At 41.2% G+C, this 1,153,433-nt stretch overlaps 17 protein-coding genes, 332 non-coding genes and 3 pseudogenes across 364 annotated transcripts in view; 340 read left to right on the top strand and 12 right to left on the bottom strand.

Annotated features, from left to right (window-relative positions):
* atxn7l2a (ataxin 7 like 2a) overlaps positions 1-16,340 on the top strand; it is a 17,051-nt gene extending 711 nt beyond the window's left edge. Inside the window, exons 2-10 of one of the 2 annotated variants that reach the window (XM_088309880.1) lie at positions 493-561; positions 3,824-4,157; positions 4,354-4,604; positions 4,779-4,861; positions 5,591-5,802; positions 6,346-6,526; positions 6,871-6,992; positions 13,047-14,016; positions 16,015-16,340. In XM_088309880.1, the coding sequence (XP_088166006.1) occupies positions 493-561; positions 3,824-4,157; positions 4,354-4,604; positions 4,779-4,861; positions 5,591-5,802; positions 6,346-6,526; positions 6,871-6,992; positions 13,047-14,016; positions 16,015-16,032 (2,240 nt within the window). In that variant the 3' untranslated portion in view covers positions 16,033-16,340. Of the gene's footprint in view, positions 1-492; positions 562-3,823; positions 4,158-4,350; positions 4,605-4,778; positions 4,862-5,590; positions 5,803-6,345; positions 6,527-6,870; positions 6,993-13,046; positions 14,017-16,014 lie in introns of both variants that reach the window. The other variant, XM_088309879.1, reaches the window with a different exon arrangement.
* Positions 16,341-17,965: 1,625 nt separating this feature from the next.
* Positions 17,966-22,603, top strand: cyb561d1 (cytochrome b561 family, member D1). Its single transcript, XM_088307934.1, has 3 exons — positions 17,966-18,601; positions 20,484-20,521; positions 21,902-22,603. Exons 1-3 carry the CDS (start codon positions 18,445-18,447, stop codon positions 22,400-22,402), a joined length of 696 nt encoding a protein of 231 aa, XP_088164060.1. The 5' UTR covers positions 17,966-18,444; the 3' UTR covers positions 22,403-22,603.
* A 3,453-nt stretch (positions 22,604-26,056) lies between these two features.
* zbtb40 (zinc finger and BTB domain containing 40) lies at positions 26,057-35,086 on the bottom strand. Of its 2 annotated transcripts, XM_088310079.1 has the most exons (12): positions 34,967-35,086; positions 34,367-34,555; positions 33,718-34,145; positions 33,357-33,535; positions 32,801-33,032; positions 32,362-32,712; positions 30,756-30,962; positions 30,422-30,586; positions 29,343-29,557; positions 29,057-29,213; positions 28,628-28,863; positions 26,057-27,101 (listed from the first exon to the last, which is right to left on the bottom strand). In XM_088310079.1, the coding sequence occupies exons 1-12, from the start codon at positions 34,987-34,989 to the stop codon at positions 26,892-26,894; spliced, it is 2,592 nt and encodes an 863-aa protein (XP_088166205.1). In that variant the 5' UTR covers positions 34,990-35,086; the 3' UTR covers positions 26,057-26,891. The 2 variants fall into 2 exon arrangements, with proteins under 2 accessions (XP_088166205.1, XP_088166206.1); XM_088310080.1 differs by lacking the exon at positions 34,967-35,086 and having other exon boundaries at positions 33,718-34,087; positions 34,367-34,516.
* A 416-nt stretch (positions 35,087-35,502) lies between these two features.
* usp48 (ubiquitin specific peptidase 48) lies at positions 35,503-78,089 on the bottom strand. 4 transcript variants are annotated; one of them, XR_015845752.1, is made up of 28 exons: positions 78,008-78,089; positions 73,759-73,936; positions 73,303-73,423; positions 73,044-73,185; positions 68,716-68,843; positions 68,484-68,608; positions 68,229-68,337; positions 66,985-67,118; positions 66,743-66,828; positions 65,160-65,339; positions 64,901-65,038; positions 63,419-63,568; positions 62,818-63,018; positions 62,605-62,716; positions 59,901-60,043; positions 54,216-54,290; positions 53,989-54,113; positions 51,012-51,134; positions 50,881-50,942; positions 48,376-48,486; positions 47,760-47,890; positions 41,700-41,806; positions 41,486-41,593; positions 40,294-40,476; positions 39,949-40,074; positions 39,777-39,825; positions 36,197-37,037; positions 35,503-36,069 (listed from the first exon to the last, which is right to left on the bottom strand). XR_015845752.1 is itself a non-coding variant. In XM_088308199.1 (27 exons), the coding sequence occupies exons 1-27, from the start codon at positions 73,995-73,997 to the stop codon at positions 36,047-36,049; spliced, it is 3,258 nt and encodes a 1,085-aa protein (XP_088164325.1). In that variant the 5' UTR covers positions 73,998-74,454; the 3' UTR covers positions 35,503-36,046. The 4 variants fall into 4 exon arrangements, 1 of the variants encoding a protein (XP_088164325.1); XR_015845751.1 differs by lacking the exon at positions 78,008-78,089 and adding an exon at positions 74,298-74,454; XR_015845750.1 differs by lacking the exon at positions 78,008-78,089 and having other exon boundaries at positions 73,759-74,454.
* On the bottom strand, positions 54,787-56,523 carry LOC148328142 (uncharacterized; annotated as a pseudogene).
* Positions 78,090-79,820: 1,731 nt separating the features above from the next.
* Positions 79,821-88,812, top strand: LOC148328140 (calcium/calmodulin-dependent protein kinase type 1D-like). Its single transcript, XM_088308200.1, has 13 exons — positions 79,821-79,940; positions 81,184-81,295; positions 82,655-82,780; positions 83,326-83,400; positions 83,484-83,622; positions 83,729-83,852; positions 84,062-84,137; positions 84,490-84,602; positions 84,917-84,995; positions 85,141-85,228; positions 87,536-87,882; positions 87,959-88,051; positions 88,152-88,812. The coding sequence occupies exons 2-12, from the start codon at positions 81,210-81,212 to the stop codon at positions 88,020-88,022; spliced, it is 1,317 nt and encodes a 438-aa protein (XP_088164326.1). The 5' UTR covers positions 79,821-79,940; positions 81,184-81,209; the 3' UTR covers positions 88,023-88,051; positions 88,152-88,812.
* A 58-nt stretch (positions 88,813-88,870) lies between these two features.
* On the bottom strand, positions 88,871-118,623 carry lamb3 (laminin subunit beta 3). Its single transcript, XM_088308197.1, has 23 exons — positions 118,440-118,623; positions 118,300-118,348; positions 117,654-117,808; positions 109,949-110,063; positions 107,321-107,394; positions 107,014-107,205; positions 106,465-106,528; positions 105,310-105,479; positions 105,033-105,153; positions 104,574-104,762; positions 104,221-104,376; positions 101,245-101,438; positions 100,751-100,847; positions 100,023-100,392; positions 99,570-99,730; positions 97,128-97,339; positions 96,812-97,018; positions 95,167-95,311; positions 93,224-93,431; positions 92,133-92,274; positions 91,821-91,997; positions 91,447-91,609; positions 88,871-89,689 (listed from the first exon to the last, which is right to left on the bottom strand). The coding sequence occupies exons 2-23, from the start codon at positions 118,322-118,324 to the stop codon at positions 89,550-89,552; spliced, it is 3,477 nt and encodes a 1,158-aa protein (XP_088164323.1). The 5' UTR covers positions 118,325-118,348; positions 118,440-118,623; the 3' UTR covers positions 88,871-89,549.
* Positions 118,624-121,948: 3,325 nt separating this feature from the next.
* On the top strand, positions 121,949-123,833 carry g0s2 (G0/G1 switch 2). The gene is made up of 2 exons (XM_088309541.1): positions 121,949-121,995; positions 123,006-123,833. The coding sequence occupies exons 1-2, from the start codon at positions 121,957-121,959 to the stop codon at positions 123,408-123,410; spliced, it is 444 nt and encodes a 147-aa protein (XP_088165667.1). The 5' UTR covers positions 121,949-121,956; the 3' UTR covers positions 123,411-123,833.
* Positions 123,834-129,878: 6,045 nt separating this feature from the next.
* Positions 129,879-144,402, bottom strand: ldlrad2 (low density lipoprotein receptor class A domain containing 2). 2 transcript variants are annotated; one of them, XM_088309446.1, is made up of 5 exons: positions 144,183-144,402; positions 139,429-139,914; positions 137,246-137,395; positions 133,065-133,205; positions 129,879-131,550 (listed from the first exon to the last, which is right to left on the bottom strand). In XM_088309446.1, the coding sequence occupies exons 1-5, from the start codon at positions 144,277-144,279 to the stop codon at positions 131,252-131,254; spliced, it is 1,173 nt and encodes a 390-aa protein (XP_088165572.1). In that variant the 5' UTR covers positions 144,280-144,402; the 3' UTR covers positions 129,879-131,251. The 2 variants fall into 2 exon arrangements, with proteins under 2 accessions (XP_088165572.1, XP_088165573.1); XM_088309447.1 differs by having other exon boundaries at positions 133,065-133,202.
* An 11,032-nt stretch (positions 144,403-155,434) lies between these two features.
* On the bottom strand, positions 155,435-181,466 carry nampt2 (nicotinamide phosphoribosyltransferase 2). Its single transcript, XM_088309608.1, has 11 exons — positions 181,162-181,466; positions 178,513-178,648; positions 178,263-178,366; positions 176,006-176,134; positions 172,943-173,101; positions 171,453-171,583; positions 169,492-169,717; positions 168,265-168,384; positions 167,550-167,690; positions 162,548-162,673; positions 155,435-159,868 (listed from the first exon to the last, which is right to left on the bottom strand). Exons 1-11 carry the CDS (start codon positions 181,207-181,209, stop codon positions 159,707-159,709), a joined length of 1,482 nt encoding a protein of 493 aa, XP_088165734.1. The 5' UTR covers positions 181,210-181,466; the 3' UTR covers positions 155,435-159,706.
* An 18,040-nt stretch (positions 181,467-199,506) lies between these two features.
* On the bottom strand, positions 199,507-204,365 carry fezf2 (FEZ family zinc finger 2). The gene is made up of 4 exons (XM_088310102.1): positions 203,036-204,365; positions 202,697-202,831; positions 202,481-202,613; positions 199,507-201,011 (listed from the first exon to the last, which is right to left on the bottom strand). The coding sequence occupies exons 1-4, from the start codon at positions 203,795-203,797 to the stop codon at positions 200,761-200,763; spliced, it is 1,281 nt and encodes a 426-aa protein (XP_088166228.1). The 5' UTR covers positions 203,798-204,365; the 3' UTR covers positions 199,507-200,760.
* Positions 204,366-216,720: 12,355 nt separating this feature from the next.
* Positions 216,721-417,075, bottom strand: cadpsa (Ca2+-dependent activator protein for secretion a). 6 transcript variants are annotated; one of them, XM_088308092.1, is made up of 31 exons: positions 416,288-417,075; positions 401,720-401,833; positions 400,400-400,732; positions 395,017-395,097; positions 392,998-393,234; positions 391,425-391,546; positions 389,016-389,127; positions 387,380-387,519; positions 383,345-383,411; positions 376,946-377,054; positions 376,035-376,247; positions 366,849-366,985; positions 366,580-366,767; positions 361,586-361,756; positions 358,095-358,196; positions 357,957-358,020; positions 356,277-356,400; positions 352,494-352,562; positions 347,593-347,699; positions 344,641-344,797; positions 341,695-341,836; positions 253,061-253,195; positions 250,923-251,078; positions 250,383-250,530; positions 250,019-250,033; positions 249,121-249,195; positions 248,246-248,329; positions 247,380-247,412; positions 243,274-243,381; positions 219,585-219,689; positions 216,721-218,402 (listed from the first exon to the last, which is right to left on the bottom strand). In XM_088308092.1, the coding sequence occupies exons 1-31, from the start codon at positions 416,639-416,641 to the stop codon at positions 218,229-218,231; spliced, it is 4,176 nt and encodes a 1,391-aa protein (XP_088164218.1). In that variant the 5' UTR covers positions 416,642-417,075; the 3' UTR covers positions 216,721-218,228. The 6 variants fall into 6 exon arrangements, with proteins under 6 accessions (XP_088164218.1, XP_088164221.1, XP_088164219.1 ...); XM_088308095.1 differs by lacking the exon at positions 361,586-361,756; XM_088308093.1 differs by lacking the exons at positions 250,019-250,033; positions 253,061-253,195.
* Positions 260,777-260,848, top strand: trnad-auc (transfer RNA aspartic acid (anticodon AUC)). The gene has a single exon. It is a non-coding gene; the product is annotated as a tRNA-Asp (tRNA).
* On the top strand, positions 262,409-262,480 carry trnad-guc (transfer RNA aspartic acid (anticodon GUC)). Its single transcript has one exon. It is a non-coding gene; the product is annotated as a tRNA-Asp (tRNA).
* trnad-guc (transfer RNA aspartic acid (anticodon GUC)) lies at positions 264,077-264,148 on the top strand. The gene has a single exon. It is a non-coding gene; the product is annotated as a tRNA-Asp (tRNA).
* Positions 265,390-265,461, top strand: trnad-guc (transfer RNA aspartic acid (anticodon GUC)). The gene has a single exon. It is a non-coding gene; the product is annotated as a tRNA-Asp (tRNA).
* Positions 266,378-266,449, top strand: trnad-guc (transfer RNA aspartic acid (anticodon GUC)). Its single transcript has one exon. It is a non-coding gene; the product is annotated as a tRNA-Asp (tRNA).
* On the top strand, positions 267,036-267,107 carry trnad-guc (transfer RNA aspartic acid (anticodon GUC)). The gene has a single exon. It is a non-coding gene; the product is annotated as a tRNA-Asp (tRNA).
* trnad-guc (transfer RNA aspartic acid (anticodon GUC)) lies at positions 267,365-267,436 on the top strand. The gene has a single exon. It is a non-coding gene; the product is annotated as a tRNA-Asp (tRNA).
* trnad-auc (transfer RNA aspartic acid (anticodon AUC)) lies at positions 268,352-268,423 on the top strand. Its single transcript has one exon. It is a non-coding gene; the product is annotated as a tRNA-Asp (tRNA).
* trnad-guc (transfer RNA aspartic acid (anticodon GUC)) lies at positions 269,011-269,082 on the top strand. Its single transcript has one exon. It is a non-coding gene; the product is annotated as a tRNA-Asp (tRNA).
* trnad-guc (transfer RNA aspartic acid (anticodon GUC)) lies at positions 270,656-270,727 on the top strand. Its single transcript has one exon. It is a non-coding gene; the product is annotated as a tRNA-Asp (tRNA).
* On the top strand, positions 271,311-271,382 carry trnad-guc (transfer RNA aspartic acid (anticodon GUC)). The gene has a single exon. It is a non-coding gene; the product is annotated as a tRNA-Asp (tRNA).
* On the top strand, positions 271,639-271,710 carry trnad-guc (transfer RNA aspartic acid (anticodon GUC)). The gene has a single exon. It is a non-coding gene; the product is annotated as a tRNA-Asp (tRNA).
* On the top strand, positions 271,968-272,039 carry trnad-guc (transfer RNA aspartic acid (anticodon GUC)). The gene has a single exon. It is a non-coding gene; the product is annotated as a tRNA-Asp (tRNA).
* Positions 272,295-272,366, top strand: trnad-guc (transfer RNA aspartic acid (anticodon GUC)). The gene has a single exon. It is a non-coding gene; the product is annotated as a tRNA-Asp (tRNA).
* Positions 272,953-273,024, top strand: trnad-guc (transfer RNA aspartic acid (anticodon GUC)). Its single transcript has one exon. It is a non-coding gene; the product is annotated as a tRNA-Asp (tRNA).
* On the top strand, positions 273,281-273,352 carry trnad-guc (transfer RNA aspartic acid (anticodon GUC)). The gene has a single exon. It is a non-coding gene; the product is annotated as a tRNA-Asp (tRNA).
* trnad-guc (transfer RNA aspartic acid (anticodon GUC)) lies at positions 274,597-274,668 on the top strand. The gene has a single exon. It is a non-coding gene; the product is annotated as a tRNA-Asp (tRNA).
* trnad-guc (transfer RNA aspartic acid (anticodon GUC)) lies at positions 274,924-274,995 on the top strand. Its single transcript has one exon. It is a non-coding gene; the product is annotated as a tRNA-Asp (tRNA).
* On the top strand, positions 276,892-276,963 carry trnad-guc (transfer RNA aspartic acid (anticodon GUC)). The gene has a single exon. It is a non-coding gene; the product is annotated as a tRNA-Asp (tRNA).
* On the top strand, positions 277,220-277,291 carry trnad-guc (transfer RNA aspartic acid (anticodon GUC)). The gene has a single exon. It is a non-coding gene; the product is annotated as a tRNA-Asp (tRNA).
* On the top strand, positions 277,876-277,947 carry trnad-guc (transfer RNA aspartic acid (anticodon GUC)). Its single transcript has one exon. It is a non-coding gene; the product is annotated as a tRNA-Asp (tRNA).
* Positions 281,156-281,227, top strand: trnad-guc (transfer RNA aspartic acid (anticodon GUC)). Its single transcript has one exon. It is a non-coding gene; the product is annotated as a tRNA-Asp (tRNA).
* Positions 281,812-281,883, top strand: trnad-guc (transfer RNA aspartic acid (anticodon GUC)). Its single transcript has one exon. It is a non-coding gene; the product is annotated as a tRNA-Asp (tRNA).
* On the top strand, positions 282,140-282,211 carry trnad-guc (transfer RNA aspartic acid (anticodon GUC)). The gene has a single exon. It is a non-coding gene; the product is annotated as a tRNA-Asp (tRNA).
* Positions 282,468-282,539, top strand: trnad-guc (transfer RNA aspartic acid (anticodon GUC)). The gene has a single exon. It is a non-coding gene; the product is annotated as a tRNA-Asp (tRNA).
* Positions 283,125-283,196, top strand: trnad-guc (transfer RNA aspartic acid (anticodon GUC)). The gene has a single exon. It is a non-coding gene; the product is annotated as a tRNA-Asp (tRNA).
* On the top strand, positions 283,452-283,523 carry trnad-guc (transfer RNA aspartic acid (anticodon GUC)). The gene has a single exon. It is a non-coding gene; the product is annotated as a tRNA-Asp (tRNA).
* Positions 283,781-283,852, top strand: trnad-guc (transfer RNA aspartic acid (anticodon GUC)). The gene has a single exon. It is a non-coding gene; the product is annotated as a tRNA-Asp (tRNA).
* On the top strand, positions 284,438-284,509 carry trnad-guc (transfer RNA aspartic acid (anticodon GUC)). Its single transcript has one exon. It is a non-coding gene; the product is annotated as a tRNA-Asp (tRNA).
* Positions 284,766-284,837, top strand: trnad-guc (transfer RNA aspartic acid (anticodon GUC)). The gene has a single exon. It is a non-coding gene; the product is annotated as a tRNA-Asp (tRNA).
* Positions 285,424-285,495, top strand: trnad-guc (transfer RNA aspartic acid (anticodon GUC)). The gene has a single exon. It is a non-coding gene; the product is annotated as a tRNA-Asp (tRNA).
* trnad-guc (transfer RNA aspartic acid (anticodon GUC)) lies at positions 285,750-285,821 on the top strand. The gene has a single exon. It is a non-coding gene; the product is annotated as a tRNA-Asp (tRNA).
* Positions 286,079-286,150, top strand: trnad-guc (transfer RNA aspartic acid (anticodon GUC)). The gene has a single exon. It is a non-coding gene; the product is annotated as a tRNA-Asp (tRNA).
* Positions 287,392-287,463, top strand: trnad-guc (transfer RNA aspartic acid (anticodon GUC)). Its single transcript has one exon. It is a non-coding gene; the product is annotated as a tRNA-Asp (tRNA).
* On the top strand, positions 288,048-288,119 carry trnad-guc (transfer RNA aspartic acid (anticodon GUC)). The gene has a single exon. It is a non-coding gene; the product is annotated as a tRNA-Asp (tRNA).
* Positions 289,690-289,761, top strand: trnad-guc (transfer RNA aspartic acid (anticodon GUC)). Its single transcript has one exon. It is a non-coding gene; the product is annotated as a tRNA-Asp (tRNA).
* On the top strand, positions 297,248-297,319 carry trnad-guc (transfer RNA aspartic acid (anticodon GUC)). Its single transcript has one exon. It is a non-coding gene; the product is annotated as a tRNA-Asp (tRNA).
* Positions 297,902-297,973, top strand: trnad-guc (transfer RNA aspartic acid (anticodon GUC)). The gene has a single exon. It is a non-coding gene; the product is annotated as a tRNA-Asp (tRNA).
* Positions 298,558-298,629, top strand: trnad-guc (transfer RNA aspartic acid (anticodon GUC)). Its single transcript has one exon. It is a non-coding gene; the product is annotated as a tRNA-Asp (tRNA).
* Positions 298,887-298,958, top strand: trnad-guc (transfer RNA aspartic acid (anticodon GUC)). Its single transcript has one exon. It is a non-coding gene; the product is annotated as a tRNA-Asp (tRNA).
* Positions 299,213-299,284, top strand: trnad-guc (transfer RNA aspartic acid (anticodon GUC)). The gene has a single exon. It is a non-coding gene; the product is annotated as a tRNA-Asp (tRNA).
* Positions 299,541-299,612, top strand: trnad-guc (transfer RNA aspartic acid (anticodon GUC)). The gene has a single exon. It is a non-coding gene; the product is annotated as a tRNA-Asp (tRNA).
* Positions 301,181-301,252, top strand: trnad-guc (transfer RNA aspartic acid (anticodon GUC)). Its single transcript has one exon. It is a non-coding gene; the product is annotated as a tRNA-Asp (tRNA).
* trnad-guc (transfer RNA aspartic acid (anticodon GUC)) lies at positions 301,837-301,908 on the top strand. The gene has a single exon. It is a non-coding gene; the product is annotated as a tRNA-Asp (tRNA).
* Positions 303,806-303,877, top strand: trnad-guc (transfer RNA aspartic acid (anticodon GUC)). The gene has a single exon. It is a non-coding gene; the product is annotated as a tRNA-Asp (tRNA).
* trnad-guc (transfer RNA aspartic acid (anticodon GUC)) lies at positions 304,132-304,203 on the top strand. Its single transcript has one exon. It is a non-coding gene; the product is annotated as a tRNA-Asp (tRNA).
* Positions 304,460-304,531, top strand: trnad-guc (transfer RNA aspartic acid (anticodon GUC)). The gene has a single exon. It is a non-coding gene; the product is annotated as a tRNA-Asp (tRNA).
* Positions 304,789-304,860, top strand: trnad-guc (transfer RNA aspartic acid (anticodon GUC)). Its single transcript has one exon. It is a non-coding gene; the product is annotated as a tRNA-Asp (tRNA).
* Positions 306,429-306,500, top strand: trnad-guc (transfer RNA aspartic acid (anticodon GUC)). Its single transcript has one exon. It is a non-coding gene; the product is annotated as a tRNA-Asp (tRNA).
* trnad-guc (transfer RNA aspartic acid (anticodon GUC)) lies at positions 307,085-307,156 on the top strand. Its single transcript has one exon. It is a non-coding gene; the product is annotated as a tRNA-Asp (tRNA).
* Positions 310,040-310,111, top strand: trnad-guc (transfer RNA aspartic acid (anticodon GUC)). Its single transcript has one exon. It is a non-coding gene; the product is annotated as a tRNA-Asp (tRNA).
* trnad-guc (transfer RNA aspartic acid (anticodon GUC)) lies at positions 310,368-310,439 on the top strand. The gene has a single exon. It is a non-coding gene; the product is annotated as a tRNA-Asp (tRNA).
* trnad-guc (transfer RNA aspartic acid (anticodon GUC)) lies at positions 311,353-311,424 on the top strand. The gene has a single exon. It is a non-coding gene; the product is annotated as a tRNA-Asp (tRNA).
* trnad-guc (transfer RNA aspartic acid (anticodon GUC)) lies at positions 311,679-311,750 on the top strand. Its single transcript has one exon. It is a non-coding gene; the product is annotated as a tRNA-Asp (tRNA).
* trnad-guc (transfer RNA aspartic acid (anticodon GUC)) lies at positions 312,336-312,407 on the top strand. Its single transcript has one exon. It is a non-coding gene; the product is annotated as a tRNA-Asp (tRNA).
* On the top strand, positions 312,665-312,736 carry trnad-guc (transfer RNA aspartic acid (anticodon GUC)). The gene has a single exon. It is a non-coding gene; the product is annotated as a tRNA-Asp (tRNA).
* trnad-guc (transfer RNA aspartic acid (anticodon GUC)) lies at positions 313,651-313,722 on the top strand. The gene has a single exon. It is a non-coding gene; the product is annotated as a tRNA-Asp (tRNA).
* trnad-guc (transfer RNA aspartic acid (anticodon GUC)) lies at positions 314,309-314,380 on the top strand. The gene has a single exon. It is a non-coding gene; the product is annotated as a tRNA-Asp (tRNA).
* trnad-guc (transfer RNA aspartic acid (anticodon GUC)) lies at positions 314,967-315,038 on the top strand. Its single transcript has one exon. It is a non-coding gene; the product is annotated as a tRNA-Asp (tRNA).
* trnad-guc (transfer RNA aspartic acid (anticodon GUC)) lies at positions 315,623-315,694 on the top strand. The gene has a single exon. It is a non-coding gene; the product is annotated as a tRNA-Asp (tRNA).
* Positions 316,278-316,349, top strand: trnad-guc (transfer RNA aspartic acid (anticodon GUC)). Its single transcript has one exon. It is a non-coding gene; the product is annotated as a tRNA-Asp (tRNA).
* trnad-guc (transfer RNA aspartic acid (anticodon GUC)) lies at positions 316,606-316,677 on the top strand. The gene has a single exon. It is a non-coding gene; the product is annotated as a tRNA-Asp (tRNA).
* Positions 318,247-318,318, top strand: trnad-guc (transfer RNA aspartic acid (anticodon GUC)). The gene has a single exon. It is a non-coding gene; the product is annotated as a tRNA-Asp (tRNA).
* trnad-guc (transfer RNA aspartic acid (anticodon GUC)) lies at positions 318,575-318,646 on the top strand. The gene has a single exon. It is a non-coding gene; the product is annotated as a tRNA-Asp (tRNA).
* Positions 319,231-319,302, top strand: trnad-guc (transfer RNA aspartic acid (anticodon GUC)). The gene has a single exon. It is a non-coding gene; the product is annotated as a tRNA-Asp (tRNA).
* trnad-guc (transfer RNA aspartic acid (anticodon GUC)) lies at positions 319,560-319,631 on the top strand. The gene has a single exon. It is a non-coding gene; the product is annotated as a tRNA-Asp (tRNA).
* trnad-guc (transfer RNA aspartic acid (anticodon GUC)) lies at positions 319,886-319,957 on the top strand. Its single transcript has one exon. It is a non-coding gene; the product is annotated as a tRNA-Asp (tRNA).
* On the top strand, positions 320,543-320,614 carry trnad-guc (transfer RNA aspartic acid (anticodon GUC)). Its single transcript has one exon. It is a non-coding gene; the product is annotated as a tRNA-Asp (tRNA).
* On the top strand, positions 320,872-320,943 carry trnad-guc (transfer RNA aspartic acid (anticodon GUC)). Its single transcript has one exon. It is a non-coding gene; the product is annotated as a tRNA-Asp (tRNA).
* Positions 321,858-321,929, top strand: trnad-guc (transfer RNA aspartic acid (anticodon GUC)). Its single transcript has one exon. It is a non-coding gene; the product is annotated as a tRNA-Asp (tRNA).
* trnad-guc (transfer RNA aspartic acid (anticodon GUC)) lies at positions 322,516-322,587 on the top strand. Its single transcript has one exon. It is a non-coding gene; the product is annotated as a tRNA-Asp (tRNA).
* On the top strand, positions 323,174-323,245 carry trnad-guc (transfer RNA aspartic acid (anticodon GUC)). Its single transcript has one exon. It is a non-coding gene; the product is annotated as a tRNA-Asp (tRNA).
* trnad-guc (transfer RNA aspartic acid (anticodon GUC)) lies at positions 323,830-323,901 on the top strand. The gene has a single exon. It is a non-coding gene; the product is annotated as a tRNA-Asp (tRNA).
* On the top strand, positions 324,485-324,556 carry trnad-guc (transfer RNA aspartic acid (anticodon GUC)). Its single transcript has one exon. It is a non-coding gene; the product is annotated as a tRNA-Asp (tRNA).
* Positions 324,813-324,884, top strand: trnad-guc (transfer RNA aspartic acid (anticodon GUC)). Its single transcript has one exon. It is a non-coding gene; the product is annotated as a tRNA-Asp (tRNA).
* Positions 325,469-325,540, top strand: trnad-guc (transfer RNA aspartic acid (anticodon GUC)). Its single transcript has one exon. It is a non-coding gene; the product is annotated as a tRNA-Asp (tRNA).
* trnad-guc (transfer RNA aspartic acid (anticodon GUC)) lies at positions 325,798-325,869 on the top strand. Its single transcript has one exon. It is a non-coding gene; the product is annotated as a tRNA-Asp (tRNA).
* On the top strand, positions 326,124-326,195 carry trnad-guc (transfer RNA aspartic acid (anticodon GUC)). Its single transcript has one exon. It is a non-coding gene; the product is annotated as a tRNA-Asp (tRNA).
* Positions 326,452-326,523, top strand: trnad-guc (transfer RNA aspartic acid (anticodon GUC)). The gene has a single exon. It is a non-coding gene; the product is annotated as a tRNA-Asp (tRNA).
* Positions 327,110-327,181, top strand: trnad-guc (transfer RNA aspartic acid (anticodon GUC)). Its single transcript has one exon. It is a non-coding gene; the product is annotated as a tRNA-Asp (tRNA).
* Positions 327,767-327,838, top strand: trnad-guc (transfer RNA aspartic acid (anticodon GUC)). The gene has a single exon. It is a non-coding gene; the product is annotated as a tRNA-Asp (tRNA).
* On the top strand, positions 328,096-328,167 carry trnad-guc (transfer RNA aspartic acid (anticodon GUC)). Its single transcript has one exon. It is a non-coding gene; the product is annotated as a tRNA-Asp (tRNA).
* trnad-guc (transfer RNA aspartic acid (anticodon GUC)) lies at positions 328,422-328,493 on the top strand. Its single transcript has one exon. It is a non-coding gene; the product is annotated as a tRNA-Asp (tRNA).
* On the top strand, positions 328,750-328,821 carry trnad-guc (transfer RNA aspartic acid (anticodon GUC)). The gene has a single exon. It is a non-coding gene; the product is annotated as a tRNA-Asp (tRNA).
* Positions 330,062-330,133, top strand: trnad-guc (transfer RNA aspartic acid (anticodon GUC)). The gene has a single exon. It is a non-coding gene; the product is annotated as a tRNA-Asp (tRNA).
* Positions 331,044-331,115, top strand: trnad-guc (transfer RNA aspartic acid (anticodon GUC)). Its single transcript has one exon. It is a non-coding gene; the product is annotated as a tRNA-Asp (tRNA).
* On the top strand, positions 332,028-332,099 carry trnad-guc (transfer RNA aspartic acid (anticodon GUC)). The gene has a single exon. It is a non-coding gene; the product is annotated as a tRNA-Asp (tRNA).
* On the top strand, positions 332,356-332,427 carry trnad-guc (transfer RNA aspartic acid (anticodon GUC)). The gene has a single exon. It is a non-coding gene; the product is annotated as a tRNA-Asp (tRNA).
* On the top strand, positions 333,011-333,082 carry trnad-guc (transfer RNA aspartic acid (anticodon GUC)). The gene has a single exon. It is a non-coding gene; the product is annotated as a tRNA-Asp (tRNA).
* Positions 333,340-333,411, top strand: trnad-guc (transfer RNA aspartic acid (anticodon GUC)). The gene has a single exon. It is a non-coding gene; the product is annotated as a tRNA-Asp (tRNA).
* On the top strand, positions 333,668-333,739 carry trnad-guc (transfer RNA aspartic acid (anticodon GUC)). Its single transcript has one exon. It is a non-coding gene; the product is annotated as a tRNA-Asp (tRNA).
* Positions 334,654-334,725, top strand: trnad-guc (transfer RNA aspartic acid (anticodon GUC)). The gene has a single exon. It is a non-coding gene; the product is annotated as a tRNA-Asp (tRNA).
* trnad-guc (transfer RNA aspartic acid (anticodon GUC)) lies at positions 335,312-335,383 on the top strand. The gene has a single exon. It is a non-coding gene; the product is annotated as a tRNA-Asp (tRNA).
* On the top strand, positions 335,641-335,712 carry trnad-guc (transfer RNA aspartic acid (anticodon GUC)). Its single transcript has one exon. It is a non-coding gene; the product is annotated as a tRNA-Asp (tRNA).
* trnad-guc (transfer RNA aspartic acid (anticodon GUC)) lies at positions 336,952-337,023 on the top strand. The gene has a single exon. It is a non-coding gene; the product is annotated as a tRNA-Asp (tRNA).
* Positions 337,281-337,352, top strand: trnad-guc (transfer RNA aspartic acid (anticodon GUC)). Its single transcript has one exon. It is a non-coding gene; the product is annotated as a tRNA-Asp (tRNA).
* trnad-guc (transfer RNA aspartic acid (anticodon GUC)) lies at positions 338,535-338,606 on the top strand. Its single transcript has one exon. It is a non-coding gene; the product is annotated as a tRNA-Asp (tRNA).
* A 1,490-nt stretch (positions 417,076-418,565) lies between the features above and the next one.
* Positions 418,566-428,861, bottom strand: cep15 (centrosomal protein 15). The gene is made up of 4 exons (XM_088310077.1): positions 428,710-428,861; positions 427,259-427,382; positions 423,674-423,742; positions 418,566-421,910 (listed from the first exon to the last, which is right to left on the bottom strand). The coding sequence occupies exons 1-4, from the start codon at positions 428,736-428,738 to the stop codon at positions 421,737-421,739; spliced, it is 396 nt and encodes a 131-aa protein (XP_088166203.1). The 5' UTR covers positions 428,739-428,861; the 3' UTR covers positions 418,566-421,736.
* A 10,176-nt stretch (positions 428,862-439,037) lies between these two features.
* Positions 439,038-895,861, bottom strand: LOC148327800 (receptor-type tyrosine-protein phosphatase gamma-like). Of its 3 annotated transcripts, XM_088308318.1 has the most exons (29): positions 895,276-895,861; positions 838,740-838,856; positions 583,644-583,826; positions 580,295-580,443; positions 547,065-547,160; positions 522,564-522,630; positions 513,976-514,133; positions 511,616-511,808; positions 494,859-495,043; positions 481,973-482,081; positions 481,566-481,615; positions 480,623-481,361; positions 476,656-476,788; positions 465,568-465,659; positions 461,481-461,572; positions 460,141-460,237; positions 459,520-459,602; positions 457,395-457,529; positions 455,286-455,420; positions 454,065-454,240; positions 452,659-452,794; positions 451,712-451,858; positions 450,921-451,014; positions 449,515-449,591; positions 449,070-449,198; positions 447,080-447,226; positions 446,140-446,282; positions 442,580-442,715; positions 439,038-440,849 (listed from the first exon to the last, which is right to left on the bottom strand). In XM_088308318.1, exons 1-29 carry the CDS (start codon positions 895,367-895,369, stop codon positions 440,706-440,708), a joined length of 4,236 nt encoding a protein of 1,411 aa, XP_088164444.1. In that variant the 5' UTR covers positions 895,370-895,861; the 3' UTR covers positions 439,038-440,705. The 3 variants fall into 3 exon arrangements, with proteins under 3 accessions (XP_088164444.1, XP_088164445.1, XP_088164446.1); XM_088308319.1 differs by lacking the exon at positions 447,080-447,226; XM_088308320.1 differs by lacking the exons at positions 838,740-838,856; positions 895,276-895,861 and adding an exon at positions 823,675-823,749.
* Positions 600,205-600,277, top strand: trnat-cgu (transfer RNA threonine (anticodon CGU)). The gene has a single exon. It is a non-coding gene; the product is annotated as a tRNA-Thr (tRNA).
* trnat-cgu (transfer RNA threonine (anticodon CGU)) lies at positions 601,101-601,173 on the top strand. Its single transcript has one exon. It is a non-coding gene; the product is annotated as a tRNA-Thr (tRNA).
* On the top strand, positions 601,379-601,451 carry trnat-agu (transfer RNA threonine (anticodon AGU)). Its single transcript has one exon. It is a non-coding gene; the product is annotated as a tRNA-Thr (tRNA).
* Positions 602,309-602,381, top strand: trnat-ugu (transfer RNA threonine (anticodon UGU)). The gene has a single exon. It is a non-coding gene; the product is annotated as a tRNA-Thr (tRNA).
* Positions 602,918-602,990, top strand: trnat-cgu (transfer RNA threonine (anticodon CGU)). The gene has a single exon. It is a non-coding gene; the product is annotated as a tRNA-Thr (tRNA).
* Positions 603,196-603,268, top strand: trnat-agu (transfer RNA threonine (anticodon AGU)). The gene has a single exon. It is a non-coding gene; the product is annotated as a tRNA-Thr (tRNA).
* Positions 603,813-603,885, top strand: trnat-ugu (transfer RNA threonine (anticodon UGU)). Its single transcript has one exon. It is a non-coding gene; the product is annotated as a tRNA-Thr (tRNA).
* Positions 604,091-604,163, top strand: trnat-agu (transfer RNA threonine (anticodon AGU)). Its single transcript has one exon. It is a non-coding gene; the product is annotated as a tRNA-Thr (tRNA).
* Positions 604,708-604,780, top strand: trnat-ugu (transfer RNA threonine (anticodon UGU)). Its single transcript has one exon. It is a non-coding gene; the product is annotated as a tRNA-Thr (tRNA).
* trnat-agu (transfer RNA threonine (anticodon AGU)) lies at positions 604,986-605,058 on the top strand. Its single transcript has one exon. It is a non-coding gene; the product is annotated as a tRNA-Thr (tRNA).
* trnat-ugu (transfer RNA threonine (anticodon UGU)) lies at positions 605,603-605,675 on the top strand. Its single transcript has one exon. It is a non-coding gene; the product is annotated as a tRNA-Thr (tRNA).
* On the top strand, positions 606,211-606,283 carry trnat-cgu (transfer RNA threonine (anticodon CGU)). The gene has a single exon. It is a non-coding gene; the product is annotated as a tRNA-Thr (tRNA).
* trnat-agu (transfer RNA threonine (anticodon AGU)) lies at positions 606,489-606,561 on the top strand. Its single transcript has one exon. It is a non-coding gene; the product is annotated as a tRNA-Thr (tRNA).
* On the top strand, positions 607,107-607,179 carry trnat-ugu (transfer RNA threonine (anticodon UGU)). The gene has a single exon. It is a non-coding gene; the product is annotated as a tRNA-Thr (tRNA).
* trnat-agu (transfer RNA threonine (anticodon AGU)) lies at positions 607,385-607,457 on the top strand. The gene has a single exon. It is a non-coding gene; the product is annotated as a tRNA-Thr (tRNA).
* trnat-ugu (transfer RNA threonine (anticodon UGU)) lies at positions 608,184-608,256 on the top strand. Its single transcript has one exon. It is a non-coding gene; the product is annotated as a tRNA-Thr (tRNA).
* Positions 608,792-608,864, top strand: trnat-cgu (transfer RNA threonine (anticodon CGU)). Its single transcript has one exon. It is a non-coding gene; the product is annotated as a tRNA-Thr (tRNA).
* trnat-agu (transfer RNA threonine (anticodon AGU)) lies at positions 609,070-609,142 on the top strand. The gene has a single exon. It is a non-coding gene; the product is annotated as a tRNA-Thr (tRNA).
* On the top strand, positions 609,662-609,734 carry trnat-ugu (transfer RNA threonine (anticodon UGU)). The gene has a single exon. It is a non-coding gene; the product is annotated as a tRNA-Thr (tRNA).
* On the top strand, positions 609,940-610,012 carry trnat-agu (transfer RNA threonine (anticodon AGU)). Its single transcript has one exon. It is a non-coding gene; the product is annotated as a tRNA-Thr (tRNA).
* On the top strand, positions 610,739-610,811 carry trnat-ugu (transfer RNA threonine (anticodon UGU)). Its single transcript has one exon. It is a non-coding gene; the product is annotated as a tRNA-Thr (tRNA).
* trnat-agu (transfer RNA threonine (anticodon AGU)) lies at positions 611,347-611,419 on the top strand. The gene has a single exon. It is a non-coding gene; the product is annotated as a tRNA-Thr (tRNA).
* On the top strand, positions 612,233-612,305 carry trnat-agu (transfer RNA threonine (anticodon AGU)). Its single transcript has one exon. It is a non-coding gene; the product is annotated as a tRNA-Thr (tRNA).
* On the top strand, positions 612,852-612,924 carry trnat-ugu (transfer RNA threonine (anticodon UGU)). The gene has a single exon. It is a non-coding gene; the product is annotated as a tRNA-Thr (tRNA).
* On the top strand, positions 613,129-613,201 carry trnat-agu (transfer RNA threonine (anticodon AGU)). Its single transcript has one exon. It is a non-coding gene; the product is annotated as a tRNA-Thr (tRNA).
* trnat-ugu (transfer RNA threonine (anticodon UGU)) lies at positions 613,746-613,818 on the top strand. Its single transcript has one exon. It is a non-coding gene; the product is annotated as a tRNA-Thr (tRNA).
* Positions 614,733-614,805, top strand: trnat-cgu (transfer RNA threonine (anticodon CGU)). The gene has a single exon. It is a non-coding gene; the product is annotated as a tRNA-Thr (tRNA).
* trnat-agu (transfer RNA threonine (anticodon AGU)) lies at positions 615,010-615,082 on the top strand. Its single transcript has one exon. It is a non-coding gene; the product is annotated as a tRNA-Thr (tRNA).
* Positions 615,628-615,700, top strand: trnat-cgu (transfer RNA threonine (anticodon CGU)). The gene has a single exon. It is a non-coding gene; the product is annotated as a tRNA-Thr (tRNA).
* On the top strand, positions 616,237-616,309 carry trnat-ugu (transfer RNA threonine (anticodon UGU)). Its single transcript has one exon. It is a non-coding gene; the product is annotated as a tRNA-Thr (tRNA).
* On the top strand, positions 617,131-617,203 carry trnat-ugu (transfer RNA threonine (anticodon UGU)). Its single transcript has one exon. It is a non-coding gene; the product is annotated as a tRNA-Thr (tRNA).
* trnat-cgu (transfer RNA threonine (anticodon CGU)) lies at positions 617,739-617,811 on the top strand. Its single transcript has one exon. It is a non-coding gene; the product is annotated as a tRNA-Thr (tRNA).
* Positions 618,017-618,089, top strand: trnat-agu (transfer RNA threonine (anticodon AGU)). Its single transcript has one exon. It is a non-coding gene; the product is annotated as a tRNA-Thr (tRNA).
* Positions 618,634-618,706, top strand: trnat-ugu (transfer RNA threonine (anticodon UGU)). Its single transcript has one exon. It is a non-coding gene; the product is annotated as a tRNA-Thr (tRNA).
* On the top strand, positions 619,242-619,314 carry trnat-cgu (transfer RNA threonine (anticodon CGU)). Its single transcript has one exon. It is a non-coding gene; the product is annotated as a tRNA-Thr (tRNA).
* trnat-agu (transfer RNA threonine (anticodon AGU)) lies at positions 619,520-619,592 on the top strand. Its single transcript has one exon. It is a non-coding gene; the product is annotated as a tRNA-Thr (tRNA).
* Positions 620,139-620,211, top strand: trnap-ugg (transfer RNA proline (anticodon UGG)). The gene has a single exon. It is a non-coding gene; the product is annotated as a tRNA-Pro (tRNA).
* On the top strand, positions 621,089-621,161 carry trnat-cgu (transfer RNA threonine (anticodon CGU)). The gene has a single exon. It is a non-coding gene; the product is annotated as a tRNA-Thr (tRNA).
* Positions 621,367-621,439, top strand: trnat-agu (transfer RNA threonine (anticodon AGU)). Its single transcript has one exon. It is a non-coding gene; the product is annotated as a tRNA-Thr (tRNA).
* trnat-ugu (transfer RNA threonine (anticodon UGU)) lies at positions 621,986-622,058 on the top strand. Its single transcript has one exon. It is a non-coding gene; the product is annotated as a tRNA-Thr (tRNA).
* Positions 622,264-622,336, top strand: trnat-agu (transfer RNA threonine (anticodon AGU)). The gene has a single exon. It is a non-coding gene; the product is annotated as a tRNA-Thr (tRNA).
* On the top strand, positions 622,881-622,953 carry trnat-ugu (transfer RNA threonine (anticodon UGU)). The gene has a single exon. It is a non-coding gene; the product is annotated as a tRNA-Thr (tRNA).
* On the top strand, positions 623,489-623,561 carry trnat-cgu (transfer RNA threonine (anticodon CGU)). The gene has a single exon. It is a non-coding gene; the product is annotated as a tRNA-Thr (tRNA).
* trnat-agu (transfer RNA threonine (anticodon AGU)) lies at positions 623,767-623,839 on the top strand. The gene has a single exon. It is a non-coding gene; the product is annotated as a tRNA-Thr (tRNA).
* On the top strand, positions 624,386-624,458 carry trnat-ugu (transfer RNA threonine (anticodon UGU)). Its single transcript has one exon. It is a non-coding gene; the product is annotated as a tRNA-Thr (tRNA).
* Positions 624,719-624,791, top strand: trnat-cgu (transfer RNA threonine (anticodon CGU)). Its single transcript has one exon. It is a non-coding gene; the product is annotated as a tRNA-Thr (tRNA).
* Positions 624,997-625,069, top strand: trnat-agu (transfer RNA threonine (anticodon AGU)). The gene has a single exon. It is a non-coding gene; the product is annotated as a tRNA-Thr (tRNA).
* trnat-ugu (transfer RNA threonine (anticodon UGU)) lies at positions 625,590-625,662 on the top strand. Its single transcript has one exon. It is a non-coding gene; the product is annotated as a tRNA-Thr (tRNA).
* Positions 626,201-626,273, top strand: trnat-cgu (transfer RNA threonine (anticodon CGU)). Its single transcript has one exon. It is a non-coding gene; the product is annotated as a tRNA-Thr (tRNA).
* trnat-agu (transfer RNA threonine (anticodon AGU)) lies at positions 626,479-626,551 on the top strand. Its single transcript has one exon. It is a non-coding gene; the product is annotated as a tRNA-Thr (tRNA).
* trnat-ugu (transfer RNA threonine (anticodon UGU)) lies at positions 627,098-627,170 on the top strand. The gene has a single exon. It is a non-coding gene; the product is annotated as a tRNA-Thr (tRNA).
* trnat-ugu (transfer RNA threonine (anticodon UGU)) lies at positions 627,709-627,781 on the top strand. The gene has a single exon. It is a non-coding gene; the product is annotated as a tRNA-Thr (tRNA).
* Positions 628,317-628,389, top strand: trnat-cgu (transfer RNA threonine (anticodon CGU)). The gene has a single exon. It is a non-coding gene; the product is annotated as a tRNA-Thr (tRNA).
* On the top strand, positions 628,595-628,667 carry trnat-agu (transfer RNA threonine (anticodon AGU)). The gene has a single exon. It is a non-coding gene; the product is annotated as a tRNA-Thr (tRNA).
* Positions 629,212-629,284, top strand: trnat-ugu (transfer RNA threonine (anticodon UGU)). Its single transcript has one exon. It is a non-coding gene; the product is annotated as a tRNA-Thr (tRNA).
* Positions 630,199-630,271, top strand: trnat-cgu (transfer RNA threonine (anticodon CGU)). The gene has a single exon. It is a non-coding gene; the product is annotated as a tRNA-Thr (tRNA).
* trnat-agu (transfer RNA threonine (anticodon AGU)) lies at positions 630,477-630,549 on the top strand. The gene has a single exon. It is a non-coding gene; the product is annotated as a tRNA-Thr (tRNA).
* trnat-ugu (transfer RNA threonine (anticodon UGU)) lies at positions 630,886-630,958 on the top strand. Its single transcript has one exon. It is a non-coding gene; the product is annotated as a tRNA-Thr (tRNA).
* Positions 631,219-631,291, top strand: trnat-ugu (transfer RNA threonine (anticodon UGU)). Its single transcript has one exon. It is a non-coding gene; the product is annotated as a tRNA-Thr (tRNA).
* On the top strand, positions 631,497-631,569 carry trnat-agu (transfer RNA threonine (anticodon AGU)). The gene has a single exon. It is a non-coding gene; the product is annotated as a tRNA-Thr (tRNA).
* trnat-ugu (transfer RNA threonine (anticodon UGU)) lies at positions 632,090-632,162 on the top strand. Its single transcript has one exon. It is a non-coding gene; the product is annotated as a tRNA-Thr (tRNA).
* On the top strand, positions 632,368-632,440 carry trnat-agu (transfer RNA threonine (anticodon AGU)). Its single transcript has one exon. It is a non-coding gene; the product is annotated as a tRNA-Thr (tRNA).
* Positions 632,985-633,057, top strand: trnat-ugu (transfer RNA threonine (anticodon UGU)). Its single transcript has one exon. It is a non-coding gene; the product is annotated as a tRNA-Thr (tRNA).
* On the top strand, positions 633,261-633,333 carry trnat-agu (transfer RNA threonine (anticodon AGU)). The gene has a single exon. It is a non-coding gene; the product is annotated as a tRNA-Thr (tRNA).
* trnat-ugu (transfer RNA threonine (anticodon UGU)) lies at positions 633,880-633,952 on the top strand. Its single transcript has one exon. It is a non-coding gene; the product is annotated as a tRNA-Thr (tRNA).
* trnat-agu (transfer RNA threonine (anticodon AGU)) lies at positions 634,158-634,230 on the top strand. The gene has a single exon. It is a non-coding gene; the product is annotated as a tRNA-Thr (tRNA).
* On the top strand, positions 634,777-634,849 carry trnat-agu (transfer RNA threonine (anticodon AGU)). Its single transcript has one exon. It is a non-coding gene; the product is annotated as a tRNA-Thr (tRNA).
* On the top strand, positions 635,394-635,466 carry trnat-ugu (transfer RNA threonine (anticodon UGU)). Its single transcript has one exon. It is a non-coding gene; the product is annotated as a tRNA-Thr (tRNA).
* On the top strand, positions 636,002-636,074 carry trnat-cgu (transfer RNA threonine (anticodon CGU)). Its single transcript has one exon. It is a non-coding gene; the product is annotated as a tRNA-Thr (tRNA).
* Positions 636,280-636,352, top strand: trnat-agu (transfer RNA threonine (anticodon AGU)). Its single transcript has one exon. It is a non-coding gene; the product is annotated as a tRNA-Thr (tRNA).
* Positions 636,899-636,971, top strand: trnat-ugu (transfer RNA threonine (anticodon UGU)). Its single transcript has one exon. It is a non-coding gene; the product is annotated as a tRNA-Thr (tRNA).
* On the top strand, positions 637,177-637,249 carry trnat-agu (transfer RNA threonine (anticodon AGU)). Its single transcript has one exon. It is a non-coding gene; the product is annotated as a tRNA-Thr (tRNA).
* On the top strand, positions 637,794-637,866 carry trnat-ugu (transfer RNA threonine (anticodon UGU)). Its single transcript has one exon. It is a non-coding gene; the product is annotated as a tRNA-Thr (tRNA).
* trnat-cgu (transfer RNA threonine (anticodon CGU)) lies at positions 638,402-638,474 on the top strand. The gene has a single exon. It is a non-coding gene; the product is annotated as a tRNA-Thr (tRNA).
* On the top strand, positions 638,680-638,752 carry trnat-agu (transfer RNA threonine (anticodon AGU)). Its single transcript has one exon. It is a non-coding gene; the product is annotated as a tRNA-Thr (tRNA).
* trnat-ugu (transfer RNA threonine (anticodon UGU)) lies at positions 639,299-639,371 on the top strand. The gene has a single exon. It is a non-coding gene; the product is annotated as a tRNA-Thr (tRNA).
* Positions 639,909-639,981, top strand: trnat-cgu (transfer RNA threonine (anticodon CGU)). The gene has a single exon. It is a non-coding gene; the product is annotated as a tRNA-Thr (tRNA).
* On the top strand, positions 640,187-640,259 carry trnat-agu (transfer RNA threonine (anticodon AGU)). Its single transcript has one exon. It is a non-coding gene; the product is annotated as a tRNA-Thr (tRNA).
* On the top strand, positions 640,806-640,878 carry trnat-ugu (transfer RNA threonine (anticodon UGU)). The gene has a single exon. It is a non-coding gene; the product is annotated as a tRNA-Thr (tRNA).
* On the top strand, positions 641,084-641,156 carry trnat-agu (transfer RNA threonine (anticodon AGU)). The gene has a single exon. It is a non-coding gene; the product is annotated as a tRNA-Thr (tRNA).
* On the top strand, positions 641,703-641,775 carry trnat-ugu (transfer RNA threonine (anticodon UGU)). Its single transcript has one exon. It is a non-coding gene; the product is annotated as a tRNA-Thr (tRNA).
* trnat-cgu (transfer RNA threonine (anticodon CGU)) lies at positions 642,314-642,386 on the top strand. The gene has a single exon. It is a non-coding gene; the product is annotated as a tRNA-Thr (tRNA).
* trnat-agu (transfer RNA threonine (anticodon AGU)) lies at positions 642,592-642,664 on the top strand. The gene has a single exon. It is a non-coding gene; the product is annotated as a tRNA-Thr (tRNA).
* Positions 643,211-643,283, top strand: trnat-ugu (transfer RNA threonine (anticodon UGU)). Its single transcript has one exon. It is a non-coding gene; the product is annotated as a tRNA-Thr (tRNA).
* On the top strand, positions 643,819-643,891 carry trnat-cgu (transfer RNA threonine (anticodon CGU)). The gene has a single exon. It is a non-coding gene; the product is annotated as a tRNA-Thr (tRNA).
* On the top strand, positions 644,097-644,169 carry trnat-agu (transfer RNA threonine (anticodon AGU)). Its single transcript has one exon. It is a non-coding gene; the product is annotated as a tRNA-Thr (tRNA).
* trnat-ugu (transfer RNA threonine (anticodon UGU)) lies at positions 644,716-644,788 on the top strand. The gene has a single exon. It is a non-coding gene; the product is annotated as a tRNA-Thr (tRNA).
* On the top strand, positions 645,049-645,121 carry trnat-cgu (transfer RNA threonine (anticodon CGU)). The gene has a single exon. It is a non-coding gene; the product is annotated as a tRNA-Thr (tRNA).
* Positions 645,327-645,399, top strand: trnat-agu (transfer RNA threonine (anticodon AGU)). The gene has a single exon. It is a non-coding gene; the product is annotated as a tRNA-Thr (tRNA).
* trnat-ugu (transfer RNA threonine (anticodon UGU)) lies at positions 645,946-646,018 on the top strand. The gene has a single exon. It is a non-coding gene; the product is annotated as a tRNA-Thr (tRNA).
* On the top strand, positions 646,556-646,628 carry trnat-cgu (transfer RNA threonine (anticodon CGU)). The gene has a single exon. It is a non-coding gene; the product is annotated as a tRNA-Thr (tRNA).
* On the top strand, positions 646,834-646,906 carry trnat-agu (transfer RNA threonine (anticodon AGU)). The gene has a single exon. It is a non-coding gene; the product is annotated as a tRNA-Thr (tRNA).
* trnat-ugu (transfer RNA threonine (anticodon UGU)) lies at positions 655,141-655,213 on the top strand. The gene has a single exon. It is a non-coding gene; the product is annotated as a tRNA-Thr (tRNA).
* trnat-ugu (transfer RNA threonine (anticodon UGU)) lies at positions 655,752-655,824 on the top strand. The gene has a single exon. It is a non-coding gene; the product is annotated as a tRNA-Thr (tRNA).
* Positions 656,360-656,432, top strand: trnat-cgu (transfer RNA threonine (anticodon CGU)). Its single transcript has one exon. It is a non-coding gene; the product is annotated as a tRNA-Thr (tRNA).
* trnat-agu (transfer RNA threonine (anticodon AGU)) lies at positions 656,638-656,710 on the top strand. The gene has a single exon. It is a non-coding gene; the product is annotated as a tRNA-Thr (tRNA).
* Positions 657,257-657,329, top strand: trnat-ugu (transfer RNA threonine (anticodon UGU)). Its single transcript has one exon. It is a non-coding gene; the product is annotated as a tRNA-Thr (tRNA).
* trnat-agu (transfer RNA threonine (anticodon AGU)) lies at positions 657,535-657,607 on the top strand. Its single transcript has one exon. It is a non-coding gene; the product is annotated as a tRNA-Thr (tRNA).
* trnat-ugu (transfer RNA threonine (anticodon UGU)) lies at positions 658,152-658,224 on the top strand. The gene has a single exon. It is a non-coding gene; the product is annotated as a tRNA-Thr (tRNA).
* Positions 658,760-658,832, top strand: trnat-cgu (transfer RNA threonine (anticodon CGU)). The gene has a single exon. It is a non-coding gene; the product is annotated as a tRNA-Thr (tRNA).
* trnat-agu (transfer RNA threonine (anticodon AGU)) lies at positions 659,038-659,110 on the top strand. Its single transcript has one exon. It is a non-coding gene; the product is annotated as a tRNA-Thr (tRNA).
* Positions 659,657-659,729, top strand: trnat-ugu (transfer RNA threonine (anticodon UGU)). The gene has a single exon. It is a non-coding gene; the product is annotated as a tRNA-Thr (tRNA).
* Positions 660,267-660,339, top strand: trnat-cgu (transfer RNA threonine (anticodon CGU)). The gene has a single exon. It is a non-coding gene; the product is annotated as a tRNA-Thr (tRNA).
* Positions 660,545-660,617, top strand: trnat-agu (transfer RNA threonine (anticodon AGU)). The gene has a single exon. It is a non-coding gene; the product is annotated as a tRNA-Thr (tRNA).
* On the top strand, positions 661,164-661,236 carry trnat-ugu (transfer RNA threonine (anticodon UGU)). Its single transcript has one exon. It is a non-coding gene; the product is annotated as a tRNA-Thr (tRNA).
* trnat-ugu (transfer RNA threonine (anticodon UGU)) lies at positions 661,775-661,847 on the top strand. The gene has a single exon. It is a non-coding gene; the product is annotated as a tRNA-Thr (tRNA).
* Positions 662,383-662,455, top strand: trnat-cgu (transfer RNA threonine (anticodon CGU)). Its single transcript has one exon. It is a non-coding gene; the product is annotated as a tRNA-Thr (tRNA).
* Positions 662,661-662,733, top strand: trnat-agu (transfer RNA threonine (anticodon AGU)). Its single transcript has one exon. It is a non-coding gene; the product is annotated as a tRNA-Thr (tRNA).
* Positions 663,280-663,352, top strand: trnat-ugu (transfer RNA threonine (anticodon UGU)). The gene has a single exon. It is a non-coding gene; the product is annotated as a tRNA-Thr (tRNA).
* trnat-cgu (transfer RNA threonine (anticodon CGU)) lies at positions 663,888-663,960 on the top strand. Its single transcript has one exon. It is a non-coding gene; the product is annotated as a tRNA-Thr (tRNA).
* On the top strand, positions 664,498-664,570 carry trnat-cgu (transfer RNA threonine (anticodon CGU)). The gene has a single exon. It is a non-coding gene; the product is annotated as a tRNA-Thr (tRNA).
* On the top strand, positions 664,776-664,848 carry trnat-agu (transfer RNA threonine (anticodon AGU)). The gene has a single exon. It is a non-coding gene; the product is annotated as a tRNA-Thr (tRNA).
* Positions 665,395-665,467, top strand: trnat-ugu (transfer RNA threonine (anticodon UGU)). Its single transcript has one exon. It is a non-coding gene; the product is annotated as a tRNA-Thr (tRNA).
* Positions 665,673-665,745, top strand: trnat-agu (transfer RNA threonine (anticodon AGU)). Its single transcript has one exon. It is a non-coding gene; the product is annotated as a tRNA-Thr (tRNA).
* On the top strand, positions 666,290-666,362 carry trnat-ugu (transfer RNA threonine (anticodon UGU)). The gene has a single exon. It is a non-coding gene; the product is annotated as a tRNA-Thr (tRNA).
* trnat-cgu (transfer RNA threonine (anticodon CGU)) lies at positions 666,899-666,971 on the top strand. Its single transcript has one exon. It is a non-coding gene; the product is annotated as a tRNA-Thr (tRNA).
* On the top strand, positions 667,177-667,249 carry trnat-agu (transfer RNA threonine (anticodon AGU)). The gene has a single exon. It is a non-coding gene; the product is annotated as a tRNA-Thr (tRNA).
* On the top strand, positions 667,455-667,527 carry trnat-agu (transfer RNA threonine (anticodon AGU)). The gene has a single exon. It is a non-coding gene; the product is annotated as a tRNA-Thr (tRNA).
* Positions 668,072-668,144, top strand: trnat-ugu (transfer RNA threonine (anticodon UGU)). Its single transcript has one exon. It is a non-coding gene; the product is annotated as a tRNA-Thr (tRNA).
* Positions 668,682-668,754, top strand: trnat-ugu (transfer RNA threonine (anticodon UGU)). The gene has a single exon. It is a non-coding gene; the product is annotated as a tRNA-Thr (tRNA).
* trnat-cgu (transfer RNA threonine (anticodon CGU)) lies at positions 669,292-669,364 on the top strand. Its single transcript has one exon. It is a non-coding gene; the product is annotated as a tRNA-Thr (tRNA).
* On the top strand, positions 669,570-669,642 carry trnat-agu (transfer RNA threonine (anticodon AGU)). Its single transcript has one exon. It is a non-coding gene; the product is annotated as a tRNA-Thr (tRNA).
* On the top strand, positions 670,189-670,261 carry trnat-ugu (transfer RNA threonine (anticodon UGU)). The gene has a single exon. It is a non-coding gene; the product is annotated as a tRNA-Thr (tRNA).
* trnat-ugu (transfer RNA threonine (anticodon UGU)) lies at positions 670,800-670,872 on the top strand. The gene has a single exon. It is a non-coding gene; the product is annotated as a tRNA-Thr (tRNA).
* On the top strand, positions 671,408-671,480 carry trnat-cgu (transfer RNA threonine (anticodon CGU)). The gene has a single exon. It is a non-coding gene; the product is annotated as a tRNA-Thr (tRNA).
* On the top strand, positions 671,686-671,758 carry trnat-agu (transfer RNA threonine (anticodon AGU)). Its single transcript has one exon. It is a non-coding gene; the product is annotated as a tRNA-Thr (tRNA).
* Positions 672,305-672,377, top strand: trnat-ugu (transfer RNA threonine (anticodon UGU)). Its single transcript has one exon. It is a non-coding gene; the product is annotated as a tRNA-Thr (tRNA).
* Positions 672,913-672,985, top strand: trnat-cgu (transfer RNA threonine (anticodon CGU)). The gene has a single exon. It is a non-coding gene; the product is annotated as a tRNA-Thr (tRNA).
* On the top strand, positions 673,523-673,595 carry trnat-cgu (transfer RNA threonine (anticodon CGU)). The gene has a single exon. It is a non-coding gene; the product is annotated as a tRNA-Thr (tRNA).
* Positions 673,801-673,873, top strand: trnat-agu (transfer RNA threonine (anticodon AGU)). Its single transcript has one exon. It is a non-coding gene; the product is annotated as a tRNA-Thr (tRNA).
* Positions 674,420-674,492, top strand: trnat-ugu (transfer RNA threonine (anticodon UGU)). Its single transcript has one exon. It is a non-coding gene; the product is annotated as a tRNA-Thr (tRNA).
* On the top strand, positions 674,698-674,770 carry trnat-agu (transfer RNA threonine (anticodon AGU)). The gene has a single exon. It is a non-coding gene; the product is annotated as a tRNA-Thr (tRNA).
* Positions 675,315-675,387, top strand: trnat-ugu (transfer RNA threonine (anticodon UGU)). Its single transcript has one exon. It is a non-coding gene; the product is annotated as a tRNA-Thr (tRNA).
* trnat-cgu (transfer RNA threonine (anticodon CGU)) lies at positions 675,924-675,996 on the top strand. The gene has a single exon. It is a non-coding gene; the product is annotated as a tRNA-Thr (tRNA).
* trnat-agu (transfer RNA threonine (anticodon AGU)) lies at positions 676,202-676,274 on the top strand. Its single transcript has one exon. It is a non-coding gene; the product is annotated as a tRNA-Thr (tRNA).
* trnat-agu (transfer RNA threonine (anticodon AGU)) lies at positions 676,480-676,552 on the top strand. The gene has a single exon. It is a non-coding gene; the product is annotated as a tRNA-Thr (tRNA).
* trnat-ugu (transfer RNA threonine (anticodon UGU)) lies at positions 677,097-677,169 on the top strand. Its single transcript has one exon. It is a non-coding gene; the product is annotated as a tRNA-Thr (tRNA).
* trnat-cgu (transfer RNA threonine (anticodon CGU)) lies at positions 677,706-677,778 on the top strand. Its single transcript has one exon. It is a non-coding gene; the product is annotated as a tRNA-Thr (tRNA).
* On the top strand, positions 677,984-678,056 carry trnat-agu (transfer RNA threonine (anticodon AGU)). The gene has a single exon. It is a non-coding gene; the product is annotated as a tRNA-Thr (tRNA).
* On the top strand, positions 678,263-678,335 carry trnat-agu (transfer RNA threonine (anticodon AGU)). The gene has a single exon. It is a non-coding gene; the product is annotated as a tRNA-Thr (tRNA).
* Positions 678,882-678,954, top strand: trnat-ugu (transfer RNA threonine (anticodon UGU)). The gene has a single exon. It is a non-coding gene; the product is annotated as a tRNA-Thr (tRNA).
* Positions 679,215-679,287, top strand: trnat-cgu (transfer RNA threonine (anticodon CGU)). The gene has a single exon. It is a non-coding gene; the product is annotated as a tRNA-Thr (tRNA).
* Positions 679,493-679,565, top strand: trnat-agu (transfer RNA threonine (anticodon AGU)). Its single transcript has one exon. It is a non-coding gene; the product is annotated as a tRNA-Thr (tRNA).
* On the top strand, positions 680,112-680,184 carry trnat-ugu (transfer RNA threonine (anticodon UGU)). Its single transcript has one exon. It is a non-coding gene; the product is annotated as a tRNA-Thr (tRNA).
* Positions 680,390-680,462, top strand: trnat-agu (transfer RNA threonine (anticodon AGU)). The gene has a single exon. It is a non-coding gene; the product is annotated as a tRNA-Thr (tRNA).
* On the top strand, positions 681,007-681,079 carry trnat-ugu (transfer RNA threonine (anticodon UGU)). Its single transcript has one exon. It is a non-coding gene; the product is annotated as a tRNA-Thr (tRNA).
* trnat-cgu (transfer RNA threonine (anticodon CGU)) lies at positions 681,615-681,687 on the top strand. The gene has a single exon. It is a non-coding gene; the product is annotated as a tRNA-Thr (tRNA).
* Positions 681,893-681,965, top strand: trnat-agu (transfer RNA threonine (anticodon AGU)). Its single transcript has one exon. It is a non-coding gene; the product is annotated as a tRNA-Thr (tRNA).
* On the top strand, positions 682,512-682,584 carry trnat-ugu (transfer RNA threonine (anticodon UGU)). Its single transcript has one exon. It is a non-coding gene; the product is annotated as a tRNA-Thr (tRNA).
* Positions 682,845-682,917, top strand: trnat-cgu (transfer RNA threonine (anticodon CGU)). The gene has a single exon. It is a non-coding gene; the product is annotated as a tRNA-Thr (tRNA).
* Positions 683,123-683,195, top strand: trnat-agu (transfer RNA threonine (anticodon AGU)). Its single transcript has one exon. It is a non-coding gene; the product is annotated as a tRNA-Thr (tRNA).
* trnat-ugu (transfer RNA threonine (anticodon UGU)) lies at positions 683,742-683,814 on the top strand. The gene has a single exon. It is a non-coding gene; the product is annotated as a tRNA-Thr (tRNA).
* On the top strand, positions 684,352-684,424 carry trnat-cgu (transfer RNA threonine (anticodon CGU)). The gene has a single exon. It is a non-coding gene; the product is annotated as a tRNA-Thr (tRNA).
* On the top strand, positions 684,630-684,702 carry trnat-agu (transfer RNA threonine (anticodon AGU)). The gene has a single exon. It is a non-coding gene; the product is annotated as a tRNA-Thr (tRNA).
* On the top strand, positions 685,249-685,321 carry trnat-ugu (transfer RNA threonine (anticodon UGU)). The gene has a single exon. It is a non-coding gene; the product is annotated as a tRNA-Thr (tRNA).
* On the top strand, positions 686,144-686,216 carry trnat-ugu (transfer RNA threonine (anticodon UGU)). The gene has a single exon. It is a non-coding gene; the product is annotated as a tRNA-Thr (tRNA).
* On the top strand, positions 686,752-686,824 carry trnat-cgu (transfer RNA threonine (anticodon CGU)). Its single transcript has one exon. It is a non-coding gene; the product is annotated as a tRNA-Thr (tRNA).
* On the top strand, positions 687,362-687,434 carry trnat-cgu (transfer RNA threonine (anticodon CGU)). Its single transcript has one exon. It is a non-coding gene; the product is annotated as a tRNA-Thr (tRNA).
* On the top strand, positions 687,640-687,712 carry trnat-agu (transfer RNA threonine (anticodon AGU)). Its single transcript has one exon. It is a non-coding gene; the product is annotated as a tRNA-Thr (tRNA).
* Positions 688,259-688,331, top strand: trnat-ugu (transfer RNA threonine (anticodon UGU)). Its single transcript has one exon. It is a non-coding gene; the product is annotated as a tRNA-Thr (tRNA).
* trnat-agu (transfer RNA threonine (anticodon AGU)) lies at positions 688,537-688,609 on the top strand. The gene has a single exon. It is a non-coding gene; the product is annotated as a tRNA-Thr (tRNA).
* Positions 689,154-689,226, top strand: trnat-ugu (transfer RNA threonine (anticodon UGU)). Its single transcript has one exon. It is a non-coding gene; the product is annotated as a tRNA-Thr (tRNA).
* Positions 689,762-689,834, top strand: trnat-cgu (transfer RNA threonine (anticodon CGU)). The gene has a single exon. It is a non-coding gene; the product is annotated as a tRNA-Thr (tRNA).
* On the top strand, positions 690,040-690,112 carry trnat-agu (transfer RNA threonine (anticodon AGU)). Its single transcript has one exon. It is a non-coding gene; the product is annotated as a tRNA-Thr (tRNA).
* On the top strand, positions 690,659-690,731 carry trnat-ugu (transfer RNA threonine (anticodon UGU)). Its single transcript has one exon. It is a non-coding gene; the product is annotated as a tRNA-Thr (tRNA).
* Positions 690,937-691,009, top strand: trnat-agu (transfer RNA threonine (anticodon AGU)). Its single transcript has one exon. It is a non-coding gene; the product is annotated as a tRNA-Thr (tRNA).
* On the top strand, positions 691,556-691,628 carry trnat-ugu (transfer RNA threonine (anticodon UGU)). The gene has a single exon. It is a non-coding gene; the product is annotated as a tRNA-Thr (tRNA).
* Positions 692,166-692,238, top strand: trnat-cgu (transfer RNA threonine (anticodon CGU)). Its single transcript has one exon. It is a non-coding gene; the product is annotated as a tRNA-Thr (tRNA).
* Positions 692,777-692,849, top strand: trnat-ugu (transfer RNA threonine (anticodon UGU)). Its single transcript has one exon. It is a non-coding gene; the product is annotated as a tRNA-Thr (tRNA).
* On the top strand, positions 693,385-693,457 carry trnat-cgu (transfer RNA threonine (anticodon CGU)). The gene has a single exon. It is a non-coding gene; the product is annotated as a tRNA-Thr (tRNA).
* Positions 693,663-693,735, top strand: trnat-agu (transfer RNA threonine (anticodon AGU)). Its single transcript has one exon. It is a non-coding gene; the product is annotated as a tRNA-Thr (tRNA).
* On the top strand, positions 694,282-694,354 carry trnat-ugu (transfer RNA threonine (anticodon UGU)). Its single transcript has one exon. It is a non-coding gene; the product is annotated as a tRNA-Thr (tRNA).
* Positions 694,886-694,962, top strand: trnat-cgu (transfer RNA threonine (anticodon CGU)). The gene has a single exon. It is a non-coding gene; the product is annotated as a tRNA-Thr (tRNA).
* Positions 695,168-695,240, top strand: trnat-agu (transfer RNA threonine (anticodon AGU)). Its single transcript has one exon. It is a non-coding gene; the product is annotated as a tRNA-Thr (tRNA).
* Positions 695,787-695,859, top strand: trnat-ugu (transfer RNA threonine (anticodon UGU)). Its single transcript has one exon. It is a non-coding gene; the product is annotated as a tRNA-Thr (tRNA).
* On the top strand, positions 696,397-696,469 carry trnat-cgu (transfer RNA threonine (anticodon CGU)). Its single transcript has one exon. It is a non-coding gene; the product is annotated as a tRNA-Thr (tRNA).
* trnat-agu (transfer RNA threonine (anticodon AGU)) lies at positions 696,675-696,747 on the top strand. Its single transcript has one exon. It is a non-coding gene; the product is annotated as a tRNA-Thr (tRNA).
* Positions 697,294-697,366, top strand: trnat-ugu (transfer RNA threonine (anticodon UGU)). The gene has a single exon. It is a non-coding gene; the product is annotated as a tRNA-Thr (tRNA).
* On the top strand, positions 697,572-697,644 carry trnat-agu (transfer RNA threonine (anticodon AGU)). The gene has a single exon. It is a non-coding gene; the product is annotated as a tRNA-Thr (tRNA).
* Positions 698,189-698,261, top strand: trnat-ugu (transfer RNA threonine (anticodon UGU)). The gene has a single exon. It is a non-coding gene; the product is annotated as a tRNA-Thr (tRNA).
* Positions 698,797-698,869, top strand: trnat-cgu (transfer RNA threonine (anticodon CGU)). The gene has a single exon. It is a non-coding gene; the product is annotated as a tRNA-Thr (tRNA).
* On the top strand, positions 699,075-699,147 carry trnat-agu (transfer RNA threonine (anticodon AGU)). The gene has a single exon. It is a non-coding gene; the product is annotated as a tRNA-Thr (tRNA).
* On the top strand, positions 699,691-699,763 carry trnap-ugg (transfer RNA proline (anticodon UGG)). Its single transcript has one exon. It is a non-coding gene; the product is annotated as a tRNA-Pro (tRNA).
* trnat-ugu (transfer RNA threonine (anticodon UGU)) lies at positions 700,308-700,380 on the top strand. Its single transcript has one exon. It is a non-coding gene; the product is annotated as a tRNA-Thr (tRNA).
* Positions 700,916-700,988, top strand: trnat-cgu (transfer RNA threonine (anticodon CGU)). The gene has a single exon. It is a non-coding gene; the product is annotated as a tRNA-Thr (tRNA).
* On the top strand, positions 701,194-701,266 carry trnat-agu (transfer RNA threonine (anticodon AGU)). Its single transcript has one exon. It is a non-coding gene; the product is annotated as a tRNA-Thr (tRNA).
* On the top strand, positions 701,813-701,885 carry trnat-ugu (transfer RNA threonine (anticodon UGU)). The gene has a single exon. It is a non-coding gene; the product is annotated as a tRNA-Thr (tRNA).
* On the top strand, positions 702,091-702,163 carry trnat-agu (transfer RNA threonine (anticodon AGU)). Its single transcript has one exon. It is a non-coding gene; the product is annotated as a tRNA-Thr (tRNA).
* On the top strand, positions 702,708-702,780 carry trnat-ugu (transfer RNA threonine (anticodon UGU)). The gene has a single exon. It is a non-coding gene; the product is annotated as a tRNA-Thr (tRNA).
* trnat-cgu (transfer RNA threonine (anticodon CGU)) lies at positions 703,316-703,388 on the top strand. The gene has a single exon. It is a non-coding gene; the product is annotated as a tRNA-Thr (tRNA).
* trnat-agu (transfer RNA threonine (anticodon AGU)) lies at positions 703,594-703,666 on the top strand. Its single transcript has one exon. It is a non-coding gene; the product is annotated as a tRNA-Thr (tRNA).
* On the top strand, positions 704,210-704,282 carry trnap-ugg (transfer RNA proline (anticodon UGG)). Its single transcript has one exon. It is a non-coding gene; the product is annotated as a tRNA-Pro (tRNA).
* On the top strand, positions 704,827-704,899 carry trnat-ugu (transfer RNA threonine (anticodon UGU)). Its single transcript has one exon. It is a non-coding gene; the product is annotated as a tRNA-Thr (tRNA).
* trnat-cgu (transfer RNA threonine (anticodon CGU)) lies at positions 705,435-705,507 on the top strand. Its single transcript has one exon. It is a non-coding gene; the product is annotated as a tRNA-Thr (tRNA).
* On the top strand, positions 705,713-705,785 carry trnat-agu (transfer RNA threonine (anticodon AGU)). Its single transcript has one exon. It is a non-coding gene; the product is annotated as a tRNA-Thr (tRNA).
* Positions 706,330-706,402, top strand: trnat-ugu (transfer RNA threonine (anticodon UGU)). The gene has a single exon. It is a non-coding gene; the product is annotated as a tRNA-Thr (tRNA).
* On the top strand, positions 706,608-706,680 carry trnat-agu (transfer RNA threonine (anticodon AGU)). The gene has a single exon. It is a non-coding gene; the product is annotated as a tRNA-Thr (tRNA).
* trnat-cgu (transfer RNA threonine (anticodon CGU)) lies at positions 707,225-707,297 on the top strand. Its single transcript has one exon. It is a non-coding gene; the product is annotated as a tRNA-Thr (tRNA).
* On the top strand, positions 707,503-707,575 carry trnat-agu (transfer RNA threonine (anticodon AGU)). Its single transcript has one exon. It is a non-coding gene; the product is annotated as a tRNA-Thr (tRNA).
* On the top strand, positions 708,120-708,192 carry trnat-ugu (transfer RNA threonine (anticodon UGU)). The gene has a single exon. It is a non-coding gene; the product is annotated as a tRNA-Thr (tRNA).
* Positions 789,082-789,154, top strand: trnat-cgu (transfer RNA threonine (anticodon CGU)). Its single transcript has one exon. It is a non-coding gene; the product is annotated as a tRNA-Thr (tRNA).
* trnat-ugu (transfer RNA threonine (anticodon UGU)) lies at positions 789,252-789,324 on the top strand. The gene has a single exon. It is a non-coding gene; the product is annotated as a tRNA-Thr (tRNA).
* On the top strand, positions 789,584-789,656 carry trnat-agu (transfer RNA threonine (anticodon AGU)). The gene has a single exon. It is a non-coding gene; the product is annotated as a tRNA-Thr (tRNA).
* Positions 790,160-790,232, top strand: trnat-agu (transfer RNA threonine (anticodon AGU)). Its single transcript has one exon. It is a non-coding gene; the product is annotated as a tRNA-Thr (tRNA).
* On the top strand, positions 790,515-790,587 carry trnat-ugu (transfer RNA threonine (anticodon UGU)). Its single transcript has one exon. It is a non-coding gene; the product is annotated as a tRNA-Thr (tRNA).
* Positions 790,645-790,717, top strand: trnat-agu (transfer RNA threonine (anticodon AGU)). The gene has a single exon. It is a non-coding gene; the product is annotated as a tRNA-Thr (tRNA).
* Positions 791,003-791,075, top strand: trnat-ugu (transfer RNA threonine (anticodon UGU)). Its single transcript has one exon. It is a non-coding gene; the product is annotated as a tRNA-Thr (tRNA).
* On the top strand, positions 791,728-791,800 carry trnat-ggu (transfer RNA threonine (anticodon GGU)). Its single transcript has one exon. It is a non-coding gene; the product is annotated as a tRNA-Thr (tRNA).
* trnat-agu (transfer RNA threonine (anticodon AGU)) lies at positions 792,074-792,146 on the top strand. The gene has a single exon. It is a non-coding gene; the product is annotated as a tRNA-Thr (tRNA).
* Positions 793,158-793,230, top strand: trnat-ugu (transfer RNA threonine (anticodon UGU)). The gene has a single exon. It is a non-coding gene; the product is annotated as a tRNA-Thr (tRNA).
* Positions 793,504-793,576, top strand: trnat-agu (transfer RNA threonine (anticodon AGU)). The gene has a single exon. It is a non-coding gene; the product is annotated as a tRNA-Thr (tRNA).
* trnat-ugu (transfer RNA threonine (anticodon UGU)) lies at positions 793,859-793,931 on the top strand. Its single transcript has one exon. It is a non-coding gene; the product is annotated as a tRNA-Thr (tRNA).
* Positions 793,989-794,061, top strand: trnat-agu (transfer RNA threonine (anticodon AGU)). Its single transcript has one exon. It is a non-coding gene; the product is annotated as a tRNA-Thr (tRNA).
* On the top strand, positions 794,347-794,419 carry trnat-ugu (transfer RNA threonine (anticodon UGU)). The gene has a single exon. It is a non-coding gene; the product is annotated as a tRNA-Thr (tRNA).
* Positions 795,072-795,144, top strand: trnat-ggu (transfer RNA threonine (anticodon GGU)). Its single transcript has one exon. It is a non-coding gene; the product is annotated as a tRNA-Thr (tRNA).
* trnat-agu (transfer RNA threonine (anticodon AGU)) lies at positions 795,418-795,490 on the top strand. Its single transcript has one exon. It is a non-coding gene; the product is annotated as a tRNA-Thr (tRNA).
* On the top strand, positions 795,784-795,856 carry trnat-ugu (transfer RNA threonine (anticodon UGU)). Its single transcript has one exon. It is a non-coding gene; the product is annotated as a tRNA-Thr (tRNA).
* On the top strand, positions 796,502-796,574 carry trnat-ugu (transfer RNA threonine (anticodon UGU)). Its single transcript has one exon. It is a non-coding gene; the product is annotated as a tRNA-Thr (tRNA).
* Positions 796,848-796,920, top strand: trnat-agu (transfer RNA threonine (anticodon AGU)). The gene has a single exon. It is a non-coding gene; the product is annotated as a tRNA-Thr (tRNA).
* On the top strand, positions 797,203-797,275 carry trnat-ugu (transfer RNA threonine (anticodon UGU)). Its single transcript has one exon. It is a non-coding gene; the product is annotated as a tRNA-Thr (tRNA).
* Positions 797,333-797,405, top strand: trnat-agu (transfer RNA threonine (anticodon AGU)). The gene has a single exon. It is a non-coding gene; the product is annotated as a tRNA-Thr (tRNA).
* Positions 797,691-797,763, top strand: trnat-ugu (transfer RNA threonine (anticodon UGU)). Its single transcript has one exon. It is a non-coding gene; the product is annotated as a tRNA-Thr (tRNA).
* Positions 798,416-798,488, top strand: trnat-ggu (transfer RNA threonine (anticodon GGU)). The gene has a single exon. It is a non-coding gene; the product is annotated as a tRNA-Thr (tRNA).
* On the top strand, positions 798,762-798,834 carry trnat-agu (transfer RNA threonine (anticodon AGU)). Its single transcript has one exon. It is a non-coding gene; the product is annotated as a tRNA-Thr (tRNA).
* On the top strand, positions 799,120-799,192 carry trnat-ugu (transfer RNA threonine (anticodon UGU)). The gene has a single exon. It is a non-coding gene; the product is annotated as a tRNA-Thr (tRNA).
* On the top strand, positions 799,838-799,910 carry trnat-ugu (transfer RNA threonine (anticodon UGU)). Its single transcript has one exon. It is a non-coding gene; the product is annotated as a tRNA-Thr (tRNA).
* trnat-agu (transfer RNA threonine (anticodon AGU)) lies at positions 800,184-800,256 on the top strand. The gene has a single exon. It is a non-coding gene; the product is annotated as a tRNA-Thr (tRNA).
* On the top strand, positions 800,551-800,623 carry trnat-ugu (transfer RNA threonine (anticodon UGU)). The gene has a single exon. It is a non-coding gene; the product is annotated as a tRNA-Thr (tRNA).
* trnat-ggu (transfer RNA threonine (anticodon GGU)) lies at positions 801,268-801,340 on the top strand. The gene has a single exon. It is a non-coding gene; the product is annotated as a tRNA-Thr (tRNA).
* trnat-agu (transfer RNA threonine (anticodon AGU)) lies at positions 801,614-801,686 on the top strand. The gene has a single exon. It is a non-coding gene; the product is annotated as a tRNA-Thr (tRNA).
* Positions 801,968-802,040, top strand: trnat-ugu (transfer RNA threonine (anticodon UGU)). Its single transcript has one exon. It is a non-coding gene; the product is annotated as a tRNA-Thr (tRNA).
* trnat-ugu (transfer RNA threonine (anticodon UGU)) lies at positions 802,693-802,765 on the top strand. Its single transcript has one exon. It is a non-coding gene; the product is annotated as a tRNA-Thr (tRNA).
* trnat-agu (transfer RNA threonine (anticodon AGU)) lies at positions 803,039-803,111 on the top strand. Its single transcript has one exon. It is a non-coding gene; the product is annotated as a tRNA-Thr (tRNA).
* trnat-ugu (transfer RNA threonine (anticodon UGU)) lies at positions 803,772-803,844 on the top strand. Its single transcript has one exon. It is a non-coding gene; the product is annotated as a tRNA-Thr (tRNA).
* On the top strand, positions 806,744-806,816 carry trnas-uga (transfer RNA serine (anticodon UGA)). The gene has a single exon. It is a non-coding gene; the product is annotated as a tRNA-Ser (tRNA).
* Positions 895,862-901,829: 5,968 nt separating the features above from the next.
* On the top strand, positions 901,830-1,102,487 carry fhit (fragile histidine triad diadenosine triphosphatase). 3 transcript variants are annotated; one of them, XM_088309242.1, is made up of 9 exons: positions 901,833-901,863; positions 906,195-906,236; positions 906,352-906,409; positions 916,545-916,613; positions 937,073-937,197; positions 1,013,417-1,013,562; positions 1,017,742-1,017,771; positions 1,022,790-1,022,858; positions 1,042,614-1,043,437. In XM_088309242.1, exons 5-9 carry the CDS (start codon positions 937,092-937,094, stop codon positions 1,042,719-1,042,721), a joined length of 459 nt encoding a protein of 152 aa, XP_088165368.1. In that variant the 5' UTR covers positions 901,833-901,863; positions 906,195-906,236; positions 906,352-906,409; positions 916,545-916,613; positions 937,073-937,091; the 3' UTR covers positions 1,042,722-1,043,437. The 3 variants fall into 3 exon arrangements, with proteins under 3 accessions (XP_088165369.1, XP_088165368.1, XP_088165367.1); XM_088309243.1 differs by lacking the exon at positions 1,022,790-1,022,858 and having other exon boundaries at positions 901,830-901,863; XM_088309241.1 differs by lacking the exons at positions 901,833-901,863; positions 906,352-906,409; positions 1,042,614-1,043,437 and adding exons at positions 1,101,794-1,101,900; positions 1,102,041-1,102,487 and having other exon boundaries at positions 906,200-906,236.
* Positions 1,059,034-1,060,098, top strand: LOC148327799 (uncharacterized; annotated as a pseudogene).
* Positions 1,061,351-1,062,581, bottom strand: LOC148327798 (uncharacterized; annotated as a pseudogene).
* apobec2a (apolipoprotein B mRNA editing enzyme catalytic subunit 2a) lies at positions 1,066,219-1,075,519 on the top strand. Its single transcript, XM_088309490.1, has 3 exons — positions 1,066,219-1,066,534; positions 1,072,938-1,073,162; positions 1,074,371-1,075,519. The coding sequence occupies exons 1-3, from the start codon at positions 1,066,308-1,066,310 to the stop codon at positions 1,074,672-1,074,674; spliced, it is 756 nt and encodes a 251-aa protein (XP_088165616.1). The 5' UTR covers positions 1,066,219-1,066,307; the 3' UTR covers positions 1,074,675-1,075,519.
* On the top strand, positions 1,097,197-1,099,335 carry LOC148327796 (uncharacterized). Its single transcript, XM_088308806.1, has 8 exons — positions 1,097,197-1,097,281; positions 1,097,378-1,097,440; positions 1,097,570-1,097,641; positions 1,097,912-1,097,968; positions 1,098,047-1,098,102; positions 1,098,478-1,098,549; positions 1,098,944-1,099,084; positions 1,099,324-1,099,335. Exons 1-8 carry the CDS (start codon positions 1,097,209-1,097,211, stop codon positions 1,099,333-1,099,335), a joined length of 546 nt encoding a protein of 181 aa, XP_088164932.1. The 5' UTR covers positions 1,097,197-1,097,208.
* Positions 1,102,488-1,153,295: 50,808 nt separating the features above from the next.
* Positions 1,153,296-1,153,433, bottom strand: part of elf3 (E74-like factor 3 (ets domain transcription factor, epithelial-specific)) — a 3,765-nt gene continuing 3,627 nt past the window's right edge. The window contains exon 9 of the mRNA XM_088310094.1: positions 1,153,296-1,153,433. This exon is cut by the window's right edge and continues 1,104 nt beyond it. The gene's annotated coding sequence lies outside the window, so the exon portion shown is untranslated.

Below are 1,153,433 nucleotides of genomic sequence, written 5' to 3'. Positions count from 1 at the left end.
ATATCTAAACGCCACTCGTGTTCTATTCGCCCTATTCTAGTACAATATTTGACCCCCATCTCGTTAGCGAGTCGCGTCCACCTTAGATGTAGTGACGTTGACCATGTTTGTGCGCCCGAGGGAATCATATGTGACAGTTCCTATCCAAAACAGTTGGCCCTTCCCAGCTTTCAGTATTTTGCGCTCACCCATTGTTTGACATCCATCCATCCAGTTGCAACTCTGCTCACAACTCACCAATAAAGTCTGCCTACATAGCATCACGCCATTAATAAATACCCTTTCAAACCCCTTCTAAGTAATCTTGAAGAATCACCTAGGACCTAGGTTATATGATCATCACGTTAAATGGTCAAACAGTAGACCTGTGCTGCCGTTTGTTCAACTTAGTTATGCGTTTGTGTGGAAATATTTAACATTTTAAGTAGAACTAGTTTTCCAGTAGTCTACTGTACAAATGGAAGAGCATAATGAAAATGTGTGTTGTTTTAGGAGCTGATGTGGATGATTGCAATAAAAATGGCAAAAAGGCTGCAGAGGCAATGTCACTCAGCAAGGAGGGTAAGTCTGACAGCAGTTATCATGAACTTGAAAACAAAGTATTGCTGGGTTTTTTTTTCTGTCATGTTTTTATAGCAGCACCTTTTGAACTAGATACATATTTTTTATAATGTTGACAATACAATTATTCTGCAGTACAGGTATTTGTGCTGGGGTGTGTGCGTGTGTGTGTGTGGGGGTGTGTTTGTGTGTGTGATTACACACGTTTTGATTTTTAATTCTATCATTAATACACGTTCTTAACAAAATCTTGCTGTTCTGACCATATACAGTGTTGTGAAAAAGTTAAAGATAAAGATGTCCTTTAATAGTCCCACAATGGGGAAATTTGAGGTGTTACAGCAGCACAGATATAGATCACACAGAGTCGGCGGCGTAATGTAGCCGTTAATGTATAACATTAGCAGCAGACATTCATAAAAAGCATGCAAATATACACAGTATAAACGTGTATATACAAGTGTAAGGAAACACTCCTTATGCCTGTCCATGATACAGAGCGGAAATGAATAAAAACGCTGCAATGATAAAAAATACTGAATGATTGAAAATACTGCAATGATAAAAGTACTGTAATGGTAAATGTACTGCAATGATGGACAATACTGCAATGATGAAAGTACTGTAATAGTAAAAGTACTGCAATGATAGAAAATACTGCAATAATAAAAGTACTGTAATAGTAAAAGTAGTGCAATGATATAAAATACTGCAATGATAAAAGTACTTTAATAGTAAAAGTACTGCAATGATAAAATATACTGCAATGATAAAAGTACTGTGGTGGTAAAAGTCCTGCAATAGTGAAAGTACTGCAATGGTAGAAATACTGCAGTGATGAAAGTACTGTAATAAGAATACTGTAATGGTAAACAAAATACACCATTGGTCAATATTTAAGCACACCATTGGCTGAAAGTACAGTAGTAGTGTATATTGCATCCTAGGACTGCACAATTGCACTAATGCCCGCCCGTCTGTAGGCCTGACCCAATGTTCTTGTTAAAAAGTCTGACAGCAGTCGGCAGGAAGGAGCGGCGAAATCTCTCTTTGGTACAGCGAGGGTGTAACAGTCTATCACTGAAGGAGCTGTGGAGTGTTCTAAGAGTGTCATTGAGTGGGTGGGCTGGGTTGTCCAGCATTGATGACAGTTTTGCCGTCATCCTCCTGCCCCCCACTGAGTCCACAGAGTCCAGGGAGCAGCCCAGGACAGAGCTGGCCCTCCTCACTAGTTTGTCCAGTCTCTTTTTGTCCCGGCCCGATATGCCTCCTGCCCAGGAGACCACTCCATAGAAGATGACTGATGAAACCACCGAGTCATAGAAGTTCCTGAGGAGTGTTCCCCGAACTCCAAAGGACCTCAGCCGCCTGAGTAGGAAGAGTCTGCTCTGACCCTTCCTATAGAGAGCGTCTGTGTTGTCACTCCAGTCCAGTTTATTGTTCAGATGAACACCCAGGTACTTGTAAGTTGAGACCCTCTCAACGTCTGTTCCCTGGATATTCACCGGTGCAGGTGAAGAGTGCCGACGCTTGCAGAAATCCACCACCAGCTCTTTGGATTTCCCAGCGTTGATTTGGAGGCGGTTCTGCTGACACCAGTCCACAAAACCCTGCGTAACCCCTCTGTACTCCCGATCGTCTCCGTCAATGATGAGGCCGACAATCGCAGAGTCATCAGAGGACTTCTGCAGGTGACAGGTAGAGGAATTGTATTTGTAGTCTGAGGTGTAGAGGGTGAACAAGAAGAGAGCCAGAACAGTTCCCTGCGGCGCTCCCGTGCTGCAGAGGAGCACGTCAGACACACAGTCCTGTGTTCTCACGTACTGTGGCCGGTTTGTGAGGTAGTCGTGGATCCATGTGACGAGGTGGTGGGCGACTCCCGCCTGCTCCAGCTTGTCTCCCAATAGGGTGGGCTGGATGGTGTTGAAAGCACTTGAGAAATCAAAGAACATGATCCTCACCGTGCCCCCGCCTTCTCTAGGTGGGAGAGTGAAGTGTGGAGCAAGTAGATGATGGCATCATCCACACTGATGCCAGGCTGGTATGCGAACTAGAGTGGGTCCATTGAGGAGCTGACCAGGGGGCGCAGATGGACGAGGACCAGTCTCTCCAGGGTCTTCATCAGATGAGACGTCAGCGCCACTGGTCTGAAGTTGTTGAGCTCCTTTGGATGGGTTGTCTTTGAAACCGGAACCAGGCAGGATGTTTTCCACAGCTGGGGGACTCTGCCCAGCTTCAGGCTCAGGTTGAACATGTGCTGGATGATTCCACACAGCTGGTCTGCGCAGGATTTGAGGAGCTGGGAGCTAATCCCATCTGGACCTGTTGCCTTCCTCGCCTTCATCTTCCTCAGCTGGTTCTTCACCTGAGATGTTGTGAGGAACAAGGCTGAGCAGGAGGAAGTGGTGGTTGTCTGATGTGGCTGGGGGGGGTTGTCTGATGTGGCTGGGTAATAATATTCGGCACAGCATAAATCCAACTTCATGTTAGATTCTAATCTAATGCAATTTTTATTTGTGCACACACTCATACAAAATTAAGAGTATGATTCTTTAACATCGGTCAAACGGTCTGTTCCACGACAGTGGCGAAGCTTCAATTTTTTCTGATTTCCCATAATTTTTAACATAAAATATTTTGCACTTGTCTGCCTAATTGTACTGTTCAAGTGTAAAAATAATTAACTACTGTTAATATTTAAAAACTCTGTCTAAACCTAATTGAAATTGATCCTGCATGCTTTTTTAAATAAACAAATAAGGCTTTGTAGTTAGTACTGACCACAGTGAGGTCGTCTCTAGGTACACTGACGTCTCCCAACATGCTGATGTTTCTTGTGATATCACACATTAGATGCATTGCAAAAATTCTCGTGCCAAGCTCAGTCAGTCCTTTCTCTGCTTTGAGATCTCACAAGCTTTGCAGAGCTCTTGCTTTCTGTTCTGACTTATGTAAAGCTTTTTCAGATCAAGAGCCTCATCACAAATTTGCTTCGATGGCGGAACTCAAACTTGTTAAAATATATTGTCTATCAACATATTTCACGTAAAGGAATAAAGACATGAATTTATTCAATTTATTGGAGATGAAAAGCAATTAATATTTTATAAAACAGTATAAATCTACAGTTATACCAACTTTAAGGTCAGTTTACAGTATATTTGTAGTCAATGTTTTAAGCCACCATGGTAATCATCTTTGATGAAATAGAAGCACATTTGCCATGTTTGTCTCTTAACAGTCCTCTCGGTTTTTCTTACAGACATGTCAATCTTTGGCCTGTACCCTGGCTATGACGACTTCTACCTTGTGGTGTGTAGCCACTGTGGTCAAGTAGTGAAACCACAGGCGTTCGAGAAGCACTGCGAGAGGAGACACGGTCCTCTGGCCAAACTTTATGCTCGAATACGTTCTCCGGCTCCTCAACCGCAGCAGACGACCCATCACAGCCACTCTCCTTCTCAGGGGACCAATTCCATTCCCGCTTTAGCGTGGGATGGTCGGGGCCAAGGCGGTGGGTCAGTAAAACTGCCCCCACAAGCTCCTACTACACCACCCCAGCACAGACCCACCAAAAACACAAAGGAAGGAGCAAGGTGAGAATGGGGGTGTTAGGGGTCATCGATGATTTGATGGCTTTATATTACTGAAGATGCAGATGCACGTTTAGGGTCATTTTCATGTTTTAAATTCTGATTCTCTGATTCAGTTCCACATTCACCTTATGGGCTTGATTGAGTGCAGCAATATTTTGGAGAATATTGTTAATGGCCAGTTATCTCTCATTAGCAGACATTCCCCACTGGAAAAATCATCCCACAGCAGCCACACAGATTCATCAGTTTTCAAGCAGCCGCCACCTGTGGAGCCTCCGATTAGCTCGCCACCTTCATCAATCAGAGACCCCCCTTGGCCACATGGAAGCACCCCACCTGGTAGGCCTTTACCCATTGAAAGGCCTCCGACCCAAAGGAAGGATTCTTCTCCGTCCTCAGTGGCCCAAATCCACCGCGTTCCTAGGCCATACAACAAAGTGGCCTCCAGTAAGTGCTGGCCATCTTAGGGTCATGTAAAAAAATAGATTTTGAAAGATACGCGACTCTTCAGCAGTTTGTTCGTCTCAATATAAAAAAAAATATTGTTACTTTGTGAGGAAATATGTTCATTTTTCCTTTTAATGTGTGACGTTAAACATGAATGTTTCTCTGTGTTCCCAGAGAGAGAGTGTGACTTGGACAAACACTGTGGGGTCCTTGATCCTGACAGGAAGAAAGTTTGCACTCGCCTCCTGACATGCAATGTAAGATCCAAACCTACAGGCAGTCTCCCTTTTTTTCTTGGAGGTTTTAGTTCTTCCCTTCTGATTATGACCTAATGTCTGCCCCACAGAAGGAAATTTGTCCTGTCTTAGACAACTCTAAAATCTATTGTTTATAAAATTACGGTGCTCAATTAATAGTTTTTTTTTTCTACATTTATCACCGTCAAATGTATAGATGTGTCAACACAAAAACCTACTGCTCTACTGAATGGTAAGGTTGGATTCTAGCACAGCAAGGTTATTTAACGTGGCGATTGATATGCGTGAAGCAGGAAGTGGATGTGAGGCCGCATCTGTCTAGTTGAGATAGGATGACCTGATTAACAGGAAATGGAAGGGGTTATTGGAGAGAGACACAGGAAATCAATTCTAATCTTAAACCTGTTCTGAATGCATAAGATCTTTTTCCTGTGGTTTTTACTTCCACCTCGAAGGGAAATATATGAACCTGCAGTATAAGTGAATTATGCTCCTTGAGTTTGATGATGTAGCTGCTCAAATCACGATAAAAAACATGAGTTGTATTGAAATTTGTTTCTCAATACTGTTGTTTCATTATATTTTTTTCTAATCTTTGTAAAAAATCAATTCTTACCCCTTTTTATGGTCGTCATTTATTTACGTTGAATGCTTCAATGCTGTTTCTCTATTTTAAATTGTAATGTCAAAAATGTTAACGAATGACTCGGTATGTGTCGTCTTCTTCAGATCCATTCCATCCACCAGCGTAGGAAGGTGCTGGGTCGCAGTAAGAACTTTGACCAGTTAGTGGCTGAACTGAAGACCAAGGTTCGTGAGAAGGGGGCACAATCACTGGAGTGTGGTTCCTCCTCTGGACGGTCCCCCAGCCCAGAGGCACCCAGAGAACAAGACGTGGCTCCACACTGCCGGAGACTTTTGGCCAGCCTACCTGCTTTCTGGTTAGCGTCGTTAAAGCTAGCAAATGATCCATTGTACCTTCGGGCCGTCGCACACTCCACGATGCTTTCGTTTATGTCCGGCCCGTCAATAAAAATAACAGTTGGCCGCTCACCGCACATTGGGCGGTTTAACATGAGGACGGACGTCTTGTGATGAGAACTTTGTGAGCCTGTATCGCATTACTCGCTCATGGCAAAATTATTATTTTTTGCCTGTTTGAAGGCTTCGGCAAATTTTGCCTATAAATTTGTGACATGTCCACATCATACAACTTTGATTCAAATTATGAATCACTGCAAAACCGGTGGCCGTTGGCCACTTGTGAAATCTTGTGCGTGAGTTTGCAATGGAGTTGTGGTATCCCTTAGGCGTTGCTACATATCAAAGACCAGAATCAGAGAAATTGTCCTTTTAAAAATGTCATGTTTACGTAAGTCTCATTTGCACAGAGGGGGCAAATGTTATGATTTTGTTGTTATTTTTTAAATGAACACTGTTACTTTACTACCCATTTAAGTAACAGTTTCACTTTGTCTTCACAGTCGCACCACAGCTGTTTCAGAGTGCTCCCCAGCGGATGATGGGCAGTTGCAGGATGAAGGAAGCCTCCGAGCCCCCTCCCCTCTTGTCCATGGAACAATTTCCAGTGATGAAAGTGAGGCAGAAGGAGCAGAGGACCCTGTTGAGTTCTCATCTTCTGCTCTGCACCCAAGACCAATAGCAGTGAGCATTTATTTCTTTAGATTATTGACCATGAGAAAAGAAACAAAGGACTTCACATCAACATTTATTCTTGTTTTAACTCATACAACATTTTCATTTGAGTTCAGCCAATGCATTTCATTTCTCATACACTGTTGCCAAAAGTATTTGCTCTTGTGTCTTTGCTTTTTTTCTAATAAATTTAAACAACACCCCGTTCTTAATCCAAATGGTTTAATCTTACATTTTAGAATTAGAGGTCAAAAATTGAAGTTATGGCTTTCAAAAGGGATGACCGTAGATGTTTCTATTAAACGATGCCAATGTTCCATAAATATGGAATATAATTTATTTGCTCTCCCCAGATGTGTTCATTTGGTGGCATTGTGTTGGGCCATGGCATCTACACTTTTGACAGAAGGCTTCACCACCTGAGGTCAGCTTTTAGCAGCATGCTAGAGCAGCACATCAGCGCCCATCTTTGGAAGTAAGTTGGATCATTGTTAACTATTTTATATATTTCATATTTTCAGGGCAGTTCATGTCAACATCTGTATGGATTTATTTTATTGGATGCTTTGCTAAATGATGCCTTGTGATTGCTGGCGACACGTGCTATACAAAATGGATGGATTTGGCTAATTGAGCAGCTAAAGAGGAACTCCTTGTTGATTTTAATGTAGAATTTCTGGGTTTTCTTACTGCCCTCCATATCAGTTTTCCTTAAATATAAGCTAATATAAATAGTTGTAAAGCAATTTCCGAACGATAAGACACTTTTTTTTTTCACCTGCGTTGAACTAGGGGTGGGACGATACGGGTAACTCACAATTCGATACTGTGACGTAGGGCTGGGCGATATGACCTCAAATCAATATCGCGAGAAATTGAGCAATTTTACCTCGATAACGATAAATGCACGATAAATTCCCCCGTGGACTAAAATCAAAATAAATGCAGATTGACTGTTTTTATTATTGACCAACTGGTAAACATTACTTTCAATGAAAAATAAAAGTAGAAAAATCATTTGTATAAACATTCCAAATAGTTTGCTTTGAATGACTTGAACAATGTCACAAAGAAAAAGGGTACCACTTGCAAAATCTTTTTCTAGATTGCGCCAAGATGCTCTCATGATGTAAATAATGGCAAATAAAAAAATGCTAAATAAAATCAAAGAAAATGTCAATGCAAGCCAAATAAACAAGTGTGCATCATCGGGGAAAATGTGCCGTCTTGAGTACTCTGGTACGCAGTCGCCACTTGTCGTCTATGTAATGCACAGTCAGGCTCAATCAGGGATCCATGTTGCGACCCGACCACAAGTCGGATGTAGATGCAAAATGCTTGACATGTCTAAGCTCCCGGCCCGATGTAGTCCATATCGGGAAATACAGCTTTCATGAAGCGTTTAAATCCTGTGCGCTCCACTGTAACTAGAGGAGCTTTATCTTTAGCTATGTGCTAGGCTATCGCGTCCACCTCTCAGACGTTCTCTCGTATGGTGTTGCCTCCGTTAATGGGCTGTTGTCACACTTGTCGAACCTTGCTTCTCACTTTGTACTTTCAGCACAGCATGGTTGTCTTGTGGGTGGTGAAAAAGCTTCTGGATTTGAATCGCCAGCTACGACAGCGACGTCTGTTTTCTTTCTCGATCAGACGGGTGGAGTCACGTGACTAGAGGCGCTGTAGCGGTCTTAAAGGGGCATGAACATTACCGCACACAGAAAAGGCTTTTCTTTTTTTTTTTTAAACACAGAATTTACCGACATGGGCAAAATAATTTCGGTCATTGTAATAAATTTCGGTAACGGTAAATTTTTGGTTTATCGCCCAGCCCTACTGTGACGATATGTGGCCCACAATAATGGTAATATCACAATACACAATGTCTACGATATTCAATATATCATTAGAAATCTCTTCAACAATATATCACGAGATATGTGACTAAAAAAGACAAAAATGGCCATAAAAATGAAAACATCAAAAAAAAAATTTCAATGCCTATTCGTGTACAAAGGTGCATTTGCATAGTACCTCACTGCCGCTGAGTCTTAACACTGTAGCTACGGCTGGACGAATTAAAGTGCACAAACATTATGTTTTATGTAAACCAAGTCACTGCACTGCTTTCTGAACCTGAAATGTCAGTATCAACTGTCATTAAAGTGCTTTACGTTAACCCGCCCAGTGGAAACATCAAGGCATATTCTTCTTGAGGAACACTAACTACAACATGCTCCGATGTAAGAGCACACCAAAGGGAAACTTTGCTTTAAAGCAGTAGTGATTGTCGGCTGTCTTGATTCGCCTTTTTTTATCACCTGCCAGTAGTAACCGTGATAGCGAACAAGGTGGCTTTGCAGATTCGTAGTGTTGATGTTATATTTTACCTTTGCAAAGCAGTTCTTGCAGATTGCATTCTCTTTATCCAGTGTTCTCCCGTCACCGGTCTCGTAAAAAGCGAAGTGTCTCCACACTTTCGAGTGGAAACTCTTGAAACTTGATTTGTTTTTCTGGGTTTTCCGCCATTCTTGCATTAGTTCTTTTTCAATTGTAAATTCTTCACACTCTTCACCGGCCGCTGATCCCGGCAATTTTAGAACCGTTTGCGGCATTAGCGCCCCCACAGACAGGACAGGAGAGATTAAATACGGACGGGGATGACGAGGTAAATCCATTATGTGCGTTGTTTTGAAATATCGATATTGCCGCCAGGCTATCGATTATTTATTGCAACAGAGTTAGCAACAATTTATTGCAATATCGATTTTTTTTTCCCACCCCTGCTTTGAACACTGCGCCTTAAACAATGATGTGGCTAATTTCAGGATTTATACTAGCCAATGAGCTTCATGCCGCCAATACAGTAGTTTCACCACTTAGTCCTCAGTTCTGCGCGTTCAAGCAACCAATCGAGCGAGACGCAGCCTGACGTGAAACAAAATCCCTCTCGTGTGATGTCACAATCAAAAAGGGGAAAAAAAGTCCCCGATATCGCTAACCATCTCCTATGTTTCCCAAGTTGTCAGGGATGTTTCTATCAAAACAATTTGACACAAGTGTCTAACAGGTGAGAGCGATGTGAAATGGCATTTTGACAAAAAGACATCGGAGGAACCAACTTTTATACAAAATACACTAGATGGTATGACGGGTTTGTTTTCATTAACGGTTGTTTCCTTGTTCTTTGCACCGACCCGTTAAAGGACAAATTCTTGATTTTTAGTGAGCAGCGAAAATTCTGACTTAATATAATGACTTCTAGCAAGGTAAGAGAACTTCTCTTTTCACAACAACTTACAGCTGAGAACACAAGATTTCTCAATAAATAAAATTATTCTTGGAAAATAGCTGATTTACATCCATGTACAAAAGAGGCTTCAGAGAATAGGTATTACGTAACTCAGTGGTCCCCAATCACTACATCCGCGGGCCACTTGGTACCGCGCCAGACTGTGAGACAGACACAAAATATGTATTTTTTTTTTCTTTCTATTGTGAGTATCATTGACTGGCGGCACGGTGGCCGACTGGTTAGCTCAATGGCCTCACAGTGAGAGACAGCATCGGGCGTGGGTTCGATCCCGGCTCCGGCCATCCTGTGTGCGATTTGCATGTTCTCCTTGCGTGGTTTTCCTCCGGGTACTCCGGTTTCCTCCCACATTCCAAAAACATGCATGGCAGGCCGATTGAACACTCTAAATTGCCCCTAGGTATGAGTGTGAGCGCGGATGGTTGTTCGTCTATGTGTGCCCTGCAATTGGCTGGCAACCAGTTCAGGGTGTCCCCCGCCTACTGCCCGAAGATAGCTGGGATAGGCTCCAGCACCCCCCGCGACCCTAGTGAGGAGAAGCGGTACAGAAGATGGATGGATGGATGAGTATCATTGACTGAACATGGCAGATGCGGCGGAAATGTGTGTGAAAGCAGCCAAAGCTTTGCCTTCTCTACTTTGGTTTGCAAGTTCAAGACATAAACACGAAGTAAACATTGACCGAATGTGCAGCTGATGGCTTGGAATTATCTTCCAAAGACAAAACTACAGTATTTTGACAAGAGCAACATGCAGCTGTTGTGGAAGGTATGACCCCAAAACAGGCTACACAACCATCCTGTTGAATTTCTTGAACAAGTTGCACCCAAGTGATGTGGAAAACATGATTATGCCAAATGAAAATTGGAGGCGCGTAAAACGCTTCAAGGAAGGGGTTGTTCAGCCTAGGGCTGGGCGATATGACCTAAAATCAATATTGCGATAAATTGGGCAATTTTACCTCTAACGATAAATGCGCGATAAATTCCCCCTGGGGATCAAAATAACTGCAGGAAATGCATATTAACTGCTTTTTTTTATTGACCAACTGGCACACATTACTTTTAATGAAAAATAAAAGTAAAAAAATCGTTTGAATAAACATTCAAAAATAGTTTGCTTTGCATGATTTGAAAAATGTCACAAAGAACAGGAGAAAAAGGGTACCTCTCCCAAAATCTTTTTCTGCAAATATATTGTGCTGAGATGCCGTAATGCCATTTGCAAAGGCCTAGATTTGTGTGAAGGTATCTTGTAAACAATATAAATAATGCCATGTGCCAAGGAGCTTGTCGCCTGTAAACAAAATGCTAAATAGAATGGAAAAAATGTCAATGGAATGCCAATGCCAAATAAACAAGTGTGCTTCATCAGGAAAATGTACATTCAGGCTCAAACAGGGATCCATGTTGCGACTCGACCACAAGTCGGATGTGGATGCAAAATGCTCGACGTCTCCACTCCCGTCCCGATGTTGTCCATATCGGGAAGTGTTTGCGAAAAATATTTTCGTACCTCTTGTCGGCTAGGTTCATGAGGCGTTTAAATCCTGTGCGCTCCACTGTAACTAGAGGAGCTCTATCTTTAGCTATGTGCTCGGCTATCGCGTCCACCTCTGAGACGTTCTCTCGTATGATGTCGCCTCCGTTATGGGCTGTTGTCACTTGTCGAACCCTGTTTCTCACTTTGAACTTTTAGAACAAGCTCCAAGTCAACAGCATGGTTGTGTTGTGGGTGGTGAAAAAGAAAATGTTGGACGCGCTGTTTCAGGTGCTTACGACGCACTTTGTAGTTCATGTTCTTTTGCTCAGACATCGTCTTTATGGAACCCAAAACATTTCCAAACGACAGATGTCGAATTTCTTTTCGGGACAAGCGCGACAATTTCAACTAACGTTACTTCGTCTGCAGCAGTGTCAGCCGCTTCAGGATTTGAATCGCCAGCTACGAACGCGTCTTCTGTTTACATTCTTCTACAGCGCATGAGTCATGTGACGACACGCGCTGTAGCCGTCTTAAAGAGGCATGAACATCGCCGCAGACAGAAAAGACTTCTTTTTTTTTTTTTAGACACCGAATTTACCATGGGCAAAATTATGTCGGTCATTGTAATACATTTCGGTAACGGTAAATTTTCGGTTTATCGCCCAGCCCTAGTTCAGCCACATTTTACAGATGAACTCTATTATTATTTCCAGAAATATTTTAATTTGTTCACCCCCCCACCCACCCATAAACATCTTACTTTATCGTCTGCAGTGATTTTTTTTTTTTGTGACGACAATATTTACGTGTGAGATAATATCGGATTAAAACGTGTCCACTCCTGTCAGTTTCCTCGCAAAAAATCCACAATATTCAACCGTTTTTTTTTGTGAATTTTAGATCTTTTTTTTATGTATTTAATTTATTATTTTTTTTGCATTTTCTTGTGTTGCATTAAGGATGATTTTTTTTTTTTTTTGAGGTGGGGGAGGGGCGAGATTGGGATGGAAACCCACCAAGTGTTATCGTAGGCTAAGTGTGAACTCCCTGCTTCCTTTCAAGTGACGTTGCGCGCTTTGACGGCTGCCAGAGAAGTCGACCTCGGCAACCACACAGCCATCTTTCTACTCCTCTGTTGCCGTGGCCAGTTAATTTTAGCTCTGGGCTTATTTCCCATGAAAGGCACCAAGGACTGAACAATTTTATTATTTTAATTTTATTTTAAAATTTTAACCTCTATTGTGATTTAAAATAATATTTTTTCAAGGTCATCCTGTATATTGAAAGGAAAAACACAAGCAATAAATTAACCTGTACCACTATAAACGACATCAGATTTGCTGTATATGAATAATTGTGGTTTAGTCTATATATATATATATATATATACACGCATGCATGCATGCATGCATACACTCACTCACTATATAATACTTTTTTTACGATTATGCCAACTTTGTAATCGTTGAGTGGAGTAGTCATAATTGAATTTCAATTAATTGCACAGCCCTAAGGTATGGTAGAATCTGTATTGCGCAAGCTTTTTATTGGTCAAACTTAAATGCGGAAAGGAATGTATCTTGAAAACTAGATGTGCAAGAAAAAAAAAAAGCCTTTTTTTTAAATCGGTGTGAGAAATGCATTTAGGGATACAAGTTTACACCAGTTTAATTATCCAAATTGTTCTAATGTTCACTGAGAAATGGATTAAAAGCTTATATTCTTTTATTTCAGGAAAATACCTCAAGCCACCAACCACCAGTGTCCAACTCCCTCAGCCAAGAGTGTCCCCTCGTCGTCTCCCACCTCAATAACCAGCGCATCATCCACTTGCTCGCCGTTACATTCGAAAGTCCGCTCAGCTGGTCATATGAAGTCCTCCCTCAAAAATGTGTCGGCATCCTCTTCTTCCAGTCGTGTTTCAGGGAGACACTCAACCACTGTACCATCAGAGAACTCCGCAAGCAGTGGTGGTGACTTGGGAGACAGTCACCTACTGTCTCCAGGTAAACCTGTGGGTGCGCATCACGCAGGTCCAGCACGGCCCAAGAACCCAGTCGGGCGTCCCAGCAAGCAGATGCTGAAATTGCGAGAGGACGCGGCGACTGCCGCCGCTGTCCGCAAAAGAAAAGCCCCGGCGCAGGAAGGGGAGCATTCGGGCCCCAACAGGAACTGCATTACCTTACACGACCGGGGCCGCCCACCCTCCATCGCTTCTTCCCTCTTTCCCACCGCGCCCTCCTTAAAGGCCCCCATTCTCTCACCTCTTTCCCACGGACAGACCAATGGTACGCTCTCGCCCGGGAGTAAACCCCGTCCCCAGCCCTCTCCTGCAGAGTCACACTCGCCGGCTGCAAAGACAGTCTGGACCTACAGACGGACTCATCCAACATTGACTCATTCATCACCTACAGAGACGTCCTCCATGAACAATTCCTACTGTCGGAATACTGTTGGGGACTCAGGACTGCTCGGTCAGGGCAGTGGGCGGACATTTGAGCACCAGGGTTTGATAAAAAAACGTAAAGGGGGTGGTATTGAGGAACACTCCCCCTCAGCACACCGCCTGCCCTCCTCCTCCTCTTCTTCCTCCTCCTCATGCACGCCTGCCTCCTCTTCTCCTCGCTCTAACTTTTACCCATGGAAGGACAGTAAGAGTGGAGGCCTGGCCGGAGGCATGGAGAAGAAACTGGCCACACAGAAGGTGAGTTTTGACTCGCAGGCCGTAGTCACTCAAATAACATCTTGAATGTGCGTGACCTTTTTGAACAGGGGATTGAAAAGACTAATTAAAAACTACACAGAATTACTTGAGTGTGTGTGTGTGTGTGGGGGGCCTTATTGCGTTGTTGTTATTGTGCGTGTCATCACGGTCGCAATCCTCGCCATCTCCAAAAGCTCTCATTTTTAGGAAATCATAAAAACAGTCTTACTTGAGTTATTGAACATGGCATCATTTAAATTCACATAACTTATCATGTTCAATCGCTAATTTAATATGCTTATTTATTACATTGTAGTTAATTAGAATGGTATGGACACGACGTGACCACCGGCCGTGCCCATTAAAGTCTGCACTCACGCCGTTTAAATTAATTGACACTTTAATTACCTTTGTGTTTGTTTGTTTTTTTTTTACCAGCAGTAAACATGACAGTATTTGTTAATGTGGGAAGAAAAAAAACGTTTAATGTTCACCACACCCCTCGACACAGGCAAGTCAAAGGGAATGAATGGCCCCATTCCCCTCCCACTTGAAGCACCGATCTCCAAAAACGAACCTTTTTTTTTTATTGTTTGATTTTTTTTTTTTAATTCCATCACAGTAGTGATTTTCTGTTCAGAAATGCTACTGATGAGTTGTCACTCAGACACTAAAAATATGAAGAAATTTAATTTAAAATTTAATACATTTTTGTTGGGCCCCCAACGGACCCGAGAATAATCTCTGGACAACAGAAGTCTTGTAAAAAATTCTAATGACCATCATCATCCCAAACTGCGTTTCAAAGGTAGATCCTAGAGTTATGCAATTAATAAATAAATAACGATGAGCTAACTAAATTCTGTAATAGGTGAATTGACTATACCTTTGGGGCTGACAGGCTTTCTTCTGCAACCAAAAATTACACACTTGTATGTTATGTTTTCTTTTGTTTACTCTAACATCAACCTGCCACAGGGACAACAGATGCAAATTAGCCATAGGCTATGATGTGGCAAATTTACGGGAAACTGTTTAATCAATATGCACTGTCCCTGTATACATTTAAAAATAAATAAATACAAATACAACAATGGATTTCTAACGTAACTGACCTACTTACGTGCATCTATTCTGTTTTCACTTGTTTTTATCAAAGAAACGTTAATTTTTAATGTTTTGTCAACATAATGCCACAAGGCTGACACGGTGTGCACAAGAGGGTTTTTTTTGGGTTTTGTTTGTTTACAGCAATTGTCAGTAGCTTGACATATCCAAGAGATTTAATGGTTTTGCTCTCAATTAGAGATGCAAAATTTAATTGATTGATCAACACCTAATTGATTTAGCAAATTCATTCAGTATCAGAGGTGACCCCTCCTCTATTGTGTACATTTACAGTACACCTTTGTACTAATGCTGAACGATTTAGACCCTTCAATATTGCGATTGCAATTTATTATGCGATTATTTTGCCAGGGTCATCTTTCCTTCTATTATTTTTTTGGGAGGACAACTATATGCAATAAATTAATCTGTATTACAAAAACCAATTTCTATCTACAAATACTGTTTCTGTCTTAGGTTGGGTTTACACTTAAATCAAGGCAAATGAGCCATGGATTAATATGAAAGACTCTACTTCACTAATCAGAGCTGTTACCCTAATTAACACTTTGAACTCGCCGTCTTAAGTGTTCACTACGACGACTTCTCAGTGTGGTGTAAACATAAGTTCTGAATCCGATTAAAACAATATCACAAATCCAATTCCATTGAAGTTGGGACATTGTGTAAAATGTCAATAAAAACAGAATAGTAATAATTCAATTCACTACAAAGAAAAGATATTTCATGTTCGAACTGATAAATTTAATATAATCGTGGAAGTTTTACTATCACCATTATCGTTCCATCCTAACTGATTATATGAAACGCTACTATAGCTATCAAAGCGAATGTACAATAATTTTTTTTTTTTTTTTTTTTGCTTCACAGCCAAAACTGCACCATTAATTGTGCCTGCCTTTACAAGCCACAAGAAGGAGCCAGATCAACTTGATCCAAGACTTGGGCAACAGGATTGTGCATGTGCACGTGCGCACTTTGTCCACATGAGCTGGTGCTGTACGGAACCTTTGACGGCAATAGACTGAGTCTCAGAGTGTCTGTGCTATCATCTGAGTGAACGCCTAAGGGTGAAGGGTCAAAGATTTTGAATGGATGGCGATGGACTTCAAATACCTCAAGATCATCTAGTTATGCTGCTAAATTAAATATGTTGGTTTATTAAAGAAAAAAAATAAACATCTCTTTTACACATGTTCTGGCTTTTTGATGTCCGTTGCCCCCAACATAAGAAACTGCCTATTCAAAGGCAGCAGTTGCAACCTATAATATTTGAACATGTACAAGAACCGTTACGCTACTGTTCAAACGATCGTTTATTTCTCATTCTTCATTTGAAGTCAGCTCACATTTTCAAAATGTCTGATTGAGGAATTTGAAAAGATTTCTGTGCTTGGATGTTCTGCCTTGTAAGAGAGCACTTGTAAAGACCTTGCGTGAAGTAAGTTCAGAAAATGCCAAATTTAATCTTTTTGTGTCACAAGTAAAGTAATTACACAAAAGAATAATAAAGCAAAAAAAAATATTTTTAATTTGATATATTTGACATGATCGTTTTCCCAGAGTGAGATTCTGCCTAGTGACTCATTGCGACGTCATAGCAAGGGATTGATGGCAGAACTCGCATTGAGTGTATTAGAGAAGAACTGGGACAAAAATTCATCCCAAGAATGTTCATTGACGGCAGCCATCTCGCGCTGAAACCTGGTCGGCGACTGGATGCGGCCGTAATGCACTAAAACGTAATTGTTGATGTACGGTTGCTGGTGACTGTGAAGGACAGGACAGGCCTGGAAATACACCGGCCGTTTGGGAAAATTCTTCACATATTTCCCCAAATTTCTTATGGCCACCATGCCCCTGCTGGGGAAAATAACACAATGCTAAGTAGTATACATGTTTGTATCATATAAATTCTTGTGCTTCAGCGATCGCATTAGCTGTCTTGACATTATATAATACAGCAATCACATATAGATTCGGAATAGGAAGCTGCCTGACTTCCTGATCCCACGGGAGATGACCCAGTCCTGCTGTTTATACGAGGCCATAGTTTTTGTACTTCCTATTTGAAATACTCAAAAGACAAGTTTAGTGTATAGGAATGTCATTTAGATGCAACAACACTGCAAACATTACAAGAATCAAGGTGAAGGAATTCCAATGGATACTTTGGCTACATTGTAGGCCAGATTCATCTTTTGTATTTAATGACAATTATGCCCATCGCATTGCTTTTATACTTAAAGTAATTTTGGAACTATTACTTTTGCATTTTTAACTTGAGAAAAAAACATCTTTAGATGATACTTCAACACCTACAAAAGTTTTGACACCTCACGCCCAAATCATCTGGAATCGCCGCCAGTTCACTCAAGACCCGAGTGCTCGCTGCAGAACGCATTTCAGGCGCGGCTCCGTAAATGAGCGTCGATGTTAATTAAGGCCGTTAGGTTCAAAAGTTGTGGTCAAAAGACGTCACGTGCTTCGAAATCAGTGGGATTTGTTGTACCACATGACCCCAGCAGAGGGGGCACTCCCTGTATGGTTGAGGTTAGCGTTTGGGTTTCAGTCAATTCACAGCTTGTGGCTTTATAAGACGTCGCATCAATTGTCATCAACCGCTAATGAAATAGTTTAGCATAAACAAAAAAAATGGTAGAATAAAGAAAAAAAGAATAAAGAAGGCACCGAGTTGTCAAGAATTCAAGTGGGCGGAGTCAAACGTTTTGGTTGACCCACGCCTCGAACTCAGTGAGCGAAAGCAGCAACCATTTCAGATCAATAGATGGCGGTAATGAAAACTATTTGCAAAAAGCCGCTCAACACAAAGAAGAACCCTCGTCGAGTCAAAAACAGGAAGTGAATTATTCTCTGCTGTCATGAGCCAAACGGACGTGTACTTCTTATTGATACTTGGGCACCCACCCAGAAAGACGAAGTTTGGGTACATCTAAGCCTCAGATATTGTGTTCGATAGAATTGTGACATATTTAGAAACGCACAAGAAGAGGTTTGGCTTGCTACGAATTTGACTGGAGGCTTGCACTCCCAGGTCTTCGAACACATTTTAACGCAACTAATGTAATGCGACTGTTAGCGTGCGTTGCAATACGGTAACCGGAATGCGTTTCAGTCCGACACTTTAAATAAAAACTGTGACCTTGTGTTGTGCTCGGGGCCGCCCCTAGCGATTACAATCTACATGGAGCTATTGCGGCGTTCAAAGCGTTTTCATTCAGTTGCAACCTTCGGGTGGGAGCGGGTGACGGCTGTGGTGGTGGCGGCGGCGGCGGCGGCATGCGGTCCGACGTTGAGTACAGCCCGGTGGGAGAAGGGCTGGGGATGCGCGACTTCTGGCTTTACGCTTGGATGCGGAAGGCGGCGGTGATAGCGGCTCATATCACTGGCGTGAGCCTGAGCCTCATCATCTCGGTGCTGTCAAGACCCGGAACCAGTGAGTGGACGTCACATATGTGTGTGTGTGGGGGTGCGTTTGCGTATGTGCGTGTGTGTGTAGGGGTGTGCGTGCGTGCGTGTGTATGTGTGTGTATATATATATATATATATATTTACTTCAGAAAATAATCAGCATATTTTGCAAAGCCAAATTCAAACTTTCAATCACTGTACCACATTAGCTGTACATCTTTTTCACATCATCTCAGAATAAAACACCCTGCTTAAGTCACCATAGGGCCTTGCAAACCAACACTGCTGGAGAGTGTGGCGCTTGTAACTTAATGTACTGTATCAATTTTGAGAATTGTTTCTAAGAATAAATTCCTGTAAAGCTGACTCAATTTAGATTGTACTCAAATATCTGTTAAAAGCTTCACAAAAAATGGTAGAAAAATGTGATTAATAGCTAATAATTAATAGCTTTCTTTGATCCTTGAATACAATCTAAATGGAGTCATTTTTCTTAGGAACAATTCTCAAAACGTATACAGTACATTTAGTTGTAAGCACACTCCACCAGTGTTGGTTTGCAAGGCCCATCTATTTATCTATATCACATCCTAAAAATTAATTAATCATAGTTAATTGCAATTCGAACTCTCTCCAAAATATACCATATTTTATACATGCATGCAGAAGAAACGATGCTTTGCGTTGAGATCTCAATTTAAACTTGAACAGCTGCGGTGCCACACGTGCAAATCACTACCTGCCAATTTATTGTTTCACCTGTATTCTTTTTTTAATTTGAATTCCCCACCCAGTGGACCAACCCGTTTTACTTTCATGTTTACATTTATACATGCATGCGCGAGGGCTGAATGATTTTAGGAGAAAATTATATTGCTATTTTTCTGACAGATATTGCGATTTTGATTTAATTCACAATTTTCTTCCCAATGTCCAGTGACATTTAGAAACATGAGAGAAAATGCCATAATACCATTTAAAAACTATAAAAGCTATTTTTGTAAAAATGCAAGCAAGCAGTTTTGTGTGCGAGGCAGTCCTTTTTCAAGTTCTTAAAAATGGTTCAAGTAAGGCCCGAATTACTGTACTACTTCCCGTCAAGTATAATTTTGGATTTGTGTAATTCTGTATATGAAAATGCATTTTTTTAAACCCAATGTTGTTTTGCGTTTATGTACTAATGTAATTTTTCTTTGTACATAAATGTAAAACTTAGGTCTCAAAATTCTGTTTTTAATCAATTTAGCTTTGCTAAAGGACTTGCTTTTTATTGACATATTATTGTTTGGATTCATAACTTAGTACTCAGTGATTAAAAATAGTGCAAATAGCATTGAGATTATAAATATTTAATACACGTTTGACATTGCGCCTCTTTGTCATGATGACATCAGCCGTTTCCATGTTCTGGTCTGAGAGCGACTGCTAAATTGCTGATCTATCCGTCATCTTATTTGTTTTGACTGTATTGATTATAATACATTATTTCTGTTCATAGCTGCTGGCTCTTCACCTAGTAAAACTTCTGTTAAAAGCCGACTATACACCAAAGCCCTTATTTTGGGTCTTTCCTGATTCTGCATTTTGCTTTTTGTTAGCGGGGTCCTTTATTTTTTTACCATGGAGGAGAGGATCTGCATCACATATTCATTCATTCATTCATTATTAGTCATGAATTAAAGCTGTATATAACGTTTCATTCAACAGACCATTTGAAAAGTTAGTAAGGTAGAAATACAGGAGATGATTATTGTGAATGGCAAAAATGTTCTTTTTCCTGTCTGACCATGGCAATAACAGAAATGACCATGTAATTAATGAAACACTAATATTATTGATTGCAATAGAAACAAGCACAAGGTCACCACCATTTGTTATGTAAATAAACCATACTCTCTGTCTTTCAGGTCTTATGTCTTGGCATCCCTTATGCATGACACTTGCAGTAAGTTTGTGGTATACTGTCTTAAAAATTAATACCTACACACGCACGCACACACACACACACACATCATTCTTCTCATCTCAACGGTGTGCTCTGATCACACCAACAGCATAGTACAGTTAAAATACAGAAAACTTGTCCCGGGCGAGCATACATTTCCTGTCAGTGTTCGGCTTAAAATTTTATGCCCTCCAGTCTTTGTTCCATCTTGCTCTCCATGGTGAATAATACATCAGGTTATCACCTGATGACTTTGTTGGATAGAGACGAGTCAGCTATGCAGTATTTTGTTACAAACTGACCTAGAATAATACATTGAGCGTAGTATATCATATTGTGATGAATTCATGTCCTGTTTTGCTTTTGAGTTGAAACTTTCCACTAACTTATTAACTTATTTAGTTTCATTTTTATTAGTCATCAAAACGATGAAAGTTTTTGTTTTTGCTTGCAAATATTGTCTCATTTTAGGAATCGCTTGATTAACCTGACAAGCCAAACCCACTCTTTCTTTATGCACTAAAGTAAAAAAAAGTGGTTCCAGACAGAGTGCCCTTGTTGACCCCAAATCATCCGAACCGCGCAATCAAATTGGCTCATTTTCTGTGATGTATTATTTGTGAACGTCATTTTTCGGCAGCAAAAGTCCATTCAAAATGACACACGGGAGACAGTAGTTTGTTTCATTCAACATAAAACGTCTTTTTAAATGAGCAAAAACACAAAAAAGTCGCTCAAACCCCAGCAGCTGACAGCAGTGGAAGCTTTTATTGCAAAAGATGTTTGCTTTGATTTCCCACAACTTCCAACATAAGTCTCTTTTCTGATGTCAAATACGCTCTCTGCTGATTGGTTCATTTTGCTGTCTGTTTGCTCAGGTTTGCCCCACCTCACAAATGCACTTCATGCAACTGTGTTATGAAGACTTAAGGCAGTCTGAAGTCTCAATGAATGTTACACATTTGACATCCCAACCACTTTTACTGAGACAACTTTCAGAATAGAGGACCAGAGCCCAGTCATTTGATTATGAATTGGAACGCAAGTGACGAGATCGAGCGGCTTATCCTCATGAGGGTTGCTCAGCTCAATCAGGCATGTCCAGCTCCGGTCCTTGAGGTCTAGCTTGTTTTAGATGTGTCCCATCTTGCACCACACCTGATTCAAGGTATCTGGATCGTTTTCAAGCTCCTTCACGGCCCGCTGATGAGCTGATCATTTGAATCAAAATGGGACACGGCTAAAACCAGCAGGACAGCGGCCCTCAGGAATCGGATCTGGACATACTTGCACAAGGGGATGGCTTTTAAAAATATGTTTTTGTCAAGTGTACTAAGCTTACATTTGGCTAATTCCTTCTTTTCCTCCTTATTCTCTTAGTATTTCCTGTGTATGACAGAAGGCATCCTCATCTTCTCAACTGAATTATCCATCTTGAAGTCTCGGAAGAGTAAAGTGCGCCTGCACTGGTTTTGTCAAATTCTGGTCCTGATCATTGCAGCGACGGGCATCAGCTTCATTGTGGCCAGCAAGAATCTGTCAGAGAGTCGCCACCTGGCCACCTGGCACAGCTGGCTAGGCATCTGCACCTTAGCCGCCTCGGCGTTTCAAGCGGCATGCGGGGTCTGCATCCTCTTCTCCAAGCTGCTGCGTCTCTCCACACCCCCGCCCAGGTTGAAGTTATACCACGGCACGTGGGGCCTGGTTGTCTACCTACTGGCCACGTTCACAGTCATTGCGGCTATGTTCTCTGACTGGTACCAGGACTTGGTCAAAGGTTCCGCATGGTGGGCCACCCTCTTGCTGCCAGTCTTTCCTGCTCTGGTGGTGATGAACCAGATAACTAATAGTTACTTGCCACGTAAGAAGATCAGCAGCTAATGGCGAAAAGCTCGAGTGATTTGTAATCAGAAGAGCCCGATGGATGTTATGGGTCACCAAAACAGCTACAGTTGTTATCATCTCTGTCATTGGTCTGCGTTGTCTTTATCACTTGCGAGGAGCAGTCCTCCAAAGCCCTCAGTGTGAGGAGGCCCAGGAGGAAAAGCTGAAGCTTCCTGCTCCCGGGTGGTTTTTATTTGCATCACAGCATAAGCAATTTGAATATGCAACTCATACAGAATGGAAAACTTGAACATTGACTTTATCACACTCGCCCTCGCTCTTCCTGCTTATTCTAACAGTTTCAGTTTACAAGACATCTTTTGGTTCACACTTCTAAGTTTGAGCTGACCGGTTTCCTGTTCTGCTGCCAGCGCAGACACTTCTGCTAATTCTAAACAGCAAAGAGGAACATGTTCACTTGTGACCTTCTGACCTGGAAGCATAGGTTTGAAACTTGATAACATGACAAACTTAAATTTCTTTAACAGTTGTGGATTGCCACACACGCTATTTTAGCAGGGATAGCCTGGTCATGAACAGGAGTTATTTCAAAAATGGGTGGACGACACTGTTAAGATTTAATCAACAATGAATTACAATTTTACTTCCAGAATAACTACTGCCATTTGTATTGGCGTTTTTGCCGAAATCATTGTATATTGATGTCAACAAAGGGCTTTAATCACAGACTTGTCATATTTCCTTTATTTAAATTGTGCTAGAATTATCAGTTAGGTCTAACAAATGCCATTCTATATTTTAGTCACGTTTAAAGTTCATTTCAAATGCATTGTATAAAAACACAATCCTCATAACATGGAATGTTGTGGTTTTTTAGCTTTGCAGCAATGAAAACATTGTTCATCCCTCAAGTCAAGTCAAGTCAATTTTATTTGTATAGCCCTTAATCACAGACAGTCTCAAAGGGCTTTACATAGCCACAATCGACATCCCCGATCTTAACCCCCAGGAGGGCAAGGAAAAACTCACAAAACCTCATTAGGGGAAAAGTGAGAAACCTTAAGAAGGGACCACAGATGGGGGAATCCCCCTTCCAGGATGACCTCAGCGCAAGCCAAAGGTCACTTGGAAACCATTTCATGATTTATTACTGCTGGATTCAAATGCTTGAACCCTGAACTGACAATTATGGAAATGCACTATCATAAATTTTGTAGCAGAAGTCTTGATAAAAATACCTTAAAATCAAAGAAAACTTGGATACATTTTACAAAAGTTAATAAAGAGGGGAGGCTTGTTGTATACTGTGTGTGGATAAAGCTTTGAAATGCAACAAAATTGAATACTGCAGGTATGACGGAGAATGTAATTAAAATCTTATGAACTCAAATGAAAAAATCAGACGCATTTAAAGAACTCCACGATAATGTCTCTTTTTTTCACTTTTTTTTTAAATACCACAATGACTACATTTACATGTAGTCAATATTCGGGTAACGGTCAAAATTCCGGTTTATGAAACATTTGAGATCAAACGTTTAGATTCGTCAGCGGACAGTTTTTTTTTTTTAATTAAATTTAGAATGTACAAAATATATTGGCATAGTACAGTTAACATAAGACCCAATAAATACATTTTTACCAAACGATGTATTTTTCTTCACCATACATTTCAAGGATGAAAAGTAATGAAATAAGTGATGAAAAACAAACAGAAATTAGGTTTGGATTTGATGTATCTATGTTTATGTATAAAAAATAGAACGATAAGCGTGTTAATGAGGTTATTGGATAACACCTTTTACTGAAACACCAAACAAAACATTGTTTTGACAGAATAGTAACATTTGGCAATTTAGGGAACAACCAGTCGAACACATCTCCCCAAAAGATTTAGGGACAATGGGAAAGTCAAAGAATTAAATCGCAAACTTCTGATTTATTGAGAGAAAAATTGCAGGAATTAAATTTCTGATTGAGGAGATTGGATACCGTACTTTGACAAAGGTTTGTCGGATTGTGACATTGAGTTTAGGATTTGTGATATTGTGACCATTCACCCAAAACGAAGAAAGTGATGGGTTCACATTACTTTGAAACAAATAAGACATCACAGCAACTGATTGCGGGATTGCTTCGATAAGATTATTGTATTACCTTTTCGAATTTCGGTTATATTTAGAACGGAAAATCTCAAAGGGTAGAGTTATCAAAGAGATGCAACACTGACCAAATTCCTCTCTCTACCCAATTTCGATAAAACGACCAATGATTTATTTCTCAACAAAATGCGTCTACGATTCTGTGATGGGGTGTGAAATTATGATTCTCCAGTAGCGTTAAACATGATGATGGATGGCGGACAATTTGATAGGGAGTAGGTCGAAGTCACATCTCAGAAGGAAATTAATACTTTACCTCTCACAACTGATCTGATCATAATTTGTCACTCACCATAGGCATCCATCCCGCCCCAATACCTTGCTCCTTACGAGGGTGATGATGGAAAAAGAAGCTCCAAATTTGCTTCGACTCCTCTAGATGGCACTGTTGTCTTAAATACAGAGGTTAAAGAAATGGCAAGTGAGTGTACTTTCAACCCAATAGAGAACAAAGAGTGCCATCTAGAGGAGTTAAAAAAGTGATTCATGAAGCAAATCTGAAGCTTCATTTTCCCATCACTAGTCGGGGGCTCTCTCTTTGAGATGAGGTGAGAGGCTCGGTCATCCGGGGAGGGGCTCAGAGTCGGGCCGCTGTTCCTCCACATTGAGAGGAGCCAGATGAGGTGGCTCGGGCATCTTGTCAGGATGCCACCTAGACGTCTCCCTGCTGAGGTGTTCCGGGCGTGTCCCACTGGGAGGAGACCCTGAGGACAACCCAGGACTTGCTGGAGAAACTGTCTCCCTGCTGGCTTGGGAACCCCTCGGGATGCCCCAGGAGGAACTCGATGACGAGGCTAGGGAGAGAGAATTCTGGGCTTCCCTGCTTAAGATGCTGCCCCTGCAACCCAACCTTGGATAAGCGGAAGAGAATGGATGGATGCTTTCCTTATTGTGGTTGAAAGCTAAAACCAGTTAAGGCTAATTAATCCATGAGTACAATAATTTGAATCAATTTTAGAAAACTAAACTGAAAGCCAGTTTTAATTCGAAATATCTGCAGTATTTTGTTGTGTGCACTATGTTGCAATACATCAAATTCTAACTTGAGATTTAAGCAAACGTTATCCTAATATTTCTTTTTTACGTGAGTTTACCTTCTCTAGTATACGTAATCAACCTATTTATAGACTTGATTCATCTACTAAATCATGACGGATAAAAACTATTTCTACTTTTCATGTTTTACCATGTTAGATACCATTACAGAGAGAAGAGACGCAATTGATATGAATTAGGGCCATATCGCAACTCCATTTCTTGTCCAGCGCTGTACTCAACTTATAATAAGAAGCTGACTAAGACTTCTTTGCCAAATATCCTACATACAGTTTGATTTGGAGGTAAGGCAGGAATGTTCCCAATCCATATATAACGTATTTAAAACAGTGACTTATTTCTATTCAAAACAATTAGATTTTTTTTCAAAGTTTTAAACCGATTGTGTACGTGCAACTTTTTTTTAATCCTGAAGAACCTTCTGATTTTAAGCCATCATCAGCAATAATTCTTACTCCACAAGGCTAAAAAGCATGTTTGAAACCACTTTACACCTCAAGTGTGGTACATCCGATACGCGTGCATGTGCTGATACACAAACTCAAAAACAGTGGCCTGCTGAGAAGAGGCGGGCCACTGTCCAAAATAAATACACAAGCACCAACAAGAATGTGTCAACCAAATAAAGCTAACATTGAGTTCCCTTATCGACATTTATTCATGACATCTGGCACTTTGTCATGTGGTAATAAAACAGAAAATTCTAAGTAGCACAAAGCACACTCAGTATTAATGGTGACAGGGCCACGTATCCAGTTGACATTTGGCAGCTGCCGACCTCAGCTTCTGCTATGAATCGCAACACAAGCTGAGGCAAGGGTGGACCTGGAGCTTGATTAACAGTTTAGGGATCCCAACAATATCAACAATTGTATCCTAAGATAAAATGATCCTCATATTTATAATATCGCTTTGTCCAAATACTTATGAGCCACTAAAAAGGGTAGCATGCAAAACATGACTAATGGAAATGCAACCAAAGTTAAAGTTCTGCAATTCAAACAGGTGTTGATTGCTTTATTTAAAATCTGTATTGGTCAAAGTAAAAGAATAAAACCACTGTCATAATCTAAAGACTTTTGTATCTGTTTTTAAATTTGACAAGATGAGGCCGTAGTGCTATTAATTAGCGGGGCCATTTAATTGTCATGAGGTAGACTAAATGGGTCGCCGCAAAAGATGGTACAAATTTAAGCTATTACATTTAGTTGGCTTTGTTGACAGTTTTTTTTCAGAAAAACACTGAGCTGAGACAAAACGGGCAACCTATACTGCTCAAAGCGTGGTGAGTTTTGTTGTGGAAGCAGCTAAAATTCAGATGGTTTGGTTTCACAGATAAATGTCACGGAATTGTTTAGCAGATCATACATGTTGACCTCCACCACCTCAGCAGGGGGCTCGCCTTCCCCTTCTCCTGCCAGAGCCACAAACACTTGCTGGCTACCAGACGGCTGCGACTGCTCCTCAGAGTCGGCCGCCTGCACTGCCTCACCCTCAGCTTGATGCACGGTGATCACCTGATTGGGGAACAAAAGGACAGGCTTGAGGCTTTTTTTTTTTACCACCCCACACCCTTTTTTTGCATGTTCCCCAAACAGCTCATGTAGGATTCATTCTGTGGTGACGTGAACACCATGAACATTTCTGGATATTTAAAAAGTAGTTTGTATTCAACAAACGCATACAAATGCTACATGTGTGAGACAATGGTGATATTGGATGCAGTGATTTCCTGAAGTGCTGTGAGATGTGTAAATAAATGGTAAAAACATCAATTGAAGCCACCATTGTATTGGTTGAATAGAATTTATTAGATTTGATTTTTTTGCCTCAGATTTATTTAACAGCTCTGCTGTCAACGGGGAGAACATTTAACTGATTCCAAGCATCCATTGAAATCGTTCAGCCAAATATTTATACGTTGGGCAAATTTTCTACTTACTTTCTACTTTTCTATCCAAGAAGGGCGCAAAGGACTTTATAGTCTATGTTTTGTGATATTCTTTTGCAATTTTCACGTTTCATGTCCAAAAGTATAAATACTCATATGAACTGTACATGTTCATTGTTCAAAATTGTAATACACTAATATATTGGTTAATAAATATGAATGAAGGCATTTGATAAGGAACAGGTGTTTTTTTTCTAGCTCTGTTCTTTTTCTTTCTTTCTTTCTATTAATGCATGGTAGACTCTCGTGCATGATGCAAACCATACAACTCGGAAATAACATTGGTCAGCAAACCACAACTGTTACCACATCAACACGCATCAGCCATTTTTCCCAAATTTTTTTAGCACACATAAATCAGTACATTCTAACGTCCTCAGTAGTTCAGATTTTATTGTGGGGGTTGCCGTTGTTGGCTTGTGGCAAATGCGTGATGTTGTACTTGGGTGGTGAGATTTCCGAGTTCATAAACATAACTTAGCATATGTGCTCTTGCTGTTTCAATTCATCCAGCCATAATCAATGACGGGTATATAGAAACTGTGTTTTGGTTTTTAATACACGCGAGTTTGCTGACTAACAATCCACAGTTGACGCTACAATATGTTAGCGTACCACAACGAGACATCACGTGCGGTGTTCCACATGGTTGCCTGGGCGTGCTAACTCCAGCTAGCTTTCAGACACGACAGTCCCTGTCATAAATTCAATCGCGCATCAGCCGCTACGCGTTTCCTTTTTAAGGTGCTCGTTTATCACCGCTGTGCTGCTATGATAGGGGGGTTTATGCATTTCATATTAAGAAAATATGCGTATGCCGTATGTTTCCAACATAGACATGAGAGAGCGGCTCCGATTAACATGGCATTGCAAATTCCATTTTATTTTTTATATCGATGCATACTTTGCACAGTTTATATTGATATTAAATTGATTTTCGTTCAATCTTTACAGCCCCATATGACACACTTATTGTAATTACTTGAATGTTTTCCACGAGCATGTAGACTACTATTTGTCACGAATGTTTCAGTTAATGGCTGAGTTTTCAAAACTAAAACATAATTGCGTGCTATCCGAGTGAGCTCTTACAGTGTGTGTGCCGGAGGCCTCCGCACCATCCTCCTTCTGTGCCGGCTGGGCTTCCATGTGGCAGGAGAGGAGGTGCTCCTGTAGTTCTGTCTGGGAGGTGCTGACCAAGGAGCAGATGGGGCAGGTGAAATGGTTGCTGCTCGTTGCGACCTGGCTGCAGATGTGCTCCTGCAACTCCGCCGAGCTACCGAACACGACTTGACAGTGCGCGCAATGCATGGTGGTTGGTGTAGAATCTGACAAGAAGGGAGGCAGGGAACAAAGAAAAAAAGAAAGACACAGCCAAAAGTAAACAAACCGGTGAATAAATACAAAATATATGAGCTGTTTTTCAAGGAAACAAAGAAAGCAACTGTCTCCAAGGAATAGATTAAGGATTAATTAACACAATGGAAGTTGACAAGTTTTCTTGATGATTATATTTGTCACCTTCATGTTCATCTTCTTTGTGTTTGGCCAGGCTGGAGGCACAGGGGAAGAATCTGAAGCAGATGTCACACTGAACCAGGGTCTTCAGTTGCTGCGTTTGGTTAGCAAATACTTCCGGGTGGTTGGTCCTGTTATGGTACCACAGGCCCGACAATTGCTGTGGCCACACAGAAGGAGCAGTTACCATACGTCATCACCAAGTCCCACAGGTCATGAAACAATTGGACCACCCACACATGCAGCCTCCTTGACTGTGTGAGGTTCAACAACAAGAAGCGCACCCTACCTGGTAAGATTTATTGCACAGGTTGCAGACATACGGCTTGACTCCAGTGTGGATGGACTTGTGTTTCTCCAGCAATGCAGCGCTGGTGAAAACTTTGCGGCACGTGTGACACTTGTGCAACAGCTTTACGTGGAGTTCCTCTATGTGCTTCTGATGCTCCTCTAAGGTCTGGAAGCTCAGGCAACACTTCTGACAGTTGAGGGGCTGCGACATGTCTGACAGGAGGCACGAGAAAGAAAACACTCTTTGTGCACCCTGGAAAGTTCATAATATCAGGACTTGGTTCAGGACAAGGGCAGCGGCGTGGCTCAGTGGTAGAGTGGTCGCTTCCCAAACAAGAGGTTCGTATTTTTTAAATTAAGGCTATCACAAACAAATCCTTTGGGAATTGATGATACTATCAATTATTCCATCGATAACTCTGGAAATGAAAACTACCTCTAAAGCACAGGTGGCCCGCAACCTCATTTTATGTGGCCCGCAAAGGGCAAATCATCTGCATCAACTTCCCGTTTCTAGCATATTTTCTTCACTTTTAACAACATTGAGATATGAGATATTGCCATTTATTTGTTACCAATCCTCCCCTTTTAAAATAAATTGAAAATTTGTTGAACATTTACTTACTAGCTTCTGATTTTAAAACTGGCTTTCCAATCAATTTGTTGAGTGCAAGTGATAACATAAAGTGACCATACATTTATATGGGTTTACAGTCATAACGGCCCTCTGAGGGAAACCACAACTACAATGTGGCCCGTCCACAAAAATGAGTTTGACACCCTTGCTCTAAAGCATGTGTGACAACAACTCATAAACTGTGAACACCGCAAACTACAACCGCAATAAAAGGTTTTCTTCAATAAATAGCTTCTTGACAGTTTCAATCAACAAAGAACAACAATCCTGTGTGATTGCATCACATTAGCTTCATAATGTTGCCCCGACCCAACCGAATTGCAGGAAAGTCTCACATCATACCCAAACACATAAGCTTGTTGTGCACATTTTCAGTTGAAGAGCAGAACGCCATGACAAAATAGACAGCCACATTTCATGCCTGTTTTATGTGTTCTTACTGTGGAAGGTTTGCAGGTGGACAGTCAGCCCACTGGCCTGGCTGTGACCTTTTCCACATTCCCGACATACGTAGGGCTTGTCTCCCGTGTGCGTCCGCACGTGCCGCGTCAGCTCAATCGACTGGGCGAAGACAGCCTTGCAATACTGACATTCGTACATTTTGCCTAAAACAACACACCAATGACAGCTGAAGTCACTCAAATAGTAATGAATTTACTGTACATCCCAAAATTTGACTTCTGCAATGAACCCATCACTGCGCTGAATGCAACCAGCAGTCATGATGTGAACATGCCATGATGAATAGTGCCACGGCACGTGTTCTGGCCTCACCCTCAGCATGTTTCTTCTTGGTGTGGTAGGCCAGTGCGGCAGCCACTCGAAAACTCATGTCGCAGTGTTTGCATGGGTAGGGTTTCTCTCCCGTGTGTAGCCGCATATGATTCTTCAAAGAAGAGGTGGCAGCAAACTTGGCGCCACATGTCTCACAGGCATACGGCTTCTCCTCAAAATGCTCCGTCCGCTTGTGGTAAATCATACCTGAACAGTATTTATATCCAAGGAGCAGAGAGAGACCAGCATGATATTAAAAAATAAATAAATGTTTTCTTCCTAACCAATTGCCTTGCATTGACTACAACTCCTGCCTTGTTATAAACCACAAGCAAAAAAAAAATAAAAATACATGACACTAAAACAGGGTGGCACGGCGGGCGACTGGTTAGCACAATGGCGTCACAGAACTGAGGTGCAGGGTTCGATTCTGGTTCTGGCCTATCCATGTGGAGTTTGCATGTTCTCCCAGTATTTGCATGGGTTTTCTCCGGTTTCTCCGGTTTCCTCCCACGTTCCACAGACATGCATGGTACATTAATGGGACACTCTAAATTGACCTTAGGTTTGAGGGTGGGTGCGAGTGGTTGTCTGTCTGAGTGCCCTGCGAATGGCTGGCAACCAGTCCAGGTTGTCCCCCGCTTACTACCCGAAGACAGCTGGGAAATGTTGCAGCATGCTCGTGACCCTCATGAGGAGAAGCGGTTCAGTTAATAGATGGATGATACTAAAACAGAGAAACCCTAACAAGATGGGACCAAAGCCCTAACTAAATGCAAAGTAGGAATTGGTGTCAAGGATGTATGTTGAAGTGAGGGAAAGTCAAATCTAACCGTGAAACCACCTTTCCATAACCTTTTCTTGAAAAAGATTATCAATAAGTGCCAACAAGAAGTGAAAAAGTGCTTCCTTTAAATCATAGGAAAGGACAGCACTATGTCAAATGAATTTGATTCAACTTCTCTTAACTGACATCACGCGGCAGCCAAGTAAGGCTGACATATGTCTCTGGCTTATAGACCTTGCCGGAGAAATACAAAAGATGAAAGTAGAAAAGTTCCAAAGCAAAAATGAGAATCTGAAGTGTGTGAGAAAAGAAAATTTTTCTATCTAAGGGAGGAGTAAAGTTTAGCCTGGGTTGCGAGTGGAATTTAAGGAGAGTCTTTTCCACCTGTGTATGTACAGTTGCACAATCAAATCTTTTTTTAAGGGTAATGTAAGATGAGTTTGAAATGAAGTGCTTTGGGATCAATTTTTGTGGAATGTTTAGGGTTTCAACAAGGAAATTGAAAACATTTTGGGAGGCACCAATTATTGGTCATTTTTCAGTATTCGTGACGAGGCTCAGTCACTGTCCTGAGTGAATAGCAGAAGTTTACTCCATTGACAGTGTTGCAAACTCACTTGGGCGTTAACCTGACATTCTGTTTTCTCTCTCTCAGATTTAAGATGTGTAACATCATTCTGATGCTGCCAGTTGTTCTATTGTTTCTTTTGTTTACGTCTCGAATGCAATTAACTGTAATGGAGATGTGCATAGTGCAGTGCAAAAAAAAACAACTGTTTTCTTACATGCTAATATCTTGGTGGATTAGCAGACACAAACCTGATGGATGTGCAAAGGTCCGCCCACAGAGGTCACAGGCTACCTTCTTCTTGAGGTTTCCTGCTTTACCTGGGTGAGCCTCAGTCAAATGACGTTGTAAAGCCCGCTTGTTGGCCAGCTTCACGGGGCATTTGGGACACTGCAGCTGACAATCCTTGGACATGGAGCAGCGCTTCATATGGGCCACAACTCGGCACTTGTAGGCAAAACTCTTCTTACACCAGCGACAGCAGTAAGACTTTGACGATGAAGAGTATTCATCTTTCTCTTGCACCTCAGGCTCTTCTATGTTGCCTTGCTCCATCGTTATTCCACTTTTGCTGCTGCTGCTGTTCTCTACTTCTGAGTCGGCTGTGAAGTTAAGACAACTAATCAGCAACATCGCCAATGCGGCATCTTTTTTTTTTTTTCATTTTGCTTCACTGGTGTGTCTGCTCACACAATATTTCTGCTGCTTTACTTCCAGTCTGTTGTCCATCGGGCTCCTGCATATTCTCCAACTTCTCCAGCTGCGAAAGCAACGACGCAGGGAAAATGGAGGGAGATCCCTGTTGGACAGTGCGGAGCAGCTTCAGGACAGCTTGCTCACTAACAAGTCCCTTCTCCACTTCGCCCGACAGTTTAGTCATTACTGAGTGTGGGTCAGCCTCTTGACAGCACTTGCTCACTAACTGACAGAAAAAAAAATCTCATTAAAAAAAATTGTCTGTTTTCACTGTTTTGTGTGAGGCGTCAATTTTTGTAGCAATTTCTATCACTTTGTTATACAGTATGGATCAGATCATGTAAGACCTACCCACCATGGCCAAAATTTCACAATAGAGACACTTAAACATTAATAGCCATAAAGCCTCCCACTCATTAAACACATAATCAGCCCTTATTTGGTTCACACTGGAGCTCATGAATACAGAGGTGGTACTAACAAGTTTGACTCCATAATGTACCCCTTTGCGTAAGGAGTGCTCCTGTGTGATCTAACTGAGGATGTATACCTGTTTGTCCTGTTCGTCCAGACAGCTATGAGCGGATTGGCTCAAGAGCTGAACAACATCTGGCACACTGGCAAGTTGCTCTGTCATCTGAGAAGAGAGCTCCGACCACCGAGGTGTAGTTTTGGTGGCTGTTGTATCTTCTTCTACTACATTTTCTGTGGCTTCACTTTCTTTGGTCCCTAAGCACAGACATAAAAACATGGAATGTTAAACATAAACAATATTTACAATAATTTCCTTTTTGTTTTGACCGTTGTGCATAATTTAGGCATGTCCTTCAACACTGCGTATTTATTATATCTTGAATACAATAGGTTAAAAAAACAACACAAAAACATTATTCTACATATATTAAACTGACCTAAAGACTCTGGACAGACTCTTTTACATAAAGGCTCCGTTGTAGTATCACTTGCATCTTCACATCTATTTGCCTCTGACTTTTCCTTCACCTGGATCCCAGCTTCAGCTGATTCGTCCTTCCTTGGTGAAGCAACTGAAACTTCAGGGTTTGGGCTCGAGAGTTTGTTGACGGGGCTGTGGGTTGGGCTCTGTGTAGAAGGGGGGGAGCCTAGGGGCTGCTGCTTGATAATGTTGGTGAGGACATTTTTAAAGCTCACGGCTACATCAAACATCTGCAGGTTGTCTGCAGCAGCGATGATTCGGCTGACGTTATGTTTTCCCAAAGGTAGCTTGCCTGTATAGACCATGTCCAGTAAACAGCCGAACTCCTGCGAGGAAACCAAAGTGGTGTCGATGGAGACAGTATCAGAAAAATTCAGCAGCGACCTAAAGGGATACGGACAGTTTCTTTTCAGTCAGAACCACTTTTTTTTGTTCTAATTCTGGCTACCTTAGGTGAAAAAACAAACAAAATAAAACAAAAACAAAGCTGTAACTTTAAATGCACTGCATAAGAGCTTCAGATATGAATGGAAATGCATCCTATTTGTCAATGGGTTATTTTAATAGGAGCTAATAATTGCTTCTGGGTAAAACAAATAGAGTACCTGAAAAGCATGCTGGAAGCTGCCAGCACCAGTTTATGTGCACGGTGAGGGTTGTCTCCCACCAGCACAGTGCAGTCACAAAACTGGCCCTCCTTTCTTAGGGCCCACAGTTGCTGCATCAACTGGCTGCTGTAGTTTGGGAGCTCAATCATTTTGTTTATCTGCTCCACAGAGGAAGTTTCCTCTACCCTTGATATAGAGAACATTCTATTAACTGGTTAAAAGGTTGAAGTTTCATTTTAATTCCACAATATGAATACAAAGCAGGGCATGTGTGTTATTTACGCATCAGAGCAGTAGCTATCTAAATCTAGAATTAGTGGTCCCTGTAATGAAGTGAAAAACTGTTGCAAAACCCCAAATCTTATACATGTGAAAAGAACTTAAATGTATAAATATAACCACGCCTTGATATTAGTACACTGGGCCAAATCTACCAGAGAACGTTTTCCAGTTTACCCAGATTAAGCGCAAACTAGCTATAGCTAAGGAAGCTAAAAAGGCCAACAAAGTAGGCCGTGGGTGAGACGACCGATTAAACGGTGGCAGAAATGATCACAGGCACCACAAAAGATGCTCTCATTCAATGGTTGTCTTTACCTTGCCTTATTCAAACGATCCATTTCTTTATTTAAACATCGATGCTTGACATATCCAGACAGCGCAATAAAGCTTCGCTGTTTTTGAACATGGCGTCAACCGGAGTAACCTAAATGACGACATTTCCGGTATGGGAAAAACACCCCGCATACGAATGGCTCTATATGGACACGCCTCTTTTGAACAGTGTGCCGACAGCGATGCAAAAATGCAAGGGGCAAAATTGTCAATGTATCCATGTGGGGACAGCAAGAAAACCCGAAAAGTGAGGATGCCAGCACATTGGGTAGTACTATACGCTTTACGACAGGGCTTCATTTTATGGGAAAGAAAATTTTAGAACTTATTTCCTCAATGATTTGTAATGATAGCACACATTTTGCAATTTTGCAGTCGTAAACTTATATGAACATCAACTGAGAAAAGATAAAGTGTAAATATATATATACACACACACACCCACGCACACACGCTCTTGTCCCACTGGTAAAATATTTATACTTTGAAAAAAACTGAATAAACTTGAGTCAGACCTGTATGAGTAGAACGATTTGAAAAATAACTTTATTGTCAATAAGAAATAACAGTGAAAATAACAGTACACATCACTGCTTGCATTCGGATCCAATGATCAACCAATAATGTTTGCGTTGCTAACATTTCTGGAGGAAATAACTTCTTTACATATGGTGAGGTAACAAGAATTTTTACATGTGCATTCACATAACACACCTGGATAAGCTCAAGTGAGAATACAAGTTAAACAAGTTTTGACATTAACAGAACACTGTACTTTCTTCCATAATTTAAAATGCCAAAAGACAAAAACTGCAGAACTAAACGGAAGGAACATATCAACTAAATTGTATTAATCTGCATTGAAGCAGAAGTGCAACAAAGGTCCAGAGACAATGGTTGAGAACTTGCCTTAAACAGGAAAAAAATGGCAGGCTTTCAACATAAGTCATTGCCACCATTCAATAACGGCTAATGAAAAAATAAAGCACTTATTTATACACACACTCGATAAGGTCAAGCATTGCTTGTCCAAGTCAAACATGGCTACCCCATAGATTGTCTTCAATGTCCAAGAAGCCCAGTGCCTAAAAAGCAAAACATAAAACAACAACAACAATGTATTAATTCATGTTTTGAAACATTTAAATTGTCAGTGCAGATGCATTGACATTAAATAAGGTAATATTCAGAGATGGTGTAAAAAATGCTTACCTTTAAACCCCTCTTCTGGCATTCCCACTATAAATGAAGTGGTGGTAAGCAAGTGTTAGATAAACTTACATTACCGCTGTAATTCACGAATAGACTTAACTTTACTAGAGCAGGTATGTCAGAAGGTTTCCAGGATTGGCATACATTTTTTTTCATTTTTCTGTTTTCAATGCAATTATAAGGGGGGGCAATTTTATGCAGATTTTCGCTGCTCATGGAAAGGCCTCGTCCCTGTCAACCTCCACTGTATTTGTATTGTAGTTTCCCCATCAATGTGGACAATCAAGCACCCGAAACCACTCTTCCACAGCCACAGCACTCCTCAATGTTCTACAGCTCTCTTACAAGTCCTGTACTATTCTAACATGGTGTACGTACCTGCCACTCCATACTTCCTCATGCAGTAACACAGTTCCTCTCTGGGTCATTATCATAGGTTTTCTCTTGATCCATAAAGACAAGGCAGCTCCTCCTGATCTTCTCTATACGTCTCCATCAACACCCAAAAGGCAAACAATGAATCTGCAGTATACGTTGTTTAGGCCGTATCTCCCTGAGCAGCGAAGGTTTGCAAGGGTAGCGAATTTTGAGTTTAGCCAGGCCTCGTAAAACATCACATGTTCGCAGATAGTTTTCCTGATCGCAAACCAATTTTCTTGATGCTATGCAATTTTTAACATGTACAAAATCTTGTGAATCCATTGTTGAGCGACCAGTGTTAACACACACATTAGCCTTTGTAAACTGTCAAAAGGCGCGTCGTCGACGTTCTTTTTGATTTGACAAAAAGAAAGACTGCTCAGGCTTTTGATGGTGCTGTAGACGAATCTTGAGCCTTTTGCTAGGGATTTTAAGATTCATCAAAAATCAATATATATTGATTTAAATTGAAAAACATAAAAATAACAACTAGGAATTGATTTAAAAGAAGAATAAATTTGCTAGATATATATATACATATATGTGTACACATATATATATGTATATATACATATGCATATATATTTATTTATATATATACATATATATATATGTATATATATATACACATGTATATATATATGTATATATATATATATATACATGTATATATATATATATATATACTGTAATACCCCGGTTATCGCGGTTAATGGGGACCGAGACCACCCGCGAAAACTGAAACTCCGCGAAGTAGCGGCGCACCTTCAAAAATGCTTAAAAAAATAATAAAATAAATAAATAATATATATATACATATACATATATATATACGGGTAGAGAGAGAGAAAGTGACATTCATGTTATAACAAAAAAACCCTGTAAAATATGTTGTCCGTTTACAATAACAATTGAGGGTCTACAACACTGTTCTACTGAACAATTTACTTTCGAACAACCAATTATCGTTATCCATCCATCCATCATCTGTACCACTTCTCCTCACTAGGGTCGCGGGGGGTGCTGGAGCCTATCCCAGCTATCTTCGGGCAGTAGGCGGGGGACACCCTGAACTGGTTGCCAGCCAATTGCAGGGCACACAGAGACGAACAACCATCCGCACTCACACTCATACCTAGGGGCAATTTAGAGTGTTCTATCGGCCTGCCATGCATTTTTTTTTGGAATGTGGGAGGAAACCGGAGTACCCGGAGGAAACCCACGCAAGCACGGGGAGAACATGCAAAGTCCACACAGGATGGCCGGAGCCGGGATCGAACCCACGCCCAATGCTGTCTCTCACTGTGAGGCCATCGTGCTAACCAGTCGGCCACCGTGCCGCCGCAATTATCGTTATCAGCTTTCAAAAACAAGCAAACACTACAATTAGCTAACACAATTAGTCCGTTTTTTTGCGCAACAAATTAACATTTATAATTTCTATTTCTGGGGGTTTAAGATTACAGTAATACCTATACATGAATAAAATTGTACCATACCATATAGAAAATGGGTGTAGAGAGAGAGATTCGTGTTAAACAAACAATAAAACTGTCATGACCCGTGTCGGTCATGTCAGGGTTGTTGATTAGTATTATTGTCACGTCCCATGCCATGCTTTCGTGTTGTTGTTTTCTCAACTGAGTGGGGGTGTTTTCCGCCAGCGCTCGTTCCCGCCCTGTCTCGCCCGGCTGATGAGACGCACACACCAGTTCCCCGTTAGCCTCCCAGCTGACTCTCATTTGTACTGTTAATTACCGGACTATTTAAACACCCCGTGCCTACTGCTTGGTGTCGGTGCATTGCTCCCGCTACACCCTCTATACGCGTTTGCCCCGATTGCTCGTTCATCCCGTTCTCGTTCACGTTCATGTTCATTTGTAACTTGTCACTGTCCTTGCTCCCCGTCACTTTTCGGTCTAGTCACGTTCTGTTCACCTTCTGTTATTTTCGCACCCCGCCACGTTTGTGTTTGTCCAGTTCCCTCGTTTGCCTTCCTGTTTTGTCGTTAATTAAACTCCCTTCAAGTTACCCGTGCCTTGGCTTCCCCGCATCTTTGGGTCCTCCCCGCTACCTCGCCTACCCGCGAGCTTAACAAAAGCATGTATTTAACTGACCTCTTACAATAAGTTCTTCTAAGCGTAGTTGATGAAAAGACCTGTGCAGTACGATGATAATAACGATAAATGACTGCACAGGGGCATGAAGAGCTTTACTGCTCCTCGGATGACGCCGCAGACTGTCATGACCCGTGTCATGCCATGTCTTTGTTTTGTTGTCCCAGCCGAGTGGGGGCGTTTCCTCCAGCGCTCGTTCCCGTCCCGTGTCATCATGGCTGGAGAGACGCGCCCACCAGCCACACACCGGTTCCTCGTCAGTCACGCAGCTGTTTCACATTGACTTCATAATTACCAGGACTACTTAAGCGCTCAGGACCGACTGCTTGGCGTTGGAACATTGCTCCCTCTGCTTCCTTTCCCTGACTGTCATTGCAGAGTCCTGATATCGTTCTCGTTCACGCGCATAAGTTATTTGTCACTGTCCGGTTTTCCTCGTCATTTTGTTCTGTTTAGTCACGTTTAGTTCCTCTTCGTTATTTTGCACTTTGTCACGTCAGTTTGTTTTCTCCCAGCACCTGGTTTGCCCTCTTAAGTTCCCTCATTAAATTCCTTTTAAGTTACCCTTGCCTGGCTTCCGTGCATTTTGGGTCCTCCTCTTTCACCTCGCTACAAGCGAGCTTGACACAGATGATGCAGGAGAAGCTGCAGGAGGCGGCGTAGTGGCTATAGATAATATATTTAATATTTTTTGATATTATTAATTTTTGAATATTTTTTTTAGACCCGCGAAGCACTGAACCCGCGAAAGGTGAACCGCGAAGTAGCGAGGTATTACAGTATATATAATATATATGTATATATACGTATATATATATATATATATATATGTGTGTATATATATATATATATAGATACACATTTATATATATATATATGTACATATACATACATACATACATACACATACACAACTGTCTTTCTTGCTCGTTCCAGATTGCCTCATTCTATTTGCTCTACCAGTGTTGTGTAATTACAGCTAACAGGAAACACTCGATTTCAAGCTTTAGTCCCAACGAATCTCTATTAATAATTTTACTCACCTTGATAGACGTCATCCATGGCTGCAAAATCAGCAATTGGCTCATCAGCCTGAGATAACACAGGAGCATGAAATGCTTTTAATGTGATTTCCTGACAAATGCACATTGAACACAAACCAAAGAGCAATTGAATAACATAAAAGGGTGACCTAGTGACTTGTGTGCTGCTTACCTTTAGAGAGATGATACTCTCTGGGATGACACCCAAACTTCCCAATGTGGCCGAGTCGTCGGTCAAACCTTTCCCATCAATGGAAAGGTTTTGGTCAAACGGCGCCACAGAGAAGGCATGCATAATCTAAAAAGTTGCAAGAACAGCAAATTACATACAGATGGCTTGCTACCTAGCAGTTAAGAAATTATCAAGCACAAAGTGTATAAGTCTCTAAAATAGTTATCCCAAAATAACAGCCCTCAATCCACAAGATTCAAGAAAGCCAGATGAATTATTTTTGTTCAAATGCTTTTACATTTTTTTTATTAAAAAAAATAAAGGAACTATTTTGGGTGACCTTACCTGAATTTTCAGCTCTTTGAGGGTTTGATTTGCTGACACAATGAGGGCTTTTTCACCTCTGAGTTTCCGGTGCCGAGTGCTTCTCCTGATTCCACTGAGTTTAGTGGTGTTGGTTGGTAGAGAAGCCACTCCTTCTGGGGTGCTGTCGTCACTTAGTTTAAGCCGCTTTGCACCATCTTCTGACTGGTAAAATAACAATAGGAAGACGGAATACTATAAATTCAAATCATACAACCATAGCGGACCCGTGCATACTTGTGGTTCGGCATCTGTTGATTACACAGCCAGTGAAATATTTTTGCAAATTGAAGCACCTATAGATTCCCCATATATACATATATATGTATATATACATATATATATATATATATATATATATATATATATATACATATATATGTATATATACATATATATATATATATATATATAAGCATTAACTCAGGTGAATAATCCAACATTTTTTAACTCAGTTAAAAATTTTAACTCAATTAACTCAGTTTGATTTACTTAAAAAATAATTAGCATACTTTGCAAATATTGTGCCATATTAGCTGTCTTTAGCACGCCTCAGAACAAAACATGTTCAAGTTACCACTGGGCCTTGCATACCAACAACTGCTGGAGTGTGGCGCTTGTGAGAAATGTTTCGAAGAAAAATGGCTGTAATATTTCGATTGTATTTTGATCGTATTCAAGAAACAAAGAAAGCTATTAGAACAGTCATTGAATTAAATATACTTCATATTGGGTGATTTTGGATCAATTCCAAGATATTATTCAAATAAATATAATACAAGCTTCGCAAAAGATTGTAGTTGAAAAATGTGATTAATCATGGAATTTTTTGTGATTAATTAGTTAAAGAAAATTAATCACTTGACAGCACTAATATTTATATATATATATATTTATATATATATATATATATATATATATATATATATATATATATACATGCACTAATATATATATATATATATATATATATATATATATATATATATATATATGCACTTGTAGACTAATTTTTAGCTTTAGGCTAAAAACATACATGCTAAATTCTACTTTTGAGATGACATATGAGATTAATTTTGATCTCATCAGTACAGACATGCGCACTGAATTTATATTGTGACAGTTGAGTATAGCTAAGCTACATCTAAATTCTTTTTATTTTTATTTTTTTTACCTGGCTGAAGTCTGGATCGCTTTCTCCAACTACCTTTGGTTGCTCTTCCTTCTCCTCCTCTGCCTCGGAGCTGCTGGCATTCAACTCTGGAACTGCTTCTTTAATCATCTATTCAAAATGCAACATCAAAAGTAATAAAATAATGAGTTGAATGCACATCAATTGCAATAGTCTTTGACTCATCATTTAATTAAAATGTATGGATTTGTCATACCCTTTTGTCTTCAATGATTTTGCGGATATAAATTGTGGCTTGGGTGTACTCTCTGAGGTCTTTCTGTTGCTGGTAAAGGAACCCTTCTCTGCACTCCCAGCAGAGATCTGAATACATTACCACAAATAGACAAGAAAAACATGAAGATGATCATGATGGGAAAACAAAAGCAATAAATTGCACAGATGTTTACAAGGTTTTCTTTGTGATCAATTAAATGAGCCTAGGACTCATACTGAATTAGTACACTTTGTGGATGAACTGAAATCAGATAATTATTACTTCAGTATTCATTTTGTGATTTTTGTTTGGTGGTCTGCCATGAGATTTTTTGTGAATCTCTCTCCATTAAAGGGGACATCAAGTAAACGTTTTTCTACACAATAATATGAATATGAATTACGTGGCAAAATCCAAACCATTTTTTTTATTCATCTCAGAGTGTGGCCATTTTGCTAGTTGCTGTCGACTGAAAATGACAAAATCAGGTAATTCCCAATCACTATTCAACTTGCGAGACCGTCACATGACCAATCTCAGAAAAGTGAGCCGTGATTAGTTGTTACCTGAGCAACTGTGATGTCATTTTCAGTCGACAGCAAGTGCCAAAATGGCCGTCACATGAAATGGCTAAAAACGGGTGGCTTTTGCTGCTTAAGTCATATTCCACAAACACAGTATTAATCAGTTCCCGTGTTTATACTAGTCGGGACGCATAGAACATGCTCTTCTAAAAGAAATGTTGACTTCCCCTTTGAAGTCATTCACTGCCAACTCAGGTAAAATGAATGTAGTTTTTGGCTTCCATATCTGTCAATGGCAGTGAATGAGTTAATTTTAATCTTTCCCTCAGCCATAAAAGCATCTATTATCCATTTTCTGAACGGTTTGTCCTCATAAGGATTTCAGGTAACTCGAGCCAATTCCCGCTGACTTTGTTGTGCCGTGGATTGCACAACAGTTAACTGCTGGGAACAGATAAACCTGTAGCATGCTGTCAGGAGCTTCAAAGCCTTCACTGCAGGCCCAAACCTTACAGACCTACATTTAAAATTTAAACAAAGTGGAAATAATTTATTTCCAAAAGTCTTTTGTCTTCATTTCATAGAGTGTGTATTTGCCTTTTGGTTTCTAGTCATTTGTGGGTTTATTTATTTTTTGTCCAATGAGATATAGGCTTCGATGTGTTGTTGTGTACGTATTTCGTCACATGCCTTCAGAACCTTGATTCCAGGTGTTGTCGAGAGTCACGGCATTGAAATCGCTGGTTCTTCTTTCAGCCAATCAGATTGTAGATTCACATTAATATGCTTTTTCTGCTGCCGGTGATGAGTGAGTTTCTCCCTCTTCTCATTGGTTCAGCTACTAACGCTTCAGATTGGTTTAGCTCTATGTGCACCGAAGCTTCTTTCACGTTGGAGGATGTTATCGGACAATGGTTAAAAATTCAATTACAAGCGCGCTTGTCAAGAAAAACGGGACTTTATGAGGTTAGTTCAACCAACACTGCTTTGACTGGCTTGTATCAATCTAGAATTTTTTTGGCAGGCTTTTTCAGAGTAGTGATGAGTGGAACAGTTAGGGGGGTGTCGCGAAATACATGTATCGATATTATCCATTCAGGATACAAAATACTGTAACTAAATTCCATTACCGTTGCAGAAAAAAAACTGATTCAAGGTAAATTAAATAAATGTAGATTATTTTTGCAGAATTAAGCAAAGTTAACAAATTGGTCATGTGGAAAGTTTTGAAGAATATTATGAATCTTCCAAATCTATTTTCTCTCACCAGATTACCATTTTTTCCAGGCTATAAGACGCACTTGTGTATAAACCACAGAAACGCTTTTTTTGAAAAAAAAAAAACAAAAAAAACAAAAACAAAACAAAAAACAAACAAACATGCAAGCCGCATCAGACTAAAAGCCGCAGTTTTCTATGTTGAAAAAAAAACAGTTTTTTGTGTGTACAGAACGATTTTTGTACTGTGAATCCACATAAAGGACATAAAGAGATTGTTAAAACTGTCTTTTGTCACAGCAACAACTTTGCTAATTAAAACAGAACAAACCCAAGAGAAAAAAATTTTTTAAAAATCAAGATTCATTTAGTGTATCTTCTGAGGTATAAAGCGCCCCGACCGGCGAAAGAAAAATCCACAGAAAAGATGCACCGTTGTATTAACCACATGGTTCAAAATCTAGGATAAAAAGTAGTGGCTTATAGTCCGGAAAATGCGGTATGTTATCCATTTACTGGGGTGTCCCAATCCGATATTTATATTGGAATTGCGGTCTGATATCAGCCCTCCAAAAAAACAGTATCTGATTTTATCGGACTACATCCAAAATCTCAGATATTAGCACTCAAACACAAGCAGTCCCATTCGAGAATCCACTCCTGGCCTTGGATCCAGCAGCGTCGAGAGCGAGTGTGCATAGACCACGTGATGAAAACAACTACTCCTGTAAAGGAGCTAGAGAAGTTTACGATGTACAACAAAACTTGTTGCACGCTTATGGCCCTGGACAGGTTAAGTACTTCAGAATTTACAGTAAAACACTCCCCTGCACATTCCTACTCTAATGTTCCTCACAGAATTTTGAAAATAGTAAAATTAACAAACTTAATGAGGTAAATTTCTGCAAATTGGCACATTTAGCAACTTTAGAGCTGGTACAACAAAGTAAAAAATTAGGGGCTGCCCGTTTACAACCAGTACAAAAATAGTCTTGAGCCCTGATTTGATTTATTTTATTCAAGTGCAGAACATTCTCATGTTTGAGGTCGAATTTATGTAACCCAAATGTTTGAAATAGATAGGTCATACATTCTCATACCATTACTGACTATTTTTATTCAGTTTTAATAGTATATCTTGAAGTTTCTTTTAACAATGCAACTAAAAAAATAAATTACAGCATGTATGATTCCTGCTGATGTCGTATTAGATGCTATCAATATGGGACATTACTCTAGGTCGCAATATCGGTATTGGATTAGAAATCAAAACGACTACCCCACTATCTGCCTATCCATATGTCTGTCTGTCTGTTCGCCTCTGCAGCATTGTGCAAAAGTGGTTAGTATATCTGTCTCACATTTATTGTGTTTGGGATTTGAATTGTGGATGCTTAAGCTTCCTCCAGCATTCGAAAACTGCATATTAAACATCCATAAGACAGAAAAAAACTGAATCCCTAAAAATATCTAGAATATATATATATATATATATTAATATATATATATTAGCGCTGTCAAGTGATAAATTTCTTTAACTAATTAATCACAAAAAATTCCATGATTAATCACATTTTTTCACTACTATTTTTTGCGAAGCTTATAACAGATTTTACTTGAATAATATCTTTGATGCAAAATCACCAAATATGAAGTATATTTAATTCAAAGACTGTTCTAATAGCTTTCTTGGATTCTTGAACACGATTTAAACGGAGACATCTTTGCAGACATTTATTTTCGAAACATTTCTCAAAACTGCCCACAAGCGCCACACTCCAGCAGTGTTGGTTTGCAAGGCCCAGTGGTAACTTGAACACATTCTGAGACGTGTTAAAGGCAGCTAATATGGCACAATATTTGTAAAGTATGCAAATTATTTTTTCAGTAAATCAAACCATTTTGACAGCCCTAAATATATATATATATATATATATATATATATATATATATATATATATATATCTATCGTTCGATACAGTGGTCACGGTTCGGTGCGCACTGGATCAAACAATACGCAAAATGTTATGATGATGAGCAGCAGCGCAGTCTTACTCCGCCTTTTAATATGCTACATTGGCTAGTGCAGACCCATTCACTTTACGTTACTGCCCCTCCCACATTCATATTTTGGCCCAAGCTGCATGAGAAGCTCGCTAGCGGTTGCGACATGGTTACAAGTAGGGCTGGACGATATGACCACAAATTAATATTGCGATAAATTGAGCAATTTTACCTCGGTAACGATAAATGCACAATAAATTCCTCCCGTGGACCAAAATCAAAATAAATGCAGGAAATGCATATTAACTGTTTTTTTTATTGACCAACTGGTACACATTACTTTCAATAAAAAATAAAAGTACAAAAATCATTTGTATAAATATTCCAAATAGCTTGCTTTGCATGACTTCAACAATGTCACAAAGAAAAGGAGGAAAAGGTTACAGCTCTTTTTCTGCAAATAGATTGCGCCAAGATGCTGTAATATGTGCAAAGCCCTAGATTTGTGTGATCTCTTGTAAACAATATAAATAATACCAAATAAAAAAAATGCTAAATAAAATGAAAAAAAATGTCAATGCAAGCCAAATAAACAAGTGTGCATCATCTGGAAAATCTGCCGTCTCGAGTACTCTGATGCGCAGTCGCCACTTGTCATCTATGTAATGCACAGTCAGGCTCAATCAGGGATCCATGTTGTGACTCGACCACAAGTCGGATGGGGACGCAAAATGCGTGACATGTCTAAGCTCCCGTCCCGATGTTGTCCATATCGGGAAGTGCTGTTTGCGACAAATATTTTCGTACCTCTTGTCGGCTACTTTCATGAAGCGTTTAAATCCTGTGCGCTCCACTGTAACTAGAGGAGCTAACACTTTACCTATGTGCTTGGCTATCGCGTCCACCTCTGAGACGTTCTCTCGTATGGTGCTGCCTCCGTTAATGGGCTACGGTCACTTGTCGAACCTTGCTTCTTACTTTGAACTTTTAGCACAAGCTCCAAGTCAACAGCATGGTTGTGTTGTGGGTGGTGAAAAAGAAAAGGTTGGACGCGCTTGTTTCAGGTGCTTACAACGCACTTTGCAGTTCGTGTTCTTTTGCTCAAACATCGTCTTTATGGAACCCAAAACATTTCCAAATGACATATGTCGAATTTCTTTTCGGGATAAGCGCGACAGAAACAACTTCAACTAACGTTACTTCGTCTTTAGCCGTGACAGCCGCTTCTGGATTTGAATCGCCAGCTACGACCGTGTCGTCTGTTTTCATTCTTGTTCACATGGGTGGAGTCACGTGACTAGACGCGCTGTCCGTCTTAAAGGGGCATGAACATTGCCGCAGACAGAAAATACTTTTCTTTTTTTTTTTTAAACACCGAATTTACGGACATGGGCAAAATGATGTCGGTCATTGTAATAAATTTCTTTAATGGTAAATTTTCAGTTTATCGCCCAGCCCTAGTTACAAGCATATATCTGAAGTGGAAGAAGCTCCACCAAACTTCACGTGTGGCGTTTGGAAGTCATTTAGTTTTCAAGTATGCACCAGACGGAAAGCATGTCGGGGACTACAACTTCAACAGCAGGTCGCAAGTGTCACACAAGGCTTAAAGTACGTTGGTGGAAGTACAACAAACATGGTAACATTTTTACACCCACATCACTTCGATGTGAAAATGAGTGGAAAGTTAAAAGGTTCCTGTGCGGACCAATTTCACGAATAGTGCAATTCTTTATTCGTACAACAAGACAAGAGTCAAATTAGCACCGGCTTTGTCAGCAGCCCCCGCTGCGCTAGCTGACTGTTATGTCACTTGTCACTGCCGAGTGGGACATCAAATGCAAACGTTATTCGACACGGCTGCTCGAAAGTCACACGACTGATGATTTAAGCAGAAGTCTGAAAGAAGTGGCGGAGGATGAAAATTAGTGCACCCAAACCCGCAACTACACTTGTTTTAGTTTATTGATTTAATTTAAAATATTTTGGAGTTGTACAATGGGATAAAGTGTTTATTTTCTGCCTATCCTGAAAGTACAGTCAAGCACCCTCGATGATACACTTGATACAAAATGATCATAAATTAATTTTCCAGACTGTTTCCATACTAATGGAAGAGGATGTACATTCCCAATAGATTATAGAAAACTACAAATATACAAATATGTGTTGCCTTTATATATATAATATGATTTGAAGACACAGAGCTTGTTCCTACATTATGATGCAGTAGGTGCATGACATGTTGCTCTCTGAAACGTAATCACAACAAAAATTGTTTCTTTGAAACACTTTCCAAATTTTGTACACTTACCTGGCTGAGTGGTGTATTGAGTGGTGGGACCCGTGGCTGTGGTCTGTTTGCAGCAGTGGATGGAGATGGGATGGTCCACAATGAAGAGTTTGCTGATTACCTCCCATTCACTGGGCCAGAGCAGAGCAACGCTGTGCAGGACAAACCAAACAGCATGTAAAGATAAAAGTAAAGATTGCGTCACGTCATTGCCGTCTGCATGGTGAAAAAAATGTCACCTTCATGGTTTGAAGTGGGATTAAATTAAAGTTGACTATAAAGCTAGTATCTTTATTCAAAACAACTTTGCCAATTCAGGGACAATCAAACAATCTATATGCCGCCCAAGCAGTCTGTGTCCCGCCTGCGCAGACTGCATGATGACCCAACCTAACCATTCAGACTGCGGTAGTTGCATTGATAAAAAAATTAAATAAATCTATACATAGGTGAAAAGCTATACATAGCAGATCAAGGACCACATATGAAGGCAACCTAGGTAGTATTTAAAAAAAAAATCTAAATTGAGATAATTCAGATTGTGATTATTTTTAAATCTGTCAATGCACCAGTTTTTGTCTACAGATTTGCTCAAAATATTTGTTTCATATAAGTCAATTGTGTTATTTAAACTCACTGTTGTGCATCTCCGTTTATCAGGGAGTCGTAGGTGAACATGAAGCCTCCATGTGGACAGATTAGGAGGCTGTTGCCCACACTGGACACTGGGGAGGATTTAGTGGGTCTTCTGTCAGAGAGAAGGAAGGAAGAAAGGATTTAACCTGACAGGCGTTCCACCTTCTGTGTGCAGAGTTGGAGCGTAGTTACTCTAAGGCAGGCATGGGCAAACTACGGCCCGGGGGCTACATGCGGCCTGATAAACGTTTTATTCCGGCCCGCCCCAAAACAATTAAATGAATAAACCTTGTTAATGTTTCATTTTCTAAATACTGTGGTGTGTCAAAGACATATTTTGTTGTAATGCTTTTGTTCACTTTCATTTTTTTCCCGATGAGGTGAAGTTACCAAAACACTCCATCCATCTGATGCTGGTCTGGCCCCTCTGTCAAATTTTAGAACCCATTGTGGACCGCCAATCAAAAAGTTTGCCCACTCCTGCTCAAAGGCCGACCATGGCAACAGATTGGTTTCTTTATTGTTCGAATTGGAGGACAATGGCAAATAATTTGAGTTAATCACGCGAGTTTTTTTTTTTGTTTACATTAACGTGGCGGGTCTCCATTTGACTTTGCAAATTCAAATGACTTCATCTAGTTCCACCTCCTTAGCCATTCATGGCGGGCCATCACAGTACCCGCAGAGATGCTGTTGAATACACGAGCACTGACTCTCATATATAACACAGTCCAATGAAGAAAGTCCCACGAACAAACACATGAGACAGGCGGGCTCGTTTCTGTCAGTCGTCAGCAAAACGAGCAATCTTCAGTGACAGACTGAGAGATCTGCCAGTACAAGACCCGGTTACCGATGATTATACTGACGGATGAAAACCAACTTCAGTCAGTGCTTAGTCCATCTATTTTTTTTCGTTTCTTGTCAATCGTCTGCAAAACAGACTGCTGGACCTCACGTCAGTACTGATGGAATGTCCACCTCTGCAAAGTAAGCTACATATTTTTGCACACGTAGATCTAAATAAGAGGCATAAAAAATAAATCACAGGCTCGATCTCCGTGTGTCAAAAGCTGTAACACGACTGATCTGATAAATGCAGTGTGGCATGTAAACGGCAATAAATCACAACACGAAAAAAGGTGACCAGAAACCTTCATTTGGAATGATTTCAATTAGAATGACAGAAAAAACGTCTTCATGTACACCAGACTCCAGACATTTCCAGGCCATACGAGTCTATCATACTCGATATAAACTACTCAAGAATTTTTTAGTACCCTCTATAGGTGGAAAGTTGACACTGCAGTCAAATTAGTAACATTTAAAGGTTATAAAAAAAAAGGTCGACGGAAACACACACAAAAAAAATCTATTTTTTGTAAATTTATTCAACCAAAACTAAAAACGTTTTTAGTCTGTTTGAGTTAAAAAATAGGCATACAAGATTTCTGATGGACTACAAAGGATTGTGCATTACAAACAGATAAAAGTGGTAACAGTGGAATCAATGCTCATTGCTCCAAAATAATCCGGGAACCAATTTTTATTTGGCAACTGTTGTGGCTTTATTTCGCTTAAAGCAACATAAAATCAAAACATATTAACAACAATGACTTCTAGTAGACTTGTTCTATAATACAGTAGCACAAGTACTAACTCTATCAACTTGTTTACTTGTACCAGCCTGCAGTTATCAGAGCGAAGTAGCCTCGCGAGTATCATTGTCGCCATGGTCAGTCAAACGAAAGTGTGTCAGTGGGTGTGAGCAGAGACGAATAACCCCAGATATGTTTGTCTTGTGCTAGTGTGTTCTACGATGTGTGCAGAGCGCATGCGCCCTGCGTGTTGTCCCGGTGGTGGGCGTGCCCAAACGAGGATAGGTTGCACCAGCATTGCACTTTTTTGAAAGACAGATTACGCGTACATTCAGAAGGGATGTCATAAATTTTGAGCGTCTGACAGACCACACGCTAACAATTTCGTCACGTCTCGTCTACCAAAATTCATGTTAGCTCGTCACCGTCTCGCTATCGTCATGAAAAAAAAGGGGCGTTATATTTTTGTCATCGTTGACGAAAGCAACACTTTTGTTGCTTAACTCAGAATCCACAAACACAATATTAATCAAAATGCCATGTTTTGACTAGTGAAGGCGTTTTTTGGGGGTGGGTTGACAACCCCTCAAAAAGAATTTTCCTCAATTGTTCTCAAGTGTTCAAAACTGTTCAAAATGCGCTTTTTATAATATCAAAGGTATTCCATTCCTTGTCCTTATAGTCCTCGTTTGAATTAATACAAATATTTTTTTTAAATCGAGCGATGAGCCGTGATTCCACTGCTTTTTATTGCTGATTTAATTTTATTGCGTGGTTTTGTTTCAGTACCGGTATTGAGATATTTTATGCAAGTATCATATCGAAGTGAACATTTTGGAATTGTAACAACATTGAAGATAGACACAAAAATACAAATGTGTTTGTTTTGTTGTTAGAAAAAAAAATACCTGATAAATTTTCTCCACTCATCCACAAAAAACAGAGGGACAACATAGAGCACGTCTGTGTCCTGGAATAATAAAGCACAAAGGGTTTATTAATCAAAGTCCAGCACACTGAAAGTGTTTGATGTTGTTACCTGGGGCCACTTGGTCAGGGTTGGCCGGTTCTTCTCATGGAAGAGGTTGAGTAGTTGGTTCTTCTGGTCCAGAGCCATCATTTTACTCACAGCTTCATTGTCTTTTTCTTCCTGTTCCAGTGTCTGGACACACAAGGACGAAATGTTTGGATTCTGCTTCACTTCACGTATACACGGGCAGTCCCGATCACATTTTCTTTGGCACCTGAGTCTGAGTCTTTGGTTTAAACAGACACACATTCCTGTCATCATATGTATTTGCATTTATATTATAAGACCCAATACACCAAATCAGTGCCAATTGCTTTTTATCACACACTCAAATCTTAGGTTCTATTGTTTTCCTTTTACTTCTAAATTTGATGATACACATTAGGGCTGCACAATATAGCGAAATAATATCGTCGATAATGGCCCATGCAATATGCATATCGTGAAGACGTGCAGTAAATTTCTTCGGGAACAGTGCGCTTTTTACCTGAATCGCCATCTAACAGGTGAACAGTTTCCAGAGGCATTGTGATTGATGAGCTCAAAATACAATGAGATTGCTTATTTTTCCAAATGAAAAAAAAAAGCCCTTCTTTCATGAGACAATAAAAATGTAATTTCTTTAGCTACATATTAAATATTGCTATATAAATATCACTATATTGAATAGGGGTGTCCCAATACCAAATTGTTTATGGGATCGAGTTCGCATATCAGCCCAAAAACCTGTAATATCTGTATTATTCCCTGGATTTTATCGGACTAGATCCAAAATGTCCGATACTAGCACTCATAGACAAGCAGTCCATTCAAGAATACATTTTGGCAGAACACCAGACATGGAGTGGAGACTAGACTTTTAGAGACTGGAAGAATGGTAAGATATATTGGCTGGGGTGATTAGTTTTGCGTTATTGTTTTAAATTTGATGCTCTGCAGTGCTTTAAATGATGGTGAGATTATTCTACTAACACCACACATTATAGTGGGTTGGTTTCCCATGTAATCGTTGGTAAGTTTACAGCTCTAGCTCTCTCGACTCCATATCATTACACCTCCGCCTGAACTGAACCCGCGCTCAAGTCAGAAGGCAACTGCGAGCCGAGCCTCGACGCCGACGCGACTGCTAAGAAAGTCGTCGAGGCTCCGCCACCCAAAGTCAACGCGTGGAGCCGCCGGACGACGGGCAGGGTGCCACTCCACAGCGTCGACTCGTCGGCCTCGCAAGACAGAGATCAGCAAAACGTTCCGAAGGTCGTCCGTGCCAGCAAACCCCGAACCAGAAAATCCAGCAAGAAAACGCGGCTAGCTTACCTGCTACCGGTTGCTGCTTCCCGGCTTCACTAGCCAGCCCAGCTATGTCGATCAGCTGTGACTGGCTTGCTTTCTGCCGTCCACACGGCTCACCACCGCCTGCTCTGCTTCAACACCCGGACATCCTCTACGTGCCCCGGCGAAGATGCACTCACCGGGGCTCACGCCGAAACTACCAATACGACAACTCCAGCTCCATCAGGTCGTTCTGGTCCAACGCTCGCCGCCCACGGAAGAACACCGGACGCAGTGCGGATCCCTCTGTGCTGACCCGCGTCTTGAGATCGGATAGCATCGCGGCCGCGAGCAGCTGCACTGCTGTCAACATCGGCCTGCTGAACATCCGCTCCCTTACGAGTAAGGGCCATTTCGTTCACGACCTCCTGACAGACCGTGAGTTTGACATTTTATGTCTAACTGAGACATGGCAGCAACCAAATGATTATGGTACTCTCAACGAAGCTACCCCACCGGGCTTTGTTTATCATGCTGTACCTCGCATTACCGGGAGTGGAGGTGGCCTCGCGATGATTCTGCGCCCGTAAATGTGCCAACTTTTTTATCGTTTGAAGCTACAGTTATACAGCTATCTGGATCAACTCCCACACTGATTGCCACTCATTACCGACCACCAAAACCAAACAAGGAGTTTATCACTGACATCACTGCATGCCTCACTCATCTGTATACACTATCCCCTAATGTGATTCTCTTAGGAGATTTTAATATCCACATGGACAATATCAATAACTCACTCACCAAAGACTTTACCTCCTGTCTGGACAGTTTTGGTTTTCAACAGTTTGTCAACTTTCCCACACACAGTAAAGGACACATTCTGGATTTAATTTGCTGTTTAGGATTGTCACCAACAAACTGTAAAACCGATCTTCTGCCATACACAGATCATCTATTGCTTTCATTCAGTGTTAATCTGTTCTTTTTCAAATTCAACCCACAACGCATTATACATTTCCATAAAATCAAGGACATTAACCCGGACAATTTAGTATCACTTATCAACAACATGCCGAGCACTGATTGTCTTTCTACAACAGATGAGTTTTTGACACACTACAACTCAAACCTCCATAACATTCTCAATACCCTGGCCCCACTCAAAACCCGAACTGTCTCATTCAACCAAAATTCACCCTGGTTTACCCCCACCCTCAGACAACTTAAATCAAAAGGCCGTCAACTCGAAAGACTATACAGAAAAACTGGACTCACTATTCATAAAGAAATGTACACTACCGACTTCCTCCATTACAAGGACTCAATTTCCAAAGCCAAATCTATCTATTACTCCAGTCTAATCAGTTCCAATGAAGGTAACCCAAAAACACTATTTTCTCTCATTTCTAAATTCACTAAACCTGCTGACACTCTTCCATCACATCTCTATTCCACAGATTTCTGTAACACTCTGGCCTCATTTTTTACATCCAAAATCCAACTTATCCACCAGATTGCCGAACAAAAGCATTTTCGTGTTTAGGGTGTTGTTACGAGTGTAACTATAAATCTAGGATGTTTGCATTAAAAAAAACTAACGTGAGTATTCTTAAAATTGATTTATTTCTCAAAATACGGTTGGTCAAGTTTACTTCACACTTGGTGTTTGAATAAAAAAGAAAGGTATTAGAAAATATCTCCAATGTCCACTTACCAGACACTGTGGACAGGGACTTTGGTCTTGGGTAAATTCAAGGGCTTTTGGGAAGTATGCTCTAAGCTTGGTCCAAACTTCAGGAGAAACCAGCTTACGTTCTGTGTCCAGGATACTCAGTCTTCCTGATGAAGCAACAAAACCATTGCCAATCATTAACCCCACATCACAAAAACAGAAGCTGGGAATTTGTGCATGAGTCATTTTTACATGCTATATGAACATACCATGACTGCAGACAATGTCCTCATTGAACGTCTTCATCTCCTCTTTATTAGCCTCTGAACCCTCAGCGCTGCAATCTATAAGCAAACAATTACTCAATTCAGTTTGGCAATCAGGCTGAATTCAATACTGTCACACTGCGGACAGATTTCTTAATGTCACTATCTGTGATTCAAGTTTTGTAGTTTCTTACCTCGCTAAAATGCAGTTCACTTTTTGCGGTCCCATAATACATACATATATACACCATACTTAGTGTAATTGCATCTCAATATTTGAGGGGTTTGAAATGGATGCAGTTCACTGCAGTTCACAAAACATTCTGTCAGCCATGCATGCTAATTATAATCAAATCCCATTTCAAATCCCTCCATGAGCTGTCACCTTATCGTGGTGGAGGGGTTTGCGTGTCCCAATGATCCTAGGAGCTAAGTTGTCGGGGGCTTTTTTGCCCCTGGTAGGGTCACCCATGGCAAACAGGTCCTAGGTGAGGGTCCAGACAAAGCATGGCTCACAAGAACCCCAATGATGACCACAATATATGGACCACGATTTCCCTTGCCCGGACGCGAGTCACCGGGGCCCCCCTCTGGAGCCAGGCCTGGAGGTGGGGCTCGTTGGCGTGAGCCTGGTGGCCGGGCCTGCACCCATGGGGCTCGGCCGGGCTCAGCCCGAAGAGGCACATGGGCTCACCACCTGTGGGAGGGGCCAAAGGGGTTCGGTGCAATGCAAGTCGGGCAGCGGCAAGAGGCAGGGACCTTGGCGCTCTGATCCCCGGCTACAGAAACTAGCTCTTGGGACATGGAATGTCACCTCTCTGGCTGGGAAGGAGTCTGAGCTGGTGTGCGAGGCAGGGAAACTCCGACTAGATAGTAGTCGGGCTCACCTCCACACACAGCTTAGGCTCTGGTTCCAGTCCTCTTGAGAGGGGTTGGACACTCTTCCACTCTGGAGTTGCCCAAGGTGAGAGACGCCGAGCAGGTGTGGGCATACTTATTACCCCCCGGCTTGGCGCCTGTACACTGGGGTTCACCCCGGTAGACGAGAGGGTAGCCTCCCTCCGCCTCAAGGTGGGGGGACGGGTGCTGACTGTTGTTTGTGCTTATACACCAAACAGCAGTTCAGAGTACCCACCCTTTTTGGAGTCTTTGGAGGGTGTGCTGGAGAGCGTTCCCCCTGGAGACTTCCTCGTCCTGCTGGGGGACTTCAATGCTCACGTGGGTAACGACAGTGAGACCTGGAAGGGCGTGATTGGGAGGAATGGCCCCCTAATCTGAACCCGAGCGGTGTTCTGTTACTAGACTTCTGTGCTCGTCATGGATTGTCGATAACGAACACCATGTTCAAGCATAAGGGTGTCCATATGTGCACTTGGCACCAGGACACCCAAGGCCGCAGTTTGATGATCGACTTTGTAGTCGTGTCATCGGATTTGCGGCCGCATGTTTTGGACACTCGGGTGAAGACAGGGGCGGAGCTGACAACTGATCACCACCTGGTGGTGAGTTGGCTCCGATGGTGGGGGAAGATGCCGGTCCGACCCGGCAGACCCAAGCGTATTGTGAGGGTCTGCTGGGAACGCTTGGCAGAATCCCCTGTCAGAAAGAGTTTCAACTCCCACCTCCGGCAGAACTTCGCCCACGTACCGGGGGAGGCGGGGGACATTGAGTCTGAGTGGACCATGTTTCGTGCCTCCATTGTTGAGGCAGCCGATCGAAGCTGTGGACGCAAGGTTGTCGGTGCCTGTCGTGGCGGCAACCCCCGAACCCGCTGGTGGACACCGGCGGTAAGGGACGCTGTCAGGCTGAAGAAAGAGTCCTATCGGGCCTTTCTGGCCTGTGGGACTCCGGAGGCAGCTGACAGGTACCGACTGGCCAAGCGGAATACGGCTTCGGTGGTTGCCGAAGCAAAAACTCGGGCGTAGGAGGAGTTTGGTGAGGCCATGGAAAACGACTTCCAGACGGCATCGAAGAAATTCTGGTCCACCATCCGTCGTCTCAGGAGAGGGAAGCAGTGCACCATCAACACTATTTATAGTGGAGATGGGGTGCTGCTGACCTTGACTCGGGACGTTGTGAGTCGGTGGGGAGAATACTTCGAAGACCTCCTCAATTCTACCGACACGCCTTCCATTGAGGAAGCAGAGCCTGAGGACTCCGTGGTGGACTCATCTATCTCAGGGGCTGAAGTAACCGAGGTGGTTAACAAGCTCCTCGGTGGCCAGGCCACGGGGGTGGATGAGATCCGCCCGGAGTTCCTTAGGGCTCTGGATGTTGTGGGGCTGTCATGGTTGACACGCCTCTACAGCATTGCGTGGACATCGGGGACAGTGCCTCTGGATTGGCAGACCGGGGTGGTGGTCCCCCTTTTTAAGAAGGGGGACCGGAGGGTGTGTTCCAATTATAGAGGGATCACACTCCTCATCCTCCCTGGTAAGGTCTACTCAGGGGTACTGGAGAGGAGGGTCCGTCGGGAGGTTGAATCTCAGCTCCAAGAGGCGCAGTGTGGTTTTCGTCCTGGCCGTGGAACGGTGGACCAGCTCTACACTCTCTACAGGGTCCTTGAGGGTGCATGGGAGTTCGCCCAACCAGTCTACATGTGTTTTGTGGACTTGGAGAAGGCGTTCGACCGTGTCCCACGGGGAGTTCTGTGGAGCGTGCTCCGGGAGTACAGGGTACAGAGCCCCTTGATACGGGCAGTTGGGTCCCTGTACCACCGATGTCAGAGTTTGGTCTGCATTGCTGGCAATAAGTCGGATTCGTTTCCAGTGAGGGTTGGACTCCGCCAAGGCTGCCCTTTGTCGCCGATTCTGTTCATAACTTTTATGGACAGAATTTCTAGGCGCAGTCGGGGCGATGAGGGGATCCGGTTTGGTGACCTCAGTATTTCATCTCTGCTTTTCGCAGATGATGTGGTACTGTTGGCTTCCTCAGGCCGTGATCTCCAACTCTCACTGGAGCGGTTTGCAGCCGAGTGTGAAGCGGTTGGGATGAAGATCAGCACCTCTAAATCTGAGACCATGGTTCTCAGTCGGAAAAGGGTGGAGTGCCCTCTCCAGGTCGGGGAGGAGATCCTGCCACCAAGTGGAGGAGTTTAAGTATCTTGGGGTCTTGTTTACGAGTGAGGGGAGGACGGAGCGAGAGATCGACAGGCGGATCGGTGCAGCCTCCGCTGTGATGCGGTCGCTGTATCGGTCTGTCGTGGTGAAGAGGGAGCTGAGCCAAAAGGCGAAGCTCTCGATTTACCGGTCGATCTACGTTCCTACCCTCACCTATGGTCACGAGCTGTGGGTCGCGACCGAAAGAACAAGATCTCGGATACAAGCGGCCGAAATGAGTTTCCTCCGCAGGGTGTCTGGGCTCTCCCTTAGAGATAGGGTGAGAAGCTCGGCCATCCGGGAGGGACTCAGTGTCGAGCCGCTGTTCCTCCACGTAGAGAGGAGCCAGATGAGGAGTAAAGGATTTTATACATTTGACTATAAAGGATTTAATACGATTGACTACAAGTTACATGTATTCCGTTTAATGCAATAAAGATATTTGCTGATTGTGCTTTGATTCGATGTGCAGTGGAAGGTCAGGGCAGGCTGTGTGTAATGCGTAGGTGGCAGATATTTTTTGTACAGGACGAGCCGCACTTCTGATAACGGGGGTACTGACGCAGGCCTCCCGCCATCAAGGCGCTGCTGTGTGAGATTGGACGAGCCGACACGTCATCCTGCGGGCAGAAGACGTCCACTAAGAGAAAGCTAAAGTTAACTGCAGATGACACATAGCCAATAGTAGAATAGTAGGTTATCTTTGTTTTGTTTGCTGAAATGTATAATTGATCCTGGGCAACTCGGGGGGGCGTCGTCTTTTGTTGGGTACAGGGACGCGCAGAGCTGTAATGTTAGGGACCCGAGCCCCAGATTTGTATTAGATCTCCTCTTAGGAATAAATCCGCTCCCGTGTGAAGTTGCCGGCTTCCTGGTCATCTTTCTCTCAAAAACGAGCGCGCATAATTGTTGGATGAATGAAGGTCGTGTTTGGTTAACCATTAATGGAGTCAGATAATATATTCGAACTATTTGGTAAACTTTTGGTGCATTTAAAGTGTAAAACCCAACAGGAGGCTCGGGCATCTGTTTAGGATGCCTCCTGGACGCCTCCCTGGGGAGGTGTTCCGGGCATGTCCCACCGGCAGGAGGCCCAGAGGACCACCCAGGACACGCTGGAGAGACTACGTCTCCCAGCTGGCCTGGGAACGCCTTGGCATCCCTCCGGCAGAGCTGGAAGATGTGGCTGGGGAGCGGGAAGTCTGGGCTTCCCTGCTGAAGCTGCTGCCTCCGCGACCCGACCCCGGATAAGCGGCGGATAATGGATGGTTGGATGGATGGATATACACCATACTTAGTGTAATTGCATCTCAATATTTGAGGGGTTTGAAATGGATGCAGTTCACTGCAGTTCACAAAACATTCTGTCAGCCATGCATGCTAATTATAATCAAATCCCAATGAAGTTGGGATGTTGTGTTAATCATGAATAAAGAGTGCAATTTCATGTTGTTAAGTCAATGTAGTCATCAGCAGAGGTGGGCATTTTGTCAGTAGTGATGGATACCCATTTTGCTGACGTTAGAAGACTGACGATGATAAAAATATTTCGTGAACGCCCTTTTTTTTCATGACGATAACGAGACGATGACAAGGTAAACGTGGTTCTTTGATGACAAAAAAATGACGCGACGTAAAGAAATTTTGTTGACGAAACGAGACTGGACAAAATTGTCAGCCTGTGGTCCGTCGGACGTTAAAATTTGATGGCATCCCTTCCCATTGTACATGTAATCTGTCGTTCAAAAATCGCGATGCTAGTGCAACAAGCGGCGGGGCGCATGCGCCGCACACGCACCGTCAGTCGCACTTGTACAACAAAACACGAACACATCTGCGGCCATTTGTCTCTGCTCGCGCACACTGACACTCTTTCGTTTGACGGACCATGGCGACAGTGACACTCGGTAGGCTACTTGGTTCTGATAGCAATGCATTGATTAGACTAAAAATTAACATCATAACATCATGAAGCAGTGAATTGATAAATTTGATTTCTAAATTCACAACGTTGTTTTTTTTAGTGAGCGCTATAGTTTTCAGTAAGCCCCTCTGTCATTGCATATGGCGACACTTTTATCCAGAACTCCATTCGTTTTATGAAATCCTAATTCTTCCATACTTCGGATTTTAAATTGACTGGAGCGTTGTAAATCTCGTCCGAATCTGCTATTACCCCACTCATTCCATCGCAAACTTGAAGCGCTATCTGACACAACATTGACAAGTCTCGCGTGACTTTTAAAGAGGGATATGCAGTCGTCACAAGCTAGTTTATGAATATTTTCATTCATTCAAGTAATTTTTTATTTGTCATGGCATTTAATCGATCGCGACTGGAACGTTTCTTCTGCAGTTGTATCAGCAACATTAAACCGATTTAACACAGTTTAACCAGTCCATCGGCCGGCTCAAGCTATTTTTATACAGGTTTGTTTGTTCGTGCACCAATGCACACGCATTGTTTAAATCAAAACCAAATTTCCGTTCAAAATCGGGTTTTCTTTACACTCGTAATACATACACACATACATACATACATACATACACACACGCACACACATTTGTTAAGAAAAATAAACGTTCCTACCTTGGCTGTTGGTAGAATGTGATCCATTCCCGTTGCTCTGACCATTGCTTGGTTCGCTTTCATGTTCATCCTTCTCCAGTTGCTCCAAAGCCAACTGCCTCCAACTGCGTAAGGAGGCTTTGCCCACCCAGTAACCTTCTCCACTGACAGACATAGACAAACACGTAGGATAAATTAAAAAAAAGGTAATCCCAAAAATGTATAACAATAAATGATTTAGTCAACATATGATCTCCAAGATTATATGTATTCTTAGTTACATATTCATGCATATACACACACACATATATACATGTGTATATATACATATATATATATATATATACATATATATAAATATATACATACATATATATATGTATACATATATATATATATATATATATACATACATACATACATATATATATATGTATACATATATATATATATATATATACATACATATATATATATACATATACATCATACATACATATATATATACATACATATCCATCCATCATCTATACCGCTTCTCCTCACTAGGGTCGCGGGGGGTGCTGGAGCCTATCCCAGCTATCTTCGGGCAGTAGGCGGGGGACACCCTGAACTGGTTGCCAGCCAATTGCAGGGCACACAGAGACGAACAACCATCCGCTCACACTCATACCTAGGGGCAATTTAGAGTGTTCAATCGGCCTACAATGCATGTTTTTGGAATGTGGGAGGAAACCGGAGTACCCGGAGGAAACCCACACAAGCACGGGGAGAACATGCAAACTCCACACAGGATGGCCGGAGCCGGGATCGAATATATATACACATACATATCCATATATATATACATATATATATATATACATATATATATACATATACATATATATATACATATACATATATATATACATATACAGTGAAACCCCGCTACTTCGTGGTTCGCCTTTCGCGGCTTCAGTGCTTCGCGGGTCTAAAAAATATTCGGGGGCATTGTAGTTACGCCGAGCGGCACAAGGGGGCGCTGAAGCGGTTAGACGGCCGGCGTGCGCCGAAGAGGAGAGTGGACGAAGAAGAGAGTGACGAAGAAGAGCAGGTTCCCCCGGACACGATTGGTGGCGACGTTTCGCGCGGTTCGGACCGTATCAGAGCTCCGGCCGGCGTGCGTGGCAGTTAAACCGTAGATGAGCACCTTCCCCGGGCACGGGCGGTGCCAAACGGCCCCTAAGTTTAACCGAATGGGAGCTGCCGAGGAGGAGGGCATGCTCGCGTCACAGTAAGCCGAAGAGGAGCACCTTCCCCGGGCACGGGCGGAGCGCGAGGCTGTCAGTTATGAATGAATAAACAAATAAATGAAGAATGCCACCTTTCATTTCACTGTCATGATCCGTGCCTGTCATGCCGCGTGTGTTTTTGTTTTTTCAGCTGTGTGGGCGTTCCTCCAGCGATAGTCTCGCGCCATGCCGTCAGCTGCTGCGAGACGCGTTGATTACACTGACTATATTGTGATTATAATAAATATTGTAACGTTGTATAATAAATCAGGCCAATTTGTCCATCAGCGAACGCTTTTATTATTAAGCCAAAAACGGCTGCTGTTGGCCGCAACCACGCCGATCAGAGAGAGAGAGCAACACAACGACAACAACATAACGTTCACTCCCCTGCTGCCTTCACAGCCTCCACAGAAAAGAAGAAAACACAGAACCCTTGAACCATTTACAAAGTCGCTACACTATCTTTGTATCACCACCTTTTTTCCCGTGTCTGCGTTTGGAGAGTCCTGTTCAATCCTCCAGCTCTGCTGGAGGATCATAACATTCACAGGGCACACCGGACGGCGTACCAGCAGGTAAAAGTCGAAGTAATTAAATGAATACAAAAAGAAGTAATTGAATAAATACAAAAATAATGGCTGGGGAATAAAAACACAAGTTTTAATAATAATTTGGTTTTTTTTTGTTATAACATGAATTTCACTCTCTCTCTCTCTACCCATATATATATATATATATATATATATATTTTTTTTTTTAAGCATTTTTGAAGGTGTGCCGCTACTTCGCACCTATATATATTTATATATATATATATATATAAATATATAGGTGCGAAGTATATATATACGGTGTTTTTTTTTTTTTTTTTTTTTAAGGTGCGACGCTACTTCGCGGATTTTCAGTTTTCGCGGGTGGTCTCGGTCCCCATTAACCGCGATAACCGGGGTTCACTGTATATACATATATATATACATATATATATATATACACATGTATATATGTATATATATATACATATTTATATATACATATATATATATATATGTACTTTTATTTTTCATTGAAAGTAATGTGTACCAGTTGGTCAATAAAAAAAACAGTTAATATGCATTTCCTGCATTTATTTTGAATTTGGTCCACGGGCGGAAATTTATCGTGCATTTATTGCTATCGAGGTAAAATTGCTCAATTTATCACGATAATGATTTTAGCTCATATTGCCCAGCCCTAATATATAATTACAGGTGAGCTGACATTACAATGAGGCATATTTAAAAAACTGATTTTTTTTTACAACACCGTGGCAAACGCCGGCCTCCTTAGAGAGTTAGCATGTTTTGAAGGGTTAATTCCGATTTACAAGGAAATTCAGGTTCCATCGCCACTGTAGGAACGTAACTCATTCATAAAATGAGCACTTAAATAATAATTCCTTATATGATTACCTGATAGTACGTTTGACCAGATTGGAGACCTCCTTATAGTCTTCATGAAGTTGATTCTTCAGACGTAGTACCCTGCATCGCTGTCTCACACACTCTCGGCATAAAGTGGACTCTGCAGTTTAGGAGAGGTTCTGAGTTATGCATACACATTTCTCACGTGAATACATAATTTGTTGATGTTCCCAACATGAATCCAGTTTGTCTTTTTCTTACCATCCAGCCTTGGCCCTCCACCATAGCGCTCATACAGGACTTGCCCAGCTGCCTGAGAAACCCTCTTTACATCTCCTACTTTGTCTGGATGTAGTTTCCCGTGAGAACATAAAAAAAGAGAGTTGTTGATTTTCTTTGTGGCAGTAGAGTCATCCAACCACTTCTTCAACCAATCCAGAGGTATAAATTCGTAAGGCTCCCCTATGAGCAAGACACAAGAAAACATCAGACAAACAATTGTAAACATGCCATCTTAATTTTGGCAGTTGAAATCGCATTATTTTCTCAAATTGGTCACCACTTAGTAGATGTTATACCTAAAGGGCTCCCTTCCCCCAAATTTTAAATGGCTTATGAAACCTTTACTTTTAGGAAATCTCACATCCAATGACATCTTATATGTGGTGGATGTCTTTACCTAATCATACCCACTTGCACAACAGATATGTTAGATTACAACATGCAAATGTGTGCAGTGCAGAGAAAATAAAATTAGGGGTAAATTCTCCTGCACAAAATCCAAATATTGCACCTTTACACAGTATAGACCTAACAATTGCCTTACATGTAGCCAAGGAGGTCAGGAAATGTGGTTACTGACCGTCTCTTGCAGGTAACAGCTCATACAGCTCCTTTACTTCTTCATGCTTCGCTTTGCCCTTATCCACACTCTGCTTCCTCATGTCTGACATTTCATTGCACCACTCCTCAAATTTATGGTTGTCTTGGTCCACCAACCTCTGAAGGAACTCTTGGGAGTTGGGAAAAGGGTGAAACAAACCTCAGACGGGACAGCAGACTGATGTTGACAGCAAGTTGCATGTTTCTAACTAATGCCACCACGAATGTAACCCGAGTTTGACACAACAGACGTGACGCAGTTAGCCTTGTGTGCCGTGGCTGATTTTGAGTTGCACTGACGCGTTTTACCCCGCGTGGTGTGACATTTTATCGGACTTTCTCGGATTGTATCGGACTATATCCAAAATGTCCCACATTAGCACTCATAGACAAGCAGTCCATTCGAGAATCTGCTCCTGTTTTTGTATCCAAAAGCATCGAGACCGAATGTGCAAAGCCCGCGTGACCAAAACAACTACTGAAAAGGAACTTGTGAAGACGGTCCGGCAGACGCATACTTATTAAAACAGTATTGAAGTATTGAAAAAAGAACAAAATCACGCTCACACCTGGCTGTCATTGAATTAAATGAGATTCGTAGTGCAGGGTTGACTCGGTAGTCAGCCAGCACGGCGGTCGTGGGCCTGCCTGCGGGGTGAAGGCTTCAAGTGGCTGCCCGAGGGGTCGGAAGGAGTAGCATTAGTACCAACAGCCGTGCCTTTCCCTTTTTAACAGTATTTACACCTTTGCTTTTGAATATTAAAATAGTGTGGACTTAATCGACAGCTGACAATATCTGAATTGAAGGAAACCTCTGAATCTCCCCATATTTGTTTTTTTTCCATTTCCATTTGTACACAAAATCAGAACTCAAAAAATGACTTTCAATTTTGTTTTGGGAAGTGTGATTGAGAAAACAAGTGATATTTTCATATTTTAGTTTTGTTTAAAAAAAAAAAAAAAAACGAACGAATGAAAGATATTAAAGCGATACTTAAACCCGTGACGCAAAGTACAGTACAGCAACTGCTTTGGTGCAGCCGCTTCAACCACTCGATTTTGAGCCAGTGAAAGCGTGCCAACTGGTATTCAAGTAGTTAAATCGTCTGCACCTGAGTCATCACTGTGCTCCTTTGCATCTAAAAGGTAAAATCGGAAGTTGCATTTTTTTCTGCATTTGTATCACGTATTCCTGCCGTTGCAAACTATCGACAACCTGTGCCGACAGACCGTGCCCTTGGCGGCAGCACAAGATAATCGGATGGTGTTTGGTCGGCGTTACGACTTGTGTGGCCACTCGCTCAGAGACACAGAAGGGATCTGACAGAGTGGCCGTAGCAAATGACAAAAAGGTTGTGTAGTTTGAGCTGCACATTAAGCAGGATTCTCAAACTCATGGTTTCTCATTCAATGATGCAAAAAAACAAAAATCATTTAAAAAAATAAAATAAAATCAACCCACCAGGCACTTGAACAATGGTTGTAGAAGGATCTATGGTCTCCTCGCCCTGGATCTTATACACCAACATGTAGGCATTTCTGGAGCAGTGGTAGCCTTTACTGCACTTGGGTTTTCGCGTCTGAGACTTCACTGTTTCAGCTGAAATTGGACCACGGAGGTAGCAAATACAGTACAATACAATTTCTTCCAGAGATATTAAACAAAAAAGGCTACTGTTTGGGAACTACTATGATGTATGTATCCTTGTAGTGCCGCTTACCAATATCTTCTTCCGTACCCAACTGCAGCTTCTTGCCTTCCATCCGTTCAATTTCTTCATCATTGAATTTGTACCAGTCGCTGGTATGAGCATCTTTCACATGGGCAATATAATGTCCTGAGTAGGCACTAATTCCACGATGGATCAGCACTGCACTCAGTTCATACAAACACTTCTGATCTAGAAATGCAACCACAAAGCATACAGTCTGGTTTAGATATATTTGGACAATACAAACACAAAATCTACTTGAAATAAATCCATATTTGACACGTAGTCCACAATTTAAGTGTATTCACAAAATATAGAAATATACAGTCCCACCCAAAATAATTAGAATGGCAAGATCAAGTCCTTGGTTTTTATTGTGCTGAAGGCATTTCGGGTTCAGCTCAAAAGATGAATGAGACAAAAGCTCACAAGTCCAGCTTTGATTTCATGGGTATTTACATGTACATGTGTTAAACAATGGAGGACAAAGCACCTTTAGTTTGAATCCACCCAGTTTTATAGTGAGCAAAAATGTTGAACATTAATGAAGAGGACAACTTTTAATATTTGGTGGCATAAGCCAAACTTGCAACAACTAAATCAAGCTTGCAACCCATTGACTTCATCAGACTTCATTTTAAATGGTTATCCAGGCATTTATTGCAGCCGCTTTCAATTTCTGTTTGTTTCAGGGGGTTTCCACCTTCAGTCTCATATTCAGTAGACCTCGGTTTAAAAACCGATTAATCTTTTATTAATAGCTTAATCGTGATAATAGTGATTCATTAAACCGTAAATCCATGCGTAACCCACACAAAGGTATAGTTGGGAGAACTGTGTATGATATATAGAGGTAATACCTCATCCTGCCACAAGGTAGCGCATGCCACTAATACATGGTCAAGAAGACATGTCATCATCGTTCAGCAAGTTCCCATGAAAATCATATATAACAATGATGAAGACTCTCAGACAACCAAGGCAGAACGATACATACATACATATATATATAACTATATATATATATATATATAACAATATATATATATAGATATATATATAACAATATATATATATATATATATAGATATATATATCACAATATATATATATATATATATATATATATATATATATATATAACAATATATATATATAACAATATATATATATAGATATATATATAACAATATATATATATATATATATATACATATATATATAAAAAAATCACAGGTCGTCCATGCTTGGAAATCCTCCTGTGTTGTTGAATTAAAGCAATTCTGGGAAAGTGGGCCAAAAAATATCTCCACAGAGATGTAAAAGACTCTTTGAAAATAATATAAAAAGCTTGATTTTTCACTGGTTGCTGCCAAACCATCTACTAGGTTTAGGGGGAAAGTACATTTTCACACAGGTACAGACAGCTCGTGAACATTGGCATTTTGCAGTTCATGTCAGCAAAATCCAACTTCATCCATTTCACAAGTATGTGAATACGATTTTGTAACCACTTTTATCTGACAAAGGCACATGAATATCCCGAGCAGTGGAGCATAAGTGTTAGTCAGAGAAATGAAAACTGGACATACCTTTTGTAACTTCAAAAAAAGGCGCCATGTCCAGTTGCTCAGGGAAACTGATGTAGGTGTTGAGTTTTTTCTTGTGGCCTGTTTGTCTAGAGATTGCATCACAGAAGCTGTCACTAATCTGGTAACCAAGGCTTAATGATGCATCATATTTGTTACCATATTTCATGTTGACATTGTTTTATGCTTACTAACATATAATAATAGTATATGGATGTTGTATTAATTTGAGAACTGGGACAAACCTGTCAAAGACAAAGCGCATTAGTTGCAGGTTTAGGGTAGGCGGGAGACTGTGCAACCTGATCCTCCGGGTAGCGTTCTGTTTACTTTGGCAGCTTTCACAGAAGTAGCGGTTGTCTCCATCTAGTTTCTCATCCTGAAAAGTGAAGGCAAGCATCGTTAGTTCACGCTGGATCAAGTGGTGGACAGTATAAACGGTAAAAGCGGGATGCGGTAGAAATTTGGCCAATGGAGAGAATTTAATTATAGCGGATAATCACAATAATTTATGTAATCGAGATGCGTATTTGTCTGAAAAAATGGCTGAGAGCAGTGAGCGCAATTAGTATTTGTGAGAGTTACAGTTATTCCAGACAGAGGTGACATCTTCATGAGACTGTCACTGTTCTGCTGTTCTTCTGGTATCTATTGTAAATGTGTTTGTTTTAATTTGTGTTCTACTTACCTGCTAATTTACATGACGACTTATGGGAGGTGCTTTGTTATAGCTCCAGCTGTTGTGAAATGCGCTGTATAAATAAAATTGTATTGTCTTATATTGTATTCAAGTTGAACCTGTAGGGCTGGGCGATATGGCTGAAAACTATATCGGTAGGCATGTATGTCATACCGGTCGATATATATCGAATTATTCACACACACACATATATACATATACATATATATATATATACATATATATATATATATATATATATATATATATATATATATATATATATATATATATAGCACACATTTCTCTCTGCAAGTACAAGCTTTGGTGATAATGCGCTGCTGTGTTGTGTCTTTGGATTTAGGCAGTGTTCTTCTCACTTGTGTGCGTTGACAATCGGATAGGAAATGTAATTCTTTTATTTGCGTACAAGTGAATGACAGCAGTGCGGGCGCACGTGAATTATATTTTACTTTTTTTTTTAACCATAAACTTCACCGACATCTCTAGCTTCTTTACACGTAGGCTATGCACGCTAGCTCTTGACGCTGCTGCAGAAAGGACCGGGAGCAGATTCTCGGATGGACTGCTTACCGTGAGTGCTAATATCAAAGATTTTGGACGTAGTCTGATAAAATCCGATACAGTTTTTTTGGGGGGCTTATATTGAATCGGGATACCACTAATTGTAATGTCTTTTTCGAAGCTTTACAGGTGTCACAGCAAAGACTGATTATCATGTAATACATTAAGCACTTGTATTTACAGGAACCATTCGATTGCGGGAATTTTACTCTGACCTTTACCTACCTTCAGAAACTCTGTAACACACTCTGCAAGGTTCTTATGGCCCTGAATGTTCAATTCCAGCTCGTAGAATCTGGAGGGGCGTGCAGATGATCGTCCACATTGGTTACATCTGGAAAACAACAGTGATTGCAAGATTATAAGATCGTTTTTTGTTAATGTGAATAAATGCGTCTTTGCAGTTCGACAGTGGGAGCAGTACACTAACGTGATGCTTCTTCAAGAATACAGTGACATTTGGGCTCATGGTTTTCTTACACAGTGACATAGGAGAACTGTCCACAGAATTGTTGCTGTATGACATTTTGCAGGATTGGGTCCTTTTGCTTGGACAATGTGTCCTCCAACAAGGACAAGAAGAGCTTAGAGAACTCCTGGGCATCCTGAGAGAGAAAAGAATGACTAGTGCTTTGCGGAGTCTCCATTGGGCACACATCACATTGTTGAAGTGATAGTAAAGGAAATTGGCTGGCAGTTCAAGTTCTCTTACTTGCTGCTGCCCAGTGTCTAGGCCAAGAGCTTTAACCAGCCCTGAAGGATCGATGTATTTTCTGTTGCTGTTCTGTAGTAGTGCAAACAAATATTGTAGATGTTCACAAATGGACTGAGGTTCATAATCTGAAACACACCAAGTATTTGTCAGAGTAGTTTGTGCATATTTCATATCAAAGACAAATAAGAAAATACAGCTTTTAGTAGTTGACAAAATACGTCTGAGTATGCCACAATACACGAGTGATGATAATAAATAATAATGTAATAGTTAATATAATAATTCCTGTGAGGATTTTTTTTGTCAAAATGAGGTTACACTGTACAAATCCAAACATTCACAACGAATCCACTTGAAATAGTTGCAAAACATCAAACTGAAAGGTCAACAAACAAAAGTGGTAATTCCATTGATTGAGAATAAATACAGAGCAAAAGTCACTCGATGTTCACATGCATAAAAATAATCTGGAATCAGACAGTTTATTTTATGCGTAATCAATATAATTTCATACATGCAGACCGCTGGGCCTGTCATGACCTTTTTTAGGATATTATGTTTTACCAGCAACTATTGTGATTGTATGATATTTTATGAAACTGATGAAATTAGAACAGTATTAAAGATAAGGTAGGGCTGGGCGATCTGGCTGATAAGTATATTACGATATAGGTTTATATTCAATTCATAATATATAGAATTTTATATATTGAATTATTTTTCTCTCTTTTTTTTTTACTGTTGAACCCAAGGAAAAAAAGGTTGAATTTATGTAATTTTATTTTATAATATTTTCACTGTCCTGTGAAAAATATGTATTGTTTTTTCAGTTATTTTTATATTAATGGTGGTTCTGGGTTACAGACATCTCATTCACATGAAAATTAAAAACAAATATGGCAAAATTGGACATGCATGCTTTTCACAGGACATCAACGAGATAAAACTTAAGACTAAAAGAGGTCAACGCAACGATGTAAAAGTCAAATAAACTGTTCAATATAAATAGTGAATAAACCCATTTAATATTAGTCAATGCTGATAATTATTTATTATTTTACCTTTAACAGTTTTGTGTACATTGTAATGCAATGTAATGCAGTTTCACCTCCACCGGTGATGCCATTTATGCTTAATTGCATTAGATGCTATACCAAAACTAAATTGTTAATACATTAGCCTTCATTTAATGTTCATAGTGTGTAGTGAACTAATACTCTCTTGCGGTGCATGCATTAGCGTTGAACAACCACCTTAGGACTACTTTATCTTTTTAGCTGACTCACCAATTCATATTTTCCAGCCTTATTTTGACTTGAGTTGGATGCCAAGCGTCGGACATGACGCACACTGATGTTAGCACCTCGCCATAGGGAACTTCTTTACTTGTACACCACGTCTCCATCCAGGTGTTTAATCGATCGGGTTAATGATCATAATATCATCTAGGGCTGCACGATATTGGAAAATACTGGCATTGCGATTTTTGGGGAGGTTGCGATGATTGCGATATTGAAACTAGAAAATTTTTCGCAGCGACTTGAGTTCAAACTTCTTATTAATTAAGTGAACAGTCAGACGGATGTATGGCGGCAAGTGTCCGGCGTTGTAAGCCACGCCAGGAGTTGGCTGCCATTTGGCCATATTTATAAAAGTTGGAGATGGTGTCATATAGATTAATATATTTGTGCACCTCCTACAATTTAAACGTTCAATCTGCCTTGGCTCTTGTGGTAATATTGGCACTCCCAAAGGTGGTTCACGGTTTCTCCACTGCATGGCCGTAGATTGCTTTGGACTTGAATGCAAAACGCATATGCGCATGCCTTTCCATTCATACAAGATTTAATCAGGCTTCACGTCAGTACCTGTTCTACACATTAAGAGAGAAGATATAATGCACAAGCAGCGAGTACTGAATGAGAATAGGCCCAGAAGAGAACGGGGCTTTTTTCAAGGTGGAGAGAATTATGAACAGCTCCAAATTAGTGATGCCACAATTAGTCGAGTAGTCACAATGATCGCGACAATCAAAAACAATGAGTTGTTTATGTATTTACTTATTTTTTGCATTGTTTTTCTATCAAATGTTCCTGGATTCACCCTCAGGCTGTATGTCAAGTCTGCGACGCACATGCGCAGTAATTGTAATTTAGGTCATCCATGATAAATAAAGAAGCAATGTGGGAAATGCAGTTTCATGGCTCGGCCCGGGTCAGCAAAAGAGCCCGTAAGTTTGGGAGCATTTCACCAAAAATACGTAATATGATGCAAACCTTCCTTTCATGGTAGCGCGGGAGTGTGAGGAAAAGGAAGCACAACGTGGCTGATGCATGATTTCATTTCTGACAGAGGGACAGGAAGCGTCCCAGGAAGGTATCACCCACAGGTTACAGTACGTGTTTGATGTAACATTGTAACATGATGTCCTATTTGGTACACCAACATACATTGCACTTACGATGGATTAACTAGGCTCGAGTCAGTGGAGTGATGCGTACATGAACTGGGAATACCAGCACTCAAAGTAACAGAACATGAAATATTTACCATAAGCCCTCATCTTCATTACATAACAATAAAACCAATAATTTAGTTTGTTACAATATACTATGTTATTGTGCCAAAAAAAGTGCCTCCTAATATTTAAGATGTTTTTTTTCCAGGGCCATAACACATTTTGATTGCACAGATCAATTGTCTATTTTTAAATTGTGCATACTAGTGAAGACAATTATTGGATGAAGGTTAAATAAAAACAAAATTAAAGAAACAAGTGTTCATTTACAAAATAAAAAAAAGCTTGGTGGCCAAGAAGAGTGAAATCTGTTTACATTTTTTTTAATAGTTTAATTATATTGGGACAACTCTGCATATTGTATAGTTTTGGTTCCATTTTAAAATGCACTAAACAATTACAGCCACAATATCACCTTCAATTTAGGGTGCATCAACAGTCGTAAACAAAAATGTTGGTACAAGATGCAAATTATAATCGATAAACTATCATCTTAACTGTCTTCATTATTCATTTGTACATATCGTAAAGAATTTAAGCTGTAAGCTAATGATGGTTATCCTCAAAGCAGCGGCTTAGTGTTGCGATATATCACGATTTACATAATGATCTGCTGAGTCCACTAATCACGACTGCAGTTGGTGATTAGTCGACTAGCAAAATAATTGTTTGTGGTAGTCATACTCCAAATATGACTCTGCTGTCTAGCAGAGTGAGTCTAACAAGTGAGTCATATTTGGAGTATGACTACTATATAACTACTATATATATATATATATATATATATATATATTTAGCGAGAAACATTTCCTGCCTTGCTGTTGATAACATTTTATACTTCCCAAAGTGACATTTGTATCCTCGGAAAAATAAGATGGATTAAAAACCGTGATTGTATCTTAATATAACACGTCTATTTATATCCTGTCATCCAGTGAATTTTTGAATCCTGTTGTATTTTTTCATGCTAATTATTAAGATTTTTGTTTTTCCTCAATAGAGTTGCACAGGTTTCAGGTCAAAATGTTGGGAAAATTTAGAAAAGATTTATCTAGGTGTCATTTATTTAAGGCAAAGACACTGACTGACTTTTTATGACAGCCCCAGATGTACCGCACCACTGTTTAAACACGTTTCCCTTCTTTTGACTTGATTTTAAACACATTTTCCTTCTTTTAACTTGACTTCTCTAAGCATTAATTTATGTTTTCTTTTTACAGTCTGAAATGGAGACAGGAGCATGGGGAGGAAGATGCTGCCGACGTCAAGTCAATGCAAGTGTATACATGTGGGCAATAAGAATTTGGTTACCCCTCTAGTGTGGTTGAGTGGACAACTATGAACATTGAAGTCAAAAGTGGTCAAATTAAGATGTTAATGTTGATTTTATCCATCCATCCATCTTCTGTACCGCTTCTCCCCACTAGGGTTGCGGGGGGTGCTGGAGCCTATCCCAGCTATCTTCGGGCAGTAGGCGGGGGACACCCTGAACTGGTTGCCAGCCAATCGCAGAGCACACAGAGACAAACAATCATCCACACTCACACTCATTCCTAGCGGCAATTTAGAGTGTTTTAAAGCTTTCAATTTAACATTTCAGTTTTATGGGAAGAAAACACACTGATAGTCAAATAGAACTATGTTGTTGTAGATGTACACAAACAATTAAAACTCATTCACTCCCAGCCGAGTAAATAAAATGGATCTTTGACGACAATGGCAGTAAATAAGTTAAAAAAAAAAACAAAACAAAAAAAACTGCTCAATTGCCAAACGCAAATAAAATAAATAAAAAAAGAACCTGTACCTGACTCTGTGTTGTGATCCTGAGCACGGGAATTGTAGTACTGATAGAGGCTTCTTCGCAACTGAAGGTTGTGGAACCACACTTGCAGGAAGGTGTTGACATAACATGTAGCTCCCAGATTGGTCAAACCAACGAACGTGTTCTGTAAGAGATAGTAAAACACACAGACTAAAGTACTATATATGAAAAAAAGATGTATTGTATTTGATTTTATTGTACAGTATTGTATTATGCACAGTGAACTAATCAAACATAGTACCTTATCTCTACGCTCTGAGTTTGGGTCATCAATATTGTGGAAAGCATTTTCATCAATCTCCCCAAGCCATGTCTGTTCACCAATGCCAAGAAGACAGTTGGGGTTGCCTTTACAGTTCCTCCTGAAAAGTCATTGCATGAACATAAATCTAAACCGTTATTCAAAGAACAATTTCATATGCACACACTGAATGGCAGTTTAACAGTTTGTATACAATTTACAAAGCAGCTTCAAAACACAGCACAACTGATGGTTGACTATTCCTATGGGTTAACGTGACGTTAATTGATGTCATTTGACGTTGTGTCGCAATACAGATGGCCCAATACGACGAATAAAGAGTTGCTACGCAGCATTTAGGTAATAACAATATAACAAAGAAAAGAAACTAGCGGGTGTTTAACTCGCTATTCAATGTTATCACAAATGAAAACGAAGCGAGATTTCTCAAAGTACCTGCAGGTTCCTCTTTTGCAGGCCGGAAGACTGATGCGGTACGCTAGCTCGATATGCTCCAGTTTGATATCTTCAGGTTTTACAGATTCCACCCAACGCCACGCCGCTTTCTCCAACTGTAAGCGTGGCGCCATAGTCCTGGGCTTTACCGTTAACCAAAGGGATCCACACGAACAAACTGCAATGTTAATGCGAATAGTCACACTACTTACAGGAACGCTAACACCAATTGCTAACATACACTAAATGCGTAATCACTTCGGAAGCATCCGACCAGCTATCTCGGTGACGCTACCTAATTTAGCCAGCTAAAGGAAGTCATATTTTAATAAGCAACATTTTGCCACGTCGCATAGAAAGAAATGCAACAGACGCAGTAAATGCCAAATTTGCTGGATTGCAACAGAACTCCCGTGTTTATAACTGGTGGCTCGTTATCTTGCTAAAAACGTAGCATTGCTCAACCCGACCTTGTCCGTATTCTATTTACGTCTACTAAACGCTAACATCTTTTGAGATAATGGCAAGTAATGTCGAACCTTGCTTTACCAACTGGTTCGTGTCACTTCACATTTTATTGAATTTTATTTCAGATTTATCGCTCTTGTGTTCTTAAAGATGATCACTTAGCTAAAATGTTCACGTCGTCAATAAATGACGTAGAAGGCAGGCCTGGAAGAGGAAGCTGGCGCTCTTCTTCTTCTTCGTCTTTGCCGTCAATGGCGCTTTGCACACTCTTATAATACATTACCGCCACCCAATGTTTTGCGATGATTTGCATTTTGTTATTTTTTTTTTTTAATATCGGGTATTATGACTACATGAGAGCTATTGGACTATCAATTGTATTTCAAATTAATTCTAAGGTAATTGTTAAATGTTGGTTTCAGCATGTATTTGGATGGAATTATTGTAAATACTTTGATAACAATTATATAGAGACTAGTTCAGGTATGGGCAAATTATGGCCCGCGGGCCACATGCGGCCCATTAAACTTTTTAATCCGGCCTGCCGAACATGAATAAACATGAATAAACCTTGTTAATGTTTTATTTTAAATAGTTCAATCAGCCTTATATGTGTCATGTGTCATTATCCGGGAGGGTGCTGGAGCCTATCCCAGCTGACTACGGGCAAAAGGCACTCTACACCCTGAACTGGTCGCCAGCCAGCACAGGGCAGACATAGACACCGTCACTGAGTGGGAACTGAACCCACGCTGCCTGCACACAACTCAGGCGAGTGTACCACTACACTATCAGTGACTCAGCCATATATGTTGCATGTTAATTCTGTTAAGGAGCACACACGAGTGATGTGTGGGGGCACGTTCACAAAATAATAAATCCACGCAGATCAAATATAACGTGCTTCGCTACCGGCTTGCTGCCACTGTGTACTGGTCGTTGTCGACTTTGGGCACTGGAAAAACAAACTGAATTGAAGGAGCTGTGCAAGTACATCTGCAACTCCAATTGTTTTTTGAAATAAAGACAGGAGAGTGATGCTGATATCCTGAAGGATAACAGAACTTTTAGTGCTTAAATGAAGAAATTGTTAGTAACAATATAGTTGTATTTTATTCGTTTAATTTCCAGTGTTTTATGACTCATTTCAATAGCTAAATACTGTGGTGTGTCAAATACAGATATTTTGTTGTAATGTGTTTGTTCATTTTCATTTAAAATTAAAGCACGTTTTGTCTATATACTATATGCATTTTATTTATTAAGGTTAGGGCAGCAGGATGGCCTCACAATACGGAGGTCGTGGGTTCGATTCCGGCTCCAGTTCCCCATTTTGATTAGATAACATTTTCTTTGTTAATTTTTTTCAAAATGAAACATTTTATAACCGCAATGTTTTTATTTTAACATCTGCATGTTGTCCTTGTTAAAAAGAGTGAGTTTTTGCAACGTTACCGAAAAAAAAAAAACAACTTGAAAATTAACAAATAATTTGGGCATCCATCTGTGCTTAATTACAGGGATGGACGAAAACCCACTTCCATCCTTGCTTAGTAGTCTTTTTAAAGAAAAATTCTCATCCGTCAACCTCAATTTCAATAAAGTTGGGATGTCGTGTAAAATGTAAATAAATACAATACAATGAATTGCACATCCTTTTCAATGGATCTTCAATTGAATACACTACAAAGACAAGATATTAAGTGGTCAAATTGAAACCTTTTTTTTTTCAGAGCACAGTGGCTCTTAGCCTGAAATTTTAGGGGCTCAAGTATAAAATAAAGGGGCGCTCACTGTAATTTGACTTGTTAATTAAATATTTACAATAGGACTGTTTTTACTGTCACTGTTTTATTAATAATTGGGGTCAAGTGTGGAGAAGTTCAAACGCAACAAAAAAAATTCTCTATTTTTTTAAATTTACTGGTCACACGTGTGCAAGAAGATGAAAAATTGACTTGCACGGTCTCAAATTGTATATGCCGAATGCCACCATTTTGGGGAATTCTGGAAGCCTGAATACATCATCACCACCCACAAACCCGATTTATCTGGGTTGGATCTCATCCGTGATGGATTGACGAGAAGTTGAACAAGGAGCTGTGGTCTGATAAATCAGCAGTTTATATTTTGGGTAGAAATCATGGGCGCCGTGAGAAAAAGGACCATCTGGACTGTTAACAGAACAAAGATCAAAATCTAGCATATGTGGTTGTGTTGTGAGTAACTTGCACATTTATGACGGCACCATTAATGGTGAAAGGCACAGTCCATACAGGTTTTGGAGCAACATCTGCTGGCATTGAAGGAAGATTTGTTTGTTTTTTAAGTGACATCCCTGCTCATTTCAGAAACACAAGGGCAAGTCACGTTATGCATGTGTTACAACGTAACAGCGTAGCTTCAATTAAAATACTTAACTAGTACTATACTACACTGCCAGCAGTCAAGACTTGTCTCTTCCAAAAAATGTATGGCGAACCCGGAGTGTTCAGCAACAGAAGTTTGTACGTCAAGCAGGAAATAACAGCATCGTCAGTTCTCAAACGCTAATGCTACGTTCACACCAAATACGTTTGAGCTTTTCGCTTCGCTTAATTTGCTGCCGTTGGACAGAGCCGCTTCATTTGTGCATACCAGTGTAGAATGTTTTTTGTTGGTTGACAGTTTTGAACCTCAGCGGGTCGAAAAAAGAAAGCACCGGCGAAGACTTCTACTATATTTTATTATTTTACTGAGACTGCTTCCCAGACCCTCTCTTTCCCCTGCAGATCCTTTATTTTTTTTCTTTGAAGAACATGTCCCCCCAAGTCCTCCCAAATTTGGCGGAACATGGAAATCTGGTGGTTGCGCTTTATGCTAAATAATGTATTTAATACTAAAACATTGTAGCTACCTTGGTACAGTTTGACAACTGTAAACAAGTAGTAAATACTCATTGGGAGCTAAATGCCGACTTCCTTAGTCGCCGTTTGGTCCCACTATTGACAGCTGGGCGTGTTGTAAAAGTAAGGATCTCCACAGAAGGCAATCATAATTTTCTCCTCAATTTTTCCCTCTTCTCTTTCACACAACCTGTCTAGTGGACATGACGGCGTGTGTGACGTAGTACGTCACTGAGCAGATATGCTGCCAACGCGGTGTGCGAAGAAAGTTGAATTCTTTTCACCGCGCCAAAAGGTCAAATGGATATATTTTTCATGATTGGCATTGCGTCCCACCGCTCCAAACGCATCTTCCGTGCCAAGGACAAACCGCAGCCGCCCGCGCAGTCCTCTGACTTCAATTCAATCACACCGTAAGAAACGCTCACAATGGATTTGGTGTGAACCTAGCATAACTGGGGGTAAACATGCCAATGTGCCAGTTTTTTTGGGAACGTGTAGCAGTCATCAAATTCAAAATCAGTGAATATTTGCAAAAATTAAAGTTTATTCGTTTGAATAGAAAATAGCCTGTCTTTGTAGTGCATTCAATGGAATATAGTTTGAAAAGCAACACATTCAGTTTTTAATTTCTTTTTCACAATATCCCAACCTCATTAAAATTCGGGTCCTTGTTTTTTATTGATTATACAATCCCAAAAACAAAACTCCAAACTGTGAAGGTTTAGGGCACTATTTTGGTGGGCAGCCAAGCTGTCACACACGGATACCAAATGTGAGTATTAATTTATGCTGAACACTGTAAAGCACAAGATAATAAGATATCACTCATCCTCAATAATGGTGAGCAGACATTTTTTTAATATGTAGGGGGTGATGAATGCTCAATTATTTACCTCAGTAATTGGGAGCAGTTGACAGCTGTTGTGGAAGCAGACACAATGATCGCGATCTCTGTCACAATAGCCTCAGCTTGCCCTGTATAACAGACACATTCTGTAAGTTACAATTACAAGCGAACTTTTTCTTTTGATTAAGTGGCCATGTTCATTTTTGTTTGTCAGCTAACAGAATTAATAAATTGCATACTTTAGATAGCCGCTAGGTGTTTTGGTGGGCTTTCATTTTTTTAAGTTTCCTGTTTAACTTCTTTAATTGATTAAATGGGAGCATATGGTAAGTGCGTACTAAACTTTGTAAGTGCATTAGCATTAACAGTTTCTTCTGCACATCTGGGAGCAAAAAGAAAAATTGTCCCTGCACCTTGCTGTCCGTACATATCTGTGGTCGGATTTTTTTTAAAACTGTAGTGAATGCATGAAATTCAGTTGACTTTTAAAACGCGGTTGGCTGATGCAATGCGGCAAGTAGTCATCTCATTAGAACTTGTGTTCATAGCTACAGACCCAGCCTCAGAGAAAAAAAAAAGTTTCTGCGCCTAACATCCAAAAGTTCGTCTGACAGCAACTGGTCATGCGGATGCATCTTGATTAAATATTTATTCAGTTGCAAAATAAACAAATCAAGTTTTGCACCATATTATGCTATTTGGTTATTCGCAATAAATTACAATATAGTAGAAAAGTTTATTTTAGCTGTTCAATTCACAAAGTAGATCTCATATTACTGCGTAAAGATGCATTCAACAAATCATTTCATCTTTGATCAACTGCGCTGACTCAAATGGTAGCCTATCCAATTGGATCTCTGTTTGTTTATTTATTGAGTGTAGTTTAAGATATCCAACCTGAAGCAGTGTGCATGAATGACAATTTATCTATAGTTTTCAAAATCGCATTTAAAGATGTTTCACCAAATGCTCTACAATTTAACAGAAAAAAACTTATTCCAGTCCATAGATCCAAATTGGAAGTTCATAAAATCTCCCCCTTTTTAATGCATTTATCCTGGTCAAACGGATAATCTTGTGTCTATTCACGCCGATGTAGACATCGAGTGCCAGTACAATCTCTGACCTCACATACATCTGCTACCGGAGAAAACAATTATGTCCAAGTCCCTACGTTTTGTTAGGTTAGTAGGTTGATTTTCCCGACGATTCCTTGATATGACCTCACTGAATGATCAATGCATGTCCGTCGATATTTAGAAGACCATTTGAGAGAATCATCAATCTGCCGTTATAAGGTACATTTTCTTTTAATTTTCTGTTAAATTGTGCCACATTTGATAAAACAATTGAAATTTTTCTTAACGTCTTGCCCCTTTTTTTTTCGGTGCCGACAAAACGGCGATGTTTACCGCGAGAGCAACTTCAATCTCCCACGTCGCGCGTAAACCAGCTACCGGAAAAACAATTAGCGCTGAATGTCCTCATAGACCCAGCCAACTCGCTAGCTGTATAACTATAGAGCTATCACGTAGAAAAACACTTCAGAATCAAAGTTAGAGTTTTCGTTAGCTGTAATCTTGAATTAAAAAAACATTTTCCTTCGGTACATAATGAAGCTGTATAATGGCCCCCGTGAATTTAACTTTTCGATTTTTTTATCTGGGCTATTCTAATCAGATAAGATGCACCTGTATGTTTTATTTAATTGTTCTTCCAGTGTTCAAACTCATAGCCTATTAAAATAATGTCTAAAAGTACATGCTCAACAAAAACATAAATTCAGAGTAGGCCTACCGCTTGCATGCGCTTATTGAGTCGTTCGGCTGTGGGAGTTTTGAACATAATCTCGCGACCTCTGCGCGTGTTGGCAAATAGAAGAAGCTCCGCCCCTGGCTGGTAAAAGGCTGCACACTACTTGGAAAGTCAGGTTCCGTCCAGGGATACCTCAGAACTCCTGTCTCTCACCGTTCCACAAGGTAAAACGTGTTTTTATTATTACCGCTTGCCGAGTTTGTTTCAGTCGTAGATGGCACATTGGGGAAGATGTTTTAAAACCTTTAGATTCCGTTTAAAACGCTTGCTTTTAATGCTGTCTACAAATGAAATATTCACACCTATCTTTCAAAAGATACAGAAAATTATTTTTTGCAGTCCATTTTAGTCACGTTCGCATTGAAATGTGATGGTTCAGTGTTTGGTTGGACTTTACGCAATGGCTTTTTGGAAGTTTAAGTTTTTAGTTTAGCTTAGTTGAATGCCATTGAATATGAGTATTACATAGTTCCTATAATGTGTTGCTGTTTGTTCAGAAATACACTAATTATAATGTAAAAAATAATTGGTATAGCTGGGAAGATGGATGAAAAAAAAGATATTATTCCTGCGTATGTTTTTTTAATTAGTCCTATAATTTCTAAATGTGGTCTTAAAAAATGCGCAAAATGAGAAATTTTGCATGTCCAAATTTAAGTGATCTTTCAAGGCTAGGATTATAAACCGACCCAGTTCCGTTATGGAATCAGGTGTTAATCCATTCCCTCTGCAGACACATAGAGGAGCAGTTTAGGAGCTGAGAGAGAGAAAGAGAGAGAGCGCGAGTGAGAGAGACAGAGAGAAGGAGAGAGAGAGAGAGAGAGAGAGGGCAGATAGAGTACAGTATATGTTAGCATCTTAACCAATCACTGCTATCTACCTCTAATCCCCTACGTTTTTGAATGTTGTGCAACTGATAGGTACAAAAAGGCTTTACTTAGCTTGAACTGACCTCAACTGTGGACATGCAACATTTATATAACCAGACTGAATAGGGAACATTACTCATTGTTTCTCCATTTTCCAAATTTTACCACTGTAGATGCATTGAAGATAAGTGTGTTAAGTACAGACAATTTGATTTGATATATACATATCAGTATTTGTGATTTTGATGTTTTTCTATATAATATTACAAGGAAAAGAAACAATGAGTTTTGGAGATTCACAATTTTCACTTTTCACAGATTCTACTCAATATAATGTATAATTACACTGTTTCAAACCAATAAAATACATACCAATACTCATACACTTTATTTCCAAAAGCATTCGCAGAATTTATATCTGACATGCACTTATGATATCAATGACCACCAGTCAATATTTCACACAGTTTTCTGTACTGTCAGCCATCATTAGTGTTACAGGTGTGCTGAATTAGTATGAGTATGTTATATGTTTCAGGAGTCTACGGCAACGTCAGAGCCAAGATGGGGCGGAAGGAGATTGTCTGCAGTTGGAAGAAACCCATTAATAACATCAAGGATGTGTTTGACTTCAAGGGGAAGATGGGATCGTAAGTCTGCATACTCAGATGAGAAAGTTTTGTCAGACTGGAGACAGGCAGCCTCCCACTTAACTTCATCTTTTGCATTGTAATGCTGCTATTGACAGTGAACCTTACTAGCAAGTCCAAATATCAAAAGGAGGACACTTAAGGCTCAGATTGGCACAGGTTTAAGGATAATCCCTTCACCGCCTTCCGCACAGCTGTGTTTATCAATGGAAACTTTAATACAGTGTGTAAACCACTCACAGCTCCACCTTCTAGCAGTGGCTGTCCCATTTTGATATGATGGTAGACATTTATTTCCAATAACATTCATATTCTACAGCCATACACTGTAGACTTAATGAAATGCAACTATGTCGTGATTTTGATACCCTAAATACATATATGTAAAGAAAGTATAAGATTTCTAAGTAAAATGTTTTATATTGTAGTAATAGTCTTTTGCATTTAAAGTGTGCCTCACACTTACTATTTCCATTATGAATGTGTCATTCAGATTTTGATGAATGAGTGAATGAATGTGTAAAATTAATGGACAGAGCAAGCTGTCAAGATAGACGCTGTACTGTTTATAACCTTCTAACTTAACGATACCCATATTCGCATTGTGAGACAAAGTTGGCCTCACAAAAACAAAATGCAACAGAAGAACTGCATCAAATGCTTGTTAACTTAATTCTAAGCCTGTTACCTCATCACTGTCTTGTGGACTGAAAGCTGCTTAAAGTACTCTTATCATGGACTGGCTGTGAATAAGTGTGGGCTGTTGTTCTGTCCCTGATCACTGACGTCAGACTACACCACCGTGGGAACATCCTAGCCCAACTTCATTATAGGATTAGGAATCTGACTGAATATACAGTACATGTGTTGAATTTGCACTCTATTTTCTTGATATGATGCACATCAGAGTTAAAGCAGAGCAATAAAACAGCACTTAGGTCATATTTTTGACCCGTCCCTGAATTTACCCTCTTTTAAATAATTTCTGGTTCAAAGGTAAAACTAATAATTCTCATTTAGTTCAAGTTAATCGAAATATTATAATTGGTGAATTTTGAAAAAAAAAAAAAGGTTATTAAGGCCTTAGTCACGGGCGGCATATAAATATGACACTAAAGGAGCAAAAATGGTACAGTATTTTGTTTTGCCGCTATGCTTTCTCCCAATAATTAATTCACTGTGTCAATCAAAAGTGGTCATTATTATCTATGTAAAGGCAGATTTGTTGATGCAGATTTCCTATCGGCTCTCGTTAGACTGTACGCTAATGAAAGAAGTGGTTACAATGTTGCGATTTGTTGGTGTGTGTACACTTTCGGACTGAACTTTCCTTCATTTCTTTGCCATTGTTTTGTGTAGGGGGTCCTTTTCTGAAGTTTTCATGGTGAGAGAAAAGAAAACAGGGAAATTGTTCGCGCTGAAATGTCTGAAAAAAAAGCACCTCACCCACAGCAACCTGGAAAATGAAATCACTGTTTTAAAGAGGTAAAAACAGCTACACGCACACACACACGCACACACACATTCTGAATGAAAGAGATATCTATTTCTGCCTAAACCTTAAATATTAAATATGTTTCAACTGGGATATACAAGAAGCTGTTTCTTCTGTGCACACACAGAAAGAAACAACTTTTGCCACTGAAAATATATTCCTGAAAACCAGACTTATTTGTAGTCCACTATGCCATCAGGTGAGGGCACCCTTGAAACCTGAGACTTCGAGAGCAGTTTGTGATTTGTTGCCCAAAATAGCTGTGGGCAGGTGCTGAAGTCTCATTAGTAACTATGTGTTCAATTGCCGTGCCTCAAAATAAGTATTTGTGTTCTGGGCTTTTTTCATTAGTTTATAACTTTATTTGACCACAAAAATAAAGCAATGTTGGATTTTCCCAAAGTATTTTGAAGTATTATTGCTTTAGGCAGCTCTAAGCTATTTCTGTGGGGAGGGTCGCAACATTTTTCTCTATGTGTGTACTTGTGTCACTGAGCTCTGCATTGATTTCTTAATGTCTTTTGTATGATTTCAGGATAAAGCATGACAATGTGGTAGGGCTGGAGGATTTTTACGAGAGTCGAACTCACTTTTACCTGGTCATGCAACTGTAAGTGTACATTAACGTTATACCCTTTGTTACATATGGTGAGCAAAAGAAAAATTCTCATGATACTCTTGAATTGTGTGTAGTGTGTCAGGTGGGGAGCTATTTGATCGGATTTTAGATAAAGGTGTTTTTACGGAGAAGGATGCGAGTCTGGTGATCAAACAGGTCCTGGAGGCTGTTGGCTACCTGCATGAAAACAGTATTGTGCACAGGGACCTTAAGGTAACATACATACACTCGCAAATTTTAATCTGCAACCACTATAAATGTTTTTATACCATAATTCCTTCCAATATTTCTGTTCTTCTCATACTCTTTGGCTGAGTAGCCTGAAAACTTGCTGTACTATAGTGCCGATGAAAATGCCAAGATCATGGTTAGCGATTTTGGCCTTTCAAAGACGTTGGAGCAAGGGGTGATGTCCACAGCTTGTGGTACACCAGGATATGTTGGTAAGTAACTTAGTGAGGCACAAACACAATAGGCTCTAATGGAAATCCTGATGTCTCCTTTTAACAAAAATCCAAATAATGTATTGATATCATGCAATAGAAGAAAAAAAAAGATTGGGAATTAGATACTATTGCCCAGCTGTTAAAATTATAAGGACATTGATCTATATTGATGTACCTGCCTGATTAGCCATTACTTTCTTCTATAGCTCCAGAGGTTTTGGCCCAAAAACCCTACAGCAAAGCTGTTGACTGTTGGTCCATTGGAGTTATTACTTACATCTTGTAAGTTACATTTTTACCTTATATTGTACTGTTTTTCATACAAAAGTTGAGATATTTGTGACCACTGTACACGAAATTTTGTGCTAAAGTACACTGTCCATGAACAAGAGTAATGGGAATCCTTCCAGAACCTGGGAGAGTTAGTTGACCTGCTCATTGCTTCCGCTTCTGTGAGGTTCCAGGCTAGCTGATAGAATCAAACATGGGACCCTTTTGTAGTTTCTTAGTTACTTAACCACTACTTTGAGTAAGTAAATTGTTTCTTTAGCCAGGATAAAAACACTACTCAGTGCCTGAATTTTCCACGTTAAATTTTCTTCCATATTTTAAGCTAATTGTCTCTGTGTTTCAGGCTGTGTGGATACCCTCCGTTCTTTGAGGAGAACGAGACACGTCTGTTTTCAAAGATCATGAGAGCTGAGTATGCCTTTCACTCTCCCTTTTGGGATGAGATCTCTGAGTCAGGTACGAAACTGGGTCCTGGAATTTATTTATTATAAAGTAGCATACCTTAACCAGTATTATAGCCTTTAGATGAAAACTGGTGTTGGATCTATAGCAGATAGAGAATTCTGGGCCAGAAATTCTTACATGACAGCCCTGATCATTTCAAAGACTTTGCTTGACAACATGCTAAATGCATTTGTCTCATAAGTTTCCACACATTCCATTGAAATTGTATGTATTTTAGGAGCGGGCTTTTTATCCCGTGACTATTAACATGTTTTTTGTTAAATTTGTAACAATGTAATGACTGTATCTCTTCTATGTTTTCACAGCAATAGACTTTATCAGAAATATGATGGAGAAAAATCCCATGAAACGATTCACCACTGAGCAGGCCCTGCAACACCCATGGTGAGTTGTGTTTTTGTCTTTAATGTGACACACATACTGTAGACTAAAACTAAACCTATGCTTACATTCGTTGTTTGATTTTTTTCCCCTAGGAAGACTCAATGTATTTTAATGTAGTTAAAAACTATTACTGACTCTATTACAGGATTGCTGGAAACACAGCTAAGGACTTGGATATTTACCATTCTGTTTGTGAGCAGATTGAAAGGAACTTTGCCAAATCTAAATGGAAGGTTAGTGCAATGTAACAGTGTCTATAGTTGAAATGTTGCATAGGAATTGTCAGGAAGATCATCCTCATCACAGGGTTCGAAATTAACCGTTTTGATACTCCAGCCAAACAGAATTTCCACCAACCAATTTTTTTTTTTTACTTTAGCCCCGTTGTTTTTATCTACCACCCTCACACTGTTTGTTTCTCGCACTGGGTGCACTCTACAGTAAATTTCTTCGAGTACGTTTGACTCTAAAAAGACTATATTTGGTCCCAGTCTAAAGAGTAACATTTTCATTAGAAGACAACAAAGTATGAAGAGTAAATGTGCTTATATGAATATAAGTATTTTCACTATGTGGGTGGTGGATCAAAGTTTAATGATTATTTTGAGGACTCTATGAAAGTTGAAGTCCATGAAAAGTGAAGATAAATGTCTTGTCAATTTGACACACCACAGAAAGGAATGTTGTGAACACCCCTGCCAAATTTAAATTATTAAAAATCAAGTACTACACTATAACGTGAAATACCAACATTTGTGCAGCTAGTATTGGAGAAAGTCCATTTTCTTTGTGAACTAGTTCACATTTTACAAATTCTATTATGAACTTGTTCAGTTGATAGTTCATAATTCAAACTTTTGAACTAAGTTCACCATTCCAAACATGAACTAGCTCATAGTTATGGTTTTTTTTTAAACAATATGTTTATGCGAGCCATTACTCTCATAATACTGGCTTTTGCCCATTGTTGCTACCGATTCACTCCGCAATAGTAGACAGTTCTAAGTGTCACCTATACAATCTCACGAGGAAATAACCTGTTGCTGCATGCTCAGTTTTTTTAATGTGGAATTCAAACAAAAACAAGACTGCAGTCTTTATTGTGCAAGCACAAATGCAAAGTAAGGTACGAACCAAGCTGCGGCAGGGTATTAGCTGTTGCATCAACCCCCATTTCGTCTTAAGGCGACCGTAAAATGGAGACCCACCTGCAACGTTCTGCGCCCCCCCCCCAAAACCCCCGTGGAATATTAAGCCTACAAAAACACCCCACCCGCAGAAATATGCAGTAAAAGTGCTGCTGCGTCTGCTATTTTGAACTCTAAAAAATATGATGAATAAGTAAGGCAAAACTGAAACGTCCCTGTCAAAACATGAAGCATTGTCACATGTTGCTGCCACTGTCCAATAAAAGCACATTTCAGACTTGTTCTAGTGGTCACAGTTTGTTTTTGCAACAGTAGAACTCTCACGTGAAACTCCTAGAAAACTATTTGATCAAATATTACATCTTCCTCTTACATTCCAAAAGCATATGTGTTAAGTACAGAAACTAAATTATGTAGGTTGGAATGTATGGAGTGTGACCTCCAATAAGATAAATAAATGAATGAATCTATTATATTTAAAAACTGGGCAATATGATGAAACCGTGGGTAGCACTTCTGCCTCACAGTGAGGAGATCTGGCATCAAAACTCAATTGGAACGTCTGTGTATGGCAGTGCTTCTCAAATAGTGGGGCGGGCAACGAAATGCTATTATTTTTAGTTGCGGCGGAGATTAGGTGGTGGTGGTGGGCGCAGATTATTTTCTCCTTGGTAGGGGGGGCATACGAGAAAATATTTGAGAAGCACTGGTGTCTGGAGTTTGCCTTGTCTTCCCGAGCTTCAGTGGGTTCTCTCGGGATCTACCACATCACCAAAACATGCTTCTTAGCTTCATTAACTTAACTTGATTGGCCCTGCATGAGTGGTTGTTTCAGCAGGGATAGGGTCCACTCAGCTGCCACAGAGGACAGGTGGTATTTAAAATGAGCATCGCTTGCACGCTGAATTCTCAAAGTATTTGTGAGATCACAAACCCACTGAATCCATCTTGTCCTGAGCCCGCTGATTTCCTCCTCGATAAGACCCAATCACAAAGTAATAGTGTGTTTAGGGCCGGGACATGCAGCTGTGACAAAATTTTTTCTCAGTTGTCAGGCTTCATCAAAAAGTCTTGGGCCGACAATTTTTATGAAAAAGACCGGAGGGTCGAGGCTGGATGGGTGCCGAAGGCGGGGGACTGACTTGCAAAAAGAGTCAAGTGCCCAGCTCTGAAAATGGGTCAATGGATGCATTTCAAAACTGGTTTAATTTAGAACTATTTCACATCTTATCAAACCAGATGTTACACATTTGGGAGAATTCTTTATTTTCATCCTTTGGGGCTATAGTTTCAGAAAGCTCAGACAAACATCAAATACTTTGCAACACTTAAGTGTTGTGTTTGTGTCATGCGAGAGTAAGAACCCTTTTCAGCTCATTTCTTTGTCAACAGCAAGCCTTCCATGCAAGTGCCGCCATCTACCACATGAAAAAACTGCAGGTGTCCCAGAGGGAGCACTGCTCCGCTCCTCTCTCTCTGCCCCACATCATTGTCCAGACCTCTTCTCAGACTGACCTAGAATCTCTACGATCCTGCAATAATGAAGTTCTCAGCATGGACCCAAATGGAAATCCTCTCCACGCCTCTAGTCACCTCGCTTGCATTGGTTCTGAGCCCAGCAGGAGTCTCTGCCCTCCATTAAGAAGTCATCCTATTGAACCCAACTACTTGCTTGCACAACCAAGAGAGGTCCACTCATTGGACCCCGAGAAGGACACTTCTTTCACGTCAACCAAAAGGTCATAAATGCTCCCACACTGGTAAATGTAACAACAGTACAAACTTCCCAAGATGAACCATGTATGTGCTTTGTAGCGTGGGGGCTGTGGCTGAGGTGAAGGACCTTCCACTTCAGTCGGGTGTTTGTTCTGTCATGTGATTGGCTGGCAAACCTGAGACGATTCTCACGTAAGTAAATCATTCCCCCCCCCCTTTAATTATTTTCAAAAATTAAAACTTTGCTGCCTGCTTCTGAAATTCTTTAACTCCAAATTATCTCCAATTTCAGGTGACAACCTAAAGTGGCATTCTTATTGACTGAAAGATGTCAACACGTCTCCTGCTCAACACTTCTGCCCACTGAGCTGAGGAAAATGTTTTCTAATCACTGAAACAATCGGGTTAACTGAAATCCGTCTTGCACTTTTCTCTCTTCTTTCTCTCCTTTTAACTTAGATGACATTTATTGAAATGTTAGTTTGAAGCTGGTGAGTTTTATCTTTTGGAATTGATTGCTTTCTCTAAATTTTAAATCAGTTGAAGAAAAAAAACTACAAGTTGAACCTAGAAGAACCCAATTTTGAGTCAGTAGTGTATAGTCACATGTTATAAACCACTAGTGCGGTTTGGAATATGTATACTGTGGACCCCTGCAGATTTGCATTATTGCAAATATATTTTCTAAAATATTTATTATTTTTGTCCTCTGATTCCACATTTGCCTCCCACTATTTGTCGAAAATGCGTGTTTAAAGTTTATCTGTTTTTTTTTCCCCCCTGTCAGTTATATACGGCTTTCGCTATTCATGTGTTGATTCCCTGCGAATAATGGGGGTCCTAAATGAATTTATCAAGTGCCACAAATCCGTGTTAAAAACTCTAAAGAATTACAAATGTAGTGAAATGCATTTTTTAAAATGTTTTTTTTTCTCAATAAATGTAGACTAGTCTTTCTGTTTCTTCTTGTGATGATACTATGCGGTACCATATTAATCTTTATACACACAATGAAGAAGCATTAGTTTTTATTAAATATGATGGGTTCTGCACAAATAATGAAACATACAATAAATAATAGTACAGGGTGTCCAAAATAATTTGACATCATTTGCAATATGTATATAGTGTTCTAGGTTAACAAAATTAAATGATTTTGTAAATCAAAAAAATATGTGCAATGCGCACCAAACATGTGACATGACACACGTTAACACAAAAAATTGCATTGCATTGCTCATGAATGTCATTCTTGTACCTGCACAAAGTACATTAAATGTAGTGTTCCACGTTGCATCATAGAATTTTTTTTTATCAAGAATTGTTTTTTCAATTAGATGGCAAAATGGCAACAAATCTTTGTGACACCCTGTAGGTTATGCAAAGGCAAATGTGATACTGATACGTTTTGTGTTGACCTTTCTTATGTCATTTTTCCTGAAAAAAAATACATCTGCTGATTACTGCAATGGAACCATTGACGTTCTCGCTAAGTGTTCAACATAGAATAAGCAAAGGTGGTTCTTTACATTAAGAATCATAATATCGTTCCAAACCCTGCACGATGCATCCATCATAGAAGATGTGCAATGTTATGGAAACAAGTAACAGCAGTATTTGAGAGTTAAGAAGGACTTCTGCTTTAATGAAGACGTATTCTGTTCAGGTTTCCTGTGGCATAGTTGTCTTCTCAGCCCTGGCAGACACTCAAATCATGAGATTTCTTTTGAAGTTGCGCCACAAGGTCTTTAAGCTTGGCATCAAGTCCTTCAAGCTTTGAGGACTTTTGAAGAATCTCATCCTGCAATTGCTTCAGTGAATCGGCTTTTCCTGTGGAGACGCAATGAACAAGTTTAAAGATGTCTTTGAAGTTGAAAAACATTGTAAAGTAATGATTTTACTTGGATTTATTTTTGGTAGTTATTTATAGTATCCCAGTAACACAACAAAAGCACTCCAATTTGGGTACGTCTGTCAATATCCACTTGTGGGTGTGTACTTAGATAGCAGCGGTTGCTGGTTCAAACGGATAGGATCATAACGAAAACATTACATTAAACAACACTGACATCTTTTGCTGTCGTTGAGAGACGAAGTACTTTCACATACAGTCAGACATTCCATACTCAAACAGAAAAAACTGTTTTATTATTGCATTAGAAATGTTACTAACTCCAATTATCGAAACAATGTGGGCTTACTATCAGTCTATAAAAGTTGTGATAGGCCTGTTTCAAGAAGATTGATGGGATGGGGAAATTACTTCGCTATTTCACTTTATGATTCCATCCTTCATTCGAGTTCCTGGGATGTCAATGTTAAATATTCAATATTTTATATTCCGGCAGAGGCTTGAATAATAAACAAATCTTTTGGTGCCCTCATACCTTTGTAAACTCCTGAATATAAATAATAATAATAGTAGTGCGCAAAAAATAGGTGTTCATGTTTAATTGTTCTAAAGTGTTAAAAACATTTCATATATTTTTTATGCTATCAAAAGCATTGTAATTAGTATTATTATACTAATGCTAATACATATAAAACAAATTTGAAGTAGTTTAGTTGCCAGCAGTTTCCAATTTGGAACGTAACAGCTGAAATGATACGTTCCAATGCGGCCACACTCGGCTATGGAGTCGGCCTCCGCGCTGAAACTTTTTGTTCGCTGAACATTGACGCTCCCGAAGCGGCCCCAACTAAAAGCCCCGTTCAAGCCAGCCCTGGTGTTGGATGAGGTCTTTATCTGAAATCGACACGCACTTACTCTCACGCCAAAGCTGGCGACTGCAAGCGGTGTCAGACAATGCATACGATTGCTTGGGAGGCGACCCCACGACATGAAGACGCAAGCTGAACAGTAAGGCGCTAATTTTGTTGTGCTAACACCTTTTGTTTTAACAACCTGAAGCTAATTGTTGCTAACACGGTTATCCTACTGTTAGCCGGTAGGGAAGTAGTGGGGGGTAAAGTTCCATGCCTGCCTGCAGGCTGTCTGTTACCCGCTGTCAGACGTTATCTTGACATGACTTTAGTGTGGCTAAATGTATGAAATTTAACCTGTCGGGGTTCATGTGCGCATTTATGCTCTTGTCCGCTTCAGCCTGTGTAAGTACAGAAGAGATTGGCACAGTATTTAAATTTTGTGGAGGTGATCACATGAGCTTACGTTTAATGTCACTAAATTCAAACTACTGTGCAGTACGCTTTTCTAATTTCACAGGTTGAAGTGGACAAGCATTGTTATGTGCATTTGCATTTTGGTGGCGATCGGTCGCCGTTTTAGACAACAGAAGCGACAAAACAAGCAACATTAAAACCGTGATGTAGACCGTTGACAAATGATAAGCTGAGCCCCAAAAGGGGGCGTGCCAATTTGTCGTAAATCTAATCACATATAAAGCCCTTAAATCTCGACAGATTCTTCTGGGGGGAGGCATTTTAGTACTGATGTCATTTTTACATGCCAACCTATTATATAAGTGTCAATGTTAAGCTCATCCAAGTGTCCCTTTAATCACTTTGAAAGAAAACACAAAACATGCAGCAAATACCAGTCTGGCCTGACTATATAGGGGATCTGTTACCTTCCAGAGCATCCAACATGCTGTCAGTGGTATTGGCCAGATTACCAACATCGTTCTTTAGCTTTGAAAGCCGTTCGGACCCTGGCCCAGCTTCTCCAGGAGGCCCTCCTGCAGCAACCTTATCTTTAAGACGATCAAATTGCTCCTGCACCGACAACAGCTCCTAAAAAGGTTATGTTCATGGCACATATGTATTAGATGTCTTATTCTAAATGTGTACATTTAGTCGAATATTCCAATAAAAAAACATACATTGAAACAGCATTGTATTCACAGTTTACCATTACAAAAGCTCAGAGCAAGTTTGTGTATAAGCAAGTACATCATATAATCCCTGCAAAGTGAATGTTTAGTACCATCCCCTGATTTCTGACCTTATCAGCATTAGCTGCCTCATCCTCAGCTTGGCCTGCGATTTCTTGTGCGTCCTCAGCTTGTTCGGCTGCATTCTGCAGGCGGTCTTCCAGCTCTTCCAGTTGAGGTTTAATTGGATCAGTCATTGATGACACATCATCCAGAGTCTTCTCCACTGGTTTCAGTTGATTTTTGGCCTGGATGAAATCAACCATTGTAAAAACTTTAGCAAATATTTTCTTTGATTTTCTCTGCGGCTAGAATAGTCTCCCCATCACCCTGGACAGGATAATGGTTTGGCATTGTGTAGATATTTTTTTCCTGGGTCCCACCTTAGTAAGAGTTCTAGTCAGGTTGTCTATGGAATCCATCTGGTTCTGCAGTCTGTCTTCCATGTCAGTGAGGGAGTCCTCCACAGTGTCAAATCCTGCCAGCAGTTCGTCCACATCGTCCTTCACCCCTTGTGCTGTGTCCCTGTCAACATGCCATTAATTGTCACTCCAAGGACTCAACAGAAACCTTTGTATAATTTCATCCCCTCTCAGAAAACTCAGACTTATATTTCCGAATTTGAGGGGGGGGGGACACATGTAATAGTGTCATTATCATCCGATTAAGTCCAAAGTTTAAAGTTCAAACGAATAGTGGAATAGGTTAAAATCAGAGCTGGGCAGTCCGTCCCGGAAGCGGAACGATCCAGCCCAGCCAAACATCCATTTTGGGGGCAGGGGTGCGGGGTGTGACAAATTTAAAAAAATGATTCAATTAATCTCAGCTGGAGGGGGATTTTAGTCCAGCCCACGAATCGGCCCTCGGGCGTGTGAAGTGGTCGCGGATAAATGGGGAAACGCCTCAGAACGCGTCAAACGCGCCACTACCAACTGTACGTACTTTCGTGCATTGGGTAATATTCTTTGAGTTTATGTTTTCCGTGTGGTCCCTGAAGTGCACATCAAGGTGAATGGCTCATGTTATGCGGTGAATGAAATGTGAGATGCGGAGGAGTTGCGACAGAGAAATTGATTAAAGCAGTACAGTTAGCAGCAAGACGTGTGTGTTATTGGCTGACTTTATCAACATAAAACAAGAGACATTGGGCACGTTCATGGAGAAGAAGAAAGAAGAAGTCCAAGACAAAGAAGAAGGAAATGAATTAGACCATAATAAGCCCAAAATAAAGTAAGCGCATTTGAAAAGTAAATTAGCTATCTGACTATCCTTAAATAAACCTCTGCCGTAAGCATCTGGCGTCATGGACGGATGTTTTTTGTTTTTTCGGGGGCCGACAATTTTTATGAATAAGGCTGGTGGGTAGAGGCCGGAAGGCTAGCCAGATCGCAGCCGGAGGGCGGGGGACTCAGCATCAAAAAGGGTCAAGTGCCCAGCTCTGGTTGAAAGCAAGCTTTTAAGGTGGGACATTCACCTGGTATCTTGTGCCTCCTCCAGCAGTTTTCTGGCTGCATCCAACTGTGGGCCTGACTTGTTTAATATGGACGTACTGTCTGGTAGGTTTGCGGCAAGATTTTTCAGTTCATCGAGCTTCTTCTTTAGAGACGCCAGGCTCAAAGGCAGCTTGGTTTTGAGGATCCGGTCACTCACATCCTGGATGTGTGTCAGGTTGGATGATGGATCTGGACCCAAAAATGAGACAAGTTGGAGGCACATTGAATTCAATATAATGAAATCCAATACAAAAACTGTTTAAAAAAAAGAAAAGTCAAATAGTAGACAATAATGATCAGTTCTGATTGACACTTGAGGGATTCTTTAACAATAATCTTCACAGTTTGACTGCGCAGTAGTGTAGTTCTGTACATATAGTATATTATAACAACTAAGCTCCGGTGAAAGTAAATATTTAATATTATATCAAAACAATTTGTAGTATGATGACCCAGTGCGGGCAACCTCACTTTTTGCCTTTTCACTTTTCACATATAATCATGTGTAAGTTAAACATTGCTGGGAAATCTGTGATTTTTAAAACACCGTTAAATACACATGACAATATGCATATTGGAAAAAACAATGTTAATAGCAGTGGCGGCTGCTGGTCATTAAAGAAGGGGAAGCAAACTTTTTTTCGGGGCTACATTATAAATGCGTTTTTTATTTACGTTGTATTTTTACAATCCAATCCAATACAATACATTTTAAATTATATAGCGCATTTCACGACAGCTGGAGCTGGAACAAAGCGTGTCCCATATGCCGTAATATAAATTATCAGGTAATTAGAACACAAATTAAAACACAGTCTCATGTTGAGTCAAATGCTAAAAAATAGAAATGTGTCTTCAAACGGGTTTTAAAAATGGATAGAGAGGGGGCTTGCCTAACATTTAATGGGAGCTCATTCCATAGGGAAGGACCGGCAACAGAAAAGGCACGATCCCCCCTGAAACTGTGCTTCGTCCTCGGCAATTCCAGCAGCATTTGGTCCACAGACCTGAGGCAGTAAGCAGGTGCGTAGGGGTCGAGGAGCTCAGTGAGGTATGCTGGGGCGAGGCCATTTAAAACTTTGAAGACAAACAGAAGTATCTTAAAGCGAACTCTAAAGTGTACTGGGAGCCAGTGAAGAGAGGCAAAGATTGGGGTTATGAGATCCATCTTCCGAGTGCCATTTAAAAGGCGAGTGGCAGCATTTTGGGCCAGTTGGAGGCGCTTGAGCGAGTTTGGCTGACTCCAAAGTAAAGTGCATTACATTAATCTAGCCTAGATGTTAGGAAGGCATGGATGACAGTTTCTAAGTCCTGTTGGGAACAAAAGGGCTTCACTTTAGCCAGCTGTCTAAGATGAAAGAAGATGTATTGTAGACGCCATTCCTTTTCAGGATAATGAGAGTCACCAAACAAAGACAAAGTCACTGGGGATCAGTAAAGTAATGTACACACAGCAATATGTACTTCATTGCTATTTTTTCTCGGTGACGGGTCAGAATTTATGTCGCTTCTGGAAAAAGATCTTTTGGAAGGCTGGCGCTCTGCTTGAGATGTTGAAGAAGGAGAATTACATCATCTCTGGTGGACATCAATGCATTTTGTGCAGAGAGTTTTTGTGCACTTGGGAAAAAAAAGGCCGCCGGTTTGAGTCTTGTCCAGTACAATGTAGCATTAATTTGTCTTTATATAATGTAATGTCTTCAGATGAGAATGGGCGCTCAGCTGCTATTGAAAATAAGGAATTTTAATGAAATGTTTTTGTTGTTATTTCACTTTGTGGCCTGTGAGAACGCAGCCCTGGGTGGCTGCTCATATCACCCGTATCAAAAACCACCACTTTGTTCAGAATAGCCAAGCAAACATGACTAATATTTTTATACAATATTGGATTGATATCATCCCTTTCCACTCCAAATAAATGTACCTGACAGGAAATCTTTGAGCTCTTTCACAATATCCTTTGCCTCTTTTAAGTCATCTTCCAGGTCATTTCTGGCCTGCTTTATCTTGTTGGACAGATCATCCATTGACTGCCTTATGCCATTGGTGTCATCTTGGGTGTCTAGGAGCTGTGAAAAAAAATGAAAGTACATTTACTTATGACTGTTTAATAGGGCTTCACAGTGCAAAGGTCATTGGTTTGATTCCGGCTCTGGCCTTCCTGTTTGGAGTTTGCATGTTTTCCCCATGCCCTTGTGGGTTTTCTTCGGGTACTCCGGTCTCCTCCCACATTGCAAAAACATGCATGGCAGGTTGCTTGGACACTCTATATTGAGTGTGAGGGCGGATGGTTGTTCATCTATGTGTGCCCTGCGATTGGCTGGCAACCAGTTCAGGGTGTACCCCACCTACTGCCCAAAGACAGTGGGGCTTCAGCTCCCCCGTGACCCTCATGAGAAGAAGCAGTTCAGATAATGGATAGATGTATATATACTTAAATGAACACTATTTGGAGAAAATTATCCAGACAACCTTCTTAACTAATTAATCAGTAAATCAGGAGATGGACTAGACGTCGCTGATTGTTATTTCGCGACCATAAGGCGCACTTTAAAGTCACAAATTTCCCCCAAAACAAACCAGGTGCCTTGTCATGTGCCGAGCTATCCTCTCTCCACCGTTAAGATTGTCCATTTGGGGCATTGCAGAGTGCATGTTAGCACACCCTTCTGGCCAAAGTCTGGGACATCTAAGCCACAAATTGAGTGTGACAAATACATTATGTGAGTATGTTTTTTCTGTGATGGTGCAAGAGAAAGCTGGACAAAAGGGCAGCTGTCCACAATGTCGTAGTCTGTCTTATCATTCATGATATTGCAAGCAAGAAACATTACAGGTTTAGATAACAGACTGCAAAAAAAACACACCACTCACATCTCTCTAGCTTGATAAGATCCCAGAATGCCTCAGTCTGATCATCTCCCAGAATGCCTCAGTGTGATAATCTCCCAGAATGCTTCAGTACTGTTTTTGTGTTTTGTTTTTGTTTTGTATTTTTATTTATTTTGGTGATAGGAATGGCATGAGGGATGCATGATTTGTGTTAATTTTATTTCTTTGTTTCATTATTTGCTTTTATGCTGTTCAGATATATTTATGGTTTTGATTTGAAACCATGACTGTAAGGTGTGTGGTGACCAGTGGCATCCCTCCCCTCACTTAGTTAATTAAATGTGTTGCCATGACATCTCTGATCAGTCTGAGCTATAGTGCTGTTACTAACAGCCATCAGCCTGTGCAAGCTACCATGCTAACATGCGCCTAATAGTGCGGTGTGCCCTCAACTGGAGCTGCTCCCTTTGCTCCCTCAGCGCGTCTTTTGGCACGGTACTAAGTTCTGTTGGATAAATGTTTGCTTCCATTTTAAACAGATCTGGGTTTGATCTGCATACCTCACACATGAAAGGAAACCAACTGATGCATTGATGTGTTTATGCTATTTCCTTTCATGCAAACAGGTAAAACACACTTTTCCTTTGTTCCGTGCCAGGAAATTGAGTATTGCTCTTGGGTATGAATACTTTTTCAACCCACCATATGTATGTGTATGTATGTGTGTGCAGTTGTACCTTCTCTGCAGCCTCTGTGATATTGTTGCTGAGAGTTTCTAGACGATCTTTTACATCCTTCACATCAGCATCTGCCCTCTTGCCCAGAGGCAGGGCACCGACACATGTTGAGCCCTTCTCACAGGGCAAAGATCCTTCCGGTGGACACAGGTCCCCACCCTCACACATGAGTGGAGTACAGGTCTCGGACCGATCACTGCCACATACCTGGAGGAAATATCCATCCGTCATTTAGACACAATTCTTATATATCGATCAATGACTTCAAACCACCTTCAAGCTTCAGTCATTAAATTGTTGGTGGCATAGCCGGTACCTTTTTAGCAACAGGAGTGAGATCTGGTCGGGATGCCATGCTCTGGTTTAGTTTGTTGATATCTCTAGTATTGTCTGGAGATTCTTTTTCCTGAAGATCTAAAGTATCTTCTCTGACGTCAGCTGATTCCTTCACAGTTTTTTTGCTGGTATCTACTTTCTTTGCAGCATCTGTAGACTCGTCATAGGCGTTTTTGATGGTAGAGAAAGCTCCTGAATGATAGAAAAACGCAATATGAGCTGACTTTAGCAGTTCACCTTGTCAGAATTGGATTCCAAAGTCTATGTATAAAATGTTGAAGGCAAGTAGTCTAAAAAAGGAGTAAAAAAAAGAAGTGAAAACAGTTGGAACACATGATGCAAAAAGGATAGCATTAAGACTATAATGATGGGAGCAGTGAGGACCTAACAAGATGGAACAAAAACACAATCTTCAGCAAAGCACTTTCGCTCAAGTATTACGGATGCATGTTTCACTTATTTATTTTAATTTGATAAAGCCCACCCAGCAAGGGATGGTCTCTTAGTTGTGTGACAATAAAGAATGTTAAAACGTTACGGCACGGTGCCCGACTGGTTAGCACGATGGCCTCACAGTGAGAGACATCATCGGCCGTGGGTTCGATCCCGGCTCCGGCCATCCTGTGTGGAATTTGCATGTTCTCCCCGTGCTTGCGTGGGTGTACTCAGGGTACTCCGGTTTCCTCCCACATTCCAAAAACATGCATGGCAGGCCGATTGAACACTCTAAATTACCCCTAGGTATGAGTGTGAGTGTGGATGGTTGTTCGTCTTTGTGTGCCCTGCAATTGGCTAGCAACCAGTTCAGGGTGTCCCCCGCCTACTGCCCGAAGATAGCTGGGATAGGCTCCAGCACCCCTGTGACCGTCGTGAGGAGAAGTGGTACAGATGATGGATGGATGGATGGAAAACGTTACGCACCTCTGAGATGCGCATCAGCAACCACTTACAGCATTATAACTGATGAATGATTTGCCTTCAAAGTTAAAATGTAATATTTTATTTTTACATTTTCTCATGTAAACTATTCACTAATGAACTATTTTAATGCATGTCTGTTACGAATATTAAAATGTTTTTAATTTCTATGCTGCACAATTACATTATCTTGTCTGTTAGTGCGATGTTGGATATAAAGCCAAGCGAAAAAATATTGAAGTTTTGACATTAGAAAGCATACATTGAAGAAACGGAGGCTCCTAATTGTGTAAAAGAAAAATCTAATATCAACTCGGTTATAATTTATACATTAGAGGTATGGTATCACATCATCACATCAACAGTTGAAAGTAGGAAAGGAAATTGGACTGTTGAAGTGGACTCCATTTGATTCTAAATTTAAATCCGGTAAACTAAATGATGTGTTTAAAATATGGACAGAAAAGGATATTAGGGCAACATGTACTATTATTAAAAGGGGTGAAATGGTATGTTTCCAGGAATTACAAGATACTCACACTTTGAATTATAGGGACTTTTTTAGGTACTACGTAAAGGAAATCAAAAGGGATGAAAAGGAAATACACCCTATTATAAAATTACTTGACACTATCCCAAAAATCGCCTCAATTTCATACAGGTGTTTGATGGGGGTGGAGTCAACAATATATGCACAAACTAAATGGGAAAGACAGCTGGGTGAAGTGATCGCTGGGGAGACATGGCGTCAAATGTGGCGGACTCATAACTCAACATAATCATCGCCAAAATGGAAAGAGTTCAATTGGAAAAATCGAATCTGGATGGATGGATCTTTTGGGCAGCACTCAAGTGGTTGAAACAGTCAACAAACTCCACTGACTATGATCAGGGATCAAGGGAGCAACTACCTACTTTCTGGGGTGTATGCAGACACATAACAGGCGCCAACCCCCCCCCCCCCAAACAAAAAAAAAATAATAATAATAATTTTATATGTAGCCTTTAAACTCAAACTTTTATTGAACGTTTCATTTTACAGCAGGTGATTGGCTTGATGAAAAACCCAAGAATATGAACAATAACTAATAATGTCCAATAACGAATTTGGCTAACTTAATTATTTGCAAGCCCATGTGGCGGACGTATAACTCAACATTATCATCGCCAAAATGAAAAGAGTTCAATTGGAAAAATCTAATCTGGATGGATGGATGTTTTGGGCAGCACTCAACTGGTTGAAACAGTCAACACACTCTGTCACGGAGCGGAGGGGCGCCTATCAGTGACGTGCCTCAATTAGTATTAGTGATTAGATCAAACCATTACCACACCCGTGAAGAAACAGCTGTTTAATACATAAAATGGCCCCTCTAAAATTATTTTCCTCCCATTGCCCCCTATAGTGCGGCGCCCCATGCGCCGCATACATACTTTTTGCGTCACTGTCAGGAATCATTATAAAGCATACTGAATGAAAGTAAAAGTGCTTTTTAGCATTGACCTGCATTGTCGGGACTGATTGTGTTCTTCATAGCTTCTTTCTTGATGTTGTAGTCCCCATTTAGATTGTCCAGCAGGTCCTGAAGCTTGTCAAGCTCTTTGCTCAGATCAGGTTTTTGTGCCAGAGGAGAGAGGTCATTATTTACCTTGTCCACTTGGTCCCTGGGAGACAAATAGAACTGAGTGAGTGAACAGAAGCATTCATATTCAATCATCCATCCCCTTTGTTGGAGCCTTAACCAGCTAACTTTGGGCAAGAGGTGGCCCCTGGGCAGACTGCCAGTCAATCACATGGCACATCGAGACAGATAACCATTCTCACTCGCATTCACACTGTCACACAGAAATTCTCTCTGTGTTGCGTGCACGGAAGTCAGGTGAGTTAACAACTACACTCTCAGTGACATGCATTAGTATGAGGAAACACATTGAAGTAATATCAATATTTACTCACCTTAATTTGTCCAATTGGGACAGAGCATCATCAATCTGCTTTGCAGAACTTGGAGGAAGGGAGACAGTGTTCCGAATCAAATTCAGACGAGCTTCCAGGGCTCGAATACGGGGCTCCAAATTCCCAAGGTCACCAGAACCTCCCGGACGAGGCGGGACTTTCAAGATGAAGCTCTTCAGGGCTAAACTGAGGCTTTGTTGCTGTGTATCCAAGGAGAAGAAGCAAGAAGGACACACCTTGCAGTTCGGGAAAGTATCACAGTGTCCCCTTGTGCACGAGTCACATCGAGCCCCTGTAATGCCTGGACGACACAAACAGCTTCCTGTCTGCTTGTTACAAACTTGGGTGCCATCAGCATCACACAGACAAGCTGGGAAGATCAAAGGAAAAGTTTAAATATATAGGATACACGCAAAATGATGGATTATTTGTTTTACAAAATACGAATGCCAACAATTCTTCACATTTGTCATAAATCTAAAAAGATATGAAAAATACAATACAATATAACTTTATCTATATAGCGCATTTCAGACAAATAACAGTCAGCGTAATCATTTGTCACACGATTTACTTTGTGTACATTCTTGCAAGATTGTGATTGAGATTGAGAGATGTCATAGCGCATTAATTCCTGATAGTAGGACTGTGTAACATATTTTTTATTGTAATTACTGGAATGAGAGAAAAAGAGAGCACAGCAACAATACAGAGATAAGTTGACTTACGCTTGCAGCCAATGAGAGGATCCCCATATGTGTTGTCTGGGCAACCAGAACATGTTCGGCCTCCGAAACCTGGCCTACATTGGCACTGACCTGACAACTGCAAAAAGAAACACACAAAAAAAAATTATTTCACCCACTGGAGTAACAAAAAAACTGCATATTAATAGAGTAAGTCAAACATTCTAAAAGAGTGGTATTATTTCCACTTGTACCACTTGGGCCCAAGCACTGTTCAGTTGTACTTAACTTTTTAGTAAAATTTTTCTATATCTAGGCACAGTGTTGAAATTCTAACTGTGCAGAAAATTCTAATGACTTGCAATATTATTTTTTATGAACACTTAGATCTACTACTCTACTGTATTTTAATGTTGGTCATCATGGTGGTACTTGGAGAACTCAGTATTTTTTTAGGTAGGACTTGTTGTAAGATGTTTGAGAATGACTATCAGAAGTGATATGTAATACAGTCCATAACATTTTGTAGGTCACACCTGGTCACAAGTATCACTGAAGGACTTGGTGGGGTCACAGCTGCAAAGTTGACAGCGCTGGGACTGCGGAGGTTTCCAGTAGCCTCTTGCACACGCTTCACAAGTAAGGCCATGAAAGTGTGGCCGGCAAGGACACTGGCCAGTCACTGAATCACAAATATCTGACAGTGATCCCTCTGGGAAACACGAACACTCTGGAGAGCAGAAAGAGGGTGGTGTGTTGTGTGAAAAATTATACATTACTTTCTCGATGTAAAAAAGTTCCCAGGTCTTAGTAGTAAGCCAAAATATGAAATAATAGGATATTCTATTACAGTTCATTTTTCATCCCACAATTTTTAGCTTTGCTGAAATCAACATGTTTGGAGGGGGTGGTTCTGTTTCATGCAAATAAGCCATTGTTCACTGCACCACTCTAACTGCGCCGTTTACAGCTTTTGTTACCAACACGACTTGGAGTGGAGCTGATGGCGAGTGGCTACGGCTTGCAGCTTCTAGCGTGGGAAGAAAAATGTGAGAGCATTTGGCAAATATATTTATTGGTTTAGCTTCTTTAACGTCTGATGATTTCTTTGGAGATACCTACATTTTGTGAAATTTTGAATTTACCCTAGTCCTATTATAAATCTGCGGGGGGAAAAAAAATCCCTTTCTTTAAAATGATGTTTATTAATTAACAGAATTTAATTTATACTTTATGGAAATAGAAATAGCTAAATGTTGCCCATTGCTGTTTAGTTTGTTAATATAAATCACTAAATATTTCTGCAGTGTCTTAAACATGATAATAATAATAATAATAATAATAATAATACATTTTATTTGTATAGCGCAAAAAAAGGCACTTTACATGGAGCAATAAAACAATAAAAAATAAAAAACAGAGCAACAAATAGGGCATATAGCGAAATCAGATAAAGGCACAAATTCTAAGATTAAATACTATATTAGTGTAACCGTGTGTAAATGATTTTGATAAAGAATGATTCTGTGTTACAGGTGGAAATCCTATCTGAACAGGTGGGTTTTTACTGCCTTTTTAAAAGAGGGGAGCGTGTGAATGTGTCTGAGGTGATGAGGGAGATAACGCCAGAGGGAGCGGGCAGCGAGAGAGAATGCTCTATCCCCACAGCTCCGGTGCTTGGTTCTGATGGGAGGGGTGGGGAGGATAGCATGGGCTGATCTAAGATTGTTGGTGTGGGTGTGGTGGTGAAGGAGGTCAGTGAGGTAGGAGGGAGCAAGGTTGTCAAGGGTCTTGAATGTGATGAGAAGAATTTTTAAATGGATTTGCTGTTGGAAGGGGAGCCAGTGTAGGTGTTGGAAGACTGATGTGGTCTCCACTGAGGGAGTGGATAAGGAGATGGACAGCAGAATTTTGAATGTATTGAAGTTTGTTGACGGTTTTGGTGGGTATTAAAGGATGCTGTTGTCCAGTCATGAGGGGATAAAGGATTCGGTGTCTCAGCAGCTGAGGGGAAGCGAGACGGGCAAATACAGGCGATATATTTAAGGTGAGATAAAGCAGTTTTGGTGATGCGGTTGATGTGGGTTTCTAATACGAGAGTGACTGATCAAAGATGTTCCAAATATGGGTAGAAGCAGGAAAGGTGGCGCTCTCAATAGAAAGCGAGAAGTCAGGACAGGAGACGCAAAATGCTTTTGGTCCAATGATGAAGAGTTCTGACTCGTTACTATTGAGTTTGAGGAAGTTGGTCTGCATCCAGTTTTTTTATGTCTAGCAGGAAATTGGTGATGGTGGAGTGAGTGGCAGCAGTGATGGATTTGGTGGAGACGTAGAGCTGGGTGTCATCAGCATAGCAGCGGTAATTGAGACCATGGTGGCATATTATGTGACCAAGGGGAACTATGTAGAGCAGGGGTGGGCCCACTTTTTGATTGGCGGGCCATAATAGGTTCTAAAATTTGGCAGAGGGACCGGACCAGAAACAGATGGATGGAATGTTTTGGTAACCTCACCTCATTGGAGAAAAAAATACATTTAATTATAAATGACAGTGAACAAAAGCAATACAACAATATATATTTCTGAAAAAACACAGTATTTGGAAAATAAAACATTAACAAGGTTCATTCATTTAATTTTTTTTCAAGTTCGGCGGGCCGGATTAAAACATTTAACGGGCCGCATGTGGCCCCCGGTCCACGCCTGATGTAGAGGATAAAAAGGAGGGGGCCGGGCAAGGAGCCTTGGGGGACAGGGCAGTGTTGGACTGAGATGAATTGATGCAAATGAAGACTGGTGTTCAAAAGAAGAACGGGCTTGGAAAAGGGTGTTTTTTAGGGATTTTCTGTGAATGGCAGCAATCCCTCCACCACGGCAGTCAGCGTGTGATTTATGCATGTATGAGTATCCAACAAGGGTGGATTGATTGAGATTGAAGTATTCCTGAGGTTTATGCAAGGTTTTGATGAGACAGAGAAAATCCAGGTTATTGTCCGTGATGAATTTGTGGATGATGAGACTTTTGAACATGGCGACTTTCATGCTGGGAATTCTGGTGGGTTGGGAAGATTTGGGAAGTATTCGGAGGTAGCCTGGGTTTATATTCTGTTTATTGAGGTGAGAAAGCGAGCGGTACTAATATCAAAATGATGGGATGGAGTTGACTGAGTGATAGTGGTAAATGCTGGAAGCCTTTGTGAGGATAACTGGGTGGTATGTAGAGGTGATTGTCTTTGTTTGCAGGTTTAAAACTGTGTCTGGAGCTGTCTGACGTCGTGTGAGTAGGGAAACTGGTAGCTGAGGGTTGTAGTGACGTGGGGGGCCAGTAGGGTGTGTTTTCACAGGAAATGGGGCCAAGAGGTGGCAGAGTGTGTGTGCATGTGAAGTAAGTAGTCAGTCACGTGGATATGAGTAAACATGTATCAATTTTCCCCAAGGTACTTTAACATGAATCACATGCCATGCATACAGTATGCGTTGTCGGAAAAAAGTGAAGAAACCAGCTGACTCACTCGAACAACCCAGGGGATTGGACGCCGAAAGGCCATAATAGCCTCTTTTGCACTGCTCGCAGCGTGGGCCTTCCACATTCATTTTACACTGACATAGACCTGTATTGTCATCACATCGGCCCCCATTCACTGTCCCTTCAGCATTGCAGACGCAACCTAGCAGAGAATAGCTCAAATAAGGACAAAAGGTACAAATGCCATGCAAGGAGACAACGTTAAAACATTGATTTTGGACTAACACTTTCAAAACAATATGGTTTAAAAGAAACGTCCTACAAACACAATTCCAAATGAAATACACCAAACATATTTTGCATTTTCCTCATGCAAATGGCCTTCTCCTGGTGACTTACGTATGCAAGCGTCAGGACGGTCCATCAAGCTGTTGGGATTCGGCTGGTAGCCGGGGACACACTGGTCACACTTTGGTCCTGTGGTGTGGTGCAAACATCCTTCACACACACCTCCACTCCTCCGGCCACTCGCTTCATACAAAGCTTGGTCAAAACGACAGCGCTGGGCGTGGTTGCTACACTCACAGCCTGGGGTGTAGAGAAAGATTTTTCAACAAATGCTCAACAAACACAATCAACACTGTAGCTTCCTTCCGATTTGGCTTGATTACCCCATATAATGATTACACAGTTTGTGTTGTCGTCCAAACTCATGAATCCAAACAAGCGGTTGAGCCAATCACCCACTCATTTATATACATGTAGTATGAAGTGTTATAGCTTGAACTCTTGAGTTCCGTTCATTTAACTTCTCAACTCAGTGATTCCTGAACTTTGGCATGAAGTAGTGCGTCTTACGTCTGCAGGTGTGAGTGTTGCTCCCCTCCGCAGGTCTCCAGGGTAGATCATTGTAGAGATCATCACAGCGCTCACAGTTCACACCGGCAGTGTTATGCTGGCAGTCACACTGCGGGCTCACCTGCACTTATTCACAACATATGACCTGCTTCAACTTATTAAGAGTGGTTGAAACACAAGTATGGCTCTAACTGCACGAGTCAATCCAACGAGCAATAATGTTTATAGTAAGATCAAAATGAATGTTAAATGCGGTCGTAAGAAACAGTTATCAAACCTTATTGACGGCCTCCAACAAACAGTGACTGGCATGTCCATGACACATGCAGCTGCCCATCACTTTCATCTCCTTCAAGGCGAAAAACCGACTTAGCTCTCTGTCTGGTTGACGTGGCACATCGCCCAACTCTGCCAGGCTTACTCTCAGACCCGTTAAACCTGTCACGTCTGAGGATCACAGAAAAGTCCAGCTTTGATTTTTGTCAACATCCAAGGAGTAATCAGAGACACAACAACAAGGCAAGCAAACAAGGCAATTGCTTCGCGGGCCGAGCGAAAGGAGCCCTTGTGAAACAGATGGCGTAGGGTCATTAACCAACGACAACGGGTCAACAAGTAGGGGCACCATTTATTAGTCCTCATCGTTGAATCAACTGGGACCAGGCATTGCAGTGACACGAAGGGATTCTGAAATATCCTTACGAGGCCCCTGCCAGCAGACATGTTTTGCAAGAGTTTAAAAAAAGAAAAAAAAAACCAACTCAAACAAAATAAACTAAAAATAAAATAAAATGAAAAACAAGAGGTCGACAAGAAGAAAATCTTGATTGTGGTTACCATTAAGCGGGAATGTGTATCAATTACATGAGAAAAGTAGCAATGCCAGTTTGTCCCATTCTGCACATTATCAACTAACTTTAGTTACCTAGCAGACAAGCTAACAAAATACTTGACACAACGATGTATTTCTTCGAATACGTTTACACACAACGGCTATGTCATAATTTCTCTTATTAGCTGAATAATGCATTTGTCGTCAAATGATGCCATCCTCAATTTTTCTGTCCCCTTTGTGTTTGGAATAGAAGGAAATACTTTAAACAAACGATTAACAAGAAGCATCAATGTTTTTACTCCAAATAGTTTTTCATCAATTATTCAATATAGATCTCAAAGGTTAAGCGTCTGTGGCTCAAATATATCTACATTTTTACTTGTGTGAACATAATATGAGCTGGCCAAGTTGGATTTCATTAGGTTGTTTTCAGTGTAGGCAGTTAAATAATTATTTTTAATCATATATTTCATTTTTTTTAATAACAAATATCTTTGCTTTGGCATTATCCACTTTTGTGTTTTGGGGGGGGGGCATGGTTGTTGGTTTTAGAAACATATTCCATGTCAAACATCACAGAGAAATATAAAAACTGACCTTTAATCTTTGGGCTGCTGGGATCTGGGACATAAGGATAGTGATGCAATGGATTGAACTCAATCTGGAAGAAAGAATACTTCGTATATGTACTCTGCAGTCATAATGCTGCATTCCATTTTTCTTCAGGTTTAATCGTCACTATCATGAAATTACTTTGTTGTAACAGCAACAGAGTATGGCACTTTAATTACATACTAGGGGAAACACTGGTAAATAAATCGATAATATTTCTACAGTATATCTAACAATTCATTGAAAAGACAATTGCATGAAATATGCATATGCTGTGCAGAAAATAAATACAATTTGTCCAAATATGCATACAGCGTCAACAGTCTACAACTATGTATGACATTTATTTAAGAAGAGCAAATGATCATCATAAATATAATGGCGACTTTATTTCAAATTCAAATACTATTCAGAAGACCAGAGCTGTGTGTGATCAATAAAAAGTACATCAGCAACTCATTCCAGTGCTTGTAGAATCTCCACAAGGAAAAAGAAAAACGGGGACAGTTTAAGAGAAATTGGAGTTGTCCTTACTGTATGATCTTGGTATGGGTTTGCTCCAGTAGGGGGTAGAGTATAACAATATGTCCGGTCCTCAGTAACAGGTGATGCTGTGGAGATCCCTGGAAATGATTTCTGGCAGTCTGTAGCAAAGTAGAAGACAGGCTGCCATGTTCTGCCATCATCCATAGACTTCTCTATAACCAGGGCACTCGGACGAGGCCCCTGCACAGAAAATCAGATTCAGAAATTTTAGTCAAATAAAAGGAATGTTTTGAAAACACAGATGTGGGAAAGCGTACTAATGTGCATATGAGAAAAGGTGCTTGTTTTCACACACCTTAAAATGAAGGATCAGGTTGTCGAGCTTGAAAAGATTATTGAGGTCCAATTGAAATCTTACTGGAGCCACCTCTGCAGGAAAAACAATAGAACAAAAGCTCATGAGGAGAGTGTATACACTTCTAGAATATGTACCAGATACCATATACCATACACCTATGTATACAGTGGATCCCTGTATATTTACAGATTTTTTTTATCTAATGTTTTAAAAAACGTTTTTTAAATATTTTTGTTTGAGGTGGGGTTGTGGTGGGAAGTGGACCCAACACCAGTTTTTCAGGGAAAACACTTATTGGATGTATATCATCGCTTATGCAAGAATTTTTGGGGTTAAAAAAAGCCTTTACAATTTACTACAACAATACACGGATTTTTGTTATTTGTGGGATGGCCCAGTGAACGTACGAATGGTGCATGTTTACTGAATACCAAAAAGACCACGAGTAAATCTTATGCTATAAGCTTCCCATATAAGATAAACTTGACCATTTTCCACATCTACTACACCGAGAGAATTTGTATAACAGGGCTTTGGCCTTTCATATATGTGACAGTCGAACCCACAGGCGTCAAACACAAGGCCCGGCGGTCAGATCTGGCCCATGACCTCACTTTATATGACCTGCTAAGGCCAAATCATGTGTATTAACTTCCTGTTTCTAGAACATCTTTTTTTCATTCAACAACATTGAGATTTGTGAAATTGTAATTTATTTGGGACCAATCCTTCCCTTTCAAAATAAATTGAGGAATTGTTGAATAACCAATTACTGGCTTTTGATTTCAAAACTTTTTTTCCATCAATTTGTTGTGTGTATGTCAGAATCAGAATCAGAATCACAATGCCCTTTATTGTCATTGTACTTAATGCACAACAAGATTGGAGAGCTCCCCTCTCCGGTGCAAATATGACAAATAATTGAATTAAATATATCAATTTGATTAATTGAAGATTAAATAATTAAATAATAAATAAATATAAAATAAATAAAAATACAAAAAACATAATGTTGCTATTCTAGAAGGCAAGGCTAGTTGTGTTGAGATCACATAAGGCGATCATGCATTTATTTGGGTTCACATTCATAATGGTCCTCTAAGCAAAACCATAAATACGATGTGGCCAGTTCACAAAAATGAGTTTGACACCCCTGGTCTAATCCTTAGTCAAAATCTTCTTCTTTTCCTTTTTTGATATTCTCTTCAGGGGTCGCCACAGCGAATCAGTTGTCATTAGTCAAAATCCATGGTAAAAATAAAGCAGACATAATTATGGAGTTAAATAAATCCAGAGCCGGACACTTTACCCCGTTTAGCCGGTCAGTCCGCAATCTCTGTACCGTTCAGGCCTCGACTTTCCACCTTATTCATAAAAACACAACCACTCGCGCTCACAGTCACACCTAGGACCATTTCGGAGTGTTCAATTACCATACCATGCATGGCCTTGGAATGTGGGAGGAAACCGGAGTACCCGGAGAAAACCCAGCCAGGCACGGGGAGAACATGCAAACTCCCCATAGAAAGGCCTGAGCCTCCCTACACCTCTGTACTGTGAGGCAGATGTGCTAACCAGTCATCTATCGTGCCGCCTGACCTGATCAAATTCCCCAAAATTGCATTACACAGCTTGCTTCATTAGATATAATTCCAGCAGGGTTAAAGCTTAGTCACCTTTCAGCCACTAAATTGTCAGCTGTGCCAAGTGCATGTCAAAGCAAACACCCTCAATACAACAGAATACCCACCTTGGCGCAGAGCAGTTTGCTAAATTCCAAAACAGGAACAAAAATCAAGATGTGTGCAGTTTTTACACTGAAACGCAGATTTTCAGATTACGAATATACGGTAGAGCAGTGCAGAACAGTGGACCCAAACTTCTTTTTGTGCCACAGCCCAGTTCAAAAGATGCTTTTCACGGACCATCAATCATTTGAGGGGTGGGGTTGGGGGGTGCGCAATCAAAAGATGACAATGATTGCTGCTTTGGTCCGTATATTGTATGCTACATGAAATTATTTTTTTTCATCTGTCACGATGGGGACCGGTACGGGGGCCGCAGACTGATACGTGGGGACCACTGCCCCTGAGTACTGTACTGTATTTTCTGAAGCCTTGATTTGTCATACCTATTGATGACTTCCAAGCATTCCACTTCAATGTCAGCTTTAAATGGTTTCTTTATACTAAATCATGGACGTTGTCTTGTCATTATCCACACCGCTTGTCGCGGGAGGGTGCTGGAGCCTATCCCAGCTGACTACGGGCGAAAGGCGCACTACACCCTGAACTGGTCACCAGACAGTCACAGGGGAGACAGACACCGTCAGCAAGTGGGAACCAAACCCACGCTGCCCGCTCACAAGTCAGGTGGTTGTATCATGACACCATCAGTGACGCTAGATCCTGGATGTTGAGTTGTGACAACTCTGACAGAGTGCAACAACTCCCTCACGTGAACTGTGCCTGAGACTTATCAAATATGTCTAATCATTCATCGCGGAAAAAAACACCCTCCATCCATCCATTATCTGTACCGCTTCTCCTCACAAGGGTCGCGGGGTAAAAACACACCTTGTGCTGTTTTTTTTATTTTTTATTTTTTTTTAATGTCTTTGCCAACCTTTCTTGGACTGCCACCATCTCTCTGGTCCAGCAGTGGAGAGCACTTCCTTGACAGTGTGGGCCAGTGGTCCGTTTGGGTTACTGGAGTCACATATGCAGCACTTCATCTTCCTCTGAGAAGTAAAAAACAAGGACAGCTGATTCACACTTCATGCTGATGAACCTTCCTTCCTTACAGGTGCGTACACAGAACGTTGTCAGTGGGGTGGCCAACGGTGACCAAACACCTTAGTGCAAGGTGGCCACACGTGAGCTCAAATTAAATTTGTAAAACCTTCTCTGTAACCAAGTAGTCATTGTTTATCATAAGATCAACAGTCACGGTTTCATGAAATAAAATGCACACCTTTCCCAATCCCAAAACATTCATAAAACAAGCTGGAACACGTCTTAGGAAAAAGCAATGTTTTATTGAACTTAATTTATAATGATGCCAATTTCTTTGAAATTGCTCTCATAGTCTACATCTATCTCGTGCATTTATGTATTTACAACAAATATTTGTGCTTGCAAATTTATTTTGTACAGCATACATGTTTACATCCACTAATGAAGTTTATACTGTGATGCACTAATTTGCATTGTCGCTATCAAATGAATAAATAAGTAAACGTGGTGACATCGTTTTGCTGCTGTTGCCAGGAAAGTCAATATTTAGTAAAGCCCCTCTGTGCTGGACGTGATTGCCACTCTAGCACAGAGTGAGACACAGGCCGCCTACCCGCTGGGGAAAAGTTCCCAACCAGTTGTTCATAGTTGCAAAATTAATGCTTCACTCAAGTCCATCACAATTATGTGCCTCAGGTCACACACCAATATAAATGTTTTTTTTTGTCTGGTAAAATCCAATACAGCAGAAGCTGCATAGTTAGCTAGAATCTGTGTTTTACTTTACTTTTTTCGGGGCATGTTGACATTTACCATTTAAATGGTTTAAACATTTCAATGGACTTGATGTCAGCCACACATTCACATATGTAGAAAAAAATACTAATCCAACTCTGACAAATGAACGTGATCTATCAACATCTGCACGGTGTCCTGAATATATAATGGGAAAAACACTTGCATTTATTTGTTCATTTATTTATTATAGATTGGATTTTTTCTTTTACAAAAAAGCATATATATATAAATATATATGTGAATTGATCAGGGAATCAGCTGTTTGGTGTATTAATCTCAAATGACCACAATTCCAGTAGAGTGCAACACATCAATCTGAGCAGATTTAACTCTGATTAAAGTCCTGTCATTATTTGAACTCTTATTTTTAACCGTTGTTGCTTTTGGCACAATTCTTTATCACCTTAAACAAACACGCCCTATTTGCATTCATTTCTTGCCAGTAGTCTGATGCATGAACTAATGAAAAAAAATTGAACTGAAATAAAGATAGTGTACAAAGTTCACAATAAAAAGTATTCAATAATAATAAAAAAAACATGTAATCATTTTAATTGCAAATAGCAGCAGTGTGGCCGACTCGTTAGCACGATGGCCTCACAGTGGGGAGGTCATGGGGTCAATGACTCTGGCCTTCCTGTGTGGAGTTTGTGTGTTATCCCCTTGCCGAAGTGAGTTTTCTCCGGGTACTCCTGCTTCCTCCCACATTCCAAAGAAATGCATGGTAGGTTGATTGAACACTCTAAATTGTCCCTAGGTGTGTTTGTGAGCGCACATGGTTGTTTTGTCTTTGCGTGCCCTGCAATTGGATGGCAACCAGTACAGAGTGTACCTTGCCTACTGCCTGAAGACAGCTGGGATAGGCCACAGCACGCCCGCGACCCTTGTGAGGAGAAGCGGAACAGATAATGGGTGGATGGATGATGGATGGATGGATGAATTGCAAATATATGCCTGTATGTTCCAAGGAGGCACTGGTTCCATGTCTAATGGTGACAAAGGTACTCAACCTTGTGTTTAAAATCACTATTTAACACCCAAAACTAATAGCAGCTCAGCCTTCATTTAATAAATCTTTTTAATCAGTGCTTCTCGTCTAATGTGCTGCTCTATAATAATTAGTTTGAGGGTTATACAGTCGGCTTTGTTTGTATAACAAACCAATGAATATAAATATAAGAATCAAATGTGTTTTTTCTATCACTGTACATTTTAAGATAAATCATTCATTTAGGATTTTGATTCTATGTTGGCACCAAATATATTGTCAATGCTACTAGTAAGGCCTAAAAATGCAGCAGCACCAAGTAATAGTGATCATCCAGTCAGGATGGTTAGTTTTTCGATAACAAGCTCAATTTGTGTTCTTTTATCAGGAAAATTATATTAGCTTTTATTTTCTATTTTATCTATTTGTTTTGGAGAAATCACAGAATAAATAATGTTTTTAAAACCGCCTTAAAAAAAAATCAACGGATATGGCCTCACCCCCTCTTCGCCCTCGATGTCTTAGTGGGAATTATGGTATCTGAATCGCTTCTCCTCACGAGGGTTGCGGGCATACTGGAGCCTATCCCAGCTATCTTTCAGGCAGTAGGCGTGGTATACCCTAAACTCGCTGCCAGCCAATTGCAGGGCACATGTAGACAAACAACCATGTGCGCTCACAAACACACCTAGGGAAAATTCAGGGTGTCCAATCAACCTATGATGCATGTTTTTGGAATGTGGGAGGAAACCGGAGTACCCGGAGAAAACCCACACAGGCATGGGGAGAACATGCAAACAGGAGTGCTGGAGCTGGAATCAAAACCTGCAACTCTGAAGTGTGAGGCCATTGTGTTAACCAGTCGCCCACCATGATGCACAATTATTCCATTCAAAGTCATAGCAAATACGTGGCTAAAAATGAAATGAATTGGCCCCAAAATTTATGTGGACATCTCTACTTTGGCACACTTCAACGTCTGAAAACATCACAAAACAATTTGCCTTTCCATGGCTGACTTAAAAGAGAATGAGGAAATGAGCAACTGATTTGCAGTTTCTGTCATACCTTGTCTGTTTTCTTTCATAAGACACCAGGATACGCAAACCCAAAGTGTTCTAAGAGGCTTTTTGTCAGATTATTTCATTCATTCATACTTTTTTTCACCAGGGCCAATCATGGCTACGCTGACATCGCTCATCCGTCCAGTGTGGCAGCACTCAGCTATGGAGTCGGCCTCCTTGCTAGAACTTTGGTGCGCTGAATTTTTCAAAGTCCGTCCATCAATCCATTCATCCATTTTCTGCACTGCATATCCTCAATAGGGTTGTGCGTAGGCAGGTCGGATGTTTTGAAAGATCAACTTTTCACCAAAGCACGACAAGTGGGGTTGTCATGAAGCTCACTATCCGAAGCGGCACGGGCTAAAATGACATGACGCTGCGTAATGCGGAATGTTAAAAAAGACCACCTCCAAGGTACGTCGATGTGGTGTCTGAAATTGATGACCACTTGCACCGCGATGCGGATGGCTGCAAGCGGTGGCGGACGCTAACGTTCTCAATGGTAAGAAGCTGTCTGTTAAGAAACTGAAAGCTAATTGCCTTTAGCAGTGCTGCTACGTTTAACACCACTGCAGCTGCAGGCAGGCGGTCACATCCATGCCTGGCTGCCGGCAGATGCTGGCCGCCGACTGCCTCCAGAGACATAACAAAATTTTAGTGTAGCTAAATGTCCGAAATATAAATATTTGGGGTTCGTGTGCGCATTCTTGCTCTGGTTCACTTCAGTCAGTGTAAGTGAAGAAGTGATTGGCACGGTATTTTTGACTTTGTGGAGGTGATCATATGAACTCACGTTTGATGTCAATACATCCAAAAATTTGCCCCAAACACTTTTATACTTTCACAGGTGGAGGTGGACAAGAGTAGCAACTTGAATTGGTCACAATTGGTCGCCATTTTAGACAGAACTAACAAACCAAGCAACGCTTGCCTCCCTGCCAATATGTAGACACCTGAGATGGAAAAAATAACAAGCCAAGCTCCAAAAGCGGGCGCGCCAATTTCTCACAAATGTCATCACAAAAAAGACCTTAAGTCACTACGGAGGTTTTTAGGCAGGAGCATTTTAGTATTGATGTAATTTTTACATACAAACCTATTAAATAAGCTCCAATGTTGATCCCAGTCAATCGTCCCTTCAAAGAAAGCATTGTCCAAAAGATGTTATTTGCAAGCTAAGATGATTTTGTGGCCTAATCATTATTGATCTTTATTGTTTGCCATAGGTGAGTGTGTTAACTCTGACATAAACATGGGTGTTTGTTCCTCTCGCTGTCTGGTCAAAGTCACGCATGTAAAAAAATGAAATATGGACAATACTGTTCACCTTGTGAGAGGGGGAGAGTAACACGCCTAACACAATTATCATTCCCTCCGGCAGATTCCCAACAGAGTGTGCAGAATGTAAGGAATGACGATGAAACATTATCCCAAACGGAAGCCTAATGCTCATGGGAGTGAATGCTTACGGTTTACTGCATTAGATGTTTAATGCTGATTAGAGTGCATGATTAAAGTAAACTAAGTATAATTAAAATAAATTACTTACGGGCTCTACTAGTAACTACTGTCGTGGAATATGTTCAATGTTTCCCAACAAATGAGGTATGAGAAGATGCAACTTAGCCACCTTATTACGAGTAAACTGCCATTGAAATCGAATGGGGCAATGACAAGATTGATCACTTTTTGTAAGGCAGGCTGCTCTGCCATACAGTAACCAACAGACACGTCGCGTAAAGCATTTTGTTAGAAAGGTGGATTGTCCGTTTGTGCATTGCTTATGCACTAAGTTGAATGTGAAAATAAGTAAAGAACCATCAAAATGGTTTTAATTTTCATTATGTGGACAAATGCATTTGATAAATAGCGGCCTACTGCATTGAAAACCTAAGAAACAGGTTTGGCTCCCTGTACTAGCCTCGAGTAATCAAGTCTTTTTGGTATCAAGTACAAAACAAAATAGAACAGAAACTCAGCAAAATATGTATATTCAAAGTAAAATGACACAAACATGGCTTATCACTATTTAATGGGAAGTCCTGCATCGTAACAGTCCTACTGGTACACGGCCGTGTCAACATAGAGGAGCTACAGGACTTCCGCAGAAGATACATCGGACGTCCCTCAATTTAAGCTAGCCCGTGGAAGCCCCTCGATGCTTGGTCCTCGCACCCATATGTGCGTTTTAGACAATTGAGATTCTCCTTAGTATGGCGGCTTGAGAACAACGTCCGGATGGTGTTCAATGTTTTGAGGAGCTACGAATATTGCAATTAAGAGACATGAGATGAGCCCTGAGAGTACTGCACGGATGTCAGAGTGAATTTACTAACGTGCCCACTGTCAGCAGGTGTCACACATGATAAAGATTGCCAAGGCCCAAACAGTCAAATTGGATGTTCTTCAGCTTTAAACTGCCTCCATAGACTTTTCAGTCAAGTAGCATACGATTAAATATAAATATACATATGTGGCTTTGTCCTAGCGTAACAGAGTGACTCTGAACTTTTTTATATAAATCAACATACCATCTGTTAACATTTGAGCTATAATCTCTCAAATTATAACCCATTTCGGTTCAGCGTTTGCTCTTCTTAACTTGTATTATAGCTACAAGTTGGCAGATAGCATGTTCAGACTTGCGCTAACCTCTTTGTATCACTTTAATTTTTACGGAGGCCAAAGTTTAAAATACTCCATAAAGGTAATAAATCCTTCAGAAACTTGGGTTTTGAACTTGTAACAGTTAGTATGCCCATTCAAAATTTATGAAGAAACTATAAGACCACCCCTGTTTCTTCAGTTTCTTGTTCATTTTAAATGCCAGGTACAATTGCTCAGGCAAGTATATAGATGACAAGAAACAACTATTTTCCATAGTTTTCTTGATAGTAAGCATGTTCTTATATTAATGTCTATGGCATTGTATTGCCAAAAACAGTGCTTTTAGGCATTCCATATTTTCTTTCCAGTCTGTTTGTCATGTTGCGCGTTCCGTGGCAATAAGCATAATCAGGAAGTAGAAACTGCGGGAAAGATTTTTTTTTAGCAGAAAAAATGCATATCACACTGTCAAGTTAAATTTTTAAATTTCTTTTTTTTTTACCATGGCATAAGCGAAGCTCTTAAAAAAAATGAAACAAAATATGTGTAAACGCATATTGAAAATTTAATGCATGCACAGAGGAAATGAGTCAATTTTTCCAAAGCATGCTTCTCTGGCAAACAGTAATGTTATTCATTTTATTTTGTTGAGACACTTCCGAGCTTTATCTTAGTGTTGTTTTTTTCTGAAAATGCATATTTGCCTTTTGTGTCAACCGAAAAGAAGTGGAGCAAATTCTAAGAAAAATCTGATTTCAATGAGTGTGTATTGTGTTTCGTTCGTGAGTATTATTTGCCAGAAAAAAAAAATTGCAGATTAAATTATGACCTTGACAATACTATTTTTATACTGTGATTGATTTTATACCCACTTTTGTGTCACGTCTAATTCATTTTGTGCTATTTATTTCATGTGAAGTGAGGGAATTGATTAACTTCTCCTTTGATATAATTTTCAGAATCAATGTTTTTGTTTTACCAGCGATAAAACCTATCTAGTTTCAAATGATATAAATAAAAATGAACATATCCGTGCATTTGGCAAAGCCTTTGCATGCTCATAAGTTTTACATGGAATTAATATCACTCACATTGTCAGTGAGGGATTTTTTTTCCTATTCTATATGGACATTATTACAGTACATTAGTACAGTAGAATCCAAATAAACTAAACTTTACTGTATATGGATGAACATTATTTGATTAATTCTGTCATTATTTCTGGTTTGAGCTCCCAAGAGAAGGAGAGTGCACAGAAAAAACTTTTTGTTGAATTAACTGAATTTTATTTAGTCAAGTGGTTGCACAAAATATAATCGTCTGGTTCCTGGCTATATTTCTGGTCTGCTTACAACTACATTTATCTCGATACGGATGATTTTATTTCCTGCAATAATGTAAGCAATATAATTGTAAATGAAAAAAAATAAGTCAATGATTAACTTTCCAAATGATGTAGTAGACCTTTATTTCAAAATGGCATGCATGTAGATTTGTGCTGAGTCTGCAAATGGCCTGGTGGGTGGTGTTGTAGACTGTTCCCGAGATAAAAATGTTGGTTAAAGGGTGCAGTTGCAACATGATGGTGGTCTGGCACTGAAACGAGACTGACTAAAGGGGCATTGGGCAGTCCAGCCAAAACTATCAAGGACCTTTGCTGCATGTGCATGTCAGTGTGTTCACCATGACCTCTGCCTCATTTGTCTCTTTGCGTTGTAATCGCCTCGCACAAACCCATATGATAAGATGATTTTTCTTTTCAATGTGATTAAGTACTCAAAAAAAACAAAAAAAAAAACTTTGATATTATCGAAGACGCACTGGCTGGACTACATTAACTTCTTTGAGCGGACAGATTTGGTGTGGTTATTACAGATCCACAGACTAAAACAGTTTTTATCGCGATTTACAGATTTCTTTTTTTTTTTAGCCTTTATTGATGTGGACTATGAGCATCTGTATACTGCTGTTACAAACAGCAATTCAGCCAATTTAATGTGTTTTCGCTTTCACTTAAGATAAGATGATTACTTTAGATCGAGATTGAGCTTGTCAAGAAGTGTCAACATAAAAGCTTCACAGAAAAATACACCAAACTGTGCATAGGAAGCGTTCATTCGAATTTTGCCAGCTCGTACCTGTTGGTATGGTGTGCAGAAGACTTCGGAGGCAGTCAACCCGCATGTTGATGAGGCATGGAGCTGATCAGCCCGACCCACAAGTAGGTCGCTGCTGCGTGGGTAACAAGCTCCTTGAGAGCAGTCAGTCTGGGCATGAGATACCGCAGCCAGGGCTGGGGGAGGAAATAGTTCATTAGTTCTAGATTCTACCTTTCTCAGGCATAACCCATTGGAGTTCATCCTATTTAGATTTTTAAGGTTCTTTCAATTTATTGTATTTTCTTGAGTCTTGTGTGCTTTCACACCAATTCAAAATTTTGTTAATGGTCAAATAGTAGATTTTAATCAAGTGATTATTTGACAACATTGGTTATTTAACTCTAGTGTGCTGTTGTTTGGAAAAAGGCCCACACAATCAGCCTTGTAAGGAGGGAAAAGCAGGCCCAAACTAAGTCCTATGTGCGATAATAACTCTTTAAACATGTGCCATCATGACAGAAAGCATGCAGGTTCATTCTTTGTACGCGGAATGTGTGGTATATTAGCTACCACCTGGTCCCATTCCAAGATTCCATTCATTTAAGGACAGAAACGTCAGATTTAGATCTGAAAGAAGGCACCAAAGAAGTGTGAAGGAGAAAAATTGAAGAAAAAAAATTCTTACCAGTTAGAAGTAAAAGTAGGATCATTTTACTGTCTATTCATGTGCAGGTCTGGAAGAGATGAATAAGCAACATATTAGCTTTCATCAGTAAAGAGAAGATTCAAAAGGAGCAAAACGTAGATTTTAGAGTCTAGAGTCACCTTGTAGTCGATGCCCACACCCGGTTACTTGTGTTGCTGCCTTGCTGCACTGATATACAACTGTAGACTCACCTGGACGATATGATTGTGAGTGTGTCAGAGTCACACCCTTCATCACCGCTCCCTTCTCTCCATGAATCAACACACACTCACAAGCATGCGCACACGCATGTCACAAGAATTGAGCATATTGTACACAACCTTAAAGTACCACACGAGAACTCAATGAAGACCACCAAAGGACTTATTCTGTACGTCATTTGCTTTTTCTCATCTGTTCTTGCAACTGCTCATAGAAGAAGAAAATGACAAAAGAAGATGAACGACAATAACACAACTCAACTCAATTATATTTATCATGTTGTCCGTATTACACATTATTATTATTATTATTATTATTATTATCATTAGTAGTATTATTATCATTAGCAGTAGTAGTAGTAGTAGTAGTATTAATTAATTAATTAATTGATTGATTAATTAATTAATTAATTTATTTATTTATTTTACAAAAGTTAGATATCTTTAGTCTCATTTCAACAAATACAGACAGGAAGTCTAAATTGATTTTTGTTCATAAACGTTCATATATGTCAACACACACTGATGTGTTGTGCTGTAAAACAATAATAACAAATATGAACCGCAGACACTACAGTTGCCCTCAGGGGTTTAGGTTTACTCATTTGTGAGAATAGGTAGCTTCAGGGCCAGCTGAAAACCGGCGCCGAATTTTCCAGTATTCTCCACAGACATGCTTACTAATACCAAGCACAGGGTGTGTCTTGTGATTCAACGCGTGCGCACAGAGACGACACATCTCAGACAAGTACCGTCATGCCTTCTGCCATTCTGTCAAGGTGTTCTTCATTTCGAAAGTAGCAACTTTGTGTTTTCTCTCTTTCAACACCAGCACGAGTTTATGGAATAATACATGAGGATTTTTTCATTTATGGTCATTGGTAATTTCAACAAATGTGTAAAACTCTGAAAACAGGCTCTTTACATATAAACCATTTAACTGTGCATTAAATGCCCCCGAGGTTGTACAATTCACAATATCAACAAAACTTGTCATTTGGTCAACCGGTCTTATTTCTACGCTTCGATTCGTGGCACTAGGAAAATGTTTCTCTCCATCATTCAAAAATACAATTGTCCTGGAACTCACCACCTCTCGGTCCCAAGAAAAGTCTTTAGAGGCAGCTGTCATTATCTTCACAACAGTCACAAATAAAACACAGCCATCATTCAAATAAACTTTAAATATGTGGGATTACATTTTTTTAAATTTTTGTTTGACATCCTGCTGGATTATTGTCAAGATAATCTCTGAAATGATGTGGATTCAGAAACTGTATCTCCGCATTTCCTGTCTAACCTATTCTTAGTCATTTTCTGACACACACATTTATGTGTCTGGTCTGCTTGTGTGAGCGTTGTACAATTCCACTCTGACCTCAGGTGACAGCAGCAGTCACTGGGTTGGATTAGATGCCATACAAAGTCGTTTACTCAACCTTTCCCCTAATTTGGAATCTGTTGATGTGGATTTTATATATATCAAGTCTGCCATTGAGAATGGGTGAATGAATCTTTGAAACATGTATAGAGTGAATGATGTGAAAAATGTGAAAGGAGATACAGGAGCGTGAAATGAATGACCTCAATATAATTAATTTCTAACTGAAACCATGCAAATGTGAACTGGAAATGTGCCACTCGTAATAAAAGAAGGAATTAATCCTTGAAACATGAATAGAGTGAATGAGGTGAAAAATATGAAAGGAGATACTGGAAAGTGAAATGAATGACTTGAATGTTTTGAATTTCGAACTCAGCCTTCACACAATAATAAAGTATATGAATAAGATATGTGTTACAAATGTGGCCTTCACGCACTAAAACTGAATGATGTATAATAACAGCCTTCACACAATAAAGCATTTATGGAGAGAAAGACTCTGGTGATAGATTAAAGATGAAGCCCAAGAAATATGTTTATGGAAGTTGGTTAATCATAAGGGTTTTTTTAAGTCACATAAAAGTACAAAATTCATCCAACCATTCATTATCAGCTCTATTTTTCCTCACAAAGGTTGTGGGGGTGCTGGAGCCTATCCCAGCTGTCTTCAGGCAGTAAGCGGGGTACACCCTGTACTGGTTGCCAGCCAATCGCAGGGCACACAAAAACGAACAACCAGTCGGGCTCACATTCACACCTAAGGCCAATTTAGAGTGTCCAATCAACCTGCTATGCATGTTTTTGGAATGTGGTAGGACACCAGAGTACCCAGAGAAAACCCACGCAGGCATGGGGAGAAAACAAACTCCACACACGCCGGAGCCTGTACCGTATCCTGCACCTCTGCTCTGTGAGGCCATCGTGTTGACCAGCCCAGCCCACCATGCTGCTGTCTTATTTCTCCATTAAGACTGAACACCCAGTTTCCCCTGATGCTGCGTCATAGGGAACCTATTTTTTCCCCTTTTTAGTAGAGACCAGATGCTGCATTTGTATTGTTTTATAGCAACAGAAACTTGACTAGAAAATAATAGAATTCTTCAGAAATAACTTGGGTAGCATCAGCAGCAAGCTGACTAATTAAAATGTGTTGGACGGCGATAGATAGTATTTAAATACCACTTTTTGTTTTACAATGACAGGTGAGCCTCCTGAGGTGACACAATAAACATATATGGCGATTTTAGGTTCGAGGAGGTTCCATGTTTTAATTTGATGCAACTATTACCACTGGTGAAAATTGTTTTTAACAATTTAACAGAAAACAAAATCTATGTATACAGTATTTATCTTGCGTCTAAGCCTATGTGAGTGGTTGATATCATTAAGATGACGTGCATGCGCTGTTGCATTCAAGTACACCACGGTAAATTGACAACTCTTCCACAAACTCGTACTGTCACAATTTAGAAGTTGTTTTTGTTGTTGTTTTTTTGTGTTGTTCTCTGTTATTTTCTGTACATACCCAGTCCAGTCAGTGATGGTAATTACTCAGGATAATATCATCCAACAATTGGATGAGGTCAAACATCTCAAATTCGGCCTGATTGTCAGTATGTTTGCACCCTGCCAAATGTACTTAATAAGATCAATATAAATGAGCTGAACAAATGGGCAGCATTTTTCTTAATTCCTATCACTCCCGATTACGATAATATATTACACAGGTACACAGTTATTTGGATCCATGTTAACATAAAGAGTGGATAGGATCACATAATTGCTGACAACCTGTAGGGAATTCCAGAAAGTACCAACTGCCCTTGAGCAATATACTCATCTTGTGCTTAGTCAACAGTAGACGTGACATTTCATGGGGTAAGCACATTTTGTCACAGGAGCAATGGGCATCAGCCCAGGAGCTGCACAACTGCACGCTGCACTGGCTTCCTCATGAATATTGAGCAAGCAGCACATTATGGGTGGGGACAGTTTGGATATAAATGATCACAGTATCGAGTCAAATTAAGTTGCTTAAATTGACTAGAAGTCATGATTAAGACGAGCCTCTCAACAACAACAACAACAACAGTAAGTTTTCTTTATTTTAGTATGTGTGGGGAAAACCTATGCTTGATGTTAATATTGACTTGAGGGGAGGTGAATTGCACAATTCTTAAAATGTAGACTCATCAGGATTAAAGTTTTTTTCCCTCACAATGTTTACTAATTCTTATCAAGTTACAGCATTAACTCTAAGATTAATCTAAAATAATAAAATAATGCAGTTAAATATTTTAACTCTGTTAACTCAGTTTTATTTACTTCAAAAAATGATTTGCTTAATTTCCAAAGCCAAATTCAAATACTATAACATATTAGCTGTGCATCCTTTGCACATCATCTCAGAACAAAACACCCTGCTTATGTAAAATGCCTGTAAAGATGACACCGTTTGGATAGTTTTCAAGGATCAAAGAACGCTATGAGAACAGTATTTGAATTAAAATGCAGTTCATATTTGGTTATTCTGCATTGATTCTAAGATATTATTCAAATAAATATATGTTACATGCGTCACAAAAAATAGTATCTGAAAATTTTACTTTATCATTATTAATTACAGAATTCTTTTGTAATTTATTAGTTAAGATTTTCTAGCGCTTGACAGCACTAATAAATACATAATTTGAACTTTACATACATTTCAACTGTAAAATCCAAGATCATCTTTTGTAAATGTTGGGATATAATGTCATCCGAGCAAAGGGCCACTGCAGGTACTTTTACAATGGAGTAGGTTTCTAACTGCCATGTAAGACAATCAAACTTATCGCAGCGGACAATCCGAATCACTCTCAACAGTAAACGTGCATATGAAATTAACCATTAATAACTATGAGTTATGGATGGATGGGCCCTGCAGCTGCTTTGTTTGATCAGTTTTTTTTTTTTTTTATTAAAATCAACGATAGATAATCTTTCCAAAAGCAGGCTAATATGCTTATCAACGCACGTCCTTTGTATCAAATATTACCCACATTGATTGTCAGTGAAATGATGAATTCAACTCTGATCTTTTTGTTTCAATTATTTTATAGATCCAAAAGCAGCCTCCAGCTAACATTTGTTTAACAGCTGAAGAGCCACTGGAAATGGAAAGCATGCAAGAGTTCATACTCTTCGCCAAGGAGATGCTCAGTCAGAAATCTAGTCGACGTCTGCTCAAGGTCTACTTGATGGGCTCTGTGTTTGCAATCCTGGGGACTGTCGTCGGACTGGTTGAGATGGTGTCACATCCTTTCTCTTCGGGAGAGCCAATGGACGCAGACATGATCCTCATGATGGCTAAGGAGCAGAGGACTGTGACCTCCAAGACACAGAGCGATGACCAGGTGCACGGCAAAAGTGGAGAGCCAGAGCAGGACACGCTCCAGAGCATGACCTTCACCAAGGTGCAGAGTCAAAGAAATATGTCCAATCGGTTACATGCTTCAAGAAGCTAACTTCTCCATCTAAGACTGCTCTAGAAACAACACTCTTATGAAACATACAATGTCTGCTTGAACACATGAATGAAAAGACTAAATGAGCTTCAAGTGCTCTTTTATTGTTTTGTTTTTTTACACTTGAATCAAAGCTCATTGAAATGTAGACATTTGTCCTTTCTAAATAACATTTTGTTTAAGCCTTGCACACAAGCACTTTTCATGTTTAGTAAATACCGTGTTGGATATTATGAACGCAGTGAGAATGGATTATTATTTATATTTCTAAAAGGTAAAGTGACATTTTCAGCGCTGAGCAGCCATACAGCGCCCCCGCGTGGCTGAATCAGAACAGCTGCTTGACCTACGTCCCACTTTACAAATCTTGAACTACATGCAATGTTTTTGTTCACATCAATAAATAATGTTTTATATATTAAAGTGTAATAGAGTCCATCCATCAATTATAGAGCCACGGATAAGCTAGATGTCACACTAAACTGGCCACCAGCCAATGGCAGGGCACACAATATTAACCATTCACACGCACTTTCATATGTATGGGCTATTTAGAGTGCTCACTTAGCCTTGGGGAGAACATGCAAAGTCCCGACATGAGATTTGGGCACTACTACAGTCTTGCCCTGGAGAATTTACAAGTATACTGCATTCGTATTGTCACTACAGTGAACTGACTATTTGTTCAAGCCCCCTAGTGTTTTAATGGCTGACCTCATGATTTAGAGAGTCAAGGGTAGTGGGTGACCCACGTGGATCTCAGCGCATGGTTAGTTGGAGATAGTATGTAGACAAAAGGATGAGCCTGCACATGAACATACATAAGTGCAAGGTCAAAACAACTGCGTCAACATGATAAACATTTTGCCCCAAGGATAGTTTCGGTAACGGTCTGTGTGAAGTGTGAACTTGATAAGACTTCTGAGAAATCTCATCTGTGCTACCCGTTGACCTTAAGTGACCGCGGCCGTAATGTGTGCATGTGTTTAAAAATAGGTTGTTATACAAGCCATTCATTCAGCCGTCTTTAGAGCAGCGCCTTTTAAGCTGGACTTCCCACTTACTAGATGATTTACGACATTTGAGAGACGCTGTTATCACTCTTTCACCATGAAATTTACAATGGGCTCCAAATGCTAAGGCCAAAAAAACCTCAAGTTGATCATTTATCTGGCACACACACGCATATGCACGCACACACACACTCCCACTGAAGAAGGCATTTTTATTTATTTCCTCTAGCTGGGTTACAGTGCTTTTACTGTCTCGCAAAAGATCAGAAAAGTCATTAATGCTCCTGCAGTCAGCCTCTCTTGCACCGCCATGAACCCTCAAGCTGTACACAACACCAGTTTAACAGGCAAAAAGAGTCAGCTATAGAAAGCCCAATCAAAGTGACAATGGGGTTGGGGGGAAATGGTTCTTCTTTGTTGTTCTTTTTCACCACCCAAAGATTTATTTTGGAAGTTTGTGGGTGGATACCATAGTCAACATACACAGTGTGGAGATGTGGACTCCTTGCCAGGCCCTGAGTCAAACAAGCACTGTGTGATATTTAGTCTGACACCCTGAGAACAACAGAGACTACACACTGCTGTATACGGCGAGATAAGTTCCTGGTTTTAGGCCAGTAAGAATATCTCTCCTTACCAGCTGAACTGTGTCATGAAATGACCTAATGTTGGGACAAACATTTGCATCACAACAGGAAACAGGGGCAAACAATCAAATAGATATGGAGAACAATATTTAAAAGTGTGAAACTCAAATGTAAAAAACTGACACTACCTGAACTATGCGTTATTATTGTTTTCTGGTAAATACCAATTCTTTGTGGCACACATATGGTACGCTGAAGAAGCCAAATCAGCCTGCCCCATCAAGGGTGATAAAAGCAAGCCACTCGCATGATTTGTTTGGTACTGACACACCCGACCCATTTGTTATCCGGGCTTGGGAGCATTAGTCGGTAGTGGTGCACTAGCTGGGAATCAAACTCTTGCCACTAGCACCAAAGGATGCAGTGTGTACAATAACACTATCACAGCAAGTTGTTGATAAAATTAAAAGGATACTATTTTTTACGCAACAGAGATTTATTTAGCGCATTTTATACACAAGGTAACTCAATGTATGTCACATAGTTACCAAACGACATTTAAATGCAAACTGCAGCGTTTAAGGCAAAAGAATATCAAACATAAAAAAAAACAAAAAAACTAAAGAATGTTAGACATTTAAAGGCAAAGTAGAAAGTAGTCGATTAAAATTACTGAACAAATGTACAGGTCAAGAATAAGAGTAAAAAAAAAAATTATTGAAATGCTCTAAAAGACCTTAATCATGACGGCAGGGCGGTGGGCTAGAAGCCTGGATAAATCTGAATTTAAATGCATTTACACTTGAGGCTAACTTCAGTTCTGGTGACATCTTATTCCTTTCATGTGCAGCATAACAGCTAAATGCTGCTTCACCATATTTTCTATGAACTCTGGATTGCACTAATTGAGCAGTCTGCTGACCTCAGAACCCCCTTGAAAGCATTCAGGACCCAAAACATTCAATGATTTAAAGACCGGTTGCATTATTTTAAAATTGTATCTACAAGTAACTGTCAGTGTAAAGTCCATAGGACTAGAATAATATTTTCTGATTTCTTTTTTGGGTGAGAACTCAAGCTGCAGCGTTCTGAATGAGCTGCAGCTGTTTTGTGCTCTTCTGAGGGAGTCCAGTCAGAAGGCCATTGCAAATTGCAATTATCAAGTCTACTGGAGATAAAAGCATAGAGACATTTCTCCTGGTCTGCTTAGAGCATGCAACCCTTTGTGATTGGTTTGATGTGACTGCTGAAAGTCCGATCCAAATCAATCAGCACTCCAAGGTTTCAGAAAAGTCTTTGAAGACAGTGGGCCCTATTTTCATGTCGAGCACAGGTCTAGCGCAACGCGAATTCGAATGGTGGAGTTTTTTGTTGTTGTTTTGGTATTTTCTGAGGGTTTACACAGGCATTAAGGGGACCTTTGTGCCACAGTGGTATGGAACATAGCTGACTGCCGGCCGATCCAAAAGTCAGGATGGTCGAAGCGCACTCATGCTTGAGATTGTAGAAGACGAAAAAGACTCGCTAGTATCCGTGCACGACATTGGCACACAGCGCAAAGTGTGCTTATACACATGAACTGCAAGATCTCCTCTTGCGGATTATGCAGTCCACATGTGGCCTTGGTAATTGCAATTGTACCCATGATCTTGCATCTGTTGGTGACCTCTTTGCCTCTGCCCCCATTAGTTGTGCCGTGCGGTCAGGGAGGGGCAATTAAAATATTTTAAAAATGAAAATGATTGTAATTCGTTCAATGAATTGATTTCTACAATGATTCAGAGGAATTGTCTCATGCTGGTGTAATATTTCTGAATGAAATACGATGACATCCACCCCACATGCCAAAGGAAACAAATCAGTTTGCCCTCAAATACACCAAAATTGCATAAAAGTTTGTCTACTTTTTTTCACTAATTTGTGACATGTTAGCTGTCAGCCAGAACGCCCAAGGAGGCATAGTGCATTCAGCAAATTTACAACTAAACTAGACTAACCCCGGGAAAAAAATGAGAATGCGCCTGTTTTTACACTGGGCACAGTCTACTTCTTGGGACCAAATTGACAGACGTGTTAGGGCTGTGGTAGCTTCATGTGCCGGAACGCCCAGGGAGGTGCAGCAAGGTAGTAAAAAACAATTGATGTATTTCAATTGCGTCAAGATTGCATTGATGGAGTGTCATTGTATTCATATAGAACGTGAGTTCCTGTTAGCATTGCTGTTACCAAGACGATATGATATGATTAATACATTCTAGGAGCATTCATTATTACGACTCATAGAGCAATATGTGGTGTTCTGGATTTGGGGCGAAGAAATGTCAATTTTAAGACACCACTTCAACAACAACAATTGTCAAATGTTTTCTCGGGCCCCCTGTCAGTCTTGGGCCCTTAAAATTTCTCTTTAGTGGGTCCCTGCATATGACACAGTAACATGCTTGTTCTTGCGATTTCCAATTTTATATAATGTCCACAAGGATGCGAATGATGAACAAAATCTGAAATATCTGCGAAAGAACCATGCGGTCACATCACAATTAAGAAATCTGATCATATGACAAAAGGAATAATGGAAGCCATAATGAAAAACATGTCGCAAATGCTTACGAGAAGTTCTTCTCACTACCTGTACTTTATCATTTAAAATTTCAATAACTTCTTTTAAGTAAAGAATGTTTACCTTGCATATCAACTTAAGATTCCAGCAAACTTTTAAACAAAAACTCCTGACAAAAACTTTCAGCTGGAGTGTTGACCTTATCTTGAGTGACGCCCAGGTACAAGTTTATGTGTGTGAGTTGTGTGGATGTATATAATGCATAGTATGGGTGCATTGCCTCATTGGTCTACAGATTCACTTTTTTTTCTGTACACTTGGGTAGATTAAAAAAAAAAAAAAAGTACATTTGTGTGGACCTGCGTGGCAACGCGGTGGTTAGAAACACTATATTTCTGCCTTGTGTCTTAGCCGAAGCACAACTCAAAATCATTAAAAGACTGCTGTGGGTTCTGTGTAATGAAGTCACACAACACACAGAGTGGCTGCTGGAGCAAATGTTATAGAGCTACTCCATCTGGAGTTCATGACAAAGACAGTTTGCATGGTGGACACATGAATCCTGGCTGTCCCTCACACTATCTGTACGATACACAGGGAGTTACACAACTCTTTTATTTAAAGAAGACATTGTGTGCATTTTTCTATAGTTTAAGCCAGTTGCCAGGTGTCTTAATAACATGTCTATAACATGCTTTCGTCAAAATACCTCAATGATAAAGAATGACATCACAGTTTATACACCATATATCTCGTTTTCCTCCAATTGGCTTGTTTAAGGGGGTCCATCCAGTGTTATGCAGTGGGTCAGCCCTTATCTCACCTCACACACTGCTTGGATAGCAGTGAGTCAGGACACAAATACCTCCCACTTCGCACTGCATCAACGTCACAGAGCCCATTTTTCACTAACAAGCTAATTTTGTAAATTTTTGAATCAGGAAACAGAAATTAGTTATAATTTTGTTTTTTTATCATTCAGGAAATAAAATTGGGAAATAAGTGACGACTTGAAAAACGCCTGCTTTTATTGCACTTTCCATGTTATTGCGAGAGTCACTTTGGGGATCAATTACAAACTCTCCATCTGAAATCATTGCTGTCAACATCCAAAACCTGCGCTCAATTGGCACCAAAATCATTGTGGGCATCCCTACCTTTGACCACTTCAACATATCAAAAGGATTAACCTTTACGTGGCTGATTTATATGAGAATGGGGACGTGTGGAAGTGAGCAGAGGTACATTGATTATGCTGTGTTAGGACGCGGCATACTGTTTCTTTGTTGATCATGGTGAGGATGCACGGCAAAAAAGCACCAGTCGAGATATTTATAGAGACTGAAGTGGCAATGAAGAGGCATGCACACTTAGTTGGATGAGGATTTTTTTCAACTGTAGGCGACGTACCTACAACGCGCGTTTTATTCTTTGGAATGTAACAGCTCCGGGCTACGCGTACACCACTCAATTGAGCATTCCAATGCAGCCACACTCGACAATGGAGTCAACCTCTTCCCCAGAACTTTTTGTTTGCTGAACATCGTCGCTCCGGAAGCGGCCCTGCGATGCGCACCGTTCAAGAAGAACATCTCCAAGGTTAATCAATGAGGAGTTCATCCAAAATCGACATGGACAAGCACCCTGACACTGACAGCTTCATGAATTGGCTGCAAGCGGTGGTGGATGTGAACGTGCATGAGCGGCAACAGCCAGGCATCGCAGCACCAAAAAAGAAGCATATTTTCCGCTGTCAAATTCTTAGTTGCTGCTCTGAGCAGTGCTGTTAATTTTAGGACTGTTGTTACCCGTGGGGGGGTGTAAACATTAAACATTATATATATATATATATATATATATTCTTTTTGTAAAAATAAATACTTTGCTAAAATCATCTGTGTCTACGCTTAAAGAGTCCTGACCCTTTTTTCCAGCAGTTCTGGAAAATACTTAACACAAACTAATTATTATAGAGCAACACATTATACCAGAAGCACTGATTAAAAAGATTTATTGAATGAAGGCTGTTCTGCTATTGGATTTAGCTGTTAAATAGTGATTTAAACTCACAGTTGATCAAAGTGGATCATGCTGAATTAGCTAGACTAAATATCATCCAGCATCTTTTACACAAGACCACATTAGACGTGGAACCAGTACCTCCTCTGTGAATTCAGATTCAAATTTGCAATTAAAATTAGAGCTTGTTTATTTATTGAATACTTCTCATTTGAGACTCATTTACACTACTTTAACTCGTGTTCAAATGTATTTAATTGGTTCATGCATCTGACCAAGCCATCAGCAATTGAGCTTATTATTGATAAATGGACCACCTTTATTTAACGTGCATTCAAAAAACCTCAATGAATCTCTTTTCTCATCATTTTGGGCAATCGACCGAAATAACACATTCACAATATTGCAGGTTCCTCCCAAACAGAACGTCACAAGACCAAACTCAGAAAATAGGTTTTAGGACTCGCTGTATGCTGCGATTCTAGAAATGTATTCAAAACATGGTTTGCTGATTTGGCCCTCAGCACTTGTGACCATGACAAAGTCCCCTTAAGCATGACACTGAACCTCCATTTGCGCCTGATGCAAACAGCATGCAATGATTTGCCATGCTTGTCATAATTGGCTTAGTCACACAAGGATTTACTTGGTGTTTAATTTCACACTTGGGAGGATAGACAGACACTCCAGAGACCCAAATAAGTGAATGCAAATCATTAAAAGCTCATTATATGTCCCCTTTAATATTTCCCTGGAGAATACAGTCATACCTCAAACACATGATATTTTGATAAATAGGATTTAATTAAAACGTACATAAAGCAAATCCACCAACACAACTAAAACTAGATGATGATATAAAATAGTAATTGGAGTGAGCGTTACAAAATGTACAATGTACCCCTGTGTGTGGAGTTAGTGTGATGTCTGTGCACTTCGGTATCCATCCACTTTCCATCCTCTAAAGCTGGCAATAGGGTGAATGTGCAACTGGTCTAGATATGTTCTTTGTTTGACTGGCGATTGATCAAGATTGTCTGCACAAAGTCAACTTGAATAGACAAGCACATCCGTGACCTTGTTCAAGATGCTTAGTGCAAAATAGCTGGATGGATCATGGTATGAAGTACATTATATAAACATAAAGGGTCAGCCAGTTCATGACACGTGTCGTGGTCCAAACTTCCCACTGTGGAAAAACAGTGCACTTCTGCGATTGGAGGTTTAGGAGAACAGCTGTGCTGAGCAGGAGGGTGTCTTTTATTTTCATATGTGTCCGTGTCAGACATTGGGTCAAAGCTGGAAAAGTTGTTGACTCACATGAAAACTGAAGAAAACAGCTACAACAAAACTACATCATAAACTAGATAAAAGCTGTTTCTAAAACTAAGTTGCGCTGTAAGTGTTTAAAGAGCAAGCTGTAATGATATGACTCGAGAAACCCGATGAGAAGTGAAACATGCTGTGATGATTCAGAGTTTTGATACAATCCAATACTACACCCTGCTTCTCATAAAAACAAATCAATGACAAGCACAAAAAAAACTGTTTTTCATGTAGTCAAATGCTTTCAGCTGTTTTATGACTCACCCCCCCCCAAGAAGTTGATGTGTGTCCGTGTTCAATAATCACTGCTCATTGCTCATTAAGTCTTTTGGCCATCTAAAGTGCACCAACGGAAAGAGTTTCATCAGCGTTAGTGACGACCATTCCTGCTGGTGTCCCATTCAGCGGTGGCTGTGGGGTGACTTTTGCCAGTCGGTGCTCCTTGCTGTGAGCGCAGCTGTTGGTGCAGAGTTGGCAGGAGGAGCAGGCCGAGTTGCAGCATGGCAAAAAGCGGAAAATACTTATACGCCACAGAAACCAGCCGGGGGACCAACAGCACCAGCAGAGCACTGCGCATCCCAGCACCAAACCCAGGATGATGTAGAGAACCAACAAGGACACGGAGGCTGGAGAGTCTGGAAAAAATGTTTTTAAAGAATTTTCATTGAGAATATTTTTGCATTTGGATGTGTGGATTGTTTGACTAGCATCAAGATTTGATGAAATATAATCAACATTTAAGGAGTACGAGTAAAATAGTTCCCAGAAAGGATTTTCAGTTATTTAGTATCAAATATCTTCAGTCTGACTCATTACAGATAGTGCAGGTAGATCTGGAAATAAGACTTTGTTCTTACCCAGTTCAAAGTAGAAATTATTTATTTAGATGCCACCACTGACAGAAGCTCAATGTTCATAATTGTATTTACAGATTACATTACATGTGCTACAAGACTATGCTATCTGACTTTGGGTGATGGCAACACTGGACTGGTGTTTGTAAAATTAGAGACCAAGCCTGAGTACACGGAGAAAACAACACGAGCATAAGGGAAAACAAACAAACCTGGCCTGAGCCAAGAATCAAACTCAGAATGTGTCAACTGTGAGTCAGCCGTGGTAACCAGTACAAAGCATGCTCTCAAGAGCCTTTTTAAATGTATTTAAAAGAAGCATTGTTACAACAACTTATCAAGCAAAGATTTCTGAACAATTTTTTCTTTTAATCCAAAGGTTTATTTAGATACATTCTCCTTTTACTGTGGCTACAAGAAACAAGAAAGGGCACTTAGTACCTAAATGTCCTACAGACATGTTGTGTAACTGTTTGTTAAAGAAATATTTAAGAGTAAAATATTAAATCTCTGCATGCACTGGTCATTTTCAAAGGCTTCAGCCAAAAGTTTGGCATCATTTAGTGTGTACATGGACGTGCTCTATGTATTATCAGAGCTGGGCACTTGCCCCTTTTTTTCCGGTCAGTCCCCCACCCTCCGACCGCTATCTCTTATCAGGCCTTGACCCTCGGGCCTTAGTCCTAAATAATTGTCAGCCCCCGACCCTGTTCTGGCCACTTAAGCCCCCCCTTACAAAAAAAAAAAGAAAGCGTCAGTGCATAATGCCCACACAGGAGGGATGCTAACGGCAGAGGTTCATTTAAAGATAGTTGTTTGTGTAAGAAGAGTCGTAATGACTGGCTATTTCATTAGGTACATCTTCACACTCAAATGACAGTGGATTTAAGAGCTACACTGCAAAAAATAATCAAACTGGACAAAATCTGGATTAATCATTCTGGTTGTTGTTTGCTGGGGTGTCATGTATGGTTTGTTGCATTCTTTTTCACTCTAATCCTAACCTCTAAATGAGCACAACTGTCACTTGTTGCCCAAATAAATGTGACTCTATGAAACAAAAAGACATAACTTAATTAAAAAATAAATAAAGACAGAAAGGCCATTTTGAGATGTTAACTACAGTAGAGTTATTACCTGCAAAATTTTCATGATCCACATTAAACTATTGCCTATATTCTGCACACAAAAACTGCTGGGTGAAGGTTGCTGAAGCAGATGGGAGACTATTTATCGAGTTTACCCTAACTGACAGAAACAAAAATTAAAAAAAAATGAAGTTAAATTCCACTTACCTGACACCGACTCATAACTAGGAGTGCTGTCTGCAATGCCACAGTTGAAGTGTGTGGGAATTGGCACTGTGGGGTGATTTACAAAAGATGGAGGTGGGGTTGCTATTGGTGTTGGTGGCTCTGGAGGGAGAAGCTGACCTGCTGATGAAGGACAGACTTTGGTCAACCAACTTAATCAGAAAGGTAATATTTCGAAGGTAAGAGGCAGACAGTGAACCTCGTCAGTTGCAGCGGAAACATTGCAGACCCACCCGCAATTCCTGAACATTTACATATGGAGAGACAATAAAACATTTTTGTTTCACAGTTTTACCCTTTTCACAACGCTTGAAACACATTTAAACATTAAAAGTTACATTCAATTATAAAAACACTCTCTTATAAAAATGCGATTTTCAAACACATTGTAAACATATTTTATACACAAGAAAAGACGAAATGTAAGAAAAGCGCACTCCTGCAATTATTTGATGTTCTCCAAAATGCGTGTGTCAAAAAGGTTCCAGGACTGGCGTCACAACATATATTTCAGAGCTGAGTTTTCCCCATCAAAGTGATTGCTAGTGATGGGAAAATGAAGCTTCAGATTTGCTTCATGAATCAGTTGTTATTTTTTTTTACTCCTCTAGATGGCACTCAATGTTCACCATTGGCTTGAAAGTACACTCACTTGTCATTTCTTAAACCCCTTTATTTAAGACAACAGTGCTATCCAGAGAAGTAAAAATTACAACAACTGGTTCATGAAGCAAATTTGAAACTTCATTTTCCATCACTAGTAATTGCCCTCCTTGAGTGTTTAACGGTCATCTCAGATCTCAGCAGCAATTGATCTTTATTCCACATTAATATGCAGTACATATCCTCTGTGTCAGGTCTTCAAACAATGACCAGAGTGTCATGTCATGTCATGTCATCGTCCACACCGCTTATCCTGTTCCGGGGGGGGTGCTGGTGCCTATCCCAGCTAACCAAGGGCGAAAGGCATACTACACCTGAAATGGTCGCCAGCCAGTTGCAGGGCACACACAGGCACCATCATGAGTGGGAACCGATCCCACGCTGCCAGCACACAAGTCAGACGAGTGTACCGCTACACCATCAGTGACTACATGAGTCATCACCACGGATGAGTCATTCATCTTCACGGAAGACCCGGGGATCAAATGCCAGAGCTTTCAGTGTTAGAGTCTGACAAAGCAAAGTGGGGGGGGGAGCAAGTCAAAGTCACGTTGAAAGAATTCTTCAATGTGAGGAGCATAGTTTACAGAGAGTTCTTACTACAGAGCTGGATGATCAACCAGCACGAGTACAAAGAGATCCTGAATTTGTTTTGTTCTTGAGCAAAGGCGAGCGTTGTGGCAGTACAACTTGTGGCTGCTTTACCATGGCAACGTAATTACTCACAGTACCTAGTTTGTGGCTAAGAAAAGCCTCCTTTCTTTGACCTTGCTCCATTGGATTTCTTTCCTTTTCCCAAGCTTCAAGAAGGTCACCAAGGGGACAGATGTGGAGGATGTCAAGAATCAGAATAAGAATGCCCTTTAACGTCATTGTACTCAGTGTACAACGAGATTGGAGGGAAGGGAGAGCCGTGAGACGCTGCGTCCATTCGCGCCGCCATCTTGGCAAAAAAAAAAAAAAAAAAGAAAAAGAAAAAGAAAAAGAAAAGATATTGTGACGAACTGCAGGGGAAACCAGAATAATTCTTCCAGGAGTGCATTAAGGTATGGCAGAGAAGGCTGGAAAAGTCTGTTAAGATTGTAGGGCAAGGCAAAAACTTGAAGCTGGCAGAAGAGAACATAGTAGAATTGAAGACCTTTATTGTTGAATGTGCAAAGTAAACAAAACTAAAAGATGCAATGCAAATGGGATTGCAATAGGGCACTAATTGTCATATGTACTGTATTGTAGCGGTGGGGTCAGTGATGCTTGAATGTTGCAAAGCAATACGCAGAGCTGGCCAGTCGGTTCTTGGGGCGGAACGGTCTGGCCCAGTGTGACGCCCTTTTTTGGGGCGGGGGACAGGGGGTGACAAATTTTAAAAAAGAGTTTGGAAAAAAAAAGGCCGGAGGTTGATTTTAGTCCGGCCCACGAATCGGCCCTCGTGCATTAGATGAACCTACTCGCGAAATGGGCAAACGACAAAATATTGCTGCAAAATGCGTCAAAAGCGCCACTACCTTGTGTATGAAGAGATGAGAGACAGCAGTGTGCATTCAATAGTGCCTGTATTTCCTGCCTCCCGCTTGCTACTGGGGCATACCATTACAAACAAGTTTCATGAATAAGGCCGGAAGGTCGAGGCCAGATGGGTACCAAGATAGCGGCCGGAGGGTGGAGGACTGACCGGCAAAAAAAGTGTCAAGAGTACAGCTCTGGCAATATGGAATACGTGTCCATATTATTGTGAGTTTAGTGCAGTGATGACTTGAGAAAGAGAGTTTGTTATGTTCCTGAAGGACGGGTAGCATCTGCTAGAGGACAACAGGTCAAAAGGGGGTGGGCGTGGTGTTACACCCAACACATTTGTTGACAGTTACAATCAAGGTGCAGAACTCTCTATACATGGGCTATGACAGCCTCTGTGTCTTTTGCAAGGTCCTGGTGTTCCAAAACAACCCACTCAGACAGTGACAAAGAGTTTTTGAATTGAGGAAGAGTATCTTCTGGCCATGGTCAGTGGCTTTTTCTCCATTTTATGGGGTGTATGCAGTAGAGATTAGTGAACACGATGGTATGGTAAATGGTCTTTCACTTGTATATCGCTGTCAGGGAGGTTTCTATTAAAACAAGCCTGAACAAAATGAATCAACCAGCCAAGATCGTCTTTGTCACTCGCGAGGAGCAGCCCCCTGAGCAGTCAGGGGCGAAGCTACTGCTTCCTGCTTGTGCGTGGTTTTTATTGTATCACAGCAAAGCAATTTGAATATGCAACTCATGCAGAATGGAAACACCCCTCGCATAAAGGTCAGTGTGACTTCAGTTTGTGTCCTTGGATCTCAGACACTTTTACTTCGTATCAGTCTGGAATGTGCGCCTGGCTTGTCTCTTCCTATCCGTGCAGGCACTTCTGTTAACACTGGATAACACGGGTACAATGTTCACTTGAATTTCAAACGACCTGTAAGCATAGTTCGAAACTTGATAATATGACAAACTAATTTCTTTGACAAGCGCCTTTCCACCAATTAAGGCCCTCTAAGCGCTGCGCACTGCTGTCACGTCTACCTACTGAAGACATACCATCAGGAGCAACTCTGCGTTCAATATCTTGCTCAAAGATACTTCAACATGGTCACAATGGCCTGGAATCCAATCCACTTTACATGCAGAAAAAATCTAGACAGGACAGACTTTAAGTTTGCCTGATTAAAATCATTGTTCATAATGTGTACACCATTGGGGTGAGACCACGGTCATTTACGTAATTATAGTATCGTGTATAGCTGTCAGCTCTCCGGACACGTAGGAGGACTGCGATTTATCGAAGATGAACTCTATGTCTGATGAGCAATGTGTCTGCGTAATTTCCTTACGTTCACATATATAAAATGTGCCGTTCGATTATTCAGAGTTTCCAAAAAGGTGGAGTACAAGGAAACATGTGAAGCACAAGCTGCTAATCAGCAACTACGTTCAGAAATTAATGTGAGCAGTCTGCCTCCTGCAGCACACGAGAACAATAAAGCATCCGCTAAATAATTACGTCAGAGTTTTTCTTTTTAGTTTATAATGGATTACCTTAACCAGAATCCTGTGTTGCACTGCAGCCAGCAGTACAATCCTGGTGGGTGCTGTTTTGGCGCATGGTAGGAGTCGGAAACTAGTTCCCATGACCACCGTTCTTCAAAGATAACATCCGAAAGTAGAATTTACACTGCTATTCATTATTATTCATTCATTATTATCACGTGGCATCATAGAACATATCACCCACAGAAAGTTAGGGAACACCGTAGGTTGAACATTGAGGCATTTGGAGATAGGGGTTCCATTGTATAAATTTTATGACACTGGTCTCAGAAGTTTTGTGACACACCTTGTTGACAAAAAAACCCCCAAAAAACAAAAAAAACAGACAAAAAAAAAAAAACGTTGCTATAGACAAAAAAAATATTGTGGCTTAGAAAGAGCTGCCCGGACCAAATGGTCTCGAGCCAACACATTACCTCACTGACCTTTGCACCCTGTTGTTAGATTTTCTTCCAAGTCACTTCCATCGCCGCAGTTGTCAATGCCTTTATCATCGCATACCAGACTGAGTGGGATACACTTTCCATTCCGGCAAGTGAAGTAAGGCTCACTGCTGCACAATGATTGGTTGAATCCTGAAGAGAAAGGGCGTGATGTCTGTATCAAAGACAATGGGCCTAGATCACTAATACATGCATAAAAATCTTCTTACTCTGTGCACAATTTGAGCGTATAGTTTGGAAAATCAGTCACACCATCGTGATATGTTAATGAATCAGAATTCACTCAAAATGACAGCTACAATTTGCTTAAACATAAATTTCCGTATAAAAGGGCATGAGTTTCACGCATCTTGGCAAATACGTGGGTTGAAATTGCAAGCGATGGTTCCAAAAAAGTTCAGAACTTTCTTAATCTTGAATCTATTTCCAAAAGGGTAATATAATCGGAACGCTTGCTCAATGTAGAAACTGACAAAATATGGTGTAATTATGTTATCAATATTTTTTCATTACTTAAGATAAATTAGAGAATGCTGCACACAAAACATCCATAAAAATGAATTGAAAGAATAAAGAAACACTGTAGACGTTGGTTAAATAGATACAGCTCAGCAAAGAGACATTTGATGTTGATAAAATTCATGAAATTACAGCTGGAAACGCCAGAAAAAAAGATAAGGAACGGCTGAGTACTGATACCACGTATCGCTATATTGGGTAGTTGCGACGGCGATACTAGTCACCAATGCCAAGGTGCCGACCTGCAGCCGTTTTACGGTAAGGGTAGTAAATGGCATGCATAGCTGACTGAACATTTTTCAAAGTGAACTGCATCCATGTCAATCCTTTTATGTCCATTAAGTTGCAATTTATGTAAGTATATGTCTAGTATGTTTATTGGGTTTATATTGAAACGCTTAGAGTGCATTATTGGTGTGTTACACCCCAAAATTATGTTTACGTTCAGTCTCAATTTCTGCTTGGTTGACAGAGCGTTTTTCTACTTATGAGTTCCATCCATGTCCATCCTCTCACATTTACATTTAGATGCAATTTCTATAAGTATATGTAAGTTTATAAGATGTATATTAATGCTTATTGTACATCACTAGTGATCTGCTTCCAGCATTTAACATTGTACAATGATTTTTATTTTTTTGTGTTGTGTGTTTTTCTTTGTGCTTCTAAATATTACCTGGAAAAAAATAGTGCTCACTTTGTGCACTTGGTTTATTTAAGAAAAAAATCATGATGTGACAATATATTTGGGAAGACAAATGTTGTTTTCTATTTAATAATAAAAAAGAAAACTAAAATATAATGAAAATAATTGTTTGAATTCAATTAATGCAATTGACGCGTCTATCGTAATTTTTCAAAAGAACCAGAATTATACATTACAGTTCAGAGAGGGTCTTTCCAGTTTGACAAAGTAGTATTAGTTGCTAAGTCTTCTCTGTCCAACATTTTTTCATTGTTGTCCTCAGCGGAATGTCGCTTCCCTTTGAGATGCAAATTAACTACAGACTACATCCTCCTAAATGGTGCCATGTATTTCTGTAGCGGTTGCTTAGTGTGACCATCTGAAATTTAGACCTGAAGAAGCCTTGAGGATTAAAGTTAAAATGACTTCAATGACCAAGAAACTCAGCCGCCATGATACATCTTTTGCAGATTAATGATCGCTAAAGTCTTCAAATTCTTGTCAAGTCAGCAAATTTAAAAAACTTGCTCAGTAGCATTTGTGTAAATAATGCGATGGCCCCTCAGTAAAGCCATAGAGAAAGAGACCATCCTTTAGTTTTGGAAATATGCTGAGGTTTTTCAGTTTTGTTTACCAGACTTAAGCACATTTAATAAACATGTTGAGGAATAGTGTTTGTGATATTTTATGAGCTGAAATAAATCTCCCATTATTATAGGATCTGTGCTTTCATATGCATTCAAATTGGTAGATGACAATCAGTAGCATGTCTAAACTGTTGCTTCACAGCTAGAAGATCACAGATTTGTCCAAACAAATACATTTGAGGTTAACTTCCAGTGGGGTGACCAAGGAAGTACATCTGGATTCTGAGCCCAGATGACATTAATAACCACTGTTGCTCAGGGATGGGTTAAATGCAAAAGGCAAGCGATGTGTGTGTAAGTGTGAGTGTGTTTACCAAGTCTGAATGATGTGAAGTCCCCCACAAAGTCTACTCTAGGCTGAGTCCCTCGGGTGACAAGTCGCAGGGTCAGGTAGTTTCCTGTCGAAAGCACTGGCCGTGGCGGACTCTTCCCACAAAGAGGAGGCCCGAGGGGAGGAGAGTTCCTGTCCCATCCATCATAAAACTGAACAAAAGAGCCTGCATGACAGGGATCCCCGGAACTTTCCCCAGAGGTGGGCTCCAGTTTGGGGTTGAGGGGAGCAGAGCCACGTGGGGACTCAGGTAACAAAGGGGCCGGGCTCAGAGGGGCAACACGCAACAAACTGTACACAAGGAAGAAGCGGAAGTGGAATTGGACCTTGTCCTTTGGAGAGCTGGCCTGCATGGTGAGATGGCAGTCGGTCCCCATTGTTACAAAGTAGTACTTTTTCGATTCTTGGTGGGAGTTGATGATCATGCCATCACCCCGGATGGTCTGACCGCAGAAATCCACCACATTCACTGAAAAGACAAGCACACCATAAACAAAGTGAATTCATTTTTATTAGGATGAGAGCCACAAGCAGCGTTGAATGGGCCCTCAAGGTCTGCTTGACTAATGAGGGCAAAGTTTTATTATGGCAAATGATCAAAGGCTTTCCAATGTCCTCAGGTGTGACCTAAACAGAGACAGCCTTCAGGCTTGGATTCGTTTGATGGTCAATGGCAAAACTCAACCTTTGCCATCATTCCACATTCACCAATAAGATCCAATAATTCCACGTACACGACAACATTTCCAGTTGCCGATGGTGCAAGTGGCAAAATAATGAATACGATATATGAACCACAAAATGCCGGCACCACATTATTTAAATTTTGCTGTGTACTATAAACGACTACTATACAGGACTGGATTGAAATTTAGTGCCAATTGGTTGATTTCCCAAGGAGGTTGTTTAGGTACTTTGGGTTATTTTTAGTGATTTGAAAAATATGTAGTCACTCATCACAAAAATATTAGATTTTGTTTATATTCTTTAATTAATGAACTTGAATTGATTGGTAGAAAATTTGGCAAAATAGCAGCAGAGAAACCTGCCTAAACAATCAAACAACCATTTAAATCAGAAGTGCTGTTATTCCATGTGCCTGACCAGGATAGATGCGTGGGCAGATCCGGCTTTGCAAGCCCCATCTCAGCTGCCCATCACCCTCAGCATCTGGGCCTTGAGCCAAATAAACCAGGGAATTTACAATCACCCATGGAGTTTATTAGCTCTGTTTCCATGGGAGACCGTTAGCTCCTCCTACAATGACCTCCAGGAATGTCCCAAAGCCCATGAGGCCCTGTTGATGGGAAATGCTCATTCCCGCGACTCAGCAGATGTTTGAGAAAAATCCCAAGTTGAGATCTTTTTAAACAATAACGTCATAAATGCAAGCCAGTTTAAAATGTGGGGGTAAGGTCAGGGCATGACATTGAGACAGCATTGCGTCAGTTGGACAATAATATAGGCATGCTGTGCAGCTTTGGTTTATAGCGGCGCATGGCAGATTCAAGAGGAATTCAATTCATGCTCACACACAATGATTCAGGCTGGTAGTTTGCCAATTACCAAAATGTGTATTTGGGGCCTTTAAGAACACAATAAATGATTTACCCTCAAATTGACTATTGAAACATTGTCATAAACACCACTGAATTTGCAGGTGGGTCTCAAACATTAGTTTAATGCTTTCATACACACACGGCTGAATTTCTCTGCTAAATGCAAGTAAGGTTAGCTCATTCAACTACCAAAAAAACAAGCTTGTATACACATTTGTTAGCGTGTTTGAAAGTGTTTCTGAGTTGTGCAGTGAAGTGTGTTCAGTGTTTCTGGGCAAAAAACGTTGATTAATGCCTATGACAGCATTTTAGATCGTTGTGAGAAAGGATCTCAGTATAGTTTAGTGCATTTCAGTGTGCTGTATGACCGCACTTCAGTTAGTCTGTGAAGGCAATTTACCTGTCTCTATGCAAGCCAATCTCAATTGCGTGTATGAGAGGTTTATTGTAAAGGAACTCCTTTCGTTGGTATTTCAAAATGAAGCTAACAAAATAAATGATCGCTGCCCAAAAGCCATGAAGTAGGCTAACTCAAGTAATAGCATTACTTGCTACTGTATAGTTTAAACAAGATGACATGAAATGATAATGCTGTATATTTGATATACTAGTTGATTAATGTTTTATAATCAGGATATTCTTCATTCAGTTAATCTGTATGGAGGACTGAAAGTGCCAAAATTAAATAAATGAATACACCATGAAATGTTTAATAATAATAATAATAATAATTAATTGAATACAGTAATAACTAATGAAATACAAAAATAATTACATTGATTTTTTTTACATATAATCATTGGTAATTTAATTAATTAATTACACATGTCTGCATTTAATTCCATATTTAATTAATAAATGAAACATTTAATTAATTAACGACAATTTTAATTTAACATTTCTGTAGGAGTATTTATTTATTTAATTTTTGCACTTTAGGTCCTCCATAAATATGTAAGTATACTTTTAATTTGTAAAATACTGCAGTGTCTGACTCTTTGGTCAGCCTTCCAGTGTTTTCACACATCTACACAATTACTAAGCGTTTTAAATTTGGCGCAGGTGGTCTCATGACAAGAGGCAGATTACCATTTGCTCCGTGACTGTCCGGATGGAAATTGCAGCGTGACATCAATATTGTAAGCAGCTTGGCCTCATGAGCGTCCGTAAAATTTATATACCAGCTTGTTTTGTTGGTGTGTTTTACTAGAGTGCATGACAATGACTTACTAGTAAGTATAGAGTATTTCACTGGTGAGTGACAGCATTTCAGTAGTGCATATGAGAGTGTTTCACAAATGAGTATGAGGGTTTCAATAGTTTCCATGAGAGAATTACAGTCGTGTGTACTATAGGAATGTTTCAGTAGTGCATATCAGTGTTTCAGAAATGCATATGAGAGCATTTCAGCAATGTGAGATGCGAGAGTGTTTCAGTTTTGTATATGAGAGCATGTCCTAGACCGGGCATCACCAAATGGCGGACCGCGGTCCGGATCCGGACCGACAGATGGTTCGGACCGGACCCATGACCAATCTATGATGAATTTTTTTCAGGGCACATTCGCAAATGTTGACGCTGCAATTCTAGTTAATACGGAAATGGCGTCACTGATTTGAGCCAATCAAATCTTTTGTTTACGATCCACTGCCAATTGCGTAGGAGACCGGAAGAGAGTGCTGCTGACAGTATGCCTTGCTAAAAAGTTAGCATGCGTGTCTTTTTAAATGGATGGACGGAGAAATTTAGTTTCGTTCTGGCTGCAGCCGATTCAAAACCAGTATGCATCATATGCTCCGAAACCGTCGCAACATTGCGAAGCGCCACTACAAAACAAAGCACCGCCCTTTTGTGCAAAGTTATCCGCTGAAGTTTGAGGTGAGCGCACGCAAAAACATCGAACTTCGAGTGCAGTATAACAGATTTTTACATTTTCGTTTACAGCCCAGCGGCATGCAAACAAATGTTCACTAAAAGTATCATGGCGTTTGGGGAAACATAAACAAAGGACGTTGTGAAGGAGTGCTTAAATGCGGTTGCACAAACATTATTTATAAAGGAAAACACAAAGCCCAGATGTGTGAAATAATCTACCAAATCCCAATGGCCCTGACTCCGTTCCAACCCAGATTTAAGTCACTGGCAGGGCAGTCACGAACTCATTATTCTCATTAAGAGTAGTTAAAAAAATATTCAAAAGAAAAGGTGGTGTCAAGGCTCATTTTTAATTAGTTTTTCATGAGGACAGCCATTTTTATTGATTGTGTACTGAACATGTTGACCTGTTTTCCTTGGATAATTAGGCTTTCCGTTTTTTTTTAGGCTGATAACTCTTTGATTTAAGAAAAAAAGGTAAAAGGTGTTAACTCAATGCTTAGCACTTGATATATTTCTGCAGGAGATATTTTACTGTTTTTATTGGGAACATTGCTAAATATTTAGTATATAAGTGCGCTCTGTTGTAAATGACTAAATATTGAAACTATATAAAAATGTGAACATAGGCTAGACATTAAGGGAAGTTGGACTTTGGTTCGGACCTTTTAAGTAGAAAACATTTTAGTCGTGGACCTCTGTGACTTTTAATTGAAGACCTCTGTCCTAGACTAATGTTTATAATCAAACTGTAGTGTTCATGAGAGCATTTCGGTCACGTGATTGAGGGTAATTCAATAGTAAGTGTGAGAGCTAATCCTGAATTGTATTTCTAACGGCTCCTCACAAATGTGACATGACCTGAATCTATTACATTGTAGTAATAAAACATTAATTACACAGCTTACACACATAATAATAGATCTTGAATAAACGAGTTTGTTCATGCCGTTTTTGTATAAAGGTTAAGAAAAGTGTTTGAGTGGATGACTTCACAACTGTTTAACAACAAAAATGCTTTTTTACACTTCAGTCTTTATATTAAGTTAAGGGAACCAAAATAATACATTTTCGAAAAGGTACTTGATTTATAAGAAAGAGGAACTTTTAGTTTGCTACATTATTTAAATATATTCAAACTAAGCATATCAATTTTAATCACTCAAATGTTATTTATCGTCAAGTTAGAGGTATATAACAAAAAAACCCAAAAGTTACAATTGTTAGTTCAGCAATAAACTGCAATCAGCCTGTTACACGCACTAAGATTGCACACGTGTTCCTCGTACCGTGAATGTCTAACCTGTGTCGATGGCTGACCCGTGTAGACTCAAAAAGCAGAGTGGGAGTAACAGTGCGACCAGGCGCCCATGGGGCACATCTGAACGAATCTCCATCATCCAGGCTCAGGCTGGCCAAGTCAATCAGGACACACTCACACAGGAGAGATCAGCGCCATTCTCGCTCCAACATGAAATGATCCCAGCTTGGACTTTCGTTGGCCGAGGATTTGATCTACCACAATAGAGAGGCCATTATGCACACATTGAGTTTTTTTTTTTTTCGCCCCCACCTACAGTCTCTGACATCTCCATGACAACAGACAACCAATCAGATGTCAAAGGAGCAGAGTGGGGGGGGGGCACACAAACTAAAAACAAACAACAAAGCTCCTTGGGATAAGTTTCAAAGCAAGGCAGCGAGCTTCCCAGAACTAATGTCCTTTTGGGATTTAATGTAAGGTATAAATATGTCATGCATGTACGCAAATGCAACCACCAACTATGTAATTTTAGAAGTGCAAAATTGCAAACCTTAATGAACGTGCCTATTTGTGTGCTAATTTCCCGCTAATTTATATTACACCATATGGAAAGAGCTTTGTTACAACTCCAGCTGTGTTGTGAAATGCGCTATATAAATAAAGTTGTATTGTATTGTATTGTATGTGTCATATAGAGTTTAAGTGATTTACTATTGGCTGCTCAGCTGTTCCATGGCCAGGAGAAGGCTCCAGGATTCCTTCGCTCTTCCGGGGCTGAAGGGCGAGAAAACCTAGACATAGAGAGGCTTGGAAAATAATTTCTGAATGTATTTTAGAATATCAACACACACAAACAACAACAAAAACAGATTTCTGACGAGATGGTGACTGTGTCCAATTTGCGTCCTCCGAAGACAGCATTTTCGGCCACTCGACCACACCAGGTGTCCAAATTCACATTAAACCTGTACAAATTCGCCATGGTTTATGCGATCCATGGAGATTACAAGAGGAGGAGCCTTTGAAGGCGTCAAAATACACGGTCTGAGAATTATCTTTCTAGAATTGGAAACAATGTGAGGTTGTGTCAAACCGGATGAGACGTCATGCAGATTGATGTCATATTAATGATGATTGATGATTTGCCCTTTATTAGTCCCACAATGGGGAAATTCGAGATTCGAACCCAGGCCTCCTGGGGAGACTGGGTCCTGAACGCGGCGCCTTAGACCACTCGGCCATCCTGGCAGCCTATTTATATCCAAGTGCTGTATTTTTAGGTGAGAGTTTTTATCCAATCAGAATTCCGCCAGCTCGTGTTGCCAGCCAGATTTCATAATACCAGTGGCACACACTATTCGTGCGAGGCCTTCAGATACAATCGTGTGGGCGTCTCGTGTCATCAATGATGGTAATATTAGGGGGATTTATTCAAGTCGGACTAAGTGTTACGATCCGTCTCTGTTTACCTTTCAGCGAGTGGGCGTTTCCCCCCGGTGTTCGCCGCACCGGCTGGGAGAGGCGCGCCTACAAGCCTCGCACCTGATCTCGATCATGCTTTAATGAGGGACTACTTAAGCCGCTGCCGGAGATCAGTTGGCGTCGGATTATTATCCAGCGAGACTCACGTTCATGGTTCACGTTCTGGTTCTGCCCTTCTTGTTCCGAGTATTGATCTTTTCGTTTGTTTGCTTCTTCAGCCTCAGCTATCTGCCGGCTCGCTTTATGTTCACGCGTTTGCTCATTGGATTTTGCTCTCCCTTTTGTGGTAAGCCATTCTCGTTTTTGTGTACTCCTTGCGTTGCAAGCACTTTAAGTTTAATTCTCGTTTTCTTTTCCTGGTGCGGTTGTGCCCACCAGCGCTTTCCGTTATCGTTCCCCGCTTCGGTTGTAAGCTATGAGATTTGCCTCTATTTAGAATCCCCCCTGATTCATACCGTAGCTACTGTATGGATTGATTGCTCATTGTTGGACACAATAAACACCTTGTCGAAAACTCCTATCGTTGTCAGCGTTTTAAGAGTCCACCCTCCGCTGACGGCTTCGGCCGTACAGCATCCTTGTCAGAATAATCCGACCATGGACTCTGCTGACCGCGATAGGATTGTTACGGCTGTGGCCAATCAAGGACGCTTAGTCGGTCAACAGGGAAACGAGCTCGCCTCCCTGCGCGAAGCAGTCGGGCAACTAGTGCAACGCCTAGAAACCTACGACGCTCGCTTAAGCCCCCTATTCGCCCCCGGCGCGGACCGTGGTTCCCAGTTAGAGAGCTCAGCCTGCCCCACCCCAGCCGTTATGGCGGGGAGCCCGGACTTTGCGGTACCTTCGTTCACCACTGCCGGTTGATATTCGACCAGCAGCCCCTCACGTACGCCCACGATAGCTCTAAGATTGCGTTCATGATGAGCCTCCTGACTGGCCAAGCCAGCGCGTGGGCCATGGCAGTGAGTACCGCTCGACCGGAGATTCGGTCGTCGCTCCCCGCGTTCTTCGAGGAGTTCCAGCGGGTCTTCCACCACCCGATCAGGGGAAAAGAGGCGGGCGCCGAGCGCCTGGACTCGCTCGAACGGGAGCGGCGACGCAGGTCGGGGGCTTGCTTCTATTGCGGTCTCCTGGGCTATCGAGTGGCCTCGTGCCCCAGAAGATCGACTCGTCGCGACCCCCCGCCTGGCCGCGCCGACCACTGTGAGTCCGAGGCCGACCTCCCCGTGCTAACCCGTTCCGGTCAGGAGTCGCCCGGCGACGGGCCTCCAGGACAGGGGGACGGGCATCCCCGGGGCGCGGTGAGAATGGAGTTCGAGGGGGAGATCTCAGGCGCGACCACTACCATCCGCGTGCGCGTGCTGATTGACTCAGGAGCGGATGACTGTTTCATCGACGCCGGCCTAGTGGCCGAACTTGGGTGCGCGGTAACTGAACTGGACAAGGCCGAACCGTTGTACGACCTCGATGGTCGCGTCCTGGCGGCCATCCGCCGATTGACTGAACCCTTGTCCCTCAAGATCTCGGGGAACCACATCGAGCGGCGTTCCTTTTTTGTCATGCCTTCTAGATCGGCTCCGATCGTTCTCGGGATTCCCTGGTTAAGGGCGCACAATCCGGTCATAGACTGGGAACGCTTCTCGATCCGGAACTGGGGAACCTTTTGCTATGCCCACTGCTTGCGGTCCGCCGAGGAGGGGTTAAAGGTTAGGGCCAACCCCGTGAAAGAAGCGAACCTCGAAAACGTTCCGCAAATCTACCACGACCTTAGCGCAGTTTTTTGTAAGGAGCGCGCCAAGTCGCTGCCTCCTCACCGCCCCTACGATTGCGCGATTGACTTGGTCCCGAACGCAGTCCTCCCGTTGGTCCGCCTATACAAGGTCTCCCAGCCCGAGCAGGCGGCTATGAAGGAGTACATCACAGAGTGCTTGGCCGCGGGGTTAATTAGACCTTCCAAGTCTCCGGTGGGCGCGGGCTTGTTTTTTGTGGAAAAGAAGGACAAGACGCTCCGTCCTTGCGTAGATTACAAGGCCCTGAATGAGATTACGGTAAAGAACCGCTAACCGCTACCCCTGTTAGACTCCGCTTTCGCTCCCCTGCAATCTTCCACCATCTTCACTAAGCTAGACCTCCGTAGTGCCTATCACCTGGTTCGCATTAGGGAGGGCGATGAGTGGACAACCGCGTTCAAGACCCCGTTAGGCCACTTCGAGTACCTGGTCATGCCCTTTGGCCTGTCTAATGCACCCGCGGTTTTTCAGGCGCTGATCAACGACGTGCTGAGGGACTTGCTCAATGTTTGTTGCTTCGTCTACCTTGACGACATTCTTATTTTCTCCCGCTCCGCTCATGAACATCAGCAGCACGTTAGGACCGTATTACAGCGCCTGCTCGAGAACAGGCTCTACGTGAAGGCCGAGAAGTGTGACTTTCACCAGACCTCAGTTCAGTTCCTCGGGTTCGTAGTAGAGGACGGGCAGCTCAGAGCCGACCCGGCCAAAACGCGCGCTGTAATAGAATGGCCGACGCTGACAACGCGCAAACAGCTTCAGCGTTTTCTCGGGTTCGCGAATTTCTACCGGCGCTTTATCAAGGATTATAGCCGTCGGGCCCTGCCGCTAACTCGCCTTACGTCCACCAAGACCCGCTTCGTGTGGGATAGTCTAGCGGAAGCCGCGTTCAAAAACCTCAAAAGGGCCTTCACCAACCCGCCGGTTCTGCACCACCCTAACCCAGATTTGTCTTTCGTTGTAGAGGTGGACGCATCCGACTCAGGAGTGGGGGCCGTCTTATCCCAGCATTCCCCGGTCGACCAGAAGCTCCACCCCTACGCCTTCTTCTCCCGCCGGCTTTCCCCGGCGGAAACGAACTATGACGTGGGAAATCGGGAGCTGTTGGCCGTGGTCTTGGCCCTCCAGGAATGGCGCCACTGGCTGGAGGGTACCCCGGAGCCCTTCACGGTCTACACCGACCACAAAAACCTCTCCTTCATCCGGTCCATGAAGCGGCTCAACCCTCGGCAAGCGCGTTGGGCGCTCCTCCTAAGCCGATTCAATTACTCCCTGACATACCGCCCCGGCTCCCGGAACACCAAGCCCGACGCCCTGTCCCGCATCCACGACTCCTGGGAGGAGGAGGAAGGGGGCCCGGCCAGCGTGGTCCCGAGCCATCGCCTGGTGGGGGATCTACAATGGAGGTTCGAGCAGCAGATCCGGGAGGCGCAGGAAGAGACCGGCGCCCCGGCCGGGTGCCCCGCGGGCCGCCTCTACGTACCAGCACAATACCGCGGGGAGGTAATCACATGGGGCCACGCGTCTAAACTGGCCTGCCACCCGGGCATTCGCCGCACCCTGGGGCTGATCGGGCAACGCTTCTGGTGGCCATCCCTAAAGACTGATGTAACAGACTATATTCGGGCATGCCCCGCCTGCGCCACCAACAAGTCCTCCCACCAACCGCCGGCGGGACTACTGCACCCCCTGCCCATTCCGGCTCGCCCATGGTCCAATCTTGCCTTAGATTTCGTCACCGGCCTTCCCGCCTCCAGAGGGAAGACAGTCATCCTTACCGTGGTGGACCGTTTCTCCAAATCGGCCCACTTCATCGCCTTGCCCAAGCTTCCCTCCGCCCTGGAGACGGCCAACCTCCTAGTCCAGCATGTGGTGAGACTGCACGGGGTCCCAGACGACCTGGTGTCCGACCGCGGGCCGCAATTTGCCTCCAGGGTCTGGAAACTGTTTTGCCGGTCGCTGGGGGCCACGCCGAGCCTGTCTTCCGGGTACCATCCACAGTCCAACGGTCAATCAGAGAGGGCCAACCAGGACCTCGAGGCGGCCCTCCGATGCGTTTGCCACAGCCAGCCCTCGTCCTGGGTCGACCACCTACCCTGGGTAGAGTACGCCCATAACACCCTGGTCTCGTCTGCCACCGGGCGGTCCCCCTTCATGACCGCCTACGGCTATCAGCCACCGCTGTTCCCTACCCAGGCAGGCAAGGAGGAGATTCCCTCAGTCCAGCGCCACCTCAAGCGGGCCCACCAGATATGGAAAGAGACCGGGGCGGCCCTCTCCCGAACAGCCGAGCGCAACCGGCGCATAGCGGACCGCCGTCGGCGACCGGTCCCCGCTTACCAACCCGGGGACCAAGTGTGGCTGTCCACCCGGGACCTCAACTTGGCAGCATCTTCCCGGAAGCTGGGCCCGAGATTCGTGGGGCCCTTCGAAATGGAGGCCATCGTCAACCCCGTCTCCGTCCGACTGAGATTGCCCCCCACCATGAGGATACACCCGGTCTTCCACGTCTCACTGATAAAGCCGGCTCCCACCTGTCACATGCTTCCTCCTTCCACCCCACCACCGCCTCCTGAGATCATCGACGGGGCCCCGGCATACAAGGTCCGGGAGATCCTGGACTCCAGGCGCAGGGGGAGGGGTTTCCAATACCTGGTCGACTGGGAAGGCTATGGCCCGGAGGATCGTCAGTGGGTCCCCCGCTCCTGGGTCCTGTGTCCTGACCTCATCCGCGACTATCACCGCGCTCATCCCTCCAAACCAGGTGGTCCGCCAAGGGGCGTCCGTTAAGGGGGGGGTACTGTTACGATCCGTCTCTGTTTACCTTTCAGCGAGTGGGCGTTTCCCCCCGGCGTTCGCCGCACCGGCTGGGAGAGGCGCGCCTACAAGCCTCGCACCTGATCTCGATCATGCCTTAATGAGGGACTACTTAAGCCGCCGCCGAAGATCAGTCGGCGTCGGATTATTATCCAGCGAGACTCACGTTCATGGTTCACGTTCTGATTCTGCCCTTCTTGTTCCGAGTATTGATCTTTTAGTTTGTTTGCTTCTTCAGCCTCAGCTATCTGCCGGCTCGCTTTATGTTCACGCGTTTGCTCATTGGATTTTGCTCTCCCTTTTGTGGTAAGCCATTCTCGTTTTTGTGTACTCCTTGCGTTGCAAGCACTTTAAGTTTAATTCTCGTTTTCTTTTCCTGGTGCGGTTGTGCCCACCAGCGCTTTCCGTTATCGTTCCCCGCTTCGGTTGTAAGCTATGAGATTTGCCTCTATTTAGAATCCCTCCCGATTCATACCGTAGCTACTGTATGGATTGATTGCTCATTGTCGGACACAATAAACACCTTGTCGAAAACTCCTATCGTTGTCAGCGTTTTAAGAGTCCACCCTCCGCTGACGGCTTCGGCCGTACAGCATCCTTGTCACTAAGTACGACTTCACTGAAGGCCTACGTGTGAAATGCACAGCCCGCCACTGGAATATGGCCACTTCCACCGCCGCTCTCTCCATGTTTCACTCAGTCATTGAAGGGACCGATTAAAAACTCTCCATTGGAAATTGTACTTTCATTGCTGACAACATCCAAAAACGATGATCAATTGGCACATGGACATCCCAACCTATAAACACTTCAAAATATCGAAAGGATATCCCTCTCGGTGGCTGATTTATATGAGAATGAGGAAATGTGGAAGTGAGCAGAGGTACAGAGACAATGCTGAAAGGATGTGGCCCTCTGCTTCTTTAAACTTTGATCGAAGCGACCCCGACTAAGAGCACTTATCGCTCCGAGAACCTGCGGACCATTCAAAAAGGGGTCTGTTTCTGGAATCGACGCCTACACACTCTCACGCCGAAGCCGAATGTCATTAAATGAATGTGCAAGGTTTGTTACTCACCACTGGAACAAATGTGGTTCCAGCAAGACTTGTGTGAAAATTTTATTGTAGCATCAAGCATTTATCCAGGGATTTTTCGACAACAGGTAAAATAGCTTAGCGTAATTTTAGCATGGCTAAGCCTTAACATGTCTTTTCTTGTGAAATCCTACTCATGTTCCTTACACATTAACAATACTTCACACAGGATTCGCAGCTTCGCCGCTAATGGAGGTAATTATTAGTCACTTTTAGAGGAGCAGTTGCTGTTTAGCTGCCACAATAGCCAATCAGCTGTGGAGCTGCAAAGCTACATTAGTACACTGAGGACGATGTGATGACTCAACAGACGTCATCATGACCGGTAAAGTCCAAATGTCGTCAGTCAATCTCAAAGAGCAGTAATTACAGACTCACTTGCAAACGCCAAGTTAATCAATGCGCTGCTTAGTTGTTCTGTTTGGTGAGGAAGTGCGCCATTGTGGCAGCTGCATGCGCCGCACACTAAATGACAAGTTTAATTCTGCAAATAGATGATGAAAATACAGTTGCAAGTAAACAGTATGTGAACTCAGAACGTGGATATCAGTAAAATGTAATATCCCCTCATCTAAGTCTCAAAAACAGATAAACATTCAGCTTTAACTAATACAAAAACAATTACATTTTTGCATGATTTTATTGGACACGTAAACATCACAGCGCGGCTACAGAAAGTCAGGATTGAGGGAAAGATGAATGCCACTTTGGAGGGAGATCCTGGATGCAAACCTGCACTGGTGCATACTTGACTCCAAACTGGAGTCACGGTTCATCTTTCTGCAGGATGACTCGAAGCTGACAGCAAAGATATCAAAGGAGGCTTTGGGACCACCTTGAATGAGCATGAAAGTGGCCTGGCTCAAGCCCAGTCTTGAATCTGAGTGAACAGCTCCGGAGTAATGACACTCCTCATTGACCCAGGCCTGACTTCTCGAGTTAAACTGCCCAAAGATTAGTGTGCCAACCTTGAGATATCACATACAAAAAAACTTGAGGCTGTAAGCCATTTTGGATTACAACTGTAACATAAATTGTGGAAAAAGTGAAGCGCAGTGAACACTTTCCACTGCACATCATGTGATAACCTCAGGTGTGTTTCTCTTTAATGAATAATTTTTGTTTTTTAATTGTTTTTGCTACAAAAAAAGGAATCAAAAGGTGTAAGATCCTCATTTGAAAGCACACATTTTCTGAATAAAACTGTCAAATCATAGTAGATCTAACACAGCCGTGGTCACTATAGACATTGACTGAGCATACCACCCATTGCTGCGGAATATGTTGTCGACTAAATAAAAACAGAGTGAAAATAGAACATGAAAAGGAAAATCACATTTAAAATGGACAACAAAAATCTCATATCGAAAGATCAAATTATTGATGAAAGCACGCTTTTTCGGACCCCCAACTCTTAAGATCAACTGCTGAAGCCAATTGCAGTTATTGCACTACCTATTGAAATCATTTTCCAAGCTACTTTTGGACTGGCAAGTCAAAGAAATCAAGTTGTTCCAGTTTATAGCCTATTATTTTTCTCAATGGGCTACTGTTAAGACAGGGGAGAAGCCAGTATCCATTATTTATGTTTTAGCTGCCTTCACTTTTGCACATACAAATAAATAAAAATATACATTTGACTGAGCAATCAAATGAAAACAATTTGTCAAATACAATATTATGACCTCAAATTTAATGTAACAAGACAGACATCTTAAATACAGTTACGAGAGCTGGACACTCCGTCCTGGGGGCGGAACGGTCCGGCCCTCCGGACGCCCATTTTTGGGGGGAGACAAATTTTAAAAATGGGCTCGCCAAACCAAGGCCACAAGTGGATTTTAGTCCGGCCCACTAATCAGTCCTTGTGCGTGTGATGTCGTGAGGCAACAAAAAGTTCATCTCAACCTACTCGGTGAATTGGGCAAACGACAAAAATTGCCTCAGAACGAGTCAAAAGTAAAAAAGTGAGTACTTACTTGCATTGAGCACGTTCGTGAAGAAGAAGAAGAATGAGACAAAGAAGGAGACGTTAACCCACTTCAGTTTGATGAAACACTAACCACCATAATAAGCCCATAGTAAGCGGATTTGAATCGTAAAATAGACTGCTAATGATCTTTAAGTTAACCTCTGCCATTAGTAGTGATGGGAAAATGAAGCTTCAGATTTGCTTCATCAGTCAATTGTTATTTTATTTATTTTTTTTACTCCTTCAGTTGGCGCTCTCTGTTCACCATTGGTTTGAAAGTACACTCACTTGCCATTTCTTAAACCCCTTTAAGACGACAGTGCCATCTAGAGGAGACAAAAAAATACAACAACTGGTTCATGAAGCAAATTTGAAGCTTCATTTTCCATCACTAGCCATTAGCATCTCTCCCGCGGCGGCATCATGCATGGACACTTTTTTTTTTTTTGAGGGGGGCAGGGGGAGTGGGTAGAACGAGGTAGGGGGCCGGCAATTTTTACGAATAAAGCCGGAGGGTTGAGGCCGGAAGGGTACCTAGCTTGCAGCCGTAGGGTGGGGGACTGACCGGCAAAAGAGGGTCAAGTGCCCAGCTCTGACAGTTACTATAGTGACTCAAAATCAGTACCAAGAGATTATAAAAATCAAATAATTGATTTGAACATCATCTTAAAGGGGAAAGTCAATCCCATTCTGATTTAATATTGTGTTCACGGATTACGATTGAACCAGTAATATTCAGCCGTTTTTCTCCATTTAAGAGGCTAGCCATTTTTGACAAAAAAAAAAATTATCAAGATCAAAACATTGTGTCCATGTGACACTTTGTGTTCACTTCTGCCAATCAGGAAAGCCAGTCATTTAATTCACCCATAGCAACAATGTTAGAACCATGCATTTAAAGGGTAACAGCGCATCTAAGAATGAAGCAAATAGTACTGCAAAGTCACAATTCTCATGCATTTCTGGAAATTAATCTATAATGCATACATCTAGAAGGCATAAATTCCAAATCCCAAAACAAAAAACCAAAACAAAACAACAACAAAAAAAAAATTCATAGAGGTTAAAAATGATTTTGGTATCATTTTTGGAGTGACATGCTGCAAAACAAATAAGACAACTACATGTGAACATGGGTGCATGTGCATGGGTTTGTTGAACTTGTTTCCACAAAGGAATGTTTCATTTTTGCATATGTTTTCATAAGTGGCTCAAAAGGTACCAATATAACTGATCTGTACCGCAGTGTAAAATTCTCAAGTTTGGCAGGAAACATGCTATTGACAAATAGGATGTACCATAGCCTACATTGCGGAGGGTAATGTTTCGAACTTTAGATAATGGCGGGGTAACTTGCACCCCGCCTCAACACTTTGAGCGACCCCGCGATTCATTTTTGAGCATTATCAAAATGCTTACCCTACCACACCTGATCAATTCAAAGTTGTAAGAACACTGTTCACCACTAGATGGCACTTTGAATCAAACACTTCGACTAAGAACGGCAAAAGAATGCCGGCCATGATGTACTTTATGGCATTTTAGAGCCACCTAAATTAACTACCACTATGACGTAATTACCAGGAAGGGCACACTCAGATGTACTGCTGACACACCAGATAATGAACACCTTAGACCTTAGATTAGTATTCAATAGAACTACCCGGGATGTTACTGTTTTGCCCACAAATCACAGTCAAGGTTTGTTATGTTAAGAATGTGCAACTTAAAATTAACGTGAGACTAATTTAAATCATTCACTGAACTACGGGTAACATAAAAACACTTAAACGATAATGATTAATCATCTTATGACGGAAAAAGTTCAGCATTGCATAATGCAATATGTCGCGAAAAAAATAAAGTACAAAAAACTGTGTTTTTTTTCCTTCACAAGAATGGTTGACAGTTCGTTGAAAGTGCATGAAGAGTGGTGTACTTTGTGACCACCGCCAAAACATTGACATATGTACATATAATACCGTTAACAGTGTTGCAAATGTGTGTGGTGACTTGGACAAGCGGCTGACTTGCTATGCAGGGGAGACACCCCAGTTTTGTTTGTCCCCTTCAACAGAGGAGAGTGAACAGCCCTGGTCACATTACAAAAAAAAACATAACAAAAGAAAAATACTCATATTTTGTATATTTATTTAAAATGGCATTTTTGTCATATATTTGGGTAGGAATGCGTGTACCATCTTTTAAGTATGCTCATTCCTGGTCTAGATGACCTCCAAAAAGCATTCACATTGGCTTCGCATTTGTTTGTACCTTTACATCCAAACAAAAAGGTACAAACATGGTCTCTTTGTCGGTTTAGATTATTTCTGTACCCTTTCTAAGAATAAACAGCACATATTTATACCTTGGGGTTCAATTGTAAATCTTATAGGGTAATTTGAAAAAGTTCTTTGGAGAATAAAAACGGATGCCCACAGTACAATTTTTTCTGACAGTGAAACCAGCGATGATGGAAAGACAAGCAAGTCACTATAAGCAAGCCTCTTCCATGGCACGCTAAACACCTGGAGAAAACACGGACGACTTAAAAGAAACAGCTGATGTATTTCCAGTGATGACCAAACTTTTTTGGGAAATAAATTACCAACTTCAATCGACATGACACTGTCCGGCCTCATATGAGATAAGAAAATTTTCACAGAACAAATGAAAATTTAGGCTGTGGACAACAACAACCCAAAATTGTAATCAAGCAAACGTTTGGCAAGAAAACAAATACTTCATATGTATAGCTTGAAATAAAATAACACCAAACAAGATTATTTTCATTTCTGCTCAGTAAATGTTGTATCTGAAATGATGAGGTAAATGCGACAGGATAAAAAGGCTGCATTAGTAGTGCATATTTTTCTTAACATAGAAGAGAAATTCTCCATGTCCAGTTTTAAAGTGGGATAAAGTTTGTTTGATTTATCATCATAGTGAAAATTAGGATTTTTAGAAACTCCAAAGAATATGGATTTGTGGATTTAGGAAATTACTGTGCAGTATATTTGTTGCATTTCTATACAATGGATACTTGGATGCTCTTCAAATAAAGGGTGTAGGAACTAACTTGCATATAAAAAAAAAAGTATTTTTCGGACTAAAAGACGTTCTGGAGTATAAGTCGCGCCAGTCAAAAAATGCATCAAGAAGAACAAACGCATATGTCGCTCCAGAATATAAAACACATTTTTTGGGGGGGAATTTATATTTAAAAAACATAAGAACAGTAGCGCTCGGACTCACCCCCAAAGTACCCGATCCCTAATTGTGGGTGCATTCAGAAATATGCTCCATGTGCGCATTGCTTCACTACAACCGGTCGGAAACTTGCGTAGTTCAAATGAGCCATTTGGTTATTCAGAGTGCCCCAAAAAAGATTTGTCAGGCAGTACATTACGACGAAAAAGACTTTCTTTCTTTAAAATGATTTAACTAGAATCTTTTATTTAGCCTTCATGTTAATGATTTGTTCTGATGTTGGTTGCTGAATGGAAGCCGATGACGCAGTTTTATTCATTGGTTGCTATTCCAATGCATTGATGCAGCCAGACTAACTAAAGTAGTGACTCATGTCACAACATGGTAGAAAGAGTGTACCTGCTACTACAAGCGTCAAAAATTGGTGGGATGCACTTTAATAAAACCAGTAGAGCATGTCATAATTCCGAAATACATGTAGCAACTCAACACAAATATCTTGAGCTAAAGTTAGATTCAAAGCTTTCCTTTAAATCTCATATTGATAAAGTATGTTTAAAGAAAATAATGAATCTTGCAATTTTTTGGGATGATTATGAATGAAAAAGATGCCATGCATTTGATGATTTTCAGCCAAAACCAGTTTGTCTCAGGCTAGTCAGAGAATGAAAAAAAATGGATAAGTTCTGTACTAACAAGTCATTAAACTTATGGACAAAAAAAAGAAAACAGCATTTTCGTCATTGTGTAATACCAATAAAAGTACAATCATTTGAACTGGGCCAGTTTTCATAACGTTACGGATCTGAGGTTCATATATAAAGACAGCGAATGGTGTAGCTTCAGTTTCTGTGGCCAAATTCATCCACCCATCCTTTATCTGTACCGCTTCGCCTCACAAGTGTCGTGGGGCGAGCTGGAGCCTATCCCAGCTGACTTCGGGCAGTAGGCGGGGTACACCCTGAACTGGTTGCCAGCCAATCGCAGGGCACACATAGACGTACAACCATCCGTGCTCATCTCAACTCAAATATATATACACATGTATCTTTTGCGAAATGCCCTGTATAAATAAAGTTGTATTGTATTGTATCACTTTAAAGCAGTGGCGGGCTTTGCATTTATGACTTCCGCATAAACACCTCTCAAAACACCGTCACTTATGACACAACGGCTGGAGAAATAATATACTGACAGACACTTACGCAGTACTGACTGAGTGTTGGACGACCTCTTGAAAGGTCCATCTTGAAAATGGCCTCGCAAGTGTACCTGCAATTAAATTCCTCCTTCGGCCATTGTGATTTAAAAAAAGCAAGACTATATTTTAGATTTTCAAATGGTCGCCAGTTACGACTTTCTGGTGTTTTGATTCCGCATAGCGCTGCCCCCTCACGAGTGAGTATCCAATCACAAGAAGCATTCATCACCTTCGTGAAACCAGCGAGAAGGCCTTACTGTAATCAACTCGTGCTCTGATTGGCTATCGTAACTGTCTATCAACTGTAAAAGTCGCCTTGAGACACAGAACAGATGCCCGCACGATTGTATCGGGTGGCCTCAGACGAATAGTGTGTGGTAATGGTATTATGAAATCTGCCTGGCAACACGAGCTAGCTGAATTCTGATTGGATAAAAACTCTAACCTACAAATTCCACACCAGCATATAATATGATATCAATGTGAAGAATATGATCATGATTTCTTGATTATGTTAGGCCACCAGAGAAGGCCTTGACCGCCCATCACTGCTTTAAAGCAACTATCATCAGCCAACATCAGTCAGAGTCAGTAATGAGCGCCGGACTTCTGAATCTTCTCAGAGGTGACTGTGGAATCCCTCAGTGCAAGATTGCTTTTAGTTTGTTGACGTGGTCAGTAAGTAACAAAATACAAGAAGGAGATTAAAAGGAAAGCCACCCACAAGGCCTTCGCAAAAGACTTCTACATATGGTACATAAGTAACTACACATGCCAACACTAAAAAATCAGTTATGTTTATTGTAAAATGTGGGAAGGACTTTTGTCTAGTGTCTTTCTATTCATATGCATTCCATTTAATTGTATATTAATGACTCTTTTATCATGACCAGAGAACTACAGATGAAAAATAGCCTTTTGGCTAATTCTGGATTTTTTTTGTTTTTGTTTTGTGAAATTGCACTGTCCCCCTTCAAATAAAATAATCCAACCTAATCCTGCATCACATTGTGGCCAAAGGTTGAATCCTGCTTGGTTATAGTGCCTTTTGGTGTTGTAAATGTTGATGGCGCAAGTTAGCAGCATGCCAAACTAGCTAAACGCCCCATATTTGTTGCCTTGACAACTCTTCTCCTGGTTCCATTTCCTGTTCGACTTTCTTTTGACGGTGGGCAAACACTTTTGATGCATTAGCGCCACCGTCTGTAGCATGCTATACAGAAGGCAAGGTACGACTACTACTCCTACTGTCTTTTGGCAGTTGGCAAATACATTTGGTGCATTATCGCCAGTGGAAAGAAGGACGTGGTAACGTGCAATTAATGAATGGGGATTTTGGTTGCCAGTCCGTGCTACAAGTCACACTTGAGTAAAAGTCGCAGGACCAAACTGTGGAAAAAAAGGGTGACTAATAGTCCGAAAAATACAGTAATACACAATGCCACTCACTCGAAGGAGCATTACTATTGTAGTCAATCAGACCAACAGTTTTCAGTTTGACATAATTTGTTCACCTTTAGTGTGATTTTGGTCTCAAGCACTGCTTCAAACTCGACTATACAATAGCAAGAGAAATAATAAACTCAAAAACCATTGATAGATGGAGAGCGACTGCATGCACTATAAAAATCAATTGCATCCCCCAAAACAGGGGACAAATCTTAAAATGTATACTTCAAGGGAGGGGGGAGTCCAACAACCTCAGAAACATTGCTGACCCTGAGTTTCAGTTGTCGTCATCACGCTCATGATGGTGCAGGCCCAGAATGAACATAAATCTTCTCAAAGCAAAAATGTCCTAAGTGAAATGCTTGAGATGATACTCTGTGTTGTCATTTGTCATATTCAGCACTTGGTGTGTTGGTAGTGCATTAAAAAAAAATTAAAAAAAAGGAAACTAATTAAAACCCTGCATACTCCTCCCTTTGGAAGATTTAGAAATACAAGGCACCACAATCGACATACCTGCACACATCAGCAGGTTTAGAATCTGATCTAATGAGTCCCATTCATGATGTGTTTGTGCAGCAGCTCCTCTTTGTGGTTGTGTATGGTAGGTGGCATTTCTTCATCCCGCAGTCTGGCGTTCTTACGGATTTCTTCCAGGGAGTAATTCTGTAGAAGGCATCCATTCTCAAACACAGTCACCAGCAGATCCTTAAGAGCACGGAAAAAATGGAAACGCAGGGAGATCATTAGCACTCAAAAGCCTACAACAATGAAAGTATTTAAGTGGGTTGCAAGGACACTATGTGTTTGGTTTAGTTTTGTTTATGTTCACGTTCAAATGTAATAATATTATATGTAAAATGTGCAAATGAGTTTTTAGGTACGTTATTTAGCTCCATGAGACAAACAATTCCTGCCTGGCAATGCAAACTCAAACCGAGCAGTACGGTAAACCAACGTATTCTGCAGGGACCACGGACAAATAGCAAAACCTGGGAGTAATTGATGCCTCACTAGAAAATCTTTGTAATTGCCTAACGATGCCAAAAGGTGGTGACAAAGTACTACTCATGTCTAAATTTAACACCTCAAAGCAATTCTATGTACAATACTTCCCTACTACTAGACAGAGTGCAGTGAAAAAGTATTTGCCTCCTTGTTGATTGCTGTGCTTTTTGCACATTTATCACTCACAATGGTTTTATTTCAAACTAATTTTAACATCACACTGAGACAATCCAAAGGAGTAGTTGATCCTTTTATTTTCCAATGGGGTAAAAAAAAAAAACAATACAATACAACAATATAAGTCAGCATAATAGCATGATTCTGCCGCTTTTGGCAGCAATAACTGAAATAAAATGTTTGCAAAAATTGGTGATGAGTCATTCACACCGCTGTGGAGGGATTTTGGACCACTGTTCTTTACAAAATAGTTTAAACACTGTTATACTGGAGGGTTTTCTAGCATGAACTGCCTGTTGACTATCACACCAGTGCATTTGAATCGGATTTAAATGCGACTTTTAATTTGGTTCTTTTTCAGCCCTTCTCGGGGTGGTCTCGTTGGCTGTTTAAGATTGTTTTCCTGCTGCATGATCCAAGATCCAAGAGTGCTTAAGTTTGAGGGCACAAACTGATGGCCGGACGTTCTCCTTCAGGATCTTGTGGTAAATAGTGGAATTAATTTTTCCGACAATCACAGCAAGTTGTCCTGGTCCTGAGGAAGGAAAGCAGTCCCAGACCATTACACTGCCACCACCATGCTTGACTGTTGGCATCATGTGCTTTTTATCAGGTGCTGAGCCATTTTTACGCTAGACGTAACGGCCTGCACACCCTCCAAAAAGTTTAGTTTTCGACTCAACAGCCCACAAAATATTTCTCCAAAAGTCTTGAGGATCATCAGGATGCTTTTTTGTAAATGTGAGATGAAGCTTTGTGTCCCTTTGTGACAGCCATGTTTTTTTTGCCAGGGAACCTGGGAATCCTCCCATGGAGGCCATTATTTCACCAGTTTCTTTTTCGTAGTGGAGTCGTGAACACTGACCTTAACTGAGGCCAGCAAGGCTTACAGTTCTTTGCATGGTTTTCTAGGTAGTATTGTCACCACCAGGGTTAGGCGTCATCCGACTCTAAGTAATCTCCGTTGGTTGACGACTCAATTGAAGGTTTGCCACTGGTCCCAGTTTTCTCCATTTGTGAATAATGTCACGGACAGTGGGTCGCTGGAGCCCCACAGCCTTGGAAATGGCTTTGTAACCTATTCCAGACTGATTGATTTCAATCACTTTTTTCCTGGTATTTCTTTGGATTGTGGTCATGATGCTTTTGTTGTTGAGATTTTGTTGCCTACTTCACTTTGTCTAACAGATTCTATTTGAGTGATTTATTGAGTCAGAAAATGTGGTGGATGGGTGTTGCCTGTGAAATTGTGCTTAGCTTTCCCAAAACTGTGGTGAGTCACAGTTGCTTGGTAATTAAACAAAGGGTGGTGGGGGGTTGAATGACTTTTTCACATGGGGCCAGATAGGTTTGTACTGTTTTCTCCCCTTGGTAAATAAAATCATCATCTAGATCACAGGTGTCAAACTCAAGGCCCGGGGGCCAGATCTGGCCCGCAACCTCATTTTATGTGGCCCGCTAAGGGCAAATCATCTGCATCAACTTCCTGTTTCTAGCATATTTTCTTCACTTTTAACAACACTGAGATATGAGATATTGCCATTTATTTGTTACCAATCCTCCCCTTTTAAAATAAATTGAAAAATTGTTGAACACTTACTAGCTTCTGATTTCAAAACTGGCTTTCCAATCAATTTATATGGGTTCACAGTCATACCGGCCCTCTGAGGGAAACCACAACTACGATGTGGCCCGTCCACAAAAATGAGTTTGACACCCCTGATCTAGATACTGCATTTCCGATATCCACGGGTTGTTTCAGTGTGGTATTAAAATTGGTTTGATGAAATGAAACCTTTGTGAGTGATAAATGTGCAAAAAAAGGGGGCAAATATTTTTTAACAGCATTGTAGCTCAAAGACATATTGCTAAAACTGTGAGTTTTTCAGAGGATAGGTTCCCCAAAAAAATAATACAATTCAGACAATAAGCGAATTAGTGAAGGCTAAATTGCAAATATATGGGGATCACTGTAACTGTCTTTATTAAAGGCAGAGTTGATTTAGAGCAGAAGTGCCCAACCAGTTGATCGCAGTGGATAGCGAGGAGGGTACAGGGAAAAGAAAAACAAATATGTGTGCATGAGTTATTATTATTCAGTTTTGTTAGTGTAGTGTATACTATAACCGACCCAACTATCAGTCTCACATCCACAATTCTTTCCAGTGTAATGATATCCAAGAATTAAAAGATCAGTCTCACCTCCTCAGGTTTGCCGGCTCCCCTTTCTACAGTCTCCAAGAGCCCATCAGAGTTCCTTCTCAGTGATAGGCGACCCCTCTTTGAAACCTTGGATGGATCCGTCACTGGCTGTTTATACACGTCCATCTGGAAGAGATACACAATGGTATGGAATATATATATTTTTGAGAGAAAACAGATGTCAGCACAGCAAACAAATAACACTAAAAAGCGCGACAATTAAAAAAAAGAAATGATCGATGCCATTGTTTTGTAATGTATTTTAATGTGTACAAATTGTTTTGTAATGTATTCAATGTATTTGTTTGATTTTGGTTTATTTTTGGCTTTTTCTCTAGAACTTTGGGTTGCATCTCTGAATGAAAAGTACTAGATAAATAAAATATAAAATGAAATATAATATAATCTATTACTTTAATATGTTTTCCTGTGAAAAGACTCAAGAACTGACAATCCCTTTTATACAAACCTGCAAAAAAAAATAAATCTATAATACACATCAAGTTTGTGAACATTTTCCCTGGTCTTATCCCAAACAGTTTTTCATGAAAAAAAGTTGGATTCAAAATATGACGCAAGGAAGTGCCTCAGAGGGCACATTTGCAGTGTGATAAATGTACACTTGGCTAGAGAAGCGTTACTCTGGGGAACAATTTGAAAACAAAACTCTGTTGAATTTGATATTTATGCGTGATGAAATCTAGGGATGGTCCGGTCTGATCTGTTGGATTGGGGTTGAGTCGGATCCAAATGACTGATCCTATCGGATGTTTTTTATTCAAACCTGTCCGATCTATTTGAAAAACCCAAACTACTTCAACTCCTCTACTTCACTTTGCACGACATGCTAGTGGCACGGGCAAGCAAGCGACTATGTTTTCCGGAATACCACAACTATGTGACATGAGATGGAAGAACCAGTACCTCACCTCATTAAGTACAGCCACACAAACGTTTACCTCGGCGAACACAAACAAAGCCATCTCAGCTGTAGGAGGGTGGAAAAGAAAACCGCAGCTCCGACTACACTGATCATATGGCACTCAGTGACAGAAAAACAAATCACTTTGATGCGCAGGGAAAAGTGAAACCCAGTGTCACGCTAGCAAATGTGGGAGAAGGTTAATGAGAGACAGGTGCCATGGGCTTTCATCCACTCTGAAGCACCTGTGGTCAGGAATGACGTTTGTTGATATTCATTCTCGTCCAGTGCTTGTGCAAAGGTGTATTCTGTGCCTTCAACCCTGCACCCACGTGGGAAGGCGAAACATCATGGAACTATAACTACTTTCGGCCTCCGCAGAAAAAATAAATCTGATTGGTATAGGATCGTCTCGGCCGATTCTATAATTAAAACCAAAAATTAAAATAACCTGCCAGGTTATCCAACCTCACTGGAGTGAGAGCCACACACACCTCGAGAATGTACTTGAACTGAAAATCCCTTTCAAACGTGATTGCTTGTTGTTGCGGGATTTGCAACTGGAAAGTTGGACTGACAAAAAACTGTTTAATATACTTTCAATGGATAGTAAAAAAATCCATCACGAGAAAATGGTTAAAGACAGAATCACCGACTGCAGAAGATGTATTGTGCATGACATTTCTGTTACGGAAAAGCTAACATACTCCTTCAGGGTCGAACTGGATAAATTCCATTGGGTATGGCGGAAGTGGATAGAATATGTGAAACTGATTAGGTCTGACTTCAGCTGATGCAACAAAGGTTGGTAGTGCTCCTTACTTTGTTTTACGTCTTATGTCAATAAGCAGTCCGATATGCTGCCAATCATTTTGATTTTATTTCACTATTACTAGTTAATCTTTTTTTTTTTTCTTTGACAACACTTTAGTTTTTTCTCACTTAGTCTGATTGTTTGTGGAATGGAAATGTTGCTCTTCAATAAAAAGAAAATTGTAAAAAAATAAAAAATACTGAAATTGGGTTGCAGATTCCAAAATTGCAGCTTTTTTTCCCCAAGCACTGCAGGTTTTTTTCTACACAGATAACCCTCCAGCAATATCTTACTGAATAACCGTGATACATTTTTTATTACGACTAGACTCATCTGCAGTTTAATGTGCAGTCACAATAGGTCTACTGTTCGTTTGCGCCAATTATGCATGCGCAGCTTTTGATGACGTAGAATGGAAAGGGGTGTGTGCACGCTTGAGCAACACCTCATCTGTTTGTTTTAAATTTATCTCTCAAAATGATTTGATTTATGCTGTGCTGTTTTAAGTCACGTCAATGGTAGGACATGTTTTATAATCTTGGTCTCAGTTGTATCACATAACTTCTCATCCAACACATGAAAGTTGGCAAACATTTTTGTTAAATTTGGGACAGATCACATCATCTTATGGGGACGCTTCATTGACATTAACATTGGCACTTATATAATAGGTTTGCATGTTAAAAATCAAAAATTCCTAATTTCTCCAAAATAAATGGATAAGAAAGAAAATGAAAACTAATTTAATTTTCCTGATCAAAAAACATAACTGAACTTGTTAGTCAAAAATGGGCCATCTTGAATCTTGTCCTCCTTTAAAAATAGTGATTAAATAGTCTACGAAGGACATTTTCATGATAGACGGTATAAAGACTTCTTGATCATATCTGAATCTGAAGGTTGCAAATTAAATAAATCATTGTCAGCGAATCATTGAATAAGATCCTGAACCACAGTTATCCTGTATTAATCTTTCAAAAGCAATAAGCAGGAGAAGCCAATTTAAGCTTCAGTATGCAGTACTGTATAGCTCCTCATTTGCTAAAAGCGCGTTTGTTGAGCCTGTATCAAACAGAACACTTGCTCTTGGAATACAACCTATTGCTGCCAAAACGATACAGCCAGCAGGCAAGACGTGACAATGGGGTAAAGAATGTGCAACAGAGTTCCAGAAAGTGTTATGCATTGGAATGTGATGCAACTCTGGGCTAATGCAATATGATCGCACTGACTTGATACTCCCTTCCCGACTTCAGCCAAGCAAAGAGGACTTGTTTTTCTTTCATCGTTATGTCATACATTTTTGACGACGACATGACACTGTTGCACGTAAAGGTGTGTCGAGTCTCGTTTGATCATTTACCGTTGTGAAATGTTTTGTCTTCAATGTCTTCAAATACATTTTATAGTGCAGCACATGAAATACATTTCAATTAATCGAATGTCATCATGTAATAATAGATAAGTTTAATTATATGCAGGTCATTGTATTATTATATACAAGTAATGGCTTTCACCAAAGCTATACTTTTTAAAAATCCAATTTAAACTTTTATCTATACTTTAATTAGTTTATTTATTTTACAATTTTAACCTGTATAATGTTTGATGTAAGAACTTGTCTAGAGATGTTTTACCACAGTTACTTTTTTATATAATAAGTATACTTAACCCTCGCTTACATTTACTTGTTAACTTTATTGCTGTCTTATACATTTGCTGACTTTAGTCAAACTTTCAGGTAAAATAAATAAAGAAAATAGGGAAAAAAGTGAGTGAGAGAGAGAGAGAGAAAGAAAGAAAGAGAGGACTTATTTTAGAATTAGTATATTCTGACGACCTATGTTGGTTATGTTTATTGTTGGTTGTTGCCGTTCATTCATTGCTTGTGGCGAATGCGTAATGTTGTACTTAGGGTGGTCAGCGGCTATGGTTGACATGGGGGTGCGAATTGATTCTTGAAATTTTTTTTATTGATGCATATGTTGAGCAGTTTATATTGATATTAAATTGATTTTTGATTAATCTTTACAGCCCTAATATATATATATATATATATATATATATATATATATATATATATATATATATATATATATATATATATATATATAATTAGCGGGTAATTAGAACACATATTTAAACACACAAACACATAAACATGTATACAATAGATACCAGAAAAACAGCAGCATCAGTAACTTGGTGATGTACACAACCAGATTTGAATATTTATTTAATTTATACAGAAATGATATAACACCACGTGCGTCACATACACAGCCTTCCGCCTTGTGTGTGCAGTTTGACAGACGTGCCTTTGCTGTATTGTTTTCACCCGTGGTATTGGTTGGAGTATTAAAACATGCACTCACGCTTGTGCAACCAGAATAAATGTTTCCTATCACAAACTGAAATGTTTGCCGCATTTGCAAGCATATTGGGCACACTGTAGAGCCCTGGCTCAGTTATCATCTAGCTCTGATGAAATGTGTGTGTGTGTGTGTGTGTGTATATATATATATATATATATATATATATATATATACACACATTTCATATATATAAAAATGCGGAAATGCAGCATATAAATAAAGTTATATTGTATTGTGTTTTGTCATGGTATAGTTTCCTTTTTTTCTCTTCTTTTGAAGTCATATAAAATAACTTGTCAACTGCTGCTTGTTGCAAACAACGTTGTTTCCGCAAAATATTTGGAAATATATCTTGAGTCACTGTCAATCTTGCAAAACTACCGTATGACAATTGAGCGTCAGCAAATATGGTTATGCTGTACCTTCCCAAAAAAGGGTGTGACCAAATCCTGTGTGGTGCGACCAACTGAAAAACTTAGTAGCACCAGTGATACCACTGCAAAAACTTGTGTAGTTTTTATAACCATTGAGGTATTTTGACCAAAACATGTCACAGACAAGTATTAAAACACCGGGAACTGTTTAATTAAGAAAAAAAAAAAGCATAATGCTGCCTTTAACAGGGAAATGTGATTTTGATTTGATTCTATTTGACAAATGTTTAAGACAGAAGTCTTCAAAATAAGCACCTCATTCCCCATATATGTACAAAAGGTGCTAAACAAATTAAGTTTGATTTAATTCATGTGATACTTTAAAAGCTCACTGTTATTCTCTCTACTTTTAAACAGATACAGAAAATGACAATGTGTTTTCACGCCCAGGGTGAGGAATGAAAGAAATTGATGCGCTAAGGAGTAAAAAAAATCCCTTCTCTACAATTCTACTCACCCCTTTGCCATTGCTCTCCACATAGCTGCACTTGAAGGCACAACTGAGTGTGTCTCGATTGAGCTTCTGAAGCAAAGAACTACCGCAACCAAAGAAAACGTTCTCTGCACTCCAGCCTTCATCACTCAGCTTGTTAAGAATCTATAGAAAAGGCAGATATTAATTTGACATACATTGCTTTGTGCACATTAATGCACTTGAAGCAACTCTAAACATCACTAGAATACAAACATTTCTGAAAAAGATCACACTCGAAAATGGAAACCGGTATTTTGTTGTTTTCACGAATTAGAATTTTCTGAATATGCCTTTATAGGACCAAACCTTCTGAATAAATGAGTCCATCCGCCTCACAATTCAGAGGTTGTGGGTTCAAAATTGGGCTCCCACCTTCTTTAGCATGTTCTCCCAGAGTTCTCACCACATTTCCCAAAAATATGCAAGATAGGTTATTAAAGACTCGTCTTAAGGTGTGACCGTGAATGCTTGTTTGTCTATGTGTCTGTGAAACTCAACAGAATTGTCCCAACTTTATATTGGTTTTAATAATTTGAAAACAAACAATGTAGCCACAAAGGGAGTGACCAGTAGTATCAAATTGACTGAACAAAAAGAAACTGACCAAATTTGGACATAGAAGGTTTCGGCCCAATGTTAGTGATCAACGTACAGTTTCCAACACAATGTAATACAGTACTAATGCAGGAATCACTACCTCATCCACTGAATTGAGGTCAATGCCATCCCCTTGAATTATTCTCAGGTATGAAGGCAACACCTTGTAACCTGTAGAGTTCAGCAAACATCCAAAACACTCCTCCAAAATCTTGATGACCTAGAAGACACACATTTTATGATTAAATATCATTCATATGCTATCCATAATGTGAGCTGCTATAGGCCGAATAATCGTTTCTACAATAGAAAAAAAAGAAAAAACAACTACCATAATCATTCAATGACCCAAAAGATCTGCTATGACTCTGACTATTAACATGACAGGAAGTCCCAAAAATGACTATGTGAAAATGAATGTGGTTGGAAAAGCCAAAATTGTCTGCTATAAATGAATCAGTCAAAATATAAATAATAGGAAGAAGACAAAATTAACTTAAAACAAATACTATTTTGGAAATGTAGGAGATTCCCAGTATGTGCAATGAGGCCATTATCAAATGCCTCTGAAAGCTGCTCTGAACAATTTTGTAGTGGTGGGATAAGATTTTCATCACCGATCTGGTCAGACTACATACTGGGCCCACAACCATAACGGTTAAACCTGTTGAAACACACTTTTCAACTTTTACCTCATCATGTGCTGGGTCGCTCACATTTTCAAAGTTGGTCAAGATTTAGAATAAATAAATAAATAAATAAATAAATACATAAAATCCTGCTTAACTCAAGCTCCCATTAAGTCTGCACATTCAATGATTTACTGATGATGGAGTTAAGAATCCTGTCAGCTTCTTTTCATTTGTTCTGCATTCTAAAATGACCTCCTACGTGACCCCAAATTCTTGTTCTGGCCTGCTGACACCTTTTCCTCCACTGTTCTGCACTTCTTTTACTCATCCTAATCTTGACTTCTCATTATTTAGACAGTTAGATGTGAGAAGGTCAGTTACCAAACTCCACATACAAATGCTTAAGCAGTTGAATAAATTTGTAGGTTTCAGAAAAAACAAAACAAAACAAAACATCCCAAAACAGTTTGTGTGGTTAGAGTAACTCGGTGCAATTGTTTGAAACGTTACAAAAATTCTGTGGCAATTACGGCCTAACCTGATAGTACTTTAATATTAAAAAAAATAAAAATAACTACTTCTTTGACAATACACATCTGAATCAGGAAATTCCATTACATTAAAACTAGTAACAAAATCCAAAGGACTTGCTAGTGAAATTTTTATGACGGCGTCAAACCAGCTGTCTTATTTACCTCAATAAGAGTTTCTGCGGGGTCTCCAGAGTCGGGCCGGATAACGAGGCACGAGTCCTGGCCACGTTCCATGACTCGCTCCTTCAGCTTGTCTCCCCAGATATGTTTGCACGCATTGAAAATGTCATAGCTGTCACTGACCACAGAGACTGGCCCAGAAGAGAACTCATCCAACACTCGCTCAAATGCATCCTTCTCTCTACTTTTCCCCCAGGAGATGATCGTGCTGGAAGAAAGGGAAGAGCATTTTCCGCATGTTAGACAGCCTCACATTTGGTTAGTTAAAGTTAAAAAGAAAGCATGCAAAATGGTAGAAAGAATGATTAAATTATGTAGAGGAATGCCAAAAATACACCTTATTCAGTACAGTACAGGAATAATGATGGTCTAATCACACACATTTCTTTGTAAAAAATGTTTTAGCCATCATTTTGCATTCATTTTATTTGGAGTCTCGTTGATTAAACTGTCTTGCGCATTAATTATGAATAAGAGGAATGATTGTTTTAATTTCATGATAGATGTCCCCGCTGTATACATTCTCATGCCCTAATTCGTAAGTGAGTGTACATTGTCCAAAACTCAACTTTATTTAGTATAGCTTTTCAAAATAACCATTGCTGCATACCAAGTGTTGTTCATGTAGTAAAAGTCAATTAATCAGTGACAGACAATGAAAACAGGAAATTAAAAACGCAAATCAACCTAAATAATTCTTATATATTAATAATTATTAACCAATTTATTAATGAATCAATTATTCATTAATCAATCAATAGCAGCAAAATACAGCAGACACCATGTTGGATTTGTGACTGGCAGCAGGAGCGGATAAGATGGTGGCGCCCATGTGGATGTTGGCTCATGAGAGATTCGCTAAAAGAGCATCAAAACCGGCGGAGTCCGTAACAACAGCTCAGCGGAACAATGCAACCGATCTACCACAGCGACTTCATGCTGTCGCTGCTTTTGCATCTGTGAACCCCTAGGTGCTATCTTAGCGACATCCTAGGCCTGCAAGGGAGAGACATTTACTATTGCCGTGAGCCACCCTGAGAGCGTCATCAACGTGGTTCCTTTGATCAGCTGTGCAGTCAAGTGTTCATTGTTCCATAGAGCGCTGATTGGTAAAGTGCGGCTGAGATGGTTGTTTTTCTGGAAGGTTCTCCTCTCCCCACAGAGGATTGCAAGAGCACCCCTGTTAGCTAAGTCTAGACAGCCGGCCAGATCTAGGAAAAGTCCTGGTGGTTGGAGCTCCTATTTACAGATCATGGAGGCCACTGTGCTCATTGAAACTTTCAACGTAGCAAAATTTTCCTCCGTACCCTTTTGCAGATTTGTGTCACGACTCACGCACCGTCATCTGTGGAACCGCGTATAGAGAAGTGTGTACCATTCCAAATCATATCCAATAAACTGAATTTACCACAGGTGGACTCAGTTAATGCTGCAGGAACCTCTCAAGGATGCTCAGTGGAATCATGATGCGCCTGATGCATGTTGCGTGAGGAATTATACTGTGCCCATATCCACCTCTACCACAGTGCTAGCGCCAGAGAAGAGTACCATGTTCATGCACTATGCTCGTGCTCACACTCATCAAACGTCCATGCCCAAGTCTGGTGCAGACTGCTTAGGTTGAGTCGCTCCTAAATGACTAATATAAGAAATAATATATATCAAATGAGCGGGAGAGATTTTAGGGATCTGAACATTGTCTTGATGCACTGTACATACCGTAGTACAGTGAATTCCTTACAATAATTTTCACACTCCAATGAGGGCTAAAAACTGGATCAAAATTGTAACCTTGGCCAGCAGTGTGTGGTACATAAAAAGAACCAAGCCGTTACATTGCCATGAAGCGCTGCAAAATAAAAATCAGCCGTATGGGTGTCCATGTTATCTTGAAATACAAAGGTGACACAGAGCAGTTATTAAGCTACTGATGTGTTTTGTACCTATGCTCAGCAGCCGGAATGGAGAAGCCAGCCATTGGACAGCCGTAGTATCGCTGAGCCATAAGTAGTCCTGCTACTGTGTCAGTACTGCAGAAATTCACCAGATGAGCAGCTCCACCTAAAGCTGCAGACTGGATTGATGAAAAAGAAATTACTTACTTGGCTCTTTAAAATATGCACAAATAGCTTTTTTTTTTTAAATGAGTCCTGTTCGTCAAGTTAGTCGTGCAATACTTTGGGTCAAAAGCTTATTTTAGGTCAATGAAAAGCCCAACATTTAATTATTTTTTATCAATACTGTTTGTAATCTCTTCCACCAGTTACACTACTGCCAAAGATGCGGGCCTCTTTTCTCTGAAACTGTACTGATTTTTGCGTAAAAGATTATGTTTTGCAATAAAATCATCAAGTCTATGCGCAAATGGATTTTATCAGGTTTTTGAGAACTGTGGCAGTAACGATATAGGTCTGTAATTTGTAAACAAGTGTTTGTCACCACTCTCATAAATCTGAATAACTTTTGCCATTTTCATTTCTGATGGGAAAACACCAGTTTTGAAAGACAGGTTACAAATATATGTGAGAGGTTGCACAATATGTTTTATATTACTTTTTATTTATGCCATATAAATATTAAAACAGTCAGTTTTAATTAACTGTTATTTTTCTATATTATTTACAGCACTAGTGAACATAGTGGAGGAATTCTTAATACATTTATCCATTTCATATTTACTTCTTGACACTTAGATAAAATAATCATTAAATTGAGTAATTTTATCAGTTATTTTATCAATAACAATACTTCTATTCATAAGAAAATATAACGGTTAATTATTTTATGCAAATCCATTATTTAGTATATCATTCTCCATGATTCTTGTGTGTTACGCCTTTTCTGTTTCAACAGAACAAGATAATGTAGTCTCTTGCTTGCGCTTATAAGATGCACTCATTTTATATTTTTATATTTCTTGTAATTAAGTTCAGCATGTTTTGTTCTTAAAATTAAAAAGTGTTTATGTAGCATTTATCTTATTTTCACATGACTTCTCTATACTCTGAGTCATCCATGGCTTATTCAAGCCTTGATACTTCCTGGTCACTATTCTTGCAGGGCAATGTTTATCGAATAGTGAACTAAAAATAGACAAAGAAAAACCTCAGAGTAAATTTCAGACAAATTTTGATTGTCTATATCTATCTTAAAGGCAGTAATGGTTCTGTTCTGGGTCTTATTTCAGATGTACAAGTTATTTTTTTACATGGCAATGCAACATCCTGTTGTTCTATGGACACAATTTATGATTATAATAGATTACGTATCTCAAACATGTATGTTAAACATCGTCCATGGTGTATGTCAAAAATGTGCCCAAACCACAGAGAAAAACCTAGCATAAAAAAAGATGGACGGAAGTGTTCAAGTCTTTATCATACAAAGCAATAAGCATGAACATATTTTTCCAAACAACCAATGACAACCAGACCTCCTGTGAAGAGACTCCTCTGTAGCCGAAGTCATGCAATTTCAGCTCAAGACCCTCAAGGCTTCCTGAAGTGGCCTTCAGGTGTTTGGCTAGGATCTTCTTAAACTCTCTGGATATGGTAGCCACAGTGATGGGATACCACATCTGGACCAACATGGTCTAAAGCCAACAATGAGAGGGTGTCATCAAACAGGATAGTTATGGGACAAATTCAAGCAGACAGCGTAGACGTATCCCAATGGTAAGTATGTAAGATTTCAATTATGCTCCAAGGCAGGGGTCACCAACCTTGTTGAAATGGAGAGACAGTTTGTTTATATTAACTTTAATTGTATGGTATTATTGTCCTACCTGAGCCGTGAACCTTATCGTGGTTGAGGGACTTATGTGTCCCAATGATCCTAGAAGCTAAAGCCCGGCATGCACAAAGCGCTATAGGCGTTGCGCCATCGACTTTGGCATATCAGATAGCGCTGCTCTCCACACACTCGTCATTGGTATTGCGACTTAAAGTTGCATTGATCACGTTTGAGATCATGTGACCATTGAAGTGTGCAACCTAGAGTCAGATTCAAGTGATCTCAAAGACAAAGAGATATTCCATCGCTTTGTACCATTTGTGCTTGTCCTTATATTGTAGGAGTTTAACATTGCAGAGGGAGGCGTAATCTTGCCAAAAATCAACTAATTTATTCTCCAGGAGAGCTTCTGAAATGCTCTCACAGGGTCCTGTCATGTTTGGTGTATGAAGAGTGATGATAGCTGTGTGTGGTTGACTCCTGGTTCCTACACACTTAGTGCCGATGGCACCGAAATGCTGAAATGATCCAACGTGTTTGAGCGCCACCTGCGCTCAAAAAAATGCCCTCGCACACGAGACACGGATGGTGAAATACCAACTGTACGCTTAAGTTGTCTGGGGATTTATGATCTGACAGGGTCACCCATGGCAAAAAGATCCTAGGTGAGAGACCAGAATAAGTATGGCTCATAAATCTCCTATTATGAAGGAAATGTTCGGACCACAATTTTCCTTGCCCAACCACGGGCAACTGGGGCTCCCCTCTGGAGCCAGTTCAGGAGGCAAAGCTCTTTGGCAAGCGCCTTGTGGTTGGGTCTGACCCTATGGTGCACAGTCCGAAGAGGCAACGTGGAGCGGATTTACTTATTGCCATCTGGCTCGATCCCCTTATGTTGGTGTTCATCCCAATGGACGAGAGGGTAGCGTCCCTCCGTCTTTGGGTCGATGGACGGGTCCTGACTGCTGTTTGTGATTATGCACCAAACAGCATTTTCAGAGTGCATACCTTCTTGAGTCCTCAGAGGGGCTGCTAGAGAGCACTCTGACAGACAACTCCCTCATTTTGCTGGGGGACTTCAATGCTCGCGTGGGCAATGACAGTGAGACTTGGAAGGGCATGGTTGGGAAGAACCACCCCCCTGGCCCAATCAGTTCTGTTATTAGTCTGCTGTGCGCCTCATGGATTGTCCATAATGAACACCATGTTCAGACATATGGCTCTCCACAAGTGTACTAGGCACCAGGAAACACTTGGCCGCAGTCGGATGATAGAATTTGTGGTCGCGTCATCGGACTTCCGTCCACGTCTTGGCCACTTGGGTTCAGAGAGGTAGAGCTGTCAACCGACCACCCCTTGGTGGTGTGTTGGCTCCGATGGTGGGGGAAGATGCCAGTCCTACTCACAACTCAGAATTTCGTCCACGGGTCAGGGCAGGCGCGGATATTGAGTCCGAGTGGACCATATTTGTACCTCCATTGCTGAGGTGACCGACCACAGCTGTGGCTTGCGGCCAACTTTGCGAAATGCTGCTCCACTATCCGGCGTCTCAGGTGGGGGAAGCAGTGCACCATCAATAGGGCTGCACAATATATAAAAAAATATCATCATTGTGATATTGGCCTGTCCAAAATGCGTTTTACAAATATGTGCAATAAGTTTAATATGGAATTGCATGCTTTTATCTGACTTTGACCAATCTGATGCACCCTAATATGCACATCACCATCAAATATTACGACTTAGACTAAATAACATACATATATTGATATATGATTAGCTTAGAACACATTGAACGCGCTTTTTTTTTTTTTTCAAAAAAAAAATTCATGAGATAATAAAAATATATTTTCTTACATATAAAATACATTTTCGCGCAATCATAGAGGAGATGGGGTGCTGCTGACCTCAATGAGCCAGATTGTGAATCAGTGGGGAGAATACATGGAAGACACTTTTCAATGACATGCCTTCCCATGAGGAAGCAGACTATGGGGTTTCTGAGAAAGGCTTTCCTATCTCGAGTTTATCAAGGTGGTTAAAAAGCCCCAAGGTGGCAAGGCCTCGGGGGTGGATGAGATCCGCCCAGAGCTCCGAAAGGCTCTGGATATTGTGGGGATGTCCTGGTTGACACGACTCTGCAACATCACACGGGCTTGAGGGACAGGGCCAATGGCTTGGCAGGCCGGTGTGGTGGTTACCTTTATTGAGAAGGGGGACAGTTCTACATGTGCTTTGTGGAGAGCGTTCAACCATGTACCCCGGGGCATCTTGTGCGGGGGTAGTCTGGGCTGTTTGATCTCTGTACGACTGGTGTCAGAGTTGGGTCCTACCGGGAGAAGGCCCTAAGGACAACCCAGGACACGCTGAGGAGACTATGTCTCGGGATTTCCCGGAAAGTGCTGGATGAAGAGGCGAGGGAAAGGCAAGTCTGTCAAAGTGCTGAACCTGATACCCGACCTCAGATGAACAGAAGAGAATGAATGAATGAATATATTTTAACATCAATTAATGCTATTCATCAATGTGAAGACACTGACCATGTTAATGATTTCTTACAACACCATCAGGAGGGAAACCAAAATATGATATGCAACATTTTATTTCTAAAAATTTTTGCAAGTCAGAACATTTTAAAATGATCAATTCTTCAAAAGTCCTAGGTAATCACCATGTCCCGTCATTGGTTAACAGGCCCGGCAACTACTCATCTAGCTTCCTGTTGGTGACCCCTGACAAACGGGCACATGTAAACATCATTTACCTCAACATAGTTAGTGAGCCAGTAGAAGCTTGCGTCTGTATTTTCCACAGTGAAGAGCACATTGCCTCGAGGTATGATCTTGCCCTCAGGCACAGCTTTTATCCGGATAGGAAGACGGCCATCATGTTTCTGACATAAAAGGTAACACATTTAACAGGATGTGAGTCCAAATCAAAAAATACAAGACCCAACCACAACATTACGACCACTTGCACAATATAACACATTTTGAAATGCTGAATATTTTATACAGTTCTTGCATTTGGAAAAAAAAATTAGGCTCAAATATTTGGATTTGATTTTATGAGACTAGGCCAGAATGTTAGACGAGTGGTTGGCACGTTTGTCTCACATTTGTTAATTTTAAAAGGCATTTCAATGTTTTTAAACAGCCAATAGCGAACAAAATTTTTCTCTGGTGGCACACCAGGGGTCAAACTCACGGTCGCCAATAACCGATACTGAATTTGTGGATCGATTATTAATTCTTTTTTTTTTTTTCAAAAGAAAACAAAGTAATAAAATAATCAATATTGATGAAACAAGTCTTTTTATTTCATTTTTTTCTCTCGACATTTTTGTTTGAAAAACAAATGAGCGAATGACATAACTGGATTCTACCATTTTGGCATATAATCACAACAGTTCCCAGTGACAATATTCTTAACGTTAAACTTTTAACACTGTTAGCTAGTGGCCGCGATAATTTACTCCTAGTTCAGCAATATATTTTGTATTGTACAAGTGTTGACTGCGGATGTAAAACTTTTTAGAAGAGTCTATCAGTATTGCTATCTGTGCCCTACGCTAGAAGTTACATCATCCTATGAGATGCTAGAGATAAATCAATTTTTACGAGGGATGCACGATAACTATCACACCAATAATTGTCGAATCGTTATTTAGGAAAAAACAACACATTCATCTGGACCAATAAAAAGAGCCGCATGAAATACACTAACGTTGGTCTTGATTACTGGCACTTTAAGCACCAAGTCTCTGCTGGTAGTGTGGCGCCACTGCACGCAATTTCAGAAGAAACAATGAGACATTTGTTACACAGCTTTAGTTTTCCCAGTGCTGTTTATTTCAACAGTTTTTTTTCTCCCCTTAAACATCACAAGCCCCCATAGCAATTAAAATTGTCTTGCACTGCTTGAGAAGTTGTTGCACTATTGACAGAAACAAGACTACGACGAACCTCTTACAAAACACGACCAACTCCATTAATAAGTATTGATACGCAACAGAGCTTTTGCTCATCGCCTCACTGCCTGAAATGACAAGAGTTTGGAAAGTAGCAAAACATATGACTGTATGTTGTCGGTGGTAGGAAGTGGAAATAATTTTTTTTCTTCTAAGATGCAACAACAAATATATTTGTTGTAAGAGTATACAAAGTAAAAAGTGATCAAATACCGGTATCGGCTTGGAGAAGAAAGTTATTGTTTTTTAGTATTGGGGAGGGGGCAGTTAACGTGCATCCATAAATTTCACTCATTAACTCTATACTATTCATCATACTCATCACAAAACAGATGTAGCGGTAGATATCAAGTGTAATATTTTCTTTCTTTTTACTTTTTTCACTTTTGTTCTTTTCAAGTTGACTAAGCAGAGGTAGAGCGGCACCCTTGCACCATCTTTTGACCAGCCACAACTGTCTGCGACCTTGACGAGGATATGCAGCTCACAATATTGCTGGATATATGAGATTAAGCACTGACAAAGCCCCTAATTCTTTTGATTAAACTTATCAAGCAAATCCTGTGGGCTCACACGTGAATGAAAACACACTTTGGCGGTTGCCGTATACAATTTGTGGTTTCAAAAAGTATTATTGTTGCTTATTTTTTTTTGTCTTGTTTTGAAAATGAAACATGTTGGAATACATTTGGTATCTTTTGCGTATCTTTACATTTCTTATAATAAAAAGAGTTGGCACCAAATGTTGGATGAAATAATTGTTATATAAAATGTTCTCTTCCATCTCTTAAACACGGGCAGGACAGACACTAAATGTAACCATAAATATTGTGTCATGTGGCTTAAAAATAGGACTCTAAAAAACAATTTCAATTAAACTATTTTCTGATTTTCAGACCCATTTGAAAGTATTTTTTACTGTATTAGCGCCATTAATATCACACATCTTTTAAAACAAATTAATATGCATCACTGGGTCAAGGAACATCGTCTTTTTTTTTACCTTCCGTTTGTATTGAAATGGCAAAGAACATTATAAATCTTCAAATACCTCAAGAACTTTTCTCCAGCCTTCTTCATCAAATACAGCCTGTTTGAAGTGCAACTGGTAAAAGAGCTTTGCTTCTTGAATCTTCTCTTCTGTAATCACTCGTCCTGTAGATGAACAATCGATTACGATAGCGTCAATCACGTGAGGACGTGCCATCTATAGAATTGGCCAGCCATACACTAAATAGACAACAAACATGAATTATACAATATGTTTGTATGATATCAAGTGTTTCTGGAAGTAATTGTACCTGTGAGATATTTCTTCAACAAATACTGGAGACCAAAAAACACCACTTCACTGAACTGGGAGCCTTTCTTGCGACGACATTCAAAGTAGGAGTAGATTTTGCTGACATTAGGAGGATACTGTTTGTAGTGTGTGATCTGAGTAAAAAACAAACGCAGCACTGTGAACAGTCGTAACCACAGTCTTAATAAGCCTATTTAGATTTCTAATCATCTAACTGCATAGGGTGCTCATTCATCACTTGGGAATAATGCCACGTGCATTTCAGAACAGCAAAGTCATAAGTTTAGAAACAAAAGGATTTTCTACTTAGTGAAGAATGCATGTACAGTTAATAAACCGGTGATTCCGTAAAATATTGGGTCTCTTTTTTGTGTCCCAGCAGCACTAATTGAATAATCAGCAGCAACAACCACTTGATCAACCACTGAAGGACACATTCCACATATCATACTGCTTTAGTTTCACTCCCTTCCTCAAGATTGCATTGGCACAATGTTACATTTTGACCAAGCAGTAGGAGGAAAACATCAGGACCAAGGATAGACCAATTATCAGCCAGGCATATTATCGATCATTATTCACCTTTTTGACAACTGAAAGCATCTGACATTTTTTTTTCTAAATCTGACATCTTATAAGCGACCAATTATCAATTTAAAACTGTGTTAACTTCGGGGAAGTATTTATTTAAATTTTCAGATAACTTTATAAGAGATGCAGCTGACCCTGGGAATTCTCTACACATTTTGTATTTGTTTGAAATTAAAACAAAGCCAAGTGAGAGTTTAACATTTCTATAATTGTCAAATGATAGAAAACTATTAACTCTAGAAAACTATAGGGAGCTATTTACTTTTCATTGAATTTTTTAAGACATGTTGATAACCTTGTGAGCTTCCAGAGCTTTTTGTTAGAATTCCAAAACCTTTCAAATATATTTGGCCTAAGATTAAAACAAACAACCCCCCCCAAAAAACTTAAATATTTTACAAATCTGAAAAGTTGTTAAATAAACATTTATTTAAAAAAATTACAACAAAGATAAGCATTGGAGTTCGTATTTTCTTGTACCAATATTTTTCCTTTTTCTGACAATGATTATTGGCTGAAAATATGATATTTATATTACTGGCCTTCTTAACTAATAATAATCTGTATTGGTATCGGCCGTGAAAAAAAAGGCATTGGTTCATCACTAATCAGCCCTAAATCATAAAGTGGGAAGACTAATATACAGCTGTCCCATACTGAATTTCAGAGAGAAAGAAAAACAGACCTCTTAGAGAGAAGACAAATCAAGATTTTAAATGCATCTATTTGCCCTCTTGGACATCCAATTGTTTTACAAAGGTTAAAACACTTCAATGTTGAATAAAACTAATGCATAAAGACAGTTGATTATTGAAATCAAGAAGGGCTGGACTTTAGATATCCTTGGAACCTTTGAGCAGCATTACCACAAGCGTTGCCAAATCAGATTATGTGTTGTTAAATATTCAAAAAATCTAAATCCAGGGGGTGGTTGAAGTTTAAAAAAGCCAGCTATTAATCATTCAGACCTTTGCCATTTAGGAACACCACAATGTAGAATGACTGTGACATCTGACATTTACCTTGACTGAATGTAAAAATATAATAGAGGACACATGCTATACAATTTAGGATTACCAAAATGTCATTAATTTAGAAGACACCTTTGGAAACCTTTGTTTTCTTTTTCAATCAATTGCAACAGTAATCTTGAGAACAACGATGTAAAACTTTGTTTTGAAATTAGACGCAATTACTGCAAAAGCGACTTAAATGGTCTTAGAAGGTGCCACATAACAGCTTTATCAGCTGTTTTAGTAAAGTCCCTGCAATGAGTTAGTATGTAACATCAATAAATAAAGTATGTGCCCAAACTACACCATCTCTGGAAAAGCTAAAATATAGCAATGCCTTCCTCACACAATGCTGCCATGTCCATGATTAGTTATTTTTAAACAGAGGAAGGACCTCAAGTAATTTTATTCGTCTAATAATGTTGGTGTGATTTCAAGCTTGAGCCATTCCATCGTACACAAGCACTACAGATAAAATATTGTAAACCCAGAATGCTTGAGGTAGGGGTCAAAGGTCACAATAGCTTTTAGTAAGAGATACACAAGCATATGATTTACTGTTAACCTGTATTGTATATTTCCTTCAAATTCAAGACAACATTGCAGACCTATGATACTGCTGAATACTGGAGGTACACACATTATGTTGAAGATGAAAATACAAGCGTGTTTACAGTTTGTACGTAAATCACAATGGCTTTCATCTGTCTTTTAAAGCACTCGTGAAAGAGCATCAACCGCTATACTTATCAAATATTGTTGATAAATTCAACTAATCATTCCGATTCTATTAACTCAACAACACAGTTGTTGACGGACGCTAAAGTAAATGCAGTGGCCTTAACCTGTCGTAGAAATACCTTTCCACCATTTCGACTCACACAGCGATATTCACGATGTGTAGCCTAGTGCCTAAAATCCATTTTGTTAAATCAACATTTCACTTGAGTCAACTAGAAGAAGCGTTACAACAGTACAACGCCATTGTTAAGCGCCAAGAACATACTACACAGGAATGCAAAGTAAACTACTGATTCACTGACCTTATACGAATCCGTCGCAAGCAAGAAATTAAAGTCGTGAGATGCCATTGTTGTGATGAATGAATGAATAAACGTAAATGTCACTTCCGAATCAGTGACCTCAACACCGAACGGTGATCTGATCTTATAAATCCCCAAGGAGAACAACTGCAATGAAAATTAGCCTTAGGAGACAAATAGCAGCAATTTTAAATAGAGAATTTCCCCAAACATAACCGATTTTGTCGTCAACCCGCGCGTGAATTAGTCCAAGTAGAAGTCATTTTGTGTGTAAAGGGGCGGTATTTTGCTCGCAACTGGCACCGCCACGCTCACGTCTCTTCTCCGCCCCCTAACCTGTTACGTCATGGAGCATTCAGGGACCCCTGGGTTTTAGTCCACTACATGCGCTGAAAACGGGTTCAACACCAACAAAAAACGATCGCACAAAATGTAAGGGATTATCGAAGCGCTTCGTTGTTATGTGTATTAGTTTGCACGATTTAGCTATTATATTGTTAAGTTAAATTTGTTGTGAATAAAGTATTTAAAAGATTGGAAACTATGTCTGTTGGTTTGCAATGGCGTACAAAAAAAAAACAAGTTAACCTCTCCTACGTCCTCGGTTTTTCAGTTTTCGCGGGGGGTTCCGGTCCCAATTAACCGTGGAATACGAGGGATTACTGTACATTTAGTTCAGAACCACAGGGCGCAGCTAAATGGTGACCAGGGGTGGCCATGGCCCACAGTTGGGTAAAAATGTTGATGTCTGTGATGTTTGTGCCATTTTCATTGGGGTGCAGTCTTCTTAGTCCACTTGATACTCTGCTACAATTATTTTATTAATTACATATTTACAATAAAGATAAAGATAAAGATGTCCTTTAATAGTCCCACGATGGGGAAATTTGCAGTGTTACAGCAGCAAAGATATAAATCACACAGAAGCGGCGGCGTTAATGTATAACCTTAGCAGCAGACATTCATAAAAAGCATGCAAATATACACAGTATATACGTATATACTCAGATCCCCATGTATATACACACTTACATCCCACAACATATACAAGTGTAAGGAAACACTCCTGTCTGTCCATGGTACAGAGGGGAAATAAATAAAAACGCTGCAATAATAAAGAAATACTGAATGATAGAAAATACTGCAATGATAGAAGTACTGTAATGTTAAAAGTACTGCAATGATAGAAAAAATACTGCAATGGTAATACAATACAGTAAAGTACAACTTTATTTATATAGCACATTTCACAATAGCTGCTGGTGTAACAAAACACTTTGCATATCACAAAATGATAATACAACAACAAAGACACTGAATGCAGTAAATGAAAATACAAATTACTGATACTGACACATATATATAGTAGACACCAGCAAACAGCAGAACAATGTCAGTCACATGTCGGATCAAAAGCCAATGAATAAAAATGTGCCTTCAAACAAATTTTAAAAGTAGACAGAGAGGCGCTTGCCTTACATTCAATTTCAGGTAATTGCAGTGGAAAGGACCGGCAACAGAAAAGGCTTGATCCCCTCTAAGGCACTGCTTAGTCCTTGGCACCTCCAGTCATATCTGGTCCGCAGACCCGAGACACCGGGCAGGTCGTAGAGGTGTAGGAGGCCTCTGCAATGTAAAACCAAGTCCTAATTCCAATAAAGTTGTCATGTCATGTGAAGCATAAATGGAAGCAGAATACAATGATTTGAAAACACTTGGTGAGGCATGTTGTCTACATGGCACAATCATAACAGAGTCGCTGGAGTCCGTGGAGAAGATCGGCGTGCACAAAATACGTTTTTAAGGAAGTGCAAGTAGAGCTCCACTTACGGATGATGTAAACTGGCGTAGTATCATGAACGTTCATTTTCTACAGGAACAATCTCAAGGATCAGCTCAAAAGTGTTAAAATGAACAGGTTGTTTTGCTCTCAGATGTTGTCTGTTCATACACAAGTTGTTTGTGTTATTTTGACAAGCTGCTTAGCATACTGGTGGTGGCAGCGTGTTCTAAACAAAATCCAATGAGAGGAGGAGGAGAGCTGAACGGGTAAATAATTCTGGACAAACAAAAAAAAATAATAAAAAAATTAACAAACCTTTGTTCTAAATGCCAGAATTGGTCTAAATATAGTATTCGGGTAGATACTGGGTTTGTGGATTCTAATTTAAGCAGCAAAATTCACTTGTTTCTACTCATTTCAGGGTGCAGCCATTTTGCCACTTGCGGTTGACTGAAAATGACAGCCAGTGCCTAGGGGCACTCTTTAAAAAATGCTGTCCTGTCTCTGATGTTGGCTCCCACATGTCTTCTTTTAAAAAGAAAGATATTTATAATTTTATTTTTGCAATTTTAGAGTCATGTCTTTCCCTTTGTTTTGAAAATATAATGTTTGGCTTTAATGAACACCAATTGTGAATAAAAACAACATAAAAAAACAAAATGTTTTTCAAAATCAATCTTATTGTAATGATGGGTAAATGACATGTAAATAAATGTAAATGTAATCAGAGACCTAATTTTGTTTGTAATTGAAGTCAAACAATATATTAAAACTATTGAACAATCCACAAATGTGAAAGGACACAAGACTGAATTTATGTACTCTTTATAATATTTTCATAGTGTCGTTTTCTTGGTTTCTTAACTATGTGTCCCCTCTGTTGTTCCTGTATAATAACTGTCTCTAAAAAAAGACATGTTTATTTATTTTTTTAATGCTTGCAACTTACCCGAGTGTTGCGTGTAATTTCAAGATTGTCCCTCTAGATGGCGACGATACACCGTCGATATCCCAAAAAACTAACTGTACTTTTGAATTTAGCTGATTGACATAAAAGCACACAGTCATGTTGAGCATAAGTGCTCACTGTTCGCTGGTACTTTAATATGATCATTTGCCTTTACAAGTATCGTGTCCAACTGAGATGTCATCTGGGCAACTCTCAAGCTCTGGCACAAGAGTGATCCAGAAGTGGTTGGACTGCCTAGTTTTTTGGCTGTCAAAAAGAATTTTTGTATTCTTTTCATTTCAGTATATACTATTTTTCTTTACTTTGGTAGATAGTGGGTTTTAATCAGTACTTCTACTTTTACCTTTTTTTTTTTTTTTTAATACCAGTACTTATATCACTTCTGGGGTTTTCATGTAACATGGATCATTACACAAGTAACTAAGGAGTCTCCAATAACAATATAACTAATAAAATATTTAAAAATATATATTTTTTCTTTTTACAAGGTGACAGCCCCAACCCAGCTCGCATTTTAGCGAACAAGGCGCTACTTGAGAGCCCTTTGTCTCAATTTCCCCCCCAAAAGTCAGGATTTATTTATTTATTTTAAAAGATCACATAAACATAATGGGTGAGATTCAGCCAATCACATTCTGCTTCGGGCCCTATACAGGCCTGAGCTGGCACTAGTTGTGGGCCTTGATGCCCAATTTCTCTGCCAGGTTTCAACACAGTTGAACCATTCTGCACTTGTATTATTGTTGACCGCGGCTGATATAAGACACAAATCCCGCGTCCTATTGAAGCAGTCACTTCAAGAATGAACAAGAAAAAATATCTTTAGGACATACTGTTCGCAAAATGGGAACAAAAAAATATTTAGCTTACAAACTGCATAGGACTATTTGATCAGATCACTGTTGCACAAACACCTCAGGCCTGTGTTTAATGTATTTACTAATTACCTACGAACAACACAAACTCCCGGAGCTGATAATTGTTACGGTAATACTCCATTTAGCCCAGCAGAGGGGGAAAGTGTAAAAAAAGATATAAATGTAAATAAACAAATAAATAGCCATCTTCAAGTCTAAAAATTGAGCTTGAGCCACTGTTAGAGATATATATATATATATATATATATATATATATATATTTTTTTTTTTTTTTTTACTTTTCTTAGTTCCGTTAAGCGGTGTGCTACATAGTGAGGAATTGTCAATAAATTGCTTTTGCCAGCCTAAACAAATAATTCATTCATCATTCATTATCCGAACCACTTATTCTCATAAGTTTCAGGTGTGCTGGAGCCTATCGCAGTTGACTTCTGCTGAGAGGCGTGGGGTACACCCTCAACTGGTCATCAGCCAATCAGAGGACATGGAGCAAATCAAGTCAATTATACAAAAAAAACAAAAAAAAACATGCTATTTTGTCCATGGCACAGTTTAAAGTGTAAGGAGGAGTGTCCACATGGGACAGGTAATTACGCTAAACTTTTATAAATAATTAATTATTGTTATAAAAATAGATAACATTGTCATTGCGTCTTTACTGCTAGACAAGATTAATAAGCACTCTACTCTCATCATGTTTTTGTTACTCTCTGTGCATAAGCAGATTGCCCCCCTTCTCTTCTTTTAGCCACTAATTGACGGTGATCAGGCCTGTGACGGGCTGACACGGAGTGGCGGCTTGACAAATGCAATCATCCGGACAGCCAGGGTTGAAGTAGCTGGTGGTTGGCAGCTGCCCTAGCTCCTCAGCTGTGGCCCCAATGCTGCAGGCGTCTTCAGGGGTCATCTCGCCTCTGGCCACGACTGACTGGACCAGTCTGGACTGATAGGAGCTGGGTGGTGATGAGGGGCAAGTGCTGTGAGGTCAAGGGCAGGATTTAAGCAGGCAAATGGTGGGGTGGTATTACTCTTGTGCATCCAATCATGGGTGACAGGATTAGATAGTGGGTGGGGAGAAGACAGAGAAGCAATGTAGCAAATTATCTAAAACGTTTTGAAGAGCACGATCTGGAGCCTTTCCAAATGACTAGCTCATCGCTTGGGCCTTGGGGTGCTAGAGGCATAGTCTCTGCTCTTGTCACGGACCAGACCTCCCCACATCCCTCAGAGAGCTCACACAGTTGCCCAACTGTCCTCCAGCTCTCCTCTTTCTCAGGCGACGGCATGATTTTGGAGCCACAAGATAATGCAAGGCACTTTGTCAAGTGTGAGTCTACAGAGAACACGGGCATATAATTGGCTGGGCCCAGAGCCGTGTAAATGCTTAAGTGTCGATTCAAGTTGATTGGATAATGGGTAATTGCACCATGCGTATATTCAGTGATATGCTGCGGGTGTAAACAGGGCCAAGTGAAGGGGAGAGGAAGAATACAAGTGGGAAAATATTTTGGGTGGATTATTTCACACACCAAATCTGTCCGTTTGTATCTCAGGTTTGGAGTGATCGCAGAGTGCTTTGATTGCAAACGACATCATCACATTGTTGAGAAGTCCTTTGGATTTTTCCAATGTCATTTTCATTTTCTTCCTCGTTTAAAACATTAAAAAATTCACAGATCAGCACGCCAGCTGAGCCTCATGCCTGTTAGTAGCTTCTTTGTGACCCTGAGTGAGTTTGTAAATCCATAGTCTCTCTTTTGATCATGACATGTCAACTCCACTTAAGACTTTCAGGTCTTTTTCTTTTCCACTCGAATGGCCTTGTCTGTTCTCATGCTGTTTCATATGAAATGCAAGGCTTCATGTCATACACTAAAAAGAAGCAACACTGGCCTTAAGGTAGCTTGGCGCAGCTCCTTGCCCTCTGCACTCACTCAAGTGTTTCACTTCCTTTAAAGAGCCGGCCCACTTCACTTGTGTCGCTGTAATCACATACCTCTTTGCTCTCGTCTCATGTACTGTAGCTCTGCCAAATAATAACCTGCTGCTTGTGAGTGATGTGAAAATTCTTCCCTGGCTGGGTAGGAAGACACTTTAGCCACTTTACCGCCTTTAGAGAAGGCCCATGAGGGAGAATGGGACAGCGGAATTTGACTTTATTCACTATATATTGATTGCTCCACCATGGATGTCTTTCTGCTGTTGCCTTGTTAATTCAAAATGTGCAGTGCAATTGACATCGACTGAGGGATTAAGTGAGTATGTGCTTGTATACTTTTGCCTTTTGTTAATATTGATTCTCTCTTGACACATATCCATGTAAGGCACCAGGGAGCTGTATTTGATTTTAGGTCCATCACACTATGATCATTTTAATATTATACACAGTCCATATTTGCGCTCCTAATTTTATAATCTAAGACTTTCTTGATTCCTGTGAGAAAGTGTTTCATATTGAATTTGTGGCGTGAGCTGTTCTTTATTGAAGTGCGCAACAATCAGCAACATACAGCAGCGCAAAAAAACTGAAGTAAACAAAAAGTCTTCTTCGCGTGACACAAAGTCACAGCATTAAGCAACAGCACCACCAATTGACAAATTATCGTACTACAACACTCCCACTTAATTTTACAATGGTATCTCGAAGTTTTAAACAATTTTACAGAGCTGTGCTCCCTTTTTCAAAAAAATGTCAAGAAAGGCAAATCAAAAGCACATTTCTCTTTTACAGTGAACTTCAGGAACTCTTTTTTCACATTTCTTCAGGAACTCTTTTTACATGTTTCACACATTTTAACCAATTCAACTGTCAGACACCAACATATATTTAAACTGGAAATAGTCCAATTTCTCTCCTAAGATTTTCAAATCTTTGTTTCGTAAGTGGCTTGGTCAATATATCCGCTTTCATGTCATTTGTTGGGTAATATATTATCTCAATTTGTCCATTCTGTACACATTCCCGGATGTAGTGGTATCGAATGTCAATGTGTTTAGTTCTGGAGTGGTCCACAGGATTCTTTGCAATTGCGATTGCTCCTTGGTTGTCTTCCAAAATTCTTATGGACATATCCTTCATCCCAAGACCACTCAGTAATCGTCTCAACCAAACACCTTCTTGTGCATCTTGACTCAGTACGACATATTCAGCTTCAGCTATTGAAATTGCAACTGTCGCCTGTTTCTTGCTAAGCCAGCTCACGGCTCCTCCACTTACTAGGAATATGTTGCCTGTTGTTGAGCGGCGGTCATCTTGATCACCAGCCCAATCAGCATCAGAGAATCCGATCATAGCATCTGTGTTTGACTGCTCATACTTGAGAGAAAGGTTTGCTGTCCCGTTCAAGTATCGGAATATCCTCTTCACAGCAGTCAGATGTGCAGCGTCTGGATTGGCGTTGAACTTAGACACAGTACTCACTGCATGAGCTATGTCTGGTCGTGTGGCCATTGCAGCATACAGTTAACTTCCTACCATTGACCGATAGATTTGTTGATTTACTGGCTTACTGACACCATCGCTTTTCCTTAATTTGACATTGGCATCAGCAGGAGTTGCCACAAGGTTTGCATTGTCCATTCCATATCTCTTGAGTATAGCCTCGATATAATGCTTCTGACTAAGAAAGACACAGTTCTTATCTTTGTCTTGGACCACGGATATTCCCAGTATGAAATACAACTCACCCATGTCTTTCATCTTGTAGCGCTCACCAAGGGTCGTTTTCAGCAGGTTCATGTTCTCCTTTGACTGTGTTATCAGAATGAGATAATCCACGTACACAGAAAGTATCTCAAGCTCTTCTCTTGATCTAACAAACACGCATGAATCAGCTGTACTCTGTTTAAATCCTATTTCCGTCATGAACTCGGTGAAGGCTTTGCTCCAGCAGCGAGGTGACTGCTTCAGTCCATAAATTCATTTTTTCAACTTACATACCAAGTGTTCTTGCCCAGGTTTGCTTGCTCCATGTAGATTTCTTCTTCTAGGTGTCCATTGAGGAATGCAGTTACAACGTCCAATTGGTGTACATGTAAATTGTTTTGGATAGCAAAGGACAGTAATGTACGAATTGAGTTGAATCGTACCACTGGTGAAAAGGTTTCATAATAGTCAGTACCAAAAAACTGTGAGTCACCTTTGGCGACAAGTCGACACTTGTATTGCTCTAGTTGTCCATCACTACGATACTTGACTTTGAAAACCCATCTTGATCCGACTGCCTTTCTTTCCTTTGGTAAATCCACCAGGTCCCACGTTTCATTTTCCAACAGCGACTCATATTCCAAATCAGCTGCCTCCTGCCATTCCTTTGCATTAGGACTCATCATTGCTTCTTTCATCGTGACTGGTTCCGTCACACAGCAGATTTTGGCATGATGATTAACAATAACTGTATCAGCAAACTCATCATATCCATATCTCTTTGGAGCTTTTTTCAGTCAGTCACTTGTTCTAACAGGTTTATCAACAATGACCTCTTGTGTTTCACTCTCATCTCCTTCCATGCTGATTTCAGTCTCTGAGCAGGTTACTTCCACTTGTTTCCAATCAAAGTTGGATGTGTTGAAGATGACATCGCGACGAATTAGAATCCTTTTTCGTTCTTCATCATACATACGGTAGCCCTTTGCATTGTTTGCATATCCCACGAAACGAAGTTTTACAGCCTTTTGGTCCAGTTTGCGTCCATCTTCGTCAGGAATATGTGCATAAGCAATACAGCCAAAAACCCTTATGTGTCTCATGTCAGTTTTTTTCCCATACCATCTCTTGTAGGGTGTTTCTTGCTTCAAGACAGATGTGGGCAGCCTGTTCTGAATGTAAGCTGCCGTGGCTACAGCCTCTGCCCAGTACATCTTTGGTAACTTTGCATAAGATAGCATGCTTCTAGCAGCTTCAACTAGTGTCCTATTTTCTCTTTCTGCAACACCGTTTTGCTGCGGTGAGTGAGGAACAGTCATTTCATGATGGAGGCCTTGATCCTTCAAATATTCTTGAAACTCCCTTGATGTGTACTCACCACCATTGTCAGTTCTCAGTTGTGTGATATTTTGCCCACATTCATTCGAGAATGTTTTCTCAAATTCCTTAAATTTGTAAAGAACTTCATTCTTCTGTTTCATGAAGTATACCTTGCAGCATCTTGAGTAGTCGTCTATGAATGTCACAAAATATTTTGCTCCACCAATAGATTCAGTCTGCATGGGACCACAGGCATCACTATGAATGAGCTGCATTCTGCGTTTGGACCGTATTCCTCCAATCGACTTGTATGGCCGTTTGGACAGTTTGCCTTCCACACATCCTTCACAGAATGGAATCTCTGTTTCTGCAGAAAAGTCCACCCCTTTTACTAGATCCTTCAGTTCCTTCAGCTTGGTGGTGTGTCCCAGGCGCTGGTGCCACAGACTACCTGCGAGTGATGCACCATGACAGGCGGGTGAATATCCTTCTGTTAGGCTCGCAGGTAGGTGAGGTAGCGGGGAGGACTCAAAGAGGCGAGGTCAAGGCAAGGGTGACTTGAAGGGAGTTTAATTAACAAAACCAAAACCGAAAGACAAACAAGGGACTCGGAGTAAATAAACAAGAACAAGTGCAACCAAGGAAGACGGATGAAACGCGGCTGGGGGAGACTAAACTTGACTAAGGAACGGGGACAGAAACAGATACTATGAGCTATGAGCATGGACGGTGGGCAACGAGCAACAATGACATTAGGACAAGGTAACGCAAGGGCACAGTGAAGTCCGCAAAATGGGGCAATGCAACGACACCAAGCAGTCGGCACGGGGTGTTTAAATAGTCCGGTAATTAGCAGTACAAATGAGAGCCAGGTGGGAGGCTAACGGGGAACCGGTGTGTGCGTCTCATCAGCCGGGCGAGACAGGGCGGGAACGAGCGCTGGCGGAAAACGCCCCACTCAGCTGAGAAAACAACAACACAAAAGCATGGCATGGGACGTGACAATAATAATAACCCAACAACCCTGACATGACCGACACGGGTCATGACACCTTCAACATCCAGCTGATAAAGTCCATCAGCTCTTTGAGTTCCTATTCCAAGGAGGATTCCATTTTTTTCCACGAATGTAGCAGTAAAATTTCCTGAACTGTACTGTATTTCCCTTTTTGGTAGCAGCTCCCACTGAGAAAAGATTTCCAGATAGCTTAGGAACATACAGAACATCATACATTGTAATCCGTTTTGAATCCCTTTGTTTGAAAGTCATTTCCAAACTGACATTTCCTATTCCAAGGGCATCAACCACCCTGCCGTCAACTAGTTTTACAGTCTGTGCCTTTAAGAACTGGTGGTATTCTTGAAGTATATCTTTATGACATGTCATGTGCTTTGATGCTCCTGAATCAATCAACCATTCACCTTGTTGCGATTTGTCAGTTGAATGGACTTCTTTCGTGACAAAAGCACCTTCTGTCGCATCTTCTTCATCTTCACACATCATGCTTTTAGCCTTGTGGGTTTTCTGCTTAGCTTTGCGTTTCCAGCTTGGACAATCACGCTTGATATGGCCTTCTTTCCCACATTTGTAACACCTCCACTTGCTCCGTCCTTCTGCTCCCACTGCATTGGAGCTATCCTGCACAGTTGCCTGAAATTGTGTGGACATGGCTGATGCACCACCTGTTACAGCACTAGCATTAACTCGTTTTTGCTCCTCATTTATCAATGCTTACTGAACAAACTGCAGTGTCAGATTGTCAATCTTTGTTTCTAGTGCAGTGATAATTGTGGCATAACTTGGTGGCGAGCTTCCCAAAAGTGTTACAATTTGGTCTTCCTCTTCAATTACAGCTCCTATTGCTGATAGCTGATCAGTAATAATAATAATAATAATAATATTCCCTTTATTAGTCCCACAATGGGGAAATTCGAGATTCGAACCCAGGCCTCCTGGAGAGACTGGGTCCTGAACGCGGCGCCTTAGACCACTCAGCCATCCTGGCAGCTCCTTCATTTGTTTTAAATGCTGAGTCAAACGTTCTCCTTCCTTCATTTCACATCGGAAATATGTTTTCTTCAAAAACAGTTTATTTGCCAAGGTATCTCTCTCAAAATGGCCTTTCAGCGTAGTCCACGCCTCTTTGGGAGTCTGACAACTTGTTATCAAATACAACTGTGTTGTACTCACATTCAGTACTATCATGGAGAACGCCTTCTCACTCCATTTAGTGAATTCAGCCTGTTAGTGGGCATTAGCATCAGCGGCTAGCGTGTCTGTCTCTGTTAGCATGCCCCACAGTCCTTTAGCCTTTAGCAAGTGCTCCATCTGAAACTTCCACGTTGCCCAATTCTCCGGTCCGCTCAGCTTGTCAATAAACAGCTTCTCATCCATCGTGAAATCCCACGGTACTGTTTATCTCTTACAAAAAACTCGCGTAAGCAGCATTTTTAGCGCCGTTCTGGGCCCATAACCTATTGAATTTGTGGCGTGAGCCGTTCTTTATTGAAGTGCGCAACAATCAGCAACATACAGCAGCGCAAAAAAACGGAAGTAAACAAAAAGTCTTCTTCACGATACACAAAGTCACAGCATTAAGCAACAGCACCACCCATTGACAAATTACCGTACTACAACATTTCTTGCTTGAAACAAATTGGATGGGTTACATTTGTAAACAAGCATTTGTGACAAACGGACACAAGTAAAATTCTCACTGTGGCAATGGTAGGGCTACAAGCACACGATACATAGGTTAGTTGTTCAAAGTTGATTCAGTATTTTCAAGCCTAAAGAGGCGCCCAGTTAAGGGTGCTATTTCTCTATGTGATACTTGCACTGGGGGCGACGCTTTGTGTGGCGCATGCTAGCTCTCATGCGCTGCACAGCAAATTTGCCAATTGCAACACCTCAGATGCATGATAGTTTTAATAACAACTTAGTTGTTTGACAACGTCAGGGGAGGGAATTCACTGGTCACCTCACGCCTTAGAGTCACGGTTTCAAATCAAAACCAAAAATATCTCAGAGCAGCATACAAGCAAACAATGTGACAAAGAAATACAATTAACAAAAAACATGCATCTCTCATTCCATTCATATCCCTAAAAGAAATGAAAATAACACAAAAAGATTACAGCAATGTATTCTAGGAGCCGATTATTCTCAGCCAATCACATGGCTGTTTAGAGAGATGTGAGTGGTGTGCTTTGGGCAGTGTGTTTAGTAATTTTATTTAATTTTATTTTTTGCAGTCTGTTGTCTAAACCTGTGATGTTTCTTGCTTGCAATAACATGAATGATAAGACAGACTACGGCATCATGGACAGCTGCCCTTTTGTCCAGCTTTCTTCTGCACCATCACGTATACATATAAAAACGTATAAATATAATGTATTCGTCACAGTCAATTTGATGTCTGGTCGTCTTTGGGCTTTGCCCAGCGGGGTTTGCTAACATGTACTCTGAAATGACTTGTGAGGATCAGGCCCGTCGTTTAAGAGAAGTGCTCGTGTTAGGGTCGTTGGGTCTCTGTTAGTACACAGGGCCTGTCGCATTCAAGGCACCTCGTTAGATTAAGGGAAAAGATGAGACTTAAAGGTGCATCTTATGGTCTTGAAAATACGATTCATATAAATGGGAACCACAAATTACTCATCCACAAAGAGGATAAATATGCATGTACAAATGAATGAATATATATATATATATATATATATATACATATATATATAAATGTATTTTATTCTTTTTAAGTAGTGTTGGTAGTAGTAGTAGTAAAATGGTCTAATGTTGTGGTACAACTGTGTCATTTTAATGTTAGTTAATGCCTAAGGTTAAAAAAACAATTGTCAGAGTTTTTTATGGTTAAAAAATTAAACATTTTTATGGATGTTTCTAATTCATAAAAAATCTGTCCAGCCAAGATGGCCCATTTTCACTAACAAGCTCAGTGTATGTATTTATTGGTCATGAAATAGAAATTAGTTATCATTTTCATTTTTATCTATTGATTTTGGAAATATTAGTCAATAAGTGACGACTCGGAAAACGCCTACTTTTAAGGAGGAATATGGCGGTGACCCCCCTCCGCACTCTCCACGTTTCGCTCAGAATCATGGAAGGGACAGATTACAAACTCTCCATTGGAAATGATTTTTGACTTTCATTGCTTATTATGTCTAAAAACGGTGATCAATTGGCACCAAAATTCATGTGGACATCCCTACCTTTGCCCTCTTTAACATTAACCTCTCTATGGCTGATATATATGAGGGTGAAGAAATGTGGAAGTGACCAGGTGCACCAATAGAGCGACATACATGAGCATGGCTGCTTCACTTAACAAAAGATTAGGGTAAGTAAATGTCTGAAATATTACGGGGTTCGTGTGCGCATTCATGCTTTTGTCCGCTTCAGCCGGTATAAGTGAAGAGATTGTCAAGGTGTTTTGTGGAGGTGATCACATGATTTCATGTTTGATGTCAATATAACCAAACTATTGCGCGGAACGCTTTCATACTTTCACAGGTTGAAGTGGACAATAGTAGTAATGTGCATTTGCATTTTGGTGGTGATCGGTTGCCGTTTTAGTCAGCAGAACTGACAAAGCGAGCAATATTACCTCACTTACCTCCCTGCTGTGACAGACACTGAAACGGAAAACATGACAAGCCGAGCACATAAAAAGCTCTTAATTCACTACAGAGTCTTTTGGGGTGTGGCATTTTAGTATCATTTTTACATGCAAATCTATTATATAAGTCCCATTGTTAAGCTCATTAAAGTGTCCCTTCAAGGCTTGTTGGAGAGAAGAAAGTTAAAATGCATTTAGAACAGATGATGTTTTAAATGAATGAACAAGAAGAAAAATCCACCATTAACGAGTAAAGAGAACAAGAACATTTCCAAGCAGTGTCAGGTCTGGTCAAAAGGATTAGCAGTGGCACTGGAAATCCCCAGGTCAACTGATCCTACCCAAGAATGGCACATTGCTTATTGTCACAAGCATAGAGTGGAAAGATGCAGAGTTGAGGGTAGAATGGAGACTACAGCAACTACATTTGTTTGCAGAAGCAGATCATTTGAATTGAATGCAGTGTAGTTAGTTTGTCAAAGATCTACATTTTTGAATAAACGTTCGGAATGCTTGGAGCTAATCAAAGCATTATTTGCACAAACAGTGTCACGGTTTTCTTGAATGTATTGTGGCCAATTCCACTGCATCCACCCTTTGAATGATTAATACCATTAAAATTGAGAGATGTAAAATAAAAAATTAAATAAATGAGGGAATAATGGATTTGGTCATGAACAGATGTTTTCCAGTAATGTTTGACAGGTGCCAAAAACATCTCAAACTCCATATTACGGTCATCAAAATCTGTGCAGCCTTTTTTCCTTTGAAAGTCCCCTGAAAGATCAAGACTTCCAAAATAACCACAACACAATTAACTTCAATTGTTCAGTCATCGTGCATGTAGTATAACGTATTGCCTTAGCATGACTCCAGGCATTTTTTTTTATCTGGTGCACAGCGGTGCAAGTTGAAAATTTAGGGGTGTACAACGTGGACAAGCTCTTGTGTGCTCGGCATAAAAACTAGTGAAACTAGTGAAATTAAAACTGGTGAAAGTCTAGTTTAGCGAGTTTACGAATTCAATAGACTGCACTTTGCCTCGCTGGGCATTCTGACGGACATTTCTGTCTCATGCTGCCTCGGCACCTGGCACTACGGTGACAGAAAGTAGACTTAACTTTAGATTACAAAAAAAAAAAGAAAAACAGTTCTAAGTTGTGGCGGAGGTGGTATAACTCGAGTTTTGTGGATTTGATCCAGGCACAGCCAGACATATGTCCTCCGCTGATGTGTGTGGTGGATGACATTGTGTTTCAATCATAAATATGACATTAATATTATTATTAATATATTTTTCAAAGAATACTGTACCCTGGCACAGCTGATCGGTGATCAACGGTCTCCAAGTGCTCCCTTTACAGCCACCAACTTTGCCTCATCCTCAAGCGGAGATCTACATGCAGTTACTCATAAACATCTTTTACGCATGTCAAGCTCCTCCATGGACTCCAGCTAGCGACTTCGTTATGCTTCAGCATTAAGAGGCATTCTGGAGCTCTGGATATTATATCAAAATGTTAAATTTTGTCTGGAGTTAGCGTCCATTCATATATGCATACACTATGTTCTTATTTATTTTATGTTCTTTTTTTAACAAAAATAGCTTGGGCTGTTGCGATGTTTTGTTGATGATGAGTATTCATTGTACGCTGTTCTGCAAGGTTGAACAGTCCATATGATGCTGTAAATTTAGTACTTGAAATTCCATCATTATTTTCAGAGAAATTAAGGACAATGTCACATTTTTAGGACAGTCTGCATAATCTTAAAAAAAGAAATAAATAAAGCTGCAAGCAGCTATACATTGGGGTACTAGAATGTTGGGATACTGGCACATTGGAATTGCAATTTTTGGAAAATTAAGTAAATATGATTAAAATCTATTTTGATCAAATATAACCTCTCTAAAACATCTGGACAATTATCAAAGGTGATAAATCTTAAGAAATAATTATCAATTGGGTCATATTACAACAGCTTTTGCAATCAAGGTAACACCAATCTTTAAAGTAAATTCAAAATGGCGGACTTCCTGCTAGGTTTAGTAATGGCTCTAAGAGACTTTTTGGTAGTTCTTAGCCTGTTACATATACTACCAAATTTTCGTAGTTCTAGGTGAAACGTACAACTGGGGCTGCTTTTTTTTTTATTTCTAGAGTCCGCCAGTGAGCCATCTTTTCTTTCATATTTTGATGTCATGAATGCCTAAACACTCTTCTGGCAAATATGTTGTTAACTTGCTAGGAGAAAAAAAAATCAACAAATGTTTTTACTTCCTTTAGCCAGTAGGTCGCGCTACCATTATGATGAAAAATATGTTCGTAGATTTCTTCAGGCCTGTACTGTATCATGTCTGATAAATCTTAAGAAAAAAATATTATGTGCTTCAAGTTACAGCACCTTTCGCTGTCAACGCAATGTCAAACCTTAAAGTAAATTTAATACGACCAACTTCCCGTTTGTTTTAGCACATGGCTCCAAGAGACTTTTTTGTAGGCCTGGGACTGTTACATATCCCACCAAATATTCATAGGGATAAGTGAAATGTACATCTGGGGCTGCTTTTTCTTTTTTAAATTGCACAATAAACGAATCTTTTTGGCGGAGGGTTGGTCAGACAGTTTGCAAACCAGCATTAATCAACCGTGCCTCATTCTCTGTTTCCAGCATGTAGCAGGCCACCCTCAAGCTTCATCCATGTTATGTTGCGGACAATTGGTGAGGGAAGACAAGGAAACTGATGAAGGTCAAAAAGTGAAGTCTGACATCAGATGAACGATGGGATCTCTCTTGTAACACAGTTCCCAGCAACCTTTCGCTTATAGCAACAACCTTCTTCGGACATGCCCAGGGAGACACACTGGCACAATTGGCACATCGCACTAACAAACTGTTCTGCACAGTCTTCAAGACATTCTGATGAGGTTTGGTTTGAGAAAGCTTTAGAGTTGACTTTGTAAAAGAATCTAAATGAGGTGGTGGTGAATGACGCATCTGTCTGTGTCATGTCGCTTCTTGAGTGGCTCATTTCCATGCATCACATTCTGCATTCTTCAATGCTGTAAGCCTTGAGATGTTGCTGTTTTTCAATGTTTAGCAACCTTATTTTCTTTATCAGGCACGCATCAGGCAAGTAGCAATGTATCTAGCTTTCATGCATTTAAATGTATTCTATCGTCATTTTAAAATCCAATGTGGTCTGTTCATCACTGCTCTGTTCAACTCGTTTAAAACGGGAATAGAGCCGAGGAGTTTAGTGAAGCCACTGCTCATTAACCCCTCAGCACTTACAATAAATCTTGAAGGCTCATTGTGATAAAGGGCCAGTGCCTAATGAGGGGATGCATGGGAGAGGGGAGTTTTAGGCACATCCAAGACATAGTAAAAAGATTTTGTTCTTAACATTGCATTTATACATACAGTATATGATCAGTATTTGCCACCAGAAGAACAGTTTAATTCAATACTACCTTGAAATTTAAATATTCGAAAGAATGATTTTATGACCATGCACTCACAAAACACTCCTGCTGAGTTCTAAATAAAAACATGTTTCAAAGAGCATGCGCTCATGATGATGACACAAAAACAGCATCAAATTCTACAAGATAAGCTACACAAAATGAGTTTTACGTCACTTCTCGTAGAAACCATCTATTCAAAATGGACACATGAAGAATTTATTATATTTCAAATGACTGACCATTTAAATGAAATGATTACCATGTTGATTTGCGAACAAAAACTTTTACATGCAAGTCAGCTGCATTAAAGCCGAATCAAAATGAAATAAATAAATAAATCTTATCTTGCAATCCAAATGGCCCATCGCAGATGTGGTGGGAACTTTATGTTTTGTCTTATGTGTGGATAGCAGCACAAATCAGTGTCACCGCCTCCACCCGTTCCAAAAGAATTAAGCCTTTAGAGCAAGGAACGCTTTAATTGGAATTTCATGTGGGCTAAACTGAGGGGAAACTGATGTAAGTTAACATTTGGTAGACTTAATTGGTCTCTTTCTCGCACCCCCCTCCTCGAATCGGGCACTTACAGGCCGCTGCTGAAGCTTCCCGCTAATCTCCCATTTACAATCAATTCAATCGGCCAAACAAAAAGTCCGCCTCTCTCTTTTTTTCTCTTCCTGTCTCAAACGAGTTCCATTGTGGCCCGTAAATTGCCTCAATCCCCGGTGATCCCGCGGTGGCACAGGGAGCCAAAGAAAGATGTCCTCATGTTGTTGACAGCTGATTAACGCGCGGTGCCTCGCCATCCAGCGCTCTTAATCTCCCCCGCTTGGGCTCGCAGTAATTAAAGGCCCGGTTCGTCAATTAACGTGTTTGTGGATGCTGATGTAGTTGCTCAGATGTTGAAGAGGTGCGGGAGGAGGGAAAAAAAGGCCAACCTGCTTGCCTCCAGGTTGTTTACTGCTCCCATGTTGTCCGTCTCCCGCAGCCAGAAATGCGTTTGCCTTGTACGCACGCGAAGTGCACCCACTGCTCATGTGTGAGAGCTTGTGAACAAAAGAGTGTCCTGCTTTGAATCAAATTAAAGAAAAAAAAAAACATTGATGTGGATCGCAGCGCACAATTGAAAGTCTCGGAGACCCCACAGAAAAAAATATCGCAATAAAAGCTGCGTGTTATAATTCTCAATAATGTGACATTAATTTAATTTTCCGAATATCTGTGTATGGGGAATTTCATTTCCAGACATGTATTCGATGTTGCTTAATTGAAATACACCCCAAGCTATTCCCACAAATGCAGGCAAGAGTCAGAGTGTTAGAGCAGCATGTGTCGCGCCTCTCATTTGCCCCGCAGGGGGTTTGTCCCTTGCCCATCAGCACCCACAAAGCAGGCTAGCATCTCTCCAACAACCAGTCTACCGCAATGAGATATATATACACTCCCAAAGCCAAGTCATTGGACATTTTAAACTAATTAATAACAGGGTTTTTAATATACCTACAATAGACAAAACAAACCACAACAACAAAAAAATGCATTTCAAGCCATGTTGTCGTGTCGGTGCGCTTAGACAGAGCATCAATTTAATTACATAAAATAATAATAATAATAATAATAATAATAATAAATGCTGTTGCTTTTCATTTCAAATGGGTTTGACAGACAGGTACAGACAGGTGGTGAGCAGTGTATATGTTATAGTCACATAATAGCCAAGTGAGTGTTCAGCCAGTACAATACAGGCCATGATCGGGCCGCCTGAGCACTAATTGGCTGTTAATAGAAAGATCTCCATTTGGGAGCACGGATCTGCCTCTCAACAGAATGTGGGCAGGGATAATATTGTTCTTGGAGCCGTGCGGAGAATAACTTGTGGTCTATTAACGCCGAGGTCCAGATGAAGAGCTGCGCCTGAGTGCTCCATTATCTTCGGTTCTGATGATGTGCTGAACCCGAGCCCGCTACATGCATTCACTCTCCGCCATCAAGCCCCAGAGGCCGTTTAGCTGCTTAATGTAATTCCTTTTCAAGGGTCCATGTTATTTTGGATCATTTGCGACATTACGCCCGAGTCAAGTGTAAATGTGGTATTAGTGAGATCGTGTCTGTCAATAAATGTTGAGGCAAAGTGGCCACGGTGGAACAGCCTGCATGCGTCGATGTGATCTGAAAGAGCACTTCACTATGCACCTCTTAGTTTATCTCGACAATCACGAGTTTGTTTTATTTTTCAAGTATCTTAACAAAATTGTAATTGGTGCTGCTATAAAAAGATAAAATAATAAATACATTAGTTTTTTAATTACATGCATGCCATTCATTTTTTATCAAAATTTTTACAAGTATTTTTTAAATCCAATAAACGTATCAACATTGATTTAAATGATCATTTTCTTCCCTCCGTTATTTGTATTGCACATTCAAACACTGAACGCAACATCTTGAAAGACTTTGAAACTTTCTGCATCTTTTTAAGTTTTATTTTCAAACATTACAATGGTGGAAACAATGTGGCTCAAACATTCATTATTATAAGTTATAACTTATGTATTAACATGAACAAACTCAGTGAAATGTACAACATAATGAGGTGCACCTCAAATTATTCGTATCTTAAATAATATTTCCCTGTATGTACAATTTAATCATTGCTCTTACTGAATGATGCTTATAACAGGCATCACACAATGGGTTTCTTGACAGAAAAAAAATGTTGAAATTTTTTTCTTGCGTGTATGTTGTCTGAACAGGATTTATTATAACTCTGGACTGTCTCCACCTTCTTTCTGGACCCTTCGTAGTTGTAATGTTGGTGACAAATGGAGAGCATAAGGCAGTCTGTTTCAGGCCTCTCATAGTCTGGATGGATCGCATATGGAGATTTCGGGGACTGATTCAGCTCTGGAGCTCTCGGGGTTCTCTATCTGGGGCGGACGAGAAGCTGTCATGGAGTTTCCTGATATGTTTCTTCAGGTCAAAGTTGCGGCAGAAGCCCTTGCCACAGGTGGCACATGTGAACGGCTTCTTGTCATTGTGCGTGTGCATGTGGAAGGTCAAGTTGTAGATCTGATGGAAGGCCTTGTTGCAGATGGAGCACTTGTACTGCTTCTCCCCACTGTGAGTCAGTTTGTGGTTCTTGTAGTTACCTACACAAAGAGCAAACAATAAAACGTTTTCTGAAAATACTCGTCGAAAGTGAATAGGTAGAATGGTGATCACAATGTCAGATACAACCAAAGGGCCATGCATTCCAAAACAATCTCGACAACAAAAAAATGGCCATCTTGATATGTTTTTTTTTCAAGTTTTATAATTCGGAAAAAAGAAAGCATGCAAGCGGAAAAGGTGTTCTGAAAATCACGTTATTCATAATAAATTCACAACAGCACACGTGGCTTGTCAAAACATTAAACAGAATTTTTGCAAATATAATTATTGCAGACCCCGGATAAATAAATAATTACACGCACACATTCACACCCCACGCACGCGCACGCGCACGCGCACACGAACACGCAAAACCACACGCGAGTGTGCGGCAGTGCATGTCAAGACACGATCTAACATTCAGTCAAGAACATTTTCTGCAACACTGAGCAAATATTGATTTGAGCAGTGAATATTGTTAAGTAAATAATTTCTTTGATATATTTTCAAAATTAAATTACAATTGTTATATTTAATTCAACAAATCGTCAAACGACTGTAAAAAACGTTCGCTTTAGAGGATTATGGCAACGTCGGAGGGAGAGTGAGAGGCTATTGCTTACAGAGCTGACACAAAGTGAGCATAAAGATTTCTGTTTCGCCCACCAAGGTCAGCAGTTCATTGTGAAGTTATGGAGCCGCTCCGGTTCACCTGCACTGACCAGACTTCATTAATCTGGGATTTGTGTGTTGAAGTCAAGAAGTTGTCAAACTTTGTCAAAATCAGTGGGGAAAAAAAGCGTAGATTGCCAACTTTGCTGGGGTCTAGCAGTTGACCCAGAGCAAATGCTGCCATCTTGAAGGGGGAATTAGTCCGTGTAAAGTGACATGTCCTATTTTCACTGATGGTTTCCTGCTCGTCTGTGGGCCTATATGATTATTCTTCTTTTCGTTACATTCACCGAAAATAATAATAATAATAATAATAATAATAATGATAATAATAAGTATTATTATTTTACAATAACAGTTATGATAGATACATAGATAGATAGATACTACTAACAACAATAATAATAAATTTATTCAAATAATTAATTTACATATGTGTTCACATGTTTATATACAAAAGGAGGATGATGAGTGTGTTATAATGAATAATAATGTTCACACCTCTAACGGACTATCGTGGATTTAAACCATGAGATGATTCAAAAAGTCAAACAAAAATAGTTAATATTTCGATTTATTAAAATCTACAATTAATTGTTATTGCGTTTATAAAACCATGTTGTGAGGGCCATAAGTGAATTTTCTCCCTTTTTGATTCAACTTACAAGCGACGAAAATATTATGAAAACCACGCGTGAAAACAAACACACTGACGTGGACGACAAAAACGGTAAAATTCTCTATTAGGTTCGGTGAAATTGACTATTTATGGAATCCGTTAATAACGACGACTTACCTTTTTGGTGAAATCCTTTTCCGCAGAACTCGCACACGAAAGGTTTGTACCCCGCGTGGATCCGAACGTGTGTGTTCAGCGTGGAGCTCCTGTTGAACGCTTTTCCGCACTGGTTGCATTTATGTGGTTTTTCCTTTCAAGGGAATTATTATAGTGAAGATTAACATCTTAAAATGTTATCGACACGTGTACGTGTGTGATCGCGACTCTTCTCACCTGTGTGTGGATGATCTTGTGTCTGCACAAGGTGCTGGCCTGTCGGAAGCCTTTTCCGCACACTTTACACACGAAGGGACGGGCCCCGGTGTGCACCGGCATGTGTCTGGTCAGATTGTAGTGAGCATTAAAAACCTGCGGAATTGAGCAAATGTGGATTTTAACCAATACTACATTTTTTTTGTGACTGGCGGTGCTTAATAATTCTTCATACAATGTAAGTGAAGCATATCAAATAGATTTTTTTGATGGGGGGAGTGTTGGTTCCAACTAAATTTCGCTACTTCCTAAATTTCGTTGTATCATTTTATTTCCTTTTTAAAACATATTTTCCATTACCTTTCCACACACTTCACACGTGAAATTTTTGGGTTTTCCGTCTCCATGAGTGCTGCTGCTGCTGAGTTTGTGAGTCTTGAAGCCGTTCCTTTCGCCGCTCACATTGTGATTCTCCTTCACTATCTGGTCCAGCTGCCCCGGAAGGTGCTCCTTGTGGGGATACTGATGTGTGGGAATCTTGTCAGTCCCCGCACAAGCAGCCAGTTTGGCATTTTCCAGAAGCAAAAGTCTGTGTTGAGCCGAGAGGGAGGCCTGAGCCTGGGGGCTGCTGAGCCAGTGTCCCGCCAGAAAGTCCGACTGGTGATAGGCAGAGTCCAGGTAGTTGAGGTAATAGAGGGAGCCCCCACTTGGCATGGCGACAGCCTGGTGGATCACCTGCGGTTTAACCACCCTGCTTCCCGCAGTCAACACAGGTTGCTTGAGCCCGGAGTCCATCTTGGCGCACATGCCGCAGTTTGCCTTGCACGGCGCGCTGGCGGAGCCGCAAAAACCTCCTCTGAGACTCGCTCTCCAAAGCTCCGAGTAGTTCATCAGGGCCTTGGCCTGGAGGTCGTATCCGAACGGCTGCAGCGGAATCATGCAGGGGATCGGAGAGCAGAGACCGAGCAGCTTCTTACTCTCCGATCGCTCGTCCGCGCTCCCTTTCGGCTCCGAGTTCTTTGACATGATTCGATCTATAGAGAAAGCGAGCGTCTTGGGAGCCGCAGAAGGTCCGGTCCTACCGCAGGACATCACCGTTTCCAGGGATCCGGCGCTTGACATTTGCTGGGAAGTCTTCGTCCTCTTTCAAGCACAACACAACTTTTTTTGCCAGCAATTCCGACGTGCTCCTTTCAGTAGTCTTTTCACTCGCTTGAGTTTCCAGCAGAAAAGACAGGAGGAGACATCAGTTTAATAAGCACCTTGCTGCCTCCCTCTTATACATTTGCATTCAAATGGCATCCCCGCTGCAACAATGGCATCCAGGGGTGGTGGATTAATGCTCATTAACTAGTGCACACAAATTACCCGGACACTTGTTCGGGCGACGAGGAAGACGAGTTGAGAAGAGGACTAAAAAAAAAGTTGCAATCGGGGCTCCTGGAGACTGGATAAAGTACGATCAGTTAGCCTCTTTAATGGTCAGATGGGTGTGAAAAAAAAGAGGCGAGTGCTCTCCGTGTCATGTTGGCATGAGCGCCGCCCCAGTGGATTACCGTCTCCGTGTCTCGTGACATCAGCGGGCACCCCAACTCTTAAATGTGTCATAGTGAGACGCCCACTTCTATCGTCCCGCCCTAACATCTTATCTACAGTATTATGCTTTGGATAAACACATGTCCTTTACAACATAAATATGAGCTCATTTAAATGTTATTCAATTGTCTCAATATGCAAGCAAACGTGCACTCACCTGCTCCAATTTGTTTAACGCATCCTGGGTTCAAGGATCCAAACGTGCTCTTTCAATATTTCCACCTGTTCAAGGGCACGAACTCCTTTTGGATCCTATTAAACCTAGTTCCTCCTTCTCCCTATTCAAAGGAGGCGATTTCCAGAGAGGGAGGGAAAGGGTTAGAAGAAAAAGCCCACAAAGTTCTTTCACTTTTTGCTACCAAAGCACTGCGTGAACCTCATTTTGTGTTCTCTTCTTCCAGAAATGGAGGGAGGGATTAAAGAGCGGCAGGCAGAAAAGAAAAGACGTTGCTTGTCCAGAAGTATACAAGGGATATCAAAAGGGATGTCTTTATTCCTTAAAGAGGCATACAAGACGTTTGCTGGAATCCACAGTGTTGTGTTGTGCTAACAAAGAGCGACAAGGACTGACCGAATACAATTCATGTGTTCACATGCAGGCCATTTTAGCACTGGCACTCTCACAAACCTGAAATGAGTAAGGATGACTACAGTGGAAAAGAAATAAGTCATTGTGATGATGCATGTGCGCAAAAAACACTTTCAAGTTATTTGCTGTACTTACATTTCTGATTATAGGTTCAATGTCAAACATAATATTGCAGCAAGGGATACCACCACACTACCAAATAATATGGACGTTTGGGCTGTAAGTTTAAGTTTGCCTCGTTCTTGTGTATAAGTGGGTGTGTGTGTGTGTGTGGGGGGGGGGGGTGTTTGCGTGTTTATAACAGCAATTTATGAACTCAGATGAGCCATGATAATTAAAACCTATGGAGCAAAATATTCAGAAAATGTGGAAGCACTGAACTGGCAATAGATTTGAATTATTTTACTTTGCCATCACAACTAATAATTTTGTGTGAATTTTAAGTCAGACATTTTTGTTCGTTTGATAAGGTATCAAGTGAAACCATTTAGAACCCCTGACTGGCATTGCATCCATTACAGTATTTTATATTCTATCTGAGGTAGGAAAAGAGAGTGTATAAAGCGCATTGTTAAAAATAAGTATATTATTAAGTTGGAAAAACAAATGGCAACACCGTCAGTTAGTACAGCAAAGCAAGTGAGTTGTTTGCGGCAAAAGAATTTGCTGAGTTTTGACTTGATTTTAAGTTGTGGTTTGTATAAGGTTCGGTAAATTCATACCGCAATGTGTGCAGGAAAGCAAAAATGTAAGAAATGAAATTTTTTTTCCCTTTATTTCTTTTTTACATTGCACTAAAACTACCACGGAAGTCTCAATCAATCATGATCACATTAGGACATTGCCTAAGAAATAACTGTGCCTGAGGTTTTGTGGTGCATGTAAAAATTCATCCCCTTTTGGGATGTCAAAATTCCCCTCTGATACATTGAGTTCTTTAGCTTCATGCATTTCCATGCTCCTGAAAAAGTTTGATCGGCAGTCAAAAAAGCCTACAAAATCGCTCCTCTTCCATTTTCAAACATGGGAGAAGGTGAAGGTTCACCTCAGTTCTGTAGACTTAGTGGCGTACTTAACCCAGCATGTTTCCATCCTCCAACACAGTTTTTTCCCTGTTAATAATCTTTAAATACGTCCTGACTCTGTTTTGTCTTACACCTGCATGTCAGCATGGAAGAATTAGTGGCTGTTGTCTGTGCTTCTCATATGTAAATGAGGCAAAAATACTCTAATTTAAGTTTATTCAGGCACAACTGGCAGTTCATCCACACAATAAACATTGATCCTATTGCTTTAACTCTGGCCCCCTCTATTCAACTTTCTCAGCAATTAGCTCGAGCATTGATTTAAGGCGACCCTTGCAAATTGCCTGCAGGCATGCAAAGACCATGCGTGCATTTCGGCTGGCTTAATATCACAATTTATCACGTGTTATTCAGCGCACACATCTTGCATAGACGAACTGAAAACCTATCATGTATTATTCTAAGCTCTTGATTTCATTAATCTATTTTTTTTCTGAATGAATCAGATGAAATCCAAATGAGCATTTTTTTAAATGTGCGACCTGAATTGATAGTAATAATGTTTGGAAAAAGTAATGGTTTTAACTTGCGCGGTTTACATACTGCGTGCTCATCTTATTCTTTCAGCTTGCTCCTTTAGGGCTTGCCACTGTGTGTCATCCTTTCCTATCTTCTGCATCCTTCTCTCTAACAAACTGGCCTTCTGTTTGCTCTTCCTCTGGCCCGCTTGCCTGGGAGCTCACACTGAAAAGAATAGTGTGTTGAATTTACCGTTTTTTTGGTCAAGTGGATTACAAAAAAATGGATCTAAATCCTGATGGTTCTATTGTGTGCAACCACTTGACAAAGTAAATTCAACACAGCATATTTTTCATACACACTATCTCTCCTTTGAACTTGACCACCCATCAACACCAAACCGAGTCTGGACTCTCTATCATTATCTTTCAAAAGGTTAATTATTCAATATTTTAATCCTGTCCAAACTGGTTCCCCTAACGAGAACGTCAACATCTTAATTTCAACCAGCTCCTGCTTTGCCTCCTGTCGTCTCTCCGCTGCCACTTTCTCTGAGCTGTACACACACAGGCACAAGATCAGGGCTGGAAGGCGGTCTCTAAGTGCTCATCCACAGTGGCCAACTTTCCATCAACCGCAAGTGGGGATGGCTACCTTTGACAGTTGAACCGGTTAAATTTGATTCTCTGCACCTGGGAATCGATACCGGTACCAATTTGTGGTACTTTTGTTTTCTTGTTTATGGACATAATTGTTCATTTATTTAACAATACAACCAAAAAGTTGTCTTCAACTTAGCAGATATTTTTCCAGTTATAAAATTTGAGTAATAACAAAATATCATGAATTTTATGCAAATGTGCCGGATAATGGAGTAAAAATAAAGGAATAACACTAATAAGTATGAATAATAGAAACAAAATTAATATCACAAAATACAAAGTGACCAATTAGTTCTTTGCAGTAAACAATGCAAGGAACAAAGATAAATAATTTTATTAAGTTTCATGTGATGAACGCAGCTTGGGGAGACGGACATCTCGGTGTCGGGCAAAGGTTCCCCACACCGACACATCGCCAGGCCCTTCATGGATCAGCACTGAGAAGTGCACCCATCACGCCCGACCAAATCATGCTTGAAAGTGGGAGGCTTCACATTGCTACAATCTACTTCACAGACTGTATTTGTTTGGCTGAGCAGCCGACAAATTTCACTCGCTTCAAAACCCAAAAAAGTATTTTTAACGTGTGTGAAATCTTGCATGAGTGGGTGATGTCACTATGCTGGTGTGGATACGCGGCTGCATTCAGATGCATCACGATAATTGTCAACTCTTCTACTTCCGCACAAGTCACAACTTAGAAAGAACCAAAAACAAAACACAGCACTTTTGATTTCTCAAGAACTGCAGCCCCAACTTGGTCCATACCTAAAGTATTGTCTTCAATTGGCAAGAGTAGCTCTTCATGTAGTTGATTTTAGTGTAAATGTACTTCGCGCAAGAACCTCTCCTGCATGAACTCCAGCGAGTCATTCCGCCTTGTAGACTGCAGGGATCTCTACGCACTGAATTTAAACCAAATTCGCTGGGAGCTCCTTCGATTGGCTGGTATCCCTTCCAAAATGACGCACAATGATGCAATTGCCCACTTCTATCTGGGCTAGTCGAACAAAATACCAAACGAGAAAAAACTCCACCCATGCGCACAGTTAGACCGCAATTTGCTCTAGACTGTCGCTCATCTCAAAACTAGGGCTCGAAGTATTTGAAGTCCACAACTTTCAAGCTCACCCTAGCTCTTCTCCTTGTAGCCTAACTTTACCTTCTCAAGTCCTCTCTTTCATTCCTGGACTGCTGTCACCAAAGATGCATTTCAAACTCCCTCTGCAATTTATGAGTTTTCCACTTCATTGTGGGCCAGATGATCAGTCACAGCATGTCTTCAGATCCTGTGGCTTCGTTTCACTCAACTCAACTTTATTCAAATATTGCTTTCACGATAGTTGCAGCTGTACCAAAATACTGTTCAGAAAACACACACACAGAAATTCACAAATAAATAATAATAATTGAAGAAAACAACATTTTCCCAATGCAATACACCATAGCTTCTTTCACATTGACATACAGGAAGTGCAGAACACCATCATCCATTTTGTTATCTGTTTAATGAGTGAGTTGAGTCTTCCTTGCAACTTGCTCTACAAAGTGGACACAATTGATAGGGAAGGGATGTTGGGGGGCAGTTTATGCACAGTCATTCTGAAAGATATCTGATGTCAAAATCTGTGGATCACCAGCTGTCTCACTGATCGTCAGGGATGTGGACCAAGCTACGACATGGTTAGGGGGAAAGAAATTGAGTAATTGACACCTCCACCAAATGTTTACAATTAATAGTGTAAACCATGAATATACCACAAATTATGATTCCAAAGCAATTAGCCTGTTCAAAGTCATCTTACAAAATCCAGGAATTTATTGTACTGCTTCTGGTCTCAAGGGTGAGATGCAGCTCATCCCATCAGACGTGGGCCAGAGGAAAATTTAGTAACTGGCAGTTTATCACATTTTATTCATGTACAACGACGTGTCCAATTAATTAAATTCAAATGGCTGTGTCTTTTCTTTAGTAACTGCTGTTGAATTCTGATGATTAAATCGTAAGCTGATAATGCACCGAACTGTGGCCCACACATCTCATCACAGGAAATTACAAACAGTTGCCCTCACACGTTGCATCAATGGTGACAACTTTCACTGACGTTAAACCTGAGGAAATGAGACCAGAATGTGTGAGTGGCAAGACATTTTAGTCTCCTCTTTCAACATATTAACTCCTTCATTTGATGAAGAGAGATATTAGCACATCGCAAAGCAATAGCGATTGTTTCCTGGGCATCAGGGGCAGTGCCCCACAAATTACTTTACAGTGTGTTGCTTTTCATATAATATATTCGTTGTTTCTTAATTGATGCAAAATGTTTTGATTGTAAAATTAATATGTATAGCTAAAGTTGTCATATAATTAATATATTAGTACCCCACGACCCCACCAATATTTCTTTTATGTTGTTTCTTAGGATGGGGTTACAATGCTGATTCTACTGGTTCAAATCCGAGCTCAGACTTCCTGTGTGTAGTTTACAACATGTTAACTTCAACTTTGTCTCCATTATTTTCAAATGAATTTAGAAAATACATACAATATTGTTTTGATTAAAAAAGGCTACGTGTGTTGATATGGTATGTATTGTTATAGGTAGAAAATAAAATCTTTCAGCAAAATTATGAGCGGTCATTCAAATGACCTATTTAAAAAAAACATTGCATTAATTTTTTGCACTTTATACCATTACTTGTCAGTATAATATTATGGACAATGATGTATACATACAATGAGGTATTAATATACACCAAATGCATCCAGTATATGAAACTGTAGATTTGTGTGCAGTCTTACAGGCCAAAATCTTTCTTCCACAGGAAATATGCATGTTGGTAACCACTTTTCAAATTTTTGCTAGTCTCTTTTTTGGAAAACAAAACAGTCACTAGAGGGGTTGCAAAAGTTGCCAAATCGAGTGAAAACCTCGCTAAGTTGACAACACTTCAGACGCAAATTGTAGTCTTGCTCACCTACCTCGCTTGTTTTTGCATCCACACATGTGCAAATACAATAAAAGCACAACTTTCAAAATAAATGCACCTCAAATTTGACGCCTCACTTTGGGCACTGATGGTGTAGAGGTACACTCGCCTGACTTGTGTGCGGGCAGCGTGGCATCAGTTCCCACTCAGTGATGGTGTCTCTGTGTGCCCTGAGATTGGCTGGTGACCAGTTCAGGTGTAGTGCGCCGTTCGCCCATAGTCAGCTGGGATAGGCTCCAGCACCCGCGCGTCCCTGTACACAATAAGGGGTGTGGATGAGGTCTGCTCTAAAGCATGCACCACTAATGGCTTCCTGATGGCAATTCAGACAGCTAATGTGGAACGTATATGCACAAATTCTGCCTTGCAACAAGTGGCCCTGAAAAATGTGCTTTATATTAGCTTTGGCCATTGAGAATAGAGAAGCAGGTGACAGGGAAAAAAAAATCACTTGATTAGACAATGACGGTTGTTTTCCTGTTTTCAGTGGTCATTTGCCCTAACATTTATTATGTATAATTCTTCTTTGGAACTACTGCTGCTGTGAGAGAGAAGACCTTTGCAAGGACTGCAGGCAAAAAAAGTAAAATTTGCTATGTCAGGAGGACGTGATATTTTTGGGTGGGGAACAGCAAAAGTGACTGCTTGACTACATTTCTGAGTCCTTTCATCAGTCTGAGTTTACGTTCTCCAGCAGAACTTTTTTTTCTCTTTGTGTCAAGTTTTGGATACATCCAACTCAAACTTCCCCTCACACTGCTCAATGACAGTGCCACAAAATTACACTCACAAGTATCTGTCATCCTTTCATCCTTAGAAACCTTCAAACACTGTCAAAAAAGAAAGGACAAAAAGGGGAAAAATGAAAAGGTTGCTCCTGCACTCTGATGTTATTTGTAAAATACAATACAGCATGTCACATCACGCTTCATCATCAGTGTAAAGCGTAAATACTTTTTACCAGCCATTAGAATAAAGATCTTCCTCAATAAGTTGAGTTGTATCACATTAGTTTATGGCACAATTTGGAATAAAAAGGAAAATTAAAAAAATGAAATAATGTGGGTTACAAGACTACAAGTTATTTTCACTGCATTAAAAATATCTCATGGTACACAGTGATGACAAGTCATCATCAAGTGGAGAAGATACAGCACAACAGCAATGATACCCCAAAATGGATGACCTTCCAAATTTGAAAAGACAAGAAGAAAACTGGCGAGTCGTGGATGTTCGTGGCAAAATGGAAGCCTAATCTTACAAAGAAAAGCAACACACTTGATCATACCCACAGTGTAGTGAAGCATGCCTCGGCAGCGGCGTGCTTTGGGGCAGTTTTTCTTCAGCAGGAACTGATGGAGGTAATTTTGAACAGGTTGAAATAATAGTCACTGTTAGCACAAAAACGTCAAACCACTGGTAATACTTTATTTAGTCATTAATCAGAAGCCATTTGAATGATTTTAGTTGACATGAGTTTCAAATTGATTGGTTAATTCTGAACATGGCCGCAATACCAGTGGAAAGATTGACTGCGGTTATCCCAGTTTTAATTCCTGCCGCTAAGATATTTCATCGTGTAAACGTCGTTCTTCTTTCAGGTCAAAATGAATGAATGAAAAACCTTTTTTGTATGATTTCGCTTGGTTTATTTTTTTTGTATCTGAAAACCTGGGATTTGGCCAGGGCTATATGTTAAGCTTTATTGTATATCCATTTTAGTTCCATTTTTGGAAGAATTGACCATATGACAAAGATCAGCAAAATTTTCACGCTAATTTTATCCCCAGTAATAGCAGAGTTACAGTGCATTTATTATTTGTGATCCACTGTAGTTGTACATCCTGTTTGGATGTATGGAAATATACTCAAAGTCTTTGTCTCAATGGTAGCTTTATCCGGGGTTTACCATTTATTTTAGTTACTGATGACTAGTACATTTTCTTTTTAAAATATGCGTGCCAAGGGCCAATTTGTTGAATGTTCACGACCATGACATACTTGGTTTGATTTCTGCATAAGTCAAGGAATGAATGAAGCAACTCACTTGCAGTTCTAATCAATCCTAAAAGGTTGGTGTGTGTGCGCGTGTGTGTTTATGTCCAAAAGCCTCTGGCCTGTGAGTCATGTGAAGACAAAAGGCTTTGGGCAGTTGTTGGGTACAGAGGAAACCTTAAATAAATTCAGATGATTTTTTTTTGTTCAGTGAAAAAATAAATAAATGAATAAATAAATAACTGTTAGATGCATTGCAGCGCAATGCATTAGGCTATCTATCCAAATAGCTAATTAGTTATTTTAAACAACCTGACTAGTAAAATAGATGTGGAAGAAGAGGTGTGCACAATCAAATGTGCCAGTAGCAGTGGAGGATTAACCTTTGACATCCATCTAATAATAATAGCGGCCTCAGTAAAACGCTGATAATGTTGATCCCCATATGGGATTTTACTGTAACGGTCCATGAAAAGCGACAAACAGTCCGATGCTATTCATCCCTTGACGTATGACCCAATCTGCTCTTCTGTCTTGTCTGAATATTGAGTGAGATTGCTTTGAACTGTAAGCTACTCTTTTCATGGAAAAGATCTAAAATTAATCAGTGGACTTGTTGTCCGCTCTTAAGGCCATTATAAAAGGTTTTGGTGCATTGAAACATAAGAGGCTTTGCGCACTGCTTTTATTAAAAGGATCTGACATCTACCTGCCCTCTCAAATGGTTGTCAATTTTGACACTTCTGGCACGCAAAACAAAAATAGCTTTAACTCCTGGGCTGAGAGGCGTTGCTGTTTACCTTAAAGGACACCGCAAAAAGCTTTAGTAATGAAAAACAACTCAAAGAACAAATCACAAACCTGTTTATTTAGCCGTTGGATATCCTGCACATGAACTCTTTTCATTTCTGTTGTCATCAGTTTCTCTGTCTGGCACATCGCTTGAAGATGTCAATTTGTCACGAAGCCCTATTTGCACATCATATTACAGCAGGACTCCGGAGTACAGCAGCAGCATGTCTGACTCGCGACTGCACTGGTCAGTTGGAGATCCTTTTATTTTGATAAAGTTACCATTTTCTATTTCTCCACATGATTGGAATTTAAACGGGAAAGCAGCTCAGCTTGTGCTGTCATAAATCTCTGGACCCATTAATCCACCCTCGTGTCGTCTTCTCGCTCACAATTGCCCAATCATGTCCGGATATTCATGGGATATTAAATGAATAGTATTCTCCAGCAACTCGAGCTCGCTGATGATTAGATCGGAACGTGGGATGCTCGCTGTTCATTATCCTCGTTGTGTCAAAAGCAAGTGACACTACATTAGTTGAAAGGACCCCTTCCTGGCTTTGTTTTATTTTTCATCATGCACGAATGTCAGTACAGTTCTTTCCTGGGAAAAAAATCAATAGTTTTGTCAGGAACACAACATATGTTGCTTGGTTTCAATTGACACCTCTGGAGAGTCAGATTAATAAATAACAGTAGTTTGGAGTAAACACACAGACGCACACACACGCACGCATACAACTACAACACAGAGTGTCAGTGAAATGTTTTTTTTGTAAACCATGTAAATGGGTCAGTGATCTTCTGCATGTTGAAAACAATTAGGAAAAGGCTCAATTAAAAAAAACAACAATTTTAAGCTACTTCATAAAAATATACAATTATAGCTTCATCATTATCATGACGATAATCAACAGCATTTTGCCAGTCCCGTATCATTCATTTTCTTAAGAACAATGTTGAACAACGTCCAATTCTTATCATATATTAGCAAACATTAGAGTTTGAATTATTGCTTAGAAGTGACTGTTGAGGACATAAATTACCCTTTTTGCTGTGAGAATTTATTGGTGCAATCAATGAAGTCATTTCACATTTTAATGTATTGCAAGACTCAAAATCTTGTTTTTCTCTGTTCTAGATGTAGGAAGATTAATGTCCCGTGACCCCCACAAGAAAAATCATTTACAGCATCCTTTCTTCTTTTAATTTGAGACAATATTATAACTAATCCCCTTGACTTTGGTTTTAGCTTCCATCTTGGGCCCTTGATTTGATTTTGGTCATTTGAGCTCTGGCAATTCTTTCAATCTCCTTCTGGATGGTAATATCAACTCTCAAGATGATGCTTTAATCCCCATTAATCTCAGATTTTTTCTTAAGAAAATGATGCTCTAGGGTGGGGCAGAGGCCAGTGAGGCGTATTAACATATGTATTTTTTTGCAGGCAACTGTCACAGCATGCAAAATACTCCAAATACAACCGGAACCAAACAAATGTTACACAATATTTTGCTTGTGGTTTTAAATCCAGTTTGTGCACTCACTTAAAACAAACAGCAACCAAGGCACGGAATTCTGTTGGCAATTCACCTTTATTCAAATGCTCTTGATAGTGATGCTTTCTGCCTGGAGGCAGAAGCGGGACAATAATCCAAATCCGTAACTTCACATAATGGCGCAAGAACATTTGGAAAAGTGAATATCAATTACATGCAGCACTTTTACAGGAAATAACGCTCACAGAAGTAAAATACAGAATCACACGACTTCCCATTTTTCATTTTAAAATCTTCCCATCTACTCCTCGCATCCATTTGGGAAAGAAGAGGTGCATATAAAAAGGTGGTGGAGGACATAAAATAACTCAACGACCAAAATCACACCAAAAAATGGTTTGAAATTATACAGAAAGAAAATATAAAAGGTCAATATCATAAAAGCAAATTTAACTTATATTATTCCAATTTATTCAACAAATGACACAGACATGACAGTGGTTTTAGCGAGGTCCAAAAGTAGATGGTTGGTGTTGATTTCAACACTAAGAAGAATATGACATTTCACTTTTTGCTGCTCGGTACTTTCTGGATGTGTAATAATGACAATAAAAGCAATTTCAATAATTTGGCAATTATGAAAACCGATGAACGTTTGGATTAAAATGCCATAATTAATATGTATATATATATATATATATATATATATATATATATATATATATATATATATATATATATATATATATATATATATATATATATATATATATATATATATATACATAGTCAAAATATTTGACGGATTTCAAAATCACAATATAATTTTCTCGTAAAATCATTTAGCCCTAGCGGACACATGCATGTGTAAATGTAAACATCTAAGTAAAGCAGGTTGGGCCTCTGGGTGGGGGATTCAAATAGAAAAATAATAAAGATGGAACAATGACTGCGCAGGTAGTGATTTGCACTCTGCGATTGGCTGTCAACCAGTTCAGGGTGGACCCCGCCTACTGCCCAAGACAGCAGGGATAGGTTCCAGCGCCCTCACGACCCGAGGAAAAGCGGTTCAGATAATAAATGGATGATTTACACTCATGGCAAGAAGGAATTACAGTTCCACTGCAGCTATTCAAGTTTAAATTACCATCTCAACGCAAAGCATGTGTTTGTTGTATATATGTATGTATAAAATATGGCATATTTTGGAGAGAATTTGAGTTGCAATTAGTTAAAATTAATTTTATAGCTGTGATTAACTCACTTAAATCATTTGCAGCCCTAATCTACACACCCACACACTCACACGCACACAGCGACTATATATTCCATTTTCTTATTACAAATAATCGAAGAATGTCCTAGGAGTTTTTCTGAGATAGTTGGTCAGAAAAAATACATTGTCCGATAATATCACTGAATAATCAGTATGTGATAATAAATGACAATTTATCAAGATATCAGCTGCTTTTGTGATCCTGATATATTGTGTCATCAAGTAATTAAGGGATAGTGTAGAGATCCACTTGGCTGCAATTCGCAGAGGTGCTGTTCAGTGAGTCTCCACTACAAGCCCCATTTTCAATGAAGTTGGGACGTTTTGTAAAAAGATATTTGATTTTCAAACCTATGAACGCTGTTTTGTAAATATTCTCTCATTTTGAATTTGACATCCCTAAAAATCTGGGAAGGGGCAACAAAAGACTACGAAGGTGCTGAAAAAAAAATACATGTTTGCAATATTCCACACGTGAGCAGGTTGAATGGAAATATGTGACTGTCATGAGTGAGTATAAGAGGAACATCCCCGAAAGGTGTCACAAGGGCTCAGGAACACCACCGTCAGTTAACACAATTCATTGCTACATTTAGTAATGCAAGTTAAACCTCTACCATGCAAAGCGAACGCAATAGATCAATAACATCTTCAAACTCCACCAACTTCTCTGGCCCTGAGCTTATCTGAGAAGGACTGATGCAAAGCGGAAAAGTGCGCTGTGGTCTGACGAGTCCCCACTTCCAATTGATTTTGGAAATCATGGATATCGTGTTATCCAGCCCAAAGAGTAAAAGGATCATCCTGATTGTTATCAGTGCAATGATCAAAAGCCAGCATCTATGACTGTATGTGGTAATGCCCATGGCATGGGTAACTTGTACATCTGGGAAGGCACCATTAAGGCTGAAAGAGCAACGTATTTTTCAGGGATGTCCCTCCTAATTTCAGCAAGACAATGCCATGCCATATTCTGCAGGTGTTACGACAACATGTCTACAAAGAAAAAGATTCTGAATACGAGACCGGCCTGCCAGCAGTCCACACCCTTCTCTAAAAAATGAAGCACAAAATATGACAACGTTGACCCCAAGCTGCACCAACAAATTGCAATAATTAATGTTGTCAGTTCCCAAATGCTTATGTAGTGTTAATGAAAAGAAAGGTTGTGTAACACAGTGGTAAACATGCCCCTATCCTAGCTTTTTATATTTTGGGAACAGTCTGCTGGCGTGAAATTAAAAATAAGTGAATACCTGCTTAAAAAGGAACAATCAGTTTTAACATTAAATATATTATCTTTGTAGAGAATATAGTTGAAAAATAATTGCAAATTATTATATTCTCATTTTATGATATATTTATGTCCCAATTTCATTGGAATTCTTTTTGTGATCTAAACAAAACTAAATTAAATTAAACTAAGCTAAGATAAACTAAGTTGAGATAAACAAAACTAAAATAAATAAAAAAGTTAAGTCAACTTGAGCTACTGCAGACTTCCGCAATGGCAATACTATGCACTGAAACATTAAGTGGTTGAATAATCCATTGTTTTTTTCCCTACAATCTATTAAGGAAAAGTCAATTGCCTTTCCCCAACCGAGGTATTACTAACTACCACACTAGAATTAGAATTAGAATTAAATACACATTTTCTTTGAACAGAACAGTCTAATGTCCAGTACCGTACATTTGTTGCAGCCTGTGTGGTGCAGTCTGGTTGCTTGCAAGGCTGATCGAAGAGGAAGCTTAAGAGAATACATACAGTAAGTGAATGAAGCTTGTGTCTGAATTGAAGACATTTTGCATGTTTTGATAAATGGCCAACAGCAATAAATAAAGCATACAATACATTGTTCGTTTGGGTTGACAAGCTATGTGAATTTGTGAAACCAAAATGACAAATGACATAATTCTCACCCCACTAAAAGAATATCACATGCGGTAGCTGCCTTCACTGCTTAGTCAGAATAGCCAGTCTCCAGCATTGGGAGAAAAGAAAATGTCATAACATATTGCATGAGAACATTTGGAAGTTTAAGTACACAGAACAAGAATTAATGGCAAGTTTCAAATAATATGTTCTGCAGATTTGATGTTAAATTATTACCACCAGCCATTTTTACCAGTGCCATTTTCAGCAAAGCGACAACAATATTAATCAGTGACGATTTAATAACAGTTTTGATTTTTGACACTAACACAATACTTCAATGCACCTGAACATAACATAGGCTTCGCCAGTCGGCTTGTATAGAATTACCTTGTGTTGTTTAAAGTGTCCGTGTACATTTTAAAAACATTTTTTTTCACGACTGTATTTTTATGACTGTATTGATATTGTGTTGTTGTGGTGAAGTCAATCTTAAGCCTACACATGACTTGAATTTGTAGCCGACATCTTGCAAGTGTTTCAGACACAAGATGCAGTCCCTTTGTATTAATTCTGACTTAAACAATAAACTCTTACATGAACAAAGAACCAAAACTTCTAAAAGCAAGTGATGTCAATCATTGGGCCAGTGTGTTTTGACCTCAGGAAGGCTGTGTGTGTTCTTAGGCAGCATATTGCTGAACCACTTTGACATTCTTGTTGTCATCTTGACTTAGTTATCGCTGCTCTCTTCGTCACTGTCTTTCATGGAAATGCCTTGCATCCCGCCTTCCCTCACTGAGGCAGTGGCTTCTTCTAAGGTCAGACGATTTCTAACAGTCTCATACATTTTACTGTTCAATGTGGTGTCCAACACCCCTTGAAGGCGGAAGTCACGGTATTTTTTCTAAAGATCATAAAAGAAATCAGAAACAGTGTTAAACACATTCAAAAGTACATACGGAAAAGCACATGTTTGGAATGGCGTCTTCTTAGGTTGATGCATTGATTTAAAGACACATCCCAAAGTCCACTTTTTCTCATGAACAGTGGGTTGAAAATCCCGCAAAAAGTAAAATATTACATGAACTCATTGATCGCATGGTTGCTATATTAAGAAAGCAGTCTTGGAAATGCCCTGTCAATATAGTTTGGTCATGAAATGGTACACAGTTAGCAGCTGGCTTCATGGAAGTAACACTATTTATCGACAAAGACTCTCAATGCAGACAATCCCACTAATTTTACACATAGGCAAAGCTGGGCAGTCCGTCCCGGGGGCGGAATGGTCTGGGCCTCTGGACACCCATTTTTGGGGCGGGTGGTTACAAACTAAAAAAAGGGGCTTGATTCAGCAAGGCCACAGGTGGATTTTAGTCCGGCCCATGAATCGGCCCTGGTGCGTGTGATGTGGTCGCGAGACTTGATTACTTCGTCTCTTTACAGGCAAATAACAAAAATTGCCTCCAAATCCGTCTAAAGCGCCACGACCAACTGTGCGTTCTTATTTGCATTGGGCACGTGTGTGGAGAACAAGAAAGACGAAGAATGAGACAAAGAAGAAGGAGATGAAGAAGAATAAGGAAACGAAGAAGAAGAAGTAGTAGATGAAAAAAAGGAGACAAAGAAGAAGAAGAGCATGAAGAAGATGAAAGAGATGAAGAATCAGGAGACATTAACCCACTTCGGTTTGACGAAACACTTACCAGTTACCACCATAATAAGCCCATAATTAGGTAAGTGGATTTTAATAGTAAATTAGTCAACTACATTTTTTTAAATTAGACCTCTCCTGTTCACATCTCTATTGCGGTGGACGCTTTTTTTCTTTTTTTGGGTTGCGCAGGGGAGGGACGTGTTTCGGTGGCCGTCACTTTTTATGAATAAGGCCGGAGTGTCGGTACCTAGGTCGCGGTCGGAAGGCGTGGGACTGACTGTCAAAAAAGGGTCAAGTGCCCAGCTCTGCACATAGGTATTTAAAAGTTGCCGTGAATCAAATGAAAAAAGCCTGGCACATTCAACGGACTTTGACATTCATTTGTTGGAAACTTCCTTTATTGACTTTGGAGAAAATGTAAAATGGAGTCACCTTAACCATTCTGATGAGAATCTTCAACTGATAAACATGCAGTTGGAGGTCCATGCGGTCAGTAAGCCACGTTCCGATGAGGTTCATTGTGCTGGTGTACCATTGCTGAAAGAGAAGAGTACAAGTGGAGGAGTGAAGCAGAAGCAGAAAGGAGCTGACAAACAAATCTTTATTTGCACAGATGATGTTCTGGTCCAGTGCAACAACACCCACACAATTTTGCATCGGATCCTTATGAAGAAACCGCTCCCATAGGCACATAGTGCTATTTAAGTGTTGACTGCAGGAAGCAGAAGCAGCTGGCAATGAGGCATCCCTTAATAAAGAGGAATGACTATGATGCTCTTGGCACAGATCAGAAAGTTCTGAGAATGTGTTGTGGTGACAGAAGACCTATAGGCACTTGTTGAAGAAAACATCACGATGTAGTTTCCCTTCAGCATGTTGCAAATTCTGTTGACTTTTTAGTTTCTTCTCAATAGCAAACAAGTGCCAAGATATGCTCATCGAGGCAAGGACTGAAGAAGGAAATTGTGGCAGTGATCTTTAAAAAAATGGTTTTGTCAGACAAAGCACATAAAAATTGAGATTGAAATCTTTTTGTAGGAAATGCACATGGTGGTTTGGTATGTGACATAGATACAATTTGACACTAAAGATCAGTTCCTAACTACAACTATATTATTGACATGGCTTGCATCCTTCATGCAGGTGCTCATTTCAACCTTGAGATGCTGTCATTGCTCAATTTAGAGCAGTTTCCCCTCCATCAATATCTACGAGGCACACTGTGCACGGGAGCCGAAAGCTTTCAGATGTTCCTCTCTGAGGCCCGCCCGGCTGTTGTCAAGTGTAATTGATGGATAATAATGAGCACAGGCTGATACTAATAGAAGGCGACTGACTTCAACTGTCAGGGTCACAGAAGAATGGATGCACGTCGTCTCTCGAGACGACTTGGAAGAATATTGGTTGGATAAAGGAGCGGCACATGCTTAGTGCTATTTTTAGGAATTTGAAAAAGCAACATTATTATTATTTGACCGTTTCATCAATTCTAACATTGTGGTTGATTTTTTTTTTTGGCCACTGATGTACATTTTTAAGAGCAGATTAATCAACATCAAGGAACACTTAAGAAAGGCCTGGATTCCGTAAATAAATTGGGTAGGTAAGTAAGTTTTGTAGGTGAACCACTCGGTTGCCAACAGTGAAGTGCAAGTTCAAGTTTTTCGAAATTTGAAGTGGCTAAACAACTGTCAAAAAATATCAAAGGGGAAAAGATATTCTTTGAAATATTGCAATATTATATTGGTAATACGTTAATATTTGAGTGCCACAATTACTGAGTCTGGCTCGCTCCACTGCTGGGCGTCAAAGGAGGTGATAGCTGGCTTAAAAGATGGATTTATTTAGGTGAGTTTTGATAAGTTCAATTCGAAAACTACTGTGTTTAGCCAAGGTACCGGTACCTTTTTTTCATTACAACAATCTCACAGGTAACTAATAAACCAAAATGTAAAAAAGTATGAATAATGCACATAAATCAATTAAGTCGCAAAAGTACTTAAATGTACCTGAAAAAAAAGTGCTTCAATAATTTTTGCTTCAACATCATCATTAAACCAAAGTGGCATTAATAAAAAGCAAATACAATTGTGCATTTATCGCTTTATTTTCTGGGAAAATATATTGGAAAAAAATTGTTATTGTGGTAGGCTTACCAGTAGAGGGGGAAAAAACTTGGAGAGTCCACAAAGAAGAGGGGGTAACAAACTGTTCAATAAATTAGCAAAACAATTTTTTTTTAATGCCACTGACCCTCGAAAATGTAATGGGAGTGGTACGGGAGTGAGAGTTAGGACAGGATGGGAGTCGTTTTCACCGGACCATTCACACTCACAATTACACCGAACAATGCATGTTTTTTGGATGTGGGAGGAAACCAGAGTACCCTGAGAAGAGCCACACAGACACGGGGAAACCATGCAAACGCCACACAGGAAGCCCAGACCCTGGATTTGAACCCTCTCTCTTGTAGTTTCGTAGCCGATTCGGCCTTAGAATCCATGAGGTTTCGAATAGAGGAAATCAAAATACGCGTTGACGGGCTGCGTCCCAGGTTTCACGAGCACTGTTGTGGGGTGGCTTAAAGATGATCCGCTGACCCCCTGGTGCTTTTTTCCCTTGAATCCGTCCGCTCAGACTTAGGTTCTCGACTTCACCTTTCCTAATTGAATGGCCAAGGAACTTTGTCTGTCTGTTTTGGATTACCCGGATGAGCTCACGATTTCGTCCGACCCGTTGTAAGACTGAGTGTGTCATACACCACTCATGAAACCAACGAGTCAGTCTTACAACGGGATTTGAACCCAGAACCAGTGCACTGTGAGGAGGACATCCTAAATAGATAGCAACTGTGCTGCCTGTCTGGTACGATCCAACCAACCATTATCGAAGCCGTTTCTCCTCAAAAGGGTTGCAGGCGTGCTGGAGCTTATCCCAGCTGTCTTTGGGCAGTAGGCGGGCTACACCCTGAACAGGTTGCCAGCCAATCGCAGGGCACACCAAGACAAACACTCGCGCTCACAATCACTCCTGGGGACAATTTAGACTTTTAGAGCGTCCAATCAAACTCCTACGCATGTCTTTGGATTGTGGGAGAAAACTGGAGTACCCGGAGAAAACCCACTCAGGTACGGGGAGAACATGCAATCTTCACATAAGATGGTCAGAGTGGGAATCGAACCCTGCACCTCTGTACTGTGTGCTTTCCAGTCGGTCACCATCCGGCCTCGTTTGATACGAGTGACAGTTAATCATAATGAGGTGTGAGGTGCGCTACTCATTTGTCATTTTTCTCTTCATAACGTGTTAACATGAGACTGATGATCTTTTGCATATACTCGTATAAAATAATGTTTAACTGTTACATAAGATTTGACCGACATGCACAATTGTTCAGTTATTAAAGGTTCTCTGATAGCGACAGTTGGACATGGAGGTATCATTGTACTGGAATTCAGAATCATTTTTGCTCTTCTTCTATTAATCTTATCTGAGCATCCACATAGATCTGTTTTGGGTTTGCCATTGTACCCGCATGGTTATTTTTTATTTTTTTGGGTGCAAAATAGTGTTGTCTCAAAACAAGGGGAAAGTTCTCTGACATAAATTATATTTTAACTGCAGAAACCTGCACCAGTAAATGATGAGTGTGACTAGAGGATGAGCAACACTTAGAGATGCGTCTCACTAAATAAGAGTATCATAGAAAGGTTCATACATTATGTAGCATCATTAGACTAATTTCTGTCCAAAGATTACTAATTAATTTCTAAATTAAATTTCATTTTGATCAATTCATATGTAATATTCAAACTTGTTTGATAACGATGGTGAATTTGGGCTTTTCAAAAGCTGCAAGCATCACCATTATAAAAAACATATATAGTTCACTCTTTTTTTTAATTGAACTGCAAGAATAAATGAAGTTGCATGCCACTCTATTCTAATTTATTGCAATGCAATTTCAAAAGGATCACGTTTTAAAAGAGCGCTGCGACTTAGTTTGAAAAACAGCACCAACCATTGTCAGAATGCAAGCAAATTCTTGAACACTTTTGCTTGACCAACAACAAAACAATCTCAAAAGCACACCACAATCACAGCCATGACAGCTGAAGATGAAGGGATCAGGTCAGCGAGTGGGACATGGGTGAGGAGAAGATGGCTGCAGCCATGCAGCCCTGGGGTGAATCAGAGCGGCGACCTGGTGCCAGCAGCATCCTATCTGTCGCTGTGTGCCTGTGAAGGCTTCAGCGTGGCAGCAGGCCTGTGATCTCGCCCCAAGCATAACCCCCCACTGAGAGGCCAGGCTTGGAGTGACTGGCTGCTCTCCCTCTTTGCATCATCCACTCCTTCACTTCTTGTCGTTCTTCAGACTTTTTAGACATGGTGCCACGCAGATCTCATCTACAGCCATTTTTCACAGCAGCCATTTTGTGTCCTCTTTTGCGTTGCTCCTCCTCATTTATGTCAAAAGAGACTTGACAGTTATGTCACAAGTTTTCTTGCTGCCATGGCATTTGGGAGGTCTGTCAAGGACATCTTGTCTACACATAATGCCTGTGATTTTTATCAACTTTTAGATCTTTTTAGGGCCAATGAGAGTGTTCTACCCATTTGAAGAAAATTAAAACATTCAATGGTCATCCAGGAAATGTCATCAATGTCCAGATATAGATTCATTTTAATTGAGTTGTGCAAGTAGTGTAACATGTAGTATAACATGATAAAATGTTCAGATTTTTTAATCAGTGAAATGTAATTCAGATTACAGAAAAAAAGGGGTTAGCCCAGGACCGTGCAGCTGACTGGTATCGGTCCATCTTACATTTGATACTAGGACACACAGGGAGACGATCAATTTTATTCATCATGAGAGTTTGGAATACGTCTTGAAAATCAGGTGGATCCACTCTGGCCTCTCTGAATACATGTGAACTGACTTGATTCTGTTACGTGACATGGCAGTAAAAAAGTAAGCCCACAAGCTTGCGAAAATGATTATATAGAACATATTCAGAAAGGGGGACAAAAACAAATGATGAGACCGACGAACTTCAGCCAGCAATTTCCAAGAAAAAGACAGCTACATTTAAGAGAATGTAACAGAAGTCCAATTTAAAACAGAGGTTTATCACTTCCAGGTGATTCCCCTGTCCCAAACCCGCTTTGCGTAATTTGTGGTGACAGGCTTTAAAAAGACGCAATGAAGCCAACAATGAATACCTTGCTTCCATTTCCCTCATCATGAAGTCTTTCTGGTCAGGGTAGGCGGGGTACACCCTGAAGTGGCTGCCTGCCATTCGCAGGGCCACACATAGACAAACAACCATCTGCGCTCACACTCATACCTAGGGGCAATTTGGAGTGTACAATCAACCTGTCACGCATGTTTTTGGAATGTGGGAGGAAAACCCACGCCGACACGGGGAGAAAATCCAAACTCCACAAAGGACGGCCGGAGCCGGAATCAAACCCACCACCTCAGCACTGTGAGGCTGTGCTAACCAGTTGACCACCGTGCCACTGCTCAAGAACATAATGTAAATAATGCAAATGTACTTTTTCAATTGATAAGCCCTTCAGAAACCACAATTTCCCCCCTTTTTTTCCAATCCAACCTTACACCAATCGGTTCTCCAAAAAACCCTGACAAGTAGCAATGTGAGCTCCTTAAACATAGCTAAACACATCCTCCAACAAAACAGCTTTCACTTCACGGACAACGTGATATTCCTTTAGGGCATGATTAAGATCTTTTAGTTTCCACATGTTCAAGAAGACGAAAGCCAATTGACACTTGCAGAGCTTGTAAAATGAACAGTGATTGCCCCTCTTGTTGAACTTGTTTTGGCAAGAATTAAAAGAAAAGAAAATCACCAGAACAGATTAATTCACCCAGTCTCTTTTTTTAAACATTTTTTTAGGGTGCATGGCAGCAGGGGGCTAGCGCTTGATAACAGCCAAAACCCGCGTAATATGACTCTGCATAATAATGCCATAACCCGATAGGGCCTAAATCTGTGATCCTACTGCTTCCATTTCTTCAACCAGGATATCGATGTGTGTTTGTGTGTGTGTGCGTGTGTGCATACATTAATGGGTTTTGTCACCTTGTGACATGCTGATGAACCCCTACCTATACACAGACGACAAGCACGCTACACACAACACACAAGATTGCATACACATTCTCACATGTACACGTATACATCTGCTCCTCGATCACCGCTTCAAGCGAGAGCTGGGAGATAGAGCGACCTCCTGCCCCCATCTGACACCAACCCACCCTTGCTCCGAAAACTTCCACCCACTGCCACACACACAAACCTCGCCTTGAAGCCAGTGTTCACACCCGAGTCTTAACATGCCACTTGGTGGGAGGGAAGGGGAAAGGGGGGTGTCAACAGCAGGATATGATTCAAAAAATGACACACATTTTCTTCCCCTATTTATCTTTTTCATTTGCATACATTTGCCATGTGGTGTGATGAAAGGGCAACAGCCTTTTTAGATTGTAGGTCAAACGATGAGCATGCAGACATTTTTTAAACAAGTTTTAAAGCTGTCAACAGACAAGATGATTTTTCAAATAATTTAATCTTATTTCTAATACACCACTCAGCTGCAATGTATAATCAACTGTAGACAAATCCCTTAATTTTCCTCGAGGGCAAATTCAAATGACACTCCGGGGAAGGATGTCAGAGGAAGGTTTTTGTCAGCAGCAATTGATTGAGCCCACAACCCTCTCTTGTCCAAAGCCCAAGTGCTTACAGACAGGCTACTGCTGCCCGTCAAGCTACTAATATGCTCCAGTGGTTATTATGAGTTTTGACATACCGTGTTTCCTCATTTAAGACCCGGGGCACTAATTTATTCAACTGCTGAATGGCAGAGGCGGGGGAAAGCCTTTATTTGCAAAAAGGCATTTTAACAATAATAGTTGAAAATAGTACATACAGATTTGTAGATATTTTTTTAAGTATATAATATAAATTAAAATTGTACTGTATTTCCATACAGAATCATAAAGTATGTCAAGTGAAACTGAAACTGCAACTGAAACTAAGAATGAATGCCAAGGAATCACAAGAAACAAGAGAGACTGCAAATTGCATAGCTCCCCGTAACATTCAGTGCATGTCAGCGATAAAAAATTATGTTAAGCTCCTGTAAATGGACAACATAGGCGTACAATGACGGTTTCTAAATGGAAGATTACATGAAAAGTTCAAATGCAAATGGCGACCTCTCTAATTTTTTTTAATTGAATAAAAAAAATATATATATATACACACGCACACACACACACACATTTAGACCTCGTTATTGTTTATTAATGGAGGTCTAGTCCGGTGATAAATATTTTTGGTGAGTTTTTGTTAACAAAATTAACACTAGTCACAATCAAAATCCAGTAGTTCTGGACTTACTTGTATTAATGTCTAATAGGGTTACCACAGCGATTTACTCGGATGATATGTTTGGCACAGTTTTCACGCTGGATGCCCTTCCTGACACAATGAATGTTGGAAAATTAAGTGTCAATTCTTTAATTTTTTGTTATTGTATCTATATTTGTCTTGAATGTTTGTGAAAACAAAACAAACTTAATGCCAGAGGTTGGCGCGTCGATCAATATTGCTAGTCATTCGCCAGCGTCGTGTGTGTGACAGCCTATGGACGTTGAAAACGTACTTACAACGTCAGATGCATGCACAGCACAAATACCCCCCACCCCAAACAAAACAAAAACAAAAAACAACACACACACATACACACACACCCCCAGCATGGTGAAAAAAATATGTTGGACAATAACTTTATGGTGATGGGACTGAGACGTATACAACACAGCAGTATCCTGCATTTAACAGCCAACACAGGTACCCACAATGTCAAGTCATCATTTCAAAGCCACTTATTTTCCTTTAATCGTATCTAACTATATAGTGAAGACAAGTGGCAATGAGTAACAAGACATACAAATGTGTACACATTATTTACAGACACAAAACCTATAAAAAGTCAAACCATTTGTAAGGTCAGTGATCCCTCTTTGAGGGGCCGCTCAGGAGCTTTTGTGCTGCTGAGAGCCAGGAATGTTGGAGCTGATGAGGGGCCTCACCACAGGGGGTACATGGGGATTACAAGCTACCGGGCCTCTGCCTCTTTCTGCCTCTGTAGCTCCTCCTGTAGGTATCTATTCATGTCGAAGGCCATGGAAGACCACCAACTTCAATGTGGAATTTCTTTAAAAATCATTCAAATGTTTGAAGTAATAGCTCAGGATGTTCGAGAACCCTTTTAACAGCACAAATTTCTAAGTTTTTACCTGGAGGTGGTTTGCCAGGCCGTCTGTTTTAATTCATGGAACATACTCTGAGTTAGTTTCTATTTGAAAACTCCTATATAAATAAAATTTCATTCATTAATTGATTGATTGGAATTTATTGGGGTGGTCTTAAGAGACTAATATCATTAAAACCCTGTCACTGTGCAAGTATTTTGGATTTAACTGTAATAAATCCAACGATATCAATATAGCCATAGTTTTTTATATTGTTATCTGGTTTTAGGGTCATAGGAGGAAGCCTAATTAGGAAGATAATGATAAATCACAAATCCATAATTTAGATAATGTTATTATTAGCAGTACTATTACTAGCAGTCATCTTTGGAATAATACCAACCAATTTTGTATAGACATTAAAGGAAGCATTTCATAAATATTAAGTGTCTTCTTTCAATAGTTTTTTTTCATTGCATTATTATAACCAAAAGTCCTTGGTCAAGCGAACATTTGAGAAAAGGAGACAACCGAGAGCGAAGAAGGGAGATGGAGATACAGTAGAAAGAGAGCAAGAAAAAGACAGACAGAAAAAGAGGCAGAGAGAAGGAGATAGAGAGAAAGAAAGTGAGAGAGAGAGAGAGAGAGAGAAAGAGAGAGAGAGAGAGATATGTCTCCCGCTGAGACCCAGCTGTGCCTGCAATTAGCAGGAGGCATGGAATGATGATTGTGGATGCGCCAACACTAATGTCAAGTGACATGTTTCCTTGTGAGGGAGAAGGAAGCTGAACACCAAAAGCAACACTAGTTTTTCTCACAAATACACATTCCGACACTGAAAAACACACAAAACCCAAATCTGCACACAAACACGCACAATTGTACGGCTCAGCTTGAGAGAGCAGAAACTAAATCTGACTACAAGACATTATGCACTTTGCACAATGGGTTTGTCTAATCCTACCTGGTCAGCTTTTCAGAGCCTACTGCTGGCCTATTCTAGTCCGACTCACAAGCTCAGCAGAGAGTCCCCATTGATGAAGACACTCAATTACCATAGTAACTCACACAGTAGGTAGGAACACTCCCCTACACACAACTCCCTCCAGCCCCACTCCCAGAATCCTCCTTTCCATCCAGCTGCATGCTCAACTTGTCACCCAACAGCAGGTCTAAGCCTGACCCCCAGAGAGCACATGGAGCTTTTCACACAAGGCTAATGGGGCTCAGGCTCTTGCACTCAATGATGTCATTCCCCATTCCTCACAAATGTTGATACATCCGAAAAAGTAACTTCACGTGAAAGCTCAACTATACGCAATATGAATTTCTTCTGAAGTTGGTTAATTTACAAAAAAAACAAAAGAGAAACATGGTTACACATGCATGCAAGTGCTGGTCAGACATACCGTATTTTTACGGCCATACGACGCGCTGCCTCAAAGGGCGCAACACCAGTTGAGGGTGCTATTTCCGTCTTTAATGCATATACAAGGCGCTAGCTCGGCTGCTCACGCTAGCTCGATCGCGCTAGCTCGTTCGCGCGAGCACAGCTGATCCCGTAAGGAATTGCTGCCAGATGTATCACCCCATTTCAATGGCAGATGTCAAGAAACTATTAGGAATCACTGTCAATAACAATGACTCTAACCAATAAAAGGTGTCTTGGCAATAGTCTACTAGACAACGTCAGGGGTGGGACTTCACTGGTCACCACACTCCTTAGAGTCACGGTTTCAAATCAAAACCAAAAAAAAACTCAGCATACAAGCAAACAATGAAACAAAGAAATAAGATTAACACAAAACATGTATCTCTCATGCCATCTACATACCCAAAAGAAATAAAAATAACACAAAAGGATTATAGCAATGGATTCTTGGGAGCCACTCAGCCTTAGCCAATTACAGCAATGGCTTCTTGGAGCCACTCAGACTCAGCCAATCACATGGCTGTTTAGAGAGATGTGCATGGCTGTTTAGAGAGATGTGCTGTTGTGCTTTGGGCTTTTTGCAGTCTGTTGTCTAAACCTGGGACGTTTCTTGCTTGCAATAACATAAATGATAAGACAGACTACAATATTGTGGACAGCTGCCCTTTTGTCCAGCTTTCACATAATGTATTAGTCACAGTCAATTAGAAGCATAGATGACTCAGACTTTGTCCAGCAGGGTGTGCTAACATGCACTCCGAACAGCCCAATGAGTAAAAGGGTTGATGGTCGAGAGTGATGCTCAGTCCATATAATGGGCGCGATGCTCAGTCCATATAATGCGCGCGATGCTCAGTCCATATAATGGGCGCGTCGCTTTACAAGGCGCCTCATTTGTTTTGGGGAAGATTCGGGACTTTAAAGAGCGCCCTATGGCCCGGAAAATACGGTATTTAGGGTTGCCCGTTACAGTGCCTCATCCGACAACTTGCAGAAACTACCTAAGAATTGTGAGCAAGCATGACACCGGTGCAGCCGGCGCAGATTAGTGTGACTTAACTTTCCTAAACTAAATGGAGAATCGCCTCCATGCAAGACTTACAATAAGATGATATTGTGCAAAGGAGGTCGAGTGTAAGTCAACGGAGTGCCGTGTGTCAGAAGCTTGGTGCTTCCTCCTACTTCAAGTGTCAGCTTGCAATGCTTTAAACTTCAGTGTCATAATTGGGTGACTTAAAAATAAAACTAACAACTAAAACCAACAAGTTAACATGAGCATATGTGAAGTATTTTCTATATCAATAAGCATGTGTCCTCAACAGACACATTGGAAACACACACTGTACTTGCTGCTAATCTGAACTGCGTTGCCAAATTGCTCCGCTTTTATGTCGATCTACACAGCAGGTTAGTCCATCAGTGGAAGCTCGGTGTATACACATTTACACTCATATATGGAATTATTTTCACAAGGTTTTAAAAAATAAAACTTGAGCAATATTAATATTGGTTAAAAACAAACAACATAAAAAACAAGAACAAAAAAACAGAGGCCCTATCTAATGACTGATTCACACACGAACGCATACTATCGGGTGGAAGATAAGTTCCCACTTCACAGTGATGATCACCCGCCCGTGGAGGTCTGCTTACAGTTCTTCATAATTATACTTTGTGCTTTTCGAACCCCTGCATAGACTCCAGAAAATCAATTTCTGCAGAGTTGATGCAGAGTTGGTCTTAAGTGAAATGGCATGAGTCATTGTACTGACTCTAAGGCATCTCTTATGTCATAAAGAAGCCTCAAAAGTTGTATTGCTGAATTGCCGTCATATTTGTCGCAGTTTTTATTTGTGGTATTTTAACAAATGATTCCACGACTAGGAAGGATTCATTCTCCCGCGTGATTCTAATTTTCCCTGCCTTTTAGATGTGCAATTTAAAGATGCAACACCAGCAATAGCAATTGGACTCAGGTTTGATGAATTATCAGATACTCCTCATGGCAAAGGCTAAAATTTAGTTACTGGCGCTGGATGGCAGCAACGAACTCCACTTCAGTGTTCCAAGGAAGCAAGACAATGGCAACATTTACATGCAGTCAATAATCGGTTAAGGTCAAAATGAAAATTTTTGAAAGATTCTGAATTAACCCTATTATATCAAAGTTGCTCCCACATTATAATAACGCCATTTAAAGGACAACACACGGACATCATGAGGCAAACAGACATAATTTCTGCTTGTTACGTTCTACCATCAATACAACACATTATATTCACGTCACTCACCACAGGAATAAAGCTCCTCGCTCCAATAGTGAGCGGCATCTGAGTTTCGCAATGAATGTTTACTGCTTGTATATTTCCGGCGACTAGTGTGCCAGATGTACGCACTTATACAAACGTATGCGCAGTGTTGGACAAGTTACTTCCAAAATGTAATATATTACATTATACATTATTTACATGTGAAAGTGATACGTTCCTTTACAATATTACTGTCTTCGTAGTGTAATGAGTTACTCAAGTTTAAGTTACTTTTAAGTTACTTATTTTTTAAATTGGGGATGAATTTATTTTATGATGATTTTGACACTTCACACTGCAGCTTTTAAAGTTAACTTGTAATGAAGACATTTAACGATATACTGTGGGCTATAATATTAAATGTATAATTGAACCTTTGATCAATATTTGTATCAATAAGATTTATTTTTTTAATATAACAATTGAAACTGATATTTTATCCAGTAAATAAATAATCCCAGATTGTAAAACATAAATGAAATCATCAATATACTCAAATTAATTCACACAAAAAACAGCGACCAGCATTTGTTTTACATAATGGAATTGATGGCATAAAATTAATTAAAAATCACATTTGAAAAGAATAATGACTGATTCTTTGCAATTTATTTACTGTTTTTACTTAGGTTTATTCCTGCTTGTATTTTGAGTAAATGTTTTGCATTTTATTTTTCCGAAACCATGATAAGTGGCTTTGATAACGGGTGGATGGATGGACTGTAATTGGTGTCCCAAACAATAACTTCTCAGCCTTTTAAGGAGGCTGAACATCGTGTGAATACAAACGAAACGCTTCAAAGAAAGTTCAAACGGACAACTCGCTCAACTTTTCTGAGGTTGCAGTGAGTCAAGGTACTCTGTTTGTGACGATTGCTTCACTTCTTAGCATACCCAGCAAGTGAGGAGGTAAGATGCACTTCCTTTCATGATTTTGGTTTAAATTCTGAATTTTGTAACATTTTTTAAGCCCAGTAACTTTAGTAATACTACAAAATATTGAGAGTAACTCGTGATATTACTTGGTTACTGCCAAAATGTAATTTATTACTGTACCGCGTTACTTTTGTGACACGTTACCCCCAACACTGCGTACGTGTGCCTGTATGTATGTACTCAGTGAAATTTTGGCGGCAGAGACAGAAAATAATGTGAAAACGCCGCGGAGGTATCAATGTATTCAAGTTAGGCTCTCTATGGCAATGATGACCGCATACAAGCTTTTACTGTACTACAAATATGAAGATTCCTTGCAGAGAGAGCAAGACCATGCACTAATCAATGGAGGTTTCCCAACACATTTATATGACCAAATATTGTGGTTAGAAAAGGGGTATCCCAGGCGTCATATTCGGGTTTTAAAAAAACTGAATAAGACCATATTCTGGGTCACTTACATAGCCTTTAAAAAGCCAAATACTGCCAATATTTGGGATTTAAAATGGTTAGTGACTGCATGTAAACAGAGACAATGAGTTTGATAACATTCCCCCATTAAAGTGACTCTTTATTGCAACACTACTCCAACACGCAGCAAAGGCACATTTTTCAAGGGTGTGGTCAAGTAAACCAATTCATTTGATCCGTCAATAGCATGTGCTTTGGGACTTAAAATTAGATGAAGGTGTACAGAAAGTGTGGAAAGTTGTGCATATGTATGTGCCTCCATGAGAAAAGACAAGAAAGGTGTTGTTCATGTCAAATGAATGGAGCTCAGCATCTTGTACTGGATGTTGTCATCTTCTGACTCACTGTTTCTGGCCATTCAAGCAAGGGGATTGCTTGAGGAGGGGGAAGGAGCTGCGAGACTAAAGCAGTAGGACTAAGTTTTCCCTCAACAAGCCAACAGGTCTCAAACTGTTTTGATTGTGTTGCACACACAAAAGGCGAGCTGCTGCTGACCATTGACCACAGTGTGAACGTTGCTGGCATGGCAACATAATGGGCTCAATTGACATTTCAGCCATCAAGTGAGTTAAGGAAGGGCTCCCGGAGAACAGGACTCTAATAACAAACAAGGAAAGGAAATACCTACCAAAAATCTCAACAGTATTTGTATCTATTTGTGTTTCGAGTGTGGCGGGAGCTTGGCGAAAGGAAAAAAATAACAAACAAAAACAACATGGCCATTTGTTTAGATCACATGGACACACGCATGATTGCGGGCTATGTTGTGAGAAACTAAACAGTTGGAATTATGGTCAGCAACCAGTCATTGAGTAAACACACAATGAGCAACAGAAAAGCTCTGTGGTCAACAATAAAAAAGAAAAAAAAAAGCCGCCAGCTCCAGGCCCTGAGAAAAGTAAGCCATTCTCCTCACAAAGAGACGCTTAGGGGTGGATTGAGGGAAGGGAAAAGAGGGCTAAAACACTTGTGGGCTCAGGGAACTCTATAGAGGGAGCGAAAATGGAATAAGCCAGCAAGCACTTGAGGGTCCCGCCGAGCACCTGAATGGGATGGAGGGGTGGAGTGCCAGAGGGGGTCTGGTGAAGGTGAATGGCCTTCTTTTTGGGTCCAATTTGTCTCTTTTCACCCCGCTCGCCCCGCTCCGACTCTGACAGATGTACAAAGAGGGAGCGGCGCTGGGCCACTCATCCACATACGCCCGTGAGCAGCTGTCACTTTTGTCAGGCAAGTTAATCAAACAAATGCCACCGTACCACCCTTTTTAACAAGGCAAAAGGGAAGAGGGGTGAAAGGAGGGATGTAAAAAGGGTGATAGAGACCCCAGAGATAACATGTGGGTCCTTGATCAATTCGCCCCGCCAGACCTCATCAATAAACCAGCAGGACCTGATAAAGGAGAAGTCGCCATTAAACTTGTATTTTCTGCTTCTGATGAACATGGCTTTAGTGATCTGTGTTGTTTCCTCTCAGCAACACAGAGATGGGAATCTTCATCCAGGATTTGGCGCCCCAAAGACACGATAAAGGGAAACAAAATGCTCCCTGATTGTAATTATTAAGACACTAAGCTGCTTACAAACTTCATGAAACAGAAGCGAAACCTTTTTTGTTCAAGCAGTCACACACTCAATCCATCTTATCGCACTTCTAGACATTTAGTTTGAAGGACATCACAGAATTTGAATGTAATAAAAAGCGTTTTTGTTCAATTATCACAGTATTTATTTTTGTAATAGCGGTAACTGTTTTACAACATTGTTAACTACAGCTTATCCCACGCCAGCCACGTTTATTATCTATCATTCCATCTGTCACATTATTGTCCACGTCGGCTACGAGCGTGAGTCCCGTTGACAACCGGGAATCACTAAAAGTGAGTTTATCACAACAATTAATTTTTTTTCTCAAATTGCGGGCCAAGCTGTATTCTATCGGCCTGTAGGACACAGCGAGGGCTTCATCGATAACATCAACCTGTCCTGAGCTCATTTACGGCACACTTTTCATACACCCCCCCAACCACGAGAATGATTCTTTGCATTCGGCACTCAGCTCCATTCTCACCGCTGTAGCGTCTCATCTCAGTGTGCAACTTCTCACAACAGCTCCGCTACTCCTCCTACCAACTCCAGCCATCACTGCCCCTTCCTGCCAATGCTCTCTCCACACGGCCTTCTGTCACTGTTCAATCCTCTTCATGTCATCGCAATAAGCCACGCAAAAAACCTGTTTAACCTCCGAACCATTCTTTGGTCCTCTCAACTTGTCCCTGGGCAGTCGCATCTGAAAGTGAAACTGATGTTGCTGTCCGTAGCACCTGAACATTATCAACATCCCCGTTGCTCGTGTTTGATTAATTGAACACCTTGTTCAGACTAGAGCATGGGCGTCAGAGTACATTTTTGATTGTGTCGTATATAAAAAAAAATCTACTCATATTCCTGTCCAATTACTACTCATAACTGACACTTGCCCACTGCAACATCACTAAAACTCTCTTCTCCATTATAAACACATTTTTCAGTTCATTAGTGTCACGATCCGTCTGTCGTGGTTGCAGCTAAGTGGGCGTGGTCCGACGACGCTCGTTCCTGGAACCGGCCACGAGCGAGACGTGCTCACGAGCCACGCAGCTGCAACTGATCAAGACTCTGATTATTGACTATTTAAGCCACCGACGCGGGTATTATTATCCTGCCTTGCTCATGCTTCTGCTTATGCTCATGGTTCTTGTTCTTGTCGTGATTGGTTCCGTGTTTTGCTCTTGCGTGTTTTTTTGGTTTATTGTTTGATACTACCAGCTACTTCTCGGCTCGCCTTTTGTTATCGTTCGCATTTGGATTTGTCTTAACCCTTTCGTGGTAAGCAATTATTCGTTTTTCGGTTTCCTTGCCTTGCAAGCGCTTTTCGTTATCTCGTGATTTATTTCCTGGTGTGACTGCGTCCACCAGCGTTTTTCGTTCCGTCTATCCCGGCGGTTGTAATTATAGAATCCTAATAGTATACGAAATTGATAAGAGAATACTCCCTATAGTGATTTTGTAATTTTGCTTGACGGTCATAATAAATACCTTGTTAACATCTCTTCCTGTGTCAGCGCTTAAGAATCCACCTTCACCGCTTTCCAGCCCAGGCTCTGCAAAGCGGTCCTGACAATTAGACAATACATCTCTCCACAAATCCGCCCCCCCCGTTAACCTCCCTGAAACTCTTTAAAATCACATTGGCATAAGAAGTCCTACATCAGCTCTCAACCCCATCCCCTCGTCACATGTCAAGTCTTCCATCGCTCTCCCCTGCTCATCTCCTATATTAACAACTACTCCGTCTAATCCAGGTCAGTCCTGCACCACAGGAATTTGCCGCAGACCCCCGACTTTTACAAAAAAAAAAAAAAATTCAAACAAACGAACCCGAACTCAACTTTAACCTCCTCAACAGTTTTCTCTGATTTCCAATCTCCACTTTCCGCCAACAATTCAGGCTTGACGTCAGAGCTGCCTTCTACACAATCACATTCCATTGTGTTGCGTCCACATCTCTGGCACAACTCACCCACTTAACTAACAAACATATTTATCAGCATCAATCGTACCTCCTCCACCACTTCTCTTTCCCAAGGTGTCCTCCAGGGTTGGGTGCACAGTCCTCTCCTTTTCACGCTTTCTCTGGTAACATCATTCGCCAACTTCCATTGTTAAGATGACATCACGCAACATTGCCACCAAAACAACCTGCTCCACTCTGACAAATTGCCCCGCTGAAATGAGTGAAATTCAATCCTGGATTGCAAAGAAAAAACATGCAAGTCAAATAAGACAAGACTGACATAATTATCACCCAGCCACCCATAACTTCAACATTTTCTATCTTTAATGTCACACTATCTCCATGCCCATACATTTCTCTACTTTGGTGTCATTTTCAACTGAAGTCTGTCATTTGAACCAAACTTTAACCAAGTGACCAAAACTGCCTTCAACAAACACTGCGAGCCTCTGCCGCTGCCTTACTTCCTCCACTCTAGATTCTCTCATTCGCTTAAATTTAATTATTTTTCCATTGCATCATGACTTTTGGTTTTCAAAAAATAATCTGCACTAAAAAATCATAATTAAATCATTATAGTCATTCTATTCTGAGAGTGTAACATAAAGGTTTTAAATGATTAGTCTTCACACTTAAAACCCAAGAGTGACAGCAGCAATGCATATTTCTAAAAGATACATGAATAAGTGTATAAAAATGTACATTTTAAAATATAAGGTTTTTAGAGCACTTGACTGTCTGCGGGTTTAAGTTTGCGTCTTTCTTGAGCTCAGCATTGATTAAATTGTTCACTTGGCACGGCTGTGGGCCTGGCCGCTCGTGAGCGGATCTGGGAGGGGAAACATCCCGGACCGTCAAGTGGTATGACGGCAGCTTCATCGCCCACTTGTTTGTTGGAATTCCTTTCCCCCACGACAATTTAACCACTCCCCCTCTCACTCTTGCCACACACAAACATCAGCCACCCATCACCCGCTGTGAGCAAAGTACAGTGGTGGCGACGACAACAATCTCAAATCCTTCAATCTGTAGTTCAATCTGACCCCTGCCCTCACCCCACTCCGCCACAGCCATTCGGCAGTTGGTGAGCCGAGCGAGACGGGAGGAGCAGCTGCGATTAAAAAGCGGTTTAAAGTTCGTCACACAGAAGTGCAATTTCGCCACGCTTGTGAAGCTGATAACCATCCAAGGTCAACGGAAATACTTCAAATCAATCAATGAGCCGTTCTCCTAATCCCCTCCGGGCAAAGGCAGATTAAGTATATAATTGACCTGTGTAATCCCTGTATCTGCAACTCAAACCATGGGGGAGGCTTGGAGAAAGGGGGGTCGGCTTTAAGACGCTCAAGTTGTACCGCGCCAGCTCAGCCCTCCTCTTCCTTAACCCCATTTCCCCTCTTCCTCCAAACCTGGCTGCCATGTTTCTTGGCTCCGCTGGGTGCAAATGGCATGTGGCAGGAAAATGTGGTGTATCAGTGCCGGTCTGGATTTGTCTCCAGCTAAAGACATGGCTTTTTTTAATCAATGATCTCTGGCTGCCTTGTGTTAAGACCCCTCTCCAGTATCATTTAAGCACATCTGTTTTAATCTGGGCCCCTTCAGCCACTCTTTCAAGAACTAAACCAAGGAGGGGAGGGGGTAAAAGGACCAAATTAATTTTTCTCTATTATTTGAAGACATAAACACAACAGGGCACATTCACAGCACACTTTTGTAAGTAGGCCAAGTTAGAATAAAGATGACAAAGATGTTAAACATTTGGTGGTTCATTTTGAGAAACTTCAGATCAGGAAGTATATGTTTGGATTTATTTTCAGCTTTATTATATTTTAATAAATGACCTCAATAACTGGGTATATGACAATTATAGTATATTTCACAAACTCATAATACTACCCTTCTTTCTTTTGTGCCTGTGCTTCCAGAGGTCCGGCCAACAACAGTATTCCATCATGCGTCTGCTAAAATTATTTTAGTAGTTGTAATTCTATTAATAGTTGGAATAAACCTTCATCCTTACTGCTGATCTCTATGTCATCATTGATGTTAATATAATTGCTTGTTCTTGGTTTTCTTGCTTGAAGGGTGTGCTTCTAGGTCTGTTCCATAATGTAAGCGCTTTGAGAATATGTGTGTTGTAAAATTGGCACTTTATGACAAAACTTTACCAATAACTAGAATCGACTTGACAGAGTAAATATATACACCCCAGTAATGAAAGTTGTCTTTCATGTGTTTTATTTAGCAATTTAAACCTCCTTTTATCAACAATCCCTGTAATGTGCAAATAGCCTATTAATTCCTGTCAAATACAATACATTCAAAAATGTTTTCGATTGATTCCTATAAATTCTTGACGACCAAATTTGAAAGTTTCAAGAATTTAAATGGGTCTTGAAATTGGATTACGATTGCTGCTTTAAACATAAAAAATACGATACTAATACATCTGTGGACTAATAAATCTGTGGTATAGCAACCTCCTCAATATGGCATGAAATGACTGAGCAAAGCTGCAGTTCGATGAAGGGAACACCTTCAAACAGACTCAATATTGTGTATTAAATATTTGTTTATTTTCAGGCTTCAATTACTGCCAGAAACAATCCTAACTCAACGTAGTCAGACGGTGAAAAGTAAAATCCCGAAAGATGTATTCCTGCAAAGGATTAACCATTCACGTGTAATCATTATGGCACACCTGCCTTCAGTGGATTTTCATCAGAGCAATGTGATGATAAAACTCTCATGATTGGATTGCTTTTGCCACGCGTAAAAAAGAAAACAGAAAAAAGCAAATCTTTTTTTTTAACACAGTAGTAGATTATTTATGTAGAGAAGTATCAGTTACACATATATTGCTCCAATAAAACATAACCTCCAGTCAATGACAGATTATGTGTGTTAGCACTTGTTAACATAGTTAATCTCAGATTATGTTTAATTTCTTAAAACATCTTTGGTTATTTAACCTGACCGGTTTTAGGCCACATATGGGCCTGTCTACTGTCACAGTATGCATGAAATTGTGAGTGCTGACATATATTCTGAAATTAAGAGGCCATAGTTAAATAATCTTCTTACTGGTATTACAAGGTCAAACGTTTGGCGTAATCTCAATTAAAATGAAATACAATCTTATTTTTTCTGGAGGAAAACTTCAAAGTTAAGTGAACCCATAGTTATTCCCAGGCAAACGGTATTGCATTCTTTTCAACAAGCGATAGTTGGAGCAAAAAAAGCAAAAAAGCCTATGATGTTCATCTGCAGATTTAAGATGGTGCCACCTGTAGGTATTACACATTTGGTTGAGTCTGGCATGATGTGTTGATGTGATTTGAAATGGGATCTCGTTACAATTAATCAGAGGGACAAGCGTTCAAGTCTAGTTCTAGTCTAAACTAAGGCCTTTTGAAAAGATTGTAAAGCTATAATCTTGTCAGACAACAGTAAAAAACATGCCAGATCAGAAAAACATGATAACCTGTATTTTTTTGGGGGTGTATTTATTGAGAAAAAGTAAATAAAGTTCAACTAAAAATCTCTCAGTAGTAAATAAAACTGATAATACATGTGTATTTTGTGCATGTTAACAATAGGTAATAATCTGCCGACAGATATTTTCTTTCTTTCTTGGTCCATTCCACTCCACTCGCTCATCATTATGATGATGACACAAACACATATCATGTGTAATAGTGTGATTGTTGTTATCAAAATGAATTTTACAGCTATTACAGCTTTTGCAGCTATTTTTGAAAACATCACTTTTGGGTCACTAAAACAAAACTTTTCATTCATTCATGTCATGTCATTTATAGTGGTGTCATAGTGATAATAACATGGCACAGTGAGCTTGATTAGTTCCCCTGATTGAAAAACAACAACTGCGACATTTAAAGACTCAGGAAGCTTTGTTTTAGTTTGAGGGTTTAAGCGCCTCTAATAAAACAAGAATGGAGTGACAAGAAAAGCACAACAGAGCAGCCAGAGACACCTTCATCGGCCTTTGTGATGCCGCGGGCAGAACTAATACAGCATGACAACAAAGAGAGGTCGCACTGAGACTAATTCTGACAGAAAACCTCTCGTGAAGGAAAAACAGATACTGGGCAAAGCAAAGGGTCAAGAATCAGCAACAAGCAGCACTGGACACCTCTGTCACATCCCACAGTGAGGAAGAGGATCGGAGACGGATTGCACCTGAAGGCTTCCCTTCAACGAAATGGCACAGACAGATACAGCACATGCAAACATATATATCCTAAGAGGCTTAACCAAAAAAATACACATTAAAATCTGGAGATCAGATGCTTTATCAATGTGAACTACATAAATGCATAATTTTATAATATTGTGTTTCAAAGTAAGTCCAAGAATTTTGTTAGCTGCCGTTTTCCACATGCATATGAACAAAATAGCTGTATGAATGAGCAAAAAAGTTTATATACACACATCTAGTGGATAGAAATAAGTCTTCAACAATTCTGTTCAAATGCAACCTTTTTTGCGATATTAAAAAAAAATAAATAAATAAAAAATACCAAGATAAAAAACTCTTTCATCATTAGTGACCTACAACCTGAGCTACTTGATTTGGGAAAAAAAACATTACATTTTGATTTTGTTGAGAAACATCTGCGTCTCAGCCAAAACAGCAAATGTGCCACGAGAAATACTCTCAACAACATTATTATTTTCATTATTGATCATTATTATTAGATTTTCTTTCTTTGAATAGTTTCAACTGATAAAATGTTTACAGTTTATATGTTGTTTTGTTTCAGTTTTGGTTTATTCTACAGAATGTATTGAACTGAATTAACTGCTACATATGCAGGTCTCAAAGTCCAAATCAAAATGCAGCACAAAGTGCAAACAAACAAATAATATTGCTGATACTCTAAATATGTAATATTGTATACTAAATATGACTATAATTTCAGTTTTTGAGGCCCTTCCTCTCCGCTGACGCATGCACTGCCGTATAATTTTCTAGTTTTCGGATGGTTTGACTTGAGATTACTGTAAATGGTCTCTCTGGACTGTTCATAATTCGTTAAGTAAGGCGATCCCAGCGAGACTTGAGTGAAAATTGTCATTTATTCAGTCAGTTATTAGTCCCAGTGTTTTGTGACTACATTTAACAATAGTTTAGACATAGTTTAACCTGTTACTACTGATCCTCCGTCCGTGTTAACGGTACAGTACTTGTCAGAAGTGTCACTTATTCGCCGCCAAGGAGACGATCGTTAATGATTTTTAGAGATGCGTCTGGTGTTTAGCCACCATGCTCGGCAGCCAGCCTGCCAGTCGTGGAGTCATTGTTAGGGTATGATGTGGCGTGCGTGCTGTGACTGGCTATAATTATATATATATATATATATATATATATATATATATATATATATATATATATATATATATATATATATATATATATAATATATTTATAATATTTATAATATTTATATTACATGAGTTACACTGGTCCATGAGGACACACAAGTACAGTCATTAGTATACATCAGAGTTGGGCAAACTTTTTGAATGGGTTCTAAAATTCGACAGAGGGGCCGGACCAGGATCAGATGGATGGAGTGTTTTGTTAACCTCACCTCATCTGAGAAAAAAATATATTTAATTTTAAATGAAAGTGAACCAAAAGTATTACAACAAGATATATGTCTTTGAAAAACCACAGTATTTAGAAAATAAAACATAAACAAGGTTTTTTCATTTAATTTTTTACAAGTTTGGCGGGCCGGATTAATAAATTTAATGGGCCGCATGTGGCCCCCGGCCATAGTTTGCCTACGCCTGGTATAGAGTATGCAGAATAGCTAGAGAATGTCAACATGACCCTGAGGTTAAAGGTCCATATTCTGTTATTTTTGGCAAGTTTAATATTCAATTTCAAAGGATTGTAAAAAAATAAAAATAAAAATGCTGCTAATCAGAGGGCAACGCTGCAGTTTTGAGTTGTCAGATGTGATTTTATTTATTGACGCTTTGCTTATATAAAGAGCATTTGGGCAAATATCACAAGAAGAACAAACGGTTAAATCAACAGAAACACTGAAGATTTGTTTTTTTGCTGATTTGGATAAGCCAAATACAGCTCTGTCTAAGCTCTGGATAACGCAAGACACAAACATACTGTCGACTTATTTAAAAACAGTTAAGTTTAGCGACGACTCAATTGTGACTTCGAATCTTTGCTGAAGTAAACATGTTTGTGTGATCCCGGTTAATAGGATGTCAAAGAATGGTTTGACTCAGAGATTAACCAATGCCCCTCAAACACCACCCACACACACACATATACGCAAGCATGAAATAGCATTGGGGTTTCTGCTTTCCATAGTCTAATTCATTTCCCTGTGTACTCAATTGTGGTGGGCAGTGAAAAAAGGGCCACAAATGCAGTGAGCTCAAGTCCTTACAGTTTACGTCAAAAATAACTCAGAGATACAACACGTTATAATGCAAAACACAGTTGCTGTAGAGTTTGTACAGATGCAAAGGCACTGTACAGCAATCTTTTAAAGAGATACAATAGCATCAGTTTGTCATACATATTGTTGTTTTGCTCCCTTTCATGTCATTTGAAACGAATCTTTTTCAACTTCTGAGACATTTTGTGCTACTTTTTTCAATTTGTTTGTCTAATGGGCGCTTTCTGAAAAACAAGATGTTGTATGTATGCTTGATTTAGTCCTGCCCCTATAACCAACAAGCACTCCACGCAAACAAAATGACAAAGTGAGAAATAATTGGGACGTAGCTCAGTGAAAAGGCCCTCAGATTAGGCACAGAGCGCAACAACTCATCCAGATGCAGGGATTATTTAAATACATTTAGGGGGGGAGCATTCCTCCATTTGGACACACTGTATGCTGTTTTGGTGTTACTTGAAACCAGCTTATGTGTTTAAAGCAAACAGTGTCATGCGGCTGAGTTGCAAGTTGATTAAAGCATGAGTGGTTTCCTTTTTTTTTTCTCCAACAGGACGAAAGACGATCAAGCGTGCAGTCAGAGTCACAAAATAAAGGGATGATTGGATGCAATTTGGGCAGATGATCGAGACAGAGGAGTTAAGGAGTGAATTGAGACTTGTTTACTTACATCAAACAATCTTTCGATGTACACTTCTTCATTAACTTTCTCCCGTAACATATCCTGGGAGTGTCGAACAAAAGTCACATAACCATCAGCCACGTCCATTCCTGGCTTCTGAAATAAGAGGTAAGAACAGGTAAGGCTAACAACAAAAAAACAAGCAAAAACAGAAACAACTATTAGGCTGTAAATTGGTATATCATAATTCATTGAAGTATTGCGGTTTTATTTAGAAAGAATAGCCAATAAATAGTCCACAATGCCCAAAAAGTCTTACGAGAAGAATGGAAGCTGTGTTTACTGCACTTCCAATGGGGTTAATACCCGCATGGCCAAGCACAGGAATGCCTTGGTGGGTGGGCAAAATAGTAAATCATACAAGCTTCAAAACTAATTTTCCACAATGCTTCTGTACTTATAAGCATGATCTGCTTGGAAACACACAATGTGATGTGTTTTTTTAATTTTTTTTATCACAATGCATCATGTTAAACATTAACGATTGTTGGGTTTATTTCCATATGGGTTGGCGCACTGATTCCCAATCCGGGTGTGGTGAGAGATCATCGGGGTACCGCGGGAAATTATAATAATAAGCAATTACTCATATGTGCTTTGAATGATTGCTTTGAAAGTCTCTTAAAAACCTAGTGTGAAGTAAGAACATGCCAAATGTAATCTTTTTGTGTCACAAGTAAAGTAATTACACATAATACAACTAATTGCATGCAAAAGCATGCAAACTATTTTAATTTGTTATAACTGACAAAATAATAGTTTTCCCTAAGTTAGATTCTGCCGGGCGACAAACCCGGAAGGGTGACGTCATTCCAAGACAACTATGGCAGAACTCAACATAGAAAGTGATTTAAGCCAGTCAGAAATTGACTCAGAAAGCGAAACCTCAAACGTATCTCAGGAGATCTAGGTATTTGAGAGTTGGAGGAAGAGGAGTTTGATGGAATTATGCTCGTTGGCCCATACATGTACGAGCCAGATGCTCAGGATACAGAAAATATTGTGCGTCTGTCAACTCAGCCTCCGGTAGGACGATATGCACGGGCAGGACATTTTGGCAAAACACCGGATATGGAGTGGAGACTAGACTCATAGAGACTGGAAGAATGGTAAAAAAAAAATATAGGCTGGGTTACTAGCTTTGTGTTATTGTTTTAAATTCTATGCTTTACTTGTCACAATACACCCAAAACAGCACATGTTTTTCAAAATGGATTGTAATCACGCCTACCTTTTTGCATAACAACAAACAACACGGTTGATCAAACAGAGATCGTCGAAGTGCTTGCGGCAAAGAACACTTGTCGACACTGGCTTGAAATTCTCTCTCTTTGCCAGTACGAAATTGGTCCACTTACGGGACTCACTTTTTTGTTTTGGCCACTCAAACAGATGCTTCACAGAATGCTAACAATGCATTTCCACACAGCACCGAGGCATTTTGCCGAATAACGCAAATACAATGGAAGTAGAGCAGCTCCACGGAAAAATAACAATGCAGTACAATGGCGACTGGGGACTCATCATTCTGTAAATGACATCATTCCCGAAGAATGCCAGAGATTGCCAAACAAAAGCTTTTTCGTTGTTCAGGCGTTATGGGTCTAATTATGAATACATATATGATGTTTGCCTTAAAAAAATAATAAATAAATAAAAATGAACATACTATTCTTACGTAGTATTGTACATATTATTCGAACTGACTATTCAAAATAGATTTATTACTCAAAATACGGTTGGTCAAGTTTACTTAACACTTGGTCTTTAACAAAAAAAAAACAATATAATTCTAAGATTATTGTTGAACATTGATTTTTAATGCAGAAAAAAATAACCTGGAGTCTCAATGCTATGGGAACACTCAGCGTTTTTTTTTTACTGTTGTCAGTTCTTGTCAGAGATTAGCAGCCAAACAACTCTTACAGTCTGGCCATGTGCAAAAAGCGAAATGGGCCACGTCACAACTCGATTTTCTTTTACAGGGAGAGCAGATTGTGAGGGGACCCGCCGTTCTGATAGCTAAAATATTCACTGCAGACAATTCAGGAGTGCAAATCTCAACTTAACAGGCTTTCAAAAACATATTTTTCCTTTCAAATGTTTTTGGTGTAAATTTGATTGTATTCATTCCTTTTTTTTTTATAAACTAGCAATCATGCATGAGAACAAAAAAAAAAACAATCCAAATGACATTTTCGGAACTCCATTATCACATTTGCAATGATGTGTTGTGATGTTGCATGAGCAAATGATGTCCTTTTTTTAAAAAGTGAAATTCTGGACTTGTATATTAAGAACACAATTAGCATGCTGGATTGGGAATTGCGACCCCTGCCAGCATAAGCGCTGCCTCTTCACATTTACTGACAAGGCATTAATTTGTAATTTGTCATGTTGCAACGGCCGAAGTGTTGGCAGCTCATACAGCTCAAACACACACCACCAAATGTGCACCACCGTCACTGCCACTCACAGCAGAAAGGCCGTGTGTTGTACAACATGAGCCCACAATGTCTAGTACGCACGGCTGTTAGTGTCATGCCACATGCATTTGAAACAGGAAACACAAATACAGTACATATCAACAACATCCACAATCATTTTACAAACAAACGTATTGTCTAACATTTGCACACGGACAAGAAACATACACAACAAACACATACTCGATGTACCACAATGGAACAAACTTACAAACTTTGCCTTTAGTAGCACCTTTCTCCATAATTTAAAATACCAGTGGTTAACAACCATACTTTCTGATTCGAAGCCTTTACCCCCCCCCCCACGCTTAGAACCCTGGATCCTTTAATGTGGCACATTTCGTCAATTATGAATTTTTACTGACGAACGTCAAGCTGTCAATAGTTTTACCCAGAGCTGGGCAGTCCATCCCGGGGGCGGAACGGTCCGGCCCTCCGGCCTGGCCGGACAGCCATATTTGGGGAGGGGGCGGGGGTGACAAATTTTAAAAAAGGTTTCAACTAGCAAAGTCCGGAAGTTGATTTCAGTCCGGCGCACAAATCGTCCTTCGTGCGTGTGATAAACCTACTCGCGTAATGGGCAAATGACAAAAATTGCCTTTGAACGCGTCAAAGCACCACAACCAACAGTTTGTGTATGAGGAGACGTGAGACAGCAGTGTGCGTTCAAGCGTGCTCGTATTTCCTTATTCTGACATCACATAACTCGCGCCTCCCACCTGCTGCTGGGGCATACCATTGAAAGAGGGGGGCGGGCCATACCACAATCCCTATAACACCAACAGCACATACTTACTTGCATTGGGCACTTTCATGGAGAAGAAGAAAGAAGAAAACTGAGACGAAGGAGACAAATAAGTCCATAATAAACCCATAATAAATAAAGTAAGCGGATTTGAATAGTAAATTAGCCAGCTAATGATGTTTAAATAAACCTCTGTTGTCAGCATCTCCCCCGCGGCAGCATCATGCATGGACACTTTTTTAATTTTATTGGGGGGGCGGAATTGGGTCGGAAGAGTTTTTTATAAATAACCCTGTAGGGTCGAGGCCGGAAGCGCACCGAGATGGCGGCTGGAGGGCGGGGGCCTGACCGGCAAAAAAGGGTCACATGCCCAGCTCTGGTTTTACCTATAATCTCGTCACAGTCGACCAGTGAAATTAAAGACGTAAATAGGGCTGCATAAGGAGCAATTGAGAGCAAAAAGCAGCATCTTGAAATGAGTTTAATGAGCATCGGAAATGAGTTCCTTTAATACAGCCAATGCAACCCAGTCGAAACTCGCTGGGGAATTTGCCTCGTGTTACACCAAGAGAATCTGAGAAAGGTTCTGGGATGCTATTGCACAACTAGCTGGGTTCAGAATTTTTTGGGCAAAAAGTGTCTACCAGTGAATAAATAAACATTGTGAAAAATCCATCAGTGTGACCTCTTTCTTTGCAAATATCCCATGTTATAATTTCTAGACCCTCAGCTATCAATAATGTATTTTGCTCAGGGTAGAGCAGTACAAAAAAGGACAATTAATGTTTATCTTGGTTTCAATGTTTGTTCCACCGTGTAAATCAAGACAAAGAGATGGACACAGAACTGTGGCTTTCACTTACCGGTACATCCACATATTTTGAGGCAGCTTTCACCTTGACATAAAGGAGAGACAAATATGGATGACAACCAGTCAGATTTCTAGCTATATCACTTTTCACGTAAAAATATTTCATGAACTATTTATCTTACAGTTGAAGGCCCATTGTTGATCTGTTTACAAAATTTAAGTGTGGTTTGCTTTAGTCACAATGTTTGTTTTTATATTTTTTACAACTGTTACTGAAAGAAAAAATTGCTTTCTGTTCAGACAAAATGCTCTCTTCTGTACATTACAATCAATGAGGAAAATAAATTATCAATATATGTTGTCTTATGTGATATCAGCTGAAGTAAACAAAATAAAATGTTGAAATAGTTCATTCATAAAATCACTATATATGCGTGACCATGCAAGAAATTACAGTATCATCTTTAGCTTGAGGATAACAAATAATATTAAAAGCAGTCTGGGGCCGGATAATAATTCAATGAAAGTGAAACATTCCAACATATTTATCGCTGAAATTTCCACTGATTGAAGCCATGGCACATTTGAAAAGATTCGTCTACCAAACCACTGCCTTTCTAGACTTGATCCTTGTTTTTCAGTGAGCCACTTTGTAGACTAATTTGAGAGTGTGAGGTGTCATGCCTCTATGGGATTGTTACAATCACAGTTTCTTGAGGATCTGTCATACTAATAATCACGTTACAATCACAACATTTGCAAAAGAGGAACCTGTGGATCAGCACTGAACAGCAACCTTTTTATTTTGACATTTTAATGTGACAGATGCAGATTATATCAATACATCATGTTTGACAATTACTTTAGAATAATGTAGAATGTTCTTTCCCCCTATTCTTTCCATTAAAACCAACTTACTGTGAAAGAAAGGAAAGAAGAAAAGAGCGTTCCTTCATCATATCTAGAGAGTTTTGCTAAGACACTCTCCAGGATGACCACAAACTGAAACAGAGAAGTATAAAACATGATATAATCAGTAACACTCAATAACTCGTGTTATCAATCTTGGCATAATAATTGATCATGTTACTTGTTAGATTTAAATAGGAAACCAGCATTGGTGATGTTACATAAAATATTTAAACAAATAAAAAATCCCCTTTGTTTGACTGGCAGTCAGTCCAGTTGCTCCAATGTTAGTTAGCTCCAGTTTCCCGTGACCCTTATGAATTAATTTGGGTTCAGAAGAAATTCCAATACTGGTATAAACTTTACTTCCTTTTATTCCTAAACACCACAACTCACTAAATTGATTTCTAGGCATCCGTTCACCATTCGCCATTCCCTATTGAGGGTCACTGTTGACCCTGACTTTAGGCGTAATTGGCATGGTACAGAGGAACTGTGCTGCATGCAACTCTTGGGTGCAAGTGTCTAATGGCAGCCTGGTACATTTAAACAAAATAAAGTAGAGTACAACATTTCCACATTGCTATTTTTTTTAGTTGAAAACTCCCCAAATAATTTTAGTAAAGAATATCAGTATCCAAAATGTGGCCTTTTGTGACATGAAAGCAGCATGGCAGCTATTTGTGCTGTTGTTATTGGATTACATTGTGCGAGTTAATTTATTAATTATTTTGGCAATGAAAGTATCAATCTTTGACTTTTTTTAATGAAATCCCATAAAAGCGTGTATTGCAGCATTTCTTTTTTTTTTAGCTTTGTCATGAGTTGACAATTTGATTAAATTATTCGTAATTTAATACAGATAAAGCAATTGGGCACTTTACCTTTGCTACCAGCAGGGTTATCATCTCCTTCACTGTTTCCTCAATGAGATTGTCAATTTGGGAATGGTATTGTCGCTACACACAAAAAAGGACAGCAAGAGAGAGAGTGTGAGGAAAGAGAGAGAGCGAGAGAGAGAGCGAGAGAGTGAAAGAAGGAGAGAGACACAGAAAACAGGTTAATAAGTCCCACTTTTACTGTTCTTTGACTATGATGAAACCGATTCATACATTTTCAAAACACAATGGAAATGTAGATCTCAACCATCAATTTCTTAGCCATAAAGTAGGATAAAAAAACTGTATTCATCCTTTATATACATCACCTTTAGTTACCCAGTTATATTTCAATGAATCTCATCATTATTAGTTCACCTAAAATCATTCAAGAGACAAATCGTTCATTTCTGTTTTGTCCTTCAAGTCTGGTGTTTGCGAAACATTTCCACTCTTGTCAGACAGTTGACACGATATTATTGTCATTTTGAAAGGGTTGTTGATTCTACTTATTGTTCATAAATGACATGACATTTGTACGATATTTCCGTCACTTTCAGTTTGGCTGGCAAAGGAGCTTTTTATTCAGCCAAAGAACGACTGTCATGGGAACTCAAAGGCAGTGTTACCATGATGAATCCTTTTGTTTGCGCTTGTGGCACCAACAGAAAAGCTAAGGACTGAGAAATAATGAATTCATTGTCAGTAGTGGGAATCAGTCTCAGGATTCTGCGAAATATGAGATGTCTCACTTCTACCCCATGTATATTCAATAATATCTACACATATGCTAATGAAATCCAAACAATTAAAGTGTAGGAAGACAGACAGGGAAAACTGACGACTAATTATACAATTGGGAAAAGGAGGGTGTGATTACAATTTAATTTGTGGCCACACTTACCCAGTCTCTAACAAACTTTCACGAGACAAAGAGGAGAAAAAAAGCAGCTGAGAAGCAGAGAGCTGGAGGTGACATTGCACATGTAAAATTATGTTAATAATGTCAAAGAAATTAGGAAATAAGCAAAAAAGATAAATAAATAACCCGGCGAATATGACAGAAAAAATGAATAAAAGAGTGACAATATTAAGACACAAATTTCAGAATATGAAAATATATATGTTTTTTTTTTTTTTACCTGACTGACGTTTAGTAAAGAGTACTGTAATCTCATCTAAATAGATATTGTTCCATTTTTCTTCTACACTTGCAGAATTACAGTTCAAAGCATGTGTCTTGCCATGTTATTTTGTCTCCCACCTACCTCTTGATCCAGGTCCATGGCACACAGCTTGGCGGACTGGGCCTTGGCGTCCACCATGACATTAAACATGGTACAGATTGACTGCGGAACTCGGAAGTCTGTTGCCCGGCTGCTCCTCTGAAGCTTGGCCTCAAACGCTGTGCGCGTTCTTAGGAAAAGACAAAACACATTCAGGGCTTCAAATAATATAAACCCATATCCACAATTTATTTTCATGTAATACTATTATTTTACATTCACAAACAACACTTTATTGCAACTTATTTAATACAGAGAAAACTGTTTCATAAAGGTGAGAGAATTATTTCCCTGTTTAGTTGAGTCATTTATGTTTAAGGGTAAAGCAATGTTGTAAGATCAAATGGAAAGTGTTTTACTTACAATAGTTTATAGTATATTCGGAGGTCATACTATTAATGTAGGGAAATGCTCGTGGTTCGTCACTATTTGCCGTAGGGCTTGATTCCAACTGTACACTTCAGTTTCAGTCACTTTTTTCCAACTTTATCTGATTGCATTCTAGTCATATTTCCTTTGTACCTTTTTATACAGGATTCAATCATATCACTGGACATGAGTTTCAGTCTTGTTTCCAGGTGTTTGCCAAACTCTTCCTCTGGCCAGTGGAGATCTCGGATGAAGGTCTGCAGCGCATCCAACTTCCAAAAAAGATCCTCCGATGTCCCTGAGCCGTTGCTGTAAAAGTGAGAAGACTTTAGGTTGCACTCATATACCAGACATCTATTTACAATGCAAATTCAGAGCATCCACACATTCGCCAATATCAATTTCTAAACACCAATCAATGAAGGAACACATTGAAACAAATCATATGAGAGTTTACTATTTCTCCCTGATAGAGTAAAATAAAGGATTCAAATATTTATTTAGCGTGTATGGGAGCACTGAATTTGCAATGGGAAACAGGAACAACACTTTGGGAAAAATGTAATCCAGTTGCAGGGAAGGAATAAACTGCAGTACTTACCAGGGTGCAACTCACACATCGCGATTTTTACTTGGGACAACAAAAACTTGTTCTCACTTTGACTACCCCAAACACAACGGCACACAACAATTGAGGGTGAAAGGTCGTGGAAGGTCGAGGAAATATTCAACTTCTTTACAACATACGGGTCAGATCAGTCAGCCACATGCTCCAACGCCATCACAAGGCATAAATGTGGCCTCAAGGAATTTATAAACCTCTCCGTTTGCAACAAATGTTTGCACCAGTGCAGCACATTGTTGATTATTACAATAGAAATCCTCTATTGGCAATATACTGGATACTTTTATTTTTTTTTAATTATTCCAATTTCCCCCCATCTAAATGTCGATTTGTGACTCATTCTTTTTTTTTTAAACACACCAACATGAACTTTAGAATGATTTACCAATTTATTGTGCGGTACAAACTAATCAACCAAAGTTACAGTGTTGAGACCAAGAAGAATAAATTCAGACCTTTTTCTACTAGATTACAGCATTCAGTGCTTTTTGGTGTAAGGTTCTAGGCATGTTTGGTGTGTGTGGCTCTCTAAATCATGTCCAATTTACCACAGGTGGTCTCCATTTTAACGGTAGGAACATCTCAAAGATGATAAGTGAAAACAGAACGCCCCTTGGCTCAAATTTGCGCTTCAGGGCAATGAATGTGAAGATAACCAACATGTGATGATTATTTATTTATTTATTTATTATAAATGTGATCAAATATTTTCACATTATGGGGGATGGTGTGTGGAATTTTTAGGGAAATAAGAGAATCGAATCTCAATCGAATTCAATGTAAAAACATTTGGCCTTCCATGTATTTGTCGCCCTTTAAGGGACCCAAAGATTCTTAGGCTAGCTTATAAAAGGTAATTCCATTTCAGGTATACGGCAAAGCCCATAATTTTGGCAGCGCCTTTAATTCGTCTTTAGGGCTCTTTGTTGGCCTCGTTACAACCTTCTTGAGCAGTTTTCTACTTGTCTTTTCATCAAATTTGGGTGCAGGCCCAGTTCTCTGTAATGTTGTCACTGTTGTGCCATATTTTTGCTGTTTTTATTGGTTGCTGAAAAAAAAATAAAACTTTTGTATATTTCTTCTGACTCACAAATTTTAACAATGAGATCCCTTCGACTGGAATTCAAAGCCCTTTGTGGATTAGAATGTTTGCAATAAAATGGCACCAAAAAAACTACCTCAGTTGATCTTTATTTTCTGTAACGACAACTTTTTAACATGCGCTTGAATGTGATTGGCCAATGCTGGACAAAGCCACATCCTTGGTTAAAAGAAAGTGTTTTAATTTTTCAGGTTTACGTTCATATAAAATGTGGGAAAATTTTTAATCTTGGCTAAGTTTCATACATTGTATTTTAGCTGGGTATGTATACTTTTTATATCCACTTTACACCATTTGTGTGGATGTAACATTTATCATAAGAAAAATAAATGAATATAAAACACTCCTTTTTAATTCCTTTGAAAAATTACATTTTGAAATTTCCTCATCTACTTGAACACAGTGGTCATGTTATAGTTTAACACTCATTCTGCATCTCATATCGAAATAAAGTGAATGCTGTGAGACATGCTGGACCAGTCTGTTGCTTTGTGTCATTTGGATGCCACATTTATGCCAAAGATGCGTGCATGTTTCTGCCTACAAGAGGCAAGTAGTACACACTCTGAGTCATCATTTGAAGTCATCCAGTTGGGTGGAGAAAAGCTGGGCATTTGTGCAAGGTTAACGCTTGGCACTGTTATATTTGCTACTTTGGCCATTTGAAGATTGACATTTGGCAGAGTGTTTGCTATACTCCTGCAGAGAGAAAAAAGAAGACAAATACGCACATGTACTTCAAATATTGCACACTCACGGAAGTGGAGTGGCATTTACACAGTCAAAGTTACATATCACCCAATTCCGTTGCTACTACTCCTGCAAATGACGTTACAATGGTAGAACTGCATGCGTATGAAGTTACCGGACGTGTCCCAAGAATTGGGCAAATATATACCATTGTGGCAAAACCTTAGAAACTGGCCCACTTTGCAGCTTCAATAGCTTCCACACTTCTGGGTATGTCTGAGGGAATTTATTTTAATTAAGAAGTACATTAAAGAGGTGATGTCATGATCCGTCTGTTTGTTGTTACAGCTGAGTGGGGCTTTCCCTCCTGCGCTCGTTCCCGTCGCATGTCACCTGGCCGGGAGAGACGCGCCCACGAGCCACACAGCTGAATCGCATTTCGTCCTTGATTACGGGCTACTTAAGCCACCGTCTCCGGCCAGTCCGCGTCGGATTATTATCCAGCGTTGCTCACGCTCATGTTCTGTGTACTAGTTCTCTGCCCTGTTTACTCCGTGTGTAGTCTATTGCGTTTTTGTTTTTATTTAGTCCAGCTACTCCTCGGCTCGCTTTTCGTTCTCGTTTCGTTGTTTGGCTTCTTCCTTATCCTTTTGTGGTAAGCCATTCTCCGTTATTCGTGTTCCTTGCATTTGCAAGCGCTTTCTGTTTATTCGTTATTCCTTTCCTGGTGTGAGTGTCTCCGCCAGCGTTTTTCGTTCTCGTCACCTGCGACGAATGTAATTATAGATAACCTATTGCCATTTATACTCCCTAATTATACATATCAATATATTCTTGTTGATTGATTCATAACATGACGGTCATAATAAATATCTTTGAAAACCTCGTTTTTTCGTGTCAGCGTTTGAAGAGTCCACCCTCCGTTTTCCAGCCGAACTTTGTGAATCGAGTTTGAGTGGGACGTGTAACCAGCATGATAATTCCTCAAAATACACGCTGTCACTGCTAAATTGAGGATATGTGATGACGAATTTAAAGACTAAAATCTTGCAACCTTAATAAAAAAAGAATAATTAAAAAAATCGGTCGTGACAGGTGAAAGGTTAAACAGCCGAGTCCGGAGCGAGTTCATTCTTCAACACCAAACTCATTTATGCTGTGACAAAAACGATTTTTGCTCAGTTTTCACAAAGCTGGAAGCATCACAATATGTTCCAAATCATTATGCATCTCGGATTTAAGTTCAAGATATATTTCGACAGCACTCGACAAATGAAATATAGGTTAAAACTTTCCACAGACTCATCATTTCAATGTAGGTGAGAGTTGTTTAAGTGACACTCTAGAAGGGCTAATCGATGAGTAAAATTTAATCTGCAAATTTATTGTAGGCTCAGAATTACGTCCCAAAAAGATCTCTATGTAATGACAGAACGACTGATTTGTTTTTTTTGTTTTGCTGTTCTTTGTACTAATTTAAAACATATCTGTTTTTATTGTGCACAATAATTTGTAACTCTGTAATCATAGTATTTTTTTTTCAAGAAAAACAAAGTTGTCACTGCTGTGGTTTTGTTCAATATGGTTCAAAATATTATGGAAGCAAACATAATGGTTGATAACCTCTTTAAATCAATTGCAAATATAAATTATTTCCATGGCATGACAGCAATACACAACATATGAATAATTATCTTTTTTTATAAAAGCAGAAGGAAGGTCGCGGAGCCTGTGCCACCGGAGGAAGGTCGGAGGGCAGCCACGAAGCTTGCCAGCAGTCCTCATCCGCCTGTCATGCAGAACATCTGGGTTTGATTCCCCAACGGGGGATTGTTCTCTTGAAATTAAACGTTATGGTGTTGCACCTATAGCAAAATAGCAAAACAAAATGCAATTGCCACCCCTAAGTCTCGAAAAAGAAAACTTTTGCGTGTTCAGCGAACATGATAAAACCTACACTACGGAAAAAGTCTCCCTTGTGGTTTCTGTTTGCAGGGTCGTCAAACCACCTAAATGACAGCATTGCCAGTGATTAAGTGGGCAGTGATCTGACGACGGGTAGATCTGAGTACCAGCTGTCCTTGTTAGTCTAGTAGACAGTATCTCCACCTGTTACGCGGAAGACTGGAGTTCCATTCCCGGAAGGGGAGTTGTGTTCTTGAAGTTAAAACATATGGTCCTACAACTTTGAGAGCAAAATAAAAAACCAACAGGGCTTTATCTCCACCCTGTGTCAAAACGGACACCTTTCACTTGTTAGGCGTCCATGATAACCACGACGAAAAAAGCCTCACTTGCGTTCTGTTTGCATGGTTATCAAATTGCCTAAATGACACCTTTGGAAGTGATTAAGTGGGTGGTGATGCCGACCACCGGTAGAAATTCATAATTGCCAGCGGTGCTCGTTAGGATAGTGGACCTTATCCCCACCTGTCACGCTAAGACCGGGGTTCGATTCCCTGACGTGGAGTAGCTTTGTTGAAGTTAAACCAACTTTGATAGCAAAATAAAATGCTAACAGGGCTTTACTTCTATTGTGCGTCAAAACGGAGACCTTTCATATGTTAGGTGACCATGATAACCACTCTGAAAAAAGCCTCACTTGCGTTCTCTGTTTGCATGGTTGTAAAACGATTCCTCTTCCGATTCCTGGGCTGCGCGAATGGCAGCCTGTTTCAGCAGCTTTTTTCGTTTTCACCTTGTTTTAACTTATTTATTTTACATTATCGCTGTCAGTTGTTATTTTTTTACTCCTCTAGATGACACTCTCTGTTCACCATTGGTTTGAAAGTACACTCACTTGCCATTTTTTAATCCAATGTCTCTCAAATAGTGTGGCGCGCCCCTCAAATGGGGCGCGCTGTGATCCTGCGGGGGGCGTGAGTGAACCTGGGCAACATGCCTTTTTTCCGCCGCAGTATGGCTGAACGATGTATGGTTTTGGGACAGTAATTGCAATCTCAGACAACGCGATTCTGAGATGCGGTTTGTGCCCCTAGTTCACGCAGTCGGTCACGCAGTACTGATTAAAAAAAAAGCGTCGCCCTGTCGCTCGTTGTCCCGGAAGGAATTTCTTTCGCCGCCGCTACTTGAATGCTCGGCGCCAAGCTATCTTGCGCCGCAGCAGTATGAGTTATTTGTACTATATCTAAGTCCGTGCACAGCAGCAGCAACGAGCTGCGTGATGACAAATAAACGACCCAACTATCAAGTAGCGTTCTAAATGAGGAGGCCCTAAGTGTGCTAATCGCTAAAATTAATTACAGAGTAACAAGTGCTTCAATGTACGCTCGGCTTTTAACAGAAGTCTGACTCAAGACGTGTTTGAGCGGAGAGCCAGCTATGAACAGAAATGTTGTTTTGCAACCATTACGTATCAAAACATAAAATACGACGACGGCTATGTTATCAATTTAGCAGACGCTCTCAGACGGGAACATGGAAACTGTTGTCATCACAACGAAGAGGTTTGATGTCAAACGTATCGTAAATATTTATCATCTCATCAATATTTTCACCACAAAGTACTGAGTTTCGAGATCTACACAATAATGTCATGTCATGTCATTATCCACACCACTTATCCTGAACAGCAGACATGTCCAAAGTCCGGCCCAGGGGCCAAATGCGGCCCGTGGTCAAATTTCATTCGGCCTGCAGCCTCTGTCATAAAATCAATAACGTCTGGCCCACACGTAGACTTATTACATTAGGCAGCAGTACTGTTACCTGCATATGGCAGAGCTTTCACACGAAATGTTGTTCCTCATTTACCCACTAAAGCGCAGCAGTACTGTTACCTGCATATGACGTTGCTTACACTAAATGCTGTTCCTCATTTACCCACTAGAGGACAGAAGCCCGTGTGAATCTTTGCCCCCGATTTTCTAAAATGGCGACAATCAACAAAAAAAGGAAAGTTGACTTTGAGGGCCCGCGCTTCAAGGATGGGTGGAAATTGGACTATTTCTTTACTGAAATACGCAACAACTGTGTCTGCCTCATTTGCAAAGAGACAGTGGCTGTTTTTAAAGAGTTCAATGTCAAGCGACATTACCAAACGATACATGCTGACATATATTACAAGATCACAAGGAAGGAACGCAGCGAGAAACTGAAGCAAGTTGAAGCTAGTTTGATCTCACAGCAGCAATATTTTGCAAGAGCCCGAGATTCTCGACAAAGGCTCGTTATGAGGTAGCCACGCTGATCGCAAAGCATTGCAAACCTTTCACTGAGGATGAATTTATCAAAGACTGCGAGATGACTATGGTGAAGAAAATCTGACCTGAGAGGGAGCAAGAGTTTGCCAAAGTCGGCCTGGTACGTAACACTGTGGCACGCAGGATTGAAGAAGTGTCATTGGACATCAGAAGACAATTGGAAGCCAGAGGAAAGGAGTTTGACTTTTTTTCGCTAGCTTGCGACGAAAGCACAGACGCCTCTGACACTGCTCAGTTACCTGTTTTTTTTAGATGAGTGGACAACAAAGACACTGAAGAAGTACTTGACCTTAAGAGCCTGAAAAACCAAACGAGGGGGAACAGACTTATTCTCCTCTGTTTGCGCTGCCGTTTATGACATGAAACTCCCGTGGAATAAAATATCTGGGATTATTACAGACGGCGCACCATCCATGACTGGCAAACAAAGTGGATTAGCAACACTAATAAGTAACAAAGTAAGTGAAGAAGGGAGTAAAGCTGTAAAACTCCATTGCATCATTCATCAGCAAGTTGTGTGTGCTAAATATCTCCAATACGACCATGCTATGAAATCGGTGATGAAGGCAATAAACTATATCCGCTCCAGAGCGCAATGCCACCGTCAGTTTCTAAGCAAGATTCACGTGGAATATGGAGATGTTGTTTATCCCACTGACCTGAAATGGGTCAGTCGCGGTTCTGCGCTTTCACACATCTACTCTCTTATGCAAGAAATCTGTGAGTTTTTGGCTGACAAATAACAACCTATGCAAGAAATAAGTGACCCTGTGTGGCTGGCTGACTTGGGGTTTTTAGTTGATATTACAAAGCACCTTAATGTCCTCAACATCAGTCTCCAGGGACCAGATGTAGTCATTAGCCATTTATATTCACACAACAAACCCTTTGGAACCAAACTGCAACTGTTTGAAAGACACCTGTAATTGACCCAACCCAAAACTGCACACTTTTCAGCGCTGCAAGAAATCATGACCAGATTCCCACAGAGCAATGTCAGTGCGGAAACGAAGCAGTACACGTCAAATATTTCATCTCTGGTTGAAGAGTTTTAACGACGTTTTCAGGATTTTGCAGTTATCGAGAAGAAGATCGCTCTTTTTTTCCTCACTTTTCTCTGTGGATACAGATTCTGTTCCAGACCATTTGAAGCTGGAGCTCATTGAGCTGCAGTGTAACGCTGAGAGCCGCGGTTGGCATCAGCAGGCTTCTCTCGCCAACTTTTACCGACTGCTGGATAAGGACAGGTTTTCCAAAGATTGGAGCACTTGGTAAGAAAATGCAAAGCTTGTTTGGGTCGACGTATTTGTGTGAGAAGACATTCTCGGTTATGAACTTAAATAAGAGCCGTGTGAGGACACGGCTAACAGACTCTCACTTGCGAGACAACTTGCTCATCCATTCCACTGCCTTTGAGCCAGACCTGGCCTGTGTGCTGCAGTCCAGATCTCAGTATCACCCATCACATTAATGCAGACACGTTAGTTGTCATTTACAATAAGTCTGTGATTAAATTTTGTGTTTCTAAGATCAAAATCAGTCACGAATTCAGAAAAGAGTTTTCATGTCATTTATAGTTACTAATGTCATATTTCAAATGAGCCATGCACTTGTTGACGATTACTTGCTCATCATTTCTCTTATTTTATTAAAAATGTCTGTGAATAATGAATTGCTATGGTGAGATTTCAAATGCAATTTGCACTCAAGAGTAAAATTACTTCTGTTTAACCGTTATTTAAAAAAGTGTTGAAAAAGTGAAGTTAAGTGAATATTCAATTGCATATGATATGCATGATTCAAATGAACCAAAATGCATGCTTAAGACCGCTGAAATTAAAATAAAAAAGCACACATAAAACTTAGAATGGCTTGCAGGAATTTGTTTAAATATATTGTTGATCTATGTAAAGAACGTCAGCCAAGGTCGGCCGCCCTACATTTAACACACTAAATCTGGCCTCCTTTGAAAAAAGTTTGGACACCCCAAGCCTAAATGACTTTGCCAGATTGAGATGCCAGTGATGCCGACCAAAGTTCGAACTTCGCGGTCGCCAGCAGTCCTTGTTAGTATAGTGACAGTATCTCCGCCTGTCATGCGGAAGACCGGGGTTCGATTCCCCGGCGGGGAGGTGGTTTCGTTAATCTGATTGGTCCTGCAACTTTGATAGCAGAATTAAAAGCCAACTACGCTTTGCTTCAACCATGCCTCGAAAAAAGACCTTTCACGTGTTAGCCAATCATGATAACCATTACACAACGGAATAAGGCACACTAACCTCTTCTGTTTGCAGGGCCGTTAAACCACCGAAATGACACCTTTGCCAGTGTTTAAGTGGAAAATGACGCTGACCACGGCTAGAACTTCATGAATACCCGCAGTCCTCGTTAGTATAGCGTACAGTATCTCCGCCTGTCACGCGGAAGACCGGGGTTCGATTCCCAGACGTGGAGGTAGTTTTGTCAAGTTAAGCTTTATGTTCCTGCAACTATGAGAGCAAAACCGGTCAGCCAACATGGCTGAACTTCCACCCTGTCTTGAAAGTGAGGCTGTTCACGTGTTAGGCCACAATGATAACCATGGTATTACGAAAAAAGGCACACTCACCTTTTCTGTTGCCAGGGCCACCAAACCACTGAAATGACACCAATGCAAGTTTACGTGGGCAATGACGCTGACCACGTGTAGAACTTCACTAACCACCGCAGTCCTCGTTAGTATAATGGACAGTATCTCCGCCTGTCACGCGGAAGTCGGGGGTTCGATTCCCCGACGGGGAGGTAGTTTTGTGAAGTTAAGCTTTATGTTCCTGCAACTATGAGAGCAGAACCGATAAGCCAACATGGCTTAACTTCAAGCCTCTCTTGAAAGTGAGGCTATTCACGTGTTTGGCCACAATGATAACCATGGCATTTCGAAAAATAGGCACACTAACCTTTCCTGTATCCAGGGCCACCAAACCACTTAAAAGACACCAATGCCAGTGTTTACGTGGGCAATGAAGCTGACCACGGGTAGAATTTCATGAAGTTACCCAGTCCTCGTTAGTATAGTGGACAGTATCTCGGACTGTCACGCGGAAGACCGGTGTTCGATTCCCCGACGGGGAGGTAGTTTTGTCAAGTTAAGCTTTATGTTCCTGCAACTATGATAGCAAAACCGCTCAGCCAACATGGCTTAACTTCCACCCTGTCTTGAAAGTGAGGCTGTTCACGTGTTAGGCCACTATGATAACCATGGTATTACAAAAAAGGCACACTGACCTTTTCTGTTTCCAGGGCCGCCAAACCACTTAAATGACACCTTAGCCAGTGTTTACGTGGGCAATGACGCTGACCACGGGTAGAACTTCATAAAGTTACGCAGTCCTCGTTAATATAGTGGACAGTATCTCCGCCTATCACGCGGAAGACCGGGGTTCGATTCCCCGACGGGGAGGTAGTTTTGTGAAGTTAAGCTTTATGTTCCTGCAACTATGAGAGCAAAACCGAAAAGCCAACATGGCTTAACTTCCAGCCTCTCTTGAAAGTGAGGTGATTCACGTCTCAGGCCACAATGAGAACGATGGCATTACGAAAAAAGGCACACTAACCTTTTCTGATTCCAGGGCCGCCAAACCACTTAAATGACACCTTAGCCAGTGTTTACGTGGGCAATAACGCTGACCACGGGTAGAACTTCATTAACTTCCGCAGTCCTTGTTAGTATAGTGGACAGTGTCTCCGCCAGTCACGCGGACGACCGGAGTTCGATTCCCCGACGGGCAGGTAGTTTCGTAAAGTTAACCGTTATGTTCCTGCAACTCTGATAGCAAAACCGCTCAGCCAACATGGCTGAACTTCCACCCTGTCTTGAAAGTGAGGCTATTCACGTGTTAGGCCACAATGATAACCATGGCATTACGAAAAAAGGCACACGAACCTATTCTGTTGCCAGGGCCACCAAACCACTGAAATAACACCAATGCCAGTTTACATGGGCAATGACGCTGACCACGGGTAGAACTTCATTAACCACCGCAGTCCTCGTTAGTATAGTGGACAGTATCTCCACCTGTCACGCAGAAGACCGGGCTTCGATTCCCCGACGGGGAGGTAGTTTTGTGAAGTTAAGCTTTATGTTCCTGCAACTATGATAGCAAAACCGAAAAGCCAACATGGCTTAACTTCCACCCTGTCTTGAAAGTGAGGCTATTCACGTGTTTGGCCACAATGATAACCATGGCATTACGAAAAAAGGCACACTAACCTTTTTTGTTTCTGTCACTGAAATGACACCAATGCCAGTGTTTACGTGGGCAATGATGCTGACCACGGGTAGAACTTCATTAACCACCGCAGTCCTCGTTAGTATAGTGGACAGTATCTCCGCCTGTCACGCGGCAGACCGGGGTTCGATTCCCCGATGAGGAGGTAGTATCGTAAAGTTAACCTTTATGTTCCTGCAACTATTATAGCAAAACCGGTCAGCCAACATGGCTGAACTTCCACCCTGTCTTGAAAGTGAGGCTGTTCACGTGTTAGGCCACAATGATAACCATGGCATTATGAAAAAAGGCATACTAACCTATTCTGTTGCCAGGGTGGCCAAACCACTGAAATGACACCTTAGCAAGTGTTTACGTGGGCAATGACGCTGACCACGGGTAGAACTTCATTAACCACCGCAGTCCTCGTTAGTATAGTGGAAAGTATCTCCGCCTGTCACGCGGAAGACGGGGGTTCGATTTCCCGACGGGGAGGTAGTTTCGTAAAGTTAACCTTTATGTTCCTGCAACTATGATAGCAAAACCGGTCAGCCAACATGGCAGAACTTCCACCCTGTCTTGAAAGTGAGGCTGTTCACGTGTTAGGCCACTATGATAACCATGGTATTACAAAAAAAGGCGCACTGACCTTTTCTGTTTCCAGGGCCGCCAAACCACTTAAATGACACCTTAGCCAGTGTTTACGTGGGCAATGACGCTGACCACGGGTAGAACTTCATGAACCACCACAGTCCTCGTTAGTATAGTGGATAGTATCTCCGCCTGTCACGCGGAAGACCGGGGTTCGATTCCCCGACGGGGAGGTAGTTTCGTGAAGTTAAGCTTTATGTTCCTGCAACTATTATAGCAAAACCGCTCAGCCAACATGGCTGAACTTCCACCCTGTCTTTAAAGTGAGGTTCTTCACGTGTTAGGCCACTATGATAACCATGGTATTACAAATAAAGGCACACTGACCTTTTCTGTTTCCAGGGCCGCCAAACCACTTAAATGACACCTTAGCCAGTGTTTACGTGGGCAATGACGCTGACCACGGGTAGAACTTCACTAACTTCTACAGTCCTCGTTAGTATAGTGGACAGTATCTCCGCCTGTCACGCGGAAGACCGGGGTTCGATTCCCTGACGGGGAGGTAGTTTTGTGATGTTAAGCTTTATGTTCCTGCAACTATGAGAGCAAACCGAAAAGCCAACATGGCTTAACTTCCACCCTGTCTTGAAAGTGAGGCTATACACGTGTTTGGCCACAATGATAACCATGGCATTACGAAAAAAGGCACACTAACCTTTTCTGTTTCCAGGGCCACCAAACCACTGAAATGACACCAATGCCAGTGTTTACGTGGGCAATGACGCTGACCACGGGTAGAACTTCATTATCCACCGCAGTCCTCGTTAGTATAGTGGACAGTATCTCCGCCTGTCACGGCATAGACCGGGGTTCGATTCCCCGACGGGGAGGTAGTTTTGTGAAGTTAAGCTTTATGTTCCTGCAACTATGAGAGCAAACCGAAAAGCCAACATGGCTTAACTTCCACCCTGTCTTCAAAGTGAGGCTAATCACGTGTTTGAATAGAATAGAATAGAAATCCCTTTATTGGCCACAATGATAACCATGGCATTACGAAAAAAGGCACACTAACCTATTCTGTTGCCAGGGCCACCAAACCACTGAAATGACACCAATGCCAGTGTTTACGTGGGCAATGACGCTGACCACGGGTAGAACTTCATTATCCACCGCAGTCCTCGTTAGTATATTTGACAGTATTTCCGCCTGTCACGCGGAAGACCGGGGTTTGATTCCCCGACGGGTAGGTAGTTTTGTGAAGTTAAGCTTTATGTTCCTGCAACTATGAGAGCAAACCGAAAAGCCAACATGGCTTAACTTCCACCCTGTCTTCAAAGTGAGGCTATTCACGTGTTTGGCCACAATGATAACCATGGCATTACGAAAAAAGGCACACTAACTTATTCTGTTGCCAGGGCCACCAAACCACTGAAATGACACCTTTACCAGTTTACGTGGACAATGACGCTGACCACGGGTAGAATTTCTTTGACTTACGCAGTCCTCGTTAGTATACTGGACAGTATCTCCGCCTGTCACGCGGAAGACCGGGGTTCGATTCCCCGACGGGGAGGTAGTTTTGTGAAGTTAAGCTTTATGTTCCTGCAACTATGAGAGCAAACCGAAAAGCCAACATGGCTGAACTTCCACCCTGTCTTTAAAGTGAGGCTCTTCACGTGTTAGGCCACTATGATAACCATGGTATTACAAAAAAAGGCACACTGACCTTTTCTGTTTGCAGGGCCGCCAAACCACTTAAATGACACCTTAGCCAGTGTTTACGTGGGCAATGACGCTGACCACAGGTAGAATTTCATTGTCTCACGCAGTCCTCGTTAGTATAGTGGACAGTATCTCCGCCTGTCATGCGGAAGACCGGGGTTCGATTCCCCGACGGGGAGGTAGTTCCGTGAAGGTAAGCTTTATGTTCCTGCAACTATGATAGCAAAACCGAAAAGCCAACATGGCTGAACTTCCACCCTCTCTTGAAAGTGAGGCAATACACGTATTTGGCCACAATGATAACCATGGTATTACAAAAAAAGGCACACTAACCTATTCTGTTGCCAGGGTCACCAAACCACTGAAATGACACCAATGCCAGTGTTTACGTGGGCAATGACGCTGACCACGGGTAGAATTTCGTTAACGGACGCAGTCCTCGTTAGTATAGTGGACAGTATCTACGCCTGTCACGCGCAAGACCGGGGTTCGATTCCCCGTCGGGGAGGTAGTTTCGTCAAGTTTAGCTTTATGTTCCTGCAACTATGACAGCAAAACCGGTCAGCCAACATGGCTGAACTTCCACCCTGTCTTGAAAGTGAGGCTGTTCACGTGTTTGGCCACAATGATAACCATGGCATTACAAAAAAAGGCGCACTGACCTTTTCTGTTTCCAGGGCCGCCAAACCACTTAAATGACACCTTAGCCAGTTTTACGTGGGCAATTACGCTGACCACGGGTAGAACTTCATGAACCACCGCAGTCCTCGTTAGTATAGTGGACAGTATCTCCGCCTGTCACGCGGAAGACCGAGGTTCGATTCCCCGACGGGGAGTTAGTTATTTGAAGTTAAGCTTTATGTTCCTGCAACTATGATAGCAAAACCGAAAAGCCAACATGGCTGAACTTCCACCCTCTCTTGAAAGTGAGGCTGTTCACGTGTTAGGCCACAATGATAATCATGGCATTACGAAAAAAGGCACACTAACCTTTTCAGTTGCCAGGGCCACCAAACCACTGAAATGACACCTTAGCCAGTGTTTACGTGGGCTATGACGCTGACCACGGGTAGAACTTCACTAACCACCGCAGTCCTCGTTAGTATAGTGGACAGTATCTACGCCTGTCACGCGCAAGACCGGGGTTCGATTCCCCGTCGGGGAGGTATTTTCGTCAAGTTTAGCTTTATGTTCCTGCAACTATGACAGCAAAACCGGTCAGCCAACATGGCTGAACTTCCTCCCTGTCTTGAAAGTGAGGCTGTTCACGTGTTAGGCCACAATGATAACCATGGCATTACGAAAAAAGGCACACTAACCAATTCAGTTGCCAGGGCCACCAAACCACTGAAATTACACCCATGCCAGTTTACGTGGGCAATGACGCTGACCACGGGTAGAACTTCATTATCCACCGCAGTCCTCGTTAGTATAGTGGACAGTATCTCCGCCTGTCACGCGGAAGACCGGGGTTCGATTCCCCGACGGGGAGGTCGTTTCGTGAAGTTAAGCTTTATGTTCCTGCAACTATGATAGCAAAACCGCTCAGCCAACATGGCTGAACTTCCACCCTGTCTTTAAAGTGAGGCTCTTTACGTGTTAGGCCACTATGATAACCATGGTATTACAAAAAAAGGCACACTGACCTTTTCTGTTTCCAGGGCCGCCAAACCACTTAAATGACACCTTATCCAGTGTTTACGTGGGCAATGACGCTGACCACGGGAAGAATTTCGTTAACTGCCGCAGTCCTCGTTAGTATAGTGGACAGTATCTCTGCCTATCACGCGGAAGACCGGGGTTCGATTCCCCGACGGCGAGGTCGTTTCGTGAAGTTAAGCTTTATGTTCCTGCAACTATGATAGCAAAACCGAAAAGCCAACATGGCTGAACTTCCACCCTGTCTTTAAAGTGAGGCTCTTTACGTGTTAGGCCACTATGATAACCATGGTATTACAAAAAAAGGCACACTGACCTATTCTGTTTCCAGGGCCGCCAAACCACTTAAATGACACCTTAGCCAGTGTTTACGTGGGCAATGACGCTGACCACGGGTAGAATTTCATTAACTGACGCAGTCCTCGTTAGTATAGTGGACAGTATCTACGCCTGTCACACGCAAGACCGGGGTTCGATTCCCCATCGGGGGAGGTAGTTTCGTCAAGTTTAGCTTTATGTTCCTGCAACTATGACAGCAAAACCGGTCAGCCAACATGGCTGAACCTCCACCCTGTCTTGAAAGTGAGGCTGTTCACGTGTTTGGCCACAATGATAACCATGGCATTACGAAAAAAGGCACACTAACCTATTCTGTTGCCAGGGCCACCAAACCACTCAAATGACACCAATGCCAGTGTTTACGTGGGCAATGACGCTGACCACGGGTAGAACTTCACTAACCACTGCACTCCTCGTTAGTATAGTGGACAGTATCTCCGCCTGTCACGCGGAAGACCGGGGTTCGATTCCCCGATGGGGAGTTAGTTATTTGAAGTTAAGCTTTATGTTCCTGCAACTATGATAGCAAAACCGAAAAGCCAACATGGCTTAACTTCCACCCTGTCTTCAAAGTGAGGCTATTCACGTGTTTGGCCACAATGATAACCATGGCCTTACGAAAAAAGGCACACTCACCTTTTCTGTTGCCAGGGCCACCAAACCACTTAAATGACACCTTAGCCAGTGTTTACGTGGGCAATGACGCTGACCACGGGTAGAACTTCACTAACTTCTGCAGTCCTCGTTAGTATAGTGGACAGTATCTCCGCCAGTCACGCGGGCGACCGGAGTTCGATTCCCCGACGGGCAGGTAGTTTCGTAAAGTTAACCGTTATGTTCCTGCAACTATTATAGCAAAACCGGTCAGCCAACATGGCTGAACTTCCTCCCTGTCTTTAAAGTGAGGCTCTTTACGTGTTAGGCCACTATGATAACCATGGTATTACAAATAAAGGCACACTGACCTTTTCTGTTTCCAGGGCCGCCAAACCACTTAAATGACACCTTTGCCGGTGTTTACGTGGGTAATGACGCTGACCACGGGTAGAATTTCATTGTCTTACGCAGTCCTCGTTAGTATAGTGGACAGTATCTCCGCCTGTCACGCGGAAGACCGGGGTTCGATTCCCCGATGGGGAGTTAGTTATTTGAAGTTAAGCTTTATGTTCCTGCAACAATGATAGCAAAACTGAAAAGCCAACATGGCTGAACTTCCACCCTCTCTTGAAAGTGAGGCTATACTCGTGTTTGGCCACAATGATAACCATGGTATTACGAAAAAAGGCACACTCACCTTTTCTGTTGCCAGGGCCACCAAACAACTGAAATGACACCTTTGCCAGTGTTTACGTGGGTAATGACGCTGACCACGGGTAGAATTTCGTTAACTGACGCAGTCCTCGTTAGTATAGTGGACAGTATCTCCGCCTGTCACGCGGAAGACCGGGGTTCAATTCCCCGACGGGGAGGTAGTTTCGTGAAGTTAAGCTTTATGTTCCTGCAACTATTATAGCAAAACCGCTCAGCCAACATGGCTGAACTTCCACCCTGTCTTTAAAGTGAGGTTCTTCACATGTTAGGCCACTATGATAACCATGGTATTACAAATAAAGGCACACTGACCTTTTCTGTTTCCAGGGCCGCCAAACCACTTAAATGACACCTTAGCCAGTGTTTACGTGGGCAATGACGCTGACCACGGGTAGAACTTCACTAACTTCTGCAGTCCTCGTTAGTATAGTGGACAGTATCTCCACCTGTCACGCGGAAGACCGGGGTTCGATTCCCCGACGGGGAGTTTGTTTTTTTAAGTTAAGCTTTATGTTCCTGCAACTATGAGAGCAAAACCCAAAAGCCAACATGGCTGAACTTCCACCCTCTCTTGAAAGTGAGGCTATACTCGTGTTTGGCCACAATGATAATCATGGCATTACAAAAAAAGGCACACTAACCTTTTCTGTTGCCAGGGCCACCAAACCACTGAAATGACACCTTAGCCAGTGTTTACGTGGGCAATGACGCTGACCACGGGTAGAACTTCACTAACCACCGCAGTCTTCGTTAGTATAGTGGACAGTATCTACGCCTGTCACGCGCAAGACCGGGGTTCGATTCCCCGTCGGGGAGGTAGTTTCGTCAAGTTTAGCTTTATGTTCCTGCAACTATGACAGCAAAACCGCTCAGCCAACATGGCTGAACTTCCACCCTGTCTTGAAAGTGAGGCTCTTTACGTGTTAGGCCACTATGATAACCATGGTATTACAAAAAAAGGCACACTGACCTTTTCTGTTTCCAGGGCCGCCAAACCACTTAAATGACACCTTATCCAGTGTTTACGTGGGCAATGACGCTGACCACGGGAAGAATTTCGTTAACTGACGCAGTCCTCGTTAGTATAGTGGACAGTATCTCTGCCTATCACGCGGAAGACCGGGGTTCGATTCCCCGACGGGGAGGTCGTTTCGTGAAGTTAAGCTTTATGTTCCTGCAACTATGATAGCAAAACCGAAAAGCCAACATGGCTGAACTTCCACCCTGTCTTTAAAGTGAGGCTCTTTACGTGTTAGGCCACTATGATAACCATGGTATTACAAAAAAAGGCACACTGACCTATTCTGTTTCCAGGGCCGCCAAACCACTTAAATGACACCTTAGCCAGTGTTTACGTGGGCAATGACGCTGACCACGGGTAGAATTTCATTAACTGACGCAGTCCTCGTTAGTATAGTGGACAGTATCTACGCCTGTCACAAGCAAGACCGGGGTTCGATTCCCCATCGGGGGAGGTAGTTTCGTCAAGTTTAGCTTTATGTTCCTGCAACTATGACAGCAAAACCGGTCAGCCAACATGGCTGAACCTCCACCCTGTCTTGAAAGTGAGGCTGTTCACGTGTTTGGCCACAATGATAACCATGGCATTACGAAAAAAGGCACACTAACCTATTCTGTTGCCAGGGCCACCAAACCACTGAAATGACACCAATGCCAGTGTTTACGTGGGCAATGACGCTGACCACGGGTAGAACTTCACTAACCACTGCACTCCTCGTTAGTATAGTGGACAGTATCTCCGCCTGTCACGCGGAAGACCGGGGTTCGATTCCCCGATGGGGAGTTAGTTATTTGAAGTTAAGCTTTATGTTCCTGCAACTATGATAGCAAAACCGAAAAGCCAACATGGCTTAACTTCCACCCTGTCTTCAAAGTGAGGCTATTCACGTGTTTGGCCACAATGATAACCATGGCCTTACGAAAAAAGGCACACTCACCTTTTCTGTTGCCAGGGCCACCAAACCACTTAAATGACACCTTAGCCAGTGTTTACGTGGGCAATGACGCTGACCACGGGTAGAACTTCACTAACTTCTGCAGTCCTCGTTAGTATAGTGGACAGTATCTCCGCCAGTCACGCGGACGACCGGAGTTCGATTCCCCGACGGGCAGGTAGTTTCGTAAAGTTAACCGTTATGTTCCTGCAACTATTATAGCAAAACCGGTCAGCCAACATGGCTGAACTTCCTCCCTGTCTTTAAAGTGAGGCTCTTTACGTGTTAGGCCACTATGATAACCATGGTATTACAAATAAAGGCACACTCACCTTTTCTGTTTCCAGGGCCGCCAAACCACTTAAATGACACCTTAGCCAGTTTTTACGTGGGCAATGACGCTGACCACGGGTAGAACTTCACTAACTTCTGCAGTCCTCGTTAGTATAGTGGACAGTATCTCCACCTGTCACGCGGAAGACCGGGGTTCGATTCCCCGACGGGGAGGTAGTTTCGTGAAGTTAAGCTTTATGTTCCTGCAACTATTATAGCAAAACCGCTCAGCCAACATGGCTGAACTTCCACCCTGTCTTTAAAGTGAGGTTCTTCACATGTTAGGCCACTATGATAACCATGGTATTACAAATAAAGGCACACTGACCTTTTCTGTTTCCAGGGCCGCCAAACCACTTAAATGACACCTTAGCCAGTGTTTACGTGGGCAATGACGCTGACCACGGGTAGAACTTCACTAACTTCTGCAGTCCTCGTTAGTATAGTGGACAGTATCTCCACCTGTCACGCGGAAGACCGGGGTTCGATTCCCCGACGGGGAGTTTGTTTTTTTAAGTTAAGCTTTATGTTCCTGCAACTATGAGAGCAAAACCCAAAAGCCAACATGGCTGAACTTCCACCCTCTCTTGAAAGTGAGGCTATACTCGTGTTTGGCCACAATGATAATCATGGCATTACAAAAAAAGGCACACTAACCTTTTCTGTTGCCAGGGCCACCAAACCACTGAAATGACACCTTAGCCAGTGTTTACGTGGGCAATGACGCTGACCACGGGTAGAACTTCACTAACCACCGCAGTCTTCGTTAGTATAGTGGACAGTATCTACGCCTGTCACGCGCAAGACCGGGGTTCGATTCCCCGTCGGGGAGGTAGTTTCGTCAAGTTTAGCTTTATGTTCCTGCAACTATGACAGCAAAACCGCTCAGCCAACATGGCTGAACTTCCACCCTGTCTTGAAAGTGAGGCTGTTCACGTGTTAGGCCACAATGATAACCGTGGTATTACAAAAAAAGGCACACTAACCTATTCAGTTGCCAGGGCCACCAAACCACTGAAATGACACCTTTGCCAGTGTTTACGTGGGCAATGACGCTGACCACGGGTAGAATTTCTATGTCTTACGCAGTCCTCGTTAGTATAGTGGACAGTATCTCCGCCTGTCACGCGGAAGACCGGGGTTCGATTCCCCGACGGGGAGGTCGTTTCGTGAAGTTAAGCTTTATGTTCCTGCAACTATGATAGCAAAACCGCTCAGCCAACATGGCTGAACTTCCACCCTGTCTTTAAAGTGAGGCTCTTTACGTGTTAGGCCACTATGATAACCATGGCATTACGAAAAAAGGCACACTCACCTTTTCTGTTGCCAGGGCCACCAAACCACTGAAATGACACCTTTGCCAGTGTTTACGTGGGCAATGACGCTGACCACGGGTAGAACTTCACTAACTTCCGCAGTCCTCGTTAGTATAGTGGACAGTATCTCCGCCTGTCAGGCGGAAGACAGGGGTTCGATTCCCCGACGGGGAGGTAGTTTTGTGAAGTTAAGCTTTATGTTCCTGCAACTATGAGAGCAAACCGAGAAGCCAACATGGCTTAACTTCCACCCTGTCTTCAAAGTGAGGCTATTCACGTGTTTGGCCACTATGATAACCATGGTATTACAAAAAAAGGCACACTGACCCTTTCTGTTGCCAGGGCCACCAAACCACTGAAATGACACCTTTTCCAGTTTACGTGGACAATGACGCTGACCACGGGTATAATTTCTTTGACTTACGCAGTCCTCGTTAGTATAGTGGATAGTATCTCCGCCTGTCACGCGGAAGACCGGGGTTCGATTCCCCGACGGGGAGGTAGTTTTGTGAAGTTAAGCTTTATGTTCCTGCAACTATGAGAGCAAACCGAAAAGCCAACATGGCTTAACTTCCACCCTGTCTTCAAAGTGAGGCTATTCACGTGTTTGGCCACTATGATAACCATGGTATTACAAAAAAAGGCACACTGACCCTTTCTGTTTCCAGGGCCGCCAAACCACTTAAATGACACCTTAGCCAGTGTTTACGTGGGCAATGACGCTGACCACGGGTAGAACTTCACTAACCACCGCAGTCCTCGTTAGTATAGTGGACAGTATCTCCGCCTGTCACGCGGAAGACCGGGGTTCGATTCCCCGATGGGGAGTTAGTTATTTGAAGTTAAGCTTTATGTTCCTGCAACTATGACAGCAAAACCGGTCAGCCAACATGGCTGAACCTCCACCCTGTCTTGAAAGTGAGGCTGTTCACGTGTTTGGCCACAATGATAACCATGGCATTACGAAAAAAGGCACACTAACCTATTCTGTTGCCAGGGCCACCAAACCACTGAAATGACACCAATGCCAGTGTTTACGTGGGCAATGACGCTGACCACGGGTAGAACTTCACTAACCACCGCACTCCTCGTTAGTATAGTGGACAGTATCTCCGCCTGTCACGCGGAAGACCGGGGTTCGATTCCCCGATGGGGAGTTAGTTATTTGAAGTTAAGCTTTATGTTCCTGCAACTATGATAGCAAAACCGAAAAGCCAACATGGCTTAACTTCCACCCTGTCTTCAAAGTGAGGCTATTCACGTGTTTGGCCACAATGATAACCATGGCCTTACGAAAAAAGGCACACTAACCTTTTCTGTTGCCAGGGCCACCAAACCACTGAAATGACACCTTTGCCAGTTTACGTGGACAATGACGCTGACCACGGGTAGAATTTCTTTGACTTACGCAGTCCTCGTTAGTATAGTGGACAGTATCTCCGCCTGTCACGCGGAAGACCGGGGTTCAATTCCCCGACGGGGAGGTAGTTTCGTGAAGTTAAGCTTTATGTTCCTGCAACTATGATAGCAAAACCGCTCAGCCAACATGGCTGAACTTCCACCCTGTCTTTAAAGTGAGGCTCTTCACGTGTTAGGCCACTATGATAACCATGGTATCACAAAAAAAGGCACACTAACCTATTCTGTTGCCAGGGCCACCAAACCACTGAAATGACACCAATGCCAGTGTTTACGTGGGCAATGACGCTGACCACGTGTAGAACTTCACTAACATCCACAGTCCTCGTTAGTCTAGTGGATAGTATCTCCGCCTGTCACGCGGAAGACCGGGGTTCGATTCCCCGACTGGGAGGTAGTTTCGTGAAGTTAAGCTTTATGTTCCTGCAACTATTATAGCAAAACCGCTCAGCCAACATGGCTGAACTTCCACCCTGTCTTTAAAGTGAGGCTCTTTACGTGTTAGGCCACTATGATAACCATGGCATTACGAAAAAAGGCACACTCACCTTTTCTGTTGCCAGGGCCACCAAACCACTGAAATGACACCTTTGCCAGTGTTTACGTGGGCAATGACGCTGACCACGGGTAGAACTTCACTAACTTCCGCAGTCCTCGTTAGTATAGTGGACAGTATCTCCGCCTGTCACGCGGAAGATCGGGGTTCGATTCCCCGACGGGGAGGGGTAGTTTTGTGAAGTTAAGCTTTATGTTCCTGCAACTATGAGAGCAAACCGAGAAGCCAACATGGCTTAACTTCTACCCTGTCTTCAAAGTGAGGCTATTCACGTGTTTGGCCACAATGATAACCATGGCCTTACGAAAAAAGGCACACTCACCTTTTCTGTTGCCAGGGCCACCAAACCACTGAAATGACACCTTTACCAGTTTACGTGGACAATGACGCTGACCACGGGTAGAATTTCTTTGACTTACGCAGTCCTCGTTAGTATAGTGGACAGTATCTCCGCCTGTCACGCGGAAGACCGGGGTTCGATTCCCCGACGGGGAGGTAGTTTTGTGAAGTTAAGCTTTATGTTCCTGCAACTATGAGAGCAAACCGAGAAGCCAACATGGCTTAACTTCCACCCTGTCTTCAAAGTGAGGCTATTCACGTGTTTGGCCACTATGATAACCATGGTATTACAAAAAAAGGCACACTGACCTTTTCTGTTTCCAGGGCCGCCAAACCACTTAAATGACACCTTAGCCAGTGTTTACGTGGGCAATGACGCTGACCACGGGTAGAACTTCACTAACCACCGCAGTCCTCGTTAGTATAGTGGACAGTATCTCCGCCTGTCACGCGGAAGACCGGGGTTCGATTCCCTGATGGGGAGTTAGTTATTTGAAGTTAAGCTTTATGTTCCTGCAACGATGACAGCAAAACCGAAAAGCCAACATGGCTGAACTTCCACCCTCTCTTGAAAGTGAGGCTATACTCGTGTTTGGCCACAATGATAATCATGGCATTACGAAAAAAGGCACACTAATCTTTTCTGTTGCCAGGGCCACCAAACCACTGAAATGACACCTTAGCCAGTGTTTACGTGGGCAATGACGCTGACCACGGGTAGAATTTCGTTAACTGACGCAGTCCTCGTTAGTATAGTGGACAGTATCTCCGCCTGTCACGCGGAAGACCGGGGTTTGATTCCCCGACGGGGAGGTCGTTTCGTGAAGTTAAGCTTTATGTTCCTGCAACTATGATAGCAAAACCGCTCAGCCAACATGGCTGAACTTCCACCCTGTCTTTAAAGTGAGGCTCTTTACGTGTTAGGCCACTATGATAACCATGGTATTACAAAAAAAGGCACACTGACCTTTTCTGTTTCCAGGGCCGCCAAACCACTTAAATGACACCTTAGCCAGTGTTTACGTGGGCAATGACGCTGACCACGGGTAGAATTTCGTTAACTGACGCAGTCCTCGTTAGTATAGTGGACAGTATCTACGCCTGTCACACGCAAGACCGGGGTTCGATTCCCCGTCGGGGGAGGTAGTTTCGTCAAGTTTAGCTTTATGTTCCTGCAACTATGACAGCAAAACCGGTCAGCCAACATGGCTGAACCTCCACCCTGTCTTGAAAGTGAGGCTGTTCACGTGTTTGGCCACAATGATAACCATGGCATTACGAAAAAAGGCACACTAACCTATTCTGTTGCCAGGGCCACCAAACCACTGAAATGACACCAATGCCGGTGTTTACGTGGGCAATGACGCTGACCACGGGTAGAACTTCACTAAACACCGCACTCCTCGTTAGTATAGTGGACAGTATCTCCGCCTGTCACGCGGAAGACCGGGGTTCGATTCCCCGATGGGGAGTTAGTTATTTGAAGTTAAGCTTTATGTTCCTGCAACTATGATAGCAAAACCGAAAAGCCAACATGGCTTAACTTCCACCCTGTCTTCAAAGTGAGGCTATTCACGTGTTTGGCCACAATGATAACCATGGCCTTACGAAAAAAGGCACACTAACCTTTTCTGTTGCCAGGGCCACCAAACCACTGAAATGACACCTTTGCCAGTTTACGTGGACAATGACGCTGACCACGGGTAGAATTTCTTTGACTTACGCAGTCCTCGTTAGTATAGTGGACAGTATCTCCGCCTGTCACGCGGAAGACCGGGGTTCAATTCCCCGACGGGGAGGTACTTTCGTGAAGTTAAGCTTTATGTTCCTGCAACTATGATAGCAAAACCGCTCAGCCAACATGGCTGAACTTCCACCCTGTCTTTAAAGTGAGGCTCTTCACGTGTTAGGCCACTATGATAACCATGGTATTACAAAAAAAGGCACACTAACCTATTCTGTTGCCAGGGCCACCAAACCACTGAAATGACACCAATGCCAGTGTTTACGTGGGCAATGACGCTGACCACGTGTAGAACTTCACTAACTTCCACAGTCCTCGTTAGTATAGAGGATAGTATCTCCGCCTGTCACGCGGAAGACCGGGGTTCGATTCCCCGACGGGGAGGTAGTTTCGTGAAGTTAAGCTTTATGTTCCTGCAACTATTATAGCAAAACCGCTCAGCCAACATGGCTGAACTTCCACCCTGTCTTTAAAGTGAGGTTCTTCACGTGTTAGGCCACTATGATAACCATGGTATTACAAATAAAGGCACACTGACCTTTTCTGTTTCCAGGGCCGCCAAACCACTTAAATGACACCTTAGCCAGTGTTTACGTGGGCAATGACGCTGACCACGGGTAGAACTTCACTGACTTCTGCAGTCCTCGTTAGTATAGTGGACAGTATCTCCGCCTGTCCCGCGGAAGACCGGGGTTCGATTCCCCGATGGGGAGTTTGTTTTTTTAAGTTAAGCTTTATGTTCCTGCAACTATGAGAGCAAAACCCAAAAGCCAACATGGCTGAACTTCCACCCTCTCTAGAAAGTGAGGCTATACTCGTGTTTGGCCACAATGATAATCATGGCATTACAAAAAAAGGCACACTAACCTTTTCTGTTGCCAGGGCCACCAAACCACTGAAATGACACCTTAGCCAGTGTTTACGTGGGCAATGACGCTGACCAGGGGTAGAACTTCACTAACCACCGCAGTCTTCGTTAGTATAGTGGACAGTATCTACGCCTGTCACGCGCAAGACCGGGGTTCGATTCCCCGTCGGGGAGGTAGTTTCGTCAAGTTTAGCTTTATGTTCCTGCAACTATGACAGCAAAACCGCTCAGCCAACATGGCTGAACTTCCACCCTGTCTTGAAAGTGAGGCTGTTCACGTGTTAGGCCACAATGATAACCATGGTATTACAAAAAAGGCACACTAACCTATTCAGTTGCCAGGGCCACCAAACCACTGAAATTACACCCATGCCAGTTTACGTGGGCAATGACGCTGACCACGGGTAGAATTTCTATGTCTTACGCAGTCCTCGTTAGTATAGTGGACAGTATCTCCGCCTGTCACGCAGAAGACCGGGGTTCGATTCCCCGACGGGGAGGAATTTTTGTGAAGTTAAGCTTTATGTTCCTGCAACTATGACAGCAAAACCGCTCAGCCAACATGGCTGAACTTCCACCCTGTCTTGAAAGTGAGGCTCTTTACGTGTTAGGCCACTATGATAACCATGGCATTACGAAAAAAGGCACACTCACCTTTTCTGTTGCCAGGGCCACCAAACCACTGAAATGACACCTTTGCCAGTGTTTACGTGGGTAATGACGCTGACCACGGGTAGAACTTCACTAACTTCCGCAGTCCTCGTTAGTATACTGGACAGTATCTCCGCCTGTCAGGCGGAAGACAGGGGTTCGATTCCCCGACGGGGAGGTAGTTTTGTGAAGTTAAGCTTTATGTTCCTGCAACTATGAGAGCAAACCGAGAAGCCAACATGGCTTAACTTCCACCCTGTCTTCAAAGTGAGGCTATTCACGTGTTTGGCCACAATGATAACCATGGCCTTACGAAAAAAGGCACACTCACCTTTTCTATTGCCAGGGCCACCAAACCACTGAAATGACACCTTTACCAGTTTACGTGGACAATGACGCTGACCACGGGTAGAATTTCTTTGACTTACGCAGTCCTCGTTAGTATAGTGGACAGTATCTCCGCCTGTCACGCGGAAGACCGGGGTTCGATTCCCCGACGGGGAGGTAGTTTTGTGAAGTTAAGCTTTATGTTCCTGCAACTATGAGAGCAAACCGAAAAGCCAACATGGCTTAACTTCCACCCTGTCTTCAAAGTGAGGCTATTCACGTGTTTGGCCACTATGATAACCATGGTATTACAAAAAAAGGCACACTGACCCTTTCTGTTTCCAGGGCCGCCAAACCACTTAAATGACACCTTAGCCAGTGTTTACGTGGGCAATGACGCTGACCACGGGTAGAACTTCACTAACCACCGCAGTCCTCGTTAGTATAGTGGACAGTATCTCCGCCTGTCACGCGGAAGACCGGGGTTCGATTCCCCGATGGGGAGTTAGTTATTTGAAGTTAAGCTTTATGTTCCTGCAACAATGATAGCAAAACTGAAAAGCCAACATGGCTGAACTTCCACCCTCTCTTGAAAGTGAGGCTATACTCGTGTTTGGCCACAATGATAATCATGGCATTACGAAAAAAGGCACACTAACCTTTTCTGTTGCCAGGGCCACCAAACCACTGAAATGACACCTTAGCCAGTGTTTACGTGGGCAATGACGCTGACCACGGGTAGAACTTCTCTAACCACCGCAGTCTTCGTTAGTATAGTGGACAGTATCTACGCCTGTCACGCGCAAGACCGGGGTTCGATTCCCCGATGGGGAGTTAGTTATTTGAAGTTAAGCTTTATGTTCCTGCAACTATGATAGCAAAACCGAAAAGCCAACATGGCTTAACTTCCACCCTCTCTTCAAAGTGAGGCTATTCACGTGTTTGGCCACAATGATAACCATGGCCTTACGAAAAAAGGCACACTAACCTTTTCTGTTGCCAGGGCCACCAAACCACTGAAATGACACCTTTGCCAGTTTACGTCAACAATGACGCTGACCACGGGTAGAATTTCTTTGACTTACGCAGTCCTCGTTAGTATAATGGACAGTATCTCCGCCTGTCACGCGGAAGACCGGGGTTCAATTCCCCGACGGGGAGGTAGTTTCGTGAAGTTAAGCTTTATGTTCCTGCAACTATGATAGCAAAACCGCTCAGCCAACATGGCTGAACTTCCACCCTGTCTTTAAAGTGAGGCTCTTCACGTGTTAGGCCACTATGATAACCATGTTATTACAAAAAAAGGCACACTAACCTATTCTGTTGCCAGGGCCACCAAACCACTGAAATGACACCAATGCCAGTGTTTACGTGGGCAATGACGCTGACCACGTGTAGAACTTCACTAACTTCCACAGTCCTCGTTAGTATAGAGGATAGTATCTCCGCCTGTCACGCGGAAGACCGGGGTTCGATTCCCCGACGGGGAGGTAGTTTCGTGAAGTTAAGCTTTATGTTCCTGCAACTATTATAGCAAAACCGCTCAGCCAACATGGCTGAACTTCCACCCTGTCTTTAAAGTGAGGTTCTTCACGTGTTAGGCCACTATGATAACCATGGTATTACAAATAAAGGCACACTGACCTTTTCTGTTTCCAGGGCCGCCAAACCACTTAAATAACACCTTAGCCAGTGTTTACGTGGGCAATGACGCTGACCACGGGTAGAACTTCACTAACTTCTGAAGTCCTCGTTAGTATAGTGGACAGTATCTCCGCCTGTCCTGCGGAAGACCGGGGTTCGATTCCCCGACGGGGAGTTTGTTTTTTTAAGTTAAGCTTTATGTTCCTGCAACTATGAGAGCAAAACCCAAAAGCCAACATGGCTGAACTTCCACCCTCTCTAGAAAGTGAGGCTATACTCGTGTTTGGCCACAATGATAATCATGGCATTACAAAAAAAGGCACACTAACCTTTTCTGTTGCCAGGGCCACCAAACCACTGAAATGACACCTTAGCCAGTGTTTACGTGGGCAATGACGCTGACCACGGGTAGAACTTCACTAACCACCGCAGTCTTCGTTAGTATAGTGGACAGTATCTACGCCTGTCACGCGCAAGACCGGGGTTCGATTCCCCGTCGGGGAGGTAGTTTCGTCAAGTTTAGCTTTATGTTCCTGCAACTATGACAGCAAAACCGCTCAGCCAACATGGCTGAACTTCCACCCTGTCTTGAAAGTGAGGCTGTTCACGTGTTAGGCCACAATGATAACCATGGTATTACAAAAAAGGCACACTAACCTATTCAGTTGCCAGGGCCACCAAACCACTGAAATTACACCCATGCCAGTTTACGTGGGCAATGACGCTGACCACGGGTAGAATTTCTATGTCTTACGCCGTCCTCGTTAGTATAGTGGACAGTATCTCCGCCTGTCACGCAGAAGACCGGGGTTCGATTCCCCGACGGGGAGGTCGTTTCGTGAAGTTAAGCTTTATGTTCCTGCAACTATGATAGCAAAACCGCTCAGCCAACATGGCTGACCTTCCACCCTGTCTTTAAAGTGAGGTTCTTTACGTGTTAGGCCACTATGATAACCATGGCATTACGAAAAAAGGCACACTCACCTTTTCTGTTGCCAGGGCCACCAAACCACTGAAATGACACCTTTGCCAGTGTTTACGTGGGTAATGACGCTGACCACGGGTAGAACTTCACTAACTTCCGCAGTCCTCGTTAGTATACTGGACAGTATCTCCGCCTGTCAGGCGGAAGACAGGGGTTCGATTCCCCGACGGGGAGGTAGTTTTGTGAAGTTAAGCTTTATGTTCCTGCAACTATGAGAGCAAACCGAGAAGCCAACATGGCTTAACTTCCACCCTGTCTTCAAAGTGAGGCTATTCACGTGTTTGGCCACAATGATAACCATGGCCTTACGAAAAAAGGCACACTCACCTTTTCTGTTGCCAGGGCCACCAAACCACTGAAATGACACCTTTACCAGTTTACGTGGACAATGACGCTGACCACGTGTAGAACTTCTCCAACTTCCACAGTCCTCGTTAGTATAGTGGATAGTATCTCCGCCTGTCACGCGGAAGACCGGGCTTCGATTCCCCGACGGGGAGGTAGTTTCGTGAAGTTAAGCTTTATGTTGCTGCAACTATGAGAGCAAACCGAAAAGCCAACATGGCTTAACTTCCACCCTGTCTTCAAAGTGAGGCTATTCACCTGTTTGGCCACAATGATAACCATGGCATTACGAAAAAAGGCACACTCACCTTTTCTGTTGCCAGGGCCACCAAACAACTGAAATGACACATTTGCCAGTGTTTACGTGGGTAATGACGCTGACCACGGGTAGAATTTCTATGTCTTACGCAGTCCTCGTTAGTATAGTGGACAGTATCTCCGCCTGTCAAGCGGAAGACCGGGGTTCGATTCCCCGTCGGGGAGGTAGTTTCGTCAAGTTTAGCTTTATGTTCCTGCAACTATGACAGCAAAACCGGTCAGCCAACATGGCTGAACTTCCTCCCTGTCTTGAAAGTGAGGCTGTTCACGTGTTAGGCCACAATGATAACCATGGCATTACGAAAAAAGGCACACTAACCAATTCAGTTGCCAGGGCCACCAAACCACTGAAATTACACCCATGCCAGTTTACGTGGGCAATGACGCTGACCACGGGTAGAACTTCATTATCCACTGCAGTCCTCGTTAGTATAGTGGACAGTATCTCCGCCTGTCACGCGGAAGACCGGGGTTCGATTGCCCGACGGGGAGGAAGTTATGTGAAGTTAAGCTTTATGTTCCTGCAACTATGAGAGCAAACCGAAAAGCCAACATGGCTTAACTTCCACCCTGTCTTCAAAGTGAGGCTATTCACGTGTTTGGCCACAATGATAACCATGGCATTACGAAAAAAGGCACACTCACCTTTTCTGTTGCCAGGGCCACCAAACAACTGAAATGACACCTTTGCCAGTGTTTACGTGGGTAATGACGCTGACCACGGGTAGAATTTCTATGTCTTACGCAGTCCTCGTTAGTATAGTGGACAGTATCTGCGCCTGTCACGCGGTAGACCGGGGTTCGATTCCCCGACGGGGAGGTCGTTTCGGGAAGTTAAGCTTTATGTTCCTGCAACTATGATAGCAAAACCGCTCAGCCAACATGGCTGAACTTCCACCCTGTCTTTAAAGTGAGGCTCTTTACGTGTTAGGCCACTATGATAACCATGGTATTACAAAAAAAGGCACACTGACCTTTTCTGTTTCCAGGGCCGCCAAACCTATTAAATGACACCTTAGCCAGTGTTTACGTGGGCAATGACGCTGACCACGGGTAGAATTTCGTTAACTGACGCAGTCCTCGTTAGTATAGTGGACAGTATCTCCGCCTGTCACGCGGAAGACCGGGGTTCGATTCCCCGACGGGGAGGTCGTTTCGTGAAGTTAAGCTTTATGTTCCTGCAACTATGACAGCAAAACCGCTCAGCCAACATGGCTGAACTTACACCCTGTCTTGAAAGTGAGGCTGTTCACGTGTTAGGCCACAATGATAACCATGGTATTACAAAAAAAGGCACACTAACCTATTCAGTTGCCAGGGCCACCAAACCACTGAAATTACACCCATGCCAGTTTACGTGGGCAATGACGCTGACCACGGGTAGAATTTCTATGTCTTACGCAGTCCTCGTTAGTATAGTGGACAGTATCTCCGCCTGTCACGCGGAAGACCGGTGTTCGATTCCCCGACGGGGAGGTCGTTTCGTGAAGTTAAGCTTTATGTTCCTGCAACTATGATAGCAAAACCGCTCAGCCAACATGGCTGAACTTCCACCCTGTCTTTAAAGTGAGGCTCTTAACGTGTTAGGCCACTATGATAACCATGGCATTACGAAAAAAGGCACACTCACCTTTTCTGTTGCCAGGGCCACCAAACCACTGAAATGACACCTTTGCCAGTGTTTACGTGGGCAATGACGCTGACCACGGGTAGAACTTCACTAACTTCCGCAGTCCTCGTTAGTATAGTGGACAGTATCTCCGCCTGTCACGCGGAAGACCGGGGTTCGATTCCCCGACGGGGAGGGGTAGTTTTGTGAAGTTAAGCTTTATGTTCCTGCAACTATGAGAGCAAACCGAGAAGCCAACATGGCTTAACTTCCACCCTGTCTTCAAAGTGAGGCTATTCACGTGTTTGGCCACAATGATAACCATGGCCTTACGAAAAAAGGCACACTCACCTTTTCTGTTGCCAGGGCCACCAAACCACTGAAATGACACCTTTACCAGTTTACGTGGACAATGACGCTGACCACGGGTAGAATTTCTTTGACTTACGCAGTCCTCGTTAGTATAGTGGACAGTATCTCCGCCTGTCACGCGGAAGACCGGGGTTCGATTCCCCGACGGGGAGCTAGTTTTGTGAAGTTAAGCTTTATGTTCCTGCAACTATGAGAGCAAACCGAAAAGCCAACATGGCTTAACTTCCACCCTGTCTTCAAAGTGAGGCTATTCACGTGTTTGGCCACTATGATAACCATGGTATTACAAAAAAAGGCACACTGACCCTTTCTGTTTCCAGGGCCGCCAAACCACTTAAATGACACCTTAGCCAGTGTTTACGTGGGCAATGACGCTGACCACGGGTAGAACTTCACTAACCACCGCAGTCCTCGTTAGTATAGTGGACAGTATCTCCGCCTGTCACGCGGAAGACCGGGGTTCGATTCCCCGACGGGGAGTTAGTTATTTGAAGTTAAGCTTTATGTTCCTGCAACGATGATAGCAAAACCGAAAAGCCAACATGGCTGAACTTCCACCCTCTCTTGAAAGTGAGGCTATACTCGTGTTTGGCCACAATGATAATCATGGCATTACGAAAAAAGGCACACTAACCTTTTCTGTTGCCAGGGCCACCAAACCACTGAAATGACACCTTAGCCAGTGTTTACGTGGGCAATGACGCTGACCACGGGTAGAACTTCACTAACCACCGCAGTCTTCGTTAGTATAGTGGACAGTATCTACGCCTGTCACGCGCAAGACCGGGGTTAGATTCCCCGTCGGGGGAGGTAGTTTTGTCAAGTTTAGCTTTATGTTCCTGCAACGATGACAGCAAAACCGGTCAGCCAACATGGCTGAACCTCCACCCTGTCTTGAAAGTGAGGCTGTTCACGTGTTTGGCCACAATGATAACCATGGCATTACGAAAAAAGGCACACTAACCTATTCTGTTGCCAGGGCCACCAAACCACTGAAATTACACCCATGCCAGTTTACGTGGGCAATGACGCTGACCACGGGTAGAACTTCACTAGCCACCGCACTCCTCGTTAGTATAGTGGACAGTATCTCCGCCTGTCACGCGGAAGACCGGGGTTCGATTCCCCGATGGGGAGTTAGTTATTTGAAGATAAGCTTTATGTTCCTGCAACTATGATAGCAAAACCGAAAAGCCAACATGGCTTAACTTCCACCCTGTCTTCAAAGTGAGGCTATTCACGTGTTTGGCCACAATGATAACCATGGCCTTACGAAAAAAGGCACACTAACCTTTTCTGTTGCCAGGGCCACCAAACCACTGAAATGACACCTTTGCCAGTTTACGTGGACAATGACGCTGACCACGGGTAGAATTTCTTTTACTTACGCAGTCCTCGTTAGTATAGTGGACAGTATCTCCGCCTGTCACGCGGAAGACCGGGGTTCAATTCCCCGACGGGGAGGTAGTTTCGTGAAGTTAAGCTTTATGTTCCTGCAACTATGATAGCAAAACCGCTCAGCCAACATGGCTGAACTTCCACCCTGTCTTTAAAGTGAGGCTCTTCACGTGTTAGGCCACTATGATAACCATGGTATCACAAAAAAAGGCACACTACCCTATTCTGTTGCCAGGGCCACCAAACCACTGAAATGACACCAATGCCAGTGTTTACGTGGGCAATGACGCTGACCACGTGTAGAACTTGATTAACTTCCACAGTCCTCGTTAGTATAGTGGATAGTATCTCCGCCTGTCACGCGGGAGACCGGGGTTCGATTCCCCGACGGGGAGGTAGTTTCGTGAAGTTAAGCTTTATGTTCCTGCAACTATTATAGCAAAACCGCTCAGCCAACATGGCTGAACTTCCACCCTGTCTTTAAAGTGAGGCTCTTTACGTGTTAGGCCACTATGATAACCAAGGCATTACGAAAAAAGGCACACTCACCTTTTCTGTTGCCAGGGCCACCAAACCACTGAAATGACACCTTTGCCAGTGTTTACGTGGGCAATGACGCTGACCACGGGTAGAACTTCACTAACTTCCGCAGTCCTCATTAGTATAGTGGACAGTATCTCCGCCTGTCACGCGGAAGACCGGGGTTCGATTCCCCGACGGGGAGGGGTAGTTTTGTGAAGTTAAGCTTTATGTTCCTGCAACTATGAGTGCAAACCGAGAAGCCAACATGGCTTAACTTCCACCCTGTCTTCAAAGTGAGGCTATTCACGTGTTTGGCCACAATGATAACCATGGCCTTACGAAAAAAGGCACACTCACCTTTTCTGTTGCCAGGGCCACCAAACCACTGAAATGACACCTTTACCAGTTTACGTGGACAATGACGCTGACCACGGGTAGAATTTCTTTGACTTACGCAGTCCTCGTTAGTATAGTGGACAGTATCTCCGCCTGTCACGCGGAAGACCGGGGTTCGATTCCCCGACGGGGAGGTAGTTTTGTGAAGTTAAGCTTTATGTTCCTGCAACTATGAGAGCAAACCGAAAAGCCAACATGGCTTAACTTCCACCCTGTCTTCAAAGTGAGGCTATTCACGTGTTTGGCCACTATGATAACCATGGTATTACAAAAAAAGGCACACTGACCCTTTCTGTTTCCAGGGCCGCCAAACCACTTAAATGACACCTTAGCCAGTGTTTACGTGGGCAATGACGCTGACCACGGGTAGAACTTCACTAACCACCGCAGTCCTCGTTAGTATAGTGGACAGTATCTCCGCCTGTCACGCGGAAGACCGGGGTTCGATTCCCCGATGGGGAGTTAGTTATTTGAAGTTAAGCTTTATGTTCCTGCAACGATGATAGCAAAACCGAAAAGCCAACATGGCTGAACTTCCACCCTCTCTTGAAAGTGAGGCTATACTCGTGTTTGGCCACAATGATAATCATGGCATTACGAAAAAAGGCACACTAACCTTTTCTGTTGCCAGGGCCACCAAACCACTGAAATGACACCTTAGCCAGTGTTTACGTGGGCAATGACGCTGACCACGGGTAGAACTTCACTAACCACCGCAGTCTTCGTTAGTATAGTGGACAGTATCTACGCCTGTCACGCGCAAGACCGGGGTTTGATTCCCCGTCGGGGAGGTAGTTTCGTCAAGTTTAGCTTTATGTTCCTGCAACTATGACAGCAAAACCGGTCAGCCAACATGGCTGAACTTCCACCCTCTCTTGAAAGTTAGGCTATTCACGTGTTTGGCCACAATGATAACCATGGCATTACGAAAAAAGGCACACTCACCTTTTCTGTTGCCAGGGCCACCAAACCAATGAAATGACACCTTTGCCAGTGTTTACGTGGGCAATGACGCTGACCACGGGTAGAACTTCACTAACTTCCGCAGTCCTCGTTAGTATAGTGGACAGTATCTCCGCCTGTCACGCGGAAGACCGGGGTTCGATTCCCCGACGGGGAGGTAGTTTTGTGAAGTTAAGCTTTATGTTCCTGCAACTATGAGAGCAAACCGAGAAGCCAACATGGCTTAACTTCCACCCTGTCTTCAAAGTGAGGCTATTCACGTGTTTGGCCACAATGATAACCATGGCCTTACGAAAAAAGGCACACTAACCTTTTCTGTTGCCAGGGCCACCAAACCACTGAAATGACACCTTTGCCAGTTTACGTGGACAATGACGCTGACCACGGGTAGAATTTCTTTCACTTACGCAGTCCTCGTTAGTATAGTGGACAGTATCTCCGCCTGTCACGCGGGAGACCGGGGTTCGATTCCCCGACGGGGAGGTAGTTTCGTGAAGTTAAGCTTTATGTTCCTGCAACTATGATAGCAAAACCGCTCAGCCAACATGGCTGAACTTCCACCCTGTCTTTAAAGTGAGGCTCTTCACGTGTTAGGCCACTATGATAACCATGGTATTACAAAAAAAGGCACACTGACCTTTTCTGTTTCCAGGGCCGCCAAACCACTTAAATGACACCTTAGCCAGTGTTTACGTGGGCAATGACGCTGACCACGGGTAGAACTTCACTAACCACCGAAGTCCTCGTTAGTATAGTGGACAGTATCTCCGCCTGTCACGCGGAAGACCGGGGTTCGATTCCCCGATGGGGAGTTAGGTATTTGAAATTAAGCTTTATATTCCTGCAACGATGATAGCAAAACCGAAAAGCCAACATGGCTGAACTTCCACCCTCTCTTGAAAGTGAGGCTATACTCGTGTTTGGCCACAATGATAATCATGGCATTACGAAAAAAGGCACACTAACCTTTTCTGTTGCCAGGGCCACCAAACCACTGAAATGACACCTTAGCCAGTGTTTACGTGGGCAATGACGCTGACCACGGGTAGAACTTCACTAACCACCGCAGTCCTCGTTAGTATAGTGGACAGTATCTACGCCTGTCACGCGCAAGACCGGTGTTCGATTCCCCGTCGGGGAGGTAGTTTCGTCAAGTTTAGCTTTATGTTCCTGCAACTATGACAGCAAAACCGGTCAGCCAACATGGCTGAACTTCCTCCCTGTCTTGAAAGTGAGGCTGTTCACGTGTTAGGCCACAATGATAACCATGGCATTACGAAAAAAGGCACACTAACCAATTCAGTTGCCAGGGCCCCCAAACCACTGAAATTACACCCATGCCAGTTTACGTGGGCAATGACGCTGACCACGGGTAGAACTTCATTATCCACTGCAGTCCTCGTTAGTATAGTGGACAGTATCTCCGCCTGTCACGCGGAAGACCGGGGTTCGATTGCCCGACGGGGAGGAAGTTATGTGAAGTTAAGCTTTATGTTACTGCAACTATGAGAGCAAACCGAAAAGCCAACATGGCTTAACTTCCACCCTGTCTTCAAAGTGAGGCTATTCACGTGTTTGGCCACAATGATAACCATGGCATTACGAAAAAAGGCACACTCACCTTTTCTGTTGCCAGGGCCACCAAACAACTGAAATGACACCTTTGCCAGTGTTTACGTGGGTAATGACGCTGACCACGGGTAGAATTTCGTTAACTGACGCAGTCCTCGTTAGTATAGTGGACAGTATCTGCGCCTGTCACGCGGTAGACCGGGGTTCGATTCCCCGACGGGGAGGTCGTTTCGGGAAGTTAAGCTTTATGTTCCTGCAACTATGATAGCAAAACCGCTCAGCCAACATGGCTGAACTTCCACCCTGTCTTTAAAGTGAGGCTCTTTACGTGTTAGGCCACTATGATAACCATGGTATTACAAAAAAAGGCACACTGACCTTTTCTGTTTCCAGGGCCGCCAAACCTATTAAATGACACCTTAGCCAGTGTTTACGTGGGCAATGACGCTGACCACGGGTAGAATTTCGTTAACTGACGCAGTCCTCGTTAGTATAGTGGACAGTATCTCCGCCTGTCACGCGGAAGACCGGGGTTCGATTCCCCGACGGGGAGGTCGTTTCGTGAAGTTAAGCTTTATGTTCCTGCAACTATGATAGCAAAACCGCTCAGCCAACATGGCTGAACTTCCACCCTGTCTTTAAAGTGAGGCTCTTTACGTGTTAGGCCACTATGATAACCATGGTATTACAAAAAAAGGCACACTGACCTTTTCTGTATCCAGGGCCGCCAAACCACTTAAATGACACCTTAGCCAGTGTTTACGTGGGCAATGACGCTGACCACGGGTAGAATTTCATGAACTGACGCAGTCCTCGTTAGTATAGTGGACAGTATCTACGCCTGTCACACGCAAGACCGGGGTTCGATTCCCCGATGGGGAGTTAGTTATTTGAAGTTAAGCTTTATGTTCCTGCAACTATGATAGCAAAACCGAAAAGCCAACATGGCTTAACTTCCACCCTGTCTTCAAAGTGAGGCTATTCACGTGTTTGGCCACAATGATAACCATGGCCTTACGAAAAAAGGCACACTAACCTTTTCTGTTGCCAGGGCCACCAAACCACTGAAATGACACCTTTGCCAGTTTACGTGGACAATGACGCTGACCACGGGTAGAATTTCTTTGACTTACGCAGTCCTCGTTAGTATAGTGGACAGTATCTCCGCCTGTCACGCGGAAGACCGGGGTTCAATTCCCCGACGGGGAGGTAGTTTCGTGAAGTTAAGCTTTATGTTCCTGCAACTATTATAGCAAAACCGCTCAGCCAACATGGCTGAACTTCCACCCTGTCTTTAAAGTGAGGTTCTTCACGTGTTAGGCCACTATGATAACCATGGTATTACAAATAAAGGCACACTGACCTTTTCTGTTTCCAGGGCCGCCAAACCACTTAAATGACACCTTAGCCAGTGTTTACGTGGGCAATGACGCTGACCACGGGTAGAACTTCACTAACCACCGCAGTCTTCGTTAGTATAGTGGACAGTATCTCCGCCTGTCCCGCGGAAGACCGGGGTTCGATTCCCCGACGGGGAGTTTGTTTTTTTAAGTTAAGCTTTATGTTCCTGCAACAATGATAGCAAAACCGAAAAGCCAACATGGCTGAACTTCCACCCTCTCTTGAAAGTGAGGCTATACTCGTGTTTGGCCACAATGATAATCATGGCATTACGAAAAAAGGCACACTAACCTTTTCTGTTGCCAGGGCCACCAAACCACTGAAATGACACCTTAGCCAGTGTTTACGTGGGCAATGACGCTGACCACGGGTAGAACTTCACTAACCACCGCAGTCTTCGTTAGTATAGTGGACAGTATCTACGCCTGTCACGCGCAAGACCGGGGTTCGATTCCCCGTCGGGGAGGTAGTTTCGTCAAGTTTAGCTTTATGTTCCTGCAACTATGACAGCAAAACCGGTCAGCCAACATGGCTGAACTTCCACCCTGTCTTGAAAGTGAGGCTGTTCACGTGTTAGGCCACAATGATAACCATGGCATTACGAAAAAAGGCACACTAACCTATTCAGTTGCCAGGGCCACCAAACCACTGAAATTACACCCATGCCAGTTTACGTGGGCAATGACGCTGACCACGGGTAGAACTTCATTATCCACCGCAGTCCTCGTTAGTATAGTGGACAGTATCTCCGCCTGTCACGCGGAAGAACGGGGTTCGATTCCCCGACGGGGAGGTAGTTTTGTGAAGTTAAGCTTTATGTTGCTGCAACTATGAGAGCAAACCGAAAAGCCAACATGGCTTAACTTCCACCCTGTCTTCAAAGTGAGGCTATTCACCTGTTTGGCCACAATGATAACCATGGCATTACGAAAAAAGGCACACTCACCTTTTCTGTTGCCAGGGCCACCAAACAACTGAAATGACACCTTTGCCAGTGTTTACGTGGGTAATGACGCTGACCACGGGTAGAATTTCTATGTCTTACGCAGTCCTCGTTAGTATAGTGGACAGTATCTCCACCTGTCACGCAGAAGACCGGGGTTCGATTCCCCGACGGGAAGGTCGTTTCGTGAAGTTAAGCTTTATGTTCCTGCAACTATGATAGCAAAACCACTCAGCCAACATGGCTGAACTTCCACCCTGTCTTTAAAGTGAGGCGATACACGTGTTTGGCCACAATGATAACCATGGCATTACGAAAAAAGGCACACTAACCTATTCTGTTGCCAGGGCCACCAAACCACTGAAATGACACCAATGCCAGTGTTTACGTGGGCAATGACGCTGACCACGGGTAGAACTTCACTAACTACCGCAGTCCTCGTTAGTATAGTGGACAGTATCTCCGCCTGTCACGCGGAAGACCGGGGTTCGATTCCCCGATGGGGAGTTAGTTATTTGAAGTTAAGCTTTATGTTCCTGCAACTATGATAGCAAAACCGGTCAGCCAACATGGCTGAACTTCCACCCTGTCTTGAAAATGAGGCTGTTCACGTGTTAGGCCACAATGATAACCATGGCATTACGAAAAAAGGCACACTAACCTATTCTGTTGCCAGGGCCACCAAACCACTGAAATGACACCAATGCCAGTGTTTACGTGGGCAATGACGCTGACCACGGGTAGAACTTCACTAACCACCGCACTCCTCGTTAGTATAGTGGACAGTATCTCCGCCTGTCACGCGGAAGACCGGAGTTCGATTCCCAGATGGGGAGTTAGTTATTTGAAGTTAAGCTTTATGTTCCTGCAACTATGATAGCAAAACCGAAAAGCCAACATGGCTTAACTTCCACCCTGTCTTCAAAGTGAGGCTATTCACGTGTTTGGCCACAATGATAACCATGGCCTTACGAAAAAAGGCACACTAACTTTTTCTGTTGCCAGGGCCACCAAACCACTGAAATTACACCTTTGCCAGTTTACGTGGACAATGACGCTGACCACGGGTAGAATTTCTATGTCTTACGCAGTCCTCGTTAGTATAGTGGACAGTATCTCCGCCTGTCACGCGGAAGACCGGGGTTCGATTCCCCGACGTGGAGGTAGTTTTGTGAAGTTAAGCTTTATGTTCCTGCAACTATGAGAGCAAACCAAAAAGCCAACATGGCTTAACTTCCACCCTGTCTTCAAAGTGAGGCTATTCACGTGTTTGGCCACAATGATAACCATGGCCTAACGAAAAAAGGCACACTAACCTTTTCTGTTGCCAGGGCCACCAAACCACTGAAATGACACCTTTGCCAGTGTTTACGTGGACAATGACGCTGACCACGGGTAGAATTTCTTAGACTTACGCAGTCCTCGTTAGTATAGTGGACAGTATCTCCGCCTGTCACGCGGAAGACCGCGTTTCGATTCCCCGACGGGGAGGTAGTTTCGTGAAGTTAAGCTTTATGTTGCTGCAACTATGAGAGCAAACCAAAAAGCCAACATGGCTTAACTTCCACCCTGTCTTTAAAGTGAGGCTCTTCACGTGTTAGGCCACTATGATAACCATGGTATTACAAAAAAAAGGCACACTGACCTTTTCTGTTTCCAGGGCCGCCAAACCACTTAAATGACACCTTAGCCAGTGTTTACGTGGGCAATGACGCTGACCACGGGTAGAACTTCACTAACCGCCGCAGTCCTCGTTAGTATAGTGGACAGTATCTCCGTCTGTCACGCGGAAGACTGGGGTTCGATTCCCCGATGGGGAGTTAGTTATTTGAAGTTAAGCTTTATGTTCCTGCAACTATGATAGCAAAACCGAAAAGCCAACATGGCGGAACTTCCACCCTCTCTTGAAAGTGAGGCAATACACGTGTTTGGCCACAATGATAACCATGGCATTACGAAAAAAGGCACACTAACCGATTCTGTTGCCAGGGCCACCAAACCACTGAAATGACACCAATGCCAGTGTTTACGTGGGCAATGACGCTGACCACGGGGAGAATTTCGTTCACTTACGCAGTCCTCGTTACTATAGTGGACAGTATCTCCGCCTGTCACGCGCAAGACCGGGGTTCGATTCCCCGCCGGGGAGGTAGTTTCGTCAAGTTTAGCTTTATGTTCCTGCAACTATGACAGCAAAACCGGTCAGCCAACATGGCTGAACTTCCACCCTGTCTTGAAAGTAAGGCTGTTCACGTGTTAGGCCACAATGATAACCATGGCATTACGAAAAAAGGCACACTAACCTATTCAGTTGCGAGGGCCACCAAACCACTGAAATTACACCAATGCCAGTTTACGTGGGCAATGACGCTGACCACGGGTAGAACTTCATTATCCACCGCAGTCCTCGTTAGTATAGTGGACAGTACTTCCGCCTGTCACGCGGAAGACCGGGGTTTGATTGCCCGACGGGTAGGTAGTTTTGTGAAGTTAAGCTTTATGTTCCTGCAACTATGAGAGCAAACCGAAAAGCCAACATGGCTTAACTTCCACCCTGTCTTCAAAGTGAGGCTATTCACGTGTTTGGCCACAATGATAACCATGGCATTACGAAAAAAGGCACACTAACCTTTTCTGTTGCCAGGGCCACCAAACCACTGAAATCACACCTTTGCCGGTGTTTACGTGGGTAATGACGCTGACCACGGGTAGAATTTCATTGTCTTACGCAGTCCTCGTTAGTATAGTGGACAGTATCTGCGCCTGTCATGCGGAAGACCGGGGTTCGATTCCCCGACGGTGAGGTAGTTCCGTGAAGGTAAGCTTTATGTTCCTGCAACTATGATAGCAAAACCGCTCAGCCAACATGGCTGAACTTCCACCCTGTCTTGAAAGTGAGGCTCTTCACGTGTTTGGCCACTCTGATAACCATGGTATTACAAAAAAAGGCACACTGACCTTTTCTGTTTCCAGGGCCGCCAAACCACTTAAATGACACCTTTGCCGGTGTTTACGTGGGTAATGACGCTGACCACGGGTAGAATTTCATTGTCTCACGCAGTCCTCGTTAGTATAGTGGACAGTATCTCCGCCTGTCACGCGGAAGAACGGGGTTCGATTCCCCGACGGGAAGTTAGTTATTTGAAGTTAAGCTTTATGTTCCTGCAACTATGATAGCAAAACCGAAAAGTCAACATGGCTGAACTTCCACCCTCTCTTGAAAGTGAGGCTATACACGTGTTTGGCCACAATGATAACCATGGCATTACGAAAAAAGGCACACTAACCTATTCTGTTGCCAGGGCCACCAAACCACTGAAATGACACCTATGCCAGTGTTTACGTGGGCAATGACGCTGACCACGGGTAGAATTTCGTTAACGGACGCAGTCCTCGTTAGTATAGTGGACAGTATCTACGCCTGTCACGCGCAAGACCGGGGTTCGATTCCCCGTCGGGGAGGTAGTTTCGTCAAGTTTAGCTTTATGTTCCTGCAACTATGACAGCAAAACCGGTCAGCCAACATGGCTGAACTTCCACCCTGTCTTGAAAGTGAGGCTGTTCACGTGTTTGGCCACAATGATAACCATGGTATTACAAAAAAAGGCGCACTGACCTTTTCTGTTTCCAGGGCCGCCAAACCACTTAAATGACACCTTAGCCAGTTTTACGTGGGCAATTACGCTGACCATGGGTAGAACTTCATGAACCACCGCAGTCCTCGTCAGTATAGTGGACAGTATCTCCGCCTGTCACACGGAAGACCGGGCTTCGATTCCCCGACGGGGAGTTAGTTATTTGAAGTTAAGCTTTATGTTCCTGCAACTATGATAGCAAAACCGAAAAGCCAACATGGCTGAACTTCCACCCTCTCTTGAAAGTGAGGCTATACACGTGTTTGGCCACAATGATAACCATGGCATTCCGAAAAAAGTCACACTAACCTATTCTGTTGCCAGGGTGGCCAAACCACTGAAATGACACCAATGCCAGTGTTTACGTGGGCAATGACGCTGACAACGGGTAGAATTTCGTTGACTTACGCAGTCCTCGTTAGTATAGTGGACAGTATCTCCGCCTGTCACGCGGAAGACCGGGGTTCGATTCCCTGTCGGGGGAGGTAGTTTCGTCAAGTTTAGCTTTATGTTCCTGCAACTATGACAGCAAAACCGGTCAGCCAACATGGCTGAACTTCCTCCCTGTCTTGAAAGTGAGGCTGTTCACGTGTTAGGCCACAATGATAACCATGGCATTACGAAAAAAGGCACACTAACCAATTCAGTTGCCAGGGCCACCAAACCACTGAAATTACACCCATGCCAGTTTACGTGGGCAATGACGCTGACCACGGGTAGAACTTCATTATCCACCGCAGTCCTCGTTAGTATAGTGGACAGTATCTCCGCCTGTCACGCGGAAGACCGGGGTTCGATTGCCCGACGGGGAGGTAGTTTTGTGAAGTAAAGCTTTATGTTCCTGCAACTATGAGAGCAAACCGAAAAGCCAACATGGCTTAACTTCCACCCTGTCTTCAAAGTGAGGCTATTCACGTGTTTGGCCACAATGATAACCATGGCATTACGAAAAAAGGCACACTCACCTTTTCTGTTGCCAGGGCCACCAAACAACTGAAATGACACCTTTGCCAGTGTTTACGTGGGTAATGACGCTGACCACGGGTAGAATTTCGTTAACTGACGCAGTCCTCGTTAGTATAGTGGACAGTATCTGCGCCTGTCACGCGGAAGGCCGGGGTTCGATTCCCCGACGGGGAGGTCGTTTCGTGAAGTTAAGCTTTATGTTCCTGCAACTATGATAGCAAAACCGCTCAGCCAACATGGCTGAACTTCCACCCTGTCTTTAAAGTGAGGCTCTTTACGTGTTAGGCCACTATGATAACCATGGTATTACAAAAAAAGGCACACTGACCATTTCTGTTTCCAGGGCCGCCAAACCTATGAAATGACACCTTAGCCAGTGTTTACGTGGGCAATGACGCTGACCACGGGTAGAATTTCGTTAACTGACGCAGTCCTCGTTAGTATAGTGGACAGTATCTCCGCCTGTCACGCGGAAGACCGGGGTTCGTTTCCCCGACGCGGAGGTCGTTTCGTGAAGTTAAGCTTTATGTTCCTGCAACTATGATAGCAAAACCGCTCAGCCAACATGGCTGAACTTCCACCCTGTCTTTAAAGTGAGGCTCTTTACGTGTTAGGCCACTATGATAACCATTGGTATTACAAAAAAAGGCACACTGACCTTTTCTGTTTCCAGGGCCGCCAAACCACTTAAATGACACCTTAGCCAGTGTTTACGTGGGCAATGACGCTGACCACGGGTAGAATTTCGTTAACTGACGCAGTCCTCGTTAGTATAGTGGACAGTATCTACGCCTGTCACACGCAAGACCGGGGTTCGATTCCCCGTCGGGGGAGGTAGTTTCGTCAAGTTTAGCTTTATGTTCCGGCAACTATGACAGCAAAACCGGTCAGCCAACATGGCTGAACCTCCACCCTGTCTTGAAAGTGAGGCTGTTCACGTGTTTGGCCACAATGATAACCATGGCATTACGAAAAAAGGCACACTAACCTATTCTGTTGCCAGGGCCACCAAACCACTGAAATGACACCAATGCCAGTGTTTACGTGGGCAATGACGCTGACCACGGGTAGAACTTCACTAACCACCGCACTCCTCGTTAGTATAGTGGACAGTATCTCCGCCTGTCACGCGGAAGACCGGGGTTCGATTCCCAGATGGGGAGTTAGTTATTTGAAGTTAAGCTTTATGTTCCTGCAACTATGATAGCAAAACCGAAAAGCCAACATGGCTTAACTTCCACCCTGTCTTCAAAGTGAGGCTATTCACGTGTTTGGCCACAATGATAACCATGGCCTTACGAAAAAAGGCACACTAACCTTTTCTGTTGCCAGGGCCACCAAACCACTGAAATGACACCTTTGCCAGTTTACGTGGACAATGACGCTGACCACGGGTAGAATTTCTTTGACTTACGCAGTCCTCGTTAGTATAGTGGACAGTATCTCCCCCTGTCACGCGGAAGACCGGGGTTCAATTCCCCGACGGGCAGGTAGTTTCGTGAAGTTAAGCTTTATGTTCCTGCAACTATTATAGCAAAACCGCTCAGCCAACATGGCTGAACTTCCACCCTGTCTTTAAAGTGAGGCTCTTTACGTGTTAGGCCACTATGATAACCATGGTATTACAAAAAAAGGCACACTGACCTTTTCTGTTTCCAGGGCCGCCAAACCTATTAAATGACACCTTTGCCAGTGTTTACGTGGGTAATGACGCTGACCACGGGTAGAATTTCGTTAACTGACGCAGTCCTCGTTAGTATAGTGGACAGTATCTGCGCCTGTCACGCGGAAGGCCGGGGTTCGATTCCCCGACGGGGAGGTCGTTTCGTGAAGTTAAGCTTTATGTTCCTGCAACTATGATAGCAAAACCGCTCAGCCAACATGGCTGAACTTCCACCCTGTCTTTAAAGTGAGGCTCTTTACGTGTTAGGCCACTATGATAACCATGGTATTACAAAAAAAGGCACACTGACCATTTCTGTTTCCAGGGCCGCCAAACCTATGAAATGACACCTTAGCCAGTGTTTACGTGGGCAATGACGCTGACCACGGGTAGAATTTCGTTAACTGACGCAGTCCTCGTTAGTATAGTGGACAGTATCTCCGCCTGTCACGCGGAAGACCGGGGTTCGTTTCCCCGACGCGGAGGTCGTTTCGTGAAGTTAAGCTTTATGTTCCTGCAACTATGATAGCAAAACCGCTCAGCCAACATGGCTGAACTTCCACCCTGTCTTTAAAGTGAGGCTCTTTACGTGTTAGGCCACTATGATAACAATTGGTATTACAAAAAAAGGCACACTGACCTTTTCTGTTTCCAGGGCCGCCAAACCACTTAAATGACACCTTAGCCAGTGTTTACGTGGGCAATGACGCTGACCACGGGTAGAATTTCGTTAACTGACGCAGTCCTCGTTAGTATAGTGGACAGTATCTACGCCTGTCACACGCAAGACCGGGGTTCGATTCCCCGTCGGGGGAGGTAGTTTCGTCAAGTTTAGCTTTATGTTCCGGCAACTATGACAGCAAAACCGGTCAGCCAACATGGCTGAACCTCCACCCTGTCTTGAAAGTGAGGCTGTTCACGTGTTTGGCCACAATGATAACCATGGCATTACGAAAAAAGGCACACTAACCTATTCTGTTGCCAGGGCCACCAAACCACTGAAATGACACCAATGCCAGTGTTTACGTGGGCAATGACGCTGACCACGGGTAGAACTTCACTAACCACCGCACTCCTCGTTAGTATAGTGGACAGTATCTCCGCCTGTCACGCGGAAGACCGGGGTTCGATTCCCAGATGGGGAGTTAGTTATTTGAAGTTAAGCTTTATGTTCCTGCAACTATGATAGCAAAACCGAAAAGCCAACATGGCTTAACTTCCACCCTGTCTTCAAAGTGAGGCTATTCACGTGTTTGGCCACAATGATAACCATGGCCTTACGAAAAAAGGCACACTAACCTTTTCTGTTGCCAGGGCCACCAAACCACTGAAATGACACCTTTGCCAGTTTACGTGGACAATGACGCTGACCACGGGTAGAATTTCTTTGACTTACGCAGTCCTCGTTAGTATAGTGGACAGTATCTCCCCCTGTCACGCGGAAGACCGGGGTTCAATTCCCCGACGGGCAGGTAGTTTCGTGAAGTTAAGCTTTATGTTCCTGCAACTATTATAGCAAAACCGCTCAGCCAACATGGCTGAACTTCCACCCTGTCTTTAAAGTGAGGCTCTTTACGTGTTAGGCCACTATGATAACCATGGCATTACGAAAAAAGGCACACTCACCTTTTCTGTTGCCAGGGCCACCAAACCACTGAAATGACACCTTTGCCAGTGTTTACGTGGGCAATGACGCTGACCACGGGTAGAACTTCACTAACTTCCGCAGTCCTCGTTAGTATAGTGGACAGTATCTCCGCCTGTCACGCGGAAGACCGGGGTTCGATTCCCCGACGGGGAGGTAGTTTTGTGAAGTTAAGCTTTATGTTCCTGCAACTATGAGAGCAAACCGAGAAGCCAACATGGCTTAACTTCCACCCTGTCTTCAAAGTGAGGCTATTCACGTGTTTGGCCACAATGATAACCATGGCCTTACGAAAAAAGGCACACTCACCTTTTCTGTTGCCAGGGCCACCAAACCACTGAAATGACACCTTTACCAGTTTACGTGGACAATGACGCTGACCACGGGTAGAATTTCTTTGACTTACGCAGTCCTCGTTAGTATAGTGGACAGTATCTCCGCCTGTCACGCGGAAGACCGGGGTTCGATTCCCTGACGGGGAGGTAGTTTTGTGAAGTTAAGCTTTATGTTCCTGCAACTATGAGAGCAAACCGAAAAGCCAACATGGCTTAACTTCCACCCTGTCTTCAAAGTGAGGCTATTCACGTGTTTGGCCACTATGATAACCATGGTATTACAAAAAAAGGCACACTGACCTTTTCTGTGTCCAGGGCCGCCAAACCACTTAAATGACACCTTAGCCAGTGTTTACGTGGGCAATGACGCTGACCACGGGTAGAACTTCACTAACCACCGCAGTCCTCGTTAGTATAGTGGACAGTATCTCCGCCTGTCACGCGGATGACCGGGGTTCGATTCCCCGACGGGGAGTTTGTTTTTTTAAGTTAAGCTTTATGTTCCTGCAACTATGAGAGCAAAACCCAAAAGCCAACATGGCTGAACTTCCACCCTCTCTTGAAAGTGAGGCTATACTTGTGTTTGGCCACAATGATAATCATGGCATTACAAAAAAAGGCACACTAACCTTTTCTGTTGCCAGGGCCACCAAACCACTGAAATGACACCTTAGCCAGTGTTTACGTGGGCAATGACGCTGACCACGGGTAGAACTTCACTAACCACCGCAGTCTTCGTTAGTATAGTGGACAGTATCTACGCCTGTCACGCGCAAGACCGGGGTTCGATTCCCCGTCGGGGAGGTAGTTTCGTCAAGTTTAGCTTTATGTTCCTGCAACTATGACAGCAAAACCGCTCAGCCAACATGGCTGAACTTCCACCCTGTCTTGAAAGTGAGGCTGTTCACGTGTTAGGCCACAATGATAACCATGGTATTACAAAAAAAGGCACACTAACCTATTCAGTTGCCAGGGCCACCAAACCACTGAAATTACACCCATGCCAGTTTACGTGGGCAATGACGCTGACCACGGGTAGAATTTCTATGTCTTACGCAGTCCTCGTTAGTATAGTGGACAGTATCTCCGCCTGTCACGCGGAAGACCGGGGTTCGATTCCCCGACGGGGAGGTCGTTTCGTGAAGTTAAGCTTTATGTTCCTGCAACTATGATAGCAAAACCGCTCAGCCAACATGGCTGAACTTCCACCCTGTCTTTAAAGTGAGGCTCTTTACGTGTTAGGCCACTATGATAACCATGGCATTACGAAAAAAGGCACACTCACCTTTTCTGTTGCCAGGGCCACCAAACCACTGAAATGACACCTTAGCCAGTGTTTACGTGGGCAATGACGCTGACCACGGGTAGAACTTCACTAACTTCCGCAGTCCTCGTTAGTATAGTGGACAGTATCTCCGCCTGTCACGCGGAAGACCGGGGTTCGATTCCCCGACGGGGAGGTAGTTTTGTGAAGTTAAGCTTTATGTTCCTGCAACTATGAGAGCAAACCGAGAAGCCAACATGGCTTAACTTCCACCCTGTCTTCAAAGTGAGGCTATTCACGTGTTTGGCCACAATGATAACCATGGCCTTACGAAAAAAGGCACACTCACCTTTTCTGTTGCCAGGGCCACCAAACCACTGAAATGACACCTTTACCAGTTTACGTGGACAATGACGCTGACCACGGGTAGAATTTCTTTGACTTACGCAGTCCTCGTTAGTATAGTGGACAGTATCTCCGCCTGTCACGCGGAAGACCGGGGTTCGATTCCCCGACGGGGAGGTAGTTTTGTGAAGTTAAGCTTTATGTTCCTGCAACTATGAGAGCAAACCGAAAAGCCAACATGGCTTAACTTCCACCCTGTCTTCAAAGTGAGGCTATTCACGTGTTTGGCCACTATGATAACCATGGTATTACAAAAAAAGGCACACTGACCTTTTCTGTTTCCAGGGCCGCCAAACCACTTAAATGACACCTTAGCCAGTGTTTACGTGGGCAATGACGCTGACCACGGGTAGAATTTCGTTAACTGACGCAGTCCTCGTTAGTATAGTGGACAGTATCTCCGCCTGTCACGCGGAAGACCGGGGTTCGATTCCCCGACGGGGAGTTTGTTTTTTTAAGTTAAGCTTTATGTTCCTGCAACTATGAGAGCAAAACCGAAAAGCCAACATGGATGAACTTCCACCCTCTCTTGAAAGTGAGGCTATACTCGTGTTTGGCCACAATGATAATCATGGCATTACGAAAAAAGGCACACGAACCTTTTCTGTTGCCAGGGCCACCAAACCACTGAAATGACACCTTAGCCAGTGTTTACGTGGGCAATGACGCTGACCACGGGTAGAACTTCACTAACCACCGCAGTCTTCGTTAGTATAGTGGACAGTATCTACGCCTGTCACGCGCAAGACCCGGGTTCGATTCCCCGTCGGGGAGGTAGTTTCGTCAAGTTTAGCTTTATGTTCCTGCAACTATGACAGCAAAACCGGTCAGCCAACATGGCTGAACTTCCACCCTGTCTTGAAAGTGAGGCTGTTCACGTGTTAGGCCACAATGATAACCATGGCATTACGAAAAAAGGCACACTAACCTATTCAGTTGCCAGGTCCACCAAACCACTGAAATTACACCCATGCCAGTTTACGTGGGCAATGACGCTGACCACGGGTAGAACTTCATTATCCACCGCAGTCCTCGTTAGTATAGTGGACAGTATCTACGCCTGTCACGCGGAAGACCGGGGTTCGATTCCCCGACGGGGAGGTAGTTTTGTGAAGTTAAGCTTTATGTTCCTGCAACTATGAGAGCAAACCGAAAAGCCAACATGGCTTAACTTCCACCCTGTCTTCAAAGTGAGGCTATTCACCTGTTTGGCCTAAATGATAACCATGGCATTACGAAAAAAGGCACACTCACCTTTTCTGTTGCCAGGGCCACCAAACAACTGAAATGACACCTTTGCCAGTGTTTACGTGGGTAATGATGCTGACCACGGGTAGAATTTCTATGTCTTACGCAGTCCTCGTTAGTATAGTGGACAGTATCTCCGCCTGTCACGCGGAAGACTGGGGTTCGATTCCCCGACGGGAAGGTCGTTTCGTGAAGTTAAGCTTTATGTTCCTGCAACTATGATAGCAAAACCACTCAGCCAACATGGCTGAACTTCCACCCTGTCTTTAAAGTGAGGCTATACACGTGTTTGGCCACAATGATAACCATGGCATTACGAAAAAAGGCACACTAACCTATTCTGTTGCCAGGGCCACCAAACCACTGAAATGACACCAATGCCAGTGTTTACGTGGGCAATGACGCTGACCACGGGGAGAATTTCGTTAACTTACGCAGTCCTCGTTAGTATAGTGGACAGTATCTCCGCCTGTCACGCGGCAGACCGGGCTTTGATTCCCCAATGAGGAGGTAGTTTTGTAAAGTTAACCTGAATGTTCCTGCAACTATGATAGCAAAACCGGTCAGCCAACATGGCTGAACTTCCACCCTGTCTTGAAAATGAGGCTGTTCACGTGTTAGGCCACAATGATAACCATGGTATTACAAAAAAAGGCACACTAACCTATTCAGTTGCCAGGGCCACCAAACCACTGAAATGACACCCATGCCAGTTTACGTGGGCAATGACGCTGACCACGGGTAGAACTTCATTATTCACCGCAGTCCTCGTTAGTATAGTGGACAGTATCTCCGCCTGTCATGCGGAAGACCGGGGTTCGATTCCCCGATGGGGAGGTGGTTTTGTGAAGTTAAGCTTTATGTTCCTGCAACTATGAGAGCAAACCGAAAAGCCAACATGGCTGAACTTCCACCCTGTCTTCAAAGTGAGGCTATTCACGTGTTTGGCCACAATGATAACCATGGCATTACGAAAAAAGGCACACTCACCTTTTCTGTTGCCAGGGCCACCAAACCACTGAAATGACACCTTTGCCAGTGTTTACGTGGGCAATGACGCTGACCACGGGTAGAACTTCACTAACTTCCGCAGTCCTCGTTAGTATAGTGGACAGTATCTCCGCCTGTCACGCGGAAGACCGGCGTTCGATTCCCCGACGGGGAGGTAGTTTTGTGAAGTTAAGCTTTATGTTCCTGCAACTATGAGAGCAAACCGAAAAGCCAACATGGCTTAACTTCCACCCTGTCTTCAAAGTGAGGCTATTCACGTGTTTGGCCACTATGATAACCATGGTATTACAAAAAAAGGCACACTGACCTTTTCTGTTTCCAGGGCCGCCAAACCACTTAAATGACACCTTAGCCAGTGTTTACGTGGGCAATGACGCTGACCACGGGTAGAACTTCACTAACCACCGCAGTCCTCGTTAGTATAGTGGACAGTATCTCCGCCTGTCACGCGGAAGACCGGGGTTCGATTCCCCGATGGGGAGTTAGTTATTTGAAGTTAAGCTTTATGTTCCTGCAACGATGATAGCAAAACCGAAAAGCCAACATGGCTGAACTTCCACCCTCTCTTGAAAGTGAGGCTATACTCGTGTTTGGCCACAATGATAATCATGGCATTACGAAAAAAGGCACACTAACCTTTTCTGTTGCCAGGGCCACCAAACCACTGAAATGACACCTTAGCCAGTGTTTACGTGGGCAATGACGCTGACCACGGGTAGAACTTCACTAACCACCGCAGTCCTCGTTAGTATAGTGGACAGTATCTTCGCCTGTCACGCGGAAGACCGGGGTTTGATTCCCCGACGGGGAGTTAGTTATTTGAAGTTAAGCTTTATGTTCCTGCAGCTATGACAGCAAAACCGAAAAGTCAACATGGCTGAACTTCCACCCTCTCTTGAAAGTGAGGCTATACACGTGTTTGGCCACAATGATAACCATGGCATTACGAAAAAAGGCACACTAACCTATTCTGTTGCCAGGGCCACCAAACCACTGAAATGACACCTTAGCCAGTGTTTACGTGGGCAATGACGCTGACCACGGGTAGAACTTCACTAACCACCGCAGTCCTCGTTAGTATAGTGGACAGTATCTCCGCCTGTCACGCGGCAGACCGGGGTTCGATTCCCCGATGAGGAGGTAGTTTTGTAAAGTTAACCTTAATGTTCCTGCAACTATGATAGCAAAACCGGTCAGCTAACATGGCTGAACTTCCACCCTGTCTTGAAAATGAGGCTGTTCACGTGTTTGGCCACAATGATAACCATGGTATTACAAAAAAAGTCACACTAAACTATTCTGTTGCCAGGGCCGCCAAACTACTGAAATGACACCTTTGCCAGTGTTTACGTGGGCAATGACGCTGACCACGGGTAGAACTTCACTAACTTCCGCAGTCCTCGTTAGTATAGTGGACAGTGTCTCCGCCTGTCACGCGCAAGACCGGGGTTCGTTTACCCGTCGGGGAGGTAGTTTCGTCAAGTTTAGCTTTATGTTCCTGCAACTATGACAGCAAAACCGGTCAGCCAACATGGCTGAACTTCCACCCTGTCTTGAAAGTGAGGCTGTTCACGTGTTAGGCCACAATGATAACCATGGCATTACGAAAAAAGGCACACTAACCTATACAGTTGCCAGGGCCACCAAACCACTGAAATGACACCCATGCCAGTTTACGTGGGCAATGACGCTGACCACGGGTAGAACTTCATTATCCACCGCAGTCCTCGTTAGTATAGTGGACAGTATCTCCGCCTGTCACGCGGAAGACCGGGGTTCGATTGCCCGACGGGGAGGTAGTTTTGTGAAGTTAAGCTTTATGTTCCTGCAACTATGACAGCAAAACCGGTCAGCCAACATGGCTGAACTTCCACCCTGTCTTGAAAGTGAGGCTGTTCACGTGTTAGGCCACAATGATAACCATGGCATTACGAAAAAAGGCACACTAACCTTTCCAGTTGCCAGGGCCACCAAACCACTGAAATGACACCCATGCCAGTTTACGTGGGCAATGACGCTGACCACGGGTAGAACTTCATTATCCACCGCAGTCCTCGTTAGTATAGTGGACAGTATCTCCGCCTGTCACGCGGAAGACCGTGGTTCGATTCCCCGACGGGGAGGTAGTTTCGTGAAGTTAAGCTTTATGTTCCTGCAACTATGAGAGCAAACCGAAAAGCCAACATGGCTTAACTTCCACCCTGTCTTCAAAGTGAGGCTATTCACGTGTTTGGCCACAATGATAACCATGGCATTACGAAAAAAGGCACATTCACCTTTTCTGTTGCCAGGGCCACCAAACCACTGAAATGACACCTTAGCCAGTGTTTACGTGGGCAATGACGCTGACCACGGGTAGAACTTCACTAACTTCCGCAGTCCTCGTTAGTATAGTGGACAGTATCTCCGCCTGTCACGCGGAAGACCGGGGTTCGATTCCCCGACGGGGAGGTAGTTTTGTGAAGTTAAGCTTTATGTTCCTGCAACTATGAGAGCAAACCGAGAAGCCAACATGGCTTAACTTCCACCCTGTCTTCAAAGTGAGGCTATTCACGTGTTTGGCCACAATGATAACCATGGCCTTACGAAAAAAGGCACACTCACCTTTTCTGTTGCCAGGGCCACCAAACCACTGAAATGACACCTTTACCAGTTTACGTGGACAATGACGCTGACCACGGGTAGAATTTCTTTGACTTACGCAGTCCTCGTTAGTATAGTGGACAGTATCTCCGCCTGTCACGCGGAAGACCGGGGTTCGATTCCCCGACGGGGAGGTAGTTTTGTGAAGTTAAGCTTTATGTTCCTGCAACTATGAGAGCAAACCGAAAAGCCAACATGGCTTAACTTCCACCCTGTCTTCAAAGTGAGGCTATTCACGTGTTTGGCCACTATGATAACCATGGTATTACAAAAAAAGGCACACTGACCTTTTCTGTTTCCAGGGCCGCCAAACCACTTAAATGACACCTTAGCCAGTGTTTACGTGGGCAATGACGCTGACCACGGGTAGAATTTCGTTAACTGACGCAGTCCTCGTTAGTATAGTGGACAGTATCTCCGCCTGTCACGCGGAAGACCGGGGTTCGATTCCCCGACGGGGAGGTAGTTTCGTGAAGTTAAGCTTTATGTTCCTGCAACTATGATAGCAAAACCGCTCAGCCAACATGGCTGAACTTCCACCCTGTCTTTAAAGTGAGGTTCTTCACGTGTTAGGCCACTATGATAACCATGGTATTACAAATAAAGGCACACTGACCTTCTCTGTTTCCAGGGCCGCCAAACCACTTAAATGACACCTTAGCCAGTGTTTACGTGGGCAATGACGCTGACCACGGGTAGAACTTCACTAACTTCTGCAGTCCTCGTTAGTATAGTGGACAGTATCTCCGCCTGTCACGCGGAAGACCGGGGTTCGATTCCCCGACGGGGAGTTTGTTTTTTTAAGTTAAGCTTTATGTTCCTGCAACTATGAGAGCAAAACCGAAAAGCCAACATGGATGAACTTCCACCCTCTCTTGAAAGTGAGGCTATACTCGTGTTTGGCCACAATGATAATCATGGCATTACGAAAAAAGGCACACGAACCTTTTCTGTTGCCAGGGCCACCAAACCACTGAAATGACACCTTAGCCAGTGTTTACGTGGGCAATGACGCTGACCACGGGTAGAACTTCACTAACCACCGCAGTCTTCGTTAGTATAGTGGACAGTATCTACGCCTGTCACGCGCAAGACCCGGGTTCGATTCCCCGTCGGGGAGGTAGTTTCGTCAAGTTTAGCTTTATGTTCCTGCAACTATGACAGCAAAACCGGTCAGCCAACATGGCTGAACTTCCACCCTGTCTTGAAAGTGAGGCTGTTCACGTGTTAGGCCACAATGATAACCATGGCATTACGAAAAAAGGCACACTAACCTATTCAGTTGCCAGGTCCACCAAACCACTGAAATTACACCCATGCCAGTTTACGTGGGCAATGACGCTGACCACGGGTAGAACTTCATTATCCACCGCAGTCCTCGTTAGTATAGTGGACAGTATCTACGCCTGTCACGCGGAAGACCGGGGTTCGATTCCCCGACGGGGAGGTAGTTTTGTGAAGTTAAGCTTTATGTTCCTGCAACTATGAGAGCAAACCGAAAAGCCAACATGGCTTAACTTCCACCCTGTCTTCAAAGTGAGGCTATTCACCTGTTTGGCCTAAATGATAACCATGGCATTACGAAAAAAGGCACACTCACCTTTTCTGTTGCCAGGGCCACCAAACAACTGAAATGACACCTTTGCCAGTGTTTACGTGGGTAATGATGCTGACCACGGGTAGAATTTCTATGTCTTACGCAGTCCTCGTTAGTATAGTGGACAGTATCTCCGCCTGTCACGCGGAAGACTGGGGTTCGATTCCCCGACGGGAAGGTCGTTTCGTGAAGTTAAGCTTTATGTTCCTGCAACTATGATAGCAAAACCACTCAGCCAACATGGCTGAACTTCCACCCTGTCTTTAAAGTGAGGCTATACACGTGTTTGGCCACAATGATAACCATGGCATTACGAAAAAAGGCACACTAACCTATTCTGTTGCCAGGGCCACCAAACCACTGAAATGACACCAATGCCAGTGTTTACGTGGGCAATGACGCTGACCACGGGGAGAATTTCGTTAACTTACGCAGTCCTCGTTAGTATAGTGGACAGTATCTCCGCCTGTCACGCGGCAGACCGGGCTTTGATTCCCCAATGAGGAGGTAGTTTTGTAAAGTTAACCTGAATGTTCCTGCAACTATGATAGCAAAACCGGTCAGCCAACATGGCTGAACTTCCACCCTGTCTTGAAAATGAGGCTGTTCACGTGTTAGGCCACAATGATAACCATGGTATTACAAAAAAAGGCACACTAACCTATTCAGTTGCCAGGGCCACCAAACCACTGAAATGACACCCATGCCAGTTTACGTGGGCAATGACGCTGACCACGGGTAGAACTTCATTATTCACCGCAGTCCTCGTTAGTATAGTGGACAGTATCTCCGCCTGTCATGCGGAAGACCGGGGTTCGATTCCCCGATGGGGAGGTGGTTTTGTGAAGTTAAGCTTTATGTTCCTGCAACTATGAGAGCAAACCGAAAAGCCAACATGGCTGAACTTCCACCCTGTCTTCAAAGTGAGGCTATTCACGTGTTTGGCCACAATGATAACCATGGCATTACGAAAAAAGGCACACTCACCTTTTCTGTTGCCAGGGCCACCAAACCACTGAAATGACACCTTTGCCAGTGTTTACGTGGGCAATGACGCTGACCACGGGTAGAACTTCACTAACTTCCGCAGTCCTCGTTAGTATAGTGGACAGTATCTCCGCCTGTCACGCGGAAGACCGGCGTTCGATTCCCCGACGGGGAGGTAGTTTTGTGAAGTTAAGCTTTATGTTCCTGCAACTATGAGAGCAAACCGAAAAGCCAACATGGCTTAACTTCCACCCTGTCTTCAAAGTGAGGCTATTCACGTGTTTGGCCACTATGATAACCATGGTATTACAAAAAAAGGCACACTGACCTTTTCTGTTTCCAGGGCCGCCAAACCACTTAAATGACACCTTAGCCAGTGTTTACGTGGGCAATGACGCTGACCACGGGTAGAACTTCACTAACCACCGCAGTCCTCGTTAGTATAGTGGACAGTATCTCCGCCTGTCACGCGGAAGACCGGGGTTCGATTCCCCGATGGGGAGTTAGTTATTTGAAGTTAAGCTTTATGTTCCTGCAACGATGATAGCAAAACCGAAAAGCCAACATGGCTGAACTTCCACCCTCTCTTGAAAGTGAGGCTATACTCGTGTTTGGCCACAATGATAATCATGGCATTACGAAAAAAGGCACACTAACCTTTTCTGTTGCCAGGGCCACCAAACCACTGAAATGACACCTTAGCCAGTGTTTACGTGGGCAATGACGCTGACCACGGGTAGAACTTCACTAACCACCGCAGTCCTCGTTAGTATAGTGGACAGTATCTTCGCCTGTCACGCGGAAGACCGGGGTTTGATTCCCCGACGGGGAGTTAGTTATTTGAAGTTAAGCTTTATGTTCCTGCAGCTATGACAGCAAAACCGAAAAGTCAACATGGCTGAACTTCCACCCTCTCTTGAAAGTGAGGCTATACACGTGTTTGGCCACAATGATAACCATGGCATTACGAAAAAAGGCACACTAACCTATTCTGTTGCCAGGGCCACCAAACCACTGAAATGACACCTTAGCCAGTGTTTACGTGGGCAATGACGCTGACCACGGGTAGAACTTCACTAACCACCGCAGTCCTCGTTAGTATAGTGGACAGTATCTCCGCCTGTCACGCGGCAGACCGGGGTTCGATTCCCCGATGAGGAGGTAGTTTTGTAAAGTTAACCTTAATGTTCCTGCAACTATGATAGCAAAACCGGTCAGCTAACATGGCTGAACTTCCACCCTGTCTTGAAAATGAGGCTGTTCACGTGTTTGGCCACAATGATAACCATGGTATTACAAAAAAAGTCACACTAAACTATTCTGTTGCCAGGGCCGCCAAACTACTGAAATGACACCTTTGCCAGTGTTTACGTGGGCAATGACGCTGACCACGGGTAGAACTTCACTAACTTCCGCAGTCCTCGTTAGTATAGTGGACAGTGTCTCCGCCTGTCACGCGCAAGACCGGGGTTCGTTTACCCGTCGGGGAGGTAGTTTCGTCAAGTTTAGCTTTATGTTCCTGCAACTATGACAGCAAAACCGGTCAGCCAACATGGCTGAACTTCCACCCTGTCTTGAAAGTGAGGCTGTTCACGTGTTAGGCCACAATGATAACCATGGCATTACGAAAAAAGGCACACTAACCTATACAGTTGCCAGGGCCACCAAACCACTGAAATGACACCCATGCCAGTTTACGTGGGCAATGACGCTGACCACGGGTAGAACTTCATTATCCACCGCAGTCCTCGTTAGTATAGTGGACAGTATCTCCGCCTGTCACGCGGAAGACCGGGGTTCGATTGCCCGACGGGGAGGTAGTTTTGTGAAGTTAAGCTTTATGTTCCTGCAACTATGACAGCAAAACCGGTCAGCCAACATGGCTGAACTTCCACCCTGTCTTGAAAGTGAGGCTGTTCACGTGTTAGGCCACAATGATAACCATGGCATTACGAAAAAAGGCACACTAACCTTTCCAGTTGCCAGGGCCACCAAACCACTGAAATGACACCCATGCCAGTTTACGTGGGCAATGACGCTGACCACGGGTAGAACTTCATTATCCACCGCAGTCCTCGTTAGTATAGTGGACAGTATCTCCGCCTGTCACGCGGAAGACCGTGGTTCGATTCCCCGACGGGGAGGTAGTTTCGTGAAGTTAAGCTTTATGTTCCTGCAACTATGAGAGCAAACCGAAAAGCCAACATGGCTTAACTTCCACCCTGTCTTCAAAGTGAGGCTATTCACGTGTTTGGCCACAATGATAACCATGGCATTACGAAAAAAGGCACATTCACCTTTTCTGTTGCCAGGGCCACCAAACCACTGAAATGACACCTTTGCCAGTGTTTACGTGGGCAATGACGCTGACCACGGGTAGAACTTCACTAACTTCCGCAGTCCTCGTTAGTATAGTGGACAGTATCTCCGCCTGTCACGCGGAAGACCGGGGTTCGATTCCCCGACGGGAGGTAGTTTTGTGAAGTTAAGCTTTATGTTCCTGCAACTATTATAGCAAAACCGCTCAGCCAACATGGCTGAACTTCCACCCTGTCTTTAAAGTGAGGTTCTTCACGTGTTAGGCCACTATGATAACCATGGTATTACAAATAAAGGCACACTAACCTATTCTGTTGCCAGGGCCACCAAACCACTGAAATGACACCAATGCCAGTGTTTACGTGGGCAATGACGCTGACCACGGGTACAATTTCGTTAACTGACGCAGTCCTCGTTAGTATAGTGGACAGTATCTCCGCCTGTCACGCGGAAGACCGGGGTTCGATTCCCCCATGGGGAGTTAGTTATTTGAAGTTAAGCTTTATGTTCCTGCAACTATGATAGCAAAACCGAAAAGCCAACATGGCTGAACTTCCACCCTCTCTTGAAAGTGAGGCAATACACGTGTTTGGCCACAATGATAGCCATGGCATTACGAAAAAAGGCACACTAACCTATTCTGTTGCCAGGGCCACCAAACCACTGAAATGACACCAATGCCAGTGTTTACGTGGGCAATGACGCTGACCACGGGTACAATTTCGTTAACTGACGCAGTCCTCGTTAGTATAGTGGACAGTATCTACGCCTGTCACGCGCAAGACCGGGGTTCGATTCCCTGTCGGGGAGGTAGTTTCGTCAAGTTTAGCTTTATGTTCCTGCAACTATGACAGCAAAACCGGTCAGCCAACATGGCTGAACCTCCACCCTGTCTTGAAAGTGAGGCTGTTCACGTGTTTGGCCACAATGATAACCATGGCATTACGAAAAAAGGCACACTAACCTATTCTGTTGCCAGGGCCACCAAACCACTGAAATGACACCTTTGCCAGTGTTTACGTGGGTAATGACGCTGACCACGGGTAGAATTTCATTGACTTACGCAGTCCTCGTTAGTATAGTGGACAGTATCTCCGCCTGTCACGCGGAAGACCGGGGTTCGATTCCCCGACGGGGAGGTAGTTTTGTGAAGTTAAGCTTTATGTTCCTGCAACTATGAGAGCAAACCGAAAAGCCAACATGGCTTAACTTCCACCCTGTCTTCAAAGTGAGGCTATTCACGTGTTTGGCCACTATGACAACCATGGTATTACAAAAAAAGGCACACTGACCTTTTCTGTTTCCAGGGCCGCCAAACCACTTAAATGACACCTTAGCCAGTGTTTACGTGGGCAATGACGCTGACCACGGGTAGAACTTCACTAACCACCGCAGTCCTCGTTAGTATAGTGGACAGTATCTCCGCCTGTCACGCGGAAGACCGGGGTTCGATTCCCCGACGGGGAGTTTGTTTTTTTAAGTTAAGCTTTATGTTCCTGCAACTATGAGAGCAAAACCCAAAAGCCAACATGGCTGAACTTCCACCCTCTCTTGAAAGTGAGGCTATACTTGTGTTTGGCCACAATGATAATCATGGCATTACAAAAAAAGGCACACTAACCTTTTCTGTTGCCAGGGCCACCAAACCACTGAAATGACACCTTAGCCAGTGTTTACGTGGGCAATGACGCTGACCACGGGTAGAACTTCACTAACCACCGCAGTCTTCGTTAGTATAGTGGACAGTATCTACGCCTGTCACGCGCAAGACCGGGGTTCGATTCCCCGTCGGGGAGGTAGTTTCGTCAAGTTTAGCTTTATGTTCCTGCAACTATGACAGCAAAACCGCTCAGCCAACATGGCTGAACTTCCACCCTGTCTTGAAAGTGAGGCTGTTCACGTGTTAGGCCACAATGATAACCATGGTATTACAAAAAAAGGCACACTAACCTATTCAGTTGCCAGGGCCACCAAACCACTGAAATTACACCCATGCCAGTTTACGTGGGCAATGACGCTGACCACGGGTAGAATTTCTATGTCTTACGCAGTCCTCGTTAGTATAGTGGACAGTATCTCCGCCTGTCACGCGGAAGACCGGGGTTCGATTCCCTGACGGGGAGGTCGTTTCGTGAAGTTAAGCTTTATGTTCCTGCAACTATGATAGCAAAACCGCTCAGCCAACATGGCTGAACTTCCACCCTGTCTTTAAAGTGAGGCTCTTTACGTGTTAGGCCACTATGATAACCATGGCATTACGAAAAAAGGCACACTCACCTTTTCTGTTGCCAGGGCCACCAAACCACTGAAATGACACCTTTGCCAGTGTTTACGTGGGCAATGACGCTGACCACGGGTAGAACTTTACTAACTTCCGCAGTCCTCGTTAGTATAGTGGACAGTATCTCCGCCTGTCACGCGGAAGACCGGGGTTCGATTCCCCGACGGGGAGGTAGTTTTGTGAAGTTAAGCTTTATGTTCCTGCAACTATGAGAGCAAACCGAGAAGCCAACATGGCTTAACTTCCACCCTGTCTTCAAAGTGAGGCTATTCACGTGTTTGGCCACAATGATAACCATGGCCTTACGAAAAAAGGCACACTCACCTTTTCTGTTGCCAGGGCCACCAAACCACTGAAATGACACCTTTACCAGTTTACGTGGACAATGACGCTGACCACGGGTAGAATTTCTTTGACTTACGCAGTCCTCGTTAGTATAGTGGACAGTATCTCCGCCTGTCACGCGGAAGACCGGGGTTCGATTCCCCGACGGGGAGGTAGTTTTGTGAAGTTAAGCTTTATGTTCCTGCAACTATGAGAGCAAACCGAAAAGCCAACATGGCTGAACTTCCACCCTGTCTTCAAAGTGAGGCTATTCACGTGTTTGGCCACTATGATAACCATGGTATTACAAAAAAAGTCACACTGACCTTTTCTGTTTCCAGGGCCGCCAAACCACTTAAATGACACCTTAGCCAGTGTTTACGTGGGCAATGACGCTGACCACGGGTAGAATTTCGTTAGCTGACGCAGTCCTCGTTAGTATAGTGGACAGTATCTCCGCCTGTCACGCGGAAGACCGGGGTTCGATTCCCCGACGGGTAGGTAGTTTCGTGAAGTTAAGCTTTATGTTCCTGCAACTATGATAGCAAAACCGCTCAGCCAACATGGCTGAACTTCCACCCTGTCTTTAAAGTGAGGCTCTTCACGTGTTAGGCCACTATGATAACCATGGTATTACAAAAAAAGGCACACTAACCTATTCTGTTGCCAGGGCCACCAAACCACTGAAATGACACCAATGCCAGTGTTTACGTGGGCAATGACGCTGACCACGTGTAGAACTTCACTAACTTCTACAGTCCTCGTTAGTATAGTGGATAGTATCTCCGCCTGTCACGCGGAAGACCGGGGTTCGATTCCCCGACGGGGAGGTAGTTTCGTGAAGTCAAGCTTTATGTTCCTGCAACTATTATAGCAAAACCGCTCAGCCAACATGGCTGAACTTCCACCCTGTCTTTAAAGTGAGGTTCTTCACGTGTTAGGCCACTATGATAACCATGGTATTACAAATAAAGGCACACTGACCTTTTCTGTTTCCAGGGCCGCCAAACCACTTAAATGACACCTTAGCCAGTGTTTACGTGGGCAATGACGCTGACCACGGGTAGAACTTCACTAACTTCTGCAGTCCTCGTTAGTATAGTGGACAGTATCTCCGCCTGTCACGCGGAAGACCGGGGTTCGATTCCCCGACGGGGAGGTAGTTTTGTGAAGTTAAGCTTTATGTTCCTGCAACTATGAGAGCAAACCGAAAAGCCAACATGGCTTAACTTCCACCCTGTCTTCAAAGTGAGGCTATTCACCTGTTTGGCCTAAATGATAACCATGGCATTACGAAAAAAGGCACACTCACCTTTTCTGTTGCCAGGGCCACCAAACAACTGAAATGACACCTTTGCCAGTGTTTACGTGGGTAATGATGCTGACCACGGGTAGAATTTCTATGTCTTACGCAGTCCTCGTTAGTATAGTGGACAGTATCTCCGCCTGTCACGCGGAAGTCCGGGGTTCGATTCCCCGACGGGAAGGTCGTTTCGTGAAGTTAAGCTTTATGTTCCTGCAACTATGATAGCAAAACCGGTCAGCCAACATGGCTGAACCTCCACCCTGTCTTGAAAGTGAGGCTATACACGTGTTAGGCCACTATGATAACCATGGCATTACGAAAAAAGGCACACTAACCTATTCTGTTGCCAGGGCCACCAAACCACTGAAATGACACCAATGCCAGTGTTTACGTGGGCAATGACGCTGACCACGGGGAGAATTTCGTTAACTTACGCAGTCCTCGTTAGTATAGTGGACAGTATCTCCGCCTGTCACGCGGCAGACCGGGCTTTGATTCCCCAATGAGGAGGTAGTTTTGTAAAGTTAACCTGAATGTTCCTGCAACTATGATAGCAAAACCGGTCAGCCAACATGGCTGAACTTCCACCCTGTCTTGAAAATGAGGCTGTTCACGTGTTAGGCCACAATGATAACCATGGCATTACGAAAAAAGGCACACTAACCTATTCTGTTGCCAGGGCCACCAAACCACTGAAATGACACCTTTGCCAGTGTTTACGTGGGTAATGACGCTGACCACGGGTAGAATTTCATTGTCTTACGCAGTCCTCGTTAGTATAGTGGACAGTATCTCCGCCTGTCACGCGGAAGACCGGGGTTCGATTCCCCGACGGGGAGGTAGTTCCGTGAAGGTAAGCTTTATGTTCCTGCAACTATGATAGCAAAACCGCTCAGCCAACATGGCTGAACTTCCACCCTGTCTTGAAAGTGAGGCTCTTCACGTGTTTGGCCACTCTGATAACCATGGTATTACAAAAAAAGGCACACTGACCTTTTCTGTTTCCAGGGCCGCCAAACCACTTAAATGACACCTTAGCCAGTGTTTACGTGGGCAATGACGCTGACCACGGGTAGAACTTCACGAACCACCGCAGTCCTCGTTAGTATAGTGGACAGTATCTCCGCCTGTCACGCGGAAGACCGGTGTTCGATTCCCCGACGGGGAGTTAGTTATTTGAAGTTAAGCTTTATGTTCCTGCAACGATGATAGCAAAACCGAAAAGCCAACATGGCTGAACTTCCACCCTCTCTTGAAAGTGAGGCAATACACGTGTTTGGCCACAATGATAACCATGGCATTACGAAAAAAGGCACACTAACCTTTTCTGTTGCCAGGGCCACCAAACCACTGAAATGACACCTTTGCCAGTGTTTACGTGGACAATGACGCTGACCACGGGTAGATTTTCTTTGACTTAGGCAGTCCTCGTTAGTATAGTGGACAGTATCTCCGCCTGTCACGCGGAAGACCGGGGTTCAATTCCCCGACGGGGAGGTAGTTTCGTGAAGTTAAGCTTTATGTTCCTGCAACTATGATAGCAAAACCGCTCAGCCAACATGGCTGAACTTCCACCCTGTCTTTAAAGTGAGGCTCTTCACGTGTTAGGCCACTATGATAACCATGGTATTACAAAAAAAGGCACACTAACCTATTCTGTTGCCAGGGCCACCAAACCACTGAAATGACACCAATGCCAGTGTTTACGTGGGCAATGACGCTGACCACGTGTAGAACTTCTCCAACTTCCACAGTCCTCGTTAGTATAGTGGATAGTATCTCCGCCTGTCACGCGGAAGACCGGGCTTCGATTCCCCGACGGGCAGGTAGTTTCGTGAAGTTAAGCTTTATGTTCCTGCAACTATTATAGCAAAACCGCTCAGCCAACATGGCTGAACTTCCACCCTGTCTTTAAAGTGAGGTTCTTCACGTGTTAGGCCACTATGATAACCATGGTATTACAAATAAAGGCACACTGACCTTTTCTGTTTCCAGGGCCGCCAAACCACTTAAATGACACCTTAGCCAGTGTTTACGTGGGCAATGACGCTGACCACGGGTAGAACTTCACTAACTTCTGCAGTCCTCGTTAGTATAGTGGACAGTATCTCCGCCTGTCACGCGGAAGACCGGGGTTCGATTCCCCGACGGGGAGTTTGTTTTTTTAAGTTAAGCTTTATGTTCCTGCAACTATGAGAGCAAAACCCAAAAGCCAACATGGCTGAACTTCCACCCTCTCTTGAAAGTGAGGCTATACTTGTGTTTGGCCACAATGATAATCATGGCATTACAAAAAAAGGCACACTAACCTTTTCTGTTGCCAGGGCCACCAAACCACTGAAATGACACCTTAGCCAGTGTTTACGTGGGCAATGACGCTGACCACGTGTAGAACTTCACTAACCACCGCAGTCTTCGTTAGTATAGTGGACAGTATCTACGCCTGTCACGCGCAAGACCGGGGTTCGATTCCCCGTCGGGGAGGTAGTTTCGTCAAGTTTTGCTTTATGTTCCTGCAACTATGACAGCAAAACCGCTCAGCCAACATGGCTGAACTTCCACCCTGTCTTGAAAGTGAGGCTGTTCACGTGTTAGGCCACAATGATAACCATGGTATTACAAAAAAAGGCACACTAACCTATTCAGTTGCCAGGGCCACCAAACCACTGAAATTACACCCATGCCAGTTTACGTGGGCAATGACGCTGACCACGGGTAGAATTTCTATGTCTTACGCAGTCCTCGTTAGTATAGTGGACAGTATCTCCGCCTGTCACGCGGAAGACCGGGGTTCGATTCCCCGACGGGGAGGTCGTTTCGTGAAGTTAAGCTTTATGTTCCTGCAACTATGATAGCAAAACCGCTCAGCCAACATGGCTGAACTTCCACCCTGTCTTTAAAGTGAGGCTCTTTACGTGTTAGGCCACTATGATAACCATGGCATTACGAAAAAAGGCACACTCACCTTTTCTGTTGCCAGGGCCACCAAACCACTGAAATGACACATTTGCCAGTGTTTACGTGGGCAATGACGCTGACCACGGGTAGAACTTCACTAACTTCCGCAGTCCTCGTTAGTATAGTGGACAGTATCTCCGCCTGTCACGCGGAAGACCGGGATTCGATTCCCCGACGGGGAGGTAGTTTTGTGAAGTTAAGCTTTATGTTCCTGCAACTATGAGAGCAAACCGAGAAGCCAACATGGCTTAACTTCCACCCTGTCTTCAAAGTGAGGCTATTCACGTGTTTGGCCACAATGATAACCATGGCCTTACGAAAAAAGGCACACTCACCTTTTCTGTTGCCAGGGCCACCAAACCACTGAAATGACACCTTTACCAGTTTACGTGGACAATGACGCTGACCACGGGTAGAATTTCTTTGACTTACGCAGTCCTCGTTAGTATAGTGGACAGTATCTCCGCCTGTCACGCGGAAGACCGGGGTTCGATTCCCCGACGGGGAGGTAGTTTTGTGAAGTTAAGCTTTATGTTCCTGCAACTATGAGAGCAAACCGAAAAGCCAACATGGCTTAACTTCCACCCTGTCTTCAAAGTGAGGCTATTCACGTGTTTGGCCACTATGACAACCATGGTATTACAAAAAAAGGCACACTGACCTTTTCTGTTTCCAGGGCCGCCAAACCACTTAAATGACACCTTAGCCAGTGTTTACGTGGGCAATGACGCTGACCACGGGTAGAACTTCACTAACCACCGCAGTCCTCGTTAGTATAGTGGACAGTATCTCCGCCTGTCACGCGGAAGACCGGGGTTCGATTCCCCGACGGGGAGTTTGTTTTTTTAAGTTAAGCTTTATGTTCCTGCAACTATGAGAGCAAAACCCAAAAGCCAACATGGCTGAACTTCCACCCTGTCTTGAAAGTGAGGCTGTTCACGTGTTAGGCCACAATGATAACCATGGCATTACGAAAAAAGGCACACTAACCTTTCCAGTTGCCAGGGCCACCAAACCACTGAAATGACACCCATGCCAGTTTACGTGGGCAATGACGCTGACCACGGGTAGAACTTCATTATCCACCGCAGTCCTCGTTAGTATAGTGGACAGTATCTCCGCCTGTCACGCGGAAGACCGTGGTTCGATTCCCCGACGGGGAGGTAGTTTCGTGAAGTTAAGCTTTATGTTCCTGCAACTATGAGAGCAAACCGAAAAGCCAACATGGCTTAACTTCCACCCTGTCTTCAAAGTGAGGCTATTCACGTGTTTGGCCACAATGATAACCATGGCATTACGAAAAAAGGCACATTCACCTTTTCTGTTGCCAGGGCCACCAAACCACTGAAATGACACCTTTGCCAGTGTTTACGTGGGCAATGACGCTGACCACGGGTAGAACTTCACTAACTTCCGCAGTCCTCGTTAGTATAGTGGACAGTATCTCCGCCTGTCACGCGGAAGACCGGGGTTCGATTCCCCGACGGGAGGTAGTTTTGTGAAGTTAAGCTTTATGTTCCTGCAACTATTATAGCAAAACCGCTCAGCCAACATGGCTGAACTTCCACCCTGTCTTTAAAGTGAGGTTCTTCACGTGTTAGGCCACTATGATAACCATGGTATTACAAATAAAGGCACACTAACCTATTCTGTTGCCAGGGCCACCAAACCACTGAAATGACACCAATGCCAGTGTTTACGTGGGCAATGACGCTGACCACGGGTACAATTTCGTTAACTGACGCAGTCCTCGTTAGTATAGTGGACAGTATCTCCGCCTGTCACGCGGAAGACCGGGGTTCGATTCCCCCATGGGGAGTTAGTTATTTGAAGTTAAGCTTTATGTTCCTGCAACTATGATAGCAAAACCGAAAAGCCAACATGGCTGAACTTCCACCCTCTCTTGAAAGTGAGGCAATACACGTGTTTGGCCACAATGATAGCCATGGCATTACGAAAAAAGGCACACTAACCTATTCTGTTGCCAGGGCCACCAAACCACTGAAATGACACCAATGCCAGTGTTTACGTGGGCAATGACGCTGACCACGGGTACAATTTCGTTAACTGACGCAGTCCTCGTTAGTATAGTGGACAGTATCTACGCCTGTCACGCGCAAGACCGGGGTTCGATTCCCTGTCGGGGAGGTAGTTTCGTCAAGTTTAGCTTTATGTTCCTGCAACTATGACAGCAAAACCGGTCAGCCAACATGGCTGAACCTCCACCCTGTCTTGAAAGTGAGGCTGTTCACGTGTTTGGCCACAATGATAACCATGGCATTACGAAAAAAGGCACACTAACCTATTCTGTTGCCAGGGCCACCAAACCACTGAAATGACACCTTTGCCAGTGTTTACGTGGGTAATGACGCTGACCACGGGTAGAATTTCATTGACTTACGCAGTCCTCGTTAGTATAGTGGACAGTATCTCCGCCTGTCACGCGGAAGACCGGGGTTCGATTCCCCGACGGGGAGGTAGTTTTGTGAAGTTAAGCTTTATGTTCCTGCAACTATGAGAGCAAACCGAAAAGCCAACATGGCTTAACTTCCACCCTGTCTTCAAAGTGAGGCTATTCACGTGTTTGGCCACTATGACAACCATGGTATTACAAAAAAAGGCACACTGACCTTTTCTGTTTCCAGGGCCGCCAAACCACTTAAATGACACCTTAGCCAGTGTTTACGTGGGCAATGACGCTGACCACGGGTAGAACTTCACTAACCACCGCAGTCCTCGTTAGTATAGTGGACAGTATCTCCGCCTGTCACGCGGAAGACCGGGGTTCGATTCCCCGACGGGGAGTTTGTTTTTTTAAGTTAAGCTTTATGTTCCTGCAACTATGAGAGCAAAACCCAAAAGCCAACATGGCTGAACTTCCACCCTCTCTTGAAAGTGAGGCTATACTTGTGTTTGGCCACAATGATAATCATGGCATTACAAAAAAAGGCACACTAACCTTTTCTGTTGCCAGGGCCACCAAACCACTGAAATGACACCTTAGCCAGTGTTTACGTGGGCAATGACGCTGACCACGGGTAGAACTTCACTAACCACCGCAGTCTTCGTTAGTATAGTGGACAGTATCTACGCCTGTCACGCGCAAGACCGGGGTTCGATTCCCCGTCGGGGAGGTAGTTTCGTCAAGTTTAGCTTTATGTTCCTGCAACTATGACAGCAAAACCGCTCAGCCAACATGGCTGAACTTCCACCCTGTCTTGAAAGTGAGGCTGTTCACGTGTTAGGCCACAATGATAACCATGGTATTACAAAAAAAGGCACACTAACCTATTCAGTTGCCAGGGCCACCAAACCACTGAAATTACACCCATGCCAGTTTACGTGGGCAATGACGCTGACCACGGGTAGAATTTCTATGTCTTACGCAGTCCTCGTTAGTATAGTGGACAGTATCTCCGCCTGTCACGCGGAAGACCGGGGTTCGATTCCCTGACGGGGAGGTCGTTTCGTGAAGTTAAGCTTTATGTTCCTGCAACTATGATAGCAAAACCGCTCAGCCAACATGGCTGAACTTCCACCCTGTCTTTAAAGTGAGGCTCTTTACGTGTTAGGCCACTATGATAACCATGGCATTACGAAAAAAGGCACACTCACCTTTTCTGTTGCCAGGGCCACCAAACCACTGAAATGACACCTTTGCCAGTGTTTACGTGGGCAATGACGCTGACCACGGGTAGAACTTTACTAACTTCCGCAGTCCTCGTTAGTATAGTGGACAGTATCTCCGCCTGTCACGCGGAAGACCGGGGTTCGATTCCCCGACGGGGAGGTAGTTTTGTGAAGTTAAGCTTTATGTTCCTGCAACTATGAGAGCAAACCGAGAAGCCAACATGGCTTAACTTCCACCCTGTCTTCAAAGTGAGGCTATTCACGTGTTTGGCCACAATGATAACCATGGCCTTACGAAAAAAGGCACACTCACCTTTTCTGTTGCCAGGGCCACCAAACCACTGAAATGACACCTTTACCAGTTTACGTGGACAATGACGCTGACCACGGGTAGAATTTCTTTGACTTACGCAGTCCTCGTTAGTATAGTGGACAGTATCTCCGCCTGTCACGCGGAAGACCGGGGTTCGATTCCCCGACGGGGAGGTAGTTTTGTGAAGTTAAGCTTTATGTTCCTGCAACTATGAGAGCAAACCGAAAAGCCAACATGGCTGAACTTCCACCCTGTCTTCAAAGTGAGGCTATTCACGTGTTTGGCCACTATGATAACCATGGTATTACAAAAAAAGTCACACTGACCTTTTCTGTTTCCAGGGCCGCCAAACCACTTAAATGACACCTTAGCCAGTGTTTACGTGGGCAATGACGCTGACCACGGGTAGAATTTCGTTAGCTGACGCAGTCCTCGTTAGTATAGTGGACAGTATCTCCGCCTGTCACGCGGAAGACCGGGGTTCGATTCCCCGACGGGTAGGTAGTTTCGTGAAGTTAAGCTTTATGTTCCTGCAACTATGATAGCAAAACCGCTCAGCCAACATGGCTGAACTTCCACCCTGTCTTTAAAGTGAGGCTCTTCACGTGTTAGGCCACTATGATAACCATGGTATTACAAAAAAAGGCACACTAACCTATTCTGTTGCCAGGGCCACCAAACCACTGAAATGACACCAATGCCAGTGTTTACGTGGGCAATGACGCTGACCACGTGTAGAACTTCACTAACTTCTACAGTCCTCGTTAGTATAGTGGATAGTATCTCCGCCTGTCACGCGGAAGACCGGGGTTCGATTCCCCGACGGGGAGGTAGTTTCGTGAAGTCAAGCTTTATGTTCCTGCAACTATTATAGCAAAACCGCTCAGCCAACATGGCTGAACTTCCACCCTGTCTTTAAAGTGAGGTTCTTCACGTGTTAGGCCACTATGATAACCATGGTATTACAAATAAAGGCACACTGACCTTTTCTGTTTCCAGGGCCGCCAAACCACTTAAATGACACCTTAGCCAGTGTTTACGTGGGCAATGACGCTGACCACGGGTAGAACTTCACTAACTTCTGCAGTCCTCGTTAGTATAGTGGACAGTATCTCCGCCTGTCACGCGGAAGACCGGGGTTCGATTCCCCGACGGGGAGGTAGTTTTGTGAAGTTAAGCTTTATGTTCCTGCAACTATGAGAGCAAACCGAAAAGCCAACATGGCTTAACTTCCACCCTGTCTTCAAAGTGAGGCTATTCACCTGTTTGGCCTAAATGATAACCATGGCATTACGAAAAAAGGCACACTCACCTTTTCTGTTGCCAGGGCCACCAAACAACTGAAATGACACCTTTGCCAGTGTTTACGTGGGTAATGATGCTGACCACGGGTAGAATTTCTATGTCTTACGCAGTCCTCGTTAGTATAGTGGACAGTATCTCCGCCTGTCACGCGGAAGTCCGGGGTTCGATTCCCCGACGGGAAGGTCGTTTCGTGAAGTTAAGCTTTATGTTCCTGCAACTATGATAGCAAAACCGGTCAGCCAACATGGCTGAACCTCCACCCTGTCTTGAAAGTGAGGCTATACACGTGTTAGGCCACAATGATAACCATGGCATTACGAAAAAAGGCACACTAACCTATTCTGTTGCCAGGGCCACCAAACCACTGAAATGACACCAATGCCAGTGTTTACGTGGGCAATGACGCTGACCACGGGGAGAATTTCGTTAACTTACGCAGTCCTCGTTAGTATAGTGGACAGTATCTCCGCCTGTCACGCGGCAGACCGGGCTTTGATTCCCCAATGAGGAGGTAGTTTTGTAAAGTTAACCTGAATGTTCCTGCAACTATGATAGCAAAACCGGTCAGCCAACATGGCTGAACTTCCACCCTGTCTTGAAAATGAGGCTGTTCACGTGTTAGGCCACAATGATAACCATGGCATTACGAAAAAAGGCACACTAACCTATTCTGTTGCCAGGGCCACCAAACCACTGAAATGACACCTTTGCCAGTGTTTACGTGGGTAATGACGCTGACCACGGGTAGAATTTCATTGTCTTACGCAGTCCTCGTTAGTATAGTGGACAGTATCTCCGCCTGTCACGCGGAAGACCGGGGTTCGATTCCCCGACGGGGAGGTAGTTCCGTGAAGGTAAGCTTTATGTTCCTGCAACTATGATAGCAAAACCGCTCAGCCAACATGGCTGAACTTCCACCCTGTCTTGAAAGTGAGGCTCTTCACGTGTTTGGCCACTCTGATAACCATGGTATTACAAAAAAAGGCACACTGACCTTTTCTGTTTCCAGGGCCGCCAAACCACTTAAATGACACCTTAGCCAGTGTTTACGTGGGCAATGACGCTGACCACGGGTAGAACTTCACGAACCACCGCAGTCCTCGTTAGTATAGTGGACAGTATCTCCGCCTGTCACGCGGAAGACCGGTGTTCGATTCCCCGACGGGGAGTTAGTTATTTGAAGTTAAGCTTTATGTTCCTGCAACGATGATAGCAAAACCGAAAAGCCAACATGGCTGAACTTCCACCCTCTCTTGAAAGTGAGGCAATACACGTGTTTGGCCACAATGATAACCATGGCATTACGAAAAAAGGCACACTAACCTTTTCTGTTGCCAGGGCCACCAAACCACTGAAATGACACCTTTGCCAGTGTTTACGTGGACAATGACGCTGACCACGGGTAGATTTTCTTTGACTTAGGCAGTCCTCGTTAGTATAGTGGACAGTATCTCCGCCTGTCACGCGGAAGACCGGGGTTCAATTCCCCGACGGGGAGGTAGTTTCGTGAAGTTAAGCTTTATGTTCCTGCAACTATGATAGCAAAACCGCTCAGCCAACATGGCTGAACTTCCACCCTGTCTTTAAAGTGAGGCTCTTCACGTGTTAGGCCACTATGATAACCATGGTATTACAAAAAAAGGCACACTAACCTATTCTGTTGCCAGGGCCACCAAACCACTGAAATGACACCAATGCCAGTGTTTACGTGGGCAATGACGCTGACCACGTGTAGAACTTCTCCAACTTCCACAGTCCTCGTTAGTATAGTGGATAGTATCTCCGCCTGTCACGCGGAAGACCGGGCTTCGATTCCCCGACGGGCAGGTAGTTTCGTGAAGTTAAGCTTTATGTTCCTGCAACTATTATAGCAAAACCGCTCAGCCAACATGGCTGAACTTCCACCCTGTCTTTAAAGTGAGGTTCTTCACGTGTTAGGCCACTATGATAACCATGGTATTACAAATAAAGGCACACTGACCTTTTCTGTTTCCAGGGCCGCCAAACCACTTAAATGACACCTTAGCCAGTGTTTACGTGGGCAATGACGCTGACCACGGGTAGAACTTCACTAACTTCTGCAGTCCTCGTTAGTATAGTGGACAGTATCTCCGCCTGTCACGCGGAAGACCGGGGTTCGATTCCCCGACGGGGAGTTTGTTTTTTTAAGTTAAGCTTTATGTTCCTGCAACTATGAGAGCAAAACCCAAAAGCCAACATGGCTGAACTTCCACCCTCTCTTGAAAGTGAGGCTATACTTGTGTTTGGCCACAATGATAATCATGGCATTACAAAAAAAGGCACACTAACCTTTTCTGTTGCCAGGGCCACCAAACCACTGAAATGACACCTTAGCCAGTGTTTACGTGGGCAATGACGCTGACCACGTGTAGAACTTCACTAACCACCGCAGTCTTCGTTAGTATAGTGGACAGTATCTACGCCTGTCACGCGCAAGACCGGGGTTCGATTCCCCGTCGGGGAGGTAGTTTCGTCAAGTTTTGCTTTATGTTCCTGCAACTATGACAGCAAAACCGCTCAGCCAACATGGCTGAACTTCCACCCTGTCTTGAAAGTGAGGCTGTTCACGTGTTAGGCCACAATGATAACCATGGTATTACAAAAAAAGGCACACTAACCTATTCAGTTGCCAGGGCCACCAAACCACTGAAATTACACCCATGCCAGTTTACGTGGGCAATGACGCTGACCACGGGTAGAATTTCTATGTCTTACGCAGTCCTCGTTAGTATAGTGGACAGTATCTCCGCCTGTCACGCGGAAGACCGGGGTTCGATTCCCCGACGGGGAGGTCGTTTCGTGAAGTTAAGCTTTATGTTCCTGCAACTATGATAGCAAAACCGCTCAGCCAACATGGCTGAACTTCCACCCTGTCTTTAAAGTGAGGCTCTTTACGTGTTAGGCCACTATGATAACCATGGCATTACGAAAAAAGGCACACTCACCTTTTCTGTTGCCAGGGCCACCAAACCACTGAAATGACACATTTGCCAGTGTTTACGTGGGCAATGACGCTGACCACGGGTAGAACTTCACTAACTTCCGCAGTCCTCGTTAGTATAGTGGACAGTATCTCCGCCTGTCACGCGGAAGACCGGGATTCGATTCCCCGACGGGGAGGTAGTTTTGTGAAGTTAAGCTTTATGTTCCTGCAACTATGAGAGCAAACCGAGAAGCCAACATGGCTTAACTTCCACCCTGTCTTCAAAGTGAGGCTATTCACGTGTTTGGCCACAATGATAACCATGGCCTTACGAAAAAAGGCACACTCACCTTTTCTGTTGCCAGGGCCACCAAACCACTGAAATGACACCTTTACCAGTTTACGTGGACAATGACGCTGACCACGGGTAGAATTTCTTTGACTTACGCAGTCCTCGTTAGTATAGTGGACAGTATCTCCGCCTGTCACGCGGAAGACCGGGGTTCGATTCCCCGACGGGGAGGTAGTTTTGTGAAGTTAAGCTTTATGTTCCTGCAACTATGAGAGCAAACCGAAAAGCCAACATGGCTTAACTTCCACCCTGTCTTCAAAGTGAGGCTATTCACGTGTTTGGCCACTATGACAACCATGGTATTACAAAAAAAGGCACACTGACCTTTTCTGTTTCCAGGGCCGCCAAACCACTTAAATGACACCTTAGCCAGTGTTTACGTGGGCAATGACGCTGACCACGGGTAGAACTTCACTAACCACCGCAGTCCTCGTTAGTATAGTGGACAGTATCTCCGCCTGTCACGCGGAAGACCGGGGTTCGATTCCCCGACGGGGAGTTTGTTTTTTTAAGTTAAGCTTTATGTTCCTGCAACTATGAGAGCAAAACCCAAAAGCCAACATGGCTGAACTTCCACCCTCTCTTGAAAGTGAGGCTATACTTGTGTTTGGCCACAATGATAATCATGGCATTACAAAAAAAGGCACACTAACCTTTTCTGTTGCCAGGGCCACCAAACCACTGAAATGACACCTTAGCCAGTGTTTACGTGGGCAATGACGCTGACCACGGGTAGAACTTCACTAACCACCGCAGTCTTCGTTAGTATAGTGGACAGTATCTACGCCTGTCACGCGCAAGACCGGGGTTCGATTCCCCGTCGGGGAGGTAGTTTCGTCAAGTTTAGCTTTATGTTCCTGCAACTATGACAGCAAAACCGCTCAGCCAACATGGCTGAACTTCCACCCTGTCTTGAAAGTGAGGCTGTTCACGTGTTAGGCCACAATGATAACCATGGTATTACAAAAAAAGGCACACTAACCTATTCAGTTGCCAGGGCCACCAAACCACTGAAATTACACCCATGCCAGTTTACGTGGGCAATGACGCTGACCACGGGTAGAATTTCTATGTCTTACGCAGTCCTCGTTAGTATAGTGGACAGTATCTCCGCCTGTCACGCGGAAGACCGGGGTTCGATTCCCTGACGGGGAGGTCGTTTCGTGAAGTTAAGCTTTATGTTCCTGCAACTATGATAGCAAAACCGCTCAGCCAACATGGCTGAACTTCCACCCTGTCTTTAAAGTGAGGCTCTTTACGTGTTAGGCCACTATGATAACCATGGCATTACGAAAAAAGGCACACTCACCTTTTCTGTTGCCAGGGCCACCAAACCACTGAAATGACACCTTTGCCAGTGTTTACGTGGGCAATGACGCTGACCACGGGTAGAACTTCACTAACTTCCGCAGTCCTCGTTAGTATAGTGGACAGTATCTCCGCCTGTCACGCGGAAGACCGGGGTTCGATTCCCCGACGGGGAGGTAGTTTTGTGAAGTTAAGCTTTATGTTCCTGCAACTATGAGAGCAAACCGAGAAGCCAACATGGCTTAACTTCCACCCTGTCTTCAAAGTGAGGCTATTCACGTGTTTGGCCACAATGATAACCATGGCCTTACGAAAAAAGGCACACTCACCTTTTCTGTTGCCAGGGCCACCAAACCACTGAAATGACACCTTTACCAGTTTACGTGGACAATGACGCTGACCACGGGTAGAATTTCTTTGACTTACGCAGTCCTCGTTAGTATAGTGGACAGTATCTCCGCCTGTCACGCGGAAGACCGGGGTTCGATTCCCCGACGGGGAGGTAGTTTTGTGAAGTTAAGCTTTATGTTCCTGCAACTATGAGAGCAAACCGAAAAGCCAACATGGCTGAACTTCCACCCTGTCTTCAAAGTGAGGCTATTCACGTGTTTGGCCACTATGATAACCATGGTATTACAAAAAAAGTCACACTGACCTTTTCTGTTTCCAGGGCCGCCAAACCACTTAAATGACACCTTAGCCAGTGTTTACGTGGGCAATGACGCTGACCACGGGTAGAATTTCGTTAACTGACGCAGTCCTCGTTAGTATAGTGGACAGTATCTCCGCCTGTCACGCGGAAGACCGGGGTTCGATTCCCCGACGGGGAGGTAGTTTCGTGAAGTTAAGCTTTATGTTCCTGCAACTATGATAGCAAAACCGCTCAGCCAACATGGCTGAACTTCCACCCTGTCTTTAAAGTGAGGCTCTTCACGTGTTAGGCCACTATGATAACCATGGTATTACAAAAAAAGGCACACTAACCTATTCTGTTGCCAGGGCCACCAAACCACTGAAATGACACCAATGCCAGTGTTTACGTGGGCAATGACGCTGACCACGTGTAGAACTTCTCCAACTTCCACAGTCCTCGTTAGTATAGTGGATAGTATCTCCGCCTGTCACGCGGAAGACCGGGCTTCGATTCCCCGACGGGGAGGTAGTTTCGTGAAGTTAAGCTTTATGTTCCTGCAACTATTATAGCAAAACCGCTCAGCCAACATGGCTCAACTTCCACCCTGTCTTTAAAGTGAGGTTCTTCACGTGTTAGGCCACTATGATAACCATGGTATTACAAATAAAGGCACACTGACCTTTTCTGTTTCCAGGGCCGCCAAACCACTTAAATGACACCTTAGCCAGTGTTTACGTGGGCAATGACGCTGACCACGGGTAGAACTTCACTAACTTCTGCAGTCCTCGTTAGTATAGTGGACAGTATCTCCGCCTGTCACGCGGAAGACCGGGGTTCGATTCCCCGACGGGGAGGTAGTTTTGTGAAGTTAAGCTTTATGTTCCTGCAACTATGAGAGCAAACCGAAAAGCCAACATGGCTTAACTTCCACCCTGTCTTCAAAGTGAGGCTATTCACCTGTTTGGCCTAAATGATAACCATGGCATTACGAAAAAAGGCACACTCACCTTTTCTGTTGCCAGGGCCACCAAACAACTGAAATGACACCTTTGCCAGTGTTTACGTGGGTAATGATGCTGACCACGGGTAGAATTTCTATGTCTTACGCAGTCCTCGTTAGTATAGTGGACAGTATCTCCGCCTGTCACGCGGAAGACCGGGGTTCGATTCCCCGACGGGAAGGTCGTTTCGTGAAGTTAAGCTTTATGTTCCTGCAACTATGATAGCAAAACCGGTCAGCCAACATGGCTGAACCTCCACCCTGTCTTGAAAGTGAGGCTATACACGTGTTAGGCCACTATGATAACCATGGCATTACGAAAAAAGGCACACTAACCTATTCTGTTGCCAGGGCCACCAAACCACTGAAATGACACCAATGCCAGTGTTTACGTGGGCAATGACGCTGACCACGGGGAGAATTTCTATGTCTTACGCAGTCCTCGTTAGTATAGTGGACAGTATCTCCGCCTGTCACGCGGAAGACCGGGGTTCGATTCCCTGACGGGGAGGTCGTTTCGTGAAGTTAAGCTTTATGTTCCTGCAACTATGATAGCAAAACCGCTCAGCCAACATGGCTGAACTTCCACCCTGTCTTTAAAGTGAGGCTCTTTACGTGTTAGGCCACTATGATAACCATGGCATTACGAAAAAAGGCACACTCACCTTTTCTGTTGCCAGGGCCACCAAACCACTGAAATGACACCTTTGCCAGTGTTTACGTGGGCAATGACGCTGACCACGGGTAGAACTTCACTAACTTCCGCAGTCCTCGTTAGTATAGTGGACAGTATCTCCGCCTGTCACGCGGAAGACCGGGGTTCGATTCCCCGACGGGGAGGTAGTTTTGTGAAGTTAAGCTTTATGTTCCTGCAACTATGAGAGCAAACCGAGAAGCCAACATGGCTTAACTTCCACCCTGTCTTCAAAGTGAGGCTATTCACGTGTTTGGCCACAATGATAACCATGGCCTTACGAAAAAAGGCACACTCACCTTTTCTGTTGCCAGGGCCACCAAACCACTGAAATGACACCTTTACCAGTTTACGTGGACAATGACGCTGACCACGGGTAGAATTTCTTTGACTTACGCAGTCCTCGTTAGTATAGTGGACAGTATCTCCGCCTGTCACGCGGAAGACCGGGGTTCGATTCCCCGACGGGGAGGTAGTTTTGTGAAGTTAAGCTTTATGTTCCTGCAACTATGAGAGCAAACCGAAAAGCCAACATGGCTTAACTTCCACCCTGTCTTCAAAGTGAGGCTATTCACGTGTTTGGCCACTATGATAACCATGGTATTACAAAAAAAGGCACACTGACCTTTTCTGTTGCCAGGGCCACCAAACCACTGAAATGACACCTTAGCTAGTGTTTACGTGGGCAATGACGCTGACCACGGGTAGAACTTCACTAACCACCGCAGTCCTCGTTAGTATAGTGGACAGTATCTTCGCCTGTCACGCGGAAGACCGGGGTTCGATTCCCCGACGGGGAGTTAGTTATTTGAAGTTAAGCTTTATGTTCCTGCAGCTATGACAGCAAAACCGAAAAGTCAACATGGCTGAACTTCCACCCTCTCTTGAAAGTGAGGCTATACACGTGTTTGGCCACAATGATAACCATGGCATTACGAAAAAAGGCACACTAACCGATTCTGTTGCCAGGGCCACCAAACCACTGAAATGACACCAATGCCAGTGTTTACGTGGGCAATGACGCTGACCACGGGTAGAATTTCGATAACTTACTCAGTCCTCGTTAGTATAGTGGACAGTATCTCCGCCTGTCACGCGGCAGACCGGGGTTCGATTCCCCGATGAGGAGGTAGTTTTGTAAAGTTAACCTTAATGTTCCTGCAACTATGATAGCAAAACCGGTCAGCCAACATGGCTGAACTTCCACCCTGTCTTGAAAATGAGGCTGTTCACGTGTTAGGCCACAATGATAACCATGGTATTACAAAAAAAGTCACACTAAACTATTCTGTTGCCAGGGCCGCCAAACTACTGAAATGACACCTTTGCCAGTGTTTACGTGGGCAATGACGCTGACCACGGGTAGAACTTCACTAACTTCCGCAGTCCTCGTTAGTATAGTGGACAGTGTCTCCGCCTGTCACGCGCAAGACCGGGGTTCGATTACCCGTCGGGGAGGTAGTTTCGTCAAGTTTAGCTTTATGTTCCTGCAACTATGACAGCAAAACCGGTCAGCCAACATGGCTGAACTTCCACCCTGTCTTGAAAGTGAGGCTGTTCACGTGTTAGGCCACAATGATAACCATGGCATTACGAAAAAAGGCACACTAACCTATACAGTTGCCAGGGCCACCAAACCACTGAAATGACACCCATGCCAGTTTACGTGGGCAATGACGCTGACCACGGGTAGAACTTCATTATCCACCGCAGTCCTCGTTAGTATAGTGGACAGTATCTCCGCCTGTCACGCGGAAGACCGGGGTTCGATTGCCCGACGGGGAGGTAGTTTTGTGAAGTTAAGCTTTATGTTCCTGCAACTATGACAGCAAAACCGGTCAGCCAACATGGCTGAACTTCCACCCTGTCTTGAAAGTGAGGCTGTTCACGTGTTAGGCCACAATGATAACCATGGCATTACGAAAAAAGGCACACTAACCTATACAGTTGCCAGGGCCACCAAACCACTGAAATGACACCCATGCCAGTTTACGTGGGCAATGACGCTGACCACGGGTAGAACTTCATTATCCACCGCAGTCCTCGTTAGTATAGTGGACAGTATCTCCGCCTGTCACGCGGAAGACCGGGGTTCGATTCCCCGACGGGGAGGTAGTTTCGTGAAGTTAAGCTTTATGTTCCTGCAACTATGAGAGCAAACCGAAAAGCCAACATGGCTTAACTTCCACCCTGTCTTCAAAGTGAGGCTATTCACGTGTTTGGCCACAATGATAACCATGGCATTACGAAAAAAGGCACATTCACCTTTTCTGTTGCCAGGGCCACCAAACCACTGAAATGACACCTTTGCCAGTGTTTACGTGGGCAATGACGCTGACCACGGGTAGAACTTCACTAACTTCCGCAGTCCTCGTTAGTATAGTGGACAGTATCTCCGCCTGTCACGCGGAAGACCGGGGTTCGATTCCCCGACGGGAGGTAGTTTTGTGAAGTTAAGCTTTATGTTCCTGCAACTATGAGAGCAAACCGAGAAGCCAACATGGCTTAACTTCCAGCCTGTCTTCAAAGTGAGGCTATACACGTGTTTGGCCACAATGATAACCATGGCCTTACGAAAAAAGGCACACTAACCTTTTCTGTTGCCAGGGCCACCAAACCACTGAAATGATACCTTTGCCAGTTTACGTGGACAATGACGCTGACCACGGGTAGAATTTCTTTGACTTACGCAGTCCTCGTTAGTATAGTGGACAGTATCTCCGCCTGTCACGCGGAAGACCGGGGTTCGATTCCCCCATGGGGAGTTAGTTATTTGAAGTTAAGCTTTATGTTCCTGCAACTATGATAGCAAAACCGAAAAGCCAACATGGCTGAACTTCCACCCTCTCTTGAAAGTGAGGCAATACACGTGTTTGGCCACAATGATAACCATGGCATTACGAAAAAAGGCACACAAACCTTTTCTGTTGCCAGGGCCACCAAACCACTGAAATGACACCTTTGCCAGTGTTTACGTGGACAATGACGCTGACCACGGGTAGATTTTCTTTGACTTAGGCAGTCCTCGTTAGTATAGTGGACAGTATCTCCGCCTGTCACGCGGAAGACCGGGGTTCAATTCCCCGACGGGGAGGTAGTTTCGTGAAGTTAAGCTTTATGTTCCTGCAACTATGATAGCAAAACCGCTCAGCCAACATGGCTGAACTTCCACCCTGTCTTTAAAGTGAGGCTCTTCACGTGTTAGGCCACTATGATAACCATGGTATTACAAAAAAAGGCACACTAACCTATTCTGTTGCCAGGGCCACCAAACCACTGAAATGACACCAATGCCAGTGTTTACGTGGGCAATGACGCTGACCACGTGTAGAACTTCTCCAACTTCCACAGTCCTCGTTAGTATAGTGGATAGTATCTCCGCCTGTCACGCGGAAGACCGGGCTTCGATTCCCCGACGGGGAGGTAGTTTCGTGAAGTTAAGCTTTATGTTCCTGCAACTATTATAGCAAAACCGCTCAGCCAACATGGCTGAACTTCCACCCTGTCTTTAAAGTGAGGTTCTTCACGTGTTAGGCCACTATGATAACCATGGTATTACAAATAAAGGCACACTCACCTTTTCTGTTGCCAGGGCCACCAAACCACTGAAATGACACATTTGCCAGTGTTTACGTGGGCAATGACGCTGACCACGGGTAGAACTTCACTAACTTCCGCAGTCCTCGTTAGTATAGTGGACAGTATCTCCGCCTGTCACGCGGAAGACCGGGATTCGATTCCCCGACGGGGAGGTAGTTTTGTGAAGTTAAGCTTTATGTTCCTGCAACTATGAGAGCAAACCGAGAAGCCAACATGGCTTAACTTCCACCCTGTCTTCAAAGTGAGGCTATTCACGTGTTTGGCCACAATGATAACCATGGCCTTACGAAAAAAGGCACACTCACCTTTTCTGTTGCCAGGGCCACCAAACCACTGAAATGACACCTTTACCAGTTTACGTGGACAATGACGCTGACCACGGGTAGAATTTCTTTGACTTACGCAGTCCTCGTTAGTATAGTGGACAGTATCTCCGCCTGTCACGCGGAAGACCGGGGTTCGATTCCCCGACGGGGAGGTAGTTTTGTGAAATTAAGCTTTATGTTCCTGCAACTATGAGAGCAAACCGAAAAGCCAACATGGCTTAACTTCCACCCTGTCTTCAAAGTGAGGCTATTCACGTGTTTGGCCACTATGATAACCATGGTATTACAAAAAAAGGCACACTGACCTTTTCTGTTTCCAGGGCCGCCAAACCACTTAAATGACACCTTAGCCAGTGTTTACGTGGGCAATGACGCTGACCACGGGTAGAACTTCACTAACCACCGCAGTCCTCGTTAGTATAGTGGACAGTATCTCCGCCTGTCACGCGGAAGACCGGGGTTCGATTCCCCGACGGGGAGTTTGTTTTTTTAAGTTAAGCTTTATGTTCCTGCAACTATGAGAGCAAAACCCAAAAGCCAACATGGCTGAACTTCCACCCTCTCTTGAAAGTGAGGCTATACTTGTGTTTGGCCACAATGATAATCATGGCATTACAAAAAAAGGCACACTAACCTTTTCTGTTGCCAGGGCCACCAAACCACTGAAATGACACCTTAGCCAGTGTTTACGTGGGCAATGACGCTGACCACGGGTAGAACTTCACTAACCACCGCAGTCTTCGTTAGTATAGTGGACAGTATCTACTCCTGTCACGCGCAAGACCGGGGTTCGATTCCCCGTCGGGAGGTAGTTTCGTCAAGTTTAGCTTTATGTTCCTGCAACTATGACAGCAAAACCGCTCAGCCAACATGGCTGAACTTCCACCCTGTCTTGAAAGTGAGGCTGTTCACGTGTTAGGCCACAATGATAACCATGGTATTACAAAAAAAGGCACACTAACCTATTCAGTTGCCAGGGCCACCAAACCACTGAAATTACACCCATGCCAGTTTACGTGGGCAATGACGCTGACCACGGGTAGAATTTCTATGTCTTACGCAGTCCTCGTTAGTATAGTGGACAGTATCTCCGCCTGTCACGCGGAAGACCGGGGTTCGATTCCCCGACGGGGAGGTCGTTTCGTGAAGTTAAGCTTTATGTTCCTGCAACTATGATAGCAAAACCGCTCAGCCAACATGGCTGAACTTCCACCCTGTCTTTAAAGTGAGGCTCTTTACGTGTTAGGCCACTATGATAACCATGGCATTACGAAAAAAGGCACACTCACCTTTTCTGTTGCCAGGGCCACCAAACCACTGAAATGACACCTTTGCCAGTGTTTACGTGGGCAATGACGCTGACCACGGGTAGAACTTCACTAACTTCCGCAGTCCTCGTTAGTATAGTGGACAGTATCTCCGCCTGTCACGCGGAAGACCGGGGTTCGATTCCCCGACGGGGAGGTAGTTTTGTGAAGTTAAGCTTTATGTTCCTGCAACTATGAGAGCAAACCGAAAAGCCAACATGGCTTAACTTCCACCCTGTCTTCAAAGTGAGGCTATTCACGTGTTTGGCCACTATGATAACCATGGTATTACAAAAAAAGGCACACTGACCTTTTCTGTTTCCAGGGCCGCCAAACCACTTAAATGACACCTTAGCCAGTGTTTACGTGGGCAATGACGCTGACCACGGGTAGAACTTCACTAACCACCGCAGTCCTCGTTAGTATAGTGGACAGTATCTCCGCCTGTCACGCGGAAGACCGGGGTTCGATTCCCCGATGGGGAGTTAGTTATTTGAAGTTAAGCTTTATGTTCCTGCAACGATGATAGCAAAACCGAAAAGCCAACATGGCTGAACTTCCACCCTCTCTTGAAAGTGAGGCTATACTCGTGTTTGGCCACAATGATAATCATGGCATTACGAAAAAAGGCACACTAACCTTTTCTGTTGCCAGGGCCACCGAACCACTGAAATGACACTTTAGCCAGTGTTTACGTGGGCAATGACGCTGACCACGGGTAGAACTTCACTAACCACCGCAGTCCTCGTTAGTATAGTGGACAGTATCTGCGCCTGTCACGCGCAAGACCGGCGTTCGATTCCCCGTTGGGGAGGTAGTTTCGTCAAGTTTAGCTTTATGTTCCTGCAACTATGAGAGCAAACCGAAAAGCCAACATGGCTTAACTTCCACCCTGTCTTGAAAGTTAGGCTATTCACGTGTTTGGCCACAATGATAACCATGGCATTACGAAAAAAGGCACACTCACCTTTTCTGTTGCCAGGGCCACCAAACAACTGAAATGACACCTTTGCTAGTGTTTACGTGGGTAATGACGCTGACCACGGGTAGAATTTCTATGTCTTACGCAGTCCTCGTTAGAATAGTGGACAGTATCTCCGCCTGTCACGCGGAAGACCGGGGTTCGATTCCCCGACTGGGTGGTCGTTTCGTGAAGTTAAGCTTTATGTTCCTGCAACTATGATAGCAAAACCGCTCAGCCAACATGGCTGAACTTCCACACTGTCTTTAAAGTGAGGCTCTTTACGTGTTAGGCCACTATGATAACCATGGTATTACAAAAAAAGGCACACTGACCTTTTCTGTTTCCCGGGCCGCCAAACCACTTAAATGACACCTTAGCCAGTGTTTACGTGGGCAATGACGCTGACCACGGGTAGAATTTCGTTAACTGACGCAGTCCTCGTTAGTATAGTGGACAGTATCTCCGCCTGTCACGCGGAAGACCGGGGTTCGATTCCCCGACGGGGAGGTAGTTTCGTGAAGTTAAGCTTTATGTTCCTGCAACTATGATAGCAAAACCGCTCAGCCAACATGGCTGAACTTCCACCCTGTCTTTAAAGTGAGGCTCTTCACGTGTTAGGCCACTATGATAACCATGGTATTACAAAAAAAGGCACACTAACCTATTCTGTTGCCAGGGCCACCAAACCACTGAAATGACACCAATGCCAGTGTTTACGTGGGCAATGACGCTGACCACGGGTAGAACTTCATTATCCACCGCAGTCCTCGTTAGTATAGTGGACAGTATCTCCGCCTGTCACGCGCAAGACCGGGGTTCGATTGCCCGACGGGGAGGTAGTTTTGTGAAGTTAAGCTTTATGTTCCTGCAACGATGATAGCAAAACCGAAAAGCCAACATGGCTGAACTTCCACCCTCTCTTGAAAGTGAGGCTATACTCGTGTTTGGCCACAATGATAATCATGGCATTACGAAAAAAGGCACACTAACCTTTTCTGTTGCCAGGGCCACCAAACAACTGAAATGACACCTTTGCCAGTGTTTACGTGGGTAATGACGCTGAACACGGGTAGAATTTCTATGTCTTACGCAGTCCTCGTTAGTATAGTGGACAGTATCTCCGCCTGTCACGCGGAAGACCGGGGTTCGATTCCCCGACGGGGAGGTCGTTTCGTGAAGTTAAGCTTTATGTTCCTGCAACTATGATAGCAAAACCGCTCAGCCAACATGGCTGAACTTCCTCCCTGTCTTTAAAGTGAGGCTCTTTACGTGTTAGGCCACTATGATAACCATGGTATTACAAAAAAAGGCACACTGACCTTTTCTGTTTCCAGGGCCGCCAAACCACTTAAATGACACCTTAGCCAGTGTTTACGTGGGCAATGACGCTGACCACGGGTAGAACTTCACTAACCACCGCAGTCCTCGTTAGTATAGTGGACAGTATCTCCGCCTGTCACGCGGAAGACCGGGGTTCGATTCCCCGACGGGGAGTTAGTTATTTGAAGTTAAGCTTTATGTTCCTGCAACTATGACAGCAAAACCGAAAAGTCAACATGGCTGAACTTCCACCCTCTCTTGAAAGTGAGGCTATACACGTGTTTGGCCACAATGATAACCATGGCATTACGAAAAAAGGCACACTAACCTATTCTGTTGCCAGGGCCACCAAACCACTGAAATGACACCAATGCCAGTGTTTACGTGGGCAATGACGCTGACCACGGGTAGAACTTCACTAACTTCCGCAGTCCTCGTTAGTATAGTGGACAGTGTCTCCGCCTGTCACGCGCAAGACCGGGGTTCGATTCCCCGTCGGGGAGGTAGTTTCGTCAAGTTTAGCTTTATGTTCCTGCAACTATGACAGCAAAACCGGTCAGCCAACATGGCTGAACTTCCACCCTATCTTGAAAGTGAGGCTGTTCACGTGTTAGGCCACAATGATAACCATGGCATTACGAAAAAAGGCACACTAACCTATACAGTTGCCAGGGCCACCAAACCACTGAAATGACACCCATGCCAGTTTACGTGGGCAATGACGCTGACCACGGGTAGAACTTCATTATCCACCGCAGTCCTCGTTAGTATAGTGGACAGTATCTCCGCCTGTCACGCGGAAAACCGGGGTTCGATTGCCCGACGGGGAGGTAGTTTTGTGAAGTTAAGCTTTATGTTCCTGCAACTATGACAGCAAAACCGGTCAGCCAACATGGCTGAACTTCCACCCTGTCTTAAAAGTGAGGCTGTTCACGTGTTAGGCCACAATGATAACCATGGCATTACGAAAAAAGGCACACTAACCTTTTCTGTTGCCAGGGCCACCAAACCACTGAAATGACACCAATGCCAGTTTATGTGGGCAATGACGCTGACCACGGGTAGAACTTCGTTAACTACCGCATTCCTTGTTAGTATAATGGACAGTATCTCCGCCTGTCACGCGGAAGACCGGGGTTCGATTCCCCGACGGGTAGGTAGTTTTCTCAAGTTAAGCTTTATGTTCCTGCAACTATGAGAGCAAACCGAAAAGCCAACATGGCTTAACTTCCACCCTGTCTTCAAAGTGAGGCTATTCACGTGTTTGGCCACTATGATAACCATGGTATTACAAAAAAAGGCACACTGACCCTTTCTGTTTCCAGGGCCGCCAAACCACTTAAATGACACCTTAGCCAGTGTTTACGTGGGCAATGACGCTGACCACGGGTAGAACTTCACTAACCACCGCAGTCCTCGTTAGTATAGTGGACAGTATCTCCGCCTGTCACGCGGAAGACCGGGGTTCGATTCCCCGATGGGGAGTTAGTTATTTGAAGTTAAGCTTTATGTTCCTGCAACAATGATAGCAAAACTGAAAAGCCAACATGGCTGAACTTCCACCCTCTCTTGAAAGTGAGGCTATACTCGTGTTTGGCCACAATGATAATCATGGCATTACGAAAAAAGGCACACTAACCTTTTCTTTTTCCAGGGCCGCCAAACCACTGAAATGACACCTTAGCCAGTGTTAACGTGGGCAATGACGCTGACCACGGGTAGAACTTCATTGTCTTACGCAGTCCTCGTTAGTATAGTGGACAGTATCTCCGCCTGTCACGCGGAAGACCGGGGTTCGATTCCCCGACGGGGAGGTAGTTTTGTGAAGTTAAGCTTTATGTTCCTGCAACTATGAGAGCAAACCGAAAAGCCAACATGGCTTAACTTCCACCCTGTCTTGAAAGTGAGGCTATTCACGTGTTTGGCCACAATGATAACCATGGCATTACGAAAAAAGGCACACTGACCTTTTCTTTTTCCAGGGCCGCCAAACCACTGAAATGACACCTTAGCCAGTGTTAACGTGGGCAATGACGCTGACCACGGGTAGAACTTCATTAACTTCCGCAGTCCCCGTTAGTATAGTGGACATTATCCCTGCCTGTCACGCGGAAGACCAGGGTTCGATTACCCGATGGGGAGGTGGTTTCGTGAAGTAAAGCTCTCTGTTCCTGCAACTATGATAGCAAAACCGATAAGCCAACATGGCTTAACGTCCACCCTGTCTTGAAAGTGAGGCTATTCACATGTTAGGCCACATTGATAACCATGACATTACGAAAAAAGGCGCACAAAGCTTTTCTGATTCCAGGGCTGCCAAACCACTGAAATGACACCTTTGCCAGTGTTTACATGGGCAATGACGCTGACCACGGGTAGAACTTCAGTAAAACCTGCAGTCCTTGTTAGTATAGTGGACACTGTCTCCGCCTATCACGCGGAAGACCGGGTATCGTTTCCCCGACGGGGTGGTAGTTTTGTGAAGTTAAGCTTTATGTTCCTGCAACTATGATAGCAAAACCGGTCAGCCAACATGGCTGAACTTCCACCCTGTCTTGAAAGTGAGGCTATTCACGTGTTAGGCTGCAATGATAACCATGGCATTACGAAAAAAGGCACACCAACCTTTTCTGTTTCCAGGGCCGCTAAACTACTGAAATGACACCTTTGCCAGTGTTTTTATGGGCAATAACGCTGACCACGGTTAGAACTTCAATAATGCCCCCATTCCTCGTTAGTATAGTGGACAATATCTCCGCCTGTCGCGCGCAAGGCCGGGGTTCGATTCTCTGACGGGGGGGTAGTTTCGGGAACATAAGACCTATGGTCCAGCAACTTTGATAGCGGAATTCAAAGTCAACTGGGCTTTGTTTCGATCATCCCTCGAAAACGACCCCTTTCAGGTGTGAGGCGACCATGATAACCACTACACTATGGAAAAATGTACACATGGGCAATGATGCTGACCAAGAGTAGACCCTCGTTGACACCCGCAGTCCTCGTTAGTATAGTGGACAGTATCTCCGCCTGTCACGCGGAAGACCGGGGTTCGATTCCCCGACGGGGAGGAAGTTTCGTGAAGTTAAGCACTATGTTTCTGCAACTATGATAGCAAAACCGACAAGCCAACATGGCTTAACTTCCACACTGTCTTGAAAGTGAGGCTGTTCACGTGTTAGGCCACAATGATAACCATGGTATTACAAAAAAAGGCACACTAACCTATTCTGTTGCCAGGGCCACCAAACCACTGAAATAACACCTTTGCCAGGGTTTATGTGGGCAATGACGCTGACCACGGGTTGAACTTCATTAACCACCGCAGTCCTCGTTAGTATAGTGGACAGTATCTCCGCCTGTCACGTGGAAGACCGGGGTTTGATTCCCCGACGGGGAGGTAGTTTTGTGAAGTTAAGCTTTATGTTCCTGCAACTATGAGAGCAAAACCGGTCAGCCAACATGGCTGAACTTCCACCCTGTCTTGAAAGTGAGGCTGTTCACGTGTTAGGCCACAATGATAACCATGGTATTACAAAAAAAGGCACACTAACCTATTCTGTTGCCAGGGCCACCAAACCACTGAAATGACACCAATGCCAGTGTTTACGTGGGCAATGACGCTGACCACGCGTAGAACTTTAGTAATACTCGCAGTCCTTGTTAGTATAATGGACGGTATCTCCGCCTGTCACGCAGAAGACTGGGGTTTATTTCCCCGATGGGGATGTAGTTTCGTGGAGTTAAACTTTATGTTGCTGCAACTATGAGAGCAAAACCGATAAGCCAACATGGCTTAACTTCCATCCTCTCTTGAAAGTGAGGCTATTCACGTGTTTGGCCACAATGATAACCATGGCATTACAAAAAAAGGCACACTAACCTTTTCTGTTTCCAGGGCCGCCAAACTACTGAAATGACACCTTTGCCAGCGTTTACGTGGGCAATGACGCTGACCAAGGGTAGAACTTCGTTATAACCCGCAGTCTTCGTTAGTATAGTGGACAGTATCTCCGCCTGTTTTGTGGAAGACTCGGGTTCAATTGCCTGACGGGAAGTTGTGTTCTCTATATTCAACAATGCAGTGCCTACCATAGCTAAACACAAAGACACCAGGGCTGGCATTTACCCACTCTTGATACTGTGACTCTTAGCGTGTTAAGTGAATATGATAACCACTACATAAAAAGCCTCACTTGCATTTTCTCTGTGCGTTTTTGTCAAACCGCCTAAATGACATTGCCAGTTATTGAGAGGCCAGTTATGCCGACCACAGGTAGAACTTCGTGGTCTCTAGCAGTCCTCGTTAATAAAGTGGACAGTATCTCCGCCTGACACGCCCAAGACCGGATTTCGATTTCCCAACAGGGAGGTGGTTTCGTAAAGTTAAGTTGTAAGGTCCTGCAACTTTGATAGCAAAATTAAAAGCCAATTGGGCTTTACTTCCACAATGTCTCGAAAAGGAGACCTTTCAAGTGTTAGGCAACCATGATAACCTCTATTGTACGGAAAAAGGAACACCAACATTTTCTGTATGCATTGCCGTCAAATCACCGAAAAGACACCTTTGCTAGTGCTTAGATGGGCAATGACGCCGACCATGGGTAGAACTTCGTGCATACCCGCAGTCCTCGTTAGTACACAGTAGTCCTTCGTTTATCGCTGGGGATAGGTGAAATCCGCAAAATAGCCAGCTTTATTTATTTATTTTTGTTTATTATTTTGCAATGCATTTGAAATGATGCATTGTTGTGGTTTGTTTGTACGTGTAGATGGGAAGTTGTGGTCCTGCAGTGCCACCTTTTGGCATCGATGCGTTCATTTTAAGCGTGATGTTTCTTCTTCTATCTTTTTTTTTTTTTATTCAATTTCCGGGTTGCTTCACTTTGGCGTGTGCTCATATGTTGACAGAAGAGCGGTAAAAAAGCCATCTATATTAACAATATAGCGAGGGATTACTGTAGTGGACGGTATCTCCGCCTGTCACGCGAAAGACCGGGGTTCGATTTCCCCTGACGGAGAGGTGCTTTCTTGAATATAACCTGAATGGTCTTGCAACTTTAATAGAAAAATTAAAAGCCACCCAGTGTTGTTTTCAATGAAGAAAATATTTTGTTAATGCACTTTTTATTCACGACGATAACGAGACATGACGACCTAAACAAGGTTCTTTGATGATGAAAACATGACGTGACGTACATGAATTTTTTGTTAACGAGATGAGACTTGACGAAATTTTAGCGTGTGGTTCGTCAGACGTTCCAAATTTACGACATCCCTTCCTATTGAACATGTCATCTGTCTTTCAAAATATGCAATTCTAGTGCAACCTATCCTTTGTGTGGGCACGCCCACCACCGGGACAACAAACAGGGCGCATGCGCCACACACAGCATTTCACACACTAACACAACAAGACACAAACACGTCTGCGGTTGTTCATCTGCTCACACACACTGACACGCATTTCTTTGACGGACCATGGCGACTGTGACACTCGGTAGGCTACTAAAAAAACTTAAAACCTCGGTAGGCTACTTGGTTCTGATAAAAACAAGCTGTTACAAGTAAAGAAGAAATGTTTGATAGTTTGTACTTCTGGTACTGTATGATAGAACGAGTCTATTATAAGTCCTTATGTTGTTAAAACGTTTTATTTTATTTTTGCTTGAAGTGAAATAAAGCCACAACAGTTGCTGAATAAAATGTTTTGGTTCTTGGCTTATTTTGGAGCAATGAGCATTGACTCCACTGTTCCCACTTAAATATGTTTGTGATGCATAATCCTTAGTAGTCAATCAGAAAGTCTTTTCTATTGGGTGGAAAACTTGTATGCCTATTTTTCACTAAAACCTTTTTTGAATTTTTGAATTACAAATTCACAAAAACTAGTACGATGTTCTCCCTGTGCTCACTTGGGTTCCCTCTGGTTTTCAAAAACTTGCCTGTTAAATAACTCCGAACTGTCCATCAGTACTATTGACTTGGACTGTACCTTATAAATTATTTTAACTCAAATTATTTAAGGAAACAGATGGAAATGATGCATAAAGGTTTAATTTAATTAATCTAATTTTTACAGTGTAATATGATCATTGTTGTGTAAATAATTGCTTACCCGATTAGAGGATATAGCAAAGCTCAATAAGTTTTCCTTACTTGACAGGCTCCCAAGATTCCCTTTCAAAGCCTCTGTGAATGGATTGAGCAATGGAGGACTCCATCAGGTCGACGTAACGCACCACCAGTGGGGCATACAGGTCTTGCAGGTGTTTGTGGAACTTCCCATTGCAAAGATTGTCTGTTAACAGAAAAATAACAACTGTGAATGTTAATGCATATTTAATCAGCTGAGCAAGGATAACTGACAATTTGTGAAATTTTGAGTTTATATTAAAAACAGCTTTGAACATTACTGAGTGAAATGAACAATTTGGGAATATATTATAAAACTTGTCAAATTTGGTTCAGAAACTAATACTAAAACATGTCAGCAGTGGTTGATGATTTGACACAGTAGAAGCAGTATGCGTCCAATCCAGGCTTGGCTTAAATTGTTAGGATATTTCTTCATCAGAACCAATCACACACACTTCCCCCTGTCTCAGCCAGCTTCCAACTGGTAAAAAGGCAACACTGACAAAGACCCCAGGAGATAAAATGGAGGCCAGTGTGTGCTAAAGTGATGGCTCACGGCTCCATGCAGCGTGCTTGCTTTTCCTCTCCCTCTCTCTCTTTGTTTTTCTCTCCCCCTCTGAGCATGTATGTGTTTGTGTGTATTGGCATTGGAGTCAAGGTCAGTGATACACAGTAGGTGCAATGTTTGTTGTGTTCCGTGAGTGCCACTTTCCCAATTAGCCACTTCAGCGGCTGTTGTCCACTTGGATGTGTTGTGTCCAGGAGTGTGTTTGCAGGGCTTGCCGCGACCCAAGCACGACTGCTTTGGTCCTCATTAACTCCTCGAATGGCAACCTGATTTTGGCGCCTGTCTGGTACTAAGGCTATTTACTGCTACATAAGTGCATTGCTGAGGGGCACCGGATCAGATGACCTTCTGTGGAAAAGATATTTCCATCAAGACACAGTTTGTATGTGCTTGGGTAACAGATGATGTTGTGTCTTTGATTGTATCGTAGAGATTGTTTTCTGCCTGTGATGTCTTTGTGAACACATATTTTGGGCTATTTACACATCAGAAAAGTAATTGGTGATCCGTCATGATGTCAGTGAAACTGAAGTGCTTGTCTATACTTTGATACTGTCGCATCACATTGACTGTTAAAAAATGCAACGTGTACTCAATTTTAAACTGAGAATTTTTAACTATTTGTAATTGCTCATAGAAGAATTGTTCACTCTGTCCATTTGTATATTACTGTTTATTTCAATTGACATTTTCAGTATTACGAAGTGGGGCCCATTTGAGGCACTACCAAATAAGCAGACTTGTAATTGTCTTCGTTACAACAAATGAGTGGATTACAATCTGACTTCTCCTTGACTCCCAGTCGATTAAAGAAAAGGGGGCACAATCCCCAGGGACAATTAGCGCCCAACTGACTGAGTTGGAATTGTGAAGAGTGAAGCGTATCCTTTACCACAGACAGGGCCATGGTGCTCCCTCAGGCAAGAATGCAGTTCATTATAGAGATTGCAGGCCTGCAGCAACCAAAGTCAAGATGTGACCATTATCTTCAGTCAAACACCTACACACACAAACACACACGCCCGCACACGCACCCCCACACACGCACGCGCATACTCGTTTGGATGAATACACTAATTATAATACATTTACAGTTTACATTTTGCTCACCCACAGAAGAATTGACAATTCTAGATCACATCTAGACACAAACCAGTGCCAGAATCAAACACATCAAACTACAACAAAAATGGCATCTGAAACCCCTTTCACGTTTGCATATTCTGCAAACATGTATTCTTCAAGAAAAGAAGAACCAAATAACCATTGTTTTGATGAATTTGTTAAATCATTCAGTGTTAAACCTGTGAGCAGTGAAATGCTCTTTAGTTACATGCAAATGAATTAATTGTGAATTGCACAGTGTGAAAATGCCAGAGCCCTCTTGTGTGATTGAGATCAGCTAACTATTTGTTGGCAACATAATGAATGAAAATAACCTATTCATACATAATATATTAATTTACTTGCCACCATTACCCATAAAGGGAAATTCTAAGAACATGCAAAGCACCTTTATTAACCTCATTTGGGTTTAAAATGATATATAATGATATATAATGAATATGATACTGTATTTCCTTTGGACACAACCTATTAACTACCTACTCTTATTTAGATCAAACACTCGTGTCTTAAATACTTAATCATGGGGCATCATTTAGAAAAAAAAATCATAGCAATGCTGAATTATTAGAAAACCTATCGCTCTCTCTCTCTCTTTCTTTCTCGCTCTCATTTTCATATATATATATATATATATATATATATATATATATATATATATTAGGGCTGTCAAAATTAAAGCATTAACTCAGGTGATTAATCCCAAAAATTTTAACTCAATTTGATTTACTTAAAAAATAATTTTCATATTTTGCAAATATTGTGCCATATTAGCTTTCTTTAGCACGTCTCAGAACAAAACACTGTGTTTAAGTTACCACTGGGTCTTGCAAACCAACACTGCTGGAGTGTGGCACTTCTGGACAGTTTTGAGAAATGTTTCGAAAATAAATGTCTGTAAAGATGTCTCCATTTAGATCGTATTCAAGAATCCAAGAAAGCTATTAGAAGAGTCTTTGAATTAAATATACTTCATATTTGGTGATTTTGCATCAATTCCAATATATTATTCAAGTAAATACCTGTTATAAGCCTGTTTTATATATATATATATATATATATATATATATACATATATATATATATATATATATATATATACATATATATATATATATACACACATATATATATATATATATATATATATATATACACAACACCTTAATGTGTATAAATTCTTTTGTGACAATCCATATTTTATTCATATGAGTACTGAATCGAGTCCTATATTCTGCAGAACTAGGTAAGCCATTCCCCCTCCCCTTACTCACAGTCAACCCTCAGGAAGTCGTTGAGTAGTTGAAAGAGGGGGAAACTGTCCCAGCTGTCAGGCGGCTGCACCTCAAGAGCTGCATCCATGTCAGCCGAGTAGAGACACAGGAAGGTCTCGGCGTGCTCCACCATCAGGTCTGACCACCATGCGAAGGCCTTCAGATAGAGTAGAGGAGACGAGCGAGACTTAAACTTAACTCAACTCAGCTTTATTTATATAACACTAATATATATATATATATATATATATATATATATATATATATATATATATATATATATATATATATATATATATATATCCCCTCCCCGGCCACTACCTCAAGATTGACGTATGACAGTGAGGTGTTCAAAGGTAACGACGATGCAGCACATTGTAGCCTGTGTGACACCAATAGTTTGCTGACGCAGGGATCCATCGTGCGCCTAATTTGAGAAGTGCCCAAAGAATATATAACTTGAACACATACAACCTGCAGAAGAGTCCTCGACACTAAAAAACATCCATCTATCCCTTTTCCAAGTTGCTTCTCCTCAGGACGGCCGTGTGCCTGCTGTAGCTAAGCTCAACTGTCATCAGACAGTAGCCAATCGCACACTCACAATCACACCTAGGGACAATTTTGAGTGTTTGATCAACTTACCATGCATGTTTTTGTAATGTGGGAGGAAACCGGAGTACCCGGAGAAAACCCACGCAGGCACGGGGAGAACATGCATACAGGAAGGCTGGAGCCGGGGATCGAGGTTCAAATTTTCTTCATGAACCAGTTGTTGTATTTTTGACTCCTCTAGATTGCACTGTCGTCTTAAATAAAGGGGTTTAAGAAATGGCAAGTAGTGTACTTTCAACCCAATGGTGAACAGAGACTGCCATCCAGAGGAGTAAAAAAATTAACAACTGATTCATGGAACAAATTTGGAGCTTCATTTTCCCATCACTAGTTATGGCCCCCATGTTCTCCCCGTGCCTGCGTGGGTTTCCTCCGGGTACTCCGGTTTCCTCCCACATTCCAAAAACATGCATGGCAGGCCGATTGAACACTGTAAATTGCCCCTAGGTATGAGTGTGAGTGCGGATGGTTGTTCGTCTCTGTGTGCCCTGCAATTGGCTGGCAACCAGGGTGTCCCCCGCCTACTGCCCAAAGATAGCTGGGATAGGCTCCAGCCCCCCCCCCGCGACCCTAGTGAGGAGAAGCGGTACAGATGATGGATGGATGGATAGTTATGGCCCCACCTCGTCAATGGCAGCTGCAGTCCTTGTACCTTTGCTGCTGTGTAATATAATGTGTGGCCTTATTGACATTGCATTACAGTACCAATTAACTATTGTTTGTAGGTCTTTACTGCATTTGCAACATTGAGGAAAAGAGCCGGATCGAGATCAATAGGTTTCAGGAAATATAAGTTGTTTTTTCATACAGTATGTTCAACAGTCGTCGAGAAAGATAACAAAATGAAAGTAGTACAGACTTATGAAACACCCACCCAAAATATATATGTACACAAACTGACACACATAGATACACTTCATCGTCTGACCTGCTGTATATAAACTGAAGCAGAAAAAGATGTGCTTAGGCACGTACAATCACAGGCTTCCTTGTTGGCCCACAGAGAAAACAGCAGCTCCTTGACAGTCGCAGTATGGAGCTACAGTACTTAAACACTTACTCACAGCTCCTTCGTCAAATTACCCACAAAAAAAGAACCCATTAAGCAGTGCCACACTCATACATCCCCATGGAATGGTCTCAGTGGAGCTGCAACCAAGGGTCTTATTACTGTCAAGCACATCAGAAGCATTTTTCTTTAATGCACACCCACTTTACAGTCCTTTCTTTAACACTCACAAGGAGCTGAACTGTACACGGTGATGAATTTACCCAAATGCTTAGAAGATGGTTGTATGCACTACCTATGGGAGGATTTAGCCCTGAACATATGAATATTGGATACTTTATCAAGAAGTCGCGTATATTTATTTATTTTTTAACACCGAGTGCCCACAAGGATGGTAATCTGATCAAGTGGGTGTTGTTAGTTGGCTATTGTAGCAATTTAGTCAGTGCAGTTTCATTCTAAAGTTCAGTGCTTCCACCATCACAACAGCTACAGTAATTATATTTTCACATTTGTTTTTTTTTTTTTTTTTTTTTTGCTTCTTTGTTGGTCATCAAACTATGTCATTGGGATTGGTAGTGTGTTTTTCCCAGAATGCTTTGCTGTCGTTACAATTCTGACTTTTAAATGTGTTTTCATGCCACTAATAACGTGTTACTTTGTACAAACAGTTTAATAGTTAAAGTGGTGACATTTCTAGTTGTGTATGGTTACATTGTTGCTTCTTTTGGTGGGGATGAATCGTGCGCTCTTGAGTTGTAAAGTTGGTGCTTTTAATGACGCTAGTGTCTTGCAGCGTCACAGTATCATGTAAAAGCATGTCAGATGTAAGTTGGGCTTGCCTAGAACCAGTTGACAGAATGATTATACCACATATACATCATTTGCATATACATACACATACCTCACACCGTTTATTATTTGTTTTTACATTAACCAAATGGGACAATTTGTTTTAGGACCCATTTTTCAACATTGATCAATATTTTATATATTTTTGGGAGGTGGGAGCCAACTACCATTGTTCGTGGAAAACGTATATTCGCAATAATTTTTGGGGTTAAAATTTTCCTCAATCCAAGTATGATGGTTGTGAATTATTTGCAGATTTCCATTATTCGGGATGGTAGTCACATCACTGATCTGCAAAACAGAAGTATCCTGCACTGACTGTTGACAAACATTTTGTACAACTACAATTCTGTAGCAACCCAAATTGAGAATTGTGCTTAAACTACTTTAGAAGACATTACTATTAACAAAATGATATGGCAGTGTTTTCATATAGTGTGTGTGTGTGTGTAGAGTGTGTGTGCATTCACACAGACCTCAGCATGGTGCTCCTCATTCTGCTGTAGCACCTCAATTACAAGCTCAGCCAAGCGAATGGTGTCTTCCAGTTTTTTTGCGGGTGTGACTAATCGACCAACATTCTCTGTCACACAAAGGTCAAATTTTAGAATCTCATTTTAAATACAATCTTAAGCTTCTTTATGAAAGGGCTATACATAAGTATAATGCATGCAACCGATGCACAGGTGGCAAACATCCTTGAGGTAAATAAATACGATTCTTTGAAATTTAGATTTTACATAAGGAACATGCAAGTTACTTTGCCTAATGCCAATAACTGCAGCTAAAAGATGAAGTTCTTCACATATTTTTAATTTTGAACAAGTTGGCCTTCAAAGCGATCCTTCGTTCAGACTCTATTACACTGATCATCTCATGCACACATTTCCAAAAATTAGAGCATGCTTTAAGTACTGCTGGCTGGTGTTTGAGAATGTGTTTTCACAGTCAAAACAGTAAAAGACAGTTACAATTTTAAAATGAAAACTTACAAAGCCAGTATACCATTATCTGGAGGTGTCAATTAGAGGTAAAAGTAGTTTGAAGTCAGCAAGTAGTAATGTCCTATTACTAAACTAATGTGTCACATTTCTGTGAGTGTGGCAGCAGTTTGATGGCAACATCAAGAGAAAATATAGTCGACATGAGGGATGCAAACAACATTCAACACTCACCATGCAGTAATGTAGTGATATTGTGTTCTAAGAAAATTGTGGATTTTGATTTGCTCCATATTCAAAACCAGGCTTTTTGTATTCAGCACTCACAGTAAATTCATATTGATACGATCAAGCAAAATTGCCCAACTGTGCAAATGATGTTAAAAATCATATTCTTATGAATAGTTTGAGACGGCCCTTATGGGATGCATCGCTATCATGTACAGTGAGTGGAATGGAATTATACCATGGCGAATATCGACTAATTTACTCACTTTTAATTGTTTGATGCCTAATAGGAATAATACATACTATATATATGTATATATATATATATATTTATATATATATATATATATATTTATACATATATATATATATATATTTATTTATTTTTTTTAAAGCTGCCAATCATACCTTGGTTTCTAATTTCATGGCCATGGTATAAGCATGATAATGCACTCCAACGTAATTTGGACTGTGATGCTGTAGCATCATTGATTGCATTAAAAAACATTATCCATTTGATTTATTGGCCATTGGCTTGTGCATTATCATTTACAATAGAGTTGTGAAGTGGGTAGGTGAAGTTGTACTGTATGGCCTGGATTCTGAGCTGTAAATATCAGATTCAGTACTTGCCTTTGGGCCATTTCCTATTTTTGAATGAGCACAAAAAAAATCTTGTAGTGAAAGTGTAAACATTACCACATTACAACGTTCAGGAAACAAATGGGTAGCATCCTGTCGGAATAAAATCTCAAGAAAGAAGATCTCAAAATTATATGGAAAATAGTATGACAGGATTTTACACATTCAGATAAAATGAACTTTTCTTCTAGATTCAAAACATTTATGCACAACCACATCTTAAGCTAAACACTATTTTCTATGTGCTTACATAGAGTACATACTGTAAACCACATATATGTTGTCTACCTTATTAAACTTGATGCAATGTAGCTCTTCACCAAGATTTTCCCCCCAAAACATACTTTTTGTTGGCGTTAAACTGGTCACGTCAGGGTCATGCCCATCCAGTCCACCCACTGGCATACTCAAGTGGTTCAGTGATGTTGTGGACAAGACAATTGCATGGCTGATGGTTATTTGCCTGCAGGAGCTCAAGCCGTGTTAACATGGCTGACAGCTCCCACAGAATGGGACTTCTGTACTCTTATAATGAGGAGTTGCTAGGACATCCCACATTGATGTGTCTTATGCCACAAGGTCAGAATTTGATGGAATACAACTTATTTCATCTTTCCTGTAATGTTTTAGTGTTGCATCACCAAATGGGAAAAAACAACTCTGATGCATGTAGGGATAAGTCCTAGAAGTCTTGTAAAAGTACTAATGAGGGAGAAAATTTTTCAACACTGTTTCTTGTGATTCTGGTTTAATAGCCAGGATTAGGACATAAATCAGTACATACTTTGGATAAAAAGATCAGCCAGCAACAATGGTCCATTTTTCATGTCAAGCTCATTTTGTGCATTCTTTTATCAGGAAAAGTTATATTAGCTTGCATTTTCTATTGTATTTGTTTTGGAGAAATCACAGAATTAATAGCAATTTGAAAACCGCCCCCTAAAATTAAGGGATATGGCCATGCTCTCTCTCTTCCTTCCAAGTCTTGGTGGGAGTCACGCCAGCAACTGATCACAATTTTTTTCATTTAAAGTAATCGTAAATACATCGCTAATAAAGTCAAAATAACGGTACTAACTGGCTCCAAAATACTCTCTCTTCTCAAGGACATCTCTAATTCGGCCCACCTCTTCTTTACTGAAAACATCACAAAACAATTTGCGTTTCCATGGCTGACTTAAAGAGAATGAGGAAATGAGCCGCTTATGTGCACTTTCTCACATGACTTGTCTGTTTTCTTTAATAAAACGCAGACACCATTCATCCGTCCAGTGTGACCACACTCAGCTGTGGAGTAGGCCTCACTAGGGTCGTGCGCAGGCATGCTTGGATGTTTTAAACTCGACAACCGATGTTGTCATGAAGCTCGCTATCTGTCATTGACGCTCCCAAAGCAGTACCGGCTTAAAGCGGTACCTGTGATGAGGCTCTGTGATGGAGTGTGGAATATTAAAAAAGGCCACCTCCACGGTTTGTTGATGACGTGTTTATCTGAAATCGACGCAGACTTACAATGTGACGCCAACGTACTCGATGCCACAGAGCCGCATGTCTAGACAGTAAGAAGCTGTTCTGGTAACGGGACACAGAGTTAATTAATGCCTTTATCAGTGCTGTTACTTCTAACACCACTGCAGCAGCAGGCAGGCAGTTACATCCATGCCTGGCTGCCGGCAGCTGCCCGCCGTCGGCTGCCTCCAGAGACTCAACAAAACTTTAGCATAGCTAAATGTCCGAAATATACCAATCAGGGTTCATGTGCGCATTCTTGCTGTTGTCCGCTTCAGCCTGCATAAGTGGCAAAGAGATAGGAACGGTATTGGTAAGCAATATTAAGACGCTTGCCTCCCTGCTGTGACGTAGACAGCTGAGACCGGAAACAATAACAAAAGGGGGCGTGCCAATTTGTAGTAAATCTCATGACACAAAAGCCCTTAAATCACTACAGAGTCTTTTAAGGGGGTGAAATTTTAGTCAACATGCATACCTATTATATAATATTCACCTGAATCAAGTGTCCCAATACGTTAGACTGAGATTGCACAATTTTTAATTCAAAAGAATTTTTGGGGAACAAGACTCATTTATAGCTGCACAAAGTCTTTTGTATGTGCTAAAAATCACATGAAAGACAGCGCATTTTACTTTTTCTTTGGCTTTTGTCCAACACTCCCTCCAAAGGAGGACCAACTTCAACAAGGGGTGTTTAAAGAAAAGATGCATGAGTTGAGAGGAAGTATAAATACTGGAAGTTTAGTGAAGTCTGGTGAGTCACATTCAAGCAGTAAATACTTCCGCTTAACCATGTCCCTTCTTAGAAGTTATTCATGTTTTACAAAAGTTAGCCTCTATTTACACCTGAAAAAATGGGAAAGTTGCAATGCTGCCTTAAATACTCTATATTACAGTATACACGGACTTCATAGAATTATTGGCCATATGTCATCAGATCAGTAATGTTCATAAAGCATCTACTCAGAGAGTATTGAGCTTTTTTCCTCAGAGTGTCACAAAAGATATAAAGATGATCAACGAGGTCAAATAATTGACATCATAATGAACACTGTATGTTTTTGTTCTGCTATAAATTAGATGCATGCAACAGCCCGATGCTACATTTTCAATGCTTTTCCAAGTCTTTCATTTTTGTGCATTCTACCTCCAAAAAAAGGAGCTGTTGCACAGGAACACTTTGTCCCAGTACAGACCAATTTACTGTTTACATGCAGCAAATTTGTTCACTCCACTTCATGACATTAGACTTCGTACATTTACACCTCTCACATTTCAGTCAGATTAAGGCATCTCCATCTTCTAAACAGTCGGGTTGCTGTATGCAAATATTTAGAGTGCAACAAAATAAGGCATCCTAATTTCTAGCCAGGGTAAAACTAACAGTAAAGGTAGAATGGACGTATCACCTGAATCCTCCATTTTTTCATGACATTTGTCCACTTTCGAGACAGGTTACAAAGAAGGAAAGGAGGTATATAAAACAAGGAACAATTCGGGGAGGAAGAGAGAAATGTAATGTTCATTTTGTAGAATAGTAAGTCCCAATAAATGAAAAAAAAATAGAAGAACAGAAAACATTAAAAAAAACTACATTTTGAGCAATTCTAGTATTGAAGTCAGTTATAACTTACAGAATCAACGCCATGATCATCTGGTGATGTGATTAGAAACCAGCATATACATACCAGCTACAACATTGTTCAATTTGAAGTTTGTTGACTAGCCAAGTTATTGTGTGAAAGAGTCACTTGGAGACCTAAAAATGATTTTTGTCCTCTCGTGTGTATCATGATCTTAAACACGGAAGCGGATACAACATAAGCAAAGTAAAAATGCATTCAAGTTGCAGACAGACAATGCGCTTTAGGGCAGTACAGGAAAAATACGATCAAAGATCTGTCAAGAAATTGACAAGTAGACATTTCAGACAAACAAAAGATTTGAACAAGTTAAAAACAAAACTGTAAGGTTACTGGTGGTGGCTGCGCATGCTGGATGCAAGAGCAACATGAAGGTAGAGGATGAGGCTGGGAAATGAGGGAAGTACTCACGAATGGTTAAATCCATCACTTGAGACGCCAAGCAGAAGACAGGATGCTCATACATCTCTCTCTTTTTCCCTACAGAGAAAGAGGGAGGATACCGAGGCATGCGACAAGCCCGGGTCAGAGAGGATGACCATTAAGGTCAGTGGGGTTCGACCAAGGTTTTCAGAGCCAATTCTAAACTATTTATTTGGTATTTGTTTTGTTGAAATGGGCATTTTCAATTTCAGTCAAATGTGCCTTCTTGGGTCAAATGTTGTATCAGTTTGTGCTTTATGTATAATTATCCAATGGATCCTTTGTACACACAAGCGAGTATATCATCACGGTCTAACTGTGGTTTGGATTGTTTATGACTGAATGATTATTTTCTTTTCTAAATGAATAATTCACAGCATCATTTCCAGATTAGAAATAATTGGGTGGAGGTTTTTTTTTTTGGTATAAGCCTAGAATGGCAGAGGTATATGGGGACATTTCCGCTGCTGTGGGAGGGAATGCAGCCAACTTGTTTGCCTGTCTATGTGAGATAGATGCAGGAAATCGGTACGTACAAAGTACATTTCAAAAGAAACTCTAAGATGTCCACTTGCGGACGATGTGAAGTTGGCCGTGGAGTGTGGAGTGGGCATGGCAAATGCCTTTAAACCTAATCGTGCGTCCTTGTACAACAGAAAATGTGTATCTGACCTCACAGAAGTACTTTTTTGTATTTTGACAGTTAAGAATACGAGTGAAATGTGTTTTATCACTTTTCATTCATCATTAAAGTGAGTTAAAGTATTTACTGGTTTTTAAACATATCAATATCAAGCTGGTGTGACGTTGCTTGCACAGTTCATAGAGGTCTTATGATGGCATCAATTTGAACACTGGGGATAAGTAGTGCAAATATACATGTGAAATGTAATTTACTAATGTCACACAACAGCTTGCAGTCACAGTTTGAGGTACCACTTTATTCTCTGGTGTGTCAACACAAAGCTAGGAAAAAACAAACAAAAGTTTTATTGCAACACAGTGTAATTTGTAGATCAATAAAATAATATATAATGTATTTAAACATTTGTTATCTAAATGGGAACTGTGTTGTTTCTTGTTAACTGGAGGTTGCTAAGTTTGTTGGGCAGTCTACCTTGGATTAACCATTCGTTCCACAGAGCAGAAGCCGTTCGAAAAGACTGCATGTTTTTTCCTCAGATGTCAAGAAGCAAGTTATGTGAGAGGAGAGGTTTTGGGGGAGGTAATCGGAAGAGAGATGCTAAAGTTTGACTTCCTAAGTTTGGTGTAAGGCAGGTGAAGTTTCTTTATAGACATCATCTTAAATGGCCACATTTAAGTGAGTGTTTTGATATTTGTTCATTTTGGATATTTTTGGCATGTTTGCTATATATTTGTTGATTAAAAAAATCAGAACATACTAATCACTCAATTTTTAATCATATCAAGTTAAATTTTTCATCATATTAAGTTAAATTAACATTTTGTCAGTTGACTGGTGTTCTGCCCACTTACAATATTTGGTCCTGACAGGTGTGTAGGTTGACGTAACTGTCAGTGTGTATTCTGGTGACATCTATCAATTATCTGTTCCGCTTCTCCTCACTAGGGTCGTGGGGAGCGCTGGAGCCAATCCCAGCTATGTTCGGGCAGTAGGCGGGGTACACCCTGAACTGGTTGCCAGCCAATTGCAAGGCACACAGAGACGAACAACCATCCACGCTCACACTCATACCTAGGGGCAATTTAGAGTGCTCTATCGGGCTGCTATGCATGTTTTTGGAATGTGGGAGGAAACCGGAGTACCCGCAGGAAACCCACGTAGGCACGGGGAGAACATGCAAACTCCACACAGGAAGGCCGGAGCCAGAATCGAACCCATGACCGCTGCTGTCTCTCACTGTGAGGCCATCGTGCTAACCAGTCGGGCCACCGTGCCCGAGATTACAACAGTCATTCAATTAAACAATCACCAGTTTTTGGAAAAACAGCTCTGAATATCATGTTCAATTAATGAGGGAAGAACTGTAAAAACATTTACATGTGCATTGAAAGAAAAGATTTGGTGGCATTGACAAATTTGGCCCTGATTTCTTAAAAAGCAATCTCACAAGGTGCATGAGTGGAGATTTCTTTGATAAAGATAAAGATGTCCTTTATTAGTCCCACAATGGGAAAATTTGAGGTCTTTGGTGTTTTTGTAGACTCGTGGAAGTAGAAACTGGCATTTGTGCCGTTTGAACAAAGTCAACCTGCTTCCCGGCCAGTGAAAGCGGCTCATCTCATTCCTGTAAAATTCAGTGCCGGAGAGGCGCGCGGAAAACATGGTGGGAACGTCAAAGACCCTTTTAGCTCAGATAGGGTGTTTTTTTTTAGGTTGTTATTTATTTACTTGACATATTTCGGCAGAAGTCTTTCGACTTCTTCTGAGTTTCACCTTATGGTGTGTGACTTGTCTTTATGAACTGATGTTCACCTTCCACCATGTGACACTATGAAGAAGGTGAGACGGCCGCTTAAACAAGTCAGGTAGATAAATAACATCCGAAAGAAAAACATTTCAAGATATAAGACCCAATGAGTTTCATTATTTATTTTTGTGCCGGGGCATGTCTAATTAAGCGAGCTTGTAAATTTGGTTGACTACGCTGTGCGTCGCTATGAGTTCCGGCAGAGAGTGTTTTTTTTTTTATTTCCGCACAGTGCTCCGGTACACATGCCAAATTGGTGAGAAAAAAGAGACTAAATCAAAACACGCGGCCGCACAGTGGTGGGGGCAAGGTGGTCTCTAATTGCCCAAATCAGATCGGCGGCCGACTGTATCATCCGCAAGGGGAGATCTTTCAGTCTACTTGTATAACTACACTTATCATGTGCCAATGAGATGCATGGACTCCTGTGAATCTATTTCTGCTTCAGCAACATCAAGCGCTGCATGCATCAGATTGCACTGATTTTTAATGCAAATGAGGTGAGGGATCTGCTACGACTGGCCGGGAGTCGGCTACGTCCCGTTCCACAACGAAAATTTTACCCATACAGTTAGACAGTACTTTGCACTAGACTTGCACGAAAATAGGGCCCATACTTTTTATTTATTTAGTTATTTATTTTCAAATGATGTCTACTAAAGAAAACCTGCTCCAACACAAATATGAGCTGCCCTCGCAGTCTTATTATGATTTGTTTATTGGACTTCCTGTTGTTAAACACCAGGGAGTAAGCAGCAAGTACCAATAGACAAGGAGAAGGGAGAGGTGAGTATGGTCATCAGAGAGCAAGGCAAAGGGAGGGGAGCATCTATTCAGCTGTAAGAATGACCAGCTACAGATTGAGCCAATATAGGACTCAGCTGAAAGAGAAGCCGAGGTATGGTGGAAGCCAGCAAAGAGAATAGTGGAAAATTGAATGCATTTTTACTTACTGTTCATTTGCAACTATTGAACGGTACAGGCAGAGGGAGCATACATATAAGGCACTTTTCACTTAAAAGAACAATGTAAAAAATAGTATATAATTGGGGAGGCTGTGAAGAAAAAAAATATAAGAATATTTAATATAGAATAATATGGGTGAAATCAAATTAAACCTGAAAAAAAGAAAAATAAATCCAGGAACAGATTCAGGCAGGAATTATAAACCTCTATTTATGATATTAGACTACTCATAACGTTTGAGTCAAAATACATTATACTGAGTAAAGAAAGTGTTTCCATTAGTAAAGGGAGGTTTCATATTGCAACAGTACCAACATACCACATTGGTAGCAATGATGTATGAGCAGCTTACCTTCCAGTTTAGCGTATTCTGACAGGCGCTGGTAATTCACCAGAGCTGCTTGCTCCAGACACTTACGGATCACAGCTTTGACTTCTTCTTGTGGAACCGGGGTGACAACATCTTTCATCAATACCTTGCAGAAAGAAATTGTCTTTCATTTTCTGTATACCAATAAACATTATCAAGTACCGAGGCACTCTACTCTCAATTTTTGTGTCCGGTGCAAGTCCAGCATGGCGCATGTTCTAAATCTGCATCGACCCAGGTTAGACTGGGTGTTGGTGATATCCCAGATGCATGCATTAAAAAAAAAGGGTGGTTTTCGCCATTATGGGTGTGAACTTAGATGACTCCATTCACCACCAGTCTAAGTGTCTCCTCTCATTTCAATGTGGCACACTCATGAGACATAGCTGTGTGGAAAATGACGCAGCAATCCGTGCATGACCAGAGCATTGTCATTTTGCTTGGCCGGTGTGGCATCCATAGTCATCAATGGTAGTAATTGCAGAATAAACTGATGATTACCACTGCCGACTTAATTATGTTTGCCTATCCACACCACTGATAATTTATGTGCCAGTTCCAGCAGCGGCTTTTCGTCCTGCTGAACATTTTGGCGTACCAAGGATGTTACCTTTGACACGATTATTTGACTAGTCGACTAATCACCAACAGTACTCATGATTAGTCGACTAATCGGATCATATGAAAATCGCGGCATAATTGTATTATTTTTTTTTTCTCTTGGATCTGTTCTGTTTCAATTAGCAAAGTAGTTGCCGTGTTAAAAGGCACTGTTTTAACAATCTGTTTATGTCCTGTATGTGCATTCACAGTACAACACATTTTTTTCAACATAGAAAACTGCGGCTTATATCCTTTCTTTGTTTCTTGAATACGATCTGAATGGAGTATTTCTTTACATGAATTTTTCTTTGAAACATTTCTCAAAACTTATACAGTACATATAGTTGTAATCACCACACTCCAGCAGTGTTGGTTTGCAAGAGGCCCAGTGGTAACTTAAGCAGAGTGTTTTGTTTTTATATCATGTGCTAAAGATGTCCAGCTAATATGGTACAGTGTTTAAATTTGGCTTTGCAAGATATGCAAATTATTTTTGAAGTAATTATTTTTTAAGTTAACGCTTTAATTTTGACAGCCCTAGTATAATCTAATATAACAATTTTCTATTTAATTTAAGATTTAATCAGTTACTTTCAGCCATTCCCAAAGCATGGAAAACAATATTGTTTAAGTGAACATAAGAGATTAACCTCTGAATGAGATGTTTCTTTTACTTTAAAAAAAAGTGATTAGAATGGCATTTTATATTATTTCTAGTGAACACTGCCACTTTCCAGCCAGAATTCATACGCTCTCATCACATTCAAATCCAAACTTGTTTTGTCACCTTAACTTCATTGCTCCATATTTTATCTTTCTCTTTTTTATCTGTTTGATTGACATACAGTGACCTTGAGGGTCTTGAAAGGCGCTTACAAAATAAATGGATTATTATTATCATTATTATTCATAAAATATTTGGATGAAAGTCTGATCCACCTTAAAACATTTTTATGATCACAGCATGAACATAGAATATGGGCACAATAAAATTAGCATTCGAACGAACTATGTGACTAGAAAATTAAAACAAAATATTATAATCTACCAAAGACTCACCCTTTCAAGCAAAGATAGAGTTGCTTTCAATGCACCCTCTGGTCGCCCAAATGGAAAGCAATACCTTCGGAGATAGTGTAACATTTGGTCAATCATGCCGCTCTTCGGTTTGTCATGAGCACCGGATATATTTCTTACCTGAAATGCGTAATCTGGTTTTCCAATAACACTCGAAGCCTTTCTTTGATCTCCTCAAAACGTTCCTTTTCCTCCACAGTTACAGTACCAATTCCATCCGGTCTGAAACATGACAAAATAAGATTATGAGCAAACGTTCATTAACATGGGCAAGGTCATGACAATGTAACTCTCAATTTATAACTATGGGCGGGATGCTTAAACTTTATTGCATACATTCAGCTTCATACAAGAAGCCCTACCTTCTCTGTCATTTACTATCTGAAATATGACATTTTTTAACGTGAAGTTCTATTTGGATATTAATAAATAGGGCTTGTCAAGCAGGTGTGCATCTGTGAGTATGTGCATCTCGACTGCGTTTATCCTATGTGACATGGTTGGGCTTGGGTGGAGTGTGAGCAGAGTGCATGTGACAGGAGAGGCGCTGGACTGGTGGCCGTGACAGTATGATGAGAAGCAGGAGACATGACACACCCTCTATCCATCACCCCATGCCGACCCCCCCTCCTCTTTTTGACATGTCCTTTGAGTGGGCAACGGGAAACTGAGCGCGTGTTTAGGAGAGGGTGTTGCTAAAACACACTGGAGTGTTTCATTAGTGTGGTGTTTGATATGATAGTATTATAGCTTCAACTATCTAATACGGTCACTCCCTTCAACTTGCATGAACAATTCAAGACACTTTCATTGCTACCTGTATGCCTTTGCTGCTTAAATTTGAGAAGGTGGCTCAAAGTGAAAGGCTTTGAATTTGTCAACGGGTTGATTTGCTGGCACTGAAAAGAAAATGTCAGTGTTGATTAATTTCCATGTGTTTATTGTAGGAGTGGTTTGATTATAACCAACATGGTTTAGTAAATGAATATTCAAACTAAATTTACTAAATCAATACACTGTCATTTCTGAGTCACCTTTGTTTTTTGGCAAGACTTGCCAAGGTGATGGTGTGTCATCAAGTAAATACACAATATTAAACTGCCTCACCTTTCAAGCAGGGACAAATATTAGAAGAGGTACATTTCACACTAATTAGGACTCTGGGCTTTTTTTTCTTTCAGCAACAGATTGTACTCCGTCATGTTGGTATAAACTGATGACCTCACAGCTTAAGTGAAGACAAGTAAATGAGACATAATTGATAGACAGACATCTGGCAAATAATTATCCTCTGTAATAAATTATATAAAAAACACATTTAATGATGCGTAACAATTAACATCCATTAATCCCATGTACAATATGCATTTGTTACCAGCTTTTCTGCAGCAAAACCTTAAAGGGAAAGTCTACCCCCAAATTTTCTCAACAAGAATATGTTCTATGCAGGACCAATAATCGAAACATGGCATTCTGATTAATATTGGGTTGGCGGAATGAGTTAAGTAGTAGAATCCACATGTTTTTAGCCATATCAGGGGGCAGCCATTTTCTCACTCCTGTCAACTAAAAATTACATCACAGTTGCTGAGGGCTCAGATAACGGCCAGTCAAGGCTCACTTGTTTTCTGAAGCTGAGCCATGATTGGTCATTACCTGAGCCCTGAATAACTGTGATGACATTTTCAGTCTACAGCAAACGGCAAAATGGCCGCCCCCCATGATGAACAAAAACAGGTGGATTATACTGCTTAAATCATATTCCACAAACGCAATGATAATCAGAATGCCATGTTTAGACTAGTGAAGGTTAATAGAACATTTTATTACATAGAATTTTGGGTGGTTGACTTCCCCTTTAACACACTAATTATGGCAAACACAAAGAGCACAAATTAATTAAAAATAACAACCATGCATTTTGTATTGTATTAGCAACAGAAATGCTATTTAACAACTTTTAATGGACTATTAAAACAAAATGACAGGAATTTGGACGCAAGTCAAGTGACACTGTCGCAGGCTGCTGAGAAAGTGAGCACAACTTACTTGGCAAGGAAGGGATGCATTTTAGGAGTTTGTGTTTTGGTGGGGGTTGGTTCTGTTTGAGGTGTGTGACTTTTTCATTTTGTGTGGGGATGCACAGCAATGTCGGCAGCAGAGATGTTCAGCCATCATAAGTGACAACTTGTCAACCTGTCATGCCTGCGCCTCCAGGCAATATGGAGGACCTGGCTAGGCCACTCTTGACACACTTGATGTGTGTGGATGTCACTGTTTTGGACAATTTATTCGATACACATGTAGGCATATCATGACTGATGACACTACCACTATGACATTTTTTTTTGAAAATCAATGCGCAGTGAGAGGTTCGTGCTTTTAGAGCAAAAGATTTCAGATTCAGGTCTAAATCAAATAAACCCAAATCACTTTTTAGAAAAAAATACTGGCTTTTGTCAGTATAAAGTTAATTTCCTAATATTTGATACTACAACTTAGATCAATTTTATATCCATATTATCTTGCCATGTTTTGCCCTGTTTCTTGAAGAAAATAATCTTGGTTTGTATCATACGCGTTCTAGAGTTCCATGTCGTTTTCTGACAAGCGATTTTTGTTCCTTTTTTTCCCTTGCCTTTTGCAGGTGATTTTGGTTGTCTCATTATCCTAGTTCTTTGTAACCAGCGTCAGTTGTACTTTGTCAGTCTCGCGTTTTTTTTGTTGTTTTTTTTTAAATAAAAACGCTGTCTGTTCCTAACACTTAGGAGGTTGTAGAAGTGACCATTTTAAAATAAACACTTGCAGAGACTTGAAGAAATAAATAGTTGCATTTTGGCATTTATTTGTTTCCAACCTACCAACCACAATCTTTCTTGATAATTAGTGTGAGACATAATTCACACAATCAATGTCTTCATATATATGCATATTATGAATTGCTAATAACAGCATATGTTTCAAGCTAATTTGAGCAAATCCGTTATTTCGGGAGTCCGTGTCAAACTGGTGCTCTGCATTAATCAATATCTAAGAATTAGCTCACATTTTCAATAAAGTGGACCTCTGATTTTGAGACTTGAATTAACCTAACATGTATGTTTTTGAAATGTAGAAGGAAGCTGAAGTAGTTGGAGAAAACTCATGAAAAATGTGAGTATTTGAAACAGCAACTCTTGTATAGTGCTAACTTCTCCGGCATAAAGCAATATTATGGGAATATTTCTATCAAATGTATGGACATGGAATAGCGTGATTTAGCGTGCATAACAAGAGAATCCATTTTAGTACATATTGTTCATATCTTTAGTGCTGTATAAGATCTGCCTTTGCCCCTTTAAAGCTCAACAAACATCATGGTGAAAAATGATAGGACTAGATTGTTCATTTCTAACATCAAGCCCATTCCACAATTGGTCATTCTTAAACACCGTCTGGTCAAGACAAATGCCCACTGCACCCTAATTCTGGTTCTGCTCATGGTTTCTTCCTACAAAAAGGGAGCTAATCCCTCGCCACCAGTAAGTGCTCCTCAGAAGAAGAGTAAGAATTCTACTTTTTTTTAAACTAAAATGAGATGTTTCGTAAAATCACAGGATGCATTAACTCACCGTTTTGGTCCTGAGAAAAGTGGGGACCTGAGATCTCTTTTCTTCATGAACTCAATGATTTTGAGTTCTTTCCTAATGCTTTGGGGAGAGGGCTCAGGAGAAGAGGGGAAAAGCGCTTGCTGTAGTTCGGCCTCTGATACTGGCCAGTTTAACAGCTCTGACACACGCTGACTGACAGGGGTTGTGTGAAATTTTTGAAATTCGTGGACAATGAAGTTTGTTTTATAAAGTGGACATGGTTAAGAGGTTAGGCAAGAAATAGGAAAAAGACATGGAAAAATGAAAAGTTAACATGCAGATATGCAAGATGAGGAATAATACAAAAATATAATACTTCACAAGGGTGAACACATGAAGCACATGACTTTCTATAACCTTTCTATGTTTTTTTTTCCATTTCATTTATCACAGTCAACTTTTATTAGCTTAACTCAAGTATTGATGTGAGGAATGCTAGGGCTGCCATGATTAGTCGAATAGGTATCGATCAAAATCGGCGACAAGAAATTTAAGTTGATGAGTTGTTAATTATGTATTTATCTGGCGCTTTGTTTTTCTCGCAAAATTGCCTCGTCTGCTACTCCTCCCGCTGGCTGATGTAAATAGAAGCATTTTGGGTAAAGCGGTGTCATAGCTTGGCCCGTGTTGGCAAAAGAGCTGAAAGTTTGGGCGCATTTCGCCAAACTTACTTACATACATACATACTTAATATGATGCAAAACTCACTTTCATGAGCATCTATAAAGCAAGCATGTTGTGGCTGCCGATTCCTATTTGGATTCTGACATGGGACAGTCGTGTTCGGAAGCTAACATTAGCACAGACAGTCTATCGTGTGTGTTAAATGTAAAAGGTTTTATATAACATTGGTATGCCAACATAATGTTACAACTACCCTCGATTTTGGAGGCATCAGTCAGTGAACTCACATTTATTAACCAGCAAAAAACATTTTTTCAATGTAGTTGACATCGAAGCACATGCAGTCGCCAGTGTAACGGTCACGTGCTGGGAAATTTGACCACTCAGAACATAACATGCATAACAAAAATATCTTTAGTTGTATTCTAGGCATTTAAAATTAACATTAAACTGAAGAAACAAGGGCAGTCTTTTAATTTTTTTCCCACGACTGTATTTGCCACAAGCACTCAATGGCAACATGCAACAATAAAATACAAAACATTGTTCACTACAGGATACTGATTGATAAATCCTCTTAATGTTGAATTTGTTTTTTTCTGTTTCAAGTATATACCACCATTTCGTTTGTGATGCTCCATTTACTACTTTGAAACCAGTTAAGGGAAATCAAACATTTTAAATTAAAACAATTAAGATAGTTTCATAGTGCAACTCTTTATAGTGTATAGTTTTTGGTTCCATTTTAAAATGCATTGAACAATTACAGACAAAAAGATTAAAGCCGCAGTATCAATTCAGTTCAATTTGAATTCAATTTAATTTGCACCATCATATATACACTGTGTTCCAATTTATTATACAAAGTGGATTTAAGAGTCAAAACCCTTTTTGTTTTTGTTTTCCATTAAACACATGGGTGGTATTGTGTCTCAAGGCTCTATGGATAATTGGCATAAATCACAAACATTTATGATCAATAGTCTCTCAGATGAGCCCAATTATAGGAAATCTGCTTAAAAGTGATGTTCCACATTATAAAGCAGGCCACAAGTTTCAAGCGATATTGGGAAGAAAAACGAGGTCTCTGCTGCTGAATGTGTTAGTACACGACCTTGCTCAGGGTATGAAAACATAGGCTATTTCGCCCAAAAAATGTATGCGTGATCATCAAACGTTAAAGAAATCTGTTACTAATTCAGAGTACAGGCGAGTTTATGCAGATAAAGGCAAAATAAGAAAAGTTTCTGCCAGACAACTTCATCAGATCAAGAGACAATAAAAGGCCATTTGCAAAGCAGCAAAGAGGTATTTGAAGCCGCTGCTGCCTCTGGAGTCCCACAAACCTCAAGGTGTAGGATCTTCAAGAAGTTTGTAAGTGTGCTTAAAGCTAATATTCAGCCACCCCGAAAGCAGAAACAATTGCAGTGGGCTCAGGAATTCATCCATCCATTATCTTTTACCGCTTCTCCTCACTAGGGTCGCGGGGAGTGCTGGAGCCCATCCCAGCTATCTTCCGGCAGTAGGCGTGGGACACCCTGAACTGGTTTCCAGCCAATTGCAGTGCACACAGAGAGGAACAACCATTCACGCTCACACCTAGGGGCAATTTAGAGTGTTCAATCAACCTGCCATGCATGTTTTTGAAATGTGGGAGGAAACCGGAGTACACGGAGAAAACCCAAGCAGGCACGGGGAGAACATGCAAATTCCACACAGGAAGGCCGGAGCCGGGATCAAACCCACGACCACTGCTGTCTCTCACTGTGAGGCCATCATGCTAACCAGTCGGGCCACCGTGCCGCCCGGCTCAGGAATTCATGAAGACTCATTTTCAAACTGCTTTGTTTATCGATGATTGCCGTGCAACCCTTGATGGCCCAGATGGCTGGAGCGGCGGATGGTTGGTGAATGGCGGCAATGTCCAAACAAGGCTGAGACTGTAGCAAAAGGGTCAAGGTGTCAAGTTTTGGGCTAGAATGATGCGGGGAGATAGCTGGGAGGTCCCTTCCTGACTGACGAGTTTCTTCCAAGGTACAAAAAGAACAACCGTACTGTCCGACAAACAAATTTTCATGTTTGATAATGCCCTATCTCATGCTGCAAAGAACATCACCGAGTCACTGGCTGCATTGGCAAGAGAAAATCTTCTCCTGTCCTCAAACCTATTGAGAACCTCCAGAGCATTATCAAGCAAATGATCTATTAGGCTAGGAGACAGTTCAGATCTAAGCAGCAGCTCTGGGACGCTATTCTAACATCCTGCAAAGCAATTAAACCTGAAACTGTCCAAGAGCTCAAAACGTTCAATGGATGCAAGGCTTATTAAAGTGTTATCAAGAAAGGGGTCCTATACAAACTTGTAACTCGGCCTGTTTATTCCAAGGTTCCATCCATCCATCCATTATCCGCCGCTTATCCGGGGTTGGGTTGCGGGGGCAGCAGCTTCAGCAGGGTAGCCCAGACTTCCCGCTCCCCAGCCACTTCTTCCAGCTCTGCCGGAGGGATGTCCAGGCGTTCCCAGGCCAGCCGGGAGACATAGTCTCTCCAGCGTGTCCTGGGTCGTTCTCTGGGCCTCCTGCCGGTGGGACATGCCCGGAACACCTCACCAGCAAGGCTTCCAGGAGCCATCCTAATCAGATGCCCGAGCCACCTCATCTGGCTCCTCTCTACGTGGAGGAGCAGCGGCTCGACACTGAGTGCCTCCCGGATGGCCGGGCTTCTCACCCTATCTCTATGGGAGAGCCCAGACACCCTGCGGGGGAAACTCATTTCGGCCGCTTGTATCCGAGATCTTCAGCTCGTGACCATAGGTGAGGGTAGGAACGTAGATCGACCGGTAAATCCAGAGCTTCGCCTTTTGGCTCAGCTCCCTCTTCACCACGACAGACCGATACAGCGTCCGCATCACAGCGGAGGCTGCACCGATACGCCTGTCGATATCTCGCTGCATCCTCCCCTCACTCGTAAACAAGACCCCAAGATACTTAAACTCCTCCACTTGGGGCAGGATCTCCTCCCCGACCTGGAGAGGGCACTCCACCCTTTTCCGACTGTGGTGACAAAGGGCAGCCTTGGCGGAGTCCAACCCTCACTGGAAATGAATCCAACTTAATGCCGGCAATGCGGACCAAACACTGTCATCGGTGGTACAGGGACCAAACTGCCCGTATCAGGGGGCTCGGTACCCCGTACTCCCGAAGCAGGCTCCACAGAATTCCCCGAGGGACACGGTCGAACGCCTTCTCCAAGTCCACAAAACACATGTAGATTGGTTGGGCGAACTCCCATGCAACCTCAAGGACCCTGTAGAGCACATGTGTCAAACTCAAGGCCCGGGGGCCAGATGTGGCCCGCGACCTCATATTATGTGGCCCGCGAAGGGAAAATCATGTGCTTCAACTTGCTGCTTCTAGCACATTTTCTTCACTTTTAACAAAATTGAAATATGAGATAATGTCATTTATTACTGGCTTCTGATTTCAAAACTAGCTTTGTATCATTGTGTTGTGTCTAAGTGATAATGTAAGGTGATTTATATGAGTTCGCAGTCATAACAGCCCTCTGAGGGAAACCAGAATCACGATGTGGCCCGTTCACAAAAATGACTTTGACACCTCTGCTGTAGAGAGTGTAGAGCTGGTCCACTGTATTTCAGATGGCTCACCAATTGTGGGAGGGGCCAAAGGGGTTGGGTCCCATGTGAGTCGGGCTGCGGCAAGAGGCAGGGACCTTGGCGCTCTGTTCCCCGGCTACAGAAACTATTCCAGTTATTTCGATCCAAAATATTTTAGCTTATAAGGCCTCATAATGCTCCAAATTGAACATTTGACAACCTATAAAATATCTTGAACTATTGTTGTTCTTAATAATTTGTAAAAGTGGACTTTGAGTTATTTATTGTATTTATTCATTGTAAAAAAAAAAAAAAAAAAATACTGATTTCATTTCGAGATTTGTCAATGAAATTTGAAATAAATTAACGGCTGATGACTTGAAAATTATAAGGACTGACATCAGCATCAATTATTCATGAAATTTAGAGTAATTTAAATAAAAGTTTCATAGTAATTTGGAACACAGTGTAAATATGTCAGGAATTCGGATACAAGTTTAAACAAATGTGAATGTACTATCATAATTGTATTTTTTATGCATTTGTACCTTAAAGAATTCAAACAATAAGCTCATGCTATTATGAGGACAGCTGCTTGCTGGTGTTATCTGCCGGGATTTATTCATTTACAGAGCCGATCGGTTGATTAAGCGCGGGTTCTTTTGGTGATTAGTTGACTAGCAAAATAATCATTTGTGGCAACCCAAGAAACTATCATGTGCAATTGTATTTCTACCTATTTCCATGGACGTGGGAAGCACAGAAGGCATAGCTGTAGTGTAGAAGGGTCGGGTCAATCATGGCTCCATTCTCCGCCCTCTCCAGTAGGTCACCCAGATAACACAAGTGGCGATGACAACCTCGAACTCCGTAGCGAGCGCAGTATTCATCCAACACAAATACCTGACCGGGACTAAACCAGCCCTGAATGTAAGAGACACAAGATACGCCACTATGAGACACTTGATTGATCGAGGAACACGTTGCATTTTACAATTTGCTTACCAGACAGGAGTAAGAGTCATTGAGTCTGTGATCCAATGTGAGGCGTTGGACCAGTTCAAAGAGTGAGGCATGGTCAAAGTTACAGGGATTGGCGGAAATGAACTCATCCATGCCGTGCTTCTGGGCTCGATCCGCATCTGCGCACAGAACCCATCCAAAAGGCGGGCAGGAGGCCGAGAGAGAGAGAGAGTGAGATGTAGAGCGAAAGAAAGAAAGAAAGAAACAGAGAAAGAAAGAAAGAATTATTGTAAGGTAGGGCTCAGATTAGCAATACCATTTTACAAGGTTTACTTTACTGCTATATAATAGGCAGGGTAAAATAAATCAATAAAATAAGATGTAAAGGGATTTATTGATTATTTATTTTCGATAGATTTTATGACAGCAACGCAGCAGGTGCTACAGTGTGCTTGCTGAATGAATACACACAATTCTCCGGTTTGCATCCAAGTCCATTTGGAAGCGCCTTTTCGGTCATGGATTTTCCTCCTGTCCAGATTTCAGACACACTCAGGAGATGTAAGTTGTGAATGAAGGCAGCCTTACCCAAGAGGCGGGGTTTATTGTCAATGGTGGGAATGTGGGAATCGTGGAACAGGGAGTTTTCTTGAAACTTGTGAATGTCATGGAAAACCATGAAAAAGACATAGCACACTTTTAAATTTGAAACGGCCTTACACTTTGAAGGAGAGCAAGTTTGAATTTTACTTCTGCATGGAATAAATCCCTCCACTAATAACAGCGCCACTTCTCCTCAAACTTATACCTAGGGCCAGTTTAGAGTGTCCACTCAACCTGCCATGCATGTTTTTGAAATGTGGGAGGAAACCCACACAGGCACGGAGAGAACATGTGAATTTCACACAGGAAGGCTGGAAATGGAAACCAACACTGCACCTCTGCACTATGAGGCCATCGTGCTAAATACTCAAAATTTAATCAAAGTAACTATCAAACTGTTTATTTCTTTAGGTCCATAAATTGAAAAGAGGTGTGCCTACAGCGCTTTATATTAGTGAACTGAATTAGCTTAACTGGTCCCAAATAAATATGCATCTGCACACGTTAGACTTATTTAAACTGATTAGGAACTTGTTGCTCATGCTTTGCTCGTAACTATACAATAGCCCGATTCAAATATGAAATCCCTCAAATTTGTCAAAGGAATATGAACATGAAAAGGATGACAAGGTGGAACGAGACCACCCGTACCTTGCAGAACAGCATCATGATGTGTTTTTATATACCCTATTCAGTATTATTTTCCATTGCACTCTCTTATTTATCTAATTTATATATTTGTCTGTATTATTGTTGTATTGCACTGGAGAGGGGAGCTCTCTAATCTCGTTGCACTCTTGAGTACAATGACAATAAAGGGATTTCTAATTCTAATTCTAATTCTAATTTACCTTCCCGGGGCGCTTGAATTAATACTCTCAGATGGTGGGATGGGTACAGAGCCCCAGTAAACAAACTGACACGAGAATGAATTATTAAAAACTATTAAATTACTATAGTATCAGTAACACTGCCACGCAGAACAGTTCTGTTTAGCGTCTTGGAGAAATGACTCCAATTTATTTTCAAGTTATTTAGGTTATACAAATGAATGCACCTTTTACCTCATTAATCTTCTTTCTAACTTGCTAAGAAGCATTTTCACAATCAAAGGCAGGTCATCAACGTCATCATCATCATCATCAACATTGGCGTGACTGCCTCTTTCTTGTGCTTTTGTAGTGCTTGCAATCAGATAACAATATGATTCCTATGATTTTGAAGAGTGGTTAGGGTATAGTTATAACGGTGGCGACTCCTGCACCATTCTGTGTATGAATTATCTGTAAGTCGATTGGGAGAATGTGCACAGCCAGAAAAAAGCGTGCAACTTTTTGGCTGTTGTTAAATGTTTTGTTGACCTACTGAGTCACTAAATGGAAAATAGAATTTGTAATATAAAATTATGTCAACTACAAATAGATCTGGAACTCTGGACTGGCCGTCAAACTGCCCGCTGCACAGTGATCAGAAAAATTGTCAGCTATCGTCCTCTTAGCTGCCGAATGACAGCACACCGGCTGGCAGTCAACAAACACAACAAAAGATGCTCGAAGCTACATAATAGTATCCCCTCAAAAATTCTGCCCCCCACACCCCCTCCAAAAAAATAACAACAAAAAAAAAATAATAAAAACATCTAAAAAAAAAAAATGACATTGTGCCCCTTTGGACTGTAGCTGGTGGCCTGTCAGGTCTGTTTGATTTGAGTGAGAGGGAGTGGAGGCATGCAGGAGGGATGGACAGTAACTTGCAGTGACACCCCCACCCGTCACCCCCGCCCATCTGGACTGGGGAAGGACGGCCCTGACAATGATTGATGGCTACTATTTGTTTATAGATCCAAAGGAGAGGATCCTGGACGTGCCTGCTGTACTACTGGTGTTCAAAAGATTTTGTGAATTCAAATATAGCTGTTAAAAAAAACAAACAAACAAAAAAAAACACTAAGACCAAAATTTCCATATGCCTTTCTGTAAACTCACTCAGTGTTGCCAACCATTGTCATAACGTGTCAGGAACATTCGGCATATTTTGTCAGGAACATTTGTATCTCAGCCAAAACAAACATAAGCCACTAGAAAGCCTCCAAACAAGATTAACACATTTTGTTATTATTAATTTTCTACTTTTGAATCGTTTGAAGTGACAAAATATTGCATCATTTAATTATAGAGCTGTTTTTATCCAATATGATGTCTTGGCACTTAGACGTTGTGATAGTACACAATGACATATTACAAGACGTATCAGGTTGTCTATGGTCATTTAGCAAAGCAGAATGGATTAAAAAATAGTCAAGTCAGATATTATGTAATTATGAAAACATGTATTGTGCAGATCACCCCTCTACTGTGCAAAGAAACAAATAATTGCAAATATTATAAATGTTTACTGTCTATTAATGTAATTATTTATCACTCAATTAATTGTTTTAGCTTTCAGGTAAAGAATAGAATAGTTTCACAATTATTATTTCCAATTTTAACCTCGGCACACATAGTGCAACAAAAAAACCTCAGACTCAGATCTTTATCCTCATAATAATTTTATTTTTAATTTCAAATTTTATAAAAGTCTTGTTACATTTGTCTTGATATGACACATCATTGTTTTCTGAATGAATCGCTTGATTAGTTCATGCTCAAATATCGAAAATACTCACTCTCCTCTTTTGCCTGGATATGTCCACCCAACAGCGAGAGTTTTAGAAATTCATGAAAATGTTGGTTTCACGGGACCATGTGTTTTATTTGACTGACGTTGTTATGGAGTGCTATGGGCTCTTTGCAAATAGTGACATGATGCATATTTTACATGTTTTAAGTTGTGTCTTTCTACACACAAGGTTCTATATTAGTGTCCAGCACAAGTCTGGCACGCAGCATTATGAATATGTCTGCACGTTGGTGGGCTAGACTAGTTTTGGTATTTGCGCAGATGCAACAGGCTTTTTGTGCCAATGTGTACCAACTTGATTCGCAGCCAATGGAAGCAGCTACTGTCATTCTCGTAAAATAGGTGAGTAAGAGGCGCAGTCCTTGACATGGCAGAATTACAATCTGCTTTGTCGGAGTCCATGCCTGAGGTTGAAGCACAGAAAGTAGGATTATAAGGAACTGCTAGTAGACTATGGGTTGATGATGTAAAGTTGGCTTAGGTGATCACAGTCACATCCGTTTAAGTGGGCACTTGGAGACATCCTTCCTCCCTGGTTGGTTGTATCATGTGTTAGTCATTGCACCGATACGTCTGAACATGCAAGCATTTAATTGGTAACAAGTAATTGATTACTGCCTGGTTTAATTGTGCACTAGACACATGTATAATTTTTAACCTGGCACTTTTGATAATAACTTGCTGATGAAGCTGTCAATGCTACCACGAAACCAAAGAACTGCAGAAGAATGTCCCTAATATGTGCCAGTCTTTACCAAGTGGCAAGAGCATTGTGAAATGTCAATGTGGCAAAAAAAGACTGGCTTTGGAAAATACTTCTTGAGTCATTTTTGCACAACATCGGGGAAGACGTGTTTGCTTTTATTTAAGTTTGTTCCGTTGTGTCTGTTAAATCCACTCGAGGCTATCGATTCTTGATAAGAAATGAAAATCATTTTATTGTATATAAACGTGTAATGAGCAGCACGGTGGACGACTGGTTAGCACGATGGCCTCACAACACAGAGGTGCTGGGTGCGATTCCATCTCCAGCTTTCCAGTGTGGAGTTTGCATGTTCTCCCTGTGCCTGCGTGGGTTTCCCGCTGGTACTCCAATTTCCTCCCACGTTCCAAAAACATGTATGGCAGATTGATTGGACACTCTAAATTGCCCCTAGGTATGAGTGTGAGCGCAGATGGTTGTTTGTCTCTGTGTGCCCTGCGATTGGCTGGCAAACAGTTCAAGGTGTACCCCGCCTACTGCCCAAAGATACTTAGGATAGGCTCCAGCGCTGAATTCCTGTTGGGTGGGCGTCTGTGGCCACCATGTCTCTTCATTGATTAGACCGCTGAATTGTGGCTGGTGCACTCAGCACAATGGCTCTGGGTCACTTTAGAGGAAATTTTCTTCACCTTTTTTTATTTTTCTCTACGTCTAACTCCATGGTAACGCTGTGTAACCTCGCAGGCGCCCGCAGTGAAGTGGCCCGATCAGCTCGAAGCCACAGCCGTGGCTTGTTTTTAGGTGTACTTTACACAACACAGGGCATTATTGCGGTCAGCCATTTTTTCTTAATTGAGTAGATGTGTAGCAACCACAAAGTGGTCAGGTGCTTGAATAACTGGTGACAAATCCACATCCAACTGACGCTCGTTGTGCGGACCATTGCCTTTGAAAGTCTTTTGCATGCAAATGACAAACCACATAGATGTCACACTTAACCAAGTCACAGACCTATTTTGACTTTGTATTTTACGCATAAAACGTCCCCAAAAAAGCCACCTGTATTACAGACTACACACTGCCACTTGCTGTTAAAATGAAGATCAAATAAAACTGCTTGAATGTCACAGAATCTTTGAGGAAAAATGTCAATATTTAAACAGGAGCCGATATTATCAGAATCAATCACATTAATAAATCAACAGGTATGATGATACTGGACTCATCACTTGTGACACTTTAATCACAAAAGCATTATGACCCCATTGATGTTTTACTGCTTTGAATTCAAGCCCACTTCAAGTCTCACCTGTTTTCTCTTCTCATGTACTTTTCTAATCACTCTTTGTTGAGTTGGGAATGCAGTAAATGCCCCAAAAGCCACAAACCAACAAAGAAAATACAAAGCACATAACCTTTGAAGATTGTTCATTTGAGGTGTGCACAATGCTACTTCATGCACAGCAGACTCAATCATTGAGTCTCATGCAGTACGCCATGTCGTGCACAAAGGCTTTCATAAAAAGTTACGATTAAAAAGCAAAACTTGTCCTTTGTAAATCATTTGAGGCTTACTGAAGTGAGGTCTGGTGAGATAAGTGCACAATGTATACTGTACAGTGAATCCCATATAGCGGCCGAGCCTTGAAGACCCCCTTTCCCCATTAAGGATTTGTTATTGCCTATAGATACCACACAAAGGCGACAAAGCACATCAAATGGAGTGGATCATAAAAGAACACAGTATTACGTCTGCACCGATTTATTTGACTGTGTTCTATATAAAGCAAAGCATCAACACCATTCCTCTGGTATGTACATAAGCATGAACCCATGTTACATATACAGTGAACCCTCGCTCATCGCGGTTAATGGGGACCGAGACCACCCGCGAAAACTGAAAATCCGCGAAGTAGCGGCGCACCTTCAAAAATGCTTAAAAAAAATAAATATATATATATATATATTTATGGGTAGAGAGAGAGAGAGTGAAATTCATGTTATAACAAAAAAAACAAAACAAATTATTATTAAAACTTATTTTTTTTATTCCCCAGCCATTATTTTTATATTTATTCAATTACTTCTTTTTGTATTTATTAATTACTTCGACTTTTACCTGCTGGTACGCCGTCCGGTGTGCCCTGTGAAATGAAAGGTGGCATTCTTCATTTATTTATTTATTCATTTATTCATTCATAACTGACAGCCTCGCGCTCCGCTCATGCCCGGGCGGAAGTTGTTCCTCTTCGGCTTAACTGCCACGCACGCCGGCCGGTCTCCTCCGGAGCTCTCGCACAGTCCCGAGCGAAGCGAAATGTCGCCGCGCTCGTGCCCGGGCGGAAGGTGCTCCTATTCGGCTTAACTGTGACACACGCCCGCCCTCCTCCCCCGGAGCTTCCATTCGGTTAAACTTAGGGGCCGCTTGGAACCGCCCGTGCCCGGGGAAGGTGCTCCTCTTCGGCTAACTGTGACGCGAGCATGCCCTCCTCCTCCGGAGCTTCCATTCGGTTAAACTTAGGGGCCACTTGGCACCGCCCGTGCCCGGGGAAGGTGCTACTCTAAGGCTTAACTGCCACGCACGCTGGCCGGAGCTCTGGTACGGTCCGAACCACGCGAAACGTCGCCCCAAATCGTGCCCGGGGGAACGTGCTCTTCTTCGTCCACCCTCTTCTTCGTCCACTCTCCTCTTCGGCGCACGCCGGCCGTCTAACCGCTCCAGCGCCCCCTCGTGCCGCTCGGCGAAACTACAATGCCCCCGAATATTTTTTAGACCCGCGAAGCACTGAAGCCGCGAAAGGTGAAGCGCAAAGTAGCGAGGGTTCACTGTATTCATATATGGGGTACATAATTATGGAGGGCTAAAAGTGCCAAAATTAAATAAATAAATACAACATGAAATGTTGAATTAAAATGGTCATTAATTAATTAAATGTTAAATTTATTAATTAAATATGGAATTAAGTAAATTTATGTGCAATTAAATAATTGATTAATTAATTAAATTCCCAATGAAATGTAAAAAACATGTGTATAATTCTTTTTGTATGTAATTAATTATCTGTCAAACTCACCCAGAGAACTCAAATCTTGTCTAAGCCATTACTTTGGCCTGAAGTGGTTGCAAACATGGCGGCTAACATGATGGAGGACTTTGATGAGCTACCTTGACTTCGCGGTCGAGGCTTCTATTTCGTTGTTTTGCTTGAGTATTCCAACCAATGTAGAGGTGAATAGCGGCACTCGGTGTATCAGAGTATTTTCAAAAGATACTTGGCTGGCATCAATTGTTATTCTGGAATTGATTTGCCTTGGCTTGATGAGCAGCGCATCAGGGGTTAGGACCAGCCCACCAAACTGTGATGAGCGAGTTTGACAGATAAAATTAATTAATTGAACATTGCAACGCGGGACCTTGAAATAACTATTTAAATACAGACATAATTAATTAAATACAGAAATAATGATAAAGATTTTTTTGACATATCATTGGTAATTACATTAATAAATTAAAACATTTAATTAATGACACTTTATTTAGTTATTTAATGGTGCATTTATTTATGTATCTTTTTATCTGATTTATTTAATTCCATATGTAATGAATGAATGAAACAATTAATTAATTAATGCCAATTTTAATTAAACATTTCATGGTGTATTTATTTATTTAAATTTGGCACTTTCAGTCCCTCATACATAATAACTGTATTCAGTAATTAAATCATTTGACAAAAACAGCTTCACTTGAGGTGTACTAGCACTTTACACAAATGTAATATCTCATCAAATGCACCCTTTGGCATTTACACACATCAATACAACCTCTGCCAAAAATTACGGAACAGCCAGTCTCGGAAGATGTTCATTTGTTTGTTTAATTTTGTCAAAAAAAAAATATCACGGACATGTCACAAAACTTTAGTCATCAGTATCGATTAAAAAAAATACAAATAAATCTTTGAATAGGAAAAGTTGCAAATGCCAAAAAGTTGCAATATGCAATGATGTCTGTACATTTTGTGATGTGAGTAATGCTTGATGGCGAGCTCAAATCCAAAGTTTTGTGACTTTCGAGGCAATTCTTTACGATACTTTAGGTATTCTGTATTGTATGACCTCATTTATTCACTGCAATATTAAAATATTGTTGAACTAATAATTCATAAATATGAGTGTATTACATATTATATTATTATTACTACATTACTATTGGTAGGAGTACTACTGTGAAAACTTGAGGTGCTAGAGGAAAAAAACAAGGGCCGATTTGGATTTTGCAATTAACATTCCATAACATTAATATAATAATAATAATAATAATATTCCCTTTATTAGTCCCACAATGGGGAAATTCGAGATTCGAACCCAGGCCTCCTGGGGAGACTGGGTCCTGAACGCGGCGCCTTAGACCACTCGGCCATCCTGGCAGCCAAATGCTAGGCGCGCCGCACTACAAGGCGCGAGCTCGCGCTAGCTCAGCTCGCGCTAGCTCAGCTCGCGCTAGCTGTAGCCAGCTCTCCAGGACTCAATCCCTTATAAGGGATCGCTGCCAGAGGTATCACCCCAAGTCAATGGCAGATGTCCTGAAACTATAAGGAATCACTGCCAGTAACACTGACTCTAACCAATAAAAGGTGTCATGGCAATACGTATGAAAAAGTTTACCTGCATCTCAGATGAATTAGTTTAGTAGAAAAAAAATGACCGGGGTTATTGATTTTAAAAATAAACAATGTACTGATTCCTGAAAAAAATAAAGCAATCTGTAACCTCTGTAAGTGTTCTTTAAAACACAAAGTTTGTACAAGGGGAGAAGATTTTGGCAACAACAAAAGGTAGGAGAAAAGAGGCAGGAAAGCACTTACCGTTCAATCCAGCTACAAGATAGCCGGGTCAAGGTTAAAAAGATGGAAAAAGGAAGAGGGAACAAACAGAGAAACATAAAGACACATAGCAAAGCCACGAAACACTTAAATGTACAGCAAATTTACAAGAGAGAGCAAAGCAGAGAGGAAACAGCCGAAAGCATTTTCAGATAAGCGTAATTGACAAAGTGAGGAAAGAAAAGATCAAGATACGGGATACTGGTTTTGATGTAATTTTCCTAAATTACTGGTAAGGTTTGATCATCATAATGGAATCGTTTTCAATCCGCTTCAGGATGGGTGGGTGTTTTGTTTGTTTGTGTTTTTGCAATAATAATCATTTGAAAAGTGAGAATTTGAGAGTGAAGCACTTACAGAACTGAGATATTGGTGCATCAAGCTGTGGCGCTGTCCCGCCTCGAGAGTTTAGTTTCTGGACTTGGGTTGGAGGAACTGGCTTATGGGACTGGCCGGTAGCCCGGTACATGGCCTGCACCCATAGAATTCTGTCTTGCTCATCATCACTGGCAAATATTACGGTGTCACCCTCTTTCACAGCGTTAAAGAACGTCCGACCACCATCCAGGCCTGGAGGATGGAAGTATTTCTGATTAAGTGTGTTAACGTAACAAAGTATGAAGTAAACGCTCACAGAAATATCAGAAACATGCTTCACACAAAACATTACTATATATACATATCATTCAAGACTTTGTGTGTAGTTTTTGGAGCCCCTGGGGAGTGAGCTCATGCAGGTTTAACTTAAAATAACAACTTCAAAATCTTTTTTCTTCGACTGTAGATTGTTAGAAGGAGTTGAGTCTCATTGCCCTAACAATCCTGGATCACCAGTCTTAGTGGACGATATAATAGTGGATGACCCATTTTCTATCACTTGCCATTCATGCCTGTGGTAACATATTTAAGTGTCGGAAATATATTATACGTTTGGTAACGGTGTGGACATCAACCGACTTGTCTCCTGGTTGTGGTCTACACCAGTGGTCCCATTTTGGTACTAAGCCGCACAGAGGGAATAGATCGGGGGGGATCAGCCTAACTAGCCGTGCAGCTAGCAGACCAAATCAGTGATCCGTTGATTAAACTTTTGATCAGGGGATCAAGGTCTGCAGAAGCTAGATAACGATTGCTCAGGTGTGTTGCACCAGGGAGAGGTGGAACAGGATTGAAGACCCCTGCTTTTGATCATGCACACTTCCAAGTAACATTGATGTTAACGATGTATTCATAGTCATAGATTTAATCATTGTTTAACTGTGTGTCACCTGGCTGGGGGTCAGTGTAGTCCACAGTGTAGCCATCCAGTTGGAGCAGCTCCACCGGCTCTGCCTTTTTTTCTCGGTAGCTGCACATTGCAAATGTGTACTGACTCACCTGTAGTAAGCCAAAAAAAGTTTTTGAACGAGCCCTGATGATACGATCGTGTGACAAAGACAATGAATAATTTATTGAATGAAAATAGGGATTTTCTAATATCCTCAATATTCCAGCACTGCACTTTCAACAATATACTTTTGATCAAATTGAAAGCGATGTGCTTCATTTTTACACAGTTATAAGGGCAAACGTCACATTAATTCATAATGCAGTTCTGTAATGACATAAAAAACAAGGGCCAAAATCATACAGTGCCCTAAAATATTTCCCATTTTCCCACTGAGTCTCAATTATACGTAACATCAGATCCCATTTTATATTCATTTAGTTTCCCTTTTTTTTTTATCCCGATTGAAGTTAGTACATTTGAAACAATCTTCCATATCTGACATTTGCTCGATCATTTCAGTTAGACTTTTGTTCATTTACATGAATTTGGCTTTTTATAATATCATGATTTAGAAAATGACGAATGATTTCAATAAACAAACAATTAACAATTCAAATACTATTTAATGTAATTTCAAATTTTATCGTGGCACATAACATTGTATGGATGGAATCGAAAGAAAACAATCATACAAAAATGAATATTTAGAAAAAATAAGTTTCTTTTGTGGATTTGTTAGTGAGGCTTATTTCCCTTCCATGTTTCAAGAGGGATGTTTTGTTTTCAATGATTTCAATGATTGAATTTAATGTCAGTAAAGCACAAACATATTTTAAAACACATATGGGTCCTTTCACACAACATGATCAATAATAGTAGACTTGTAAAAAAATATAATTTTTTTATGCCACCTTGTTTTTATATTGGCTTATGTCTCCCATACTGAAACAGACATGCTTAGCGTCATATTTTCAAAACCTATTGATGATTTTACATTTTTAGCAGCCATATTAAAGGCAATCCTTCTTAGACAGCAACTTTTGGTGGCCCACTGAAATACACTTCTAGCATAACTGCAAAGACAAGAGTCCATTACGGTAAAGACAAATTCAACTTTATAAAAATGTGTCAGTTGCAAGATTTTCCCTCTGATGCCCTTCAAACACTGCGTCGACAAGTGCATAAATGCTCTTAACTCTTTATTAAACCCATTTCATTGTTGTCTCCATACAACCATAATAATGGTAAAGATGTGAGATAATTCTGACACATTCACAAATTCACACAATCTCAGAAAAAACACCATTTACACTCTGTTGCTGTCTGCCATCGTATGAATTCAAAATGGCTGCCTTATCCAGGCACTGCATCTGGCATCTAAATCCCTCTGGTGAAGTGCAACAACTTCAAAAAAGGATCTTTGAACACCCCTTTTGAGACTACTTTTTTGTTATGCAGGCATACATGCTCTCAGCGTAAAAATGACTGCATCTTCATTTTAGTCTAGTTTTAGTCAGCGATGCAGCTCACTAGGCGCTGTGCCGCACCGAGCTGATGAACCAGAACGCATTTGATAATTTTCTCACAGATAGTAGAATATGCTCTGCGTAAACAGACCTCACAGGGCTAGTTTTAGCGAGTTTATGAATTTGGTAAACAATTTGGTGTCAATAACTAGACTAAATTTTAGCAGCAGTAGCACAGGTGGTGTAATGCAGTTTTGGGGTATTTGATCGAGGAGCAGGGGGTCAGATTCGGCGCGCCACAGACATGCGTGATGGATGTAATCTATTTCATTAATAAATATAACATGGGACAATCCCTCAGAATCATTGCAGAAATACACTAAATGAAGAAATGATACTCAAGGCGACACAGTGGCTGACTGGTTAGCACATCCGTTTCACAATTTTGAGGTGCGATGTTCAGGCCTCCCTGTGTGGAGTTTGCATGTTCTCCCCGTGCCTGCGTGGCTTTCCTCCAGGTACTCCGGTTACCTCCTACATTCCAAAAACATGCATGGTTGGTTGATTGAACACCCTAAATTGTCCTTAGGTGTGAATGCGAGTCTGGCTGTTTGTTGGTCTTTGTGTGCCCTGCGATTGGCTGGCAACCAATCCATGGTGTACCCCGCCGACTGCCCGAAGTTAGCTGGGATAGGCTCCGGTATGCGCGTGACCCTCGTGAGGATAAGTGCTTCAAAAGATGGATGGATGGATGGATGAAATTGTACTACTTGTCATCTTGATAGCACCCCGCAACAGAGCTATTGGTTGGCCACACGAGTTATGGGTGCAATGTCCTCTCCTAGGTCACACAACTACATCATCTGTAAGGGGAAATCTTGCCGTTTACCTGTTTAAATGGGGGGTGCCAATGTCAAGCATGGACCTCAGCGAGTCAATTTCTGTTTCAGCAATGTCAAGCATGGAATGCACACCAACGCTATGATTGACTGGGACTCAGCTGCGTTCCATTACACAACGGTGCAAACAACCTGTTATGCCCAATTCAACCTGTGCATTGACGAGCAAAACACCAAAAGAAAAAAAACTCCACTGACGTGCACAGCTAGACTGCACTTGGCACCAGACTTGCGCTTGAAATGTAAGTATTGGACTCTTCGTTTCCTTTTCCGGGTATAGTAAAGTACATTAAAGAACAGGTGAAAATTCCTGCGTATCCTAAAATGGAATTTGCATCTTCAGAAAACAAGTTGAAAATCAAGAAACTTAATTTTGATAACGGTAAAGCTATTTTGTCAATAAAGTTCGAAAAATATTTTCCAAAACAATTAATTGGATAGAATAACAACTGCCTATAATTCAAATAGTCATATCAGTAAAATGTATTGATTTTCAGAAGTAAACTCAGTGGGTTGTCTTTATCAACATTGATCAGATTATATGAAAATGAGCGATATGCTCGAAAATTATTTTCGTAAAAGGCCACTCCCGACTGATATATTGGCTTTACTTTGAAATGTAATGTGACAGCCAGAGTCTATGCCAGTAACAGGAAGTGTAGTGACACTCTGCTGCTACAGTTGCTGCCAGTCATACCAGCCTGTCGTCACAAATCAACAGGCCTGGCCAATCAGCCACTGTCGCCACCTCTGTTGCTGCAAGTGGCAGCTCTCACTCTAACCGCAGCTGCATTCTGGGTGTGTGTGTGTTTATGTGTGCCAAATGAGATTCCAAACGACAACACTGATGAGACCCCGGGCAAAGTAAAGGATGGAGGGACTCTACAGCAGTTCCCTGGCCTTTAGGAAACCACAGAGGCAAATGTGAGACTAAATGACAGCCCCCACCCGCCACCGCCAAAACACCATTTCTTTCTCCCACTGCCTTTCTCTGCATGCTCCTGCCTCCACTGAACTCTCATTTGTTACTCAGCACAGGCAAAACGCAGACATGATGATCAAATGCATGCAGTCTATGTACACTGTCCGATGTTTGAAGTGGAACGAGAGAAACAAACATTTGTGTCGCGTGCATGTGTTAATATTAAAGCTAAGGTGCTATGGAGTGGCATAAAATTTGAGCCCCCATATGTAATCCTCTTGAAATAGTTGCGGGGTGCGGCTGACAGAATTCATAGTCGATAATTTTTTTCGAGGGTATGGTAATCATCTGAAACTACATGGATGGCCCTTTGCAGAAGCCTCCGACAAGCTTTGAGCCCTTGGAAAGTCTTTTTCCATTCCCCCAACCTAGTCCTACATCCCTACTGGCAAGCCCACTGACTGGATGCCAATTAACATTATACTGTAACTCCGAAGAGGACACAGAGAGATCAATTATAGGTATTTTTTTAGTGTCATTATTGAAAATTGCACATGAGGGACTTTCCGAACCAATTCTTTGATGGTTGAATGAATAAAGATCAATGCACTGTATTTTTAAGCATTCTTAAGCATGTTGACATGCGTGCCAGTACATTCAGACCAGTCTCACGCAAAGCTTTATCTGTAATCTGTCTGAATGCTCCGAGGAGGGACACTCAGCCCCGTGCTGATTAAGAATGCTGTTGAAACAAGGAGGAACAGGAGGTGATGTGAGGACAGCAATAAAACACAAATAATGAGGATGGAACACATAAATCCAGGTGATGTATGTCTGAAACACAAAGTTCAGGTCACTGTTGTTTTTATGTGTTGCTCTTATTTATTTATTTTACTTAAGGAATGGAAATATTTTTTTGTTACAGCATGCGCAGCAGTTGCAGTTGGTCAATAGAGGGCGCTGATTCACATTGAAAGGGAGAAAAATTTAAATGGGGTAAAAAATGACAAATTGAGAAAATTAAATATAATATACATACTTAAAATTATGCATAGAATGTTTTTAGATGATCAGAATAAATACTACACAGTTATTGATGAGTAATATTGAGCAGCGCATGGCGTTGGATTTCCACCGCCATCAGTCAATAACGTTTAAACTGAGTTACCATTAAAGCCGATGTTGATGTCTGTTCGACCCCGACTGGCTTTTGACCGGAACGTGCCATCCTGCATATCTAATATTGGATGTGGCTCGGACAGTCTCTTCTAAGACTCTAGTTTTGTCTTCATATTCAACTCAGTGAGGCCGCTTCAAAATATTTCATGGAGACCGGGGAGCTTGTGCCGCATGGATAAGAACAGGCAAGGTGGATTTACGTATACACTTAATGATAGTTTTCCCAACTAAAATTACAGACACACAGCGTTGTGCAACTCTACACCTTCATATTAGATCTGCTTTGACTCGCCGTTGCAATTTCTTTAGATTTTTTTTGTCACCTGAAGATACCTCAAATGGCGAGCAGGGTGCTTTAAATTAGAATTAGAATTAGAAATCCCTTTATTGTCATTGTACTCAAGTGTGCAACGAGATTAGAGGGCTCCCCTCTCCAGTGCAATACAACAATAATACAATCAATGTGCCATTAAATGTTAGATTTCATCTAATTGAAGTCCGGTTTTGCTTTTTCAAACTGGGCAGGCAAAGCTTACAAATAAATGTAAATAAATAAATAGAAATCTCCATCTGCACTGATTTTCTCATAAAATTATTGAATAATATTGATAAGGGGAGTGGAACTCTTCATTGCGCTGCTGTGAGTTACATCTGAGGGCCCCTAATGAGAAGAAGCAATGGGTGTCATTTTGATGTCAAGGATGGGTTTTTTTTGGTTTGGGTTTTTTTGGGCAAGTTTGAAAAATTTGCATGCCATTTTTCTCAGAATGATTACAATGTTTTTACAGCATTTTGGGGAAGAGGTCCTCACTAGTATTATATATACTTTTATTTAATCCTCTATTGCAGAAGGTCCAATTTTGGGAGCACATCTTAAACATCTGTTGCAAGCCAGCACTATTTGGGATAAAAAGGACCAGGTCAACTGCATACATACGGTAATAATATCACAATGATGATTATATAATATATTATAATATATAATAAAATATGTTATAATGGAAATATATAATAATAATAAGAATGATGATTTTGATCTTATAAGACGTTTGAATAAAGCTGTACAGTAAAAACACAGTCATGCACATTTTGCAATGCGAGCTATATCAGAAAGCAGTGAAAAGCACATACGCAATGTGGTATTTTCTGTTGCTGCATGCGCACACGGTCATACTTAAACACACTTGAGTGCGTCGTCGATTGACCAGTATTTGTCAGTTGCAATATATTTAGCTTGAAGCAACAAAGAGGCTTCAAGTTGGCAGTGCTCAGGCTTTTCTAGCTCCAAGTGTTAGGCCAGCTAGTGTTCATTCGACTTTGTCAATCCCCTGTCAACGTGTAGCTCTGAGACATATTCTCTCCAATGCACAAGAGACAGGCAACCCCCCCCCCCCACCACCACCACCTCACCCCGCTCCCCTACATGCTGCCCATGTCCTGATGCAGTCACCAGGAAATGGCTGCTACCAGCCTGTTCAGCCCCCAAACTCCTGACAAAAGCCTGCTTGGCGTCTCCATCATTCCTTTGACAGCCGAGGGTGGACAGCTTGGCTGCATCTCCTCCTTATCAACAACAACTGAAAGTGTAATGCTCAACGCAGAGCTGATTTTAACAGTTAATCAACCTTCTTCACTGCTTAATAGCAGGCACCAAAGCTCAATTTATTAACCTCAGACATTATTTATCAAAGCGTAAAAAATAGAGGTTTCATCATAAAATGTAATTTTATAAAATGATGACTTATTAAATTTTATTATTGTGAATTAATCACTTAAGCTTACAGTATTTTGAAATGCAACACAGGAATGTAATAATAATGCAAAAGTGTTAATTATTTCATGGGACACAAGCCCAATAAATATTTTAAATGTTGATATGAGCGCCTGTACTTTATCAGAACCAGGGCTTTGAGGGAAAAAAATGCTCTTACCTGAACTAGAACAAAGAATCGTTTCTTCCATCTTTTCCATACATTTTTGCCAATGGCCCATAAGTACCTGTGTGGTTAAAAACAATAACATATGAACATGAAATTATACAAAAAAAATGATAGTTAATAACATTTCGAAATGTGATTTTGTTGGGGGGGTGTAACTGTTAAGACAAAACTTTGTAAAACAAGATTTGGTTCCTGCAAAGGTAAAAGTATTATATTGATGTTTTGTGACAGTCGCAGAAGGACTCACACGTAGCTTGGAGAACAAATAGACTGACGTCTATTCTACTAGGACATCACCTGGTTGAAGTGGGTCATTACAACTAGAAAATACACAATTAGGCTTTCTCGGCGACACAAGTTTGTTTTCTGAGCTGACACGGAGTGGTGCTACTAGTTGTATGACAAATGTGATAAAAAAATGTCCAGTAAATCATAATGGAATTGATTTAAGTGTAAATCGCAACTTTCTAACTTATGTTAATTAATAAAATACAATACACAGATACAAATCTAAATTATAACGGGTTGAATTTTTTAAAATCATTTTTGCATTTACTTTACAAATATTTAGTTTAAATTAGCATTGTGTACAGATTGGGCTAATTACATGTATTCGAAAATATGTTTGCGCTGTGAAAAGCACTAATAGCACTAAAGCCAACTACAAAGGATCTAATTGGTTTTAGTACAATTATCTTACCATAATCTCCAAATATTTACAATTGAATATGAATAGCACATGCCACAGAGAAAAAAAAATAAAGGCTATGATTTCTTTATTGTAATTTTAAATATTTTTCAGAAGATTGCTATAATAATAATAATAATAATAATAATAATATACAAATTAATAATAATAGAAATAAGACCGATTAACTGAGAGAGTAACGGAGAAGGGAGCGGGAGGGATTTTATTTTAAAAGAACATCCGAGGGTGAGGACCCCAGTTCATTGGCGCTCACAGGCTGTCTGTGAGAAGCTCCGATGAGCTTGCTTAAGTCTGCCTTTCCCCCTGGTCCTTCCCGAAGCTGTTTTTGCTTGTCGGTCTAAATAAAAACAGCATCTGCGAGGTGACTCAAAAGAGGCTTTCTTGTTTGGTGCAGTAAGTGCCTCATTGGCAGGAGGGGCATCTTGCAGTCTGGCGGCCTCCTCTCAAAGATAACATTGTAATGAAGAGCGGGAGAAGGGCAAACATAAAGGCTAACGATACTACAGTACATAAATCAATAGTGTAGAAATTAGGAAAAAGAAAGATGCAGCTTGCTGATTTTGAATTCTTTAGAATGAAGTTTCTTTCATGTTTACTCGTTTAATTATATCTTATCTTGCTCGTTACCTTTTTGTTTCCGCGTGGTCTCGTCAACCTGGTCCCTACGGCTCCCTACAACCACTTCTGTTCATGTCTTATTGCCTATTATGTTGAGTTTATTCCCATTTTTGGTTTGTTACTTGTTCCTGTCGTGTTTTGGGGATTTCTTTTTTATAACAAACTCCAAAGTGCCTTGTTTACTTTTTTTGAGGAGTGGGGGAATAAAAAGATTTGGGAGATTCGTTCACCCCTTGCCTCCCTGCACTCAGGTCCTATTTGTGACAAAAGAACTAAGAAACTAGTGGACTTATTGTTGTGACTTAATATGTTATATATATTTGCATTTTATGCACTTGTGATTAAAAGCATTTGGAATAAGCCAAAACTAAGTAAAATAAACGTCTCAGTCAGCTTAGTTATCAATTATTTATTTACTTTTCAGCTCTAGCAGTGGGTTATTGGATTTCAAGAAAAACTAAAATTCTATAGGTAAGAATGTTTAAAATGCATACATTTAATTTTCATTATTGTGCATTATTAAAGGGGACGTCAACTCCAACTTTTTCTATACTACAAGTCTAAACACAGAATTGTGATTAATATTGTGTTTGTGGAATATGAATTAAGCAGCAAAATCCAACTGTTTTTAGCCATCTCAGGGGTGACCATTTTGCTACTATCACAGTTGTTCACGGCTCAGATAACGGCCAAACAGCTTGCAAACATTACATGACCAAACAGAGATACTAGGTAAGCTGTGATTAGTCGTTACCTGAGCTAGGACAAATCGACAGCAAGCGTATAAATTGCCGCCTCCGGCTCTCAATAAAAACATGGATTTTGGTGCTTAATGCCTGTTTCAGACTAGTAGAGGAGTGAAGGACATAGTACTAGAAAGAGCATTTTTGACAACACTTCCACTTTATATATTTGCGTCAAAATCTATTTCAGCAGGTCTGAAAGCATACAGAGAAACCTTGAGCTACTCATCCATGTTTTACGACCATAATAACAACAGTCATGTAAAATAAAGATCTAACTTAATCAACTATATTATGTTGTACAATATATATTATATGAAACCTCTTTATTTTTTTTTTTACAATGCCTCTGGCTTTTTAGTATTCTGTCTGACTTCTGTACCCTTGATTTATTTGATTGTGGTGTAGTAACACCATAGAAACTACAAAAGAAAAGAAAACCATCTGAAGCTAATACTGCCACTTCATATTACGACATGCCGGTTAGTAAACGATCGATTCCTAATTAACTAAAAAGTATCTCACACAGCTCCATAAAATCAAATCAGACGTCTGTCGAAAAGAAAGTAATTAAAACACTTTGATGCCTCAAACCTTAGCAAATGTTTACTTCACTGTTAATGTAATGCTCATACGGAGCACTTAAAGTGACATATGGAAGAAAGAAAATGTGTGTTTCCTTTCTAAATACTCATAAAACGTTTTTCAAGGGTTTTTATGCGTGTTAATGTCCTTCCAACAACAGTGGAGCACATTCCCTCGTGGGAAAGGGTTGATGAGTCTAAAAAGGACAAGGAAGCCCTATCGGAAAAACGTTCTGTGACTTGGCAGTCCCGGTTGAATTCATTCACAAGGACAGTTATTATAAATGGAAATCAGTGTTATGGATGCCTTCCAAATAATGTGTCCGTTTTTCAAATAGTATATAGAAATTGTTGAGTGACAAGATTTCAATAAACATGTGAAACACAACGCCTGATGTTTATGCTGTTGTTTGTATGGATCAGGGAATAAACATGGTTTCAGCATGTACTATAGAAAAAAAAATAGTCACCATTTAGCAAGGTTACCGCAACATAGTTGTTAAACAAGATAAGAGTATTCTCAAATACTGTAGTTTATACAGTTGCCATGGTGTAAATAACATTGTTGTCCACATGGGGTCGCCATTCTCGCATGAATGACTATTGTCACTTTGTTCTTGCAATGTACCCATCTTGTCTCTATCATCCTCACCAGTGTCGTGAGCTGACTTTGGATGAGAGGCTGGGTACACGCTAAGTTGGTTGTCAAGTAATTGCCGGGCACATAGCAGCAAACAACTGTTCACACTCACACCTACAAACAATGTTCAATTAACCTACATCGCATGTTTTGGAATATGGGAGGGAGCCAAAGTACCCAGAGAAAATCCATTCAAGCACCGGCAGAAAATGCAAATACCACTTGTGAAGGCCATACCCCAGATTTCAACCCACGACCTCTGAAATGTTAGGATGATATGCTAAGCAGTTAGTCACTGTGCTACCCTCCAACAATGCCGATAAATGCCTACAGTGGATTTATACTGAACTCATTTTGCTGTTCGTAGTGCATCTTAGTACTGCATGAATGAATTAGTTCCTCCCTATCTGTGGTATAATTGAAGGCAATGACACGAATGCTTCAAACATCCAGTATCGGTCTTTGTTGTACATCAAGTCTCATCTTCATCGCTATGAACTTTAATGTACCATTACTATTGCAAATGCTGGTACATTAATGCGCAAAAAAATGTGACGTTCAATCACACTAAACGGTGCAAAGTATTTTACCAGGGAAAGATTTTTTTTTCTAGGGGGTTCCTTGTGTTCATATTTATAATGACACAACAACAGTATTGTGGATAAATAATCAAAGACAGGAGTATGCTTGACAATAGGACAATACAACACTGAGGTCTACAGAGATTCTTACCCACAATGCTTCATGTTCTGGGGTTTATCCATGCGAATGGCCAATCTGATCTTCAGGTCGCTGTCTGAGCAGGCTTTGGAAACGGACATTTTGTGCATTTCAGACTGCTTGGGACTGTTAGGAGTAGGATGGAGCACAACCTACAAATATTACATAACATGACATTAATGGACCAGTTGGAGATTTTGTAGGGACTTGTGAGGAAGGCCAAAGAAGAGAGAGTTACAAGAATCAATATGGGCAGTAACAAGACTGTGGACCAGGATTGTGGTAGAATGTGGGGTGGGCAGGGGCAGAGTCTATTAATTTTGCACAGGTGGAAGTAATCAGAGCGGGATATGCTTTTGATATGTGAGTGGAATGATAGTGTGCTGTCGAAGATGACACCCAAACACTCCGAACCTGAAGTTCAGGTGAGACTAAGGAGTGACCTAGTGAGATGGTCCTCCACGACCGAGATTCCCACGTTGCCGTCATGTGGAGGCTTGAGCGGCTCCCTGGAGTGCAGCTAGCACTCTGGGGGCCTGACTAAGAGGAATCTCACCCTGGTGGTCGAACCAAGCGTTCAAACTTGCTCTCGACTACAAACCTCAAAAATGGAATTGGCTTTCAGGGATGAGACAGGAGGTGTGAAAACCACACGAAACTACTACTACTACTAGTGAGATGGTATAGTTCTTAATTATGGACACTGTAGATTTTGTGCCAATTATGTTTACTTTGATGAAATAAGACAGGAACCCGTTCATTAATGTCTGATAAGTGTTAAGGGAAGAGGTGGACTGTGGATGTGAGACATTGGGTTCACAGGAGAGGTAGAGCTTGGCGTCAACCTCAAAGCAAGAGAAGAGAATAATTATGAAACTACGGAAAATAGCGCCAGGGTGTAGGAGGTAGATAATGTAAACAGGAGGCCCCAAGTCAGAGCCCTGGGGCACACCGGAAGTAAATTCGGAGGGGCTGGATAAAAAGGACTTTAGCGAGATGAAGTGAGGGTGGTCTTTGAGGTAGAAATGGAACCAGTCATTCAAGGGCGGAGTGAGTGATACCAATGGAGGAGTGTTTATTGAGGAGGAGGGTGTGTCAAATGGTGTCAAAGGATGCACTTTGGTCAAGGAGGACTGTATACTCTAGAAGGGGTGCAAATTGGGCAGCAAAGGATGTGATGTGTGTACATGACGTGATGAGTAGGAGTGGATCTGAGGGGCAACGATTCTTTCAATAATTTTGAAGTTGAATGGATGTTCTGGTAACTGTTGGAGTCTGAGCCTGGAATCTTTTTCAGGATAGAGGTGACAGCTGCACTTTTAAAGCATGGAGAAACAAGAATGTAAATTGGCTGAAATGTGGGGACACAGTGAGGAGAGAATGGATTTAACCAAGTCTTTGGGGAGGGGATCAAGATGACAAGTGGAGGACTTTGATTTATAAATAAAATATGAGATTGAGGAGTAAACAGGGAGGACAAAAGTGGAGAAAAAATGACAGAGGCTAAGGGATCCAGGTTTGGTGAGACGCAATGCATTGGAAGGTGTTGTTGGATATTTGGTATTTTCTAATTAAAAACAGCATTAATGAGTCACAAGTGTATACATGCGTAGAGGTAGAGAGTTAGTTCAGTGGCTGGAGAATTTACCCTTCCAAGCTCCTTATCCTCCAGGGCCAACACGCCGGTGCTTTCGGTGAAGAGCTTTACTTTGACAGCAGGTAAGGGCTGCGTCGTCGTGAAATCTCCCTGGGTTCCCCAACTAGACACAAATGAATTAACATGTAACCACAGCAGTGAGGAATTGAGGGTAATATTTTCTCCCTCTTATTTAAATTCATTGTCCAAAACAAGGGTTCCCACTTTACTTTGGGTGAAGGGAAGACTCCACTCTGGACTGATTGCTAGTCGGTCACAGAGGCATTTCGGAGAAGCGAGCCTGAACCAGCTACATGAAAATCACACATTTGATGCAGGATACTACCAATAGCATTTAGAAACTCACTTAACATTATTTAAGTACAGAAGCTAACAGTTAAATATTACATTTTCATAATTTTGCTAAATGTTTTTGTTTCCCAAACAAGCTGTTTACACTCAATTTTACGACCAACAGACTTACCCAGTGCTTGAAAGTATTTTGTGTGCTTTACTAAAAAGGATGGTTTCTTCAAAACTCAAATCCACTATAACTGCCTAGTTATGCTAAAGACAATTGGATGGGTGAGTGGATCAGTTACTAAAATCTGATATATTCAGTACATGTTCCTGGAATGCTTTTACTGGTTTTGTAAGTGTCCAAATAAGATTAGAGCTTTAAAGTGCGGTTAGAAAAACACACACAAAAAAAAATCTCATCTGTGTAACTATTCACCACAAGGTGGCAGTACTTCACCAACGTTTCTATCCATTTAATTTCTAAAGCGTTGAGTGGGACTGAAGACCCTCAACTTCTGAATGTCTAGCTGTAGTGTTTATAGCCCAAAGTACTATGCTTTCACTCAGAAAAAACTAAATGCTAATCATAAGAAAGACTTGATGAGTTGTAATCAAGTCTACATGCACTTGCAAAGAACATAATGTCATTTGTGAGTTTTCAGTTATTTTTACAAGTCAGATTTTTCTCTGATCGAGTGAATGGAACATATACTTCTTTGTCACACAAATAAAAAAAAATATTTTGGTTCTTTTATGACTTTATTATGGGTTAGCAGAAAAAGTGACCAAATCTGCTTGGTCATAAATACACATACAGCAATGCTAGTATTTTTTGCCATTTTCACTACAATTCGCCGCATTGACAAGCTTCTGGCAAGCCTTTGGTTGAATCTTTGGCCACTCCAGTTGACAAAATTGCTGATGTTCAGTTACATTTGTTGGTTTTCTGACATGGTAATATTTCTCCAGCATTTTACGCATCCTCCATGGGGTTTAAGTCAGGACTTTGGAATTAGCCCTTACATTACAATCTTGATGTGTGTTTGGGGGCAGAACCTTTTGGAACACCCAACTCAACCATCAGGCTGATGATTTTAAGTTATCGTGAAGAATCTGAAGGTAATCCTCCTTCTTTATCATCCCATTTACTCCGTGTAAAGTACCAGTTCTAGTGCCAGCAAAGCATCCGCACAACAAAATACTACCGCCACTATGTTTGACAGTTGACATAGTGTTCTTTGGGTTAAAAGCTCCACCTTTTCTCCACCAAACATATTGCTGTGCATTGAGGCTAATCAGCTTAATTTTTGTTTCGTTTGCACACTGTCCTCCGGAAGGTCTTATCTTTGTCCATGTGATCAGTAGCAAACTTAAGTCAAGCCGTCACAAGGGCATCCTACTTACATGGCAGCTTGACCAATTTTGACCAATAGCTCGCATTTTCTACCTGATCTTGGCAGTGACACAACAGTGCCATGCACGTCATACTTCTGAACGATTATATGCACTGTTGTTCTTGAACCTTTTGCTGCTTTGCGATGATTTTAAGTGCCTTCATGACTTGGTCAATGCACATTTTAAGATCTAGAGATCTATGAATATAGAGATAGATGTTGAGCTCCTTAGACTTTCTTTTGTCGCATTATGGGTGTTTGTATTACTTAAATAGACTGAAAGAATAACAAGAAGTTAATTGCCATGCTATGAAAGCAATTGAATTGACGCAACTTTCTAAGTGGTCAAAATGGCTGATTCATGTTGTATGTAGATTTATGACCCAGCAGATATGGTCACCCTTTCTGTTAACCCATTATAAAGTCATGAAATGTGTCAAAGAACTATGCGATATGTTCTAGTCACTCAAACAGAGATAAATCAGTTGTGGAAAAAAAAAATCATAATTCCTTCACACACAGACCCGCACACCCCCCCACACACACACACACACGCACGCACACCCGCTCACACAAAAAACCTTAGTAGATAAAGCTCAAGTAAAATACAAATTAAAAGCAAGTACACACTTGATAATGACAAATTTACGTTGTAATGGATGACTCGAGCTACACTTTAGTGTGGAATAAATATATGTGAGGTAGGTTGTGTATAGAGGAGACTTGCGTGGGTTTGGATGCCTCAGCCTGGTCTGTCTGCAGCTTGTGACCACCCTCAACCTCCATGGTGCAGTACACGATTCGGTTTGGAGCCAAAGACTTAAGACCCTGCACCTCCATGATAACCACCTGCAACACATAATCACAATCACAGGTTAACTTTATGCAAGTGGACGTGAGGACCAAATGAAATGGTTCAACATACCTTGAAGTTAAAATATGTGACAACAATTCTTACATTTTATCTTCCCCAAAGCATGGCATTTTTTACTATCCTGCATGTTTTATAGGTTTCCTTCAAGATCGTTATCAGGCTCGTACAACGCTTGCTGATGAGCTGATCATTTGAATCAGGTGTATTGAAGGTGGGAAACACGTAAAACATGCAGGACAGTGGCCCTTGAGGACTGCAGTTTGACACCTGTGAATTAAATGGTATGGAAATTTAATAAACTTTTGGGCGAAAACCTATCACAATTATCGTCATCACAATAAAAAGCTGTAAGTCAAGTCAAATTTATTTGCATCACCATAATAAGAAAATGGTCTCAACGGGCTTCATAAGGCCACAGTTAACAAACATTTGTGAAATCCCCTGTTCAATTTCGTGAATGTTGCAGACTGACAAGTATTATAAGTTAGAATTGGCAACTACTTCATGCAAGCAAACGTGACATTTCTATCTAACATCGTTTAAGAAAATATATACAAGGGTTTTTAAAAAAAATGGTACACAAATGTTGATTTTAATTGTTACATATTCAGATTGGCTGGCAACCAGTTCAGGGTGTACCCCGCCTACTTCCTGAAGACAGCTGGGGTAGGCTCCAGCACGGCGTCGTGAGGATTAAGCATCTTGGATAATAGATGGATGGATGGATTGTTACATAAGATACACAAACCTAAAGAGCGCAAAGGATTTCAATTAAAACCAACAAAAACAGCTGGAAAACACCAGACAACTGCAGTATGCAATTATCCCTGGGTTATGGCCTCGTAATTACCTCCAGGGAACAAATTCAAATTACAGGGAATGTTTAGTTAGTGTCAGCCCATCTCTTCAGGAAAATACAACACAAATGAAATACGATTCTGTTCCTTCGAAATCCAGAGGGCAGACGTTGTACAATGTAAACAACAGTAAAATAACCTAACCCGACCTCTACTGCTACTCCCCCCAGATTCCAAAAATCATTAAATCTTGTTTTTCTAAATTGTCCACAGGTGTGATCAGTCCAGTTCTGTCTGTGCCTAATGTCATTTGGGATTAGTTCTAGCTATTCTCAACCCAGATGAAGACAAGCAGTATAGAAAATAGATGGATGGATCATATATGTATATCATGTTTTGTATACCTGTTATAATAATTTTGTATTCATTGATTAAAGGTGAATGCCGTTATTTTTGTGGCCAGTGTAAATCCTGCACGGTGTATGGCGTATATCTGTGCAGAGCCAGGTTTGATAGGATGTTGATAATTTTGCTGATTAGCACAGGCTGGCGGATCTGAAGGAGGGCTTATCTTTGACTTTTATTAAAAAAAAAGAAAAAATCTCATTCATCCATCACTGTTCACCAACCTCCAAGGAAAACGATAGCACCACATCTGATTTGGAAAGGGTGTTCTCATCCTCCTGTCCCATGTCCATGATTGATGTGTTGTGACCTCGTTTCAGTTTCTGAAGTTTAAATTCTCCACCTTTAGACACCGGCATACTCTCCAGATTAGCCATCAGCAGGTTGACAGATGACCGCAACTCTTCGATGAACATGGCCTCCATCTCCCTTGAGGCAAACCGAGGAAATCTTCCCCCGTGCTAATGAAACCAGGAAGATAACATGTTAATTAGATGTTCACAATAACCTAATTAGAATCCATTTAAGTTTATACAATCAGCCAGCCCACCAAGACAAACATTTATATTTATTTTTATCGCTATACACAGAGATTCCACTAGATGTCAGACTCCATAGTCAATTAACATTTGCTGTTGTCTGTTCCATTCACCCTTCTTCTACTTTTGATCCCCCATGCATAGTTGTGGCAACAGGTGCATTGTGTCCACACAGCAAAAAGACATTTGGAAAAACCTTGTCCATTATGACATCAATAGATGACAATTCCGAGGTAATGGATGCATTTTTCACAACGGGATCCCTATAGGAGAAAATACCAAATTATTTTTTAATTGGTAATACTCTCAAATTGAAGACATGGTTCAAACTCCTCCCATGGCCATCTAAGTCCTCAGACCTTAACCTAATTGAAAACCTGTGGAGTGCACTACAGAGGAAAGTGCATAGGAGAGGACCCAGGTCGCTGGACGACTGAGAGAAATTGTGCAAAGAGGAATGGTCAAAAATCCCTCTTTCTGTCCTCTCCCCCTTTATAAAACATTATAAGAGAAGATTATGTGCTCTTATGTTGTCAAAAGATGCCATTGATATTTACGCTATTAAAGTTTATACACATTGCCTAGTTAAAGGAAGGAAACTGAATTTTCGTTGCTTTAACATTCGGTGTGCTAGTAATAATTATGGCACACAATTTGATGTAAAACAATTATTTCTTAAAGTGGGATTTTTTCCCCCACTGAATAAACGCAGGGCGACACGGTGGTTAGCATGATCGCCTCACAGTGCAGAGATCGTGGATTCGATTGAGGCTTCGGCCTTCCTGTGCAGTCTGCATGTTCTCCCCATGCCGCGTGGGTTTCCTCCGGGTACTCCGGTTTCCGCCCACACCAAAAACAAGCATGGCAGGTTCATTGGACACTCTGAATTTCCATTAGGTGTGAGTGTAAGCGCGGATTGTTGTTTGTCTATGTGTGCCCTGCGAATGGCTGCCAACCAGTTCAAGGTGTACCCCACCAACTGCCGGAAGATAGCTGGGATAGGCTGCAGTACCCCCTGCGACCCTTGTGAGGTCGCAGATAATAGATGGATGGATGAATAAATGCACTTGAATTAAACGGGAGAGTATACTCTTTTTTTTTTTGGGGGGGTCCAGTATTACTTCGAAAGAAACTGAATTCATTAGAAGCTAAAGAACACATCTTAACTAGGGGTTTTGTGATAATACCTTGAATGCACCATGTTTCTTGGTCAGAAAGTGTTTGACATTATGTGATTCCGGCCTCCCAGAGTGTGCTTTAAACTGGTTAATAACACCCAATTGGACTACTCTAAAGAACACACACACACTTTATATATTTAAATCTAAGACGGGATTTGTTTTAAAAATATCACTAGTACTCACTGTAAAACCCCAGGTAATGTAAATATACTCATAGGTACATATCCTTCCCAATCTGTGAAAAACAAGTTATACAAAGAAAGCTCAAACTTTCTTCTTCTACTCTTCTGATATACTCCATGCATGCATGGCAACACACGTCCCATAAGAGGCTAATACGTGTCTAGCAGTTACAGACAGAATTTATTTATTTTATTTATTTCTAATGCTATTATTTTTGCATATTCTGAATTTTACTTCACTTTACAATTCATTATCTGGTTGTCTTTTCAAATCAAATTTAAAATTCTGAAGGTAGTGATGGTCAAACAAAATTCCTTGAATCCTTCAAAACTTTGCTTACACGGGTAATCTGATCTGCCATTTGTAATCGTCCATCCAGCTCTCTTCTGATCTGTGCTGCCTGTTCGTCTGGGTTGTCCAGCTAGGAAAAAAAACAAACAACGTTGCAATGGAATTTTAGGACAAAAACAGTTACTTCACATATTAGTTACAACAAGTCTGTGGGTATCATAATAATGGTGAACTTGCTTTAAAAGCCTTTCAGGAAAAAAATACTAACATACTACTGTCACGACATTCAATCTCATGCTTATCCCAGTTATCTTCGGGCAGTAGGCGGGGTACACCCTGAACTGGTTGCCAGCCAATCGCAGGGCACACAGAGACAAACAACCATCCGCGCTCACACTCATACCTACGGACAATTTAGAGTGTCCAATCAACCTGCCACGCATGTTTATGGACTGTGGGAGGAAACCGGCATACCCAAAGGAAACCCATGCAGGCACGAGGAGAACATGCAGACTCCACACAGGAAGGTCAGGAACCCACGTCCTCCGCACTGTGATGCCATCGTGCTAACCAGGCGTCCACCGTGCCACCCACTTATTTAATTGTAAAATGTAATAGAACATTTTTAGGCACTTAATGAAATATTTTTGATATGCAGATATAAATCCGTGCATTAAATTTTTTGCCTAGATCACTACCGTGTATTTCAAAGATAGGCCGCAGAACTTAATCTGTGTTTGTGTGACTCAAACGTTAGATTACATAAAGATTATGTATTGTACATTAGCTTTTTAGCCGCCACAAACAATCAGGAGGATCTTTGGTACACTGATGGATGATATAATGGACTGTGGAAGTTGTCTAGACTGATTGTGGCAAACAAACTAACGTCGCTGAATGTCTGAGTCACATAAACAAGTCCAATTAAATATTAAAATCAATCTCAGTCCTGTAAACGATTTTTCAATTTTGAAGCCGAATCAAAAATTTTCATCAGACAACTCGGACAATTTGCATTTTTTCAGTCACATTACAAAAAATAACTCAATAATTGTTAGAAATCATCACGTTTTAGCGGTTTCAATTCTTAATAATCACTAATGGCCTACCGTCTTGTATTTTGCAGTGCAGGGCAAGAGAAAGAAGTGCGTGAGAAAGAAAGGGAGCCAGCGCCCGCAAGGCTAACAAAGTGAGTGCTGTCCACTCATTCCTGTCCTGGAGGGAAAACAGGGAACAATCCCTAATGTGCAGCTATCCCTGTTTTTAGCTTTCCAGTAGCAAATAAAGCTCAGTCTTGTAGCTTGAAGAACACATTAATGTCGCAGAAGTGAAGTGCTTGAGTTTACGGGAAATTGTGAAGCCTGAATACACCCTTCTTTAACTCACAGTTAAAAACTTGTGAATATCGTATGCTCAAATTTTATCTTTAAATCTTATCCCCATAATTGTACTTGCCAGAAGGCAAATAAACGTTATGGATTCGATCATGGGCGGCACGGTGGGCCGACTGGTTAGCACGACGGCCTCATAGTGCAGAGGCTCCAGGCTTCCTGTGTGGAGTTTGCCTGTTCTCCCGGTGCCTGTGTGGGTTTCCTCCGAGTACTCCAGTTTCCTCCCACATTCCAAAAACATGCATGGCAGGTTGATTGGACACTCTAAATTTCCCCTGGGTATGAGTGTGAGAGCGGATGGTTGTTCATCTATGAGTGCCCTGTAATTGGCTGGCAACAAGTTCAGGGTGTACCCCACCTACTGCCCAAGGATAGCCGGGATAAACTCCAGCACAGCCACAACCCTAGTGACGAGAAGCTAAACAGATAATGGATGGATGAGTCAATTATGTTGTTGATGTTCACGTATGACTATTCATGCACCAAAATCTAACTAAATTATGAAACATTTATTCTGTCAAATATTTGTACTGTATTTGTAAAAATGATAATGATGAATAGGCATTTTTGCGATGAGATTTACAACAAATTGTCATGCCGCCTTTTGGAGCTCGGCTTTTTATTTTTTCCTTCTCAGCTGCCTACGTTACAGCAGGGAGGCAATCCATCAAAAATTCCTACTCTTGTCCACTTCAATTCCTTACTTCAATACCGGCTGGCCAAGCGGAATGCAGCTTTGGTGGTTGCTAAAGCACAAACTTGGGTGTGGGAATTGTGCGGTGAAGCCATGGAAAATGACCACCTAACAGTTTTGAGCACATTTTGGTCCACCATTTGGTGTCTCAGCAGAGGGAAGCCGTACTGTTTAGAGTGGAGATGGGGTGTTGCTGACCTCGACTCTGGAGATTGTGAGTCGGTGGGAGAATACTTCGAAGACCTCCTAAATTCAACCGACACGTCTTCTATTGAGAAAGCAGACCCTGAAGACTCCGAGGTGGACTTGCGTATATCTGGCGTTGAAGTAACCAAGGTGGTAAGCAAGCTCCTCGGTGGAAAAGCTCAGTGGATGGATGAGGTCCACCGAGAGTTTCTAAAGGCTATAGATGTTGTGGGATTGTCATGTGATTAATATGCGTCTACCACAATGGGTGGGGACAGTGCCTCAGGATAGGCAGACCGGGTGGTGGTTCCTCCTCTTTAAGGGGAACCAGACGGAAGCTGCTTTTTAAAAGTTTTATATAATATATATAATATATAAATATATATAGTTTTCATGTTGAAAAAAAAATAGCTGTTTACTGCATGTACAGAACGATTTTGTATTGTCAATGCACATAAATGTACATAAACAGATTCTTAAAACAGTATCTTTTAACATGGCAACAACTTTGCTAATTAAAACAGAACAGACCCAAGAGAAAAAAAATTTGATTTATTTAGCGTATTTTCAGAACTATAGAGCGCCCCTACTGGTCAAAGAAAAATCAGCAGAAAAGCTGCACCGCTGTATTAGTCGCATGGTTCAAAATCTAGGAAAAAAGTAGTGGCTTATAGTCCGGTAAATACGGTAATCACACTATTTTTTTATTAAATTAAAACTCTCGCAAGGATGGTAGTTTGTCTATGTGTGCCCTGCAATTGGATGGCAACCAGTTCAGTGTGTACCCTGCCTGCTGCTCGAAGACAGCTGAGATAGGCTCCAGCACCCACGCGACCCTTGCGAGGAGAAGCGGGAAGCGGTACAGAAAATGGACGGATGGGTATTTGTTACCCATAATCCTTGACAGTAGCAATATAAAACAACAAGCCGCCAACAAAGTTTACCACAATTTCAGAAATTGAAATCAGTGATATTAACTTTCGCGTGATGGCGTCAGTTGGGATAAGTGGAGTTCAATTCATTTCAAACAGCCATATCCTTTGTTCGAAAGGAATTACCTTTTCATCTTGCCCTGACCTTTTTCACAAAGGTTAAGGAAAGGTTTTAAAGACTTTAGGAGATTTGGCTGTCTTCTTCGGAAAGTCAAATCTAACCTTTAAACCACCAGTCCTTCAGCTTTGTTGGATGACAGCATAAGGTCAAGGACAGATGAAACGATGCTTCCATTTGAACCCAGAAAAGGACAGTACTGAAACTAAATAAATAAATGTAACTCCTATCCATTAGAATAATGAGTTAAGACCAGTGGAGGCACTTAGAAAAGTATTTTTTTTCTTTTACTTGACTTCCCCTTTCAATGTTACAACAGTAATTAATTAATTTGGTTATTATTATCATTATGTCATGTCATGTCATTATCCACACCGCTTATCCTGTACACAGTCGCGGGAGGGTGCTGGAGCCTATCCCAGCTGACTACGGGCGAAAGGCGCACTACACCCTGAACTGGTCACCAGCCAGTCACAGGGCAGATATTACCATTATTATTATTGTTATTATTATCACAATTATGTTAAATGTACAGCACCCTGTTGCAGCTCTGATTCACCTTTTTTTTTTTTTTGCTCTATAAAGCTTAGCTGAGTAATGGGGAGTGTAACTGAGTGACAAACAGTGGCATTCCAGACAAGTTCTTTGAACATGGCAGTGCCATTTCCCGGCATGCCCATTTTTACCGTAACTAAATAAGTTGTTTGATTTTAAACCAAACAAATGCAATAAACAACACGTCTACATGTCTCAAATCAATTCAAGTCCTGAGTCTTTTACTCTCAAATCTTGGTCAAGTCTGAATTTTTTTAAGGCCTCAACAGACCAATCCGCCATCGGCCGTCGTCAGAAAGTCCGTTTGGTGTAGCGCGCCACGGTGTGAAGTTGTAGCCTTTGTTGGGGCTTCTGGGTATGGTGTTAGATTTATGCCACAATTACGAAAGAGTAATGGGAAATACTACGTACAATAAATGAGTTTCGCATGTACAATACCATCTAGGCCTACACATAAAAATGGGTTTTACACTTACGACTTCTTACCTCTACGCTTACAAAACGCTGATTCACGCTTGCGATGCAGGCGGGATAACTGAGCCACAATTCTGAACCAATCAGGAGTCAGACACTAGGGCTATTTACTGTCCAATCGTAATTCAGAGGTGGGGTGAAAGGGCAGAATGGAATGGTGATGTTTGATTATAAAAAAAAAATAAAATAAATAAATCAAACAAAAACGTTTATAGCATAGTTTAAAGCTTATATATATATATATATAAATATATATATTAAAGCATATCGAACTAAAGGGACAATAACGATATAACCAAACAAAGATATTTGTAAAGGAATTATTACTAAAACAATAAGAGCAGTGTGTGCTGCTGTAAAATGCGATTGGACAGTAAACAAACAATCAGAATTAGCCCTAGTGTCCGACTCATGATTGGTTAAGAATGGCACAAACCATTTTTTGCCGTGCATGTCTGTGACGTCAGTATACACGTTTCTGTTATTCCGGAGGGGTGTGAGCAAAAAACATGGTGGCCACAAGACTGAAATAAAAAGTGTGCTCTGTAGGATTTGCAGCTCCATCATGAAGTCTTAACTCATCGTACCAGCACAAATGGGGAAAGTATGCCAAATAATGCTAACGGTTAAAGTACAAATGAACATACCGATGTTTTATTGACACGGAAGTTGCTCGGACTTCTTCTTCTTCTTTAACTGATATTTCCAGTATATTTGGTCAATCTGCGCATGTCAAAATAATTTGTTCCGCTTGGAAGTGTGATGCATAAACACGCAAGTCCTAATCAGATCAATATTTCTGTCTACATGAAAACAGTGCATCCGATCGTAATTGTAATCAATCAATAAGTTTTTTCCCTTTAAACGGCCACAATGACTTGAGTCCCAATCTCTGAAGGAAGGAGACTGCGTCCAAGTACTTTTTTCATTGTTCCAGACTGTTTCAATGCACAGTGTCCTGTGATCAGCTTGTAAACAGTCGAGGTAGAAACCGGATATAAATTTGTGAAATCAATGAATAACATTTGAAAATTGATTTCCATGCCAGTTTAGTATGTGCTGAACTGCGAATGGAGACTTACCTGGCAGGCGTTATATAGAAGTTGGTGCTCAAACTTCTTGATACCTAAAATCTGCTGAAACATCTCATATAGTTGGTCTTTGCTGAGAATCAGTTCAGAGGCAGCACTGGCAGTCATTCTCTGTTGGTGTTTCCTTGGGTCCTCCTCCCCACGGTAAATGGTATCAAACTTAGCTATCCATGAGCTGAGAACAGTCTCTTTACTCAAGCCATCGATTTCTGGCAAGCTGCGTACACGCTTCTCGATGTGCTTTTTGAAAACTTCGCGCGAGTCACTGGCTGAGCAGCCGCCACTCTGTACCATTCGAGACACCCGGTCACTTTTCAGGAACACCTGGAGTTGCAAAAAGACGGAAGAGGAGTGTTGGTTTTAAATTCAACATATGTTTACATATAGGTAGCGCAAAAGACAGCTGAACTTTCCATTGTAATTCTCATTATTCTATCTACTATAATTTTGATCAATAATTGTAAAGCCATTGAACACTGAATTCCACTTTAAAAACAATACATTTAACTGATATGAGTAATTGAATTATTGGCAGTTGTTATCAGTCAACAATAATTCCAGAAAGTGAGCGTTTGTGAGCGTTGATGGTTGTTTGTCTTTGTTGTCTTCGTATGCCCTGTGATTGGCTGGCAACATTCCAGGGTGTACCCCATCTACTGGGATAGGCTCCAGCATGCCTGCGACTGTGGCTCAGATAATGGATGCACATGGATACACACTGAACCGCTTCTCCTCACAAGGGTCGCGATTGTGCTGCACCCTATCCCAGCTATCCTTGGGCAGTAGGTGGGGTACACCCAGAACTGGTTGCCAACCAATTTCAGGGCACAAAAAAACAAACAACCATCCGCGCTCACAAACGCTCACTTTACCCAGAAAAATCCCAGGCATGGGTGGAACATTTGACTCCACCTACTACCTCAGATCTGAGGCCTTTGTGCCTAGCCCACTGTGCGCTATATTAAGATGGAAGATTCAAGATGTTTATTTGTCATATCCGCAGTAAAAAACGGTAGCACTGCGCAATGGTTTTGTTACTTTGCGTATCTCCCTCTGCCTATACAAAGAATATAAAAGATAAAAAGCGCAAGTTCACATGATAAAAGATAGAAGTAACATTTCATTTCTATTCTTTTTTTCCTTTTTTTTATTCAGTTGTAGCCTCATGGTCACACAACAATATTAGATAATTATAGTAAGTAATGACGTAAAGACATTAAATATTAAAATAAGACAGATTACGACCACAACAGCCTAAGAACAAAGCGAAAATGATCCACATTGATGTTGGCATCAGCTTTTTCTACTCACCTCATAGTAGCTCTGGACAGCATTTATGAAGGCCTCATCAGCTACAATCTGCGTTTCTCCATTGAGGAATGCCTGAAAACGCTCTTTGACCGTCTGCAGCTGCTGCTTACTGATCTAATACAAACATAAAAATAAAAATGAGAACACTATTACCGTTTATCAGAATCTACATTTAAACATCACAATTTATAAGTTGGGTCTATTTTTATTCAATCAGTGCGTAAGTAGGATTTGATTAAATCTTAATGCATGCCTTCGGATCCTAAACTGAAGCAATATTGTTCTTCTGAAAAATGACCGATAACACGCCCTGCTCAGAGACTCAACGCACTGGCCAGTTGCCATCCAGAACCCTGGTAACTGTTGCCATGGCCACCTCTACAGAAGAAGTAGTATGTGATTACAGCTTCCTTAATGGGGTCAAAGGTCACAGCTACAGAGGAACCATCTGTCTTCTACAATTAATCCATATAAATATTGTCACAAAGTGACATTGAGATGAAAATCACTACAGTGGTGACAATTCACTGATATATTTTATTTGTACTTGTCTTGACTACTGCTCATAGTGGAATGAATGCATGCTTGTATTTAAAATGTTATGTTATTTGTGTAAGCTTCAAGACACTAGTTAGCATAAACACATACACTTCTCAGTTGCACACAATTGCTTATAGAGGTTACCGTGGGTGATCGTGATGAGTCCCAAAAGAAGGCATTCTCCACTTTCACCATCTATAAAAACAATAGCCCCGTTTACGCCGTACAAGCCCTTCCCCCGAAAACGCTTGGTTCCGCCCTGTGATGGGGCTTTTCCATTACATTTTTTCAGAGTTCCTCAGAACCTCTTATCCTCATCTGTTTGGCTTATGTCGGTCGGCCAATCAGAGAATCAGATGTACAACTATAAAACTGGTTTGGGAAAAAAAAAAAGGAGCCTATCCTAACCTAACCCTGAACTGGTTGCCTTTTGCCCGTATTAAGCTCGGATAGGCTCCACCACCCTCTGTATAGAATATAAGTGGTGTGGATAATGACATGACATACTGGCAGTAATCTGAGTTAATATAACCCGGATATGTCCTCATTCGGTTGTTAAAATTCTGAATATCATGCATTCTTTTCTAGCAAAAATATGTGTGCATGTGTACGGCGATTGGAATACCCCGATCACACGGGACACTGTGCACATGCTCAACTGCAAGGTACGGTCTTTGTAGTACTTGTGAAAAACTCCTATGCACCGTGTTTGGCATGTAGTGATAAACAAAACATGGCGAACACTACAGTAAGTACGACACTACACTTTTGGTGCCCTCCAAAAGTTTTTAAGATTCTGAATATCATGCTTGGGTAAGTACAACACCACACCTTTTGGAACGAGGTGGAAGTAAGGATGGACAAGGAAGAATAAGCGAAGATAAAATATAATTGCATTAGGACGTCCGTGCGTCATTCACGTTATTTAAATGTGGGAGGTAACGCTGTCCGCTCAAGATGGATTATTTCGATTGCCTCAGAATATCGTAATTTTCACCTTAATTCGAATATCGACAGCATGTAAACGTAGTCAGTGGCAGCCATTCACTCTTTAAGAATAAATACGATTATGATCATTCCAATATAAAATGGTAATATTAACTGTCGTAAATGCTATCCCACCATATTTCATGTCAGTCAGCCATAAATGGTATCATGAGTCATCCCAACTGTCTGCATTAATGTCTTGTTGCACACCACTCCAGACAACACGCGTGCAGCCATTGCAAAGAAGACAAGAAGAGAGACAGACAGATAGATGGATCTTATTCTGGCGTTTTTTTCCTTGTGTTTTGTTTTGTTCTTTGTGTCAGATGTTTCCTAAAGTCATTATTTTAACACTTGGGTGCTTGTAGTCGTTTTGTTGCATCAGGAAACATCCCATGGGCCACTCAGCAGCCATGAAGTATTTTCTGAAGATCATGATCCACTCTAGTAGTGCATGTTAAGAGCCATCTGCTGTAACATGTCAAAACTGTCAAAACTGCCACTCCAGAGAGAAGAGACATCTCTACGAATGAAAGGTGGGAATATGCATCAAAGCAGAGGTGTCAAGCTCACTTTCACTGAGGACCGTATCGTCATATTGGTTATCCTCAACGGGCCACAAGCAACTACAAGATACTAAATGTAACCAAATATAATGTCAAATAAATGTAACTAATTCTAACACTGAGTGTACTTCATTCACACTATTTCACATATTACATATGCATTTTTTACAATAAATGTTTGCTTTTTGTTCTGACACTACAAAATATCTTTTCAATTTGTCTGGTTTACTCCATCGATGAACAAACAAACCATCCAAATGAATGTAGAAACTATCATAAACAATTGTTCCAACTTTTAAATTTGTTGAAAAAAAAGTTAAGCGAGCCAGAAAAGTGCATGCAACAATTGTTCACTGCGTAGAACATATTTGCGGCATCAGGCAAAATGCTCCTACCTCCAGAATGATCACTTCAGGAGACCCAAAAAATGGCACGTGTTTCACTATTTACAATGCATCATCCATCAAAGAGACCAAGCCATTTTCAACACTTTAGATTGGTCACTAATTTTTAAAAATAACACCAACACGTCCTGGCAGTAGGGGGTTCAGCTACTAATTCAAATAAAAATGCTAATAGTTAGGGGTGGACAATTAATCAAAGACTTTAATTTTGATCATTGATTTGATTTTGATTGATCTTTAAAATATTATAATTGTTGAAGAATTCAAGCGCAGAACGGTTGGGGTTTAACTCCGTAACAAGCATGTAGTACAGGGGTGACCAAGAGCCTAGTACTCAAGAGCCACTATCCAGCCTGTTTTAGATGCCCCCCCCCCTCCTCAACACACCTGATTCACTTAATCAGCTCATCAGAAAGGTTTTCAGAAGCTTGATAACAATCCTTATCATTTGAATCAGGCGTGTTGGACAAGGGAGACATCTAAAACAGGATTGATAGGTCCTTGTGAGGAGAAGCGATATATATATATATATATATATATATATATATATATATATATATATATATATATATATATATATATATATATATATATATATATATATATATACACTTGGGGAACCCCGTGAGTTATTTTCAATTGGTTCGAGTTTACATAGTTGAACATTTCTATCATCTCTGTTTCATTTTAAGCATTTGTATTATGTTACTAAGCGCCTCCCCTCCTTTATCTTCCCTGCTGTCTTTGTCTTGTGTAGTCATGTGTCCTAACTATTACCACAGCCTTCTGTTGCATTTCATCCTAAAATCTAACTATGGATTTGGTCAGCTGGTCTCTTCAATTGACAAGATTTTTTTCGATGAGAAGAATTGGTAGAGGGGATCAGCCTTGCCACAAGTGGACAGCCGGATAAACTGTTCCTGTTTTATCCTAAAAAAACAGCCGGCGGGAGCAGCTCAATTGGAAGTGAACAAGCTGCCAGTTTTTCTGGATGGGGTGGGACGAACGGTGAACACTCTGACTCAGGCGACGAGTAGACTTAATTCTGAAACACTGCGCAAAATGGTAAACAACGTGGAAGATGTTGCCGGCGTCTTGGAAATTTGATAGCCAATTTGGCTAATTAATGCCTCCTGCGAGGCACAAGCAAGACACAAGGTCAACTGATATAATTGTCAGCCTGGTCACAAAACAAACATTATCTGGACATTATTTATATAGACAAGGACGTCTTCAGCAACAAGAACATCTGTTTTAGTGCGTTGGCAGGTATAAATCGACACAGACTTTACAATAACACAACTCACAACTGTACGCAATACATACACATTCCTGACACTTCACTAACAGACTGACAATTTTCTGACGGACTTAACTGAGGAACTGACTGATGGGCTGGCTAAGTGACAATTAAAATTCGGCTCGTCACGAAAACTGACGGATTGAAGAAATGACGGACGGTTAACCTCGTTTTAGAAGTTGAGTAAATACAAAGTTTTCATATCAATGAATAATAATTTAAATAATCAGGATTTAAATTTCAATGAAAACAATTGTGATTTTTATTTTTTCCACAACCTCCCAGTCCTACTATGGAATAATGTTAATCATATGGTATTCTCATTTTATGTGTTTAAGATTTGCCTCAGAAATTTCCATCTCTGCCTAAAGGCACAAGTAATTTAGAATATTTTGTTTGATCGAAATGAGTGACTGTAAGATAAGCTGAAGACCTCAAGTAACTTTATGTAATCAGTTTGTGTATTTCTAATCATGTTTTTTTACACTACTTGTATTAATAATTGCACACGCACACACACCTACATTTTTTCTCTCGAGTTAAGTTTCTGTTTCCTTAAGTTTCGTTATGAGTCTGCTTCAAGCTCTAATAAAAGCGGAGGCGGCAGGGCGGGAAGATAGGGAGTCCTACGGAGCTGCTAGCAGATCAACTGCTCGCTCTCTGTCCCTCCCTCCCTGCCGGCCGGTAAAAATGAACAATCTTGCCTGGTTTCTTCTGGCCTTGGTCATTTCAGTAAGCTTAGTAACCGCTCTCCCAAAAGCGTCAGGGCATTTTAACCTGACAGTGACTGATATACCAGATGGATCACATCTATCGCGTTACCCTTGTGTCATCTTAAGTGCATTAAAGGGTTGATATTATGGAGCTCATCAGCGAATCACCCCTTTCATGTGTAAGAATATAAATTCACACATTATTTGAAACGTTGCACAAACGCCAATGTTTTTTTTCGTCATTTACTTTTTAATGTGTCACATTTATTTTTAGTTCAAGACTTGGACAGGTTTGTGGTGCAATTGAGTGCTATGCACATCTGAAAAAAACTTTAAATCAAGGTTTTCTACCCAAAACAAAATGCTCCAGCGTGCGGAACTGAACTGTGGTGAGTAGGTGGTTAAACATCTGTACAAGAAAGGAACAGCTTCCCACTGGTTGGTTCAAAGAAAAACAAGATAACATGGCTACATGGCTGCTATCTTTCTTCCAATAATTGCTCCAATCAGCATGGAAGCTGGAACAGAGGTGGATTGGGTGCATATCACAGTGTGAAACCATTTCCAGATAACTTGCCCTCTGTATCCTCAGGCTTTACTATCACACAAATACAAATTTTCAGATGGCGTTCTAAACTTTAGGAAAGTGAGAAAGTTTTATTTATTTATTTATTCATCCATCCATTATCTATATTGCTTCTCCTCACTAGGGTTGCGGTGGTTACTGGAGCCTATCCCAGCTATCTTCAAGCAGTAGGCGGGGGACACCCTGAACTGGTTGCCAGCCAATTGCAGGGCACACAGAGACGAACAACCATCCGCACTCACACTCATACCTTGGGGCAATTTAGAGTGTTCAATCGGCCTACAATGCATGTTTTTGGAATGTGGGAGGAAACCGGAGTACCCGGAGGAAACCCACGCAGGCACAGGGAGAACATGCAAACTCCACACAGGATGGCCGGAGCCGGGATTGAACCTACGACCGATGCCGTCTCTCTCTGTGAGGCCATCGTGCCAACCAATCGGCCACCATGCCGCCTTATTTATGTATTTGTTTGTTTATTCATTTATTCCGTTTTGAAAGCAGGTCAAATAGGTAAATGTGGGGATTTTTTTCCACTGACACGTTAACTAAATAAATAATTAATATATGTATAAATTAATTAAAAATTACAAATTCATGGGATTTCAAAACACATACGAAATTTCTTTCTTAAATATGTGGACAACTCCACTCACTTCAATGTCCTGACCAGAGGTAGGTAGAGTAGCCAAAAATTGTACTCAAGTAAGAGTACTCATCATTTACAATAATGGCCTAAAAGTAATAGTTGGAGTAAAAGTAAAAAGTAGTCCCCAAATTAATTACATGAGTAACAGAAAATAAGTATTCAATATAAATTAAAGTGGGGAAAGGAATGTATTCAATCTAATGGTGTAAAGTACCATCTCTTCTTGACATACATACTCAAGTAAAAGAAAAATGTAGGTTCCAACCAAACTACTAAAGTAAGTAAAATGTATCCCAAAAGTTGATCGAGGAAATCTAACAGCGTAAATATAGTGCGTTACTATCCACCTCTGGTCAACAAAATTATATCTAACAATTCCAGCCCCATTTTTCAATAAATGACAAAGTAAAATAAATACATTTCATTATTAATATCAATAATTAATTAAACAGTTAAAGCATTTTTCATTTTGACAAGGAAAAAACAAACAACACTCCACACATTATCCATTTCAATCACACCAAAAAACTTAACTTGTACCCCCAATTTGTATTGTGCATTGATAAAGACTGAAGACTGCAAAACTATCCAGTAAAACGTGACTGCTATGATGTGCTTTCATCCCCCTCTTGATGTTGGTGACATAACAACAAATAGTTGGGTAATCCAGATTACACATCGCCAGACCAAGAACGGATTGAGAGAGTGCTCATCAGGGAAAGAGCTGCTATCTGTAAACAAGTTTTACACATGCGGGCAAGGCAGTGGCAAGAACTCAAATCTTTCATCCTGAATGGTCTGCAAACCAAAATATTTAAGAATTCCTCCACACAATAAAAAATGTCTTCATGAAAACCACACATATTCTAAAATTACAAATTAGAATAATAATATAATAATACATTTGACCGAAGGACGGCAACAAATTATATCTTTCAGAAGCCATTCCCATCTAGTTTATTTGGGGAAGTAACTTTTACAAGTGCCACAACCTCCGAATGAGGCCTCTCTAGTACTTTAGGTGGAAAAAAAATAATTGCTGACACTCCCCTTATTCCACTGTTGCCAGGTAAATTAGGCGGTGGGTAACAGATCATAAAGATAATTAATTAGTACAGTGAAGAAATATATAATAGATAATAAATACTTTGCGCATGATAAATAAATAAATATTTTTTGTTCTGTGCAATTATTGTTGATATTGCTTCAAGTGAATCAGAAGCACTAATTTAAGTGCTAGCTGACTGCTCTTTACTTCCAAGATTCACGTGAAAGGCTGCGCCATCATCTCCCGCTTCATCGCCAGTCCGGGATCTCTTTTGGAGCGATACCAACATCCTAGGTTCAGTTGTTTTGTTGTTCAGTTCTGTTTTGAACTTTTCGGTCACACGCCCTTCTCGTGAGACCACCTTACGAGGGACAGGTGTATGCTTCATACCGGTTAATGGTGCAAAGGATAAAAAAAAAACACACAGTTCGGATCAGATCACGGATTTGATTTAGTGGTGTGCTTTGGGCAGGTTTTTTTTTTTTTTTTTTGCAGAGTCTGTTGTCTAAACCTGTGATGTTTCCTGCTTGCAATAACATGAATAATAAGAGACTACGACATCGTGGAGAGCTGCCCTGATGTCCAGCTTTCTCCCGCACGTACATACTGGTCTGTTCTAACTGTTTTAAACCATCACCAAAAGTAAAATTGTATTTCAGTCTTAAAATTGCATTTTGATTAAAGAACCTGTGCATGTTTTTAATTTAGGGCAGCTATAGCATAAACAGTTATCAAATATACTGTATAATGTTTGTATAGTTATTTACATGTACATGTGGGGCTGCACTAAATTCATCCATCCATTTATTCATACATCCATTTATTTTCCAAACCGCTTATCCTCACTAAGCGTCGTGGGTCTGCTGGAGCCCACACAATTCTCACAACCGCAACTGGTCACCAGCTATAACTGCAATGCATCAAATTTACATTACAGTAATATCTGTTTCAGGGCGGCACAGTGGATGACTGGTTAGCACATCAGTCTCATCGTTCAGATGTCCCGGGTTTCAATCCCCGGCTGTGGCCTTCCTGTGAGGAGTTGACATTTTTTCCAGGAAATGTATTTGCAGAATTTGTGAAATTCACTGACAAAGCCACCCTCCATGAAATGTGCCCAAACAAAACACAATTCTGGTTCTGAAATGCTTGGAGTAGCTCCAAGAATGGATTGAAGAAGTTTACTCCGCAACTCCTCTGAGATGGGCATCTCATGCAAAGTTCAAGTCAATTTTCCTGAGTTGAGTATGCATTAGTTGGAATGAATAATATGGGAAATAATCGGCTTGTGATTGTATTCACCTCCCGTCCGTATTTCAGGTTAATATGCAATTCCTTTGTTTAAGTATTTTTCAACTAACATAAGCAATTCAATAATCTTAAATTCAATAAACAACAGCAGATCTATTGATAATACAAAGATAAAGGAAAGTAATTGATATGAAAGACATTATCTATTACAATTGCAGGAGTAAAATATTTTGACATACATTCTTGTCAACATTCACCACAACAAAATTCTGCCACACAAGGGTGGCTTTAACATTTAAATATATACTGTAATATAAATGAGTAAGAAATCACACAAACTAAAATGTAAATTACAGTAATAATGCAAACAAAACTGTAGCTTTAACACTTCAAAATATACAACTTTCATGGTTAGTGAAACATATTTTTCTGGGTCTCTGTGCGGCCGGGCACCAAATATGGTCCATAGATCGGTATTTGGGAGCCACAAACACACATACATAGTGTACAAGCTAACTTAATTAAACTAATTTACAAGAAACAGCCCTTATTTTTATTTCTTTGGCAAACAGGATCTCAAGCAATACCACCCACTTCCCAGCTGACTGGTTTATGTGTTTTATAAGGTGTCTGTTTGAGTGTGATCTTAAAAGAAAATGTCAACTGACTCTTTCATTCTTTGTCTGCTGTACTTAACAAAAGTAGAACTACTGTACCTCTTGAACTCGTCCACATGTTGTCACATTAATTGATTGGGATTTCACGTGATGGGTCAACACAAAAGGGCATATACTATGTAGAAATGTTGTGAAAATAAAACAAAATTTATATTGTTTTCAAATATTTTTTTTACAAATAAAATCTGAAAAGTTTGTCATGTAAAAGTAATAAGCATCCATAAGGCAATACTTTATAGAAACCCCTTTTTCTGCAAATCTTTTGGAGCTTGCAGCTTCACAGACCATGGGGCATTTTTGCCCATTCTACGTTGCAAAGTAGCTAAAACTCAGTCAGAATGGATGGAGAATGCTGACGGATAGACATTTTCAAGTGTTGTCGCTGATTCTTAATTGAATTTAAGTCTGGACTTGAACTGGACAATTCTAATACATGAATGCAGTATGCATTCCTCTAAAAGCTATCTGTTTAAGGTTGTTGAAGGTGCACCACCAAGCGCGTCTTTTGCTGATTTTCGCGAGAACATATTGCATTTGGTTCCATCCTGCTGACCACAAACTCGGATGAGCTTTCCTGTCCATGCTGAGAGAAATGTTGCTTTCTTTTTTGTTTCACATTGGGGATGGTGTGTTTAAAGCAAGGGTTTACCAACGTGGTGTCTGTGGGGACTCGGTGGCCCCCAAGGACCACATCATCAGCCAGTGGACCTGTTCGGAAACAGCCTACCAATAATGTGAAATTGTGTTTTCCTAGGAATGTTCTAGAAGGTAATTTGAGCAAATTTGTTGTTTCACAAGTGTGAATCATACTGATAGACCTTTGCATTAATTGGAACTCAAGAGCTGCTTCAAAAAGGTTGATGATCAATATTTAAGGCAAAAACATTTTGTTGTCACTTGAGTCAAACATGTTAGTCTATGTTTTCCATAAATGCAAATGGCCCCTACCCTCACAATGCCTTTCTTCTTGCACTCTTCCTTAACTCATTCACTGCCATTGACGGATATAGAAGCCAAAAAGTACATTCATTTTACCTAGGCTGGCAGTTAAGGATGATTGGTAGAATGCCAAATGCATCGAATCTCCCACCTGAGCTGTGGCACTCTGCAGTTTCTTCAGTTACCTTTGACTTCCTTGATGTTTCCCTGACCAATTATCCTTGCCCAGCCAGTCGGTTTAAATGAACAACCATTTTAGTAGAATTGTAGTCGTGCCATGCACTTTCCATTTTCAGATTATGTTCAAATCTTGGTGTATTTTTTTTTATTACCTTTAAACTGTCTTTTTGATCAAAGCCGTTGTGAGAGCAACAGTCTCTTTCAGTAGCTCCGTATCACAGTTGAGCTGTATTCATCTTTTTTTTTTAACTTGTTTAGTTTTATTTTTAAATCTCAGTGTAGTTTTTGAACTGCCTCAGACATGGGTCTTGTTTACAGTTGGGATCAGCTGTTAGAACTCCATCCTAACACCACTGCTCTGAGAGCATGACCTGGCATTTACCGTGAGCAGAGAAGGAAGACATGGGGATGTGCCAGAACAAAGCATTGAAAAATGAAACTGACGCTATAGTGCCCTCAGGCTCGCATTGCACGTCGCAGCCACTTGTTTTCCAGGTTTGATCATGTGACGTTAAAAATACAATTGTATTGTAACTACTGTTGCAATCAAATCAAATAGCTCACTGTGCAATTAAATGCTCATTCTCTTCCTTTAAACAAAGAGAGTGAATTAAAAACCAGCCTAAGGCCACATTATCAAAAGAAGAAAAGAAAGAAAAAGCAAAGCAACAGCCGTCGGACTACTTGCTGTTAGCAGCAGGGCACTTGTGGCTAGCAACTAGCGGCTAGCATTACCCGCAAATGACTGCGTAATTCTAGTAGTTTCTTGGCATCCTGAATTCGCGAATGAATGTGATTTTGGGATGGTGTCGTGTATTGTATCTGATGGCAATAAAAACTGATAAGGCAAGCAGAAAGACAAGTCAACTTTACCGCCATGCCACCACACAGGCTGTCTTCAACATAAAAGTCTCCAAAGGCTATTGCATTTGAGAGCATTATTTAACTTTTAATTTGAAGTTAGCCTTTGCCTTGGAACAAAGGTAATATGTTTGAGTATGTTTGCAGTTTCCATGACGTGTGAATTTAAATGATGGCGCAAACATCAAATAAACTGTTACCCAAGACAAAAAAAAAATCCTCTGTCATTTTTTTATTTGAGATGCCCAAAATACTCAAGTACTCAGTTCACCCCTAACTGCCAAAATGCTCCCATACATTCCACTGACCTAACCTCAAGGGTTTGAAGTTACTCTGCCCATTATAGCGAATGTGGGCTGATCATGTTGCATTCTCGCAATTTTTTGCTTTATCACCAACCGATCCACGGACCATGTGCTGCCCAAACATGCGTGATCCATACGGATAACACATGAAAGATGATCCGTTTGACTAGAGGTGGTACATACAACATATTGATGCAAAGAAAAAGGTTATGCCTTTAAGAAACATTGTCTGTGCCCTATGTCCTTGTTTGTGTACTGTATATCATGTTATTGTACTTGCGCACATACAAATGGGTACATTTTCTGTGTCCTCCTTGCATGCTATTTTGTTTTATTTTTTATTTAATGTATCCCCTATTGCTGCTGAAACCAGGCAAATTACCCCAATGTGGGAGCGATAAAGATTGTGTTACTTTGGCTACATTGATGCTGGTTTCCTAAATTGGGCTACATACACCAATTTTTATAATCTTAATCGATTTACACAAACACGTCACAATGTCTGTTATAGCACAAAGACGGATTTATGAGAGGTAGGATGATGCTGTAATGGATCCAAACTTTGATTCACCATCCTTCAATGCAGTGCTTCTCAAATAGAGGGGCAGGCCACACTGGGGTGCGCGGTGCGATGCTGAGGGGGGCGTGTGTGACCCTGGAGAAAATGCTTTTTTCCCGCTGTATAACAATAAAGTGTAATTGCACATCCACTCCAGTAGTTGGCAGTGGCGCTCTCCTTGCCAATTCTGCGTAGTGAGTATTAACTCTATGGTGTAGGTTTGTTTTGCAACGAAATTGCTATTATTTATTGTTGCGGCGGAGTGGGTGGTGGTGGGGAGCGCTAATTGTTTTCTTCTTGCAAGCGGGGGCGTAATAGAAAATAATTGAGAAGCACTGCTTTAATGACAGAGAAAATTATTTCATGGTACCTTTCAAGGCGCAACAGCAATACTGTAAGTAGTTATAGTAGAGTCACTTCCAGGCGCTGAGAGTCAGCACTCTCGTTCAGCATTTCCAACGCATTTCTCATTTATTATTTCCCCTCCAATAATTGTTCAAATAATCAGGATTGTTATTAGGCTTTGACAGAGGTTGCTGACGACCTGGTCATTTGTGTTGGAGGAGGGAAACTTTTAAAACAGGCAGGACAGCGACTCTCGTTTGTTTTGCAATAATTTTAAGAGTTTGTTCTGAAGTCAATGTTGTTGATGTTGTTTTTTTTAATTTTAGAATCCGTAAAAGATGAGTTAGTTTTAAAATGAAATTCAATGAAACTTCATTCCATCATGTTCATTTGGCCTTACCTTTAATAAGTATGCGTTAATGTTTCGTTTTTAGCCTTATATCTATACGTATAATATTGGTCGTGTAATTGTAGTTGTGTGTTATACCTAATAAAAGTGCAGAATTTCGTGGCACTGTAAGTTAAGGTGGTGTTCGGACTCCCCTAATCATTATATATCGTCATATGACTGTTTTGGTGACTCTATTTACTGTTGGTGGATCAATCCATGAGCACTATCATTAATTTATCCCAAAGTGCCTCTGGCAACTTTCTACTAACTTATCTGTGGTATAATTTGATTCATATGTGCAACACCAAATATATATGCTTAGAAATATTGAATGAATGAATCATTGAATGAGTTAATTAATAGTGTATTAATCTATACCTAACCATTCCCCCTGACATCAATAATCATGTGGTATTTGATCAAAAATCTCAATTACAATTGAATGTGCTTACAAGATCATGATTAATGTTTGTTTGAACTAGTGAGGTTAAGCCATTCGGAAAATGGATGGATGAACAGGTGTGAGAACAATATCAATAGTTGAAATGGACAAAAGCTAAATAAGGATCAAAAGGCATCATCGGAAAAGAGACTTTACAAGGCAGATTTATCAAGCACCGTTAAGATAGCAACATTTGGGAGGCCAACATGCCACTTCCTGTTAGCACTTTTTTTTTAAAAAACAAACTATTCACATCACTTCCGTCACACTATATAGCAGACGAACGCTAACCTGACGACTGCCACATAGGATCGGGAGACTTTCCCAGCATGCTTTCTTGCAGATACTGTACAAGTAACACTCATGACTGTTATCACACCTCTATAAGGGTGTTATTTTGTAAAGACAGAGTGTAATATAGTTTCAAAAGAGTTTTGTTGCTCCTAGTCATTTATCAAACTACTTCTACTTTCGGTGTTGAATTATTGTTACTTGATGACACCTAAAGTAACAAAGGTAGTTCAGTCAGTGCTATGTACATATTTAATTGTCGCATTGCAACTACCAAAATGAAACCGTTTTAACAGAACTAAATGATGCTTTTGCATTAAACAAGTTTACAAGAAAATTCCGGATTTATTTTATTTGCTGCTCCGCTGGCGGAAATAGTTTCTGCCAGCAGCCTATATAGCAGCACGGACCACCACGTATTTCACCCAGTTGTCCAGTCAACCTAAAAAAAATAATAATAATAATCTATCAATAACAAAAAAACAAAACAAATCTAAGCATATTAACTGTATTTAGATTGCTGCAAAACAGAATGGTACTCAGAACATCTGAGTTGGTACTTCTTGAGTTCAGGCATATTAATTGTAATGAGTGATTCTCAAAATTTTACAATTTCAAGTTATGTTAACTTACTTCTTTTTATTAAAATGTACTATTTGGGTTTACAGTGTAACACTAACAAGTGTGTCTTTCAGTGTGAAGATATCGCTCAGAAATGAGTCAAGATTTTAAAACGAAATAGAAAGAATTTTCTCAATGCCTTCTGGATTTGGTAGGTCATGCAAAGGAGCCGTTTCTCGGGTAGATTGGATGATTAACAAGCTAGCAGGAAGAAACCATGCACTGACGCTTCATTCATCTGCAGTGATGCAAGAGCTTTTACAATGGATGGGGAGAACATGAATATACATGTTCTCTCTCATCTCACCATTAGCTATAGCTTCCAGTTTGGAAAGAGTATGTCTCTGTTCCCTTGACAACAAGTTTAACCCTTTATTGGCACATGATGTGTGAAAAAAAGATAATAACTTAATGTAATCAAAAAATGCTAATTAGTGGCTACAAATTGGTTTTAGGCATGTTATTAAACCCACAAATTACTGTTTTGCGAACATATTTCACCTACTTGTGGCCATCAATTTGTATTTCTTAACCATAAATTTGCATTTTGTCTGCACATCTAGATTTTGGCTTCCATTCACTTTTTTCCGCGTCATCATGATGGCTGCGAGAATAAATTGATACTTTGCTAATGGAGAGTGACAACCACGCCTCTGCCCTTCCTCAATTGCAGTCAAACAACGACCTCTCCAGATTTAAGTATGATTTATTCAATCAATATGCAGCAATTATGCCATTTTACAATCTAAAATGTTCCAATTTCACATCTCGAATGCTCAAACAAAGGGTAGCTCTGCTTGTGCACATGTGGAAGCAACAGTTGTGTGTGTAGACTTGCCCGCGGACAAGATGTGAGCGATGCACAATCACAGGGCGTGTGATCATTTGGGCTTTTTTTCCCACTTGATCTTACCTTTTGTTGCCTTCTGGCCATGTCAGTGGGTTGTTTTGCGTTAAACGGATATGCAATGCAGCGCATGACAAACACATAGAGCTGGAGTCTCTTTTTTCTCTCCTCTTCCTCCCTCTGCATCTTCTCAATATCCTCCTTCTCCTTGTCGCTTCCCACCGACGGGCTGGGGCTTGAGGCTCGGACGCAACTGCTCGCCCGGCCCCGTGGCTGGAGCCCCCCCGAGCCACCGTGACCGTCGGTGTCTCGGCTCGGTGACGGCCGCGCTCCTTTGAGGCTTTTCGGGGCCGCCACTTCTTTGCGCTCCACCTCCAGGATCTCATCCCCTTCCTCCTCGCTGGAAGACGGATCTAACATGTTGCTGAGTCTTGGACGGAAGCGACACCTGCTCCGACGCGAGGCTACAAGTCCACCACCTCAACAGGAGGACGCGTCACAGCTTCAAAGAGGGAATAAGGGAGGTGGGGGCGAATCCCCCTCGCAGACGAAAATTGTTGCTTCTTCTGGAGAGGAAAAAAAAACTGTCGGGAAACGACTCGGCGGAAAAAGAAGAAGACCACATAGAAACTACAGGATGCTGTTAGCGTCACGTTGAAAAACCTGTTTCCGATCTTTTAACTGTCAATCAAACGCACACGGGAGGGATTCATGAGGAGATTTGATATTTGGGGGAGGGGTCGCGCGAAGCGAAAGCAGGATGCGAAGAGCTGGAAGAGGATGAGGAGGAAAAGGCAGGGCTTGGGATTTGCTGCTCTGGGGTCAGTTTGAGCAGGCTTTGAGCAGCACAATGGCCACCTGATGATATGCGCGCGAGTGCAGGAAGTCAGCTTCAGAAGGCACTGAGCGCACGAGTACGTGCGTGTGGTCGAGAACGCGCACAGCTTAATGGACAGTTTACGAGACTGTGCAGTATGTTGTCAATGTCGAGGTTTTCAAATATGACACATGGTCTTATTTCATTTAGATCCTTTGTACAATGACATGTGCTTTGTATATTAATGGATAAAGGATGGAGTTGGATTTGAATAGACAATTTCATAATGTTAATGTTTCATAATGTAGGCATCTCCAAGGCACAGGAAAAAGTGTGTACACTGATACGAACTGAAATTATGTCAAAACCTATATATCAGGGGGGCATTGCTATAGGCATAAAGCTCTACTGGGGCACATACCATGTCCTCACTACACTTTTTCTAAAATAAATACTTGAGATGTTTATAAGTTTGGTGGGCGGGGAACATCTTCAACTGGTTGCCAGCCAATCACAGGACACACAAAGACCAACAACCATCCGCACTCACATTCACACCTCTGGCCAATTTAGAGTGTTCAATCAACCTACAATGCATGTTTTTGGAATGCGGAAGAAAACAGGAGTACCCGGAGGAAACCCACGCAGGTGCGGGGAGAATATGCAAACTCCACACAGGAAGGCCGGAGCGGAATAGATCCCACAAACTGCACTGGGAGGCCATTGTGCCAACCAGTCGCACACCGTGCAACCCTTAATAGGTTTCTAAATATATTTATTTTAACAATTATGAACACAGTGGATGACGGGTTAGCATGTCTGCCTCACAGTGTAGAGGTTGTGGGTTTGAGTCTGGGTTCTGGCCTTCCTGTGTAGAGTTTGCGTGTTCTTGCCATGCTTGAGTGTGTTTTCTTCCAGTACTAGGGATGTCCTCCCTCATTCCAAAAACATGCAAGGTGGCTTAAGTTATTAAATTGTTCCTCGGCGTGCAGCACTTGGCTGGCGACCAGTTCAGGGTGTACCCTGTCTCTCGCCCAAAAACAGCTGGGATAGGCTGCAGGACACCCGTGAAGCGACTGAGGATAAGAAATTTGGAGAAGAAATTAATCCATTATGAAAACTTGCAAAAGCATCGCTAAAGCTGTTTTTGTGTCACATTGCCCCGAGAGGATAAGCGGGTCAGAAAATTGATGGATGTATGAATGGATTACTATACCTCAAACTACACCTCAGTGTTCCGAACCCAAGGGAAACTGACTGTGTATTTGTATGTGTTCATGTGCGCACGCATACATGTGGTTTTGTGTGCGTGAGGCCATGTGTGTGTACAAACTCAATACAATCAATCCTACTTTGATTTGGAGAGGGTTGTTTTGTTGTCCAAAAAACTTTATCACATTGAGGAAGAAAAGTGCATACTTTATTTGGTTAGTTTGTTTTAACATGTTTATGCAAGTGTACAACTCTTTGCAAATTAAAGCAATGAGATCAGTATGAAATAATGAACAGCAGTAATAAGTCCAATGCTTCATGTTAACATTTAGTTTATTGTAGCATTAAACCTCAATATTCAAGGAGATACAGTACAGTTTAGGAGTAGGTGTACTGGAGCCAGGAAACATCTCAAACATGCAGAATACCGTCCTTCGAGGACCAGCGTTTGAGACTTATGATGATGGTTCTGTATGTCTGTGGACTACTTCTACGTGTTGTGCCAATGGAGCGCAGCTCTGCCACACGCTAGCAGCAGCACGGCTCTTTCTCGGCTCCAGCATGCTCTTTGAGTCGCTTTTCTGGTTACAAAAGTGACAAAATATGTTACTCACATTCACACACAAATATATTAGATTGTTGAATGCCAGCATGTGCAGTACAAATGTGATAAAACATGTTTTTTGGCAATAGAAAGACGCACAGCAATGTCTCTTGGGTGAGTGCATGCGCCAACTGCGTGAGTCAGAAATGAAAGTGTGCGTGCTGAGTGAAGGCACAGATTGCTTCAATTCCCGTCCATGTATTTGAACAGAAAATGTGCACATTCCGCTATTAATTAATGATAAATTCATTGATAATTCTTGGATTGAATAAGAAAATCTATGGAGAGCACAGACCATAGAACTAAAATGGAACATAAATGAATATATATTAAAGGATAATGTAAATGGCAGTCAATTTAAAACTGAACAAAGGTAAGACTGCTCGGAGCCACTTTTGTGATCCTGGCATGGAAGTCCATTGTTTCAGAGGGGTCTCGTTCACACCTCCTGTGGTGCAGCTGTGATCTAATCTTCCTGCATTCCTCTCCTGAGTGTCAGGTCATTAGCATGGTCTAAACTTCAGTTACACTTAAAGGATTTCATACTTTTGACTATTAAAGGAATATAAGAGTTTGAGCTTAACATAGTTCATTAGATGTTGGTGCATCCAATGTATGAAAATGTGATATTGTAAAATGCTGAGAGTGTGACTGGTGGCGCGAAACTGGTTGTGGGGGTTGTGCAAGAATGGAATGTTTTAGAAACAGAAGGTGCTGAGCGAGACGAGATGACTCCGGGAAGGAGCGGCCATCGGGGGATAGCACAAGCAGGAGGAGTCGCCACGGGATTCGGCGGGAGGAGAAAGACCAATGAGAGCGAGCTAAAGTTAACTGCAATACACATAGCCAATAGAATCATGCCAGGATGCCTTTGTCTGTGCCATTTGCATGTTGTATAGTATGAATCAGTACTGGGCAACTCGGAGGTAGAACACATTCGCTGGTGGCAAGAGAGGTGTAGACTTGTATTGAGAGGGATTCGAGATCCAGGTGCCATGTAGAAATCTGTGTATTGGGAATAAATCCATTCGTGCGTGAAAATGCCGGCTTCCTGATACCTTTCTATTGCAGAACGAGCGCGCATATTGTTGGATGTGTGAGAGTTGGGTAAGGTCGCAAATTGGAGTCAGATTACTTATTTGAGTTTACATTGGGTTAAAGTTAAATTCTAACATTGATATAAAGATAAATTCCAACAATATATATATATATATAATTTTTTTTTCTCTTAACATGCAGAAAATGGCGAGCTGTTGTCAGCCAGCAGTGCCTCACTTGCCTACGGTGACCCCACGTCCCTGCTGAGCAGCAAATATTCGCAAAATAGCAAATTTGGCATTTTTGTTTGTGTTCGTAAAAGTTTGTAAAACGTTCACAGACAGTTTTTATCTGTCCCAAAAATTTTGAACAAAATCCGTGAATTTTTGTCTTGATGACGTAAACCTGTTTGAGACAAGTAAAAACCGTCTGCGAACATTTTTGCTCAGATCATCGACAGCCAGTCCACAACACCGGGTCATGTATCACATGCATTTACAGGCTTCCATAGTGAAGACGTGAAATAAGGGAGGAAGTGATTAAAGGATGTAACACTTTCCTCTTTGAAAAGGATGAGGATGACCAAATAAACGTGCACAGAGACGTTTCAAGACTATTGTGAGCCCAGAAAATAACTACCATACATGCAGCATATGTTCCTCACGCGATCCCAAAAGCCGTCAGAGTCAACTGATTCGTATGTAAAGAAAAGCAAGCCCAAGGATGGTGAACGTGGACAGTTGCACAACTCTTTAGTACGTGACAGAATAGTGTGTAGAATTATAAACGACCAAGAGAGAAGCAGACTATTAATAGATTCAGATCTAACTCTCGATAAAGCCATCGATATCTGCCATGCAAGCGAGACAACGTCCAGCTGAGAAAAAGCACAGACAGATGAAGTTGAAATAAACAAAATACGTGTAGTCCGCATATAACTGACTTTGAAATCACCCAGCAAGATGTTCCCGCTCTACTTGGAGGTGACACGTGTCAAAGTAGACTCGCTGAAAAGAATGCATCAAGTGCAAAAAGAGAATGACATCTTGGATGAATATGCAAATGTTTTCAACGGATGAGGTTGCTTATCTGGAAAGCAGCACATACAGCTAGATCACAATGTTAAATCAGTTGTGCATGCTCCCATGAGGATCCCTGTGGCACTCAGGGACCGAGTCATGAAGAAACTACAATGCATGGAGAAAATGGGAGGGACAGAGAGCTAACAGAGTACCATTGAGTAACAGAATGGTAACGGTGGGCACTCTATGTAAAAGTTCTTTTCTTGATATATTTTACTCTCCAGAACACCTGAAAGTAAATATTTGCTGCCGACTATAACAGCACCACTGCCACCTACTGTAGTGGATGTGCAGTTACACTTAGGGGTGTCTATGGCTCAGAGGTAGAGCGGGTCTTCCAGTAACCAGAGGGCTGGCTCACTGTTCAAATTCCTCTTCGTCCGAGTCATGAGTCGCTGTGTCCTTGGGCAAGACAATTCTTCACCCACCTTGCCTCAGGTGTCACTCACACTGGTGTACGGCTGGATGTAAATGTTTGGTGTTGGTTGGCGAGACCGTTGGCGCACACTATTAGCCTTGCCCAGGGCAGCCATGGCTACACAAGACCTCCACCAGTATGTGAATGTGGGAATGCATGAATAATGTATGCATTGTGAGCGCTTTCAATGTCCGGTTGTCCAGAAAAGCGCTGTATAGCAAAAAAAAAACAAATGTTCCCTGGGTTCACACAGCAATGGTGCCCGTCTCTTTATTTGAGAGAACAACAACTGACTTTGAGTTATCTCTCAGTCTCTTGAAAGCAGTAGAACCAACGTTGAACTATTAGGCAGGTCTGGATTTTGGACGAGGAGGCAGTCCATGGTCCTTTGCTCTTAGATTTTCCTGATGAGCTCTCCCTAACAATGGTCCACGGCAATCAGTAGGATGTGGTTCTTTGCCCAGGAGGAAGGACTCCCAGATCGGAATGGCTTTTTCCACAGATGCCCAATAGCGCGCCTGAAGGACAGAAACAACGCAACTTAAAGATGCAGCCTATTATTATCGCTAATGGTTCGGTATCAAAAATTGTGACTGCTCTACGTATAAGCATGTGAAGTTGCTCATTTGTCGGTGAATTGCATCTTTTAATGTGATGTTCATCTCATTATCTTCCTCATTAAGAGTTTGGACTTGCAGCCTATATTGGCATTCACGAATTGTCGTTGCTATTGAGGGCATTGAATGACTCCCAATTGAGTTAAAATCATACTCAATGCACTTTTCTGAAAAAACAAAACAAAAACACATAGTCCAACAAATGAAAAATAAAATGTGATAAAAATGGTAAATGCAGGCATTTGCTTAGTGCTTTATCTACATCATAACATGCCCAAAGCGTTATACAAAGCTTGACATTCGCTTATTTGAAAACTACAAAATATGTATTGAACAAGAGAGAACACTGGCGCATATTAGCTTTCAACTGCAGAAAAATTTTTATTTTTCAGTTAAAATGACGTACTGTTGCCAGGATTCGATGGCCAAAAGTGCAACTTGGGTCATTTTTTTGTGCTTCTTGGCACTGTGGTTGGATCCTCATTTTGCGGACCGTTTTCTTGGTGACCACGAGCTAGGGTGACGTCACTCCGGGGCTAACTCCCTTTAATTGTTGCCATATGGACTAGTGGCCGAGGGCTCGATGCACTGCCAGGATGAGGTTTGTCGGCTGTGCTGCTTGACATTTTATTTAGCGATCATTAACCAGGTAACTACTGCCAGGTACAGCTTGAAGGTACAGCAGTACATATCGATAAAGGGATACATAATCTATTATTAATCAAAATTAAAAGCCCTAAACTAATAGAACATTCATTCAAGCGATGAGTTCATGCAAACATCTCAATGCAACTTGATTTAAAACGTTGAAGAAAAAAAAAAAGACAAGTTGACATTTAGGAGTTCATTATGTCAAATAAAATTAAAATATCATCATCATCAATTACAGAACCTAATTAATTAGATTTGTTTTACTCTGGGACCCATCATCAGTTCGTTTTTAGGATGCAAGGAGGTAGTTACTAATAACTGAAGGAAGAAACCATGCATGCGTGAGCAAATGTACTTTGGGCTTTGACTCTGTGTATTATTGGAAGAGTTTTTGGTCATTCCTATTATACGGTGCACCGAATGTAATTAATAACGCTGGCCAACAAATATTTACTATTTGATTTAAATCAGAGACGCAAGTAAACTTTTCTTTATTATTTTTTGCGCCGATTCTGAATCTGTCCTTGATATTTCTATAGCACATCAGGTTTTCATAACAGTAATAATAGTACATGCAATGTATTTTGTAATATTCCTGAATTAAGGATTAGGTTCAGCAACAGGTGGATTTTTTTTCCCCTGAAATGCCATAGCTATAAATTAGGACACATGATGAAATCTGTTTTGCGCACACGCTTTCATAGGTAAAAAAACAACAACAACAACAAAAAAACGTAAAAATCTCTCAAAAAAAACAAAACAAAAGTGCTCGTTAAAAAATAAAAACATATATTTTTAAATCAGGGTCAAAATATGTTTAGCTTTCATTCGCTTTCACTGATAAAAATTCGCTGTTGAGAAGTGTAATTATACAATAGAATAGAACAGAATAATTGGTGGGAGCAATGAGCACAATAATGAACTGATTAATCTGCACATCCATGTCGGAAGTGTGTCAGTGTGCAAATTGAAATTGAAATTTGTATTAGTCATTCAGAAAAAACATTTGTTACCTCAAGGGCAAGTACATTCGGGTGGTGTAGCGGTCTTCCACAGAGGTGATTCTCGAACTTCTGTACATTCTATAGTAAAAAAAAAAGTCAGCACAATTAATTAAACGGCACTAAAACTATTTACTAAGACATAATAATCAAATATTGAGTGTACTGCCATTCAATCAGATAGGTGTTGTGAAAAAAAAAACAACTAATAAACAACAACTAATCTACATTCACAATTGAGGGAACTCACTATAACCTGCAATAAACACTGTGCATAATGTTGGCATTCTCATGTGTAAATTACCTGATTAAACAGTTGAAGAGGAAAAACATTTAGATTCTGTCAAAGCAGGCTATTTGATACTAGCAGCCTGTGTTCACCTTCAGTGCCTTAACAAGACATGGCAGCAGTTAGAGGCTGTTGCAGACAGAACCTACTGAAATTGCTTAAGGCACAGGTCTAGATGTCAGCCAACACTTTCCAATCTTCTCGCAAGTGTCCTCCAGCCACTTCATCTTCTGTCTTGCTGATTCCATGCTGTCATTTAACCGCTAAATGCTTTTCACGTTTGCCTCAAATCAATGGTTAAGAAGCATAAATAATATGTTCACAATACAACAGATAGCAAGTAGATGTCAGTGATGCCTGCTTTTATTCTGCCGTTTGTGATATTGTGATATAATTCATTGAGGATAGTCATCCATTATCTGTACCGCTTCTCCTCACTAGGGTCGCAAGGGTGTGGAGCCTATCCCAGCTGTCTTCGGGGTTCACCATGAATTAGTTGTATTACTTTTTATCCAATTAGAATTTAACTAGCTTGTGTTTCCTCACAGATTTTGTAGTACGCCTTCAGAATAGGGCTGGGCGATAAACCGAAAATGTACCGTTACCGAAATGTATTACAGTGACCGACATAATTTTGCCCTTGTTGGTAAATTCGGTGTCTAAAAAAGAAAAGTCTTTTCTGTCTGCGGCGATGTTCATGTCTCTTTAAGACGGCTACAGCGCATCTAGTCACGTGGCTCATGCACTGTAGAAGAATGTAAACAGAAGACGCGTTCGTAGCTGGCGATTCAAATCCTGAAGCGGCTGACAAGGCTGCAGACGAAGTAACGTTAGTTGAAATTGTTCCTGTCGCGCTTGCCCCGAAAAGAAATTCGACATCTGTCGTTTGGAAATGTTTTGGGTTCCATAAAGACGATGTTTGAGCAAAAGAACATGAACTACAAAGTGCATCGTAAGCACCTGAAACAGCGCGTCCAACCTTTTCTTTTTCACCACCCACAACACAACCATGCTGTTGACTTGGAGCTTGTGCTAAAAGTTCAAAGTTCAAGGTTCGACAAGTGACAACAGCCCATAACGGAGGCGACACCATACGAGAGAACGTCTCAGAGGTGGACGCGATAGCCTAGCACATAGCTAAAGATAGAGCTCCTCTAGTTACAGTGGAGCGCACAGGATTTAAACGCCTCATGAACGTAGCCGACAAGAGGTACGAAAATATTTGCCGCAAACAGCACTTCCCGATATGGACAACATCGGGACGGGAGCGGAGACATGTCGAGCATTTTGCATCCACATCCGACTTGTGGTCGAGTCGCAACATGGATCCATGTTTGAGCCTGAATGTGCAGTAGATAGACGACAAGTGGCGACCGCGCACCAGAGTACTCGAGACGGCACATTTTCCTGATGAAGCACACGCGTTTATTTGGCATTGGCATTCCATTGACATTTTTTTCATTTTATTTAGCATTTTGTTTACAGGCGACTAGCTCCTTTGCACATGGCATTATTTATATTGTTTACAAGATACCTTTACACAAATCTAGGCCTTTGCAAATGGCATTATGGCATCTCAGCACAATATATTTGCAGAAAAAGATTTTGTGAGAGGTACCCTTTTTCTCCTGTTCTTTGTGACATTGTTCAAGTCATGCAAAGCAAGCTATTTTGAATGTTTATTCAAATTATTTTTGTACTTTTATTTTTCATTGAAAGTAATGTGTACCAGTTGGTCAATAAAAAAAGCAGCTAATATGCATTTCCTGCATTTATTTTGATTTTGGTCCTCAGGGGGAATTTATCGCGCATTTATTGTTATTGAGGTAAAATTGCCCAATTTATCGCAATATTGATTTTAGGTCATATCGCCCAGCCCTACTTCAGAATCAACAAAACGACCGTGATTTCAAATTAAAGCTTGAAATGTGGACTCATTATGGAAGGCAGAATTTCTTGCAGTAGTAGGTTGGGAAACGTAAACGGGCTTCCAATTAAATTGTTTACTGGCGGTTAGGGCTGCGGTTTTTTTTTTGTTTTAAATCGATATCAATTTTCCTTTTCATAGCCCAATATTGATTCCTAAAACAATATATGAATACTCTTATTAATGTCTTTTTCCCATACATTTACATGACTTCACACGAAGGGAGTGTATCAAAACAAAATGATGGAAGCAGTGAAGTCAGCGCCAACAAGCATGAAGGCAGATGTATTTGTTGTTTTGATTAGGTCATGTTAAATAAAACGCACGAATAGTCACTGCATTGGCTTAATTTCTTAATTTAAATATTAATATTTTTACTAAGGCACCAAGTTACAGCAAGTAGTTTGTACTATTGTAGCACTGGTTATTCTGAGAATGCCTTCCATAGGAAAGTGAAATTGGTACTGCATGAAATCGTTGATTGAATTGAAAATCAATCAAAATTATTTGTGAATCAAAAATCAAATCGGGCCTTTTGTGTGTCGAATTGATTTTGAAAATCGCTACCCAGCCTGAACGGAGGTGTTTTTTTAAATGTTTTTTTTTTTTTGGTGTGTGTGGGCATAGCATTCCTTAAATTTTCAAGGCTTTTGTTACCAGCGTACCAGTGTTTCGAGAATGTGTTGCAGCCATCAATACTCAAAATTGGAGAATCTTTGCAAAAACAAACAAAACACAAAAAGTTTCATCAGTTTGAACATTAGAGGTCCTTGTAGTGTATTCAATTGAATACATATCAAAAAAAAGATTTGCAAACCATGGTCTTGCATTTTTTTATGTGTAACACACCCGCCGAGTTTCAGAGTGACCAAACGGAATGAAAATGTGCCACATAAACACCCCAATCGGAATAAAAAGGCCACCTCAGCCACAAAAATGGACGTCCGGCCCAGCTCAGGTAGTTACTTTTGCTTCATCAGCATATTTAAGTGTTCCAGGGACATCAGCTGTGTATGTAAACGCAAAACAACTATGGGCTCGGTCACAATTTGTACCTGGAATAAGTGTAGAGTGGCAGTTCTGGTGTGCGAATGAAACTACAAAACTTCCTTTTCTGCAAACAGTTCGCGTATATATGTAGCAGACAAGTCTGCTTCGTGTCTGTTTGAGTTTTCTCCTGTTTATAGTGAAGTAAAATGTAGTAGTTTATTATTTTGAGTCCTGACAAAACAAAATTGGAATTCATGTTAAAAATACGAGAAAACAATACCGTCGTGCATCATACGAAAGCAGATTTTGTATTATAATAATAATAATGATACTTTATGTACACCACAAAGTATGGTGGCCATAAAACATTTGAGGTCTTGATGTGTTGTACCTGGAGCAGGCTGCTGTTCCTTTGACGAGCAACTTGTGACTTGTTGAACTGCAGCTTACTTTGGATCTTCAACGTTTCTCTGCTGCTCTCCATCTGCTCGAGCAGTTGTACCCTATTTGCTAAACTAGTGGGGCAAAAAAAGTACACTCCATATTACTTTACTCACAATAGTAATTTAAAAATCTTATAGTACCATCTTCGGCCTTTTATTTTGAAATGCCACATCAGATTTTCATGAAAGCGCTTTGGATACCTGCGGTGGCCTAGTGTGCCCTAGCACCTGCGGGATAACGGAAACTTAATTTTTAATGACTTTTCAAAATCGGGTGCAAAGGTGAATTTTTTTGTTTTCTTTGGCCTTATAATTTGAAATCCCACATCAGAGACATCCAAAGTACTTTGGTTGGATACCTGAGTTTGCCAAGTGAGCCTCAGGAGTAGTCTGGTTGCGGTATAACAAAAACTGAATTTGTAATGATTTTCCGAAATCAGGGCTAAGAGTCAAAAGTCGAGATTTCTTCTGCCTTTTATTTTGAAATGCCACATCAGATTTTAATGAAAGCATGTTGTTTGGATACCTGGGGTGGTTGGTCTGGTTGCGGGATAATGAAAACGTAATGTTTTAATGATTTTTCCAAAAATCAGGTGTAAAGGTAAAACGTTCAGATTTGTTTGGCCTTTTATTTTGAAATGCCACTTCAAATTTTAATGAACGTACTTTGGTTGGATACCTGGGGTGGCGTAGTGTGCCCCAGACCTGATCTGGTTGCAGGATAACAAAAACTGATTTTTTTTTATGATATATGAAAAGATTTTATGATTTTTTTTTCCATTTAAATCAGCTGCAAAGGTGGAAAATTGACATTTTTTTATTGGATTTTTATTTTGACATGCCAAATCAGATTTTAATGAAAGTACTTTGGTGGGATACGTGTTTTAGTCGACCCCAGCACTAATCTGGGGGCGGGATTACGAAAAACAAATTGAATCAGATCAATTGTAACGTCAGTCATTAATGACGCACAGTTAACATTAATTTCTCTTTCTATTTCAATTCAGAACGTTTCTTACTCCAATTCCGAGACAGTTTGCATCACCCTGGATTAACTCACGATTCCCTGTGCGCAGAGATGTTTAATAACGTTTTTTTAAAATCCAACCCATTGACGTGCATGCATGAGTTTGTGATATTTTATTTTGAAGGTGGCACAAACAGTACGCGCTTTCGGCGCATTACCGCAAAGCAACGTGATGCACAGTAATCAGAATAACAGTGGCGGCTGTCTTGACTTCGTATTTTCGAGTGGAGGTTGCCTTTACCGCAGTGCCAAACTGCGTTAGTCCTTTAAAGATGGATCCATTGGTTGCGGCGAGACTCTCTGCGCAATCACGGATGAAAACGAAACCACAAACCGATCAGAATTGATCACTGCTCAAGTCTACTAACTTACATTTGTTCGTGTCTCTCGGATACCTCCATCGATTTATTTTCCGTGAAATTGCTAATAAACTGGCCACCTATGACTTTGTTGTAAAAAGAAACTAAAGTGGCCACCTAAACATACACTTCTTCTCTTGCATTAAACTTGCTCAGAATGGCGATACTGCCACTAGTGACAAAATAAGGCACTGCAACGTTATTTTTACTTCTGCTTCTTAGATTACGTGAGCCTCGTATGAAGGACTAAATCAATTGCAATCGGAGTGAACTGGTTGTCTCAGAAGACATTCACCCTCTCTTCCGAGCAAGTTCATGCGGCAGTTTAGTTAAAAGTAATAACTAAACTGAATTGCACTGCTAATCGCAAGACACAAATAGATAAACTACCATTCAAACCTATGAACAATTTTGAGTCTTCAATTAACCTACCATGTATGTTTTTGGAATGTGGGCAAAAACCGCAGTACCCAGAAAAACATGAAGGCACAGGGAGAACATGCAAACTCCTCAAGGATTCCAGATTTGAACCCATCACCTCTGCACTGTGTGACAGCTGTGCTAATCAGTCATCTGTGGTGCCTCACTATACCGAAAAAAAAAAGTTTCAGTTTACTTAATGTTGAAACATTTGAATGATGTGAAATAACTCAAATGCGGTTATCCATGCATTTCCGATGCCATTATCCAGCTTAGGCTGTAGTGAATTTACAGAATTTAGATAAAACTTTCACATTTTATCTCTTGACTGAAAACGATTATCGTGAATGTTTCTGAGAATCGAGCAAAGGGGGTAAACAAATAAACAGAAATATATATATATATATATATATATACATATATATATATATATATATATATATATATATATATATATATATATATATATATATACACACACATATATATATATATATATATGTATATATATAAAAAGTCCAGAACATTTTTATTGTATGTATAGCAATACAATTTACATAGTAAATAACACTATAGTAGAATAGTTTCATATGGCTATGAACAAAAAGAACAAGAAAGAAAGAAATCCATCTCAATCTTAATATCACAATTACTGCCTGATTTTACATGACCAGTGCAAAGCAGGAAAGTTGGAGCGCAAGTTTTATAGTGCTTTATCTTGTGGAATGTAATAACGATAACTGAAAGCTGGAAAACCTGACAACATGTACTCAGAATTGATTCATGCTGCACAAAAAAGGTTGTTCGAAAGCCGCAAGCTTTTTATACACATTATTCAGGAAATGGGAAATTATGTTGACAAGAGAAAGGAACTATAACATACAGCTAAAATATACGACAATGCGTTTCCTCTATCCCACTTAATGGTTCTAAGGGTAGGGTTCGAGGCACCAAAATATATACATTGCTTATTCACAGTAATGCCGTGCATGACAGCTGTATGACATTTTTTGAATCAGGAATTTGCATGCAATAGAAATAATAGATTAACCATTTAGCTTGCAGAACCCCTTCATGTGCAAGGATCATGTCTCAATTTAGAATGTGAAATTTCATATGCAGCAATGCACACTTAATTAAGAACCCAGATAGTTAAATCCAAATCTAGTGTTACACAGCTTGAAATGATGGGCCAACTCATCTGCCGTGCAACGTATTTATTTTTCTCCAATCAGCAGCACTTCTCCCTGTCAGGGCACAATAGTAACATTCAGAAATGTTCTTGAAGCGCAGCTTCTCTTGCGTCATCACAAATTGACTGTTCTTCTGCTACGGTAGTCAGCGTCGGCTCTGATGAGCAAGGTCCTAGGCACCCTCTGCTGGCGAAGCTAATATTGCACCCTGATAAACATACAGACACCCTCATGTTCTCATTGGAAAATGACATTCAGCCCAACGACAATAAAATTTCGGGGGGGGCAACCATTTCTATGTATCCATTTATCGCATAGCGCCACACTCGCCCCCACAAAATTAAATGTCTCCAGACATTTCCGCTAACTTAACATGTTCACAAAGAGGTACATTAATCCACTAACACAACCCACGGTCTCCAAAAGTTATGGCATTGAATACTCTGAGTCTTTGTAACTGTGAAGTCTCTTTTAACCAAAGTTGGCTGGCCTAATGTGTCATAACTCAGTACAATTGGTCTCTGTCTCTGCCTTTGAGGACGCTGTCTCACTGTGTGACTCATACCTTCATTTCCAGCGAACAGTTCAGTTTCAGGCTCACCACCTCCAAGGCTGTCCATGTCAGGTGCACTGCCACGGATCCGCAAAGGCAAGCCCTCTTCGCTCTGTAGTGGCAAATCCTCTTCGCTCTGTAGTGGCAAATCCTCTTCGCTCTGTAGTGGCAAATCCTCTTCACTCTGTGGTGGCAAATCCTCTTCATGGCGCGGTAGACTTCTTTGGGGCTGGAAGGGCTCTGCCAGGTGGTTGAGTGGGGTCTGCCGCTGTCGTCTTTCCAGAACTGCTGGCCTAAGATACCATCGGCGGGTTTCGCTGAAGTTGTCATCCGAACTGTCGCTGTTCTCTGCCTGTTGTTGCTGCTTAGCTGGTGGTCTCGACTTTTTCCTTGAGACAGTTGGGGGATTCTTTTGGAGGTCGACAGTCTGCGTCGGTGGAATTTCGAGGGGTAAGAAGTCACAAGGCAGTAGGAGATTTCTGTGCAGCACCTTATCTCTTCCTTTGCCATTTTCCGGACTGATCCAATACACCGGACTGTCAACTGCTTTTCTTTCCTTTACTTTATAGACTTGGTCCTCCCAGTAGGACTGAATCTTTGCAGGACCACCCCTAGGCGTGAGATTTCTAAGGAGTACTCTATCTCCAGGTTGTAGTTCTCTCCCTTTGACTCTCTTGTCATAATAAGCTTTTCCCCGAGCAGCTTCCTTGGTAGCTGTGGTCGAAGCTACTGCATAGGCCTCCTGCATTCTTTCTTTCCAACATCGAACATAGTCATCATAGTCCATATAATCTTCATCTTTCCTTAAATCCAAGACTAGGTCAATGGGCAGGCGTGGAGAACGTCCAAAGATGAGGTAATAAGGGGCGTAGCCGGTTGCCTCACTCTTTGTACAGTTGTATGCATGAACAACTTTTGCCAGTGACTCTTTCCAATCATCTTTCTCTTTGTCCTCCAAGGTCCGTAACATGGACAATAGGGTACGGTTAAATCTCTCCACCTGTCCATTGCCTTGTGGGTGGTAGGGCGTCGTGTGCGAGCCTTGGATACCTGAGAGCTCCTTCAATCTATTCATGAGCTTGTTGTCAAATTCCTTGCCCAGGTCATGATGTAGTCTTGTCGGGAAGCCAAATTTTAGTGCGAAGTCATTGAAGATCTTGTCAGCGACTGTCTTAGCTGTTTTGTTCTTGGTCGCATACGCTTGGGCAAATCTCGTGAAGTGATCCATAACGACTAGTATGTACTCATAGCCATGCTTGCACTTTTCGAGGTGGAGAAAATCTATGGACACAAGCTGAAATGGATAAGTGGACTGGATTGAGACCAGAGGGGCACAAGTCTGCTTGCTTGGCTTCTTCTTCTTGATACACTCACATTGTTCAGTGACAAAGTGTTCAACCTCTTTTGCCATCTGCGGCCAGTAGAACCTGTCTCTAATCAGATCGAGTGTTCGTTCCACACCTAGGTGGCCCATGTCCTGATGGAGCTCTTTGAAGATCATGGGACGATAGACTTTTGGAACCAATAGCTGCTTTCGACGGTTTGTTTGGCGACGCAGGATACCATCTTTGTCAACATGTAACTTCAACCATTGTTTAAGGAGTGCGGATACCGTAGGATTCTCTGCCTTCACCTCTGTTCTACTTGGTCTTCTACCCTGGGTCTTGTACCAGAGAACTCTTGACAGAACTTCATCTGATTCCTGTGCCCTGCGAATCTGGTCTGGTGTGAAAGGTCGGTTGGTGCAAGCATCTTTGATCAACTGTAGGGCACGAACCTGGATAACTCCAACGCCTTGACACGGATGTCTCTGCTGTACTGTAATAGACTCCATCGATGCACTTATTGCTTCCTGTCCAATTTCCACTGTACAACTTTTCATGTAACTGTCAATGTCCAGAGGCATCCGCGACAGCCCATCAGCGTCTGCATTGTTCTGGCCTGGACGATAGCGTATCGTGAAGTTGTAGTTGGCTAGCTCCGCAACCCATCGGTGACCGGTGGCATTTAGTTTTGCGGTAGTGAGCACATATGTCAGCGGGTTGTTATCAGTGTAGACCACAAACGATGGGGCATGGTACAGATAATCCCGGAAACGTTCACAAATGGCCCACTTCATTGCCAAAAACTCGAGTTTGCCAGAGTGCAAGTGGTATTTCTTCTCTGCTGGACTCAGGGTGCGGGAACCATAGGCCACAACTCGCATCTTGCCTTGTTGTCGCTGGTACAAGACAGCGCCCAACCCAACCTGGGATGCATCACAATGTAAGACAAAGGGCTCGGTGAAGTCGGGGTACCCGAGGACTGGCGGTTTGGTAAGTGCATCCACAAGTTGATTCAACACCTCTTGGTGGGAACTGTTCCATTGAATAGGTGTGCGTGATGGTAAGTGGCCTTTAGCTTTCTTCACTCCCTTTTTGGACTTGTTGACTGGATCTGGGGCAGCGTTCTCACTAGTTGGAGGACTAAGCAGGCTATAAAGTGGGTGAGCTACACGGGAGAAGTTGGGGATGAACGGCCTATAATACGAGAGGAAGCCTAGCATTTGACGTACCTCTCCAACGGTTACCGGTGTCTTCTCTTTTAAAGCAGTCACCGGAGCCAACTCCGCTGGATCCATTGTGTAGCCTTCGCCTGTTACCAACTTGCCCAGGAACTTGACTTTGCGCTTGAACAGATCACATTTCTTTGGGGTCAGCTTAACACCATGTTGTTTGTAACGCTGGAGGACAAGGCGGATGTGTTCTACATGCTCCTCAAAGTTGTTGCTGTGCACCAGATTGTCATCCAGGTACGGGAGGCAAACAGTGTCTCTTAGGCCTTCCAAACAGTGTTCCATACTCCTTTGAAATTCAGCGGGTGCAGAGCTCAGGCCAAAGGGAATGCGCACCCATTCATAGAGCCCCCAGGGTGTGATGAAGGCAGTCAAAGGACGGCTTGCTTCGTCCACGAAGCCCTGGTGGTATGCCTTACCCTGGTCTAACACTGTAAACCAAGAGCTCCCACCCAATGCATCCAACATGTCTTGAATTCTTGGTATCGGGTGGCGGTCTGGGACTGACTTGCGATTGAGCTCTCGATAATCACAGCAAAGACGAAGAGTTCCGTCTTTCTTACGGACACACACTACAGGTGATGAGTAGGGAGACCGGGAAGGCGTAATCCAACCTCTGTTAAGAAGATCTTGCAAATACTCCTTCACTTCTTTGTGAAGAGGCTTTGGAACAGACATGTAGGTTTTCTGCACTGGCCTTGTGTCGTGGAGAGTTATGCGCATGTTCAAAGATGGTATACAACCAACGTCATCATCATCCATTGAAAATGCCTCACATTCTTCCCGCAACATCTGCCTTACAACTGTTTGTTCGCCATCTGTTAGGTGTTGTAGGTCCACTGGTGGATCCCAACATCTCGGCTTCTGCTCATTCTCAGGTGTATTCCTGGGATTGTGTGACTTTGGCTCTGTTCCCTCCTTGTATCCTTGTGTCAGCTCGTTTATTTTTGTCTGAATGTTTGCTGCATATACAGTTTTTATCGGCTCCAGGTGTCCAATTACTCTATGACTTTCCAAATAAATGGTGTGGTCTGTGGTGTTCGTCACGGGGATGGGCACATATGGTACTTTTCTGTTTGGAATTTGCACCAGTACGTCCTGGAAGATCACGCCCTCTGATGGTGGGTCAGCCTCATGAGGTGAAAAATACATGTCCTGCCCACTTGCGTGCGGACTAACATGAGCTCGTGCATAAACTGTGGTGACTTGCTTAGCTGGTAACGGCACTCTTTTTACTCCAACTCGTACCACAGCTGTCCCTGAATCTTCACAGTTTTTCTGCACTAGCTTCACAACGTTTTGAGCAGTTCTCACGGTGATTTCAAGGGCTTTACTCACGTGGTACATTAGCTGCCGTATTCCACATTTTTCCTTTACGTCTTCCTGCTTGACCACGGCTTCGATAACATTGTACCCAATAATCGGGTCGTCAGCCACGGCGGGATGACTGGAAACCAATATTGGCACTTGCATCTCACTGTTTGGGGACGAGTCACTGTTAATTCTAAAGCTGACTTCGATCCAGCCAATATATGGGATGGGAGTGTGATTAGCAGCAAAGACTGTAAGTGTCTCATCATCCAACAGTTCCGAGACTGGTCTGATAACTGTGTGGGGCAGGTGCTTTTGTCGCCAATTCTCATTGACAATGCTGGACTGGGCCCCTGAATCCCACAACACTGTCACTGGCTGATTGTCCATGAAGCATTTCACAGTGCATCGGTTTCCCACCAGGCTTACTAACCGTGATTTACGTTGAGGAGTTAAATAGCGGACTTCCGTTATAGTTGACAGGGCATTGGATGCACTTTCGCTGGGGGTTGGTGCTGGGTCCTGCTGTTTCTGTTGGGACACTCGGCTTCGGACTACTGGTGGTCCCGTCTCAGAAGTCCTTCCTCGTTTCCCGTCGATGGTCTCTGGGCCCGGCATCCACGAGAGCAGTGGCCCTCTCGTCCACACCTGAAACAGTGCATGCAGCTTTCTCCTTTCCCGTCTTCTCTGCATTTCTTACACCTTTCGCTATCTGTTTTGTTACCATCGCGTTGGGATTAGTTTCCATAGCAGCCACAAACATTTGTTTCATTTCTTGACGTAGTTCTTCAATCATCTGCTGCATTTCTGACTTTGTCTCCTTCCCTTTAACTGTTTTCACAGCCGCTGAAGTGGAGGGTTCACTGGGCTTGGAGTGGCTTGAAGCCGGTGCCGGGACTGGCTGGCATTCCGTGTGAAGCTCTTGGACTTTGGGGACCCTAGCAGCAGTGGATCTCTTGCGTTTCTCTAGTCGTTCACTTTCTAGCTTGGAGGCTTCGTTAACTGCCCCGATCAATTCTTCATCTGTTGTGGTCATCTCACTCAAGAGGGGAAGTAACTGGTATTTAATGGAGTCGCTGAGCAGTCCAGTTTCCAGTGAGCGGAGAAATTTACGCTGGACTGTGGCTCTACTGTATAGTTCATCAGTCTCCTCATTTGCTATTTTCCACAGCAGTTTCTCTTTCAGTTCGATGGCGTGGAAAACAAAATTGAGGGGAGTTTCTTTCGGTTCCTGAGAGACGTTGAGGAGCTGATGATAGAGCTCTGTGGCACTATCCACTTTGTAGTGTCCCTTTAATATGGTGAGCAGTTTACCAAGTGTCAGTCCATGTTTTATCTCCAGCATGTCTCTTAGGGGCAATCCTGGGGTAATGGCTCTGATTACGGCTTCAACTATTTCCGCCTCTGAGTGCCCCTTTTCACTCCCACTTTCGATTTGACGTAACAGGCTGAGGTAGGACAACTTCTCCTTTTGCCCATGCTCCCCAATTTGTCCACAAATCCTAAACTCCCTCCTTAATGTTACCTCTTGCAGGGTTCGGGTTGCCTCTGGTCGGGCTTTCGGTGAAAAATCAATCATTTTGACAGGAGTGGCTCGTGGAGGGGTGTCTCCAGACTCTTTCCTCGGCACAGGTCCAATGGATGGGAGTCCCTTTTCCGATGGGCACTCTCTTTCACTTAGGCTCTGGGTGTACGTGACCAAATCTCGATAGAACTGTTGCGCTGAATCCTCTTCCTCACATTTCTCAATCTCATCGAACACGCCCTCTGCCAGCTTGATGAGTGCCCTTTTGGTTTGGCTTTGAGACTCTCCACTGTCCAGGCCGGGACATTTCAACCGCCTGCAGACGTCCACAAGAGGCTCTCTCTCCAACTGCCACAAGATTGCACTCACTTTATCGCGCAGATGCTGTGTTGCGTCCATTTTTATTGTTTGTCTTGAAGGTTCGTCTCACGGGTAGGATGGTGGTTGGTGATGGTGTTGACGACTCACTAGCGCCACCTCCTGGCTGGCTCGCCAAAATATGTTACACAGCTTGAAATGATGGGCCAACTCATCTGCCGTGCAACGTATTTATTTTTCTCCAATCAGCAGCACTTCTCCCTGTCAGGGCACAATAGTAACATTCAGAAATGTTCTTGAAGCGCAGCTTCTCTTGCGTCATCACAAATTGACTGTTCTTCTGCTACGGTAGTCAGCGTCGGCTCTGATGAGCAAGGTCCTAGGCACCCTCTGCTGGCGAAGCTAATATTGCACCCTGATAAACATACAGACACCCTCATGTTCTCATTGGAAAATGACATTCAGCCCAACGACAATAAAATTTCGGGGGGGGCAACCATTTCTATGTATCCATTTATCGCATAGCGCCACACTAGCAGAATCATCACACAAACATAATAATTTGAAGGTGATTCAGTAAAGATATTTGCCATTCAAAGTTAATCTTACAACAGTGTATCTTTCAATACAATGAGAATTTAAGATCTCATTATCAACCGATAGGTATACTTGAACTTCCTATGAGTTGCTAGCCTGGCTAGCCAGTGTGACTCAAGTGTTATGTAATGTAATGCATGCTAATTAGTGATGGGAAAATGAAGCTTCAGATTTGCTTCAAGATTCAGTTGTTAATTTCTTTTTACTCCTCTAAATGACACTCTGGTTCGCCATTGGGATGGAAGTACATTCACTTGACATTTCTTAAACCCCTTTATTTAAGATGACAGTGCCATCTAGAGGAGTCAAAAAATACAACAACTGGTTCATGAAGCTTCATTTAGCATTGCTAATCGCTTTTAACATCTCACTCCCAGTTTGAATTTTTTCTAAATTTAGTTTTGAACCTTTGTTGATGCAGGTAAGGCAATTGAGAGGAATTTCTCATTTGCAATGCTTACCAGGCTGCAGCGAGCAGAGTAAAACTTCCATCCATCCATTATCTTTGCTGCTTCTCCTCTCAAGGGTTGCTGGTGGTGCTGGAGCCTATGCCAGCTATCTTCTGCAGTCGGCGGGGTACACCCTTAACTGGTTGCCAGCCAATAGCAGGGCACACATGGACGGACAACCATCCGCGCTCACACTCATACTAAAGTGCAATTTAGACTGTCCAATCTACCTGCCTTGCATGTTTTTGGAACGTGGGAGGAAACCCACATCGACAAGGGGACAACCTGCAAACTCACAGGAAGGCTAGAACCGGAATTGACCCCATGACCTCTGCACTGTGAGGCCATCGTGCTAATCAGTTGTCCAACGTGATGTCCAGTGTAAAACAAAGCAATAATATTCTGTGTGTCTCAAAGCACACGTGAGAGAAAATTTGCAAGACATGTACAGACATGTTGCAGCTGTATTTTCAAAACTAAATTTTTGTGTGACGAAACATTTGTCAGGGGGTACAGATGGGAACACAGGTGCGGTGCGAGAGGTTTAGTAAAGGCCCAATCAGGAAAAATAACTTGGTTAAGTCATTTTACATTTAAGATATAGTTACTGCTTCACTGTTTTTCATTTTGTCTGCATTGTACTTTGTCAAGGATTCATTTGGAATGTAGAAACGCAAGCTTAATTGAACTTCTCAATCATTCTTTCCAAATCAGCATTGAAAGTTAAAGTGTCCTCAGGTCATGCACACATGTACATGCTGAAAATGTGCAACCAGAAATGAATAATTGCATTGAAGAACTGTGTCTGAATTGTAAATTTGAATTTAATAGTTTAAAACTGATGTACGAAAAAACTTGAGAATTAATTTAAAATGACATGTATTTCAGTTTTTCTGAAACTGTATTTGATCCTCACTGGAAATGCAACTATATATAATTTCACTTGTTGTTTAGGTGTAATAAACATTCAAACTGGTCAAAAACTTCTGACACATGAAACTGAGTGTTATTTAAGCCTTTAAGGATATTAATTGAAAGATTAGGTAAAATAAAATCCTTTTTTGAACTTCATATTTAATCGAATAGCCGTTAGGTAGATCATCTAGGTAACGATGGGTACGATTGATGTTTTGCTCTCAGAAATAAAATCATGGCATAAGAGATTGGGAGGATCATATAAAAAATGTATCTATATATAATGAAAAGAAAAATCCTGATTCCCAAGAGTAAATAATCTGCATTTCATGGAATGTGTGTAGGTCTTAAAAACAAGAAGTGACAAGTGTTTTTGGTAGACTATTGTAACCATTTAACTGTGTGATGTTGGTGATGATTAATCAAATATTTACTATTTTTAAAGAACCTCTAAATCTTGAACTTTTAAATTTGTACTACATACATGGCAAAAACAGGAAACCATATACATTCAAAAACCAAATTTAATCCCAGTACTGTATTTCCAAGTGACCATAAAATAATAAAATGACCAAGAAGTTCTTTGACTTTGTTCATTGACAACAAAAATGCAAACATGTAGTAAATTTTGTACAAATTACTTACTTCCGCTACTCATTTTTGAAATACTATACTGGTAGGGCGTCCTGGTTTATGATTACTGTAGGTACGTAAGTCAGAACGCCATGGTCTGCCACTCACCTATGCTAATACGGTAAAGTCATAATTACAATAAACATTTGTATGAAAAACACAGCCTTAATTATAAAACCATAACATGGGAAAATCAGAAAGGATGTTTGCAACTGAGTGTGTCTTTTACTTTTACGGCACTGCAGAAATAGGTCATTGCGCCGTCTGTAACTTCAAAACGTTGCGTTTGTAAACTGAGGGCAGCAGATCAATCACACAAAAAAATTAAGATTGAGAAATCTTTCAAAATAATGCAAAAAAAAAAGGAATATCTTGTCTCTTTCTCCATTCATAGATTATGCACTAATGAAATGGGACAGACATCAATTCGTTAAAAGAAGTTACGTGATTAAACAATCTCGTCTCTATCTGAACAGCACAAAAAGAAGACAGATGAACGATAATAGATGACACTGAGAATAACACCCTGTTTTGGTTTTCTTGAACCTGTTGCATAGACCTTGCTGAGTATATGTTCCCTTGCATATCATCTAGTGTCCATCCAATAGCAAGCTTTCGCACATGACCAATGAGAGTTTCGGATACAGTGTCTTTAATCCGTACTTGCCTAGCAGAGTGATTTGAACGAGTGTTAAGAGTATGTGAACTGTGACACCATAGCAGCATACACATAAAAAGAGAAAAGGGCAAAGTAGTGGCTGAGAATATATGCTTAAGTGCATACATAGTAGTGTGTTCATATATACAAAATCGGACGATGACCCATAAAAAGATGTCAAAGTTCACAGTTGTAACACCACCTTATTTCCACTATTTTGTTACATATTCAAACCAGAATGTGATTAAAAAAAGGAACAAGACAAAGCAAAAACAACAGCAAAAAAGAGAAATGCATTTTTAAAACAAGAGCTCAGTGATAATAGGTATAGTTTCTGATGCGTATGTGCGGTAATGCAGTTGACCAGAAGGGCGGGGGCGAGGAGGTTATTGCAGTCGAACAGCATTTAGCCTCAGAGGTGAGTCGGACCTCCTCCTTCAGCTCATTTAAATCCACTGGAAAGCGTCAAACAGAGCAATTTCCTTCGCAGAAGCAGAACAAGGTAGTGGAATGTCAAAACAATCAGCTTGAGCGAGCCACATTAGTCGGCTTCAGCATAGGCAGTAACATTGACATTACATAGTGCAAACAAGAAATTACAGAATTGTGGATCTCATTGCCTGCTGATGCAATGTCAAACTTAAAAAGCAGGTGCAAACCCTTCAAGTGGAGGACATTAAGACGAAAAAATAAATATCAAATTTTTTTTAGATCAGTGTAAAAAAGTAATCACGTGTTTTATATTAACCAAGAGTCTGGCAAAAAAGGCCTCAAAAAGTCTAATAATAGTTCTTTGACGGCTTACAAAGTTCTATGCCTCCTTGCAGTCGAGGTGGGGCAGGATGTTTGGAGACACGCAACATCCTCAGTTCAGTTCTGGCCCTCACACTAGCGATTCTTGACTTTCTGCCTGGTCGGATTGATCAGACAAGGATAACAAGGTCCGGTTAATGTCCAGAGGCCCGGAGCTGATCTCCTTGGTGTGGACAAGGCTGAGGAGGGCTTCATACAGGAACTGGTACTGATCCTGGCAGGCAGTTCACAAACAGGTATGGGCATTACCGTGACAATAAAGGAAAGGAAACACAGAGAAAAAACATATTGGAACAAAATACTCGTGATGGGTAAATGAAGCTTCAAATCAGCTTCATGAATTAGTTGTAGTTGTTTTGGACTCCAGTAGATGGCACTCTCTGTTCAATATTGGGCTGAAAGTATAATGAACTGCCATTTTTCAAACCCTTTATTTAAACCAACAGGGCCATCTACAGGACTCAAAAACACAAGGAATGGTTCATGAAGGAAATTTGAAGTTTCAATTTCCCATCACTACAAAATACTACATGGACACGTTAAGTAACTTCCTGTCACACTGAATACTTCAATCTCCCAATCAACTAAATAAAAATAAAAGGTAAATCACGCATAAACATCACATATGCAACTAACTGAGCAATGAGGAAACTTTTTTTTTTGCCGCATCATCATCCAAGCAAAGCTCTTACTTGTGTGTAAAATTGAAAACGAGGCATATAGTTCTATTTAATTTCTCCCCATTAGTATTTAGTTCACCTCACATTACATCTTAGAACAATAGTAAACCCTGATCTCATGACTTCAGAACATGTGGGCAAAATGGCAATAACATTGTTAGCATTTCAATCAGTGAGCCATCAAACCGTTGGCTTTTATTTTGTGGAACTGTCGCACCATTCGTTGTCTTTTTGTCTACTTGCATCGAGACACAATCAAGTGTCAAAAAATTGCGTCATGGTCCCATCCATATGGAAGTATCCTTTGTAGGTTGACTAACGCAGTGTGTCTGGAGCCATCCTATCACAACCATGGACTGTGGGTGGGGGTGCTGTCCAAAAAATATCTGATCCTATATTGGTTAGTTTGGTATCTAGTAGGCTATGACTTCTGCCAGGGTGAAATTAACTCTCTAGTACGCAATAATTAAAATATTCTTTTATTCTTGGGGTGAGTAGTCAAGGCCTACAATGCCTTCTCTTCTGACCTAACATAATCAAGAAATCATTACTATATTTGTCACATTGATGTCATATTATATCTTAGCGTTGATTATTATTAGTTTAGAGTTTTTATCCAATCAGAACGCCAGGCAGATTTCATCATACCAGTAACAGCACTACTCATCTGAGGCCTTCAGATACAATCGTGCAGGCGTCTGTTCTGTGTCTCAAGGGGACTTTTACAGTTGATAGACAGTTGCAATAGCCATTCAGATCACGATTTGATGACAGTTAGGCCTTCTCGCTGGCCATACGTTGAAGGTGATGAACACATCTTGTGATTGGATACTCACTTGTGTGGGGGCAGCGCTATGCGGAATCAACTCATCCTAACAAAGTCGTAACTGGCGACCATTTGGAAATCTAAAACATATTCTTGCTTTTATTTAACCCACAATGGCCAAAGGAGGGAAAAGTTTGGATGTAATTGCAGATACACTTGCAAGGCTATTTTCAAGACGCATCTTTCAAGAGAAGCTAGGTCGTCCAACACTCACTCAGTAGTAAATGTCTTTCTGTATATTATTTCTCCAGCCATGGCGTCATAAATGATGGTGATATGAGGGGGATTTATTCAAGTCATGCTAAGTGGGACTTCACTGAAGGCCTACGTGCGAAATGCACGGCCCACGATTGATTTGAAACTTTGCCACCATGTGGTGCTGGCAGTAGCTCGTTTAGTTCACTGGCGATTTCACCTAAACTGTCGGGCCAGACTCACCTTGTCTGTGAAGACTCCTGGCCTCATGAGGTTGATCATTTTGGCCACTTGATAGACATCAACAACCCCCTCACTTTCCAGTTGTTGAGACAGCGTAGTGAGGGCACACAGCAAACCTGCCGATACAGCTCCAAACCTGACAATCCCATACACAATTTTCGAGGTAAGCATTTATCTCCACAGTATTTCCATATGCCTTCAAATCTTAATCGAGCGAACATAAAGGGCAAGACGCTTTACAGGGATATTGAATATTCTGCAGAGGAAACAGTATGACGACATATTTCACTTTGAAAAGAAAATGTAACATACTTTTAAATGTAAATCTGTGATTCTCCCATCAAAATCAGTGGGCGTGAACTGGGTGCGACCAGTATGATAGCCGAGTGAGGTCTCAACAAAGGCAAATGGCAGCCGATGTGTCATGGTCTGTGTTTGTTGTTTTTGGTTTAGTATTTAGTTTCATGTTTTTTCCTTGTTTGGTGTCAGTCGCATGTTAAACCTGATCGTGTTCAACTGTGCTTGTCTTCCCACTCCTTGAGTGAACACGTCAGCTCCCTCCAACTCTTTGTGTCTTGTCCAGGTGTTCCTCGTTGTCTCGTTAATTTGGTTGTGTTTCGTTCCATGTTTGCTTTTAATTCTTGTTAGTTCTTTGTCCTTGTCCATGTAAGTTGTCCTCCTGCCCGTCTCACTACATCAAGTTAACTCACAGCCTTCTGTCTTAGTGTTTGTTTAGTGTCTTATGTTATGTTAGGCGACATCTGTTCCTCCGCTTTCATCCACCGGGCGAGTAAACGCAACTATGGTTTCGTGCACCACCACATGCAACACTTGCACCATTCTCATGGGAAGACTCTCCCTGCTAGAGGGACGTGTCCGCCAGCTAGAGCAGAGTAATGTGGTAAGCGTAAACGTGGCGGACACGACTGTTAGCACGGGTTGTAGCCAACCTGCTAGTCCGGTTAGCATTGGCCGTAAACGGCTTGCTAATCGCGGTGAGCCTGTTAAGACACATAGCAGTTCCATTCCACCTCGGTCTCATGGCTCCCGCACTTTAGTGATAGGTGACTCCATTACCCGCAACATTAAGTTTGAAAATCCAGCCACAGTAATGTGTATTCCTGGGGCCAGAGCACCCGACATAGAAGCTAATCTTATGGAGCTAGCGCGCAAGACACCTAGACACCAGCGCAGTGCAAACAACGCTAGCTATTCAGATATAGTGATACACGTTGGCTCCAATGACACTAGGATGAAGCAATCAGAGATCACAAAGAAAAACATAGCAAGGACTTGTGATCTCGCCAGAAAGATGAGTCGGCATCGAGTAATTGTCTCTGGCCCCTTGCCTGCTAGAGGCAATGATGAGAGGTTTAGTAGATTATTCTCGCTAAATCGGTGGCTGGCTAGTTTTTGTAGTGAGCAGGGACTATAGATAACTGGCCTTCTTTCTGGGGCCAATCCGACCTGCTGAGGATGGACGACCTTCACCCTAACTGGGAAGGTGCCATCACTCTTTCTAGAAACATAGATTATTGTTTGAGCCTTCCATGACTATTCATATTAGAGCAGGTCGGGTTGCAGGCGAATAGTGAGCCTGTAAGGAAGGGTATGGAGTCTGTAAGGCTAGAGCTAACTAGCGCTATGCTAGACTTAGACAACACAAGGTTTTCTCCTAGATTTGAGCGCTACACACCATATGCTGTTACATCTCATACTGATATAATCTCTACTGAGGTGGCAATACATGATGGGTTTAAGCATTCCTCCTCGGTCGGTTTTATCGACGACGAGCCGTTCTCTCAAAATAATAGCACTCGAAAGCTGGTAAATAACAATCGGATTCCGACCGTCGGAAATTTTCGCCGCGTTTATAGTTGCTCGAGGTACAATCCAGGACCTAGGCAAGGCAATCACTTTAATATTATTACCAGGAGTCCTGTTGCGCGGAATAATTTAGATAGCCCTATTTTACTGAAACTCGTTTTTTTAAATATTAGATCGCTTTCATCGAAAGCCTTGTTAGTTAATGACCTTATTAGAGACCATAATCTTAACATGATTGATCTTTGCGAGACCTGGTTAAAACCGAATCAGTTTTTACCGCTAAATGAGGCTTTGCCTCCAAACTTTGTGAGCTTGCATGTTGCGCGCCCTCAAAAGAAAGGCAGGGGTGTAGCCATCATTTCCGAATCTAATCTAAAACTCAGTCCTCGTCCTAGCAATTCCTTTAAAACATTTGAAGTTCTCATTATGCGATCCACAGCCGCGCTGCCGTTTTATCTTGCCGTTCTTTATCGTCCGCCTGGCTCTTACTCAGGCTTTTTAGATGAATTTTCTGAATTCGTAGCTGATTTAGTAACTCATGCGGATAATATACTTATCATGGGCGACTTCAACATTCATATGAATCTCCCGTCGGAACCACTTACCGTGGCGTTTCGGAGAATAATTGATATGTTTGGTTTCACGCAAATAATAAATGAAGCAACGCATATAAATGGTAACACGTTAGATTTGGTATTAACCCGAGGCTTAGCATCCTCAAAAATAATTGTATTACCATATACTAGTGCAATATCTGACCATTACTTTATCAAATTTGAAGTCTTGGCTCATTGTCATCGTTCTGACCATAATCAAAGCTATAGCAGCCGCAACAATAGCTCCTCAACCACCGCTGCGCTCTCTGAGCTACTCCCTTTAGCAACTGCTTCGTTTCCTAATTATATTGGTACGATTGATGATCTCACAAACAACTTTAATGTCGCTTTGTTAAATGCGCTTGACTCCGTCGCAGCTTTAGAAACTAAAACTCGTCCAAAGAGGCTTACTCCGTGGTTTACAGAGGAAACGCGCATACTGAAACGGTCTTGTAGGAAGCTTGAGCGCAAATGGCGTGCGACCAAACTTGAGGTCTTCCGTCAGGCATGGTGCGATAGTTTACTAATATACAAAGAAGCGCTTGATCTAGCCAAAACTAATTATTATTCTAGATTAATTGTCTTACATAAAAACAACCCTAAATATTTATTTGATACCGTAACAATGCTAACGCAACAGCAACCAACCTCGGATAGCTCTTCCTATTCAGCTCACGATTTTATGCAGTTCTTTACTCAGAAGATTGAGTGTATTCGTGATGAGATTAAAGACACTGTTCTTAAAATTCCGTCGAATTCCGCGATAAATGGTGTTAATAGGGACATTAGGGCTGATAACTGTCCGATAACCTTATGTCAATTTAAAAAAATATCTCTTGAATGCCGAACAAAATTGGTTAGTGCGGCAAAACCGACAACTTGTGTGCTCGATCCGCTTCCTGGCAAACTAATTAAAGACCTGTTTACGACCCTAGGACTGTCTGTTTTAAATATAATTAATCTATCGCTTACCCAGTTTAAAGCAAATCGTAAACAGCAAAAATATAAAACTTCTGAATTCTGAAAATGTATTCAGCAAACTTCTACGAGTTTGGCAAATGTTTTCTTTTTAAACATCTTTATAACATTTGACTGTTGATGTGATGACAAAATGAAGAGTAGAAATATCAGACTGACTCATCATGGATGATAGTTGGTCCGTCACGGACGGCGGCCTCTTCCTTGATGAAGTCGATAAGCTCAAAGGCGCTGCTGGTGGGCATGTCAGGATTTGGCCACCGGGGGCACTGAAAGTGTCGCACTTCTAATACGTAATCATCCTAGTAGTCAGCCAGAGAGCGAAATGGAAAGAGAGAAAGAAGTATGTTAATAGACTGATACCATACTGTCTAGTGCGCATGACAACCAAACTCCTGAAGGCACTTTTCAATATAGTGTACATGTAAGTGTGCGCGTGTGCGTGCGTGCGTGCATGCGAGAATCACACATAGTTCATTCATCATCGGAATCTTCAATATTGCTCCTCATGCTCAACTCATGGCAAACAGCTTCACATATCTTTCAACAAGATTAAATAAACCCACATCTCCTGTATACTAAATTAAAAAGTAAAGGGAGCTCTTGTGTATTCTAATTAGAAAAGAATATTGTAAGAATTTATTCAATATTGTATTATTTTGATTATAGTCTTTTATGTGCAGCACTTTGTTACAGCTGCGGTTGTGTAAAAGTGTGCTGGAAATGGAGTCGATAATGAAGCTCCCCCTTGTGCAAGTTTGGCATCTTTTGGGTCCTCTGTCAGTTTTAAGTTCTCTTAGGTCATTAGTCCTCATTCACAAAGAAATATAGAGAGCTGCTATTACTCTGATCACGCAAGCTTAGAATATATGCATATATGCACAATTACCATCAGATTTATGACACATGTGCACGCTAATTTTCTTCTCATGACTGTGCACATGATAGTAAATCCCAATTCAGGCACATGCCTGCGACCCATAGTTGGCATACACCACACCCCTATTTTGACTGCTTCTGTATATATAAATATCGTTGAGTATATCTAGTAATATCTTATTACCCCACACACACACACACACACCCACACCGAAGCAACCTGTGTAGCTTCCAGGATGAAGTCATGGATGCTGATTTGTTCCTCATTGGACAAGCACAGTGTGTCTTGGCTGATGAGAGTGACAGTGAAGGCTTCACAGTTCATGGCCTCCTCCCGACTGGGCCAATACACAAACTCATCCTCCGCCTGAAGGAGAAAATCACAATCTTTTTTTTTTCTAGTCCGTATTAATTTACTTACTTTAATAATGTATGCAAAGTTGCCTCATGACTGCATAAACAATTTTTAAAATTAATTTCACTGAAAACTATTGTATATCATGTCCACTTTTAGGATTCAAGCATTAATCAGTTTTCTTCCTTAAAAAGGACAATGAGAGAGAGAGAGAGAGAGAGAGAGAGAGAAAGAGAGAGAACAGAAAATGCAAACTCATAAGTGTTTGTCTGTGTGTAAAGGCCTCTAAAAAACAGTACCTATTAATTTTTTGGACTCCCAGAGTTAATAAATTACCTAAAAGATACAATTACAAAATGGACATGTAATCAAGTTGTTTTGCTTTCATCCAATCCCATTATGGAATGATGTTATTATGTAAATACCTTTATGAATCTTTGTATTTTCCAAACACAATTATCTTATTCCTATAATTATTATTTTTTTTTTGCCATTATGTAAATTAATGATTATTGCTTGATAAGAAATGACCGCGTTTTATTCAAATATCATTCATATAATTTTTAGTTTGGCTACAGATACGCTTAACAGGAGCTACCATGCCTGCAAAGTCTGGCGACAAGACCAGGAGGGTTTTCCTGACCTCTCCTCAGTCAACAGGGATATTTGACTGAAAATCCGCCACCATGATGAGGGCAATCAGTAAAGAAAATGGACGGATGGAGGGGCGAATGCAGAATGCATTGGTGGAGCTGCACTGCCATCTATTGGTGGTGCGTCCACAGCCCATGTCATGCAGACGTCTGGATGTGGTAGTCCTTCATGCACTGACACAAGCCTCAGTGCAGTCCTTGTGAAGCTTCCCCAGTTTCTGAATTATTGTGGCTTGTAAATCTCGTCAAGGCTGTGGTCTACCCTTTCACTTGTGCACCTTTTCAGGCCACATTTTCCCCTTTCTTATAACTACTTTAATAAAGCACTCTGAGCATCCAGCTTCTGCAATTTGTTTTCTCCTTCTGGAGGATATCAAAGGATGGTTTTGTGCACAAGCAGTATTCCTCGTGATTCTGAAGCCTCTTCAGCCAAACTAATATCACTTAAAGGCTGAGGAAAACCTCTGCAGATGATTTGTGTTAATTAGCTGACAAGATTGGGACACGGGGAGCCGACAATGTTGAACTTTGTTATGATAATTGCATTTTGTGAAAGACTGGGTTTTTGTGTGTGTGTCTTTCTACCATGATTATCAACATAGGAAGGAATACAGGCTGGAAATATTTCACTTTGTCCGTGGTCAATTAATATATAAGTTTTTGAACAAATTATTGAAATAAATTAACTTTCTCATCTGTACCTATTCTGATCCATCTTGTTTTGTTTTTGTTATTTTACCTCTTTTAGTGCTAGTTTCAGTTGTGAACTGAGGCATGCAAGAATTTCATTGCATCATTTATTTGTATTTTTTAGCATGCACAAGACACAAAGTGTCCTGAATATTGAATATTAATAGCTACATCTTTGTCAAACCATTCAAGAGTAGCTTAGTGGAAAAAGAAAAGTAAAATGGTAATGGTTTGCTTTTAGTCTTTACGGTTCTCATTTTTAGAACAAATCACTAACATTTTGTGGAGGTTGCAATGAACCTGATGTTGAAATAGTTTTAATCCCCATACGCGAAGACACAATGTTATTTTATCCGTTGAAATCACTTGCTCTGCTGTACAGTCAAAAATACTCAGTGCAGCCAATTTTGTGTTTTGCAACAATCGGCTAATGGCAGACCAGCCAAACACACTGAGTTTGCATGACAAAACACTGAATGTATGTGTATGTTTGTGTGTGTAATGCATCCTACCAGTCCATGGTTGGCAGGCAGCATGACAATAATTTGTGCATTATGGTCCCAGATCATTCTCCAGAAATCTTTTGTGGTGTGGGGCAGAGGATGTTGGGTAATGATGAATTCATTACTACGGTAGTAGCTCTGCAGGAGGGGAAAAAAATAAATACATTTCAGAGGGAAACAAACACACATACAGAAGCACACATGCATACACACAGTGGTTGCTAAGTCCAATACCTGATTCTATAGGCTTCATAGATATTTCTGTACAGCACCATTTTTTTTCTCTGCAACAATCTATAATTATATTCTTCTCTAAAAAAATATTGGTGCAGGGATGCACATGAATCTCAAATACACAAAATGGAAGTATGCAACCAAGTTGAGGAGGCCAATTTACATTTATTATATATACTGTGTGAATGCGGCGAGTTCGGGAAGAACAGGAAGAACTGACCATGATGTAGGAGGCGTTAATGTAATCGCTCCCCTTGATGCCAGGCAAAGGAGCTAGGCTCACCCTTGCTTGTTCCGCTGTTCAATTAGACAGAAATGAAATTAGCCATAAAACACAATGGCAGAGTTTGGTAAATCCAACACTGTAAAGTCAGGTAAAATATAGGAAGTCAAAATATTGTGAAACTTAGCATTCCAGAGTTTGCGAAGTGAATTCAAAGATGATGATGATGTGGAAACATGTTTTTAAACTAAAACCTTGCAATTCTAAGCAAAGCAAAGCCCTTAATTTAACACATTTTTGAAACTACTGAAGCTTCGATACATCTTTACACTCTTTGCATGCCAATTTATGAGCAGTTTATGCAATTCTTCTGGATGGTCCTCCCATCCTCTGAGACAGGGAACTGGCAGCCTCGAGGTCGCAATTGGCCTGTGGCCAGAGTTTGGAGTGGCTCTTGATGATTATTTTTTACATTTATAAAAAAATTTCTTATAATAGTGATTTGTTTCATTAATATTTTTACTCTTCTAGATGGCACTCTCAGTTCACCATTGGGTTTAAAGTACACCCACTTGCCATTTCTTAAACCCCTTTATTTAAGACAACAGTACCATCTAGAGGAGTCAAAAAATACAACAACTGGTTCATGAAGCAAATTTGAAGCTTCATTTTGCATCACTAACTTAATAAGGTTTTAGGTGTAATAGCACACCCAGAGCAAATCCGAAATCAAGAAAATCAAAAGTACACAAACAGCGAAGTACATGGTCCTGTGTGCCCCCCAGTAGCACTGACAAAAAAAAAGTCCACTACCCAAAACTATTTTAATTACCGGTAATCTTCCCTGCTCTACAGAAGACTGGATGGCGATAATAAATCTTCATTCATTCATTTATCTAGAATTGCAAAATTTGGCGATTTCATTTCAGTCAGACATGTCCCAAGGAACTCTTTTCTGTTGTCTGCAGTCATGTGCATGTGCCTACTGGATAGTTTTCAAGCCATGGCTTCATCATTCTCACTAACTTTTCTTGAGTCTCTGCAACTGGGAGCAACCACAATGTGGACAGCAATCCCACTTTGTTAGCTTGCTAAAACGTGCTGAGTGAGATGTATTTTGGTTTAAGACATTAATCTGTTCTCCTTACAGTAACTCGGGATGCACTGCATTAACACTTAAGTCGTGTATTACAAGTTCTGCTTTACAGAAAAAGCCAAGGCATTATGCAATGCATCATGTCTGTTAATCAGTAGAATCCAGATTTGTTTGATTGTATACTCTATAGCATTTTCACATGATGCAAATGTGTTTCGACAAAGTATAAACATTGGTCCAGATTCGTGATCATTCTTTTGGATTCATAATCCTGCTTTATGTTATTTAATAAAAATGCAAGACTTACATGGCACCACTGAGGAAATTCGATTTTTCTCTTTGTTGCACTCCTTCTGAGAACTGAAGCACTCCATGAATCTTGCATTGCACTTTGTAATCAACTAAAACATCATGAAATAAGGGCTTTTTAGAACTTAACACAACAATGCAAAATAACAATAGTCAAAACAAAAAACATTCAAACAAACAGTATATCGTTCTGACCTGCTGAAAACACACTCATGCTTTTTTTCCAAACTAAAAGAGTGCTGAATGCAGACACGGTATACATTGGTTAAAAAAAAAACAAAACAGCTACAAATTAAGTAAAAAGTGCTCATGACCTGTAAAATGGCATAATTTCATTAGAACCAATTTGGCACACTCAGTCCATCCAGTCCAGACAGTTTTGATCAAAGAAATGCCACTTATTTTTTTAAAGGGCCTCCTTACAATTAAGTAGTAGAAATAATTTCTTTAACGTTGACACAATAATTTTACTTTAATCAGAATTGTTTTGGTTTAAATTTCATTTAACCTGCAACAAGTCAGATACTCGAGGTAGCAAATGTTAAGAATCACTTTGGGAGGTCTTTTTTGTCAGCCCTTTACTTTCAACATATTTTCTTTACTGATTATCGGTGTGTTCTAGGTTTTTTTGTTTGGTAGCTATGTTACAGCATGACTCATTGATGATGTTAGGTTGCCAGATTAAATACATTTTGCATTAATTCAACTGTAATTAATCACCACTATACATTGTAAGACTAAATGTGCTATTTTAGTATACACACAAGTAAAAATGATTTGTCCCTTCACCTTAAACTGTTTTTCTAAACGTGTCCGACCGCCGTGTCCTGGTGTCATGATGGTGTTTGTGTAATGATGAAGGCTGCTGGCTGCAACCTCAGTCTCCTTTCCCAAGATGGCTTCCACCAAAGCATCATGGATGAATATGTATTGTTCCTGGATAGGACAAGGAAATGTGACTTATCACATTGCATTGTCAGATAATTCATTTCATTATCTCTATTTTGTCAATAAACCGCTTGTAATTTACACAATCTTAATGTAAAAGTATATCAGTGGTGGAAAAGAAACTACGGTACTTAAAGGGGAAGTCAATTCAAAAATGTTCTTATCAAGAATATGTTCTATGGATCCCTGCAAGTCGACACACAACATTCTGATTAATATTGTGTTTGTGGAATATGAGTAAAGCAGTAAAATCCATGTTTTGTCCAAGTCAGGGGTGGCCATTTTGCTTCTTGTTGTTGACCGACATGATGACATCACAGTTGCTCAGGGCTCAGATAACGACCAATCATGGCTCAGGTTCAGAAAACAGGTGAGCCTTGATTGGTTGTTACCTGTATCCTGAGTAACTGTGAGGTCATTTTCAGCTGACATAAAGTGACAAACTGGCGGCTCCGTAAAATGGCTTAAAACGGGCTGATTTTACTGCTTAAAACATATTCCACAAATGTAATAATAATTGGAATGCCATGGTTAGATTGGTAAAGGAACATACAACATATTATTGCAAATACATTTTTGGGGTTGACTTCCCCTTTAAAAATCATAATACAGACACATACTGTATAGTACATGAATACTGTACACATTACATCCAACAAAAACAGTTAAAAGATGTTTGAAATTAAAACAAGAGCTACAGTGGAAACAGTTGATGGATTAAGTGCTGGACAAGTCAAATTGCACCCAAAGATTCTCTTGGATTCTGTCTAAAATAAAGAGATACAAACCTCTGTCTGTACTAAGTAGTTGCGCTGAGCACGTATGTGTTTGAGAAAGCCGAGTACGTTAACGGTGCGCTTGTCCTTGATCTGCTTCAACATGCTGTCAATGACGATATACGTTCCTGTGCGACCCACTCCCGCACTGCAAAACAATATGACAGTGAGGAAAAGAAGGCGGAAGCAAGAGTACAAAGGCAGGACCATAATTTCAACGTGTGTTACATTTGCTATTTTCATGCTCAAATGGCAAATGAAAAACAAGAGAGTGGTTTTGTTATTGTTTTCTATAACCTAACTCAGAAAACGAGCGCGCTATCGGGTGCTTTGCAAATTGAATATGATGACAAACGGACACATTACGATGAAGTAACTTGTATTGCAACATATCTGAACAAATAATGTACAGTACAAAGTTCAAAACCTGAACTTTTGGTAATTGCATGCAGAAATTGATGTGGCATGAATCAAAACCCTGACTTAGTAAACATTTATAAGAATTGGATTAGAAAACCAAACAAGTTACCAAAGTTGTTTTATGGTGAAAAGAATGTTGTCTTTTGTATTATTATGAGCATTAACTCACTTTTATTTTAATAATCATGTTTTTCCAAATGGTTTACATCCCATAAACAATATTTGCTAATGATGTCAACTCTCTACAACCGTAAATACTACTACACATGGGTTAGGGTTAGGTTTCGAGAGGGTGACCGCGACGCAACATCCTCGGGAGCACCGGCGAAACCTACGACTGGGGCTCCATTCTGCCTGTTTGTGCTCATGTTGAGTGCTCGTTGACTGGTTGGCTGAGCTGTGGTGGCGTGGAGAAACTCCTACTCGACTACATAAGTGGACAGGCGTCTGGGATATGGAGCCCCATGTCTGGACGGTAAGAAGCTGATCTCCTTCTGCTAAGTGTTAACCGTGAGTGGTAAGCCATTGAAAGCTAATTCTGCCTCGACAAGCCGCAGGAGCTAGCGGGAGCTAACAGCCATGTCTGCCCCTAGAGATATAAAAAAACTTTAGCGCCACTAAATGTCCAAACACTACGAGCAATCCCTACCAAAATTCATAAGTACAATCCGACTATTGTCCAATGCAACCTGTAACTTCAGCACAATGTTTTTGATTTTGCGGCAGCGACTTTTTGTCATAGGATCTCACATTTAATGTTAATAAACCCAAAATATTGCGCATCTGGCATTTATATTGTCAAAGATTGAAACTGCGATGTCTAATAACTTTTTGACGGTGGTTTGGTGTGTTTAGACAAAGTGGCTGCAAAATGGGATGTTTGGGCTTCCTTGCTCAAGTGGTGCCCCCGCGATCTGAAACCCGGATAAGTGGAAAAGAATGGCTGGATGTATGGATGAAATGTAAGTAAGAGTAAAAAAATGTGCACCAGCTGTTACCTGCAATGGACAATCATTGGGCCCATATCAGGGATTTGGGCAGCAGAGGACCGGCGAACGAACGTGAGGACAGGCAAGGTATATTCAGGAACGCCCATGTCGGGCCACTGCGTATAATGATACTGGAGCACGTTCAACTCACTCTGGGCCCGTGTTTTTGTGTGCCCCTTTCCACCCTAGATGGTAGAACATAAGAGAAGACGGGACATATAAGATGGGGGGAATATATGAGGAGGGAGGATATATAAGGTTTTGTTGGAGACAAGTGAATAGCCCAGGTACCAAACTGGCCCCCAGGGTTGGATTTTTAAAATGCAGTATCAGCTCCACCCTTAACAGTTCTTTTGACGATCTTGGGGAAAGTACTCAAATACATTTTTGATTGATTTAGGCTCAATAGGCCGCCACAGCCCCACCTACTCGGGCTTCGGAGACGCGCTGCCATCACGTCACCGGCTTGGGAGCATGGGCCGCTAAGTCAGCGGCTTTGAAGGCTCAGAGGGTTTTAATACAATACAATATAATACAACTTTTTGCAGCCTAACTGCATGTTTCAGTCTTGTTGCCCAACACAAATTTTCTTTTACACTCAATAATTGTTTATAATAGTGATTTATTTCACATTTTTTTCCATTGATTTATTTTACATCAATGTCATTGTAGTTGCAAGACAAGTACATTTATAAAAAATAAGAAATATTTTTATTTTGGTATTTTTTGGCACGGTGGACGACTGGTGAGCACGTCCCCCTCACAGTAGAGAGGAGCAGTGTTCAAGTCAGGTCTCCGGCCTTTCTGTGTGGAGTTTGCATGTTCTCCCGTGCCTGCATTAGTTTCCTTCGGCTACTCTGATTTCCTCCCACATTCCAAAGACATGCATGGTAGTTTAATGGAACACTCTAAATTGACCCTAGGTATGAGTTTGAGCGCGGATGGTTGTTCGTCTCAGTGTGGCCTGGCAACCAATTCAGGGTGTACCCTGCCTATTGCCCGAATATGGCTGGAATAAGCTCCAACACGCCCGCGTCCCCTTGCAAGGAGAAGCGGCTCGGATCATGGCTGCATGGATGGATGTTTTTCTAAACAAAACAAGTATATGGAGCATTCTTTTCGGACATCAATTGTCCGTACTATGTTTAATACATATTTGAACCATTCTTAGCACACTATCTTAAACAATTTTGGTCAAGACGGCTAGAATAAAAATCAAAGGATTCCTACCATTTTCACTTTTGAGTTATGCAGCGTAAAATGTCGAACAGTGTAGCAAGCATGAACACTGGTGCTTTTTAGTGTGACAATTAAGTTGCCATATTGTTCACTCTTCTCTGTTGGCCAGTACTGGTCACATTTTCTCTGTAATGACAATAACACACAGACATATTCACACGCATATGTTAATTAATACTAAAAAATAAATAAATAAAATAAAAATAATGAAGCTGTCACTTCCTTTTCCCGATAAATGTACATATGTTAGGACATACAGCCGATGAGGTGTAAGACAGTGAACCCCCGCCAATTCACAGTTTGGCATTCGCAAATTCGCATAGTTATAGATTTGGGTTTTCTTCTGCATTTCTGTGTGTCTCACTAAGGCCTTCTATGTTGAAGGGAAAAACAACCACTCAAAAATGATTTGTTCACTGTTTTTGTAGTTAGACCAGAGCAAACATTGGCGCTACCTAGAAGAATGTTGGCGCTGATTTTAAATGTTATATATTCATGGTAAATTCTTTCCATCTGTATTTGAGATGTCTTGTTCTGCTGGTGGTCTTTGAATGAACCACATGCACAGTCAATGGCAAACTAAATTTTGCGTTTACTTTTCTCCCCATGCTGCTACTGAAAATCGATATAACAGTGGTGGCTGCTGGGAGATTTTGTATGACAACAATCAATAAAATTAATTCATTTAAACTAGGACTGTCAAACGAATTAACATTTTTATCGAGTTAATCACATGTTAAAAATTAATTGATTGCAATTCAAATTTTCTCCAAAATATGTCGTATATTATAAATACATATATACAACAAACAAATGCTTTGCGTTGAGATGGTAATTTAAACTTAAAATAGCTGCGATGGAACTGGAATTCCTTCTCGTCATGAGCGCAAATCACGACCAGCATAATTATTGTTCCATCTTTATTCGTTTTCTATTTGAATTCCCCACTCAGAGGGCCAACCTACTTTTCTTTCAGGTTTACATGTATGTATGTGTCCGCTAGGGCATTTTAGGAGAAAATTATAATGGGAGTTTTCTGACAGATATTGCGATTTTGATTTTATTTGTGTTTTTCTTCACAATGTACAGTGACAGAAAATATCATTATACAATTAAATGCAATCAAATAGTGCAAATAACATTGATGAGATTTTAAATATTGAATACACGTTTCACATCGAGCACTTTGTCTCTGTCTGTGTGTAAGAATGTGTGTAAGAGTGACTGCTAATTTTATCTATTAATTTCTTTTTTTCTGTCCAGATACATACTCATTGTAATACAACATTTCTGTTCATAGCTGTTGGCTCTCCGCCCTAATGCAGTTCTAGTAAAATCTTTGTCAAAAGTCAAGTGTACATCGAAGCACTTATTTTGGGTCTTTCCCAACTCTGTATTTATTATTATCATAAGCACGCTTAGCGGCTCTTAGTTTGCCTCCCGGGTTAAAACGCTATTTGATAGTGGGGTCGTTTACATGTCACCATAGAGGAGAAGATCCGCGTCCCAAAGCTCATTGCTCCTGCTAACGCGGACTTACATATACATCAAATAAAGTACAAGCTGTGACGGTGCAAGCAATTTTAGGCCTAGCACTCAAGTAGCCGCAAATACTTCCGGGAGTACGGGCGGCTGCTTGACATAGACGCAACGTTTCTTTTTTTTTTTTTTTAACCAGTTTGGCGCTGGTTAGTGGGACCAGTTTACTGTAATATCCCGCTGATGCGTGGGGGGAGCCGTTTAAAAAAAAAAAAAAACTCAGCTTGGACAATCTCAAACTCATATTGTCCGAGATCACTGAGACACTGTCCACCCTCATGCTCACTTTTAAGAGAGATTAAAGGATGCATAGGCAAGGTCATTCTGCGCATGAGTTAATGCGTCAAATATTTTGACTCGATTAATTATCGCCCGTCAGCGTGATAAGTTTAAGTTTTTTTTTTTAAAATATTAGCAGGCAGTGCAACCATCCATGGCAAATAGCAGAAGTTCACTGTACTGACAGTAGTGCATGACTGTGTAAGCAACGATGAGTTTTGCGAGATGATAATATTAATTTGGGAAAATGTTTGTGTGTGTGTGTGTGCATGTGTCACATACTCGTCCTTTTTCAACTAGGTTCGTGATCATAACAATGACGCCTGTATTCTGCTCCCACACCATCCGCCAAAAATCCTCAAAGGTAGACTTGAGTGGGCCCTGCGCTGCAATGTACGCCTTGGGCTTATTGTATCCCTGAGAGAGACAACATTTACTTGGGCTTTAACTGGGAAGACAATATTCAAAATTATACATGTATTTATCTAAAAAAAAAAAAAATAAAAATCTCTCTCTCTCTCTATTTACACACACACACAAGCACACCCCCACACATATATATATATATATATATATATATATATATATATATATATATATATACATATATATAAATATAAATATATATATACATATATATATATATATACATATATATAAATATAAATATATATATAAATATTAGTGCTGTCAAGTGATTCCATTTTTTAACTAATTAATCCCCAAAAAATTCCATGATTAATTGCGATTAATCACATTTTTCAACTACTATTGTTTGCGAGACTTGTAACAGATATTTATTTAAACAATCTCTTGGAATTGATGCAAAATAACCAAATATGAAGTATATTTAAGCTGAAGACCGTTCTAATAGCTTTCTTGGATTCTTAATATGCTCTAAATGGAGACCTCTTTCCAGGCATTTTTCTTTGAAACGTTTCTCAAAACTGCTCACAAGCGCCACACTCCAGCAGTGTTGGTTTGCAAGGCCCTGTGGTAACTTGAACACGGTGTTTTGTTTTGAGACGTGCAAATAAAGTACAGTTAATATGGCACAATATTGGCAAAGTATGCAAATTATTATTGAAGTAAATCAAACTGAGTTAACTGAGTTTAAAAAAATTATCTATATATATATATATATATCTATATATATATATATATATATATATATTAGGGCTGTCAAAATTATAGCATTAATTCAGGTGATTAATCCATTTTTAAATTAAATATTTTAACTCAGTTAACTCAGTTTTATTTACTTCAAAAATAACTTGCATAGCTTGCAAAGTCAAATTCAGACACTGTACCATATTAGCTCTACATCTTTAGCACATCGTCTCAGAACTAAACACCCTGCTCAAGTTACCACTGGGCCTTGCAAACCAACACTGCTGGAGTGTGGTGCTTGTGGGCCGTTTTGAGATATATTTATAAGAAAAATGACTCAGTTTAGATCAAATTCATTTCAAAGAAAAATGACTCAGTTTAGATCAAATTCATTTCAAAGAAAAATGACTCAGTTTAGATCAAATTCAAGGATCCAAGAGAGCGATTAGAACAGTCTTTGAATTAAAATATTTCATATTGGGTGATTTTACATTTATTCCAAGATATTATTATGAGATATTAAAACAATAAAAAGTAGATAACATTAAATAACTGTTACAAGCTTCTCAAAAAATAGTAGTTGAAAAATGTGATTAGTCACAATTAACTATGGACTATATATATATATATATATATATATAGTATAGTATAGTATAGTATAGTATAGTATAGTAGGTCTAAAAATGAAACACTCCTTTCCTATGCCATCTTTGTGATGTAAAAATACGACCAAGCTATACATCATTTCGCTTTATGCTGTGTGTGTGACATATTAAGATTCAGCATTTGTCACACTCTTGCAAAAGTGCTCCAAATCTGTCAAACTGCTGACTTCAGACCTCTGCAGGCCACTCGAAAGATTTTCAATTGGCCTCAGGTCGAAATTTTGGTAGTGCCATTCAAAATCTGTCATTTTCTTTTGCTGCTGATTTGGGCACATCCCTTGTGTCTTTGAGTTGTTCGAAACAATGAATTTGCTCTTCACCATAAACTTTCAAGCAGACGCTTAAGTGCTCATTCCCAATCCCCACCCATATCTCTACAGCAGCCAAGTGAATGTCACGCCGGCCGGCCCTTTGGATCACCGTCTGCATTCTAAACCTTCGCCCTGACACTTACATTTCTTTCCATAACATGTATGTTTTACTTTCAATGTGTGAAAGTTCGGAAACATCTGTTTAACAACACAAAGCATGGCATTTTAAAGATATGCTCTTTAACTTTTTGCACACCTACACACACACTCACAGACGCACACACACGCATATGAGCACAAAGATTGTGTGGAAACACTCACATCCACATAGTTGGCATTGATGTAATCAGTGTGCTTGGAATCCTTCCCCACCAACATTCTTAACTTCACTCTGCTGTGGTCATCTGAGCATGAAACAGTGTAGAAGGTAAGTAAAAGTTGCATTTTGAAAATCTGCTTCCGCATACAAGAGTCCTGTTATGTAAATCTGGTACTGAGTTGCCCTACCAAAGCACCTGCACATTATCACACTGCAGTTCAAATAATAGTCCAACTGGCCTGCTATACCTGCCCTTTGCTTCCAGAATGCACTCCAGTAGACAAGATTGGCCTGCTTCAAGACAGTTCCAGGTAATTAACCAAAGTTAATGTCGCTACGAGGCATGCCAAACATCTATTAAGAGGGATAGAGTCACTCTGTGTGCAGTGGTATTTGCAAGGACATTGTAAAGGGTCTCTTGATTTTTTTGGACAACACACTAACCTTTCCTATGGTGTTAGTGTCAGCACCCCATTGAATAAATAGAGTCACATCTTGGGGAATTTTATTATTTTTGTGCATGACTTCTTCTTTAAGGACCAAATAACAGAATTGTACTATATATATATTTTTAAAGTGCTTATCCTTTTGTGTTGAAATAAGAGTGCATCGTTTTTACTCACATGCCACTATATTGATGTATCGATTCTTATGCTTGTTTTCCAGATGGTTCGAATTTTCGGACGTGACCTTCATTTCTGCAGCGCATCGCTGAACCTCCTAGGAAAGACACACATACACGCACAGGCATGCACAAAGACACAAACGGACGCACTTTCATAAACACACACTTTTGTTTGCATATTATTGCTCAACTTTGTGACTGGAATCTTTCCAGTTCTATCGCATTGCACAGAGGTTGTTGTCCTGGTTGGACTCGTTGGGGTAAATTCCATCTTGAGTTTTCTTCTCCCTTGATCAGTGTCAGGCATTTTTTTCTCTTCAGGGTGTTTGACACTAACGTGCTATTCACTCGAAGTAATTTTTGCAACACAAGGGGGTGAGTGCTTGGGAATCTGCAAAGTTGTTTAGCAATAGTGTCATTTTGTATTTGCCTTTAATTGAATCCCACCAGAAAAATGAATCATAAAGTGGATGTTAGTGGCGATAGTAGTAATTTCTCCACTCCGGTTCAATTATTTATCGCAACAATGAAAATGACGTCATCTTTAATAGACGTCTCCATAAAATGATGCGATAGAGGAGCGTCGTCTCATTTCCCCAAATTATTTTTAGCGGTCACCCCCTCGTCTCTCATTCTTAAATTAGCCACTACATGTGGGACCATATTCACTTCCGTAAACACTCTGCCACATGATGCCATTTTTTGTGCGTGTCATGCGGCGGTCGTGCTTCATGCACATGTGTGTCAGATCACGGAGGCGTTCTCGTTTTTGAAATGCTAATGAGCATATACATTTATCGCATTTAATAACACAAAAAAAAACAGAGCGTTATGTATGTGTTTCTTCTTCATGATTCATTTTTAGATTGGTGCGATTTATACGGTGGACCGTCATATAGCCGCCCAAAATACGGTACTTATGTTTACAGATAATGTAAAAGTAGCTGTCTTCAACTTCTTAAACTTGTAAAGTAAAGTTTCATGTAACAGTGAAACGCTCCCAAAAATGTTTTTGCTTTTGTTCCGAGTAATTCTTTTTCCACCATTCGACTCACTATGAAAGCCTTTTTTTGTCAAGGGTGTATCATATGAGATTTATATTAACAAAGATTCCTTCTGCATCTTTGTGTGTCTTCACGATATTGCCTCATTTTTTTTTTGAGAATGCAGTCATGAATGCCACTCGTTTTATTTTTCTGGGCTCTATCGAAAGGTACTCAGGCTATATTTTGTTACTTTTTATTTCTCTTGCTTGACAGTGTGAATGGGCTTCGGGGTGGATTCATATCCTGTACTTGACAGTAAAGTTACTAGCAGAAACGAGACTTTACTACTTACCTCAAAATCCTGAGAGTATCCATGCAAGTTATTTGAGGAGAGTTCTGAGACATGATTGATGAAGTGCTTCACTTGAATGACTTGTATGTCATCTGAAGTGACGACATGAAACCAGAGTCAGAGTCATAGCAGCAACACTATGAGCAGAACATGCAACACCTCCAACTGCTGCTATAAGAGCATTTCTAAATGAACTGCATTCTCACTTTTGTGGCTGAAGATACGTTCTTTATCATTACAATATTGGCAATGAACTGCTGAACCTTTAACACAAGAAGCCCACAGATTTTTTACAACTCCTTTTCTTCTCCGAACACTGTCAAATGACGCCTAGATTCTTATCTAATAACTCTGCTGGCTACGATTATCCATCTTGCATTTGTAAATGAGGACATTATCTGCCAAAGCAGCAGTAGCAACAAAAGCGCCTTTTCAAACCTTGATGAAGAATATAAGCTAAAAGCTATAGTGTCAATGGACAGACCTTAGCTAACAGTAGGTAGAAGTGTCACATGACAGTTTTTATGTTGTTCTAGTATTAAGAACTATTCAACTACTGAAACCAACAATTAACAATGTTTTGTATTGGTTTAGCTGAAGGAAATTTTGGTTCATCTAAGTTGGTCCTTTGCTCAAGACAGTGACACATTAATTGACTGCTGTTATTTGGGGACAATGATACATATACTGTAACTGTGTGTCAACTGCAAAACAATGATAGCCAACATTGCTGTTCTAAAGCATTTGACCAAAAGGTAACATAAATAGACTGAACAAAAGGGGTCAAAGGACAGACCCTTGATGGACCCCACACGTTGTGGCCATTCGATCAGATTAAAAACTTCCAATGGTCACAAATTACCATTTTTTCCGGACTGGGTGGACCTGCATATAAGCCGCAGCAAACCCCCCAAATATATATACAAGCCGCACCAGGCTATAAGTCGCAGATTTCTATGTTGAAAAAACGTAGTTGTTTACTGCATGTACAGAACGATTTTCATTGTGAATGCACATGAAGGTACATAAACAGCTTGTTAAAACCGTTCCTTTTAACATGGCAACAACTTTGCTGAAAACAGAACAGACCCAAGAGAAAAAAATTTAGCTTTATTTAGCGTATTTTCTGAACTATAGAGCACCCATACCTGTGAAAAAAAAAATCCACAGAAAAGCCGCACCGTTGTATTAACCAGGAAAAAAGTAGCGGCACATAGTCCGGAAAATACGGTAATCACTTTCCTCCAAGAAGGACCTGAATCATTTTAGGACTGTTCCATTTAATCACATCCAAGTTTCCAACCAGTTCAACAGTATATCATGAGCAACTGTATCAAATGCTGCACTGAGATCCAATAAGACAGCATTCAATCTTACTTTAATAAAGAGCCGTTTCTGTACTGTGATGAGGTCGGAAGCCGGATTGGAATTTATCAAAACGTCTATTTGAGTTCAAGAAATTGCTGAGTTGATTGAAAAACACTTTCTCAATGTTGGTTGTAAAGGGAAGGTGTGAGATGCGTCTATAATTTGCTAACAAGGAGACGTCCAGCATTTTATTTTTTAAAAGCGGCTTGATGGCAGGCACTTTCACAGGTTTAGGAAGCTCGCCAGACTGTCAGTGGTTGATTATTTGCTGTGACAATAGTTTTGAAAAAGCTACATGGTATTGAGACAAGAAAGTTAAGTTGATGGTTTTAAATGGTGAACTAAAGTCTGTTATAGATTTTTTATCAACTGCTTTAACTTTTGTGATGATAATTGGATTATTCCTCGGAGATTTTAAGTGCTGCATGATTTTATTGGTTGGTGATGATGTCTGACCTGATGGATTGTACTTATTAACTAAAGGAGCGGGCAAATTCATGTCATTTATCTGTTGAGAGGAGTTCTGGTGCTATTTCATTTGGGGGATTTGTGAATTTGTCAAGCATAGAAAATAGAGTGCGCGTATTGTTGAGCTCCTGAAAATTGATATCAGAAAGTGTTGTCTAGCTTCTAGAAAATTTGCTAAGTATAGGTCAAAATGAACTTTGTATTTAGTTTTTCCCCACTTAAGCGCCGCTTTCCTGCGCTTTGATTTAAAAGTTATTGAGCTTGTAATGCACCTCCAAAGTGTTTTATGTTGGCATGAGTTGGTCTTAGGGGCAACAACATCACAGACATTTGAGATTTTCCTGGTGAAATTGTCCATTATTTGCGCGCATATTGGTCGCAGTGTCTGGATATGGATAGAGACCTGTTCCAATCAGTTCTATTGCTTCAATATACAACACACTATAATGCATATCTCAGTAGAGCAGTTCTAATTCTCCTGAAGCTGGAACTTGGTTCACACATTCAGTTTCCCGTTTGGTCTAATATTCTTAAAACAACTGATGAAAAAGGATGAGAATTTTTTGACAACATCTGATTCAATCAGATTACAATTCAGAGAGCTATGGCTTCGTTTGATTACCAATTATCTGCTGTCCATGTATTTAATTTTGAAATATTTTTTCTTCCTGTGTGAATACATATCTTAAAATGGGACATGTAATAAGACATAGTTTCTTGATTGAAAAAAAATAGTTATTATGAAAAAGGCACATATATTTTGGCAGCAGGTTATACATAGCTCCTAATTTTCTCCTTAATTTGTACATAATAATAATAATGCAACAGCTCAGTGACTTTCTAAAATGAAGAAAACTGCAGCTGGAGAGAGGTCTCAATGGAACAGATTATGGAACCACTCCTGTCTGTGTGACTCGCCAATGGATGAACTATCAGCTGTTAGAAAATTGCAATATTTGTTTGAATTCAAACGCAGCTTGCAGCAAATGTGAGCAACGACTTACAATTTCAGTATCTTGGCCAAAGAGATCCGTGACACCAGTGTCCTCACACTAGTCATTGGAGAGTTAACTTCAATCTCGCTCCCTTCTCTCATCTACAAACAGCTGTACACTCCATGTGCAATAATAGGAATAATACAAATCCTTTTTGCTCAATGCCACTTGAAAGGAAACTTGTATATTTTATTCAGATATTTATTATAGTAGTGTTATTCAAATTATTGGCTTTTTCTGTTTTATATTCAGTACTTTATTACAGCTCTGGTAGTTGCGAAATTGCTCTACAAATAAAGTTAACTTACGTTTATTCCCATTAGCTAAACAGAAGATATAAGTTTAGATGGATGCCAGACAATTTCAGCTGTGGTCGTGCGCACTAAAATTATAGAGGGACAAAGAATACCAACAGTGTTTTTAAATATTTTTATATTCTAGTGACAATTACTTATTGCATTCAGCTCTTATCACAATTTTACAACACAGTCAGCACTCATTTCACCCAGCACTCTTATACTTCTAAGACATGAGCGAGAGATTTACAGCTTGTAACTCATCTCATGTCTTTGTTCTATACGTTAATATGCCTGAGAGATATTCAATGAGTTCTCATTAGTTGGATGCACTTTTTTTGGGGGGTGATTCACCCTTTTGTAATATACATACTGTAAATACCATTAATCTTATCAGAAGTGATGGAAAATGAAGCTTCAAATTTGCTTCATGAACCAGTTGTATTTTTTGACTCCTCTAGATGGCACTGTCATCTTAAATAAAGGGGTTTAAGAAATGGACTGTAGTTAGTTTTCTTTGTGACATCCGTGTTCTAATTCCCATATAGATTCGAGAATAAACTTGCACATGATAAGAACTGGGTTGTGTAAAGTGTGTGTTTGAATAAAAGTTCTTAATCTCTAAGATGTAAAAATTTAACACAAAACAATAATTAATTAATAATTAATTGACTCAATTTACGCTGGGTATCATTAAATCATCAAAAAGATGAAAATCAGACATAGTACAAATGCACAAAAATCCCTATTTATTTTCCCAGCAGTGGCCTATTTACAGTCATTAGTATTCACACAAATCTTTATCGTTTTCCTTGGATGTAACTAATGAGCAGGAACATTTGTGACTCTAATACTTTTTAGTGCTTTAAATTGAAACTCATTATGCATTAGTAAATAACTACTAGCAATTAAAAAAATATTAGATTTAGCCTAGACCAGAAGTACCACACGATTTATTACCTGGAATGTAAGCAACAGGGGCCGTTTCATTGGCCACCATCCTGAGCGAACTGGTGTCCTCCACAGATAGATGTGTCGGCTGAAAACAACGCCTGGGAAAGAGAACAAGTCTTTAGAGATGATTCTTTACATCACATTCAAATTGTGTTTGAAATTGAAGAACTGTTGAGCTGTACTTTAAAATTTCTTGGCAATTGCAAAGATTGCAAATAAAATCTTAGCGTCCCATGATTGGAACGTTGCTTGCATCCAAATATGAAGGCGATAGCATGATGGGACACATTTTAGCTCTTTTTTGGCTAGGTCCCAAGATGCTATTAGAGGTTCAGAGGACCAAGCAAAGGCTCAGATTGATCACATTTTTCAACTACTATTTTTTGCGATGCCTCTAACAGATATTTACTTGAATAATATCTTGGAATTGATGCAAAATCACCAAGTATATTTAATTCAAAGACTGTTCTAATAGCTTTCTTTGATTCTTAAATATAACCTAAATGGAGACATTACAGGCATTTTTCTTCTAAAGATTTCTCAAAACTGCCCACAAGCGCCACACTCCAGCAGTGTTGGTTTGCAAGGCCCAGTGGTAACTTTAACACGGTGTTTTGTTCAGAGACGTGCGAAAGATGTACAGTTAATATGGCACAAAATTGGCAAAGTATGCAAATTATTTTTGAAGTAAAAACTGAGTTAACTGAGTTAAAATATTTAACGGAGTTAAAAAAATTGGGATTAATCACCTATAAATCTCTCTCTCTCTCTCTCTCTTCTCTCTCTCTCTCTCTATATATATATATATAATAATAATAATATACCCTTTATTACTCCCACAATGGGGAAATTCGAGATTCGAACCCAGGCCTCCTGGGGAGACTGGGTCCTGAACGCGGCGCCTTAGACCACTCGGCCATCCATATATATATATATATATGTATTATATGTATATATATATGTAAATATTTTATATATATATATATATATATATATATATGTAGATATTTTATATACATATATATATATATATATATATATATATAGTTTAATAAATGGTAACATATGTTACCTCTAACGGGGTGCTGGAGCCTAGCCCAGGCGACTTTGGGCATATTACACCCTGAACTGGTTGCCAGCCAGTCGCAGGGCAAAGACAGACACCATCACTGAGCAGGAACAAATCCCACGCTGTTTCTTCACAAGTCAGCCGAGTGTACCACTGGACCATCAGTCACCTTGATTGTTTATTTGCGTACCTATGTACGTATGTAGTGCTGTAAAAAAGTATTTGCCCCCTTCCTGATTTCTGTGTTTTTTGCATATTTATCACTCACAAAGGTTTCATTTTATCAAACCAATTTTAATATCACACTGAGACAACCCAAAGATATATAAAGTACATTTTCTAAATGATGGTTACATTTACCAAGGGGGGAAATATCCAAACCTATCTGGCCCTATGTGAAAAAGTAATTGCCCCGCAACATAATTGCAAGTTCTGCCACCCTTGGCAGCAATAAATGAAATCAAATGTTTGCAATAATCAGTGACGAGTCTTTCACACCGCTGTGAAGGGGTTTTGGACCACTCTTCTTTGCAGAATAGTTTCAACACTGCCAGTTTGGAGGGTTTTTCAGCATGAACTGCCTGATGAATATATCACACCAAAGCATCTCAATTGGATTTAAATACGGACTTTAAAATGTTGTTGTTTTTGAGCCTATTTGGGGTGGACTTGTTAGCTGTTTCAGATCATTGTCCTGCAACATGATCCAAGAGTGCTTAAGTGGGAGGGCACAAACCGATGGCAACATTTTCCTTCAGAATCTTGTGGTAAACAGCTGAATAATTTTTCCAGAAATCCTTTGTGAGTGATAGACATGCAAAAAAGACAGAAATCAGGAAGGGGGCAAATACTTTTTCACAATCATAATCCCACTGAATCAAACAGAATCCAATCGTTCCACTTTAAAATGAATTTTATTACACCCCATGTGTCAAGATATGAATCAAATGGTATCTAATTGGAGGGATTACATTGAGTAAATCATCTTCTCTCTCTAATCTCGTTGCACACTTGAGTACAATGACAATAAAGGGATTTTGATTGTGATTCGGATTCATTCTCTTCTGCTTATCTGAGGTTGGGACGCGGGGCAGCATATTAAACAGGGAAGCCCAGACTTCTCTCTCCCTAGCAGCTTCGGCCAACTATCCCTGGGAGATCCCATAGCGTGACCAAGCCAGCTGGGAGACCTAGTCTCTCCAGTGTGTCCTGGGTTGTCTTCAGGGGCCTCCTAATCTCCCAGTGGTACACAGAAGCATCCTGACAAGATGCCCGACGCACCACATCAGGCTCCTCACAATGCGCAGGAGCAGCATCCCCGACCTGGAGAGGTCACCACACCCTTTTCCTACCAAGGACCATGTTTCAGATTTGGAAGTTTTGATTTTTGTCCGAACTGCTTAATCCTCGGTTGCCAACCGGGGTCCAGTGAAAGTTGAAAATCACGGCTTGAAGAAGCCAACAAAACCACAACATCTGCAAGAAGTAGAGATTTAATGCTGAGACAAATGGGACACTAGCAACGCCTTGGCTGCGCGTAGAAATTCTGTCCATGAACGTTATAAAAAGAATTAGTGATAAAGGGTAGCTGAGCAGAGTCCAAACATCATTGGAAACTAATACAATTTACTGCCAGCAATGCGGACCGAATTCAGACACCAGGTACAGAGACCTAACAGCCCGCACTTAGGAAGTCCAAAAGCTCATACTTCCAGAGCACCACCTGCAAGATCCACGCGATATATGATCAAAGGCCTTCTCCAAGTCCACGAAACACATGTAGACTGGTTGGGCAAACTCCCATGCACCCTCAAGCACTTTGCTGAGCGTGTAGAACTTGTATACTCGTCAATGGCTGGGATGAAAACCTCACTGCTCCTCCAGAATCTTGGATTCAACTTCCAGACTCAGTACCGTCTCCAGCACCCCTGAACAGACCTTAACAGGACGGCTGAGGAGTGCTGATCCTTCTGTTTTTAGAACATACTCTCCCGGGATCATCACCCCGGTCTACCGGTCGAGAGCCCCTGTTCCCAATGTCCATGTAATGTTGTAACAGCATGTCAACAAGGAAAGCCCCACAACATCCAGAGGTTTTAGTGCCTACGGGCGGATTTCCAACACCCTCGGCGCTTTGCCACTGAATAAGCATTTTAATCACCTTGGTGACTTCAACCTCAAAGATAGAGAGCCCATATCAGAGTCCAACGACTCTGCTTCCTTAAAGGCAGGCGTGTTGGTGGAAACTCACAATGTCCAGAGTCGAGGTCAGCAGCGTCTCGATTTTACACTGTGTAGATGGTGCACTGCTGTCCCCCTTCTGAGATGCTGGATGGTGGACCATAATTTCCACGTACTTGTTGTGGAATTTACTCGTCCCTAGTTTTTGCCTCAGTGACCGCCGACGCTGTATTCTATTTGGTCAGCAGGGATTCATCAGCAGCCTCCCAAGTCCCACCAGCCAAAAAGGCCTGACAGGACTCCTTCTTAAGCTTTATGATGGCATCCCTTACTGCTGACGTCTTCCAGCTGGTTCCGGGATTACTGCCACGACAGGCACCGACCACCTTACGGCCACAGTTTTGATGGGCCACTCAACACTGGAGGTGCAGAAAATGGACCACTCCGACTGGGCCGTAGGTGAATGTCTGCGGTGGGAGTTGAAATTCATTATGTTCCCAGTAATCGCTCACAATACATTTGGGTGTGCCGAGTTGAACCGACATCTTCCCCAACATTGGAGCCAACACACCAACAGTTGACAGTTCCACCCCTCTCTTCTGTTGTTGTTGTTTTCTGTTGTTCTATTGTCTAAAACATGCAACACAAATCAGATGAGAATGTCGAAAAGTCAATCATAAAATTGCGACCGAGGCTTTTCTGGTGCCAAGTGTACATATAGACACCCTTATTTTTGAACATGGTGTTCGTTATGGAAAATCCGTGACAAGCACAGCCATTCCTCCCAATCTCGCCCTTTCAGGTCTCACTCTCATTGCCCACGTGAGCATTTACGTCCCACAGCAAAACTAAGGTATCCCCACAGGGAACGCTCCTCAGAACACCCTTCAAGGACTCCAAAAAGGGTGGGAACACTGAGCTGTTGTTTGGTGCATATGCACATACAACAGCCAAGATCCATCCCCCCACCCGAAAGCAAAGGGAGGCTACCCTCTTGTTCACCGGCGTGAACCCCAACATACAGGCGCTTAACTGGGGAGGCAATATCTATTCCCACACCTGCTCTGCGCCTCTCACCATGGGCAACTACAGAGTGGAAGAGAGTCCACCCCTGTAATCTTGGCAGCTCTATAGTACAATTGACCACTAATCGCAGGACATGCAAGTCAACCTCTTAAATTAAGTACCTATTATGAAGTGACACTCATCTATATGAAGTACAAAGTGTTTCTGTTTCCGTTTCTGCGTGACTTTAAGACAAAGGCCAGGTGAGGTTTACGTGTCTTCCAACGGACTAAATAATGTACAACAGGGGTAGATACATCAACCACACAAATTGTTGGTGTTGACAATCCGAAAATCTAATTAGGTGTCATCTGTAAATCAATGAAGCAGGTACAGTACTAGTGTGTATGTTGATAGAAGAATACGCAAAGCTACCTTTCGGAATTAAAATAAAGTACGTAGTTGCATTAAAAGCAATGGCAATTCGTGTTAAAAGTAGGTGCATTTCAAGCCTGGGGGGGTGTTAACGCCATGTGCCAGTTGCAAGTCAGCGTGTGTGCGTGTGTGCGTCCAAATCTACAACAGGCCACCCAAATAACAACTGTTCGTATGTGTGCGTGTGTGTGTGTGTGCTCAAAACCCTCCTACCTGTATTTGATACAGAGCAGAGAGCAAAAAGCGTTCATCGTGAGAAACAAGCAGAGGGGAGCAGACGGGCTGCAGCATGCTGCTGCTGCTAACATGAATTAAACACTAAGTGGCCGAATGCACAGACGGAGGAGAAGGAAAGGGCGGAGGGAGGGCAGGAGGGGGGGGTAGGGACTGGAGCTTTCCTAACATGGCATGAAGGGCAGGTTCTGAGACAAGGCGACCCCAAGCCACTTCCTGGTGTGAGCAGCTGATGTCATAATCATGCATTCAGGCCACATGGGAGAAATGTCCAAACATACCATAGCGAAATAAATGTGCATTACAAGTAGAACAAACTACCAAAAGCCTAGATCTAGGTCTCAATTTCCAGCTCTTGTTAAGCAGTATCTGCTTTTTTGCCTCCTCCTGAAAAGTGGATGGATCAATTATAAAAACATAAATCTATTGAATAGAAATCGACTTTTTTGTTAACAAATATTAGATTGAAAAATATAGTACATTTAAAAAGGAACAGGGGGCTTCATAACTGTGTCTAAATAATGAATAAAATCTAACATGGTCACCCCAAATGCCATTTTCGTCAAATGTATCATCCATTCATGAGAGACTGAGAATGCATCAGTACCATCGTACATGATAAGGGTCAGAAAACTGTACAGAGCTCCAAGTCATGACCTGAGCTCTGCTCAGCAATAGGATTAACTAGACTCACCCCACCCCCTACTACCTGCTGTCATACTTGACTTAATGTGTGTGTGTCCATGCGTGTAGGTGTGGGTGTGTGAGTGTGATGGTTTAAGATAGATGGTGAAGATGGTCCTTATCTAATATGAAGGTTAATGGTGGGTCAGGCGCAAAGTTTAACAACTCCAACACACATATCAAATTGATTTAATCATTGCCCATGATTTGACATGCAATCCATCTCTTTTTAGAATGATTCTTGTACAACCAATGCCCAATAAAAACTTTTGATAGTGTCTTTAAATTTGTCTGCACATCCATCTTATTTTAATTCAGTTGTCATGTTCAGACTAACAATCTATGCTGACCTATAACTGTACTGATCAATCACAGGGCTTCGCACTCAAAGGAGACAACTATTCACCATGGATGGACTTACCATTAGGCAAAAATGGAAAATTACTTAAGTTAGTGGGGTCGTTTATTTGTCACGATGGAGGAGAGGATCCCCATCACGCAGCTTGTTGCTTCTGCTACGCATGGACTTGAGTATAGTATGAATGAATCCATGCTGCTGCGGCGCAAGCTACCTCTATCAGGCGCTGGTTAGCGTGACCCGTTTACTGTAATATGCAGCTGATTCGTGAGCATGGAGGGAGCCCTTTTAAAAAAAAAAATGTCTGAGATCACTGACTGGGATTTTGGGATGCATGGGCGGGTTATTCGGTGCATGCGTTAAATGTGTCAAATATTTTGACTCAATGAATTCCCCCAAAAATTACCACCCACTCGCGCGATAAGCCTGATAGCCCAGAAAAAAATTAACAAAAGTATTATTTTTAAAACATTTTGATAATACATAATACATTTTATTACTCCACAAACTTTGAATTACTATAAGTGCAGTGCATGATCCCGCCTCATGCACTTCAACTAAATCAGTGCTTCCCAAATAGTGCAATGCTGAGGGTGGCGCGCGTGAAAGTGGGGAACATGCTTTTTTTCCCGCTGGATTATAATAAAGTGTAGCTGCACATCCGCTTAAGTAGTTGGCAGTTGCGCTCTCCTTGCCCATTGTGCGGAGCAAGTATTAACTCTACGGTGTAGGTTTGTTTTGCAACGAAAATGATATTATTTATAGTTGCAGCAGAGAGTGATTGGGGGGGGGGGTTTCTTCTTGCTAGGGGGTGTGAAACAGAAAATAATTGAGAAGCACTGAATTAAATAAAGTTAGGATACCTTGTTTGCCAAGTTAAGTTGCCAACTTCTAAAGTGGATTGGTGGATTGAACTCTTGTTGATAAGTATTATACCTAATGAACTATGGTTTTAGATTCTGCATTATTTTTTCATAAATAAAATAAAAAAGGAAATCACTCTTTTCCTAGCGTTCCATTTTGCGCTGAGTTAAATGTGAAAAGCAGCTGAGCCATTCGAGCTAAAGACTGGATCTACATCTGCTGGCTCTTGACGCAGGGTCTATTGCTACCCTTTTAGAAAGAAGCGTTTACCAAAACTGCAAGATTATAAATCCTCACAATGTGTGAAGAACCTGGGCGTCATTTTAACTCTGAGCTCAATTTTATACCTCATACTGAAAATGTAACCGAGATTGGTTTGTCTCTCAGACTAACACAGAGGTACTGTACTTCCTGTCGTTTCGATTATTGTAATCCCCCGCTCTCTGGTCTTCCTAAAAAGAGTATTTCCAGTTTACAATTATTCCAGATATATTTTTTTACTGATTATGTTTTTAAGAGGAGGCTCGAGACACATCTTTTAAGTTCGGCTTTTAAATGATTTATTTTACTCTTCAGGACTCTTGTTTATCAACTATTATTGTCATTTAGTTCTTAGCTTCTAGCTTCTTTTATTGTTTTGTCATTGAGCGTCATTGTTTTTCTTCTTCTTTTAGCTCCAGTGTTTCCTCATGGGGACCTCCGCGTTGGGAGGTGTGGCTGGCCTTCTCACAGGGGGCCTCATCCCAGAGGCTCCTGAAGGCTCAGGATACCGGGGGCCTCTGCACCATGTGTCAGGTCTACCCCAGTCAATCTGGGTTGGGGGTCTCTGTGATGGTGGCGCTCCCTGTGGCCGTGGGCTGTCATTCCTCTCAGCAGGGATGAGCTCCTCTTGGGTACTCTTTCCTCAAATGGTTTCTCTGTGCCTTGCCACTGTCTTTTTTTAAACACAGTTTATCATGCTGTGTGAATGCGTGTTTTGCGTGTGTCTGAGTTCAGGCGTCCGTGTGGATGTGTCTTGTTGTGTACGTTAGGTGGGTGGGGGCTGGGCCTTTTTTTTTAGCTGTAATAGGGATGTTTTTATTTTACAGCAATTTAAGCTGCATTTTATGCATGAAGAGTGCTATATAAATAAAATGTTATTTGATTTGATAACGTAACGTATTATATGACTACAGCAAACCCTCACATATTTGGAGTTTGCCACCTGTGGATTTACATATGTTTGTTTTGTTGGCGGGAGGTTTTGTTATTTTCCCCATTTTATCCCCGTTTTAACAGAAAATACACATTCAATGTTTATTAGCGTTTCTTGTTGATTTTCTTTGGATAAATAAAGGTTACATAAACAAATTTAATTCACTGGACAAAGAGAAGGGGAACAAAAACGGTTATGTAACTAAACATTTTTTTTCAAAGTAGATGAACATTAAAAAATGTAAGTAAATTGTCACAGTCAATATTTCTATTTTAACCATGCGTCTGTCATCACTAAACTACAATTCATCGCTGCATTTTTAGGACTATCAGCTAGTCCGTCATCGACAGCCAATCGGTGTCAGGAATGTACTTATGTCGCACACATGCACAGCACACACAGACACACAGCTAAACAAAATTAAAAAAACACACACACACAGACAGACAGTGTGTTCAAATAAAAACAATGTGGGACAATATCACCGAGTGTTATACAACACAGTCAGCTTCCTTTACAGGTTGGGACTGAGACAAAAAAAGGAGCTGCCATGGAGAACGGGGAGTGGGAAAGTTGACATATCTGGTGAGTGGATTGACTTGTTTACAGCTGTTGAACTGTCAACCAAGATAGCATTTAGCAGGCGACACAACAACTGGTCACTAAATTTACACTAGCGATGTTCAAACTTTTTTTTTTTTTCTCACTATTGGAGGAGCACCTCCTCTGCTCCGCTCAAAGCTCGATATAGTCACCCCCCATAAACTAACACTTGAGACAAGTGATGCATGTTTCTGTCAGTTGTCAGTGAAACTGGAGTTCATCAGTGATAGATTTAGAAGATCCTTCTGTACTGACCCGGTTAGTGATGATTACGGTGACTTTTGTCATATGCCAACAAAATGAGTGTCCGTCTCCGACGGACCGACGGACCTCCCTTCACTACTAAGGAATGCCCACCACTGCATTTTGCAATGTCCTAATTAAAATGCAAAATGCTGCTGCTCGCCTTCTAACGGAGCTCGGAAGAGAGAGTACATTACCGCAATTCGGGCCTCTCTTCACTGGCTCCCGGTGTATTTTAGAGTTAATTTTGAGATACTTCTTGGGCCTTCAAATCTTGGCCACACCCCAGTCTGGTGCGTCAGGTCTGCGCACCAGATGCTACTGGAGGTGACGAGGACTAAGCAGAACCTCAGAGGGGATAAAGCATTTTCCGTTGCCGGTCCTTCCCTCTGGAATGACATTCCATTAAATGTTAGGCTTTGTCCATTTTTAAAACTCGTTTGAAGAAAGATTTTCATTCTCTGGGCTTGTGATCCGACATGAGACTGACACTGTTCTGCAGTTTTCTGGTGTCTACTGTATATGTGGTAGTATCATTAATTTGTATTTTAAATTACTGATTTCACTGCCTTTGTTATTGAATTATTGCCATTTTATTTTATACTCTCTGTTAAATGTTTTGTTACAGCTGCAGCTGTTGTGAAATGTACTTAACAAATAAAGATGCATTGCATTGTAGAATCTTAAAATTACATGTAAATCATAATAGGATGCTGTTGTTGTTGTGGGTTCCTCTTGCAAAAATTTGAAAATCAAATAAATCGTGAGATTGTGATTTTATTCCACTAGCTAAAGATTGTTTTATTTCTTGTTCTCATACAATAACATTTAGAAATCTAAAAATATGCTACATTTTGTTAATTTGTAGAAGTCTGTACCGAAAAAAAACTGCACCAAACATTTTCTTTTTTGTTTGTAATTACCCAGCCTCCAAAAGGCATTCCATGCAAGACAGCAAAAAGTGTTGTTTTAACATTTTGTAAATTTGACAAGAATGCTTAATAAATTATTTTTCACTCCTTTTTAAAGATCATTTGTAACACCAATAACTTGTAGTTACCGCATAGATGAAAATGAATGCTCACTCTATTAATCAGGCAAAATGGAGGAAAGTAGACTTGAAGCCTAAAAATAAGATTGAGGTCACACATTAAGCGTGAGTGAAATATAAGTTGATACATGACCTGTGCAGACAGCTGGATTGATTAGAATAGAAGCAAATCTGTTCCTTCGTACATGAGTGAGAGGCCTCGCTCAGATAGAGTGTGGACAGCTTCAAATACTGCCGGCATTGTAACATTCCAACATGTTGCTATTTTAACTGATAATTTTAGCATGAATCTTTTTATTAGCGCTTGGCAAGTACTGAACAGCTTCCGCTTTAAGTTGCCCCATCGCATTGGAGATTTGCGAGTGGCACACGAGCTCAGAAACATATCCTTAAAAGTGCTGGGTTAACAGTAACTGCGTCAAATAGCTAACCCAGCACTGGGTACAAAAGAGACCAAGTCATAGATGGATTATTTATATGGAGCAAAATGGGTTGAGGATTTGACCTAGCACGTTAAGGTTTTGATCAAAGGAGGGGCAAGAATTACACATCCAGATGTGTTAAAACTACCAAAAAATGGTTTACTATGTTATCAGTATAGCTGTGGTTAAAAATAACACCCATTTTATTAGCTAGATTTTCCAAGAAGAACAAGAGGCAACTTTTCGCTCTTAGAGCTCGCCACAGTGAGTCACTCAGATGATATGTTTGGCACCATTTTTACACCAGGTACGCTTCCTAATGCAACCCGCTTTTACTCAGGCCTGTGTGACCAACAGTGGCTGGAAATCGGCATATGGAATAAAGGTCTTGAAAATGCTACAGTAAATTTATTTCAACTTCAGCATACAAAAGATGGCGGCCAGCTTCCGCTCTTCAGTCCACCCAACTCCAATCTTCAACCCAATCTGCTGGGTGCAAATAAAAAAAAAACCAACCTTGGGTTAAAAAAAATCTAAATCCACTCAGATTGGGTTAGGAAAACAACCAAGCATTTTTTTTTGTGTGTGTATCTTCTTAATAAACTTAAAGAATTTGCACCCGTTTTCAACACTCACCAAACATTGTATAACCTCACAATTGTATCATTCAACAAGCACACGTCCTTTGTCGCTCTTCCGTTTTGATTTCACCGATATAGCTATAGGTAGCAAGTGTTTGTGTTCACCCACCTGCAGTATACGAATACAGCGAGCAGCAGAGCGAGACAGAGGAAGTACAGAGCTGAGAGCACCATCAGAGGTGTCATCCAGTGCACATGTTCCAGCCGTGATCTATTTCTCACTTGGTGGGTCCAGTTCGTCACTGAGGAATGAACAAAATACATTGTCTGTGAAAAGTACTCTTAGATCAATAGATACATGCCTATGGATAGATCGATAGACAGATCCCCGTCTCGTATACGCACACACACACACACATGCATGCACGCACGCACCTGCTCCCATCCTCATAATTTTGATACGGTGACAATGTTTCATTTTGTGAACTACAAAAAAATTCTAAATAATCTTTTTATTCCTGGAGACTTGGTTGGTAGCTGATAGTAATACCGTGTTTGCTCCTGGTGATTTGTGATGAAACACTTACAAGGTGTGGGCATGGGGGCTAGCCCGCTGCTCTCCTACTTGAGTCACCAGAAAATCTCAAATATATTCATGCTTTTTTTAACCAACAATGACCGAAGGAGGGAAAGGTGTGGATTTGATCGGAAGGCCACTTTCAAGAGAAGTTCTCTCATGAGCCGAGATGGTCCATAACTCAGGAGTGTGTCAGTGTGTGTCTGTATATTATTTCTCCAACCGTGGTGTCAAATGATCGCTGTACCAAAGAGAGATTTCGCCGCTCCTTCCTGCCAACTGCTGTCAAACTTTTTAACAAGAACATTGGGTCAGGCCTACAAACGGGCGGGCATTAGTGCAATTGTGCAGTCCTAGGATGCAATATACACTACTACTGTACTTTCAGCCAATGGTGTGCTTAAATATTGACCAATGATGTATTTTGTTTACCATTACAGTATTCTTATTACAGTACAGCAGTATTTCTACCATTGCAGGGCGTTCACTATTACAGTACTTTTATCATTGCAGTATTTCCTATCATTGCGGTACTTTTACTATTACAGTACTTTTATCATTGCAGTATTTTTTATCATTGCAGTACATTTCTATCATTTCAGTACTTTTACCATTACAGCACTTTTATCATTGCAATATTTTTATCATTGCAGTATTTTCAACCATTCAGTAGTTTTTATCATTACAGCGTTTCCCCCTCTGTATAATGGACAGGCATTAGGAGTGTTTCCTTACACTTAGATACGTTTATACTGTGTATATTTGCATGCTTTTTATGAATGTCTGCTGCTAATGTTATACATTAACGGCTACATTACGCCGCCGACTCTGTGTGATCTATATCTTTGCTGCTGTAACACCTCAAATTTCCCCATTGTGGGACTAATAAAGGACATCTTTATCTTTATCTTTATCTTAAAGAGGGAGATTGATTCAAGCTGGACTAAGTAGGACTTCACTGAAGGCCTGTGTGTGAAATGCACTGCCCGCTACTGGTTAAATGCAGAGAAAATGCTTCCTTGAGTCAAATATGTATTTTTACAGTTCATATTTCAGGCTAGGAAAAATGAAATTGAATTCGTGATGACTAAGCATTTAATTTCTACAAAGAAAAAAAAACTTGATCATATCACTCATTGGGGTGTTGCAACAAATCTTAAGTTTTAAGGAAGGCCAATCCCATCAGACCAGTTTATGAGCTAATATCTTCCTTGCCCTGAGACAGACACATGTTGAGTAAGCAAGTTCTGCCTGATAACCATAACGAGACAGCACAAAGCTCTCACTGATTCAGAAGATTTGTTCAATTCAAATCACTTAGACTCGGCAACACCACCACCTACCTACTTCAGCTGATGCAGCAGTGACGCCAGCTCCCATGGCTTTCAATCTGCTGCCAGGAGTGGAGCCAGATGCCACATTAGACCAAGTCCATGCAGTACAACATACTGCGGCTGCCTCACATTGCCTCTATGTCGAAATATTTTGCCTTAACATACATGCGTCGTACATGGATAAAACCCCCAAGACACTGCCTGATTTAGTTTCACTGTTCTTCTGTTTGGTCTAATTACAACAAAAAATAAGACATAAATATGTGAACCTCTTGATGCAGAGAAAATCAGTGTGTAGTGAGATGTTGTCACTGTCATTTATTCATCCAATACAAACCATGCAGGGGAAATGTAGCTATAAATGGAGCAAGGCCTTTTCCCCTCCTACAACTGAATCAAGCCTCGGAGCCTCTTTGCCTCTCCCTATGTGTGAAAGTAGGCCAACACTAACATCTGAGCAAGAAAGGAGGGAGATACAAAGAAGTTGAGGGGGTGGATATGCAAAAAAAAAAAAAAAAAAAGAGGAGGAGTGTAGGTAAAAAAACAAGGGAAGCAAAAATAGGGCAAGTCTGCTTGATGAACAGGATTGAAAGGAGGACATTGTGAGAATTGGGAGAGAAGCCGGTTTGAAAATGAAGCTGAGCATCAACTTTATGATTCAGATCTGTTCTTATTAGCATATACGAATCAGTGTCCTGTGTTTGTATCCTTTTATGTTCCATTTGCTTCAGCCCTCCACAGTCATGGAATTAATATAAACAATTGTATGAAGAGAAAAGATAACAACAAATACCAGACTTGTAGGCAAAGTGAACTGAATAAAATGTCACTATTAAAATGAATTTTTTTTCAAAAACAATGCTGTTCATTTAACATTGTTAGTTTTTATGATTGCAGATGTCGACAACATTATTGAATAAAGCGATTTTTAATTTTTTGAATGGGAGTCATCAATATACACTGCACCCCAAATGTTTACATTGACATTTCCAATGAAACATTTAGTGGCACGTTATGATGTTGGATAGAAAGCTACTGTTGACGAGCGCTTCTATTTTATAACTCTACACTCAGGCGAATTGATTTTGAAAAAAAAAAAAAGACTACCAGAAGTCGTGACTGCACACTCTACAGTTACCACTTTATAGTTGTGAAACAACTGACGTTTTTCACCCTTTGTCCCGCCAGATCAAATGGAATAAAGAAAAGAGAATGAGAAAGTAATTTCTGGGGAATATCATAAAATTGCTTTTGTTCATAGTAATGTCTGGCCTTGTGCTTCTCTCAATGATGAAACTGAAATTGATTGTCCCTTGGTGTTTGCTTGGCTAATGCTGTGCACTGCTGAAAGTCTTTGCTGAGCAGAGGCACTTTACATTACTGCAATCCATCATCACTTATCTGGTTCAGAACGCTGATGATGAGCCCTCAAGTTCTTACATTGCCACTAGACCAATGAAGTTTTGTTACTAAACCGAACATTTTAGTCATACAAACTTAACAAAACATGTCTCGAGGTCCACCTCGATTATCTTGCAGAAATAATGCTAATGATAATAATAATTAATATTATTTATAATAATTTGAGTTAGAGAGGGTATGATGCAATGAGTTTCTTGTTGTCATTTTAAATATGTATGAACTTGTCGGTAGGCTACTGTAAATCTGGCATTTTCATCTATACGTTTATAAATTGATGCAATGATTCCCATTGGACTTAATAGAAATCAATCAGTTCCAGTACCTAAACTGTTTTTTTTTTTCTTTTTTTTACCAGTTTGTGGTTAAAGATACATATAATGCAATGTAGAAATAGGTGAAAACTATTCTAAAGAAATAAAACATATGTACAATTGTGGATACCCTCTCACAAAACTGATGCTTGTTCAAACAATCCTCAGATAATTTCAGTTGTCAGTAGATCATAAAATAAAGGAGTGTGTAGGTCGGCTAAAAGGTTTAACGTACTCAAAGTGCAGATAAATGTCTTTTCTGTCAGCTGTTCTGCTGATACTGTTGCTGTAATGATTGATGAATATGGCACCTTTGGAACATTAATCTCCCACCCATGCGTTACAAAATACAAAGAAAAAGTTGTCGTCTTAGGTTGGTTGTACAAACCAAAAGTGTTACATTGTGTAGATGATGACGACTGAAGTCTGGATATTCAAATGCACGTTCTCACATACATTTTAATTGTGAGGCGGGGACATATCACAACTCACCAGTATGGATGGAGACAGAGTGATGTTCCCGTGTTGGTACTGTTCGCAGCGAAAGCATCAAATGGCACCCCTGAGGAAGCAGGAATGTGGTAACAGTGGTGTGGTTATGGACAAATAGACCAAGGTTGTAGACCACCCGCAGGTCTTCGACAGCATCTGGCCAATAACTTGGAACTGGTGCCATTTCTTCTCTCTCCTTTGCAGTAGCATCGAGTTTCCCACAGGCTAGGTCATTCCCAGCCACACTGTCGTACATTCTCCCTTCCTCCACCACCTCTACCGGCCGCTTCTTTTGTTTCTTCTCATTTTTGTCCTCTTCCTCTTCTTCCTCCTTATCCTCTTTTTTGCTTTCTCTTTCCCCTCCTTGATCCTTATCATTGTCACTGCCTTCTCTCCCTGTCTCACTGTTCTCCCTCTCCGAGGATGTTGGGACGACAGGAGTGCTGACATCAGTGCTGGCCATGTTTTGTTCTTTGGATTGAGGTGTGAGGTTGTGTGTTTGTGCTCTGCTCGGCCAAAATGAGCTGGGAAAAGAGGAAATGACTCCTCCACTGAAGCCAAGTCCGGCTAGTAAAGTGCTGGTCAGCACAGATGCCACTGTTGCCTGACTACCACTGGAGGAAGGGCCAATGCCTGTCGCCATGGAGACAAAGGAGAAGGGAATGCCTGAGGAGGTCCAGGTAGATGAACCAGAGGAGATCGGGGCCATGTCGGCTGAAGAGGCTGGCGAAATTGTTGGCTGAGAAACATAATAGAAGAGAAGCACTTTGAGTACCTTGGTGGTAGAAAAGCGCTACACACGTGAAAGCCCAGTTACCAATGACAAGAATTTGATATCAATAATGAAAAGCATTCATTATTATCTATGTATACACAATCATGGAATTTCTTTGAGTTGTAATGATCCAAACAGGCAGGCGCCATTCATCTCTGAATTCCTTACCATTCCAGTTTTCACGATCCGGGTCCCCTCAAAGATTCTCGTGGTGTTTGCTGAAACAGAGTGGACCAAAAGAAATGAGCCATTGCTGAACAACGGTGGATTAATTAAATACCAGTTATTCAAAAATTAAAATGCATGACTTTAAGTCATCAGTTTAGATTATGTACACTTCAGTCAGAAAGCAAAATTAAATATTGATTTTAAACAAAATTAGTAATCACACAGGGATATCTCTCTTAGATATATTACCTTCCTTTCATACTATTTGCATAAACCACTCGAGTCTAGTATGAATACTTTAGTGAGTTCATGTAACCAATAAATCATAAATGCCCATCTATGTAGTTTGCACAAATGAAATAGTGGATACTTTTGACAAAGCTGGGGGTTGTGCATTTATTCATTACCTCTGAAGAGCATGCTTTGACTGAAATCGCTGCGCATATCATTGGTGCAGACAGCCTGAACCCGAAAAAGGTACAGCACATCCGGTGAGACATGGGAGATGACAGCCTCCTGTATGACATAAACACAAAACAAATGTTGACGGCTAGTCTGGAACCCTTTATTTCTTCACAACCTACACAACACCCATTCTGAAAGCTATTGATTATTTTTACAGCAAGTTCCAATTTACAAGTTTCTTTTTTGATTGGCTGTGAGAAATCTGAGTTCTGTACTGGCATGTATATTGAGGCATCTGGAATCCATTTTAATTTAAGATTAGATGTGTTTTTCCAAATATGTTTCCTTTTCTTAGTGCATTAACACTTACCAACCAATCTGTAAAATTAATTGCACGATAGCACTGCCACTTGAGGAAGTGTCGTTGTTTTTGTTTTTCAATATAATATTGAAAACAATTCCAATGTTAGATAACTTTAGGCACAAAAGCAGCATCATTGCAAGCAGAAAGATTGGTCTTTTATGCCACTGTGGACACCAGGATTTACAGCTGTTTGAGTTGATGACATCATTAAATTCAAATGAATGATAATTAAATTCAGCAACATAATTTCGAAATTGACAGGCACAATACAATTTGTATGAACAAAACCAATTGTTCATTCATGATATTGTTATGTTTTTTATTGTTTAATAAAAACTCTTGCTTCAATTACCAGGAATTAACTAGCAAAAACAAAACAAAAAAAAAAAAAGATCCAAAAAGTGGAAATAAAATGTGTCCGTCTGAGAAAGGCACCATAAACTGGAATATTATCTTTTACCAAAATGTCACACAAATGCTACAGTTTTGCCCTAATTTCTCTTGGAATGCCAAAACAGACTGTTTAAAAATAAACATATCCTTGGCAGCACAATTTGCTTCCGTTTATTTTTTTTCCCGTTATCAATTGAAGCATGTGGTATACCATTGTGGAAATGAGCCCACATTTTCTTTTTGATAGTCAAATGTTTTCACGTCAGCTGTGGGTTAGCATTTCCACTTCATACGTCGTCATACTATTAATACCATCATTGATTCTGTGGGCACAGATCATTACCTCAAATGGTTTTGCAGCAAAAAAAAACAAAAAAAGACAAGCAACTGATAATCTTAAATAAGGCAAGGGCACTGCTTCGCAAGGTGTTAGTCTCAACACTCATGTGGAACGCTTTCCCTGATCCCATTCTGTAGGGAGACAGGTTTTGTGATTCAATGGGTTTCAATTAAGATCTGAGGGATTAAATGTCTTCAATAGAAATCAATAAACAGGATATGTTCATTTTGGTTGTGGATGTCAACCGTATGATCCTCCATTATTTGTATTTTTTTTTTCTTTAACGACCACACTGTGGATAACTACAAAGTCACTAACTAACAGCTGTGAGTCCTTCTACGTTCGTGGCAGACAATGAACAGATGGGCGGTGACATTTTGGTTCTGGGTGGCTTAGTGAGTCAAGATCAACATGTCTTGTCTCATACTTATGTACGCTTTAATTAAGAAGACAAATATATAAGTAAAACGATGTTGGTCCACTGCCATATTAAAATATTTTCCTTTGTGTTGGATGGCATTCAATTTCTTTCAGATGTGTGTTTCATTTTGAAAAGGCGTGATTTCAAAGATGGCATGCTTAACTGGACCTCTGCCTTCTCTTCATTTAATTCCTACTTTCATTTAATGTATGTGTTTGACACTCTTCTGCTGAAGGATATAGGGATGACCTTACTCCCCTTTCGAGTCTCTTTAAATTAACATTCACTTCAGAAATCTACGTTTTTCTAAAATCACAGTTTACATATATGTGAGGTATTAAATACCAGCTGGCCACTATACAATAAAATGAAACTAGTGAGCTTTTCTATCACTACTGCAATGTCAGAATACTCCATCAGTATTCTCCTTCTGTCTTTATCCCCCGACCTCACTTTGTGGCTAATGACAGCTCTCCCATCACTGTTGAATCGAGCTTCCCTTATTCCTACTATCAAGAGGGCTGTGTGATGCATGTTGGAGGGAGAACGATCTGTTTGAGAAGGGGAGAACAGGGGGTGGGGAGGGTATTGGCGAGAGCATTTTCAAGTCAAGCGAGTCCCTGATGTGTCCCAGAAAAGAAAAAGGGAATGGTAAGACAGAAAGAAATGACAGTGGGAATGAGGAGGTTTCAGAGAGAGGAATAGTCTCTTGTGGTAATGATGGGAGGGTGAAACATTTGGCTCATCACAGTTGATCGCTATTTCTGAAAGCTAGGGGGCACTCTGATCTCTTTTTTGCAGCCCGTTCACAGTTTTGCCATGAAGCCACAGGCCCAAGGTCATGCTTCTTGCACAGACTGGCAGTGTTGTATCGCCTCCAGCTTAGCATTAGTATTCTGTGCGTTGACCAGCAGACTACAATGTTAGGGAATGAAGCATACAGGCTACTCCGCCACCTTCTCGTATAGCTCTTTTTGTCTCCTGATGAGAACAGTTTTCATGGAACTCAAGGACTATTCTGTTTAGTGCGAGTGTAATTCACATAATGAATGTCACTGTTCAGTTTAGTGGTAATTTTATCCCTCTAAATTCCATTATTGTATTATTTTATTTGGTCATTATTATTAAGCTGCTGTACAATGTTGAGACTGACAATGAAATCAATTCAGTAACAAAAAAAATCTAACTAAACCGTGTGGTGCAATTTTAACTGAGGTCTCCACCTAGTATAAGTCGATATGCAAATGTATATTGTGCAACCAAGAACAAAAATTGAACCGAATTTCAAAATCTGAATCAGAATCCACATTCGTGGCACAAGCACACTGGGAATTTGTCTCCGGTAGGTTGAGTAAAACTAGTACTACGGGTAAGAAGCAACGACTGTATAACAAAAACTGGACGTAACAGATGCACTACTGAGTATTTATGTAATGCGAGAGTACCATTTGTGTAGTCGTGCCAAACAGTGACAGCTGTGCAAATAAGGAGAATCCATCCATTATCTGAGCCGCTTCTCCTCACGAGGCTCGCGGGCGTGCTGGAGCCTTTCCCAGCAGTAGGTGGGGTACACCCTGAATTGGTTGCCAGCCACACAAAGACAAACAACCATCCACGCTAACGCTCATACCTAGGGACAATTTTGAATGTTCAATCATCCTACAATGCACATTTTTGGAACGTGTGAGGAAACTGTAATACCCGGAGAAAACCCACTCAGGGACAAGGAGAATATGTTAACTCCATACAGGAAGGCCGGAGCCGGAATCGATCCCTTGACCTCTTCACTATGAGGCCATCGTGCAAACTAATTGTCCACCGTGCCGCCCATGTGGAGAGTCCTCAAGCAAATATAAAGTGACCGGTACTGCGGCAATTATGATATAATGACAATTGTGCAAATAATGCACAGAGCACATTAAAGTGTCCAGTTGTGTGGAGCAGTGATAGGCAACACTTATACAATATTTGTCTATCTAGGGCAGGTGTAGGCAAACTACGGCCACATGCGGCCCGTTCAAAGACATATATATTGTTGAAATGCTTTTGTTCACTTTCATTTAAAATTAAATGTATTTTTTTCTCCGATGAGGTGAGGTTACCAAAACACTCCATCCATCTGCTCCTGATCCAGCCCCTCTCTCAAATTTAAGAACCCATTGTGGCCCATCAATCAAAAAGTTTGCCCACCCCTGATCTACGGAATGAAGCATCAAGTCTACTCTGCCCACTTCTCTTATAAACTTTGTCTGCTGATGACAAAATTTCATGGAACTCGTGGAATATTATGGGGATTTCATATTAAATCGATATGGTTCAGCCTGGTTATATAATATGTAAATATGTTCATTACCGGTATTTTTTTTTTTCAATGCATCACAGATTGTTGTCAGTTTGAACTGCTGATGGAAGACAAATTATTTAATAAAACATTGCAAAAGACAATGCCAAGACACATTCTGAAAAGGTTACAAAATTGTGCCGTTGTAATAAAAGAGTGAGAATACAAGCCTGGCATGCCAGCGGTCCATAGCTGACTTCTATTGAAAATCTGTACTGCATTATGAAATTAAACATGACAAATTACGACAAAGGAGACATTGGATTGTTGAGCAATTAACGTTGGACATCAACTTCACCGATAAACTGCAATGCAAGAATCAAGTACCAAGGCAATTGTTTTTTTGCTGGCATTTAAATTGGGAAAGCCAACTAGCAAGGCTTTTTCCGAAAGCGAGTTATTGAAAGAATGCATGGTAGTGACTGCAGGTTTCTTGTGTCCGGAGAGCAAAGGCAAGTTTGAAAAAATATTTTGTCACGCAGGACAGTGACTCGCTGTGTTAAACAAAAAAAAGTGCAGACCTCTAAGTTATATTCATTACCACTGGATGAAAGGAATAACATAAAAGACACACTAAGCTTTTAATTTTTCCTTCTATTTCATGAAAAAAAATGCATGAGGAAAGTTTGAAAGTGCTCTTTTAATTAAATGCATATTCATGCACAGCACTGGAAAAGAAAATGAGCAGTGCAGAAATGTGAGATATTGTGTATTTTGTTGGGTAACAATGTTTGGAAAGTTGAAAGTTACATCATTAATCTTTTTACAATAAATGTTGATTTCTGTAACTTTGCACACGCAATTAAAACTTATTAAAAAGGGATGCAATCTCCAGGTTTGATAGATCACGGAATGCACGTTGTTTTCGTCAATTTACTTTTTTTCCTCCCAGTCTTTTGCCAAATAGTGTGCCAACACCGCATCTTGCATATTCATTGACACAAACATACTACCTGGATGAGAGCTATTTTGCACATTTGAAAGGTGCAGTACAGAGTGTACGCTGTTAGTAAATCGGGTTGCATATTTATTTGCGTGTGCATACAGTGCGATGAAGTTTGCACAATTCTTTACTATATTTGACCCAAACAATCAAATATTCCTGGACCTACCTGATTTCAAGTTTTTCAACCCATTGTGGCCCATAAGTCAAAAGGTTTGCCCATTACTATTTTAAAGCCTTGTCATATGTAAAACATTTTGAGATTATTGTGGGGCTAAAAATAAAAATGACAAATAATCAGGACATTCGATGGTTAAAAAAATACTGTATATATATTTTTTTGTCATCTCATGAGGGTGAAGCAGTGCATCATTAAACTATGTATAGTCCAAGCTTATTATCGTAAATAAACAACTAAAATCAAAAAAAAATTTTGTTAACGAAATAAAATAAAAATGAGAAAATATAAACGAAAAAAATAAAACAACGGTGGTGAAAGTTGGGATGAAACGGCATGCACCATTTGGGATTATTTTGAATATGATTGTGTCTCAAACAAAAGCAAATGCATCGTCATGGAGACAGCTCTCTTGTGTGGCATACTGCCATCTCTCTCTTTCTCTCTCTCTCACTCATGCACACTTTCAATATGCAAGGACTTAAATATGATGACTAATTATAGTGATTTAAAAAGTCTGCACATTCCAGTACAATTGCCAGGTTTTTATAATGAAAAAAAAAATTAGACCGTGATAAATAATTTCCACCGTTAACGACCACAATAAAATTTCGCTAACACATGGGAAATGTGTTATGGGCTGATGAATCTATGGCTGAACCTTTTGGTCGTATTTCGTAAAGGACAAACACAACACTGCTCTTCACTAAAGAACACCCTACCTCTACCTATTTTCTTTTTTTTTTTTTTTGCCCGGACTGGAACCAATTATAAACAAGGCCATATACCCAATTGTAAGATTGCGTGCACACGACACACTTGTGTAATGTCATTGATATGTTTGTTTTCACACCCCTTCCAAAAAGTTAGGACTTTTATCGAGTTGCATGGATTATAGGTCACCTATTAATGGTGGGGTAACTTTTGAAATTATTTAGTTTGGTGTCATTTTTGATGTCACAAAAAATAGCTTTGCAAAAGGGGTGCATAGACTATAACCACTGAGTTAGCAACATTTAGAGTATGTTGCGTGTTCCATCTGTATTCACCATTTTGACTGTAGAAGCAGCATTAATGAACTGCACTTTTCTTGGTTAGCACAATGGCCTTACAGTGGAATCGATTCTGGCTCCGGCATTGCTGTGTGGAGTTTGCGTGTTATCCCCGGGTCTGCGTGGTTTCCTCCGGGTACTTTGGTTTCCTCCCACATTCAAAAACATGCGTGGCAGGTTCGTAGGACACACGAAATTGCCCCTAGGTATGAGTGTGAGTGCGGATGGTTTTTCGTCTATGTGTGCCCAGCGATTGGTTGGCAACCACTCCAGGGTGTACCCCGCCTACTGCCCGAAGACAGCTGGGATAGGCACCAGCAACCACCCGCGACCCCTCTGAGAAGAAGTCCACTGCACATGCCAATTTTCTTTCTTTTTTTTTTTTTTTGAATGTTCACTGATGGAGGAGTGTATGTGAGAGTTTATGTTTTTTTTTATTAAGGAAAAACAATTACATAATAGTACCATATACATGAGACACACATGACAAGAATAAACAATATATAAAGTACTTACCAAAAAAAAAAACAGGTAGATTCAAATAATTTCAAGGTTCCGCAAATATTTATAGCTCTTGGACCTGAAATTCTAGGGCCTGACAATATTTTTTTTATCCCGATTCTGATAGTCAGCAGAATAAAATGCCAATAGATGTTTAATATGAAAACTATTTAATGTCTAATTTAATAACCATTTTCTTCTTCAGCCTGGAACAAATCGGGTTCAGTACGGCATTAGTCATAAAAATGCCCCCGCAACTCCAAAAAAAAGCATCCGTGCATAACGCTGTCGCGGGAGAGACGCTAATGGCAGAGGTTTATTTACGTGAAACAGCAGCGTGCGTTCAAGCGTGCCAGTATTTCCTTTTTCTGACAACACGTCACTCTGCAACTGCAATTCCTATTTGCAATCGCCGCAAAACCAGTGGCCGAGACTTGGCACCTTCCACCTGATACTGGGCCAGACTAAAATCAACCTTCGGCCTTTGTTAATCGAACCCCTTTTTTAAAATTTGTCACACCCCGCCCCAAAAGTGGGAGCCTGGCCGACCTAGAGGGCCGGACCGTTCCCCACCCAGGATGGACTGCCCAGTTCTGCTATTTTGTTCAATATTTATTAAAGCTAATGAAAAAACACTTTCCCAGAAAAAAGGTGGGCTTGGTATGTGTGATGTTTAGACCCAAATAACATCAGAGGGGCTGAGAAAATTGGGGCCAATAATTAATTAAATTATTAATTGTTTACATGTCAGACTACTTTTGGGGTTACATTTGCAGGAAAGCAACCAACACCGAGATCACAGTCGACTCAGAAGCGAGGTCACCGTCGAGCCAGCAGTGAAGTCAAAACTTGAACCAACAGTAAAGTCAAATTTGATCCAGCAACGAAGTTACAGTCGGCCCAGCAGTGAAGTCACTATCAACCCAACAGTAAAGTCCCATTTTGGGATCTATCGCAATTCAACACACCTGGTCATATCCATGACCCAGTGATCCAAAATAATCACTGCATCCAAATTTAGGAATGGGTTAACACGTAAACAAATTTGGGTTGTTTTTAACCCAGCAGTTTCAAGGGTGTATGCAGTACACATAAATTGTCTGTTTCAAAAATATTTAGCTACATTTCCAATGTCATGTGTACCAATGGATGAAATACCAAAGCTTTTGGTTACTGTTTTTGTGAGGAGCGAGTAACTCGCCAGGTCCATTCATGTGAATGAGAGCGAGCCCTGTCAATTAGCAATTTCCTCTTTAGGACCGCAGCATTATTGAACAATGTCAGTGAAGGAACACACAGGCTGATACAATAAAAGATGTGGACTACAATAAAAACAAACATCTGGATATATTGAAAGACGATAATTGCTCTCATTCACTTGAATGGACCCATTCAATATAATCACCCGTGTGCCCCTTTCATGAACATTTTTACCATAAACTTTAGTATTTCATCTACAGGCACATATTAAATTGTAACTATTGTTATGTATTGTTGTGGAATACAAACAACGTGTACTGTATTTTTATGCTTTGGTGACAGGCAGTTGTGTTTCACTCACTTAAACCTGGAAATTGATTTTTCGTTCGTCTAAAAGCTTCTGCGCATTTAATAGGCTATAATTTGGGATGTCGCCACATCCTGCAACGACAATTCGTATTTGGAATAGCCGCAAAAACAGTGGCCGGGACTTGGCAACCCGTAAAATCTTATGGCAAAACTGAACACTGTCGGTGAAACCCATGGCGAAACTCAGACACACAGCACAGCGGCGCACTATCAGAATGTAGAAATTATGTCTATTTGCGCCACAACAGCCGTGTGTTGCCATTTAAACCAGGTTATTCAAATGTGGGATTAACACTGACCGCTCCACTCAGGTAAACGGGTTATTTTGAATGTTTCATAAACCAGAATTTTGACCCTAACCCAAATTTTGACCGCACGTAAACAAAGTCACTGAGTCTGGGGCATATTGTTTTTCTCTTTATCAAAATATTTGGGTTCAATGTGGTATTTTATCAACTAATGATGTTTTTACTACAGTTAAAGGTATCCCAAACCTATTCGCCTGCATTTATCCAACAGCATGATTGTGTCCTAGTTTGGAGATGATTTTTACGGGGGTGGGGCTGGATATCTGTTACATAACCAGTGTGTTTGGCACCTCATAGTCCTCTTCATGCCTGTGCGCTTGTCTTTATAAAGTGTGTAGCTCACACTCTTGGAGTAATAAGCATGACTAATAAGCAAGAGTTCAAGCGGGGAGTATAGGCTGAATGCTTGACTCACTAAGTAGCAAGTGACCTTACTTTAATGAATTTGTTTAATAAAATCCATCTTCGATCCTGCAATGTGCAATAGACAGAGAGACAGAGAGCTGGACATCACATCAGAGCACCGTGTGTGTAATTTGAAATGTTAATTGTTCTTGTGAATCTCATAGTTGTACTAAATGACAGTGGTGAGTGGTCAAGGCCTTCAAGGCCTTCTCTGCTGGCCTAACATAATCACAAAATCATGATCATATTATTTACATTGATGTCACATTATATCCTAGTGTTGAATTTTTAGGTTGGAATTTTCATTCTGTCAGAATTCAGCTACCTCGTGTTGCCAGGCAGATTTTATGATACCAGTAGCATACACCTCTGTGACTTTTAATTGAATACCTCTGGTGTAGTGTTACATTACCCTGAATTTGTTGTGGGCCGCGTGGGTCCAGTTCCCCCTGGAGCTGCCAAAAATTATTATTTTACTGGTCGACTACCCACAGAAGTTGCAATTAGTTAAACTAGTTAACCTACCAAACAATTAGTTAACGACTACCTGTGGAGGTCAAAGGAAAAAAAAAAATATGCTTTATCAAGAAAAACTGCAAACGTGTTTTTTTTTGTTATATTGGTTGTATTGAAGCAAACATAAAGCCCTCTACACACCAATTCGACATCAGTCGTCGTGGCTAATTGTCGTGTCAGCTTAAGAGTTGGCACGTCGGACTGAAAATTGACCAAAGAAGTCACCGCAAAAGGTGACGGTGACGCCAACTACTCCAGACCTTCTGCGCATGCGTGAGAAGTAGTACCTCTCCACGCCATCGGCGGCGATAATCACTGCGTAGCCTTTGACGGTGATGTCAAATAATGGCGGTCTTTCTTGAATGAAAGTGATTACTCCAGCCAGACTTTATGTTCATAGAGGAGATGTGAAAATAAGAAAAGTTCATTTAGTTCTTGAGAATGGATTCAATTTTCACAGTTTTTCCGCTCTCATCAGATTCTTGTCCAGTGCACTGATTCGCTAGCTAACAGCCAATCACAGGGCTCATTTAACCCGACAGCCTGATTCAACATGTAGATGGTGTGTTGAGGCTTTCATCGCACACGGGACCCATTTGTCTAGATGAAGACGCATTGTCAAAGTTAAATATAACCATCTTCACTGTTAACACAGTATAGCAATAACTGGTAATGTTACCACCATTGAATTCTAAAAATATTGTTGTAATAATGATGTGGGTGTGTGGGGTATCTGTGTGTTTTTTTTCTTTCAAATAAACAACACATACTGGGGCTTGTGGAAGAGAGTGTTTGTAAGTGTGTCCAAGCGCTTTCTTTGTTTTGTGTGATAGAACTGAGTTTTAGAGGAAATAAATAGGATGTGAATCACTCTTAATGTTGAGGGGATTTAGACAAACACATGGCACTTACATTTAAGACAGCTAGGAACTGTTTTAAAATGCACAATTTCTTCACTTCTGCTTAACTAATGAAGTGAATCATCCTCTCCCATCTCTCCATGTCCTCTCCAACTTCTCCTCAAACACCTTTTATCTGAAAGTCTTAGCTAGCTGCATCCAAAAATCTCTTTGCCTCCTACTGGCTGGCTCAATTCCCAACATTTTTTTTACTCATTTCACCACTGACCTTCCAATGCACATGTGCAAACCATCTCAATCTGGCCTCTTTAGCTTTGTTTTCAAAAATTAAAATTTGTGCTGTGCCTCTATTTAGCTAACTCCTGACCATGTCTAACCTCCTCAATCCCGAACAAGAACTCAGCATCTTCAATTCTTCCATCTCCAATGCTGTATCCAGTGCTTACTTCCACCTCTCTAGGTTTTCTTCCAACTGCTCACTACTTTCTTGTGTGATTACGACGTCATTTGCAGACATCAATCCATGGAGACTCCTGTCTGACCTTATCTGCCAACCTGTCCATCAGCAGAGCAAACAAAGAAGGACTCAGAGCTGATCCTTGATGCGGTTCAACCACCAGCTTCAAGTCTTCTGTCACACCTCACCACTGTTTTACTCTTCCCCATATATGCCCTATATCAGTTCAACATATTTTTCTGCCATCCCAAATTTCCTCATGGAGTACCACATCCTCCTTTTGCAGCCCATCATGTGCTATTTCCAAATTCATAAAGACACAATGCAGCTCCTTCCGACCTCGCCTGTACTTATTCATCATTTTCAGGGCTCTGTTTTCCTCTTTCTAGGCATGAAACCATACAGTTGCTCACAAATATCCACTTCTTGTCTCCACCCGGCCTCAAATACTCTCTCCCAAGTGCTCATTGCATGGCTCATTAATTTACACCAAATTCCAACTTGCTACATCTCAACACTTCACAACTGTTCTTGGAAAAAAAAAGCGCCAGAACACTTTAGTCCACACATATTCTCATTCCTAAAATTCTGTTAACTAATCTAGTACAAAAAAATCCATTGCCATCAAGCCTTTGCCCATCGATAGTTCTAAAGATATGACAGTGGACCAAGACTTTCCAATCTTTATCCTTCTGAGCGCTTTCCTGACTTCATCCTTTCTAATCTGGCCAACCTCCGAATTCACAGTTGTACTTCCTCTGTTCTTCTCTTCTATTTAATTTTCCCCATTCATCAACTTCTTAAAGTAATTCTTTCATCTACATAGGAGCCTTTACTCACTCACCAGTACATTTCCAGCTGTATTTCATCACCCGATCAACCTGCTACAAATCATTCCCAACCCTTTCCCTCTTTCTCATAAATCTGTTCACTTATTTTCTCCTTATATTGTACCCAACCTCATGTACAACTCATCATAAACTTTCTGTGCTGACTTTTCCAGCTCCTGCATCCCCTTCTGTGTCCTCTCCATGTGCGCTCTTACCAGCCCATCTTTTCTTCGCCAACCTCAAATTTCTGTACACTCTCCTGAATCTGTCATTCCACCACCAAATCTCATTATCTTATTTTGTCTGCCCAAAGAATACACCAAGCACATTCCCATCTGTGTCACGGTTGAAAAATCCATTTCCTGTACCGATTTCCCTTTTCAGGATCTCAGGGAGTTGGAGCCTAGTCCTGACTTCAGACAAAGTGCAGACTATACATTATGTACATAAATGTTTTTGCCCATCACTCATTGTGGCTAGTAGTTTTCCAAAGCTAATAGCCTCTTAGCTTTCTTCCAGTTCAGGTGACTGGCGGAGCTCAATAGCAGGAGACCGGGACAAAAGAACTACAAAAATATTGAACGCCTGCAGTGTTTTTTCCGTTTTACACAGGTGTCTTCAAGCGTTATCAACGATGACAATATCATCAAGGTATTAGCATCTGTATAATTAAATGACACCAGCTGTGATTGATCGGTGGCCAGTTCTTGGTGTTGGCAGCCAGCAGTTATATCCACAGCACACGCAGGATGTCCGCTAACCTGCTTTCCGGGTTTGTTCATGTGACATTCCACTTAAAGGTAATGTTAAATATGATTAAAGTTTTCTATGGCATGCTAAATGTAACATGAGCTGTATGTGCTAACTTCTTAAATATAAATGACCCTATGCACACTGAAATCAAGACTACATGGATGTTTAATGCTCCAGTCATTATCAAGTATTCAGCTCTAACGAATAAATGAAGTTGTTTGTAGGCTATATATATATATGTATATATATATATATATATATATATATATATATATATATATATATATATATATATATATATATATATATTTAATATGCTTCTTTATTTATTCTTTATTTATACAAAACATGAACTATTAGAACGTATGTACATTAGCGGTGCGCAAGTGCGCATGAGCACTACAATTTGAAGAATGTGCTCTACTTCAAGTCTGTCAGTGTGCTTTTGCGCACTAGAATAATTTACCTCAGTCATTGTGACTGCACTCATGCATTGCAGCCTCAATTCAAAGTCAAGTCAGTCGCCACAACAATTGCTTCTTATGGACAACTTCAAAATAAAATCTAGGTTAGGCATTGAGATCGATGTACAATTACAAATGCAACGTTTGTTTCTAATACACATAAAATAATACTCACACATCCACAAAGTCTTACCAGTTTGTGTTTTGCATCAGTGAGGTGCGTTTCTTCATAGCTGTCATCATGAGCTGTCCAGCTATAGGATACCAGAAAGTGGAGGATCGGTGGGTGGTAGATGACCTCTGGACGTGCCCAGCGAACCATCAGGGCGCTTACATTCACATGTTGCACCTTCATGTTTACAGGTGCACTGCTGCACACTAGAGAAAAGAAAAGCATACAGTTGAGTGTCAACATAAAAATTAGAGACAATAAAATGTTATAAGCATTGATTAAAAATGTAAGCCTGTTTGAGAAAAGAGACAAAGACACAAATAATCATTAAAATATATAAGAAATACATATTCTGTAATTAAGAAACTGAACACATTCGCTTATCTTTTTAAAACAGAGGAGGAGGCTGGAGTTTGAGTGTGATTTTAATGTAAGTAAGATTTAAATTTGAGATGTTTTATTAATATTGCTGTTTGACCACACTAGTCATCCAAGCACACAATTACTTTATGCAACATTAATCCAAGTCGATATTAAGCCTAAACTTGTGTGATCCGTTGTCCCGGGTAAAATTACCACAGCCCATGTCATGCATAGTTATATAGCATTAAGATTTTTTCTCTCCATTGGCGCTCGCGATAGAGAGAAATTGTAAATGGGCTTAACACTATTAACATCTTCCGACTGATAACATAACATCAGCAGCACCTAGGGGGTTTAGTATATTGCTGAATGATACTTCTAACCCAAAATCTCTAGGTTGGGAAACAAGCACGTAAGTTACCATTGAGCCAAGCCCCCGCCCACAAAAGCATAATGATGATGAAATCACAAATATTGGGGTGGTTGATCGGTACAACCAATTTTCTGAACCTTTCTGGATGCATTTGTTGTCATAAATATACATGTATTTAATAATAAAATAACATGAAAAATATCATTGTTTTTTATGTAAAAAATTTGACAAATACGCCAATGACCAAAAATGGATTGAGTACAAAGAAAATAAGTAAAAAAATGCTAGATTTAGAAAATGAGTTTTGATTAATACAAACAACAAATAAAGTATACAAAATATAAAGTGTGAAGAAATGTTTGCAATGAACTGCAGAAGGGTTGAAGTTAAACAGTAATACAAAGAATGATCTAACATTTAAGTACAATTGTGTCACACCTGACAACATTAAGGCCGCAATGCATTGCCTTTTCATGCAAAAAGGTTGAACAAGTTGTCATAATACGTCGAAGATATTTTATACATTTTCATTAGATAACTAGACAGCAAAAATGCTCACACGTTAATTTATGATATACCTTGCACACATCCAATTATAATTCCTCAGACTAAGTAAGAGCTTCTGTAAGAGAAGGAGCATTGTCGTCAAAGTATGTGTAACAGGGTAAGGGAAGCATTCTCGAATTTCTTTTTGTTTGGCGCAAAAGAATTTAGTGCTTTAGAGAATTTTAAAAGCATTTTTTAAGTGTCTAATAAAAACGGGGATAATAATGAAATATTTGACAGTGTATATTTAGTCAATCTTTCATAATGTCTACATTTAATAAAAATAAATGTTTAACAAAGCTATCTGGATACCTTTGCAATGAAAGTTGCTATTTTTATTTTTTTTTTGTCAAGGGTTCTGAGATATTTCCAATGCTAAACACACTCTGTGGGTTATATAAAACAGAAAATGCTCACTTTGGTCAATAAGATGCATTTTTTAAATATTTATTTATTATTTAATCTTTAAATAATTTGATAGATTTAATTAAATCAATTATTATATTTGCACTGGAGAGGCAAGCTCTCAAATCTCATTGCACACTGAGTACAATGACAATAAAGGGCATTCTGATTCTGAACATGGCCATGTCATGTTATCATCCACACTGCTCATGCTCTACAAGGTCACGGGAGGGGGCTGGAGCCTATTCCAGCTGACTATGGGTGAAAGGCGCACCGCAGCCTGAACAGGTCGCCAGCCAGTTCCAAGGCAGACATAGACGCCATCATCAAGGTGGAGCTAAAATGCCAGCCCGCTGCACCAAGATATTAGTGCTGTCAAGGGATTACATTTTATTTAATCACAAACAATTTCCATGATTAATTGCGATTAATTATTACTTTATTTTTTGTGAAGCTTGCAACATATATTTATTTGAATAATATCTTGGAATTAATGCAACCAAATGTTTAGTATGAATCCGATTAATTATTTTCTCAGCCCTTGTATGTATCGCTCAAGCCCCATTTAGCCCCCCCATACCTGAACTGTTTTCATGTTTTCAGTAATTATCGTGAAGATTGTTTACTGTATTAAAAAAAAAAAGTCTTAATTCACTTTTCGGGGTCTTTTAAAAAGATTAAATTAATTGAAAATGAAACATGTACTGAGGTTAATATATCTTTGACATTTCAGGAGAAGTGGAAAATGACCAGGCGTTATCGCCAAACATCAAGGTTTGCCTCAATGCAGCATTGCAGTCAATTTAGAAAAATGTGGAAGCAGTGTTGATCACGCAGAAGCGTGTGTGTTTTTCACATATACGTAATGTGTTCAGCATCAATTTCTCCTGACTATGAGTCAATGAAGAATAGTGATTATTCCAAACACTGCATCATGTAATGCAAATGAGCACAGCAATTCAGTGACGAACATGGTTTGATGCAGAATAAGGTTTCCTGTGCCAAGTGGAACCAAAATGATTAGCTTGCTCAAAAAGAACCGGAGTGGTTTTCTATTCATAACCTGTAGTCGAGCCCCCGTGTGGCTTAGCATTACCAAAGCCATTAGTCATACACTTTATCCACAAGAGCATACCTACACAAGAAAACACACAAACGGACATGCACAGTTGTCATTAACAGCTCAAGCAGAACCACCTCCACGCAGAAAAAATAAACTCATTGGATTATATCTTCTCTGGTCTTGAATTGCATACAGACGTTTGTGCCAATGGAATAACATATGTTTGGCGAATGAACATCTCACACCACACTGACTGTGGTATACGATTTGTGAAATGATATTATGGTGTGCTTAGTGAAGAATGATGATTAACTGTATGTCGAATATGTGTCTGCATGAAATGAGAAAAATGATTGCACCTTCCCTAAAGCTAGAACCACATACAATGCAATACAATACAACTATATTTATATACTGCATTTCACGACAGCTGGAGCTGTAACTGCGGATATAGTGTAATGCAGGTTATAAGGCAGTATCCAAGCTGATTATCCTCACAAGGGTCGTGGGCGTGGTGGAGCCTACACCAGCTGTCTTCAAGCAGCAGGCGGGGTACACCCTCAATTGGTTACCAGCCAATCGCAGGGAACACAAAGACGAACAACTAATCACGGTCGGAGTGCCCGGAGAAAACCCACGGGGAGAACATGCAAACTCCACACAGGAAGGCCGGTGGTCGAATCGGAGCCTGAACCTCTGAACTGTCGGGTGCGTGCTAACCAGTTGTCCACCGTGTATAAGACATACATTTTAAGTAATTACAATTTTATGAGATTTGTATTTTGTTTTACAATGCCTGAAGGACAATGCTTTGGTTTATTTGGGGCAACTATTATATGACTAAGTTAGAACATCTTTTTGATACTCACGAAAGGTAAACATTTTAGCTTAATTTACTTGATATTCAGCAAAATTTACAGAAGTGTTTCCCAACCAGGGTGGTTATGCAAGCACATCTCATTTAACACCCAAAAAGTCACTCTAGCCACATGTCAGCTAAAGTGTCTTATTAAAGCTCAGTTGACTGATGAAAAGAAAGTAGAGCTGCTACAGTGGGTGTAAATGTTATTCTTTAGTGTGTTTTTATAGTGACCTATTCATAGATAGACGCCCATGTGCTTGGCGTAAAAATGAATGAAAACCTAATTTTTATGCCAGGACAAGTCTTGTCCACTGTGTTTGAGATTGTAATGCGCCTCACTGGAAATTCTGGCACACAGAAGTGGCGCGCCCCAAATGTATGTGTGAAAATGTGGTCACTGCAATCGGTGTAAAAAAGGGCCCATCTTCAATTTCGTGCCGGAACAAATCTAGTTAATGTGTTTGTGAATTTGGTAGATGTTATGGCAGACAGAGGGTGTTTTCTATTACACTTTTGCAGTGCACAAGCCAATGTGAGATAACCTAAAATAAAGCCTAAATGGTGGCACAGGTGGCGTAATGTGATTTTGATGAGGCGCAAGCAGAGAGATTTGTCACGCTGCGGACGTGCGGTGGATTTTCATTCATAAACATGCCAACAGCATGGGGCAATCCATCTGAATCATTGTAAAAATAATCAGATGCACAAATGGAAAAATAATTGAATTGAATGAATGATCATCATTGTCATCAAACATATTTTAAAGACAGCTCTCCCAGTCCCTAAAGGTCCCTCATACACATAGTCCGCCTTTCGCCCAAAGTCAGCTGGGATAGGCTCCAGCACCCCGCGAACCTGAACAGGATAAGCGGTATTGCAAATTAATGGCCGGATGGCTGAAGTCCCGACATGTGGTTTCACCCGCATCTATCAGCAATGCTGACATTTGTTTCATTCCTCAAAAACAATGCGCATTCTGCCAACATACACTATTATCTTCAGTTTTTTGCATATTTTCCAGATTGCTTTTTCTGTATTGGGCAATCTGCAAATTGCATTTACGTGCTGTGGTTGACCTGCTGGATTTATTCAGCATAGTACACTTTGCAGACACAAACCTAGACAGTCACAGATACCACAGGTGGTTCTAAATTTTCTAAGTGGAATTCTAGTAGGCTGAAATGATGACATTTTAGGCAGATGCAGAGACTGTGCATTAATAGCTTTTCTTGGTCATAGTCCTTCCGTTCATTTTATACTGTTTAGAAATTATCTTCACTCGGGCACAAGTGAGCTTCAGTTTTTTTTTATTTTTTTTATGTGAATACAGATTGCTGTTATTTTTTCAAATAAATAAGTCTCCTTGAAAATTTTGTTTCTGTGCGAAGCCGCATAGAGAGGTGCAGTCACATGATTGTCTGGCTCCATTTGGTCGTATAGAGTCAAACGTCTGCAGTAGTTACTTTGGATTGATGAATCAGAGTCATATGACACAGGTGTCGCTTTGATAAATCAAAATACATCGTGGAAGCATAATAAATACCAGTGGATAACACATAATTATCCAGCAAAATCAATCTCAATGTAACAGATCAAAATTGATATGCTTTTCTTAAGACATTCTTGAATTAGTGTTATTATCCATTGCACTAACTATTCTCTTATTTATCTAATTTATATATTTATCTGAATTATTGTTGTATTGCACTGGAGAGGGGAGCTCTCTAATCTCGTTGCACACTTGAGTACAATGACAATAAAGGGATTTCTGATTCTGAGTTGTAACAATTCATCCAAAAAGTTACTTGAGTAAATGGAACAAAGTTAAAATGTATCCTGTTACTACCAATGTCTACTTAAAATCACTTTCTTTATATTACGAATAGAATGATGGTATGCAACTGTATCTTGAAAATGCTTGAAGCAAGTGAAATTCGCACATCCATTAACAACCTGGAAAGAAGAAACACCCTGGCAAATATTGAAGCACACTTCGGCTTGATTTGAGACATTTAATCTTGGTTCTTATTTTTATTTTTGCTCTTAAAAGCCGGGCACTTTTTCCTAATCCTGTTTGGTTGCCTTCCTGCTCTGTTTTGTTTTCTGTTTGCAGTCTCCTTGGAGAGTGTTGGTGGACTGCGCTGAGCCTCTTGCGTCGCACCTGCTGGTAATTACCATTAGCACGACATTTAGACACAGGAGAGAGGAAGGAAGATGCCAACTTATTGCTTTCCTCATCTTCTTTGCCACAGCATTAGTTTAGTTCTAGCTGGTTCCTGTCCTCGTTTAGCACTGAATCTAGTGTCTGGCGATCTGTGTTTTGTAAATAGACTAACAATACTTTTTGTTTTTTCTTCCTTGTGTAGGTCAGACCTGGTTTTTGGTTGTCTTTCTTTTTCATCTCTATTTGTTTCTTCTTTTTATGCTCCCTTTTATTGCATGGGTGTCAAACATGCGGCCCACAGAAAGGTACAGTCCTACTCTCAGAGTCATTGGCAAAGACAAATAAATACATTCAATTGTGTGTTTCTTTAAATTTTGAAAAACCAGAGGCAGTCTCAGTTTAATAACGCTGTAGTTTTTTTTTTACATGAGTTGTTTTGTTTTATACATAAGCAAGTTACTTATTCCATACTCAACAATAAAAAATAAATAAACAAATAAACTTGAAACAAATATTCACAACAAACAACCACATACAATATGAAATGACGGAGTAAAATTAGAATAATTTATCTCTTTCACTTGGTTGGACAAGGCTTGAATGAATGTTCGGAAAATGCACGTTTTTCAGAAAAGTTCTCAGATTATCATGAAAGAAGGATCACAGGAAATATGTTCAAAGCGCTATTATATCATAATTATTGTTGACTGTGTATTATTTTGTTTAATACATTTTAGTGATCAGAAATATATCACTTTCCATATCTGCATGTGGCGTATACTCACTGGCAGAGAAATTAAATAAAAACGACTAACTCAGCCTGTATATCCATCCAACTGTTGCCCTTCATCCAACAGAATGTCATATCATATCAGCTTTGTGTTCAATAATGAAGCCCAGATTTCACACTAAGTCATACATTTGTGTAAATTGAGAGTAGACAAGAGTATTGTTTCAGTATTGATAATGTTTAGATTTTTTGTTTGCTGGCTACGTGTGATACTTTTCCAATGTAAAATACTCTAGGTAGTTAGACTCAAACAAGTCGTTTTCCAACTGCTCTAATCACTACTCTCCTAAATAGAAGCCAGAGTTGTAAAACGTCTCATATGATGTACACAGATTGACGTGTTTAATGCATAGCGATTTCAAGCTCACCCATTGCACCAGCACAGGCAAGATACACACTCAGGATGCTAGTCTCGCAGTCAATTGTGACACTCCAAAATGATATCTCTGTTATTTTAAGTTCCAAATGCATGATTGCACCAGATAGCGTCAGCGCTACTTGGCTATTGCTAACGTTACTGTACAATCTGCATCGGCACATTAATAAATGAGAAAAAGTGTTGAGTGTGCCTGTGACACCACGAGACACATACAAACCAATGAAACAAAAGTATAAATGGGATTCAAGAGGTGTTCAAGCCTTAGTGTCTTTATGCGTGTGTAAGTGAGTGCCAACAGAGGTGAACGGAGTGAAAGAAGAGGCAACAACACAGCTCGAGTGGATGTTGATGACGGACACAAAAATGCATGTAATTGACTATTTATTGTGTAAAAAAAAACAACTAAACAAACAAAAAAAACATCATGTCCATTTTTACCCCATTGAGCGATGAGTCGATATAGTTATTAATGTGACAGGCCTACTGATGCAACATCAAATTTAGATATGAAAATTCAAGACTTATTCAGGACTTTTTAAGGTCATTTCATTTCATCATTCACACTGCTTATCCTGTACAGGGTTGCGCGGGGGGTGCTGGAGCCAATTCCAGCTGACTACGGGCGTAAGGCGCACCACACCCTGAACAGGTCGTCAGTCAGTCACAGGGCAGACTTAGACATCGGCACCGAGTGAGAACCGATCCCACGCTACCTGCACACAACTCAGGCGGATGTACCACTACAGCATCAGTCACTTACGTTTTAAGGAATTTAAGGAAATATTTCAAAATGTATAAATTCAATGCTTTAAAGCACTATGCGGGAGCCTCGCATGAAAAAACTTGACCTAAATTAGCCATAAGGGGTGCGGTGTTTTAATCAGAATAGAGGGGTGTACTTGTAGAGGAAGCAGCACTGAGCAACAGATGAAAACATCAGAGCCCTTGCTGCTAATTAGCAATATGTATTTATTCGCATAAATATCTGTCAAAAAAGAGAGTGGATGCATTGCAGAGTTTTCTAAGAAAAATGGACCACTTCCTACTTATTCAAAGTGGTGAATGGGAAAACTGTGTGCTTGGTGTATACATAATCAACAGGTGTCTGAAGAAATTTAATATGCCGTCCCACTTTTGAGACTCATCATGGTGAAAAATATGACTGCTTGCAAAAGCAACTGAGAAGAGAGGAAAGAGCATTCTATTTTCAACTGGAGCGTAGAGGTTCGTGATGCAGCAGTAAAAGTCACCAACTGGATTTCTAATGAATTTCGAATGCTCATTTCTGCAGAACTCGTGTGTCCTGAGAAGTGACCAGATTTTACTAACATTAGTGTGACAATGACTGTGGCTGAGAGGATTTCTGAACTATTGTCAGACTCTAATCTTGTTGCACACTGAGTACAACGACAATAAAGGGCCTTCTGATTCAGATTCTGATTTGTTCAGCCACTTGGAGCAAAAAGTCATGTATTTTCTTGCATTTTCTGTTGCAATTGATGAGGGGGCTGATGTTAAAGGCTGCTCAAACGTTTCTGTGGCGTTAATGAGACGTTGAGAGTCACTGAGGAGTTCCTGGTGTTGACAAAGGAAGAGATGAGGGAAGAAGGAACGAAGGACAAAAGGAAACAAAAAAGGCAGCAAATAAAAGGAAAGAGCGTTGAAGGAAAGGAAGTTGTAATGACGAAGGAGGCAAAGAAAGAGGATGGAGGGATATAAAGAGGGGATGTGGGAATGATTTATTATTATTATTATTTATTTTGATTTACTCCTATTTTATTCATTGGGGCAGCACATTCGTTGACTGGTTAGCACATGCGCCTCACAGCGCAGAGGTCGTGGCTTCGATTTCGGCTCCGGCCTTCCTGTGTGGAGTTTGCATGTTCTCCCCGTGCCTGCGTGGGTTTTCTCCAGCTACTCTGGTTCCCTCCCACATTTCAAAAACAAGTATGGTAGGTTGATTGGACAGTCTAAATTTCCCCTAGGCGTGATTTTGAGTGTGACTGCTTGGCTTTGTGTGCCTTGAAATTGCCCATCTATTTCCCGAAGACCGTTGGGTTCGGCTCCGGCATTTAAGCAGCTTGGATAATGGATGGATGGATTATTTTGTACTTGTACAAACACTGTGACCACATGTAAGTGGAAAATCAGACGCAAGTTGTCTTAAGAAATCTTCATCATAAGTTTTGGAAAAGGATAATTCAATAAATATAAAGTTTTCCCGAATGTAATTTTTGGCACAAAAACATTGACCTAGCCTTATTTGTAGATAATGATGGTATGATTTTACTGACACGGTCCGCTTGACATCAAATTAGGCAGTATGTGGCCCCACAATGAGTCTGACACCGTTGTTTTATGGTGTATTTCACGTCAATCTTGCATTTTCCTTACATTACAGGAATGAGTGGACCAATACTGCCTGTTATCTCCGTTGATCGTTCTTACCTATTATGTACAACACACATTCTCAGTTACTTTTGTCTTTCAAAAGAGAAGTTCTGACTTTCTTCTTCCCAGCCACTTCCTCCAGCTCTTGATTTCAAATGGTTCCCAGGCCAGCTGGAGACATTGCTCCTCCAGCTTGTCACTGCGGCCTGATCCTTGTGGGACATGCCCCGAAGATATATCCTACCCAGATGCTCAAACCACTTCGTCTCAAGCCCCTAACGGTTGACTGAGCTTTTCACCCTATCTCTAAGCGAGACGTTGGACACTACACTACCGAAGGAAACTAAGACCAGGCTTGTTTATCTGTGGTCTGGTTCTTTCCGCCTCGAACCACAACTTGTAACCATGGATGATGATGATGGATCAACTATTTATCGGGTGCTTGCCTTGTGGCTCAGCTCCGTCTTCACCACAACTGGTCTATACCAAGTCTGCATCACTACAGACGCTTCACGATTTCCTGCTTTATTCTTAGCTCACTCGTTGGTAAATAAAATCATCAGAAACTGCATTTTATATATCCTTGGGTTGTCTCCGTGTGATATTGAAAGTGCTAAATGTGCAAAAAACTCAGAAATCAGCAAGGAGGAAATACTATTTCTATCTATCTATCTATCTATATATATATATATATATATATATATATATATACACATACATACAGATAGATAGATAGATAGATAGATCAGAAAAACACTGCCATTGACTAATAATACAGTCAACCCATTCATATGGCAATTTACTCCGTGACCTTGAAATTGACAGGCCTATCATAGCTTACTGTGAAATGAACAAACAAGCCATTATAGATTTTTTTTTTTTGTCTCCTATCCAACCCACAGAACCGAAAGCAAATCAATATCAATTTTGTTGAGTCTAGCACAGAGATACAAGATGGTTCTGGATGTATTGCACAGACAAGGTTGCAGTGGTGGAGCACAAGAGTGCACGGTAATCCCTCGTTTCTTGCATGTAATGGGGACCTGCGAAAGGGGAAAAACGCAAAGTAGAGGTTGACTTCCTTTACGATTGTTATTATTTTGCATTTTAAATGTTGATTTTGGGTGTATTTATAACTATTATGTCATTCTCACACTTCTAAATACTTCTTCAGCAACAAATGTACCATATTTTCATTATCAAAGGTCTCAACGATTTCAAGGGCACAGTCTCAGTTCTGTGTGCTATTTCTGTATTTGTCACATACACTGGGCACACCGTACGCCCGGGCGCACACTAGCGAGCTTGCGCATGCAACCTAGCAATTTAAGAAAGCCTTCTTAGAAAGGCCAAACTATGTCAGTCACCTGACAACAGCAGTACCAGAGAAGCAAAAGCAGCTCTAGTGACAATTCAGTCAGCCACTAGTTTGACATATTGACATTAACAGAGTTATATCATCAATGTCAGGTGAGGGATGTCACCACAGTCCTTACAGTCACGGTTTTAAATCAAAACCAAAACTATCACCAAACATCCACTGAACAGCATACAAACAAACAAACAAAGAAATATAATTAACACAAAACATGCATCTTTCGTGCCATTCATATCCCAAAAAGAAAAAAAAACACAAAACAATTACAAAACAATTAGTGCAAAGCAACCTCAAATAATAAGAGGGCTGGTTCGAGAGATGTTGTGAATGGTCTGCTTTGGGCAGTGTTTGTTTTTTGTTTTTTTTCCAGAGTTTGTTGTCTAAACCTGTGATGTTTCTTGCTTGAAATAACATGAATGATAAGGCCGACTACAACATTGTGGACAGCTGCCCTTAGAGCCAGCTTTCTCCCACACGTACGTATAGGTATGTTCTAACTGACTGTCGCAAACCATCAACAACAGTAGTGTTCACACCATTTATTCCATTTATTTGTCACAGTCAATTCTGTGTTGCGCTGTGGTTGCAAACTATGTCAACAGTTGCTAACATGCGCTGCAAAATACTTTAAGAAAGTCAGGTGCGTTGCTCAAGAGAATAGAATGTGTATGGATCTCAGTCTATACACAAGGTGCTCTGCATTATGGGGCACCCTGTCTGTTTTAGAGTGTATCTCATACTTTAAAGTGCACCTTATTGTCATGAAAATGCAGTAACCTTTAAATAAAATAAATACCAAGCTTGTCTGTGAGAGAAATGTAATCTACAAGCCTGGCAGTGGACAATTACGATGGAACGTTGGCTAATAAAGACCTTAAACTTTTCATTTGTATCCTAAAATGGGCTAGCCTTAAGTAGAATCCTGAGGTGCATTTAAGCTAAAGGTGCAATTCTGGTGGATTAATGCATTTTTGAACCCACAAAGAAGAATTACTGTCGCCGGAAGGAACCATTGCATAACTTTAGCTTTGCACAATAACATCAACCATGACCTTTAGATACAATGGAACGCTGGATTCTAGTTAGGCTAAACTGGCAAATTAAATTAAAAAAAGAAACAAAAAAAAACAACAATTTATTTGTTGAAGTTTCCTCCTTGTCATGCTGAGCGAGCCCTGCTTGTCGGTTAACCCTTGAAAGTTAAAATCAAAGTGCCAGGAAGCTGTAGGACCTCCACTGTGATAAGATTTGAAACAATTTTCGCCCGTAATAGATATCAGAAATAGAATTAATTGGTTGTAGGGATCTCAATTATCTAGTAAATAGATGAAACTGTAATTGGTAAATCAAAAACATTTTTAAGATGTGACTGGCCCGACAGGAATAGAGACTAGTTGAGTCAGTAGTTTAATCTCAAGGATAATAAAGAGTTCTGCTTGACAGTGTGTGTATTTTTTTGTATCATTCAAGTTTCTTTTTCCCTCTTTCAAAAGCAACATTTGCTCCTGCCTTGGACGTTGTCATCTCGTCAAAATGAACCAAATATTGTGGCTGGTAAAACACAATTTCTCCACAGTATTTTGTTACAGTGGGGATGAAGTTGGTATGCCTGTCCTGCTGCTGATGCTGCCCACTGCCATGCATAACTCCCTTCAGCCTCAGCTGTAAAGAATAGATCTACTTATACCAAATGTGTCCCACTGCGGTGTTCGAGGGCATGACCAAAGCATTCAGTGCAACATGCCAGAAAAGCAGACGGAACAAGCCACTTTTTGGGGGGGGGAGTATGCATACTGTATATCTAAGTGATACACCTCTCTCTGACTTGACCATATGGAAGAGAGAGGGTGATGGAAGGAAGGGAATAAAACCTGTCGACATAGTTGACACAACACAGATGCTTGGATGCGTACAAACTCACACAAACCTGAAAAAGGAACACTCACACATTTGCACTGCATTCACACACAGACATGCAGACGTGCACACTCACGCACAAACTGCATAATGTGTGGTGTTGTTTCTGTGGTAATGAGGCAGGAACAAGAAAGGGACTGGTGAGCCTCCCACTACCTTATGCTTTGGGAGTAGCCCAGCTCACTGGTGAAATGACAGAGAGCTTTCCAAGATAACACACATACATGCAAGCATGCAGAAGTCAGTGGTTTCCTCTTTGCAACTAAGTAACACTAAATAGCCTTCGTTTATTAACGTTAGGATCTGTCAGCAATTTAGGGAGAGAAAAACAAGGAACCTTAATGAGACTTTATAGATTAGCAAATTGAAAAAGAAATAGACACAGCAATAAATGAGTGGATAAAGAAACTATACAAGGCCTGATTTACTAAAATCCCAGATTAAAAAAAATGCGACATTTGATCAAAACCTTTTAACCCTGAAACAAAAGCCATCAAAACTAATCTCTTTACTTTTTACAAATCTTGAAATAAGTCAAATTTCATATTTTGCACCTCATATGGGCGGTAATGTGGCATAACACGCTTTTGTCCCCTGCGTGCATGAAATACTGGGAGCTCATCTAATTTCTCTATTTGCAACTCCTCGCGCCGTTATGTATATGTTATCACCTACCACCAGACATCTAATCCAAAAAGCAGTCCACCGGTTTATGCGTTATTATAAAAATTTGGCCAGATCTTTTTTTTCTTACAAAAACAACATAAAATAAATTGAGAAACGAAGAAATAAAACAGAACGGAAAACAGTTTAAAATAATCAACACAAGTCCTTAACATCTCTTCAGGATATATTGAGCTGCACAAAGCTGAGAATGTTTTGCGAGGACAGGACAAAGTAACATTTATAAAAAATATATATATAAATAAATTTTAAAAAAGGAAATTTGCAATTTAATTATATTTTGTAAACCAAGTAAAAAAGTTATTGCAATTTTCAAAAAATCAAAAATTAAATTTCATAATGGTCAGACTTATTTTCTTTCTTTTTTTTCACACAAGCTATTTTGCTTCCCGACTGCTATTAATATTCAATTAATAACTCAACAACAGAAAAGCTTTGTGGAAAGTAGATTTTACTTGACACTGGCAAGTTAATTTTTTAAAATTGCACCATTAAAATCTCTATCGAAAAAATGTATCCAAATTGTTAGTAAATTCTCTTTGTAGTTTTCTTTCTGTGTGGATCACAAATTTGATTATATGAAATACAGTCAAGCAATTAAAAATAAAGAATAAGAAAAAATATACCTGTACTATGGCCTGTGGAAATAGTTTCCATTCTTTTTCAAAATAATATACTTTTTAATAAAATACACAATAAGTTTTATTCCAGAGGGAAATTAACATTTTTGTCTGTGGTAAAATTTATGTATTTTGTTGAATGAAAACGATGGACATACTTCCTCAATTTATCTTATAGGGTTAATGAGAAGTTTATACATCTTCAATAGCTGGGATCTTTCTCTGCGGAGGCCTTCTTTCATCTGCATGCTTGGTACACTTAAAGAAGTTAAAAAAGGTTAAGAACATGGAGTCACACGAAACAAGACATTTTGAGTTCGTGTGGCGTTGCTAAAACAGCATAAGAAAAGGAATCATTTTGGACACGTTATACATTCTTAAGCATATAGCAAATAAGGCTCCAGTGTGAGTTTACCTTTCTGGTATTGTTTGCTATTATAACATTTCAACGGAGCATGTACAGTCTTGCAGTAGTTAATGTTAGTATAGACATTCAAGAGAAGTGCCAGCAGACGCTTGGGTGGAACTTGACATAGGCAAGTCAGTGACATTCTTGTAACATGTCTTGTAGCATCATCTGTTTTTCATTTCATCCATGATCTGTGTTTTGTCAATATTTTTGATTGATCTGATATTTTCCTTTATCTTTGCCTTCCCTATTTGTTCACCATGTCATTATTTGTTTGTTTATTGAACAGATAACATGAGATATTCTAGTATAATGTAAAACGATTTAAAAGAAGAGAAATCATAAAGAGTCATCATTAAGCACAGTTTATATGTCCAAAGGAGAGTGGAGAAGTAAAAAAATGAATCTGGTCCCACTCCTTTTCTTTGTGTATTTTGACTTGTTTCATATTAATACAATAATAGGTCATTGATATATTTTATCCACCTGTCTCATCAGTCTTGCTCCTTGTGTCCTGTCCAGGCGTGTGTCATGTCATTGTCGCATCAGTCTGTTCAATTATTGGTTTCTTGTCACGGCCTTGATTCATTGTCTGTGTCCTTTGTCACCTGTCGTTTATGGTGGTGAGTCTTTTCCTATTTTTCTGTTTATTTTGTAGCTCAAGTTAAGATCCTCTGTTCTGCTTTTTGGGGTGAAATAAATACTTTGTTGAGATTCCTTTGTTATCCTGCCTTTCCTTGCCTTCTTCTTTGTGCTCCTCCAAGACGAACTTCTAACGTGATATCGTGAGAGCAAACAGCGATACCGTATTTTCGTGACCATAAGACGCACTTTAAAGTCTCAAATTTCCCCCAAAACAAACGAGGCGCCTTATCGTGCGACACCTATTCTATAGGTCGAACAACTCTCTTGACTAGTGAGCCTGTCCTTTTAGGGTATTGCAGAGTGCATGTTAGCACACCCAGCTGGCCAAATCCATGCTACAAATTGAGTGTGACAAATACATTATGTGAATATGTCTTTTCGGCGATGGTGCAAGAGAAAGCTGGACAAAAGGGCAGCTAGCGAGCTAGCATGCGCGAGCTGGCATGCGCAAGCTAGCATGCGCGAGCTAGCATGCCAACACGCACCTCGTAGTGCGGCAAGCCCAGTCTAAGTATTAAATACAGAAATAGTCACCTCAACTGTTGCTGCGCCCTTTGGTCTTTTGGTCGTAAAAATACAGTAATTTTTTTGGGGCAATTTTTGACTTGCCTAAGGCTGTAGGTATACAGTTAGTAGGTAATCTTAAGGATTAAGAGAATAGGAAAGATAATTCTTCCTATATAAATTATTTTTAGGAAATCAATGAGCCAAGAAAATTAAGTTGGTATTCCTGGATACAGGTATGAATTGGTTTTATCACTGTTGAACAGGATGTCTTATTGTCTCGCATATAAACCACTTCAGAATAGTCTGTTGTTTTGTTTTGAGTCATTCCTGGTTGTCTTTAGCTCTGTTTGTGTGTTCCTGCAACTGTAACAGGATTTTTGACACTGAACAGCGCATTTCTCTCCCTAATGCCTTGACACTCTTGAAATTGTATTGTATCCTGCACAGGTTAAAGACACTCGTACAGCAAAGCATACCTATGGGACATAACCAGTGTACATTGTTCTTTTCGTTTGTATGCTTCATTTTTGAGCCTGTAAACGTGAAGGTTTCGGGATTTGTTAAAAGCTCCACTATCGCCTGACTGGTCTGTACAAGGTACGTTATACAAGTGTCATGTCTTCTAGTGAAGAAACCGGTATTGCCGATTTAAGAAGTTTTAAGTTAGTTCATATATGCTCGTAAATAAGCTTATAATGTGGCAAGGTTTGATATAGTCTGTTTCTTGGTTCAAACTTTTAAACTTTGGGATAAAAACATGTGAGATTAAGATTTCCACTTTTGTTGATCGTTTCGCTCCTCAGTACTGTAAGCGTATCTGTTGTTAATAATGGATCACTGACATATTTCACCTCTTGAAGACAATATATCGTCGCAATGAATGTGCTTCAAAACACGAGAACCTTGGAAGACTTTCGTCTTTGTGAATAATTCTAAGTTCATATAAAGTTATTTGAGGTCAAAAGAGTGCTTTTAATTTGAACACAGGTGTTTGGAAATCTATTCATTGTTTCATCAAGCTGCCTGCTCATGTATGGGCCTGCAATATGAGCCAGCTACTTATTTTTAATTATAAGTATACTGACTATTTGTTTTCTTTTTGTTGCAGTTACTATATACCTTTACATTATGTTGTATAAGGAAGAGAGACTTTCATAAAAGCGAAAAAAAAAAGCATGCCACTTTCTTTACTAATTCACCTGCTGTTTAGCTGCACATTGTCACGTGTCATGAGGATCGCACAAAAATCTAATTCGCTTGTGGTTGTTAATGTTCCACCTACCTCTGGAAGATTCTGTGCCATAAGGCCAACTCCCACTGTGAGACAGATCAGGCAGCCAAGCATCTTTCACCGCTGACTTGAAAACATGCCGATTGTCAAGGCTCTGAATGGGTCTGAAGTTGCTGCGCAGATATTCCACAGATTTAACATGGTCCTGTTGTTCCGTGGTAAAGATGGAGTAAAAAGCCTCTAACTGGTGACAGTCAGTTGAGACACCACAGTTGCATATAGAAAAGACAGACAGAAAATATATGAGAGAGGTTGAGGTTATTTTAATTAACCTTTAGTATACACTCATAAACAAGTTCCATTTTCACTCTCTACAAGTGCAGAGAATGAATGAAGTTGGGATGATGTGTAAAACGTACATTAAAACAGAACACATCTGTCCATCGAGTATCTGTTCCGCTTTTCCTCACGAGGGTCGCTGGGCATGCTGGAGCCTATCCCAGCCATCTTTGGGCAGTAGGCGGGGTACACCCTGGACTGGTTGCCAGCCAATCATAGAGCACACATAGACGAAGAACCACTAGTGCTCACCAATTTAGAGTGTCCCAATGACCTACCATGTATGTTATCCAACCCGGTACCTCTGTCCTGCATGGAGGACATTCTAACCATTGGGGTTTTTTTTCCCGTAGGAACAGTTCCAGAACTGAATGACCAGAATTAGTCAATCATTGCTGGCATTTGGCATCTGTCATGCTGTTGTGTCTGCATCTGATATTGATATTTTCTGTTTTTGGTGCAGTCAATTTGGTCAAGGAAGTTCTCAGGATCTTCCCCTGTTTGAGACTTTGTAAAAATCAGATTTCATTCAAATTTAGAAATGATATTAACTTGACATTGAAGCAGACTATTTGTAACCACACAACATTGTTTGAATAAACCTCACAATGAAATGCAACTCCCCTGACATACATTTATCAATCACACAGTAAACTTTGGAACTCGCACCCTATTCACGCAAAGTGCCACAAAAATCACATCCTTCTGTTGGAATAGCTACCAAGAAACGGCACACACAGAGTAGTGTGGCAAGTGCACGTGTCTGTTTGAAAGGAGGGAACATGAGGTGGGGAGATGTGTAAGAGCTTTAGCATTGATCCACTCTAAAAGCAAGCCCTGAGCAACAACTGTCACTCCAGATGACCTTCAACTATCATTCAAAAGAACAGGCTAGTAGCATGAGAAGATTAAATACAAAGAGGGCTGGGGGCTTGGGGGTGAAAGTAGAACCTATTCGAGGACTAATCAAAAATGGTCAGGAATTAACAGCCAGAGAGCAGGAACTGTGATTAATTGGACATGTACCGGTGTGTGGTATGCTTCCTTGTTGTGTTCGTTACATATCCCGTTGTTCTTTGCTGTATATTAAGAATTCTTATTAGTATTCCAAGCATTGTTCAGTACTTACTGAAAATGTGTTAATCGATAGATACTGTATCATTTGTAATGTCAATAATGCAGGACACAATATAATACAATTTCTTCCACTTGTCTTTTCTTCTCCCCCCACTTCACTCTACGTTTTCACTAATATTATTATTTGTAATTTTGAGTATTTTGCGGAAAATGGAAATCTTTCACATAATCACACATTTTGCACTTTTAACTGACATAACTATAAATTACAACCATTTTAAATTCAGTTATATTGTATTTTTTTCTAGGCATTTGTATATTTTTCAAACTCTGCCCTAGCCTTTGCCTTTGTACCTCGCCCGTAAGGTGACTTGTAAGAAAAACAAAACAAAACAAAGATCCTCATTTGTGTTAATGTCATTCTGGGTCAACCTGAGGGTAAGCAAACCATCCCAAGTTAGCATGAATGAAATAAACCCTTGTTTTTTTTTCTTTCTTTCTGGCTTTCCTTTCTAAAAAGGCAATATGTGTTCAAATGCATTTCAAAATATCAACAAGAAGACTTACCAAGTCATGTAGTTCAAGTCTAAGTCAAGTTAGACACCAAGTCCAAATTAACTCAAGTTGTTCCCAAGTTTTGGCGAGCAAGTCGCAAGTCCTGAAAATAGCAACTCAAGTCTGACTCGAGTCAAGTTATATAACTTGAGTCCCCCATCTCTGCAGTTTAACGATTTTGATGCACCGGTCTGAAGAAGTGAGGTATCAACAGGTATTAAGAGAGGGATTAGTGGCCCAGCCACAGCTTGTATTGGAAGTCAGTCAGTCTTATAACCTGTTGCGACGTGCAAATAGATTCAACCAAAACCCATTGAAACAAAAAGTTTCATCTTGTTTTAAGCAGTAACTTAAAAAGTTCAAAAAAAAAAAATTTCACCTAAAAGCCAAACATTTGTGTGTAGTATATTCATAAACCTTGTGTTGCGTGTATTTCTCACCTGTTTGTAAGAGACATAGATGGGTCTGCTGAAGATGATCCACTCCACAATTTTACTGCAGGGAGGAGTGGTCAGGGAGCCTGTGTAGCGATAGTAGCTGCCCAACGACAATGGAAGCAGGTCTCTTAGGACAAAAGGTTCCAAGAAAGTTTCTTTTTCTATAAAACAAAGGTGAGGACAACATTTTCTAATCAGTGCATTAGTAATTTATGTCAAACTATAATGACCAAGGTTTGCAACGGAGATTCAAGTGCAAATTCTTACCAACCTAACAACAAACAACCGAGGATTAATTTTACTGATGTATTTTCACATCTATATATGAGCTAATTGTATCGGAATCTCTGAGAATGTGATTAATAGTCACTGATTCAACTCACCAGACCTCATTCCCCTCCTTCAATATTGATGTAATTACATTCTCCAGTCCCACACTAGAATTGAACCCACAGCCACTACGTGAGAAGTTTGTGCACAATGCATGGCGGACAAAGCTCTTGGGAATAGCTTGTTCATTTCTGAAGGCATTGGGAAGGGATTGTTTTTTCTATTCACTGCACAGGTCTCCCAGCTTTCCTCTGTTGCATTCATGTCTGAATTAGTGGGTTTATCAAGCACAGCTATGAGTAATGCCAATCTTTACCTCCGGAGTTGCTTCAAATGTAGAATTCAATGCTAAAATAGAGCAACTTTGTCCTTTAAAGTTAAATTTGCTTGTAAAAGGTACTGACTACTTGAGTTTTGTGCCAAAAACATATCTTACCAGAAAGTGTGACATAAGTATTTTAATAGTCATTATTGTTATTCCCCCCGATGCCAATTAGAAAACTCTGTTGGAACATCTCGGAATGGAGCTTGCATCTCCCAAAAATATGTTTCTCGACGTTTTTATATATATATATATATATATATATATATTTTTTTTTTTTTATGATGCTTGTGAATGGATGACAAATAGAATGTGTTTTTGGAGCAGTAGTGTGCGCTCCATTTCCATTCATTTTCAAATGCAGCCAGCGCTGGCACTAGTTTTGTAATTTTTATTATAGTTAGTTTTAATTTCGTTTTGAGTTAAAAATAAGTCTAACGGTGTAAAATTTTGAATATTCCCCATCCCTAGAGGACAGGTTTCCAGTGCTTGGATATAGGGGGTTGTTGTTGTACTGCACACGGCAAGTTTGCTACGATACATTGTTGCAAAGCATTCTCTGCTCCTGCATTTTCAGAGCCAGATATGATCCAATGATCCAACACATCATCTTTTTTTTTTGTGGCTCGCAAAAGCAATCTTGTACAGCAACTTCCATGATTCTTGCTAAAATCTGTACCAGATTTCAAATTGTCATATCTAATGAATAATAACTGAGATGTTTCAAGCATATTTTTCATTACCAACCTGACAACAATTTCTAAATTTACTTGAACAATCATTTACCAAAAACTATTATCTCAGACTTCTGAAAAAAAAAAGTACATTTATTGCAATATGAAACAAGATTTTGTTTAGACTGGTTGAAATAATGTCATCATCCACACCGCCTATCCCATACAGTGTCACGGTAGTGTGCTGGAGCCTATCCCAGCTGACTTCGGGCGAAAGGCGCACGACACCCTGAACTGGTCGCCAGCCAGTCACAGGGTAGACATAGACACCGTCACTGAGTGGGAACCGAACCTATGCTGCCCGCAAACAAATCAGGTGAAAGTACCACTACACCATCAGTGACATTGGTCAAAATCACTGGTAACTAAAATATGAACTTGGTAACTTGTTCTGTTTGGTGGGCCATGTATACAGTTATATAAATTCATCGTTGTGCTCATAAACAAGATGTATTGGCGCGGGTGTGCTTTCATTGATGATTTGCTTCTGCAGCACGCTGTTCTGTATTTTTGTACTCTCACGTGTACTTACTTTATTTAACAGTATTTTTCCATCCATTATCTGTACTGCTTTTCCTCACAAGGGTCGTGGGGGTTGCTTAAGCCTATCCCAGCTATCTTTGGGCAGGAGGTGGGGTACACCCTAAACTGCTTACCAACCAATCGCAGGGCACATAAACAAACAACCATCCACGCTCACACTCATACCTAGGGGGAATTTAGAGTGTCCAATCGACCTGCCATGCATGTTTTTGGAATGTGGGAGGAAACCGGAGTACCCGGAGAAAACCCACGCCGGCACAGGGAGAACATGCAAACTCCACACAGGAAGGCCGGAGCGGGAATTGAACCCACGAGCTCCGCACTGTGAGGCCATCATGCTAACCAGTCGGCCACTTTGCAGCTAACAGTGTTATTCTTTTTCTTATTATTTCATTTTATATTTTATCATATACATGGTTGAGAATTAATAATTTAAAAAAAGGAAATAAAATTTCAAAAGTGTATGGAATTTCAGCAGCTTTACTCCGCACATCCTGATTATTATCATGGCTGCAATCATATGACGTCCCTGAGGTTTGGACCATTATATATTTCCCCGTTCAAGACTCTGTCTTCGTAGTCAACAAACACCAATTCGGATTTGTTTGGTTCATTCCTGCAAGGACGCACGCCACCAAAACAGTCTTTCTGCAACACTTCATTTGATTAGCTCTCACATTATTTCAACTAACATTGTATAGCTTCATCATGCATGTCAAATGTTGCCCACTCAGCATCCATTGCAGCCTGATCATCCAAGAGGGGGCATTCCCACATCTGTGGTCCCTTCTTAAGGTTTTTCACTTTTCCCGAGATGGGGTTTTGAGTTTTTCCTTGCCCTCCTGGGGCTTAAGATCAGGGGATGTCAATTGTGGGTATGTAAAGCCCTTTGGGGCTTTCTGTGATTAAGGGCTATAAATAAATTTGACTTGAACAAGAAAGACTGAAAGTGGCCTGAAAACCAGAGTAAGTCCTCTGCAGTAAGATGAAACAATTTAAGAAACAAAAGAACCAAGGACTCATGCAATTACAATGCTTCATTTGCACATAAAACAAAGTACCATTAAATGCCCTGCTGAGAATTTCGTACTTTGAAGTTATGAGTGGAAATCCAGTACAAACGTTTTGCGTTGTGCCTGGAGAGTGCATGCAAACCGCTTGCTGTGTGGCACCTTGCTCATCACTGACACACTTGTCATTCCATTTTATGGAATCATTGTATCTTATTGCTAAGCTTGAAGGCATCCTAAATGCAATATAATAATAATAATAATAATAATAATATTCCCTTTATTAGTCCCACAATGGGGAAATTCGAGATTCTAACCCAGGCCTCCTGGGGAGACTGGGTCATGAACGCGGCGCCTTAGACCACTCGGCCATCCTGGCAGCCAATATGTAGTTTATATGCATGTCCCTTTGCGCTTGCATATGCTAGGTTCCTAGGTGCAGGCAGGGTTGAATGTCATGTCACGTCATTATCCACACGCTTATCCTGGACAGGGTCCCTATCCCAGCTGACTTTTGGCGAAAGTCACACCACACCCTGAACAGGTCGCAAGCCAGTCATAGGGCAGACATAGACACTATCACGGAGTGGGAACCGATCCCTTGCTGTCCACACACAAGTCAGGTGGATGTACCACTACACAGGTTTGAATGGTTGTCTCTGTATTGAAAGTCTTAAGACTAGTGGTTAGTCAAGGATGTAATAAAGAATAAAGTTAGCATCTCCGTAAGGTGTATTTATCAACCTGACGCAATAACCTTCTACATCTATGTTTTACTGCATGATGCTCAAAAAGTCAATACTATTGCAGGATAGAGGCTAGTGATACTGTCAACAGCACTGATGCCGACGCCAACATCTCCACCCAATATCCACATCATCATTGGTGCAACAGAGATGCACACTGAAAAACGTTTCAACTTAAGCACGACGTAAAACCCAACTGTGTGGCAGTGAAGTGCCATAAAGCCATTATTTGTTTTTATATGCTCAGGGAATTATTTAGCTTGCGTTCCTATGAATGTGAGTGGTCAAATGTGGCCCATTCAGTTACCTGACCTTTAACAACTGACACACAGAATGTTCCGTTAAGCAAAGTAACATCAATATTTAACTGGTTTGTCAAGGAGGTAAGGAGGCAAAGACTCTTGAACAAGCAACTTTTGAATAGTGTGCATGGTTCTGAAGTTCGGACGCAACATCTCAGAGGTTTACAGGCAATCAAAATGCCAGCTGTTGATCAAGATCTTTCACAACAGAAGCTGTGAATGTGTGCGTAAAAAACAAGAACGAGATTTACAATTTCACATGTACTTGTCGCAAAAATGTTGTACCGTACATACTGTAATACAGACAATATGTACTATCATCCTCCATCCATTCGCTGTTGTCTTTATATTTACGCATACATACTGTATGTACTGTTCACTGTTATTATTATTATTCGCTATATTTGTAACTCTCAGTTTGAACTCATTGTTCAAATATGACTTCAAAATAGGACTACATGATGTTTACATATCAAATATTTGAGGAAAGTTTGAATGTTTTGCATATCACAAATTTCATACACTATAGAAATTTGATATATTCGTCATTATATCATTATACATCACCGTCAATAACATTAAATATGCATATAATGCTATGAAAAAGTCTGTGCCTTCTCATTTTTTTCAAATAGGCCATATTATGCTAAAGCAAATTATTTGAGCTTGAGTTAAAATACACATTTCTCATTTTCCTCTATTCTCGCATCTCAGAGCATTACTGCTCTCTAAGCATGAGCCATCCAATCCAAGAAAACAACTGGGTCCTCACTTCACTGTCACTTGGACGACGTGCTGTGACTGATACAACCATTCTGCTCTTTACCAGAAAGTGCCGAGGGAGAATGTACAACCATTGTTGTAAAACACTATGTTTATAGAATGTACTGTATGTTTATGACTTTGACAACGGCTGGCAGGTGGCTGTATGGCTCGTGTAAAACCAGGGAAAGGGCATGTGCAACAGAGTTCCTTGCTGCATCGCTGTCGACCACTCAGATGACAGTGACGGCGCAGGTTTGATATCTTGATCAATTGTACCTTGACGGTAGCCATGAAACAGACTAGCAGCTAGCTTGTCCCAGTCGGACTCAAGGTTCCAAAGCCCAAGTATTTAGTGGTTAGCTACTACTTGGGAGGCCTATCAATTCTACATCATTCTTTTCATCGTTGGTGGTTAGACATTAATGCAGAATTTCAGTTTTGACACTTTTTAGAAAGGGCCCCAATCTAACTTGTACCTTTCTTGTTTTAAGCATCAAATTGGCCAAACTGTTTCTTAGACAGTTATTATTTACTCTGCCGTCACACAATTTAAATTGTTATTTCAGTACCAAATAGTGTTTCCCTGCTATAGAGATCGTAAAAATATACATGAAAAATTGACCCCCATCTCCTAAAAAAAAAGTCTAACAAAGTTGCAATTGCCATAGATGTCACAAGATTCAAGTCATGTCATGTTAAGTTTACAGTATTTGTGTAGCATTTAATCACAAAGAGTATCAAAGGCCCTTCACAGGCCAAGAGTTGACGAGAAGAAAAACAACATATTCTGATCTAAAACTCCCAACCAGGCTAGGAAATAAGAAAGAATCATTAATAAAAGAATATGGATGGAGGAATTCCACTTCCTGGATGAGCAGGCTGCAAGATGAAGGCAAATCTCTACTTTTGTCTCATATCAGCTCCTCAACTTCAACATGGTACCTCAACACCAAGATGCTACAAGATGTCGCCGGATCAATAATTTAATTGCTTTGAGCTGACCACAAAACAGTGAACAGGGGATTTTTTTTTTCAGAAAGTAATGGAGGCAGGTTTAAAAAAAATACAAATCAGCTATCTGCCAATTGTAAATATGTTCGGGACACACAGCCCCTTTAATTGGAGACTACAGCCTGTTGTATGACAATTTGAAAAAGATGGATTCTGATTTCCTTCCTAATTGCAGTTTCTGTATCTACTGTATATATACTGTTCAATGAAGGTAAATATGCTTTGGATTTACTTGGCTCAGTGGTTACAATGTGTTAAATCACCTTTTTGTCCATCTTGGCTTTTACTTGGACTGGAACGATGGCAAGGATGTGGTTTGTATTGCCGCCTCATTGTCGCTACTGCTTTCTTTTGATAGTTCCCCAAAGTTGCTGAACACAGACTGTCTTTAATTTTCATGAGTTCCTTCTTTTGTTGCAGGCTTGTCTTTGCGCTTCACATGTACTACACTTGGATGTGTTTGTGAAAAGACCTCAAATTTCATTTTCTATTGACAGGAATTCCTCATGTGGCCTTGTTTCAGGCAACTTAAGCAAAGTCACTTTTCCCGGAGAATGTTTTATGTTTGTGAGGGAATTTCTTCATTTTTTGACATTGTTCCATGATATGTTTACCTTGACAGAAGAGTCAGGTTTCCAGGTCTGCCTTTCTATTTGGATTTGCCACTGTAGCTTGGTTGTTCACAGGTGTAGCGTTTGTTGCAAACATCTCTCCTTTCAATCATGTGGCTGATTGAAGACTGGGCTTGTCTGCATTGTCCTTGATCTCACCAAATCGATTAAAAAGTGAGTTCCTAGCCTCTTCCTTAACAAATTCAACCAAATCTGTAAAGTAGCTCTTCTATTTTGCTTATCAGGAATTTCAAATGCAATACCTGTCCACTTTCTCAATTTGTATGGAGGCTTTTCAATGATGCCGAGCCAAGGACTCTGAACCATTGTCTCTTCCTGAGTTGTTTGGTTTATGATCCGCATTTATCATCCTTTTACATACTGCACACAAAGACACATTTAATGATCTTTTTCAGCTAAGAATATCTGGTTGTCAATCTCAAGGTCTTCCATTTTTTATGTAAGCATAGCGTGTTCAGCCACAGCTGCTGGTTGTTCCAGTGCTGTTTGATATGGCTACTTTGTGCACAGTGTTTAGCCCTAGTAGTTCTCAAGTTGTCGCTGCTCTGGCTACTTTTGCCTCGTGACTTTTTTACTCTCTCATGTTTTCTTTTCCAATGTTGCTGATTTAGCTGCTTCAAGTTTAGTTTCCCATTCTCCTGCTGCTGATTTGGTCTTGGTCTCTGATTTGGTGTTTCAACAATGTGCTTGGCTTCTTGCAACAGTACAACCTGCTAAATATATATATATATAGATATATATATACATATATATATATATGTATATATATATATATATATATATATATACATATATATATTTATATATATATATATATATATATATATTTAAATATATATATATATATATACAAAAAAACGCGTTATTAATGGGATTAATCCAACCCCGTTTTAACGCCGGCAATTTTTTTAACGAGTGATGAATACTCATCTTGGCCTAATAAACAATGTAGTCCTATGATGTAGCGCTGACGCTTGCGAGACCGGAAAAAAAACATCAAGCACGCGAAATTTAGGACACGCCTGCATGGGCTTGCTGTGCAAAGTTTTCGCCGGATCAGAGACCTAAAAGCATCATGGCGAGTGGTAAAAATGATGCATATTAAATTCTGAACGGCAAGTTTTTTTTTTAAAAAAGTTACCTAATGATGTCATTGATGAGAGCAAAGTCGTCTGTGTGTACTGCCATCGTGAACTGAACTACCAACGCAGCACGTCCAGTTTAAATTAATATTTGATGGCCAAGCCCACCGCTGATGCCAATTATCCAACCCCTTGTTAAACCCAGGCTTCCATGGACAGAAACCGGTGGTTGGATCAACTAAAAAGAGACTCACCGAAGCCATAGCTAAGTGGGTGGCCACTGCGTGTTAGCATCGAGGAGGACGAATGCCTGGCTAAAATACTTTGCATTGCGTCCAACAACTACACTTAAAAATTGTCCTCAGCCATTGCAACCCGCATTCAAGACTTGAAGTAAGCGGAAAAGGCGGAAGCAGTTGCGCACACCGGTGATTACTGGACTTCTCTCAGTAACCTCAACTACCTCGGTATGACAGCCCATTATTTTGACCCATTTCATTTGCACTTTGTTGGCATTTTATATTTCTTATATGACTCCGATTTGATCCCTTAGAAAGGCAGTTGAGATGCTGTTTTATGTGAATTTGTTTGTGTTAGTCAAATCCAATGCTTTGTTTTTTCAATTAAAAAAAAAAGTATTTGCATAAAAATAAAAAAAATCAATCCTCATATATTAAAGGTATTGCAATTCAATAAAATATTGAATTATATACATAATATTCCAAAAAATTGAAGGATTTTTCTTTACAATTAATAATTAATTTATTAATAATTAATATTATTTTTAGTTTAATTATTAAATGTGCGATTAACTACGAGTTCACTATGAAAAATGCGATTAATTATGATTAAATATTTTAATTGCCTGACAGCACATATATATATATATATATATATACACATATATATATATATATATATATATACATATATATATAAATATATTTAGCAGGTTGTGGATAAATGCGGTCCACAACTTTGATGATAATGGATTACATATTCATCCATGAAATCACCTAATGGTGATGGAAAGGCATAGCATTTGATTGTTTAAAAAAATAGGTACCATTTATTCCAACTATCGGCTGGACTGGAAGCTGGCACTATCACTCACCATGATGGACCACACCCTTTAATCCATGAATTATAGGGTCAACTGCAGGGTTGTCTTTTCCTCCAACCTGAAAGACAAAAAACGATTAACTGTAACCAACAGTGCTCATCAAAGCTATTGCATGTGTTTTCATTCATGTCCTGGAAAGATTGTATACAACGTCTACACTGTCTTGTGTGTTTGTCCCCACGAAGGAGTTATTTGCATCAATTGATTTGATTTCCACAAGCATTGAAGAGATGACAGATTTGGGCAAAGGTACTTTCACCTCGGCAATCTAACTACCCTATTTTCCGGACTTCCGCTACTTTTTTCCTAGATTTTGAGCCATGTGGCTAATACAAAGGTGCGTTTTATCTATGGATTTTTCATTCACCGGTAGATATGCGTTCTATAGTTCAGAAAATCCGCTAAATAAATCTTGAATACAATACAATACAGACACAGACACACGCACACGCATTTCTGTTTGTGCAATTCTAGAACATCTTGGAAAATGGGAAAAAGTAAATAAATCAAATGCCTGACAGAAACAGAACAAGCACAGTAATGATGCTCATGAATGCAGCATGACTAGCACAGAATAATTATGACGAAGAAACAGTAGTAATCATCAAGCTCCAATGACCCACTCCAACTGAGTGAAGCCATAGTAACCACAGCTGCGCAGCACGTTTCATTGTCTTCAGTTGGAGATTCACTGTTGTCATGGAGGCTGAAACTCAGAAAACCTAACATATAAAAGGTCCTCATCCTTAAATGGCATAAATGGCAGGGCTATGTGCATTTGTGCATAATTGAGATAACAAATCATATTGTTTCTCCATAGCCACGAGTTGGTTAAAAAAATTTAAAAATAACCTCTAGACATTTTGACGCACTTGCTGCATATGCCTTTTTGGATGACATTTGAATGAAATGTTGCTGAAATGGGAATTAAATTGTTGTCATTTACCATGTTGTGGGATGACAAGTAACATATGCAGTTGACAGACACGCCAGGTTCAGAGCATTCTCCTCGATTTGGCTTGTTGCAAATGCTCAGCTCTATATTGCAAAAAAATAAAATATAAGGTTCATTTTACGTAAACTACACTGCAGTGGCGTGTAGAAACACCATCATAAGCAGAAACCTACATTTATAATTTACATACTGTAAAATGGTAATAATTTATTTCCAACAGTCTTTTGTCTTCATTGCATTTTATGTGTCTTGGCCACACGGCTTCCAAGGTTTGAGGGTAAAAAAGTTTTTGTCCAATCAGATTTATATGTGTATGTGTTGCCAGGCAAATGTTATTTTTCCTCCACACCCTCAGAATCTTGACAACAGCCACACACACAGTTGAAATCTAAGTTTTTTTCTTTTAACCAATCAGATTTTAGATTCACCAATCTGCACCTTCATGAAGGCTTCTAATTGGTTCAGCAATGTTTAAGCCCTCTGATTGGTTGAGCTTCAAAGATTGACAGGATTCAGATTTTATTTTCAAGGCGCACTTAAGTTTTAATATAAATAAATATTGATTGTGAACTACTGTAATAAAGTGTATAGCAGGGCTGAACGAATCTGAATTGTGTTTTTTTTTTAATTCAATGTCCTTTTTTAATGTATTTTTCAACAACTAATCATTATTACATCCAACAATATCATATGTATTTTACACTATAGAATACTAAAGTAAAGCCGAATAAGGCATTAAGTAATATGAAAGTTTACTACAATTACAAGTATAAAGCAGCAAAATGATTTCGACGTGCAGTTTGGTAATCGTTCACCTCGACAACATAATTCTGCCACCAAGTCTGTTGTAAACATGTTCATGTATGTAAATCCACAAATTTAAGTACAGATTAAAACAATAATGCAAAAAAATCTGTAGCTTCACCATTTCCTACATAACATGTTTCCCACGCTGGGCACTTGACCCTTTTTTGTCGGTCAGTCCCACACCCTTCAGCCGCGACCTACGTACCGTTCCGGCCTTGACCCTACGGCCTTATTCATAAAAATTGTCGGCCCTCGAGTCCGATCCAACCCCCCCTAAAAAAAAACGTGCATGACGCCGCCGCGGGAGAGATGCTAAGGTTTATTTAAAGAGCATTAGCAGGCTAATTTACAATTTAAATCCGCTAATTATGAGCTTATTATGGTGGTGTTTTGTTAAACCGAAGTGGGTTAATGTCTCCTTCTTCATCACCTTCTTCTTCGTGCCCCTCTTCTTTGCCTTTTTTTCTTCTTCTTCTTCTTCTTCTTCATCATCTCATTCTTCTTTCTTCTTCTCCACGAATGTCCCCAATGCACGTAAGTAAGCACAGTTGGTAGTGACACTTTTGACGCATTCTAAGGCAATTTTTGCAGTTTGCCATTTCGCTGAGTAGATTGTGATGAACTTTGAATCTACCACATTGCACGCACAAGGGCCGGACGAAAATCCAGCTCCGACCTCACTCAATTGAGCCCTTTTTTTTAAAAATTATCAACCCTCATTAATGAGGGGAGCATGTTTTCCAAAAAGGCTGACTGGCGGTCTGGCATCACTGTCCCCGGAAGCACTGTCACTGCTGCCAGTTAGGCAGTTTAATGTTCCTGGTAACAGTTGAAGCAAAAGAAGCTTTTTGACTAGCTTAGGTGTTATCACATATGCCAAACATTCGAAAGGTTCCTGGGTTGAGACTGGGTGGAAACAACTTTTTCATCACAGTTGCTGTGGCTTAGTGGCTGTCAAATTTCCTTTCCTTACCTAGTTATAAGGCTCAGGTATTCCAAATGTTTCCATAGTGTCTTCTTGTTTGCCTCAAACGTGAAGGGTCCCCAATTCAAAACTGGGTGAAAGTATTATTGGCTTTTTCATTAGCTAAAAACAAAAGTGCAATTAATAAAGAAAGCAACTCCCTTTGGGAGACTTAAAACCCGGACTTTTAGATGATAGGCGGAGATGCGATCCTCTATGACAACAAGGATAACCCGCTTTTAACACATCAACTGGGATTCGGACATCACTGAACGCGGAAGCACTGGCAATGCTGCCTGTGAGGTGGTTTGACAGCCTATGCTATCCGACAACGCAAAAGAGTCTTTTTCTATAAGTGTAGCTGTCATGTTTGCCGAACGTGAAAGTTCCCTGTTTGGAATAAACTTTTTCTTCTCATGTTATTAAGACTTTGTGCAAGTTTTGCCAGGTTCATGAAAAGTATCCACTGTAGCAACAGCGTAGTGGCTGTCAAAGTTCCATGACACGCAAGAGGGTACCTGGTTGGACTGAGCAGCTGTTTAAGGTAGGCCTAGCCCGTTAAGAAGATTAGCTTCCCCCAGAGTTTCCATAGTGTGTTAGTTATCATGTTTGCCTCACATGTTTAAGGTCCTCCGTTCAAAACTAGGTGGCCGTATGTTCCTTTGGCTATTTAATTTGCTCTGAAAAGCTGCACCACCAAAAGTTGAAATTCCGAAAAATAAACAACTCCGTATGAGGGAATCGATCTGGTGTCACTAATGGCGGAATTACCCCTTGCCAGTGAGTTGCTTTGACGGCCACCTCAGAGGTAACACAAACAAGTCTTTCACTTTCAGTGTCGTTCTTGTCAAGTGAGCTAAAAATCCAAAAGGTCCCTGATTAGTGAATGGCTGGAAAACAACTTTTCCTTCTTGTCTTTGTGAGCTGTTGTGTGGAGCTGGAGAAAAAGATCTACTATTGCAACAGTCTTGTTATTATCCACACCGCTTATCCTATACAGGGTCACAGGAGGGTGGAGATCTACCCAACTGACTACGTGCGAAAGGCGCACTACACCCTGAACCGGTCGCCAGCCAGTTGCAGGGCGGACATAAACACCATCACCGAGTGGGAAACAATCCCACGCTGCCTGCACACAAATCAGGTAGACCAGGTACAACATCAGTGACGCTGATGAAGAATAGTGTCTGTCAAACTTTCTTGACATGCGAATGAGTACTTGGTTTGAGCTGTTATCCACAGTTTGCCGGGACTGTTAAAGTACTGTTGCCAGTGAGGCGGTTGGCGGCCCTGCTAGCGGAAAGCAACATTTTTGTATTGTGTTGTCAAATTTTCAAGGTGCCGGTTCTGGAACGGCTGGAAACAACTTTTTCTTCTCATGTCATTGAAAGCTGTTTTGCGAGTTTTACTGGGTTCGTGAAAGGGATGCAGTTTATCAACAGTTGCCGAAGTGGTGGCTGTCAAATTTCCTTGACAGGAAAAAGGGTACCTAGTTTGCGCTGTTGTTCATGCTTTGTCGGGTCCATTAAAAGTAATTTGTGTCACAGCAGTTTCCGTAATGTAGTGGTTGTAGCGTTCACCTCAACTGCGAAAGGGCTCCGGTAGTGATGGCTTCAGAATTGCTTCATGAATCAATTGTTACTTTTTTAATTCCTCTAGATGGCACTCTCTGTTCACCATTGGGTTGGAAGTACACTCACTCGCCATATCTTAAACCCCTTTATTTAAGACGACAGTGCCCTCTAGAGGAGTCAAATAATACAACAACTGGTTCATGAAGCAAATTTGAAGCTTTATTTTCAATCACAAGTCTTCGGTTCAAAACTGGGCAGAAACAAGTCCCCTTGTCTCTTCCATTAGCTTTGGAAGGCTACACCACCAATAGTTGAAATTCTAAAAAAAGCAACTCCGTGTCAGGGAAACAAATGTGCTGCAATGTACGTAATTTCAATTATTAGTAAAATTATCTCACGTCTGCAGACCTTGCCTATTATCGATTATTTGAACAATGTGTGTTGCAACAGGGAGAGATGGAAAACAGGTAAGACATCAGACCTCGGGGATCAGGATCGAGGACACCTGGTGGATAGTATCTCCACCAGTCCCGGAAGGGAGTTGCTTTTTTTAATTTTTTTTTTTTTATTTAAACTTTTGGAAGTGCCGCATTCATAGAAAATGAAATAGAAGTTGTTTCCCCATGGTTTGGAACCAGGGACCTTTCGCGTGTGAGGCAATCGTGATAACCATTTACACTACGAACAATTCCGTGACAGATTTTTACAGGCCCAGCAAATCATTAACAAGACTGAAAACCAGGTACACTTTTGCCTGTCAAGGAAATTTTACAGCCACCTAACTCCAGCAACTGTTGCTATACTGGATCCGTTTCACAAACCCAGCAAAACTTGCAAAATAGCTTACAATGACAAGAGAAGAGGAAGTTGCTTCCAGCCGTTTTGAACAGGCACCTTTCACATGTAAGGTAAACGTGACAACTGCAATATGAAAAAAATGAGCTGATGATCTTTGAGCTGTCGGTTAATAGAGCCGCCAACCATCTCACTGGCTGTATTTCCAGTCTTTCCACAGTCAGTGACGCCCGAAAGCCGGGCGTCTTGTGGAAAACATGCACTCATCATGTATATAGGGGATGCCAGAGGTATCTTCTCCTGTCATTGTTTTGCTAGTTTTGTTGGGTTTGTGAAACCGATCAAGTTCAGCAACAGTTGTCGGAGTGAGATGGCTGTCATATTTCCATGACAGGCGAAAGGGTCCCTTGTTTGCGGTGTTTTTCATGATTTGCTGGGCCCATCTAGAATTGTCGTTTCCATAGTGTAGTGGTGATCACGTGTACAACGCATGCGAAAGGTCCCCTGGTCGAATCCCGGCTGAAACATGTCCTCTTGTCTATTTCATTTGCTATGTAAAGCTATACAACCTAAAGTTGAAATTGAAAACAAAGCAACTCCGTGTCGGCAAATTGAAGACCTGTCTTTTGACTGACCAGCAAGTGTACACTGCACCAGGGATCGTCAATCCTGTTTTTTTAGGGCTACTGTCTTTCCTCTTTTCCATCTCTCGCAGCTGCAACACACTTCATTAAAATGATCAGATAATGAGCAAGGTCTGCAGACATGAGATAACTGATCATTTAAATCAGGTACGTTGCCGAAGGCAGAGATGTAAAACAGATAGGACACCGGCCTACAAGGGACAGGATTGTGGACTCCTGGTATCCACTATATACACGAAGAATGCATGCTTTCAACAGGTCTCACGGCTTTCGGGCGTCCCTGACCGTGGGAACACTGGCCATGTTGCCAGTAAGATAGTTGGTGGCCCTATTAACAGACCGCTTAAAGAGGCACTTTTCTCATCTTGTAGTTGTCATGTTTGCCTAACAAGCGAAAGGTAACTGTTTGAGAATGGCTGGATACTTTTTCTTCTCTTGTCACCGGAAGCTGTTGTGCAAGTTTTACTGGGTTCGTGGAATGGATCCAGTATAGTAAGAATGTCTAATTTCCTTGACAGGCAAATGGGTACCTGGTTTGCACTGTCTTTAATGATTTGCCGGGCCCGTAAAAAATTACGCATTTCGCAACGGTTTCTGTGGTGTAGTGGTTATCCCGTTTCCCTCAAATGCTAAGGGTCCTTGCTTCAAAACCAGGCTGAAACAAGTTTCATAGTAAAGGATAATGTAAATGGCAGTCAATTTAAAACTGAACAAAGGTTAGACTGCTCGGAGCCACTTTTGTGATCCTGGCATGGAAGTCCATTGTTTCAGAGGGGTCTCGTTCACACCTCCTGTGGTGCAGCTGTGATCTAATCTTCCTGCATTCCTCTCCTGAGTGTCTGGTCATTAGCATGGTCTAAACTTCAGTTACACTTAAAGGATTTCATACTTTTGACTATTAAAGGAATATAAGAGTTTGAGCTTAACATAGTTCATTAGATGTTGGTGCATCCAATGTATGAAAATGTGATATTGTAAAATGCTGAGAGTGTGACTGGTGGCGCGAAACTGGTTGCGGGGGTTGTGCATGAATGGAATGTTTTAGAAGCAGATGGTGCTGAGCGAGACGAGATGACTCCGGGACCAGTGGACGAAGGAGAGGCCATCGGGGGATAGCACAAGCAGGAGGAGTCGCCACGGGATTCGGCGGGAGGAGAAAGACCAATGAGAGCGAGCTAAAGTTAACTGCAATACACATAGCCAATAGAATCATGCCAGGATGCCTTTGTCTGTGCCATTTGCATGTTGTATAGTATGAATCAGTACTGGGCAACTCGGAGGTAGAACACATTCGCTGGTGGCATGAGAGGTGTAGAGTTGTATTGAGAGGGACTCGAGATCCAGGTGCCATGTAGAAATCTGTGTATTGGGAATAAATCCATTCGTGCGTGAAAATGCCGGCTTCCTGATACCTTTCTATTGCAGAACGAGCGCGCATATTTTTGGATGAGTGAGAGTTGGGTAAGGTCGCAAATTGGAGTCAGATTACTTATTTGAGTTTACATTGGGTTAAAGTTAAATTCTAACATTGATATAAAGATAAATTCCAACAATAGTCAATTTCATTTGCTATCTCCTCCTGTCACTCAAAAGACTGGTCATCGATTCCCTAACCTGGAGTCGCATTTTTTTCCCCAATTTCAACTTTTAGCATATGAAAAAGCCAAAAGCACATGTTCGCCTCAAAAGCGAAAGGTAACTGTTTCAAAACCGGGCAGAAACATAGCTATCCTTTCAGCTGTCCATTTTCTATGAATAGCTTCAACACCAAAAGTTGAAATTGAAAAAAAAAAAAAACGACTGGAAATGGAATGCCGGTCATTCGTGTGACATGCGGAGATATTATCCACTATATACACAAAGATTGCATTCGTTCAACAGGTTGAGCAGCAATTGAGCATCACTGGAAATGCTGCCAGTGAGTCGGTATGACGGACAATGCAAAAGAGGCTTTTTCTCTAGTGTAGTTCCTGTCACGTTAGCCTAACATGCGTAAAGTCTCAGGTTTGACAATGACTCAAAACTTTTTCTTCTGTAATTGTGAGCTATTCTGCCTGTTTTATTGGGTTGGTGAAAAGGACTCAGCATTGCAAATGTTGCCATAGTGTAGTGGCAGTCAAATTTCCTGGACACGCGAAAGAGTATCTGGTTTGACTTTTGGGTTCAAGGTTTGCTTAGCCAGTTAAGACTCATGAGTCAAAACAGTTTCTACTGTGTAGTGGTCATCACTTTTACCTATAACACAAAAGGGAGAATTACTTGAAAGGTTCCCAGTTATGGACCGGGTGGAATCAAGTTTTTCTGCTCGTCATTGTTGTGCATATTTTGATGGATTTTGTGAAAAAGGTACAATAAAACAATAGTTGCCGTAGTGTAGTGGCTTTCAAATTTCCTTGACATGGGAAAGTGTACCTGGGTTGAGACTGATTGAGTATCTCAAGCTGTTGTTCAAGGTTTCATTCAACTAACATAACATGGACGGATAAATAAATAAAATATACTATAAATAATAATAATAAATAAACTATAGCTTACTGCTCTTCAATTAGTAACACCACACACGCGAAAGGGTAGGAAATGTCAGAGAACAAACTGTGAACTATTGGGCGATAAAGGTAAGAGTGGTATATTTTCTCTAGCAATAATGGTATTAATCCTAGGGCAGCACAGTGGCCAGCTGTCCTCACAGTCCAGAGGTGCAAGGTTTGATTCCTGCTTCCGCCTTCCTCTGTGGAGTTTGCACGTTCTCCCCATGCCTCCGAGGGTTTTCTCTGGTTTCCTCCCACATTCCACAACATGCATGGTTGGTTGATTGGACATTCTGAATTGCCTCGAGGTATATTTGTGAGCACAGATGTTTGTTTGTCCTTGTGATTCTTTGTACCCCGCCTACTGCCCGGTGATAGCTGGGCTAGGCTCGCCATTCTCGTGAGGAGAAGCAGCTCAGATAAATGATGGATGGTTGGTATTCTCAAATTCATGGAATCCTTCTGACCGCTTTTTTTATGGCCACACATGCTGTAGTTATAGTTTGTTTTTTATACAATATTTTATGAAATGATCGTGTTATTAAGAGGTGGATAAAGTTACATTTAATACCCACTGAAGGCCCATGTCCGAAACTCACTGCCCGCCATTGCTACACACACAATAGTTGGACTCCAAACAAGCAATGTGTGATAGAAACAGCAAAAACACGGCACAGCTAGAGAGCATTAAAATGGTTATGTGTGGATGGTTAATGACCATCCTTTTTTTTTATCACCCCTCATGCTGATTCACACAATAAAATATTACAAAACAACTGCCCACTCGGCCTATTAATCACACTAACACTGCACAGTCAACATTCACTATTTTCATTGAAAGTTTGACAACTAAATTCAATGACACAAAAACACTATTTACTCTGGTGGATGAGAATATTGGCGGCATTAACAAATACACTTCAGTAACATTGAGAATCTATTCCCCTGCATGTATGGGTTCGCCAGACACTGGCAAGATGAGCAAACTCTATTCTTCTTTCTAGATAGCCTCGCCCGAGTCCTATAGTATTACATTTTACTTGTTGGAGATTATTTTTACCAACTTTCAATATTGTCCATTTACACCAATTTTTGCTACACTACTGCTCGGACACCGGTGGGGGTCCTCGTCTGCTCAGACTGCCTTCATTCACTGGGTGATTGAATTTAAGTATGGTTTCCTGCATCACTTGCACCTTTTTCATTGAGAGGATTTCCCAGTATCCATTAGCCAGAGCAAAAGAATAATGTGGTAAATGCAGATGTGGGGGACACAACAGATAGCGTAGGTTGTGGCTGACATACTAAACTGGTTAGCATCAGTCCGAGCAGTCACATTCCACCTTGGTCTAGTGCAGTGATTCTCAAATAGTGGCCCTCAGGGGGCGCGTGGGACCCTGGGGAACATGCTTTTTTCCCGCCGTAGTACAGCTGAACGATGCATCGTTTTGGGACCGAAAAAGACAATCTCAGACAACGCAAGTTTGAGCTCGTCAAAGCTGTTTGTGCCCCTACTTCACGCAGTACTGATTTAAAAATAAATAAATAAGCGACGCCCTGTCACTCGTTGTCCCGGAAGTGATTTCTTTCGCTGCTACTTAAATGCCCTGTGCCAAGCTATCTTGCGCCGCAGCAGACCGGACTTTATTTGAACTATATGTAAGTCCGTGCACAGCAGCAGCAACAACCTACGTGATGGCAAACAAACGACTCCACTAACAAGTTGCGTTCTAAACGAGGAGGCGAGCAAGGAGGCGCTAAGCGTGCTAATCGCTAAAATGAATTGCCTCGATGTACGCTCGACTTTTAACAGAAGTCTGACTCGAACTGCGTTTGGGCAGAGAGCCTGCAGCTATGAACCGAAATGTCATATTGCAACCATTACGTATCTAAACATAAAATAAAAGGAACAGGGAAATGGCTGACGTCATCACGACAAAGAGGTTTGATGTCAAACGTATAATAACCATAAGAATTTTTAAAAAACGTATTGTAAACATACTAAAATTGTTGCTTTTTCTTATTTATATAGAATTTTTGTTTTAAATCCCCCTGGCTCTTCTTTTTGTCTTTTCTATATTAAGTACGTATTGTAGTGCAGTTAACTTGTTAAAGGGCCTAGGACTATGCAGTGCTATTGTGTTTTGTTTTTTCCCAGCCTATGTTTGGTCAGTGAATGCAACGCGATGTTATGACTACCGTTTATGATCGCGAGACTGTTGATTAGATTGATCTTGTTGTATGGTACTCGCAGCTCACTGCATGGACACTGCTCAAACGCTGTCTGTGCCCGAGCTAGAGACCGAAACAACACGGTGTATCATCTCAAACAATAACAGCTGTGATTGTAACTTTATTGTTACCGGAGGCAAGTAAAGTTCACGAGAGAAGATTCTTTGTCGTGTGACTCTGTCTACCCACGCATCGCCATCTCACCAGAAGGTACAAACACGACAGTATTAATAACTGTGTTTGGTTTGTTAATAACGTTTTTTTTTTTTAAATGTATCGTAAATATTTATCATCTCATCAATATTTGCACAAGTTAGTACTGAGTTTCGAGATCCTCACAATAATAGTTCTCAAAATTATATTTCTTATCAATTTAGAATAGAATAGAATAGAAATCCCTTTATTGTCATTGTACTCAAGTGTGCAACGAGATTAGAGGGCTCCCCTCTCCAGTGCAATACAACAATAATACAGACAAATATATAAATTAGATAAATAAATAAGATTCAGTACTGAATAGGGCATATAGAAACACATCACAATGCTGTTTTGCAAGGTTAGGGTGGTCTCGTGTGTGTGTGAGAGTTCAGTATGGAGATGGCTCTCGGAAAGAAACTGTTTCTCAGTCTATTGGTCCTTGATTTGATGCATCTGTAGCGCCTGCCAGAGGGCAACAGGTCGAACAGGTGTGAGTTTGGGTGGGTATTGTCTTTGACGATGTTGAGAGCCCTTCTGAGGCACCGGGCGGTGTAGATGTCCGACAGTGAGGGGAGAGGGCAGCCAATAATCCTTTGCGCTGTTTTGACTGTCCTCTGGAGCCTCACTCTGTCCGCCTCAGTGCAGCCGCTGTACCAGGTGGAGACACAGTACGTCAGCAGGCTCTCGATGGACGAGTGGTAGAAGGCCAGCAACAGCTTCCTGTCCAGGTTGAATTTCCTGAGGACTCTCAGGAAGTGCAGACGTTGGCGGACCTTCTTTACCACTGCTGTGGTGTTGTGACTCCAAGAAAGGTCATCGGAGATCTGTACTCCCAGGAACTTGAACGTGTGGACCCTCTCCACACACACGCCTTCGATGCAGAGGGGGGGCGGCAGCGTCTTGTTCCTCCTGAAGTCGACGACAATCTCCTTTGTTTTAGCAGAGTTAAGGTGCAGTCTGTTGTCCTTGCACCAAGTTGTCAGTCTCTTTACCTCCTCTATGTAGGCTGTCTCGTCACCTTCCGAGATCAGACCGACCACTGTCGTGTCGTCAGCAAACTTGACGATGGTGTTGTTGCCGTGGGCCGGGCTGCAGTCGTAGGTGTAGAGGGCGTACAGGAGAGGGCTCAGCACGCATCCTTGGGGGGAACCGGTGCTCAGCATGAGGGTGGAGGACGTGTAGGGGCCGAGCAACACAGTCTGGGGTCTGTTGGTCAGAAAGTCCTTAATCCAGATGCGTGTGAGGGCAGGGAGGCCGAGAGTGTCCAGTTTGGCGACGAGGATGTCTGGGATGATCGTGTTGAATGCTGAGCTGTAGTCCACAAAGAGCATCCTTGCATAGCTCCGCTGTTGTTCCAGGTGGCCCAGTACAACATGCAGAGCAGTGTCGATGGCGTCCTCAGTGGACCTGTTAGCCCGGTATGCAAACTGGTAGGGGTCCAGAGTGGGAGGAAGGCAGTCCCTGATGTGCTGGAGAACCAGCCTCTCGAAGCACTTCATAATGACTGGTGTGAGAGCAACAGGACGGTAGTCATTCAGGTGGACGGCTGGTGACTTTTTGGGGACAGGAATAATGGTGGAAGTTTTCAAGGAGGAGGGGATGACTGCCTGAGCCAGGGAGCGGTTGAAGATCCTGCAGAAAACATGTGACAGTTGGTGGGCACATGCTCTGAGGACCTTGCCTGGTATTCCGTCGGGTCCAGTAGCTTTCCTGGGGTTGACCGCCAGGAGTGCGCGCCTCACATCGTGTTCCTCTACGATGAGTGGGGGGGAGTTGGAGTTTAGCTGTGTTAAGGGATATTTTATTGACAATCTAACATCAATATACAAAGACAGAAAAAAATTGATGGTGGGGGGGCGTGAATCGTTTTCTTCTTGGTGGGGGGGGCGTGACAGAAAATTATTGAGAAGCACTGGTCTGGTGGCTTCTGCACTTTATTTATTGGTGACTCCATCACTCATAACGTGAAACTTGTACAATACAATAAAACTCTGCATTACAAGCATGTACTTCTATTTTCTGATCATACAAGACATCAAGAAACAATCAAGTCCGCCTGATTAGATTAATTTTTTTCCCCCCACACTGGCTGAACCCCAACATGCGTTTGTGGCGGCAACCCTGGGGGGTTTGTCAACAATCATACTATACAGGGTTCTCTTGAGCCAGGACAAGCCCAATGAGCAAGGAAATTTGTCTTAATCTTTGGTCACTCGCTCATGTCGTCTGCAATGTGCTTGCTGAAAACTTGCATTAACATTATAACTGTATTGTCCTCCTTAATGCATGCTGTTGTTGTCACTTCAGTACATGTTGTTGCTGTGCTGTTCTGTGAAATTTTAATGTTACAAACATCTGAAAGAAGGTTGATAGTATGGCACAGTAAATTGCATAGAGTGCATTTTACTCTTAAAAAAATCCATTTGGTCCCAGGAAACCAGTGTAAGATTTGAGAGTAAAATAATCTGAATAAAATATTTTATGTAGAATTTTACACTCAATATTTTACTCTCAAATTTTACCCTGTATACTGGAACCAATGTACTCCACAAAATTTACTGTATCCTCAAATAATCTAATGCCCAAGAACAAGAAGTCATCCTCTGAGGAAAAATGAAGTTCTTCGAACCACCTTCTCCGCCACACCACACACATATGCCTAAACAGACGCACGCGCATACTCACAACACGTGCATGCATTGTCTACTACTAATCTCAATTGAAAGGAATACTTTCCAAATATATCATGCAACAAATACTTTTTTTTCTTTTGAAAGTCAAGAAAAAGGGGACAGAAAATGAGCGTTATGGTCGGGAAAGGATATTAAGAAATATATTTAGTCTAGCACAAAAGAAGCAAAAATATGACAGACTGTGGGACAATGAGGAGAACTGAAAAGAGGACAGTGGGAATTAGTGTTTTATTATTAATGTTTATCTCTGAAAGCCCACAGGCTCGTCCCCGGAGATGCTCAGCCATGAGGGCTCGCAATACATTGTCCCACTCTTTCAATAGCCACTACTTCTTTCTCTTCAAATCCCCTTTCTCTCAGTGTTCATTCTTACCCACAGCTCAGTTTTTCTCTCTTTCCCGCTCCAGGGACAGGCTACTGGAGTGAGAACAAACACAAAAAAAAAAAAAAAAATAAAATAAATTAAAAAAAAAAAATATATATATATATATATATATATATAAATAAATATATATATATATATATATATATATATATATATATATATATATATATATATGGAGGTACAATGTGACATATTTCTGCCATTCTACCATTTTTTTTGCAATCACCCCAATTTCCCTCTCCTACTGTCATCCATCCAATACTCATTTTCAATGTGCAATACCCTCTTTTAGGTGTTTCCACTCCCTGCTGGCCTCAAGTCATGGCTCCTTTTCCTGTCCTGCATAGGAGTAACTGCCGAAAAATCAACGGCTTAATGAAACGTAGAGATTATACTTATTTCAAAGAAGATGCTTTACGTACAGAGTTACTTATTAAATCAGTGATCAGTGTGTCAGGTTTAGTCAAGTTAAACAATACAAGGCTAGATATGAAAAATAATTCTGGTAATATTTAATCTTATTTGTGAGTTGTAATTATCAAAAATGAAAGAGTGGATGTTGGGTTGAAATTTACAAAATGCTTCTTTTGAAATCCGCCAACTAAAAATATAATTCCAGAATTATCAGAACATCACAAATAAGCCCAGTGGCTTGATCTTTACCAATAACTGCTAGGTGTCATAAATACATCCATCCATCCATTATTTGTACCGCTTTTCCTCACGCTGGAGCCTATCCCAGCTATCTTCGGGATACCGATAAAACACATACGGAATCCATCTTTTCAAAATGGAAAATTTGCTGTGAAAAGGAAAATAGCAAAAGTCTTACCAGTTCTTCAAAAAGAAGACAAACATAAACTTGCTAAGTGCAGGGCAATCTCGTTGCTATCATAATTCACTAAAATGTTATAAAAGCTTTATAAAATGGGATTAGATAATTTTATTGATGAATAAAAGATGCTCAGCAGAAGCCAGTATCGGCAACTGCACTAGTCCTGATTAATTTAATTGAGGAAATTAGTAATTCTATTGATCGGCAAGCCTATGTGCAATTTAATTTTATTGATTTGCAAAAAGCCTTTGATACCATCCATCCATCCATTATCTGTACCGCTTCTCCTCACTGGGGTACACCCTGAACTGGTTGCCAGCCAGTCGCAGGGCACACAAAGGTGAACAACCATCCGCGCTCACTCTCATACCTAGGGGCAATTTCGAGTAATCAACCTGCCATGCATGTGGTAGGAAATCGGAGTACCCAAAGAAAACCCACACAGGCATGGGGAGAATATGCGAACTCCACACAGGAAGACCGGAGCCAGAATCAAACCCACGACCTCTGCACTGTGAGGCCATCGTGCTAAGCAGTCGGCCACGGTGTCGCCATCTTAAATACAATAGAATACAACTTTATTTATATAGTTCAGTCAGACAGCATGATGACTCATCCCAGGCTGAACCTAACTTGCCGCGTGTTCTACAATTTAACAACAGGTCCAATTAACACATGCTAGATCACTTCTTTGGAGGTCCCCATTTGGGACCTGCATCAGTTGGACTCCCCAATGTCATTCAACTCTCACATTTTTTGCACCTGTGCCTACAGTGGAGGTGTTACAGCCTTCTGGTGCCATTCTTGGATCAGCTTCACAGACTCCTGCTCCCCTTCCAGTTCCTGCTTCTTCCCTGGCAAGTACTGTTTCATGTTCCACAAAACATGAAGCTGGAACCCCTCCCTCTACAATTCCACTGAGAGTTGCACCCTTTTCTGCTTCCGCTCTGCAGTCAAGTGCCACACTTCCTCCTCCTGCGCCTCAGCCAGGGGCAACTATTCCCTTTTCGACACCTCAGCCAGGTGTCACACATCCTTCTTCTGTGGCTTCTGTCACTGCCAATTTCCCAGCTAGCAGGTGCTTCTTCTCATCATGATGTGCAATCAGACGTGTCCCACTAAAGAGTTGGATACTCTATACTATTACTATTTGTGTTTCTATTGTACCGTTAATTACTCAACTACAATTGATCGTGCTAAATCCAACCACCGTAACGACATAGAACAGTCAACAGTGTAGTTGTTGACCCAGTTTACCAATACCTGGTCAGCGCCAAGGATGCTACGGCGAAAGAGCAATATCGGTTCTTCTACAATTGTCGACACACAGCTCGCCCACTCCTTGAGCTGCTTCCTAGTCAGAACATCAAAATCAAGATTGATGGGGAGAAAGATTGGAAATTGCCGGATAACGTCATTGGCAAGTCAGCGGAGCCAAGATCCTACTTGATCGAGACGGACAAAGGGGTGATGTCAAATTGCGGAAGGGAATATCTCCAGCAGAGAGGCACAACTGCAACAGCTGGGAGGCGAACAGTTCCCAGTTCCCCAAATGTGGCACTGGGTGGTCCGATGGGGTGATCATTGACCCAACCATTAGCAGTTCCTGGGCAAGGGTCTGCTCCTCAGGCTACAACTCCACTGAGATCCGTGAGGAGGACAGGAAGTGAGACTTCCTCTTAGGTAGCAGGACTGGAGGTCAGTTGGCCACTACATCTATGTTCATATGTACAAAGACATGGTATTATTTATGTTCTTACCGGTTCGAATTTGCTGGAATTAGAAGACAGATTAAAAAACATAAACAATAGATACCAGAGGAACATCTCATGTTGTGTCGATCACTGAAGAATAAAAATGTGTTTTCAAAAGTATAAGTCGCAAGACCAGCAAACCTAAGAAAAAAAGTGTGATTTAGAGTCTGGAAAACGCATTACACCATATGGAAAGCGCTTTGATACAGTTTCAGCTGTTGTGAAATGCGCTATATAAATAAAGTTGTTTTGTATCACTACACTGTATTAAAAACAAGTCTGAAAAATAAAGTACAGAATAATCCCTTATTCAGACAAAGGGCAGTCTACCTTGAAGATGTCGGATGTTATCTAAAGTGAGTAATAGTAAACAAGTGTGAACTTAGTTGTGGAGTTTTAGATTTGTTTGTTGCTAGATGTAAAGCGATAACAATTTATAATTTCCTAGTTCATAGAACCTTCTCCCAAAATTTGGGGATAATTCAGAAGTTTTTCTTACAAAAATAAAATGGGCTTTTAGCTTCTTTTTGGTCAGATGTGTTTTTCAACTTGAAACTGCCATAAATTTCATTTTTGTCCAAACTCTACCGACTTATGAACACTGTTATAAAGGTGACGTAAGCCTGCTTTTCTTTAGGTGTCGTCCTGGGTACCTTTGTGACCTTCTGGATTAGGCGTCGCTGTGCTCTTTAGGTAATTTTTGGGGGGAAGCCACTCCTGGGAAGGTTCACAACTGTTCTCCATTCTTTCTCCTTTGTAGATAATGGCTCTCCTTGTGGTTTAGACATGGCTTTGTAATAACTGATAGATGTCAACTACTTTATCTCTCATCTCTTCTTGAATTTGAAACTTCATTTTATCAGGTTCTATTTAAGTGCCTTTTTGATTGAACAGGTCTGAAGAAGAGGGCGACACGGGAGTAGATTAGACTCATCCCACTCCCACTGAAAAAATAAACCCAACACATTCCGTCTCAGTAAAAAAAAAACAAAAAAAAAAACGCACCCGGTAAAAATGACTACCACTCCCGTACCGCTCACGTTTTGGAGGTCAGCTAGATTAAAACAACAGCAATGTACATGCAGCATGATGGATATATAGTGTGTCTCAAATGTCATTCAGACAGACCGTATTTCACAGCGTATGCTTTGCGTTTTTTGCCAGCATACCATTCCCATGCTCATGGCTCACCAATTCATAATGGAGCAGCATTGCAAAATTTCCACCTGTCAAGAATTATTTCAGTTCTCAAAGGAAGTTTGAGAAGCTTTCTGGCTGTCACACTTCTCCAACACAGAGTGCAATTTACACTATCCAAGGAAGATTTTTGAAACTGCCTCTGTTCTTTACAAACCAGGCAGCAGAAGGCCTGCTTCTACCACTAGTGGTAATAAACACCAAACTTCGAGTGCGGGCATTCATGCAAAGCCAATTTTAACCATATCGTCAAAACGGTAAAGCTTTCTCTCTCTCTCTCTCTCTCTCTCTCTCTCTGCCTCTCTCTCTCACCTAAACTTCCACTGAGTCTGAGTTTTTGTTGAGTTCCAATGCCTCCCTCCTTTCCCTTTGCATGAACACCTGCTATAGAAATTTTGTGTTTTCATCACTGGTGGTAGTATAAGGCCTTCTGTTTGTAACAGACTGTGTTTTGAGAAACTTGCCATTGACAGAGTAAAATGTAATATGTGTTGTAGCAGTGTGATTGCCATTGAGCTTCTCAAACTGGTGGTGAACAACAGTTGGCACAGAAAAAAACCTCTTGCCAGATGACAATTTTGCAATGCTGCTCAAATGTCAAACTGGCAAGCCGTGAACAAGGAAATGATATGCTTGGAAAACCTGCAAAGCCTGAGCTGTCAAATGCTGATAGCTTCATGTCGAAATAGAAAAGAAGGAACTATAAAGTGACTTTTGCGACATCCTGTACAAGACAATAATAGATGTCGAATATATATACACTGCCAATAAATCATGCGTTCCACTAAAATGAATATGTTACTATTTTTATCGGTCCTCTATTCGAGCAGTTTGAACTAATAATTTAAAAAAACATGCACTGTGTCGAATTTGAATAAAAAGAACTGCCAGAACTGACACAAAATCAATCAGCAATGACATAAAATATGCGTTTGGCTTTATTTTCTTCCTATGCATCTGTTTCTATAGGTCTTTCCCTTTTGTCCAAAAATAACGTTTTTTTTTTTTTTTTAAACAGGGTAGCTGTTGGTAGGTGTAAAATAATTTTGTAAAAGGAGAATCAGCTGATGAATATCTCCCCAGATTACATTGCTGCTGGTGGAAGCAAGCAACGTGTGACAAACAGCGCAAGCAGTAATGCAAAAGAGCAAATAAAAAAACGATGATAGCTGTTTACCACTGCGATCGTTTTCAATCAGGGAAAGCAATGTGGTCTCATGCTTGGTCATAAATGTGTGATTCCTGTGCTCAGCCGAGCAGATGGGGCTAATTTCTCCGGTAAGACGTGGTTGTCAGTAACTCTCCACACTGAGGTAAATTGTGACACTGTGAAAATGCACTGATGCACTGAGATATACACAGAGGGCATCTTAAGAATAAATCAGCACACAAGAACCAAGAAGAAACTTTGTAGTAAAGATAAAAATACAGTAAAGAGAGATTAAAATAAAAGTATAGCCGTAAAATGAGATCAAAAGGTATGAAGCATGTTACTCTGCACAAATGCAAGAGAGCACTGAAGTCCAAGAAAGTATCAACAGCTTGTTAATGAACCAAGTAAAAATCTACTCAGGTAAGTAAGTAAGTTTTGTATGGCTACACCTCTATTCATAGAGGTGTGGGTCCGGGAGCGAAACAGAGTTTCGGTTCGGACGCCGGGTTTTTGGATCATTCTTGGTTTCCCCGTATGGGTACTCCGCCACCGCACGACGACAACGTGATGATCCGGCGCGGCGGCCCTGAACTGTTGCCAGCCAGTCACAAGGTAGACATAGACGCCGTCACTGAGTGGGAACCGAACCCACGCTGCCCGCACACAACTCGGGGGAGTGTACCACCACACCATCAGTGACTGTCCTACTCAGGTAATTGATAGCTTTAAATAAACGTCATCACAATTGAGGGTGACAATAACTCCGACAGCAATCACTCAATTAGCTTGAAATGATATTTTAAAGGAGGCATATTATTCTTTTTTTAACATCAAGTATTAGCATTGAAATGTGAAACATCAATTGAACCAGTCCTGCATCACACCATGTAGTCAAGTAAAATTTCTCATGAGAATTGATGAAATGTATCTGTCATGACCCGTGTCTGCCACGTCAGTGTTTTTGTTGTTATTTTCTTCCCTCCTTCCTGCCATGTGCTTTTGTTATTGTTTTCGTCACCTCCCTTCCATGTGCACTTTGTTTTTGTTTTGTCAGCTGAGAGGGGCGTTTCCCTCTCAGCCTTTTCGTTCTCACCAGCCACGCACCTGTTCCCAGTTCATCATCACGCACCTGTTTCTCATCTGCTCCCTTGATCACTGTTTATTTAAACCCCCCAGACCGACACCACATTGTCGGGTCATTGATCATGCTGCCGCATTTCTCCTCTGTGTCTCGCTTGTTGCCGCATTTCATGTACTGCCACGACCACGTTTATTACCTGCCCTGTTGATGCTCTCTAGTTTCCTTATCCTTGTGCCTGTTCAGTCTTGTTTAGTTGCCTTTTGTTGTTTCTTTGTCCACGCCCCGTTGTTTGTCCCTGCTGAGCTCCGGAATAAATCCCCTTTAAGTTTCACCTACCCCTGCTTCCTCGCTTCTTGGGTCCACCTCCTCATCGCCGCAAGGCGAACGTTGACAGAATGACCCGACCTCGAAAGAAGGACCCAGCGAGGGGCTCGCGGCGGCGTCATGGACACCGCCGCACGGACCCCCCCCACCAACCCGCCGATCAGCTCAGCGCCACGTCTGCCACGCTACCCGCTTCCCCAGATTACGAGGACTTGTTCGAAAAGACCGCCTACCTTTTGGACTCCCGCCGCGCTGAGCTGGGCGCACGACTGGCCCAGATAGCGGAGCAGGTGGCCTCGATCGCGGAGAAGGGCGCCGCCGCGGTACCACCCCGGGAGACTATCATGGAGCTGACAGCTCAGATGGTGGAGCTGGAGGTCAAGATGGTGGAGAGCATGAGGCTGGCACAGCTGGCCGACCGACAGCTGGCTGAAAGGCGTCCCGCCTCCACGTCATCTGCAGCAACCCACGTCGCCTCCACGTCCGTAGCAGCAACCCACGTCGCCTCCACGTCAGCTGCAGCAACCCATGCAGCCCCCACGTCAGCTGCACCGACCGTGCAGCCTCCGGTGCCTGCCCCTCACCAGCCTGCCGACCAGCCCCGTACCTCGTCTTCCTTTCACGGTAACGCCCTCGTCTTCCTTCCCGACCTTCCTCCACACTGTACCATTGATTCCGATTACGACGACAATTTTGATCACCAGGCCAATTCACCCACTCACGCTTTAGTTGATAATGATTTAGCAGATGATTCTGAGCACTATGCCCCGCACGTTTTTGTCGACTCGGATCACGAGTACGATGCAGACCACATCTACGCCTTGTTAGACGCTCAGCGCCACCCGGACACAGTTAGTACCAGTCACTTTTTCCCCCCCGAACCATTCCTGACACCTTTTTCGTTTGAGTCTTCCAAGACCACCTCCCAATCCACCTCGCGCACTTCACGTCCCAAATCACGTAGATCACGGCCACGTCGTTCCCCTCGTTCACCATCGGTTTTAGCACCTGCTCACGTTCCCCTGGCACCCCCTAGCTCGCGTTCACCAGCCCCTGTAACCTTGGTCCCGCGTGTTCCCCATTCCCCTGATTCCCTATGGCGGCAGGCTGATAGGGATCAGGGCCCCCGGTTCGGCTGTGCCCGGACTGACTGCTGCATCCGGCCCTCTGTCGCCCCCCCGCCAGCTACTGAGCATGGTCCCGGCTCCTCTCCAGCCGCAGTGTCCCATCCCGGCTCTCTGCCAGCTGCTGAGCCCCGTCTCAGCTCCCCGCTAGCTGCTGAGCCCCGTTCCGGTTCCTCCCCAGCTGCTGAGCCCCTTTTCGGCTCCCCGCTAGCTGCTGAGCCCCGTTCCGGCTCCTCCCCAGCTGCTGAGCTCCTTCCCGGCTCCCCGCCAGCTGCCGAGCCCCTTCCCGGCTCCCCGCCAGCTGCCGAGCCCCTTCCCGGCTCCCCGCCAGCTGCCGAGCCCCGTTCCGGTTCCCCGCCAGCTGCCGCGCCCCGTGCCGGCTCCCCGCCAGCAGATGAGTCCCGTTCCGGCTCCCCGCCAGATGATAAGCCCCGTCCCGGTTCCCCCCGAGCTGCTGGGGCCTGTTCTGGCCTCCCGAGAGCTGCTGACCCCCGCTCCGGCGCCTCGCCAGCGCTTCAAGTTCCTGTTCCGGCGGAGCACGTCCTGCGTCCGCCACAAGTCCCTGTTCCGGCGGAGCATGCCCTGCGTCCGCCACCAGTCCCTGTTCCGGCGGAGCACGCCATGCGTCCGCCACAAGTCCCAGTTCTGGCGGAGCACGTTTGGCGTCCGCCACAAGTCCCTGGTCCGGCGGAGCACGCCCTGCGTCCGCCACCAGTCCCTGTTCCGGCGGAGCACGTCCTGCGTCCGCCACAAGTCCCTGTTCCGGCGGAGCACGTCCTGCGTCCGCCACAAGTCCCTGTTCCGGCGGAGCACGTCCTGCGTCCGCCACAAGTCCCTGTTCCGGCGGAGCACGCCATGCGTCCGCCACAAGTCCCTGTTCCGGCGGAGCAGGCCCCGCGTCCGCCACAAGTCCCAGTTCTGGCGGAGCACGCCTTGCGTCCGTCACAAGTCCCTGTCGCGGCGGAGCACGCCCTGCGTCCGCTACCAGTCCCGGTCCCCGCTGCGCCCGGCCCGCCGCGGCTCCAAGTCCCGTTCTCGGCGGCGTCCGATGAACCGCCGTCGCCTCTCGCCTCTGGCCCTGCGGTGCCAGATGAACCACCGCCACTTCTCGCCTCCGTGTCGGCGGCGTCCGACGATCCACTACCGCTCCAGATTCCTGCCTCAGCGGTGGACGATGACCAGCCGCCGCCTGCCGCCCTTGCCTCGGCGGCATCCGACGAACCGCCACCACTCCACGTTCCTGTCGCGGCGGGGCTTGACAACCAGCCGCCGCTCCACTTTCCTGTCTCGGCGGGGTTCGAGGACCAGCCGCCGCTCCACCTTCCTGTCTCGGCGGGGTTCGAGGACCAGCCGCCGCTCCACCTTCCTGTCTCGGCGGGGTTCGAGGACCAGCCGCCGCGCCACGTTCCGGTCTCGGCGGGGTTCGAGGACCAGCCGCCGCTCCAAGTTCCTGTCCCGCCGGCACTCGACGATCATCCGCCACTCCAAGTCACGTTCTCGTCGGCTTCGGATGAACCGTCACCGCAAGAGGTTCCTGTCCCGCCGGCACTCGACGATCATCCGCCGCTCCAAGCCACGTCCTCTGTGCCCTCCGATGAACCGTCGCCGCTCCAAGTTCCCGTCCCGCCAGCGTTCGACGACGAGCCACAGCTCCACGTTCCTGCTTCGGCGGGGCTCGACGACCTGCCGCCGCTCCACGTTCCTGTCTCGGCGGGGTTCGACGACCAGCCGCCGCTCCACGTTCCTGACTCGGCGGGGCTGGACGACCAGCCGCCGCTCCACGTTCCGGTCTCGGGTGCGCCCGGACGTCCGCCTGAATGTTCACGGGGGGACTTATTGATCGGGCCTCCCGGACGTCCGCCCGAATGGCCCCGTCGGGACTCGCTGGTCTGGCCCCCTGGACATCCGCCAGACCGGCCAAGTTCGCGGGCCTTGGTCCCGCCTCCCGGACGCCCGCCCGAATGGCCCCATCGGGACTCGCTGGTCTGGCCCCCTGGACATCCGCCAGACCGGTCTCGTTCTCGGGCGGTGGTCCCACCTACCGGCCCCCTTCCGCCCACCCTCGTTCTTGGACTTGGTTTCGTTTTGACTGTTTTCGTTTGGGACGTCTGGAATCCGTCCCTTGAGGGGGGGGTACTGTCATGACCCGTGTCTGCCACGTCAGTGTTTTTGTTGTTATTTTCTTCTCTCCTTCCTGCCATGTGCTTTTGTTATTGTTTTCGTCACCTCCCTTCCATGTGCACCTTGTTTTTGTTTTGTCAGCTGAGAGGGGCGTTTCCCTCTCAGCCTTTTCGTTCTCACCAGCCACGCACCTGTTCCCAGTTCATCATCACGCACCTGTTTCTCATCTGCTCCCTTGATCACTGTTTATTTAAACCCCCCAGACCGACACCACATTGTCGGGTCATTGATCATGCTGCTGCATTTCTCCTCTGTGTCTCGCTTGTTGCCGCATTTCATGTACTGCCACGACCACGTTTATTACCTGCCCTGTTGATGCTCTCTAGTTTCCTTATCCTTGTACCCGTTCAGTCTTGTTTAGTTGCCTTTTGTTGTTTCTTTGCCCACGCCCCGTTGTTTGTCCCTGCTGAGCTCCGGAATAAATCCCCTTTAAGTTTCACCTACCCCTGCTTCCTCGCTTCTTGGGTCCACCTCCTCATCGCCGCAAGGCGAACGTTGACAGAATCATAGCAGCAAGATAGCTCTCGTCAGCATTCACAAAGTAATATGTGAAAGAAAACCATTTGTCAAAATAGGGTATTGTGTAGCATTTCATCAGGGAAAAAATAATCACTGTATTTTTCACATTAAGAAGGAAGTTAAATCATAAGAGCAAGCACAAGCAGCCCATCGGAACGCTTTACAAAAAAGCCAAGCCAACACCGTCTTATTCGCCTCTATATTTCTTTTACACTGTATTATTAAAATTCTATGGTGAACAACTCAGACCAAGTGGAAAATATGTCATTATGTGAAATATTCACCTTTTCGCCTCTTCACGAAATGACTGCATAAGACACACTAGCACATAAATATCAACTCAATGGGATGCTGTTCTTTGATGTCAAACAAGAATGTTGTAATAACTCTCCCCTTGAAATTGAGTCAACAAGGCTCACAGCATCTCCATTTTTAAGTAGAGATAATCAAGACAGAACTGTGTTGGCATGTGTGTATTTGTTAGTTTTCACAGTCAGACACACATTTACCATGTGGAATAATAATCATGAAAAAAAAAATAGCACCTACCTGAAGGAAAACTGCCATGGCTGCGATGATTCTCTTCTCTCGAAGTGCTGTACTGAGGCTGTCAAAGTCATCTGAGTTGTACATGTAGATTTGCATCTGTCATAGAGAAAAAAAAACGCGTTATTTTATATTACTGCAGACAAAAACTAAAAGTCTCTTTGGCATGCCAAAAAAACAGAACAGCCAACCATTTTTGGATTGCTCAAGCGCTAAATTTCTTACCACTACTAAAATACCACAGGTGATAGTAGTTAGCATAATCCAGCCCACCATTATCTGTACCGCTTCTCCTCACGCGGCGGGTGCTGGAGCCTATCCCAGCTATCTTCGGGCAGGAGGCGGGGGACACCCTGAACTGGTTGCCAGCCAATCGCAGGGCACACGTAAACAAACAACCATCAGTGCTCACAATTATACCTAAGGGTAATTTTAGAGTGTCCTATCAACCTGACATGCATGGTTTTGGAATGTGGGAGGAAACCAGAGTACCCGGAGGAAACCCACGTGTGCATGGGGAGAAAATGCAAACTCCACACAGGAAGGCCGGAGCCGTAATCGAACCTATTCTTTAACATTTTTGCAAAAAATGGAAACATTACTAAACCATATTAGTGGTTTATAATATTTCATCAAATATGTACAGCGTAATGATCAAGTTAAGCAGGTTATAATATAATATCTTGGGTTTCTGCAAGGGACCTTTCCACATGTGAACAACTGTGGTGCTTTTTATGGCAGCTTTTGTTGTTCATGCTGCTCGAGTCCAGGTGATAACAAAGAATGGAATGAAAAGTGGTGCAAAATAATTATTTCTTCGTTCTGAATATTTCTTCACAAATTGTTTAGTATGGCTGTGTCATGAAGTGAGGGTACAGGTAAATATATATATATATATATATATATATATATATATATATATATATATATATTAGAGGTGTCAGGAAAACGAGTTTTTAATGTGATTAATCCAACCCCCTCTTAACGCCGCAATTAAGACTCATTTTGGCCTAATAAACTACGTAGTCCTATGACGAAGGGCTGACGCAGGAAAAACTCCAACACCTTACCAGATCTTGCGAGACTGGAAAAAAAACATCAAGCACGTGAAATTTAGGACACGCCTGCATGGGCTTGCTGTGCAAAGTTTTCGCCAGATTATAGAACTAAAAGCATCATGGCGAGTGGTAAAAATGATGCAAATTAAATTCTGAACGGCAAGTTTTTTTTAAAAAGTTACCTAATGGTGTCATTGATGAGAGCAAAGTCGTCTGTGTGTATTGCCACCGTGAACTGAACTACCAACGCATCACGTCCAGTTTAAAATACCATTTGATGGCCAAGCACACCGCTGATGCCAATTCTCCAACCCCTTGTCAAACCCAGGCATCCATGGACAGAAACCGGTAGATGGCTCAACTAAAAAGAGACTCGCCGAAGCCATAGCGAAGTGGGTGGCCACTGCGTGTTAACATCGTGGAGGACAAATGTCTGGCTGAAATACTTCGCATTGCGTCCAACGACTTCACTTAAAAATTGTCCTCAGATACACCATTGCAACCCGCATTCAAGACTTGAAGTAAGCAGAGACGGCGGAAGCAATCGTGCTCACCGGTGATTACTGGACTTCTCTCAGTAACCATGACTACCTCGGTATGACTGCCCATTATTTTGACCCATTTCATTTGCACTTTGTTGGCATTTTATATTTCTTATATGACTCCAATTTGATCCCTTAGAAAGGCAGTTGAGATGTTGTTTTGTGTGACTTTGTTTGTGTGAGTCAAATCCAATGCTTTATTTTTTCAATTAAAAAAAAAAAGTATTTGCATAAAAACAAAAAAATATTCGCATACATTAAAGGTATTACAATTCAATAAAATATTGGACCAAAAAATAAAGGGATTTTTTTTACAATGAATAAAATGTGTGATTAACTATGAGTTAACTATGAAAAAATGTGATTAATTATGATTAAATATTTTAATCGCTTGATAGCACTAATGCTATGTTTTTATAAATATATATGTATATATATATATATATATATAAGAGCATATATATAGAGTACACATATATACATATATATATGTATATATATATATGTGTGCGTATATAGCGTGTGTGTGTGTGCATGTGTGTGTGTGTGTAGTAAACAGCAGAATGGTTCTAAGATAAGTACCATGGGAACTGACTCTGTAATCCTCACAGCCCAGAGTTGTTACTGAGACATGCACATTATGCATGACCTTTTTCCCTCTACTGTTTGAATTTCCGCAGTGCAGCACAGAGACTTGCTGAATTCAAATCTTTTTAACAGCTGGAGGCAGGGCGTTTATGTGAGGAAGTAATGACTCATGTTTAAATAGATTTGAACGTGATGAAATGCCTAACAAAAACAAGATTCTATTTTCTGATTAAAAAACAAAGCGAGAGGAACTATAAAATGGAGAAATATGATTGGTTTTGAGGTATGGCTGTCCAGTATACAGAGATGATTGTAGTTTTTGAAAGAACTATATTTTCGGAATGTTCCTCACTTTAACTTAACATGCCCTGAAAGGAGCACTCACAATTATAAACTTTCCAACTGTCAGTTTTTTGGGAACCTGTTACAGCCTTCAAATTCAAAATAAATGAATATTTTTAAAAACACAAACAAATGATAAATACATTGTAATTTGTAGTGTATGAAATTGAAAATAGCTAGCTTGAAAAGACTGCAAATAATTGTATTCAGGTTTCATTTACATTTTTACCACATCCCATTGGAATTGGGGTTTGTATTTAATAATAATAACAAGTGATTAAGGTCAAACATATTTAATAAGTTGAGATTCCATTTTCTGTACATGTTGGAAAACTCATCAGCAATACAGATGGTAGTATTTCTATGTATCTACAACAATTCCTTTGAAGTAGTTCCCTCTTTGTGATACCATATTTTCAACCATGAGGAACACTTACAAGTCTTCAATTTTCTCAGTGGCCGACTGGTCAGCACAATGGTGCAGAGGTCGTCTTATCAATTCCGGCTCCGGCCTTCCTGTGTTGAGTTTGTAAATTCTCCCCGTGCCTGTGTGGGTCTCGTCTGGTACTTTGATTTCCTCCCACATTCCAAAGACATGCATGATAGGTTGATTGAGCACTCAAAATTGCCTCTCGGTACGTTGTTCGACTATGTGTCCCCTGCGATTAGCTGGCAACCAGTTCAGGGTGTCCCCCGCCTCCTGCCCAAAGATGGCTTGGATAGGCTCCAGCTTCCCCCACGACCCTTATGAGGACAAGCGGTACAGATAATGGATGGATGGCTGGGTTATACTATGCACGGGTTGGTGTTGTGTTGGTTGTCTCGGCGTGGATACGGCCAACAATAACCATATTTGTTAATAAAGAGTTTGTTGCTAGATCGCTGCTTGGACAGATTACTCAAACACAAGGATAGGATGCAAATAACACCCAGAAAGGCTGGTTCGAACCCAAACATCAGAACAGAACTGTGATGTCGCAACCATGACACCTCTGCGCTGCCCATAACACTTGGTTTGAAAATATTCAATGTTTCAACGGGAGAATCCAAAGCATCGCTAGATCGCTGCTTGGACAGATTACTTCTGCAACGTTACAATATGCTTCAGTTGTGTCCAGGCGATTGCACATCTACAGGCTTCTATATAAGCCTTCACTTTATCTTTTGTGTAAAGACTTGGTTTCTACTATTATGTAAGTGTAAATTTATAGTCATGGACAGCATGCATACTTACATGTTCACTCAAATTACCGTTTTTCACGTCTATTCCTATGTAAGCAATGCTCATCAGTATTGTTTATAAGTTCACTTCCGTTTTCAAACAAGCGTGCTAGTTGTTTTTGCCTTAAAATGTTGTATTTGCTGTAATCACATTGTAATTTCTTTCTACAGTTCTCTTGTACAGACAAATAATTTTGTGTGAGAGACTCAAGTATTTATTTTTAGCTTCGGTCTTCACTTAATTGGTTTCCCTTTAGAAATACTTATCACTAAAAACTTATCACTAAAGTGCCAAAAATCCTTTAATCGATTCACAGGCTGAAGTAAATGATTCATACTTCTTCATTTCATTTATTTAACACACTTGCAGTCATCCATCATCTATACCGCTTCTCCTCACTAGGGTCGCAGGGGGTGCTGGAGCCTATCCCAGCAATCTTCGGGCAGTAGGCGGGGACACCCTGAATTGGTTGCCAGCCAATTGCAGGGCACACAAAGACGAACAACCATCCGCGCTCACACTCATACCTAGGGGCAATTTAGAGTATTAAATCGGCCTACAATGCATGTTTTTGGAATGTGGGGGGAAACCGGAGTACCCGGAGGAACACCACACAAGCACGGGGAGAACATGCAAACTCCACACAGGATGGCCGGAGCCGGGATCGAACCCACGCCCGATGCCGTCTCTCACTGTGAGGCCATCGTGCTAACCAGTCGGCCACCGTGCCGCCCCACTTGTAGTCAAAATAATGTAAAATAATTAATATTTTAATGTTTGCATTAAATAGTAGATGGTCAATACTGTTGTGAAATGGACTTGGATGGGTGAGTTCTAGACACACTTATATGAAACCCACACAAACTCAGTTGATGGTCAAACACTCCTCGAGCACTGTTTGTTGTCATGGAGATGTGGAGGTATGACACACAACAATTCTATGCACACAGTGTGAGAAATACATTATTGACAGTGGTGTGCATAAAATGCATATTTGCTCAGCATGCACAATAACATTCCTTTCTCCCATGCCACAAGTAATTTTGGTCATGCCAATAGCAACACTGTCAATACACAATTTGTATCTTGTTTCTTTTGCTAGATAATCCAAACACAAAAAACTTGGCAGATTTTTTTTAATCTATTTGCAGAGTAAACAGTTGTCAAGAAACCTTATGTAGACTCAGTGGTAAATCTATAGCAGCCTGAGATCGTTCAGCTGGAACAACAGATCCTTCTATGTTGACCAGGATTGATTATTGTGAGAGAGGAAAGTTACGCTTTGCAAATGAGCGAGTGGACTGCATCAGCTCAACAATTAGAAGATTCTGAAGCAAGTAATTTGCTCTAATAATGTGACTTTTGTTTCATAACAGAAAGGGACACTCATGATATTAAATAAACAGTAGATAGCATTGTATTCGGTGGATGACATTGTTCCAAAATTCAAACATTTTATATGATACATCTACTGCCAAATTGAATTCATTATGTGTAAGAAGTGAACATTACTCCCAGGCGTCTGGTAGTGGACCCAAGATTAAAGGAGATACAGACCAGGTTTCCAACTCTTTTGGGGGGATTCTCAGGTGTTTCTAGGCCAGCCGGGAGGCAAAGTGTCTCCTGTTTTTTGGGGGTCATCTTCCTGGCCTCTTCCCAGAGCAATGCACACAGAACACCTCACCAGGGAGGCGTCCAGGAGGCATCCTGACCAGATGCCCATGCCACCGCATTTGCCTCCTCTTGCAGAGGAACAGTGGCTCAACTCTGAGCCCCTCCTGGATGAACAAACTCCATATCTCTAAGGAAGAGAGAGCCTGGATACCCTCCAGAGGAAACTCACAGGGCGTTTGTGCCTCATGCAACTAGTGGAAAGTGCAGTCTAACTGTGCGCTTGGGTGAAGTTTTCCGAGACTTTCGGAAGGTAGAAGAGTGAGTCTGCGCGATTATGCGATATTGTGGGATGAAAAACAGCTGAATGCCGGCCAATCTAAATGGTTCCCCTCATTTCCTTTAAATTTAGCACTGAGTGCATGGGCGCCTGTCTACCAGGATAGGGCCCATTATGTCTGCTTGTATCCGCAGTCTTAGTGCAGAAAAATTTTGGTTTCAAAATAACTATTTTTGTTGCCCAATTTTTTTTTGCACTCATTTTTCTCCACACTAAGTTAAACAAAAATGATTGAGGGGTGGATTTGGTGTAGTTTGGTGCATGTGACAGAGTGACTGCATGAGGGGGAGAGAGAGAGTTTGTTCTCGAGCTGACTGTATATCACCAGCAAAATTGGAAGCAAGCAGACGGAGAATAGAAAAACTGTATGTGAAGGACTTATCACAGAATGTCAAGAGTGAATACATAACTAGCTACCCAATGAGGATTTTCCTTTAGCACCAGTTCCGATAACAACAAGCTGTCTGATTTTAAGCAAACAAACATTATCTGTAACAGTCTAAAACAAGTAACCTGATAATAATTCATTCAATTAATTGATTTCTACAATGATTCAGAGGGTTTATATTTATGAAAAATAACACGACACCACACACACCAGTGGATCTCAGAATCCGTCTGCCTGCGCCTCATATCCACCAAAAGCATGTTACACCACCTACGCTACAACTTGCTGCTTTTAGGTAGTCTTAAATCTAGTCTACTATTCCCAATAGAACACACTTATTGAGGTGTTACGTGGACTACCTAATTTACAAACACGCTAAACTATAGTGATGGCAAATGAAGCTTCGATTTGCTTCATAAACCAGTTGTTCTATTTTTTGACTCATCTAGATGGCACTGTTGTCTTAAATAAAGGGGTTTAAGAAATAGCAAGTGAGTGTACTTTTAACCCAATGGTGAACAGAGACTGCCATCTAGAGGAGTAAAAAAATATAACAACTGATTTATGAAACAAAGCTGAAGCTTCATTTTACCATCACTACTAAACTAGACTTGCCCTGGCACAAAAATAAATATGTGCCTATTTTAACGCTGAGTGCATGGGCGCCTGTCTACAAGGATAGGGCCCATCATGTCTGCTTGTCTTTTTGTTTTAGTCACGACACTGTGGAACACCTTCTCCAAGTCCACAAAACATATGAAGAACGGTTGAGTGAAATCCCATGCACCCTCGAGGACCCTGCTGAGGGTATAGAGCTGGTCCACGGTTCCACTGGCAAGACAAAAACAAGCTGGTCCTCCTGAATCTTGACATTTGACTTTTTATTTGGCCCCTCCTCTCTAGACCCATCAATAGACCTGGGAGGCTGAGGAGTGTGAGTCCATAATAGATGGAACACACACTACCACTCACCCTAGCCCCATTTCTTGAATATAAAATGTTCAGTGTGCACAGGCGGTTTTACAGGTTGGCAAGAGGTGGCATCTGCCACCTATACAAAATGCTTGGCCAACCCACTTGCCACCACACAATGGCAATGAATCTATCAATATCAAATTCACGTATTTGTATTATAAATGTTTCTTATATTGTCTCCAAAGTGTGTATAAAAAGTGTGTTTAGATTAAAAAATGGTTGCATCCTGTGCGCCACCAACAGAGCTAATCCTCTGACTAAATCCCGCTTACAATTGTTTACGCAACCATCTTGACAGAATAGTAGCAGTGGCAGGCAATGGGTTGACAATGGAGAGCAGTGATAAAACTAGCGTTCATCAGTAAACATTCCATCCATCCATTATCTAAATCTCAGCTGCCTTTGGGCAGTAGGTGGGGAACACTCTGAACTGGTTACCAGCCAATCGCCGGGTACACAAAGACCAACAACCATCCACTCTCACACTCACACCTAGGGACAATTGAGAGTGTCTAATCAACCTGCCATGCATGTTTTTGGAATGTGGGAGAAAACCGGAGTGCCCGGAGCAAACCCATGCAGGCACGAGGCCACATGCAAACTCCACACAGGAAGGCCGGAGACGGTACCGAACCCTTCACCTCTGGACTGTGACGCCATCACGCCAACCAGTCGTCCACCGTGCCACCCTCAGTCAACATTCTGTTGAAGTGAATTCAAATCTCACTTTGGTGAATAGGACATAAGATACAAGTACAAGCTGGACAGGTTGGTATTTACAAATTACGATGAAGTGCCAGGATAATTTTTTTACAACTTTCGCAATGGCAGCGGGCGGTGGTGGCTAGTGATGGAAAATAAAGTTTCAAATTTGAAAGAAAGAAAGAAATGGCAAGTGAGTGAACTTTCAACCCAATGGTGAACAGAGAGTGCCATCTATTGGATTAAAAAAAAAAAAAAAGTGATTCATCAAGTTATCTGAAGCTTCATTTTCCCATCACTAGTGCTGGCGCACTCGCGGCCCAGGAGAGCAGATGAGAGTACAGGTTTTGAGACTGTGTTTTCTGTGTGTGTGTTTGCGTGGGTGTGTGTATGTTTTGACAAACCCTGCCCTCCCAATTTAACCTACTGGTACCCCTGTACCAGTGCTGGGTACCCCTGTACCAGTGCTGCAGTAAGACGTTAGCATCTGAGACACTTTTGTATATTGGCTTTTAGAACATTTGGAGTACTGTATGTGTCATCAACAATACTTCTTACCCTGTACAGCAGGCAACACCAAATGGCGCCGCGGGATGGTTCGGACCGGACCCATGACCAATCTATGATTATTTTTTTTCAGGGCGCATTCGCAAATGTTGGCGCTGCAATTCTAGTTAATACGGAAAAGGCGTCACTGATTTGAGCCAATCAAATCTTTTGTTTACGATCCACTGCCAATTGCGCAGCACACTGGAAGAGAGTGCTGCTGACAGTATGCCTTGCTAAAAAGTTAGCATGCGTGTCTTTTTAAATGGATGGACGGAGAAATTTAGTTTCGTTCTGGCTGCAGCCGATTCAAAACCAGTGTGCATCATATGCTCCGAAACCGTCGCAACATTTCAAAGCGCCACTACAAAACAAAGCACCGCCCTTTTTTGCAAAGTTATCCGCTGAAGTTTGAGGTGAACGCACGCAAAAATATCGAACTTCGAGTGCAGTATAACAGATGTTTACATTTTCGTTTACAGCCCAGCGGCATGCAAATGCATGTTCACTAAAAGTATCATGGATTTTGGGGAAACATAAAAAAACATTCAGTGATGGGGAAGTTGTGAAGCAGTGCTTAAATACTGTTATAAATACATTATTTAAAGGATAACACAAAGGCCAGATGTGTGAAATAATCAACCAAATCCCAATGGCCCTGATTCCGTTCCAACCCAGATTTAAGTCACTGGCAGGGCAGTTACAAACTCATTTTTCTCATTGAGGACAGCCATTTTTATTGGTCGTCTACTCAACGTGTTGACCTGTTGTACTTGGATAATTAGGCTTTCCATTTTTTTTAGGCTGATAACTCTTTGATTTAAGAAAAAAAAGGTAAAGCATGTTTACTCAATGCTTAGGACTTGATATATTTCTGCAGGAGATATTTTACTGTTTTTTCTGGAAGTGGCAAACTTAAGTTCCTGGAGCCACATTTTCTTGAATGTGAAATAAACGCCTTATATTTGTTTGACTGGCAAAGGTGTTTAATGGGAACATTGCTAAATATTTAGTATATAAGTGTGCTCTGTTGAAAATGACTAAATATTGAAACTATATAAAAATGTGAACATAGGCTAGACATTAAGGGAAGTTGGACTTTGGTTCAGACCTTTTAATTGGAAGAAATTTGGGTCGTGGACCTCTGTGACTTTTAATTGAATACCTCTGCTGTACAGGGTCGTGAGGGGGATGCTGGAACCAATCTCAGTTGACTTCAGGCGATAGAGTAATACACCCTGAACTGGTCGCCAGCCAGTCGCAGGACACACACAGACAACGTCCCTGACTGGGAACCAAGCCTGCGATGCCCACACACAAGTCAGTTAATAGACTATATGAATGCCCATTCTGCATGCCTTTTCTCTTATTGATTATAGCTCTATTACATGATATCACACCACACAATACAAATACCATACATAGAAATATGAAGTGTCGAAGCCAGCATTAACAGCCAGCTTCTACAAATCAAGTTGACACACTGACAAAAGGACTTGTGCTATTGCTTGCTCTGAATAAACAAAAACCAAATCAAAATTCAACACTACTCTGCTACACTGCTCATTAATCCAGCTGCAGTTAGTCATTCATCATCTGCTGTAAGAATATGGATTTTATGGATTTGCCACCAAGGTTATTTTGGTTTTTCAAGCACAGTTTATGTAATTTTTGGTCAGGAAACTGAAATTAGTTTCTAAATTCAGTGCTGATGTAATTTTTGCACGCAAACTGTGCGTGTTCTTTGACAAGCAAGCTGCTGCGTCACCCATACATCCAACGTGTGGACGTCGTCGTGATCCGTTTCACGTTTCCTCGGCTGCGGAAATGCAAGTATGCAGGGACATTTTATGTATACGTCTTTATTACTTTTTTTTGTGCCAATATTAACGTCATTGAAGTGTCCCTTTAAGATGAATATTATTAGTGGCAATATTTGTACATGTATAACTTTCTTCAAGGGGTCGTTGCTCCAATGTAAACTTAATATTTGACAATGTCAAGAAGACAGCAGGAGGCTTTACTTAATATTTAAATACATTACCATATGGCATTTAACCTCTGCAAAGTACTAAGCCAATACAGTCCAGTTGAGGAGCATTGGTATTTTGTTTAAAAATAAAATTTAAAAATGAAAAACTTGTTCAGAACGTCAATCTTTCTTCCAGGCCTTCTGAATCCAGCCATGCTCTCTTTTTTTACTTTGTATTTTTGTAGATAAAGATTCTCTGTTTTTCTACTTCCGTTCTCTGTCTGTTTCTGGGTACAAATTCTGCTCACTTGAGAGTTCTTTCTGACCGGTCAGGGACCCTGTACACTCCGACACGATTACCCAAGCAGTTCATGCTCAGGGAGCACTGCAGACATGCGCTCAGATTATGGAATATATTCAGAACCTTTCCAACACCATCAACAGCGTGGATGTCCAGCCAATCACCTGCACTTTGCTGCAGATGTCACCGCATGCTCCAAAGCATCCCTCCACCTTGAATCAGGGAGTGATCATCTTTTCACCAATAACCCAACATGTGTGGGTTAGTGCTTCACACTATTACATGATCTATTAATGACACAGCAACAGGAGGGTTTCAGTATATTGCTCACTTTAACATGGTCACACTGGCAGGGGATCAAACCCCCAACCTGCTCTTCCACTGAGCTGTGGCTCCCCAGCTTGTGAACAATTTCTGCTGAACTGTTCCTTTGTCTTCGAGCAGCATCCTAGCGTGTATTCAGACGATTGCACTAAGTTGGCCTATGTTAACAACTGCTTCAGGGGAAGAGTAGTGAACCAATTCCTTTTCCCAGTCAAAGTCAGAAGGGTTTGAATTGTTTACCCCTTTTTCTGCGGAGATGAGTCTTCCAGCATCCCTTCATTAATAAGTCATCAGGCATAGGACTAATGGCATTACTGGTAGCGTTCCTGTTCCAGCGGCGTGCATCTTGCGTCTGTCACCCGGTCATCCTGGTACGGGTGCCGCATGACATGCGACTGCCACCCGTTTCTGTTCCGGCGGTGCACAATCTGTGACCGCCACTACGCCCTGTTCTGCCCAATCCTGCCTTGGCGGTGCAAGCCGTCATGCTGCCCCCCAAATCTTTCCTATTATAGCAGTGCAGGTCCTGCGGCCCCCTCTACTTCCTGTTCCGGCGGGGCACGCCCTGTGGACGCCACCAGTTCCTGTTCTGCCCAACCCTGCTCAAGGAGCGCAAGCCCTAGGGCTGCCCTCCCGTCAAGTGTTGTCTCCCAAATGGTGATTCAAAGACGAGTGTACTCAATGATCAGGACGCCCGCTGGACTCATGCTCCTTTTTCATGACCCCCTACTGAAGCCAGTCTGCTCTAAACCCCTCAGTCCTCCTTCTGAACGACCCAGGGGAATGTTCCTGGGATTCAAGCTCTCTCATCCTTGACCCTTCCCTCCTCAACATTGATCAACATCTCAGAAATGCTGGTACAACCTGCAAAGCTTTCTTAAAGTTGAATATTGTATTATCTCATTAATTTGTACATACATAAATAATCAAGCTGTAACCTAATTATGATTATATAAGAGCAACTGCTTGCTGGTGCGACATGCCGTAATTTACATATGATCCGATTAGTCGACTAATCATGACTACAGCTAGTGATTAGTCGACAACCAAAATAATAATTTGTGGCAGCCGTACTGCTCATTACAAGTAGTCGTTTTTAAAGCCCTTAGTTTTGTCTTTATTTTCTATAAAATAAAGTGGTAATTTAAAATCTGAGCTAATATAATTTTCCTGATGAATAAAATACATCAATTGAGCTTGTCATTGAAAAATGAACCATTGTGGCTGGATTATTCCTGTAATGTTTCTGGTCCAAATTGGGGGGACTTGTTCATGTTGATAATACAATCTCTAAACATCCAGCAACATTTGCTTGTTGATTTAGATTTCATATGTAATATTAGCCTTATATCACACCAACCCCAATTCCACCACATTAGAACCATCCGTAATAATGATGCATTGGAGTGTCAGAGCTTTAGACTGCCTGATTTTTCACTCCAGTGAGCTCATAGTGAGACTCTTTCCTGTGCCTCCCAAAATACTAATGCTTCATTGAGTATGTTACATTACATCACATCTGTGTTTGATCACAGTAATACAAAATACATACTTGAACCCAATTTACATGAAATAAAGAATAAGTTGAATAAGACTTGTTTTCAAAGTGCATTTGGTATTCTGTATATTTAATTGAGATCAAATATAGTGGAAAGAAACTGTTCATATTATGTATAACGGTATTTGTAGAATAGCGCTGTCAGGGCAGGAGAATTGATCTTCACAGTGAATACAAGAAAACTTATTCTGTACAAATAATCTCAGATGGGACCCGGACGGACCATTTTGTGGACAGAGTCCAAATGTCGAGAAGTTTTTTTGGGGTTTTTTTTTAAGCGCAGACTAAGCTCGGGTGGGCATGGTTTTCATCCATCCCTTTAAAAGAGAATGACTGGCAGTCGGCTCCCTCCTGAGACTTGACAAAACTTTAGCATAGCAAAATGTCCAAAAACTAGTGATGGAAAATGAAGCTTCAAATTTGCTTCATGAACCAGTTGTTCCATTTTTTTTACTCCTCTAGATGGCACTGTTGTCTTAAATAAAGGGGTTTAAGAAATGGCAAGTGAGTGTACTTTAAACCCAATGGTAAACAGAGAGTGCCATCTAGAGGAGTAAAAAAAATAACAACTGATCCATGAAACAAATCTTAAGCTTCATTTTCCCATCACTACCAAAAATTATAACCGGTCCCCACCCAGGTTTGTGTGCGCATTCATGCTCTTGTCCGCTTCAGCCTATGTAAGTGAAGAAGCCATTGAAATGTTAGTTTTTTTTATTTTGTGTAGGTGATCTTCTTTTTCGCAGATATGAGCTCAAGTTTGAGACAAATAATGTACAAAACACTTGCAATTGATTTTTGATGGTGATTTGTCACCGTTTCTGACAACAGAACTAAAAAAAAAAACAAACAAGCAACATGCTCCCTGCTGTGACATAGATACCTGAGATGGAAAAAAACAAACAAGCCAAGCTCTAAAAGCCATTAAATCATTACAGATTATTTTAGGGGGGTAAATTTTAATAGTGATGTATTTTTTACACTCATACCTGTTATCTAACTACCAATATTCAGCCCATTAATCAGGAAAGGTATTGGATGATCACACGTTTTTGAATACAGAAATCACTACACTCAACTCAACTTTATTTATAGACCACTTCAAACTACAACAGCTCCATACAAACTGCTGAACATAAAGTAAAAATCAGACAGATAAAAACATACCGCACTCTGTGCTGTTGACAAAGTGTTGTGTTCAAAAACCGTACCAGTATGTGTGTATGTATGCAATTAAAAAAAAAGGAAGAAGAAATATTCATCGCAGCACATTCAAGCTTACAGAGAAAGACGCACAAGGCTGTGTGATAGTATGGGGTCCCCAAATTTAATCATTATTTAAACCATTTATTTTTACAATTTGTCGTGACAATATTAACAGTTAAATACAAACAAGTTGCCGAAATTTGTCAAGAGAAAACCATAAAGACTATTAAAAAATACTTATGTTAAGTAAAAATAGAGTTGTCTTTATCTTTATTTTACTTAATTAAAAAATAAATGTTATTCTTAAACACCACTGTTTATAAATGCACATCCAATCTAGTATGAGAAAAATCTGTCAATTTTATGTTAAGTGGGGTTGTCGAGATCTGTTGATGAAACAATTAAGTAACTTGAAATCTAATTTAATGAATTTAAAAATCAATTCATCAGTAAAGTAACTTGGTTTTCCTTCATTTCTGCTTTGTGTCAAACTCCAATTTGTGAACATACCAGATTAATGTCTTCAAGTATATTTATCTTACTACAGAGTGTTCTTGTTTTGGTTCTGCAGTTGGAGATGGGATTCGGCTCCTGGTCAGTGGAGGGACAGATCTATTCAAGTGGCATACAAGACTGCAGGCCAACCCAAAAGCAAAAAGAAATCCTCAGCTATTTGTTTTATAACAGAGGAGTTTTTCAAAATACAGGAACGATAGATTAGGGGTCTCAAACTCTGGTCCCCGGGGGCGCATTTTCTATCCCTCCCTGTTGCAACATGGCTGACTCAACTGATCAGAACATCAACAAGTTCTGCTAAAAACATCAGACACACGGTTATGATTATGGATAACTATAGATTTTATGAATACTACTACTCCTAACGATACTGCAACAATCTGGCGCCTGAACGGTACAGGCGGTTCTCGGGTTATGGACGAGTTCCGTTCCTAAACTGGGGACATGACCAAAACTTCCACCTAAAAATTTTTAAAATCTGAATCAACGCTTTATTTGAAGAAGAGACAACGTCACTCTCAACGTGGTGCTTACGGAAAAAATTGTGGTCTAGAAGGGGGCACGGACATGTTTTTTTAATCATCTCATGTTTACAGAGGAGCGATTCGGGAAGAGGTAGAAATATAGCATTTTGGGCAAATGAGTCAAGGCTTTTCAATTTCATTTCATGGAGACGTCACTAAAGATTCCCATCGAAGTGGCTACAATTATTAGCACAAATGTCCACTTTATGTTTTAAGGGGGATTAAATTTAATTTTAATATAAAACCAATCACCTGGATCCAGATACATTTCTTTACGTAGAGTATACCACTACTTAAAAAATGCATCTGGATCAAGGTGACATTATTTTGGTGCAGGCACTTGACAAAATCAAAGTGAGTAAATTCAACACATTTTTTTCTGTTTAGGGTGGCCTTTTTATTAACCAGTTTAAGGTTACAGCTGACACAATGGATACATGTCTCCACTTTTCATTTATCCAATTCAATAATAATATATAAATACAGTAAGTGTGGACTAAATCTTTATTTCAAATCTTATTGTATTTTCAGCAAGTGAAGAGTTTGTAGGCCGAATAAGGTAAAGGACATTCCAACACAATGATAAATTCATTGCTTGTATTTTTTTAGTGGGATTGTCGAAAGCACTCAACAGAATTTACCCTTACTGTCATACACAACTGCACTCAAACACAGATGGCAACTCATACAAGTTGCCAAGCATCTCATTGCAGGACATAAGTGGTTGACAGTGAGTCTTGCTCAAGGACACTTGAACACAACTCTCAGATCACTGCAGATAGTTTGTTTATGAAATGCAGTTCTTCACATTGAGCAGAACAGTTATGAATATCTCTGCCCACATAAAATGTGACACAGAAGTCTCCAATCCATGTTTTTGCTTTCAAACAATGATTAAAAACAACAAGTCCCTTGAGATATTACGTCGACTGCTTTCATTCTTTTCATGCAGTGCCAAGTGTCTCCTGGGACATTTCTGTTGCTTCAGGATGAAAATGTAAAGTAGGTGGTGCTCTGGGAGGGCTGACAATGCTGCCATGACCCTGCTGAGAGTGCTGCAAGACTGGGCACGGCAGTCACTGATCCCTCCCCCATGGGAGTGACAGATCTGAAGCGACACAAGCAAGGCTTTGTGTGAAAACGGACAACAAAATGCACCATACGGCACAACTGCCCTTGCGAAGAGCAAAGAGTGAGGACATCAAAAGGTTTGATGCAGTTTCTCGCTTACAATTGCACTACACTGTAGTTTCAAATTCCCCGGCCTCTGTCAAAGCTGGACAAAGGTTGTCCATTGTAGAAGGTCAGACACTGTCGCGCTGCTCACCGCAGTTCTTGCACACGTGCTGCCTTTCATCTACTTCACCGCAAAGGATTGAAGATGTGGAGACAAAGCTGTACAAACTGGGTTATAAGGTAATGTTCAGGGCACACTGTGATCTCACACAATCTATCTTACATACCCAACTGAAATGCTTTATATGAGAAATGACCTGGGGAGTACGCTGTGGCTTTTTCAATTTCACGAGTGTTCGTTTTTCATGAAAGTGAGGAGGGCTAAAAAGGAAGAAAAATGCATAAGTTGGCATGGTTGCACCTATCAGTCGCACTATCAAAAATTGTATTTGTGAACTCAGAAACTGGGACGACATACATTTTTCCGAATTGTGTCATTGAGACCAGGCAGGAAATAATGACGGTATGTTATGAATGCCATGCGCCTTGTCTCCGGAGAAGGTCAATCATAAATGAACAGCATAAAAAGAAAAATGGAAGTGGATCATGGCAGCCATCATTTATGTCCAAAGGTCTAATGGAAAATAAGTCTGAACTGAGAGCTAATACGAGAAAAGAAAAGAGTGGTAGACGAGGAAATACTGGAAACCGCTAAACACAGCACAAACAACATGAACACAAAATGACTGGTTAGGATACTGACGATACGATTTCTCAGATCATCAGCACAGAGGCAAATGCCCAATTACCATTATACAGTATGGTTCTCTACAACAGTGGTCCCCAACCACCTATATGGAGCCCGGTGGCCCGCCGTACATATAAATGAAAAAACAACTTACAGTAAACAGTCTGGTTTGTTTATTATTCGAGGCTGAAAAATATTTGTTTTGAAAAGTGAGCAGCTTCTCTCCGTTACACTGGACGCTTGACACATTTCAAGATGCTCTCAGTCTTGGTCACATTATGCTATTATTAAACCCACAAGCTAGCAATATAAAGAAAGAAAGAAGACCGCTCTGCACAATATGTGATGTTTTATCATGTGAAACAGAAACAAAGAACTGCAATCTGAATTCACCTTTTTAATTGTTACTCTAATTTAATAGACCAAACATAATCCCAAAAGAGGATATTCAATTGACAGTCTGTTGTATATATGTTTTGTGTTGCACAGCACACTTGCAGACATGCAAGTGTTACACAGCTAAGAATGATGGGCCAACTCATCTGCCGTGCAACATATTTATTTTTTTCCAATCAGCAGCAACTTCCCCCTGTCGGGGCACAATAGTAACATTCAGAAATGTTCTCGGAGCGCAGCTTCTTTTGCGTCATCACAAACTGACTGTTCTTCTGCTACGGTAGTCAGCGTCGGCTCTGATGAGCAAGGTTCTAGGGACCCTCTGCTGGCGAAGCTAATATTGCACCCTGATAGACATACAGACACTAAACCCTCATGTTCTCATTAGAAAATGACATTAAGCCCAACGACAATAAAATTGTGAGGGGGGGGGCAACTATTTCTATGTATCCATTTATCGCATAGCGCCACACAAGCAGAAATTCAGCAAGAAGGAGGTGCGCAAACTGACCCCTAGCACTTGAATTGAGAATCAGGACAATACCTTGCTCAAGGGCAGTGTTGAATGTGTGTAAATAACAACATTTAAGCATAATGGCATTACTTATGGCAATAACATCCGAGTCATAACACCATTGCTGTTACTGATGACGTAAAGTGACACGTTCATACAAAGGACCACAACATCAGCATCTGAGCGCTAACGTTTAATGGATTAAACACTAACAATTACACCTTAAAAAGAAGGTTAGGACATCATTGCTTGTGTAGTCTTCAGTCATTATTTCATAAAGAGATATGCATACGTGTCTAGATTCTCGCTCAACACATTCATGGTAGAGGCGGGAATAAACAAACGTAAAAAGCAGTGTTCAGAATTGCGGCAAATTAGTAGAATATTTTTTGTCATGGTGCTTTTTAGCTACAATCTGAATGAATAAGCCACTGATGTCAGTGCGCATAGCCGTGTCATTCACAATCACTCTAATTGGGTATTGGCCAGCAAATGCAAATCACTGTTAATAAGCATAGTGGTAGAGTGGCTGTTTCCCAACCTTGAGGTTGTGGGTTTGATCCCCGGCCAGTGTGACCATGTCGAAGTATCCTTGAGCGAGATACTGAACCCCCAGTTGCTCCTGATGGCACGTCAGCAGTCGATAGAGGAGATACTATAATAATATAATATAATAATATTCATTCAGGTATTTTGGTATATTTCATATTTTACACTATAGATCCAACATAATGGAAACATGTAATAATTACTTTTCTAAGTAACTAATTACTTTTACAAGGCAGTAACTGAGTTTGTTATTCAAATACTTTTTGGAAGTAATTTGTAACCATAACTAATTATTTTAAAGAAATATCATGCCCAACCCTGCTTAAGAGCACACTGACACTAACCAGCAGCTATACAGCATCTCTCCATTAACTACTGGCCATTGTTTCATCAGCAGCGAGACCAATACTGATAAGTCCTTGTCGATAAGTTACTGCCACCCTAAATTTGAGCCTGGTCTTCTCTGAACCGGACAAGTTAAGTGGGAGATTCAATCACTAAGTATGAATCCATCCATCTTCTATACCGCTTCTCCTCACTAGGGTCGCGGGGGGTGCTGGAGGCTATCCCAGCTATCTTTGGACAGTAGGCGGGGGGCACCCTGAACTGGGTGCCAGCCAGTTGCAGGGCACACAGAGACGAATTTCCATCCACGCGCACACTCTTGATTTCTGATTCAATCGGCCTGCCATGCATGCTTTTGGAATGTGGGAGGAACCCGGAGTACCCGGAGGAAACCCACGCAAGCACGGGGAGAACATGCAAACTCCACACAGCACGGCCAGAGCCGGGATCGAACCCACGCCCGATGCTGTCTCTCACTGTGAGGTGATCGTGCTAACCAGTCGGCCAAACGTGTCCCCTCACTAAGTATGAAAGTAAATAATTATTAATAATCATGATTTCATATTTTCCATTAACATCTTTATTTTTTTATTTTTTATAAAACACTGCATTGGAAGATTAACTGATTATAAAAATACAAACTATATTGTGACATGGCAGCAGCAACCATTTGGGGTGTCCAAACTTTTTAAAGAGAAGGCCAAATACAAAAGAAAAAAAAATGGGATTCATTAGCCATTTTACCATTCTTTTACTTAAATTCCTGAAACAAGCTAAAAGAAAAATCCATCAAGAAAATTTACGTTGTTTTAATACATAATCTCATTTACAAAATCTGCTCCATCACAGCTTTCTTTTAAAGTTGATCTGGCAAATAGATATAGATGGAAAAATAGAAGATTTATTTTAGGATTTTGGCCCTGTGTCCCACTAGAATAATGTAGTATAGTAACAGTAGTTCACATTGAGAACCAAAACGAGCTTCTGTCATCAAATGAAAATCTTTAAAGCAGTATTGACTTGAGCATCTTTAACTTAATATGTTTGAGAAATTGAACCTTGACACAGAGTAGATCGTGGCACAAACCATTTTGCTTCTGAAACTGAATTATCTTTTTGAAAAGCTTGTGACTACTTTAGTTGGAAAAAGCTGTGCGTCTACAAACACAATGAATCTATTTTTTTTTTCATCAGTGGTAGTAGTCATTGCTACCACAATGTTCAACCTCACCTTTTTTTAACAATAATGTTGTGAGTCATGTCAAAAGATATTTTAATTTCATTTTGAGGGCTTCTAAAAAACACAGCCTCTAATGACCACTGTAATGAAAATTGGATGAAAAAATTGAAATCCATTTAACAAAAATACACTGCTAACACGCTATAATGTCAAAATAACTGAAACCTACACAACTGTCCTCATTAGTGTGACAGATTGTGCTTTCCATGTAGATATTGTGACCTTTAAAAAGAGAATTGCTTTTTGAAAAAGTGTGATCAATGAAAGAGTCTGACGTACAAAAAAGGGAAACAACACGATGCTGAACGAAGTCTGCTATAGATCCAATAACTGAGTTGTACTATGTTCTGCAGCAGTGCTACACCAAAAGGATAAAAAGTCCAGGGGACAGCCTGTGGCAGAGTTCTTATTGGATCAGCATCTCTGGACAAACACGAGATATGCTGACATGAGTTCTTGCGAAGACACCTGCGTACATCCTTTTCAGATGAACATTATGCAGACTTGAAAGCAGTCTGGTGAACAAACAAATTAGATATATGATAATTGATAGCACAACAAGGAAAGGTTTTGTTCTCAATTTTTTAGATACCGTATTTTCCGGACCATAGGGCGCACTTTAAAGTCCCTAAACTTCCCCAAAACAAATGAGGCGCCTTGTAAAGCGACGCGCCCATTATATGGACTGAGCATCGCGCCCATTCTATGGACTGAGCATCACTCTCGACCATCAACCCTTTTACTCATTGGGCTGTTCGGAGTGCGTGTTAGCACACCCTGCTGGACAAAGTCTGAGTCATCTATGCTACAAATTGACTGTGACTAATACATTATGTAACTATGGTGTTTGGGTGATGGTGTAGGAGAAAGCTGGACAAAAGGGCAGCTGTCCACAATGTTGTAGTCTGTCTTATCATTTATGTTATTGCAAGCAAGAAACGTCCCAGGTTTAGACAACAGACTGCAAAAAGCCCACAGCACAACAGCACATCTCTCTAAACAGCCATGCACATCTCTCTAAACAGCCATGTGATTGGCTGAGTCTGAGTGGCTCCCAAGAAGCCATTGCTGTAATTGGCTAAGGCTGAGTGGCTCCCAAGAAGCCATTGCTATAATCTTTTCGTGTTATTTTTATTTCTTTTGGGTATATAGATGGCATGAGAGATACATGTTTTGTGTTAATCGTATTTCTTTGTTTCATTGTTTGCTTGTATGCTGAGTTTTTTTGGTTTTGATTTGAAACCGTGACTCTAAGGAGTGTGGAGACCAGTGAAGTCCCTCCCCTGACGTTGTTCAGTAAACTATTGCCAAGACTCCTTTTATTGATTCAAGTCAGTGTTATTGGCAGTGATTCCTTATAGTTTCAGGCCATCTGTCATTGACTTGGGGTGATACCTCTGGCAACGATCCTTATAGTGATCCTTAAAGGCAAGCTGAGCAAGTGCTAGTTGAGCAAGTGCAAGCTACCGCGAGCTGAGCTAGCTAACCAGTGCGAGCTGAGCTAGCTAGCGCGAACTGAGATAGATAGTGCGGACTGACCTAGCTAGCGCGAGCTCGCGCTAGCTAGCTCAACTCGAGGCGAGCTTGCGCCTTGTAGTGCGGCGTGCCTAATATTAAATTAAATATGGAAATAGCACCCTCAACTGGTGTTGCGCCCTTTGATGCAGTGTGTCTTATGGCCGTAAAAATACGGTATATTCATTTAAATCCCTCGGAAGGGTTTTACCTATTACTGTATGTTTTTGATCGACACCATACAGAGAGGCACACCTCACATATGCAGGCAAGGCAGGGAGAGATGTCAGTAATGAGGTGTGGCGGAGTTCATTGCCTTGCTCAAGGGGAAATGAACAGTTGTCAGAATGAAAACTTGTACTGCTCGTAAATTATTTTAATTCATTTTCTTGTCCGGTGTGGGAGTCAAACAATGTATCTCCAGTTCCAAAGCCCATAAAAAACATTATTAGTTTGTTTTTAGGCTGAATAATACAAAAACTGCCCAACTATGTTTTCTGGCACATTAATACAAGCTGGACTAAAAGGCAAAACCTCTCGCCTATAATAGACAGTAAAGGTTTTTAACAATGTGGAGTATACATTTTGAGTTTTGAAATATTAATAGATAAATACATCAAGGAAAAAAGAGTGACTTTAGTTGAGATTTTATTAAAAAGGTGTTAAAGTTAAGTGAAGTACAGAAAGAATGTCTTTTTAAAAAATTATGTTAAACAAGTAGATCATTCTTTGTATTGTAAAATTCAGAAATACTACTTTTTTTTAAATAAAAACAATTATGCGAAGTCAAAAAGTTATGATTGCTAGTGATGGAAAATGAAGCTTCAAATTTGTTTCATGAACCAGTTGTATTTTTGGACTCTTCTACATGGCACTGTGGTCTTAAATAGAAATGGCAAGTGAGTGTCCTTTCAACCTAATGGTGAACACAGAGTGTCATCTGGAGGAGTGCAAAGAACTAACAACGGATTCATGAAGCAAATCTGAAGCTTAATTTTCCCATCACTAATTATTGCACATTTAATAATAAGAAACTTTATTCTTAAATGTCACTGTTAAAATGCAGTTGATATTTTATATTGAGCAGGGTTGTAGGTATGTACTGGATGTAATTATTGAAGTAATTTATAATGTACCATATTTTCTCCACCATAGGCCACAATTGTGAGCACGTTTTTCGCATTAAAGCTAAATCAACAGCTGGCATGTTGTGATGGAAAATGAAGCTTCTAATTTGCTTCTTGAACCAGTTGTATTTTTTGACCCCTCAAGATGGCACGGTCGTCTTAAATAAAGGGGTTTAAGAAACGGAAAAACTGTATTAATAACATGTCCGTCGCAGGCCCACAAGTCCTACAACCAGCAGTGAGTCATAGACATTGCCCTTAACAGAATGGGATTACACAATGTCCGGGGACGGATGTCACTAGTCACCACACTAATCACAGTCACAGTTTTAAATCAAAACAAAGACTATCACACATCAACTGAACCACATACTAGAAAACAATGAAACAACAAAACAAGAAACGAAAAAATACAATTAACACAAATCATTTATCTCTCATGCCATTAATATCCAAAAAAAGAGTTGAATGGTTTGCTCAAGAGAGTAACACGCGTACAGATCTAAATATGGTCATCCGGGAGGGGCTCAGAGTCTATAAGGCGCCGTTCGGGACATAATTCAGGAATAGCTCTCACACTTATTACTGAAATGCGCTCATACGCATAGGTGAATATGTTGTCGCTCATACACACTAGTGAAATGCGCTCATACACGTAGGTGAAACGTTCTCATACACATAGGTGAAATGTTGTCGCTCATACACATAGGTGAAATGCGCTCATACACACGAGTGAAATGCGCTCATACACGCTACTGAAATGCCCTCATACATATTACTGAAATGCGCTCATACACGTAGGTGAAACATTCTCACACACGTAGGTGAAATGCACTCCTACACACTACTGAATGCGCTCATACACATGACTGAAATGCGCTCATACTAGTGAAATGCGCTCATACAAACATAAACACTACACCTGTGTGTGAGTGCATTTCACAAGTGTGAATGAGTGCATTTCAGTAGTGTGTATGAGCGCATTTCACTAGTGTGTATGAATGACAACATTTCACCTATGTGTATGAGCGCATTTCAGTGGTAAGTGTGAGCGCTATTCCTGAATTATGTCCCAAACGGCGCCTCATAAGAGTCGCTGCTCCTTCGCATTGAGAGGAATTGAGAGAAGCCACATGAGGTGGCTTGGGCTTCTCATCAGGTTGCCACCTGGACACCTCCCTGTTGAGGTGTTCTGGGCATGTAACCTCTAGGAGGAGGCCCTGAGGAGAACCCAGGACACGCTGGAGAGACCATGTTTCCCAACTGGCTTGGGAACACCCTAGGCATACCTCAGGAGGTGCTGGAACATGAGGCTAGGTAGAGAGAAGTCTGGGCTTCCATCCTTAAGATGCTGCCCATGCGACCTGACTCGGATAAGCGAAAGAAAATGGATGGCTACACTGAACCACCGCTATTTCCAGAGGATAGGGACCAAAATTTTCCGCCAATCGTTAAAACTTTTTGATGACCCACCCACAAAAAGGACACAAAAATAATTTTGCCTATAGCTGACACAAGATGGCAGCAAACTACTACTTATGTCTAAATTAAATGTCTCAACATGCTTCAATATTCTTCATTACAAATTTTGCTTTGGTCTGAATACATGGAAATAGAAACCACAGGAAATAGGTGAACTTTTCACCAAATGAAGGAGGACCGATGAAATTTAAAAAAAAATATGCTATTCGCCACATTTTTGAATGTCGAACCACATATTTGCAATCAAATACATTGTAAACCTCAGCCTTTTCTGAATGCTAGCACCAATGCTATATTAAGGCATGGCCAAGTTCATTAAAGGTTGCAAAAGATAGATTGTGTCCTCACCTGATGATTTGACTGGGTGCCTTTATGATTAAACAATGAACAAACACGAGATTCAGCATCAGCACCAACGTTCATAGAAGCTAAACATTGTTTTTCAGCTGTGATGTGAAATATAAAACAAATTCACACCACAGGCACTGAACAGTTTGAGACAACAGTGCCAAGAAATGAAAACCATTACCCATTGTTATCATTATTCATCTGATGATTTAGGGGCAGGAATGCACTTTCCATTCCCCACACAGCAGAGGTTGATAGGAAAAAAAATCCCATTTATCAATGACACATCTTTATCTGTGATACCTGCGGCAAGGCAAAGAGAGAGAGTGTGAGGAACACGCACACACAAGCTCACGGCCCTCCTAGTGTGTGTTAATTTACAGTGCCTCTCTTATCTAGGCAGGTGGGTAAAAGCTTGCCGAGGAAGTTCTGAAGCCACACGCATTGAGTGTGCAAGTGTTCCCTTTCCTCTCCATCATCCTACCCTCTGCTCCTCTCATTTATCACATCTTGAATGTTTGGAAGGGGATAGAGATAAAAGAAGGAGATTGGCAAAATGCATTTAAACGTAATAGAGAGCAGCATCTCTGCTGACGAACAGAACAGAACATTCTCAGCTGTCCTGTAATTTGCTTCTGTTGTTTAGATACTAATTCAACAGAGCTGGGCACTTGACCCTTTTTTGCTGGTCAGTCTGCCGCCATTCGGCCGCGACCTAGGTACCGCTCCGGCCTCGACCCGTCTGCCTTATTCATAAAAATTGTCGGCACTCGACCCGTTGTTGTGGGTGGGTTAACGGTTTGAATCTCACTCTGGTCTCTACCTGGGGTATATGGAGCTATGTATTCCGATAAGAAAGGATTCACATGACCAAACTGAATGAAAATTCTCCATATAAACACCCCAATCAGAATAAAGAGGTTGACTCTGAATGAAATTTTATTAACTTTTGCCAATCCGAACGAGGGTCATGTACATATTTCAAAAGGAAGGGCCAGGCTGCATACGGTCTGCACATGATCTGTTTTAATCGTATACGCACTTTAAAATGGTAGCATCTTACCAGAGCTCGTCTTCAACGCAACCACTATTTTTAAAGTCAGAGTAACTTTTTTAAATCAAGATGCTGCGTTAATAAAAGTGTTAAAACAAGCATGTAATATTGTCGATCGCCGCGTATCACACGGTTGAAACATGGCTGATCTGATTAACAGGGTGGAGCATGTAAACAGCGGATCGGAAATGATCTTGTCTCACATAAGCAGGTGATCAGAGATCATCAATTGGAATGATTTCAATCAGAATGACAAAAATGTCTCCATGTAAACTCGGCTTGTACTTCTCCTCCTCTGCCTCCGTCTTTTTCGTCTCCAACTTCTTCATCTCATTCAAATAATGTATCTCTTGATTAAAAGTTTTTTTTTAAAAAAGAAAAAACTTGGAAAGAATTTATATGTTGTGTCTTTTGTCTTTATCATCAATGATGAAGATGATGATGATAGCTATGGTGGTATTTATCATCCTGATCGTAATAAAAATAAATTATTAAAATAATTATTTATAATATAATGCATAATATAAAATTATTATAATATTACTCTTAATATAAAGATAAAATACAATTAGCAAAATATTATTATATTTTATTAAAAATAAAATATAAAAATAATACTCTAAACATGCTGTCACACTCGTGACCTACTAAAACATTGACTGACATTATTTTACGGGCAGCGGTGTAAAATTATAAACATAGATAATAATAATAAATTACTTTACTTTACAGTACTGTAATCAATCAATAAAAATACAGTAATTAACCGTTTATACATTTACAGTATTATTCTGTAATATTTCTTTTCTTATATTTTTACACTAACAAGTTTTACAGTGCAATAGAAAATTATGTATGAATCAAAGTGATTATGATGAATCAGGTTCATGGAAGTATTTCATAGTGCATATAATCTTATTTTCCTTATTATATTAAGATTTCAAAAAGGTTTCATACACATATTTATAGATACACTATTTTCTTTGATGTGAAACAGAATCAGTGCGGAAACATTATTATAACAATTATCCTTCTATTGTCTGAATAAATGTTTCTTACGTGATGTTGAAATTGATGAACAAGAAATCATGAAATGACATTCAATAGCCATTTTGATATTCCCAAAAACACATCTTTAGTTCTTCCTCTGTCATCCACATGTTCATTAAGTTCATTGCTGTTTACTCACTTTATCAGAGCATTAATAAAATACACATTGGTTGTTTGACCAGGCAGCAATTTTGCTGGCATAACCATTTAATTAGTGCGGGAGTATATATTTTTTTAATGTATATAATGAAATTATATTTGAGTGAAAAAATATTTTCTTATTTTTTTTTAAGTTCTTAAAACGTGTTGCGCACAACCTGACAACCAAGAAACACTGGTTAAGAATATTTCAACCATAAAAAAAAAAAAAAAAAACTCAAACAATGACACCCTCTCCCTCAACACACACACATGCGCGCGCACAGATGTGCACACACGTTTAGTGAGGCACTCCAGCTGAAGATATGTGTGATAGATGTGCTTGGCATATCAAACAGAACATTACCGTTTAAAACAGAAGGTATGGGAATAGTAAATCCCTACTTCATCATGCCATTCAGGGGCCCCATTATGCCACAATTACTAAATGGCAAGGCTTGTAAATCATACATCATTCATGGGGAAAACTTGCACCGACCCTTCGTTTCCCCGCCTCCCACTGAAATAAGGGTAGAAGATGCAAAAAAAAAAAAGAACAAGCCAAGAAAATAAAATTAATTCAGTAATTGAATGGAATCATTGAAAAGTCTGAATGAAGATTTACAAGCAAAAATAATGAACGGTTAGAACATAAGGTTATATGACGAATCGTAACTGCCCGAAGGTGTGAATGTAAGTAAATAATTGTTTGTCTGTACGTGCCCTAAGATTGGCTGGTAAAAAAAAAATTCCAGCAACACTCTGCAACACTAATGAAGACAATTAGTGTAGAAGATTTGATGGGTCAACGGAAGCGCCCAAGTTAAATTGAGACCAAGTTCAGCTGAGTTCGGCAGTTGATAAGCGATGACTGACTTGTGTTTGTTTTTTTTCTTCTTTTCCTGAGCAACATGAATTTCAGCTTGCATGCATTCAATCCGTCTGGGAAAAGCACATCACACAAAGACTGAATTGAGGTCAGTTGACAAGGGAAAGCTGTATTACACAACTTTTTACAAGAGTGCTTTAGTGTTACGTCACTTTTTTGCAGTATTCTAACCCTACCCTATCAAATTTTTTTCTTGAATTCATGTTCGAAAGTATTATTACCTGCAGATAAGAAAATAAATGCCAGTCCGGAACAGTTTTCTCTGACCAATGTTGATACATAGATGAGAAAAGATGTAATTATATTGCAGATAAAAAGCGAAAGGAAGGTTGAAGGTATTGATCCCCGTGGGGAAGAAACCTTTTCAAAGCTAGCATGTACTGTTCAACTAATGCTAATATGGTGCAGTTGGTACGTGTGAGATCTTTGGTACTGTTCAGTGATTTGCACTGGTGTCACGAGTCGGCATTTTTGTTTTAGGACGCAGGAGGCTATCACTGATCTTGTGACGCCTTGAAAACTCTGTCAGTAGCAGAGTGACCTAATATCTGGCCCGATCCAGGTCTGCAGAAGGTGGGTATTGTTATATGTGTTGAACTCTTGACCTCTGAATTGTGAAGCAGATATGCTAACCAGCCAGCCATCATGAGGCCATCTGAAATGTGATTTGTTAAAAAAATATAAAACTGTTATTGCCATTGTTGATGCCCATGTGTTGTTATACGCTGGCACTCGGGATGAAGGCCCTGGGCAGATTACACTGACATACATACAAACAACATATAGAAGCAGAAACCGCATTGGACAAAAAATATAGATATAACACTCACAAACCAGAAGCTGTGCAGCCAAGGGCACACACTGTGCAAAGAAGATAATGGACTATTGGAAATAAAATTTCAAGCAAGTTGCAAATGTAGGCCAGTTTGCTTCTGGAAATGTGGCCTTGAAGGCCGTGACTGCATGCCACTGCTCTGTGCAGAGATTATTTTGTCTGCGGCCGGGTACCCTGCATACCACACTGAGATGCCCCGTTTGAGGATTATCACTATGTTGGGTGCAGGTGAGGGATCGGAATCAAAAACTGGTCCTTTTTGACAACTTGTACTAGGTAATTTCAGGCCTTGGAGTTGTTGTTTTTTTGCTTACCTGATGAAGTCACAAATAAGTGACCAAGTCTGTGCTGAAAAACACTCACCGCTACTCAGGGAATCCTTTTAATTTATTCCATTTAATTTATCTTCCTTCACTTAATAAACAGGCCAGCACCGGAATAGCTGTACTTAAAGGTAGGGATGGAAAATGAATCTTCAAATTTGCTTCATCAACCAGTTGTATTTTTCGACTCCTCGAGATAGCACTGTTGTCTTAAATAAAGGGGTTTAAGAAATGGCAAGTGAGTGTACTTTCAACCCAATGCTGAACAGAGTGCCATCTAGAGGAGTAAAAAAAAATAACAACTGATTCATGAAGCAAATCTGAAGTTTCATTTTCCCATCACTACTTAAAGGTACAGTGTATAAAATTCGCTAGCTATCAAGTGGCGATCTAATAAAATGCAATGACCTAACTTTCTGAAGCAAGTGCATTGCATATGTTACACATGCTGTAGTCATTGATCCAGCAAATTTGTGATTAGCTGATATGTCTCCTTTAGGTCTCTGTAGCAGAAATATTTTTTTTCCTCGCCCTCTTGGGTGGTTTAGATCTAGAGATGTCATTGATATTTGTCATTTGTGGGAATGTGAAGCCCTTTGAGTCTCTTTTGTAATTAAATGCTATACAGAAATTTGACTTGACCCGATATCCTACATTATAAAGCTTTAATTTACAGGGTTTTTTTTCAAATGTTTTAACTCTAATGGTAACGTATTTAGCACAATTTCTAAAACAATTAATATTCATCGCAAAACCACTTATAGAGTTTGCAAAACTAAAAGCACAATCACTGCTTTGTAATTTTGCAACACTCAACTGTCAATTTCCAAATGATCAACACACTCTTCGCAAAACTATACACATCTATGGCTTTTATTTACACTATTCTGCGCAGCGTCACCATTAGGACAACATCTACCGGTAAAGAATTGGAAAATACGACTTTTTCCCTTGGATTGCGAATATATGTCACTTTACATTTTTCTTCAATAAAGCTCATAAAATGATCACGAGTGATGGGAAAATGAAGCTTCAGATTTGCTTCATGAATCAGTTGTTATTTTTTATACTCCTCTAGATGGCCCTCTCTGTTCAACATTGGGTGAAAGCACACTAAATTGCCATTTGTTAAACCCCTTTATTTAAGACAACAGTGCCATTTAGAGGATTCAAAAAACTACAACAACTGGTTCATGAAGCAAATTTGAAGCTTCATTTCCCATCACTAGTGATCACTGTAAAACTTTTTCTAGGTTCCATTTGGAGCTACTATACTAAGATTAAATACAAATTCTCACTTTATGCAATTCTTTTTTGGATTTGTTTTTTTACATAAATAAACAAATTGCTCCATATTATCACTCCGCCATAAATATATAAAAGAAAATGTAGTCTCTGAATTAAATATACTTCATATTTGGTGATTTTGTATTACTTCCAAGATATTCAAGTAAATATCTGTTATAAGCTTCACAAAAAACAGTAGTTGAAAAATGTGATTAATCACAATTAAGCATGGAATTTCTTTGTGATTAATTAGTTGCATGTGTGTGCGTGTGCGTGGGTGTGCACGTCCGTGCTTACTTACAAAAACCACATTTCCATTGTCACCACTCTAATAACTTGGAATCTTCTGATGGTGTGCACCTTAAAAATGTTACAGGAAATGTAATTTTCCTCAAAGATCACACTGGCTCCTATCTATATATTTGTCCTTGTCCGCCATGTGTTCATATAATAGTGTATTAAGGTGTGTGGGATGTATGCATGCATGTGTGTTTGTATATTACTTTTTCATTCTTCCTCCGCAGAGATAGCATTGTGATATGTAGTTGGCAGGCAATAAAGTTGAACCAAGGGCTAAACAGCAATCACACACTGCTTCCATATCACAGTTGCCACTGTGGCAATATGAAACCGCACCAGAGGCCACACTTCTAGTTCATTTTTTCCACCATTATTATTAAACTTGTGTCCCAATATAATAAAGCAATGTTTCTCTGGCAAATAATGTATGAATGCCCAGAACACTTTGTGATATTGTATCTCTCAAAATTGTTTGCGGTTGCTTCAACTACATCAGTAAACTCACATGTGATACTTACACATAGATTCATGTATGAAAAGTAGAAATGTGTCGTGTTTATTTTTTATTTCAAGACTCTAGTTACATGGGTGGGTTATTAATTTTGAAAAGGGTTCACATGAGAAACTGGAACGCTTGCAGAGGACGAGCCAACATTCTAACCTCAACTTTGTCTATATTATTTTCAATCGATTTAGAAAAAGCATATTGTCTTTCACTAAACTGCTACGTGTTTAGATGTGGTACAGCCATTCCCTCACCTCCTGATCATGCAAAAACTTACGTCCGTTTTTACACCAAGCGCATGGGTGACAGTCTATCAAAATTCCTTCAAGTATCCATTCATTCATGCAAGGTTACATTGTGAGCATGTAATGATTATTTCATTAAAAGATGAAATCAATTGAAACGTTTTTCCAGCTCTTTAGTCTGCTTATATAGCATTCATACTTTCATAATAACTGTAGCTACTGGATAAGAAAGTGCTTGTACATAAAGCATGAAACTAAGACGAATAATAACACCATAATAATGAGCCAATTTAACTATTATTATCTTACGAAAATGCACCATCGCTTTACATTGCAATTTTGTATACAAGAGGTGCCGATATGAATTCCCTCTTGTTGAGCATTTTTGTATGATGGGAGACAGGAGAGACATTACCCAGAGTATCCAGTATCATAGGCAAACAACGGCAGATAGTCTTGGCCAAAAGAAAAAAAAAAGCCAAAAATACTGGAAACAGTCCACAATGGGTTTTCATAATGCACAATAAATATTAAATGATGAAAAAACAGAGGTGCCCTGCAATTGGCTGGCAACCAGTTCAGGGTGTCCCGCGCCTACTGCCCGAAGATAGCTGGGATAGGCTCCAGTACACCCCGCGACCCTAGTGAGGAGAAGCAGTACAGAAGATGGATGGATGGATGAAAAAACAGAGGTGCTGTAACAGGCTCCCAATCAAAGGCGCCATCTTTGAAATAACAGCAGTCAAATCAGGCAATGGCTGCTGGCAAATAGAGGGCTAGGGTGTGTGACGTGTTTTGTCTTTGCATGCATAGACAGTGCAAACGTGCTGTAGCTTCTCTTCCTAACGAAAAATAGGTGCATGTTGATGCCCAACTACCCTCCTTCTCAAGCAGATTGGGTTTTATGCATGCGGCGCTTACATGTTTGTGGCACTTTGGAGCTAAAGGCATTTTGACAACAATGGCAGAGTCAAGCTGGTCAAAGTTGACTTTTTGTCCGCTGACATTACAGAAGGTTATTATGAACCACGCACAAAGAATTGTCCGGTACTGTGGCGCCACTTCTCAGAGTGCACCCAGAAAAGAGTTTTACGTTTCATCATACTTTGTACTATTACAATTTTATCGCTACTACCACTAATATCAGAGCAGTTGTGGCATTTAAGGCAATAGGTATTAGAAAAGTTTTACTGAAACTTCATAAGTTGGTGACATTCCTGATAATTTTTTTAACTTACTTGTAAGCGTACGCAGTTAAAACTCAGCTAAATGTAGCAGTGTAAAAAAATAACTTGGCATAATCAAGTACCAAATGCATAATTTCTGTACTGCCCCATTTTTTTTATTAGAATACTTATAATAATCCCTCAAGGGGGGATTCAAGTCACGATCTCCTGTGTAGTTGCACTGCACACCATACCAAGAATCAGATCACACATGCAGACATGCTCGGAAAGACGTCTGAGTCAAAGAAGCGCACAATACTGTTTTAGTATTGTTTGACTATATATTGTTTTGCATGTCATTCATTTGTGAAACTCACTCATGACCCTCCTTTCAAAAGCCCAATGTCCTGTTACCGTATGTTTATTGTTTTTACTTTTTCATATTGTGTCTTGTTTCGTTGTATAGCTTTTTCACGTCTTGCTTGTTAGGTTTATTTCCACCTGTTCTCATCAGCCCGGTCCCTTGTGTAAACCAATCAGCTTCCTCCACACACTCGTGTCTTGTTGTTCCTCATTGTCTTGTGTACCTATTTGGATTTAGTTCCTTGTTTGCTATTGTTAGTTGTTCCTGGTCATTGAGATTATCCTAGTTAATTTAGGATGAGAAGCTGGGTACACCCTGTACTGCTTGCTAGCTAATCGCAAGGTGCAAAGACGCAGAAAAAAACATTCATACGCACATTCACACTCATGGACAATGAGTCTTCAGTTAACCTAACATAAATGTTTTGGCATAGTGGGATGAAGCCAGAGTACAATAATTCCTCACAGGAAAGCCAGAGCCAAGATTCAAAACCCGAACCTCAGAACACTGAGGCATATGTGCTAACCACTCTTCCACCTTGCTGCCCAGATAATTTAATGTATTAAATGAAGGATTCCAGATTTAGTTTATATAATATGTAGGAAAAAAACACACATTATAAACACACATTTGTCCATGACATCAAGTACACTACACATCAGACCATCACATGCCTCTGAAAGTGACACACAGTATTGTCTTCATGATGTGACACGAGCTACATCAACTGGTTACTTCCTTCCTATTTATTTGTCAGTCTGTACTCTTTGTACCGTGTAATGGGAAAGGCACCAAGGCAGAAAAAAAAGAGGCAATTGGAAGTGAATGAAGGGAATGGCTTTAAGAATCAAAATTATTCAGCTTCGAAACATACGAGTGCTGGACATTAGCTGGGAACAGTAGGTTACATAAATTTGTTTACCTCCACTGGGTAACGTCGGCCCTTGATGCTATGCTCAGAGCCCTCCGATCCGTTGCTTGGCCCCCAGTGAAACTCCACTTTCTCTGCCTTGAATCTCCCCGGTAGTCCTGCTCCTCTCACAAAATAATCATCTTTGAGCATAATGGCCACTGGAGGAAGAGACACAAAGAGAAAATCAACACATCATGAGTGAATGTGACAAGACGTCGCATCCAGCTCCCTGAGAAACAACTGTACTCACAGTGTCTTGGAAACGTACTCATATCGATTACGTTTTTCACATTTTGCCACCTTATAACCAAACTTAAGTGGTTGTTTTTAATTGAGATGTTATGTGATCCAACAACGCAAAGTAGCATATAATTGTGAAGGGGAACGGAAATGATACATAATTAAAAAAAATAATAATAAATGGGCAAAAAAAGAAAGGAAAATCTGTTGTGCATTTCTGTTCAGCCTATGAGCCACCTTTCTCTGCAATTTACAGATATAAGTCTTAAGTATTTTGGGATATGTCTCACAAATCTGCACATCTGGACGTTTTTTGCAAAAAAAATAAAATAAATTAATAAATAATAATTAATTTGAATAATAATAATGAAAAAAAAAAAAAGCTCCAGCATGCTCAGCCACTTGGTCTGTGAACAGCAATTCATAAGGCGCAAATATATTGTACATTCCTCAATTCCAAGTGGGTGCCAGGCATCAGCCTTTAAAGTGACTTTGTGTCAACTCAAGCATTTTTATCCAGGTGTTAGCCTGCTTGATGCTTCAGACATAGCAAAACTACAGCATGCATTGATCACTATTGAACCTTTTATGAATTATGAACAATTATTACAAAACTATGCCCACTAAGCAGTTCTACTGCAGGTTGCGATCTTATTCTCCATCTATTGTTTCTTGAATTCTTAGAAAATAGACTCAGTCAAAGAATATTCAATTTATATTCATTTTTCATTTCCCTCATTTGCTGATGTTACACTTCAGGTTTAAAAGTTCATCAAGCAAAGGAATATTATCAAGAATTTCAGTTTACTGTGCTGAAGGATGTAGGTTTACCCAATTCCATCACAGTGCTCAGCAGAGGTGATCCCTCTGCAGATAAAGCGCTCATCTGTCGTTTACAAACTGCAAGGTATGCATGCATTATTCATGCCAAAAGACAGGGACATTTGTCTTGTTAGCCATGCATTATGAAGAGGGGGTGGGGGGAGACGAACCTTACATGCCATTTTTCTTTCATGGCTCTTGTTTGTGTGCTTTCAACATATTACTGCATCACAACTGAATTTGTTCTCTTGTGTCCACTGTTTATCCAGAACATGGATATAACTCTTGGAATTTTTCTTTTATTCTACAAAGCAAGCATATCCATATTTTAGCGTTGCCTCTTTTTGACATAAACAGCCCTGTTCACCTTCCTACAACTCAAAATAAAACAACTGTATATTGAAGCATTTACAGACATTTGTCAATACAGTGGTTGCACAAGCAGCAGATTAAATTAAATTAGATGATCTGTCAAGGGAAGTGAAAAGGGATCATGTAAATTTGAAACTGGGAATGAATGAGTTTAATCTGAGCATTTCTGCACCGGCACTGATTCATCCACTTCAATTTAAGGAAAATATTGTTTAAAAAATATAAAGAGAGAGATTATTTACCCCTCTTATTGTAAAAATAAATGTTCAACCATGTATCAAATTAAACAACTATACATGGTTTTATTGAGAAGTGAACCTTGTGACTGATTGTTACTGTAATACTAGCACAAACTGTCGGAGAAACATTTATTGTGTATTTCTGTATATTTGGCCCATAAAGGTTTTTTTTATCCTGATGAATGATCTGCATTTTGAGGCCTTTGTACAAATTAGTTTTGATTTTGATTGATTAGATCTGATCGTCTGTGAACAGTATTGAAACCTTGACTCATTTCCTCTGATGTTTCTTGTTAAAGTTCTCAACGGCTGTTTTCTTTGTGTGGTAATTAAGTCAAATTGTCTCAAACCTCACCCAAATTCTTTTTGTAACTCCAACTCAAATTTTACCTTTGCCAGGCAACAGACTACATAAAAGGGGCAATTTGATTCCTGAAACTGCCAAGACAGCCCTTGCACTAAAAAATTACCATCTGCAGGGTTAAACAATCATACAGCTTTTATTGTCCTTTGCTTGAAACAAATTTCATCAATTATAAGTCAGGCATCACTGAAATTGAATCTCTTTTCAGTTTATAGTCTAGATTAAATGGTGGAACATAAAATATCATTGTGCTAGACACACAGTTTAGTGCTGGGACTCAGACCAAATGCTGTCAGGAGTCTTACTAACCAATTGTGACATCTGCCTTTCAACTAGCCTCAACTGAGGAGAAATTGACATCCATTTTACTGGCATCCCGGGATTTCAAAATTCCTGCTGCAGTCAATGTGGGTCCATGAGATGCCAAGAAAACTGAATGCAGATGGCCTTGTTTTGATTCCTACATAAAGTCATTGCCCTTGTTTTAATTTAGCTTGTCTGAATGAAAATAGGTTGTTATCTTCATCACGAATGTCTTGCTTCATATTGTACCTGTCATGTTTTATATTCAGAAGAAGGGGTGTGATGCAGTAAATATTTGAAATGAATGTGTATGTGAACAAGGATTATTAGATGTGTCACACTAGTTTAAAGTCTCAGTATTCTGTCTTGTCTTTTTAATAGTTTCAATCTGTTACATTTTTAAAATGTTATATAATGTAACCTGAGCATCAACTGTCATAAATTTACAAATGACGCAAGAGACAAAATGGCTACCCACTGAGCTGGCTAAAAACAAGTGGATTTAGCTTCTTAACTCATAATTCACAAACAAAATATTAATCAGAATGCCGTTTTTAGACTAATGAAGGCTAATTGAATGTTAAATTGCATCTCACATCAAAATGACTTGGTTGTATAATTTCACAGTTGATGGCTTTGAAGTTAAGCTAAAATAAGTAAACTCCATACATTCATTATCCAAGCCACTTCTCACAAGGGTCACGGGCGTGCTGGAGCCTATCCCAGCTGTCGTTGGGCACTAGACCTCTCAAAGTCCGGGCTACATTTGAGAATCTAAAGCAAATTGATTCAGAGAGGATTAAACGTGTGCATTTCGTATTTTGAAGAAAACATGTTACATGTTAAATTTTTTATTTGCATTACATTTGTTTATACATTGAATATTTAAAATGAAGGCAAAGAGAAACCTTGAATCACTACCGCTGTATAAAACAGGACCAACTGCAACATGTGGTGGGATATTGTATTCTCTTCCCGAGTTTTGGAAAAACCTGTGACTTGTGTATGTTTACTTTACCTGTTTTGCCAGTGTTCTTCATAGATGTCTTATTTGAAGATTCAGTCTCGAAGCCCTCCAATGTAATTTCCTGAAACTCAGTGGACACTTTAGCATCTTGGTCCACAATGTTGATCGGTGACTGGTTTTTCTCCTTACATTCTGGATAGGCTGATGCCCAGCCCTCATCCGGTCCATATATACCTGTGAAAATAAAAAAAGCAGATTTGCATTACAAGAGGTGCACACTGCGCCACATTTGTCTTCAGAAGTATATTTCAAGCAGCATTTCAGCACAAGAGCTTATCCGCGAAAAGCAAGGCTGCCAAGTGGTCTGAATTAAAATGAGACATTTCTTATAGAATAAACATCAACTGCCTTAAACGGAGGCAGCTGCTGAAAAAATGAGCAACCTCGTCTGCATATCTGTTCGGTGGCTGAAAATGTTATGATCATAAAACGGCTGTTTTTTCTTTAACGTATGGTCACACTATACTATAAATTCTCTGATTATGCACTGCTGACCTCCTTCTCAAGTACATTCCAGACAGCTAATATGCAGTCGGTGTCAGTCACAGTGTGAGCTGACAGGGGACACTAAAACATGTCTGACAATTCATGAGGATGCTGACAAGTTCTATTTACATCTGAAGAGACATCCTTTGACAGTAAATTTCCAGTGTTAAAGCTTGAGGCTAGAAGAGCAGTTGAATCACTCTCAGGAGAGTTTTTGAAAAAGATATACTTGGTGAGAAAGCCACGGCAGAAATGTCAAGGAGCCCATCTTCCTTTGACACCAGTCTTTAATACTGGAGCTCAGCCAATAAGGTGAGAGTCGGGCTCCCTGACTTTTAGCAGGATTAAGGGAAATATACTTTACTATGAACACCTGACACTATATAGGCCACTAAGAGAATTTTGGGCCATTAGAGAGATCAAATCCCCAACCACATCATGATTTCCCCATCAGAAGCTCCACTGTAAAGAATTCATTGTCTTAAACTCTCTTTATTTTCTTTTGGGGGAGGACATTACCACAAACAACAAGAACATGACATACTGCCTCCTGCATGCATTCCTGCTTCGAGTTTCTGGCACTGAATGCAACAATATATTTCGCTGATGGTGGCCAAAAGATCATTGTCTACATTTAATTGAGAACTGGATACGTGAGCATCACATTGCTTGCACCAGCTGTTCAACACGCTGTGGAAAGGCAACAAATTGGAAACGTCAGTTGAAAATGATGTTAGCGCGCTGTGAATTTCTTTGTGTGTCAACTCACCCACATTGACTCTCACTTTGTGCACCCCACTTGCTCTAATCTCTGGCCCCTAATTGAAAGCAATACCAGGCTCCTGGGCTCCTAAATGAATTTGTCTATGATTACTCATGCCCTGGCAGATTGAGAGCATTGGGTAATGTCTATTTCATTGCATTAGGTAGCATCCTGTTATCCTTCCGCTTTCCCCAATCTCTGTCCTTGCCCTGGGGTGTGTATTGATTGAGATGGTTTTAGCTTTCAAATAAGGCTAGTATTACCTGTGACAGCAGCTGTTCAGACAGCAGAGGTGATGCAAAAGTTTGAGAAACAGGAAGTGATTAGTTATTGACTTAACAAATAAAGAGATAACTGTTGGAGTGGTCATCTCAACACAACACTGACCTAACGACTATAAGGCCTTTGTTTCATCACAGGAACTTTAACCGAAACTAGGAACGATTCACAAATTTTACATGCTCATACCTGTCAGACCTGTCGACTATATATGTGTGTTTGTGTATGCGTGTCCGGGTGTGCGTGTGTGTGTGCGTGTGCGTGTGTATATATACACGCTCACACCAATTCGGTTACACCCCAAAATTTTGCCAGCCAATCGCAGGACACACAAAGACAGACCATTCACACTCACAACCACACCTCGGGACATGATACATAGATTTTTGTTTGGTTTCCCCCTCGCCTGTACAGTGTGAAGGAATGCACACATGCCAGGCAATAGTTGGCTGCTGATTCCAAATTACAAGCTGTGGGTGATCACTTTTTGCGATCCATATTGATTGACATACATCATGCCAATCGTACTTTTCCACGAAAATCGGCTGATCACAACAAGGGGTTGATCAATTGGATCACTCTATTAAATAAATAAATACATTAAATTATGGATGTTTACAGTTAAAAAGGATTTTATAAGCCTTGCTATTCTACACTACTGCACCACTTGGGGAAAACGGGCTGACTGCATACCGAGATGATAATACTCTACCTCTATGGATCGGTCCATCGCTTGTGGATCCTTGCAACCCCCTCATATAAGCGGATTCTTTGGTGCATCGATTTCTGCCATTTACCCTCTAATACTGATGGAATCAGTGTGGGGAAACAATATATTTCATGTCTACTGAGCCAAACTGAGAAGACAAACATACTACCCAGGTGTTTCTCGATTTCATTATTTTCACACTTGAGGAGACTTCATTTGACATGGATGGTTAATTACTGGGAAAGTTAAAATTACAAGAACATCTATCTGTTCCTGGACAGAACATGAATGGAGCTAGAAGACAGCGCTTTGTTTATTTCACAAAGCTCTCTGACATGTACAATATTTCTTTGAATGTCATGTTGAGTTGGGTAGATTTTTTTTCTTGCTAAAAAAATACTTTAAGTGTTCTTTATCATTTGTGTAAGAATGTTTTTTCTATATGCCATAATCCGAGATCCTTCATGTTTGGGCTTTTTCAAAGACCTGAAGGAAGTCACAGGACACCGTCTACTGAGTCTGTGTGTGCATGCTTGCACATGTTATGTGTCCTGTGTCTTTTAAAATTAAACTGGATGTTTTTTTTGGTTTTTTTTGGGGTGAAATCTCTGAACGAACTGGCTCCTGTACAGCTGTCCGAAATGTTGTGTGTATGTTCCAGTAAGAGACCTTGTTTTTAAAATATCCCTGTTCAAGGTTGAGTAGTGTTTGCGGTTGCTGGATCTAAACTTTTGAACTTTTGCACGGCTTCATTTACGTCACTTCACAAGAAATAAAAAATGTTTGCACAAGCGTGTGCAGCACGGTGGGCGACTGGTTAGCACGATGGCCTCACGGTACACAGCTTGTAGTATCGGTTCCGGCTTCAGCATTCTTGTGTGGAGTTTGCATGTCCTCCCTGTGCCTGTGTGGGTTTCCTCTGGGTACTCTGGTTTCCTTCCACATTCCAATAACATCCATGGTAGGTATATTGAGCATGAAATTGTCCCTAGGTGTGAGTGTGAGCGCAGATGGTAGTTCGTCTTTATATGCTTTGCGATTGACTGGTAACCAGTCCAGGCTGTACCCCGCCTACTGCCTGTGGACTGCTGGGATCAGCTCCAGCACCCTCTTGACCCTCCTGAGGATTAGCAGATCAGATAATGGATAAATGGAAGCCCGGACTATTAGCACAAGACTGAGATGGGCATCTTATTGTTTTTAATTTTTTTTCTGTTGCCATATTTTTTTTATTATATACAACACTTTGGGCACTGTTTACTGTATTTTTAATGTTTTATATAAAAAAAAAAACCTTGACCTCAACCAATCCTATCCCTCCACTTTTTCTTGAGGTCACCCACTCCTGATTGTCATAACCTGCCTTACCTCTGATTACCTCATGTAGTTTAATCTTGTGCCTCATTCTGTCTCGTCACCAGTTCATTGTACCTTGTCGTCTCATTCCAGCTGTCCTTGTTCTCGACACTGACTCACTGTGAGCTTTCCCCATGTGTGAGTTTTGACCTTGTCTTTTTGCCTCACTTTTTTTCAATACAGTTGCCTTTTGCTGACTATGAGTACCCGTGTGCTGTACCAAATGCAGCCTGTTATTTGGATGTCTTTTGCCTCTGTGTCTCTCACTTATGTCCTTTATTTCGTACTGTCTGCATCACAATTTGCAGTAACTGACTTCTCCAGTGAAAGGTCAGAGGAAGTAGCCATGTGTAAATAACCGACAATTAAAGATCAACAATGTATCCCTTCTTCTTATTCCAATACAATATTTCTTGCTTCAGCTGCAACTCAAATTTGCAGTCAATTAATTTTATTATAAGAGACAGGGATAAAAAATGATTACAAAAACCTTTTTCCCAACATTACAACCAGTGCTTAACGTGGATGTTTCTCCAGCACATCAAAAGAAAGAAGCATTCATCCATCCATTCATTCTTTTTTTTAGCCAGAGTTGTGAGGAGTGGCAACCTATCTGAGCTGACTTTGCGTGATTGATCATCAGTCAATCGCAGATCCAATTGAGACGCCCTATGATTTGTGACTGGCATGGGAACACATTGTTTCTTTTGTGAATTAAAGTACATTTTCCTATATTCCAAGTAATATATATTTTTTAATCCTAAAACTACTTGGGCAATCATCCTTTTATTTAACCAAGAATAAAAAAATATATTTTAAGGGCTAATGCACGATGGATATTGTCTCCCTGGTAATTGTTTCCTCAATGGGGCAGAAGCACACATTCCACAATAACCAAACATAATAATGTCCATGGAATCAAATAATTGAGAAAGCAAACAGATCCTTCAGCGACACTGATGACTGAAGTTGCATGACATGGCATGTGTCGAAGCTCACATGATCATGACAGATAGAGTGAGGAGTAGAGGATGTAGAGTGAGGAGTAGAGGATGTGTTGATTTGTGCAGGTGCTATAAGAGCATATCTCCTCGTTCAAGGAAGTGTCTGAATGTTTTGTTCCTCCAGCCATTAAGTCGCGGTGTCGTGCAAGTGCATATCGAGGCTTATTTGCCACATCTATCTAGGTCTGATGCCTCAGTAATCAATGATGCACTGGCACACGTAAGCATCCATGTAACATTTTATTATACCATTCACGTAAAAAAAAAAAAACTAAACATGGAAACGAGCCTGCCAATAATTGGTGATCTTTCCAGCACAGTGTGTTTGTAGTTGCTGTTAAGCGTTAAAATGCCTGCCTCATTATCTTCTTAAAGATGTGAATTGTCACTCAGCACAGCCAATTAGTGAGGCAACACAGTATGGGAGACGAGCAGGCTAAATGTGCCTGCCGACAATAATAAAGCTTGATAGCTTCAACAAACGTGTCAGAAAAATAACAACACACTCTGGAAAGAGGGACAAATAATATTCCTACACAAACCTTTAACGATCATGCAACCATTATGAACGTGACTGAATGGACTCCTCAATGGTCCATATAAGGCTAATAATTAAAATAAAACACATGCAACTTTTTAGGAATGAGAACCCAAATTTACTCAAGATTCGTGAGCAGAAAAACTGTGCTAACTTGATAGCTCACATAAACATTTGTGGAAGCTGAGCTCATCTACTAACAGGTCCCACCCAGGATTAGGTCTTCCAAGTCTGTAACATTATGGGAGCAGTATGAGGACATACAAAGTAATTGAGCTGATTTAGCATCTTTAAATACCGCATCTGGTACGAATTGTACCACTGTGTGTAACCATAATGAGGAAGACTGATACACACGTAACCACTGTCTGAAAAACCTGAGCTAAAGATTTCAGAGTTGCAACTATTCATCTTAAATGTGCCCTTCAAAAAAGCTAATGAGACAAAGCAGAATGCTTGCTAATTTTTCTGCATCCTCAAACAGAAACATATAACAAAAACTTGTTAGGCTGAGGGTTGGACTCTGAGCTGCCGGCTGAGGCATGATGGGTCGACGCACTGAGTCAAAGATCGAACACTATCACAGTTGTACTCCATGTAAATGGAGGTGTTTAATCATATTTGACATGCAATCTTTGCATAATATTAATCTTTTACCTGTAATGCACTGAGCAGATTGGTCTTTTTTATGAAGTGCAGCCACACTTTTGACTTCCTTCGAACACCCATCATCTCACAACACACAAGCATTAATCAGTAGTCCTAGTTTCTTCGTTGCATGTGTCTGACAATTGCGAACCACGCTATAGGGCCTTTGCTTCTTTTGGGCGGCTTCCTCCGATCGGCAGACTAGAAATTAAAATATAACATCGGCATTTTAAAATATGGATGAATTCAGGAGAACCGAAGTGCTAGCCTCCAATAATTTTTCACGATTCGCCAATTAGGTCGAGTTTGGCAGTGACTCTTCACGTGCATATTTTGGGGATAAGGAAGGAAGCTTGATCACCCGTAGATAACACAAACACAAGGGTAGGATGCAAATAACACCCAGAAAGGGTGGTTCTAAACCCGAACATCAGAACAGAACTGTGATGTCGCAACCATGTCACCTCTGCGCTGCCCATAACACTTGGTTTGAAAAATTCAATGTTTCAACGGGAGAATCCAAAGCAAGATAAAGGTTAAGCATATAAACAAAATGATGCTTTAATGATGTGGCAATAATGTCATGCCGTCGTCACAAACGTAGAGACTTGACATATTGATAAATTGCTCAGAGTCAACCATATGCTGCTGACACCCCTTATATGGGTCACATTTACATTGTGTCTAGTAAATACTGTGATAATTTTTAGATGTATTCCTCAGTGCCGTCGTATTGGTGTAATCCCTCTATACAACTTCACTGCAAATTTCATATTGCAACTGAGCTTGTGGAAGATGTTTTATATCACATAATAATATCATACATGAGTAATATTGTGAGAATTGACATACTGATCTTAATAGCTGAATATTTACATACATATGATTTGATAATACTGCATAACACAAGTGTCTGTAGATCAGAATCAGAATGCCCTTTATTGTCATTGTATTCAGTGTACAACAAGATTGGAGAGCTCTCCTCTCCAGTGGAAGTAAAATAAATAATTTAATTAGATGTATCAATTAAATAATAAATAAATATGAGTTTTTTTAATTAAAAAAATATTATGTTGCAGTTCTACAAGGCAAGGGTAGTTGTGTGCGAGAAAAATTATGTTATGAGAGGAGTGTTGTGATAAAATAGAACAAATGTTGGGCATGCCATTAGTTCTTGAAGTCTCTCACCAGCTCTGTAAATCAACTCAGCCCCCTTATCTGTGTCTCTTGGCCATGGAAAAGTGATTTCACACCACATCCTGTGTCCCAGTGACCCCGTCACTCTACAAACCGCCAACCAGTAATCCCATCTGACTGTCCAACTGAGCGTGAAGGCACTGAAAAACAAAGTCTTCCTTCCTCACATGACAACAGGCAGAGCCTCCCCCCACACACCTGCCACCCACACACAATCGCATGCATCCAAACAAGGTAAAAACAAAACAAAACAGATAATGCGCCACACCTCGCGGCCCTCCCACCTACTTTTCTCCGCGTGACATCCTTCTGAAGGACAAGAGGACGAGTAAGAGGATAAATGAATGTGTTTAAAGCATTCACCTTCAACAGAAATGTGTCAATGGGAAAAGATGTTTGTATTCATAAAACAACACGTGTGTATATTGTGTGTTACATGTTTATTCACATCTTCTACTGGATCTCTCTACAAAATACAAAATCATCAGTGGCTAAAAGGAAGCTAGTCATTTTCAGAGGATAATTCCCAGTGGACCCAATAATAGCTGCCATTAGTCAATAGCAAGTCTGGTCGATGCAGCATTGAGGCCATGGGTTGTTTTTGAAAACAACAAATAAAGATGCCAACCCATGCCATCCTAAATAACATAACGTGATTATGCACACACGTTGTAGCAGCTTAAAAATGTCCAAAGAAACCTAAAGGCTCAATTAGACCTCTCTCTCATCCACTGGCTTCATTCTACCTGGCAGGCATCTTGAGGAATGTCTTCATAAAGTGATGATGATTTCTAACTCATATATCAAGCACATCGTTCACATTACCATCCATCCTCTCTGTCAGTTACACTCCTATAGTCGTCCTTCTCACTGTCTGTAATTCACCTCAGTGCTTCTCTGGCTGGGTTGTAGAAAATCAAATACAGTGAACCCTCGCTACTTCGCGCTTCACCTTTAGCGGCTTCAGTGCTTCGCGGGTCTAAAAAATATTCGGGGGCATTGTAGTTTTGCCGAGCGGCACGAGGGGGCGCTGGAGCGGTTAGACGGCCGGCGTGTGCCGAAGAGGAGAGTGGACGAAGAAGAGCACGTTCCCCCGGACACGATTTGGGGCGACGTTTCGCGCGGTTCGGACCGTACCAGAGCTCCGGAGGAGGCCGGCGTGCGTGGCAGTTAAGCCGAAGAGGAACAACTTCCGCCCGGGCACTAGCGGGGCGACATTTCGCTCCGTGCGAGAGCTCCGGAGGAGACCGGCCGGCGTGCGTGGCAGTTAAGCCGAAGAGGAACAACTTCCGCCCGGGCACTAGCGGGGCGACATTTCGCTCCGTGCGAGAGCTCCGGAGGAGACCGGCCGGCGTGCGTGGCAGTTAAGCCGAAGAGGACACGATTTGGGGCGACGTTTCGCGCGGTTCGGACCGTACCAGAGCTCCGGAGGAGGCCGGCGTGCGTGGCAGTTAAGCCGAAGAGGAACAACTTCTGCCCGGGCACTAGCGGGGCGACATTTCGCTCCGTGCGAGAGCTCCGGAGGAGACCGGCCGGCGTGCGTGGCAGTTAAGCCGAAGAGGAACAACTTCCGCCCGGGCACTAGCGGGGTGACATTTCGCTCCGTGCGAGAGCTCCGGAGGAGACCGGCCGGCGTGCGTGGCAGTTAAGCCGAAGAGGAACAACTTCCGCCCGGGCACTCGCTCGGCGACATTTCGTTTCGTGCGAGAGCTCAGGAGGAGACCGGCCGGCGTGCGTGGTAGTTAAGCCGAAGAGGAACACCTTCAGTTATGAATGAATAAATAAATAAATGAAAAATGCCACCTTTCATTTCACAGGGCACACCGGACGGCGTACCAGCAGGTAAAAGTCGAAGTAAATAAATAAGTACAAAAAGAGGTAATTGAATAAATACAAAAATAATGGCTGGGGAATAAAAAAATAATAAGTTTTAATAATAATTTTTTTTTTGTTATAACATGAATTTCACTCTCTCTCTACCCGTATATATATACATATATATATATATATATTTTTATTTTTATTTTTTTAAGCATTTTTGAAGGTGCACCACTGCTTCGCACTTATATAAATATATATATATATATATATATATATATATATAGGTGCGAAGTATATATAAGTTTTTTTTTTTTTTGAAGGTGCGCCGCTACTTCGCGGATTTTCAGTTTTCGCGGGTGGTCTCGGTCCCCATTAACCGCGATAACCGAGGGTTCACTGTATATTTTTGTAAAATATATTTAGTGCACATCTCTTGTTGGGTCTTTATTTAAAAAAATAGATTCCTTCCTGCATTAGAAACATCCAGCAGTTTGTTATTTCTGCCAATAACATGAATATAAGTATAAACCTATGTATGGTGGCAAAGCCAAAATCTAATTGGTTGTCAGACTCAACCTGTTTGATGTTACTGTCATTCTCTCGCTCCCCTGTGGTTGGTTCGCACTTCTTCTGGGGGTGTGGCACTGATGGTGCCGCTATTGTGAGGCCACGGATGGTGCTGCTGGGAGCAGATCGTTATCTGCAGTTGATATTACTGTTGTTGTGCCAATTGTTTTCTTGTCCCTCCAATTATTGCCCAACCCATCTCTCTCTCTCTTCTATTTTCTCCATCACACACTTTTTGGACTGTGCAGAGCCTCTTATGCACTTAATCAGTGTGTCACTTACATACTTTCAGTAATTGTATGCAGCCTGGGTGGAGCGACTCTCAAATGAAGGCCTTCCCTGTTCATACCTCGCCTGGACCACATTCTCCTTAACTTTAGGAGAATCTTTAGGACCTAAAGACTTAGGTGCATTTCCTCTGGCACACGGAGGCTGTTATAAATCCTGAGCACCGTGAAGGTGAAACATCATATAGCGCATTTTGAGCCATTTCAGTTGTTCTGACAGCCACTGACTCATCACTGGGCGTGATGACTGTCACTTGCCAACTCGGCTGAATTGTGCTGACGCGCGGTGGGGGGCAGGAGGACGGGTTTACCAATTTCTCCCAATCCTGTTACACCTACAACCGAACATTGACATTATATCATATAAATTGATGAAATAGGATCCTTTTATCACCAACAAGGAGCATTTCTGCATGGTGATGGGGCCGCCAATCACAAACAATTGCAGTCTTATTTTATTGAGATTTTAAAGAGCACTCCTGCTGACATTTTACCTGCACCTTGTGATTTTACTGTTGAGAATTTTAACAGGGTTTTAAAATCAACATTAGACTCGGTTGCTCCCCTTTTAACAAAAAACATAGAAATCAAGACGATACCAACGTGGAGAAATGATTTAACTAAGAAATCAAAAAGAAAATGCTGGAGTGCAGAAAGAAGGTGGAAAAAGAGCAACCTTACAGTTCATTAGCAAATATTAGGTCAACAACTCAAATCCTACAATAAAACAGTCAAACTGGCTTACTTCTCAAATCTCATTACAATTAATAAAAACAACCCTAAATATCTCTTCTCCACCTTTGATTTTTTAAACAGCTCTGACTTTAAAAAGTCCTCACAAACATCGATAGACGGTCTCTGTGAGGACTTTGCAGACCACTTCAGAAGTAAAATCGATGACATAAGATCCAGTCTTTTAGCTCATCAAAATGTTAATTTTCTTAACGCTGGACAGTCATTTTTACCAGAGGAAACACTGGAAAGTTTTGCCCTGGTTGCTGCAAGGACACTTGGTCGAGTTTTCTCCCAGGTAAATCAAACAACCTGCCTTTTAGATCCAATTCCCACATCGCTTTTAAAAGCTTTTTATGGATTTTTTGAGGAACAGATTTTAAATATAGTTAATTGCTCTCTTCAGACAGGTGTCTTCCCCACTGCGTTTAAAACGGCGGTGATGAAGCCCCTTCTGAAGAAGAGCAATTCAGACTCCAGTGTTTTAAATAATTACCGACCTGTCTCCAACTTACCGTATTTAAGTAAGATTTTAGAAAAAATGTTTTTTTTACAGTTAAATTATTTATTTTTTAAATACAAATAATGTTTTAGAGAAATTTCAATCTGGTTTTAGAATGAACCACAGTACAGAGACAGCTCTTTTAAGGATTTTAAATTATTTCAGGTGCTTTGCAGATGCAAAAAAAACTCACAGTTTTGGTGCTACTGGATTTAAGTGCCGCTTTTGACACAGTAGATCACCGCATTTTATTAAATAGACTTAAAAACCCAGTGGGCATCTCTGGTACTGCTTTTAACTGGTTTTATTCCTATCTCACAGACAGAGTTTTCCTTGTAAGTATGGATACTTGTTCCTCCAAAACCCATGAAATTAAATGTGGGGTTCCCTAAGGTTCAATTTTAGGCCCAATACTTTTTAATCTGTACATGCTTCCTCTTGAGGATGTCATTAGGAGACACGGCATCAGCTTCCACAGCTACGCTGATGACACACAGCTGTATATTGCCGTGTCTCCGGATGACACAAAGCCTATCAATACCCTTTTGTATTGCATTTTCGATATTAAGTCATGGATGGCAGAGAATTTCCTACAGCTCAATCAGGACAAAACAGAGGTTTTAGTTATTGGTCCTGAAGGTCAGAGAGAAAAACTTTTACCAAAACTACAAGATTATAAATCATCAAGAACCTGGGTGTCATTTTTTAGTCTGAGCTCAGTTTTATTCCTCATATTAAAAATGTAACCAAGATTGTTTTTTATCACCTTAAGAATATAGCCAGAGTCCGCCCATTTCTCTCACAGGCTGCTGATGCATGCTTTTATTTCCAGCCGCCTAGATTATTGTAATGCCCTGTTCTCTGGTCTTCCCAAAAAGAGCATTTCCAGTCTACAACTACATACTTCAGAATTCAGCCGCACGGGTGCTGACGAGGACCAGAGGCCGGGCACATATTACACCAGTTTTAAAATCGCTGCATTGGCTCCCCGTGTGTTTCAGGATTGATTTTAAGGTGCTTATATTAGTTTTTAAATGTCTTAACGGTCTTGGGCCATCTTATTTATATGACCTTCTTTTCTCGTATCAACCCTCGCGGACCCTGAGGTCCTCTGGCACCGGCCTGTTAATTATTCCTAGGGTGAAGACTGGAACACACGGTGAGGCTGCATTCAGCCATTCTGGTCCTCATCTATGGAATAGCCTGCTGGAGGACATCAGGTCCACAGAGACTGTTGATATTTTTAAAAGGAGGCTCAAGACTCACCATTCTAGTTTGGCTTTTAAATGATTTATCTTAGTCTTTTAATTCAGGACTGTCTTTTATCTGCTATCATTGTCTTTAATTTTTAGCTTCTTTGTCTTTTAGTATCATCATTTTTTTAATATATATTTTAGCTCCATCGTTTTATATTATTGTCTTTTAATTTTTAGCTTCTTCTTTGTCTTTTAGTATCATAATTTTTCTTATATATTTTAGCTCCATCGTTTTATATTATTGTCTTTTAAGTTTTAGCTTCTTTTTCTTTTAGTATTATCATTTTCTTTTATATATTTTAGCTCCAGTGTTTCCTCAAGGGGGGCCTCCGTGCTGGGAGGTGTGGCTGGCCTTCTTACAGGGGGCTTCATCCCAGAGGCTCCTTAGGCCCAGCGGACCGAGGCCCTCTGCACTATGTGTACGGTCTACCCCGGTCAGTCTGGGCCGGGGGGTATGTGTGTTGGCGCAGCTCCCTGTGGCCCCTCAGCGCGGATGACCTACCTTGGGTACATTTTCTCATATGGTTTCTCTGTGCCTTGCCATGTCTTTCTGTCTTTCTACTAAGAGAGTTTATTCGGTTGTGTGAATGCGAGTGTTCTGTGTGTATGCGAGTTCAGGCGTGTATGTGGATGTGTCTTGTGTTTATGTTGGGTGGGTGGAATGGGTTACAGTTTTTTGTTGTAATTTGGATGTTTTTATTGTACAGCACTTTGAGCTGCATTTTAAAAGTGCTATATAAATAACATTTGATTGATTGATTATAATGATGCCCTGAGTGAGAGATTTATTTTTTTCCAATGCCACAAATAAAGCCCTATGTACATGCCAGTGCAAATTGTCGGATGGTCCCAAGCGCGGGTAAATTCACAGTATTACATCAGGAAGGGCATCCGTTGGAGCTAATTGCCCGTTATATCAGCGTACTTTTTTTAATGGTGTTAAAAAAAACATTTACGGACAAAAAATATATTAGTTTGCACTGATTTTGTGGCCTAAAAATGCTCATTGCACGACAACATTATTGCAAATAAATAAAGAAACACTTTTAACTAAATTGGCCAGGCTTAAATAAATTCAAGTCTGCTCAGAGGGATTTTTAAAAGCCGAGACAAATTGATGATTGTTGCAGTTTTTTGGGGGGTTTTTTTAGTAGCTGTTCTGCGGACAAGTGGCCATAAACTTTTCCACATATTTATATGTGCATCTGTTGCATAAAAAAAAAAAAAATTATTTGTAAGGCATGTATTGGTTGAGAAAAAATATTGGAAAGGATAAACTTATAAAAGATTAAAATGATTAAGACTTAATATTTAGTCCTCTATTTTTGGCTTGCAGTAAAGGCATCAAGCCTGTGACCTACTGACATCACCAAACCTTTGCATTCCCCTTTTGTGATACTTCTGCAATGGACTGGTGATCAGTCCCAGTATCCCACCTCTTGCACAGTCTGGCCCCTGCTTGGTGAGGAGAGGCAGTAAAGAAAATGGATTAATCAATTTTAAGTAGCTTTTCCAGGCTTTTTCTTTTTTTCCTGTAAGGCTGCAGGCCGGAGATTGACATGCCAGGTCCAAAACTTTACTCCACTTGATTTCCCTGATGACCTCCTCTGTTTTTTGGCCGAGCATTTTGGGTAATTATCTTCCTCCATGATGAATGATCTTCCAATCAGTTTTGTTCTGTCTTTCTTTAAATTGGCAGACAAAATGTTTCTGTTCACCTCTGAGTTCATCTTGCTACTACCATCATGTTGTTTATCAGTGATTAATGAGTCCATCCCAGACACACGTCACTAACTCAACTAAGTTTCATAGATGAGCTCAAAATTGTATGTTTAGAATCATGAACAGAGCCTTTCTTTTCCCAAAGCTTTAGCTTTTCCATTACGATGGGCAAGCTACATCTTTGTCTGGGCGACCAATAAAACCTTCTACCATATATTTTGGTGGTTTTCATATTCTGGTGTATTCTCTCTGTCTCGAAAGATAAGCGGAAGGCTTGAGAGTTTTTCAGGAGTGTGATTCAGAAAAAATCTTAACTGGTGTTACAAACCTGTATTCTCTGAGGCACACAAGTGTCAACATCTACATGATTTCTACCCTCTGTGTAAAGACTTTTTACCTTTAGCTTTTATTTTTGGTAGAGCTCATCACTGTAAAGCAAATATTTGCAAAGCAAATACTATATATATATATATATATATATATATATATATATATATATATATATATATAAAAGCTTTTAACATTATTTACTCTAACAATATCTTGTAATTACTGCATAAACACCAAATATGAAGTGTATTTTAAATCAAATACTGTTCTACTAACAGCTTTCTTTTATCCTTGAGTACGATCTAAATGGAGTAATCTTTAAAGGAATTTTTCAATTCAATACAATTCTCAAAACTTATACAGTACAGTTAGCACCACACTCCAGCAGGCCCAGTGGTAATTTAACCAGGGTATTTTGTTCTCAGATGATGTGCTAAAGAATTACAGCTAATGTGGTTCTGTCTTTGAGTTAGTGTTTGAAAAAAATGAGTTAACTGAGTTCAAATATTTAATATTCTATTATGAATATTATCTTTTTTAATTAAACTTGAGTTAACGCTTTAATTTTATATATATATATATATATATATATGGGGGGGTGTCCCTTGGCCCACACACTCATCCATCAAATGTAACTACCCCAATTATAACTCACAAACTGTAAACATGACTCACTAGCACGAGCCCAGCTTGAGCTCAGCAGCATATCAGTGGCATATCAACAGCTGAAGTGGATCCACTGACCCCCTGTGTGTACTCTGTGTGACTTAAAGCCCAGGATAAGAGATCCTTAAGCCTTCCTTCCTTTACCACTGTCCTCCTCCCCTGCATCTATCCTCAACGTCTACCCCTTCCAAGGATTTAAGGATTATACAATTGGTGGTGGTAAAATAAATAAATAAATGTTCATGGCTATAATGGCTACACTATGGAAACTCTTGTGACACTTGAGCCTTTTGATGGGCTTGACAAACTTTGAATAACACAGCTCTTGAGAAAAATTTGTTTCAATCAGTCTCAATCCAGGTACCATTTCGGGTGTCAAGGAAATTTGACAACTACAACTATATATACACTGTAAGCAGAGCCGTCAAACTACCTCAAAGCGCTTCCGCGGACAATGATGCCCAATCGCAAGCTTATAGGAAACCAATCCTTGTTATGGTGAATAGTATTCGCCGTTGGTCAGGTGAAGTCCTGGCGCAGCTACTGGGCCTGTCCGAACGATCTAAAAAAAACGGGTGTCTTGAGAGCGGAATCTGGTCTTGTGGCGACCCTGATTCGAATCCTGATCAAAGTGCTATTACAAGTTGCTTTTGTGCCGGAATTGTTCAAATGTTGATTTTTTTTTTCATCATGCTATATTCATCTTAATAATAATTCAAAGGCATTATATGACTAAAGTAAGTTTGTTTTATATCTGAAGTATTGAACTATTGTTAGCCTCCCATCAAAATACTATGAAACTCAATACAAATCAAAAGTCATTAATGGACATTTGTTATTCTATTTTTTTATTTTCTGTGGAACTTCGTAGCTTTTATTCTACCATTCGAAGCAGCTAACGTCCAAAAAAGGAAAACAAATTGCAATAGAAGACATCAAGGGTTTGACTCTTCAGGGGTACATAATTGATAATTGAAAAATAAAAAATAAATAAGAGAGAGTACCTAAAAAAAATACAACAAAAAAATATGTTGTGAAAATGTGGCACCATATCACGTTCAACACGAATGAACACGAGAAACAATATAATTCACTCAAGCAGGACCTTGACATATCAGGAAAAGGGTTAAAGACCCCTGGTTTTGAAGATCAGCAGGCGTGTGTTTTGTCGACTGCAAGTCAAGCAATTCTGAGAAAATAAAAAAAAAATGTCTTGGCTCGTTGACCAAAACGCTAATGGTATGAACAAATTGATGGCTTCATGGCTCAGTGGTTAGAATATTGGTCTCGTAAACCAGTGGTTATGAGATTAATTCTCACTGAGGCCTGATGGCAGTCTAAGCAATTTGGGTGTCTGAATAACCGTCTAAATGTGTTGAACTTCTGACATCAAGTCCTCATATATCCGTTGTGAGAGCACTGGTCTCATAAACCATCGGTCATGAGTTAAATTCTCACTGAGGCCTGTTGGCCATATCACGATCCTCGTTGTGTGTCAGCCGAGAATGAAGGAATACCGGCAAGACCCAGGCCCTCAAGGCAATGGATTGAAGGACCCTGTTGTAGGAGTTTAACAGGTGTGTCTTCGGTCTCCTTAGAGTCAAACAATCTGCTCGCTTTTTCTCAGAAAACAAAGCTGCACTTTTTTTGGCTCATTAACAAAAATGCTAACGGTATGAAAATATGCACGGCTTAGTTGCTCAGTGGATAGAGTACTGGTCTCGTAAACCAGTGGTCGTGAGTTCAATTCTCACTGAGGCCTAGATAGCGATCCGACATCAAGCCAGGTATTTTGGGTGTTAGAATCACCTTCCAAATGTGTTGAACATCTGCAGGGCTGCTCTTTATCTATAGGGAGTCAAGCAACGTACTTGGGTTTTCTTTGAAAAAAATAGTACAGTGCTCCCCACCTACAGCTGTGCTTTTGTTCCCTCGTTAACAAAATGCTATTGGCACAGTTGAGGACAAGGCCTCATAACTCAGTGATTAGTCTACTGGTCTAGTAAACCTGGTGTAGTGAGTTCAATTCTCACTGGGGCCTGCTGGATGTATCCCTCACTGAAGCCTGGTAGCATTCTTAAGAATAGATGTCAAACAAGGTTCTTTGGTTGTTAGAGTAACCTCCTGAGTAGGTTGAATGATTCCCAGAGTTTTCTTTACCTAGATTGAGTCAAGCAATGTACTTGGGTTTTCTTTGAAAAAATTGCAGTACCCACTCCTTACCGCTGTGCTATTTTTCGATCGTGAAGAATATGTTAACGGCATACGCAAGTGCAAGCACTCATACCTCAGTGGTTAGCGCACTCACCTAGTAACCCAGTGGTTCTGAGTTCAATTCTCACTGAGGCCTAATGACCATGTCGCTAACCACTATTATCGTCGTGTGTTGCAACAGGCAGTGATGGAAAACCTGCAAGACTCAGACCCTTCCGGAGAAGGATTAGACGGACCCATTTTTAGGATATAAGCAGGTGTATGTTTGGTCTCCTATTAGTCAAGTAATGTCCTAAGTTATTGTCATGCATTTGAAGCTGCACTTTTTTTGGCTCATTAAACAAAAATGCTAACGGTATGAAAATATGCACGGCTTCATATCTCAGTGGTTAGAGTACTGGTCTCGTAAACCAGTGGTCGTGAGTGCAATTCTCACTGAGACCTCGATAGCGATCTGACATCAAGCCAGGTGTTTTGGGTGTTAGAATCAACTTCCAAATGTGTTGAACATCTGCAGGTGTGCTCTTTATCTCTTGGGTGTCAAGCAACGTACTTGGGTTTTCTTTGAAAAAATTGTTCAGTGCTCCCCACCTACCGCTGTGCTTTTGTACCCTCGTTAACAAAATGCTAATGGCTAAATTGACGACAAGTCTTCATAGCTCAGTGGTTAGATCACTGGTTTAGTAAACCAGGGGTCGTGAGTTCAATTCTCACTGAGGCCTGGAGGACGAATACCTCACTGCGGTCTGGTGTAATTCTTGGTAATGTATGTCAAACAAGGTGATTTGGTTGTTAGAAGAACCTCCTGAATAGGTAGAATGTTTGCCAGAATTTTCTTTACCTAGATTGAGTCAAGCACTGTACTTGGGTTTTCTTTGATAAAATTGCAGAGTGCCCACTCCTTACCGCTGTGCTATTGTTCGACCCTGAAGAATATGTTAACGGCATGCTCAAGTGCAAGTCCTAATACCTCAGTGGTTAGCGCACTGACCTAGTTACCCAGTGGTTGAGAGTTCAATTCTCACTGAGGCCTGGTGGACGTATACCTCACTGAGGTCTGGTAGCATTCTTAGGAATTGATGTCAAACAAGGTGATTTGGTTGTTAGAACAACCTCCTGAATAGGTAGATTGTTCGCAGGAATTTTCTTTACGTAGATTGAGTCAAGCGATGTACTTGCCTTTGCTTTAAAAAAAATTGCAGAGTAACTACACCTTACCGCTGTGCTATTGTTAGATCGTGTAGAATATGTTAATGGCATACCGAAGTGCACGTCCTCATACCTCAGTGGTTAGCGCACTGACCTAGTAAGCCAGTGGTTGTGTGTTCAATTCTCACTGAGGCCTGATGACCATGTCCCTAACCACTATCATCGTCGTGTGTTGCATCAGGCAGTAATGGAAAACCAGCAAAACTCAGACCCTTCCGGAGAAGGAAAGACGGACCAATTTTAGGAGATAAGCAGGTGTATGTTTTGTCTCCTGCTAGTCAAGTCATGTCCTAAGTTTTTCTCATGCATTTGAAGCTGCACTTTTCTTTGGGCTCGTTATCAAAAATGCGAACAATATGAAAATGTGCACGGCTTCATAGCTCAGTGGTTAGAGTACTGGTCTTGTAAACCAGTGGTCGTGAGTTCAATTCTCACTGAGGCCTAGATAGTGATCTGACATCAAGCCTGGCATTTTGGGTGTTAGAATCACCTTCCAAATGTGTTGAACATCTGCAGGTGTGCTCCTTATCTATAGGGAGTCTAGCAACCTACTTGGGTTTTCTTTGAAAAAACTTTAGTGCTCCCTACCTACCGCTGTGCTTTTGTTCCCTCGTTAACAAAATGCTAATGGCACGGTAGAGGGACAAGGCCTCATTGCTATGTGGTTAGAGAACTGGTCTAGTAAACCAGGGGTCGTGAGTACAATTCTCACTGAGGCTTGGTGGGTGTATACCTCACTGAACCCTGACGACCATGTCCCTAACCACTATCATCGTCGTGTGTTACATCAGGCAGTGACGGAAAACCAGCAAGACCCAGTCCTTTCCGGAGAAGGATAGACTGGCCCTTTTGTAGGAGATAAGCAGGTGTATGTTTGGTCTCCTGCGAGTCAAGTAATGTCCTAAGTTTTTCTCATGCATTTGAAGCTGCACTTTTTTTGGCTCGTTAACAAAAATGCTAACAGTATACATACATGGAAGGCTTCATAGCTCAGTGGTTAGAGTACTGGTCTCGTAAACCAGTGGTCGTGAGTTCAACCCTCACTGAGTCCTAGATCGCGATCTGGAATCAAGCCAGGTATTTTGGGTGTTAGAATCACCTTCCAAATGTGCTGAACATCTGCAGGTGTGCTCTTTATCTCTTGGGTGTCAAGCAACGTACTTGGGTTTTCTTTGAAAAAATTGTTCAGTGCTCCCCACCTACCGCTGTGCTTTTGTTCCCTCGTTAACAAAATGCTAATGGCACAAATGAGGACAAGGCCTCATAGCTCAGTGGTTAGAGCACTGGTCTAGTAAACCAGGGGTTGTGAGTTCAATTCTCACTGAGGCCTGGTGGACAAATGCCTCACTGATGCCTGCTAGCATTCTTAGGAATGTATGTCAAACAAGGTGATTTGGTTGTTAGAACAACCTCCTGAATAGGTAGAATGTTTACCGGAGTTTTCTTTACCTAGATTGAGTCAAGCAATGTACTTGGGTTTTCTTTGAAAAAAATGCAGAGTGCCCACTTCTTACAGCTGTGCTATTGTTCGATCGTGAACAATATGTTCACGGCATACTCAAGTGCGAGTCCTCATACCTCAGTGGTTAGCGCACTGACCTAGTAACCCAGTGGTTGAGAGTTCAATTCTCACTGAAGCCTGATGACCATGTCCCTAACCACTACCATCGTCGTGTGTTGCATCAGGCAGTGACGGAAAACCAGCAAGACCCGGACCCTTCCGGAGAAGGATAGACTGGCCCTTTTGTAGGAGATAAGCAGGTGTATGTTTGGTCTCCTGCGAGTCAAGTAATGTCCTAAGTTTTTCTCATGCATTTGAAGCTGCACTTTTTTTGGCTCGTTAACAAAAATGCTAACAGTATAAAGACATGGAAGGCTTCTTAGATCAGTGGTTAGACTACTGGTCTTGTAAACCAGTGGTCGTGAGTTCAATTCTCACTGAGGCCTAGGTTGCAATCTGGTGTCAAGCCAGGTATTTTGGGTGTTAGAATCACCTTCCAAATGTGTTGAACATCTGCAGGTGTGCTCTTTATCTCTTGGGTGTCAAGCAACGTACTTGGGATTTCTTTGAAAAAATTGTTCAGTGCTCCCCACCTACCGCTGTGCTTTTGTTCCCTCGTTAACAAAATGCTAATGGCACAATTGAGGACAAGGCCTCATAGCTCAGTGGTTAGAGCACTGGTCTAGTAAACCAGGGGTCGTGAGTTCAATTCTCACTGAGGCCTGGTGGACGTATACCTCACTGAGGTCTGGTAGCATTCTTAGGAATTGATGTCAAACAAGGTGATTTGGTTGTTAGAACAACCTCCTGAATAGGTAGAATGTTCGCAGGAGTTTTCTTTACGTAGATTGAGTCAAGCGATGTACTTACCTTTGCTTTAAAAAAATTGCAGAGTAACCACACCTTACCGTTGTGCTATTGTTAGATCGTGTAGAATATGTTAATGGCATACCGAAGTGCACGTCCTCATACCTTAGTGGTTAGTGCACTGACCTAGTAAGCCAGTGGTTGTGTTCAATTCTCACTGAGGCCTGATGACCATGTCCCTAACCACTATCATCGTCGTGTGTTGCAACAGGCAGTGATTGAAAGCCAGCAAGACCCAGACCCTTCCGGAGAAGGAAAGACGGACCATTTTGTAGGAGATAAGCAGGTGTATGTTTTGTCTCCTGCTAGTCAAGTCATGTCCTAAGTTTTTCTCATGCATTAGAAGCTGCACTTTTCTTTGGGCTCGTTATCAAAAATGCGAACGATATGAAAATCTGCATGGCTTCATAGCTCAGTGGTTAGAGTACTGGTATTGTAAACCAGTGGTCGTGAGTTCAATTCTCACTGAGCCCTAGGTTGCAATCTGTTGTCAAGCCAGGTATTTTGGGTGTTAGATTCACTTTCCAAATGTGTTGAACATCTGCAGGTGTGCTCTTTATCTCTTGGGTGTCAAGCAACGTACTTGGGTTTTCTTTGAAAAAATTGTTCAGTGCTTCCCACCTACCGCTGTGCTTTTGTTCCCTCGTTAACAAAATGCTAATGGCACAATTGTGGACAAGGCCTCATATCTCAGTGGTTAGACCACTGGTCTAGTAAACCAGGGGTCGTGAGTTCAATTCTCACTGAGGCCTGGTGGACAAATGCCTCACTGATACCTGCTAGCATTCTTAGGAATGTATGTCAAACCAGGTGATTTGGTTGTTAGAACAACCTCCTGAATAGGTAGAATGTATGCCGGAGTTTTCTTTACCTAGATTGAGTCAAGCAATGTACTTGGGTTTTCTTTGAAAAAAATGCAGAGTGCCCACTTCTTCCAGCTGTGTTATTGTTCGATCGTGAACAATATGTTCACGGCATACTCAAGTGCGAGTCCTCATACCTCAGTGGTTAGCGCACTGACCTAGTAACCCAGTGGTTGAGAGTTCAATTCTCACTGAGGCCTGATGACCCTGTCACTCACCACTATCATCGTCGTGTGTTGCAACAGGCAGTGATGGAAAGCCAGCAAGACCCAGACCCTTCCGGAGAAGGATAGGCGGGCCCTTTTGTAGGAGATAAGCAGATGTATGTTTGGTCTCCTGCGAGTCAAGTAATGTCCTTAGTTTTTCTCATGCATTTGAAGCTGCACTTTTTTTGGCTCGTTAACACAAATGCAAACGGCATGATAACTTGCACGGCTTCATACCTCAGTGGTGAGAGTACTGGTCTTGTAAACCAGTGGTCGTGAGTTCGATTCTCACTGAGGCCTGGATAGTGATCTGACATCAAGCCTGGCATTTTGGGTGTTAGAATCACCTTCCAAATGTGTTGAACATCTGCAGGTGTGCTCTTTATCTATAGGGAGTCTAGCAACCTACTTGGGTTTTCTTTGAAAAAACTTTAGTGCTCCCTACCTACCGCTGTGATTTTGTTCCCTCGTTAACAAAATGCTAATGGCACGGTAGAGGACAAGGCCTCATTGCTATGTGGTTAGAGAACTGGTCTAGTAAACCAGGGGTCGTGAGTTCAATTCTCACTGAGGCTTGGTGGGTGTATACCTCACTGAAACCTGATGACCATGTCCCTAACCACTATCATCGTCGTGTGTTGCATCAGGCAATGACGGAAAACCAGCAAGACCCAGACCCTTCCGGAGAAGGATAGACTGGCCCTTTTTTAGGAGATAAGCAGGTGTATGTTTGGTCTCCTGCGAGTCAAGTAATGTCCTAAGTTTTTCTCATGCATTTGAAGCTGCACTTTTTTTGGCTCGTTAACAAAAATGCTAACAGTATAAATACATGGAAGGCTTCATAGCTCAGTGGTTAGAGTACTGGTCTCGTAAACCAGTGGTCGTGAGTTCAATTCTCACTGACACCTAGATAGCGATCTGGAATCAAGCCAGGTATTTTGGGTGTTAGAATCACCTTCCAAATGTGCTGAACATCTGCAGGTGTGCTCTTTATCTCTTGGGTGTCAAGCAACGTACTTGGGTTTTCTTTGAAAAAATTGTTCAGTGCTCCCCACCTACCGCTGTGCTTTTGTTCCCTCGTTAACAAAATGCTAATGGCACAATTGAGGACAAGGCCTCATAGCTCAGTGGTTAGAGCACTGGTCTAGTAAACCAGGAGTCGTGAGTTCAATTCTCACTGAGGCCTGGTGGACGTATGCCTCACTGAGGTCTGGTAGCATTCTTAGGAATTGATGTCAAACAAGGTGATTTGGTTGTTAGAACAACCTCCTGAATAGGTAGAATGTTCGCAGGAATTTTCTTTACATAGATTGAGTCAAGCGATGTACTTGCCTTTGCTTTAAAAAAATTGCAGAGTAACCACACCTTACCGCTGTGCTATTGTTTGATCGTGTAGAATATGTTAATGGCATACCGAAGTGCACGGCCTCATACCTCAGTGGTTAGCGCACTGACCAATAAGCCAGTGGTTGTGTGTTCAATTCTCACTGAGGCCTGATGACCATGTCCCTAACCACTATCATCGTCGTGTGTTGCATCAGGCAGTAATGGAAAACCAGCAAGACTCAGACCCTTCCGGAGAACGAAAGACGGACCAATTTGTAGGAGATAAGCAGGTGTATGTTTTGTCTCCTGCTAGTCAAGTCATGTCCTAAGTTTTTCTCATACATTTGAAGCTGCACTTTTCTTTGGGCTCGTTATCAAAAATGCGAACGATATGAAAATGTGCACAGCTTCATAGCTCAGTGGTTAGAGTACTGTTCTTGTAAACCAGTGGTCGTGAGTTCAATTCTCACTGAGGCCTAGGTTGCAATCTGGTGTCAAGCCAGGTAATTTGGGTGTTAGAATCAAATTCCAAATGTGTTGAACATCTGCAGGTTTGCTCTTTATCTCTTGGGTGTCAAGCAACGTACTTGGGTTTTCTTTGAAAAAATTGTTCAGTGCTCCCCACCTACCGCTGTGCTTTTGTTCCCTCGTTAACAAAATGCTAATGGCACAATTGAGGACAAGGCCTCATATCTCAGTGGTTAGACCACTGGTCTAGTAAACCAGGGGTCGTGAGTTCAATTCTCACTGAGGCCGGTTGGACAAATGCCTCACGGATACCTGCTAGCATTCTTAGGAATGTATGTCGAACAAGGTCATTTGGTTGTTAGAACAACCTCCTGAATAGGTAGAATGTTTGCCGGAGTTTCTCATATCTCAGTGGTTAGACCACTGGTCTAGTAAACCAGGGGTCGTGAGTTCAATTCTCACTGAGGCCGGTTGGACAAATGCCTCACGGATACCTGCTAGCATTCTTAGGAATGTATGTCGAACAAGGTCATTTGGTTGTTAGAACAACCTCCTGAATAGGTAGAATGTTTGCCGGAGTTTTCTTTACCTAGATTGAGTCAAGCAATGTACTTGGGTTTTCTTTGAAAAAAATGCAGAGTGCCCACTTCTTACAGCTGTGCTATTGTTCGATCGTGAACAATATGTTCACGGCATACTCAAGTGCGAGTCCTCATACCTCAGTGGTTAGCGCACTGACCTAGTAACCCAGTGGTTGAGAGTTCAATTCCCACTGAGGCCTGATGACCCTGTCACTAACCACTATCATCGTCGTGTGTTGCAACAGGCAGTGATGGAAAGCCAGCAAGACCCAGACCCTTCCGGAGAAGGATAGGTGGGCCCTTTTGTAGGAGATAAGCAGGTGTATGTTTGGTCTCCTGCGAGTCAAGTAATATCCTAAGTTTTTCTCATGCATTTGAAGCTGCACTTTTTTTGGCTCGTTAACACAAATGCAAACGGCATGAAAACTTGCACGGCTTCATACCTCAGTGGTGAGAGTACTGGTCTTGTAAACCAGTGGTCGTGAGTTCAATTCTCACTGAGGCCTAGATAGTGATCTGACATCAAGCCTGGCATTTTGGGTGTTAGAATCACCTTCCAAATGTGTTGAACATCTGCAGGTGTGCTCTTTATCTAGAGGGAGTCTAGCAACCTACTTGGGTTTTCTTTGAAAAAACTTTAGTGCTCCCTACTGACCGCTGTGCTTTTGTTCCCTCGTTAACAAAATGCTAATGGCACGGTAGAGGACATGGCCTCATTGCTATGTGGTTAGAGAACTGGTCTAGTAAATCAGGGGTCGTGAGTTCAATTCTCACTGAGGCTTGGTGGGTGGATACCTCACTGAAACCTGATGACCATGTCCCTAACCACTATCATCGTCGTGTGTTGCATCAGGCAATGACGGAAAACCAGCAAGACCCAGACCCTTCCGGAGAAGGATAGACTGGCCCTTTTGTAGGAGATAAGCAGGTGTGTGTTTGGTCTCCTGCGAGTCAAGTAATGTCCTAAGTTTTTCTCATGCATTTGAAGCTGCACTTTTTTTGGCTCGTTAACAAAAATGCTAACAGTATAAATACATGGAAGGCTTCATAGCTCAGTGGTTAGAGTACTGGTCTCGTAAACCAGTGGTCGTGAGTTCAATTCTCACTGACACCTAGATAGCGATCTGGAATCAAGCCAGGTATTTTGGGTGTTAGAATCACCTTCCAAATGTGCTGAACATCTGCAGGTGTGCTCTTTATCTCTTGGGTGTCAAGCAACGTACTTGGGTTTTCTTTGAAAAAATTGTTCAGTGCTCCCCACCTACCGCTGTGCTTTTGTTCCCTCGTTAACAAAATGCTAATGGCACAATTGAGGACAAGGCCTCATAGCTCAGTGGTTAGAGCACTGGTCTAGTAAACCAGGAGTCGTGAGTTCAATTCTCACTGAGGTCTGGTAGCATTCTTAGGAATTGATGTCAAACAAGGTGAATTGGTTGTTAGAACAACCTCCTGAATAGGTAGAATGTTCGCAGGAATTTTCTTTACATAGATTGAGTCAAGCGATGTACTTGCCTTTGCTTTAAAAAAATTGCAGAGTAACCACACCTTACCGCTGTGCTATTGTTTGATCGTGTAGAATATGTTAATGGCATACCGAAGTGCACGGCCTCATACCTCAGTGGTTAGCGCACTGACCAATAAGCCAGTGGTTGTGTGTTCAATTCTCACTGAGGCCTGATGACCATGTCCCTATCCACTATCATCGTCGTGTGTTGCATCAGGCAGTAATGGAAAACCAGCAAGACTCAGACCCTTCCGGAGAACGAAAGACGGACCAATTTGTAGGAGATAAGCAGGTGTATGTTTTGTCTCCTGCGAGTCAAGTCATGTCCTAAGTTTTTCTCATACATTTGAAGCTGCACTTTTCTTTGGGCTCGTTATCAAAAATGCGAACGATATGAAAATGTGCACAGCTTCATAGCTCAGTGGTTAGAGTACTGTTCTTGTAAACCAGTGGTCGTGAGTTCAATTCTCACTGAGGCCTAGGTTGCAATCTGGTGTCAAGCCAGGTAATTTGGGTGTTAGAATCAAATTCCAAATGTGTTGAACATCTGCAGGTTTGCTCTTTATCTCTTGGGTGTCAAGCAACGTACTTGGGTTTTCTTTGAAAAAATTGTTCAGTGCTCCCCACCTACCGCTGTGCTTTTGTTCCCTCGTTAACAAAATGCTAATGGCACAATTGAGGACAAGGCCTCATATCTCAGTGGTTAGACCACTGGTCTAGTAAACCAGGGGTCGTGAGTTCAATTCTCACTGAGGCCGGTTGGACAAATGCCTCACGGATACCTGCTAGCATTCTTAGGAATGTATGTCGAACAAGGTCATTTGGTTGTTAGAACAACCTCCTGAATAGGTAGAATGTTTGCCGGAGTTTCTCATATCTCAGTGGTTAGACCACTGGTCTAGTAAACCAGGGGTCGTGAGTTCAATTCTCACTGAGGCCGGTTGGACAAATGCCTCACGGATACCTGCTAGCATTCTTAGGAATGTATGTCGAACAAGGTCATTTGGTTGTTAGAACAACCTCCTGAATAGGTAGAATGTTTGCCGGAGTTTTCTTTACCTAGATTGAGTCAAGCAATGTACTTGGGTTTTCTTTGAAAAAAATGCAGAGTGCCCACTTCTTACAGCTGTGCTATTGTTCGATCGTGAACAATATGTTCACGGCATACTCAAGTGCGAGTCCTCATACCTCAGTGGTTAGCGCACTGACCTAGTAACCCAGTGGTTGAGAGTTCAATTCCCACTGAGGCCTGATGACCCTGTCACTAACCACTATCATCGTCGTGTGTTGCAACAGGCAGTGATGGAAAGCCAGCAAGACCCAGACCCTTCCGGAGAAGGATAGGTGGGCCCTTTTGTAGGAGATAAGCAGGTGTATGTTTGGTCTCCTGCGAGTCAAGTAATATCCTAAGTTTTTCTCATGCATTTGAAGCTGCACTTTTTTTGGCTCGTTAACACAAATGCAAACGGCATGAAAACTTGCACGGCTTCATACCTCAGTGGTGAGAGTACTGGTCTTGTAAACCAGTGGTCGTGAGTTCAATTCTCACTGAGGCCTAGATAGTGATCTGACATCAAGCCTGGCATTTTGGGTGTTAGAATCACCTTCCAAATGTGTTGAACATCTGCAGGTGTGCTCTTTATCTAGAGGGAGTCTAGCAACCTACTTGGGTTTTCTTTGAAAAAACTTTAGTGCTCCCTACTGACCGCTGTGCTTTTGTTCCCTCGTTAACAAAATGCTAATGGCACGGTAGAGGACATGGCCTCATTGCTATGTGGTTAGAGAACTGGTCTAGTAAATCAGGGGTCGTGAGTTCAATTCTCACTGAGGCTTGGTGGGTGGATACCTCACTGAAACCTGATGACCATGTCCCTAACCACTATCATCGTCGTGTGTTGCATCAGGCAATGACGGAAAACCAGCAAGACCCAGACCCTTCCGGAGAAGGATAGACTGGCCCTTTTGTAGGAGATAAGCAGGTGTGTGTTTGGTCTCCTGCGAGTCAAGTAATGTCCTAAGTTTTTCTCATGCATTTGAAGCTGCACTTCTTTTGGCTCTTTAACAAAAATGCTAACAGTATAAATACATGGAAGGCTTCATAGCTAAGTGGTTAGAGTACTGGTCTAGTAAACCGGTGGTCGTGAGTTCAATTCTCACTGAGGCCTAGATAGCGATCTGGAATCAAGCCTGGCATTTAGGGTGTTAGAATCACCTTCCAAATGTGTTGAACATCTGCAGGTGTGCTCTTTATCTATAGGGAGTCTAGCAACCTACTTGGGTTTTCTTTGAAAAAACTTTAGTGCTCCCTACCTACCGCTGTGCTTTTGTTCCCTCGTTAACAAAATGCTAATGGAACGGTAGAGGACAAGGCCTCATTGCTGTGTGGTTAGAGAACTGGTCTAGTAAACCAGGGGTCGTGAGTTCAATTCTCACTGAGGCTTGGTGCGTGTATACCTCACTGAAGCCTGATGACCATGTCCCTACCCACTATCATCGTCGTGTGTTGCATCAGGCAGTGACGGAAAACCAGCAAGACCCAGACCCTTCCGGAGAAGGATAGACTGGCCCTTTTGTAGGAGATAAGCAGGTGTATGTTTTGTCTCCTGCGAGTCAAGTAATGTCCTAAGTTTTTCTCATGCATTTGAAGCTGCACTTTTTTTGGCTTGTTAACAAAAATGCTAACAGTATAAAGACATGGAAGGCTTCTTAGCTCAGTGGTTAGACTACTGGTCTCGTAAGCCAGTGGTCGTGTGTTCAATTCTCACTGAGGCCTAGATAGCGATATGGAATCAAGCCATGTATTTTGGGTGTTAGAATCACCTTCCAAATGTGCTGAACATCTGCAGGTGTGCTCTTTATCTCTTGGGTGTCAAGCAACGTACTTGGGTTTTCTTTGAAAAAATTGTTCAGTGCTCCCCACCTATCGCTATGCTTTTGTTCCCTCGTTAACAAAAAGCTAATGGCACAATTGAGGACAAGGCCTCATAGCTCAGTGGTTAGAACACTGGTCTAGTAAACCAGGGGTCGTGCGTTCAATTCTCACGGAGGCCTGGTGGACGTATGCCTCACTGAGGTCTGGTAGCATTCTTAGGAATTGATGTCAAACAAGGTGATTTGGTTGTTAGTACAACCTCCTGATTAGGTAGAATGTTCGCAGGAATTTTCTTTACGTAGAATGAGTCAAGCGATGTACTTGCCTTTGCCTTAAAAAAATTGCAGAGTAACCACACCTTACCGTTGTGCTATTGTTAGATCGTGTAGAATATGTTCATGGCATACCGAAGTGCACGTCCTCATACCTCAGTGGTTAGCGCACTGACCTAGTAAGCCAGTGGTTGTGTGTTCAATTCTCACTGAGGCCTGATGACCATGTCCCTAACCACTATCATCGTCGTGTGTTGCATCAGGCAGTAATGGAAAACCAGCAAAACTCAGACCCTTCCGGAGAAGGAAAGACGGACCAATTTGTAGGAGGTAAGCAGGTGTATGTTTTGTCTCCTGCTAGTCAAGTCATGTCCTAAGTTTTTCTCATCCATTTGAAGCTGCACTTTTCTTTGGGCTCGTTATCAAAAATGCGAACGATATGAAATTGTGCGCGGCTTCATAGCTCAGTGGTTAGAGTACTGGTCTTGTAAACCAGTGGTCGTGAGTTCAATTCTCACTGAGACCTAGGTTGCAATCTGGTGTGAAGCCAGGTATTTTGGGTGTTAGAATCATCTTCCAAATGTGTTGAACATCTGCAGGTGTGCTCTTTATCTCTTAGGTGTCAAGCAACGTACTTGGGATTTCTTTGAAAAAATTGTTCAGTGCTCCCCACCTACCGCTGTGCTTTTGTTCCCTCGTTAACAAAATGCTATTGGCACAATTGAGACAAGGCCTCATATCTCAGTGGTTAGACCACTGGTCTAGTAAACCAGGGGTCGTGAGTTCAATTCTCACCGAGGCCGGGTGGACAAATGCCTCACTGATGCCTGCTAGCATTCTTAGGAATGTATGTCAAACAAGGTGATTTGGTTGTTCGAACAACCTCCTGAATAGGCAGAATGTTTGCCGGAGTTTTCTTTACCTAGATTGAGTCAAGCAATGTACTTGGGTTTTCTTTGAAAAAAATGCAGAGTGCCCACTTCTTACAGCTGTGCTATTGTTCGATCGTGAACAATATGTTCACGGCATACTCAAGTGCGAGTCCTCATACCTCAGTGGTTAGCGCACTGACCTAGTAACCCAGTGGTTGCGAGTTCAATTCTCACTGAGGCCTGATGACCCTGTCACTAACCACTATCATCGTCGTGTGTTGGAACAGGCAGTGATGGAAAGCCAGCAAGACCCAGACCCTTCCGGAGAAGGATAGGCGGGCCCTTTTGTAGGAGATAAGCAGGTGTATGTTTGGTCTCCTGCGAGTCAAGTAATGTCCTAAGTTTTTCTCATACATTTGAAGCTGCACTTTTTTTGGATCGTTAACACAAATGCAAACGGTATGAAAACGCGCACGGCTTCATACCTCAGTGGTGAGAGTACTGGTCTTGTAAACCAGTGGTTGTGAGTTCAATTCTCAATGAGGCCTAGATAGCGATCTGACATCAAGCCTGGCGTGTTGGGTATTAGAATCACCTTCCAAATGTGTTGAACATCTGCAGGTGTGCTCCTTATCTATAGGGAGTCTAGCAACCTACTTGGGTTTTCTTTGAAAAAACTTTAGTGCTCCCTACCTACCGCTGTGCTTTTGTTCCCTCGTTAACAAAATGCTAATGGCACGGTAGAGGTCAAGGCCTCATTGCTATGTGGTTAGAGAACTGGTCTAGTAAACCATGGGTCGTGAGTTCAATTCTCACTGAGGCTTGGTGGGTGTATACCTCACTTAAACCTGATGACCATGTCCCTAACCACTGTCATCGCCGTGTGTTACATCAGGCAGTAATGGAAAACCAGCAAGACTCAGACCCTTCCGGAGAAGGAAAGACGGACCATTTTGTAGGAGATAAGCAGGTGTGTGTTTTGTCTCCTGCTAGTCAAGTCATGTCCTAAGTTTTTCTCATGCATTAGAAGCTGCACATTTCTTTGGGCTCGTTATCAAAAATGCGAACGATATGAAAATGTACACGGCTTCATAGTTCAGTGGTTACCGTAATGGCACGGTAGAGGACAAGGCCTCATTGCTATGTGGTTAGAGAACTGGTCTAGTAAACCAGGGGTCGTGAGTACAATTCTCACTGAGGCTTGGTGGGTGTATACCTCACTGAACCCTGATGACCATGTCCCTAACCACTATCATCGTCGTGTGTTGCATCAGGCAATGACGGAAAACCAGCAAGACCCAGACCCTTCCGGAGAAGGATAGACAGGCCCTTTTGTAGGAGATAAGCAGGTGTATGTTTAGTCTCCTGCGAGTCAAGTAATGTCCTAAGTTTTTCTCATGCATTTGAAGCTGCACTTTTTTTGGCTCGTTAACAAAAATGCTAACAGTATAAATACATGGAAGGCTTCATAGCTCAGTGGTTAGAGTACTGGTCTCGTAAACCAGTGGTCGTGAGTTCAATTCTCACTGAGGCCTAGATAGCGATCTGGAATCAAGCCAGGTATTTGGGTGTTAGAATCACCTTCCAAATGTGCTGAACATCTGCAGGTGTGCTCTTTATCTCTTGGGTGTCAAGCAACGTACTTGAGTTTTCTTTGAAAAAATTGTTCAGTGCTCCCCACCAACCGCTGTGCTTTTGTTCCCTCGTTAACAAAATGCTAATGGCACAATTGAGGACAAGGCCTCATAGCTCAGTGGTTAGAGCACTGGTCTAGTAAACCAGGGGTCGTGAGTTCAATTCTCACTGAGGCCTGGTGGATGTATGCCTCACTGAGGTCTGGTAGCATTCTTTGGAATTGATGTCAAACAAGGTGATTAGGTTGTTAGAACAACCTCCTGAATAGATAGAATGTTCGCAGGAATTTTCTTTACGTAGATTGAGTCAAGCGATGTACTTACCTTTGCTTTAAAAAAATTGCAGAGTAACCACACCTTACCGTTGTGCTATTGTTAGATCGTGTAGAATATGTTCATGGCATACCGAAGTGCACGTCCTCATACCTCAGTGGTTAGCGCACTGACCTAGTAAGCCAGTGGTTGTGTGTTCAATTCTCACTGAGGCCTGATGACCATGTCCCTAACCACTATCATCGTCTTGTGTTGCATCAGGCAGTAATGGAAAACCAGCAAGACTCAGACCCTTCCGGAGAAGGAAAGACGGACCATTTTGTAGGAGATAAGCAGGTGTATGTTTGGTCTCCTGCGAGTCAAGTAATGTCCTAAGTTTTTTCTCATGCATTTGAAGCTGCACTTTTTTTGACTCGTTAACAAAAATGCTAACAGTATAAATACCTGCAAGGCTTCATAGCTCAGTGGTTAGAGTACTGGTCTCGTAAACCAGTGGTCGTGAGTTCAATTCTCACTGAGGCCTAGATAGCGATCTGGAATCAAGCCAGGTATTTTGGGTGTTAGAATCACCTTCCAAATGTGTTGAACATCTGCAGGTGTGCTCTTTATCTCTTGGGTGTCAAGCAACGTACTTGGGTTTTCTTTGAAAAAATTGTTCAGTGCTCCCCACCTACCGCTGTGCTTTTGTTCCCTCGTTAACAAAATGCTAATGGCACGGTAGCGGACAAGGCCTCATTGCTATGTGGTTAGAGAACTGGTCTAGTAAACCAGGGGTCGTGAGTTCAATTCTCACTGAGGCTTGGTGGGTGTATACCTCACTGAAACCTGATGACCATGTCCCTAACCACTATCATCGTCGTGTGTTGCATCAGGCAGTAATGGAAAACCAGCAAGACTCAGACCCTTCCGGTGAAGAAAAGACGGACCAATTTGTAGGAGATAAGCAGGTGTATGTTTTGTCTCCTGCTAGTCAAGTCATGTCCTAAGTTTTTCTCATTCATTAGCTGCGCTTTTCTTTGGGCTCGTTATCAAAAATGCGAACGATATGAAAATGTGCACGGCTTCATAGCTCAGTGGTTAGAGTACTGGTCTTGTAAACCAGTGGTCGTGAGTTCAATTCTCACTGAGGCCTAGGTTGCAATCTGCTGTCAAGCCAGGTATTTTGGGTGTTAGAATCACCTTCCAAATGTGTTGAACATCTGCAGGTGTGCTCTTTATCTCTTGGGTGTCAAGCAACGTACTTGGGATTTCTTTGAAAAAATTGTTCAGTGCTCCCCACCTACCGCTGTGCTTTTGTTCCCTCGTTAACAAAATGCTATTGGCACAATTGAGACAAGGCCTCATATCTCAGTGGTTAGACCACTGGTCTAGTAAACCGGGGGTCGTGAGTTCAATTCTCACCGGGGCCGGGTGGACAAATGCCTCACTGATGCCTGCTAGCATTCTTAGGAATGTATGTCAAACAAGGTGATTTGGTTGTTAGAACAACCTCCTGAATAGGTAGAATGTTTGCCGGAGTTTTCTTTACCTAGATTGAGTCAAGCAATGTACTTGGGTTTTCTTTGAAAAAAATGCAGAGTGCCCACTTCTTACAGCTGTGCTATTGTTCGATCGTGAACAATATGTTCACGGCATACTCAAGTGCGAGTCCTCATACCTCAGTGGTTAGCGCACTGACCTAGTAACCCAGTGGTTGCGAGTTCAATTCTCACTGAGGCCTGATGACCCTGTCACTAACCACTATCATCGTCGTGTGTTGCAACAGGCAGTGATGGAAAGCCAGTAAGACCCAGACCCTTCCGGAGAAGGAGAGGCAGGCCCTTTTGTAGGAGATAAGCAGGTGTATGTTTGGTCTCCTGCGAGTCAAGTAATGTTCTAAGTTTTTCTCATGCATTTGAAGCTGCACTTTTTTTGGCTCGTTAACACAAATGCAAACGGTATAAAAACGTGCACGGCTTCATACCTCAGTGGTGAGAGTACTGGTCTTGTAAACCAGTGGTCGTGAGTTCAATTCTCACTGAGGCCTAGATAGTGATCTGACATCAAGCCTGGCATTTTGGGTGTTAGAATCACCTTCCACATGTGTTGAACATCTGCAGGTGTGCTCCTTATCTATAGGGAGTCTAGCAACCTACTTGGGTTTTCTTTGAAAAAACTTTAGTGCTCCCTACCTACCGCTGTGCTTTTGTTCCCTCGTTAACAAAATGCTAATGGCACGGTAGAGGAAAAGGCCTCATTGCTATGTGGTTAGAGAACTGGTCTCGTAAACCAGCGGTCGTGAGTTCAATTCTCACTGAGGCTTGGTGGGTGTATACCTCACTGAAACCTGATGACCATGTCCCTAACCACTATTATCGTCGTGTGTTGCATCAGGCAATGACGGAAAACCAGCAAGACCCAGACCCTTCCGGAGAAGGATAGACAGGCCCTTTTGTAGGAGATAAGCAGGTGTATGTTTGGTCTCCTGCGAGTCAAGTAACGTCCTAAGTTTTTCTCATGCATTTGAAGCTGCACTTTTTTTGGCTCGTTAACAAAAATGCTAACAGTATAAATACATGGAAGGCTTCATAGCTCAGTGGTTAGAGTACTGGTCTCGTAAACCAGTGGTCGTGAGTTCAATTCTCACTGAGGCCTAGATAGCGATCGGCAATCAAGCCAGGTATTTTGGGTGTTAGAATCACCTTCCAAATGTGTTGAACATCTGCACGTGTGCTCTTTATCTCTTGGGTGTCAAGCAACGTACTTGAGTTTTCTTTGAAAAAATTGTTCAGTGCTCCCCACCAACCGCTGTGCTTTTGTTCCCTCGTTAACAAAATGCTAATGGCACAATTGAGGACAAGGCCTCATAGCTCAGTGGTTAGACCACTGGTCTAGTAAACCAGGGGTCGTGAGTTCAATTCTCACTGAGGCCTGGTGGACGTATGCCTCACTGAGGTCTGGTAGCATTCTTAGGAATTGATGTCAAACAAGGTGATTTGGTTGTTAGAACAACCTCCTGAATAGGTAGAATGTTCGCAGGAATTTTCATAACGTAGATTGAGTCAAGCGATGTACTTGCCTTTGCTTTAAAAAAATTGCAGAGTAACCACACCTTACCGCTGTGCTATTGTTAGATCGTGTAGAATATGTTAATGGCATACCGAAGTGCACGTCCTCATATCTCAGTGGTTAGCGCACTGACCTAGTAAGCCAGTGGTTGTGTGTTCAAATCTCACTGAGGCCTGATGACCATGTCCCTAACCACTATCATCGTCGTGTGTTGGAACAGGCAGTGATGGAAAGCCAGCAAGACCCAGACCCTTCCGGAGAAGGATAGGCGGGCCCTTTTGTAGGAGATAAGCAGGTGTATGTTTGGTCTCCTGCGAGTCAAGTAATGTCCTAAGTTTTTCTCATACATTTGAAGCTGCACTTTTTTTGGCTCGTTAACACAAATGCAAACGGTATGAAAACGTGCACGGCTTCATACCTCAGTGGTGAGAGTACTGGTCTTGTAAACCAGTGGTTGTGAGTTCAATTCTCACTGAGGCCTAGATAGCGATCTGACATCAAGCCTGGCATTTTGGGTGTTAGAATCACCTTCCAAATGTGTTGAACATCTGCAGGTGTGCTCCTTATCTTTCGGGAGTCTAGCAACCTACTTGGGTTTTCTTTGAAAAAACTTTAGTGCTCCCTACCTACCGCTGTGCTTTTGTTCCCTCGTTAACAAAATGCTAATGGCACGGTAGAGGAACAGGCCTCATTGCTATGTGGTTAGAGAACTGGTCTAGTAAACCAGGGGTCGTGAGTTCAATTCTCACTGAGGCTTGGTGGGTGGATACCTCACTGAAACCTGATTACCATGTCCCTAACCACTATCATCGTCGTGTGTTACATCAGGCAGTGACGGAAAACCAGCAAGACCCAGGCCCTTCCGGAGAAGGATAGACTGGCCCTTTTGTAGGAGATAAGCAGGTGTATGTTTGGTCTCCTGCGAGTCAAGTAATGTCCTAAGTTTTTCTCATGCATTTGAAGCTGCACTTTTTTTGGCTCGTTAACAAAAATGCTAACAGTATAAATACATGGAAGGCTTCATAGCTCAGTGGTTAGAGTACTGGTCTCGTAAACCAGTGGTCGTGAGTTCAATTCTCACTGAGGCCTAGATAGCGATCTGGAATCAAGCCAGGTATTTTGGGTGTTAGAATCACCTTCCAAATGTGCTGAACATCTGCAGGTGTGCTCTTTATCTCTTGGGTGTCAAGCAACGTACATGGGTTTTCTTTGAAAAAATTGTTCAGTGCTCCCCACCTACCGCTGTGCTTTTGTTCCCTCGTTAACAAAATGCTAATGGCACAAATGAGGACAAGGCCTCATAGCTCAGTGGTTAGAGCACTGGTCTAGTAAACCAGGGGTCGTGAGTTCAATTCTCACTGAGGCCTGGTGGACGTATGCCTCACTGAAGTCTGGTAGCATTCTTAGGAATTGATGTCAAACAAGGTGTTTTGGTTGTTAGAACAACCTCCTGAATAGGTAGAATGTTCGCAGGAATTTTCTTTACGTAGATTGAGTCAAGCGATGTACTTGCCTTTGCTTTAAAAAAATTGCAGAGTAACCACACCTTACCGTTGTGCTATTGTTAGATCGTGTAGAATATGTTAATGGCATACCGAAGTGCACGTCCTCATACCTCAGTGGTTAGCGCACTGACCTAGTAAGCCAGTGGTTGTGTGTTCAAATCTCACTGAGGCCTAATGACCATGTCCCTAACCACTATCATCGTCGTGTGTTGCATCAGGCAGTAATGGAAAACCAGCAAGACTCAGACCCTTCCGGAGAAGGAAAGACGGACCATTTTGTAGGAGATAAGCAGGTGTATGTTTTGTCTCCTGCTAGTCAAGTCATGTCCTAAGTTTTTCTCATGCATTAGAATCTGCGCTTTTCTTTGGGCTCGTTATCAAAAATGCGAACGATATGAAAATGTGCACGGCTTCATAGCTCAGTGGTTAGAGTACTGGTCTTGGAAACGAGGGGTCGTGAGTTAAATTCTCACTGAGGCCTGGTGGACAAATCCCTCACTGATGCCTGCTATCATTCTTAGGAATGTATGTCAAAGAAGGTGATTTGGTTGTTAGAACAACCTCCTGAATAGGTAGAATGTTTGCCGGAGTTTTCTTTACCTAGATTGAGTCAAGCAATGTACTTGGGTTTTCTTTGAAAAAAATGCAGAGTGCCCACTTCTTACAGCTGTGCTATTGTTCGATCGTGAACAATATGTTCACGGCATACTTAAGTGCGAGTCCTCATACCTCAGTGGTTAGCGCACTGACCTAGTAACCCAGTGGTTGAGAGTTCAATTCTCACTGAGGCCTGATGACCATGTCACTAACCACTATGATCGTCGTGTGTTGCAACAGGCAGTGATGGAAAGCCAGCAAGACCCAGACCCTTCCGGAGATGGATAGGCGGGCCCTTTTGTAGGAGATAAGCAGGAGTATGTTTGGTCTCCTGCGAGTCAAGTAATGTCCTAAGTTTTTCTCATGCATTTGAAACTGCACTTTTTTTGGCTCGTTAACACAAATGCAAACGGTATGAAAACGTGCACGGCTTCATAACTCAGTGGTGAGCGTACTGGTCTTGTAAACCAGTGGTCGTGAGTTCCATATCTCACTGAGGCTTGGTGGGTGTATACCTCACTGAAGCCTGATGACCATGTCCCTACCCACTATCATCGTCGTGTGTTGCATCAGGCAGTGACGGAAAACCAGCAAGACCCAGCCCCTTCCGGAGAAGGATAGACTGGCCCTTTTGTAGGAGATAAGCAGGTGTATGTTTGGTCTCCTGCGAGTCAAGTAATGTCCTAAGTTTTTCTCATGCATTTGAAGATGCACTTTTTTTGGCTCGTTAACAAAAATGCTAACAGTATAAATACATGGAAGGCTTCATAGCTCAGTGGTTAGAGTACTGGTCTCGTAAACCAGTGGTCGTGAGTTCAATTCTCACTGAGGCCTAGATAGCGATCTGGAATCAAGCCAGGTATTTTGGGTGTTAGAATCACCTTCCAAATGTGCTGAACATCTGCAGGTGTGCTCTTTATCTCTTGGGTGTCAAGCAACGTACTGGGGTTTTCTTTGAAAAAATTGTTCAGTGCTCCCCACCTACCGCTGTGCTTTTGTTCCCTCGTTAACAAAATGCTAATGGCACAAATGGGGACAAGGCCTCATAGCTCAGTGGTTAGAGCACTGGTCTAGTAAACCAGGGGTCGTGAGTTCAATTCTCTCTGAGGCCTGGTGGACGTATGCCTCACTGAAGTCTGGTAGCATTCTTAGGAATTGATGTTAAACAAGGTGTTTTGGTTGTTAGAACAACCTCCTGAATAGGTAGAATGTTCGCAGGAATTTTCTTTACGGAGATTGAGTCAAGCGATGTACTTGCCTTTGCTTTAAAAAAATTGCAGAGTAACCACACCTTACCGTTGTGCTATTGTTAGATCGTGTAGAATATGTTAATGGCATACCGAAGTGCACGTCCTCATACCTCAGTGGTTAGCGCACTGACCTAGGAAGCCAGTGGTTGTGTGTTCAATTCTCCCTGAGGCCTGATGACCATGTCCCTAACCGCAATCATCGTCGTGTGTTGCATCAGGCAGTAATGGAAAACCAGCAGGACTCAGACCCTTCCGGAGACGGAAAGATGGACCAATTTGTAGGAGATAAGCAGGTGTATGTTTTGTCTCCTGCTAGTCAAGTCATGTCCTAAGTTTTTCTCATCCATTTGAAGCTGCACTTTTCTTTGGGCTCGTTATCAAAAATGCGAACGATATGAAATTGTGCGCGGCTTCATAGCTCAGTGGTTAGAGTACTGGTCTTGTAAACCAGTGGTCGTGAGTTCAATTCTCACTGAGGCCTAGGTTGCAATCTGGTGTCAAGCCAGGTATTTTGGGTGTTAGAATCACCTTCCAAATGTGTTGAACATCTGCAGGTGTGCTCTTTATCTCTTGGGTGTCAAGCAACGTACTTGGGTTTTCTTTGAAAAAATTGTTCAGTGCTCCCCACCTACCACTGTGCTTTTGTTCCCTCGTTAACAAAATGCAAATGGCACAATTGTGGACAAGGCCTCATATCTCAGTGGTTAGACCACTGGTCTAGTAAAACAGGGGTCGTGAGTTCAATTCTCACTGAGGCCTGGTGGACAAATACCTCACTGATGCCTGCTAGCATTCTTAGGAATGTATGTCAAACAAGGTGATTTGGTTGTTAGAACAACCTCCTGAATAGGTAGAATGTATGCTGGAGTTTTCTTTACCTAGATTGAGTCAAGCAATGTACTTGGGTTTTCTTTGAAAAAAATGCAGAGTGCCCACTTCTTCCAGCTGCGCTATTGTTCGATCGTGAACAATATGTTCACGGCATACTCAAGTGCGAGTCCTCATACCTCAGTGGTTAGCGCACTGACCTAGTAACCCAGTGGTTGAGAGTTCCATTCTCACTGAGGCCTGATGACCCTGTCACTAACCACTATCATCGTCGTGTGTTGCAACAGGCAGTGATGGAAAGCCAGCAAGACCCAGACCCTTCCGGAGAAGGATAGACTGGCCCTTTTGTAGGAGATAAGCAGGTGTATGTTTGGTCTCCTGCGAGTCAAGTAATGTCCTAAGTTTTTCTCATGCATTTGAAGCTGCACTTTTTTTGGCTCGTTAACACAAATGCAAACGGCATGAAAACTTGCACGGCTTCATACCTCAGTGGTGAGAGTACTGGTCTTGTAAACCAGTGGTCGTGAGTTCAATTCTCACTGAGGCCTAGATAGTGATCTGACATCAAGCCTGGTATTTTGGGTGTTAGAATCACCTTCCAAATGTGTTGAACATCTGCAGGTGTGCGCTTTATCTATAGGGAGTCTAGCAACCTACTTGGGTTTTCTTTGAAAAAACTTTAGTGCTCCCTACCTACCGCTGTGCTTTTGTTCCCTCGTTAACAAAATGCTAATGGCACGGTAGCGGACAAGGCCTCATTGCTATGTGGTTAGAGAACTGGTCTAGTAAACCAGGGGTCGTGAGTTCAATTCTCACTGAGGCTTGGTGGGTGTATACCTCACTGAAACCTGATGACCATGTCCCTAACCACTATCATCGTCGTGTGTTGCATCATGCAATGACGGAAAACCAGCAAGACCCAGACCCTTCCGGAGAAGGATAGACTGGCCCTTTATTAGGAGATAAGCAGGTGTATGTTTGGTCTCCTGCGAGTCAAGTAATGTCCTAAGTTTTTCTCATGCATTTGAAGCTGCACTTTTTTTGGTTCGTTAACAAAAATGCTAACAGTATAAATACATGGAAGGCTACGTAGCTCAGTGGTTAGAGTACTGGTCTCGTAAACCAGTGGTCGTGAGTTCAATTCTCACTGAGGCCTAGATAGCGATCTGGAATCAAGCCAGGTATTTTGGGTGTTAGAATCACCTTCCAAATGTGCTGAACATCTGCAGGTGTGCTCTTTATCTCTTGCGTGTCAAGCAACGTACTTGGGTTTTCTTTGAAAAAATTGTTCAGTGCTCCCCACCTACCGCTGTGCTTTTGTTCCCTCGTTAACAAAATGCTAATGGCACAATTGAGGACAAGGCCTCATAGCTCAGTGGTTAGAGCACTGGTCTAGTAAACCAGGGGTCGTGAGTTCAATTCTCACTGAGGACTGGTGGACGTATGCCTCACTGAGGTCTGGTAGCATTCTTAGGAATTGATGTCAAACAAGGTGATTTGGTTGTTAGAACAACCTCCTGAATAGGAAGAATGTTCGCAGGAATTTTCTTTACGGAGATTGAGTCAAGCGATGTACTTGCCTTTGCTTTAAAAATATTGCAGAGTAACCACACCTTACCGTTGTGCTATTGTTAGATCGTGTAGAATATGTTAATGGCATACCGAAGTGCACGTCCTCATACCTCAGTGGTTAGCGCACTGACCTAGTTAGCCAGTGGTTGTGTGTTCAATTCTCACTGAGGCCTGATGACCATGTCCCTAACCACTATCATCGTCGTGTGTTGCATCAGGCAGTAATGGAAAACCAGCAAGACTCAGACCCTTCCGGAGAAGGAAAGACGGACCATTTTGTAGGAGATAAGCAGGTGTATGTTTTGTCTCCTGCTAGTCAAGTCATGTCCTAAGTTATTCTCATGCATTTGAAGCTGCACTTTTCTTTGGGCTCGTTATCAAAAATGCGAACGATATGAAAATGTGCACGGCTTCATAGCTCAGTGGTGAGCGTACTGGTCTTGTAAACCAGTGGTCGTGAGTTCAATTCTCACTGAGGCTTGGTGGGTGTATACCTCACTGAAGCATGATGACCATGTCCCTAACCACTATCATCGTCGTGTGTTGCATCAGGCAGTGACGGAAAACCAGCAAGACCCAGACCCTTTGCGGAGAAGGATAGACTGGCCCTTTTGTAGGAGATTAGCAGGTGTATGTTTGGTCTCCTGCGAGTCAAGTAATGTCCTAAGTTTTTCTCATGCATTTGAAGCTGCACTTTTTTTGGCTCGTTAACAAAAATGCTAAGAGTATAAATACATGGAAGGCTTCATAGCTCAGTGGTTAGAGTACTGGTCTCGTAAACCAGTGGTCGTGAGTTCAATTCTCACTGAGGCCTAGGTTGCAATCTGGTGTCAAGCCAGGTATTTTGGGTGTTAGAATCACCTTCCAAATGTGTTGAACATCTGCAGGTGTGCTCTTTATCTCTTGGGTGTCAAGCAACGTACTTGGGATTTCGTTGAAAAAATTGTTCAGTGCTCCCCACCTACCGCTGTGCTTTTGTTCCCTCGTTAACAAAATGCTAATGGCACAATGGAGGACAAGGCCTCATAGCTCAGTGGTTAGAGCACTGGTCTAGTAAACCAGGGGTTGTGAGTTCAATTCTCACTGAGGCCTGGTAGCATTCTTAGGAATTGATGTCAAACAAGGTGATTTGGTTGTTAGAACAACCTCCTGAATAGGTAGAATGTTCGCAGGAATTTTCTTTACGTAGATTGAGTCAAGCGATGTACTAACCTTTGCTTTAAAAAAATTGCAGAGTAACCACACCTTACCGTTGTGCTATTGTTAGATCGTGTAGAATATGTTAATGGCATACCGAAGTGCACGTCCTCATACCTCAGTGGTTAGCGCACTGACTTAGTAAGCCAGTGGTTGTGTGTTCAATTCTCACTGAGGCCTGATGACCATGTCCCTAACCGCTATCATCATCGTGTGTTGCATCAGGCAGTAATGGAAAACCAGCAAGACTCAGACCCTTCCGGAGAAGGAAAGACGGACCAATTTGTAGGAGATAAGCAGGTGTATGTTTTGTCTCCTGCTAGTCAAGTCATGTCCTAAGTTTTTCTCATACATTTGAAGCTGCACTTTTCTTTGGGCTCGTTATCAAAAATGCGAACGATATGAAAATGTGCACGGCTTCATAGATCAGTGGTTAGAGTACTGGTCTTGTAAACCAGTGGTCGTGAGTTCAATTCTCACTGAGGCCTAGGTTGCAATCTGGTGTCAAGCCAGGTATTTTGGGTGTTAGAATCACCTTCCAAATGTGTTGAACATCTGCAGGTGTGCTCTTTATCTCTTGGGTGTCAAGCAACGTACTTGGGTTTTCTTTGAAAAAATTGTTCAGTGCTCCCCACCTACCGCTGTGCTTTTGTTCCCTCGTTAACAAAATGCTAATGGCACGGTAGCGGACAAGGCCTCATTGCTATGTGGTTAGAGAACTGGTCTAGTAAACCAGGGGTCGTGAGTTCAATTCTCACTGAGGCTTGGTGGGTGTATACCTCACTGAAACCTGATGACCATGTCCCTAACCACTGTCATCGTCGTGTGTTGCATCAGGCAATGACGGAAAACCAGCAAGACCCAGACCCTTCCGGAGAAGGATAGACTGACCCTTTTTTTAGGAGATAAGCAGGTGTATGTTTGGTCTCCTGCGAGTCAAGTAATGTCCTAAGTTTTTCTCATGCATTTGAAGCTGCACTTTTTTTGGCTCGTTAACAAAAATGCTAACAGTATAAATACATGGAAGGCTACATAGCTCAGTGGTTAGAGTACTGGTCTCGTAAACCAGTGGTCGTGAGTTCAATTCTCACTGAGGCCTAGATAGCGATATGGAATCAAGCCAGGTATTTTGGGTGTTAGAATCACCTTCCAAATGTGCTGAACATCTGCAGGTGTGCTCTTTATCTCTTGGGTGTCAAGCAACGTACTTGGGTTTTCTTTGAAAAAATTGTTCAGTGCTCCCCACCTACCGCTGTGCTTTTGTTCCCTCGTTAACAAAATGCTAATGGCACAATTGAGGACAAGGCCTCATAGCTCAGTGGTTAGAGCACTGGTCTAGTAAACCAGGGGTCGTGAGTTCAATTCTCACTGAGGCCTAGTGGACGTATGCCTCACTGAGGTCTGGTAGCATTCTTAGGAATTGATGTCAAACAAGGTGATTTGGTTGTTAGAACAACCTCCTGAATAGGTAGAATGTTCGCAGGAATTTTCTTTACGTAGATTGAGTCAAGCGATGTACTTGCCTTTGCTTTAAAAAAATTGCAGAGTAACCACACCTTACCGCTGTGCTATTGTTAGATCGTGTAGAATATGTTAATGGCATACCGAAGTGCACGGCCTCATACCTCAGTGGTTAGCGCACTGACCTAGTAAGCCAGTGGTTGTGTGTTCAATTCTCACTGAGGCCTGATGACCATGTCCCTAACCACTATCATCGTCGTGTGTTGCATCAGGCAGTAATGGAAAACCAGCAAGACTCAGACCCTTCCGGAGAAGGAAAGACGGACCCATTTGTAGGAGATAAGCAGGTGTATGTTTTGTCTCCTGCTAGTCAAGTCATGTCCTAAGTTTTTCTCATACATTTGAAGCTGCACTTTTCTTTGGGCTCGTTATCAAAAATGCGAACGATATGAAAATGTGCACGGCTTCATAGCTCAGTGGTTAGAGTACTGGTCTTGTAAACCAGTGGTCGTGAGTTCAATTCTCACTGAGGCCTAGGTTGCAATCTGGTGTCAAGCCAGATATTTTGGGTGTTAGAATCACCTTCCAAATGTGTTGAACATCTGCAGGTGTGCTCTTTATCTCTTGGGTGTCAAGCAACGTACTTGGGTTTTCTTTGAAAAAATTGTTCAGTGCTCCCCACCTACCGCTGTGCTTTTGTTCCCTCGTAAACAAAATGCTAATGGCACGGTAGAGGACAAGACCTCATTGCTATGTGGTTAGAGAACTGGTCTAGTAAACCAGGGGTCGTGAGTTTCGTTTCTCACTGAGGCTTGGTGGGTGTATACCTCACTGAAGCCTGATGACCATGTCCCTAACCACTATCATCATCGTGTGTTGCATCAGGCAGTGACGGAAAACCAGCAAGACCCGGACCCTTCCGGAGAAGGATAGACTGGCCCTTTTGTAGGAGATAAGCAGGTGTATGTTTGGTCTCCTGCGAGTCAAGTAATGTCCTAAGTTTTTCTCATGCATTTGAAGCTGCACTTTTTTTGGCTCGTTAACACAAATGCAGACGGTATGAAAACGTGCACGGCTTCATACCTCAGTGGTGAGAGTACTGGTCTTGTAAACCAGTGGTCGTGAGTTCAATTCTCACTGAGGCCTAGATAGTGATCTGACATCAAGCCTGGCATTTTGGGTGTTAGAATCACCTTCCAAATGTGTTGAACATCTCCAGGTGTGCTCCTTATCTATAGGGAGTCTAGCAACCTACTTGGGTTTTCTTTGAAAAAACTTTAGTGCTCCCTACCTACCGCTGTGCTTTTGTTCCCTCGTTAACAAAATGCTAATGGCACGGGAGAGGACAAGGCCTCATTGCTATGTGGTTAGAGAACTGGTCTAGTAAACAAGGGGTCGTGAGTTCAATTCTCACTGAGGCTTGGTGGGTGTATACCTCACTGAAACCTGATGACCATGTCCCTAACCACTATCATCGTCGTGTGTTGCATCAGGCAATGACGGAAAACCAGCAAGACCCAGACCCTTCCGGAGAAGAATAGACAGGCCTTTTTGTAGGAGATAAGCAGGTGTATGTTTGGTCTCCTGCGAGTCAAGTAATGTCCTAAGTTTTTCTCATGCATTTGAAGCTGCACTTTTTTTGGCTCGTTAACAAAAATGCTAACAGTATAAATACATGGAAGGCTACATAGCTCAGTGGTTAGAGTACTGGTCTCGTAAACCAGTTGTCCTGAGTTCAATTCTCACTGAGGCCTAGATAGCGATCTGCAATCAAGCCAGGTATTTTGGGTGTTAGAATCACCTTCCAAATGTGTTGAACATCTGCAGGTGTGCTCTTTATCTCTTGGGTGTCAAGCAACGTACTTGGGTTTTCTTTGAAAAAATTGTTCAGTGCTCCCCACCTACCGCTGTGCTTTTGTTCCCTCGTTAACAAAATGCTAATGGCACAATTGAGGACAAGGCCTCATGGCTCAGTGGTTAGAGCACTGGTCTAGTAAACCAGGGGTCGTGAGTTCAATTCTCACTGAGGCCTGGTGGACGTATACCTCACTGAGGTCTGGTAGCATTCTTAGGAATTGATGTCAAACAACGTGATTTGGTTGTTAGAACAACCTCCTGAATAGGTAGAATGTATGCCGGAGTTTTCTTTACCTAGATTGAGTCAAGCAATGTACTTGGGTTTTCTTTGAAAAAAATGCAGAGTGCCCACTTCTTACAGCTGTGCTATTGTTCGATCGTGAACAATATGTTCACGGCATACTCAAGTGCGAGTCCTCATACCTCAGTGGTTAGCGCACTGACCTAGTAACCCAGTGGTTGAGAGTTCAATTCTCACTGAGGCCTCATGACCCTGTCACTAACCACTATCATCGTCGTGTGTTGCAACAGGCAGTGATGGAAAGCCAGCAAGACCCAGACCCTTCCGGAGAAGGATAGGCGGGCCCTTTTGTAGGAGATAAGCAGGTGTATTTTTGGTCTCCTGCGAGTCAAGTAATGTCCGAAGTTTTTCTCATGCATTTGAAGCTGCACTTTTTTTGGCTCGTTAACACAAATGCAAACGGTATGAAAACGTGCACGGCTTCATACCTCAGTGGTAAGAGTACTGTTCTTGTAAACCAGTGGTCGTGAGTTCAATTCTCACTGAGGCCTAGTTAGCGATCTGACATCAAGCCTGGCATTTTGGGTGTTAGAATCACCTTCCAAATGTGTTGAACATCTGCAGGTGTGCTCTTTATCTATAGGGAGTCTAGCAACCTACTTGGGTTTTCTTTGAAAAAACTTTAGTGCTCCCTACCTACCGCTGTGCTTTTGTTCCCTCGTTAACAAAATGCTAATGGCACGGTAGAGGACAAGACCTCATTGCTATGTGGTTAGAGAACTGGTCTAGTAAACCAGGGGTCGTGAGTTCAATTCTCACTGAGGCTTGGTGGGTGTATACCTCACTGAAGCCTGATGACCATGTCCCTACCCACTATCATCGTCGTGTGTTGCATCAGGCAGTGACGGAAAACCAGCAAGACCCAGACCCTTCCGGAGAAGGATAGACTGGCCCTTTTGTAGGAGATAAGCAGGTGTATGTTTGGTCTCCTGCGAGTCAAGTAATGTCCTAAGTTTTTCTCATGCATTTGAAGCTGCAATTTTCTTTGGGCTCGTTATCAAAAATGCGAACGATATGAAAATGTACACGGCTTCATAGCTCAGTGGTTACCGTAATGGCACGGTAGTGGACAAGGCCTCATTGCTATGTGGTTAGAGAACTGGTCTAGTAAACCAGGGGTCGTGAGTACAATTCTAACTGAGGCTTGGTGGGTGTATACCTCACTGAAGCCTGATGACCATGTCCCTAACCGCTATCATCGTCGTGTGTTACATCAGGCAGTGACGGAAAACCAGCAAGACCCAGGCCCTTCCGGAGAAGGATAGACTGGCCCTTTTGTAGGAGATAAGCAGGTGTATGTTTGGTCTCCTGCGAGTCAAGTAATGTCCTAAGTTTTTCTCATGCATTTGAAGATGCACTTTTTTTGGCTCGTTAACAAAAATGCTAACAGTATAAATACATGGAAGGCTTCATAGCTCAGTGGTTAGAGTACTGGTCTCGTAAACCAGTGGTCGTGAGTTCAATTCTCACTGAGGCCTAGATAGCGATCTGGAATCAAGCCAGGTATTTTGGGTGTTAGAATCACCTTCCAAATGTGCTGAACATCTGCAGGTGTGCTCTTTATCTCTTGGGTGTCAAGCAACGTACTGGGGTTTTCTTTGAAAAAATTGTTCAGTGCTCCCCACCTACCGCTGTGCTTTTGTTCCCTCGTTAACAAAATGCTAATGGCACAAATGGGGACAAGGCCTCATAGCTCAGTGGTTAGAGCACTGGTCTAGTAAACCAGGGGTCGTGAGTTCAATTCTCTCTGAGGCCTGGTGGACGTATGCCTCACTGAAGTCTGGTAGCATTCTTAGGAATTGATGTTAAACAAGGTGTTTTGGTTGTTAGAACAACCTCCTGAATAGGTAGAATGTTCGCAGGAATTTTCTTTACGGAGATTGAGTCAAGCGATGTACTTGCCTTTGCTTTAAAAAAATTGCAGAGTAACCACACCTTACCGTTGTGCTATTGTTAGATCGTGTAGAATATGTTAATGGCATACCGAGTCAAGTGCTGCGAGTCAAGTAATGTTCTAAGTTTTTCTCATGCATTTGAAGCTGCACTTTTTTTGGCTCGTTAACACAAATGCAAACGGTATAAAAACGTGCGCGGCTTCATACTTCAGTGGTGAGAGTACTGGTCTTGTAAACCAGTGGTCGTGAGTTCAATTCTCACTGAGGCTTGGTGGGTGTATACCTCACTGAAGCATGATGACCATGTCCCTAACCACTATCATCGTCGTGTGTTGCATCAGGCAGTGACGGAAAACCAGCAAGACCCAGACCCTTTGCGGAGAAGGATAGACTGGCCCTTTTGTAGGAGATTAGCAGGTGTATGTTTGGTCTCCTGCGAGTCAAGTAATGTCCTAAGTTTTTCTCATGCATTTGAAGCTGCACTTTTTTTGGCTCGTTAACAAAAATGCTAAGAGTATAAATACATGGAAGGCTTCATAGCTCAGTGGTTAGAGTACTGGTCTTGTAAACCAGTGGTCGTGAGTTCAATTCTCACTGAGGCCTAGGTTGCAATCTGGTGTCAAGCCAGGTATTTTGGGTGTTAGAATCACCTTCCAAATGTGTTGAACATCTGCAGGTGTGCTCTTTATCTCTTGGGTGTCAAGCAACGTACTTGGGTTTTCTTTGAAAAAATTGTTCAGTGCTCCCCACCTACCGCTGTGCTTTTGTTCCCTCGTTAACAAAATGCTAATGGCACAATTGAGGACAAGGCCTCATAGCTCAGTGGTTAGAGCACTGGTCTAGTAAACCAGGGGTCGTGAGTTCAATTCTCACTGAGGCCTGGTAGCATTCTTAGGAATTGATGTCAAACAAGGTGATTTGGTTGTTAGAACAACCTCCTGAATAGGTAGAATGTTCGCAGGAATTTTCTTTACGTAGATTGAGTCAAGCGATGTACTTACCTTTTCTTTAAAAAAATTGCAGAGTAACCACACCTTACCGTTGTGCTATTGTTAGATCGTGTAGAATATGTTAATGGCATACCGAAGTGCACGTCCTCATACCTCAGTGGTTAGCGCACTGACTTAGTAAGCCAGTGGTTGTGAGTTCAATTCTCACTGAGGCCTGATGACCATGTCCCTAACCGCTATCATCGTCGTGTGTTGCATCAGGCAGTAATGGAAAACCAGCAAGACTCAGACCCTTCCGGAGAAGGAAAGACGGACCAATTTGTAGGAGATAAGCAGGTGTATGTTTTGTCTCCTGCTAGTCAAGTCATGTCCTAAGTTTTTCTCATACATTTGAAGCTGCACTTTTCTTTGGGCTCGTTATCAAAAATGCGAACGATATGAAAATGTGCACGGCTTCATAGCTCAGTGGTTAGAGTACTGGTCTTGTAAACCAGTGGTCGTGAGTTCAATTCTCACTGAGGCCTAGGTTGCAATCTGTTGTCAAGCCAGGTAATTTGGGTGTTAGAATCACCTTCCAAATGTGTTGAACATCTGCAGGTGTGCTCTTTATCTCTTGGTTGTCAAGCAACGTACTTGGGTTTTCTTTGAAAAAATTGTTCAGTGCTCCCTACCGACCGCTGTGCTTTTGTTCCCTTGTTAACAAAATGCTAATGGCACGATTGTGGACAAGGCCTCATATCTCAGTGGTTAGACCACTGGTCTAGTAAACCAGGGGTCGTGAGTTCAATTCTCACTGAGGCCTGGTGGACAAATGCCTCACTGATGCCTGCTAGCATTCTTAGGAATGTATGTCAAACAAGGTGATTTGGTTGTTAGAACAACCTCCTGAATAGGTAGAATGTATGCCGGAGTTTTCTTTACCTAGATTGAGTCAAGCAATGTACTTGGGTTTTCTTTGAAAAAAATGCAGAGTGCCCGCTTCTTCCAGCTGTGCTATTGTTCGATCGTGAACAATATGTTCACGGCATACTCAAGTGCGAGTCCTCATACCTCAGTGGTTAGCGCACTGACCTAGTAACCCAGTGGTTGAGAGTTCAATTCTCACTGAGGCCTGATGACCCTGTCACTAACCACTATCATCGTCGTGTGTTGCAACAGGCAGTGATGGAAAGCCAGCAAGACCCAGACCCTTCCGGAGAAGGATAGGCGGGCCCTTTTGTAGGAGATAAGCAGGTGTATGTTTGGTCTCCTGCGAGTCAAGTAATGTCCTAAGTTTTTCTCATACATTTGAAGCTGCACTTTTTTTGGCTCGTTAACACAAATGCAAACGGTATGAAAACGCGCACGGCTTCATACCTCAGTGGTGAGAGTACTGGTCTTGTAAACCAGTGGTTGTGAGTTCAATTCTCACTGAGGCCTAGATTGCGATCTGACATCAAGCCTGGCGTGTTGGGTATTAGAATAACCTTCCAAATGTGTTGAACATCTGCAGGTGTGCTCCTTATCTATAGGGAGTCTAGCAACCTACTTGGGTTTTCTTTGAAAAAACTTTAGTGCTCCCCACCTACCGCTGTGCTTTTGTTCCCTCGTTAACAAAATGCTAATGGCACAAATGGGGACAAGGCCTCATAGCTCAGTGGTTAGAGCACTGGTCTAGTAAACCAGGGGTCGTGAGTTCAATTCTCTCTGAGGCCTGGTGGACGTATGCCTCACTGAAGTCTGGTAGCATTCTTAGGAATTGATGTTAAACAAGGTGTATTGGTTGTTAGAACAACCTCCTGAATAGGTAGAATGTTCGCAGGAATTTTCTTTACGGAGATTGAGTCAAGCGATGTACTTGCCTTTGCTTTAAAAAAATTGCAGAGTAACCACACCTTACCGTTGTGCTATTGTTAGATCGTGTAGAATATGTTAATGGCATACCGAAGTGCACGTCCTCATACCTCAGTGGTTAGCGCACTGACCTAGTAAGCCAGTGGTTGTGTGTTCAATTCTCACTGAGGCCTGATGACCATGTCCCTAACCGCAATCATCGTCGTGTGTTGCATCAGGCAGTAATGGAAAACCAGCAAGACTCAGACCCTTCCGGAGAAGGAAAGACGGACCAATTTGTAGGAGATAAGCAGGTGTATGTTTTGTCTCCTGCTAGTCAAGTCATGTCCTAAGTTTTTCTCATACATTTGAAGCTGCACTTTTCTTTGGGCTCGTTATCAAAAATGCGAACGATATGAAAATGTGCACGGCTTCATAGCTCAGTGGTTAGAGTACTGGTCTTGTAAACCAGTGGTCGTGAGTTCAATTCTCACTGAGGCCTAGGTTGCAATCTGGTGTCAAGCCAGGTATTTTGGGTGTTAGAATCACCTTCCAAATGTGTTTAACATCTGCAGGTGTGCTCTTTATTTCTTGGGTGTCAAGCAACGTACTTGGGTTTTCTTTGAAAAAATTGTTCAGTGCTCCCCACCTACCGCTGTGCTTTTGTTCCCTCGTTAACAAAATGCTAATGGCACAATTGTGGACAAGGCCTCATATCTCAGTGGTTAGACCACTGGTCTAGTAAACCAGGGGTCGTGAGTTCTATTCTCACTGAGGCCTGGTGGACAAATGCCTCACTGATGCCTGCTAGCATTCTTAGGAATGTATGTCAAACAAGGTGATTTGGTTGTTAGAACAACCTCCTGAATAGGTAGAATGTTCGCAGGAATTTTCTTTACGTAGATTGAGTCAAGCGATGTACTTACCTTTGCTTTAAAAAAATTGCAGAGTAACCACACCTTACCGTTGTGCTATTGTTAGATTGTGTAGAATATGTTAATGGCATACCGAAGTGCACGTCCTCATACCTTAGTGATTAGCGCACTGACCTAGTAAGCCAGTGGTTATGTGTTCAATTCTCACTGAGGCCTGATGACCATGTCCCTAACCGCTATCATCGTCGTGTGTTGCATCAGGCAGTAATGGAAAACCAGCAAGACTCAGACCCTTCCGGAGAAGGAAAGACGGACCATTTTGTAGGAGATAAGCAGGTGTATGTTTTGTCTCCTGCTAGTCAAGTCATGTCCTAAGTTTTTCTCATACATTTGAAGCTGCACTTTTCTTTGGGCTCGTTATCAAAAATGCGAACGATATGAAAATGTGCACGGCTTCATAGCTCAGTGGTTAGAGTACTGGTCTAGTCAACCAGGGGTCGTGAGTTTAATTCTCACTGAGGCCTGGTGGACAAATGCCTCACTGATGCCTGCTAGCATTCTTAGGAATTGATGTCAAACAAGGTGATTTGGTTGTTAGAACTACCTCCTGAATAGGTAGAATGTATGCCGGAGTTTTCTTTACCTAGATTGAGTCAAGCAATGTACTTGGGTTTTCTTTGAAAAAAATGCAGAGTGCCCACTTCTTCCAGCTGCGCTATTGTTCGATCGTGAACAATATGTTCACGGCATACACAAGTGCGAGTCCTCATACCTCAGTGGTTAGCGCACTGACCTAGTAACCCAGTGGTTGAGAGTTCAATTCTCACTGAGGCCTGATGACCCTGTCACTAACCACTATCATCGTCGTGTGTTGCAACAGGCAGTGATGGAAAGCCAGCAAGACCCAGACCCTTCCGGAGAAGGATAGACTGGCCCTTTTGTAGGAGATAAGCAGGTGTATGTTTGGTCTCCTGCGAGTCAAGTAATGTCCTAAGTTTTTCTCATGCATTTGAAGCTGCACTTTTTTTGGCTCGTTAACACAAATGCAAACGGCATGAAAACTTGCACGGCTTCATACCTCAGTGGTGAGAGTACTGGTCTTGTAAACCAGTGGTCGTGAATTCAATTCTCACTGAGGCCTAGATAGTGATCTGACATCAAGCCTGGTATTTTGGGTGTTAGAATCACCTTCCAAATGTGTTGAACATCTGCAGGTGTGCTCTTTATCTATAGGGAGTCTAGCAACCTACTTGGGTTTTCTTTGAAAAAACTTTAGTGCTCCCTACCTACCGCTGTGCTTTTGTTCCCTCGTTAACAAAATGCTAATGGCACGGTAGAGGAAAAGGCCTCATTGCTATGTGGTTAGAGAACTGGTCTAGTAAACCAGGGGTCGTGAGTTCAATTCTCACTGAGGCTTGGTGGGTGTATACCTCACTGAAACCTGATGACCATGTCCCTAACCACTATCATCGTCGTGTGTTGCATCAGGCAATGACGGAAAACCAGCAAGACCCAGACCCTTCCGGAGAAGAATAGACAGGCCTTTTTGTAGGAGATAAGCAGGTGTATGTTTGGTCTCCTGCGAGTCAAGTAATGTCCTAAGTTTTTCTCATGCATTTGAAGCTGCACTTTTTTTGGCTCGTTAACAAAAATGCTAACAGTATAAATACATGGAAGGCTACATAGCTCAGTGGTTAGAGTACTGGTCTCGTAAACCAGTGGTCGTGAGTTCAATTCTCACTGAGGCCTAGATAGCGATCTGCAATCAAGCCAGGTATTTTGGGTGTTAGAATCACCTTCCAAATGTGTTGAACATCTGCAGGTGTGCTCTTTATCTGTTGGGTGTCAAGCAACGTACTTGGGTTTTCTTTGAAAAAATTGTTCAGTGCTCCCCACCTACCGCTGTGCTTTTGTTCCCTCGTTAACAAAATGCTAATGGCACAATTGAGGACAAGGCCTCATAGCTCAGTGGTTAGAGCACTGGTCTAGTAAACCAGGGGTCGTGAGTTCAATTCTCACTGAGGCCTGGTGGACGTATACCTCACTGAGGTCTGGTAGCATTCTTAGGAATTGATGTCAAACAAGGTGATTTGGTTGTTAGAACAACCTCCTGAATAGATAGAATGTTCGCAGGAATTTTCTTTACGTAGATTGAGTCAAGCGATGTACTTGCCTTTGCTTTAAAAAAATTGCAGAGTAACCACACCTTACCGTTGTGCTATTGTTAGATCGTGTAGAATATGTTCATGGCATACCGAAGTGCACGTCCTCATACCTCAGTGGTTAGCGCACTGACCTAGTAAGCCAGTGGTTGTGTGTTCAATTCTCACCGAGGCCTGATGACCATGTCACTAACCACTATCATCGTCGTGTGTTGCATCAGGCAGTAATGGAAAACCAGCAAGACTCAGACCCTTCCGGAGAAGGAAAGACGGACCAATTTGTAGGAGATAAGCAGGTGTATGTTTTGTCTCCTGCTAGTCAAGTCATGTCCTAAGTTTTTCTCATACATTTGAAGCTGCACTTTTCTTTGGGCTCGTTATAAAAAATGCGAACGATATGAAAATGTGCACGGCTTCATAGCTCAGTGGTTAGAGTACTGGTCTTGTAAACCAGTGGTCGTGAGTTCAATTCTCACTGAGGCCTAGGTTGCAATCTGGTGTCAAGCCAGGTATTTTGGATGTTAGAATCACCTTCCAAATGTGTTTAACATCTACAGGTGTGCTCTTTATTTCTTGGGTGTCAAGCAACGTACTTGGGTTTTCTTTGAAAAAATTGTTCAGTGCTCCCCACCTACCGCTGTGCTTTTGTTCCCTCGTTAACAAAATGCTAATGGCACAATTGTGGACAAGGCCTCATATCTCAGTGGTTAGACCACTGGTCTAGTAAACCAGGGGTCGTGAGTTCTATTCTCACTGAGGCCTGGTGGACAAATGCCTCACTGATGCCTGCTAGCATTCTTAGGAATGTATGTCAAACAAGGTGATTTGGTTGTTAGAACAACCTCCTGAATAGGTAGAATGTATGCCGGAGTTTTCTTTACCTAGATTGAGTCAAGCAATGTACTTGGGTTTTCTTTGAAAAAAATGCAGAGTGCCCACTTCTTCCAGCTGTGCTATTGTTCGATCGTGAACAATATGTTCACGGCATACTCAAGTGCGAGTCCTCATACCTCAGTGGTTAGCGCACTGACCTAGTAACCCAGTGGTTGAGAGTTCAATTCTCACTGAGGCCTGATGACCCTGTCACTAACCACTATCATCGTCGTGTGTTGCAACAGGCAGTGATGGAAAGCCAGCAAGACCCAGACCCTTCCGGAGAAGGATAGACTGGCCCTTTTGTAGGAGATAAGCAGGTGTATGTTTGGTCTCCTGCGAGTCAAGTAATGTCCTAAGTTTTTCTCATGCATTTGAAGCTGCAATTTTTTTGGCTTGTTAACACAAATGCAAACGGCATGAAAACTTGCACGGCTTCATACCTCAGTGGTGAGAGTACTGGTCTTGTAAACCAGTGGTCGTGAGTTCAATTCTCACTGAGGCCTAGGTTGCAATCTGGTGTCAAGCCAGGTATTTTGGGTGTTAGAATCACCTTCCAAATGTGTTGAACATCTGCAGGTGTGCTCTTTATCTATAGGGAGTCTAGCAACCTACTTGGGTTTTCTTTGAAAAAACTTTAGTGCTCCCTACCTACCGCTGTGCTTTTGTTCCCTCGTTAACAAAATGCTAATGGCACGGTAGCGGACAAGGCCTCATTGCTATGTGGTTAGAGAACTGGTCTAGTAAACCAGGGGTTGTGAGTTCAATTCTCACTGAGGCTTGGTGGGTGTATACCTCACTGAAACCTGATGACCATGTCCCTAACCACTATCATCGTCGTGTGTTGCATCAGGCAATGACGGAAAACCAGCAAGACCCAGACCCTTCCGGAGAAGGATAGACTGGCCCTTTTTTAGGAGATAAGCAGGTGTATGTTTGGTCTCCTGCTAGTCAAGTCATGTCCTAAGTTATTCTCATGCATTTGAAGCTGCACTTTTTTTGGATCGTTAACAAAAATGCTAAGAGTATAAATACATGGAAGGCTTCATAGCTCAGTGGTTAGAGTACTGGTCTCGTAAACCAGTGGTCGTGTGTTCAATTCTCACTGAGTCCTAGATAGCGATCTGGAATCAAGCCAGGTATTTTGGGTGTTAGAATCACCTTCCAAATGTGCTGAACATCTGCAGGTGTGCTCTTTATCTCTTGGGTGTCAAGCAACGTACTTGGGTTTTCTTTGAAAAAATTGTTCAGTGCTCCCCACCTACCGCTGTGCTTTTGTTCCCTCGTTAACAAAATGCTAATGGCACAATTGAGGACAAGGCCTCATAGCTCAGTGGTTAGAGCACTGGTCTAGTAAACCAGGGGTCGTGAGTTCAATTCTCACTGAGGCCTGGTGGACGTATACCTCACTGAGGTCTGGTAGCATTCTTAGGAATTGATGTCAAACAAGGTGATTTGGTTGTTAGAACAACCTCCTGAATAGGTAGAATGTTCGCAGGAATTTTCTTTACGTAGATTGAGTCAAGCGATGTACTTACCTTTGCTTTAAAAAAATTGCAGAGTAACCACACCTTACCGTTGTGCTATTGTTAGATCGTGTAGAATATGTTAATGGCATACCGAAGTGCACGTCCTCATACCTTAGTGATTAGCGCACTGACCTAGTAAGCCAGTGGTTGTGTGTTCAATTCTCACTGAGGCCTGATGACCATGTCCCTAACCGCTATCATCGTCGTGTGTTGCATCAGGCAGTAATGGAAAACCAGCAAGACTCAGACCCTTCCGGAGAAGGAAAGACGGACAAATTTGTAGGAGATAAGCAGGTGTATGTTTTGTCTCCTGCTAGTCAAGTCATGTCCTAAGTTTTTCTCATACATTTGAAGCTGCACTTTTCTTTGGGCTCGTTATCAAAAATGCGAACGATATGAAAATGTGCACGGCTTCATAGCTCAGTGGTTAGAGTACTGGTCTTGTAAACCAGTGGTCGTGAGTTCAATTCTCACTGAGGCCTAGGTTGCAATCTGGTGTCAAGCCAGGTATTTTGGGTGTTAGAATCACCTTCCAAATGTGTTGAACATCTGCAGGTGTGCTCTTTATCTCTTGGGTGTCAAGCAACGTACTTGGGTTTTCTTTGAAAAAATTGTTCAGTGCTCCCCACCAACCGCTGTGCTTTTGTTCCCTCGTTAACAAAATGCTAATGGCACGGTAGCGGACAAGGCCTCATTGCTATGTGGTTAGAGAACTGGTCTAGTAAACCAGGGGTCGTGAGTTCAATTCTCACTGAGGCTTGGTGGGTGTATACCTCACTGAAACCTGATGACCATGTCCCTAACCACTATCATCGTCGTGTGTTGCATCAGGCAATGACGGAAAACCAGCAAGACCCAGACCCTTCCGGAGAAGGATAGACTGGCCCTTTTTTAGGAGATAAGCAGGTGTATGTTTGGTCTCCTGCGAGTCAAGTAATGTCCTAAGTTTTTCTCATGCATTTGAAGCTGCACTTTTTTTGGCTCGTTAACAAAAATGCTAACAGTATAAATACATGGAAGGCTACATAGCTCAGTGGTTAGAGTACTGGTCTCGTAAACCAGTGGTCGTGAGTTCAATTCTCACTGAGGCCTAGATAGCGATCTGGAATCAAGCCAGGTATTTTGGGTGTTAGAATCACCTTCCAAATGTGCTGAACATCTGCAGGTGTGCTCTTTATCTCTTGGGTGTCAAGCAACGTACTTGGGTTTTCTTTGAAAAAATTGTTCAGTGCTCCCCACCTACCGCTGTGCTTTTGTTCCCTCGTTAACAAAATGCTAATGGCACAATTGAGGACAAGGCCTCATAGCTCAGTGGTTAGAGCACTGGTCTAGTAAACCAGGGGTTGTGAGTTCAATTCTCACTGAGGCCTGGTGGACGTATGCCTCACTGAGGTCTGGTAGCATTCTTAGGAATTTATGTCAAACAAGGTGATTTGGTTGTTAGAACAACCTCCTGAATAGGTAGAATGTTCGCAGGAATTTTCTTTACGGAGATTGAGTCAAGCGATGTACTTGCCTTTGCTTTAAAAAAATTGCAGAGTAACCACACCTTACCGTTGTGCTATTGTTAGATCGTGTAGAATATGTTAATGGCATACCGAAGTGCACGTCCTCATACCTCAGTGGTTAGCGCACTGACCTAGTTAGCCAGTGGTTGTGTGTTCAATTCTCACTGAGGCCTGATGACCATGTCCCTAACCACTATCATCGTCGTGTGTTGCATCAGGCAGTAATGGAAAACCAGCAAGACTCAGACCCTTCCGGAGAAGGAAAGACGGACCATTTTGTAGGAGATAAGCAGGTGTATGTTTTGTCTCCTGCTAGTCAAGTCATGTCCTAAGTTTTTCTCATACATTTGAAGCTGCACTTTTCTTTGGGCTCGTTATCAAAAATGCGAACGATATGAAAATGTGCACGGCTTCATAGCTCAGTGGTTAGAGTACTGGTCTTGTAAACCAGTGGTCGTGAGTTCAATTCTCACTGAGGCCTAGGTTGCAATCTGGTGTCAAGCCAGGTATTTTGGGTGTTAGAATCACCTTCCAAATGTGTTGAACATCTGCAGGTGTGCTCTTTATCTCTTGGGTGTCAAGCAACGTACTTGGGATTTCTTTGAAAAAATTGTTCAGTGCTCCCCACCTACCGCTGTGCTTTTGTTCCCTCGTTAACAAAATGCTAATGGCACAATTGAGGACAAGGCCTCATAGCTCAGTGGTTAGAGCACTGGTCTAGTAAACCAGGGGTCGTGAGTTCAATTCTCACTGAGGCCTGGTGGACGTATACCTCACTGAGGTCTGGTAGCATTCTTAGGAATTGATGTAAAACAAGGTGATTTGGTTGTTAGAACAACCTCCTGAATAGGTAGAATGTTCGCAGGAATTTTCTTTACGTAGATTGAGTCAAGCGATGTACTTACCTTTGCTTTAAAAAAATTGCAGAGTAACCACACCTTACCGTTGTGCTATTGTTAGATCGTGTAGAATATGTTAATGGCATACCGAAGTGCACGTCCTCATACCTCAGTGGTTAGCGCACTGACTTAGTAAGCCAGTGGTTGTGTGTTCAATTCTCACTGAGGCCTGATGACCATGTCCCTAACCGCTATCATCGTCGTGTGTTGCATCAGGCAGTAATGGAAAACCAGCAAGACTCAGACCCTTCCGGAGAAGGAAAGACGGACCAATTTGTAGGAGATAAGCAGGTGTATGTTTTGTCTCCTGCTAGTCAAGTCATGTCCTAAGTTTTTCTCATACATTTGAAGCTGCACTTTTCTTTGGGCTCGTTATCAAAAATGCGAACGATATGAAAATTTGCACGGCTTCATAGCTCAGTGGTTAGAGTACTGGTCTTGTAAACCAGTGGTCGTGAGTTCAATTCTCACTGAGGCCTAGGTTGCAATCTGGTGTCAAGCCAGGTATTTTGGGTGTTAGAATCACCTTCCAAATGTGTTGAACATCTGCAGGTGTGCTCTTTATCTCTTGGGTGTCAAGCAACGTACTTGGGTTTTCTTTGAAAAAATTGTTCAGTGCTCCCCACCTACCGCTGTGCTTTTGTTCCCTCGTTAACAAAATGCTAATGGCACGGTAGAGGACAAGACCTCATTGCTATGTGGTTAGAGAACTGGTCTAGTAAACCAGGGGTCGTGAGTTTCGTTTCTCACTGAGGCTTGGTGGGTGTATACCTCACTGAAGCCTGATGACCATGTCCCTAACCACTATCATCATCGTGTGTTGCATCAGGCAGTGACGGAAAACCAGCAAGACCCGGACCCTTCCGGAGAAGGATAGACTGGCCCTTTTGTAGGAGATAAGCAGGTGTATGTTTGGTCTCCTGCGAGTCAAGTAATGTCCTAAGTTTTTCTCATGCATTTGAAGCTGCACTTTTTTTGGCTCGTTAACAAAAATGCTAACAGTATAAATACAAGGAAGGCTTCATAGCTCAGTGGTTAGAGTACTGGTCTCGTAAACCAGTGGTCGTGAGTTCAATTCTCACTGAGGCCTAGATAGCGATCTGCAATCAAGCCAGGTATTTTGGGTGTTAGAATCACCTTCCAAATGTGTTGAACATCTGCAGGTGTGCTCTTTATCTCTTGGGTGTCAAGCAACGTACTTGGGTTTTCTTTGAAAAAATTGTTCAGTGCTCCCCACCTACCGCTGTGCTTTTGTTCCCTCGTTAACAAAATGCTAATGGCACAATTGAGGACAAGGCCTCATAGCTCAGTGGTTAGAGCACTGGTCTAGTAAACCAGGGGTCGTGAGTTCAATTCTCACTGTGGCCTGGTGGACGTATACCTCACTGAGGTCTGGTAGCATTCTTAGGAATTGATGTCCAACAAGGTGATTTGGTTGTTAGAACAACCTCCTGAATAGATAGAATGTTCGCAGGAATTTTCTTTACGTAGATTGAGTCAAGCGATGTACTTGCCTTTGCTTTAAAAAAATTGCAGAGTAACCACACCTTACCGTTGTGCTATTGTTAGATCGTGTAGAATATGTTCATGGCATACCGAAGTGCACGTCCTCATACCTCAGTGGTTAGCGCACTGACCTAGTAAGCCAGTGGTTGTGTGTTCAATTCTCACTGAGGCCTGATGACCATGTCCCTAACCACTATCATCGTCGTGTGTTGCATCAGGCAGTAATGGAAAACCAGCAAGACTCAGACCCTTCCGGAGAAGGAAAGACGGACCAATTTGTAGGAGATAAGCAGGTGTATGTTTTGTCTCCTGCTAGTCAAGTCATGTCCTAAGTTTTTCTCATACATTTGAAGCTGCACTTTTCTTTGGGCTCGTTATCAAAAATGCGAACGATATGAAAATGTGCACGGCTTCATAGCTCAGTGGTTAGAGTACTGGTCTTGTAAACCAGTGGTCGTGAGTTCAATTCTCACTGAGGCCTAGGTTGCAATCTGGTGTCAAGCCAGGTATTTTGGGTGTTAGAATCACCTTCCAAATGTGTTTAACATCTGCAGGTGTGCTCTTTATCTATAGGGAGTCTAGCAACCTACTTGGGTTTTCTTTGAAAAAACTTTAGTGCTCCCTACCTACCGCTGTGCTTTTGTTCCCTCGTTAACAAAATGCTAATGGCACGGTAGTGGACAAGGCCTCATTGCTATGTGGTTAGAGAACTGGTCTAGTAAACCAGGGGTCGTGAGTTCAATTCTCACTGAGGCTTGGTGGGTGTATACCTCACTGAAACCTGATGACCATGTCCCTAACCACTATCATCGTCGTGTGTTGCATCAGGCAATGACGGAAAACCAGCAAGACCCAGACCCTTCCGGAGAAGGATAGACTGGCCCTTTTTTAGGAGATAAGCAGGTGTATGTTTGGTCTCCTGCTAGTCAAGTCATGTCCTAAGTTATTCTCATGCATTTGAAGCTGCACTTTTTTTGGCTCGTTAACAAAAATGCTAAGAGTATAAATACATGGAAGGCTTCATAGCTCAGTGGTTAGAGTACTGGTCTCGTAAACCAGTGGTCGTGTGTTCAATTCTCACTGAGTCCTAGATAGCGATCTGGAATCAAGCCAGGTATTTTGGGTGTTAGAATCACCTTCCAAATGTGCTGAACATCTGCAGGTGTGCTCTTTATCTCTTGGGTGTCAAGCAACGTACTTGGGTTTTCTTTGAAAAAATTGTTCAGTGCTCCCCACCTACCGCTGTGCTTTTGTTCCCTCGTTAACAAAATGCTAATGGCACAATTGAGGACAAGGCCTCATAGCTCAGTGGTTAGAGCACTGGTCTAGTAAACCAGGGGTCGTGAGTTCAATTCTCACTGAGGCCTGGTGGACGTATGCCTCACTGAGGTCTGGTAGCATTCTTAGGAATTTATGTCAAACAAGGTGATTTGGTTGTTAGAACAACCTCCTGAATAGGTAGAATGTTCGCAGGAATTTTCTTTACGGAGATTGAGTCAAGCGATGTACTTGCCTTTGCTTTAAAAAAATTGCAGAGTAACCACACCTTACCGTTGTGCTATTGTTAGATCGTGTAGAATATGTTAATGGCATACCGAAGTGCACGTCCTCATACCTCAGTGGTTAGCGCACTGACCTAGTTAGCCAGTGGTTGTGTGTTCAATTCTCACTGAGGCCTGATGACCATGTCCCTAACCACTATCATCGTCGTGTGTTGCATCAGGCAGTAATGGAAAACCAGCAAGACTCAGACCCTTCCGGAGAAGGAAAGACGGACCATTTTGTAGGAGATAAGCAGGTGTATGTTTTGTCTCCTGCTAGTCAACTCATGTCCTAAGTTATTCTCATGCATTTGAAGCTGCACTTTTCTTTGGGCTCGTTATCAAAAATGCGAACGATATGAAAATGTGCACGGCTTCATAGCTCAGTGGTGAGCGTACTGGTCTTGTAAACCAGTGGTCGTGAGTTCAATTCTCACTGAGGCTTGGTGGGTGTATACCTCACTGAAGCATGATGACCATGTCCCTAACCACTATCATCGTCGTGTGTTGCATCAGGCAGTGACGGAAAACCAGCAAGACCCAGACCCTTTGCGGAGAAGGATAGACTGGCCCTTTTGTAGGAGATTAGCAGGTGTATGTTTGGTCTCCTGCGAGTCAAGTAATGTCCTAAGTTTTTCTCATGCATTTGAAGCTGCACTTTTTTTGGCTCGTTAACAAAAATGCTAAGAGTATAAATACATGGAAGGCTTCATAGCTCAGTGGTTAGAGTACTGGTCTCGTAAACCAGTGGTCGTGAGTTCAATTCTCACTGAGGCCTAGGTTGCAATCTGGTGTCAAGCCAGGTATTTTGGGTGTTAGAATCACCTTCCAAATGTGTTGAACATCTGCAGGTGTGCTCTTTATCTCTTGGGTGTCAAGCAACGTACTTGGGATTTCTTTGAAAAAATTGTTCAGTGCTCCCCACCTACCGCTGTGCTTTTGTTCCCTCGTTAACAAAATGCTAATGGCACAATTGAGGACAAGGCCTCATAGCTCAGTGGTTAGAGCACTGGTCTAGTAAACCAGGGGTCGTGAGTTCAATTCTCACTGAGGCCTGGTGGACGTATACCTCACTGAGGTCTGGTAGCATTCTTAGGAATTGATGTCAAACAAGGTGATTTGGTTGTTAGAACAACCTCCTGAATAGGTAGAATGTTCGCAGGAATTTTCTTTACGTAGATTGAGTCAAGCGATGTACTTACCTTTGCTTTAAAAAAATTGCAGAGTAACCACACCTTACCGTTGTGCTATTGTTAGATCGTGTAGAATATGTTAATGGCATACCGAAGTGCACGTCCTCATACCTCAGTGGTTAGCGCACTGACTTAGTAAGCCAGTGGTTGTGTGTTCAATTCTCACTGAGGCCTGATGACCATGTCCCTAACCGCTATCATCGTCGTGTGTTGCATCAGGCAGTAATGGAAAACCAGCAAGACTCAGACCCTTCCGGAGAAGGAAAGACGGACCAATTTGTAGGAGATAAGCAGGTGTATGTTTTGTCTCCTGCTAGTCAAGTCATGTCCTTAGTTTTTCTCATACATTTGAAGCTGCACTTTTCTTTGGGCTCGTTATCAAAAATGCGAACGATATGAAAATGTGCACGGCTTCATAGCTCAGTGGTTAGAGTACTGGTCTTGTAAACCAGTGGTCGTGAGTTCAATTCTCACTGAGGCCTAGGTTGCAATCTGGTGTCAAGCCAGGTATTTTGGGTGTTAGAATCACCTTCCAAATGTGTTGAACATCTGCAGGTGTGCTCTTTATCTCTTGGGTGTCAAGCAACGTACTTGGGTTTTCTTTGAAAAAATTGTTCAGTGCTCCCCACCTACCGCTGTGCTTTTGTTCCCTCGTTAACAAAATGCTAATGGCACGGTAGCGGACAAGGCCTCATTGCTATGTGGTTAGAGAACTGGTCTAGTAAACCAGGGGTCGTGAGTTCAATTCTCACTGAGGCTTGGTGGGTGTATACCTCACTGAAACCTGATGACCATGTCCCTAACCACTATCATCGTCGTGTGTTGCATCAGGCAATGACGGAAAACCAGCAAGACCCAGACCCTTCCGGAGAAGGATAGACTGGCCCTTTTTTAGGAGATAAGCAGGTGTATGTTTGGTCTCCTGCGAGTCAAGTAATGTCCTAAGTTTTTCTCATGCATTTGAAGCTGCACTTTTTTTGGCTCGTTAACAAAAATGCTAACAGTATAAATACATGGAAGGCTACATAGCTCAGTGGTTAGAGTACAGGTCTCGTAAACCAGTGGTCGTGAGTTCAATTCTCACTGAGGCCTAGATAGCGATATGGAATCAAGCCAGGTATTTTGGGTGTTAGAATCACCTTCCAAATGTGCTGAACATCTGCAGGTGTGCTCTTTATCTCTTGGGTGTCAAGCAACGTACTTGGGTTTTCTTTGAAAAAATTGTTCAGTGCTCCCCACCTACCGCTGTGCTTTTGTTCCCTCGTTAACAAAATGCTAATGGCACAATTGAGGACAAGGCCTCATAGCTCAGTGGTTAGAGCACTGGTCTAGTAAACCAGGGGTCGTGAGTTCAATTCTCACTGAGGCCTAGTGGACGTATGCCTCACTGAGGTCTGGTAGCATTCTTAGGAATTGATGTCAAACAAGGTGATTTGGTTGTTAGAACAACCTCCTGAATAGGTAGAATGTTCGCAGGAATTTTCTTTACGTAGATTGAGTCAAGCGATGTACTTACCTTTGCTTAAAAAAAATTGCAGAGTAACCACACCTTACCGCTGTGCTATTGTTAGATCGTGTAGAATATGTTAATGGCATACCGAAGTGCACGGCCTCATACCTCAGTGGTTAGCGCACTGACCTAGTAAGCCAGTGGTTGTGTGTTCAATTCTCACTGAGGCCTGATGACCATGTCCCTAACCACTATCATCGTCGTGTGTTGCATCAGGCAGTAATGGAAAACCAGCAAGACTCAGACCCTTCCGGAGAAGGAAAGACGGACCAATTTGTAGGAGATTGTTAGGATATGTCACCAATTTTGTGTTTTCATAATCATGTTTCATACACTATTTGTATCACTAATAATTGTATACACACAGACACTCATTTAGCACACATGAGCACAGCCACACACACACACACACATTCGGTTTCAAGTTTCTGAATCTTCGAGCTGAAGTTTTAAACTGTCTGTTGTGATTGGTTGTTTCCTGCCTGCCTGCTAGAATTCCAGAAGACAGCCCCCCTCTTTGTCTCTTTATGTCCGGAGGAGAGTCAGATGAAGGGGGTCAGATGAAGGGAGTGTGGGAGGCCGAACAGGCCTGTTCGGCCTCCGGCTCTCTCTCTCTCACCAACTCGCAAATTGGAAAATAAAACTTTGCTTGATTGACTTTGGACATTCAGCCATCATTATTTAAATAATTCCCAGTGTAAAAAAGGCGTCAGGGCCGTTTTAAACCTGACATTTATTTGGTGGAGAATGCGGGCAGCCGCACTCGGACGGGCGTCGTCGTTGGATCTTTTGGACGCCATCGAATCTGACGTCAGCGCTTCAACATTGAGAAAGCGAGGCCTCCAAGTTCCTGCGACGGCGCACCGCCCGGATGCCGGTTGCCGATAGGACAAGGCTGATCCAGAGGAAATCAGGTATTGTTTTTCAAATTATTTTGTGCCACCATTTTAAAATTTAAAATATTAACACAATTCGTAAGGGGTGATTTATGTGGGTAAGACAGCGCGCGCAGAGGCCGGGCCTCGACCGTTTAGTCAGTACGGTAACAAAAACTGCATCGTGCTAGTCCAAGGAGTTATGTAAAAATAATCGGTAGCGAATTAGGCCATAACTCATCGGTAGCGAATTGACCATAACTCGTTGAAACTGAGCAAATTTTAGACACGGATAGCACGGTGAACAAATTGATTTGTTCCTCGGCGTCGATGGTAGCGAATTTGGCCATAAACTGAGCAAATTTTAGAGATTGATCCGCCTAGAGAAGGGAGACAAAGTTTCCGCGAAAATTAAAAGGTTCCCTCCGGTGTCGACAATGGAAAAGAGTGGCAATCAGGAGAAGGTCTTACTCACAATTTCACATTGAAATTCAGGGAATAATAAGGCATTATTTTCGGTGGTTTTTATTTGAAGTGTTTTGGGGGCTGTGCAGCTGTGTGTGTGTGAACAAAGGAACAAGTTTGAGTCAGTGAGAATGTGTGTGCGTGCGTGCGTGCGTGTGTGTGTGTGTGGGTTTGGAGAAGTAGCTGACCAGACAACAGCAAAAGAAGAGGTCTGGCTGGGCCAAGCCTGAAGGATCAGGTTTCAGGGTAGTGAGAGAAGAATTTGCAGAGAAGCTGAAGAAAAAAAAAAAAAAAAAAAAAAAAAAGAAACCCGCACACACAACACCAGATGTGGAATGATCATTTTGCTGTATGCAAAGTGAGTGAATGGTGTGATTGGGGATTACAAATACCATTTGGTATTTTATCCTATGTACTGCAGTAAGGGTAATAAACAGGACCAGTATTTGAGAATGACAGAGAAAGTTGTTGGCTGCCAGGATGGCCGAGTGGTCTAAGGCGCCGCGTTCAGGACCCAGTCTCCCCAGGAGGCCTGGGTTCGAATCTCGAATTTCCCCATTGTGGGACTAATAAAGGGCATCTTAAGAAGGTAAAGAAGGGGGAGGGGGGTTGCAACTGCCCCCTGTATCCTGAGAAACCCCCAAAAAATACAGATAAACCAATAAAGCGCTCACCTCAATGTGCTGCGTGTATAAGTGGCAGTGTGCATTTGTGGCAGAGGCTGCATTGGCCCTATAGGGCTGCACATACATAATTATGAGAGATATTAGTTGAATTAAAGGACTTATTATGGGCAAAAGATAAAGATGGATTGTGTTGCTGTTATACTAACATGTTATTGTTGTTTGTAGTTGTTCAGTGTTGAGAACTGTGTGTGTCGTTTTGTGGGCCCGTGTATATGTCTGTGTGTCTGTCTGTGTGTCTAAATATCAGGGAGAGTGATAAAAGTGGTTGGAATTATGCTAAAAGGATTGATGAAGTAGAGATAAAATGGAATCAAGGATTAGTAACCAACAAAAGGCTACTTATGAGTGACGAGATCTTATTGAGAAAAATAATTCCCAAATTTACAAAAGAAGTTAATAAAGAAGATGATTTGAGGAGATAAATTCATTTAAATTTGAAATTAAATAAAATAACTTATACAACGGGATAGGCTTAAAAGAAAAGAGAGAAATAGCCTGATGTGCGTTTTCTGAAAAATAAAAAAATTTAACCCAGATGCCTAGGATGGTTTAAAAAGATGAGTGAAGATAAGGAAGTTCATCAAAAAACAGGATCCTGATAAAATTCAGTATTTAGACAAATGGATAGCTGAACATGGCTTTAATGGTCAGTTAAAAACACGAAAAATAGCCGCATTGCAGAAATCAATCATAGCAAAGACAAAGAAAGACCCCAAAAAGATGAAGACAAATGGCTTTGAGGAAACAGAATATTGGATGAGGGTAGCCTTAAAAAGAGAAGAGGGTGACAAGAAACAGAAAAGATGAGACATTTGGGCAATACAAAGTGAGAATGACAGCTGTGTTTTAAAACCACAGCGGGCTGCAGGAAGATGGTGATGTGGATGGGGCATTTCAACAGCAGTTGAAGAATGCTTCACATGCAGGATCAAGAGAGGAAATTCATAAGTGGGTGAATAAACATTACATTTGCCTGCCAACAGGTACCCTGGAGGAGTATGTAAATCACGCCCTCCATGCTGAGAAGATAGAAAATAAAAAGAAACAGAGGTCTCGACACTTTTTATCAAAATAAAGGTCAGAATGTCTTTTATCAAGGTGGAAGAGGCTGAGACAAGGATGCCTTCCCACCGGAGATGATATTTGTTACAATTGTGGCAGATCAGGACACTTTGCCAGAAACTGCCGTCAACCACACAGGAAGACCACACTAAAAGAAGGCCAGATAGCAAGAAATTGCCTTGAGAAGAAGCAGCCTTCAGCATGACTAAGTTTTTAAATGAAGAGGTTTTCCTAAATTTACAAAAGATATTGGCTTTTGATTAAATGATTGAGTTGAAATAACCGTATTGGTAATGGGACACCAATTACCCTTTTTATGTGACATTGGTGCAGATAGGATTGCTTATAATAAATCAATTTCAAATGATAGGGCAAGTGAGAAAGGGGCCATAGTTAGATGTGCAAGTGGAAAAATGGAACAGAGTAACAGAATTAGAACCTGTGTGGTTGAGGGACCCAGAAGGACACTGAGTTGGTTGCATGAATTGAAATTAGTTTTATTTTTACAGAATAATGAGAGCCCAAGTTGTGGGGATGTGATTAATTTACAGAAAAAGTTTAGTGATGAGACAATTTATACTTACATGATTCAATAGACAAGATATATCATTTTGATGATGGTTTTTACTTAATTGTATACTTGCGTCTCCTTCAGAAAGGGAGAAGTAGGTGTTATGAAATTTTAACAATTGGATGAAGCTTTTGAAAGTGAACATGAGGAATTTTTGCAAAAACATAGGTGTTTCTTGATTTTTTTTAATTTTGATTCGAGACATTGGTAGGTTTGAGTGGTTGTGGAAAAACTACAGTGAATTTGGAAATTAGGAGCAGACTGTGGAGAGGCTCCTGTGAGGAGGAGGAAGAGAGAGAGTTCAGGGAGAGAAGGAGGATAGAAATTAGATTTTGCTTTTTGGTGAATTGAAGAAATAAATATTTTAGATTTCATATTCCAGTTGATCATGTTTATATTAAAGTAGGCCAGAGATGCAATGAAATGCAGAAATATAAATGATACAGGAAAAATTTGGCAAGGGCTATAATTTTCATTAAAGCAGAGAAGAAATTAGAAATTACAGATAACATTAATGTGTACTTGTCCACTTTAAGGTAGAATTGGTCAAAGTGAAATGAGTCAAGATTAGAGAAAAAAAATAAAAGATAAAATAGAATTAACATGTTCATTCTGTGATAAGAAATTTGTGATTATGTGAAAAGGGAAAAAGAGAATTACAGGCTTTTCAAATAAAACAACCTAATTTAAATTGGCCAACTTGTAAAATGGAAAAGAAGATTCTAAATTATGCACAAAAAGCTTGAACGTGTTGAGCAGAAGGAAGAAAAAGAGAAAACATTTTAAAAAAGAAGGAAGCAGAGAGTCTTGTGATAAACAATAACTTTTCAGGACGAAGAGAGAAGCAACAGAGGATCACATGGCGAAAGAAAGAACCTAACATAAAAGTGTGTGTAGAAGGACTTCTACATCAACATGCGTTTTGCTTATTAAGCCGTGATACACTGACAATTGGACTTTAATATCAGAATCAATAAGCAAGGGCGAATTTAAACAAAAGTCAAAACTTTAAAAGGACGCATTGTCAGTGATAAGCGGGAAGAAAAATAGTAATAAAACTTTGCCAGACCACTTTTGTGTAAACACTTTCCTTGGGACTTTCATGACCTCCATTAAGTCCCTGACCTTTCATAGATAAAGTTGGAGCCCAAAGTCTCTCAGGGCTGTAATTTATGCGGCAGAGAAAGAGCCCAACAGGCTTAGGGTGAGTTTAAAACAACAGTATCATGGCCATAAAATGGGTTGTGTATGTTGGAACTTGTGGAGATACACTGCAAGATTGTATTTACAAAGCATCTTAATGCACTACCAAATTATTATTATAAGCCATTTGGGCAAACAGTGACTGCAAAAAATGGCTTCATGGACTTGTGTTGCTGCAGAAACACAGGAAAGTGAATCCATTTGCATATTAGTCACAACAATTTGGATTTCGTGGCAGAGAACCACTTAAGAGTGTGATCAGGAGCTTTCACTGCTGCTTTAAGGAATGAAAAAATGACATTCCATCACACGACATTCACATTGCACGGCGATTTAATTGTAACATTACATTAATAAGGTGCGATGCATTTAAGCCCAGCGTCATTCTTTCTCCACGCACCATTTAGAAGGCGCCACACGACTGTGGAGCCGTCCAAATTTTCACCAAACCCAGGACTTGACTTTTTGACCCATTTTCCTCCCGACTGGAGGAGTTAAGACGTGTAAAGACATGAAGACCAGGTGCACATTCCAGACTGATAAGAAAGTGTCTGAGAACCAAGGTTGTAGGAAGAAATCACGCTGACTTTTATGCGATGGGAGTATTAGTAGTGTGATACCAACAGATAACTTGTAAAAGAGAGAAATTGTTAGGATAAGCAGGAAGAGCGTAGGCGGTTGTGAGCTAATTAAAATTTGGAGTTTCCCATCTTGTATGAGCTGTATGGTTACAATGTGAACTCACAGTCAAGATAAAATGTTCTTGTGTTCTGTTGATTTTGGGCGAACGGGTGCTTTAAAAATCACAAAAGATAAAAGAAAAGTTGCGCATAAAGCACGTCTAAGTAAGTATTTGTAAATTAAAAAAAAATTCTGAACAGAAAATGACACGATTACGATTGAATAAAGGCTGGAGCCAAGCCATAACCCCAGAGTCAACAAAGCACAAGAGGTTTAATGAAAGCACACACACACACACACACACACACACACAGTAAATCAACTTGACAAGTTAATCTCAGGCCAGGGAAAAAGGCACCACTAATTGAACATGCACATTGGGTGGACAATGATGCAAACATTGAGTGAGACACGAGCAGACGTCGTGCCTCAACAGGGAGGAGATATGATATGGAATTGTTCCCACATACAGACTTTTCAACAAAAATTTTTTTTGGACAGTGTTATTTGTTTGGGTTGCAATATTGTTTGACTATGATTGATATGTTTTCAAAATGGATCAAGTTGTTTCCAACAACACATGCTGATGCTTAAAAACGATTAGGAAAAGTGTTGTGTAATCAAATTATCCTGACATTTGGAATTTCCAGAAGTGATTTGAAGTGAAAATGATGCATTTTGTGAATGATGTTGTAACAAGTGGGACAGTTGTTAAAAAATGGACTCAAAGCGTCACTGCGCATACAGTCTGCAGGACTTGTGGAACGCACTAATTGAACTGTTATGGCCAGACTTATCAAGACAATGAAAAAAAAGAGACAATGGCCAGACTGTGTTTCAATCACAGCAATGAGGACAATGCCAGCCGAAGGAAGGACACTATCCCCAATAGACTCTCAGGTTCATCAGAACCACCAACGAAAAATATGTTTGACCGAAAAAGATCCAAAAGACGCCAATACTGGTCAAGTGTTGTTCTGATTTACAGAAATTACGTCCGTGTGGGAGACCAACTCTTCTTCAAGGTGTTGAAACGACTTCGTTGGGGGGAAGTGAATGCTGAGATGGCCCTCGCCAGATGATGGCGGTGACCCCGACGCAGCAAAAGGTCGCGGGGCGTGGCAGCTGGATCCACCAGTTGCAGTACAAACTTCACCGGTTTCCAGCTAAAGGCCTAGCAACGCGAATCCCTCGAACAGGAGTCCACCTGAGTCACAATCTCGGACCACACGCACATCAGAACCACACCACCAGCCACAGATACGAATGTTGAAGCCACAGAATAAAAAGATTAGATATGGTTTGGAAATTAATGACGTACATAAAGAAATTTTAGCCTTGATTGAAGAACATAATTGCATTTAAAGTTTTAAAAATGAAACAATTATTGATGTTATGACCACTATGAAGAATTTGAAAGACAATATATCGGGATAATTATGGTTTTCATTTTTGTTATGTGTAGACTGTTTTTGTTACATTATTTTTCTGACAAAAATGATGATTAATTGCATGTTTGTTACCCAAAAGTAACATTACAATCTGATTGATGTTGAGTATGACAAACTCAAACTGGACAATGACGAACTCGAACTGGACACTGAAACGTAAAAAGAATATGGACTTGTCGCTCAAGCCCCACACGTGCATACATATACACCACACACGAAGATCCGGGAGGTAAAGACGGCTGTCTCCTCCTACAGCGAGGCAAGGGGCCTGCATCAAGTCACCCCAGGGACAAGCTCTGCGTGGAGACAGTTTTGTTATTTTTCACTAGGCACATTGAAATGTATTTTTATATGTTTTATTCCCTGATGGTCATCAAATGATGAAGATCTCGTTCCACGTCGGAAGAGAGGAGAGGAATTTTTGTCCCTACTGAGGGTTTTTCGCCTCTCCACTGTTGTATGATTTCATAATGATGATCTGTCCTAAAGCCGTGGGGCCATGATTTTGAATTCACAACAGGGGGGAATGTTAGGATATGTCACCAATTTTGTGTTTTCATAATCATGTTTCATACACTATTTGTATCACTAATAATTGTATACACACAGACACTCATTTAGCACACATGAGCACAGCCACACACACACACACACATTCGGTTTCAAGTTTCTGAATCTTCGAGCTGAAGTTTTAAACTGTCTGTTGTGATTGGTTGTTTCCTGCCTGCCTGCTAGAATTCCAGAAGACAGCCCCCCTCTTTGTCTCTTTATGTCCGGAGGAGAGTCAGATGAAGGGGGTCAGATGAAGGGAGTGTGGGAGGCCGAACAGGCCTGTTCGGCCTCCGGCTCTCTCTCTCTCACCAACTCGCAAATTGGAAAATAAAACTTTGCTTGATTGACTTTGGACATTCAGCCATCATTATTTAAATAATTCCCAGTGTAAAAAAGGCGTCAGGGCCGTTTTAAACCTGACAGAGATAAGCAGGTGTATGTTTTGTCTCCTGCTAGTCAAGTCATGTCCTAAGTTTTTCTCATACATTTGAAGCTGCACTTTTCTTTGGGCTCGTTATCAAAAATGCGAACGATATGAAAATGTGCACGGCTTCATAGCTCGGTGGTTAGAGTACTGGTCTTGTAAACCAGTGGTCGTGAGTTCAATTCTCACTGAGGCCTAGGTTGCAATCTGGTGTCAAGCCAGGTATTTTGGGTGTTAGAATCACCTTCCAAATGTGTTGAACATCTGCAGGTGTGCTCTTTATCTCTTGGGTGTCAAGCAACGTACTTGGGTTTTCTTTGAAAAAATTGTTCAGTGCTCCACACCTACCGCTGTGCTTTTGTTCCCTCGTAAACAAAATGCTAATGGCACGGTAGAGGACAAGACCTCATTGCTATGTGGTTAGAGAACTGGTCTAGTAAACCAGGGGTCGTGAGTTTCGTTTCTCACTGAGGCTTGGTGGGTGTATACCTCACTGAAGCCTGATGACCATGTCCCTAACCACTATCATCATCGTGTGTTGCATCAGGCAGTGACGGAAAACCAGCAAGACCCGGACCCTTCCGGAGAAGGATAGACTGGCCCTTTTGTAGGAGATAAGCAGGTGTATGTTTGGTCTCCTGCGAGTCAAGTAATGTCCTAAGTTTTTCTCATGCATTTGAAGCTGCACTTTTTTTGGCTCGTTAACACAAATGCAGACGGTATGAAAACGTGCACGGCTTCATACCTCAGTGGTGAGAGTACTGGTCTTGTAAACCAGTGGTCGTGAGTTCAATTCTCACTGAGGCCTAGATAGTGATCTGACATCAACCCTGGCATTTTGGGTGTTAGAATCACCTTCCAAATGTGTTGAACATCTGCAGGTGTGCTCCTTATCTATAGGGAGTCTAGCAACCTACTTGGGTTTTCTTTGAAAAAACTTTAGTGCTCCCTACCTACCGCTGTGCTTTTGTTCCCTCGTTAACAAAATGCTAATGGCACGGTAGAGGACAAGGCCTCATTGCTATGTGGTTAGAGAACTGGTCTAGTAAACAAGGGGTCGTGAGTTCAATTCTCACTGAGGCTTGGTGGGTGTATACCTCACTGCAACCTGATGACCATGTCCCTAACCACTATCATCGTCGTGTGTTGCATCAGGCAATGACGGAAAACCAGCAAGACCCAGACCCTTCCGGAGAAGGATAGACAGGCCTTTTTGTAGGAGATAAGCAGGTGTATGTTTGGTCTCCTGCGAGTCAAGTAATGTCCTAAGTTTTTCTCATGCATTTGAAGCTGCACTTTTTTTGGCTCGTTAACAAAAATGCTAACAGTATAAATACAAGGAAGGCTTCATAGCTCAGTGGTTAGAGTACTGGTCTCGTAAACCAGTGGTCGTGAGTTCAATTCTCACTGAGGCCTAGATAGCGATCTGCAATCAAGCCAGGTATTTTGGGTGTTAGAATCACCTTCCAAATGTGTTGAACATCTGCAGGTGTGCTCTTTATCTCTTGGGTGTCAAGCAACGTACTTGGGTTTTCTTTGAAAAAATTGTTCAGTGCTCCCCACCTACCGCTGTGCTTTTGTTCCCTCGTTAACAAAATGCTAATGGCACAATTGAGGACAAGGCCTCATAGCTCAGTGGTTAGAGCACTGGTCTAGTAAACCAGGGGTCGTGAGTTCAATTCTCACTGAGGCCTGGTGGACGTATACCTCACTGAGGTCTGGTAGCATTCTAAGGAATTGATGTCAAACAAGGTGATTTGGTTGTTAGAACAACCTCCTGAATAGGTAGAATGTTCGCAGGAATTTTCTTTACCTAGATTGAGTCAAGCGATGTACTTGCCTTTGCTTTAAAAAAATTGCAGAGTAACCACACCTTACCGTTGTGCTATTGTTAGATCGTGTAGAATATGTTCATGGCATACCGAAGTGCACGTCCTCATACCTCAGTGGTTAGCGCACTGACCTAGTAAGCCAGTGGTTGTGTGTTCAATTCTCACTGAGGCCTGATGACCATGTCACTAACCACTATCATCGTCGTGTGTTGCATCAGGCAGTAATGGAAAACCAGCAAGACTCAGACCCTTCCGGAGAAGGAAAGACGGACCAATTTGTAGGAGATAAGCAGGTGTATGTTTTGTCTCCTGCTAGTCAAGTCATGTCCTAAGTTTTTCTCATACATTTGAAGCTGCACTTTTCTTTGGGCTCGTTATCAAAAATGCGAACGATATGAAAATGTGCACGGCTTCATAGCTCAGTGGTTAGAGTACTGGTCTTGTAAACCAGTGGTCGTGAGTTCAATTCTCACTGAGGCCTAGGTTGCAATCTGGTGTCAAGCCAGGTATTTTGGGTGTTAGAATCACCTTCCAAATGTGTTTAACATCTGCAGGTGTGCTCTTTATTTCTTGGGTGTCAAGCAACGTACTTGGGTTTTCTTTGAAAAAATTGTTCAGTGCTCCCCACCTACCGCTGTGCTTTTGTTCCCTCGTTAACAAAATGCTAATGGCACAATTGTGGACAAGGCCTCATATCTCAGTGGTTAGACCACTGGTCTAGTAAACCAGGGGTCGTGAGTTCTATTCTCACTGAGGCCTGGTGGACAAATGCCTCACTGATGCCTGCTAGCATTCTTAGGAATGTATGTCAAACAAGGTGATTTGGTTGTTAGAACAACCTCCTGAATAGGTAGAATGTATGCCGGAGTTTTCTTTACCTAGATTGAGTCAAGCAATGTACTTGGGTTTTCTTTGAAAAAAATGCAGAGTGCCCACTTCTTCCAGCTGTGCTATTGTTCGATCGTGAACAATATGTTCACGGCATACTCAAGTGCGAGTCCTCATACCTCAGTGGTTAGTGCACTGACCTAGTAACCCAGTGGTCGAGAGTTCAATTCTCACTGAGGCCTGATGACCCTGTCACTAACCACTATCATCGTCGTGTGTTGCAACAGGCAGTGATGGAAAGCCAGCAAGACCCAGACCCTTCCGGAGAAGGATAGACTGGCCCTTTTGTAGGAGATAAGCAGGTGTATGTTTGGTCTCCTGCGAGTCAAGTAATGTCCTAAGTTTTTCTCATGCATTTGAAGCTGCAATTTTTTTGGCTCGTTAACACAAATGCAAACGGCATGAAAACTTGCACGGCTTCATACCTCAGTGGTGAGAGTACTGGTCTTGTAAACCAGTGGTCGTGAGTTCAATTCTCACTGAGGCCTAGATAGTGATCTGACATCAATCCTGGTATTTTGGGTGTTAGAATCACCTTCCAAATGTGTTGAACATCTGCAGGTGTGCTCTTTATCTATAGGGAGTCTAGCAACCTACTTGGGTTTTCTTTGAAAAAACTTTAGTGCTCCCTACCTACCGCTGTGCTTTTGTTCCCTCGTTAACAAAATGCTAATGGCACGGTAGCGGACAAGGCCTCATTGCTATGTGGTTAGAGAACTGGTCTAGGAAACCAGGGGTCGTGAGTTCAATTCTCACTGAGGCTTGGTGGGTGTATACCTCACTGAAACCTGATGACCATGTCCCTAACCACTATCATCGTCGTGTGTTGCATCAGGCAATGACGGAAAACCAGCAAGACCCAGACCCTTCCGGAGAAGGATAGACTGGCCCTTTTTTAGGAGATAAGCAGGTGTATGTTTGGTCTCCTGCTAGTCAAGTCATGTCCTAAGTTATTCTCATGCATTTGAAGCTGCACTTTTTTTGGATCGTTAACAAAAATGCTAAGAGTATAAATACATGGAAGGCTTCATAGCTCAGTGGTTAGAGTACTGGTCTCGTAAACCAGTGGTCGTGTGTTCAATTCTCACTGAGTCCTAGATAGCGATCTGGAATCAAGCCAGGTATTTTGGGTGTTAGAATCACCTTCCAAATGTGCTGAACATCTGCAGGTGTGCTCTTTATCTCTTGGGTGTCAAGCAACGTACTTGGGTTTTCTTTGAAAAAATTGTTCAGTGCTCCCCACCTACCGCTGTGCTTTTGTTCCCTCGTTAACAAAATGCTAATGGCACAATTGAGGACAAGGCCTCATAGCTCAGTGGTTAGAGCACTGGTCTAGTAAACCAGGGGTCGTGAGTTCAATTCTCACTGAGGCCTGGTGGACGTATACCTCACTGAGGTCTGGTAGCATTCTTAGGAATTGATGTCAAACAAGGTGATTTGGTTGTTAGAACAACCTCCTGAATAGGTAGAATGTTCGCAGGAATTTTCTTTACGTAGATTGAGTCAAGCGATGTACTTACCTTTGCTTTAAAAAAATTGCAGAGTAACCACACCTTACCGTTGTGCTATTGTTAGATCGTGTAGAATATGTTAATGGCATACCGAAGTGCACGTCCTCATACCTTAGTGATTAGCGCACTGACCTAGTAAGCCAGTGGTTGTGTGTTCAATTCTCACTGAGGCCTGATGACCATGTCCCTAACCGCTATCATCGTCGTGTGTTGCATCAGGCAGTAATGGAAAACCAGCAAGACTCAGACCCTTCCGGAGAAGGAAAGACGGACAAATTTGTAGGAGATAAGCAGGTGTATGTTTTGTCTCCTGCTAGTCAAGTCATGTCCTAAGTTTTTCTCATACATTTGAAGCTGCACTTTTCTTTGGGCTCGTTATCAAAAATGCGAACGATATGAAAATGTGCACGGCTTCATAGCTCAGTGGTTAGAGTACTGGTCTTGTAAACCAGTGGTCGTGAGTTCAATTCTCACTGAGGCCTAGGTTGCAATCTGTTGTCAAGCCAGGTATTTTGGGTGTTAGAATCACCTTCCAAATGTGTTGAACATCTGCAGGTGTGCTCTTTATCTCTTGGGTGTCAAGCAACGTACTTGGGTTTTCTTTGAAAAAATTGTTCAGTGCTCCCCACCAACCGCTGTGCTTTTGTTCCCTCGTTAACAAAATGCTAATGGCACGGTAGCGGACAAGGCCTCATTGCTATGTGGTTAGAGAACTGGTCTAGTAAACCAGGGGTCGTGAGTTCAATTCTCACTGAGGCTTGGTGGGTGTATACCTCACTGAAACCTGATGACCATGTCCCTAACCACTATCATCGTCGTGTGTTGCATCAGGCAATGACGGAAAACCAGCAAGACCCAGACCCTTCCGGAGAAGGATAGACTGGCCCTTTTTTAGGAGATAAGCAGGTGTATGTTTGGTCTCCTGCGAGTCAAGTAATGTCCTAAGTTTTTCTCATGCATTTGAAGCTGCACTTTTTTTGGCTCGTTAACAAAAATGCTAACAGTATAAATACATGGAAGGCTACATAGCTCAGTGGTTAGAGTACTGGTCTCGTAAACCAGTGGTCGTGAGTTCAATTCTCACTGAGGCCTAGATAGCGATATGGAATCAAGCCAGGTATTTTGGGTGTTAGAATCACCTTCCAAATGTGTTGAACATCTGCAGGTGTGCTCTTTATCTCTTGGGTGTCAAGCAACGTACTTGGGTTTTCTTTGAAAAAATTGTTCAGTGCTCCCCACCTACCGCTGTGCTTTTGTTCCCTCGTAAACAAAATGCTAATGGCACAATTGAGGACAAGGCCTCATAGCTCAGTGGTTAGAGCACTGGTCTAGTAAACCAGGGGTCGTGAGTTCAATTCTCACTGAGGCCTAGTGGACGTATGCCTCACTGAGGTCTGGTAGCATTCTTAGGAATTGATGTCAAACAGGGTGATTTGGTTGTTAGAACAACCTCCTGAATAGGTAGAATGTTCGCAGGAATTTTCTTTACGTAGATTGAGTCAAGCGATGTACTTGCCTTTGCTTTAAAAAAATTGCAGAGTAACCACACCTTACCGCTGTGCTATTGTTAGATCGTGTAGAATATGTTAATGGCATACCGAAGTGCACGGCCTCATACCTCAGTGGTTAGCGCACTGACCTAGTAAGCCAGTGGTTGTGTGTTCAATTCTCACTGAGGCCTGATGACCATGTCCCTAACCACTATCATCGTCGTGTGTTGCATCAGGCAGTAATGGAAAACCAGCAAGACTCAGACCCTTCCGGAGAAGGAAAGACGGACCAATTTGTAGGAGATAAGCAGGTGTATGTTTTGTCTCCTGCTAGTCAAGTCATGTCCTAAGTTTTTCTCATACATTTGAAGCTGCACTTTTCTTTGGGCTCGTTATCAAAAATGCGAACGATATGAAAATGTGCACGGCTTCATAGCTCGGTGGTTAGAGTACTGGTCTTGTAAACCAGTGGTCGTGAGTTCAATTCTCACTGAGGCCTAGGTTGCAATTTGGTGTCAAGCCAGGTATTTTGGGTGTTAGAATCACCTTCCAAATGTGTTGAACATCTGCAGGTGTGCTCTTTATCTCTTGGGTGTCAAGCAACGTACTTGGGTTTTCTTTGAAAAAATTGTTCAGTGCTCCCCACCTACCGCTGTGCTTTTGTTCCCTCGTAAACAAAATGCTAATGGCACGGTAGAGGACAAGACCTCATTGCTATGTGGTTAGAGAACTGGTCTAGTAAACCAGGGGTCGTGAGTTTCGTTTCTCACTGAGGCTTGGTGGGTGTATACCTCACTGAAGCCTGATGACCATGTCCCTAACCACTATCATCATCGTGTGTTGCATCAGGCAGTGACGGAAAACCAGCAAGACCCGGACCCTTCCGGAGAAGGATAGACTGGCCCTTTTGTAGGAGATAAGCAGGTGTATGTTTGGTCTCCTGCGAGTCAAGTAATGTCCTAAGTTTTTCTCATGCATTTGAAGCTGCACTTTTTTTGGCTCGTTAACACAAATGCAGACGGTATGAAAACGTGCACGGCTTCATACCTCAGTGGTGAGAGTACTGGTCTTGTAAACCAGTGGTCGTGAGTTCAATTCTCACTGAGGCCTAGATAGTGATCTGACATCAAGCCTGGCATTTTGGGTGTTAGAATCACCTTCCAAATGTGTTGAACATCTGCAGGTGTGCTCCTTATCTATAGGGAGTCTAGCAACCTACTTGGGTTTTCTTTGAAAAAACTTTAGTGCTCCCTACCTACCGCTGTGCTTTTGTTCCCTCGTTAACAAAATGCTAATGGCACGGTAGAGGACAAGGCCTCATTGCTATGTGGTTAGAGAACTGGTCTAGTAAACAAGGCGTCGTGAGTTCAATTCTCACTGAGGCTTGGTGGGTGTATACCTCACTGAAACCTGATGACCATGTCCCTAACCACTATCATCGTCGTGTGTTGCATCAGGCAATGACGGAAAACCAGCAAGACCCAGACCCTTCCGGAGAAGGATAGACAGGCCTTTTTGTAGGAGATAAGCAGGTGTATGTTTGGTCTCCTGCGAGTCAAGTAATGTCCTAAGTTTTTCTCATGCATTTGAAGCTGCACTTTTTTTGGCTCGTTAACAAAAATGCTAACAGTATAAATACAAGGAAGGCTTCATAGCTCAGTGGTTAGAGTACTGGTCTCGTAAACCAGTGGTCGTGAGTTCAATTCTCACTGAGGCCTAGATAGCGATCTGCAATCAAGCCAGGTATTTTGGGTGTTAGAATCACCTTCCAAATGTGTTGAACATCTGCAGGTGTGCTCTTTATCTCTTGGGTGTCGAGCAACGTACTTGGGTTTTCTTTGAAAAAATTGTTCAGTGCTCCCCACCTACCGCTGTGCTTTTGTTCCCTCGTTAACAAAATGCTAATGGCACAATTGAGGACAAGGCCTCATAGCTCAGTGGTTAGAGCACTGGTCTAGTAAACCAGGGGTCGTGAGTTCAATTCTCACTGAGGCCTGGTGGACGTATACCTCACTGAGGTCTGGTAGCATTCTTAGGAATTGATGTCCAACAAGGTGATTTGGTTGTTAGAACAACCTCCTGAATAGATAGAATGTTCGCAGGAATATTCTTTACGTAGATTGAGTCAAGCGATGTACTTGCCTTTGCTTTAAAAAAATTGCAGAGTAACCACACCTTACCGTTGTGCTATTGTTAGATCGTGTAGAATATGTTCATGGCATACCGAAGTGCACGTCCTCATACCTCAGTGGTTAGCGCACTGACCTAGTAAGCCAGTGGTTGTGTGTTCAATTCTCACTGAGGCCTGATGACCATGTCCCTAACCACTATCATCGTCGTGTGTTGCATCAGGCAGTAATGGAAAACCAGCAAGACTCAGACCCTTCCGGAGAAGGAAAGACGGACCAATTTGTAGGAGATAAGCAGGTGTATGTTTTGTCTCCTGCTAGTCAAGTCATGTCCTAAGTTTTTCTCATACATTTGAAGCTGCACTTTTCTTTGGGCTCGTTATCAAAAATGCGAACGATATGAAAATGTGCACGGCTTCATAGCTCAGTGGTTAGAGTACTGGTCTTGTAAACCAGTGGTCGTGAGTTCAATTCTCACTGAGGCCTAGATTGCAATCTGGTGTCAAGCCAGGTATTTTGGGTGTTAGAATCACCTTCCAAATGTGTTTAACATCTGCAGGTGTGCTCTTTATCTATAGGGAGTCTAGCAACCTACTTGGGTTTTCTTTGAAAAAACTTTAGTGCTCCCTACCTACCGCTGTGCTTTTGTTCCCTCGTTAACAAAATGCTAATGGCACGGTAGCGGACAAGGCCTCATTGCTATGTGGTTAGAGAACTGGTCTAGTAAACCAGGGGTCGTGAGTTCAATTCTCACTGAGGCTTGGTGGGTGTATACCTCACTGAAACCTGATGACCATGTCCCTAACCACTATCATCGTCGTGTGTTGCATCAGGCAATGACGGAAAACCAGCAAGACCCAGACCCTTCCGGAGAAGGATAGACTGGCCCTTTTTTAGGAGATAAGCAGGTGTATGTTTGGTCTCCTGCTAGTCAAGTCATGTCCTAAGTTATTCTCATGCATTTGAAGCTGCACTTTTTTTGGCTCGTTAACAAAAATGCTAAGAGTATAAATACATGGAAGGCTTCATAGCTCAGTGGTTAGAGTACTGGTCTCGTAAACCAGTGGTCGTGTGTTCAAATCTCACTGAGTCCTAGATAGCGATCTGGAATCAAGCCAGGTATTTTGGGTGTTAGAATCACCTTCCAAATGTGCTGAACATCTGCAGGTGTGCTCTTTATCTCTTGGGTGTCAAGCAACGTACTTGGGTTTTCTTTGAAAAAATTGTTCAGTGCTCCCCACCTACCGCTGTGCTTTTGTTCCCTCGTTAACAAAATGCTAATGGCACGGTAGTGGCCAAGGCCTCATTGCTATGTGGTTAGAGAACTGGTCTAGTAAACCAGGGGTCGTGAGTTCAATTCTCACTGAGGCTTGGTGGGTGAATACCTCACTGAAACCTGATGACCATGTCCCTAACCACTATCATCGTCGTGTGTTGCATCAGGCAATGACGGAAAACCAGCAAGACCCAGACCCTTCCGGAGAAGGATAGACTGGCCCTTTTTTAGGAGATAAGCAGGTGTATGTTTGGTCTCCTGCGAGTCAAGTAATGTCCTAAGTTTTTCTCATGCATTTGAAGCTGCACTTTTTTTGGCTCGTTAACAAAAATGCTAACAGTATAAATACATGGAAGGCTACATAGCTCAGTGGTTAGAGTACTGGTCTCGTAAACCAGTGGTCGTGAGTTCAATTCTCACTGAGGCCTAGATAGCGATCTGGAATATAGCCAGGTATTTTGGGTGTTAGAATCACCTTCCAAATGTGCTGAACATCTGCAGGTGTGCTCTTTATCTCTTGGGTGTCAAGCAACGTACTTGGGTTTTCTTTGAAAAAATTGTTCAGTGCTCCCCACCTACCGCTGTGCTTTTGTTCCCTCGTTAACAAAATGCTAATGGCACAATTGAGGACAAGGCCTCATAGCTCAGTGGTTAGAGCACTGGTCTAGTAAACCAGAGGTCGTGAGTTCAATTCTCACTGAGGCCTAGTGGACGTATGCCTCACTGAGGTCTGGTAGCATTCTTAGGAATTGATGTCAATCAAGGTCGTTTGGTTGTTAGAACAACCTCCTGAATAGGTAGAATGTTCGCAGGAATTTTCTTTACGTAGATTGAGTCAAGCGATGTACTTGCCTTTGCTTTAAAAAAATTGCAGAGTAACCACACCTTACCGCTGTGCTATTGTTAGATCGTGTAGAATATGTTAATGGCATACCGAAGTGCACGGCCTCATACCTCAGTGGTTAGCGCACTGACCTAGTAAGCCAGTGGTTGTGTGTTCAATTCTCACTGAGGCCTGATGACCATGTCCCTAACCACTATCATCGTCGTGTGTTGCATCAGGCAGTAATGGAAAACCAGCAAGACTCAGACCCTTCCGGAGAAGGAAAGACGGACCAATTTGTAGGAGATAAGCAGGTGTATGTTTTGTCTCCTGCTAGTCAAGTCATGTCCTAAGTTTTTCTCATACGTTTGAAGCTGCACTTTTCTTTGGGCTCGTTATCAAAAATGCGAACGATATGAAAATGTGCACGGCTTCATAGCTCAGTGGTTAGAGTACTGGTCTTGTAAACCAGTGGTCGTGAGTTCAATTCTCACTGAGACCTAGGTTGCAATCTGGTGTCAAGCCAGGTATTTTGGGTGTTAGAATCACCTTCCAAATGTGTTGAACATCTGCAGGTGTGCTCTTTATCTCTTGGGTGTCATGCAACGTACTTGGGTTTTCTTTGAAAAAATTGTTCAGTGCTCCCCACCTACCGCTGTGCTTTTGTTCCTTCGTTAACAAAATGCTAATAGCACAATTGAGGACAAGGCCTCATATCTCAGTGGTTAGACCACTGGTCTAGTAAACCAGGGGTCGTGAGTTCAATTCTCACTGAGGCCGGGTGGACAAATGCCTCACTGATACCTGCTAGCATTCTTAGGAATGTATGTCAAACAAGGTGATTTGGTTGTTAGAACAACCTCCTGAATAGGTAGAATGTTTGCCGGAGTTTTCTTAACCAAGATTGAGTCAAGCAATGTACTTGGGTTTTCTTTGAAAAAAATGCAGAGTGCCCACTTCTTACAGCTGTGCTATTGTTCGATCGTGAACAATATGTTCACGGCATACTCAAGTGCGAGTCCTCATACCTCAGTGGTTAGCGCACTGACCTAGTAACCCAGTGGTTGAGAGTTCAATTCTCACTGAGGCCTGATGACCATGTCACTAACCGCTATCATCGTCGTGTGTTGCAACATGCAGTGATGGAAAGCCAGCAAGACCCAGACCCTTCCGGAGAAGGATAGGCGGGCCCTTTTGTAGGAGATAAGCAGGTGTATGTTTGGACTCCTGCGAGTCAAGTAATGTCCTAAGTTTTTCTCATGCATTTGAAGCTGCACTTTTTTTGGCTCATTAACACAAATGCAAACGGTATGAAAACGTGCACGGCTTCATAGCTCAGTGGTGAGAGTACTGGTCTTGTAAACCAGTGGTCGTGAGTTCAATTCTCACTGAGGCCTAGATAGCAATCTGACATCAAGCCTGGTATTTTGGGTGTTAGAATCACCTTCCAAATGTGTTGAACATCTGCAGGTGTGCTCTTTATCGAGAGGGAGTCTAGCATCCTACTTGGATTTTCTTTGAAAAAACTTTAGTGGTCCCTACCTACCGCTGTGCTTTTGTTCCCTCGTAAACAAAATGCTAATGGCACGGTAGAGGACAAGACCTCATTGCTATGTGGTTAGAGAACTGGTCTAGTAAACCAGGGGTCGTGAGTTTCGTTTCTCACTGAGGCTTGGTGGGTGTATACCTCACTGAAACCTGATGACCATGTCCCTAACCACTATCATCATCGTGTGTTGCATCAGGCAGTGACGGAAAACCAGCAAGACCCGGACCCTTCCGGAGAAGGATAGACTGGCCCTTTTGTAGGAGATAAGCAGGTGTATGTTTGGTCTCCTGCGAGTCAAGTAATGTCCTAAGTTTTTCTCATGCATTTGAAGCTGCACTTTTTTTGGCTCGTTAACAAAAATGCTAACAGTATAAAGACATGGAAGGCTTCTTAGCTCAGTGGTTAGAGTACTGGTCTCGTAAACCAGTGGTCGTGAGTTCAATTCTCACTGAGCCCTAGATAGGGTCCTGGAATCTAGCCATGTATATTGGGTGTTAGAATCACCTTCCAAATGTGCTGAACATCTGCAGGTGTGCTCTTTATCTCTTGGGTGTCAAGCAACGTACTTGGGTTTTCTTTGAAAAAATTGTTCAGTGCTCCCCACCTATCGCTGTGCTTTTGTTCCATCGTTAACAAAATGCTAATGGCACAATTGCGGACAAGGCCTCATAGCTCAGTGGTTAGAGCACTGGTCTAGTAAACCAGTGGTCGTGAGTTCAATTCTCACTGAGGCCTAGATTGCGATCTGGAATCAAGCCAGGTATTTTGGGTGTTAGAATCACCTTCCAAATGTGCTGAACATCTGCAGGTCTGCTCTTTACCTCTTGGGTGTCAAGCAACGTACTTGGGTTTTCTTTGAAAAAATTGTTCAGTGCTCCCCACCTATCGCTGTGCTTTTGTTCCCTCGTTAACAAAATGCTAATGGCACAGTTGAGGACAAGGCCTCATAGCTCAGTGGTTAGAGCACTGGTCTAGTAAACCAGGGGTCGTGAGTTCAATTCTCACTGAGGCCTGGTGGACAAATGCCTCACTGATACCTGCTAGCATTCTTAGGAATGTATGTCAAACAAGGTGATTTGGTTGTTAGAACAACCTCCTGAATAGGTAGAATGTTTGCCGGAGTTTTCTTAACCAAGATTGAGTCAAGCAATGTACTTGGGTTTTCTTTGAAAAAAATGCAGAGTGCCCACTTCTTACAGCTGTGCTATTGTTCGATCGTGAACAATATGTTCACGGCATACTCAAGTGCGAGTCCTCATACCTCAGTGGTTAGCGCACTGACCTAGTAACCCAGTGGTTGAGAGTTCAATTCTCACTGAGGCCTGATGACCATGTCACTAACCGCTATCATCGTCGTGTGTTGCAACATGCAGTGATGGAAAGCCAGCAAGACCCAGACCCTTCCGGAGAAGGATAGGCGGGCCCTTTTGTAGGAGATAAGCAGGTGTATGTTTGGACTCCTGCGAGTCAAGTAATGTCCTAAGTTTTTCTCATGCATTTGAAGCTGCACTTTTTTTGGCTCATTAACACAAATGCAAACGGTATGAAAACGTGCACGGCTTCATAGCTCAGTGGTGAGAGTACTGGTCTTGTAAACCAGTGGTCGTGAGTTCAATTCTCACTGAGGCCTAGATAGCAATCTGACATCAAGCCTGGTATTTTGGGTGTTAGAATCACCTTCCAAATGTGTTGAACATCTGCAGGTGTGCTCTTTATCGAGAGGGAGTCTAGCAACCTACTTGGGTTTTCTTTGAAAAAACTTTAGTGCTCCCTACCTACCGCTGTGCTTTTGTTCCCTCGTTAACAAAATGCTAATGGCACGGTAGAGGACAAGGCCTCATTGCTATGTGGTTAGAGAACTGGTCTAGTAAACAGGGGGTCGTGAGTTCAATTCTCACTGAGGCTTGGTGGGTGTATACCTCACTGAAACCTGATGACCATGTCCCTAACCGCTATCATCGTCGTGTGTTGCATCAGGCAGTAATGGAAAACCAGCAAGACTCAGACCCTTCCGGAGAAGGAAAGACGGACAAATTTGTAGGAGATAAGCAGGTGTATGTTTTGTCTCCTGCTAGTCAAGTCATGTCCTAAGTTTTTCTCATACATTTGAAGCTGCACTTTTCTTTGGGCTCGTTATCAAAAATGCGAACGATATGAAAATGTGCACGGCTTCATAGCTCAGTGGTTAGAGTACTGGTCTTGTAAACCAGTGGTCGTGAGTTCAATTCTCACTGAGGCCTAGGTTGCAATCTGTTGTCAAGCCAGGTATTTTGGGTGTTAGAATCACCTTCCAAATGTGTTGAACATCTGCAGGTGTGCTCTTTATCTCTTGGGTGTCAAGCAACGTACTTGGGTTTTCTTTGAAAAAATTGTTCAGTGCTCCCCACCAACCGCTGTGCTTTTGTTCCCTCGTTAACAAAATGCTAATGGCACGGTAGCGGACAAGGCCTCATTGCTATGTGGTTAGAGAACTGGTCTAGTAAACCAGGGGTCGTGAGTTCAATTCTCACTGAGGCTTGGTGGGTGTATACCTCACTGAAACCTGATGACCATGTCCCTAACCACTATCATCGTCGTGTGTTGCATCAGGCAATGACGGAAAACCAGCAAGACCCAGACCCTTCCGGAGAAGGATAGACTGGCCCTTTTTTAGGAGATAAGCAGGTGTATGTTTGGTCTCCTGCGAGTCAAGTAATGTCCTAAGTTTTTCTCATGCATTTGAAGCTGCACTTTTTTTGGCTCGTTAACAAAAATGCTAACAGTATAAATACATGGAAGGCTACATAGCTCAGTGGTTAGAGTACTGGTCTCGTAAACCAGTGGTCGTGAGTTCAATTCTCACTGAGGCCTAGATAGCGATATGGAATCAAGCCAGGTATTTTGGGTGTTAGAATCACCTTCCAAATGTGTTGAACATCTGCAGGTGTGCTCTTTATCTCTTGGGTGTCAAGCAACGTACTTGGGTTTTCTTTGAAAAAATTGTTCAGTGCTCCCCACCTACCGCTGTGCTTTTGTTCCCTCGTAAACAAAATGCTAATGGCACAATTGAGGACAAGGCCTCATAGCTCAGTGGTTAGAGCACTGGTCTAGTAAACCAGGGGTCGTGAGTTCAATTCTCACTGAGGCCTAGTGGACGTATGCCTCACTGAGGTCTGGTAGCATTCTTAGGAATTGATGTCAAACAGGGTGATTTGGTTGTTAGAACAACCTCCTGAATAGGTAGAATGTTCGCAGGAATTTTCTTTACGTAGATTGAGTCAAGCGATGTACTTGCCTTTGCTTTAAAAAAATTGCAGAGTAACCACACCTTACCGCTGTGCTATTGTTAGATCGTGTAGAATATGTTAATGGCATACCGAAGTGCACGGCCTCATACCTCAGTGGTTAGCGCACTGACCTAGTAAGCCAGTGGTTGTGTGTTCAATTCTCACTGAGGCCTGATGACCATGTCCCTAACCACTATCATCGTCGTGTGTTGCATCAGGCAGTAATGGAAAACCAGCAAGACTCAGACCCTTCCGGAGAAGGAAAGACGGACCAATTTGTAGGAGATAAGCAGGTGTATGTTTTGTCTCCTGCTAGTCAAGTCATGTCCTAAGTTTTTCTCATACATTTGAAGCTGCACTTTTCTTTGGGCTCGTTATCAAAAATGCGAACGATATGAAAATGTGCACGGCTTCATAGCTCGGTGGTTAGAGTACTGGTCTTGTAAACCAGTGGTCGTGAGTTCAATTCTCACTGAGGCCTAGGTTGCAATTTGGTGTCAAGCCAGGTATTTTGGGTGTTAGAATCACCTTCCAAATGTGTTGAACATCTGCAGGTGTGCTCTTTATCTCTTGGGTGTCAAGCAACGTACTTGGGTTTTCTTTGAAAAAATTGTTCAGTGCTCCCCACCTACCGCTGTGCTTTTGTTCCCTCGTAAACAAAATGCTAATGGCACGGTAGAGGACAAGACCTCATTGCTATGTGGTTAGAGAACTGGTCTAGTAAACCAGGGGTCGTGAGTTTCGTTTCTCACTGAGGCTTGGTGGGTGTATACCTCACTGAAGCCTGATGACCATGTCCCTAACCACTATCATCATCGTGTGTTGCATCAGGCAGTGACGGAAAACCAGCAAGACCCGGACCCTTCCGGAGAAGGATAGACTGGCCCTTTTGTAGGAGATAAGCAGGTGTATGTTTGGTCTCCTGCGAGTCAAGTAATGTCCTAAGTTTTTCTCATGCATTTGAAGCTGCACTTTTTTTGGCTCGTTAACACAAATGCAGACGGTATGAAAACGTGCACGGCTTCATACCTCAGTGGTGAGAGTACTGGTCTTGTAAACCAGTGGTCGTGAGTTCAATTCTCACTGAGGCCTAGATAGTGATCTGACATCAAGCCTGGCATTTTGGGTGTTAGAATCACCTTCCAAATGTGTTGAACATCTGCAGGTGTGCTCCTTATCTATAGGGAGTCTAGCAACCTACTTGGGTTTTCTTTGAAAAAACTTTAGTGCTCCCTACCTACCGCTGTGCTTTTGTTCCCTCGTTAACAAAATGCTAATGGCACGGTAGAGGACAAGGCCTCATTGCTATGTGGTTAGAGAACTGGTCTAGTAAACAAGGCGTCGTGAGTTCAATTCTCACTGAGGCTTGGTGGGTGTATACCTCACTGAAACCTGATGACCATGTCCCTAACCACTATCATCGTCGTGTGTTGCATCAGGCAATGACGGAAAACCAGCAAGACCCAGACCCTTCCGGAGAAGGATAGACAGGCCTTTTTGTAGGAGATAAGCAGGTGTATGTTTGGTCTCCTGCGAGTCAAGTAATGTCCTAAGTTTTTCTCATGCATTTGAAGCTGCACTTTTTTTGGCTCGTTAACAAAAATGCTAACAGTATAAATACAAGGAAGGCTTCATAGCTCAGTGGTTAGAGTACTGGTCTCGTAAACCAGTGGTCGTGAGTTCAATTCTCACTGAGGCCTAGATAGCGATCTGCAATCAAGCCAGGTATTTTGGGTGTTAGAATCACCTTCCAAATGTGTTGAACATCTGCAGGTGTGCTCTTTATCTCTTGGGTGTCGAGCAACGTACTTGGGTTTTCTTTGAAAAAATTGTTCAGTGCTCCCCACCTACCGCTGTGCTTTTGTTCCCTCGTTAACAAAATGCTAATGGCACAATTGAGGACAAGGCCTCATAGCTCAGTGGTTAGAGCACTGGTCTAGTAAACCAGGGGTCGTGAGTTCAATTCTCACTGAGGCCTGGTGGACGTATACCTCACTGAGGTCTGGTAGCATTCTTAGGAATTGATGTCCAACAAGGTGATTTGGTTGTTAGAACAACCTCCTGAATAGATAGAATGTTCGCAGGAATATTCTTTACGTAGATTGAGTCAAGCGATGTACTTGCCTTTGCTTTAAAAAAATTGCAGAGTAACCACACCTTACCGTTGTGCTATTGTTAGATCGTGTAGAATATGTTCATGGCATACCGAAGTGCACGTCCTCATACCTCAGTGGTTAGCGCACTGACCTAGTAAGCCAGTGGTTGTGTGTTCAATTCTCACTGAGGCCTGATGACCATGTCCCTAACCACTATCATCGTCGTGTGTTGCATCAGGCAGTAATGGAAAACCAGCAAGACTCAGACCCTTCCGGAGAAGGAAAGACGGACCAATTTGTAGGAGATAAGCAGGTGTATGTTTTGTCTCCTGCTAGTCAAGTCATGTCCTAAGTTTTTCTCATACATTTGAAGCTGCACTTTTCTTTGGGCTCGTTATCAAAAATGCGAACGATATGAAAATGTGCACGGCTTCATAGCTCAGTGGTTAGAGTACTGGTCTTGTAAACCAGTGGTCGTGAGTTCAATTCTCACTGAGGCCTAGATTGCAATCTGGTGTCAAGCCAGGTATTTTGGGTGTTAGAATCACCTTCCAAATGTGTTTAACATCTGCAGGTGTGCTCTTTATCTATAGGGAGTCTAGCAACCTACTTGGGTTTTCTTTGAAAAAACTTTAGTGCTCCCTACCTACCGCTGTGCTTTTGTTCCCTCGTTAACAAAATGCTAATGGCACGGTAGCGGACAAGGCCTCATTGCTATGTGGTTAGAGAACTGGTCTAGTAAACCAGGGGTCGTGAGTTCAATTCTCACTGAGGCTTGGTGGGTGTATACCTCACTGAAACCTGATGACCATGTCCCTAACCACTATCATCGTCGTGTGTTGCATCAGGCAATGACGGAAAACCAGCAAGACCCAGACCCTTCCGGAGAAGGATAGACTGGCCCTTTTTTAGGAGATAAGCAGGTGTATGTTTGGTCTCCTGCTAGTCAAGTCATGTCCTAAGTTATTCTCATGCATTTGAAGCTGCACTTTTTTTGGCTCGTTAACAAAAATGCTAAGAGTATAAATACATGGAAGGCTTCATAGCTCAGTGGTTAGAGTACTGGTCTCGTAAACCAGTGGTCGTGTGTTCAAATCTCACTGAGTCCTAGATAGCGATCTGGAATCAAGCCAGGTATTTTGGGTGTTAGAATCACCTTCCAAATGTGCTGAACATCTGCAGGTGTGCTCTTTATCTCTTGGGTGTCAAGCAACGTACTTGGGTTTTCTTTGAAAAAATTGTTCAGTGCTCCCCACCTACCGCTGTGCTTTTGTTCCCTCGTTAACAAAATGCTAATGGCACGGTAGTGGCCAAGGCCTCATTGCTATGTGGTTAGAGAACTGGTCTAGTAAACCAGGGGTCGTGAGTTCAATTCTCACTGAGGCTTGGTGGGTGAATACCTCACTGAAACCTGATGACCATGTCCCTAACCACTATCATCGTCGTGTGTTGCATCAGGCAATGACGGAAAACCAGCAAGACCCAGACCCTTCCGGAGAAGGATAGACTGGCCCTTTTTTAGGAGATAAGCAGGTGTATGTTTGGTCTCCTGCGAGTCAAGTAATGTCCTAAGTTTTTCTCATGCATTTGAAGCTGCACTTTTTTTGGCTCGTTAACAAAAATGCTAACAGTATAAATACATGGAAGGCTACATAGCTCAGTGGTTAGAGTACTGGTCTCGTAAACCAGTGGTCGTGAGTTCAATTCTCACTGAGGCCTAGATAGCGATCTGGAATATAGCCAGGTATTTTGGGTGTTAGAATCACCTTCCAAATGTGCTGAACATCTGCAGGTGTGCTCTTTATCTCTTGGGTGTCAAGCAACGTACTTGGGTTTTCTTTGAAAAAATTGTTCAGTGCTCCCCACCTACCGCTGTGCTTTTGTTCCCTCGTTAACAAAATGCTAATGGCACAATTGAGGACAAGGCCTCATAGCTCAGTGGTTAGAGCACTGGTCTAGTAAACCAGAGGTCGTGAGTTCAATTCTCACTGAGGCCTAGTGGACGTATGCCTCACTGAGGTCTGGTAGCATTCTTAGGAATTGATGTCAATCAAGGTCGTTTGGTTGTTAGAACAACCTCCTGAATAGGTAGAATGTTCGCAGGAATTTTCTTTACGTAGATTGAGTCAAGCGATGTACTTGCCTTTGCTTTAAAAAAATTGCAGAGTAACCACACCTTACCGCTGTGCTATTGTTAGATCGTGTAGAATATGTTAATGGCATACCGAAGTGCACGGCCTCATACCTCAGTGGTTAGCGCACTGACCTAGTAAGCCAGTGGTTGTGTGTTCAATTCTCACTGAGGCCTGATGACCATGTCCCTAACCACTATCATCGTCGTGTGTTGCATCAGGCAGTAATGGAAAACCAGCAAGACTCAGACCCTTCCGGAGAAGGAAAGACGGACCAATTTGTAGGAGATAAGCAGGTGTATGTTTTGTCTCCTGCTAGTCAAGTCATGTCCTAAGTTTTTCTCATACGTTTGAAGCTGCACTTTTCTTTGGGCTCGTTATCAAAAATGCGAACGATATGAAAATGTGCACGGCTTCATAGCTCAGTGGTTAGAGTACTGGTCTTGTAAACCAGTGGTCGTGAGTTCAATTCTCACTGAGACCTAGGTTGCAATCTGGTGTCAAGCCAGGTATTTTGGGTGTTAGAATCACCTTCCAAATGTGTTGAACATCTGCAGGTGTGCTCTTTATCTCTTGGGTGTCATGCAACGTACTTGGGTTTTCTTTGAAAAAATTGTTCAGTGCTCCCCACCTACCGCTGTGCTTTTGTTCCTTCGTTAACAAAATGCTAATAGCACAATTGAGGACAAGGCCTCATATCTCAGTGGTTAGACCACTGGTCTAGTAAACCAGGGGTCGTGAGTTCAATTCTCACTGAGGCCGGGTGGACAAATGCCTCACTGATACCTGCTAGCATTCTTAGGAATGTATGTCAAACAAGGTGATTTGGTTGTTAGAACAACCTCCTGAATAGGTAGAATGTTTGCCGGAGTTTTCTTAACCAAGATTGAGTCAAGCAATGTACTTGGGTTTTCTTTGAAAAAAATGCAGAGTGCCCACTTCTTACAGCTGTGCTATTGTTCGATCGTGAACAATATGTTCACGGCATACTCAAGTGCGAGTCCTCATACCTCAGTGGTTAGCGCACTGACCTAGTAACCCAGTGGTTGAGAGTTCAATTCTCACTGAGGCCTGATGACCATGTCACTAACCGCTATCATCGTCGTGTGTTGCAACATGCAGTGATGGAAAGCCAGCAAGACCCAGACCCTTCCGGAGAAGGATAGGCGGGCCCTTTTGTAGGAGATAAGCAGGTGTATGTTTGGACTCCTGCGAGTCAAGTAATGTCCTAAGTTTTTCTCATGCATTTGAAGCTGCACTTTTTTTGGCTCATTAACACAAATGCAAACGGTATGAAAACGTGCACGGCTTCATAGCTCAGTGGTGAGAGTACTGGTCTTGTAAACCAGTGGTCGTGAGTTCAATTCTCACTGAGGCCTAGATAGCAATCTGACATCAAGCCTGGTATTTTGGGTGTTAGAATCACCTTCCAAATGTGTTGAACATCTGCAGGTGTGCTCTTTATCGAGAGGGAGTCTAGCATCCTACTTGGATTTTCTTTGAAAAAACTTTAGTGGTCCCTACCTACCGCTGTGCTTTTGTTCCCTCGTAAACAAAATGCTAATGGCACGGTAGAGGACAAGACCTCATTGCTATGTGGTTAGAGAACTGGTCTAGTAAACCAGGGGTCGTGAGTTTCGTTTCTCACTGAGGCTTGGTGGGTGTATACCTCACTGAAACCTGATGACCATGTCCCTAACCACTATCATCATCGTGTGTTGCATCAGGCAGTGACGGAAAACCAGCAAGACCCGGACCCTTCCGGAGAAGGATAGACTGGCCCTTTTGTAGGAGATAAGCAGGTGTATGTTTGGTCTCCTGCGAGTCAAGTAATGTCCTAAGTTTTTCTCATGCATTTGAAGCTGCACTTTTTTTGGCTCGTTAACAAAAATGCTAACAGTATAAAGACATGGAAGGCTTCTTAGCTCAGTGGTTAGAGTACTGGTCTCGTAAACCAGTGGTCGTGAGTTCAATTCTCACTGAGCCCTAGATAGGGTCCTGGAATCTAGCCATGTATATTGGGTGTTAGAATCACCTTCCAAATGTGCTGAACATCTGCAGGTGTGCTCTTTATCTCTTGGGTGTCAAGCAACGTACTTGGGTTTTCTTTGAAAAAATTGTTCAGTGCTCCCCACCTATCGCTGTGCTTTTGTTCCATCGTTAACAAAATGCTAATGGCACAATTGCGGACAAGGCCTCATAGCTCAGTGGTTAGAGCACTGGTCTAGTAAACCAGTGGTCGTGAGTTCAATTCTCACTGAGGCCTAGATTGCGATCTGGAATCAAGCCAGGTATTTTGGGTGTTAGAATCACCTTCCAAATGTGCTGAACATCTGCAGGTCTGCTCTTTACCTCTTGGGTGTCAAGCAACGTACTTGGGTTTTCTTTGAAAAAATTGTTCAGTGCTCCCCACCTATCGCTGTGCTTTTGTTCCCTCGTTAACAAAATGCTAATGGCACAGTTGAGGACAAGGCCTCATAGCTCAGTGGTTAGAGCACTGGTCTAGTAAACCAGGGGTCGTGAGTTCAATTCTCACTGAGGCCTGGTGGACAAATGCCTCACTGATACCTGCTAGCATTCTTAGGAATGTATGTCAAACAAGGTGATTTGGTTGTTAGAACAACCTCCTGAATAGGTAGAATGTTTGCCGGAGTTTTCTTAACCAAGATTGAGTCAAGCAATGTACTTGGGTTTTCTTTGAAAAAAATGCAGAGTGCCCACTTCTTACAGCTGTGCTATTGTTCGATCGTGAACAATATGTTCACGGCATACTCAAGTGCGAGTCCTCATACCTCAGTGGTTAGCGCACTGACCTAGTAACCCAGTGGTTGAGAGTTCAATTCTCACTGAGGCCTGATGACCATGTCACTAACCGCTATCATCGTCGTGTGTTGCAACATGCAGTGATGGAAAGCCAGCAAGACCCAGACCCTTCCGGAGAAGGATAGGCGGGCCCTTTTGTAGGAGATAAGCAGGTGTATGTTTGGACTCCTGCGAGTCAAGTAATGTCCTAAGTTTTTCTCATGCATTTGAAGCTGCACTTTTTTTGGCTCATTAACACAAATGCAAACGGTATGAAAACGTGCACGGCTTCATAGCTCAGTGGTGAGAGTACTGGTCTTGTAAACCAGTGGTCGTGAGTTCAATTCTCACTGAGGCCTAGATAGCAATCTGACATCAAGCCTGGTATTTTGGGTGTTAGAATCACCTTCCAAATGTGTTGAACATCTGCAGGTGTGCTCTTTATCGAGAGGGAGTCTAGCATCCTACTTGGATTTTCTTTGAAAAAACTTTAGTGGTCCCTACCTACCGCTGTGCTTTTGTTCCCTCGTAAACAAAATGCTAATGGCACGGTAGAGGACAAGACCTCATTGCTATGTGGTTAGAGAACTGGTCTAGTAAACCAGGGGTCGTGAGTTTCGTTTCTCACTGAGGCTTGGTGGGTGTATACCTCACTGAAACCTGATGACCATGTCCCTAACCACTATCATCATCGTGTGTTGCATCAGGCAGTGACGGAAAACCAGCAAGACCCGGACCCTTCCGGAGAAGGATAGACTGGCCCTTTTGTAGGAGATAAGCAGGTGTATGTTTGGTCTCCTGCGAGTCAAGTAATGTCCTAAGTTTTTCTCATGCATTTGAAGCTGCACTTTTTTTGGCTCGTTAACAAAAATGCTAACAGTATAAAGACATGGAAGGCTTCTTAGCTCAGTGGTTAGAGTACTGGTCTCGTAAACCAGTGGTCGTGAGTTCAATTCTCACTGAGCCCTAGAAAGGGTCCTGGAATCTAGCCATGTATATTGGGTGTTAGAATCACCTTCCAAATGTGCTGAACATCTGCAGGTGTGCTCTTTATCTCTTGGGTGTCAAGCAACGTACTTGGGTTTTCTTTGAAAAAATTGTTCAGTGCTCCCCACCTATCGCTGTGCTTTTGTTCCATCGTTAACAAAATGCTAATGGCACAATTGCGGACAAGGCCTCATAGCTCAGTGGTTAGAGCACTGGTCTAGTAAACCAGTGGTCGTGAGTTCAATTCTCACTGAGGCCTAGATTGCGATCTGGAATCAAGCCAGGTATTTTGGGTGTTAGAATCACCTTCCAAATGTGCTGAACATCTGCAGGTCTGCTCTTTACCTCTTGGGTGTCAAGCAACGTACTTTGGGTTTTCTTTGAAAAAATTGTTCAGTGCTCCCCACCTATCGCTGTGCTTTTGTTCCCTCGTTAACAAAATGCTAATGGCACAGTTGAGGACAAGGCCTCATAGCTCAGTGGTTAGAGCACTGGTCTAGTAAACCAGGGGTCGTGAGTTCAATTCTCACTGAGGCCTGGTGGACCTATGCCTCACTGAGGTCTGGTAGCATTCTTAGGAATTGATCTCAAACAAGGTGATTTGGTTGTTAGAACAACCTCCTGAATAGGTACAATGTTCGCAGGAATTTTCTTTACGGAGATTGAGTCAAGCGATGTACTTCCCTTTGCTTTAAAAAAATTGCAGAGTAACCACACCTTACCGTTGTGCTATTGTTAGATCGTGTAGAATATGTTAATGGCATACCGAAATGCACGTCCTCATACCTCAGTGGTTAGCGCACTGACCTAGTTAGCCAGTGGTTGTGTGTTCAATTCTCACTGAGGCCTGATGACCATGTCCCTAACCACTATCATCGTCGTGTGTTGCATCAGGCAGTAATGGAAAACCAGCAAGACTCAGACCCTTCCGGAGAAGGAAAGACGGACAATTTTGTAGGAGATAAGCAGGTGTATGTTTTGTCTCCTGCTAGTCAAGTCATGTCCTAAGTTATTCTCATGCATTTGAAGCTGCACTTTTCTTTGGGCTCGTTATCAAAAATGCGAACGATATGAAAATGTGCACGGCTTCATAGCTCAGTGGTGAGCGTACTGGTCTTGTAAACCAGTGGTCGTGAGTTCAATTCTCACTGAGGCTTGGTGGGTGTATACCTCACTGAAGCATGATGACCATGTCCCTAACCACTATCATCGTCGTGTGTTGCATCAGGCAGTGACGGAAAACCAGCAAGACCCAGACCCTTTGCGGAGAAGGATAGACTGGCCCTTTTGTAGGAGATTAGCAGGTGTATGTTTGGTCTCCTGCGAGTCAAGTAATGTCCTAAGTTTTTCTCATGCATTTGAAGCTGCACTTTTTTTGGCTCGTTAACAAAAATGCTAAGAGTATAAATACATGGAAGGCTTCATAGCTCAGTGGTTAGAGTACTGGTCTCGTAAACCAGTGGTCGTGAGTTCAATTCTCACTGAGGCCTAGGTTGCAATCTGGTGTCAAGCCAGGTATTTTGGGTGTTAGAATCACCTTCCAAATGTGTTTAACATCTGCAGGTGTGCTCTTTATCTCTTGGGTGTCAAGCAACGTACTTGGGATTTCTTTGAAAAAATTGTTCAGTGCTCCCCACCTACCGCTGTGCTTTTGTTCCCTCGTTAACAAAATGCTAATGGCACAATTGAGGACAAGGCCTCATAGCTCAGTGGTTAGAGCACTGGTCTAGTAAACCAGGGGTCGTGAGTTCAATTCTCACTGAGGCCTGGTGGGCGTATACCTCACTGAGGTCTGGTAGCATTCTTAGGAATTGATGTCAAACAAGGTGATTTGGTTGTTAGAACAACCTCCTGAATAGGTAGAATGTTAGCAGGAATTTTCTTTACGTAGATTGAGTCAAGCGATGTACTTACCTTTGCTTTAAAAAAATTGCAGAGTAACCACACCTTACCGTTGTGCTATTGTTAGATCGTGTAGAATATGTTAATGGCATACCGAAGTGCACGTCCTCATACCTCAGTGGTTAGCGCACTGACTTAGTAAGCCAGTGGTTGTGTGTTCAATTCTCACTGAGGCCTGATGACCATGTCCCTAACCGCTATCATCGTCGTGTGTTGCATCAGGCAGTAATGGAAAACCAGCAAGACTCAGACCCTTCCGGAGAAGGAAAGACGGACCAATTTGTAGGAGATAAGCAGGTGTATGTTTTGTCTCCTGCTAGTCAAGTCATGTCCTAAGTTTTTCTCATACATTTGAAGCTGCACTTTTCTTTGGGCTCGTTATCAAAAATGCGAACGATATGAAAATGTGCACGGCTTCATAGCTCAGTGGTTAGAGTACTGGTCTTGTAAACCAGTGGTCGTGAGTTCAATTCTCACTGAGGCCTAGGTTGCAATCTGGTGTCAAGCCAGGTATTTTGGGTGTTAGAATCACCTTCCAAATGTGTTGAACATCTGCAGGTGTGCTCTTTATCTCTTGGGTGTCAAGCAACGTACTTGGGTTTTCTTTGAAAAAATTGTTCAGTGCTCCCCACCTACCGCTGTGCTTTTGTTCCCTCGTGAACAAAATGCTAATGGCACAATTGTGGACAAGGCCTCATATCTCAGTGGTTAGACCACTGGTCTAGTAAACCAGGGGTCGTGAGTTTAATTCTCACTGAGGCCTGGTGGACAAATGCCTCACTGATGCCTGCTAGCATTCTTAGGAATTGATGTCAAACAAGGTGATTTGGTTGTTAGAACAACCTCCTGAATAGGTAGAATGTATGCCGGAGTTTTCTTTACCTAGATTGAGTCAAGCAATGTACTTGGGTTTTCTTTGAAAAAAATGCAGAGTGCCCACTTCTTCCAGCTGCGCTATTGTTCGATCGTGAACAATATGTTCACGGCATACACAAGTGCGAGTCCTCATACCTCAGTGGTTAGCGCACTGACCTAGTAACCCAGTGGTTGAGAGTTCAATTCTCACTGAGGCCTGATGACCCTGTCACTAACCACTATCATCGTCGTGTGTTGCAACAGGCAGTGATGGAAAGCCAGCAAGACCCAGACCCTTCCGGAGAAGGATAGACTGGCCCTTTTGTAGGAGATAAGCAGGTGTATGTTTGGTCTCCTGCGAGTCAAGTAATGTCCTAAGTTTTTCTCATGCAACTGAAGCTGCACTTTTTTTGGCTCGTTAACACAAATGCAAACGGCATGAAAACTTGCACGGCTTTATACCTCAGTGGTGAGAGTACTGGTCTTGTAAACCAGTGGTCGTGAATTCAATTCTCACTGAGGCCTAGATAGTGATCTGACATCAAGCCTGGTATTTTGGGTGTTAGAATCACCTTCCAAATGTGTTGAACATCTGCAGGTGTGCTCTTTATCTATAGGGAGTCTAGCAACCTACTTGGGTTTTCTTTGAAAAAACTTTAGTGCTCCCTACCTACCGCTGTGCTTTTGTTCCCTCGTTAACAAAATGCTAATGGCACGGTAGCGGACAAGGCCTCATTGCTATGTGGTTAGAGAACTGGTCTAGTAAACCAGGGGTCGTGAGTTCAATTCTCACTGAGGCTTGGTGGGTGTATACCTCACTGAAACCTGATGACCATGTCCCTAACCACTATCATCGTCGTGTGTTGCATCAGGCAATGACGGAAAACCAGCAAGACCCAGACCCTTCCGGAGAAGAATAGACAGGCCTTTTTGTAGGAGATAAGCAGGTGTATGTTTGGTCTCCTGCGAGTCAAGTAATGTCCTAAGTTTTTCTCATGCATTTGAAGCTGCACTTTTTTTGGCTCGTTAACAAAAATGCTAACAGTATAAATACATGGAAGGCTACATAGCTCAGTGGTTAGAGTACTGGTCTCGTAAACCAGTGGTCGTGAGTTCAATTCTCACTGAGGCCTAGATAGCGATCTGCAATCAAGCCAGGTATTTTGGGTGTTAGAATCACCTTCCAAATGTGTTGAACATCTGCAGGTGTGCTCTTTATCTCTTGGGTGTCAAGCAACGTACTTGGGTTTTCTTTGAAAAAATTGTTCAGTGCTCCCCACCTACCGCTGTGCTTTTGTTCCCTCGTTAACAAAATGCTAATGGCACAATTGAGGACAAGGCCTCATAGCTCAGTGGTTAGAGCACTGGTCTAGTAAACCAGGGGTCGTGAGTTCAATTCTCACTGAGGCCTGGTGGACGTATGCCTCACTGAGGTCTGGTAGCATTCTTAGGAATTGATGTCAAACAAGGTCATTTGGTTGTTAGAACAACCTCCTGAATAGGTAGAATGTTCGCAGGAATTTTCTTTACGTAGATTGAGTCAAGCGATGTACTTGCCTTTGCTTTAAAAAAATTGCAGAGTAACCACACCTTACCGTTGTGCTATTGTTAGATCGTGTAGAATATGTTCATGGCATACCGAAGTGCACGTCCTCATACCTCAGTGGTTAGCGCACTGACCTAGTAAGCCAGTGGTTGTGTGTTCAATTCTCACTGAGGCCTGATGACCATGTCCCTAACCACTATCATCGTCGTGTGTTGCATCAGGCAGTAATGGAAAACCAGCAAGACTCAGACCCTTCCGGAGAAGGAAAGACGGACCATTTTGTAGGAGATAAGCAGGTGTATGTTTTGTCTCCTGCTAGTCAAGTCATGTCCTAAGTTTTTCTCATACATTTGAAGCTGCACTTTTCTTTGGGCTCGTTATAAAAAATGCGAACGATATGAAAATGTGCACGGCTTCATAGCTCAGTGGTGAGCGTACTGGTCTTGTAAACCAGTGGTCGTGAGTTCAATTCTCACTGAGGCTTGGTGGGTGTATACCTCACTGAAGCATGATGACCATGTCCCTAACCACTATCATCGTCGTGTGTTGCATCAGGCAGTGACGGAAAACCAGCAAGACCCAGACCCTTTGCGGAGAAGGATAGACTGGCCCTTTTGTAGGAGATTAGCAGGTGTATGTTTGGTCTCCTGCGAGTCAAGTAATGTCCTAAGTTTTTCTCATGCATTTGAAGCTGCACTTTTTTTGGCTCGTTAACAAAAATGCTAAGAGTATAAATACATGGAAGGCTTCATAGCTCAGTGGTTAGAGTACTGGTCTCGTAAACCAGTGGTCGTGAGTTCAATTCTCACTGAGGCCTAGGTTGCAATCTGGTGTCAAGCCAGGTATTTTGGGTGTTAGAATCACCTTCCAAATGTGTTGAACATCTGCAGGTGTGCTCTTTATCTCTTGGGTGTCAAGCAACGTACTTGGGATTTCTTTGAAAAAATTGTTCAGTGCTCCCCACCTACCGCTGTGCTTTTGTTCCCTCGTTAACAAAATACTAATGGCACAATTGAGGACAAGGCCTCATAGCTCAGTGGTTAGAGCACTGGTCTAGTAAACCAGGGGTCGTGAGTTCAATTCTCACTGAGGCCTGGTGGACGTATACCTCACTGAGGTCTGGTAGCATTCTTAGGAATTGATGTCAAACAAGGTGATTTGGTTGTTAGAACAACCTCCTGAATAGGTAGAATGTTCGCAGGAATTTTCTTTACGTAGATTGAGTCAAGCGATGTACTTACCTTTGCTTTAAAAAAATTGCAGAGTAACCACACCTTACCGTTGTGCTATTGTTAGATCGTGTAGAATATGTTAATGGCATACCGAAGTGCACGTCCTCATACCTCAGTGGTTAGCGCACTGACTTAGTAAGCCAGTGGTTGTGTGTTCAATTCTCACTGAGGCCTGATGACCATGTCCCTAACCGCTATCATCGTCGTGTGTTGCATCAGGCAGTAATGGAAAACCAGCAAGACTCAGACCCTTCCGGAGAAGGAAAGACGGACCAATTTGTAGGAGATAAGCAGGTGTATGTTTTGTCTCCTGCTAGTCAAGTCATGTCCTTAGTTTTTCTCATACATTTGAAGCTGCACTTTTCTTTGGGCTCGTTATCAAAAATGCGAACGATATGAAAATGTGCACGGCTTCATAGCTCAGTGGTTAGAGTACTGGTCTTGTAAACCAGTGGTCGTGAGTTTAATTCTCACTGAGGCCTAGGTTGCAATCTGGTGTCAAGCCAGGTATTTTGGGTGTTAGAATCACCTTCCAAATGTGTTGAACATCTGCAGGTGTGCTCTTTATCTCTTGGGTGTCAAGCAACGTACTTGGGTTTTCTTTGAAAAAATTGTTCAGTGCTCCCCACCTACCGCTGTGCTTTTGTTCCCTCGTTAACAAAATGCTAATGGCACGGTAGCGGACAAGGCCTCATTGCTATGTGGTTAGAGAACTGGTCTAGTAAACCAGGGGTCGTGAGTTCAATTCTCACTGAGGCTTGGTGGGTGTATACCTCACTGAAACCTGATGACCATGTCCCTAACCACTATCATCGTCGTGTGTTGCATCAGGCAATGACGGAAAACCAGCAAGACCCAGACCCTTCCGGAGAAGGATAGACTGGCCCTTTTTTAGGAGATAAGCAGGTGTATGTTTGGTCTCCTGCGAGTCAAGTAATGTCCTAAGTTTTTCTCATGCATTTGAAGTTGCACTTTTTTTGGCTCGTTAACAAAAATGCTAACAGTATAAATACAAGGAAGGCTTCATAGCTCAGTGGTTAGAGTACTGGTCTCGTAAACCAGTGGTCGTGAGTTCAATTCTCACTGAGGCCTAGATAGCGATCTGCAATCAAGCCAGGTATTTTGGGTGTTAGAATCACCTTCCAAATGTGTTGAACATCTGCAGGTGTGCTCTTTATCTCTTGGGTGTCAAGCAACGTACTTGGGTTTTCTTTGAAAAAATTGTTCAGTGCTCCCCACCTACCGCTGTGCTTTTGTTCCCTCGTTAACAAAATGCTAATGGCACAATTGAGGACAAGGCCTCATAGCTCAGTGGTTAGAGCACTGGTCTAGTAAACCAGGGGTCGTGAGTTCAATTCTCACTGAGGCCTGGTGGACGTATACCTCACTGAGGTCTGGTAGCATTCTTAGGAATTGATGTCAAACAAGGTGATTTGGTTGTTAGAATAACCTCCTGAATAGATAGAATGTTCGCAGGAATTTTCTTTACGTAGATTGAGTCAAGCGATGTACTTGCCTTTGCTTTAAAAAAATTGCAGAGTAACCACACCTTACCGTTGTGCTATTGTTAGATCGTGTAGAATATGTTCATGGCATACCGAAGTGCACGTCCTCATACCTCAGTGGTTAGCGCACTGACCTAGTAAGCCAGTGGTTGTGTGTTCAATTCTCACTGAGGCCTGATGACCATGTCACTAACCACTATCATCGTCGTGTGTTGCATCAGGCAGTAATGGAAAACCAGCAAGACTCAGACCCTTCCGGAGAAGGAAAGACGGACCAATTTGTAGGAGATAAGCAGGTGTATGTTTTGTCTCCTGCTAGTCAAGTCATGTCCTAAGTTTTTCTCATACATTTGAAGCTGCACTTTTCTTTGGGCTCGTTATCAAAAATGCGAACGATATGAAAATGTGCACGGCTTCATAGCTCAGTGGTTAGAGTACTGGTCTTGTAAACCAGTGGTCGTGAGTTCAATTCTCACTGAGGCCTAGGTTGCAATCTGGTGTCAAGCCAGGTATTTTGGGTGTTAGAATCACCTTCCAAATGTGTTGAACATCTGCAGGTGTGCTCTTTATTTCTTGGGTGTCAAGCAACGTACTTGGGTTTTCTTTGAAAAAATTGTTCAGTGCTCCCCACCTACCGCTGTGCTTTTGTTCCCTCGTTAACAAAATGCTAATGGCACAATTGTGGACAAGGCCTCATATCTCAGTGGTTAGACCACTGGTCTAGTAAACCAGGAGTCGTGAGTTCTATTCTCACTGAGGCCTGGTGGACAAATGCCTCACTGATGCCTGCTAGCATTCTTAGGAATGTATGTCAAACAAGGTGATTTGGTTGTTAGAACAACCTCCTGAATAGGTAGAATGTATGCCGGAGTTTTCTTTACCTAGATTGAGTCAAGCAATGTACTTGGGTTTTCTTTGAAAAAAATGCAGAGTGCCCACTTCTTCCAGCTGTGCTATTGTTCGATCGTGAACAATATGTTCACGGCATACTCAAGTGCGAGTCCTCATACCTCAGTGGTTAGCGCACTGACCTAGTAACCCAGTGGTTGAGAGTTCAATTCTCACTGAGGCCTGATGACCCTGTCACTAACCACTATCATCGTCGTGTGTTGCAACAGGCAGTGATGGAAAGCCAGCAAGACCCAGACCCTTCCGGAGAAGGATAGACTGGCCCTTTTGTAGGAGATAAGCAGGTGTATGTTTGGTCTCCTGCGAGTCAAGTAATGTCCTAAGTTTTTCTCATGCATTTGAAGCTGCAATTTTTTTGGCTCGTTAACACAAATGCAAACGGCATGAAAACTTGCACGGCTTCATACCTCAGTGGTGAGAGTACTGGTCTTGTAAACCAGTGGTCGTGAGTTCAATTCTCACTGAGGCCTAGATAGTGATCTGACATCAAGCCTGGTATTTTGGGTGTTAGAATCACCTTCCAAATGTGTTGAACATCTGCAGGTGTGCTCTTTATCTATAGGGAGTCTAGCAACCTACTTGGGTTTTCTTTGAAAAAACTTTAGTGCTCCCTACCTACCGCTGTGCTTTTGTTCCCTCGTTAACAAAATGCTAATGGCACGGTAGCGGACAAGGCCTCATTGCTATGTGGTTAGAGAACTGGTCTAGTAAACCAGGGGTCGTGAGTTCAATTCTCACTGAGGCTTGGTGGGTGTATACCTCACTGAAACCTGATGACCATGTCCCTAACCACTATCATCGTCGTGTGTTGCATCAGGCAATGACGGAAAACCAGCAAGACCCAGACCCTTCCGGAGAAGGATAGACTGGCCCTTTTTTAGGAGATAAGCAGGTGTATGTTTGGTCTCCTGCTAGTCAAGTCATGTCCTAAGTTATTCTCATGCATTTGAAGCTGCACTTTTTTTGGATCGTTAACAAAAATGCTAAGAGTATAAATACATGGAAGGCTTCATAGCTCAGTGGTTAGAGTACTGGTCTCGTAAACCAGTGGTCGTGTGTTCAATTCTCACTGAGTCCTAGATAGCGATCTGGAATCAAGCCAGGTATTTTGGGTGTTAGAATCACCTTCCAAATGTGTTGAACATCTGCAGGTGTGCTCTTTATCTCTTGGGTGTCAAGCAACGTACTTGGGTTTTCTTTGAAAAAATTGTTCAGTGCTCCCCACCAACCGCTGTGCTTTTGTTCCCTCGTTAACAAAATGCTATTGGCACGGTAGCGGACAAGGCCTCATTGCTATGTGGTTAGAGAACTGGTCTAGTAAACCAGGGGTCGTGAGTTCAATTCTCACTGAGGCTTGGTGGGTGTATACCTCACTGAAACCTGATGACCATGTCCCTAACCACTATCATCGTCGTGTGTTGCATCAGGCAATGACGGAAAACCAGCAAGACCCAGACCCTTCCGGAGAAGGATAGACTGGCCCTTTTTTAGGAGATAAGCAGGTGTATGTTTGGTCTCCTGCGAGTCAAGTAATGTCCTAAGTTTTTCTCATGCATTTGAAGCTGCACTTTTTTTGGCTCGTTAACAAAAATGCTAACAGTATAAATACATGGAAGGCTACATAGCTCAGTGGTTAGAGTACTGGTCTCGTAAACCAGTGGTCGTGAGTTCAATTCTCACTGAGGCCTAGATAGCGATCTGGAATCAAGCCAGGTATTTTGGGTGTTAGAATCACCTTCCAAATGTGTTGAACATCTGCAGGTGTGCTCTTTATCTCTTGGGTGTCAAGCAACGTACTTGGGATTTCTTTGAAAAAATTGTTCAGTGCTCCCCACCTACCGCTGTGCTTTTGTTCCCTCGTTAACAAAATGCTAATGGCACAATTGAGGACAAGGCCTCATAGCTCAGTGGTTAGAGCACTGGTCTAGTAAACCAGGGGTCGTGAGTTCAATTCTCACTGAGGCCTGGTGGACGTATACCTCACTGAGGTCTGGTAGCGTTCTTAGGAATTGATGTAAAACAAGGTGATTTGGTTGTTAGAACAACCTCCTGAATAGGTAGAATGTTCGCAGGAATTTTCTTTACGTAGATTGAGTCAAGCGATGTACTTACCTTTGCTTTAAAAAAATTGCAGAGTAACCACACCTTACCGTTGTGCTATTGTTAGATCGTGTAGAATATGTTAATGGCATACCGAAGTGCACGTCCTCATACCTCAGTGGTTAGCGCACTGACTTAGTAAGCCAGTGGTTGTGTGTTCAATTCTCACTGAGGCCTGATGACCATGTCCCTAACCGCTATCATCGTCGTGTGTTGCATCAGGCAGTAATGGAAAACCAGCAAGACTCAGACCCTTCCGGAGAAGGAAAGACGGACCAATTTGTAGGAGATAAGCAGGTGTATGTTTTGTCTCCTGCTAGTCAAGTCATGTCCTAAGTTTTTCTCATACATTTGAAGCTGCACTTTTCTTTGGGCTCGTTATCAAAAATGCGAACGATATGAAAATGTGCACGGCTTCATAGCTCAGTGGTTAGAGTACTGGTCTTGTAAACCAGTGGTCGTGAGTTCAATTCTCACTGAGGCCTAGGTTGCAATCTGGTGTCAAGCCAGGTATTTTGGGTGTTAGAATCACCTTCCAAATGTGTTGAACATCTGCAGGTGTGCTCTTTATTTCTTGGGTGTCAAGCAACGTACTTGGGTTTTCTTTGAAAAAATTGTTCAGTGCTCCCCACCTACCGCTGTGCTTTTGTTCCCTCGTTAACAAAATGCTAATGGCACAATTGTGGACAAGGCCTCATATCTCAGTGGTTAGACCACTGGTCTAGTAAACCAGGGGTCGTGAGTTCTATTCTCACTGAGGCCTGGTGGACAAATGCCTCACTGATGCCTGCTAGCATTCTTAGGAATGTATGTCAAACAAGGTGATTTGGTTGTTAGAACAACCTCCTGAATAGGTAGAATGTATGCCGGAGTTTTCTTTACCTAGATTGAGTCAAGCAATGTACTTGGGTTTTCTTTGAAAAAAATGCAGAGTGCCCACTTCTTCCAGCTGTGCTATTGTTCGATCGTGAACAATATGTTCACGGCATACTCAAGTGCGAGTCCTCATACCTCAGTGGTTAGCGCACTGACCTAGTAACCCAGTGGTTGAGAGTTCAATTCTCACTGAGGCCTGATGACCCTGTCACTAACCACTATCATCGTCGTGTGTTGCAACAGGCAGTGATGGAAAGCCAGCAAGACCCAGACCCTTCCGGAGAAGGATAGACTGGCCCTTTTGTAGGAGATAAGCAGGTGTATGTTTGGTCTCCTGCGAGTCAAGTAATGTCCTAAGTTTTTCTCATGCATTTGAAGCTGCAATTTTTTTGGCTCGTTAACACAAATGCAAACGGCATGAAAACTTGCACGGCTTCATACCTCAGTGGTGAGAGTACTGGTCTTGTAAACCAGTGGTCGTGAGTTCAATTCTCACTGAGGCCTAGATAGTGATCTGACATCAAGCCTGGTATTTTGGGTGTTAGAATCACCTTCCAAATGTGTTGAACATCTGCAGGTGTGCTCTTTATCTCTTGGGTGTCAAGCAACCTACTTGGGTTTTCTTTGAAAAAACTTTAGTGCTCCCTACCTACCGCTGTGCTTTTGTTCCCTCGTTAACAAAATGCTAATGGCATGGTAGAGGACAAGGCCTCATTGCTATGTGGTTAGAGAACTGGTCTAGTAAACCAGGGGTCGTGAGTTCAATTCTCACTGAGGCTTGGTGGGTGTATACCTCACTGAAACCTGATGACCATGTCCCTAACCACTATCATCGTCGTGTGTTGCATCAGGCAATGACGGAAAACCAGCAAGACCCAGACCCTTCCGGAGAAGGATAGACTGGCCCTTTTTTAGGAGATAAGCAGGTGTATGTTTGGTCTCCTGCGAGTCAAGTAATGTCCTAAGTTTTTCTCATGCATTTGAAGCTGCACTTTTTTTGGCTCGTTAACAAAAATGCTAACAGTATAAATACATGGAAGGCTACATAGCTCAGTGGTTAGAGTACTGGTCTCGTAAACCAGTGGTCGTGAGTTCAATTCTCACTGAGGCCTAGATAGCGATCTGGAATCAAGCCAGGTATTTTGGGTGTTAGAATCACCTTCCAAATGTGCTGAACATCTGCAGGTGTGCTCTTTATATCTTGGGTGTCAAGCAACGTACTTGGGTTTTCATTGAAAAAATTGTTCAGTGCTCCCCACCTACCGCTGTGCTTTTGTTCCCTCGTTAACAAAATGCTAATGGCACAATTGAGGACAAGGCCTCATAGCTCAGTGGTTAGAGCACTGGTCTAGTAAACCAGGGGTCGTGAGTTCAATTCTCACTGAGACCTGGTGGACGTATGCCTCACTGAGGTCTGGTAGCATTCTTAGGAATTTATGTCAAACAAGGTGATTTGGTTGTTAGAACAACCTCCTGAATAGGTAGAATGTTCGCAGGAATTTTCTTTACGGAGATTGAGTCAAGCGATGTACTTGCCTTTGCTTTAAAAAAATTGCAGAGTAACCACACCTTACCGTTGTGCTATTGTTAGATCGTGTAGAATATGTTAATGGCATACCGAAGTGCACGTCCTCATACCTCAGTGGTTAGCGCACTGACCTAGTTAGCCAGTGGTTGTGTGTTCAATTCTCACTGAGGCCTGATGACCATGTCCCTAACCACTATCATCGTCGTGTGTTGCATCAGGCAGTAATGGAAAACCAGCAAGACTCAGACCCTTCCGGAGAAGGAAAGACGGACCATTTTGTAGGAGATAAGCAGGTGTATGTTTTGTCTCCTGCTAGTCAAGTCATGTCCTAAGTTTTTCTCATACATTTGAAGCTGCACTTTTCTTTGGGCTCGTTATCAAAAATGCGAACGATATGAAAATGTGCACGGCTTCATAGCTCAGTGGTTAGAGTACTGGTCTTGTAAACCAGTGGTCGTGAGTTCAATTCTCACTGAGGCCTAGGTTGCAATCTGGTGTCAAGCCAGGTATTTTGGGTGTTAGAATCACCTTCCAAATGTGTTGAACATCTGCAGGTGTGCTCTTTATCTCTTGGGTGTCAAGCAACGTACTTGGGATTTCTTTGAAAAAATTGTTCAGTGCTCCCCACCTACCGCTGTGCTTTTGTTCCCTCGTTAACAAAATGCTAATGGCACAATTGAGGACAAGGCCTCATAGCTCAGTGGTTAGAGCACTGGTCTAGTAAACCAGGGGTCGTGAGTTCAATTCTCACTGAGGCCTGGTGGACGTATACCTCACTGAGGTCTGGTAGCATTCTTAGGAATTGATGTAAAACAAGGTGATTTGGTTGTTAGAACAACCTCCTGAATAGGTAGAATGTTCGCAGGAATTTTCTTTACGTAGATTGAGTCAAGCGATGTACTTACCTTTGTTTTAAAAAAATTGCAGAGTAACCACACCTTACCGTTGTGCTATTGTTAGATCGTGTAGAATATGTTAATGGCATACCGAAGTGCACGTCCTCATACCTCAGTGGTTAGCGCACTGACTTAGTAAGCCAGTGGTTGTGTGTTCAATTCTCACTGAGGCCTGATGACCATGTCCCTAACCGCTATCATCGTCGTGTGTTGCATCAGGCAGTAATGGAAAACCAGCAAGACTCAGACCCTTCCGGAGAAGGAAAGACGGACCAATTTGTAGGAGATAAGCAGGTGTATGTTTTGTCTCCTGCTAGTCAAGTCATGTCCTAAGTTTTTCTCATACATTTGAAGCTGCACTTTTCTTTGGGCTCGTTATCAAAAATGCGAACGATATGAAAATGTGCACGGCTTCATAGCTCAGTGGTTAGAGTACTGGTCTTGTAAACCAGTGGTCGTGAGTTCAATTCTCACTGAGGCCTAGGTTGCAATCTGGTGTCAAGCCAGGTATTTTGGGTGTTAGAATCACCTTCCAAATGTGTTGAACATCTGCAGGTGTGCTCTTTATCTCTTGGGTGTCAAGCAACGTACTTGGGTTTTCTTTGAAAAAATTGTTCAGTGCTCCCCACCTACCGCTGTGCTTTTGTTCCCTCGTTAACAAAATGCTAATGGCACGGTAGCGGACAAGGCCTCATTGCTATGTGGTTAGAGAACTGGTCTAGTAAACCAGGGGTCGTGAGTTCAATTCACACTGAGGCTTGGTGGGTGTATACTTCACTGAAACCTGATGACCATGTCCCTAACCACTATCATCGTCGTGTGTTGCATCAGGCAATGACGGAAAACCAGCAAGACCCAGACCCTTCCGGAGAAGGATAGACTGGCCCTTTTTTAGGAGATAAGCAGGTGTATGTTTGGTCTCCTGCGAGTCAAGTAATGTCCTAAGTTTTTCTCATGCATTTGAAGCTGCACTTTTTTTGGCTCGTTAACAAAAATGCTAACAGTATAAATACATGGAAGGCTACATAGCTCAGTGGTTAGAGTACTGGTCTCGTAAACCAGTGGTCGTGAGTTCAATTCTCACTGAGGCCTAGATAGCGATATGGAATCAAGCCAGTTATTTTGGGTGTTAGAATCACCTTCCAAATGTGTTGAACATCTGCAGGTGTGCTCTTTATCTCTTGGGTGTCAAGCAACGTACTTGGGTTTTCTTTGAAAAAATTGTTCAGTGCTCCCCACCTACCGCTGTGCTTTTGTTCCCTCGTAAACAAAATGCTAATGGCACGGTAGAGGACAAGACCTCATTGCTATGTGGTTAGAGAACTGGTCTAGTAAACCAGGGGTCGTGAGTTTCGTTTCTCACTGAGGCTTGGTGGGTGTATACCTCACTGAAGCCTGATGACCATGTCCCTAACCACTATCATCATCGTGTGTTGCATCAGGCAGTGACGGAAAACCAGCAAGACCCGGACCCTTCCGGAGAAGGATAGACTGGCCCTTTTGTAGGAGATAAGCAGGTATATGTTTGGTCTCCTGCGAGTCAAGTAATGTCCTAAGTTTTTCTCATGCATTTGAAGCTGCACTTTTTTTGGCTCGTTAACACAAATGCAGACGGTATGAAAACGTGCACGGCTTCATACCTCAGTGGTGAGAGTACTGGTCTTGTAAACCAGTGGTCGTGAGTTCAATTCTCACTGAGGCCTAGATAGTGATCTGACATCAAGCCTGGCATTTTGGGTGTTAGAATCACCTTCCAAATGTGTTGAACATCTGCAGGTGTGCTCCTTATCTATAGGGAGTCTAGCAACCTACTTGGGTTTTCTTTGAAAAAACTTTAGTGCTCCCTACCTACCGCTGTGCTTTTGTTCCCTCGTTAACAAAATGCTAATGGCACGGTAGAGGACAAGGCCTCATTGCTATGTGGTGAGAGAACTGGTCTAGTAAACAAGGCGTCGTGAGTTCAATTCTCACTGAGGCTTGGTGGGTGTATACCTCACTGAAACCTGATGACCATGTCCCTAACCACTATCATCGTCGTGTGTTGCATCAGGCAATGACAGAAAACCAGCAAGACCCAGACCCTTCCGGAGAAGGATAGACAGGCCTTTTTGTAGGAGATAAGCAGGTGTATGTTTGGTCTCCTGCGAGTCAAGTAATGTCCTAAGTTTTTCTCATGCATTTGAAGCTGCACTTTTTTTGGCTCGTTAACAAAAATGCTAACAGTATAAATACAAGGAAGGCTTCATAGCTCAGTGGTTAGAGTACTGGTCTCGTAAACCAGTGGTCGTGAGTTCAATTCTCACTGAGGCCTAGATAGCGATCTGCAATCAAGCCAGGTATTTTGGGTGTTAGAATCACCTTCCAAATGTGTTGAACATCTGCAGGTGTGCTCTTTATCTCTTGGGTGTCAAGCAACGTACTTGGGTTTTCTTTGAAAAAATTGTTCAGTGCTCCCCACCTACCGCTGTGCTTTTGTTCCCTCGTTAACAAAATGCTAATGGCACAATTGAGGACAAGGCCTCATAGCTCAGTGGTTAGAGCACTGGTCTAGTAAACCAGGGGTCGTGAGTTCAATTCTCACTGAGGCCTGGTGGACGTATACCTCACTGAGGTCTGGTAGCATTCTTAGGAATTGATGTCCAACAAGGTGATTTGGTTGTTAGAACAACCTCCTGAATAGATAGAATGTTCGCAGGAATTTTCTTTACGTAGATTGAGTCAAGCGATGTACTTGCCTTTGCTTTAAAAAAATTGCAGAGTAACCACACCTTACCGTTGTGCTATTGTTAGATCGTGTAGAATATGTTCATGGCATACCGAAGTGCACGTCCTCATACCTCAGTGGTTAGCGCACTGACCTAGTAAGCCAGTGGTTGTGTGTTCAATTCTCACTGAGGCCTGATGACCATGTCCCTAACCACTATCATCGTCGTGTGTTGCATCAGGCAGTAATGGAAAACCAGCAAGACTCAGACCCTTCCGGAGAAGGAAAGACGGACCAATTTGTAGGAGATAAGCAGGTGTATGTTTTGTCTCCTGCTAGTCAAGTCATGTCCTAAGTTTTTCTCATACATTTGAAGCTGCACTTTTCTTTGGGCTCGTTATCAAAAATGCGAACGATATGAAAATGTGCACGGCTTCATAGCTCAGTGGTTAGAGTACTGGTCTTGTAAACCAGTGGTCGTGAGTTCAATTCTCACTGAGGCCTAGGTTGCAATCTGGTGTCAAGCCAGGTATTTTGGGTGTTAGAATCACCTTCCAAATGTGTTTAACATCTGCAGGTGTGCTCTTTATCTATAGGGAGTCTAGCAACCTACTTGGGTTTTCTTTGAAAAAACTTTAGTGCTCCCTACCTACCGCTGTGCTTTTGTTCCCTCGTTAACAAAATGCTAATGGCACGGTAGCGGACAAGGCCTCATTGCTATGTGGTTAGAGAACTGGTCTAGTAAACCAGGGGTCGTGAGTTCAATTCTCACTGAGGCTTGGTGGGTGTATACCTCACTGAAACCTGATGACCATGTCCCTAACCACTATCATCGTCGTGTGTTGCATCAGGCAATGACGGAAAACCAGCAAGACCCAGACCCTTCCGGAGAAGGATAGACTGGCCCTTTTTTAGGAGATAAGCAGGTGTATGTTTGGTCTCCTGCTAGTCAAGTCATGTCCTAAGTTATTCTCATGCATTTGAAGCTGCACTTTTTTTGGCTCGTTAACAAAAATGCTAAGAGTATAAATACATGGAAGCCTTCATAGCTCAGTGGTTAGAGTACTGGTCTCGTAAACCAGTGGTCGTGTGTTCAATTCTCACTGAGTCCTAGATAGCGATCTGGAATCAAGCCAGGTATTTTGGGTGTTAGAATCACCTTCCAAATGTGCTGAACATCTGCAGTGGTGCTCTTTATCTCTTGGGTGTCAAGCAACGTACTTGTGTTTTCTTTGAAAAAATTGTTCAGTGCTCCCCCCCTACCGCTGTGCTTTTGTTCCCTCGTTAACAAAATGCTAATGGCACAATTGAGGACAAGGCCTCATAGCTCAGTGGTTAGAGCACTGGTCTAGTAAACCAGGGGTCGTGAGTTCAATTCTCACTGAGGTCTGCTGGACGTATACCTCACTGAGGTCGGGTAGCATTCTTAGGAATTGATGTCAAACAAGGTGATTTGGTTGTTAGAACAACCTCCTGAATAGGTAGAATGTTCGCAGGAATTTTCTTTACGTAGATTGAGTCAAGCGATGTACTTACCTTTGCTTTAAAAAAATTGCAGAGTAACCACACCTTACCGTTGTGCTATTGTTAGATCGTGTAGAATATGTTAATGGCATACCGAAGTGCACGTCCTCATACCTTAGTGGTTAGCGCACTGACCTAGTAAGCCAGTGGTTGTGTGTTCAATTCTCACTGAGGCCTGATGACCATGTCCCTAACCACTATCATCGTCGTGTGTTGCAACAGGCAGTGATGGAAAGCCAGCAAGACCCAGACCCTTCCGGAGAAGGAAAGACGGACAAATTTGTAGGAGATAAGCAGGTGTATGTTTTGTCTCCTGCTAGTCAAGTCATGTCCTAAGTTTTTCTCATACATTTGAAGCTGCACTTTTCTTTGGGCTCGTTATCAAAAATGCGAACGATATGAAAATGTGCACGGCTTCATAGCTCAGTGGTTAGAGTACTGGTCTTGTAAACCAGTGGTCGTGAGTTCAATTCTCACTGAGGCCTAGGTTGCAATCTGGTGTCAAGCCAGGAATTTTGGGTGTTAGAATCACCTTCCAAATGTGTTGAACATCTGCAGGTGTGCTCTTTATCTCTTGGGTGTCAAGCAACGTACTTGGGTTTTCTTTGAAAAAAATGTTCAGTGCTCCCCACCTACCGCTGTGCTTTTGTTCCCTCGTTAACAAAATGCTAATGGCACGGTAGCGGCCAAGGCCTCATTGCTATGTGGTTAGAGAACTGGTCTAGTAAACCAGGGGTCGTGAGTTCAATTCTCACTGAGGCTTGGTGGGTGTATACCTCACTGAAACCTGATGACCATGTCCCTAACCACTATCATCGTCGTGTGTTGCATCAGGCAATGACGGAAAACCAGCAAGACCCAGACCCTTCCGGAGAAGGATAGACTGGCCCTTTTTTAGGAGATAAGCAGGTGTATGTTTGGTCTCCTGCGAGTCAAGTAATGTCCTAAGTTTTTCTCATGCATTTGAAGCTGCACTTTTTTTGGCTCGTTAACAAAAATGCTAACAGTATAAATACATGGAAGGCTACATAGCTCAGTGGTTAGCGTACTGGTCTCGTAAACCAGTGGTCGTGAGTTCAATTCTCACTGAGGCCTAGATAGCGATCTGGAATCAAGCCAGGTATTTTGGGTGTTAGAATCACCTTCCAAATGTGCTGAACATCTGCAGGTGTGCTCTTTATCTCTTGGGTGTCAAGCAACGTACTTGGGTTTTCTTTGAAAAAATTGTTCAGTGCTCCCCACCTACCGCTGTGCTTTTGTTCCCTCGTTAACAAAATGCTAATGGCACAATTGAGGACAAGGCCTCATAGCTCAGTGGTTAGAGCACTGGTCTAGTAAACCAGAGGTCGTGAGTTCAATTCTCACTGAGGCCTAGTGGACGTATGCCTCACTGAGGTCTGGTAGCATTCTTAGGAATTGATGTCAAACAAGGTGATTTGGTTGTTAGAACAACCTCCTGAATCGGTAGAATGTTCGCAGGAATTTTCTTTACGTAGATTGAGTCAAGCGATGTACTTGCCTTTGCTTTAAAAAAATTGCAGAGTAACCACACCTTACCGCTGTGCTATTGTTAGATCGTGTAGAATATGTTAATGGCATACCAAAGTGCACGGCCTCATACCTCAGTGGTTAGCGCACTGACCTAGTAAGCCAGTGGTTGTGTGTTCAATTCTCACTGAGGCCTGATGACCATGTCCCTAACCACTATCATCGTCGTGTGTTGCATCAGGCAGTAATGGAAAACCAGCAAGACTCAGACCCTTCCGGAGAAGGAAAGACGGACCAATTTGTAGGAGATAAGCAGGTGTATGTTTTGTCTCCTGCTAGTCAAGTCATGTCCTAAGTTTTTCTCATACGTTTGAAGCTGCACTTTTCTTTGGGCTCGTTATCAAAAATGCGAACGATATGAAAATGTGCACGGCTTCATAGCTCAGTGGTTAGAGTACTGGTCTTGTAAACCAGTGGTCGTGAGTTCAATTCTCACTGAGGCCTAGGTTGCAATCTGGTGTCAAGCCAGGTATTTTGGGTGTTAGAATCACCTTCCAAATGTGTTGAACATCTGCAGGTGTGCTCTTTATCTCTTGGGTGTCAAGCAACGTACTTGGGTTTTCTTTGAAAAAATTGTTCAGTGCTCCCCACCTACCGCTGTGCTTTTGTTCCTTCGTTAACAAAATGCTAATAGCACAATTGAGGACAAGGCCTCATATCTCAGTGGTTAGACCACTGGTCTAGTAAACCAGGGGTCGTGAGTTCAATTCTCACTGAGGCCGGGTGGACAAATGCCTCACTGATACCTGCTAGCATTCTTAGGAATGTATGTCGAACAAGGTGATTTGGTTGTTAGAACAACCTCCTGAATAGGTAGAATGTTTGCCGGAGTTTTCTTAACCAAGATTGAGTCAAGCAATGTACTTGGGTTTTCTTTGAAAAAAATGCAGAGTGCCCACTTCTTACAGCTGTGCTATTGTTCGATCGTGAACAATATGTTCACGGCATACTCAAGTGCGAGTCCTCATACCTCAGTGGTTAGCGCACTGACCTAGTAACCCAGTGGTTGAGAGTTCAATTCTCACTGAGGCCTGATGACCATGTCACTAACCGCTATCATCGTCGTGTGTTGCAACATGCAGTGATGGAAAGCCAGCAAGACCCAGACCCTTCCGGAGAAGGATAGGCGGGCCCTTTTGTAGGAGATAAGCAGGTGTATGTTTGGACTCCTGCGAGTCAAGTAATGTCCTAAGTTTTTCTCATGCATTTGAAGCTGCACTTTTTTTGGCTCATTAACACAAATGCAAACGGTATGAAAACGTGCACGGCTTCATAGCTCAGTGGTGAGAGTACTGGTCTTGTAAACCAGTGGTCGTGAGTTCAATTCTCACTGAGGCCTAGATAGCAATCTGACATCAAGCCTGGTATTTTGGGTGTTAGAATCACCTTCCAAATGTGTTGAACATCTGCAGGTGTGCTCTTTATCGAGAGGGAGTCTAGCAACCTACTTGGGTTTTCTTTGAAAAAACTTTAGTGCTCCCTACCTACCGCTGTGCTTTTGTTCCCTCGTTAACAAAATGCTAATGGCACGGTAGAGGACAAGGCCTCATTGCTATGTGGTTAGAGAACTGGTCTAGTAAACAGGGGGTCGTGAGTTCAATTCTCACTGAGGCTTGGTGGGTGTATACCTCACTGAAACCTGATGACCATGTCCCTAACCACTATCATCGTCGTGTGTTGCATCAGGCAATGACGGAAAACCAGCAAGACCCAGACCCTTCCGGAGAAGGATAGACAGGCCTTTTTGTAGGAGATAAGCAGGTGTATGTTTGGTCTCCTGCGAGTCAAGTAATGTCCTAAGTTTTTCTCATGCATTTGAAGCTGCACTTTTTTTGGCTCGTTAACAAAAATGCTAACAGTATAAATACAAGGAAAGCTTCATAGCTCAGTGGTTAGAGTACTGGTCTCGTAAACCAGTGGTCGTGAGTTCAATTCTCACTGAGGCCTAGATAGCGATCTGCAATCAAGCCAGGTATTTTGGGTGTTAGAATCACCTTCCAAATGTGTTGAACATCTGCAGGTGTGCTCTTTATCTCTTGGGTGTCAAGCAACGTACTTGGGTTTTCTTTGAAAAAATTGTTCAGTGCTCCCCACCTACCGCTGTGCTTTTGTTCCCTCGTTAACAAAATGCTAATGGCACAATTGAGGACAAGGCCTCATAGCTCAGTGGTTAGAGCACTGGTCTAGTAAACCAGGGGTCGTGAGTTCAATTCTCACTGAGGCCTGCTGGACGTATACCTCACTGAGGTCTGGTAGCATTCTTAGGAATTGATGTCAAACAAGGTGATTTGGTTGTTAGAACAACCTCCTGAATAGATAGAATGTTCCCAGGAATTTTCTTTACGTAGATTGAGTCAAGCGATGTACTTGCCTTTGCTTTAAAAAAATTGCAGAGTAACCACACCTTACCGTTGTGCTATTGTTAGATCGTGTAGAATATGTTCATGGCATACCGAAGTGCACGTCCTCATACCTCAGTGGTTAGCGCACTGACCTAGTAAGCCAGTGGTTGTGTGTTCAATTCTCACTGAGGCCTGATGACCATGTCCCTAACCACTATCATCGTCGTGTGTTGCATCAGGCAGTAATGGAAAACCAGCAAGACTCAGACCCTTCCGGAGAAGGAAAGACGGACCATTTTGTAGGAGATAAGCAGGTGTATGTTTTGTCTCCTGCTAGTCAAGTCATGTCCTTAGTTTTTCTCATGCATTAGCTGCGCTTTTCTTTGGGCTCGTTATCAAAAATGCGAACGATATGAAAATGTGCACGGCTTCATAGCTCAGTGGTTAGAGTACTGGTCTTGGAAACCAGGGGTTGTGAGTTCAATTCTCTCCGAGGCCGGGTGGACAGATACCTCACTGATGCCTGCTAGCATTCTTAGGAATGTATGTCAAACAAGGTGATTTGGTTGTTAGAACAACCTCCTGAATAGGTAGAATGTTTGCCGGAGTTTTCTTTACCTAGATTGAGTCAAGCAATGGACTTGGGTTTTCTTTGAAAAAAATGCAGAGTGCCCACTTCTTACAGCTGTGCTATTGTTCGATCGTGAACAATATGTTCACGGCATACTCAAGTGCGAGTCCTCATACCTCAGTGGTTAGCGCACTGACCTAGTAACCCAGTGGTTGAGAGTTCAATTCTCACTGAGGCCTGATGACCCTGTCACTAACCACTATCATCGTCGTGTGTTGCAACAGGCAGTGATGGAAAGCCAGTAAGACCCAGACCCTTCCGGAGAAGGATAGGCAGGCCCTTTTGTAGGAGATAAGCAGGTGTATGTTTGGTCTCCTGCGAGTCAAGTAATGTTCTAAGTTTTTCTCATGCATTTGAAGCTGCACTTTTTTTGGCTCGTTAACACAAATGCAAACGGTATAAAAACGTGCACGGCTTCATACTTCAGTGGTGAGAGTACTGGTCTTGTAAACCGGTGGTCGTGAGTTCAATTCTCACTGAGGCCTAGATAGCGATCTGACATCAAGCCTGGCATTTTGGTTGTTAGAATCACCTTCCAAATGTGTTGAACATCTGCAGGTGTGCTCTTTATCTATAGGGAGTCTAGCAACCTACTTGGGTTTTCTTTGAAAAAACTTTAGTGCTCCCTACCTACCGCTGTGCTTTTGTTCCCTCGTTAACAAAATGCTAATGGCACGGTAGAGGACAAGACCTCATTGCTATGTGGTTAGAGAACTGGTCTAGTAAACCAGGGGTCGTGAGTTCAATTCTCACTGAGGCTTGGTGGGTGTATACCTCACTGAAGCCTGATGACCATGTCCCTACCCACTATCATCGTCGTGTGTTGCATCAGGCAGTGACGGAAAACCAGCAAGACCCAGACCCTTCCGGAGAAGGATAGACTGGCCCTTTTGTAGGAGATAAGCAGGTGTATGTTTGGTCTCCTGCGAGTCAAGTAATGTCCTAAGTTTTTCTCATGCATTTGAAGCTGCACTTTTTTTGGCTCGTTAACAAAAATGCTAACAGTATTAAGACATGGAAGGCTTCTTAGCTCAGTGGTTAGAGTACTGGTCTCGTAAACCAGTGGTCGTGAGTCCAATTCTCACTGAGGCCTAGATAGCGATCTGGAATCAAGCCAGGTATTTTGGGTGTTAGAATCACCTTCCAAATGTGCTGAACATCTGCAGGTGTGCTCTTTATCTCTTGGGTGTCAAGCAACGTACTTGGGTTTTCTTTGAAAAAATTGTTCAGTGCTCCCCACCTACCGCTGTGCTTTTGTTCCCTCGTTAACAAAATGCTAATGGCACAATTGAGGACAAGGCCTCATAGCTCAGTGGTTAGAGCACTGGTCTAGTAAACCAGAGGTCGTGAGTTCAATTCTCACTGAGGCCTAGTGGACGTATGCCTCACTGAGGTCTGGTAGCATTCTTAGGAATTGATGTCAAACAAGGTGATTTGGTTGTTAGAACAACCTCCTGAATCGGTAGAATGTTCGCAGGAATTTTCTTTACGTAGATTGAGTCAAGCGATGTACTTGCCTTTGCTTTAAAAAAATTGCAGAGTAACCACACCTTACCGCTGTGCTATTGTTAGATCGTGTAGAATATGTTAATGGCATACCAAAGTGCACGGCCTCATACCTCAGTGGTTAGCGCACTGACCTAGTAAGCCAGTGGTTGTGTGTTCAATTCTCACTGAGGCCTGATGACCATGTCCCTAACCACTATCATCGTCGTGTGTTGCATCAGGCAGTAATGGAAAACCAGCAAGACTCAGACCCTTCCGGAGAAGGAAAGACGGACCAATTTGTAGGAGATAAGCAGGTGTATGTTTTGTCTCCTGCTAGTCAAGTCATGTCCTAAGTTTTTCTCATACGTTTGAAGCTGCACTTTTCTTTGGGCTCGTTATCAAAAATGCGAACGATATGAAAATGTGCACGGCTTCATAGCTCAGTGGTTAGAGTACTGGTCTTGTAAACCAGTGGTCGTGAGTTCAATTCTCACTGAGGCCTAGGTTGCAATCTGGTGTCAAGCCAGGTATTTTGGGTGTTAGAATCACCTTCCAAATGTGTTGAACATCTGCAGGTGTGCTCTTTATCTCTTGGGTGTCAAGCAACGTACTTGGGTTTTCTTTGAAAAAATTGTTCAGTGCTCCCCACCTACCGCTGTGCTTTTGTTCCTTCGTTAACAAAATGCTAATAGCACAATTGAGGACAAGGCCTCATATCTCAGTGGTTAGACCACTGGTCTAGTAAACCAGGGGTCGTGAGTTCAATTCTCACTGAGGCCGGGTGGACAAATGCCTCACTGATACCTGCTAGCATTCTTAGGAATGTATGTCGAACAAGGTGATTTGGTTGTTAGAACAACCTCCTGAATAGGTAGAATGTTTGCCGGAGTTTTCTTAACCAAGATTGAGTCAAGCAATGTACTTGGGTTTTCTTTGAAAAAAATGCAGAGTGCCCACTTCTTACAGCTGTGCTATTGTTCGATCGTGAACAATATGTTCACGGCATACTCAAGTGCGAGTCCTCATACCTCAGTGGTTAGCGCACTGACCTAGTAACCCAGTGGTTGAGAGTTCAATTCTCACTGAGGCCTGATGACCATGTCACTAACCGCTATCATCGTCGTGTGTTGCAACATGCAGTGATGGAAAGCCAGCAAGACCCAGACCCTTCCGGAGAAGGATAGGCGGGCCCTTTTGTAGGAGATAAGCAGGTGTATGTTTGGACTCCTGCGAGTCAAGTAATGTCCTAAGTTTTTCTCATGCATTTGAAGCTGCACTTTTTTTGGCTCATTAACACAAATGCAAACGGTATGAAAACGTGCACGGCTTCATAGCTCAGTGGTGAGAGTACTGGTCTTGTAAACCAGTGGTCGTGAGTTCAATTCTCACTGAGGCCTAGATAGCAATCTGACATCAAGCCTGGTATTTTGGGTGTTAGAATCACCTTCCAAATGTGTTGAACATCTGCAGGTGTGCTCTTTATCGAGAGGGAGTCTAGCAACCTACTTGGGTTTTCTTTGAAAAAACTTTAGTGCTCCCTACCTACCGCTGTGCTTTTGTTCCCTCGTTAACAAAATGCTAATGGCACGGTAGAGGACAAGGCCTCATTGCTATGTGGTTAGAGAACTGGTCTAGTAAACAGGGGGTCGTGAGTTCAATTCTCACTGAGGCTTGGTGGGTGTATACCTCACTGAAACCTGATGACCATGTCCCTAACCACTATCATCGTCGTGTGTTGCATCAGGCAATGACGGAAAACCAGCAAGACCCAGACCCTTCCGGAGAAGGATAGACAGGCCTTTTTGTAGGAGATAAGCAGGTGTATGTTTGGTCTCCTGCGAGTCAAGTAATGTCCTAAGTTTTTCTCATGCATTTGAAGCTGCACTTTTTTTGGCTCGTTAACAAAAATGCTAACAGTATAAATACAAGGAAAGCTTCATAGCTCAGTGGTTAGAGTACTGGTCTCGTAAACCAGTGGTCGTGAGTTCAATTCTCACTGAGGCCTAGATAGCGATCTGCAATCAAGCCAGGTATTTTGGGTGTTAGAATCACCTTCCAAATGTGTTGAACATCTGCAGGTGTGCTCTTTATCTCTTGGGTGTCAAGCAACGTACTTGGGTTTTCTTTGAAAAAATTGTTCAGTGCTCCCCACCTACCGCTGTGCTTTTGTTCCCTCGTTAACAAAATGCTAATGGCACAATTGAGGACAAGGCCTCATAGCTCAGTGGTTAGAGCACTGGTCTAGTAAACCAGGGGTCGTGAGTTCAATTCTCACTGAGGCCTGCTGGACGTATACCTCACTGAGGTCTGGTAGCATTCTTAGGAATTGATGTCAAACAAGGTGATTTGGTTGTTAGAACAACCTCCTGAATAGATAGAATGTTCCCAGGAATTTTCTTTACGTAGATTGAGTCAAGCGATGTACTTGCCTTTGCTTTAAAAAAATTGCAGAGTAACCACACCTTACCGTTGTGCTATTGTTAGATCGTGTAGAATATGTTCATGGCATACCGAAGTGCACGTCCTCATACCTCAGTGGTTAGCGCACTGACCTAGTAAGCCAGTGGTTGTGTGTTCAATTCTCACTGAGGCCTGATGACCATGTCCCTAACCACTATCATCGTCGTGTGTTGCATCAGGCAGTAATGGAAAACCAGCAAGACTCAGACCCTTCCGGAGAAGGAAAGACGGACCATTTTGTAGGAGATAAGCAGGTGTATGTTTTGTCTCCTGCTAGTCAAGTCATGTCCTTAGTTTTTCTCATGCATTAGCTGCGCTTTTCTTTGGGCTCGTTATCAAAAATGCGAACGATATGAAAATGTGCACGGCTTCATAGCTCAGTGGTTAGAGTACTGGTCTTGGAAACCAGGGGTTGTGAGTTCAATTCTCTCCGAGGCCGGGTGGACAGATACCTCACTGATGCCTGCTAGCATTCTTAGGAATGTATGTCAAACAAGGTGATTTGGTTGTTAGAACAACCTCCTGAATAGGTAGAATGTTTGCCGGAGTTTTCTTTACCTAGATTGAGTCAAGCAATGGACTTGGGTTTTCTTTGAAAAAAATGCAGAGTGCCCACTTCTTACAGCTGTGCTATTGTTCGATCGTGAACAATATGTTCACGGCATACTCAAGTGCGAGTCCTCATACCTCAGTGGTTAGCGCACTGACCTAGTAACCCAGTGGTTGAGAGTTCAATTCTCACTGAGGCCTGATGACCCTGTCACTAACCACTATCATCGTCGTGTGTTGCAACAGGCAGTGATGGAAAGCCAGTAAGACCCAGACCCTTCCGGAGAAGGATAGGCAGGCCCTTTTGTAGGAGATAAGCAGGTGTATGTTTGGTCTCCTGCGAGTCAAGTAATGTTCTAAGTTTTTCTCATGCATTTGAAGCTGCACTTTTTTTGGCTCGTTAACACAAATGCAAACGGTATAAAAACGTGCACGGCTTCATACTTCAGTGGTGAGAGTACTGGTCTTGTAAACCGGTGGTCGTGAGTTCAATTCTCACTGAGGCCTAGATAGCGATCTGACATCAAGCCTGGCATTTTGGTTGTTAGAATCACCTTCCAAATGTGTTGAACATCTGCAGGTGTGCTCTTTATCTATAGGGAGTCTAGCAACCTACTTGGGTTTTCTTTGAAAAAACTTTAGTGCTCCCTACCTACCGCTGTGCTTTTGTTCCCTCGTTAACAAAATGCTAATGGCACGGTAGAGGACAAGACCTCATTGCTATGTGGTTAGAGAACTGGTCTAGTAAACCAGGGGTCGTGAGTTCAATTCTCACTGAGGCTTGGTGGGTGTATACCTCACTGAAGCCTGATGACCATGTCCCTACCCACTATCATCGTCGTGTGTTGCATCAGGCAGTGACGGAAAACCAGCAAGACCCAGACCCTTCCGGAGAAGGATAGACTGGCCCTTTTGTAGGAGATAAGCAGGTGTATGTTTGGTCTCCTGCGAGTCAAGTAATGTCCTAAGTTTTTCTCATGCATTTGAAGCTGCACTTTTTTTGGCTCGTTAACAAAAATGCTAACAGTATTAAGACATGGAAGGCTTCTTAGCTCAGTGGTTAGAGTACTGGTCTCGTAAACCAGTGGTCGTGAGTCCAATTCTCACAGAGCCCTAGATAGCGATCTGGAATCAAGCCATGTATTTTGGGTGTTAGAATCACCTTCCAAATGTGCTGAACATCTGCAGGTGTGCTCTTTATCTCTTGGGTGTCAAGCAATGTACTTGGGTTTTCTTTGAAAAAATTGTTCAGTGCTCCCCACCTATCGCTGTGCTTTTGTTCCCTCGTTAACAAAATGCTAATGGCACAATTGAGGACAAGGCCTCATATCTCAGTGGTTAGACCACTGGTCTAGTAAACCAGGGGTCGTGAGTTCAATTCTCACTGAGACCTGGTGGACAAATGCCTCACTGAGGTCTGGTAGCATTCTTAGGAATTGATGTCAAACAAGGTGATTTGGTTGTTAGAACAACCTCCTGAATAGGTAGAATGTTCGCAGGAATTTTCTTAACGCAGATTGAGTCAAGCGATGTACTTGCCTTTGCTTTAAAAAAATTGCAGAGTAACCACACCTTACCGCTGTGCTATTGTTAGATCGTGTAGAATATGTTAATGGCATACCGAAGTGCACGTCCTCATATCTCAGTGGTTAGCGCACTGACCTAGTAAGCCAGTGGTTGTGTGTTCAAATCTCACTGAGGCCTGATGACCATGTCCCTAACCACTATCATCGTCGTGTGTTGCAACAGGCAGTGATGGAAAGCCAGCAAGACCCAGACCCTTCCGGAGAAGGATAGGCGGGCCCTTTTGTAGGAGATAAGCAGGTGTATGTTTGGTCTCCTGCGAGTCAAGTAATGTCCTAAGTTTTTCTCATACATTTGAAGCTGCACTTTTTTTAGCTCGTTAACACAAATGCAAACGGTATGAAAACGTGCACGGCTTCATACCTCAGTGGTGAGAGTACTGTTCTTGTAAACCAGTGGTCGTGAGTTCAATTCTCACTGAGGCCTAGTTAGCGATCTGGTGTCAAGCCAGGTATTTTGGGTGTTAGAATCACCTTCCAAATGTGTTGAACATCTGCAGGTGTGCTCTTTATCTCTTGGGTGTCAAGCAACGTACTTGGGTTTTCTTTGAAAAAATTGTTCAGTGCTCCCCACCTACCGCTGTGCTTTTGTTCCTTTGTTAACAAAATGCTAATAGCACAATTGAGGACAAGGCCTCATATCTCAGTGGTTAGACCACTGGTCTAGTAAACCAGGGGTCGTGAGTTCAATTCTCACTGAGGCCGGGTGGACAAATGCCTCACTGATACCTGCTAGCATTCTTAGGAATGTATGTCAAACAAGGTGATTTGGTTGTTAGAACAACCTCCTGAATAGGTAGAATGTTTGCCGGAGTTTTCTTAACCTAGATTGAGTCAAGCAATGTACTTGGGTTTTCTTTGAAAAAAATGCAGAGTGCCCACTTCTTACAGCTGTGCTATTGTTCGATCGTGAACAATATGTTCACGGCATACTCAAGTGCGAGTCCTCATACCTCAGTGGTTAGCGCACTGACCTAGTAACCCAGTGGTTGAGAGTTCAATTCTCACTGAGGCCTGATGACCATGTCACTAACCGCTATCATCGTCGTGTGTTGCAACATGCAGTGATGGAAAGCCAGCAAGACCCAGACCCTTCCGGAGAAGGATAGACTGGCCCTTTCGTAGGAGATAAGCAGGTGTATGTTTGATCTCCTGCGAGTCAAGTAATGTCCTAAGTTTTTCTCATGCATTTGAAGCTGCACTTTTTTTGGCTCATTAACAAAAATGCTAACAGTATAAATACATGGAAGGCTTCATAGCTCAGTGGTTAGAGTACTGGTCTCGTAAACCAGTGGTCGTGAGTTCAATTCTCACTGAGTCCTAGATAGCGATCTGGAATCAAGCCGGGTATTTTGGGTGTTAGAATCACCTTCCAAATGTGCTGAACATCTGCAGGTGTGCTCTTTATCTCTTGGGTGTCAAGCAACGTACTTGGGTTTTCTTTGAAAAAATTGTTCAGTGCTCCCCACCTACCGCTGTGCTTTTGTTCCCTCGTTAACAAAATGCTAATGGCACAGTTGAGGACAAGGCCTCATATATCAGTGGTTAGACCACTGGTCTAGTAAACCAGGGGTCGTGAGTTCAATTCTCACTGAGGCCTGGTGGACAAATAGCTCACTGATGCCTGCTAGCATTCTTAGGAATTGATGTCAAACAAGGTGATTTGGTTGTTAGAACAACCACCTGAATAGGTAGAATGTTCGCAGGAATTTTCCTTACGTAGATTGAGTCAAGCGATATACTTGCCTTTGCTTTAAAAAAATTGCAGAGTAACCACACCTTACCGCTGTGCTATTGTTAGATCGTGTAGAATATGTTAATGGCATACCGAAGTGCACGTCCTCATACCTCAGTGGTTAGCGCACTGACCTAGTAAGCCAGTGGTTGTGTGTTCAATTCTCACTGAGGCCTGATGACCATGTCCCTAACCACTATCATCGTCGTGTGTTGCATCAGGCAGTAATGGAAAACCAGCAAAACTCAGACCCTTCCGGAGAAGGATAGGCGGGCCCTTTTGTAGGAGATAAGCAGGTGTATGTTTGGTCTCCTGTGAGTCAAGTCATGTCCTAAGTTTTTCTCATGCATTTGAAGCTGCACTTTTTTTGGCTCGTTAACACAAATGCAAACGGTATGAAAACGTGCACGGCTTCATAGCTCAGTGGTTAGAGTACTGGTCTTGTAAACCAGTGGTCGTGAGTTCAATTCTCACTGAGGCCGAGGTTGCAATCTGGTGTCAAGCCAGGTATTTTGGGTGTTAGAATCACCTTCCAAATGTGTTGAACATCTGCAGGTGTGCTCTTTATCTCTTGGGTGTCAAGCAACGTACTTGGGTTTTCTTTGAAAAAATTGTTCAGTGCTCCCTACCTCCCGCTGTGCTTTTGTTCCCTCATTAACAAAATGCTAATGGCACACCTGATTATGAGGCCTCATAACTCAGTGGTTAGACCACTGGTCCAGTAAACCAGGGGTCGTGAGTTCAATTCTCACAGAGGCCTCATCGCATTCTTAGGAATTGATGTCAAACAAGGTGATTTGGTTGTTAGAATCACCTCCTGAATAGGTAGAATGTTTGCAGGTGTAGGAGATTCTCTTTTCTGTGTTTGGTCTAATGCTAGTCAAACATTGTGCTCGTTTTTCTCAGACAACGTAAGCTGTGCTTTTGTTGGCTCGTTAACAAAAATGCTAACGGTATGAACTTCTGTGAGGCTTCATAGCTCGGTGGTTAGACTGCTGGTCCTGTAATCCAGTGGTCATGAGTTCAATTCCCAGGCATGATAGCAATCTAAGGAATTGGTGTCGAACTAGGTGATTTGGTTGTTAGAATACCCTCCTGAATGGGTCGAACGTTTGCAGGGGTGTTCTAGCATCGTACTTGATTTTTCTTTGAAAAAAATTGCAGAGTGACCACACCTTACCGCTGTGCTATTGTTCGATCGTGAAGAAAAAGTTGACAGCATACCCGAGTGCAAGTCCCCATACTTCCGTGTTAGCACACTGATTTCGTAACCCAAGGGTTGTGGGTTGAATTCTTACTGATGCCTGATGACAGGACGGATGACAGACAATTAGAAAGATCAGCAGAAACTAATTGACTATCCTTATCATTTAAATCATGTGCGTTGCAGCAGGTAGAGATTAAATAGAAAGCGGGACCTTGACACATCAGGAACAGGGTTGAAGACCCCTTGTTTAGAAGATCAGCAGTTGTGTGATTTGTCGACTGCAAGTCAAGCAATTCTGGGGAAAAAAAAAAAGTCCTTTTCTTGGCTTGTTGACAAAAATGCTAACGGCATGATTGTGTCTATGTCTTCATAACTCAGTTGTTAGAGTACTGGTCTTGTAAACTTGTGGTAATGCGTTCAATTCTCACTGAGGCCTGATATTAATCTAACTAATTGTTGTCATGCCAGATAACTTGGGTCTCAGAATAACCTTCCGAATGTGTTGAACATCAACATGTGTCTTCTTTACCTATCACGAGTCAAGCAACATACTTGGGTCTGCTTTGAAAAAATTGTAAACACCCCTTGTCTTTCAGCTGTGCTTTTGTTAGCTCGTTAACTAAATGCTAACGGCATACCAGGGGAGAAGGCCTCATAACTCAGTGTTTAGAGCACTGGCCTAGTAAACCAGGGGTCGTGAGTTCAATCCTCCCTGAGGCTTTTAGGCCACGTCACTATCCACTATCCTAATCACGTGTTGCAGCAGCGAATGATGGAAAACCGGCAAGACCCAGCCCCTCAAGGCAAAGGGTTCAAGGATCTTGTTGTAGAAGATAAGCCGGTTTGTCTTTGGTCTACAGCTGGTCAAACATGAGCCTTGTTTTTTTTCTCAGAGAACAAAAGCTGCACTTTTGTTGGCTCATTAAAAATAATGCTAACAGTATCAACCCACATTCAGAACTACAATCCTGTTCTGTTTTAATTTTAGAAAAAAATGTTTTCCAATATTGGAACTATAAATCTTTTGACTATGAGTCAGATGTGTGAAGCATTCTGCTGACCAATGCCACTCTTAAATTGTGCCTTATTCAATTGCTTGCTCAAAACCTTTATTCAGACAAAAAAAAAAAAAAAAACCCATTGAGACCGAGATCACGTTTCTTCATGGGTGATCTGGCCAAGGCTAATACAACTGAGCGGCTTTTCTGTGAATTTTTCTCTCACCAGTAGGGCGCGCTATAGTTCAGAAAATACGCAAAATAAATCTCGATTTTTTTTTTTCTCTTGGTTCTGTTCTGTTTTAATTTGAAAAGTCGCTGCCGTGTTCAAAGGCACTGTTTTAACAATCTGTTTATGTACCTTTATGTGCATTCACAGGACAAAATCGTTCTGTACATCCATTAAACAACAATTTTTTTTTTAAATCAAAAAGTCTGGCTTATAGCCTGGTGCGGCTTGTATATCATTTGTTTTTTTCCCCAAAAAGAGTTGCTTTGACTTATATACAGGTACGTCTTATGGTCCGGAAAATACGGTAAACACAAAAATGTACTGTAAAATTACTGTAACTCCTCCCGCAGGCACGTCAAACACATCTATTCTTGATACGGGTTTAATGAAGCCATCGAATCTCCATTGCACCGTGAAAACTGTATACAAATAGCAATACAATTTACACAAGTTACATTCAAAGTGAAAACAATATCCAAACGAAAAAATACCTCGTTGGCTGCTGCCGCAAAAGAGGGAACTGAAGCTAATTGCGATGTAATGCCCTCCTTGTCTCATTAATATAACAACAAAATAAATGAGCATATGACCGCAAGTTCAAACCAGTTTACCGTCCTTCCATTTCTTGGCAGAGCAGAAAATCCTGGAAGTATATCAGCGGAAATGAAAGGCAAGAGTACATCCCCCACACAACGCGAGACTATGCACATACCTATAAATGCTATACAGTGAAACTTCGCGGTTCACCTTTCGCGGGTTCAGTGCTTCGCGGGTCTAAAAAAAATATTCCAAAATTAAAAACTTTTTTGCCCGGGCACGATCGGGGCTCTCCATTTGCTCCGCTCCGCGGGGGCATTGTAGTTTCGCCGAGCGGCACGACGGCATTAAGGCCACTTTGTATTTGTATAGTGCACTTGTAGTGGAGTACAACAGTAGTGTTGGCAGATGAACCCAATAAATTTCAGTTTTTGTGTAGGAGTGGTTTTATACTCTAGAACTAATGGTTACATTGAGATCGGTGGGTCATCATCTCTGGAAAATGGAACTCCCTAACTAATATCATCCACAGCCATTAGAGGCAGATTATCATCACTGTAACATTAACCTGATGAATAACACAACCTTGTTAACCCAGTCTGAAGATAGAGACACTAATGTGTTTTTCAGTCCATAAATTAAGATAGCACATTAATGTGGGTGGTTGAGGTATGCCTCTAATTAATACCTTGAGTAAACTACTCTCCCTAAGGATCAAAAAGGGGTTTGAATTTATGGAACAGAGGACCAGAAAAACCCACATGTCAAATGGGTTTCATGTCACACAAACACCCAAGACACCATAGCTGAGTTGAGAAGTCCCTGTGATGATTTGTTCTCGGGTAAGGTGGCACTTTCTTCGGTGATGAATGAGAGTCATGCCTTTCAAATGGTCTGTAAACTGCTTATATTGATTTTTAGTCTCCTGTAAACAGTCCCTAGGGAAAATATAGCTTCAGCTTTTTGGTCCAATGTAGTCTCGTTCAAAATGCACAGCGCATACACTGCGGCAGACTTATTGTTCGTGTAAATTACTATTATTGGCTGGTTATTAGAGGTTGTCAATTTTTGGGGGGTCAATCACGCTGGGATGGGATGCGAGTGACACTGCCATGTCACTGGTTACTACTCGTTATGCCCTGTTACAGGTTCACAAAAAAATTAAATGTGGTGGATATTATCTTATCTGTCTGAGCTTTTTCTCTGGGTATACAATAATTTAGATTTGATATTAAATTGAATCAATTCCTTACCCTTTGAAAACGACACAACAGTACTACTTGATATGCTTGGTTAAAAGTTGCCCATCCAAGAAATCATTTGGCCAGCATTTGATGATATTGCACAAGCAGTTGAAATGCTGCCCAACATATTGCCTCTTGGAAACAGACACATTTTCCAGATGGCGATGTAAGTATGGATTTCCAACTGTGGTGTAATGCACTCTGCAACAACTTACAAGCAGTACATTTGAGATTATTTAATTTGAAGCATTTCAAATTCATCAACTGTTAGAAAAAAATCATTGCATGGTGACTGATAAAGAATTCTATTCTTCTCCAACCATGAGCGCAGGTCCTAATTAAGGTCAGGGGTTAAGCTTTCCCAGTTGATTTTCTTTGACAGTTCATCAGTCAAATCACTGATTACAATTAACAAACAGCTATTCACATTAACAGGATGGACAATAAATGGATAATTTAAAACAGTCGTTCTTCACTTGGGTTTGAGTCGACGGTATCAGGGGTCCAGTAGAGATCAAGTGTGTGCGTGAGTGTCTATTCTGTTTACCTCACTCATGATTTATGACTCACATTTCAATTGACAATCATTATTTTGTAATATTACAACTTTGTATGGGAGGCATAAAAATGAAGTAAAGTAAGACTTTGTTTTGAAAATGATGACAGGCACTTGCCTCCGTGAAGGGTAGCTTTTATCAACTTGTGTCTCCAACTCGGTTAAGGACAAATGATTTGAAGGGATTTGCAGGGCTTGACAATAATTATTTTCGCTCACAAACCACTGTGGCTTGTTGATTCTTGTTAATAGCCACTCAACATTTTCACTAGTCACAATTCACTTCGCTCGGTTTGGGTAGCCGGGGCGGCAGCTTTAGCCGGGGAGCCCTAGTTACTTTTATTTAAGTACATGTGTCATTTTAAGCATAATTAATTAAAGGGACGCTTCATTTATGTAAACATTGGCACTTGTATAATAAATTTGAATATTAATATGGTACAGCATTGTCCACTAATAAATAATGGAAAACATTATTTAATAAAACACACCAAAAAAAATCCAGTCATCTGACCCCTGAAAAGCACGTAATAGTCTCATTTAAGGTGCTTGTAAACTATGCTCAGGTTCGGACGTTCTGAATATAGCATGTGTTGCCTGCAGCTTAATAAGTGGCAGCTGCTGGTCTTTCATTCATGCCTCAAACAGATCATCCAATCATCATACAGAATCTGAGGGTCTGGGGCAACCCACTGCCCCTCAGACACCAATAGAAACTGAGCGTCTGATGGGTGGGATACAGCCCGGCATTTATCCAATAACCGTCCAGTTTCGTGTAGGGGAACAACCAACTCTAAGAAGCAGGAGACTCAGTGTTTGACTGTGTAAAAGAGCCGCGGCGGGGATGAATGAGAAGGACGTTGTGTCAATTCTCTGTGATAAGTAGCTGATACTGAACAAAAGATGAGGGTATTCTTGTGTATATTGAGTCAATAACACTTTGTACACACAGCAGTACATATTTCACCACTTCTTTGGGGGGGCTATGCAGCGCATTTTATGGGAAGCTGTTTCCCTTCCAGTTTAAGAGAAATCACCACTGGTGTATGTGTTTCAATTTATGCATAAAAGTATAGCAGAACAACTGACTGCATACACAACTAAAACTGTAAGAGAAGTGGGAATGGCGTGGTGACCAGTTTTTACCTGGGTTCAAGATGAAGAAATGAGTGTAGAAATGCAATTTATTTAAGTGGTGTGAGCCAGCGGCACCGTTTGCGCTGAGTGGGTAAGAGCTGTGTGCAATTCCTCATTGTTCAAACATTGCCAAGGACCATGGTCTCCGATTTGAACACTGTGAATAAAAGATCCAATGATTTCAAATATAAAAAATAAGAGACAGAATGAACTTCAATCATTCCTTGGACAAGTCTTATAGCTTGAGGGCCCTACAAACGATACTTTAAAGTTAAAAAAATATATTTGGGAAAAGCAAGTGAAGCAATATTACTTGGTGTCTTAACTTCTTTGAGTGCCAGGATGTGTCACTTTTGAGATAACCAAGGGTCTCAATATATGCGTGATGAAAAGCAGTGTATAAAAGATACTTTTGGATGTCGCGGCCACAGCTAGTAAAAAAAAAATAACAATAATTAAATTCAATAAAATAAATAAATATAAGTTTATTACGGGACAGTGGCCGACTGGTTAGCATCATGGCCTCACAGAGAAGAGGTCGTGGGATCGATAACGGCTCCGGCCTTCCTGTGCGGAGTTTGCATGTTCTCCCCGTGCCTACGTGGGTTTCCTCCAGGTACTCCGGTTTCCTCCCACATTTCATCGTAGGTTGATTGAACACTCTGAATTGTGCCTCGGTATGCCCTGCGATTGACTGGCAACCAGTTCAGGGCCCGCCTACTGCCCGAAGACAGCTGGGATGGGCTCCAGCACCCACCGCGACCCTTGTGAGGAGAAGCGGTTAAGATAATGGATGGATGGATGGAAGTTTATTCCGGTGCCAAATGGCAGTTTACACTGTGGCATATGAATTCTCAGTTCAAGAAGGCATGCTGGGCAAGGAAGCTGAAACCGGCCTAACTCTCATTGTGCAGGTTTTCATGAATTGTAAAATGTCGGCAACTGGCTTTTCTGCATTCAAAATTTTAATCACCAGTGAATGACACTGCATGTGCTTTTATTAAAAAAAAAAAAATAAAAAAAAAAATACATTTTAGCATAAGCAAAACCCAGGCAGCCGGCGGTTGCTTTAGCAGTTGCCGAACAAGACAGTAGTATTGGAGTGCCTCAGTAGCCCATGGACTTGGAATAGTAAACTTCAGATGGAGCAGCTTCCTTAAGCTTTAACACAAAGTGTTGAACCACTAATAGAGTCTTGAACGTCTTTCTGATGTACTATAGTTAAAACTTCATCAACAGGAGAGGCAGCTTCCTTCCCTAACGGAGCAACCTTTTGGCCCTCTACACTATACATTCCATAAATCAACACTGGCAACAAATAACATCACAATCATTCAGTAATGGATTGTACCTTTCACTTGGGGGATGAGCAATCCATTAAAATTCAATTTAGCTCCCACACTTATTTCTCCAAACAAGTAAAAGTGCCAGTCATCATTTTGTGATGCAAGGAGAGACTCTAGCACTTCTGGGCTTGGGAGATTGATGAGAACAGAGATTAACACTTCATTTTCAACCCCACTGGAGATAGCCGGACCATAATGAGATAAATGGACTGAAATGTGTGTTCAGGAAAAAGACAAGAGTACAGAGAGAGAGAGTGAAAACATGAGACTGTGTGAGCACTGTTCATAACGAGTGCAATGCAAAGATGTGGAATCTATATTTTACCAGGTTTCAGGAAAACTGCTTACATTTGGCAAACTGACCCAGTTTCTCAGGACTAAACATGTACTATGTAAGCCAATATATCCAAAACAAATAATGTCAGTTAAACACCACTCCCAGGTTTTTAAATAGACCTGGCTCATGCCTCCTGCTTTTACCGTATACTCTCACATGGAATCCTTCGACTTGTTGGTGATAAGCAATTAGATGTCCACCACTTCCACAGGTAAACCTGATTCCGTTAGCATCCGACATGGAAAGACCATGCACTAAAGCAAACACGTTTAGGTGATACATTTTGCAACTGAAAATCGTGAATCATAAGCGAAACAGATATATAGAGTTTCCCTTATACATGTTTCGTGGTGGGATTATATTTTGACAACTCAAATTAAGAGGCTTTGAGATTTAATTTAATTTTATTTGTTTTATTTAATCACAATTGCCCCAACCTTCTCACTCAAATTGAACAAGGAACTGGCTTTAATGTCACTATTTAACATACAAACTTAAGTCGCGGTTTGATTTATTAAAAAGAAAAAAAGGAAAAGAAAACATCTCGCTTTATAAATCAAACGTAATTGTTTAAAATATGACAAATTCTACTCCTGGTAACACAAACACGTATGACAAGGATAAACATCTTCATGACTTCATTAATTAAATGCATTGCACCACACAATGCATTCTGGGAGCCATTGTTGTGCAAATGAGGTAGATGTGACATACTTGTGCCTATGGTGATGTTAAAGCTCCTTACAGGCAAAGTGTTGGTGCCTTCCATGTCCGTGAATGTCTCAAAATCAAGTTATTTCAATGCACACACATTGCTTTTGATGGATGGCATCAACGCGGGTGAGCTGGGCTGCTTCATATTATGGCAATTAAAGCACTTTTCAATTCGGGACAAGAGAAGAGTGCGATAATTGCTGAAGTGATAGAAAGTGGGGAACTACACTAGCGTTCACATGCGTATTGAGCTTCATCCCTCAGGTAAAAGTCTTTGATTGCCGCAAAGAGATTCACACAGGTTGGGATCAAATCTGGGCCGGCATTGGATATTTGGTTCAGTCTTGCGATTTTTTTTTTTTCATTTACTTTTTAACAGCTTAGCACACAGCGCAAGAGTATTTAACTTGACATCATCTTTGAGAGTTTTCTTTTTCTGTGGTCAAAGATACTTCCAGTACATCATTATGTGACTGCCACCTAGTGTTCGGACTGAATCATCAGGATTTTACGGGTCTGGCCCGCTTGGTAATAGATTTTCTTCTGTGTAAAACCTTGATCTGAAATAAGTTTGAAACCCCTTTACTAGAGGGATTCGAGTTTATAATATAGCTATTTGATTACCTTGGAAGCGAACATTTTCTCAACCCTTTTTCAATTAAATATTGAGTGTTGCTATTTCAAATGGTTATAACATGAAAATAGTTGATGATAAAGGCATACTTTAAGTGCAATACTTTAAGGCAAATGTGCTAGCCAGTCACCCACCGTGCCGCCCCATTGTAATTGTAATTAACTTAATTGCTGGGGTTACTATGGTTATTACACTTTCTCATTCTTTTGCACTTGAATCCCATCACTTGAACGTTTTGAATATTTGCTGATGTTGGTCGAATGCGCATGTTGAAAAAACATCTGCAATAACATTCATTGGCAAATGGAGGCATTTGATTTGTGCTGTAATGTAGCATTGCGGCAGAACACTTAAATGCTTACACTTGACTCAGTCAGAGCTTGCAGCTCAAATTGTAAAGCTATTAGCAACTTAGTGGTCGATCTTTATGGGCTCAGCTCATTAGTGGGTCTGCCTCCCTTATGCTCCTTTATGCATTCAGTACAGCTTTTATCATGTTAAATAATTCAGGGTTGTTTTGTTCTTGACTGCTGAATGTGTAACCTTTCAAGTGGAGCTCAATAGCTCGAAGAGTGTCCATCCCTCAGTAGTGTGAACACAACATAAGATTACAATTATGAAAATAGCCAGCAGGTGACACTGGCTTTAAAATGTTGTGATTTAAAAGCTTGGGAATTGAAGCAGGTAACTGGCCTTCTTAGGGGGTTAAGTTGGGTTGTTGCCACAAATAGAGTATCGTACATCATGCACATCTGACAGCGCAGAAAATAGAGCCGCATATGTAAAGAGCATTTCCATCTCACCAACTGTGTCTCCATTCTTTTTCTCAATATATAAATAATGTGGGACCCATGACGGTGATTTTGGGTTCAAGAGTTTCCCATGCTCCCGACTTAGATGCACTATTTGTTTTTTATTTTGTGACAATAATTTTTTAACCTTTTCATGTGCAACTACTACCGTATTTGACCAGTGGCTAACTACATGAAGAGTTGTAAAGTTAATTAAGGCAAATGAGACCGCTACATGGTCCACTGAACCCGGAAGTCCGAAGCTTCTGTCATCTTTGGCAGCTGGCTAAAGTGAAGCCATTTCTTTCGCAGCAGTACTTAGAAACTGTAATTCATGCCTTTCTAAAATCTCAGCTGGATTACTGTAATACACTTTACTTTGGAGTCAGCCAGTCCTCCCTGAAGCGCTTTCAACTGGTCGAAAATGTTGTGCTCGTCTTTTAACTGGAGCTCGGTGTCACATTGCGGGTGGAGGTAGAGGAGGACCCAAACGCAGGAAAGCCAGGCACGGGTAACTTAAAGGGTATTTAATAGAAGAAAACTAAAGGGCAAACAAGAAACTCTGAAACGCTAAATCGTCAAAGTACAAACCAAGGATCAAAGTATCAAAACAAACGAGCAAAATAACTGTAATTATGAAAACTGAAACATACTGAGGAACAGACAACAGACACTTGACAGGAGACACTGACAACGACAAGCGTCAGGGACAGCAACAAGTGACAGGAAACAATGGACCAACAAGAAATGAAAGCAACCAGGGAACTAAATACAAACACAGTAATGAGACAACGGGGAGCACCTGGACAAGACACAAAGGGTTGGAGGGGGCTGATTGGTTCACACTAGGGAGTGAGACGACAAGCGCAGGTGAACACAATCAGAGCACAAGACAAACACTAAACAAGGAAACACATAAAACTAAATACCAACTCAAAAACAACAAATACAAATCATGATACTCGGAAGATGGAGCACATAACCCCAATCTTGGACTTTCTTCACTGGCTTCCAGTGTACTTTAGAGTTTGCTTTAAGATACTTATGTTCGTCTTCAAATATTGAAATGGCCTCGCACCTGCCCACTGCCTCAGGTCTGCGGACCACATGGTGCTGAAGGTGCAGAGAACAAAACGCAGCCTCAGGGGGATCGTGCCTTTTCTGTTGCCGGTCCTTCCCTATGGAATGATCTCCCATTAAATGTTAGGCAAGCCCCCTCTCTATCCACTTTTAAAACTCGTTTGAAGACACATTTTTATTCTTTAGCTTTCAGCTCAACAGGACACTGTCGCTGTTCTTCTGGTATCTACCCTATATGTGTTTATGTGCTTTAATTTGTGTTCTAATTTCCTGCTAATTTATATTACATCAAATGGAACGCGCTTTTTTTTACAGCTACAGCATTTGTGAAAAATAAAGTTGTATTGTAATGTTTTGTATAAGACAGTGTGCAGCTCGTGTTGTCATATATCACTGTAACTGTGGGTGATGTGTTGTGTATTACAGAAAATAAGAGCCATTTTCAAACTCAAACACCCCCAACACACGCTTGGAATTATTCGTGACCATGCATGCGACAACAATATATAAAAAAAATAATACATAAATACAGTATTGTTGGGTGACTATATGTGCTGTAACTTGGAACTTGCATTTACAACAAAAAGAAACTATATTCATTAACACAGACAATGTATTTTCAGTATTTGTCAGTTCAATGGACAACTTGAGAGATACTGAGTTTATGCAAAGATTTTGCTAGAGCTTCGAGCAATTCCTTCCAGATGTTTAAGCTTCTCTACTAGAACAAGAAAAGGCATGGACAGATTAAAAAAAAAAAATCATATTTATCCAAGTGGTTGAAGTAAGACGTGGGAGGACATAAAACAAGTACAAAATTTGAAAGTATTATCACTTCTACTTTAACTAGATTTGTTGTTTCTCTTATTTTTTTTAACTTGAGATGCACTTATTTTGGCATTAAAATGAAATGTTCATGCAAGGACAGCATTCAAAAGAAGGAACGGTGATTGGCACAGTTATTGTTATCAAAAATTGTGAGGAAAAAGCAGAGGATTAAGGATTATTTTCAAAATCCTCATCCATAACCATTCTCCAGACTGATGTGCAAGCTTTCATTTCCTTAAGCAGTCTTATTTCCAAAATAGCTTATATTTCAAGGTTGAGCTGAAGTAATACAGAGTTTAAGAGTTTGTATCTTGCCCCCCAAAAATATAATCTGTCTGGGGATACAGCACATGTACTCTACCCTGGCATGATACGTCCATCTTCTTAGAACACTGAAACCTAAATTCTATTTAACTAGTTGATGAGGTAATAAAATGTTCCACTCCAGTAAGCAGGTGGGGCTCTATTTATCTTCCCAACGCAAGTCTAACGCAACAAGCTGTCCAACACTATATGGAGGTGGGCGAGACAAAGTTGATTTTTGCAGACACATACAGCTTGGTGTGGTTAGTAACGGGTGTTTGGCACCATTGTGGGCGTGAACACAGACCACTTGATTCGCTTCCAAAGGAAGTGGGTCCATCCACTCATTATCTGATCCGCTTCTCCTCAAAAGGTTTGCTGGAGCCAATCTCAGCCGTCTTCGGACAGCGCGTGGGGTACACCCTGAACTGGTTTCCAGCCAATTGCAGAGCACACAACGAAAAACAACCATTCACACAATATAGAGCATTCAATCAACCTGCCATGCATGTTTTTGGAATGTGGGAGGAAACTGGAGTACTCTGAGAAAACCGATGCAGACACAGGTGAGACCATGCGAACTCCGCACAGGAAGGCCGGAGGCCGGGAACGAACCCCACTCTTCTGAAATGTGAGGCAGACATGCTAATCACTCGCCCACCATGCCACCAGAAGTGAGTCTTTCCCTTTTAATTCCGCGCACAAGAGCCGCAGTGCAAAATGCAGGAACAAGAAAATGATGAGATAAAGAGCGTACAGCAAGTAACTGCTAGCAGACCTTCATGGTCGGGCGAAGTAAAGTTGGTAATGGAAATCACAGATCTGTAAAGTGGGAACTTAAAGACCACCTTCCACCCCGATTGTCCGTGTTCATGAGTGGTTTTCAATATATGATAAAGATGACAAAAATAATGTTTTCGATGAATTGCTATCTACAATGATTGAGATGGTTTGTTGCATTCCCTTGTCATATTTCTGAATTTAATCTTATAACATCCACCACATAAGTTCGTAAAACGCAGAATCTATCTGCCTGTACTTCAATCAAATTCACCAAAATCATGTTACAATACAGACGCCAAAACAAAGATGTGGTTCCAGCTGGGACTAAATTGTCAGGTGCGCCGAGCACATTTGAAAGGACCCTTCCTCGGTACTGTGAAATGAACCAAATTCCCAAACAGGCACAAAGAGCCCTGCACTGGCATGAAAATCAAGACTTGCCCGTTTTCTGCGCTTGAGCAAAGCTGCACCGTCTACATATACAGAGTCCTTGGTCCGTTGCAGGTGCAGCATCACACGGTTATAGCAAGACCCACGGATTGTATTGCTAACACATGCTTCAATTGATTGTCAGATTGTACATATACAATTTTATTAATAAAATTACCAAGGGGAAGACATGAGGAAAATAATGTTATGTGTGCCAATGAATGCATGAAGTTTTTTTTTTTTTTTGTTTATATGAAGACGGAAAAACAAGGAAGGCGATCTGGGACTTGTGGAGTCAGCAAGCCAGTTATAGATCTATATACTACATGGTCACTTTGTAAACTGTTCTTAATCAACAGAAGAAGAAAAATACCCAATAATAATTAGCAAAATGAAAAATAATACTCAAAAGATTATATTTGAGAAATGTAGTACTGCAGCCAGAATTTAAAGTGGCATATCCCAAATTATATAAATTTAAATGCAAACGTCTGGGCCTATTTATTGCCCTCCTGCTTGGTGCCAGTATGTCGGGGTTCACCCCAGTTGGCGAGAGGGTCGCTTCCCTAGGCACATTGGGAATGCAAATAAACATGTACAGGAGACAACATGAAAAGTTGGCCTCTTTTGTGAAACTAGAGGATTGGTGTGTGCTTGTGTGTGTGTGTGTGTGTGTTACTCTTAATCAGTAGAGCCAAAGAAGCATGTGTGATGCCACTGAAATTGTGAGTTAGCCAACCTCATATTTTCTGTTCTAGTTGATTGATGAAGTTGTTTAAATAAATGGCATTTACTGCCATTAGAGGTAGATTTACATTGCACTGATGCTGGAAAGCAATAGCTCGTTCAATATTTTGTGGAAGACGGCATGCAATTTAACAACCGTTTTGAGGATTAACTCGAGCTGATACATAAACAAACTACAAGACTGAAGTATAAAAAGCAAACCAGTTTTAATTTAATATGTATCTCCAAATATATTTTGGGAAGTTTGACTTACTCCCTTTCCTGAAGCTGCAAGTATATGTATATTACACAAACTTGTATAAACCATTGTAGAGAACTAAAAATCTAATTAAACCTTTGCAGACTCCGGCATACCTAATATAATGAAATGATGGTCCGAGTCCCCCGGTGCTTGCAACTGATTCATGCCTTAGCTGAGGAACAGGTATTGAGTGAAATCAATAATAGGCCCATTTACCTAATGAGGTTGTTCAACATCTGTAGCGGTGTGGACATCGTATGTTACGGTTGATTGGTCCGCTTTAAATGATGGCTGAGGTCAGTGCTGTTGGGAAAGAGTGTATGTACCTGAGTTTACCCATTGTCTGCAGAGGAGTCTGACCTCACTTTGCTCATCATAATAGACAAACTGCATGTGCCATATATAGTGGGAGAAATTAATAAATCTCATACTCAATACTTGACTCAATTTTATTCATACAGCACTTTAACAACTTTAATAAAGTGCTGTACGTAAAATCAAATGAGACAAACTACAAAAAATGCAATAATAGTTATATTACAAAAAATAAATAATATTTTTACATTTGGCAGAAAGGAGGTCAAGATTTTATTCACCTTATTGTTGCAGTGTACAGAGGAACGTGATTGAAAGTCTGTAATGAGCAGCATGAGTGCCCCAGGATGCTTTAATGCTTTAAATGTAATCCCAAGATTACAGCGTGTTTTACATTACTTGCATTTGTAATTAGAACTCATGTTTAAAAGTAAACAAACAAGTGCCATTTTCTCACAACCGTTAGTTAGTCCATTGGTTAGAACATATGCATACAAAGAGAATAAACCCAATCTGTCTAATCTTTTCACTCACTATATTTCATCGGGGTATGTCATGGTTGAAATGTGAAAATTTTTCCCGACAAAAAAAATGGGAGCGCTTGTAAACGTGGCACCGAATCCCAGGTGGAATGACAAGAAGCACTAATACAAAAAAAAGTTCACAGACAACACACTGCCACACTGCTTACTAATGACGAGTAATTACATTTTTAAACAGATTACTCGCAAAAAAAAAAAAAAAAATCTGTAATTAGTTGCGATGAATCACATTTATCAATGACTATTTTTTGGGGTAAAGTTTGTAACAGGTATTTTGGACCGAATGTAAAATCGCCAAATATATAGTATATTTTTCTAAATACTATTTTTCAAAGTCTGTTCTAATTGCTTTGGTTAATCCTTGGATACAATGCAAACTGAGTTATCTTTACAGGCATTTTTCTGAGAAACAATTCTCAAAACTTTTACAGTACATTTAGTTTTGCCCAAAAGCACCACACTCCAGCAGTTTTGCTTTGCAAGGCCCAGTGGTAAATTGAGCAGGGTGTTTTGTTCTGAGATGATGTGCTAACGATGTAATGAATTTGGCTTTGCAAAGTATGCAAATTATTATTGAAGAAAATAAAACTGAGTTAAAATATAAGGAACTGTTAACCAACTGGGCAATGTGGACAACTGGTTTACATATACTCCAGTATCCTACCACATTCCAAAAACATGCATGGTAGGTTAATTGAACACACTATATTTTCCTTAGATGAGGTTTCTGAGTGGGAATGGTTGTTTGTCTATGTGTGTTCCCTTTGATTGCCTGGCAACAAATCCAGATTGTACCCCGCCTACTGCCAGAAGACAGCTGGGATAGAGAACTACCATGGAAAAAGTGAGAAGGGGAGAAACTGAGGGCAAGGCTGACAAAGTGCAAAACGGTGTAAATAATTTAGACAAAGGTGACAACTTAATGAACAAAACAGAGATCATGAAGAAGGGCAAACCTCTCAGTTTGGACCTCCTTGAAAGCCTCATACCTGCTTATGATAAAATAATTCACACATACCAATAGGTAAGTGTTACTGGAAGAGCGAGACTCACTCAACTTGTTAATTTGAGAAAATAAAGGAACAGAACTGGAGTCGATTGAGGTGACACCTTGCTGTTAAGAAGCACTATTCTGATAACTATGCTTCATAGCAATGTGAAGAGGGAAAAATGCAAGGAATTGCACAGTTGTCATGTCTGTTTTGTGATGATTTGTGTTTTTTGTGGGACTACATTTTACAAATGTGATAGTTTTACTCCGGAACGGAATATTCACATTTCTGTCTTGTGTCTATTCACTTCTTGTGCTGGTTTTGCCCTGTTCCTTGTGTCTCCGTGCTGAACACAAACATGTTCGATGCAAGTGACGAACACAAACATGTTCGATGCAAGTGACAATATACACCAGCAGTCGGACAATATTATCTCAGATTTTATTAGAATAAAATCTGGCTTGACAAAAATAAACTTATAAATTAAACAAATATTATGGTCTTTGGTAGAAACAAATAAATCCTCAGGCACATGTCGGAGAGAGGGCATTCTTTTGGAAAGTGTGTGTTTATAGATGACAAAATCTGATGGAACTCTCACATGAAATACATGTGAAAATATCTAGAAGCATCACTGTAATGAGAGAAGCAAAACACTTTCTAGATAAAAAAAAAATCACTCCAAATTCTTTACTGTTCCCTGGGCTTACTTAACCTAAAAAAAATGGACAGACGTAAGGTGCAATACATTTAAGACTTTAAGCCATTTGAATAGACCAAAATTTAGATAATCTGGAACACACCAATCAGCAGGTTATAAAATCTAAAATATTATTTATTTGTAGAAAACACATTGATATGCTATAAATATGTTTCTGTCTCCGCCCATGTCAGCTGGGGGGTGTGTGTGTGTGTGTGTGTGTGTGCGTGTGTGAAAAACATCCAAAACAGATATCTATTATTGTTTTACTATTTCCTAAAGTGGCTAATTCACCTAATATTTTGCATTCTGGTCAGTTTCACGCACAATCACATATGAAGAAAAAATGCATTACCTTTTGTGAAGAAGGAAACACAGCACATGTAAAAGAACAGAGCAGATAAGCCATTAACATACTGTTGCATCAATATTGGATTCTATGCTGTACATAAACACTATTATAACTATTGAGAAGTGCGTTGAGACAGAAAATAGGTAAAAAAAAAAAAGCTAACATTTTCAGTTAAATATTTCTTTTTCTGAAACATGACTAATTTGGATTGATTTTTTTTAGTGTGGGGGGGGTGTGGGGTAACAATAAAACTCTTCTTTAAGTTAATGTGTGCAATGAAACGTGAAGAAACTTGTGTTACTGACAGTAATGGGCAGTGTCTGCCCTCATTCATACTAAGGGTTAGGATGAGCAATTGCAATAAGCAATTTAATTTCTCTAATTTCCGACAACCTACTTTTTCACGTCTTTTTATAGAGCATGTTGGACAGCGACCTGAATTTACTGCACACTGGATATTGACAAGGAAATGAATTGAACAATTACACATTTTAACTTTTCAGGGAGCCGGCATAAACCTATATCAACTATTCAAGAAAAAGTGAAGATGAAACATCAGACTTACTGTATAATTTTCATCAATTGTCATCAAAAAGTGTTTATACTTCTTCCTACATCGAACATGTAATGTATGTATGTCTAAAATACTATCAATGGGTCAACCATCGCTTCCTCTTGAAGCTCTCATTTGATGACTATGTAGTTCTGTTTGTGTGTTTGTTTGAATCTCGTTGTTGTGGTTGCATTTCTTGTACTTTGAACATTTTTGTTTTCATTTTACTTTAGTTTTATATGTTTGAAATAAATACAAAAAATGTTATGTATACTTTAAGAGCTTCTATTTAGATCCAATGAGTTTTTAAATTTTCTGTCATAAAAAAAAAACTGGTGTTAGCGCTTTAGTTATGTGTATTTGTACTCTATAATGTAATGTATCAGATTTGCCATATTTTTGTAGAATTGAAAACTGTTGCAGAAATAAATTCCATTATATAAAAAAAATAAAATACAATAAGAATACGGCAGGTATAGGAAGGAACAGTCCTTTGCAAATGTATCCCTCCCATTTAAACAACTTCTCTATCTGGTTGATACGCACAACGTTTTGTGGCCGTCTTCCACACCCACACAACCGGACACTTGAAGTTGTCCCAATGACTCTCTGCATAATTTACACAACAAAGTGTATCATAATTGTTGCACTATTAGTCACTTGATATTGCCTGATGACTCTCCAAATCCTCTGCAGAGCTTCCATCGTATAACTGCACTCATGGTACGAAATGTCTATTTTGTTCTTGTTGTACTACAAAGGCTTACGCTACAAAAGGCAAACATTATTGTGTGTTTTAGAGTATTTGGTCAATACAGATCAGTTTGACTGTTATTCATTTAAAAAATATTTTGCATTTCATATACAGTGGACACCCGCTATATACTGGGGATAGAGACAGAGTCAGCCTGGGAATAGTGAAAATCTAGGCATAATTGATGCGCAATGCGCAATGCGCTGGAAAGAGGGATGAAGATTATCTGAAGTAAAACAGAATATACGTGCGTGAATGAGATAGTCGAAGGATAAAGAATGATGTGAGGGTGTTGGGGAGGGGAAAAAAGATGGCCAGAGTGGAGGACTTTAAATACTTGGGGTCAACAGACCCTGACAATACGACAGGAAGCAGAAATGAAGGTGGCGGAAATTAAGACATTGAGGTTTTCTTTCGGAGTCTAAGGGATGTATAGGATTAGAAATGAGCTCACGAGAGGGACAGGCAAGGTTAGATGATTTGGGGGAAGAGAGAGCGCCGATTTAGATGATTTGAACATGTCCTGACGAGAGATACGGAATTTATCGGTAGAATGAGTACGAAGCTGTCAGGAAAGAGAGCAAGAGGAAGACCTATGAGTAGGTTGATGGATGTACACAATAAAAAAATGGTAAGTGATATTTGCATGAAAAAAATCAGAGTAAAGTTTTTTCACTCAGAAATTCTAAGTAAAATTTACATTCAGTTTTTTAGTACATTTTACAAGCTCATTAAAGACACTCCAAGGTTGAACCCACTTTGTTTTTGTACACACATTTCATACACTAAGTAGCTCAATGCGGTCAAGGACCAAACTTATAACGTCAAGGTTGGGAAATGGTCACTCCACACCTGACCCATGCCACTGCCACGATTAAGGGTGTGAGGAGCAAACCTCAAAATCCTACCTCCAAAGTGTTGTTTTTTGGCCTCCTTTTGGAAATACCAGCAATATACACAGTCCAAGTCAGAGAGCCAATGCTAAGGTGTAGAGCAGTTGTCTCCAAATCTGGAGGTTGTCGGTTCAATCCACAATGACAATGCGTAACCTTGTGTATGAAATGAGCTATGTGACAAAGTAAACGCTAACTTCCCTTCAGTGGATTTTTTTTTTATTCAATACACTAGTGAAATTTACTCAAAAACGCTTCTTGTAAAATTTAATTAGAATGTCTGACTGAAAAAACTTTACTAGATTTTTTTGAAGTAAATATCACTCCCCATTTTAGGGCAGTTGGTGTTACAGAGAACGATGCAGTAGATTCGATGGAAAAGGGTGACATGCTGTGTGAGGGGTAGGCAACTCCGGTCCTCAGGAGCCGCTATCCTGCATTTTTAAAAGTTTCCCTCCTCCAACACAGCTGATTCAAATGATGCGGCCAGCAAGGACCGGAAAAGCCTACAACCGCCCTAATGGAATGAGCCAAAAGGAAAAGAAGGAGACGATGACTTATTTTGACTAGGCAAAACTTAATTATAAATATCTCCAATACATTTCCTGTTTAGGTGTTAGATGTTATGAAGGCTTACCATACTCATCTCTCTACTTTCTCTGTGTGGTGTGTGTAACTTCCGTCTCACCCCCCTCTGGTCCACATAGTCAGAGACAACGCCACACATTTCGCCCAATCACATCCAGGCTCTTTGAAGTGAATGACGAAAACCGCACGAGGTCAGGAGCTGCCTCACTTCGTTCACTTCAAAGAGCCAGCGCTAAGAGCCGCTGCACTCACAATTGACACATCATTACCACGTTTCTGAAAAATAATTCCAGCACATCCACGCAACACACTGTTTATAACCTACTTCACAAGGTTTTGGGGGCTGTTTTGCCTCATACATGAAGACATCCCCAACCAAACACATACACGCACTGTACAAACATACACCTATGCGTGCATTCTAACAGATGTGCATTCCATCCCAGGGACGGAGAGGGCCGTCCGTCATGGACGGACATTCATTTTGGTGACGGGGGATAGAGGACGAGAATTTTGTTTTAAAAAGGACAGACTAAACAAGGGTGGAAGTGGGTTTTCGTCCGTCCCTGTAATTATCCCTAACTGGGTCAAGTACTGCATGTATGGAATTCAAATATTCTCACTGCATAGCAAAGTGATTCACACATTGAGAGCCAAAATTAAGTTGCATTTAATTTCTGTGCATTTGCCTCACGTGACAAGAGTCTGAGAAAGATTCCGGTATGCACCGGTATTTCTACCGGTGTTTATATAGATAATACCCCATTTAATAACATGGAGACCCATGGGTATTAGTCTGAAGTGGCTAATGTAAGTACAAATCTGATTTTATGGCAACATTTGGCTGTATTAATCAGGTGTGCTTTGTTGTCCAGAAATTATGGTAAGTGGATGTGAATAAGAAATTAGTCAGCGAAAGAGCTTTAAATAATTCTTATGAATTATAAAACCTGTGCTGTTAGTATTTTAATTGTTTTCTTGGGGCGGGTAGGACTACTGGTGAAATCTAAGGACAGAAGCATTTTAAAAGCACATGAACGGACAGGGATGGAGGTCGATTATTTTTTTGAATAAGGATGGAGGGACGATGATGGAAGGTTGCCCAGGACACTGACTGAAGATGGACCGCCAAATTGGGTAAAGTGCCCTTCTCTGCATACTGCGTGCATGGCTCGGCAGAAGGAACCATGTGCAAAAAGTCCAATTAACAACAATTTGTGGCAAGGCTACATCTCAGCTACCTGTTGTTTCCGACATGATAGCGGTACCCTATACAATTTCCCCAGCTGCCAAGTCATGGGTGAGAAAACTCAGTGAGAAGGCAATATTATGCCTACATTAGCCACAAGATTATGTCTCAATTGAGCAAACTTTAAATCGACCCGCCAATGGATATTTTTGGAAATAGGCAGAAAACAAGTGATTCACTCTGTGTTTAATTTCACACGTTATGGGTTTGCAGACAGGCACTCCAGAGACCCAATTGCTGTTTTTGTATACAAGCAATTAAAAAGCACATGTTCCATAATATGTCCCATTTAATTTCAGTGGCTTTTCTGATTCATATTCAATGGTGCTAACACTTGAGCGAGTACATTCATGCTCATTAGTATTATTCCTAAAAAAATTGGTATGATAGACACATCAAGAAATAACTATGTGACGGTGACAGTGAAAGACACGGCAAAGGGGAAGTTATAAAATAATAATACCCTTATGTTCAGAGTGGCCAGTCAAGGCCTTGCCTAGAGACACAGTGTGAGCTAAGGCAGGCACAGGAATGGGTAATTAATGGTATTCAGGTCATTCTAAGAGGGAGGGAAGCCAAGACCCTCTTATTACACATCTCCCTGGGCCCATTACCTGGACCAACAAAATGAGTTTGTGAGCTCCTCATCACAGGTTTGGCCCTATTGCAGCAATAATCGCCTCTCTTACTGTGTCTTGCTCTGTCTCTCTTGGGTAGATGGCAAAACTGATGAGAATCATGAACGTCAAAATGGCCACTTATACCACCGCACACGTTCCCAAAGCTCTCCAGTGGTGCTAATTATTTCAGTGTCATGTTTCCCCAACTTTATAAAAAATTGTGTCATTATTTTGGGAGGTGTTAATAGCCATACTGGGGAAATCTTGAGGCCTAGAGGAATTCATTGTGTTTTACATGATTAACCTCAGACCCACTGATTATTTATATTGTTGAACCTCTTATTTCATGTGCCTCGAATTTAGTTGATATTGGGCAATTCACCTTTGATTGTCATTTTATATATGCAGTTAAAAATACGATATGCCACATTATTTTGAAAGTTGAGACCGTGATGTCGGATTAACTAACCAAAGGGAAACAGGTCAAGGATGAAGAGGAAAGGGGCAAAAATGAAACATTGGGCAAGGGGGAAAGTGCGAGGTGTGCGCATTACTGAAATTAGTCAAGTAATAAGGAAATGTATCATTTCCAGTGGTTTTGATTTTAAAATTGTAGAATACGGGCGACCTGCAAAAAATATGACATGATCTATTAGGGAGACTGCAGCAGTTGGTACGGCAAAGTATCGGGTGGGTGGATGGAGAGCAGAAGCAGTGGTGGCAGTAGAAGTTTGTTAATTGTGGGACAAAAATGTTCCTCTATCCTCTGTCTGCGAAGGGAGGGGTCATCCAATGACAGCATCAGTGAAGGAGGTTTTCTGAGGGGGAGTTGAGGGGTTCCAATGGGTCCAGGGTGGTTAAGATAAGATAAGATAAGATAAGATTCCCTTTATTAGTCCCACAATGGGGAAATTCGAGATTCGAACCCAGGCCTCCTGGGGAGACTGGGACCGAAACGCGGCGCCTTAGACCACTCGGCCATCCTGGTAATGTGACTGTGGCATTGTCCCCTTGTGTGTTCATTTTGCTCATTGTGTAAGTGGGTGTTTCATCATTAAACAGCAGCTCTTTGTTTACAGTATTCCAATCTATGTCCCGGATGGGTTGTGCATTTATGAGGTTTGTTTGTGGATGTGGATGTGAATCTGTACGTAGGCGTATAATGAGAAATTGTGTCACAGTGGGGGAAAAAAAAACTATTTGGTAAAGAAACCAAAGAATGGCGCAAAGACAATGAGCTGGAAATAAATGAATTTGTTTGATTAAGAGCCCTGCCCAAAAATGGTGACCAGTATGTCACCTCTTTTTCACAATGACGGCAGATAATTTGCTCATTCAAGTGAGTGAATTAAATTACCTACCTAGATAAATACTTTATGTAAATGATTTAAAAAAAATCCTAAACAGCTAAATGTGTTTTTTTTTTTTTGACGCATGCTTTGTCTTTATGTCACAATTTAAATATTTAATTGGCTTTGGATATTCAATTTCGCCTATAGGTTTCAGCAGCTCAGTGTTCTCAATTGTGTGCCAGTTCCTTTATCTCCTCTTTTGTCTTCCTCCATACACCTCGACAACATGGAGGTATATCGCAGCTCCAACTGTCTCATAGCCTTCAAAAAATGCAATGGCAACTGCACCTCATTGATTCCTTCATTATTGTGCTTCTTGCAATGACATTTCCAATTTTGTCAGTTCAGCACTTTTTCTCCCCCCCGATTTCAATTTCTGATTATTCGGCATCAGTCAGCTTTGATTTGATGAGGGAGCCGATGGAGTTATTGCTACCCTCATTCACGGTTATTGCACTCTGATCTGTCCCAATCACTCTGGCTCAGGCTGCACACAGAGCAGCAAATAATACTGACGGAAGAGGCCACCAACATTTTGACACATCAGCAGAAGCCAGTGATCGACTAAACAATACAGTAGCCCACACAGACCCAAAATAAAGTATATGTAAACGCTGTAAATGAAAGTTTGGAGGCATTCCATAAGTATAGACCCCATTCCTTTCGTTATGCAGTGGAACTATGTGCTCTTTGTGTTTGCGCATTTGTTTGCATAATAGTGCAAAGAAATACATGTGTGTATGTATGTATATGTATATATATATATATCATATATATATCATATATATATATATATGTATATATATATATATATATGTATATATATATTTATATATATTAGTGCTGTCAAGTGATTATTTTTTTTAACTAATTAATCACAAAAAATTCCATGACTAACCATAATTAATCACATTTTTTAACTAATATTTTTTGCGAAGCTTATAACAGATATTTACTTGAATAATATCTTGGAATTGATGCAAACTCACCAAATATGAAGTATATTTAATTCAAAGACTGTTCTAATAGCTTTCTTGGATTCTTGAATACGATCTAAATGAAGAAATCTTTGCAGAAATTTATTTTAGAAACATTTCTCAAAACTGCCCACAAGCGCCACACTCCAGCAGTGTTGGTTTGCAAGGCCCAGTGGTAACTTGAACACGATGTTTTGTTCTGAGGCGTGCTAGAGATGTACAGCTAATATGGTATGCTAATTATTTTTGAAGTAAATCAAACTGAGTTAATTGAGTCAAAATATTTAACTGAGTTAAAAAATTTTGGATTAATCACCTGAATTAATGATTTAATTTTGACCTCCCTAATATATATATATATATATATATATATAGATAGATTCGTAGTATTTAACTTGCCAACAAATAATAGAACACTTACAACAAATAAGGCATAAACTAACGCATAGCAAAAGTGCACTGCCTAGTTGCCGTGACATGCCAATTACCCGGAGTGGTACCTTATGGGTACAAGCAGCTTCCAGGGGCAGCACTGCCGCCACCCCACGCCTGGAGTATTTGCTTAGCCTTAGACAAATTTGACAAAGTTCATAAAATGATCGATTAAAGATTTATTGTGTTTTTTTTGTTTTTTTTTTAAGGTACAAGATTATAATTCACGTTTTGTTTTCGTTTTTATTGATGGTTTAGTCGTTTTTGGTTTCAGGCAAGAATTTTTGTTTCAGTGCATTCCTACTTTAAATGTATGTTTGTATGTGTATATATGAAATGTCCAGAATAGTTACTTTTAATTGCATTGTTTTTTTTTTCCCAAATGTATCAAAAATTATTTTCTCAATCCACCAGTTATATAACAATGCAAAATAACACTTGAATACAAGTCTCTATATCGAGAGATATTGTTTACTTTTCAAATATTTAAACTATTATTAACAATAAATAATTTGGTGAAAATGTAAAAGATGAATGAATGGGGTAAAAATGATCAGTCAAAGCATGAAAAAAAAAATACAGGTTTACTGATCAAGTAAATTCACAATGGGCCAGATTATCAATAAAGTAGATCACATGTGACCCGTGGGCCATAATTTGCGCAATCCAATTCTACACTACGTTCACTCACACCTCTCTCACCTCCCACAAGGACAACATCCCCTTGAAGTTTGTGGACAACATCTCAAGAACCGGACAGATTCCTGGCGTACAAAGCAGCCTACAAAATTGAGGTGGCCAGTCTGATGTCATCGTTAGAATACATTAACCTCAACTGCAACAGTGACAAAGGAGACATTGGACACGAGGAAGTACAGTCGAGAAGCCCCTGATTTTCTGGGAGCCTGAAGTGGAAAGAGCAAAGATCTTTAAATGCCTTAGCCACTAAATAGCACAAAGCTGTTTACCCCGAGATGCATGACCAACCATACCTACACCTTTCCATGAACGCGGTAAAAATGGCGGCAATTAGAACAAATGTGTTTTATGGTGTACAGTTGAAGAAAAGTCTCACTATATTTTGGTTAAAAAACGAGTTATTTCATGTTTGGCATGGTGATTATATTTTAATTAATATTTGATTGTGACAGAATTGGCTTGTTGTTTTGCTATTACTGATTACAGTGAAGATGATCGGAAGAGTCTTTTTCCCTCCTCATTAAAAGCAAAGATGTGAGCTAGTGTCAGCTACACTAGCCAACTGAACTACCAACAAAGTAGGAGTTTGATGATAACCATAGATTGAACATAAAGTAGAGATGTAAAGATTCATCGAAAATCGACTTAATATCTATATGAACTGCTCAAAATATAAAAGAATAAATAGATTTGTGACGACATGTTAATCAGAGCCTGTTAAATTCCTCCACCAAACATTGCTGTGCTCCTGCCTTTTAGAAGCAGTATTTAAAAATACAAAATCAGCTCCCACAGGTGTAATAAACTACATTGCACATGCTAAATTAATCGATATAAATAAATTCCTCCACCAAACATAAGTATTTGTTTGAGTTGACTACAGGCAATTGTATCGCTTACACTTGTCAAAAATCTTCATTGAATACTTTTTCCTTGACATATTTGTATCCCCTGTCAGCTTTGTAATTGGAATCTCCTTCAAAATTGAGCAAATACAAAGATGCATGCTATAAAAAGCACAGAAGTTAAGTTGCAAGGTTGGCATATGTACTAAAACATCCATTTCGCTGACAGTAGCATCCATCTATCTCTGCCAAATCACAGCGTGAATAAAATATAAACTCCTTTTCATTAAATCCTGATAACACACTACCATCATCACTGGGTTTTGTGCACCCACACCCTGGATAATTTGCTTCATAATAATTCAAAATTAACAAATCACATTCTTAATAACATGCTAATCCCTGGGGCCTTAGACTATTTTATTTTATAAGACTGAAATGTTGCAAGATGTGTAAGGATTTTTTTGCCCTTTGATCCGGTTTGACTCAAACTTGTGTAAATTTGCACTCAGTTACCCGAAAGAGCTGTAAAGAAAAAAAAATAACAAAAGAAACTCACAATACAGACTGTTTATCAATATCTGAGCATAATAAAGCCCGTACTTTATGCTCGAAGGCCTTAATGTGTGGAGTATAAACTAAATTTACAGTCTTGTCATGTGTGACATCAGCATATCACACGAGCATCAGGCTACCTCACCATATAACTGTAAAGTCGGCAGACTCAGTCATAGTCTGAATACCTGTCCAGCATTGCAAATCATTTTCTTGGACATGATTGCCAATAGTAGGACACACGGAGTAGTTCTGTATTATTTGATGTTTAGCAGTAGGACTGATTTTATCTTGGCAAATTCTACTTTGGTTTGCTTTTTGTTCCCATTCAAGTAGGTTAGAGAGGAGTCATTTCTGACAACAAGGGGGTGCAGCAACTGCCACTGGTGGTTTAAAGCAGGGCTTTAAATGGCAAGTCAGTGTGCTTCCAGACACAGAGAGTGCCAAGTAGAAGAGCCAAAAAATGCTACAACTAGTTCATGAACCATCACTGATTTCCAGTTTATATATTGAGTTAAATTTGAAGGTAGTTTCCAGATTTCAAAGAGTAGTACTTTCCAGCATCAAAGGCAGTTGCAATTAACCTCCTCCAAGTTGATGCTGAGCATAAGAATTTGCAAGACTTATATAATCAGCATATTTCATTTAGCCACCGTGATCCCTCATGCACGCATTGTGCATGCAAAAAAACACTTAGGGGCTGTATCAAAAAAATGCAAGAGGACACCAAATTCCTCACATTCTGTAACTCACTAAACAAATGAAGTAATAACTAAGACAACTAGTGAGGCATTGTGGGAATCAACGACTTCACATTACCCGTCTGAGGGAGTGATGTCATGTATGCATTGTGTCACATTTTCAGTATGTTGACAACTAATGTGTCCATACCATACCACATAAACACAATAATTGAAAAAGTAGAGAGAGTCACATTCTCCACATGGAAATACTGTCGTTATTTCGAATTTGTGTCAGCGAAAAGCAAAAATATCAAGATTTGTTGCACAATCTGTGCTGTCAACACAGTTATCTCGCGTCAATAACACTGTCAAAACAAAAAAACACAGCGTGCAAGTTCTACCAGATGTGCGACTACAGGAAGTCCCAAATGTAATTGTTATTTTTATAACTGTTCATTGTGCATTTTGTACATTCATAATGTATATTTGAATTCTTTTGCCATTATAACATTAATAGTTAAATATGTCAAGTAAAAAAGACTTCTTTTAATTTAGATTTTATTAAAAAATGTTACATGAAGTTGACAAAGACTCTTTATTTTTTTTTTATATAAATAAAAAAAACAAGTAGACCATTTATGTTAAGTGAAATCCAGAAAAGGCTCATTGTTTTTTAAAATAGAATTAAGTATGGTCTATCAAAAAGGGTGTCTTTATTTTATTTTTAATAAAAAACAACTTATTTCCTCAAGGTGAAAATGCACTTCCAATTGAAGGCATACTTGACAAATATTTAGATTTTCTGCAGAATGAAGTACATTTTCTTTATAATTAATTTGATCATTTCTATATTTATCATATAGAATTAACACCGTCTTGAACAGTTACCATAGAGTGAAAATGACATCACGCGTTGAGGGCATAGGTAACGGTCATGGCCCGTCTAACATTCACAAGCTCAGGTGTGATTGGTTGTTAAATGCAAGAACATTTAATGAACTTTTTTATTATAGTAGTAGCTCTTGTGCATCAGGCTGGTAATTCATGACTGTAAAAAGCATTCCAAATTTATTTCCACACGCAGTATTTTTGATGAATTTGCTTGCATCCGTACTTCTGGTAAAATGCTTGATTTCTTGGAGAGAAAACACTCTTTTAATGTGTTTTTTATTGTAGTTGGGTTGGTTTTTTTTTACAGTTTCAATTAATATTGATAATAACTTAACAAACCGCCATTAGTGTGATTTATGAAAGCCTTTATGCTCAGCAATAACCAGTGTTGCGAGGCTTAGAGCTGCATTTTATCAACTGGTATGTTAGATTGCATTATGTACAATATAATGTAGAGTTTTTTTTAAGTCATGCTGATGATTTTCAAGATATACTGCAATTATTTTCAGAAAGAAACTAATGTACAATACTTTTCTTTCATCTGTCTTTCTAGGATAATGTTACACTTTGTAGCACAGTTCACACAGCATTAAAATGAATGAGGCACAGTTAAACTCTGCCTTGTTTCCTGCTACATTTATTTGGCTTAACCTGCCTTTGCTTCCATAGCTTGCTCCGGAACAAGGAAAGACCCAAGTGGTCAGTCATAGTATTCCACTTTGAAACAAAAACTCCAATATACACACTAGCATGACTTCCAAACCTTTATAATCATGCCTTTTATTATTACATTGTATTTTTAAGTGTGTATTCTGACTAGACCAGACTGTACACCACTGGTCTACACTGGTTGTTTGTACTTAAATGAATGAGTGCTACACACACACACGCACCCCCCCCCCACACCCACACACACCCACATGAGCAGTGGTCGTGCCAGGTGGTCAAGCATTTGTGCTTAACCACCTGGCACTTTTTTACTATACCCCCAGTGAAATATTTTTTCAGACAAGCACCCCCTCAACCAATGCAAACCATGAGTGCTGTGTTTGGAAGTAAGATATATGACGAGAATAAGAACTAATTAATTTAATTAGAAATAAACATTGCACATACAAATAATTATCAACATAATGTGTCCTATGGGATCATAGTAGATCTGTTGCCAAAAAGAAATGATTAACTTCGCACACAATCGGTGGGTGCAAGACTCCAATTGCATGTCGCACACACACGGCCAAATGCATCAACCGAAAGGGGAGATACAGTGAACCCTCGGTTATCGCGGTTAATGGGGACCGGGACCACCCGCGAAAACTGAAAATCCGCGAAGTAGCGGCGCACCTTCAAAAATGCTTAAAAAAAAAAAAGGTGCGAAGTAGCGGCGCACCTTCAAAAATGCTTAAAAAAAAAATATATATATATATATATATATATATACGGGTAGAGAGAGAGAGAGAGTGAAATTCATGTTACAACAAAAAAAAAATTATTATTAAAACTTATTATTTTTTTATTCCCCAGCCATTATTTTTGTATTTATTCAATTACTTCTTTTTGTATTTATTTAATTACTTCGACTTTTACCTGCTGGTACGCCGTCCGGTGTGCCCTGTGAAATGAAAGGTGGCATTCTTCATTTATTTATTTATTCATTCATAACTGACAGCCTCGCACTCCGCTCGTGCCCGGGCGGAAGAGGTGCTCCTCTCCGGCTTAATTGTCACGCACGCCGGACCTGCTCCCCCGAAGCGTGTCTCTGTTCAGTTAAACTCGGTTTCATTTCGCCCCGCCCGTGCCCGGGGAAGGTGCTCCTCTTCGACTTAACTGTGACGCGAGCATGCCCTCCTCCTCCGGAGCTTTCATTCGGTTAAACTTAGGGGCCGCTTGACACCGCCCGTGCCCGGGGAAGGTGCTCCTATTTGGCGTAACTGTCACGCACGCCGGCCGGCCTCCTCCGGAGCTCCGTACGGTCCGAACCGCGCGAAACGTCGCCCCGGATCGTGCCCGGGGGAACGTGCTCTTCTTCGTCCACTCTCCTCTTTGCCCACGCTCTTCTTCGGCGCACGCCAGCCGTCTAACCGCTCCAGCGCCCCGTCGTGCCGCTCGGCGAAACTACAATGCCCCCGAATATTTTTTAGACCCGCGAAGCACTAAACCCGCGAAAGGTGAACTGCGAAGTAGCGAGGGTTCACTGTATTGCTATTGCAGCTTACCTGCCAATGTCATGCACAAATTCCATTCTAATTTATGTATCCGTGTGTCATATATGGCATACTCAGGCATACTGCCCTGATTTTGATGCAAATTAGGGATGTAGCAAGGATTGGCCATGAAAACACTGTCATCCTTCCCACACTGGAGCACAAATGCCCCTTTACGCTAAATTCTTCCAGCACAGTCGAAAGAAAGAAAGAAAACTCCATCCATAGCACAGTTAGATAGCGCTCTGGACTTGACTTGATCCCGGAATGAAAATAGAGCCCATGTTTTTAAATATTTATTTAAAATTAAAAAAAAGACACAGTGTGACCAATTGTCAACTGAGTATTGCATTGTTGCACTGAACGGTGTTTTTGCATTTAGTGAGACACTTGTGTTTGTGCTTCATTGAAGATCTTTGTCATTCTTGGTGGCAGGGAGGCAACTGCTATCTTCGAAATCGTTTTTTTCCATTGATGCAATTTTCTAAATAAATTTGAAAATCTCACTTGCCCCCTGAAGTGCCTTCACATAACCCCAGGAGTTTGCGTACGCCCATTTAAGAGCTACCGTTCTCGCTCTTCCGTACGTACCGGGTTCAACTTTGCACGGCACGGGTTGCTTCACACAAAGTGAAACATCTCTTCATTCTGTTTCTGCTTGACACCAAAGACATAATGCAAATAGAATACAAATTACTATTGCTATTATTACATCCTGGTAAATATGTTATCTTCCTTGGTGAAAATGTCTTTGAGCAGAATTTTCACCATTGTAAAGCATCCAGAAGTGGCTAAAATCTGTACACATGGAATAAAATATAGAGTAAGTGAGCATGTGTGACAAGAGAGAGCTGAGATAATCCCTCAACTGCAAAATTAATGCACTCCCTTTCACACCCTCAAGGAGAAGCTGTAATTTATACCCTTGAAGCACTCCAGCTGCGAAGAGCACACACATGCACACAGCCGCATGTAAGAACACATAAAGACACACACACTCAGAGATGATAGATCTAAGCGCAGTAGCTGTAACTCCAGGGGGTTCAATGGACAGACTTTATTTTCAACCTGGGTCTACATTAATTAGCAAGCACAGGTCTTCCTATCTTCTATCTTTGGGGGCCTGGGAGATCTGTCCCAGGGACTCACTCAGCCCCCTTCGTCTTGCTGCCACCCACCCAGAATCTGTCTCAGTTTTCATCAGCATTCTGCAAAGAGAGCTACTGTAAAGCCATTATAGTTTATGCAATAAGTACACTTAAAAAGAGACCAAAAATGTGTCTTAACACACAACAGCAAATTTCCATCCATCCATTATCCAATCTGCTTCTCCTCATGAGGGTCGCATGCGTGCAGCACCCTATCCCAGCTGTCTTTGGGCAGTAGGCGGGTTACACCCCCGAATCAGTTGCCAGCCAATCGCAGGGCAGACAAAGACAAACAACCATTTACACTCTCACAACCACAACTAGGGACAATTTAGACTAGTGTTCAATTAACCTACCATGCATGTTTTTGGAATGTGGAAGGAACCCGGAGTACCCAGAGGAAACCCACGCACGGGGGAGAACAAGCAAACTCCCCGCAGGAAGGCCAGAGACGGAATGGAACCATGCACCTCTGAACAGTGAGGCGGACATGCGAACCAGTCATCCACCGTGCCGCCCAAAAGCAATTTTATTCTGGTTAATTATAGAAAGCCAAAACTATTTACTAAATTACACACACTGTATAAGTGGTAAACTTGAGCCGTAAGGTAAAATATGGAACTTATTAATAAAAACAAATATAAACAAATATTTTTTTTCTGCTAATTCGTGGACACAATAAAAGGAGAGACTTCAGGGAAAAGTCAAACAACACCGTGTTTGTAAAATAATGACTAATTATAAGGGAGGGATCATTTTAAGCATGCATTATTATGTAGAAAGTTGATTCATGAGTCAGTTGGTTTACTGATTAGGTGAACCAGTTGACAGCAAGAGGGACCTAAAGAGCCAACCACTGCCTTGTTATGCATTTTAAATTAAATTTTACACTTTAATCGCACCAGATGACCAAGTCCTTTATGATCTGTCTAGTCTTTCTACAAACGAAGTCATCTGAACTCCTGATGACACCGGCAATATAACTTAAAGTGGTGTCGGAAGCTCTGGTGTGTGGTGGCAACAAATGCCCCTTCTTGTCCATCCCTCCCTCGCTCCCATTGACAGACTTTGTCCAGCCTGCCAAGTCTTTCAGGAGGCCTTCAGATTGCACAGATGTGGTTTGCTCCGCAGTGCCGTCTCTGTTGTGCCAAGACCTTCTTGTTTGCCTTATACTACTCTGTATTTGACAACACGCATTTGGTCACGCACTATTGCAAAAGATTTTTTCACGGGTGACGAGTGGTTGGGGAGGACTGGTTCTTCAGTGCTCAATGGAATCTGTAACAGTGGCGAGTGTAAGATAAAACCCAAGAGACTTAGATGGGAAATTGTCAAAATTGTCAATTAAGGCATATGGACATACCAACTCTTAAATTGCATTGATGTTGAATTAATCCCCATGGGTAAGTCAAACTCAAGCAATAGAGATTCCAAATCTAGCCTTTCTGAAACTACAGCTTTTATATTACAGAGCTATATCAATAGCAATTGTATGTAAGAAGGAACGACAGACAATCACTAATAATACATTAAGTACTGAAGCAGTAGTACCAATATAGTGGATTTAAGCCATAATCTATTACTGTCGTTTACTTGAGACCCTGTGTTGCGTGTGAGTCATAAGGAGAGCGGCTCTGAGTTCTCTTCCTCCTCACTTCTCTCGACAGTGAATTTTACCAAAAAGGTCAGTTGTCTCAAGGGTCGTTCTTCTGCTGTCAGTCTAGCATGTCCGCTGCATTTTTCATCCTTCTCTACTAGGCCCGTTGCACACTGGGCGAGCGACATTGCTGAAAGCAATGACCTAGAAAATTGTGAAAATATAATCATAATAATAATAATAGAAACGGAAAATACAGTCGTCCACTCACACTTGCACACCAAGCACCTAGGCCCATTTTTGAAGCGCTACATGTCCTGATTGTATATATATATATATATATATATATATATATATATATATATATATATAGAGAGAGAGAGAGAGAGAGAGAAATATCTAGCGTATTTTCGCAGCCATAAGGCACACTTTAATGTCCTGAAACTCGTCCAAAAAAGCCAGGGCGCCTTTTGATGCAGAGCGCCCATTATGTGGACAGAGTGCACCTCTAGGCTGACTGCGAACATTGAACATTAACTTCCTGCACACTGCATATATAGAGAGAAGGCGGGCGTGGCTAACGACAGCAGGCGGATGTGAGAGGGGAACGATGGGCGTGAACGACAACGCAAAGGCTCGCCCCCATTTCAAAGCAGGCCCCAGTGCCCCTATGTGAGCAAACGTGTCTGCTAGCTCTGTTGTTAGAGCTTTCGCAAAAGCCGGCATCATGAGCCACACGCAGCAGCGACACGGGGAATCTGACAATGACAGAGGGAACCTGGCGTGTTTGTGGGAGAACTTGCCCAGCTGTTAATTTCTGATACAGAAGACGATTTTGATGGATTTGTGGATGATGACTGATTAATAATAATAATGTGAGTACATTGTTAAATAGTTCAATAAAATACAACCAAACTCAGTTTTGATCCTGTTGCCTTTTTAAAAACATGCTATCTTCTGTTTTAGTGTGCATGCATGTTAACTAAGGTATTGTATGGTAGGCTGGGAGGCGGAATTTTGCTGGGCCTACACTATTATGCTATTCAGTTGATTTGGGGTGATAGTTTTAGTTTTGATGTAACACCGTGACCGCACATCGTTTGTTGATTAGTGACTTGCTCACACCGGCATTGTGTCGGCATCCCATCTGAGGGGCTGCGCGGCAGCGAGACGGACTGATAATGACTCTCGTGTTTGGTGGAAAACTGTCCAGCTGTTTATCTTGGATACAGAAGACAAGGACTTGGTGCATTTATGGATGAGGACAACTTCAGCACGTTGTTAAAAGCTAAAATAAAGTACCACCGAACTCCGCTGCCATTTTAAAAACACGCTAGCGTGACTGAGCAGCAAGCGCGACTGCTCCGTTGCTCGGTTCTGTTTGCGCCCAATGATACGGTGCGTTCTATCTATGTATCAAAATTGGCCGTAAAAATACGGTATATATAAATATATATATTGAACATCACGATGATATGCGCATGCGCAATAGTCACATCATAGGAGGGGCGATGTTTTGTTTTTCTTTTTTTTTTAGAACATGGAAACTTTTGGTTTGTTTCATAAAAGCAGCACCCTTACACTATGCTTTACAGTGTAGAGACGACACAGACCCCCTGCTAATTAAAAAACGTCCCCCCCATTAGTTTTTAATGGTAAGTGGAGTGTACTGATCGACACCTTATTTTGTCCAAAGTGCTTTACCAAGCCTCATATTCATTTTTTAAAAACATATTGGTATGTACATATGCAGCCGTTTCAACCTACGGAAAGGTTTTCCTTTTCAATAACTTAACTTACTTTAACCGCCAGGATCTCTCACTGTGCACAAGCCAATGGCAGAAACTAGGGTGTTTTTTTTTTCAAATCCATCTGAGTCCGATTGTGCCAGCTGCCGAGTGCTAAGCTAAAATAAACTAAATGCCTCCCTGGTCCTTGTGCTAATACGGCGTGAGAGGTCAACAGTGAATTAATGACAAAGGCATTGACCTTATTGGCTGATTGCTTAAAAGTATAATATAATGCTCGTTAGCCGGCTAAAAATTTACATATACGTGCAAACAATTCCAGGAGTGGAATCTCAAAGTGCACGCACCACACAACACATCCAAACATTCCTGTGGAACTAAGATGTAAAATGTGTATTTGTTGATTATCGAATCACAGGACACATTCGCACCTTCAACGTGCCTGCGAGAAGGCGTGGTCACCAACTGGTGATCTGATTGGCTATCGCAACTGTCTATCTTCTCAAAGAGGCCGTTCATTCACACAGCACAGAAGTACGCACTGTTGATTCTGAAGGCCTACTATGAAATCTGTGGCGAACACAACCTAGCAGAATTCTAATTGAATAAAAACTCTCACTAAAAATATAACACTAGGATATATATTTATAGAGAAGGAGAAGGAGAGACAAAGAGAGAGTGAGAGAGGGATTTGTCTTATTTGATAAAGTTGAATTTTAAAGTAAATATGTACCAATTATCAAATTTTGAAAACAGACTCATTCCTGTGACTTTGAGTAAACAGACAAACACAAATCTATTAAATATCAAAATATTTTTAGTTATACAAATTGTTATTTTATATATTTATATATATATATATTTATACAATCAAGTAACCTTATAAAGCAAGGGGGGAACAAGCGTTCAAGATGGCTTGAATAAGTAAAGAAATCGACTCAACTTTGTAGATAACTTCTTAGAAAACCACTAATGTGTTTCACCATTTATACCAAAGCAAAATGTATTTTTTACAATCAAAGCCTGCATTTTCTAAAACAAAGTCCAAACCCAAAAGAAACGTTGCAGGCCCGTTCTCACGACGTCCAGTATGTGGGGTCCTCGTCGAAGGAATAGGTCTACTCACAGTTCAGAAGACGGTAACATTCCCGTGTATAGTTATTACCCAGCTGATTGCTCCACAATTCTGAAGAGCAGTCCTCTGTAATCCAAATTCCTGGGAAGTGCGAAGTCCTTATTCACTCCTCTGAAGCAGATCCCATCATTAGCTAATTCGGCTAATCAGCTACAAACATGACTAGCTGTGGCTAACGAGCCGTTAGCAACCACTGCAAAGGACAGTATTATCACGCTGCTACAGACGAGCTTAGTAATACGTAATCATTTGAGTACTATAAGAAGGTCTTTAACCAACATTCGTCACGTTTTTATATTCACTTTTCCATGCAAACATGTTACCGCGCGCTCTCCCCTCTCTCAATAGTTCTCTCTCTTGCTTGACGGTGAGACAGACGCAATGAAAATACATTATAGATATAATAAAATGAACAGGCAGGTATTTTCTTTCAAATACAATGAACTTTATATAACTGTTTTAATTTAATGCAATTGCCTCTATATCTAACTTTCCAATATTAATAATTTTTTTAATTAGTTTTTTGAACATTACTAAACCTTTTATTTAGTTTAGTTTTTAAACACAAAATAAACAAATTGCTCATGAATTGTCTATCCAAAACAATAACGGGGTTACAACTTTCCCCTTCTAAATGTCTGATGTCCTCACCTGACTCCATTAACTGGGTTTAACTGAGATTTAGAGGAGATCACCAAGAAATGATCGTGTGCAGCACAAAAATAATTAAGTCAAAAAACTTTAACTGTGTAAAATGTCGAATACAAGCGATAAAGCAGGAATGACAAAAGTTGTTACCAACTCCTGGCATATTCATATGGTATGGCAAGCAATAAGCTTTTACTGATCTGCAATAAAATTCTGTCTTAACACTGCATGGCACTGCTCTAAACTTGCAGGAGAACTCATTCAAAGAAGAGTAGGGGGTGTGGTCTCACTTATATAAAACAAGGCGTATGAGAAAGTTCCAGATTTGTAGAGAAAACAAAAACACTGAAGTCAAGATGAGGTGTGACTGTTTGTAAAATAGGATTATTATTGCAGTAAAAAAAACACTATGTTGACGACACCATGAAAATAAACCCAAGAGTTTGCTATATGACAATGGGACAGCAGAAGATAAAGCAGACGAACACAAGCCTACCAGCAGAACAACATTTTTGCTAAGGCAACACAAAAAACAAATATAACAAAAGCTGGCCAAAGTACAAGTTATAATAAAATTAAATATGTTTGGCTACTCGTTTAAGTGTTTTCTATTAATGAATCAATATTAACCAACATTTCTTCAAATTGTAGTTATTTTACAAATATATATTTTATGTCTAGAAATATACTGATGGACTCGTAAGATTTTGCTGATATGCCATTACAACTGACATGCGCCATTTTAACCTATGCACTTCAGTATTGGAAACTGCAGAAATTACAAACAAAATAACACCTTCATTGGAAAAATGACTTTCATTAAATCGTATTTCTGCTTGAAAAAACATTACTGAATAACAAAGAAAAACTGGAAATATTGGTACCAATCCAAACAAGAATTTTTTTTTTCCCACATCAAATGAACCTGCTTTGCAACTGAACCTCAAGTAAACCCAAGCCACACTCTTCACCTCCCCAAAACCAAGTATGATCCCCAAAAACATGTGTTACTGTGTAAAAGAATTCCTGAACCTCCAAACCATGTTTAAAGTTGACTGATGTAAATGAAAAGTTAAGGATGTATGCTTGGTTCAAGTCATCTAAATATTGTGCCGTCCAGTGTGTTTACTGAAGATTGCTCTTCATTCAGGCTGTTTCTTCTAAAATTGAGTCAGTGAATTTTTTGGAAAATCTATGAATATATAAAACCAGACAATCCAAAATATAGTTATGTGCAGAAGATGAACACATCGGTACTGTAACAATATTGTTGTTAGTTATGTTATGTTGCTTAGGGGGCGGATTACAGTGACGAACGGAAGAAAGAGGAAATGACGTTTTCCCTATGTCAACAGACTGAAGTAACGTACTGTACTGCAAAAGTTAAGAAGTTAATAAAATTGAAGTAAGCAAGTCAATGCTTTAATCGTCCACTCTGTTTGAGAAAACAGAACAGAGTGAAACAGGTACGGTGAAACTCGGCAGTGATTGAAAAAATAAATTAAATTCACAATGCTATAGTGCTATGAAAGAATGCACTTTCTGCCTAGAAAAAGACAACTGCATGGCTGTTTTTCAGTTATTATTATGAAATCCACCACAATTACTGACTCCAGTGGAGAGGCTGCAAGTGCATCTGGTGACCGTGGCCACATCATAATAACAGCATTTTAATTTTTTTATTTTTGCACACCCATTTTTCAGGCTTATGTTCAATGCATTCGGCCATCACTGTCACCACAACCTGCACAACGTAAAGTTCAGCCAGTTTCCTAAAGGCATTACACAGCCCCCTGGTCAGCTGTAAATAGATTTAAAAAATATGGTTCTAGTCTAGAAATTATCGTCAATCCATCATCATTTCAAGGCGACTTATTCCAACATAGTCAGACGTTCAACTCGTTATCATTATTTTAAACGGCCTCGAGTCATCGCTAAATGGATTGTCAGTAAAAAAATGTTTAGAAGAGTAACAGCAGTCGTGAGTTGTCACATGATCATAATCAACTTCAGCAGCGGGAAAGAGTAATTTTTGGAATAAACGGATCGAAAATGTCATTCAGCTCACGCCGACTAAGCGGACACAGAAGAGGAGGATCACCTGTGGCCTCACACCAAAATCATGTTGCCCTTCAAAAGGGTGCGAAACACTACACTATGCAATGTCTACTTTGTTTGCCTAAACAAACAGATTTCAACATTCAAGAACCCAACAGCAAACATCAGGAAACATGTAGCTGTAAGTTTCCTAAAATCTTTTTTTTTCTTCTTACCCCTCTGAATTGGCAAATGTTTGCCTTTTGGATTAGAGTTGTTTTGAAAAAAAGTACTGGGGCTAAACATTTGGTGCTACACATTCTTTTATTTATACTATTATTTCTGCATTATTTATCAGTGCTTGAATATACTTTAAGATTAGTTTAGGCTATTTTTGTATTAAGATTAATTTATTCTATTGATTGGACGGACTTTAATTTGCCAGATGATATTTTGTGTTTTTGTCTGATTGAGCAGTAGTCTAAAAAATATACAAAAATAAATAAGCCGTTGCTACAGTTACTCAGTACTTGAGTAGATTTTTCACTGTCTTTTTTTACTTTTACTCAAGTAATTAATTGGATGACTACTTTTTACTTCTACTTGAGTCATATTAAACTGAAGTAACAGTACTTTCACTTGAGTACAATTTTTTTCTACTCTTCCCACATCTGATACTCACACACTTCTGATAACGATCATCATTAATTTGATCTCTATAATGTGTTGCCGTTCCTGCCCTCTAGAATGACATCCAATTAAATGCTTGGCAAGCCTCAATGTCCATTTTCAAAACTTGTTTTGAGACACATTTTTATTCTTTGACTTTTGATGTAGCTGACCTTTGTGACTGTTCACTGTTCTGCTGTTTTCTAGTGTCTACTGTGTTAGTATCTTTAATTTGTTTTTCAACATGCTTTTTTCACTGTCTTTATTTTTTAATTATTGCTAATTTGTGTTTTAGTCCCTGTAAAGCGCTTTGTTACAGCTGCAACTGTTATGAAATACGCTACAAGCAATATAAATGCAAGTATTTGGGCCTCCACTTTTGGTTTCAGCAGCATTGTATAGAACAATCTTGCCACTTGACAATGAACAAACATTCACTTGTTAGCACAATAAAACAGTGTATGAGTATTGACTTGGGTGTCTAACGATACAGAAAAATCTCTTATTTAATCACCACTTCATAAGCCAGCTAACACCTGTGCAGCCCACCTCATAGTCAACAGCTTCTATGAAACACCGCTGATGCAGTTTCTGTGCCACTTGTGAGATCAGTTGAATTCATCAAGTGCTTTACTCTAAGTCAATGCGCTTAAAAAGAGGATTGTGTGATCAGAGACCGCCTATCTACCATGGCCCTGATCACTCTGTCGGACAATTTCACTTTCCTGTCAAGCCCTGGGGCTCGTCAGCAGATTAAACCATCCTGACTTCAGTGAGTTCTGACATTTTTTCACCAACCATTAACAACAAAAGGCTTCAAAGGTGCATGCTACAGCCGCTGTCTCTGCAGACTATATCCACTTGGATCAAGCACAAGTTCGCCGTGTTGGGCACTCATGTAGTAAATCATGACAGAAAATGGAAACTGAAATTTCACATAAATTTGGGGATCACATTAAAAATGATTGAAAAGCTTTCATCCAACTCAAAATACAATCCTCTTTTAGCTGTGTATGAATATACAAACAGTTAGCCACCCCTGAAACTACATTGCATAAATTATTTTTATTGTCCTGGAGGGATGTATTGAAGCAGCACTATCTGTGGCATAGCAGATGTGGGGACCCATCAACTGTGATTTGTTTGACAAACTAAAGGGAAAGATATCAAAGCATCATCACTCAGCCAGTCACTTTGTCTCATGTGAACTTGAACCTGGGCTTAGACACAAAAAAGTTGCAAAATAAAACTATGGGCAATGGTACCAATCAAGGAAACGTTGCGTACTAACACTATATATATATATATATATATATATATATATATATATATATATGAGACAATTTTTATGAATAAGGCCGGAGGGTCAAGGCCGAAAGAGTACAGAGATCGCGGCCGAAGGACAGGGGACTGACCAGCAAAAAAGGGTCAAGTGCCCTGCTCTGGTATTAACGTATGCCCTTCTCAATCTCAAAGAACAAATATAAGTGCCAAGTTTATAACAAAAACGACATGAAGAAGTCACAACTTGCATGATATTTCAATTTGTGAAAGTTTGTTTTGCAATGTAGTGAGTGCATTAAGTTGCGTGATTACATTTTCAAGTGATCTTAGCACATTGATCTCGCCTTTAGTGACGTGTATTTTGAAGCTGCAGCATTTGAAGGTTTGGTTTCCCTTGAGATGAGTCCTGGATTGTAAAAGATACATATTGCATTGTAGGCTAATTCAGTGCAGTCCAAACATTATAAGTATCTATTTATCTCTCACTCATGCTGAACTTTGAAGAAACTACTTCATGTGCAACGATTGACCGGCAAGTAGATTTAGTTTAAGAAATCCATTGAGCGCAACCTGAAATGTGTCCATTTTTAGCTTGAGTAAAATGCCAGAATGCATTGCTGTATTCCAAACAGTTTACATCCCCAAGCAACTTTCAAGTTTGTTGGTTTAAGATTAGTGAGGTACATCTGTATTTTCTCAAGGTATGGCAGACTAGATGTCTGTATTTTTTCCCTTTCATCTCCGTTGAGGCTAACCTGAGAAGTCTGTTGGTGTGAAATCCACTACTTAATAAGACAATTGTGCATTTGACTCAGAAATTGGTCATATTTCTTTGTCTTTTACATATTTGATTCTCGTGACCAACTAAATCAATTGTTTTAACTTAATGTTCAGGTTTTGTTGATTTTTGCTAACCCTTGTTGAAAAAAACAAAAGGGTGATCATCTGTTTTTATGAATTAGTGTGACCACTGCCACCCTTTTTACATTCTGTACATGTTTGTTGTTCCTTATTCATAAAATGGTCAGATTATATCAATCTGCACGTAAACATGCATGCAAAATTCATATAAAATAGAGATGACATATAGTGAAGTTTGGAAACGACACAGTGACGCCGATAGTAAACGGTCGATAATGGATGGCTGTATGGACAGAGTCAGGAGAAGCCTTTCAATTTTTTTCCATGGAGGATGTGGAAGACATACATGAAAGATAAGAGATATTGTGATTTTTCGAGCTAGCAGCTTCCTGATTTATTGCAAAGTTCAGAAGACTCGGGCAGTTTTAGTGGAAAAGTGTGCTGTGTGGGCTCCTCAGCCACCAGGTAGTGATGGGAACATGAAGCTTCAGAATCGATTCATGAATCAGTTGTTTTTTTTTTTTGCTCCTCTAGATGGCACTCTATGTTCACCATTGGGTTGAACGTACACTCACTTGTCATTTCTTAAACCCCTTTATTTAAGATAACAGTGCCATCTAGAGGAGTAAGAAAATACATCAACTGGTTCATGAAGCAAATGTGAAACTTAATTTTCCATCACTACCACCAGGCTTGGCAAGTTTTCTGGGGGAAAGCCTGGTTCAAGTTCATTAATTGAGGTAGATAAAACATTATTTGCATTGAGGACACCCATTTCAATAAGTTCACTACAAATGAACTACTCTTGCAGAATGGAATATTTCATAAGTACATTTTTTAAAATTATTTGCCAGCTCTTGTCTAATTCACATACTTTTCTGCATATCACTAGTGAATAAAATCAAAACGTTGCTTGCCATTACAGTACCAGACACACTTATCACTTTCTGTGGGTAAAAAAAACGACTCCAAATTTGACAAAAAACTTCTTTTGGTCATATCTTATGCATATGTTATATGCAAGTACAGTGGTGCCCCAACCATGCAACACACCCTTCAATGTGCAGCACTGCCTGACCAACAGATAGAATTTCCTGCAGGGCTGATGGAGAACCTAACTCTCCCACCAAAAGCTTGTCCAGATTTTTCATTACTTGCTGTTGGTGATTTTCATCATTATAAGTTGGAAACATATTCACATGGCGCTCACGCCACACTGCATGAGGGTTGGAGCCACATGTGGCCCACAGGACGCTCATTGCCCATGCATGTCAAGCGATTACAAATTTCTAACTGATTAATCTAATCACCAAATTCCCCATATTTGATTGCGATTAATCACATTTTTCAACTCCGATTTTCTACAAAGCTTGTAATAGATGAAGACTTGAGTAAGATCTTGGACTTTAGCAAAATATAAAATATGGATATGGATGGCATGAGAGATGCATGTTTTGTGTTAATTGTATTTCTGTGTTTCGTTGTTTGCTTGTATGCTGTTCAGTGACAGTTTTGGCTTAGACTTAAGTTTAAACCGTGACTCTAAGGAGTGTGGTGGCTAGTGACATCCCTCTCCTGACATGGCTTTGTTGACATGAAAGCGTTTCCCGCCGGCGCTCGTCCTGCCGCACGGGCAGGGAGAGGCGCGCCTACAAGCCTCGCACCCGATCTCGATCATGCCTTGATGAGGGACTACTTAAACCGCCGCCGAAGATCAGTCGGCGTCGGATTATTATCCAGCGATACTCACGTTCATGGTTCACGTTCCGATTCTGCCCTTCTTGTTCCGAGTGTTGATTGTTTCGTTTTTTTTGTAAATTCTGCCTCAGCCATCTTTCGGCTCGCTTTATGTTCTCGTGTTCGCTTATTGGATTTTGCTCGCCTTTTGGTGGTAAGCCATTCTCGTTTTTGTGTACTCCTTGCATTGCGAGCGCTTTAAGTTTAACCCTCGTTTTCCTTTCCTGGTGCGGTTGTTCCCACCAGCGCTTTCCGTTATCGTTCCTCGTTTCGGATGTAAGTTATGATATTTGCCTCTATTTAGATCTCCTCCTAATTCATACCGTAGGACCTGTATGGATTGATTGCTCTTTGACGGTCCAAATAAACACCTTGTCGAAAACTCCTATCGTTGTCAGCGTTTTAAGAGTCCACCCTCCGCTAACGGCTTCGGCCGGACGGCGCCCATGTCAATCTCTGTGTATTATTCTTTTGGGCATTGCATGTATAGATAGAAAATGTGCCTTTAATTTTTTTGATTGGTATAAATGAATGATAACCAATTTAAGGAGCAGCATTTAATATTATCCAAAGTTTTATACCAAAATTAGGCATCATTCCTTAAAGGGGAAGTCAACCCAACTATGTTATTTACAAGAATATGAGCTCTGTGTCTTCATTAGACTAAATACAGCATTCTGATCAATATTGTGTTTGTGGAATATGAGTTAAGCAGTAAAATCATTTTTTTCTTCTTAGGGGGCACCATTTTGCCACTTGCTGTCGACTAAAAATGACACCACAGTTGCTCAGGGCTCAGATAACAACCACTCATGGCTCAGCCTCAGAAAACAGTTGAACTGTGATTGGTCATTACCTCAGCCCTGAGCAACTGTTTTGTCATTTTCAGTCGACAAAAGTGACTTAATTGCCGCCCCCTGAGATGGCAAAATACGGGTGGATTTAGGCGCTTAACTCATATTACACGAACACAATATTCATAATTCAGAAGGCCATAAATATAATACGAGAAGGAAATCATTCTTTAACATAGTTGCTCGATAATTGTCATTAAAAAAAAGAGCAAAAGAAATCACTAATTACATTTTGTCAGTCCTGCCAAAGCATTAGGAAATCTCCCTCATCCAAATTGTGAAATTGTTACAGTAAAGGTTTATGTGAGTCTTAGTGCTCTGTTAAACCAACTCGCGATCAATAAAATCCAGACGACGTGCCTTGTAAAATATGAAAGCTCGAAGCTAATGAATTGGGGGGAAAACAACAAAACCAGAGTTAATGTGCTTAATTTACTTGTTGCTGAAATACAATTCACACAAATTTCACCTTGAGTACATTTTTGCACTTTCAGACTAGTCTATCCATTTTCTATACCGCTTATGCTCTACGGCGTCACAGGATCTGACTGAAAGTAGTATATTTTGAAAGTTCTAGGGTTTATATGTATTTTGTGGTTAAGCGTTATCTTTTTTAATACCGATACCAGATGAAAATTGATATTCCAAAGAACATGGCCCAAACTAAAATTGTCAAAGGTCCGAGATTTAATTTCCGTACACCTTTTTGCACACAGACAGTAAAATGAAAATGTCCGTACCTAACTCAGTGATTCTTATGACGGTAAGGTGCAACTTCACGTTCTCCTGTTTGCCCCGGAGACAGCGATTGCTGTGTTCCAAGCCACGCTCTGTTTAAAAGCGGAGGTGGGAGATTTTTCAGCTCTCTTGAAGGCTAAATGGAATCCAAGCCCTGAGGGTGCTGCATCACCTGAACTGTAATATGAAAGCAATATACTGTATGTGAACAGCTGCAATGATTTTGCAAGAATCGTCAGTGCCCATGATTCACAGCCTCAGCGATCAGGTCCACATCCTTCACACAGAGCAGGGGCTCCTGCAAGTTCCCCGTGGGCATCTTAAACTGTATATGAGCAAACATGAATGTGTATGAGTTGTGACTATCGGTGGGGAAAGCTTTCAAGGTCAAAGTATGTCGCCTGTAGAAAATACATAAAATGATGAATTATGCTTCAGGGTATTTTTCTAAAAAATATACTTCAATTGGACGAAAAACATGTTTACGGCAACATTTCTTTGTGCGTTTTTTTTATTTTATGCAAACAGAGCTACTCTGATGTGTTTTTTTGAGATGTAATCCACACAAATGAGTGCTGCTGTGCTTTCCCATGTGTCGACGAATAAGTATTGTCTGCTCTGAACTGAAAACAGTAGGTTAAAGGGACACTAAAATAAACCACCATAAAATAACCTGCAGTGATAAATGACATCTGATTTCCTGGAAAGGTTTTAAGCCGATTAAATATCTAAACACTGTCATATCCTGTACGCAGCCACATTTTGGACCACTTCACAGAAAACAGACTTAGACAGGTCTACTGCCCTATGAAAATGTCAAGTATGCCTATAATTATCCCTCATACCCTCAGGTTTGTCATTGATGGTGTAATGGTATACTCGCCTGACGTGTGTGGGCAGTGTGGGATCGTTTCCCACTCGGTGACAGTGTCCGTGTGCACTGTGACTGGCTGGTGACCACTTCAGGGTGTAGTGCGCCTTACAGCCAGTCAGCTGGGCTCCAGCACCCCCACAACCGTGTACAGGATAAACGGTGTGGATGATGAAACATGACACCCACAGGTTTCAGGTTCTTTCATGGAGAAAGGCCTGGGAGACATTAACATCACAATGGCTGACAACACATTCAGCCTGCGAAGCCTCCAATGCAACTTCTATCACAACTCTACATCTGTAAAACATAATCTATTGTCACCAAATTTGTGTGTGCAAGTGGCGGCATCTGATAATCCATCCATCCATCCATTATCTGTACCGCTTCTCCTCAGTAGGGTCACGGTGGGTGCTGGAGCCTATCCCAGCTATCTTCGGGCAGTAGACGGGGGACACGCTGAACTGGTTGCCGGCCAATTGCAGGGCACACAGAGACGAACAACTATTGGCGCTCACGCTCATACCTAGGGACAATTTAGAGTGTTCAATCGGCCTGCCATGCATGTTTTTGGAATGTGGGAGGAAACCGGAGTACCGGAGGAAACCCACGCAGGCACGGGGAGAACATGCAAACTCCACACAGGAAGGCCGGAGCCAGGATCGAACCCAAGACCCGAGCTGTCTCTCACTGTGAGGCCATCGTGCTAACCAGTCGGGCCATGTTTTTATAAATGTATATGTAACCCTGGTTAACATAGCCTCATAAAATAAGAGCGTGTTATTAAAAACAGTCATTAAGAAAATATTCATTGTGGATGCGGAAAAAATGATCAACATGACTTAGAAATATATTAAAAGGTTAAAAACTGGTAAATTCATTGTTTAATTAATGTTTTTGTAATTCTTCAAAATGATTCAGCGCTAAGTCCACGCTTTTATTTTGAAAGGCACGTAGCGACATAATGCCGTTAGTCACGTGACTAGAAATGCGCACTTTATTTTATTCTTCTCATACTTGATGAAGAAGCTGAAGGAGAACTACGGTTAAACAAAAGAGAGACCGAGCTATTCAATGTTATTTTTGTATTTTGAAGGAGTCGTTTTTGAGTTTTCCAACCTGTCCTTCAATTGGTGATGCACTAATTACTGAACGGGTCTTGGTGAGTTTCAGACTTTTATTGTATTTTATTTCATGCAATGAACATTTTACAGTTGTATTGGTCAAAAGGGAAAAAAGAAAAGAAATCTTTCAATGTCAAATGTATATTGTTTTATTTTAAGTAATGGCTGTAAAAGGTGAATTGATGCTTAATTGAATGCTAGTTGTAGTTTCCCTGCAATGTTTTCCATTCTTCACCGGCCACCTCCATTATTTAAACTGCGTCATTGTGTGAGCATCGATTTCATTCGACGAAAAAGAGTTTAATTTGCATTTGATGCCACCTGATGTAATATTTAGGTTATGTGTAAGTATTATTTTGTTGTTATGATAGGCCATTAAAGTTTGGTTCAGAAACTTCTGAGCTAAATGACGGAGCTGAACTCTTGAACGAGACACAAGATGGCGAGCCACCCACGAGCCCCTTGAGCTGTTTCTCACGCAGGAGCGGAGAGCAGTTACTGGACGTTGTGTTGATTCATCAACCTGGTAGGATTAATCCGTTTTCTACTCTGCTACAGTGCAGTGGATTCCCGGAACACAGGATTGACTATTCAGGACAACTAGAGGAACACAAATATTCAAATAAGACACTTGGACATTGGGATCGATTCAGTCTTTTGCTGAATTGTTTTTGAGTTTTGTACATTGTGTCACATTTATTTTTGTAAACCATGCATGATAATGCTGTAACGGTATTATTGAAATGTTGACTGTGTGAACCACATCCAGTGAAATGGTTGAAAATTGAAGTTAGACTTAACTGATCAAACAAAATACTTACTTCTTACTGAACTTTATTCAACAAAGTGAGGTAATGTAATTGAGTATAGATTAGGTAAGATTTGAACATAAAATTAGACTTTATTAAACAACAACCCGGGTTGAAATTATATTTTTCAAACTAAATAATAGTTGAACAGAAAAGGATATTGATAAAGAAAAATTCACTTGAAAGAAAGGGGAAAACATTTTTCCTTTGGGTCAACTGTGTGTAAATTGTATGTCAATTGTGTGTAATTGTATGTCATTTCTATGTCTACACCTGTTATTTACTAAATTACGCCGGCAGTTCAAACTTATTCTATTGTCTGTGGTCCTTTATTTGGTTGTTAATATTATCTATATCTATATCTTAATAGTCGAACCTAGTACTGGTCTATAATTAACTGTAATCACTCTAGAGGTGTTGCATATACATAAATTAATTTGCCTCCTGGGCAAATGAGTCGTGGATGTTTCAGTCATCCTAGCGCATGAAACTAGAGTATCCTGGAACCAATTCCAGAACATCCTTATGTACCCTGGGAACTTGAGTAATCCCATTTTTCACTCACTTACAATTTACAGTACATACATTTATCTCATTTTGTTCATATGATGTTCAATACATCAGACAACTAAAGTAAAATTGAAAAAATACACAGGATAAATGTATTCATCTTTTACACCGCTAATCCTCTACAGGGTCGCAGGCGCCTATCGTGGCTGACTTCGGGCAACGCTAAGCAACACACAAGTCAGACGTGTGTACCACTACACCATCAACAACCCCAATATAAACAAAATAAATAAGTACATTAATTAACACTAGGACTACCAGGAATTTGAAATTATGAGACGTACCAAAGCTGTCATTTTGGCGGATTGTGCTATGACAATGACGTCTTCGATTAAAATGATTATGAATCGCTACTCAAGGGTCTACTAAAGCGTATTTCTGTAGTGAGTTTCTTTTGTAAACTGTGTCATGTGAAATGGTTGGTGCAGCACCTATTGTCCCGTGCGGAATATTCTCATTTAGTTTGTTACCCGTTATAGAAATTGTATGCAATGCCCTTTATTGTTATTATACTCAGTGTACAAAGAGAATAGAGCCTATTTATGTGAATGGTGAATGTGTATGTTAATGACCACACCATTGAAAATGTTTAAAAGAAATTCTCACCACTTGTATCAGAGCTGACAATACACACACTTTGAGCATGAGACTCAAACATTTCTGTGTAATGACACACTAACGCGCTTTACTTTAAATCTTGATAAATCACGGGATGTTTACATCGATCTCCGCGTGTCACATGCCTGGAGCACAGCTGGTCTGATTAACAGGGTGGAGGCATGTGAACAGATCGGAAAAGATCACCCCACATCTTAACACAGTGATTCTCAAATAGCAGGGGGGCGCGGTGCGATGCTGAGGGGGGCGCGTGGGACCCTGGGAAACAGGTTTTTTTTTTGGACCGAAAAAGGCGATCTCAGACAACGCGAGTTTGAGCTCGTCAAAGCTGTTTGTGACCCTAGTTCACGCAGTACCGGTTTAAAAAAAAGTGTCGCCCTGTCACGCAGTGCTGATTAAAAAAAAGCGTCGCCCTGTCGCTCGTTGACCCGGAAGTGATTTCTTTCGCTGCTACTTAAATCCTCTGCGCTAAGCTATCTTGCGCCGCAGCAGAACGGACTTTATTAGAACTATATGTAAGTCCGCGCAGAGCAGAAGCAACGAACTACGTGATGGAAAATAAACGAATTCGCAAACAAGTAGCGTTCTAAACGAGGAGGCGAGCAAGGATGCGCTCAGCGCGCTAATCGCTAAAATGAATTGCTTTGATGTATGCTCGACTTTTAACAGAAGTCTGACTCAAACCACCCCTGGCTTTTTTTGTCTTTTCTATATTATGTACATATTAATAGCTGTTTGTTCATGTTAATAAAGTTAAAAAAAATAACAAAAAAGTAGAGTAAGTATTTATCATCTCATCAATATTTGCACAGCAGTACTGAGTTTTGAGATCCTCACAATAGTCGTTCTCACAATGCTATATATTTTTTTTTGATCAATTTAACTTTGTTAAGGGATATTTTATTGACAATCTAACATTAATATACAAAGAACATGTACATAAGTACGAAATGTGGGGGGCGCGAATTGTTTTCTTCTTGGCAGGGGGGGCGAGACAGGAAATAATAGAGAACCACTGTGTTCACAGGTGACCAAATATCTTCATTGGGACTGATTTCAATCAGAATGACAAAAAGTCTCCAAGCAAACCCTGTTCTGTATTTATCAAGGCTTCCTCCATTATCCTCATGTCATTACCTGTTAATGAGTCTGCCAAAATAGCTGTGGCAGTCCCCACATTTGAAACACTCTCTGATGTCACAGCGACACCGTTCTTGAATAGAATATATATTTTTTTTATTGGAGGTGAATTTGAGGCAGATGTCCAACAGCCTCGCAGCACCTCCCAACAACACTCCATTCCGTGCTTCCCGCCCAGCACCACATGCACAATGAATAGGGTTTATGACAGCGCGCTGCACCCAGCTAAGTTCACTGTGAAAGTAAAAATGGCCAAAGAGCAGCATGTGGCTCGCAAGCCGCAGGTTAGCCAGGCCTGCTGTAAGAGAGAAATAGAACAAGAAGGGTACTGTGGGCTCATGTGAAGCTCCGGTATGCCCTAAAAAGTGTCTTCACGCTCAAGGCTAAAATTGAGATATGCTGGAGCTCCGTTCTGGCAGCCCCACTTAATGTACTGAGTGTATTTTAGCAAGGAAAACCGTTAGAGGGTGATTTATTTTTTCAGTCTTCAGTTATGGTAGTATTTAAACCGAGGGCTTTACAGTTAAACTCTCACTCCAGGCCATGAATATTGCAACAGCCAGCGGATAACAGTAATGACAAAGACTCTTATTGCTTGGAATCGATGGGGATCACCATGATGCTTTAATGGGTAGAAAGGAATGGTTTGCTGTTTCCTCAATGGCCCCCTTGGTGAGCATTACACACTGAGAGACAAAGATAAAGGTAACAAAAGGAAATGGGACATGCAGAAAAATACATGCGCATAAAAAATAAAATTCATCATGACTAAGGCATCTGAGACAGGACCCATAATGGGATGTACAGCAAACATCCAAAGGTGCAGGTTCACACTTTAATCATCGTTATCTCCAGTCCAGCACAAAGTACGTGCTGTTTAACTAAGTATGTGTGAAGTGTAAGGTTTGGTGAATTTGTGGTTGAATAACTAATTTTCAGTGGGATCACAATGGACCAAGTCAAGCATTCAAAAGAGCAAAACTATGATGTAATCATCGTGAACATAAGTTTCCATTTACTCTTAGAATGGAAAATCTATTCAAATAGCTTCAATTGTGAAGTGAACCAAATACTGCAATATGAAAAAGTATCTCCCAAAAATTCCAGACGACGCACACGATTCCGCTCCCAACTACTTCACTCTCCCACCCTCTGTTCACTGATTGCTATCATTGTTGGATAATCACTCAAACAATTTTTGTTGAGCATGTCTGAAAGGGGGACTTTGAAATCATTTGTGGAGATTAACAGTGCTCAATATGACTACTTTATAATGGCCTAATGTATATTTGTATTATTTCTTGATTTTTTTTCCCGACTGGCAAACGGCTAAAATTAAGAGTCTACTGGTATTTCCCGTTTCACTTTATGTGTCAGGGTTTTAATCCTCGCTGAATTTTGTTAGTTAAAATTGTCATACGTATGTTGACAGTTTATACTTTGTCCCACACAATGCTATGAATATTAGTAAGAATATTAATACAATTAGCACTAGTAGGATAAATACTCTTAACGTTATTGTTTTTACCACATACCATTTTAAACTGGATGTGTCAAATTACTAATCAACATGAACTTTTATTTGCCTATCCAACATACAGCATCGGGCGTGGGCTCCGGCCATCCTGTGTGGAGTTTGCATGTTCTCCCCGTGCTTGCGTGGGTTTCCTCCGGGTACTCCGGTTTCCTCCCACATTCCAAAAACATGCATTGTAGGCCGATTGAACACTCTAAATTGCCCCTAGGTATGAGTGTGAGTGCGGATGGTTGTTCGTCTCTGTGTGCCCTGCAATTGGCTGGCAACCAGTTCAGGGTGTCCCCCGCCTACTGCCCGAAGATAGCTGGGATAGGCTCCAGCACCCCCCGCGACCCTAATGAGGAGAAGCGGTACAGAAGATGGATGGAAGATATATATATATATATATATATATATATATATATATATTTGCCTCATAGATCCTAGTATAAAGTCTTGACACGTCTGGAAATATTTTTATGTGTATTTTCTATTTTCACATGATTTTCTTATGACTTGCAATACATAAAATATCATACATAAATTAGACGTTTTAACTATGAATGTTATTACAGACAAATTTTCTATATTTTGCATGACAACTCATGTGAGCATTTACACAAAGAAGCAAATTTTGAACAATTTTCATAAAAAAACTTTAACTCAGTTAACAACTGGAGCAAACAAAGACAAGAACAAAACAAACAAGAACTGACATCGCCATTGAACCGAGAAAGACAGAAGAAGAAAGGGCGCTCAATACACATAAACTGACAAGACAATGACGAACACCTGGATGAGACACAAGTGGCAGAGGGAGCTGATTGGAAGACAAGGGACTGGGAAGACAAGCACAGGTTTACGCAAGACACAAAGAAAAACAAAGAAAACCAAAAACTAAATACCAGATCAGTTTTATTCATTTTTTTTTTTCAGATTTTTTATTTTTATTTTTTTTGGTAAGTGTATGACTCAGCGACAGAGTGGTGCACCACAGAAGAATCCTGGGGCGCTGTAAGCCCTGGTATTGACACTTGATGAAATTGTGCTTCAATGACTTCATCAAGTGTTCCCTCATGCTCGCTCTTAAAATACAAAGAATAAGTCAGGCCCATCATTTACTCTGTAATACACCATACAAAAACATCCATCCATCCATTATCAAAACTGCTTATCCTTTCCACACAAATACAACTACAATTACAACACTTACATACCATATTGGGCCTTGTTCTAATTCGCAGCATTTCCCAAGTGTTGACGAAAGTGCAGTTCATAAATGATCAGATGGTTTAAATGCTTTTAAACGCATACATCAACTTAATCCCAGTATTTTCCATGTGTTGCAAAAACAACCTCTGATCATCACTGTTTAAAAATACCATTATGATTTATACAATACATAACATTAACCAACATCAGCAGACAGACTGGCTTGCTGTAAAATGTGCTTTCAGGAGTTAATTAAATCAATATTGATTTTCTTGAATGACGTGCTTGCAACGCATTCCATGTTACTATTGTTCTGTAAATTTGTGTATATTGTCAGCATATGTTAAGTGCTTTGCTACTGCCCCAGTTGTAGTGAAATGAGCTATATAAATAAAATTGTACAGTGTATATTACAGTACTGTTAGATTGCTTTTTCCCCCACCTCAGGTAAAGTAAACGCGCCAATGTCCCAATTCCAACGAAGATGGGGCTTTGTGTAAAATAAATGTGAATAAAAAGAGAATACAATGATTTGCAAATCCTTTTCAACCCATATTGAAACCAATGTCGTACAAAGGCCTCTTATGCACACACACACGTCGTTGAAATGGGTGTTTCTTTAGCAGCCATATTTTAGAAAAACTGTCCTGTGCCTTCCCCCAGTCCTCTGATTTAAAAAGTGTGCTATGTTGATTCCTCTGATTGGTTTAAAGCTAGATATTCATGCCAAAGGTTGACTTATATGGGATCGATGATGTCGGACATGATTAAAACATTTTTTTCAAGGCTCAGCTTTCAAGAAAATCTGCCCATTGTAAGGATAGCTCAACCAATACCGTTGTTGGCAGGCTTGTTTCAAAACCCGGAGATTTTTTGGGAGGAGCACTTTGAGTCACTTTCAGTAAATTTGTAAACCACAGCAATCAGTGGGCATGAATTGTGGAAGGTTTTATGAAAGATTTCAGAAAAATAAAATTACCTTGTCCTACCTTGTTAAAATTTCAATTACCGTACATTGTGTGTTTAGTAATTCTCCACTTGCACTCTGCTTTCCTTGATTTTGAGTTCATCGTCATTATTCTCGTTGAGCACATCCATCTTGACTTTGGGTTGTCTTAGTTTTAAAAGGAGCAACAATGCCCAGGACACTTTGTATTTTGTACGGCATTCATTGACAACTATTTAACTAAACAATTAAACAAGGTAAACTCCGTTCTTCCATTCATTTTAATGAGAAACAGTATTTCACGTAGGGAGTCTCACAACAGATTAAGTTTGAGAGCTGAGGTTGCCCTGTACATCTCAAGTCACACTTGAGCAGTTAGGTTGGAACATCCCGTGAACAAGGCACTTAATTGTTTCAAGCATGGTGCTGTGGTGAACCTGTAGTGCTTCAGGTTCTGGGGCCAGATCAGTGTAAGTGGATGATGAAAAATAGCGAGGCTCTTGCAGCTAAGAGGAAAAAAAGGCCTCGACATGGTGTGATATCCTGACTATCAATCATGCTGTGATGATCCCGTTATTCGAATGCGTCGCTGTTGCCAGGCTAGTGTGGCTAGTGGGAAGAGAAGCGGGAGAGAGAAACTATAGACTACTTCCTACTTAGCACAATTTGTCAGTTTCAGCATTTGTTTGCCTAGTCACGTCAGAAATACGTCTTTGTACGTCCCTTGTTTTGCTTATCTATGCAAGTAGTATCTTTGTTGTTCTTGCTTTCTTTTCTTCTCAACTCTTTTTTATTTATTTGCCTATAATCAAGACTTTGTAGATTGTCATTGTTTTTTTCCGTCAGTACTTTGTGGTTGTTTGTCACATTCAAAGCGCCGAATAGTTACTCTATTTTAAGCTGCCTGGAGTCCAGAGAATCAACATTTAGGCCGTGGCACATGCCGTGGCACATGCAGGCAGCCAATAGGTTTAAATGAATCTTCCTCTTGAAATAGAGAACTGATGGTGACACAGGACTTTTCTCTTTGATTACGTGATTAATCCAACATACACCTCTATTTGATTCCATTCCCAACAATCAAATACCGATAACATTGTGTTCTACTAAAATACTATTTACCAGGGGTGGGCAATTCATTTTCTAAATGGGCCACATGAGAAACTAGAACCAAGGGCCAAGCCAACTTGCTAACCTTTGTATATATTATTTTTCATTATTTTTATTTATTTATTTTTTAAAAAAGTGTAGTGTCTTGTGTGTCATCATCCCCACTGTTTATCCTGTGCAGGATCACAAGGGTGCTGAATTGGTAGCTAACCAGACACTGAGCGGGAGCCGATGCCACGCTGCCTGCACACAAGCCAGGCAAGTGTACCACTGCACCATCAGTGGACCTTGGTGGAATCTATTGCGACAATTATGAAATACTATTTTTAAACAGAATTGTCAATAAAATTAAATTTTAACACTTTGAAAGTGAAAAAAGATGTTTTGTGCACCAACCAGCAACTTAATATTAGCTGTTCCGAGTAAGAGCTCCCAAATATGTACACGTGTTGGAATGATGGAGAAATGATACAGTGATGATTTACAATACAGCCACTATGTACAGTATATGAAACTGTAGATTTGTGTACAGTTTTACTTTACTTTACTTTACTTTACCGAGCGTTCACATGTATATACATAAAACTAAACGTAAAAAAGAAATGCTGGATGGATGAATGGACTGAAAGATGAATTGTACCACCCATTGTAGTAGGTCTTTGTTGATTTGGTATTTATTTATTGGTACCCTGTATCCTGTAGCACCTCCCACTGTCAAACACCTTGTCCAAGTCCACAACACACAGACTGATTAGGCAAACTCCCATACACCCTCGAGGACCCTGCTGGTCCACTGTTCCTCAGCCAAGACAGGAAACTGCACTGCTCATCCTGAAGTTGAGTGTTGTTTTTTTACTCATGAGGGCTTTTTGAGTTGTGCTTTGTTTGGTCCCTCATCTAGTCTAGGACCTGTTTCTCATGGTTAACCCTGTCAGGGGCAAAAACCCCAAAACAACTTCACTTTGAGACAAAAACCCCTCCAGCACGATAAAGTGACTGCTCCTGGAGGAGAGGACATATTAAATAATAGAAACTTTATATCGGGGAAGTGATAACTTTAAAAGGACAAAGATACAGATAGAAATGCTTTCAAAACACATTTATAATTACCGTAGAAAGATGCTTAGTAGCCTATAAGTTAAAATATTATTAAATAAAATGTTGTTTATGAAATGTAATTTGTTGATGGTTTTTCAAAATAAAGAACAATACCACCAAATTTGTCTAAAAGAGGGTGTAATTACTGCTATGAGTGAAGTTCTAACAATGCCACATTTACAATTGCAACGTCCCCAACACTACAATACTCAACCTCGGCACGACTGCAAAAGTCAAGCTAAAACAACATTACACATCAACATTACTATTCCAGCTTTGTGTCTATTCCCATCCCGCAGGAGTTTTGGTCACTGCCGTTGTGTTGTTTTGTAATAGCACTGTTAAATGTTGGTGTGTTGTGGCTTTTGCAGTCGTGTCGAGGTTGAGTGTTGTGTTGTGGAGTTTGAAATTGTGACCTTTCTCGGCCACCGAACACATTTGCTGAATTTATTTCATGAATAACACAATAGAATGCCTTTTTGTGCTTGTGAACAGCTATGAGGCATTCACAGTGCTCAACACAATGGCAGCATTAGAGGTGGTAATAAGCACCCACATTAACAAACATGGGTCAGCCGCATGTCGCTATTGTATTATGATGTATTTTTGCTTTAGTGAGCGCAATTTCCAAATTTATCTCTTGCAAGAAGCACAAGGGGGATGTCACACTGGCAAACGAGAATCTGCTACGAGACGGTTTGCATTGAAATGCACTCTTTCAAACGCAGACATGGCCGCCTGCTGTGCCATAATTGGCCATCATTATTTGCATGAGAATAGTGGGAAGCTATGCTTGGGAGACGTCAGTGAGAGTAATATGTCTTAGTGTACCTGAGAATGCAAGAGGAGGGGAAAAAATGCTCATGTAAATGGGATGAAATGGAAGCAGAGTGAAAGAGGGTGCAGTCAGATGAAAATCAGGATCCATGGCAGAAATAAAATCAAGGGAGAGCAGAGATGTAAGAAGGAAGAAGAGATTGTTTATAATAGGGCTGAATGATTATGGAAAATAATCTCATGGTGATTTTTTTCCCCTCAAAATTGAGATGTAGATTTTTTTCAAGGTCCTTGTTCGAATGTATTTTTCAATAATTAATCATTATTCTAACGATCAATATCTAATTTACATGATACAAATACAATGCAGTAAAGTCAAATAAGTATTATAATTAATATGAACGACAATGTATCTTCTAGAGCAGGGGTATTCTATTAAAGGTCACAGAGGTCCACGACTAAAATTTCTTCCAATTAAAAGGTCCGAACCAAAGTCCAACTTCCCGAAATGTCTAGCCTATGTTCACATTTTTATATAGTTTCAATATTTAGTCATTTTCAACAGAGCGCACTAACATACTAAATATTTAGCAATGTTCCCATTAAACACCTTTGCCAATCAAACAAATATAAGGCGTTTATTTCACATTCAAGAAAATGTGGCTCCAGGAACCCAAGTTTGCCACTTCCAGAAAAAAACAGTAAAATATCTCCTGCAGAAATATATCAAGTGCGAAGCATTGAGTTAACATCTTTTACCTTTTTTTTCTTAAATCAAAGAGTTATCAGCCTAAAAAAAAACGGAAAGCCTAATTATCCAAGTAAAACAGGACAACATGTTCAGTACACAATCAATAAAAATGGCTGTCCTCATGAAAAACTAATTCAAAATGAGCTTTGACACCAACTTTTATTTTGAATATTTTTTTAACTTCTCTTAATGAGAAAAAGTTTGTGACTGCCCTGCCGGTGACTTAATTCTGGGTTGGAACGGAGTCAGGGCCATTATTTCACACATCTGGGCTTTGTGTTTTCCTTTAGATAATGTTTGTGCAACCGTATTTAAGCACTCCTTCACAACTTCCACATCACTGAATGTTTTTTTATGTTTCCCCAAAATCCATGATAACTTTGAGTGAACATTCGTTTGCATGCCGCTGGGCTGTAAACAAAAATGTAAAAATCTGTTATACTGCACTCAAAGTTCGATGTTTTTGCGTGCGCTCACCTCAAACTTCAGCAGATAACTTTGCAAAAAAGGGCGGTGCTTTGTTTTGTAGTGGCGCTTCAAAATGTTGCGACTGTTTTGGAGCATATGATGCACACTGGTTTTGAATCGGCTGCAGCCAGAACAAAACTAAATTCCTCCGTCCATTCATTTAAAACAACACGTATCAACCTTGCTAACATTTTAGCAAGGCATACTGTCAGCAGCACTCTCTTCCGGTCTGCTGCGCAATTGGCAGTGGATTGTAAACAAAAGATTTGATTGGCTCAAATCAGTGACACCTTTTCCGTATTAACTAGAATTGCAGCGCCAACGTTTGCGAATGCGCCCTGAAAAAAATTCATCATAGATTGGTCATGGTTCCGGTCCGGACCGCGGTCCGCCATTTAGTGATGCCTGTTCTAGAGGTACATCGTGTGTTGAGTACTGATTTGCCTATAAAGGCGTTGTGCGATCAAGCGACTGTGACTTTGGTGTGTCCGTTTGGACCACTGTTTGGGTTTTCACATTTCAGATTCCGGCATCATATTTGAGGGGCAGTGAGAATGACCGACCGACAATGACGAGCGGTAAGGTCCTGTGTTTGATGGAAAACTTACCCTGCTGTTTATTTCGGATATAGAAGACGAGGACTTTGCTGGATTTGCGCATGAGGACTGATCAAAAATTAACGTGGGTACATTGTTAAATACTTCAATAAAGTACAATCAAATTCAGTTTTTAAAACATACCCTAGCATGCATGACAGGTTTTGTTTTAGCGTGCATGCATGCTAAACTACTGTAAGATTTTACATGCCTGCGCCCAATAATACAATGCTCCCTATGTATGCGTTAAATACAGAAACTGAGACTGTGCCCTTTGATGCAGTGCGCCTTATGGTCGTGGAAACACGGTACAATACTAGTCCTACTCCTTAGTACATGTACCATTATTACACTAGTAGGTTATTTATTTATTTGTGTTATTCATATTTATAATTGGTTCATATAATTTTGTAACACTATGTTTTTAATTTTTATTTTGAACACCACAGTGATTCACATCTCAAGTAATTATCATAACTATTCCATAAATTAACTTCTTTAACATAGAGCATCTTTTTGACTGTCTTTGGTTTTGAAATATTTGGACGAATTTATCCGCTTAACATTTGAACACTTTGCAAGCTTGAATGGATGTGCTTTAATTTTTCATCGCTCAAGTAGGCCCACATTATGATCTCCGTGTGTGTGCTCAAACTTCGGAGACATATACATCCAAGTCAACCCTTGCTACAGCGGCATTCATCCAACAGCCAGCAGATAGACTGATGCCTTCCACACGCGACCACTGACATATGATGAACCCCCACAACAAACATATATGCAGGACTGGCTGGCCCATTAGGCCATATCGGGCGATGCTAAGGGTACCAGGAACTCCTTAACTCATTTAATCTCAGAAATGTTCACGAGAGGAAACCCTTCAATTCCAGCGTTTTTCTGGAATTTGACTGATTTTGCAAGGACAACAGAATATTGTGTTGTAATGCTATAAAAACACGGTGCTATGACGCAAAAAAAAAAAGGCTAAGACGTATAAATACGTCTCTGGGAGGTGGTGACTACGCTTTTGAAAATGTATGTTTTATGGATTGAATAAGTTAATGACAAAGACTTAACATGGAAAAAATAGTAGACCTATGAATTAAAATGCAAAGCGATGTCCAATTACTGTAACCTGAAAATAGAATCCAGAATAGTCTTGGTATTTTGCAGGCGTGCACAACATGGCGCATTTCGAAATGGCCATTTTGCGCTGACTTGATTCAAAGGGGTTCCACTATTCCCTTTCAAACAGGTGTGTGAAAGGCACATTCCTTGACATGGCGAAAGCAGGAGAGGATTTGTTGGAGAGAATGGGGAAGAACAAAGCATGCACAGTTTGTTCATAAGAACTGCAAGCAGACCTCCACGGGCAGGTGATATTAAGTTGGCCAAGGAGATCATGGCCGTTACGCTCATGACAATATGTGTGTAATGGTTTAGTTGGTGCAATTATATGTTTGCCTCAAGTTATGTTGAGTTTAGTACCCTCCAGTGGTGAAATGTGTAATGTGCATCAGGTCGAGTTTAGATGACGCCGACTGGTCGCCACCCGGTCGAGTTTAGATGACGTCACTTGTTTAATGCAGAAAACAACACGTACCCAATGTCGCAAAAAAAAAAAAAACGTACCCAATGTCGCCTTGTCCCACGTAAGGCTGTAAGTGACCATTCCTTATAAAATGCCTTATTTCTCCAATCTGCCGCATTAACAGGCTAGTTACATGTGTTTGTGAAAGCAGATGTTGTTAACTCCATGTTTTAAACGAGTCGTTTCTGAGGTTAGCATTTGTTAGCATCGTATGCTAGCGGACCTTATTTTGCTAATTCGGCTCATTGTGTTAGCTTACTTAAGTTGTATTATCTGTCCTCATTCAGTATGTATGTTCTATAAGTTAATATTCACGCTCTAAACAACTTAAATACACACTTTGTGTTGGAATCATTTGTATTTTATTTCTTACATTTTGACATAGATGTATGCTAATGTAGCCAGAAAGCAATGTTAGACATTTGATACGCTGTATTAATTGTATTTGTTTATTGCAGTTTTACAAACAACAAATATTTATCAAGAGATGAATAAATGGACTCTGAAGGCCATACAAACGTCTCATCTGTTAGGTGTCTGTCTAGCTGGAAAGAGCAGTCATACCGTCGTCTAGCGAGGACAGAACAATGTGCACCCAACAAAACTTAATGCAGCTCTGCCTAATGTTTGTCTTTCCCAAAGTGTTTCAGAAACCTGTCACAATTCGTCAAAATTATCAATGGCTCACTCAGACACATTTTCAGAAATTGGCAGACTACGTGATGAACCTTGTTTTTTTAATTTCACACTCTGATCACAGAAAAATATTGCTTTGTGGATACAGCTCATATCATTTACTCCTTCAAGCACACACGCACACATAGGTAACTCTGTGATGCCGCTAGCCAGCTGTTTAAAAGGTGTCTTCAGAGAGCACATTCTAACCTCTGCCACCCTACCATACAAGCTTCACCTGGTCCTGTCACACCCAATCAGAATGACCATTAATCATGCCTCACACAAATGCTGTAGAGTAGCTCTGTCCCTCTCTTCACAAGTCGCTTTGACCATTTGATTCTCAACGTGGGCCCTGATTTTTTGGAAATGTCTTTTCTATGCATTTGACAGCAGGCTTCCCTTCTTCTGTCCACCACTGTAAAGGACTCCGCTTCAGCAAAAATTTAGACAAGCTTTGTTGGCAGCAAACCAGATAGAGTTCAAATTAAAAGCGCAAACACACTATCATTTAACCTATAATGACATGCTATAGGATACATAATGCATCGCCTTGCACCATAAAGCTAAAGATAAAGATGTCCTTTATTAGTCCCACAATGGGGAAATTTGAGGTGTTACAGCAGCAAAGATATAGATCACACAGAGTCGTTAATGTATAACATTAGCAGCAGACATTCATAAAAAGCATGCAAATATACACAGTATAAACGTATATAAGTGTAAGGAAACACTCCGAATGCCTGTCCATTATACAGAGGGGGATCTTTCAAATAGTTGCTCCTATGTGGAAAAATGTCCCCATCTTCTTTAAATATTTTTGCCCATTTTGCCTTTAAATATATTACCATTCAAAGAATTTTATTTCAACACTTTATCTTGCGTATGTGAACAATTGCTTTCAATTTCTTTCATAATGGCCCTAAAATGGGCTTTCATGGCTTTGAAACTGGCCTCATTCAGATAATCCATCACATCAGCGTTTTGCAAGCCAAGGTTAAAATAGAGTGGAGAGTGGAATGTAATTGCGGCTCAAAGTCTCGATTGATATGATATGCCTGCACTTTATAACCAGATTTTCAGTTTGCTTTCTGTCATTTTTCTTGTTCGTAATTTGATTCATCTTTATGCAATGAAAACAAAATGACATATCTACACAGATGGACTTTTTTATGCTCACCACAAAGTCACCTGCTGTTTTTATTTATGACCCCATCTAGAACTGCATAACATTCTATTGTTATACATTAGTCACTTTCAGACGCATGTAAAAGTCAGCAATATATCTGTACTCAAAGCAAGGGAAAAAAAGATAAATATAGCTCTTTAAAGAGTGAAGTTAATTTTGGTCAGGAACTGCTCCAGGATTTTTTCTCTCCAGGGTCTTAGTAGGGCTTGACCAATGTGTGTGTTGGCGTGAGTGTGCATGTGTAATTGATTTTCAGCACTTCACTTATTCTATAAAATGATATTCGCTTCTGGTGAAAACATAATACACAGCATGAGCAAAATTGATAAATGGAGATTTATATATTCAACAAAAAAATAAAAATGCATTCAAAGTGACCACAGGGCAATGCAGAAATATTTTAACCACGCCCTCTCTTCCCAAACAAACATGGGGTACAGGTGCAGCACAAACACAAAAGAAGGGATCAAATTGGAATCGAACGGCTACTTTGTGAACTTGTTGTTTTTTCAAATATTTTTAACTGAATTAAAAAATACTTCAAAATATAAAATGGGATAAGGTTTAGGCATAGATTTCTGACGGGCCAATTTTACTACCAAGCCATGCCCGATTTCGGTGTTTCTGTGATTGTAAAGTGGCATAAAGGTTCTCCTTACCTGGATATGAGAAAATGCCCAGCAGGATCATCACGTATGAGTAAATAGGAAAGCAGAAAAGGGGAACAAAAAACAAAATGAAAACAAGATTAGAAAGTCATACAATTATTTAGAACATGCACCTATAAAAGTGGAAGATTTCACATTTTTATTGTTTAAAAACATTGTACTTCAGGTCTTTGGGATTAACTGGAAGAAAAATAAATCCTTAAAATTCTTAATTAGCTCCTTTAATGATGTAATTGATTAGTACAATTCCTTATAGAAAAAAAAATTTGAGTCATGGTTTGTTCTGTTCTCTTAGTGCTATACAGAGTTTGTATCAGTGGTCCATTTTCATTTGAAAAAATCCGTGTGCTCATGGAGCGAAGGAGCGAGGAAGCTGACAGTGTGACTTTCTACAGAGGTCCTTCGTGCCCAGGGGTACAAGCTAGAGTAAATGTCAATGTTTTCATCTCTCCACTTGCATTGATCCTACACTCTTCTGTTCAAACGGCGATCGGACCCTTTGTGACCTTTATGAAATCAATGCATTCCTCTGCTCACCTCATAAAAGTCCAACAGATGGAAATCAGGCTTTCTCACTCTCTCTCCATCCTTCACACAAACACACACACACGCTCGCATATACCAACACAAGCTTTTCTTAAAATGGAACATAATCTTAATTTATTTGCCAGGCATGAAGGGCATTCCGAGATGGAGACATGTAGGAAGTGAAGCGGGTGGAGCAGGAAATCAAGGTCTGCATGCAGGATGTCAAGGAGTCCTGCAGGAGTAAGTGGAGCAGAAGCTCTAACAAGACAACATGTGGGAGGTCGGAGAGGCGACAAATACTATCTCACAGCAGAGTAAAGGGAGAGACTATGAGAGTCAAGCCAGCTCAATCACATCCACAAAAGATTTAATTACAATGGTATAGTGTCCAGACGTGTATAGTTCAGCCAAAAATTTTACGAGTATGAGTACTGTTACTTTGGAATAATATAACTCAGTTAAACGTTGCCTGATGATGAAATGATAAAATATGAGCGTGGAACTTCAGATATTGGCCAACAATATCACTTTAACTAAAAAAATAATATATTAAATCTTTCAAAAATAAACTATACATTCAACCGCAGGAAATGGTCTTAAACTAATTATCATTGTTTCCACTTTTGAAACGGCTCACAAGGCAGAGATTTCATGGAATACTTGAATGTGTTTTCTCAAGTTCAAAGTGGAGTTCTTGTATGCTGAAAAGATAACATTCTTAGGCATAACACAGGTGACAGCCCATAACATAGCTGTTCTTTTCCGTAATCCATCCCTCCATCAATTTCATACACTGCTTATCCTCACTCGGGTCTGAGGTGAGCTGGGGCCTGTCTGTAACGTAAATAGATTTCTGACGTGTTTTATGTCAATGAGTCACTTTTGAAAATGTGCCTTTGTGTGGAGCCGTGAAATGCCGACAGTGCGCAGTCATGACTCCCTTTGACTGGTGAAATGCAATCAAACGGCTCTAGTTGTTAAGTTGCTTTGGTAAAACTCAGTCATGTGACACAACTAACAAACCAAAATGATAACACTAGTAAAATAAATAAATGTAATTTTGCATTAAAACTACTTTGACAGGTGCTCAAAGTGTGTGCTGATGAGCAGTGCATCTATGGTTTCCTATCAAAGAGTTCATCTTGTCTTCCACAGCGTAACATGTATCGTAGCCAGGTTCTAAAATAAAAAAAAAAAAGCACAAAAATTTCCATTTTTCGATGTTTCTGTTTCACTTGTGATTTTATCATATCTGAAGATGGAGTTGCATATACTTTCAAGTGACCGCGCTACCAGTCTCCATCCATCAATTATCTGTTCTGCTTTTCTTCACTAGGGTGGCGGGGGGTGCTGGAGCCTATCCCAACTATCTTCGGGCAGTAGGCGGGGTACACCCTGAACTGGTTGCCAGCCAATTGTAGGGCACACATAGACAAACAACAATCTGGGGCAAATTAAGAGTGTTCAATCAACCTGCCATGCATGTTTTCGGAATGTAGGAGGAAACCGGCGTACCCACGCAGGCACAGGAAGAACATGCAAACTCCACACAGGAAGGAATCAAATAAATAAAATGGATCGATACGGATATTTTCATGAACTAAAAAAAAACAAAAAACAATGCAGACTGCTAACATTTACAGTACACTGGTCCGTGAAAAAGAGTCAAAAACTTTAATGCTTTTGGACGACCTTCCACACTGACTGAATATTTTTTTTTCTTTCAGCAGAACATATATTGAGGACACCCGATTCAATAATTTATGATACATTTGAAATGAACTGCCAATATCTCAAGTTGGGACACTCAATAGTGTCTTATTTTGAACTTAGTTACAATAACATCTCTGGCAGTTCTTTGCTCTTTGACATATTAATTTTTGTGGCGACTCAAAAATGTCGACAAATTTCGATATCGGGCGTAACAACTACTTTCCGACTAGCAGATGAAAAGACCACAGCAATGTAAGATGGCCTCATGTAGTTGTAATAGCCGGAATGTCTTAATGCATCTGATGGACAATTTGCACAAAGTTTCTTGTCTGAATATCCTTTTTCATGCAGCTGCCTCTTCTTGATTTAAGTCTTTTCCTTCTCTCCGACAAAATGCCACTCACATTCTTCAATGATTCTTCATGTCAGGAGATGCTGAAAGAGCCCTTCACTCTACACCCTTTTCCACTCTCTTTATTTCATTTCAGCATAATTTCTTAGCTCGCAAGACCATATTGAAGGAAATGGCTTGTCTCTTTCCCATCTACCAAATCCCCTCTCATGAAACACAAATTGAGGGACAAATTGCATGTCTTAAATACATCGTTTTTCTCATGTCTGTGAATCGCTTCTTGAGAAGCTACAGCTTATACTCCTCCCCAAAAGTGATTAAACTCGCACATACCTTTCTTGACTGTTGATGCTGACAGATTGACACTGCTCATCTCTCTGACGAATAAGGTTCTTGACAACTAACTGTTCACTTCAACCCCAATCACTGCTGCAGGTTCTACAGTACATTAGAAAAAAATAAATAACCAAACCCTTCAAAGGAAGGTGTTATTTATTCATTTGTTTATTTATTTTTTGTCACCTAGGCTCTTGTCCACTTCCGCATTTTGTTGCTTCGGTAGGTACATTAATATTGCTTCACATTTTATGGAGTAGTCTGTGTTTGTCTTTGGACAAGGCTCAAACTGCCTGCGTCACTTAAGCCTTATGTACAGTCACTTTTAATTGAGTTATTTGATAAATACTTGTCCTATGGGTCTTGATACAAATTCCATATAATGAATTTTAGCACAGTCTGATAATGATTTTTTTATTTATTTTTTTTAAGATTGACTGAACTATATGTTAAATTTGCTGAGCAATATTGTAAAATGGTCATTCGCATGACTCTTCATCTCCGCAACAAAAACACCACCCTTTGTGACACACCAGTTGTCTAATGTCAAAGGAACTGCAAGATGATGTAAAGTTGGCCACTGTAAAGTGAGCACTTGGAGACCGCCTTCCGCGTCCAATTGTGCGTGCTTATGCGACAACCCGCCACCACAGAGAATTGTGCCGCTGTGATGACGCCCAGTATGTGTGCCTGCACATGCACCAAAATCACATTACACCATTTGCGCCACAACTTAAACCTTCTCTTATCTGGTCTAATGGCTGAGAACATTTATTTATTTTTATTATGCAATTTTTATTTCAGAAAAACAAACATTGTAGCCTTGCAACTGGTGTGTTAATTTGAACCTAGCTACTGTACCAGCGCTTGGTTCGATTATGCCATGTTAGCACAAAACTTATTACTACTCTGATTTGCACTGCAGAGGTAGTGCAATGAAAGGCTGCACTTGCTGAGCATGACAACGAATTGAGTCGGTGGAAAGCATGACACGCTGGTCACAATTGCATTCATACAGAAGAAGAAGATTACAGACTGGCGGCGGATGCCTACAGATCAGTGAGTGTCAGTGGTCATGCTTAATGAGATGACATAGGAAGCGTCTCCCCTCCAGACATGTAGCACTTGATGAAACTTCATTAATTTACTTGTCCTTTCCTAAACTAATTAAGAGCGTAATTAACCACTGGGTAAAAGCTATTTGCCCTTTTCACATGCCAAGAACGGACTGAATAAATTATGAATGTTACTGTTGCAGACTGCATGAATGCATTCCAGTTTTCATGGATGGTTAAGCAACTTAGCTATAGCATAAACGGATCACTTATGATGAGCATTACAAATCGAAGTTTAGTTATTTGCTTATTTGAATTAAGCCTTTTTCAATATCTTTGAAAAATGTCTGCATTTATTTGACAAAAGTACAACTTTTAAAGGATTTTTCAAATGTTCAATGTGATTCATGTGAAGTACCTGAGCTTGCCCTTCAGGTTATAGGACAAGAGAGTCATTCATAAGACAAAACATATTGCAGATTCGGACTGGGAAGACTTTGCTTTGCGACTGGCTGGCAACCAGTCCATTGTGCATCACATCTCTCGCCCGAGGTCAGCTGGAATATGCTCCAGCTCATCCGCGACCCTAATGAGGATAAGCGGTATAGAAGATGGAAAGATGAATGTATGGACAAATGGGATGCTTGGTAATAAGCTCAAGGTGTAGCCTCAATGAGTGGGATTTTTGGCCATATCTTGTGTGGTGGATTTACTTTAAATACCGGTTGACTGCCATTGTGCTAAGTCTCCAACCAAGTCCTCGAATCATGTTATACTATTGAAAAGAATAATTTCTAAACTTTAACTACATATACACCAAGCATTTACCATACATAACATACTGTCAAAGCTACTGCAGAAATGCAAAAAAAAAAGATGTTTGAAAGGCAATTACGTGCATGCTCTTCAAAATAGGAACGGCTACAAGAGACTTCCATTCTTTATATTGTTGAAAATGAAAGGATTATTAAAGTGACACTCATGTTGCCTATTTTGATTTTGTTTTGTAATTAGTACATCTAGATGTAACCTAGAGAGGAGGCAGGTCTATGGTTAATTCAGCAACTTCATTTTCAACTCACAGTAATTAGCATATAGCGATGCACCATGGAGGCATATAAAACGACAAAAGGATCTTATATTTCACAAAAGCCCATTAGGTAATTGTGACTGGTCATTGGGGAATATCTGTGACATTCCTGTTTCAGATGCAATAAATTTAATAGCGGTGCTCATGTGATAATTAGAATCACTCAACCTTCCCCGTTGATAGTGAAGGCAACTATAATTCAACCGACCACCTTTCGGACCCTCGAAGATAAGTACCCTGAAGTAAGTAAGACGCCGCCTTGAATGCCCCTTTTAATAACTTGGGCCATGTATCAAGTTCTATGCACATTACAGCCGTACGGATCTCAATTGTACAGAAGAAAATGACGTGTTTGAGTGGTCCAATTGTAACAATGATAAAGGACGCTACCCGAGAAGGAAGTCCCAAATGCTATTTTAAGTTCATCAGAGAAGAAAGAATATAGTGTTGGTTAAAATCAGATAAAACAAAGACCGTTGATACTTTCGAAAGCTGTCTTGGGAGAGACTTAAATATTGAGTATCAATAGTCGAAAGAAACCGAGTAATCCTTCAACATAGTGGTGCTAATTTAAGTGCCTGAAGCTGAGATAAGTTCCCACATTGGACATGCAGGGGTCTTATTACCTTAACACCCCTATGTAATGAAGCATGAAACTCAGCAAATGGACACACACACACACACACACCACGTGGCTAAAGAGATCGACTGCCCCTTCTCCAGACCTCCCATGCCATTTGAATGCAATACAAACATCCAGTAGATGTAGATTATACATGTCATTTTCTTGAGGTCATGCTACTGGTAATACACTTTAATAGACACACTTAAGCAACAGTTTAGCAATGAGCATATCCTTTCTTTCTTCTTCATCCCCTCCTGAATTATTTTATATTCATTACTCCCTCTCTCTCTCTCTCACACCTTTTATATTTTCCTCTAACATACAGCTGTTGAGTCTAGGCAGTCAAGGTGATCTTGTCTAAGGCCAATTAGCCCACCCTCCCTTTTCATCGTGCCCACAATGGAAAACACTCAGGAAGAAAAGCAAGTTTTACTCCATAAACATGCCTGGCATGAGGACAGAAATCAATAGTCACTCATGTAATTCACTTTGCGGTAGATAATGGTAGAGATAAGGGTAGGAGGAGGAATTAATGAGTCTTTGACCAATGAGATAAGGAAAACAGGCATGGACTATGTCTCATCAGAACATTGCTGACAATCCATGAAAAGCAAATCTACATCTTAATATATAGGTTTGTTATACTACACTGAACATTACTGAAAGGAAATCAAGAGTCATCTTCCTGGGATGATTTTATATTTCACTTAAAAACTAATTATGCTTTGACAGGTTCTGACTCGGTCAGAACATATTACTCCAGTCCTAAAAGCTTTACATTGGCTCCCAATAAAGCTTTTGGTTAGCTTTTAAAATTCTGCTGCTGGTCGATAAATCACTGAATGGTTTGCGTCCTGAATGTGAATATCAACCCAGTAGGGCTCTGAGATCTGTTGACTGGTCAATTATGCAGTTCAATGTAAATATGTGAAGCTGCATTTAGATGCTATGCTGCACGCAAATGGAATAATGTGAAAAATTTTGCATATAGTACATTCTAGAATCTTTTTTCAGCTACCTTTTTTTTCTCTGTTTTGCTTTGGAATGTTCACTGTTGTCTTTGTAAATGCTTGTGGGCGATGTGGAGCTTTTGTGTGAGTTGTCGTCTGTATTAAATGTGCTACATAATTAAAACTGCCTTGCCTCGCATACAAAATGATCAACGAAGAAATGTTCTGCCTTTTTACTTTTTTTTGTTTGTAAGGACAGCTTGAAGTCAATGTGCAAACTGTCTTCTGGGGTAGTGTCAAAAATAGAACACTGCCAGAGTGTCACTGTGTAAATGTCCGTAAGCCAAAATAAACGCATATTTTGTGTCGAAGATTTTTATGCTTACAATTATCTCACGGCGCACGACTGCAACGGCTGTGTAAAGGTGAAGTACGGTCAAGGTAATATTTCAATTTCTGCCTAAAAGGGAAAAAGGGAATAAATCTTGGCACTACTATTAGGCCTCTGATGTGCTAATTTAATCTGAACGCGGTTTGAAAGTGGCTTCTCTCACTTGTAGCTCACCTCTAGCCTACTTTATATCTGCTGGGTATGCTCAGGAATTGTTTGTGTATGTCAGTGATAAGATAGGTGGCACGGTGGACGACTGGTTTGCACGATGGCCTCACAGTGAGAGACAGCATCGGCCGTGGGTTCAATCCCGCCTCCGGCCATCCTGTCTAGAGTTTGCATGTTCTCCCCGTGCTTGCGTGGGTTACCTCTGGGTACTCTGGTTTCCTCCCACATTCCAAAAACATGCATGGCAGGCCGATTGAACACTCTAAATTGCCCCTAGGTATGAGTGGGAGCGTGGATGGTTGTTCGTCTCTGTGTGCCCTGCAATTGGCTGGCAACCAGTTCAGGGTGTCCCCTGCCTACTGCCCGAAGATAGCAGGGATAGGCTCCAGCACCCCCTGCGACCCTAGTGAGGAGTAGCGGTACCGAAGATGGATGGATGGAGTGCTAAGATACTTGCCTCACAAGGCACTCTCCATTCTGCTATCCAAAAGCTGCTTTGGGAATACTAATCAAATACTTGTATAACCAGTGTAAATTATGCCAATAATCTTGCATTTTTATCAATAATTTAAACTGTAACCATACCGCAAACTACAATCCCAAAACAGTTTGAGGAAAATTAAAATTTTAGATCATTATTTTAGAACATTATCCTTACAAACAAATGGCTTTCGGATGATTTGATGTCATTGCTCTGGGTGTGCATGTTTAAATACACATGAAGTAAAGACTCTCCGTACCTTCCACTTGCAAACGAGGACAACAACAACATATCATCGCTGTCCGGTGAAAAAGACTGATGTCCATTTTTTTCCCCATAATTTACTTTTAAGTGAATGGAGTTTCAATGTTACAAACATCCCATTAATCGAAAATGTTGAGAAATTACAAAATTGGACGTGTTTCTCAGAGGACAGCAACAATATAAAGCTTGTCTCTCAATCAAAATGAATCATTTTGATGTGTTTCCTTGACACCAAATGAAAGAGCAAAAAAACAGTGAGTAGTTGAGTTCTTCAGCGAATAGTCTGCCTGCATTGAGGCTTGCCCGTATGTCTACCAGGTGCCTCAGGCTCTGGAGTTAACAAGGCAAGGGCTGTCATGACCTGGTGGTGTGGTTACGTCCTTGCACCTCAGCTACTTCTCCCCATTCAAGAAGAGTTTCTCTGCAGAGTGGCAGCTTGCCTCGAATGTGGATCATTTTCATGCTGTGTTGGACGAGGTGAGGTCCATCTTGCGGGACTGTCTCCTACCTGCCTCTACTGCAGTGTTGGGTTCGTATGTCCCGCCAATGCTGTTACGTTCCTAGGATGATGACTAACTGACTGCCTTTAAGTCTTGTTTCCAGGGAGCCTGTCACCCCATCCTGTGTGAGGAGCTCTTTGTGGCAGCTATGTATGATACTGCTGCGGATGGCTGAGATTCAATGCCTGATGCTGAGCCCGCCGTGCCTTCCTTCAACGTGTGACTGGCCGAGACTCTTCGGCAAGGTGTGTGGTGCCCTTCCTCTTAAATGTCAAGTGACAGATGACCTTACAAGGTTCTATATTGCTGGTGAGTATGCTGGTCATATTTGTAGCTCCTTTACTCACCTTATGTTCGCTGTCTCACTTGGCCTGCAGGGAGGCAAAGTAGCAGCTGGCATGTTCTTCAGTGATGCTGCCTTTGACTTCTTGGCTAGTAAACTACCGTGCGTTGAGTTTCCTGGTTCAGGCACACTGCCAGGTTTGGTTGACTCAGTCACACTTGTCAGAGCCCTCTTGGCGGGCTCTACAAAGTGTCCCCTGTGGCTCCTGGGCATCTTTTCGGCTGCCATGTGGGTGCTCTGCAGGTCAGTGTGGGCCTGTGAGACAAGACTACAGGTTTTGAGCCCTACTAGGAACTTCGCCACCCTAGTGTTTCTAGGTTCCCCTCTACTATTACTGTTCCTGGCCTCTACATCAGTTCCGGCCTACAGGGAGCTATGGTCCCCAGCAGCCTCCACTGAGACGTGCCTACTGTTCAGTCCCGGTCTGTGGCTCCTTGTCCCTCCAGGAGCCCTATTGTTATTTCTATTATTAATGCTTATATTATTGCTCATTGATGTGGGCATTTTACTAACCTTTTCACTCACGAACTGAACTGTTCATAAATAATACACAACATGAAGATAAAATCATTATATCTGACAGTAAATAGTTTTTTTATAGTATATGTCCTGGAAGTCCAAAAACAGTTTAAATGAATATGAAAGGATTTTTTCAACTATTTAATGTTCCAGTCAATCCAGTGGAGATAATTGTGTCCCAGAATGAGGTTGACATGCCGTGTTAACACAGACTACATTTACATGCAGTCAATATTCGGTTGAGTAAAGGGGATCATCCCGCCAGGATGGTCAATTTCTTGAAAACAAGTTAAATTTGTTTTAGTTTTTTTCCAATTTATTTATTTATTTATTTTTTTAATCGACAAAAGTATATTGGTTTGCAAACGGCTGCAGTGCAAGTATGGGATGGGCCTCTTGCGGGCGCTGATGACCAGCAAACGGGCAAACAAATGAGATGTGTGTGCCGACGGCAGCCTTTCCAATCCCAGTGACTTTCCGCAGAGAAAAGTGGGATGTAGCGCACTCTTACAATTATATCAATTTGTTTTGGAGAAATCAATACAAAACCTTAAATCTCCTTAAACAACCAACAGTTGCCAACGGGGTTTGTGTGTGCGTTCATGCACTTGTCTGCTTCAGTCTGTGTAAGTGAAAATGTTTGACTTTGAATCGGTGATCATCCTCTTTGATCATATGAGCTCACATTTATCTGAAAATAATGTCTAGAACAAGTTTTCACAAGTTGAACTGGACAAGAGTAGTAATTTTATTGGTGTTCAATTGCCGTTTCAGACAACAGAACTGACAAACCACGTAATATTGCAACGCTTCCCTCCCTGCTGTGACATGGACAGCTGGGATGGAAAAAAGTAGCAAGTCGCGCTTCAAAAGCAGGTGTGCCTATTTGTCTTGGGTCTTGAGTCTTTTCAGGGGGAGCAATTTAGTACTGATGTCATTTTTACCTTAAAGATCAAAATAAATATTCGGAAAAAACGTTTTATATGCGTGAGTGGGGAGTTACCCCTGTATACAAAACAATCGGAGTATCCTGATTTGAAGAGCAATGCACCAATGTTGTGACGCAAATAGACACAATCTCTGCTTCTTACTTTTTAAGTCAATAAAACACATTATATTAATTTCATTCAGCACACTAATAAAGCAGTCAGTTTATTCCTCGGCCCAAAAATAAGGTTACTGCTTCTGAATTTCACCATGTCTATGTATATCTATTTGTGTATTTCTGGTAGGTTGCAAGCGAGGTATCGCACATACAATTACATCTAGTACTCAAAAGACCACTATTTCTTGCAGATAGAGAATGCATAGAACACAAACCATGTTTACATGGCCTTTCAAAAACTGAATATTGCCAATACTCGGGTTTGGAAAAGGTTATTGATTGCATGCAAACATCAATAAAGTCAGACACAGTTACCGCAATGATGAGAAGAGCCAATTCAAAACCATATTAAAAACCGTTCAAAACAATACACATGTACAACCATGCGCACTGTGTGCAACTAAATCAATAATTCTCGAGGTGTGCCCTTGCACAGTGGTGATGAGATGAATGATAAAAATTCGACAGCAGATTAGTTGTGCGAGGTGAGGATAATTTGCTCTGCATGTAGAAGCGCTTGTGTAAACCCAGGAGATGATCCATGATCTGATTCATATTCATATTACATGATACAGGAGCGGGTCAATGATTTTAACCCATGTGCTGAATAAAATCGACTCTTTGGAAAGGGCATGAAGGAAATTGTGAAAACAACAAAAAGCATCGGTTTGCTTAAGTTTCTTCTAGAACTAGAATGTGACAGCCACTCCCATGTCCTTGTGAAAGCCCAGAGTGTCATTGCAGTCCTTAACGATAGTCTCTATTAATTAATCAATAGACAACAGGCAGGAGAAGAGCGGCAGTAAATGCAGTTCAGCATTTCTAGAGTGAAACACATCCATTGTCAGGAAGTGAAACTCATTACCTGATGTTTAGTTATACATACTGCATACACATAAGGTTCATGGACCTACATTATGCTGAAGTGGTTTCTTTCAGTCAGTCAATCCACATTACCAGTCAAGGAAAACAACTCGCTCCACTCATTGCCACGTCTTCAAGAATATTGAAAAGTTCAGCCGTTGTTGATTTAACATCTCATGGAATTGTTTGTGTTTGTGAATATAGCATACATTTAAGGCACAGTGAGAAGAAACAGCGGCACAGTAATATTCAACACTGACAACGCAAAGTAAATATTAGCTAATGGGCATGTGAACATAATCTCTAATAAAAAAAATCTAGCAACCTGAGTTGAAGTCTTAAAGCGTGATGAATTCCTGCAATCAAAGACAGCACTTAAAATATACACACACTAAGGACTCGCTAATTTGAGCTCATCAATAGTCCTTTACATACGGTCATTAATTACTCAGCACCTATTTGTTTCTCAACGTAATCTTGCAATAGACAGAACAGCAATACATATACTCAATTTGTTGCAAACGCTCAGTGAAAAGACTCCTAAATTTTATTAGTAACAAAGTTATATGCAACCAAGAAAAATCTGCTGTCCAATATTCCACACCATGCACAGGTAGATTTGTGAGAACAGAATGAGTTTATAGAGTAAGGTTGAGTCGGAGTGCTGAGTATGATGGATGTTCTCAGCCACGAGAGGATTTCTATGGTTAAGGAAATAATCTTAATTTACCATTTTACTTCAGAGCTCCGGCAACAAGAGTTGGTGAAGCATTTTTCATCTCTCCCATGAAAGCAACAACTGAGTCGACGCTAGACAATTTTGTGATCTACTGCTCAGCAAAAGGATGGGAGCAGCAGCACATAGAGAACTGCTTACAAACAACTTTGTCTCACTGGCCATTGACAAATTCACATTTTATATATATATATATATCTATATATATACATAACAAAATTAAAATTACTTGTGATATAATATTTAGAGTGGAGAAATCTACATCACCACTGTTGTTGACGATGTTTTCAAAGTTACCTTTAAATAATCAGGACTTTTCTATTCTGATGTACCAAGGTGGCGCAGACACAATTGGTCACCTAGGAGTTGCGCTTTCTAGGATTGTCTTTGTGATTTTTGGCGACCCTATGCCGCTTGATTGTGAGAGAAGAGCTGCTAAGCATTACAGAGTCTACTCTATGACTTTTTTCACCATCCTACCCAAACCAACAAAGTTTTTCAGCGATAATTGCTGATGGAGCGACTGCACTATACGGAGCGTGGAGATGCCGCAGGGAAAAAAGGGGGAGGTGCAAGGATTCCAAACACCGCTCCTGACGATTCATCTTGCTAACCTACGTTCTCTGCCAAACCAGATGGATGAACTTCTTCTCCTCTCAAGGACCAAAAAAACCATTGCACGTTCTGCCGCACTGTGCTTCACCGAAACATGGCTCAACGATTATGCCCTGGACATCACGATCCACCTACCTTCCGTCTAAACCAGGCAGAGAACGAATCACCGAACTAACAGGAAGTCAAAATGTGGCGGAATATGCTTCTATATCAACAAGAAATGATGATGTCATGGAGCAACAACACACACTGCCGCCCGGACTTGGAGTCGCTTTTTCTAAACTGGAAGCCATTCTAAATCAAATACAATAAATTTTTATTCATATAGCACTTTTCATACATAAAATGCAGCTCAAAGTGCTGTAAAACAAAAACATCCCAATTACAACAAAAAAATAAACCCACAGCCACCCACCCAACATAAACACAAGACACATCCACATGCATGCCTGTACCTGCATACACACAGAACACTCATATTCAAACAACCTGATATACTGTCTTAATAGAAAGAGAAGGCACAGAGAAACCATATGAGGAAAGCTCATATAGACCTCAGGGTCCGCGAGGATTGATATGAGAAGAGAAGGTCGGATAAACAAGATGGCCCAAGACCGTTAAAACATTTAAAAACTAATAGAAGCTCTTTAAAATTAATCCTGAAACACCGCGTGTTTTATCCTCCTTTGTATTTGCCAGTGTTGACTTCCCACCACAAGCAAAGGCTAACTCGGCGCTACAAAGTCTGGCTGACCAAGTAAACAAACTCGGGCGAAAGCACCCAGAATCAATTTTCATCATTCTTGGTTATTTTCATAGAGCACAACTAAACCATGAGCTAACCAGATACAATCAGCACATTGATTGTGACAGTGAAGGCAAAACTCTGGACCATTGCCTACACAACACTTAAAGACTCATACTGGTCTGTTGCCCACACAGCAGTGGGCTTGTCTGATCACTCTCAATCACACTTAATCCCAATATAGAGACTAAAACTGAAATGGCTGTTAAAACTGTAAAAATGACTGACCAATGATGCAAAGCTGGCTTTTCAGGAATGTTTGGATTACACTGACTGGGTGTCTTTGAAACATACACCAACACTGTAAGATCATATATAAGTTTCTGTGTGGACGTGTCTCCCAACAAAGACTTTCTGTACGTTCGGCAATAACAAGCCATGGTTCACTGCCAAACTCAGCCAATTTAGAAAAGCAAAAAAGGCCGCCTTTAGAAGACGGGAACTATACAAACGAGCCCGTAACCAGTTGGCAAATGAAATTAACATCGCTGAGAGAAGCTATACAGAAAGGCTAACAACACAGTTTTCTGCTAACGACTCTGCGTCCATGTGGAATGGCCTGAAATCACTTACTAACTACAGGCAACCATCCCCCCAACCAGTGAACAGGCTGACGATCTGAACATGTTCTACTGCAGATTTGAACAGGACAACTACACCGACTCACTGCCACCACAAGCAACTACCACATTCACATTTTTCCCCCAGCCCTGGAAATTCAGGAACAGGACGTGAGATGGCTCTTCAAGCTGCAGAAAATCAAGGAGGCTGCAGGGCCGGATGGGGTGTCGACCTCCTGCCCAAAGTCTGCGCTGACCATCTGGTACCGGTCTTCACTCAGATCTTCAACCGATCCCTTGACCAGCGCATGGTCCCATCTTGCTTCAGTCTACCATCATCCCAGTCCCCAAGAAACCTTTAACATTAAAACCGAATGAGTACAGGCCTGTAGGTCTGACATCTGTGGTCATGAAGTCCTTCGAACGCCTTGTGCTTGATCACCTAAAGAACATCACCGGACCCCTACTGCACCCCCTGCAGTTTGCCTACCGGGCAAACAGGTCCGTGGATGACGCAGTCAACATCGGGCTGCACTACATTCTGGAGGACCTTGGTGGCTCAGGGACCTACACGGGAATACTATTTGGGGGATTCAGCTCTGCATTCAATACATCATCCCAGAACTACTCTCCTCCAAGTTTCTCCTGCTCAACGTGTCTCCCACCATCTGCCAGTGGATCCACAGCTTTCTGACAGCAACACGCACAACCAGCACTGGGGCCGCTCTTCTCCATCTACACAAAAGACTGCTCCTCTATATATCCTGATGGCAAACTCCTGAAGTCTGTGGACAGCTCCTCAGGCATCGCCCTCATCAAATACGGTGACGAGTCTGCGTACCAACAAGAAGTGGAGCAGCTGGTGCACTGCATTTGTACACTTAATGGTGCAACGATTCTCTGCATCATCTGCACAACTGGTGTAGTATTGTATTATTGCGCCACGAATCACTTTATCTCAGCTCTTATACCTAAAATTGTTGCACAGCTGTCATTGGGGTGGTATCTCGACATCACAGAACGATCTTCGATACATATGTTATGTCTTTGTTTATCATAGTTACCTGTTACTGTAATACTAGTGTAGCTCATACTGTTGGATACAATTTCCTTGTGTGTTTTATATACCTGGCCAATAAAGATTATTCTTATTCTGAATTATTGCTAGTATCTCCTTTTATTGTGTTGTCTATTCTTACAAGAGACTTTCTGAATCAAAAGCCCAGCTGCAGTTTTAATTCAGTCACTCAAGATATGTCGACGTAAAAACGGGCATATCCTTATTTTCATGCTGATTTGGTTCATCTTTCAGCCCCATACTAAGAGAATTTCCTTTGACTCTCACTAATTCTCTCTAAGTATATCATATTCACATCTAAGGTCCTTTAGAGTGTTCAGTGAACCTGACATGCTAATTTTTGGAATGAGAGCTGCAAATGCAGCACAGGGAGAAAAATCAAAGCATGATGAAGACATGCAGACTCCACTCAGCATGCAACCCTCAACAGTTAAAAAAGATATTGGAAAAAGCTATTTTCAACTCCAAGGAGACTAATCAGTGTTTGACATCACTGAAGAGGCATATACACACTACTACTGTACTTTCATCCAATGGTGTACTTATATTGACCAATGCTGTATTTTGTTTACCATTGCAGTATTCTTATTATTGCAGTATTTTTTTATCATTGCAGTACTTTTGTCATTGCAGTATTTTTTATAATTGCAGCATTTTTATTTATTTCCCCTCTGTACCATGGACAGACATTAGGAGTGTTTCCTTACACTTGTATATGTTGTGGGATGTAAGTGTGTATATACGTGGAGATTTGTTTATATACGTATATACTGTGTGTATTTCCAAAGGTTTGCTTTTTCTGAATGTCTGCTGCTGATGTTATACAAGGCTACATTACGCCGCCATCCTCTGTGTGATCTATATCTTTGCTGCTGTAACACTGCAAATTTTCCCATTGTTGGACTAATAAATGGCATCTTATTATATAGTGTGTACCTGTCGAGCAATCTGAATATGGGCCTGTACATTATTTGGTAATGCATGTTAGCTTCCTGTTCATTACTTTGCAGAAAACTTTTTGGATGGTGGAGAATGCACTATAAAATGAAATGTTATTCCAGAATTGACTAGAACTATGGAAATGCAGAGATTCAAAAAATCCTACATTGATTTCATAGCAGTCGCTTTTTAAGCTCAACATCAGCCCTACAATGACTTACGGAAATCGATATTGTAATCTGAAAAACAAACCCAACCAGAAATTTCAACCAGACCATCATTACCTCTTCTTGCTTGATGGTTTTTGGAGGCTCACAAATTCCTATGAATTCACTGCAGCCCACTGTTGCAAATTTGAATATTATCATAGTGAAAGGTTGCAGACAAACTGTATTTCAACAATAAAGACAGAAATAATAATAATAAAAAAAAAAGAAAGCTAACCACTACACACGCAGTTTTACAGGACAGCTAGGGGTGACAGCAACCACCTGTAGCAAATGCCTTTACCCCCAGTAGCGACCCCAGACTATTAGCAATGAAAATAACAACACAAAATCTTACATTTTATTATAATTGTTCCTTACATTGTCAGTTTTGTGTGTATAAGAAGTGTGTTTACAATTAGAACAGCCCCAATGGCCTCCGCCGCTCTTTTTCAAAAAGAAATGGTTGCATCCTACCAAAGCCACCAATTAAATCATGTGCGTTGCAGGGGGGAGAGATGAAAAACAAACAGGACCGTGACCCTTGAGGAACAGGTTTGAAGACCCCTGGTGTAGAAGATCAGTAGGTGTGTGTTTTGTCGACTGCAAGTAAAGCAATGTACTCAGGTTTTCCCAGAGAAAATTGCACTGGCCTTCCCGCTATGCTTTTGTTAGACCTCCTTGGGTGCAAGGCCTCATTGCTCCGTGGCTATATCACTGGTCGAGTAAACCGGGGGTCGTGAGTTTGATTCTCAATGAGGCCTGATGGCTGGGTGGATGAACATTAATCGCGAATAATCAGAAAGATCATCAGTAAGTGAGTAATGAACCTCATCATTTAAACCATGTGCATTGCAAAAGGTATAAATGAAAAACAAGCAAGACCTTGACCCACGCGGAACAGGATTGAAGACTCCTGGTGTAGAAGATCAATGAGAACGCATTTTGTCGACTGCGAGTAAAGCAACATACTCGGGTTTTCCCTAAAATAATTTTAGAGTAGAATCCGCAATGCTTTTGTAGGCTTGTTAAAAAAAATGCAGTAAATCAGAGGTCGTGAGTTAAATTCCCCTCTGAGGCCTGATCCCAAGCTAAGAAATTGGTTTTATGTATGGTAATTGGGGCATCAAAACTACCAGTATAGGTCGAGCATCTGCAGATGTGTTCTTTACCTGTAGTGAGTCAAGCAATATACTTGGTTTTGCTCTGAAGAAATTGCAGCGTGAACTCTCCTGACCGCTGCGCTTTTGTAAGCTCGTTAAAGAAATGCAAATGACATACCTGATCCACGGCCTCATCGCTCAGTGGTTTGAGCACTGGTCTAATGAACCAGTGTTTGTGAGTTCAAATCCCACTGATTCCTGATGACAGGATGGGCCACAGATAATCAGTGAGGTACTCAGAAGCTAGCTACCAATCCTCATCGTGTGTGTGCAACAGGGAGTCATGGAAAACAGGCAGATCGTTAACAAAAAGGTTTGCGGCAGCCTGAAGTGCAAGGCCTCATAACTCAGTGGTTAGAGCACAGGTAACCTGTGTTTGTGAGTTCAAATCTCTCTGAGCCCTGATGGAAGGATGGGCCACAGAGAATCAGCAAAGTCGGCAGATGCTATCTAACAATTCTCATCGTGTGTGAAGCAGCAGGGAGTGATGGGGACAAAAGGCAGGGGCCAGGCACTCGAAAAAGACTGAAGACTTTTGGTGTAGACGATCAGCAGGTGTGTGTTTTGTCTACTGCAAGTAAAGCAATGTCCTCTGGTTTTCATTGAAAAAAATTGTCGTTCCCTTCCCGCTATGCTTTTGTTAGATCATTAACAAAATGCTAGTGGTACCCTTTGGCGCTTGTTCTCGTAAACCAATTGTCGTGTGTTCAATTCTCACTGGGGCCTGTTGACTGACAATCAGCAAGGGGTGCTAAAGTTAGATAATCATTATAATTCAAACCATATACACAGTTGCAGGGGGAGATGGAAAACAGGCAAAATGCAAGTCTTCCAGGAAAAGTTATCAAAACAACTCTCTTAGAAGATATGTTTTCTCTGCTGTGAGTCAAGCTAAGTGCTTCACTTTTTATCTGAGGAAAGATTTCAACTTTCGGTTGTGCTTTTGTTGGCTCGTTAATAAAATTGCTAACGGTATCAAAATATACATGGCTGCATAGCTCAGTGGTTCGAACACTGGTCTAGTAAACCAGTTGTTGTAAATTTAATTCCCACAGAGTCCTGATGGCAGGATGAGCTGCTGATAAGCAGTGAGGTTGGCAGAAGCTAGCTACCAATCCTCATCTGTGTGTGCAACAGGGAGTGATGAACCAGCGGTCGTGAGTTCAATTCTTGTTGAGCCCTGATGGCTGGATGCACAGCAGATAATCTGCAACGTCCGCGGATCCGACAGACCACTCCTTGCGTTCTGATCACGTGTGTCGCTGCAGGGAGACATTGATAATTGGTGCAATACGGGCCTTTGAAGAGAAGTCCTGAAGAACCAGGTTGAAGGCGATCTGCAGGTGTTTCTCTTTGTCTGCTGCGAGTCAAGCATATAAGTTCTGTTTTTCACTGAGAAATACTTTTGTGCTTTTGGGTTGGCTCGTTAATAAAAATGCCAACTGTATCAACATATACGTGGCCTCATAGCTCAGTGGTTAGACCACTGGTCTCGTAAACCAGGGGTCGTGACTTCAATTCTCACTGAGGCCTGATGGGAGACAGCACACAAAGAAATAAATGAGATGAACCATTTGCTTTGCATTTGTCGGCTCGTTAACAAAAATGCATCTGGTAGGATGGTATGCCAGGCGTCATAACTCAGTGGTTAGAGTACTGGTCTTGTACACCAGTGGTTGTGAGTTCAATTCTCACTGTGGCCTAATGGCTGAGTTCCGCAATTTCCGCAGAAGCTAGATGCCAGTCCTTTGGTTCAGGTCATGTGTGTCGTTTTAGGGAGACATTGATAGTAAGGACAATACAGGCCTTCGAAGAGAAGTCCTGAAGAACCATGTTGTAGAAGATCTGCAGGTGTTTCACTTTGTCTGCTGCGAGTCAAGCATATAGCTCAATTTTTCACCCCTACTTTTGTGCTTTTGGGTTGGCTCGTTTATAAAAATGCCAACGGGTTAGCATATTCATGGCCTCATAGCTCAGTGGTTAGAGCACTGGTCTAGTAAACCAGGGGTTGTGAGTTCAATTCTCACTTTGGCCTGATGCATGACATATTATCTGAAATGTATGCGGAAGCTAGAAACCAGTCCGTTGGTTCTGATCAAGTGTGTCGCTGCAGGGAGAGACTGATTATAGCTAAAATGCGGTCCTTCGAGGAGTTCTCCTGAAGAACCCTTTTGTAGTAGATCTGCAGGTGTTTATAGCTCATTAATTAGAGGACTGGTCTAGTAAACCCGGGATCGTGAGTTCTATTCTCACTGAGGCCTGATGGATGGATGGATGGATGACACATTATCCGCAACATCTGCGGAAGCGAAAAACAAGTCCTTTGGTACAGATCATGTGCGTTGCTGCAGGGAGAGATTGTAAATAGCTACAATGCGGTCTTTCGAGGAGAAGTCCAGAAGAACCTTGTTATAGAAGATCTGCAAGTGTTTCTTTTTGTCTGCTGCGAGTCAAACGTATAGCTCAGTTTTTCTCTCATATGGTTTGTGCTTTTGGGTTGGCTCGTTTATAAAAAGCCAACAGTGTTAGCATATACATGGCCTCATAGCTCAGTGGTTAGAGCACTGGTCTAGTAAACCAGGGGTGGTGAGTTCAATTCTCACTGAGGCCTCATGGATGGATGGATGACTGATTATCCGCAATGTCTGCGGAAGCTAGTAATCAATTTATTCTGATCAAGTGTGTCGCTTGAGGGAGAGATTGATTATAGCTAAAATGCGGTCCTTTGAGGAGTTCTCCTCAAGAACCCTGTTGTGGAAGATCGGCAGGTGTTTCTTTTTGTCTGCTGCGAGTCAAGCAATGTGCTCGGTTTTTCACAAAGAAAATAAAGTAACAATTTGCTTTGCTTTTGTCGGCTCGTTAACAAAAATGCATAGGGTAGAGCTCTATGCCAGGCTTCATAGCTCAGTGGTTAGAGTACTGGTCTTGTAAACCAGTGGTCGTGAGTTCTATTCTCACTGTGGCCTGATGGCTAGATCGATGACAGATAGTTTATAAAAAGCCAACGGTGTTAGCATATACATGGCCTCATAGCTCAGTGGTTAGCGCACTGGTCTAGTAAACCAGGGGTCGTGAGTTCAATTCTCACTGAGGCCTCATGGATGGATGGATGACTGATCATCCGCAACGTCTGCGGAAGCTAGAAACCAGTCCTTTTGTTCTGATCAAGTGTGTCGCTACAGGGAGAGATTGATTATAGCTAAAATGCGGTCCTTCGAGGAGTTCTCCTCAAGAACCCTGTTATAGAAGATATGCAGGTGTTTCTTTTTTTTCTGCTGCGAGTCAAGCAATGTGCTCGGTTTTTCACAAAGAAAAAAAAGTACATTTGCTTTGCTTTTGTTGGCTCGTTAACAAAAATGCATAGGGTAGCGATCCATCCCAGGCTTCATAGCTCAGTGGTTGGAGTACTGGTCTTGTAAACTAGTGGCCGTGAGTTCAATTCTCACTGAAGCCTGAAGGCTGGATGCATGACAGGTAAACTGCAACATCTGCACTATCTTGAAACTAGTCCTTTGGTTCTGATCATGTGTGTCCCTCCTGGGAAAGGTTGTTAATAGCTACAACTAGGTCCTTCGAGGACAAGTCCAGAAGAACCCTGTTGTAGAAGATCTGCAAGTGTGTCTTCCTGTCTGCTGTGACTCAAGCAATCTGCTCGATTTTTCACTGAGAATAAAAATATTAAGAATTTGCTAAGCTTTTCTTGGCTCGTTAACAAAAATGAATAAGGTAGGAATCTATGCAGGGCTTTGTAGCTCATTAATTAGAGCACTGGTCTAGTAAACCCGGGATCGTGAGTTCTATTCTCACTGAGGCCTGATGGATTGATGGATGGATGACAGATTATCCGCAACATCTGCGGAAGCTAAAAACAAGTCCTTTGGTACGGATCATGTGCGTTGCTGCAGGGAGAGATTGTAAATAGCTACAATGCGGTCTTTCGAGGAGAAGTCCAGAAGAACCTCGTTGTAGAAGATCTGCAAGTGTTTCTTTTTGTCTGCTGTGAGTCAAGCAATGTGCTCGGTTTTTCACTGAGAAAAAAAAATTCACAATTTGCTTTGCTTTTGTTAGCCCATTAACAAAAATGTATTGGGTAGGAAGGTATATCAGGCTTCATAGCTCAGTGGTTAGAGTACTGGTCTGGTAAGCCAGTGGTCGTGAGTTCAATTTTCACTGAGGCCTAATGGCTGGGTACCCGACAGCTTATTCGCAAAGTCTGCGGAAGCAAGATACTAGTCATTTGGTTCAGGTCATGTGTGTCATTTTCGGGAGACAGTGAAAGTAGGTGCAATCCAGGCTTTCGAAGAAAACTCCGGAAGAACCATGTTGTAGAAGATCTGCAGGTGTTTATCTTTGTCTGCTGCGAGTCAAGCGTATAGCTCAGTTTTTCACTCATATGGTTTGTGCTTTTGGGTTGGCTCGTTTATAAAAAGCCAACGGTGTTAGCATATACATGGCCTCATAGCTCAGTGGTTAGAGCACTGGTCTAGTAAACCAGGGGTCGTGAGTTCAATTCTCACTGAGGCCTCATGGATGGATAGATGGATGGATGACTGATTATCCGCAACGTCTGCGGAAGCTAGAAACCAGTCCTTTTGTTCTGATCAAGTGTGTCGCTGCAGGAAGAGATTGATTATAGCTAAAATGCGGTCCTTCGAGGAGTTCTCCTCAAGAACCCTGTTGTAGAAGATCTGCAGGTGTTTCTCTTTTTCTGCTGCGAGTCAAGCAATGTGCTAGGTTTTTCCCAAAGAAAAAAAAAGTACATTTGCTCTGCTTTTGTTGGCTCGTTAACAAAAATGCATAGGGTAGCGATCTATCCCAGGCTTCATAACTCAGTGGTTGGAGTACTGGTCTTGTAAACCAGGGGCCGTGAGTTCACTTCTCACTGAAGGCTGGATGCATGACAGGTAAACTGCAGCATCTGCGCAAGCTTGAAACTAGTCCTTTGGTTCTGATCATGTGTGTCCCTCCTGGGAAAGATTGTTAATAGCTACAAATAGGTCCTTCGAGGACAAGTCCAGAAGAACCCTGTTGTAGAAGATCTGCAAGTGTGTCTTCCTGTCTGCTGTGAGTCAAGCAATCTGCTTGATTTTTCACTGAGAATAAAAATATTAAGAATTTGCTAAGCTTTTCTTGGCTCGTTAACAAAAATGTATGAGGTAGGAATCTATGCAGGGCTTTGTAGCTCATTAATTAGAGCACTGGTCTAGTAAACCCGGGATTGTGAGTTCTATTCTCACTGAGGCCTGATGGATGGATGGATGGATGACAGATTATCCGCAACATCTGCGGAAGCTAAAAACAAGTCCTTTGGTACGGATCATGTGCGTTGCTGCAGGGAGAGATTGTAAATAGCTACAATGCGGTCTTTCGAGGAGAAGTCCAGAAGAACCTCGTTGTAGAAGATCTGCAAGTGTTTCTTTTTGTCTGCTGTGAGTCAAGCAATGTGCTCGGTTTTTCACTGAGAAAAAAAAATTAACAATTTGCTTTGCTTTTGTTAGCCCCTTAACAAAAATGTATTGGGTAGGAAGGTATATCAGGCTTCATAGCTCAGTGGTTAGAGTACTGGTCTTGTAAACCAGTGGTTGTGAGTTCAATTTTCACTGAGGCCTAATGGCTGGGTACCCGACAGCTTATTCGCAAAGTCTGCGGAAGCAAGATACTAGTCATTTGGTTCAGGTCATGTGTGTCATTTTCGGGAGACAGTGAAAGTAGGTGCAATCCAGGCTTTCGAAGAAAACTCCGGAAGAACCATGTTGTAGAAGATCTGCAGGTGTTTATCTTTGTCTGCTGCGAGTCAAGCGTATAGCTCAGTTTTTCACTCATATGGTTTGTGCTTTTGGGTTGGCTCGTTTATAAAAAGCCAACGGTGTTCGCATACACATGGCCTCATAGCTCAGTGGTTAGAGCACTGGTCTAGTAAACCAGGGGTCGTGAGTTCAATTCTCACTGAGGCCTCATGGATGGATGGATGACTGATTATCCGCAATGTCTGCGGAAGCTAGTAATCAATTTATTCTGATCAAGTGTGTCGCTTGAGGGAGAGATTGATTATAGCTAAAATGCGGTCCTTTGAGGAGTTCTCCTCAAGAACCCTGTTGTGGAAGATCGGCAGGTGTTTCTTTTTGTCTGCTGCGAGTCAAGCAATGTGCTCGGTTTTTCACAAAGAAAATAAAGTAACAATTTGCTTTGCTTTTGTCGGCTCGTTAACAAAAATGCATAGGGTAGAGCTCTATGCCAGGCTTCATAGCTCAGTGGTTAGAGTACTGGTCTTGTAAACCAGTGGTCGTGAGTTCTATTCTCACTGTGGCCTGATGGCTAGATCGATGACAGATAGTTTATAAAAAGCCAACGGTGTTAGCATATACATGGCCTCATAGCTCAGTGGTTAGCGCACTGGTCTAGTAAACCAGGGGTCGTGAGTTCAATTCTCACTGAGGCCTCATGGATGGATGGATGACTGATCATCCGCAACGTCTGCGGAAGCTAGAAACCAGTCCTTTTGTTCTGATCAAGTGTGTCGCTACAGGGAGAGATTGATTATAGCTAAAATGCGGTCCTTCGAGGAGTTCTCCTCAAGAACCCTGTTATAGAAGATATGCAGGTGTTTCTTTTTTTTCTGCTGCGAGTCAAGCAATGTGCTCGGTTTTTCACAAAGAAAAAAAAGTACATTTGCTTTGCTTTTGTTGGCTCGTTAACAAAAATGCATAGGGTAGCGATCCATCCCAGGCTTCATAGCTCAGTGGTTGGAGTACTGGTCTTGTAAACTAGTGGCCGTGAGTTCAATTCTCACTGAAGCCTGAAGGCTGGATGCATGACAGGTAAACTGCAACATCTGCACTATCTTGAAACTAGTCCTTTGGTTCTGATCATGTGTGTCCCTCCTGGGAAAGGTTGTTAATAGCTACAACTAGGTCCTTCGAGGACAAGTCCAGAAGAACCCTGTTGTAGAAGATCTGCAAGTGTGTCTTCCTGTCTGCTGTGACTCAAGCAATCTGCTCGATTTTTCACTGAGAATAAAAATATTAAGAATTTGCTAAGCTTTTCTTGGCTCGTTAACAAAAATGAATAAGGTAGGAATCTATGCAGGGCTTTGTAGCTCATTAATTAGAGCACTGGTCTAGTAAACCCGGGATCGTGAGTTCTATTCTCACTGAGGCCTGATGGATTGATGGATGGATGACAGATTATCCGCAACATCTGCGGAAGCTAAAAACAAGTCCTTTGGTACGGATCATGTGCGTTGCTGCAGGGAGAGATTGTAAATAGCTACAATGCGGTCTTTCGAGGAGAAGTCCAGAAGAACCTCGTTGTAGAAGATCTGCAAGTGTTTCTTTTTGTCTGCTGTGAGTCAAGCAATGTGCTCGGTTTTTCACTGAGAAAAAAAAATTCACAATTTGCTTTGCTTTTGTTAGCCCATTAACAAAAATGTATTGGGTAGGAAGGTATATCAGGCTTCATAGCTCAGTGGTTAGAGTACTGGTCTGGTAAGCCAGTGGTCGTGAGTTCAATTTTCACTGAGGCCTAATGGCTGGGTACCCGACAGCTTATTCGCAAAGTCTGCGGAAGCAAGATACTAGTCATTTGGTTCAGGTCATGTGTGTCATTTTCGGGAGACAGTGAAAGTAGGTGCAATCCAGGCTTTCGAAGAAAACTCCGGAAGAACCATGTTGTAGAAGATCTGCAGGTGTTTATCTTTGTCTGCTGCGAGTCAAGCGTATAGCTCAGTTTTTCACTCATATGGTTTGTGCTTTTGGGTTGGCTCGTTTATAAAAAGCCAACGGTGTTAGCATATACATGGCCTCATAGCTCAGTGGTTAGAGCACTGGTCTAGTAAACCAGGGGTCGTGAGTTCAATTCTCACTGAGGCCTCATGGATGGATAGATGGATGGATGACTGATTATCCGCAACGTCTGCGGAAGCTAGAAACCAGTCCTTTTGTTCTGATCAAGTGTGTCGCTGCAGGAAGAGATTGATTATAGCTAAAATGCGGTCCTTCGAGGAGTTCTCCTCAAGAACCCTGTTGTAGAAGATCTGCAGGTGTTTCTCTTTTTCTGCTGCGAGTCAAGCAATGTGCTAGGTTTTTCCCAAAGAAAAAAAAAGTACATTTGCTCTGCTTTTGTTGGCTCGTTAACAAAAATGCATAGGGTAGCGATCTATCCCAGGCTTCATAACTCAGTGGTTGGAGTACTGGTCTTGTAAACCAGTGGCCGTGAGTTCACTTCTCACTGAAGGCTGGATGCATGACAGGTAAACTGCAGCATCTGCGCAAGCTTGAAACTAGTCCTTTGGTTCTGATCATGTGTGTCCCTCCTGGGAAAGATTGTTAATAGCTACAAATAGGTCCTTCGAGGACAAGTCCAGAAGAACCCTGTTGTAGAAGATCTGCAAGTGTGTCTTCCTGTCTGCTGTGAGTCAAGCAATCTGCTTGATTTTTCACTGAGAATAAAAATATTAAGAATTTGCTAAGCTTTTCTTGGCTCGTTAACAAAAATGTATGAGGTAGGAATCTATGCAGGGCTTTGTAGCTCATTAATTAGAGCACTGGTCTAGTAAACCCGGGATTGTGAGTTCTATTCTCACTGAGGCCTGATGGATGGATGGATGGATGACAGATTATCCGCAACATCTGCGGAAGCTAAAAACAAGTCCTTTGGTACGGATCATGTGCGTTGCTGCAGGGAGAGATTGTAAATAGCTACAATGCGGTCTTTCGAGGAGAAGTCCAGAAGAACCTCGTTGTAGAAGATCTGCAAGTGTTTCTTTTTGTCTGCTGTGAGTCAAGCAATGTGCTCGGTTTTTCACTGAGAAAAAAAAATTAACAATTTGCTTTGCTTTTGTTAGCCCCTTAACAAAAATGTATTGGGTAGGAAGGTATATCAGGCTTCATAGCTCAGTGGTTAGAGTACTGGTCTTGTAAACCAGTGGTTGTGAGTTCAATTTTCACTGAGGCCTAATGGCTGGGTACCCGACAGCTTATTCGCAAAGTCTGCGGAAGCAAGATACTAGTCATTTGGTTCAGGTCATGTGTGTCATTTTCGGGAGACAGTGAAAGTAGGTGCAATCCAGGCTTTCGAAGAAAACTCCGGAAGAACCATGTTGTAGAAGATCTGCAGGTGTTTATCTTTGTCTGCTGCGAGTCAAGCGTATAGCTCAGTTTTTCACTCATATGGTTTGTGCTTTTGGGTTGGCTCGTTTATAAAAAGCCAACGGTGTTCGCATACACATGGCCTCATAGCTCAGTGGTTAGAGCACTGGTCTAGTAAACCAGGGGTCGTGAGTTCAATTCTCACTGAGGCCTCATGGATGGATGGATGACTGATTATCCGCAATGTCTGCGGAAGCTAGTAATCAATTTATTCTGATCAAGTGTGTCGCTTGAGGGAGAGATTGATTATAGCTAAAATGCGGTCCTTTGAGGAGTTCTCCTCAAGAACCCTGTTGTGGAAGATCGGCAGGTGTTTCTTTTTGTCTGCTGCGAGTCAAGCAATGTGCTCGGTTTTTCACAAAGAAAATAAAGTAACAATTTGCTTTGCTTTTGTCGGCTCGTTAACAAAAATGCATAGGGTAGAGCTCTATGCCAGGCTTCATAGCTCAGTGGTTAGAGTACTGGTCTTGTAAACCAGTGGTCGTGAGTTCTATTCTCACTGTGGCCTGATGGCTAGATCGATGACAGATAGTTTATAAAAAGCCAACGGTGTTAGCATATACATGGCCTCATAGCTCAGTGGTTAGCGCACTGGTCTAGTAAACCAGGGGTCGTGAGTTCAATTCTCACTGAGGCCTCAAGGATGGATGGATGACTGATCATCCGCAACGTCTGCGGAAGCTAGAAACCAGTCCTTTTGTTCTGATCAAGTGTGTCGCTACAGGGAGAGATTGATTATAGCTAAAATGCGGTCCTTCGAGGAGTTCTCCTCAAGAACCCTGTTATAGAAGATATGCAGGTGTTTCTTTTTTTTCTGCTGCGAGTCAAGCAATGTGCTCGGTTTTTCACAAAGAAAAAAAAGTACATTTGCTTTGCTTTTGTTGGCTCGTTAACAAAAATGCATAGGGTAGCGATCCATCCCAGGCTTCATAGCTCAGTGGTTGGAGTACTGGTCTTGTAAACTAGTGGCCGTGAGTTCAATTCTCACTGAAGCCTGAAGGCTGGATGCATGACAGGTAAACTGCAACATCTGCACTATCTTGAAACTAGTCCTTTGGTTCTGATCATGTGTGTCCCTCCTGGGAAAGGTTGTTAATAGCTACAACTAGGTCCTTCGAGGACAAGTCCAGAAGAACCCTGTTGTAGAAGATCTGCAAGTGTGTCTTCCTGTCTGCTGTGACTCAAGCAATCTGCTCGATTTTTCACTGAGAATAAAAATATTAAGAATTTGCTAAGCTTTTCTTGGCTCGTTAACAAAAATGAATAAGGTAGGAATCTATGCAGGGCTTTGTAGCTCATTAATTAGAGCACTGGTCTAGTAAACCCGGGATCGTGAGTTCTATTCTCACTGAGGCCTGATGGATTGATGGATGGATGACAGATTATCCGCAACATCTGCGGAAGCTAAAAACAAGTCCTTTGGTACGGATCATGTGCGTTGCTGCAGGGAGAGATTGTAAATAGCTACAATGCGGTCTTTCGAGGAGAAGTCCAGAAGAACCTCGTTGTAGAAGATCTGCAAGTGTTTCTTTTTGTCTGCTGTGAGTCAAGCAATGTGCTCGGTTTTTCACTGAGAAAAAAAAATTCACAATTTGCTTTGCTTTTGTTAGCCCATTAACAAAAATGTATTGGGTAGGAAGGTATATCAGGCTTCATAGCTCAGTGGTTAGAGTACTGGTCTGGTAAGCCAGTGGTCGTGAGTTCAATTTTCACTGAGGCCTAATGGCTGGGTACCCGACAGCTTATTCGCAAAGTCTGCGGAAGCAAGATACTAGTCATTTGGTTCAGGTCATGTGTGTCATTTTCGGGAGACAGTGAAAGTAGGTGCAATCCAGGCTTTCGAAGAAAACTCCGGAAGAACCATGTTGTAGAAGATCTGCAGGTGTTTATCTTTGTCTGCTGCGAGTCAAGCGTATAGCTCAGTTTTTCACTCATATGGTTTGTGCTTTTGGGTTGGCTCGTTTATAAAAAGCCAACGGTGTTAGCATATACATGGCCTCATAGCTCAGTGGTTAGAGCACTGGTCTAGTAAACCAGGGGTCGTGAGTTCAATTCTCACTGAGGCCTCATGGATGGATGGATGACTGATTATCCGCAACGTCTGCGGAAGCTAGAAACCAGTCCTTTTGTTCTGATCAAGTGTGTCGCTGCAGGAAGAGATTGATTATAGCTAAAATGCGGTCCTTCGAGGAGTTCTCCTCAAGAACCCTGTTGTAGAAGATCTGCAGGTGTTTCTCTTTTTCTGCTGCGAGTCAAGCAATGTGCTAGGTTTTTCCCAAAGAAAAAAAAAGTACATTTGCTCTGCTTTTGTTGGCTCGTTAACAAAAATGCATAGGGTAGCGATCTATCCCAGGCTTCATAACTCAGTGGTTGGAGTACTGGTCTTGTAAACCAGTGGCCGTGAGTTCACTTCTCACTGAAGGCTGGATGCATGACAGGTAAACTGCAGCATCTGCGCAAGCTTGAAACTAGTCCTTTGGTTCTGATCATGTGTGTCCCTCCTGGGAAAGATTGTTAATAGCTACAAATAGGTCCTTCGAGGACAAGTCCAGAAGAACCCTGTTGTAGAAGATCTGCAAGTGTGTCTTCCTGTCTGCTGTGAGTCAAGCAATCTGCTTGATTTTTCACTGAGAATAAAAATATTAAGAATTTGCTAAGCTTTTCTTGGCTCGTTAACAAAAATGTATGAGGTAGGAATCTATGCAGGGCTTTGTAGCTCATTAATTAGAGCACTGGTCTAGTAAACCCGGGATTGTGAGTTCTATTCTCACTGAGGCCTGATGGATGGATGGATGGATGACAGATTATCCGCAACATCTGCGGAAGCTAAAAACAAGTCCTTTGGTACGGATCATGTGCGTTGCTGCAGGGAGAGATTGTAAATAGCTACAATGCGGTCTTTCGAGGAGAAGTCCAGAAGAACCTCGTTGTAGAAGATCTGCAAGTGTTTCTTTTTCTCTGCTGTGAGTCAAGCAATGTGCTCGGTTTTTCACTGAGAAAAAAAAATTAACAATTTGCTTTGCTTTTGTTAGCCCCTTAACAAAAATGTATTGGGTAGGAAGGTATATCAGGCTTCATAGCTCAGTGGTTAGAGTACTGGTCTTGTAAACCAGTGGTTGTGAGTTCAATTTTCACTGAGGCCTAATGGCTGGGTACCCGACAGCTTATTCGCAAAGTCTGCGGAAGCAAGATACTAGTCATTTGGTTCAGGTCATGTGTGTCATTTTCGGGAGACAGTGAAAGTAGGTGCAATCCAGGCTTTCGAAGAAAACTCCGGAAGAACCATGTTGTAGAAGATCTGCAGGTGTTTATCTTTGTCTGCTGCGAGTCAAGCGTATAGCTCAGTTTTTCACTCATATGGTTTGTGCTTTTGGGTTGGCTCGTTTATAAAAAGCCAACGGTGTTCGCATACACATGGCCTCATAGCTCAGTGGTTAGAGCACTGGTCTAGTAAACCAGGGGTCGTGAGTTCAATTCTCACTGAGGCCTCATGGATGGATAGATGGATGGATGACTGATTATCCGCAACGTCTGCGGAAGCTAGAAACCAGTCCTTTTGTTCTGATCAAGTGTGTCGCTGCAGGAAGAGATTGATTATAGCTAAAATGCGGTCCTTCGAGGAGTTCTCCTCAAGAACCCTGTTGTAGAAGATCTGCAGGTGTTTCTCTTTTTTCTGCTGCGAGTCAAGCAATGTGCTAGGTTTTTCCCAAAGAAAAAAAAAGTACATTTGCTCTGCTTTTGTTGGCTCGTCAACAAAAATGCATAGGGTAGAGATCTATCCCAGGCTTCATAACTCAGTGGTTGGAGTACTGGTCTTGTAAACCAGTGGCCGTGAGTTCACTTCTCACTGAAGCCTGAAGGCTGGATGCATGACAGGTAAACTGCAGCATCTGCGCAAGCTTGAAACTAGTCCTTTGGTTCTGATCATGTGTGTCCCTCCTGGGAAAGATTGTTAATAGCTACAACTAGGTCCTTCGAGGACAAGTCCAGAAGAACCCTGTTGTAGAAGATCTGCAAGTGTGTCTTCCTGTCTGCTGTGAGTCAAGCAATCTGCTTGATTTTTCACTGAGAATAAAAATATTAAGAATTTGCTAAGCTTTTCTTGGCTCGTTAACAAAAATGTATGAGGTAGGAATCTATGCAGGGCTTTGTAGCTCATTAATTAGAGCACTGGTCTAGTAAACCCGGGATTGTGAGTTCAATTCTCACTGAGGCCTCATGGATGGATGACAGATTATCCGCAACATCTGCGGAAACTAAAAACAAGTCCTTTGGTACGGATCATGTGCGTTGCTGCAGGGAGAGATTGTAAATAGCTACAATGCGGTCTTTCGAGGAGAAGTCCAGAAGAACCTCGTTGTAGAAGATCTGCAAGTGTTTCTTTTTGTCTGCTGTGAGTCAAGCAATGTGCTCGGTTTTTCACTGAGAAAAAAAAATTAACAATTTGCTTTGCTTTTGTTAGCCCCTTAACAAAAATGTATTGGGTAGGGAGGTATATCAGGCTTCATACCTCAGTGGTTAGAGTACTGGTCTGGTAAACCAGTGGTCGTGAGTTCAATTTTCACTGAGGCCTAATGGCTGGGTACCCGACAGCTTATTCGCAAAGTCTGCGGAAGCAAGATACTAGTCATTTGGTTCAGGTCATGTGTGTCATTTTCGGGAGACAGTGAAAGTAGGTGCAATCCAGGCTTTCGAAGAAAACTCCGGAAGAACCATGTTGTAGAAGATCTGCAGGTGTTTATCTTTGTCTGCTGCGAGTCAAGCGTATAGCTCAGTTTTTCACTCATATGGTTTGTGCTTTTGGGTTGGCTCGTTTATAAAAAGCCAACGGTGTTAGCATATACATGGCCTCATAGCTCAGTGGTTAGAGCACTGGTCTAGTAAACCAGGGGTCGTGAGTTCAATTCTCACTGAGGCCTCATGGATGGATGACTGATTATCCGCAACGTCTGCGGAAGCTAGAAACCAGTCCTTTTGTTCTGATCAAGTGTGTCGCTGCAGGAAGAGATTGATTATAGCTAAAATGCGGTCCTTCGAGGAGTTCTCCTCAAGAACCCTGTTGTAGAAGATCTGCAGGTGTTTCTCTTTTTCTGCTGCGAGTCAAGCAATGTGCTAGGTTTTTCCCAAAGAAAAAAAAAGTACATTTGCTCTGCTTTTGTTGGCTCGTCAACAAAAATGCATAGGGTAGAGATCTATCCCAGGCTTCATAACTCAGTGGTTGGAGTACTGGTCTTGTAAACCAGTGGCCGTGAGTTCACTTCTCACTGAAGCCTGAAGGCTGGATGCATGACAGGTAAACTGCAGCATCTGCGCAAGCTTGAAACTAGTCCTTTGGTTCTGATCATGTGTGTCCCTCCTGGGAAAGGTTGTTAATAGCTACAACTAGGTCCTTCGAGGACAAGTCCAGAAGAACCCTGTTGTAGAAGATCTGCAAGTGTGTCTTCCTGTCTGCTGTGAGTCAAGCAATCTGCTTGATTTTTCACTGAGAATAAAAATATTAAGAATTTGCTAAGCTTTTCTTGGCTCGTTAACAAAAATGAATAAGGTAGGAATCTATGCAGGGCTTTGTAGCTCATTAATTAGAGCACTGGTCTAGTAAACCCGGGATTGTGAGGTCTATTCTCACTGAGGCCTGATGGATGGATGGATGGATGACAGATTATCCGCAACATCTGCGGAAGCTAAAAACAAGTCCTTTGGTACGGATCATGTGCGTTGCTGCAGGGAGAGATTGTAAATAGCTACAATGCGGTCTTTCGAGGAGAAGTCCAGAAGAACCTCGTTGTAGAAGATCTGCAAGTGTTTCTTTTTGTCTGCTGTGAGTCAAGCAATGTGCTCGGTTTTTCACTGAGAAAAAAAAATTAACAATTTGCTTTGCTTTTGTTAGCCCCTTAACAAAAATGTATTGGGTAGGAAGGTATATCAGGCTTCATAGCTCAGTGGTTAGAGTACTGGTCTTGTAAACCAGTGGTTGTGAGTTCAATTTTCACTGAGGCCTAATGGCTGGGTACCCGACAGCTTATTCGCAAAGTCTGCGGAAGCAAGATACTAGTCATTTGGTTCAGGTCATGTGTGTCATTTTCGGGAGACAGTGAAAGTAGGTGCAATCCAGGCTTTCGAAGAAAACTCCGGAAGAACCATGTTGTAGAAGATCTGCAGGTGTTTATCTTTGTCTGCTGCGAGTCAAGCGTATAGCTCAGTTTTTCACTCATATGGTTTGTGCTTTTGGGTTGGCTCGTTTATAAAAAGCCAATGGTGTTAGCATATACATGGCCTCATAGCTCAGTGGTTAGAGCACTGGTCTAGTAAACCAGGGGTCGTGAGTTCAATTCTCACTGAGGCCTCATGGATGGATAGATGGATGGATGACTGATTATCCGCAACGTCTGCGGAAGCTAGAAACCCGTCCGTTTGTTCTGATCAAGTGTGTCGCATCAGGGAGAGACTGATTATAGCTAAAATGCGGTCCTTCGAGGAGTTCTCCTCAAGAACCCTCTTCTGGCAGATCTGCAAGTGTGTCTTCCTGTCTGCTGTGAGTCAAGCAATCTGCTTGTTTTTTCACTGAGAATAAAAATATTAAGAATTTGCTCAGCTTTTCTTGGCTCGTTAACAAAAATGAATAAGGTAGGAATCTATGCAGGGCTTTGTAGCTCATTAATTAGAGCACTGGTCTAGTAAACCCGGGATTGTGAGTTCTATTCTCACTGAGGCCTGATGGATGGATGGATGGATGACAGATTATCCGCAACATCTGCGGAAGCTAAAAACAAGTCCTTTGGTACGGATCATGTGCGTTGCTGCAGGGAGAGATTGTAAATAGCTACAATGCGGTCTTTCGAGGAGAAGTCCAGAAGAACCTCGTTGTAGAAGATCTGCAAGTGTTTCTTTTTGTCTGCTGTGAGTCAAGCAATGTGCTCGGTTTTTCACTGAGAAAAAAAAATTAACAATTTGCTTTGCTTTTGTTAGCTCCTTAACAAAAATGTATTGGGTAGGAAGGTATATCAGGCTTCATAGCTCAGTGGTTAGAGTACTGGTCTTGTAAACCAGTGGTCGTGAGTTCAATTCTCACTGAGGCCTAATGGATGGGTACCCGACAGCTTATTCGCAATGTCTGCGGAAGCAAGATACTAGTTGGTTCAGGTCACTGGTCTTGTAAAAACAGGGGTCGTGAGTTAAATTCTCTCGGAACCTGATAATGGGATGAGCCACAGACAATCAGCAAAGTCGGATGACGCTATCTAACAATCCTCCTCGTGTGTGAAGCAGCAGGGAGTGTTGTGGAAAAAGGGCAGGGGGCAGACACTCGAAAAAGTCTGAAGACTTTTGGTGTAGACGATCAGCAGGTGTGTGTTTTGTCTACTGCAAGTAAAGCAATGTCCTCTGGTTTTAATTGAAAAAATTGTCGTTCCCTTCCCGCTATGCTTTTGTTAGATCTAAAAAAAAATGCTAGTGGAACTCTTCGGCGCTCGGCCTCACAGGTCAGTCGTTTGAGCACTGTTCTTGTAAACCAGTGGTTCTCAAATAGTGGGGCACGGTGCGATGCTGAGGGGGGCACATGTTACCCTGGGAAACATGCTTTTTTTCCTGCCGTAGTACGGCTGCACGATGTATGGTTCTGGAACCGAAATTGCAATCTCAGTCAACGCAAATTTGAGATCGTCAAAGCTGCGCTTTGTGCCCCTAGTTCACGCAGTAGGTTTCCCAGTACGGATTACGGAAAAAAAAAAAAACATTGCCCTGTCGCTCGTTGTCCCGGATGTAATTTCTTTCACCGCTACTTGAATACTAGCCGCCAGGTTATCTTGCGCCGCAGCAGTATGAGCTTTATTTGTACTATATCTACGCCCGTGCACAGCAGCAGCAACGAGCTGCACGATGACAAATAAACGATCCCGCTAACAAGAAGTGTCCTAAACGAGTCGGTGAACGAGGCGGCGCTAAGCGTGCTAATCGATAAAATGAATTACAGAGTAATAAGCGCTTCGATGTTCGATGCTCGACTTTTAACAGAAGTCTGACTCGAACAGTGTTCTTCCTGAGAATATCCGAGTATGTTGCATGACTCACTACAGGCAAAGAACACATCTGCAGATGCGCGACAACTACTAATGGTTTGCATGCCCAAATCACCGTGCTTGACAACAATTCCACCGCTAGCAATCAGGCCCCAGTGAGAATTAAACTAGTAACCACTGGTTTACTAGACCAGTGATCCAACCACTGAGCTATGAGGCCATGCATTCTCTGTACCACCTCTCCTCACGGGTCACGGGGGGTGCTGGAGCCTATCCCAGCTATCTTCGGGCAGTAGGCCGGGGAAAACCTGTACTGGTTGCCAGCTGATCGCAGAGCACACGAAGACAAACGACCATCAGCGCTCAGAAACACACCTAGGGGCAATTTAGAGTGTACAATCAACCTGCTACGCATGTTTTTCAGAATCTAACCCACGACCTCTGCATTGTGAAGCCATTGTGCTAAACAGTCATCCACCATGCCCGAGAGCCATCTAGAGGAGTAAAAAAAAAACAACGACGATTTCATAAAGTAAGTTTAATTTTCACTAAAGCCAAGTATACTCTGTGACTAAATACAGAACACATAAGCAGATGTTTGACACATTTCCCAGATTCTTGCTGCCAACCTTGCTTGACATAATTTCCTCAGCATTCTAGCAAGCTTCAGTGAGAATAGAACTCATGACCTCTGGTTAACATGACCAGTACTCCAACCACTGAGATATATTTCCTGGCTTCCATGACACCCTGCTGTAACACACGATAAGGTTTGTTAGATAGCTTCTCCAGCCGTGATTATGTCATCAGGCCTCAGTGAGAATTGAACATACAACCACTGTTTTACAAGACCAGTATTCACTGAGGTATGAAGCCTTCTTTTCATACATGCCGTTAGTATATTTGTTAACAAGCCAAAATAGATCAGCCAAAAGTTGAATTTTTTTTCTCAGAAAAAAAAACAAGCACTTTGCTTGACTCGCAGCAGAGAAAACACATTCCAGATCTTACCGCAGCGCTTTTGTTAGTTCTTAGACAAAATGCTAATGCAATACCTGCACGCAAGGCCTCATACCTCAATGGTTAGAGCGCTGGTCTAGTAAACCAGGGTTCGTGAGTTCAGTTCTCATTGAGACCTGATGGCAGTTTGGGCCACTGATAATCAGCAAGGTCTGCGCAACCTAGCTAACAATCCTCATCGTGTGTGTTGCAGCGGGAAATGTTGGGAAAAAAAAAAACCAGAGGGCGGGCACTCAAGGACAAGGAATGAAGACCCCTGGTGTAGACGATCAGCCGGTGTGTGTGTTGTCTAGTGCAAGTAAAGCAATGAACTCTGGTTTTCCCTGAAAAAAAATACCCTTGTTCCTGCTATGCTTTTATTAGAACATAAACAAAATATTACTGGCAACTTTTGGCCCAAAGCCTCATAGCTCAGTGGTTGGAGCAATGGTCTTGTAATCCCGGGGATGTAAGTTCAATTATCTGATAGCAGACAATCACCAAGGTCTGCAAGAGCCAGGTATCAGTTCTTGTCGTTCAAAGCATGTGTGTCACCGCAGCGAGCGATGGAAAATAAGCGCAATCATACGAGGAAAAGTAGTGACAACTAGTGATGGGAAAATGAAGCTTCAGATTTGCTTCATGAATCAGTTATTTTTTTTTTTTTACTCCTCTGGATGGCACTGTCTGTTCACCATTGGATTGAAGGTACACTCACTTGCCATTTCTTATACTCCTTTATTCAAGACAACAATACCATTTAGTGGAGTCAAAAACTACAACAATGTTTCATAAAACAAATTTGAAGCTTCATTTTCCAACACTAGTGACAACCCTTGTTGTCTACGATCTGCAGGTTTTTTTTCTGCTGCGAGTCAAAATGTGCTTGGTTTTTCCCTGGAAACTTTTGTGCTTCTGGGTTGGGGCGTTAATAAAAATGCTCACGTTATGCGTATAGTCGTGGCTTCATAGCTCAGTGGTTAGCGCACTGGTCTTGAAAACCAGTGGTTGTGAGTTCAATTCTTACTGAGCCCAGATGGATGAATGATTATCTGGGAGGTCTGCCAAAGCTAGGTGATGACCATTATCATTCAAATCACATGCAACACTGCTGCGGGAAATGGATAACAGGCAGGATGCAGGCCTTATAGGAAAAGGATACATGACCACTCTTAGATCTACAGGTATGTGTTTTCTCTGCTGTGAGTCAAGCAAAGTGCTCGGCTTTTCTTTGAGAAAAAAATTCAACATAAATCTGTGCTTTTGTTGGCTAGTTAACAAAAACGGTATGGATGTATGGAAGGCTTCATACCTCAGTGGTTAGAGTACTGGTCTTAAAAACCAGTGGTTGTGTGTTCAACCTTCACTGACACCTGAAGGCAGGATTTGATGACAGGTAATAAGAACGTTCTCGAGCAGGAGGCTAACAATCCTTATCGTGTATGTTACAGCAGGGGGTGATGGGAAACAGTCATGACGCAGGCCCTTCAAGACAAGGATTGAGGACCCCTGTTGTAGAAATCTGCAGTGTTTTGTCTACTGGTAATTCAAAAATGCTAACAGTATGAACGTATGCAAGGCTTCATAGCTCAATGGTTAGAGTACACGTCTTGTAAACCAGTGTTCGTGAGTTCAATTTTCACTGAAGCCAGCTAGCAAGTTGCCGAAATGGTGTCAAGCATGGTAATTTGGGTGTCAGCAGAATCTTGGAATGTGTCAAGCATCTTCTGATGTGTTCTTTACCTGTAGTGAGTATACTTGGCTTTTCTCAAAAAAAAATTCAGAGTACCCACCTCTTTCCGCTGTGCTTTTGTTAGATCGAAACAAAATGCTAGTGGCATACTTAAGTGCAAGGCCTCATAACTCAATCGTTGGAGGTGCACTGGTCAAGTAAACCAGGGATTGTGAGTTCAATTCTCAATGAGGCCTGATGGCAGGATAGGCCACAGATAATCAGCAAGGTCTGCAGAAGCTAGCTAACATTCCTCAACGTGTGTGTTGCAGCAAGGAATGATGGTAAAAAGGCAGGGGGCGGTCACTCGAGGAAAATTATTGAAGACCCCTGGTGTAGATGTTCTACAGGTGTGTGTTTTGTCTACTACGAGTAACTCAATATACTCTGTTTTTTTCCTGAAATTAATTGTGTTTCCCTTCCCGCTCTGCGCTTGTTAGGTTGTTAACAAAATGCTGGTGGCATCCTTAGCCGCTAGGCCTCATACTTCAGGGGTTAGGGCTTGTAAACCAGTTGCCGTGAGTTCAATCAAAGGAATTGGTGCCAAGCAAGATGATTTGGGTCTCAAAGTAACCTTCTCAATGTGTTAAACTTCTGCAGGTGTGTTCTTTACCTATAGTTAGTCAAGCAACGTTTCCTCTGCAGAAATTGCAGTCCCCTCTTCTTACCGCTGTGCTTTTGGGTTTGCTTGTTAACTAAAATGGTAACGCTCAGAATGTATGCAAGGAATCATACCTCATTGGTTAGAGTTCTGGCAATTTGGTTATCAGAACAGTCTTATGAATGGGTCGGACATCTCCATGTTCTTTGCCTGTAGTGAGTCAAGCAACGTACTTGGGCTTTCTCTTAAACATTGCAGGGTGGCCTCTTCTTACCGCTATGCTATTGTTAGATCGTGAACAAAATATTCACAAGTTTATTCACAAGTCCTTATATCTCAGTGGCTAGAGCACTGGTTGAGTGACCCAATGGCCATGCTTTAAATTCTCACAGAGGCCTGACGACAGGACAGATGACGGGTAACCAGAATGATCAGCAGAATCTTGATAACGATGCTTATCATTTAAGGAACATTAAACACTTTTTAACTTAACCATCCTCAAACAGTCAGCTCAGGTATTCTATATTTGTGGCTGCTCTAGTCTGTTTAATATGGACAAATGGTCTGTCAAGTGTGACAACTTATGCGAAATAGTAGTTGGCGGTCATAATTTTAGATAATGAGATAGATATTTGAGGCGTCGTGGCAGTGCTTAAATCGAGGCATGCCGCCTGCCTATACTAAACGAGATTTTGAAAACATCGCATTGTAAGAACTTCGAAGGTTCACAAAAGAAAAAATGCACAATTTATTTTTTTTTTACCACAAAACACACTGTATGGACATGATGCGTCACCGAGGCACAAACACGTGTATGGTCTCTGTCCCTACTGCTCGTGCTTGTTGCCAAACTCATAAATAAACAAACTCATAAATACAAGTACTCATTATGTTTGTCACAACCCCTCCACCCCACTGCAACACATAACAATAAAACATCCATAACCCAGTTCATTACAATATAATGTATTGTTGCAATGTTTAAAAAAAGGAAAAGAATAAATGTTTGTTATATTATTTGAAGGGTTTTTTTCAGGTCCATGGTGCACACCACATTTTGATTTTGTTGCACATTTTATTGCTTTACAAGTACACATACTAGTGAAGCAAAACATTTTGGATTAATAAAAAAATACACTACAAGTGTTTATTTAATTTTTCTTTAGCACAGTTTTCCCCCCTAATTTTACCCATTTGATTTTACTGTGTTCAGCGTTAAAAACAATACTTGCTAACTGGGAAGAGTGAAATATGTTTACAAGTGTTTCTTTTGTATTTTTAGACACTTTCATAGTAGGCATCGTGCCAGTGTTCATAGTTTATGCAGTACTTGTTTGCTTAGTTTTAAAATGCACAAACCTGTACAGATAAAATGTTGAAGCCACAGTATTGTCTTCGATTTAAAGAAATTGCGCTATAATAATAATAATGATGGTTTTATAAGAGTAGCTGCTTGCTGGCGCAATTTGCTGCTGTATCTGTTAAGTAGCATAGATGTTGATATCCCTCTAATTAGCATACTTTTAGATCCGGTTGGATGTTCCATTGAATGATGGCATCCTTTAGGTTGTCAAGATGCCGACCTCCTTCCTGGGTGTTTTGCTGATTGATTCACGACACCTCCAGTGGGTTCAGCAGTAAATCCCAGCATCTCAGGTTCACGCCCTTGATGCAATCGACTCATTTGAAGTAGTGATGGAAAACGAAGCTTCAAATTTGCTTCATGAACCAGTTGCTGTAATTTTGACTCCTCTAGAAGGCACTGTTTTCCTAAATAAAGGGGTTTAAGAAATGGCAAGTGAGTGTACTTTCAACCCAATAGTGAAGAGAGATTGCCATTTACAGGAGTAAAAAAAATAACAACTGATTCTTGAAGCAAATCTGAAGTTTCATTTTCCCATCACTAATTTGACAGGTGGGGTTTTTCTCTTCATCCACAGACACTTGCTCCCCTTTTCAGCAGCCCTGGAGAGATTTTTAACTGCCTGCCAATGAGCATTCCCTTGCACTCCCATCTCCTTAAGTAGATGACACGACCAGTCGACTAATCACAACAATTATCTGGACTGGTCAATGAGCAAAATGTGTGTGCATAATGTGCATTTTTGTGCATGTGGGAGTATTATAACCCCCGCCCTCCCAACTGATACTCCTGCAACCCCCTCGCCACCCCAGGTAAAACTGTCTGGAACCACTAGTGAACCACTCTGCTTCCACACAATAGGTACAATATGCACTGACTAGTCGAGGCGGGCCAGGCAGTGTAAACAGCAGAGGTGTCATTAGACAAGATGAAGACTGCCGTAAACAAAGCAGTATTTGGATACCTTAGAAAGAACATGGGTCAAATTCTTTTAGGAGGGGCATTCAATTTCCCACTTTCTAGAATGCTACGCTAAGATGTTTGTAGACACGCTATACAGACAAAATGTTTATTATACTTAGTGTCAAAATTAATTGATTGCGCAACCTCTAATATTAAATTAATCAACAACTATTTTAATAATCAGTTAATGTTCAACAATAGAATTACACGAGCTGTCATTTTAAAACTTTGACGTGACTCTGCGTATATACGATGCACGGGACGTCTTGAATTATTCTTAGTCTATTTATATTTCATTCCCATGGTGCAACTTTTGTCATGATCTGTCTTGGTTGGTTTTGGTTTAGAATTTAGTTTCATTTTAATTTCCTTGAGTTCACATCTGTTTGTCTGATTATGTTATTAGGTCAACATGTGCTCATCATCCCAGTCCCTAGTGTGAGCCAATCAGCTCCCTCAAACCATTTGTGTTTTGTCCCGGTGTTACCCATTGTCTCGTCAATTTGTCATAGAGTTTCCTGCTTTTCCTCAGTCCTCATCGGTTCATTGTCAAGTGTCCTCTGTGCTTAGTTTACGTCATGTCAAGTTCTTTTTGTTTGTTTCCGCAGTTAAAATTAAGCCCAAGTAATTTTTTCCCCAGTGTTTTTTGATAATTTGATCCCTTATATCTTCGATTTGAGTATTTTGTATTATCCCGGTACCTTGCTTTCTTTAAATTAAATGATCCCAAACTGAAGTCCTGCCTCACTACCCTACATTTGTGTGTTCCAACACGCCAATTGCTGACAATTTTATGGTATTAAACAACATAAAATAGTAATGACTCATTATTACTTTAACTATTGCGCTCCCGTCATTTTGATGGTTCTACTTAATCTCATGCACGTTCCAGTGCGATGACTCCGCTAGGTTTCCGTAGCTACCAGCTGCTTTTAGAAACGTTGCTGGTGACCATGATAGCTTAGCTGGTGTTTATCACCCAACAATACCAATCTGGTTAATTAAAAATAATATGGAGGAAAACGGTTTCATAAAACATTTTGATGTAAAACACAATTTATCCAAATAATTGATTAATCATTGGAATAATTGATCAAATAATTGATTCAAAATCTATTTGATAGTGCGAGTCCGAGTATGAATTCTGGTTTTATGTTAAGTCTGACTCTTAGACACGTGACAAATTCACCCATTTCTTTTTTTTTTTTAACACAAACAAATAGCACATTGTATTGTTATGCATAAAGCAATTCTTGGCTATGTTTGTAAGAATTTGAAATACCATTTAAGTGTTTTTAATGATTAATATTTATATATAATCACTTTTATGTTCGTGTCAATTATTCACAGAAATTCACTATTTCTTTGTGAACAAATAGCGGGGGTCCACTCGCTCACTCTTCTCGAAAAGTATTGGAAGAGTCTTTCTCTATTTCTTTGTTTGTGCACTAGCCTGAAAACATTTGTGCAACAATTAAGATTGGATCAACATTTCAGATTCAGCATGTCCAAATCATATTACTTGCTCAAAATGTTGCAATAATATTCAATAAAAATATCTTTCCATGAAAGTATAATAATAATAATAATTCAGTAGTAATTATATCTAAAATCTTACTTTTTACACTCTGTGGCATTTTAAACCAGATGAAACCCATTCACAAACAAAATAAAATATTAAGCCATAAATTCACACTTCACTCATATGGTATAATAAACCAAAAAAACAATTCAACACAGCTAGAACACTTAGAATGGAAAGGTCAAACGGTATAAGAGTATCTCTTGTCAATATGTGACAGGCTACTGGGACACCATCTGACTGAAAAACAGCCTCTGTTGTGATAACCTGGGGTGTGTAATAGGTACAGTACATTCAATAGCACACTGCTTGTACTTTTCAAGGTCAAATTGGCATCAGAAATTTTTACTTTTGAAAGACGAGGAGATAGCTCCTCCAGCCAAAGCTGCAGTGTGCAGATATGTGAAATGCTGACTTGAGTTTTAACCCATTTACCATCTTGTCAATATGAATATTTTGCATGCCTTACACCGAACACGGCAGTACTGCGTGGACAGGGCAGAATGATACAAAAAAGGGAGACCTTTGCCGCAAAATAAAAAAAAATGGCTCTTTGAGCATTAAGGTAAAAAAGAAAAAGGATAGCACCAAAGGCCGGCAATACCGAGGAGCCCTTCCTAAGACAGCATTAAATAAAGTAGTCTGAGTAACTGAAAAGCACAATTATTTATTTTGCACGCAATCATTTTATTTGTAACCTAGTTGTGTTTTTCTTTTTTTTTTAAGATAAAAAAAAAGTTTTTATTTCTTTCATTATTCCACTGCCTTATGAGGAGCATTTGGATTAAAATAGTTACATGCTTGAAACTCATTAGGAAATGCCCTTTCAGCTTTTATTTTTCTGGTATAAAAAGTGTAAAAGTGTTGTCATACTTCAAAATAAATAATTATACAGTAAATTTTACATTTCACTAAGAAAGGATTTGTTTTGGTCCCAGTCTAAACAGAGTTGTTTTTATTTATTTATTTATTTTTTTACTGTGTAGTAGGCAATTTGCCTATAAATGTGAGTGGAGCATAAAATTTTAATGATCATTTCGAGGACTCTATGAAACTTAAAGTCCTTGTAAATTTGTGACACCACAGAAACGAGTGTTAACATCCCTGCCAAATTTCAATGATTAAAGAGGAAATCAAGAAATACACAGTAAAACCGCTAGATACATTTTTAAAGTCACACTTTTTTTTCCTGTAATTGAATTATTTAAGTATTTTGAAGTATAGTTACTAGAGCAAGAGTAAATCTCTTCAGTCAAGAGTACATGAGGCCATCATCAGTGTAAAATATGAGCGAGTAACTTTTGTTCTTACCAATTAAAAGATTATTTAATTTTGAACAGCAAAACTGAGAATCACAGATTCTTAAGTTTTTCTAATTATTGAACCATCGAGACCGCCCCACAAAGCTTCACTGGGCTGGAAGCATGAACGGCACACACGTTAACGCGCTGCAATGCGCTTACGTCATCTACCAGAGGCTGCTACTTACGGCACACCAGCTGGCTAGCAACGAGCTTTGGCTAACTGCTAGTGTGGCTAAACACGATACGCAGTCGCTCCTAAATCAATAATCATCTTCTCCAGTGTGGCAAATAAGCTATATTTAGTATCTTTCACATGAATTGATAACATGCTGTAAAGACCATAAGATGAAGAAGTCCCGCTGAATGTGGAGCTAATCAAATATAATCATGAAATACCGGAATTAAATGCTTGGGCGATCGAATAAACTTTTCAGATGTTTTGCTGGAACTGCATTAAAGTGGCGCGTATCCAAATTTGAACAGCAAAATAGCAGACAATAAGTGTCTGGAGAGAAAATTATACGCACTAATGCTACAAACACAGCTAAACAGGAACGGAAGCCGGGAATTAATTATGTCATGTTACAGCATAACTCAGCTGGGCAGAGTGGCCTAGATTATTAAAAGTGTATTAAAATAATAGATTGAGCATTTATGATATCAGAAATTAGGGTTTTTTTTCTTTCAGTTTTGAATTAAATATTTGAGATATACCCAATACATGTCAAAATTGCATTGAAGTAGATCTCATTCTTTTACTCGTTTTTTCAATAAAATTTTTTGGGGTTTGCTCCAGGACCAAACAACCAAGTCAGAAGTGAGTTTGAACTAAAATTCTATATATATTTTTTTAAATATCCCCACTGAAAATGTTTCTCGGCAAGAAAATACAGTTTTCCTCCTATTTACAAAATGAATTTTAGAAATATTTTTGAAACATTAAAAACAAACCAAATAGTTTTTTTTAATATGAAATAAAATCCTTTGTTCAGGTCCGCGGGATAACTTGCAACATTCTTATTTCAAGCCTTGAAATGGATAAAATCATACACGCACACACTTTTCTGAAAGAGCAAGGATGAACAAAAAAAATAAATAAATACCATCATCTGGCAGCAGCACTGACGTCATCCATCAGTGCAATAAAAAAAAATCCACCAATCTGTATTTGATACAATATTTATTCTTCTGTCACGGCTTTTAGTTCTTTATTTACATATCAATTTTATTGATGTGTGTGGGTTTAACAAAGAATGTTGCTTGATAGATGACTGGATGGGTGAAAGGAGCTGATTTGGTGATTTAGGGCCCAATTCTGGCCACTAAAATTGGTTCCTGCCAGAGCAATACATCAGGGGGAATTAAAAGGTGATTGCAGTGTGGGTGTGTGTGTGTGTTTGTGGGGGTGTGCATGCGTGTGTGTGCGTGTCTGGGATGGCGGGGCTTGTGGATGTCTGAATGTGTTCTTTGTATTGTTGGGGCAATGACAAAGAAGGATAAATGAGTTGCTTTGAAGGTGCCATGGTAACCGGCACAGACAGAATAGATGAGTTAGGATGTGGACTGAAATAAGAAACGGAGGAAGCAAGTCAGGAAGTAGAGGACGACTTCAGACACTCATTGACCTTCGCCTGATTCAGGTTGCGTGCCCCTTTGCACCCACAAATTTCTTCTGTCCCTCATTCAACAGTTAGTGTGAAAAAATTTACTTGTTATTATATGACTCAATTTAAAGTAAAAAGCAGTTCTCCAAATAAATACTTAAATAAGAGTGGTGAAATACGAGTACAAGAATAACCAATGAGAAATGCATATTCTGTTTTGCTATTTTTTTTCATATGTTTTGTATTGTACGAATTAATAAAAGAGGGAAGTGCAACAGATATTGCCTGACAATATCATTTAACTAAAACAAAAAACAAATATGATCTTTATGAAATACAATCGATGAGGGCAAATTCAGCCACAACATATATTGGGTTTTGGATTCACTTTCTTTGTTTACATTCCTGAAACAGCACAATGAGACCAAGGTTCTCTGAGTGAACTCACACAAAGATCCGAGTTGGTTGCAGTCGATTCAATGCTCTGCAAATACATTGGACTGAATCAATAAGAATTATTACCAGCAATGCACTGTTCCGAAATTCAATGTCACAGACAACTGCTCTTTCAAATACAGCACATTTTATTCCATATATTTAATTGAAATTATTCTCATAACTTCATTATTAACATTGCCATTTGTGTTTTTAGGTGCAAGCAAAAATAAAAATTTATTTTGCTTGATTGAATTAAAAAAAGTCAAATATTCACTTTTAGCCATTTATTGAAAGAGTCAAGCGCACAAATGCAAAATGAAAACACATGCAAGGAGGATGGAGCATAGGCAAAAACGTGACTGCTCCAAATGTCACTCACGAGGCCACATCCTCTTCAAGACACATCACACACCTACTGTATGCAGAACAAATGCAAGTATTAAAGTTAGTTTTTATTTATGTATTTTTTTTATTTAGTTAGTTTTGATTAGTTTCCAGCTCCTGCTGGCCTTCTACCACTCGTCCATCGAGTGCCTGCTGACGTACTGTGTCTCCACCTGGTACAGCGGCTGCACTGAGGCGGACAGAGTGAGGCTCCAGAGGACGGTCAAAACAGCGCAAAGGATTATTGGCTGCCTTCTCCCCTCACTGTCAGACGTCTAGACCGCCCAGTGCCTCAGAAGGGCTCTCAACATCGTCAAAGACAATACCCACCCGAACTCACACCTGTTCGACCTGATGCCCTCTGGCAGGCGCTACAGGTGCATCAAATCAAGGACCAATAGACTGAGAAACAGTTTCTTTCCAAGTGCCATCTCCATTCTAAACTCTCACACACACACGACCACTCTTACCTTGCAGAACAGCAACGTGATGTGTTTTTATATACCCTATTCAGTATTATTTTCCATTGTACTAACTATTCTCTCAATTATCTAATTTATATATTTATCTGAATTATTGTTGTATTGCACTGGAGAGGGGAGCTCTCTAATCTCGTTGCACACTTGTGTCATGATCCGCGTCGGGCATGACAGGGTTTATTATTGTTTTTGTGTGCATGCGGTCTTGTTATTGTTTCGATCAGCTGAGTAGGGGCGTTTCCCCTCAGCACCTCGCCCTCACCAGCCACGCACCTGCTCCCCATTAACCGCACACACCTGATGCCCATCCGCACTCCTAACGACTGGACTATATGAACACCTCATCCCAACAGATCATGGTCGGAACATTGCTTCCCCTCGCGGACTGGCACGCCCGCGCCCTGCTCTCGTCTCGCGCCCGCTCACGCGCCCGCTCACGCGCCCGCTCACGCGCCCGCTCACGCGCCCGCTCACGCGCCCGCTCACGCGCCCGCTCACGCGCCCGCTCAGTGCAAAACGCTTCAAAAGTTACATGCTAATTATAATAAAGCTCGGATGCCCCATTTGCCAAATTGCCAACTTCTAGACTGGATTTGTAGCTTGAGTTATTGTTGAGAAGTATTAAACCAGATGTACAGTGTAATTTTTTTTCTATACTGTATTTATTTTGTCATATACATGAACCAAAAATCAAAAAGCACTTTTTACAAAGCGTTATGTTTCGGGCTTAGTTAAATGGCAAAAGCAGCTGAACCATTCAAAACAAAGCCTCACTCAAATTTGTCTCTGCTGGCTCTTTTTTTATTGGCTGCTGCTTGATGATGTTGCTTCTGTGCGACAAACATTAAGAGCACTACCATCCCAAATAACTGTTCCGCCTTCTCTTCTTCCGGCTGCCGGCCGTGCCGTTCATATCGAAGTAAATACAATTAAAGCTTGTGTATTAAATTCATTGCTAAAGCCGAAAACAAAGGACATTTTTGCTATAAAGTTTTTGTAATATGTTTCCAAGTGTAAAATGTGGTTAGTTTTTTTTTAAATTATTATTTTTGTTTTTATTTTGTTTACTGTGTGGTGTGCATGCATGTCTAAAATTTACACACACACACACACAAACAACTTGACTTTACAGAGAAGTAACATAACACAATGTTGTCAGACAGCTGTCAGATGATGTATGACAAGTTTTGAAAATCTTTAGCCGAGATGATCTGGGCCAAATGAATTAATAATTCATGTTTGATGGAGTCTTTTTAATATTTCAGGCATAATTAATAAGCAGGGACATCACTTCCCCTAAGCAGAGGAAATCACACTCTGCGTCAACAAAAGATAAATGAGACAGGATGTCCTTGCCCAGCTTGTACACCACACACACATATTTGTAAACACAGAAACACACTTGGATTGATGAAGCCCTGGCTTACTATACAGTCAAAGAGCAAGAAATGACACCAAACAAACACAATTTCAAACATCACCATTTTTGAGTGATGTATGGATGTGAAATAAAAAGAGACAGAGAGGATGACTTTACATCCGAGTCCTTATTAAGTTCAAAACTGACTCGAAGCTTGTAGAATATTAATTTACAACCCAGTGAGGGAAAAAAAAACTTTCATTTCTAATACACAGCTACAGCCTGACATGCAAAATATTGCTTCTTGAGGGCACCGGAGGGAAACCTGATTAAGTGCAAGACACATCCACGTGCACACCCACACACACATATATGCACACACACGCACGCACGCACACACACGCACCCACACGTATCCCTTTACTGTATCAATGTGTGTGGTGGTGGGAAATTGTCAGGGGATTATGAATAAAGAATGGCCTTGCAGCACATGTCGCATGCTCTAAATAACCCATAATCATTTATAGAAATACTTTCAGCAAACCTCGTCCTACCTCCTACAATGTCACTCTCATGATTGATGAATCTTGTTAATCTGTGATTTACCTTTTGTTCAGTGACTGGAATTTCTTCATTAGCTAATTCATAAGACATACGTGACATTGTTTTTGTGTTAAGCAAGGATTCCAATGATCGCAGCCATTTGATCATTGGAAAAACAATCGCAACAATCCAATGCACCTGGTCTGTTTTTAAATGCTCTTAAGCCCATTTAGGTCAGGGGTGTGAAACTAATTTTTGTGGACGGGCCACATTATTTTATAATTATGGTTTCCCTCAGAGGGCAGTAATGGCTGTGAACCCACATCACCTTCCACTATCACATACCCACAACAAATTGATGGAAAGCCAGTTTTGAAATCAGAAGCCAGTAAGTAATAGTTCAACATTTTTTTCATTTTTTTTAAAAGGGGAAGATGTGTAACAAATAAATTGCAATATATTACGTCTCAATGTTGTTAAAAGTGAAGAAAATATGCTAGAAACATGAAGTTGATGCACATGATTTGCTCGAGGCGGGCCACATAAAATGAGGTTGCGGGCCAAATCTGGCCCCCGGGCCTTGAGTTTGAGACCTGTGATTTAGGTTTTCCATCTTGTCTTTATCAACAGATTAATTAGTCTCACACCTCAATCAATTTATATTTCAAAGAGATATGCATAATTCACATTATTATTCCATTAATTGGGTCATTGCTGCATTTATGTCATAACATCAGCAGCACAGTGACTAGTGAATAGTTAGCATGTCTGGCTCACAGTTGAAGTTTTTGGTTTGAATCAGAGGCCTTCGAGTAGAGTTTGCATTTTCTCCCAGCGCGTGTGCGGGTTTTCTCTGGGTATTCCGGCTTCCTCCCACTTTTCCCAAATATCAATTTTCTGCTAGTTGAGACTTTAAATTGTCCCTAGGTGTTAATGTGAGTATAAACGTTTATTGAATCGCAATCATCGCTTCATTATGCCACTTACATTTATTATGTTCTCTTTTGGTTTAGAATTTAGTTTAGTTTTTTTCCCTTTGTTTATCTCATTAGGTCCACCAGTGCTTGTCATCAAAGTCCCCAACGTTAACCAATCAGCTTCCTTCTGCCTTTTGTGTTCCTTGTTGTCTCGTCAATTAGTATGTATTTAGTTTCCAGCTTTCTTTCACAGTCCTTGTCGCTTCATTGGCCATTGTCCTTTGTCCTTGCCATGTCTTATTGCTCTTCCGGACATAGTTCTTTTTGCGATTTCTATTTAGTTTCGTTGATCCTTGTTTTTGTTTTTTTTGGGACTTTAGTCTTTTTGTTGTAGTATTTTATCTTTCCCAGTTCAATGCCAATTTATTTGCTTTAAATTAAATACTTAATTCACTTAAATAACCGGGATGAAACAAGCCAGCCTTTGTCAGACTTATCCTGACAATGTCAATTGTTTTTATTTTTTTTTTTCTATGAATTTCAAATCACGCCCGACAGTCCTTTGTCAGCGACAGGCTTCGCGTAATGTATCCCAATCTAGTGCCTCAGAATCAATCAGAGGGATGAAAAATGCTGACATCACACTAAGCTTTCAATAGGCCTTTGTTTTTTGACTCTGGGAACTGATTGGTTTAGATTGCAGTGAAAAAGAAAAGAAAACACAGATTTGAATTGTGTCTTTTGGGTATCAACCAGCAATACTGAGTCTAAGATCCTGGAAAAATTACATTTATATGGCAACACGGAATCTGAAGCCCTCAGTTGAACGCCAATGTTTAATCCTTTGACATTAGAAAAGTTTGCATTTTTGTACATTGTGTCTGTCAGAAATGTATTATGTTTCAGTTTCATAATGACAGGGGTCACCAATGTGGTGGGAACGAGGTGGCCCCCAATGACCACAAGTTGGTAGACCCTCGAATCTTATGAAACTTTTCTCTTTATTGCTATGGAGAATATTTTGTTGCAAATATTTGGAAGTACAGTATGTTTCCAGGTGCTTGGAAGGTATATTCACTTACTGTTAAAACTTTTTGTGACCAAGAAAATACTTGTATATCGTGGTTTAAAGACCAAAAAGTTAAAGTATCTTTCTACACTGTTCTACTCTATGTATCTGGCCTGGGAAACTACCTAAAAAATGAGAATTTTTGCAACAAATGTGGTTGTTTTTCAAAAAATTAACAGTAATTGCATTACCCGATAACTTATTAAATTTATGGAATACTTAATAATTCATTTACATTTGGGGGAATTAATTAGTAACTCTAAATTACAAATTATTAAATGAAATTACTTTGTCTAAAGTAATTTGCACAATACTGTTGATTCGAGTGGTTGGTTGCTGTATAGAAGCTAAGAGATTACTAGGATTTGATACTAAAACTCACATTTGTTGCCTAATTTTAAATAATTTATTCCCATTGTTCATTTATCGTACAATTTTTTTTGTATCCCTGAATGGAAATTACATTTTCATCATTGCTATATATATTGTGTCACATGTACTGTATATATCACATCTCCGAGGAGCAAGCGCGGGAGACGTGTCAGAGTGATGGGCCTCTTAAAGTATACTGTGCCCCTGAGCAGAGTCTCCGGGTGTTCTGTGCCAGATCACAGCACCGCTTTAGCAACTAGTTGCAATTTCTTTTATTGCCCACAGGGGTGTTGAACCAGGAAACAAGACCAGACTCTATTGCTAGCACTAACTGTTAATAAGAAGTGAATTAGAAGAATTTGTAGAGAATCCAACTTGATTATTCTGTTAAATGCACCTGTAACACGGCATTGATTGAGCATCGGTACAGTGAACTCACCTGACTGAATTAATGATTGTTTATGATTTCAAAATGAAAATGGCTAAATTTGCTTAATTACTGCTCAAATAATGTACATGGGTGAGAGGCATGTGGTTGCGAGCCTCACCTAAGATTGCGCAATCCTTCAGGGCAGCTGTGAATTTCATTTGGGCTTGAAAATGTTTATTTTTGGAACAATGACTAGTTTCTTGGTTAGTATCATCTCGGTCCAAAGTAATGAAAAACCTCAGGCAGTTACACTCATATTTGTAGTTCCCAGTTCATGGCAGGTATCTTGATGTTTCTCCAGTTGTTTCACGACATCCTAACCAATTTACTTTCATCTGTGGGTGATATTTTCAGTATTCCTCCAGAAGTTGGCAAAGTGTTGCCTCATGTGAATCATTCTCACTTATGCCCAATTGGAATTGATTGTCTTGAAATCTGCAGTTGTTTAGAAATAGCTCCTGAATACATTGTTAACTCAATCGCAAACACCTTAAGAGTCACACTGGCTAGTGGCTTGGAAACCTGGGTTTTACGCCAACTACGCAACTTGTCATTTTCAAGCAGAGGGGATGTGTGGATGGGGAATCAAGCACCAGATACCCACCAGTTACATTGTTTTAGACAACGATTGAAAATTTGGGAGAATACCGCAAGCACAAATAGCATCGGAATTGGATAAGGCAAACAAATAAAATAAAGAAAATGGCTCAGACCATTTTTGGCAAATGTTTTAGAAGCATAAAAACCATTGTTTACTTAATATAATTCTCGACGAGTCTATGACAGTTGTATGTAAAGCTATGTGCCTATCCAACATAACGTCACCTGTACATTTAAAACTTGGGAGAGTACACCCAGATCGTCACAGTACACTGAAATGACCCAGATGAATTGAAATGCAAGGTTGAAACTAGTTGTCTTAGGTCAGCCTGGAGATCGTTAATAATCTCAAAAAGTGCGTTTCTGAATAGATATGTTGCACTAATTATTTTTTTATTTTTAAATACTTTTACACAAAGGGAAATGTTCACTAGAGATGGGAAATGAAGCTTCAAATTTGCTTCATGAACCAGTATTTTTATGACCCCTCTAGATAGCATTGTTGTCTTAAATAAAGGGGTTTATGAAATGGCAAGGGAGTGTACTTTCAACCCAATGGTGAACAGCAAGTGCCATCTAGAGGAGTAAAAATAATAAAGACGGTTTCATGAGGCAAATCTGAAGCTTCATTTTCCCCATCACTAATGTTCACCCATTCACTTCTCCTTTTGACTGCATTTATGTGCTGTTTGTGCCTGCCATTCAGACGTGGTGTTGAAAAACACAAAATCATCCATTCATCTCAGGTTTGACCAATCACATTGTGCATGCAAAAATCTTCAGTTTGCATATACTCCACCCACAACGCACGACGCAAACTGTGCGGCCATACAGCACATTTGGAAGATGTTCCACTGGGTTCGGTCAGCAAACACATCAATTTGTGTGTGAAAACAGGTTTTTGCCTGTTTTAGCACTTGCGACTGAAGAAAAAAAGTTGGATGCAAAAAAACTAAATGAACCTCAAATGGTGTCATACAACCTTACGTTAGGAAACAAAAAGATTTTTTGCTAAACATCCGCCCATATATGCATAGTGTATGCATAATGTCGAAAATACGCTCTCCCTCCCACCATAAAGTCTTCATTCAATGAAAAAAAAACATCTGACTTGGGAAATACACAATGTAAAGATAGGCTGCTGTATATCAGGAACCTGGTTAACCTCACTCAAACCCTGGAGGCCAAGCACATGCCAACAGTTCGGGTATGCGTCTTTGAGAGGTACATATTATCTCAATAACATCTCAAATGGAAACATTCATTTGCCGGTTTCTCCGGAAAAGTTCCAAATATATGTCGTGCACCAGTCACAATCAATTAAAATATCTGCTGCGCGTTTCGCTGAAGTGCCTTCACCACTTTTATTCTTATTCTCACTTTGTCTCATTGGTGTCAGTCCCTTGACAGTCGTTCATCCCCATGTTCCCACCTCGTCTTCCCACCTCATGTTTCAATGCACCATGGTGCAAATTAATTTGTTTACAAAGAGAGATCAAAGATATATTATATTATATCACTCCTTTGCCGGCCAAACATGTTGTACGTAATGCGTGTACTTGGTAAGGTGGCACGGTCATTTGTACATTTGAATGATGTGAATATTCTCTATAAGCAGAGAGCTAAATGAATTTCCCTCCTGTTTGGAAAACTCGTTTTCATTTTTTAGCTCACCACAATGTGATCATACCATAGCTACCTTAGTTGTGGTAATTAATTTAAGTATCTACGTAAATACGGGCCTTGCCTATGTACACAAGATAATGTGATAATTTAGTCAATTGATGAATGGGTATGTGTAGTGATGGGTCCAGCGACACTGAGGCGTCGCTGCGTGCACAGAGCTTCCAGGGCAAACCCCGTGTCGGTGCGTGTACTGCTTTAAAAAAGTCACGTGACCACTACCGGAACCGTGTCGACACAGCGGTCGCGAACCGAACTGTGTTTATAAGGAAGCGCATCTGTCAACAGGATGCACGCTCAAAACAAGGATCGAGTTAAATATCCGCAAGATGGGAGACGTCACTGGTAAACGCAAGTTTTTCTGCCGTATGCGCACTCAGAGGTGCAGCGCTATCTGTCAGCAGGACACGTTGCACGTACGGAAGACCCGTTCTTATACTGGAAGTCCATGGGGGCAACGTTCCCTCACCTATTTATATTGGCCACACAGGCGTTGTGCACACCGGCCTCTTCAGTGCCTTGTGAGAGGATCTTCTCAAAGGCGGGGGAAATTGCCTAAAAAAAAGAAATAGACTGAATAACAAAACGCTGGAGAAACAATTTTTTTTTAAATAAAAATCTTTAATTACAATGAGTCCATTGTCATTCACAACACTTTTACTTAGCATTCAGATAGATTTTCACTTAATTTATCAACTGCGTCTCGAATATCAAAGAATTTTTTTATGAAAGTAAGTATATGTAAAAATAATGTGAATGCAAATGCCTAATCAATGGAATTGGATAAAATTAGTTTGACAGATCAGTGTCAGATGACCCTGTCAAATGTTTCCTGCAAGTCCACCAGGTGTCAGTATTCAACAACACAGTGTCAACACAGTGTCAATACAGTGTGTCACTGTGTCGAAACGATACAGGATGCCTCATCTACCCATCACTAGGTATATGGATGGTCGTGGCATGGACAAGTGTATGGATCTATGTTGTTCTGCATAACCATATTTGGCTCCAAGAATAATGCAATTGAAGTTACGATGGACCCATTTTATGAACTTTGGAAGATACAATTATTTTTTGTAGAACATATGCCTCAAGTTACATACATGTTTCATTATGCACAACTGTCTCATCACGGATGAGTATATGGATTGACTGTCATTTGCGCGCTATTCTACCATCATTGGCTGTGTGTAATTAATTGTGATAGTTGCTTTTTGCTGTTTCTTTTTTCTATCTTGATTATACCTCTGAATTGATCATTAGATTTGGCTGTAAATTCTCCAAAACACCTAATAAAACCCTCTCTTCTGCTGCAGCAGTCCTGTTTCTGAGTTTCCACTTACACATGCTTTTTCCAATCACAATTGTCTCAGCAGCTGTCAGCACTTCAGATTAATGTAGCACAAACATTGGACTGTATGTATGATACGTACAGTACTTACTGTATTGGAGCATCTCTTAAAGGAACAGACCCGTCAAAATTAATTTTCCAGCATTTGATTAGTCAGTGTGTATATGAAATAAAAGTGCGAATATCAACGGCATCAGGATATCATGAAAAAAAAAAGGTTTAAGCCGATTAAGTTTCAAAACATGCAGCCGTATTAGCATTTTGGACGCTTCATTTAATTCCAGTGACATCACGTGTGCTTTACACTCGACTGTTCATATTAGACTTGTTTAGCGGTTTATTGTGCTTTAAAAATGGTGGATGGCATCGTCAAGTATTTCCATTATTTAAATATCCATCCTACTCTCAGATTTCATGTTCTTTCTAGGAGAAAGACGAGCCAGGGATGAGAGCGCAAGAGCTGACAATGCAGTCAGCTTGCGTTCTCCAAAGCGACTTCTATCACAGGTTTACATCCATAAAATATAAGCAATTTTCACCAAAATTTATGTCCGCAAGGGTAGGCGTGTGCTAATCATTCTCTGAAAATATTAGAATTAAACTCACAATTTACATTTGTGTTAATTACCTACTAATTGATATGACGGCATATGGAAAGTGCTTTGTTACAGCTCCAGCTGTAGTGAAATGCGCTATATAAATAAAATTGTATTGTATTGTATAGTATTTTGTCACGTCGGAAGCATTGCCTCATTAATATACGTACGCATATTAACCCTTCCGACATGACTATGTTCAGAAATTTGGGGAGTTTTGTTCTAAAATTCTCAGACTACGATAATCATATTTTTATACATGTACACAGACATTTTGGTGACAAGCAATCATGCTTTTTTGTTCAATAATTGTCAGAACGTTGCCACTCTACAAGGCAAATCTGGCCAGGCATGCTGTCCTCTAGGGTCACCACCTTCTAATAGCACCCTGTAGTGATGGAAAATGAAGCTTCAAATTTGTTTTATGAACCATTGTTGTATTTTTTGACTCCACTAGATGGCATTGTCGTCTTGAATAAAGGCGTTTAAGAAATGGCGAGCGAGTGTACTTTCAATCCAATGGTGAACAGACAGTGCCATCCAGAGGAGTTACAAATATAAATAAATAACTGATTCATGAATCAGATCTGAAACTTAATTTCCCGTCACTAGCGCCCTGAGCTGTGCGGGCGGCTTTTAGTCCAGCGTTCAGCGTTCTGCTTGAATTTGATCCCAGAGTTTGGTGGACGCCCGCAATAGTAAAAATGCCCCCACCCCCATAATTCGGGGGCATTGAAACCTGTTGTTCTCGTCGTGCAAAATTTTGAGGAAAATAATCTGTTATGTTCTTCACTTCATTTGAGCAGGTTATTGTTGTAAAAATGTTAGTTTGTGCTGCCACTTTTTTCACTCTACTCTGTGTTTTGTGGCCTTCGACCGTCTCCCTCTGGGGGTTCTGTGGGGGGTGCTTTGGAAGTATGGGGTAGAGAACCCCCTGAAAAAGGCTGTTTCATGCCTATACTACTCACATCAGATTTGGGTTTGCATTGACGGCACTGTAGTAAGTCGGATTTGTTTCCATTTGAGGGTTGAAAATCTGGGACCATGATCCAGAGTCGGAAAAGAATGGCGTGCCCTCTGTGGGTCTGGAATGAGATCTTGCCCCAAGTGAAGGAGTTCAAGTATCTTGGGTCTTGTTCAGAAATGAGGGAAGGATGGAGCGGCTGATTGACCGCAGATCAGTCCAATGTCTGCTGTGATGCAAAATATGTAAGGATCTTTCTTGGTGAAGAAAGAGCTGGGCCGATATGGTTGGTAGTCGATCGGTATTGCAACCCACACCTATGGTCACAAGCTGTGGGTCATCACTAAAAGAACGACATCCCGGACACAAGCGGCTGGATCTACACTCATCATTGTCCACGTGCATCTTGGTGAGTGTGTGCACAAATGCGTCTCCATATTTGTGTGCAAACTTCATACATCACACAGTGCTAACTGTGTCTCTGTGCCCAAGTTCAGCAATTGAACTTCACAATGCACAGTGCAATGTTTATGTAAGCAAGTGTTTTGGTTGCCTTTAGAAACAGCTATTGAATCAGTCGCATGAAAAGTATTCATAAATGTATCTTCCTCTCTTTGTGGTGTTGATAAAATTGACTCCAGGGACCGAGAGGATACATAAAGACATTTCAGCATGAAAAAGCAACTACAAATTTCATACTTCCTTGGTTCGAGATTATTGACCGTCAAAAAATTTGTGCAACAAAATCAAACTCAGCCCCTGCTAGAAGAAAAACAACAGCAATTTATGTTAATTCATACAAACTAAGATCATCTGTAGCTTCATTGTGTCTCGTTTAAGTAAAGTCTCGTTTATAGTTTCAAGGTGTTTCACAAGCTCCGAGTTTAAAAAAAAATAAAATAAAAAAGGAACATCAAGGGAATGAAATGCTAGAAGAAGTTTGTGAGAAGCTTACTGGGAAAACAGTGTTCCCACCAACAATTGCTTAATTGTCGTTGTTGGATATTATTGTTCTTAGACAGTGGGTTCACTTAACGATCTCTTTTCAGGTATAAGCCAGAAATAAATTAAGGCCATTCACACAAGATAATTTAAACAAATATGTGTCATCTTCTTTCGTGATGTATTTAATTGCGAGGTGGCAGAAATGGCATTAGGTTTCCAACATTTGAATTGGTATGTTCAAAAACACTTTTCTATTAAGAAAAACCCTTTATAAAATATGAGCTCTAAAAAAAAAAAACTAAAAAAAAAACACTTTTCTATAGCGCTTGTCCTCATTAGGATGACGGGTGAGTGGGAACCTATTTCAGCTGGTTGCACGGGAAACAGGACCCTTGACTGGTCGCCCGGCAACTGTAGGGCACATCTAAAGTAGACCAACGCATTCACACTAATAGTCACACTTACATGGACAATTTGGTGTCATGGGTGAACCTAACATGCACATCACTGTGGGAGGAGGAGAGGAGGGACATGGCATGTATGTGCGTAATAAATGAAACAAAAGATTCAGGGTCAGTCTTGCGCGCTGCAAAAAAACAGCATTGGCCATCATGTGATCGCAAACGCGATTTTGATTTGAAAACGACAATTGTTAAGCACTCTGCGGCACGGTGGGCCGACTGGTTAGCACGATGGCCTCACAGTACAGATGCGCAGAGTTCAATTCCGGCTCCGGCCCTCCTTTGTGGAGTTTGGATGTTCTCCCCGTGCCTTCATGGGTTTCCTCCCACATTCGGAAAACATGTATGGCAGGTTGATTGGACACTCTAAATTGCCTCTAGGTATGAGCGTGAGCGCGGATGGTTGTTTGTCTCTGTGTGCCCTGCGATTGGCTGGCAACCAGTTCAGGGTGTCTGCCTACTGCCCAAAGATAGCTGGGATAGGCTCCAGCACCCCTGTGACCGTCGTGAGGAGAAGCGGTTCAGATAATGGATGGATGTTAAGCACTAATGGGGCTTGTATTCAAAGAGATGCTGTCAAACAAGATGACATCTATCCATCCATCCATCTATTATCTGAAAGCTTATCCTCACGAGGGTCGCGGGCTTGCCGGAGCCTGTCCCAGCTGTCATCCTGTACTGATTGCCAGCCACTCTTTGAGAGATGGCACTGTAAACATGCATTAATATATTTTGTGAATGTTGAATAAGTTGAACATGAAAGAAGCCTTCTTCCTCTGTGCCGCTGAGTAAAAACGATTGATGTCATTTCATGATGTGCTGCAGTCATCATTCTCTTTTGTGATTAACAGCTCGAAGCAATATGATCCGTTCCTTTCATCAATCCATTAATTTTGGTTTATTAGTTTAGGAATCGTTTTAAATTCTTACTTATGCACTAAAGTTGCATATATCGTTGAAAGGGACGAGAGAAGCAAGGATTGTCCAGACATAATTTGTCAGAGTTGGGCATCATCAGTCCATCATTAAGTTCCCGTCAGGGCGACACACTCTTTTAATTTTTACTTATTTGGCTGTGTCAGGTGTGCAGCCCCTGCATGTGACGAGAATTCACAAACGGACTGCCCGAATTCCCGCCTCCAACATTTCTGATGTGCAATGTTTTGATTATGTACATTTTTTCCTCCCAAATTCTTCAAAATAAATATCTTTGGAAAAATACCAAGTGGCAACAGTTGTAGCCACCAACTGTAGCTACAAAATCAACAACTGAAAGCCCCTCTGCCACTGAGTGACGAGTGTTCACGGAGGTACGTTCATGCGCACCTGCATTTTCATGGCGCAAGGGAATTTTGAACATGTTCAAAAGTTCCATGTGACAAGAAAATACACTGAAACTTTTGGCAAGCCTTTTGTAAACCATCAAAGCACCAAACATTTGCCATCTTTGCTGAAAGTGGCAAATGTTTGCCCCTTTGCTTAGGTGTGCACAACCAGTGTTGATTTTTCACCAGGGTTCATTCAAGGTCGCAAAGTAGTTTGACAGATGTGCGCCGATAAATTCAATGTTCACAAACACCTTTCCTAGTTGGCAGGAAATTTTGAGCATCTTTGCCACCGTTTATGACCTTGAAGTACTCGTATTCAAAAACCTTTTCAAAGCATATGCACAGTGGTTAGCATTGCTCACAGTTCTGAAATTGAGGCTCAAATCTGTTTCCTGTGAGGAGTTGATTGATATGTTCTCCCTCCTCTTCTTTGGCTTTCTGTCAGGTTTCCTCCCAGATTCAAAAAACATGTAAGGTCATCAAAGTCTCACAATTGTCTAAATTGCGTGAATTGGGATGGTTGTCTGTCTGGACACTAATGTGCCCTAGTGTACAGTTAGCTAGCAGCCAGTCCAGAGTGAACTGCGCCTCTCACCCAACATCAACTGGAAAAGCTTTTAGCAAACCTGCAGACTTATTGAAGACAAACAGTACAGCGGATGAATAGATGGATGGGAAATTTGATCAAAACAAAAACAAACAGTGTAATAGTCAATTGCTTATAAAAAAATATATCGTTTAGTACCACTGACTTTGTTTGAAGTAAAACAAATGACAATTGTCCTCTTTGTTATTAGATTACGGGTGATGCTTTAGATCAGTGGTTCTCAAACTTTTTTCAATGATGTACATACACCCTGTGAAAATTTTTAGCCCAGTCCCACCTTTCCAGTTATCTATTTGAAGAGTCCTCCTTTGGAATCGTACGACAGATCTATTCGCAAAAGTAAATTATGAACTTAATTCTAAATTAAAGCAGAAATGTATCCTTTAAAATTTATACACATTAGCATAAAATTTTAAAAGTAAAGAAATAAGAGTAGTTTTCTAAAATAACTAAAAGAAAAAAGTGATTTAAGAATATTTAGAAAACCTCAATCAAAAGTATAGGAAAAAAGCTAAGTTTTAAACCAGGCGTGCGCAAACTACGGCCAGGGGGGCACATGCGGCCCGTTAAACATTTGAATCCGGCCCGTCGAACTTGAAAAAAATTAAATGTTGTGGTATGTCGTTTTCATTTCAAATTAAATGTATTTTTTTTTCCCCGATGACGTGAGGTTACCAAAACACTGCATCCATCTGCTCCTCTGTCGGTCCGGCCCCTCTGTCAAATTTTAGAGCCCATTGTGGCCCACTAATCAAAAAGTTTGCCCACCCCAGTTTTAAACTGTATTTCAAAGCATATACACTCGGGGCGGACTTCACGTCTGTTGGCAGCTTATTCCATTTGTGTGCAGCATAACAGGTAAATGTAGCTTCACCATGTTGACTTTGAAGTCTGGGCTCCACTAATTGACCCAAGTCAATGTACTGTGAAAGGGCCTTAAGTTGAAACAAGCCTGACTCTTGTTTTCATCAAGAGATGGATATTGTCCTCTTGGTCCTCAGTCAACACATTGATACTCAAGGACTTCTTGAAAAGTGCGCAACTATCATGGCATGGAGGGTAACCAATCGATACATTTACTCAAAGAGTGTATAGGTTTGATCCTGCATTAGACACGCACCTACTGAAACAATCACAGAGAGTAGTCATATAATGCATCACCCCATATACCTCGCACGGATGTCTCAATTGCTTGGTGGCATTCTTTTAATCAAGATGTGCACACACAAATACAAGGACACACATGAGTGCCAAAGTATAAAAGACACAAGGCTGATTAAAAACAGCTGTCTCTGTCCTCAATGTCCTTGGATTTTGAAGTTCATCATCAGCTGAAAGAACAAAAGACGAGAAAACAGTCTCTTCAACAATCCCAACCCTGCATAGCATGTTATGTTGCCTGTTTTACGTGACTTTTTTATCTGCCCATATAATTGTTATTGGCAATGATCATGCATCATTGCCATTTTTTCCCCAAAACTGTGTAAATGCCAAAATAAATATTTAACAATGGTTTTAATGGTAATTGCTAAAATAGTGTTGAAAGATTATATTATCTTGCGTTGACTGATAATTGGTTTCACAGGATGTTTGTGTTCAATTACCAGCTAATATTTATGACAGCACATGGAAAGCGCTTTGTTACAGCTCCAGCTGTTGTTAAATGCGCTATATAAAATAAATTGTAGTGAAATGTAATGTAATGTAACTAGTGAGTATGTAATGTGCAGGTCTGGATGAATAAAAGTGGAAGAGAGCTCTTCAAAGGATCTTTGAAAACATTTTCTGCAAGGTCACCATGGCTCGCAGTAAGGCAATATCGTAAGTTTGTTTCCATATATAATTTTAGTGTTATGTTCCTGCCTGGTGCTGTGCTTAATTTTCCTTTTTCCAGAGCTGCCAGGGATGGGAAGATCTTCTGCCACACGCCTGAGCTTAATTGGCTTTTAAGCACTGGAGAAACATTGCCTGTTGCCAGACTCCTCATGTACTAATTCACATTCCAGTACACAGTCCAGTCCAGTGTTTTCAAGTGAGAGAGCGATCACTTGATCGACCAGAACCTTTGCAGTGGAGCAATACAGACTGATGGCATATGGAAAGCGCTTCGTTACAGCTCCAGCTGTTGTGAAATGCGCTATATAAATACAATTGTATTGTATTGTACACTGGGTGGTCTCAATTCATCCACTTGAAAGGAGTACCTGATGCTAGTTGTCAGCCTTTTCAAATTCCCGGCTGGCATAATGAATATTTGCAGAACCCCGCGTGTCTAAACAAGCAATGAAATTACGCAAAAAAGGCACTATGGACGATAGCTGTTCGACGAACAATGGTTAGTGGTCGTGTGCCAATACACAAAAAAATAAATGAGTAAATGGAAAAAAACATGCTAACCAAACTGGAACAGTCATACTGGCATCTCTTGTTCCAGTCGGACAATTTACAGAGGACTTTCAACATGCTCGTCTGCAGCTATCGCCAGACTCGAACGCTCTGTGGAGCAGTGAAATGTAGATGTGGTGGCCATATTGGATGTGGCAAGGAAATGCCGTTGACTTTAAGGATAGCACTGTTTGAACACTCTTGGATAATGCAGGTTTTGACTCCACTGAGTCTTTTTGTCATAGAAGTTGTCATTGAAAGCCAAAAAATGGGGTGGGTGGTATAGTAACATTTCAAATCTGGTCCTTCATCTTTTTTTGTCTTGGATTAAACTACCTTGTTTATCAGCATTACCACGTCAACTCAACCGCTTTTTTTCCCATCAAACTTTTTACTTACTGTTGTTCAGCGTGTTTGTTAGGAGAACTTTAGTTGATTCCATTAGTATGTTTAAGTTTTAACTTGTGTACTTAAGATTCGGTTTATACATGTTCCATTTTTTGTCTTGTGAAGTGAAGATTTGAGTCTCCTTATCTGTCTTTAGTGGCATCTCGCCTTTGCAATGGCAGTAGTTATGACTTGCTCAGTCTGTTTAGTTACCCATGATTGTGTACTTATTTTTAAAACAGATCTGTTCAACCTTTGTTGTCTGCTTTGGGGTTCAAGATTCGGCGTGTAAGCCTCACAATGAGTTTTTGTAGGTTACAGTCTCTTGCTCATTCTGGAGGCATCCCCAGATAGTCTTCGATTTGTCAGCGCTTTAATCTGCCACCCTGGTTAGGCCGAGTGCAGAGCAGTCATGGACTGTTGAGGTCTTGATTACAGTTTATCAGACCTCTGGAGGAAATAATTAGAAAAAAAAACCTGTTAGAACAAGGAAGGAAAATATATTGCAATTGTAGCAACAGTAAATGTGCTATGGTCTGACTGAGTACTCGGGCTGTGCGATATTACATTTTACATGATACTAAATGTAAATGCTACAGTATATTGATAGTTTTGCACAAGCAGTTCTAACGCACACAAAAGTGAAGCCACTAGAGAACAGAATAGCAGCATTTAAATCTCCACTGACAATTAATCTAATATGTACTGACAAAGCGAGTGACTATAATATGAAGTGACTTCATTGAAATATTTCCAAATACATTCCTAAGAAACTGTGCCATTATATAGATACATTGCATATGAGAACCACTGTGTCACCAAGTGAATGAGGTGTATAACTCTCACTTAGATAAACTTTGGTCAAATAAAAACTGACGTGATTGAATTTGTGTGTCGCCAGTTCCTCCTGCTTGCTCAGTGAACACAACCACATCAAGTGATGCAAAACTAGATAACATGAGAAATTGAATCTCAAATTGGGAGCTGTGTTCCTGAGGGCAGTGACCCCATCAGAAAGAATTCAATAGAATAGTGAGCGAAACCAATAGAGAGTAACCGCTCCCTTTTTGGAAAGACCTCCTGCTCAATGTTAGGCAAGATGGCAATTTTTAACACTCATCATAAAACACATATTTCTTCTCTGGCTTTTGGCTCAGCTTGAGACTCAGCATTGTTTTAGGGGTTTATGGTGTTAACTGTTTTTTTTTTTATATAATTTTTTTTTAACTGTCTTTGTTTTTCTATGTCTGGTTTTGTCCAGCACTTTGTATGTAGCGGCAGTTGTTTTTAAGATGCTCAATACATAAAGTTTATTTGGGAATCCGCTCTCTTTGTTATCGTGTCAATTTGTGTGTTAAGACTCTGATCAAGACAAATGCAAATGAATAAAAAAATATTTACAAAAAATTCTTTCTGGCACTGTTATGATATATTTGCCAATAATTTTAAAATCACACAACTGAGACACCACTGCTTATTTTTTGTTGTAATAAAAAGTATTTATTGAAAAATGGTGCACTCTAATTTATACGGTTCTTAGTTTGTATAGAAAAGAAAGTGGTATGTATGTGAAATTGATATTAATCATTGGTCATAAAGAAATGAAAGTATTTTCCTACTGTGTGACTACTTACAAAATTTAAATGTCATTATATTCCAAAAGATGCATCAATTTACATTAATAACAGATCACTTTGAATTGTTGCTTTCCGAATCATAATCAAATTGAATCAGGAGATAGTGAGAGATAGGATTTATCAGAGAATGTTTACTTGGTGCCCTTACAGGAAACAGAACACCCACCAGTTTGGCAGGCAACTGCTTCTGTAGTATTGTCCCCTCTAGAATGGATCCTTCCATTAATGACATCACCATGTTATATAAAAACGGCCATTAAATAGGTGTCGGGTGCACAGAAGACACAACGGCAACTCTAAATATTACGCTGCGACTGAGGCCCTAAGTTTTCTTCTCTACTAAGTGTCTGTTAAGTCTGTGCAGGTTTTTCCAATTTGGTGGCACCGGAGGCTCAACAACATTGTAAGACACGTGTTGGTTAGGAAGGGGTGAAAGATACTGTCTTTTTGTTTAAATGCATATTCAAGTTACAATTTTTAGTGTTTGTTGTTTTGGTTATGTGACGATGGAAACTCACAAACACAGAAACAATAGTCAATAATATTTGTAGCCAGGGGCTCATTTGGCTTGCTTGGTGACTGATCAATGCTGTCTTGGAAAAAGTAGAGGCTTTAAAGGGACAGCAGATGGCCATTTTTCCTTTTGGAGCTAATAAAGAATGAGAAAGGGGGCCCAGAAAAACCTCTAGGCTAGAGGATGCAGTTAAAGAATTGATGTGTAGAGCAGGTGAGAGTGGCAGACAAAAAAAGCTAGAGGGGGTAAGAGCAAACCAAATATATTGACTTGACAATAGCAAATACATGCTTTTTGTTTATGCTAAAAAAAAAAAAACATGATTTAATAACTCCACCTTCCACCCTGTGAAATATCTGTACTAGCTACTAAAAATGTACTAAAAGCCTTTTGCTCCTATGTTAGTGGTGTATGCAGCCATGGAGGGAAGGTAACAAGATCATTCACACTCAACAGGGGGCATCAGTATCTTGCTCAAGGTTATTCCTCAGTAGTGTCTGTATAGAAACCAGTGAACGAATCAACAAACTTGTAATTTCACAACAGCCAGGTTGTGCGAGCCGTTTGTTGTGAAAGCCGAAGTGGCTGGCAAAATTTGTCAACTGCTGGCTGAGCATTAAAAACATGTTTCTGTTATTATCCTGCATAATATTCCAGTAAAGAGTAAATCCTTAGTACACTGCAGGGTTTCCGACAGAAGCCTGGTGGTAGAGAAGCAGACCAACTTCATAACAGAAATTTCTTCCTAGTCAGTGTGCTGCAGTTGTTCTCAATTATTAAGAAGAAAACCATTCGCGCCCCCCCACCACCAATTTTTTTTTTTTTTTTACTAATGTACATGTTCTTTGTATATTAATGTTAGATTGTCAATAAAATATCCCTTCACAAAGCTAAATTGATAAAAAAAAATCATTTTGAAAACGACTATTGTGAGGATCTCAAAACTCAGTACTGTTGTGCAAATATTGATGAGATGATAAATATTTACTATACGTTTTAATATTGTTTTTTTTTAACTTTATTAACATGAACAAACCAAACAGTTATTAATACGTACATAATACAGAAAAGACAAAAAGAGCCAGGGGGATTTTAAACAAAAATCTATATAAACAACATAAAGCATAAAGCAACAGTTTTAATGTTTACTATTCGTATTTTTTTATTTTTACAATACGTTTGACATCGAACCCCTTCGTTGTGATGACGTCAGCCATTTTTGTGTTCCAGCTTGAGAGCGTCTGCTAAATTGCTAACGTAGCCATCGTCTTATTTTGCTTATATACGTAATTGTTGCAATGCAACATTTCTGTTCATAGCTGCTGGCTCTCCGCCCAAACACGGTTCCAGTCAGACTTCTGTTAAAAGTCGAACATACATCGAAGCAATTCATTTTAGCAATTAGCGCGCTTAGCGCCGCCTTGCTCGTCTCCTCGTTTAGAACGCTACTTGTTTACGAAGTCATTTATTTGCCATCACGTAGCTTGTTGCTTCTGCTGTGCGCGGACTTACATATACAGTGAAACCCCGCTACTTCGCGGTTCACCTTTCGCGGGTTCAGTGCTTCGCGGGTCTAAAAAATATTCGGAGGCATTGTAGTTTTGCTGAGCGGCACGAGGGGGCGCTGGAGCGGTTAGACGGCCGGCGTGCGCCGAAGAGGAGAGTGGACGAAGAAGAGAGTGGACGAAGAAGAGCAAGTTCCCCCGGGCACGATTTGGGGCGACGTTTTGCGCGGTTTGGACCGTACCAAAGCTCCGGCCGGCGTGCGTGGCAGTTAAGCCGAAGAGGAGCACCTTCCCCGGGCACGGGTGGTGTCAAGCGGCCCCTAAGTTTAACCGAATGGAAGCTCCGGAGGAGGAGGGCATGCTCGCGTCACAGTTAAGCCGAAGAGGAGCACCTTCCCCGGGCACGGGCGGTGCCAAGCGGCCCCTAAGTTTAACCGAATGGAAGCTCCGGGGGAGGATGGCGGGCGTGTGTCACAGTTAAGCCGAATAGGAGCACCTCTTCCGCCCGGGCACGAGCGGAGCGTGAGGCTGTCAGTTATGAATGAATAAATAAATAAATGAAGAATGCCACCTTTCATTTCACTGTCATGATCCGTGCCTGTCATGCCGCGTGTGTTTTTGTTTTTTCAGCTGTGTGGGCGTTCCTCCAGTGATCGTCTCGCGCCATGCCGTCAGCTGCTGCGAGACGCGCTGATTACACTGACTATATTGTGATTATAATAAATATCTTTGTATCACCACCTTTTTTCCCGTGTCTGCGTTTGGAAAGTCCTGCTCAATCCTCCAGCTCTGCTGGAGGATCATAACATTCACAGGGCACACCGGACGGCGTACCAGCAGGTAAAAGTCGAAGTAATTAAATAATTACAAAAAGAAGTAATTGAATAAATACGTTTTTGTTTGTTATAACATGAATTTCATTCTCTCTCTCTACCCATATATATATATATAAAATAATAATATATATATATATATATAATTATTTTTTTTTAAGCATTTTTGAAGGTGCGCCGCTACTTCGCGGATTTTCAGTTTTCGCGGGTGGTCACGGTCCCCATTAACCGCGATAACCGGGGGTTTACTGTAGTTCAAAGAAAGTCCGTTCTGCTACGGCGTAAGATAGCTTGGCGCGGTGCATTTAAATAGTGGCGAAAGAAATCACTTCCGGGTCAACGAGCGACGGGGTGACGCTTATTTTTAATCAGTACTGCGTGACAGGGCGACGCTTTTCTTTCATCAGTACTCCGTGACAGGGCGACACTTTTTTAAACCCGTACTGCGTGAACTAGGGGCACAAACAGCTTTGACGAGCTCAAACTCGCGTTGCCTGAGATCGCCTTTTTTGGTCCCAAAACTATGCAAAAAAACATGTTTCCCAGGGTCCCACGCGCCCCTCTCAGCATCGCGCCCCCCGCCCCCCCAGGGGGGGGCGTGCCCCACTATTTGAGAATCACTGGTGTGCTGTGTTTACATTATTTATTGGTGTCATACTAATACATTTTTCCAGATGATCTATCTACCCAGAAACTATCACGATAAAAATATTATCGTTTGTTTGTTGTTTTTCTAAATGCCACTGATACACTTAAGATGTTAGCACAATAGTAATTAAAGTAGATCCTTTTTTTAAATACAATTAATTTTCCATTCTGAATAATATGGAATATTTTCGTTGCAATGAAGAACAATCAAATATACCAGATAATACAAATTTAAGTAAATAAAATAAGACAGGTGCTGTTATATACTTTTTCAACAACAATAATATTCAACAAATGTTGACACACGTAACACCACATACAGAATCTGTAGTGGTAGAGTAAAACTGATTCCGTTCCTGAAAAATTTGCCTCAATTTTCCTAATTTCAAAATTCTGTTGGGAAGATTACACCAGGACTTCAAGCTGGAGTGTTTTACTGTATACATTTATTAATTAATGCTTCAAAGAATAAATCCATGACAGAATTATTTACTTGGAGTAACCTTTCAACAATGCACACGGCACACATACATGCACACGCACATATTTTTAAAATAAATGCAGGACAAACATTTTAGGGCCAGTAGCTGTTTGTATTCCAACAAGTATGAGTGACTGTTATGACAGAAACGACAAAGTGCAGTGTCATAGCATTTGCCATCCATCCATCCCTTTTCACAAACTTTTTTTTTTTGTGTTTGTATTTCCACTGTGGGTTAAACATGTACACATACTCACATTCACTAGAACACACATACAATGGGGTAAGTAAATAAGATCAAGTATAATTAACACTCCACATCAGTTGCATTATTTGACAGTGGTGCAAATTATTGACGTAATTAAACGACTCAAAAAACTTCTGATATCATGTCAACATCACCACAAGTAATTCAAATCTAATAATTTAAGATGGCCGGGTAATTCGTACTATGGAAACAAAATTAGCACGTTTCACACTTGCACGTGTTCTACCACGAGTTTATGTTTTACTAATGTTTGCTTTACTAAATTGTTTCCAATATTGCATGAGCTCAATGTTTTCCGAAGGCCTTTTTTTAATTCTAAAGACAAACGGGTTCAATGTGCACCATTTGTATCATATAAACATAATATGTCGACACCGCTATTAACGGAAGACCCTCGTAATGTGTATGGATTGATATTGTTTCTGAGAAGACTTTGTGTGTTTGAAAACCCTTGTCCATTTATCCAGAAGTGGATTTCTGAAGCCATTCACCAACGCTGAACAAAAGAAGAGGACATTGCTCACAATCAGCAAGCAATCACGTTTTTTGCAGATCAACCAAAAGGTGTTTGATGGGGCTCAGGCAACCTGCGTCTGTACCACTCGCTCACACATGAACCCATACCTGAGTAGGCCCAGTAGCTCTCTTCCGTGGCGGCTCGCCGCAGTCGTGTCTCGCTGGCCTCGCCTGTACAAGGGCCTTGAACAGGGGCACGGGACTCAGCTTGGTATCCTGTCAACACTGCAGGACAGAAGAACAGCAGGGACACAAAAGTTACCACAAACAGAAGCAGAACCGCAGCCCTGGTTGGATAACGAAGCACATTCAGAGTGGTTGAAAAAGGTCAACACATAAAAAAAGATGATGTGAAGCTGAACTGAAGCAAGGAAACAAATTGATAAGCCCTATATGAAGAAAGATCATTAACCCAGCACAACGAAGGGAGAGCCCCACAAATTTATGCAAATCCATGCGAAGAACAAAGGAGAGAAATGGCTTGTAAAATAAAAACATTGCGAAACCATTGATTATATTGTATTGTCTTGACACTGGCCACTGTTTTCTACAAGCATAACTGTATGAAGTAATGTGCCTCACAAAGATCAAATTTCACTGTTTGTATCCACCATTCAGAGGATATTATCCCAGTATTGTGTAATTGTGACTGATAGAAGTTTGGTTTACATTTCACAGCCGATTTTGTCCCGTTCGGCTTTGCTTTGCTTTAATTGTTGATGGTTGTGACAACAAACAGCAGTCTGACGTGCGAACTAAGAGTGTCGGGGCGACATTCGTCAATGGAGTCAGTCCAGCTGGGACAGCTGCTAAGCCACTACCGTCAGTAGTAACACACAAGGTAAAAACCCCAGTGAGGCAACAAGAATCATAGACATGTGTGTCTGTAGGCTTAAACAGAACTTGGTGCTATGAGAGCTACATTTTGGATGATGGGGAAATGGAGAGAGGAAAGAGCTTCCCAAATGGGAAATAATGACAAGTGAAGCTCAAAATCAATGACAGCCGTATAGTTGCTGATGGACAGTATCCGGCATAGCAACCAGTCAGCTGCAGAGAATTAAAGGAGACCTGAACTGTGCTGAGACAGGAAGAAAAAAAGGAGTATGAAGGAAAATGGTGACTCTGGGAAAGTTTTCACCACATACAATTGTCTGAACATTGCAAATAATGTCAATATTAACATCATGTTGCTGATGCTTTCCCAAAGAGTATAAATAACCTCTGTTTGAAGAGAAAATACCAGAGCATGCGAAACTGCTAGCGCCTCTGATTTCTTCAGTTGTGTCTCACTGCCTTTGGAGCACCTCAAAAATCAAATGCAGCAAGATATTCACTTGAAAAAGTGTCAAAAAGAGCATTTTGGGGAAAAAAAAACATATGCAGAAACGCATAAATCAAATTGAAACTGGATCTCAAGAAATTTTGTCAAAAATCTTTATTTGAAATGAGGGTTTTGTTTATTTATTAATTTAATTATTTAATCTTTAATTAGAAAGACTGTCACATTTTACCTCTTTGGGTCAGCCATCATTGTAGCTGTCTTCCAAAGTTAACTGGCCTTTGTATTTGTTTTTTTTAATTTAGAAACACTTTTCATCTACAAGGCAATTCTAGGTAGACTGCACTCATGTATATTACTGTAGCTCAGAAGCAAAGCATTGATGAATTGAGCTGCTGTATTTTTTATTTTTTTGGGAGGGGCATTAAAATGTGTTGATTGTTTTGTTATTAGTTTACCTTGCTAATACTTAGCGTTTTTACTGATCATTTTGCCTGGTCTCTCTTGGAAAGGAATACACAATAGTGATGGACTAACCTGGTGAAAGTAACACAACACTGATTGCAAGCTGCCATGGAATGAGGTCTCACAAAAGTGACATGATATAAATGATAACCATCCAGAAACCATTCTTCGGAAATAATTAAGATGATTATAAAATGGTTATGAGTAATGATTATTGAGGATAATAATCAGTTCTTGCATTAAATGTTATTATTCTGTGTTTTGTCTATATGCTATGGATAGTCGACGTACAGTATACACACATCAACACTGCAGCTTTGTTTTTCTTCAAACATATCAAAAATGTTTATAGTATAACATCACCGTAGAGGCTCATATAGTGGTGGCAAACTGTGGAGCACATCATGTTGATATTTCTACTAATACAAGTCCCCTGTGAAGTCATGCTGGTGATTGTCAGACTCATTGTTGCCCCGTGTTTTATCGCATAGTGGATTGCTATAAAAGCACTCTATCAAGAGAGAAAAGAAACCACACTAGTTTGCATCTTTAGAAATGTATGCAATAGTAATGCTTGACAATAAAAAACAGTACTGTCCAATGGCAGTGGATCTACTTCAACGTCATCCAGATTTTTTTTTTTTTTTGCATTCTCCTCCCACTCTCTCCGGACCCTTGTGAGGAGACGCCGCTTGGATAATGGACGGATGGAACTTTCCATCTATATAACCTTAGTAGAATGCTACAAAAAAAATCTAAATGTGTCTCATATGTGTACGGTTCTTTAGCTTGCATTATCTTGAATATTTACTTTCGATTTAGAAGAGTCACAACTTACAATATGTTATTTTCTTTCAGAATCAGTCATGGTTGGACGGATTGAATTTTGATTTCAAAGTGTTGTTTGCCAATTATAATCTAAACAAAGGTGCAACAGTCTTTGAATAAGTAGGAAATCACAATGGCAATACACTCTCGGCAGTAAGTAACATCCCATTTTGGCCAAATATGTATGCTGCTCTCAAGGGAGAAAATACAGCACAACCACATTTGTAGCCGCACCTCACCCCACCAAAACATCTCCATTTGCCAACTGGTGTTTGATTTGGTTCTGTGTGGTTAAATGCATGCAACACAATATGTACATCAGTGTAAAAGTAAAATTTTCATCTGGTTATTAAATGTAGGTGTTGTGTACACAGGACAGGTGTGCCTTTTATTAAAGTGTGGATGCAAAGGGACCTACGCAAGCTTAGAGCAGGGGGCCTAACTTAATTGTGGGTGCAGGTACGAACACTCATGCGTAATTCAACTCTCCATAAATGCAACAAAATATTATTTAACAATGTAAAATAAAAGCAATCTTTTGACTGCAGGGGGGTCAACCTGACTGAAAGATGAAAATAGCCTTCTGCTTGTTTAATTTTAATAACAGCAAAGTGTGAAGTAAAAATGTGTTGTCGCTTCTTTTAATGTGGATCGAAATAGCTAATTCTCTCCCCGATGCTCCCTCAGGATGTTGTTCCAGGAGTCAATAAATTTTAAAGGGTGAGTGGTCTTTGTCTAGACTTTCCTGGTGAGTTAAAAAAAAAAGGAGTGCAAAAAAAAATGAAACTGGTCAAGCATCCTGATTGGACCGTATTGAGGAACTTTGCGTTCACACATGCCTTAATTAAGATGCACAGCATAGACTAGGGATCCTGTACTTAACCTTGGCTTGCCTACTTCTCACTTGATCTTTATTAAGCAGACTTCAGAGCGATAGAGAAAACACATACTCAAGGACAGGAAAAGCTAGTGCAATTTTCAAGATTGAATTCTTCACATCTGCCTCCATTTTTCTTGGTACTGACTGAACATTTGCCAAAATCTTACTTACATGTTTAGTCAGACAAATATGGCCAGTATTGACTTTCGAGTGTTATCGCAAGGCCTTACGACAATACTGAAAAAGCCTTTTTCAAAGGTTGGTTAATGTTCACACAAAGGCTTTTATCATGACTCGAGGCTGGCACTAAAAACAGCTTTTGACTCAAGTTTTTCCTTCCGTAGAAAAGTGTGTTTGCTTCTCTCTACTAGTTCCTCACAATTTTTAGCAGTGTGCTGCAAAGTAAATTGACCCCCACTAAGTTCTCAATGTCATCAAATCAGTGTATTAGTACATCAGTATTTTCTATGTTGAAATCAGCCCATTGTTCATAATCATCCAATCGATTTTGACTTGCTTGTGTCAATCAAACTTGGTTACTATCAGTCTGTTTTTTTATATTGGTCAATAAAAAAAATGCTGTATTAAGTTATTTTGTTTTATTTGAGTGTAATAATTTAGCTTCATTTGAAGCAGTAAATGCAAACTTTTGTAACCAAAATATGAGATTTTATTCATGGTTTCAGTTCTGTGTGAATATCAAGCATCAAAACAGTTGGAATGTAATAGAATTATTTCATTTTTTAAATTTATTTTTACAGTTGATGGTGACCAATTACTTGGGATGCTACTATAAATTATGATGCTCTGGACTCAAAGAAACTTTCCTCAGCTCAACTTGTTTTTCTTTGACATGAGGACCCGGCCTATGATATAGTCAAAATTACAATTTCAGTAAAGTCAAGTCTGCTATTTTATCCCCATTGCCACTCACAAGTTGATATGCATGTTACAGAGTTTCTTTTAAGTGTCTTTTATTTAATTAACGCAATTATAATCATTTAAAAAAAAGTTTCAAATGTAATTGTTTGTATAGTATATGATGCTCAGTGTGTTTTGTGTCACTCATAATGACAGACTTTAAAAGAATGAGCAGTCGTAACATTTCAATGGCTATTCACTGTTCAACAGAGTGTAAAATTAAGTTCAGCACATTTCTGCAAATGAGCCTTTTCAGGTGTCTGGCTGCTTATAAATGTCCCTTTAACGGGTTAGACTCATATATTAGACAGTCTGCAAGTACATCGTGAACTCGAGAATGCAGCAGTTGGTTCTGTGAGCCTTGGATGTTCAAATGCAGGACTTGCATTAAAAAAAAAAAAGATATTGTGTGTGTTTTTTTTTACAATCCAAAACAGTTCCAGGTGTCTACAAATAACATACAATAAAATGTATTTCTTGTCAAGATCAAATCTGTTGGCTTTAGGTGTGGACCAATACAAAGAACAAAGACCAATACAAACAACTCCACCGCCACAGCAGTGACATTACAGAAAATGCCCAGCCAACATCCATCCGTCAATTTTCTCCCGATTTACCGGGGTCAGTTCGAGCATTAACAGGGAAGCCCAAACATCCCTCTCTCCAGCCACTTCTTCCAGCTTTTCCTGGGATCGAAAGGCATTCCCAGGCCAATAAGGAGAAATAATCTCTCCAAAGTATACTGGGTCATTCCCGCAGCCTCCGCCCAGTGGGACATGCCCAGAAAACCTCACCAGGGAGGTGTCCAGGTGGAATTCTAATGGGCCCAAGCTACCTCATCTGTTTCCTCTCAATGTGGAAAAGCAGCAGCTTGACTCGACTCTGAGTTTCTTGTCACAACAGGAATCCCATACTCTTGGCGGAGGAAAGGCGGACAAAAGGCTTGTTACTGAGATCTTGGGGTGGGTAGGAACGTAGATCAACTGATAAATTGAGAGCTTTGCCTTTTGATTCAGCTTCTTCGTCACCATGACAGACCCATAAAGTGTTCTCATCGCAGATGCTGCATCAATCCATAGTGATGGGAAAATTAAGCTTCAGATTTGCTTCATGAATCAGTTTTGCTTCAGAATCATAATTTTTTTCCACCTCGGGGACCCCGGCGAGGGTGTAGAGTTGGACCACTGTTCCAGAGCCAAGACAAAAACCACACTGCTAATCCTGAATCTGAGATTCGCCGACCAGATGGACTCTCCTCTCCAACACCCCTGAATGGAGCTTAGTGGGGGAGGCTGAAGAGTGTGATCCCTCTGGAGTTGGAACACACCCTCTGGCAGACAGGGGTGGTGGTCCCCGTTTTCAAGAAAGGGGATCACCACCACCCTGGACTGCCAATCCAGAGGCATTTTTGTACAGTCATATCAACCAGGACAGCGCCACAGAATCCAGAGCCTTTAGGAACTCCGGTGGATCTCAACATCCATGGCCTCACTGAACTCCTCCTATGCCCAAATTTTAGACCATCTAGCATAATGCATAATGTACATTTTTTGTAATATTTTGGGAGGAAGGAAACAAAATATGAATGCACCTTAGTCATTTCCAAGGGCCTCAATAAAAATTTAGTTCGTACTCCCAGAGACAAATTCCTTGTGCTTTTCATAATAAGAATGATTCTGATCCATCCCTGGTTCTTACCCCAGTTATTTCTTTACATGTCATCTCTCTGAAATGTATTTATTTTTAGTTTTTTTAATTGAGGTGTTCAATTTATTTGTCACGTTAATGATGTAATAAAGTTTTTATTATTGGTCTCATTTATACAGCAAAATCTTTGAATTTGACTAGGCATGTACAGACTTTTTTTAATCCAGTGAGCTACAATTGTTTTCTTTACTGTCACCACTAATAACTTTTTATTCTTCTTCTTCTTATTTTTATTATATGAATAAAGTAGTAACAAAAAAGGTTTTAACTAAAAAGACCATGTGATTTTGCGCGTGAACAATGACGTTTTGGAGCAGTGGGGATGTTGGCTTTATGTGCTTGACTGGGTGTCGATCACAGCAATGCAGAGAGATCACTGCACCCAGCATGACTTCATGTTTTCTGGAGCACCAGCCAAGGGTAGGGAAAGTCGCACGGCACATACACACACATTCTATGAAGCAAACAGCGAAGGTCATCATCTATGAAGCAGAAACTCTGGGAGGCAAATGCATGCAGGGGCTGGGAAGGCTGAGAAGCACAGGCACTTAGAAGTACTTCCAAGTTTAAAGAACTATTTAACGTAAAAATGCCCTCAAAGAACTTTGCCATCAGCATACTTTCTGCCTTCGCCCTTCATCCTCACCTTACTCCACCACATTGATTGCATATAGACAGTAAGGCAGGAAGGCTGGCTGCAAAGGGATGCCACTCACAGCCTCCACCCATCCACCCCTCATCCCCAGTAGACTGCCACCCCCTCATGAACGCACACATGCTTGGTTAATTAATAGCTTGTGCTCAGTGAGACAAGGTCATGCTGCCAAGGGACTACAAACAATGCCATGAAACTGACACCTTCTGTAGGACACAAGACATGAGCTGTTAATACACACCTCCGTTTTCCCGTCACAGTGAAAACTGTCATGAGTCTCCACCTTCATCTACTCTCAGCTACATTTGTTTTTTTTTTTAGCACCTGCCAATGCGTCGTTTGCCTACTGCGGTCATGTTCATGAGTTTCAAGTGGCTTCTGTTTTGTATTGTCAGTTAATTTAAATAATAATAAGAATAAGTCCTTGTATTTTAATGTCTCACCTCAACAGTCACTGTGTATTCAATAACATGTACCGTCTACAGTAAATAGGGAAGTGCATGGGCTTTTTAGTTGGCAAGAGTAATTTGTTCTCATTACCTGCACAAGAAAAATGAGCGTGAAAAGAAATCAGACCATCTTTGTGAATCTTCCAAGATTGAGGGGAAAGGAAAAAGAAATGAGATATACTCTTAAGCTCATCTCTCTCCTCTAAGTAGGCTTGAAGGTCAGTGAATATGAAACAACCCATAACAGATGTCTGTCTGACAAATTGGTAGACACAAAGCATCTGCTGCTCTGTCATGCACTTTGTGAAATGGTCTATTTCTCTTAATCATTCACATTTACATGTAACATTTCACTATTCACATATGCATGACTGTCCTGCAGGTTTTTCACTGGATGGCATCAAGTCTTGGAAAATGTCAGCTCATCTGGTCCACTGACATGATACCCCGGTCACCGTCATTTTTTGGTGGCAACCTTGATCAAGGTCAAGTCTTGCCTTTAATCATAGAAGTCACCCAATAGGCCACCTATCACCATAATCAGAATAGAGAAAAAAATACTGGGACATGTTGATACCTACAGTAGGTGCTGAGATGGTTTGCAGTCATGTGCACACTTAAATCCAAGTGGTGACACAGCTCCAACCCTTTTGCCCTACTCAAAGTCTTTTGATATTTGACCGCCGTTACTTGAGTCTTTAAAAGAATTGTGCCCCTCGCTGATCCGCGGTGCACGTGCCCCCGCCTTTTCGCAAGCTTTTCTTGATATTTCTCTCTCTGTCTTGCGCTGGTGTTTCAATTAGGGTCCGCTCTGACCCAGGCACAGCCCTTCTGTGTACAGTTTCCATTTCCTATTCATACCTGTGAGGGTTGATTTTCATAATTTAGGACTGTGAATGTATATACATACATTGCATCAACCAGAACACACTTTCTGTTTCCAATTACAAATTGACGGTTAAGAATAACTCTGAAACTATGGCATACATTCTCCGTGGTGGGACAAAGAGAATTAATAGAACATGAAAAGAAAAAAAAACAAGTCTGTCATGCAGCGTTATAGAAAATTAATAAAACATTGCTTATAAAATGGTCGAATGGAGGTAATGATCCCTAAAAAAGTGCATTTGACTGTGCGGCAAGATGAGATAAGAAATGCAAAATGTAATGCAAAATCAGATTTAGCTGGTGTCAGGGTTGAAGCTAAGGACGGACGAACAGATGAGGAATTGTGAATCAATATCCTGTTGTTATGCTTTCCTCTCCTTCACCAAGACTTCACCTTGTAGGTAAGAACTGATTCAATAACCAACATCTCCCACTATACCTTTGAGCCCAGAGGCACCCAAATGCTTAACTAACAACACAATGTCTTGTGTAGTATTGCTACTAGCTGAGACCTTCAGTTCTTTTCAGTGTATCAGTGTTTTACTTTTGAGACCCAATACACACGTGACATTTACGTTCTCCTTTATTTTGAAGCTCTTACACTCAAAATATTCAATTTTCTTGTAAAGCATATAAATATGGGACTTTTCAACTGGTTGATATTTCAGGGATGCTATTTTTGCCACAAAATAACGGAATGTACTAACTAGGACAAGAAATTGAACTCGCTAAGAATGAATCCGACACAAGCAACCCACCCAAGAATCTATTGTAAACATGAGTAAATAATTTCAAAATTGTGGTTCTTAAGACAATCTATTGGTATCTAAGATTGAAGAAGGAATTTGGAGTCAATGTCTCGCTGCAACTTCATGCTGCTTTTAGCAATTAAATGAGCTACGTTTCATTTCTTTACTTTGCTTTTAAATGTCTTTAATTGCTTTATTTGTAAATGATTTTGGGTTCCCCTGTGTATGAAATGCTGTTTAATTAAAGTTGCCTTGCCTTGTCTTTTCCCTGTCAAGCAGTGCATTTATATCATCCAATTTGAGACACAAATGGGAAAACTGTAAATGATTTTATAATTTGACTTCATTTTATATCGGGCAATTCAAGAGCTAAATGTCCACAATAGATATGCAATGGATCTTGTTAATTAAATAAAGTGAAGTTTTTTCTCAAACTCTATCTTAAAATGCAAATCGGTAAGGACAATTAAGATTAAAAGTACTTTGCCTTGTGTACACCTCATTCCACAAAAATATAGCCACTTATCGGTAGCAATTACAAGGTGGAAGTTTTCCCACCACTGTTAAGCCACATATTGAGCAACAGTATTGTGGAAAATAATTATCTTATCTTATCTTATATATTTCATTTTTCCCCGTTCTAAGAAAAGTATATATTTTTTCAATTTCAAAGAAATCAAAATTTGTGTCAGAGAGTAGTGATCCCAAACCACCAGTCCACAGCATGCACATACACAAGCCACACAAAGACAGACAAAAAAAAAAAAAATGTCGTCAGCCAACCCCCCACCGTGTACCTTCTGAAGGGCAATATAAGTAGTGCTGGGTGATTATACGATTGAGAATCGTGATATTACGTGACCAGCAGTTAGCACATTTATATAAGAAACCTGTTGGATCATTTGAACAAGTAGGACCTAAGTGATGAAGTGGAAAACATTTAAATGCGAGCAGTGTTTGCACAGCCTGTGCACGTACACATTGTCAGTTTAGCTGCTAGTAGCTAGTCTGCAGCTAGCCAATCGTGTCATCTTTTCTTTACGCACATTTGGGAGTAGCAATGACGCCATAAATATTAATTTTAAGGCATATTCATTATTCCTGATGGGTCCATGTTTAGTAGTTCACTGTGCTATTTTATATTGTTCTACATTTATTATACTGTTGAATAAAAATGTTTCACATGAATAAAAAATAATTTTAATAAAATGTTGAATTACTCTTTATCTTAGTTGTCAGTATCAATGCTTTAAAACTGACAATTTAAAAGCAATGTGAAAAAAAAAACGTTATAGCATCCGTCACTACCAATCCGATGTCAACCCTGTCAGCGAATGTTTGCCGGTCCGCGAAAATCATGTCCATGTCTAAACAGGTCCTTGGCGCAAAAAAGATTGGGGACCACTGTCAGAGAGCACTAGGGCCCCACAAAAATCCTTCGCAGACGTTCATCCCACTCATCAGATAGCTAAACAGTCATTCTGATCATTTAGACTGATTAGTGGGAATGCATAAATATGTCAATTGGTTGTTAAAATGTTAACTAACCATCTCCCAGAAATTTATGATAAGGTTTTGAAGGTACCGAGATGAATACAGTCGAGATATGAGAGACCCACCAGAGTCACCCCTTAGAATGACAGATTAGGTGAAAAAAAAGACACGTTTAAATGTGTTTCCATTGGGAGTAAGTGAATGTTATTCTGGGTGCAGATGATTGAGGATTGGTGGTGGCCTGAAGAGAAAATAGCCGATAGGACGGGGCCTGTGTGTGGGTGTGTATGTGTGCAATGGACAAAAACTGAATTATAGTATACACATGCAGCCAAGATCAAACTTTGGAAATGCAGTTCAGTGGAAACGTGACAATTTACAAGGAGACTAGATAATGAGAATTTCCCATAATAGGATTCACAGGGACTCAAAAAATTCAACAACTCATGCAATCAAAGCTTTATGAAATGAGTGATGGGCGGCTGGGTATTGAGTGGCTCTGGGTGGTTGGGTTGAGACGGTGATTCAATTCTGGCATCTTGCTCAGTTATCTTTATTACTCAATATTGATTACGAAGAGTGCAACTGTCTACTTGCTGAGTCTCATAGAAAGCTTTGTAATGCGCAGGCAATATTGTGTCATAACAGGGAGTTGCTCCAGGTGCTCTTGAAAATGTTCATTTGTTGGTGATAGATTGATGTTTGCTTTCAGAAAATGAAATGAAATAAAATAAAAGAAACACAGCCTTCTACTGCTATTTTGGTTTTCAAAATGCTTCAGTGTCAGATGATTTTGAGTCAAAGTGGAAAAGAGCTACACAGTTAATCCCCCCCAAAAAAGATAATAATGTTCCTTTGGAACTGACCACATTACTGCCCACCCACTGCTCATTTGTGACCCCCAAACTGTTGCAGCCTTTTCTAAGATCAGAGATTGGACGTTCTCATTGCAGTATGGCCACAAGACACATTTCATTCAGCACTGATCAGTGTGTGGTTTTCCATCCCATTCTTTGTATAAGTGAGGCTTGCGTGCACGAGGTCTCGACCTACCATGTGCCACGCTTGCCCTTATTGACAAGGGTTCCCACACTACGTGCTTTGATTGGGTCAGTACATGTAAACCAAGACTTGTCTCCATGCCAATGATACACAGGCAGATTTATTTTGTTTTATTCAATTATTCTCCATGCCAGTTATTTGTGTTTTGAACTAAAAAGATATTTTGATTTGAGTACCTATTCATTTATAATCGCATGTGTCCTGATCAGTCATGATAATTTGACCTTTGACTGATTGAACATGATTTTGTGGCCCTTTAGGATTTGCATTTGAGTATCCCTGCTTTAGAAGATTATTTCGATCGAAGGTGATTACATGGAAAAAAAAGTCAGTAACACTGGTTAGGGTTTGTTATTCTAACAATTTCCATCACCAAAATGAATGCATAAGCAAATCAGATGGAGCAGAATCTGAGACATTGATCACAAAATTTCAATCAAAGCAACAGAGGAATAACATTTTTTTAATTTATTTATTTATTAATTTTCTGCTGAAGCACCCCTGAAGCCCATATCACACTCAGAGGAGACGGTAGGTAATAAAAATACGCCGCAGATTATAGATCTCTTATTTCAGATTTGTGTTTTTAGGGATTGTTTTACTTTTACGCCACCATTTGCACTTTAACTTAATTTTAAAATTAAAGAGCTCTGTTTTTAGAGTTGGTGGTGAAGTGATTGTCTGTAGAGGGCAAAGTAGTCTGAAACTCACTGCATTGAAATCCAGTCTATGTTTTCCGGGATGCTTGTAGTGCCGTAGCCTTGTGATGTTTCCAATGCCGCTACAAGGACCCACATTTCCGTGACTGCGGGCTAACCGGCCTTCTTGTGTATAAATAAATGCATTGCTTGATTTATTTATTTATTATTTCTCCTTTTGGTCATTCTAAACCACACCACACAGACACTTTGCATAAATCAGCGGACTTCATTCTAGACAGGTCATCTTCATGACCATTAATTAACTACATGATTTATTTGCATAATTTCACTGTATGAGGAGACGAAGAACAGAGAGTGACAAGACGGCCTTTCAAGAAAAGTGGTACGCAATTTTGCGTAGGCTGCTGGTTTACTGTCAATGTGTATGAGATGTCATTTCCCAGATATTTGGGTTACCAATATGTTGACATTTTAGGATTACAATCCTTTCCTCCTCTGCTCTGTGGCTGTGTGGCTATGCTGCTCAGCCCCCAAGTTGCCAATGAAATCTACAATATAGTAAATAAATACAACCAGTGTCCCAGAAATCCATTTTCATTGTCCATTGTGAAGAAATGCGTCAGAGTGAGGGAATCGTGCAATCATAATGCAACCAAGAGTGCTTGCTGAAATACTGACAGAGCAGACAACCCACAAAGCAAAAAGCTAAACAAGCCAGAAAAAAAATTACAAAGTGCACAAAGAAGCACACTCCACTGACCAACAGGAAAGGTTTGCCTTTTCCAAACACAATTGGTCCAGAATATCTCACTTAAATATAAAAGTGTTGACCACTTGCAAAGCATAGATTTGCATATTTGGTGAATTTTGCTTCCTGTTCAAAACCCAATTAGTGCCAGCAACAAAATAGACAGCTAATTTCAGCTTGATTTGATTTAGATTTTTTATTCCTCGTTGATTTTTTTTCATTGAGTTTTATTACATACGATGGTACATGAACATATATATTGAACCAGTTCCACCCAATTACTTATCAGGTGCCAAATGACTAATGAAAATGATGTCTAAGTCCTGATCGGGTAAGATTGCTGTCTTTCCCTCTCTCTTTCTCTCGCACTCGCTCTCTTTCCCAAACACATCATTCAGTCAAACTTTTATAGATGAGATAAAAATGAGGAGATGATGATTTTACTAAATGATTCCGCCATGCCTATTCTGCTTTCATCACTGCTGACTGAACACGCGACAAAAATGATTTATGTCCAACCACACCTCGACATCGTATCTCACAACACCACCATCTCTTAATAGAGCATTCCAATAAACGTACAAACCATACATTAGTAATGCAGCTCAGTTATTGACCCAGCCAACTATTATTTTCTAATGGAGTCAGTTCTAATCCGGAAGTTCAATTTGAGACGAAATCAATAATCACAGGCTGGGGGTGGCCAGGGGGACGCCAAAAGGCCTCTTAATACTGGTTTTGGGTGGTGACCTCGAGGACTTCAGTTTGCTTTAATACTCACCCCGTTGTTTTGACTTTCACTCCAAGTCGGGTGATGTCGTTACGGTTGCTATTGGCTTGGAGTCCACAGAGTGGAGTTTCTGCCGAATTGTATAGTCAATTCCGGCTGCCGTTTATACTTTGAGGTCCAAGGAACGACGCAACAACAATGGGGACCGTGCAACACTGCCTGCTACCACAAATGGCTCTAGATGACCAGATGATGCATTTAATTAGATTGCAAAATAGATCAAGGTGGGACTGTATATACGGCCACGACATGGAAGTCGTACCTAGCAAGGAATAGCTGAGCCAGGGAAAGCTGAGTATGTCATTACAACATGTAATTAAAAGGACCAACCAAGGGAGATGATGCACGCAGCATTCTATGCGCAGCAACAATTTGTGTCGAGTGTGAGGCATGTATAAACTGTTTGCTACTGCAAGTGGCCCTCCACGACCGAGATTCCCACGTTGCCGCCGTGTGGAGGCTTGAGCGGCTCCCTGGAGTGCAGCTAGCACTCTGGGGGCCTGACTAAGAGGAATCTCACCCTGGTGGTCGAACCAAGCGTTAAAACTTGCTCTCGACTACACACCTCAAAAATGGAATTGGCTTTCAGGGATGAGACAGGAGGTGTGAAAACCACACGAAACTACTACTACTGCAAGTGGCATAAATATATATAAAGTATCCCTTTAAAATGAAACTCTGGGATAAACAGTAGAAAGGGAATAAATGTAATCCCATACACCATAGACACAGATTTCTACCTCTTCTACTGCACACACTACTATCCTGTCGACCGTTCTTTCCCAGAATTATGTGATTCCAGACATTCTCTGTGGTGCTAGTCTCCACAGACTAATTACTGCATTTAATATATTGGTGAGATTCAGTTTAGGTAGTGTCTAGCGGGACTAATTATGATGGCAAAAATACAAAAACAGGAGTGATGTCAGGTACTGTTTGTATTTTATTTTTAATTTCTTTGTCTTCAGATAGTCTCTAAGCCAGCCCATAGAGCCCCATTATGAACATAGTAATGCTGAGAACACCAAAAACTTACTGCAGAAATGCTAAGTATGGATCCCAAGCATACAGAAATGGCTGGATATTGTTAATTTTCATCTGGTGATCAATTTGCATGATTAGAAAATTTCCACAATTAGCAGAATGGTCCAAATTGTTATGCCAAGTCATCATGGTGCTATTCATTCATTGAAATGTAAATTAAAAATACAATTTGGCAACCAATTGTGTGCATGGGTGGAATTCCTTTTTTTTTGCCATTTTGGTCGATGAGCGCAGTTAAAAGAGACATTTGCATCATTGTGGAACACAGCTTACTTGATTGCCATCCAATCTATGCAGCTATTCTTGTCCCCTTTAAATTAAATGCAGGAGAAGTGAGCGGTCTACATTGCGCAAGCATGACAGAATCCGTGTAGGAGATCGGCACACAAAAAATATGTTTATAAGGAATGCAAGATCACCACTTGCGGCCGATATAAAGAGGGCACTTGGTGACCACCTTCAACCCCGATCGTGTCTGACTCCCCCCCACACACACACACATACATTATACACACCAGTTACATTAAAGTTAATCCCAATAATAATAATAATATTTATGCATTAAATGAATTGATTTTTGCAGTTCGATGCACGCTGATGTCATATTAATGAATAAAATCCATTGACGTCCAACACACACATAGGGAGCACAGAATTTGTCTGTCTGTCTGCACCTGACTCAAATCCACCAAAATGTTCCACAACCTGCAGCCAAACTGAGACCTAGTTTCACCTGGTCTAAAGTCAAGTTATTTTTCTGTCACCAAATTGTCAGGGGCGCCAAATAAAATGTAGACAAATTTTGAAAGGAAATTCAAACTGCCGGATTACTGGTAGGTTCAGTGTATGTTTCCAAGAGACATTTTGTCGGCCTTTAGATGGAACATATGCCTTCAACTTCTCGTAGTTCTTGGTGAAACATACAACTGGGGTTGCTTCGTTAAAACTTTGTAAGGGTCGATACTGAACCCTTCTTTTAAACTGCACAATAAATTAATAAAGTACTGATTACTTTTGCCAGGCGTGATGATGATGTGCATAATTCAATATGGTTTCATGAATTGTAAGACCATGAATATCAGTGTTATTTTTTTTGCGTCACCACGGCAACAGCTTTTCATGCCATAAAAACTTTTCCTCATACTTTCCATCATGAACATCTTCCTACAGTTTGAAGACAATCGGTAAAATCTCCATGAGTCCTTTCAAATCTGACTTTGATAAAAGGCCAAAAACGGGGCAAAATTTGAAGGTAAATGCAAAATCGCGGACTTCCTCTTATGTTTAGCAGATAGCGCACTGAAAATTAGACATTTTGAAAGGAAATTCAAAATGGCACAGTTCCTGTTAGGTTCAAAGTATATTTCCAAGAGATTTTTTATAGTTCATAAACTGTTACATAACCCTCCAGATCGTCTTGGATCTTTGTGAAATATTTTTTCAGCTACAGTCGTCTGACAGCTGTATGCGGCTCGCTCAGCCACTAAAGCACCTTTAGGGCGTGTGACTTTCACAGTGACGGTGAACGGCAGAGACGAATGAACGCTATGTCGTAGTGCTTGTTTAATCGGTGCTTTATTCCATCACATTTCAGTAGCAAACAATTTGCTATGACACTTTGGGACAGAATAAAATGTTCAATCACTGTGTGCCATCGCATCTCCCCTCATAACTTCTTACTTGCCCTCTGTTCAACATTATTTCTATCTATTCGTGTGCACCTCACACCAGCCGTAATATTGCCCAATATTTCGGTACGCCCTTATCCGTCGCCACTGTTATGAATAGAAGGGATTGTGGACAAAATATCCCTAATTTTCAATGTTTCGGCCGTAACACCGCAGCGTTCAGTGACTTCCACAACAAAGTATGGACAATCCATAACAGTTGGCAGCGCTGTAAAACAGTCTTAATTCATAACGTTGTTTGGCCATTGTCTGGCAAAGTGGCAAGTCTTTTATTCAACAGTTGGAATAATAGTTATGACAACCACACTTTTGCCATCTTTGACAGATATAGATAAGCACGATGAGAGAAACAAGAGCAACAGAGAGATCCACAAAGTATGAACTGTACATCACGACCTAATCGAGACAAAGTCTAGATATACAGGCACAAAAAGCAAGGGCCGTGAATTCCTGTCTACTTTGAGTATAGGAAGGAAGATCGTGATGGTCACTAACGCCGACAGCATTGACACTCCTGATGGGGCCGATCTATCACTTTTATCTTACATGTTCGTGCTGTCAGACGTCTGGCTTCAACTATTCTTATTGTCTGTGCTGACACAAATGTCTTTGTACTTATAGTTTATTGGTGTTGGAAGGCTGGCATCTACGAATGGGTATTGTTAAGATTTTAATGACACTACTACTCTTAACGATAATGCTTATTGATCCAGTACTTTAACGGTATTCTTCTTGGTAAGTTGGCCATTTCACTTCCCCACCAATCACTCGGTTCACCGACTGTTCACGAGCAGCTTGTTCTTATCATGCATTGAATGCGCTTAGGGTTTCGTTAACTTGCTATAGAAAAAGAAACATCCCCCCTGGATTTCTCCAGTTATGACCAAGCACACCAAGAATAACCACCTTCACATTAGTGTAACAGTTGTATTCAGCGTAAATCGATTAGTGATGCCTGCAGAGTAAAACGGTTGGCTTGTGGGACATTAGTGTAGCAACAGAGCAAACCCAGTATAATGGATGGCAGCTTGTGGTCGACAAGTGTATCTTAGTAAAACTTCACTCCTTGGAGCCTTCAAAGTGCTGAGTTGGCGGTTCCCAACCGAAGGATGTGGTGGCAGTGCGGCTTTGAAGCCTCAGTAGGTGTGGTTTGATGGCGCTGGAGTCGCCACAGCAAATAACAGTTACCGTATTATCGCGAACATAAGGCACACTTTAAAGTTCCAAATTTTCCCCAAAGCTAACAATGCGCCTAGTAATGCAACGCCTATTGTATAGACCGAGTAACCCTCTCGACCATTGGGCCTGATCCCCTTGGGGCATTTCAGAGTGCATGTAAACACTCCCTGCTGGCCAAAGTCTGAGACATCTATGTCTTGAATTGACTGTGAAAAACACATTATGTGAATACGTATTTTGGTGATGGACAAAAGGGCAGCTGTCCACGATGTCGTAGTCTGTCTTATCATTCATGTTATTGCAAGCAAGAAACATCACAGGTTTAGATAACACTGCAAAAAAAAAAAAAAAACACTGCCCAAAGCACACCACTCACATCTCTCTAAACAGCCATGTGATTGGCTGAGGCTGACTGGCACTCCCAAGAAGCCATTGCTGTAATCTTTTTGTGTTATTTTTATTTCTTTTGGGGATATGAATGGCATGAGAGATGCATTTTTTGTTTTCATTTTATTTCTTTGTTCCATTGTTTGCTTGTATGCTGTTCCTAGATATTTTTGGTTTTGATTTGAAACCGTGACTCTAAGGAGTGCGGTGACCAGTGACATCCCACCCCTGACGTTGTCAATTAGATGTGTTGCCATCACATCTCTCATTGGTCTGACATGCTACTACTGGTAGAGATCCCCTATTCACATGGGCGCTGACGTGCGCGAGCTAGCAAGCGCCTCGTAGTGAGGCGTGCCCAGTGTGAGTATTGAATACAGAAATAGCACCCTCAACTGGTGCTGCGCCCTTTGATACAGCGCGTCTTTTGGCCGTAAAAATACGGTACATATATCGGAGGGATATTTTTTTTTCTTTTGCAATTTAGAGTGTTCAATTGGCCTACAATGCATGTTTTTTGGAATGTGGGAGGAAACCGGAGTACCCGGAGGAAACCCACACAAGCACGGGGAGAACATGCAAACTCCACACAGGATGGCCGGAGCCGGGATCGAACCCACGCCCGATGCTGTCTCTCACTGTGAGGCGATCGTGCTAACCAGTCGTCTACCGTGCCGCCCCTTTGGGGCCAAAGCACCTTTATTTTATAACAGGTGACCTGTACGCAATGCGATAGTCGCACTCCACAATAAGTGCTCCACCAACCCTTCCTCATTCATTTATATGACATAATTTAATACTGAGATATTCACAATTGAATTTTAATAAACAAAATACCTTTATTTGACACTCGAGCAGGGAGTAATAATCATTTTATTCAATGAAATCATCGTCAGCGCGCAACAGAATGCCATCCAACAACAAGACGGATCTCATAGTTATACTTATAGTTTCAAAATCCAGGTTGTCCTAGTGCTAACATGACAGACTGCAGCTTCTTACAGACCTTCCATCATTAGGACGAAAAATGTCTTTCACCTGCCTGAACAAGCAAAATAAGCATTTAAAACATACGGTTGAGTTGGGAGTAAAGCTAACCGACATCCACAGCAAAATGAGATGATAGAAGACAGAGCATGTGAAGGCAGCTGCCCGGCTGGGAGAAATGAAGGAAAAGAAATCAACTCTGAGTGTAGTGAAGAGAGGACTGTGTATTATGTACTTTATTGAAGCCAGGTGGTCCCTATTGATTTCTATATGAATTTATACAGCCACGAATCTATAAGTACGTATTATAAATGATTAATTGTTGTCAGTCATGTAGAAGTGAAATACATTATTGGAAATTTTAGTCGCGCAACTTTACTTGGGAATGTTAAGCATAACACAAAAGATGTATACCAGAGTACAGACCAAGAATATCTGAAAATGTGGTACCCACTTTCATTGAGCAGATGTGTTTGAATGAGCTTCCTCGAACTGTATTAGCATTAGATCCGTCACACTTTTACCATGATTCGGTTTTATCTTCCGTTGTGCTCTTCCTATCAATTAACAAAATTTGACTTCTTTCTAACTATACTGTATGGTTGGATTCAATAATTAAGACTTAATAGATAACTTTTTTTTCTTAGTTTTTCTTACTTTTTCCTGCCGCATACTGAACCTGTGAGGTTTTTTTTCTCAAAAAAGAGTTCACAAGTTTAATCGTCTTTAATTAGTTCGAGTCTTTATTCGGCGGCGATAGTCAATGAGTAGCCTTTTACGGTGATTTCGAATAACGGCAGTCTTTCGTGAGTGAGAGTGATTACTTCGTCTTTGCGGTCTTCTCTCCAGCCAACTATTGTCTATTGGGACGTGAAAATGACCAGTTTATTAAGTCTTGAGAAATAGCTTCAATTCAACGTTTTTAGTCGTTTCAGTCCACTACACTGATACGCTAGCAAACAGCCTATCACAGTGCTTATTTAACCCGACCCAATTGCACGTGTTGAATCGGCTGAACACGCCCCCCAGATTCCCCAACATCGGGCCCAACTTTATGTTGCGCGCTACACCAAATCGACGGTGTGTAGCGATTTTCTGACGTCGGTTTGGTGTGTAGAGTCCTTAATGACTTCCCGATGAAAGATTTGTGAAAGGGTCGCTTCAGCAGCCTGGAGCAAGCTGTCACCGCTCTGACGAGAGCGAATACAACACTCAAGCTGAAAGATGAGGAGGATCTTGAAAGGTGCTCTTGCTGCAATAATGTTAAAATATTCAGCATTCCTGAAAAAGAGGAAATAGGTACACCATCTGTTTTCATTGCAACATTGATTCCTAAATTCCTGGTAGGTGACAAAATCCAAGCCTTAATAGTGATCGATCTTCGTGCTGCTTGACCATGTGGATTGGTATATTGTGGGGGGTTTGTTTTAAGTGTTTTTTGGGGGTGGATTGTTGATCACTTTTATGTCAGTTGGAATGTCAGTTTTGAATAGAGATATGGGTAGCAGCAGAAACTTAACAGTAGTCTCATGAAATGTGATGGCTCTTGGTCATGTAATTAATAGAAGTAGAGTTTCTCAAATTTAAAATCTCTAAAGGCAGATATAATCTTTCTTCAACCAGTGTAAATGAACAATGTAGACTGAGAACTTATCGGCATTAACTCTTGGATTTTCTATGTCCCTTTTCCCATAATTCAAGAATAATTGTAATTCTTTTGCATACGACTAATTCTTTTGAACTTGACTCATCATGCGTGGATCCATAAAGAAAATACCTCATGATTTCAGGTCATATAAATTAATTTCCAATAACAATGCTCATTAATACGGTCCGAACAACAACAGTTCAGATTTTTTTTCTTTTTGCAGGTTTTTTCTAATTGGGTCCCAGCCTCGTGTACAAATATTATTGGAGGAGTCTTCACTTGTTATCTGGATCGAATGTTAGATAAACATTCAACTATGCGTAACAAATTATATTCCGAAAAATTGTTAAATGTTAAGTATCATCCCCATAATAATTTGTATTTTATTAGGTTTTCCAAATAAATTTGAATATTCTTTGAAGTACAGTAAACTGGAAATAGCACGCTTTATACATCCATTAGCCATCCAAGGTGGAAAATGCTTTCCTTGCTCTGTTGCGCTTGTGCTGACTGAAGCTAACGAATTATAAAGAATTACAATTACACACCTGCACGAGGTATAATACAAATATACGGGTGAGCATTTCTGCTGTCTTGTAATCTAAGACTCCAAATCTGATGTCATGTTACGTCAAACACAGTAGACGCAGTAGGAATAGATACGAAAATAGATCAAACAGTTTGGCTAATCAACAACAGATGACACTTTCTCCAGCGCCAAGCTTAAAGATAAAAAAAATCAAAGAGACAGAGATATCACAAATGCAGTATCTTATTGTTTCACATAATATGTTAGCAATACCCTTTGGTGCTCCTTTGAGAAGCAGACCAAAATTGTTCCTGTATGTGCACCCTTGCATATAATTCACAAATTCAGCCCATTTTTCTACAGGGCCACCTGATGAAAATCTTTCCGTTTGTTTGCCAATATGACGTAGAACTGACAGATAATGGACTTTATTAAATGGGAAACTAATTAGTAAGCATTCCACAAATTCATGACTCTACACTAAAAGAGGATGACTATGAGGGAACGGCCTTCTCTACTTGTTTTAATTTTGAATCACAACAGCAATGCATGTGGGTCCACAGTCATAAACGTAGCAACTGGGATGTATACTTTGTTCACACAACATGCATTAATACTAAAATACCTCTTTCCACTGGACATACAGGTGGACTTCGAACAGTGTTGCTCATATCCAAATATGTTCATAGATTAAATATATATATATATATATATAAAAATGTTGATCAATGAGATCAATGCAAAACCACATCACTATAGATTTATGAGAGCTGACATTTTGATTGACAAATGTTCCCAGAATGGTGGGTGCAAAACACCTCAGTAATTCTATGCATGGAGTATGCACACCACACTTAAAATTCTAGTCCAGGACGAAACCTTTGCATATTAAATGGCGGCGCTTTACAAATGACATCCAGGGAGTTTGAGAAGAAGATATGGGGTGAACTTTCCGCAGTTATGATGAACAGATTCTACATTATTATTTCACCTGGGAAAAAATGGGTGATTGCAGGGTCATTCTCCAGAGTATGTGTCATAGACAGAGAAAAAAGATAAGGGGAGAGAGAAAATTGCTTTAAGTTAACACTCAAAGCCTCTCCAAGAACTTTGTCCTATCTCAGCAGTGCATGCCACCTCTTCTCTCTACAGAATCCACCCATAATTCTACTATGATCTATTTCCATGTGTTTAAGTATTTGAGGGTTAAGTACCCTTGGCTAAGGGCACTGTGGTGCATTCCCATGATAGAGGAGATTTGAATTGATGGGTACCACACACCTGAGATGATTTCCATGGGCACAGTTCTGCTCTAACATGGTGCAAAGCAGTATGGCGTGGGAGGAAATAGAGGGTATAAACCAGAGGTATTCAATTAAAAGTCACAGAGGTCCACAACTAAAATTTCTTCCAATTAAAAGGTCCGAACTTCCAACTTCCCTTAATGTCTAGCCTATGTTCACATTTTTATATAGTTTCAATATTTGGTCATTTTCAACAGAGCGCACTTATATACTAAATATTTAGCAATGTTCCCATTAACCACCTTTCCCAGTCAAACAAATATAAGGCGTTTATTTCACATTCAAGAAAATGTGGCTCCGGGAACTTAAGGGTGCCACTTCCAGAAAAAAACAGTAAAATATCTCCTGCAGAAATATATCTAGTGCTAAGTATTGAGTTAACATCTTTTACCTTTATTTTTTTAAATCAAAGAGTTATCAGCCTAAAAAAAACGGAAAGCCTAATTATCCAAGTAAAACAGGTCGACATGTTCAGTACACAATCAATAAAAATGGCTGTCCTCATGAAAAACTAATTCAAAATGAGCTATGACACCACCTTTTCTTTTGAATATTTTTTTAACTTCCCTTAATGAGAAAAAGTTTGTGACTGCCCTGCCAGTGACTTAAATCTGGGTTGGAACGGAGTCAGGGCCATTGGAATTTGGTACATTATTTCACACATCTGGGCTTTGTGTTTTCCTTTAAATAATGTTTGTGCAACCACATTTAAGCACTCCTTCACAACTTCCCCATCACTTGAACGTTTTTTTTATGTTTCCCCAAAATCCATGATACTTTTACTGAATATTCGTTTGCATGCCGCTGAGCTGTCAACGAAAATGTAAAAATCTGTAGTACTACACTCGAAGTTCGATGTTTTTGCGTGCGCTCACCTCGAACGTCAGCGGATAACTGTGCACAAAAGGGCGGTGCTTTGTTTCGTAGTGCCGCTTCGCAATGTTGCGACGGTTTCGGAGCATATGATGCACACTGGTTTTGAATTGGCTGCAGCCAGAACGAAACTAAATTTCTCCGTCCATTCATCTAAAACAACACGCATCGACCTCGCTAACTTTTTAGCAAGGCTTACTGTCAGCAGCACTCTCTTCCGGTCTGCTGCGCAATTGGCAGTGGATCGTAAACAAAAGATTTGATTGGCTCAAATCAGCGACGCCTTTTCCGTATGAACTAAAATTGCAGCGTCAACGTTTGCGAATGCGCCCTGAAAAAAATTAATCATAGATTGGTCATGGGTCCGGTCCGAACCATCTGTCGGTCCGGATCCGGACCGTGATCCGCCATTTGGTGATGCCTGGTATAAATTAGAATTAGAATTAGAAATCCCTTTATTGTCATTGTACTCAAGTGTGCAACGAGATTAGATAAACCAAGCAACTATAATTAAAACAGCTCTAGACATTGTATACATTGACATGAAGTACACCCTTGTCATTTCTTAAGGCACACCTGTACATGTCCTGCAATTAAAACTAGTAGCTAGGGGAAAAAACTGCAGCAAACCTCAAACATGGTTCGCACTAAATGTATCATATATCATCCTTGGGGAAAACATTTTTAATAATCGCTTGCATTATGAGGGTGATTATGAGTTGCTTGCATGTAATTCTGTTTCTTTGTCAAATAAGTAACAATAAAACATACGATGCTTGCAACAAAGCTCATGTTTAGAGACAGGTATCGCTAAGGTAAAAAAAAAGAAACTAATATATATATATATATATATATGTGTGACATTGTCATGACATTATGCGCAACGCTTATCCAGTACAGGGTCGCGGGAGGGTGCTGGAGCCTATCCCAGCTGACTATGGGCGAAAGGTGATTAATCCCCCAAATTTTAGCTAAGTCAAATATTTTAACTCAGTTTGATTTATTTAAAAAATAATTTGCATACTTTGCAAATATTGTGCCATATTTGCTGTCTTTAGCACGTCTCAGAACAAAACACTGTGTTCAAGTTACCACTGGGCCTTGCAAACCAACACTGCTGGAGTGTAGCGCTTGTGGGCAGTTTTGAAAAATGTTTCGAAAATAAATGTCAGCAAAGGTGTCTCCATTTATATAGTATTCAAGAATCCAAGAAAGCTATTAGAACAGTCTTTGAATTAAATATACTTCCATATTTGGTGATTATGCATCAATTCCAAGATATTATTCAAGTAAATATCCGTTACAAGCTTCGCAAAAAATATTAGTTGAAAAATGTGATTCAAATTCAATTCAAAGACTGTTCTAATAGCTTTCTTTAATTCTTGAATACGATCTAAATGGAGACATCTTTACAGGCATTTTTCTTCGAGACATTTATCAAAACCGCCCACAAGCGCCACACTCCAGCAGTGTTGGTTTGCAAGGCCCAGTGGTAACTTGAATACGGTATTTCAGAGACTTGCTAAAAATGTACAGCTAATATGGCACAATATTTGCAAAGTATGCAAATTATTTTTGAAGTAAATCAAACTGAGTTAATTGAGTTAAAATATTTAACTGAGTCAAAATTTTTGGGATTAATCACCTGAGTTAACTCTTTAATTTTGACAGCCCTAATATATATATATATATATGTACACACACTTGTCTTGCAACTACAGTTACATTAACAATTTACAGAAAAATAAATTTTTTGAACAAATCATTATTATACTGTCAAGCATTACTGTATATTAAACAATTCAGTGTAATTACTGTAAAAGAAAAAATATGCTGAGCAGCAATGCCGGAAATTGCTGTTGGGCTACAAAAATCACTTTTGTGAGGTGAGATTAACGTTTTTTTTACTTATTATTTATTTTTCATGTTAATGTGTTTCCTCCTGACATTTTGATGATTTAATGCATTTGTGACAACATGCATTGACACTCCGTCACACTCCAGGCATACAACCACTCAATCCAAGACCAACCAAACTTTTACGTCAGTGTAAAAGTTGCATTGCGAGGAATTGATGAGTTATCCCGAGAGTGAAGCGCTCAGATGCTGCGTTCGACGCATTTATATCCCACTCATGGAAAAATTCAAATTTTTGGGAGGTCATGTATCTAAGGGTTAAATGCAGGTTAATGAGCCACTTGGCGGAAAAAGTATTATTAAAAACTCTACTCTGTATAGCTATCCCTTCTGGGCGAAGATGCACAGACCAGAAGGAGCAAAATGTCATTCGGCAATGAAGCATGAAATCCCAATGCACACAATGTTTAATTGATTACATTTTATTCAATTCCCTTCCCAATGAATGTTGCGCAAGCCCCCTCTCTGTCCACTTTTAAAACTCGTTTGATGACACATTTTTATTCCTTAGCGCTCAACTTACCATGAGACTGTCGCTGTTCTGCTGTTATCTACTGTATCTGTTTTAATTTGTGTTCTAATTTCCTGCTAATTTATATTACACCATATGGAAAAAGCGCTTTGTTACAGCTCCAACTGTTGTGAAATGCACATTATAAATTAAGTTGTATTGTATTGTATTGTATAATTTATCTTATTTAACAAAAACCAGTTTTTTTTTTTTTAGTTAATGACATTTACTTTTGTTTTCATGGGGAACGATTGGTTTAGGTACAAGTGTTTTGAGTTAGGAGCTTGTTTATAAAATGAATTAAACCGGTAAGTCATGGCACCACAATGAAATAATAGTGACCTTATTTCAATTTATACACAAATAAATTTAGTGTGGCCTGTTTGGTTAAACACAAGAAAAAAGTCACAGAGACACATACAAAGATCTTAAATCATAATTTTCAGATCAGTTAAGTGAAAAACATCACATCTGATTATTTCTCAAGGCACAATCATCACTTTTGATCATGTGACAAAGACACAATTTTATTTTTAATTAGGAGAAACAAAATCGTATAAATTACTAGATTAAATTGCTTGGGATATTTGTTTTTCTGAAAAAAAATCACCTCAAATTTTGGTGGTTGAAACAATTTTTTAAATTCCTTTGTTCCATTTTTTAGATACTTAAGTAAGCACAAATCCCTGTGCTGCAGAGATCTCTATCTCCTGCATTCATCAGTACAATCCCCATACACTAATTGACCTATTAGTTTTGGCATTATCCATTGAGGCGGGTCCAGCAGCTATTACTGCTGCAGCAGTCTCTAACCAGTAGACTGATTTACTATCTGGCTGACTGCTCGACTGGAGGTGGGGGGCGGCTGAAGCAGCCACTCGATTAGCCAACTAAAACAATTGCGGATGCACGCTCCCCTAATGACACACAATCGGGTTGTCAGACAATTACTCATGCAAGTACGGACGGGCCTGCTGTCTTTACTGTGGTGACTTTGATTAGTCCTTGCCTCCACCGTTCTGGTAAAACACTCTGTCACATGTACACCCGCATAGCCTTTGAAGCCATTTGTCAAAGAGTGCTCAGGCCTTCCTTTACAGCTCTATGTCCAGTGCCAGTGAGGCGGTGCACAATTCTAAATGGATGCACTGAGAGGCTGTGTCATGATTTATATTTGGAGCCCAGGAGAATTCCAGCGGCTAGTTGCTGTCACCACAAGCAAATGAAATGAAGTGTGCATGGATACAACTTGAATTCAGTTGTCGGTATTGATCAGAGATCATGTTGTTGGCAGAACATACTTCATGGTTATGAGGAAGATAAGTTGGATAATAGCAGTGCAGCAAGATGATGAAAGGACTAAAGGCAAAGACGGAGGCTGAAGTAGTACAATTAACTAGAGTGGAGTTACTGGAGGCGGTGTAAAGAATATAGTGCTAAATCAGTTTTTACACCCAAGCTTTACATATACTTTCCAGTCCAGTTTAATACAGTTGGAAATTAAATTTAAAGGATAAATATAATGAAAAGGTCACTTTTTAATTGTAAACAAGCAGTTGAGCTTCTGCAGTGCCTACACACTCATGAAGTGTAAAATTAAACTAATTCAATCTTTTGTTAGTTTCCTTCCTTGGGAAATGTGTTTTAAACACATTTGCAGAAAAGAAGTCTGAGTTTTTACATACCTAGTGAACTTGATTTTGAAATTTGATTTATTTTCTGCTATGGCATTAAAATTGAGTCATCACGTTAAGACACTGTTAAGACTCTGATTTTACCCCAACACTAAATTCTTCAGTGTATCAGCAGAAACTGACAGCATTGTGGAATTTATAGATTCTGTTAATGTTCCTATTGAGTGCTGGCAAACATTACTTTTTTTGTTTTTCCTCCAGCAGGTGACCCCTTTGTTATTTTGTTGCTTTACTTTCCTCGTAAGCCCTTTGGGCTCCAACACACATCCTTCCCACTTACCTGTCTTTTTCAAATCAATACATCTCCTGAAGTGCTTTCTGAGCAGTCATATTCCATATTTGAGTTTACTTCACACACCACTGGCTGGAACTCAAATCTTACATTGCAGTCCTCAAAATGTTACTACTATATACTGGATATATTTCAGTCTGTCAGCGTCTGACCAACTTTAAAATATATTTACAGCAAAGCACAAATTTTATATTGTGACCTCATCTGAAGAATAATTTTTCGATCTTGTTCTCATTTCTCACCTCATTAATTTTCACACATGATTTTTTTTTTTTTTTTTTTCAAAAACAGCAACAACTCTAAATGGGCCCCAAAACTTTTCAGAATTGGTATGGTACATATGCAATCATTACTCCTGCTAGAAGTTACCATTTATAGAGATTCAATGTTACTCGATTGGATTTTCTCTGATTTCCCAGTGCCTGCCTTTACCATCACTTCCCTGCAGACCAGAATTCAGACAGCCAGCCTCTTTGATGTTATTTTGGAATCAATATGTTCTGGAAGCAAGCGAGAGACACTCTTAGATAGTTCATCAAGGGAGCAAGAATGAGAAGAACACATCCTGTCTTGTGAAAATTGTGATGTTTGGAGCACATTGCATCTATGTTTCTTCAATTCAGTTCAACATGAATAGTGCGTGGAGTTCATTTCCAATCATATGAATACAGTATGCCACCATCAAATTACACGGGTCAACAACAAATTATAATCAGAGGTGACCTTATGTGTCTCTAAGCATTTTGTGTTCTGATTTGAAAAACATCCTGTTAATATTTTTTTATTTACTTATTATTACTTTTTTTGTTTTGTTATTTTTAGTTTTACATGTAAAATCTTGCCCGAGACGTACGGATTTAACATCCTTATCATTTATAACTGACGTTTCAGAAAAAAAATCTCACCTGCTGCTGAACCTAACCCATAATTCATCAATATTGCTAAATGTTATATTATATTATATTATATTATATTATATTACATTACATTACATTATATTATATTATGAAAACCTGATATGCAAGAGAAAGAAATGACTGCAAATTTGGAATCAGCGCAACAAATAATCTAGAAATGTTTACTTGCATTTCTGGTAAAAAAAAATTTTTTAAATGTGTTGACCAGTTACCTTAAATGTATTATTATTTAGTTTATTTTAACTTATTATATTTTTATTTATGTCAATAAACACCTAAATTTAAACCAAATATATAATGGCCTCAAGACATAGTCCAATTTTGGGGGCACACTCACCCACACAAGAAACTATAGTGTGTTTTTTAAATGTTTACTGAAGATATGGACATTTGTGAGTATTTTTAAATCGTGTTTGACTGGCATTGCACACTGTTTTCACAAGAAGTCCTGTAAATATGAATTGCATGGTCAAAATTTCAAACAAGTATTAAACTTCAAAAACATGTCAAAGATTATGCTGCAATATTGAGTGCCATTTTCTCCTCGCTGCTTCTAGAGTACATGACACAATGCTAAATAAGCCTGAAGTGGCTCTTTTGAGCTTGTACAGGATAATAACAAACTATACAGCTCCTGCAATTGGCTGCGGTGTACACCGCTACTTGCCTGAAGTCAGTTTGGCTAGCCTTCACCCACGACCCCAACGAGGATAAGGGGTATAAAAAGTGGACGAGTGGTCAAACAAAATGATCCAAATAATGTCCTGTTGTAAGCAGGTATCCGACATACGAGGACAAAACTATAGTGTACTAGCCATGCCACACGAATATATTGGGACCAATGGTTCGGAGCGTGTACCAACATACTGGGTTGTGGGTATCATGAAAGTCCTGCCCTGAAGAGTTCCATATCTTTAATTTCTTTTGTATGAATTGGTGGTCATGAGTCTGTGCGAAGATCACATGTGGCATTCCACAAGGGTCCATTCTTGTACCACTTCTATTTAATATTGACATTGCTGCCACTTGCTCAGTTTATGGAGAATCACAAGATCTCTTATACTATATGACATGCAAATTAACTATATTAATTATTTTGCATGACAATTTTCCCTTAGTGTTATTAGGGTTAGTGTAGGGCGTTAGGGGTCAAAATCAATGAATGGTTGGACCAGACGTTTTCAACCCAGACAAGACAGAAGTGATTGTTTTTGGCCCCAAAAAATATTAAATTATTAAATTACCACTCGAAAAAAATAGCTCAATGTAAAGGTTTTCTGTCCCAACGAGACACAGAATAATGCTTTTATTTTCAGTACGCTGTAATGGTACTACAAATCTTAATACAAAATAGATCCGGCTACAACAGCTGATGCAAAATGCTGCTGCCAGAGTTCATACAAACACGAGGAAACTTGACCACATCATAGCTGTCCTCAAATCACGACAATGTCTTTTTATAGGTGAAAGAATAGATTTTAATATTTTGCTTCTGGTCTATAAAACTCTAAATGGTCTTGTACCAACATACAAGCGAAGAGCATGAGCATCTCCCAGTATAAAGAATCCAGACTTCTCAGGTCATCCGAGACAGGCCTTGTGTGTCTTCCCAGAACCAGAAGCAAATAATTTGGATCAGCTTTTAGTAGCTATGCTCCTCACCTGTGGCATCAACTCATGAATTACTGTCACTTCATTTACATGAAGGCTGAAAACATTGTTTACTGCATTCTCGTGAATTATATCCTTATTCTCTTGTTTTAGTCCTCATTTGCACATTAATCTAATTAGTTTACATGATTTTTTGTAATGATGTTAGCAATATCTTTATATTAAGTTTCTTGTCATGTAATGATTTTAATGTTTTACGTAAAGCACTTTGAATTGTCTTGTCGATGAAATGTGGTATACGGATAAACTTGCTTTGCCTTGCCTTTTACTATAGACTTACTGGAGGGAATGCGCCATCGGAACAGAGGTGAAAATGTTTGCCGAATACGAATGCAAATGTTTATTTCTTGACATGATGTTCCTTTGCATACAAACAAAATGACAACGGCTGTTCATACAGCAAATTAAACAGCATTTTACTTTGAAAAGCAGCCAAATGAAATCATAACCCTTATTCATGTGCGCATGTATATTATCTATCTCTTCATTGATCCATCCAATTATATGTATCTCTTTCTGTCCGTCTCCTCTCTTTGTTAGCAGAGCTCAGATTCGTTGTTTGCCAGTTGCATAATAAATACTGCTTGGTTCACATGGGAGCACAAACCACAGCATTAGCATTCCTTGCACATGCACACAAACACAAGCATGGCTGACAGCAGTGACATCACTGGCTTGTCAACCTAAACCACTCTGAGCTTTTGCACACAGGGCCAACAACAAACACTTTGATGCTCTTGCACCTCTTTTCGCACATCACTTTGCTTTCTCTGTTTGTACGCACATGTAAACACATTAGAAATGGTGAGGCTGACTTAGACCTGGATTCAGAACTTTCAAATACATTGGCATGAATATTCATTTGACGCATAATTTAACACAACACATTTGGGAAGTAAATCCATTTAATTGAGTTTTAATTTGTGTTAAGTTTCTGTTTTAGCAGCAGTACAAAATGTCCAAAAAGTCCTTGCAAAACTAAAGACAGATGTCAATCTCCATGGGTATAATTAGATCCTTTTTAGCAATGAGAATGCTTTGCAATTGGTGGTGCATTGTTATCTAGCTGTCCGCCACTCTCTTTTGTTGGCCATTATCTCATGTTATCATGAGTCACTCATATGAATTCCATTTAAGAAGTGATTTTAGTCAAAGTTAAGTCAGTGATCCAGTATTTGATTGACAACAGATGCTAAACGTTTGAGCACATTCCAAATTCTTCCTTCCATTTTCCAATACTTATCTGAAACATTAAGAAATGTTCAAAATGTTTCAGATGAACATCCAATGTGTCGCTCAATCAACAAGAAAACGCTCAATAACATTGGACATACACAAGATGGTTGTATGAGTACTAATTTTAGCTCACAAGGGCAGGCAGATGAGTTTGTCACAGACCATTTCCAACTGTACAGAAACTTAGCAGATACAGAAAAACTAGCACAAAAAAAAAAAAGAAGTCATGCGAAACCGGTTGTTCTCCTGTGACAAGATGCAGTCATATTGATTATTTGTTTTTTGACCTTTGCTTCAGCCTTTTCATACCATCTGTTTCCATCTTGTAATTGGGTTTTCGTCACTGTCAATTGATTGAGCGACCATTTAATTACACTCTTGAAGAATGCATAATATTCTTTTTTTTATTTTATTTTATTTTATTTTTTTACTTAATTCTCCAACCTCAGCTTTGTTTGTCCGGCACTTTGAAAAAACACAGATCTTACAAAGAGTATAATAATATAACATATAATACAGTAGACCTTGCAGCGCCTTGTATGGCAGCAGTCTCTGATTAGTTGCTAAATACGTGCGTTAATGGGCGAATGAGAGGATTCGTAAAGCGCTTTGGGCACCATATGGTGTTCATCAAGGGTCACCAGGATGGTGCCCGCAGGCACCAGGTAGCCCACGAAGGACCACATGGGTAACCAGTGGGGCTGTTCTAAAAATAGCTCACCAGTGATAGGACATTGTGATTTTCCAGGAATGTTGTAGAAATATGTATCTTTTTCCGAAGTATTGTGACATGATCAATAACCGTAAATGAATATCATTATTTATGTGTATCAAGTTGGTAGCCCGGGCGACACGGTGGATGCAAAAGTTGACAAAGAAGGCCACTCTACGGGACCTATAGCTTAATGCTAGGCCCATGGGAGTGTGTTACATTCCCCATTATTCTGCCATTTGATTTATGACTTGATTTATCAGTCGATCACATCATTGCGGCATCTGAAGACCAATCGCATACCTGTACGATAGCCTCAAAACATCACGTGACTGATCCCCACGTGCTCATATTCATGCAGCAAAGCTGACCAGACCTGAGTGGCGGCAATTTATCAGTCGATATTCCATCCACTTGGATAACAAGGACACTATGAGATACATATACAAGCTGGAAAATTTGACTATCACAGATATCACTACACTAGTGAGTCCTTGCGATCATACAAAGGCTTGGAAGGTTACACAGTTTAGCTTACAGGCCGTGTGTACTTAGAATCTCATGACTTTAATCTTTGTGACTGGCAAGATCAATCAATTGCCACTTTCCTCTGAGCCAAGGCGGGCGGGAGCAACGTGGTGGGCCGGCTGTGGCAGCGGACGGCCCTGTGACAGGCCAGGCACCTCGCACAAGCGCCACACGCTCCCCCCGGCCCACGCCAAGGTGGCTTCTACCGGTGTGGAGTGGAGAAGAGACTTGCTGAAGCTGGCAGGCCTCGCTTCGAGGCCATGAGAAACAAATTTTTTATTTGGTTTTTACTACCAATAGGCAACATCTTCCTCTATCTGTCAACAATCTGAGACAGATATGAGGAGAGCAAGAGGAAGGAAGAGCACTTAGTAGGTGGAAGGAGTGAGGGGGGGTAGAATGGCACAGATTGATACCTAATTAGAAAGATTAGACGAAGAGGAGTGACTCACTCCTCAATACTGTCTCTGACCTAACTGCTAATGTTCTTCACCCAGCCCATTTAATTTGGCTCCCATCTATTATCGTTAGCCACTTTTTACTTTCAACTCCTCTACCCCATCACTTAATTATGAATGTCATCTTTGGTTGATGGTTGTTGACCTGGTGGTAGCATGTATCAACCCGCTAAATTCTGTGTTGACATGACATTGGTCTTATGCTGTCATTTCTTTTTTTGGTTTTGTTTCAGCATTGGCCTGATCAAGGTGGGCGGTTCCATTGGTGACAACACTGCGGAGAGTTTATAATTAGCGGCCTTTAAATGGCAGCTCAAGCCATTAACTACCTTCAGACTGTTCTCTTGCTCTACTCCATAGCCCTACTTTAGTCTCGATTCCTTGAACTTGTACCACGATTTTTGTGCCACGATTGTTTGATATTGTCGAGCCTGTTGTTAGTACATTCGGTAGTTTTTTGTTCCTTCCTGCATCCTTTTCGCAAACTCCGTTTGTTTTGGAGTAACTTTCCACGGTTGCGCGGCCACCTTTTGTTAATGTCCGTTCCTAGCCTTTTGCAAGTGTTTTTTTGTTGTACTTTATATTGTGTGTAGTTTTGTAAATAAATCCCGTTGTTTGTCAATTCTTATCTCTGTCTGCGTTTTATAGGGTCTGCCCCCCGAACTAACAGAAGCCAATTTGAGAGACCCAGTATAGAGCTATGTTGGTATTTATTTATTTGGTATAATAATTTGACACAAATGCTTGTAATTATTTAACTAATACAAAACAAGCCTCAGATGGACATTTATAATCACCTAAGAATAACTCAATTAACATGTCAGAACTTGATACAGTGGATCAAAACACAATTAAAGGAATTTATTCAGCAGCAGAAACCATCAAGAGTTGCTTTGACTCAATCTCATCTGACTTTTTCAAAACCATCGTGAAATCTTTGCAAAATGAGTTACACAGGAAATAATCAATTGCTTACTCCAATCAGGCGAGTTTCCTAAACCCCTGAAAATAGCTGCCGTCAAGCTATTTCTAAATCAAAAAAATAAATTAAAAAAAAAGAACACTGGATACTGTCCTCCAAATTATAAAGTCATCTCAAACCATCCCTTCTTAAACACGATTATCAAGAAATTGTCTTTCCATCAACTCGGCAATTTCTTAAACCTGAACTAACTTTTTGATCAATTCCAACCAGGATTCCGATTTCAACACAGTACAGAAGAAACTCTTTATTAAAGTATTAAATTATAAAAATTGAACACTGGTGCAGGGAAGATGCCAGTGCTAGTCTCACTGGATCTCAGTGCAGCATTTTATATACTGTTGAACAGATTGGAAACTTGGATAAGACTAAATGAACTGTCCAAAACATGTCCGGGTCCAACTTGGAGGGATTATTTTGTGACAATTAGAATTTTCGAATCCGATAGAATGGCCATGACGTGTAGAGTCCCTCAAGGATCATTCCCAGGACCCCTTATGTTACCTTTGTGTAATTGGTTCCTGTTCCGCTCTCGAATAGATTTCTGCTACTGGTCTATGAATCACTGAATGGGTTGAGTCCTGAATACATTAGAAAATGTTGCCCACAGAAGTGAAGTTAGCTCAAAGTATAAATCCAGGTTAAAACTATGCCCTGCTCCCAACACACACACAAGCGAAATGTTGATCCTATTTTATTGTAAAATGTTTTTGCTTACGTAGAAAAGGTCTATATATAAATCCCAATGATTTATTCAAATCATTAATTTCAGCAACTAACTTGTTAATGGACTCACCTTTTGCATTTGGTTTACACATTCACCCACACTGTGGCTGACGTTAGATCGTGTAGTGAACTTTTTTCCTCTTAATTTTGCTAAAGTTACCTTCCGTAGGGCGTATGTTTGTGTCTGCTTTGTGCTTTCGGCCCACAGAGTTAGATATGAATGGACTACCGATGCCGCTACTCACCTTCGGAAAAAAGGGAAGCCACATGCTTCCGTTGCCAGCGTGTATAGCTCAGCTTGAATACATTGATTTCTCCGATGCATTTTCATGTTATATTCTGTCTCCGCGTGTATGGCTTAAGGTTGTGCCAATAAATCTGGCGAAGCATTGCATCAAGAATTCATACAATGGTGAGCGCTACTCAAATATTCGTCTGCATCAGTTGTCAGAACCATCAACAATGAAATGAAAGCCGAGCTCATCAGACCAAAATGTGCTGCGAAATGTGAACCAAACCTGTCAGTCACAATTCACGATGAGATAATATACTCATGGTTGAGGTAAAACAGTGAAGTTGGCTCTTTGAGAGGCTCTCATTAATCCATACAGGGATATTCGCATAAAACATGCTGTCTCGCGTAAAACAAGTTGTCAATATAAATGGCAAACATTGAATGCGCAGCCTCATTAATATTCATGTGCATATTAACACATCTTCCAAAATATTACGTGTCTCGTCCTAATATTTTCAGACTAATGTTGCCACTCAGAAGCAAATATGAACAGGCAAACTTGCCATGGAACTATCATCCCCAAAAAGTTTTGTTTTAATACTTTCACTGAATGATTGTCAGAGGCCTCTACTTGCGTACACACATGCTAGTGATAATCGGTTATGTTTTACAGACGTAGAGTTGTGATAGAAGCCCCATTAGAGGCTTGCAGGCTGACTACACACCAAAAATATGAACTATAAGTCCGGTAAATTTAAGACAGCTCATGACTTTCTGACTGGCACTCATGTGAAGATAAAATGTTTTTTTTAATGTTAAAACATAGTTTGTTTCAGTCAAGGTCAAAATTGGAATATAGGATAATTTTGAGTTCATATTTTTATATCTGACTCCAGAGTAGTAGTGCTTCACCAGTCATGCACCTCACTACGCGTCACTGCTGACACTTGTTGGAATACAGCATGCATACTGAATTTCAAATTTGAAGTGTAGATAATTGTGAGCGAAATTTTTAATAGTGTTATAAGCTGGTCCTTAAAAATATGTTTGAACCATATTTAAACCGTCGTAAAAAGGCTTCACGTCAGACCCTGACTGTGCAAATGCAGCCGGTGAGGGCTCAAACCCTGCATCGCGACACAGCTCTGGCTTTAATTTTCTGCAGCAGTCGAACTCCTGTCCGTGACAAGATCTAAAATCCTGTCTTGCTTCTGATCAAATGGATTATTTTATGAATTCAAATGTAAGATTAAAGTACACAGTCTCTGAGCAATACACAAATCCCAAAGCACCATGTTTAAATTAACCCTGATAAAGAAAGTAGGCCATTTTTGCAACGATTTTGTATCCTCTGGCGGATTTGATGGGGCTGTTAACATAAACTCAGGGAAAGAAAGATTAAGACATGATTGATGGCCATACAAATAGCTTAAAAATGCCATTTGTTTTTTTCAACATGTCAACTGCAGCAGATGGCTACCTCTGGGACATATCAGGATTAGGAAACCTACAGAAAAAAGAAATAAAAAAAAAAAAGTAGTATGCCAATATCTTTCAATGCTATTATTTTTTTATGTTTGCGTTTGAATTTTGTGTCTAGATAAAAAAATGGTAAGAACATGTGAACGTAATCCTCTGAAAAAAATGGGGTGGCATCTCTACCTAAAAATCATCTGGGGCAGATGGATTCCTCTAAAGGTAGCTGCAGTGTAGTAGCTATAAACAGTTGGAAGAAATCCGGGAAGTGAACAATGTCATTATTTGAAAAAAGATTGTCTGTAATGACAAACTGACCATTTGTCAGTCTGACCCAGTTAGACCAAATCTGAATAGAGCCACTGCTGACAGACACAAGCTAGCAATATAAGAAATGAAAATGAAAGATGAATGACATATAAGAGTGATATTGTGAATACTGTATATGAAGGATCGTTAGCATCAGATGGGTGAAGAAAATTTAACTGCCGAATGAATTGAACCTGTCTTATAGGTCAGACGTATGTAATATGAGAACAGGTATAATGATATGTGTTCTGTAGCTGGACATTTGAAACAGGTCATTTCGTGTTCAAATATTATGATTTACTTTAGGTTTGTTTTCCTGCGTCTCTTCGGCATGCAACTGCATCCTTTTGATGTCGTCAGTTCTGCAACAACTATGTCAGTCAAACAGCTCTCTCAGTCCACTCATTTCTTGCCCTGGTCTCCCTCACTTTTTTTTCAGAATTACTTTCAAATTATGATTTCTTATATTTTACTCCATTTTCCCCATTTTTTGTCTCTTCATAATAAATAAATGAAAAAATACCCTTTCTTTAAGTCTCCGGCGGTTCTACTTTGTCTTGTCACTTTGGTCCACCTGACTTTTGCCTCCACTCATTGATACATGACATAACCTCCCAAATAACACCACAAATTCCTCCAGCCCCGAAAATTGTAAGGTGAATAATTGCAATCTGCTTCTGGTTCTCTAAAATGTGTTCAATCATTATGAAGTGTATCTAAATGAATCTGGCAGTCCAGTGACGGAGGTTGTGGGTTCAAATCCGAGCTCCAGTCTTCCTGTGTGCCTGCATGGGTTTTCTCTGGGTATTCCGTGTTCTATCCACATAACAAAAACATGCATGGTAAATTAATAGGAGACTCTAAATTGCTTTTCCGTGTGAATGTGAGGGTCTAACATGTTTGTCTATATGTGCCCTGTGGCTGGCTTGTGATCTGTTCAGGATTTACACTGCCTCTCACCCCTTCTCAGCTGCAATATGTTCCAGCACACTGGCAACCCTAATTGTAAGTGGTAGAGCAAATGAATGTCGTTGAGGTTTGGTCGGTATGCCGCAAAACTGAAAGGCTTGTTTGATCATTCATATGTCAGAGTACTGTATGTGGCACGAAGAAAAGATGTTAATTCTAAACTAGCTAAAAGTAAGAATAAGAATGTCTTTATAGTCATTGTAACAAGTACAATGAAAATGAAGTTTGCTGCATTAGAGCTTAAAATACTTGACATATGCACGTGAGCGTGTCATTGAAGAACAAGAAATGCATCATCATCACCATGCAGTTACACCCATGTTGAATCAAAGCCCGGCACAAATCATACTGGACTAACCGTGTATTTCTTCCATCTGGGATATCAAATTCAAAGTGTGATTTTGGCCGTGTTCCTGAATGAAGATGAAAGAAAAATTCCTTTCAATGACACAGCATCCACTTTGAGTTTCAGACAATTCTTCTGAAAGTTGAGGCAAAGAAAATAGTATAAAAGGAGGCTTGGAGCAAGGGCAGCGAAAGTGTGAGTGTGAAGAAGAAAGCGTGTGTGTGCTAATTTTGGCTAATGGGCTTGCTTTGGGGACTCGCCGATTTAATGGTAATTAGATTTTGCTTTTGGTTGGTTCAGCCAGCGCCTGTCAACATCAAGGCACAGCAGTGGTCTTTGGAGTGACATCGCCCGAGAGGCCTTTTTCAACAGTCAGAGCTTTAAACAGGGCTCCAGGCACAAAAAAAAAAGCCATGAAGAGACACAAGACGCTAATAGAAACAGAGTAAGCTAGAAGGGAAATATATAAATGAAAAGAATGATGATAGTTATGACAGCAAAGCTTGATTTAGTTAGCGTACCTAATTGAATAATGTTTCTTACTGATTTTATCTATGCACGTTTAATTTAGAGCTCCACAATATGTGAGCTGAGTGTCTCTAATATACTACATAATATTATCATTTAATTTAAAAAATCATCATATTTCGTTTATCTTTCATAGCAATTTTAATGAAGGTTTTGGCAACCCAAAATAATAGGCAAAAGGGTTGTAAACACACCAAGCAAGTTACAATGAATCTTAAACACTTTTTCAAAATGTATTGTTGTTGTATGGGCCATGTGACTGGCATTGGACCAGTCTCGTGTGTACTCTGCCTCTTGTTCAAAGTCAGCTGGGATACCAGCGACACAAATAACATTAGGGGATACGGAAAATGGATTAATTTAATTGTGTGGCTGGCCTGAGTATCCGGTGCACTTAGTTTTAGTTAAAATATAGTAATTAGTCCGTTCATTCTTTTCACAATGAGTTGCCAACGAGACATTCAGAAGTGCTTTCCACAGCTTGTTGTTACAAACCACTTATGGTCACGCATTCAGATTTGTCTTAAAATTTGACTTGTTTTAGTGTGATGGAAACACAAATACCACAGACACGGGGTTGACCAAATTTCAATATCATAAAAAATGATATTTCTCTAAGTATTGTTTCAACATGCGTGCAAGTGCTTGCATAGTCCGTTGTTACGCTACTTCTAATTCAAAGCATTAGAACTTTTTAGGCGGCACTGGACAACTGGTCTGCACGATGGCTTCACAATGCAGAGGTCGTGGGTTCGATTCTGGCTCCGGCCTTTCTGTGTGGACTCTGCATGTTCTCCCCATGCCTGCATGGGTTTCCTCCGGGTAGTCCGGTTTCCTCCCACATTCCAAAAACATGCGTGACAGGTTGATTTGACACACAAAATTGCCCCTTGGTATGAGTGTGAGCACAGACGGTTGTTCGTCTCTGTGTGCCCTGCAATTGGCTGGCAACCAATTCAGGGTGTCCCCCGCCTACTGCCCAAAGATAGCTGAGATAGGCTCCAGCACCCCCCACGACCCTAGTGAGGAGAAGAAGTACAGTTAATGGATGGATAAACCTTTGGCATAGCGAACAGAGACCGTATGCTGTCCAAGACAAAAAAGTCATTGTGTGGTCTTCTTCGTATTCATACTTGCACTTTACAAATAAGTTAATTTTGTTTAGGTGCTTTGAATTTTACCTTGTATGTAGATTATTTGAGCCTTTTTCACAGTGTGCTAATTACAGACATTGCCAAGAATGAGTATCCTGTTTTGGCATTTATCTGGTCAGAACGATGGACTCAATAATTGAGTGTTCGGAATGACAGTGGCAATTACAACTGTCCACAGAAACAGAGGTTGAGGTGAAATACTTTATGATGTAACCAAAACATTCAAAAGTAATATTGGCAACTCTCTCTGGTCACTAGTAAACTAGTAAATTCTTCGTGAGGTACTTTGAAAGAATTTCAGAAGGGTCAGGCTTGGCTGGTTTCCATTCGATTTCCCCTATGGGTCATCCATCGACCTGGGGACATGGCGAGCCAGAGCCCCCAAGCTTGAGGTGATTAACGCAAGAAAGATGGCTGCACTTTGCAGCATAAATCCAAAAGCGTTTCATGTGGAACGCGGTGCTTGTCTAGTAGTAAAGAATGGCGAAAGGCTTAAACGAATCCAGTGGTGAAAACCCCTCAACTCACAAATGAAGGAGGAGGAGAGAAGAATAGGAGACCAAAAGTGCGTTTAAGAACACAAACAAGTGGATAATCCATGATGGGATGCTCCGCCATGGAAACAAGTCACCGTAGCAGTTTGAGTGGAAACCTGCACATCCCCGGGTGACATTAAAGAACACCATCAGTTCAACATTTGGATCAGGAGGCAAACACCTAAAGCAGTGTGCTTGGATCATTTTTAAATCAGCCTCAATAAGCATCTTGATCTTTAGAAAACTACAGCCAGATATAACTCGTCATCTACCTTACCTCTGATTAATTTGGAGCCATTCAGGTAAGAGTTTGTTTTAGGTCAGGGCAAATTGTTTCTCGCTTTTAAAACTAAGTATATGAGACAGGTCATCAATGATCTAAAGTCTGATGATGATGATGATACGTACAGACAGGGCCATGCGTTATATGTGCAAACAGGTTTCCACAGGTGTTTGGAGAATGTCAAGAGTAAGTTGTTCATGGCATATTGTACACCTATGCAGCTCCCGTGTGGACAAATTTGAAAACTTTTGTTTTATTATTTCTCTTATTACACTGAAAACAAATATTTTGTCAAAACTGGATTTTCTACAGAAGGGGTATTATTAAGTACATAAATTATAATTCATAAATCATAATTAGGACTTTAAAAATACGCTACTATGATGTGGCACAATTTAAATTGGAACTGAATAATATATTAAAAAAAATACTGTTATTGTGATAATGGCACTTGCATTGTAGAACGCAAAAGACATGAAACGAATTCATAGTCCTGGCATCGGACCAAAACTTTGTACTTCCAAAATTGTCATTTTTCAGGACTAATTAGCAAGGTCTACAGAATCTACATAATGACCCTGATCATTTGAATCAGGTGTGTTGCAGCAAGGAGAGATGGAAAACAGGCTGGACACCAGCCCTCGAGGAACAGGATTGAAGGCCTCTGGTTTACTCATTGTGGTGAAACCTGTTTTTCCTCTCTTGAAGTTGTCTCTTCATCGTTGACTGTGAAAAAGAGTGGAATTGATCTGACCAACTGTTGGGAAGGGGATTTTCTTGATGACGGAAAGGATTATTCTGTCATCCACCACACTTGTTTTCCATGGTGTTCCAGGTCTTTTGGTGTTGCTGAGCTGACTAGTTCATTTTTTGTTTTAAGAATGTACCAAGCAGTTGATTTGGACACGTGATGTTTATGCCATTTCTCTGACGTGTTTGCTTTGTTTTGTTTATATTTTTTTTCCAGCTTTACTGCTAGTGTCAGCTCTTTTGACTTCATTTTAGCCGGGTTTACATGGATACCTGTATTCAATCCATTATCTGTGCCGCTTGTCCTCACAAGGGTCACGGGAGGTGCTGGAGCCTATCCCAGCTATCTTTGGGCAGTAGGCGGGGTTCACCCTGAACTGGTTTCCAGCCAATCACAGTCCATGTATTCCGAATGATTGAATTAGAATCCTCCCCGTCCCATCCTCCTCAGCAAAATGCCTGCTTCCACACCACTATACCCAGTAATCCTTCTGATCTCATCAACTACTTGACACACTCCACTCCTGTCTTGATCAGCTATGAAAACCATGTCTATCTCATTCACTCACTCAGCATCAGGGTACACACCTCAACTCCACCTCATGAAAGCTTGTAAACGTCAGCTTAAAATACTCAACACGAGCGATGGTTTAATTATACACCTCTAGTCCCTACGGACTACCACCATCAACATAAAGACAATCTTAACTCAGCTGGGTCCAACTACTACTACAATCTCATTCAGTCCAGCTCTGCTGACCCAACAGCTCTCTTCGCTGCAAGAAATACTCCTGAAACCTACCAACAAAACCTTTCCATCCTTTACAGCCAGCAAGTGCAAGCCCTTCATCACCTTTTTTTTTTAAATATCTAAAGCCCTCCATACCCCCATACCAGCCATCCATTGAAATAAAAAAACTGTTCACTAATTTGACAGTATTTGTCATGCATTTCTTATTTACAGCATCAGATGTGATACTGCCTACTAACAGCGATTTCTTTGCTTAAGCCCAAAAATTTAAGTCAAGTCAGAATGTTTGTAGCATCTGATGTAAGGCATTAGGCAAGGTGGGTCCTGCAGGGCCAACAACGACCATTATTCTAGAGATATTTTGCGGGCCCGGTAGACTTATTGTGTCGTTTGATGACACAGTGGATGGGTATAACTTTGCACCCCTTGGCTTTTCTTTTTTTTAAAGAACTTTATTTGCGAACACACACAACTTCCTTTTCCATTGATATTCTTATTCTTTACAATACAAATTCAAAAACACAAAATGATTCACAATAAAAACATATTTACTACAAAAAAAGAGAAAACAAGTCCCTTCCATCTAGTCACATGGGCAAAACACAGTCCAGATTTAGACAAATCCAAGGATAATGGTTGTTTCTGCCCTCCCCCCTTTCCTTTCTAAGATGGACAAGGATTTGTCAGGCCACAGCATTACTATCGATAATAATATTTTTAGTACACATGGTACACCAAGTCTTTCACATTTTTACACAAACAACAGATATTAACATTTGATAAAGCTCTTTTCGCTATACTAATATCTATTAAATCATACATAAGAGTTTCATAATTAATATTTATATTTAATGCAACATTTTTTATGGCTACAAAAATCTAATAATCTAATAAAAACAAACTAATAATAAGTGTTGTAGTTTTTCTTTTTCTGTGCAATATATCACGGGACATTCAGTAGTCTCGACATAGCAAATGCATGATTCCATCGCACTTGTGGGAATTTGGTGATTAACCACATGGTCTCTTTCATGTCTTTCGACACTAGTATTTTTTTCTTTAGATAATAATCTGATCACCTCAGAGCATTGATTTTTTTCAAAATTTAAAAATGTATCCTTTTAAAAATCATTACGTTTGTTAACCCACATTCCAACATATATTTCATATTCATATTAAGTGACAAAATCTCAATATTTTAGTTTATAAAAAGGACCCTGGCTGGCCTCCCTCTCCTTTTGTACCCAAAGGGCCAGATCACCAATCCAGGGGCATTCCTGGAAATAGACGATTGAACATTCTTTACAAAGGCTATCTTCCACTCGTCCCAGACCTCCAAAATGTTTTCCTTTATACAAAAGATCACATTTCAGAACTAGTCTTAGTTCCCCAGAGCATTTTCACACCCAGTAATTGTGTTATAGGCAGGGGGGAAGAGATTTGCAAGAAAAAGCACTTTGGACATTACAAACGTGTTTAGTATGTTTATTCTTGATTTATGTTTGTATTTTTCTTTTCCCATTTCTGTGTTTCTTCTTTAATTACCCTCAATTTGTCTTGTCAATGCCTTAAACTGCAATCCTCGTTCCAAAAAAAGAGGCCAAGGATTTTCATTTCCTTTTTAATTTGAATATGGATACGTTTAATGTCGCTGTCGTCTACCATCCAGACGCATTCAGATTTGGAATTGTTTAAAATGGCACCCAAAGCACGTTCATAACATTTCAGATATTCAGTTGTCAATGTTCATTTCTGTCAGGTTTCTTATGATGACGTCAACAAAGGCAGTAGCCACCATCCTATGTGAATGCCCCACAATTAGGACAACTATACAGTTGTCAGAATTCATATTTTTAATGAAAGGTTTTTTTTGTTTTTTTTTTTACATTTATCTGGTCCTGTGATTTGACGTTAAACATCCAACCATATCAATAAAACTTTCAGGGAAACTTTAAGATCTCATTACAGCCCAGAGATAATCCCTGGATATATAATTGAAGGCTTTCTTTTGATCTAAGATAATAACATGAAAGCCTTTTTCAGATGCAAGTTTATGTATAATTTCTTTCAATATACAGAGATTATCCCACATGATGCCCTTTGACGGAAAACTTCTGTTCCCTTTAAATTATATTTTTTTCAAGGATATCATGAATTCTATTCATTATTATTTTAGCAAGAATCCTATAATCACTATTTGTTTAATGAATACTGATTATAATGAATTTCATTATGTTTGGATGTCAATCATCTCATCCCCATTTTTATACACCAAACACATTAACCCTTGGTAAAAGCTTTTCCCCATATAACCCCTATGTAAAGCTTCATCTAACATAGCTGAGAGTATTTCTATAACATCATCAATACAGTTGATAAAGTTCAGTGGAGAGCCCATCAATACCAGTGCTTTTACTGGCATTAAATTATTTAATTTTATAGTAAACTTCCTTTTTATTAATTTACCCTAACAAAAAAGGAAATATTGACATATCACATGAAGGGACTTTTCCCAAAAGTGTTTCCATTGCTTCAAGATCACACTGAATTGTCTTGTATGAAATAGCACATAATTCTTCAATAGAGTCTCATTTTTCCTTTTCCTTGACAACTTAGATTTCATTTTTATTTTTTTGTAGTATTGATATATCTACTTTGTTGTCTATTGTTTGTCTTTATTTCCCACTAATTTAGATCACACCATATGGAAAGCGCTTTGTTACAGCTCCAGGTGTTGTGACATGCGCTATATAAAGTTGTATTGCATTGTATTGTACTGATTGATTGTAATATATTACCTCTATTATCTGAATTGGTTTGCTTACGTATATTATATAATGAATGATTCATATATTATAATGTTGTATCTGTGATTTTTATGTCCATTATTATATCCTCATCATCTATTGACTTTGTCCGCTTTGCTAGTGAAGGGGCACAAGACAAGAATTTCATGGAGACAACAGAGTCAATTTATGCTAACCAAAATTTTCTAATGGAAAATCCCTTAGCAATCATGAAATTGCCTTACCTTGTCAAGAATGAAATTCCTGCCCTGAAGCCACACTTAAGTTTTAAGTTCATATTCACAAAAAAATGCTTGCTTGTGTGTCTTCTTCAACTAAAATATCAATGTTTCTGTTAGAATTAATTGACTCTCAGTGTTCTCAAATAAAGACACACTCTTTGTCAATTATTATTTTCACTAATTTTCACGAGAACTGATACTTCAGGGATGGGCAACTGGCGGCCGCACTACTTCAGGGATGGACAACTGGCGGCCGCAACTTATGTCATTGCTGTCAAGCAACTTAATTTTTTTACTAATTATTAAAGGTAATCTGAGCAAATTGTTATTTCAGAATGGTGGATTAATCCGGTAGCCCTTCGCATTATTCAGTACCCATGAAGTAGCTCTCTGTTTTAAAAAGGAAAATGGATGGATGGAGTGTGAAAAAGAAAAACTGTCATTTGTGTCAGCCTCAAAATATTGGTATTTCAGAGTACAGAACTACACTTGGAACTTGAGAACCATACAAGAGACTCTGGCTATCTGTGTTTGTAAAATGACATTCTCTGTGGAATAAAACAAGCACATGAATACAAATTGTAATTTGACAACTCAATCAGACCCATGGGAGTGCTTTGTTTTTGCTTGCTGTAGTAAGCACAGTACTGAAGATAAATGTGTATGTTGGCAAATCAAATTGTTTATGAGTAATGTTAGGATTGCAGAGAAATGTGCGTCGACCACCTGTCAAAGCTTAATATATATATATATATATAGGGAGAGAGAGTGAGAGAGAGAATGTAGTTTTAAAGTGATATTGTGTTGGGTAATATTTAAAGAGAATAAAATTAAATCAGAAGTTACTCACCCGTTGCTCAGTACTTGTAGTTTCTTTCACTGAATGCTTACTTTCTATTCAAGTAATTTTCTGAAAGTACTGCCTTGCACTTTTTGTGAGCCTTATTTTTCTGTATTAACATTTACTTGAATACAATGTTTGGCTCATTAGTTCTGGACCACACCAAAAGCTCTTCTTCTATTCTTCTCCTACCGGCAAACGCAAGCTTGACATGAGCCGTGTTAAATGTTATATTTAGAGTGTGCCGCAGGGCCGTAAAGAAGGACAGTTTCAAGAAAGCACGGGAAAGCACTCAAGTCCAATGTTCCAAATTACATAATTAGAATTTTAATTACCAGCTGTTGAAGAAACTATACTTTTAACATTCACTGCTTCTCGCAGTCTCCTAGAAATGTGCATTCTTTGCCATGCAAAGGAAAATGTGCTAAAAAGTGTTCATAGCTGCTCTCATTAGTTTATCTTAATCTTAAAATTACAAACACATTTATTTTATCTAACTCTTCAAGGTGTCTCATCGTTTTTTTTAGCCGCTGGGTTTTTCGTCCATATAATTTTACACACACGCACACACCTTAACACACACTCACTTTTCACTCCACTGTGTTACATATTAAGTGGGTCCAAATGCCAACCTATTTTTTCCGACAAAGCGCTAAGTTTGCCATTGTGTAGTTTTGCCATCATCTTTTTGTGCTGGCTGAGCTTCAAGTACAGTGTGCGTCAGGCTGAATGCAGCAACGCAGTTTCGCTGCGAGTCATAGAAGGTCAAAGGAAAAAATATCAGGTGTGCAGAGAAAGAACAGTAAAGCATAACCAATCAATGAATATCAGTTGCCCTTTGGGCATTCTTAGGGAAATGTTGATGACTCATGCAGATTTTTCATCTCTTTTTTTTTAATTCATTCCAGTCTCATAATAGTCATTATATATTAGGAAACAACTGAGTTTTCTTGATTTAAATGAATTTGTTTATAAATATTTTTTCTTCGTATTTTTAAGCAATATTTTGAAGTGCACTTTCATTATTTCGAAACCAGAGCCTCAATTGCCTTTTTCTCCCAGGAGCCCAGCTAGAGAATTGGAAAAACACTCACAGAATATGAGGTAAACATTCTGAAGAAAACAACAGCAATAAATGGGCCATAGCACGACAGAAATATAAAACTGAGAAGAGGAGATGTCACCAGAGATTAAGAAAGAAACAACGCATGATTGTGCAAACCATCTCTCACTGGACCCAAGAGAAATTGGGCTATGCACTTGTCTTGGTGCCCCAAAGTCCCTTTCTCCCTCAATGGAGGGAGTCGGCATCTCCAAAGCATTAAAGTGGAAAAAGCAACACCACTGCACAAGGATTTAATGAGAGCTGCACAGTTCTCTTCTGCATGTGTGACACAATACTTCTTGACATGCACTGATTTCCCCTCCTCCCCTCATTCTCTCTCTTCTTTATTCACTTTCTTCACTTCCCACTGAAGGGAGATGATATCCACAGCTGAAATAAGATCAGTAACACTCTGTGCTGAGTGCTTTGAGTGTAGGCCTGAAGTTGGTTTATGGTGTGTACACGGACCGCTCGGCATTAAAGAGACACACAATCACGACGCAGGAGTTTGCCTAAAATATGGCTCAGGAAGACATGAGCCTCACATTAGCCTGCCTGAAAATTCAGCTCATAAGACATTTTTGTTCATCTGGAATCCATGCAGCTTTAAATCCCACTGAAATGAATTGGGAGTCATATTTACTTGAAAATCCTAGTAAAGATTTTTTTACACCAAATTTCCAAGTAAATTATCTATGTATTATATTTAAAAAGTCACTCCCAGGTGGAAGCAATTTTTAATTTTTTTTGCGCAGCATATTTCATGCACAAGGGACCTCAACAGGGTGGACAATCGAACCCAGCACCCACTATACACCTGAGCGATTGCACTAGTATGCATTAGTATATTATTGGTGTCAGGATAAAACCACAGAATTCTTTGAACAGAGTTTATGGCCTCTTGGAGATACCAATAATATACTCACACCCAGTAGCAGAGCCATCGCTCAGGTCGGGAGAGGCCGTCTAAAAATCTGGAGGTTATGTGTTTGATCCCCAATCACATTGAGTAGCCTTTTGTATGTTATGTGCTAAGTGTAAAAAAAAGACGGTAAAAGCTAACATCTTTTAAGTGGCTTTTGTTAATTCAATAAACTAGTAAAATTTACTCAAAAACTCTAAATAAAATCACAATATGACTATTTTTTACAGTGCAATGCCCTATTTTGAAGATAATGATAAATGGAATGAGTAGCACAACTGTGAGTGCAGAACACCCCAAAATATATGGTTTCAAAGTCAGTAGACATCACCATAAAATGATAGCAGCATAATTTAAAACTCATTCACTGCCATTGACGGATATAGACACCAAAAATCACATTTATTTTACCTGAGCTGGCAGTGAATGACTTAAAAGGCCTCCTCATCATAGCATTTGATGGTGATTGAATGTATAATCCATAATCTTGAGTAATTATTAAGCGCAAGATCATTGCAAAAGCTTGTCAATGAGCATCAATTTTGTTAAAAAGAAAATATGATGAAACTTTATGGCCAGAGTTGAAAAGACACCGAGGGGTGCCTGCAAATTGTCGAAAGAAATCTCATGTCACTTAAATTATCTGGCCAGCCAAGATTGCTCAGTTTTTACTTACAAGCTCAGTTTGGAGATTGATCAGGAAACTGTAATTTGTGATCATTTTCTTTTTTAACCATTAATTTGGGCTAAATTAGGAACTAGGTGATGACTTGAAAGATGCCTACTTTTAATGAGGAATATGGCTACGTTCTCCCCCATCGTACTGCAAGAGTCAGTAAAGGTACCGATTCATGCCCGCCAGCAGGCTGTCTGCATTTTACAACGCTTGCCTCCCTGCTGTGACGTAGAAGCTGAAACCGGAAAAAAATAACAAGCCGAACTCCAAAAGGGGGAATGCCAATTTGTCGTAAACCTCATCACAAAAAAAGAAAAAAACTTAAATCATTACAGAGACTTTTAGGGGGGAGAATTTTAGTACTGGTGTCATTTTTACATGCCAACCTATTATATAAGTGCCAATGTTAAGCTCATCCAAGTGTCCCTTTAAGGAAAAAAGGCACAGAAGCGAAGGACCTGACAAAAAGTGTTAAGTAAAAGCTGACTATTGCCCAACTGGCGCAGCAAACATCGTACTGAGGTGGTAACATTGCTTTTACCTTTCAGGGGGCGAATGTAGCAGCCTCCCTCCCTGTCAGCTGCAATGAATGATGGGAGGCGAGTGAAGTGCATTCCCCCATTCAAGATGAAAAAGTGTTCTGGGAAATGGCAGGAACACCCATCTACACCTTTCACTGGTGTATTGGAGAGCTGTCACAGCTCCAGAGTGAATGGCCACCTATCAAGTCTGACAAATGAACAGAAAGTGTCTGAAAGTCCTGACAAGGCACCCCTTGGCCAGAAGAACACCCACCACCTGGCAGACTTCAGCTGTTTCACTGTCAGCGATACGCCATCAATTTGAATCTTAGCGATGTTAAAACAACCTGACGGCGTCGCAAGTTTCAATCTAGAGGGCTGGGATGGATCAAATGCTCTCTTTCCAAGCGCTGCTATTTGTTTTTGCGTTGCATCATCCTCTCTGTTCACCTCCTGGTGTTTATTTGGTGTCGCCACGACTTAGGTTCATCAGCTTGCACGCTGGCCGGCAGCTTGTCAGTCTAACCTCAGTCAGTTTAACACTCAGCAGCCCCTAACAGTGACACAGAAGCATCAAACGCAGCAAAATGGAGAAAAAAGTGTTCTGCTCTCCTCATATCAACATCTCATGCAGGTGATACATATTTTCTCCTAGTTTTTCATGTCTCTGTTGTGTGTGTGGCAGCACGCAAACCAAAAAGCAGCCAACTGTTTTGTGGCATTTGTTCTACTGAAAAGACAAACACAAAAAAAGGAAGGTATGGGGTATTTATTTTTGATGATAACTATAGAAAAAGAATGGTAAGAACGAAACTACAAAACAAGAAGCAGAGCAACTGAAAAAAATATAAATTCTGTTGGAAATTGCTCATCGATACTGTAGGCCTGACTGACTGAGCCAAAATTCAGGTGGCACCATCCAGAGAGTGAGAGATCAAACAAACTTAAATCTCCAAGAAATGCAGCAATGGACTTGAATAAAAAGGAGAGCAAGAGGAGAGAGAAAGGTGCGATAGAAATCTGGTTATTTATACACTTATTTATCTTAGCGTTGCCTGTGTGACAATAAAGCATCAGATCCTCCTTGAATCAATTGGGCAAAGGGAAGGTGGCGTTTTTTCCCCCCATTTTCCAATTATATTGTTGTCAATTCCCTCCTCCACGATTCCAAAGCAACCACCTCATTATGAAAGGCACAGGCTACTGAAAACAACATCTTACAAGGATTACTGCCTGACGACAATTCTCCCGAAACTGTCACATCTTCCGTAGACACAAGCAAGACACGGTATATTTTAATCAATCTATTAAGGAAAGTTGGGGTGGCAACGATAGGCCCCAAGCTCACTGATAAAGTGACCCTTGCACAGACGTGCAAGAATTTTCCTGGGCACAGCGGAGTCCAGATAACAGCCCAGTGAGCATTGAGATGATGATAATGATAATGTTGGCAACCCAGGGCCATGAAGCATATCCAATCTCTTCCCTAAATGTCAGTCCCCCGGCCCGCCTCCTTGCCTCCCGTATCACTGTAACAAAAAGGCTCAGAGAAGGTTGGTGACATAGACCCCTGCTTAGAATCGCTAACCAACTCACTTGTCTCATTTGTCGCTGGATTTTAAAGAGGTGAACGTGCTACACATGAATTCACATACACGCTCACTGCACTGGGACGGAGGATGAATGTTAAAAAAGGGAGCAAAAAGAGACAGAGATAGATGGAGAGGGGGATATGCATGTTGGGCCAGCAGATTCGCTAGCTGAGGCATTTGGGAGATTACAATGACTGTTCTGTTTTATTCTCCCGAGCAAGGAGCGACAGGGCCCATTCATTTTTCACGTCAGAGTGTGACAGATTGAAGGCCAAACATCTCTTTCTTCCCGTCTCTTCTGTCTTCTTCCGTTTCTTTCTCCATCTCTTGAGTGTTTTGTTAACCCAGGGCTGTAGAGCAGTGCAATGACAGGGGTGTGATGCCTCAATGCTGACACCGCATGCTGCAGACAGAAGAGGAAAAGTGATGCCCTGTGTCAGCTAGCAGACGCCTGTGGTAGTGTTCAGCACTTTTCATCCCCAAAAAAAACAACAGATGTTTGCGTGGCTATAAAGCGACCGTTGTGTGGATGACCAGGGGCATGCTGGCTGCAGTCAGGTTGCTGATGCAGACTGCGTGCCACAAAGTCCTGTAGTTCTTAGCAGTTAGCTGAATCATTAGGATGTTGCTTTGCAGCGGAAGATGACATTATTAAGGTGGACTCCAGCACAAACAATGTACTTCGCTCCTAGAAATCTCAGAGAACAAAACGCTTAACCACAAGTCTCCAAACACTGCAGGCTGAAGCATGGGCCACGATGGTGGGCGTCATATCCTCCCACAAGAAGAATTGCCAGGCATGAGCTGTCTGCTTCATAATTCAGCGGCTACACAAAAAAAAAGAAAAAAAAAAAAGAAGAAGCTTTATGTAAAGAAGATATCGCACACAATAAGATTTTCCATGTTACAGTAATATTGATAAACCATGCACATACAGTATGGCTGTGAAGAACACTAAAGCATTGGCTTTAGATTCACTCAGCATGACATCTTACTTCATCGAACATCTGCCTTTGCATGCTTTTAGCGATTCGTGTGTGATGTATCACGCTAGCTACCACACCAAACACAACTCCACACGGATCACTACCCGAAAACATCAAATGAAATGTTACATTTGATGCAGTCTTTTGTTCCTTCACCGACACTCATGTTACCTTTGGACAGTTAGGAGAATCATTTTGCATGTCACCCCCAATGACATCACATGTGCATTGTTTAAGAGACAGTATTTAAAATACAATTACCGTGTTGGTAATATTTAGTGGCTTTCAACAAAATTCATTAGAGCAAGATGAAATTTGTTCTTTACTTGAAAAGAACACAATAATAACAGCGGGTTGCAATTAATAATCAGCCAGTGGATAAATCTGACCTTAAAATGGGGAAGCTGCCAGAAACTTTGGCTTTAAAAATAAACGTAAAAGTGTATCTTCTGCCTACAAACAAAACAGTGCATGGCACACTTGTAGCAAAAGGAAAAAAAATTAATTCATACAAACTACAAACAAAACACAAAAAGCTATATGGTACTGCATTCATATTTGGGCTATGAAATAATTCAAATTGTTTCCATACTGTTATCAGAGGTTGATGTGTAAGTTAAATTAAAAATCATTGATAAATAACATGAAAAAAATTAAACATTTTGATGTTACGTAGATTCCATCACTAACAAATAGTTATATTGTTAAAGCAAATTCAATCAACTTAATGTCAACACTCATCCATCCCATTTGGATGCGACTTAAACTACACAGTATGTTGTTTCAGACAGGTGCCCAGAGTGTAGCGCAACAATCACAGCGAAAAGCTTTCAAAATCCACATAGAAAATTTTAAACTACATTGCAAATTGAAAAGCCAAACATAAATTTTCATGCTGCGTAGTTCACTCAATAATAAAATAGATATGACAACAAAATTAATGGTGGGATTTTTTTATGTCGATTATGGATTAAAACCTATGCATCATAGGTTGGCCATGTTCCTTCTTGCATGGGGTCCCTGGGTGATCTAGAAAGGAATATCATTTATATAGCAAAAAAAGTTATACAAATTCCAAAAATAAATTATTTATTGTCACTAAAACACACTGCATACTGGGCAAAAAATTCCAACGTTTGGCAGTCAGGCAAAGATTTTTGTGCATTCATGGAGAAGAAAAATGTCTCTTTGCATGCAAAATAATTCATTTTTCTACCACATTATATGTCATATTCATGAAGTGAAATGTGGAAAGTGAATTATGAACATCTTCAGATAAAGCAAACTACATCAGCACAACATTCACGCAATCACTCTCTCCACCAGCCGTTTGTATCCGGAAAAGATGGACACTTGATTAGGGATAAAAAGGACTTTTGTAGACTTGTGATAAACATGTGTACCACACTATGTGCTTTTACACAACTCGGATTTTGTATTTAAAAGAGAGCTTTGCAATTTTCCACTCCGATCACTCTGACAAATTGGCAGAAGCCAACAAATACAAAAAAGCCTTTTTTTTAAATGTATTTTTTATCATTTTGTATTTATTTATTTTTTTGTGTTAACGCATGCATACCCGAGTGCAAAAGTAATAACCGCAGTGTACAGAAGAATAAATAAATATATAAAGATATTTTTTTAAATATTATCGAGTGAGAGAGAGAGAGAGTACGAGAGTGTCCGGCCGAAACGTACCTCTAAAATAATTACTTTTCAGGAAACTTCAAAAACAGCGTCTTTCTTCCTCCATTAACATTGCATCGTCAGAGAACAATCCGTTGTAAACACTGGTCACTAATAAGTCAAAATAATATGGATGGAACAGCTCAGATGGAAGAGTGGTAATCTCCCAACCTGAAGGTGGTGGGTTTGATCCTCAACTCTTGTGACCATCTGAAAGTGTCCTTGAGTAAAATACTGCACCCGCAATTGCTCCTGATGCTTTGTCCTCAGGAGGTAAAATGAGGAGATAGTATTAAAGCACTTTGAGTATCTCAAAGGTAGAAAAGCGCTATAGAAGTGAAAGCGCATTTACTATTTGTTAAAAATACGAAATTTAGCAAATTGTGACATAGGACGCCTTACGCCAGCTTGCCGTTAATAATGTCCAGCAGGAGAGAAGCACACTCATTTCAGCTTCTATCATGTGCGAGCCATTCAACATTAAAACAGTTACCATTGTTCACCCACAGCCAATACGACAGCAAGTGGTCAAGATGAGCAAAAAGCAATGAATGAAATATAGATCCAGTGAGAAAGATATAATGTAAGAAACAGACAGAGGGGGAAAACAAATGCATCAACATACTGTATGGTGTCTGACTGTATTTGCGCATTGTATATGTATTGCTTGCTTCACCGCACATTTATAGTCACTAGATGAGGTAACAAACATCAATTTGTCTTTATACGTAAACATGGTCACTTGTTTTAACCTATTTAAATTACTTCATAAGTTATCAATGAGAGAATTGTCCGAACCCTAATTGACGTATTCAGTAACTTAAGAAGGAATTACATATTTTATATGAGGCAGAAGAGTTCCTGATCTTTCCCAATAAAGCGAAGAAAAATAACACTGAAGAAAAATGTACAGTGTGAAACATGCTAAACATGAAATTTTTATGATAATAAAACAAACAGATACAAAAGTAAAAACAAGACAGTTAACTTACTCCTTGTCTCTGGTTACCAGATTTCTTTATTTGGCGTATAAAGGCTTAAAGTTCACCCGCAGCGTAAACATATCACTGTTGTGATTTACCAGTTAATGAGATGGCTATTATTTACTGTTTTGACTGGATCGTCTTAAGACACTTGGGGTTTAAAACACATTTAAACATAATTATTACTAATATTTACACTCATCTTGGGCTCTTTCCAGACTTTGGCTGGATGACAAATGTGGCAGCACTACCCCCCACGCAAAAAAAAAAAACATTTGGAGGAAGCGCTCCTTACGAAACTGTAAACCAGTTTGCGGTCTTAAGGATGTCTAAATAGTAACGATGATGATATATTCAACCAGAAATTCTCTTACACCATGACATTGCGTGTGTGCGCGTGTGTGTGCGTTAGACATCTTCATAGACTCTAAAAGATCTGCAATATAGGGCAATCTGAAAAGTAGGGTAAAACTGTATTACTAACTAGCGCTGTAATAACATGTCATATCCATAGACCGCTTCAGGGCACCATGAATTTTAACTTGACAGCAAGTCTTAAGGCAAAGATTTGGAGCTGCCAAGGGTCCAGAGTGTAATCAAAGGTCCATGAGTCAATAATTCACTCGTTGGGTGACGACAGACAGACTTTCCTCAGCCTAAGAGTTTAGAGCAAAAACATAAATCATGACTTGACAAGAATCAGATAATCTGTTATCAGATGTTAAGTGTTACACTTTCAATTTTTCATTTTGTACGCACCAATTAATTTCCGCTGCATATCAGAGACTGTTAAAATAACATTTAATACTTCAAAATCAAACTACATCAACACACTCAAGATTTACGCTCCAGCTTGTGAGATTAAATTTCTTCTGAAAACATCTTTAGTCATGCTTAAAATAATTAGGTTTTATAATGACATTTAAATAATCGATTCAGAGCAATTCACTCAATCTGTTCTGTTGGATTATATTCTGTGAGATTAAGGATGACGGAAATTGGACATGATGCCAATACTATAAACAATATAAAGCTTAATTGTCTTGAATAAAATGTATCTCCAGGAGTAAATTGTAAAGGTGCATTGGGTCAAGGTCACACGCACATATATATATATATATATATATATATATATATATATATATATATATATATACGTATATATATATATACATATATATATATATATATATATATAAATAAATATATATATATATATATATATATATATATTTGTGTGTATGTATGTGATGTATGTATGTGTGTTTGCATGTACATTTTTTACATATTAAAATGTAAAAAAATCCTTTATGTTACACAAGGTACATCAGGTCTCTAAAAAATAATATTAATATTTTATCACATAATTTGAACAGTGCTGAATATAACGAGAACACTGTTTGGTTATGTAATAGCGGCGATAATTAAGTGGATAAATTGCCTTCGTCACTTTGTGTTACAAATATGTTGCAAAACGTTTCAAAATTAAGTATGCATACAAACTAAATTAATAATCAAAATAATTATAAAAGTTTAAAAAAATACTACTAACTTGATGCTCTAACAGGACTTTTGACCATCAATGTTGGTTTGATGCATCTGGGTGTGCGCGGCGGCCAAGCGATACCGACTTTATGAATTCGGATCGCCATATGACAGGGAACCTTCCGAGTGTTAACACTCCTCTTGACACAATACCTTTCATTTGCAAAAAAAAAGAAAAACAGCAAAAAGAAAACACTATCCAGGAAATTAAAAGAAGATACAATATAAGAGAGTTGGGACTAAATAACGGCGAGGATACGCTTAAATTGTACCCCAACTCGACAAGGAAGCTTACAAACAGCTCATACAGCTGCGTGCCAGCGGTGCACCCGGTTTCCTTTCTTTGGAGTATCTGACAGTCCCAGTACTGGTGCTGATAACGCACGAAGAAGGAATTGCGATGTTACCACCACTGAGACGCGTGGGCAACACCACTTGGAGGACTTTAATCAGTTGGAGCTACTTTCTTTCTCATAGTAATGATTTAACATTCTTTCAATAAAAATAAAAAGGCCAGCAACAAAGCCCATTGTTGACATGCAAAGGGAATGAAACTTACCGGGATTGCACTCGGCCCAGAATAAAACGAAGGAGGGTACGACCCCGGAGAAAATCCAGCAGCAGTAGTAACACGTTTGCAGTAACCTCCACATTTTGAACCGCTGTACGTCCACGTGCAAAAAATAATAAATAAATAAGCCACAAGTGTTGAGTTTTGTCCCTTCGGGCGCTCAAAGCGGCGACACCACCGCTGCGTAAAAAGCAGCGCCTGGAGACGCAGTGTACGCTCAGGAGTCCAAACCGAGCCGATGTGACGGGCGGAAAAACGACGCTAGCTGAGGTCCAGGTGAGAGACTTGGCGTCCCAGCATCACCCCGATTTTCTTAAACATGAGCATCCCAGTCAGCGACAGCGATATATTAGTGCATTTGACATGCACCGGAGGAGACTGCAGCGGCGCTCCACTTAGCGCTTGAAAGATACTAATAAAGATTCAGCAGTCGGGCAAAGCTCGCCGTGCAGTCACAGAGAAGAAAGTCGCTGCTGCTTTTGGTGATGAGCCGCTACAAGGTGCCCATTTTCTCCATCCGTCCTGGAAGTCGCGTGCAAATCCAAGTATGACAGAGACTTTAAAACAGTGTTGAGGGTTGAGGGTTGGAGGGGGGGGGGGGGGTGGAGAGAGATGGAGACAGGAATGAAGCCGGGCTATTCCGCGGGATCCTAGCGCCGGCCCAAAAGACGGACGCGCGCGCTCACACACATGCGCACACACGCACACAGGACCTTTCGATATCCCCTTGGGACCTAGAAGAAATAGTAACATGGCTAATGACATATATACTGTCTGTTCATGAAAAGAAATTTAAACATATATTCTTATGTCTCGACAATCTCTGACATTTCACCATTATTAGCTTTTGTGTAGTAAACCTCTGATGCTTAGTGGGGCTGGGACAAATTTACACCACTACGTTTGGGGTGACAAGCAAAATAAAAAAATATATATTTTTGGGCAAGACCAATGGGACCAGAAAGAGTTGGAATTAAGGAACAAAGCCGTGTTTATGTGTTGTTAATATGGGAAGAATTAAGGAAATATGACATTTTAAAGGCTTCAAAAAGCGGGCAAAATTTCATTGACTTTCTCCTTTGTTAGAACGGAATGGTCTGTGACTGAGTTTCTGTGCGAAGCGGGGAACGGGAACTCAGATGGAATTTGGAAAAAAAGAGTTTATTAACACAAAAATTCACGAGACCCATAAAGTGCAACAAAGGACGCTATGCAAACCAGGAAAGCGAGACTAACCGAAAATGCTTGCAAAAGGCAAGGACAAAATAACGAAAATAGCGTGACACAAAAACACAAGAATAAAAGTCAAAATGCATATTATACAAAACCGAGGAATGAAGATGAATGACAAACGGAAACAAACTATAACAGGAAACAAGAATGAGGAAAAGTACTTAGCAGCAACAACAAGAAATAACGTCCACAACAGCTAATGATAATGCTTGACAGGTGCACTGCTGGAGGGAACCGCCTACCACTCCATCTGGACATAGAAATAAAACAGGAAGAATCATGACATCCGCTATTTAGGAACATGTTCGAATGAAGAGAAAGCCCTTTGAGTCGAGATAATGATAGGGAACGACTATGTGTGCCATAAAAGCCATTTTTCTTGTGTGACCCCGTCTGCCTATTCTTTGTTTGGCTCCCGGAGATTCCCACACCATGCTGGCCTGGCAGGACTTTTTATGTTAACCTAAGATGTGCTGAGTCTCGCTTTCCTCCTCTGTCATATGGTGTTCCACAGGGTTCTATTTTGGGGCCTGAAGGATTGTATATTAGTGGCATTATGTTAAGAATTTATTATACAAAAAGCATTCATCAAATGAAACTAGAAGTAGCCTGTACACTGCACAGTAATGTTTGTGTTTACTGGTTTTATATTATTCTCACATGTCATATTCATAATAAATTACTCGGTTTAAATGTGTTGAATTCCGTCGACTGTTCATTATTTGCACTCCACGTTTGCACCACACAGACGCAGCCTACATATACAGGTGACAGCATTTCACATTGTGCTACACCAATAAGGCAAATCTGACACATACACAGTAAAGCCAAAGACACAAATTTGACACAAGACTTGCACAACAGAGTCATGATGGCGGCGGGACAACGGGGGTCATGAGGGCCTAGTCACAGCACCCACACATATAGACACAAACATTTGAGATCTGATTGCATTATGCTGGAAAACATCAAGCTTTGAGGCTAAGCCGTGGGACCAGATGGGGTCTTTGCACCCTTGTGACGGAGGAAGAGAGGAAATATGATTTAAACGGACATGACCTATGATCAGTCTAGTGTGAAGTATCCTATATACTGTGAGGGCGACATTTTAGTGACGCTTCTTTCATGCCTGCATTCATCTTTTGTGTGAGTCCTCGCAAGAATAACAGAAGTAGCCCATATATGTGACTTTTACTACTGAGTCTTTATTTCAACATTCTCCTACTTGAATATTAAAACGAAAACCCATTGAGTACATTTTGTTAATTAAGGGTTTGTTCCTTAGTCATTTGTATGTGATTGGTGACTAAACTCCAACAGGCCCTTGCTGTTTTTACTGTATTTGCGGCATCTAGGTTCCATCCTTCGAAAATATGGAATTCCTTTCCGTTGCTATGCGGAAGACAGTCAGATCTATGTTTCGCTGCGCAAAACAGACACTTTCTCTTTTGTCCTGTCTTGAGGAAATCAAAACCTGGATGTCACTGAATCTTAAATTACAACAAAAAGAAAACAGAAGTTATGTTCTCCGGTCCCAGTGGCCCTTTTATATATCACTCTGTTGACCTGGGCCACCTTGCATTTTATTTGAAGTCGACAGTCTCGAATTTGGCTTTTAAACTGGACAGTGATTTTAAATTAGATCGCCAAATCAATGCTGTGGTTTGATCCAGTTTCTTTCATCTTAGGCAGCTGGCCAAGGTGAAACCCTTTCTTTTGCAGCAGCATCTAGAATCTGTAATTCATGCCTTCATTACATCTTCGCTAGATTATTGTATTGCGCTTCATTTTGGAGTCAGCCAAACCTCCCTCAAGCGTTTCCAGTTGGTGCAAAATGTTCCTGTTCATCTAACTAGAGCTCAGAAGAGGGTGCACCTACTCCTAATTCTGGCCTCTCACTGGCTCCCAGTGCATTTTAGAGTTCATTTTAAGATACTTCTATTTGTATTCAAATCTTTGAATGGCCCCTGTCCCAGCCAATCTGTCTGAGCTCCACCACCCCTACGCATCTGCCCAGTGTCCCAGGTCTGCGGACCAGATGTTACTGGAGGTACAGAGGACTGAGCAGAGCCTCAGAGGGGATCAAGCATTTTCTGTTGTCGGTACTAACCTCGGGAATGGCCTTCCACTGATTATTAGGTAAGCTCCCTCTCTGTCCATTTTTAAAATTAGTTGGAGACACACATTTATTCCCTGGCTTTCTCCCTGGTGTCTAGTGTGTTAATATCATGAATTTGTATTTTATTTGACTGTTTTCACTGTCTTTGTGTTATGACCCTGGTCACTTGTTTTGTGTTTTTCATATAAGTCAATATTGCTAATTATTGATTGCTTTATTAATTTTTTTTACCTTTATTCATGTAAGGTTTGCTTTTCCAGTCTAACAGGAAAAAAAGGAAAAGGTACGATTCTAAAAGTGCAGACCAATATAAACGTGTTTTGACAGAAGGATTTATTTAAAATTTTTTTAAAAAAATCTGACGCAGGACCCACAAAAGTTCAAGTCGCTGCTAAAACATTTACCAGGAAATAACAAAAATCTTTTTTTTTTTTTTTTCAAAAGAACTAGGTAATTCAATTCATGTAAGTATATTCAACCAAGGCAATGACAAAACAACGAAAGTACTCAGAGCAGCAAGGTTCATAATCTCACACTGTGTGGTCGGCAAGCAGGTCTTCAAGTAGTCCGTGATAATTGATTCCGATGAGCAACAGGTGCGCGGCTGGAAGGCGATGGCGCTCCAGCAAGTGATGACGCAATCCGGAGGGAAACGCCGGGAGGGAAACATCCCCTCTCCAGCTAGACAGACAACAGAAACATAACAATAATATAATAATATTATATGCAGTTTCACATGCACCAATGCATTCATGCTTATTTGCATTTGATGCTACCCCAAAACAATATTGTTAACACATCTACATTAGCCTTTAATCAATGTTCATACAATGTGTAGTGAACTAATACTCTTTTGTGGCACATAACCAACCACTTTTATTTTTATCTGACTCATTGTTGTCATATAATCCATACATATTTCATTGTCTTATTTTGATTTATGAGGTGGATGGCGAGCGTTAAAACTATTTTGGTCAAGTCCACAGTCAAAGTGTCACCATGAATTCTTAACTATCATACAAATTTTGTATTCCACAAACATGAAATTATTTTCTGAAGAGGTGACTTTCCTCTGTCATGGCACTTTAGCACACCGAGACAGCGAACTCCTTGACTTGTGCGCCACATCTCCATCCGGAGGTTTTTAAGGTCCTGTGTGCTCGTCGTGCAGGCCGCCCACCAGACTTGTGCTCGCTTTTCAATGTCTCCCTCCTAAAGCAGGTCTCCTCGAAACCCGTCAGCTGTCCATCCGAATAGCCCGGAGAAACGTTCCTACACACATTCCCAATGTTTTAAAAATGTTATTATTAAATAAAAATCAATTATTTAATAATAAACAAAAAAAAACAAATGGACAGAATCACTGGATTATGACACTGAGTTTTCAGGAAGACAAATTCTTTTTTGCGTCAAGTTTGGATGGAGATTTTTTCAACACAGTGTGTGGGAAATTATCTGTCTATATTATGGACATGGCCTTATTTCAGTGTCTCCGACTGTGTCTAGTGCCCCTGTTTCTATTCCTTGCATGTCTGTTCCATCATCCGTGACTGCTGCTAAGTCCAGATAATTAAGATTTTACTTTACAGTGACTAATTAACCTTCTGTCTAAATCAGACTCCAATCCGTGACTGACTTTGGTTTCCATTTCCCCAAATATGTCCCCCAGATCTTTTTTTTCTGTAGCCCACGTCAGTTTTTGTCAAATTCTAGTTTGTACTCATCTCATCAGTTTTCCCTGTGACCTGCTTTGACATGTTGTACGTGTATATGGGTTCAGGGAGATGGACATACAGTACATGGGTTAATTATGGAGTTTGTACCATGTTTTAATGCTGGAAGGTTGGCAAAAAATAGATTAAAAACTACCTACATGTGACATTTCAATTTAAATTCAAAATACAATACGCAAACACACACACATGTGTGAGTGCGGACGGTTGTTTGTCTCTGACTGCCCTGCGATTGGCTGGCATTTTTTTCCTTTGATAACAACGCCAAAATAGAAGTAAATATTAATATAATATATATTTGTACAGAGTGGACCCCTCTATTTGCCCGCAAATAGCGAAAATCCATCAGTAGATAGATATATAGATACAAATTATGCTTATAAAGTCATTCACATAGCGCGTGTGCACACACACGCCATCTTTAATATAGGTTAGTCCTGACCAACCTTTACGAAAGGATATTACCAGCAATTCTTTACGGTAGCAACGTTTAAAGCTACAGGGCACAGAGTACGCGAATACACTTGAATTTCAGGCTCAAGACTTGGAAAAATAATGTTTAAAAAAAAAACACAAATTTGAAAAAAGAAAATAGTATTTTTTTTTCTTTTTGTCACAAGTGGATTGTCACTGAGGCCAAGAAATATATGTTCAAAGCAAAATGAAAGTGGAGGTTTCACACAAAAAGAAAAAAAAAGTATAAACACATTTATTAGAGAAGGGGCAGTTACAACATTAATGAACAGTCACAAAAACGACAATTATTTTAAGTATCTTTTTCATTTTTTATTATTCTTTAAGATAATATTTTGTAGGTTAAGTCCACAAGCGAGAGACGTTTTTTCTTTTTTAAAGTATTTTATAGACAGCAAGCTCGTGGCGTCAGCAATAATAAAAGTTAAGTCGAATTCCTATAAAACAGAGCTCTCCTTTCCTTTGTAGAAAAAGAAGGAACTTTTCATCTCTCCTTGACCTGATGACTTCATCCGGCAAAGGTGAAGAAAAGATGGTAAGGTAAGGAGATTTGACCTTCGGTCTGAGCAGCAGCGCATCAATCATAATTTAATAAAACATAATTAAGTTCAAATAAATGAATGGTCGGTGCTTTTTTTCGTTATGCAATTATACTACATTTACATATTGGTGTGCAGCTGCGCGGTGCGCTACTAGGGAAAAAAAGAAAGAAATACGAAATCAAGACACCCATTTGAACCAATGACAAAAACGCAAAGTGTGTGAGATCAGAGATATAATGAATAATGAAAGATAAATCAGTGATTTTGATGAAACGTATTATGTCCGGGAAGAAATAGACTCTCCGTTGGCTTGCAGAGTGACCGTCTGTTGTGAAATGTTGAACGCAGCATTTACTTTTGCTTATGGAACATGTAGTTTTTTAAATATACGATGATCATAGTTTCAAGGCAAATTCTCACGATTAAAACTACTTTACCCACAATGCAGCTGCAAGCGCCATCTTTTCCGGATTTGGTGAGTACTAAACATGCGTCGCCGGGTTGAAGTTAGGTCGATTTTCTCGTTCAACTCGCAATGGTTAAATATGTTATTGTTTTTGTCTTTTATTATAATACCTTCTTGCCGACAGGAAGCGACCTGGCCTACTCTATTATGCGACGAGACATTTGCAGGCACGGCTGCCCCTTTAAATGTGACCGTCTGCGGATTACTCTGTGACGTTTGTGGGTTTAGGACGTAATGATTTCTGTGACAGCAACTTTCGACGTGTGCATCCGCAACTCAAATCACGGTTGCCCTTGCTGTACTTTTCTGTGTTGGCTGTGTGTCTGTCAACTACTCTATTGTTGAGTTTTAGAAATATAATTTTTACTATTCCTGCTGTTAAAGTGAACAGTCTTTTGCTGTTTACAGGACGAGTTACCTTTTGAAGAATGCACCAATTTTGCATGAGGATGGACAGACGGACCCGTTTAAATTGCTCTAAATCTTTAAAACAGGAAGTCTGGAGTCATAAATTATCTCAAATAAATTGTGTTCTATATTTTTACCATGTACTCAGTATGACAGCTTCACATATTCACAGCTTTTGCATGGTACTGACTGAATGCGAATCCGGATTTTCGACCATCCATCCATTATCTGTACCACTTCTCCTCACTCGGGGTCGCGGGGGCTGCTGGTGCCTATCCCAGCTGTCTTCGGGCAGTAGGCGGGGTACACCCTGAACTGGTTGCCAGCCGATCGCAGGGCACACATAGACGAACAACCATCCGCGCTCACGCTCATACAGAGGATTTTCGACCATTGACTGACTATTCCCCAAGATACTGTTGTCATGGTTGCGAAAGGCTTTGTTGCGGCGTATTATACTATATTTGCAATATAGCATAAAATAGAGTAGCACCAAACTTCATAGTTGCACAAAATAGCTTTATTAGCAGTCGCATGACAAGTTTCAACCAAATCCATCCTGTAAGTTCAGTGAAATAGTGTTACTAGTGAAATCATGTAATTCTATTACGAACTGTTGCCATGGCAAACAATACAGATATTTTGAAATGGTCCACATTTTGCAAATTACAATATGGGTTCATATATTATGTAAATATGTGAACAGATTAGATTCATTTTTTTCCTTAAAAAAACTGTGCAGACAGCCATGTCCCTTAATGTGTGAGGAATAATAACAATTAGGGTTTGACCAATACAGATTTTTTTAGGCCAATGTTAGTATCAATATTGGCAGAATACTGTTATGATTATTTAAAACCACAGTTTAATATAATATGAGTAAAATCTGTTGGTGCCTTAAGAATTAGAAAAATAGAGATAGGATTTACAGACATAGTGACTGATTCACAATATTTAGTCCTTCAGTATAACAGTAACTTTACAACACAGAGAAAAATCTATAAAATTGTCAAATTATAATTTTTTGGGGTTGGTCGTTTCTTTTAATGTCATTATCTTTGTCTCATGTGCTGTCAAGCATCTGGAGTTATGATAATAAACATGATATACAGGTACATTTGTTTTCATGGGCTATTTATCATTAATACTTTTTCTTTATTGTTCATGATTTGTATGAATGTAGGTCATTATTAGCGACAAGAGGAACATGCATGTCTCGGTGTAACTACATTTGAGAATTACTGATGAAAATCCTATCAATGAATATTTAATCATATTGAGGAGGACAGTTTTATATATATATATATATATATATATGTGTATATATATATATATATATATACGTATATATATATACGTATATATATATATATATATATATATATATATATATATATATATATATATATATATATATATATATATATATATAGCATAATTCACAGGACCAGCCATCCTATAAAAAAAAGTGCAACTTATAGTCCGGAAAATATGGTAATACCCCATTCAATAACGTGGGCATCCACAGCTAATGTATGAACAAATGCATTTTTTTTTTAATAACTTTGATTTTGATTCTCATTTAACATATGCAGCAATATAGTCTTAAACAGAATGTAAGGAAGAGGAAAAAAACCTGAAAACAGCTACAAGGGAGTCACATTTCAAATGTGTTTTCGTTTCCCTTCCTCTTCTTTTTTGTGTCAATCGTTCTTTAGCACGAAGTTCTTGTACATAGTCCATTTTTCCCCATTTCTGGTTTCCTTGAATAACCCGCAGTCCCATACAAAAAGTCGTTATCTCCATTATCCGGAGTTCTTGCACAATTGCCATTCATTGATCTTGATTAGGTGGTTCCGCATTACACCAGTTTCTAGTTATGGCTTTTTTACTTGCCACTAATAGTATTCACCAGATATTTATCTCCATCATATATCAATCCTTCGCTAAAGTCATTCATGTACAAAGTCTTGCAGTGAAAAGGACATTATATTTCAATATATTTTTCATTGCAGTATGTATTTGTACTTGTGACATTTCCAGAAAATGTGTGCATGGTCTACATTCAATTCGCCACACTCTCTCTATCATGAGACATCAGTTATTGAATATCTGTTCTTATTTTTTGGGAGTTGCAAAAAAACCTTACCATGTTCTAGCATGAAAACTTCCTCCATGATTGTGAGCTAGTGCTTGATTGATGGGCATTCCACATCCCAAGCCATTGTTGCTCTGTGATTTCGATCCCAAATTCAGATTTCCGCTTCTTCTTGATATAATTGGTTGAGTTATTATTTGCTACCTATGCTTTGTATAATGCCGAAATAATTCTGAAAGAGTTGCCCTTATATGATTTGATCAAAAGTATGAATCTGTTTTTCTGGCAAAATTTAGCGATTGTTGTTTTTATTCAGGTGTGTTTTGTAGTCCGGAACTGACAGTACGTGGACATGGATGGAAAATTAGCCAGTTAATGAGCATGAAAGAATGTTCAGGAATTATGAAACCTCTGCCGTTAGCCTCTCGCGATGCATAGACATTTTTTTTAAACTGATGAAATGTGAGGACAAAAGCGCTTTAAAAGGGCTCAGAACAGACGTGGACACAGGATGATTATTTTATGAATAAGGACGGAGGGACCATGACGGAACGGTACTGTTCACAATAATAGACTATAAGCAAGGATGCCTAATGTCAAATTCTGTTTTTGCAGTATCTGTAAAATTAATAGTTGTTTTGTTTTATTTTTACTGGAGAGGGTCAAAATTATGTACACATGCACAAATGCACTGTCTGCATGAACCTAGCAGTAGTGCCTGAGATTTTCTAGCCCCGTGATAAAATAAATAAATAAATAAAATTTGGGCAGCACTTTCAGTGCAGCATCTACAAAATATCATTGCTGTCCTGTGGAAAAACACTATTTTCATGTGGGTGGGATGTCTGTAATGTGGAAAGAAACCCCATTAACAAAAATGCAAAAAAATAAATAAATAAAATAACAAATGAAGATGAGTGTTTTTCACAGGAAACTGACGATAGAATTTTCTGTTAGTCATGCATCCGCCAAGCTCTTACGACGTCCTTGCATTCAGCTCCATGAACATTTGGTTAAATGTCCCTTATTTAGTTTCACCCTTACCAGACAGACACTTTTTGTAGCCATCAACAAATGTAACTAATATTTTTTACCAAACACATTTAATTTAAATGTGTTATGTGCTTGCAAATAAATATTTATCCTAACTGATTGGAAGGTACTCATCATATAGTCAGCTAATGACCCAACATTCTGATAACAATAAGGGAAATACAGATTTAGGGGAATAAAGTGAATGGTTTTAGATCATCTTAAGTGTTCATTCTTTTCCAATACATTCTTCTTGGTTATGCATCCGATCTAGGGTCAGATACCTGGAAATAAAAGCTCAACTATTTTGTTTCTGTTCTCTTGGTAAAGAAAATAAATTGCTCCCACTGTTCCAATACTTTGCGAGGGGCTAGGTTTTTTTTTTTGTCGGGTGTGGAGAATTTTTATGCTTTGCAAGATGAAAATCCCAAATAAATTCAAACTAAGGACCAAATTCTTGTGAAAGGAACATAGGTGAATGATTGAAAATGAATCCCTGATTAAAAGCTTCAAATTATTACCTTCTTGCCATAATGAGTGCATGTCAATATCTCACCACAATTGTGCTGTACTTAATGAAAATAATTTACATCCACAACACACACTCACACAGATGTCTCATCATTACCAATTGTATACCACTATAATCAAATATCTACTCAGTGTAATTGTTCTAAGTAAAATTTCTTTGTACATCATTAATCCTTGAGTACAAATCACAAAAGGTTTTTGCGAATAGGCAAATGAGATAAAACGGCTCCATTTTTAATCTATCATTTGTGACTTTTTTGTGTCTTCACAGAAGCTGTCAAGTGAGTTCCAAGTTGGTGAGGTCAAAATCAAGGTATGGAGGAGAAGGTCAGGGCCTTGACCTCAAGCTGCATATTAATGCTCTGCTTCTTCCCTTTGGTGATTTTCACATCAAAAATCACACCATCACCCCTTTCTCCTCCTACTAGCAAGTGCGTGACGATCTGACTCCCAACTCATTGCACCGCCTCGAAATCATCCTCTCAGGTATCCAGCAAGCACACTACACATTGGAACTGCTTCTAAAATTAGCTGGACTATGAATTTGTTTGGCTTTTAACAAAGCGACTTTAAGTCGTGACACAATGTGGTTGTGTAACCGTGTTCATGCCTTCATAATGGATATTTGCGGATGCCAGAAAACTGCCAAAATTATACTACAAGGTTTTCTTGGTTGTGTAAAACTTGCTGTGTCTCATTTCTCATCTTCAGGGCTATGAGCAAATGAGATTCCCTCTGTTTCTACAAATACCATTGAAAATATGAAACTGTAATAATTGAAACTTTATATATATATATATATATTAGTGCCGTCAAGTTATTGCATTATTTAACTAATTAATCACAACAAATTCCAGGATTTATAGCGATGATTCACATTTTTTAACTACTATTTTTTGTGAAGCTTGGAACTTATTTATAAATATATATATATATATATATATATATATATATATATATATATATGTATATATATATAGATATATATGTATATATATATATAGATATATATATTAGTGCTGTCAAGTGATTAATTTTTTAAATGAATTAATGACAAAAAATTCCATGATTAATTGTGATTAATCAAATTTTTCAACTACTATTCTTTGCGAAGCTTATAACAGATATTTACTTGAATAATATCTTGGAATTGATGCAAAATCACCAAGTATGAAGTATATTTAATTCAAAGACTGTTCTAATAGCTTTCTTGGATTCTTGAATACGATCTAAATGGAGAAATCTTTGCAGACATTTATTTTCGATACATTTTTCAAAACTGCCCACAAGTGCCACACTCCAGCAGTGTTGGTTTGCAAGGCCCAGTGGTAACTTAAACACAGTGTTTTGTTCTGAGACGTGCTAAAGATAGCTAATATGGCACAATATTTGCAAAGTATGCAATTATTTTTTAAGTAAATCAAACTGAGTTAACTGAGTTAAAATGTTTTGGATTAATCCCCTGAGTTAATGCTTTAATTTTGACAGCCCTAATATATATATATATATATATATATATATATATATATATATATTACTACACTAATAATGAGCATTAACTAAGCATTTTTTAACACTGAAGTCATCACTCATAAAGCATGAATAATTATTTGCATATAATTTGTAAATACTTTATTAATATGACATAATTCAAAATGTTTTCATTTGGCATTTAGATAAATGAACAAAGGTCATGCGTAGCTTCACATCACATTAAAAACTCCAAAATCTTTCAATGTGCAACTGCATAGTGTATACTGTAGTTCAGAGCACAGAGGTCCACGACTAAAATTTCTTCCAATTAAAAGGTCCGAACCAAAGTCCAACTTCCCTTAATGTCTAGCCTATGTTCACAGTTTCAATATTTAGTCATTTTCAACAGAGCACACTTATATACTAAATATTTAGCAATGTTCCCATTAAACACCTTTGCCACTCAAACAAATATAAGGCGTTTATTTCACATTCAAAAAAATGTGGCTCCAGGAACTTAAGTTTGCCACTTCCAGAAAAAAAAACAGTAAAATATCTCCTGCAGAAATATAGGCATTGAGGCATTGAGTTAACATCTTTTACCTTTTTTCTTAAATCAAAGAGTTATCAGCCTAAATAAAACTGAAAGCCTAATTATTCAAGTAAAACAGGACAACATCAATAAAAATGGCTGTCCTCATGAAAAACTAATTCAAAATGAGCTTTGACACCACCTTTTCTTTTGAATATTTTTTTAACTTCTCTTAATGAGAAAAATGAGTTTGTGACTGCCCTGCCAGCGACTTAAATCTGGGTTGGAACGGAGTCAGGGCCATTGGGATTTGGTAGATTATTTCATACATCTGGGCTTTGTGTTTTCCTTTAAATAATGTTTGTGCAACCACATTTAAGCACTCCTTCACAACTTCCCCATCACTTGAACGTTTTTTTATGTTTCCCCAAAATCCATGATACTTTTACTGAATATTCGTTTGCATGCCGCTGGGACGTAAACGAAAATGTAAAAATCTGTTGTACTGCACTCGAAGTTCGATGTTTTTGCGTGTGCTCACCTCAAACGTCAGCGAATAACTGTGCACAAAAGGGCGGTGCTTTGTTTCGTAGTGGCGCTTCGCAATGTTGCGACGGTTTCGGAGCATATGATGCACACTGGTTTTGAATTGGCTGCAGCCAGAACGAAACTAAATTTTTCCGTCTATTCATTTAAAACAACACGCATCGACCTCGCTAACTTTTTAGCAAGGCATACTGTCAGCAGCACTTTCTTCCGGTCTGCTGCGCAATTGGCAGTGGATCGTAAACAAAGGATCTGATTGGCTCAAATCAGTGACGCCTTTTCCGTATTAACTAGAATTGCAGCGCCAACGTTTGCGCATGCGCCCTGAAAAAAATTCATCATAGATTGGTTATGGGTCCGGTCCGAACCATCGCGCGGTCCGGGTCCGGACCGCGGCCCGCCATTTGGTGATGCCTGCTGTAGTTGAATATCAGAAAAAGAAAGTATCAGGTGGTACCTTGCAATCTAACGATTGGTAACCCTTTGTGATAAGGTATTTATAAACTGTATGCAAATGATTATTCATGTCAGAAACATGCTTTATAAACGACTATGTACTTATTGTAGTGTTTCCGAAATGATTACTGATAAACTATAAAACATTTTTAATTTACACAGTCTAGATCCCGGGCTTGTTGAGAAGAAACAAACGAATGACCTCGGGAACTTTGGGAGCGGTGACATTTAAAAAAAAAAAAAAAAAATCTCAGCAAAGCATCCCCTTGTTCAATGAAGTATTTCTGTGAATCCGTGAATATATCTCCCACGAGATATATTCTTTGTCCTGTATTTGAAGTGACGGAAGAAAAAAAAACAAATGTGCCTTTTAACTGGATTCGGGATGATATAGGCTCCCTCGCATATTCCGCCTTTTTCCCTATTCCTGAGAGATATTTTCTTTGTTTTCTCCCTGGGTGTCCTCTTTCTGTCACTCCATTCAACCTTTTTAATTACTCTTGCTATGAGCCACCCAATGCCTCCTTGTCACCTCTGGGAGTCTGTGAAAGGGGAAAAGAATGTAAAGGGAATCCTTGGCCTGATGGCAAGTAAGATGCTCATCAGGGAGACTGCAGCTGTGGTTATACAAGGTCCTCGGAACTCCATCAGCACTGCTGCCAGCTCATCTTCTTGTTTCACTGCCGGCTGGATTGCTAGTGTCAAGATTAATAGTTTTCTTTCAATCCAATCTTACCCTGGATTGTTTTACCAGTCTCGCACAAAACCCGGGAAAAGAGGCAATATAGACAAGATTATCAAATAACATACACTAATTTGAATGTATTTCCTTTCTTAACTAGTGTACTTTCAATTATCTATAAAAATTAAATAAAATTTGGCGTCCTAAAAGCAAGGAGTGTTTTTTTCTTTTTTTTTAATAATACCAGTGGTGGGGGGGTCAAGGCATCTTTGCTGGCCTAACATAATCAAGAAATCATGATCATATTCTTTACATTGGTGTCATATTATATCCTAGTGTTGAATTTCTAGTTTAGAGTTTTTATCCAATCAGAATACAGCTAGCATGCGTTGCCAGGCAGATTTCATAATACCAGTAGCACGCACAATTCGTCCAAGGCTTTCAGATGCAATCATGCAGGTGTCTGTTCTGTGTGAGCAAGGGGGCGTTTACTGTTGATAGACAGTTGCGAGAGCCTATCAGATCACGAGTTGGTTACAGTGAGCCTTCTCACTAGGCTTACGTTGAAGGTGATGAACACGTTTTGTGATTGGATACTCACTCGTGAAGGGGCGGCGCTACGCGGAATCAACACTCCCAACAGTCATAACTGGCGACCGTTTGAGAATCTAAAATATATTCTTGCTTTTTTAAACCACAATGGCCGAAGGAGGCAAAAGTGTGGATTTAATTGCAGATACACTTGCGAGGCCATTTTCAAGGCGAACCTTTCAAGAGAAGATACGTCACTCAGTAGTGCTTGAGTGTCTTTCTGTATATTCTTTTTTCCAGCTGTGGTGTCATAAATGATGGTATTATGAGGATTCATTCAAGTCGAACTAAATAGGACTTCACTGAAGGCCTATTTGTGAAATGCACGCCCCACCACTGCATTTTACCAAATAACTAAAGCAAACATGTAGAAGGATATAGTAATATATCTGCAATTTATATACACAAACAAGGACAAGGATATTGCATCTGTTAATGAACCAAAAACAAACTGCACTTAAATAACTTGAAACTGACGAAGTTAATAATAAATACAAATCTACAATGAAAATGAGGCATTGGTTTTGAATTGTGGCCAAACAAATTTGATAATGATGACAATAATAAAACAGGCCTTGGACCTTAACTTACTTTTGTGGCAAGGCAATTTCTGCAATCAACTGATTTTTCTTACTGTCAATTAGACTTCTGTACCTCTCAGTACGTATTTTGGCCCAGTCTTTTTCCTGTCTTAGGGCCAGATGGCACATTTCAGCTCCTTCCCTCACAGTTGCTCAATAGTGTGCCACTTCAGAATACTCAGATGTTTTGATTTCAGGCATTCTTGGGTGTTTTTAGTTGTGTCAGGGGTCGTTATTCAGTTTGAATACCCATGACATGAGACGCCACACATTTTCTTTTTTCAGAATGCCGTTAGTCATAAGATTTCATTTTCTGCTGCACAGATTCAAGACACTTTGTGCAAGATGCAGATAAGCAACTTCTTTTCTTGGTGTCCTTCATTTTTTTAATCTGTGAACATAGAGACGATATGCGTTGCCAAGAAGCTCCAGTTTTGTCTCATCTGCCCAAAGGACATTCTCCCAGAAGCTTTGGGGTTTGTCAATATGCATTGTACCAAATTCCAGTCTAACCTTTTCATGATTTGCTTTAAACAGTGGTGTTCTCCTTGGCTATCGCCCATGAAGTCCACTTTAGCACAAACTACGACAGATGGTGCAATCGTATACAGACCGCTCTCAGTGACGGAAAACAGCCAAAGAGAAGTTTGATCCGCAGGCAAAAGCGGAACCTCGTACCGTGCAAGGCAACATGAAAGAGGGTTCTGAAAGACTGAGTTCCTGGTGCCGTGGGCTTCTATACAAGCCCTGGTCACCCGGGATCGCGAATGACATTTGTTCGAGTGTATTCTTGACCTGTGTGTGTGCGTAAAGGGATAGTTTGCGCTCTAAGCAATGCCTCTGTCGTACAACTTAATGTTACAGTAGCTTCAATTTGTAAAAAGAAAAAAAAACAATTCTCTACTTTTACGTACAGTTCATTTGTATAAAACGTTTAAGTCTAATATCTGTATTTAAAAACGTATAAATGTTTGTTTTCAAACGTTGATTTAGGCAGAGCTGGGCACTCGACCATTTTTTGCACGTCAGTCCCCCGCCCTCTGGCTGCGATCTCGGTATGGTTCCGTCCTCGACTCTCCGGCCTTATTCATAAAAAAATATCGGCCCCAGGCAAGTGAATAGCAACATAACTGCTGTTATGTCAACGTTAAGTGATAACTTAAATATAGAAAATGGTTTGAAAATGACTTGCTAATTTCTGGAAAGAATTACATTTTTTTACCATTTTATTTTTGAAAAGCAGTATTGAGGAATGTGCATCAATTAATTGCATTTCATAAAATGGTCATGAATAGTGTTTTTCATGTCAGCTGAGGAGACCATTCCAGAGCTTGGTGCGTCTTTCACCCGTAGTCAGCTGGGATAGGCTATAGCACCCACCCACAACCCTGAGTGGCGGCATGGTGGACGACTGGTTAGTACGATGGCCTCACAGTGCAGAGGTCGTGGTTCGAGTCTGGCTGCGGCCTTCCTGTGTGGCGTTTGCATGTTCTCCCCATGCCTGCGTGGGTTTCCTCCGGGTGCTCCGGTTTCCTCCCTCATTCCAAAAACGTGCATGGCAGGTTGATTAGACACTCTAAATTGTCCCTCGGTATGAGAGTGAGCGTGAATGGTTGTTTGTCCTGTCTTCAATATTTATGCTTGCTTATTCTTGTGTGTGCTCAATACCAACTTTGGTCAAGCCATGGATTCCTTCATTGTGACATGAAACCAAACGATGGCCAATTTGGAACACAAATTGAGGAGCAACTGCTTGGGTTGAGTGTTTGCTTATCGTGTAGTGAAAGTCATATACAATTAGAAATGTCAATAAGAGTTTTCAACAATTTTTTTCTGCTTATACTACATTGCTCTTTCTTTACTTTCTCTACTGTTATGCTACATTCACACTAAACCCGTTTGAGCAGTTTGTTTCGCTTAATTCGCTGGCGTTTCATTGCGCAGGTGTTCCGGAACACGGCCGCTCATTCACGCACAGGTGGAGGGTCTTCACTTGTGATGACGCCATCTTATAGCAAAAGTGCTCTGACAAAGCAAAGAAAAAAGGTCTTGAACTTGCATTGTGCACACCCTGTGCTAAAGCTAATGTAAGCAATAATGCCGTCTTGGTTAAAGTTCACAAGCTGTAAAAAAGAAAAAAGAAAAAAAAAGAAGTAAAACATACAAGGTACGCCAAGCTCCTTGCTCACTTGTCTCTGAGCCTGGTCATATTTTTTTTTAATTTTTTCAATTAGGCATGTTTTGGTCCACCTACAATTTAAGTCCCACGCGAAGGGGAACCTAAAACGTCCAATGATTCACTCGATACTCAATGCGTGCGTGCATTAGCAAGTAAGTACCTCAATATTAACTGTTTCCAATTATTAGCCAAACACAGCATCGTGAACTACATAAACCAGAATAGTTTGCTAAGATACCGAGATGACAAGAGTTCAATACGCACCTGCCCCTCTGCAATATTGGTAACAACATTAACAAGCAAGTGAAAAGAAATGGAAAACACATAAATGTAAGTAATATTTATTGATTTTCCTGATAAAGACACTGATGGCGTTCTATACTTTGGTACTATTGTGTTTTGAGTTGCTGGTAAATGCTTGCCATGGAGCTGTTTGCCAGACCCAAATTGCGTCACCGATGTTAGAACTATTACAACTAAGAACTATTATTTTCATGCTAATGACACTTGAGATTCAGAGCAAAATAGGACCACTGCCGCAAGAGGATAAGTAGTATGGTGGCTATGTATTGGTACTGAACATTCACTATAATATCAAAATGCCACCCAATTTAAGAACAAGCATTTAATTAATAACTGCCAGAAAATAACCGGAAACAACAGTAACTTTTGTTTGACATGCCTGAAAGAAGACAATTCAATTAAACCTGACAGCAAAGAAAAAATATTTTTGCCTTCCTGCGGTGTAAAAACTGTCAAAAATAAGATTAGACAGTCTGTCCCTTGTAGTGCTTCTTGATGTTTCATGGCATGCAGCTGGTTCAGATGGAGGCTGCGGGTCAAGGTCATTTCCTGCAATATCCCCATCAGGATCCAGTGTGGACCCTTTGTTAATTCATACAATGTGCAAAAATGCACAGAAGGCGATGACCTGAGGTGCGATTTTGCGCGAAGGGACATAACCTACCCACAATGCGTGATCTGCATGCAGGGAGGGGCTGCTTTCGCGTGTCACATTGGAGATGAATGATAACCTGAATGACTCAAGCAAAGCAAGTTGAAAGACGTGGAAGTAAATGAACAATTGTCACGTCTGCTTACACTACCAGCATGCGGGTTGAAGTGATGACGTAGCAGCTTTCAGTACGTTCCCATTTCTTGTAGGTGATTTTTTTGTTTGTTTGTTTTCAACAGTTTGTCGTGGCGTTCCCAAAGGGTAGGGGAAAGACAAAGATATAGTTTTAAGAGGAAGAAATGGGATTGTGCTTAAATATTGGTGAGTGTGTATATGTGTGTGGTGCAAGGATGGGGTCTGGACACACCCATAGAGAGGCCAATGCCAAAGTCTCCAATGTGGATGTCACAGTCTAAAAAAATGCTTCACGTGTGAAATAAATGTTGAGTTAATGTGCTCAGTGAAGGTTTGCAGTTCTGGGCTTTTGACTTTATCCCTTTTGTCACCCACATATCTCTAACAATGGTGCAGAGTTGTTCCCTTAAACAGCCTTTAAAAAATCTTAGAGGTTACACACAGTGCAGAGGCCACCTCATGAAGCACCCATAATGGAGGAAGATCCTCAAATTATTCAATTTGAATTCAACATTCAAACATTATTTATTTATTTTTTTACTGACTGTCCCCCATGGTGCCAACATAAGAAAAAAATACGAACCCATTTTCTCCGGGTTATCTGGTTTTCCTCCCACATTCCAAAAACATGTGCGCTAGGTTGATTGAACACTCTAGATTGTCCCTAGATATGAGTGTGCGCGTGAATGGTTTGTGAAGAGTTCACCCTCCTGAGGATTAGCAGTTCAGATAATGAATAGATGTTCAACCTATATTTAATTTAATACAGTGCAAAGATAAGACATTTCATGTTCAAACTGATAAACTGGATTGTTTTTACCAAAATAATCATTTAGTTAGATTTTTATGGCTGTAACACATTCCGAGAAAGATGAAACAACGTCATGACTACCACTGTGTTACATTCTTTTAACATCAAATAAACGTTTAGGAACTAAAGACACTAATTGTTGAAGCTTTCTATTTGTAATTCTTTCCTATTCTAGCATGATGTACAGCTTCAGCTGTTCAACAATCTGGAGTCTCCATTGTCATATTTTCTGCTTCATAATTTACCACACATTTTGCATGGGAGACAAGTCTAGACTGCAGGCAAGCCAGTCCAGTACCCACACTCTTTTACGACAAAGCCTGGCTGTTGTCACACGTGCAGAATGTGACATTGTCATGCTGAAATAAGCAGGAGTGTCCATTAAAAAGACGTTGCTTGGATGGCAGCGTATGTTTCTTCAAAACCATTTCTGCATTAATGGCACCACATGTGTAAGTTACCCATTCCTTTGGCACTAACACAGCACCATATTATCACTATGAACTTTGCATCCATAACTGTAAACGGTTCTTTTCCTTTTTGCCCTCAGAGGACATGAAATCAAACCGTGCAAAACAAAAACGATTTGAAACTGTGGACTCGTCAGACCACAGAACATTTTTCATCTTTGCATCTATCCAGAGGTGGTGTTTCTGGGTGTTGTTGATCAATGGCTTTTGCTTTGCATAGCAGAGTTTAATGTTGCACTTAGGGATTGAGTGCCGACATTGGTTTTCTGAAGTGTACCTCAGCTCATGTGGTGACATCCTCTACACATTGTTGTCAATTTTTGATGCAGTGCCTCCTGTGGAATCAAAGGTCACACACATTTTTTCCCCATACTGTAAATATTTTGACAGTGACTCGTAATAGAAATTAATAAATGATCTACTGTCACAGACATTTCTACATCTTCAACCACCTTAAAGTTAAAATCCTCATCAATAAACAAAGCCACACCATGTCAATTCTTATTTTTTCTATTCATACAGACCATTTTCTACCCTTCCATTTCAGAGTTCATACTGTTCATCTTTCATCAGTCAGCCAAGTTTCTTCCATTGCTTACTATTTTTATTCATTTTAAAAATACAATTTGAAAAAAAAAATAGTTAAAGCCTTCCTGCTGATATTTTATTGGACGATATCAGTATCGTATATTACTCAGGCCGGTATCGTATTACAAGTGAAAAAAGTTCTGTCGGCACTGTATAGCAGCACTACAGATGTATTTCTTATTTGCTAAGCACACTTAGTCCATTTTATCATTTGTTATTGAATGACTGAAAGTATATATATCGTCATAGATGATTTTGTTCCATATCGGCCAGCTCTCATCTCGTAGCTCTCAGTTCAGGCATCAGTCATATTCTTTTCCTTTTGACAGCATCAGTATATTCCTCATTTGTGAAAATTATTGTTCTCTTCTCGGCTTTCTGTAGAACTACCAATTTGTCCTTGAACCTAAATAGGATCGTCACCACCTGTCTCAGTCTGTCCCCATCAGGTTTTCCTGTGTGATGAGCCCTTTCCATTTCAACTGCTCGCTCAGGTTTTCTATCTTAACGTCCGTAACCATTTTCTCCGTCTCACTCCAAGTTTCACTTCATATTTATTACAACTCTCTAGACCATTGTTCTTAATGTTATTTGTTTCCTCTGCTCTATTTTCTCAATACAGTCCACCTCCATTCAATTGGGCCAACGGTTTACAAACCACAAGACTTTGGAAAGCCGGCGAGATAGAAAGGTACGTAAGCTTATTTGATGCATAATGCAGGTCATATAAACAAGTCATTGATTGCTCCTATGAAAGAAAGATAACCACAAGATAACCTTTTTTTTTTCCTTTTGTCTCATATTTGGATGAATAATTATCAAAAGTGGTTATTGAGTTGTTAATAATAATCATTATGGAAAACGACCCTGATTGCAAGAATCAGCTATTTTTCTGCCAAAAGTCCAAATTTGTGTTTTTTAAGGAGTGTGAGCACAGACACTGAAAATAAAATTGTTGTATAACACCACAAGGGGACACTTGACAAAATGGTGGTTATGGAATTATACTGAGAATTCAAATGGAAACGTGGTAGGAAAAATGTGTGTTCAAATCAAGACAGGAAAGGTGCTCAGATATTATCGTGCATTGAACTCAGTTTGTTGATTTTTGTACTGATAGTCTGTACTTTAAATTTAAAAAAGCCTTACAGTTAATTAAGGATTTGTATTGGAGTTTCATTTCAATACTTTTCTATTCAAAATGGTTTGTGGCACGGAATGGATTATGTTTGACTGTCAAGGTTGCATTTACTGTAAATGCCATAAAGCAGCCCACTCATACACAAAATGATTTATTTTCAGATTTAAAATACTAAGAGAGAAGCTTCGTAAGATTATTTTTTCCCCTTTCAGTCCGTGTATATAGTTTGACACATAGCGAACAACTTTTTCAATAATGTTCCTGCTTCAAGCTGCTTATATGTCATCCCTCGCAACTTGATTTAAAAAATGGTACATAGTGGTGTGCTCAACACCACACTATCCAAGACCAAAACTTGCCTGAGACCCGAGCTTAGCGAGCCCAAGACAAAACCATGACTTTTCGGTCAAGACCTGGACAAAATCGAGACCAAAGTAAGCCGAGATCGACCACGGTCCAACCATCCATTCATCTGTACCGCTTCTCCTCACAAGGGCCGTGCGGGGTATTGGAGCCTATCCCAGCTATCTTCGGGCAGGAGGGGTGGTACACGCAAACTGGTTCCCAGCCAATCGCAGTCGACCACGGTCATAAAAATCCAAATTAAAAACCTTGACAAGATTTAAAAGTTAATAAGCATTCTCACTTTAACTGTAACTTTCTTTGAAATATATATTTGACTGTCGAAAAGACAGTGTCATCAACTCTTTTAAAGCACCTTATGCAAGAATCTCAACTCTTCATATTTTTTCACCCAACTAAATTCTTGCAAAAAAAACAAAAAACCTTTGTATCTATTTAAAAAGAAAGCGTGAAGAATAAGAATATTTATTCGACACAGGCTACAGTAAAAAAATTGATTCACAAACTGGCAAATGATCATGGAAGCTGCTACTGGGGAAAGAGAAATGGATCACTTCATCCGTTTGGCTTTTGATGTCAACCTCCAACAACACCATCACTATCAATCCGAACCAGAAGTCCTGCCTGAATGCAGAGCTGAGAGCACTGCAAAAGGCTAAGATTCTGCCTCTGGGCACACGAAGTATCAGCACTAAGCGTAGACAGGAGAGAGCTGGCTGTGGACATCAGGAGCGCTAAATTTCCCCCCTGCTACTTCACCTTTAATGACCCTTGTAGCTTGTGGAAAGACATGAAGTGCTTCGCAAACTATAATAACAAAAGACAGTGCTAAAGAAAAACACATGGTTGACCGTGCAGTTTTTTGCCCGCTTTGAGGACTCTAGCAACACCACCCCGAGCGTCAGACTCACACCCCAGCCAAAGACACGGCTTTCAGCTTGTCCCCAGCTGACATGAGGAGAACACTGCAAAGGCTTAACCACTAGAGAGCTGCAGGGGCTGATGATAATCCAGGGCGGGTACTGAGGGACTGTGCCCGCCAACTGACCGAGGCGTTAATAAGGCAAGGCAAATTTATTTGTAAAGCACATTTCATGTATAAGACAAATTACTGCTTTACATAAAACATTAAAAGCATGACAGAAAGAGAAACAAAATATTAAGAAATTGCAAAAATCAAAATAAAATTGTTGGAAATAGTTCGATTAAAATTATTAAAACCCAGTATCCGCCTAGATAGAAGAGAATAAAGGATTGATTCATGAGTATGCGGCAGTAAAGAATGTTTTCAGTCCTGATTAAATGAAGTGACTGATTGAGCAGATCTCAGGTATTCGGGGAGGCGCCTGGTAACTAAATGCTGCTTCAAATTGTTTGGCTCTGGGAAGACACGCTAGAGCTCTCCCAGATGACCTGAGGGGTTCTGGATGCTTCATAGAGTGCTGATGCTTGCATGTATTTTGGTCCAAGACCATTTGGAGATTTGTAACCCGGCACAGAGATTTTAAGATCTATTCTTTGACTCACTGGAAGCCAGTGTATGATTTGGGGACAAGTGTGACGTGGTCCAGTATCCTGGTGAGACATTTTGGATCAGTTGCAGTTGCCTGATTTTTTTTTTCATCCCTGTAAAGACACCATTACAGTAATCTTGCAGACTGAAAATAAAAGCACGAACAAGTTTTCCTGTGTCTGGTTTAGACAGAAAGCCCTTAATCGGTCTGTTTTTCAGGTGGTAATAGGCAGATGATTTTGAAATGGCTCTGAAGTGGTTGTTAAGATTCTGGTCTGAGTCAATAATCACACCAAGATTCCTGTCTTTATTTGTAGCTTTCAATGACAGAGAGTTAAGATAAGCACTGATCTTGGACCTTTCATTTTTGGGGCCAAAAATAATCACTATTGTCTTTTCTGGATTTGTGACTGGACGAAGGAGTTGAGGGACGGGGAGAAAAGAAGCAGTGAGTATAGAGTGACAGATGGAGCGATATAGGCTGATGGTTGTGGGGAACACAGAGCAACAAGTTTATTTTGGAATGATTACGGCCGACAGTAATAATTTGTTTTCATTTGTCGCCAGGTTTACATGGAGACATTTTTTGTCATTCTGATTGAAATCATTCAGAATGAAGATCTCTGGTCACCTGTTTACATGTGACGTGATCTTTTCCGATCCGCCGTTTACATGCTCCACCCTGTTAATCGGGGTCGGGCGCTGACAAACTTTATGAATAAGGCCGGAGGGTTGAGGCCGGAACGATACCTAGGACGCAGCCGGGGCACTGACCGGCAAAAAAGGTTCAAGTGCCCAGCTCTGGTAATATCCATTTTATTTTATTAGGTAACTACAACAGTAATAGGTTTGTTGGAAAAAAGGTTTTCTGACAACAACAAAAAGTATTTAATCTTGGATTCAATTATTTTTTCCCCTTGTAGACTGGAACTTAGATGACTGCATTGATGCAAAAAATTGTTGCACATCAATTATGGCACATTGCACAGTATGTTTTATTAATTAATTTATCGTTGCTTTGAGTTACTTCCATGGATGTGCATTATAAATTGATTCACTCTTGGTGTGATTTCCAAAAATGGAACATCTGAAACCATCAGCTCTAAACATGCACTCCATATTTCTCCTATTACTCCCTGGCAGGAAGTGGCCCTGTTGGTCCCTCATCTTGGTTAATGGTGGCTGAGTGGCTCTCAGGCCTCTCATATAATGACCTGTAATGCATAGAAACTCACCCCGTGGGTAATTTTCTGCCTCTCTTAATCCAAATGTACATTTCCGAGTCCTTTCCAAATGTGTCATTAAGTCCAAAGTGAAATAATAGAAAAACAAAGTTTGCAATGGTGTGAATGATGACATTTTAGGCTAGTTGTGTTGAATCTTCCTTCTCAAAAAGAGTCAAAAATACAATCAATATGCAAAAACAAATGATTATTCAGGGAGTAAACCGATTAAAGTGTACTGAGAAAACCAAAAACTTACAAGTTGTATAAGGATACCCAATACACTGTTTTAATGCTATATGACAATATAATGAGTAAACAATAGTGCATGCAAAACTCAGCCAGTCATTACGTCTTGGTGTTAAGGATAGAGAAACTGTTGTGCTTCAAAACAGAACGAGTGAAAAAAGGAAGCGAAAGACATTGTTTAGATGGAGGAAATATTTTTATTTCTATTTTGTTTCTTTTTATGTTGTCATGCATTTAATTGCGTCCTGTTCAAGAGCTCTTTAATTTTATTGTCCCCAAAAAAATCCTTTAAATTAAAAAAAAAAAGAAAATTCAAAGAAAGAGCCACATTATTCCAGTCAGATGGTGGCAAATATCTGGAACTGACTGCTTGTGTTTCTGATTTACTTTATGATTCCTGGATTCCTCATTTGGACTCAGTGGTTGATTACTGGCTTGAAAAAATACAAATCATAAAAAATGATTTTGGTTACATAATGGCGGCATTAAAAGTTTGAAAAACATCGAAGACAAATATTACCGTTTGTATAACTATAGTGCTGTTGTTTACATTATGCGAGATGACTAAGGTGGACACCACTGGTGATTTTATTTTATTTTTTGAAAGAGATACTGGAATTTCTCAAACTGCATTTTGACAAGCCACAAAGCTTCCAGTAGGATGTTATGTAATATTTTGGGAAGTTGTATCAGTTCTATCTTCACAGACTTAGAAATGAGGCATACCAAGAAAAGATCACTGCCCCTACTGTGAAACATAGAGAAGGCTCTGTTATGTTCTTGAGCTGCATCTGACAAAGGCCATTCTGAATCTCTGCTGGGTACAGTAAATCTTTAGGCTGTAAAGGGGTGTTAGGTATTGTGTTCTGCCCAATGTCAGAAAGCTTGGTCTCAGTCACGGGTTATGCGTCTTACTAAAGGAAAATGACAGCTAAAAACAATGGCAAAACGTTGGGACTCTTCTGAAGTGGGCTTCTATGAGCCATGATCCAAATTCTATTGAACATTTGTAGAAGGAGCTGAAAAATGCCAGGATTACTCCTGCCAATCATATTCGTATCCATATTTCAAAGAAATCTGAAACGCAAGATACTGTCGAGATATTTATCTGATGGTTTTGCGGCCTACATTTAGAGTTGAACTGTTTTCTTGTACATGGATCACTGAGGTTGTGAAGTTTATAATACAATGTAAAACGTACCTGAATATGGTGCATTGTTTTCGGACCACACTGGAAATTATGATCTGCATGTCCTTTTCCTTGTAAACTGCGAGGCGTTTGTCTTGCACTGCAGACTTTTCGTGAATGACATGTAAATGAAGCTAAATATGTCAGCTTAATGTTAAACATTTGTTAGGTGGTGGTGTGCTGGACCTCTGTTTAGAAATCTTAAGCTTCAGAAGGAGTCCTTTTTCCACAATGTTAATGCAATGAATTTGAACTGTTTAGAGAACATTTGAGCACATTAACGGAAAACTTTAAAAACATTTAAAGGTATATAAATAGTCTAAAGTTAGTTTTTTGAAGTAACTAAAAAATATATATATTTAAAGATGTTTAGAAGACTCTAATCAAAGTCATGGCGGGAAAAAAAATGTTTTTAACGTGGATTCAAAAGCATTACTCATGAGGCTGCCGGAGCACACTGCAGGAATGTTTGCTATAAATCCAATATCATTTTGACATGGTTTTGAACAAGTTTATTTTTCATGTCACAGTCTTTCCATATGTTCTGAGAACCACCCTTATATGTTCCATGCATTTACTGAACACAACATGAATGTCAGTAAATGGTGGCGAAAATTCAAAGTTGAGATGAGGTTTTGAGCGCGGTGTGCTGTGCCTTTTTGAAAAACATATTTCTTCAGACATTTCCCTTGTTTGTTCTTTCCAAACAACTTTGCTTTCATCTGTCCACACAATAGATTGCCAGTCGCGCAATAGAACATCCAGATATTCTTTTGCAAACTTCAAACCCTGAGATGTTGTTTTTTTTTTCATAATTGGCTTTCTCCACATTGTTCTCCAATAGTTCATGTTTCATAGATTTGTCTTTAGTTGACTTTTTCATCACCTGAATGAGCATTCTGTGCTGCACTTTTGCAGTCGTCTGTAGAGGACGGCCACCCCTTGGAACAGTGCAGAACTTTGTCAATTGAGAGAAAACGTGTCTTATTATGGACTGAAGAACATCAATACTTTAAGAGATGCTTTTGTGACTACTTCTACAGTAGCTTCATGCTTGTTAACAATCATTTCGCTATTTTTTGTGGGACATGGTTCACATAAGGCAATGCTTCTTGAGTAGAGAAAACTCAGAACGGGTGGGTGTTTTTTTTTTAATCGTTCACCCATCAATTCCAATTTCTTCACATTTACTGCACTCTTGGTTATCTGACTCTAGACTGATTCCCTTGGAGTCGTCATTAAGCTCGGAGTTCACATACTTTTCCCACCCTGCACTGTAAATATTTTCAAGTTGTGTCTGATAAAATCATGAAAACATTCACAGTAATTGCTCGCGTTGTGTTAAAGATGAGTCTTTTGTGTGTTTTTGTAATGCAGTTAATGTCAAAGGGTTCACATACTTTTTTGAGCAACTTAATATATTTGCTTCATCGAGAAAATGAATTGACTGGCTGCCATGTTAAGGTTGAAACATTGTTTTGTTTCCTCAACTCAACTCAACTGTATTTCTAGCACTTTAAGACGACAACAGCACTAAATTGCCAGTCCAATTTGAAATCATTGTCCAGGTTAAGACCCAACTTTGAGCCTTTTTCCATCTGTGAATGTGCTTACTGCGTGTTTGAATAGATAATGGAATAGCCCACTATAAAAAATTGTAAATTCCTGTGCAAGACTGCTGGGAGGGATGGAAGGCTTATTTCACCGTTTACCATAAGCAATTCTGAATCAGGGCGTGAAGAATTTGTAAAGGAAATGATGGAGGTCCACCGATAAACAAAATTGATCTCACGCCGACGAGATAGCTAGTCCATAAATCTGTGTTTGTTCTGAGCACTTGGTACATGCGATATATTTGTCGATGTTTATGTTTTAGTGCAGCATTTTTAATGTACAAAGAACCATATACATACAGTATAGGATGTTGACTGTTGCGAGGTTATCATAGTTAATGAAACTGAAATTAAAAAAACATTTTTGTTATTGAAAATAACAATGAAAATACTTTTTCTAAAAAAAGGAAAACTGGATGATAAGAACAACTGACTATTGAAAGTTAAGGCCCAATGTGTTCAAAACTCATAACCAACACTTCAAGCACCTTTACTTTTGAGTAAGTTACCCGTCTACCTGTCTGTCTAGAATTGTGATTATGATAAATGACCACATTAGTTAATGATTTACCTCAAAGAGACAGGCAGTAATTGTGTTTAAAGAAAGAGTGACCCGATAAAATTGCAGCGTTGAATGTGATGCAGTGGAACATTTGGGCGCACCTAACTTTTGTGCTGGCGACCCAAAGAAAAAAAGTTTACCGCACTTCTGCAAGTTTTTATTCTACAGCCCTTATTGTGCTCTGTCAACTTTTTCATCCTCATCTAAAAAGATTGTAATATTTATAACATAGATAAAATAAACCTATTAAGGCAGGGGTGGGCAAACAATGGCCCGGGGGCCACATGCGGCCCATTAAACGTTTAATCCGGCCCACCGAACTTTAATTAAATGAATAAACCTTGTTAATGTTTTATTTTCTAAATACTTTGGTTTTTCAAAGACATATATATTGTTGTAATGCTTTTGTTCCCTTTCATTGAAAATTAAATGTATTTTTTTTTTTCCGATGAGGTGAGGTTACCAAAACACTCCATCCATCTGCTCCTGGTCCGGCCCCTCTGTCAAATTGTAGAACCCATTGTGGCCCGCCAATCAAAAAGTTTGCCCACCCCTGTATTAGGATTATACAAAAACAAGCATGCAACGAACAAAGAAAATGAACATGAGTAGTCTAATTGTATTTCTTTTTCAAGAGTTGCTCATCATTTTGATCTCAACCTCCAACATGACAGACAAACAAATACTTTACTGCATCGAAAACTATTTTCTAATGCTGAGCAACTCTTCTAAGCAGTAAACATTATGGGCACCTGTCACTCATCATCAAAGTAGGGTGAGATGACTATTTATTGTTTTTAATGTGCACTATTAACAGCGGAAAGGCTTTTTTCCCTTTCAAATACACTTTTATGGTAGTTAAGAATTCTCAGGCCATTGAATCCATCTGTACTGATTATCTTAGATGGCATAGTGTTGTCCTAACTTAGCCTTTTGCATGAGTTTATGCTCATTTAGCATGCTTGGTTGAAAGGTGAAATCTCCTCTAGAACATTTCCGTTGTTCATGGCAGAATGAAATGCCTTTGATGAATGAGAATATTCACAGGGTTGTGACAGCTAAAGTCTATCCTCTGGAATGGATTATGTTCGACTTTAGGGGTTTCACAAGAAGTGATGCTCGTTTTTTCACCGTCCTAATTGTAGCTCCAAGTGCTATTTGAAGTTGTCTCTCAGTACCTTTTTGAAGTTCCCCATGGCAGCCTGAATGACCAAAGAGCTCTGTGAGGGGGCTGTAATCACCCCTCTGAAGTGGACTTGCCTCAGTTGTCATTATGCATTTGGAGAATCTGCCCTCATGTGAACTATCCTTATGTACCCTCTATAAAAAGATGCTGCATTTTACACGGATGCCTAAAACAGTTAAATGATTGTGACTTACTCAAATTTATACATGTTAAATTAAAATTCCCATGTACACTTGTCACATTCCTGAACAATAAGTGCATATTGTAAACATATATACTTTCATGCCCCATGGATTGTGTTTATAGTGCAGTGATTTGTCTTAATTTTTTTTCAAAACTTGGCATTTTGAGAGAGTGTTAGTAGCTGTAAGTAGATACATTTTTAGAATTTCAGTGTGGTTAAAGTGAAACGAGAGTTTGTCATATGCACAGAAAAAAATACTGTAGCACTGAGGGGGGATTCTAAACATTTAGTCTTTTTGGGGGCAGGGATCCATTACCCGTTTTTCATAGAAAACGAATAATGGACATTGAATGTTTTTTAGTGGAATTTGGGGAGAATAAATAAAAATAAAAATAAAAAATCTGAATCTGAATGCCCTTTATTGTCATTATACTCAGTGTACACTGAGATTGGAGTGCTTCACCTCTCCTGTGCAAATATAAATAATGAAAATAAAATAATGATAATATAAATAAAAACAAAACAAAAAGTGTGTTGATAGAGTGCACTGGGTGACACTTTATGTTGCAGTTCTACAGTCTGCAGTTGAAGACAAACGCAAGTGTCTTAAAATTAACTCTAAAATGCACCGGGATCCTTTGAATAGAGGCCAAAATTGGGGTTATGGGCTTCCTCCGGTTGGGAGGCGAGCAGCAGTATTTTAGACCACCTGGATGACTGGCTGCCTCCAAAATAAAGTACATTACAATAATCTAGCCGAGATGTAACGAAGGCATGTATTACTGTTTCTATGTGCTGCTGAGAAATAATTTTACCTGAGCCAGCTGCCTAAAACGAAACAAGCTGGATCTAATAACAGCACCCAACCCAAACCCAAGTTGGAGACTGTTGGTTTTAGATAAGGTGACAAGGGCTCCGAGTCAACTGTCTTGAATGTAGAAGTGCCACCGGGACTCAAAACCATAAGTTCTGTTTTCATGGAAATTAAAGAAATTCAGTGACATCCAGGCTGCAAAATTCCATTGCAAATTTCAAAGCAGTATAATACAACTTTATTTATAAATCAAATTTCACAACAGCTGGGGATGTGCCTCTGCAAATGGTCTGACAGTAAGTGTAGAATCACTAGTTTGGATTACGATGATTTGCCCGAATAAGGCTTGATAAGTGTTCTCTTTTGGACTCTTTTCTCTTTGCTATGGTAACAATGCCAGCAGTCTTTTAGGATTTGATAAGACACCTGCAGCCCGTCTTTTTCCCAGCCGTGTTAGGCTTTCTGACATTCTTGTTTTCTTATTAAAAAATAAACATTGCTCTGCTCTTAGTTTTGGCCACATCATTTTTATTGGAGCCACAGAATCCAAACTATATGGCAAGCTGGAACCAAGAGCTGAGTTACTCTGTGTTTGAAGTGGGAAAACAAATCTGATCAAAGGCATCAGCGAACCGAGTAGCTATGATGGGGTTAAAAATCAGACGGCTGCACTCACTGGTATAGTTGCTTTAACAGAAGCAGAGGAAAACACTACATCAAAGTGCACAGTCATATGAAATCACATTGTCTGTCCAACACTTTCAAATTTGAAACCAAAAGCAAGGACAAGATCTTAAGTATGTCCTTGCTTGTGAGTGGGGCCTGACCTGCTCAGCACTAAATTGAAAGAGCCAATGAGTCTTAAATGTCCTTTGCCAATGCTTTTTCAGGACATCACACATGAATATTAAAATCCCCCATAAACAGGATGTGCTCATATTTCAAAGTGATCTCAGCAAAACGATTTGAAAAGTCATTCAGAAACTCCTAGTTGTATTTGGAAGGATGGCAAATGATCGTGCAGAGCACAGGAACTGCCCTGCCAATTTCAGCTTTTGTTCAAAGTTTGCCAGGCCTGTTAAAAGATTCGATGGGAGTGGGCACCCCCAAACCATTGTTATAATCCAGTGCAATGTCATCTCTTAGTGACTCCGGTTCAAATACCGACCGAAGTGCAAAAAATGTCATTTATGTGCCTAAATTGTTCAAACATTGATTTTTGAGCATTGCAAATCAGTTTAATAAGAGATCAAAGACAAATAACCAAAATGGTTTTGTTATATACCTGATGTTTTGTAATATTGTTACCATCTTGGAGAACTGCTATGAATTCAATACAAATACAAATATAAATCACATGTCATTTAATATACATTTGTCATTCTATTGTCGGGATGTTCTAGCAATTTTTGTAATTGTCTTTTTCGGTGGAACTTAGTAACTTTTATTCTACTTTTTATTGTAATAGACTAAATGTTATATTTCACTTTAATAGCCTTAAAGTTGGAATTTATTGCAATTAATAGAAATTAATAATTGTATTTAATGTAAACTGGTAACACTGAAAAAGGAAACCATTGCAATTCAAGTTTAAACAAATAATTTTATTCACATGACATAGCTTCAAGGGGAAATAAGGGAAGAATGAAAAATAAATTCTAAATATTTATATATTTAATTAAATTCTTGTTGTATTGAACTGGAGAGGGGAGCTCTCTAATCTCATTGCATTCTGATTCCATTTTTAATTGGCTTTTTCCATTTGCTTTGAAAAGTTGCCCCACCAAAAAGTGAAATGAAAAAAAAAAAAAGCACGGAGGCCGTTAAATGTTAAGCAAAATGCCCCCTAAACCATTTGCATTCACTACTGTTGTATCTTAAAATCCTGACAGATGCAATTTTTTTTTCTTTTTAGATAGGAAGTAAACACTAAAGGCGGCCTATTTGAAAAATTCATCTTAATCTCGATAACTTTATCAGTCAACAAGGACAAGGAGAAAATACATGTGTAAGACAGTAAAATAAGAATATCCTAAAATAATAGCAAATGCAAAAAAAAAAAAAAAAAAAAACACAAAAATCAAATACCAGTTGTTCCTGCATGTTTTGGCTTCTTAGGACCAGTGTGGTGCCGTGCATGCATGGAGTACAGACCAAGAATGAGAAGAGAAGAAATGTGCGATTGAACTCTTTTAAAGTAACTTGTTTTTCACAGATCAGAAGAATTTGTGTCTTTGAGTGGTGTTATCTTACCCGTGTGTGTTTCCACAGTGTTTGTCTTACTTTTATTCTTTTATTATGCTTTGTATGTCCTGCAGTCACTATGTTGTGACCATCCATTATTAGTCATCCTAGAGTGGTGAAATGCATTTTTTTCTAACGTCATGATCCCAGTGTCATCATCCTATTACTTGCCAGCAATGTATTTGTTCCATTTCTTTTCAAATTGTGTCTGTGGCTCCCTTGGGCTCGGAGATTGCTGGGTTATCACTGGGAGGAGATTATTCTGTCTGACATATCATGGCAGTTATCCATGTGGGATGCTTGCTTGCCCATTTTCTTAATGCAGGGGGAGAAGACAGTGTAAACTTTTTCTTTTCAATTCCTTTCATTTTCTTTTTTCAGCGAATCACTTTACACGGGGGAACCGTGATATTTCTTGTGTCTCTCTGGTTTCGGCGGGCATTGTCACTCTTTCTGCGTAATGGTGCAAATACTGATTATGGAATGACGAGGGAGATTGACTTGTTCATTAAAAAGAGAGTTATGGCCGCTATTATTGTAAAAGATTATGTTTCAGTGCGTGACTCCGCACCCCGTCGCCGATTATGTTTGGGCGCATGATGTCCTGGCCACGAAAACTTTTCAGCACATGACACCCATACAAAACTGCCACCTCCTCAATCATTTTCTTGAGCTATAATTACTCTGATTAATAAAAACTAAACAACAAGGATTGTTCCTCAAATTGACCAAATTATTTCTTAAACAATAATAATAAATTGATATCTAAGGACCTAGCCAAAAGACTCCATTAATATTTGCCATATATAATAAATGCAGACATGGGCACTGTTTGTTAAAAAAAAGGGGGGTTGAAGAATTGGCAAGTCTGTTTGCTTTCAGCCCAATGTTGAATAGAGAGTGCCATCCAGGGGAATAAAAAAATACAACAAGTGGTTCATGAAGCAAATTTGAAGCTTCATTTTACCTTCACTACTTGTAGGCCTACTAGATGCCAATATTTTTATTGGGCAAATATTCAACTGAAACAGTTAAACTTGGATGTAACATTTTCTTATAACATTATAATCATTATGGTTTTAATAAAAGGCTTTTTGGGGGAGAGGTGGTGTCGTGCACAATGAGCGCCCGTGATGTGGCCCGAGTGTTTGTATTTAAAGTCAAGTCAAAAATGTTGGAGTGGGGTAAATTCATTTGATTATTATTCCAAAAATGCGAAATGAACTACAAAACCTTGTTTAGACTGCCAAGGCACATCGAGCATTTTGAAAAGAAAATGTTTGACTTGACTTTTGCTTCAATGTATTTCTTTATCCTTTGCATTACTTTTAAACTTTGAGTAGTTTTCTAACCATTAGTTTTATACTTTTAGTCATACGTAAATTCTTCCTCTTCCGCTTATCTGCGATCTGGTCACGGGTTTAAGCGGAGAAAATTTGACTTTCCTCCAGCCACATCATCTATCTCCGCCTGGGGGATTTTTGAGGCGTTCCCAAGCCATATGGTAGACATAGCCTCTCCAGCGTGTCCAAGGTCATCCCCATGGCCTCTTCCTATGGGGCATGCCCGGAAGACCTCACTAGGGAGGCATCCAGATGGCATCCTGACAAGATACCCGAGCCACCTCATCTGGCTCTTCTGAAAGCAGAGGAGCTGCGGCTCGACTCTGAGCCCCTTCAAATGACCGAGCTTCTCACCTTATCTCTAAGGGAGCTCCCAGACACCCTATGGAGGAAACCAATTCCGGCCGCTTATATCCAGGATCTTATTCTATCGATCATGACCCACAGCTAGTGATCATAGGTGAGGTTAGGAACATAGACCAGTGGTTCTCAATTATTTCCTGCCACGCCCCCCCTACCAAGAAGAAAACAATTCGCACCCCCCCACCAACAATTCTTTTTTTCATTTCATACTAATGTGCATGTTCTTTGTATATTAATGTTAGATTGTCAATAAAATATACCTTAACAAAGCTAAATTGATAAAAAAAATATATATCATTTTGAGAACGACTATTGTGAGGATCTCGAAACTCAGTACTCTGTGGTGCAAATATTGATGAGATGATAAATATTTACTATACGTTTTTTTTTTTTTTTTTTTAACTTTATTAACATGAACAAACCAAACAGTTATTAATACGTACCTAATATAGAAAAGAAAAAAAGAGCCACGGGGGTTTAAACAAAAATTCTATTTACAATACGTTTGACGTCGAACCTCTTCGTTGTGATGACGTCAGCCATTTCCGAGTTCCAGCTGAGAGCGTCTGCTAAATTGCTCACGTAGCCGTCGTCTTATTTTATGTTTCGATATGTAATGGTTGCAATACAACATTTCTGTTCATAGCTGCTGGCTCTCCGCCCAAACGCGGTTCGAGTCAGATTTCTTTTAAAAGTCGTGCGTCCTTAGCGATTAGCATGCTTAGCGCCTCCTTGCTCGGCTCCTCGTTTAGAACGCTACTTGTTTGCGGAGTCGTTTATTTGCCATCACGTAGCTTGTTGCTTCGCAGACTTATATATAGTTCAAATAAAGTCTGGTCTGCTGCGGCGCAAGTTGGCTTGGCGCGGTGCATTTAAGGTGCGGCGAATTAAATTATTTGTGGGTCAACGAGCGACAGGGCGACGCTTTTTTTTTAATCAGTACTGCGTGACAGGGCGACACTTTTTTTTTAAACCAGTACTGCGTGAACTAGGGGCACAAACAGCTTTGACGAGCTCAAACTCGCGTTGTCTGAGATCGCCTTTTTCGGTCCCAAAAGCATGCAAAAAAAAAACATGATCCCCAGGGTCCCACGCGCCCCCCTCAGCATCGCACTGCGCCCCCCTGGGGGGACGCGCCGCACTATTTGAGAATCACTGACATAGACCAACTGGTAAATCAAGCGCCTTGCCTTCCTACTCAACTCCTTCTACACGACAGAACAATATCGAGTCCACATCACTGTAGATGCTGCACCAATCCGCCAGGCGATCTTTCACTCCCTAATCACCTCACTCTAAACAAGACCCCAAGATATTTGAACTCCCCCACTTAAGGCTGGATCTCATCCATGACCTGGACCCTTTTCTGACTATGGACCATGATCTCAGATTTGGCGGTGTTGATTTGCATCCCCACCGCTTTACTCTTGGTTGCGAATCACTCCAGTGAGAGTTGAAGATCATGGGCTCGAAGAATCAAACAATACCACATCATCTGCAAAAAGTAGAGTTGGTATACTGAGACCACCAAACTGGACACTTTCAACAACTCGGCTCCACTTAGTAATTCTGTCCATACAAGTTATGAACAGAATCTGTGACAAAGTGCAGCTTTGGCGGAGTCCTATCTAAACTTACTGTCAGCAATGTGGACCAAACTTTGGCAACGGTCGTACAAGGATCGAATTTTCCGTACTAGGGCATCCTAACTGGGCGGATCTCATCCACACCCGGGGCGTTGCCACCGAGCAGCTTTTTAACCACCTCAGTGACCTCAGCCTCAGAGATAGAGAAGCCTGCCTTGGAGATGAGTCTGCGTGATCTTTTAGTAAAATAAAAAAAAAAACACAAAACACACTGCAGAAGAGAAGCTATGGATTCATCAATGAATACATAGACCAGTATGTCATATTACATGCGCAGGTTAATAACATTTCATAAATTTTATGCAACCCAAAAAATTTATACATGATATTTTATCCTTTGAAGAACATGCACGCACTGACATATTGACCCCTGAGTGTATATATTCACAGTTTAATCTCTGGACTTTTGTCACAAAATGTTGTGTTTTACAAATACATACTGACATAATAATTTCATGACAAATTTAAGAATTTCTTTAATTATTGGTTTCATTTAGGCATTCCTGGTGCACCATATTTTAGTCCACATGGCATTTAGTTTGGCCATGCTAAAAGTCAGTTTTGCTGTCTTTGAAAATTCACTGTCCTCTCACAGCAGTGTGGGAATTCACTGGAGGCCTTAGTTCGTTTTTAGCATTTCTCAGATACCATTGAAAGGGTGGCTCTTTAGTTTCTTAGATGAGATTTATGTGACCTTGGAGAGCATTTGCTGTCTTAATGAACATCATCGGTATTCATCCATGGTGGGGCTTAACTAGATTGATCTATAGTGGATTCCCTAGGTTTTTGTGCTAAGATCAGTGCATTTCAATAAGGGCCTTCCAAGGCTACTGGATAGACTGATGGACTTTGAAGTCAGGCTTTATTTTACAGAGCACCCAGCTCTTTGTTAAGGCTTCCCCCATGTACATCACAAACCTCCTTATCCTCTTGAGTAGCAATGTGCAATCCACCAGGGAGCCCTGGGAGATGCTTTTGGTTAGAGACTGACAACTGTGCATTTTTTTTTCAACCTTCATTTATTCAAGAAAGGCCAGTTTGGAGAAAGCTCTCTTTTCCAATAACGCCCTGAGTTTAAATCATTTTATTTTGCTCTGTATCGTAGTCGGGTGGTATGTATTAGTCAACTGCTTCTGGGGAGGAGTCAATTGGTGTTATTTATATTTTCTTTATATTATTAATTATAATAAGAGGGGGCGGCACAGTGGCCGACTGGTTAGCACGATGCCCTCACAGTGAGAGACAGCACCGGTCGTGGGTTCGATCCCGGCTCCGGCCGTCCTGTGTGGAGTTTGCATGTTCTCCCCATGCCTGCGCGGGTTTCCTCCGGGTACTCCGGTTTCCTCCCACATTCCAAAAACATGCATGGCAGGTTGATTGAACTCTCCAAATTGCCTCTAAGTGTAATTGTGAGTGGTTGTCTTTGTGTGCCCTGCTATTGGCTGGCAACCAGTTCAGGGTGTCCCCCGCCTACTGCCCGAAGATAGCTGGGATAGGCTCCAGCACCCCCCGCGACCTTAGTGAGGAGAAGCGGTATAGATAATGGATGGATGGATGGATAATAAGAGGGACTCTTATGGAGAAATCATTCAAATTGGCCAGAGTCAAGACACTCTGGGCTGAGCAAATAACTTGCTCAGCTCCTGAAACATAAACCTGGACACACAACAATGCAGAGCGAGCACATTTCAGCTGAAATACGAAACAGAAAAAACGCAGGCACCACATAATGCATCGTAAGAGGGTGGATGCTCTCCACGCTTTCATCTGAGAGCCTAACATGCTTCGGTGCTGCCATTTGCACATTCCATAACTGATGACCGTCATATTAAACCATATAGATTAAGAAAGCGTGCCACTTCAGTTCATTTGTGAGTGAATACTTTTGTTAATATAGTTTTTAACCCTATATGTACGCCTGACTGAATTGTCTCACGACAATCTCTGTATGTCTTGTATCCTCTTGTTCTGTGCTCAAGTCCATTTGTCAGACATGGCCTAAGAAAGACTTCTTTTCTGCATGTAATCAGTCTCTGGATACTTTGTGTTTCCTTTATTCTTAACCACTGGCAGTTCTAGATGGTTTTACCTGGGGTGGCAGGAGGTTCAGTTAGACGGGTGCGGGTCATGCCCAATTAAGGTATGTACAACTAAAACTTAAAGACAACTGTGATGACAGTGCATTCATCTTTGATTAAACTTTGCATCATGTATGCATGCATCACCTTCCTGTAATTTTTATAAATTATGGTGCAACTTAAACTTAAGGCAATACTGTGGCCTCAATGCATTTTTGGAGTAAAATTGTATTTCAAAATTTAACCAAAAACTACTGTATACACTATGCACACTTGCACCATAAATTCTATGAAAGTATCTATAAATACACATTTAAATACTTGTGTATATATATTTCACTCTTCAGAGATAGCAAGCATTTGTTTTAAATGGAGACGACAGTGAAGTCAGATTCGGAAAAAGCACTTTCTAAGTAAAATTAAATTAAAAACTTTTTTATGACCTTTTATTTATTCAAAAGGTTCTCTTTAGCTTCACAAATGGGCAAGGCGCGAGCCATCCTTCCCTGTGCTTGGCGGGACTGTGGCATTTTTCAGTTCAGTTTGCCTCTGCAGCAACTCCCAGAGCTAAATAACTTGTAAATAAGCACTTTTATACATTCTATGGAGACCATGTAAGGAACATTTATAATACAATTTGGCATTTAGTAATGATAGATTAATTGCCAGCATGGGGTGGCAAAACATTTGCTAAAGGCGGCAGCTGCCATGCTTTGCCACCCTGTAAACCGCCTATGTTCTTAATGCTGATCTATGTCCTTTCTGTCTTTTTTTTTGTCCACTATAATCCAATTTCTTGGGGTAATGCTTGTTTTCCGGAGATGGTGTGCTGACAACAAGCCTTGTGATAATGAGTCGTATACACAACCAAATGGGAGTTCTCAAACATCCCTAACATGAGGAGGTAGGGCTCCCCTGATAAAATTTGCATGCAAGCGCTCCTGGTGATAATAGGTTTAATGCAGATATACTTCAAATTTCCCCATTGTGGGACTAATAAAGGACATCTTTATCTTTTATCTTTAAATACATGTCTACAGGTAGCTCTTATGTTGTGGGTTATCTACAATCATGGGGATATTTAATTTTCTCCTTCAATACTAAACTTGGGTGAAAATTGGTATAATGTATGTGCCTTTAAATGTTTTTAAATCATATTATCACTGTTCGGTATAAACCTCCATTGTCCCAATTTGGCCAATTTGTTATTTTTTTCCACAAATCAATACTATTGGTCAGCCCGCACATGTGTGTAGCGTTTTAAACAGATCATTGACCAATCTAAAGGGTTGACAATGGTTTGCTGTCTGCAATGTTAATGACTCAACAAATGTTTTTTTTTCTTTCTTGAAGTGCGATGGTTTTGAAGATGAACGGATTGTGCCAGATGCCACTGATATGCAGCACATACATTAAGTATGAGTTACAATTAGACTAGTTGTGGATTTCTCATTTTAGTTAGTTTTTATTTGTTTTTGCGAATTTTTATTTTAATTTTGTTAGGTTAAATTAGTTTTCAGAGGGTTTTTAATCATATTTTTTCCAGAGATGTGTTTAGTTTAGTTTCTATTAGTTATATTATTAGTTTTTTTGCGGTGTATTTAAAACAAGTCTATTTTGTTGTAAAAACTCAACAAAATTTATTTTTTAAAACATAGACATTAGGCTTTTTTTTACTCCCGCAAGCTTGTCTGCACGCTCGTCACTGTGTCAATGTCACCCACAGTTTGCGTTTATACTCTACCGCACACACACGTGTTATTTTGGAGATGCGGTGCAGTTTCACTTCAAGTCGAGTGATGTCGCTATGGCTGATACTGGCTAGGACTCTACAAGATGTAGTTTCCTCTACATGTTGTAGCCAGATTTACTTTGCGAAACAAGAAACAAAGTGACAACAATGGGGAGTGTGGGACATTGCCTGCTAGAACAGATGGACCTAGAAAGCCAGACCAGCTTGATCCATGTTTTCTGCTTTTAAACATGGCGGTATTGTGGAAACCCAATTACGTCATTGCAGCATGAGAGAGAACGTGTGCAGCAACAATTTCTGCATGCATGGCATGTGTTTAGACCTGGGCACTTGACCCTTTTTTGCCAGTCAATCTCCCGGTCTTATTCATAAAAATTGTCGGCCCCCGACCCCTCCGCCCCCCCAACCACACACACAAAAAAATAAAGCGTCTGTGCATGACACCGACACGGGAGAGATGCTAACAGCAGAGATTTATTTAAACCTCCTATTATGGTCTCCTCCTCCTTATTTGCCTCCTTCTTCTTTCTTCTTCTCCATGAACGTGCCCAATGCAAGTAAGTACGAATTGATGGTGTTATAGGCATTGTTGTATGCCCCACCCCTCGTCTTGTATAGTATGCCCCAGTAGCAGGTGGGAGGCGCGTGTTGCGTGATGTTAGAATAAGGAAATACAAGCACGCTTGAACGCACACTGTTGTCTCATGTCTCTTCATACACAAACAGTTGGTAGAGGCAATTTTTGTCATTTGCCCATTTCGCGTGCAGGTTCATCACATGCACGAGGGCCAATTCATGGGCTGTTCTAAAGTCAACCAGCCTTTGTTAATCGAACCTTTTTTTAAAATTTGTCCCACTCAAAAATGGGTGTCCGGCAAGGCTGGAGGGCCCGACCGTTCCGCCCCCGGGACGGACTGCCCAGCTCTGCATGTGTTGCAGACATGTTACAAATGTGCAAAGCAGCACAATGCATCGGTCACGTGTTGCCACCCGCCCCTATACCGAAGTGTAAAGAAGCCTTTTGAAGTACAAGAAGTGCAGTGCTCCCCAAGTTTTTTTTTTCTCCACAACCCTAAACTTAAACAAAGCTCAAGTAATCTCGCTTTCCATCCATTGTTTGTCAAGTTGCCAACTTCTAAAGTGCATTTGTGACAACAAAAAAGTTTTGTACTGTTAATTCCCTATTTGTACACTGGCTGGCATCGGGCCAAAACCTGTCAAAATGTGGTCAAGTTAATATATTTACAATTGCTATTGTTGGTCAACCCTTACCTGGGTACGTTTTATTATTTCTGTCCCGCTAAATATTTACCAGTATTCAGTGCAATGTTAATGGCTCAACAAACATGCTCCTATGTTGTTGTTACGTTTCTATTTCTTGCAAAGGGATAGCTGGCCCGATGCCAGTAACATGCATTTAAAAAAAAAGAATTTTATAAAGAAGGTGAATACGATTTCTTGACTTGAAAACATCCTTTTGAAATATTTTAGTCTAGGTTTCATGTATGATAACTCATTGCAGAGTGGTCATACACTGTAGTACATTTTATCCAATATGGGAAATGTGTCGATATATCTTTTTGTTCTCTCTGATGGTCACCAGGTATACAGATATGGTGTTGGACAGCATTAAGAGTTGATTCATTATGATATTCCTGACCACCTGCTGTCTCTGCATCTGTTCAGGCCTTTCAGTGAGCGTGACATGTCGACCCTGCGCTTTGGACAACACCTTATCAAGGCCTCTGCCGTGTTCCTGCAGACAGAACTGTCCTTTGCTCTCGTCAACAGGAAACCTGTGGTGCCTGGACGTATCCTTGAACCACCAGGTGTGAGGTAGGCCTGCTACAAAAGATTAAATGTGATAATACCTAATGGGTCATGTAGAGTGAAATTGTTGATACATGAAACATGCATCTACAGTCAAAGCGGAAAACAGATCCAGAAACAAAGTGGAGCAAATACCTTAACATCAGATTTCTGAAAGTTTGTTGAATCTAAACTCAGAGCATGTTTCTTTTTATGATGCCCAGCAAGCATACTGTATTTTCCCCCACTTCTTAAAATTCACCCATGACCGTTGTACTGAGAAATGTGGCAAAACGGTTGCATCACAGCTTTTAGGGTATCATGAGATGCATGATTGACACTTTTCCCCAACTGGGTCAAAAATAACCTCTATCAAAATCAATGAGTTCTATGATATTTTGGCATAGAAGAATAATTTTTCTATTTGGTATTACAATTTGGTGCATTCAAGTCCATTTTAACATTTGAAGTACTTATATTTTTATTTTATCGAACATTTGTAACATGGTCAGTAGTCATGTTGGGTTAGAATTTGATGAGGACGGGTCAATGCCTTCACCTGGACGACAGTCTGGGTGCTCATTGGCAGATATTTCTGATTTATGATCCAATCTTGTTGTTTACTCTTTGTATAGCATCTATAGTGTCAGACCATTTCTGTTTGATAACGAGCAGCCATGATACCTTGGATAAGACATATCGAAAGACATAATCTTTCAAACCACAGTTATGAATGAGACACACTGGCAAACGGTAACATTGGCTAATTTGTTGATACCTTACGACAATTACTGTCTTACAATAGTCATGACTGACTGAATGTTAGCTAACTGATTGTGTTTATTCTTGTTAAAATCATCTTCACACAATGGTCATGATTGATATACAAACATTTTTTGGTCTAGATTGAAATTAATACTCACAATTGAAAAGAATGAAACGTTTTCATCCAATTCCATGAAACAGGCAAGCATGTTAAAAACATGTTTTTGAGGAATACTTGGAATATTAAATTAAGACCTTTTTCATTCCAATATAGTATTAAAATATGACCTCTCCTGGTCCTTTTTTGGAGCCCTTGTGCATCTACGGCAGTGGTGGGCAAACTATGGCCCGGGGGCCACATGCGGCCCGTTAGACGCTTGAATCCGGCCCGCCGAACTTGAAAAAAATTAAATAAATAAACCTTGTTAATGTTTTATTTTCTAAATACTGTGTTTTTTCAAAGACATATATATTGTTGTAATGCTTTTGTTCACTTTTATTTTACTTTTATTTGCTTTTTTCTCCGATGAGGTGAGGTTACCAAAACACTCCATCCATCCGCTCCTGGTCCGGCCCCCCTGTCAAATTTTAGAACTCATTGTGGCCCGCCAATCAAAAAGTTTGCCCACCCCTGATCTACGGGTTAATCACTAGTTTAGTGTTTCCCAACCTTTATCGAGCCAAGTCATATGCAGTATGTCATGGCAAAACATCTAGTAAAATGATCACAAAAACTGGATAAACATGTTAAGTATTTACCTTGTGTTATCTAAAGGAAAAAACATTTGATAGTTTTGCCTGTTAAAGTTTGTGGTTGACATAGACGAATTACCTTTTTTTAATATAAAATATTTTTTGTTCAAATAATTTCCTGCAGCACACCTGATGATCTATCGCTCTCTGTCTCTCTCTTACACATACGCCCACACACACACAGCTTGCACACATACGCACACGCACACACACACACTAACCGTTCACACTTAATTTCTCTCGTCTTAAATTTGGTTATTTGACACTTATAGTTTCATAATTGCTTTTGGAGAGTTGTGGGTGAATCATCTGGACACATAGTGACCCCTTTCTTATAGTAACCTTAATTGGTTTATACAATTCTAGTTCTAAGGATCAAATAAATTATTTCAAATGCATGAGATTTATCGTCTTCCCTAAGGGTGGAAAACTGTTCCACTTTCAGGCCCAGATCTCTGCTGCTGATGCTAATGGAGACCATAATCACATTTTAACATGGAATATAAAGTGGAACCTCAATTCACTAATTTAATTTGTTTAAAGACTCCCCTCGAGAACTGAAACAGATGAAAACAGAAACGATGTTTCACATCGAAATTAATGGAAGTTATTCGTTTGTTACAGCTACAGAAGTTAAGTTTACCTGTTTTTATCAATGTTTAGTTATAAATATAGTAGAGTGTAGAAATTAGTGAAAACACAATGATGAATGAATGTTTGATCACTGTGTTTCTAAACGAGCGCCTGGATTCCCTGAAGAGCAAACTCATTTCTGCTGCTTGTTTTTTTTTCTTTTTCTTTTTTTATTCTTTAATGACCATTGGCTCAGAAGAGAGTTTACTGACCAGTAAATTGTGGGCTTTGTTTTTTGGCTCGGCTTCTTCATCAGGAAAAGTCTGCATCATTGCGGACGCTTCACCAATCTACCTGATGAACTGCCGCTGCAGAAATTTTGAACACGTTCAGTCTTTTCAGGCGACCGAATTGACAAAATAGCCGGCCCTTGAGATGGCTAAAAACATTTGGATTTTACTGCTTATCACATATTCCGCAAATGCAATATTAATCAGAATGCCATGTTTTGACTAGTTGGCCTGCACAGAACATATACTCTTGTAAAGAACATTTTTGAGTTGTCTTCCCCTTTAAAGAAAACATGAGGGATCTGTCATGACCCGTGTCGGTCATGTCAGGTTTTTGTTATTATTTGTCACCGTCCATGCCATGTCCTTGTTGTTGTTTTGTTTTGGTCAGCTGAGTGGGGCGTTTCCTTCAGCGCTCGTTCCCCACCAGCCACACACCGGTTCCCCATTAGCCTTCACACCTGACTCCCATTTGTTTCCCTAATCAACCCTCTATTTAAACACCCCGTGCCGACAACTCAGCGTCGGAACATTGCTCCATTAAGGACTGTCATGGCCGCTCCCGATCTCGTTCTTGCTCTCGTTCACGTTCATGTCCCTCAGTATTTGTCACTATCTTTGTTCCTCGTCCTTGATCCAGTTTAGTCACGTTTTAGTTTGCCTTTGTTATTTTTTGCACCCTGCCACGTTGTTTGTCTTTGTTTGATTGAGTTAATAAATTCCCTTTAAGTTACCCCTTTTCCCTGCTTCCTCGCATTTTGGGTCCTGCCCCTCCTCACCGACCGCCGAACCCTGACAGGATCAAGCAGAACAATTAAATTGTATGTCTATTGTAGTGGAGTTAAAATTAAACAATAAGACATTTCAGAAAAACAATAATTAACACTAACAAAAATAATGAGATTACCTGTTTGCAGTCACATTTAAAAAAAGAATAATAATTGAGAAATGATACCATGATTTGTAAATGTATGAGCACGACTGTACAAATCAGCAGCCAGACATTTGTTTAGTTCTGTTACATTACAATTAGAAATGCCAAACGGTTTTTGAACTCAATTTGGCTGAGTTATTGATTACATGTAGGTAGAATGAGATAAATATTATGATGTTCTGGAGCTTTGCTACAAGATATTTTCTTGATCTGGACCTTTTTACATTTTAGTTGAATACCACTGAAAGGGCATGTTGGCCATGGGAATTTCGGGAAAATGTGTTGATTTCCCTGAACAGCAATTCTATTTCTGTGCCGGGCGAACTGCGGCATGGTTCTTGAGTGAAGACTCTTCTGAATAGGCAAAGGCGAGAGGAAAAACCAGCGATTTCTATTTTATTGTAAGTTAACTGAATTTGAAATATGAGGCATTGTTGTAGCAGTCAGAATTCTACTTCCAATATATATTTGATCTGTTCAGGTGGATTACATTAGCAAATAACAAGACTGAACTTGTTAAAAGACTGCAGCACATTTCAACAAATATACAATGTTTGTACTCTAAGAAAACCCCCAGAGATGATTAAATTACTCATTTTGGTCTGAAAGACATTTAGAGTAGGACCTCTGCTCCCAATGGCTTTTACTTCAACGACTGCTACTAAAGATATACTGAAACTTGACACAAGTAATGTAAAAGTCTCTGTAATACCTCAAACAATTGAGAGATGAAGACTCCTATCCCCGATAAATGAACCACTAAAAGAATCATTAAGTGACTAGAAATCACTCATCATTTTTTTCAAAGCCTACTCCAACAACTACGTTCAATTTAATCTTGTGAGTACTATACTGAGTTTATTGAAGGCATCTCTGTCAATTATTAACATTTAATCTGGGTGAAGAAGTTCGTTTCTAACCCCTTTTTTTGTTTATGCATTGGATTTTGATTTTTTTTTAAATAAGCGAGAATCATACTTAACTATTTAATATTGGGTTGAAACAAAACAAAAAATGCAACACTCATTTGCTTAAAAAAAGTTGTAGTATTAAAATTATCTTCCCCCAAAAATTAGTAAGGTTACAATACGTTAGTTTTATAATTCAAATGTATTCCTCTTTTGCAGTGACTCAACATTTAAATAACCTTATCAAATTTGATGGCTTAGTCACAGACTTAAAACTGATTTGCTTTACTTTCATAAATGTGGGACTGAAATTGAGTTAAACATACAAACATTTTCAAATGATCCTACCTGGCCGGGAGTCCATGGCCCCCGAACCTTTGATCCTAGAACTGCCCCAGTTTGATGCTCATTTTTTATGGTTGTTTCCAAAGTAATAGAGGACAAGTCAGAAAATCTCTTTGTGACAATTCAACTTCGTCAATGGTATTTGGCAGAGTAATCATCCTGCTTTGAAATACAGTGAACCCTCGCTACTTCGCGGTTCACCTTTCGCGGGTTCAGTGCTTCGTGGGTCTAAAAAATATTCGGGGGCATTGTAGTTTCGCAGAGCGGCACGACGGGGCGCTGGAGCGGTTAGACGGCCGGCGTGCGCCGAAGAAGAGCGTGGGCGAAGAGGAGAGTGGACGAAGAAGAGCACGTTCCCCCGGGCACGATTTGGGGCGACGTTTCGCGCAGTTCGGACTGTACCAGAGCTCTGGCCAGCGTGCGTGGCAGTTAAGCCGAAGAGGAACAACTTCCGCCGGGCACGATTTGGGGCGACATTTCGCTCCGTTCGGGACCGTGCGAGAGCTCCGGAGGAGACCGGCCGGCGTGCGTGGTAGTTAAGCCGAAGAGGAACACCTTCTGCCCGGGCATGAGCGGAGCGCGAGGCTGTCAGTTATGAATGAATAAATAAATAAATGAAGAATGCCACCTTTCATTTCACAGGGCACACCGGACGGCGTACCAGCAGGTAAAAGTCGAAGTAATTAAATAAATACAAAAAGAAGTCATTGAATAAATACAAAAATAATGGCTGGGGAATAAAAAAATAATTTTTAATAATATATATTTTTTTTTTGTTATAACATGAATTTCACTCTCTCTCTCTCTACCCGTATATATATATATATATATATATTTTTTTTTAAGCATTTATGAAGGTGCGCCGCTACTTCGCACTTTTTTTTTTAAGCATTTTTGAAGGTGCGCCGCTACTTCGCGGATTTTCAGTTTTTAACCGCGTTAACCGAGGGTTCACTGTACTGAAGTTTAATGTTGAGAATAAGAGTGCATATTTTGCCCTTAAATTGGACTTCATTTCCATTTATAGTGGAAAGCGCTCGGCTACGCTGACTTACAATTTGTGTGATTCTGTTAGTTAAATTATTACAATACACTTACAACATGACATCTATGATATGTTTTCTTTCGGTACATATGTATTTTTCTGTTCCTCAAGAGGTGTTCACAGAAATGTCCTGTACTAGTCTCATTAGATGTATGATTAGTATGTCTGTCTGGTTGGGAGAGGGTGGTTAAGTGGTTGAAATTAGCACATGCAGAATTATGCCCCTCATTATTCTGTGATCTTATGACACACATTAGCGAATGCGCTGACATGAATTTCAAAAGAGCATGTTCAAGTGTTTCAAAGTGATAACAAATGTCAGGTCTGTATTTTCAATGTATTCCATATTGTTCCTTCCAGATTTAATTTTTCCCAAAAGTGAACATTTCAATAACAATGCCATATAATAACAAATACACAGCATGGCTACGTATATATATTCACAGATTTTTTTTTTTACAGATCCTGACAGTCAAAATCAAAACTTAGGGCTGCTTTGTGAAAAAAAAATCAGATTTGTAATTTTATTTAAATTTTACCCATCCATTTTCTGAATTGCTTATTATCAATATTAATTAACTTTTCATCTTCGTTGCCCCTTCTTCCGGCTGATGTACAAGACGTTTCTTTTTTAGCTGTGTGTGAAGCATTGTTTTTTTATAATTGTCTCCCCAGACACTTATTAAATTGCATGTTGTTTTGCTGTTAAAAGTAGAATGCACTCCACTTTAACGCGGCTTCAGCGAGACCCCTCCAAAAATCTCATTCAGCACTTGATTGCGGTCTTTCACGAAAACGTTAGGATAGCATAGCAATTAGCATGGCTCTGTCTATCCTTCTGTAAATTATTCCTCGTATGGCCATTGTGAGAACGATAAGTTTATTTGTCGCCTTGGAGGCTATGATAACTGACTCCTGAGCGAAGTCGCAACATCTTTAGCAGGCAGCAGTAGCCAGCCAAAGCTCGTCGCCAAACCTACTAGAGCTAACTGCCGCGGTGTCTCGCCTGCCTACTACCTAGCTGCAATTGACATGAACTTTTTGATATCTGGACATTATTTTGATCAGGCCGAACTAACATCTGCTTCGGGTCCTGTGACTACTTGCGAGCTGAAATAGAGGGTTGAAATATAAAGTTTGCTTTGGGTCCTAGGTAGGCTTGATTGTGTCCAAAATTCTCCCTGTCTAATCGATATGCATATGTGAGCTGAAGGGCTCAATATTTTTGCTCACCAAGTTGTGCATGGATCACTGGTGCTTGCATGCTACAAACCAAACAAACAAATAGTCATCAGCTTGTCTGCGCTAAAGGATTTGCTATTTCTTGACCTTTTCTGTTTTCTTCATCTCTGATGGGTTTATATCCCTGTTTTGCCTCTGGGCATTGTTTGTTTGTTAGTCTGAATTGAGGCGGATATTTTACCAAACCCTTACAGACATGTCTCAGCCTGCTTTCATCATCAAAACAACAAATCCCACAATGACCAGCCAGAGGGCGATTAGCTGCCTTTTGAGCAATCAGATGTGAGGACACTGGAAAAGTGACACGGAAGGACAAAAGGGATCACTCGTATGAATAATTTCGTTTTATTAAAAGTGGGGTCTCAGCTATCATATTACACAATAAATTCCATGATTAATGTTGTGTCTGAAACAAACACTATGTCCTTGCTTTATCTATTATTCCTGTTGTGCTAATATATGAAGAAAGGCTTAAAGCATCTTGGGCTCGCAGATTTTGGGATAAACGATTAGTTAGCGAGCAATTAAAAGGCCGCTTTTCCATATGTCCCCTTTTATATTATCAAGTGGTTTGTGGCTTGTATCCTTACGTAATGTCTGTATTATTATTGTTATTGTTATTATTTATTTACTACCATTTATTTTGATTGCATTTGTTTGGATGCTTTTTCGTGTGTGTGCATCACATACCAGTGTCCAAATACTTCCAGAATGATGGTGCAAAGTCACGAGGAATAGTGCGTGCTACTGTTATCGTGAAATCTGCCTGGAAACACAAGCTAGCTGAATTCTGATTGGATACAAACTCACACCTAAAAATACAACACTAGGATATAATATGACATTGATTTGAAGAATATGATCATCATTTCTTGATGTTAGGCCAGCAGAGAAGGCCTTGAAGGCCCTGACTGCCCACAACCGCCTAATACACATTAAGTGCCTGAAGAAACCTTTCAGGAAAAATAATCATACTGTATGGCTGATTATCTGTAATAGTAAAAAATAAAAGTGGCATTAAACATTTCTGACTTGCCTCTTGTGAGGGACTCTAAGACAGTGGAAGTGTGTAATTGTATTTCAGGATAACATACTATTTTCAGTGTCTAAATGTGAGGACATTGTTAAAATGAAGCAAAACGCATCCCTACTGTATGGACTATTGAAGGGTGGCCTCTATATTTTCTTCAGTGGACATTGTGCCGTATAATTAAAATCTCCCATTGGCCTGCTCCAACTGTGCTGTTGAAATCGTCAACTTCCTCTGTGCCACTGAGAGATAGCGTATTCGGCTAGCTATCTTAAATGGAATGTGCATCCATCACAAATTTTATTTCACTGCACTCCATAGAAAAATAAACTCTAGCTTTTTGTCTCTTTTTAACTTACATATGCCCTTTTGCATAGGAACTCTAACTTGGCACTGTTGCAAGAAGTAAATCTATCTTGTTGTGGAGGGTGTCACTTGAGATGCCACTGTAAGGATGGTTTTCCTTTTTTGTGGGGTCATCATCATCTTTTTCTGAATGGATTGAAGTCTCCCGGTCAAAAAGTGACTGCAGATGTGGACGGACAGTGAAGTGCAGGCTGAGTTCTTGGATCGATTTTCCGGTGATGAGTGTGTAGGAATCTGGCAACAGCAGTCAGAAATGAGAACATTTATTTTAAAGTAGCTACACATTTTGGCAAGCTTCTGTTACATGCTATCATTGACACAAATGAACAACCTAAAACAGGTAATAAAAAGAAAGCCAAGACACATGAGGGTGGTTTGTGCTGAATATCAAAGGATGTTTTTGAACACTGTGCTGCTTACAGGCCCAAATGTTAAAAAACAGCATGGCAGAGGTGCCCATTCGCCTCATAGAAGAATCTGGTGGCAGTGACAGCTAACACTCAACCAAGTTTTCTCGTTTTCTTGTACAAGAGGACCACAGGAATTCTCTTGGATTCCTCTGATAGTCCAACAAAGTGTGTGATTGCGCTCCTGCCGAATTTGGCTTCAGGAAAACAGGTGACACAGAACCGTTTCTAGAGCAATCCTCTGGTGAGAGACAAATATGACTTGTTGGTCGCAGTCTCAAGTCTCTCTCCACTGATCCCAAATCCCTCTCTCTTTTTTAAGACACCCAACAGGTGCTTGCTGCCTAAGATTACACAATATAGCTTGCACACCCCCATGAGTCTAAAGAAGGTATTGTGATTAAAGATAAAGATAAAGATAAAGATAAAGATAAAGATGTCCTTTATTAGTCCCACAATGGGGAAATTTGAAGTGTTACAGCAGCAAAGATATAGATATTAGTATTGTGTTTGTGGAATATGATTTAAGAAGAAAAATCCACCCATTTAAATCCATCTCAGGGACCTGCCATTTTGCCTTGTCTTGCCACTTACTGTCAACTGAAAGTGACATCACACTGCCCGAGGGTTTACTTTGCGAAGGTTGTTTGCAGGTTGAGCCCTTGGGCACCGTGATGCCATTTTATTCAACAGTCAGTCGCAGAACAAGGAAAAATGGAAGCCTGCTATTTGTCAGCCATAAATGACAATTTTCATCATCTTTGTTTCACGGTGTCACACAGCCGTCATCGTTGGACTTAGCTGCAATCACTAATTAACAAAATACACTGGTTTACCTGTGTTGAATAACGTTTCAGGGCCTGCGGTTAGTTGCTGAATATGTATGATTCCACAATCATAAGTAGTTATTTTAAACGTTAGTTTTAGTAAACTATTTCATATTAAAGGCCAATTTTACTTTAAAATATATTTTTGAGGGAATATACAATGGTTCCTTGAGATATGAGTTTTCATTCGTTCCGTGACCAAGCTCGTAACTTATCATATCTCAAAGCATCTTCCCCCTTAGTTTGCATTTTGTTTCTTTCAGGTCTTTGTCATGTTCACCTTCCTTGTCATTAGTGTTTCCCTTGTCAAAATTGCGAAATCAAAATGTCAATTCTCAAAATTGAGGTTTCTTTTTATAGTAAGAATAAGCTTATATTTACTGGAACTCTAAAAGCATATGGAGGTGGTCAGATATAAAATATCTCACGTCAGTAAAATCAGTAATACTGCTGGACTCATTGAATGTCCATTTTCATCAAACTTGTCACCCGAGTGAACATGAGCAGTTTAGGATATGGATGACTGAAAGGCTGGATGAAATTGCAATGATGTGTTTTAAAAATAAAGAACAAGAAAATGAGCAAAGTGACTGTCTTCATCAAGCCCATGCTGCACATTTTCTTAATCTGCAACTGCCACCTTGAATGAATATGTCCCAAATCTATGTACCATTTGAAACAGAGTGCCTAATTAGATGTTGGTTATTATAATCCTCATCATAAACCGCTGACAGAGTTCTTTTGGCATAGACTCACACATTTATTGCAGTGACTACGTAAGCTCCCAAATATAATACTGCAAATAACTACGTTTATTAATGGCTGCATTTGACGATTGGTCTCAAGGAGCAATTCTACATTTAGAGACTCAAAATTGGCTTCAACTCTCCCTCACCCATCGCCTCCTCCATGCATTGATGGCAAGAATTTTGGCCTTGTTTTTTGGGGGTTTAATTTATTTTGCTCATTCTTTTTATGCATTGATTGCAGGTATAGAAAGCGGAAATGTATTACCTCAGAGTGCACGGAAGATAGGTAGAGAGCTGCTCAGCAAAAGGTTTTTGTACTGAAACACATTTTCACATTGAATTAGCAAGAGCAAGGCAGCCTCTGAACAAATTTGGCCCCTAAAAGCAAAATTTTATTTGAAGACTGAACCGTTGCCCACCACACCTCTCCCATCCCAAATGTATCATAGGTACAAAATACCATACCACAATATGTCATTTGACGACCTTTTTATAATAGTAATGACATTGAGTCTTAATTAGAAGTTTGCTGGGTCACATATGTTGGAGTTTAGAACTGTTTACTTGGATTTCCACCATCCTCCCCCAAATATGGCACTTTCTTACAAAAGCCATAGGTGTGTGCACGTGTGTGTTAAGTATTTCTTGCTCCAACGTCTGCAGACTGCCAGAAGACAATCAAATGTTTTTTCAACCTTTTTCGCTTCTGGTAAACTGCCTTCATTTTGGAAACCCTGCCTCCAAGTGAAGCTCTGGATTACCTCTTGGCCTTATGACAACAATTAGAGCTTCTCTGCAGCTGCTCACAGTTTCCAGGATTTGATATTCACTCACACAGTCGAAGAGGATGTGTTGGAATAAAATAAGATGGCTTTTGGTAGGGAATTGTCTTGATATGTAACAAAGTGATATACTCTTTTCAATACTTAACTACTTTTCACAATGATGTACAAAATGTTAATGCTGGGTCTGATGGTGCCTGTCACAAACTCAAAGCCCGTGGGCTGAATGTGGCCCGATACATCATTTAATGTGGCCCCTGCAAGGACTGAGTGTCTTAAAATAAGTGTAACATCGTAAACAACATTCCCACTATGAATGTTGATTGTTACCCATTAAGTGACGACATCCTGCCTCAAAACGGTCTATATATACATTAGTGTGAATTTTCCAACAAGTGCAATTGAGAAATGCAAATGATTAGATCCCATAATGTCACGGAAGAGTGAAATTGGTGCAGACGGAAGGAGATTTCAAGTAAGATGGAAAGGTGAACCGTAATGATTGCCAACTTATGCTGCTTGAGCTATTTCAGCGCAGCGTTCAACATACTTGCGCTTCCAAGACGGTGATGTGGTGGCAGTGCGAATTCGAAAAAACCCTGATTGTTAGACGGAGTAGGAATGCCAGTGTAACAAACATATTTTAACGGGAGTATTAAAAACTTGAAAAACATACATTTATTGCTCAATGTTGCCGATCACGTGTGCAGACTACATTTTGGGATACACTTGTGTCACCACATTAGTTAACTCAGCTTATCTGAGACCTTTTGGCCACGTATGAGGATTCGTTCGCTGCAAATATCACAATAGGACACCACTTGGCTTGGCTCAGCAACACACCACACGGCCTCCGTTGCATTTCCTTTACAAGAGGTGTGGGGCAGAAAGGGGTGGGATCACATGAACGGTGCAAACTTGCGCTGCATATTGCATACCCAATGTCTTTGGGGCGATTTATTTTTTATTCATAGCTACTAATTAACCTGAAGAATATTAATACCCAACAGACAGTACTTACTTTTGCTCCTTATAGTTGATACTAACGCACGCTTTTTACCCAGCACCGCTGCTCCCAGTCAATAGGCATGAGTGCCACCCTTTGTGACAAGCATTACCATAAAATGTGGGTTATTGAGGATAGGGGCCCTCGAGGACTGGAATTGGTGATCCCTGCCCTAGATTCTATAGTAATGCTTACTTAAAAACTTAAACACCTCAATGTCGCACATGATAAAATACGTTCATAAATGCAATCATAAAAGGTAAATAAAACAAGTGAAAAACTTTAGAAAAGCAGATAGCAGTAATGCCAACTTTGGCTGAATTTCCAAGTGTTTTACATTGTCAAGAACATGACAGGATTACTGGGGTTTCATGACTCAAAACACACTTGCTCATGGCATTTTCATGACATGGTATCATTTTACCCTTATGTTTCTTACTATTCCTCCAACTTAGATTTTTATATTGTACTGTATATGATCAAAAATCCAATTCTGTACATGATAGGTGGTGTTGAAGGTGACAACTGAATGTCTTTGCAGGATCACAATTGATGTTTACATGAACAAGTATGAACACAAAAAAATATTAAAATGAATCAAAGGGGACCAGTATCAGATCGCAGTACAAAGAAGGGCGAATACATACGGAGACCGTCAGCATGGAGAAGGCAGCTTGCTGCATTGAGACAATCTGCTAGGTCTTTTTTATTATGCTTGTTGTTATAAGCTGATTGGATATATATATATATATATATATATATATATATATATATATATATATATATATATATATATATATATATATATATATATATATATATATATAGAGAGAGAGAGAGAGAGAGAGAGAGAGAGAGAGAGAGAGAGAGAGCTAAAGTAGGGAATAAAACAAAAATATGTGTGTGTTTTTGTTGAATAACCTTGTTCTGTGGCTTACTATCAACAACAAGGCAGTGATACAGTGACTGAGCTGTCTTAACGACATCTTTGTCAACTGTCACAAGTAGGGAGATTCTGGCCAAGCAGAACGACCCCGTGTTATTGTCTCTTTTTGATAGTGTCAGTTACTTGAGAGCGTGGAATCTGTCTTCTGTGCATGAGTCCTCTCAGCCATTCTCTCTTCACTCTCTGGCCAACCTTCTTTTGAGTCCTCACTTTCTTCTTTCTCGTGACTTATTCAGCATTACAGGAACCTTTATCCATCCATTATCTGAGCCAGCGTGCTGGAGCCTATCCCAGCTATCTCTGGGCAGTTGGCAGGGTACACCCTGGACTGGTTGCCAGCCAATCGCAGGGCACACAAAAACGAATAATCAATCACCCCTTGGGACAATTCAGAGTCCACTCAACCTACCACACATGTTTTCCGGAATGTGGTAGGACACCGTTGTACCTGGAGAAAGCCCATGCAGGCACAGGGGTAACTCCACACAGGAAGGCCTGAGCCGAAATGAAACTCTGCACCTTTGTACTGTGAGGCCATCGTGCTAATATGTCGTCCACCGTACAGTTGTAGCTGTAACAAAACAATTTACACTAAAACATAATGTAGAAATTATTCAAGAATGAAAACAGTGAAAGCAGTAAGTTAAAATACAAAGTAATGATACAAAAACATAGGAGAATAACTTGGACTTTTTGGTGAACAATTTAAATTCTCTAGTGCAACATTTTATTAATTAATTTAAATACCTCAAGGCGAAGCCCCTCATCAACAGTTGGAAGAATAACCTCGTTATACCCAAAGAAATCCTTGTATGACATGACAAACAAAAATGCCCAGTGATTATTTTCTTTAATGGAGCTTTTTCTCCTCTTGATTGAGATCTTCACAATATAATTTCTTTGTTTATTTGTTTTCCTTATTTCTTGATGCTGAACTTCAACTGCGCAATTTTTGTAGACAATGTGTGTCTTAATTGTTTGTTGGAAATTCTGAAATTACAGGAAAAAACATCTGCAAAACATGCTGTATATGATCAGAATTTGATGCGTTATCTTATCATGTTGGTCACTTTCTGCGAACAAGCACGATCTCCATTGTTGTCGCCATCACTTAGTTGGTTTTTCGGCAAAGTAAAAACAGCTACCGGAAGTGGCCATAACATGTCGAGGAAACAACCTCCTGGTGTGTCCTAGCCAGTGTTCACTGTAGCGACATTCCCCGACTTGGAGTGAAACTTCAGCACATTTTCAAAACATCGCATGTGGGTATGTGAGATTGTGAAGGCAAACTGTGGGCAACATTGAAGCAGTGACGAGCGTGCGGACGTCCCCGTGGGAGTATAAAGAAGCCTTATAGTGCAGAGCTGATGTTACTCAATTGTTCGCCTCCGGCCACAAACCACCTACAGTTTTCCTATTTAAACACCACATCAACAATAAAAACAGCTAAACTTGTCACTGGGATAGGTGTTTGATGTGGTCACGCATGGTTATCAGTATCTGTCTTTCTATCTATCTGTCTATCTATCTATACGTCCATCCATGTCTGTCTGTCTATGTGTGTGAGGTGTTACCTTGGATTTTTGCTGTTTGTGGGCCAACCCGGTCCCTATCCCTCAAAAATAACAGAGCTCCACTGTATACGAATATGTATATATATCGTTGTAATATTTTTTTCCTCATTAGCATTTGTTATTGGAGAAATTCAAACCTAATCAAATTATATTGCATTAATTTTGTGGTAGCTGGATTATTTTACAGACAACATTTTAAACAAGTAACAGGTCACTGTATTGGAACACATTTTACAAGTAACCCACACAATCCTGCTGGCTATGTACTATTAATTATAAAGCCTACATCAGTGTTTAATGCCAGCTTTTATGGGTGAAGTCGGGGGGTCTTAATTTGAATCCCCTGAGGGCTCAACACTTTCTTTTAATGTTCCTTCTGGAGTTAAATTACTTCACACCTCTCACTCAGTTGGATCTCTCTTTTGACCATTAAAAAAAAGGAACTAGTGCTTCTTCTCCAGAATGTCAATGTATTGGGCACTAACCATAGTCCCTTGTACAAGCACAAGCTCACTAGGACAAAAAGAAGAGAACCAGCCCCATATCATTATGTTCCCACCTCCATCTTTCACGGTTAGGATGATATTCGCCGGATCATCAGCTGTATTGGCTTTGTGCCAAGCATACTTCCAGGTCTTCAGGCTAAAAAGTTACATTTTCATTTCATTTGACCAGATTAGTCTTTCACACATCGCTAGAGTATCTTGTAAGTCACTATTCTGCTGTCCTTCTGGTATCTATTGTAAGTGTGTTTTAATTCGTGTTCTAATTACTTGCTAATTTATATAACGGCATATGGAAAGAGCTTTGTTACAGCTCCAGCTATTGTGAAATGTGCCATATAAATAAATTGTAAGCTGTGTGGTAGCATACTGCAAATGATATACCTTTGTCCCAGCAACTTGGAGAGACTTCTTAAGGTCTTCAAAAATTACAGAGGGGTTTGCTCTCGCTTCCCTGAGCAGTTTACTCTTGACTTTGATCATGATCTTGGAGGGATGCGTTATTCTTCGGAGGTTCACAGTGGTACCATGGAGCTTCCACTTCTGGACCAGTGATGCAACATTACTTTATGGCACATTGATGAACTTGCGTTGGCTGAATGTCCATCTCTAGGCATTTCTCGAATCTTCTTCTAACATCTTCTTAGACTTCATGACTGTTGTCTGCTGACAAGCATGGGGTGACTGTGGACAGGTGATTATTGGGCACAATGTATAGGGAGTAATCAAACCTATATGAGTTACAGGTGACGACATTGAGGCTTACGACACTGTGATGCAATACTTTATAGTGTGTAATCATTTTCGGCTCAAAATAACTGGTGCAATGGTGTGAATACTTTTGCAACAATGAAATACAGATGTATAGAATCCATCTAAAGTAAAGAGTGCTTCTGAACAAACAAATTGATACATTGTTTTTGTGCTTTTATTGATTAATTTGATAATCAACTAATTGTTGATCAATCAAGTCATCATTAGACCAGTGGTGTAAATGGTATTCTGAGAATTGTTTTATATTTAGATTTCATTTCAAATCGTGTTTAATTTTGTGCTAAACGTTAGTTTATCATTGGCATGCAGAACAGATTTTCCTAGTCATTTAAAGAGATGCATGGAGTTGCAAGCAAGAGTTGAGTTGTAGTGCTAGAAAAAAAAAGCAGCTGAACTGAACAGTAATGGGGCTTTCACAGCGCACTTGTTTTGTGTTCACCGCAGGGTAGGGTTCAGGGAGGATGGCTGCTTGGCTCAAGCTTGCCATATTTATCTCTGGTTGTTAAGCGACCCAACAGGATGCTCTGGTGCTTTTTGCCACTTTTTTGACGTAAAGTGGGCTGCAGCTCGTTAATATAGTTTTAAACTCTTTACAACAAAAAGCCCCGTCTTTACATTTATTAAGTAGGAGGGGAAGACGATGAGCAGCAGTAAGGAAAAGGGTTCATCCAATTATGAATGCATGTCAGGATCTCAGGGAGTTCAGGCTCCTCAGTCAGTTCCAACTATTTGGAAAGCCCTTCAAGGTAAACTTCAGGCTTCATGTTTTACATGCTTTTCTCAGTGTAGCCTCCAACACCACCAATAATTATTTATTTTTTCACTCTGAAATCACCCTGCCATCGTCTCTCCAGTTCGATGTGCTGTCCGAGGTCATGGTGGCACTGCACCTGAATTATTTTTTTCCATTCTTAGGACAGCTGTTTTTTTTTCTTTGTGATTTTTAATTATTATTTATTGATTACTTATTACTCATTTTGCATCAGTGGGGTGCGGGGCTTTGCGTTTTACCAATGACGCAAATACAAATTGTTACTGTTGCCAAGGAGATGCTCAGTTACAGTTTCCTGCCGCTGTGTGACAACAAGGTTATTTGCCTGTACGTAGAATTAGAAGTAGTGGGATCAACCTAACAGCTAAAATCATAAGAATTTAGAAAAGAAAAAAAAAAGAAATTGTAGTTGTTGCCCAACCAGACCAAAATGCAAATAAGTTGCACAAGTGCAAATTACTGTAAATACGATTTTGTTAATGAAGGAAAGAAGGCGGAGATGATCTGACAGAGAAATTAAACATAATTAAAGTCAACACGAATCACAATTTAGGAATTGGCACGGGGCACTAAGTACAGGAAAAGCTGGGCGTGTGTTTATGAAACATAATACATCTAAATTAAATTTTTCCTACTCTACTGTTCTTCATTTTACATTCCTTGGTTTAATTACTCAATGTATCTTGCTTTGTAAATACTGCTTGTTCAACATGATTTTTTTTGTTGGACTGTATTTAAAAATATGGCATCAACACAAAACATTCCTCATTTTATTAGTTTTGGTACGTTCAACCAGATCCATTTGCTGTGTATTTTCTTCTATGCTGGATACTGATATTTGCCGATGCTTTGCAGGGATACAAAACATGGTGGACTTTTTGGATGAAATCCAACATCTGCAGTCCGGTCTCATTTGCTAGATTGCGTATATAAAATATAGAAATTAACTGGGTTGGTCAACTTCAATACAGAAAGTGTGTGTGCATGTGTGTCCAAGTGTAGTAATATTATCACAGGGGAGTATAGGGCGATGTTCTCCTTTGTTGCCTAAAGTGTGTGTCAGGTTATCTCTAGCTGTCTTCTCCATTGTGTCCTGTCGTTTTGGGCGAAATAGTAATATTAACCAGGTTTAGCAGCTGTAGTGTGAACATGCAGGTGGGTCATTGTATTTTTTACAGAGCAGGTGTTATCTGCGCTCTCTGGATCCATACAGAAGAGCCAGGTGATTCAATGGTATAAGGTGACAACAGAGTCACCATCATTAGAAAGGAGGTTAGACTATAATGACTTGGATGCTAACGCCCTGCTTCCTCTGAGGAGTGCCATAGGTCATCAGGTATCTCATCATCACCATGAGACCTGTAATTTACTCTGGCCAGACAATGTCTTTGGCTTCGGCATAGCATGGACTTCTTGGTGTCACTTCAGGTCACACCCCGGTTTATACTCTAATCACACTGGAACTGAAGGTGCCCTGTACAGCACAAATGAAAGAGATTAAAATGAGCAATTGTGGTTTAAATTAAGATATATGGTTTGGTCAGCTTTCAGAGCGTGATAGCTTGTAATTGTCTGCGATGTATCAATTTACATATCAGTTCAGTTTGGAGGTTCAGAGCTTTGGTCAGTGATTCTGACACATTTGTTTCAGCATGCTAAGAATCTCTAGCTAGAATAACATTGATGCGCCCTTTATCAAGCCATCCTTTTTGGGAAGAAATGTCATCTACCATATGTGGCAAAAATCATTCTACAGGTAGTGATATCCTCAGAGAGCTTAACAAACACCAACTAATTTGACACATGTTCAACTTAAAAAAAACAATTAATTCACCTGTAAGTCTTAATCTTAAAGGATTTTGAACATCTTCACTCATTTACTCAAATTTGATGCCTGTCAAATGTGTTGCGGTGATGACTTTTCGGTTATTGTAAAGGGGAAGTCAAGTAAAAAATTAAAAACACTGTTATGCGTGTTGTATGCTGGGATCTCAGTATTGCGAATTGTGACTGACAAAGGTTCGGTTTTTCTCTATGCAGCAAATTTTGTCGTGATGGGCTTTGCTTTGCTTTCATTTATGCTTTTGACAATATGAATCTGAATAAGCCTCCAATTTCAGTAAGCAAAGTGGTGTCGGTCACAATCACTCTGATTGGCTGTTAGCGAGAAATTGCAATTCAGTGCATGAGAGACAAGTCACGTTAACGGAAAAGATAAAGGCATTATCTTGAAAATTAAGTTCCGCAAAATCAGCCCTGTGTGTGTTGCAGATGTGTTATGTGTTGGATAATTACTCATGCTTTTTCGTAAACCCGAGCATAAACGTTCACTCACGCGCTCGCGCACAATTCCTGCTTCACGCTACGCTCATGCACGCTTGTAGAAAGGTCAATACCTCTTTTTTGTGATAGACGACCTGGATGCATGTAAACGTAAACCAGTGTTTACCCTTCCCATCGAACAAGCTCCGGACTCCATTTAGCCGTAAATTAATTCCTTAATAGTTTAACATAATTGGTCCTAATGAATGTTTGAGATGGATAAAGCTCAGTTTACTGTCCAATAATGTACAAATATATAGTGCAACACCTCCTGGCCAGATATCGTACATTTAAGTTTGTGTTTATAATTTTTTTTCTATGCGTGTGTAATGGAAGAATCAGAAACGAAGTAGGATGGATAGAAAATGTGCGTGCACGGACCACAGCCCTTGCTGCCACAAACCTGTGGTGTGGGTGCACGGCAGCTTGTCCCTGGTGGCTACTGCTCTCAGTGAGCCCCTCCGCCCGGTTCATGGCAACAAGCACGGGGAGTGGCGGCAACTCTGGACATTTGCCAAGGGCTTCCCGTGGATCTAACCGGCTGCGGCGGCCATTGGCAATGGTCACCTTTTGCGGGGTCTGTGATCCAGCCCGGCGCGGTGCCTCAGCCGACGCCCAGCCTTAGAACTGAAGCTGACGCGGAGATGGAATCGACTGAGTACGTCTAATGCCAAATTGAACCAATAAGTTAACTGGAACTAAAACATTGAGTCAATACACAAATGCCAGCTAGTATTGATCTTATAGCATACGCAGCTGCATCATATACATACATACATACTGTACAAATACTCATTCAACATAATGGTTACATAGACGGCTTAGCTTGTATTCATTTTCCTTGCTTACCCTTAAAATGCAGTGCCGTTTTTGTCATATTGTTGCTGTCTTGTGAAAATTATAATTATAAAGAAAAATATTAGGTTAAAAAGTTAAGCCACGAACATGAAAATGAAAGAACAGAGAAGTTCATGTGATTTGTCTCAAAACAAATTATTAAAACACCTTTTTTTTTGTTGTTGTTTTGGTAAGAATCCAAATTAAGAATTGTTATGGACCGAAATTGAATCAAAGAACCAGAATCTCTGTACTATCTGTATATATTTGTGATAATTCTAGTGGAGTATTGCTTAGTCCTGAACAAACAGGGAGTCGTGACTCATATTAGATGTACATTTCTTTTTAAGGAGCAAATACAATATGTGGTAATTTTTTTTTTTGGATGAATGGGTGTCAGCAACCTGTTTTTCTCTTATGATTATCAATGTCATGGTCTGTGTTTGTTATTTTTGATTTAGTATTTAGTTTCATGTTTTTCCTTATTTAGTGTGTGTCTTGTGCTATCTGATTGTGTTCACCTGTGCTTGTCGTCTCACTCCCTCGTGTGATCCAATCAGCTCCCTTAAACCCATTATGTCTTGTTCAGGTGTTCCTCGTTGTCTCATTACTTTGTTTGTATTTAGTTCCCTGGTTGTTTTCACTTATTGTTGGACCATTATCATTGTTCCTGTCGCTGTCCGTGTCGTGATCATCTCAGTCTCGTTTTCTCAAGTCATTGTTTTGTTGATCCCTTTTGTACGTTGGCATTTTTTGATTTTCCCAGTGCCTTTTTTACCTTTTTATTTTTCTGTCAGGTTGTGGTGGGGGTTAAGGAGGACCCAAAGGCAGGGAAGCAAAGATTGGGTGACTTAAATATTTATATATCATATATTTAATTAAATATATAATTCAATTTAATTGAAAATAAGGGATCAACAAAGCAAGAACTTGGGAAAACGAGACTTGGATGGCGGACAGACATGAACACAAACCTTGACAATCAATATATTACATTTAAATGGTTGTTCCTGTTAGCTTTGCATGCATGATAGTGTGCAACATTGGCCACTTAGACTTAATATAAAATTTGATGAACATCATCATGTGCTTGATGCCTAAAAGTCATTGATATGTGTTAAGCAAGGAAATGCCAAAATCCAAGGCACATATGCATGATCTGCAATATGTTGTTGCCGAAGTACAAAGAGCACAGTGTTTTTTTGTTGTTGTTGTTTTCAATTTCTTATTCATGTTAATGTCTGGTGCCACTATAAGTGTATCAAATGACTCACCGACACAAAATAAATTATGCGATGTCTAACAGCACCGTTTTTGGTAGTGCAGTCCCAGAGCTATTTTATAAAAACTTAAGTGTTTGTTATTACAGAAAACTTTGTTTTTGTTGCCATTGATATACTGGCCCAAAAGTTGCACTTGGCATTTAAAATGAAGAGAAAGCTGAAGAACCAAGGGTGGTATCTTAATTTTTTTCATGGCTATACAATGAATTGATTCTGCAATTTTTTGGTGCAAGCTTTTTACTATTGATAGTCTTGCCTGCTTTTATTATGTAAATATATTGCTGCACTCTTGGCCAATTCTTTCTTAAAAAAGATATATTTGTTCTTAATGGGGCTAACCTTCTTAAATTAAGAATAAATGAAAAACACATTGTTGATTCACCAACTTTAGCGAGCAATTTGTTTTCCTGTTTCTTGCCCTGTCTGAATATCATTTTCTTTCCAGTCCTAAAATAAAACACTAACCCAGCATTATTTACTGACAAGTATGCAGTTCTACAAGCGCACACTCCCCTTCCATTCAAAAGTATGATAGTGTTGCTTCTGCTGAATTGAAATCCCCCTCCATTTTCCTCATGAACTCTCTACTAACCACCACAAACTGTGTCATAACATGGCCTCCGGGCTCCACATTCGATCATTTACTGTGCCCAGTCTGGCGCTATGTCATTTTTCTCATTTTGCTTCTCCTCTTCTGTGCCTGTGCACGTGTGACCGGCCAGTCACACCGCTATTGCTCCGTTTTGACTCCCCTGTAGTTGCCTAAGTGATTTGTAGTAATCATTGCATTGGATTGCATTCATCTACTGTATGTGAGCGCTATCGTCCACTGCAAAGTTCAACTTACAAAGACATTCTGTGGCGTTTACTTGGTTCCTTTGTCAGTGTTCGAGAAGAGGTGAGAGTCGAGGCAGGACAATTCATGTTTGCTTCAGCACAAAACAGTCCTGGAACTTTTCTGACGCACCTCGTGTACAAACACTATCGTGTGTGGCACACCACATTCACGCAGCGTGAGCAAAGAAATGCCACAGCTCTGCAGGAAGATAAATGGGAGGGTAATTGAGTGAGACAATACAAATAATTTGTGGCTGTAGAAGAACATCATGATTGATGCTGCTGGGGTTCCCTGATGCAATAGCTTCACGTTTGCAGAGCTGAGGGTGGTTTGCGAAACGAGTCGAAGGGTCAAATGAAGAAGAAGAGGAGTAGAGAGTGTGCAAGGATGAAGAGGAGAGCTGAGATGAGAGGGGGGGAGTTGGCCTATAGGGGGCTCGCAGCTCGAGCTGAATTGCTCTTTCCTCTCCCTGCCTAGTGTTGATTAACCCTGTCATACATTATGCATCCTGCGCTGGAAGTGAAAATGACTTTCGAAATAGGACGACGTGTAAAACCACGGGAGCTGAGCTCTGTCATTCAAATTGATCTCCATCATCGTCTTTTTTTTCTCCCAAGTAATTCTGAAATTGTTTTTTTTTTCTTTTCTTTTCTTTTACACGAACGGCTTTCGATGAATAACATCACACTTCCCTTTCTGCATTCTATTATTCCATCTATTCTATCTTGAGAATTACGCTGTGGGAGTATAGGCAGAGTTGATCTTTTTTTTCAGCAGTGTGTGAACAAAACAGCAGTGACCAAATTAAAGCATTATGCTATTTCTATGATTTTCTTTCTCACTTGCGTTGCCATGGGGGAAAAATGTCCCCACAACTCTGTTAATGAAAGTACAACCCATCGTGGTCACATACTTGAATGTGATCATTTCTGTCTGCTTCTGTGACACTTCCGAGGGCATGACCCTGGTTTGCATTACTTACCAAATAGAATCGCATACCGCAAATACTGATAAAGGGTTTTTAAAAGTCAGTTTTATACGAGAGGACAACCAGTTGCATGTCTTTCTTTACAAAGTAGCATGACCACATACAGTACTCGTCTGTTGATCAAGGGTCTGTTTTTATTTTTTTAGATTGTCATGTGTACGTCAAATTTAAGACAAGTCAAAGGGATGCTTCTTGCTATTTCTGTGACACTTTTGAAGGCCAATCGCAACAGCCTACTCCATCCCCTTTTTGTGTTCTCAATACATCAGATAAATCCACCTCCTCTCTGTGATCTTTTCTACCTCATACCTACTTAATCTCCAATCCCGCCCCGCACGTATAGTTATTCTCTTGCGTGGACTTGCAGGAGAGAGAATGTGCGTTTGATTCAGGATTTAAAATCAGCCCGTGTGCTTATTCGTGCCACATATTCACATGAGACCGGCTTAAACTAGAAGGCTAGGTGCTTAAGTTTTAGATACCGTCTTTAAAGCCGCAGGGCGTCGTCATCTGCTCTCACATCTGAAAATTCCCGTTGGTCCATTGGACACCATAGCCCTGAATTATTAATGTCTCCTTCCCTCCACAACAGTGCAGTGCTGATCAGTGCTGCTAATATAAGCGTGGTTCTTGAAATAACATGTGACAGCCAACAAGCGCGAGATGTCACATTAACTTGCCACTAACACTGCTGGTGTGAGGCTTCATCAGGTTCAGCTCAGTCTCAGCAGTGTCAAGTCTCTGAGGATATGGAAGCATTTAATGACTAAACACAAGTCCCGCCCCCCTACCGTCTAAAACAGATCGTATTCATTTTCAATGTATTGTAATTACATTTCTTGTGACTGCCTTGATTAAAATTATTTCAATATTCAAGTTCTGGACACAAGAACGGCCCTAAACTCACATTTTTATGTGCATGTGTATCTTTTAATGTGGATATTTTACAGGGACCGCCAATGACAATCCCACAAAATGCACTCAGTAGTATCTCTTTGAAAATCTGAACAAAACTTTTATGTCTGAATGTCAAGCCTAAAATGAGCCCTATTTGGAACCAGGCATGCTAGATTGATGGATGAAGGATGAATTATGACCATTTTTATTTTGAGGGGGGGCGGGGGGTAGGAGCGTAGCCGAAAAGTAAGACCAATGTGAGGATTCACCATGGCGACTGTTGATGAAACATATTAAAACGCCTTCAAACTGCACTATTATCCACAATGCCTCATTTCTTTTCCCTTTTATTATTGTTGTTAAAAATATTATTGATATCATTGCGAGAAAAAGTGATTTGCATTTCTGTCATGATCCTAAAACGGAAGGAGTACCCATAAGATGTTTGTCAAAGCATTCATGAATTCATTGATTCTTGTCACATCCCTGTAAATCATTCAAAGCCGTTTAATGTTGCAGTCCTCTGAGGATGTGGGCCTTTGGCTGTCTTTATTGGTCACATAAATGTCATTATATTTGTCCCTTGAGTGTCCTCCCTCAAACCTGGGCAGCTTTTAATTGGTGTAGTAACGGACTCAGTCGCCTTAGGGAGAACTTCATGGATTTCTTTTTTCTTTTTTTTTCATTTGCAACCTACTTTTTGTTTTGGTCATTGCAATATTTCATCTGCATATTTATTGCGTAAACATGAAATGCCTTTTTGTAGTCTTATATTCTAGATTTTTTCAATATTGTTCAGGTATATGAAGCGTTTTATCAAAAGGGTTTGTTTATATTTAAATGTATAAAAAGAACCTACTGATAATTAGGTAGATTAGTGTATACAAACAGAACAACATGTTATGTTGGACTTTATGTAAGAAAAAGAAGAGAACTATGTTGTTCTGATATCAATGTTGCTTTTTTACCTTTTGGAACTGGCAACTGGGTTTTAAAATATAATCCAATAAAATCAATATTTGGAGTTCCCTCTAATTACTTGGTTTATTTACAGAAAAGCCTTTGTTACTCATAATAATATAATACTATTAAAATAGTATGTCAAAATTGCCTTCATCATAGAAAATTGTATTTTCCAAAAACAAAATATGACGGTATATCAGTTCAACCTCAAAAACATATTGTTACACCCCTAGTAAATATTGTTAGAGAAATATATAGCCCTTCTGTAGCCCAAATTATTCGACTCATGCTGCATCAAGGGCCTTGTCATTTTACCATGAAAAAAGTAAAGACTAATTACTAACTCCACTTTGCACTTGATAATTCACTCTGCGCTTAGTATTTCTGAATACCCACTTCATATTGCTTAAGCTGAGAACGAACCTCGCCCTTCCCTCCTTGGGAAAAAAAAGAGGTAAATAATTATATGATTAGATTCAAGGAGGGACTTGTTAAGAGTGTGGTCACACACAGCAGCAGCAGAGCTTTTCCCCCTGACAGCTTTATCAATATTCTCTCTCATCAAAACGCTCGGTCAGAGAACGTCGCGAAAAGGTTACTGCTTCTCGGCTAACTGCCTCATTAAAAAGTTTGGAGGGGTATGGGGGCTGCCAAATGGAGCCCGGAAGGGGTCTGCAGTTGACAGAATGGGGAGTCCCCGTGGTAGGAGCCTCAGGAGAACAACTCTCATTGGAAACTCTGAACCAAGTCACTGACCTTGTATATTTACACCCCTATAAGACACGAACAAGAGGGAATACTGTGCTACCTCTCCGTCACCTTTGCTTATCTACATTCATTGCTGTCTTTTTCTCTTATCATCCCTTTATTGTGATGTGTGACACTGACTGAAGCAGAAACGTGATGTCCAGTAAATTTAGTGACTTAATTACTAGTGTGACTTTTGAGCTCATTGAGGTGATAAGAATAGAATCAAAGAATGTTCAGTGAAACACCAAGACCTGTCCTCTCTCTTAATCTCTCTCTCACTCTCTCTCTCTCTTTCTCCCCTGTCTTTATTATGCTAATGTATTTTAGTGAACGATTGAAACAAACACTATTTTTAACTCTGAAAAATGCATTTAATTGCATTTCACTTCTAAACTGTAGAAATAAATATCCCTGACCAAAAGATAATATGTCCTCTTAGGACATTTTTTCAGAACAGGATTGGCTCTAAATTGTTTCCACGTGGTAATTGAAAAGTTATACCAAATACCTCTATCTCTTGCATGTTTTCTTAGCCTTTATCTTCTGCCGCAAATAGTGACCTTCAGTCTAGAGCAAACGACTATGCAAGTGTATTTGTTTTGGTCCCGCAGCCAGCCCATTGATTGGACTGGCTCACACTCACAGCTCCAGTTGCTACTGTGCTGGATAATACGACGTTATTTACACACAAATTGACTTGCAAAGTAGAATGCACTGGACTGTCGGTCACTATTCGTGACAAAAGATATAAGGGTGAAAAACATGCTAGAGATATAGACCTGGTAAAACGTTTCAATTTCCATGTAGTAATCATTTAGTCTGTACAGTCTGAACAAAAATGCCCTAAAATACTAAAATGGTACACTAAAATAATAAAATGTCATTTTAGGACAAATAATTGTTATTTGTTATTTTGATTAATTATAAAGCCCCTGTAATTTATATATATATATATATATATATATATATATATATATATATATATATATATATATATATATTATTTTTTTAAGTGCCCTGTAAATAGTTAATTTGAGCTGAGTATTACTTTGTTCATGTTTCAACATACCAATGAGCTTGAGGATACTGAGACAGAGTCACAAACAGGTTGATCACCCGTATCACCTATAACAAGTACATTAAAAGAGCTCCCCACCAAGAAGAAATTTGGCAATCAGGCAATCCCCCACTCGGTAGGGTCAGACAATTTTACCCCCCAAAAGTACAAAGTTACAGATAATTGTGAAATTGCGCTCATATTTTTAGTCCTCTGTGTAATTAGATAGACATTTTCTATCTAGCTACCTAGATAGATAGATAGATAGATAAAATATATTGTCTGGTCCTTTAGAGAACTATTTGCAGTTTGACAAATAGTGAACAGAGGCTGAGTGTTTTTGTCTCATTATGTTCGTTGGCCACCCAGTTGAAATTTACAGTAAAAGCCAGCATAAAACAACGAGAATTCCGCATTGTTTATGTCACCATAATACAACCAATCACCATTTGTCTTCGAAAGGTATGCTATCTTAATGCTCCCACATAATGAAATATGCCATAGATGGTCTAGTGAAAAAAAACAGCTGTCCTAGCTCTCTTATGTGCATGAACTGATGAAGTGTGCTCAGATGATTATTTTGTATTTGTACTTGTATTTTTCTTCTTACAGCGTCTTTGAGTGTCCTGAAAGGTGCTTCCCAATAAAATGTGTTATTATTATAAACATTCAAGACAAACAGAGTTAAACGTATTGTTGTAAAACCCCATTTATAATGGCAATGATAAAACCGTGTGGAATGTGGAATAACAGAAAATAACAGCAAGCAGAACAGATTGAAGTTAGTACAAGAGAGACTGAGTGAAAAATAAAGAACGAAGAATTGCAAGTTAACGGACAGCTTGCTTCCCCTCTCTCCTCGCCTTTGCTGGCTGAGTGTCGAACAGATGGAGGATGACAGTGGATGCTTAATGAGGTTTCAGGCACACAGGCGCACAGACCTGCGTCGCCAGAAAAAGATTCACATGGGTAACTATTCCTCAACACTTGGAGAGTCTGTCCCACTGAGATAGACACGTTTGTCTCTAAGCTTCTTCGAAGAGAGTTTTTTTTTTTCACTCCCAAGTATTAATTTTTCCCCAAAAACATCATCAATGACAGTTGAGCGTTTCATTTTAGTTATTTCGCTGTCTTAACATAACATTCTGCCTGTGTGACGAGCCACTTAAAAAAAAGGCACATTTTATGCTACATTTGTGGGTATATATATATATATATATATATATTATATGTTCATTTAATATGCAGTAACATTTCAAGAGTCAACATGTTAATTTTCCAAAACACTTTCAAAAGCAATTCATAAACTTAACTCATTTAGTGACAAGCTTGGCAATGCATGTTGCTCACAATTTGTATGAACTGGATGGAAACTTGCACCCTGGAGTCTTTCTGATTTATTTTGGGATGATTAACCCACTCGCACTGTTAACCGCTGAATTTTGGAGTGTTCTGAGTCATTGTTTTATTTTGATTGTGCATGGTGGTGTTTAACTGTCGAGAGGATAGATCACATTTATTATGCGAACCGATGCACAATAACTTTGACTCTTAAAATGACAGTAACCAGACCAATGTTAGTGGATTTGAGGAGGCTTTCAAAATTGTATCATTTTGCCAATATCAGATCAATACAAGTTATGTCACCCCCCAATATTGGTCCGATAGTTATCATGCATCCCTGATTATTCGTCTCTGCTGCGTATCACTGCATTAACAAGCGCTCGTTGGGCTTTGACATGGTGGCTTATTTCCAATTGTTTTTTTCTTAAAAACTGGCTAGAGGAGCGATCACATTCATGATGCACCACGTCAAGGGTGCGTGCCCAGGCATGAGTTTGTGTAGGAGAAAATCCTCTGCCTTTTCATTGGCTTCTTGCAGGTGACCGTGTGTTCAATGGAAGTTTGCTCCCCCTGTTTAGGACGCCACTTCAGAAAATAGAATTTTAAACGTTAAGCAAGCTATTGCGCGGGCTTTTTCCGCGTAGTTACCCCGAATTTGTGATTCAAGATCAAATTATTAAAACAATGAATTTGTCAGTATGTTATAATGTCGGCAACATGGTGGAATATTAATTTTTATGATCTCCTTAAGATCCTATCTCACTGAGTGACAATATCAGAGTTCAAATCTCTGTTGGAGATTATATCTCTGTGGAGTTTGCTTATTCACTCTGACCTTGTGTGGGCTTTTCTGGCTATTCTGGTTAACTCCCACACCCCCAAAACATGCATGTTTAGGTTACTGGTATCCGCAAAGTCTCAATAGGGTTGTCACAATACCGGAATTTCAGGACTTGAAACCAAACTAGTACATTTCCATGATTCTCGGTACTCTATTCGATACCACAACTGAAAAATAAAAGCATGTGCTTCTAAAATCATTAGGCTACTTTATTAAATAATAATAAGAACAGGTCTAATAATAACAAAAACAACTATAACTACTGACATATAGGTACTGTTTTTAGGCTATGGCTTTAGGACCTGTGTTGTCCCTGGCCTGGCTCCTCCCACCACCACAACACAAGAAATCAAGCAGTTTAGTGCATTTGGCCCTATCCTCAATCCTTTTTCTTTTTTCTTTTTGCCCTCCTTTTATCTCCGCTACACATCTCCTTTTCTGGTAGTTTATGTCTTTTAAACATCTTTGAAATTGCTCGCTGCATTGCTTTTTTTTTTTTTTTCCAGAAAAATAACGTTTGCCGTCTGAGCGGCTGAGCCAATTGCATTCAATAGTCGCATGGATCAGTTCAAATTGAGGGTTGCTCATATCCCGCCAACAGAATGCAGTGACCAAGTGTGACGTTACAATCCGTGTTCACTGCGAGGGTGAAATGCGGCAACATTACATTTAAGAATATAAATTCAGATAAATTGTATTGTATTTAAAAAAAAAAAAAGAAGTGACCACAAGAGGGCCCATTGGTTTACAAAACCCACTAACCCTAGGTCATCTACGCCACTGCTTTACCGTGTTGAAACAAGCCAGCCAGCTACAAGCATTGTTATTAAATCAATCACTAGAACACCAGCTGAAAAACATATCCAGACATATGCATACACATTACATGTGCCTTCCTGCCATTTGCCCGGAATAATTTAGTACTGTTTACTTTGTACATTGACCATCTAGGACTTGATGTTACTGCACTTATTGCACCTGTACTTTTTTTGAATATATATATTATTTTAATTTAATTTGTTATTTCATTTTTTATCTTTGAAACACAAAAACCAAAATTTTGACAGTCAAAGCTTTCTATTCTATTCTGTCTGTCAAAAATGATTGGTAGAAATCGTGTGCTCTGTTGCGGAATCACTTGACTCTGGAGTCTTTTGTACAGAACATTGTTAAGAACAAATGTCCGCGCTCAATGGTGCCAAGACTGTTTTTGCTGCATCTTCAGCTTTATTTCCCACATAATGACTGTCCCAGCATGCAAACCTCCTCTCTGTGTGACATCCATAATTAGCTGAAGTGTGGCTGCTGTGTGTGCAGAGAAAATGAGGCATCACCTTTGGGTTAAACATTGTTCACCTCCTGCAAGAATGTCACAGGGTCGCCGGGAGAGGTGACTGACTTTGTTCCACTCGCTTCTCCCTTTTGACCTGACCTCTTCGACATTATCATATGTCATACGGAACAGATGAGCGTGTTGCTTGTGAGAATATATTGAATCTAAAAGGAAGATTTTCAATGCGTGAGGGAGGATGGGCGATGGGCCAAACGGGCCATATTTGCACTCTTTCCAATTTCAATGCATGCTTAAACAGTATATGTGTAGAATGTACAAAGCCACTGCAGCACTATTAAATGCCCTATTAAATTGACTTGAGTCAAATATTTCAACGTGAGTGTTGCGGGTAACTCGTTCCAGTAAAATATGACATTTTCGCAATAACCAAGTAGGATAACGCGTTGCTAAGATTTTGGGGGGAATATTATTACCGTTACTGTTTCTGGTAAGGTTTTACAAATTGGGGGATCTTAATACAAATTCAATCAAATATTATCAAGGAAATTGCAGCTTACCTCCTCACTTAACTGGGCAAGCTATGAAGTGAAACGATCGTCACAATCAGAGTTTCCTTTCTCCCTGCGAATGTAACGCAGCAAAGTTGGACGGATTGTCTGTTAGAACTCTCTTGCAGCGTTTCATTTGTATTTACACAATGATCAGCCTCGTCAATGGGTGAGAAGTTGTTGTTTGGGTCACCCATCACAGTCATGATTTCATAAAGTAAAATGCAAGACATTTACTCAAAATACAAGCAGGATTAAACCCAAGTAAAAAGTCGCAAATAAATTCTGTATAATTGGCTCATTATGATTTTTAGATGAGATTTTAATTAATTTTGTGCCATTTATTGCAGTATGTAAAATAGTGGTCATTCCTATTGGCTGTTCGCAATCAAAATGCAAATCGTCCGCCTCAAAGTCCAAGACATGCGGTGGTCGATGACATCGCGCTACGACACTTCCAATCGGACAAACTCCGCCCACGACCTCTGCACTGTGAGGCCATCGTGTTAACCAGTCGGCCACCGGGCCGCCCCAGCAGTAACACATGTCAACAGATTATATAACCGTACTCACAGTCATATATTCTTCATCTTCTTGAAAGAACGACAAATATTTGTGCCATACTAATAAAGATGAGAGGAATTGAGACATCTCAATGAACGTGTCTCTCTAATGTCAAACTCGGACTGCAGCAATGTAGCGCGATTTAGACCCAACAAGTGGCTGATTTTTATTTACTTTTTTGGTGAGAAGTGTCATTTGCTCATATGTGACATAATCAAAGACTGACAATCTGCCATATAGACTGCATCACAACCACAATACAGAATGCCTGTTGTGTCAGAATATTATTTGTTTATGACCTTCGTGGCCCCACAATTTGTCCCGTGACATTGACCCAGTTGTAGGAGTTCTTGTGTCCCACAGTCCTGCATGCCGACAAACTGTTTCCCTGCTGCACGTACTCTTTTGTTTTTGTCCCACCTCTCTGAAAACCTGTGCCGTCGGACTGTGTCCTTGGTTGCAGCACACAATGATCAGGCAGGCTCTTTTTAGTGTTGGCTAGTGTTCTCAATCGCTCGGTGAAAGACATAGATTGAAGTCATAACACCATGTCTGGTAATCAAAGATAGTGTCCATCATGAACGATAAAAAAAATTGTGTAGTCTGAGCTTGGCACTATATAGCACTCGGGTTATTTAATAGATCCAATAAGTGCAAAAAAATGCTTATATTTAATTACATCATTCCTGTGTTCTGAAAATTATTTTGTTATTTTTAAATTTTTATATATAGTTTTTTTTGTAGAAGGCTGTAACAGATTAATTTCAATTTAATGGATTTCATACATGTTTTGCTTTATGAGCATGATCATGGAACGCATTAACTCATATCCCAAGACAATATTATAATACTAAATTGCTAAATCCGAATTAAGATTGACAATAATTTGTGGGTCACATGGAAGGTGCGTGCAGCCTACCCCAGATGACTGAGAGCGGACCAATTGTGACAAATATTTTGAAATAGTCACCGCATAGAATTATGCACTGTTATACAAATACTTATTATTTTACATTATAAGAGCATCTATAAAATTCAAATAACCTCCCCATTAACCTATTATGAAAACAAACCAACACTTTACAAAAGAAAATAAGGCTTAGTTTTTATTGTATATCCCTGCTGTGTGGACATTTTCATGGCTATTCTATGTATACATACGTATTTCTATCATTTAGTTTCCCCTCTGGGACCCGAGAGGCAAGAAATAATCTAAGCTTCTTATTAAGTCTTAAATTAAAAAAATAGCTGGCTAGACTGTCAGGGATGGAGGTGACTTATGAAAGTTCTTCAAAGCTCAAGGAGTGCAATTCAGCTGCTCCTTTGATCAGCAATTGCTGGAAACTTTCCCACAATTAATTGATTACTCTAGAGAGAACGGGACTTTCTTACCTCACTTTGTTTTTTTCTTGAACTCAGTTCTCCCCAAGATGATAACAAAGCACTCACTTTATAATAGAACTCCCAACCATCTTTTCCCATTGGACTTCAGAGTTGTGCTTTACTTGTAACTTTGTTGGAGTGTCATGGTCCAGATGGAGTTGCACACTGGTGGTTGTTACTGTTGGGACACGAAAGCCGACGGCTGCTGTCTCCCACGGGAGCTGCTTGCAATCTGCTGGAATGCCTCATTTTCCCCTTCGAGCCCCAAGGCCCTTCTTGTTAAAATAGGTCCGCTGAGAGCTGTCATCCACTTGGCAGGTGGAGAAGACAGCAGATGATCTAAGTGGAGCTTGGAGCGGCAAGAAGGCTTCATTTGTGAACTTGCCATGTTACTAAAGCTTGTATGGATGAACTTTGTCATGTTATTAGAGCAGTTCTGTGGCACCTTAATCCCCTCTTTCAAAGAATGGATGGTGATTTCCCCCTCTCCCTCTTTTGCAATTTTCTATCTTTCATAGTACATGCAGCAATGTCTTTCACCTTGGTGATGTTATTTACCCCTGTATATAACAGTTGCTTCTGAGACTTTGATGTTCCCAGATTGACATTGTCAGAGAGGTATACCTTTTATGCTCATTAGAGTTTGTGTTAATATATGAGTCACCTGATGTAGAAAAGAAAATATTAACCGCAGCTCTAAGTCAAGTTGTATACCACAGCACCCTACCCCTGCTGTATCAATCACTGTAAAGTTAAAATCCAAACCTGTGTGTTATCAGGGCTAACATGAGTGGTGCACAGGTGGGCATGCACACTGAAAAGATAAAAAGCACACCAGATATTCGAGTGTGTCACTGTGCATTTGCCAACCAATCACTTTGCATTTTCAATTATTTTTACAATTTCAACTGGATAATGACCAAAACAATAGCTAGAAATAGTCAATGGCTAAGAACAGAGCACCACACTATTCTGAGGAGTGTTAAGCCCAATCCTATTGGACATCTGTGGAAGCAATTGAAACTTGCAGTCTGGAGAAACTACTCTTAAGAGCTGAGACAGCTGGCAGAATTTACTCAGAAAAAACAGGTCAAAATATGTAGATGTGGATGTGCACAAGTCGCATTGAGAGTTCAATTGATTGTAGAGATTGCCTCAAAAGGTGACAGATTTTCTCCAGGCCAATTTAATTAGCTTGCTTTTTAAACAATTATGATGGACTGCAAAAATGAGTTGTTTATCAAAATTGCCAACGGGTACTAACATTTTTCTCCATGTATGTATATGTATGCTTTACTTGTGCAAAAGTAATAATGCTAATCGTGGAAATACATCAGTGTTAACATTGAATCAATTGCTCTTATCTCATGCCAACAATTGCCTTTCCCAATGACAAATGCAAGCTTTGTTAAGTTCATAATATTGGCTGTTGTCATTATATAATGACACTCATTCATTATTTAAATTGCTGTTGGTTGCTGACAACAATTGATGGTAATGACTGTGACAGAAAGAAGGCATGCTATTTGGAGTTGAAAAAGCAGAGGCGACCGAATGCAAGAAAGTCACTGGCCCTCTCGCTTTTAGTGTTTCTTTGTGTTAGTGATCAATACATGTGGTATGGAAAATTATTCACGTACGGTATATATATATATATATATATATATATAGAGAGAGAGAGAGAGAGACAGAGACAGACAGCATGTACAATGAATACAGCCATTTTGGGTCCGGGCTCATCTGTGAATTTGTGTTCGACATTGTTTTGGGGCACGGGGGTTGAAGCTTCTTCTGGTGTCAAGATAATTCCCCATTTAATAACGTGCAGACCCCCGGCTTGTAGTCCAAAGCAGCTAATGTATGTAAGAATTTGTTTTATGGCTAAATTTAGCTGTTGCAGCTTTTAATAAGATGGGTTTTGTAGTTTGGAAATCACAGTGTATTAGAGCCGCAGCTATCGAATATTTTGTTACTCGGATATCCTTCTGCACATTCTATCGAATAATAGGGTATTCTGCTAATTTATGTTTTTTGCTTGCTGAAAGATATGGAAGATAAAATGACAATTTCCACTTGAATATAATGTATGCACACTTTAAATACGTGTAAAGTAGATAAGTGTTTTATAAATGTCAGTTAATTTTCAAAAAGTAATAAAACCATTTCTGTTTTGACACCGTGAATCCATGGACTCACACACGTTCTGAAACAATTCTCTTGGTGTTTGTATTCATACTTCCAGTTGCATTTTACAGTGAATTTCCTTTATTCAAATTATAGTCGGGCTGCCATCAATAATTACAATGCACTATCAGCTGCTAAAATGTACATGCATTTTTATAGGACTCTCTCTCTCTCTCTCTCTCTCTCTCTCAATATATATATATATATATATATATATTTATATATATATATATATATATATATATATTATGTATGTATGTTTGTTCAACCATCACATAATGGAAGGCTTGCTAATAAAAAAATAACACACACACACGTGGACGTGGAGTATAGATTTTCTAAAAAATGTGAAATTCAGCTAAATGTTTTGCCCATTTCGGTGTGTGTGTTTAAGTGTATAAAACAATGTTTTTGTTTTTTTTTAAATTAAAGTCCCTTGGAGCTACACAAAGACAAAATGTCAAGTTACCAATGATTCTGGGTATCTGGCACATTGTGCCTTCCTTTTGTTTCCACGTCAGAAGGCATCACATTAAACAGCCAGATGCTTTTCACTTGACATATCCATCAACTCTAACCAAATGCTGTACCCTTTTCTCTCTGTCTGGGTCGAGCCAAACCCAGTGAGGAAAAAGAGCCTTTGACATAAATTCGGTCAAGTAGAGCTCTGTCAATTTTCGTGTATATATTATAATTCACACTTGGTTTGAATATTATTTCCATACGCCACCTATAATTAATGGTTTTTAGCTTACAATTCTGTTATGTTTACAATTCTGTACAATACAATTCAATTTGTAACTTTTCATGCAGGTCTAATTACTGTGAGAGTTGTGGACTTAAACCATGTGGGGACACCAATTGTTATGACTTAAAAGAGACAACATTACAACCCCACTTCCTATGCATGTTGTTGGATAGGGAGGATTATATATTTTTATATATATATATATATATATATATATATCCATATATATATATATATATATAAATAAAAGTGGCACATGACAACGTGCAGTCACATTTTTAGCTACTTTAGAAACTCTGTAACCTCAGATGATGAGGCAATGAACAAATCCAAGAGGTCATAAGCCTATCAGTAGATACCGTAAAATTGCTTGTGTTCGGTTAAGAGAGGTTGGACATTTCTTATTTACCTTCAAGCAGAAGAAAAAAACTGTTTAAAAAAAAAAGGTAAAACTACATGTTCTCGTTGTTGCCTGACTGATAAAGGGTTGTGTTGATCCATACACGTTAAATCATACCACTGTACTCGTTGTTTATAAGGCAACTGGCAAATTCGCCATTATTTTGCCGTGACACAACTAAAATCTAGGAAGCATATCTTTTCAAATTACAATTTTCAACCTAATCCTTCAACGTTATTCTTCCTGGGTAGGCGGTGAAAACTGTACGGACTCTGGCAAAAACATTCTCTCATTGTCCAGGGTACAAAACAATACTCTTTTTGTGGAGTTTTTCCAGTATATCTGGAAAAAGGTCAGAATTATTCGAAACGCAGACGCAAAAAATTCAATTTCACAAAAATATTTATTTTTTACAGAAAAATTAAACCAGACGCGGGAACGACAAAGTACAACAAATGACGCTGGTGGAAAACGGACCAGGAAAATAACGTCTAAAACTAAAAACGCTTTCAAAAGGCAAGGACAATACACAGAATAAAAATTGTTTGTCACATAAGGACAAGGAAAGCCAATTCACGAGAAAGCATGAGCGGGATAAATAACAATAAACAAGGAAACTACTTACGGATTAACTAATATCGAAAACCACGAGAAGAATAACGAGAAGTCCAATAATTTGCAACTTGGTGACGTGAACGTGTCCAAGAAGGAATATTCCCACACTGAGTAGTTGGCATAGTGTCCTTAAATAGTCCAGTAATCATGAGTGTGACAAGTTATAGGTGCGTCTCTCCAGCCAGTGACGCCAACAGAGCGCTGGAAGGAAACGCCCCCACTCCAGCTGGACAGAACAAAACTTAAACATGACGAGACAAAAACTGAACCATGACAGTTTTAGCCAAAGATCCAAGATTTGTTCTGGTTGTTCGTACAACCGTGAGCAGCTCAACAATTTCCCAGGCTAAGCAAAACGTCTAAAAATGCTACAGAGGCTAATAATCATTTCGAGAGAACAAATAACGTTCAAATAAAATACTCCAAAAAATTCAAACTGTTTGTATGACAAATGGCTCACTGCTACTTTCATGTCTCGCAGGGAGTTGTACCCATTATTGTTTCTACATTACAGCTCCACGGAATATGCGAGGTCGATAAATGTTCATTATTTAGACATTTTTTGATGACAAAACACAAGATGTAATTAATTACATCGATCCATCAATTATGTACCGCTTCTCCTCACTAGGGTCGCGGGGGTCCTGAACCCTATCCCAGCTGTCTTGGGGAATTAGGTGGGGTACTCCTTTAACTGGTTGCCAGCCAATCACAAGACACACAAAGACAAACAACCATTCACACTCACATTCACAACTAGTGACAATTTAGAGTGTTCAATCAACCTACCACGCATGTTTTTGGAATGTGGGAGGAAACTGGAGTACCTGGAGAAACCCCATGCAAGGTAATTTATTTTATTCATTATTGTTTTTTTACAAACTTGTAAAATTCTTCAAATATCGCTAAGAAAGCGGGGGTAAATGTGGAAAAAAAAACTAAGGGGATGAATAAGTTATGAAATACCCAAAAGTAAATGATCTGGCCTGGCACCTGTGGGTCCAAGCATATATCGGAGGGAGCCGATATATGCTTGGTCCTACTCACTCTCCTGCATTCAACCCCTCCGGCGACCACGGACAGCCTGTCTGTGGATGTAGACCGAGAAAATCAGAAACTGCTTTCGATCTCGGACCGATTTCTGATACAAATATCGGATCAGGCCACCCCTAAAGTTAATCACTGTATTAGTTCTGTTGGAATAGCAGCAACTCTGAACCCAACTTTTCCTTTCCCTTCTTGCTTTTTGCTGTGGACAATAGAATCACACAGTTGCTCACAGTAGCCTCCCAGTTCCTACAAAATGTACAAATCACTTAATTGCTCACTCCCAGCCCCACAGCAGCACACTCGCGCGTTCTGCTGGGAGAGATGCTCCCATACCTGTCCCTAAAGTCTGCTGCTCTGCTGCGGGAGACTGAGTGACAGAATAGAATGAAATTTTTTCACAGTATACTTTTGTTCTCGCAATGGTAATCAGTAAGATATTCAAAAAGTGTTTAGCCAGTTTAATGTCCCTCTCTGAAGATAACTGCAACTCTAGTATGTGACTCGTTACCATTTGTGAGCCGTTGTGCCCTCACTCATTATTTCTCCAAATTAAATAAGTGTTTGGTCACATTTATATTTGCATTTATCTTGTTTAATTGGTTAATTTGACCTTTATACTGTTTACAGTTAGAGAGAGAAACATCAATGTTTCCTCCTTGAATACATTCATATGTGATTACATGATGACTAGGGACAGCAATGACTTGCCTTCAAGGATTTTCATGGCCTTTGCTACCAATGTCACAGATCGAGTCCCTCGGCAGACAAAAAGAAATGCTCCAACATCTTTACTTGTATGAGTGCATGCGTGTGGCCTGGTTCTTGTGTTCCATGAATTGAATTCCCCTTGAGGGATTATATTAAGAAAATCGCTCTTTCCCAAAATGCGAGCAATCCATTTAGATTTTTCTGGGAAATCTATTTAAACACGCTTTCACGTTAACAAACAACGTTTTACTGTTGAAACAATTGCTCTATTCGTCTCAGTCAGCATATATTTAACAATAATTGATAATCCTCCCAAAATGTTGATTGGAAAATACAAACCACATATATTGGTTTAAAACACAAAACACTATTAATCTAGGAATTTATTTATGCTTTTTCTTTCTAAACAGAAAAAAAAACATGCAGTGTAGCTCCTGCCGTGTTAACCATTCGAGTTTGCCAAACAGTGTGATTAAAACACCATTCTTTATGGGTTTAAATAAAATCAATCATTCTAAATTAGCCCCCAAGGCCATAAATAAATAAATAATTAAAAGCCATGTTCACTGTCAAATTGCATATTGCCATTTATTATCTTTTGGGAAACACGCTTAAGTATAATAATTTATCACCACTAGGCCTGGTTTGTATGATACTGCAATCTGAGGCCTGCCAAAATTATTGTTGTATTTCATAAAAAGAACCCAAAATAGATTTCTTCATTATTCCACTTAATTTCAACCAGTACCAGAGGATTAACTCTGCATGTTTATTTTGCATGTTCCTTCAGCTTTTTTGGACCCTTTTTTTTCAAAGGACTACAGTGGAAAAATATCCAAATACAGTTACCTGGAAACAGATTGCAGCACTCACAGCACCATTGAGCAGAGATATTATTTCAGTTTTATTTTTGGGAACACACAGGGCTGCCGCTGAAGATGAAGCAGGTTGGGCAATTTTGTTTTTTTTCAATATACTCTTTCAATGCCAAAGGGGTATCAATAAAGTACAGTGGCATTATGACGACTGCATTTATATGATTCTTTTTATCTTCTTAAGTGTAGATCCCTGACTAGTGTTCTTTTTTTTAATACAAGGACTTGCTGAATGACAGTTCTCTCTCTTTGCTGTACTCTCAAAATCGACAAGGGCAAACCGGAATGAGTCTTAAGATTATTCTGGAGCTCCTCGCCTCAGTCATCATTTTTGGGGACACCAAGGATAAATGTAAAGTTACAAATTGAAGAGTGTTTGCACTTCATTGTTCATCCATAGAACTGCCTCTTAAGAGATTGCAACTTATTACATTGTATACTTTTTTAAAACATTTTTTTAAATATCAGATATTTGACATCTGCTTCCTATGTCAATTGCCAGTTGAGAATGGAGTAAATATATTGTTAAATAAAATAAGTATATCACCAATAAATTGCGAAGCTTTCTTGCTATCTTTCAACAAGTAAACTTAGTAACAAGTAAATATACAGTGGGTAATATTTTTGACATATATTTCAAGAAGAAGCAAATTAAGTCAAGTCAATTTTATTTGTGTAGCCCTGAATCACAGACAGTCTCAAAGGACTTTACATAACCACAATCAACATCCCTTGATTTTACACCCCCAGGAGGAAAAGGAAAACTCAAAACCCCAATAGAGCAAAAGTGAGAAACCTTGAGACGGGGCCACAGATGGGGGAATCCCACTTCCAGGATGATCAGGCTGTAATGGATGCCAAGTGGGCAACATTTGACACATAAAATGATGCTAGACAATGTTAGCTGAGATAACGTGAGCGTTAATCAAATAGAGTACTGCAAGAAGATGACTTCAGTGGAGCGGGTCCTCACCCAGTTGATCAGAACCGTAATCCCCATAGCAGCGCCTCCGGGGATGTGGTCAGCCTTCGATCTTGTACCGGTCAGTTGGTGTAGAATCAGAACAGCCACTTCCAAGTGAATCACCATCGCTTAATACCCAAGCCGGGGAACTGGGGTTGGAAAAGAGAACAGAAATAGTAAACAGGCCAACAGGTAATTCAGCTAAATGCTGAAATGTGTAAATAAGTAAATCAGATGAAGCGCTGCAGGAAGACGACTTCGGCGGAGCAAGTCTCTGCCCGGTTGGTCAATGCCGTAAGCTTCATAGCGGGTCACCATCTCCTAATTCCCAAACCAGGGAAGAGGGGGCAGAAAAGAGAATAAAAGTAGTAAGTAGGACAACAAATAATCCGATTGGATACTAAAGTATATAAATAAATTGATCAGATGACGCACTGCAGGAGGATGACTTTGCAAAGGGAAAAAAAACCTCTTAGTACTTAACAAAACTATCAATACAGTGTACGCAAGTACGTAAGTAATAGAAGTAAGTAAGTATAGCAAGTAAGTAAAATAGAATTTGTTCTCCAGTTTTTGACCTTAGGTTACTCATATTTTTAACTTTTTCTCTTTGTTTGGCTTTAAGAGGATTTTCTTGTGCCCTTTTCAAATCTCCCCACATAATTCTAAGTGTCTTTCAATCTTGGCTTTGACCAAGTTTGTACATAATCCTAATTTATTCTTTTTTTTTGCCAATTCTTTGGATTAATTCCATTACCATTATGGACATAATTTTACAGCATATCTCTTGCCATGTTGAAATTGGTTAGTTTTGTTATTTTGGAGACTGATCTATATCATGTAGTGTACAAGCCCCTGAAGCAAACCAACTACTACTGCTCACACACGCACATACACACATGCTCACACAGGCACACATCACCCACCCCCCAATACTGCTAAACCAACCGTTACAATGACCACCAGTGGGCTGGATCTTGCCAGCATGTTCTTGCTGGCACTTGGCAATGGCCAGCTGCTTGCTTCCGCAAGAGTGTGAAATAACAACATTGTAATTGTTGTGTATGTGGTGCATGGAAACTTTGTCAAAGACCACCCTCCCCTTTCACTGCCGCCGTGTGAGTATCACAGAGAAATCAAGTACCCACTGCTAATGCAGGCAGCTAACTGTGCGTTGTCCTCAGCATTGACAAAATGAATTATCAATGACTGAAGACGGACATGGGAATATATATATATATATATATATATATATATATGTATGTATATATATATATATATATATATATATATATATATATATATATATATATATGTATGTACTACCTACTTCCTACTACTTTTTCTCTTCTGTGTACAACAGAAAAATCATTTAGAGACATTATTAAGCTTAGAGGCTACACACGGCACTAAAAAAGCTTGCCTTCCAAATCATTAACTATTTCAGGCATCTTTCCTACAGAGCTTTTACTTTGCAGGTGCTGCTTCACCTCGTGCTTTGGGCTACACTCCCAACAAACTGCCCACATAAGCTCTTTAGAGATACCATTAGTGCAAATAAGAGAGAGCATTTGTGAAAACACAATCTATATTGGTGAGTTAATCAAGCTGCTTCATTTGCTGATGTTCCATTACTCACTGCGGCTTCTTGTTTGGGAAAGAAAACAAACAGATCACTTCAGAAAAAAACACAATGCACCTATAATCTGTTCGAGGCATACTAAAAACTACACAAATACCTGTCAATCAAACAAATTGCAACACAATTTTCATTATTCGTTGAAGTCTTCTATTGTGGCAAACTACTTTATACTGTCTGTCAGTTGACACACAAGGATTTTATACGTACAGGAAGTGTGAATGGCAATTTGCTTGACCAGTCCAGGGTGTACCCCACCTCTTGCCCTGTCAGCTCAGAATTGATAGATAGATATACATTTATTATATTTTTGTATTTGTTGTATTTTTAATTGTAAATCACACAGCTAATGTACAACCATGCTGTAGTGATGTAGGTGCTACAATACATTTCTCTTGATGTGTCAATTTTCTTCCACATTTTATCCATAGTTTGGGTCAGTATGGTGGTTGTGTAATGAGGAATCAATTGCGCTCCATAAAATCTTTACACCTTCTTTATAACCCTACTAAAATAGGTAACAGCTCTGGCCAATTTAGCAGACATTTGCTCATAAACTTAAGTGCCGAACAAAATGGAACTCGATGAAAGGTCATGGGATCAAAGTTACTACAGATTATACCCATGGGAATAAGATGAATGTGGCTTTAGTGGCAAGCTGCACAAACGCAAAAAGATGAACCTGCAGGCACTCAACGTAAAATTAAAAAGTCAATAGAAAAAGTTAAAATTTATTGCACAACAAAGACAACAAAATTACTTTCTTGAATATAAAACACAACACCACACAACAATGATAGGAGTTCAGAAATATTTCAAATGTCCTGGTTTAAGACATACTTCTTACGTCACAACTTCACTGTCTATTTATCACTGGAAGGGAGCATATTCATCTGTGAAAATAGGATGCTGAGAGCCACCTCGCGGAGAGGTGGGTGATATTGGGTGAAACAAACCATTTTTGATGCAAGGTAGGGTGTGCGGTATTTTTTTGTTGTTAAAATATTATGTTTCAACAGACGACTATACGTTAATACACTTATCTAGCTTAATTAAAAAGGACATGTAAGGGGAAAAAAATCCCTCCCCTTTAGGGGTGCTGGGATTCAATTTTAGGGTGTTTGAGCACCCACAAAACTGGGCTACAAATTCCTACGCTATAAACAGAAGTGAAGCCATCAATATTAATCCGTATCAATCTTTACCAAAAAAAACAGTCTTTGAACCACACCGTGACAAGAGTAAAGCAAGCAAGCTGGTCAGTGCGGGTTTCAACCACAACATCGTACCAGTGGCCGAGATTTGACGGTGATTCAGAATTTGAAGTGTAATTGCACGATATGGCAACATCATAAGTTATAGCCAGTCCAAATGCAGATAAGCTTTCACACAGGCGAAGAATCAATTTCAGGGTGCTGGGATGAAGTCGCCAAGCGATAGAAATACAGAGTATACAGTTGCAGGAACGTGTGATCAGTGTACGTAAGTGAGGTAGTGCCGCCCCCTGCTGGCCATTCTCTGCATGGGAAGAATGAGTGGTTACTTTAAATTATATTCCATTTTAGGTCTATGGTTAATGCTTTCCATTGATTTCTTTTTCAGTCCAATAATTATCGATGATTGCTGAATTTGTATGTTGTGGTCAAGAAATCGAGAGAAGCATTGAACAGAGCGGCAACTGCCGATTCAGGCATTTGGCATTGAGAATCATTGCTGTTTGTCTTTCTATCGCCAATAAATGTGTTTTATCGCACAAGTACTGCACATGCTGGTGTTCAACAGTCTGTCTAATATATTTCATGAATGTGTGGGACATATCTAGTCACTCTGACGGCCAGAAAAGTGACTCAAAGTGCACATTAGAGTCTTCAGTGAACCGACCCAGCATGTTTTTGGACAGCGTGACAGGATCACATGAAAATACGTGTTAAGGGACATTGGGAATCGGTACAAAATTGGAATTAGGCACTGCAGCTCTGCAGTACAAATACAGCCGTGTTGGCGCCAAATGACAGTCAATGTTCACATCCAACAAAGCCATTTATGTGTGTGCTTTCAATCACCTGGAAGCCATTACATGAAGGAAAACATGTTTGTGGATTTGTTTGCTACAATAGCTTTGTCTGCATTCATGCCATATCATGAAATGGGATCACGATTAATGGTGTGAAGAAAAAAAAATCCTGCCAATTGGATTCTAAAAATGCCATATCAGCAGAGGCATGACTGTCAGTGACCGTATAATTAAAGTATGTTCGATAAGTCCGCTGCATGTCATTGCATATCTCCTAAGAGGCAGCAGTATGGGAAAAATACATCCTCTGAATGCACACAGCAATCATTGTGATTTGGCTTGGAGGCAGCCGTACGGCTCGTCTCAATACATTTCAATTTCATTTAAATATATTTAAATACTTTAATCCTACCTAGCAGGTGATTTGCATGACTGGTACAGCGGAAACATCTTGAAAGGACGAAGGGGGGGGGGGGGGGACTCCAGGTGCCTGCGCTTTGGGCTTGATTGACAGCTTTGTGTTATTTCATAATGAAAGTTCTTCAAGCAAGTGAGAATTTATAACAATGATATGGTTGGAGATTGTGGCCAAGGGCTTGTTAAATGTGTGACTTTAAGACAGAAGTTGGAATATGAGTGTAGAGTATGACAGTGAGATAGAAATGTGTTGAGTTGAGATTTTATTTGGATTTGATCTATTTCTGCACCAGTTCTTTCTTGTTTGGTTAATGTTTGTAAGTATCACAGTCAGCGCTTTGTAATACAATAAGAATTTGAGTTTAAAAACAAAAATCTCCTCAAAATAAATAAAGGATATACCCTTGTTTCGCAACTACAAATCGCTAGTGATCGATAATGAAGCTTCAAATTTGCTTTATGAACCAGTTGTTGTATTTTTTTTATTCCTCTAGATGATAAATGAATGGCTTAAGAAATGGCAGGTGAGTGTACTTTCAACCCATTGGTGACCAGAGAGTGCCATCTAGAGGAGAAAAAAATTAACAACTGATTCATGAAGCAAATCTGAATCACTGCAATTCACCCCAGAGTATGAGTCGCATTTTTTGCGGGTCATTTATTTTACAAAATACCAGGTCAAAAACAGACATTTCATCTTGGAAGGTAAGTTATAACATGAAGAAAAGAATAAAGAACAGCCTGAATAGGTGTAAGATATGCTAACACAATGATGGTTATTTAGCTACTTGAAAAAAAAAAAAAAAACATCAACAGAAATGGTGTCCAGTGTTCATGAACCAAGAAGGTCCTCCCGCAAAGTCCTTTATATTCATTGCCCGAGCGTTGAGACGCCCTGTAACTGCACTGTTGATAAGACTCATCCTCACGTTGTTCAAGGAATCACTGGCACACTCGTTCCTCTTGCTCTGACCATCTATTTTTCAGTTTGTTTTTTTTATTCATCACAGTAAGAGTAGCCTCCGCTTTTCTCCATTCCCTAACTAGTTTGTCTCCCACGCCAAACTTTCTCTCTGCTTCTCCATTATGGTTTTCATCTGGAAATTCCACTACTTTGTAGTCTACCGAATAAGATTCTCTTGAGGGGCATTTGTGTTCAGTCATTCTCAGTTATCTTTGTATGGAGGATATCAGTGCACAAGACAAGCGTTCCCTCTCATGGCTTCTTGTGATTTTTTATTTTTTTTTCATGTATAAGTTGCTCCAGGGTATAAGACGCAGAACCAGCCAACCAATGAAAAAAAGTACGACTTGTAGTCTGGAAGATACGGGTGATGAACAAATAAACAATATACTTCATACATCAACATTGATATTCATTCCTCAGTCGATTACCATCAAAGAAAGCAGACTAAAATGAACTGTGTCATGAACATTTGAGCAATGTGACTGGAGAAAGTTCATTTTGGTGACATGCCACTGTCGGCGCTTTTCTGTTCGAAGATCACCTTTCATTTTATCTGAAAATATTTTGTTTCCAAAATAAATGTTAGTACTATTCAAAGGCTTACATGAGAGGCCCTGGATGTGAGTGTGAGCGTGAATGGATGTTTGTTGTGTGTTGCCAGTTCAGTACCCCGCCTACTACCTGGAGACAGCTGGGATAGGTTCCAACACGCCTGCGAGCCTTGTGAGGATAATCGGCTCAGATAATGGATGGATGGTTCGTTAATAGTAATTCCAATAGGTAATTTTGGCTCAAACACAACACTCCTCATCACCAAAAGAATACCATACCAGCAGTTAAAAGCCCTCCGGCAAAAATAATAAAAATAAACAGTCAAGAAAAGCCTACTGGAACCAATGAATGTTTAAACGGCGAATGGTGGATGTTAACTGTTGTTGAACATTAAAATTACAGTGATTTGATCATGATATCTGATTTAATGCAATCAAAGAAATATCATACACATGTTTTTTTTCTTGTTCTTAAATTGTGGATACTTGATTATCATGGAAAAGCGCGATATAAACTAAATGCATTTTTTTTTAATCATCCTCAAGTGAACAGGAACACAAGACTACAAACTATTTTATTTAGATTTTTGCTTTTTTTCATCTTTGCTATGTTATTGTTTTTGTCATTTAGAAAACATTATAGTATTTAAAATGTTCTTACATGATTGTGAACTTGTTTTATTTAAAATAGATATCTGGATTGAATGTTGATTTTTGTGTTTTTGGCCAGTAGGGCCCTCATGGATGCTCTTGTGTAGGCCCCCAAGGTAACTAGAAACACCACCGGTCTAAATATGTCGAGCACAATGGGCTGCCCGGAGCCGCTCGTGCGGCCGTTGCTAAGTCACGGATGGAGTCAGGAGGAGACGGGAGAATTGGCTTTGTTGTGTCCGCCACACGAAGCTATTTTCACAGCATGGAGGAAAAAAAAGGAAGTGGTGACCGCCATTCACTGCGACAAAGACAAAGAAGGACTGAATACAAAAAATAATGTTAGCCCACCGCACCTAACACAAGTTTCACCTGCATCTCAAATTACACTTTAAAAACAGAATAACAATTAAAACGGTTAAACTTTGCAGGCGGAATACACGTGGTATTTTGCAGTGACATCACGTACCGTCATCAGCGTATCAAGCACAATGCCTGTGTGTGTGTGTGTGTGTGCGTTTGTGATTGTAGGAGTGAGGTACAACTTTATGGAGCAAGCATATCTACTTTTCCACAAAGTTTCCAGTATCCATCCATCCATCCTCAGCACCATGAAGTGGTGGTAAAAATTCTGAGATTTACAATTTAGAAGTAAAGTATATTATGCGCTTGCGATGCTCTCCCAAATGTTCCATGCTGAAAACCATAAACGATAGCTAAAGCGCAATTTTACACCTATTGCTAATTGTGTTTAATTTTGCTAGATCACCAGCGACACGACCACTAACAGCATTTGCTAGTAGTTAGAGTGAACATGCTATTCAAGTGTTCAGCGCACACTATTCGGAATCGTAAGAAATGGGCGTCTACGCTCTTTAAACTAAATTTACTAGATATCACTTCTTGACCATAAAATGTCCACTTTGTGTGGTTTCAGCAACTTCTACAGCGTGTTCTGTTAGGTCGAAGGCTGTCTCGTTGTAAATGACAACTGGTCCTCAGCTGACTCATAAAGCTGGTTAAATCAGTGATTCTCAAATAGTGGGGCGCAAATTGTTTTCTTCTTGGTAGGGGGGGCGTGACAGGAAATAATTGAGAAGCACTGGTTTGAATGAAGGTAAACTAAGGAAACATATTTGACATTAGTTAATGGATTGGATGAGTTAGGTGGAGAAGAACTTGACAGGCTCTCTCTGAAACAATTGGGATGAACAGAGACTACGTCTGTCTCCGAGAACATCAGTGACCCCTGAACTCGCAAATAGGGCAATCAAGCTGACTTCAACAATAGTTAAGTTTTGTAGAATTAGGAGGTAATTATCAGGAACTGATCGATGCTTTCAGCAAACAACTTAAGAAAAATCTTGACCTGTGTATCACGGCTGGTTGAAAATTTTTTAAATGCCTTTCAAGATCACATTCATACATGTGACTCTATTATGTCCGTTACGTACTAATATATACTTTTAATTACCTCCATAAAAACAAGGTTGACATTATTGGGCACAGCACAGTGGGGACCCTCTGCCCCAGCATGTTGCAGTATAATGAACAGTTAAGTGGTGGAATTGGAGTCGACATCCTGTGCTGGTGTGTGTGGGCGTGTGTGCGTGTGAGAGAGAGAGAGAGAGAGAGCAGGCGGGGCTGTGTGTAATGGGAGGTACCAGCCGAGCCTGCTGATTCTCTGCAGGAGGCTGTACAGATTCACCAACCCATTCCACAGAAAGGAAAGGCCAAACTCGCATTTGACTTTATACAGGTCTTCTTGTGCTTCTTTGGTTGCTGCAGTGTTGACCATATGGAACTTCATGGAAATCATAACGATACTTGAAATTTTATGCTTGGTACTTACCACACTACAGTGATTTAGGAAGAACACTCCACTTTGACACAGTGTGATGCAGCAAGCTTTAGAGCATTTTTTTTTAAATTGAATGTATCAAGGAGGGTGAAAACAATACATTGTTTTGTGTGAAGTAGTGTTAGAACTTGGAAACTACCAACAAGAGACTATTTAATCTATCCATTATCCAAACTGATTCTCCTCACGAGGATCGCTGGAGTCCATCACAGCTGTCTTCGGGCAGTAGGCGTGGTACACCCTGAACTGGTTGCCCGCCAATCACAGGGCACACAAAGACAAACAACCATTTACACTCACAACCACACCCAGGGTCAATTTAGAGTGTTCAATTAACTTTTAATGCATGTTTTTGAAATGTGGGAGGAAACCGGAGCACCCAGAGAAAACCCACGCAGGCACAGGGAGAACATGCAAACTCCACAAAGAAAGGCCAGAGCTCATGACCTCAGCACTGTGAGGTGGATGTGCTAACCAGTCGTACACCAAGCTGTTCACCATTTCACATAATCATAATTAAATAAATGAATGAATCCCCTTTTTCAGTAAACAACTGAAAGCGTTAATAGCACAATTGCATTCATTTGGTGGACAGTATAGATTGTCAGCCTTGTCAGGAACTAGACATTAGTCAAACATTCCATCCTAACTTATGCCGGTTATTTTATCTTTAATGGTCGCTGTGCTTAACATTACCAGAAAGACTGTATTTCCAGTAGCGATTATTGCCTTATTTATTTAAACACACACACACACACAGTACGCACTGCCATTTTATGATGTGAAAATAAATTTTCAGCTCTAAATCTACCTGGCAATTGAGAGTAATATGACAGAAGAAAACTGACTACGGTGGAAATATAGCAAGGAATGAGAATATAATAGGATAAAATAAATCTTTGGAGGTGCACTGCAAGGAGCTTGCTGCATATGGTGCAAAGTGGGCTTCCTTGATATATATTTTTACTCATTTTGCCAGCTTTGTGGGTTTAACATTAGCATAGTGCGACCAAGACAATTTTCATCTTGACATGCGTCAAGAGTCCATCATAGATGGATGTACTTGACGGAGAGAAGCCGGTCCCTTTTCAAAATGAAATATTTTGTAGCCTTGAAAAATAAATCAATTGGAAATATTTTTTTTTCAGCTATGTGTCCCACCGCAGCCCGATCCAGAGTGCCCCGTTGACTGTTACCTTGCCGTGGTCCAGTGGTTGGGGACCAATGCTCTAAGACATGGGTGCAATAGTATGACCCTTCTAAATGTGCAAAAAGTGGCTATACTTGATCAATTGCTCTGCAGTGAGCAATGCAGGAGCGCCATAAAGATCCCGATCATTTGAATCAGGTGTGTTGGAGAGGGAAACATCAAAAACATTCAGGATAGTGGCCCTCAAGGACTGGATTTGGACACCTCTTGCATAGACCATTAAGTAAGGCACAGGAGAATTTTGGTGGTTACGGCACAGACGTTTCAAATGCGGGTCCAGAAAGTAAAACCCCTGCCACAATTTGGCTTTAGCCACAGGTGCTTTAACTCAACCAAGCTCCTCGGGAGCTCGTTTACCTGCCGGTTGAGTCAAAGCTCCTATGGCTAAAATAGTTTTGCAATTTAAAATGAACTAATAAAACCTGACAACAAACCAAGACCCATTATAGCCGCCCCCCAAAAAAAAGCATTATTAAACCGTAAATCATAATAGTTAAAAATGTGGCAAAAACATCTTATCTCATGGTTTGTGAGTTTTTATTGTTTATTTGTTAATGCTAGACAATGCTGGCCAAACGATGTTGACACTTGTATTTTACATTTAGGGCTTGTGTGCCCACAGGTGGTTTCAGTTGTACAGGAAATGTAAACCCAGTTTAATAGGTTTGATCGTTTCAAAATACTTCCTCATATAAACATAATTCTGCATTGCCTCCAAATATCTTTGTTTAACACTTACCATTTACGGTATAGCGTAGTATCGTAAATGAAGCATTCCTAAACAATATTGTAGTTTATTTAGGCTAACAATTGAACACAATTGTTTGCAAAGCATTTATGAACTTCATATTTATGCAATTATTTAATATACTGAACAAACTAACTAATACAGATTTAATAACGTGCAGACGGCACAATCATTAGGAGTCACCTTGGAAAATATATGCATTTTTTTTGTGGCCAGAGAAATCTATTGTTGTAGTCAGAATTTAGCACCATTCATCCTTGCAAAAGATGTTTCATTCAGTATTGTTGGGCCATCTTGCATGCACAGTTTTTTTCCAGATTTTAACAGAAGGACCACTTCTTTCGTTACGTTATCCTGAAGTTGACATCATTGTCTTTGCAGTTGCTGTTTAATTATTCACAGACATTGTGCTTTAGGAATCTGTGTATATCGTGGGATTCACAAAAATGTCAATAATAAAATTTGACAAAAAAAAAGGTCTTGGAACAACCAATGCTGGCGCTGTTTTTCCTTTTGAGTTAGTATTAGCCATATTTAATTACGAATAAACATGCTTCATTGTTTCATGTATATGGCCTATATTATTATTGAATAGCAATTGTATTTTTAATAGTTTGCCTAATTACAGGGTAATAAATAGATAAATTGTGTCCCATCCTGCTCACTGTGAAAGCAACTCTCATTCCCATCCTTCTCACGTTCAGACTGACTCGTATTCACATATCGCTCCCATTTTTTACGTCAGCTACATCAAAAATGGCTACGCATCTGTTCGAGGCATTTCTTCTTCTTTTTTTTTTTTACCGTCTGCTCCAGACAAATTTTCGACTTGTACCATCCCAATCTTGTGATTAAATGCAAAGTTGACTCTCATGCTTTGGGCACGGGATTCCCGGGACCGGCGGGATTCCCGAAAAAATACCACCCACTACTACACGTTGATGAACTAAAGCTTACCTGAAAGGCACAATGCAAATTCGAGTTTTAAGAATACGTTTTCAGAGTTTAAGTCAACTCAGTTTGACAGTTCACGTGAGGCTCACACTTAAAAATAATGCTGACGTTTAAGAAACATGATAGCACATCACTAATTTCATTAAACGCTGTATATAATTAGCACCTTATCAAAGTACTTCACATACAAAGTGTTACACTGTGCCTGGGGGGGCTATAGCCCCGTCAGAAATCGGCATGGCTCCCCTTCAAAGCAATTTAGTTATACATTTATTTTATGTTTAAAAATATAAAACAAACAAAAAAAGTTGGTATTCAGTTCCAATACAATTCCTGACATTTCTGCATTTAACACATACGTACGGCACACCGCATACGACAGCTTAAAACCTACGTTTGCATGCATACACGCTAACACATACCCTGGTAAGCATGCAAGCGTTTTAAAAAGTCAGCGGGAGCAAAACTGAGTTTGGTTGTACTTTATTGAAGTATTGAAATATTTAACGCAAAATGTTTCCTCTCGTCATTTTCTGTTCAGTGTGTATGAAGCGAACCTTTCTTCTCTACCTTTTACAAATTTACTAATTGGTCATGTGGACAGATTTGAAAAACTTTTTGAAGCTACCAATTCTACTTTCCCTCACCAGATGAAGTTATCTATCTACATATCTGTCTGTCTGTCTTTTTGCCTGTTTATCTAGCATGGTGCACAAGTGGTTAGTAGGTCTCCTTCACATTTCTTGTGATTTGGATTTAAATTGTGGGTACTCAGGCTTCTTCCAGCATTCCAATACCATGCATATTGTACAGCCATAAGACCCCCGGGAAAAGGAACTGGGAAATATATAAAAAAAAAAAAAAATTTTGTTGTATTAATTTATTTCAATATATCTGGTATTGGAGTAAAAAAAATCATTAAATGGTTTCAAGTTACATTATTATTAAGGTGCTATGATTACATTACTAACTGCTTTTTTAACAGGCAACTAGTAACTGTATGTATGTATCAATTTAATAGTCAGATGCACCACATTTCTGGAATAAATGGGTCATATAATCTTATACTTACCATTGCTGAATATTGTTATTTGATTTATTACACCATATGGAAAGTGTTTTGTTACAGCTCCAGCTGCTGTGAACGCGCTATATAAATAAAGCTGCATTATATTTCATTAATAGTATAACTTGATCAAGTCTCTTCTCACAATTCATTCTAAAAAAATTAATTACAACAAGTAACGTTTCTGCTCATATCGTATTCCAACGATACCGGAATTACTCTAGGCCGCAACGTCGTTATTGAATCTAAGTGGAAAATGTATCGGGACACCCCTATCGTAACTCAAATGTTCAGTGAATGTTAGCAAGTGTTTAGCATTAGCGCATATCGGGTATAAAAAAAAAAAAACAAGCATGCATTTGCCGCCCCCCCCCCAAAAAAAAAACTCCCTGTCTCCCAGTGGAGTAAAGAAAAAAAGATTGACTGGAAAAATGAGCCAATCCAGATACTAAAGGAGCACTAGTTGCAGCTCATAAGTGCAGAGTCCTCAAAATAGTGTGCAACAAATATTCACCAATAAAAAAAGCGGGAAAAAAGCTAGGTGATGGGTTGATTGGTCGTTTCTGTCATAATGAGCAGTGGGCCCATAAGTGGATACAAACGCCTAAATGTGTGTATTTAATTTAATTTATTATTATGTTAATGAGAGCATCTCTCAAGTAAGTGAAGTTATGAAATGTTTTTTTCCCACAGCTTTTCTTTTATATTATTATTTCTACTTCAGTGACTAACATTTGGCAAATAAGGCTAATTTTACAATCGCTTATTAGCTTACGAGCTGGTAGCTACACATGGACACATTTGGTTAATTCTTTGAAACAAACAAGGCTGTATTTATATATATGTATATATACATGTGTTATATATACATATAGTAGTTGAAAAATGTGATCATGATTAATCATGGGTTTTTTTTGTGATTAATTAGTTAAAAAAATGAAACACTTAACAGCACTAATATATATATACATATATATATATATATATGTATATATATATAGATATATATGTATATATATATATGTATATATATATATATATATATATATATATGTGTATATATATATATATATATACATATATATATATATATATATATATATATATATATATATGCGTTCATACCATGTGGAAATACAGGAGGAGGAAAATGATGCTGACTTGTGCCCTTGCAAATGGAGAAGCGCAGGTGTGGGAGCATAATTCATTACGTTGCTGTACAGAGATACTCTAATGCTATGTGATCAACAATGGGAGAAAACACCTACCCACGACACCATTAAAATATGAAAAGGTTAAATTTACACCTTGTGACATAAAATCAACTCCCAAACATTTAACCATAACATTTTTACACAGAGGAATGATTCAAAGTCAGGAAATCAGTGTGTTCCCATGGACACCTTATACAATTAAGAGCCACCTGGCATCTGCCTTGTGAAAGCAAATTGATGAATGTCTTTGTTGTTGAATTTCCAATTTGTTTTAAATTACACTCAAAATATATACCAATTGGACGTATTTCAGCAGATTCCACACCATCCATCTTTCTTCAGTGGGACGCATATAGCCACAGCGTAATGTCGCAAACAGTAGCGTGAACGAATCTCCTCAGGAGCCTTTGAGTGCTGGCCAAAATGACTCTATCTTTCACAGTGAAGGAGATTTATAGATTGTCATTTCAGCACTTTTCCTACACATTCGTTCTTTCTCCAATCGCTCATTGAAGGCCAAACACCAGATGGAAGCTAAAACAAAACAACGGGAACCAGTTTGTCATGCTTCACAACTGCCATCTTCACAACAAATGACTGCAAGTGTTTGATCAAACGAGAAACTCAGCAGCTAAGGTGACTCTTTTTTTTTTTTTTTACACTGCACACAGGAAGCAGGGAACAATAACAAAGCCTCAATTCTGCTGTTGTTTTTCCAGGAACAAAGAGTAGCAGAAATTCCTGAAGGATGCCCTTCAGGGGCTTGTTGAACAATGTCATTTTAAACCAGATTTTACCAACACTGACTCTTACAAATACACTTCTCTGTTTGTCTATAGTACTGGTTAGTATTACTTTTTGTTTTTGCACCACACTATTTCGTTAGCCATCGATCTACCTTTTTAGCTTTAACTTTAAACTTCTTTTTATTAAGTGACTATTAAGAGGGATGCATTTTGCTGAGGATTAATTTAAGTCTGGCTTCAAACAAATCTTTGTTTTACATTATCATGTCATGTCAGAAAACACATCAGTCCACTTTGCATATTGCAGTTTCAAAACTCAATACAGTTACTTCCTCTCCATCATGAGGGTTACGTTCCAGACCACCCTCGCAACAAGTGAAATCTTTGACACGGAAATGTTTTTATACCATTTGCGGCACCTTTTTTTTTCTTTTTCCGCTTATCCAGGGTAGGGTTGTGGTGGCAGCATCTTAAACAGGGAAGCCCAAACTTCCCTTTCCGAAGCCACTTTGTCCAGCACTTCCGGGGGAATCCCAAGGCTTTCCCATGCCAATTGCCAATGCCGCTTTTCCATTAGCCCCAAACAGCACTCCACACTACTCTGTTTTCATCAGTATTTCAGGTCAACCCACATGGGCCCAGTCCCTCGTCTGTGGCGGCACAAGCCAACGCTCAGTCAAATAAAGAAAATAAATGTTTAAATAAAATCAACAGACACACACACACACATCTTGGTGATTGGTTTGATTGGTTGGGACTTAAAGGTATACAACACTGTTTTTTGTTGTTGTTTTTTTTTGTATTTGGGTGCGTGTCAGGTGTGTGGCACAGCCTTGTGATTTAGAAAAAGGTTAGTTCGTTGACAACGTCGTTTGACGACTGGGACGGACTGGGACGTCCTGAAATACTGACAGAATCACACAGACACACCGGACTGACATGTCCATCCCAGACAATTTCATATGTAGGATAGATGAAATAATGCAATAGTGATTTGCTGCTAGCGCTCATTAATTCTGGTTGGAGAGCTCACTCTCAATCATTTGGCCCCTTCACTTTGTCAATGGCTCATCATCCTCACTCTGCGGCCTATGAAGCCCTCCGGTGGCCACCCAACGCCTCCATTCACGGGGAGGATTATTTTATTCCCATTCAGTGGGAAGGTGAAGATTTGGCTGCAGAGTGGAGACAGATCCCACTGCCTACGTCTGCTTGAAGCGAAATAAAAGTGTGTCCAACATGTTTTCTCAAAACATCACCAACTTTATTACTTTAATACTGAGATGCCTCAGTGCTTTTCAGGTTCCTCAGGTCAGAAGTGACAAGAGTTCAGCAAGTAGTTGGACATGTGACTATAGCTTGTCGCTGGCCTCTTTTTCTCCTTCCCTGCTACATCAGCAGGATGCGAGATTGAAATGATTTCTCTTCTAAGATGCAACAACTGGTGTTCCCACATTGTTCAAGTCTATAACTGTCATAGAAAGTGAAGTTGCACAAACAGTAACCATGTAAATAAAACGCCAGTTTTGCTACACTGGAAGTCTCACTCATATTTCCACGTAAAGGCTCATGGGGTGTAGAAATAAGCTGGATGGTATCTGAAATGTGTCCTCGGTCATGCTTGAGGTCTCCTCCTTGCAGGACGTTCCTGGAACCAGGAACAAGTTGCAATATTAGTAAAGAAATGTGAAGGAAAATGAGGGATAGCAGGAAATTGAGTTTGGTCTGGACACATTTAAACTTTAACTTCAAGAGAACACAGTTGAGTGTTTCGTACATTAATTTTCTTTGTAGCTCTATGTAGAGCAATTAATAAAGGCATACATTATAAAAACATTTTAATAAATGATGTTTTATAAAATTATATTACAGCAGAGCTTTTTTTAAGCAATTTAGCTTTGCTTACAGACAAGAAAATGTACATTTACGAAATGAATTCTGTTGATTCTATAAAAACAAAAGGAAAAACTATTTTTCATTTATTATATTGCCATATTTTTATTGTTTAATGAAAAAAGCTTCAGTTCACTGTCATTAACCTGCAAAAAATTGTTGCACAAAGTGAAAAGCCGCTTCTCAAATGAGGTCACTGATTAGAAAAACTCCTTTGAAAAGAAGAAAAAAAAAGAAATAGTTTGAGCCTTGCAGCTCGTCTGGCTCCTCTTGATGAGTAAGAGCAGCGGCTCTACTCCGAGCTCCTCCCGGTTGACCAAGCTTCTCACGGCGAACACGATGTGGAGGAAACTCATTTGGGCTACTCTTATCCGAGATTTTGTTCTTTCGGCCACAACCCACAGCTCATGCCTTTAGGTGAGAGTCCCAATGTTAATCGATTAGTAAATCCTTCTTCACCTGTGACAGACTGCCAATCTTATCTTCCATCATTGCCTCACTCCTCCTCGACTTGTGACCACGGTGTCCGATTTGGAGCTGGTCATTCTTAATTTGACCACTTCACACTTGGCTGCGAACACCTCCAGTGAGTATTAAAGATCTCGTCTTGATGAAGCCAGCAGAACCACATAATCTGTATGAAGCAGAAATGTAATACTGAGGTCAACAAAATAGATCCGTACACTGCTTTGGCTGTGCCTGGAAATTCTGCCCATAAAATGTTTGTACAAAATGGTTGACAGAGTGGAGTCCAACAGCCTCTATTAGGGCATCTGGTAAGCTATCTTCTCGGAACGCCCATCCACAAGATTCTGTGGATTTTCTTGTCCAAATGTGTTTTTCACCATGAGTGTCTTTTAAGCCGGACTTTCTCTGGTCCTTTACCTTGGACCTGTTTGTCATAGGTGGCCCTGTCAGGCGCATCATAGGCAGCTTAAGGAGGGCCTTAATTTATTTATTTTTTTTTTTTACAAGAGAAATTCACAAAAAATATTTACATAGTGTCTGAATTATCACCATTAATGTCAACTTCACACATAAATGACCACTTTCAAGTGGGATTAAATGAAAGTAAAATATAAAGTCAATATGTTACTCAAAACAACTTTGCAGATTCGCTCTCCTAGCTGCCAGCACTCTCCCTCCGCCCACGCGGAGGTCATTTTGAGCTCAGAATGACATCAATGACAGATCAATGACCTGGCCATTTGGATGCGGTTGCTTTCCAAAAAATCCCATACGTATCCAATCTAGGACCACATATGAAAATGGGCGGATTTGAAAAAAATATATATATTATTGAGCCGTTTATTAAAAAAAAAGAAGAAAAAAAAAAAAAAAACGATTCCTCCAGTGTGGACTTAAAATGTCGGACAAGGCACGGCTGACCTTAAGTCAAAACGTCATTGGTTGAGTATGCTGTAATTCAACGACTTCTTGTCGTTAGTTATTTACCGATTTCTCCAAAACAAGTTGATAAAATTACCATTTTCCTGATCAACAAATCCATGAATAGTGTTTTTGAGTGTAAATGATGAATCTAAATGATCTCTTTAAATAGTAACTCAGTGGACAATTAAGGATAAAAGGTGAAACTTACCAGCCTACCAGCTACCTCTCCTATAGCGGTCCAGAGGTTCACACTTATCTTTTTGAATGATATTTTAGATAACTCGTCCTTCAGTAAACACGTTCCAACAGTGAATACCGGTCGTCACTCCTTTATCCTCTCCTTCCTGTCGCTTTTAAGTTGGCTGTGTTTGGAGTCCAAAACATACATAGACATTGTTAGGAAATGTTTGTAAGATGGGGCATTTTTAAGTCAAGGTATTGTACTATTTTATGCATCTTATTTGTATTTATGTCTCCCATGACATGTTGCATGTTAGATGAAGGAACTTTTTTTTTTTTTCTTTTACAAACAACATGCTGAGTGTATTATTTGGATTGATATTGCACCTCAAATTTCACATGATTTCTCCCAATTTAAATCTCACAAAGTTTGCGACTTTACCTATAGCCAAGGCGAATGTTCCACATTCTGGCTTGTAGCAAAGATCTGATTGTGTAAGGAGCATGGCGCATTGAACCCTGACAAGGTTTGTTACTTTGACAAGTCAGTGTCTCTGAGGTCCAAGGCTTTCTGACAGCTTTAGCTCTGTGATCCAGAAAAGCAGCTCTTCCTCAGCCCGTCAGTCCCTGTGCATTTTACACGGCAGCCAGATAAGCAAAAGCAGGACGAAGGCCCGAGTTGAGTGATTTGATGTTCCTTATCTCAAAGCTGCGCCCTTCGTGGAGGCAGTTACCACAAATATTGATTTCGGCCCCTTTCTCTTTTCTCTATCCCTATACTGACTCTTCACTCTAATCATATCAGATTCAAAGGCCTGTTCAACATTGATAGAATTGATTGCTTTAAACAAAGCTGCCAATTCCCATCTACAACATTTTCTTCCTAAATCCAATGTTAGTATGATAGAAGAGCCCTTGAGTTTAAATTGATTCAGAAAAAAAAATCGATCCACTTAAGGGGAAATCTGAAAGGAAAAATGGGAAATACCTTCCTTGGCTCTGACTTGAGATTGTTGTAGACACATTGTGACAAGCTTTTTTACTTCTGTCATCCATTATACATCTTTTTAATTTAATTTTGAATGGATAGCTTCGGCCCATCAGGGGTTACTATAGCAACTCATGCTTTTTTCAACTCAACATAATTTGTTTGGCAATAATCCAAGGTTTGTTATTGATGGGACACCGTGTGGAGTTTTTTTTTTTTAATTTAAGATGGGTGCATTATCAAATTGCTAAATCTGGTTGTTATTTAGTGACATTTAAGCATTTGTCTTATTTTTGCTTTTGATCATTAATTGGAGGACACCATTTTCGCAAATTCCTAGAGGAGAAGAATATCGACAATATACTATTATAATGTGTGTGCATATATATATATATATATATATATATATATATATATATGTATATATAGATGTATATGTATATATAGATGTATATATATATATATATTTGTATATATATGTGTGTATATATGTATATATATGTGTGTATATATATATATGTATATATATATATATTTGTATATATGTATATATATATATTTGTATATATGTGTATATATATATATATTTGTATATATGTATATATATATATATATATATATATATATATATATTTGTATATACATGTATATTATTATTATGTATTTTAATTTTAATGCAGCCCAGTCCCATCCGTTATTTGGTCCATTTTTCTATGCAGCTTGTCTTCACTTAGGTAACATGATACTTTAAACCAGGGGTGGGCAAACTTTTTGATTGGCGGGCCTCAATGGGTTCTAAAATTTGACAGAGGGGCCAGACCAGGAGCAGATGGATGGAGTGTTAATTTGAATTTTAATTAATTAATTAATTTCATTTCATTTTAAATGAATAAAAGCATTACGACAATATATATTTCTTTGAAAAACCACAGAATTTAGGAAAATAAAACGTTTACAAGGTTTATTCATCTAATTTTTTTCAAGTTCGGCGGGCCGAATTAAGACGTTTAATGGGCCGCATGTGGCTAGCGGGCCGTAGTTTGCCCACATCTGCTTTAAATTATCCCCAATGGCCCTGTGCTGGTCCCCAGTCAGGCTTATAGACAAACAGCCATTCACACACACATTCACAGCTTTGAGCAATTTAGAGTCGTCGGTTCAACTAAGAAGCACGTTTTTGAAACGACAGAGGAGTACCTGGAGAAATCACAAGCATGGAGTGAACAGAGCCACTGTTCAACCTGCACAATCCCAATTATGTTTAATCACTGCAGCATTGTTGTATGACTTCTTTTAGTGACTTAACATCCATTGAAATGTGCAAGACAATATAAAAAGCCCAATGCAGTGGAGAAGTTTAGTATAAAGCCCTGACACCTAGCTTTGGTTTGCACAAAGCCCTTTTGTGATCCCGTAGCGATAGAGATTTAAAAAGAAAAAAATAGTGCTGTATTTGTTATCCCCAATGATTCTTTGTGGGCTTTGTCTTTCTTTTCGCGGTTTTATCCATCTAGGCAATTCAGAGCCAGTAATAAGACGCTGACAGTGTTTCTCCAAAGCTTTTTCTTTCAAATTTGGATTGGCTTAGGTTGGTTTAAGACCTTTGAATCCAAGATGACAATCAAGTAATTATTTTGAAGTCCAGCTCTGCCAAAGAGACTATATTGGATGAGGTCTATGTTGACTATTGACAAAAATATCGAGCGTTCCTGTTTTTTAACAGTTCAACTCAGCTGTCGTGGTGTCAGACATTGGACACTTAAATAATCTCACCCATTTGAGTTTGTTATGCTCTGCTCTTTGAAACAAAAGGACTCATCTCACTGTAACAACAGTACCTTGAAGTTTGAACACCACATACGTTGCACAATTTGGCGGTCAAGCAATTTTTTTCTGAAAACATGCCCGAAATTTCAGTCATTTTTTAAAATTTGAGTTGCCATGTGATATTAGCATATAAAACAACAGATTAACATACTCCGTCTAGCAGATTAGAATCAGGAGCACAACTATGTGTCTGCTTTTTCTTTTTTGTGTAGTTTTTTTGTTTGTTTGTTTTCTGATGCACACAAACCAAAGTAAAACAAACACCAGCACTGAAAAAGAAAGCTGGATGAACGTTAAAATATTGAAGTAATCCATCACAGTCAGTGTTTAGGCTTTGATCAATTTAAGAATTTTTCCGTCGTCGTAACTAGAAGGTTTTACCTTCAAGTAATGTTATTTCTTAATGCACAGCTAACCCATTATTCTGCGTTATCCCAATTTGAGATAATGAAATTTAATTACATATTATGGAGAACCTTTTCAGTTTAACCTGAAAGGTTTTCTTTTATGTCAACCAAATTTGTACATGGGCTTTTAGTACATTTTTAAATTTGTCTCAAAGATTTAAAATTCTCCTAATGCTGAATTAAAAAAAATCTATAAGGGTGCCTATGAATCTATTTTAAGCATTCCTCAGTTAACTAGAGGCATATAAATGATTAGAAATTACCTTTGGCACAATGGCGATCTAATTCCCTTTAAAATATGAGTTATTTTGGTGGCTACTTTTCTAACCCGGAAAGTAAGACGCCTTGTTCACTAAAACCCTGTCTCTCCCTATGGGGTTCATGATGTCATCCTAAAGTTGGTTGCTGTGCACACCACGCACAAAACTGTGAATGAACAGTTGTTATCATCTGGCAGACGAGTGGCGCTTTTCCATTAGTCTCGAACAGCCACACACCACTTCGAGCTCACTGTCATTCATTTGGCCGCCCCACTGAGTCAACGGCTGGTCGTCTTAACTCTGTGGCATCTAAAGTTGGTCCACGGCTGCCCAAAGCTGCCATCACCGAGTCGGAGTTACAACCGTTGGGCCAGGGAAGCAGCGAGACCTCTCATTCAATTGAATGTGTTAAAGGAACAACTTCTCCCCATCCTTCAGTGCAAAACCAAAGTGTGTCACTGGTGGCTTGTCTCAGAAAGTGGCCTTGAGTTTTTAGTCTGCAGGCGCTCCTCGCTTTGTTGCGTAATGAGCCGGAATGCGAAGAGATGGGGAATTAACATTTTAACATGGATAAAAAGCTAAAAAAAAAAAAGTTTATTTAGCATGATATGACCCCTTTAAATACATTTCGAAAAATAGGCAAGGGCAAGCAACTTTATTTATACATTATTTATTCTTTTTTTTTTTCATTAATTAAAAAAAATGCTAAATCGCAGGCATGGCGGCAAGCATACAGTACTTTTTAATCAGGAAAATGTTCACACTTGCATCTGACTTCATACTGAGAACAAATTCCTTAATATACCCTAATACAAATTTTCAATACATTTTTTTCTGCTCAAATGGCTAACCTTTTACCTTACCTTCCCTTCCCCAAACTTTAATAAGCGTCTCGTCGTTCTGCCACACGTGATTGGCGTCAATCAACGGTCCACGGGCCACTTTGTACCGGGCCACACAGTTGAAAAAAAAAAAAAATGATAAACTTGGAGTACTTCTCGTTTATTTATTATTTGAGGCTGAAAGATGTTTTATTTTGAAACGTGACCGACTTCTCTCTGTTAAGTGTTGATGCATGACAAGATGCTAATTGTCTCAGTGGCACTACATTAATATTAAATGCACAGCCTGCAAAATAAGTGAAAAAAAAAACAAGCCATGTATGAATCTCGCTCTGCACAATAAGTAACGAGCACAAGGTTTTTTTTAATTAAAATGTATAATTTTCATTCTTAATTTATTTATTGTCCATTTCAGTGCCACCCAGCTGGGTGGGATGGCGTCACCTGACAGTTTTATATCTTGTCCAACCAGTTGATAGCTCTTCTTCAAGGCCTGCAGCTTACTGCACACATTTGCATTCAGTGTATATTTATCAAAACTACAGGTGCTCATGTCAGCTTTATGGGGCGAATATAAAGTAGGGCATGCATAATTTCAAGCACCCCATCTGCTTCTAATATGATTATTTATCTTCACCTTTTGTATGAGTTTCATTCAAGGCTATATTTCAATCAAATGATGTACCGAGCTGAGTCTCTGAATAATTTGCCCGCCGATATAGTATCCTGTGTATTCATAATAGGAAGTGTAGCGGTGCATTTTCTGCCCTTCAATTCAGGTAAAGGGTCTCACCAAATCATAGATCACAACCTGTATGTGGCTGCAGGCACTCTTTGAGATAAGCCGCTTTGCCTCCTCCCACACGGCTGAGGCTGCAAAAGTGTCAAGGTAAGCCTGACTGATCATGTAGACATAATTTGAATGTATGTTTATTTTGTGGGGATGGGACATGTAAGTTTCTAGTTGTGGTGGCGTTTGTGAAAAGTGTGCTTGCCCTCATTGCAATTGTGATGAGAATTTAAGCTTCTCCAATAAATGTATCTTGACAAGGGAGGATTTAAATAAGTCACGTTGCTGCTGTCCTTTGCTTTGCTGGCCTTGATGTTCTCACAGTGTGCCTGTTTTTGTATAATAACTGCCAGTCACTTTTTAAAGAGCATCCAATCTTCTCAAAGTTGCTCTCTGATTTTGATGACTTCAGTCTTGCTGAGAGGCACAATGCCTGTCAAATCTTAATAGAGTGTAATGAAATGAAATTCTGATTCAACCTCTTCTTTTTTTTCCCTTTGTGATGGCAGGAATGATGTGAGTTTAAGATCGCAATTGTTTGAGTGAGATGACACTTTTGCGCTTGAGGCACACTCCCAATGAGTGTGAGCCTTTGTTCTTCTGATAGGAACATGACAGGGAACAATTATTCTCCTGACATCCTCCTGTCTCCATGAAAGCCCAACCAAAGTTCTATCATTGGCAAAGGTCTGTTGAATACACATTTGACTATTTAACTTGTTTCACACTTTATCCTTCATTTCAGGTGCTCCATCAGTTCACTATTTTGAGGATAGAATCATCTTTTCTCGCTGAGTAACCTGCTGTGAGTTACCCAAATATGTACACAGATTTGCATCTTCACATTGTTGCCAAACCACTGTATTTACATCCATGAAGGTAGATTTTGACAATCATTTTCTCACATTTTCTGAAGTAATATCAACTTTTTTTTTTGTTCCTAGTGTAGCGGGGTGCAGAATGACTTGTCCTTATCAATCTGTCGCCACACATTTAATTTTTGAAGGGTTTTATTTTGGGTTGCTGAAACACAAAATATTAACATTTATTCACAACGTTCGCTCTGTACTGCCGTTTACAGCTTACGTGTGGCTCTTCTTCGCTCTGGAATGCGCTGGTCCCCTTTTGCCACACTGCAAGCAGCGAACGCTGCCCTCTAGTGGTCAGAGCTAGCCATTGCAACTAATGTACACATAAGCAATAACATGAAACGAATACCCTCTTAACATGGCTTGCACTATTAATCAAAACAAAATATCTGTGAAAGCAATACAATTCCAAATACAATAATATTGAACATGAATGTATGCCACACTAGCATAGTCACAGAGCTGGGCAGTCCGTCCCGGGGTCGGAACGCCCATTTTTGGGCTGGGGGGTGCCAAATTTCAAAAAAGAGGATTCGATTAACAAAGGACGGAGGTTGATTTTAGTCCGGCCCACGAATCGACCCTCATGCGTGTGATGAACCTACATGGAAATGGGTAAATGACAAAAATTGCCTCCAAACGTGTCAAAAGCGCCACTACCAACTGTTTGTGTATGAAGAGACATGAAACAGCAGTGTGCTTTCAAGTATGCCTGTATTTCCTTATTCTGACGTCACGTAACCCGCGCCTCCCGCCTGCTGGGAGTATACCATTACAAGAGGGAGGGCGATACCACAATCCCTATAACAATCATTTGCTGGCTAATTTACTATTCAAATCCGCATACTTGCTTACTATGGTCTTATTATGGTGGAAAGTGTTTTGTCAAACCGAAGTGGGTCGGTTTGACTTCCCCTCAGTTCTCTCTGTCTGTGGTATTGCATGCTGCTGTCTCACATTTCTTCTTACATAAACAATGATATTGAACTAAACCTCTGCCGTTAGCATCTCTCCTGCGGCGGCATCATGCGCGAACGCTTTTTTGGGGGCAGGCGGGGGCCGGAACGAAACAATTTTTATGAATAAGGCCGGAGGGTCGAAGCCGAATGTATACTGGAGGACTGACCGCCAAAAAAAGAGTCAAGTGCCCAGCTCTGTATAGAGATACATGTGACTGACTTTCATCAGCAGCCATTGTGAAATCATTTACACAAGGTATATATATATATATATATATATATATATAAACCAAGTCCCTCCACCCCTTGTTATCAGTATATATGGTCTATAGTTCAAAATGAAAAGGACGAAAAATGGCATCACATATGCCATCCTATTCTATTTTTACACTTGAGACAATGAAGCAGATATTGAATCAGAGCCAAATGATGGTTTTGAGAAGTAAGCTCAGAGCGCCTCAGAGAGAGAGCCAGAGGAATTGAGAGAAATTAGTTTTCAGAGAGAGGACGGAAAAGGAAAGTGGGATAGATGAAGATCATGGGGAGTGGAGATAGAAGCAGTGTGAGACAGAGAGGAAATACAGTATTTTGTGCATCCACAAGCTTCGGACCATCAGGTTTTTGATGTGAGAAAAAAGACATTTGCCTCAAAATGTACTGTATGTGCTTGCGTGTTGTTTAACAAGAACGTTACATATAGGACATGTGAAAAATTGGAATACATACAGCACAAAATATATAGCTTGAGCCAAGGTTGAACTGACTCATAGGAATATGATGCTCCTTGGGCAGATATTTTCTATTGATACTGTATTTTTTTCTTCATTTTTTCCAAGAAATTGGCTCACTAATTAAAGGCCCATTGATCAATTTACAATTATCAATAAACTCAACCAAGCCACACAGTAGCATACAAAACCCGCTCAACTTCTTCCCTTTGATTGGTGCGACCAATATAGTCCAACTTACTTAAACACCTGAGCTTTTTGGGTTGATTTTAAATGTTTTTATTTCGGTATTAACGCACGGCCGTTTGCCCAAAGATGAATGGCCAACGAGTCGTCCTGGGAGTTGTGGTGCTTTTACTGTGTGTCGCCTAGAAGTGACATCATCCGGTGACAGCCATTAAACAAGCGCCACCTGATGACATTAAACCTCCACATGTAGAGTTGGCGTGTTCTATGGCCTTCCTGATTTTGTCACTGAACTCAACCCCAAAGGTGGCGCTAGGTAGTAACTGCTCTCCTTCTTTGGTTTATGTACTGGATGAAAAAAAAAAGACTACACAGTACAACTAGGGTTGACGTTTTAGCCAAATAAGCCACAAGCACTTTTTATCTAGCTTTCTGCCTCTCTGTCCAGTCGTTTATTTATTTATTTGGCTTATTTATTTATTTATTATTACCATCCCCCTTTCATTTATGTATCATTCACGATACAAAATAGAAAACATTTATCCAAATAATTATTATTAAAAAAAAATAATAATAAAAATTTCTGATTTATAGAAATATATATAAAAAAAAAATCTAAATTTTCAGTCCAGTATTTCTTGGAGCAGCCATCGCAGTGTTAAATTATGTCTGTCTTCGCAACTCTGTCTCTCACTCCTGTCTTCATTAAACATGACAATTTAAGGTCATAAATTGTTCGGCAAGGCTCGTTTGGGTGCTCTTGGTGGTGTTGCTCTTGATGGCCGTTGAAATCCCCCTCCGCACTTAAATCCCCCTCCGCCTCTTTTTTGTCTTGTCTACAGACATTGGGCCAATAGTTTAAGTGATGTAATGATTTTAGGTGTCAATGTTAAGTATTATGATTGATTTTTGCAAACTATTGCATGGCTGGGATTGGACAAAGGTTATTATTCCCCATCTGTCTGATTCGCTGCAGCGGACAGCTCAGTACTTCATGCTGGGGTGTAAAGAGGTCCACTGCGGATGAGCAAGGACACGATTCTCGCAAGGAGCTCCCGCAAATAGGGCACGAGGGTTGGGCGCTATTCAAGTTTTGACACTGTCGTCTCATTACACCGGGATGCATGGTAATACCGGGACTAATTTTAGACACTTTTCTAGCGAGTATGTCTAGTGTAGGCTGGACTCGTAACTCAAATCCACGACGGCTTACATTTTAACCTTTTAGTCCAATATAAATTGAAAAGTCCAATTTAATAACAAAATGGTAAATGAAGTGCATTTTGATTGTGATTATCTACATTGTCCAAAGTGCTTTACCAAGCAGCTCATTTTTTAATTTTTATTCTTTTTCCAAAATATACAGATGTGCTAACGGCAACGTGGTAACTTAGTTTAAACTCCAGGATCCCTCGCCGTGCGCTGTCAAACGGCAGACACCACTAATCCTTCTCAACCAATTTTAAATTCAGGCAGTGATTACTTTGCCGTGACCGGCCACTCTCCTACTAACGTTATTTGGCTGTAAGAGGCACTGCATGGTAAATCGCTGGAGCAAGGAATTTTCCGCCTGCCTGAATTGACAATTTTACTGTGATTACAGCAGATTGCCTGTGAATTTATTATTTTAGCGTGGTGTGGAGGCTGCCATCTTGCGGTATATGCCATTTAGCCGACAATATAATAAGGTAAATAATATAAAATGTTTTTTTTTATTCACAGATGGGTAGTTGTTGAAGCCAAACACGTATTTTCAAAACAAACACGTTAACAATACAATAGCTCGGCTTATCATCTGACACACCCCTCCCTTACTGGTGGGTTAGTCAAATGACCAGTTATGGCAAACACTGGTAGTCCTAGTGTTAACCCACAACTTCTTGGCTTCCCATTGTTTGCCATAACTGCATAGACTTTTCTTTCTTCCAGGTTTATTATCCATGTTTCACTTTGCCAAATCGACTGGACAGCACATGTGAACACATTATTCATTTTTTGTAGAATTTGGCGCATTTATGCTGGGCATGTCTACAGCACACGTGACGGTGCCTGATTCCTGTGATTGGATGACAGGAGTAAAGTGAAATTTATCTGACTTTGCTATTTATCTGATCTAGGATCTGTAGTGTGCAGTTTGCTGTTTTTATAAGAGTTGATAGTCAATATACGGGACATTTAGGGTCCCGTATGGGACAAACCAATTTAGCCCAATATACGTGATATCCCGGCTAATATGGGACACTTGGCAATCCTAACTGGCTTCCGCATTAACTAGCTCTCGATTCGAGCTATGGCTGTTAAGGCAATGTCAGTCCAGTCATTTCGAGTTCCTCTCTGCAGATTCATCACAAGCTATAAACATGTGAAATGAAACAGGTTGTTTACAACTCCTGAGTGGCTGTAAGAAATAGTAACCACAGTAAAAAAGCAAAATAATAATTAATGGTACAGAGTGGTAATTGAATCCACTACGCCACACCGTGGCACACTTTACCTGGTGCAATATTTGGACTTGTAATTCACAGCAACCTGCTAAGTGGCGAGTTTTTGGTCATGGCAAAATAACCACTTTCTCGTCCTCCTTTGCTCTTAGCTCCTTGAATTCTTGAGCAACTTTGATCCTGGTAGGTTTGTTCCAAACATTGGATCTGCACCTATGATACAAGCCATGTGTAGTTTCAACATGGGAGCCACTCAGCGTGAAGGCTCTATCTAACAATATGTATGATATATATATGATATATGATATATCTATGTGCTCATGGACACCTGCCGTATTTTGCTACCTTTTTCTAAATGATCGGCAATGCCTCTAGTATTTTAAAATAACTGTTGGTGTTGAACTAACCAAAAACAAAAAGAGGCCAAATTGCAGCGGTTGCATTTTTTGGGGGATCAATACGCTTGAGTGGAGAGCCACACGACTGGCCATGGGCTATCGGTTACCTGACTAATCGAACGTCATTCCGCTGCAGTTACAAGAAACATTCTAGCTACTAGTAGTTTTAAACAGTTATAATGATATTAAGTTGAAAACATTTATATGTGCTAGCAAAAAATTATATAAAATATATTAGGTCCTTATGCACTTCATTTTTTTTTTGTTTTGTTTTTTTTACGTCATTTGAAATCCCAAAATGTTAGTGTGTTTAGAGTTCGGAAGATCAGCCTGGAGCATTTTGTCTCTGGGTCCATCACACTTTTTGGAGAGCCAATTGGCCTTGTCAGCGGAGAAAATTCTAAGTTGCAGCCTTGTCCTTGGCAGTGACTGCAATGTACCAGATGGTGATGTACTGTAGAATGAACTAATTGATGTTACGGTAGAGATTCTCATGACTGAAAAGAGGTACAGTCTTACTGCATGCACAACATGTTGAGACGTTTCCTGGATTTGCAGACTTTTACAATGCCACAACCATTTCCAGTGTCAATAGCCTACCTGCTTTTTGCATGGTCATTATTTGCCCACCTTTAGTTTAGTCACGTAAACTTGGTTGGGACAACGTGTCTTCCTATAGTGGCATGATGGCTGCTGTCCTCAAAAATGATTTTGGCTTCATTGCATGTTGGGTTGAATGGTCTGTAAGCAAATGGCATGGGTCCAAAATTAGGTTAAAGGTCACTCAACGAGTAAAGATAATTAGTAATGCTGTAATCCTTGTTTTTTTGTGGAAGTGTTGCTTAGAAATTCTGACATTTAATAGGTGGCTTGTGTGTTTAAAGGAGTACTCTGAAGACATCAAGTATATGTTCTTCCCACCCTCACCCCAGCTGTAATCTTTATGACAAACACCGTATTTTTCCGTGTATAATGCGCATAATTTCCCCTCAAGTAAATTGTCAAAGTTTGGGGTGTGCATTGTGCACGGGCAAAAGGGGGGAAATAAATGTCTCCTATTTTGAATGGTTTTCCAACATCATTACACAATAACAAGTTACTGCCGACATACACAATTGAACTGGTCAATTACATTGAAACAATACCAAAACACTATACAATGATAAAACAATGTGTTTTGAAACAATTCGGATATATTATGAGCATTTCACAAGATTGTGTTGCGCATTATACACAGATACTAGCAAATAAACATTTTTTTCAAGTTGAAAACCAAGAATGCGGATTATTCACGGGGGCTCATTATACAAAGAAAATTACGCTAATGAAAAAGTCGACATCTCATCCTAGTAAAGGTAAATAGTGGCGCAATAGAGTACAGTATAGTAGAAACTCAGTCATCCTTACAAACACCACTAAACAAAATTGATACAATGCTCAATTAGACATGGTACCTTAGCTAACTGTAGATTGGGTAAATGAATTTTAATTAATGACAGACTTCAGTGTTTTAGATTAATTTCTTATGCAAATTAATTAGGAGGGAAAAAAATCTGATCAATCACCAGTAATGTTTCCTTATTAATTGACGAAACCTACAAAACTATTCTAGATGATTATTTAAAAGTTGACATTTGAAGGTTATTTTTTTCCATAGCTGCCGTGCACATAATATACAGTAAATCACAAGCGAATAACTCAGTTAAATCATTTAGCAGTTTTTTTATGTAAGGTACTGCATGTGTATGCCAATGTTTTCCAGGCCATGATGGGGTGATGGAGGCCATTGTGGGCCAGCTGTAATCAGGCAGAAAGAGACAATTGTTGCCGTGGCTGTGATGGATCTCTTTGTTTTTCCCATCCACGATTTGAAACCGCCAAGACAAAGGGCATTTTGATCGATTTGAGGGTCTGCTGCCTTCATCATGGCCTGTGATATTGTGAGTTTGTCTTTTTTACCCCACTCTTCCATTTATTGGTGAAGTGAGCTTCCTTTCCAAGTCAAGAAATGCTTGAACGCTAATGTTTGTTGAATAGTGACTAAAGCAGATACGGAAATATTTATCACAAGATGACATGCAGACTCAATATATGTGTAGGAAAATACTGCCATCCCTTTTATATTTTTAGTAAACAAAAATAAGCAATCGCGTCATCTTCTTCTTCGTCGTCTTCTTTTATACTCAAATTATAGTTTTTTTTTCTTTTCTTCTGACAATGAGGTTTTTGTTTTACCTAACTAACACCTGACAAGAATGAAAGCTCAAGAGAACTTAAAAATTCCTGAAGAAGACGGGAGTTGACATTGAAAATTGTGGAGTTAAACCAACTATCTCATTGTCTTATGAAAGATAAAGAGCTAATTAATAAAATAAGCAATCATTAACATGAAGTAAGAAGTCACACAGATTAGATTTGCATGCTGTCAATATATGTTGGTTTCTGAAAACATTGGAATAACCCGTTTACGTGTGTGTGAGCGAAGTTTCCATTTACTTGACATAATATTCATGTTAGAAAAGGGGTAACCCGAACGAGGACATATTCTGTTTTTTGCACACGTTTACATGGCCTTTAGAAACCCAAATACGGCCAATATTCGGGTTTTTAAACTCAAACACTATAACGTGCACCCACCCGCACACACCTTAATCCACATTGTTTAACTTTGTGTGGAGAAAAAAAATAGCAAAAAACATAATGTAGTAAAAATAAATAATTGAAAAAAATATATCCATCTAAAAATGTGTATATTCATTCACTAAAAAATATTCAAATTCTGAATTTTTATTTTAAAAATTCATTTTAAAATAAATCGTTCAAAAATAAAAAGTGAAACTCAATTCTGACACTGTTCTGTAGAAATTCATTCATACGGTTGTGAATATTCATGTACTTTAAAAACCTAATAAAAACATGCTCTTTGAGTGGTTATTTTACTTTTGTGTTCAAAAACTTAATTTGAATCTCTATTTTGAGGTTTTTATTTGACTAGTTTTCAAATGAACAATAAATATAGCAAGTTTTAACCAAGGCATGTTAGTTTCAGATTATAAATTATTTTGTTTAAACTATGTACGCTCCTCCTGTGGCTGCTCAGGGCATGTCTTGTAATTTCAAGGCAAAGTCTTCAAATGCTGATTGTATATAATTCTTGTAGCACATATGTCAATTTGTGGGGCTGAGGTTTCAAAGCACACATGGTGAAGAGGCATTTAGCTGTTATGATGCAAGCAAATTGGAAAAAGATGGCATCAAAAGTATGAATACTTTTCAATCCAAATTAAAAATATGCCCCCAAACAACCCCAATCCCTTTGATTAAAGTCTTCCGAGCATTTTTAAAATCAATTTCACTCTACGACAGGGGTGTCAAACTCATTTTTGTGGACGGGCCACATCGTAGTTAAGGTTTGTTATGACTGTGAGCCCATATAAACGTATGATCACCTTACATTATCACATGAACGCAACTAATTGCTGGAAAGCCGTTTTGAAATCAGAAGCCAGTACGTAATTGTTTGTTTAACAATTTTTCAATTTATTTAAAAAAGGGAGGATTAGTAACAAATAAATGGCAATATCTCATATCTCAATGTTGTTAAAAGTGAAGAAAATGTACTACAATCAGGACGTTGACGCACATGATTTGCCCTTTGCGGGCCACATAAAATGAGGTCGCAGGCCAGATCTGGCCCATGTGCCTGAGTTTGACGTCTGTGCTTTACGGTCTTCTAGTAATTTCACAAAGCTTTTTATTTCTTTCCTTTGCTTTTAAATGTCTTTCAATCTTTTGGTTGTGCTTAAATGTTGTTAATAGACATTAGTTTAGACATTTTAATAAGCTACTTTTGTTCTTTACTCTGCAAATATCTATAGTATTTCTGTTAATGTCTTAAGGTGCGATTTTTGTTGTGTGAAGCACATTGAGTCATCCTTTATATGAATTGTGTCGTTTTGTTTGTGGAGACACTGGTATTAACTCTCATGAGTTTTCAAAAAGTCCACATGAACTGAATGATTTTTTTTTTAACACCATGTATCTTTTCCTCAGATATTTGCATCATCTCTGATCCAATAAAGGTCATATTTGATATAAATAGGCTAAGTGCATTGCAAGCTCCTGTCCTAATGACTGCGCTGGTTAAAGATTCTCATTCACACCATTCGGCAAATTAATTTTCAATTAAAATGATAAATTTGTTTTTACACTTGAGTACCCATAAAGAAACCTCCCCAAAACAGAACATTTAAACTCCACACAGACAAACCCCCATCCCTGACCTTAAGTACTTCCTGCTGAAACTCAACAGCGATAACTACTAGACAACTGTGGTACATATACCACAGAAAAAAAATCTTAAAATGTATAAACAAACCAATACTGTACAATTGTATCCACAAAGATAAAGTCACATTTTTAATACTGCTGCGTGGATGTGTAATTCCCTGGCCAGCCTTTCATTTATTTTCTACACAAGTTGTCCTCATTAGGGTCACGGGTGAGCTGAAGCATATTCCCGCTGCCTTTGGGTGAGAGACGGGGTACATCCTGGGCTGATGGCTAGCCAGTCGCAATTTTTCTAACCACAGTTTCATCCATTTTGCATAGGCATGAATTATACTTCATCAAGTCATTTTCTTGTGTGAACAACCCACTACCTCAAACGCTATTAGAATTAGTGTGAAAATGGTCTGTGAGACTGATATGAGCTTGACAGGGGTCAGGAAAAGATGTTTACTCGGGCTAATGTGAATTCATTGTTGTCATTTAAGAATGGAACACTGGCATTGAACATTTTAATGGGTTTCAGGTGTGTAGGGAGTGGAGGTTATGTTTTGGGAGGTGGGGTAGGAGGACAGATTTCTTGCCTCAAAGGAATGATTGCATTTGCAATGGAAAACCAATCTGCAATGCCTTGTTTTTATTACACGCACTGTAACCCTGGGACTGAATTAAAAATAAAAAAGTGCCTTGGCAGAAAATAATCGCATATCAAAAATTCTTGATCTTAATTTTCATTGTTAAACCCCTGAATCAAGAAGCTGTCTGAAGTCTCAAGGAAGAGATGTTTCCAGACAAAGACATTTGGAAAGCTCTTGTCGTGGTGACAGATCTCTCACTGCGTTAGCCGTTGACAGGGTGAGGATGATTGGAATCATGTAAAACAACTTCCTGCCTCGCTTTATATACACACAGAGTAATAACGTGATGCTATGTGAATTGTTTGGCAGTTCGGAATATGTCGTACCATGTGTTGCATCAGGATGTGTCGTGTGTATTGTCTCATCCCTTGTGGTTCTTATAGCATAGTTTCCACTATCCTTTTTTGTAAGTTTTGTTTACAGGACTGTGATAATTTTGGTCCACAGGGTCTGACTCCGTTGTTTCTGTACAATGCTGAACTGGTTGCCAGCCAATCACAGGGCACACAAAGACGAGCTATCATTCAGACTCACAATCACACCTATAAGGATAATTTGGATTGCTCAATTAACGTACCATGCATGTTTTTGGAATATTGGAGGAAACCGGAAGATATGGAAAAAAACATGCAGGAACCAAGAGAACATGCAAACTCTACACAGTAATGCCTGAGCCCGGATTCGAACCGTAAACCGCGTAACTGTGAGGCGTAAGTGTTAACCAGTTGACCACCGTGCCCCCCAGAAAAGTTTAAACTTTTTTTTGTTTCTTTTTTTATCCTATATATCAAAACTGACCTGACAGTAGAATATCATTAAAATTATCTGGCACTAATTTTATGCCTCCGATTTAATTATTGATTATTTCTGAGCTTGTCATAGTGCAACAAATCTAGCCAATCAGAGACACTAGAGACAGAAGGCGTGACCAAGTAGTCTGTCATCATTTTCCCATGTGCGTGCATGCAGTCACGCACGCACATGCTACTGCTGCACAGCCCTGTCAGGCCGAGAGTTTTCTTAGCTGGATTGTTGAACTTCAGTCAACAACAAAAGTTAAAAGGAAGGAATGGGACGGCCCTCGTCAAATCAAGGGTGTGCAGGGGTCATGTTTTTTTCACTGTTGCAGCGTCCGCCCAACTCAAATATTGAACCTGCAAATGCCTTTTGTGAGCACAGAACACCAAACTAAAAGACTGGGCCGCAATTCAGCTCTCAGCACTATTACAGTAGAAAGCACGGAAGTGAGTTTTTCCAACCACACTGCTTAAACTGGCATCTGCTACGCGTGACCCGAAATATTTAGGTCGACAGGAGGCGAGGGGGGTTGAGGACAGATCTTTCGTCAGGTATACTGCCCCTCTTTCCCTTCAGGCTGGCCCTTCAAGTTCACATACGAGCACCTAATTAGATTTACTTCAAGTGAGGAGTTTGGGGGACGTAATTGCCACATGAGGTGGATGACCCTGTTGGACCGTCCGCTTCACAACTCTGCGCACACCAATGTCCACATTATAAGCAAAGCCTGGGCTTCTTCTTGTAATTACTTTATGCCAAAAGCAGCTAAAAAATAAAAACCAAGCTACTTTCTATTCTATATCATAGCAGCAGTTGCCAACTATTGACGGGCTTGCACTCGGACGTCATTGTCCTTGAACCATATTGCGTCCTATCCGAATATAAACACCAAGTAAACACAGTGCCTTGTATTTGCGCAGTCTTCGAATTTTAGTTTTAGTTTTTTCAAGATGAATGTATCAGATCTAACACGGTATTCAAGAGGTCATGTCATGTTTGTCGAAAAACATTATTCATCCAAAGAAAACAGTATCTGTCTGCTGCCTCATGTTTGCTATCCTTGCCATATATCATCTTTCAAGTCAACAACCTCCATAGAAAGAAATAAAGATATCAACCCATGTGACATGATTTCCTTCCCTCGAAGAAGTCTTATATGCATAAACGCGCACATACAAGTGCACCAAAAAAATTGTATCATTTGTGTGGCAGTACCTCTTGGGATGAATTGTTTGCAGACAAGATTTTATCATCTTTTCACAACAGGATGTTTTTTCTTAAGGAGGGTGAACTTTTTTTCCCTCACCCATTAGATAAGTTTTTCTTTTTTTTGTATCTGCGTTCTGACATCATTAGGGTGGCAGTATCTCATCTGTAAAGACTCAAGTCCCGCTCTGGATAAAAAAATGCAAATAACGGCACCTCATTGTTGGAGATATATATATATATATATATATATATATATATATATATATATATATATATATATATATATATATATAGGTTCTTGAAAGTTGCAATTGTTAATGTCAAGTGTTACATTATTATTGTTTTTTTCTCTTTGTTTGCTGTCAGCAGCCCTTTGCCACCATGGCACCAGTGTTGGGAAAATTAATTTTCTTTGCAAACTTGTTCAAAGTTCAAGTTCATAATTCAAACTTTTTAACCAGTTCACTGTTCCAAAGAATGAAGTAGTTTATGTTTTTCCTGCCCTCCCCAATATGTTGCCTATTACTCTCAAATACTGGCATTTCCATATTGTTGCCAGGCTAGTAGACAGCTGCAACTTTGAACCGACAATCTGAAAAACATGAGGAACAACTTGTTGCTTGAAAACTCTTTCATGAAAGAGGAATTAAAACAAAACCAGTACTGTCAACTTTAAAGTCCAAGCACAAATACAATCTAAGATAGGAACCAGGCTAAGTTCGGAAATTAGCTGCGAACACTGAATAAAACCTACACACAGCGTAAACTGATGACCCACCTGTTATATACTGCTGGCGAATTAATTTCTCTCTTTTTCGTGTTTTGCAGGCCCTCCCAAATGACAAAGTATTCTTATGACCAATTAATAACAATTTCTTCTTGGTGATACCATAACACTGATAACAATATTTTTGTCTTCTCAATGGAGTACCCCATTTGCAAACAGATTATGAAGATTGTTAAGTCACATCTCAGTGTGAAATACAAAACAAAATACGAACAGCTTTTTTTCTGGAATTCCAAACTTCCTTAACAGAACCTTTTCAGATGTTTTGGTTTGCCCACTGAGACAAGTGGAGCGTTTTCGGGATCTTCGACCAGATGAAGTGACAGATTTATTCAGCACCACCCAGAGAGTTGCCAACTTGGTGGAAAAGCACTTCAATGCCACATCTCTCACCATTGCTATCCAGGTAAAGACACAAACAACATTATTGTGTGTTTTGGAGATGAACTGTATTGAACATGTCATTAATTTCTGTATTCAAACTTTCTACATTTTCCTTAATACTAATGACCATAGCCACTGGAAGTAACTCCATTGAATGGTTCTTTGAATGTTGAAGTTTTGGTTATGAAATGGTTGCATCCAGCGACCTGCTAATTCCGAAGCCCATTGCCACTTAAGTCATGATAAGCCTTGCATCATACAAATTGGAGTGGCTTTAAATACTTTTCACATTTTTTGTAAATGCTGATGACCACTCATATGTGAACGTTCCAATGAGGACCACATTTTATTTTAGTCTACGCTGTGTGCTACAATTCCATTTAATACCTGCATAATACTACAAACATTTATTTTTGAGAAACCGAAGCAGTCGATATTCAAAACATTTCATAGTCATCATTTTAAGTCAATAAACTAATTGTTTCGAACTGTACTTTCCTTTTTACACCCTGATCCGCTCTTTTGTCTTACATTGAACATAATATGATGGAACTAATTTTAGAGCCATCTCCGACACCTACAGCAACTTACACACAGACAGGCTCTCACCTCAGATTGAAAAGCCTTTTTTGCATAACGGGTGATATATATGCTAATATGAAAATAGCACCTTGCGTGCACGATGGCCCTCAGACAAAATTGTTTCACAGGTTGGCAAGAAAACCAAAAGGGGGGTTGGGGGTAGCAAAGAGCAACCTTTACCTTGATGTCACTTTTTTTGACTGTTAAATTGATCACTGAGATTAAGATTGTCAGAATAAATCATGACGGCTCCCTTTTTTTCAGAGAACACATTAAAATGCATTTTCTACAGGAGGTGTATTTTTTTTCTCATCAGTGGGCATTTCCATGAAAAACAGTATCATATGATTTAGTGTTGATAAAAAAAACAACAAAAAAAAACAGGTTTCGGGCAACACTTGACTGATTTTATTGTTGTCTCTGATCAGTGCAGTTGCGTCTTTGACTTCCGTTGCAAATAACAGAATTTAATCATTGTTAAATATATTAGAGAGGTACAATATTGTATTAATATTGAATTTTTTTTTATTATAAATATACATTATTAACAGGGACATATTATGGGAAAATATTTGTCTTTGTATAACAAATAGTTGGGCTGCAATACTTGCCCACCTATTAAGTATGAAAATAAACAGCAAAGTAAATCTGTCATGGTTTGTGTTTGTTGTTTTTGGTTCTGTTCCTTGTGTTTTGTGTGTCTCGTCATGATCATTGTGTCCACCTGTGTTCATTTAACCAAGCCCCAATGTTATCCAATCAGCACCCACCAACCCTTTATGTCTTGTCCAGGTGTTCCTTGTCTCGTTAATTTGTTTGTATTTAGTTCCTTGTTTGCTTTCACTTCTGGTCGGTTCATTTTCCCTGTCAGATGTCCATGTCAGTAGTCTGCGTCAGTCGTCCTGCCCTTGCCATGTCTTGTTGCTTTTTTTTTCGTCAAGTCAAGCCAAGTTAAATTGCCCTATTGTTGTTTATTACTTTGACCGCTGTTAATTTAAACTTCAGTATTTTTTTGATTCCCTTGTCTGCATTTTTGTTTTTTGAAATTAAAACCCCCTTTAAATTACTCCTGCCTCAATTCCCTGCATTTTGGTCCTCCTTCACTACAACCTGAACCTGACAAAATCTTTCAGGTTCATATTTCTGAAAATGTGTTAGTGAGGGATTCATTCATTACTGTTACAAAACATTGGGGGTACTTAATGTAATAACCATCCTCACACCAAGTTTCAAAACCAAGGACATTATTGGATAAAAGGTCTGTAATCCTGTTCCTCGAGGAATGCTATCTTGCGTGTTTTCCATCTCAGCCTGCTGCAACACATCTGATGTGTGTGTTTGTGAATACTTATTGTGGTTAAATCCCCTTACAAGGGGGACTGATCGGTATGTGAGTGTAAATGTGTAGGTGTGTCGCTTAAAACCCGAAAATGTATTTCTCGCACGTCTAAATGTTTAGGAAGCCATCCGCCTTGAAAAACAAAGCATAATCCTGGTTCCGAAATGCTTCGTAGCGTCTCCAAAATTAATCTGAAGCAGTTTATTCCTCATTTTCTCTGCGATTGGCAGCATTTACGTTTTAGACTCTGTGCATTGTCCTTGTTATTTTTCTTGAGTTTGAGTGGGCGTGGTGCAACCCTTAAATTGGTATGTACTTTAATAATGAGTCACGATCCTTCATCACTGCAGTACTGAATCCAATTCTGAGCATTTTGCAAGCCGTCTACTTTTTTAGCCCCAGGAGAGGAGCTACAGTACATTTACATTTAAAGATCCTTAGGACAGACTTTTAATAAATACAATACCTTAAATAGTTACTCAAAAAGCGAATAATAATTTTCGAGGATGACGTATTTGTGAAAGCACAAGCCGTCAAAATGGGACGGTCCCTTAATGTCAAAGCGCTTAATGTCAGAAAGCTAACCAGTCATTATCAAATTTAACATGAACATCTCCACGTATGCCCACTTAAACCTCTGAAAATCACAAAGCAATCGCCACAGTATTTTGGAGTTTATGGGCATTATTTTCTTCCTGATGCGCACATACTTTTTTTTTTTTTTTTTTTTACAATATTTTTATTACTTTTTCACACATTATACACATGACAACAACAACAGAAAATAAACAAAAAAGTAAATAAATAAAATAAAACAGGCAGCTTCACACTATGTTATAGCACAGTGGGTGGTTGAGCACCCCACTGGCCCACAAAATTCTGTAAAGGTTTCCACATTTCCTCAAACTCCTCTGCTCTCCCTCTCATGACATACGTCAGTTTTTCCATTGCCATATTGTTTGTCAGTTCTTTTATCCAGTGATCCAGTGAAGGTGCGTCCGTTTTGTTCCAGTATAATGCAATGAGTCTCCTGGCCTGTAGGAATCCAAAGTCAATCAAAGTAGTAATTTTTGTGCAAGCCACAAAGTCTTTGGGGTAGATGCCCAGCACAAAAAGTTTCACAACATGAGGTATGTTAATTCCAACTATAGTTGACAATGTCTGTCCTACTCCTCTCCAATATTTTTGCAATTTCGGACATTCCCAAACGCAATGGAAGAGGGAGCCCCGTCCCTCTACACATTTAATACAGGTGTCTGGTATAACAGGAGACCATGAGTTCAGTTTTACAGGTGTGATGTATGTTCTCATCAGCCATTTATACTGTAATGGTCTCATTCTAGTATTAACAGTTTGTTTCTGGGCTTTAAGGCATGCCCTGTGCCATTCTTCCTCTGTTACAGCCTCCTCAAAATCAGAATTCCATGCCTGTAATCTATCAATAGAGGATTCATCATCATGGGTTACCAAAAGTTTGTAATACACAGAAATGAAACCTTTATCGTCACTGTGTGAAAGTGTCAGACGTTCCAAATTTGAAAGGGGAGGTTCTATGTTGATCGTTTTGTATTTTGCAGATATGAAATGTTTGAGTTGCAGATATTTAAAGAAATGCTTTTTATGAATTTGATATTTATGTACAAGTTCTTCAAATGTAAGCAATATACCGTTATCATATAAATCACCCACACTTCCAATACCCTTTTCTGTCCATATCCTAAAACCCCCATCTGCCCTTCCAGGCACAAAATTTAAGTTACCCCTCAAAGGGGTAAAACGTGAAATTAGAGGAGTGTCTTTAATATGGTGATGTGCTTTATACCAGATATCAATAGAGTTTTTCACAAACGATGATGCGCACATACTTAATGTGTTTCCCATCAACGAAAAATTACGGCTGTAGGCGTTGTCAGTAGTTTTGGAATTCTGGTAGTCCTGGTCTTAAAGAAAGGAGAGGTCCACTTTCAGCTCAGTTAAGGATTTAAGGCTAGGGTTACATCACTTCAACAGTGCACTCCGCTATTGTGTCTACCCAGCACCGGAAGCTTCGGTGCCTTAAGACGTAGAACGTTGAACTGCTGCGTGCTTACAGTATTCAAATAATATAAATAAACCATTGTATTCAATCCACAAACTGCACAGATGTCACACTTAAAACGGGTTACAGACTCAATTTGATTGCATACAACTTCAGGGAGAAATGGATTATTATGGAAAGGCACCTTTAAATACTTTTGAATTTCTCAATCTTCTCTAATGACCGCTTTTTGTTCCCTCTAGGATGGCCCTGAAGCCGGACAAACTGTGAAGGTGAGAACTAAATAATTCACAACTTTTGAATATGTCATGAGGATTCCGCAACATTTATACATCATTAAAAAACCATTGTATTTCATTTTCAGTTCCAAACTCTTGGCATTGATGAATTATTTACTGTCATATTCTAAAAGGGTTAAATCATTTTTGGCATGGGGCTATAAAAAAAAAAAAAATGAGTTGACTGGCAATCCACAGGCTGCCACTTTGATTATATTAATGGAAATATAACTGTGCCAGTCAAATTTATACTCAAATGTTCATATTTAACTTTTACGTTGATGCTGTTTGTGGTACATAATTTACAGTAAGTATATCCGTCTTAAGCTAATAAACTTGAAAAAATAAAAAATCAGTTCACTGTATTTTTCTGATACTTTGTTTTTTCATTAAAAACAACAAACATCATGTTTACATGTAAAAAAATTTGTAAATTAGTTTAATTAAGGAACCTAAATAGTCCATCGGTGTCAAAGTGAGTGTGCATTGTTGATGTTATGTAACATGATTTACAGGTGACATTGAACAGGAAAAAAGTCCAAAACTATTAGATAACAATTAATTTATTTCAGATTTGTATTAAACAATTAATGAATCGATTCCTTCGACTTGGTGGATTTGTTCATATTCAAGAGAGCACTTTGAGTCAAAGCAAAGTCACTGATGGTGAGTGGTACATTGAATAGATTAATTATGCTGTTTTCCATATTCTTTTTTTTGATTTGGAGTTATTGTAGAGAACTCAACTTGGTTTTTATGCAGTTCGCAGCGGGCGGGTATTGGAGAGGGTATTGAAGTGGTTGCCAGCCAATTGTAGAGCACACAGACAAATTACCATCTGCACTTACAATCACACCCAATTTAGAGTGTTCAATTAACCTATGATGCATGTTTTTACAATGTAGGAGGAAACCAGAGTAACGACTTAAAAAACCCCACACAGGCACGGGAGAACAGGCAAATTCTACACCGGGAGTGCGCACCCCAGAACTGTGAGGCAGATGTGCTAACTATATATATATATATATATTTTTTATTTTTTTTTAAATCATTGCATTTTCAGTCTGAACAGTTTCAACAAAGTGTAAAAAAAAAACCTGTATCATTAGTATAAATTCTTAAGTTAATGTCATTTTTGTGGGAAAAAATAATTTATAAAGATGGGAACTGTGTCATTTAAATTGCGGGGCGAAGTCTATCATCATGTGTAAATCCCCATTTTCACCACTTCGTTCATGCACATAAAGGCAGCATGTAAGATCTATTACTTCTGCTTCAATTCTCTGCTTCAGAAGTTGGTTTCAAGGTAAGCCAATGCAATAATGCATATTTCATGCAAATTATCTCATTAAATAGAAAATTCACACGACAAAGCAGATGCTGCCAACATGTCTTATTTATATATTTTTGGAACATTGTTTGAGCCCGCCTTGTGAATTCATCACCGTGGTGCGATGCCAAACAATGCTTTATAATTATGTTATTGTGATGATTAAATAAAAACACACAAAAAGGAAAACAACCAAACCGAACAATTACTGTATGCGACCAAATTACGTTTGGGGTTCTAAGTCAGACACTGTGAGTATCCTGACTCAAAGCCAAATTATCATATATCCCACTGGTGATGCTATATAATAATAAGAATAAAAAAGAAAAGCCCTAAATAAATTAAAGGCCATATAGATGTCTCACCTTTCGTGATAATAAATTAAATGTATTTCAGGTTTAATTATTCAAATTAAATCAATTGGATATTTTTGTCATCTATTTTTTTTTATTATTTCAATTCAGACAAATATTAGGAATCAGCAAAATAGACCACACGGACATCAAATTATCATTGCAGTTATAGTACTGTAATGCCTTTTATTTCTGTAAAATGGCTTTAAGGGTTTTTTTTTCCTTTCTTTGTGCATTCCCCGATACATTTTGCCTCGTACAGCCTTGTTCTGATGTCTTTTCAACTCGTTTTCAACGTGTCCTTGCAATGACTTTTTAGACTGTCGTTGATATAGACCAATATCAGCCACTCGTCAGATTTGGGGCCCACCTGCCAGCGCTGCTCGACACGCAATGAGCGGAAGAGGGGAAGGGAGGAGTAAGGGCATGAGAAGCTAGTGTCTGTCGTGAACAGTTAGCAAATTAATTGATGTAGGGAAACGCAGTTGCCGGCTATGACATGTTAAGAACTGACAACTGCACAGCAGTTATTAGTTTTTCTTCCCACTCGGGCCGTATTGGCCAGTCCGCACCTGATACTGAGGCACAGATCAATATGCAGCAGTTAAAGTAGTTTACTGCCCCTGGTACTGAGTTTAAAATTTTGTAACAAACTTCGTGTAGGCTACCAGCACTCTTTTTGCAGAACTGTAAACACATCTCACGACTTAACACTATATTTTCAAACGCTCAACAGACTCCTTGCAAGACTATAGACATTCATGGCTATTTACATCATTCTGCTAAGTGTCTGGCTACTCTGTGACAGGAGAAAACTGTTTTAGAAAATTAGTTTAGATGCACATGTAAGCTGTTGGCATGGGCGAGATGGAATTTTGTCAGGTTCCCGAACAGCCTGTCTATTTCCACCACCCCATACTTCACCTGTCGCCAACAGGTTTTGGCGTGTCACCTATAGTTACTTTTATATCTTTAGTGACCTTTATATTGTTTGCGCCATTACCACATACACAGATGTTTAAAAAAAGAAAAAAAAAAAGTTCATTTTGACCTTTTCATGGGTCCTCAATGATGTATCAGAATTCACTCTACCATTCTACATGTTTTGCGGCCTGAGGCTAAATTTGCCAATTCAACACATTGTCCAGGTTTCAAATAGACGATTAACAATGCAGACGGCATTTCACGACACCATTAGTGTTTTGCATGAAAGTATTATTCCTTTGGTACACTGGCTAGGGAGAGTTAGGTTTCATGGCACAAGGTCCCATCAGTTTATAGAGAACTTTGGCAACCGTGTGGTTGTAATTCTCCACCGTTTTCAAATATTCCTATAGAAACCATCAAATCAAGCTCAGTCATATTCCCACTACAAGCACAACACAAACATGAAGTCCCTTATTGGTGTTACACCACTCTGATACATTTAATTTCTTTCAAGCACATAACTAAAACTTGTGGCGTTTTAGACAAATTACAAACAGCTGGTTAGGTGCTGGCAGATGATGGCTTTCCAGTAAAGATCCCTGCATTCACAAAAGGTCACTGCCAGTTGGATGCAAGCAATGTGTGGAGCACATGGAAAATAACCCACTTCCAAATTCATGTGGAGAAGCTGATTGGCAATATTCAGAATATACACAATATACTGACAGAAAAAGTACCCGTCAGCACGGTGCTAGCATGCAGAGATGAGGACATAGCATTCCTCGAAAAGATCTTTACTGTCACTTCTTTCCAATGATGTTGTGCAACATAATACCTGTGCTTTTTGTATCACATTTCAAATGTACACCATACATTAGGTTCTTTGGAGATATATAAGTTCAATAAATCAAATCAAATTCTAAAAAAAAAAAAAAAACATCAATTGTTTCTGCCTTTTTACTAAACTTATTTGAACGTGTGTTTTGGAAATAAGCATCTGTTAAAATTAGAAAAATACGCTATGAAACAAATTATACAAAATAACAATATTGCAGCAGCGGTGCACATGCTCTATGGCTTACAGACAGGTGTAAAGTGTAAACTTCAAAATGTTAAAATATTGCATGAATAATGCAAATGTGCATAACCTCATAGCTTCAACATACTTATAAAGTCAAAAATGTGCAAGAACAACAATCTCAATATGTGTCAAAAAAATTACAAAAGTACATGACATGTTTATAGCTTCAAGGTACATGAAAGCTTGAATGTGAAATGACAAAAATATCCATCAATGAAGAAGAACATTGACAACCAAGTCGCACTCTGACAGCTGGGTCACATTTAAGCCCCGCACAACGCAAGTGGAATCAATGAGACATCCACGGTTATCAAATGCAATCTTTCAGTTCCGCAGATGCATGACACCATAGCTTCTATTTACCCGGTGCTTTCCTGTCACCTCTTTGAGTAATGTCTTGCACAAATCTTTTTTTATCCGGCACACAGAGGAGGCAGTAGTTCGCGTCAGCGTAACATTGGGTTGCAGCTCCACTAAATTAAATTTTGCAGCGATCAAAATCTTTCGGAATGTGTATTTTTGCGAGGTATCGCTCTCTGGCTTCCTGTTTGAGTTTGTACATTTAGTTTTTTTTAACTTGTTTTGGACTTGCAAAAAACACGCATTCTTCACAGCATGCCTTTGCTCACTTTTCTCCATATCCTCATAATGGTGGATGATGACGTCATGATGATGCGTTTCATGAGCGGATTACACACGCAAGACAGGTTGGGCACGATTCTGTCAGTCAGTGAAATGGGCGACAGGGATGGACGAACCCCCACTTCCGTACTTGTCGTCCATCCTTTTTAATATACTTCTTGTCTTCCATCCCCAAAATGGGTTTTTCCATCCATGGACGGAATGCCCACCTGTGGATATCATGTTTAGAAAATATCCATGTACAATACTTGGCTGAACCTAAGTATTTAGTAAATTAAGAGTGTCTTTCGGACATTACCATATGCACCATCTTTGCAGGGAACCAAATCGCAGTTAATCACGCAGGCTGCCAGGTTTTTGACAGCAAGGGGACAGTTGGATCGGAGCGGTGTCGTGAAAGAAAGTCAATCACATCCTTAAAAGTGGAAATTAAGGAGTCTCTGGTGTGCACACAGCATGCATGGTGGAATTTACGGTTACTCTCCTGTGATTTGTGGCAAAGGAATAGCACTTTTTTGCTTGTCTAACATTCTGTGAATTAATGACACGTCTCTACGGAAACACTCCGTAACTGTCACGTACAGCAGTCTGTCAAACAATTCCCAGAAGTTAAAAATATCTGCCGCCATGCACAGCACAATCCCGAAACAAATGGCTTCTCTTGTTTGTTTGCTTTCAGCATGTCCATGTCCATGTGCTTCCCAGGAAGGCAGGTGACTTTGAACGCAATGATAGTGTCTATGATGAGGTATGACTGTTTCTGTTTTGTACTTTTAGATTTGTGTTTCTGTTATTAGCATGTTATGAAACGTTACATTTGAATTGCATGTGACCTCGCCTCAACTGTTATGTTTGTATAATATAATATAATATAAATCAGAAGTGGTTCGGAATTTCTGAGTCTGGCCCACCAGGGTTCGGGTCTACCAGTGCTGTGAGCTCGCTCCAACTCAGTCTACCTCTATAGCTTGATTTTCTCTCTGAAAATTCTTTACACTCGTTCTTGCGTCTCAAACCAAGTTTCCCCCCATATTCCATCAATGAACACCTCTTTCTAGGTAGCCCATTTTATGAGTTATTTTTAGCATACTGTCACATATTTTGTCTATTTCTGTTTGCACAACTTTGCAGTCATCAATTTCTTGGACATTTCCTTAAACATCATCCACCTCTTTCTCATTGATGTTTATGTGTGAATCTGTTTTCATCTAAACAAAGCTTGTAATGGTCCTGCTGTTGTTGCATTGGCGCTGTTTGTTGTTGCAATAGTTCTTGCATATGAGTGTCATAAATTACCGTCCTCCTTCGGCTTTACTTCAGGCTTCTGTTTTGGTGGCATAATGTCGAGGCTTGTTGCTCATTGTGTTGGTGAGCCAGATGTTTTTGCCGCCGATTGCTCTTCTACCGCAGCCACCGGGTCATTCTGGAGACTGCCGCTGAGTACTGAGCCGCCAATTAGCTTGCCTGCAGCTGCCGAGGTTGCTGTCGAGCTTGGTGTTAGCTACTGGGGGCTGTAGCTGCAGGAGCCTAGAGGTGGCCGTCGCTGGAACCTGAATTGGGCTGCCACTTGGCACTTGGCTCTGTTGCTACCAGATCCTGCAGGCTGGGCCTCCAGGAAGCACTCGGCTCATTTGTTCACTCATTTGTGAATCACTGGTGATGATGAATTCTACCACTGACACTTTTCTGTCTCACACTAAGTAAAAGTAACACTTAAATACATATATATATATATATATATATATATATATATAGTCATTAAAAGGGTGGCTGTTGTTTTGGGGCTCTGATTGCATATTTCTACTGTCAGTTGAAATGTTACTTGGATTGCCTATTAGTCCTGTGCCCAAACCTGCTTCCCTGGTGAACACTATTTTTTTCCCTTCCTCCTGCAGGGATTTTATTGTGTGAGCATCTTATTTTGTTATGCATGTGCTGAGAGTGAGTACCTGTTAACTACACATTAGTGTAGTAATTTTCAGTTACTGCAGTATTTTGACGGATATTTGCTCTCTTTATTTGCAACTATTAGCGATGCATGGGTGTACATACAACCGTTTTACTCGGTTTTATGATACGGCTGATCACCGGGAAAACAGTGGGTTGTTGTACTTTTAGTGGCAGCACGGTGGACGGCTGGTTACCACAATGGACGGGTGGTTAGCATGATGGCCTCACAGTGCAGAGGTCGTGGGTTCCGATTCCAGCTCCGGCCTTCCTGTGTGGAGTTTGCATGTTCTCCCCGTGCCTGTGTAGGTTTTTTCCGGGTGCTCTTGTTTCCCCCACATTCGAAAAATATGCATGGTAGGTTGATTGGACACTCTAAAATTGTCCCGTGGTGTGAGTGTGAGGGTGGATGCTTGTTTGTCTCTGTGTGTCTTGCGATTGTCTAGCAACCAGTTCAGGGTGTACCCCGCCTACTACCCGACTGGGATAAGCTCCAGTGCCCCCGTGACCTTTGTGAGGAGAAGCGGAACAGATAATGGATGGATGGATGTACTTTTCGTTCATCTTCATGTCGCTTTATTGATGCTGGCTCACAGTGGTAAGCAATCATGGAGGACCCAGTTGCTTAATGTAAAGCAACAATCAAAACTAAAATGTCCAAGGACCATTTCTATGTGCTCCTCCAGTCCTGGTTTGAATGTATGTAATAATAAATATAATTCAATATAAGTTTAGCTAACATTGTCATTAAATACATACAGTGCAGTTTTACAATGCAAGAAGGCCATTTGAAGACAAGACAGGTACAAATCAATTGAGATTTTTTTACTTATTTGCCTGTAAATTAACTTTTTTATTAATAGTCAGATTTGATCTAAAAATGCTCTAGAATACTAGAAATAACATGCCCGATGAAAAGAAAATAACTTTAAAGTGGAAATCAACTCAAAAATATTGTTTAAAATATGTTCTATGTAGTCTCTGCGAGTGTAAACGCATTCTGATTAATATTGCGTTTGTGGAGTATGAGTTAAGCAGTAAAATGCACCCATTTTTAGCTATGTCAGGGGGCAGACATTTTGTCGTTTCCTGTCGACTGAAAATGACATCACAGTTGCTCAGGTATCCACCAGCACGGTTCAGCTTGTGAGCATCTAAACTCAGAAAACACGGCACCGCTCCCTATATGCAGAGTACACATAGTGCGTAGGGAACCATCCTCCATTGAGGGGGCCTCAATTTGCGCGAGGGAACTCATGGAGCGCACATGCTCCGACATGCGCTTGGCATGTCGTTCAAATATCCGTCAGCTCATACTAATATTTTAAATATGAAGTCTAAATTGTTTTTGTTCATTTTAGCGTACGACTTGTAGGATTACTTTAAAAAGTGAGTAATCTGGAAGACTAATGTGAAATAGCTGATTGGGAATATTTTTGAAAAACTGGATTATTTCAGTTGATGACATTTATTTGTTAACTTTCTGAACTAGTCAACTAGATTACTATGTGGTACAAAAGCCCCAATTTATTGTATTTGTGTTTTGAACCGCTTTTGTTAAGTCTCATTTTGATAGACTGGCATAAAAACAAGTGAAAACAAATGAATAAATGTACAAATTAAATTTATTATAAAAAGTGGACATGTGCAGCTTGTGGAATTCTTGAACTGGCAACCCAACCCCGTCACCATTTATTGACATTATCTTGCATCCCAATTGAAAAAAGAATGCTCTACCAATACCCTGTAAATATTATCAGAGTGAAACTTGCAACTGACATTCTGCTTCAAGAGCTACTGATACATAATGCAAATATTATTCACTCACTACCCATGGCGTAATACACATGTGGTTCCTAATAACTTTAATTAAACATCCGAGTTTGAACAAATGTGATATGTGCTATACAGCCTTGAGGAACAAGACTATCCAAACCAGTGAACCACAACATTTCAATAAGAAAATAATGAACATGCCTTTCAGGGTGTTTTAAATTTCAGTGTGACATTTTGAATTTGGAACAAGAGTCTGTAGCAAATGAATATCAATGACTTGCAAGTTAGATATGAATATTCTAATAACCATGGTTTATAAAAAAGATAATAATAACTTTGCCGTACTCGCTCATTGTGCCTGAGGGGAGATATTAAATGTGCCATTCCACACAAGTCCCAGAAGCAAATGGGTTTGTTTTATATTTGCATGTGATCATAAGGGTTATTGAGAGAACAATGGCCCCTTTACAATTTATTATTTTGATGTCATGCCTGCTAATTGAGTATATTTTTCATATGTATGCATAATTCTCATGTCTCGAGCGTTCATACCTTACCAAGTGTTTTAAAGCCCAGCTTCACCATGTTTATTTGCTTATGAATACTACTAAATGAGGGAGACAATATTTATTCTCTGCACTGTGACCAAATTGTGATGTTCATAACTAAATATATATCGTTAGATGGATATATCTTGAACTGGGGCAAAGGCGGAAACAATGTTTAAATTTCACAACGTCGTGGATAGCTTTTTGGGTCATTTTTGGGCCCAATGTGCGAGCTAGTCTTCGGTTATCCTCTTATTTAAGTTTCTTAATTATGAGATCTCGCGAGGCGAGATGTTACAAGAATTTCATCTCAGAAGCCAGACACACGTCAACTGGATATTGTACTTTTTTAGAACTAGTAGAAATATCACTTTTATTTTGTTAAAATAGTCATGGAAATCAAGCTACTGACTCTCAGACTTGAACAAATGACCATGCTTAAATGTCTTTTTTTTTTTTTTGTTCGTTCTCTGAATTCATCGCAGCCACACAATGCACTTGACCCTATTTTGCTGGTCAGTCCCCGACTCTTCGGCTGCAATCTCTATCGTTCTGGCCTTGACCGTCTGGCCTTATTCATAAAAATCCTGGTATTGCCCCCCCTCTTGTAATGTTATGCCCCAGTAGCATGTGGGAGACGTGGGTGACGTGATGTCAGAATAAGGAAATACAAGCACGCCTTAACGCACACTGCCGTCTCGCGTCTCTTAATACACAGTTGGTAGTAGCACTTTTGACGCATTCTTGGGCAATTTTTGTTGTTTGCTCATTTCACAAGTTGGTTCATCACACGCACGAGGGCCGATTCTCCCCCATGCTTTCTATTCTGCCAGTTTTTTTTTATTTTATTTTATATTCTTTTTTCATACTTTCAGAAGTGTAATTTAGAGACCTCATCCAAATGTCATAACTCTAAAATGTTTGGGTCAGGATCAAACTGATCCAATCCAAGTTTCTTTAAGCAACAGGAATAAAAGTAAAATGGATTCCGTGATCTAATAAAGGCACTTCAACATCCGAATAATTTTGATCCAGATTGCACCTATTGGACAATTGGTCTGTTTAATGAACTTTTCCTTTGCATTTACCTATTTTTTTTCTCCATCTTATCTGCTAATTTTGTAGAAAGGGAACAAACTGTACCTGGACAAAACACCTCTTGAAAGAGTAAATTGTCCAAATACATTTGACCTCTGGAAATTGTGGTATTCTGCTTAAAATACCCAGGCATTTAGTTTGTCATTTTTAAAAGCCAAAAGTCACACCATTTACCCTGAGCTGGCCCCCGCTCCTACTCTCCCCCTCCTTTTCCACGCCTTTTTTAAAATGTCCGCCACAGTGTTTCCAAATCTCCTCTACTGACCTTCAAGCTCTCAGAAAGCAGTGGAAGTTCCCACCTGCACCCATCCATATCATTTCATTTAATAATGGCCTGTCTTCCTCCCTTGAAGCGCCACACAAACTTGCTGCAGTCACCCCAATCTTAACTCTGCACACAATTATTCGGAGGCAAACGTAAAGTAAAATAGTAGAAACCTACGGCAAAAAAAGCCACGCTACAGCATAAATGCCAGGTCTGCAAGCACAGTGAAACACGTATGTGGTGTGAGACATGTTTCCTTGCACCAAGGCAATTGTTTTAGTGTGTACCACACCCAAAAAAAAAAAGAAGTGAAATCCGTATGAGAGGTGTACACACTCACTCACGCACCTTTGTGTATAGTTAATTTCAGCAGTCTAATATTTTTTTTTACATGCAAATATTTATTTATTTTTTTATCAAAAGCCCTTTTGGCGTGCTGTTTTTGATATTTTATAGAAGGAAAGCATTATTTAGTATGAAGTCATGGTTGACCTTGAAATGTTTGTTTTTACATAAAAGCTCCTTTTGAAATTTTTTTTGGGGATTGCAAGAATGGAAATTTTGACCAAATTTAGCTATATTGTAACGCTGTCAGTTAAAAAAAAAACGGAAATATACTTTTTTTTCTGATGAAAGAAGTGTAATATTTCTTTTGGTAGGCTCCATGTTTTTATAACATTAGAACACAATATTCTGCGGCCGTTGCAAGATCAGTCAAATTCCAGTAAAACGCAGCGATTGAGGGTGGTTGCTCCAGTGAAAAATGGCTGGAATTTAATGAGTTAAAAAAACAAAAAAAACACTGACTTTCCAACAAACTTCCACTCACACATGTGCTGGTGATAAAAACTTACAATGAAGATTATGCGTTCGACAACATTTTACTTCTGGTTAAAAAGAACGATTATAATGTGTGTTAAACACAATAAATTAAGTTAATGTGATCCACAAATAATTCAATTTAATGGCTTCAAAACTGCAAAATCAGGCAACCTTAACTCCCGCTCTTATGTGATGCTGCTATATTTCTCATTTCGCCACAGTCTAGTTCCTCATGAGAGTGTCCACATTTCCATCCCTCAATTTGTAGCAATGTGAACTTAAAAAGCATCCATGTATGTCATTGTCCAGTGGGGACTGTCACGGTTGCGCAGGAGCATGGATGAGGACATGATACAAGCCCGCAGTAAGGCTGGTTTTAATTTCTTCAGGGAATCTGGAGGAGCCTTGCTCAATCGGGGGTATATTTTAAACATGTCTTTCCCTACATTTTATAACATGTCTATGTGGTGCAAATGACTTTGGTCATGTACAAAAGGGACCTGGGAGAAAGGCTTTGGGAAATTCTTCCATCTCTGTTCCCAAATGGGAGTGGGAATAGAATAGTAAACAGTGGGACATTGAGAGGATGGTCTGGGATGGTTATAGAGGACAACGACAAACTCCCTAGCTGATCACTGCCCTCTCCATATTCCGAAATACTGCCGTGGTGTAATTTGGAAAATTCAATGGAAAGAATCTATGTTGCGTAATGAGCACTCACACAAAACAATATAGTGGATGGAAGAAAAAGTATTTTGTAAAGCTTGGACCTGACTTTCAGAAGTCATACCAAACCAACAACTCAAGCAGTATTTTTACCAGCTGATAAATTTATTCAAGGGTTGCACGCTACACGGTTTTATCTCCAGTAGACTTGATTATTGCAATGCTCTTCTTAACACACTACCTCAAAAGAGCATTAAACAGTTGCAGCTAATTCAGAACGCTGCAGCTCGGGTGTTAGCCAGAACATAGTTCTCCAGTCCTAAAGGCTTGACACTGGGTCCCAATCAGTTGATACCGGTCGACAGATAACTGAATGGTTTGAGTCCTGAGTACATTAATAAGGAAATGCTATACTGATATAGAAAACCCAGTTGGGCTCTGAGGTCAGCAGACTCAGGTCAATTAGTGGAGCATAGGTTACAAAGAAAACATGTTGAAGCAGCCTTTCACCGTTATGTTTCACACAAATGGAATCTGAAGTGGAGTCATTCTTTTAAATCCAGGTGAAACGCTTGGCTTCTCTCCCCACGCCGCCCGCCCCACCACACACACACCTTTAATTACAGTCTTTGACTTAGTTCCCCGCTGTTTTAAAAACCTACTCTGAAATGTTTTTAAAGCTTTCTTTTAATGTGTTTATCCATCCATCAATCTTCTGTACTTGTCAATCTCTGTCCTTTTGTTAGTTCTTGTAGGTGTTGTCTTTGCTTGTGTTAAGCACATTGAGTTGCCATGTGTATGAAATATGCCATATAAATAAAGCTGAAGCAGAAGAAGGTCTAATGTGTCCAAAATTTTTTCTGCTGCTATTCTGTCTTTTGACACACCCATGCAGGAGTGCGGCATAACCTAAGCAATATCTTGGTATTTTCCTAAATGTGACTCCACCATCTTAACTGAGTTCCAGTAGTAAGTATGCAAGGGTGCAGATGGATATGAAGCAGTAATAGCAATAAAGGTCATAGTAATTACGGTCAAGCTCAAGTCACTCATCTAATTGTTTGCCACAGAGGCCTAAACCTCATAGTTAGTGGATGTTGCAGTTGGTTTTCGGTGATGGTGATCCAGGTGGGAACTGAGTACTCAAACATTGGTTGGATGGATGACAAATTGAGGGTGATGCCCTATCCTTTCCAAAGAGAGGAGTCTATTGCTTGTATTTTGTTCCAGATTGTTTGAGAGATGTTTTTCCAGCTCTTATTGTTTTGAAACCTCACCCCAAGAAATGTTGCCTCTTTAACTGATATGAAGTTTATGATTGTATGCGTGTTTAGCGTGTTATTGTTTGGTGGTCTTGGTGTATCGGATGCATTGTGTATTAACTCATTCACTGCCAGCCATTTTCCAAGCAGCCACCTCCACCCTACAAGCTGTTTTGAAGGATTTTTGAAGATCTTTCAAGGCCCACAGAATATTGTGATTTACAGCTTTTTGAACACAGAACCCACCAAAAGAAAGATTAGACACTCTTCGTTTATAAAGAAAAAAAAGTTGCTTTCTACATTAGCAATCAGCAGTTGTAAAAATAGCCAAGTTTCGCCATTTTTCTGATTAGGACACAGAAAATTGGCTTTTTGAGAAAGGGTTAATTTCATTTTTGCTTTTTTTGTCATCTCAAACATCTAAACATTGCTTTCCTTATTTACAACAACATAACCAACACTGAAAAAGTGGTTTTGATGGTGAAATCATTTATTTGCAAATATAACTACATTATTTACAATTTTCAAATTTGACTATACTGTATGAACTTTGAACTCTATGCAAGTGTGTCCACGCGTGTCTGTCTGCACGAATGACTTGGCTACTGAAACAGGGGGGGTAATAGAAGTCACAAGTTAATAGGAGAAAGAGAAGCTGGCTCAAAACTGCACCCTGAGGAACTCCAGTTTGAGGCGTGAAATGTGTTGGTTAGATGGTGGACACAGTTTTTACATTGATTTATTGGTTATTGAGAGAACTTGAGATGATGGTTTGAGTAGGTTTGGGGACATTGCGATTTCAGTGCCATAGGTTGTCAAATGCTTAATCAGTGTCGATGAATATTGACAGAACTATTTATTTTCTGGTGACATTTCTGTGAATGGCTGATGTGCATTGGAGAATGTTGTCTGTGCTGACTCTCCCTTTGCGGCTTGGTGAAATCTAGGTCGATTGCTTCACAATACATTTCTGAATGTGGTTGAAAAGGATTATGGGGAAATAGCTTGTGGCACTATGTGGGTCTTTTATGGATCATTCGAACAGCTGCGACCTTCTATGGTGAGGGGAAATTACCTGTTTTGAGGAGGTGGAGAAGAGCTGTCTCTGGAGCTTGAGGTAAGTGACTGATGCTTGTGGTGTTTTATTAACGTGCCTTGAGTTTCATTTTCTTCAGATACAGATGTAGTTCTTACCTTTGTGAGGGGTTGGTATTCTGCGTTGGGGTTGGCTGTAATTGTCTCTTTTGTTTTGTTTTATCTTTTCATTTATATGCTGGTCTTTCCATGTATTGCCAAAATGTGTGTCATTTGGTCATGAGTAGAAATTTTCAATGTGGTGATGGAGGAGTATAGCTTTTGCGCTTTATTGTTGTTGATGATTATGTGAGAGGATTTAAATGGTGGTGTGATGTAGTTTTCTGTATCTCGAAGGCTCATCCATTTTTTTAACAGGCCCAAGGATGTGTGCCCTACTTGATCTTTTTATTTATTATTATTTTTTTTTTTTAATTATTATTCAATGTACAGGCTGTACGGTGGTCAACGGGTTAGCACGATGGCCTCAGTGTAGAGGTCGTGGGATCAATTCCGGCTCCAGCCTTCCTGTGTGGAGTTTGCTTGTTCTCCCCGTGCCTGCGTGTGTTTTCTCCAGGTACTCCGGTTTCCTCCCACATTCCAAAGACATACATGATAGGTTGATCAAACGCTCTAAATTGTCCCTTGGTATGAGTGTGAGCGCGGATGGTTGTTTGTCATTGTGTGCCCTGCGATATGCTGGTAACCAGTTAAGGGTGTCCCCCACCTATTGCCAAAGACAGCTGGGATAGGCTCCATCAACCCCGCGACCCTAGTGAGGAGAAGCGGCTTAGAAAATGGATGGATGTAGATACCCCAGGTTTTCTGTCCGTGTAGGGCAAGTTGTCTTTAATAGTGCTTTGTATTCCTCTGACATCTGTTTTGGTGTGTGAGGATCTGTATCTAGCAGATGAATTCTCTTTGCAGCTTATGAGATGGACAAGGTGAGGGGGTAATGTTTGCGTATTTCCCCTCACACGTCAATGAGTCGTTACCTTAGAAGTGCTGCTTTTTCGTCTAAACTTAAGGGGATGGTATTCCGAGTGTTGTCCTTTGGGTTGTTTTCTTCTATATTAAATCTATAGATATCACTTGCAGCTGTTGTATATTTGTATTTCTTGCTTATTGTTCTTCTATAGATAAAAAGAATGTGTCAAGAGCAGGTAGATGTTTGCTGGAGAGATAGTTTAACACAGTATAATATCAGGTCCAGAATGTCTGTGCTGCCTGATGTGAAGATATGTCGGGGGGTCATTTATATTGATTTACAGGTTTGTTTCATCGCTATACCACTTTGTTTTTTGTTTTGATTTTTGGGGGTGTGACAATCCATTTTTTTTTACAGGTAAATTAAGGACTCCCATTATTAGCGCATTTGAAAGCGGCTTGGAACATGTCAGCTGAAGGTTTTATTCCATAGGGATAGTAGATGCTGGTGACATTGATGGGGTGATGTGTGTGTATTTTCATTTTGATGGGAACATTCATTTCCTTTTAGTTCTTCTGGCGAGACACCAAGATCAACTTGACGAGTTTTTTTTTTTTTCTTATCAGGAATTCTGCTCTTCCTCCATGTCCTGTCTGTCATTGTTTTCTTTTGATATTGTGGCCTGGATTTTAATTTAGTTGCTTGTTAGAGGCGTTTCATTAATCGAACTTATTGAATTGTCCTTTTTCTTGAGCAGTTAGTTACTATGCATCTTCTTATTCATCTAATACAGGCGTGGGCAAACTACGGCCCAGGGGCCACATGCGGCCTATTAAACGTTTTAATCCGGCCCGCCGAACTTGAAAGAACTTAAATGAATAAACCTTGTGAATGTTTTATTTTCTAAATATTGTTGTTATTCAAATACATATATATTGTTGAAATGCTTTTGTTCACTTTTATTTAAAATTACATGTCTTTTTTTTTTCTCCAATGAGGTGAGGTTACCAAAACACTCCATCCATCTGCTCCTGGTCCAGCCCCTCTGTCAAATTTTAGAACCCATTGTGGCCCACCAATCAAAAAGTTTGCCCACCCCTGGTCTAATAATATAGAAAGGTTGTAGAACTCATTCATGAAAATGGCTAGGGAAAAAAAAGTATAACTTTTTCCCCTTGGTGAGGATGATGGTGTGGGATTGTGTGCGTGTGTTTCCGAATGCTTTTGAGTACCTTTTGAAGTCATCACATAAATGAATGAGGTGGGTGCCATCATTGGGGTGCAGGCTCAGGGGATTAATGATAGAGATGCAGGGTTCCAGCCTTCTTGTGTGGAGTTTGCAAGTCCTCCCTGTGCCTGCGTGTGTTTTCTCCGGTTTCCTCCCACATTCCAAAGACATGCATGGTAACTTAATTGAACACTCGAAATTGTCCTTAGGTGTTATTGTGAGTGTGAATGGTTGTTGTTCTATATGTGCCCTGCAATTCGCTGGCTACCAGTTCAGGGTGTCGCCACCTACTACTCAAAGGCAGCTGGGATAGGCTCCAGCACGCCCGTGACCCTAGTGAGGAGAAGCGGTACAAATAATGGATGGATATATCAAAATGAGGACGCTCTAATGCAAAGGCGTGCGAGTACCAGCTGCGAGTGGTAGTGTTTTGTTAAAGGTATTGAAAGGCATTGATGGGCATATGCCAATTCTGGACATTTCCACAGAGATCGGTCCGATCACAATCAGTGGCTGATCAATCGAAGCACTACTATTCTGAATGCCTCTGAGCAAGACACTGACCCCTCATATAAGTCAAGGGGTACAGCTCTCTTTGCATGCCGCTTTCTGAAATATCTCCTTGCATGCCGGAATGTGTGTTTTCTGGTTCGCTGTGTGGTGTGCAACATCATCTTGTATACAGCAGAGTGTGAGTTTTGGAGAGATTGGAATGAGTATTAAATTAGAAATGAAAATTAGTCATTAGCCAGCTGCAACATGGGGACCACTTGGAAGATAAATAAACTAAAGCGGCTGCTTGGTTGACGTCTATATTCCCTTCCTATGGCCGCGACAGAGCCTGAATTTGCCCAAGTCGGAATGCGCACTAGTCATCATTGAGCAACAGTAACGCAGTAGCACTGTCATAATTACAGAACATATTTTTAGGCCCTAAATATAAAACAATGACCTATGTTCGCAAACTGTTCTAAACTTTTAAATCTCGTTTAATTAAGTGAATTAACAAAGGACTCTCAGTAATTTATTTAAATATTAATGCCAAGAGCATAATGTATTGTTGTCTCAACTGTAACTGTTTCCATTGCTGTTTTTACCACCTTAAAGATTGTATACTGTTATCAAAATCAACATTCATATCATCATCCAATATCAAAATGTTTTCCAGCTGCTGTGTGTTCAATAAATTCCTCAGCACCTTGTAAAAATGCTGTGATTAATATAGAAGTAGACATTGATCATTCAATTACTCAACTTGGAAGGACAAGCTTGGGCTTTAGTGGGGTCGGGTTTCACCCAATGCCGTTTCATTCGGGATTCCTGCAAATGCGGATTTTCGACTAAAACCCTCTACCATGTTTGTTACAAATATATCGAATGTTGGCCACGGTCCCATGTAGGCTTTTTATCTGCTTCGGTTGTAGATGGTACAGAGGTCAAGGCGACCCATGGGTCACCATGTGGGGTCACTGCTTAATGAAAGTGTATCCTGTTTGACGTATGATTGTGGTCTGTGCGATGTCCAACACATCGGCAGCACGGGAGAAAATGGGGTTGCCAGGGGTTAATCAACTGCAATTTCTGTCTCTTTCTCCTGCCTGATATTGCTTTTCCAACTGTGAATGATTGGTGCTGAGAGGGCTCCAGTGCTTCATACGTGTGTATACAATCCAGTGATTCCAATCCCAGTCTATTTTTTTTGTACTACTTTGTATCGTACTGTCGACGCTTCCACAATTTTTAAGGATTTTTACTTTTGTTGTCACAGTGGACTGAAAGGTCGACATTTTCAATACAATTCCCCAAAAGTTGATTTTTAAACGTTTTAGGAACTTCTTTTAGTAAACATTTTAATAAGTGAATTTGCAAGCATAATTGCAACATATGTACAAACACCAATTCCACTGAAGTTGCGACTTTGTATAAAACGAATAAAAAAACTAATAATGTACATTGATTTGAAAATCCTTTCCAACTCACATTCAGTTAACTACACCACAAAGACCAGTCACCATCTGAACATATGAAGGTTATTTGTTTGTTTGTTGTTGACTGCAACACTTTCCCAAAATGCTGGGACACAGACAACAATAGACTGGTAAAGTTCAGGAATACAATAAAACATCTATTTGCAAAAGTTCCATAGGTGACCAGGTTAATTGGAAACAAGTGAGTGTCAGCATACAATTGCAAGAAATTGGGTGGTTTCATCATCTATGGTCCATATCATCAAAAGATTCTAAGAATCTGGAGTAGTCTGCTTGTAAGCAGCAAGGCCAAAAAACAGTATTGAAAGACCTTTGATTCGGAAAGCAAAACTGCAGCATTAAAAAGCGGCGTCATTGTGTCAAGGATATTGCCAGGGCTCAGGAATAATTCAGAAAACCATTGTCAGTTAACACAATTATTCTATAAATTGAAGTTAGAACCAATGTTACCTCTAAACCAGGAGTGCCCAAGTCTGGTCCTTGAGATTCCCTATCCTGACTTTGTTTAGATGCAACACACCTGATTCAAGTCATCAGGATCGTTATCACACATTTGTAAACCTTGCTAATGATCTGATCATTTGAATCAGGTGTGTTGGGATAGGGTTACACTTAAAACAGGCTGGATAGGGGCTCATGAGGACCACACATGAGCACTCCTGCTCAAAATTGTGCGCGTGAGCATTTGAGCATTGCTCTCACCTCAGCGCACACGGTGACGCTGGTCCGCACCGTACACACACACGCACACACGTTACATTTCTACACTCCTTCCTTCATTTCCACCCCAGTTTAATCTACAAAAAAGACACCAGACCATTCCATGCAAAGTCAGTTGTTCTACTATAATTTGTAGCATACATGGCTTAAAATTAACAATCTTGTGTTGATTGTGTTCATGTTACAAATCTCTATACAATTGCAGTTTTTTGCTAAACAAAAGCAATATTTCTACAATTTTGATAAAGATTAACTTTTGCATTGAAAAGTCTTTCGCTTCTGAGGTGTCATGCTTGTAACGTTGCGTCTTGCAATATCTCGTTATTCTCATAAAATCTCATGAAATCTTCTTGCGAGACTCTCGACAAGGCGTGAAACTGTTGAGCGGTAAACTGGTTTATATTGTTCGCCGCAGCCAGCGGGTCGGCCTTAAAAAGCTTGGGATGATGGTGAGGGGAAGCCAGGGGTCTTCCGTCTCTGCGGCACCCCCACGCTCTCGAGTACGCCCCTCTCCGGACCTCGCCGCTTCTGCCTGGGTTGCGGGGCAGCGCTCTCTGCGCCATCCACTTGGACAGGGTTGCTGGAGGTGCTGTCATATGGAATCAAGGAAATATGACTCATGAAAATGCGAAAAATGTGTGAAGTTGTACATCAAGCAAGAATGAGAACGAATAGCACCTAGAAATCTTCAACAATTAGTGTGCACAATTATTATATTGAGTTTTACAACAATAAATATCTTGTCTCGGTAATAGTTTCAGTTGAATACAGGTTGAAAAGTTTTACAAAATATTTTTTGAAAAATGTTTTACACAATGCCTCAATTTCAATGGGATTGGGTTTTGTAGACACTGTATTTGATTTATTCAAATATGATGCAAGTGAAGACTGCAAGTTGTGTAAGAGTAAAATTTCAAATCAAGGTAAAATGATTGTTGCATTTGTAATGCAAGGTAAAGTTGTGGCTATTACACCTGGTTCAAGCTCTATTTGTATGTTTGCATGGTTTTAATTTTTTTTGGGTCACCTTTCCAAGCAGAGGCTCCGTAGTTATTTGATACTATATTTCACAGGGCCTGTATTTCTCCCAGGGAACCTCATAAATAATTTATCTATTCTTTATAAATATATTTAAGAATATCAAATAAAATGCCAGAAGGCCTCAATTGGGGCTACACAGATTTCTGACTGGACTCTAACCCCCACTAGCCCCCTTCCCCTCTGTGAATCGCCATGCCTGAGAAGTTCAGTCCACAAGTTTAATTATCATGTGTCATGAAACATGTAGTTGGTTATTTAGAAGTATTAAAGTCACAAATTTATTTTCAAGTAGTTTATTGCGATTTCTTGTGTCTGGAACAGCTCACTAGGGAGGTGTCCAGGAGGCACACTAACCAGATGCCCAAACCACCTGAACTGATCGTCTCAAACCGGAGGAGCAGTGGCTAAACTCTGAGTCCTTCGCAGATAATGAAGCTTCTCACCCTATTTCAAAGGGAGAGCCTAGACACACTGCACAGGAAACTAATTTTGGTTTTCGCTTGAATCTGGGGTCTTGTTCTTTTGGTCACGACTCACCGATAGTGAGCATCGGTGAGGTTAGGAATGTAGATCAACCGCTAAATCAAGAGCTTCACCTTCCAGCTCACCTCTGTCTTCAAATGACAGACCGATACAGTATCCACATCACTGCAAGTAGCCGCCTGTTGATCTCTCGCTCGATCCTCCCCTCACTTGTGAACAAGACTCCAGGATACTTGAACTCCTCCATGGGGCAGGATCTCATCCTCGTCTTGAGTGGCTATGAGGACCATGGTTTTAGATTTGGAGGTGCTCTTTTTCATCCCAACCGCTTCACACTCTCCTGCAAAATGTTCCAGTGAGATATTTGTTTGATGCTTGATAATGCCAACACTACCACATCTGCAAAAAGCAGCGATGCAACACTGAGACAACAAAACTCAACTCCCCCAACGTCTTGGCTGCGCCTATAAATTATTTCCATAAATTTATTAACAGAATTGGTGACAAAGGGTAGCCTTGGAAATTATGCTGATGGCAAAGCAGACCAGACCCTAACATCGGTTGTACGGGGACCAAACAGCCTTTGCCAGGGGGTTCGGCACCCCGTACTCCTGAAGCAGCCATCACAGTCCATAAAACCATGTAGATTGGTTGGGCGAACTCCTATGCACCTGCAAGGTTAGAGAGCTGGTCCACTGTTCCATGGCCAGGAGGAAAATTACACTGCTCATCCTGAATCAAAGGTTCAACTTCCCGACGGACCCTCTTCTCCAGCACTTCTAAATTAGACCTTGCCTGGGAAGCTGAGGAGTGTGATCGCCCTGTAGTTGGAGCAGACCTTCTACTCCCCCTTCTTAAAAACAGGACCACCATTCCGATCTGCCAATCCAGAGGCACTGTCCCCAATGTACATGCAGTGTTGTAGAGGCATATCAACCAGGACAGCCCCACAACATCCAGAGCCTTTAGGAACTCTCGGTGGATCTTATCCACACCGGGGGCCTTGCCACATAGCTTTTTAACCACCTTGGGAAGACCCTCAAGTATTCTCCCCTGCGACTATTGGCATCCTAATGCAACATCATCAGTACCCCCATCTCCACAATAAACAGTTTTAATGGTTCCCCTTCTGAGATCGTGGTTTATGGAATTTCCTCCAAGCCATCCGGAAGTTGTTCTCCATGGCTTTACAGATTTCCTCCCATGTTCGGGTTCCTATATCGGCAAACCGAAAAGCTGCATTCTCCTTTGCCATCTGGTACCCAGCAGCTGCCTCCTGAGTCCAACAGGCCACAAAGAACCGACAGGACTCCTTCTTAAGCTTGATAGGCTATGCAGCATCCATCACTGCTGGTGTCCACCAACAGGTCTACGCTGACTCAATGTCCCTTGTCTCCCCCGGGATGTGGACGAAGTTCTGCCGAAGGAGGGCGTTGGACCTCCTTCTGACACGGGACTCTGCTTGACGTTCCCAGCAGACCCTCACAATATATTTGGGTCTGCCAGGTCCGATTGGCATCTTGGCCCACCATCAGAGCCGACACACCACGAAGTGGTCATCAGTTGAAAGCTCCGCTGAGTGTCCAAGAGATACGGGCGCAGGTTTAATGACACAAAAAATGCTAGGAATATCTTAATTTCATTTTTGAAAATGAACGAAATTGGCAGTTTTGGTTGTTTAGCAAGAAACTTGAAATTGATCCACCTAATTTCCTTCTACGTGTAACATAAAATAATGAGGTGGGCCATATCTGGCCTCCGGACCTTGAATTTAACACCTGTATCTTAGTTTTCCCTGGTGCCACAGCCTTATGTTTGAATGTTATGGGCAATCCGTAAAGATCGCTGAGATCCAATAACAGAGCACCGTTCGGGTTCTGGTCCATGCTTTGGTCCCTTACCTAGGAACAGTTTGCTATGTGTAGCCCAAAATAACCTAGCTCATAGGATCACTGGGACACCAAACCCGCTTACCACAATAAGGTGACTGCTCGAGAAGCAAGTTCTGAAGGATCAATATTCTACTGTCAATATTGCCTTTTTGAATATTTAGTTTTCTCTCTCAATTCGCCACAATTGATCACATACCATTTAAACTTATCAGATGGAATCGTTTTCTGGAAAAACTCAGAAGTTTGTATGTAAACAATATGTGTTGAACCCACTTCTTCAGTTCGTGATGTCAGTGTCCACCGAATTAGTCTGTCATTCTGCATACTACTGATGTCCGGCCGAAAACTTGTACCTCCAAAATTGTTTTCAGGAGGCCCCAAAAACGGCACGTTTGTTCAACCAACATTGCATCATCAAAGGGAGGAAGCCATTTTCAACGCTTTAGACTGTTCAATTTGGTAAAAAAATAATAATAAATGAATCAACAACCCACATAGGATGACCAATAATATAGATTTTTGAAAAAATGTTACGTTAACCAAATTGTGATTTATGAGGTTTTGGCCCGTTTCCAATAATATTAATCTAACACCTACATTCAATCGCAGCACATTTTTTTTTTTTTTGCACCACATCGGGCCACCACGCATTTTTTTTTCGATGGATATACTGCATCTTTATTGAAGATTATTTGAGCTCTGTTTTAATGTCATGTTTGTACTCTACAAATGTATACGCATGAAATCAAAGTCAGGTATATCAAAGTAAAGGCGTACATTCCATTATTTGCATTTCACATTATATTGTATGTTGAATGAGAGTACTGTGGCCCTGTCAAGTTGTTGTTATTGTGGGACGGACTGTAAGGTGGTTTCTATTCACATCATATTAAAGTAACGCCAAATTTTCATTGTGAATGCATGCATTGTGACTTTTTTTTGTACGTATCACGTGGGAGGTGTACAAGTTCAATCGTTGAGATTGGGTAGGATTGTGAAAAGGTGGGAATAGTTTAACAAATAGTGTGAAAATGGGCTGCTGATGGAATTACCTGCTGTTGTGACTAGGAGGAGGAGGATGATGATAATAGAGAAAAGAATAAATTAGTTGAAACTCTTTTGAGAATGAGTTTTTGCCCCCTGACACACAAAGCTCCGCCCACATTAATGCTTTGACAGCAGCCACAACCACCCAACTGTAAACCTATTTACATGATGATGATTCATATGATGGATTTAGATGTCTCATTATCAAACTAAAATAAATAGGCTCTTCAACAGTGTGAGTGTATTTGTGGCATGTATGCAGACCGTACTTAAAGTCAGCTATTACACCTCCAGTGGGTATTTTCATTTTTGTATTTACGGTATTTTGTCTCACTGTCATTAACTGTTGACCAGTCCAGGGTGTACCATCATCTCTCATGTGCACCACTCATTTTTTTGTAGTTATTTAATCAGAATACTGTGCTCATGATTTAAAGCATATTTGGAGTCGGTGCATCAAAAGGAAACAAGTACCTGTTGATCAGTGTTTCCGAGCAACCACGGGGGGTTCAAAATGGTTTAATAGAGTTGGAGATCGCGAGGGGTGAAACAAAAAAAAAAACTTCTACTTTGATTTCTATTGGGAGTATTTTTTTTTTATGTAACCCCCACGATTAATGGGGGACTGCTGTACACTTTTAATGTAGAAGAAGAAAAAGACAAACTCAATGATGTCTTTAAAGCAATTATGCAGATAATGTGAAGTTGCAAAGGACATAAATTTTCCTCCGGAATCAATGAAATCTGATTTAAAATGTCGGCGTGGGTCCCATGCACACTTAAGCCATGGGAAAAATTATGAGACTGCCATGTTTTCTTCAATTTGTTGTTCATTTTAATGTGCGGTGCCACTAAAAGTGGATATAAAAGTGACAAAAAAAACAAACAATTTTTTGGCTGTACTATGCCATAGCAATTGATGTAAAAACGTATGAAGGGACATTGATCATTATCATGTAGACCTTTGGAAAATAATTCAATTAGCTCCACAAATTAACTCTTTGGAGCATTTTCTGTAATTAATGAATTGGTCCAAACAAATGTACCTTTAGTTGTACTAGCCATTTAAAATGAACAGAAAACTGAAGAAACAAGGGTGGCCTAATTTTTTTTTCATGGCTGCATGTTTGTCACTTACACTCCCTTCCATAAGTATTGGAACAGTCAAGTAGTAATTACCTTTAGTTTTCTGTTTAGAGAAAATGTGAGTGTTAGGCATATGAATATTAGACAACAATTCACATACGAGCCCGGGCTCCGACACACAAGTTACTGTTAGAAGATAGCATTACATGTAATAGGTGAGCAAAATTAGTGGAGTAAACTTTTGAATGAAATACACTCAATAAGACTCCTTTGCTCACCAAAGTTTTGGATTTAAGATAAAACACAGTGGCAAAACAACAAAGGAGTTTGTGTTATCAATCTTGCCGCACAATGATGGCTTTCCTATTCAGTTTGGCTGCATCTTTGCTTCATGTGAAGACAAATATTTTCCTGTTGAGTTTTGAGTTTTTAAGCATTTTGCACATCACAATGATGATTCTCAATACTGTGTAAACTTGTATTGATCAATAGTCTCTACAACCACAAACCTGTAGTTTCCATCCATTGGTCTAAATTGTGCATTGAAGAAGGACCATTTTTCATGCCAGTAATGACTTTGACGAAAGAAAAAAAATCATGTTTGAATGTTGCACTGTGATTTGCATTTTCAGCTCCAAAAACACGATGACCAAGATGAGGATGTGCCCTCAAAGTGGAGATCAGAGGAGGAGATGGCTGCAGAAGCATCCATCTTGCGAAATAAAATTGAGAACTCTTAGAGGGGTTAATATGTTAAAAAAAAAAAAAACTCCTCATTTTACTTGACTGTCAATAATTGTAAAAATGCATTCTCTATAGGACAGCATGCAATGCCATGGTCAACGGGGATTGAAAAAAAACCTGCAATATCAAGAGGAGTTTTTTTATTGTATTTTATTTTTCATTTAAGACCTGTGCATTATTTTAAACTAATAAATAAAAGAATGGAAGAGATTGTAATGTAGCAGTTTTTTCACATGTGATAACATCTGTACGTGTTTTTTTTTTGTATTTATTTTTTTTTTTTGGTCAAAGTAGTTTTTTCCTTGTTTGGTGTGTGTCTCGTGTTAAATCTGATTGTGTTCACCTGTGCTTGTCGTCTCACTCCCTAGTGTGAACTAATCGGCTCCCTCCAACCATTTGTGTCTTGTCCAGGTGTTCCTCGTTGTCTCGTTAATTCGCTTTGATTTTTTTCCTTGTTTGCTTTCAATTCATGTTGGTCCATTGCCGTTGTCCCTGTCAGATGTTGCTCAGGTCCATGTGTCCTGTCTCCTGTCTCCTGTTAAGTGTCTGTCGTCTGGTCCTTAGTGTGTTTCCGTTAGCTTAGTCATAGTCATAATTATTTAGTTCATTTCAGGTCCTTGTTTTGTTGATGTTATTTTTGCACTTTGATCTTTGTCTTTTTTGCCAGTCACTTGTTTGCCTTTTTATTATCAATTAAATACCATTTCAGTTACCCCTGCCTCGCTCCCTGCGTTTGGGTCCTCCTCCACCTCAACCTTCCTTCACACGAAACCTGACAACTATTTAAAATCCACTGTGCTTTCATTTAGTAATTGTGAACAATGTGTGCAATGGTGAGCAGTTAGGGCCAGCGAGATGTTCTCTGCTGGATTAAACACTATCAGAAGCACTGACCTACATGGACAAACCACATTCTTTTTTCTCTTGAAATTGAATTCCTTTATTCCCAACAGTCTTTTCTTTTCGATAGTTTCTTTTGGCTTCACTGCTTCCAGTACATGTATGAATATATTAGATTTTTGTCAAATCAGTTTTCAGCGTCTCGTGCTGCCATGTCAATCTTAACTGCCCAGGGGCCTCACTTAAACAGTGCGCACAATTCTAGTTAAAAATGTACTTCTTACACACACAATTGGGGGGCGGGTGTAAATTAGTCCTATAAAATTGTGCATATGCTCACCTTTACAAATCATATGTTGATAAGTCACAGTCCACTTTCAAGTGTGCGTGGCCCCCTACGCAACCAAACTGAACTATGGTCAATTCAAAGCATCACACGAACATAAATGAACCATGCTGCAAAGTGCTTTTCGAAGGGCGGATCATGGAGAGAAGCGAAACAAAATAGAGGAAAGGCAGCTTTTCAAAGACCATAATTGAGGTCCTTATCAGAGAAGTGGAGGCGAGGAAGGGAATATTGTTTGGTGGCCTTGGCAGCACCAAAGCACACAGGAAGAAAAGGCAGGGATTAACTGGCGGTATGAATGTAGTACGTTCAAGGGAGGACAGAAAGAACATTTGAAAGAAAGTGGACGGACTTGAAAGTAGACCGACGCCCCCCCCTGCACCCCAACAAAGAAATTGCTGCCTATCGGCAAAAAGTTGCTACATCTGATTGACCACGCCTGGTCCAGAGTGACTAACCTAGAGCAGTATGAATCTCCCCGCTTGGTTGGCCTGTTTGAAGCGTTCTTTAAATCACGTGACATTTGACGGAAACAGCACAAATAAACCTCAGTTTCTTGTGACTGGTAAGACATCTTCACTACCTTTTTACAACTGAAATTAATGGTCAACAACAACATGTTGACATATACAGGCCTCTCTGCAAGGCATCTTAATGACTGTCGTCTTCCATTGAAAAGAATGATACAATTTGTGGTTAGGATCAAGTTTACTTTAGTTAACGAAATCTAACGAAATAATTCAAACCAAAATTGAAAAAGCAGTTTTGTTAACAAAATAAAAACAAAAATGCTTTAAAAAAATTTAAACTAACTGAAACTACATTTTATGTTTATAAAACCAACTATAATTATAGCAAAAAAAAACTAATAGAAAAAAAACTAAATTTTATATATATATAAAATTTAATTTCGCTTTCATCTTTTGCAATTAATATAATACTCAAGGTTTTAGGTTTGATTTTAAATGTGTTTGTTTCAATATTACTGCACAGCCTTTGGCCGGAAAAGGGAAGGTCGAACAGTCGTCTGGGAGTTGTAGTGCTCCTAGTGTGTGTCACACAGAAGTGACGTCATTGAGAAGTAGCCAATAAAAAAGAGAGAGCAGATGCTCCGAGGAGATGAGTTTGCGTCTGGTTCGAATGGCTCACCTGCTCTCAGCAATGCTAGCCAAGACGTGCTTTCCTTTTTTGTATCATATATGGAAAAAAGTGTACAATACAAAAATAGTACATTGTACAACTGGGTTTAATACTTCTCAACAAGAATTCAATCCACAAATCCACTTTTGAAGTTGCCAAACAAGGCACCCTTGCTTTATTTAAATAAGGTGCAGGCATGCCTGCATCAAACTTTAGAAGTGGTCTCATGCACCGCACTTATTGTAATTCAAAGTCTGTGGACTGTTAAGTTATCAAAATGTTTTAAAAATAGTACATTTGTTGAATTTTTACTATAGAATACTTACCACAGTGTTTTTCAAATTTTGCGCTCAAGTAAAACACAGATTTCTTTAAAAAAAAAAAAAAACTAATACTAAAACAAACAAAGCTGCCGCGAAAACTAATTAAAACTAACTAAATTTAAAGAAATAATTGAATTAAAATTCCCAAACTAAAATAACCCTGGTTGGGACGTGCCTCCAACTTGGGGCATAAATAAATGTTTTCCACACCAATGCTGGCTGCTGCAGTCGTAACCAAACCTCATTGTACGAACGGATCAAGCATTCTCGGAAGAGGGGCAAAACGTCATCTGAAAAGAACAGAACAGTGCAGTTGCGAGTCTGTGTGAGAAGCTTATTTTTTTACATATTCTTCATAAAAATTAAGTAATCTAATTAGTTTTCATTATGGACGGATGGATAATATGTTACGTACAAAACACATTAAACTTTTTACATTTTCAGTCTTTGTCATGTGTTTTATGGGAAACATGCAATACAGGTCATCATGGGCGTCGCCACCATTTTGGAGCCAATGGGACAACAAGGCAAGACTTAAGATGTGATCTGTGGTGGTGTTGCCTCAGAGCTATTGTCATGTTTAGCCGCTGAATTGAAATATGGTGAACCGTTGCAGCAATGCCACCCACAGTCACAAAGGAAGAAAAATTGACAACGCACTAAGTTTTTACAGGTTTCCTGCTGGGCGAAAGACGGACAGTAGAGGCCTAATTTCACAGATCACAAAGTGCCCTTGAACGGCTTGGTTGCTTGTAAGACAAACAAAATTCACCTTTGACAAACTTCCGTCAATGGGGAGATTGTGAGTTGTACATTTTCATAATTAATATTGCTGCTCTGTTTCATTAAAAAAACATTTTCCACTTCCCACACATCATTTGTTTCTGCCTTTTTATTTTAATGTTATAGAAATAAGGATCAGTTCAAATTGGAAAAGTAAAAATCACACTATCAAGTGAATGAACAAGAATACAACAGAATTGCAGCAAGAGTGCACACTATTTGACTTAAAGTTACGTTACTTTATAAAAGTAATTTATTATTTCTCATTACTTGCTCAAAAATGTAACTAAGTTAGTATTGAATTACTTTATAATCAATTTAACTGGTTACCATCCAAATAACTAATTTCGCTACTCTGAACAATAGCAAATTATATTTGGTTCCTGTAAAATTCGGAGAGTTTACACTGAATATTTTAGTCTGAAATTTCACTCTGTTTACTGGGACCAAATAAATTAAAATGTACTCTCCTAAATTTAATGTGTAGGTGGATGTTGACATTGTGATAACACATTGCCTGTGTAACAGCATTATTGTAGTTACTGAAAAAAAAATACCGAAACAGAATTGGAGTTCTTGCACTTCATGTTTCGCCTGTCAGCAGTTTTGATTTAAGAGCCCTTCGCACTGCAGAAAAAAAAAAAAAACACTGTAGTTATTTTTCTTGTTTTTTTTTAAACCTTTGTTGTTAAAAAGTGAATATAATATATGCATTTGAGCATGGAAGTATTTTTTATATTGTTAAAAAAAAACATGCTTATTTTGTCCTTTTTTAAAATAGTATTTTACTCATACATCTGGTTGGGAAGAGCTTCGTCCTATGGTTATTGGTGACCAAACTCAACTTCCTAGCCCTCCCACTGTAGTGAGACAAAATATTTTTGCCGATCCACCCTTTAGATTCCTCACAAATCCCCCCACGCCCCCTATCTAGAAATCTAATTGGACGCCTCAATGAGTAATATCTGTCTTGTCAGTCCTACACTGCCCCCAGGTGGCCAAAGCGGGCACACTAGAAGGAGCAGCATTAATAATTATTAATTATTTTTTATATGCCATTACTTTTTATTTTTATGAGAAATATATATTATGAAGCGTTGTCTTTCCTCATTAAAGTACACACAATATTTTTTTTGTTCAAAGGTGCTGGAAGGATTTGAGATACAAGTGCTTTGGATTACAGCTTGGTCAAATCACAGAGCAAATAAAATTCCTATTTCGAGGCCACATTGTAGTTGAAATAATATATGGCATATGACAAGTTGATGACAAATTTTGTGGGACTACTTACAAAAACTTCCACTCTTCAGCTTCAATCATTTTTTAACCTCTTTGACCTTTTAAATACCAATTGATTACCCCAACACAATAAAGCCCAGTGCATCGTTGTCGTCACGTTGCATTTCATTTCAGGGTGTATTATTTTCTGCTAAGTTTAATAACTTATTCTTAAAAGCATCTTTTTTGTGTGTGACCAAGATACCATAATTGATACCATTAGTGTTACGAATGTGTATTGTAGCACGGCGGACCCAAGAAAACGGACAGAGGCAGAAATCAAACAAAATAGAGAGTTTTATTTCACAAAGGGAGCACGTCAGACGTGATTAAGAAAAAACGACACTAAACGAAACAAGCCGCGATGCGCAAAACAAACTAATGGTGACTGGGTGGAAACGAGGAGCGAGCCGCCAACAAAAACTGGACTAACCAAAACAAAACAAAACAAAAAAAGCGAATACTCTGAAGACATAAAGAAAAACTCAGCCACCTGGGGAACACTAAATAATAGTGATGGGTCCAGCGACACTGAGGCGTCGATGCGCGCACCGAGCTTCCAGGGCAAAACCCGTGTCTGTGCGCGTACCGCTTTGAGAAAGTCATGTGACCACTACCAGAATCGTGTCGACACAGCGGTCGCGCGCCAAACTGTGTTCATAAGGAAGCGCATCTGTCAACAGGATGTGTTTAAGTGGGGTTTTCTAAGAAAAGATACAAGTCCAGTTTCTTTGCTCTGACCCAACTTGGCCAGCGTTTATTTCCAACAACGTGTTCCTCGAATGCCCTGCAGTCATAACAACAGGCTTACACACATCCAACTGCCCTGCAGTGCCCCCTACTGATGCACCTGATAACACAGCATACCATATTGTTACATCCTTTCTCTTTTTGGAAAGCTTGTCCTTTAAATTGGACTTGGTGCAGAACACACATTAACACACACAAGGAAGAAAAAAAACATTACAATGTGAACAATGCTGAGACAACAGTTTTTTTTTTTCCTCAGTGACAGATGCAATTTCAACATCCCAAACAAAACAGTGCTCCTCTGTTAGGAGGAATCCCACCCTTTTTTTTTTTTTCACAATTACAATTACCCTTAAAAATAAGAATCCCCAAAGCATGTGATTAAGTAGTAAAGTCCTTGTACCGCTGCGGCTTGTGAATAACTCTACCACTCCTAGTTGTCATCGGCCTATCCCTATCGGACGGAGCGGCTGGCTGAGGTTGTATTGGACTCGCTTGGGTGTTTGGTGGATCCTCAGACTCCATGTCAATTGGCCCCACATGTGGATCTCCCAGAGCACGCCTGAGGTGTCTACGGTTCCTTCTCAGAACAGCACCTGAATCCAATTCAATGTCATAGGATCTGCAATCAATACAGTTTTTCACTCTGCCCAACCTCCACTTAGTGTGGGGGTGAAAAGGCTGAACCCTAACACAATCGCCAGGTTTTAATGCATCGAGATCCCTAGCAGAGCGGTTGTAATAAGCACACTGGCGGAATTAAATTTTCAGCAGTACTGGCCCTGCTCTAATCACTTTGGGCCGAAGAAGGCTGGGCTTGACTGGGAGCAGTGTCCTTGTACGGCGGCTCAGCAGTCTTTGCGCCGGGCTTGAGTCTAGTCCTTGTGACGGTGTATTGCGGTGATCCAATAACGCAAGATATGGGTCCTGCCCAGCCGCTTTAGCCTTTTGCAAAAGTCTTTTTGCTGTCTTCACGGCAGACTCTGCTTTGCCGTTACTCTGAGGGTAACCTGGAGATGATGTTTTGTGCTCGAACTCCCACAGCCGACTGAACCTGTGGAAATCCTCCGATGAGTATTGAGTTCCATTATCTGAAATTACAGTGCTGGGAATGCCATATCTAGCAAAGTGGGCTTTCAGTTTCTTTATCACTGTGGCAGATTTAGTGTCAGGCAAAAAGTCTATTTCCCAATAATTCGAGTAATAGTCCCCTGTCACATGGTAGTTCTTGTCCTCAAACTGAAAAATGTCGATGCCCACCTTTGCCCATGGCCTGTTTGGCAAATCATGTGGGTTGAGTGTTTCCTTCTGTTGTCTGTCATCTACTGACCTGCAGATGTCACAACGAGTGATGTGTGCTGTAATATGGTCATTCATGCCAATCAAGAAAACGCATTCTCTGGCTCTCCTCAGACATCCTCCGACACCTAGATGAGATGAATGCAGGCGGCTGGTGATGTCCTTCTGGAGTGCGGTAGGTATAACAGCACGTTCACCTTTAAAAACAATGCCATCTTGGTGACTCAGTTCACCTTGAAACGAATAGTATGGCCTGATCTCCGGCGGTATTGATCTTTTGTCTGATGGCCATCCCTGTTGCATCATCTTAATAAGAGTTTGAAGCGTTCTATCTTCTTCCGTAGCTACTCTAATCCTGCTCAGGCTGTCATTGGAGATAGGTAGGTGCTGTACCATGTTAACAGTTTCTATGTCAGCCTCAACAGAGCCCAGGGGTGAGCATTCTGGGAGATATGCTCTGCTCAACGTGTCTGCTAGTAACATGTACCTGCCTGGAACGTACACTACAGTCAAATCATATTTCTGAATGCGCAGCATCATTCTTTGGAGTCTCTTTGGAGCACTCAACAGAGGTTTCCTCACAATTGTCTCGAGCGGCTTATGATCGGATTGGACAGTGACCTTACGCCCATACGTGAACTGATGAAATTTCTCTACACTGAAAACCATGGCTAAAAACTCTTTCTCAATCTGAGCATAGCCACGTTCCGTCTGCGTGAGTGCTCTGCTTGCAAAAGCAATGGGCTTGCCTTTCTGCATTAGTGCTGCCCCCAAACCAGTGTCCGATGCATCGCATTGCACCACTAAATCCTCCTCAGGGCAGTAATACTTCAGGACAGGAGCACCGGCAATCATCATTTTAAGTTTCGCAAAAGCCGTTTCATGTTGCTCCACCCATTCCCATTCAACATCTTTGTGTGTCAACTGTCTCAGTACCTCACATTGGTCTGAAAGCTTGGGGCAAAATTTCGCCAGATAGTTTACCATGCCCAACAGTCTTTGCACTGCCTTGACGTCTGTGGGCCTCGGCATGTGCTCAATGGCACGGACCTTGTCTGGGTCTACTTTCAGTCCGCTTGCTGTGAGCCTGTGTCCAATGTAATTGCACTCAGCCTGTCTCAGTTTGAACTTGTCTGGGTTCAATTTAATGTTCTTTTGTTTACATCTGTCCAGAAACTGTCTCAACTTTGCATCATGGTCTCTTATCGCATCTTCCTGTCTCTCACCCTGGCCTGTAATAAGCACATCGTCAGCAATGATATACAGACCAGGCAGTCCAGCGTCTGCACTTTCTGAGAGTCCTCAGGAAATTCAACCTGGACAGGAAGCTGCTGCTAGCCTTCTACCACTCGTCCATCGAGAGCCTGCTGACGTACTGTGTCTCCACCTGGTACAGCGGCTGCACTGAGGCGGACAGAGTGAGGCTCCAGAGGACAGTCAAAACAGCGCAAAGGATTATTGGCTGCCCTCTCCCCTCACTGTCGGACATCTACACCGCCCGGTGCCTCAGAAGGGCTCTCAACATCGTCAAAGACAATACCCACCCAAACTCACACCTGTTCGACCTGATGCCCTCTGGCAGGCGCTACAGGTGCATCAAATCAAGGATCAATAGACTGAGAAACAGTTTCTTTCCGAGAGCCATCTCCATTCTGAACTCTCACACACACACGAGAACACCCTTACCTTGCAGAACAGCATTGTGATGTGTTTTTATATACACTATTCAGTACTAAATTCCATTGCACTCTCTTATTTATTTATCTAATTTATTTATTTGTCTGTATTATTGTTGTATTGCACTGGAGAGGGGAGCCCTCTAATCTCGTTGCACACTTGAGTACAATGACAATAAAGGGATTTCTAATCTAATCCCCATGGGCATCCGGAGCCATCTGTAGCGCCCAAATGGGGTGGAGAATGTGGTCAGGTAGCTAGACTTCTCTTCAAGTTTGACATGCCAGAAACCACTTTTAACATCACACACTGTGAACAGTCTAGCTTTAGACAAGTCTGGGAGTACATCTTCAATAGTTGCCAATGGGAAGTGACTGCGCTTGAGAGCCTTGTTTAAGGGCTTTGGATCAATGCATATTCTTGGCCTGCCATTTTGTTTTTGTACTACCACCATGCTGCTGATCCAATCGGTGCTACAGTCAACAGGTGCGATAATACCTCTGCGCTCGAGGTCTTGAAGCTCCTCCTTCAGTGGCTTCAGCATGGCGACAGGCACACGTCGCTTTGGCAGCTGTACTGGTTTGACACTCTTGTCCACTTCCATTGTGTACTCTCCTTCCAGACACCCATCTCCTGAGAACACATCTGCAAAGTCCATCTTAATCTGTTCAAATGTCCACTCTCCTTTTGTCTCTTTCTCCGTTGTCACAATACTGTCCATTGCCATGATATTTTCATAATGCACCTTGATAAGCTTCATAGCCTCACTGGCTCTTTTCCCTATTAGCGGGACAGTGCAGTCCTCATCCACTACTTGGAACTCTAGCCGATACAGTTTCTGGTTTCTTGGGTTCCTCAGCTTAACTTTACACTTGCCCAGTGGTTTCACCTTGCTACCATTATACATCACTAGTACTGACGTCGTCTCATCCAGTCTCGCATCCGTGTTCAGCAGGTTAACGGGTAATACGTTACATGTAGCGCCGCAATCAATTTGGAACTTTACCATATTTTTCCCCATGAGCATGCCTGCAAACAGCTTTGTGTCACTTTCCTTGTTAGAGCTTATGGTATTCACATTTTCAAGTTTTGTCACCTCTCTAACACACAGAATGTCCTCATATTCACTTTCAACGTCCTCTCCACCGTTTCATTCACCGCTGGACTGCAATAGGTGTCGAATTTCTCAATCATGTCTTCCAACGTCCACTCCGCCTGCGCTGTGTCCCCCATGAGCGTATCGAGCAGCTCCCTGCCGCCCTCGCCGACCAGGTACCTGAAGAGCCGCACCCGCCTCTTCTCGTCATCCTTGGCAACAGTTAATCCAACATAAAGTTGAAACTCGTCCCTCCACGCCTTCCACGTTTTGGACAAATGGCTGGAGTCCAAACACAACGTTTTGGCGCTTTCAGCCCGTCCATGCTCGGAGCTTGCCTGGCGATGCTAACCTCCGCTAATCGTTAGCGTCTTGTCGTCTCCTCGGTGGAAACAACGATTTACCAAAAAAATCCGGCAAAATCCTCCGCCGCTGCCACCATGTTTAAGTGGGGTTTTCTAAGAAAAGATACAAGTCCAGTTTCTTTGCTCTGACCCAACTTGGCCAGCGTTTATTTCCAACAACGTGTTCCTCGAATGCCCTGCAGTCATAACAACAGGCTTACACACATCCAACTGCCCTGCAGTGCCCCCTACTGATGCACCTGATAACACAGCATACCATATTGTTACAGGATGGACGCTCAAAACAAGCATCGAGTTACTTTGCATTAAATATCCGCAAGATGGAAGACGTCACTGTTGATGCGCACAAAGAGGTGCAGCGCTATATGTCAGCAGGACACGTTGCACGTACGGAAGAACCGCTCTTATACTGGAAGTCCATGGAGGCAACGTTCCCTCACCTATTTATATTAGCCACACAGGCGTTGTGCACACCGGCTTCTTCAGTGCCTTGTGAGAGGATCTTCTCAAAGGAAAAAAAAAAAAGAAAACAGACTGAATAACAAAACGCTGGAGAAACAAATTTTTTTTTAATAAAAATCTTTAATTACAATGAGTCCATTGTCATTCACAACACTTTTACTTGGGCATTCAGACAGATGTTCTCTTAGTTTATCAACTGCGTCTCGAATATCAAAGATTTATTTTATGAAATTGCGTGTATGTAAAAATAATGTGAAAGCAAATGCCTAATCAGAATCAGAGATCCCTTTGTCATTGTACTCAAGTGTGCAACGAGATTAGAGAGCTCCCCTCTCCAGTGCAATACAACAATATGTCAGGGATCGCTCGGTGGGCGAGGAGGAGGTGGACCCAAAATGAATACAAGCAAGTTAGAGCAAAGAGTGGGGGAGGAACAAGGCAGCTCAGTGTTTCAAAATCAACTACAGTTGAACAGATATTGAAAATAGGGACGGATTTATTTTTTCCACAAAACGTCTCAACGGAAGGGAAAGCTGAGGACTACACTTTTGAAATTTGTGACTTTAAAAGAACAAAACTTTGTCCTAATGCGACTGTAGGCCAGCTCATCAAGGGAGGCTCCAAGCTCACCACCAAACACCTCAGGAAATCGTCAGAGCTGTCATGACCCGCGTCGGGCATGTCAGTGTTTGTGTAATTATTTTCTTCCCTCCTTCCTGCCATGTGCTTTTGTTTTTGTTTTCGTTCTCACCAGCCACGCACCTGTTCCCAGTTCATCATCACGCACCTGCTTCCCATCTGCTCCCCTAAGTACCCGAACTATTTAAACCTTCCAGACCGACAACGCAGTGTCGGGTCATTGTTCCTTCTTGCCGCATTTCCCGTGTATCTCGCTACCTTTGGACTGTCACGACCACGCCCTGTCCCCGTTATTGCTCTTGTCATTGTTCCCTGTCCGCCTTGTTCGTTCCCGTCTCGTTTTTGTTCCTTGTCCTCGTTCCAGTTTAGTCTCGTTTAGTTGCCTTTTGTTGTTTCTTTGTCCACGCCCCGTTGTTTGTCCCTGCTAAGCTCCGCAATAAATCCCCTTTAAGTTTCACCTACCCCTGCTTCCTCGCTTCTTGGGTCCACCTCCTCGTCGCCGCAAGGCGATACCTGACAGAATGACCCGACCACGAAAGAAGGACCCAGCCGCACGGACCCCCCCCACCAACCCGCCGATCAGCTCAGCGCCGCGTCTGCCACGCTACCCGCTTACCCCGATTACGAGGACGAGCTCGCAAGGGTCGTCTACCTTCTGGACTCCCGCCGCACTGAGCTGAGAGCACAACTGGCCCAGATAGCGGAGCGGGTGGCCTCGATAGCGGAGAAGGGCGCCGCCGAGGCACCACCCCGGGAGACTCTCAAGGAGCTGACAGCCCAGATCGCGGCGCTGGAGGTCAAGGCGGTGGAGAGGATGAGGCAGTTTTCCTCGCTGCAGGCCCAGCTGGCTGACAGAAAGCAGGCTGAAAGGGTTCACGCCTCCATGTCAGCTGCAACAACCCACGTCGCCTCCACGTCAGCTGCCGCAACCCACGTCGCCTCCACGCCAGCTGCAGCAGCCCATGCAGCCTCCCCGTCAGCGGCCCACACCACGCAGCCTCCAGTGCCGGTCCCTCATCAGACGCAGCCTCCAGAGCCCCACTCCGACTCCCCGCCAGCTGCTGAGCCCCGTTACGGCTCCGCGCCAGCTGCTGAGCCCTGTTCCGGCTCATCCCCAGCTGCGGAGCCCCGTCCCGGCTCCCCGCCCGCTGCGGAGCCCTGTCCCGGCTCCCTGACCGCTGCTGTACTCTGTCCCGGCTCCCCGCCAGCTGCTGAACCCTGTTCCGGCTCCCCACCAGCCGATGAGCCCCGTTCCGGCTCCCCACCAGCTGCTGAGCCCTGTCCCGGCTCCCCGCCAGCTGTTGAGTCCCGTCCCGACTCCCTGCCAGCTGCTGAGTCCCGTCCCGGCTCCCCGCCAGCTGCGGAGTCCCGTCCCGGCTCCCCGCCAGCTGCTGAGCCCCGTCCCGGCTCCCCGCCAGCTGCTGAGCCCTGTTCCGGCTCCTCCCCAGCTGTTGAGTCCCGTCCCGGCTCCCCGCCAGCGGATGAGTCCCGTTCCGGCTCCCCGCCAGCTGATAAGCCCCGTCCAGGTTCCCCCCGAGCTGCTGGGGTTCTGGCCTCCCGAGAGCTGCTGACCCCCGTTCCGGCGCCTTGCCAGCGCTTCAAGTCCCTGTTCTGGCGGAGCACGTCCTGCTTCCGCCACCAGTCCCTGTTCCGGCGGAGCACGTCCTGCGTCCGCCACAAGTCCCTGTTCCGGCGGAGCACGCCCTGCGTCCGCCACAAGTCCCTGTTCCGGCGGAGCACGCCCTGCGTCCGCCACAAGTCCCTGTTCCGGCGGAGCACGCTCTGCGTCCGCCACCAGTCCCTGTTCCGGCGGGGCACGCCCTGCGTCCGCCACAAGTCGCTGTTCCGGCGGAGCACGCCCTGCGTCCGCCACAAGTCCCTGTTCCGGCGGAGCACGCCCTGCGTCCGCAACCAGTCCCGGTCCCCGCTGCGCCCGGCCCTCCGCGGCTCCAAGTCCCTGCCTCTGGTGCGCCCGGCCGGCCACCGCTCCAATTCCCTGCCTCGGCGGTGCTCGACGATCCGCCGTCACCCCAAGCTCCGGTTTCGGCGGTGCTCGACGATCCGCAGGCGCTCCAGTTCCCTACTTCGGCAGTGAACGACGACCCGCCGTCGCCTCTCGCCTTTGGCCCGGCGGTGCTCGACGATCCGCAGGCGCTCCAGTTCCCTACTTCGGCAGTGAACGACGACCCGCCGTCGCCTCTCGCCTTTGGCCCGGCGGTGCAAGAGGAACCACCGCCACTCCTCGCCTCTGGCCCGGCGGTGCCAGAGGAACCACCGCTACTCCTCGCCTCTGTCTCGGCGACTTCTGACGATCCGCTACTGCTCCTGGTTCCTGCCTCGGTGGTGGACGACGACTCGCCATCGCTTCTCGTCTCTGCCTCGGCGGCGCTCGACGAACCACCGCCGCATCTCGTCTCTGCCTCAGCGGCGCCCGACGACCGGCCGCCGCTCCACGTTCCAGTCTCGGCGGAGTTCGACGACCAGCCGCCGCTCCACGTTCCTGTCTCGGCGGGGCTCGACGACCAGCCGTCGCTCCCCGTTCCTGTCTCGGCGTGGTTCGACGACCAGCCGCCGCTCCACGTTCCTGTCTCGGCGGGGTTCGACGACCAGCCGCCGCTCCACGTTCCTGTCTCGGCGGGGTTCGACGACCAGCCGCCGCTCCACGTTCCTGTCTCGGCGGGGTTCGACGACCAGCCGCCGCTCCACGTTCCTGTCTCGGCGGGGTTCGACGACCAGCCGCCGCTCCACGTTCCTGTCTCGGCGGGGTTCGCCGACCGGCCGCCGCTCCACGTTCCGGTCTCGGCGGAGTTCGACGACCAGCCGCCGCGTCTCGTCCCGGCTCCGGCGGGGTCCGGCGTTCCACCGTGCCTCGTCTCCGTCTCGGCGGCGTCCGACGTCCCGCCATCGCTCCAAGTTCTTGCCTCGGCGGCGCCCGCCTCAACGCCGGTCCAAGCTCCGTCCTCTGCAGCACCCAGCGTCCCGCCGCCGCCCCTCGTCTCAGCCCCATCAGCGGACTCCATGTGGCGTTCGGGTCGTCCCGGACGTCCGCCTGAATGGCCCCATCGGGACGCACTGGTCTGGCCACCCGCACGGCCCCCTGAAGGGCCACGAAAGGACTCGCTGGTCTGGCCCCCCGGGCATCCGCCAGACCGGCCTCGATCACGGGTCGTTGACCCACCTCCCGACCCCTTCCGCCCACCCTTGTTTTTGGGACATGGTTTGTTCTTTTTGCTATTCTTGAGGACGTCTGGAATCCGTCCCTTGAGGGGGGGTACTGTCATGACCCGCGTCGGGCATGTCAGTGTTTGTGTTATTATTTTCTTCCCTCCTTCCTGCCATGTGCTTTTGTTATTGTTTTCGTTCTCACCAGCCACGCACCTGTTCCCAGTTCATCATCACGCACCTGCTTCCCATCTGCTCCCCTAAGTACCCGGACTATTTAAACCTTCCAGACCGACAACGCAGTGTCGGGTCATTGTTCCTTCTTGCCGCATTTCCCGTGTATCTCGCTACCTTTGGACTGTCACGACCACGCCCTGTCCCCGTTATTGCTCTTGTCATTGTTCCCTGTCCGCCTTGTTCGTTCCCGTCTCGTTTTTGTTCCTTGTCCTCGTTCCAGTTTAGTCTTGTTTAGTTGCCTTTTGTTGTTTCTTTGTCCACGCCCCGTTGTTTGTCCCTGCTAAGCTCCGCAATAAATCCCCTTTAAGTTTCACCTACCCCTGCTTCCTCGCTTCTTGGGTCCACCTCCTCGTCGCCGCAAGGCGATACCTGACAAGAGCACCTCAGCCATTTATCCAAGCTCACCCCTAAACACCTCAGGAAATCTCTCAAGCTCACCTACAAGCTCCTCAGTGAGGTTTCCCAACTCACTCCCAAGTTCCTCACGTTCAACAGACAGTGACCAGGTGTTTTGCTGAATTTGCCTCATTTTATTGTCATTACTCAGTAAGGTTTTGGTGGAGGATTGTGTTTGGTTGACTTGACAAGTGTAACCTTTATTTTGTTTTTGTCTGGAGCAAAATGGTGATTTTCAAATTCTGAACGAATCAAACATTCTCAAAAGAAAACACAAGTTGGAGAATGTGAAAGAGTATCATGCCTCAAATACAGATGAGCAAGATCTGACTGTTGGATGCGATTCTGGTAATAGCGACTTTTTATTCTTCATTGTGGGGTGGATCTGAAACAAATGAATTTAATTTGTGCAATTTGTTTTGACACAGATGGAGAAACTACAATTGAATGGGATCCAGAGCTTTCAGAAACCTGTGGCGAAGAATCAGCTGTTATTGTTATGAATGTTCTCCATAGTGAAAGTGCCATTATGGTAAGTAAAATTGGTGACTGATAGAAAAGTATGTTGTAATGTATTGTTGAAATCTAATGTTATTATTCTCACTCTCTCCCTCTCTCTCTCTGTGTGCATATACATACACACATTCTATATATAGAGATAGAGAGCGAGAGAAAGATGTATATTTATTTTTTTATTTTTATTTTTCTAGAGTCCTCCCCATGTGATTGAGGTCCAAATTCCAAATGAAGATCATGCAACTGCAGCCAATGTCACAAATGTTCCTGAAGGCGCACAGGTATGATCTTGACATATTTCTGTTAATGCTTGTCATTAAATTAGTTTTTAAAAAATGATTACTTATAATGTTAAAATACAAGATCCACCTAAACTCTGCTTGCCAACTAAAAAAAGTCTCTGGGCATAATAGTTTTCACTTCCGTACCCTTCTTTCAAAGCTGCTGTTCTGATATTGCAAAATACACAATTTGTTCAACCCCAAAAATTCATATTATTAAATTATTATATGTTCTAAGCAACTTCACTAGTTTAAGCATGACATAGTGGTTAATGTTACATTTTGGGAATCTAAGTTAAGCAGCACCTGTTTTTACCCATCTCAGGGGGCGGCCATTTTCTCACTTACGTTGGCTGAAAATGACATTGCAGTTGCTCAGTTAACAACCAATCACTGCTCACCTGTTTTCTGAAGCTGAGCCATGATTGGTTGTTATCTGAGCACGGAGCAGCTGTGATGTAATTTTCAATTGACAGCAACCAAATGGCCGCCCCCTGAAGTGTACAAAAACGGGTGGATTTTACTACTTAACCAATCATCTACAAACACAATATTAATCAGAATGTCATGCTTTGACTAGTGAGCGTGCATAGAACATATTCTTTGAAAGAACATTTTTGGATTGACTTAGCCTTTAACAGCAAGTTAGGATTGCTCAAGATGATGTGAATGTAAATCTTTTTGCATACAATTTATTACGTAGGATCTCGAGGACAATATGATGGATTCTTCACTTGAGAATTTTTGGGAAGACGCCATCCCATCAAACTCAGAGACTTCAATGGGTCAAGAGAACATAAAATGTGTTACAGTGCGAAGAGTGCTTGTGATGAAAGATCTTATCCAAGCATTTATGGACAAAAACATAATGCTTTCAAAGGTAAAAATGAATTTTGCAAATGAAATGGCCTTTGATAATGCAGGTGTATCACGAGAGGTTTACACGGCCTTCTGGGAACAATTTCTAGAACTGTGTGAAGGAGAAACTCAACGAGTTCCTAAATTGACACCAGATTTTGGTGAGCTTGAATGGCAAGCAGTTGGCCTTATTTGGGTCAAAGGGTTAATGGATTATGGTGTTGTGCCAGTAATGTTGGCACAGTCATTTATTTTGGCCTGTATATTTGGTATCGATTCAGTAGATGACAATAATCTCATGATGTCATTTCTCAACTACCTTTCTCCCATTGAGAAGTCAGTTGTTGAGAGAGCACTAAATGGCACTGGCGACCAATCGGATGAAGAGGACTTGCTGGACATTTTCTCAAGAATGGGCTCACACACATTATCTGAAAAAGAAGGCTTGCAAGTTGCTATTAAAACAATGGCTCACAAAGCCATTCTTCAGGAGGCCAAGTATGTAATAGATTGCTTCGCGAAACAAATGGTTCACGTCAAAGTGCTGTTGCCTAACAAAGAAAGTGTCATTGCTATGTACAAATCAAAACAGGCATTGGGAAGGAAGGTCTCACAGCTGTTTTAGCCCTCTCAGGTTTCTCTTACTCAGATGGAGCAGGTTACACTCACTTACCTACAGCGATATGCAAAAAATGCTGAACAAGCCAAGGCAGAGAAACTACTACGCTTCTGTACAGGATCTTCAGTGATAACTGTTGATAAAATTGTGTCATTTAATAGACAGACAGGTCTTAACAGAAGACCTGTAAGTCATACCTGTGGTGCAACACTTGAACTGCCTTGTACATATAGCGGTTATCCTAATTTCCGTACGGAATTTGATAATGTTTTGGCCAGCAACTGTTGGGAAATGGATATCGTGTAAAGCCTCGGTCTTCAATCCTGTTGGAGGGCCGGTGTCCTGCCTGTTGTCCATCTCTCCCTGCTGCAACACACCTGCTTCAAATGATCAGGGTAGTTATCTAGCTTATGAAGACCTTGCTGAGTATCTGATCATTTGAATCAGGTGTGTTGCAGCAGGGAGAGATGGACAACAGGCAGGACACTGGCCCTCGAGGAACAGGATTGAGGACCAAAGATGTAAAGCATGAAGGACATGAAAACAGTGTTGCCAGTTGTCTTGAGATCCCTGATTGCTCCTTGAAACAAACACTCAAACAAAATCGTTGGTACAATAGATTTATTGGTTGGGACATTTTTTGTGATAATGCACCTTTTCCTAAATGGATCATTTTCACATTTCTTTGAACTTTGGACATGGTTTATTTTTTTAGTCCTTTGCCGTTCCGTTCAGTTTTTGAAAGGCACTACATACTCTCTGTTACATTTTAAAGTAAAATAAGTGTCATTGGTTGGCCTTGCTCAAATTGTTGTATGTTGCACTTTTTGCAAATTGCACAAGCACTGATTTTGTTTTTAAAAATACAAATGCCATTTGTGTTCTGATCACTGTTAAAGAAATTGTTAACATTCTTGAAAAATATATTCAATGTTTTTCAGCATTTATTGTGATCTTTTTCAAAGACAACACACTTCATGTTTACAAAACATAAATGATTTAGTCCAAAGAATTGGTGTCAAAATCAAGCTGCGGTGAGCACATAATTTTAGGTGTCTCGCGAAGGCACATGGTATGTTGACTTGACATGTTTTTTTTCAAATTGTCTTAATTTTTTAAACAACATAAGACCTGTATGATTGGTTGATTGGATACTCCCTAGGTGTGATTCTGAGCACGAGTGGTTGTTTGTCTTTGTGTGCCCTGCAATTGGCAGGCAACCAGTTAGGGTGTACCTCGCCTACTGCCCGAAGACAGCTGGGGTTGGCTTACGCATCCCCCACGACCCTCGTGTGGAGAAGTGTCTTGCAAAATGGATGGCTGGATGAGATATTACAAGGATTTGTTGCCAATCCCACCTTTAAAATACATTTAAAAATAGTTGAACTAACTGTTTATTGGCTTGAGATTGCAAAACTAGTTATCCATTAATTTGTTGCGCATATAGTTAATTACAAGGCAATCAAAAATTTATTTGGGTTTGTAGTTCAAACGGCTCTCCGAGGGATGCCAAACCTATGATGTGGCCCACGACAAAAATGAGTTTGACACCCCTGGTTTACAGTAATGCTTTAAGCTTCTCTCTCAGAGATGTATACAGGTCCAGGGCTTGATACATGTCAGACGGTATCGACAAGTTGAACTCTGTCATCAGGATGTTGCACAGTTCGTAGACATCTGAATCACAAGGTATTGCCTGGCGAAATGTACATCTTGTTCTCCACAATTGCAGGTCATCATTATCAACTGGAGAAAGGTAGTCGCGCGTTCCTTAGAGTTCAGGCAGCGAATACATCACATTGGGTTGACCACTGGGAACATTCGGGTTTGGAGATGGTCTGATGTTGTGTGCATTCCAAACCTGGACCGTGTCATCCAACTCATCCTATAAAAATATACATAGGAAGTTATTTATGTTGGCAGAAAAGTGATCATGTTAAACTTTATAAAGCAGCTAAATCAAAGAGTACTTTATAATTATTTACAAAAATGCTCATTATTCGTGTTGTCAGTAGGGGGCACCAGAGCTTATTAATTTTTGTGTACCTATAAGTTTGTTGCTCTTGTGTACAAACGTTGCATTGTCAACCGAAAATTTGTAATAGTACTTTCTCTTCACTTGTAAATTAAATTAAAAGATCGATGTTTATGTTCGCCAGACGCTTTGATGAGTCGTGTAGCATTATAGATCTGGTAATAAAAATGTTGCAAATGCAAAACTGCAGAAGGTTTTTGTCCAAAAAGCCGCCATCGAATGATCCGTTATCTCGGAGATCAGCAAACAGTGATATCCAAAATTCCGCACATTGTCTTCGAAGAAACCCCCACCAGAACTCGATCCTCTGATTGGCCGTACTTGCGCCTTCCATGTAGCTGTCCATGTTGATTTCTGTTGGAATCGGCACCAAAAACCGTTGAAATTCTCTGACATGGCAGTTCTCTGTCCCAAGGTCGCCTCTGACGATTCTCGGGCACCCTCCAAGACGTTGTACAACTTCCACATAATAGCCTCCGATAAGTTTCGGATCGCTACTCGTTGTGTAGGCATTAAGCCACATCATTTTTCTAGAAAAGCCATCAATACAACCATTGATACAAATGCCATATGGTTTCAGTTTGTCATAAGAGTCCATATGCCAAATAAAATTAGGTCCTCTGGAAAAGTAATTTCGTCTTCGAAGTCTCCTTGCTTGCCGGTGGGATACGCCACTGGGATCCAACTCCCTTAGTACCATGCGCACATCTTCTTTTCTGACACGTAGACCATTCGCTCTGCACTTGGCGTACATCCATCTGTATCCATGAAGCTGCCCCGAACCTTTAAGTTGATTACTTATGAATTCAACCAATACTGCGAGGTCAGAGAAGTGCTTGCGTCGTGAGTGTCCTCTGTCGCGCAAAATTCTCTAAAGTTGTCTTTCGCTAATAATAACAGCAGTGCTAGCCAATCGGCATGGAGTTAAGTCTTTGTATCTTAAACCCAAATCAAAATAAAAGTCAATCAAATTCCCCCATTGATGCTCCATGTTGATCGTAGTGTTGATGATAGCCAAGGCAACCCGGAAGTGGAATCTCTCCTATGATAGCCAAGGCAACCCGGAAGTGGAATCTCTCGTTCCGTCACAAATAATTTGCGTTATTTTGCAATTAAAAAAAAAAATCATTGCAATACAACGCAAAGCTATTGCGTTATATTGTAATAGTATTGCGTTATAACGCAATTAGTATTGCAATATAACGCAATAGTATTGCGTTTTTTTTGCATTAACTATTGCAATATATTGCAAAGTATTGCATTATAACGCAAACTTAAATATTTCCCCAATGTCCCCTGGGGGGCTCCGTAAGTATCAAATCCTAAAAGAGTGCTGGTACATTTACTAAAAGCAAGGTGAAAGAGTCCAAGAGGGAATACATGTCCAGTCTTGTTCAGGCTAACTGTCATAATCCATGAACTCTATTTAATACTATCGATTTTGCATTTAAACCCCGTCAGCCAAATTGCACGGACTCGACTCCTGAAATGTGTAATAGATTTTTACAGTTTCTTTATGGACAAGTTTGCTACAGCTAGAACTCTTGTTTCGAACGCTACATTTGACCCCTATGTCCATGTTCCTTGTTTCGCAGTGTTCCTCCTCAGTTCTTTGAGGAAGTCCTCCCAAGTATTGGCGAATCGGTTTTGGCCATTACCAACAGCAGTCTTTCTTGTGGTGTAGTCCCCAAACATATTCAACATACTGTGGTGCAACCTCTGTTGAAAAAACCTGGCCTTGAACAAGGTGTGATTTCAAGTTTACCTCCATTTCCAGATTGCCTTTTATTTCTAAAATTCTAGAAAAGGCGGTGCACATGCAGTTAAGATCTTTTTTGAATGAATCAGAATCAGAAATCCCTTTATTGTCATTGTACTCAAGTGTGCAATGAGATTAGAGAGCTCCCCTCTCCAGTGCAATACAACAATAATTCAGATAGATATGGAGGTTTTCCAGTCAGGTTATAAGAAAATGCATAGCACAGAGTCAGCCCTGCTTCGAGTTTTGAATGATATTCTTCTGGCAAACGACACTGGAGAATATGTATGTCTCGTCTTGTTAGATCTAACTGCAGCGTTTTACACGGTAGACCACAGTATTCTTCTGGCTCGTTCACAGCACCAGATGGACATTAGTGGTAGCGAACTAAAGTGGTTGCAATCCTATTTGACTGGCAGGACCTTATATGTCCGCCTAGGTTGCTCTGAGTCCCGCACTGCACCTTTGTCGTATGGTGTCCCACAAGGTTCTGTTTTGGGGCCCTTGCAGTTTGCGTTATATTTGCTGCCCCTAGGTTCCATCTTACGAAAACATGGATTTTCCTTTCATTGCTATGCAGATGACAGTCAGATCTGTCCCGTTGAGCAAAAAAGACGCTCTCTCTCCTTGAGACCATTTCTGTCCTGTCTCAAAGAAATCAGAATCTGGATGTCACTTAGTTTCTTAAATTTTAATGAAAAGAAGACAGAATTTATGGTGTTCTGTCCCAGTGGCCTTTCTACTTTCAACCCTGTTGGCTTTAGCCGCCTGGCATCTAGTCTAAAGCTAACACTCTCGAATTTGGGTTTTAAATTGGACAGTGATTTTAAATTAGATCGGCAAATCAGTGCTGTTGTTCATTCCAGCTTCTTTCATCTCAGCCAGCTGACTAAAGTGAAGCCCTTTCTTTCCCAGCAGCACTCAGAAACAGTAATCCACGCCTTCGCTACATCTAGGCTAGATTACTGTGATGCACTTTACTTTGGAGTCAGCCAGTCCTCGCTCAAGCGCCTCCAACTGGTCCAAAATGCTGCTGCTCGCCTTTTAACTGGCGCTTGGAAGACAGATCACGTCACCCCAATCTTAGCCTCTCTTCACTGGCTCTCAGAGCACTTTAGAGTTCGCTTCCAGATACTTATGTTTGTCTTCAAATTTTTAAATGGCCTCGCCCCAGCGTACCTCTCCAAGCTCATCCGCCCCTACGCACCTGCTCGCTTTCTAAGGTCTGCGGAGCAAATGCTTCTGGTGGGACCGAGGACTAAGCATAGCCAGAGAGGGGATCACGCTTTTTCTGTTGCCGGTCGTTCCCTATGGAATGAGCTCCCATTAAATGTTAGGCAAGCCCCATCTCTCTCTACTTTTAAAACTCGTTTGAAGACACATTTTTATTCTTTAACTTTTGATTCAACATGAGACTGTCAATGTTCAGCTTTTCTTCTGTTATTTATTGTTTATGTGTTTTAATTTTAGTTAAAATGTACACAAAATATCTTTTATAATAATAATTTAATACAATTATCCATTCCAGACTTGGATTGAAGTATTAGAAAATACAATGTTCCAGTTTCATAACCAGAGATTCCATCAAATTAAGTTACATTCTTAAACAATTTTCTGTATTTGCTTTGTGGTTTGTTTTTTAATTATTTTTTTTACTTTTTTTTCTCATGTTAATTCAGGCCAAGAATATTTTGTATGTTTCCTAGCAGTAAAACAACTCTCTGACTGACTGATGTGTTTTGAAGGAAAAGCTAATATTTCTCTAGGAACATTATTAAATAATTATTTGGGGGTTTTTTTTCAAGAGAAAATAATCTATTAAAGTTATGTGGTTAGAAAGGTGCAATGGAACCATCTTGCTTATGAAGGTTCCAATTTTTATCAAGGGGGCATTTGACAGGTGTTTAAAAGCTGTTTTAGGAAGTTGTGTCTGAGGGCCACTTGCTTACTTTTGAAAATAAAGCTTTCTCCATTGTCTTTTAAAACACTACATACAACCAACACGCAGCCATACAGAGACACCCTTTAAAAGGAAGCCTAAACAGCCACTAATGATTTATGAATCTCACACGACACGCTCTCCTTACAGGCACGGCTGGTTCTCTCATCTCAAGTCTTTTAATAGACATGCTTGTTCTGTAAGCTGCAGCTGCTTGAGTGTCTCTACCAGTGTTTGAACCCTTTGGACCTTTAAAGGGCAATGATGATATTTTTAGACGAATGCTATTACAGATATAATTTAGAATCTGTATATGTGAGTGTTTTTATTTGTGTGCCAAAAGTCACTGCTTACTATCCAGACTCAGCTATTAATTAATTAACTCACTATTTAGAACTCAACTCAACTGGATTTGACAGTTATGCAGTTTAATAACACTTGGTGGAGTGTTTACCCCTTCACTAAAGTAAGCTGTATGATTCAATATTACACTCTAATTGTAATGTTTACCCAAGTAAATCACAAACTAAAAATTACAAACGAAAACATCAGTTTGCTCCTCCCAAATGAGACCCCTGACCAACTCCATACGCTCCTCTTTCCCCCGTACCTCTGTCTAGTCCATTGCACTACAGAGTTCCTTCGCCCCCCCCCCCCCCCCCCCCCTGCTCTGTCCACCATTTAACAGCTTGCTTCTCACCGTCTGGAGAAATTACGGAGCTGCTACTTGTCTTTTTAACTTTTATTGTATTCATTCTCGAGACGACACTAAATCTGACACCATGGCTGACAGAAGTCGTATGCTGCGTCGAAAGGACAAGCAAGAAAAGGAAGCTGGTGAAAACACCAAGGATGCAAATGAAGTGAATGGTCAAGGAGCAAATGCTCAACCTAATGGCGAGGGACCGTCAGCTGAGCCACTTCCCGACAATGATGTAACAGCTAATGGGAAAAATGGAGAACTTCAGGTTGAGCCGATGGAACTACCTCCATTTGAAATAATTGCAGGGTAAGTCTATATGAGAGAAGTGCTTTTAGTGCTAGCTAAAGCTACTTATTAATAAAATTAACATCTACCAATCCAATTCCATTTGCGTCCAATTAGCAAATTTTTGTTCCGTGGATGTGAATAGCATTAAAAAGTGCAATCGTGAAATATTTAAGCTTTAAAAAAAAAAAAAAAAAAACATGATCCAAATAACAATAATTCAAATAATCAGAGGTGGGCATTCCGTCAGATTGAGTGAATTGTCCATCAGTCAGTCATTGATGGATGCCCATTTTTCTGACGATAGACAAGAAACAAAACAAAACAGAAGATGCACTAAGCATTGATGGAAGTGGATTTTTGCCCATCAAAGTAATCATCACTAACTGGTACTGACGGAACTCTCTCTCCTTGACTGACGGATGCTCGTTTTGCTCACGACTGACAGAAACACGCCCCTGCCTGTCTCGTGTGTTTGTTAGAGTGAACTGCATTGACTATATGCAGCACGTGCAAGAGTGCGGGCTCTTGTTTTAAATAGGTTCTCTGCGGGGGACTGTGCATATTTATTTGTATATAAACTTTTTATGGTTGTTGTTTTCTGTTGAATCTTGGTGGAATTATTTAAATTCAAGAATTTCATGCGAGTTTGATCTCGGGTTATGACTACATATAGAAACACTTTGCGCTTCTTGTACAGTAGGTGGCGGTATGCCCCAAAGAGCTGCAACTGGCCATAAACCAAGAAGAAGAAGAAGCACATTTATTGACAAAAGTTCAAGTGTGCTACTTGGATTGGATTTTATTTACGCTTGGCTACAATGCAGAGTGTGATTTTGATGAAGGTAAACCATTTTAAACTTGAAATTAAAACAGCTGCAGGCAGCCACCATTTCAATAGACTGGCGGATAAGTAAATGTGAAGCGACCGACTGAAGCACCAACAGACTTCTGACAGACAATAATAATAATATAGAATATCATGCGGCACGATGGACGACTGGTTAGCGCGATGGCCTTGCAGTGGGGAGGTATGGGTTCAATTGCAAAGGCTCCGGTCTTCCTGGGTGGAGTTTGCATGTTCTCCTTGTGCCTGCGTGGGTTTCCTCCAGGTACTCCGGTTTCTTCCCACATTCCAAAAACATGCATGGCAGGTTGATTGGACACTCTGAATTGCCCCTAGGTATGAGTGCGATCGAGGATGGCTGTTCGTCTATGTGTGCCCCTGAAATTGGCTGGCAGCCAGTTCAGGGTGTACCCTGCCGACAGCTGGGATACGCTCCAGCACCCCCCCCCCCGCAACCCTGTGAAGAGAAGCGGTACAGATAATGGATGGCTGGTTAGATAATACCTGACGAACGACCGGATTGACAGAGTGACCAACTGGCGATTACAAGTTGGTACGTATTTAAGATATTACCGAATGACAGACGGGTATCCAGGTAACGGATGACAAATGACAGACCGGCAACATGTTGTAATATACAATGCCCAACTATAATAATAATATGATTAATAATAATAGTCACTAATGGCGTATATATATATATACATACACATACATACTACTGCCCGAAGATATATATATATATAATATATATATATAGATATATATATATATATATGTGTATGCGGCACGGTGGCCGACTGGTTAGCACGATGGCCTCACAGTGAGAGACAGCATCGGCCGTGGGTTTGATCCCTCTCTCTGGCCATCCAGTGTGGAGTTTGCATGTTCTCCCCGTGCCTGCGTGGGTTTCCTCCGGGTACTCTGGTTTCCTCCCACATTCCAAAAACATGCATGGCAGGCTGATTGAACACTCTAAATTGCCCCTAGGTATGAGTGTGAGCGCGGATGGTTGTTTGTCTCTGTGAAGATAGCTGGGATAGGCTCCAGCACCCCCCGCGACCCTGGTGAGGAGAAGCGGTACAGAAGATGGATGTATATATATGTATATATATATATATATATATATATATATGTGTGTGTGTGTGTGTGTATTATGGCCTTGGCATTCTAATCTGAGCCATTGAGATGATGTATAATTAGTTTGATACACTGCAATGTTGCCCCCTCCATGTCAGAAAGTGTTGAAATTGTTGGTCAAACTAAACACCAGATTTAATCTGCAGAGCATGTCGTTGGAAGAAAGCACCGCTCAAACTTGAGATAGCTGAAGCAGTTTACTCATGGGGAATGGGCACAAGTAAAAGTCTCATTGAGAGTTACAGAAATCAGTGGCTTGCTGTGGCTGCTTTTAAAGGTTGTACAACTACATTTGAATTTATGTGTATGCATCATTTTTTGTCAAAGCCAGTTTCATTACTTTTTAATCATTTTGTTGCCCACCAAAATAATACAATGCATGTTTTCATATGCTAATTTTTAGTATGTTTTTTGATTCTGTATTGCTTTTATCATTTTCAAGTCATTTCAGTGACAGGGTTTCCCAATGACCAATTATTCTAATGAAATGTATTCAGGCATACCATGGTTTTCTGTTTGAATTATGCTGTCTTCTCTCTTTCCATTTTGAAAAAAGATCCCCATTTATAGCGTTACCCGAAATTAATGCCACTTTTGGCATAGTACATCTATAGACAGGATGATCACAAACAAGCCAATATTGCAGAGTTGCAGGGAATCCCACCACTTGAACAACAATAATGTGTATAATAATTCAGCATGGTAGGTCCAGCTATTAAAACGGGTGTGCCTGCCGTTTTGTAAATTAGCTGTCCTTGTACCATTTTATTACATAGACATTTTTATGACCATATATAGGTGCTTGAAGCCTATCACAGCTTCGGGCAGTAGACAGTAGTGATGGGAAAATGAATCTTCAGATTTGCTTCATAAATCAGGTTTTTATTTATTTTATTTTTTTACTCCTCTAGATGGCACTCTCTGTTCACCATTGGGTTGAAAGTACACTCACTTACCGTTTCTTAAACCCCTTTATTTAAGACAACAAAGCCATCTTGAGGAGTCAAAAAAATACAACAACTGGTTCATAAAGCAAATTTGAAGCTTCATTTTTCATCACTAGTATACGGGGTACACCCTGAACTGGTTGCCAGCCATTTGGAGGGCACACAGACAGACGACTCACACTCACACCTGGGGACAATATAGAGCAGAGGGAATTCAATTAAAAGTCACAGAGGTCCACGACGAAAATTTCTTCCAAACCAAAGTCCAACTTCCCGAAATGTCTAGCCTATGTTCACATTTTTATATAGTTTCAATATTTAGTCATTTTCAACAGAGCGCACTTATATACTAAATATTTAGCAATGTTCCCATTAACCACCTTTGCCAGTCAAACAAATATAAGGCGTTTATTTCACATTCAAGAAAATGTGGCTCCAGGAATTTAAGGGTGCCACTTCCAGAAAAAAACAGTAAAATATCTCCTGCAGAAATATATCAAGTGCTAACCATTAAGTTAACATCCTTTACCTTTATTTGTTTAAATCAAAGAGTTATCAGCCTAAAAAAACGGAAAGCCTAATTATCCAAGTAAACCAGGTCAACATATATATATATATATATACAGTAAACCCCCGGTTATCGCGGTTAATGGGGACCGAGACCACCCGCGAAAACTGAAAATCCGCGAAGTAGTGGCGCACCTTCAAAAATGCTTAAAAAAAAAATAAATATATATATATTTATATATATATATATATATGGGTAGAGAGAGAGAGAGTGAAATTCATGTTATAACAAAAAAAAAAAAATTTATTATTAAAACTTATTTTTTTATTCCCCAGCCATTATTTTCGTATTTATTCAATTACTTATTTTTGTATTTATTTAATTACTTCGACTTTTACCTGCTGGTACGCCGTCCGGTGTGCCCTGTGAATGTTATGATCTTCCAGCAGAGCTGGAGGATTGAGCAGGACTCTCCAAACGCAGACACGGGAAAAAAGGTGGTGATACAAAGATATTTATTATAATCACAATATAGTCAGTGTAATCAGCGCGTCTCGCAGCAGCTGACGGCATGGCGCGAGACGATCGCTGGAGGAACGCCCACAAAGCTGAAAAAACAAAAACACACGCGGCATGACAGGCACGGATCATGACAGTGAAATGAAAGGTGGCATTCTTCATTTATTTATTTATTCATTCATAACTGACAGCCTCACGCTCCGCTCGTGCCCGGGCAGAAGAGGTGATCCTATTCGGCTTAACTGTGACACACGCCCGCCCTCCTCCCCCGGAGCTTCCATTCGGTTAAACTTAGGGGCCGCTTGGAACCGCCCGTGCCCGGGGAAGGTGCTCCTCTTCGGCTTACTGTGACGCGAGCATGCCCTCCTCCTCCGGAGCTTCCATTCGGTTAAACTTAGGGGCCGCTTGACACCGCCCGTGCCCGGGGAAGGTGCTCCTCTTCGGCTTAACTGTGACGTGAGCATGCCCTCCTCCTCCGGAGCTTCCATTCGGTTAAACTTAGGGGCCGCTTGACACGGCCCGTGCCCGGGGAAGGTGCTCCTCTTCGGCTTAACTGCCACGCACGCCGGCCTCCTCCGGAGCTCTGGTACGGTCCGAACCGCGCAAAACGTCGCCCCAAATCGTGCCCGGGGGAACATGCTCTTCTTCGTCCACTCTCCTCTTCGGCGCACGCCGGCCGTCTAACCGCTCCAGCGCCCCCTCGTGCCGCTCGGCGAAACTACAATGCCCCCGAATATTTTTTAGACCCGCGAAGCACTGAACCCGCGAAAGGTGAACCGCGAAGTAGCGGGGTTTCACTGTATATATGTAGCGGGGTTTCACTGTATATATATATATATATATATATATATATATATATATATATATTCCAAAGACTTGTCTCTTAATGCTGGCTGTCGCACAGCATGTTTGAAGCGGATCCTTTCAGCGCAGGTGCAGATGTAAAAAAGCCAGCTGGCGTCGATATTCTTTACCAGTACGAGTAAAATACTGTACTCGTCGACTCACAGCCTGTTATGTTTTACCTCCCCGGGATGCTGAAATTACTTCAGGCTCTGGAACGCGGAGTAGAAAATGCGTATGTCAATGGGAGACTGCATGGATGACCACATTTGACAGGGAATGCCCACATTTTTGAGTTTCTCCACTGAGAGTGTCTATCAGAAACAAAGGTGTATACATGAAATACTTGAGTGGATGGGAAAATCTACACAGCCAGAAAAACATGTAAATGTGTGGCTTTTTTTCGTTTTAACTTAAAATATGAACCTAGGTCATTAAATCAAATTCAGCTGACTAGAAAGCATCCATACTGCTTGTCCTCATAAGGGTCATGGATGAATTGGAGTCTATTGCAGTTGGCTTGGAGCAAAAGGAACAGTTCACCACTGAGCTAGTCAGCAGTAATCACAGGAAATGCAATCTTTCACACTGTTAGTTATTGTTTGCAATTGGCGCCGTGACTATTGACAATTTCGAGTCTTCAACTCTGAGCAGGAGTTATGTACCGTATTTTCGCAGTCATAAGGCGCACTTAAAAGTCCCAAATCTTCCCCTAAACTAACACAGCGCCTTAGACTGCGCTCATTATATGGACAAAGTATCACTCGCGCCCAACAACCCTTTTACTCATTGGGCTGTTCGGAGTGCATGTTAGGACACCCTACTGGACAAAGTGTGAGTCATCTATGCTTCAAAGTGACCATGACTATACATTATGTGACTATGGTGTTTGGGTGATGGTGTGGGAGAAAGCTGGACAAAAGGGCAGCTGTCCACAATGTTGTAGTCTGTCTTATCATTTATGTTATTGCAAGCAAGAAACGTCCCAGGTTTAGACAACAGACAAAAAGCCCAAAGCATAACAGCAAATCTTTCTCAACAGCCATGTAATTTGGCTGAGTCTGAGTGGCTCCCAGAAGGCATTGCTCTAATGGCTCCCAAGAAGCCATTGCTATATCATTGTGTTGTTTTTATTTCTTTTTGGTATATTGATGGCATGAGAGATACATGTTTTGTGTTAATCTTATTTCTTTGTTTCATTGTTTGGTTGTATGCTGAGTTTTTTTGTTTTTTTTTTAAACCGTGACTCTAAGGAGTGTGGTGACCAGTGAAGTCCCTCCCCTGACGTAGTCTAGTAGACTATTGCCATGATACCTATTATTGGTTAGAGTCATTGTCAATGATAGTCAATGATATCATATCAACTGTCTTTAAAATGTGGCGATTGCTTATGGTATTAAGGCAAAGTGAATTGCCATGGGCTGAGTCAGCGCGAGCAACCAAGCTATTGCTCTGCTAAAAGCAACTGAGCTAGCGCCTTAAGGCGGAGTGCCCAGTGTGTGCTTCAAAGACAGAAATAGCACTCTCAACAGGTGTTGCGCCCTTTGCCTCAAAGGGCGCGTCCTATGACTGCGAAAATACGGTAATTATAACCTCAAACTTGTTCGCTCTTTTTCACAGCGATCGAATCGATCCTTTTGCATTCAAGTTCCAGTTCAAGAATGTGGAATACTCCTCAGGCCGCAATAAGACCTACCTGTGTTACCTGGTGGATAGAGGGAACACACCTGAAGGGCTTCTAAGAGGCTGTCTGGAGGATGAACACAGCGGACCTCATGCAGAGGAGGCCTTCTTCACACAGTGCCTGTCTGACCATGACCCTTCACTCAAATACACAATTACCTGGTGAATTTACTTTATTTTTATCTCCACAAACATTCCACATTCACATTTGATAGAGTACAAACATTTTATTCTCAGATTTTGCATAGGTGAGCCAATGAAATGTCCAAGGCCATGTTTCATGAATATGAGATTCTCCTCCATGAACTAAGCAATGTATGAAATGACACAATGGTTATTTTTTTTTAAGTGAATCACAGAAAGCAATTATTCCGGCACCTCTTTTTTATTGTTATTCAGTTAAGATAATGTTTTAAATTCAATGTGACTTCACAACAGAGCAGGTGAGAAAGGAGTATACAATAACCATTTGTCTTGATGACAATGATGTGTGACATTGAAAGATTTGTCAATGTGTGCTCCCTTCCAGCTTGTAGCTTTTTTATTCTTCAAATCATAGGCACATGAAAAGAAACCATATCTCTCGGGGTCAGCAGTAGCTCATCTGTAATGACTTGGAATTTGCAATCGGAACGTTGATATCCCGCTGCAGACAAAATGTAAAAAAAACAAAAAAACTTTTGGTTGAAAGCTAGTGTGCTTCTGGCTACTGATGAGGTGCCCTTTAGCAAGGCACCATTTCAAGTAACCCTGCTCAAGAAGCGCAGTACTGTTTGTACCCCTTTCACTCTCTCTCCCCTAAAATCTATAAGATGTGTTGTGTACAACAGAAAATATAGGAGAGCGTAAGTTAAATTTCCCAGTCAATGAATAACATGTGTAATAAAAAGTATATGCTAGCAAGAGAGAATTTTTAAGTAATCTAATCCAGTAGTCCCCAACACCCGGGCTGCGGACTGGTACACGACCACAGGCCACTTTCGACCGCACAGCTGATAAAAAACAAAACAAACTTGCAGTTGGCACATGACAAGATGCTAATTGTCCGAGTCACATTAAGCTAATATTAAACACACAAGTTAACGAAATGAGTAATGATAGCATGCACGAAGCCCTCTCGTCACACTATGCTGCCAGCACCCGGTCTGCAAAAGTTATGGAGTTGTATGAACCGATCCATGGCAGGAAAAAGGCTGGGGACCACTCATCTAATATACACAAACAAAATATACATTCAAAATATGACTTGTCTCCGACAGGTGATTTGTTGTTAATGATTAAATTGAATAACATTGAACTAAATGTAACATATTTTTCATTGAGACTGAAAGAACAAATGTAATAAAATTGTATCATCTCCTTCCTTTCAGGTATATGTCATCCAGTCCCTGCGCTGCTTGTGCAGCAAAGATAGCTGATGTGTTAAACGCCAAGAAAAACATCAAATTGAGCATCTTTGCTGCTCGGCTTTTTGAGTGTGAGGAGGCAGAGATCCAGGCTGGTCTAAAGGCTCTGCATAAAGCTGGATGCAAGCTCAGGGTCATGAAGCCTCTGGACTTTTCCTATACCTGGGATACATTTGTGGAGAATGAGGATCAACCTCTTAATCTGTGGGAAGACTGCAAAGACAATTATGAGTATTATCATGAGAAGTTGTCTGACATTCTGCAGTGAACACAGTAAGCATATGTTAAAAGAAAGATGGGTGATGTCATGGTTTTTGACAGAAAGGAATCATGGAATTTTTTTGAGTGGGGAAACGAGTTCCTAAACGGCAATTCACCGAAGTGGCTACCAGATGATTAATTGTGTGGAGAAATCGGAACCTAGCAGTGCTGACGTGGTACTGTATTATTCGAATTGCAATCCATTACGATTAGATAAATTACAAAAGGAAAATCCCATTATATATACTCAATATACTCAAATATGACTTGGAATGAATGAGTACCCATGGCAACGTCTTCTTTATATAGTGCACAAAAGGCTCAAATAGTATAAAGGCCCTTGCTATTTTTAACTTTATAATTCGCAGATATCCTTGAAAACCTATGACTCCCCAACCATTTTCAAAACAAAATGACCATTTTCAATAAGTTGTCAATAAAACAAGCTCAAGTACCATCAAGTTCTAATAGCATGTATTTATACAAGCTACTGACAGTAGCCGTGGAGAATACCACCCCATTGTCTGATGCTGAATGACAATTTGATCTTGCCGTACTGACAGATGGAACTGGTTGGTTTCAGGTCTTGCCGGAAAGGCTGTCATTTAACATCACGCAATGTAAAAATAGTACATCTTCAGTACTTCCCCTCCACCAGAAAAATGTTGAAAGGTCACAGAGAGGCCAGTTGTGACACTTGAACAGGAGTTTGTTGACATATGAGGACTTGAGTCATGTGTGACATTCATTCACAAGCACTTCAGAGAGGTTGACGACATCTCGGTTAGAATTCAGTACACCCTCATGTTTCAGAAAGACTGGTTCTCATCAGTTTCTAAATGGGATATTGAAAAAAAGTTTGGAGACCCATGCTGATTGCAAGAAAACATTCAGTGGTAAATGCAAGAAGATATTCTTTGGTGAGTGCCACATTCTTCCTAAATGAGTACCAGTCTTACAAACAAGAAGAAATGGCAGGGTGTGTATGCACATACACTACTAAAGTTTTGGAGAACTACTGTATGTCCACAATTGCAATACAAGATTATTATAAATAAAAATATATATTAAAAAATGCAATTGAAGTGTTTGATTGTGTGTAATGAGACAACATCATCCAGTTGTTATTAGTCATTTTATCAGTACTATGGGAGGGAGGTGTTAGGATTCACCAGCAACGCTGGTGGATTGAGCAGGACTCTCCAAGCGCAGACACGAGAAAATAGGTGATACAAAGATATGTATTAATAATTAGAATAGGCAATCTCCAATATACAATCGTGAACTAGCCCTGGCTATTGGCTATGGCAACTATGAAAAATAACTATCGACGAGAGAAAACAAAGCGCTGGTGGGAAATCACACCAGGGAGCAAAAGGCAATACGGAGGTACGAAAAGCACTTGCAAAAGGCAAGAGAAAGAAATAACGCAAATAGCTTACCGCACAAGGGTAAGAGGAATCCAATCAGGTAAGTGAAAAAAACAGAAAGCGCACCGAGCAATAGCCGGCGGGAACGAAAACACAAAAACGCAGTAACAAGGTACACATTAACAAGAGAGCAAACTAGAACGTGGACCATGAACATGAGCGATGTGGGATAACGATCCGACGCTGGGGAGTCAGTGTAAGTGTCTTAAATAGTGCGTGCAATCAGTGTGTGAATAGGAGTCCGGTGTGGAGCTGGTGGGCGTGTCTCGCAGCTGTTGACGGCCTGGCCTGAGACGATCGCTGGAGGAACGCCCACACAGCTGTCAAAACAAAGACACATGGCATGACAAACACGGATCGTGACAGGAGGGGTGCCTGTAAAACTATTCCAGGCTGATCTGGTCAGTTTTTTTTTTTTTAAATGGGCCCTAATTCCTCATAAAGTTATCTTTATAGTAATGGACCATGCATCGTTGCACAAACATTTTTTTTTTTCCTCACATACGCTGCTATAACAGACTGTGGCTCAGCATTACGGTAGCAGTTGTTCGAGTCAAGTGACCATAATGAGCAAATCAAATGGACAGAAGCCAGCTCGAAACGTTTGCATCTAATTTTTCGCAAGGCCGTGACTTTATTATAACTAAAATGAGAACCCAGGACAGAAGAGCTACATGAAGGTGGAGCAAATGAATGTATCCTCCAGATAACATGGATTTTACTGCTACGTCAACAAGTATTGAGCAATGTTTTGGGCGTAAATGAATGAAATAACATAACATTAAAATAGAGTACAGTTTCAAAGAACACACTAATGGACAGCCATACAAATACAATGAATGCAAGTATGAGAATGAGTTGTAAAGTGCTGCAGCGCTAGCTTTCATACATGAAAAAGTGTTGTCGTGCAAAAGTGCTTGACTGTTAAAATGCTACATGCAAGAGTCAGCAGATGATTGCCTGCCACCATTTCAAGATTGTCCGGCATATTGAGATCACCAACTGTAGCCCGGCACAAATTCACTACATTCTATAAGCTTTTATATTATGATATACTTCACTACTTTTTCGACATGGATGCATGCATGTCATTTTTTCAAGGCAGTGGTCCGTCTCGTCATCTTTTGAATCCATTTGCAACATTTCTCAAAGTTATCTTCAAAACCAGAGTCACGCAATCTCTTCTGTCCCCTTACCTCCTGCATCCCACATCACATGCACGTTACACCAATAATCCTTTTGTCTCTTGCGTCTCGTCAATCTCTTTTTCCAGAGTATGTTAACAATTCACAACATGCAATCGCTCTTGTAACATCTGCGCATGGTTGCCCAAATATTACAAGACGTCACTCCTACACTTTTTCTTACCACACCTATCTCAACTTTAAACTTGAAATGATCAAAAACATCTCACCCCATAGCACAAATTTCTCACAAATGCTTTCAATATTGGAATTTTTCCCCAAAAATTATTTACTCACTTTTTCTCTTTACTTAGCATCATCAGGGCCACTGCCCGAATTTAATATGTCAAGACACTCACGCACACACTTCTTTTGGGGTAGTATAATAGATACCAATCCGAACTAATACTTATTTGACGTCTTTACCTAATGCAAACGTGACCTTCTGTTTTGACCTAACGATTACCTGCGCATCCAGATACACGACTCACGTAATACAAGAACAATCTTGCGTTTTATGCTGGTGTAAGACTCATTTAATGTTTTTGGGAATGTGGCAGACCATGCTGTGGCATGCTGGCCGTTTTGGCGGACCAAGCACATTTCGTTTTAAACACCTGCGGCACACCTGATAATTTGATGGCTATCCATCTGTCATGTTTTGGAAAGGAGGATGACAGCAAACGCAGGGAAGCAGGGTTAGCGGGAGGACATGATTCAATTTTACAAAAACAAAATGGCTAACAAAGAATTGGGATCTGTGGAATTCAAACAAAATGTACAAAAGAAGAATCAAAGTAACAAAACAAACTATAGGAAAACTAAACTTGGCTTGACTTGAAGAAAACACAAAAGCAGTGACATGGCAATGTCACAAGGACAGCTGACATAGACAATGACCCAACAAGACCTGCAAGGAAACGGGAGTAAATAAAAGCAAATTAGCGAGACAACGAGGAACACCTGGACAAGACAAAGGGTTGGAAGGAGCAGCTTGGGTGACCACAGGGATCGGGATGACAAGCACAGTTGTCGACAACAAACCAACGAGACACAAAGAAACAAGGAAAACCAAAAATCATCCAAAACAGATCATGATACCACCATCAGCCATCAGGTCACCATCGCTGCAATTTGTGGGCAGGTGTGCAGCAGTTGTGGTAGAAGAGCGCTTTGAAAAAACATTGTCAATTATCACAGTTTATTATAGTAATTAAACAATTATAATGAATTATAGTAGCTACTTCTCAAACTAAAAAACTAAATTATCCTCAAGAAGTATTTGCATTGGATTCTCACCAATTTATCATTATGTGGTTTTCAATAATTGTTTAATGTTTAAAGTAAAGTCACGTCCCCCACGTATGACTGTGTACGAAGCTCTGTGAATACACCGTCCCTCAGTAAGTGAATGTGTTACAAATCTAATGTCAGTGCGGAATAATTAATTAATAGACAAAGCACTGAACAGTTCATCTTCATTCATTTTTAATGAATGGATACTTGGGATTTGGTGCAGTTTAAAGACTTCCATTTCCGTAACTACTCATAATAGACCTGATTATTGTCGTAAAAAATGTTCCCCTAACAGATTTCCCATTTCTTAACAAACCTCTGTTGTCAGGTTCAATCACCTAAGCATTCACTGAACATAGGCAAAATGAATGAAAGGAAGACAAGAGTTGATCTTTTACTCGCGAGGACAACGAACGGAGGTGTGCTCAGTTACAACTCCAACTTCGTTCTGGAGCACACTCCGCCGAGCCCTCTATTTTATTAGGGAAGTCCCTAACAATACAATGTATTTGCACTAAGGATTGAAGGGGGAGCACCAGCAGGAACATGTAAACATCTCAGACACAAGAGGAAAGACAGACATCTATGGCAGTCATTTACTGATTGAAAAGGCAGATATGCCCCCTTTAGTGCTCTGATACTAAAATCTCAGTCCTTTGGTTTCAGAGGTGTGTCTCGGCACACCTCCTTTGATGTTGCAGACGTTGATCCAGTCTTCAGGCATCCGCTTCTCTGTGAAGTCTTCTCATCCATATGGTCAAACATAAGTTACGCTGTGGAACAATTCTTTTGCAATACAAATAGAGTAAAATATGGGATAAAATATATCTTCAACCTAACATCTGTCTTCTCGCATGTTGCAATTTTGCCAAACAGTTTAATATGTGTCAAGTAAATCTAAGTTTGTGTTTAACTCAATAGCAAGCTGAAAATATATATCCACACAAAATGCTTGGGTTTCCAAAGCAGCGACTGCAGAATTTATTGTAATGAGGCGTTTAATTTGAGAGAGTAAAATTTACCAGCGTGTGTCATATTGATGAAACCATGAGGCTGTCAAAAAAAAGTCAATGCTGTAATTCATTGATTCCGTTTCCTCCTTGTTTTTTATCTAACGACCAGTGAGTGTGTTAAGATTTTGATGTAATAAACAAACCCAATTCCAATGAAGTAGGGAAGTTGTGTGGAACATAAATAAAAGTATAATGCAATGACTTACAAATTGTATTCAACCTATATTTAATTAAATACACTACAAAGACGACAATGTCTAATGTTTAAACTGATAAACTTTGTTTTTAGCAAAGAATCATGAATTTCGAATTTTATGGCTGCAACACGTTCCCAACTTTTTTGGAATTGTTGCAGCCATAAAATTTCAAGTTCATGATCATCTGCTAAAAACAACATAGCAGTTTGAACATTCAATATTTTGTCTTTGAAATGCATTCAATTAAATATAGATTGAACATGATTTGTAAATTATTGTATTTAGTTTTTAACTATGTTTAACACAACTTCATTGGGATTGGATTTGTAAATGTCATGGAGCTTGCGGAATCTTTGAACGCAACACCAAACTTGCAGAACACAGTCAAAATTGATCACTGGGAGCCTTCAAGTAGGTAACTATAAAAACATGAATTACTATTAGTAGACTTTCAAATAAATAACCAACGTAATTACTCTTTTTTTTTTATGGTGAGTGGAGCCTCTCAGTATAAGGGTTTAGATATGCAAAAAGTAGTTATGAGGTTTTATAATACAGCCCATGTAGTCCCATAATAGTAGTCCTGGAAGGAGCTTCCCTAAGGACTATAATAACCACGTTTGCTGGGTGCAAAGACTCTGAGAAACCGTTAAACAACGTTGTAAACAAGCGTGCGCAGCTAGCATACTGCTAAAAGTCAAGATAGAAAAGAAAGGTGGATGGAGAGACAATGTGGGAGAGTATTGCTCTGTCCATTTTCCCTGTGGCAAGTTGTAGAATTTATTGTACTGTTGCGCAGTGGCCAATTACAGCAATTGAAAACAAGAGGTTCACATAAATGCATACGTGCAACACTTTTATTTTTGTGAGTTGGACTCAAAGGTCTTGTTACGCTACGGGGGATGGAGGAAGTAGGAGAGGACCCCAAATGTAGGGAAGACGAGGCAAGGGTAACTTAAAGGGAGTTTAATTAGCAAAACAACCAAAAAGGCACTTGGAACAAATAAACGAAACAACAGGGCAAAACATGACTTGGAAACAGGGACCGGAGCAAGCGACAATGACAGCGATTACTGAGCGCTGAGCGTGACCGATTGACAGTGACATCAAAAGGTTAATGCACCGACGACGAGTACTCAGTGAAGGAGGCTTAAATGGCGACGTAATTAGCGGGTTGACGAGAGACAGGTGCGTGGCTGACGAGCGCGTCTCTCCCGCAGCGAGGTGATCAAGGCGTCCATGAGTAACAGGTGCGTGGCTGGTGGGTGCGTCTCTCCAGCCATCACGACACGCGCTGGAGGGGAACGCCCCCCACGCCAGTTGAACAAACGTAAACAAAAACAAGACATAACGGAAACGGATCATGACAGGTCTAAAACTTTTTCTACATGCATAAAAGTCAATTTCCCTCAAGTATGGTTCCTAAATCTGCCTGATTTTTTTGTTAGTGAGCATTTCTCCTTTAAAATAATTAATCCCACCTCACAGATGCGGCATATCAAGATACTGATTTGCCAGCATGATGATTGCACAGGTGTGCCTTATGCTGGCCAATATACACGGCTGCTCTGAAATGTGCAATCTTGCTTCATTCATGTCCAGGCAAGTCTGCTTGCATGCAGATGAGCTTCCATGAGATGGATTATGACAGTTTGTGCTGCAGCTGTCCGGGTGGCGACTCTCAGACATGCTGGATGTGGAAGTCCCAGGCCGGTGTGGTTAGACGTGGTCTGCGGTATAGGCTGACATTTATTCAGTAAACCTGAGGGTCACTGTAATGGATGGGAGTCAACTTTATATTTAATTAAATGATTTGGACGAGCAAGGATAAAAGGTTAATTGGAGAATCATTATCCAGTAGTGGGGGGAAAAAAATATAAGAGCCCATGACAAAGAGGGGGTCATGGTGAACAGGATCAGGACAGGTGGGAGTCATTTTCACCAGACAGTTTTAGTTTTTACTTTGGTCCGGGATCGGAAGGTCCAGGATTTTTTTTCTGTGGGAGTGGGCTGGTACAGGAGTGAGAATGCACTCCCGTGTCACCCTGTAGTCTGGTTGTGAGTCCAACTGGATATACTGCCAAATTGTTTGAAGACGGCTTATGGTAGAGAAATGAACATTCAATTCATGAGGCAACTGCTCTGGTGGATATTCCTGCATTCGGCATGCTATACATATAATATATATGTAAATATACACAAAGAGACATACATATATGCATAGTCTTTGGTTTTAAGAGTAATTGAGGACCCAGAGTTTCAATCCAATCCTGCGGCAATAGATTTAGATGTTTTACATAACTCTCAAAATGAGCTAAACGTTCTGTATTTTTTCTTTTTCAAGCACTAAATGTGATGACACACCCACTGACCAACTCAATGTGTATTGGTCCAATTTAGAAATTGTTTATCATGTCAGTGTTTTTGTACTGAAACCCTTAGTGGGTGTTGAACATAAAATTAGCAAATACAGGCACTATAGGTGTGGCATTGGCGCTAATTCACTTCAAACATTGCACATGAATGTGCAAGTCGCTTTATGTATGATGTCCATGTAATATTAGGGCAGAGGTTTTATAATTCATAATACTACTTAAAACTCATTTGATAGCTAATTTCCTATTCACGTCCACATCTACTCATTAACCTCTCTGTTGTCCTCATTTTCTGTATACGCCATGTGTCCTCTGGGTCAAAATGACCCGTCTTCAGTAAACCCCCAATACAAGCAGTTTAATTAAATTTTAAATACCAAATTTCATATTGCTTGAAGAAACAACTTGTCCTTCACCACAATTAGTGTGAATAACTGAGTTTTCCATCTTTACTTTTTAAAACATTTATACTATTTCTATAACTAAAGAAAAGCATGCAAATATACACAGTATAAACGTATCTAGTGTAAGGAAACACTCCTAATGCCTGTCCATTATACAGAGGGGGAAACGCTGTAATGATAAAAACTACTGAATGATTGAAAATACTGCAATGATAAAAATATTGCAATGATAAAAGTACTGTAATGGTGAGAGTACTGAAATGATAGAAAAGTACTGCAATGATAAAAGTACTGTATTGGTAAAAAGTACTGCAATGATAGAGAAATACTGCAATGATAAAAGTACTGTAATAGTAAAAGTACCGCAATGATAGGAAATACTGCAATGATAAAAGTACTGCAATGAGAAAAGTACTGTAATAGTAAAAGTACCGCAATGATAGGAAATACTACAATGATAAAAGTACTGCAACGATAAAAGTACTGTAATAGTGAACGTCCTGCAATGGTAGAAATACTGCAGTGATAGAAGTACTGTATTAAGAATACTGTAATGTAAACAAAATACATCATTGGTCAATATTTTAGTACACCCTTGGCTGAAAGTGCAGTAGTAGTTTATATTGCCTCCTAGGACTGCACAATTACACGAAATCCCTCCCGTTTGTAGGCCTGACCCAATGTTCTTGTTAAAAAGTCTGACAGCAGTCGGCAGGAAGGAGAGGCGAAATCTCTCTTTGGTACAGCGAGGGTGTAAAAGTCTATCACTGAAGGAGCTGTGAAGTGTTCTCAGAGTGTCATTGAGTGGGTGGGCTGGGTTGTCCAGCATTGATGACAGTTTTGCCGTCATCCTCCTGCCCCCCACTGAGTCCAGGGAGCAGCCCAGGACAGAGCTGGCCCTCCTCGCTAGTTTGTCCAGTCTCTTTTTGTCCCGGCTCGAGATGCCTCCTGCCCAGGAGACCACTCCATAGAAGATGACTGATGAAACCACCGAGTCATAGAAGTTCCTGAGGAGTGTTCCCCGAACGCCAAAGGACCTCAGCCTCCTGAGTAGGAAGAGTCTGCTCTGACCCTTCCTATAGAGAGCATCTGTGTTGTCGCTCCAGTCCAGTTTGTTTGTTTGTTGTTCAGATGAACACCCAGGTACTTGTAAGTTGAGACCCTCTCAACTTCTGTTCTCTGGATATTCACCGGTGCAGGTGAAGAGTGCCGACGCTTGCAGAAATCCACCACCCGCTCTTTGGATTTCCCAGCGTTGATTTGGAGGCGGTTCTGCTGACACCAGTCCACAAACCCCTGCGTAACCCCTCTGTACTCCCGATCGTCACCGTCAGTGATGAGGCCGACAATCGCAGAGTCATCAGAGAACTTCTGCAGGTGACAGGTTGTGGAATTGTATTTGTAGTCCGAGGTGTTGAGGGTGAACAAGAAGGGAGCCAGAACAGTTCCCTGCGGCGCTCCCGTGCTGCAGAGGAGCACGTCAGACATACAGTCCTGTGTCCTCACGTACTGTGGCCGGTTTGTGAGGTAGTCGTGGATCCATGTGATGAAGTGGTGGGCCACTCCCGCCTGCTCCAGCTTGTCTCCCAATAAGGCGGGCTGGATGGTGTTGAAAGCACTTGAGAAATCAAAGAACATGATCCTCACCGTGCCCCCCGCCTTCTCCAGGTGGGAGAGTGAAGTGTGGAGCAGGTAGATGATGGCATCATCCACACTGATGCCAGGCTGGTATGCGAACTGGAGTGGGTCCATTGAGGAGCTGACCAGGGGGCGCAGATGGACGAGGACCAGTCTCTCCAGGGTCTTCATCAGATGAGACGTCAGCGCCACTGGTCTGAAGTTGTTGAGCTCCTTCGGATGGGGTGTCTTTGGAACCGGAACCAGGCAGGATGTTTTCCACAGCTGGGGGACTTTGCCCAGCTTCAGGCTCAGGTTGAACATGTGCTGGACGATTTCACAAAGCTGGTCTGCGCAGGATTTGAGGAGCTGGGAGCTGATCCCATCTGGGCCTGCTGCCTTCCTCGCCTTCATCTTCCTCAGCTGGTTCTTCATCTGTGATGTTGTGAGGAACAAGGCTGAGCAGGAGGAAGTGGTGGTTGTCTGATGAGGCTGGGAACTGGAGCCTGTGGAGAGAGAGAGGGGAGAGAGAGGGGGAGAGAGGGTCTCGTTCGCAGTGGCAGGAGGGGTTGGTGGGGGCTGCAGCAGGGAAGCCTGAGTGGGGTCAGGCATCTGATCAAACCTATTGAAAAATAGGTTCAACTCATTTGCCCACTGAAGCCCCCCCCCCCCTTCTGGGTCTTACCTGGTTGTCCGTGGCCTGAGATGGTCTTCAGGCCCCTCCAGACATCCCTGGCATTGTTCCGCTGCAGTTGTTCCTCCATCCGCATCCTGTAGGACTTTTTCCCCTCTCGGATCCTCCTTCTCAGCTGACGCTGCACTCTCTTCAGCTCGTCCTTGTCGCCTGATACAAAAGCCCTCTTCTTCTCCTTCAGGAGAGCTTTAATGTCCGGTGTGATCCAGGGTTTGTTGTTGGAGAAACATCTTACAGTCCTGGTGGGAATGGTGTTATCCATGCAGAAGTTAATATAGTCTGTAATTGTGTCTGTTAGACCATTAATGTCCTCACCGTGAGCTTTGCTGAATACCTCCCACACAGTTGTGTTGAAACAGTCCTTTAAGGCTTCCTCGGCTTCTCCAGAGCATCGCCGAACAGTGCGTGTCACAGCTGGCTGCCTGCGGACCAGAGGTTTGTACACAGGCAGGAGAGCAACCAAGTTGTGGTCAGCTTTGCCCAGCGGGGCGAGGGGCAGTGATGTGTACGCCTACTTGGTGTTGGCATAGAAAAGGTCGAATATTTTATTGTCTCTGGTGTGGCAGGTTACATATTGTGTGAATGAAGGCAGAGAGGAGGAAGGAGAAGCATGATTGAAGTCACCAGAGATAAGGAGCAGGGCATTTAGGTGCTGTGTTTGTAGCCTGCTCACAGCTGCAGTCAGTACGTCACAGGCTGTCTCACTGTTAGCAGAGGGTGGCACGTACGCCGCCACCGCGATCACATGACTGAACTCTCGCAGTAAATAGAACGGACGCATGCTAACAGCTATCAGCTCAATGTCCCGACTGCAAAGTTGATCCTTAACAGTTATGTGCCCAGGGTTACACCATCTATCATTAACAAACGCAGCCAGCCCTCCCCCTTTCCTTTTACCGCTCTGCAGTGTCCTGTCCGCGCATAGTATTTGGAAGCCGTCCAATTCCACGACGGTGTCCGGCATTAGCTCTGTTAACCACGACTCCGTGAACACCAGCAAGCTCGCCTCCCGGACAATCCTCTCGTGCCGGGTTAGCGCTGTTAGCTCGTCCATTTTATTGGGGAGGGATCTAACATTCCCCATAATAACGGACGGGGTGGTATCGTCTCCTCCTTGCCTGGCGTTTAGCCCCCGCACGACATCCCCGTCTCTTCCTCCTCAGCTCACGGGGGATATCGGGTCTCACTCCGTGAGCCGACGCGGGGTTAGCACGGAGTGCTAACATCTGATCTCTTGAGTACACGATCGATCCGTAGCTCCGAGTTTCGTCTCCGGACACGATCGCGCAAAAAACAGCCCCCAACAGCAGTAAAACCACCTTACCTTGCAGAACAGCATTGTGATGTGTTTTTACATACACTATTCAGTACTAAATTCCGTTGCACTCTCTTATTTATTTATCTAATTTATATATTTGTCTGTATTATTGTTGTATTGCACTGGAGAGGGGAGCTCTCTAATCTCGTTGCACACTTGAGTACAATGACAATAAAGGGATTTCTAATTTCTAATGTCCATTGCTGAGATGAGGTAAAAATTAAAAATAAAATAAAATGAAACAGGGTAAAGGGAAAAAACACACGAAAAAGGCTCAATAGTGAGCCACACTGCTGTAAACAGGCAGCCACTCGCGCAGCGCTGGAACCGGAAGATTAATAGGCACAAGTAGCACAATATGCAACTGCACAAGCCTTTGCAGATTTTTCTTACAGCTGCCGCACACTGTGCGTTTTACAGTCCTTTTGAGGGCAGAACTGACATCTCTACTTTTTACTTGCCCGAACTGGGGAAGTGGCAGTGGTAGCTGGATCCTCAGGATGACCAAGAGCTGCTGCACTCTGAATAGCGTTTACGACTGCTGCAGAGACTTCTGTGCATGGGACATGCTTCCTTCTTTTAAAGAGTGGAATTACAAGTGCCTTTCCTCACTGCTCCAGGAACACCCTCCTCTTGTCCTGCTTACGGGACATCCAATGACAAAGACATAGTAGGAGGAAACAATGATTTTGTGGAAGATGACCAGACGCCACCGGGCAGTCATCCTTTTCCAGGTGTATGTTTCAGTCACCATCAAGTTTGTCCACACCTCCTTTGTTGTGGTTGTAGTCTCGGACGAAGAAGGACTTCCAGTTCTCATGATCGCTGATGTCACCGCCTGTATGCTCAGAAGAACTACATTCTTGTTTTTCTTTGGGAGGTACGGAACTAGAATGGTGGTAGGCGTGAAGGCAAACTTTGATGAAAAGCGGTGCAGGTGGGTGCTAAGGCTTGTCTTTTTAAACTATACCAACCATGGTGATCTTCCGCATCAGGAGCTGCTGTTCGCCTTTATAAAAGGTGAAGTAATTGTCTCATGTCACATTATGGCCCCTAAATCCTTCTGTCACAACTTGCATTCCAACGACCGTTGGATGGAAAGACATCAGTATGAGTTATTAGTCCGGTTTCACAGAAAACAATCAATGAAATCTGCTGGTCTTGACTCATCAAATCGTAGTAGTCTTGAGTAGGTGTGAAAGAGTTTGAGTGGCATTGTGGCTTGGGGGGATGTCGATTGTGGCTATGTAAAGCCCTTTGAGACTGTCTGTGATTAAGGGCTATACAAATAAAATTGACTTGACTTGACTTGACTTGAAAAAATGGACTTTCACTCTTTGCATCCCATAGATTAGCTGCAGCCTCACCTCAGAATCTGTATACACCTGCGAAGATTAGGAGCCCTAAATTGGCCTTTTTATCCAGCTGTCTCCTGTTGGAATTTATCTTTATATCAATGTTAGAATTTAATTTTAAACCAATGTAAACTCGAATTAGTAATCTGACTCCAATTCGCGACCTTAACCAACTCTCACTCATCCAACAATATGCGCGCTCGTTCTGCAATAGAAAGGTATCAGGAAGCCGGCATTTTCACGCACAAGTGGGTTTATTCCCAATACACAGATTTCTACATGGCACCTGGGTCTCGGGTCACTCTCAATACAACTCTACACCTCTCTTGCCACCAGCGAATGTGTTCTACCTCCGAGTTGCCCAGTTATGATTCATACTATACAATATGCAAATGGCACAGAGACAAAGGCATCCTGGCATGATTCTATTGGCTATGTGTATCCTGCAGTTAACTTTAGCTTGTTCTCATTGGTCTTTCTTCTCCCGCCGAATCCCGTGGCGACTCCTCCTGCTTGTGCTATCCCCCGATGGCCTCTCCTTCGTCCACTGGTCCCGGAGTCATCTCGTCTCGCTCGCACCATCTGCTTCTAAAACATTCCATTCCTGCACAACCCCCGCAACCAGTTTTGCTCCACCAGTCACACTCTCAGCATTTTACAATATCACATTTTCATACATTGGATGCACCAACATCTAATGAACTATGTTAAGCTCAAACCCTTATATTCCTTTAATAGTCAAAAGTATGAAATCCTTTAAGTGTAACCGAAGTTTAGACCATGCTAATGACCAGACCCTCAGGAGAGGAATGCAGGAAGATTGGATCACAGCTGCACCACAGGAGGTGTGAACGAGACCCCTCTGAAACAATGGACTTCCATGCCAGGATCACAAAAGTGGCTCCTAGCAGTCTACCCTTTGTTCTGTTTCAGGTTGACTGCCATTTACAAGTCAAGTCAAGTCAAGTCAAGTCAATTTTATTTGTATAGCCCTTAATCACAGACAGTCTCAAAGGGCTTTACATAGCCACAATCGACATCCCCGATCTTAACCCCCAGGAGGGCAAGGAAAAACTCACAAAACCTCATTAGGGGAAAAGTGAGAAACCTTGAGAAGGGACCACAGATGGGGGAATCCCCCTTCCAGGATGACCAGGCTGCAATGGATGCCAACTGGGCAACATTTGGCACATACAATGATGCTATGCAATAATAGATGAGATAATATAAGAGTCAATTGAATGAAGTGCTGCAGGAAGATGACTTCAGTGGAGTGGGTCCTCATCCAGGGCCGTAATATCCATGGCAGCATATCCGAAGATGAGCCTTCGATCTTGTACCGGTCAGTTGGTGTAAATTCAGTACAGCCACTTCCAAGTGAATCGCCATCACCTAATTCGGGGAATTGGGAACAGAAAAGAAAGAACAGAAATAGCAAACAGGCCAACAAGTAGTTCAATGAAGTGCTGAAATATGAGGAAATCAGAAAAGGCGCTGCATGAAGACGACTTCGGCAGAGCAGGTCCCTTCCCGGTTCGTCAGTGCCGTAATCTTCAAAGCATGTCCCCATCACCTAATTCCCAAGCAGGGGAAGGAGGGGGCAGAAAAGAGAAGAAGCGGCAGTAAACAGGCCAACAAATAATTAAATTAGATGCTAAAGTATATAAATAAATTGATCAAATGTCGCGCTGCAGGAAGACGACATCACTGGAACAGGTGCATGCCCAGTTGGTCAATGCCTTAAACGTCCTAGTGGGTCACCGTCACCTAATCCCCCAGCCGGGGGAAAAGGGGGCAGAAAAGAAAACAAAAGAAAAAAAAAAAAAAAAAAAAGCGGCAGTAAACAGGCCAACAAATATTTCAGCTAAATGCACAAGAGTATAAATGCGTCTTTAATAGTGTTTTGAACATTTCTACTGAGGTGGCGCCTCTAATATCTGAGGGAAGTGCATTCCAAAGCATTGGTGCCCGAATAGAGAACGCTCTAGAACCTGCGGACTTCTTTTTTTTTTTTTTTTTGGCTCGCGGGATCACTAAAAGACCAGCATTTTGTGAGCGAAGGTTTCGGGACGGAACATATGGTACCACGAGGTCAACGAGATAAGAAGGTGCTAAGCCGTGCAATATTTTAAAAGTAAGTAGCAGAACTTTAAAATCACATCTCAAGTGGACCGGAAGCCAATGCAAATTGGCTAATATCGGGGTAATATGATCAAACTTTCTCGTCTTAGTTAAGAGTCTAGCTGCTGCATTTTGAACTAACTGCAGACTTTTAATACTCGACATGGGGAGACCCGAGAGCAAAGCGTTACAATAGTCGAGGCGAGATGTAACAAACGCATGGATTAAGATTTCCGCGTCACACGTTGATAGAATTGGGCGAATTTTAGCAATGTTACGCAGATGAAAAAACGCAGTTCGAGTAATATTTTTAATGTGCATTTGAAAAGACATAGTTGCGTCAAATATAACACCGAGATTTTTTGTTGAATCCTTTTGGATAATATTACATTTATCGATATTCAGAGTGGTGTCTTTGAAAAGGTACCGATGACGCGCTGGTCCAATGATGAGCATCTCGGTTTTATCTGAGTTAAGACGCAAAAAATTGAAAGACATCCATTGTTTAATTTCGGCAAGGCACGCCTCTAATTTATAGCAGTCGCGGGGATTCGTTATATCCAACGGCATGTATAATTGCGTATCATCAGCGTAACAGTGAAAACTAATGTTATATTTCCGTATAATATCACCAAGCGGTAGCATATAGATGCTAAACAATAGAGGTCCAAGTACCGATCCCTGCGGAACTCCACATATGATCTTACAAAGATCCGAAGTCGTATTGCCATGAATTACACGGTGCGTCCTCTCCGACAGATACGAATTAAACCAAGAAAGCGCTGAACCTGAAATGCCAACACACGTTTCAAGGCGTTTTAATAATATGTTATGATCAACGGTATCAAAAGCGGCACTAAGATCGAGTAAGAGTAATATTGATGAGGTGTCGGCGTCCATAGCTATGAGAAGATCTTTAGTAACTTTAGCAAGGGCCGTCTCAGTAGAGTGGTCGGCTCTAAAACCCGATTGGAAAGGTTCAAATTGATTATTAACAGTCATATATTCATTAAGTTGTTGCGCTACGACTTTTTCAAGAATTTTTGCAATAAACGGAAGATTTGAAACCGGCCTATAGTTGATGAGACTCTCTGGGTCAAGGTTTGGTTGCTTAAGTAACGGTCGGATAACGGCGGTCCTAAAAGCTGCTGGTACTACACCCGTGGTAAGTGATAGATTAATTATATTTAAAACAGACGGTCCTAGGGTCGTAAACAGTTCTTTAATTAGTTTGCCAGGAAGCGGATCGAGCACACAAGTTGTCGGTTTTGCCGCACTAACCAATTTTGTTAGGCTCTCAAGAGATATTTTTTTAAATTGACATAAGGTTATCGGACAGTTATCAGCCCTAATGTCCCTATTAACACAATTTATCGCGGAATTCGACGGAATTTTAAGAACAGTGTCTTTAATCTCATCACGAATACATTCTATCTTCTGAGTAAAAAATTGCATAAAATCGTGAGCTGAATAGGAAGAGCTATCCGAGGTTGGTCGCTGTTGCGTTAGCATTGCTACGGTATCAAATAAATATTTAGGATTGTTTTTATGTAAGACAATTAATCTAGAATAATAATTAGTTTTGGCTAAATTAAGCGCTTCTTTGTATATTAGTAAACTATCGCACCATGCCTGACGGAAGACCTCAAGTTTGGTCGCACGCCATTTGCGCTCAAGCTTCCTACAAGATCGTTTCAGTACGCGCGTTTCCTCTGTAAACCACGGAGTAAGCCTCTTTGGACGAGTTTTAGTTTTTAAAGGCGCGACGGAGTCAAGCGCATTTAACAAAGCGACATTAAAGTTGTTTGTGAGATCATCAATCGTACCAATATAATTAGGAAACGAAGCAGTTGCTAAAGGGAGTAGCTCAGAGAGCGCAACGATGGTTGAGGAGCTAATGTTACGGCTGCTATAATTTTGATTATGGTCAGAACGATGACAGTGAGCCAAGACTTCAAATTTGATAAAGTAATGGTCAGATATAGCACTGGTATATGGTAATACAATTATTTTTGAAGATGCTAAGCCTCGGGTTAATACCAAATCTAGCGTATTGCCATTTATATGCGTTGCTTCATTTATTATTTGCGTGAAACCAAACATATCAATGATTGTCCGAAACGCTACCGTAAGTGGTTCCGACGGGAGATTCATATGAATGTTGAAGTCGCCCATGATAAGTATATTATCCGCATGAGTTACTAAATCAGCTACGAATTCAGAAAATTCATCTAAAAAGCCGGAGTAAGAGCCAGGTGGACGATAAAGAACGGCAAGATAAAACGGCAGCTCGGCTGAGGATCGCATAATGAGAACTTCAAATGTTTTAAAGGAATTGCTAAAACGAGGACTAAGTTTTAGGTTAGATTCGGAAATGAGGGCTACACCCCCGCCTTTCTTTTGAGGGCGCGCAACATGCGAGCTCACGAAGTTTGGAGGCGAAGCCTCATTTAGCGGTAAAAACTGATTTGGTTTTAACCAGGTCTCGCAAAGACCAATCATGTTAAGATTATGGTCTCTAATAAGGTCATTAACTAACAAGGCTTTCGATGAAAGCGATCTAATATTTAAAAAACCGAGTTTCAGTAAAATAGGTCTATCTAAGTTATTCCGCGCAACAGGACTCCTGGTCATAATATTAAGGAGATTGCCTTGCCTAGGTCCCGGATTGTACCTCGAGCGACTATAAACGCGGCGAGAAATTCTGACGGTCGGAATCCGATAGTTATTTACCAGCTTTCGAGTGCTATTATTTTGAGAGAACGGCTCGTCGTCAATAAAACCGACCGAGGAGGAATGCTTAAACCCATCATGTATTGCCACCTCAGTAGAAATTATATCAGTATGAGATCTACCAGCGTATGGTGTGTAGCGCTCAAATCTAGAAGAAAAGCTATGTGTGTTGTCTAAGTCTAGCATAGCGCTAGTTAGCTCTAGCCTTACAGACTCCATACCCTTCCTTACAGGCTCACTATTCGCCTGCAGCCCGACCTGCTCTAATATGAATAGTCATGGAAGGCTCAAACAATAATCTATGTTTCTAGAAAGAGTGATGGCGCCTTCCCAGTTAGGGTGAAGGCCGTCCATCCTCAGCAGGTCGGGTCGGCCCCAGAAAGAAGGCCAGTTATCTATAAACTGCAGTCCGTGCTCACTACAAAAACTAGCCAGCCACTTATTTAGCGAGAATAATCTACTAAACCTCTCATCATTGCCTCTCGCAGGCAAGGGGCCAGAGACAATTACTCGATGCCGACTCATCTTTCTGGCGAGATCACAAGTCCTTGCTATGTTTTTCTTTGTGATCTCTGATTGCTTCATCCTAGTGTCATTGGAGCCAACGTGTATCACTATATCTGAATAGCTAGCGTTGTTTGCACAGCGCTGGTGTATAGGTGTCTTGCGCGCTAGCTCCATAAGATTAGCTTCTATGTCGGGTGCTCTGGCCCCAGGAATACACATTACTGTGGCTGGATTTTCAAGCTTAATGTTGCGGGTAATGGAGTCACCTATCACTAAGGTGCGGGAGCCATGAGACCGAGGTGGAATGGAACTGCTATGTGTCTTAACAGGCTCACCGCGATTAGCAAGCCGTTTACGGCCAATGCTAACCAGACTAGCAGGTTGGCTACAACCCGTGCTAACAGTCGTGTCCGCCACGTTTACGCTTACCACATTACTCTGCTCTAGCTGGCGGACACGTCCCTCTAGCAGGGAGAGTCTTTCCATGAGAAAGGTGCAAGTGTTGCATGTGGTGGTGCACGAAACCATAGTTGCGTTTACTCGCCCGGTGGATAAAAGCGGAGGAAAAGATGTCGCGCCGAAAGTGACGTCCTGTCGCGCCGAAAGTGTGTGTGTTACATTATCCTTTACTCCTTATTTGTGAAAACCCTCCAGATTTGTCATCTCCAGGATTTTTTTTCTATTGCTTGTGTGATGAAATGGTTGAATGTAGAGACAATGTAATGGGCATGAGAAATGTACATTTTCTTTGTACATAAATGTCAGATGATGTCAATAAAATCATTGTCCCTTTAGCAAAGCAAAATTGCTTAAAATATATACATTTGAGACCTACTATTGTGTAGATTTCAAAACTCAGTACTCTATGGTGCAAATATTATTGATGAGATTATAAATATTTACTATACGTTTGATATCGGACCTCTTCGTCATGATTAAGTCATCCATTTATATGTTCCGGTCGCAGAGCGTCTGCTAAATTGCTATTATAGCCGTCATCTTATTGTGTCTATGTCTAGATACGTACTGATTGCAATATAACATTTCTGTTAATTGCTGCCGGCTTTCCACCCTAACGCGTTTCTAACCAGACTTCTGTGAAAAGTCGACTGTACAACCAACGCTATACTTTGCTTTTTGTTTGCCGCCTCTGAGAAAACACTACGTGTTTGTGCGGTCGTTTATTTGTCATTATACAGCTTGATGCTGCTGCTGTGCACGGACTTTTGTATAGTATAAATAGAGTCCATAGTCCAGCGGCGCAAGATAGCTTGGCGCTGCGCACTCAAGCAGGGGCGAAAGAAATAACTTTCGGGACTACGGACGACAGCACAAGGCTTTTGTTTTTTTTGTGTGATCTGCTTCGTGAATGTGTGACACAAACCGCAGCTTTGACGATCTCGATATTGCGTTGTCTGAGATTTTGGTCCCAAAACGATAAATCGTTCTGCCCTTTATCTCCCCATCCATCCATTTTTTTTCCTATTGATTGCGGTTTATCTTCTCTTCCACAAGTTAACGAGCCCCAAAAGGTTTTTACATATTTATATTAAATTATTATTCATTTTAAATAGTAATACTATAATGTTAAATTATACAATACAATCCAACTTTATATAGTTTCACAACAGCGCAAGCTGTAACATAGCCTGTTATGTAAATATAATAACATGTATTGTCTGTTATACTTTCAAAATGCTTGAACTAAAATTCTAATAATCCCCTTTACAATTTTGACAGTTGCAGGATGAAATAGTGGTTCCGCCCTTAACAAGAGCAGAGAGTGTATTTGTAAGTCTAGCTCCTATGTTCTTCTGAACATGCTTGTATTTGTAATTGTCAGATTTAAATGGAGTCAAATTTAGTTTTGTCCTTGAATAATCAGCTTAATAAATTATTCTATTTTAGGGAAGACTTGTGATGTGAAGTTGCATCTGTTTTGATTCTTATGTCTCTGTCCTGTTGTAGTTGACCAAAGAAATGCTGGAGGACAACTCTGAAGTGTCACTTTTCAATGACAGCAGTGGGGATGAGTATGTACCAGCATCATCAGAGGCCAATTCTGACGAATCATCAGAACAAAGCATAGATGAAAAAATACATTCCAGGGAAGAAGACTCTTATGAACCCCAGCTAAAAACAGGGACGCACGACAATCGGAGGTTGTTTTCTAGCAACGAAGAGGATTTAGGGGTATCAAGATTGAAAATTAAGAAAAGACACAAAAAGAGCGACAAGAGATGCTCAAGTTTCAGTGAAGATGAAGATTCTAATGATGGAAGACCGAAGACAAAAAAAAGGCACAAGAGTGACAAGAGATGCCCAAGTTTGACTGAAGATGAAGATTCTAATGATGGAAGACTGAAGACAAAGAAAAGGCGCAAAAGGAGTGACAAAAGATATTCAAGTCTAAGTGAAGAGGATTCAGGCGAAGCAAGAGTGAAGACCAAAATAAGACCCCAAAAGCGTGATAAGAGTTGCTTAAGTGTGAGTGAAGAAGACAATTCAGGTAAATCAAGACTGAAGACCAAAAAAAAGAGTGACAAGAGAATCAAAATTTCTCGAGTAGAAGACGATACAGATGACTCTATGTTAGAAAGAAGAAAGAAAAAGACTTACACTAGATTTAAAACATCCTCTCATAAGGCACGGTCTGATAAAAAGTGTGATTCTCCTGTTGTAGCTAATGTTACAAAAGTAGATGGATCTAAAAAAATACCACCAGAAGAAAAACTACTGCATTTACTGCAGGGAACCACAATCAAATATTGCACGATACCTGGAACGGAAACATAAGGATAAAAGTGAAGTTGCCAATGCAGTGATATATCCCAAAAAGTTGAAGGAAAGGAGAAATCTGCTGGATCTCCTTCGCAAGCAGGGAAATCGAGCACAAAACATTGATGCGCTCACGAAAGGAGAAGGGACACTGGTAGCTTGTAGACAACAAAGTGAAGGCAAGGGCAATCCAAAGGACTATCAGCATTGTTTTGGATGCTTTGGGTACTTCAAGCGCAAGTCTCTGTGGAAGCATGCGAAACGGTGCTTGCTTGCACAAAGTGTTCGCAGAACATTACCTGGGAAAACAAGAATACAATCACTGTGTGCTTCTGCTCAACCAGCACCTAAAGATGTGCGCACAAAAGTATGGGCCCTAGTGAATAAGATGAAATAACCCTTGCAATTAAAGGAGATAAAAACATCATGAAAGTCGGAGAAAAAATGTACAACATGCACCGTGAAACTGCTTCCCAGCATGACAACATCCGCCAAATTATGTGAGGACTGGGGAGACTTGTGATTTTAGGAAGGACAGTGACCCCTCTAAAAACAATGGAGGATTATATTAATCCACAGCACTTTGACCATGTGATTCGAGCTGTGAAATTAGTAGCTGGCTTTGATGGTCAGATCAATACATTTGAGAAACCCACACTAGGTACAAAGCTAGGGCAAAGCATCCAGAGAGTTGCAGACATTATGGAGGCTGATGCCATCTCAACACAAAACAATGAAAAGAGGCAGGTGGTCGAAGAGTTTAGGCGTATGTACAGTCTAACCTGGAACGAAATGATCTCTTCTGCTGCGTACCGCACACTTGAGGAGAAGAAATGGAACAAACCCAAGCTCATTCTATTAGCAGAGGATGTAAAAAAAAATGCACATGCACATGGCTGACAAGCAAAAACAATATCACCAGCAATTATTGGACGAAAAAAACTCAAGGAATTGGAGCAATCTTGCTAAAGTAATATTAGCACAGATAATCTTTTTTAACAGAAGGCGCGAAGGTGAAGTCTCGAAGATGAGCTTAGAAGTATTTATCACGCGGGATAAGTCAACATTTAATGAGGATGTTGGTGACGCCCTGACTGGACTGGAAAAATAGCTTTGCTAACATTTTGAGCATGTAGAAATTCGTGGGAAGCGCAGCAGTAAGGTGCCTATTATCCTTACTCCTGCTATGGTGCAGTCTCTCGAGCTACTTGTTGAGGAGCGAAGCTCATGTGGTGTTGGTGAAAATATGTATTTGTTTGCTAGACCAGGGTTTGGAACAAGGCTTCGTAGGTCTGACGGTATCCGGGAGTTGGCTAAAAACTGTGGGGCCAAAAGTCCTGCAACTCTGTCTTCCACTAAACTGAGAAAACAAGTGGCCACTCTTTCAAGAGTACTCAATCTCGATGACATCGAACAAGATCTTTTGGCAGACTTTCTAGGACATGACATCAGGGTGCACAGAAAATTTTATCGCCTCCCCGAAGGAACTTTGCAATTTGCAAAAATAAGCAAGGTATTGATGGCCTGTGAACAGGGCAGACTAGGAGAATTCAAGGGAAAAAGCCTGGATCAAATCATGATTAGCCCCAATGGTAAGAAAATTGTTCTCAGGATAAGGTGCCTTTCCACCTCTATAATTTAAATTCACTGGTATTTGACTTAATCTGCCTTTGTTTGTCACCATAAAGACCAATCTGACATAATGCAAGAAACCTCATCATCTCAAGATGACGATCTTGCTGCTCCAGCAGGTATGTCAGGTATTCTTCTGATTTGTGTGCCAGACAAGAAAATTATTTTTTTGTAAATTAAAGTTACGTTTCATTGATGGACGGTTTGCATGTGAAAATAACATCAGTACCAAAATGAATGTTTGCCAGGAGGGGAACATGTTAATCAGAAGAAGAAATGTGCTTCAAAACAGAGGCTTGCACAGAAGCAAGGCTCAGCAGGTAAGAATTTTGCATGTTGATTACGTGTCCTGATGGTCGCTAAATAATATGTCAGTCAAATATGTCTGTCAACTCTATGAACAGTAATGTTGCTGTAAAACTTTCACCAACAGATAGTTGGTGAATGTTCCTGATCTAGTGATGCCCAATGGGCTGATAAACGGAACCAATATATTCTTGAGAATTTCTGCCATGTTTTCTCTGCCTATGATGTGTCAGTAGGCTAGACAAGCTATCTATATCATTTTGCTCCTGATTAATATTTTCCAGGGGAGGGTGCTGGAAAAGGTGCTTCAAAGCAACAGCTTGGACAGAATCAAGGCTCAGGTGGCAAGAATTTTGTTTTATGTGTCCGGTGTTTCGACATTAATTTTATTGCTTTGTTTTATGAATGTTTCTGTACAGTAACGCTGGATGTGCATACAATTACAAAAGTTGCAGAGGCTCATTCTTTCTCCGAGGTAATTTTCTATGAATGTTTTCCAGGGTTAAAAAACAAAAACAGCAGCCTGGAGAAGAACAGCATTCAGGTGTGTGAAACATGGCTTTGACTTTTACATTTACTTTTCACTGGCTCACCAAACAATGAATATATTGAGCTGAAAATTGAGAATTTGGACTTGAAAATTAAAAAAAAAAAAAAGAAAGTGACTCGCAAAAAAGAGCCCTCATTGCAACAAGCTAGGGCAATGTTACTCAAGTAGTGTTGCCCAATGGGTGGATAAATGGTACCAGAATGAAAATATTAACTCATGCCTTGTTTTCACCACTTAATGATATGACAATAGGCTAGTGATGCATTGTAAATCATTTTATTTCCCATGAATATTTTTCAGGAGAGGAACCTCCACCTCAGGATAAGAAAGGTGCTTCAAAGCAGCAACTTGGACAGAAGCGAGGATCACGAGGTAAGAATGTCCTATCATTTTTAGGTCGCCTGTGGCTTCTACATGTGTATTAAATTATTGTTGTAGAAGTTTCTAGACACTGTAACTGAATAGCAAGAGGGAAACAAAATGCTCATTTACCCTTTTCATGCCAGACACCAGTTACTACGTCCAGTCTCTTCTGCTCGGCAGGGATAGTTACTCATTGCATTGCCTTTGCCTTACAACTAGTGTTAAGATGTGAAAATAACCTCCTGATGTTTCATGGAGACACCACTAAAGATAACGTTACGTCATTGCCGTTTATGTGGCTACTACAGTTATCACAAATGTGCACTTTTTGCTTTATGTTTGAAGTGGAATTATATTAAAGATAAATATAAAGCCAATACCGTGACTCATTACAACTTTGCAGATTCACGGACAATCAAGCAGTTGTGTCTATGCCTGCGTGAAGCGAATCAGTGAAATCAGGGATGTATATATGCGAGCCGGCTGTTCAGATTGTGGTTGCTTTGCAAAAAATCCAATAGGACCACATATGAAAGCAACCCAGGTTGGATTTGAAAAAAATCTTAATCAGACTGTCACAAAAAAAATAAGATGCAGGTCATATTTGGGCAAAAAAAACCATCCAATCCGGGTTGCATTTCCCTTCAATGTGAACCTAGTCAAACAGAACAGTCCAGTTGCAATTGATTCAATGCCTTCAGAATAAAAGGACCTGTATGAATCAGAATATTCACAGGCAATAACTTGCAGATCACCCTGAGTTGACGTAAACTCCTCTTGTAGTTACCTAGTTAATCTGAGTAAAAGAACTTATTACAAAGAAAAATAAGATGATAGCCTAAAGCTGGTGTGGTAGGAAAAGACAACAACAAAAAATGTAAATGAAATCGTACTGCACAAGTGAACAGTTCAACCCCTAATTAACATGAATTTTCCTTTCCTTTTAAAGGAGTGGAAGAGTTGAAACCTGGCTAGTTTTATTCGATGTCCTGCATCTTGTGTCACTGTTATTCTGTGGAATGCTGAGTGTGTGGCTGGTGAAGCTGAACAAAGAAAGTGAAAGAATGTGAAGGTTTGGGAGGTTTTAGGTTGGTGCCTGGCGGAGACAGACACCTCAAGGGGGAAGGGGTCGACAAGAAACTGGACCCTTCAACCACAAGCAGGAGGAGCCACCACTTGAAGAAAGACCAAGAAAAGCAAGCTAAAGTTAACTGCAGCGTACACATAGCCAATAGAATCATGCCAGGATGCCTTTGTCTCTGTGTCATTTGCATATTGTGTCTATAAATGAATGCTGAACAGCGGAGACAAAGAGAGCTGTATTGAGAGGGACCCAAGCCCAAGTTGTAGATTTGTGTGTTAGGAATAAATCCACTCGTGTGTGAAAATGGCGGTTTCCTGATACCTTTCTATTGCAGAACGAGCGCGCATATTGTTGGATGAGTGAGAGTTGGGTAAAGTCACAAATTGGAGTCAGATTATTAATTTGAGTTTACATCGGTTTAAAATTAAATTCTAACATTGATTTAAAGATAAATTCCAACAATTTATGGTGACCCCGACGTGATGCATGAGAGGTAAAAGAAGTTTGGAACTTCGAGAAAAAACACATGAGACTGGGTCTCGCACGTCCACACCAGGTGACGACCTGATAGGAGCCGCACATCCGACCGTCGTTCCTCTTTGGGCCCACAGTGACATAAGGTAAGCAGATCCTTTTCAAATTCTGCACATTGGCAACGCTAAATTATAAGAGGAAGGAGGAGCGGAACGGCATAATAAAAGAAAAAAAAAAAAGTGTAACAGTGTGGATGTTAGTAGGGTATAAAATCTGGGATTTACCTACTAGAATAGTTTGGAACTATTCGTGGTTAAGATACGGTATAAAATCTGGGATTTACGTATCAGGACACGGTTTAAAATCTGGGATTTACGTGTCTGTGTGGAAGCGGTGTGAATGTGAAGCCTAAATTTGTTCTGCGTATGAAGTGCTTGGGACACGCACGAGTGGATTTTGAGATGGAAAATGGGAGGAAATGTGAGGGTTTTCTTGTGTCTGGCGCTTCAGACGAGCGGGCGGAAGTCTGGTCGGAGATTAATGGTCATTATGCTCAGCAGGAATCACAGTTGATTAGTGGAATGGAAAGTAAGAAAATTAAGAAGGTGAAAGAAGGGAGTCAGAAGTTGTTTCTGAAATTAAAAAAGGATGATTCCGGTTCCGGCGCCGCGCGAGTGGCTGCCTGTTTACAGCAGCGTGGCTCACTATTGAGCCTTTTTCGTGTGTTTTTTCCCTTTACCCTTTTTTATTTTATTTTTACCTCACCTCAGCAATGGACATCCAACTTGCGGTGGTTTTACTCCTGTTGGGGGCTGTTTTTTGCGCGATCGTGTCCGGAGACGAAACTCGGAGCTACGGATCGATCGTGTACACAAGAGATCAGCTGTTAGCACTCCGTGCTAACCCCGCGTGGGCTCCCGGAGCGAGACCCGATATTCACCGCGAGCTGAGGAGGAAGAGACGGGGATGTCGTGCGGGGGCTAAACGCCAGGCAAGGAGGAGACGATATCACCCCGTCCTCCCGTCCGTTATTATGGGGAATGTTCGATCCCTCTCCAACAAAATGGACGAGCTAACAGCGCTAACCCGGCACGAGAGGATTGTCCGGGAGGCTAGCTTGCTGGTGTTCACGGAGTCGTGGCTAACAGAGCTAACGCCGGACGCCGTCGTGGAATTGGACGGCTTCCAAATACTACACGCGGACAGGACACTGGAGAGCGGTAAGAGAAAAGGGGGAGGGCTGGCTGTGTTTGTTAGTGATAGATGGTGTAACCCTGGGCATATAACTGTTAAGGATCAACTTTGCAGTCGGGACATTGAGATGATAGCTGTTAGCATGCGTCCGGTCTATTTACCGCGAGAGTTCAGTCATGTGATCGCGGTGGCGGCGTACGTGCCTCCCTCTGCTAACGGTGAGACAGCCTGTGATGTACTGAATGCAGCTGTGAGCAGGCTACAAACACAGCACCCAAATGCCTTGTTCCTTATCTCTGGTGACTTCAATCATGCTTCTCCTTCCTCCTCTCTGCCTTCATTCACACAATATGTAACATGCCAAACCAGAGACAATAAAATATTGGACCTCTTCTATGCCAACACCAAGGAGGCGTACACGTCACTGCCCCTCCCCCCGCTGGGCAAAGCTGACCACAACTTGGTTGCTCTCCTGCCTGTGTACAAACCTCTCGTCCGCAGGCAGCCAGCTGTGACACGCACAGTTCAGCGATGGTCCGGAGAAGCCGAGGAGGCCTTGAAGGACTGTTTCAACACAACTGTGTGGGAGGTATTCAGCGAAGCTCACGGTGAGGACATTAATGGTCTAACAGACACAGTTACAGACTATATTAACTTCTGCATGGAGAACACCATTCCCACCAGGACTGTAAGATGTTTCTCCAACAACAAACCCTGGATCACACCAGACATTAAAGCTCTCCTGAAGGAGAAAAAGAGGGCTTTTGTTTCAGGCGACAAGGACGAGCTGAAGAGAGTGCAGCGTCAGCTGAGAAGGAGGATCCGAGAGGGGAAAAAGTCCTACAGGATGCGGATGGAAGAACAACTGCAGCGGAACAATGCCAGGGATGTCTGGAGGGGCCTGAAGACCATCTCAGGCCACGGACAAGCAGGTAAGACCCAGAAGGGGGGGGGGCTTCAGTGGGCAAATGAGTTGAACCTATTTTTCAATAGGTTTGATCAAATGTCTGACCCCGCTCAGGCTTCCCTGATGCAGCCCCCACCCACCCCTCCTGCCACTGCGAACAAGACCCTCTCTCCCCCTCTCTCGCCCCTCTCTCTCTCCACAGGCTCCAGTTCCCAGCCTCATCAGACAACCACCACTTCCTCCTGCTCAGCCTTGTTCCTCACAACATCTCAGGTGAAGAACCAGCTGAGGAAGATGAAGGCGGCAGGCCCAGATGGGATCAGCTCCCAGCTCCTCAAATCCTGCGCAGACCAGCTGTGTGGAATCGTCCAGCACATGTTCAACCTGAGCTTGAAGCTGGGCAGAGTCCCCCAGCTGTGGAAAACATCCTGCCTGGTTCCGGTTCCAAAGACACCCCATCCGAAGGAGCTCAACAACTTCAGACCAGTGGCGCTGACGTCTCATCTGATGAAGACCCTGGAGAGACTGGTCCTCGTCCATCTGCGCCCCCTGGTCAGCTCCTCAATGGACCCACTCCAGTTTGCATACCAGCCTGGCATCAGTGTGGATGATGCCATCATCTACCTGCTCCACACTTCACTCTTCCACCTGGAGAAGGCGGGGGGCACGGTGAGGATCATGTTCTTTGATTTCTCAAGTGCTTTCAACACCATCCAGCCCGCCTTATTGGGAGACAAGCTGGAGCAGGCGGGAGTAGCCCACCACCTCATCACATGGATTCACAACTACCTCACAAACCGGCCACAGTACGTGAGAACACAGGACTGTGTGTCTGACGTGCTCCTCTGCAGCACGGGAGCGCCGCAGGGAACTGTGCTGGCTCCCTTCCTGTTCACCCTCTACACCTCGGACTACAAATACAATTCCACAACCTGTCACCTGCAGAAGTTCTCTGATGACTCTGCGATTGTCGGCCTCATCACTGACGATGACGATCGGGAGTACAGAGGGGTTACGCAGGGGTTCGTGGACTGGTGTCAGCAGAACCGCCTCCAAATCAACGCTGGGAAACCCAAAGAGCTGGTGGTGGATTTCCGCAAGCGTCGGCACTCTCCACCTGCACCAGTGAATATCCAGGGAACAGACGTTGAGAGGGTCTCAACTTACAAGTACCTGGGTGTTCATCTGAACAATAAACTGGACTGGAGCGACAACACAGACGCTCTCTATAGGAAGGGTCAGAGCAGACTCTTCCTACTCAGGCGGCTGAGGTCCTTTGGCGTTCGGGGAACACTCCTCAGGAACTTCTATGACTCGGTGGTTTCATCAGTCATCTTCTATGGAGTGGTCTCCTGGGCAGGAGGCATCTCGGGCCGAGACAAAAAGAGACTGGACAAACTGGTGAGGAGGGCCAGCTCTGTCCTGGGCTGCTCCCTGGACTCTGTGGACTCAGTGGGGGGCAGAAGGATGACGGCAAAACTGTCATCAATGCTGGACAAACCAGCCCACCCATTCAATGACACTCTGAGAACACTTTACAGCTCCTTCAGTGACAGACTTTTACACCCTCGCTGTACCAAAGAGAGATTTCGCCGCTCCTTCCTGCCAACTGCTGTCAGACTTTTTAACAAGAACATTGGGTCAGGCCTACAAACGGGAGGGCATTAGTGCAATTGTGCAGTCCTAGGATGCAATATTAACTACTACTGTACTTTCAGCCAAGGGTGTACTTAAATATTGACCAATGATGTATTTTGTTTACCATTACAGTATTCTTATTACAATACTTCTATCACTGTAGTATTTCTACCACTGCAGGATGTTCACTATTACAGTACTTTTATCATTGCAGTACTTTTATCATTGCAGTATTTTTCTATCATTGCGGTACTTTTACTATTACAGTACTTTTACCATTGCAGTACTTTTACCATTGCAGTACTTTCATCATTGCAGTATTTTTCTATCGTTGCAGTACTTTTACTATTACAGTACTTTTACCATTGCAGTATTTTCTATCATGCAGTACTTTTCTATCATTTCAGTACTCTTACCATTACAGTACTTTTATCATTGCAATATTTTTATGATTGCAGTATTTTCAATCATTCAGTAGTTTTTATCATTACAGCGTTTCCCCCTCCGTATAATGGACAAACATTAGGAGTGTTTCCTTACACTTAGATACGTTTATACTGTGTATATTTGCATGCTTTTTATGAATGTCTGCTGCGAATGTTATACATTAACGGCTACATTACGCCGCCGACTCTGTGTGATCTATATCTTTGCTGCTGTAACACCTCAAATTTCCCCATTGTGGGACTAATAAAGGACATCTTATCTTATCTTATCTTATTTGTTTTGCGGTGGTCCCGGAACGTGGGACATGTCGAAGTTAGCGAGGCAGTTACAGAAAAAGGAAACCAGAATGTTGGCAAATATTCGAGATATGAAGGAGGATCAGAGCCAAGCTGGATGGCGACAGCGTATTAAACTTGAGAAGGAAGTGAAGGAATTGGACAAAGATAGACGAGGCATTCACCAATTGGCAATTATTGCCACTGCGCTGGGGGCAATAAAAGAGGAAGAGAGTGTGAATGAAGTGAAAAAGAAGGATGAAGTGATTGGAAAAGTGGAAGAAAAGACGGAAGGTCGGAGAGGCATTTATCCACAGTTGCCTGACTCGCGACAGTATGTGTATGAGCCGCCGCCGTATCCGATGGCGCAAATAATGGCCCCCGTAGTCACTTTGGGCGGCAGGATGGTTTTGGATGTAGAAGATCACGATTCACGGATGACGCCAGCGACCATACAGTTGATTGAACAGGCTGTGAATAATGAAAGGAAAAGAGTGCGCGGGGAGCAGCAGGGGAATGTGGAGTCGCCCGTGCTGACGTCAGGGGCAGCGCTCGCAGGAGGTGGGGGCACCCCGAGTGCCGGGTGAGAGAAATTCGAAACCGCTGATGAAGGAGGCGTCGCGAAAGTTGTTTGAAGGACACAGGGTGCAGAGTGAGGAAAGAGAGATGTTAGAGGGAGTGATGACGGGGACACGGAAACATGGGCAGGCAATGCCCAGTGACGCTGATCCCCGCGAGGAGGAAGTGGAAAGTGATGAGGAAGCCGAGGTAGTGTTACGTGAACAGCGGCAGATGCTCAGAGCGTTGAGTGAAGGAGAGAGGCTGGGCGATAGTGAGGAGAGCATGTCCAGGGCGGAGCGAGGCTATAATACACGCAGTAAAGATAAGATGATGGCACAGCAGGAGCAGCCTCAAACAATGGCACCCCTAGTGGTGACTCACGCTGGCCGTCACTATGAGCCTTTGGTGCTTCGGGATGTGGCTGCATTGGTGGAAAAATTGCCTCCGCTGCATAAAGGGGCACGAGCCTGGATTACTAAATTCTTAGCCGCCATGTCAGGACAGGGAGTAGCATTGGGAGATTTTAGACAAGCCATTTTGGGATCGTGTTCCCTGATTCAATTACAGAATATTGAGGGGGCAGCTGGCACCCGCCAGCTGGGGAGAGAAACCCCCTTGGCTGAGATTTCGGAGGCGTTGTTTCGGGAGCTGAGGGCGGCCTTTCCCTCCCCAGTGGATGTGGCGCCAACAATTTTTAATTACGGAAAAGATGTGACTCCCGAGCAACATTATGCTCAGGCATTGGAGCTGTGGATTGAGACCACAGGTAAACACCCAGGCAACTATCCTGAAGCTGAAATGATGTTCAGGACGGCGATGCTGAACGGCCTCCCAAATGAGGTGCAGGCGATTTTGAGAATTGATCCGGACGTTTTGGTTTGTTCGGAACCGAGATTTAAGAGGCATTTGATACACCATTGCCGCATCTACATGGAAAAAGCAAATAAAGATCAAAAGGAATCTGATGCTCTGGCGACTAGTTTGGTTAAACTACAGTTGGCAAAGTTGCATGGTGAGGCAAAACAAGAAAAGGTGAAACAAAAACAGATGTATCAAACTCCAGTGGGGGCTGAACGGCGCCAAGGTCAAGGGTTCCGTGGTAGATACGGAGGGCGTGGTCGTGGCGCCCCCCCAGGCCGGGGGCGGAATGGGTTCGCTCCAGGGACTTGCTTCAACTGCGGGTCCCTTGACCATTGGGCACGTGATTGTCATGGCAACCCACCACCAGGGGTGGAGCAGCAGAACCAGCAAGCAGGGCCACCACACCAAGGGGGACCGCAGCAGCCCCGCCCGTGGCCACAGCCGAATCCAAGGGGTCAGTATTTCCAAGCTGACCAGTGGTACGGCCCGGACGAATAGGGGGGCCTGGGAAGCTCGGGAAGCACTGGCCAGGCAGAGCCAATGCTTCAGTTGACAGTGGCGGACACTCCAGTCCAGATGTTGGTGGACACTGGAGCCACACATTCATCAATCAACATGCCACTGCCAAGTACAGCTTTGTCGAGGCGAGTTACAACGTTAGTCGGCTTCTCGGGACGTCCTCAGACTCTGCCCTTTACTCGGCCACTGAAAACGGAAATTACAAACACTGGACAGAGACTATATCATTCATATGTTCATGCAATGGACACACCCATCAATTTAATGGGCAGAGACATGTTGTCAGCATTGAGAGCCCAGATATTGTGCGGCGAGAAGGCACTTACAGTGACATTTCCTGACGGACAGGTACTGGAATGCTTCCAGCCTGTGACACCTAGGTTAGTGGTTGATGGCACCACTCCCCACAGTACCTGAAACGGCACGGATCTACTGGGCTAGATTGAATCCTGAGACTCCACTTGGGGGAGGTGTCTACTCCACATAATACCTCTTGTGGAAACCGTGGATCCAGACATTGGCACCGTACCACCCCCCACTGGATCCATTGCACTGCACTCTATATTATGATAGAGAATCAGGTGACATATATAGAGATGCGTTTGAAGAAATTGAGGGGGATGGTTGGATATTGCGCGCACCATGCATCTTTGTGGGCCCGAGGGGGTGGCAGCATATGTGCAGTTGTCGCCGGAGCAAGAGCAATGGTATCGAATGAGTGAGGAAGGTTTGCCTCACGTGTCACTAGCTGTGTCGCCAGGCCATGAGCCCCGCCAATTGGGGCCCATGGTGAAACGATTAACACAACAACATGACTGGATGATGACTGAAATTCTAGATGTGTGGCACTCAGCTGCAACCAAAAGTTACAGGATAATGGCAAAAATGGTAGATAAGTCAGACCTTGAATTGGTATTTTTGGACCGCCATCATGGGCGGGAACAGACGGACCATGAGTCCGCACAGGCAATGTTGGATCAAATGCCACAGACCGTGTGGTCACAGGGTCCATTTGATGTTGGTTTTTGTCGGACGGTTCAGCCAATCCAATTAGAAGTTGACTGCTCCATTCCGGTTCGCCGTCCTCAATATCGATGGCCGAAGGAAGCAGACAAAGGAATGGAGGACACAGTGGCAGGATTGTGGGATGCGGGGGTGTTGGAAACGTCGGCGTCCTCTTGGAACACACCTCTGAGGCCGGTCCAGAAGGCTGATGGGGTGACATGGAGGATGGCCCACGATTTGCGGCCAGTGAATGACATCACTATAACTCCAGTTTTGCCAGTTCCTGACCCCCATCGCATCCTGTCCTCCCTGGACCCGCAGAAACAGTGGTATACGGTTATTAATTTGGCGAATGCATATTTCTGTTTACCGCTGGCTGAATCAATACGACACGTGTTTGGATTTTCTTACAAAGGGGTGAAATTGCAGTACAAAAGACTCCCTCAGGGCTTCAAGAATTCGCCAGGAATTTTTAATCAGGTCTTGAAGGACTTGTTATTTTCATGTGCGCTACCCCAAGGCTCAGTGCTCCTGCAGTATGTGGACGATCTCCTCATTGCGGCCGAAACATCCGACCAGTGTGTGGAAGCCACACGAGCAGTGCTGTTGAAGCTTGCTGACCTGGGCTTCAAAGTGTCAAGGAAAAAGTTACAGTGCTGTCGTAAGTCTGTGATTTTTCTGGGGCGTGTCATCACCCCAGCCGGCTTGGCTATGTCCCCAAATCACCGCAGCTCCATCCTGCGACACCCACGTCCACACACAGTGCAGGACATGTTGTCTTTCTTGGGATTGTGTGGCTACAGCCGAGCATACATCCCATGTTATGTGGATAAAACAGCAGGCTTGCGGGCCCTGGTCAAACAACAAGGGGTCCGAAATTTGAAGGCCACATTGCAGTGGACCCCTGAGGATGATGCATTGTTTGTGCAATTAATTCAGGAATTAGCATCAGCAGCAGCTTTGGCTACTCCAGATTACACTAAGGTGTTTTATTTAGACGTTGCGAGCAGTGAGAAAACAGTGAATGCGGCATTGTACCAAAGACATGGAACAGACAGGGCAGTTTTATTGTATTGTAGTGTGCCATTAGACGGAATTGAACAGAAACAAGCAGACTGTGTTAGGTACGCGGCAGGCCTGGCAAAGGTCCTACAGAAAACAGCTCATGTGGTCATGGGGTATCCCGTCCAGGTGTTGACAGATCATGGGGTGTCAGCTTTTGTAGCATCGGTGGCATTTACATTGACACCCCTGCGACAAACACGGATGATGAAAACATTGACGGCACCAAACGTTACTTATGTGCATGATGGTGTGAACATGGCTAATCACCTCCTGGAAGGGGCACGTGAGTGCGCTCTGAAAGTACAGAAAGATCAGAAGGTCCGTGAGGACTTGTATGCGGAACCATTGGAAGGTGGACGGGTTATGTTCACCGATGGGTGTTGTTGGCGTGCCAAGGATGGGACACTCCACGCGGCCGCGGCAGTGGTGGAGTGGAAAGGTTCTTTCTTCCTCCCAGTGACAGCTCAGAAGTTGACAATAAAACCCTCCGCCCAGGCGGCAGAGGTGTTGGCGTTGGTGTTGGCCTTGGAACAGTGTCCAGGACAGCAATTAACTGTATATACTGATTCGGCATATGCAGCGTCAGCTGCCCTGATTGACCTAAAGGGGTGGTTGCACAATGGCTGGCTAACAGCGAAAGGCAAAGAAATTGCTCATAGAACTTTGATGGAGCGATTGTATGAAACAATTAAGGGTCCACACGAATTGGCGATTGTAAAGGTCCCGGGACACTCAAAGGCCAACACCATGGTGGCGAAAGGTAATGAGAGGGCGGATGCTCTCGCGAAAGAGGTGGCTGGATACACCCCTCAGGGCGAGATGATGTTAGCAACCCCAGCTGTGGTCTGGGATGGGGAACCCCTGGATCTTCCAGTGGCACCCGAAGTGGCACTGGGGGATATTATGGATGCACAAGGTAAGTCATCGCCGGAACAAAAATCAATGTGGATTGCATCAAAGACGGTCAGGCGATCGGGTGGTCTCTGGGTGGGTCCCAGGGGCCAGCCGGTCCTCCCTGAAGGACAACTCATTACCTCAGTGTTGGCTGAGGCCCATACAGCGGCACATGTGGGGCCTCAGGCAATGCTTCCAAAACTTCGTCAGTGGTGGCATCCAAGGTTACAGGAGGTGGTCTGGCAGTTTGTGGCGGCTTGTGAACTATGTCAAACATTTAATGCACGACCGACATTAAAACCCAAGCCAGGGGCGTTCTCCCCTGTGGCCTGGCCTGGAGCAGAAATTGTAATTGATTTCACGGACATGATTGACAGGGTGAACGGTGTTGGAAATTATCTTTATATCAATGTTAGAATTTAACTTTAACCCAATGTAAACTCAAATTAGTAATCTGACTCCAATTTGCGACCTTACCCAACTCCCACTCATCCAACAATATGCGCGCTCGTTCTGCAATAGAAAGGTATCAGGAAGCCGGCATTTTCACACACGAAGTGGATTTATTCCCAATACAGATTTCCTACATGGCACCTAGATCTCGGATCCCTCTCAATACAAGTCTACACCTCTCTTGCCACCAGCGAATGTGTTCTACCTCCGAGTTGCCCAGTCCTGATTCATACTATACAACATGCAAAATGGCACAGACAAACGCATCCTGGCATGATTCTATTGGCTATGTGTATTGCAGTTAACTTTAGCTCGCTCTCATTGGTCTTTCTCCTCCCGCCGAATCCCGTGGCTCCTCCTGCGTGCGATTCCCCGATGGCCGCTCCTTCCCGGAGTCATCTCGTCTCGCTCCCTCCTTGCTGCTATCACCCTTTGTCCTGAAACATTCCACTCGTGCACGCTCTTGCAACCCCCATTCTGTTGCGCTTCACCAGTCACACTCTCAGCATTTTACAATATCACATTTTCATACATTGGATGCACCAACATCTAATGAACTATGTTAAGCTCAAACTCTTATATTCCTTTAATAGTCAAATGTATGAAATCCTTTAAGTGTAACTGAAGTTTAGACCATGCTAATGACCAGACACTCAGAGGAATGCAGGAAGATTAGATCACAGCTGCACCACAGGAGGTGTGAACGAGACCCCTCTGAAACAATGGACTTCCATGCCAGGATCACAAAAGTGGCTCCGAGCAATCTAACCTTTGTTCAGTTTTAAATTGACTGCCATTTACATTATCCTTTAATCCCTCTCATGACCTCAGACATCTGAGGTCATCACTTGAACACCTTATTTCATTGCTGCACACGAGCTCGACATCACTTGCCATAAAACTAAAACACATCAAACAATTAGTAAAAGAATAAGAATCAGTAGAAAATTTCCTTCCCTCCTTATGGCCTCAGGTCCCCGAGGCCATCTTTCCATACTCACATCCTGGACTCCCGGAGGGCCACGGCTACCTCCGCCTCCTGGGTGTCCTTTTGAGGGATCATCATGTACTGACCACCCGGAGGGAGTGGCCCCAACGTGCGTTCTATTGTCTTAACAGTTAATGATCTGATACATGGAATACAGCAACATCCGCATAACACCATAATAGCGGCAAACACAGCGATAGAAATCAGTACTGATGCAATCAGGCTTTTATGTTTACCAAAGATGTTGAACCAGTCAGAATACCAACTGGTGTCCACACCTGAGTGCTCCTTCATTTTGTTACTTAGCGTGCGCAGACCCACCAATGCCTTGGTAAGGCGACCGTCAGGAGATGTATTGTTGGGAATCAGAGTACAACACTGATCCCCAAAAATACCACACACCCCTCCTCTTTCGGCTAACAACATATCTAAGCTTATTCTGTTCTGGAATGCCATAAGAGACGTGGCAGCCAATTGCTCATGCACTGCCTGGAGTGCTGAGGTGGTAAAATTCGCCAATCGTTGGACATTATAGTGGACATAATTAATCCGGTCCACATTTTTGTTTACTGTAACGAACAGGAAAAGACTCTCCCATCCTGCTGCAATTTGATCCACCAATTTATACTCGTCAGGGATCCCTCTTGGAACTCCAATTGCATCTATATACGTGGGATCTCCTGCATTCAACCATTCTTGCATGTCCCTTCTCTTCCTGTTAAGGAAGGGGATTCTTCCCCATTGTCCAACACCTTCCCACTCCATTTTGGCCAGATCTAAGGCTGTCACACTAACTGGCATGATCAATGTTACCAGGGCGCACTTACCTGAGGCATTGGTGGGAAGCCTATCGTACAGCACTTTCTCTCCACACCACAGCCAAACATCATCACGAGCGAGAGGGATTCCTACTGGCAAAGACACATTTTCATTACACCATGACTCCTGGAGATTTCCAATCCCAGGACCAGTCCCATTTAACTTTTAGGCAGGTGAACTTTTGTTTTGCAACTTGGGTGTCAAAAATAGGCTCTTTCTTTTTTATTCCCACATCATTCCATGGGTGTGTCCAATTAAAATTGTACCCAAGTGTTCACCTGTGTCGGTTGTTTACATTTCAGATTTAGCAGTAGTTGTTGTGTCTGTGTCAGCGTCTTACCATCCTCTCGCTCTGCTCCATACCATACCATTCCATTACATGCTCCTTTCGCTCCATCACTTCTGTCATCCCGCATCCTATGTTCAAACGCAAACATCGTCCACACAAAGCACACGCCAGCAGGTAAAATAGTCAATAAGTTAAACATTTGCATCGTCATCGTCTTTGTTCAGACTCGAAAGTGTCTGACTTTGATCCAATTCATGCCATCTACACATTCCCTCTCTTGACCTGCCCGTCCGGGCGGTCAACCTCTAAGCTCAACCATGGCGGGCACAAATACTGGGGCCGGGCGCAACTGTGAGTTATGGTACCACTTTTGTCCTGTAGTTCCCAATTGGATGGCGTGTCAGGTTCTAGCCAGAACTCTAAACTGTCCTTATCAGCGAGATCGAGTCCACCTCCGGGAAAGCACCCGGAGGTTGATGTACGGAGCGATGTCCGACTCCAGTGATGCTGAGTTCACTGAGTTCAAACATCTAACTGTGTTCCGAGATAACAAATTAAGCCTCGAGCTAACGCTCCAATTTTGACTGTTAATTGACAAATTTCAAAGCAACACAAATGAAATAGTAACCATTTATGCTTAAAATAAAAAATCCCAAAACTATAATAACGCAGATACCGAATTAAACCTCTATTTTTTATTTTTTTTTATGGGAAGAAAAGGTGCTCTACAAGACATAGACAGCTCCAAGACCGCTGCAGTCTTCACCTCCTATTGTCTCATGACTGGCTCAATCCACCTACAGGCTGTGCCCACACTGATTCTGTCAACTGGGGGAGGGGGTAGAGACAGTAAAAACATCGCGGAGCTGTGGAGCCGAGCCCCAACTCAGTCGGGCCCTGGGTCCACAACACCTCTAGCAGAGACACACACAGAACTACCATTTCCGAGCGACCCTTCCCTGGAAATTTTGAAATTTAGTAATGTTCCCAAAACCAAAGAATTTGTAGTCGGTGCTGATATATGATCTCCCGATTGTGCAACAACTATGGGGTCTAGACCTCTAGTATGATGACGCTCATCAATATTCAATGCGATTTGTGGCTCGGCGAAAGTAAACAATTCATACCATTTCCGCTGCTCAGGGACAAGGCACGCGTGCGAGGCAACGCCAGTAGACATAACAAATATATAATTCTAACGCAAGATGCACTCATGACTAAATTTGGATGAGTGCATTTTTGATAAACCAAATCATGTTTGTGATCACATGTACAATGTGATATGTCAATTGGTGAATTGAAAGGGTGGCGGTTGCTAAACCACTCAGACCAGAGCAAGAACAGGGCATACCCACCGCGGGAGGATGGGAACCAGGTTTCAGAGCTGCCCTCAAACGTTTCAGTTCAGTTTAGCCACTGGGAAGGAAGAGAGCACGACATATGCTCCCTCCGACGGATGTGCAGAGTCAAGGTCAGTCCCATCCTGGAATGCCACTCGAATTCCAGTGTTCGTTCAGTCAATGGCAGTGACTCAGGCACTCTTGAGAGTCCACATGGCTCAGTGGGGGTTGCGGAAGGAGCTCATAGCTCGCCCCAATATCCAGCACCATCGAAAACTTGTCCATCCACCGTCCCCGGACTGCTAGGACCTGCTAGTCCTCGAATGCTGAAGCTCCGCTGCCCCCTGTCATGGAATGGGGTACGAGCGGGTTTGTGTCAAGTGCGTTGGGAGTGGGTAACGGTGGCGCCCCCTGCGCTGGTGGAGCTCTTTGTGACAGATATGGCACCGGAGGATGGCACATTCCAGAAAGTGGCTCGGCATGGACAGCTCATCACCCAGTGACCCCACACCCCGCAGCAAGAGCACACCCCACTCACAACCCCCGTCTGTAACCACCCATACCTCTGTTACTGCAATCCCAACCTCGTTGACTGGCCTGCTATGGACAGCAGCCAGTCTGCTGTGGCGCTGCGTCACCCGAACCTTGCCCAGAAGCAGCAGAAGTGGAAGGAGCAGCTGCCTCCTTTTTTCTTATCTCTCTTGGCCTTCTAAACCTGCAAGTACAACAATTTTAGTCACGCTCCTTAATCCAATCGCATATTTTCCTTTTCTGATGTCGTGCAAAATTCTGTACAAAATGTGTTCTACTTAGCCCGAGTAGCATTTCTCATTGATGGACTATTTCGCCTGATTTCTGCCACTGGGAGGGGCACGCCCTTGTGGACGGCCAACTGGAACAGCTGTGTAATGTCGACATTATTGGATGGGTCACTGCCGGAAGTCTCACTCTATTCACGTCTCGCCCTGGCCACATAGACCAGGCCTGTCTCCCCCCTTCCCCACCTGAAAGACACAGCAACATCGACCCCATCGGGCCAGAAATATCTGACGCACGGCACGGCCATTCTCACCTGAGGTGTCCCCATTTAGCTGGTGACCATCATGCTGGTCAGCAGATCTGGCCTCGGCCTCAAGTGAGGACAGTTCCTCTTAAATAAATTTTGTCCCGCTTGTAACTCTGTATAAACCTCTTAGTCTGGTGTCTCCTTTGTAGGAGATTTCAACCAACGTGACCTCTTTACAACGTGTGACCTCTTTACAACGTGTCGAATAAACCAATGTTGACCTTTCTGCTATCTTTACAGCTGTGAGAGCTGTTACTAACCCCTCCTTCCCCCTTGGGTAATTACAAATGTCTTATCTTCAAACTTCTTACAAGCACCCAGTATCCTGGCTTTACTAGATTACTGCCCTGCTGGGAGACGGAAAGAGCTTTGTCACTCTAAATTTGCGCCTGTCTTTTGTTTTCCTAACATTTTTCACATATGGTCAACTAAAGTTGCTTCAACATCTATTTCCCATTTGTTCTTAAATTTGAGGTATTCTATAAGTTCTTCCAAACAGTGTTTTACATTCATACATCCAACATGAGACACGTGCTTGAGACCACTTCAGGGTCATTTTTGTCTGAAATATCTGCTCTACAACAACTTACCCTTGCGTTAAGTGAGTAATTTTCCATAAAAACAGTGCCACTAATTCGACATTAACTTCAAGTATCACTGCTGTGGTGCTGTATTATATGGAAAAGTCTGAACAATCCAAGAAAATTTTGCCCTATCCTGGACTGGGTGTGTGTTATCTAGTCGCGCATCCAATGTGAATATATCTTATATCTCCCTCCTTGTTGAGGAGAACCTCTGGGATGGTAGTGGTGAGGCGCTATTTGAAGCATTCTCTGGCCTTCTGGTCACACTGGTCACATGTCACCTCAAACCTGTGGAGATAACTGGAGGTGTGGCAATTGCCAGTGAGAAGAGACAAATTATCTTCCTTCCAAAACTTTCAGTTTTGCATAAATTTTGTGTAATAACGTCAATCAATCATTCACTTGATGCTTGAATTTAATTACTCCAATCTTTCTCCAAAAACAATTTGAAAATCAATACTCGGGAGTGCAATAGGGATTCAGGTTGATCAGGCCTGTCCACCCATCGCATCCTAAGTACTGTAAGGGCTTGCCGGTGACCTCAAACAATTTTTTGTCCTGAGGCCCGTCCCTACAACATTCACTCAAACCACATATGCATACAAACACTTTTCTTACACACTTTCATTCACCAAACGATACTTTCCAATTCCACACAGAGACCCCTCCTTTGGCGCGTCCGCCTTGATTTCACTGAGATTTGTGCTGGCAGATCCATAATTTTGCCTTAATTTAGCCAGCGTATGCCAAAATTTACAACTGTGGGTCTCTGGATTTTCCCATTCACTCCCCGTGAAGTTGTTTCTCCTCTCAAGGACGTAGCTGACGAAACTGCACCTGTGACATCAAACAGCTCATAGATGCGAATGTTAGCAGTCTGGTATTTATGGAATGATGTCATGTCCTCTAAAATTGTCATGTCAGCGTTCGCGTCGTACAGTCAAAAAAAAACATCTGTCTTCCACCTTGGTCACATTTAATACACATCAGTTAATAAATCATCTACAAAACTATTTAGTCCAACTTTATATCTGGTAAACCAATCTCCAATGGCTAGATATTCCCCTTTCCAAAGATTTTCTTTCAACATGTTCATAGGATACTTCACTTAAAATTTATCCCAAAACCACAATCCCTTTGCTTAAAAATTTAAATTTTAATAAGATTGTCGCCGCCCTGCTGTTCCTCAGGCATCCCCTGCATGTTTCAGTATTTAACTTGTGTTCTAATTCCCTGCTAATTTGTATTTATTGTTAGGTTGAATACATATATTTTATCCCGTACCTTACTACACTAGCACTGCAAAAAAATTGCTCCACAGTGCGACCCATGCTCGACCACATGAGAACACCTCAAGTAGAGGCAGATGCCTGAAGATTAGATCGTCAGCAACATCGAGGGGGGTGCCGAGACACACCTCTGAAACAAAAAGACTGTGACCTTCTTTCGAGAACACCAAAAGGCATATCTTCCTTTTCAATCAGTTAACGACTGCCATTGATGCCTGTTTTTCCTCTTGTGTCTGAAATGTTTACATGTTCCTGCTGGTGCTTCCCCCCGGGGCCAGCATGGGCGTCTCCACACTCCCCTGCTGTTCTCCGCGCACCCTCTCTCTCATTATTCACAGCCTGTTCGATCAATTGTATGGTCGCTGGTGCCATCCTTGAATCGTTATCTTTTGCATCTCAAACCATTCTGCTCCCCCCCCCATTAATGGCGCCGTCGGATCGGGCGGCGGCTGAAACACATACTGTTGCGAGTCTGGCAACTGTGGATAAATGCCTCTCAGACATTCCGTCTTTTCTTCCACTTTTTCAATCACTTCATCCTCTTTCTCTGACTTCCTCCCCCTACTTGGGAACGAGCATCTAACTTCAAAGGGCTGTGAACTCTTTGTTACAGCACACTCATGATTTTACGATTACACCTCTACCCATTGCCTTCTGTAAATTCTTTCTCACTCTTATTTTTCCTTTAATTTTCCAAATTCACTGTAGCCTTACCAAAGCCACTCAACCAATCAAGGTATCAAATCACAAACTACAAAGTCAGGAACCACCTATGCTCTTGCAAAGTTTTCTCATGCTCTCAAAAGCTTCATTCAATTATGATTTCTTAACACCAATCTTTTTTCTTTGTGTCATTTCCATCTGTGCATTTCATTCCAGTTACTAATTACAGTTACCTTAATAGAAAGACCATCAACTAAAGTATGAAACATAAAATATTTATTTCTTCAATTCCTCCTTACAGCAGACCCTAATTCTTATCCTTTTCATTTGTTCAAGTCACACCTTCTTCAATACTGCCTGTTTCATCATCCTCCTTTCAATGGAACATTAATTGTTCCTTTCTCTTTTCTTATTGAACTTCCAATCTCTACACTGACACAATTTCTTCTCTTTTCTCTAGCTTTCTTTCTTTCTCTTTTCTTATTTCATCCCTACTTCATGTTTTTCTTCTCTTTTTTATGTTTCATTTTTATGAATTTATCCTTAATCTCCGTGCCACACCCGAGACCACTATCACACTTACTCTCCTTCGCCATCTTGAAATCCACTCGTGTGTGTCCCAACCACTTCTTACGCAGAACAATTTTAGCCTTCACATTCACACAGCTTCCACACAGACACGTAAATCCCAGATTTTAAACCGTGTCCCGATACGTAAATCCCAGATTTTATACCGTATCTTAACCACGAATAGTTCCTCCACACTGTTACACTTTTTATATTTTTTTAACTATACTACTTTACTTTTGCGCCATTAATTATGCTAGAAGGTAAATCCCAGATTTTACACCCTAATAGCGTCCAACACTTTTACGCTTACTACGTTCCGCTCCTCCTTCCTCTTATAATTTAGCGTTGCCAATGTGCAGAATTTGAAAGGGTTCTGCTTACCTTGTTTGACTGTGGGCCCAAGAGGAAAGACGGTCGGATGTGTGGCTCTTATATCCTTTGTCAGGTCGTCACCTGGTGTGGACGTGGGAGACCCGGTCTCCAGTGGTTTTCCTCGAAGTTCCAAACTTCTTTTCTTTTCTTAGAGTCCCAGACTCTCTTTGAAGTCCCAGACTTCTATTACCTCTCATGCATCCCGTCGGCGTCACCATAAATTGTTGGAAATTATCTTTATATCAATGTTAGAATTTAACTTTAACCCAATGTAAACTCAAATTAGTAATCTGACTCCAATTTGCGACCTTACCCAACTCCCACTCATCCAACAATATGCGCGCTCGTTCTGCAATAGAAAGGTATCAGGAAGCCGGCATTTTCACACACGAAGTGGATTTATTCCCAATACAGATTTCCTACATGGCACCTAGATCTCGGATCCCTCTCAATACAAGTCTACACCTCTCTTGCCACCAGCGAATGTGTTCTACCTCCGAGTTGCCCAGTCCTGATTCATACTATACAACATGCAAAATGGCACAGACAAAGGCATCCTGGCATGATTCTATTGGCTATGTGTATTGCAGTTAACTTTAGCTCGCTCTCATTGGTCTTTCTCCTCCCGCCGAATCCCGTGGCTCCTCCTGCGTGCGATTCCCCGATGGCCGCTCCTTCCCGGAGTCATCTCGTCTCGCTCCCTCCTTGCTGCTATCACCCTTTGTCCTGAAACATTCCACTCGTGCACGCTCTTGCAACCCCCATTCTGTTGCGCTTCACCAGTCACACTCTCAGCATTTTACAATATCACATTTTCATACATTGGATGCACCAACATCTAATGAACTATGTTAAGCTCAAACTCTTATATTCCTTTAATAGTCAAATGTATGAAATCCTTTAAGTGTAACTGAAGTTTAGACCATGCTAATGACCAGACACTCAGAGGAATGCAGGAAGATTAGATCACAGCTGCACCACAGGAGGTGTGAACGAGACCCCTCTGAAACAATGGACTTCCATGCCAGGATCACAAAAGTGGCTCCGAGCAATCTAACCTTTGTTCAGTTTTAAATTGACTGCCATTTACATTATCCTTTAACGGGAAGCGGTTCCTTCTGGTCATTGTGGATTCTTATTCACGCTGGCCGGAGGCGTATCCGTGTGCAAAGGAAGATACCACGTCAGTCATTAAAGCTTTGGTAAATCATTATATTCCGACACATGGTTTCCCTGCTTTAATCAGATCTGATAATGGGACACATTTTAACAACAAAGCGCTGGCTAAAGTGGAGGCGCTGTTGGGGCTGAAGCATCGCTTTGGGTGTGTCTACCACCCCCAGAGCCAAGGCAAAGTTGAAAGGTTTAACAGGAATTTGAAAGAAAAATTGGCTAAGATCATGGCTCAAACAAAAATGTCGTGGTTGCAAGCTTTGCCCCTAGCCCTGTTGGTCGTCCGCCAAACTGTTCACAAAATAACAGGTTTTGCGCCATTCGAACTATTAACTGGTTGCTTAATGCCAGGGCCTGCCTCCACCTTGGTCCCGCCAGTTGATGTACCGACACCTGATTTGTCGCACGCTGCGTATTGGAAGTATCTTCATTCACTTGTATCCAGTGTGTCTGCGCAGGTCGCCGACAAGGCAGTTGCAGATTCGTCATCAACACCGCTGGAGTCGGACATCACTCCGTACGTCTACCTCCGGGTGCTTTCCCGGAAGTGGACTGAACCTCGCTGAAAAGGACCGTTTAGAGTTCTGGCTAGAACCTCACACGCTGTCCAATTGGAAACTAAAGGACAAAAGTGGTACCATCACTCACAGTTGCGCCCGGCCCCAGGTTTTGTACCTGCCAATGGTGAGCATAAAGGTTGACCGCCCTGACGGGCAGGTCAAGAGAGGGATTGTGAAGATGGCGAGAATTGGATCAAAGTCGGACTCGAAAGTGTCTGAACAAAGACGAGGACGATGCAAATGTTTGACTATATTGACTATTTTGCTGGCTGGCTTGTGCTTTGTGTGGACTATGTTGGCGTTTGAACATAGGATGCAGGATGACAGAAGTGATGGAGTGAAAGGTGAACGAGTGATGGTGTACTATTCCTGTAATGGAACGGTATGGTATGAAGCAGAGCGAGATGGTGGTAAGACGCTGACACAGACACAACAACTACTGCTAAATCTGAAATGTAAACAACCGACACAGGTGAACCGTTGGGTGACAATTTTTAATTGGACACACCCGTGGAATGATGTAGTCTATAAATTGGGAAATTATCAGCATCAATATCAAGAGTGGCCTGTGAAACCTCCAGTAACCCGTAAAGTGAAAAGACAGACAGGACAAGGTTACTGGGACCAATTTGAAAAGGGATTTCAGCCATGGATAGTTAAGTGGGCATATAATAACTCGTTGCGGTTTACAGTGGCTCCAAACACAACCACCCAAATTAGTGTGCCAATAAAAGCATTGAGAGGGTTCCAAGAAGCATGGTACTCCTCAGCATGGATAGCAATGTCTGAAGTAACGGGGGCTATGTTTCCGCGATATTGGTGGTATTTGACAGGACATGTGACAAAATTCGGGTGGGATGCATTAATAACAACACAGGTAGGTGACTACTGGAGTCCCCCTCAAAGTGAGATAAGTAAGTACTATAGACATAAAGTGACTATGGGCAAGGAGGGGGAAGTGTTGAAATTAAAGGTGGCAATGGGGAATACATCTATTGCATACCCACAGCAGGAGATAATGATTGTAAATACGTCATGCTGGGGATTCTTGTTATGGGCATACTCAGCAGGAAAGGATCCATATTTTCCTATCATAAATTGTGAAGATACTACTATGAATAGAGGAGATGCACCGTTAATGAATAAGTATACTGCAACAGCGGGAGCAACTGCTAAGACTATGGTGACGGTAGACGACTGGTTTATGATTCAGACAGGTATTTCTATGGTCACTAATAATTGGCTCCTGATGGCTGAGCAGGCAGCTAATAATACTAATGAGAATTGTTTGGTATGTTTAGGTGCAAGACCAGTTTTGAAAATCGTGGCAGCAACTGCCATATCTAAAACCTGCCTCATGGGTTTCCTGTATAATAAGACTCTCCGAGGAGAGTGCGGCCAATTGGACTCAACCTTTCCACTGACAGGAATGGAAAAGAAAAAGCCTAGTTTTGACCCCCAAGTTGCAAGACAAAATTTCACCTGCCTAAAGTTAAATGGGACTGGCCCTGGGATTGGAAATATCCAGGGGTCATGGTGTAATGAAAATGTGTCCTTGCCAGCAGGAATCCCTCTCGCTCGTGCTGATGTTTGGCTGTGGTGTGGAGAGAAAGTGCTGTACGATAGGCTTCCCACCAATGCCTCAGGTAAGTGCGCCCTGGTCACGCTGATCATGCCAGTTAGTGTGACAGCCTTAGGTATGGCCAAAACGGAATGGGAAGACGTTAGAAAATGGGGAAGAGTGCCCTTCCTTAACAGGAAGAGAAGGGACATGCACAAATGGTTGAATGCAGGAGATCCCACGTATATAGATGCAATTGGAGTTCCAAGAGGGGTCCCTGACGAGTATAAATTGGTGGATCAAATTGCGGCAGGATGGGAGAGTATTTTCCTGTTTGTTACGGTAAACAAAAATGTGGACCGGATTAATTATGTTCATTATAATGTCCAACGATTGGCGAACTTCACCACCTCGGCACTCCAGGCAGTGCATGAGCAATTGGCTGCCACATCTCTGATGGCATTCCAAAATAGAATGGGCTTAGATATGGTGTTAGCTGAAAGAGGAGGAGTGTGTGGTATTTTTGGGGATCAGTGTTGTACTCTGATTCCCAACAATAGATCTCCTGACGGTCGCCTTACCAAGGCATTGGAGGGTCTGCGCACGTTAAGTGACAAAATGAAGGAGCACTCATGTGTGGACACCAGTTGGTCCTCTGACTGGTTAAACATCTTTGGCAAATATAAAAGCTTGATTGCATCAGTACTGATTTCTATCGCTGTGTTTGCCGCTATTATGGTGTTATGTGGATGTTGTTGTATTCCATGTATCAGATCATTAACTGTTAAGACAATTGAACGCACGTTGGGGCCGCTCCCTCCTGGTGGCCAGTACATGATGATCCCTCAGAAGGACCCCCAGGAGGGGGAGACAGCTGTGGCCCTCCGGAGTATGTGTAGATGGCCTCAGGGACCTGAGGCCATGAGGAGGGAATGACATTTTCTACGGATTTTCTATTGATTTTTAAGTTTTACTAATTTTCTATTGATTTTTAATTTTGACTAATTTTCTATTGAGCTTTACCTCACCTTCTATTGATTTGTAAGTTGTTACTAATTTTTCATTGTTTGATTTTTAGCTCGTGTGTAACAATAAAATAAGGGGTTCGAGTGATGACCTCAGTTGTCTGAGGTCATGAGAGGGAATAAAGGAGTGGAAGAGTTGAAACCTGGCTAGTTTTATTCGATGTCCTGCATCTTGTGTCACTGTTATTCTGTGGAATGCTGAGTGTGTGGCTGGTGAAGCTGAACAAAGAAAGTGAAAGAATGTGAAGGTTTGGGAGGTTTTAGGTTGGTGCCTGGCGCAGACAGACACCTCGAGGGAGAAGGGGTCAACAAGAAACTGGACCCTTCAACCACAAGCAGGAGGAGCCACCACTTGAAGAAAGACCAAGAAAAGCAAGCTAAAGTGAACTGCAGCGTACACATAGCCAATAGAATCATGCCAGGATGCCTTTGTCTCTGTGTCATTTGCATATTGTGTCTATAAATTAATGCTGAACAGCGGAGACAAAGAGAGCTGTATTGAGAGGGACCCAAGCTCAAGTTGTAGATTTGTGTGTTAGGAATAAATCCACTCGTGTGTGAAAATGCCGGCTTCCTGATACCTTTCTATTGCAGAACGAGCGCGCATATTGTTGGATGAGTGAGAGTTGGGTAAAGTCACAAATTGGAGTCAGATTATTAATTTGAGTTTACATTGGTTTAAAATTAAATTCTAACATTGATTTAAAGATAAATTCCAACAGCGCGGATGGTTGTTTGTCTTTGCGTGCCCGGCGATTGGCTGGCAACCAGTCCAGGGTGTACCTCGCCTCCTGCCCAAAGACAGCTTGGATAGACAGCACTCCTGTGACGCTTGTGAGGAAAAGCGGCTGGATGGATGTTCTATTTAATTCCACAGCCAGAGATTCTGCGTTTCTCCATGGCTTTGCCCCAGAGATTCCTACATCACTCAGAAGCTGTGTTGTTGACATTCTGATCAAACACAAGCAGCCTACATGAGGGTAAATGGTGAATTATAGTAGTTGCATCCCTGCATTCAGCAACCTGGTCAGAGTTCTGTGCTCTTTTGTGCATGAAGGAAGCCTACATTTCCTCCGCCCAGGGGATAGTAAACGCCATGAGCATTTCAGAAACCCCCAGTGATAGATGAGATTGAGGGCCCTATTTTCGTGCCGAGTGCAAGTCTTGCACAAAGTGCGGTCAAACTGCGCAAACTGATACAGTTTTCTTTGTTTTGGAATTTTCTTGGACGTAACACAGGTAGAATTGGGCATGAAAAGGTATTTGCACCATTGTGGGCTGGAACTAGCTGACTCCAAGCCAATTCAACCGCTCCTATCATTCCCATTAAAATTAAGGAGGTAGATGCGCACCAATGCTTGATATAGCAAAAGTAGAAATTGATTCGCCGGGGTTTGAGAGATGAGATTGGTATGCTCAAAGTATTTTTATACTGTACAAACTGCAATATTTGCCTTGCAGATGATGGAGACAGCTTGGGCAATGGCAGACCGCCTTGCATGCCCTAGCCTAACTTTAAAAGTCATGGCTTGGTCTTTTGAGGCCCAAGTAGAGCGTGGCCAGATGCCATTACCAGATGGCCCCCTCGGCGGGCCCGCGCCAGCCGGCCCCCTCGGCGGCCCCCCCCGGCCGTCCCCCTTGTTGGGCCCCCACGGTGGGCCCCCTCGGCGGGCCCCTGCCGGCCGGCCCCTTCGGCGGGCCCGCGCCGGCCGGCCCCCTCGGCGGGCCCGCCGCGTCTCGCCTCAGCCTCAGCGGCACTCGACGACCCGCCGCCGCTCCCAGGTCCTGCACCAACGGTGGCCGACGAACCACCGTCACGCCTCGTTCCTGCCTCGGCGGCGCTCGACGAACCGCCGCCACTCCTCGTCTCGGCCTCGGCAGCGCTCGACGACCCGCAGCCGCTCCAAGTTCCGGTCTCGGCTGCGCCTGGCCCGTCGCCGCTCCAAGTTCCTGTCTCGGCTGCGCCCGGTCCGCTGCCGCCCCACGTTCCTGTCCTGGCTACGCCCGACGACCCGCCGCCGCTCCCAGTTCCTGCACCAACGGTGGCCGACGAACCATTGTCGCGCCTCGTTCCTGCCTCGGCGGCGCCCGACGAACAGCCGCCACTTCTCGTTTCGGCCTCGGCGCCGTCCGATGAACCGCCGCCGCTTCTCGCCTCTGCCTCGGCGGTGCCTGATGACCCACCGCCACTTCTCGTCTCTGTCTCGGCGGGGCCCGACAAAGCGCCGCCGCTCCAGGTTCTTGCACGAGCGGTGGACGACGACCCGCCGCCGCTTCTCGTCTCTACCTCAGCGGCGTTCGAGGAGCCGCCGTCGCCCCCGGTTCCGGCCTCGGTGGAGGTCGACGTCCCGCCGCCGCTCCAGTGTCCTGTCTCGGGGATGGACGACGATCCGCCGCCGCGTCTCGCCTCAGCCTCGGCGGCGTCCGATGAACCGCCACCGCTTCTCGTTTTGTTATTCAGTCTATTTCTTTTTTTATGTAGCTAATATAAATAGGTGAGGGAACGTTGCCTCCATGGACTTCCAGTATAAGAGCGGGTCTTCCGTCCGTGCAACGTGTCCTGCTGACATATAGCGCTGCACCTCTGAGTGCGCATCAACAGTGACGTCTTCCATCTTGCGGATATTTAATGCAAAGTAACGCGCCAATAACTCGATGCTTGTTTTGAGCGTCCATCCTGTTGACAGATGCGCTTCCTTATGAACACAGTTTGGCGCGCGACCGCTGTGTCGACACGATTCCGGTAGTGGTCACGTGACTTTCTCAAAGCAGTACGCGCACCGACACGGGGTTTGCCCTGGAAGCTCGGCGCGCGCATCGACGCCTCAGTGTCGCTGGACCCATCACTACCAAACATGATTCACCAACTTTAAAAAATGAATTGAGACTAAGTGTCTGGTTGTTAAATTGGTTTTATTGCACACAAATAAGAAATATTAAACGGGGAAATAATGAACACAATGAATAAATTAAGACTTATATTACATTTAGTGAAAAGCATTAAATCAAGACCCAGAAAAGACAACATACAAAAAATAAATTATACATCAACAGTGTACATTAGATATCAAAAGATAAATGACAAACTAAAACTATTAGGTGGCAGACTAAAACTACTAAAACCACCATCCGAGCTGTAGGTAGCGGCCCTCGGATCTACTTGTACTAAAAATCTTGGTTAATTAAAACTACCTGGTAAAATAAACATACCCTTAAACTAAAACTAGTCCATTAAACCTACTCTATTAAAATATCTCAGTATAGCGCCCTCCCATAATGTCCATCTGTCACACTCCTCGCAATAGGTTAGGGAGGGATAGGGTCACCATTATGAGGCGCCGTTCGGGACATAATTCAGGAATCGCTCTCACACTCACTAGTAGAATGCGCTCATACACATAGGTGAAATGCGCTCATACACCTGGGTGAAATGCGCTCATACACATGGGTGAAAATGTCGCTCATACACAATACTGAAATGCGCTCATACACACGTGTGAAATCCGCTCATACACATTACTGAAATGCGCTCATACACCTGGGTGAAATGCGCTCATACACATGGGTGAAAATGTCGCTCATACACAATACTGAAATGCGCTCATACACACGTGTGAAATCCGCTCATACACATGTGTGAAATGCACTCATACACATTACTGAAATGCGCTCATACACATGGGTGAAAATGTCGCTCATACACAATACTGAAATGCGCTCATACACATTACTAAAAAGTGCTCATACACACTAGTGAAATGCGCTCATACAAACAAACACTATGACAAGCTCGCTTAACAATCCAACATTTAAAAAAAAAAAAAAATTATTTAACATTTAATGGATGGGCGCCACGGCGATCGAGTGGTTGGCACGTCTGCCTCGCAGTGCAGAGATCCAGGATTCCAATCGGGGATGCGGCCATCCTGTGTGGAGTTTGCATGTTCTCCCATGCCTGCATGGGTCCTCTGGTTTCCTCCTACAGTCCCAAAAAAAAGTTTCCTACCACACCGTCGAGTTTCCTCAATGACCATGGTGCTTGGTTCTTTACGCTGGGAGGCTCGCCATCAATGCACAGGAATCTTCAATGAAGTTTTAATGCTTCCATAAGACATGACCTGTTTATTATAATTATTTATTTATTTATACCAAGACATTTGTTTTTCGTCTCATTTCTTTAGAAAAAGCTACATTTGTCTGCAAAAATAAAATCGACGTAGAACCGTTTTCGATAATAATACAATATTACACAATTTTAGGTTGCAATTTCATTTAATAAAACATTGACAATTATCTTTTGAAACACCATGTATGACTCACTTTTCATTTGTTATTCAACAAGCAAAACAGTGGCGATCAAAGTCGTGCCAACTAAATGACATCTCATATGCATCTGACTGCAATAGTATCTCACATTCAAATTTACAATTACAGGTAACGGAAATGACTACTGGTGACCTCGATTCCACTGCATTTCAGTCAGAATACCTCAAACATCATAAAAATCAAAACGTTGTGTATTATTTCTCATTCTAAACATCTAAAGAAATACTGTATAATGGCCTGGCGACGTTAGCATAGTTTATAGCATATAGCATAGCTTAGCTCGTCTGCATCAAGTGAGTTACGCGCTCTTTGACGCCGATACAGATCAAAATAAGGCTGTCTCCGTCTCACGGTCACTTCTGCTCACCCCAACAGCCTTCCCCGTTGCTACCACATGGAGATTCGATGGGTTTTTTTATTTGCCTCTTCAAAATCATGTCCGATGGTCTTCTCTGGCTCCCGTTTTAGCCTGTCAATCAAATAACGATGTAGGCGGGACTTCCGGTTCAAAATCGACCTCAGAATTTTCTCTATTTTGACATGACTTTCGTTGCAATTACATACTGTCGCATGAACAATTTGCTAACTAAAGCACTAATAATAATAATAAATTAAAAAAAGAATGCTGTAGTGCGTTGCAACAGCATATGACATTCGTGTCGGCAAAAGAGGAGGAACATATTACATTCGTGTCGGCAACTCAAGAGATGTTTGAAGGAGAAACGATACGAACAAACATATCAGATTCCACGGTTACCAAAGACTATTGTAGAGATCTAAAGTGAAGCTTAATTCCCCTTTCCTTCTTTGCTTTTAAAATCTGCAGCGGACAACCGCGGAATCGGCTGGTCCGGTGGTGCAAGATAAATCAGAGGATTGGCATGCTTGTGTGTGTTTTTTCAGCAAATGTACCATTATTTACCCTTTTTGACAAAATAGGTACAAAATTGCGACGGTCATAAACAATGCGCACACGTCGTTCTACTTTACGTAGAGTTCCCATTTCATTATACTAAAAACAGCACACCCGGGAATAAGGAACACGTAAGGTATTTACAAAAAGTAAAAAGTCCTGGGAGTTACTGACACCTAGGGGTAGAAACAGCGCACAGCCCTGGTAGAAATCTGTCGAGTCCGCCTTCAGCCCACCCAGCAAATAATTTATTTATGTATGTATTTAAGTTTAGAGGGTAATGGCAGCGTGACGTCAATACGTCGGTAGCGCGTCCTCGCCAGTGTGACGAATAAATGTTATATTCATAAGTTTGTGGGAAGGAAGTCATGCTTTGTTTCACTTACTAACGGGTTCAAGCAATGTATTTTTTCGTCTAGACATTATTTTAGTCAAGTCAAGTCAAGTCAATTTTATTTGTATAGCCCTTAATCACAGACAGTCTCAAAGGGCTTTACATAGCCACAATCGACATCCCCGATCTTAACCCCCAGGAGGGCAAGGAAAAACTCACAAAACCTCATTAGGGGAAAAGTGAGAAACCTTGAGAAGGGACCACAGATGGGGGAATCCCCCTTCCAGGATGACCAGGCTGCAATGGATGCCAACTGGGCAACATTTGACACATACAATGATGCTATGCAATAATAGATGAGATAATATAATATAGCACTAAACAGAAACCAATTATTAATTATTTGATCCAAACTTTCTGTATAAAGTGTATTTTCAATATTGACTTTCATCCCCTTAGCGTTTTGTTCTTTGTATGAAAACTGTTGAATGTGATTTTATTTTGTTGTATATTACATGTTAAATACTTGTTTCTTTTTTCAGAAAGGGTGTCTAATTTATGTACAAGCTTGCTGACGAAAACAATTCAGTATTGTATATGGGCGCATTTCAGTCTTGTTTATGAGCAAACCAATTTTCAGTTGTGTGTTTTTTTTTTTTTTAATTTTCAGCGTTTCAGTATTGTAAATTAGTGCATTTCACTTGTATTTGGGAGCAAAACGAAATCAGTAGCACGTATGAGAGTGTTTCGTTGTGCGTATGAAAGCGTTTCAGTAGTGTGTATGTGACCATTTCAGTTGTGTGTATGGGAGGTTTTTTCACGTAGGCGTGTCAAAGGATTTCAGTAGATTGTATGCGCACGTTTCAACGTGTTGTGTGAGTGTGTTTCACTTGACTGTGTGCGCGTATTTCACCATAGTGTGTGAGAGGTATTTATATATGACGTCATCGGAACTCCTTTCCTTAGTCTTTCAAAGTAAAACATGTCCGCTGCCCAAAAGTCATGAAGTGGCCGAACTCAAGCAATGCCGTAACTTGGTGACATACTGCATAGAATATATATATAATATAATCCATATTTGTGTTGATTATTCTCTTAAAATAACGCTTTTGCTCATTTAGTAAACATGTATGCTTTTAATTTGGAGGTTGCATTTTTTTTAAGACGATCGGGACAGCCAATAGGAAGTCGTGTAGTCGCTGGCGTTCATGTGACGTTTGAGGATGGGCATTCTTTTTTTAATTTATTATTATTATGAGTGCTTTAGTTAGCAAATTGTTCATGCGACAGTATGTAATTGCAACGAAAGTCATGTCAAAATAGAGAAAATTCTGAGGTCGATTTTGAACCGGAAGTCCCGCCTACATCGTTATTTGATTGACAGGCTAAAACGGGAGCCAGAGAAGACCATCGGACATGATTTTGAAGAGGCGAATAAAAAAACCCATCGAATCTCCATGTGGTAGCAACGGGGAAGGCTGTTGGGGTGAGCAGAAGTGACCGTGAGACGGAGACAGCCTTATTTTGATCTGTATCGGCGTCAAAGAGCGCGTAACTCACTTGATGCAGACGAGCTAAGCTATGCTATATGCTATAAACTATGCTAACGTCGCCAGGCCATTATACAGTATTTCTTTAGATGTTTAGAATGAGAAATAATACACAACGTTTTGATTTTTATGATGTTTGAGGTATTCTGACTGAAATGCAGTGGAGTCGAGGTCACCAGTAGTCATTTCCATTACCTGTAATTGTAAATTTGAATGTGAGATACTATTGCAGTCAGATGCATATGAGATGTCATTTAGTTGGCACGACTTTGATCGCCACTGTTTTGCTTGTTGAATAACAAATGAAAAGTGAGTCATACATGGTGTTTCAAAAGATAATTGTCAATGTTTTATTAAATGAAATTGCAACCTAAAATTGTGTAATATTGTATTATTATCGAAAATGGTTCTAAGTCGATTTTTTTTTGCAGACAAATGTAGCTTTTTCTAAAGAAATGAGACGAAAAACAAATGTCTTGGTATAAATAAATAAATAATTATAATAAACAGGTCATGTCTTATGGAAGCATTAAAACTTCATTGAAGATTCCTGTGCATTGATGGCGAGCCTCCCAGCCTAAAGAACCAATCACCATGGTCATTGAGGAAACTCGACGGTGTGGTAGGAGACTTTTTTTTGGGACTGTAGGAGGAAACCAGAGGACCCAGAGAGGACCCATGCAGGCATGGGAGAACATGCAAACTCCACACAGGATGGCCGCATCCCCCGATTGGAATCCTGGATCTCTGCACTGCGAGGCAGACGTGCCAACCACTCGATCGCCGTGGCGCCCATCCATTAAATGTTAAATAAATTATTATTTTTTTAAATGTTGGATTGTTAAGCGAGCTTGTCATAGTGTTTGTTTGTATGAGCGCATTTCACTAGTGTGTATGAGCACTTTTCAGTAATGTGTATGAGCGCATTTCAGTAATGTGTATGAGTGCATTTCAGTATTGTGTATGAGAGACATTTTCACCCATGTGTATGAGCGCATTTCAGTAATGTGTATGAGCGCATTTCACACGTGTGAATGAGCGCATTTCAGTATTGTGTATGAGCGACATTTTCACCCATGTGTATGAGCGCATTTCAGTAATGTATATGAGCGCATTTCAGTAATGTGTATGAGCGGATTTCACACGTGTGTATGAGCGCATTTCACGAGTGTGTATGAGCGACATTTTCACCCATGTGTATGAGCGCATTTCACCCAGGTGTATGAGCACATTTCAGTAATGTGTATGAGCGCATTTCACTAGTGTGTATGAGCGACAACATTTTCACCCATGTGTATGAGCGTATTTCACTAGTGTGTATGAGCGAAAACATTTCACCTATGTGTATGAGTGCATTCTACTAGTGAGTATGAGAGCTATTCCTGAATTATGTCCCGAACGGCGAACACCATCGTCCCGCTCAATGGCGCGAATACTTTCGGGGCTGGGGTGTCCTCCGGGATCTGTCCAACTTCTAAGTAGTCTGGATCGCCTTTGTGGTTCCGGTGGGGATGGGCAGTTGTTGTTTTTTTGGAGGGGGGGGTATGTTGAACGTGGTACCCGATCGCTGCACGTCTCATCCCGTCGGCTGTGGAGTCTGGCTTCCGTGCGGCGTCGTAGTGCGAGTTCTGTGTGGCGAGAGTCGTGTTGGCTGTGGCGTCTTATTAAGACTTGCCCATGCGATGTCGTGGCGGGTGTTCCTCCAGAACCTCCGGCTCCTTCGCCAATCGGGTTGGTCAGGTGCTCATCAGGCCACGCTGCGAGGCACCTGGGAAAGAAGTTCAATCACATGCTCGCGCGCTCACACGCCCCCATCTATGTGTTTGCATTGATGTACAATAATCAAGTCATGCAAATAGTCATTCTTGTTTGACCTTAGGTGCTGCTAGGCTGCTAGTTGGGCACTTCGAAAGAAGCAGGCTGGCTTGTACAAAGCTGAAGATGAAACGGGAGATAAATGAATGTGAAAAAAAACACATTGATTCAAGACGTTAGTTCAAGATGGAAAAGTACATTCCACACGATAGACTCTTGGAACAACCCTGGCCTCTTCGGACCACTCTTTTAGATCCCCAGGTAACTCCAAGAGGCAAACACTACTTCGACTTGAAACCAGAGCACTGGGTGATGCTTGATGAACTTCAGCAAAGGTTGGCACCTTTTGAGACTGCTACCATTTACCTTAGTTGACAGCAGCACACAACCTTTTCAGGACTTCCACAGGTGGTCAAAGGGCTGACAGGGTCTGTACACCAAAGCAAATTTGAGGCAAGCTCAGCGAAATCATTTATTGCCAGTGCAGAAAAGGGGAGAACACCCAGATGAGGAAGTATTTGCACCCTTTGTCAGGTTCGCCAATTTGACATATAGGGTTCATAGCTGAAAGAAGAGAGGCACTCAGCTCAAGTGGATACAGAGAGGTTAATAAAATTTATTTGGCAACTTCATCTCCCTTCTGTTCCTCGATGTTTTTCACACATTCCCTTTTATAACATCGAGGAATCAGATTACACTTCAAGAAATCAGATTACACTCAAGGGTGGTACAGTTCGTTTTCTCAAAAGCTGGTTTAGTCCGGTTTAACATGGGCGTGTCGTCGTGGGTCGTAGCTGACTTTGACGTCATCATCTTCTATCAGGACCCAGCACGATGCTGTTTACGTCAGACTTTGATGCCAACTCGTTCTATCAGGACTCATCACGATGTTGTTTACTTCATCCTCACTTCTGAAGAAGTGCCGCCGCCGTGCCAATTACAGACACCTCCCTGCAGTAAAGGTGTCCTCCTGTATCTCCACTCAAACTGTAAACACTCAAGCATAGTCCACTCCACTAATTTGCAACATGTCATGCGCACCACGCATTGAAATAAAGCTGCGTCATGGCAAATGTATAATAACCTCTAAATATTATTCTAACAGTAGCACATCAACTTGCCAAGCTGCAGTGGAAAGACTCATGAGAAAATGTGCCAGTCAAATGCCTTCGCTAGCTTGTTGTGTTGTTTTTGAACTTATAAAAAAAAAAAAAATGTGGCACACTATCACAATTGCCTCAAGTACAGATTTTTTTTCACCAAGAAATGTTAAGTTCATTTCTAACAGAAATACTCCTACAATTATGCATTTTAAGTTTTTGTGTAGAAGATACAGGCTTGACACAAATATCTATCCATCCCTTATCAGTACTGCTTCTCCTCACTAGGGTCGCGGGGAGTGCTGGAGCCAATCCAGCTGTCATCGGGCAGTACACCCTGAACTGGTTGCCAGCCAGTCGCAGGGCACACAAAGACGAACAACCATCCGCGCTCGCACTCATACCTAAGGGCAATTTAGGGAGTCCAATCAACCTGCCATGCATATTTTTGGAATGTGGGAGGAGTACCCAGAGGAAACCACGCAGGCAAACATGTAAACTCGACACAAATAAGCCAAGGCCGGAATTGAACCCACGACCTCTGCACTGTGAGGCCACCGTGCCACAAATTCATTCAACTGAATTCCATAAGCACTCCGCCTTGACCATCAGTCACATTATTCAACTGTTGATGTTGAAATCTTGTCATATAACTTCACAGCACACTTGTGTCATATCCAAATCATGTTTATTACAATCTATTCCGTAACAGGACATCACATTGAACCACGGTAAAGAGACAAAATGTTGCAACACTTCCGTCTGTACATAATTAGACATAAGTGTGAGATGAATATACTGGTGTTATTCCATATAAATAAAGGCAAATCACTTTTGAGAGCTGCCATGACTCTAGCTGACCACCAGATGTCACCGGTGTCATCTATTTGATACGGCATTGAGGCTCTGACTCTTTTTCCAAATCAAATTTGGGAAAGGCCTCAAAAGATTCATCCGCCCAACTTTGGCTGTGCCCATCTGTGTACCTGTGTCCACACATCAATGACTCTCCAATTTTACTGATGCCAATGTAAAAAGCTACATAATAGCAATTGGCTCGTGTACTTAATGCCGACTAGATCATTACCAGGAGATTAAAAAATAAATAAATAAATCACAAGGAAAAAGATTTTCAGGTTCTTATTCCTAAAAAGTGATCATTTCAAATTTTGCTCCTCAATCATGGATTTACTTTATTTTCATACAAATACAACATCATTTCATAAAATACAACTACTGTACCACCATCATGAATTTAGAATTATACAGCAACGAAGGCGGGCACTCATGAGTTAATTCTACGCAGGTGACGTACAGCGCATAAGCCGCCGCTCTGTCTGTATTTTAAATTAGTGTCATAAAAGTTGGCTCTTAGGAATCACATGAATTATTCAGTTCGGCACGTTGTCTTTTGTTGCCACAGTACCTTTACAAAACAACTCAGACTTGTTACTCAAAACGTTGTTTGTTTACATTCCTTTGGCTTTCTGCCATGACGTCTTTTTAAGAACAGGAACATTGATTTTAAAAAAATCAACTTGCTGTTCTTCTCTTATTTAATTGCCTATACTTCTCTTTCCTTTTGATGTGAGATTCAGGCCTTATTTTTGTAGACAGGCATCTCTGTGCTTGGCATAAAATGGGCACAATTTCATTTTTCTGCTGGGGCAAGTCTAGCCGACTGTTTGGGACCGCATTGTGCCACGGAGAACGAAAATAGGGCCCTCGGAATTCATAGTAATAATTATATCATAATTGAAGGTGAATTTTCGCCCCGGTTTTTGGCGCCCTTAGCATCTGCCTATCTCGCCAAATGGGTGAGCCGGACCTACACGCACAAATTCAAATGTTTATTTCCCATGTCAGTAGCAGCACTTCAATGCTTGGAACGAAATTGGCTACTAAAGGCCAAGTAGGAGCCAGCAATAAATAATAAAACATTCTAAAAACAAAACAAAAACAATGGAATATCCCTCAATCTGTTAGAAACTCATGAAAGCAGAACTGGAACAAAAGCATGCTGTACATTGTGTAAATATGGCATGTTACTGGTGCAGCACAAACCATTGAATACGAAAGAAAAACAGCAGCAGGCTGTCAGTGGAGTTATGCCAAGGTTACATTTATTCAAACCTCTGAGGGAGAGTCAGTTAATGGACAAACGTTGTATTATTCATTTATTATTGTTTTCTTTTGCAACATTATGCCATAGTTCCGTGCTTCATGTCTGGCGTTTGTGTGTTCTCCTCAATCCACATTCCAAAGACATGCATGCTAGGTTAAACGAGGACTGTAAAATCCATCCATTCATTATCTGAGCCGCTTATCCTCACACGGGATCACGGGCATGCTGGAGCCTATTATAGACAGTAGGCGAGGTACACCCTGAGTTGGTTGCCAGTCAACCTCAGGGCACGCAAAAACAAATGGCCGTCTACGCTCACACTCACACCTACGATAAATTTAGATCGAAACAAACATGCATGTCTTTGGAATGTAAGAGGAAACCGTCGTACCCCGAGAAAAGCCACACAGGCACAGGAAGAACATGCAAAGCCCACACAGGAAGGCTGGAACCAGAATCAAACCCTGCACCTCGATACAGTGAGGCGTACGTGCTAACCAGTGGGTCACCGTGCTGCCCGTACTGTAAAATATGCCATAGTTGTTAATGTGCATTTTGTGCAATAGTTTCACATGTTCACCACACAGCAATATTGAGTAAGAAAACTTGAAAATATGCTATGTGTATTAGTTTGCTTATTAGCCCGTGAGAGGTATAAAAATCTATGTTTACAAATTCCTCTGGGCCAGATATCCCATTATGCTGCATGCCTCCATGTCGACTGTGTGACCTCATTGTAAAGATAATGATCTTTGACAAAGATTTATTTCAGGATTTCTCTAATTGATCAAGTACTTTTTTTGGGGATCATTCATGCTCACCAGGGTCACGTGTGAGCTTGAAATGACTTTGGGCATGAGGTCGGGTACACCCTGAACTGGTGGCGAACCAATTGCTGAATAAATACAGACAAAACAACCATTTGCATTCATATATACATCAGTCATTACAATCAACCAATGAAGGATCTCTTTGAAATGTAGGTGAACCTATATATTCCACGAGGAAGACTGGAGCCGAGAATCAAACCCCCAACCACATAACTGTAAGGCAGAGGTGCTAACTGCTATTCCAACATGGTGCATTTATCAATCGATCAATTATTTTGGTAACTTCTGCCATGTTTCGAAAATCAAAGTGTTTTACAGAATTGTTAATAATAACAAGAAATCCCTTCAAGGGTCTTCAATCCAGTTCCTTGAGGGCCAATGTCCTGGATGTTTTCCATCGCTCCCTGCTGCAACACACCTGATAACAATTTTAGCACCAAATGCATTACTCTGCCAAAAAAAGAGAAATGATCAATTTCTTGTGTCATGGCAGAACCTGCAAAACAATAAAAGAAACAAAAAGTTTTGACTGATGAGACAAAAAAAAAAGAAAAGGAGAAGCTACAGACATTCAAGAATAAACATTGGCCCGGCTTTCACTTGATGGGGGGAACTCAAAGGTGAGGAAGGATTTGTGACTATCACTGTCTTGGCTCTGTTCCTGCTAGACTATTAAGTAGCTTTCCATTTCCTCAAATCAAAGTGATAACACTAATGTTTGCGATCGGAAAGTTGCGTGCTAGCATAAATAGCCATCAGCTTGAAACTTTGCAGTTTCACACTGACACGACCAGCCACGCAACAAATTCTCCCCCAAAAACAATGTAATGACTGCAAACCGCAAATACACATTTTGAATAAAATATACGGGAAACTACAACGGAAAGATCAACTATGCTGAATCATTGTGGCATTATCGTGTCCGTGACAATAGCTTTTGATGATTATGTAATAGTTTCAGAGAAAAACAGGATTCTTGTGGTTTTATTGAATTGACGACAGTGATTGCAGAAGAAGTTGAACCGCGTTGCTTGCTGTAAATCAGTAAAGCAAAACCCGTGTGCATTGTGCAAAGCATTAGGAGAAGACCAAACTCTACAATGTGAAGAAACAAATAAATAAAAAGTGCTTTCCTAGAGAGATTGAAGTGAATATGCAATATTTCATCATTTATTTATCACTTGTTTGAGGCGGCCCTGGGCAGCACTACTTTTCTCATCCAACATACAAAACACATTTTTCTTCCTTATACATGTCCCAATGATCAGATAATCAGCAAGATCTGCAGAAGCTGGATAACGATCCCAATCACACCAACCAGGTGTGTCACGGAAAGGAATAGACTTTCGAATTTGCAGTAGGTTGTAAATGTAGCTCAGCGCTTCTGATGGTGTTTCGGCCAGCGCTTACTTTTGGCATGTGACAGAAAAACTTGTTTGACCACGCACTGCGCACCTTAATCGTCCTGACCTAGTTTTGAAATTTAAACATCTGCTGATTCATAAAATGTCTTTTCGACATCACACAATGATTGAAGATTGCGCCTTGAGTTGGCAGCCATCTCCAAGACCTCTTTTAGTTGTTGTTATTGTCATTTTGTTGATTAGTTTTTTTTTCTTTTATGAGGCCTGTTTTCAGCGTTTTGGCTATGACATTTCATGGAATGAGACTATAGGTGCTTGATGGTGGCACTGTTTCAGCAGCATGTTTGCACCTGAACGGATTTTGTTGGGGGGGATTGTCGGTGCAATTTCACTGTCGCTGATTGATGGCTGCACAGTGCTTGTGATTTTTGGGCCTTGAATGAGCAGCATTTTTGACTGTCCCGTTTTGTTCAGTGGCGATGTTGGCAGGCTTTGTTGGTGTGTCTCAATGAATGGCTGCTGGAGCTGAGGATGGGGAGCGAGGACTGTCAGCGTGGAAGGTGGAGGTGTTGGGTGATGTGGGAAGAGGAATGACAATCGGCGCTTGGAAGTGAAGCGGGGAATTGGATCTGAACACTTATTGTGTGTATGTACGTTACTGGTCAACGTATGCTACAGCAGCGTGTTTACTGTCAAACTTGGTTGACGTCAGAAATGCTGTGATCATGTCCGATCCACTGGTGAAAGGAGACTTCAAATTGCTCCTCTTTCCTCAGAACCAGAAAGCAATGTTGTTTTATTATGGTAGTATTGTTAATGTTTTATGTCATCATGACATAAAACAATAACACATTAACATGACATTGTCAAGTCCTCTGTATCGTGCTTTGTTCGAGCTGCTGATATGCTGAAAGCGTTATATCAATAAAGGTGAGTTGAGTTAAGATGACTCATGAACCTTAACCCTTGCGTTCACTAATTCTTCCCATCAGTGTTGACTTGGAATTCGCACCGCAAACCAGCTAGTGATAAAAGTTCGGGAACATCGCTGCAAGTTGTGTCTTTTTTAATTCTATGGATGACATCGCCACGTAAAAAGTAAGCTGCACAGTGTTTGCTTATGATTTGTGAGTGTGAAGCACTTATATTTGTTATCCCTTACCTGATATGTTCTGTTTGGGAAGCCAAATAATTTCCCCGCTGTCTGCCTGGACTTTTTAACTTATTTTAAGGATATAAGCCCCCGCCCATACTAAAACGTCTCCGCCCAAGTTATTTACCATTTGGGCATTCTGTCAACCTGGACCGTGTGTACAACATACATGCAACTTCCCTAGAATGGCGAAAAAAAAGAAGCAGCTTCATTGACAACAACAAGGACGGATAACGAGTGTCATGGTCCGTTTTTGTCATGCTTCATGTTTTTGTTGTTGTCTGCTCAGCTGACGTGGGGGCGTTCACTCCAGCACCTGTTCCTGTCTTGTCGTCACGGCTGGAGAGACGCGCCCAACTGCCACGCACCTGTTGCCCATTGATATCATGATTACTATGCTACTTAAACGCGCCGCACTGTTGTCTCAGCGTCGGATTATTCCTTGTGCTCATGTTCATGTCCCAAGTGTTTATTCTCGCCTTTCTTGTTACCTGCTTTAAGTGTTTCTTGACCTCGTTTCCGATCATTGACTACGCACCCAGCCGTTGTCCTTCTCGGCCGTGTTTGCTCGCCAATTGGTTCACCTTACCCTTTTGTGGTAAGCGATTTTTGTTCTGTTTGTGTTTCTTGCCTTTTGCAAGCGCTTTCTGTTTTCCGCGTTGTTTTCCTGGTGTGAGTTTTCCACCAGCGATTTCTGTTGCACTTTTGGTACCGCGTGATTGTTTGTATAGATCTGTTTTTGTATATAGCTTTTTCTGTTGGAATAATAAATTCCTTGATTACGAATCTCGCCGCCGGAAAAGCCCCAGGTTCCAACCCGATGGTCGCTACGACCAGTACTTCCCTGCCCGTTTTCTACGGACGGGAACCAAATTTACCGCACCCGTCCCGATATAGAGGGGAACCCGGTCTTTGCGGGCAGTTCACCCATCAGTGTCGCCTAATTTTTGACCAACAACCACTCACGTATGCTCACGACAGTTCCAAGGTGGCGTTCATGATGAGTCTTTTTTTGACTGGCCAAGCTAGCGCCGTGAGCAACACCCGACCGGACCTCCGGTCGTCTTTTTCTGCGTTCTTGACGGAGTTTGAGCGAATGTTTCATCACCCGGTTCAGGAAAAGGAGGCGGGTGGTGAACTCCTCGACTGCACTCAAGGCAACCTATCGGTGGCCGACTACCCGATCGCCTTCCGCATTCGCGCTGCGGAGAGCGGCTTCAATGACTGTGCTCTACGAACATTCTTCCGTCGTGGACTAAGTTCTGCTCTGAAAGACGAGCTCGCCGTCCGCGAGGATACGGCGTCCCTGGAGGAGCTCATTGGTCTAGCGATCCTCCAGTCGGGTTCCTGCTTCTACTGCGGCTCACCGGGTCTCTTCTTGCCCGACACGCCGCTCACGCAAGTCGTCTCCAGATACGACCAGAGAACTTTGTAAGTCGACTGCCAACCACCTCGACCCTCCCGACTCCCGGGAGGAGGGCTCAGACGTCGGGATCCAGGGTCCCAGGGACATTCATCCCGAGGAACCGAAAAGACTCGAGGTAGACGGCGAGATCATAGGGACGGGGGGCCAGTATCCGAATAATCTGAGAGAGTTTGCGATCTAGACGGGCGGCTCCTGGCGGACGTTAAACGGGTAACGCAACCATTAACCTTAAAGTTATCGGGTAACCACGTGGAGAAACTGTCTTTTTTTGTCATGCCCTCGCGAGCAGCTCCGATCGTTATTGGGATACCCTGGTTGAGGTGTCATCAACCGGCGATTGACTGGGGCAGATTGTCCATAGACAATTGGAGTTCTCACTGCTACGCGCATTGCCTACGCTCGGCCGAAGAGGGGCTAAGTATCCGGGTCGCGCCACCCGAACAGATTTGTTTAGACAATGTTCCCGAGAATTATCATGACCTCCGTGCTGTGTTTAGTAAGGATAGGGCTCAGTCCCTACCGCCACACCGCCCATAGGATTGCACCATCGAGCTAATACCGGATTCGACCCTGCCAGCCGCTCGCTTGTATAAAGTCTCCCAGCCCGAGCAAGCGGCAATGAGGGAGTACATAACCAACTCCCTCGCGGCGGGTTTGATTAGGCCTTCGAAGTCCCCGGTGGGGTCGGGGTTTTTCTTTGTGGAGAAGAAAGATAAGACTTTATGTCCGTGTGTGGACTACAAGGGGTTAAACGACATCACCGTCAAGAATCGCTACCCGCTTCCATTATTGGACTCAGCTTTCGCTCCGCTGCAATCGGCCACCATTTTCTCCAAATTCGACTTACGTTCCGCATATCACTTAGTGAGGATTTGGGAGGGGGTCGAGTGGAAGACCGCGTTCAAGACACCCCGAGGGCACTTCGAGTACCTGCTAATGCCGTTCGACTTGACCAACGCCCCCGCCGTTTTTCAAAGTCTCATCAACGACGTATTACGCGACATGCTCAATGTCTGTTGTTTCGTGTATCTTGACGACATATTAATTTTCTTGCGCTCCATGGAGGAACACCACCAGCATGTCCGGGCCATATTGCAACGTTTATTAGAAAACAGACTCTATGTCAAGGCCGAAAAGTGTGAGTTCCACACCAGCTCTGTTCAATTTCTAGGGTTCATCTTACGTCCGTCAAGACTCGTTTTACGTGGGATCAAGGGGCGGAAACCGCTTTTAGTGGTCTTAAACGTGCCTTCACCGACCCGCCTGTACTGCGTCACCCTAACCCTGAGATGTCTTTCATTGTAGAGGTGGACGCATCCGATTCAGGAGTGGGGGCGGTGCTGTCCCAGCGTTCCCCAGTCGACCAGAAGCTCCATCCCTGCGCCTTCTTTTCCCGCCGCCTCAGTCCGGCCGAGGCCAACTACGATGTGGGGAACCGGGAACTGCTGGCCATAGTTCTCGCCCTACAAGAATGGAGACACTGGCTGGAGGGCGCCCGCGAACCGTTCACCGTGTACACCGACCACAAGAACCTTGCATACATTCGAACTGTTAAGAGACTCAACCCACGTCTTGCACGATGGTCTTTGCTCCTCAGCTGCTTCAATTACACGCTAACCTATCGACCGGGGTCCAGGAACACCAAGCCAGACGCTCTGTCCCGCATCCATGACCCGGTCGAGGAGGGACCGGGACCTGACAGCGTGGTACCAGACCACCGTCTGGTAGGTTCCTTGCGGTGGGAAATCAAGCAGCGGATCCAGGGGGCACAGGATGAGGCCGACAGTCCGTCCGGTTGTCCAGAGGACCGGTTATTTGTGCCGGTCCAGTTGCGCTCCAAGGTGCTGAAGTGGGGCCACTCCTCCAGAGTTGCATGCCATCCCGGGGTCCGTCGTGCCCTCGGGCTCATCGCTCAACACTTCTGGTGGCCGGAGATGGGAAGAGACATCACGGACTTTGTCAAGGCATGCCCCGCTTCTGCGTCAAGTAAAGCTTCGCATCAACCTCCAGCGGGATTCCTGCATCCCTGACCGATACCTCCACGACCCTCGTCTCACATAGCACTGGACTTTGTCAGGGGTCTGCCTGTTTCTAGGGGCAACTCCGTCATACTCACCGTTGTAGATCACTTCTCCAAGTCTGCCCATTTCATTGCCCTGCCTAAGCTTCCGTCGGCCCTAGAGACTGCCAATCTGCTTGTGCTTCATGTTCTCAGGCTTTACGGAATACCCACCGACTTGGTGTCCGACCGAGCGCCGTAATTCGGGTCACGGGTATGGAAGCGCTTCTGCCGGTCCCTGGGGGCCACGTCGAGCCTATCCTCCGGTTACCACCCTCAGTCCAACGGACAATCCGAGAGGACCAACCAGGACCTGGAGGCCGCCTTACGGTGCGTTTGCCTCGATCGACCGTCTTCGTGGGCCGACCATCTGCCATGGGTGGAATATGCGCACAACACGCTGGTCTCGTCGGCCACGGGGCGTTCACCCTTCATGACTGCCTACGGCTACCAGCCGCCGCTGTTCCCATCTCAGGAGGGGGTGGTCGAGGTCCCTTCCGTCCAGCTCCACCTGAAGCGGGCACATCGCGTTTGGCGGGAGGCCAGGTCGGCCTTGTCCCGCACCTCCGAATGCAATCGGCGGATCGCTGATCGCCGTCGACGTCCGGCCCCGACGTACAAGGCCGGCGATAAGGTATGGCTGTCTACCTGCGATCTCAACTTGGCAGGAACGTCCCGCAAACTGGGTCCACGCTTTGTGGGTCCACTGGAGGTGGACTCAGTCATTAACCCCGTTTCAGTCAAGCTCAAGCTTCCTCCCACCATGAAAATCCATCCGGTTTTCCACGTGTCCCTGCTCAAGCCGGTCTCATCATGCCCTCTGGTTCCTCCATCCACCCCACCTCCGCCGCCAAGAATCATCGATGGTGGTCCTGTGTACACGGTGCAGGAGATCTTGGACTCTAGGCGCAGTGGCAGGGGGTTCCAGTACCTGGTCGACTGGGAAGGAAGGCTATGGTCCGGAGGAGCAACAATGGGTTCCCCGCTCCTGGATTGTGTGTCCCTCGCTTATTCGGGATTTTCACGCTACTCACCCGGGCAAGCCAGGTGGTCCGCCAGGAGGCGTCCGTTAAGGGTACTGTCGTGGTCCGTTTTTGTCATGCTTCATGTTTTTGTTGTTGTCTGCTCAGCTGACGTGGGGGCATTCACTCCAGCACCTGTTCCTGTCTTATCGTCGCGGCTGGAGAGACGCGCCCACCTGCCACGCACCTGTTGCCCATTGATATCATGATTACTATGCTACTTAAACGCGCCGCGCTGACGTCTCAGCGTCGGATTATTCCTTGTGCTCATGTTCATGTCCCAAGTGTTTATTCTCGCTTTTCTTGTTACCTGCTTTACGTGTTTCTCGACCTCGTTTCCGATCATTGACTACGCACCCAGCCGTTGTCCTTCTCGGCCGTGTTTGCTCGCCAATTGGTTCACCTTACCCTTTTGTGGTAAGCGATTTTCGTTCGGTTTGTGTTTCTTGCCTTTTGCAAGCGTTTTCTGTTTTCCGCGTTGTTTTCCTGGTGTGAGTTTTCCACCAGCGATTTCTGTTGCACTTTTGGTACCGCGTGATTGTTTGTATAGATCTGTTTTTGTATATAGCTTTTTCTGTTGGAATAATAAATTCCTTGATTACGAATCTCGCCGCCGGAAAAGCACCCCTAACAACGAGAAGGTTAAATAAAACAGAAACTTCGTAGCTTGTGTAGCTTGATGAATCACCTTGCTCCTAAATAGTACGTGCCTCGGGCTTGGATTGTTCTGCAAATATCAAGTGAACTGATTACATTCCAGACGTCAAATGTGACAGCACAACCTGATTTGTGTCTAACTATTGATCATGAATGTTCTTTTGTGCGTTGGCATTAATGGTGACCAGAGAAAAGCAACGTTCAAAAGTTTGGATTGTTTTGATCTTATATTGCCATGGCGCACACAAATTACTTTTCCGCAGCCATTCCTTAATTTCCACTGCAGTTACAGGACAACACACTATTCCCAATTTCCTTCCAATTTTAGTAACACGACTGAGGGCGCACACTCAGTTGTTCTACTGTAGTTTGAAGCACTCACGAAGACTCACACTCACCACTGACGTGCCACTGCAGTCGACGCACTGACGCTCCATTCAGGAAGTCCAAATATGGTCGTAGTTTACGAGCCCCTTAAATGAGGCTGTTTTGCGAGTTTCAGAGGTCAAGTGACTTAGAATTGTTTTGTGTTTTATTAGATGGCATGATTTTAGTTATTTATGAGTGGATAATGTGGGACAATATTGAAACAGAATTTATTCAGACTTCATAAATTATTCTTAAAACGATGTTTTTTTTTTAAGTAGGGCTCCTTTTATCACAAATCTCTATTCAATGATTTGTTCTATTTTCATATGTAGACTGTTTGAATGTTTTTGTTACCATCTACATCATATAACAGGTGTGGTACTAGTTTGGCCGCCATGTATATGTCTGATGTTGTGCACTGTGGTCTAAGGGATGCTCAGGGAGTTTGTCTGAATGCTCAAACGCACGGAAAATTAAAGGGAACATTGGTGTTAACCAATCAGCTCCCTCCAACCCTTGGTGTTTTGTGCAGGAGTTCCTTGTTGTCTCGTCAATTTGTTTGTATTTAGTTTCCTGGTTCCTTGTCCGTTCATTATCTGCTTTTGCATGTTCACTATCCTGTCTAAACGAGTCTAGTCTGTAGTCTAGTCTAGTCTAGTCTAGTCAAGACTAGTCTAGTCAAGTCTAGTTTAGTCAAGTCAAGTCAAGTCAAGTCAAGTTGCTTTTGTTTGTCAAGTCTAAGGTGTTCTTTTGTAGTGTTTGTTTGTTAATTTGATTCTTATCGTCTTTGCAGCTTGAATTTTTTTGTTCATTCCAAATTCCTAGTTTGCCGTTTTGTTTTCTTTACATTATATACACGCATTTAAGTTACACCTTTCTGGCTTCACTGGATTGGGGTCCTCCTCAAGCTAAACCTGACAATATATTAAATTTTGCAGAATTTGAACATTCTCAATGAGATGTAAACTAAATTGAAACAATTACTTCTGGTCTGTTGATGTGGAGAAGGGTCTCCAGTTAAAAAGTATGTATGGCTGTAGAACTGTTACTGTCCAATGTTAATTGATTTGGGGCCATATGCTTGTGTCTTGCCGCTGTGTGCTTTTGAAGGTGGGCCAATGACTCTGCAAGAACATTCAACATCTGAATATCTCTTGGCTGATGAATGCATGTCCATGATAAAACATTTGGCAAACTAGCCCGTTGTTAAAGTATCAAAATGAAGGCAACATTCACACACTGGGAGATGATACACTGTCTAGATCAGGTGCTTGGGTCTTGTCAAATATCTAATGTGCAGTATTGCACTACCTCCTGGTTGAAAAACTGTGGAACTGAAAGTCAGAATGGAATGTTTGTGTGTGTGTTTATTTCAGAAAAGAAAACTGTTTTGAATTTAAATCAGTAATATATTTAATGTAAGGTGAGGCATCTGGCATTTTCCCCCTCACTGAATCGTCATGAACACTTCTTGTTAATCGAAACTCTGCATAGAATGATAGTTGCTTTTTTGTTGCTGTAACACACTCTTGGGTGTTGAACATTTAACAAATTAGTAAATGTTAATTTAACACTGGATTGTGTTGTTGTATAAAGACACTTTGCCTATATTGAAATTAACAGTGTAGTTGTTTTAACACAAGCAGATTTGCAGTGTATGATGATGATGCCACAAACCAATTAATTTGTCACATGCTTTTCAACCACATGCAAATCCACCCATGTATGCAATTTGTTTCCTTCTCAAACAAGTGTAACTTGCCGCAGTGCCGCACTAAGATATTTTGATGCTTGGGGCCAGCTACGCTGGTGATGTCCGATGTCAGCAAGAGGGTTGATTCCAGACAAAATTCTCCTAATGGACTGTATGCGTACAGCACTTCCATGTTCGATGTAATCAGGTATCATAGCAGGCGAGACTCTACAGAGGAATGCACTGTTTATATGATGTAACCCTAGGCCCAACTCTCTAACAAAATCAAAAAGAACCGTGACCACTCTTTTCTTTAACAAACGGCACCCTCGTGGGAATGACGGCAGCATTATTACATCAGAAGAAAGAAGAAAATACTGAGAACAGACTGTGGTGCACTCTACAAATTTATCCCAGTGGAGATTAACCGCGGTGGAGGGTGAGTGAGCCAGAGTACTAATGCCCAGCTGCCTCGTTTGGATGCCCCCCTTGAGTTGGATGCCTGCCGTCACCCCCCACCACACCACCACTGTGCCATACACAACCTTGTACGTTACATATTGCTTTTCCTTCCAAGCGCTCTCGTAATATTACCGCTATCAAATTGGTGAGAACCAAAGAGGCCAAAAATGAAACCGGTTTTAAAAATGTAGTTTCAAAATCCAAGGCTCCAGCCAGTAAAAGTTTTGTCACACCTCCAATTGTCTGTCAATACCCGCAAATGCAAATGAAGCTGTAGCTTCAAATTCTGGGAAGGTGTGGTAAGAGTTTCAGTTTCTGCCAACCACATCGCATCTGTTATTACTGACTGAAAGTTTATACAATTATAATATATTAGATGTCACTATTTTTAGACTTAAAAAAAATGTTTGTTTCTTCTCTATGGACGATTGCACTGGTCAACACATTTTTACATTTTTTTTAAATCAGAGATTCATAAACTTTTATAGATGAATGTTATGTGCTAATTTCTGTCAGACGTAAATGCTTTCAACAATAAAAATCATCTAATGGAATTTCCCTTTTCATTTCATGTCAGTGTTTTCATCCTAATTGAATGTTGTTAGTTAATACAGTCTAAAGCATGTTGATTGCTTTAAACTTTGCATCACACCTTATGAAATGGTATGCTGGTATGATGATGATTATTACTATTGTTAGAATTAGTAGTATACTCTAAACGTTAGTGTTTTTACACTGTTCAAGTCTCTATCTCAAATTTCAAATTTCCCCATTGTGGGACTAATAAAGGACATCTTTATCTTTATCTTTATCTCTCTATCTATCTATATATCTATAGATATATAGATAGATAGATATAGATATATATATATGCAGGACGGTCCAGCAAAGCAAGGTTTCACATTAAGTAGTTATAATTAGTGATAGGAAAATGAAGCTTCAGATTTGTTTCATGAATCAGTTGTTATTTTTTTTACTCCTCTAGATGGCACTCTCTGTTCACCATTGGGTTGAAGGTACACTCACTTGCCATTTCTTAAATCCGTTTATTTAAGACAACAGTGCCATCTAGAGGAGTCAAAAATAGAAGAATTGGTTCATGAAGCAAATTTGAAGCTTGATTTGCCATCACTAGTTATAATCCCTCTTTGTGTCATTTCTGGATTATTTTACTTTAAATACACAAATTTCTTTTCTTTTTCCTATTTTGGGCCATACTTGATTTCAAAAAGTCTCATTATTACTGCATGGAGCCAAACCTGTTTCAAAGGTTTGCACTGCAATAGGCTGCTATTCAGCATATGCATTTGGCCACATAAAGTTAAACATTTTAATGGTACTTCACAATTATTCAAATTCAACATAATACATAGGCAACATATATATCTTTCCTTGATTAAAAAAAAATTGGGTGGGAAGTGCAAGCATGTTAACAGAGGAGCGAGGATTTAGGAACGTGCAATTCGAGTTATGAGATTACCCAAGATCTCTCTAGCACACATGTGTCAAACTCAAGGCCCGGGGGCCAGATCTGGCCCGCAACCTCATTTATGTGGCCCGCAAAGGGCAAATCATCTGCATCAACATCCTGTTTCTAGCATATTTTCTTCACTTTTAACAACACTGAGATAACAGATATTGCCATTTATTTGTTACCAATCCTCCCCTTTTAAAATAAATTGAAAAATTGTTGAACAATTACTTACTAGCTTCTGATTTCAAAACTGGCTTTCCAATCAATTTATATGGGTTCACAGTCATACCGGCCTTCTGCGGGAAACCACAACTACGATGTGGCCTGTCCACAAAAATGAGTTTGACACCCCTGCTCTAGCATATCCTGGATCATCCTCAAGGCCTCCTCCCAGTGGGACGTGCTCGGAACACCTTACCAGGAAAGCGTCCGGGAGACATCCCAATCCTATAACACCAAATGTATCATATATACTCTGCAGGGATGTGCGGTCAGGGTAGGCGAGGGCGACAGTGCCTCACTGTTACCCCCTTTCCTTTTCCCTCCATATGAAGAGGAAGAAAAAAAGTAAATAAAAAAAACATGATTACCTTAAATTGTGTTGCATTTTTAGTTCTATTGTCTGTGCATTTCCTATGATTTTTTTAAATTTACATTGATCATTTTCAATCCAATAATTTCCATGATTTTATCATTAAACTAGCTGAATTTGCACATTTGCTGTTTAAATGCATGGGAAGAGCAGTTGCAAGAGTCATGTGAGTCATCGCATCCTTCATGCTTCAAGCACGCACGCACACACATCACTAGTAATATACATTTTATCACACATGAACGTCAGTATATGCAATACAACAGACTGTCTATATGTGATATTTAGCTTTACTATCGGCCATTCAAATGATTCAAATTGCCCAGTGGAGTCTTTTATGTACGGTGGCACAGCCAGCATGTGACAGTGGCCGCAAAGCCTATAAAAAGGAATTAGGAATGATGTCACTCTCGTCACGTCACCAGCGTTCCAGTTACAAAGTCGGAAAACAACATGCTTTGTCCGAATACAGACAAACGTGCGATCCTTCTGCAATCTTCAAACATAATGAATAAAAAGCAAAAGGGGAAAAATGGTAACAAGTTCACTTAGTTTGTCGTATTTAATCTCTTACAAAAAGGAAAATTTTGAATTCTCATAACAGCAAATCGTGATTGACTGTCTTCTTCTCTTAGCGTGCGTTTGTCTTCACCTCTTTCTTTCTTGGGTCAGTTTTGAAATGTTGTGTCATATTTTTTTGGTTTAAAATGTCATTGTCATATTCTTAACAAAAATACATTTCACCTCTTATCTTGAATAGTCACTGTGCTGCATTCCACACAGCAAATTATACTGTTGACTTCAACAAATGATGCTTAGCTTGGATGATCATAATTTTTCATGCCACCAAGCCTCACTTTGAAAATGTGGTGACGTTGCAACATAGTCTCGGCCTACTCCCAGCCCACGCATCAAGGAATGTGTTGATGTTCTTGTGGTACATGGCCAACCAAAAAGGCTTCCGTGAGGTGAGTTTGGCGTGTCATAGGCCATTGGACACAGCAGCATTCCACAACCGCTTAACATCATGTCCACAGTCGGATCAAACTTTAGATAATGGCCAAATACTGTGCCTGTGAGAAAGTAGCATCTGGTGCTACTTTCCAACATTTCTGTGGTCTCAGTGGTGTCATTAGTGCAATTGACGGATGCCACATCCGTGTGCAAAGGCCGCCAGTAAGAGGAAGAGACTACATGGACCGTCATTTGATTCTGTCCTCCTTCCGACTATTGTAGATCACAGACCTCCTAGACATTTTTGGTGGGCCATCAGGGAAGGTCCATGATGCCAGTCGGACTTCTACAAAACATATCAGGGGAATAACTGTTGTTTGCTGGGTGACAGTGCCAACGTTGAACAGGCATTCCCTTTTATCATCAACATGACAATGGCACTGAAGATGACGAGTCGTCGCAGGGTGCTCATGCAGCAGACCTTTGAGAGGATGAAGTGCAAGTGGAACAGATTTAAGATATAAGATATAATAAAAGGAAACTAATTGGTTGTTTGTTTTCAAGTGAGATATATGTCCTTTACTCAAATACATTATTATTGTATGGAATTTTCAGTAGGGTACTCAAGTGCTGATTCGATATCTGCAGCCCTACATTCAACCACCCCGTTATATTGTCACCTATTGACAAACCCAGAGATCTACCTGTCTTGTATCGTTATGGCTATCGCTCATCGCGCTCACGTGCATGAACGGGTCGATTGCGGGAGGTAGGCTCCTTGAAAAATGATCTTGTGTTCTTAGAAACTTGGGCAGGGCATGCATGCATGAAACAGCTATTTTTGTAGCTCGGTGGCTAATTGTTTAAGCATTGAAACAGAAGCTGCACTCTAATGCACTTCAGCCCTAAATGATATCAAGGCCCTTTGTTTACATTTTGCTTACCTGGTTTAAAAAAACGCTTTTGAAGCCGCTTTTGTGCATGATTATATGGCGTCAAACCTGTTAGTGAATGAGCAAGTTTTGTGCGATCCATCAATATGGAACATGTTGGTTGCAAAACAACCCAAACCAAAATAACCATTAATCCATTTACAAAATTCTTACAACAACAACAAAAAAACCTTGGATAGTGTTAATAACACATAGCAACTCAATTGTCAAGATTACAGTTAGCGATTAGGGATGTGCATTTTTTCAACTCTAGAGCTGCTGATGGACGATTATTTTAGTCATCGGTTAAACTGTCAGTTATATTTTATATGTATTGATAACGCTGATTATCCCCTTGACCAAAACCAAGTGTGGCCGTATAGCGCCCGTCCATTTCGAATAGGCGGTGGCAGGCACACCCCATGAAAGTTAACTTTGTGGGGGGGGGGGAGTCCAGCTAGCCCTTACAGATTCAAATTTAATATTGAATGACCTTTGGCCATAATTCTCTCTTTCAATTGGAATTTTCCAAGGTGTTAGTTATTTCTCCAAAACAAATTGATAACATTGAACATGCATGATATAGTTCCTGATAAAAGAATACATAAACTGCTTGTTAGTGAAAAACTTGAATTCAACTTGTGGGAATAGTTTACATGTAATGTATCCCATGAACTTCTTTTACTGTTCCAGTAGTCATGACTCTACTGATAACGGCTGTTTTTCAATATATTATGACAGACGCCACTCCTTGTACATAACCTACATTATCTGGTTGATGTCAAGAAATGTTTATAACCTTCCCTTCTCACAATAGATGATGCGTTTGTATTTTTAGTATAAACAATACACCCTATGGATCGATAAAGCAAAATAGGTCACTTTGTGATAGCAGCGGTTCAGTAGGCTAAATAGCTGTAACTGGAAAGTACAATAGCTACAAGTAATAGCACTGGCATCGGGGTCTTCACTGAGATAATTCAATCCAAAAATCTGAGCATGATTATGTCAAGGAAAACAGCATTAATGTGTATGACCCAAGTTATTTATTCCCTGGCTGTGAAGCAACAACATTGTTTCAATGTAGAAGTATATGAATGAGTACCAAATTACAACGTTCTATGATTTTTTGGGGTATTTTTGGGAAATGTTGGATATTTTTTTTCATTAACAGGTGTAGGAATGCCTTGCAGAGGTGTGTTGACAGTTTCAGTGGCAAGGTTTCGTGATTTTTAAAGCGAAAGTATTACGTTTAAGCTTAATAAGTAACCATAGGGAAGGGCATAATGTGTCCCTTTGTGTTTATCTTGTGACAATGCAGTGAGATCACAGCAGTAAAAATCCACCCCTCCCTTCCTTTCCTGTATTTTTCTGGCACAGACTATATCGTTTCCCGTAAAGTGACCCGCTAGACAGGTATGTTGACCTTGAAGGCGGCCTAACTTTATATGTGTGCATATGCGTGTGCGTGTGTGTGTGTGGGGTGGGGGTGCGCAACACTGCAGGTGGATTAACAGGTCTAACAATGGCAATGTGTTAGGGCTATTCATCAGCATTGTGCAGCACTTTTTGTCAGCCTTTTTTATTCCTTAAAATGTGTTCAAACAATTACTGATTTGAGCAAATATTTCATCGTTTTTTTAAATTATACATTTTAATAGAGATTGGTGGCAGGATAAAAACTAAAACATGGGGGAAAAAAATGAGCGACTGTTCAATAAAGTAAGAGGGAGTCTTGGGCATCCAGGTCAAACTGCATGCATTATTGTTGTGTTCAAATTAGTTGATAAAAGTAAAAATATTATAAAATTGTGGTTGTCTGTTAAAAATGTTCTAAACAATCTTTAAATGTAATTCATGAACAGACCATAGTGGGAATCAGTCAGATATATGTGCAAGCCACATAAGTCTCAAGTAATGTTAAAAACTTCAAGTCTCATGTCAGTGTGGAAAAACAAGCAAGTCAAGTTGAGCCGCCAATAAATTTCAAACAATTTGGAAGTCAAGTCATAAAATCTTGCACAAGTCATGACATTAGTTGGAATGATAAAATGTTGTTTTTTTTCACTGAGCATACTCCTAAAATGTCATTGACTCCCCCCCAAAAAATTGGACATTTACATTTCTAAAAATTAAATGATGAACAAATTATAAAATGGATGTGTATACTTAAATTATTTAGAAGAAAGTCTGTTATTTTTTTCATACTTTTTACTTTTGTACAGTCCTCACATGTGGTGATAAATACTGAAATACGTGGGAGTAAATATGTATAATCTTCAGATTTAAAAACGACATATGTTGTTCCTGGTGCCAATCTATTAACTAAATCTTAATGTGGGTAAAAGGGTGAATGAAAGACTCCACGTATGGACTTTATGTATGGATGTCTATGTTTGAAAAATGATTTCTGTTTTAAACTTTATAGTTTCAACATTACAGTCTCCTTGGTGTCTAATCTAGAGCTTTAATTGCTTCTCTATAAAATTCAGAAATAATTTAGTTAGTTAGTTTCGTATGGAAGTATTTGAGAGGCTATTGTTGAACTGAAGTTTCGTGCTAACCTAGCTCGCTTAGATTCACAGAGCTACCATGTGTCAAACAAATGAAAGGAAACATAGGTATTGGTCTTCAAGCCAATCTTCAAGTTTTAAACCTGACATTTTGCTATTATCATTTTCACAGTTTCAACAAAACGATAATTCTTGAAACCAAAAACGTTTACACACTATTTTTCTCTCCACATGGGGTTGCATGGCTCAACAGTAGAGTGGTGGCCTCCTGACCCAGGGTTTGTGGGTTCGATGCCCTATGATGATGATACTGAATCCGCAGTTGCTCCTGATGCTGCATCATCAGAAGGAGAAAAAGCGCTCAACAAGTAAAAGCCCATTTACCGCATTTGACTGCATGCAACACGCCGCTTCGCCTCTTTTGCATTCAGCTGTTGCAGTCATCAGAGGTGAGAGTAACCCAAATATGTGCCAGGCATATATACGTTTCAAGACTGTGGGCTCTATATTCCTCGACTGAACAGTTGCACTCAAGCGTAAAAACAGCCACATTCAGACAGACTCCTCTGCACCAGGGTGGCCGTTTGGGTGTTGTAAGGGCATTTCCTTTGACGTGTGGCCTGACGATGCGGCATCTGAAAGTCATCCAAACTTACGGCTGCTGTAACCATGTCTAACTATCGGTGCAGGGAATATAACAATATTTTGGTGAATTTCATTGGAGCACAAGCAGACAGATTTCGCTTTCTTCAGACGCACGGTGGATTTCATTTATAAATGTGACTACGGCGTGCATCAAACCATCTTGAATCATTGTCGAAATCAATTCACTGAACACATCATTATTATTATCATCTTTATTAGATTTTTTTTAAATCACCCCTTGGGCACAGCACAGCAATTTAGGGCGGGGAGGGTTTCTCACGCGCGAAAGACTGAAGAGGAAGGCGGTGTCCCACTGGGTTTCATTCCTCAACCAATGAATGACTTTTTTTTTTTTACTAAAATTTACTCAGAAACTCCACTTGTATAACTTAATGAATAAATTAATGTATTCTAAAGGATGGGCGTTCTTTAATAAACGTACTTCCAGTTAATAGACCTTTTCCATCTCTCAGGGGCCACATTAATGACGTGGAGGGCCATATTTGGCCCACAGGCCTTGAGTTTGACAAGGTCAATAGATGAAAGAGTTACCGTTGCTGGATCCTGCATAACTTGAACCCTTTGCTGAGGTTTTGGTGTTGACACATTTTTTTTCAGAAAATGTACTGGAGCATGGGAAGGTGAGGGCCACTGAAAACTCTCCAGCTCTTTCAGAATTCTACTGCTGAGTACAGACTAAAACAATGCAACAAGATGAGAGTTTGCCTTTACTAAACATGAACTAATACGTAAAATGATCAAAACACAGCCTGTGAAAAATGATAGTTTAATGGGATTCAAAAGTTAGATTTTTCTGCAATGACATAATTTCAGCGTCCACACTCCCCCCTGTTTACATTTTAAAATCACAAGCAACAAAGACTAATGAAAGATTATCCACTGTGGTAG

The sequence above is a fragment of the Idiotropiscis lumnitzeri genome, chromosome 11 (assembly GCF_059441095.1).
Source record: "Idiotropiscis lumnitzeri isolate Australia: NSW breed Sydney's pygmy pipehorse chromosome 11, RoL_Ilum_1.0, whole genome shotgun sequence".
Classification (NCBI taxonomy): Eukaryota; Metazoa; Chordata; class Actinopteri; order Syngnathiformes; family Syngnathidae; genus Idiotropiscis; species Idiotropiscis lumnitzeri.
Note: the sequence above shows the minus strand (reverse complement) of the source record. Positions and strands in the feature narration are given on the sequence as shown.

Coding starts and splice junctions, on each gene's coding strand:
- cyb561d1 (XM_088307934.1), top strand. CDS start 18,445: ATGCGGTCCGACGTTGAGTACAGCCCGGTGGGAGAAGGGCTGGGGATG. Junction 18,602..20,483: donor GCTGTCAAGACCCGGAACCA/GTGAGTGGACGT, acceptor TCTGTCTTTCAG/GTCTTATGTCTTGGCATCCC. Junction 20,522..21,901: donor CCTTATGCATGACACTTGCA/GTAAGTTTGTGG, acceptor TTATTCTCTTAG/TATTTCCTGTGTATGACAGA.
- zbtb40 (XM_088310079.1), bottom strand. CDS start 34,989: ATGGATCGTTTGAATAAGGCAAG. Junction 33,033..33,356: donor TGGACGAACAGGACAAACAG/GTATACATCCTC, acceptor TTTTTCTGTCAG/TTAGTGAGCAAGTGCTGTCA. Junction 30,963..32,361: donor GACCTTTGCACATCCATCAG/GTTTGTGTCTGC, acceptor AATACTGTTCAG/GTATGATTTACCACAAGCGG.
- usp48 (XM_088308199.1), bottom strand. CDS start 73,997: ATGTTAGCAATTGGTGTTAGCGTTCCTGTAAGTAGTGTGACTATTCGC. Junction 54,114..54,215: donor GGACATTGTCTGCAGTCATG/GTATGTTCATAT, acceptor TTGCTTCATCAG/GAAGACTGAGTATCCTGGAC. Junction 48,487..50,880: donor GAGTGGAGAAAATTTATCAG/GTATTTTTTTTT, acceptor TCTCTCTGACAG/AAGACCCACTAAATCCTCCC.
- LOC148328140 (XM_088308200.1), top strand. CDS start 81,210: ATGGGGCGGAAGGAGATTGTCTGCAGTTGGAAGAAACCCATTAATAAC. Junction 84,603..84,916: donor GGATGAGATCTCTGAGTCAG/GTACGAAACTGG, acceptor ATGTTTTCACAG/CAATAGACTTTATCAGAAAT. Junction 85,229..87,535: donor TTGCCAAATCTAAATGGAAG/GTTAGTGCAATG, acceptor CTTTGTCAACAG/CAAGCCTTCCATGCAAGTGC.
- lamb3 (XM_088308197.1), bottom strand. CDS start 118,324: ATGATCCTACTTTTACTTCTAACTG. Junction 110,064..117,653: donor TCTGCACACCATACCAACAG/GTACGAGCTGGC, acceptor TTTACTTCTCAG/AGGAAGATGAAGTGCTGCAT. Junction 93,432..95,166: donor GCTCAAAGATTTCCTGTCAG/GTACATTTATTT, acceptor TTTTGGGTCCAG/ATCCATCATCCAACCTGACA.
- g0s2 (XM_088309541.1), top strand. CDS start 121,957: ATGATTAAGACGAGCCTCTCAACAACAACAACAACAACA. Junction 121,996..123,005: donor CAACAACAACAACAACAACA/GTAAGTTTTCTT, acceptor ATTATTTTATAG/ATCCAAAAGCAGCCTCCAGC.
- ldlrad2 (XM_088309446.1), bottom strand. CDS start 144,279: ATGATGGAGATTCGTTCAGATGTGCCCCATGGGCGCCTGGTCGCACTG. Junction 139,915..144,182: donor CGGGTCAGCCATCGACACAG/GTTAGACATTCA, acceptor TTGTCTTTTCAG/TGAATGTGGTGGATTTCTGC. Junction 133,206..137,245: donor TCTAACAACAGGGTGCAAAG/GTCAGTGAGGTA, acceptor GTCCTTCATCAG/CAGGTCAGCTTCTCCCTCCA.
- nampt2 (XM_088309608.1), bottom strand. CDS start 181,209: ATGGCATCTCACGACTTTAATTTCTTGCTTGCGACGGATTCGTATAAG. Junction 173,102..176,005: donor GGCTCACTAACTATGTTGAG/GTAAATGATGTT, acceptor TGTTGGCTTTAG/ACCATGTTGGTCCAGATGTG. Junction 169,718..171,452: donor ATTCCGGCTGCTGAGCATAG/GTACAAAACACA, acceptor CCTTTCTTCCAG/CACGATCATCTCCTGGGGGA.
- fezf2 (XM_088310102.1), bottom strand. CDS start 203,797: ATGTCAAGCGCCGGATCCCTGGAAACGGTGATGTCCTGCGGTAGGACC. Junction 202,614..202,696: donor ACAAGATCATCCACACACAG/GTGAGAAGAGTC, acceptor TTCCCTTGAAAG/GAAAAACCACATAAATGCAA. Junction 201,012..202,480: donor AAAAGGATTTCACCAAAAAG/GTAAGTCGTCGT, acceptor CTCTTTGTGTAG/GTAACTACAAGAACCACAAA.
- cadpsa (XM_088308092.1), bottom strand. CDS start 416,641: ATGTTAGATCCGTCTTCCAGCGAGGAGGAAGGGGATGAGATCCTGGAG. Junction 358,021..358,094: donor AACCAGATTACGCATTTCAG/GTAAGAAATATA, acceptor CTATCTCCGAAG/GTATTGCTTTCCATTTGGGC. Junction 352,563..356,276: donor AGAATACGCTAAACTGGAAG/GTAAGCTGCTCA, acceptor CTTTCTCTGTAG/GGAAAAAGAGAGAGATGTAT.
- cep15 (XM_088310077.1), bottom strand. CDS start 428,738: ATGGAGGTATCCGAGAGACACGAACAAAT. Junction 423,743..427,258: donor GGAACAGCAGCCTGCTCCAG/GTACAACACATC, acceptor TTTTTACTATAG/AATGTACAGAAGTTCGAGAA. Junction 421,911..423,673: donor CGAATGTACTTGCCCTTGAG/GTAACAAATGTT, acceptor TCTGTCCTTCAG/GCGCGCTATTGGGCATCTGT.
- LOC148327800 (XM_088308318.1), bottom strand. CDS start 895,369: ATGTGGAGGTTACTGCAAACGTGTTACTACTGCTGCTGGATTTTCTCC. Junction 476,789..480,622: donor CTCTGTCTCCATCCATACTG/GTGAGTTGTGAT, acceptor TTCATTCCTCAG/TGACGAACTGGACCCACCAA. Junction 452,795..454,064: donor CCAATGATTGTCCATTGCAG/GTAACAGCTGGT, acceptor ATTGTTTTGCAG/TGCGGGAGTGGGTCGCACAG.
- fhit (XM_088309241.1), top strand. CDS start 937,092: ATGTCGACCCTGCGCTTTGGACAACACCTTATCAAGGCCTCTGCCGTG. Junction 1,013,563..1,017,741: donor CTCTCACCATTGCTATCCAG/GTAAAGACACAA, acceptor TGTTCCCTCTAG/GATGGCCCTGAAGCCGGACA. Junction 1,101,901..1,102,040: donor GGTATTCAGCGAAGCTCACG/GTGAGGACATTA, acceptor GCTCTCCTGAAG/GAGAAAAAGAGGGCTTTTGT.
- apobec2a (XM_088309490.1), top strand. CDS start 1,066,308: ATGGCTGACAGAAGTCGTATGCTGCGTCGAAAGGACAAGCAAGAAAAG. Junction 1,066,535..1,072,937: donor CCATTTGAAATAATTGCAGG/GTAAGTCTATAT, acceptor TCTTTTTCACAG/CGATCGAATCGATCCTTTTG. Junction 1,073,163..1,074,370: donor CTCAAATACACAATTACCTG/GTGAATTTACTT, acceptor CCTTCCTTTCAG/GTATATGTCATCCAGTCCCT.
- LOC148327796 (XM_088308806.1), top strand. CDS start 1,097,209: ATGGCCTGTGAACAGGGCAGACTAGGAGAATTCAAGGGAAAAAGCCTG. Junction 1,098,103..1,098,477: donor AGGCTCATTCTTTCTCCGAG/GTAATTTTCTAT, acceptor AATATTTTTCAG/GAGAGGAACCTCCACCTCAG. Junction 1,098,550..1,098,943: donor ACAGAAGCGAGGATCACGAG/GTAAGAATGTCC, acceptor ACAACTTTGCAG/ATTCACGGACAATCAAGCAG.